The sequence below is a fragment of the Caretta caretta genome, chromosome 7, assembly GCF_965140235.1.
Source record: "Caretta caretta isolate rCarCar2 chromosome 7, rCarCar1.hap1, whole genome shotgun sequence".
Classification (NCBI taxonomy): domain Eukaryota; kingdom Metazoa; phylum Chordata; order Testudines; family Cheloniidae; genus Caretta; species Caretta caretta.
The window spans coordinates 26,210,302-27,292,666 of NC_134212.1; the positions used below are offsets into that span (position 1 = coordinate 26,210,302).

General features: G+C 39.8%; 2 protein-coding genes and 3 long non-coding RNA genes across 24 annotated transcripts; 3 read left to right on the top strand and 2 right to left on the bottom strand.

Annotated features, from left to right (window-relative positions):
* The first annotated feature begins 3,895 nt into the window (after positions 1-3,895).
* On the top strand, positions 3,896-844,796 carry ERC2 (ELKS/RAB6-interacting/CAST family member 2). Of its 19 annotated transcripts, XR_012669214.1 has the most exons (24): positions 3,896-4,147; positions 31,222-32,022; positions 146,068-146,091; positions 146,697-147,113; positions 228,128-228,202; positions 242,706-242,861; positions 253,117-253,284; positions 328,079-328,246; positions 363,496-363,567; positions 378,920-379,057; positions 394,452-394,592; positions 396,611-396,751; positions 400,802-400,837; positions 407,923-407,952; positions 408,571-408,764; positions 418,913-418,924; positions 445,881-446,016; positions 504,550-504,710; positions 619,786-619,933; positions 621,137-621,256; positions 647,078-647,212; positions 666,218-666,283; positions 772,276-772,465; positions 841,905-844,796. XR_012669214.1 is itself a non-coding variant. In XM_075130329.1 (23 exons), the coding sequence occupies exons 2-22, from the start codon at positions 31,372-31,374 to the stop codon at positions 666,242-666,244; spliced, it is 3,150 nt and encodes a 1,049-aa protein (XP_074986430.1). In that variant the 5' UTR covers positions 3,896-4,147; positions 31,222-31,371; the 3' UTR covers positions 666,245-666,283; positions 841,905-844,796. The 19 variants fall into 19 exon arrangements, 1 of the variants encoding a protein (XP_074986430.1); XR_012669216.1 differs by lacking the exon at positions 418,913-418,924; XR_012669218.1 differs by lacking the exon at positions 407,923-407,952.
* On the bottom strand, positions 156,654-172,497 carry LOC142072870 (uncharacterized). Its single transcript, XR_012669474.1, has 2 exons — positions 172,367-172,497; positions 156,654-157,248 (listed from the first exon to the last, which is right to left on the bottom strand). It is a non-coding gene; the product is annotated as an uncharacterized LOC142072870 (long non-coding RNA).
* Positions 201,152-203,058, top strand: LOC125639953 (uncharacterized). Its single transcript, XR_007357659.2, has 3 exons — positions 201,152-201,355; positions 201,567-201,686; positions 201,901-203,058. It is a non-coding gene; the product is annotated as an uncharacterized LOC125639953 (long non-coding RNA).
* Positions 844,797-864,344: 19,548 nt separating the features above from the next.
* WNT5A (Wnt family member 5A) lies at positions 864,345-882,166 on the top strand. 2 transcript variants are annotated; one of them, XM_048858511.2, is made up of 5 exons: positions 864,345-865,406; positions 871,039-871,172; positions 872,192-872,457; positions 877,401-877,693; positions 879,316-882,166. In XM_048858511.2, exons 1-5 carry the CDS (start codon positions 865,401-865,403, stop codon positions 879,772-879,774), a joined length of 1,158 nt encoding a protein of 385 aa, XP_048714468.1. In that variant the 5' UTR covers positions 864,345-865,400; the 3' UTR covers positions 879,775-882,166. The 2 variants fall into 2 exon arrangements, with proteins under 2 accessions (XP_048714468.1, XP_048714469.1); XM_048858512.2 differs by lacking the exon at positions 864,345-865,406 and adding an exon at positions 870,534-870,689.
* Positions 868,847-870,549, bottom strand: LOC142072689 (uncharacterized). Its single transcript, XR_012669224.1, has 2 exons — positions 870,413-870,549; positions 868,847-869,162 (listed from the first exon to the last, which is right to left on the bottom strand). It is a non-coding gene; the product is annotated as an uncharacterized LOC142072689 (long non-coding RNA).
* Positions 882,167-1,082,365: the final 200,199 nt, after the last annotated feature.

The following is a 1,082,365-nucleotide window of genomic DNA, read 5'->3' on the forward strand; positions in this document are numbered from 1 at the left end:
TACATAGATACTTACCAATGGCACAGCCAAGGATTCCTCAGCAGTGGGCTGCTTCTGCCTTGCAGTGATACTGCATGACAAGAGCAGGGCCAATACCTGCTCCTCCCCTCTCTGGTTTTCAGGGTGGGGGAAGATGCACGTGATGGTATCTGGGGGCAGAGCCAGTGCTGGACACGGAGGTTGTCAGGAATGGAAATCGGCATGGCCACGGTGGATGTTGATACTGACCCACAGGCTGAGTGGCCTGCTGAGGTGAGTTGGGGTGGAGGTGGGGCTCCCTGCCCACACTCCCAGTGAGGGCTGGCACAAGCCGCCTGGTGTTACTGCTGGCCTCCCTGAACATTCCTCCATGCCCCCCTATTGGGGTGTGCCGCACCGTTTGAAAACCTCTGATACATGGTATGTAAACGAAGAATTGTAGCTATAAGGTATTGCTACATTTTCAACACAGAAAGGGCTTCAGGAAAAAGTCATTTATAAACCAACCAGAAAATATGCCAGAGCATGCCTAAAATTGTATAAAATATATTAAAATCAAAATTATGTAAAATAAAAATATCATGACATTGCATATTACATTGTATGTGGATATGTTAATAAATATATTTATATGAGCTGGATGAAACTTTATTATAGGTTTGAGTTTAAACCTCTTTGAGAGTGAGTGTGAATGTACCCTTTAATTAAAATAACTGTCACGATGTGTTGTGAACTCCCCCAAGAGTTTGAAGAGGGAGAGGCAAAAGAGCAAGATAGCCAAGCAGTAGCCAGAGAGCACAGGGAGACCCTGGAAAAACCTAGAGTGAGAGCAATTGGGTCTGTTGACTAAAGAGGGTTGGGCTGTAAGCTAAGAAACTACTCCTCTTGTTTTGGTTCTTCCTGTGTTCAGAGAAGTATTCCTGTGTTCAGAGAAGTTCAGGACTTTGTATGTTCCTTATATATAAACAACATTGCATCAAAGAAAATACCAGACTCCATCAATTTCTGCTTCTAATGGAACATTCTCAGGTCCCTGAACTTTGACTAGCTGCTCTGGCTGCAAAGGGGCTATGCTATGTTTAAACAATATAACATAAAAAGCAATTCTGACTGCTTCCCTCAAAGAGCTGGCTAAACAGTCTTGTTCACTGGTCATATACCAGGAACTTCTCCATATGAAAAAGTAGTTGCTGATCACTCATCTGGTCAGGCTTTCTCCCCTTCATACTTAATATTAACATCTCAACACCAAAGAGTAATAACTAGAAATTGGCCTGATTTAAGAAGCTCAGATTCATGTCAGAATTTACTGAATGATTGGGAAGGTTTGGATTTGCTGTTTTGGTTTGGGCCCATGTTGTCTCTACTAACAACCCATGCAGGCTATCTGCAGAATCCTGGCAGCTCTCTTTGCTTGAATAATTCTACATATTTCCCCTCTAACAATGTCTCTCCACACACCGCCCTCCCCCGCCTGTAGTTGACAATATATGAGGAGGTGGGGGTATGGGAAGGGTGTGTGTCTCCAGAAGTTTTCTACCAAATAGCCCTATCTATACTAGGGAAATTTTGCCCTTTGGTGTTAGCAGCATTGGGAACCCTAGTGCAGATGGGTTGTTGGCTATGATTAGTTCTGCTCCGAGCTGGGTTAGATGACTGTCTAATTCGTGGTTGCCAAATTGGCCGTTGACAACCCTGCTGATCAGAAAGCAGAAGCTGCTTTTTTCCTACACTGGCTCAGGGATATATCATGGCCACAGTGCTTAAAATGCTGTCAGCAGTTGGTGACCCATCTAAAATAAAACTACCACTGTTAATATGGTGGAGCAAAACTGCTGTTAACAATAGTAAAAATTGTTTGTGAAATTTCCCTAGTGTAGACAGGATAGGATTTAACTTTTGAAAATAAGGCAAAGTTACTATAAAATGCCACTCAGGAAGGTGAATCATATTTTCCGGTGTCAGTATATCCTCATGGATAACAGGCTTGCTAGATCCTCAAATCTAGAAAGGAGAATCACTTCCCAGTTGCTTTTTTGACCATGTGAACATTCATTATTCTATACCAAGTCATACTTTTGGTAATTACTTACAGCAAAGAACTGTTCATGTAGATATGCAGCCTTTGAAGAGTAAAATTTGGACTTGATCAGATTGTGATAATGCTTGCTGTCTCTATTCTAGTTATGTCCTGAGCCCAGGGGGGGAAAAAAAGGGGGATTTCAGTCCCATATTGTATTTTTACCTAAAAGACCTAGAAGCATCAAGGAGTAGGGTGACCAGATGTCCTCATTTTACAGGGACAGTCCAGATTTTTGGGTCTTTTTCTTATATAGGCTCCTATTATCTCCACCCCTGTCTTGATTTTTCACATTTGCTGTCTGGTCACCCTATCAAGGAGGGTCATATTTTCTAAAGGAAGACACACTTTTTTTATGCACCCTGTCCTGTTTGTTTGGATTCCAGTATTGTCTTGAATAGTAACATCTCTGAATGAATATTCATGACAGAAAATGATTTCAGCTGGCTTTGGATAATGCAAATGTCATACCACTGAGGGATTAAATCAGTCTGCAATCTGACTGGCTGAAATCAACTTCATTGGGCATAATATTTTATTATAGAAATGCCACAAAATCTGTTCCAATCAAGGCTGTTCAACAGTGTCTATATATATGGGTGAGCCAGGAATAAGTAAAACACAGATCTGAAGTGCTCCGTGAAGCCATTACCCTATAGCAACATGGTTAAAAAGAGGCAGACAGTGATTTATTTGTAAAAAGAAAAGGAGTACTTGTGGCACCTTAGAGACTAACCAATTTACCTGAGCATAAGCTTTTGTGAGCTACAGCTCACTTCATCGGATGCATACTGTGGAAAGTGTAGAATCATATGATACACGTTGTAAGGAGAGTGATCACTTTAGATAAGCTATTACCAGCAGGAGAGCGGGGTGGCAGGAGGTATTTTTTCATGCTTTGTGTGTATATAAAAAGATCTTCTACACTTTCCACAGTATGCATCTGATGAAGTGAGCTGTAGCTCACGAAAGCTTATGCTCAAATAAATTGGTTAGTCTCTAAGGTGCCACAAGTACTCCTTTTCTTTTTGCGAATACAGACTAACATGACTGTTATTCTGAAACCTGATTTATTTGTGAAATTCCTGGAGTGGAGGAGAAGTCTTGAAGCTGTAGTCTGAGGTAAATCTGTCATAATACAATGATACATATGATAATTTTGACCACAAAAAATATGATAGTGAGCAAATGGGGGGAGAAGCAGAAAGGAAAAAGTACATTCCCCAACATGAAAAGTCAGTGATTAGAGCTAGGAAACAGAATGTTTGTTTGTTTTTTAAGGGACATTTTCCTGGTTCACCTCTTTACAAAATAAATTAATAAATAAAAGTATCAGTTTCTTAATACATTTTGCAACATAATACATTTCTTGTGAAATAAATTGGACTCTGTATACTTGAACTTTTAATTTGGCAGTTGCAATAACTCATTTCCTATTTGTGCCCCCCCCATAGCCTTAATTTGGCCTATATATATATATATATACCTAATGTAGGCATGTGGCTTTGAAAATGTTGGCCTTTTGAATAGAGGCAAGAGAATAGTTTAATCACAACTGGCTCTGCATGCCGACTATTTAATTTTGGGCTGTCTTATAACCATCAGCCCTACTTCCTTTCAGACCCACACATATTAGGTGGGGAGAGTGGAACCCCTGGGTCTGCAATGAGTGGACAGAGACAAATACTTGGGTGGGAATCCATGGGCTTGCAGTGCCCGTGGTTCTGCTGCTAGAGCTCTTTTTGCTCTGTTATTAAGGAGTTTGCTGCTGCCCCTTGTGGCAGGTTGCTCAGCCCTAATGAAAACCCAGCTCCTCGGGAATGCTGGGAATGTTGAGTCAGGGACTAGCAAACCAAAGAGCCAGGCTCGCAGTTTACTGAGAGAGACTCGCTGAGGGACAGAAAGACGAGGGATAGAAATACACAAACCTTTCCTGACTGCAGCAGACTCCCTCTCTCCCTTGCCTCTTAAATGTTCGCCTGTTCCAGCTCTCCACGCTGCCTCTTTCCTCAGTGTAATCAGCTGTCAGCTAGACTTGATGTTGTAAAATCCATGTGAGGAGGAAAGACAGATGCAATGATTTGAAAGGTGAGAAGCTTAAGCAAGAATATGGCCATAATAGATGTGTGTATTAATTTTGATTAACAAAATTGTTATATATTGCTATCTAAAATTATGTAGTGGCTGAAAATTAAGAAAAAAATGGCAAAAAAGGTTTTTTTCCCCATCCCTTTAATATATTGCAATAAATGTGACCAAGTGCACATCTTATTCTAGTAGCAATGAGTGCCTCTCCCTACAGAATCATCTATATTACCTTTCTTGCAATTTCTCCTAAAATCAGCCATAAAATTGTCATTTTTGTGAACAGTTTACAAATATTATTATTACTGTATTAAAGTCTAGCATGGACTTGATGAGAATTTTAAATTCCTAGCTTTGTAGCTCATATAATTTGTAAAGCTTGGTGTTTTCTTTTTAAAGACAAACAGTGTCAGAGAAAAACCTGATTTATTTTTTCTTTTTGTGGCTGGGAAAGGGAAATCAGAGTCAGACTAACAGGATATTATTTTGCAGTTATATAATGAATGAATACTTAGTGGGGTTGCACGTTTACAATGCTGTGTGGGTTTAAGGATCATTTTAGGTGGCCCAAGATTATGATGCAGATGATAAAGCCCAGGAATAGATTTATCATACATACAATTTTTTTTCTTAAAGAGCTGGAGTAATGCGAGGGGGAGAAGGGTGGTGTCTGCTTTATTAGTGTGTGATTGATTTCTAGGCGGCTACCTGCTAAGGCTTGTGATGGATGGAAGGGAATCTACTCCCTTAGCGGCGAACTGATATTTCCCTTTTGATGGACAATCCAACAGGCCACTTGCACTGGCAGAAACTGGCTCGTTGCAATGAGCACGGCCACTACGTGTAGCCAAGAGGAGGGCAAATCTCACTTGTCAGGGATAGTTTCCTGCTCTGGCTTTTTAAATCAAGGGTATCACTTAACCATTTGTTATTTTTCCAATCAGTTGCGGGCCCGGTCCCCGTCCCCCCCTCTCCCCGTTCAGTGCCCCTTTCCCACTGCTCCACCGAAAGGGGGAGGAAGCCTTCTGTAGCCTCCTTTTCCCCCCACAGGCGGGCAGCGTTCTCCCCCTAAGTGGCTTCTGCGGTGCTCCTTCATTTCCCTAGGGCGCGCGGGGTGTAGAAAGAGAGACTCAGCACCTGCCTCCGCCCCCTTTCCATGCCACCCCGCGGGAAGGGAGGACGTGCTACGCGCCAGCTCCCCCGCCCTGCCATCACAGGGACATAGACAACTCCTCTAATGCCTTCCTGAGCCACTCTCCGCCCCCCCCCCCCCCGCCCGGGGCGATGAGGGAGAGACACCCACCGTAACCCTAGGCTCCCTTTCAACCCTCAGTGCACCGAGAGGCCCCCAGGCTCCCCTCGCGTGCCCGGGTGAAGCGCCCCACCAGCCCCCAGGACTCTTGCAGCTTCCACCACCCCCCTTGCATGGCACGTGTGTGAACGGACCCCAGAGGCCGGGGAGGTGCTTTTTCTCCCCCGAGCCTGCTCCAGGAGTGAGAAGTCTGCAGCTCCTCGCGTTGCACAGGAGGAGCGGGAAATTTCCTCCTGCTTCTATGGAGGCAAGAAGCTCCCACCGGCCTCCCCTTCCTCACCGCTCCAGGGGCGAGTGTCCCTCCGCCTCACAGCGCCGCCCGCTGGTTCCCGGATAGCTAGGGAGGAAATGGGCTCAGTTCGGCTCCCTTTCCTACTCGCTGGGGGAAGGAGGAGAGACACCGCCCCATGAACGGGAGAGGTGGCTTCCCATCTCCCTTAGCTGCCCCCGAGCAGGAGAGGAAAGAGTGCCCCCCATCTCTTCCTCTGCTAAGGAGCGGGGTGGACGAAAGGCTCACCACTGCTCCCCTCACTGTCGTCTCCCTGGGAAGAGGAAAAGAGATTCCCCTCTTCAGTGGGGTGTGTTAGTGAGACACTTCTCTCCTCTAGTGCTTCTCGTTGCTCTGGCAGAGGGGAAAACTCCTTCCCAGGCTCCTCTCACTGCTGTGGTAGTAAGGGAAGGACTTGCCCCACCTCCCCTCACTGCCCCATGGATGAGTGAGGAAAAACATACGTTCTGGCATAGGTCCCCTGAAGTGCCTCCTGGGGGAGAGGAGAGACTTCCCCTTCCCTTACTTCCCTGGAGGGGAGAGGAGACTCTCTGGAGGTCCTCTTATTGCCTTATGTGGTAGCAGTGAGGCAGACAGTCTCCCAGATCCTTTCACTGTTTTACGGTCTGGGGGTGGGAAGAGACTCACTCTAGCTCCACTGGCTGCCCAGTTGGTGCTGGAAGCAAGTCCGTGCTGCTAGGCTGTTGATGTGGAGGCCCAATTCCCTGATTCCCCTATGCTGGTATAGGAAATTGACTCTCTCTAGGTCTTCTCACTGCCCTATGGAAGTAGAAGGGTTTAGAGGGACACCTCCAACATTTGTGTGTTTTGGAGACCTTCTCTCAGTAGTTCTTCAACTGCCCTATGTGGGAGAAAAGGCTTTGCCCACCTAAACTATTCTACTGTTCCCATAACATAAGAATGGCCACACGGGGTAAGATCAATGATCCATCTAGCCCAGTATCTTGTCTTCTGACAGTGGCCAGTGCCAGATGTTTCAGAGGGAATTAACAGAACAGGACAATTATTGAATCATCCATTCCCTGTTGTCCAATCCCAGTTTCTGGCAATCAGTGGTTTGTTGACACCCAGGGCACAGGTTGCCCTGACCATCTTGGCTAATAGCCATTGATGGACTTATCCTCTATGAATTTATCTAATTCTTTTTTGAACCCAGTTATACTTTTGGCCTTCACAACATCCCTTGGCAACGAGTTCCAAAAGTTGACTGTGTGTTGTGTGAAGTACTTCCTTATTTTGTTTTAAACCTGCTGCCTATTAGTTTCACTGGGTTACAATGACCCCCTGGTTCTTGTGTTATGTGAAGAGGTAAATAATAATTCCTTATTCACTTTCTCCATACTGTTCATGATTTTATAGATGTCTATCCTATCCCTCCTTATTCGTCTCTGTTCTAAGATGAGCAGTCCCAGTCTTTTTAATCTCTCCTCACACGGAAACTGTTCCATGCCACTAATAACTTTTTGCCCTTCTCTGTACCTTTTCTAATTCTAATACCGTTTTTGAGATGGGATGACCAGAACTGCATGCATTATGCATTTTACTGGCTTATTATCTGTCCCTTTTCCTAATGGTTGGCTTTTTTGACTGCTGCTGCACGTTGAGCAGACAAGTTCAGAGAACTATCCACAATGACTCTAACATCTCTTTCTTGAGCAAATTTAGACCCCACCATTTTGTATATATAGTTGGAATTATGTTTTCCAGTGTGCATTACTTTGCACTTAGCAACATTGAATTTCATCTGCTGTTTTGTTACCCAATTACCCAGTTTAGTGAGATCCTCTTGTAACTCTTCACAGCCAGCTTTGGACTTCACTATCTTGAGTTATTTTGTACAGTTGACCCTTTTCTTGATCATTTATGAATATGGCCTGTGATTGGGATGGGATCTGAGTTACTACAGAAAATTCTTTCCTGGGTATCTGGCTGGTGAATCTTGCCCATATGCTCAGGGTTTAGCTGATCGCCATATCTGGGGTTGGGAAGGAATTTTCCTCCAGGGCAGATTAGAAGAGGCTCCGGAGGTTTTTCGCCTTCCTCTGTAGCATGGGGCACGGGTCACTTGCTGGAGGATTCTCTGCTCCTTGAAGACTTTAAGCCACGATTTGAGGACTTCAATAGCTCAGACATAGGTGAGAGGTTTTTCGTAGGAGTGGGCGGGTGAGATTCTGTGGCCTGCGTTGTGTAGGAGGTCGGACTAGATGATCATAATGGTCCCTTCTGACCTTAATATCTATGAATCTATGTTGAACAGCACAGATCCCAGTACAGATCTTTGGGGGACCATGCTATTTACTGTCTCCATTCTGAAAACTGACCATTTATTCCTACCCTTCATTTCCTGTCTTTTAACCAGTCACTAATCCACAAGAGGATCTTCCCTCTTATCCCATGATTGCTTGGTTTGCTTAAAAGCCTTTGGTGAGGGACCTTGTCAAAGGCTTTCTGAAAGACCAAGTAAACCATATTGATTGGATTACCATTGTCCACATGCTTGTTGACTCCCTCCAAGAATTCTAATAGATTTAAAAGCAGTGTTGACTCTTCTCCCAACATATTGTGTTTATATATATATATGATAATTCTGTTCATTACTATAGGTTCAACCAACTTGCCTGATACTGATGTTAGGCTGTAATTGTCAGGATCACTTCTGGAGCCTTTTAAAAATATCAGCATTACATTAGTTATCCTCCAGTCATCTGGTACAGAGGCTGATTTAACTGATAGGTTACATACCACAACTAGTAGTTCTGCAATTTCATATTTGAGTTCCTACAGAATTCTTGGGTGAATACCATCTGGTCCTGGTGACTTATTACTGTTTAATTTATCAATTTGTTCCACAACCTCATCTATGGACACCTCAATCTGGGACAGTTCCTCAGATTTGTCACCTAAAAAGAATGGTTTAGATGTGAGAATTTCCCTCACATTCTCTGCAGTGAAGACCAATGCAAAGAATTTGTTTAACTTCTCTGCAATGGTTCTGTCTTCTTTGAGTGCTCGTTTAGCACCTTGATCATCCAGTTGCTCCACTGATTGTTTGTTTGGCAGGCTTTCTGCTTTTGATGTACTTCACTTTTTCTTTTTTGCCGTTGATTTTTTTGTCTTTTGCTAGTTGTTCTTCAAATTATTTTTTGGCCTGCCTAATTATATTTTTACATTTTACTTGCCAGAATTTACTCCTGTCTGTCTTCTTCGGTAGGATTGGACTTCCAATTTTTAAAGGATGCTTTTTTGCTTCTGACCACTCTGTGGTTTAGTCATGCTGACATTTTTTAGTCCCCTTACTGTTTTGGTTTTTTTTGGGTGAGGAGTATACATATTTAGTTTGAACCTCTATTTATGTTTTCAAATACAGTAAAAGCTGCCAAGAGCAACCACTCATGGGAGTTAGCAAAAGTGGTTGCTTGTAAGAGGTGGTCTCTCTTCAAAGGTTTGAACACCAGAGAGTGGTGGTGTTCCGAGGCCTCTGCAAGCAGTCACTCATGTTAGGTGGTTTCTCTTCAGAGGTGGTCTCTAAGGCAGGTTTACTGTAGTCGGCATGCAGCTTGCAGGCATTTCACTCTTGTGACTGTTCTTTTAATTTCTGTTTAAATAGCTTCCTCATTTTTGTGTAGTTCCCCTTTTTGAAGTTAAATGCTTCTATGGTGGATTTCTTTGGTATTTCCCCTCCTCCTTAAAGAATGTAAAATGTAATTACATTATGATTGCTATTACTGAGTAGTTCTGCTCTTGGGCCGAATAGTGTTCTGCACTTAAGACTAAATCAAGAATTGCCTCTCCCCTTGTGGGTTCCAGGACTAGCTACTCCAAGAAACAGTGGTGTCTAGAAATTTTATCTCTGAATCCCATCCTGAGGCGACATTTACCCAGTCAATATGGGAATAGTTGGGAAATCCCTCTTTATTATTGGGTTTTCTGTTTTTGTAGCCTCTCTAATCTCCCTGAGCATTTCACAATCACTGTCACCACCTAATCAGATGATTGGTGGTATGTTCCTTCTGTTATACTCTTATTATTCAAGCATGGAATTTCTGTCCATAGAGATTCTATTGTAGTGTTTGATTTTTCATTTAAGATTGTTACTATGTTTGACTCTTTTTGCTTTTTCACAGATAGTGCTACTCCCCCAAATGTGCAACCTACTCTGTTATTGCTGTATATTTTGTACCCTGATATACCACCATTGATTACTATAGTTCCATCAAGTTTCTTTGATGCCTGTTATATCACTATCTTTATTTAATAATACCAGGCACTCAAGTTCACCCATCTTAGTATTTAGACTTTTAGCATTTGAAGACAACCCTTATAAAATTTGTCTATATTTAGTTGTCTGCTTTCATGTGATGTAATTGGATGGCATTATTTTTTCTTAGATTGTTTATCTTCAGTTCCAACCTGTACTTTTTCAGCTTCTATCCGCTCTTCTTTATTAGGATATAGAGCAGGGGTTCCCAAACTTGGTTCGCAGCTTGTTCAGGTAAGCGCCTGGCAGGTCACGAGACGCTTTGTTTATCTGAGCATCCGCAGGTATGGCTGCTCGCAGCTCCCAGTGGCCGGGAACGGTGAACTGTGGCCACTGGGAGCTGCGAGTGGCCGTACCTGCGGACGCTCAGGTAAACAAAGCGTTTCGCTGCCTGCTAGGGGCTTACCTGAACAAGCTGCAAACCAAGTTTGGGGACCCCTGATATAGAGTATCTCCTTTAATAAATCCTTCCCTAAGGGATGTTTCTGTCCAAACTGTGTGCTTTCGTGCACTTGTTGGCTTTCCCTCAGCCCTTTATTTAAAAAGTCCTCTACAATCTTTTTAATTTTACATGCCAGCAATCTGGTTCTATTTTGGTTTAGGTAGAGCCCATCTTTCCTGTATAGGTTGCTCCTTTCCCATAAGGTTCCTCAGTTCCTAATAAACCTAAATCCTTCCTCCCAACTCCACTGTCTCATCCACTTATTTAGATCCTACAATTCTGCCTTTCTAACTGGCCCTGCATGTGGAGCTGGAAGCATTTCAGAGGAGCATTCCCCCAAGGTGAAAAGGAGAAAGAGATCTAAGGCCACTAGGGCCTGTAAATGTCTTCTTCAGAGACAACTTCTCTCCCAGTATTTATAGTACTTCTATCCATCCTAACATGTTGTGTTTTTGATCTAACATAGACTGTGAGAGGCAGTCAGTAATTTTTTTTCACTTTAAAAATACCAGGTGCAACTTTGTAATATTCTTGCATGCATTTTTGTAGTGTTGAGGCTGATGTACTGTGTGCTCTTATGTATATCTTTTCCAGTCTTCGGGGTTCTTTAGTGTGTATCCTCAATGTATTTTTTCAATATATATGATAGTCTTTTGGATGCTGTTTTGTGTATTTGGCAATGCTGAGTGTGGCTTACCAGATGCTTTGACTTTTAGTTTGCAATGTTAATGCTGGATTTTCATGATTTTTTACTTTTATTTTCTTCATAGTCCTTGAAGCAGGGCAAGTGTTACTTTAAAGTAGGTAACTTCATTTTGAGAATCACCGGTCAGCAGGGAAAACTTGGGAAAAGTAAAATACACCACATTCTTAGAAACTGCATCAAAAACCATGGGTAGAGTAGCTTTGGTTTCAGGCTTGCAAAATTAAAACCCAGTGATTGAGACTACAAAATTGAAAGCAAAACCATCACCCCTTTTTTGTCCCTCTCTAGTTTGTACTAGCAATGGTGATTCTTCTGGGCGATACTAAAAAGAAGAAATTGAAAATATAGATCAGCAGAAAAATCAATTAAAATTGTTCCAGAGCATTTTTGCCTTTAATTGGGTTCACTTTTTGTTTGAGTGTGTGTGTTAATGACTCTTTAAAAAATGATCCTTTTGAAGTAAAGTGGATTGGATTTATGCTAGGCTATCGCTGTGCATATCTAAGGTGTGAAGTAAATTGGGTTTTTTTCTGTTCTGCCTCGGAATGGTTGTAGGCTATATTTGGGGTCTAGGCAAGGCTATAAACGTAGATATCAAATGTGCATTTGTACAGAAAAATTTTGGGTATCCATCTCCATTCTACTAAATATTGGTTCCTGAGCTTCAACTCTCATGCTCTGTGTTATTATTTATACCAGACAACTGGTGCTTTTTATCTTTTGATAAATTCCAGTGTTAAGGACAGAGGTAAGAGCTTCAGAAGATATTTAGAATTAGTGTAACAGTTTGGGCTCTTTTCAGGGAAGTCTAGCAATTTACTTGGTTTATTTGCCTGTGATTTCTAATCCCTACTTCTTAAAGTAATAATTGGTTCTTTTCTTTTTCCATGAAGAATCTGGTCCAGCAAGGATCATGGTGATTCTGATAGCGCAAGTTAGGCCTCATCAACCATGGTATCCAGAATTTGGAGAGAGACTGGTGACTCCCTGTCTTTGTCTCTGGAGCCATCTCCTATCATGCATTCAATATATCTATAGAACCCCATTTATCTATGTCTGTTGATGTTGCTCTTGAAAAGGTTTTCCCACAGTGACAGTGTTTTTTGAGGCAGAGAATCGCTATGCTAATAAACTTGCATGGCAGCATACTACCACACATGAGAGATCTTTTGGACCTTGTGTTGGTGAAAATGGCTTTAATTTCCTGTCCTTTTTCATCTAAAGATACCCAGTTTCTTTCCAGGGGAGTCTGGACAGTGGAGAAATATTGATTGTCTTAGGGTCCAGGCAGAAGTCTTTCGTAGCATATAACCTGCCTTTGGTTCCAGTAGGACTTTTTATGGCAGTGGGTAAGGTACATCTGAGGATAAGAGCTTGGTTCCACAGTAGGGTTGTAAGCTGTCCTTGAATGCCTAGGTGGATTTGCCCTTCAGTTGCCTAGAGAAATTCCTTACTTCTGAAGTCATGTTCTGGAAATAAGGAACAGATGAATTTTCTGGGCTAACACAGACCATTCTCCAAGAAACCTACTTTTACAGTATAGCACTTATTTTAAGTGAGAATTTGGAACAACTACTCTCTGGCCAGCCTGTCTTCTTTCTTTAATGACCAAATTACCATTTTTTTCAAGTGCCTTTCCATTTCTAATATGTCTATTTGCATATTTAAAAGTTTTAAACTGTTTGCATGTCATGCTAGCACATTTTATGGTACTGCTCTGACTACTCATGGCCCAATGCTGCAATAGAACTTAGTGGCTGGTGTTTGGAGAAATAAGTATCTTTAGCAAGTAAAATGACTGGAAAGATTGTGCTTTAGAGTTTAAAATAATTAAAAATTAAAAAAATATAAAAATTTAGGATGTAAGCATGAAAAGATAAAGGGAGGCAAAAGATCTGACAAGAGAATAAGATAAATGGTAGCTTTACCTGTGAAAACTGCTAGTGTTATTGTCATTCAGATAATTGTGTGCAGGTGGGATAGGTGTTGCTGGAAAAGGGGAACTGGTAGGACAGGTTATTAGTTGCCAGTCTGGTTATCACTGTGAATGCAAGGGAAACAGACTTGTTTTAGAGGAAAGGAGAGAAGTAGAAGTACAGTGCTGCGACTCATGCAATAAGGGTATTATTAATAGGATACAGAGCATTTTACTTCCAGGTAACTACTGGTAGTTCAGATCCAGTGCAGCTGATGCTGATGTAAGGTTAGTAAAATAGGATGAATGCTCAGTGGCTTATGTAACATACATTGATGGTCTCAGTCCAGTTGCAAATGAAGTTTACACAGTCCAACCTCACAAATGGAACCAATAACACACTTCTGATTCCCAGAGGCTATTAACTGAATTGACCCGGAGATTGTACTATCTCATTGCTGGAAATGGTCCCTTCATGTCAAACTTTGAGGGAGATTGCATTGCTGCTGCTCCTTTAGTCTTCAATGCTGTTAACCCAGCACCTTTCACAGGCAATAAAATTAATTTAAAAATTAATTTGCCATGAGATACATGACCAACGTAGTATTTCATTGTGTGTATATTATACACTGTATGAATCTTCTGTTTTCTAAAAAAAGACTTCCTAGGGTCTAAATTTTTCTGTGACCTCATGAACTATGTCTTTACAATTTTCTCCCATCTCTCCTCTCCCAAAAAGAAACATTACTTTTTTTGAAATTCAGCTTCCTTGTCACATCATTCTTTGAATACTGAGGCAGGATTAGCAAAATAGTAGAACATGATAAAGCATAACTGCATTCAGTCTTGGTTCTTTTTCTGCTGCTACTACAGAAAGATACAGGTGCTCCTAAATGCTTCTTTTGGCCTCCTCCTTTGGAAGAAACAGTTTGCTGTGAAAGGCACATTTACTTTTGATTGCCAAATATTGGCAGGTATGCTGTACTGTGGCTTTTATACAGACATCTTTAAAAAAAATCATTTGTAAATCTGCTCAGACAACTCTTTTTGCTAAGTAGAATAACACTGAAAACAGATGTTAGATGTTCATATTAGATGTCTACAATGATGGCTCACAATTTCTTATGAATTGGCATGGATAATACTCAAACAGATTAGGCTCAACTTTTGTACTAAGGCAGGAAAGGATGGTGTAATATAGCAGAAAAGTACTATGAAATATTTAATAACCTCAGTTGTTTCGGAATTCAGTTCTGTCTCCTCAGAAAAATGGCAACTCTAGTAGCAGAGTGCCTTCTAACAGTATTTTAGGGAACTGGTTCTGTACTGACTCAGAGAGAAAGGACATAATCACCAAAAACATTTCCTACAGCACCTGCATATTCCTTGGAGGGCTACAATATAAGCCTGGATGCAGTCCAGCCCAGTTCATTTTGGGCACAATCCTGAGAAGTGATGTGTACCCTCATCTCATGCTGAAGATAATGGAACTGAAGGGTGCTTCACATCTCACAGGATTGGGTTCCTTATGAATTTTGATGAAAACACAGCCTAAAATGTTATGGTGCAAGTCACAGTACGTGCACAGGAATACATATCCTTACTGGCTCAAATGGTTTGTCCACATAATTTTGCTTTATATTTTATGACTTTATATTTTTTTAATTGAATTGGCCTCGTTAGTACTGACCCCCCCACTTGGTAAGGCAACTCCCATCTTTTCACGTGCTCTGTGTGTGTGTGTGTGTGTGTGTGTGTGTGTATACACACCAGGGATCAGCAACCTTTGGCCCACGGCCCTCATGGTAAGCCCTGTGGCTGGCCGGGTTGGTTTGTTTACCTGCCGTGTCCGCAGGTTTGGCCGATTGCAGCTCCCACTGGCTGTGGTTCGTTGCTCCAGGCCAATGGGGGCTGTGAGAAGTGGCGGCCAGCACATCCCTGGGCTCGTGCCACTTCCCACAGCCCCCATTGGCCTGGGCCGGTGAACCGCGGCCAGTGGGAGCTGCGATCGGCCGAACCTGCGGATGCGGCAGGTAAACTGCCCGGCCTGCCAGGGGGCTTACCCTGGCGGGCCGCAAGCCAAAGGTTGCCGATCCCCAATATATACTGCTTACTGTATTTTTCACTCCATGCATCTGATGAAGTGGGTTTTAGCCCATGAAAGCTTATGCCCAAATAAATTGGTTAGTCTCTAAGGTGCCACAAGGACTCCTCATTGTTTTTGCTGATACAGACTAACACGGCTAACACTCTGAAACCTAAAACCAGATGCTATTCTATTATTTCCTGAACAAAAATAATGTTCTTATTACTAAAAGGAAAAATTGATATATGGTTTTATCCTGCAAATAGTTGAGTTGTATAATTTTACTAACAGGAGTAGTCCTAAAGAATTCAGTGGAAACTACTCCTATGCATAAAGGTCTGGGCTGTTTGGTGTGTGTGTGTAAGTGCATAATTTTTAAAGGCACTTTAGGAGCCTATGAAATGAAAGGATCAAGTTTTAGATATTAATTTGTTTAATAACAATGTTAGTAATCGGATATAGAATTGTACACAAATTTGCTCAACTAGTTATAGATTTGGTTGAGTACTTTGTGTGTTTGTAGATATATATAATTTATTTATTTTAGGGAATCTTGAGGTAGTTTTATCATTGCGTTCAACTCCTATCTGTGAATTCTTTATATGAAAATAAATAGCTGATCTTTAGTAAATAGGTCACACTGTATGCTTAGTGAATTGACACTTTGTGCTTCAAAAAGTTATTTAATTTATAATCATTGTGTGTATATATAGACAATCATAGATATTTGAAGTACTGTAGGCATGTTTTACATGCCTTCTGGTTACTATTCTACCAGTAGCTTCTACATTATGCAAATAATAAAATTTATTTTGGATTACTGAAACCTCCATCATTCAGTCCAAGTATGACTTTTACAATCATATCTTAATTTAATTTATAAGGAAAGAAATTATTTTCATATCATGACATGTTTATCACTTTTTGATTGAACTGGTTATCTGTATGAGTTCATTTTGTAGTTTGTAGAGCTGATGAATTATAATAGTGTTTTATGAAAATCATGCGTCACTTATTGGATATCAAAGGGAAAACAAATATAGAGAGTGATCCTCCATAATGAGTTGATATTGTGTTAAATGAGCCTGTTGCGTGAAACAGTATAAATGGCTCTTCTGTCTGTTCCACTTTTAAAAATCAAACATGGCCTTATCTACATCACAAATTTCTGCAAAGTCTAAAATATAATAGCTGCTGTACCCAGGGTCTTTAACCCCCTAAATTTTGTATGGGTCTTTTTCCTTATCCATATTCTTACAACATAGTATAGAAACTAATATGAGTGATTAAAGGAAATCCTCCTAAAATGTTCAAATTTATAAACAACTTAATTTCTTCTACTAATGGGCTTCCTTTATCTAAAGGGCCTGAATGGAAGAATATACACAAATATATTCCCTATGAGAAAATAGGTATATATAAAAATCAAGCCTTAATATAATAGCCTTTATTTATAAATAAGATTTAAGCCTTAATCTTGCAATTGGATCTAATAATGAAGGGGTCTGAACTAACAAATCCAATTGCAGGACCAGAGTCTTAATTTGTTTGTCAAGACTCTCAGCTCTTTATGCACTTAATACACATTCTCTCTGTTTTGGTGAGATGCTGAATTAGTTGTACCATGCTGCATGTATGAATCGTACCGGACTGTTTAAAATAAAGTTGGACACTCAAATGCAAATTATAGTCTCCAACTGGGGCAAAATAGTGTGAATATTTAAACTGTACTATAAGCATAATACTTCCAGTTTGTCTTATCCATTTTTGTTTTCTATTAATTTTTTTTAATCTTTCTCATTTTAGGCCATTCCGCTAGCATTCTAACAGTATGTAAACTGGACACTTTCCTTCCTGCTGAAAGTCTGGCCTAATATGATGAATCATTGATTTATAATATATATTATTATATTTGCAGTTACATACTGTTTCCATAAATGGTAGCTTTCTTTCATATATCTGGAACCCCCTCCATACTCCACTTGATTTTAAAGATGATCTGCAAAAGAATTTTTAAAAATTGGGCTTGTGCCATTTTTTCTTCTTTATGACTTAAAAACAAGGCCTGGAAGATTGTTAGAAAAGTGCTTTTTAAAAATGCATTAAAACTAGAAATATCAGGAATCGGAAGATTGGTCTTCCCTAAGTTTGCTGGTGGACCTCCTCCAATCATATTTTTTGCAAGCTCTAACACCTTAATTGAAAGAGGAAATGTTGCTGAATCTTTAATCAAGACATTCTTTATTTTAAAATTTTAATTAATAACTGAAGTTAAATAGGTGTTAACAAAAAATCCCCACATTGTATGCTACCCATTGTGCATATTTTTCATGTTATGATAAATTATGTTTTCCCAATATTAATTAAAACAATTCTGTCCCCAGAGAGAGATCCTAAATATCACCATGTACAAATGTCAAACTGTTTAGTCAGTAGTCTTTAAGCTCGAAAGACCCAAAAATCATGATGTAAAATATGAACTTTTTAAAGATCCATTTTTAATTGATTAGCACTCGTAAATTTACAGACTTACTTAAAAATTATCGGTGTGTTCAGTCTTTACTCAGAGATTGTGCTGTAAATTTGGGGAAGATGAATTGTATTTTTCATACAATACAAAGAGGATGAATCCTGGCTTAAATGCAAAGTTGAACCCAACCCTAACTAGGATGTAACTACAGTCTCCCATAATTACATATTTTTAAGCAAGTTTAAAAAAAACCCTCTAGATCGCAATCTCTCATCTTTGGGGAAGTTCAAAGTCTCATCCAAACACTGTAAATTCTAGTAAAACACCCATCATTCTAGATGAAGACTACGGGTCAGATCTTCTGCTGGCATAAATTTGCATACTTTCATTGGCTTCAATGAGCAAAACTCATTTAAACCAGCTAAAGATCTGACTCTGTAACTATCATACATTATAACCTCTGTCCATTTTATATGCTGACAAGGTTGGGTGGTGGAGAGGCATACCTGAGAAGGTATGTGTGTCAAAAAGTGGCCACCTTTACTCTCCTTTTATTTTGGGCTGAATCCCACCCCTACAAATTTGCAACCCTCTGGCACAATTTAAATCTGCCTGGTGGCAGTCTTAAATTGTGCTGGCTGTAGTCCAAATCTTCTAGCTGCTGAATAAGGTACCTTTCAGGCAGCTTCTTGCTGGTGGACCAGAACAAATCTGCCCCTAACATAAATGAGGATCTGCTCCATCATGTTAATGGTTGCTTCAGGCTGCTTTTACAAACAAAAGTTGTAATGAATATTTTCCTTAATGTTTTTATGTGTGGGGAAGGTGTGTCTGAAAGACTGCTTTGATTCTGTATATGTGAATTAATTGGGTAAACCAAGAATTTACGATTTTTTAAAAACTAAGGTTAATTTCAGTCTGTAATGGTAAATACATCAACTTGAAAATTGGGAGGGTTACAATAATGGCTATTTTGTTATATGTCATCTTAAATCTGGAACTTGAATTGTGATGAGGGAAAACTCAGATTTTATAGTAAAAACCGGGTCTTCATGATTGCTGCAGTAACAGTTTTTTTTCTGTTTTAGTTTTCAGCTGAAAAACTGAGCATTTTATTTAATGAAATGTCAAAATTAAAATAGTACAGCACTTGCCAACCTAGTCAACTCCCTTGGAGACAATACTACTACATAGAAAATGTGGGTTAGGAAGAACTAACTTCTGTTTAGAAAGCTTCAGAGAAGTGAAATTTGTTTCTTCTAGATGGAAATAGAATTATTTAAAAGTACCTCCTAGCATTTGCAGGAGCATTCGGTAAACATATCAAAATCAATATAGGGTGGGGGAATTAAAACAATGAAAAACTATTGTTTTAGCTCAAAGGAAGGCTGAAGACATACTAAGACTGAAATTAATCTTCTGAATTCTTACTTGAGGGTGAGGGGTAAGCTTCCTTAATCTCTAGGCAGTGGTGGGCAATATGCGGCCCATAGGCCAATCTGCTGGCAGGCTGCGAGGCAGTTTGTTTACATTGACTGTCTGCAGGCATGGCTGCCTGCAGCTCCCAGTGGCCGTGGTTCGCTGTTCCCTGCCAGTGGGAGCTGCGGGAAGTGGCGCGAGCCACAGGGATGTGCTGGCTGCTGCTTCCCGCAGCTCCCATTGTCTGGGAACAATGAACTGGGAGCTGCGGGCAGACGGGCATTTAGTGGTCAATGTAAACAGTCTTGCGGCCCACCAGCGGATTACCCTGAATGGCCACAGGTTGCCAGTCACTGCCCGAGGGTCACCTGCCGCCTGCTGAAAGGACCTGCATGGCCCAAGAAGATCCAAAGAGGCACACTTGAAATGAATTTCTACACCAAGAATGATTAAAGGATTAGAAAACATACCTTACAGTGATACACTCAAGGAGCTAAAACTATTTAGTTTAACAAAGAAAAGGCTGAGTGGTGACTTGATTACAGTCTGAGCCCTGACATGGGGAACATATATTTAATAATGGGCTCTTCAGTCTAGCAGAGAAAGGTGTAACATGATCAAATGAGTAGAAGTTGAAGCTAGACAAATTCAGACTGGAATTAAGGTACTTATATATATATTTCATGGTGAGAGTAATTAATCATTGGAATACTTTACCAAGCGTCATGATGTATTCTCCATCTCTAACAAATTTTAAATCTAGATTGGATCTTTTTCTAAAAGATATGCTCTAGGAATTATTTTGGTTTAGTTCTGTGGCCTGTGCTGTACAGGAGATCAGACAGGATGATCACAATGGTCCCTTCTGGCTGTAAAATCTATGAAAGTTTTAAAGTTGTGTGTGTTTGTTTGTTTTGGTGAATTTCTGTTTATTTTTTGTTTTTGTTTTTACGTTAAAAGCAGACAGGACCTGTATTTTTAAAAGTCCCTGGTGACTAAAGAATTAGTGAAATGATGACATGACAAGAGCCCAGAAGTGTGAGAATTGAGCAACTGAGAGGGGAAAGGACTTCTAACCTAACTCTTAGAACTTTGCTTTTTGTTAGCACTTAGTTAACATTTTCATTAACATTAACAAATTACCAACATTTTCGATAAAGGATTTTATTATTAAACATCCTTGGCTCTTTCAGTTAAGGAGCAAGAAATCAAAATAAATATGCATGGAGACATCCAACCTTCTTTGGAAGACAGTTTGCTTTGTAAAGTGTGTTTATTTTTGATTGCCAAGTATTGGTAGGTATGCTGTACTGTGCTGCTGGAATGTAGCCGAAAGAGGCTCCACGTGGCCCCTGCGCTCATCTGAATCCTGGGAGTTGGGGAATGCTGGCCAATCAGCACCCTCCTCCCCCAACTAGCCAATGGGTGACAGAGATTCCACTGGGAGGAGTTACCAATAGTCCTTTGGCAAGTGCCCTTACTACTGGGGACTGTCTCTTTTTTACCACTGGCGCCATCAATTTTCCCCACCCTTTGATGCGGGTGGGTGGCATTTATAAAGATATGCAATATGTTCTACAGGAAAAATTAGGGGAGATCAGACTTGATAATTCTGCTATTCCTTAGGTCTGGTCTGCACTAGAAAATTAGGTTGTCATAACTATGTTGCTCAGGGGCATAGGCACTGATTCCGTGGGCACTCTGGGGCTGGAGCACCCGTGGGGAAAAATTAGTGGGTGCTCTGCACCCACCAGCAGCCAAGATCACCTCCTCCTCCCCCCACCCCGAGCGCCCCACGTCCCCACTCCTCCACTTACCTCCCAGTGTTTCCTGCCTGGCCACGTTAGCAAGCTTCGGGGGTGGGTGGGAGAGGAGCGGGAATGTGGCGCGCTCAGGGGAAGAGGCAGGACCAGGGCGGGGATTTGGGGAAGGAATTGGTATATTGGCAGGGAGGGGGTGGAGTTGGGGCGGGGACTTTGGGGAAGGGTTTGGAATGGGGGTGGGAAGAGATGGGGCAGGGGCGGGGCTTCATGGAAGGGGTGTAGTGGGGGCGGGGCTGGGGTGGGTCGAGCACCCATGGGAAGGAGGGGAAGTCGGTGCCTATACTCAGGGATGTGGATATTTCATTTCCCTAAGTGGCGTAATTCAACTGACCTACGTCCCCATGTAGACAGTGCTAGGATGACAGAAAAATTCTTCCATCTACCTAGCTACTGCCTCTCAGGGAGGTGGATTACTTACGTTAATGGCAGAATCCGTGCGGGTAGTACCTACACTGAAGCACTACGGCACAGCTTTGCCATTGTAGCATTTTTAAGTGAAGACAGACTCTCAGAAAAGCCATAAAATGTTTTTTAAAACAAAACACATCCCCTTTCAGGCCTTTTGATGTATCAAAATAACCCTCCTCCCCCCAGGCCAGTTCAGGTTATCCTGACTCAGGCAGAAGATGATATGTTTGGAATACTGGTAAATGAGAGAGTTTCCGATTAGACCTTAAAGATTATTTCTTTACACTGTTCAAGTACTAGCTAATGTAAAGTACTAGTCAGCTGAAAACTGACTGAACTTTAATGTAAATATTTAATTAAAACAGGGGTTTAGCTTTAAAGCTATTCTAAAAAGTTAGTTGTCCAAAACATTGTAGTAAAAAAAAGTGATGGTTTAAACTCAGTGCAGAGCCAGGACATTTTAAAAAAATAATACTGCTTTTTTTGTCTTTATTTTGAATATTAGAGTTAGCAAAAAACCTAAACCTCCGAAAATTTTTTGAAAGGCAGTACTGACTTTCTACTCACCTATATTTGATAATAATGTAATTGCTCATTCATTCAGCATGCCTGCTATCCAACATGCTTAATATTGCTTTTGGGGCAAACGGTTTTCGTTGTTGGAATTTTGTGAACACACAATAAGTATTAATTGCTGTCACTTTGCCTGACAGCAGTAGAATGCCTGACAGCTTTATTTTACAATCTTATACATTCTAAGATGCATATTCAACAACATTCCTTTTCTCGCCTTCATTCGCCATTCCATTCATTAGCTAGAATCAAATCCAGGAAAGAGCACCTCCTGTGAGGTGATGAATGCCCTCAACTCCCATTAACATCAGTGGGGGTTCAGGGTGCTCAGCAACGTGGACGATCAGGTGGTAGTAATCCATTAAATTCTCATGCACAGATACATATATATATATATATATATATTGTTGTAACACACTACAACAGTGAGTATTCTGAAAATTTCTGAAATTATTGCTTAAATTATATGTTAGATGAAATTTACTATATTTGTAAAAAGACTATAATAATACCAGCAATCCAGTTTCAGAGCATGATTTAAAAATAATCTAAATGTGAATGTTGCCATTTGGTATATTGTAATGGTGTATGTTAGCAACATTTTAAAAAATCTGAACATATCAATATGTATTTTTATCCCTCCAGTTTTTTTAATTTAGTTTTTCAAACTCTTAACAGATATTTTAAAATATAAAGAATCATATTGTGTGGTTGTGACTGGTTTACAACCCCCCCTCTCATTTGATCATTGCTCATACCTCCATGCAATAAACCAAGAAAGGACATTTTAATTTTGATAAACACAATGTGTAGTGCATATATGAACAGGCTTTTTGTTCATTATCTTTTTAGTATAGATAAAGTAAAATGATAAAAGTGCTGTAGAACTCAGATTAGCTAATGAATGCACCCTTCTGTACAATGTACTTCACTTCTCCATTTTCCAATTTTTCCTCACTTTTTGTTTTTAATACAGTAATAAATGTAAAAAAAGAAACTCAAAGAAAATTATATCCTGCTTTTCTTGGTAATGTGTTGAGTCACAATTAAAACAAGAAAAATCCCAGATAAAGCTAACAATAAAGCATAAATACTTCCAGTTCTGGGCCACTGGTTATAAAAGCATGCATTCCTCAAAACTTGGATAAGTCCTGCTTACCAGTCTATGGTGAGGGTATATTTTAAAGAATTCATAAAGGGTGCCAAGACACTTTTATTTGTGAAGTAGGCATGCATCTTTTCCAGAAACCTTTTGTCAACTGAGGTGTTTAAAAATGTTGGGAGGATAAATTATAAGGGAGAGTACAGAGACACTGTGTCTTCTTTCTTTCTCTCATCTCCCAGTCCTTTTTATATCTGTTATTTTGTTTTCCTTTTACTCCCAGGGAACTTTAGAAGTACTGAACTATGTCCAGACTGTTTGGAGGGCTTTCTGAGCGTATTAAAAATCAGGTTGCTAATGTCTATACTTACTTAGCAATGCATATTATTTTGTGTTTTTTAGTAAGCTTTCAATGAAGTTACAGATGTTGGAGCTCTCGGTAATGAGAACATTGGCAAGTCTTCAGGTGTTTCACTATTGCAGGAGGAGCTTGTTTCCAGGGTTTGGTGGTGACAGCTAGGAGATGCTGGACCAGGGAGGAGAAAGAGACTGTAAATGGTGTTTGAGATTCCCAAGTGGAGTTGCCAGGATTATCGTGGTGCAGCAATGCCACAATAATTAAGGTTGCGTCACAACTTCTGTTTAAAGGTTGACCTTTCTAAGTTATCTAAAATTGACATGTTTAGTTGGATACCCTTTGAAATTTGATGTGCCTTATGAGAGTGCAGGGTAGGATTAGTGACCTAAATTTAGGGTCATTTGAGCTAGGAGTTGCAGAGATATAAACCCTGAAAAAATTGCCATTTTTTCAAAAAGTTTTTGGAGATGTGGTGGTGTTGTTTTTGCTCAGAGATAGAGATCAAACTATTGATGTGATACAGGTCAAAATTGTCTCTATCTGTTGAGTTTTGCCCAAGTTTAGTACCCACAAAATCTTTGGGGATCCAACCTGAGAATGGTGTTTGGGATGCAGGAGGGGGCTCAGGGCTGGGGCAGGCAGTTGGGGTGTGGGGGTGTTGTGGGGTGTGGGCTCAGGGAGGGAGTTTGGTGTGGGAGGGGACTCCGGGCTGGGGCAGGAGGTTGGGGTGCGGGAGGGGGTTCCGGATGTGGAGTCTGGGAGGAACTTACTGCAGCTTCCAGGAAGCAGCCACCAGGTCCCTTCAGCCCCTAGGTGCATGGACGGCCAGGGAGGCTCCGCGTGCTGCCCTCGTGCCTGCAGGCGCCGTTCCTGCAGCTCCAATTGGTCACAGTTTCCGGCCAATGGGAGATGCGGAGCCGGCACTCAGGGCGGGGGCAGGGCGCAGAGCCTCCCTGTGCCTAGGGGCTGCAGGGACCTGGTGGCTGCTTCTGGGAGTTGCGTGGAGCCAGGGCAGGTAGGGAGCCTGCCTTCGCCCCGGGCCCCTGCTGCACCACCAACCGGACTTTTAACAGCCCGGTTGGCAGTGCCGATTAGAGCCACCAGGGTCCCTTTTTCACTGGGTGTTCTGGTCAAAGACCGGACGCCTGGCAACCCTGTGTACTGGGGATCTGTACCAAGCTTCGTGTGTTTTTGTTTGTTTGTTTTTTGTTTTTGTTTCTTTAAGGTCTATAAGTCACAGACCAGGGAATCTATGGAATATAACACAATCAGCAACATTTTACATGTAGACTGATTGTTCAGTTTACAGATGATCAGATGCTACAATGGGGGATATGTTATAAATAGACAGATATCATCTATGCATGCAATGCGCTTGTGAGTCATTAGGAGATAAAAATATAGACAGGTACAAATGTAGAAAATTTCTCACAAGCTTCAATTCATTGGAAGTGATTTAGCTCTAGCAAAATCCAAACGGGATCTTAAGAAAATTAATGGTTCTGTGTAGAAATATGTAAACAGAATGAAAATATAATAATGAATATAAAACAAATCTCAGAGCTTTGTGAAGATTATATTCTTGCATGAAAACTGTATAATGTATACCACAAGAATATTTGTGAACTTGGAAATATAGTAGTAAACCAGTACTAGATTTAAAAGCTTGAGTTTTAAGGCTAAATAAAAATAGACAGTAAAATTCAAATAAAATCCAGTGTGTGAGACTTAAGTAGATCAAGTCAGTCCATGATATTATTAAGTATCAGAGGGGTAGCCGTGTTAGTCTGGATCTGTAAAAGCGGCAAAGAGTCCTGTGGCACCTTATAGACTAACAGATGTACTGGAGCATAAGCTTTCGTGGGTGAATACCCACTTTGTCAGATGCATGATATTATTGTCAGCAGAGTACAGGTGATGAGATGAGGCAGAAATCTTGAAAATAAATGAAACCTAATTTAGAACAGCCATCAAGAAGTACTTTCTTCCTAAAAAAGACTATTCTCTATTCTCTGAGATCTTCAGGGGAGACCCTAGAATAAAATACCCAATAATTTTCTTTCTGAGCATGCGTGCTTAAGAGGCCCCAAATCCTTTTATACATTAAACAATATCTGATATTAAAATAATAACAGGTAGCTTTAGAAATTAATATAAAATACACATTTAAAAGCTATTAAAATAAACTGTTGAGACAATAAATGTGCAGTTTTTAATATTTCTAGGGCCACTAAATTGAAATGATTGGATTTTTAAAAAATGGAAAGTAACTGTTTAAAGAAAATATGACCCTGATCCATATCTAATGTGGACCAAATCCTACACTCTGTCCCAGTCCTGAGTAAATGAGCTTGGGAGGAAGAGGGGCCACAGAAAAGTTTGGGTGGGGATGGGGAAGAATGCAGTCCTCCCAAGCCGTCCACAGAGCTGTATTGGAGCTGCTCCAGGCCTGCTACTACAACCTCTGTAGCTTCAGTGGCAGGTGGATGCATGTGGTTGTGGATCTCCTGACTTTGTTCCTAAAGCCCCTTCTGGGGTAATATGCAGGAGATGCTTATCATTGGCATGATCTCTCTTTGATTTGCTCTCCAGCCTCCATGCCCTGGAACCCCATTGGTTTTTCTCTGGTTTAGAACACTCCATGCTTGAGGGATGGGGGCGGCAGTGTTTGTTTCTATATGAATTACATTTTGTGCTGGTAGCATTTATTCAAGAGAAACGCTGTAAATGGAATTTAATTTCCAGGGTCTAAATCCCCTGCATGTGCCTCCTCCTCAGCCCAAGCTCACTAACTGGGTTTAGTGCCAGTAGATTCTAAAAGTGGTGAGGGGTGGCTGCTACTATGACCCTGAGGTAAGTGTCCCCTGCTGGCCCCTGAATTCTGATACCTGGGGGATGCAGGAAATCCCTGTGAAGCTAGCTTGTATGGATCTCAGGAAGGGGGACCCTCTGTGTAGGTGCCCCCAAAACCTTTCTTGTCTCCTCCTTGCAGCAATTCTAAACTGCTTCTGCTGCATCTGGGGCTCTTCACAGCCATACAGAAAGCGACAGGATTTGCCCACAATTAATTGATTTGCTCCCACATAAGGAAACACTTTTGTATGCTGTATTTTGCACTGGCTACAGATCTGTAAAATTCAAAATTAGATATGCAATGGATTTCAAATTAAAATACACGTGAACTGCAGATGTTTCTTAAGTAATTTTTCAGTTGCTGTTTCTTCACTTATTTTTTTTTCTTGTTTTCAGAACTTTCACATATAGGTAACATTATTAAAACAGAAATGGGAGCATATCACACAAGCACATAGTAAAGGAGAAGTCTAGGGAAAAGCAAGGCCTCTTTCTACAAGCTCAGCATTAGGCACTGAAGAAAAAAATCAGTGTTGAACAGGACCCAAATTATTGCTCTCTTACAGTCATTAATCTTACAGACTTCATACATGCTAGAGAAGGAGGGCATTGAACAGACTGCAGCTAAAAAAGGAGGGCTAAGTAGCTTAATAAGTGAATTAAAGGAGCCAATTAAAGGAGCCAATGTCATACCCATACCGAATGGTGGTAGAAATGGTGGCACTGGAACACCAGACACGGTCCTGATATACTGTAAGTGAGTCCTATGTTTCTCTGAGACACAACCTCACCAGTGCCTCAACCCTCCCGTATCTGCAGCTTTTAAGTGAGTTCAGTTTAAACAATACTAAGGATTTTGGTAGTCCATTACCACTGCATCTCCGTGCTTATCACCGTGCCAACTGCTTATCAGTGTGGAAGGGAGTTGCTCTTGGTGGTGGGAAGAACATACAAATGAGCTGCCTGATCTTTGAGTTGCTCTATGTAAGCAGTGTCAGGATGAGCTCCACCCTGACATCTGGTGGTGAGGTGTGGCAAGTTGTGGAAAAGAACTTCAGGGGCGGATCTCATTTGCATAGGCACACCCATCCCGCCTAGAATGAGGCCATAGCTGCCCAAATGGTCACTTTGGCTGCTGTGGGATCCCCAGCGTCTCTGTTATTGGGGCAGGAAGAATAAATTGTTGTTACGCTGATTATGGGAACTGTGCTTGGAACTGCACTTGGCCTTTTGTTATGATGGAGGGACTCACCATCAACTAAGTAGCACTCGCTAGGCAAGGGTCATGGGTTTTAAAACTCTGAAGGGAGAGAGGCTGGGGACAAGTATTAATACTTGGTGGTATGGGCCCCTTGGTGAGGGCCTTCCATGCTAATTGCACTTCCTCCTCTCTCCACTGTGGAATATCAGAGCTAATTTTGATTCCATTAGGAGTCTAGTTACAGGCTGCTGAGCTCACTTTGGGCTAATAGTGCACCAGCACTGAGGCTCCCCTACTACAAGGTGAATTCACCAAAGAGCTGAACTGACTAAGAGCTGAAATCACTGAGCGTTGTGTTAAGTAGTGCGGGAGCCTGAAGATATATTGTGGAGCAGTTTGCGGGATGGCTGGAGTGCCTTGTGGACAGGCTGGTGGAGCAGTTCGTGGGACAGCGGGAGCTGCTTGTGGGCTGTGGAGCGGAGCTGAGCGAAGGAGTTCGTGGGGCGGCTGGCAGAGCGGAGCGGAGGCCTATGGAGCTGTGGGGCGGTCAGCTTCAGATCATGTAAGGTGCCTCTTACCCCTGTCCCATCTCCACCCAGGTTGGGAGGTAAAGCTCCACAGATAAACTTTCGAACTCTGGGGCTGCCCTGACCAGAGTCTTTTGGGTCATTGGACTTTTGGGACTTTGGGTGATTTGGGGTTGCTGGACTCAAGAACCAAAGGGAAAGGGGCATGCCCCAATTTGCTTGGGGTAGGTTTTTTTTGCTCATGGGTTGTGTTATGAATCCTGTTGGTGGTGTTTCCCCAACATAATGCCACATTGTTTCTCTCTGTTATTAAAAGGCTTTTTGCTACACTCAGACTATGTGCTTGCGAGAGGGGAAGTATTGCCTCTTGGAGGTGCCCAGCGGGGGTGGTATATATTTGTCCCAGGTCACTGGGTGGGGGCTCGAGCCGGTTTGCATTGTGTTATTGGAATGGATCCCCTAGATATTGAACCCGGCCTTTGTTGCTGCCAACTCTGACGGGCAGAAGGGTTACATATATATGGATCCTCACTCTATACCTATTGCACTGTTATGGGGAAGTAGAGATCGTCAGGGATCTCTGACTATATTACAAAAAAAAATATGTGGTGAGGTGATTGGGGAATTATGAGAAAGGATCAAATCGTCCCGACCCCAATAGTCATGAGGTGTTGTGTGTCCTCTGCTTCAGTGACCTTAACTTCACTCCCTGACTGTTTTGGAGCTGAGATGTCAGAAATATTGTGTACCCTAGTGAAACAAGTGCTATATACCATGTGACAGCTGGAGCTGGCGAGACACGGATTTTGTCTCTTTACTGGGGGTATGTTTGGGCACCCAAATACTAGGATAATAGGCACTGTCGTAAGAACTTAGATAGGGAAACTGCATCGGTCTCTTCTAGGATTTGAGTTTGCCTCCATTGCAGTAGAGTCCCGTAAGACTCCAGACAGCTTCAGGGCTCAATTCCTTGGGCAAGCCTTTGGCCTATATGATTAAAATGGTTCAGCATTATTCTACAGGCTGAGTAGTTCCCATTGACTTCATTAGAATTTACCTGTATACTTCAGCCGGAGAGCGTTGCTAGAGTCTAATTTCATATCCACTATTTCTGCTTAAATAGTCAAAATTCCAGTACTTGTCGGAATGGATGTGCCTGTGCGGCATCCTGAAAAGTTGAGGCTCATTTCTATATGGAAGAAACATCTGTATTTTGGGACAACAGAACTGCCTTTCACCTGCTGGGGAAAATACAAACCAACAGGAAACAGTGACTCTCGTTAAGCTGGTTAATACAAACCAATGTTTTGTTAGCACTGGTTGAGCCAGTTTGCCTAGGGCTATATTTGCACTAGAGAAGGGAATTATTGGAAATTGAACTGCTTGGATAGAAACAGTTTCAGCACAAACAGTTCAGTGTGTCCATTTTAGTCACACTGAAGGACATCAGAACCTTGCATTTTTGCCCCATATCCACAACCACTATTTTAAACCATTTCCATTGCAATGCCATCCAGGTACTATTCCTATAATTACTGGCCCAACTGGCATCAAAAGTGGATTCTGGAATAATTTGAAAGGGTACTGATGCACTGCAGAATAGTACCGAGGGGACCAAGAAGAAACATTTTAGCACGTCCAAATCCATGCTGGCAATGAAACAGCTCAGACTGAAGTGGTTTACGCTATACTGGTTCTTAGACCTATTGAAAAGCTAGTCTACCCCCAACAGTTTTTAGAATCCATGTAAACCAGATGAAACATCCTTGTATGAGGTCATGGATGGTTTATAAATCTTGGAGATTAGAATGGTTTACAAAGGTACATTTCTCTAGTATAGAGATAGGTAGGGGCTATGGCAAGTGGGGACTTTTTTTTGTCTTTGTTTGCACTAATGTCTGTAATTGTTTTTTCTAAAATGGTTCAAACACAGTGGCAATGATTTAATATTCTAGCTGTTATTCTTGGTTTAAAAATATTTACATTCCTTCCCCCTCTATCCCCCTCCACCAAAAAAAAAACCCCTCTCAACACAAATGTAGAATGGACATTATAGAATAAGAATAGGGTACCTGTATGTAGTGGTAATGTCCTGGTAGGGTGACCAGACAGCAAGTGTGAAAAATTGGGACAGGGGGTGGGAGGTAATAGGAGCCTATGTAAGAAAAAGACCCCAAAATCGGGACTGTCTCTATAAAATCGGGACATTTGATCACCCTATGTCCTGGGGAAATGCTTAAAAATTGCTGGATTTAAGTGACTTAGACTTGGTGCTGCTGCTCTGAATGAATCCTCTCTTTAAGAAATTATTTTAGATCTGGTTTAGTTATCGCAGCCAAGTTACTTAATTTCACAGATTGCTTGGAATGCTTGTTTGTTGTTTAAAAAAAAAATCAGTGAAGGTTCATAGTTATGGGTGATAAATGTGGATCAGATGTTCCTGATATTATCAGATTCTTTATTATTGTTTTATTTTTATCGGTTATGAAATTATCAGTAACTTTAACTGTTCTGATTATTTAAATCAGTTACAAAAGTAAGCCTGCTACAGAAATACCATTATGACATCAAATGCAGAAAAGGAGATTTGACAGTCCCTCCTTTACTTGAGGAAAGAATTAACTGTTTATAATATACTTTTTTCCTTCAATAGACAAACAACAAATACCAACAAGTCTGTGGTTTATAGTTCCAGTCATCTTTCTAATAATTTATAATTGTCCTGAAGACAATTATTCTCTGAAATTAACTGTCTTATTGTAAACCTTGAAATTTAGCTTAACAATATCTGTTTCTTCCACTAAAACTGAGCTATCAGAAGTACTGTGTTTTATTTAACCTCCCCTCTCTTGGCCTCCATCATGTCCCCACCAATGTGGTATTTATTAAGCTAATGTTATTAAAGGAAAACAGATATGTTGTGTTTTGAAAATATATTCATGATCTCTGGTTTCAATTTGTTTTTGTGTAGACACCAGATAGTTTCATCCCTGGTGTAATTTCATTGTGATTATTAATTAAGTGAATTGACTTAAATGACTGAAGTTACATTAGGGATATATTTGGTCCACAGTGTTACTAATTCAAAATGCCAAACATAGTTTCTAGCACGAAAAAAATGAACAGTTGTTTCTCCATTTGAAATTCCATTAAATATGGAAATTCACAGGTAATAATCCTAAATGTAAAACAGCATTATTCTTACTTTAAAAATAATTATTCCAAGATCAGTTGATGTATGCTGTGCTTTATGACCCACTTTCATCATTGTAAAGTTACTTTATATTGTATTTGTTTTAAGTTACTTTACTCAACTTTAATTATTTTTTTTCCAGATCTTCAGTGTTTGAGAAGTTATCAGTTTTTTCCTACTCGAAGAATGCAGTGAAACCATTTGCCAGCATTATTATCTGGAATTATAGGTTTGATATCCAGCATCAGTGTTACTAATTTCTTATTAAATAGTACCTCACAGTAGTAGAAAAATGTATGGAAGTGCAAGAACAATCAGTAATTTGGAAGGCAGTCCTTCCAGGTCTCCTCGTTTGCCAAGATCTCCTCGTCTGGGCCACAGGAGAACAAGCAGCGGGGGAGGAACAGGTAAGACACTATCAATGGAAAACATCCAGTCCCTTAATGCAGCCTATGCAACATCTGGACCGATGTATCTTAGTGACCATGAAGGTGTAGCGTCTACTACTTTCCCAAAGGGCACAATGACTCTTGGAAGGGCTGCAAATCGAGCTGTGTATGGTGGTCGAGTCACAGCTATGGGGAGTAGTCCAAATATTGCTTCAGCTGGACTTTCTCACACAGATGTCCTTTCTTATACTGATCAGCATGGAGGTCTGACCACATCTTCACATCATCATCATCATCAAGTTCCCTCTATGCTGAGACAGGTAAGGGATAGCACCATGCTAGATCTACAGGCTCAGCTCAAGGAACTACAAAGAGAGAATGATCTTCTGAGAAAAGAACTGGATATCAAGGACAGTAAGCTGGGATCTTCCATGAATAGCATCAAGACTTTTTGGAGTCCTGAGCTAAAAAAGGAAAGAGTCTTGAGGAAAGAAGAAGCTGCCAGAATGTCAGTTCTTAAAGAGCAGATGAGGGTTTCTCATGAAGAGAACCAGGTAAGTAATCCTGAAAGTTTATTTCTACCAATTTACAACTAAGCACTTAATATTTTGCTTATGATACTGTGACCTGTATTGGAGCAAGTTTGGCATAATCAACAGGAATTCTGTGTCTTGTATATCTGCCTCTGGCTGCTAAGCAGTAGGAAAGCACACTAATAAGAAGCTGGATGTAGCTTATAATTTCCTTGATGCAGCATTCCTTTACATTATTGCTGAGGAGAATGACTGACTGACTTTGCCACTACCTGTTTTCTTATTTGTGAGACATTCTGTAGTATTTTTTTCAACAGCAGTCTAAATACATTCTGCAGGCTTTACTGAAGAGGGAATTGTACCACTTCTACACATAGCTGGAAAAGTATGAGCAAGTATGTGGGGACACATTTTGTATAAGGTGCATAGGGATTTAGCGGCCTAGTTTCCATGAAAGCTAAAAGGAGACATGATATTAAATCCCATTGATTACATTTTATAATATTCTGTATTATACCAACCATGAAGTAAACAGGAATTGTGCTCTGTCAGCTACTTTCCTTAAAGAGACCTATCCTTAGGAAATGAACAATTTGAAAATGTTTAGTTATATTGGAAGTGTAATTACTAATGTTTCCATTCTCTGTTATAATATGATTAAAGATATAGTCATTAATGATTCATATTATTCATGATTAAATATATAGTGCCATCAGCAGAAAAGTAGCTATTCTGAGCTGTTTCCAAGAAGCGATATAGATCAATGGCAAAGGTGAGACTGCAAGTTTCTATTTTGCACAAGTTTCCTACACACACTTTCATTGATGGTCTTGTGTATTTAAAGCTGCCCCTTTTTAGAACATCTATTGATTCTCTTATGAAATAATATAATACATAATATGTTCTTCATCCTTAGAGATCTCCAATCTATGCTCCTCCATTGACAGGCAAGCAGCAATAATCAGGGTTTTTGATGCCTTCTTTTTCCCAGGTTTCTAATCACCACTATTGCTTTCTCTGTGCAGAAGCACTACTAGTAGTGTGCCTCTCTGAACTTCCCAGTGCATTTAGATGTTTCAGTGTATATTATTTCTATCTCCACAAATATTTAAGTAGAGTACCATGTGTGACTGGGTGAAAGCACTAGGTCAGCTTTTCAGACTTGATCTTTCAAGATATGTCTCAAGACTTTCTGGAGTCCTGAGCTAAAAAAGGATCTTTCAAGAAATATCTCAAGATTTCCTTCAGTTCAAAAAAATCAAGTATTGAGCAAAATTCAGAATTTTTGTCCTGTGGAAAATTCTGACATTTCAACATTTTTGTTTTCATTCTAAATCAGAATGAAAAGTCTCAATACTTTTCATAGAACAGAAATTTAAAAAAAAATTCAGTTCAGAAATGTCACATTTCTGTTCTGTTTTGATCAATTGTTTCAACATTTTTGATCAAAATTAAACATTTCAACAGTCGCAAACTCAAAACATTTTGGTTTGGTTTGTTGAAATGACCCCAAATGCTTCATTTCCAGTCAGTTCAACATTAAACTGCATGTTCCCATTTTGGAACATTGCCTTATGGGAGGTGTGGTTTGGGAGCTTGATGCCTCCATTGTCTCCTATAAACCAGACTACTACAAAATGCAGATTTGGGTCATCTGAAACATTTCACACATTTGTGTTGAATTTGCTGAATTGTTTCACTCTGGGAGGAAAAAAACCAAACAAAATTCCCAAACCAGAAAAACTCTTTGTTTTGAAAAAAGAAAAGGAGTACTTGTGGCACCTTAGACACTAACACTGAATGCATCTGATGAAGTGAGCTGTAGCTCACAACAGCTTATGCTCAAATAAATTGTTTAGTCTCTAAGGTGCCACAAGTACTCCTTTTCTTTTTGAGAATACACACTAACACGGCTGCTACTCCGAAACCTCTCTTTGTTTTGACATTTTCTAAATAACTCTTTGTTTCAAAATTTACTTTAACTTTTCTTAATTTTTTTAAATAAAATTGAAGTCCAAATTTTTTTATTTTGGGTTGAATCAAATGTTTCTTTTCACTCACAATAAAATTATTTCTCAATTTTCTGGTCTAGGCAGCAAGACAGTAGTGCATGAATGTAGTACTTGTCCAGGTACCAAACTGACTGCCATGGAGACTGAAGACCTCTGTTTATAGTTAATGCACTTGAAAATTTCATTCTAGTTGCTGTTATATTCTGTATTCTTCAAATTCTAGAACCCATAATATCTCTAAAACTGAAATGAATTTATAAATTTGTCTCTTGTATATGTACTGTAGGTTCTACCTAGGTACCTCAGTTTTAATCTGGAGGGGACCACTTCTATTATGTGAGGGTGGATTAGCTGATATATGTTTGTACAGAATTTGAAGATTCCAAGTGCTGTATAGATGCTAAGTATCACTATTCTCATCAGTGCTTCACTGTCTGCACCTATTCAGTCCTTGGTTTATCTTAAGAATGCCCTTGAGCGTGCCGGTCTTGGTGATGTTTCTTGTGATATGGACTGAGACAACCAACAGCCTTAATATGGTAATGAGTTTCAGTCACTCCTAATCTCTTCTATATTTAAATCAGCAATCTAGAAGCAAAAGTAGCTTTTTTCCATTACCAATCCCCTGCGCCATTCAATCTTCTCCAGAAAACAAACTTAATGGAGGTAGTACTTTTCCATGAGCTGGATTGGTTTAATCCTAACCCTGAATGTCAGTCTCCATCTCACAGGATGGGGAGCTCATCTGGAGTCAGAGGACTCAAGCAAACTGGACATAATCCAAAAGAGAAATCCACATAAAGAGTGTGTAGCTCAGGTTAGTAAACTTGCACTTCAGTTTTTTCAGTGCTCTTTAAATCAAAGCAGTGCTTATTTACACACAAACCTTAGTTCTTGCCCTCATCAAAAGCAAGGGACCCTGCACCTCTACCTTCTGCATTCAACCTTCTAATTCAAAAGTGGGGTTGTATAGCAAGGAACTGGTCACAACAAGATCCAGCACAAAACTCTTTGCCTGGGCTTGGCTTACAGGTCTGTTGCAGCTATCAGCTGCTGACCATCTCCTTTTGTCTTGCATGTCAAAGGGTTCCTTTCTGCATTCTGACACGGCAGCTCTTCCTATAATGATCTTGCTTGTGAAAGTTTAAATGTAGAGAGATTGTGGCTATCCGATATAGTGTCTGATACTCTTTTACAATCTAGGTGTTCCATGTGATATTTATAATCTTCTCCCTTCAGTTTTATAGGACCACGGGAGGGGTGTTCACCAGCCCCAAAAGGGTTAAGAAAGCTGAGAAAGGGGCCAGTTAGTGAGATAGGCCACACATGAGGGATTTAAGCTGGAGAAGCAAGCCCTGACTGTAAGATGGAGCTCAGCTGAGGCTGGACTACCATAAAGCCAGGAAGCTGGCACCAGAAAGGGTTGCAGTAAGGAAGTCTGAGAGGGAAAGATGGCACTAAGGGAAAGAGTAGGACCTCGGGGAGCCTGGCCCTGAGGGAAGGACATACCCAGAAGAGAGAAGGGTGCAGAAGAAAGCCAGTGTGAAGCGAAGTAGGAAGCAGCCCAGGGGAAAAGCCAGCAGGATTGGGGACTCAACAGACTTTGGCTGTGTGTTGTAGGGTCCCCAGGCTGGAACTTGGAGTAGTGGGTGGGCCTGAGTTCCCCTGCCAGTCACTGACTAAGTGGCATCACCTGGACAGTGGGTCTAGTGGGACTCTGCCCCAAAAGGGGAAACCACTTAGTGGCCTGGCCAGAGGACTGAGTTATGAAGAGGAAGCTGCAGCTCCTGGAATGAGAGAGGGGCTGCAGATTGTGAGAGAATGCAGGGGGAGGTGTGGGACCTGGAAGAGAGCTAATCCCCAGAACAGCCCTGAGGAGGCTCCACCCATGGTGAGTGAGTGGACTCCTGTGGCAGACCAGAATAAAGAAATTGCTCTTTACCTCATATTTTGGAATTTGTTTACAGGTTTATTGGTTGTTTGAGGGTCTGTTCTCTTGTTCTATAAAATTTCACACCTTTGAGCTTAGTCAGCATTTTTACTGTTAGAATTTATATAATCACACTGTATTGTGGTGGGCTTTCTTAGGGCAGTGTCATTTTAGTGCCTTCAGTCCAGAGATACTATTTCCTATATAGTCTAAGTCTGGTTCTTAATGACTACAAACTCTGCCTTTATTATTACATTAAGGCATTCTCTAGAGACTGGTTTCAGAGTAACAGCCGTGTTAGTCTGTATTCGCAAAAAGAAAAGGAGTACTTGTGGCACCTTAGAGACTAACCAATTTATTTGAGCATGAGCTTTCGTGAGCTACAGCTCACTTCATCGGATGCATACCGTGGAAACTGCAGCAGACTTTATATACACACAGAGAATATGAAACAATACCAGTGGGGTGGGAGGAGGTATTGTTTCATATTCTCTGTGTGTATATAAAGTCTGCTGCAGTTTCCACGGTATGCATCCGATGAAGTGAGCTGTAGCTCACGAAAGCTCATGCTCAAATAAATTGGTTAGTCTCTAAGGTGCCACAAGTACTCCTTTTCTCTAGAGACTATTTCTTTAACTCGGAGTGTAAGTAAATTAATAATCTGTTTTGAGTTCCTTCCATTTTTATCAGGAGATCTTCCTTTCTGTCTTTTTTGGGTCTGGATCTTTGCAAGAAAGGATATCTTTGATGCTGCTTGGATATTTAAAGTATTTAAATATTACATTACATATTTAAAATTACAATAGTCAAAGAACTATTGAGAGAGTGGGAGACTGTTCCCCTTTTTTCTGGGCCCCAAAAAGCGGGTGCCGGGATTTTCCATAGCTCAACTGATTCATTGCTATTATCTCTGAAGCTTACAAAGCTGAAAGAGTGCTTTCCTCATTTGTAAATTAGGGCCCTCTTTTGTTGGGGAGAGAGAAGGATCCTATGCAGTGGAGGTCTATAAGGACAGCAACCTGGTCAGTCTGACATCCCTTTTAAAAATACTTTCCACTCTGCAGCTATGTCCTTTGAGTTTCATGTCCACAGGGTAGAGGTATTGTCTTGTCTCCCTATCTCTTCCTTGCTCGTGCCAAATTTTTTTGTTTTTAATCGGGGTTGTTGGGATTGCCCAGAATATGGATTGGTGATCTATAAAGGGGAAGCAAGTTGTCTAAGATTTTTAACCTGTAAATGGTGTTTTTGCATCTTAGAATCACCAATCCGTAATGTCCCAACCAGATACTCTGTGTATATTTTTTCCTGATTGGTATTCTTACTAATCTTCTTAATTTTAGTGTATAATTCAGAAGGGATATTATAGAAGCTTTGCATGGGGATCAGAAGGCTGAGAGCAGGGAGTGCACTAAAAATCCTTCAATTCTATTTGCTCCCTGCACTGCTGCCTGTCAGAAAAGGAGAGAAAACTAGCACCATCCATTTGAACTGATGATTCCAACATGAAGAACCACCATATAATTCTACTTTTGTGACATTGCAATAATTTACTTATATCACACTCTGATGTCCATAAACAACACTTATAACATAACTGAATGAAAAAAAACTGCATGTAAATGTCATTATTTAATAGTTGATTATCAAAACAAATAATCCACTATTGGACATAATGGGCCAAATTAATTTATTTCAGGTTTCAGAGTAACAGCCGTGTTAGTCTGTATTCGCAAAAAGAAAAGGAGTACTTGTGGTACCTTAGAGACTAACCAATTTATTTGAGCATACGCTTTCGTGAGCTACAGCTCACTTCATCGGATGCATACTGTGGAAAGTGTAGAAGATCTTTTAAGGAGAGTGATCACTTTAGATAAGCTATTACCAGCAGGAGAGTGGGGTGAGAGGAGGTATTTTTTCATGCTTTGTGTGTATATAAAAAGATCTACACTTTCCACAGTATGCATCCGATGAAGTGAGCTGTAGCTCACGGAAGCTTATGCTCAAATAAATTGGTTAGTCTCTAAATTAATTTATGTTGTTGACTTCACTGGAGTTACACCAAGGGTTAATTTGGTCCTTTGATTTTTCACAAAGCAAACTTCCAGTGAAGGTGGTTATTATTTTCTCTTTGAATATGTATTTATAAATTATCTGATCTTTTATGTTGAATTTTCTTCTCTGTTATAAGAGTTTGCTTCTGATTAATGAGAAAAAGATAAATGGTAGGAAGGATAATAGCAAATCCTCTGAAAGTTTGATAGATTTGCATGTAAAAGTGTTTCTTAAAATGGGTTGTGCATATCTACAGAAATATGAATGAATTGTGGATACTGCAATTACAAGGATAAAGTTGATAAAAGTAAGAAGATTTAACCAATAGAATCAGCATATGCAAAGTAGTAAAATAACTTGAATTGCGACTGGCTCCTCAAATGTTAACATATGATTTAAAGACCAGTGTCCCGAACAGTCAATAAAAATAAATTAACAAACATGCAGGAAAGTAGTTTCACTTCCTAATATTAATTAATTCACATTTATTTACAATAAAATCTAGCATGATCAAGCAAATATATTAACATGAATTACAAGCTTTACTCATCTTGCAGTTCTGATGACATCACACAAGCTATACTTTTTTATGTTAATAATTTTGTTTGGCTGTATGATCTAATCCCTGAGTTACCCGTATAATATCTACTTTCAAACTAAGGCCCCAATGCTGCAATGAGCTTCATGCAGGTGAAGTGGCTCTGCATGGGCCTAATTGGAGCTCATTGTCGAACTGGGCCCTAATTTGCTCTTTATCTGCTGTACAGTAGTGTATATCAGTATCGCTGTGTGTGTGTGTATTCACACATACACACAAACAATATCACAATTTGTGAAGTTGTTGTTGTACATGCTCATCATAAAGTACAAGGTTACATGCATAATGATGATCTGAATAACCTGAGAAGTGCAAGTACTCTATGCTTGTCTTACTGGTCTTCATGAGGTGTGTTATCACTTTTATAAATGGGTTACAAAATCCCAAGAAAACATATTACCTGAAATATTTGTATTGAACATTTATTTCACCAAGATAAAGTAAGCCATTTAAATTGTTTTCACCTCCGCTTCATAACTCAGTATTTGAGACTTATTAAAGTCTATTTTAAGGTCTCACTTTGAGCTTGTAGTTCAGCATGCTCATACACCCTATTTTCTGTTTCTCAGTATTCTGCTGTTCTGTTTTCTTCAACTTTTCTTTTTAAAATCTCTTCTCTGTTAACAGCTGCATGTTTACTTGCTGGTTTTATCTTTATTTTGGATGGTATTTTCATTAAATTCTTCACTTTCATTCATTGAGATTGATGACATTTTAGGTAAGTGAGACACATTTCCAGTTTATTTTCTGCTTTAACTGTTTAAGATGTGAAAAAATGATGAAAAAATACAGGGTTATTAATAAAACTGTCAGGTTGTGCCAGATATAGTTGGAACCTTTTGATTGTAAGTCTGGTGTGTTGTTTCATAGTGGCCTTTTATACATATGTATTTAGGCATTCTTAAGTAATTTATATTAAACCTTCTTAGAAGAATTTTTATTGTGATTATAACTATAACCTAAAGTGCTTGTAACCTGTGTAAGTATGTGGAGTGCATTAAATATTAATTTAAGAACAAAAATGCTATAATCTAAAAACACATGCGGAATGAAATACTGGCCATCAGTATTTTGTGATAAATAGGACCACAAACGCGGAGGCGCTATCAAATGGGGGTGTGTTGGATGGAAAAGGGTCTTCAAACATCTTTGTGTTGTTCTTAATTGATCCTTCCTTGGGGGCTGGGAGCTATTGTGATGTAAATATTACACAATATTCACATCTGTATTATTATTTATCAGAAACTAATTTATCTCTTCCAGCTGTGCAACAGCCAGTTGTGTCAAAAATGACCTGATAAAGGCCAGTACCAGGTTTACCATGGTGCCAGTGGCACAATGGTGCTGGGCTCAGAGTCAGAAGGGGCCCTGGCCAGCCCGATCCCCCGGCTGGTTAAGCTGGCCAAGAAAGCTTCCCCTGGCCCTGCTCTTCCCCCACCCCTCCTCTTACCACCCCTGCTCTGCCCCAGCCCTGCCCCCCTCCCCCCCTTCCCCTGAGCAACGTCCCAGGGGACTGCAGCAGGGGTTGGGCGCGCCCTATACTCACCAGGCAGCGGGAAGTGGAGCGACCCGGCCCCAGCCCGTTCTGATGGCTCGTGCCAGGAGGGCGGTTCCCCCACCCCCTCAGTCTCAAGGCTGGGAGCCAGGGGAGCAGAGCTGAGCGGGCTGGGGCCAGGTCACTCCACTTCCCACCGCCCAGTGAGTGCGGGGTCGGGCCCGCCCTGCAATCACCGGGCAGCGGGAAATGGAGCGACCCTGCCCCAGCCCACTCCACTGGCTCGTGCTGGGGGGCGGTTCCCCCCTTCCCTCCAAGCCTGGGGAGGAGATGGAGCAGTGGGGAAGGGGCATGGGATGGGAAAGAGAAGGGGATAGGGGAAGCGGGGGCAGGGGGGAAGAGGCAATGGGGAAGGAAGGGGGTGGGATGGGGAGGAGATGTAGCAGTGGAGAAGGGGCATGGGATGGGGAAGAGAAGGGGATAGGGGAAGCAGGGGCCCAGCATGCGGATCCTCTCAGCAGCAGCTGGGGCTCCCCTGTTAAGTAGGCCCATCAAACGCTCACCCTGACAAGCCCCACCTCCCCTGCATCTGTATCACCCGATAAGCTCCCCCAGACACCCTCCCCACTGAGTCCCAACCACCCATACTTGGACCCCCACCCAAATGAACCCCCCCTCCCCTGCACCCAGACCACCCCTCCCGTGCTAAGCTCCAACCACCTTCACTTGGTCCCCTCTGCAGACTCCCATTGCCTCTGCACCTGGAACCTCCCTGTGTATCCAGGTCCCCCACTGAGCTGCCTGCACCCAGGTTGCTCCACACAGAACCCTCTTACCCCCATCTGGATCTCCCCACACTAAGTCCCTCTGCACTTGGATCCTGCTTCCAGGCGGAGCCTCCCTGCCCACATCTGATGTGCCTGTGCAAAAGGGGCAGGGCCCCAGGGTGTTTCTGTGGCAAGCTCAGGTTCAGCCTCACTGCCAAGTCCCTGTCCCAGAGGTGCGGGGGAGGCTGCAGGATATTCTCCCACCTCCATGTAGCCAGTGGCCTGTGCTCCCCACTGCCATGATGGAGCTTCCACATTTATTAATTGTAAAAAAAAATTGCTGAATTTTAAAATATTATGCACAGAATTTGATGCAGAATTCCCTCAAGAATATGGGTTGCTGTACAGCTGCAATGGTGGGACTGTGAAAGGGGTGCTGGACAGTAGGGGATCTGTGGGTGGGGGAGCTGGGCAGGGGGTATGGTGTGCAGGTTGTTGTGCAGTTGTGGTGGGAGGTTAGCGGGAGGGGTCTCTGGGCAGTGGGTGCTGGGCATAGCAGATCCGGGGCGGGGTGGGGGGGGGACGGGGACATTGGGTATAGGGATCTGTGGGGGAAGTCTCTGGGTGAGGGGGTGCTGGGCATAAGGGCAGGGCACTGGGCAGGGGGGCAGTGTGGAAGGGGCACGCTGGCAGCACAGGGCTGGGTGGGCCAGTGTGTGTCTAGCAGTTGTCGGTTGTAAACAGTGCCCTTTTGCTGGGCTGAGTGGGGCCACTCCTCATTGCCCCCAACCAGCCCCTCGTTCTGTGGGCTGCCCCCCATCACATGCCCTATTTCCCCAATGGGGGCCCACAAATATGTTTGGTGCTGGGCCCACAAAAGTTAATCTGGCCCTGATAAAGGCTATGTCCTTTCTTGCATTTTTATGAGCTATAAAGGAGGTATAAAAGATGTGTGGGTTTTTCTGTTAATGGTTTACCTTAAAATATCAGGAATGTCAATGTTGATCTTGGTTTTGCTCTGGGATGTGGTCGGGTTTTTAGAGGCTATATATATGTTCTCACATCTTAAGCCTGGTCCACACCGATAAATTAGATCTACCTACCTACATTGCTCAGGGCTGTTTTTCTTTTTCTTTTTAATTTTTAAAATCACACCCAGTACGACGTAGTTAGGTTGACCTAATCCCCACTGTGCATGCAACGAGGTCAATGGAAGAATTCTTCCATTGACCTAGCTATCACCTTTGGAGAGTTGAATTGCCTATATCAATAGGGGGGGAAAAACCCTTCTGTTGATGTGGGGAGCGTCTGTGCTGCAGTAGCTGTGTTGCTGTAGGTATAGACGTACCTGTAGTTGAAGGGGAATTGGTGTTGAATTTAAAACAGACTTCCTTTCTCCAAAGTGCTAATTAGATGTTGAGATGAAATAGGTGTTAGCAAAAACAACTTTAAAAAGAGTTTTAAAAAAGCTGACTAAAAAAATATTACTTTCTCAGTTGAACAACTCTTTTGGCTCTTTTGGTGATGTCATTGTATTCTGCAATAATCATAGTCTTCTAGTCTAGGCAGGAGCTGAATTTCTGATGTAAAAAACAGGTCAAATTTTTTTCACAGAATGTTTCAAGCCTTTTTTATACATTAGAAAGAACTAAAAAGAAAACAAGTCAACTTCTGAGGAAAGATGGATACTGCAAAGCTGAACAGACTAGAAGAACTTTACCTGCTGCCATATGACAAAGGGCTGTGAGCTCATCAGCCCTCAGGTTAAACACAAGCATGCTTAGTTAATATTTGGACAGTATCTGAGAGTGCTACAAGAAGTGTTGGTGATTCAACAGGTGGCTTTCCTCTGAGTGCACTGTACTGCTAGATATCAGTATCTAGACAAGTTCCAAATTGGGTAATTACATTCTGTTCACTATAACTGTATTTCCTTTGCCATTTCACTTGGGTACGATATTATTCATTTCCTGTCCTGATTTGTTTTGAATTAGTGCTATGTGCTGTTCAGTAGTTGCTGTCTCATACATTTGTGTGGGGAGGTGAAATGATTTTTGTATATAGAGGCCCCGATTCTGAGCTGAGCCTCCCAGATGCACAGCTCAGGAGGTGCAGCCCCAGCAGGGAGTGTGTGTGTGTGTGTGTGTGTGTGTGTGTGTGTGTGTGTGTGTGGGGTGGGGTGGGGTGGGGGGGGCGCAGCTGGCTTTGTCACCTTTGTACTTCCTGGATTCTGAGCTCCCAGTACAACTTAAATCTGCCTCTTCTGCAGCTTTCCACAACTACTTATGGGCCACTCCCATGGCCCTGAGCAGACTCAGTACAATGTGTTGTGGATATGCCCCCTCCCATTTCCTTGTCCATCCTCTGAACAAGAGGTTGGAGGGCAGCAGTGTTCCACAGGGAGCCACTCTACACTGCCAGAGTGATGTAAAAGGGACCTTGTGAGGAGAAAATTGGGAACTTTGGGTGTAAATTGATTTGGATTCTGCTGGAATGAAAAACGTTGGATGCAGCACCCAATAACTAGTTATCTGTCTAACTGAAATCTTTTTTTTTTCTTTAAACAAGGTTTCTAATTAGTATGTCAAGTCAGGAGAAAAAATTAAGTAAAGATTTTACTTCATGAATTAGTACAGTTCTTCACAAGTACTGTAGATTGTACATCAAACATAATGTATGTCCTGGGTAAATTTTTCTTTTCTTTTTTGTTCTTCCCCCCTGGGGGATCCTCTGTGATCATGACGAAGCCCTGAGGAAATCTTGCATTTTCTCTTTATCTATTAGTCTCTATAAAATGTTTTCCTTCTCACCTTTAACCCAGAGGCCACAGGGTTAGTTTGAAGAACTAATTTTCAGAGAGTGACTGTATTTTCATCATCTGAGGTGGCGGATGGGGTGGCAAATGGGGACAGTCAGAGATGGGATTCACTTCTTTCCTGTTATAGTGTTTAGTCTTTACTGGTTCAGACACTGCCCCTCATTTAGGTTCTTTCATCTTAATTTTCTCAGTGTTGCCCCTAATCTTTTTGTCAGATAGTTGACAGTATCATCCTCAATTAGTCTGCAGCAGAGAATTCCTCCCTGTAGGCTATCTCTAATATGTAAAACCCTTTTAGGTACCCTGCAGAACATTTTATATATATATATATAGATAAACTTGCCTGCCACCTCCTGACTTTCCTCCTTTCTTGCTTTATTTCTAAACTCATAGGAAATGTTTCAGATTGTCTTCAAAGACAAATTCAGATGTTTGTAGAAGAAGAGAACTTTAAGATGGTTTCAGAGTAGCAGCCGTGTTAGTCTGTATTCGCAAAAAGAAAAGGAGTACTAGTGGCACCTCAGAGACTAACCAATTTATTTGAGCATAAGCTTTCGTGAGCTACAACTCACTTCATCAGATGCATCTGATGAAGTGAGCTGTAGCTCACGAAAGCTTATGCTCAAATAAATTGGTTAGTCTCTAACTTTAAGATGGTGACTAATCGTGAGAGGTGCTAAGTGCCCGCAACACCGGTAGTTATGGGTCCTTAACACCTCTCAGGATTAGGCCCTTTGTCAGTCACTTTCTCTATACAAAGTACATCCAGTATTCCTGGCTGTAGGATTGTGTTCTGCTCAGGTGCCAGAGGGCCCTCAGGAGAGCTGTTTGTCATGAGCTCTGACCTGCCGCTTTAACTTATTAGATCTGTGTCTGTTGGGTCACCTATGGTAACATTCAGAAGTTTTCTTGATATATTTTATGTAATAATAACTTATTTCCTGATGCTACAGGAAATAAATGTTTGATTTTTAGTACTAGAATATTTGGCTCATGGGTTGGAAGTTTATTTACTTTTCAAATTTCCCAAGGCATCTCCCACAATGCAGTTATTTCCCTGACTTCCAGCATTTTGAGATGGTAGACAACACTGAAAAACACATGTGAAATCAAGGCTCTTCCAACCTTGAAATGAAGGGAACAAATGCTTCTTTGCCAACAGCAAAATCCTCAGGCAAATAAATGTAAATATTTTTTAATTAAAGGGTCAGAGAGCAACAAGGTTTTGTAATGTGATCTCTATTCCAGGCCCCTCTGTAATGGAGTGAGAATGTGGGGTCTCCACCTCACATTTCTATAGAGGAAAAACAAAGGTCAGCATAAACTGGGGGAAGAAGCATGACACAGCGAGATTCAGCTATGGAGGCACAGTAAATTCTGAGTCATCATCTGCTTTTTCCAGAGACCCATGTTTTCCATGATTCTGTAACAGTGTAATTGGTTACAGAATCCACCTCTTACTGCAGAACCCAGGTTTCCATTGAAAAATTGCATTTTTAATGGCTTTTATACTTGTGAAAAACCCAAAGCTTCTTCATATGAGCCAAGTGTAAATGGACACAGTGTTGTCTCCTCGGATCAGTAGATGACAGCTTGAAACCATGACTTCCAAAGGGGTGAAAAGTCCCCGTTCAGCTTAGTGTGATGTTAATGTCAAAATCTAATCATGACAATTTAGTGTCAATTTTGTTAACTATTTCACTGGAGAAACATCTAGCTAATGTATTTATCTATTGCTGCTAGATGCAGCAACAAGATACTGGGTGCATGTGAGGGCAGCAGGAGGAAGAATAGTGAGTAAGCTGGTTGCTGTGAGGCTCTCATCCAGCAAAGTGTCTAATCACTGATGTAAATTTAAGCATGTGAATAGTTCCATTGAAATTGGTTGTGCTATTCACATGCTTAGGTTTACAAACACACTTTACTGCTTTGGGACATAAGTTACTCGAATAGGAAACTAAGAGTTCATGCATCTCCTCCAAATTTTTTCAAGGTGTCTACACTGGCTCCCCAGAGCCCAAAACCTCCACTACTCTTCAGGCACTAGAGACCTAAACTACTTCCCATCCATGCTGGATGGCTGCCAAAAAATTCAAATTACCCCTTCACCAGCTGCCAAGAGCTCTAGGTTCCAGCATACAACTCCTACAATGCACTTAACTGTTGTCAGCACAAAATTCAGTGGAAGATTGAAAGTTTGTCTGTATAAAAATTTGAAACATTCCAAAATAGAGTTCTGTATTGAATTTAGTATCAAAATAAACAATATGAAGAATATTGTACTAACTGTATTGGTTTTCATGTCTAATTCAATAAATAATCTGTTTCTGAATGTAGTTGATCCTATGTATTGCATACAGTATATTTGGGGACCACACTGTATTAAATCTATGAATGGTTTATGTATGATTGTGTTCTACTTCCTCGGGGAGGGTCACCATAGCTTCGACAAGAACTGAAAATGGTGGGGGTATTTAAGGCAGTCATTGAAACTAAGAACTCTAGGGGGTACTACCTCGGGAGTGGTTTGCATATACTGGTTCAAAATGGGTTTTACGGAGACTAGGAGACAAAGAAAGAGTTTTTGGTATAAAAGTCATATTGAACTCACACAGGGCCTTCTTTCTGATCCAGCACATGGACAGGAACTCCTGTCCAATGGGGGCCCCAACTCTTGGAGAAGGGTTGGAAAGTCTTTGGCCTGCTTGGGCCTCATAAGACTGGCGTGTGACTTCTGATATGGTTAGTGTGTTTTTCAACCTGTTTTTTGTTTTCTACATGTTTTAACTGTCATGCTTTTACCTTAAGAATAAAGGAAAGAGCTGTGTGGCAACTTGTAATTGCTGACAAAACACTGTTTGTAGCTCTGAGAGAGAAAGCAAAGCACAGGTGCTGACCTTTGGCAGATTGGCTTGCTGGCGATATCACAGTGTAAGGCAGGGAGCTATACAGCCTTACAGCTCTTGGTCAGGAGGGAGAGAGACATGGGTCTCTGTCCAAGAGAGGTGATGGCTAGGAGCCAGAAACCTTCAGTGGGTGCTTTTGAGGGACCACGGTGGGGGAATACAGATGCAGTTACCCTGAAACCATTTCAGATCTTGCTTCAGAAATGGCATCGTTCCACTGAAATAGCATTGCTTTGTTTCAGAAATTTAAGGTTCTTGCTGCAGCATTTAGAGTGAAAAGTACACATCACTTCTTATAATAATGTTTTTTATTTCAGAGGGTATGACATATTGGTGTGTGCCAACATAGGTTTTACCAGAGATTCCTGGCCCAGTTCAGAGAGAGAGACAAGTACCTGGCATTCTGCAATCATAATTTTCAGCCTGTATTTTGTTTCTTCTGTTTTAGAAGGTAGTTCTCCCATCTGTGATACCGAAGGTATCCATCGTAAGCATTGCTAGTCTGTGCAAGGCTCTAGAGGATTTCGATATAGATGGAATGTATGACTTTATAACTAAAAGCAGGCAATGTAATACTTTATTTACTTTAGAGAAGCACGTTTTGCCCTCAAGTTCTCCTGAGCCAATAAGAGCAGGAGAAGTAAAGAAACCAGTTGGAGTACAAAAATTACCTAAGAAAGCAACGGCAAGCAGTTTTCATCTCGGTCAGGCAGCTCATCACCTGAAGAGGGAAAGCTGTCGGAATGAGAATCTGAACAATTAGACAAGAATACCCACTGTAGACTTTTTCCACCTGAACACTTTGAATTTATTATTAAGACGTTAGAATTGCAAAGTGAGCAGACAGAGCTAGTCCATAAAGCTTAAAATGGTATATTTCCAAAGCTAGTTCCAGAAAGTAGTCTATTATTCCCTTTTACGAAGCTGGAATAGGTATAGGAGCACCCCAGCAATAAAGGTTGCAGGTTAACCAGACAGACCATTACATTTTACAAATGCTTGAAAGGATCTTTCACTATACAAGGTGTCACCTAAGCTGGCAAAGGGGTGTCATTCCTAGCCAAGCATGCTACCACCTCATCAGAAGGAGAATTTTTCCTCAGAAGATTCAAGTGATGGGAAAATAAAATTTCCCTGAAGACATTTTGATGCATCAGCTGTAGCTATGCAAGTATCCTCCCCTTTTCATGTACTTGTTACAATGGCCTTGGAAAAAAATCACAGAATCAGCTGAAGACAGTATCTTGAAATCTGCCATTCAAAAACTTCCTTAGCAGTATATTCTGTTAGATGCATCTAGAGGGGTCATTTTGGGTCCAAAGGCTGTAAGGAGGGGAGGAAACATGGAGTTGCAGATAACCTTGCACATCTATGGACTCACTAGGATCTATGTAAGTCCCTCTGTCCTCCCTTCAAGGCTACACAGCAACACCTTGACTGACACTTGCAACCAGGAATTTACACTTATGACTGTTTCTAAGTGTGTATATTTTCTCTGGTTTCCATGAAAAAGGACACATGGCACGCTGATCATACCATTATACAGTGCAATAGTTCTCATTTCCCTCCAGGATCTCTGTATATTCCTCAACTTGTCTCTCCCCTTTTGGGGAGTCCTTTTCTCTACATGTTTCCTTGTCTTACACTTCCCTTTTGGTGCGCATGGTCTCTCCCTCTCTTCTAGATGTTCTGTTCTTCCAGCCCTGTCTCCTCCCCATTAACACACCCATTCCTTCTTGTCTCCTCTTCATATCTTCTAGTTTTCCTGCTCCACTTCTATTTACTGCTCCATCTTATTCTCCATGTTCCCTCGCAGGAGCTCTGACCCAAATTTCCTCTTTTCCCTGATATTCCGTTTGTTTCCTCGTTCACTATTTGTAGTGATTTTTCTGCTAACTTGTTTGACTGTAGACGGTAAGGGCTTGATGTGGTCTGCTTGATCTGATGTATCAAAATTCCTGAAATGAGCCACTAGTGAATTGTAGGCAATTATTTGTTATTAATTCAATGTGAATCCCAGGACAAACTGATTTACAGTGTGTTATGTTACTACTTGAATTATTGTTCAATATCTCAATTTCAAAAATATTTTAGTAGTGCACTATTAAGAGCAAATATTTAAATCAAATAGAGTGGTGCCAACTTTGGACCAAGATTGCTCTTAAATTGTATGTGGTTTCAGTGGTTCTTTTGAATTCTGTCCCTGTATTTATTGCTGGTTTCACTCTTGACAATTTTATCTTCAATAACTGCACTCATGCTTCACCCAAAATAGATTATCTCAAGTGCTGTTGTTGCACTTCTCAATACTTGGATGCGCACTGTAGATTATGGTTAGCATTTGTGACCTCATGCTGTGTAGTGTTATTCCATGATGTTTGCATGGAATCCCGTCATGTGCATCAACTTTATCTCTGTAGTCCCATTAAGATTTTATACCTGAAGATGTATGGGCTTTACCTGTTGTCCATTCAGCTAGAATTACTCTCTTAACTTATTGTAAGGTTGGGCCACTTTGTGTTTGCTTTTCATTTGTCAATTTTTTTTTGGAAATGGGTAGTATTTGAGTCACATTTACTTCAACTTCCAACTCCTGCAGGTTGCAGCAACATGGTTTTATAGCCTCTCTTGGGAGCAGGTCTATTATGACCCATGACAGGAGTTAGTGTCTGTGGCCTGGTGTGCCTAGGGCAGCCCTCACTGGAAATGCCAAGGAAATGCAAAAGGGAGAGCAGATACTCCCAAGACTGGTGGGTAACACTGAAGTTAAACTCCCCAACCAGTCACAAACTGTGCTTCTGATTCCCACACTGGTTATCAAGAAGCGGAAAAAAAAAAAAAGGAGAAATCACACAGCCCCTTTATTGCATTCCAGTTCTCTGGCTCCCAGTCAGCACCTAGGTCCAGTACAGTGAGAAGTTATTTTAAAACTCTGCTCACATATACAAAATGTTCTTCTGACCCCAAAGGGTCAGCCACATTACCAGGTCAATATAGGTTTGGATCTTACCCCAAATACCATGCTGCCAGTCAATCCTTTAGTATCTAAAACTAAAGGTTTATTATAAAGAAAGAAGAAAGAACAAGAAGGGAGATGTTAACAGGTAAAACAGTCACATACATACAAAGACTTCAAAGTACATCAGGTTTCTAGCAGTACTGGTGAGTTTGCTGGCTTGAAAGTCCCTCTATAACACCTCCACAGCTTGGATGGGTCATTCTGTCCTTTGTTCAGAGCTTAGTTTGTAGAAAAGTTATTCCAGAGGTAAGAAGCAGGATTCAAGACAAGAAGCAGGACTGAAGACCAAAAACAGGACTAAAGACAAAATGGAGAAGATGCAGCTGCCTTTTATAGTCTTTTGCCATGCAGCTTGATTTCCTTTGTTCCAAACACAAGCTGCCCAGCACATGGCCTGGAAGCCTTAGTCATGGTCTACACTATGAGTTTAGGTCGAATTTAGCAGCGTTAGATCGATTTACCCTGCACGTGTCCACGCAACAAAGCCATTTTTGTCAACTTAATGGGCTCTTAAAATTGATTTCTGTACTCCTCCCCAATGAGGGGATTAGCGCTGAAATTGACATTGCTGGGTTGAATTTGGGGTAGTTTGGATGCAATTCAACAGTATTGGCCTCCAGGAGCTATCCCAGAGTGCTCCATTGTGACCGCTCTGGACAGCACTCTCAATTCAGATGCACTGGCCAAGTAGACAGGAAAAGCCCCACGAACTTTTGAATTTCATTTCCTGTTTGGCCAATATGGCAAGCTGATCAGCACAGGTGACCAGCAGATCTCATCAGGAGAGGTGACCACGGAGTCCCAGAATTGCAAAAGAGCTCCAGCATGGACCGAACGGGAGGTACTGGATTTGATTGCTGTATGGGGAGATGAATCTGGGCTATCAGAACTCCGTTCCAAAAGAGGAAATGCCAAAATATTTGAAAAAATCTCTAAGGATAGAGGCTATAACAGGGACCTGCAGAAGTGCCGCATGAAACTTAAGGAGCTCAAAAAATCAAAGAGGCAAACACCTGCTCGGGGTCAGAGCTCCAGACATGCTGCTTCTATGATGAGCTGCATGCAATTCTAGGGGGTGCCCCTACAACTACCCCACACCTGTATGTGAACTCCTGCAAGGGAGTCTCATGCAACAGGGATGAGGATTTTGGGGAGGAGGAAGATGATAGCGCACACCAGGCAAGCAGAAAAACCATTCTTCCTGACAGCCAGGAACTGTTTATCACCCTGGAGCCAATACCCTCCCAACCCGGGCTCCCGGACCTTGAAGGTGGAGAAGGCACCTCTGGTGAGTAAATATAATACATGGTTTAAAAGCAAGCATGTTTAATGATTAATTTGCCCTGAAGACTTGGGATGCATTCACAGCCAGTACAGCTACTAGAAAAGTCTGTTAAAGTGTCTGGGGATGGAGCAGAAATCCTCCAGGGACATCTCAGTGCAGCTCTCCTGGAGGTACTCCAAAAGCCTTTGCGAAAGGTTTCTGGGGAGGGCAGCCTTATTGCGTTATCACACCAGGCCAGTAGCACATAGTCTGGAATCATTGCATAAGAAAGCATGGCAGCATGTGGTCCCGGTGTTTGCTGGCATTCAAGCAGCATCCGTTCTTTATCTCTCTGTTATCCTCAGAGTGATATCATTCATGGTCACCTGGTTGAAATAGGGGAATTTTATTAAGGGGACACTCAGAGGCAGCCGTTCCTGCTGGGCTGTTTGCCTGTGACTGAAAAGAAATCATCCGCGCTGTTAGCCACGCAGTGGGGGGAGGGGTGAAGCGATCATCCCAGAGAATTGGGTGTGTGTGGGGGTTTAGTTGGATTTGTGTTGCACGTTAACCCGAAAACATCAGCTCCTCCTTTTACATGGCCAATGTGTCTTTTTCAATTTTACTCTCCCTTTTTTTCCTCCCACAGCTGCAAATGTTTCAATGCTGCCACTAGCTTCGCCGTCCCAGAGGCGAAAGAAGATAAGAAGGCGAAAAAAATGCAATTAAATGTTCTCTGAGCTCATACAGTCCTCCCGCACTGAAAGAGCCCAGCAGAATGCGTGGAAGCAGACAATGTCAGAGTCCAGGAAAGCACAAAATGAATGTGAGGACAGATGGCTGGAGCAACAGGATTGGTGGCGGCAGCATGCTGAGAGGAGGCAGGACGCAATGCTGAGGCTACTGGAGGATCAAACTGATATGCTCCGGCATATGGTTGAGGTGCAGGAAAGGCACAGACCACCACTGCAGCCCCTGTGTAATCAACCGCCCTCCTCCCCAAGTTTCATAGCCTCCTCACCCCAGAGGACTGCCCAAGCAACAGAAGGCTGGCATTGAATAAGTTTTGAAGTGCAGTGTGGCCTTGTCCTTCCCTCCTTCCCCACCTCACCCAGTGCTTCCCTCCTCCCCCTCCCTTCCCGGGCTACCTTGGCAGTTATTCCCCTATTTGTGTGACAAATTAATAAAGAATGCATGAATTTGAAACAACAATGACTTTATTGCCTCTGCAAGCGGTGATCGAAGAGGGGAGGGGAGGGCGGCTGGCTTACAGGGAAGTAGAATGAACCAAGGGGGTGGGTTTTCATCAAGGAGAAACAAACAGAACTTTCACACCGTAGCCTGGTCATCCATGAAACTGGTTTTCAAAGCTTCTCTGATGCGCAGCGCGCCCTGCTGTGCTCTTCTAACCGCCCTGGTGTCTGGCTGCGTGTAATCAGCGGCCGGGCAATTTGCCTTAACTTCCCACCCTGCCATAAATGTCTCCCCCTTACTCTCACAGATATTGTGGAGCACACAGCAAGCGGTAGTAACAATGGGAATATTGGTTTCGCTGAGGTCTAACCGAGTCAGTAAACTGCGCTAGTGTGCTTTTAAGCTTCCAAATGCACATTCTACCACCATTCTGCACTTGCTCAGCCTATAGTTGAACAGCTCCTGACTACTGTCCAAGGTGCCTGTGTATGGCTTCATGAGCCATGGCATTAAGGGGTAGGCTGGGTCCCCAAGGATAACTATAGGCATTTCAACATCCCCGACGGTTATTTTCTGGTCTGGAAAGTAAGTCCCTTCCTGCAGCTGTTCCTGAAAATGCGAGCGTCCTGTACCTTTCCTGGCCATCCCACATTGATGTTGGTGAAACATCCCTTGTGATCCACCAGTGCTTGCAGCACCATTGAAAAGTACCCCTTTCGGTTTATGTACTGGCTGCCTTGGTGGTCCGGTCCCAAGATAGAGGTATGCGTTCCGTCTATCACCCCACCACAGTTAGAGAATCCCATTGCAGCAAAGCCATCCACTATGACCTGCACATTTCCCAGTGTCACTACCCTTGATAGCAGCTGCTCAGTGATTGCGCTGGCTGTTTGGATAACAGCCAGCCCCCACAGTAGATTTGCCCACTCCAAATTGATTCCCGACCGACTGGTAGCTGTTTGGTGTTGCAAGCTTCCAGAGGGCTATCACCATTTGCTTGTGAACTGTGAGGGCTGCTCTCATCTTGGTATTCTTGCGCTTCAGGGCAGGGGAAAGCAAGTCACAAAGTTCCATGAAAGTTCCCTTACGCATACGAAAGTTTCGCAGCCACCGGGAATCATCCCAGACCTGCAACACTATGAGGTCCCACCAGTCTGTGCTTGTTTCCTGGGCCCAGAATCGGCATTCCATGGCATGAGCCTGCCCCATTGCCACCAGGATGGCCAAATTGCCAGGGCTGTGCTTTGAGAGAAGTCTGTGTCCATGTCCTCATCACTCTCGTCACTGCACTGCTGTTGCCTCCTCGCCTGCTTTTGCAGGTTCTGGTTCTGCATATACTGCATGATAATGCGCGAGGTGTTTACAATGCTCATAACTGCTGCAGTGATCTGAGCCGTGGTATGGCGTCTGCAGGAGAGCAGAGCTGCAGGGGAAGCGGTGGTTGGATGACCAGTTTTGCAGACCTACTGCACTGTCTGCTGCCAGGACACAACAGCTGAGTGGGCTGCAAGCTTGCCGTGGTATGGTGAGACAAGAGCAGCTGAGCAGAGTTGCAGCGGAAGCGGCGGATGACGACGGTCATATAGAGGACCTGCGAGACCACCAGGAGAGCAGAGTGGCAGCGGAAGCGGTCATTCGATGATGACGGTTTGAAGACCTACTGCACCGTCTGCTGAAAGCAGTATGGCACCGGCACGGAAAAAAGGCGCAAAACGATTGTCTGCTGTTGCTTTCATGGAGGGAGGGGCGATTGACGACATGTACCCAAAACCACCCGCGACAATGTTTTTGCCCAGTCAGGCATTGGGAGCTCAACCCAGAATTCCAATGGGCAGCGGAGACTGCGGGAAATGTAGGATAGCTACCCACAGTGCAACGCTCCGAAGGTCGACGCTAGCCTCGGTATTGTGGATGCACTCTGCCGACTTAATGCGCTTAGTGGGGACACACACAATCGACTGTATAAAATCGCTTTCTAAAAAATCAACTTCTATAAATTCGACCTAATTTCGTAGTGTAGACATACCCTTAGAGTTCTGTCCATCGACATGCCCCTGCATGCCTTGCTGAGTCGTTAGGTGTATCCCTTGCCTTCTCTGAAGAGGTCAATTGTATAGCTGATGTCCCTTGATGGGCAGTCAAGCAGGCTAGGCAATGCTAATGCCAATCTGTCTGGGGGTGTCATCTAGATGCACAGCACAAATTAGGAACTACAGACATACCATACATATAATTTACAATACAAAAGTGGTACAAACACATAAATGAGATTATCAGACCTGGCAAATTGTAACATTTTTGCAGATACCTTACATGGCATATCTGGCATAACTCATTGCAATTTTACTATATTGGTATTCATAATAACCTAAAGTGCCTCCCAAATTCCATACAGCCTCTGACCCCTGTGGCTCTGTTTCATGCAAGGGCTCTGGGTCTCTTTGTCCCCTTACCAGGTCTTCTCTCCCAGATTTCTGGGCCACATTCTGGTCTCAGTGGTTTTCCTTATTTACAGCAGTATAATTAGGAACAGAATCTGGGGCTATGTCCCTGCCCCTGCCTTCTTTGCGGGATCTCTGCCCTCTTATGCCCTGCGAGTCTGTTCCCCTAATACTTACCCCAAATCCTCTACTGTATAACAGAATAGGATGCTCCTTGAAGATGCACTTTCAAAGCATATCTATGAAGGGTAGATGTCTTTGTTCTGCAGTAGCAAGGATAAGGTGAGTTTTCAAACTAATGAGAGCATCGATTGTTCTAAGCATATGTAGTCATTAAAAGTTTCCATAAGTGTATCATAGGTGTTAATGTGACATGGAATTGTGCGTCTGGGAAAGAGAACTGGATAGAAATGTGGTTTGTTTTTAAATCTGGCCTTTTTTAGTAGCTACAGATACTTGATTTCAGAGTACAATGTTCAGACCATCTGAAATATTCTGTAGTCAAATATGCACATCACAATCAAGATTCAGTGCCTGGTAAAACTGGTTGAAAGTATATATTAACATTCTTGCCAGACAACATACTATACAAAATAATTCATCACTGGATTTTATTCTGTAGGTCAATAGCGCCTTATATATTTGGTTTTTTTTAATATTATCTTTTTTGATGAGATTACAAGTTTGGTAGAGAAAGATAATAGCATTGACATGATATGCTTCAAGTGTTGGACTTGGTACCACAAGACACTTTTAAAAAAAAATAGAACGATATAAAATTAACATGGCACACATTAAGTGCATTAAAAACTGGCTAATTGATAGGTCTCAAAATGTGATTGTAAATGGGGATTCATCCTCACGTAAGTATATTTCCAGTGGGGTCCTGCAGGGATCAGTTCTTGGCCCTACTCATTTTTATTAATGACCTAGAAGAAAACAACATAAAATAAACACTGATATAGTTTACAGATGACACACAAATTGGGTGAGTGGTAAATAATGAAGAGGACAGGTTACTGATTCAGAGTGATCTTCATAGCTTTATAAACTGAAGCAGACAAACACTATGCATTTTAAAACTGCTAAGAGTAAATGTATACATCTGGGAACAAAGAATGTAGGCCATACTAACAGGATGGGGGACTCTATCCTGTAAACTTCAAAAACAGACTCCAACGAGAGACTGCTGAATTAGAATTAATTTGCAAACTGGACACAATTAACTTAGGCTTGAATAAAGACTGGGAGTGGATGTGTCATTACACAAAGTAAAACTATTTCCCCATGTTTATTCCCCCGCACCCACTGTTCTTCACACGTTCTTGTCAACTGTTGGAAATGGCCCACCTTGATTATCACTACAAAAGGTTCCCTCCCTCCCCCGCTCTCCTGCTGGTAATAGCTCACCTTACCTGATCGCTCTTGTTACAGTGTGTATGGTAACACCCATTGTTTCATGTTCTCTGTGTATATAAAATTTCCCCACTGTATTTTCCACTGCATGCATCCGATGAAGTGAGCTGTAACTCACGAAAGCTTATGCTCAAATAAATTTGTTAGTCTCTAAGGTGTCACAAGTACTCCTTTTCTTTTATCCTGTAAGTATGGCTTACATTCTTTGTTCCATGACTTTTATGGGGTCATGGTGAATAATCAGCTGAACATGAACTCCCAGTGTGACGCTGTGCCCAAAAGATCTAATGTGATCCTGGGATGCATAAATGGGAATCTCAAATAAGTGTAGAGAGGTTATTTTACCTCTATATTTGGCACTGATGAGATCGCGGCGGGAATATTGTGTCCAGTTCTGGTGCCCACAATTCAAGAAGAAATTGGAGAGGGTTCAGAGAAGAGCTACAAGAATGATTAAAAGATTAGAAAACTTATAGTCATAGATTTAAGAAGCTCAATCTAGTTAGTTTAACAAAGAGAAAGTACAGGGGGTAACTTGATTACAGCTTATAAGTATCTACATGGGGAACAAATATTTAGCAGAGAAAAGCATAACACGGTCATATGGCTGGAAGGTGAAGGTAGGCAAATTCAGACTGGAATTAAAATGTTTAACTCTGAGAATAATTAACCATTGGAACAATTTACCAAGATGATGATAGATTCTCCGTCACTGATCATTTTTAAATCAAGATTGGATGTTTTTCTTAGAGTATAGAATTATTTTGGGGAAGGTTTATGGCCTGTGTTATACAGGAGGTCAGACTAGATTATCATAATGGTCCCTTCTGGCCTTGGAATCTATGACTATGAATCTTTTTCTTTCATTTCAAAATTCTTGAAGATTTCAAATATCTTAAGGCAGTAAGTTTGGGCTTTAAAATAACATGACTACACTATTTTTCCTAGTGTAGACGCGGCCTAAGATACACAAACACAAAAATTTAATGTGGCTCTCCAAGGAATTAGGAGAGGAACATGATATGTATTGGAGCACTGAATTGTATCACCATTTGAAATAATGTTTACTTTTATTTCACTGCTAGAGAGAATTATGTGCAGAGTTTATTTCAGCAATTTAAAAATAATTCTTGCCAGGCTAAAAACCAGGGTATTGAAGGAAAGGTACCTTGTTTCCATTCCAAAATTCCACTAACAGGTCAGAAGGTTCCTGCACTACATTCTTTGCAACTCATGCAGAAGAACTCATGCAGCTGGGTTGGAGCCAAACTGGTTCCTACTCAGTCAGAAAGAATTTTTACACTTATGTGAGAAATGAATATGAGAAACCTGATGCTGATTATATCAATCCAAGTTACTTAAGCTTGCTGCCTATTATATTAATTATTAGCTATACACCAATTGCTCAGATATTGAAAGCATGGTTGATTAGTTTTTATGGTTTTTTAAAAAGAAGTGCAATGCAGTAAGCTATAATTTTGTATAAATTCAGGAAAAGCTGGAGTAACGTTATTTAGAGCTCTAAAAAAAGAAAGAAGATCAAAAATACAAAAGTAACTAAAATAACCATGTTATGAGATTCTATTCACAATATTTTGAGTGCTAAGAGGCATAATTGTTTAGTTTGGACTTCTAACAGTATGCTGCAGATTAACTTTTTCCCTTAGAAAAAGTGATTTTTTTTTAAATTATGATGAAAAGACCAACTAAAACAAGCAGTGAAGTATATCCCTTCTGGCTCTAAGATGGATTTCTATTATTCCCATGAATGCTGCATTAGCTCAGGTAATTAGAGAATAGAAAAGGAGACTATCCTAGTAAATGTAATCCAGATAGACAAGCAGTGAATTTGTATAAACTTCAGAGAGCTATATTATGTTAAGTCCAGATTCCTAAAGTGGCTGCTGCTGTTGTATCTTTGGTCAAAAGCATAGTCATCCAATCAGAAGGAGATTTCCCTTAAGGTCCAGAGTAATAAAAAAATATAATCTTTGAGAGAGAATTTTGTTGCTTCACATGCAATTAGGCAGCTCTGCTATATCTGCCACATCATTTTTAAAAGAGCTATAGAAGCATGGTGCAACAAATTTGAAAAAATCTGCAGAAGATAAATTGTTTAGATATGTATTGAGTAAAATGCACCATCTTGCCCCATCTTTTATGTTAGGTGCTTGAAAGGATGCACTGAAATTGTCTGTAAGTTCTGTATGCAAATGCAGTGTAAAAATACACATGTGACTACACCCATGGACAATAGATCGCCATGATAAGCAGCTGTTAAATTCCAGCAAAGTTTTGTAGAGTGAGATTATTTGGGAAAATATTTGTAAAGGCTGAAGCTGAGCATGAAGAAAAAGAAAAGCATGTTATACCCTCAACAAAGCTCCCTAGGAAAGCGAACAAAGATCATTCCTCTATGCCAGCAAAAATATTTCCGCAAGAAAATCTGATATGGAGGAAATAGATTGTGGAAAGAAGAGGAAAGTTGGCAAATTAGCTCTCTTTCAGCATTAGATCAATTTATGTTGTCAGAATATCTCTCTCCAATGAAGAGGATATCAACATTGGGGAAGATGGGTGCATTTTCAGAAACAACAGGGGAATATGTTTGGTAGTAGCGGTGGGTCAAAAATGTTCTGTGAATTGCCTGAATGAGAAAAATCTCCTTGCTTTGGCCACACTCACTTCTTTTGCATTCACTTTTCACAAACATTTGAATGAATAAAAGGTTATGTTTTCAGCAAACTAATTTCAAATTTACTTCAGGAATATTAACATAAAATATATTTTAAGCAAACAAAAAAAGGAGGTGAATGAATATCTGAACACAGCCTTTGCAGCTAGGGCTGCATATGCATATTGTGTGTGTGGTTTAAAATTTAACGCAAACTGTGATCATGACAGAAACTTACATATTGATAAATATAATAAATTGGGAATATTTTATACAGGCTGGGAAACTTTTTAACACAGAATGGGGACAGGCTTCCCAAAATTCCTCACCAGACTCTCCTGGCATAGAAACAATTCAACCAGCCAGACAATGTAATAAAGAAAAAATTTAAATTAAAACTCTGCATTCAACCAATAAATCTGACTGTAGCCTATTTTGTTTTATTTGTTAGGAATGATGCCTCTGTGTGGCCCAGGAAAGAAACACATTTTAAATATTTCTATAAACAAGATTAGGACAGTATCTTTTCACTTTCTCTTAAGTGCTACATCCCAAGGGATTCAAAATCACAGTGATTCCTCCTACCCCCATCTCTCTATTTGATTATAAGAGTTACGATCATCCAAGTAATGAACAAAAACAGTACCTTTTAACTCCTGGCTAATCCCAACTAATTAACATATATGAAATGTTAAGAACATAGGAATGACCATACTGGTACAAGGCAGTGGTCCATCTAGCCCAGTATCCTATTTGTGACAATGGGCAACATCAGACTTTTACAAAGAAGGTGCAAGAAACCTCATTGTAGATGGTTATGGAGGGGAAGTTCCTTCCTACCTCTTATTGCTTAGTGGCTTGCTTATGCCCTGGAGTGTAAGTGTTTATATCCCTTCTAAAATGTTTTTAGCTTATATGTGGATGTTCTTATTATCCCTATAAATGTCTAATCCTTTTTATGAATCCTACTGAGCTCCTTATCTCAGTGATAACTTCTGGCACTGCATTCCACAGGTTAATTTTTCATTGTGTTAAAAATATTTCCTCTTTTAAAATTGTTGCATGTCAGTTTCATTTATTGATCTCTTATTATGACAGAGCTCATTTTACCCCTTCTATATCATTCATTATTTTGTATACCTCAATCACCCCTGCTCTTATTCATTTTTTCCTGAACAGTCCCCGTCATTTCAGTGTTTCCAAGTATGGAAGTCTTTTTTTTCCATGCTTCTAAATCAATATTGTTACCCATGCCTGAATAAGTGGAATACTGAATATCTAACACTCTGTAAACGATTCACAGAGCATCAGAAAAAAATTCAAAATAAGTAAAAGATCATGAACGGCACAAGGACATTCTCTGAGCAGAAAATTGAGCCTAATATTTGTCAGGTCATTCATTGTAAATGGAACCCTATTTGGCAGTCACTTTTGTACTGTTTGTTTTGTCATCTGCTAATGCTACTGATATATTGTCTGTTGGATACTTTTATAGCCACATTAGCCCTACTTGCGATGAACAGTGAGCCCTAAAGATTTTTTGTGGCAAAACTTCCAAATGTTGTGTGTGAAGTTTCTAATGTTTCTTCTGGTGAAATTTCCCAGTTTAATTGCATTTACTCTGACACAAACGTCACTACTACACATGCCCTACTCCTTGGACCTCAGAAAAATTGCTATCTAAATGATTCAAGGAAAACATCTGCTGGAAAACTGCATAGCAGTGCTTATTTTCAAAGGTGCTGAGAACTCACAGCTCTAGCTGAAGATAATGGGAGCTGCTACTCACCACCTCTGAAAATCAGGCCCTTAAATAATGGCCATTATTGTAAACTATTAGGAAGAAATAGTAGTATTACCTAGCAACTGTTTTCAGGTTTCAGAGAGTTTAATTGGACAAGAGGGTGGAGTTACCCAATTAACGAAAAGGATTAGTTGTGGTCTAAAGTGTAGAGGACAGTTTTTTATTCTATCTATCTAATCCAGCTATAATCATCTTTTTTTTAGTAAAAGCAAATATTTTTGTTGTGCTCTTTACTGTTCCTTTTTTATGTGGAAATGTGGCCTCACAAGCATTTTAAAAAATATTTCCCTACTTTTTTGCATTTGCAATATCAGGTCTTCACTTTCCTCTCTCTTTGCTGAAGGATCTTCACAAGGTCTTTGAAGAATCTGAATTATACTGTAACATGAGGCTTTCATGTAAGCTGTTGCTCTCCCTCCCTTTTAGATGATCTAAGAACTAGTATCCCCTCTCCCTCATTTGGGAGATGGAGTGGAGAGCTGTAGTTTAAATTATAGCCTTACATGACATCCCTATTAAAGTCCTTAGCCAGGTGTAATAGAAAAGGTTTGCCAGTATAGCTATACTGACAAACCCTCCTAATGCAGACATAGCATATACTGGCAAAAAATGCTTTGCTCATATAGCTTATATTGGTTCCCCAAGCAAAATAAACTATACCTGGAAAAGCACTTTTATTCAGGCTTAAGCTGTGTCTGCACTAGGGCTTTTGCTGGTATAGAAATGTCATAAAAAAATCTCACTCCTAACAACAATACTATACTGGAAAAAGTTTCTTCTGTAGACCTGGCTCTTCAGAATAAATGGTAAAGTGCTTCAGAAAAGAGATGGAAGTGCAGGTCTTATATTTCTAATGTAAAAGATAATCAAACATAAATGGTTCATCTACAACATTCTTTTTAAAAAAGCAGCCCACAGCTCTGGAGGTTTGTGAAGGAGGTGATAGATTGGATGAAGTGAGAAGTCAGGAGTGTGGCTGATTTACAAAGTCAGAAGTAGGTGTAGGCTTTGGAAAAGCAAGCGAGCAGTTTTAAATTGGATTTGAAGCTAGATATAAAGGGATAACAGATACAGTCTTGGGACCATATTCTAGACCCTGCTGTGGCCCCATTGCATGTTCCGCTGGCATAAGGTGGCCATAAAGAAGCCAGAAAGAGCCCCCTGGAGAATACTCTAGTGCTGTGGGAACGTGTAGGGCTGAAGTAGGGACACTTACATTGCCCTCCTATGTACACTTCAGGTTATGAGAATGCAGGAGCTGTGGGAGACCACAATGTACTTTGGCTACTCTGGGGTACAAAGCCTTACCTGGCTACCTATGAGCTGCTCCTGTAAAGCAGAACAGTACTCAGGGTCATGCCAGCCTCCAGAGCAGCTCAGGATTACGGAGACATAAAGCCGCCTTTCCACTTGTCCTGGGCTGGGCCTTCTGTGCTGAACCAAGCTGTTCTTGGATTATAGAATCTGGTCTCCTCAAATTTAGAGTAAGGTTAGGGAACATCGGAAAAGTGGATTGCGATTTTGGGAAGTATGAATAGCATGCAGATGTATGTTTACTCAGAGTTTGGAAACAAATTCCACTTAATCAGAAACTTGCTCATTCACAGATGTTTAATAAACTTTTAATAAGATGTAATGTCATGAATGCGTTGCTTATAGGATAAAGACTGGATATATATTTTCTGTGCATCAGTCAGGATGCAGATTGTCTTATGATACAATGAAAATGTGAGAGACTGGTGTAGTGAGGTATCAAAAGTTTCTGTTTTGGAGAATTAACCAATGTTTTGTTTTATTTCCTATTGTTTTTAAAAATAATTTGGTCAAAAAGATAGTCACTGGAGTATAGTGCAGTGACAGGATAATAGTATTCTCCTTTGAAAATGAATGTCTCTGCCAAACCACAATGTTTATGTTCTATGTATGCCTTTTTATACTCCTAATCATCCTATAATGCCACAAGATACCATTATTATATCACAGTTTTGGGGTTGGGTTGTTTTTGGCATTTTTCTTAATTTTATAGCTTCAGAAAATTCTCATCAGTGAAGTAATAGAAAAATGATTTTTTTTAATTATAAAAGGTAAAGAGTAAATACATAAACATACTCAAAAGAAAATTGTATCTGGATAAAACTGCAACCAAGAATTTAATTTCTCCCCCTTCCTTTTTTAAATTAGCTGCTTACCCATTCATAATAAAAACCATACAGGCCTTGGTCAAAACATTGCCCTTTGGTGATAGATCTGAAGATATCTCTTGTTTTATCTAGTAAACAGATTACCCTAATGATTTTGATGTAATGCAATGCTAATATTGTTTAATATGAAAGTAGCTGCTTTATCTAAATGCATCCTAAATCTTGAAGTTAACTTGATATGAATGAGTAGATTCTTGTTTTAGGATGATCACATCATTTTTAGTGTCACTTTCTAGATATAATTGTATGCTGAACTCCCTGCAGGAAATTCAAGGATTGTAAATTCCAAAGGCAAGATGGGGTCAGGACAGAATGGAATATGAGTGCCTTTCAGCTTGGTCATAGTACAGGTATCAATCATGTCTCAACTATTATTATTTAGCCACAAATAAACACAATGGAGGTTTTGGGACATTTTTTTTATTATGCTGTGACTAGAGGGCATTCTTTAAAAATAACAAAAACAGCAAGTGAAGAACCTGCATACATCATTATTTAAAATAGATCAGCTACCTTGACTGTGGTATAACATACTCCCTTATTCTGAAATCCTTACTGAGGGAAAACTCACATTAAATTGGGATTCAATGGGAGCATTGGCTGGCTACTCCTTCTAAGGCAGTGATTCTCAGCCAGGGATACGTGTACCCCTGGGGGTATGCAGAGGTCTTCCAGGGGATACATCAACTCACCTAGATATTTGCCTAGTTTTACAACAGACTACATAAAAAAGCACTAGCAAAGTCAGTACAAACTAAAATTTCAAACAGACAATGATTTGTTTATACTGCTATAAATACTGTATCAGCAGTTCTCAAACTGTGAGTGAGTTCATTTTAATGGGGTTGCCAAAGCAGGTGTTAGGCTAGCTGGGGCCTATGGCAGAAAGTTAAAGCCCAAGCCGTGCGGTGTGGGGCTGATGCCAAACTCTGAATTTTTAAGTGAGGTGAAACTTGGGGTACACAAGATGAATCAGATACCTGAAAAAGGTACAGTAGTCTTGAAAGGTTCAGAGCCACTGTTCTAAAGAATGAATCAAGTCTTCCTGCTCATTGCATTCCGCCTGCTCCTGTATTTCCAAGTTCTCTAGTAGTGAGTTCATGCTTTGCAAAGGGCTTCCGCCTCCAGCACTATTGCTTATGCAGTGGGCCTCCTGCACTTCTCTAGCATGGTTGTGCCATATAAGAAAGTGTATGGATTGTACCAGAGAAAGTGGGCATCGTCTCCTCATACATCAGCCAAGAGATACACTTTGTTCCCCCATGATGGGTCAGATGATGAGTGTAACAGGCTTACTGATGTCCTTGGATGTGATCCCAGAGCACTTTTCTGTGCCTCCTTGTATCTTCTATCCTGCCTCCGTTTCCTCTCTCACTATTAACAGATAATATGGGATCTCAAATGCAGGGTATGATAAATGTATTTTTGAATCTCTGAAGAGTCAACTATTCTATCAACTACCAATTTTTTTTTTATGGAGACTTTGAAATTGATGATCTGTTTGGGGAGACTTAAATTACTCTTAACTTATAGGGAGTTTTTCTTCCTGTCAGATTAAAAATTCTAGATTTCTGACTGTACAGACTCCGTTACTGCAAGTTGTACCCTCTATTGTCTCTCCTCTCTGTATTTTGATATCTTTCTTTCCCTTCTTGTTTTGCTCTCCCCTATTCCATTGTCATCCCTTTCTTTCTCTTTTCTCTATTTCTCCCTTTATTCTTCCATTTGATTTTTTAAAATATCTCACATACGAAAATTATCCTTCTCTTCAGATGTATAATTTTAATATAGAATTTTAGCTTAGCTTATCCATATAAAATATATTGGGTGACATTCAGCTTATTGGAGCTATATCAGGGCTGAAATTGGACTGCAGTTTTCACCATAATTATTTTTTGTTATTGAAGTGACTTTCAGAAAGCCACGTTCCATTATTTCCTTTATTCAGTGACTCCTCTCTCACACACCTCAGTATCCTCTAGTCATCACGGGTCCATGTGACTTAGTCTGACTTTTGGAAACTCACCCATTGTTGTATTTCTCTGGTGCAGCCTTCCTCAGGTTGTTTGAGTGAGGTAAGGATTTTGTCATCATGGGTTAGGTTTTTGTGTCTTTAATATTCTCTTGTTAGCCCAGGGATTTAGTTCAGTTCTGCACATGCCACTTCTCCCTCCCTTGCAAAAAAAAAAAAAAAAAAAAGGAAAGGGGGAGCTTTGCTTTTGGAGGAGAAGTATAGACCCAGCAGTTGCTCTAGGCTCAGATCCTCATCAGCTGGGATTAAGGGTAGATGACAGGGACGTTCTAGGTTTGACTCCCTGACAGCCTATCCTCACTCCCACATCACCCTGTGATTGACGCTTTGTGAGGCTCCCCTATTGGGATCAATGACAAGACTCACTCTGTACCAGACACAAACAGGTTTTTAGAAGCTCTGTTTAGCATGGTACTGAACATTAAGTTCTAGGTATACTCCCACATGCTACTGAGAAGTTTTGTATTATCACTTTCTAACTCAATGGTAACATTTATTAAGGAGAGATCATCACTATTAAGGGTGTATAAATTAGAGAATAGGTCATTTTATAGAAACACTTTGTCTCTTTATTAGGACATGTTGTTATGTTGCTCATCTGTTAGATTTTCATACCAGCAGTTGGAAGAAAATGTTTTTTTCACAAATAAATATCACAGTTCCCCTACCATGTAAGGAAATTATGAGAAGGCTTGAGCCTCCCACTGACTTCTTAATGCTGTTTGTTCCTTCAGAGAAGGAGAGGATTTCCTCTGGAAATACTAGATGTGGACGAAGCTTTTTAATAAAGCCCAAACCTTTTCTAAAGGCTGTGTAGCTGTCTTGCATTCCAAGAAATTACACTGAAAAACTTATTTATACTACAGTGAATTCAAGTAAAAGAAGTGGAATAAGGAAAAGATGGGAGTTAATGAGAACCAGCAGGGTCTTTGAGCAGAATGCATACTAGTGTAATAAGGCTAGGTAAACACCTCAACTCTCCCAGTATCCTTCAGAATAGCAAGCAAATAGCAAGTAATTGAACACATCCCTGCAGTTTTCTTCATTCCACTGTCCAAATTGTCATATAAGAAACTTAAACAAAATAGATCAATTTGTTGTAAACACCACAAGGAAGAAAATAAACACTGTAGATGTACTGGTAGGCTTTGTTCAGGTTTCAGACCAAAAGATCTATGGGCTGTTTCTATCATTGAGGTTTTTTTAAAAAAATCCTTAGAATCAAGGCCCTGAATCAACAAGATACTTAAACATATGACTTCACTGGGACTACTCACTTGCTTGAGTACATGATGATTTTAAGTACTTTGTTGAATCGAGACCTTAGCCTTGCTTTTATGAGTTTTCCATTCATCTTGATAATTCTTACGTCTGGAGCAATTCTCCAGATCACTTTACTTATCTGTTGTTGCTGAAATGCCTTATTTTCTTTCTTTGCAATTATTGATATGTTGCCTAATCTTCTTTTCTTTATGCTTCAGCAATCCATATTTCAAACTGAGCAGTATCCATTTAATGGGGTATATTCATATCTGATGAAATATCATTAATTGCAGCACAGTTAAGACAGTGATGAATTTATGTAAGGTCTTCTAATGTATGTTGTTTGTTCAATTTTAGTTTAGTTTAAATTGTGGGGAACTGGATGACACAGGGGATTGGTAGTGTGATATGGAGTCTTTCAATTCTAGGGGCTCAGATTTTTAGAGATATGTAGGCATTGTTCTGCTCACCATTGCAAAGGCCTAAGTGACTGAAACCTGGTCTACACTATAGCGCTAGGTTGGCAGCATATGTTGACATAGTTAGGTCAGTGTACACACTATAGCCTTGCTTCTCGCTCCCTGCTGGGAGCAGGGCAACTGAACCGGGCTTCTCAGCTCTCTGCTCCACACCAATAACAGGACAGCCGACCAGACACTGCAGGTGGATCTCCCTGCCAGGAGCCTGGCTGCCCCCGGGCTCTTGGCTCCCCACCAGGAGCATGACTGTGCCTGGTGGGGAGCTCCATGTGCGGAGTCCAGTTGGCTGCCGGGCTCCCAGTGGGGAGCTGCACGCAGAGCTGAGAGCCCTCGCTCTCAGCCCTCCGCCCACCCCCTCCACTGCCCCTCTTAAGTCACTGGAAATGCTCCTGGTGAGGATGCACACCACTGACAGAAGAAGGACAGTGTGGACATGAACCACTGCGGTAACATAGGTCAACTTAAGTTTATAGTGTAGACATGCCCTTCAGTGGTTAAATTCCATTTTTGAAAATGGCTTGGGGCATTGAGAAGCCTGAGTCTCACTGAAAGTCAATGATGCCTTGAAATGGTGAGTAGAGCAACGTCTAAATATCTTTAAAAATCTAGGTCAGTAGTGTGAATCCAGCTCATGTCCAAATAAAAGTTGTTAAAATTTGATGTCTTTGTTCATATAAATTGATTGAAGTATGGTTCAGTGAGTGACTAGTGAGTTTTGAAAGCCAAAGAGGCAAATTTGAATTAGATTGGAAATGGGTAGCAAGCTAGTAAAGTTGATGGAGTCTGCGGTTTGTGTACTCTTACTTTTGAAAGTGAGAAAATAGTTGCTAGAGCATTTTGGAATACAGAATTTTAGCGATTAGGATTTAGCAAGACTATTAAAAGGTAATTGCAGTAGTCTAAGTGGGAGGGATTTAGGCATGAATAAAGACTTTAGCAGAGGCACAATTTTGTTCTCTTTGTCCCCATGAAAAATGTCAAGTAAAGGTGCAAGTTTACAGTACCTGGCACTGTTCTTACACTAGTAATTTACAGTCAGTACTCATAGGTTCCTTTTTGTTCTCACTATGGTCATACTCTTTTTCAGTCAGAAAGAGTTTGAACAGAAAGAGTTAAATTGTTATGAGTTCTTCCTCCAAGTTTTTCATGGTGAGATTCTCCATTTTCCGGATCATAGGAAAAGATGCACTTCAAGTTGTACACAAAGCAAATGCAGACTATTCAGGAAGGCTTTTATTTTCTCAGACTGAAACCTCCCCTTCTGGTGTCACCCCAAATTAATTCTTTTTCTGATGCTAAAAACAATTTGGCTTACACAGCGCCAGGCTGCTGTCTGCTAAATTATACCTGTGCATTTATATGGGAAAGCATTAAAGATGGGCAGAATTTCCTAATCCAAGAAGGACACTGCTTCTGAAAAGAAGCTTGTCCTCCTTTTTCTGCCTCTTTTGTATTATCTGTGCAGCGTGGGAAGAGAGTCTACTATATTGCTGAAAAAGGTGAGATCTTGCAGCTCCATCATCATCATTAACAAGAATCTGCACTTTCCTTGTTACTGAGTTAATGAGTTTACTGTAGGCTGCTTTTTGGCAGTCCTCTGAAATTAACTGTTTCGGGTAGAAAAAGTGTTTTACAGTATTGAGGGCCAAGTAATTTGTCCCTAAAATTACTAAAATTGTATATTCTAGAGAAACAAGAAATGGTACAGGCTGAATGCTAATAGTTGTCTTTCTTGTTAAGAACCTAATGGCCATACTGGGTCAGACCATCTAGCCCAGTGTCCTGTCTTCTGACAGTGGCCAATACCACGTACTCCAGAAGGAATTGTTGCCAATTCAGAGATGTGACTCCCACTATTTTACACACATGAAGTTCTTGCTGGGCCCAGAAGGCATCATGATTATAGACAAAATAATCACAAATAAGTGACTATTATTTTTTCTTTTTTTTAATAATAAAACACAAGTAAGCAGTAAACAATGATTACTTCAGTTACAATCTTCTGTATGTCTCTGAATTGTTCTCAGCAGAAATTGCCCCTTAAAAGTGGGTTCACCTCTGGTGGGGGACATTCTTTTCTCGGTGACTTAAAACCAAGTATACTGTTCCCAATATCAGGAATGAGTCCTTTCTTAGTGTATCTTAGTTAACTAGAACAGTTTATGGACGGGTAAAATAATTTCATTCAAGTGTTGGTGATTTCTGTTGTGTTGATCATGTTTAACATAAAGAATATATTACTGAGCAGAGAGGTATGTTATCTATAGTAAGTCAGATGGCGCCAATTACTTAAGCCATTCAAGGAATGAACTTGAAACCGGAAAAATAATTAATATTAGGAATTGTAAATTCAAATTAAATCCCACTGTGTTCCTCTGTTTACCAAGGTTGTCACTGAGGCGCGGTTCAGGATGCAGTGCATGAGCTGCTGTGGGGCTGGCTGGGAGTGGAGGCTCCATGGGGAATAAAGGTGGGGGAGAGAGAGCTGGGCCTCGCCGGAGCCCTAGAGAGTGACTGGGGAGAGCCGGGCAAATGGGCGGGAACTCACCTGTCCCTCCCTGATCCCCCTCCTGCCCGTGCCCCTCAGTCACCTCTGCCCTTCTCCCTGCAGAGGTCACGCTTAGGGTGGTCGCATGTCCCCAGCTTCTTTTCCTCGGTTCATTTTCTGAAATATTCCGTTAGTTCCATCAGGTTTTAATAGGAGTGGAAATTCTGTTTCAAATAGCCCAAACTCTCCTATTTCCTATTTGAATGTCTTCTAGCTCTTTTTAATTTAAATGATTCTTAGAGAGTTTTTAAATTTAAATGGTCATCAGTGGAGGTATTATCTTTTCTTAACAATCTTTGGAGAATTCTTCTTGTCTTCCTGTGTTTGGTAAAGAGTTGCTTAAACATTGCCAGATAACTGTGAGAAAGAGAGGTTATAAAACACACATTACTTAAGTAAACTGTTTAACCAATTACGTCTACTAGGTTGCTCACTGTTCTTTGGATCTGTATTACTCAGCTAAAATACAGATTGGAGAATTATTATAAATTTGAGTTCATTATTTATTAGTTAAAATAGCTTTTAAAGCAAATAATTTACAGCAGGCAAAATAAAGGTAGTTAGATGGTAGTGTTCACTATGTCAAATTGAACTCCATATGGAATGCCACAATTTTCAAGACATAATAATTCAGGTGAATTAATTCAAGGTCGCATCACAATCTTGTAACAAAGGCAGACTTTTATCTAGTTCTATACTAGTCTGGGCAGGTGACTTTGGTGCCAACACAGAACTCTGGATCCTTATTTATTTCCAGTCAAGTTTATAAGACAAGGGAATTATGGGCCTGTTCATGCTACTTCAATCAAACAATTCTAAAATAGAATTTAGAAATTTAGGCAAGTTACTTAATTATCAAAGAATGTGAATTCAGTTCAAAATTACCTTGCCTGGGTGATACTCATAGCCAAGCATTGCCACTTACACATGCAAGACTATCACATATTAAACTCAAAACAAAATATGCAGGTAATAACTTTGATGTTATTCTAATTTCTCAGGATTTTTACCAGTACTTTAAGCTCTTACACCACTTTAGCCAAGGGGTGAAACAGTGGTATCAGTCAATTAAAAGTTCATTCCTCTTTTTGTCTAAGAAGCAGTCAGTTCTCTAGACCACAAAATGTGTGTATTATTTTTTGTGTGTGAACTCTTTGAAACACTCAGGGTTTCTCACAGTAACTTTTGCTGTAGCAGAGCACAGTTTCCTATTGCAACAGTACTAGGTTTAGTGAAATGAGTTTCTACAGCCTTAACATTCTCAATTACTTATTGATTTAGAGTAACTTCTCGACGACTGAGACTAAACTTGTTAAAACACAAGTCCACGTTATACATGTTAGTTGTTCATTAACTCATGTACATACTTCTGAGAAGCATTTAGCTTGACATAACCAAGATGTCACTAGAGTAAACAATACCTCTATAAAAGTAATTTGACTGCTTAGTTGGAACTGGCATAAAGGTGGGTTTTCCAGCTCAGCTTCACAGTTGCAATGATTGGTTTCTCAAGATAGATACAGGGCCAGCGTTCCAAGCAGGTGCTTGGGGCGGCAGTTCGAAAGGAGCGGCAGTTCCTCTGGCCGCGGCAGCAATTTGGTGGCCGTTTCTTCCTTTTGCCGTCCACGACGGCAGTTTTTTTCACTGCTTGGGGCAGCCAAAACTTTGGAGCTGGCCCTGGATAGATAGGGAGCTCATTCAGGCAATTCACTCTAGGTGTTATGACAGATGTACTCTTATTCTCTTTCTGTATTTCACAGCAGTCTCCTTAGATAGGACTTTAAAAGACAACAGGGTGCTTAGTTGAACCATGCAAAGAGTGCTCCTGCTGTACCTCTCGGACTCTCTGCAGATATTTAGGCTTCAGGGAGCAATGTGTTGAACGATACAGGGTATTTAATATATTTTCTGCTGGGTAGCATGTCCTGATTTCTTTTTTTGGCAACACTGAAGTGGGCCACTCAGAAAGTGACTTTTAAAAAAGATTTGAAATGTCAAACCAGGAGGTGAGTTGTGTCCCTTTCCATCATCCAGTGAGGAAAAGAGTCTTCTCCTTTAGGCTGCTTGCAACTTTGTCTGGAAAATTCCAATATCCTTATGCAAAACGTCTTGTGCGAGACCAGTCTGTGTAAGACATGTTTCAACATATGGCCCATCAACTATTGGCTTAACTCTGGTCAACAATCTGTTTCTGCAAGCTCCTTTGCTGTGTGATCATTTGACCAACTTTGCACAATGCCATACTCTTTACATCAGCACTCTTGGCTGTTTACAGAAATGGCCCTTTTGATGTTTAGAACAGTCTATATGTAATGGCTCTTCACACACCTGGGTGGTTCTGTCCTTGTTTAGTAGCTCAGCATGCGGCAATATAAAGTAATCTGACTCATTTGATTGACCAGTCATCAGTTGGAGAAAGCAATTAATTAAATCATGCAACATAGCTGTACACATCTCTGTACCAGTGTGAAATTTCCAAGGGGTACTCAGAGTTGTGAGACACCTCCCAACCTTCTGCCCTTATCATGAAGAAGCCTTAGCATAAAGTTTCCAAGGGTCAGCTCCCTTATTCTCCCAGCCAGAGGCAAAAGAAGCACTCCTCTCTCAGCCCACATAGCATCTGCTGTCCCTCGTGCAGGTTTGCGATGTGCATTCTCCACATTCTCAGTCCTCTGAGAGTCTCCTTGTGGTGCCCAGCCTCTTAGTCATTGGACAGTCACAGAATTACAAGACCTGTTGTTTCCAAAGAAACAGTACCTAGGGTGACCAGATCGCAAGAGTAAAATATCAGGACACATGTGGGGGGGGACACAACCACAGGCGCACAGCCCCGATCAGAGCCATGGGGGTGGGGGACGCACAGCCCTTAGAAGCTGCAAGGCGGGCGTACGGCCCCAGCTGCAGCCCCTGCTACAAGCCACGGGGCAGAGGCGCAGGGCCCCAGTTCCAGCCCCCGCCACAAGCTGCGGAACAGCGGCACATCATTCCAGTTCCAACTCCCATCACAAGCCGCAGGACTGGGACGTAGGATCCCGATTGCAGTCCCAGTTGCAGGACAGGGAAGTGAAGGGTCCAGGTTGCAGCCCCAGTTGCAGGGCAGGGGAGCGAAGGGTCCCGGTTCTAGCCCTGGCTCCAGTCCCAGCTGCAGTCACGGATGGTGGCTCACAGTCCTGCCTTCAGCCCTGGCTTCAGCCGCTGACAGCTGAAGCAAACTAAGTGAGGGAGGTCCAGAATCAGTGACTGCCGTGCCCTCCCTGACTAAATCGTAGACTTTGTTGTAATCCATAGTTAAACATACAGATTTTTTTGAACACTAAACAGACAACAGGGGTAAAGGGCAGGGTTTTTTATCCAGTCAGTAAATCAACTTCACAATTTGCATACCTCTCAGACGTGCCAGAAGTCTAGTACTTCTTGGATGACTTTGCCATAGTCATGACTTGCTTCTGGGCAATCACAAAGCGGTAGAAGTCCTTGCAACACATCCGGAAATTCATTTTGACAGGGTTTTCATACCACACCAAGTCTGTGCTGCTTGGATTCTGGATGTCGGTTCATGCAACTTTCATAATTGAAAATACACACTCTGTGTATGTATTGCTTACTGGTATGCTGAGCACGTATGACACCAGCTTTGTCATGTTTAGGAATTCAGTGCTACCTTCCTTGTTTCTTAGCACTTGAGACCAGAGTTCCACAACTGAGTGTTTGCCAGGCTCCAACATGGAGCTGATGTATTCATCATAGAGCTGATCAAGAGCCACAGTTTTCTGTAGGTTTACAGCAGTCACAGCCGCAGACTGATCCCTGTATTCTAATTCCCTATTAACTTTGATGTTCAAGCACTGGGTATTGAACAAGTAGCCAGTTGTCAAAAAATCAAACCATTTCTCCAGGTATAGGACTGACACATTGTAAAATTTCATGAAGTCTTTCTGGAGACATTCAGCAGTGACAGGCAGCATCTCAGTTAATGCATTTTAAACTTTGGAGCTGAAGAATTTTTCATTCTTCTGTTGCTGAAGTTTAATTCTCAGATTAGTCATTATGGCAAACACTTCACATGCTGTCACACTCTCATTTTCCAAACAGAGCACAGTATCATTGAAGATTTTCAGGACATTATGGAGGAAAAACAGATGAACCTCAACTTTGCTAGGCCCCTCACCTTGTTCACTGTTTTCCATGTCGGAGAACAGCATCCATAGAGATTTTGGACACTCATCACTGCCCAGAAAAACAAAGTATTACTTAACAGCTTACCACATATTTACAAGCCTGTTTACAGCTGGGAAAGACTCAACCAGTATGTCGGAACTTGGCACAGTAAAGTGGCGTACTCCATATCCACAAAGTCAAACATATCCTTCAGTGCTGCTACTCTCTTTGCAGAACTGCTGAAATGATTGACTGTCTTTATCACCAGAGTCTCAATGTCAACTTGCAGGGTATTGCTAGCATGTTTCATGGCGTTATTCACAACATGGGCAGGGCAGTTTGCAGGCAAGATATTTTTGTTTTGTTTTTTTAAATTCTGGTACACTGATTGTCACTTTCCATAATTCATGTTTGCATTATCAGCGCAGTAGGAAGGCACTTTGTTCAGGTCTAGTTTGTGTGTCGCAAGTTTTTCAAATAATGTGTTGCTCATTGCCTCTGCAGTCTCTTTGCTTTGCTCATAGAAGTCTAACAGTTTATCTTGGACCCCATGTTCAGGTGGCCAGTATCTCAGGGATAAGGGGTAAGTTTACAAATTGCCCTTGTTAGAGGCACCTGTGGCAAGTGAGAAATAGGGACCGTCTGGCTCGCTGAGGTCTTTTGAAAATCCTGTCGAGACCGGCGACAGCACATTTTTGATCAATGCTTCTGCTTTAGTTCAGCCACAGCTGACATGCTTTGCAGTCGTTGAATCTGGATACAGGGTAGGTGCCAGTTTAAGTTCACAGTCACACGAGCGATAGGAGTGCTGATGGACTACTGTGTGGTAAACTTGTTAGCTCAGCAGTGATAACCTTGTTATTGGAGAGTGGTCAGTTTAGATGAGCTATTACCAGCAGGAGAGTGAGTTTGTGTGTGTATGGGGGTGGGGGGGATGTGAGAAAACCTGGATCTATGCAGGAAATAGCCCGACTTGATTATGTAAAGAGTTGTCACTTTGGATGGGCTAGCACCAGCAGGAGAGTGAATTTGTGTGGGGGGGTGGAGGGTGAGAAAACCTGGATTTGTGCTGGAAATGGCCCACCTGTTGATCACTTTAGATAAGCTATTACCAGCAGGACAGTGGGGTGGGAGGAGGTATTGTTTCATATTCTCTGTGTGTATATAAAGTCTGCTGCAGTTTCCACGGTATACATCTGATGAAGTGAGCTGTAGCTCACGAAAGCTCATGCTCAAATAAATTGGTTAGTCTCTAAGGTGCCACAAGTACTCCTTTTCTTTTTGCGAATACAGACTAACACGGCTGTTCCTCTGAAACCTTGTTATTGAAGGCTTCATTTGGCCTGCTGAAAAAATTTGAGACCAAAGTATTGCTCTTGTGAGTCTTGGTGTTTTCTTCATGACTATTTGAATCAGCATGATGCTTAACATCGGACTCGCCGCCATGGTAAATGTTAAATTCGTTCCTGCATGCTTTACAAAAGGCTTTTGAATCACACTTATAGGATTTCCGAATCCAGGTGTAAGTGGTTTCCCATTCTGTCCTGTACCTGCACTTTTTTGTTTTTGGTAGTTGGTTCCTCACTTGCTGTTGCCATTTCAGGTGGGGTTTTCGGCTGAAGACCATTAGCTAGATGGCTAGCCACTGAAAAGAACCGCGCAGTCTCTGTGCTTCTTACATGTTATTATGCACCCACTGTAGTTTGTGCTACGGTATGCACTGTGGTTCAGAACTGTAATGTAAACTACATATCCCTACTATTATAGAATCATAGAATATCAGGGTTGGAAGGGACCCCAGAAGGTCATCTAGTCCAACCCCCTGCTCGAAGCAGGACCAATTCCCAGTTAAATCATCCCAGCCAGGGCTTTGTCAAGCCTGACCTTAAAAACCTCTAAGGAAGGAGATTCTACCACCTCCCTAGGTAACGCATTCCAGTGTTTCACCACCCTCCTAGTGAAAAAGTTTTTCCTAATATCCAATCTAAACCTCCCCCACTGCAACTTGAGACCATTACTCCTCGTTCTGTCATCTGCTACCATTGAGAACAGTCTAGAGCCATCCTCTTTGGAACCCCCTTTCAGGTAGTTGAAAGCAGCTATCAAATCCCCCCTCATTCTTCTCTTCTGCAGACTAAACAATCCCAGCTCCCTCAGCCTCTCCTCATAAGTCATGTGTTCTAGACCCCTAAACATTTTTGTTGCCCTTCGCTGGACTCTCTCCAATTTATCCACATCCTTCTTGTAGTGTGGGGCCCAAAACTGGACACAGTACTCCAGATGAGGCCTCACCAATGTCGAATAGAGGGGAACGATCACGTCCCTCGATCTGCTCGCTATGCCCCTACTTATACATCCCAAAATGCCATTGGCCTTCTTGGCAACAAGGGCACACTGCTGACTCAGCAACAAGGGCACACTGCTGACTATAAATTGTATTACACCTGAAAACAACCTGAAAAACCAAAATTGCCAGCAGATAACATAGAGCTCAATTGGGTTTAACAAATAGGACAGCCCCAATCGACTAATTTTCTATTTCACTACCAAGTTTAAAATTTTACCTGAATATGGTAAAACATGGTGTCTCAATCGTACATCAGTCAGGTGCATGCCCCCAGGTAGAGACCCTGCTCGACAGTGTGGGTAAGTGACCTGGGCAGCAACTTAGCAGCGCTCAGCCCTGGCCTGCCCTGGGTGGAATCAGCATGTGCAGAGCTCCAGCAGCAGCCTCTGCAACCCTGTCCCCAGCATGGCTGGGCCCCTCCTTTCCCTGGCTCTGCCATCAGCTAGGTGGGCCGGTCTGCACATACTCTGCTGGGGGGAGGATGCAGCTATTACCTTTGCAGGGCACCTGCCCCACCTCCCCTGTGCAAAAACAGGTGAGGAAAGAAAAGCTTGGAAATGGCAACTCTCCAATTCTAGCAGCCTCCCTCATTGAACATAGAGCTGCGTCTCATTTCAGAGGCAGCAGTTCTAGCCCTTCCACTGCATCCACAGAACCGGCCATGGGGGACTCCCTGCCTGGATCTGGGCACGAGGTTCCCTGCCCTTCCCTTCTTAGGGGCACCCCGAGCACAGAGGGGTCCCACTCCTGGGCTGTCACTCAGCCCTGGGTGCCAAGAGCCATTGGAACACTACAGGGCTGGGGCTGGGTCAGGGATCAGCAGCTGCCCAGGCTCAATTGGCTGGGGTGGGTTTTCCTCTCTATTGTCACGGCAGAGTGAGTCTCCTGAATGGCAGAGCTTTCTGGGGGTGTTGTCCCTGCCCCTTAAAAATAAATTGGCCCCTTCAGTTCACTTTTGATAGGTCGGATCCCAAAGCTCGTTCGCCAAGAGCGGGTTTGGATCTGGTGTAGCGCTAAGCCTGGTCACAAATTGCTGGCAGGTGACAGTTGAATTGAAGCGTGGCTTTTGTTCCCAGTCTCAAGGAAAGGGCAGCTCTTTCCAGTACCGGATTTACAATGGCATCCGTGGTGCCATGGCGCCGACCCCTCACTCAGAAGGGGCCCCGGTGTGGTTCACTCCACTTGCGCTGAATCCCCAGGCCCCACCAAACTCACTGGCTCCTCTCTGCCCCCTGATCCCTCCACCCCTCCACGTGATGCACAGGGGGCCAGGACACTCAATGCAGAGCCCACTCCTGCCCTTGCAGCAGCAGCAGCCCGAGCGGGCTCCGCTCTGCTCCCAGGCGCCGGCGTGAGGCCCTTGGCGGCAGTGTGGGAGCGTAGATCAAGGAGGGGGCGAGGTTCGAATGTGCACACGGCAAGCAGCCTCTCCCCTCCCAGAGCTTCCCAGGAGCTCCGCGGAGTTAGGTAAGGAACCTGCCAGCTAGGGTGACCAATCCAGTCCTGCGCCAAATATGAGGACAGATGGCATCCTGACCGTACATTGGGACACTAACAGTATACCACAGCTTACTAGCTCACCTTAAAACACAGCTCTGCTTAACTAGGGTTACCAGATAGCAAGTGTGAAAAGCTGGGACGGGGCTTGGAGGTAATATGAGACAAAGCCCTGAATTTTGGTAAAGTCTGATAATTTGGGATGTTTGGACGCCCTACTCTTAACACACAACAATTAGATTTGTTTATAGAGAAAGCAAGTATATGTTTATTTAATGAAGAATAGATATTCATATGATAGCAAATGGAAATGTTGGAAACAAAGGGTTTTATATACAACAAAATCAACTCATGCATTCTAGAGCCTAAACTCAACCAACAAGATTCTTTCTTGTCTGATAAGGTACTGCTTACCCCTTTTAGATTTATTTTATCTCATAATAAAACTACACTTTATGATACTGTATCAAACAGCATCACTTCATCTACTGTATCTTTATTACAAAATTATTTGTATAAATCTGGTAAAATAGAAGAAAAAGGTAAAACACTAGTAAGAGTTTGTGTTTAAGCCTAGCTAGTTAGCTGCTATGAGTTCTGTAGGCACTTCAAGCTGGGGATGTAATTCCCAGCTTCAGAAGTAATATCCATACTAGCTCTGATGGAGCTAGCATGCTCAAAATAGAGCGTAGCTATGATGGTGATAGTAGTAGGAGGGGCTCACCACTCTGAATAGGTGCATGGCAACTTGGACAGGTACATACTCGGGAAGGCCAGCCCCTCCTGCTGCTGAGTTACACTCCCAGCTCAAAGTGTAGACATACCCTTAGTTACTCAACCTCCATCTCCTCTGTGTGAAACAGAAGCAGCATCTTCTGTTTGATTCTTTAAAGATTTAGGCCTAAATTATACCAAGTATTCTGGCGTATGTGTGGATGTCTAAATATTATTGTTTTTAATAAGCTCCACATTTTTCTGTATCATTACTACATAACTAATTAGCTTCCCAATTAATGTAAAAATATATTCAAATGGCTTCTTACTTAGTAACCAGTTATAGCATCAATTGGCCTTGCTATATTTGTACACATATTTGTCATTTTTGCCTAAATTCTTGTTTGTTAGTTAACAAACTGTGTAGTCCTGAATTTTACTGGGATGTCTCATACATACTAGAAGAAGAACATAGGGTTGTATCTGCGTGGATCCCACTCCAGGTGTGCCTCATGAATGAGATCAGAATCTTTGAACAGCAATTTCTGTTGGGCTGTGTTTACACTGTGCGTATTCTCTCACCTGAGGACATAAAGGGCATAGCTTCTGCAACTGTCCCTTAGTTCCTTCTTGCCACCATGGGCAAACTGAACAGAAGGTATCCACCCACTACCCCTTAGCAGACTTTTACTTTTTGTGATTTTTTTAAACATCTAATTAGGCAGATAACTTTATCAGTGAAATTCCTTCTTTGTTTCTTTGATTTTTTTTAAATTGAAATTAAATTTTAATTTTATCCTTGGCACTTAACACTATCTTAACCTGTAATGGCATATTCAAAGCCCTTGAGCTTCAAAAAAAGAACAAGAAAATTCTCAGGGACACTCAGTTGAAGTTGTACCTTCCCAAGCAATTGATGAGAGGAACTTCAGACCCTGAAGAATAGGCATTGACTTTCAAGATGGGATAGTCACTTCTAAGTCCCACTCAGCCAGTGTCCCTGTTAGCTGGCACACAACACCTAAGGTCAGTACTGGCCAAAGATCTGCAGCACCATTGGACAAGGAACCAAGACTAGTGAAAATCACCCAAGACTGATTCTGCCTCCTCATCAAGAAAGAGAGATCAGAAAACTGGACGAAACATGATTCCTGATGCTGATCCCCCTCTTTTCTCCCTCAGGTGAAGCTTAAACCTTCACTGTCCTCCAAGGTATAGAGCACTAAGCACACTCATACAGCAGGGCCAAGTAATGCTGGCTCACCATCTGGCTCGGAACTGAAGAGACAGAAGACACTTGGTGTCTACAACTGATAGTGTTGGGGATCTTTACATAGATCCTTTTGTTGCAGAGTTTGCTGACCCTTTAGGCTGATATAATGGAGACCAAGAACATAAGAACGGCCATACTAGGTCAGACCAAAGGTCCATCAAGCCCAGTATCCTGTCCTCTGACAGTGGCCAATGGCAGGTGCCCCAAAGGGAATGAACAGACAGGTTATCATCAAGTAATCTGTGCCCTGTCACCCAATCCCAGTTTCTGGCAAACAGAGGCTAGGGACACCATTACTGCCCATCCTGGCTAATAGGTCCATCAATGACTATCTTCCATTAATCTATCTAGCTCCCTTTTGAACCCCGTTATAGTACTGGCCTTCACAACACCCTCTGGCAAGGAGTTCCAGAGATTGACAGTGCATTGCATGAAAAAATACTTTCTTGTGTTTGTTTTAAACCTGCTACCTATTAATTTCATTTGGTGATCCCTTGTTCTTGTATTATGAGAAGGAGTAAATAACACTTCCTTATTTACTTTCTCTAGACCACTCATGATTTTATAGACCTCTATCATATCCCCCCTTAGTCGCCTCTTTTCCAAGCTGAAAAGTCCCAGTCTTATTAATCTCTCCTCATACGGAAGCCATTCTATATCCCTAATAATTTTTGTTGCCCTTTTCTGAACCTTTTCCAATTCCAATATATCTTTTTTGAGATGGGGCGACCACATCTGCATGCAGAATTCAAGGTATGGGCATAACATGGATTTATATAGAGGCAATATGATACTTTCTGTCTTATTATCTATCCCTTTCTTGATGATTCCCAACATTCTGTTTGCTTTTGTGACTGCCACTTCACATTGAGTGAATGATTTCAGAGGACTATCCACAATGACTCCAAAATCTTTTTCTTGAGTGGTAACAGCTAATTTAGACCCCATCATTGTATATGTACAGTTAGGATTATGTTTTTCAATGTGCATTACTTTGCATTTATCAACATTAAATTTAATCTGCCATTTTGTTGCCCAGTCACCCAGTTTTGTGAGGTTATGCTTTTGTAGCTCTTCACAGTCTGCCTGGGACTTCAACTATCTTGAGTAGTTTTGTATCATCTGCAAATTTTGCCACCTCACTGTTTACCCCTTTTCCAGATTGTTTATGAATATGTTAAATAGGACTGGGCCTAGTACAGATCCCTGGGGGACACCACTATTTACCTCTCTCTGTTCTGAAAACTGACCATTTATTCCTACTGTCATAAATATAAAGGGAAGGGTAAACCCCTTTGAAATCCCTCCTGGCCAGGGGAAAGCTCCTCTCACCTGTAAAGGGTTAAGAAGCTAAAGGTAACCTCGCTGGCACCTGACCAAAATGACCAATGAGGAGACAAGATACTTTCAAAAGCTGGGAGGAGGGAGAGAAACAAAGGGTTTGTGTCTGTCTGTATGCTGGTCTTTGCCAGGGACAGAACAGGAATGGAGTCTTAGAACTTTTAGTAAGTAATCTAGCTAGGTATGTGTTAGATTATGATTTCTTTAAATGGCTGAGAAAAGAATTGTGCTGAATAGAATAACTATTTCTGTCTGTGCATCTTTTTTGTAACTTAAGGTTTTGCCTAGAGGGGTTCTCTATGTTTTTGAATCTAATTACCCTGTAAGATATCTACCATCCTGATTTTACAGGGGGGATTTCTTTATTTCTATTTACTTCTATTTTTTATTAAAAGTCTTCTTGTAAAAACTGAATGCTTTTTCATTGTTCTCAGATCCAAGGGTTTGGGTCTGTGGTCACCTATGCAAATTAGTGAGGCTTTTTATCCAACATTTCCCAGGAAAGGGGGGGTGCAAGTGTTGGGAGGATTGTTCATTGTTCTTAAGATCCAAGGGTCTGGGTCTGTAGTCACCTAGACAAATTGGTGAGGCTTTTTACCAAACCTTGTCCAGGAAGTGGGGTGCAAGGTTTTGGGAAGTATTTTGGGGGGAAAGACGCGTCCAAACAGCTCTTCCCCAGTAACCAGTATTAGTTTGGTGGTGGTAGCGGCCATTCCAAGGATAACGGGTGTAATATTTTGTACCTTGGGGAAGTTTTGACCTAAGCTGGTAAAGATAAGCTTAGGAGGTTTTTCATGCAGGTCCCCATATCTGTACCCTAGAGTTCAGAGTGGGGAGGAACCTTGACACCTACCCTTTGTTTCCTATCTTTTAACCAGTTACCAATCCATGAGAGAATCTTCCCTCTTATCCCATGACTGCTTATTTTGCTTAAGAGCCTTTGGTGAGGGACCTTTTCAAAGGCTTTCTGAAAATCTAAATACACTATATCCATTGGATCTCCTTTGTCCACATGCTTGTTGACCTCCTCAAAGAATTCTAGTAGATCGGTGAGGCATGATTTCCCTTTACAAAAACCATTTTGACTATTTCCCAACAAATTATGTTCATCTATGTGTCTGACAATTTTGTTCTTTACAATAGTTTCAACCAATTTGCCCGTTACTGAAGTGAGACTTACTGGCCTGTAGTTGCCAGGGTCACTTCTGGAGCCCTTTTTAAAAATTGGCGTCTCATTAGCTATTCTCCAGTCATTTAGTACAGAAGCTGATTTAAATGATAGGTTACAGATGACAGTTAGTAGTCCTGCAATTTCACATTTGAGTTTCTTCTGAACTCTTGGGTGAATACCATCAGGTCCTGGAGACTTATTACTGTTTAGTAATAATAATAATAATTAATAATCAGTTTGTTCCAAAACCTCCTCTAATGACACCTCAATTTGGGACAGTTCCTCAGATCTCTCACCCAAAAAGAATGGCTCAGGTTTGGGAATCTCCCTCACATCCTCAACAGTGAAGACCGATGCAAATAATTCATTTAGTTTCTCTGCAATGGTCTTTGAGTGCTCCTTTAGCATCTTGATCGTCCAGTGGCCCCATTGGTTGTTTAGCAGGCTTTCTGTTTCTGATGTATTTAAAAAAATGTTTGCTATTACTTTTGGAGTCTTTGGCTAGCTGATCTTCAAATTCTTTTTTGGTCTTTTTAATTATATTTTTACACTTCATTTGCCAGAGTTTATGTTCTTTTCTATTTTCCTCATTAGGATTTATCTTCCACTTTTTAAAGGATGCCTTTTTGGCTCTCGCTGCTTCTTTTACTTTGTTGTTTAATCACGGTGGCTCTTTTTTTGTTCTCTTACTATGTTTTAAAAATTGGAGTATACATTTAAGTTGAGCCTCTATTATGGTGTCTTTAAAAAGTTTCCACGCAGCTTGCAGGGATTTTACTTTTGGTACTGTACCTTTTAATTTCTGTTTCACTAACCTCCTCATTTTTGTGTAGTTCCCCTTTCTGAAATTAAATGCTACCGTGTTGGGCCGCTGTGGAGTTTTCCCTTCCACAGAGATGTTAAATTTAATTATATTATGGTCACTATTACCATGTGGTCCAGCTATATTCATCTCTTGGACCTGATCCTGTGCTCCACTTAGGACTAAATCAAAAATTGCCTCTTCTCTTATGGGTTCCAGGACTAGGTCAGGGCTGGCCCACAACATTTTGGCACTTGAGGCGGGGAGCTCAAATGATGCCCCCATGCCCCCTCGCTTGGGCCAAAACTTTGAAAGGTCTCAATTCTTCCTTTTTCCTGTTCTACTCCTCTCATGGTAGTGCTCTGCTACCTACCCCAGTAAAGGAAAACTAACAACTTAAAATGTCTTGTTCAAAAATTTTAAGTAACACTTAATTTTCAAATGTCTGAACAGCAAATGTAACTTTTCTTGTCTGCATAGTAAACACTGGCATTTTTATCTGTTTGAATAATCAACGTGGTGCTTTCCGTGCCTTCTTGGTTGCAAAGATTTGAACTGCTTCCTGCTGAAGGTCCATAGTCTGGGTCAGCTCATGTTATATTGAGATGGTTGCAAGACTGACCAGCCTCTCCTGTGTCATTGTGGAGCGTAGATGTGTTTTTATTAACTTCAGCTTGGAGAAGCTGCGTTCTCCACTGGAAACTGTTACAGGAAGTATTAGAAGTATGCACAGAGAAACAAAAACATTTGGAAAGAGGGTGGTCATCTTATTTGTGCACATATATTCCAGAACAGCCTTTGGAGTTGATCCTGCTGAAATGTATCTTGAAAGGGCTTTCAGTTCATCACCTAAATCACTCGCATCAATATCCCGCATGTCATCCTGTGTCAACACTGTCTCTTGTGCCCTGCATTGCTGGTGTAGGTCTTCTTCAGGTATAGTGAGGAGTTTTGGAATATCATACAACATCCCAAATATACTGCTGTGTTCCTTGAGCTGCATGAAACATTCTTCAACTGACTGTATTGTACAATCTAGCACCTGGTTAAAGAATTCAACTTTGAATTGTTGTTTGGGGTCTCTTATGGGATTATCTCGTGCCTCGTATTCAAAATATCTTCTTCTTTGGTGACTCTTGTATTTTTGAATGGGTGGGAAAATAGCTTCAGTGTGAAGTTCCTCTGCCAACTTCTGTGCACTCTTCAGAATGTTTTGAAATCCCTCATCTGACCATTAAGACTGTAGGTATCACTTTGCTTTGTCCAGTTGTTCCATTGCTTCAGATATATCAAGGTCAACACCTTGGAGTCTCTTGCTTACAACAATTTATTTCAAACAGTATGTCATGCCACAACACTAAGCCATAGAGAAATTTGAAGTTATATATGTTTCTGGTGATTCCATTTCCCTCTGCCACTGTTCTCCCATGGACAGTTCCTGTCATAGCATTATCCTCCATAATGGCAACTATGGCATCATCTATCTTCCTAGTTTGGTGTTTGATAGGCTTTATTGCTTCCACTCAACTTTCCCATCGTGTGGCACTCAGTGATTTCAGTGTCAGAGAGGATGTTCCCAGATGTTGCTTCAAAATTTGCCATTGATGAGTTGATGCAGAGAAAAATAAATAGATGCTTTGAATTACATTAAAAAATTCAGCAGCCTCACTAGAAGCTGATGCTTCATCACTGACCACAAGTTCAATGAATGAGAACTGCATGGGACAAAAGAAGCTTCAGGGTTTAACTCTTGGATCTGTGTCTGCACTCTGTTCTTTCCTCTCATGTTGGCACCATTATCGTAGCCCTGACTTCTCATGTCAGCTATTGCAATTCTGGTATCTTCCAGCTTTTAAAGAAGCACATTTGTCATACTAGCTCCCGTAGTATCATCAATGTCAATAAATTATAGAAAATACTCTCTGACAGTCACCATTGCAGGGACATTTTCACTAGGTTCTGTTGTTGTTACAAAACACACCATTAAAGTCGTTTGTTCCAGTATGGCTGATGTCAGGTGTGCAATCCAGAATAACAGAGTAATATCTTGCTGACTTCAGATCTGCCACAATCTTCTGTTTGACTTTTGTTGCCAGTAACTGTCTGATCTCATTTTGAATTGTTTTTCCAAGGTAGTGGTGTGTGTACATTTCTTGGGAGGTGACCCTTCTTAGATTCTCCTGGAGTACAGCATCAAACTCAGCCATCAGCTCCACAATTTTAAGGAATTTTCCATTGTTTGGCACATTCAGCTGATCTGAAGTGCCACGCAGTGCTAGGTTTTGGGTAGCAAGCATTCTCACAATGGCAATGAGCCTTTTCCGAACATTTTGCCAGTAAAGAGACGCTGATGCAATCTTCTCTTGATGCTGATCATCTATGGTGGCCTTTAACCTTAGTCTCATCTCAACTTCTTTCCACCTATGGAATGCTCTTTGGTGATTTGCTGCCTTCTAATGGCATGCCAGATTTCTAGCCAGATTTTTCCAGTCCTTTGTTTCTGTAGAACCCAATGTGGCTGGAACATTAGACTGGAAGAGTTTACAACAAAAACAGTGTGCAGCATTCTGGGTTTTTGAGTACCTAAGCCATGGCCTCTCCACTTTGTCACCCCTGGGATTTTCACGCCAGTAATGTGTTGGATGGAAACTTCTATTTTCTTTGTCTTTGGGGAACATGAAGTTTTTCACTTGCTGTGGCCCATGCAGTACAAGGAAGTCCTTCAGGCTACTGCTCAAGTGGGTCCACAGTCCTGGATCATCCTAGACTTAAGGAACTAAACTCAGCAGCAGCTGTTTCTTGTGCCTCCACCACACTCTTCTCTGATCTACACTTTTCTTCGGGAATGTGCATGGTTACATCCATTTGAGAGGAGATATGGATGTTGCAGTAGCTGCCTGATCACCTGCACTCTGACTAACTGGAAGATCAGGCATCTCCTCACCACTCACATCCTCCCTGGGGCCGTAAGGGTCACCGTGAACATTCGTATCTATGTATCTCAGGAGAGCTCCTTCCTGCTTAGATAGAAAAGCTTTCTTTCTTTTTCTGAATGCTGCCCCAGAGGGGTGTTTTCTTCTTTCACTCATGACCACTGTTCTGTGCCAGCTATAGTGGCTCTCAACACTCAATTGAAGGGGACAAATAAGCAGGCTGGTAGCAGGGCCTAAGAGAGGGAAGATATCAGCATCTTAAAGGCCTAACTGGCTCCTACTACTTCAGTTGACTGCCTGTTCTCCTCAGTTGGGTTCAGGGAAGAAGCAGGAAACAGGAAGCTCCCTGAGAAGCTGGTGTTAATCAGTCCAGGCTCCTGGGGGTGCTAGAGAGGTACATAAGAGGCTCCTCCTCCTCTCTCTCCCTGCAGCTCCTGCTGCTTTCTGTTATTCCCTCTCACCTTTTCTCCTGCCTGCCTGTTATGTCTCTTGTGCCCTCCTTCCTTCAGCACAGCATTCCACCATCTCTGTGCATCTAGAACAGAGAGAATACATATGCACCAGCAGCAGACACAATTTTCTACACTCTGGGTCCTAGTGGTGCCCCTCCCCCCACAGTCTGGCACCTGAGGCAGCCGCCTCAGTTCACCTTATGGTAAGGCCAGCCCTGGACTAGGTTCTCCAAGAAGTAGTCATTTAAGGTGTCAAGAAACTTTATCTCAGCATCCATTCCTGAGGTGACATGTACCCAGTCAATATGGGGATAGTTGAAATCCCCCATTATTGTTATTATTGAGATTTTTATTTTAATAGCCTCTCTAATCTCCCTGAGCATTTCAGAGTCACTAACATCATCCTGGTCAGGTCATCTATAATATAGCCCTACTGCTATATTTTTATTTTTCAAGCATGGAATTACTATCCATAGAGATTCTATAGTACAATTTAGTTCATTTAAGATTTTTACTTCATTTGATTCTACGCTTTCTTTCACATATAGTGCCACTCCTTCACCACCACGACCTGTTCTGTCCTTCTGATATATTTTGTACCCTGGTATTACTCTGTCCCATTGATTATCCTCATTCTACCAGGTTTCTGTGATGCCTATTATATCAATATCCTCATTTAATACTAGGCACTCTAGTTCACCCATCTTATTATGTAGACTTCTAGCATTGGTATATAAGCCAGATTTTAAAAACTTGTCATTTTTTGGCTGTCTCCTATTGCATGACGTAATTGAATGGGACTTTTTTTCATTTGACTGTTTCTCATCAGATCCTCCCTGTATTTTATCATTTTCCATCCTCTCCTCCTTATTAGGACATTGGGAATCTCCATTTATAGATCCTTCCCAAAGGGATATCTGAACCACATGCTCCTCCACACCTGATGGCTTTCCCCCAGCCCTTAGTTTAAAGAAGTCTTGAAGTAAGATGGTGTAAACTGCATTCAGAGGGGCTCAAAGGTGAGTTCTGTGGGGCTGGTATGTTCAAATGTAGAGCTGTGTCCTTTTGGAAGCAAAGTTCTTTTTATCTGAAAATGGTTCAGGGTGTATACTCCACCCTGTTTCTGATGCCTCAGTGATCAATGTCTTTGTAGGAGGTGGTGTGGAGAAGGGTACCCCCTTTTGAACATTCTTCAGTGAAAACAGAATGCGAGCTTGGACCACAACATGCATGTGTATTTGATGTCTCATAGGGTTATACACGGATCATAGCCAGCCTTGTAAAGGACGTAAGTGAAGCCTGGCTACTAGCAGTGTCACACATGTGTACACTGACATGTGGGCTAGAAGTTTGAAGCAAGTTCTTACTGTGATTGATGGATTCATTTTGATGCTGGCGATAAATCACCTGGATAGAGTGAAATCTGTCCTCAGGAAGAAATGCTTTTGCTGATTTAGAGTCAAGTAGGGCAATGACAGATCTCTGGAAGAAGATGAAGGACATTGATCAGATAGCTCAAGACCTGCCTGTTCTTCATCTGCAAACTGTTCTTGCTGCTTCCTGTCCACAGTCAGTGGTTTGGCAATTGATGAAATAGAATGTGACCTCTGAATCTTCTTGGCTGGTTGGAGGTAGATCAGATCCTAGATGGAAGTCTCCAGTATCTCAAATAGGACCAAGGTGGAGCATTGTAGGGATAAGGTTGGTTAGACTATTGCCATGTGTGAAGTAGATGAGTTGGAACTCTGAAGTGAGTGTCATTGGTTTGGAGAGATCCTCTCCTGACATTTGAATGGAGGGTAGAAGTTTCCCTACTGGAAAGTTTAGAGAAGGTGGGTTCCAGTGAGCAAGAAAAGAAGTACACTTTCTCTAGTGCTGATCTTCGAGGCGACATTAGTACCATGAGGTCTGAGATGTGTATTGGTGCAGAGTGTAATGCCATTGAAGACACGGTTGGTGCTGGAGATGTAGCAGCTTCCTCTGACATCTAGTCAGCCAGCACTATGATGCTTCTGTTGTCAATGCCAGTACCAGTGCCTGGCAAAATTTGCAGATGATACAAAACTACTCAAGATAGTTAAGTCCCAAGAAGACTGCGAAGAGCTACAAAAGGATAACCTTACAAAACTGGGTGACTGGACAACAAAATGGCAGATGAAATTCAATGTTCATAAATGCAAAGTAATGAACATTGGAAAAACTAATAACAACTATACATATAAAATGGTGGGGTCTAAATTAGCTGTTACCACTCAAGAAAGAGATCTTGGAGTCATTGTGGATAGTTCTCTGAAAACATCCACTCAGTGTGCAGCAGCAGTCAAAAAAGCAAACAGAATGTAGGGAATCATTAAGAAAGGGATAGGTAATAAGACAGAAAATATTATATTGCCTCTTTTTAAATCCATGGTACGTCCACATCTTGAATACTGCGTGCAGATGTGGTCGCCCCATCTCAAAAAAGATATATTGGAATTGGAAAAGGTTCAGAAAAGGGCAACACAAATGATTAAGGGTTATGGAATGTCTTCCACATGAGGAGTGATCAATAAGACTGGTACTTTTCAGCTTGGAAAAGAGACGACTAAGGGGGGATATGATAGAGCAGTGGTTCCCAAACTTGTTCCGCCGCTTGTCCAGGGAAAGCCCCTGGTGGGCCGGACCGGTTTGTTTACCAGCCGCATCCGCAGGTTCGGCTGATGGTGGCTCCCAGTGGCTGCGGTTTGCTGCTCCAGGCCAATGGGAGCTGCTGGAAGCGGCGCGGGCCGAGGGTAATTTTGACTATACATGATTTTTGCCTTATGCGACTCCACTGTATTGAAGTTTTGTCTGAGTAGCCTATTATGAAAATGCAATAAATAAAATAATTAACAAATAAAATCTACAATTACACTATTTCTCCTATGTCTTCCCCAGAGATGTGTTGCATACCCTGGGCGTTCCTCAGTTTGGGAACCCCTGTTTTAACCAATTGGATCTGTCTTCACAGCCCTTTCAGGTCATCTGTAGTATGATTGATTCTAGACACAAGCTGTCTATAATTAGTGCAATACAAATAGGTCAATAAAATATGTGTGTGATATATAGTTATCTATTATGTTGTCCGCTTCCTTTAGAGGTTTGGTGGCCCCATGGCAATCCCAAGACCCTACATTGTGGAATAGTAATATCTGCCACACAGAAATGTCTTGGATGCTCGCTATAGCATCTCCCATTGGGCCAATTCGCTGCGTTAATGTTTGTTTTCTCTAATCTCATACAGTAGACCCACAGAGTTACGGACACTTCGGGAATGGAGGTTGTTTGTAACATGGAACAAGACGTTACAGGCTTCAGCCATGAGGGGGTAGGGGCTGCAGCCGCAGGGATTGGGGGCAGGGGCAGGGGTTCGGAGTCTCGGGGCTCCTGGGCAGGGGGCTCAGGGCTTCTGCCTGTGGGAGTACCAGGTCTCAGGGTTTAGAGCTGGGAGGAGCACTGGGGCTCGAGGCTTCAGCCCCACAGCTCCATTCCTGGCTTCTGACCTGCGGGGGGTGCTGGGGCTCAGGGCTCCTCATGGCTCCGCTCCCAGTTTCAGCTGGGGGGGAAACGCCAGGGCTCGGGGCTTTAGCTACAGGGGAGGGGAGCACTAGGGCTGAAACCAGTGCTTCCCTCATAACTAAAGCCCCAAGCCCAGTGCTCCCACCCTCCCCTGGGGCTGACGCTGGGAACGGATCTGTGGGGCTGAAGCCTCAAGCCCCGGCGACCCCTGGGGTGCTGAAGTCGGGAATGGAGCCGCAGGCCTGAAGCGCTGATCCCCAGAATTCCCCCAAGTCTAAAGTCCTGAACCCTGCTGCTCCCAAGCGTCAGAAGCCCGGAGCCTCCACACAAGCCTTGACACACACACCCTCCCCACAGCTGCAGCCCCAGCTCCCCAGTGGCTGAAGCCCTGAGCCTCAGGGCTAAAGTCCCAAGGCAGTACAGTATTTTCTGGTTTTTGTTTTTGTTTTGTTGCTGCTGCTGCCTAATTGATTACTTCCGGTTCCACATGGTGTCCGGTTGAGAGGCAAGTCCATAAATCTGGTGTTCCTATCTTTGAGGTTCTACTGTAGATCATTGGGTTATTCTGTTCTATACAGATTTTTATACTGTGCTTATCACCATAGTATTTGAGCATCTTCCAGTAGCGCATTAAGCAATGTGATTACACTTCTGTCACATGTTGTCTGTTCTCTCCATCCTCTCCTCAGAGGGAGAAGTATGTGTAATGGAGTGTCTTGTCTTGGTGGGTTGCTATGTGTTTGTATTAGAAAAGGCAAGGTCAAAATCTGACTTGCACTAGGAGTGGAGTTTAGTACCACCCCTCTCTTCTAAACTGTTACTTTGGGACCAAGTTCTTATTAATTTTAAAACTTATTATTTCATAAACATACACACACCTTAAATAACTATGTTAGGGTTGAGTTGTGGCTTTTTCATCCGAGTCCTACTTGTGGGTGGCTAGCACTGAGAGGAACTGGAGAAACTGAACCGAGGTAGCCTGAGATTTTCTGAATGAATGCAGGTGGAATGTCTGGGGTACTAGGAGAATGTGCTTACCAGCAGCACTTCCTTCTCCTGCTGAAAGGTGCAGCATGCCTCACCTATGCCCTTGCCATGTTCCTACTTCAATATCCATAAACCATTTGGGCCAGGAGTGCCACTGTGTGAACTGGGCAACCCAAGGTAGTCTGAATCATGGCTGGCTTCTGTGCAAGTGAACTGGAGGAAGAAGAAAAAACAACAAAGAGTCCTTGTGGCACCTTAGAGACTAACAAATTTATTTGGGCATAAGCTTTTGTGGGCTATATAAATTTGTTAGTCTCTAAGGCGTCACAAGGACTCCTCCTCCTAACATGGCTTCCCCTCTGAAACGGGGGAAGAAGAGTTTCCCTGTGATGTATCTTCCCTCAGGGCACATAATCTGAGGCAAATATAGTTTATTATTTATTTGTTAAGCACCAGATATGTGTTTTGGCATTTCAGAAGACAGAAAAAAAAGACAAGCTGTGTCCCATGGAATTTATAGACTGAAATATTTTGCGCTCTTGCAGCACCTTTCACGTGAGAATCTTAAAGCACTTACAAATCATAATTTAGCTTAATTTTTTCCCCTGTGAAAATTCAAACAAGTAATATTACCATTTTACAGATGAAGAAACTAATGCACAGCGAAGTGACTCACCCAAAATCACACTTGCAGTCTGTAGCAGAGTTGTGAATACAACCCTGTTTTTCTGACTTCCAGTGCTAGGGTTTAACTACAAGGACCATGGGCGGTGAATGAACTCCCTCTTCAGGGAGGCCAGCCCCCTCCTCACCCCTTCTGCCTGAGGCTATTCCCCACCCCCACTCTTGCCTGCTGGGGCCAGAGGAGCCCCAAGCCCCCCTCTCCATGGCCAGAGGAGCCCTGCCTGAGCTGGCCTGAGCCCCTGCTGCCTTGAGTGCCAGCCTGCTCAGGCCACCCCGAGCACATGAAGAGATGGGAGTTGCCTTACCAAGTGTGGGGGTCAGTGCTAACAGGCCAATTCAATTAGGGTGGATGAGGCCCATTCCCAACAGTTGACAAGAAAGGATGAATATCAACAGAGGAAAAATTACTTTTTGTAGTGCTAACGAGACCAATTCAATCATGGTGGATGTGGCCCATTCCCAGCAGTTGACAAGAAGGTGTGAGTATCAACAGAGGGAAAATTATTTTTTGTAGTGACCCAGCCACTCCCAGTCTTTATTCGGGCCTAATTTGATGGGGTCAAATTTGCAAATTAATTCCAGTTCTGCAGTTTCTCGTTGAAGTCTGTTTTTGAAGTGTTTTTGTTGAAGAATGGTGACTTTTAAGTCTGTTATTGAGTGTCCTGGGAGATTGAAGTGCTCTCCTACTGTTTTTTGAATGTTACAATTCTTGATGTCTGATTTGTGCCCATTTATTCTTTTGCATGGAGACTGTCCGGTTTGGCCAATGTACATGGCAGAGGGACATTGCTGGCACATGATGGCATATATCACATTGATAGATGTGCTGGTGAATGAGCCCTTGTGGCTGATGTGATTGGGTCCTATGATGGTGTCCCTTGAATAGATATGCAGACAGAGTTGGCAATGGGGTTTCTTGCAGGGGTTGGCTCCTGGGTTAGTGTTTCTGTTGTGTGGTGTGTAGTTGCTGGTGAGTATTTGCTTCAGGTTGGGGGGCTGTCTGTAAGCGAGAACTGGCCTGTCTCTCAAGGTCTGTGAGAGTGAGGGATCATCCTTCAGAATAGGTTGTAGATCACTGATGATACGCTGGAGAGGTTTTAGTTGGGGGCTGTAGGTGATGGCTAGTGGCATTCTGTTATTTTCTTTGTTAAGCGTGTCCTGTAGTAGATGACTTCTGGGTACCCTTTTGGCTCTGTCAATCTGTTTCTTCACTTCCCCAGGTGGGTATTGTACAGTGTAGTCTACAGCGTGGCTCATACAAATCTGTGTACTTAGAGCAAATGTAAAACAGTGATGATAATGCTTTCCTACATTTGCAAAGTACTTTAAGTTCTACAGATGAAAAGATGATGTAAGGCATTTATTTATTTATTATTCACTCTCTTTTTCTGATATTCTGACTTAGTTGAGTGGAGCTGTGCCAAGAGGCAAGGTGCTGGTTCTAAAGTCCAGGATGTATCTAAACAAAGTTAGCCCCAAATTCTGGCCTCCAGTACAGTGGAAGTCAACGGGATGTGCACAGACAAATAAGAGGGAAGTTGGTCATGAAGTCCCATTTTGTAATCACAGTAAGTCTTCAGACTATGCGTAATTGTTCTAATTAATGTATACCTCAGGTGTGCTGAAAACGCAGATGGCAAAACCTCGCCACATACCTGAGGCTAGCATTAATCAGCACTAGCATAAAGTGTGTTGTAACTTTATAGCTTAATTGTTGCAGCCTGTATGAGAACATAGTGATCCATAAAATAGTTGTTAATGACTACACTAGAAAAAGGGTTATGGATATGCACAGAAATTAATCTCTAGAGTAGTTTTTTCTTTGTGCCTTGCATATCAAGCTGGCAAGTCTTACAATAAAAATTGCCTCTGGAGATTCTGTATCTTTATATGTCAAGTACCAATTTAGCTTTCTTGTGCTTTTGTTTTCAAGGTACCGTACATTGTGAATCTTTTTTATATACTTGCTAGACTTTCAGTGATCTACTAAAGTAATACTTTATGTAATCAAGTACATTCAAGTACTCAGAGATTTACTTTTAGAGTAGAATTGAGAGGGGTGTATGTGCGTGTGTGTGAAGATGTAAATTCCACTATCCCTGCAAGTTTTTGTTGGCTGAAATACCAAAACCACTAGGTGGTCATATAGAACAGCAGTTATGTTCTTTCTAATTTCCATAAACAAATAAACATTCTTTTTGTTTCATTTATTTTTGCCTAATTAAATCTATTTGCTTTTATCAGAAATAGTGTCATGTTTTCATTGCAGTGCCAGACTTGTTACATAATAATTTTAGAGGCAAATTTCAAAGTATTAAATATATGCATATATATGTTTAATTGTAATACTTTCAATATTCGGTAACATTCCATCTCATCCCATCATCACCTCCTTCCCCAAAAAAAGAAGAAAAGAAAAGATAGGGTAACATTTAACTTGAAGATTGGCTAAAGCTGAGGAATACTGTTACCCTCCACATTTGAGTCTGGCAGGCAATGCGACACAAGGGTGTCTTGCTCTGTACAATCAGCAACCTGTAATACTGTAATCCTTTTTCTTTGAAAGAAGAGACAAATATTTGCACAGGGAGAGAAACTGTGACAGAAAAGAAAATAAGAAAAATATTAATAGATTTTGACAAAAAGATAGGCTGGAATATTATTTTCCCGTATGTGATGTGTCATGATATTTTGTGTGTGTGTGTATGTGTAACTGTGTATGTTACCATGAAAGTATACTGTGTGGTATCCGGAACCTTGAAGTTTAATGTACTTATTCATTTGTACTAAACAGTTTGTTGTAAAGTATCTTAGACTCTTGTTCCTGAAGATTTGTGAAAGTTCTTTTGATTACTGGAAAGTTTAGGATTCTACCAATTGAGCTTTATCACATGGTCTTGTGCTCCCTCCCTTTTAGCATCATCAGTTTATGAGGTATCCAATCATGTGTATTTTTAAAGCAACATTTTTACTTTGGAAAGCCTGAAAGTTTGATTCTTTATTTACCCAAACAATTAAAGCAATATGTATTTCTGGTGTAAAGTAAATTGGGTAATTATTATCATTCTCGTCAGGGAAGAAACCCACACTATAATCTTAAATCCTAATTTCCATTGGCTGAGTCTCACTCTATTAATACATCTCTCTCTCACCAACAGAAGTTGGTCCGGTAAAAAGATATTACCTTACCCACCTTGTCCCTCTATTAGTAAATAGCAGTCACAGAGGAAGTTCCACTGGAGTTAATGCTGCTCTTTCTGGGGGATGAGCAGGGGATGCTTGTTTGAAGAGTAATTGGTCCCTGCTTCTTGCTGTCCCATGATCAGCCTTGTTCACATGACCCTAACGAAAGAAGACTGTCAAGCACCTGCAAAGGGACCTTTCTATAGTCCAAAGGAGATAGAGGGGAAGCTATGAGGGTGTTGGTACGTCTGTTCTTCTGAATCTCTTGAAGATATTTTGTCACAGAGAGCAGACGGGATGATCTGCAACATGGTATATTGGCAAGCACTTATATAAATCTAATTGATGAATTAACTTAATCCTAATTTCTTGTGCATCATCTTTATTATGCATTGGAGGAATAGTAATATGAATATGCACGTGGTAGGAGTAAAAAAAATGCTTATCCTGTTGCTTTGTGGTTTTTTTTTTTGGTGTGTGGGAGCACTTTTATTAAAATATAAAACAACCTGCAAACTTTTTCAGATGGAAAAGTGACTTAAATCAGGCAATTACTATATATTTTATGTGACTACTTATTGTACTCCAACAAAGAAAAGAGTTATAATAGCAAGGAATAACATGTAGTACAGTGAATATGTTCTTCTGAGATACATAAAATATCACTGTGCGTAAATAATATAAACTTTTCTACTCAGTGTTTCAATGCTTTAAGGGGAGGATTTTGAAAAATGCCCAATGGATTTGGAGCAAGCGTCATATTGATTTCAAGGGGACTTGTGCTGCAAAATCCTTTCGGTGCTTTTGGAAATCCCCTCCTAAAATAATATACCAGTTTTAAGAAAGTGTCACACAACTATAATGTGACACTTAAGAAAGTGTCACACAACTTGAATGCACTTACCTTTAACAGTCTCTTGCTGTGTATAGTAACCTGGGGGAAGGGATGCCAACTGGTTGTACTCTGTGGGAAAAACTATAGCTAAGAATTATCTAAGGCTTCAGTTGTTAGTAAAGACTGCACCCTTATGGAAAATTCTATAGAAGCTATACGGAAATTTAATGGGGTTCTCTGTATGACTCTCTAAAAGGTTTTAATAACTAATATTTTTCTATAGGTATTTTGAACCATTCTGTATATTTCTGTAGCAGAATATTTTATATTAAATAATTTTAGGATGGTTAAAATATCTATAAAACATTTCATTTTCTATTAAATTATATTGGACTTCTGCATAAGGGAAAGTTTATGCATATTGATATTTCTATATTCTCATGTATAGAGAATTGATTTAACAAGTCGGTTCAGGATGTCTGGACCCCTTACTGGTTATCCACAGTACAATTCAGAAAATAGATCCTAGGTGCTAGAAAAAACCTGTTGAAAAATTATACGTTGAGATTCCGTCAAAACAAACTATAGTGTGTGATAGCAGAATTGAATCCTTTCAAATGAATGCCAGTTAAAGGGATATTTCTATTTTGAAAAAATAATTCTTCTGCTTTGCCAGCTAAATATTGTATTGTCTCAATAGGTATTTCCTATTATCTTTTGTAATAGGGATACTGTTCTCTCCTGAATAAGAAAAATGTAATTATTTTAATGAATATACAATGCAAAGAGAGACAAAACAGTAAGGTTCCAATCTCTCCGAGAAGTTAGAGATTGGAGCTTATTATTAATTTATGGTTGGAATTTACAGTATGTTATAAAATATGTTTAATAATATATAGGCCTGAGTGGAACCTGTTTAGATACTGTGATATTGGAGGAGCCAGAGAGTTAAGTGCTCCTTTAATCATCTGCGTCTGTGTCAAAATCTAAAATGGAAAGTTGTCTGCTTCCATTTCAAAATTTTCAGTGCGCCAACTTTAGCTGTCCTCAGTCCTCTTTATTCTGGCAAAATGCCCTTTGATGTCAATTGGAGTTTTTTGCCTGAATATGGAATGAGTAAGGGCTGGAGGAGCTGGCCCATTGAAAACTACTGTACTAGGGCCCAGATCCCACAATCAGGATTCTATCAAATAATATCAAACACATCATAAGAGACAGTTGCTGCCCTGAAAAGTATTCAGTTTTTCTTGGAAAACTTAGAGGGGGGATTTATTTTGGCAAATGTAATTTTTTTTGGCATTTATTGTATCATTCCTGTTATGTTTACAACACCATCAACTTCATTGTTAATGAGGTTCACAAAAGTCTTTTGTTTCCTCCTCCTTCTGCTCTCCCTCTTACCCAGTCTGATCTTTACAGCATATGAAGAAAATCAGACTTCTCCTCTCTGCTGGCATGGTTACAACACTGGTTATCTTCTACCTAACTACTATATCCTTATCCTCACTGACCACCCCCATTTCCATCCTGCTTCCCTCAGTTTTAGCTTCTCCTGGTGCTTTCTAGTTGGAATAATCTTTCTTCCCTGCCCCTCAGACCGTGTTACTCTCTTCTTTGTAATAATAATCTCTCCACTGGATTATTTCCTCTTGCTTTCTACATAGTTCTAGCTTCTCCTGTTCCCTTTCAAAAACAACAAGGAGTCTGGTAAGCTTATGCCCAACTAAATCTGTTAGTCTTTAATGTGCCACCGGAATCCTTGTTGTTTCTGTGATAAGAGACTAACACGGCTACCCCCTGATACTTGTTCCCTTTCAGTGCTCTTTACTGTAGCCAGGGGTGGAGTTGCAGTCTCTTCTGTCCTTCCAGACCACTCCCACCTCATGCCTTCATTTATCTGCCAAAGAAACTTCCTTTGTTTCAGTAACACAGCTTTTGTCTTGATGGTGTCTTCCATGCTACCTGTACACATGGAATACTTTCCCTATCCCAAAATGTCTGTTGACCCCCACCTTCTCATCTTTCAAATATATCCATAAAATGTGCTACTTTGGCAAGACCCATGAATGCTATCTGATGCCACTATGATGTGCTCAGCATCTCATTACTAAAACAAAACTGTGCCTCTGCTTTAAGAATAAAAATGATGCTCCAGGTTAGCACTTTTATGCACTCCCAGTATGTAGGTGTATGGCACTGTTTGTCTAGATAGATTGTTAGCTCTTTGGGCGGGGGCAGCATCTTTCTTCGTATAGTTTTGAATAAACTACCAGAGTTTGTTTAAGTAAATAATCATCTGTTTTAATGTGGGTGTCAGATCTCCCCTCCAACAACATCACGGGCTGCTTCCTTGTTGGCTTTTGACTAGTATTTAGAAAACTCGCTTTTGGGAGTAAAGGAGTAGAGACAATTGTTGAGACCAGGAACTTTTACCTTTTTAAAATTTGTTTTTAGTAAATTAATAGTTATTAGCTTTTTGTGTATGGGGGGGGAGGGGTAGGAAGGAGTTTGTAGGGATTGTGGAGCAAGCATGAAGGGCATGCTTCTGGGTGTGATTGTGTGGTCCAGTGACCATGAACACCAGGGTACACAGGAGTGGTAGCCTAAGGAGTTGGAGTAGTGACCAAGCAAGGACTAGGTAGCTGCCACCTGCTGGGAGGTGGAGTATTTCCCCCTGAGACTTGCATGTAGTGCTTGACACAGTGTACATTTACTTGGGGAGTGGGGTGTGAGAGAAAGAAGGAGAGAATTTTACCTGTATAATAATTTGCATTTATTTTTCTAGAAGGAATTATCCAAGTTATATAATGTAATTAATTTTTTTTTAAATCTTCTTACCATGCAACTAAATAAAGAAATCCAAATTTTAGCAGTCCATTCAAACTATAGTACATTACTTAAAAAAAAAAAGAGACAGGCTGAATATGAAATTTGCCTTTTTTAAAGATAAAGTTGAGGGTTGCATGAACTTTTTTACACCATCAAAATCATATAAAGCTCTGACACAGTTTTCAAAGCATGCAAAGAATAATCAGCTATGTGATGTGTTTGTTTAAAATGCTCTTGGTTTAGCTATTTGGAGCCTTGGGTATTGACAGTTTATATTTGAAAAGGATTTGATGCATAAATGCCTGATTCCCTTCTGACTTACACTATTTTTTCACTGGCATTTTTTCATAGCTCAGTTGACTTTAATAGCGATACTCCCGATTTAGCAAATGAGAGAAGAATCAGGCTTTTTTTGCCTTTTTTTCCCCTCCTGCAGATGTCCCAGTTTCAGCTTGTTTCAGTGGGATTGTAGGTGTAAATTTATCCTGTTTGATATTCAATTATCTATTAAAATAATTTTGAATTGTTTAACAAGGCAGATCACCCATAATTTTCACATAGAGATGGAAATAATTAATTTCTGTTTCAGATTTATTTTTTTTTAGTTTTAGAGGGGTTCAGGAGCAAATTGAAAGATTAGTAGAGACTCATTCCTCTATTGGTCTCTCTAAACGTAAATACATCTTAAAAAAATCTTTTATGACTTTCAGACGAATAGTGAACAATTATATTTATATAACTTTGTTCTGACTGAATTTAATTGCAAATCTAGCAAATTGATTTTGATTTTTTTGAGTACTCTGACATTTTGTTATTTATACTTTAATAATTGTACTCATACAGCTACATCTCAGATACAGATTATTGTAATATAAAAAATGGGATTTGTTATTGTGGCCATAACTGTCAAATGCTAATTGAAGTCAGTGGGTATTTCCCTTGAGTAAAAGATTCAGGGTCAGATAGCCCTCTCTTTTTCCACATAGAAAAATTTAAAAAACAGCAAAAATGAACAGATTTTTATAGAGGGGGTTGAATTTCCTCCACACCTCGGTGATTCTACAAAAGCCCCTTTACACAATCTCCATGATTTTTTGACTCTGATGCATAAGACCATAGGTGGTTGGGTTGTCAGAAACAGCATTATTATATATGGGTTCCCACTCTGCTCAGTGCACTCTTTGACCCCAGAGAATGCATTTGGGGCAGCTGTTTGGGAATTTGTGGGAACATGGCTCCTAAGAGAGCCATGTTGCCATAGAGAAAAGAATGGAGGCACTCTGGTTCTCTGCACAAATTTCCAAGACTCTTGCAGATGTGCAAAAATACACGGTATCTTCCCATGAATCTTGGAACATCCACAGGGTTGGAGGAGCATACTTCCTGCAGTGTTGCCCATTCTGCAAGGAGGCAATATATACCATTCCTTGTCCACCTCTTGATATGATTCCAGGGAAACCCACTTCACCCATGAAAGGGATTATGTAGTCCTGAGTGAGGGCTATAGGATTTGGTCTTCTGTGATTAGAGGGTACTTGGATATTGAACTATCAGATTATAAACTTGCAGTCATGTGCAATGTCACTGAAGTAATATTCCTTATTTCTTCAGTTTTACATCACACACAGTACTGCTTTCCAATAGTTATATTATTCCTTCTGTGTATCAAAGTGTGAACAAAATAACTCATCCAGCGCGTACACCTGCCCACTTAATACATATTGGAGATTATAGTGGGATCAGTCTTGCAGTTAGTTTGACCCCTAAGTGAACTGCAATTAGGGTGGAAGAATCACTTCTGAGAAGCTGTTCTTTTCCATATAATTGATGAATTTAGGATAACAAGGTGATTACAGAATTGATACCACTGTAATCCCCAGAATTTACTAGTGGGCAGGTGTGGCTAGTGGTTGAGTTGTTTTATGGTATATTTCTGCTCTGGCAAATATTGACCAAGGCAACATTGCTAACAAGAGAAGATAATCTGAGTGATACAGTGTTTAAACAAGATTATTCAAGATAGGTGCTTCAAGAAGAAATATCATTCTGCATTAAGGATAAGCAAATCTTGTTGTGTCTGAGACTTTAACTGTGTAGACTAATTTTTAGGATATTTGGGGTTTGAAAAATTAATTTGAGTTCACAGGGCCAGATTCTCTACTGTGCCTTCTGTGACACACAGCCCTGGATGGTGATATGCAAAGGTGGCTTTGTCATCTTTTGCACCTGTGTAGCATAGCGTACTCTGGTACACCCCTTCCACACCAGGTTTGGTTTAGTCAGCCTAGAGGTACCCAGAGTAGAGGGTGGGAGTGGGTTCACCTAGCAACCCCAAGGAGTAGGTGTACAAACCCTCCACAATGGCTGTTGAGCCCAGCAAGAGGGCAGCAGGCTGAAACAAGGACTTATTAGAGAGGGGCCCAGAGAAGGCAGAAGGATTGCTTTTGCGTTAAAGATCTTTTTGGGATTTTTAGTTGGGACAACTGTGACCCTGGAAGGGGTTAACTAAAGTCTATGGAGGGTTGAGTCACGGGATGAATTACTGGCAGAGAAACAAGCACTGTGCATGAGTGACCATCAGTAGTGGTTGCTAGTCCCAGGAGAGAGCAGCAATGCTATTCCTGGCCATAAGTGGGCACCAGTGTCTGCCCTGCAACCTTTCTTCCTGTAATTTAAAGTCATGTGAAGCCCAGTTCGGTTTAACAATTTTTTCTATTTATAAGGATTCTTGTGCTCTTTAATAACAATTGGAGAACCTGCCCAATCATCTAGGTTGACAAAAGTAGTGCCTTATATATGTTCTGTACCTAAGCTATTGTTCCTAGAATTTCTTTCTGTGCCATCTCTGATTCCCTGTTAAGCAAAATGTGAATTCAATAAACTTTTGAACTCATGATGTTTGTGTGCTTGAAATGGGACAAAATGACTTCACTGTCAAATGAGTTCATTGTCTTCCAAATTAAATCAGAAGCTTTTTCTTTAAAATAAGCTATATTTATGTTAAAAGATCTAGTAGTTCAAAAAGCTGTGCTGGTGTGGATATGCACAATAGTCTGTATAGACAGGCAGAGTGGTGATGGTAGCAGGAAGTCTCATGTTCATACTCACCTCCTTTCTTTTGTTTAAAGTTTCAGCAGTACTTGGTGTTCTTTATCAGGTAGCCATTGACTAAGGGAATTCAAAATGCCTTTTCTTACTGTTTATAAGAGTTTAGAACTTCCAGTGAATGTACTTAGTCACTTTCTTCACTCTAGGTGTCCTGGAACTTCTTGGATATAGGATTGGATGTTATTTTTCATGTGATGTGAGCAGAAGAGTGACAAGCGTTTCTCTGTTAAGAGTATTTACAACAAAGGATAGACAAAGCTTCTGCATTGACTAGACTAAAATTTGAGGCTTTGACTATTTGTACCTTGATGGATAAAAATAAGGTCATTATGGGATGAAGTATTGCTCTATTGCAAATTTGCGGATGATACTAAACTGGGAGGAGTGGTAGATACGCTGGAGGGGAGGGATAGGATACAGAAGGACCTAGACAAATTGGAGGATTGGGCCAAAAGAAATCTGATGGGGTTCAATAAGGATAAGTGCAGGGTCCTGCACTTAGGACGGAAGAACCCAATGCACAGCTACAGACTAGGGACCGAATGGCTAGGCAGCAGTTCTGCGGAAAAGGACCTAGGGGTGACAGTGGACGAGAAGCTGGATATGAGTCAGCAGTGTGCCCTTGTTGCCAAGAAGGCCAATGGCATTTTGGGATGTATAAGTAGGGGCATAGCGAGCAGATTGAGGGACGTGATCGTTCCCCTCTATTCGACATTGGTGAGGCCTCATCTGGAGTACTGTGTCCAGTTTTGGGCCCCACACTACAAGAAGGATGTGGATAAATTGGAGAGAGTCCAGCGAAGGGCAACAAAAATGATTAGGGGACTGGAACACATGACTTATGAGGAGAGGCTGAGGGAGCTGGGATTGTTTAGCCTGCAGAAGAGAAGAATGAGGGGGGATTTGATAGCTGCTTTCAACTACCTGAAAGGGGGTTCCAAAGAGGATGGCTCTAGACTGTTCTCAATGGTAGCAGATGACAGAACGAGGAGTAATGGTCTCAAGTTGCAGTGGGGGAGGTTTAGATTGGATATTAGGAAAAACTTTTTCACTAAGAGGGTGGTGAAACACTGGAATGCGTTACCTAGGGAGGTGGTAGAATCTCCTTCCTTAGAAGTTTTTAAGGTCAGGCTTGACAAAACCCTGGCTGGGATGATTTAACTAGGAATTGGTCCTGCTTCGAGCAGGGGGTTGGACTAGATGACCTTCTGGGGTCCCTTCCAACCCTGATATTCTATGATTCTATGATTCTAAGCAGGTTGAATTTTTACCTGGTCAAAAGCAGTTGGCAAAGTTAATTTTATTTATCAACTGTGGTGCCTAGGTACTCTTGTGATAAGCACATTAAATATCTTTAGAAGAAAATTGATAGTACAGTAATATTATAAGATTGGGGATGCAATTGCAAGCACTGCTAGGCTTTTCATCTAAACCTGTTTTTCACAGACAAGAAAGGTTTTCCGTTTCATTGATGAGTCATCATTTAGCCTTATAGTGCTGCCTGGGAGGAAGGGAGGACTACTAGCTGGCTGCTGTTATGATATTGGGAAGTAGGAATTACTAAGGAGCTGTCTTCATTCTTCTGAACCATACTCAAGTAAGCAGCTTAAATAAGTAACTAGCAGTGTTCTTCTGATAGAGTAAAATGGGACAGCCACTACCAGAATCTGAAACCTTAATATTTGAATGGGTTTGGTGTAAACGAGTACAGTTGACTTAAGGTAGGATTGTTGGCATGTCACATGATTCCCTCTTGTCCCTTACAGGGCAAGTTCTGTTCAATATTTAGCTTTTTATCTGGAAACTATATCAGAAAGGAATAATTTCACCACTGAAGTTATCCTCTCCAAAAATGAATTCCTGGGAGTCACTGTCAGCGTTAACTTTTTGACTGTTATCAAAGGGAGGACATGACTCACAGAATGCATCTGGAGGGCCATATGATTCTTTAGCTGACTGCATGCTGAGTGTCTTGACGCACTGAAAGCTTTCATTAAAATTATTCTTAAACTTCTTGTTAGTTTGTTTTGGTTTTGTGTTTTTCAGCAAAATCAATTTTAATTGTAGAGAGGATATTATATTTTCAGGTGATATATTTTGTATAAATGTGTTTCAAGGTTTTAGATATTATTTATGAATTTGGTTATGAAAATATTCGCCAGTGAGTTATTGGCTAATAAACTTAGTTTTTAAATTGTATAATGTTCCCAATATTGTTTAGTCTTGACATAAAGGAAAATCCTCATTTATATTGCTTATGAAAAAAATCAAACTGCAATCAGGATAGGGTGCAGGTTTGTTTGAGACAGAATCCTAAAGGCCCAATAAGCACTGGTACAATGTGGAATAACTGAACCATGCATTTTTATTTTTTGAACACCACTCTGTATTGCGAGTTCAATGCTTGCTGCTTAAAAAAAAAAGAAACAAACCACAAAACATCCAGTCCATGCACAAAAGTTTAGTTCAGGGACAGTTAAGGATGCCTCAGGACACACCCCACCTATTTAAAGCCTGAAAAGCATAGAGATAACTATGTGGAAGAACTTCTGCATTCCTTGCAGGTTGATGACAATACTGTAATACACTCTAGCACTCCATAAGGCTTTCTCTTTCACCTCCAACAGGTATTGAAGAGCAATACATGCCCCCAGCTTCCTCAGACATGCACTCTAACACAAAGCCTTAACGATAACCTCAGCAACATTAACTCAGTCTAACTTCCCCACTCTGTGGAATGTGCGAAGGTAGATCCTGAAGAGCAATATGAACAGTCAGCATTCATTCCATAATTAAGGATGCAGCTGAGTTTCTGTTTCAGTAAAAATCATCATTCCAATCTATAATGGAACAGAATTTACTATACACAGTAAATAAAAAAAGAAGTCAAAAATCCTACATCATTTAAAACAAATAGGTGAGGTTAACATGTAAAAATGCAGTCAGAGTAAATTTAAAGCAGTAGGTAAAGATTGCAAAATACCTGATTCACAAAAGAATTGTGCCTATCCTTCAGGTTTTGAGGAGCATCTCTTGATCAAATATAATACCAAATGATCAGACTATCCAATATCCTCTTGGAAATACTGAGATCAGCATGGCTGATGCTACATTTTGGAGTAATTCGATATGAAGTTTAGAACATTGGTTCTCAGATTCATGCATAAAGTGGACCACACTTTAACAGAGAGATTATTTTATGACCACCTCTATTACTGTTTACTGGACCATTATTACCGGACCAGTCCACACAAGAGATCCATTTCGTAGACACTACACTGCAAATAAGTCTACAGCTAAGCCCTAAGATACAACCGCATTTGCTCCAGTCCCTCAGACAGAGACAAACACCTACAAGATCTCTATCAAGCATTCTTAAAACTACAATACCAATCTGGGGAAGTGAGGAAACAGATTGACAGAGTGAGACGCATACCCAAAAATCACCTACTATAGGACAGGCCCAACAAGGAAAATAACAGAACACCACTGGCCATCACATACAGCCCCCAGCTAAAACCTCTCCAGCACATCATCAATGATCTACAACCTATCCTGGAAAACAGTCGCCACTCTCACAGGCCTTGGGAGGCAGGCCAATCCTTGCTTACAGACAGCCGCCCAACCTGAAGCAAATACTCACCAGCAACTACACACCACAGAAACACTAACCCAGGAACCAATCCCTGTAGCAAACCCTGTTGCCTTCTCTGTCCCCATATCTACTCTAGCAACACCATCGTAGGACCCAACCACACCAGCCACACCATCAGGAGCTCATTCACCTACATATCTACTAATGTGATATATGCCATCATGTGTCAGCAATATCCCTCTGCCATGTACATTGGCCAAACCGGACAGTCTCTACGTAAAAGGATAAATGGACACAAATCAGACATCAGGAATGGTAACATACAAAAGCCAGCAGGAGAACACTTCAATCTCCCTGGACATTCAATAACAGATTTAAAAGTAGCCATTCTTCAACAAAAAAAACTTCAAAAACAGACTTTGGGCTTGAAAAACTTCAAAAACAGAATTTGGGCTTGAATAGGGACTGGGACTGGCTGACTCACTTAGGGTGATCAGATGTCCCAGTTTTATAGGGACAGTCCTGATCTTTGGGTCTTTTTTTTTTTTAGGCTCCTATTACCCCCCCCCCCCCCATCTCCATCTCAGTTTTTCACACTTGCTGTCTGGTCACCCTAGGCTCACTATAAAAGCAATTTCCCCTCTCTTGCTATTGACATCTCGTCAATTATTGGGAGTGGATCACATCCACCCTGACTGAATTGGCCTTCAACATTGGTTCTCCACTCCCTTCTCGTCATATGCCAATATATATTTATGCCTGAATCTGTAATTTTCACTCCATGTATCTGAAGAAGTGGGATTTTTTACCACAATAGCTTATGCCCAAATAAGTCTGTTAGTTTTTAGGGTGCCTGGACTCCTCGTTTTCATGGATACAGATTAACACAGCTACCCCTCTGATACTTGTTTGCATTCAGGCAGAATACCTCCCGGGTCAGAGGCCCCATTCTGAGAACAGCTGGCTTAGAACTTTATTTTATATATTTGTAAAATTACTTTGCCCTTCCCCCTAAAATGTTCTTGTTTGGTAACATCCCATGTCTTTCTGCTATGACATTTTATCCATGTCTATGCTCTCATCACCTTGTAGATGCAAAACTTCCTGATCCATAAGTGGAATCTCTCCTATCATCCATATCGGAATAGTAACAAACAAGATGGAACTAAAACATCACAAACATTAAAAAATAATTAGTTCTTAGATTAAAGTCTATTCAGAGAGAATGCTCTGACTTTGTAAAACCACAAGTCTGAACATTTTTTTAAATATATAAATCTGTTTGCTCATCATGTTAATAACTCCCTCTCTTGTCTCGTGGCTGCTTCATAGACTTATTGAAAATGTTTAGATGATACTAACCCACTACAATTTATCAGGCTGAATTCAGTGGAGTTGAGGATGCTGAGTCCCTGAAGGCTATGAGCTTATTTGATAGTGTGATGTGTTCTACTAGTGAATATCATTATTTCATATCTATCGTTTCATCAAAATTGTTATGTATGGGACTGCAGTCAGAACTGCTGTTATTTATTGTCTTTTTAACTTGTCCCCTTTATTCCATTTTGATAAAATTGTTTAGGAAAAAATGAATCTTCCATAAAAGGTAGTAAGGAGTTTCTTTTTTCTTTTTCTGAATTATTAGTAAAAATGTTTGCTCTAGTTTTGCAAAAGAAGAGCGTACCACGCAATATGAGAAATTCTACTGACTTCATTTGTGGATTCCAGAGGCCAGTTGCATACCTCAGTATCTTTTTTACATTCAAATGTAGGTATAGTGTTTTCCAAAAATGTATCCTTTGAACCCTTAATATCCTTTGAACCTTCAAATAATTCATACTTTTTTTTAAATAAGCATTACATGAATACAGGTCAGCCTATGCTGCCTCTGAATATTCCACAGAACTTGTGCAGTGACTTTCAGATAAGCTGGTGGACAGTTCTTACATGCAGTGGATACCCTTATCATTCATTGTTTCCAATATATCTTACCTAAAAATTGGTGTTAGAACTGACATACACAAAGTCCATGATTTTAAAAAAATTTAGGCCCTTAAATCTGAACATCTGCAAAATTTTCATAAGTGCTCAGCACAAAACAGCTCTCATTGAGATCAGAGAGTGTTGTTGGGTGCTGAGAACTTTTGAGAAGCAGTCAGCTTCTAGATATGGTTTTAGGAGCCTAACTTTAGGATCCTCTCTTTGAATAGCCTAGAGTGCTAATGTCATGTTCCTCAGGCATTTTGTGTGTGTGTGTGTGTGTGTGTGTGCGCGTGTGTGTAATAAACCAAAACCATCTTTAATAGTGATGCAAAAAAAAGTATTTCTTTTACGTGTTTGCTCATTACCAAGCTATGTAGAATTCTCCGTCCCTGTTTATATTTTAGGGCTGTATCCTATGAGGAGCTCAGAGTCTCATAATTGGGCATTTAATCAGTTTGTTCATGTATCCCATTATGTTGGTTACATTATGATCTGGGTTTCTGTCATCACCAGTAAACTGTAATGTCACAAACTTGATTGTAAAAAATTAAGATGAGAGAAGGCAGATTAAGGAGAGAGCTTATGTTTATACACAGATATCTTGGCAATTAGCAATGATGGGGAGACAGGAGTACAGTACTGTAACCTGATAGTGTCTATCAAGTGTCTAAAAATAGTCATAAGAAAGTCTAGTGGAATTCTGAGAATAAAATTAATGTAGCCATGTTGAATGGTTTTGCCTCATAATTGGAATGTTTTGGGTCCAGTACTGAAAACATTTATTAGAAGGGTATTGTTTTTACTGCTATGATTCACTGCATTGATTTTGAGGTGTGGACTTCAGCTAGTCTGCTCACAGTAGTGATGCTGCTTTCAGTAGTCTGTGTTTGCAGGAATAGACCCTTCTATTCACTTAACTTGAAAATTTTCTGGAGCTGGAAGCTCCAGGATACATCTAAACTTGAGTACCACACTCTCTGAGAAAATGCAACTTTGGAGCCTATGCCCTCCTTTTCCGCATGCAATAAATGCAGTAATCTTTTGCGAATTGCCAAAACTTTCACATCTCTTGTGAAAGCAGCCCCTCACCCTTTCCAGCTGTTACATTCTTTCCCTCATGCTAAGGGTTATTGAAGTCCAGTATGTTGGACTTTGCACAGATTCTCATAAAATTTATGGATGATTATACAGTTAATCACAAGTCTCAAGGCAGAGTGCTGCAGTCAGCTGAGGTATGGCAATATCCCAGCATGACACTCACCTTTGTCATATTATATTTGTTAGAAAGTTGCCATCTCCACTTGTTTCTAGTTTTCCCATTCATATTAGCTATTCCAATCTGGCATCTCCTCTTTCTTGGGAGGCACTTAAGTCATTATTTGAGAAAAGTTTATTAAACATTTCTGAATCAACAGTTTCATGAGGGAAGGAGGGGAGAAACACAGGACCAACTATGATTAAACACTGTTGGGTGTTACTTTGATTAGCTGTCCCAAGGGACTACCTTTCCTTAATTTAAAAAAGTAAAACACTTTTTCAGTGTGTCTTTTTTAAGCAGCAGTTCACCCAGTGCTACAGCTTCCAGGAGCTTGCGGTATTTCAGGTACAGCATTGAGTCTGATTACCTGCTACTCTGTTTAAAAAAGGTGGTTCAGAAATATATTAGTTACTTCCCATTTCAGTATTTTAATGATCAAATAAGTTATTTTCAAGCTAAAGCATACAGGTTTAAAATGTAGAGCAATATTTTGGCCTGCCTAAACAAACTGATAAATTCCCTTCAGTTTTACCTATGTAATTTGGTTGTTTTTATCCACCAAAATGTAATATAGTCACTAAATTTAGGCGTTCTTGTGTTTCGGGTCTACAGTGACATACCCCTGAGCTCATGTAAAGACCAAATTAAGTCAATGGGGTTCCTCATTGGGTAAAGGGCTCTAAACTATCTGTCCCAATACAGGATCTAGGGCAAATCAATTATGGTAAGTACTGACTCCAAATTCCATCGAGATGAAAGGGATGCTGTTTCGTAGTTGGTGGGTTACACAAATTTTTTAATAAGGTGTTTGTAAAAATAGAGGTCATTTAGTAGAGTGGATTGTTCTGTGGATAGAGTTAAATTCCATTTGCCTACAGAAGGAAGTATAATCTATAGTCTTTTCTCTAGCTACACATGACATGCACCAATGCTAATGATTTATCTGTGAGCATTGGAGGAATACACTTCTGAGGTGTCTTTGAGCAATATTTGATACTTCAATTACACCCACCCCTGTATCTGTTACTTACAAAAATGAATCACCTATATGGACTCTATTCGAAACCCTGTCAATGATATTAATATGCTTTAAGAACAGAGCAATCATAGTAAGTAATAAATAACATAAGGTCATCAATGCATGATATCTTGCGAGCATATCTATCAGTCTCTGCTCCAGACGTTCTCTCATTCATTCTCATTGCCTCAGCCAGGGATTGTGTCTCCAAAACAAATGAAAAGATGCTGGGAGGACAGCTCTGTCTAGTGCCACATTGACAACAAAACTAAATTAGGCATCAACAAATTTATAACAGATACTCTTGGACAGATTGTGTTAACTCTTTTGACAATACTTCCTTGAACACCAAAAGCTTGCGGTCCCTAAACAAGAATTGCCCTTTGACAAAGTCAAATGGCTGCTCAGTATCCAAACTTTGACAAGCATAACCTTTTTGGAATATTTTAAAGGACAATGCATTTGGGTTTAATAATCTATGCATTTTATTCAGAGACATCACATTTTTGATACATCCCATTGGTTGGGATCAATCTGACCTTCAGCGACAAAGTTTCCTTCAAGTGGTCACCAGTTATGTTGGAAAGCACTTAAAATCCAAGGCAATAGATACATTCCAGTCAATATTCAGATTTATCTCTTTTTAAACAATGGTACTTTTGGAAGACTTTGTGGATGGCTGCATATTGTATTATAAAACTCTGAAACTCATCCCACCAATCACAGAAGAGGCTATACCAACTTTCTAATAGCCTCTGTTTCTCCAAAAGTCACATTACCTTGTTCTATAGATTCTTTATTCAGAGGTGCACAGAAGCAAACACCATTTCTTGCAGTTTATTACAGCAGTAACTGCGAGGGCTGTGCTTTAAATAACTAAGATCCACACAGACCCCTTCTTTGGAATATATTTATCTAACTATCCTATCTTAGGGGAAAGGGCTAATGGCATCATGTCCTTGAGTGTGGCATAGCCTTGGAGTCTCCTGGAATCCTGGATCTATAAAGTATACTGGACCGAAATCTGTAGAACGTATGACATCCAAATGCAGTTCTCCTGTTATGTGCTGTGCCTTGGTATCACAGTTGGTTTGTTGGATGTTCTGCCAGATTTCTTGCTTGTGATTGCATGCTCCTACTTCATGGGGGAGAGGAGCACGATTGTTAGAAACTGTGAGGTGTAATACAGAAAAGCATTAATTTCCATGGAGATTTCTGGCATTAGAATATGCTAGTTTGTTGGGATATCACCTTGTCCAGAGCACTTATCTTCCCTCCCCCTTTCCTCCCCTCATACACCACAAACAGTGGGATCATCTCTGCACCCCCTCTAATATTCCACAGAGCTGTGAAGAGAGACACTGCAAAGTGTTCTCTGTGGGCTTGGAAGACGCAAGAAGCAGAATACGATTCCCTTGTCCCCTGGTCACATTTGACTCCTAGAAAGTATTTAGTAGTTCTCATAGAATATTCCACAGCCATTGTAGAGATAAGCAAAAACCTGTATAGCACTAGTTACTGTGTCTACAACACCAAATAATAGAGACCAAGATGTGCATTGGTGACACAAGTTAATTGCTCGATTAATGAGAACAACATTAACTTAAGTTACTGTGTAATTAATAATGCTTTCAGTGGGATTATGATGGTATTAACAATTTAGGGTTATTATTGAAGGTGGAGTTGTTGAGTCCTCAACTCAAATTCTGAGGTTGAATCGAAGAATAAAACCCTGTTTAATGGGAGAAAGATTGTCAAAGGAGCTTTTAAAGTTCTTTTAAAGAACACTTCCCTTTCTTCAGTAACTTTTGTTACATGTCAACAATTTGTCTGTTATGGGGTGTTGTGTGTGTGTGTATATATATATATATATATTTTTCTTTTTCATGCAAACTTTAGAATTTTTCTGCCTCCCAAAGAGGAGTAAGAGGCTGAAGTACTATCTTTATTGCTGGCGAACACCATGAAAATTCTGAACCGTTCTGCATATTCACAGTATGTTTATTGCAAAATAATTGTATAGTGACTAGGTGATTCAGGGTCATGCTTAGCTGGAAAAAATTACACGGCTTTACATTAATAATTATACAGCATCCTTGCACTCTGTGCACTCTGTAGTTTCTATTATACAGAAAGGCTATTGTCTCAAACACACCTTATTTAGTGGTAACTGCAGTTTCTGAAACTCATTTCACCATGGTAACTTTCAGCACAATTTCTTTTTAAATGTCTGTTTTAAATGGCGTTGGTCAGGAAGAATGTATCTGTGAAATTATACAATAAATATAAGTGAAACTAGTCCATGCTTACAGTTCTGGAGTATTCTTAATAAAACTATCTAAATGGAAACCTTAAGGTTAAAGCAGTAAGAACCAAAAAGAGAAATTACCAGCTAGTGTTCCAGAGAGCATAGCTAATGTTGCTTTATAGATGTCATGAGGAAAAAGATAAGATTCTGCAGAATAATACTCAAGTAAAGTCCATCCATAGGAAAAAATACACATGTGCACACTATGGCTCTGACTGACACACAAGCAAAGAGAGAATAAAATTAATTAAATGTCTCATTTGTCTTCATTTTTTGAAAGGTCTGACTGAATTTTCTCCTTTATTTCTCTCCTGCAATAGTTAAAAACAAATCAGCCAGGTGGCTGAAGACTTTTCACTTGGCAGGTAAGCCCTCAGTTTTATCCTCCAAGGAGCTCCTGGTATCTTGCATTCATTCTTAGAATGAATCCTTCCCAGTCTCTGCTTTATAGAACCTCTTGCAGTATTGAGGGAAAGAAGAAACAAAGGTGCTGGGAAGCCTGAAGAATGGTGTAGGCCAATTAGAGAGAATATGGGGTTTAGATACATTTTAGCTTTTTTTCCCCAGCACTCTTCTTTCAGTAAAAATAGTGCAGAGACCAACCAGCAGAATAGCTGCTAGGAAAGATAAACACATTGTCTAATGGGTGCTGCAATTTCTCCTGCATTATGAAAAGAGGAATACTAGTATAACAAATGTCAGACATAGGTTTTAGAGAGTATTACAGTGGAGGTTTTGTGATCCATCTTGTTACATGGAAGCTTTATTTTTCTAACAGTACCAAGTCTTTGAGTTGTGCACAAAGTGCAAATAAATGGGCTTTGCAGAGGGATTATTTTCCTGTACTTCCAGTTCTGTAGTATCATCTGTAGCCACTGTATTCCTCTTCTGTGAAAGTTTTGGCCAGTGGACTCATGTATCTGTAGACCAATTGACTGTTCTTTCTACTGCCCTGGCCCAGAAACTTCTTCCACCTTGCTGTGGAGAGAACTTCTGCAGAGCAGTGTTCAAAAACATACAGTGGGGGTGCAGTCCCACTGTGCAGCCTGCTCCTGCTGAGCAACAAAACCATGGTGCTTTTGCTGCAGTTAGGGCCCTTTGTTCAGAGTCACCTGCTGTTATCTAAAGTGTAATTGGTTTTCTAAACAAACAAAAAAAACCAAAACCAAAATCATTTGATGGATTTATTCTTTTATTGGAATAACTTTTTTCTTTCCATATACTTAAATATTTTATTATTCAAACCTGTATTCCTGTTAGGTGCTCTTCTAGGAGGAGTAGATGTCCACTATTTATGCTTTGGCATGGTGCAGGGAAATGTATGATTGTTAGTCATTGTTTATTTTTGTATGGCACTGGACATAGTGAAGTATCGCAAGATGCTTCAAACCAGACTGCAGTTTATAGCCTAAATTCCAGCAGGTGCAGGGCATATCTGGATAGACATCATTTACACCAATCATGATTGTATAAAAGCCTCTCTGTAGGATCTTCATATGTACTTTAGAGGAAAGGGCCAAGGAGTCATTGTGAACCTCCTTACACTTGTACTCACCTCTGTCCACTCTAGCATAGGTCCCTTTGGATCTCCCACATACATTTTTTGTTTGTTTGTTTGTGTTCCTGGTAGGAATAATTTGGGAGGGAGGAGAGGGCTGTGCTTGGAGCTGCTGCCAGCCCGAATATGAACACAGAACAATACTGCTTTTGCAAGAAATGTGTCTACCTGTTTGAGGATGCTGCTGGCACTTGCTCTGGAAAGCTAGCAGGGGGTAGGGGTTGGGTTTCACAGACACTGTCTGTGGGAGGCCACAGGGGGATAGGGCCACTGAGCCAAAGTCTGGCCCCATACATACAAATGCAAGTAATCTATATATAGTACAATATAAAGTACACATATCATCTATAAATGTCATAGGGTGGGGTTGAAGAGGACTATGATAAAAAAAAAACCCATGTCCAGGTTTTACTGGGATAGTTCCTGCTTTTCATATAGTGTTCTGGTGTCCAAATGACTTCTTCTGGAGCACCTGAAATATCTGTTTTTATTTTGTAGTCAAAACAAATTATTGCCAAACTGAGAATTTGCCCTGTTCATTGGAATAAAGTGATGAAGAGTTTGGAGTGAGGGGAAAAGCTGAATGAATGTAGACACTATCATAGCTTTTCTTGTTCTTTCATTCCGTGTTAATGACACTTGTTTAATGTTTTTTGATAAACTCTTTTATACTATCAAGATGCTGGAAAAAATCACCTACTTTGAGAAATATGCATGTGTCATGTTGAATCAGAAGTTGGCAGTAAAGATGTCAGACTTTTTTTTTTTTTTTTTAAGTGCACTCTCATCTTCTGGGAGACTATTTCTTGACCTAAAAAAAACCACTAGAAGTGTTCCAGTTTTAACCCTTTTTTATAATTGGTGAAAAATCCAGGTCATGTCCTGAACATGGAAGCTGGGAAGCTTGCAGAATAGGATTTGATTTTTAGAGAGAGTAGAAAATCAGCAAGGTGTCATGGTCAAGAAAGCTGCTTAAGATGGTGATATCAGTAGGTGATATCAGAAGAAAGATTTACTTTGAAGAAAGAAACTAGAAGGCCCAGGAAGAAAATTTTCATTAAGATGATTATGAAATGTGACTGGGGATAAGATGGTGGTTGGTGAGGGAAAGAGGCCCTACAGCAGGGGTAGGCAAACATTTTGGCCTGAGGGCCACATCTGGGTATGGAAATTGTATGGCGGGCCATGAATGCTCATGAAATTGAGGGTTGGGGTGTGGGAGGGGGTGAGGGCTCCTGCTGGGGGTGTGAGCTGTGGGGTGGGGCTGGGGATGAGGGTTGAGGGTGCAGGAGCGTGCTCCGGGCTGGGACCGAGAGGTTCAGAGGGCTGGAGGGGGATCAGGGCTGGGGCAGGGGGTTGGGGCATAGGAGGCGGTAAGGGGTGCAGGCTCCAGGTGACGCTTACCTCAAGCAGCTCCCAGAAGCAGCGGCATGTTCCCACTCCAGCTCCTATGCAGAGGCGCGGGCAGGCAGCTCTGCGCACTGCCCTGTTTGCAGGCACCGCCCCTGCAGCTCCCATTAGCCATGGTTCCCAGGTGGAGGGAGGACATGCCACTGCTTTCAGGAGCCCCCGACCCCGCTCCCCGGCTGGAGTACCAGAGCAGGGGAAGGCCCGGGCTGTAGTTTGCCCACCCCTGCCCTATAGGGAGATATTTTTGATATTGTGTTGGGATGATGATGGCTGTTGAAGGGTATCAGGGGGAGTGTGGGCAATGAATGGTTTATTATTTCACTGAGTTATGAATAGAACTACAGTTTGTTCCAGAATCTGTCTTTAGCACTGTAGTATTTTGGTCTACTAGAGACATTATATGGCAGATAAGGATCTTCCGTATTTGAAAGTTCTGTGGTCACATTGAATAAAATTGTAGTTATTGAACACTGTTTTATGGCCCAAATAAGGTAAATACAGCACACTACTAAGAAGCAGTTGGAAGCAGGGCAAGGAAGAAAAGTAGTGTGCTAGTGGGTTTTTTGTTTGTTGAAGTACTTATTTATGATATGGCATTGAGAGATTGCTGTTACTTCTCCATGTGAGCAATTGCTGTAATTTTTACATAGACACTATGTCATCACAAAACGGAAGACAGATGGTCTGTGATACAATTATTTAATGTATTTGTACCTGTTTTTAGTCAAGAAGTATTTTGTCTTATTTGCCTTTTTTGCTCTGTGTTTCATTTCTTCTCCCATCTGTTCTGTTTGCTTTCCCTGCTGCCTGGACCTTTCTCCTCTGTTTTCTCTGGCTGTCCCATTCCCTTGTGTCAAGAACATCTCTCCCACTAGTGACCAGCAGTTCCATTTGCTTTGCTAAAAAGAAATGCATATTTCCTCTTCTGCTCTTTAACAGCAACTTCTAACAGAGGCAGCTAGACCTCCACCTGCAGAGAAGTTGGAAAGAAGAGATAGACCCTGTACCATATGAACAGCCAGCTCTACACTGGCTACCAGCAAGTACTCTACAGATTACCATAGGTCCACAGATGCCAGTTTAGGAACCTCTGCTCTGAGGCACTAAGGGACAATGTTAAGCTGAATACTGGTCTTACTGTGCCGTTAAAGTATAACAAAATGCACTGAATAGAATATTACTGCTTAATTAACCAACTCTCATATTGTTTAAGACACTTTAAAGGCAGAATTTATACAAACTTTCCCTCTTGGACTAATAGATTGAATCAAAGGAGATTTAGTTTATGATTATAGGCATGTCAGCCCATAGAATCTTCTATATGTAGAAATCATTTCCAATTTCATTCTTCTCTTGCTTCTGTTTTTGTTCTTGTGGGAGAAAAAAAAGGCTGCACGTGTTTCTTCAGAAGTATAGTCTTCTGGTAGTATCCCTAAAGCAAAATATAGTCCTTCTGGGGATGCAGGCTTCATTCTTTTTATTCACACAGATTGACACTAGTTCTCATTTAGGGCCAGATCTGCTTTGGGCCGTACTATCTGGTCCCCTAAGCAAGACAAAGTTGCTTTAAATTGGTCAGGAACTTACCGTCTGAATTACGCCTTCAAAAGATTACAGGAGAGGAGCTGATGAGAGTTCATATTTTAGGGTCTCGTGCGGTGTGAAGATAGCTGAAGGCTGTTCTGTATTGCACTGATTGTGAAATTGACTCAAAGGGAACGTTATAGCAGCTGGGGAATCAAATTGAAAAACCTGGCTATACTCCTTTTTCTCCAGCAGTGCCCCCTACACCACTATGTAGAACGTGGCGTTGCAAAGGAGCAGGTAGTCCAATCCTATGCCATCCAAGCAGTCCAGCTATTTAAGCCAGGTTTCCAACTGGTTTTCATTGATCAGGCAGCACAAAGCAGCCGGAGCAGAGACAGAATCTGGCCCTTAATCTTTAAACAAAAATCCATTTACTTCTCATATTAATAAATCTTTTCATGTTTGCTAATTATGTAAACCATTTCTGTTTAAGCAAAGGGTTTCTCCTTCACACCTTCCCTGAGATTCTACTGTGGAGTCAGAATGATAAATTTCTGACTTCGGAATAACTTGAGGTACAGTAAAACCTCTTAATAATCTAATTGGAGAATGAGGAGTTCATAAAATCGAAACATTCATATAATTGAAAAATTACTGTAGGCATGGTGCATAAGTTGCAGTATGGTGTTCAGCCTTGCTTTCTTCTTGTCTTTCAAACCACTGCAAAGTGATTTCTGATGCAATGAAGGCATCAGAGTGTGAAGGGATATTGACTCTTCATTGACATAATTTTTGTTATGTGATTTATTTATTTTGTTCTCCCACTGGGGAAAAATGGTTTGTATATTGTAATATAGATTATGATGACAAACTGAGCTGATTTTTCTGATAAAATATTTTTTTTGGGGTGGAAAATGCTGTTTCCTCGAACCCGAAATGTTTTGTGGAAACTTGTTGTGTTCAACAAATTTTCACTGACTCACATGCAGAGTTCTGATGGAATCCTGCCTGGTTCTCTGGCAGGCTGCTGGAGAGCCTGTGCTCTGGGACAGCCGTGCCATGTCAGAGTCTCCAGGCTCTGTGCAGTGGAGCTGGGGTGTGAAAATCCTGGGACTCCCAGCTCAAGCTGGGATTTGGCTCCCCCTTGGACCTGCAGCAGAGAGTCTGGAAGCCCTTAGAACACCATCTTGAATCTGGGCTTCCATGCTCCCTGCTGTGTAGCCAGGCTCCTGGAAACTGAGTCGTGGGGGGCTCTCTGAAGTGGTTAGCCATGGTAACCAGCTGCCCCAGGAGTCTGGAAGCCCTGGAGTCTACCATCAGGACTATCCCAAGGCTACCTGGGAGCCTCAGACTGTGGGAGCTCTGGGAGCCCAGTGAATAGTGTGGTAAAACTGACAAGAATCACGTCAATTTCAGTCAGTAGCTGCTGGTCCCCAGAGCATATTTTGTTTTGGAAACACCATGTGATTGTGTTCCTGAAACAGTTTTTAGGGGAGTTTCCAATTCACAGGAAATTATGAAATAGCAAAATCTTCTGTGAACCAGAAATCCCAAGTTTCAGCCAGCTTCAGAAATAAGCCTACAATTACAATGTGCTGACTTTAATAGTTAAGTCCATGTGTTGTTGAGACAAACGTTCTTTGATAACATTCAAGGTGTCTGGAGGGCAACATGAGTACTAAGGGCCATAAGTTCTCCTCCACTTGCACAGTGTCGAGGGGAACAGGGTGGGCTCTAATCACACAGGAGAGTTGGGAGCAAGGGAAGGACATGTGTATGGGAATGGCAAGTATGCAGTATGTTGCCTGCCGTTGCATAGCTGTATCTATGGCTATAATATATGGGAAAGAATTAGAGTGACACTGAATTTGGGCAGTGTAAGCAGTAGTGGATAAGGCATTAAATTGCTGCTGCCCAGAGAAGCGTTAAGTTCCCATATAGAGTTGTCACAAACTGAAGAGGGGGAGGGTGACCGTGGGCTGGTGGGGAGGGAGATTTGCAGAGGAGCCAGTTATTTAATGAAAGTGGGGCTTGGAGGGATGTGGAGGCAAAGCGGGGATCACATTTACAGCTTGAGGTCTGTGGATGTTCCTTATCTATTGCTGTGGATCTCGGGCTAAAACTCCTATTTAAACTGTTCTGCTCTGCACAGCTGCTGCCCTGCTAGTCCCATGGGTACGGTATGCCAGACCAGCATCTCTTCTCAAGCGATAAACTTCTTTTGCGAGCAAAGCACTTGATGAAGCTGAAGTGGGTTGTGAAACCATTTATAGCTGGGATTGCATGTGTACCCTTAATCACAGACATTTCTCTATGTTGTGTCCAATAAGTAAACCTTCACAAATTTTAAAAAGTAAAACGTGTTTTATGAACATTTTATAAATAAAATGCCTGTGTTGCATGTTTACTGTTTCTCAAACAGATTTTTAAAACAGGGAAAACAGACAATACCTCAGATTATGTACTGACAGAAAAAGAGGGAATACCAACAGTTTAACATTCAGCAATAGGGAGCGCAATCAGCCAGAAAGGACCCCATGCGGGGAGCAGCTGAGCACCCTCAATATCCACTTATTTCATTGCACTTGGCACTCAGCAGCTCCCAGGAGGCACCCAGAACTTCACAATAAGCATATGGGCACACTAGCATTTTCATATTGTAATAAGACTGCCATGGATCCAATTAAAAACCCTCAAAAGCAGGAAAATTTCATGATTTTTTTTTTAACAAACAACCCTCCAGTGCAATAAAACACAACAGTACAACATTAAGAACCCCCTGCCGTGGTTTAATATTGGAGATTTATTCCTTAACTGTGAGTTTTCATGTTGTTCTGAGTTTTTCTCACATCTCTATTTTGATATATTTTTGTTGGGGGAAAAAATACAGAACATTTTTTTACAGTCATGGTTAACACAATTTGTCAGTGCTTAAAATCATATTCCCAAGTACTGTACTCCTATAATTGAGATTTAATTAGACAGTTATTGTGCAGCACTGTGTGCTAAACAGTGATTAGTGAAACATTTATGGTGATTTATCAACCATGTGGTAGATAAGGATGTACTGTATTAATTTGTTGTTAATCTTTATCAAAGAGATGGGTCGATCTGTATTAGAACATGCATGAACAATACTATTTAATCTGTCTGTTTGAGTTAGAGACTGCAGGCTTTACTCACTGCTCAACATCTTCTGTTGTCCCTCTGAAGAGGGTTGTTTAAAGCTTTGGAGGAGGCTAGGTAGTCCTTACAATGGAACCTTGCTGCCTCAGAGTCTATATTTCTAGCTAGTTACTTATCTGGCCCTCATCACCATACTGTCTGTGCACGTCAAAGTTATTAATGGATTTTCTTTTCACCACACCCCTGTGAGGTAGAGAACTAATATTCCTAATTATTTTAGAGATGAAATTGTGGCACAGATTATACTTGCCACAGTCATGCAGGAGATCTGCGAGTGAACTTGAAATTGAAGCCAGGTCTCCTGAGTCACAGCTCAGTGCCATGTCTGCTAGGACATCTTTCCTATCCCATGGGAAAGGTATAACAGACAACTCTGCGTTACTTTTTCTGCCTAATCTCTGTGGGGCCATGTGTGGGATGATGTATGTCCTCTCACTCTGTTTAGCTGGGCAAGTCTTGTCCCGTGGTCAAATGCAAAATGTCCATATTGTTTTAAAAAAAATAATCAGAAAGGTATTTGTAGCATGATGCAGATCTTTCCTTAATAACAATAAGAATTATGCAGGTATTTCCTATAGGGTGCTATAAACATTCATTTGTACCTAAACCAGTTATTTGGTGGTTCTGAGAGTGCATGTAGGAGTAATGGCTGTTGTATGTTGTAGGTTTATGATGATGTACTGTAAATGCCCTTTCTCTTTGTGTCAGCTGCCTGTATTGATCTGAATCATTTGTGTTTTGTCATTGCTGAAGCTGCTCTTAAAAATCATTGGATCCAGTTTTGTAGAAATAGCTAAGGTAGAAAGGGCTTGCAGTTCTCCCTGACTACCTGATTGACAGTAAAATGGGAGGACTACCAATAGATTATTAAAGTAGTGAGCACTCTAGATTCTTTTTGCTTCTCTCTCTGAGGTGTGTCTTTCAAATAAATGTCATAATGCACAGCGTTTTTTAACAACAAAATGTTTATCTGTATATTTCAACCAACTAATTGAAAACTACTATGGAAAGTATTTTCTGGAGTGCCTGAAAGACTGTCTTAGCAGTATATATAAAATATTAAAAGGGGAGAAAAATCTTTTGTCCTAATTCCTTAAAAAAAGGAGTAATGTCAGAGAAGCAAACAGATTTTTGTCAGCCTTTGTTGCACACATTTGCTAAACATTAGAGAAGCTCTGGGGACTGGTGATAGGATAGAGCACCTAGAGGTCACTGGTTCAAATCCACACCGATGTGGTAATAACCTACAGTTGCCAGCATCTCTTTGGTAGTCTGTGTAAAATGAGCTGGTGTCTCGATCCAGTTCTTAATGGACAAAGATCCACAGCACATAAAATATGATCATATTCAGCATTAACTGGCTTGTATTAGTGTGCCAAGTTGCTCAAACTATCTTCAAAGCCTTCATGGTGGTACTTCCAGTAATGGTTGGGACAGAGAAGAGGTAAGCTTGTTAAGCTGCTTCACTTGATTTGTGGATAAACTTTAGCCTCGAGTTCTACCAGTTTGGTACTTTAATAACAATTTTGTAAATTTTGTAAAAAGTTTTTGGCAGGAACATTATGCTTAGTTTGGAGAAAAGACGGTATGTATGTTTTTGATTAGCGATAATGTTAGCCCTTCATGTGAATTATGGTTCATGTCTTTATCTGAATTCATTAAAAACAAGAGATGGTCCAGACCCACAAAATTCTAATCTATATTTGAGCCATCTCAAAGTTTAGGTACCCATTGATATTGCTTCACCTTATTTTAAAGATGGGGCCAGCTGTGAAACTTGACTCTTCATTTGAAGTTTCCCGAAGCTTATGGTATATTCCTCTTGGATTTTGGGTTTAGTCCCATCTCTAATTTTAGCAAAAAGATAAAACTGTGCAAGACTGTTGATCCTAATCTGACAATGTTATAGACTGGAGAATGAATAATCAGGGTTGTGTGGCTTCTCTTAATATCTAAAATATTTTATGCTCATTTATGAATACATTGGAGAATAAATGTTTTAGATTTTAGAAACAGTTCGTACTATTAAAATCCTTTCAATAATGGGAAAAGTCCAAATGACTTCTTCTGGAGCACCTGAAATATCTGTTTTTATTTTGTAGTCAAAACAAATTATTGCCAAACTGAGAATTTGCCCTGTTCATTGGAATAAAGTGATGAAGAGTTTGGAGTGAGGGGAAAAGCTGAATGAATGTAGACACTATCATAGCTTTTCTTGTTCTTTCATTCCGTGTTAATGACACTTGTTTAATGTTTTTTGATAAACTCTTTTATACTATCAAGATGCTGGAAAAAATCACCTACTTTGAGAAATATGCATGTGTCATGTTGAATCAGAAGTTGGCAGTAAAGATGTCAGACTTTTTTTTTTTTTTTTTAAGTGCACTCTCATCTTCTGGGAGACTATTTCTTGACCTAAAAAAAAACCACTAGAAGTGTTCCAGTTTTAACCCTTTTTTATAATTGGTGAAAAATCCAGGTCATGTCCTGAACATGGAAGCTGGGAAGCTTGCAGAATAGGATTTGATTTTTAGAGAGAGTAGAAAATCAGCAAGGTGTCATGGTCAAGAAAGCTGCTTAAGATGGTGATATCAGTAGGTGATATCAGAAGAAAGATTTACTTTGAAGAAAGAAACTAGAAGGCCCAGGAAGAAAATTTTCATTAAGATGATTATGAAATGTGACTGGGGATAAGATGGTGGTTGGTGAGGGAAAGAGGCCCTACAGCAGGGGTAGGCAAACATTTTGGCCTGAGGGCCACATCTGGGTATGGAAATTGTATGGCGGGCCATGAATGCTCATGAAATTGAGGGTTGGGGTGTGGGAGGGGGTGAGGGCTCCTGCTGGGGGTGTGAGCTGTGGGGTGGGGCTGGGGATGAGGGTTGAGGGTGCAGGAGCGTGCTCCGGGCTGGGACCGAGAGGTTCAGAGGGCTGGAGGGGGATCAGGGCTGGGGCAGGGGGTTGGGGCATAGGAGGCGGTAAGGGGTGCAGGCTCCAGGTGACGCTTACCTCAAGCAGCTCCCAGAAGCAGCGGCATGTTCCCACTCCAGCTCCTATGCAGAGGCGCGGGCAGGCAGCTCTGCGCACTGCCCTGTTTGCAGGCACCGCCCCTGCAGCTCCCATTAGCCATGGTTCCCAGGTGGAGGGAGGACATGCCACTGCTTTCAGGAGCCCCCGACCCCGCTCCCCGGCTGGAGTACCAGAGCAGGGGAAGGCCCGGGCTGTAGTTTGCCCACCCCTGCCCTATAGGGAGATATTTTTGATATTGTGTTGGGATGATGATGGCTGTTGAAGGGTATCAGGGGGAGTGTGGGCAATGAATGGTTTATTATTTCACTGAGTTATGAATAGAACTACAGTTTGTTCCAGAATCTGTCTTTAGCACTGTAGTATTTTGGTCTACTAGAGACATTATATGGCAGATAAGGATCTTCCGTATTTGAAAGTTCTGTGGTCACATTGAATAAAATTGTAGTTATTGAACACTGTTTTATGGCCCAAATAAGGTAAATACAGCACACTACTAAGAAGCAGTTGGAAGCAGGGCAAGGAAGAAAAGTAGTGTGCTAGTGGGTTTTTTGTTTGTTGAAGTACTTATTTATGATATGGCATTGAGAGATTGCTGTTACTTCTCCATGTGAGCAATTGCTGTAATTTTTACATAGACACTATGTCATCACAAAACGGAAGACAGATGGTCTGTGATACAATTATTTAATGTATTTGTACCTGTTTTTAGTCAAGAAGTATTTTGTCTTATTTGCCTTTTTTGCTCTGTGTTTCATTTCTTCTCCCATCTGTTCTGTTTGCTTTCCCTGCTGCCTGGACCTTTCTCCTCTGTTTTCTCTGGCTGTCCCATTCCCTTGTGTCAAGAACATCTCTCCCACTAGTGACCAGCAGTTCCATTTGCTTTGCTAAAAAGAAATGCATATTTCCTCTTCTGCTCTTTAACAGCAACTTCTAACAGAGGCAGCTAGACCTCCACCTGCAGAGAAGTTGGAAAGAAGAGATAGACCCTGTACCATATGAACAGCCAGCTCTACACTGGCTACCAGCAAGTACTCTACAGATTACCATAGGTCCACAGATGCCAGTTTAGGAACCTCTGCTCTGAGGCACTAAGGGACAATGTTAAGCTGAATACTGGTCTTACTGTGCCGTTAAAGTATAACAAAATGCACTGAATAGAATATTACTGCTTAATTAACCAACTCTCATATTGTTTAAGACACTTTAAAGGCAGAATTTATACAAACTTTCCCTCTTGGACTAATAGATTGAATCAAAGGAGATTTAGTTTATGATTATAGGCATGTCAGCCCATAGAATCTTCTATATGTAGAAATCATTTCCAATTTCATTCTTCTCTTGCTTCTGTTTTTGTTCTTGTGGGAGAAAAAAAAGGCTGCACGTGTTTCTTCAGAAGTATAGTCTTCTGGTAGTATCCCTAAAGCAAAATATAGTCCTTCTGGGGATGCAGGCTTCATTCTTTTTATTCACACAGATTGACACTAGTTCTCATTTAGGGCCAGATCTGCTTTGGGCCGTACTATCTGGTCCCCTAAGCAAGACAAAGTTGCTTTAAATTGGTCAGGAACTTACCGTCTGAATTACGCCTTCAAAAGATTACAGGAGAGGAGCTGATGAGAGTTCATATTTTAGGGTCTCGTGCGGTGTGAAGATAGCTGAAGGCTGTTCTGTATTGCACTGATTGTGAAATTGACTCAAAGGGAACGTTATAGCAGCTGGGGAATCAAATTGAAAAACCTGGCTATACTCCTTTTTCTCCAGCAGTGCCCCCTACACCACTATGTAGAACGTGGCGTTGCAAAGGAGCAGGTAGTCCAATCCTATGCCATCCAAGCAGTCCAGCTATTTAAGCCAGGTTTCCAACTGGTTTTCATTGATCAGGCAGCACAAAGCAGCCGGAGCAGAGACAGAATCTGGCCCTTAATCTTTAAACAAAAATCCATTTACTTCTCATATTAATAAATCTTTTCATGTTTGCTAATTATGTAAACCATTTCTGTTTAAGCAAAGGGTTTCTCCTTCACACCTTCCCTGAGATTCTACTGTGGAGTCAGAATGATAAATTTCTGACTTCGGAATAACTTGAGGTACAGTAAAACCTCTTAATAATCTAATTGGAGAATGAGGAGTTCATAAAATCGAAACATTCATATAATTGAAAAATTACTGTAGGCATGGTGCATAAGTTGCAGTATGGTGTTCAGCCTTGCTTTCTTCTTGTCTTTCAAACCACTGCAAAGTGATTTCTGATGCAATGAAGGCATCAGAGTGTGAAGGGATATTGACTCTTCATTGACATAATTTTTGTTATGTGATTTATTTATTTTGTTCTCCCACTGGGGAAAAATGGTTTGTATATTGTAATATAGATTATGATGACAAACTGAGCTGATTTTTCTGATAAAATATTTTTTTTGGGGTGGAAAATGCTGTTTCCTCGAACCCGAAATGTTTTGTGGAAACTTGTTGTGTTCAACAAATTTTCACTGACTCACATGCAGAGTTCTGATGGAATCCTGCCTGGTTCTCTGGCAGGCTGCTGGAGAGCCTGTGCTCTGGGACAGCCGTGCCATGTCAGAGTCTCCAGGCTCTGTGCAGTGGAGCTGGGGTGTGAAAATCCTGGGACTCCCAGCTCAAGCTGGGATTTGGCTCCCCCTTGGACCTGCAGCAGAGAGTCTGGAAGCCCTTAGAACACCATCTTGAATCTGGGCTTCCATGCTCCCTGCTGTGTAGCCAGGCTCCTGGAAACTGAGTCGTGGGGGGCTCTCTGAAGTGGTTAGCCATGGTAACCAGCTGCCCCAGGAGTCTGGAAGCCCTGGAGTCTACCATCAGGACTATCCCAAGGCTACCTGGGAGCCTCAGACTGTGGGAGCTCTGGGAGCCCAGTGAATAGTGTGGTAAAACTGACAAGAATCACGTCAATTTCAGTCAGTAGCTGCTGGTCCCCAGAGCATATTTTGTTTTGGAAACACCATGTGATTGTGTTCCTGAAACAGTTTTTAGGGGAGTTTCCAATTCACAGGAAATTATGAAATAGCAAAATCTTCTGTGAACCAGAAATCCCAAGTTTCAGCCAGCTTCAGAAATAAGCCTACAATTACAATGTGCTGACTTTAATAGTTAAGTCCATGTGTTGTTGAGACAAACGTTCTTTGATAACATTCAAGGTGTCTGGAGGGCAACATGAGTACTAAGGGCCATAAGTTCTCCTCCACTTGCACAGTGTCGAGGGGAACAGGGTGGGCTCTAATCACACAGGAGAGTTGGGAGCAAGGGAAGGACATGTGTATGGGAATGGCAAGTATGCAGTATGTTGCCTGCCGTTGCATAGCTGTATCTATGGCTATAATATATGGGAAAGAATTAGAGTGACACTGAATTTGGGCAGTGTAAGCAGTAGTGGATAAGGCATTAAATTGCTGCTGCCCAGAGAAGCGTTAAGTTCCCATATAGAGTTGTCACAAACTGAAGAGGGGGAGGGTGACCGTGGGCTGGTGGGGAGGGAGATTTGCAGAGGAGCCAGTTATTTAATGAAAGTGGGGCTTGGAGGGATGTGGAGGCAAAGCGGGGATCACATTTACAGCTTGAGGTCTGTGGATGTTCCTTATCTATTGCTGTGGATCTCGGGCTAAAACTCCTATTTAAACTGTTCTGCTCTGCACAGCTGCTGCCCTGCTAGTCCCATGGGTACGGTATGCCAGACCAGCATCTCTTCTCAAGCGATAAACTTCTTTTGCGAGCAAAGCACTTGATGAAGCTGAAGTGGGTTGTGAAACCATTTATAGCTGGGATTGCATGTGTACCCTTAATCACAGACATTTCTCTATGTTGTGTCCAATAAGTAAACCTTCACAAATTTTAAAAAGTAAAACGTGTTTTATGAACATTTTATAAATAAAATGCCTGTGTTGCATGTTTACTGTTTCTCAAACAGATTTTTAAAACAGGGAAAACAGACAATACCTCAGATTATGTACTGACAGAAAAAGAGGGAATACCAACAGTTTAACATTCAGCAATAGGGAGCGCAATCAGCCAGAAAGGACCCCATGCGGGGAGCAGCTGAGCACCCTCAATATCCACTTATTTCATTGCACTTGGCACTCAGCAGCTCCCAGGAGGCACCCAGAACTTCACAATAAGCATATGGGCACACTAGCATTTTCATATTGTAATAAGACTGCCATGGATCCAATTAAAAACCCTCAAAAGCAGGAAAATTTCATGATTTTTTTTTTAACAAACAACCCTCCAGTGCAATAAAACACAACAGTACAACATTAAGAACCCCCTGCCGTGGTTTAATATTGGAGATTTATTCCTTAACTGTGAGTTTTCATGTTGTTCTGAGTTTTTCTCACATCTCTATTTTGATATATTTTTGTTGGGGGAAAAAATACAGAACATTTTTTTACAGTCATGGTTAACACAATTTGTCAGTGCTTAAAATCATATTCCCAAGTACTGTACTCCTATAATTGAGATTTAATTAGACAGTTATTGTGCAGCACTGTGTGCTAAACAGTGATTAGTGAAACATTTATGGTGATTTATCAACCATGTGGTAGATAAGGATGTACTGTATTAATTTGTTGTTAATCTTTATCAAAGAGATGGGTCGATCTGTATTAGAACATGCATGAACAATACTATTTAATCTGTCTGTTTGAGTTAGAGACTGCAGGCTTTACTCACTGCTCAACATCTTCTGTTGTCCCTCTGAAGAGGGTTGTTTAAAGCTTTGGAGGAGGCTAGGTAGTCCTTACAATGGAACCTTGCTGCCTCAGAGTCTATATTTCTAGCTAGTTACTTATCTGGCCCTCATCACCATACTGTCTGTGCACGTCAAAGTTATTAATGGATTTTCTTTTCACCACACCCCTGTGAGGTAGAGAACTAATATTCCTAATTATTTTAGAGATGAAATTGTGGCACAGATTATACTTGCCACAGTCATGCAGGAGATCTGCGAGTGAACTTGAAATTGAAGCCAGGTCTCCTGAGTCACAGCTCAGTGCCATGTCTGCTAGGACATCTTTCCTATCCCATGGGAAAGGTATAACAGACAACTCTGCGTTACTTTTTCTGCCTAATCTCTGTGGGGCCATGTGTGGGATGATGTATGTCCTCTCACTCTGTTTAGCTGGGCAAGTCTTGTCCCGTGGTCAAATGCAAAATGTCCATATTGTTTTAAAAAAAATAATCAGAAAGGTATTTGTAGCATGATGCAGATCTTTCCTTAATAACAATAAGAATTATGCAGGTATTTCCTATAGGGTGCTATAAACATTCATTTGTACCTAAACCAGTTATTTGGTGGTTCTGAGAGTGCATGTAGGAGTAATGGCTGTTGTATGTTGTAGGTTTATGATGATGTACTGTAAATGCCCTTTCTCTTTGTGTCAGCTGCCTGTATTGATCTGAATCATTTGTGTTTTGTCATTGCTGAAGCTGCTCTTAAAAATCATTGGATCCAGTTTTGTAGAAATAGCTAAGGTAGAAAGGGCTTGCAGTTCTCCCTGACTACCTGATTGACAGTAAAATGGGAGGACTACCAATAGATTATTAAAGTAGTGAGCACTCTAGATTCTTTTTGCTTCTCTCTCTGAGGTGTGTCTTTCAAATAAATGTCATAATGCACAGCGTTTTTTAACAACAAAATGTTTATCTGTATATTTCAACCAACTAATTGAAAACTACTATGGAAAGTATTTTCTGGAGTGCCTGAAAGACTGTCTTAGCAGTATATATAAAATATTAAAAGGGGAGAAAAATCTTTTGTCCTAATTCCTTAAAAAAAGGAGTAATGTCAGAGAAGCAAACAGATTTTTGTCAGCCTTTGTTGCACACATTTGCTAAACATTAGAGAAGCTCTGGGGACTGGTGATAGGATAGAGCACCTAGAGGTCACTGGTTCAAATCCACACCGATGTGGTAATAACCTACAGTTGCCAGCATCTCTTTGGTAGTCTGTGTAAAATGAGCTGGTGTCTCGATCCAGTTCTTAATGGACAAAGATCCACAGCACATAAAATATGATCATATTCAGCATTAACTGGCTTGTATTAGTGTGCCAAGTTGCTCAAACTATCTTCAAAGCCTTCATGGTGGTACTTCCAGTAATGGTTGGGACAGAGAAGAGGTAAGCTTGTTAAGCTGCTTCACTTGATTTGTGGATAAACTTTAGCCTCGAGTTCTACCAGTTTGGTACTTTAATAACAATTTTGTAAATTTTGTAAAAAGTTTTTGGCAGGAACATTATGCTTAGTTTGGAGAAAAGACGGTATGTATGTTTTTGATTAGCGATAATGTTAGCCCTTCATGTGAATTATGGTTCATGTCTTTATCTGAATTCATTAAAAACAAGAGATGGTCCAGACCCACAAAATTCTAATCTATATTTGAGCCATCTCAAAGTTTAGGTACCCATTGATATTGCTTCACCTTATTTTAAAGATGGGGCCAGCTGTGAAACTTGACTCTTCATTTGAAGTTTCCCGAAGCTTATGGTATATTCCTCTTGGATTTTGGGTTTAGTCCCATCTCTAATTTTAGCAAAAAGATAAAACTGTGCAAGACTGTTGATCCTAATCTGACAATGTTATAGACTGGAGAATGAATAATCAGGGTTGTGTGGCTTCTCTTAATATCTAAAATATTTTATGCTCATTTATGAATACATTGGAGAATAAATGTTTTAGATTTTAGAAACAGTTCGTACTATTAAAATCCTTTCAATAATGGGAAAAGTAGCCATTGACTTCAGGAAGGAAGGACCTGGTTTAGACTATAATTTTGGGGTTCTACAGTATTTAATACCTCAGAAAGAAAAGAGAGTTTATTTTAGTAAAATTTTATATCAAACATTATAAAGTGTTCTGTTGCTTAGGAATCTGACCATAATTTTTTCACTGCTCCTTTCCCTTTGAACCTTATTTGTAGGCTATAGATTTGGTGCCATCTTGTGGGGAAGTGTCACAATTGCAGCTTTCTTATTTTCTTATTCAGGGTACAGGAGGCATTCAAGCCACAAAGTAGATACTGTAGGTGAATCTGAGAGGGGAAAATACAGGTTTAATGAAGTTTACTGTGAAATCTGAGCATTCTGTATTCTGAAAACATGCTATGGTCTACTTTGTGGATTTGACAAGTCAGAGAGTGTCTCTCGAATAATTTCTCTGTCGTGCTTTAACTTGGGATGTAACATCATCTCCAGATGCTCATTCCAGGTTTTGATACATCACATTTTTCTCTGTTGGATTTGACTGAAGGCTGTTGTGATTGGAACTGCTAAAACCCCTGTATATTGGTCTTTTTTAATTTCCCATCTCTAACAGAGCACACAGTGCTAGAACTCCTTTTCAAACGATTTGAATAGAAACTGATTATGCATTATTTAGCTCTCACAACTATTGCTAGTTTGAGCAGAGAAGAATAAGAGATTGAGTCTGGAGAATATTCTCCTTTTGTTATTTTGTCTGAAAAAATATATCAGGGATGTGCTGGGATTGGAGCTTGGACTATCACTTGTTTTTTTTTTCTGGATTACCAGATGCTGTTTTTAAAATTGTGATGTTGTCTCCCTCAGTAACATCAATTCATGTGTTGTCTAATAACCAGTAACAGAAAGATACAGAAGGAAGTTCTCAAAAACACAAAGAGCTAGGTGCCCAACTTCATTGAAAGACAATGTGAGTTAGACATCTAACTGCCCTCTATGCGTTTGAAAATCTCCCTCATTGTGACTACTTGGACACCTTTGCTTGTCATTTAGAGAGCCTTTAGATTAGCAGTGCAATGTTGAGATTTTGTACCTGGTCTTAAAGTTCTTCAGAGGTGTCACTCTGTCTTTCTATTCTCTTTTTCAATGTAATAGAGTAATCATCAGAATCTTGCTTCTTAAGACTGAGCTTACATATCTTGTGTTTATACTTTTCAGGGCATTTCCCCACATCTCATTATTAATGCATCTTATGTAAGGTTTTAATTTACTGTATACAGTACACTGAGGTGAGCTGAGGGTGTATCTTCCCACAGCACAATTAGCCTGAGTTGTCACTCAAGCATTAATCCTAACTTAACTCCTGTCCCCACACACAAATCTCTAGACTGGTGCTTAAGCGGTGCTTTAACCTTGAGCTCGCTGGCTCCTCAGGGTATGTCTGTGCTGCAGCTGGGAGGTGTGATTCCCAGCATGAGTTAGCATGATTCTGTCTACTCACCTTGAACTAGAGTGATTAAAAATAACAGGGTGGACTTTGGCAGAAGTAGCTGCCTGAGCTTGGACTCAGCGGGTTGGGTGGCCTTGGACTCATGTGGCTAGCCCAACCTGCTGCCAGTGCTACAACATCTATGCTATGTTTAGCACTCAAGTCAGGTTAAGCTGGCACAAGTCTGTTTACTGTGCTGGGAATCATATCTCCCAGCTGCAGTGTAGATATACCTGGTGAGGGTTCAAGTTCCAATGAGGCTGATACTTGAGCTAGCAATGCAGTAGAAACGCAACAGCTCAAGTTACAGCAACTTATCAGCTAATTCAATCACTTGTGCTGCTAATCAAATCACTCTTAAAATATGGCTGTTAGCAGTCAAATTAGGCTAGCTTGAGTGCAGCAACCTGAGTCTACTAAATTGAACTAACTGCTGCAATGAAGACAAGCCCTGAGAAAGCAACAAATCCTTCTCATTAGGTCTATAAAAGCTCTTTCATTACATTTTTAGATAGTTTTGGTGCCTCAGTACCATTCACAATGTAATTTAATGGTATCTACTGCCTTGGTGCACTTACAAGAAGACATCAATGATTGATGGAGCTTCTTGAATTGTAAAAGTCACTTACGCTTATTTCCTTTATTTTGCCACTTTAGTCTATATAGACTGAATTGACCCTCCTTATCCTTGAGGAAATGTATGCATATTTCTCTTGGCTGAGTATTTAGTCACTGTGGTCTATCATCTTGTCATCTGCAATTTAGATTATTTCAACTCTGTCTACTGAATGTGAAGTTGAAGGCTGCATAGAAACCACTGCTTGCAGTAGCCAGCCTTTTAAAGCAAGAAAAGCTGTCAAAAGCACATCACATCAGTCCCTTTACTGGTTCCTCTTGGATTGTGGATGCACTTCAAGGTACTTGTCTTAGTCTTCATGATTCTGAATGGTCTATTGACTCAGTGGGAATACTGAGGCTGATCCAGTCCAGAGTCAAAAATCTCAGGAGCAGCAAGGACAGAGCTCTCTTTAGAGGCCCCTTTACTGTGGAGCTCATTAAAGCAAGATGTCAGAACGACTTCAAAGCAAAATACAAACCTCATATTTCCGCAAAGCTTTCATGGAATAATGAAAGCCAAGAACAGACCGTCATCATTTCTCGGGGACACATAATGTTTTGCGTTTGGTGCCTAGATGCTAGTGATAGTCAATGATTTCAGTTTTATTTAAATGTCTGGCACAGTGTTTCAAATCTACCTGCATTTCTTACCAGAATTTAGTTGATCCAGTCTATTCTACAATATGTTTATTATAATATGATTTATTAATTTTTCACCTTGTATTAATATATTTGGACAATGGCAACAATCTGTATATGTTTGAACCTATATTCAGATGCTGATTCCTCTTTGAAACATTCTCCTTATTGAAGCAGTATGAATAAAGGCAAAGTATGAATAGAATTCAGTTTACTATTGGCTTCAGTTTTTAAGGGCTATATTCTCCCCTATGTTAGGTTTTTTTCCTTAGTAGGGCAGTAATCTCTAAGTTTTTTGACTGTGGAGTTTTTGCTCTATGTTCTGTCTATGGTGGAAGAAACTAAATCTTTCTTCTTGGACAAAGTTTCTACAAGGCAGTGGAACGAAGCCCAGTTCATAGGATGTTATTCAAGAAATAATTTCTGCTTTTAAGTTTTTCTAGGATCTTAACAAACATCCTATCAGAGAGTCCCCAAATCTTCTTAAGGAAGAAAACCAGTCAAATAAGAGAGGATTGAAAATTATGTATCCACAGGTTCTTCAGTGTTTGAAATCTGACCTTGATTGCTCTCATTAATCTCTTTTAGTAAGTGGTTTGCTGAATAAGTGACTGAAAAATAACTCTTTTTCATATGCGTAATCTTAAATTTTATGAGAAGCAGACCTCTCAAGCACATTCCACATTTAGAGTGAATTAGCCTCACTGTCTGCAGCCACCGCCAAACTGGATGATATTTCAAGTGCAGGGGAGAGAGACTTCCAAAAAACCCTTGGCTTAGAGGTAGGGTTGCCAGTTCTGGTTGGACATATTCCTGGAGGTTACATCACAGGACATAATCTTTAATTAATTCCTGGAGACCCCAGGGCAATCCTGGAGGGTTGGCAACCCTACTTAGAGGTGGTTGCCTTAGGCTAGGATTGCCACCTTTCTAATTGCTGGTAACTGGACCCTGGAGGCCCCACCCCTTCTCTGCCTCTTCCCCTTGAGGCCCTCCCCTTGCTGCTTGCTTGATTGTCTCAAGGAGCCTGCTGGCAGGTAGGAGGTGGCCCTGCCTGAGCAGGGTCTGGCACGGGTTAATGACCCAGTGCCTCCCCTCCGACCTACAGTAACCAGCCTTTTGGTTTGAGTGCCATTTAGGGTTGCCAGGTCCCGGGCACCCAGCAACCCTAAATGGCACCTGGACACAGAAACCAAAAACTGGATTATCCGGGTAAAGCTTGGACTGGTGGCAACCCTACATTAGGCTGGTAGCCAAGAGGCCATGAGTCCTAAAATTCCTCTCTTCCATTAACTCGTATCTACACTTCTCTTCACTTATTATTGAGCATGATCTCATATACCTTACCCTAGGAGGAAGGCAAGTATAATTCCTTAGATTTTACAAACAGGTTAACTGAAAAATTGCACATGGTCACTTCTAACAGAACTGGGAATAGAACTCTGGTCTCTAATATGAATCTCACTGCCTGCCTCCCTCCCCCCCCCCGTCTATAAACACTGCTCTAACCACTAGACAACACTCCCCCTATACCCAAGGATAGAATCTATGATTTTTGGTCCCCAGCTTTCTTCAGCTGTCTAGCAAATGATTGTGCAAAGTATGCCACTTTCCTTCTAATGCATGGAGAATAGTACTCTTAGCTCAGTGAGTACCAATCTGTGTTGGGGATCTGATAGTCCTGGGTTCATCCTGCTGCTGGCCCACGGCAGGGGGTCTTTATGGTTGCACATTATAACATTTCTTATTTTCCTGTTTTCTTTTCAAACAGCTGGCTTACTTAGTTCCCATGGAGAAAAGGCATATTTAAAAGTGGATTTTATAGTTATGGTGAAAAATAGAAAAAAAATCCCACATTTTGGAAATTTGTCACATTTCATTAGCCACATATTGGCACGTTTGAAGGCTGAGAAGAATGGGTAGAAGTCTCTCTCATCATCAGTGAAGGTATTTTTAATTTCCACCAGTTCTCCCAGGCTAGAATGTTTGGCAGGAATAACATCAGGGAAGAATAAGACCATATACCCTTCATATACTATCACTTGTGCTGCCTGGTGGATTCTGTCTGGTCATTGCTAATTGTTTTTGAATAATAAGTACAGTACAATCATTATCATATAGCATTTCCCTGCAGTTACCACATTTCAGCCTATGCTGTACTTAGCAAAGAAAATAAACACAGTAACTCTGTGATAAGGTTTAGAAAATGTTGACTTTAATGGCTTTTATTTTATATTAATAAAGGTACAATGGATACTATCAAAAAGAACATTTTCAGCAGTGCAATGTAGATAACTTGTCATGGTCATCATCATCATCACTCCCATAACCGCATTGGTCGTTGGGGAACCATAATTGATGAGCACTCAATTGTCTCCACCCCTGATCATTGTGTGTCAGTGCTTGAGTCTCCACGAAGTCCATTCCTGTCCATTCTCTTCTTCTGTCTACCTCTTCTTCTCTTCCTCTGTACTGTCCCTTGGAGGATGATCTTGGATAGGCCAGATGATCTGTTACATGGCTGTACCATTCAGCTTGCGCTTCTTCACGGTCATCAGGAGGTCTTCATATTACCCAGCGCATTGGGTGATGATGTTGTGGACCTCTTCACTAGTGACGTGGTCGAAGTAAGAGATGCCCAGGATTTTACAGAAGTATCTCATCTCTACTATCTGTATTTTCCTGTCAAGTTCCGCCGTAAGGGTCCATGTCTTGCATGCATACAGAAAAAAGGAGATGTCTGATGCGTGCAGCAGTTTCAGTTTGGATTCCAGGGAGATGTTCTTATTCCTCCAAATTGGCTTTAGCTTTGCCACTGCTGCTGCTGTTTGTGCAGTTCTTGCCAGAATTTCTGCTTTTGATCCTTCATCAGTGAGGATTGCCCCCAAATACTTGAACTGTTTCACTGTCTCCAGCCCTTGTCCACTGACAGAGATATGTGAGCTGATCCCGTCACGTTTGTTTGTCATTCACTTGGTTTTCTCTGCACTGATTTCCATGCCATATTTTGCGGAGGTTTCATCCAATCATTTCACAAGGTTGGCAAGTTCATCTTTGCTGCCTGCCAGGCCATCAATGTCATTAGTGAACCAAAGATTTGAGATTTTTGCTCCCCAATGCTGACTGTGCATATGTGATCTTCTAGGGCATCAGTCATTATGCGCTCCAAGTAGATTTTGAACAGTGTGGGTGTGGGCAAAAGAAGGCAGCCTTGCTGGACTCCAACAGTGATGCGAAACTACTCTCCTATTGTGCCATTGATGAGAACTGCACTGTTGGTCTTGGCATACAGTTGTTTAATGGTAAGAATAAGATTATGACCAACATTGTACTTCTTCATGGTTGCCCAGAGAGTTTCATGTCATACTTTGTCAAACGCCTTCTTGAAGTCAACAAAGACATGGTAGATGTCCTGCTGGTGTTGTAAGTACTTCTCACATAGAACACGAAGGTTGAAAAATTGTTCTGTGGTACTTCTTCCAGCACAAAAGCCAGCCTGTTCTTTAGCAGTGATATTCTCCGCTTGTGGCTTCAATCTGTTCAATATGACTTTCAACATCACTTTGCTGGGTTGGCTAATTAAGTTTATGGTGTGGTAATTTTGACACAATTGAAGGTTGACTTTCTTTGACAGTGTGATGATTAGTGACTGTGACCATGTAGAGGGCCAGATCTTGTTGCAGATCTTGGTGAGTACATCTATTACTATTTTTACTCTGAGTTTCATTAGTTTGGCTGGGATGTTTTCAATACCTTTAGCCTTTCCATTCTTGAGTGATTTCACAGCTTATCTCCACATCTTCACGCAGTACTGGAAAGTAATCCTCCTCTGTTGAATCTGTCTAGGACACTAGGATCTCCATTTGTCTGATGGTTGTTTAGATCAGAGCTGTAATTTGTCCACCTATTGATGATGTCCCTTTCTTCTGTAAGGCTGTTCCCTTCTTTGTCTTGAATTGAGTTAGCTTTCATTCGTCAGATCTTTTGCAACCTGGAAGGCTAATTTGCTATTTTATTATTGATACACTCTTAAACTTTAGAGGATTGTTTTTAAATCCATATCTCCTTTGCCACCTTCATTCCTTTCTTGATATTTCTGCCAATCGCTCTGTATTTATCAGCTCCCTCAGTGCTGTTCTTGTCTCTCTTAAGTTCTCTTGTAATGTCACACATTTGTAGTATTTCATTTGTGACCCATGGCTTTGTCTTCTTACGATGTTTCCCAAGGATGTCCATTGCTGCCTCATTCATTACAGTGTTGAAACTGTTGGTCACTGTTTCTATGTCTTCCTCTAGAGCAAGCAGCGGGGTAAACTTTCAGCCCATCATTGCTTGGAATGACTCTGCAATGTTTTGGTCTCTGAATCTTTCTAAATCAAACTTGGTTCTGGTGAACTTTGGCCTGACGATTTTCATTAGCTAAAGCCAAAAATTTAATATCATAGGGTCATGATCATTTCCTATATCAGCACTGGGGATGCTCCTTGTTTTAGCTCTGTTAATCCCAGAACGAAATCGGTTTTGCACCATGATGTAGTCAATCTGGCTGTGATGTAGACCATTAGGTGTGTGCCACGTTAATCATCTATGTGCTCCTATGCTTTATGATGCTTTATGTGCTCCTAATGTGTTTGTAAGAGCCAGAATGTTATAGCTGGCAAACTCCAAAAGTCTCTCTCATTGGTTACTGCATTACAGAAAGGGCCATAATAATCTCGCCAATCTGCCTGTGCATCACTACCCACTATAGCATTTCAATCTCACTGTACAATCAGGATATCTTTCTTGTGTACCTTATTGATGATGTCTTGGAGCTGATTGTAAAAATCCTCAATTTGCTCATCATCATAGTCTGTTGTAGGAGTGTAGACTTGTACCACTGTGATATTAAACCGTACTGCCTTTAGATGGATGGAAATAACCCTGCTGGACGTTGGACGGCATCCCAATACTGATTTTTTGATATCTTTATGCATAAGAAATCCTACGCTGTTGACATGTTTGTCCTCTCCACTGTCATAGAGTGGCCTTCTTCCATTAGTGCCTCTCCAAAGTTCTTCTATCTGACCTTAGAGATTCCTAGGAGATGCCAGGTATATTGTTCCATTTCGTACGTGAGTTCTTTCAACCTCCCTATTGTCTCAGTGTCCTTGCATTCCATATGTCTATGATGATGTTATCTCTTCCACGGATTCTCTTTGTTGGGGTTACACCAGTAGTATACTTGTCACATCCGCCCTGGTGGGATACGGATGACGCGGTCATTATTAACTCAGGCTGTGACCAATCTGGTACGGACATGGTTGACTTGCTCATCATATGGTGTGTCTTGGTCAAATTTCTAACCTGTTGGAGCCCATTCTTCTCCAGGCAGCCCCTTTTTAGTTGCCTCTTATGACATGCAGGAGGAGCAGTAGGCCTATTCTGCCCCTGGACCCACATTATAATTATAATATTATAGCCAATATTATACTAATATATGTACAGCTTTTAATGGTGTAAATAAGACTATGGAATATAATAGTTTAGAGAATGTGATTTATTGCCCTCATGTTATAAGACCTGATTGAAGTTGACTATAAAACAGCTTTCAGGCTATTGAAATCATCAGGAATCTCAGTACTAACTGCAATGCAAACTAGATCAGACACCCCTAGCATAATTCATTTTTAGGAGGATGAGGATCATATGGTACCATCTGCTGTAATTGTAAGCTTCCTGGGAAAGTTACACTCCATTTATTTCTACATGTGAAATCCTATTTTATTCCTCCAGGTGGGTAATGGCTTTAGCCAGTTTATTGTCATTTTTTTAAAAAGTGGCAACAACTTTTTGAAAATTTCAGCTCACTTTATCAGAAATCTTAATTTTTTGGTTGTTAAAAAGGATTGAAATATTTGAATTATAAACAGTCCTTGAAAATTCTATGAACATTTGCTCACACAGAACCATTATTTTTACCTCCTCCCATTTGAGATTTCTGAGATGCTAATTCTACAACTGAGTTTAATCTGCCCTTTCCCGTTAGCACTTTTAATATATGAGCTTAATGCAGTAGCATGCTGGATTGTTGTTCTTTGTAAATCTGTTGTAAATCATATTTTCTTAAAGGAATAGTAATTCAGTAGGTAATCTTTCTGTCTGTTTGCGATTTAACATGGAGTCAACCTATTAATGCTAGCAAAAAAGTTATTTTCTGAGACTTGCATCATGTCTGTCAAGTGATTTGTAATAAGACGCTGACAATTTGACTTCAGAGGGTGGTTGAATGGAAGGAGTTGTAGTTGTTGGCACTCCAGAGTATTTAATAATACATGTCTATGGCTTGAAAACTCAAAAGTGATTGCCTTAAAACAAACTTGTATTTAAGCAATAGGCCAAGGGAAGGGAGTGCCTTTTTGAGAGTTCTAAGGCTTGTTCTAAGGCATGAAGATGAAACCTGATTAACAGCTAACACCAGAAAAGAGGAAAAAAAATCCCCAGAAATATACTGCCTTTTTTTCTTAGTTGGAAACGTTAGAATGGAAACACTAGAACAGAACCTACTTGCAGAAAATGATGACGGAAATAATTTTTAATAGTTACTTTGGTTAACATGAGATTAGAGGTAGATCTTATCCAATTAAAAAATATTAAGACAACATTTATTTGATCTTGCTGGTAGAAAAACTGGCCGGTTTTTGTCTTTTAGAAGAAACATAAAGCAGAGGTGCTAATCACTTAGAATTATTGAGCCATCGATGCACTTTTCACAATAATAGGGGTGTTAAACATTAATGTTCTGGCTAAATTCCAGTGTGATTAACTAAAATTACATTGGATGAGGTGTCTTTCCTGACCTGTTCTAAACCATTATATAGTGTTCACTGTTCAGCAATTGTCATGTTTCAACCAATCTAGATGACTGTATGGTGGCAGCATGGATAACGTGTTTTCTATATATGGTTTTCAGAACATTTGGGGAACCTTCATGCAGTATGGTGCTGTGTAAAATAAGTAGTTATTACTATTTTTATTGATTACTATTATTATTTATTAAACAGCCAACTTATTATAATGGCTGTTGGAAACCAAAAAAAAATGACAAACCTGCTATGTACATTGAAAGGTATTGCTTGATTTTTTTCTTTTTCTTAATACTAAATATGTTGTATTGCCATTTTGTGGCCTTGATCCTAAAAGGGGATCTGGCTCTGAATCTTTGTCCATTCTTACATGCTGCTCCACTGTAGGAAAAAAAACTCTGTTGCAGGCCTCCATTGCTCTCCTCGCTCAAATTTCTCCTCCTGTTTTAACTTCTGCCATGTGGCCCACAAACAGAGAAAAGACATTTTGATTTTTAAAAAAATTATGTAATTGACTCTTTCATCTGAACTTCCCAGTTTGTCCTGTCTTTCTCTGTGTATTCTCTAGATTTTAAGTTCTCTGAAGCAAAGGCTATTTTAAAATCTATTTTATATAGGCCAAACATAATGTTGATTGACAAATATAATATAACAGATTCATATTAAGATATATCTGAATATATATTAAAGTTAAAATTAATTATTTTAATAGAGTAACAAATTGCTGAAAAAATATAAATTCAGTCTTTTGAAGACTGTGCCCACATTTTAAACAGTAAATATGTACTTCTGAAAGATTTCATTGCTATCTAAATGTCATTTTAATCACATTTCTAGCAAAAGTGCTTCAGCAGGTTATGAAGTACTTAAAAGGTTAAGATGGATCCCCTGCTCTGAATAATAATTTTCTTATTTTCCCTATTATTCTCTTTAATTGGTGCTCTTTGATTTAAGTGAGTTGTTCAATAGCAGGTTCTTCAAGTGGAGGAGGTTTTCCATTAAAACCTTATTTTAGCCTCTCCTCTCAGTTTAACAGAAAAGCTCCATTTGCCCTGGACGACCTCAGCCCACAGAAGAAATTTTGAGAGGTTTGAAGGGGATTGGACAAGACAATATAAAAGTAAAAATAAAGATTTTTGTTATTTGTTATTTGTTACTTTTTTTTGGTTTGTTAAGGATGAAAACTGCAGGAGTAATTCCAGTGAAGTCAATAGGAGTAGAACTCCTTCAAGCTGACAAGCAACAAACACAAATCATGAAATTCCCTGTTAGAGTGTCCAAAGCAGTGCTTAATTTGTAATGAAAGTGGTGCCAGGGCTCAAGCAATTTTTTTACATTCATAATTGATGCAGCAAGCCCAGCGGTGCTGGGGCTATGAACTGCCAAGCCTAGAGGTGAGCCCTGGCAACCCCTGGTACCCATAAAATTTTACCTGTTTAGCTTTTGATAAGCCCCAGAGGTGGAATGAGAGGTTGTGGAACCTAAACAAAAATGCTTTATTTAATCAGCCTAATCCATCTATCAACCAACTGCTGTGGTATCCAGGCATGAAATAAACCATATCTAGAATATTAATCATAATTATAGCTAAGGAGGGAGGCAATGCTATTTGGCAAATTAAACGTAAACTAAGCTGCACATCCCTGGAAGTGTTTGCACTTTGTTCATAAAATCTAGAGCTGGTTAGAAAATGGGAAAATAAAAACCTGAACATTTTTGAGTATTCCTTTTGAAAAGCAAGGTTCAAAAATTTCAAATCAGCTCTAAGAAAACTATACTGAGTATATTGATAGTACAGCACAATGTTCAACTTGTATAATTTGAAATCTAAGAATGTGTGTAAGTATCTCTTCTGCAGAAACAATATTGAAAATACTTGGCACATTGTGAAAGCAAGTTTTTTTTTTATTTCAGAAGTATACTTACAATATCCAGGTTTCAGTAATCTTTTGCAGGACTGCTTTAGCAGGACCCAGATAGGGAGGTGAACCCCATTAGAAGCAGGGCAGATTTTTAGCAAGGGGTTTCCAGGAGTCTCCTCCAGCACCTCAGTGGAACTGCAGGTTGATTCTCTTCCTCAGATACAGAGTTGGGGAGCAGATTGGAAACTTGCTTTCCTGAAGGCCAGGAATAGATGGGAAGGGTTTAGTTTAATTTTCAATTTACAATGCTTTTTGTCATTTTCTTTCTCCTTGTTCTTTGAAGAGGCTTGAGTGCTTTTGCATGTCCTTAATATTCTGGTCAATCATTTACTGCTGTGATAAAATAACTCCTGGGGATCCTGCTCTCTGACTTCAGAAGGTTGCCGGGAGTAACTGCAAGATTCAGATTCTGAGCATCTTTCGTAGACAACAGGCATTTGGAATCTAAATCCAAAGGGATTGATTGTGTTGACTTTTAGGTTGTGAGAAATCATATCAGGAGTAAGGTTTACTTTAGGGACCCAAATATCCTAGAAAGCTTCCCTAAAGCAGTGCTAAGCACTTCTGTTCTGAAGGAGAACAGATGAGGTTAAGTATGACAGAGAAGTAAAATGAGACATCTTTGCAGATAAAAAAAAGGGTAAGTTTTTTTTTTGTTTTTTTTCTCCCTCCCACCCTTCCAACCACCACATATTGGTGGTGGTGGTATTATATATTTGTATTACTGCAGTGCCTAGTAGGGGTCCTAGTAGATCAGTACCCCATTTGGTAGACACTGTATAAACATAGAATAAAAATATGGTCCCTGCCCTGGATGTTGTTACTTTAATTGCAGAAGAAAAAAATTTAAAACATGGATACCTAACATTAGACTGCAGGTGCTCAGCACCTCTAAAACTCAAGCTACTTCTAGTTAGATACTTAATGTTAGACATCAAAGTTTGAAAATTTTAATTAGTGTGCCTATATTAATCTAATCCTGACTCTTGGACTCTGTTCTTTATACATTTTTTGTTTCTACCTATTTATATAATTTACTAACTTTAATCAGTTAGGGCCAGATTCTCCCATCCTTACTCACAGTGGAAGCACCTTACTTTTCAAATAGTCCTCAGTAAAGTACTATTCAGTGAGTGAAGGTTGGAGAATTTTAGTTCTTGAAAAAAATGCTTATCCTAGAAATGCTTGCCTCAGAAATCATGCTGTATTTTTCCAAAGGTACGAGAAAGAAGGATGACTAATTGTTTAAAAACATACCCTTAGAAACCACACCTTGTTGCAGTCTGAAGACACCCGTGGCATCAGTATTTTGTTATAATATGATGGTGGTGATGATGATGATTGTTTTAATGATGCACATTCTTTATGTAAAGCTATTTTGGGATCTGAGGAACTGTCTGGCTGCTGGCCATTTGTTAATTTTTTGGTGCATGTATGTGTACTTTCTGTTAACATTTTGTTTGATATTTCAACTTTATAAATGTCCTTTTCTCCAGTGTATTTTATAACATCCGAAAGCAGTTGTTCACAGCAAACATTCCTCTTACAGCAACTGGTTGCTTTAGAAATCATTTGTATTGCTTGAGTAAGGACTACAGGATTTAATCCATGAGTATGGGACTGATTCTACCAGTAAGGGGAAAAATATTGATTAACCAATTCTGAGAGGATACGGATAAAAATATTTTACTAAGAGGGTTCTACAAGGTCCTGTGATATGCTGAAGACGTCTTTCATGATGCTGCATGCTCTGAGTTCCTGTTGATAAAATGGGAATTGAAGGAGCATATTACTTCACAGGAGATGTGCCAAACCAGAGCTGTTTGAAAACCTAATAACATTATTTGACAAATAACAGCAATTATTCACTGAACAGAGTATTCAACCAGCTCTATTCAGAACAGGATCACGTTTTAGGAGCAGGATGAATTCAAAAGTACTAAAATTAGTTCACTGACCGCGAAAGAAGTAGATCATGCTTCCATGTAACAAACCTGGAGGGATATTTGACACTTGTATCAATGGATTTTATATGCAAAGAATGCTCCGAATTGATTAATATTCTCCCATGCTTTAGGGATTGACTACAATACACTACATATGTATTACAAAGAATATAGTATATGGAAAGGGGCCAAAAACTATCTGACAGCAAGAGATTATAGTAAAGTTTTGGAAAAGGAACTATCACTTCTCTCGACAGTGTATAGTGAGACTGGATTCAGTGGATTAGGAAGTAATACAGTTTAACTGTGGCTGGATTTATAAAAGGACTGAATAATTTTCTTAACAATAACAAGATTTGCTATTATGTCCCCCAAAGTAAGAAAGAAACCAAATCCCATGGTTCAGGATGCAGGCTGGTCACCTAATGGGTCAGAAGATAATTTTTCCACTTTGTGTAGCATTGTGCAATTGGTCAGCTGTGTAATAGGATTTTTTCACCTTCCTTTGAAGTATCACTGCTGGAGGCAGGATACTGGATTTGATGGACTAAAGGTTTGGTACCAACTGGAAAATTTTATATGTCTGTGCCCTAAAACACAGGGCATTACATATAGGGCAACTGTATTCCATTTCTTTTCACAGTGTGAAGAGATAATATGATAGTGCAAGGTGGCCTTTCAGGTGTCCCATAACATCAAAATATTAGCTGCAGATGGTGCTTTTAGAGGGGTATGTGTGTGTAAAATCTTAGCTGAATGTAGAAACACACAAAAATCCTACATTCTAGATCAGGCATTTTCAAGAGTAGGGGGCTTCACCCTACAGGTGCAGCCTGCCTGAACAAAATGATAAAAACTCCTGTCACTTTTATGTACATTAAGAAAATGCAAATAGCTGTATTAGGCTTTAGCTGGGCCTGATTTGTGATATCTTTCTCATGCATCCATCAGGGCTGCAGGGACAAAGCAGGGTTTCCCCTTCAGTGGGACCACCATGACAAGTGAGAAAAGGCGTTCGTATGGCACTGTTGTAGCCGGCGTCACAAGATATTTAGATGCCAGATGTGCTAAAGATTCATATGTCCCTTCATGCTTCAACCACCATTCCAAAGGACAGCATCCATGCTGATAATAGGTTCCGCTCGAAAACCATCCAAAGCAGTGTGGACCGACGCATGTTCATTTTCATTGTCTGAGTCAGATGCCACCAGCAGAAGGTTGATTTTCTTTTTTGGTGGTTCGGGTTCTGTAGTTTCAGCATCAGAGTGTATCTCTTTTAAAACTTCTGAAATCATGTGCCATAGTTCATCCCACTCAGATTTTGGAATTCATTTCTGAGTCTTAAACCTTGGGTCTAGTGCTGTAGCTATTTTTAGAAATCTCACATTGGTACCTTCTTTGTTTTTTGTCAAATCTGTAGTGAAAGTGTTCTTAAAAGGAACAACATGAGCTGGGTCATCATCTGAGAAGGCTATAATGTGAAATATATGGTAGAATGCGGGTAAAACAGCAGGAGACATACAATTCTCCCCCAAGGAGTTCCATCATAAATATAATTAATGCATTATTTTTTTTAAACGAGCATCATCAGCATGGAAGCCTGTTCTCTGGAATGGTAGCCAAAGCTTGAAGGGGCATATGAATGTTTAGCATGTCTGGCACGTAAATACTTTGCAATGCCGGCTACAAAAGTGCCATGTGATAGGGTTGCCAGGTGTCTGTTTTTTGACTGGAACATCCAGTCGAAAAGGGAACTTGGCAGCTCCGGTTAGCACTGCGGACTGTGCCGTTAAAAGTCTGGTTGGCGGCACAGCAGGGCTAAGGCAGGCTTCTTGCCTGCCATGGCTCCGCACGGCTTCTGGAAACAGCAGTATGCCCCCTCTCCGGCTCCTACGTGTAGGGGCAGCTGGGGGGCTCCTCACTCTGCCCCCACCCCAAACGCTGGCTCTGGGAACCATGGCCAATGGAAGCTGCGGGGGTGGTGCCTGCAGATGGGACAGCACGCAGAGCTGCCTGGCCACGCCTCCGCATTGGAGCTGGAGGGAGGGCATGCCACTGCTTCCGGGAGCTGTTTGAGGTAAGTACTGCCCAGAGCCTGCATCCCTGACCCCCTCCCACGCCCCAACCCCCTGCTCGAGACTTAATCCCTCTCCTGCCCTCTAAACCCCTCGATTCCAGCCTGGAGCACCCTCCTGAGCCCCAAATCCCTCATCCTCAGCCCCACACCAGAGCCCGCAGCCAGAGTCCTCCCCCGCACCCTAACCCCTTGCCCCAGGCCAGAGCCCCCTACCATACCCTGAACCCCTCATTTCTGCACCCCGGAAGCTGCATCCCCAGCTCAGAGCCTGTACCCCCTCCCATACTCCAACCCCCGTCTCAGCCCAGAGCCCCCTCCCACACCCCGAACTCTTCATTTCTGGCCCCACCTCAGAGCCTGCATCTCCAGCCAAAGCCCTCACCCCCTCCTGTGCCCCAACCCCCGAGCCAGCCCAGTGAAAATGAGCGAGTGAGAGAGGGTGAGGAGAGCGAGGGAGAGACAGGTGGTGGGGGAGGATGGAGTGAGTGGGGGGTGAGACCTCAGAGAAGGGGTGCGGCAGTGGCGGGGCAAGGGTGTTCAGTTTTGTGTGAGTAGAAAGTTGGCAGCCCTACCATGCAAATGCCTGTTCTCACTTTCAGATGACATTGTAAATAAGAAGTGGCCAGCATTTTCTCCTGTAAATGTAAACAAACTTGTTTGTCTTAGTGCTTGGCTGACCAAGAAGTAGGACTGAGTGGACTTGTAGGCTCTAAAGTTTTACATTGTTTTGATTTTGAGTGCAGTTATGTATAAAAAAAATCTACATTTGTATATTGCACTTGCACGATAGAGATTGCATTACAGTAATTGTATGAGGTGAATTGAAAAATACTATTTCTTTTATAATTTTTACAGTGCAAATATTTGTAATAAAAATAATAATATAAAGCAAGCACTGTGCATTTTGTATTCTGTGTCGTAACTGAAATCAATAAAATTGAAAAATGTCAAACATTCACAATATTTAATAAATTTCAATTGGTATTCTATTGTTTAACTATACGATTAAAACTGTGATTAATCACGATTAATTTTTTTGAGTTTATCATGTGAGTTAACTGTGATTAATCAACAGCCCTACTTATCAGTGATTTTATATGAGAAGTTGAGGCGCTTCAGAAAGTACATTAGGATTAAAATATATGGTGCCATGTTTCCAAAATTATCAGAATCTCACTGATATGCTGCTGAGATTGAAAAGCTTTTACTTTGGATCATATGACTATCTAAAAGTTTATATTTTTATGAAATTTAGTACATTGTTTAGACAATTTCATGAATATAGGGGAAGTAGTAACTGCTGTGAAATCTGCAAATAATAATATGATCTGAAATTATACCATTAACTATAATAATTTGGGACAATTACTTGTGGCCAAATCTAGTCTTCATTTAGGCAAATCTCCTACTGACTCTGCCTTCAATAAGGACTGCAAGCTATCAGTGAATAGAAAACCACTTTATGCAGGCAGAGTATGGAGGTACACAATACTTAAGGACAATCTGCAGTGTTGAAATATATGGTAATCTAGAAGAAAACAGTCAGATCAATACAAGTCGTCTTTATTCAGTGATGGAATTACAACTTTTGGAACACTAATAAATCTATTTGTAATATATTCACTGGCTAGAGTATGTCATAGCTTTAGAGTGATATGTTTAAATGCTTATAAATTTGTTGGTGCTGTACTGTATTATACAGTGGTTCTCAACTGTGGTCCACCGCTTGTTCAGGGAAAGTCCCTGGCGCACCGGGCCGGTTTGTTTACCAGTCGCGTCCACAGGTTCAGCCGATCGCGGCTCCCACTGGCCGCGGTTCGCCGCTCCAGGCCAATGGGGGCTGTGGGAAGGGCGGCCAGCACATCCCTCGGCCCACGCCGCTTTCTGCAGCCCCCATTGGCCTGGAGAGGCGAACCGCGGCCAGGGGGAGCTGCGATCGGCCGAACCCGCAGACGCGGCAGGTAAACAAACTGGCCCGCCGCGCCAGGGACTTTCCCTGAACAAGCGATGGACCAGAGTTGAGAACCACTGCTATAATACAATAAAATGATTTTTTTTCTGTTGAAAGTACTTTATGTTGAATTCAGTTCTTTCAGTTGAATATTCTTTGCTTGCATTTGACCTTTCTTTATGTTGATTTTGCTTCATTTTTTCATTTACCATGCTGTTCAGTTTTTGGATGCCAGGAGAACAAAGGTTTGTCCTCTATTTGCAGTCAATTTGTTTTGCAAAATTCAGTATTGCTTACCATTTGTTCTATTTTTGTTTGTTTGAGATGCAGTAATCCTGTTTACTAAAGTTGTTCATAGCTTTATTTGCAAAAAAAAAAATTAATTAATCTTTATTTATGGTGAGGGCTATGATTTGCCTTATAGCATGAACAGTGCCATTGAAAAAAGTGGAAGGCAGAATTACTTCTAGTGTATGAAACAACTTAGAAAACAAGGAATACTGCATCTTCAAGCTTTATAGGCACAAAGTGTACTAGTGGTTGTGTCACTTTGAGATTTTTGCAACAGTTCACTTTCTCTTCACTGCCTAGTTTTATTAAGCATTAATTTTACCTGTAACTTCACTATTTTGTGTTTGTGTTTCCATCTATGTTTTAAATTTTTCCAGTAGCAGTTGAAAACCTTCATTACAAGTATTTTGTCACAGATGCATTTGACATTTTTATATGGCCACTTGGTAGAATCATCACTGAGTCTGTTAACTTTTGTACCTTTACCTACCAATAGCTTAACAGAAGAAAAACTACATTTAGATCATTCAGTTACCCCTTTTTTTTTTTTGTATTATAGCATTTGCAACTGACCATCCAGGCACTTCAAGATGAGCTTCGAACTCAGAGAGACCTTAATCATCTTCTTCAACAAGAAAGCGGAAACCGAGGAACTGAGCATTTTACTATTGAGCTTACAGAGGAGAATTTTCGAAGACTTCAGGCAGAACACGATAGACAGGCTAAAGAGCTCTTTCTCTTGAGAAAAACTCTAGAAGAAATGGAGTTGAGAATTGAAACACAAAAGCAAACACTAAATGCTAGAGATGAATCAATAAAAAAGCTCCTAGAAATGTTGCAAAGTAAAGGTTTGCCATCCAAAGGAATGGAAGATGACAATGAAAGAGCTCGAAGGATGGCCGAGGCTGAATCTCAGGTTAATCATTTAGAAGTGATTTTAGACCAGAAGGAGAAGGAAAACATACATCTTAGAGAGGTAAGAAAAGCACCTTCCTCTAAAATCTTTTCAGATAAAAGGACACTGGCAAGGACATTTGTCCTAATTTTGAAAATATATTTTATACTACTCTGAAACTTGAAACTGGAATCTATTTTCTTTTTGACTTTTCTTAAATCAAAAAGGATATTGAAACATTTAATTTCAAATTCTTCCAATCCACAAACATGTAATTCCTCGTAAACGTAAGGAATTACATGGACTCTGGAAACAGGTATAAGAAAAGAAATTAGGTCACGTTTTGGGTTTTCCTGCTTTGATAGTGTCTCTTTAACCACCAAGATGCATTTTCTTTGAAAAATCAAACTTATGCAGCTATTGAGGAGAGAATGAATACTGATATTGATATTGAAAATTAAATAAGGAAGAGTTGACAAAAATGGAGTAAAATTATGCAAGCTTATTTTTTTTTCTCTTTGGCTGTCTTGTTCTTGGCATTAACACATGCAGGTTTCTGCTTCTGGGGGGTTGAATCAGACGAAGATCTGTGGCAGATCAAAGCATTGCATGTTGAATGTGAAGTGGTGGGAACTGGCTGGTACAGCAAATGTCTTTGTGACACCCTGCCTTTTCAGGGAGGAAGAGTAAAGTTTTGTTCTCTAGGCATTGTGGATGATAATGCCTTTATCCTGAAGATCTTTCTCAGGCAAAACTCCCATTAAGTTATCCATTAGTATGGTCTGAAGTCAACGGGATATTAAAGGAATTGCACCTGCTTGCATCAGTACTGAATTTGGCTCAAAGTCTGCTAATCTGTGTTGTACTCTATAGGCTATTAATCTAGCTTCCTGGTTTTGATCTGCTTTTGTCAGAATGACCTGTGCTGTTTATTTTAGGGTTAAATGATTTATTCATTTTTCATTGGCACTGTTTGTATCATGGAGCTTAGTATCAGTGTTGTTTAGGTCTGTAAGTAAAGCTACAGTGTATAGGAATGGAATGTGTTTTACTTTCAGGTTTCATATACTGCTTTGTGATGGGAGGTGATGTTTGTTGCTTTGATTGAAATAAGGTCGTATCTTTTTTCTCTTTTTAAAAAAAATATTTATTACCAAAGGTAATTGAACTAATTCTACTCTGAAGTCATAGATGGGGAGTTCTTGTGAACTTGCATTATTTGTTTGAATAATTGGAAGTGCATGTGAGGTTTTGGTCCATTTAGTATAGTCTTCCAGTACTGTATGGTGTGGAAGAACTTTGGAGTTTTTATGGAGAATACTTTTGGAAGCAGTTTGAAACTCTGATATATTATGAAACCAGTGTATGAATAATTTAGGATGTGTTTACATTTTAATCTCTCTTAAAAAGTATTTGTTGTTTGGGGACTTCAACTAAAATATAATAATTACTGTCTTTTAGAGGTTGATCTGTAGAGCCCATGTTTTGTCCCTAGGAATGGTATTTTCTTTTGGAGGCCATCTTGTATACAGTGTCAATCAAACCCTTAAAAGTTTTTTTTTAATTTGTATTTACTTCTGCTGTTTGACTGCTTGATGTTGCACCTGCGCTAAATAAAAGATGAGTGATTCTCTCCACAGCAACAGGTTGAGGTCCTACTTGCAATCATTTGCTTTCTGGTACTATTTAATCCTTTCACTACTAGTTTCTGCACTAGTCTCCATGTGACAGAAGAATGGCATGTTTAAAGAGAATCTCAGTTTTATATGATGTCAACACCCTTCCTTTAGCTTTCTTTTTACTATATGTGACATAAATACAATATGGTCTTCAATGTTTGTTTTAATCATTATGACTGTTCTGGTGTGCCTTAAACACTCCAGCGGCTGCTGTTACCTGTTGTTGATAGAGGTGCAATTCTGCCTCAGAGGTGTGCCCTCTGTTTCCCATAACTGCATCTGTGATTCTTCTTTTACATCTATAAAAATGGTAATAATGTCATCCCTTTCTAGCTCCAGTAGATAACTAGTATTTGCAGTCTGGTGGGTAGTTTCTGTTAGGAGGAGAAATTTCTGATGGAATCAGGTATTTCTTTGATGCAATCCTGTTTTATTTTCAAGGAATGTAAACAAGTCCTGTTTCCGTGGACACAGTAGTTAATAATCAAACAACAAGAGGCAGTTTCCTTCATCAGAATTCCAAGTCTCTTTTCAGCCAACACTCCACCCAAAATACTATCTCTTGGCTTTCTCACAGGCTCACGCTACGAGTGTTGCTTTTGCTGTCTCCTTGGCTTTTTTTTGTTCCTCTCTGCTTCCTTTCTGATGCCTCTGTTTTCTGTCTTGTAGACACACACAGCTCCAACAAACAATACACAGAACTCTGTGTTTGCATTCAGACCCTAGGGAAAACCTCTCAGACCACATGGCTCAACTCCTATTCTGGGCTTGCCATGCTAACCTGGGATTTGGGCAGTGTTTTGTATTATTTCAGCTATAGCTAAACAAAAGGCATTAATGACTCCCTCATTTAGGCTGAATGGATGGCTATCATGAAACTGCCCATTAATCAAAAAAATACTCTCTGAGAGCTAGCCAATCTCCAGCATAACAATAATTAAAACTGGTATCTTTAAAAAGAAGATAAAAAATCATACTTGTTACTATTTTAGACATTGACTGCTGATACAGATCTCTCCTGTCCAACTCTGTAGACAGCTGAAGGAGGACTTTGGACCCAGAAATGTAAAAATCATTCAGTCGATGACTTACAGCGATACTGATAAATACAATATCTGTTTTATGCAGTTTTCCATTTTGAAACCCCTTTCATATCTTGAAAATGTTAGTGTTGAAAAATACCGTTAAGTCAAGGTGACCAACTTACTCAATTTGGGTGTGGGGAAAAACTTGATAAAATAAATGAAATCCAAGACCTTATTCAGGCTCAACATTACATTTGTAACTGATGAGAATTAATTTTCAGTTCTCTTCTCATACACTCCATTGTTGGTTCTTAATATAAAAATAATTTTCAGTTGAGTGTTTTAACTCCCCAAAATTTAGTTGGGCATAAACACCGAAACCTTTGGGATCTTAACCGAATCTAGCCTGCTTGTATTTTAATAAAAGGAGTACTTGCAGCACCTTAGAGACTAACAAATTTATTTGAGCATAAACTTTTGTGAGCTACAGCTCACTTCATCAGATGCATGCAGTGGAAAATACAGTGGGGAGATTTTATTTACCATACACATTGTAACGAGAGCGTGCATCCAATGAAGTGAGCTGTAGCGAGAGTGATCAGGTAGCAGAGAAAAAAAACCTTTTATAGTGATAATCAAGGTGGGCCATTTCCAGCAGTTAACAAGAAGGTGTGAGGAACAGTATGGGGGGGAAATAAACAGCTTGAGGCTGGGAGTGGAGGTGTCATTACACAAAGTAAAACTATTTCCCCATGTTTATTTCCCCCCCTACTGTTCCTCACACCTTCTTGTCAACTGCTGGAAATGGCCCGCCTTGATTATCACTACAAAAGGTTTTTTTTCTCTCCTGCTGGTAATAGCTCACCTTACCAGAAAAAAGAAAAGGAGGACTTGTGGCACCTTAGAGACTAACAAATTTATTTGAGCATAAGCTTTCGTGAGCTACAGCTCACTTCATCATGTTCTCTGTGTATATAAAATTTCCCCACTGTGTTTTCCACTGCATGCATCTGATGAAGTGAGCTGTAGCTCATGAAAGCTTATGCTCAAATAAATCTGTTAGTCTCTAAGGTTCCACAAGTACTCCTTTTTTTTTTGCGGATACAGACTAACATGGCTGTTACTCTGAAACCTTGTATTTTAATGTTCACTGGGTGCCAATAAAATAAAGGGTAAAAACAGGTTGTATCTGTAAAATCCTAAAAATATACATACTTACTTTAACCTTTTGAAATTCCCTTCTCCTAACTCAACCAGATAATGTCCCCTTTTTGTAATGTGTGCTGCCTCTTAAAATAAAGTTCAGGTGTAACTCTGCCTTGTTCCCGGTTTAGCCCAGAAGGATGGTGAAAGTTGAGGTTTCTGGGATTTATTAAGTTGTAGGTCTCTATAACAAGGCACAGTAGGAATATAAGTAGCAGGGTAGATAGATAACTTGCTTCCCACACAAGGCTGAAAGATTTGGAAGGAGCAGGAGCTCTCTTGGTCATTGCATTGAAAGGACCTGAAGCTATATATGGGTAAGAATATGGAAGACACCATTTGTTACTCTGAGGAAAAGGCTTTTTGGACTTATTGGTTTTTGGAACTTTTGCTGCCATTGGGATTTTGTATTGGGAACCCAGAATTGGAGATAGTTTTGGAAGAAGGTAAAGACAGTGGTTTTGGGTGCAGAAGAAGTGTAGGTTTGAGGCCTGGAGTAGGCAACTTCTTACTTTTTTTAGGGCCCAAGGCTGGAACTTCTGAGTAAGAGAGGCCGGAAACTCATTTTCACATATATACTCTCCCCCCATGCCTCTGGGGCAAGCTGACTGCATCCTCTCCAGTGAGAAACCTGTGAACTAGGCAAAGAGTGGAGAAGGTTTGGCGTTGATTTGAGACTTATGATTTCGTCTGTCATTATCTTGGAAGGGATGGAATTTTGATTTAGCTAGAGGACTAAATTAACATGTTGTTGAGGGAAATTGAGGGAATGAACCACACACACCCCAAACTTCTACTAATTCTCTCTCTTTTACATCAAACAGGTCCGCAGGTTTCTCTTCTCAGTAGGCTCTCCCCACAAATATTTTCTTCCTGTCAGGCCCATTACCTTTAACATCCCTCTGGGCGGGAGGTCATGGACTCAGATTCACTTTTCTGAGTGCTGTATGGCTGCTATATTCAAATTTTAAGTGCACCTGGATTCTGAAGGTCAAAAGTGTCCCAAAGATGTTTCCACTTACTACCGTTCCCTTCAAAGTACATGAGGGTTTGGTTACCTTTAAACAGTTCCTAGACTACATCTGTGTATTGGGATGATGGTTTTTGGTTTGGACTGGAAGTCATACTTGCTGAACATTGCTGAGGGAGGCTGGACTTACATCCAGCACTAAGAAATTTAATTTTAAGATAAAGAAACATGTAACTTGGGGTACCAAATGGGCAAATTCAGCCTCCACTTCTGCCCACCCCCCAACAAAATGGAGGCCCTCAGAAAGAGTCCTGTCCATAAGTTAGGAACAGTTTTGGGACAGACTGCATGCTATTAATGCATCATACCTAATTTTGCCACCTCGGTCTTTCCCTTAACAAACATTAGCAAAGCAATGGTCCCAACATAGATGTTTTGGACTCCACTCCGTGATGAAATATTCACCAAGAAGCTTCAACTCCATGAGGCTAGATTATCCACTATAGAAAAAGAATATTAGAATGTCAGGTAGGTGCTGGTTGCTCTCTGGTGTTCTCTTGGGGCCTTCTTTTTTGTTCTAGTAACTGACTATGTCCCCTCTGCACTGGCAACACATCATGAAAGTTTCCAATCTTCAGTTGGTACTGCATTTCCTCTCTTTATGGCTGTATACTTTGAGTCTTATGTTACTTGAGGACACCTGAATTCAGATTTTCTCTCCTGAAAAGGTAGAAAAGCTGTGATCTAAAGGGATCAGGCTCCATGGATGGGACCCTGAAACCGTGCCACACCTCACCTCAGTGGCACTGATAGGAAGAAGGCCCACCGAGCCAAACAGGACCCAGACAACACTGGGGTTTGATATAAATTGTCAGCCTGGTTTTGGAGGCTATGCAGGGAGGCATTGCCAGCTGGGAGCAAATTACATGCAGTGGAGTCCATTTAAGATCAACACCTTAAAGAAATGATCACTTTCAGACAGGGTGGAGAGAGCGAGAGAGAGAGAGGATTGTGCTGTCCAGAAGCAGAGAGCTCTTATCAACCCCTTGGAGTTACTCTGTATTGTTTGTACTGTGGGGTATTATGTTTATAAATTTACTTCTTGCAGAACTGCATGGAATGAAATACACAGACTTTTTGCCAAATTAGTTTCAATTTAGACTGTGCCAGAATCTGTTCAATAAAACCCCATCCAGACAGGGTGACATTAATCTCAAACCTGAATCTCTGTGAACCTTTGTATTGTTCTAGCCTTACTATATTTGATTTTTTAAAAAAGATCTTTTAAAGGTATCTTGAAATATCTTCTCTCACATTTCTGCCAGAACAAGAAACCAATATTTTGTAAAATAAATCTGTTACATTTCTATATATCTCTTTATTGGCTGGTTTATAGCGATGTGTAAAATTCATTGTTTCAAAGTACAGAATTCTTTATGCTCACTGCATCTCTCTTCTGATTTGGATGACACCGCTCTGATTTCTTTTTGTAAGAATGATTAATGGATCTTCAGGAAGCAGTAAGAGAGAGGTCAGTCTTGGTAAAATTAACAGCTTGTATTTAGTTTAGTATTGTTACCCATTTTGATCCAAGTGGTTTGCAAGTATTTGGGGTCGTCTTGGTTGCTTGTGTTAGGATGAGAAATTGATGATGGAGACAGGTACTTCCTTGATACAAAGACTGTACACAAAGTCCTGTTTCCCTGAACCCAGTAGGAATCAAACAGGAAACAATTTCCTTGCTCGATATTCCAAACTGCTCTCCATATCAGAAGTACTCTTTTTTTCTTAGCTTTTCCTCAGGGTCATGCTACAAGTACTTCTCTTGCTACTCTGGCTTTTGCTGGTTTCTTCATCTGCTTCTGAGATGTTTCTTTCATTTGCTACACATATGGTTCCACCAAAGTAATACACAGGCTTCTGCATTTGCATTCAGTGCCCAGTTAACCCCTCTGCCCACATAGCTTATCTCAGGGGTGGGCAAACATTTTGGCCCGAGGGCCACATCGGCGTTGTGAAACTCTATGGAGGGCCGGGTAGGGAAGGCTGTGCCTCCCTAAATGGCCTGGCCCCAGACCCCATCCGCCCCCTCCCACTTCCTGCCCCCCTCAGAACCCTGACCCATCCAACACCCCCTGCTCCTTGTCCCCTGACTGCCCCCTCCTGGGACCCCCCACCCCTAACCATCCCCTCGGGACTCCACACTGTATCCAACCCCCCCACTCCCTGTCCCCTGATTGCCCCGACCCCGAAAGGCCCCCCGGACTCCCATGCCTATCCAACCCCCCTGTCCCCTGACTGCCCTCTGCAATCCCCTGCCCATTATCCAACCCCCTCCCAACCCCCTCCCCTTACCATGCCGCTTAGAGTGGCAGGAGCTCGCAGCCCCACCGCCTGGCCGGAGCCAGCCACGCCGCCTGCACTGCCTGGCAGGAGTGGCGGGCCAGAGCGCTGGCTGCCCACTGAGGCTATGGGGGAGGGGGGGATATTAGGGGAGCAGCTGGGGCCTAGCCTCCCCAGCCGGGAGCTCAGGGGCTGGGCAGGACGGTCCCACGGGCCGTAGTTTGCCCACCTCTGGCTTGGCTCCTGACTGACCTTGCATGTGGCTTCTCTTTTGGACAGTGGCTGTTATTGTTTCAGCTATCTTTCTCTACAAAGACACTTAACTGCTTCTTAAATTTGTCCTGACTGAAGGGTGGCTACTATGCCCACCAGCATCAATGAAGATTCACACAACCCCTGTCATAATAATATTGTTTCAGTGTATTCAGATTCTTTTGAGAAGAAGTCAAAATTATCACAAGCTCTTCTTAAAAAATGAGCCTCTCGATTAAAAAATTAGCAAATGGAATGGTGAAACAAAATCCTCCTCTCATTCAAAATAACTTTTTGCATGTCCAAGAACCACATAAAACCTTTTACTGGATTGTTAGACAGTAGGTTGCTTTGAGTGTCAGGCAGCAGAACCAAGCATATTTTATTATGGCTAACTGCATAAGACCCTAGGGTATGTCTACACTATGAAATTAGGTCAATTTTTTAAAAGTCGATTTTTAGAAATCGATTTTATACAGTCGATTGTGTATGTCCCCATTAAGTGCATTAAGTCGGTGGAGCGTGTCCTCAGTACCGTGGCTAGCATCGACTTATGGAGCGGTGCACTGTGGGTAGCTATCCCACAGTTCCCGCAGTCTCCGCTGCCCATTGGAATTCTGGGTTAAGCTCCCAATGCCTGATGGGGCAAAAATATTGTCGCGGGTGGTTTTGGGTACATGTTGTCAGTCTCCCCTCCCTCCCTCCGTGAAAGCAACTGCAGACAATCATTTCCCGCCTTTTTTCCTGGGTTACCCGTGCAGACGCCATAACACGGCAAGCTCAGCTCACTGCTGCTGTTGCGAGCACTGTAAATACCTTGCGCATTATACTGCAGTATGAGCAGAACCTGGCTAAGAGATGGCTGCACGAGGATGATTGTGAGGAGGACATGGACACAGACGTCCCTGAAAGCATGGGCTGTGGCAATTGGGACATCATGGTGGCAGTGGGGCTGGTTGATATAGTGGAACGCCGATTCTGGGTCCAGCAAACAAGCACAGACTGGTGGGACCACATAGTCTTGCAGGTCTGGGGTGATTCCCAGTGGCTGCGAAACTTTCGCATGTGTAAGGCCACTTTCCTGGAACTCTGTGATTTGCTTTCCCCTGCCCTGAAGCGCAGGAATACCAAGGTGAGAGCTGCCCTGACAGTTGAGAAGTGAGTGGTGATAGCCCTCTGGAAGCTTGCAATGCCTGACTGCTACCAGTCAGTCGGGAATCAATTTGGAGTGGGCAAATCTACTGTGGGGACTGCTGTGATTCAAGTAGCCAATGCAATCACTGACGTTCTGCTATCAAGGGTAGTGACTCTGGGAAATGTGCAGGTCATAGGGGATGGCTTTGCTGCAGTGGGGTTCCCTAACTATGGTGGGGCGATAGATGGAATGCATGTCCCTATCTTGGCACCGGACCACCTTGCCAACCAGTATGTAATTCACAAGGGGTACCTCTCAAAGGTGCTGCAAGCGCTGGTGGATCACAAGGGACATTTCACCGACATCCACGTGGGATGGCTGGGACAGGTGCATGACACTTGCATCTTTAGGAACTACAGGCTGTTTGAGCAGCTGCAAGAAGGGACTTACTTCCCAGACCAGAAAATTACTGTTGGGGATGTTGAAATGCCAATAGTTATCCTTGGAGACCCAACCTACCCCTTGCTCTCATGGCTCATGAAGCCGTACACAGGCAACCTGGACAGTAGTAAGGAGCAGTTCAACTACAGGACAGCAAGTGCAGAATGGTGGTAGAATGTGCCTTTGGACATTTAAAAGCTTGCTGGTGCTGTTTGCTGACTAGGTTAGACCTCGGTGCAACCAGTATTCCCATTGTAATTGCTGCTTGCTGTGTGCTCCATAATGTCTGTGAGAGTAAGGGGGAGATGTTTATGGCGGAGTGGGAGGTTGAGGCAAATCGCCTGGCGGCCGATTTTGAGCAGCCAGACACCAGGGCAATTAGAAGAGCACAGGTAGGCGCGCTGTGCATCAGAGAGGCTTTGAAAACCAGTTTCATGACTGGCCAGGCTACGGTGTGACAGTTGTGTGTGTTTCTCCTTGCTGCAAACCTGCCCCCTTTGTTGATTTTAATTCCCTGTAAGCCAAACACCCTCCCCCCTTCGATCACAGCTGGCAAAGAAAATAAAGTCACTATTGTTTTGAAACCATGCATACTTTCTTTATTAATAAACAAAAAAAGGGAGATAACTGATAAGGTAGACTGGGTGGGGTAGGGTTGGGTGGTGGAGGAGGGTTGGAGGGAAGGACAAGGGCACATTGCTTATTTTAGCCACACTACAAATCAAAACTGTTTGAATGACAGCCTTCTGTTGCTTGGGCCATCCTCTGGAGTGGAGTGGCTGGGTGCCTGGAACCCTCCCCACTGGCGTTCTTGGGCGTCTGGGTGAGGAGGATATAGAACTTGGCAAGGAGGGCAGGCGGTTGTACAGTGGATGCAGCGGTGGTCTGTGCTCTTGTTGGCTTTCGTGCAGCTCCACCAGATGCCTGAGCATGTCCATTTGCTCCCCCATTAGCTTCAGCATTGCATCCTGTCTCTTCTCATCATGCTCACTTAATGCTTTCCTGGACTCTGCCACTGAATGCCTCCATGCATTCAGCTGTGCCCTGTCAGTGTGGGAGGGCTGCATGAGCTCAGAAAACATGCCATCGCGAGTGTGTTTTTTTGCCTTCTAATCTGCAATAACTTCAGGGATGGAGATGATGGGGAGGAGCATAGAAACATTTGCACCTGCAGGGGGATAAAAAGGGAGAGTAAAATTTAAGATGATACATTTCTGAGAACAAAAGGGAGACTCTTTCACAGTGAATCAAGCAATTCACAGCAGACAGTACATGTGTTTTAGGTACAAGGTTGCATTTTGCCTTTTATATTGAGTGCCTACTGGTATGGTGACACATCACACACGGCTGGGCAACAGAATCTGGTTTCCAGGCAGCCATGGTAAGCCAAAGGGTATGCGGGTTTGGCTTCTAACACCTTCATAACATGTGGGAATGTTTTCAAACTGCAGCATACTCCTTTCCCATAGCAAGCAATGCCGGTTGGGATTGCCATTTAAAAGGAGGGGCTGAGGTTTTCGGGTGGATGTGCAGCACACACTTCCCTCTACCCCGCCGTGTGGCTATTTGGGATGATTCCTTCACCCCTCCCTCCGCCGCGTGGCTATAGGATGATCCCTTTTAGCCAAGCGTGAACAGCCCAGCATGAACAGGGTCCTTTTACTGTTCCCTTACAAAAATTCCCCTATTTCAACCAGGTGACCATGAATGATATCACTATCCTGAGGCTAACTCAGAAAGATAAAGACTGAATGTTGCTTGAATGCGATCAAAACCCAAGATCATTCGCTGCCGTGCTTTGTGCTGCAATGATTCCAGACTACTTGCTCCTGGCTTGGCGTGGTAAAGTGTCCTACTGTGGAGGACGAAATAGGGCAGCCCTCTCCAGAAACTTTCTGCAAAGGCTTTCAGAGTACCTCCAGGAGAGCTTCATGGAGATGTCCCTGGAGGATTCTCGCTCCATCCCCAGACACGTTAACGGACTTTTCCAGTCACCGTACTGGCCGCGAATGCATCCCAAGTCTTCAGGGCAAATCAAACATTAAACACTATTGCTTTTAAACCCTGTACTGTAGTTACAAATGTGCACTCACCAGAGGTGCCTTCTCTGCCTTCAGAGTCGGGGATCCTGCCTTGGGAGGGTATTGGCTCCAGAGTGATGAAAAGGTCCTGGCTGCTGGGGAAAACGGATTCACTGCTTGCCTGCTGTGCATTCTCCTTCTCCTCCTCTTCCTCATCCACAAAATCCTCCTCTGTGTTGCGTGAGACTCCCCCCTTGCAGGTGTCCACGGACAGTAGTGGTGTAGGGGTAGGGTCCCCCCCTAGAATGCCATAGAGCTGATCACAGAAGCGGCATGTATGGGGCTCTGACCCAGAAGGACCATTTGCCTCCTTTGTCTTTTGGTAGGTTTGCCTGAGCTCCTTGACTTTCACGCGGCACTGCTGTGTGTCCCTGTTGTAGCCTCTGTCCATCATGCCCTATGCGATTTTGGCATATATATTAGCATTTCTTGTTCTTGATTGGAGTTCTGCCTGCACAGATTCTTCTCCCCATACAGCAATCAGATCCAGTGTCTCCCGTTCGCTCCATGCTGGAGCTCGTTTGCGATTCTGGGGGGACTGCACGGTCACCTGTGCTGCTGAGCTCGCCACGCTGACCAAACAGGAAATGAAATTCAAAAGTTCCCGGGGCTTTTCCTGTGTACCTGGCTAGTGCATCGGAGTTGAAAGTGCTTTCCAGAGCGGTCACATTGGAGCACTCTGGGATAGCTCCCAGAGGCCAATAATGTTGATTTGCGTCTGGACTATCCCAAATTCGACCCAGCAAGGTCGATTTTAGCGCTACTCCCCTTACCGGGGAGGAGTACAGAAGTCGATTTTAAGAGCCCTTTAGGTTGACAGAACGGGGTTGCTTGTGTAGACGCATTCATTATAAAATCGACCTAATGTGGCTAAATTCGACCTAACCCTGTAGTGTAGACCAGGGCCAAGAGTCATGAGAGATGGGTTCTAGTTTTAGCTCTACCACTGATCTGCTGTGAGTCTGGGTAAGTCACTTAATATTCATGGAATACATGAAAACTGCAGCTGTTAGATTACCAGTAATAGGAGTCAAGGCTAAGTGGAGAAGGTCATTGTGGGCCATGTTAGGAAGACGTTTCACCATCTGTAAAATGACGATATTTCCCTACCTCCTAAGTCTGTTGTGAATCTTCTATTATTCATGTCTCTCAAGTGCATTGAGAACCTATTTAAGAGTCTTTATAAATGCAAATGATAAGCTTCACTGAATTCTTGGTGCCAAGGTTTGAATCTTTCTCTCACTTTTTCTCCTGTTCTTTAAGTCTCCCATTTTTGTTTTTTATTGAAGATGAGCAATTTTATTTTCAGTTGAAAAGCATAACAGAGAGAAGGCAAGAAGTGTTCCTCTTACAAGAAGTTGTTTTAGCCATTTTAGTGTTCTTGCCTTTTGCTGACTCCATCATTAGTAGAGGCAATTTGAGGAGACTAGTGATAGGTCTTTATCCCTGAGAATGGCTAAAAGGTCAAACTCTTCCTTTAGAAAGGACAGGCTCAGAGATTAAGCAGCAATTGAAGTAATGATAGAAGCCTCCTGTTTGTGTGCTCCTGCTCCTCCTGTCATTGGTATTGTGAAAGTATATGTCCTATGCACTCCCTTCCTTCCATTTCAGTGACCTCTGTGGAGATTAGAGCGTGGGAGAGAGATGTACAAGCAGTTAGTATGTCCAACAAGCAGGAATAACATTGAGAAATAAAAATTCTTCTTTTCTTCTTTTCCTATTATTAATTGATTGGAATCAGTCTTGTGAGATATTTAACACTTCGTGCTTCACAATCCTGGACCCATTGCACTCGCTCTACTGTGTTTGCTGTTACAGTTGCACTAACTAGTATAGCAGCGAAGAGGTAACCGTGCAGTCATATCATGTTTACTCCAGTGATACATTCCCTGGAGTGAGATCAGAAAAGCCTTCGTGTTGGAATACATGAAAACTGCACCTTTTAGATCACAAGTAACAGGACTCAAGGCTAAATGGAGAGGGTCATTCTGGGTCATGTTAGGAAGATATACCTGTAGGAATGGAAGATTTGTAGAGAGGCAAGTAAAAGTGGAGTGAGGCCTATTGAGGTTTGTAGAAGGCGAAAAAAGCTAGCTAGACTGAACTTGATATCCTGCTATCCTATCACAGAAATGGAAAAATGTCAATGTAGTTAGTTTAAATATTTAAGCTATTAATATTAATATTTAATATTTGTATGGGTGTGATATGATTTTTTTGAAGAGGGTCTCATTTATATTCCATCTTTTAAGAAATTTAAATATATTTAATATATTTCTTTCTGAGAAAGGAAAAAACGAGTTTATATATTCCTCGGGTGTCTGCATCTATAACATACAGTGTGAATGAGGTGCTATTTCACAGTCTAGTGTCATTCTTTGAACAAAAAAGATTTATATAAATAACCCAAAGCATTATACTGAATTTTGAATCCAGTTTTAAAGAGTAGCTTTTTGAAAGGACAGGGAGTTATTTTCCATGATTTTTAGAACTTCTTTACTCATGATCATATTTCAACAGCTTAAAACTGAACCCTTGTCTGTAACTGTTTGCCTTAATTGTACACACACATTCATTTTGTTAGGGTTTTTCAGTGTTAGGTGGATTGTACTGATATTTTTAAGAGGTGAGTGCATTGAAGCATTTGCTTGAAGAAGAAAATCACATACAGTATAATGAACTACATGGTCCTTGCAAATATACACACATAAGAAAAAAGATTGTGTTAGTCATTGCAGTGTCCCTTTTAAATTAAGCATTTTAAAAGTTTAAAATGTGTTTGAAGTCATATGAAGTCTTATTATGGTTTGGTTGGCATTCAGAATTAAATATTATGAAGATCATTAAACATACATTCCTATCACAAAATGTGAGATGCCTGCCTTATACTTTGTAAATTGGTTATCATGTATCTTTTCGAGGTTTTTAAATAAACATTTTTCTCCATAAGTTTGGGAGAACTTTAGGTAATATGGTGGTTTTATCATGTGGAAATCTAGCACAGATGTTTGGTATTACTTTTTTTAAACATGATGACCACACATGATTTACCCTAAGTACCATTAAGTATTTTTTTATTATTGCTATTAAAAACTTGCCTTAGGCAAAGTCCCACTAAATTTCTAGTAAAGTCAAATGTTAAAATTCCAGTAAGTATTATTATATATAACACGCAGCATCTCCTATATAATGTATAATTTCGCTAAAACTGAATCTGAGATCTTATTTAGTTTCATACATGCAATTTAACCCTTTTCCTGTATGTATTCTTAAAATAATGCTATAATGTGTAGTTTATAGCTACAGTTTTTTATACTTTGTAAAAACTTTTTGATTATAATTTGTGTACTTCAAACTTTCAGGATTTTTTAAAAAAATTCTGCTTCTATCTTTGAACTCAGTTGGTCAAATACTGAAGGTTGATGATCGGACTTGAACTGCCAGCATGAATTAGTTATTGCATGTTTTAAAAGTTATTAATGGAACAAAGTTCCTTCTTCCACTATGAATAGAACAGATGCCTTGCAGACTTTCAATGTTTACTGTAAATGCCTTGCATTGGAGCCAGTAGTAATTTACTAAGGAAATACTTTATCAACACCAAACGTTTCTCCCCCTGAAGTTAGTTATACAGATTAACAACCACTCTAGACTAAACCTCTTTATTAGGCTCATTAGTGCCTCTTTCTCTTTTATTTCTACTGACCAGGCTCAAAATATCAATCTAATCAGTTACTAGAAGAATGCCTTCTATTTTAAAAAGGTTAAGTCAAAAATTTAAATTTGGCCTCCCTAAACCTTTTTAATACAGGATTCTTAATATGTTGGTTAAAAATACATCCTTATACAAACGAGCCTCATTAAGGCAATTATTTTATCAAAATGTAAATGTAATATGTACATTTTAAGGTGACCTCTTAGGTTTGGAAGAGGACTTTGCAATCGTAGTAATTGCTCCAGATATGAAAAAATAGAAATATGATTATCCCCTGGAGGACAGTAACTACTCTTAATGTCACCTATTCAGCTATATTTTCATTATGCACCATATTATTCTTGTGAGGGTGCTCAGTTACAACACATTGTACAGTGCATGTGAAGAATTGGAAAGGTTACAGACTAAAGATTCAGTTTCTTTAAAAGACAGAACCACTCTCAATGAAGATTTTACAACAAGTTTAGAACTTGTATCATGATAAATCTGTCAGTTTAAAACTGCAGTGGATACTTCTGAGTAACAAGTGAAGAAGTAGTTTGCAGTGTTGCAGATTTGAAAAAATAATCATAGGTGGAGGTAACAAAGGTATTGCAGGAATCCAGAATTTACGGATAAGTCAGTTTTTATACCTTCCAATACATGGAGGTGATAAAGGCATCTTGACAGCATTCCTGGAAGGTGCAATTTTCAGAAGGTAATTTTCTAGGAACTATCTCGAATTGTAAAACTGTAACATTAGACCCAAGTATATAAATTATATCGTGGCAGGGCTGCATGTCCAATCCACACACATTTTTGATGGTTGCAGGTTTGACATAAGCATCTAAGGAGACTATTAACTAAATGGAGAAGTCCTGAAATTCCTTTTGTTTCCACCATATTTTCTCTTATTTCTTTCCATATCTTCCCTGTTTTTCTCTTCCTTTTCCATTATCCAGTCACACTAGCCTGGATCCACAAACAGGACTGAAGTGTTGTGATGCCCAGGGTCACAATGCCTAACTCTTAGTACCTAGAAAATCACAGGAACAACATTGTGATCCACAAAGTCTGAGTTAGACACCAAGGCTCTTATGCAATCAGTAGGGAGAGATAGGCGCCTTAGAATGTGAATGATAAAGCCAGCATGCTAGGCAGGGAACTGCCTAAGCTAACCAATGGGGAGATGCTGATGAGAAACATGTATGCTAATCTCCCACCTCTGACCTCCTTTATAACTTTTAGCCTAGTGGTTAGGGTACTTACCCTCTGGTTCAAGTCACCTTCTCATCAAGCAGAGGGGGTTTTGAACGGGAATCTGCCACTTCTGAGGTGAAAGCTCTAACCATTGGGCTATACAGTCACTCTCTGGCCAGATTAAATACTGAATTATTTAATGTGAAACAACATTTGTAGGAGAAATTGAGGGAGATCCTCATCAGAATATTCAATAACCTAGGGATTAGGGCACTCACCTGAGTGGGGTGACTTGAACCAGGGGCTCTCACATCCCGGTTGAGTACCCAAACCACTGGGCTAAAGGCTATGAGGTCCTCCTTCTTCCCTTCCCCTCCTTGGCTGTTTTATTTGGAGGTAGGTGGCCTCTGAGTGCTTACTGGATCAGGACTTGCAGGCAATTTACAAAAATGTACTATGAATGTACCCAGTGAAAAGAAGGTTCTGAATCAAACAGCCTTTTTTGAAAAACTACTTTTAAAGTTAATAAATACACGAGGCACACAGTCCCATTTACACATTACAGGATCCTCACTCACAAGAACAGGGCAAACACAACATAATTATGATCAGTGGGATGGAGAAAGGGTCCTTACGGTAGTAGGACAAATGAAGGACTTTAAATACAGTGGTTAAATATTCATTTTCACACGTTTGAGACTGGTAACCAAAGCCAGAAAGGAGGGCCATAGAGCTGCTTTCTCTAACAAAAAGTATTTCTTCATTACCCTTCCTGGCATAACTTTAGTTAATATCAAGATGTGGGGGAAGAGACAATATATATGATAGTTGGGAACAGATACCAAAATTGGTCAGTTTTGGTGTAACTGGTACATTTTCACACAGTGCATCACAGCTGAATCTGACAACAAAAAAGACTGACACATGTGAATACCTTTTCCTTCCTTCTATATTTAATTTTGCTGTTGTTGGACTTTTTATTTTTGTATAGGTGAAAACAATTTTATATAGTCATAAACATGTTAGCACCAGGCCCTTACCTGAATGGGATGCTGGTAACAATAACATCAGTCTGGAAATTTGGAAACCTTAAAAGGCAATGAAATAGCAAACTTCTCCCAGTCTACAGATGAGTCTGAGAGAAGTCAGTCATTGCTTAGTTTTTAAGATTCTGGTTGTTCTGGAATGGTGTCCAGATCATTTTATACTCCATGTTTTCTTTGAAGTTTAGTCACTTTTCCAGAACTGCTATGTCTTTCAGTTGTGTCATTCACTGTCCAATTTCCAGCCTTTTCTTCCATGTATGTGCTTCATAATAGGTGCTTTTTGTAGGTATCTGTTCATCACTTCATTGGTTCTTCCAGTATAAGGCCAGTAATCTGTCTTGTGGCCTGGAGCATCTGGGTCACTGTAAATGCGTGGTCTCAATTTCCCTCTTGATTCCTCAAACTCAGTACGGTTTTCAGAGTTAACCCTTTTTGCACAGTTAATTTAATATCAAAAATCCCACTGCCATAAACCAGAATCCCCTGAAGCACAGTCCAAACAATAAATTTGTTCCAATAGTCCAACACCAAATATGGTTCTGGCGTCTCACCATGCCTCACCCCACCTTTGTAACTGGAGTGTTTCTTTACCCTGTTTCCTCCCCAGGTAGAGTTTCAGCTCTTGCCTGGAAATATCGGTGGGCTCACACCTTCCATCATTCCCCAGCCTCCAGCTGTCCCTGGCTGTCCGGCTCTAAGTTCCTTTATAAAATTCTCATCTGCTTCAGTCTTTTACCAAGTCCCAGTACAATTTAGAAATAAATTTGTAGCCACCATAAATTCCAGTTAGTGTCCTAAACAATAGTTTATGGGATGCAAAATTTTTACTTGTTGGTAATAAAATCTTAGTTTGAGCTAGCATATTCTTCAGTTTTGAAATGCAGTGGCTTTTTTTTAAAGAAGGGAGAACATAGTAATTCTGCTTTCTCAAGATTGCAAGGAAATTGGATTGACTGAGAGAATGTCTAATTACAGTATAAAATACAACACTTGGAAAGTACCTGACAAAAGTAATGTTTGCTTGATCCTGTAACAGAAAATCATAATTTCTAAACTCTCAGCGCTTTTTGAAATAGTTAAAATAGATGATGATGGTAATGCTATTAGAGAATCTCTAAGGAAAATAAATAAGCATGGAAAAGGGGGGAAAGCATTGTTATGGATTGAAAATCCCACTGATAATTTTAGTGAATGATTGCTTATTTTTCATAAACACAAGAGGTAGCCTGTTTATATCTTGGATCTTAGATACCACAATAGCTGGGAAACTTGGGAAACTCAATATGGAAAAGTGTAAGGTAATAAATACTAACCATATTCAGATAGACTTTGAACTTGCAAGACACATATAGGAACTATCATGTTGGTTGGCCTCTCTGTCTTAGGTACTTCTATGATATCCATCACCACAGCATCTGGGCACCTTACAATATTTTATCAATGGGGAGCAGAGAGAATAAGCAACCTGCCCAAAGTCATCCAGGAAGTTTATAGAAGAGCATGGAATTGAACCCAGGTCTCCCAAGACCCACGCCAGTGCCCTAAAACCACTGGACCATCCTTCCTGTCCCACTGGACTATTATTCTTCTCAGTCCAGCATGTAAGTGGACCTGCAACATTAAAAATAGGAGTAGAATGGTTGGGCCCAAGGACACCGTAGAAGCTAATACAGAAGATATTTTGACATTATATTGAAGAGTTGTCTGTCCTTCTAGGAAATACTGTATATTACTTTGGTCATCTCACCATCAGAAGGATATTGCTGAGAATGAAAAGATTTAGAAAAGAGCAGTAAAGATGGCTATATGTACAGTAGGTGTGGCATATGAAGATAGATTCCACAAAATAGGATTATTTAGATTGGAAAAGAAAAGCAGCTGAGGTATTCAGAATGAAGAGTGTAATGAAAACTGTTCAGTTTCTCCTTTTACCTTGTTCCATAATATTAGCGCCAGATATTATGTGATTAAAATTAAAAAATGGCAAATTTGGATCAGATATGCCTGAGTATATTTTACTCCTGGAATATAGGTGGTTCAGAAAGAGGACTGGACTGAACAATTTTGTGACTGCTAACAACTTGAAGCTAATAAAATCTCACACTTCAGACCAATGTTTCTCAAACTGATTTGATCATGCCCCCTTCTTTGTGTCTGTAGTAGTTTACGCCTTCCTCCTCTGGGCACCCGGCCAGCAGCTGCTGCTCTCTAGTCACCCAGCTCTGAATGTGCACAGTAAGTTTGTTTTTTTCTCTAAAGCTTCTCAAGCTCCCCCCACCCCAAATACATTCTGTGGCCCCCTCAGTTTGAGAACCTCTTTTGCTTTAGACCATATGTTCCATCCTCATTTTGTCTCTCTCTGTCCTCCTCCCGCCCCAAAATCATTGCACAATTGGCTAAATGCATTAGGTCAGTGGTTCTCAACCAGGGGTTCGTGTACCTCTGGGGTACGCAGAAGTCTTCCAAGGGATACATCAACTCATCTAGATATTTGCCTAGTTTTACAACAGGCTACATAAAAAGCACTAGCAAAGTCAGTACAAACTAAACTTTCACCCACACAATGACTTGTTTATACCGCTGTATATACTATACGCTGAAATGTAAGTACAATATTTATATTCCAATTGATTTATTTTTTAATTATATGGTAAAAATGAGAACATATGCAATTTTTAAGTAATGGTGCGCTGTGACACTTTTGTATTTTTGTGTCTGATTTTGTAAGCAAGCAGTTTTTAAGTGAGGTTAAACTTGAGGTAGACAAGACCAATCCGACTTCTGAAAGGGGTACAGTAGTCTGGAAAGACTGAGAGCCACTGCATTAGGAAACTTTTTGAGTTTTCTCTAAGGCATGAGCTATTGGCCAGAGGCTAGATACCAGACTTGATCGGTTAATGGCCTGGTCTGATATGGTCAGACCTGTCTTCCTGTATAAAACTCAATAAAAAGAAGGTTAAAAATACTACAATCATACTTAGCAGGCGTCAGAATAACAACCATGTCTGAATACAAGAATCTGCAGTAATTTAACCCAACTGACCTTCAACCAGAGAGCATAAGATACTTGAAATTTGATAGCCAGTTAGATCTCAAACCTAAATGAACATATTTTATTCCAGATGTATAATCCTTCAATATCCAGAAAGAGAAACTGCCTGAAAAATAATTCTATAGAACCTTTTATATCAAAGTTGTTAATTTTTGTTATGATTAATAGTGCTCCTCTACTGTACAAATGTTGAAGAAATACTACCATACTTATTGCAGCAGTGCCCCCAAATTGACAGTTTTTAGCTATAGAGATGAACCAAGCAGAACAGGAGGTTATTTTTCCCCCACCAGGAAACTTAAAAGCTAAACAGAAATTCAAGTTTTGTAAAATAGATCTGTAAAGTACAATTCCATTTGTAACAGACCTATTTTCCTAAAGTTCTTTTGCCTCTGTAGGCCCAATCAAAGCAGGAGAGTCCATTTTGTCATTGTTAGTGCTGATATTTCCTTTATGTATTTTCTGAACCCCCGACTGAAACTGCTGTTGCTAGTGCAGCACACATGCTAATTAGACTGAGACTTCTGAGAAGGAAGAGACAGAATGATTAATTGGCAAGTATCAGGTGCTTTCTTATTATACATGTGTGAATAGTGCAGCCTTTATCCAGACCATGGAGATGGAGTCTTAAGCAATGATGAGCGACAGAGCCCGCATTTAGGCTTCCAGCACATAGCAGTGTGCTGACTCTTACTGTAAAATTTTTAAGGGCACATTGTCTGCCTAGTCAAGATAGTTCTTTCCTAATATATGCAAAGGACCAAGGGAAGAAGAGAAAAATGGAAGGAGGCATTGTTTTTTTACTTTCAGAAAAAGCTGCCTTTCATTTATTTATATGTACATTTATGAGATATTAGGATCGAAACTGTTGTAAAAGGTGAGCATTGCTATTTAGAATACAACAATAACATTAATTAGGCAAAAAAATAATTATTCTAATGGTAATCCTGTTGCAGATTTAGGGCCTTATTTTACTTGTTTGTTGTCAATTAAAGTTTTGGGACCCTGATTTATTTCTACAGAAATCAATGGCACAACACCCATTAACTCTAATGACAGCAGAATCAATCTGTCACAAATTCAGCAGTTTTAAAACATTCTGAACAAATATATTTTGGGCTGAAATATTTGGCTTCTGTCAGAAGATAAATTATTGACATTTCAATTTAAGCAAAAACATTTTAGAAGTTTTGAATTTAGTTAGGATGAAAAAACCTTATTGTGGTTTTTTGACTACACTTTTCATTTGTACATTGTTACTGTCGCTCAAAATGGCGGAAACTTGCCCTGGGCATAGTCCTCATTGAAGAGTTGTGCCACTATTTGGCTTACTTTTTTTTTTTTCATTTGTACCTATTTATGACCATTGGAAAATCTCTACTGTGTTTACATGCAATAGACGTTTCATTCACTGGACGGGAACACTTAGATTATATATACAGTGTGCATGTGTGTGACTATCTGGAATTGTATGCTATTCAAAAGTGGCAAAAAGCAGCATTCAGAATCTGATTGCATTCAGAAGCTGATTTGTTACATTTAACTTTTTCTGTAGTATTTTTTGTAAATTTGAGCATCCATATCCAGTAAAGCTCCTGGAGGAAATATAGTAAATAGGATAATTCATCTAATTAAAAATTGTCTGTGGCCAAAGGACTGGCTAGGGAACCCTCAGGACACAACTCTTCACTTGTATAGAAGAATAGATAAAATGACTTCAAACAGAAGTCTTCTAATGACCTTCTAATTTTAGAAGCACCCTTGGAGTCCAAGGGATGCCCACAGGGAAGGAGTTCCATTGACAAGACCTACTGAGAGAGGCCAGTCCCTGGTCTGTTTTAGAATGTGCGTTAAGATAATAATCCAACCTGTCTCACTTTCTTTGGTACAATAGGAAGTATTAGGAGACAAAAGATGGTCTTGCAGGTCCCTTGGCCCTAAATTATGAACGGCTCTATGTAGCAGTAAGACTTTGAAGTGTCTGATAGACTTACTTGCAGGCAGTGCAGTTCGTGGTGAACAGATGTGATTGAGTCCCATGCACCTATATTAAAATTACAGTTGAACCTGGAGGTGATAAGTTGGGGATTGGTCCTGTTTTCAGCAGGGGGTTGGACTAGATGACCTCCTGAGGTCCCTTCCAACCCTGATATTCTGTGATTCTATGATTCTAAGGGCAAGTTTGGCCATGATAAAGTTTGCAAGAGAGATGCAGAGCTAGAAGCATTGGAGGAGCACTGGAGCTCTTTCACAACTTAAATGACCCAGCGGCCCTGGATGCTTGACCACGTCTTAAGTGAAAGATATATTTGACCTAATCCTGCTGCCACTGAAATCCATGGCGCCTTTACCATTGATGTTGTAGGAGTCCGCTCATGCACATGAAGAACAGGAAGTGTTAAAATAATGGAGACTCTTCAAGACTTTCTCTTGCTGACTTTCTCATAGCCAGTTTAGAATCTGAACCAATGTAAGCTTCCAAATTTAAAATAAAGTATTTCCCCCCTAACTACTGTATAATAGATCCTTTTGGCTGTACAACTGAAGAAAAAATAACCTCCTGTTCTGCTTGGTTCATCTCTATAGCTAATAACTGTCAATTTGGGGGCACTGCTGCAATAAGTATGGTAGTATTTCTTCAACATTTGTACAGTAGAGGAGCACCATTTCCTTTAAATATCTAACTCTGTAACTTTACATAGTGTTTTACATTCAATAGTCATTTCCTTTCAGATAGAGGTTTTTAATGACTATCATTAGGCTTGGCAGAATTTGATTTTATTTTTTTATAATTGATGGATAATATCAATATTTATTTTTAATTACTTTTTCCTATTTTTATTGATTTAAATGTTCATAGTTGCACAGAATAATGGCTTTTAACCTTTTAAATTATATTTTTATTATTTTAAAATTTCACAGTTGTAGGAAGCTATGGGGGAAGGGTCACACAGTGGGTATCAGACAGTTATTTAATGACAGATGTTGAGATCCAAAAAGTTAAAGCTTTATAACTGTTTAATACACAAATTGTCAACATCACATGTCAAAATATACTCAGTAAACATCCTTAAATAAAATTCTAATAAGTTCTCTAGCATCACTTTTTCTTACTTGTCTGTTTGTAAATTTTATTCTTGAAGGAATTTTTCTTTTTTTTGGTTTATATGTGTACAATGAAATAAACTTTTACTGACAAATATATAATCTTTCCAAGCCTAACTATTATAGTATCCGTCAGTCACAGAGATGTTAGTATCCCAGAAAATTTTTTATTTAGTCTTGTAGGCTCTGCCATCCCAACAGAATGTATTTAACAAGAAAACCCTCAGGTCATACACATTCAAGGTATAGCTCATAGTATGAACTGATGGACAGAATAGTAACATCTTCTAAAATTATTTTAAGGTAAAATACCGTATTTTAAAAATGCAGGCTATTTCAACTGAAGCTCGTTTCTGGAAAACCTTTATTCAAAAGATAGAAATATAGTTGGCTGACCAGAAGAATTTAACACAAGCTGATTCGTTTCCATTTATTTGAATACTCTGCTAATTCCTATCTTTTATAAATCCCATTTTTGCTCAGATGACACTGGATCCTTTAAAAGAGCTCACCCCACCCAAAAAAACCCCAAAACAAAACTCTCTCACTACATTGTGCCATCCTAGCTGGGTTCTATTCCTGTCTGCCAGTCTCACTGTTTGGCCTTGGGTAAGTCTCTGCCTAACTATCTAGACTGGTGATACCTACTCCCCTGTGTGAAGCACTTTAGGATCCCTCATTGAAAGGAACTCTATATGTGCAAAACAATATTATTTTATTTTAAAAGGTCTGCTCTGATTAAATATAATCTTATAAATTTAAAATTTTTGTATCTGTTGTTTATTATGGGCTAAATTCTGGCTTGTTTTACGTAAGTGTATTGCACAGCAAAAGGGCCCAGTGCAGGACCTTGGTAGAATACTGTTAATACTATTTCCTAAGAACAGGGTTGTTGTTATTTACATTACTCTAGTGCTTAGGTGCTCGAGCCATGGACGAGGATCCCCTGCTAGACTCCCCTGTAGAAATGTAACAAAAAGACAGTCCCTGCTCCATACAGCTTACAATCAAAGACAAGCCTGTTAGCATGCCTAGTATGGCCATAAATGAGGGATATGGAGAATTGGCTCTAGACAGTGGGGGAAGTACTCACTGAAGAAGTTGTAAGGAGTTCTACGATGCATCTTCTCTTAGGCATTCTGCTTTTGTCTGCCTTGGATAGGCAGAATACCTCAGAGTACCCCCACATGGCTGCTACTTTTCCATATCTTTACCTCCTCAGTGCTCCAGAGAGAAGCTAGGAGTAGAGTTTGGTTCTGCCTCTCAGTCTTGTGTTGAGAGCTTAGTTAAGTTATTAGTGTAATACATTTTAGGGTAAAGATTAAGATTTCAGGTACATACAGCGTGTGCATATTCTATAAGATCAACATTGTGCAAGTGTATGGAAGCATAACAGACAAATGTATAAAAGACTTTTCTTCTCCTTAAGAAAAAATCTGGCCTTTGGGTTTGCACTGCTATGCAAAATAAAATTGCTAAAGAAAATTAACATTAGTTATATAAAATTCCAAATAAATTATATCATAACTGCACTTCTTTATATTTTTTAGTTTCTGTAAGTTCCCATTCAGATATATTATATCTGTCATCACAGTAAACTGGATTCAAGTATATGATAAATGTGCCATGACTTACTAATATCCATTCATTCATTTCTTGCTCTGTGTCCTGCTGAGCTCCTAGTTTAGTGTGGTGAGGTGTTTTTTGTTTGTTTGTTTGTTTTTTTAAACACATTAGGTTTCCTGAGTTTTGGTGTAGACTACATTATTTTCAATTATAATATTCATGCAAATGCAAACATTTAGCAAAACGTTCCTAAACACTGTCTAGTTTAGCTGCAGAATAAAATATATTCAGCTATGCAACTGGGAGCCCTAGTCTTTCAAGCTGTAGTCCTAGTTGAGTGTAGGGTGCAAAGAAGCTATAGTGTAACCAACAGAACACAAACACAAAATATTTTACTTGAAGTTTTTAAATTTACCACATATAGTTCATATTCTGTACTACACATTTAAGAGGTCAGTAGATTCTGTACATAGTTCAAACTGTTGTAATCTAGTAAAAGAAAAGTAGTAATATAAATAATTAAAATTGAAAAGACTGCTTACCCATTTTGCTGCTTCTGGACTTGATAATTGCAAACAGATTCTGGCTACTTTTGTTTTTCCACTTTACTGAATCTTTATACTATCATTGCTCTGCTATGCAAGTGATCGCTTTCCTAACTCACTTCCAGCAAGCATTGCTTTCAAAAGCTTCCTGAAAGGGGATAGCCCTGCAGAAGAAAACGTACACCTCATTAAAGGGACCATGCTTCTGAACACACTTTTTTCCTCTCTTTCATAACCTACCATTTGCAACATGCCCTTTCTATTACCTCTGACTGCTGTTGATAGCATTATGTGTTCCTTCTCCCACAATACCTGAGGTACTAACTCAGGTACCTCATGTGTTTGTGGAAATACATGTATGGGGATGAACATTTGGACCGTAAATTTTACTTTTCTAACCAAATTTTAAAAATTAAATCACATAGGTACTTTTTCTGGTAATGGCAAAAATGTGCAATCCCTTTTATGTAGTTTTACTTATGGAAATGGATATGATCCTACTGACACAGGGAACAGCTGACTAATTTATGAACTGCTGCCTCTCTCTTTTTTCAAGGTGCTTTCACTTTTTTTCTTAACCTTCAAACAAATCCTCATTAGGCTTTAACTAAAACTGTTAGGGGCAGTCAGGACACTTAGGCTCTTTGGTTTTTATGCATGTCATATCTTATCCAAATGAAGGAAGCTAAGTTGTGTTCCAGAATGCCTCATGCATTTTAAATTGTTATTACTACAAATACCTTTTATAAAAATACCTTACTCTAGAAGAATATTTTCCCAGACAGGAGATTGTCACGAATGTGAAGTTTGCTAAATCAACACAAGCTATTTTTGTTAAGGAGGAAGACAGAAGATGAACTCATATGAATCTGTTCGTAAAAAGTGATGGTAAGTTTGTTTGGATTTATATTTACCCTTTCCTATTCAGGTAGGATTCCAAAAGATTTCCTAACTACAGTAATGCTATGTGTGTATTGAACAAGTAATAACATCTTATTGATTAGATGCCAGTGAAGGCATTCAAAAATAGTGAGATTAATTTGTGCTGGCATTTATCACATAAACCCTTTTGATTATTAGTAATACACAAGATTTTTTTAATGCTTGATTTAACATCATCCTGTGACCAGCTTTCTCCTCTTTGTGTGAAATTGCATAATTGCAAATGTCAGAAAAAGAATGAGGTTTAACACCTGTTCTGCATGATAACTTTTGATCAGAAACAGCTGTTTGGTAACCAAGTTGCTAACTTTTGGGGTGTGTGTTTATATATATATATAAAGCACAACTACAGAATGCTCAGACTTTTGTTCAAATATGACTTCCTTTGAAGTATGGTAGTTGTTCATTCTTAGCTGCTCTTCTGGCAAAACATCTTGCTAATGGGTAATGTACTGAAGAGCCCCAGTGAAATAGGAAAGAAAAGACATAATGCTTTTGATGTGAACATGTGATTTTTAAAATATGGTTCAAGAATTTTTTTAAGTTGATAAACTCTCCTGTGTGGTTTTGATGTGCTGTTAGTCCAATTACTATGCTAAATGGACAAAATAGAGGATGTTATTTTATGTGAGTATATATATTAGAGGAATTTCAAACCAAATGGAGTTTCAGAAAATGTGGGGCTCTCGTATTATTCTGTTGTATTCATAATGTCAGAGGGAAGGTTGTGTCCCATTCTTCAGGGTTTCACACTGTAACTCATATGGAAAACCTGAAGTCAAGAAAAAACTTGATGTGGTATACTTTTTTTTTCATATCCTCTGAGAAACTGTGGAGGAGTGACATTATAATAGAACAAAGGAAAACTAGGCAATAGTCCAGGAGCAAGGAATGTTTAATTTTGGGTTCAAGAGTTTTACTACTTTGATTAGTAAAATGAAAGAATACAGGTTAAACTTTTTAACCTGCCACCAAAAAACTCCCTAACTTTATATATAGTGTATATTTTGCAGTCATTTAGTCACAGAGGCGTTGATCCTATAAAGACTCATGCAGCTGCCTAAATTTAGAGTCTGTGGGTATTCAGTGAGATGCCTCAGTCTCTAAAGTTAGGGATCTATGTAAATCTTTGTAGGATTGGGGTTTAATATAGCCTAGCTGAGTACTTTAAAAAAAATCACCCAAAGAGTTCCCGACACTTGTATAACTTGTGGAAAATGACCTTATTTTAAGACTTTCCCCTATCTCAGCTGAAGTCAACAAGAGTTTTGCCATTCACTACAGTGGGAACAGGATATGACCTTTAAGCCTGATCCTGCCAAGAGTTATGCAAAGAGTTATGCACATGCACAATTTTATGTCTGTAGTTTGATGTGAGTAAGGTTGTACAGTGCTTAAGTGTTTAGTACTGGGACTGTAGTCATCAGTTTAAGATCCACACTACTCTTTTATTTACACCACAAACCCATCACCATAAGTATAGTTTTACTGGTGTAACTGAGAGCCTAGCAATTTATTCTGCTAGGCTAAAAATGGATGTCATTTATTACTTTACAAGTAATCCATGTATGAGTTGGAAAAAACAACAACCTCCAAACAAAATCTCCATATCAAATCACTTGTGTCGCTCTCTAAGAATGTCTGAGTCCTATACAGACATAAATTTATGTGAACACAATCATCAGGCTCAAATGTATATGAATATACATATGCACACAGGATTGGGGCTATAGATATTCAAATTTATATTCCTCAGCCTTTACAAAATACAAGCCCCAGATTGTGGCTACTGGGCTAGCTACTATATTAAGCAGCATGGCCAGGTTATTGGGGAAATGCCCCATAATTACTAAAAATAAATCTGCTTTCTGATCAGTTACCCCAAAGATCCCCAGCTGCACGCCTGTCAACCTGTCCATCCACAGAGCCAGGAGGGGCAATCTGACCAAGTGTAAATAATTCACCATATAACTTGTTCTGTCTGCATAAATAATATAGTGTGTTTGTATATTTTTTAAAAAAGAAAAGGAGTACTTGTGGCACCTTAGAGACTAACCATGAGCTGTAGCTCACGAAAGCTCATGCTCAAATAAATTGGTTAGTCTCTAAGGTGCCACAAGTACTCCTTTTCTTTTTGCGAATACAGACTAACACGGCTGTTACTCTGAAACCTGTATATTTTTTGTCACTAGATGGCACTCTTGAATGAGGCTTGTGATTTATTCCTGGGCTGGCATTTCATTCACAAACAATCCGTCCCAATTTTTTATTTTAATCACTTCTTTTATAATGTTGTAGTGAAATAAAGAGAAGGTGGAAACTTTTATTTTAAACGGATATCAGGGACACTTATTGGGCTTTTATAAGAGCAGTTTAACTAAATGCAGTGTGGAACAATCGCAAGTAAGAACTGATGCAAAGATGACACAGAGAATAGTGAAGCTTTCTTTACATAACATACAAGCTCAGTCCCAAAAAATTAACCAAGCTTCCACCTTTTAAGTTTTAATGTTTTGAGTGTAAAGAAAAAATATATCTTTTTTTGGAATGGATGATAATTTCACTTAATATAGTTTTAGTGGGATGTGATATTTTCAGTATTCTTCACATACTAAACTGATTAGCTTTGCTCTGGATTGTTAAACAGTCATTGTGTTGCACTCTATAAATAACTGCATTTCAGCAGTTAGTAATGTGGATGTGTATTTGTAACTCAATGAGTGATGTGTATGTAGTTGTTTTAATATTTTCTGTACTGCCCATCTCCATCTAGCTGAGATGCAGAATGAAATGCAAACAGTGATTAAACCAAAACTGGATCTAGTGGGCCAGAAAAAAACCAGCTATTTTATCAAACAAACCTGGAGGGCAAAATATTGAAAAGAGAGGAGCTGATGAAAGAGGGGAGTGCAAGCTGATCCTAGGATGTAATCACCCAATTAGGTATTGCATTTATAGAACTTACCTTCTCCCCAACATTGAAGCTTTTGTGGATCCGAAGTGGGACTCTGATAGATATCCTTGGGGAACGAGCTAGATAGAAAGGGTTCCTGGACTCTAAAAAGGCTTTGCCAGCAGCCTGATTTAGAATTAAACTTGTGATGGAGAGCGGAGAGCTTTGGCAAACTCCACTGCTTTGGAGCAATATAGGAGAGAGGCAGACACTTAGGACTTTATATATTGTAAAGAAACCTTGAACTGAACAACTTCAGAGTTGAAATCAGTGCAGTACATGGATAGTGGGCATTAATAATTCTTCCCTTACGAATGGGCAGTTATGTTGAGGAACCGTTGCAGCTTCTGAATGACATTCAGTGGCTACGGGGTTTAAATACTAAATATTCCTCTTTGCTGTACAGTGCAGGTAGGAACAAAGGACTTAAAATGTTTTGGGACCCTTCTAACTAGTTGGCTACATGGGTATGTGGCATACTCCTGCTTGACCCCAAGCAGGCAGAAGTGGCTCTATGTGCCTATAAGGTTGCTTGGACCATGGGAATTTGAGGTGGTGGGAAGAATGTCTTTAAACCGCGATATGAGGACTTCAGTAGCTCAGACATAGGTTAGGGGTTTGTTACAGGAGTGGGTGGGTGAGATTCTGTGGCCTGCGTTGTGCGGGAGGTCAGACTAGACGATCATAATGGTCCCTTCTGACCTTAAAGTCTATGATTCTATGAATGTCAGATGAGGGAACTAGGAAACATCTGTGCTGCATGTTAATATGCTGCCTTCACCTCAAGAGACACTTCAAGCAGCATTAACTCAACATCTAATCTATATCGATATCTTTTCTAATCTAATCTCAGCAAAATGACTGACCAAGTATTATTATTTATCAACTACAATTGGTTAATAACATAGTAAAAGCATCCTGATTGGTTATTAACTTAGACTTGTTAATAATTAAATCCCACAGAGTTTTAATATCATGTGTTGCAAAGAGCTGCAGGAGACACGTTAAAGAGCCACTTGTGGCTTCCAAGCCTCAGTCTGAGTATCACTGCCTTAAGCTTAAAAATCAATAGCCTGGTCAGAAAGCAAAGGTTTCTAAATAACATGACAGTAATGGCATGGAATTTGGGTGCAGGATTTTGTGATGCAGAGTCAGAACAGGTCATGTTGTTGCAAGATTGCAAAAAAGTTGCATACAAACAAAACAGATGAAAACCAAACTGCCCATGTTACTCCAGCTTGCAACATCAAGATTTTTTTGTGTGTGATTACTACGTATTCAAATATGTTTGGCTGTATTTCTAAAGACTTTCCTATACTTAGCATTAATAATACTGTAAGAACATAAAAATGGCCATACTGGGTCAGACCAAAGGTCCATCAAGCCCAGTATCCTGTCCTCTGACAGTGGCCAATGACAGGTGCCCCAAAGGGAATGAAAAGACAGGTTATCATCAAGTGATCTATGCCCTGTCACCCAGTCCCAGCTTCTGGCAAACAGAGGCTAGGGACACCATTCCTGCCCAACCTGGCTAATAGCCATTGATGGACCTATCTTCCATGAATCTATCTAGCTCTCTTTTGAACCCCGTTATAGTATTGGCCTTCACACGACCCTCTGGCAAGGAGTTCCAGAGGTTGACAGTGCATTGCATGAAAAAAATACTTTCTTGTTTGTTTTAAACCTGCTATCTATTAATTTCATTTGGTGGCCTCTTGTTCTTGTAAAAAGGAGGAGTAAATAACACTTCCTTATTTACTTTCTCTATACCACTCATGATTTTATAGACCTCTATTATAACCTCCCTTAGTCGCCTCTTTTCCAAGCTGAAAAGTCCAGTCTTATTAATCTCTCCTCATATGGCAGCTGTTCTATACCCTTAATCATTTGTGTTGCCCTTTTCTGAACCTTTTCCAATTCCAATATATCTTTTTTGAGATGGGGCGACCACATCTGCACGCAGTATTCAAGGTGTGGGCATTCCGTGGATTTATATAGAGGCAATATTATATTTTCTGTCTTATTATCTATTCCTTTCTTGATGATTCCCAACATTCTGTTTGCTTTTTCGACTGCCGCTGCACATTGAGTGGATGATTTCAGAGAACTATCCACAATGACTCCAAGATCTCTTTCTTGAGTGGTAACAGCTAATTTAGACCCCATCATTGCATTTCTATTGTAAAATGAATTAACATATATATAGAGGGGTTCCTCCATGCACAGATCTGTCCCTTCTTGTGGGGAAGGAGGGTCTTCCACCCACTTCCTCCACACCCCTCATGGATATGAGGGCCCATGTACCACACAGAGGAGTGGACAGAGACTAGTCAGGCCAGGGAGAGGAATGAGCAGCTGGGCTAAGGGGATGCACACTGGCCATGAAGAGCTTATGTGGAAGCAATAATAGAGCCTGGGAGTGTTTAATTTCTTGTGATGAGTCTTCCTTTGTTGTTTCCAGAGCTGTTGTGATCAGGTGTAGTCCCTGGTATTGTGGATCCAGTGGAGCTGTGCTGCCAGGGGAAAAATCTTGTGCAGACAAATGCTTGGATGGGTGTTGCATTCCTAGGGCTGTGCAGATTCCCAGGAATCCATCAGGCTTGTGGGCTGCTTCTGTGATCTGTTCTTGGGATTGGGTAGGCAAACCCCACCCTATGAATGGAATGATCAGGGAGAAATTTCTTCCCCAAGAGCTGCATCCCACAGGTTTTACTGAATGATCAGGGTCAGCACTGTAAATGAAAGACGGAGTTTCACATTTAACTCTGAATTTTTCTGCTTCTGTGTACGCCATAGAAAGATGGATACAAACTTTCAGGGGACACAGAATTCATTTTCAAGAAATTTTGAACAATCAAATTAGATGAGATAATACAGTTGTGGTGATAATGCATAAGCAATACAATAAAATACATGTATTGACTGATTAGCTATTTCTTATTTTACATGCTCAAAACCACATTTCACAGCTGGGACCTCCTGGTTTTCTGATATAATCACCATGAATTATGACATCAAATAGAACTGCAGAATGCATATAAGCTAAAGTAATTAGGTTTATTGGTTGAGTCACTTGTGATGACTGTCTTGTCGTACTATAAACTAAAAAAGTTTGAAAGAAAGAAAGGGGGGAAAAGAGCAAGACGCACAAAATAGAAAGGACTAGAAAGAGCAGAGAAGCAAGAGAGAAACGAACAGGAAAAAGGATAGATGGTGGCAAATGTATCAGTATGTGCCTGGCATGGGGGAAGCAGTGCACAAATTCACCAAGCAGTTGCTCCAGTTGAAAAAAGGGATTGGATCAACTGTCCCATACTAATAAGCTTCATTTACACTTAACATGGGAGATCATGAGTGGCATACTTCTGATGTTATTTTGAGTTATGATGACATTACTTTTAACTCATGAAAATAAATGTTTCCCTTCCCATTGTCCCATGATATTCCTATGAATTGATCTTTATCTCTTCATCATAGATTTAGATAAAAACAGACACTACCTATCAAATTCAATAGGAGTTCTGCTGGTTTGCTAGCTACAGGACCAGACCCCTAACACACTGTGTGCTATGTGTGAACATGTATGTTACTTTGCCTAATATTCATAATTTGTTGACACTTCACAATTTTATTTAGAGCTATAGATTTTATTATCAAATTTAAAGTCAACAGCAGTTAGTAGAATAAAGGTCTTGACAACCTTTAAGTTAAAGATTGGAAACATTTTTACTAATGCCTTAAATCATGACACAGATTAGTTACTTATGAGTGTCAGTTAATGTTCTGTTAAATAAACTTCTCAAGACGTAGAGGACTGGTTTTCATGGAGACCTTGATATTTTTGGCTCACTTTGTAGATTTCATTCATAAAGGCAGAATCTTGATTGAAACTTCAGAAATGTCACTCAGTAGTGCAGTAGGATGTCTGGTAGTTTGGTCATTGCAGCCAACACATCCATTAACTATAGATTTTTGCTCACTTGATATACTGACATGGGCACTGGTGTCTGGATATCTTCATTTTACTACCTTAGGTTCAGAAGTGTTGATAAAAGAAAATTAGCCCAAACTCTTATGTATTGTTAGCTTTTGGCCTTCGTTTGACCTGTAAAGTTATTTGTACCTTTCTCAAAGTAATAGGATGATCTAAGTCTAAAAATGTTTTATATTCCACTCCCTTCCGGTCTAGGTAGATCAATTAAATGTGAACATGGAAAACACTGTAGCCATAGAGTGCTACTTTGTGTAACTTTTTAGGTTTTACTGCAATGTATGTGTTTACTGAGTAGTTGTGGATAGGCTTCAAACCAATATAATTATTCTGTAGTACTTTGTTTTTCCTGATTATACTCAATACTCCAGAATTGCAATGTTCCTAATATCACATTTGGTGTGCAATTAGTGTACATATTGAATACATCCATCTCTTTTTAGTTTAAAAAGTGTAAAAAAATTGAGAAACTAGAAAACACACTGAGGTTACAAAATACAGCTTTGTACAAGTTAAAAGTGAAAATTATTATCAGTAAACAATATGCATTGTTTCTGTGCTTGGAGATTTGATTTTTAAGTGTTTGGGCTCATTGATTTTCTTTGTTAATACAATTGTTTTTTAGATAGTCAGATTTCATTCACACAATGCAATGTAAAGTGTCTCAGGAGAGATTTGTATGTGGGATGGTAGCTACCATCAATGACCAACTAATGGTTAAAAAACCATAATTCATATGATATGCAGCATTTTAGTTACCGTGGAATTTCTGGTATTCTTTGTCCGTCTGTAAAAATGTTCTGAGTGATTGTTTTTTCTTAATGACATTCTTTTGCATGTCATGAATATTATGTGAAATTCAGTCTAATAAAGTAGAACTCTAATTCAGCCAAGAGTTCTTTCCTAAGATAATTTAGACGAGTGTCCAAAGAAGCATATTGTATTTAAACATGGCAAGTTAAAACTGCTCCTTACTCTTCCTGTAAAGATCCCCACTGATAATGCTGTGCAAACCATAGTTGCCTCCTCTGGGCAAAAAGGTGTATCCCCATATGTATATACAAATGCACAAGTAACTTTTCTCTAATGACAAAGTAAAAATTGGATGAGTGACAGAAAAGATTTTTGTTTTAAATATATTGGAATGCTTTCCATATGCAGTACATATTTGTGATTCAAAAAGAGTAAAAACAGATTGTCCTTACTAGCTTTGCTGAGTTTGCATCTTCCAACATATTTCGAAATGTAGGTGCGTGAATCATTCCTTTCATTCTTCAAGATACAGGGCAAAATTCTGTATTACTTTATCCTCAGCCCTAAATAAAAAGCTGACATTTTGTAGCAAGAATTGCTTTCATGCACCAACCAGTATTCTCAGATGCAGTTCTGCACATTCTTTAAAGGAACGTCTTGCAGATGTGGATGGTATTTTTAAGAAAAGATTTTTCCAACCATTTTCCAATGAATGACCTGTCAAAACTTTGCCAGGAAAAGGAAATGTATCCTTTTAAAATTCTCAGTATATTCTCAGCCAGATCAAACATGTAGTATTCCCAGGATTGGATTTATACACAGTGGTGCCTGAAAAATAAAAATATTTAATGAGGTTGCTTAACTGATAATGGAAATTGCAAGTGAATATTAGCAGTGACAAACTAAAGTAGAAGGTAGGATATATTTTGCATATTTCTGTAGTAATAAATACCAGTAGGGCACAGGAATGTGAACTCTCATCATCCACAGAGACAAATTCACACCTAACTGGAAAACATCAAGATAATTAAGATGGAAACAGAGCAGCAAAGGACAAAGCTCACTGTGGTTTTTGATCCCGAGAAGAGAACAGGATAACTATTGACCGAGGGGAAGGGAATAGGAAAAAGATGTCAATGTTCTTTCATCACTGTCCAGTCTGTGCAGGTGACAGAGGGAAGTAATATGTTGTCTATCTCCCACTCCCACCAAAGACTGTGGTAAGGGTCCTCATATTGCTTTAATAGCATACAGAAGATTAGTTAAGCTGTTTTTTGATTACTTCATCTTGGCAACCTTAAAACACTGAGAAGTTGATGCTTCTTACTGAAAAATTTTAACAGTAGCAATGCTTACTGACTTTTTAATGTAGGGAAGTCTGTCAGGTATATTTATGTGGTATGAAGTAGAAAAGAACTAAGCATACATGCAGATTCCGAGGGTACTCCGGGGCTGAACTACTCACCGAAAAAAATAGGGGGTGCTTAGCACCCAGAGGGCCGGAGGTCCCGTCTCCTCTCAGCCCCTTCACCCCAAGGCCCTGCCTGCCACACGCATGGGGGAAGGAGCAAAGAGAAGAACCTGCTGGCAAAAACAAAAGTCCATACCTGTGAACTGAAGAATGGTGTAAAACTGAGTAACAATATAAGACTATGGGCTTTTCTACACTTACCGGAGGATCATCGGTGGTCGAGTTAGCGGGTCAAGTGAAGACCCGCTAAATCGACCGCCGATCACTCTCCTGTCAACTCCTGTACTTCACCTGTTCGAAAAGAGTAACGGGAGTCGACGGGAGAGCATCTCCCATGAACGTCGTGTAGTTTGGACCCCACGGTAAGTAGATCTAAGCTATGTTGATTTGAGTTATGCTATTCACGTAACTCAAATTGCATAGCTTAGATAGACTTTTCCCTTTAGTGTAGACAAGGCCATAGACTCGTCTTGGTAGATCATCCATTCCTGCTACTGCTTTTGCAATGCAAAGGATGGAAATGTGGCTATAAGGGAACAATATCTGAAGCTAACTAAGGAATTCCACTACTGCATGAATACAGTGGCATATGAAAATTGCAAATGATATGTCTGATCTGGTGATTACCATGGAACTGTGACCATTTTCCCTAAGAGGCAAAAAGTCACTGTTCTGCTTATTTAAATGCCTAGTGCATGGTGGGTGCTGAAAGGTATGTGTGTGAAACACAGTTTAACAATGATTGGGAAGGATAAAGTGGCTGAGGTTTTGTGTGCTAATATATTTAAGAAGAGCTGGCCCAAAAATACTGAGGGAGAGTTTTAGGAAAGTCTGGTGAGGTTTTTAATGGTTTGCCCTTTCTTGTCTACAAAACATTATTGATGGATGAGTACCTACTCTACTTTTGCCAAATGCTTCCCCCTCTTTCCCCTACCACTCAATTATATTGTATGCAACTTTTAAAGAAATATAATGGTTTAAATATAACCATGCCATGCATTTGTTAATAGAATTTTACTGAGGTTGCAAAATCAAGCACTCAAATTAAGGAAAGTGCAGAATTAATGTTGCCAATGTAACCTTACTTTGACGCTATTGTGTATATATGTTATGATATGGTCTTTAGTTACATGATTATATGCTATTTTTTCCACCAGACCTGTACCTCATTTAGTGAACAAGATAGACAGTGCTCGGTTATTGAATCAGTGTTGTGTAGTGAATGAGGCTGTTTGTAGGACCCTAGCCCCATTTGTGGTAGTTGGAAAGTATATAATGAATAAAAAGTAAAGAAGGAAGAAAGAAAAGTAATGTGGCGGGTTAAGGCAGCTGACTGTGACCCAGAAGTACTGGGTTCAGTTGGGAGCACTGCCACACATTACCTATATAAAAAGAACAGGAGGACTTGTGACACCTTAGAGACTAACAAATTTATTTGAGCATAAGCTTTCGTGAGCTACAGCCCACTTCATTGGATGCATAGAATGGAACATATAGTAAGAAGATATATATAATTTTGTGTATACACATACACACATACAGAGAACACGAAAAAGTGGAGTAAGAGGCTAATTAATTAAGATGAGCTATCATCAGCAGGAGAAAAAAACTTTTGTAGTGATAATCAAGATGGCCCATTTAGACAGTTGACAAGAAGGTGTGAGGATATTTAACATGGGGAAATAGATTCAATATGTGTAATGACCCAGCCACTCCCAGTCTCTATTCAAACCCAAGTTAATGGTATCTAGTTTGCATATTAATTCAAGCTCAGCAGTTTCTCGTTGGGGTCTGTTCTTGAACCTTTTCTGTAACCTTTAAGTCTGTTACAGAGTGGCCAGAGAGGTTGAAGTGTTCTCCTACCGGTTGTTGAATGTTATGATTCCTGATGTCAGATTTGTGTCCATTTATTCTTTTGCGTAGAGACTCTCCGGTTTGGCCAATGTACATGGCAGAGAGCCATTGCTGGCACATGATGGCATATATCACATTGGTAGATGTGCAGGTGAACGAGCCTTTGATGGCGTGGCTAATGTGATTAGGTCCTATCATGGTGTCACTTGAATAAATATGTGGACAGAGCTGGCATCGGGCTTTGTTGCAAGGATGGGTTCCTGCGTTAGTGTTTTTGGTGTGTGATTGCTGGAGAGTATTTGCTTCAGGTTGGGGGGCTGTCTGTAAGCGAGGACTGGTCTGTCTCCCACGATCTGTGAGAGTGAAGGATCATTTTTCAGGATAGGTTGTAGATCTTTGATGATGCGCTGGAGAGGTTTTAGTTGGGGGCTGAAGGTGACAGCTAGTGGCGTTCTGTTATTTTCTTTGTTGGGCCTGTCCTGTAGTAGGTGACTTCTGGGTACTCTTCTGGCTCTGTCAACCTGTTTTTTCACTTCAGCAGGTGTGTATTACACAAATCTGATATTAGGAGTCATAACATTCAAAAACGGGGAGGAGAACACTTCAACCTCTCTGGCCACTCAGTAACAGACTTAAAGGTACCAATTTTGCAACAGAAAAGCTTCAAAAACAGACTCCAACGAGAAACTGCTGAACTTGAATAAATATGCAAACTAGATACCATTAACTTGGGTTTGAATAGAGAATGGGAATGGCTGGGTCATTACATATATTGAATCTATTTCTTAAGTTAAGTATCCTCACACCTTCTTGTCAACTGTCTAAATGGGCCATCTTGATTATCACTACAAAAATTTTTTTTTCTCCTGCTGATAATAGCTCATCTTAACTAATTAGCCTCTCACCGTTTATATGGTAACTTCCAACTTATCTGTGTGTGTGTATGTGTATATATATATATCTTACTATATGTTCCATTCTATGCATCCAATGAAGTGAGCTGTAGCTCATGAAAGCTTATGCTCAAATAAATTTGTTAGTCTCTAAGGTGCCACAAGTACTCCTGTTCTTTTTGCAGATACAGACTAACACAGCTGCTACTTTATTACCTATATAATGTCACATCTGATAAACTTTTCACAGGTGTGTGTTCCTCATTTTCTGGGTGCTCAGCTTACTTAGGGCTTGATCTTTAGAAATACAGAGTACTCAAAGTGCAACTGAAGTTAATGGGAGTTGAAGATGTTCAGCACTTGTGAAAATCAGGTTCTGGATGTCCCAAGTTGAGCACCCAATCTCTGAGACATCTAAAATTAGGTGACAATTCTGCAAATTTTGAAATTAATTTCTCTGTACCTCAATTTCCCATCTGTAAAATGGGAATAATACTTCCCTGGTCCACAGAGGAGCTGTGAAGGCAAATTAATTCATATTTGTCAGACATCAGCATGGTGATGAGTGCCATAGGAAAAAACCTATGATTAAATTCCTGATGAGCTTTTTCTGTGGCAATCATCACTATATTAAGTTTCTCACAAATATTAATGAATTTATCTTCACAAGACTCCTAAGAAGTAGGGAGCTGGAATGATCCCGATTTTACAGATGGGGAATTGAGAGAGAGAAACGTTAAGGCCAAAACTTGCAGAAGTGCCTGCCTATCCGTCCATATCTAAGCTAAATACTAAATTTCTCATTCAGTGTGTGGCCCATGCTTTGTTTAGCACAGTAAATAAAGTGTAGGCCACCATTTTGAGAGAGCAAATATTGAACAGCTACTTCATTCACTAATCACTGTCCATCCTATACAGTGCCTCACAAATTCAGCAAGATAGCTAAGCATATGCATAACTAACAATGTGAGCAGTTCTGTCTGTATAAAGCTTAAATGGACATAAGTACCTTGTTGAATCAGAGCCTGAATGAACCTGCAGATAGAAACAATATGTGATCTCATAATGAATTATGCATAGGGAAAAATTTAAAACCCTGGCAGCACTGGCATTTTCCTAATTTTTGTTCACTTGAAGCTGAAGCTTTAACAATGTTCTTCTAGCATAGTTTTTTGTGTTATAATAAAAGTTGATTTCCCTTAGAAGGGGAACAAAGAGTAAACAAGTTTCCCCAGTTGGGTATCTCTCAAAGATTGTGTGTGAATACAAGTTTTACTTAAGTTCTGCTTTTGTTTTGGGTTGGGCTTAAACTTGATTACAACCTGTAAATGGGAGGATCACAGATCTGATAGCTTTTATTTTGTTTTACTGGAATTTGCTACACATCAGATTAAATCAACTGAACCCAAGAAAGGGATGTTTATATATTGTACTGCCCTATGGTATTCAATTTCCCCTTCAAAGTAATGAACACAGAAAAACAACGCACAGTTGTATATTTTATAGTAAAAAGTCATATTTTACTTTGGTCTGAAACTTTTTAATTTTTTTTAACCAGGGAAAGGAATTGTGGGAAATGGTGTTAGATTATTTGAGATCCATTTTTTTTAAAGCAAAATAAATCCCTTGTTATTTGTACATTATGGACCTGATGAAACCATTTTTACAAAGGAGAAGTTCCACTGACTTGAATTTGATTGATTTGAATTGAATAAAAGGCTCAAGATTTGAATAGTGAAACATGCGATGGGGGTGAGGAAGGACGTAGTGATTCCATTACATGGTTCCTCTGTATACATGTATATTCCTCACCAGGCATACTGTTGGAGTTTTGTTTTTTGGGAGGGGGAAGTCAAGGTAGAAGGGCATAAAGCTGGTTCCCAGTGGAGATTCAGCATGGAGTTAATTCTGTGATCTGGTTCATTTTCTGGGTCATCCAAAAGGTTAGTTGAGATCCATAGTGTACTAGGGATAGATTGCAGAAGAAAAATGTGTGTGTGGGGGGAAAAGTAAAACATCTGATAAGTGTCTAGTAAACTGACACAAAAAATAAATTCTAGCCTTTTAAAATGCAGACTTCCCTAGAAGTAATCCAGAATTAATTATCATGCCATGCTGTATATGTGAGGAGTGTCTCTGCTGATTTCTGAATGCTGTGATGCTCGCACCACACTTCCTAGATGCCAAGTATATGTTGAAGGTTTTTTTCCCTATACATTTAAGTTTATGAGGATGGTATAATTGTGCATTAAGTGTAATGAAATTCAGGTGTTTGTCTTTGGGGGCTGAAAAAACTAATATACTGTATACAATTATTTTGTTGTAGGCAAATTACAGAATTAACTGTTTCTGAATATTGTGGATTAATACAAGAGTTTAAGAAAAATACAGTTTTGACTTAAGACTTCTCAAATATAAGATTAAAAATATGCAATAGCCATATCTGCATGTTACTTCAGTTTTACTTAGGGTTGGAGGCATCTTAGGGTGACCAGACAGCACATGTGAAAAATCAGGATGGGGTGGGGGGTAATAGGAGCCTATATAAGAAAAATACCAAAAATTGTGACTGTCCCTAAAAAATCGGGAAATCTGGTCACCCTAAGGCAGCTAGAAATAATCAAAAGGCTGTGGATGGTTGCTGCCCACCTATACTGGGAAAAAGTGGTCTGCTCAGCAAGACCAAAAAAAGTACTCCAGGGAGAAGTTGCAAAACAGTTCATTCTGGCCTGCATTCAGAAAGGAACTTAAGTACATCCCTAACTTTAAGTAGGAGAGTAGTTTAGTTGACTTCAGTGGGGTTAGGGATATGTTGAATGGGGACCTTTGTATGCAACTATAGTCCTGTTGATCATCTCCTCCTCTACTTAGTCTATTGAACCTGTGGGATTTTCTAGAGCCCACATTCTTCTCCCTCATCACCACCACCACCACCACTGAGGCCAAGAAAGACAAACTGCTCTGTGTGACCTAAGGGCCATCTGGTATAATGGGAAATAGATAATGCTTGGTGAAAATGTCTTTGGCCTTTTGACTCTTTCCCCCTGGTTAACATTAATATTTGTTTAATTTTAATATGCTGGGATACATTTGGGCAGTGCATGAGTGGGAATTTTGCCTGAGTCAGGACGTGGAGGTCAAGACCTTTAAGTATCATATGTGAGGAATTCTTATAAGAGTGTTCTGTGGAAACAATCATGAGCAGTAATGGATGTTGCCTGACTAGTTTTCCACAATAAAATAGACCCAATTTAATCAAATAGTGCTGTTATTTTTTAGTGAACATCTGCTATTTTTAATGTTCTTTTTGGGAGAAGAGAAAAACCTATATAAATCAAGAACAATAAATATTATTGTCTTACTATATGTTTTAGACATGTGTTGGGATGAAAACAATAACTACAAGTTGGTACTATAGAAATCTTTCTGTAGACCATTAGACTGTAGCGTTGTTCTTTAATATCCTCCATTACTGTAATAGATAGTTCAGTTCCTGTACACTTCTTAGTCAATAAACAAACATCCAGGGCATGCAAAAAGTTCATTTTCCACAGGTTTTGGAAAAATGAAATTAGATGAGATAATTCAGTGTTATTGTAATGCAAAGGCTAAAAAATAACACACATTCATTGTAACTTGAGCAGAGCTCAGAATGTTTTCTGTTAGAAATTACTGGCATTAAAAATATTGCAGTGGTTTTTTTTTTTTGACTAAGGGAAACTCTTGTGAATTGTATTAGTGTCATTACAATGCTATTTTCTCACCAATGTTTTGGGAAATTTAAGATGCCATAACTTTGAGTGTTCAAGATGTGTTTAGTCTTTAAATAACACTTCAAGTGCAGGGGCCTGAGAGATAAGAGATTTATGTTCGTGTTTGTCAAGGTTCCTCCCCCACTCTGAACTCTAGGGTACAGCTGTGAGGACCTGCATGAAAAACCTCCTAAGCTTCTCTTTACCAGCTTAGGTCAAAACTTCCCCAAGGTACAAAATACTCCACCCTTTGTTCTTGGATTGGCCGCTACCACCACCAAACAAATACTGGTTACTGAGGAAGAGCTGTTTGGACACGTCTTTCCCCCCAAAATACTTCCCAAAACCTTGTACCCCACTTTCTGGTCAAGGTTTGGTAAAAAGCCTCACCAATTTGCCTAGGTGACTACAGACCCAAACCCTTGGATCTGAGAACAATGAAAAAGCATTCAGTTTTCATACAAGAAGACTTTTAATGGAAATAGAAGTAAATAGAAATCACCTCTGTAAAATCAGGATGGTAGATACCTTACAGGGTAATTAGATTCAAAACACAGAGAACCCCTCTAGGCAAAACCTTAAGTTACAAAAAAGATACACTGAAATAGTTATTCTATTCAGCACAATTCTTTTCTCAGCCATTTAAAGAAATCATAATCTAACACATGCCTAGCTAGATTACTTACTAAAAGTTCTAAGACTCCATTCCTGGTCTATCCCCAGCAGAAACAGCATATAGACAGACACACAGACCCTTTGTTTCTCTCCCTCCTCCCAGCTTTTGAAAGTATCTTGTCTCCTCATTGGTCATTTTGGTCAGGTGCCAGTGAGGTTACCTTTAGCTTCTTAACCCTTTACAGGTGAGAGGATTTTTTTTTTCTGGCCAGGAGGGATTTTAAAGGGGTTTACCCTTCCCTTTATATTTATGACACGCCCCTCAAATCTCAGCTAGGGTGAAACACTGGCTGGGATTTCTTCCTGGAGCTCTAGGAAAACAGAGTTAATAAGACACATGTATCTCTAAATATACTACCAAGTATATAAAGACTAACAATATTTTCTACATCTCAAGGACGATTTTAACCAGTTGATTCTGGGAAACTTTCACGGGAGAGTGCATCAGCCACTTTGTTAGAAGCACCTGAGATGTGTTGGATGTCGAAATCAAAATCTTGGAGAGCTAAACTCCACCGAAGAAGTTTTTTGCTATTTTCTTTGACGGTGTGAAGCCACTTCAGTGCAGCATGGTCGGTTTGCAGGTGGAAATGCCGTCCCCAAACATATGGGCGTAGCTTTTCCAGAGCGTAGACAATGGCGTAACATTCTTTTTCAGTGACTGACCAGTTGCTTTCCTTCTCAGACAGTTTTTTGCTGAGAAACACTACAGGGTGGAATTCTTGATCACGTCCTTTCTGCATTAAAACTGCTCCCACACCACGCTCGGACACATCTGTGGTTACTAGGAACGGTTTGTCAAAGTCTGGGGCCCTTAGTACAGGGTCAGACATGAGTGTCGCTTTAAGCTTGTTAAAGGCCTTCTGACACTTTATGGTCCACTGAACAGCATTTGGCTGTTTCTTTTTGGTTAGGTCTGTCAGTGGGGCGGCGATTTGGCTGTATTGCGGTACAAATCATCTGTAATAACCGGCCAAGCCTAAGAAGGATTGAACCTGTTTCTTTGACTTTGGGACAGACCACTTTTGGATAGCATCCACTTTGGCCTGTAGGAGGCTGATAGTTTCTTGACCCACGTGGTGTCCAAGGTAAGTCACTCTGTTTAGGCCTATTTGACACTTCTTAGCCTTAACAGTTAGTCCTGCCTCCCTTATGCGCAGATGTTCCAGGTGGTCTGCCCAGGAATCTGAAAATATGGCCACATCGTCAAGGTAGGCGACTGCATATTCTCCTAATCCCGCTAGGAGACCATCTACAAGTCTTTGGAAGGTGGCGGGTGCATTTCGCAGCCCGAAAGGGAGTACATTAAATTCATACAGCCTGAGATGTGTGGTGAAGGCTTGGCAGATTCATCTAGCGGTACCTGCCAGTACCCCTTGGTAGAGATGAACTGGGCCCGTCCCAGTTTCTCTAATAGTTCATCTGTGTGTGGCATTGGAGAGTTGTCTGGGCGAGTTACAGCGTTTAGCTTACGGTAGTCCAAAAACGTATTTCCCCATCTGGTTTGGGAACTTGAACCACTGGAGATGCCCATGCACTTCCAGAGGGGCGGATTACACCCATCTGTAACATATCCTGGATCTCCCGTTCTATAGCAGTTTTAGTTTGAAGAGACACCCAGTAAGGTTGGACTTTAATTGGGTGAGCATTACCATTGTCAATGGAGTGGTATGCCCATTCAGTCAGTCCTGGGGTGGCTGAGAACGTTGGCACGTAGCTAGTGCACAGCTCCCTGATCTGCTGTCGCTGCATACGCCCAAGGGTCATGGAGAGGTTCACCTCTTCCACACAACCAGCACTTTTCCCTTCGTAGTAGACACCTTCAGGCCACTCAGCGTCGTCTCCTTCCTGGGCTGTAAACTGACAAACCTGTAATTCTCTGGAATAAAAGGGCTTTAGAGAATTAATATGGTACACCTTAAGCTTTCGGTTGGAGGTGGGGAATGCTATGAGATAATTAACAGCTCCCAGGCACTCCTGGACTGTGAATGGCCCTTCCCACGATGCTTCCATTTTATGGGCCTGGAGCGCCCTTAAGACCATGACCTGGTCTCCTACTTTGAAGGAATGCTCTCTGGCATGTTTATCATACCAGGCTTTTTGCTCTTTTTGAGCATCCTGTAAGTTTTCTCTAGCAAGGGCTAAAGAGGTTCGGAGAGTGTTTTGTAGGTTGGTTACAAAGTCCAGAATGTTAGTTCCTGGAGAAGGTGTAAATCCCTCCCATTGCTGCTTCACCAACTGCAATGGCCCCTTAACCTCACGGCCATATACAAGTTCAAATGGGGAAAACCCTAAACTGGGGTGTGGTACAGCTCTGTAGGCAAAGAGCAACTGCTGCAACACTAGGTCCCAATCATTGGAGTGCTCATTTACGAATTTACGTATCATGGCCCCCAAAGTTCCATTAAACTTCTCCACCATGCCATTTGTTTGATGGTGGTAAGGAGTGGCAACCAAGTGATTTACCCCATGAGCTTCCCAAAGGTTTTCCATAGTTCCTGCCAGGAAATTAGTCCCTGCATCTGTGAGGATGTCGGAGGGCCAACCTACCCTGGCCAAAATGTCTGCTAGTGCCTGGCACACACTTTTAGCCCTGGTGTTGCTTAGAGCTACTGCTTCCGGCCATCGGGTGGCAAAATCCATGAAAGTCAGTATGTACTGCTTTCCTCTGGCTGTCTTTTTCGGAAAAGGACCCAGAATATCCACAGCTACTCGCTGAAATGGAACTTCAATGATGTGGAGTGGCTGGAGAGGGGCTTTGACCTGGTCTTGGGGTTTTCCCACTCTTTGGCACACCTCACAAGACCGGACATAGGTAGAAACATCCTTGCCCATTCCCTCCCAGTGGAATGACCCCCACAAACGGTCTTTGTTCCTGTTCACCCCAGCATGGCCACTAGGGTGATCATGGGCTAAGCTCAAGAGCTTGGCCCGGTATTTAGTTGGAACTACCAACTGTCTCTGAGGATGCCAGTCTTCCTGGTGTCCACCAGAAAGAGTTTCCTTGTATAAAAGTCCTCTTTCTACAACAAACCTGGATCGATTAGAAGAGCTGAGAGGCGGTGGGTTGCTCCGTGCCGCCGTCCAAGCTCTCTGGAGGCTTTCATCTGCTTCCTGTTCGGTCTGGAACTGTTCCCTTGATGTTGGAGACATCAGTCCCTCATGGGATTGTGGACCTAGGCTTGGTCCCTCTGGAAGCGATGTAGGGGATGGGGCTGTTTCCGTTGACTGTGAACCGCTTTCCACTGGTGCACTATGTTGGGATTCAGGCTCCGGCTGAGCCTCTTGTGTAGGGTTATCAGCTGCTGCCAGTTCAGGTTCGGTGGGGCCCTCTGGTGTTGAGGTTGCAAGTACTGGATTCAGTGCTGGCAATGGGTCTGGTGTTGGTTGTTTGGCTGGTTCCGGTTCTGGGACTGGTTCCGTCTGGGTCTCTGGGACTGGATCCACTACTGCTGTTGCAGACATTGGCCTGGGGTCCGGGTCCATCACCTCTGACCGGGTCCTGATAGAAGTTTCCGGAACAGAGCTCATGCCCCAGCTCGTTACATTTAAAACATCGTCCAGCTGACGGGTCACTGGGGTGAGGTGGGTTGCTGGAGAACTGGGTGGTGGGACGATAAGGGGTCTGGAGGGTTCTTTGGGAAGTAGGTGGGGCTTTGGGCGGCCCCTGGTAATAGGGTGTGGTCTGGGGTTGTCCCTTCTGGTCTCCGCTCCAACTGCAACCAGTTTTCTTCTTCTCTGCCACCTCCACCCATCTGGCTCCAATCTCTCCTGCCTCGATTACAGTTTTGGGCTTCCCATCTAGGATGTATCTTTCTATTTCCTCAGGAACACCCTCTAAGAATTGTTCCATTTGCATTAGGAAGGGCAAATTTACTGGAGATTCAATACTTGCTCCTGATATCCGGGCATCCCAATGTTTCACAACGTGGTAGGCATGTCGGGTAAATGACACGTCTGGTTTCCACCTTAGGGCTCTGAACCTCCGACGAGAATGCTCGGGTGTTATCCCCATTCTGACTCTCGCCTTGGATTTAAACAGTTCATACTTGTTCATGTGTTCTTTAGGCATTTCAGCTGCCACCTCAGCTAAGGGTCCACTGAGCTGCGGCCTCAGCTCTACCATGTATTGGTCAGTAGAGATGTTGTACCCAAGGCAGGCCCTTTCGAAGTTTTCTAAGAAGGCCTCAGTATCATCGCCTGCCTTGTAGGTGGAGAACTTTCTGGGATGGGAAGTGGTACCTGGAGAAGGATTGCTAGGGTTTGTTGGTATATTCCGCTGAGCCTTTATCTTCTCCATCTCCTCCACATGCTTCCTCTCTTTTTCCAGTGGATCTCTTGTGTGGACTGGACCAGGCTGAGGTTGATGGTGGGATGGAAATTGTTGAAATCATGGTGGACAGAAATAGTTACTCTATTCAGCACAATTCTTTTCTCAGCCATTTAAAGAAATCATAATCTAACACATACCTAGCTAAATTACTTACTAAAAGTTCTAAGACTCCATTCCTGGTCTATCCCCAGCAGAAACAGCATATAGACAGACACACAGACCCTTTGTTTCTCTCCCTCTTCCCAGCTTTTGAAAGTATCTTGTCTCCTCATTGGTCATTTTGGTCAGGTGCCAGTGAGGTTACCTTTAGCTTCTTAACCCTTTACAGGTGAGAGGATTTTTTTTTCTGGCCAGGAGGGATTTTAAAGGGGTTTACCCTTCCCTTTATATTTATGACAGTGTTCCTGACATTAACCTCAACTTGGGCCCAGCTCTTGCTCCAACTGAGCAAACTCAGTTGGAGTTCTGGGTATTTGCAATCTCACAGGATCAAATTCTTGATTTCTTTGAGCTCAAGCCTGAAGTACTGAAAGAGGTGTGGAGAGCCAAGGGGGCTAGCATTCTATCTAAATAGAAAATCTAGACATCAAAAGATGTATTTAAACCTGCATTTTTAAAGCCTGGTGAGCACTGTTGAATCTTCATTAAAATTTACACATGCAAATCCAGTGTTTGTTATTGCTAACTTGTAGTTGAACACAGTTATCCACTTGCATGTGTAATATGAATTGTTTAGGTACACAAGCACTTTTATGAACTCATCCAATGCACCCCCTTTGAAAATTTGCCTTTCATCATAATACCTGGCCCTTATAGTGCTTTTCACCTGTCGATTTCATATGTTTTACATAGGTGGGTAAGTTCTCTTGTCCTTATGTTAAAATTGGAGAGATTGAGGCCCAGAGAAGGGAAATGACTTGCCCAAGGTCACCCAGCAGGTGTAAATGTGATTGGCCATTGTCACTTCATAACATTATCAAGCCAAAACTTTTATTTATTTTACAATTTATATTCTCCTATTGCATTCCCTCCTGTTTCCATACAGCCTGTATAATTGCTACCTAAAGACTATGACTAGTATAAAATTATGGTTCTGTTCTGGACAACTCTATGTTAAGAACTTTAGATTAAAGGAAAATTTCTGCATGCTTCCTGGTGTAATCTAGAGTCTCCTTTCTCTCCACTTTTAAAAGATCTTGCCCTGTTGAATTGGCTGTCTCATCCTAATAAATAATTTTACATTTTGATACTTTTGGTATTATGTGCACTGTAACTCACCAACCAAAATACTAGGGTTGTCAATTAATTGAAGTTAACTCACGTGATTAACTCCAAAAAATTAATTGCGATTAAAAAAAATTAATCGCAGTTTTAATCACACTGTTAAACAATAGACTACCAGTTGAAATTTATTAAATATTTTGGATGTTTTTCTAAATTTTCAAATATATTTATTTCAATAACAACAGACTACAAAGTGTATAGTGCTCACTGTATATTATTTTTATTACAAATATTTGCACTATAAAAATGATAAACAAAAGAAATAGTATTTTTCAGTTAACCTCAGATAAGTACCATAGTGCAATCTCTTTATTGTGAAAGTGCAATTTACAAATGTAGTTTTTGTGTTTGTTTGTTTCATAACTGCACTCAAAACCAAAACAATGTAAAACTTCTGAGCCTACAAGTCCACTCAGTCCTACTTCTTGTTCAACCAACTACTACAAGAAACATGTTTATTTACATTTATGGGAGATAATGCTGCCCGCATCTTGTTTACAATGTCACCTTGTGCCAGGGTGCTAAGCAGAAAACTACACTCTGTCACTCTAGCTCCAATTAAGGGAGACGAATTGGAGCTGGGTAGCTGACCTGGCCCTGACTGGGGAAGCTTGAACAACATGCCTCATCAGGCCGGGTTGGATAAGAGCCCCAGGGGAAGACAGTCGGGGCAGGTGCTGGAAAGAGGAAAGCTGCAGTAGAGGGAAGGCAGTGAGGGGAAGCAGAGAGAGATAGCTTGCCCCCTCTCTCCTGCCGGTGGACTACAAGAAAGGGACTACTTGTATGGTGGAAAGGTGGTGGGAGCACAGCATATAAATAAAAGCCCCAGATGGGCACTCCATCTAAAGGTCTCTGTGTGACTTTCTTAGCGCAGTGGGGGCAGGAGCCAGGAGGACCCTGCAAGGACGCTGCTATACACCTGAAAGTGAGAACAGGCGTTCGCATGGGACTGTTGTAGCTGGCGTTGCAAGATATCCCATGCGAATGCCTGTTCTCACTTTCAGGTGACATTATAAACAAGAAGCGGGCAGCATTATCTCTTGAAAATGTAAACAAACTTTTGACCGATTGGCTGAACAAGAAGTAGGACTGAGTGGACAAGAAGTAGCGTCTAAAGTTTTACATTGTTTTATTTTTGAATGTAGTTATTTTTTGTATATAATTCTACATTTGTAAGTTCAACTTTCATGATAAAGAGATTGTGCTACAGTATTTGTATTAAGTGAATTGAAAAATACTATTTTTACAGTGCAAATATTTATAATAAAATATAAAGTGAGCACTGTACAGTTTGTATTCTGTGTGGTAATTTAAAACAATATTTGAAAATGTGGAAAACATCAAAAATATTTATATAAATAGTGTGACGCAGCAGGAAGGGGGAGTATTGACCTGGGAATGTTGCAGGTGAGTTTTACTTGGACTGTCTGCATTGGGGATGGGAGACTTTCCTTGAGGGATGTAACATGAGAGCCCAGGTCGGGGGTTGGGGCCAGGTAACACTGTCTGCCCGGGAAACTGGACAAAGGCTGGAGGAGGAACCAGGGGGAGGCGGGGTGAGACGGCTGGACGGGGTATCAGTTTCGAGCTGGCTGGGGAAATGGAGGGAGCCCCAGGGCTGGGATCTAAGCTCCCTGCCCCCCAGAAGGACTTGACTGAGGAGTCCTGGTTGTACCAACAAGCTCTGTCTGGGACTGTGTTCCTGTCGTCCAATAAACCTTCCATTTTACTGGCTGGCTGAGAGTCATGGTGAATCACAGGAAGTGGGGGTGTAGGGCCCTGAGTCCCGCACACTCCGTGACCAATAGTATTCTGTTAATTTTTAACAGCGCAATTAATTGCAATTTTTTAAATCACTTGTCAGCCCAACAAAATACCTGGTGTCATTGTTAAAGGGCATCCTGTGATTCAGACCCACTTTTAGTCCCTGAGAGTCATGGTGAATCACAGGAAGTGGGGGTGTAGGGCCCTGAGAGTCATGGTGAATCACAGGAAGTGGGGGTGTAGGGCCCTGAGTCCCGCACACTCCGTGACCAATAGTATTCTGTTAATTTTTAACAGCGCAATTAATTGCAATTTTTTAAATCACTTGTCAGCCCAACAAAATACCTGGTGTCATTGTTAAAGGGCATCCTGTGATTCAGACCCACTTTTAGTCCCTGTCAAGTACACTTCTCTGGTGACTGGTGTTGCTACCTTCCCTTTTTCTGGATGGATCCATGTGGTCCTACTGCTCTTAGACAGGATCTTTGGGCTGTAGGCCCACCCCCATTTACCAACTGTGTTAATAGGACATCTCCAACTTTGTTTGGCACCTGAAAACTCTTCCTTTTGAAAGCCTGTGACCAGTGGCTGATCAAAGTGACTCAAAAATAGCTTCTTCCAAACAAAATATTTATTCATCCAAAGGTACATAAGTAGAGAAAAGGGTTAAGGATCTCACTTGAGTTTTATTCTTTCCTTGAAGTTTTTGGTAAATTTCACTCAGTCCAATCATCCCTACTCCTACAGTCCTTGCAGCAGTCTCTGAGTCTTTCTGCCAGAGACTCATCTCCAACTACTGCTGCCCTGCTCACCTTTTCATCCCTTTGATCTTATGCTTGGGCTGAGGGAAAATTAACCTGCTAGCCTGGTTGGAGCTAGGCCAGGGGCGGGGCATTTCTCTATTAATGACTCCCTTGTTGTTTTCCTTAATGACCCTTGGTATTCTCTCTGGTGGTACCTTATTGTTATCATTGTTTCCATGCGTGTCTGTTTCCTCCAATAGGCTCCTTGAATTTAGCTCTGTGCAGTCAGGTAGGATAATATCAAGAAGGTAAACTGAGGTGCATATGATATTCATAAAAATAATACAAATAACTCATTCTCCTCACCTTCTCCATGCTATTTATTAGAAATTTCTCATTATCCTAACATGAGAGAAATAAGATGGCAGGAGTACAGGCTTAGTCATGCATAATTCACTTTCAATCACACTGTGGCTTTCCACCTGAAAACATTATCTTTACATGTACTTCTGTCAATGAGAACAATCAGAAAAAGCTAGAATTTGGTGGAACAATAGACATGAAGTTATGCAAAGCAGAATTATCAGGAACTAAGAAAACTTAATTTCTTAAGATATGAGGAAGAGCACTCCTTAGGGAGTTTGCAGAAAAAAGGGAGACAGTTCATTGTACCACTAAACCTTTAGTCTCCAGAGTGGTGCTAAAGTAGCCAGACATTACCAAATAGTCCAGGGTTTACCTCGGTAACCACACTGGGGAAACTTCCTGGCTCTCAAACAGCCTGTAAGAGTTCCATTGTTTGTGGGAATTGTAGAAATGTAGGGCTGGAAGGGCCTTCACAGTAAAGTTCAGCCCGCCCTGTGCTGAGGCAGGACCAAGTAAACCTAGACTATCCCTGAGAGGTATTTGTCCAACCCATTCTTAAAAACTTCCAGTGATGGGGGTTCCACAACCTCCCTTGCAGGTCTAGTCCAGAGCTTACCTACTTTTATAGTTAGAAATTTTTTCCTCATATCTGACCTAAAATGTCCCTTGCTGCAGAGTAGGCCCATTGCTACGTTTAGTGGACATGGAGAAAAATTGATTACCATCCTCTTTATAACAGCCCATAGCATATTTGAAGATTATCAGGTCCCACATCAGTCTTCTTTTCTCAAAACCAAATATGCCCAGTTTTTTACTGTCATAGTCTCAGGATGCTTCAAGATCAACCTATCTGTTGTCTAGCAAGTTTTTATGCTAAGGTATCCCTATTTCTGTAATATATTTATTACTAAGGCCCTACTTTACTTCTGATATTGTAGAAATTGCGGATTCTACCATATTCAGATTCCACTGTTATTTTGACAGTGGGACCCCCACTGTGCAGCGGGGTTGACAGTGGGAGCCCTCGCTGTCAGCCTCGGGCGACCAACAGTGGAAAATCATGGACAAGTAATAATGGATTTTATAACTGCAAATAATAAGGTCCACTATTACTTTTCCACAATTTTCCATGACTTGTCCATAACTCAGACGTAATTTTTTGACAGTCATCCCACAATTCAAGTAGGGCCTTACTTATTACCATAAGATAATGTGAAAATGCCTATCTGTTGTGGAGGTAGACAAATCCCTTCTTCTGAAGTTAGAACAGTCAAACAGCTGGGTACCTGCTGATTTTAACATAGTATCGGACAACTTACTATGTTTCTGATTAAACTCAAAAAGGGAAGAGCATGTTTAAATCTTCCTTTGTGGTATTGGCTTATGCGGAAATAATATTTGTTCCTTATTTAATTCACTTTCTCAATTTATATTGCTATCTTTAGGGTTTTCCTTTCCCCCCGCCCCCGGCTTACCTAGGCAAATAAGGATTCTCCAGGTTCCCTCCCTTTGACTGGTAAGATTGTACACTCCAACTTCTTTGAAGAGAGTTAATATACAAAATGGATGGGTGTCATTTTTATTTGAACTTAGTAGTATAGTTCAATTGTGAACTATATTTGTGAAAAAAACAGGGAAAATTGACAATTATTCATTATTACAATATGAATAATAAATATAGCTTATTAGTTTTTGGAAAAAAATAGAACTAGTCAATTATACTTGTGACAGTTCACTTTGAGAAACTTCTTCATTTCAAAGATGCTTTCCCTTGAGCCATTGGAGGAGAAGGTTCTGTCTTGAAGAGCAGTGTTTAACCAACTTACTACTAGTTTTCACCAGTCTCTAAATAGTTTTTAATATGACAGTTTATTTATAGATTACTAAACCTCAATCTTCATTTGCAAATATCAGTTTAATACACTTTCTAAACAATTTACTTGGGCTTGTTATGTACAAGACCAAAAATTGCTTTTAATGTTATTTATACATGGACGTGTGTACTCAGAAAGCATTGTTGCAAGTATACTCTGAATATTGTGGATAGTATTTTCAAAGCAGCCTCAAGGAGGCAGATGAACAACTCCCTGTATGTGCCTAACTCTCTTAAGCTCCTCCATAGATCCAGCCTTTTCCTATTATAAAACATGATATGAAAATTCTAAAGGATAAAAATCATCTGCTGTAGACTGAGAGTCCTGATTCTCCCTTGTTCTGGAGGACCACAGGCCTTTCTGAACTATAGAAATATACATGTGTGAAATCTTTTGTAATAGCTGGACAATTGTAGACTAATGTACCTATTGTTTTTCCCTAACCCAAGATGATTAGTGGTTGTCATGTATCCTGCAGTATGAATTGCTATCCCCCCTTTTTTTAAAAAAATCCCTTATATTGGGGTAACATCTTTAACAACTGTAACTTTTCCTTGTAACAACATCATGCAATAACTGTACAATTAATAGACCCAGATCAGAGTAAACTGATTCATTCAGAGTATACATTTGATTTTTTTTAAACATCCCTCCCCCCGGCCATTCCCACTACATGGCAGAGTTATGGTTGGTTAGATATCCAAACTCTGTGTTTCCATATCTTAAAAGTAAAACCCGACATGTTAAACTTAAGGTTAACTCTGAATATCCCGGGTTTGTAATGCTTATTTTGGGCATAATTATGACATCCCTGTATTTTTAACCCTAAATTTCTTATACATACTTACAGCCTTAACTCAATAGTTTGACAACGGTTTAACAAATAATTTAAACACCAAGCCAGCTGTGTAACCTGGAACAATGCCCAAGAATTGATCTTGAAACTGTTTGGGGGATATAAGAGACTTTGTAACATGGGCTTGCTTAAGTTTAAAGTTTGGAGATGTTTAGCTAGAGGGTTTTGTTTGCGCTTATTAGCATATGTAGCAATAGGAATGGACTCATTAGTGAAACTTTGAGCCTGATCATGCACTGCTTTCTTAGCAAAGATTCCTAATGGCCTGACAGTTTCTTTCTGCAAAACTGCAGATGATCATTTAACAACCAAAACCACAACTGGGCATTTACTCTTGTAAATGGGGTCATTCCATGTGCATACATGAGCTGCAGTTATCGAGAGCAGAGGGTGCAGCAGAAGAAAAACAATGGAGGCGCCTAAGCAGAGGTCCACTTCTCCCAGTGAACCACTCAGAAGTCATTAGGAGGAGCCCTTTTGTGGTAAGTTTATAATGAGTGAATTTATTTTGCAGCTATATTCACATTGTTTACATTTGTCATCACTGAACTCATTTTTCTGTTTTTCTGTTTTCTACTGAATTTACTTTAACATTATTTTTCAGTTCCTCTTCATTCATCATCTTTATTGGTGGGGGAGAGGGGCTTGGCAAAGGATGTGATCAATTTAGGTTTTGTTTTGTTTCTCTTGCAGATACTGTATCATCTTCTAGGAATTACTTTGCTGTAAGAGAAGAGTAAGAAGAGGGAATTAATGATTTCCCTCCTCTCCCCTTCCCCCCAACTAGGCCTGAAAGATTATAAACTGAGGCAGGTAAGGTTACAATTCCTTGACTTGTATTCCTTTTTCATTTGATGTGAGGATTGTGCACTAGCTGTATTGTAAGAATGCTGTGTGGGCATATATGTATGAGGCAGAGTATTGATCATACAGATAAATAATACAGATCATAATTAGATAATGGGATTGTGAGTATGAAAGGTAAAAGTATTCAAGTAATATAGTATCTTTTTTTTCTCTCCTATAGATCTTGTATATGATGATGTCATCCAGTTTTACTTGCTAGTTTCCTCCGAGAAAATACAGGAAGATGGGAGACTCTGAAGAGGCTGTCTACACAAGGATTAAATTACACTTTGTCTTCCTTCTAAAGATACCTCCTTACATTGTAAACTGATCTAAAGTATATAGTAACATCCAAAATTACAAAAAGTTTGTTAAAATGAATGTATTTAACCCACACAGTGTGCTTTAAATATACATTTTTACTGAAAGTGTAAAAAGCTTTTGAATATTGATGTAAATACCATAAGCGCCCTCTGCAATGATTTCCCTTTAAAAAGTCAGATAATAATTAATAATTTGGAGGAGCTACACTGTGTGGGAGACATGCATAAGCTAGAGCTAACTTCTGGTAGCAAACACACTGGCAATACAATTTTTTTAAAATAGAATTTTTTTACATATGTCCTTTTTATGATCTCTGAGTGACATATGGAAAAGCTAAAACATACAGATATAAATTTGTACATAGTTTTCTATTCCAAGGTCCATGAGAGACCACAGACTTAATTTTGATCTTGTTTATGTTTGTTTTACATCAATGAAATCCCACTAGTTAATAGTTACTCCTGTCTTACACGGATGGAAGTATGATGAGAATCAGGCCTTAGATCTACAGGGATCACTTCACCCACCACTAAAATGCAGCCTCCTGAAGAACAGCATATTGTGATATCAACTAATAGAAAATATGAAATGTATTTTGAAGGGAGTTTTCAACACACTGAGATGTTGGATTATGTACCTATTTCTGAAGAGAGTTTTGGTTCAAAGGAAACCAAGAATTGTAGATGTTCATGGGATATCGGTCAGTTTGAAAGACCAGGTAAAAGACTAGCTCTTTAAGAATGGAGGTCATGTAGTAAAGTATGTGGGCCCAGAAAATCTGTTGGATTCTATGGAGAGAGTCTATAGAGAGCTATAAATAACTAGAAAGCATTTAACCAAGAGGCAATGGAATGAGTAAAATAAGAGGCAAATTGTTGCGATATTATGTTAGCAAGGTTAGAGAGTTGGAAAGCTTCCAGCAGGTAACTTTTTATAGCTTCTAAATTTTGGTTCTTTCTTTACACAGTTTGTAATATTCTACCTTCCTAATAATATTGGAGCTTGATTTTTGCAATAAAGTGGTACTTAGAACTCTCATTGTTTTTTTTTTAAATGGGACTTCCCTAAATAGAATAGTTACAGTACAAAGCCTAGTGTTTAGAATAAAGTTTAAAATTTATTTTTCTCCATTGTTTGGGTTTTTTCTATTGGACAAATATTGATTTCCCCTCCCTTCCCCTAATGTTTTAAATTGAACTGAATTTAACATGTGGAGCTCATGTGTGTTTAGTTTCATCTTATATGGAGCCTTGTGCCAAAACATCTTTGTGCATTAACTTTACTAATTGGTGTCAGCACACCTCTGGGAATAAATGTTATTAGTTAACTGCTATTTCAGAGCCAAGGGCAACACAACTACTTGTTTTTTTATAAGCGCTACTAAACAAGTGGCTGTTTTTTGTCAATAATGATGACATACAGTACATAAAATCTGAGGCCTTTCAAATATACAGTAGTAATCAATTTCAAGCAAAAAAAAAAAAAAAAGGGTGGGGTTATACCCTCCGCTTGTGTAAACTGCTGTGTTTACACAGGTTGAGGATCTGGCCTGTAAGAATTGGTGATGTGTATTTTAGAGACCAGTGAAGGAGATAAAACCCAGGCTCATGAGCTGAATTTAGGTGCAAATATGAGGGTCATAGGTCAACTGGCTCCAAGGCAGATGCTGTAAGTTGTACAAAGTATACCACTGTGCTGAAGATGATTATGACTGATCTTGTCCAAGACTATATAAAGCTGAGTAGCAGATGTGAAGTATGTGCAGAATAAAACATTCCAGGCAGTCATCAGACAAAGGACAGTATGTACTGGGCTACAGAGACTAAGCAAATTGACTAAATCAGATTGATAAGCCTCTTTATGTACAGTGTGATAGTTACAAGAAAAAAATAGAATACCCATTGTGAAGTGCCTAAAGAGAAAAGTGTCAGACTTCAACAAATGTTTAGGGAAATCTAAAAAAAATGAGATGAAGTATTAAGAAAAACTGATAGTTAAAGATGGGTGAAAGAGCTTTGAAAAGTTTGAATACCCCTGAAGGTAAAGGGTGGATAAGAATATGGTACCAGTTATATGTTGATGTACGTGGGGTTCAAATTGAATGTGTGGGTAAATGTGGGAAAATGGGAGTTTCCCCTACTCCAGGTCTTTTCTTAATTTCAAAGCAGATAAATGTTTCTGCAAAGATGATAAGCATTGAAGTAGTTAATAATGTCAACATCTATTTTCTCATAACTAGGCGTAAGAGTTAACGGGGATAGTTCAACTTGTTGGAGACAGTGGGCTAATTAATCTCTGGAGGCTTGGCATCAAGCAGTGCAATGAGAATGTAGAGTGAATTCCACAGCAGTAATATTAGTACTGGTATTCCATTTAATGATTTCAAAAAGCTTTACAGATAACTAAACGCTGCAATATTTTTAGATTGTAAACTCTTCAGAGCAGAGATTGTGCCTTTTGGAAAGCACTTTCCAAACTGTGGAATCTATCAGACATAATTTATTAATATTTGAGAGAGGTATGTATGGATATCTATATGATACAGATGTGTAAATCAAGGTAGAGAGAAGTTATATAATGAGCTCAAGGCCAAAGTAACAACAAGTCACGGTGGCAGAGTGGGGGAAAAAAAACTTAGGAACTGTGATTCCCAATCCCCTCTTCTGATTTCTATACCACATTGGATAAAATGAATAAACCCTATGCCTCTATACACTTCTTTAGAAATCCTGTTGTTATGCAAAGGTTTTATTGAGTACATAGAATTTTTGAGTGCTGCTAATTTATTAAGTGCTTCGAAAACTGACAGACCTGCCATTTTTTTGAGAATGTTTTTTCTTGTTACAGCTAGGAAGTCTTCAGCAGATTGTGTTTTCCACAGATAATGGCTCTTATTAAATCAAACTCCACAAATGCAATCTCCATGGTAACATGTAGTTTCCTGTGCCAAGGTCTGCTTTTGTAAGTCAGACTTATCAGCCCACAGGTAGTTTCACTGCTGTATGAAAATGGAGTCTTTGTCTCGTAATGAGAAGGAAGAAATAAGATCGGCAATTGTGTTTGCAGTTCACTTATGACGCCATGTGTTGTATGTGTTTCCATCTTTTTTGCACGGTAGATATTATATGTGTCTGGTTGATAGCAAAAAGTACTTTGAAGAGGTTTTTTAAATTAATGTTTGTAGCATGTAGCACAGGAGTCAGTAAGAGACATGGGCTTGAAAAGCTGCTTGTAGATTGTACCTTCTAGAAACATTGTTGATCACATATTGTGATTGCTAGCTATACTCGAGAGGTTGAAGAGTATATTATCCCATAAGTGCACAGATTATATTAATCTTCTATTTACATGTAACTAGCAAAAATTACCTGCACACAAATGACAGGGCAGAATATAATCACTTAGGACATGTCCACAATACAGTAAAACACTTGTGGCTGGCCTGTGTCAACTGATTTGGGGTTGAGGGGCTCAGCCTGCAGGGCTATAAAATTGCAGTGTAAATATCTGGGCTCAGACAGGAGCCTGGACTATGGAACCCATGAGTTCCTTCCATATGTGTTTGCAGCATTGGGGCCCAAGTATTCAAATCTTAGAGGGGGCAAGGCAACGTGGCAAGACTACTGAGTGATATTCACATATTTGGAGATAGGCTAACCAATGTTGTGTCATAATTTGTCATTCCCAAAGCAATCTATCTTGATTTATTGATGTGTATTACCTGGAAAGGGAAATTATCTTAATCTGGGTTGGAAGGGTGATCTAATGTACAATACAAATTGAAACATGGGACTGAACTGCCAAAACCCATATACCCAGTGATGAGCTGCCAAAATCTTAACAACCGGTTCCCTATAAAAAGTTCTGATTTAAGGCATGTGCCACAGTATGTATTTTTTGTACCACTAGGGTTACCATACATCCGTATTTTCCCGGGAGAAATTTTTAAAATTTAAAAATTCCTCCCGGACAGCGATTTAAGAACCAAAAAGCCTGACCTGTCTGGGAAAATATGGGTGTATGTTAACCCTACCTAAAGTTCTTTTTTAAAAAGATGGGCCTGAACTAGAAATGAGCTCCGTTTCATGTGTTTCATTCCGTCCCCGCCACTCCCTGGGGGTGTGCTAGGGTGACCAGATGTCCCGATTTTATAGGGACAGTCCCGATTTTGGGGTCTTTTTCTTATATAGGCTCCTCTTACTCCCCACCCCCGTCCTGATTTTTCACACTTGCTGTCTGGTCACCCTATGGTGTGCACATGTGTGGGTCCCAGCTGCTCCCTGCCCCCCTCATTGAAGCAGGTGTTCAGGGTTACTGCCCTGGGAACTGCAGGGCACCAGTGGACGTGGGGCCAGCTGGAGACAGGAGCGTGGGGCAGGGCTAGCTGGAGGCAGGGGATGCGGGGCTGGCTGCGGGCAGGGCAGGGGATGCAGGGCTGGCTGTAGGCAGGGCAGGGGCTGACTAGATGTAGGGGCTGGCTGCAGGCGGGGCAGAGGCAGGGGCTGACTTAATGTGACATTAGAATGAATTTGATTTCAGAGCTGTTAGGGACAGTTATTGAGGGGCCCCTTGAAGAGGAACTGTACTGTGACCTAAGGGAGATAGTTGGGTTGGAAAATGGCTTTAATTTTGTATGTGGTTGTACTGCACAGTCCTGGTAAAAGTCCCTCTGCTGGCTGCAGACAGGGCAGGGGGTGCGGCAGGGGCTGGCTTCGGGCAGGGGGTGTGTGTGGCAGGGGCTGGCTGCAGGCAGGGGGTGCGTGTGGCAGGGATTGGCTGGAGACAGGGCAGGGGGTCTGGCAGGGGCTGGCTGCGGGCAGGGCAGGTGGTGCGGCAGGGGCTGGCTGCAGGCAGGGCAGAGGGTGCAGGGGTGGCTGGAGACGGGCTGGCTGTGGGCAGAGTGCCGGGGACCCACCAGGCAGCAGCAGGAGCCCCAGGGCCAGGGGACGGGGGAGCAGCAGCAGCAGCAGCAACAGGGCTCCTGCCCAGGGCCAGGCGGCAGCCCACATGGCTCCCGCAGCACAGTGCCCCCCGGCGGCCGGAGGAGGAATTACGTCGCTTCGCGGCCGGAGCCCATCAAAGCCTCAGCGCCCCCTGCAGGGAAGCGGGTTAACAACCGGTTCTAAAACTGCTTCAAAATTTAACAACCGGTTCGAGCGAACCGGCTCCAGCTCACCACTACATATACCAAAACCCATCTATGCTCTTGGATATATGCCAAGATTGAGCTGACAGGCAGAAAGAGAAATCTGAGAGAGGAAGACACCTTTTGTTTTCATCAGGATACAGGTAAAATTTCAATATTGTTTTTAAATGAAGCTTAGTGTCAGCATTAGTATTTGGCAACACACAGTATTTTGGCTTTTATTTTGTTTTCTATTTCTGTAAAACTTTTCTTTTAATGTGATATTAGCATGAATTTGATTTCAGAACTGTTAGAGACAGTTATTGAGGGGCCCCTTGAAGAGGAACTGTGACCTCAGGGAGGTAGTTGGGTTGGAAAATGGCTTTAATTTTGTATGTGGTTGTAATGCACAGTTCTGGTAAAACTCCCTCTGCTGGACATGCACCAGGCTGCTGTGTTGGTTCTCAGTCTGCTGGAGCTGTGTGCTTGAAGCTTCCATGGATCTGAGAAGACTACCGCACAGTCTTTCTCCTTGGCCTCTCTGGCGCATTTCATGGGCACCAGCACTCTTACCCCTTCACAGAAGTGGGTCTGCATGGCCCAAATGCTCTAGGATCAGCACTGCCCCCCTACTTCTTAATAGCTGAAGTCCACAATTCTCTCTTCTGGGATACTTGATAGATGAGGCAGACAGACCCACAGATAGGTTTTTAAAAGGATTATAACCACAATTTACTCCTTATTTACATAGAACAGAAGATTTACAGAGCTAGACAAAAATAATAAATACACCTATATTAATTTCCCTGCCTCAGTTTTCTCACCACTCTGGAGCATGCTTGGGCTTAGTTCTGAGTCCTCTGGATTGTCCAGGGTGCTCTCCCTGCAGCTCATGGCTTCTTCTCTGAAACATGGAGTGTCTGTCTCTTTGCTTTCTTTGACCTGGGCTGGTCCTACTGTTAAACAGGACCCCTCTGCTACAAAAGCCCCTCTGTTCCCCCTCCTGTCCACAGATTCCTCTTTCTCTTACTTTGTGAGTCCCTTAAGTTTATAAGTCCGACCACTAAAATCTGGTTTCTTTGTACAGCTGCTGTCGAAAGTCCACTCTTCAAATTCCAATCTCCTGCAGAGAAGTTAGAGCAAACTGGCTCCCCACCACCTTCAGCCATCTTACTGTTCTGTTGGGGGGCCAGTTTTATTCATTAGTTAACAGCCCTAAACAACTGTCTCTAAGATAGATTTGTAGGCTCCATGCCCCTATGTTACCATCCCTTGGAATTTTGATCCAACGTGGAGGTAAAATGACAATAGAAAAGGCAACAAGTCTCACATTCAAATGTAGTTTGTGGTCTGACATAGTTTTCAATAGCAAAAAGAGTTAGAAAATGTCAAATACAGATTCCCCAAATTGTCACATTGATATATGCATGCATTTACTGTGCTCATCACTATGATATGAAAGTGCCTTGGCATGGATATATGGCAATCTGTGACCTCATTCCCCAAACAATAGCATGGAAGGGCTGGCATGGGATGAAGGGGGAGGAGGGAGAGCTGCATTACTGTTGCTACAGATGCTGTAACTTTGACTGACTTGACTTCTGCAAAGTTGTAATTTCAACCTTACTGTTACTTTGTAGTTTGCATTTAATCTATAACAAGGGGTCAAAATCTAAGGTTATCAGGCTTTCTGACTGCATGGCACTAACTCCACTTTTTTTAAAAAAAGTTCTACATAAAATATTATGTCACTAAGTTGCAGTAAGAAGTTACTGGCTTGCAATTCTTTGCAGTAAATGGTGTTCCTGCTAGTTGCAGTCATCTTGACATCTTTATGATTTGATATTTGATGGCCAGAATCGTTGAAATTTTACCCTATTTAAGATGATGTACTGTAAAAGTTATTGAAAAATCTGCCTGCAGAACCAACAGTTTATTCCTACATTGTCTGGATCTGATAAAACTAATCACACATTTCACATATCACATTGCTGAAAATCTTCTCTACTTTGTTGCCAAATATTTTGAATACTTGGAAGTTAAAAAACTTTATGCATAAAATGTAATAGAAACAATTAATTTACTTGTGTAAATTGGGCTCCTGAAATAATTTCTAAAATGATTTTAACAATAGTTAAACAATTTTACAGTGGGCTTAGGCCATGTGTACACTAACAAGCTTACAGCGGCACAGCTATATCACTTGCTGTGAGAGCTCTCCCATCGACATAATTAAACCATCAGTTCAACAATAACTACGTTGTGATATGAATTCTTGAGCCACAAGTGTTGGCAGTCTCTCTTTATGGTCTGATTCTGGTCTCTCACAGGCTTTACACAGGTGTGACCTCATTGATTTCAGTTCCTCTCTCTCAGTAGTGAGAGAAATTTAGTCACTTAGACACCATTGCTGATTTTAAGTAGTCAACCTGTGTGGTGAATAACAATATATGGTATAATAATGTGTAGGCTGCACTCACAACCACATACTTGGTATACGGATGTGCCTCATGGATAAGGAAAAATATTTTAAACAAAAATGTTGATTGGAAACATCATGAAAATGATTTCAAGAGCTTATCTCAAATATTTCTTACCATCGTCAAAACTGTAATATGGATGAGGACATAGTGCCATTTATGTATCATGAGGACAATCCGCTATAGTCGGATACTCTTTCATGGGCTGGTAACAATGGAAGCAGAAGACTGAGAAAGGGAAATTGCTGGTCAGCTGAATTCAGGTTACCACAGCAAAATCCTGTTCTGTTTCCCAGGCAATGGAGATAGATAGCGACTGCTAAGTGGATTTGTTTCTTTTAATTTTAAAACACATTTTTTCTTTTAGTGAGTTGATGTATGAACTTTACTCTAAACAAAACATTGATAGACTTAATCATAGGATAAAATATTTAATCGAATATTAAATAGTATGTGTGGGTTGGTTATTGTGATTCAGGTACAGTAAAACCTGAGGATCTGGTTGATTTTATATTGTAGTTCTTTTCTGCAATTTCAAAACTATTTTAGAGTATTATGGGTTTAAAATGTGCTTTTATAATGATGCATTAATGTTATTCTGGGGAAAAGGATACTTAGAAAGGAGTGAAGTGCATGTTTGATATTGAAATCTTTTGAAAAACAAACCCTTGAAAGAGAGAGAGTTGTACCTCAGCTGTGATATCTGGAAAGGTTGTGACATTCCAAGTAAAGAGGTTAGAGGTCCTAGATACCTATGGTATGATAGTTTTTTCCTCCCATAGTAGATATTTTGCCATGACCTTACAGGTAAATAGTGCTTTTTATCCAAAAGTAACCTTTTTACTGATGTGTAATCTATACAAGGATTAAATGTTGTCTCTTAAAATCATTTTCAGTTACACCTCTAAATCAAAATTATATCCCTAATGAAATTAATACATCATACACATTAATATTCTTTGGTTAGTTTGTATCATTAAAATAAATTCAGTGTATATAAGGATTGTCTTCAGATAATATAGGTTCCTGTGTGTTGATCTGGCCTAACTCACTTACACTTATTTTCAACTACTTGGAAGTAAAGCAGAAGGGTGGAATGGATCTAAATATTAGATAGGTGCAGTAGATAAATTTTGGTTGGTTTTGGGTTACAAATCTGTCTAATGCCCAATGCACTGTGAGGTTGGGTTTGCTTATGGTCGCATGTTTTTGAATGTGGTTGTGGTGTTTTCCCAAATTAATGCTAGGTTCTCGTTCCCTTTGAATAAAATTTCTCTTTTGTTATATACAGTCTCAGTGCTTGTGAGAGCAGAAGTATCACCTTTTAGAGGCATCCAGGGGTGGTGGCAAGTTTTCCCAGATTACTGGGTGGGGGCTCGAGCCAGTTCTGTTCTGTTTTGTTTTGTTAAGAGGAAGTCCCTAGATATTGAACCTGGTCCTTGTTGCTGCCAACTCCACCTGGTAGAAGGGTTACGTTGTGGTGGTGATGGTAGAACCCTCATTCAGACATCCAAGACCTCATTGCGTGCAGGCAATTATCAAACAGATGTTCTGAGCTCAGAGGGTTTATAATCGAAGATTACTTGTGTGCTGTGTGCTAGGGGTGTAACTTCCCCTCCTCATGTATAAGTGCTTTTGCTAGCTCAATGAGAGCTAGTGCCAGGATGAGTAGTTGTGTAGCTGCGGTAGCACAAGTAGCACCAGTGGAAGCATGGCTGACCCATGCTGACTACATACCCAAAGGGTTCAGATGGTTTTGTACTCGGCACAGCTTAACCATGCTGTCTCTGCTGCTACCCATGCTACCATAGCTACGCTGCTATTGATACATGTGCTAACTCAATGAGTGCGTGCACACAAGCAGGGCACACATAGCCTAAATATAAGGAGAAACAATAGGTGGATACCAGGAAAAGATAACTGATATGATTATGAACAGCATGAGAAGCAGTGGTCGTAGAACACCAAATTCTTAACCAATGTCATCACAGTAGAATAAAGGTGGTCCAGTAGTAAAGGCTCTTGGGAGACCTGGGTTTAATTCCCTGCTCCTCCACAGACTCTGTGTGACCATAGGCAAGCCACTTAGTCTCTCTAGCCCAGATCCACAAAAGGACTTAGGCACCTAACTCCCACTTTAGGCACTGAAGTACAAAATTTAGGTGCCACTGAGATCCTTAAAACCCCAGCTAAGATGCTGCCTAATACTGGAGGCATCTAAAGTCCCTCAGCACCTAGATTTCCACTGTTAAAATCCCTGAGGCCCCTAAGTTTCTGCCTCTAGGGTGGCACTCACCCAGGGTGTGGGAGCCGATTCAATTCCTGCCTCAGCCTAATGAGGAGAAGGGATTTGAATGTAGGTTTCTCACCTCTCAGGTGAGTGCCCTACTCACTGGACTATGGGATATTCTGAGATGCATGTCTCAGTTTTTCTTGTTGAAGGTGTTCACTGTGTATAAATAATTAAATATGCATTAGGCCATTGGGAGAGTGTTACTCCTCAGTCCAGAGGTTAGGGCACTCACCTGGGAGATGGGAGATGCTCTTCTCATAATAAAAGGGAATCAAACTGGGGTCTCCCACATCCTGGGTGAGTGTCCTCATCACTGGACTAAAAGTTGCAAGGAAAGCTGCCGTCACTGCTGCCACCTCCTACTTTTTTGTGTGGAGTTAGGCATGGGCTATTGTCTGTCTTGCAAGAAATGACTTTGTCACCTGACTCCAGGAGAGGGTTCATGGCTGTGGATCCCATGTGGAGATAGTCATTTCCCTCCAGTCTAGAATTAAATACTTAACTGCCTGAGAGGGGCAGGGCTTAGCCTTCTGTCCCCTTAACTGCAATTGGCTAGCGTAAGTGGCTCCTGATCTAGTATGCTGGCTTTTGTAGATCCCTATGCACTGTTTAGGGAGCCTAGGTGCCTGATCCAGGGTTTGTGGAGTCTACTGGGTGGCTAGGCACCTAAAAGTGAGGTGTTGTAACCCCTGAGTCCCTTGGTGGATTTGGGTCTCTGTGCCTCAGATTCCTATCTGTAAAATGGGTGTTGTTGTACCTCCAAGATAAATGCATTAAACATTGTGAGGCACTCAGAGACTATGGTTTTACCGGCTGTATAAGTATCTAACACAGATAGCAGAAGAGAGTTTCGGGAAGATCTTAATGACAACATGGTGGCGCTGTGGATGTTTACAGGGAGATTCTTGTGAACAAACAGATGATTATCAAAAAAATTTGGTAAATGGACAATCAAGACAGGCACTACATGTGCAGAGCAGAGGAAGGCACTGATGTCTCAATAGAAATCACACACAGAGAAAATGTAGAGGTAGAAATTTGTCTTTTTTTGGTCATGGTTTCTTGTAACATCAAAGAGATAAAAAGTAGTCTATAACTGATCTAATTATATTATTTTCACTTCTACACAGTGTTTAACTGGGAGAAAAGGAAGGGTGGCTTGGGCATCCCTATGCCCCACTGATCCCTCGCTGCTGGAATGGACCTTTCGGGCCATCAACAGGTGTCACAATTAAGAGCTGCTCTAATGTACAGCAGTATGCCCCACAATCAGGGAGTAGTAAGAGTAGCCTAACTTAAAACTCTACTGCATCCCCCTCCCCAGCCTCCTTTCCTGAGCACTCTTCTGCTGCTGCTCAGGAACATGGGCCACTATATTTTAGACTTTTAATGAGAACGTCCTGGCTGTTTTGACTAACATTTCCCAAACAATTCAATACTATCCAATGCCTGGCTTCTAATAAAATAGAATACAATTAATAATTTTCATTAAATATGCAACCTACTCAGTCCACACCTTGCATATAAATAGTTATTTGAAAATAAAAGGAATGATGCTAAAATATTAATGAAATCATTCTACTGTGGTTTAGATGATTGGTGTGCACTTGCTGAAAACCATTCTTTCATGTGTGTATCACAAAGCTGAAAGACATCATGCCTGAAGTATTTTGTTCATATCTTTAAGAATTCTCTTCAGTGGTCAAGCTGAAGTTCAGTAACTACAAAACTAGTCAGAGCAGTCTTGTCTGTTTCAACTTTTAAAATATTCAGAGCTATTTTAAGGGTGAAATTGGTAATGCTATCCAGTATCTCTCAAGCACATTGTGACAGCTTAATTAAGTAAATAAGGAGACAGACATTGGGTGATCCTGTTCTTGATGGTCCTTGATAAGCTGTTAATGGACAAAAATATTTTCCAGCAGAAGATTAGATTTCACCAGGACAAAGGGGCTTCTGCTTTGTCTTTCTTGAAATAGCAGCCTAAAGACAATATTAACTTTTCTTTTTGCCAAAAACACATTCTAAATAAAAAGATTTAAGAGCAAAATCAGTGTTTTCAATAATGTCACATACTTCTGTATAATTTTTTTCTCTAGAATAGCTGATGTCATTTATTAGCTGTTTAAGTTCGCTGTTTTGATTTGAAGACACAAAACATCTTTTCATTACAGATGACAATTGTCTTTAGCATTTGAATGAAATTTCATATCATAACAACTAAACAGAGCTCTCCCCCCCCCCCCCAACGTTTCCAGGTGTTTTACATTAGAAAACCAGCCATAGCCAACTCCATAAATTAGCTTAAAATGCTACAGTAGTTCAAACAAGTTTTTAGTCTTTCCCTAAAAGTACCCAATATTTTCATGTTCTTGATAAAAACATATTTCTTGGTGGAGAAGAATGAAAACATACTTTAATAATCAACATAGCTAAAGTAGCTGAACATTTTGTGCCATAAACTGTAAGTATCTATGTATTCACAGGCTTTAAGTCATGGAAAGTATTTTAAAATAAAAGATAGTATTGAGAGATAACACACATTGGATCACAGAGTACTTGAAAATATGACAAAGCTTAGTCCATGTTCTAAGCTATTCTGCACAAGCCACAATTCATCTTCATCCATTATCAAGATCAAAACAAAAACTAATGGAGATATGTTGATGAATAATAAATTGTTTGAATAATCCTAGATTATGGTCCCCAAAGACCACTTAGTTATTTACTGTCTAATTCCCTAACCATTTTTCTTTAAAAAATCACTTATTATGATGGTGTCTTAACCCCCAATCTTTGATTGTCTCTTCACCTGTCTAGTTTTCTTACTGTTAAAATTTTGAGGACGTAGTGTTAATTTTTCATTCTTTACTATAGCTTTAGATCTTTATGCTCTTAATCAGCTTCTACAATTATGAATTATTTATGCATTTCCATAATATGTAGCGTTACCTGATGGATGTCGATAGACTGATCTTGAGTCTTCTGTATTAAACTATGTACATTTAGCTTCCTCAATCCCTCTTTCTGACTTATCCATCAATCTTGTATCTAATCATTTTTCTTTTTCTTTGTATTTTGTCTCTTCTCTGAATGATCCTTCTGGAACTGAAGGGACTGGAATTGTGTTGACACCATGGCTATGTATATAGACTTTAGTACAACAGTAGGTTTCTTCACCACATACATGTGTAGCAAATTTGTTTTGTATTTTGTTCACCTGTGAGTTTAGGTTTTCAGTGAATTTATTACTTTCTAAATAAAGTACAGTAGCTGTCCCCAAATGTGTCTGTTTTCCATCTCAAAATACTATGTAGGATTTCAAATTTATTTGTACTGAATTTCATCTTGCTGCATTGTGGCTGACTCTTCCAAATCTCTTCAAGTGACCCAACAATTTATGGCTGTCATTCTGCATGATTGATATGCATCAGCTTTTATTTTAATTTTATTTTTGTAGTACTGGAATGCCTAATCATAGTTTCATTTATGCCTTATTCTAATTTGGCATGCTCTAGTATACTTAAACTAGGCTCTGTGATACTACAGTGATGGGAGCAATATAAGTATTTAGAGAGAGTAAAATATCAAACACTATCACTGCTGCGAATTCCATTTGATACTGTTCCCCTCTTTGAAGTCATACTATTAATAATTTCCCTCTGTTCATCAACGTGATTCTTGCTATTCAATTAAGACTTCATAATGAGTCATCAAATGTCCCTACAAAAGATCTGTCATTGCAACAGACTGCAATACAGCAGATAGTTTTGGCTGAGGTGCTTGTGCAATCAGTTGGCATCCTTCTGAGCAGTTTAGCTAAAAGAGTACACGAGCCATTATCATTCAATTGGAGATACAATTTAGTGGAGAAGACTGTTTTTAAAAAATAAATTCTATGACAGTTTCAGGAAGGATAACCATTCAATGTTTTTTTTTTTAATTATTTTATCACTATTAACATATAAACTTTCCATACAAGTACTAACATAATTTATTCATAACCTGTATTTGTTCCTTTAATAAGACACATTTGTGTTTGGTTAACATCGTCTTGTCTGTATATTTTGTTACATTCCCAAAATGGCAACCATATGTTATAAAATCTGCTTTATCTTGTATGTGGTAGAGGGGTGTTATTACGTATGGAAGAGGTGGGCTCATCTAAGCAATAGAACTCTGAAGAAACAAACTTAACTTATTAAAGTCTCATTAAAGGTAAATTTGTTTAAAATACCTTTTGTAAAATGTCCATGGATATCTGGCAATAGACTTTTGCCATCCAACTGATATCCAAGAAAAATATGAGATCCTAAAATTGCAAGTCAGGAAAAAAAGAAGTGTACCTTTTTTGTCTCCAGAAAGAAATGAAGGAAAAACAAGATACTAAGTACATGTGCTTTAATGCACACGTTGCAAAAAATAAGGGGAAGCAGTTTAATTGCCTAGCATCGATCAAATGTACACTGCAGTCCAGTACTTTCTTTTAATTCTTAATTCAAGATTTCGGTTTACTTTATTGTTGAATAGAAACTAATACAGCCACATTGTAGGTATCAGAGTATAGTAAAAAATATTAAGTGACATCAGGCTATAGGCCGTCTCTTTGCTGACTGCAGTTTTCTGCGAACATTGGCCACATTAAATGGGCAGAACATTGCAACCTGCACCTCCCTCTGGAATTGAGAGAATACAAAACATTTGTCAAGCATCTACTATCTCAGCTTCAGGATTTTGGTATATACATTTTGAATATTTGCAGATTCCTTACTTTCCCTTACTTCGTTATAGCATAGTATTTAATTAGGCTTAGAATAGTAATATTTATTCTTAAGAGATAGCATTCAGCAGTGTTTGTTTGGTTTGAAACTTCCACAGGATATATTGTCCCAAGTCTTTTTCCCTATAAATGCATCTACTTTCTGTCTAAAGAGCATGTTACTGACAAACATCACTAATCTTAAAGAATTATAATCACATACAGTGGTTCTCCTTAAAAAGTTAATGTTTACCAAATCAAAGTATATGAGATACTGTATTACTTAAACAACAAGGAGTCCGGTGGCACCTTAAAGACTAACAGATTTATTTGGGCATAAGCTTTTGTGGGTAAAAAATCACTTCTTCAGATGCATGGAGTGAAAATTACAGATTCGGGCATTATATACTGACACATGAAGAGAAGGGAGTCACCTCACAAGTGGAGAACCAGTGCTGACAGGGCCAATTCAATCAGGGTCCATGTAGTCCACTCCCAATAATTGATGAGGCAGTGTCAATTCCAGGAGAGGCAAAGCTGCTTTTGGAATGAGCCAGCCACTCCCAGTCCCTAATAAAGGCCAAATTAATGGTGTTAAATTTGCAAATGAATTTTAGTTCTACAGTTTCTCTTTGAAGTCTGTTTCTGACGTTTTTTTGTTCAAGTATAGCTATTTTCAAATCTGTTATAGAATGTCCAGGAAGATTGAAGTGTACTCCTACTGGCTTTTGTATGTTACCATTCCTGATGTCCGATTTGTGTCCATTTATTCTTTTATGTAGGGACTGTCTGGTTTGGCCAATGTACATGGCAGAAGATCATTGCTGGCACATGATAGCATATATAACATTAGCAGACGTGCAGGTGAATGAGCCACTGATGGTTTCGCTGATGTGGTTGGGTCCTCCACCATCAAAGGACCCAGCCACACCATTAATTTAGGCTTGAATAGGGACTGTTAGTCTTTAAGATGTCACCGAACTCCTTGTTGTTTTTGTGGATACATCACGGCTACCCCCTGGTACTTGTGTTACTTAGTGTTCTAAGAATAGGGAAAATTCTGCAATGCCTCAGATGCTCTACTATGCTAGCACTTGGTAAATTATTTTTAATCATTTAACCTAATAAGTAGAAATGAAATAAAACATTATACTGGCTTTCTATTAAGTTTAAGATAATAAGTATGGAGAAGTATTTCTAAGCATTCTGTTTATCCCATATGGTTGACATAACTGAGAACCTAGCAAAAAGAATGGCTGAAAAGCAAACCCTTAACAGGAGAGACATTGACTTTCAAAATACAGATGGAGAAGCCATATCCAACTACCTAGCAGTTCATACTTATGAACAAATTTAGTTCAAACAACTCTAGGACTGAGTCTGTGCAAAGATATTTTATTGGATCCTTCTCCACCAACTGAAACACCCAAGATTCAGTGTGCATCCGATGAAGTGAGCTGTAGCTCATGAAAGCTTATGCTCAAATAAATTTGTTAGTCTCTAAGGTGCCACAAGTACTCCTTTTCTTTTTGAAGATTCAGTGTGTGATTTCCCACCCTTCCCCGCCAAATCCCAAACTCTTATACTATAAAATTCCTATATTATGCTATCTGGATAGGAATAGAATAGAATAGGTCAGCTGTGTAAAACTGAGGGATATGATTCATGGGGAGGGGGACAATGTTAGAGGAATAGTGGGCTTCAGTTTTCCTGTCAATGGGAAGGATTGATGAAACTTGATGTACCCCAGTTGTGGTCCTACAGAAGCTGAAAGGTCCCACTTTTCTAGAAGGCTCCAATTATTGTCACCACAGAACTTTTTCTTCACAAATCAGTCAATTCTCCACATCATCCAGCATTGGAGTTAAGTTGTAAATAGTTCACTAGCTTCTCTGATTGCCCCTTTTTGGGATCTAGGTTTGGCATCATTTTCTGAAGGAGCCCTGTTGGACAAATTCCATATAGCCTGAACTAATGATGTTTTAAAAAAATATAGGTAACACTTGCCCTTGGTTAGAAAAAAAGAATCTCAGAGGCTGAGAGAGTAAGAAACCAAGAAAATCAAATGATTCTAGGGTAGTGACTTATTGACCCAAAGTAGCGTGACCAGATGTCCTGATTTTATAGGGACAGTCCCGATATTTGGAGCTTTTTCTTATATAGTTACCTATTACCCCCTTCCCTGTCCTGATTTTTCACACTTGCTGTCTGGTCACCTTAACCCAAAGTGAAGACAAACAAGGAAGCACAAGGTACAGCAGATTTTATGCTAGCACAATGCTAAGAAAACTGACAAAAATTAATTGCAATCGTTGATATTGACAAATTCTAAACTATAAACCTGCAACATTGTGAAACTAAGATAAAATTCCTTTAAAAAAAAAAGAAAAGAAAAACATTGCTAATAGTCACCGTTTATCAGAAATGTACAGATTTCTGCCTTCCATACTGCTGTAGCCAGCATTTTCTGTGGCTCTGTGCAGTCTATCTGCAATGCCAGTTCTACTAAAAATCTTATATTTGATGTGTGTAGTTTGCAACAGTGAATTATGCAAAAAGATATACAGTACCCTTAAAGTTTACTGCATATTAACTGTTAAAACCAATTAAAATGTTAATGATAGCATATTTTTCAACAATCTTAAAATGTCTGGCCGCCATATGTGTAGGATAAGGGACATATGATAATTTGCGCTCTGATTCATATTCGGTTCTCTCTTTGTTTTTCCAGCACCATTTTGCCCCCATTTGAGGGATAAAGGTGAAATTATTTTTTACCCATCTTCTGTCCAAATTCGAACTGGGCACACAGAGTACAAATGGAAGAAGTATAAAGGTGCATATGGAGGAGAGAAGGGTGGAAAATGTGCTAAAATGGATGTTGCCCTCTGACCCAAACCCCTGTCGTGGAATACCCCAAAGGAGGATTATAGAATGCAAATTTGTGAATTGCTATGCTCCCAATTCCAATACCAGCCATCCCATGTCTTATTACACTAAATAACTGATTTAATATACACTTGACACAACAAAATGTCCTTCAACTATTTCCTCCATGTGATGGAGGGCCTCTAGCAGAAGGTTAGTGGCAAGATAATGTGGAACACCACCTAGCAAAAATGCTGTTTTATTTCCTAGCTGCTGCAGCCAGGCATGGAATATGTCAGTGTTGTCAATTCATAGTTGTCTCAGAAAGATAAAATATGTTTGATCATAATTTTTTTACTGAGATGCTATCTCAAGTGTTTCATGACTGTATTTTATTTTGTTTTTTGGTGGGGGGGGAAAGTGGGAGAGATCAGAGGCGGAGTGTATGCTGACAAATTAAGAATAATGTAACTTTCTTACGTTACAGAATTTTTTTAGGATTCTGGTTTTAATATAATTTGATCTGTCTTTGTAATGGTGTTTTTGGCTGGAGGACACTACAGTTAAGTTGACAATTTAGTTAAGTGCCTATGCTTTTATTTAAATGAAATAATTGATCAGAATGTTAAAATACTGCTGATCTCCAATTTTAAAGTTCAGACAGGCTGATTGTGTTGTCTTGTGGCTCCTCCTCTGTGTTCCCTACTCTGCAGAAGGTTATGTGCTGCTTGGAGAGAGGGGCATCCCCTGTTACCATCCTGGGGCTGGATCACATACTCTTTCAGCTTCTAATTGGCTCAGAGGAGAAATCTTTGGGCCTCTGAGTTGCTGCTGCCTGAGCCTTCAGCCTCCTGGGACATCAGTGGGAGCAAGGATGGAAACTGGTTGGCTTTCAAGGAATGACCCATTGCTTTACCCATAGCCACAGATGTACCTTTGTCACAGGGATAGATAGAGAAGAAGGATGGTTCAGGGGCGAGGGTGTTAGCCTGTCCCCACTCTGCCGTAAATAGACTTGGCAGAATTTGATTTTTAATTTTGAGGAATAATTTAGATGTTTATATTTAAACATTTTTTTCAAATTTTTTCATTAGTGTGGGAAATTATAGGGTCTGTCAGAAAATAGTGGGGAGCAGACAATAAAGACAGTAGATGTTGAGATTCAAAAGGTCAAAGCTTTGTAACTATTAAGCAAATTGTCAACATCACATCAAAATATACAAAGTAAATACCTTAACTCAAACTCTAAAGTTCTTAAGTAGCATTTCTCTTTCTTTGCCCATCTGTAAATTTCCATTATTATCGATGTAAATAGTTTGTCTGTTTTTGTGTGTGTATGTGAAATCAATGTTTACTGGCATTTAACTGATAAAAATCGAATCCTCACAAGGCGAGCCATAAACTTGTTGTGTTGCCTTTGGCAAGTCACTTAATTTCTGTGTCTCAGTTCCCCATCTGAAAAATAATAATAGCGCTTTCCTAACTCTGATGGGTTGGGATGATAAATTGTGAGGTGCTCCGACACTACAATATGGGGACCATGTAAGTTCTGTACAGCAGATCTTACAAATTCTCCTATGCCTTGTACAAAGGACAATTCTAGTGTGGGAGACATCACTATAAGGAATAGGGTAATTAAGAAGCTAAATGATCAAAAATGAACAAAACTAAAGAACACTAACTATTTGCTATGCCATGTTTTAAGCAGTAAAAATGAATGCTGACATTGCAGGTTTTAATAGTCCATCTTAAAATTAAAGGTATGTAACCACTGAGGTAAATTTAAAACTGAGGAGCAAATCCATGTTCATATGTCATCTATTTAGAATATAAACTCCTTGGGTTATATCCTTTTCCTACTTGTTGGTTCAATGTGTAGGAAATTTGTTACTATTTCTAGGTATTTTTGATGTAAAAACATATTAGTGTCTTTTTATTCTTGTCTGGCAAAGAATTTCAGACCATGGACGTATACTAAAAATAGAATGTAGCCATTGAAGTCTTAGGAAACTCTGTAAAACACAGCAGAAGTAGAATAAAAGCAATATCAGTCAGCAGTACCTAAACATTCCTGAGAGAAGGTGGTAAATTGTTTTAAAAGTATAGCTGAGATGAAGAGGTGAGAACGAAAAGGCAGGATTTATATTTGTATTAGGTTCAGACTAGGGTTCAGGTCTAGGGCTGAACCAGGTGTGGAATACCAGTTCAATAGTGCTCAAATGTTGCATGCTTTTCTTGATTAATTTCAGCACAGAATAGCAGAATCTCTATCAACTGATCTTCTGGGTTTCCACCATTTTGGGATGCCATCTGGAATGAATTTTGAGACGAGACCCCCTTTCTATTCCCCTTCTGCTTTTTGCGTACAACCAAACTAGTAGTTTGGGTTTGGGTTCCATTCCAGTATTCAAATCCAACACCCCAGAAATACATGTGGAGGGGAAAGTGGGCAACCAGTTAGTTCTAGTTTAGGCCCCATATACCCTAAAAAGTTATAGTAAATCTAAAACCTCCATGGATGCCAAAGAAAAGATCTATTTTTTGTGTACTTGTCACCATAATGACCAGGCACTATCATGGTATCTCTGTACTAGTATGCAGTATTTTGTGTAGCTCTTGAGAGAATCGTTTAAATTGTACATACAAAGTAATTAACCAGAAAGATCTAGATCTAGGAATTGCAACAATCCAGACTTCAGATGGGATATAATGAAAGCATACATTAATAACTGAACATGCCTCCAAGGTTATTTGTAGAAGCCTTGCTAGTTACAGGGGATAGTTTAAAGATTTTGTAATGTAAGCAAATGGAGCTTCAGGCAAAAATTTCAGGATCAAAAACTACCTTATTTAAAAAAGTTCTAGAAGGTGCCCTGGTCCTTTTAATAAAAGCAATTTCAAAAGACAAAACTAGCATCAATTCAAAAAAAGACATAATGTGGAAAAATATGCTTTCCTTATATTATAGTAACTGCATGTTCCGAATGTCACTTAGGTAACTGTTTAATCAAATTATAAAGCCCCTTAAATGATCTCCGTTAGAAAAACAATATATTATGCACATAAAGTGATATCAACATGTCTCTGAATCAATTTCCCTATAGAAAAAATTGTACACAGAACAACATAAATTCAAGAACTGAGCCTTGTGATATCCCCACATGTTTGAACCTGATTGGAAGAAAACCCCCACCAAATAATAAACTGGGAGTCATTTTCTGATCTTCTCCAGAATCCCAAAGTCTGCTGCATTTTTCCAGCAGGGCTAGAGAATAAAAGCTTTTAAGTCACCCTGCATCAGATTGATTCATAAAGCTAACAGGAAAAGTATTATGAGGCAAGGCTTTATGCTATGATAGACATCTAGGAATACTCATCGTTGGCAGTCTGTTCATCTTTGGCCAAAGGGGTGGAACTCTGGTTTGTTTCCCTGGGTAACGTATGGAATTCTGTTCATACTCCAACTCACTTTATATGCCCTTTGGGAACAGTATCAAGTCTTAAAATTAGCTGTAATTTTTTTTGATCAGATAGGGAGTTGATTGGCCAGCTTATTTTTTTCCACAATTTCCATGGAAGAAGAAAATTACAAATCTAGGACATTCACTTAGTGTTTAAATCCATTGTGAGGTTGACATTTAATTAATTTTTATGTTTTCAACTGTCTGCTGAGACAGTCAGTTAGTGATTGAGAGATTTCATCATTGAAGGTGACTTGTAAACGTTTATTTTCTTTCTTTTGAAAAATTAGTTGTGTGCTAAATGCTCAGAACAGAAAGGGTAAAGGGGCATTCACTAATTGCTTTATTCTAAATGCACCTTTTAAAAAAATATTTTTAGGGCAGGTACTAGAAATTCACTGGTGTAATGCACCATAGTGGGCCAAAAATTGGTAGTTTTAAACTTCTAAAAAACAAAATACTGTATATCTTTTAACAAACAAATTTAAAACACCCAAATGTTTGCAGCACTACATGCTATCCTTAATTACCAGAGCCCTTATGGCCAGTGCAATTTCTGGTAGGGATGGTATTGCAGCATGATGCTTTGTATGACATTGGTCAGTGGGATTCTGCAGGCCAGAAGTAAGAATTTTTGAATGGTATGTTTGGACTTTTATCATGCCCTCCTTCTATGGAAGCCATGGGGGTTGGGGGAAGTGGTGGAATAAGACAAGCCAGTCAGAGTAAATCCAACTCCTATGTGATTATCAAGAAGTATGAATTATTTTATTAATATTTATTGTTTGTATTGACCGGAGCATTAGAAATCTTAGACATGGACTAGGACACAATTGTACTAGGCACTGTACATACACAACAACAAAAAGACCATCCCTGTCACAAAGTATACAACAAGACACAAGAGATGGATATTGACAGAGGGAGATTTAAAGGAAACAATGAGAAAATATTGGTCAGTGTGATAGGCAGTTCTCAGCATACCAATGTCCTAACTATAACTTAAATACTAAACTGTTCCAAATGTAATACAAACTGATCATAAGCATGAATAGAACTACATGTATTATCTATGGAAACAGCTATCATTTCCTTCTCTTTAGCCAAAGATGTATGGACTGTCAAAGATGAATGTTTCTGGATAAATCTCATGAAATTCAGTCCTATGACATACTACTTTTCCTGTATGCTTTAAGTATAAAATGATTCTTTGACTGTGAAAATTAAGATTTTTGGAAAATTGTATTGATTTATTGAGTTCATTCACATGCTATATAGGTGTAGATTGCTGAGTTATTGTCTTGTAGAGTTATAACATCACATACAGGCATAGCAGGGTTAAGAAATACAATTAGCCAGGAAGCTGAGTGAAAATGCATTTCTCTTAAACCTTTTGCTGGAAGAGTTCCTTTTTGCTAAATAATTATTTTCTTTTGTGTAAGAAGAGCTTTTATTGTATTAATTATTGACATCTTCCTTTGTATGCAGTCGTTTAGTTACTGTTGTTTAAAGAATCTTTGCTGACTTACATGGAAAACTCATAACTAATTGGCTTTCCTTTTTTTCAGTTGTTTGTATAGATATTTAAAATATTAAATCCTGAATTCTTCAGGGTGTGTTTTTTAGAGTCTGAAAATACTGTAGTAATTGATTTAATATGATGAGCCAAATTAGTTATTTTTATTTAACAGTTATATTGTGGTAGCAACTAAAAACTGCAACCGGGTTGGATTCCATTGTGCATAAAGATATAATAAATGACAGCCCCTGATTACAAAGGTTTAACCTGTAAGGGTAGGTCTACAGTATAATAAAAAACCCTGTGGCACTGAGTCTGGAGTCTCAGTCTGAGGTGCCAGTCTGAGCCCAAATGTCTACACTTCAATTTTAAGCCTAAGGCCTAGTCTACACGGGTGTGTGTGTGTGTGTTTTCGATCTAAGTTACACAACTTCAGCTACGTGAATAATGTAGCTGAAGTTGACGTACTTAGATCCACTTACCGTGGTGTCTTCACTGCGGTATGTCGACTGCTGATGCTCCCCCGTTGACTCCGCCTGCACTTCTTGCTCTGGTGGAGTACCAGAGTCGAAGGGAGAGTGCTTGGCGGTCGATGTATCGCGTCTTCACTAGACGCGATAAATCGACCCTCACTAGATTGATCGCTCCGGAGGTAAATGTAGACATGCCCTAAGTCAGATGACCTGGGCCAGTTGCGGCCATGCTGTGGGTCTTTAATTGCAGTGCAGATGTACTCTAAAAGAGAAGGGTGTGTAATGGGTGAATAAGACTAACAAATGTGCCGGAGTGGGAAGATGAGATAAATATAATTTGCTCACTGCAGTTGAATGCTGTTGGTCATTCATTGTCTGGGCAACAGTAGCAAAAAAGGGATAGGAATCCTACTACATTAGGGTTGCAAGGAGGGGAAAGGGATTTACCTTAGTGGAGCCAAAGGGGGAACAGTAAGTGGCTGGACCAGGTGGGGGAAAGGGAAGATATTTGTATATTCAGGAAGAACTCTCTCATTAGTCACAATCAGCAGCAGCCACCAGCTCACCCATGTGGTGAAAGTATGACTGTTTTTAATGATCTGTCATTGGAATTGCGTTGGTTGCTTTTTATCTTTTCTTTTTTTGTGGGGTGTGGGCTGGGAAGGAATTTTTCCATCTTTGCCAGATTGGCTGAGACAGGGTGCTTTTTTCCATTTTTCCCACAGCCGGTCAGGAACTGATGAGGTAGGTAAGGAGGTTGAGATGTTGCAACTTAGTAGGTAGCAGATGTGACAGGTGTCTAATGCAGGTACTCATTACAGAGGATATAGTTCACTGATAAACAGGAGTTGGAAGTGTATTTAAGGGAAAGCAAGCCCTAAGGATGCTGGAAAAGGGGGTGTTGGGGCTCCTAATGTCTGGTACAATGGAGAGAGAACCTTGTTTTTTTTCCAGACGCTTCCCTCCCTCCCCCATATGAGGGGAGGGCAGTGGGGTCAAGCAGTGATGTGGGACTAGATTGGGAAGAGGGATTACTGTTGGCAGCCATCCTAAATAGGTAAAAAAGATTAAGAAAAGAGTGATGACCTGCACTGTATGATTTACTGCCAGATAAGTTAAGTGAATAAAGTTGTGGTCTAATTAAAACACATCTGTTGCATCATTTCTTTTTTTCTGTTTGTCTGAGACAATGGGATGTGCCCAATACTTATCTGGTTAGTAGTAATAATCACAGCTCTCCACCTGCTTAGCCCTTATCAGGTTGTTCTTTACTGTATGCATTATGGAAAGAGATGAGTTTTGAGGAGGAAACTGAATGATGATGAGATGGCTTTATGGGTTTTGAGAGGAAGCTTTGCCCATTCATAAGGAGCAATATGGAAGACAGCACGAAATGGAGATGCAGTGATATAACTGAGAGCAGCATTTGGCGCCAAATTTTATGAAAGATTTGGATGTTGATTTTGTACTGTCCAGGTTATGAAACAGTCTCCAAGTCATTTGAACTCCCATTGACAGTTACAGAGAAGCTTTCCCCCCCTTGAAAATGTACTTCATTAGCTCTCCAAGGAGTAGGCTATTCTTAAGACACTCTAAGGAACGTGTTCCCTCTGTTTCTAGTGTTTGGTTTGAAAGGGACTAGTTTACAACATCAAAAGCAATTGCTTAGAGATATAGTTTGAGGGTCTCTTAGGCACCTTTATTTGGGCTTATAAAAAAGAAACATGAATACAGGATTATGTAATTAAAATCCAAAATATGGCCCCTTGAAGTCTCACCAGAAAGAATGGAGATCCAACAAGACAGGGATGATAAATTGCTTGATATGGATGAAGGAAGAGGGCAGGAGGGAAGATGACACATCCACAGAATCATTTGCCCTCCATCCTTGAAGATGTGTCTCTGCAGGAATTGAGCTTTATAGATGGGAATAAGGTTGGAATGGACAAGTTAGGACTTGCAGGACATAGAGCCTGTCCATAGTATAGTTCCCACTAATCCTGCAGGGAATCATCAAGTAAGCTCATTCTGAACCCATCAGCATTATTTTAGTCACCGCCCCCTTCACAGCTCTGAAACTCGTTGAAGGAAGGTTTGGTGGCAATGTCCTATGGCATTGTACTTTCATGTAGGTCAGTGGGGCTGAGAGGGCCAGAAAACAATAGCCTTTACACAGATGATTCTGAATTCCAGCAGATCCTATGAGAACCCTAGAGTACCTCATCTGAAACCCATTTTGTTCTAATTGTGCACATGCATGTGAAGGAGACATGGACAGAGACTATAAGATAACCACATATGGAAAATCATGGACTTTACAGTCACCTACAGTATGTGAAAAACATTCACATCAGCATCAGAAGCACGACTGTGAATAGATATTAAAATATTTTTCAATTAATGGTTTGTACACAGTTCTCAATGTTGTCAATATCTACCCCCAATCTTCAGCTTTGAAGAGTGGCTGATGTTTGCTTTTGTTAATTGTACATCTTTGTGTAGCAATTGTAACCCTTATATTTTTATTACCTGTAGATTAAACTGTGAAAAATATCATACTGTGAATACATGAAAACTGAAATGCAAAAGCTACTGTAGATGGTGCTGCATCAACCCATTATATAATTACTATTCTTAAAATGTCAAATTTGAATTTAATGGTTTTAAATTGCTTGCTTCAAATATTGGTAGAAAAACTCTAAGCAGAGAACTTCAGTAAAAGATTTTAAACGGCATTTATTTTTCTTAGTTTTTGAATTAGCAACACAGTGTACTATAATTGAATGAATTATGATTCGATGTCTGGGCAGAAGCAGCAGTGTTGTATTTGGACTAAGAAATTACTTGCTGGCTTTGTCACAGTTGACGTTAATTATTGATAGAGGTTTCAGAAATAGCGCATGAGCCGACAGCGATGACTGTAATATAAGATAGAGACTGCAGTGATGCTAGAGGGATCATAAAAAAGATGCACCTGTAGCATTTGGACTTGTGCAGTCCTGAACATCAGACTTCTAATTTGCTGTGGACTGTGCTACATTTATATGAGACACAAAATAATGGAAAGATGAGTCGTCAAGCTTATTTTTATCGTGTCCCTCCACAGGAACTACACAGAAGAACCCAACTTCAGCCTGAACCAGCAAAGACAAAAGCTCTTCAGACAGTTATAGAGATGAAGGTATGGACTTTGCATGCTTGCCAATATGCAGTCTTTTAGTTTGAACTCAGTTAATACCAGTTAATATTAAAACAAGAAATGAGCTGTAGCTTTTATTATAGAATTCATTTTTGTGTAAAGCAAGAGGATAATCAGTATTCCTCCCCCCCCCCCGCAATAATTCCTAAATTTCATAGATCTGTAAAACAGTTTGTTTAGATTCCTTGATTCCAAGGCCAGAAGGGATCATTGTGATCAGCTAGTCCGGCCCCCTGTATAACTCAGGCCATAGAACTTCCCCAAAATAAATTTAGATACCATTTGCTCTTGTAAACATCTTATTCATAGTAACTGCACATACATTTTTGCATTTGACTAATACCTCTTTTTGGTGAAAAACTAAGGCCTGCAATTTCACAAACATGAGAATAGCATTCCGAGAAAGGTATAAAAATATTCTTTTGTCTCCAGAAAGAACAAATAATTAATCTTTTTCCAAACCCATTATTGATAAATTAAATAATTTTCCCCTTTCCACCTGTTTCCTCGATAAATCATCCCCGCATTAGAAAGATGACTGATTTCCAGTGAGCAAGCTGATGAACTGGTTTTGCAGATCATAGAAACTAGATCATACAGAAAGTAGTGGCCTTTTTCCTGTAATCATACAGTAGAATTTCATATTCTACTAAAGCATAGTAAACATTTTTTCCTCTTACTAACCTCCTTTTTAGTGGTTCTCCTCCACACACTCATATCACTGTTCTTAGTAGTCCCCTTCAAAAAGCAGACAAGTTCTGCTCAGTGAAGTTTTGCAAGGATAATTTGGCTACATTCTAGGGCGTGTCAATTAAATAACATACAGAAAAAAGTTGGACAATCAATGCATTATCATATTTTAGTTATCAGAACAGCTTGGGGTATATTTCAGGGAAACTTTTTTAGCTTTAGTAATTAGAAAACTTCAGAGGCCTGATCCTGCAAACTGTTATGCCTGTGTATAGTCCTTTGATGAGGCTACTCACATGAGCAAGAGTTAGTAGGATTGGATCATACATTTATTAATAAAGAATTAGTTCAGAACACACACATACCGCCCCCCCCCAGCTTTTGCCACAGATAATGAGAATACTTGCTTATGGCTTGCTTTTGGTTGGATGTTGATGTAAATCTGGACTAGCTCCATTAAAGTCTATGAAGTTACAGTGGTGTAAATCTGGTGTAAAGGAAGTCTGAATAAGCCCTATGTATTTATGCTGCACACTTGTCATATGATACAATATTATAAATGGCAAAAACCCGAAAACAACCTTATCATCCACCTTAAAAGATAAATGACTCTTCAGCACTGAGCTGCATATTACTCATTTTTTGGATGTGAAATTCTTCTATTACAAAGCTGTTATTTCTTTCCCAAAACTATGTGTGTGATTTGCCAAACTACTGTCAAAGCTGAGTGGATAAATGAATATTAATGAAAGGTATATTTTTATATCAGCTTTTTTTAACAGGGCTTCTGGGTATTTATGCCATTATCTGTTTCTGTATAATTCACTGTTCTTTTGATTATTATATTTAATTATTGTGTCTAAGCCACTTTTTCTCAGTCTGTAAATTGCTGGGCTCCTTGCAACCTGCTGGAAGCACAAAGAAACTCAGGTACAATGGGGACAACAAAGGATTTATTTTTTTTTGCTTGAGGCTTAGTAAAACTAAGTACTCTATTGCTGAATATTAAGGAATAAATGCTAAATATTCAATACATAGTTCCAGGTGTGCTAAGCCCAAAGAGAATGATCAGGCATAAAAGAAAAATTAATAGCCTGTCTCTGACCAAATAATTGAAATCTGCCTCTCATACAAACCTTTTAAAAATAATTTTTCTGTTGAAGGTCACTTGCTTATTTTGCCTACCTGTCTCTTAAAACCATTTTCACACTGGAGACAACTCAGAAATTTGTCTAAGGCGAAGAGTCCTTGATTGCTTTGTTTGATATATAGCATTGCCAACATCACACATTCAAAAATTAACAATTCAGACATTCAAAAAAATACCATTAGATTGGTTTAAAATTATGAGATTTAAAGAAGAGTTATGTTGGGATCTTTTTATTTGCCTTCTGGGTTTTGACTCTGCAGGGGTAACAATTTGTAACACTTCTCCACAACCATAAGGGCTAGAATATTTTAATGAAAGCTGAGATTTTCACAAAACTATGTAAATGCACGAGTTGGGTCTTTAAGAAATAACCCAAATATTATGAGATTCATGATAAAATTCTGAGAGTTGGCAAACCATCCTGAATACAATAACGATGGTCTTTCACTTCCGTCATAAAGGAAGTGCAAATTAAGGGCCTTAGTTTTGCCACTGACTTCTATTATAAGTGAGTCTGAATGCTGAAGTAAATACAGGACTTGCCTTTTTAATGGATAATTATTAGCTTGGATTATCCTATATGTCTAATGAAAAAATGTTCTACCCCTGGCAGTGTCCCATATACTGCTATATATTTTATGCAGAACTTGCTGTTGATTCTAGTCTAGTAATCCATGTATGAACTGATACAAGAACATTGTCCAGCATTTTTGCAGTAATTCCTCAACTACAGCATATTAGAAAGTAGGAGACTGTGTTTTGTTGGGATGATCATTTTGAATGCTTAATATTGAATAAGATCAATTAAAAAATAGCCAAACTGACGTGTTGCACCTGTGAGGATGGTAACAACAAAAAGAGAGCCCTAAAGGTTAAGCTGCAAAATAAATTTTAATTCTTCTGCAAACCCGCAAACCCATTCTCCATTTGGTAGGAGGGCAAAGTCCCAGAGTCACAGGTAGTCTCACAATTTTTCTGCCACTGAAGTCAGAAAGTCCTGTCTTTTGGCTCCTCAGGAGGTTTGGAAATATATTGTTTCCCCTGAAAAAGGATTGAGAGCAGTGCTTTTAGTACCTGGAAGATCTTTGTAATGAGCACTCTCACTGGTCATTGCTGAGTCTGTAATTCCCTCACCTGATACTTTTACCTTTCCCCAGAGCCTTTTAACCTGTCCTCTTTTCATCAAATTCCTACACTCTCCATGTCTCCTCTTCTTCACCAGAATCCTCTTCCTTCCTCATCTCTCCTTTCCCCCCACTCAGAACTGCCATGTTCTCTTTTCCTAGTCCTATCTTCCCAGATACCAACCCCTCTCTGTCTCAAAATTCCTTACTCGCTTTTTCCTTCCAAATTTCCAGACTTCTCCAGACCCCTAATTCTCCCTGCCTGCTTCCTCAAACACAGCCTCCTGCTCCTAATTTCCACTCTCTTCCTTCTTCTCCAAAGTGCCTAGCTCCTCCTCAGTTTCCCCTGTACCTTTCACCTCCCTTGTCCCTTCACTCTCCACAAAAGCACAGTTCTGCTGAGATGGGTCAGAAGACAGAGTGATCGCCTAGAGCCAGGAAACTTCAGCTCTCTGTCCCACCCTATCCCTCATTTCTTCAAGATGTATTGTTCTCCCAAACTTTCTTATCCAGATTTACTCCTTGGTCTTAAAGGGTCTCTTCTCCCCAAGTTTCCTGTCTGTAATAAGGGTGGCACATAGACATGCTCTTTATTTCCTGGCATCAATCACATGGGATGGGGTACAAGATGTTCCTGTCATATGATGGAGGCCAGTATTCACTGACTCTGTAGGCTATTGTTCCCAGAGTTCTAGTAATGCCAACCCCAAATGTTCAAACATCATGAATCAGGGTTCAAATCAAGAGGTTTATTAAGTAATACATTTTGCGGTATTTTTATTTGCCTTCTGGTTGTTGAGCCTTAGGGTGCTTTGCTTTACATTTTCAAGCTGTAATTTGCAACCAGGAAGGCAAGAATCTTATTTTTTTTAAAATGGAAGCTGAGATCCTCATGTAGACTCCTGATTCCATCAGTTGGTTCACTAAGGAAAACAAATACTGCAAGACAGAGAGTTGGCAACGCTGGTTGGGGTTCCCATCTGTCCCTGTTATTTCTCAGCCCCCACTTTTCCCCAAGGTTCCTCTGTCCTTTCTCCACCTGTGTTCTTCCATCCCCTTATCTGTCCCTCAGGCACAGAGGAGGAAAAGCAGAAGCTGTTGGGCAGGCAGAAAGCCAGTAGTTTGGACTCCTCTTCAGCAGGCTAACATCCTTCTCATTCTGCTGACCTCAGCCTCTCCAAGCTGGAAGCTAGACGGCTAGGGGAGAGTTCACCTCTTAACAGGAATCCTAACTGTCGTCTCCTGCCTGCCCAACAAGGAGCACAGCAACAGCTATTTGTGGGAGACTTCAGTGCAGTGTCTGCAGCTGCCTCCTGTTAGCTGAGCAAATCAAATAAACAGCTAGCTGATCCTCACCCAGAAATGGAAAGCAGGGAGCATTTCCTGAGCACTGGTACCTAAAGCAGCAGCTTCAGACTCCCATTAGCTGTTTCCCCTTGCTCTGCACTAGCTGGCGAAAGTTGGTGGAGACAAACGGTGGTAGGGTTTTTTGGTTAATTTTTTCAGGCTGAAATTTGCAGGGGGACAGTCTGCCTTTTTCTTCTCCCTCCTTAAAATAATACCCAGGCATAAAATGCTTGTTTTAGGAAGAAGGTCATTAAAAAATAGTCTGAAAATCTGAGGTATTCTGATATGCTAGCAAAATGTTAAGTGAATAACTGAATTAGTATAGGTTATAGTTTCTCTGAATGAGATGTAAGCCAAAAGCATGTAATATTGGTGTAATCCACCTTGCTAAGGGCATGTTTGTAGGAGTTTGTGATGTGTGTAAACCTACTCTGATTATTCTGTTGAATGAAAGGTCGTTGGTTAATAATATAATAGGCATCGGTTATTGGATGATACCTCAGGCCTGTTGTTAGTCCAGATCCTCCAGCTAGCTATGTAGTTCAGCGTGAATTGAGTGTTGGAGAAGTGGCATACTTGTTTTGTGTATGTCCTGCATTAAATGCAGATTGGATTTGACAATAAACTCCTTTGATTGTTTGCTAAGATATTATAATGATCTGTTTCCATAACCAGTGATAGAAATGATCTGTCACATCCTCTTCCTCAGCTTTGTCCTTGCAGTGCTAATTTAGATGATACATGAGTAATGAAGTGGAAGGGAAGAAAACTAGAGTGCTGGCGACATAGAGTTTCTGAGATCTTATGTTGTGGCTGTGCAGGCATTGAAGAAAATATTCTTCACCTCCTTTGTAGCTTTCTGCAAAGATCCAGTCAGTGGAACTGTTCCTGATGGTTAATCTAGTTAAATTGGATCATTTGCATCTGATCACGTGTGTGTTTCTTTCTGTAAGGAGTTGTCAGATTACTTGTAATATGCAATTACTCATATTTGGACTGAGTTCTCTGTATCCATGGTGGCTAAATCTTGGGGAACAAATCCAGCATCTTCTATGTTGCATTTTATTATTTGATGAATGTGGAGAAGCTGAGGATGTACAGGACAAAACCTGTATGTTAGATCCATGTTTCTTCTTGCTTGTGAAAAGCAGCAATGAGGTGTTGAGGACCTTGTTGGAATGGATTGTCTGGCTATGCCGAAAGAATGACAGGCAACATTAGATATGGGTTTAATCAGGCTGCAACTTTATTATTAGACAGGTGTCTGGGACTAACCCAGCGGAGAAAATGTGTGCAGTGCAGGTGCAAAATTTATGTCCCTCCAGCAGATTCCCTGCTGGGACCTTACCAATTCCAGCCAATTTTTTTGTGGGGGGCTTCCACGGCTCCCCCGCCTTTTCATCCAGGTCCCTCCATCAATTTCCTTGCTGGGACCTTACCAACCACACCCCCTCGTAGGAGGGGTTAAGGTGGACTATAATGATGGGGGGTTGGCTCCCTGCTGTACTAGTCATAGTAGTCTCCAACTGCCCCCGGCTTGCTCAATTACCAAGCACTCTCCTTAATTCCTTTTCCAAGACATTTTTCTATGCTTTTGTGCCTTAATTTATGGAGTACCTGTACTGAACATCCATTATACACTCAAATAAAGAGTTGTGACATGTGGCCTACTGCCCATCACGCTATGCATGAACAGAGCTTACCTGAATCTGCTGTGAGGAAGGCGAACCACCCCCCGAACTGCACCTGGCCAATATGGTGGTAAGGAAAAAATTCCTTCCCAGCCCCCCTTCGTGGGACGGCTAGTGTAATGCCCACAGCAGATATAGCTAAACACCTGGCATATTTGTGACCTAATTAGGGAGGGAAGGTGGGTGTTGCCCAGCCTGTTCTCAGTGGAGAGGGGAGGGGCCAGGCCCAGCTGATCTTTTTAAACCCCTTCATTCCTGGGTGGTGAGTCATCCACCATGCTCTTTCAGCAGGTTTAGGTTTCCCCTGCTCCCCAAAGCCAGAAAGCATTGCCTTCTTCTCCTGGCCAGCCAGACAAACTCCTCCCTGCTTAAGTGCAGGGTGGCGAATGTCAGTGCCTTGTTTAACAAGGGCAAGGTGTCGGATTTTCTTAAAGAAGCAGTTGTTACACTCTTGCTTAAGAAACCATGTTTTGGTGTGGACAGTTTCTCCAGCTGTCACCCATCTCAAATCTTCCATTTTTGCAGAACATGACATGACATGAAAACTGTTTTACTGTGAAGTCTTACCAACAATTATGTATGCAAACCGGAAATGAGTTTTATTTAATTGGCAAAACCATGAGTAGTAGTAGTATATTTTTGTTTTTTTTTAAATGTTAGAAGATATGTTAATGCTAGGTTATTTACTGCAGTATAGTTAGTTTTTTAGTATGGAATATACATGATATAACAAAGTTAAGAATATATAATAGTACCAAGCTAAACACTAAAAAGTCCAGAAATGTGTAATGCAGCCTTAACTCTGTCTCCATGTGCATCTGCACTATGATATAGACTTTCATTACATGATCATACTATTATTTCCCCTGCCTCATTCAATGCACCAGTTGAATGATGTACATAAATGAGGCAGGGACACATAGTGAGTGAGGCAGGTGTATTTAAATCCATTGCCTCCAATGGAATTGCACCCACTTACACTCTAAGTTTGGGATATGTGTTGTAATAATTTTATATGCTCTTTGGCATATAAGCATGTAAGATTGGTTACTATTGGTTAAAAAAACCTAAAACATTAAAAGAAAAGGAGGTTGAATATATTGTTTGTATTAAGAACTAATACTGTGTACTTAGCAACACCAGGGCCAAATTTTGTTCATGCAAAGTCCCACTTAAACTAGTGAGACTACCTGTGTGAGTAAGTTAGGCAGAATTTGCCTACCAATTTGGCACAATGCTCATCTTCATTGTAAACTAGTGACAATCAAGCTGAAGTACGAATAGCACAGAGACAAGAGCAAAAAGCATTTAAAATGGCAAGATCTTAAGTGAATGAAAATATTTGTGATTTTACCTTACTTGCAGAAACAACCATCTTTATATATTGATCCAGCTTTGATATTTCAGGTATGTTACTAGAAAACTGCTTGTGTGTGTAGTGCAAAGTGTTCTTCTTGTTCCAATTGCACGAATCTTCCCTTTCTCTTGTTTTAAAGGTGAACCAGAATATTTTCTACACTGTACTTTTAAAATCTATACAGACACTGTCTATTTATCATTATTTGTATTTCACTTTTTTCCTAAGGATTTTTTCTTTTTGGCTCTCTTGCAATAGCTGTCATGCTGGGCTTATAATCAGTGAATATTTATCCCAAAAACCTGTTTTCTGTGAAATTAATAATGAAACCATGTCTATTCATAATAGGTTTGGTAATATCCTTTTTTTATAGAACTTAAATTTTGGGCCTAACCTTAAGGTGATACTATCACCTTAGAAAATAAATCTGTTCAGAAAAAAAGCAATGATCAAATGCTCAAATATTGACATAAAAAAACACATGAAACTAAAGGCTCTATTTCTCAATTGAGGGAATAGAAACATACTATGTGATGTGTGTGTTCAATTAAAACTGATCAAGACAGATTGAATTTGCAATTTCAAATATCGAATACTGCCATCGAGTGCTTGTGAACAATCTACAGAGTTACTCACGGAAATAGTTTGATGAATGCTTTTAAGTAACAAATACATTTGGGAATAGTGATTTGCTTGCTGACATGAACAGAAAAAGAGGCAAAATGCCTTGAATAAATTATGTCTTGCAGATTATTTGCCCAGCTCTATATTTTAGAGTGTATGTGTCAGGCAATATGCTACCAGCAGTTTTGTCATAATGTTCTGGGATATGTGAGTCATTATCACTGGAAACTAATCTGAAGAGTCAGCCTAGTACTACTTCAACTTTTCTCTGCATAATCAGGACAATCCTATATTAATTAATTCTCTTAATTTATGCTTCAAGGCAAAAATTTAACGCTGCTGGGACCAGTAAAGAAGGAATCTTCTCCCAGGCCAAATATAGGATTGCACTGTTAGGTAGGGTGATTAATGGGGGAGGAGAGATGTCCCTTCCTCTGAAGCATTGGCAACTGTTGGAAGTAGTGTACCAATTCTGATTAATAGTCTGAGTCAGTATAGAAAGTCCTGCTACATATTTCTGTGTCTGTTAACAGGGTTTGGAAGGCCTAACTTCAATCACTGATGCCATATTTTTGGAGAACTCAGAAGAGTTATTAGTCCTAGTAATATTATACTTCTTCCTTCATCTTACTGTAGCCAAACCTTCTGTCTTTGTGATTCAAGCCCCAAGCTCTGTGGCTTATCTATACCAACATCATTCAAAAATCCCAGATTTTGAATGCTGCTGGTGTAGATAAACCACAGGCTTGAAGAAGATACTGCATTTCAGTGGTTAATTTGTAATGAAAGAGGTGCTGGGGCTCAAGCAATTTTTTTACATTTATAACTGATGCAGCAAGCCCAGAGGTGCTGAGGCTATGAACTGTCATACCTAGAGGTGCTGAGGCTCAGCCCTGGCAAGCCCTTGAACAAATTAAGCGCTACTGCATCTGCTCTTCTTTCAGGTTGTTAGGTTGTCAAACCAAGTGTCTGTAAATTTAGCCCCAGCTAACACTTGTTGACGTTTTTCTGAGAGAACAGATTTCTGTCTGAAATGCTGATTCAACTGAATGGAAACCAGGGAGGCTGACTGGCTGGGCAGACTTCCTGCCAGTCTTCCCAGTTCCCTAGCAGCCCAGCTATCCTGATTCTCCATCTACCTGCCTTGTAGGTTTCCCAGCCTGCTCTGTTCCCCTGTAGCTTGCCTGATGGGACTCTTAGGCTGCCTGGCTGCCCAGCTGGTGAGCTAGCTTGCTGTAATGTAAATTCTTGAAAAATTTCATTTCAGTTCTTCCAAAATGGAATTTTTCAAAAATTTGTGTGCCGCAGAAAATTTTGCATTTCTGAGGTTTATATTCTGATTCTGAATGAAAAAAGATCAGTAATGTGACATTTTCCCACAACATTAGTCACAACACTCTGTTCGAGTAGAAACTAAAAATAAATGTTTGATTTCAGCACTCAGGGCTTATGTGAACAGATACATAAATAGCTACAAGGCATTAAGTGAGAAATTTCTTACAAGAGTTAAATTTTATGCCGCAGGGCATAAACTAATCAATGACGGTGAAAGTAGGGAGATGTAACCCCCGCCCCACCCAGGATAGAATTGCAGAATTAGTAAAACACAGTTACAGGGTTGTTTTTTTTTTTTATTTGGTCGTACTCTGGAGTAACGGGGAAAAGAAGATGCTAGAAATAGGATGTGGGGTTGCCTGGAGCAAATTGGTTTGCTCCTTTACGGAATTTTCCATGTTATAGGGTACGACAGTAGTTGTTTGTTTGTTCACCCTTGTCCCTTCTTAAGGCTGATCATAACCATGATAATTGGTGGCTCTTTTGCCCCCACTCCCTTTTTTGGGGGAGATGATTTCACCAAAACAAGACGAATTCTATCAACAGGCACCTCCGTTTTTCTTTGTCTTACACTCCACCACACACTTTGTTCTTTCCTTCATCACAAAAGCCTTTCAGAAAAATGTTCTGCAGATAGCACAATAAATGCCTAATAATAGATGAGTTTTATCTGAGTAGGTAATATAATGGCAAAGAGATTTTTCTGTTTGCTTCTTTCAGTACCTTAATTCTCCAAGCTCTTCTCATTGCGAATATGAATAATGTTGATCCTCTCGTCAAGATTTAGGTACCATGGTGATAAGCTATGATTCTGTCTATGGAAGCATGTCATATTAGAGTGTTTCACCTAATAAACTAGGTAATTTGGATGGCATTTTGCCTACATGATTAAATACAAAGGGAATTAATTAGATAAAATCACAAATTTTCCAGGATGTAACATTTTGTGTGACTTTGGTCTTTAACAAGACATTTTGTTTTAAACAGAAGGAAGAAAAGGCGCAAAAAACAAACCACCCACCATTTTCGATACTAAGATGGGAATGTCCGCACAGTTGTTTTTATAATTAATTCTGTTACATAACTGTTTGTGAGAGTCATCACCAAAGGGAGCGAAACCTGATATAATCTACAAGTAGAATGTAGAAATATTCCTTCATGGAAGGAGAACCAGATATTCAATCTTAGAGTCATAGTATTAAAAATAGAAAATATTCTTACTGTTACCTTGTCATTCTTGAAGATTAGCCTCCTAAAACACTGCATGTCAGAGTAGCAAGCCTGAATGAACAGGTTTCTGTGGGAATTATGAGGAAGGTGATCAAGGAGGAAATAATCTTCTCTCCCAAAATGGAAGTGGAGGCTGAGCCATGCAGTATTGCTGGGTTATTGGAAGAATAGGAAACAGCTGTTTTCTCCAGCTATTGTGCAATGTTATAAGGAACTTCCTAACTCATATGTAGAAAATATGATTGTTAAATATGGTGGTTGCTTGCTACTGTTGCTAATGAATTAAATTTCTCTCCTCTCAGTTAAAATGGAGTAATGAATCAGATATCACAAGAAGATTTACATTATGCGTAAAACAGATTAAGACCCCGAATATGGTACTACTGCGACCAATGTGTAGCATACCTGGTAGTCATCCATGTGCTGAGGATGCAATCACTCACCAATGTCCTCACCATACAAGATCTGCTCAGTGCCCTTACTGGTCTACTTAGTGTTCTTCTGTTAGAGAGTGGCTCAACGACTCTGTAGTCTTCAGTTAATATCGGCTTACTTAGACTGGGAAATGCACATCACATAGCTTTGTACTTAAAAAAAATAAAATAAAATATGTGCATAGTAATACACTATAAAAAGAGTCTTCTTTGCCAGTGTAAAAACCCTGAGCCAGATCCTGTGGCCAGCTCATCTTGCATATGGTACAGTTCAGAAGGGGTGTGGGGGTGTATACAAGGATGGTATACAGTTTGCCTTTGCATTTCATTCTGAGTTTGTGCTGGGCTTGTCCCTAAGTGTAAATTAAATCAACATGAAGGCTGCTCTAAAATGTGATTTCTGCCAAAATCTCCAGGACAGAAATTTGCAGGCCACAGGAAGCCCCAGACACAGCTGTACAGAAGGAGAATGGTGTTGAAGCCACTCTATTGGCTCTATGCTACTGGATGATACCTTACACTAGGGTGATTCTCCTGTGGCAGGTTAAGCTGGCTTTATGGGCTGAATCTGTTGCTGGGCAGCACAAAACAGCTGCACTAATACTCAGTGATCTGGCCTCTCACAACTTCCTTTTGCTTGGTATGATGGGGTTTACAAACCCCACTTGGGCTGGAAAGGATTAATTAATTGCAATGAGCAACATCATCCCCAACCACTGCACCTGTAGTGGATGTCAGAACTGAGGGAAGGGGCTGAAAAGAGGAGAGCTTGCTCAGGTACAGCTGGCTGGGAAGGAGAGCAACTGCTCTCACTTGCGGTAGAAACCTGGCTGGAGCCAAAAACTGAATAAGGCTGCAGCCAGAAAGAGCCTCAGAAGAGGGAGGGCATGCCTAACATGGGAGTATTTGGGATCTGCCATGGTGGTTAAGCTACCTGAAGGGAAGTGGGGGAGGTCTGAGAGCAGAGGCTAGAGGGTGAATCGGTGAATAACTTCAGAATGGTTGAGAACTAAGCATAGCTGGGATTGAGAGTCATTTATTTCATGTTTGTTTTGGGATGTGACTTTGGACTTTTCTACCCCAGAAATGCAGGTGTTGAACTTTCATAGTAACTTGGCCAGAGTCATAAGCCACCAGAGTGGACTGGAAACCTTGATGGGGAAAACTGAGGCAGAGCCATTGCAGCCCCATGCTCTGCCACAGTGCTGTACAGGGCGCAGTGACCCAACAACATGTGGATTATAGAAAAATCTTTTTAAGAGGGAGTAATATAGGTACATATGACAGACATTATAATACTATATTGCATTTTGGCTAATTAATAGCAATATTTTCAAAAATGGAAAGTCAGTATCCTAAATCCCAAATTAATCTCCTAAATAAGTGTCTCGATTTATCTTATTTTAGAACAGTGACATACACAATCAAATCTATAATCCCCAAAATTTAGAGTAAGGATAGGTATTCAGCAACTATTCCCACTTTCCTGACAATAAGTGTCCCTCTTTTCAAGATATACAACCCTTATCACTAAGTGGAATTACTGAGAAGAAAGGCCCTCTAAATTGTAAGGATAACTTTGAAAATAGGTCTTCGGATCCAGCAAGCAGGTACCATCAAACATCTACTACCAGATATGGAATGTCTCCATCGATGGGTACAGCCCTGATGTCATAACCCGTCAGAAGATGTCAAATAAGCTGACGTTCTGTGCTTCTCTTGCCAACTAGCTATTGCTATGTAAGAGACTTTCCAATAGCTTGTAGCACTCTAAAGATTCAAGCAGTGGCCATATGTTATTGCAGATATTAGAGGCAATATTGGCCAGTTGATAGTTGGGGTCTATCCATTAAAGGTAATATTTCACAAGGCAGTCTCTTGTTTATAGCAATAGTTGATGAAATTCGAAAGGTTCAAAGTTTCATTTTGGGTTAGTAATCTAATGGTAATATTTCACAAGGCAGTCTCTTGTTTATAACAATAGTTGGTGAAATTCGAAAGGTTCAAAGTTTCATTTTGGGTTAGTAATCAAAAGTTCAGATGCTTATCAGAGCTGTATCCAGGTTATCCAACCTCTGAAATTGCAAATTTAGCCTGACCGTATCCTGAAAACAGGCTTTGCTATCATGCAAAAGTTTGGGTGCTGACTACTTTAAGACAGTCTGTAGGTAGTGTAGGAATAACCTTTTTTTAATATTGCAGAACTTCAGCTTCTGGCTAAAGACAGGCAGTACAGTCAACTGAAAACAGAAACAAAGTTTTATTTTACTACAGAGGTTCAAATTTAGTTGTCTTGGGAAAAGGTTTGGTTGAACTTGTATTTTTTGTGGGAGAAAATGGATAAAATCCTGACTCCGTTATAGTCAATAGGCCTTCTGCCATTGACTTCAGTGGGGCAAGGATTTTATCCCAGTTTTTAATATGTCTTGGCTACTTTGTATTCTTGGACTTAATTTTTCTGCGCTTGATCCATGGAGAATTTGTTCCCTAATAGATGTTTGAAAACAGATTGCCAACTGAGTCATTTTGCTATATTCTTTCAAAGTGAAAGTTGTGTGAGAAGGTATTATAAGTCCTAATGATCTCTATCCATCCCCAAGTGAGTAGATTTTTTTAGTTTCCAGACAACAAATGAAAATGAGAGCTGGATCACTGGATTTTTTAAGTGCTGTACTGGCACAAGCTGATAACCAGTCTATGAGGTGACATATAATCCGTGGTATATGAGGTGGCATTTCTGTTGCATATTAACTTGGTTACATACTGTTTGTAAAGCTCTTTGAGACTGTAGGATGAAAAGTATATATCCTGCCCTTGGCTATATGTGGGTATACCAGTGGAGGAAATGGACATAAGGAGACTCCTCTTGTTTCTCAAAACAGCAGGACAGGATTGTAACCTTGTGTTCAAGAGACCACTAGATTGAGAGGCCAGCCAGCTCCTGATAGCCCTAAGTAGTTGCAAGGCCTATAAGGTATTTCCATATACGTCTGGCCCTGCTATCCTCATCTATTGTCCTTCTTTTGTGTGCCTTCTAGGAAGTAGGGCAGGATTTTGCCCAGACTGTGCATGAGCATCAAAATGCTCATTCTTAATAGATACTAAAATAAAATCAAGCATTGTGCTGTCTTTCGTTTGAGAGCAGAGGTCCAAATTCTGTTTTCCCTTAAGCTACTGTCAGTGGAATTACCTAGGATTTACATCAATACACATATCATAGGTGCTGGAACTGGGCTACTGAGGGTGCTGCAGCTCCCCCTGGCTTGAAGTGGTTTCCGTTATACAGAGGATTGACAGTTTGGTTTAATGGCTCTCAGCACCCGCACTATACAAATTATTCCAGCACCCCTGCATCAATATAAATGAGAGCAGAATTTGTTCCAGTTTCTTGTGCTGGTGTATTAATATTGTACTACGTTGCTACAAATATTGCATTTTTAACATCCAGGTTTCATATAATTACAAAACATTCTCTCTCTTTATTTTTTAAATTTTTAATCCAGGACACAAAAATAGCTTCACTTGAACGCAATATAAGGGATCTCGAAGATGAAATACAGATGTTAAAGACAAACGGAGTTCTGAATATAGAGGACCGAGAAGAAGAGATCAAACAAATAGAAGTTTACAAGAGTCACTCAAAGTTCATGAAAAATAAGGTACAGTCTACTAATAAAATAGTTTAATGGTATTAAAATAATGTGAACAGAAGCTTTAACTGTACTCTTCAGTTTAAGCAGTCCTCTGTGAATTTGCTTATGGTAGATCTGCAGTACTTGGCACTGAAAGGAGTTGCTGCAGGAACCTTTTTTGGATTAAAAAAAAGGCACTTGTAAGTATTGATTCAGGAGAGGTAGAGCGGAGGCTAATCTATCACACTTCAGTGGCAAAAACATTAATTTATTTACTACATTTCTCATGTTTTACTCTTCCTTATGTTTCTTTTTCTTTCCTACACATCTTATATATGGTCTCTTCATTTTCTCTTCTTTCAGCTTTATAACTCCTGCTTTCACTCCCCAAAGGCTGCTTTATGACTTTATTGGTTTCCATTCTGACCTACAATATATTCATACCATTTTAATTGTTAATTTTTTCATTACCTTGATAATGGTATTGTGGTTAGTATCACTATGCCATAAATGATGCTGAGTTGTTGTTTCCATTGTAAATGTGTGTTACATGTACAGTATTTTAAAATTCTAATAGTTTTAAAAAATTTAATTTTATAACTCATGGAATCATAGCCTATCAGGGTTGGAAAGGACCTCAGGAGGTCATCTAGTCCAACCCCCTGCTCAAAGCAGGACCAATCCCCAACTAAATCATCCCAGCCAGGGCTTTGTCAAGCCTGACCTTAAAAGCCTCCAAGGAAGGAGATTCCACCACCTCCCTAGGTAATGCATTCCAGTGCTTCACCACCCTCCTAGTGAAAAAGTTTTTCCTAATATCTAACCTAAACCTCCCCCACTGCAACTTGAGACCATTGCTCCTTGTTCTGTTATCTGCTACCACTGAGATCTAGATCCTTCCTCTTTGGAACCCCCTTTCAGGTAGTTGAAACCAGCTATCAAATCCCCCCTCATTCTTTTCTTCTGCAGACTAAATAATCCCAGTCCCATCAGCCTCTCCTCATAAATCATATGCTCCAGCCCCCCAATCATTTTTGTTGCCCTCCGCTGGACTCTTTCCAATTTTTCCACATCCTTCTTGTAGTGTGGGGCCCAAAACTGGACACAGTACTCCAGAGGAGACCTCACCAATGCTGAATAGAGGGGAATGATCACGTCCCTCGATCTGCTGGCAATGCTCCTACTTATACAGCCCAAAATGCCGTTAGCCTTCTTGGGAACAAGGGCACACTGTTGACTCATATCCAGCTTCTCATCCACTGTAACCCCTAGGTCCTTTTCTGCAGAACTGCTACTGCCTAGCCACTCAGTCCCTAGTTTGTAGCAGTGCATGGGATTCTTCCATCTTAAATGCAGGACTCTGCACTTGTCCTTGTTGACAGGTTTCAGAGTAACAGCCGTGTTAGTCTGTATTCGCAAAAAGAAAAGGAGTACTTGTGGCACCTTAGAGACTAACCAATTTATTTGAGCATGAGCTTTCGTGAGCTACAGCTCACTTCACTTCATTGTTGAGGGTGCAGTCCACGACATCCTCCAGATCATTAATGAAGATATTGAACAAAACTGGAATTGAATAATTCTGATAGTTTGCACTTACACAGTGCCTTTAACTTAAGAATCTCGAAACATTTTACAAAGGTTGATACACATTATTATCCTCAATTTACAGATGTATATATAGAGAGAGACTAAATGAATTGGCTAAGGTCACACACCAGTTAGTAGTGAAGTTTGGAATAGAACCCCAGGGACCTACCTCCTAGACTCACTAAACAATACAGCCACTCAGTTATTTTAAAATAATCAAACTTAAGCTTGGCACCTAACTTGTGATTCCAGCTGCACGTTTTTACCACACTTAATTTACATTTGTTTGGCTGCGTTGTAGTTAAAGAGCAGTCCCAACATTTTATTTTTGTACTTTCGGATTACTTTTTCCGATTCTCTTTCCTCAACCAATTTAATTTTTTTAAATAGTTTTTTTAAAAATACAAACATTGATGAGTTTATTCCAAAATTTGTGTTTCTGATTATATTCTTCTTTGTTTATAAAGTAACAAGGTACTGATAGGGAGCTACCTTCTACAATACAGGTGTACGGTGATCAGATTTTTAAAGTGGAGAAACCAGGACAGCAGTGATGGGGTGGTGGTGGGGGGGAGGGGGGCGGGGAATGAAACATTCACATAGATGAATCTTGGGAAGTAGGGAAAGAAGGCATTTTACCTATAAGTTCCTTTAAGACGAGAAGGAGCAGTGAGTGGGGAGGGGAATGTGGGAGAGGAAGGACAGCTGGCTGACTATTTATAATGAAGTTGAGACTGACCATAATAAACAGAGTAAAGCTGGTCAAAAGCATTGTAGCAATTTTGGTTGTGAAACTACATTTTTTTTCTTGATTTTTTTTTTTGCATTCATTCCTCTGCATCCAACATCTATTTTTATGTGAAATTTTGTGGGGCTGATAATTTTTGGAAAAGCTCCTTTTGTGCTTAAATGTGTAGCTAGGAATTTTGAAAAAGCTGCTGAAGGGGGCAGTGCTACATCTGCTTCTGCGGAACCCACATGATTTGGTGGAGAATCATAGAAATGTTGGACTGGAAATGACCTTGATAGGTCATCTAGTCCAGTCCCCTGCACTGAGACAGGCCTAACTATTATATAGACCATTCCTGAAAGATATTTATTTAACCTGTTCTTAAAACCTCCAGGGATGGAGATCCATAATCTCCCTAGGTAATTTGTTTCGGTTCTTAACCGCCTTGACAGTTAGGAAGTTTTTCTTAATGTCTAACGTAAATCTCCCTTGCTGCAACTTAAGTCCATTACTTCTTGTCCTGTCCTCACTGGTTAAGGAGAACTATTTATCAACCTCCTCTTTATAACAACCTTTTATGTATTTGAAGACTGTTATTTCCCTTCTCAGTCTTCTTTTCTCCAGCTTAAACAAACCCAGGTTTTTTTTTCAGTCTTTCGTTATAAGTCATATTTTCTAGACCTTTAATAATTTTTGTTGCTGTCTTCTGGACTTTCTCCAGTTTATCCACATCTCTCCCAAAATGTGGTGCTCAGAACTGGACACAGTATTCAAGTTGAGGCTTTATTAGTCCTGAGTAGAGTGGAAGAATTAATTCTCATGGCATGATTATTACAATACTGCTGCTAATATATCCCACAGTTATGGTGGGTTTTTTGCAACATTATTAAATTGACGACTCTCATCCACTATGATCCCCAGATCCTTTTCTGAAGTGCTCCTTCCTAGGCAGTCATTTCTCATTTTGTATTTGTGCAATTTTTTTGCCTCTGTTTTCACTAACAAGGTCAGCTCCCAGACTGCTGCGCTGGGCATCGCAAAATGGGGAAGAGATGGCCAGCCCTCTGTGGAGATAGAGGTGGTTAGGGACTATTTAGAAAAGCTGGACGTGCACAAGTCCATGGGGCCGGACGAGTTGCATCCGAGAGTGCTGAAGGAATTGGCGGCTGTGATTGCAGAGCCATTGGCCATTATCTTTGAAAACTTGTGGCGAACGGGGGAAGTCCCGGATGACTGGAAAAAGGCTAATGTAGTGCCAATCTTTAAAAAAGGGAAGAAGGAGGATCCTGGGAACTACAGGCCAGTCAGCCTCACCTCAGTCCCTGGAAAAATCATGGAGCAGGTCCTCAAAGAATCAATCCTGAAGCACTTGCATGAGAGGAAAGTGATCAGGAACAGCCAGCATGGATTCACCAAGGGAAGGTCATGCCTGACTAATCTAATCGCCTTTTATGATGAGATTACTGGTTCTGTGGATGAAGGGAAAGCAGTGGATGTATTGTTTCTTGACTTTAGCAAAGCTTTTGACACGGTCTCCCACAGTATTCTTGTCAGCAAGTTAAGGAAGTATGGGCTGGAAGAATGCACTATAAGGTGGGTAGAAAGCTGGCTAGATTGTCGAGCTCAACGGGTAGTTATCAATGGCTCCATGTCTAGTTGGCAGCCGGTATCAAGTGGAGTGCCCCAAGGGTCGGTCCTGGGGCCGGTTTTGTTCAATATCTTCATAAATGATCTGGAGGATGGTGTGGATTGCACTCTCAGCAAATTTGCGGATGATACTAAACCGGGAGGAGTGGTAGATACGCTGGAGGGGAGGGATAGGATACAGAAGGACCTAGACAAATTGGAGGATTGGGCCAAAAGAAATCTGATGAGGTTCAATAAGGATAAGTGCAGGGTCCTGCACTTAGGACGGAAGAACCCAATGCACAGCTACAGACTAGGGACCGAATGGCTAGGCAGCAGTTCTGCGGAAAAGGACCTAGGGGTGACAGTGGACGAGAAGCTGGATATGAGTCAGCAGTGTGCCCTTGTTGCCAAGAAGGCCAATGGCATTTTGGGATATATAAGTAGGGGCATAGCGAGCAGATCGAGGGACGTGATCGTTCCCCTCTATTCGACATTGGTGAGGCCTCATCTGGAGTACTGTGTCCAGTTTTGGGCCCCACACTTCAAGAAGGATGTGGATAAATTGGAGAGAGTCCAGCGAAGGGCAACAAAAATGATTAGGGGTCTGGAACACATGAGTTATGAGGAGAGGCTGAGGGAGCTGGGATTGTTTAGCCTGCAGAAGAGAAGAATGAGGGGGGATTTGATAGCTGCTTTCAACTACCTGAAAGGGGGTTCCAAAGAGGATGGCTCTAGACTGTTCTCAATGGTAGCAGATGACAGAACGAGGAGTAATGGTCTCAAGCTGCAGTGGGGGAGGTTTAGATTGGATATTAGGAAAAACTTTTTCACTAGGAGGGTGGTGAAACACTGGAATGCGTTACCTAGGGAGGTGGTAGAATCTCCTTCCTTAGAGGTTTTTAAGGTCAGGCTTGACAAAGCCCTGGCTGGGATGATTTAACTGGGAATTGGTCCTGCTTTGAGCAGGGGGTTGGACTAGATGACCTTCTGGGGTCCCTTCCAACCCTTATATTCTATGATTCTATGAATTGATTATTCCATCCTGTTTATAGTACTTTGCATTTGTCCTTATTAAATTTCATCCTATTTATTTCAGACCATTTCTCCAGTTTGTCAAGATTGTTTTGAATTCTAATCCTGTCCTCCAAAGCACTTGCAACCCCTCCCAGCATGGTATTGTCCACAAACTTTATAAGTGTGCTTTCTATGCCATTATCCAAATAATTTATGAAGATATTGAATAGAATCAGACCCAGGACATATCCCTGTGGGACCTCACTCAAAAGGCCCTTCCAGTTTGATTGTGAACCATTGATAACTACTTTCTGTTTGCGTTTTCAACCAGTTGTATACTCGCCTTTTAGTAGGTTCATCTAGGCTATATTTTTCTAGTTTGTTCATGAGAAATTCATGAGACAGTGTCAAAAGCCTTACTGTAGTCAAGATACAGTAAAAGCTGTTTTATCCAGCATGTTTTGGGGATTAGTGGTGCTGATAAGTAAAAAATGCCAGTTAACAAAGAGGAAAGGAGTTTGGATGCGGGGGGAGGGAGAAAGGGGGGGGTGCGGGAGTGGGTGTGGGCTCTGGGAGGGAGTTTGGGTGCAGGAGGGGATCTGAGGTATGGGAGGGGATGCGGGGTGCCGGATCCAGGGCGTGCTTACTTTGGGTGATTCCCCTCAAGCGGTGACCTGTCCCAGTTGCTCCTAGGCGGAGGTGCAGCAGGCGGCTCTGCACATGCCCCTGCCCTGCCCTGAGCACTGCCTCTGCAGCTTCCATTGGCTTCTAGACAAATCATTTTACTCTCTGAGTCTTAGTTATACCGACCATAAAATGGAGACAATGAGAACAATTATCATTGTATGGTATTAAAGGTATTAGGATTTGCCAGCTCAGAAAATACCTTAATTTTAGAAAGTGTGGGATCTCCTGTATCTTCAGTATCCCATGCCACCTGCCATGTTTTAGCTAATGTCTTAGATTCTTCCCACTGGAGAAATGAAAGGTTATGGCCCTTTTGGCAGCTTACTTTATTTTTAAAGGGTTTTTTTTTTTTAGCACTTTTTATGTTCAATACAGTCTTTTAAAACTCATAAGTGGGGTTACCCTTAGTGAGATTACAGTACGCTTTCACATGTGGTTAACCTAGAAGTATGCAGTTCAGTGACTTACAATGTAATTACTACAATATCTCAGAAAATATATTGAAGCTTTTAAGGTATAAATAATGTCCAAAATCTTGTATATAAAGGGGGAGTTCCAGTGTTATTGAGAGGAAGAGGTTCAATATATTTCTTTTCTCTAAAGAGCGGATGAATGAGAAGAAGACTGTTATACATACCATTGTTTCATCATGACCTTCAGATCAGTACTTGGATAAGTATGTCACATTCTGATGAAACACTGTACACCTTCTTTCACCAGCCCTGTCCTTCCTCTTACAACTGAGATTTGCAGAAAAAGATACTAGTTCTGCCATTCATCAGAGAACCTTTCACGGTGGAAAAAGTATTTATATGGCTGTCAGCAAGCAGATCTTATTATACCTGGTCTGTCGAACCTGAGATTGCTGATAAGAAGTTTTGATAAATATAAGTCCTGATTGATGCCAAACAATAGAACAAGGCTCTTTTCATGGTTAGGTGTTAGAATTCTCTTTATACTATTATACTTAAAGAATAGGTATTTAGTTTACATCTCTTCTTAATTTAAATCTAGAAAGGAAGGTGTATCAGCTGCATGAAGACCATTAGTGAACATTGCATTTGTACAGCATCAAGGTATTTTCTTCGTAAAGTCTAACACACTAATAATAAACACACACCTCCAAACTTCTCCAGAGAATGAGACGGTCAGGAATAAAGACAATTAGTGATCCTGGGGTACCATATATGGTATCTTCAATCTAGCAGAGAAAGGTAAAATACTATCTAATAGCTAGAAATTGAAGCTAGACAAATTCAGACTGGAAATAATGGTGTATATCATTAACAGTGAGGGTAATTAACCACTGGAACAGTTTGCCAAGGGTCATGTGGATTCTCCATCACTGGCCACTTTAAATGAAGTTTGGCTGGTTTTCTAAAAATATGCTCGAGAAATTATTTTGGGGAAGTTCTGGGGCTTGTGATGTGTTATAGAGGAGGTTAGACTAGATGATCACAATGGGTCCCTTCTGGACTTGGATCTAGAATCTATATCCAGACATCCAGGTAAATCTTCATTGTAGTCTTTATTTCTAACTCACACGGAAATTGTGGTCATTGTTTTACTTTGACTCCAATAGGGGGGCGTGAGTCCTCACTGGATCATGTCAACATTCTTCTTACATTCACCTTGATGTTTAATGGAGTGGGAATGCAACCACTTCAGCGAGGACAAAGAATTGTTTAAAGAAGTGCATAACTTTTTACAGGGAACCATACTGTACAAGAACCTTTTAACAACTGAATGTATCAGATAAAAATTGTGAGGTCTTGTTCTGTCCTGGATATTTCTTTTTAAGGGAGATGTCCCAGCTCTTGCATTCTTTTTCATTTTCATTTTTGTTTTATTTTATTTTAATTTTATTAAAGAGTTTGCCGCAGACACTGGTATCCTAACTTGGATCTGTTCTTTTGTGTTTGGGACCTGTAACACATTTTCTTGAACTCCTTACAGTGCACAGATCTTCAAACCGGAACTGCATGCTAATGAGCAGAGAGTTTCTGAGCAATGAGGAGCATATCTGTGATGAAAATGAAGCCATTTTCCTTGGCTGTTTATTTCTCAGAGTGTTGGTAGTGTCATGAACAAAGCTGTGAAAAGCTTCCAGTAGAGATTAGGTGTGTGTGATGTCCACAAGGGTCTAGTATAAAACATGTAATATAATTAGATTGGCCTCAGATCTAGGGTTCCTCCTTTATATTATGTACTCAGATTTTCCCAGTCTATATTTTGAGTACCTTTTTGTTTTAGTTTCCGCATTTTCTTACATGTGCTGGCAAAATAAATAAATGATGGGGAGGAGAGAAGAAGGTTTACTTTCAAGCTGAATTTTTTTTCTTTCTTGAGTAGTTTTGGGATACATGTTTTATGTTTCTCTTTACTTTTCCCAACATCTGTTTTTTTTCTACACTCCTTTTTCTTTCTTTTGCTAAATTAAGACTATAAAGGCTATTGCTTTAGCTTCCTGTATAGATTAGGATTTTGTGCAATAGACAAAGGGTGACCAGCCAAATTCTCCAATCTAGTGGATACAAAATGTTCTGAAACCTGTGAAGAGAAAAAGAGAATAACCCTAAATGTGTAATTCAGAATTATGGCTGTGATATATTATTGTGTTTTGATTTTGAGGATATGGTTAAACATGACAAACTTTTATTTTCTGGGCTACCACTCCCTTCAGCTCTAGATTTAACCTCATCCCAAGTGGCCTATGGGATTAAACTGAAAGGAGAGAATGGATAGGGCAATTCCAGCTCCTCTTTGGTCACCTTCATAGGATTTAAACTTTGATTTAAAATAAAAATTCCTGGCCCTTTTGGTTGTGAGGAAAAACTTTTAAATGAAAACCAAGAGCCTGCCACAGTTAGCAGAGGGACAGACTGAAATAATATCTCTGAAAAGTTGCTGCCCATTCAGCCCCATGCAGGCTAAAGTTATTTGGTAATTTAAATAGCTAATATTAAGTATCTCACAATAAAGTATTTGAGTAGCTAATTTGCTGGTCCACTGTTGTCACACAGAAGTTTGAGAAGAAGAATACCTGTTATGTGATCTTATATTTAGGATTGTTCTTTATAATATATTCTCCAGTGCTTTGACCAATTTTAAATGTTTGAAATACTCAGTCTTTTCCATCCCAGGACACCTTCTTCCATTTAGCAATATGGGAAGGGCAGGGTAGCTGTGATCCTTCTGACACCTGTTAATGAGCATCAGGTTGAGAACCCCTGTCGTAAATGATGGGATTTCCACAACTTTTACAGTCTAATAGACTTACCATTTGGAATTTTTTCCCCAATTCTCTCCTTCTCCCCGCCCCATCCAACCTTTTCTTAATTATGACTTTTTCCTTCGGCTTTCCTGTTACTGGTGAGCTCCGCATGAGTTGCCAGGGAAGGAAAATGGAGGGTGAAGGACATTAACTGTGTGGCAAGTGGAAGATGGTTAGAGTTCTATCACTCTGTTCTCCACCCCATGGTTAAATTCCTCATCTACAGCTAGTTCTTACTGCCATGCTCATAACCTGCGCTCACCCCAGCCAATAGTAATGATAACTGTGGTCTTGTAGGGAGTATGGTGTTGCATTCAATCTACACATGCATGAAAGCTTTATGTTTCCTTTGTATAGAAACCATTCAAAATAAAATGACAGGTTTCAGAGGAACAGCCGTGTTAGTCTGTATTCGCAAAAAGAAAAGGAGTACTTGTGGCACCTTAGAGACTAACCAATTTATTTGAGCATGAGCTTTCGTGAGCCACAGCTCACTTCATCAGATGTGTACCGTGGAAACTGCAGTTTCCACGGTACACATCTGATGAAGTGAGCTGTGGCTCACGAAAGCTCATGCTCAAATAAATTGGTTAGTCTCTAAGGTGCCACAAGTACTCCTTTTCTTTTTTCAAAATAAAATGGACAATTAACAAGCCCATCACAACATGTGGTGTACCTCATCCAGTGCATCAAATGCACCAACAACTACTATGTGGGTAAAACAAGAAAGTCACTCTACTCTCAAATGAACGCACACAGAAAAATGATAAATGACAAAAACATCCTATCAACTGTGAGTGAACACTTTTCACAAAACGATAACTCCATATCTGACCTCATCCTCAAAGGAGACCTGCACAACACCTTCAAAAGTTGATCTTGGGAGCTTAAATTCAAAACTGGTAGACATCAAAAATCATGGACTGAGTAGAGACACTGGATTTATGTCTCATTACAACAATCTATACCCCACTTACCCTCCTTTGTCCTCTAACTGCAAAAAATATTAATTGCTCACTTCACTGTGATGCTCTGATTACCTTTCCCAGACATAAAGAAGAGCTCTGTGGAGCTCTTAGGCTTGTCACTTTCACCACAGAGGTTGGTCCAATAAAAGACATTGCCTCACTCACTTCTTGTCTCTTATATCCGTGGACCAGCATGACTATAACAACACTGCAAACATAAACTTAATAGAAATTGTGGGTGCCGAGCATCTCAAGGTCAGAACCTTAATGCTTCTCTTGCCTCTCCAGAAGGTATCTGGGTTGCATCACAGGAGATTTATTCTCATCTCTCCAAACTCATGTGAGTATAAATTGGAGATTAATGATGTAAAACAATATTTTTTAATTTTGCAGATTGACCAATTGAAACAGGAACTTTCAAAGAAAGAATCAGAACTTCTCGCCTTACAAACTAAGCTTGAAACCCTTAGCAATCAGAATTCAGATTGCAAGCAACACATTGAAGTGCTTAAAGAGTCGCTTACTGCCAAAGAACAGAGAGCTGCCATACTTCAGACAGAGGTAAGTTATTTTCTCATCATACAATGCAATATAAGTGTTTAGTTAACAGAGTGTGTCAGGGTTAAAATGATGTATTAGTTACAAATCTTTGCAGAAGATATATTCTGGGCTTTTTTTCAATTTGTTAAAAATAGTGTAACAGCTTAGACCCTGCCATGTGCTAATACATTTAGCATATTTTCCTTATTACAGTATGTTAGCACTGATCCTGCAGTTCTTGAAAAGAACCTACTGACTTCAGTAGCAGTCCTGCATGTGTTAGCATTGCAAGATTGGACCCATGTATGGAATCCACAACATTAAGGGTGTGTAGCTGTAGCTGAGATTTCCCTTGTCTTTAGTGAAATATATTTCCACTAAATTCATTTCTTCTTAATATTTTCACTCCTAATTTCAAATTGTCTTGACATAGTTTGGGACCTCAGACCTGTTTCCTCAGACCTAATGCTCATTTTTGTGTCTTCTATTGTACATTTCAATTCTAAAGAGAGAGGGCGTTTATATGTTTTGAAGGGTGCATAAATATAGGAGGGGTGTAGGTTATTGGTGTGAAGTCTTTGTTTCTTAGAAAATTAGCTTTGATTTTCAAATGTGAATAGATTGTTAATCCTAATAGACCAGTATATTAGGGTTTTTTAGTGTGTAGTGTCTAAAGTACAGAGCTTGAAAATATAGATATTTAAATATGCTTTACGCAGTTGAGATGGTTTTCAAATGTGATTAAATAAACCATTTCAGTGTTAAAAATGGTCTTCTCCACAAAAATGGTCTTCCTTTTCCATGTCTGTTTTTTACTGTGAAGGTATGAAACACAAAATAAGAATTAAATTTATATTTTAACTGTTTTATTTGTAAGTTTTGAATTGGTGTGCATTTTAAAAGAACATGAACAGTTAGACACTGCATTTATAAAAGGAAAATAAACTCTTTACATTCAGGAAAGTATACTAATTTAAATAGATTGGTTTCTTGCCTGATAGTTCAAAGTTTAATCCTAGGTAAAGGAATTCCAGGGGCCAAATATCACTTTAGTTCATCATATTCATGGAGAAAAGTTAGCTGACATTAATCTCTATTTTTAAAATATATATTCTGAGATTCTAGGTGTCTATTGAACTGCATGTCCCAGGATTCATCCTCTTACATGTTAATAAGGTACAAATAAAAATTTGAAATTGCAAATCTGCCTTCATCGGTCAAATAAAATAGAAGGAAACATAAATATAAAATCATGATGATAGAATAAGAGTAAAAACATCCTGCTGCCTAGCACTACTTCAGAAAGAGCCACAGATCCCAAAGGAGACTGAGGCAGTCTTCTGGTTCTGGGTGTAGCCAGCTACACCTCCCCTTCCCATCACCATCCCCACAGCGCCTAGCAAATGCCTGTTCTGACTCATGTGTTCAGGACAATGATCCAGGAGTACCTTCTCCTTCCCCATTCCCCTGGTTTGGGGACTGACTGACCTGCTTTTATAATGTCTGAGACTCTATTACAATAGACAATTGGATCCTAAGCACTGTCCAATAAGATTATGCCATACAGTTCCTCTCTATCCACCCTTCCCACGTTGCTTTTCAGGGACCCCTTTCCCGAGACACCACTCTTTTAGCAGGTTCAGTCTCTACTGGCCTTTGGGGCTGTAGAGGAGGGCCTCCTGAAGCACTGGGGACAGGGATTCTAGTCCCAGTATTTCCTGGTTCCCAAACCCTTGGGAGACATATCCTCAGCCTCTGTAATCTTAACAAATATGTCTGATACATGAGATACCAGATGGTCACCCTGGCAACAATACTTCCTGCCTTAAACCACAATGACTGGTTTGTTGCCTGTACCTTCAGGATGCTTATTTTCATGTAGCAATTCTCTCAAACTGGTTTGCTGTGGTGGACCAACACTAGCCCTTTGGCCTGTTTTCTGCCCCTGGGGTCTTTATGAAATGGATGGTCACAGTAACAGTATACCTCAGGAAGAGGGGAATTCATATCTTCTGTTATCTGGATGATTGGTTACTGAGTGGCAAGTCAAGAGAGCATGTCCTTTGTCATATCTAGTTCACACTATGCCTACTCAATCATCTGTATCTCCTCTTAAACAGCGGGAGGTCAACTTTGGTTCCAACTCTAAGAATCAAGCTCATTGGGCCCTGATAGACTCTACGAATTCGAGAGCATTTCTGCTGACCAAATGATTCCAGGCAATCTGTCACTTATGTCTAGAGCTGAAGACCCAGCTTTCAACCACAGCCTGAGTATGCCTGAGGTCTCTAGCCCATATGGTTGCATGCACACAGGTAGTCCAATATGCCATGTGACTTTATCCTCTTCAAATGTGACTGAAGTCAGCCTATCGTCCATACTGTCATCCTTTAGACAGACTGGTGAGTCTTCCACTCCCAGTCCTGGATTTCTTGCAGTGGTGGATGGTTCAGGACTTGTGCCAGGGCATTCCCTTCACTTGGTCACCACCATCAGAACTATTGTCATCAATGGCTCCTTTAATAGTTTGGGGACTGCATCTGGGGTCACTGAAGGTTCAAGGCCTATGGTCAGAATGTGAAACTTCTTTACATATCAATGTCCTGGAGCTTTATGCTATCTATGATTCTTGTCAGGCCTTTTAAGATCTCATCAGGGGCTCAGTGGTTTTCATGCTCACCAATAGTACCACTGTGATGTATTATATGAACAGGCAGTGGGGGAGCACACTCCAATGTGCTTTGTCAGGAGGCAATCAGGTTCTGGCAGTTTTGTACCAGGGAAAACATTACCCCCGTGGCTGATTGCTTGCCTGGGACCCACACTCATTGGGCAGATCACCTCAGCAGGAGTTTCTCCCTGAATCGCTAGTGATCTCTAAAGCCTAGCATCCTGCAGTCTGTCTTTGCACTCTGGGGCATGCTGACAATTGACCTGTTTGCTATGAGAGAAAACAAGAAATGCCAGTTGTTTTGTTCCCAAGGGGGGGGTCTCAGTTCAGGCTTGTTGATTGATGCTTTTCACTTGAGCTGGGAACTGGCACTCTTATATGTCATTCCTCCAATTCTGATCATCTTGAGATTCGTTTTCCAGTGCAGTCGAGACAATATTGGTTTTCCAACCTCCTCACATTGTTGGTCCAACCTTCCATATCCCTTCCTCTTCATCGTGACCTCCTGACTCAATAGCCCAGTCAGAATTTTCTCCCAGCGATCAGTGCCCTGCATCTCACAGAATGGATGCTGCATAGTTACATGAGGAGGAGGAATGATGCTCGGAGGCAGTCCAACAGGTCTAGCTTAACAGTGGGAAGCTCTCTGCCAGGGTGGAAGTGGAAGTGGTTCTCAGTATGGTCATTAGCCTGGGGAGTTCAACCAACATGGGCTTGTATCCAGGACATCTTGGAGTACCTATTACACCTTCAGTCTTCTGGCCTTGTGATTAGTTCACTGAGGATCCACCTGTGTCAATTTCAGCATTTCATCCACCTATCCATGGGAAGTTTGTGTTTTCAAACCCTATGGCAGTGAGGTTCGTGAAAGATGTCGCTCATCTCCACCTATCCGGTTAAAGAGCCGGTTGCTTTAATATTATTTTAGTAGCTCTTACAGTATCTTTGTTTAAGCCTCTGGCAACTTCTTCTTATTCCCTTCTGTGTCAGAAAACTGCCTCACCTGTGGTGATAACATCTGCAAGGTGCGTGTGCGAGTTCTATGCTTTGATGGCAGAGCTTCCTTACATGCAATTTTCCAAAGACAAAGAAACCATGTGTCCGCACTTCTAGTTTTTCTCATATGTGGAATCCAAGTTTCATTTGAACCACATAGATCTACCAATGTTTTTTTCTAAGCCACATTCAATCCCAGAGGAGCAGTGGCTCCACACTCTGGATGTTAGGTGATGTCTAATATTTTATCTTGACAGAACTGAACCTTTCCATTCCTCACCACGCCTGTTTGTTTCCTGTGGAGACCGAATGACAGGCCTTCACAGAGAGTTTCCAGGTGGATAACTTCCTGTATCATGACAGCATAGCCCAGGTTACACCTCCTCAAGGGGTACGAGCTCATTTCACAGAGCTCCGGTGATATCAGCGACATTTGTAAATGACGTTGCTATATTGGACATTCGCAGGGTGACCACGTGGTCCTCTGTGCATATCTGTACAAACCACTGTGCCATTAAGGCTGCATCCAGATCAGATGCAAACTTTGGGAAAGCAGTCCTGTAATCCTGCTTTAAATAGTCTCCAAGCCCTATGTTCTGTGAGTACTGCTTGCAAGTCGCCCACATAGAATACGCAGCTGCATTTACTCAAAGAAGAAAAAATGGTTACCTACTTCTGTCACCCTCCCCCCCATCTACTCTGCATCAGAGTCTGCACTTACAATATTTGGTGTGAAGGAGCTGAGAGGGTCAGGGTGGAGCCACCTTTATATGACCAGAGGAGGGGCTATGCCTGCAGGGCATGAGCATACCTCTACAGGTACTGCTAGGCAAAGTTATCCGGCTCCACTGCACAGGACACCCTGCCCCCCCATAGAACACATATCTGTATCACATCTCGAAGAACAACAGTTATAGGTAGTTAACCGTTTTATCACTGTCTTCTTTATTACATGTCCTTAACATATATGAAGACTGTTATTTGGTGTTTTCTCAGGACTAAACATGCCCGTTTTTAAATGTTTTTTAATGTTTCCTCATTTGTCAGGTTTCTAATCCTTTTATCATTTTTATTTCTCTCCTCTGAATTCTCTCCAATTTGAGCACATCTTTTCTAAAGTGTGATGTCCAGAACTGGACACAATAATCCAGCTGAGGCCTCACCAGTACTGTGTAGAATGGGACAATTGCCTCCAATGTCTTTCCTATAATACTCATGTTAATACACCCCAGAATATTAGCCTTTTTTTTGCAACTGCATCACATTGACTCATATTCACTTTGTGATCCACTATAAACCCCAGATCCTTTTCAGCAGTGCTACCACCCATTTTGTGGGTATTCATTTGACTTTTCCTAAGTGAAGTACTTTGCACTTGGGTCTTTATTGAAATTCATCTTGTTGATTTCAGACCAAGTCTCCAACTTGTCAGGGTTCTTTTGCATTTTAATCCTGTCCTCCAGCATTAACTGTAACCCTCACAGTTTGATGTAATCTGCAAATTTTATAGGTATACTCTCCACTCCATTATCGAAGTCATTAATGAAAATATTGAATAGAACCACACCCAGGAATGACCCCTGCAGTACTCCACTAGATAGGCCCTCCCAGTTTGACATTGGCCATTGAGTATGGTCTTTCAACTAGTTGTGCACCCACCTTATATTAAATGAAACTAGACTGCATTTCCCTAGTTTGCTTCTGACAATGTCATGTGGGACTATGACAAAAGCTTTATTAAAAGCAAGATATATCCTATATACTGCTTCCCTCTATCCACTAGGGCCAGCATCTCTGCCAAAGAAGGAAATTATGTTGGTTTGGCATGATTTGTCTTGACAAACCCATGCTGGCTATTCCTTATAATGCTATTATCTTCTAGGTGCATACAAATTGGTTGTTTATTAATTTGTTCCAGTATCCTTCCAGAGATCAAAGTTAGGCTGACTGGTCTGTAATTCCAGCATCCTTTGTTTCCCCCTTTTAAAGATATGTATTATATTTGCCCTTCTCCAGTCCTCTGGGACCTCGCCCATCCTCCATGAGTTCTCAAAGATAATTGCTAACAGTTCCAAGATTTTTTCAGCTAGTTCCTTAAATACCCTAGGAAGAATTTCATCAGGCCTTGCTGACTTGGATACATCTAACTTGCCTAAATATTCTCTAACCTGACCTTTCCCTGTTTTGGCTTATTTTTCTTCCCCATTGTTGTTAATATTAATTGTGTTGAGTATCTTGTCATCATGAACCTTTTTAGAACTCAGATTATAACTCCTTACCCTTACCTTACCCTTTCTGATTTTGTCTGTACATGCTTATGCTGTTCTTCTGTACTCCTCCTTAGCAATTTATCCATGTTTTCCACTTATTGTAGGATTTCTTTTTGATCTTCAGGGAATTAAAGAGCTCCTGATGGAACTGTATTGGCCTCTTACTGTTCTTCCTATAATTCTTTCACATCGCATAGTTTGCAGTGTGCCTTTTAATATTGTCTCCTTGGCAACTGCCAGCTCTCCTGAACTCCTTTCTTTCTTAGATTTTTCTTCCAATGGGACCTTAACTACCAGTCCTCTGAGTTTGTTAAAGTCTGATTTTTTTGAAGTCCATTGTTCTTATTCTGCTGCTCTCACGCCATCCTTTCCCTGGACTCCTGAAATCTATCATTTCACGATTACTTTCACCCTAATTGCCTATTCCTCCGTGGTGGTCAGAATCATGTCTAAATGGCAGTTCCCCTGGTTACTTCTTCCACTTTCTGAAACAAAAGGTTGTTCCTAATACATTCCAAGAATTTATTGGAAATTTTGTGTTTTGCCATATTACTGTTCCAGGAGCTACCTGGGTAATTAAAGTGCCTCATTACTATCTGGTCTTGAGTTTTGAATATTTCTGTTTGTTGTAAAAATGCCTCATCTACCTCCTCTTCCTGAATTGCAGGTCTCTATTAGTCTATCCTATCATTTTACCATTTTTATCTTTTCCCAGAGACTTTCAACTGGTCTGCCTCTCACCTCCTTCTGGATCTCAGAACAAGTGTAGTCTTCTTGATGGATAATGCAACACCTCCTTCCTTTTTTATACTGCCTCTCCTTCCTGAAAAAATAGTACTCCTCTATACCAATATTCCCGTCATGAGACTTAGCCCACCACATCTCTGTGATGCCAGTTAAGTCATAAATTAGAGTATGGACAGATACACCAGTTCTTCCTGTTTATTCACCATACTCCTTGTGTTTGTGTACAGACATCTAAGATGTTGAGCAGATTCCCCCGCTAATTTCCCTGCCATATTGATGGTGATGTATTCCAGTTAGTTCTCCACTGATTTGATTACCTAATTCTTCATTAGCCAATACACGTTAAGGGAAGTGCAGCATTTATTGTTATCATGTGGACTGTGGCAAAAAAGGGCTGACCGTTTCCTCTGAAACTGCAGTGGTACTTTGTGATGCATTGCTGGCATCAGGCATTATGACAGAGAAGACGTTTCTTTTACCCGTGCTTCCAGTCCCTTCTGGTCTCATTTGCTACACGACAATGGGCTCAAGCTTGAACATTTTACAGGAAGCAGTTTGAGTTAAAATTATCCTAATTGTCTGATGTGCAAAGGATGTGATCCAATTGTTACACATCCATTTATTGTTAGCCTCTCAGGAAAACCAAAGGAAAGATGAATATTCAAATGATTGGATAGGTGGAATGGTACGGTGTGAGCTCTTCAGGGCAGAGAACATACCTGACTTTTATTATTGGCCATGTATATTTATGGTACTATATAAATGGTAATGAGATTTTGATCCAATAGTGTGAGATACTGTTAACTTTAAATGAGAAAAGGATCCATATAGCAGTAGATTTTGTGTACTACTGAAGAACAGGTGCTATATAATTCCTGCTGAATATCATCACTTCCCAGTGCTATCCGGATCTAATTCACCTCTGTGCCAGAAGACAAGACTTGATCTGTTTATGAATGAGGCAAGGCTTTAAGTTTGTTCTGTATTTGTGGAGATCTTGCACTTTTAAAACATTTTTCCTATGGCTTTTACTGGCACCCGGTGGGGAAGCCTGAATGTGCTGTAGGGGCTGGCTAAATCCATGCAGAGTGGACTTGAACTTGTCAATGACTTAATCACCAGAAATTGTGTTTTCATATATATATGTATACATTATATGTGTGTGTGTGTGTATTTTTATATATGTTAACTTTAACTGTCTTTTTCTCCTCTCTGCTTTGCTAAGTAATAAATGATTATAACTAAACCTGAAACACAATGATCTAGTCTTCCACAAAGAAACCTGTTGACATTTTGAACAGTTTTGGTCACACTTTAATAATTAAATGACCTAATAAATTGATGAGGCTTTGAAGCACAGCAAGCTACTTTATATGCCCCATAGAAAAGCTTACTTCTTCTTTGAAGTAAGTAGTGTAGGCCTAATGATTTTATCATACTGCATCACAAGGAATTTTCTTTAGTTCTTTTCTCTCTTTAAGATCTCTTTGTGAAAGGAAATGGGGAAAGTTGCTTAATGATATCCACCTCTTAGAGGAAGCAATTTGGGTTTAAATTAGCTGTAATTGTTCATGTGCAAGAGATTTTTGGCCGCAGGGTTGAACACATTAAAGTGACTTATTTTTCCCTGGGAGATCAGATAGAAATGAGAACCTCTGTATATGTAATGGGTTAATAGGCATTTTAGTCTTAATGCAGTGATATACATTTCAGCATACAGTAAAAGTCACAAAAAGAAAATGAGTTCCAATTCAAAACAAATATATGCAATGTACTTCAAGAAGATTGTAAATGAAATTCCTTGAAATTTGCTTACCAAATAATTTTCATCTACCTGGAAATTTAGAATGGGGAATATTTTTTAGTTGACTCTGTAATGTCTGTGTTTCTCTGGGATGCATACAATTATAGTGTATACATTTAAAATATTAATAATATTAAAATATTATTAATATTAATATTATTTATACATTTAAAATATATTCTTTGTAACAGAATATTTAAATAACTTGTGTTAAAATTTTTATTCATTTATACTATATACATTGATTGTATACTCTTACCTAATGTGTATACATTAGGTAATATTACAGAAATTCCATTTTCAGTTCCTTTGAAATATACTCAATGCTTCATAGTTTCTCATGCTTTATTGTAGATATATATTTTACTTTACTGGCAGGGCTGTTGCATTCTATTTGAATGATCTTGAGTCCCAGATGTGCTAAATACAGTCATATTTATTTTTGTACTGTAAAAACAGACTTTATCTGTTATCTAGAAATGAATTATACTCCCTGTACTCAGTGAATTTCTAGAATACTAGGTGTATTAGGTACATAATAAAAATCAACAAGGTTTCATCAGATTCTCAACTTATTTTGGCACATAACATGCCATGTTAATGCTCATACACGAATATAATTTCTGTTGTCAATTTTATACAAAGGCATTCTTAATTTTTCATCAATCCTTTTTATTACATTGCACATATAGAATTCTATAAAGTCGTTCATAGCTATAGTAGTGCAAAAGCTAGACAGTGTAGAACTACCCTTCTAGAGAATCAATAATAATGACTGATTCCACTATATAGATAATTCAACATTAGTATTAATTAGGGGTATTGATTAATCGCAGTTAATTCATGCGATTAACTAAAAAAACCTAACTGCGATTAAAAAGATTAATTGTAATTAATTGCACTTTTAAACAATAGAATACCAATTGAAATTTATTAAATATTTATGGATGTTTTTCTACATGTTCAAATATATTGATTTCTATTACATCACAGAATACAAAGTGTACAGTGCTTACTTTATATTATTATTTTTGATTTCAAATATTTGCACTGTAAAAATGATAAACAAAAGAAATAGTATTTTTCAATTCACCTCATACAAGTACTGTAGTACAATCTCTTTATTGTGAAAGTGTAACTAACAAATGTAATTTTTTTGTGTTACATAACTGCACTCAAAAACAAAACAGTGTAAAACTTTCGAGCCTACAAATCCACTCAGTCCTACTTCTTGTTCAGACAATTGCTAAGACAAACAAATTTGTTTACATTTATGGGAGATACTGCTGCCTGCTTCTTATTTACAATGTTACCTGAAAGTGAGAACAGGCATTCGCATGGCATTTTTGTAGCTGGCGTTGCAATGTATTTATGTGCTAGATATGCTAAACATTCATATGCCCCTTCATGCTTTGGCCACCATTCCAGAGGACATGCTTCCATGCTGGTGATGCTCATTAAAAAAATAATGCGTTAATTAAATTTGTGACTGAACTCCTTGGGGGGGAATTGTATGTCTCCTGTTCTGATTTGCCTGCATTCTGCCATATATTTCATGTTATAGGAGTTTCAGACGATGACCCAGCACATGTTTGTTTTAAGAACACTTTCACAGCAGATTTGACAAACGCAAAGAAGGTACCAATGTGAATTTCTAAAAATAGCTACAGCACTCGACCCAAGGTTTAAGAATCAGAAGTGCGGTCCAAAATCTGAGGGACGAGGTTTGGAGAATGCTTTCAGATGTCTTAAAAGAGCAACACTACAATGTGGAAACTACAGAACCCAAACCACCAAAAAAGAAAATCAAGCTTCTTCTGGTGGTATCTGACTCAGGTGATGAAAATGAAAATGTGTCAGTCCACTCTGCTTTGGATTGTTATCGAGCAGAACCCGTCGTCAGCATGGACACATATATTCTGGAATGCTGGTTGAAGCATGAAGGGACATATGAATCTTTAGCGCATCTGGCATGTAAATATCTTGTGATGCTGGTTACAACAGTGCCATGTGAAGACCTGTTCTCATTTTCAGGTGACATTGTAAACAAGATATGGGCAGCATTATCTTCTGCAAATTATAACCAGACTTATTTGTCTGAGCAATTGGATGAAGTAGGACTGAGTGGACTTGTAGGGTCTAAAGTTTTACATTGTTTTATTTTTGAATGCAGTTATTTTTTGAACATAATTCTACATTTGTAAGTTCAACTTTCATTATAAAGAGATTGCACAAAGGTACTTGTATTAGGTGAATTGAAATATACTATTTATATTCGTTTTTACAGTGTAAATAAAAATAAAGTGAGCACTGTAGAGTTTGTATTCTGTGTTGTAATTTGAAAATGTAGAAAACATTCAAAAATATTTAAATAAATGGTATTCTATTATTGTTTAACAGTGTGATTAATCACAATTAATTTTTTTAATCGATTGACAACCCAAGTATTAATACTCTACAGGTGTATAGTACCTTCCATATGTGCACGTTAAAGCACTTAACAAGCTTCACTGAACTGTGCCTCACAACACTCATGCTAGGCAAGCTAAGATAGAGTTTGTGTTGAACAAGTGTCACACAGGCAGTTTTTGTTAGAGTCAGGAGTAGGGTGGTCAACTTTCTCATTTGTGAAAACTGGACACTGAGTGCCGGAACTTCCCCTGCTCTACCTCTTCCCCGAGGCCCCGCCCCTTGCTCCACCTCTTTCCTTTGAGGCCCCGACCCCTGCTTCTCTTCCCCCAGCTCGCTGCTCTCTCCACCATCCTCCCCCTGCCAGCTGAGCAGGGCTCTAGGAATTGAGGGGTGACTGGGGCAGGATGTTGGAGAGAGCCAGGCTCCAGGGGTGTGTAACTGGGGCCAGAAAGGGACAGGGAGAGCCAGGCATCAATGGTGAGGGGCGGTGACTGGGTCAGGGTGGGGGAGGGAGAGCCACACTGGGGTGGGGGGTGACTGGGGCAGGGTGGGGGAGGGAGAGCCATACTGGGGTGGGGCAGGGCAGGGAGAGCTGCACTTGGGAGGTGGGAGGAGCTGCTGGTACCTCTTTCCACTGGAGCTGTTCCTTAGTGCTCCACTGCTCCTCCAGGCTCCAGCAGCAGCTGCTGCTCTTTCTACCCCCCCCCCCCCCCAGTGATGGAGGCCAGTTACTGCAGTTAACTGGACTTTTAGTGTCTGATCCACAGTGCTGACCAGATACTGCCAGGTTCCCTTTTAGACTGGACACTTGGCAACTCCAGGAGTAGAACCCAGATCATCTGCCTCCCAACCAGTGCTTAAAAAAAAAAGGTGGCGGGAGGTTCTCATGGTCTTATAGTGAATTAGCATTTTTTACTTTATCCCTGATTTACACAATCTTCATTATTGTACTTCTGGTGAAGACCTAATGGTTAAGGTTGTTCATCTATGAACCAGACTTTTATAAGGCCTATACCTTGCTCATGAACCAGATTCACATAATTGTCTATGGCCATGCTAAAATGGGAAAAATACAAGCTTACTAAACGTGTTAGGAAAGATATATTGACCTTTAACACAGAGCCCAATGATTTCGCAAGTAATGTCTTAACTGCAACAGGCAGGAAGATATATAAATGTAATGTATCACCTCAGTGAGTAAGCAGCAGATATTAATTTTGCAGTTAAGAAATTTATGAAATATGACAGTCTGGATATGTATTAAAATAAGAGGTATTTCAGGTAGAAAAGAGGAAGGAATTTTCTCCTGGGTCAGACTTGCAGAGTCCCTGGCGTTTTTTCACCTTCCTCTGCAGCATGGGCCATGGGTCACTTGAAGATTTAAACTAGTGTAGATGGTGGATTCTCTATAACTTGAAGTCTTTAAGTCATGATTTGAGGACTTCAGTAACTCAGCCAGAGATTAGGAGTTTATTATAGGAGTGGGTGGGTGAAGTTCTGTGGCCTGCAATGTACAGGAGGTCAGACTAGATGATCATGATGGTCCCTTCTGACCTTAAAGTGTATGATTCTGAGTCTAACGAACAGCAGCTGAAACTATAAATGGTCTCAAAACCTAGGGGTATAATTATAACAGACTAAAAGCAGACAATCAGAATCATGCAGGTTGAAATCAGCTGAGATCAAACATGCCACTGCTGCTAGGCTTGGATCTAACAGACTCTGGTTTGGTAGCGCATATCTTTTCTGTTATGTTCTGACTGACAGTTTTTTAATAAAGTCAGTCAAGCTTGGTTATCTGAAGTCTCTTTAATTATTAAGTAAATTTGAACCCATAAAATTATCAATTTTTGATTAATTGATTATAAGGTCAAGTTGAGTTTTGCACGTAAAGAAGGGATTCAACAATTTTGTCTGAATAATATGGTGTATTCCCTTCATACATAAATACAGTAGATAGACAGTAGCTATGAGTAACTCAAGAGTATCAAACATTATGAGACTGTTGTTAATGAAATCTGAACATATTAAGTTTGTTTGGGTGCTTTAACTGTGCATTTCCACTACTTAATTTATTTGGATTTCTTTTAAATATAACCTTAGCTCTAAATTTCCTTGTTTTGTAATGCCTGATTTTTGAATATATGCAGCTAATGTATTCTGTTGACAAACCCCGACGTAGCACTGTGCCTGTCTTCTTCTGGCTTTTGTTTCCCAACATACTGATTACTAGGGACTTTAAATCTAGAGCTGAATTTTCCAAGTAAACGTTTTTTATGCTGGAAAATGCCATTTCATTGAAATCAAAACTGTTTGCAGAAACCTATCACTTTAGGTAAAAAGTTCATTGGGAAAGGTTTCTCAGGTCTCGGATGGAATTCAGTGAGAGAGAAAGAGAGAGACCCCCCCAGAATAGTTAATAGCTCTGCAGTTAGGTTACTCATGTGGGAGACCCAGGTTCAAGTCTCTGCTCTAAATCAGGCAGAGCAGGGACTTGAATCTGGGTGTCCCTTAACCTAGGTGAGTGGCCTAACCACTGGGCTCTTGGGTATCCTAGGGTTTCTCTCTTACTCTAGTTTTTCACAAAAGGAATTCAAAAGGTCTCAGTTTTGCCCCAATGTAAAACTGTGAAAAATTTTGAAATCTTTGAATATTTTGCAGGATGGGAAAACCATTTCTCACACAGCTGTATTTAAGGTACAGCTCATAATCCTGGGTTATGCAGAGATGTACTGCCCCAGGGAAAGTACTGGAAGACATTTTGTGTATATATGGTTAAGCTTACTCACTGTGGTGCATGGCTACTGCTCTACAAGCCAGTGAATAGTTGAGGTGGGAACTTAACTCCATCTCCTCCTGGTCCTATTTGGAAATCTTTGCTAAGGCATATTAGAGGTGCCTCAGAGTGAAGTTCTTTCTTACACATCTTGTAAAGTGTATAGAAGTCATTTTCCAACCCCAGCACAATTCGTAAGGTGTACATATGCTGAGACCAGGGCAAAGATATTCTCCCACCTGGGATTCTACTGAAGTTGACAGGAGGGAATAAAGTGGAGCCCTCGTTTCTTCAGCCTTTGTTCACTCTATCACATCAGCAGGGAAAATGGAAAGGACTCGTATAGACCTCTTATCTCATTCTCTTTGCACCTTATGAGGTCAGCTGGACGTGGAAAAGGATCTCCAGGTTTTTCTGGTGGGTCTCAGCTTGCTCATTTTTTTCTAGCCAAGTAGTCATCTTCTCTTATTCTCTTCTCACCTTTCCTTACCCATCCTGGCTAATAGCCATTAATGGACTTAACCTCCATGAATTTATCCAGTTCTCTTTTAAACCCTGTTATGGTCCTCGCCTTCACAACCTCCTCAGGCAAGGAGTTCCACAGGTTGACTGTGCACTGAATGAAGAACTTCCTTTTATTTGTTTTAAACCTGCTGCCCATTAATTTAATTTGGTGGCCCCTAATTCTTATATTATGGGAACAAGTAAATAACTTTTCCTTATTCACTTTCTCCACACCACTCATGATTTTATATACTTCTATCATATCCCCCCTTAGTCTGCTCTTTTCCAAGCTGAAAAGTCCTAACCTCTTTAATCTCTCCTCATATGGGACCCATTCCAAACCCCTAATCATTTTAGTTGCCCTTTTCTGAACCTTTTCTAATGCCAGTATATCTTTTTTGAGATGAGGGGACCACATCTGTATGCAGTATTCAAGATGTGGGCATACCATGGATTTATATAAGGACAAAAAGATATTCTCCATCTTATTTTGTATCCCTTTTTAAATTATTCCTAATATCCCATTTGCTTTTTGACTGCTGCTGCACACTGCGTGGGCGTCTTTAGAGAACTATCCACGATGACTCCGAGATCTTTCTCCTGATTAGTTGTAGCTAAATTAGCCCCCATCATATTGTATGTATGATTGGGGTTATTTTTTCCAATGTGCATTACTTTACATTTATCCACATTAAATTTCATTTGCCATTTCGTTGCCCAATTACTTAGTTTTGTGAGATCTTTTTGAAGTTCTTCACAGTCTGCTTTGGTCTTAACTATTTTGAGCAGTTTAGTATCATCTGCAAACTTTGCCACCTCACTGTTTACTCCTTTCTCCAGATCATTTATGAATAAGTTGAATAGGATTTGTCCTAAGACTGACCCTTGGGGAACACCACTAGTTCCCCCTCTCTATTCTAAAATTTGCCATTTATTCCTACCCTTTGTTCCTTGTCTTTTAACCAGTTCTCAATCCATGAAAGGATCTTCCCTCTTATCCCATGACAACTTAATTTACATAAGAGCCTTTGGTGAGGGACCTTGTCAAAGGCTTTCTGGAAATCTAAGTACACTATGTCCACTGGATCCCCCCATCCACATGTTTGTTGACCCCCCTCAAAGAACTCTAATGGATTAGTGAGACATGATCTCCCTTTACAGAAACCATGTTGACTTTTGCGCAACAATTTATGTTGGTCTATGTGTCTGACAATTTTATTCTTTACTATTGTTTCAACTGATTTGCCCGGTACTGACATTAGATTTACTGGTCTGTAATTGCCAGGATCACCTCTAGAGCCCTTGTTAAATATTGGCATTACATTAGCTATCTTCCAGTCATTGGGTACAGTAGCTGATTTAAAGGACAGGTTAAAAACCATAGTTAATAGTTCCGCAATTTCACATTTGAGTTCTTTCAGAACTCTTGGGTGAATGCCATCTGGTCCCGGTGACTGTTAAGTTTCTCAATTAATTCCAAAACCTCCTCTAGTGACACTTCAATTTGTGACAATTCCTCAGATTTGTCACCTACAAAAGACAGCTCAGGTTTGGGAATCTCCCTAACATCCTCAGCCGTGAAGACTGAAGCAAAGAATTAATTTAGTTTCTCTGCGATGACTTTATCGTCTTTAAGTGCTCCTTTTGTATCTCGATCGTCCAGGGGCACCACTGGTTGTTTAGCAGGCTTCCTGCTTCTGATGTACTTAAAAAACATTTTGTTATTACCTTTTGAGTTTTTGGCTAGCAGTTCTTCAGACTCCTTTTTGGCTTTTCTTATTACATTTTTACATTTAATTTGGCAGTGTTTATGCTCCTTTCTATTTACCTCATTTGGATTTGACTTCCACTTTTTAAAAGATGCCTTTTTATCTCTCACAGCTTCTTTTACATGGTTGTTAAGCCATGGTGGCTCCTTTTTAGTTCTTTTTACTGTGTTTTTTAATTTGAGGTATACATTTAAGTTGAGCCTCTGTTACGGTGTCTTTGAAAAGTGTCCATGCAGTTTGCAGGGATTTCACTTGAGTTACTGTACCTTTTAATTTCTGTTTAACTAACCTCCTCATTTTTGCATAATTCCCCTTTCTGAACTTAAATGCCACAGTGTTGGGCTGTTGAGGTGTTCTTCCCACCACAGGAACATTAAATGTTATTATATTATGGTCTTCTATTTCCAACTGGTCCTATTATATTTACCTCTTGGACCAGATCCTGTGCTCCACTCAGGACTAGATCGAGAGTTGCCTTTCCCCTTGTGGGTTCCTGTACCAGCTGCTTCAAGAATCAGTCGTTTAAAGTATTGAGAAATTTTGTCTCTGCATTTCGACCTGAGGTGACATGTACCCAGTCAGTATGGGCATAATTGAAATCCCCCATTATTATTGAGTTCTTTATTTTGATAGCCTCTCTAATCTCCCTTAGCATTTCATCTTCACTATCACTGTCCTGGTCAGGTGGTCAATAATAGATCCCTACTGTTAGTGTGCTTCAGTTCAGTGTGCTCCAACCACTTCGCTTCTCCATGATCAGTACAGCAGAGGGCTGTGTACAAGTAAGTGTAGGAATCAGTTATGCTGGTTGTATACCACAAGGAACATACCATGTTTGTGGAATCATCAACAGGAGAATTGTGGGTGACTTCTGCTCCCTTTGTGTCACTTGAACAGCACAAAGGGATACAAACAGGGCAGAGAATCTGCCTCAAAGTATTGATCATGACCCCTTGATCTACTTGTAATAATGCATATAGCCCTCAGGTATGAACATTTAGTCATCATTAGATTCAAATGTGGCTCATCTATCATGCACTTATTTCTCTATACCAAAGCCAGAATTGTCTGTAATACTGTTCCAGTAGTTATTGGTGCCTCCCATCAATTTATATAGAATTTAAGCATTTCATTTTTAAAAAAAAAGACAGCCAAAATTGAAAAAATATGATTTCTTAAAGAAACCTAGTTCCATTTTGAGGCACTGAAATAAAGGTGTTATTTTCAGCAGTGCTGAGCAGCCTTAAATGCAATTAAGTTTTGAAAATATTGACCTATATGAGAAGAAAACCTGCTGAACATGCTGTGTTGTCTGAATCAGTATGCAGAGACCCAGAACAAGCAGTTTTAAGAGAGACAGGAATTGCTCCATTCATTTCAGAGGGGTATTAACTCTGAAGCCTTACAATGAGAATTTAAATATAAACATGATTAACTATTTTGCTGCTGATGGTTTTAGTAATATCATCCATCTAACGTGCTTACCATGAGATGGAATGTATTTGATATTAGAGATGGAAAAGACTTTAAAAGCCAACTAGTCCATCCTTTAGGAGGTAATGCAGGATTGTTCCTAGTAGTGAATTTTCCAGATCAGTCCAATTCTAAATGGGACTGCCATCTCTTTATTTTAACCATTTTATAGAGCAATATTTTCTTATCACTTAAGAAGTTTTCCTTTCCTTCATTTGATCTAATTACTCCTAGTTATATTGCAAGGTGTGAAACAACAGTAAACTGGAAGGTGGGAGAAGACGAGTCCTTAGCTATTGTGTATAGGGGAAAGGCAAGTGGAGCTATTCCCATCATTGACCATAGTGTGTTGTTTGACAGGTTCTGCTGTTAGGACCCAAATTCAAACTTTATTTTAAACCATTATACTTAATATGTTAAAGATTTTGTTTTAGTAAATTCAGCAAGTTTATATATGTATTAAACAAAAAGAAATCCAGTATCTTCTTAATGTTTTTGTCCAGTGTATGGTAGTTGGAGCAACATACATGGTGTTACCTTTGTTGATGAGAAATAAGGCCCCAGTCCCGCAAGTTGATACTTTGGTGCAGTCCCTCATTCCTATTTCGAGTTCCATTGGCTTATAGGGCTCTGCACTGGTGTAAGATCCTATGATGGTGCATCAGTTTGCAGTTTCAGGGCCTAAGGCTAGATACCTACCACGGCCTTGATTTATATGACAAAAACATGTGTCCTCTTCCCAGTCTCACACCCGTGGCCCTAAAAAACAAGGTCTTTATCATCCTCTCTTCTTGTAAAGATGCATTTAGAAATTATAGGAGACCTGTCATGCTGGATAAATTAGACCAATTAGACTCCATCCTTTACACATGGGTGGAAAAGGCATAAGTTGGTTTGTGGGAGTTTGAATGTAAGGGAGTTTAACTGTCACTTATACATTACTTTTGAATTTGGCCAATATTTTAAAATGTATTTATTTGTAGAAATTTCCTCATTACTGACGTATCTAAAAACCTCGCAGATATTAATACATTTGTTTTCACAACATCCTGGTTAAGTTGAGAAGTATTATTAGCCCCATTTTACAGTTGGGGAAATGGGGGAACTTAGACAGACAAGGTCCCAGTTCTGCAAAGCAGTTAAGTATAGGCTTAACCTTGAAGTCTGTGGTACGTCAACACAGTAAGCACCTGCTTAAGAGTTTTGCTGAATCAAGGCTTTTGTGACTTGCCCAAGATCACATGGTAAATTTGTGGCAGAGCCGGCAACAGAACCCACATAGAATTCTTTGCTTTCATTTTTGTTCCTTAACCACGAGACTATACTTTCCCTTAACATACTAACTAGCTGGTGTTTTATGAAATTATGTGTTTTATAAAATGTTGCATATATATTTATTTTGTTTTTTTCCCCCTATCCTTATATGCTTTTAACTATTGTTTTCTATTGGGAAATAAATGTCAGTAAAATGCTGTGTATGATGGCTTTTCTTTTTTTAAGATTCTGAGTTTTGCATTTTTCGCTGTGAGAGAGCCATGACTTGCAATTTTTTGCAAGGAGAAACAACCATGGTTAGTTATGATCCTGCTTTCATTCCTCTTCAGCCAGGCAATCTCAGTATCAGAAATGGTAACATCAACTTGTGGAACCACATCCGGGGCACCCTAACCTGATCTAAAATATCTGTATGAGACTCATTCTTTCTGCTGAAATGCTTTTCTAAATTTCTAATATATTTCCTAAAAGTAAAGGCATTTGATTGCTATCTTAAACATGCATATTGGTTGCTGGACCTAAGAAAGAAGTGGAAAAGTCATTTAACTTATTTTGTGTGAAAGTGTTGGCACCTAACAGATTTCTTTATTCCTTTAGAAATTCTTTGAATTTTGACAGTCTCAGCTGAATGGTTTTTCTCACACACGTGTTTAATTTCTCTAAGAGAAAAAAATTATTTTTTAAAAATCACATTGGTAATTACACTGAAAAATCTGCTACCTTTCACAAATGCTGCATTGTAATTATTAATCTGCTCGTGACTCATCTTAAATTCTGTCATTAGGATTTGACAATATATAATGAGGAAGATCTAAAAACTCTTGAGGAACATTTAATGGGATTGTTTAGTAGAGTGATAATAAATCAGGATGTCAGAATTATAAACAGTCTCCAAAATGATTACCACCTGTGACAGAACTATTCAGGAAACATTAAGGGATGCGAGTATGGTGTGATTTGGATGAGAAGCAGGGCAGCTTATAACGTGTTATAACACCAGTTACCATTGAGAAGTTTAAGATCATTCTGAGTTGTGTTTGAATGTTCATTAGCCCTTTAACTCTCTAATTTTACCCCCATCCACAATAATCTGTACAAAATGAGTGTATGTTGAAGTCTGATTTTCTTCTCTTCTTGAAGGCATTTGTTTTAGAAAGTTAAATTCCTTTGGATTTTTATTTAGAATGTTCTCTGGAATGTTAACAGTTGAAGAGATTTTCCTATGATTTTATGAAAATTATGATTAAATATTACCTTTATGAAGCTATTTTTAATTTAGTTACAGTGAATCATATAGATCAACGAGTCATGTTTATTGACCGTGTATTAACAACTCAATTGTTTTATTAAAAAGCCATGTTATGTGAGTGAGAGAACTTAATAAGTGTGTTTAGTTCTATATCATGATAACATGCTGTACTTGAAATACATTTTGAAATCTAAAGCCTAGTCAATTTTGGCCATGCTACAATCTTATTTATGGGGGCATGTGTAGCTGTACTGTCCCAGGAGCAGACCAGGAAGCAAAATTTGACCTGGAGAATCACAAACTGTCTTCCTGTTTCCTTGAACTTCGGGGGTGTAATGTGCATTGACCGTTATATCTGGTGCAACATATGTCTGCAATACAGCAGCACTGGCTAGCAAGATGAGGGGCCAGAGAGAGTGTTCTGCCCACCCTCCATTCACATGCACTGAGAATATTTAGAGCCCTGTAGAATCTGCTCTTTCCATGCTGCAAATACTCACCAGCAACCACACACCACACAAAAGAACCACTAATCCAGGAAACTATCCTTGCAACAAAGCCCATTGCCAACTGTGTCCACATATCTATTCGGGGACACCATCATAGGGCCTAATCACATCAGCCAGACTATCAGAGGCTCGTTCACCTGCACATCTACCAATGTGATATATGCCATCATGTGCCAGCAATGCCCCTCTGCCAGGTACATTGGTCAAACTGGACAGTCTCTACGTAAAAGAATAAATGGACACAAATCAGACATCAAGAATTATAACATTCAAAAACCAGTCGGAGAACACTTCAATCTCTTTGGTCACTCGATTACAGACCTAAAAGTGGCAATTCTTCAACAGAAAAACTTCAAAAACAGACTCCAACGAGAGACTGCTGAATTGGAATTAATTTGCAAACTGGATACAATTAACTTAGGCTTGAATACAGACTGAGAGTGGATGGGTCATTACACAAGGTAAAATTATTTCCCCATGTTTATCTCCCCCGCCCCCCACTGTTCCTCACACGTTCTTGTCAACTGCTGGAAATGGCCCACCTTGATTATCACTACAAAATGTCCCCTCCCTCCCTGGCTCTGCTGCTGGTAATATCTCACCTTAAGTGATCACTCTCATTACAGTGTGTATGGTAACACCCATTGTTTCATGTTCTCTGTGTATATAAATCTCCCCACTGTATTTTCCACTGAATGCATCCATTGAAGTGAGCTGTAGCTGACGAAAGCTTATCCTTAAATAAATTTGTTAGTCTCTAAGGTGCCACAAGTACTCCTTTTCTTTTTGCGAATACAGACTAACACGGCTGCTACTCTGAAATCTATCAGTGAGTATCAGTCAACAGAGGATTCCATTTACATGTCACTTCTGTAGGTAGAATGCTTTATTTTTTTCATATGAAAAAACCTCTTCTTCTTTAATCTAGTTATATAGATGTTGCCGGATTAGTAAAATGTGTATTTGGGAAGTGTCCTAAATCTCATCTTGCTTATTACAATAAAAAGGTAGTGTTTAGATTAAATTAGTGAGAGTTAATGTCAATGTAGTACCATGTTTTAAGTGAGAAGTAACGAAGAAAAGGTTATTATCAAAAGACCTTAATACATGGCCCTGATATTAAGGCCCCGATCTTGCAATGAGAACCTTGCTAACAGAGAAAATTGGGTGAAATATATATTAAGAAGGTAGATTATATAATTGAAAATAATAACATTGTTTACCTTCAGAGTCCAGAGTACAGCTAGAGCCTAGATCATAAAAGAAAAGTTTGTGTCCAAACCCCCCTTCTTCCCCCCGCTGGTAATAGCTCACCTTACCTGATCACTATCCTTACAGTGTGTATGGTAACACCCATTGTTTCATGTTCTCTGTGTATATAAATCTCCCCACTGTATTGTCAACTGAATGCATCCGATGAAGTGAGCTGTAGCTGACGAAAGCTTATGCTCAAATAAATTGGTTAGTCTCTACGGTGCCACAAGTCCTCCTTTTCTTTTTGCGGATACAGACTAACACGACTGCTACTCTGAAACTTTTCTATCTGTGTAAGCTGAGCAATATAAAAACCCAGACACAACAGTGCTCTTTCATCTATTCAGGCAAGGAATAATACATGTGGAGCAAAGGCTGTCTTTCTGAAGTAGATTTGCTACTTCAGGGTTTTACCCTGGTGAGCAATGGTAGCTGAGTTGTGTGTAGCCTGAAGGCGTTAGTAAATAAAAGCCTGAGTGGATTGGCTGGCACTGACATGTGGCAACAATTTTCTGAGTTTTCAGTTGCTGCAGGGAGGAATTACAATTGTGGTGCACAGTGAGCCATGAAAGTTGTGGTCTTATACTTGAGAAGAAACTGAACTAAACTACTACTGTGCATAATAACACCTAGATAAAAAAATAGCTTTGTTACAGCAGGATTTTTAAGAGACAGAATTAATGAGAAAATTTATTAATTGAATTAATACCTTTAAATTAAAATGCAAAATACAAAACTTCTGAGTTTGCTGGGTTTGTTTTTCTAGAAGAAAAATAATGTATTATGATAATTTCAGAATTATTTAATTTCCTTGGGTAAATGGTCTATTTATACTTTTAGTCATTGAAGCAGTTGAGATACTAGGAAATTGTTTATTCGGCTGAATCAGTGTTGTCTGTTAACCATCTTGGGTATTGCTTCCTCCCCAGTATGTAGGTCCTTTTTCCTTCTTTTTCTGTAATCTTTAATTTATTGTAATAATAATTTAAATCTTAGTCCTTGAAACAAACAGTTGAAAGGAGCATTTCCTGTACAATGTCATGTACACTTTCTTTGTATACTGGTATTCTCTTATTTTGAATTGCATATTATATTTGCTCTGTCTGTCAAATTATTTCTGTTTCTGTATATTTAATTTTTTAAAATGTAATTGCTAAAGAAATGGTACTTGCTATGCAGCATTATGTAATATAAATTTACATAATTGCTAGGATTGCTGTCTGTCACGGGGAAAATAAGATTTAAAAAAGAAAGTCTTTGAATCTCTCCTCCTCTGTGGAACACCTTCCCAAACCTGTTCACCAGACCATTTCCCTAATTCAAAAACTTCCCAAACACCCACTTAGTCATTATATTTATGAGACGTGAGGTAGGAGAAGACAAGGGAGGGAAAAGTTAATGGAATCGTCCAGACCTTTGGAATTAAATCCTCCATGTCTTCACTGATGTTATTTGATTTTATCTTTATTATCCTTGTTTTTAATGTGATTTTTTTTTACTGTGTTACTGTGTCCATTCCATCAGCGCTTTTGTTTATTGAGGAACTGCACTTGTCATGTTGAACTGACATGGTGTATTCTTCGGGACAGAACTGTATCTTTACGTATTTTGGGAGACATGTAGCACCTAAACATTAAAAAATAATCATGGACATATTTAGGTTTACAGTTATGTATCTCTTTTCATTGTTAAACGTTATGTAATACAAACTACAAAGGGTAAAGTATTTAAAAAAGAGAATAAAGTCAATAGTTGTAAAGATGCAAGTTAAGTGTTCTTGAAGCCTTGATATTTGATGAGAGAATAATGAATGCAGTAATGGGAGAAGGGGAAGGGAATCTGTGTTCAGTGATCTAAAGTACAGGCTTGTTGAAGGAAGGAAGACCAAGTGTTTTAGTCAGTCAGAGCAGAACTCTCTATAGTTCAGGATTCCTTTTCTACTAGTTCTGAGGAACAGAAAAATGATAATAGAGGACTCTTGAACTTATCAGATACAGCTATAACAAGATCCAATGGCTGTATTTTGAGGCTAGACAAATTCACATTACAAATAAGGTACACATTTTTAATGGTGAGGGTAATTAACCATTGGGATAATTTACCCAAGGGTTGCAGTGAATTCTCCATCACTGAAAAATTAAAAATCAAGGTTAGATGTTTTTTTACAAGATATGCTCTAATTAAACAGGAATTCATTTGTTAAAAGTCTTATGGGCTGTGTTATACAGGAGATAATATTAGATTACCACAGTGGTCCTTCTTGCCCTATAATCTATTAAAAATGTGTTGTTATAGTGGGCTAAAAAGGCATTTTGAATTCTGAGAGTATTTCATGTTTAAAAAAATTGGCATTTCCTGACTTTTTTAGGGTTTGAGTTTACAACCTTAATGTTCTTTTAACATATTTCTTAAAATATATAATTTCCTAGATTTTTAAAAAAGCAAACTGAAAAACCAGAAATTCCATTATGTGGAACCCTGTTGATCCTGACATTGGCCATCAGTACTGTTGAAACCTTTAGATTTAGAACATATATTTCTCCTACTTAAGCGAAGCAGTAGTGAGCTGTTAACCTCTCTGTGGACCAGCCACTAGTGGAGGACGAGAAACACACTTTGCCAATGAGTTTTACAGCTATTTGCTAAACAGCTGTGCAATGTTGGGACACTCAGATCCTGGGGTTCTGTTACAGGTTCTGGAGGGGAGTGTTCTCTATTGGGTACAGAGCCTTATGCCCCAGGCTCTCTGAAGCTGATCTCCTTCGACTTTTGTCCCCTAGTACAGTGGTTTCCAACACTTTTTAGTAAGGTGACTCACAAACTGCATTTTTATCTTTTTCTGCAACCCATCCAGGTCCAAATTTGTGTGGGAGAGGGGGAAAAATCACAGGCCTACATCCTCCTCCTCGCCAAGGGGGCACCAGCCTCTTTCAGCAGCACTCTCCAACCCAGTACTACAACCCTAATCCTAGCCCAGTGCACCAGGGCGGTCATGCTTAGGAGAGCAAGCCCACTCCTCACTTGTCCCTCACTTGCAGCTTCTGTACCATGGGTCTGGGCCTGGCTTTCTGCTCCAGGTTTTGTGCTGGGAAAATCTGAGTGAGCGGCATTGTGACCTGGTGCATGAGACTGCAGCACCAATCAGGTTTAGCCTAGCTAAATTTTTGCGGACACTTCCCAAAAACACTCAGTTTGTAGTAGACACCTGGCAAGGAAATTCTAAGCCTGAATAGTTAAAAATTGATAAAGTTATAAACAGAAAACAGGGTCTTATAGTGAAGAGGCCAGATTTGCAAAAGTGCTCTCCACCCAATAGCGAATCTAGCACAGTTTTGGATGCTGAATACTTTAGAATTTGTAGAGGCAGATTTTCAGATTATGGCTGCTTTAGTCCAAAAAGCATAAAATGCCTTAACTTTTGAGTTCTTAACTTTGCAACTTTAATATTCTAGTAATGTAGTTTGTGTAATTTCCTAGATTTTTCCAAAAGCTAAGTGAAAAAACAGAAATTTCATCATATTGACACCCACATGGTTCATCAGCAGAGTTGGAACTTTGCTACTGCACAGACCTTTGCCACTTGAGCGAATGGAGTAATTGACAGCAGCAGTAGTAGTTGGGCTATCATTCTTGAAGTATGTTGAGATTGGACACTTTGGCTGAGGGTTTCACTGATATTTGCTGACCGCTGAGGAATGGTGAAATTCAAGAATCTATATTCCAGGTTCCGGTAAGGAGTATGCTGTACTGGGCACATACACTTCTGCCCGTTCCCCTCCTTCTCTGTCCACATCTTCTCTATTCCCCACACTGGTTCCTTGTTCCAGTTCTGTTCTCTTCACCAAGTCAGTTCCAGTCTCCTTCCCCAGCAAGTCCTAGTCTCACTCCTGGACTCCCAGTTTTCCCTCCAAAACCCAGTCTCTGCTCAGCCATTACTGGTTCCATCACCCACCAACCTACAGCTTCTTATCCCCATCGTCTTTCTCAGTCAAATCTAGTTCCTCACTCCCAGCTCCTCATCTGATTTGCCTCTGTCCTCTGCCTACATTGCCTGTCCCCGTTGTCTCCCAGTTCCAATTTCCCTCCCCAGGCTCCTCATTCAGTCTGTGTTATGTCCTGTCTCAACCCCTCATCTCCTTGTCCAAGTCTCCTTGCCCAGCCAGTTCCAGTTCTCCCCCTACAAACCAGTTCCTCCTCAGATCTGTATCCATGCTTCTCTCATCTCCTTTTCCCCAAGCCAGTGCTTTAAGTGGTCTGAAAAAAAGTGTGTGTATGTGTGTGTGTGTGTGGGGTCTATCATGATTCCAGCTGCAGTAAATTCTCATGCACTTGATACAGACAATTCACATTCTTTTATATATTACATAAACATTCACTGTTTAGCTCATGAAGCTCTTTATACTTGTTTTTAAAGAAGGCAGCAGGTTTCATACAAATTCTTACAATACAGTCTGGGAGTTTGGTGGCTAGGCCTCTGGTGCAGTGGTATTCAGTGGAGTTAGAGGTCTCTGATGATGCAGGGGTTGTGATGTCGTGAGATTCATTGGAGTAGGGGTTCTCGATGGGGGTGCAGTGAGATTCAGTAGGATTGGAGGTCTTTCTAGGGTAGGGTAGGGTGCTGAGGGTGCTGTGAGATTCAGTGGGGTTGATCTCTCTTGGTCTGGCGGTGCAAGGAGTCACTGGGATGGGGGGGTGTTCTCTGGAATTTGCAGGCTTTCTTTGGGGATGGTGATGCAGTGGGGTTGGGGGGGTCTTTCTGGAGATTAGGGCCTGGGGGTACAGTAAGATTGTGTGGTCAGGGATCTTTCTGAGGCTAGTGCATGGGGTGCACAGTGACATTCAGCAGAGTTGGGGGTGTCTCTGGGGACTGGAGTTCAGCAACATTCGGTAGGGTTTGGGATCTTGGGTTTAGGTTCTGTGGGATTTGAGGGGGGTCTCAAGGGATGAGGGCTGCAGTGAGATTCAGTGGGGTTGGAGATATCTTTGGGGATAAGGGTCTGGAAGTGCAGTGAGATTCAATGGAGATTGCGGTCATACTGGGGTTGTGTCTCTCTGGGGTAAAGTGCTGAGGATGCAGTGAAATTTGGAGGGTATTACACTGGGGGTGAAGTGACAGTGGGGATGGAAAGTCTCTATTAGGCCCTGGGGCCTGGCTCTGAGTAAGGTGCTCCTGTCCTTCCCTTTTGTCCTTGCTCTGAACATATCTCCCTATAAGGTACTGGGCAGACGGTGAGGAGAGTCCATGCTCCCAGCAGCTTCTTGTGGCCCTTCCCAGCTTCTAGGTTGCACCATCCCCACTCCCAAGCTGCTGCCTCTGCTCCACTCTCCCATGGACACAGCCCTCCTGTGTGTGTATGTGTGAGAGAGAGAGAGACAGGCAGGCAGGCAGCTGGGCCAATGAGTGGTCAATGGCTGTCTATGGGGGAGTGGAGCAGAGACCTGGGGACTGTATGAGGCAACAGAAGGAGCCTGGGCTGCTAGATGAGGCAGCAGTTCCAAAAGAAGCTCTGTTCCCAGTCTCCCCCACCCCTCAGCATCAAAAAAGTGTGTGATGTAGGGGGCACCTCAAGCCACTGGTTCTCAGTCCAATCTCCTTCCCCAGCTGGTCAAAGTTTCCTTCCCCATAACTACCTCTTCCAGTCTGTTCCCCCTGCCCACACTACAGATCAGGCTCTTGTGCGTTCTGTATTCAAATCAGGCACCCTTCTCCTCCAGGCTACTTGGGTCCAGAATGGTGGATTATTGAGAAAACTTCACTCTACAGTATATACGGACGCTGATCTGTAGTAAAAAGTTCCTGCGAGTCCAAACCATGTTTCTAATGTCAAACCTGTTACAGGAGAGCGACACACCAGTTTTGATCTAATTTTTCAATTTATCAAATAAATCACAACTGAATAAGCTGGCCCAAAATAAACTCAACTTCTGTTAAACTACATATAAATTAAAGGCATGGTTTGATCCTTGAATGCAAGGATGTTATTGCGAAGTTGCCAGGAATTGGCAAAAATATTGAGTTCAGTTTTACTTTTATATCTTATTAGGATGTTTTGAAAATTTTACAAAGCTGTGGTAAATAAAATAGTATGTATTTAATACTGCTTGTTAGTTTATGCTTGCAATTGGAGGGAAACCATTCACAGCAGTTTTCCTAACTATAACTGTAAACATAGCTAAGGTTATGTTGCCAAGTGCCACGCCGCAAATAAAGACAGATGTGTCTCAATTTTTATTAAATAACCAACTGAACCAAATAAGCTAACCTTAATCAGGCAGGAAATCCTGGCCAGACTTGATGCAGATTCATATACATTGGTAACGTACGCAGACTTGACACAGATTCATATACATTGGTAACGTACGCCGTTGCCCAAACCTGCAATGCCTGTGACTCATGCCAAGGCACAGTGCACTGATCTGCCAAGGCCCACATCAACTGTTGATGGTCCCACTTGGGTTGGTGACCTATGACTTAGATGTAACAGGCCCTTTGAGGCCCCCTGCTGGAGGTGTTGTGATCTTACCACACCTTACTCCAGGAAAGGAGCAGTGAAGATGGGTCCTCCAACCCTGCCTAGAAAGGCTGGAGGGAAGCAGCCAATCAGAGCTCAGCAGGATAAGTTAAAGGCTCAGCAGTTCAGTTGCTGACTGGGACCAGAGGATTGAAGAAGGATTAAAAGGCAGTAAAACTCCACAGGTAAAGAAACCAGGGAGAAACCCTGCTCAAGCATGGATAGGACTTGAGAGCTTTCCAGGCATAGAAGCCTGGGAGAGAGAACCCTGATTAAAGAGGGGGCAGAGACTATTACAGCCTGTCCAGGCAAAGAGACCTGAGGGAAGACCCTGAGAAATCAGGACAAATGGGGAAACTCTCCAGGCAAGGAGGCCTAGGAGAGACCTTGTTGGGAACATACAGGGAATCCAAGAAGGTGATGGGACAGAGTGGGAAGTAGCCCAGTGAATGCAGCAACAGCAACTATTAAAGCAGCAAGTGGCTGCTACTCATAGGGTTCCTGGGTTGGGACTTGGTGTAGGGCGTGGGTCTGGGTCCTGCCACTGAGGAAGTGGCCGAAGCCCCAAGAAGGGAATAAGACTCAGTACTAAAAGCCTGAGAAAGGATTAGAATTTAAACAGGCTTAGAGATGGGGCTGAAGACCCTGAAGAGATCCAACCATTTGTTGGACTGCGTTACCCTGGAAGGGGATCCATACATTTGATTGTGTGAGACTTGGCCGGAGGGCTGAGCTACTGAAGACCCACCTGACGAGGCCAAGAGCCAACAGGAGGTGCTCACAAGAAATGAGCATGCCCCATCATACTTGGTAATGGCCCAGTATAGTATTCTAAGTGCCTCTTCTGATACAAAGGGTAACGCAGGTCCTCACACAAATAGTGAGAGGATGGCCATGTGATTCAGACTCTTCCTGGGAGAAGAACAGTGCATTCACAGATTGTTTAAAATACCCAAGAATATTGTGTTATCACAAATTTTTAAATGACAGCTTTTCCATAACTGAAATCTCCCCTCCTCCCTGCCCCCCCCCCCCAATGATGAGACTAAGTAGTGTTTTAGGTGTGGCCAGGGTGAACTAAAATTTTGTGAGAAATTGTGTGGGTAAATATCTGCAGCAAAAATGAAAATTTAGTAAAGCAATTGCTGAGCTGTAAGTCCACTATCAAAGTCCACTATCTCCTGTGTTTTTTGTTTATTATAATAATAGTTAACAAATACTATTTCAGCACCTTTGATTGGAGGATCTCTGATTGGTAAATTTTAACATCATGCTATCCTTGTGCTATATTATCATTTCAGTTTTAAAACTGAGAAAATTGAAGTACAGTGTGTTTGGGACTTACCTAAGAGTCACACAGAAAGTCTGCAGTGGAGCTGGGACCAGAACCTGACCTGATTTTTCAGATTGCAGCATAACCACAAGGCCCACCTTCTTTCACAGTTGGTACATTTTTGCCCACTTCTGCTGTATGTATAGTACACGAGATGTTGCTGTGCTGTACCTGTTATCACAGCATGCGTCAAATGTAACCAAACAGAACCTGAAAAGGACTTCTTTCATCATGCCACCTTCTTTGTTGTTGTCCTTTCTGTATTTACTGTACACTGGTATCCATTTCACTTTATATAGGGTGATGTTCATTTCTTGTAGTGGAGGAATGTGCTGCTGATGCTTCCAGTGTCATCCTGGCCGGTATGAGGGGAGATTCACTCTTGAAGCAGGCAGGCAGTGATTCCATCTTTGCCTTACCTTGCAGAGTATGCCAGGGGAAAGCAGCATTATGTTCTTGCATGGGCTACGTAGAAGCATCAAAAACAGAGGCTGCTGAGGGTCTATGCTAGCTTAATGTTGGCCCTCCAGCTGCTGTGAATAGCTCCTTCTAGAAAGTGCCACCTTTTTGGCATGTTCTCGTCCCCTACATGTTTCCTTTGTAGACTTTATGTCACTAAGGCCATATACCAGGACATACTTGTTTATGCCAAGGTAGCCTCTCAAATAAATCTAGCCTTTAGCCTCTCTTGACTTTTAGTGTGTTAGTAGCTGTTTTCATGATCTTTATTTTAATATCCTCATTCCCACTTTGTAGTAAAGGTGTGATACTTCCTGAACATGATAACATGATGTGAGTCACAGTTGAAAAGGATCACGTGACCGGGTCAGTATCCTCTTATTCCAGTGGTACTATTACTTACCTCCCCTTCTTTCTTTTTTAAAAATCGGATTCAAATAAAATACATCAGCAAACAATAAGAGGCACAAATGAATACTGCCAATTAATACAACACAAACAGTAAAGGCTAAGATAGAAGTCAGGGGACAGAGTGAACCCCTTGACAAATGTAATTACTCATTAATAGTGAGCCATTATCTATTATTAATTCAACTTAAATCCCATGGTGAACAGACTGCAGTTTACAATGTGTTACTTTTACTTTTATAAAATCTGAGTTATAGTCTACTAATAAAGAGGGAATCATTCCTGTTTAATTCAAACAGATCTTTTTCAATCTTGGACCAAGATCAAGCAGGAAAATTATTTCAATGATTAATAACTTTCCCTCTTTCTCCCCCTTGATACTTTGTGGTCAGAAAAACACCAAAGAGTGCAGCTCATTGGCCCTTTGCCCTACTCTTTGCTTGGTACCTCTCTCTACCACATGCATCTGGTCCACATTTTTCCCATTGCTGAGTTGAACACACCTCTAGAAGCAATTGGAGAAAGCTGAAACTTGGAACCAGGGGGCTATTTGAGATTGAGGGCCCAGTCTGCTTGATAGTGGTTTGCCTCACAGTCCTGAGACATTGGCTAGACTAGCAGTTTCCCGGAGTATTTTTCAGAATGTGGCCCTGGTTAAGCTAATCAGAAGAACCTGTCTGGTAGGTGAGGAAGAGAGAGGGAGCATCCCTAGATGTTTGTAACTATCATGTTGGAGCACTGGACAAGTACTCTGGATGGACAGTTGCTCAAAGAGAACATGAGAAGAAGCCAGACATGTGGTTTAAAAGTTGCTACTGGCTACTCTGTCTGGCTTCAGACCCTGAGCTATAAAGTAAGGGGTACACAAATCTGGCAGATTCTTCACCCCCACCCCAATGCTGCTCTCCTCCAATCTCTGCAGGCTTATCTAACTGCTGTCTAAAGAAGGAATTCCTATGTCTAAAGAAGGAATTCCTCCACAGTTTTAAAAGCTGGTTTATTTGGTTTTAAAATACAGTTAAAATGTTTAAAATTAAAACAAATCATCATTTAAAGTTTCAAATGAAGCAGATGAGAGGAAATCCAGGATGAGGAGCTGTGATGTGGCAAACTGATAATTGAAGAAAATATAAATTCAAAACACATTTTATGACCCCAATAATATATTCCAGATTGTGCTTTATGGGATAATAATGGTACATCTCAAGTGCTAAAAGGTTACTCTGTCTTTGACTTGTTGCCTCCCAAAACATTTAAGGTATGCCATTATTATATCTTAATGATAATCCTAGTATGAGTTACTGTTGTCTACCTAATTTCTTACCTGAATAGGATTTAGAAGTTTGATTTATATTGTAAACTACTATCAGAAAATCTACAACCGTCCTTTTCTTAGTTACGTAAGGTGCTGTTTGTATCATAGGAAACTGAAAGCAAGAAAACACTATTCGCTGTGGTAAAGCTTTTAAAGTGAGTGTGAGAGCATTTTTATACAAGTGAGGAGAACCTCCTGGACATGATTGGTTTAAATTAGCTTGATTGCTTTTTATCTATTGCAGCTGCACTATTTAGCATAAAAATGCAAAACATCTAAAAATCATTTGCCTTGCAGCACAGTAGAAAGATGTTTTTGGTTAGTTTTAAGATGCTTCAAATGTTTGTTCTATACAGATTCTCTTAGAATGGATTCAGAACATATCTAGTTACAGAGCATTAGTATAGATATTGTAAACTTTGAGAAAATTAATTAAGGAAAATATGCTGCTTTATGAATTGCATATTTAGGATTTGGGTATTTTAGCTTTTAACTGTTACTAAGTTAAACAATTCAGAGAGATTTGTTGAAGTGGCATAATCAAGCATCTGTTGTTAAATACCAAAAGAAAAAGACTCCAGAATTTTTAATGTAATGTGCAATTAGTTTCACTTGGCTGAACAGTGACATGGTTGAAAGAAAAATCCAGAAGTCATGTAAGACTAAATTTCTGTCAAAATCAGAGGAGAGAATTTTAGACTAGTCTTGTTGATTGTAACCCAACTTTGAAAACTGACCTGAGTAACGCCATTGTTTGATGGTTATATTCTATACAGTGAGTTTGTGTGTGTATAGAGTGTCTTGCTGTCCTTTTTGGATTTCTTCAGTACCGTGTTCTGGGGGCTGTACCACATGCAAAATCAAACTTGTGCCATTTTACACAAGGACCTGTTTTTCATCAGTGTAGTATATGACTTGAATTCCAGGCAAGTGCTCCTATGCGTTCCTTAGATGCTCAGTATTAGCTAATTCAGAGGAAACATATGCCTGTGCACACAAGAGTATGTGCCTGTGTGCACACAGAAATACACACGCTTTGTCAAGAATTGCTACAGAAATCATGTTAAAATTATTCTTGTTTTTATGTCAAATAACCAGAAATCAGCTATTCTTTATTATATGCTGTTATCTCAGATTGTGCTCTTTGAAATGTGGTTTTGATCCAAGATTCCCACATCAAGATCAAAACCTTTTATTATTCTTTGGATTAGCGTATCCTTAGTTCTTTGAGTGCTTGCCCATTCTAATGTGCTCACCTTGACCTAAATGTTACAGCATGCAAAACTTTGGCTCAGACCTCTCCAGGCATGGCTGGCATCCATATACCCACCAAGCCAACACCATCTGGACAGAGTCATCGCAGTCCCCCTACTGATGATTGCCTTGCTGAATTGGTGGTTAGACCCATAGACAGTGTGTGTAGGGGTCCCATTCTTAGGACCCCAACCTTCAGCGTCTCTTGTAACCTTCAGCGTCTCTTGTTTAGTGATGGACTTGGGGGCTCACTTGGGGTCCCTCAGCACTCAGGGCCTCCAGAAGAGCTCTTGCTACATATCAACATCTGAGAGTTCAGGGTGGTTTGTCTGACTTGCCAGGCATTCCAACTCCATGTAGTAGGCAAGTGCATGTCAGTCCTTAGGTAACACAACAGTGATGTTTTGTATCAACAGGCAGGTGGATAGTGCTCCTCTCATCTGTGCCGAGAAGCACTCCGCTTGTGGGAATTCTGCATAGCCCATTCGGTTCACGTTGAGGCCTTCTATCTGCCAGGATCACAGAACGAGCTAGCAGATCACCTCAGCCGATCCTTCTTCAACCACCATGAGTGGTCTGTCCATTCAGACATTGTGAAAATCATCTTCCAGAAGTGGGCGACTTCCCAGATAGATCTGTTCATTACAAAGCACAACAGGAAGTGTTTCCAGTTCTGCTCCTTCCCGGGTTACAGCCTGGGGCAGCTTGCGGATGCCTTCCTCCTCTCTTGGACAGGTCATCTTTTCTGTGCATTTCCTCCCATCCCTCTCATATGCAAGGTTTTGGTCAGAAGCGACAAGGCACGAGTCATCCTGATAGCCTCAGCCTGGCCACCTCAGCACTGGTTCATCACACTCCTAAATCTCAGTGGAAAACGACAGTATGTCTACCTCTGTTTCCAGAGCTGATGTCTCAGGACCATGGCTGCCTTCGTCATCTTCACTTGGAGTCACTTCGTTTCATGGCCCGGAAGCTCTATGGCTGAACTCTGTGGAGCTACCCTGCTCAGCGCCTATTTGCGAAGTACTTTAAGGGAACAGGAAACCATCCACCAGAGCCACCTACCTGGCAAAGTGGAAAAGGTTCTTGATCTGGTCTACACAAAAAGGCATTTCAGCTGTGCAGTCAACATTGTCATTCATTTTAGACTACTTTAGTCCATCTGAAACAGCAAGGGCTAATTGTGTTAACTATTAAGGTCCGTCTGGCCACAATCTCAGCCTTCCACTCATGGGTGAATGATCATTCTGTTTTCTCAAACGATCTGCAGTCAGTTTCTTAAGGACCTTGAGAGACCATACCCTCAGGTATGGCAACCAATCCCTCCCTGGGACTTCAACTTGGTCCTGTCAGTCTTGCCAATACCTCCTTTCAAACCTCTGGCAACATGCTTGTTGCTCCATCTGTCATGGAAGGTAGCCTTCCTGGTGCCATTACCTTGGCCAGAAGGGTCTCAGAGATCCGGGCCCTCCCTTCAGAATCATCTCATACAATATTCTTCAAGGACAAGATCCAATTGCATTCGCACCCGGCCTTCCTTCCAAAGTACAATTCCATAGTAACCAGGATATCTTCCTATTGATCTTCTACCTGAAATCACATGCCAACAGAGAGGAACAGAGGCTCCACTTGCTGGATGTTAGATGCACACTAGCCTTCTTCATAGAAATGGCTAAATATTTTGGAAATTCACTCAGCTATTTGTAGTCATTGCAGACAGGATGAAAGGTCTTCCAGTCTCAGCCCAGAGAATTTCATTATGGATCACCTCCTGTATCTGCACATGCTATGACCTGACCTACTGCCCTGATGTCACGTTCCACAAGGGCCCAGGCATCTTCAGGAGAAATGGCACAAATTCCAATCCAGGACATTTGGAGAGCAGCTACGTGGTTTTCAGTTCACACTTTTGCGTCTCAGTACACCATTACCCCACAGTCTTGAGATGATGCTGGATTTGGCCAAGCATTACTAGAATAAGCATGCCAGTAAATCCCAAACCCTCCACCTGCATAACTGCTTGGGAGTCACCTACATTGGAAAGGACATGAGCAAGCACTCGAAGAAAAAATGCTTAACTTTCCATAATTGTTTTTCTTTGAGATGTGGTGTTCATGTTCATTCCACCCCATCCCCACCTCTCTGTTACAGTTAGCCAGTAAGGAGGAAGTGAGGGGGTAGCAGGTCGATGGGACTGTTTATACTAGTGCCATGGGTGTGCAATGCTAGTGGGTACCAGAGCCAATCTGATGGATACCACTGAGAGAAAAACCTTCTGGCGGTGGTGCTCAGGGCAACTACACACCTATATTCAGCAATACATCTTGAAGAGCAACAGTTATGGGCAGTCAGTAACAGATTTTTGTTTCTAGCATGATGGTCCCAGTTTAAGTCTTTAGACAGCCATTTTGTCTTAAGATAGTTAAAAATAGTAGAAGATCCAATACACATGGATATTCAGTTTCCTTAACCAAACTTATGAGCAAGTGCTTCATAATGGAGTTGACCTCTGCTCTTTTATAATCCCCAGAAGGGAGTGCTTCCTAGTAAACAGGTACAGCTTTTTGGCGAGTGACTAAAAATGACACATTTCTTACTCCTCGGGTTTCTTCCTTGTGTGTGTTCAAAATCATGTGTAAATATTCTGAGTTTAGTGTCTAAAAGTAAGTTTGATCAGTCTTACTCCTGTGAGTCCAACAGAACCAATAGAGCTAGGAGTGCATGATCTAGATTATATTTCTTTTTGTGCATCAGTAATAGAAGAGTTTAACTTTATATTACAGGGGCAATTAGTTACACCTGTGCAAACTTATTGATGGTAAAGGGACTCCATAGGAGCCAATAAGGGCATATATACTTGAAGAGAAGAACCAAGCTTGACTTTCAGATCCTAGTTTAAACTTTCAGGACTGGCAGGGGAAAAAACATTTTAAAAAATGTGAATGGAGCACATATGAGATAGAAATCATAGGGATTGATAAGCCTGAATCCCCACAACTATTTTTACAGCACAACTTTTCATAGTAAACTATATAGATTTGGTAACTGTTGGTTTTTTTTTCTTTAACTACTTACTCTTCAAATTTCCTGTGTTCCTGACTTCCACTTTAAATGTTACCAACCACAGTCTTTGTTCCTGGCTATAGACATTATTTTGACTGTATTTTTACTGTTGGAAGGATACTTTTAAGCTTAAATGATCTCTTGTGCGTTTCCATTTAACTGAACTTTATGAAATGTGTGCCACTACATATGAGTTGGCCCCATTCCATTCTTGGTTAGTGAAAGCCATTGGAGACTGCCTAGGACAGCTACAGACAGAAATGTTAGCATGTCATCTTTAACAAGGTCAGAAAGAAGCTTTTCTGTTTGTCTGAGATGATATGGTGATACATTTATTGGCATATATGTAATTAAATTTGCATAGTGCAGGACCTTCTGCAGTTAATCTTTGGTAGACTTTATATTAAACTGCTTCTGTATGCTGGCATTATCCTGTTCTGTGAAATGTATCTGTATTTTCACAATCTTTTGAAGAGATTAGAAAAAGGAGCAGAATTTCACTCATGCGGAATAATCTACGTCTGGAAAAAAGATCACTTTCAGAATGTTTCAAAGAAAAAAAACCAGATGAGGAATGATACGTTTTTATTTTAAAATATTCTTAAATGGCAGATTTATAAGGCTCCCATGTTATTGTCAACTGTCAGATGTTGGAGAATGAGTTTTGTTACTAAGGTTTTGTTTCCATCTCCCTGGGAAATCTGCTTTCACGTCACATCTAATTTTGTGGTTAAACAATTTACTCCCTTATTTTATCAGTAGTATAAACAGTGATCAAAATACATATATTCCCACTAAAGAAGAATATTAAGAACAATTAAACAATAAATGTAGATGCACAGTTGGCACCTTTAAAAAGTGAACAGTTATTGCAATGCAGTATAAATACTTTGCTATATGATGTATTCCAAATATAGGAAATGCAGTGGAAAAGTCCTGACCACGCTATAGTATTTGTTTTCTTTTAAAGGCATCCACAGTACCTAGGAAACGGCTTTTGCACTAGTCCAAAAAGATTTAATATCACAAGTAGGTAGCTTAAGGAACCTGCTTTTAGTTTCAGGAGCTAACGTCGGGGAAAGATGGGTCTTTTGGGGATATCCTGGTTAAATAAAAAGTAGAAATGCAAGGAGAACTTGACTATCTCATAAGTGAACAAAATAGTGACTCTAAGAGTTCACAGTTCTGTTGATAGTGTAAGAACGAGAATAGAATCTAGCTCCCTCTCCTGTAGTTGCATTGGCTAGCAAGAGTTAAAGTATTGAAAACTTATTTGTCACTAAATTAAGACTATGTTGTTTTGAATTCACAATAGGAGCAAATCACTTTAGTAAGAAGGAGCCATTTTTATTTAGACGCTTTTCAGAGAACCACTACACTTCAAGATGCATAAAAATAGAATCAGCTGAATTAGAGAAGACCATTATAAAAAGATGCAATGTCTAAGCAGCATTCACTGGAAATTAATTTAGGATCTCTAGAAGCAGCAGCACCTTCATCTGACCAATAAAGAAGATACAGAAGTCAGGTCTCCAGCTGTTGGAATATGAGATCACTACACAATGTTTCATTCTAAATCATACAAATATTGTTTCTGTTGCAATTAAAAATTAAATGTGAAAAATAGTGTTAGTACAACATTTAGTAGTTAATGATAAACTAACATTGATGTAGAACTTCCAATTTCCTGATTTTTGGTAACTTTAACTATGCAACCTTAGGCCCAGATCCTGCATAAGGTTACATGCATGTGATTACACTCAGTGGTGAACTGGAGCCGGTTCACACCGGTTTGCACGAACCGGTTATTAAATTTTGAAGCCGGTTTAGAACCGGTTGTTAAAGGGGTGGGCAAACTCTGGTGGCCCACGGGACCATCCTGTCCGGCCCGCCTGAGCTCTCAGCTGGGGAGGCTCCCCTGAGAATCCCTTTTTAATTTTTTACTCACCCTCTGGTGCTCCGGGTCTTCAGCGGCAGGTCCTTCAGTGCAGCCGAAGACCCAGAGCGACTGAAGGACCCGCCGCCGAAGTGTGGCTGAAGACCCGGAGCGTGTGAAGGAACCGGTTCTTCAGCTTTTGGCAGCTCATCACTGATTACACTTGTTAGTAATCTGACCTCAACAGGAATATTCATGTGCGTAAAGTTAAGCGTGTGTATAGGTATTTGCAGGATTCGGGTCTTAATGTAGTCTTAGCACAGGTGTATTTTATGTCCAGGTTTTTAAAAGAAGAGGGGAAAAATGAGGGAAGGGGAGAGATACTTTGAAGTGGTATAAACAATTGAACCAGAGTAAGGCACAGCTGTGCCACTGTAAGGTACGCAGTGTAGCCGCTCTTTGTCGGCAGGAAATAAAACCACCCCCCAACACGGGGCGGTAGCTTTGTCGACGGGAGAGTGTCTCCCTCCGACAAAGTGCTGTCAACACTGGCGCTTTTTGTCGGTAAAACTTTTGTTGGTCTGGGGGTGTGTTCCCCTCCCCCCCTTGATGGACTAAAGTTTTACAGACAGAAATGTAGTGTTGTAGACAGTCTAAATGCTGAAGGAGGTAAGCTTTTAAATTGCCTTAAATAATAAGGCTGGTCTAAGTATTTAAATTACTTTACTTTAAAACTTTGCAGTGGCATAGATTTAAAGGTGAGTTAACCCTTAAGATACCATTAACAGTTAAAAGAAAAGGAGGACTTTTGGCACCGTAGAGACTAACCAATTTATTTGAGCATAAGCTTTCGTGAGCTACAGCTCACTTCATCAGATGCATACTGTGGAAAATACAGAAGATGTTTGTTTTTATACACACAAATCATGGAAAAAATGGGTGTTTATCACTACAAAAGGTTCTCTCTCTCTCTCCCCCCACACCCCACTCTCCTTCTGGTAATAGCTTATGTAAAGTGATCACTCTCCTTACAATGTGTATGATAATCAAGGTGGGCCATTTCCAGCACAAATCCAGGTTTTCTCCCCCACCCCACCCCCGCCACACACAAACCCAAGAAAACACTATCCCCGATAATGTCACAGCTAACCTGGTGGCTGAACTTTGTGACTTTGTCCCCAAATGTAAAATAGTTATGGGTAAGGACAATGTATACTTTCAAATCAGCGGCACTGCTATAGGTACCCGCATGGCCCCACAGTATGCCAACATTTTTATGGCTGACTTAGAACAACGCTTCCTCAGCTCTCGTCCCCTAAAGCCCCTACTCTACTTGTGCTATATTGATGACATCTTCATCATCTGGACCCATGGAAAAGAAGCTCTTGAGGAATTCCGTCATGATTTCAACAATTTCCATCCCACCATCACCTCAGCCTGGTCCAGTCCACACAAGAGATCCACTTCCTGGACACTACAGTGCTAATAAACGATGGTCACATAAACACCACCCTATACCGGAAACCTCCTGACCGCTATTCCTACCTACATGCCTCCAGCTTTCACCCTGATCACACCACACGATCCATTGTCTACAGCCAAGCTCTGCGATACAACCGCATTTGCTCCAACCCCTCAGACAGAGACAAACACTTACAAGATCTCTATCAAGCATTCTTACAACTACAATACCCACCTGCGGAAGTGAAGAAACAGATTGATAGAGCCAGAAGAGTTCCCAGAAGTCACCTACTACAGGACAGGCCTAACAAAGAAAATAACAGAACGCCACTAGCCGTCACCTTCAGCCCCCAATTAAAACCCCTCCAACGCATTATCAAGGATCTACACCTATCCTGAAGGATGACCCAACACTCTCACAAATCTTGGGAGACAGGCCAGTCCTTGCCTACAGACAGCCCCCCAACCTGAAGCGAATACTCACCAGCAACCACATACCACACAACAGAATCACTAACCCAGGAACCTATCCTTGCAACAAAGCCCGTTGCCAACTGTGCCCACATATCTATTCAGGGGACACCATCACAGGGCCTAATAACATCAGCCACACTATCGGAGGCTCGTTCACCTGCACATCCACCAATGTGATATATGCCATCATGTGCCAGCAATGCCCCTCTGCCATGTACATTGGTCAAACTGGTCAGTCTCTAGGTAAAAGAATAAATGGACACAAATCAGATGTCAAGAATTATAACGTTCACAAACGAGTCGGAGAACACTTCAATCTCTCTGGTCACGCGATTACAGACATGAAAGTTGCGATATTACAACAGAAAAACTTCAAATCCAGACTCCAGCTAGAGACTGCTGAATTGGAATTTATTTGCAAATTGGATACAATTAGCTTAGATTACCTTGCATAATGACTTAGCCACTCCCAGTCTCTATTCAAGCCTATTTCCCCTTGTTTTCCTAACACCACCCCTCCCTCCCACACACTGTTCCTCAGACATTCTTGTTAAACCTTGGATTTGTCCTGGAAATGGCCCACCTTGATGATCATACACATTGTAAGGAGAGTGATCACTTTAGATAAGCTATTACCAGCAGGAGAGTGGGGTGGGGGGGAGAGAGAGAACCTTTTGTAGTGATAAACACCCATTTTTTCATGATTTGTGTGTATAAAAACAAACATCTTCTGTATTTTCCACTGAATGCATCCGATGAAGTGAGCTGTAGCTCATGAAAGCTTATGCTCAAATAAATTGGTTAGTCTCTAAGGTGCCACAAGTACTCCTTTTCTTTTTGCGAATACAGACTAACAGGGCTGTTACTCTGAAACCTGTCATTAACAGTTAAAGCAGCATTGCAGTGGCATAAACACCTAAAATGACATAACATTTTACTGTCTTAAGTATTCAGGGCTACCTAAGTGCTTAATCCATTTTAACATCACACTTATGAAAGGATGTATACATGTACAATGTTTTTCTCTAACACAGATTTAACTAAATTTTCTATGGTATGCATGCATTAATGTATACTCAGTTTATCATAGCTTACTCATTATTTCATCAGTGAGGCCGTATTCACTGAGGACCATTTACATGCCACATTTCAGAATTCAGGCATTTTGAAGTTATTTGTATGGAAAAAGTGTTAAGTTCTTTTCTCCATAAAGTGGAAAAACTTTATTTTTACCTTCACAGAGCTCAAAAATGGTTCTTAAGATTTTGTTCACACTTCCGTCCAAAAGTCACCTTTGGGCAGACCAAGAAAAGGCACTCAGATATGGTGATATGTACTAATATAAGAACACAGATAATTAGATTGAAAAATTTCAGATCAAAAGGGGATTTTTTCAGAACTGCATGAATATGTGGAAAAAGTCACCAGTGACTGGTTAATCTGCAAAGCAGTACCAATGATTCAGCTATAATGTTCATTGTTAGATGAACATTCTAATAATCTATAGAACAGAGCAGGGCACTTTGTCAGGAGGTGCTAGGACCTTTGTTTTTCCATTAATAATTTGTAAGCCCTGGAAATGATCATAAAATACACATTTGCAGCAGGTCATGATAAAATGTTACTATCTTTCACCTGCAGTGTCAAATTTAAGCAAGATAGCAGTGTTACCATAACTTACGAGGAAGTAACATACCATACTTCCCCTTTTCAATCTGTAAGACACACATTGCCTTAATTATATTGTTATATAATAATTAGTGAATAGGCTGATTTTTCATGAAGTATATTCCGCACTAATGCTCTTTCTGCAATATTAAATTTTGATAGGTACTAACAAGATACTTTATATGGTGATCTATTTACTGTACTTTATACTAACCAGAAGCTACTATGAATTATTTCAACTTCATCAAAAAAAAATCAGGATATCCAAATACACATAGCAGAGGTTTTATCGCTTAATTTCCTATTTGTACACCCTTTTCCTGTTTTCTCACCTGAATACACAGTTGTCAGTTTACGGTAGCTGAGTATTTGGGCCACATATGTTCAACAATGCATTGGGGTGAAATCCTGGCCCCACTGGGATTTTACCCTTCAAGTGAAATTTACCCTAGCATTCTGGGACTCATGCAGCACCCTTGGCCCTAGTTTTAGTCTTCATGTGGGCTTAGGGTTGCCAACCCTCCAGGATTATCCTAGAATTTCCAGGAATTAAAGATTAATCTTTAATTAAAGATTATGTCATGTGATGAAACCTCCAGGAATATGTCCAACCAAAATTGGCAACCCTATGTCAGCTTCAAACGGTGTGGAGTTGCATAGGCCATCTGGACAAGGGTGCATTTCACTGTTTCAGGGTTAATATTCAGACTTCCACACACTGTTCATAATAATGTTAACAGTAATTGGATTGGATTGCAAAATAATACTCTGTACATGACACTGAATATTTTATCTAATTATTTTTCACATTTATCTCTGGTTGCCCAGTAATAGAAATCGTTAACACTTATATTGTTCCTTCCAACAGAGGCCTTCAAACATTAAGGGGCAAACAGGAGCAATCAGTCACTGGACTTCTTTGGGTGTACTGCATCTCAGGGAGCTATATAGAGTTCTGTGGCTCCTACCCTTGGTGCAGTCTTATTCTTTCAATACCCCTCCTCCTTCCTACTGTATTTGGGGCAATAGGCATATTCTTTATACCCTCCCCTGTGTATCTGTGTAAGGTACCAGTCATCTGTCCCAAACTGTTTAAGCCTAATAATAGTCCTGTGTGAGAGAGATCTAAGTATTTCCATTTTATCTGTTAGGGAAACTGAGATATAGAGGGAACCTATTAAAGGACACTTAGTGAGCTAGGTTTCAGAGTAGCAGCCATGTTAGTCTGTATTCACAAAAAGGTACTTTTGGCACCTTAGAGACTAACAAATTTATTTGAGCATAAGCTTTCGTGAGCTACAGCATCCAATGAAGTGAGCTGTAGCTCACGAAAGCTTATGCGCAAATAAATTTGTTAGTCTCTAAGGTGCCACAAGTACTCCTTTTCTTATAGTGAGGTAGTGTCTGTTAGATCAGTCTCCTAATTGCCAATCCTGTGCTGTAACCACTAAAACTAATCTATAATACCTGTGTGAAATAGGTTTTACACTACTTAACACTGAATGTTAATTTGAATTTGTAAACAGTTAGGAATTTCACCAGCCCTATATGAATTGGAAGAAAACGTAATTCCTATGAAGCAACATTAATATTCTGTCTGAGACTTCTTGTTAAGGCCTGCTTGCTTTTTTCTGTGTTATAACTTCTATAAGGGAGAAACTGTTCCTGAATCTATGGTTATTTTATCCGTGTAAGCTTATTCATTGATATTTCATTCTCCAACACAATTCAGGGTATTTGATGCATCAATCATCAGAGATGTAGTTACTAGACAGTTCCTCCTGCCCCTCAGCTCAGATAGCACTTCCTCTGAGATTACTGCTGTCGTTACTGGAAATTTCATGTGGTTCAGCTAGATAGGAAGTTGTCAACATTTTTTTTTTCTACAAAAGCAATAATTACCTACACTTTGCAGAGTATTCAGTATTCATCATATCTTCATATTACTGAGTATGTCTTGTTATATTTTACTGTCCTTTCCTTTACTTGTGTTGAATGCTATATAGACTTTTTTTTTTTGTAAATTCTGTTGGAAAACATCCACCATACAGATTAGATTAATGTCTGTCAAATTTAACATTAAGCAGTAGAACTTCTTTCCATCAAGCTGCCAAGGAGATACAGGTAATGGAGTAGCTGGAAGGTCAACAGATCACCCCTATGCAATAGAATTGTAAACTTATCAGAAGAATACAGTGAAATGCATAGTCACATAGTTCTTTTAGATGCCAACTCCTGAGCCTTCTGTGATCACAGTATGCTTCACCGGCTGAGCCCTGGTGTGGGAAGGTAATAACCAGTCAGGCATAAAGGCTCCCAATTTAAGGACAACCTGCCAAGTCCAGAATAGTCTGCACATGGCTCGGATCCTTCACACAAACCAGCATGCTGTTTGTAATTGGGTATGGGAGTCTGCTTCCACCAGCAGAAGTAAATGCATTCTTCTTCCCCCCCCAACTCCCCCATTTGCTCTCCCTAAGGTAGGAGAGAGAGCTATATTTTGCTGGTCAGTAAAAGGCTCCCAGCCCACTAAGTGGAAGTACCTCACATTAAGAATGTAGGTTAGCTCCAGGAACATTGCCAAACAAGTGTTTACAAATGAGGTCCCCAAAACATCAGATAAAAAAGATAATTCATTTTGATTTGTTTTTATTGGCCTTCTGGTTTTTGTGTCTTAGTGTGCACATTTATGTAAAGCATACACAAAAGGGAGTGCACAGTGACTGATCTTTTTGGTCAACTCCCGACTGTGATCCTCAGAGGCAGCGTGAGCCATAAGTAGAAGTGCAAGTACTTTCAACTCCTGTATTCGCTGCACTTGTCTGATTCATGCATGGACAATTACCTAAATAGTATAAGCACATAGTGGAAGAGAGAGAGCAACAATGAAAGAGTCTGAAAATGAAGTTTTCCTGATTGTTATGAGAACTTACTTCTCAAAAGATGGTGTTGAAGATGATGAACTTTATTAAAGCAGTTTGTGGCAAACCAAAAAGGAAGACAGTTCATGGACAAAATAAGGCACGATCAAATTTCACCGAACATGTGCAGGTAAATAATTACATATTATTAATTGGATATAGTTCATTCAGTTTTTTGCTAGCTATATTTTCATCTCAGCTGGACATATTTATCATTTTTTCAAGTGCTGTTTTCATAAGTTTCCTGAAGTAGTTGTGCACTAGGCCAGAAAAGGCCATCAATACTTGACTTTATTCCTTGACTTCTGCAAAGCTTTTGACACAGTCTCCCACAGTATTCTTGCCAGCAAGTTAAAGAAGTATGGGCTGGATGAATGGATGATAAGGTGGATAGAAAGCTGGCTAGATCATCGGGCTCAACAGGTAGTGATCAATGGTTCCATGTCTAGTTGGCAGCCGGTATCAAGTGGAGTGCCCCAAGGGTCAGTCCTGGGGCTGGTTTTGTTCAATATCTTCATTAATGATCCGGAGGATGGTGTGTACCCTCAGCAAGTTTGTAAACTGGGAGGAGAGGTAGATACGCTGGAGGGTAGGGATAGGATACAGAGGGACCTAGACAAATTAGAGGATTGGGCCGAAAGAAACCTGTTGAGGTTCAACAAGGACAAGTGCAGAGTCCTGCACTTAGGACGGAAGAATCCCATGCACCGCTACAGACTGGGAAACGAATGGCTAGGCAGCAGTTCTGCAGAAAAAGGACTTAGGGGTTACAGTGGACAAGAAGCTGGATATGAGTCCACAGTGTGCCCTTGTTGCCAAGAAGGCCAATGGCATTTTGGGATGTATACGTAGCGGCATTACCAGCAGATCGAGGGACGTGATCGTTCTCCTCTATTCAACATTGGCGAGGCCTCATCTGGAGTACTGTGTCCAGTTTTGGGCCCCACACTACAAGAAGGATGTGGAAAAATTGGAAAGAGTCCAGCGGAGGGCAACAAAAATGATTAGGGGACTGGAACACATGATTTATGAGGAGAGGCTGAGGGAACTGGGATTATTTAATCTGCGGAAGAGAAGAATGAGGGGGGATTTGATAGCTGGTTTCAACTACCTGAAAGGAGGTTCCAAAGAGGATGGATCTAGACTGTTCTCAGTGGTAGCAGATGACATAAGGAGGAGTAATGGTCTCAAGTTGCAGTGGGGGAAGTTTAGGTTGGATATTAGGAAACACTTTTTCACTAGGAGGGTGGTGAAACACTGTAATGCGTTACATAGGGAGGTGGTGGAATCTCCTTCCTTGGAGGTTTTTAAGGTCAGGCTTGACAAAGCCCTGGCTGGGATGATTTAGTTGGGGATTAGTCCTGCGTTGAGCAGGGGGTTGGCCTGGATGACCTCCTGAGGTCCTTCCAACCCTGATATTCTATGATACCATATTTACTCTTTTTATGTTAGTAAAACACAGATACAAGCTGTATTTATGGTATGTTTTGTACATGAATTTAGTTTTTTGTTTTCCTTTTGTATTTGATCAGAACATTAAGTAAAGTTAATATATACATAGTAGCGCTGAATGAAATAGTTTTGTTATTTTTCTTGTGCAGCAATGGAGATAAATATTTGAAGATGACATGCAAAAGTATGGATTTTTGGATGCAAGTAAGCTAGTGATGACTTGTTCACAGCATCTTCAGAAACCCCAGAGTACAAGGTTCCCTGTTTGAATACTTTCCTGTAGCAATGATTCTGTGGTGGACTAGTGTCCATAGAAAAATTAGATACGTTAATACTAAATTTTGTTAGTGATATGCTGCCCTTGTTGGTTGATGAAGGGAGTGGTTTTTGCACTTACTGTACTTCACAAAATTATTCACAAGGCCACTGTTATGTGTGCAGAAAACATTAAAAAGTCAATTAATGGGACAGTACAACTCGGTTACTGAAAGAATTAAAAACAAACTGGCATCTGTGCCTTATGTTTGTACAACACACATGTGAACACATCAAGCAAGAAGCTCGAGTATTACCTTTCACTGCACTGACTCAGCTAACCTAACAAGAGTGGCAGCAGTCTTAGGCTTCCGACACATTGTTGGAACACATTTGTACAACAAGATCGTTTCTCTGTTGACTGAGATCCACTCTCAGTTAGATCTGGACTCAACAAAAACATTGTCTGTGACAACATACCTATGATACCATTTTTTTTTAAAAGCCTTCAAGCTACTGGTAGGACCTGGAGTGCTAGAGGATGATGTTGATAAGCAAATGGAGGACAATGCTGATAAGGAAGTAGATGCCCCAGATTCTGATATGTATATACCCAGCCATATAAGTATGGTTGAAGTTTTATCAAGTGATACTGCCGACTGTGCGTGTATATTTAACTTGCCACCACATATGACCTATTCCCTACCGCTTATTTACACTGACCAATCAGAAGTGAAGGGGGAGGGCTGCCACCGTACCTGGGTGGTGCAACAGCAGCACCAACAGAAAAAAACCCTGGCAGCCAGAACTCAGGGCCTGAAGCTCCCAAGCCTGGAACAGTGGATTCTGGGGCCAACCAGAATCCAGGGCAGTTGGGAGGGATGTCATTATTTCCAAAAACCCCATTTATCATTTAAAACCCCTAGACTCAATTAAGTTGACCCTGTGTCTCTGCTCAATGAATAGTCAACCTGTCGAGCTTGTTGCTAGGGTTGCCAACTTTCTGACTGCACAAAACCAAACACCCAAGCCTGAGACCCTACCCTCTTCCTCTTTCTGGAGGCCCCGCCCCCACTCTCTAAATTTCCCCCTCCCTCGGTGGCTCGCTCTCCCCCACCCTCATTTTCACTGGGCTGGGACAGAGGGTTGGGGTGTGGGAGGAGGTGAGGGCTGTAACTGCAGGTGTGAGCTGTGGGGTGGGGCCAGAAATGAGGAGTTCAGGGTGCAGGAGGGGGCTTCGGGTTGAGTCAACGGGTTGGGGTGCAGGAGGGGATGAGGGGATTCAGGGTGTGGGAGGTAGCTCTGGGCTGGGTCAGGGGGTTGCGGTGCGGGGGGGGTGAGGGCTCTGTGCTGGGTATGCGGGCTCTGGGGATGATGGGGGAGGGCTCAGGGCTCTGGCAGGGGGTTGGGGGAGGGCTCAGGGCTCTGGCAGGGGGTTGGGGCATGGGCTTAGCTCGGGTCAGTGGTGCAGCAGGGATAAGGTATGCTCCCTGCCTGTTCTGTCCTGGCACCACAGTGCACTCCAGAAGCTGCCAGCAGATCCAGGTCTTAAGCGTGGGGGGGGACTAGGAGGCGCAGAGTGCTGGTCTCAACCACAGGCACTGCCCCCCCCCCCCAGCTCCCATTGGCTGGAAACCGGTCAATTGGTGTGCGGAGCTGGTTCTCAGGACAGGGGAAGCGCGCAGAGCCCTGTGGTCCCCCACCCGCCACCAGCATAGGAGCTCGACCTGCTGGCTGCTTCCCAGCACAGCACGGTGCCAGAAAGTCGGACAGGTAGAGACTAGCCTGCCTTAGCTGGGCAGACACCGACTGGACTTTTAATGGCCTGATTGGCAGTGCTGACTGGATCTGCCAGGGTCCCTTTTCAACTGGGTGTTCTGGGCAAAAACCGGACATCTGGTCACCTTACTTGTTGCCAGGAGATGTTTTGAAAGCAAAAAGTATAACAGGGTTCAAAAAAGAAGTAGATAAGTTCCTGGAGGACAGGTGCACCAATGGCTATTAGCCAAGATGGTCAGGGATGCAACCCTAAACCCTGGATGTCCCTAAAATTCTGACTACCAGAAACTGGGACTGGACAACAGGGGTGGAGTACTCTGTGACAGGATACTGGGTTACTGCTGTATGTTTGTACTAACTGAGTGTGATGGGGTGTACAAACCCCACACTGGGCAACAAGGGGTTAAGGGATTATTTTGGGCTCAGACAGCCGCACCCTGGTACACCTGCAGCAAATGTGCCATCTTCTGGAGAAATTAAAAATCAGGGAATCTGCTCATTTGGGTGGCAGAGCTGGAGGTGAGCAGATCTGCAGCCCATAGCGCAGCAGTGCAGCGCAGCGCAGAGCAGAGCAGAGGGAAGCCTAAAGGGGCTCTTCCTGAGGGAAGGGGGGACTCATCTCAGAGACAATCAGAAAGGGAAGTATACCCGCCCATCTGTGGACTCTGGACATTGGTAATCCCCCTTACTTATTATGCTTTGACTTCCCCAACAGTGGAAAGCCTTTGAGGAGAGGAAAAGGCCCAGAGAGGACAGCCTTAAGCAGCTTGGTTGCCAGACTACTGGTAGCCCAAAGGGCCCTGGGTCAGAGCCTAATGGAGTGGGAGGGCCTGGGCTCTCCTCTCCACAGCCCCCTTGGCAGTCAGGGGTTGCAGCCATGACCACTAGGCCATGCTCCCCAACCACACCCCAAGTGAGGGCTTTTACACTGAGATAATAAAGATTACTGTGTTTTTAAAGGATAGAATCCACATTTTGAAGTGTGTTACATTTACAAACTTTTCTCTGAAACCACAAGGGCTAGACACTTTTTCTTTAATTTAAAATTGAGATTCTCATGATGGGAGGAACTGGGACTTTTAAGAAAAACACCAAATATCACTAGACTTGCAATTAAGTTGCAAGAATTGGCAACACCTGCAAATTAAAGACTGAGTCCTGCCCTTAACCTAAGGAGCACCATGAATCGAGGACCTGTTGGTCCTAAGGTGGGCCACAGAGGCACTTATGAAGAGGGACAAGCAAGTGGATGCTATGATTCTTGGGGCCACGAGTGATCCACACACCGGGCTACAAATATAATGCTGTTACAACTACTACTACTACTAGGTGCTTTAACTTTTTCTATAAGGCACTGAAAGGAAAAGGCATTGAGGAAATCGTGTACACCTGTGGCTTCAGTTAACCTCTGGCAACTGCCACTGGGCAAGCAACCTTTGATTAAGCCATTCAGAGCCTTCTAGCATGAGTGAGGGGACACAATAGACTAGCCCACTGCAGCTAGTCTCCATGACTTGTCAAAGCTTTAGGTTAAAGGCAAGTAACTACAATAGAAGTGACCAACTTAACACAGAACATAAAATAGTTTTGTATAAGATGAGACTTCATGTTGAATAAGAGTTTTGTATTCCAGCAACAGATTTTCAATCTTAGGTCATGTGGGTCAGGTCTTCTGTAATTACTTATTGCTCAACAAGCAGCTGTTTCCTTGTGTGAGAACTTGACAATAAGCTCTAGCATAGTATCTTTTCTTTTTCTGGCTCAGCTCTCTTTTGGACAGATGAATACCACCATCTGTATCAGAGGCAGTAATTTTTGCTGGTGTTGAGTTCAAGGGACATTTGTCAAATAGTTTAGGCTCATAATTTGAGTGTTGCTAAAACTTTGCCTAGTCTCTCCATATTACTCTGATTGTGTTGGTAGCACAAAACTCCACATATGCTCTATGATGAGCCAGATGTAAGAGCACCATTGCAGCTGCTCCCCATATCATATTGCATGTTCCCCAAAATGCATTTTGGGTGTGAAGAACAGCCAATTGGGAACAGGCAATGTGGCCTTTCATTATATTCTCAAGATCTGTAGAACAGGGAAACCCCAAACTCTCAGCTGGGGCTGTCTTCTATATTGCTGCTGTGGTCCCTAAGCTGCTGTTAGGCAACTATCCCATCACTCCCTCTCTTCTTGAAGCGATGCAGGGCCAAAACCAAAATTCAAGTTGCTACAAGTAGTAGATTAGGCACGTGTGATAGGTCTTAACCCCAACCCCATCACCTGCAAAGCTAGTGAATGCATGTGGGGAGATGCACTATTTGTGCCCCTTTCTTAATTAAAATACAGAGGATACTGTCAAGACAAAAACAATGGGCTAACTCCTCGGAGTGGAGGTGCACCAAAGCTGTGTGTGGCACACTTTGTGATAGTGGGAGGGATAAAGGTGGGGAGGTGAATAGTTAATTGGCTCCTGGCAACAGTGGGTGGAGCTCAGTTGAGGGAGAAACTGCGGATAAGATAGGTCTCTCTAGTTGAGAGAAGCCCAGGGTTCTGGTAAAAGACAGCAATAACAGGAGCAGTGCAGGCTCCTGTGAGGGAAGCCTCGAGATCAGGTTTGTGCAAGTGCAAGAAAGGACTTAAGTAGCCCAAGGGGGCATAGGAATTATCCAGATTCATTTGGATTTGTTTGTGATACCCTGGAAGGGGTTTGAACTTTGTGACTTGCCTTGAGTGCTGAGCCAGAGAAGATCTACAATCGGAGACAGGCAGCAAGCAAGAGGAACTGAAGTCAAATGTAGTGGCAACATCCCACACAGATGCAAGGGGGCATTCTAAGGATGAGTGAGCACCACCACAGCATGATTATCTGCTAGAATATTTTACATATAGAAACAGGAGAATGCTGCAGGCAGCAAATACACCTACTCCTTAGCCAAACTAAAAAAAGCCTCATCTAGCTCTTATAGAATCAATTCCATTAAAGCTGGTTGAAAAGTGGTCATTGAATTTTTTTCTGTTAAAAATGGCTTTTTCAATAAAACAATTTATTTTTCATGAGAGAATACTTGAATTAAATATTTTTGGGTTTTCATTGATGAAAACTCTACTAAAATTAAAAAAAAACTACATTTTTTTTTCACAGGGAAAACCAAATCATGTACTGACTAGTTCTAGTTTCCATGTGCTCTAGAAAGATGGAGATCATGTGTAGATAGCTCTGGGTTCTCCCTCATTCCTGAGGTGAGATGCTGATTAGCTGAATCTTCTCAGAAGTGACAGTTGGAATATAGATTTTTAAAATACTTTAACTGTTCATAATCCCAGGGATATAGGGACTTGCAGACTAGGAATTGTCATATTATTTCAGAAATATTGGGCAGATCCCAATTGACAGAAAGTTCCCTTTTTTGTTGGTAGAACTTAAAGTTTTCCTATCCAGGCTACTGAGATTTCCCTGGTGTTTGGAAACAGTAGCTGGCATAATACCTAGTTTTATATATCTGGTTTCAGAGTAGCAGCCGTGTTAATCTGTATTCGCAAAAAGAAAAGGAGTACTTGTGGTACTTCGATGAAGTGAGCTGTAGCTCACGAAAGCTTATGCTCAAATAAATTTGTTAGTCTCTAAGGTGCCACAAGTACTCCTTTTCTTTTTATATTTCTGTTTGCTTTACACCACCCCTTTGTTGCCTATTCGTGTAACATATGTGATGGGTATGTCTCAAGTGCACTCTGCTCCCGTCAGCCAATGCAATGACGACACTAAAAGTCTGCGCAACACAGAAAAGCCCTGAAGATACTCTGCTTGGCTACTCCTGGGATCAGGGGACAGAAAACCACCTTCATCCCTCCCACTACCACAAATGATACATGCAGCTTTGGTTCACCTCCATTCTGAGAATTTAGCCCATTGTTTTTGTCTTGACCGTATCCTCTATATTTTAATTAAGAAAAGGGCACAAATAGTGCAATCTTAGTGGCTTTTTATTCTTGAAGTCTGATGGTCATGAAAGCTTTTTTCCTGGACTCTTAAATTATATACTGTATTTGAATATATAAAATTACATTAAATATATTAAATAGATGTTTAAACTTCTAAGGTTTTGGCTTTTAGCTACCAGAGACTGCTGTAATAAATAATCTGTATTCTAATGTGTGCCAACAGTTACAATATTACGTATTTGGATACACCTCTAGGTTACAGGAGGAACCTAATATAGCTATAAGAAGAAACAGTGTTGTACCAGACAGAAATGTAAATAAGAGAAGTTACTACAAAACTCTTGGAAATGCATGTTTTTGTCCTTGTGCTTGGTTTTGACCCTGTTTAATTCAACATAGTATGGTTGGGTTTTTTTTAACAGTTATGTTTTCCTTATTATTCAAGGACATATTTGTAAATTTTGATGGCTATAATTTGTGTTCAGTCTTCTAGTCTATTTATGTATTTTAGAAACTAGCCTGATTATAGCCAAAACAGCTTTGGAGGAAGTTTTATTCCTGTGCAAGTAAGCTGGGGAAAAGTGATTACTTATTTAACAATCTAATATCAGAACACTTGGATTGTGAGAAGATAAAATGAACAATTCCCTTTCAGTAGCTTTAATTATTAAATCTCACGGTAGATTAACTGAAGACTTTCTGATGCATTACACTGCTCACTTATTAGGCCTGATGGGTTATGCCTTGCTCAAACTGGAACTTCCATTGACTTCACGGGATAATTTAATCAAGAGATAGTAGACTGTACCCCTTTATTGGGAATGCTAACCTAAGTGAGGAATGCAGGATAGGCCTTTAATTAGCAAATACTAACACTGTTTTAAAGCTTCAAAAAGGCTTTAATGTCCGTTGCTTACATGTCATGACTGCATTTTAGGCTTCTACATTTGTGCTACATGAACATGTTATAATGAAGTACCATTGCTGTCAATGAACTAGGAAGACAAGTGGCATTATACAGAAAACCAATTAGCCAACAGTTCTGAGTTTACAATATTGACATATTTAAAGTGGGTTTTTTTCCCCACTGCTACTGTGGAAAAAGTAAGATGTTTCCTCCACTGCTTCATCTACCCAACTATAAAATTGAATTTGGATGATTGTTTTCTAATATGTACAGGTTTTTTATGCTTTGTTCTTGCTTTCGTGTTTTTTCAGCCTCTTCTTTCAGTAAATGTCACTGGTGTCTACCTCTGAGAAAAATGGAGGTCTTGGCTCATCTAATGAATATACTTCACTGCTCTTAGGGGAAAATCCTGCCCCTTCCTTTGCAGGTGCAATGTTCCTCTTGGAAGCAGAAACTACTTTCCTGCAGAAGAAAGGGCTGGGTGGGACTGTGGATTTGGGCGCATTGCAATGGCTGAGGTGTGCACTCCCTGAAAGCCATGGAGATAAGTTTACTGCATGCCCACGTGCACTGAGCAGGAGACAGGTTGAGGGTGAGGCTAGAGAATCCATTTCAATATAGGTTAGTCTAGCAGTGGCACTGAAAACTTCAGAGTGGCTCCACAGCTGCTTTACATCTGATGTTGTAGATGATTCCATCCTCAGGTGCCCTGCATGTACCCTCTACTTAAATTCTGATGACCTGGGTTCATTGATCAAGCAAAATTTTAGGGCCCCAGACCTTAACTAAGCCCTTAATGAACTGCCCAGACCTGAAAGGGGAGTGCTCAAACAAGGATGCCCAGAATAACAGGAAAGAGTACTTGCCTGAGGAGCCTCAGTAGGATAAGACCTTCTTCATTAGGAAGACCTAATTAGACTTGGAGGATAAGAATATCCTCATTAAGAATAACCCCATAAGATCTGGAGACAAAACAGCAATTTGTTTAGGTTTGGGCACCAAACAAAGACTGAAATTATGCAGGCAGACACATTTATGCTACTTTATTTTGATACTAGTGTGTGTCAAAGTTTTTCCTCACAAAGAAACCAAAGAAAATAAAGTGGGCTGGAAGAATACGAAGAAAAATCTAATGAAATAATTAGAAAAAAATTCTTGGAGACTTTGATGTAAGTGTTCCCATTTTTCCATTTGTAATACTTGAGTTCATAAAGGTGGATGAACAAATTAATGTTGGAGTAAAATCTCCTAAGAAGTTTTAACACCAAATGTTAGTCATCCCTACAGACTGGGGGAAGAAGGGCATGACTGTATCCTAGGAAACAGTCATTCTGAAAGGATTTAGGGATCATCGTTGAACAAATGGGGTAGTGAGTAGGAGTAGGGAGATGACTTTTTCCTCTGTATGTGGATTTGGTGAGAATGATATCAGAAAACTGTGTCCAGTTCTGGTGTCCACATTTTAAAAAGGAAAGGCCACAGAAAAGAGCTACAGAATAAGATTCATGGACTAGAGAAAATGCCTTATAGTAATAAACTGGATGAGTTCAGTCTGTTTAGTTTATAAAAAGATTAGAGGTCATTTGATTATGGTGTATAAGTACCTTCATGGGGAGAAAATACCAGGTACTAAAGGGATCTTCAGTCTCGTTGAGGAAGGCATAACAAGAAGCAATGGCTAGGAGTTAAAGCCAAAAAATTTCAAATTAGAAATGTCACATTTATAGCAATAGGAACGAATTGGAACAAATTACCAAGAGAAGTGGTGGATTCTCCATCTCTTGATGTCTTCAAGTCAAGACTGATGTATTTCTAGAAGATGCTTGAGCCAAACACAGGTAATTGGGCAACTGTGTGAATTACTATGGCCAGTGTTGTGCGGGAGGTCAGACTAGATGATCTAACCATTGTTGCCTTCCCCCTGGAGCAGTGTGAGAAGGAGATTGTGACTTTGAGTCAGAGTCCCTCTCTCCTGACCTCCGCACTGCTCTGGTGAAGGACTAAATCTCAACATGACTATCTGTCACAATGTGTGCTCCCTGATGTGTCACATTATCCAGGATGCCTGGTATGATGGCGTGGAGTCGAAGCACTTTATACCACCTCTGCTCCCTTGCACAGGTGCTCGGGATGGCTGTAATCTGGTTCTTTATTTGGCAGACTCCTTACTCTTGACTAACACACAACTATGCTACAGTGTGTTGAAATTTCAGAAATTCCTCTCTGATAATATTGGAAAGTCAACCAGGCATGACTGTTGATGATCTGGATGAGGTCAACACTAGGAAGTTCAATACATGCATGATCCTCAGTTCTTGTCTTACCTCATCTCTACAAGTCATTCTGAACTCAGTTATTATGCTTCTTAACAAGGCCCTTTTTAAGCTTAAAATCCGGTGTCAGTGGGGTTCTTCATAAACTTGTTAAACTGCAACAAAGGTCAGTTAGAAAGGAGCTTTCCTGTCATACTGTTATCCCCTATGGTTGCAGAATCAGAGGACTGAACTTTTACAGCATCAGGCAGTCCTCCTTAGGTATGGTTATCCTTCTCCTTTTTTTGTGAAAGAATATGGACACATTCAGTAATATAGTGTTTTGAAATAGAAGAGATATCTGTTCATAAGGAATACTTGGCTGAAGTCTTTCAGACACTCTGGCACACCTCAATGGCCCCATGATAAGGGGTCTCATCCAGTTCACTTCCCCCCCCCCTTCCTAGTAAGCTGGGAGAAGGAGACTTCTTTGCCATCCTTTGATTTGAGAATTAAATTTCTCCTTTACAATCATTTGGGACTCTAAAGTTTTCTTCACAAACTGACATGCTAAGTTTTACTTCCTCCTCAAGCAAAATCTTGTCTTGTCGCTCCTCCTATAAAGAAGTAGATTTTGTGTGAGCTGCATGTGTTAAGCACCTCTTTATTCCCCTGGAGGGAAGTGAGAGTTAATATTCAAGTTAATATTCAAAACTCAGGTTGTCACACTGCTCATATGGATCATCATCAGTGCCTGGGTTAGAAATTTCCATTTAGATGATTTATAACATTAATACCATAATGGACTTGTAAAAGGAACTGTAATCCTTTTTAGTTTCATCAATCAGGAAGAAATCAGTGATGTCGGCAGTGAGTTTCCTCTTTGATGCCAAAATTTCCAGCAGAAATTATGGCATTTACAGTTTTTCTTGTAGAATCCAGGCACCTCTGCCGCATGCTTCCTGAACCTTCTGGAAAGCAGTGTTCATTGGGGCCACTTGCCCCTCCCACCCGCTCTGCATCCCAGAGGATTCTGTGGGTACGAAAGAGGGAGTGGAGCCAGTCACCCCTTTAGTTCCTTTCTAATCAGCAAATGTTCAGCAAGCTCAGATAGCTCATAGTGTCCTCAGTACTTTACTTATAGTTTTTTCTTTTCTCTTTTTCTGTCCTTTTTGAGGCAAATTTAAGTTTATAGTTAGCTGGGTTTTTCCTTTTAAAAGGTGAGAGGAGATGCCTGTACAGCCTGGGCTTTGTCTGGGTTTGCAAGAGTGGGCTGAATAGCCTACTGTTGATGGGGAGAAACTCTTGAGGCCCAGTCTGCTAAGTTGGCACTTGACTATATCTAGTGTCAACTTTGAAGATTGTCCTGCTGGAGGAGGTTTGGCTGCTTCTCACATCCCTGCACAAGGGAGGCATCTGACTGGCTACTGTCAAGGTCTCTGGGTCTGTACAGGTTAACCTAGGTGATGTTGAGGTGTGCCTAAAGTGGCTATCTCACAGTTAGATCCAATTTACAACAGATCTGGATCTGCAAAACCCAGATCTGGCAGCCAGGCGTGTATCGGGGAGCTACAGAGCTCTGATCCACAAGAGAGCACAGATCCAGAACTTAAAAAGTATACACACCCACTATGTATGGATCTGTGGCTGATAAGTATATCTTTGGATTCAGTGTCAAAGACTGAATCCAGATTCAGAAGTCAATATCAAGAACTGCCAAGCATAGTTATCAAGAAGGGACTGGATCTGTGCTTTTACTGTTGTCACTTGTCTAGTGGCTCTGTATCACTGAGGCCTCTGACCTGCCCAGATCAGTGGGTCCATTTCTGATACCATGATCTTTGCTGAACTACTTGCCTTCCTGATTCTGTGCCGAGCTTAGTGGTGATATGAGCAAGCATCTCAGTGTGGAGACCCTCACAACTCTGCACAGGGGGCGATATTTTATAAGCTGCTGATCAGATTGTTGGATCCGTGTTTTAGGATCATGTTTTCACGTTGTGCTTCCTATTTGGCCATTTTCAGATGCGCACACACTTGATGCCCTGTTTGCTTGGGAGAAGGTTCTCCCTTTCTGATGCTCCATCTATCAGACCCTCCCGCTGTAGGCAAAAAGACGAGGATGGATCTTTTCTTAGACTCTTATTGTCAGAAATTGTAGATGCCAATTTACTTGGTTCCAGAATTGTCAGTTCCATTGGTTCTGGGTAGGAACAGTTAAGGTTCTTTTGGGCTCCCTGCTCAGACCTAAGGACTAATTAATCTTCCTAAGGCCAGGATTCCTTATGAGAATCAAGCTGTTGAGAATCTGAAAGGCCAAGAACTGATGACAGGATCAAAGGCTCCCTTTAAATGTAAGGGTACTATATCCATCTCAGTTCTATCGATTCTTAGGTTCATGGGTGTGAAGATTTTTTCCTATGCAGCCTCTGGAGGAGAAACAGGGTTCAGTGTCACAAGATCCATCTGATGCTCCAGAATGGACTGCCTGTTGTTTTCGGGATCTCTTTGAGTATGTCTACACTGCAATGTAAACCCAGGGTTTGAGCTCAGGCTCAAGCCTGACCCCTTTCTGTCTATGCACAAATTATGCTAATCCAGAGCTTGAACCCAGGGTCCCAGATGTAGTGGAGGGTCCGAGCTTGAGCCAAGCCAGGACCCAGGATTCAAGCCCTGTTGCTTTGCAGTATAGATACAATCCCCCTGGACTCATTCTCTGGGAGTCTGCCAAAAGTACTCCACAATTCCAAAGGCTGACTTTTACTCCACTGGACAGTCAAATTTGTTGGATAGACAAGTTTTTCCACACTGCACCATGAACAAAGCGTATTTTAGTGTTGCTAGGAAGTCTAAAATATGGGTGGTTGGATTTGGGCCTGCATAGTATAGTGTAGATATGGAGCACTGGGTTGGGAGCCTGTGTTCAACAATTTCTAATCCGGGGTTACAAATGAGTGCAGATGCTCACCTCCTAGTTTAACAAACCCAGGATCTGATAATTTGAGTGCTACTAAACCTGGGCTTACATTGAAGTGTAGAAATGCCCTTTGTAACACTCAAAGGCAAAAGAGAGAGAGCTGGAATCCTTTTTTCTTCAGGGAATTAAAGGGCACATTGCCAAGGTTCTCTAGTTGGATTTAGAGCTGTATATTAGGGGCTGTGAGAACCACTCACTCTAGTTAATTCTCAATGAAGCCTCTGACTTCAAAATGTTTTAACCTCCTAAAATTGTAAAGGTAGCAGAGGTTTTTGCTCTTCTCTGATCTGCAGGAATCATGCTTTCTGGGAATCCCTTAAATCAATCTGGAGAAATACAACAGAACATTTTCAGGCAGCATCTGACTCCCTCGATTGACATCTAAAGCATCTAGCCTGTGTTTGAGGCACAGTCTTCTGAGACCCATTATGACAGATTATTGGGTACCCCCATTCTTTTCAAGAGGATGTTATCCAAGCTCTACTGTTTAAAGAACAATTAGAATATCATATTTTCCCCTTTTCTGAATAACTCAGCATAGCTAGGAATAGTGTTGTTAGGAGAATTACAGCTCGGTGACTGAGGCAAATTTACCATTAGCATTCACTTGAATTTAAAAATGAATTCATTTAATCTCTGCTTATACTCCTTTTGTGTTCACTTACCACCAATGTTTCAGTGATCACGTTTACTTTCATGAATGCGTGTGTAAGTATCTGCAACGGAAGTGGTGTATTTTTACATAGAAAGGGACACTAGTTGACGCAGCAGGGGGAGAGAGTTACTTTGGCACAGCGGAAATTAAACGAGTCAGAAAAGGATCTGACTGCACCCCTCACAGCTAGTTCCACACATGCAATTACTTTGTAGGAAGGTGATGAGAGAAAATTAAATTTAAACTCTCTACTCAGCCAGCAAATCTTACAGAAGCCTAGTTTTACTAGGAATAATGCCTTGGGCAAAATCTGTGTGACCCAAAAAGGCAAAGGCTTACAATTTTCTAAAATTCCCTAACATCAGGAGAATATATAACAGAAAACTGTTGTGCTAGCCTAATTATTCAGTAATGTCAAAAAGAGAGAAGATTAATTGTTTCAGCTTCTCATAGTTATTGATTTACATCTTTTAAAATGCACTAATCAACACTCTCTTAGCACATGTACTTTTAAAAAAACACCAAGAACATTTATGAAATGGCATAATGACAAGAAATGACTCTCTCAGACATCAACTTCCCCTCCAACTTAACCCCTCTCAACTTCCACCTCATGCAGGATGCATCTGTTCTCCCAAGGCTTTTATGGAGCAAAATACCTTGACAGTCCTTGAAATGAGCTTTGTTAGTAGAAGGGGAGAAGTAAATTACAGAGTCAAGGATGAATCACCGAGAACTTCCGCTTTGAAATAATGAAAAATACTATTTCTCTATAGTAGCACCCATAACAAAGTAGTTACTTTCCATACATTCAAGAAAGAATGGTCCCTGCTCTCAGGAGCTCACAACCTGAGGAACAAGGAAGTACTGCATCTCTTATGACAGATTCTGCTGTTAGATAATTTCTAGTCCTATTTCAAGACCAGGGAGGTAATTTAAGAATCCAACATATAATCTGCCTCATTTAGCAGAGTTAAACCTGCAGTTAATGTCTCCACTGATTTGGTGGAACTAGAAACAAAAGAGAATTTCAGCTTTTATTGTATTTTAAAAAATAATTCTGTAGCCCTTCCCCTTGTAAATTAAGACTTGAAAATGTAGATCAGTCTCTACAGCTGAAAGAAATGAGCAGCTGGGCTCTCTACTTTTGCAGTATTTGGCTAGGGGTACTTGAATGGTCTCTCCACACATACATCTGATGCAACATGACACCGTTAAATTCTCATCTAGCTAATCCTTTCTGAAATAGTTAAACTGGCCTTCTGCATAGAATTGTGATAATTGTGGAGTAGATTTGGGGATCAAGGAGGGAGGGGGCCCCACCAATAATTAAATGTGGTGGGCACATCCAAAAATTCTGAGATCAGCTGTGGTGTCTGTCATATCCTCATCCGAAGAGGCAGTAATAATATAGATATGTTTTGGGGGACTTTGCAAGAGTCTGGGTAATGACTATTATATTAAATTGCTTCTTGTTCCATGGGATCCTGGAATACAGAAGAATAAACAGCCCTTTCTGTTAACAGATAAATATAACAGGCTGTGTGGAATGATAAATATATTTACAAGTTATGGATGGCCTCAAAACCAGCAAGTTACACACTGTGAGAGTTGGAAGTCTAATTTAAGAGACTACATTTTGACATTATCCCACCTGTGTAGATGGGGATTATGCAGAGCTTCTGTTTAGACTGCAGTATATGTACACTGGGTTGAGACCGCATGAGTCATCAGGCTTTTTCCCAAAGTAGGGCATTCTGGGATAACTATGGGCTGCTTTCCTATACAAGGCCACAACCGTCCATGAAGTTCACTTCAGTGGGAATAAAGGTAACAGACAGAACAGAGAGTCTCTGAGCTGAGATTTGCAAAGTTCTGCTATGCTTGCATGGTTCAATCAGAGTGGTAGGGGGTAAAAATGGAGAGTCGTTTTGTATTCCAAGAAAGATTTCTTGTTTTGTATCTGCTTTGCTTTTGTTTTGTTTTTATAGGTTGGGTAAAACATCCCAGATACTCTATTTGCTTTCTGTGCATTAGCAATGATTAATTTATCTATTGCCTGTTGAATAGTCAGGATATTTATTCTGCACCCCAGACTGTGAGATGTGAAGGGAAAAGGAGTTAAGAAAATAATTGTGTACAATGATGTTTATAACTTCGTACCACAGGAAAATGTGTGACCAATGATCTGCATGGTCACAAAGAGTGTGTCTGAAAAGCAGGGGAAAGAAATAAAGAACTTGCTTTGTGAGCCCTTTTGGAGAAGGTAGAGCACATCCAGGCAGCAAGTCACTGTAGCTGCATTGTGGGGAGCTTCGTCAGTCATGTTTAATTTGTGTGTTTTGGACCAGATTATGGTACGGTGGATGTGACAGAGCTGTTGTCGTACTTGAGTGGTGATTGTCCATGTGAGTGAGGGAGTGGTGCCTGGATGCATTATGCTTGCATAATCCAGGAAGAGAGAGAATGGGCCAATTGTTGGCATAACTCCATTGAAGTTAGTGGATTTACACCATTTGAGAATTAGCACAATGCTTTAAGGCACCCAGAAAGGTACACGCTCGTCAGTGGCTTCTGCAGCATCCTCTCTCCACTCTTTTGCACAATGAGTGCAGGCCATCTCGTTAAGCCTGACTCTTGGGAAGGAGGGCCTGGGGTTCCTTGTGGTAGCTCTAATTCGGCCCATTAATTTTTATTATGATTTTTTTCTCCATCTTGTAAATGTCACTATAAATACCCTATCAAATACAGACAAACCAGCTCCTTATAGTACACCTTTTAGAGAAAGTATCTCACTGCAGACCACATTTACAATCATTGCCTAGTTTGCAATGTAAAATTACATACTGTCAATCAGAGAAATATTGACTGAAGATACAGTTCTAAAGGGCACAGATTAACAGCTATTAATTCACATTCTTTTAAAAGTATTTACATGAACGTTTGCAAAATTAATTATGTAACATTACATTATATGAAAATGGTCTCTTGGTATTTAATTATTGTTCCCCATTTCTCTTGCTAATATGCAATTGTATATGCACTGAAGACATACTTTTCTATAGATATTCTGTTCCTTGTTCAAAATGAATTCTTTGGGGAATCAAGCAGGAGTTCTGACTCAAGCATTTCTCTTTGGAGTAACTCGTGCTGTTCTTAGAGAGAGAAATATATTTAACTTGGTGATTTCGTATGTTGCACTCATGTAGTGACTCCCCACATCAGTGTGTCAGTTTCATATTTACTTAGACACATGTTGAAGACTGCCTACTACACTCTTCACAAAAATTAATGAATTAAGCCTCCACACAAGATGAGTAATATTTCTGTTTTAAAGATGAGTCAACTGAAGCACAGAGGGTTAAACCAGATTTTCCAAAGTGTGTACAACTGACTTGCATGCAAGCAAACTCTCCTGCACATACTTAAATTCCTGTGCAGATCCCCGGATTGTACATACAGTAGACTTTGTGTGAGTACATTTGGACAATTGAATAAACATGCCCTAGCAGGACAATGGAGACTCCCTGGAAAGGCTATTTATTTGTTAATGACTCTTCCCCACTACCCCCTGTGAGACAAAGGAGTACAGCATGGCTGGGACATGAGGTCCCATACTGGGACTCATGACCAAAACTGTGCTTATACACAGGAGGGCTTCTGTGTGTGCTCGAGCAGAGAAAGACCAGAATATGACTGGGCTGGAGGAGATGGGGTGCAGAAGAATCCTGAACTTCCTGGAAAACACTGGCTAAGATGCAAAGGACATGGAGGGGTGAGGAAGCTGAGGCAGGGTCTTGTGTACAGGTGTTTATTTTTCTATAGATCTGTATATCTCTTGTGCTTTCTCTGAGAGTAAAGTGTGTGTGTGTGTTTAGAAATTCCTTTGCAGTGTGCGTGTTGCTTTCCTACGCTGTCATGTAACTCCCAAAGAGGAAAATAGTAAACCAGAGAGTCCACAAGTTTAGTGGAATACTGGGAGCATTCAGCAGCTACTAGAGAGGCTTGGGAGAGCTGCCACTAATTTCAGGGCCTAGGTTATTGAACTGTGGGGTCCCCACTGCCAAAAGAGGTGTCAGACATGAGGTCTGCACCCGAAACCTATGCCAAGAGCCAGAGAGACATGGCTTAAATTGTGCCTAGCCTCAGCAAGTCCAGAGCATGTGGAACCCAAGGTTTGGGTCTGGTACAGCAGCCTGGGGAGCGTTCAGGAGTGGGAGTTCATCAGGGCCATAGGATCCCCAATTGCATCCGATGAAGTGAGCTGTAGCTCACGAAAGCTTATGCTCAAATAAATTGGTTAGTCTCTAAGGTGCCACAAGTACTCCTTTTCTTTCTGCGAATACAGACTAACACGGCTGTTACTCTGAAACTACTCAGAAAATGTAAATGTTAATTCCTTTGAAGTTTACCTCCACTGATATGGAATCTAGAGTCTGGCTTCCCAAAGCGGGAGAAGGTCCCGGCTTGTGTCCTCAAGGGGATTCAGGTGGGAATTGTGAAATAAAGAGTTTGAAAATGGTTAAAAGCTGAACCTTTGAGGAGACTGGAGACCCCTGAGGGTCTGCAAAAAAGCAGGCTGTATCAAGACTTAAGTTGGGCCTTTCAAACTACTTGAGGGAAATATGAAGCTTAGGTAAGACCGTATGCCTTTAAGCTCTTGTTGTTTAACACTTTTACTCTGTTGGTTATGTTACTCTGGATAAACAAGTAATACTTTGGCTTGAACAAGCTGTGTTGTGTCACTGCATTTATCAACTGGTCACAGCTCCCGGAGAGAGCTCTCTATAGCAGGGGCCAAACAGTTGGATCTGCTGAGGAAAACACAGTTGATAAACAGGGGGGTCCTGTAGTATAGTAATCCAGTATCAAAGCAGGATTATGTTCAATTCTGAAGAAGTGTAGGCCTGTCATTTGAAAGAGGTGCTCATGGAGAGAATGAGAAGTCAAAGATACAGCTTACCCCCTGAACCAGTATACAGGCCCATTGCCTTTATAGAATAGAGATTTTATCTATTTCCAAGTCCTTTGTTTAGGTGCATTTTGCTGTTGTGACTAAATTAGCAACCTAATAAGTTTTCAGTAAAAGATTGGTATCCCAACTATTTATAATCATTGACCTCAACTATTTATAGTAAAATAATCTGAAAAAGCGGCACTGTTGCCATTTTTTCTTGGTACTTGTTATATATAAAGGTAGTTGATATCCATTGGTACCTTTTTACATTATTAGTAAATTATACACTATTTTAGCATGAATCAGTTCAGTGCATTGACACAACTTTATGGAAGAGCGTTGGGTGTGAGGAATTTAATTTCTATTTGTTTAAAAATAAAATCGGAAGGTTATTGGATACAGGATTTTCAAAAGTTAAGTTACCAAGATTGATAGTTTTGTAAATTGGTTTTAAGTATTTTGAATTTACAACTATCATTATGTTGCAAAATAACATTGACTTTGGAATGACTTACTTCCTTTTGCAGTAATTCAGAAAATATTATGACAGCTATAGTTTTATAGTGAGCATAAAAATCAGTGAGGTAAGTTCAATGAGGTAAGGTTAGTGTTGGAAGTTTTATTAACAAAAAGTTTAAGTATTAACACATGAGTTACAATTCTCTTGTGTTTTCTGAAATTTGCTGGAACTGAACTGAACATTAAATTCTGAACTTTGGACAAGTCACTTAAAACCACCTAATTTTAGTGCTAGAAGTAGCCAAAAATGTACATATTAATAAAATAGCTTCTTTTATACAGTTGGCTGCATTGTTAATCCGAATATGATCAGAATTCCGTGCTGCAGATGATGTAAAGTCCAATCTACACTGTGTTTCAAATTGACTGAAGGAATGATTTTTATACTCGATTTAAACTCTCTTCCATCTAAGCCAATTTCTAATACTATTTGGCCACCCAACATTACTTCCATGGGGAGGGCATGATAACCAAGCAAATTTTGACCTAGAGGAGAGTGACAGGAGGGTCAGCCTCCTCTGCAGCATGAAGAGCCTGCTGCCAAGTTGGGGACCTTCACTAGAGGAGGGGTCTAGCTAGAGTCTGCAGTGGCAGAATGGGAGTCATTCATGCAGTGTCCAACCACTGCCCCACTGAGAAACAAGCGGGGAATCACTGGAAAAGTTAATACATCCTGCCTATTACACTGAAAGGGGATTTCCCCTCCCTTGCCCTACAGGATGGAATTCATCTGGTGGGATTCCCATGAAGAGAACTTTGTGGAGTTTCCTTTTCTATATACATGCAGGGGACAGTTTGGCTATGTGTTTACAAACTGTGTTCTAGCCTAGATCTCAGGCTGTCCTCCCTTCCTAGGCGAAAACTGAGTTAACTGCCATACATCTCTCCCCCTTCTGCCAATATTCCTTAAGTATTTATTGTTTAAGTATTAAAAGGAGGATACTAAATCAGATTACATCTCTAATCAATAAACAACTCTTTAAGATTAAAAAAATTGCTGAATTAAAAATTCAGCGAGGTCTGCAACTACAGAATTTAAACTTAGCACTCAAAAAGTAAAATGAGTGCTTCTGATTTTCATACTTCAGGGACGCTGGCATATAGCAAAAGAGCTGAGTCAGCCTGTGTCACTTAAATTAGGAGGAATCTGTTGTGATACACACTTCCAGAAATACCTAGATATGCTATGACAATTAAGGGAGTGTTGATGAATCCTATAAAGCATATCAAAATATCTCAGTAGGAAGAATCTTTAACTTCTTGTAAATATGTTAAAAGTTTAATGCAAATATGGGTATTGAATGTATTTTTTTAAATGATAAAATTCAAGCCTTTACAACAGATCTTGATCCTGCATCTTCCTGTGTGAGGCAGATTGCTGTGCTCCTGTAGAGCCTTATGGAAATCAGTTTGTGTGTGTGTGTGTGTGGGGGGGGGGTGTCTATATGGGGATAGGAGTCCACTCACATGCAGGAATTTATGGGACTGGAGCCATATATTATAAAACAGTATATGATACATTGTGATACAAATCTCTGGTGTTTACCTGTCACAAGGATCATGTCCTGGGTAACATGGATTAGGGAACTGCTGTGCAGAATGGGGCCATTTTAGCAGGCATAGTGCATAATTTTTTTGTTAAGAAGAAATCTTCACTTTAAAACATTTTAGGAACCTGTTTTTCTGAGATGATCCACCTGGGAAATGGTTAACCATCTCACCAACCCGTCAGGAATTCAGCATCTGAAAACTGCCTGAGTAGTAATAAATGTATCCATTCTACATTTTCACATAGTTCCATATAGTAAAAGTATAATATTCAATTGCACAGGATTCAAGTATCTGCAATTTTGCAGCAGGGAAAAATTCTTCTTTTAAATGGGTGTGTTGTGTTCCTGCCTTTTCTTTTGAGAAATGGATGTGCATTCAAGTCCACAATTTAAGTTTGTATTTGATACATTCTGTTTTGTAACATTTGAATCTTTAAAAATATGACAGGCAAATATGGTGGGAATTTAGTTTTATTTTATGGTTACATTTCATTTAAAATATAGGGCAGAATTTTAAAAGAGCATGAAAAACACCTTTTGTGCATGTACAACTCAGGTCTGTGTGTTTACAAGCGGATGAGCACACACAAATTTCTGATGGGGGAGGGGGCATTTCTTAGTTTATCAGATGTGGCACCCCTTAAGGCTGCTGCACCAACTGCCCATGTAATGAGTGGCAGCACAGAAGTGGAGCAGGATCTGCAGAGCTGGCACAGGAGGGGACAGAACAAGGGGAAGAATGGATAGAACCGTGGCTCTGTCCCCCTACGTGCTAAGTAGGGTTGCCAATAGTTCCTTACTACAAGGGAGTCCAGTAATTTTTCATCTTTGTACAACAAGATTGGGAGTTACTGAGTGCTGCAGAAAGAAGCAAGAAATACTCCTGGTGAATGTATTATTTACTGTTTATTATTCGTTTATTATTTATTAATGATAATTAGTAATATCGGGAGGAGGGATGGGATGGGATGGGATGGGGTGCTAAGAAAACAGTTCCTTATTTTTTAAATACAATGTTGGCAACCTTTGTGATAATGTTGATATTCTGTGCCAAATAGAGACCCAGCTGAGTTTAGTCTCCCTTGCTCGCTAGAGCAATAGATGGACTGAGAGGGAGACTCTCACTGCCTTTATTTCAGTAGAGATCATTATCTCATGATCTAGTCCATAGCATTGGACTTGAAAAATCAGGAGTGTATTGTTAACACATTAAAAAGAAAAAATATAGCCAAACCTCTGTCTTAGCAAATATTTTTTAATTGTGGTGTTAAAATAAGTAATTCTTACCAGTGAAACACAGCATTGCTTCTGTACATTTTATTTCCTAGCAGAACTCCACAATCTTTAAAGCAGTTTCATAAACGATATATATATAATATGGCATACAAGTTAAACATTTAACAATGAGGTTCTTCCAAAAATAGACATCACTAGTGGAACTGGACATGAGTAGAGGGCGTTGGCATGAAGACTAATAAAGTTTCACTTTTAATGTGACATTTTTTGCTGTTTACATGAACTTTTCCTTTTTTTTTTTTTTTTAAAGTATACCCTAGTATTGAAATGTTATAGAAGTGTTGCATATTGCCAGACCAAATGACAGGTTTTAATGTATTAAATTTATAAATTAATGTATTTAATGAAATAAGTAGGAGAAAAATAAGCTAGACAAAAAATAAAAAGCAGTCTACTTTGTACAGTGGTCTTTGAAAGGTGTTTGTGTATGAGGTATCTCATCTGATTTTGCTCTCTTTTTCTGGGAAGAGATAATGTTCTCTAAATTGCCAAGTTTTATTAGTAAGTGAACTGCCAAAGTTTGAAGGGGGTGGGGGGAGTGAAGAGGGACTTTGAGTGAAAAAACAAAGAGAGGGTTCTTATGTACAAAAATTGCTTATATATACGTGCACATGCATCTGATGCTGTAATATGAGCTACATTCCAGTTATTTTTTGATCATATTTAAAATGCAGTTAGGCGGAAGAGGAAGAGGCGGACAGTTTTTCATAGCATGCTGCAGTAAGTTGTTTTTGTTTTTGTTTTTTTCTTCTCTCCCATGATTTTGTGATACCATTTTTAGGGAAGATAAAGATAATTTGTAACCTCTGAAAACCTACCTGGGTGTATACAATACACTCTTTTGCTCCTTAGCTTCTACAGAGCATGAAGATGATTTAACAGCTTTTGGTTTCACACCATTTGGAGGTTCAAATTTGACATATGAAATGTCATTCTTGCTTAGTACCAAGCTGATGATATACTCTAAAAGGTTGAATGCAGTTCAGCTGAGATAGTTTAACTTTCTGAGAAATGCAAACATTTTGGCTCATGATTATTAAAGGCTGAGAGAAAAATTTAAAAGCAGCGGAAATGACTGATCAGCATGATCAATTTTCCTGCAAATGCCATATGTATGCCTGTGAATGGAAAATAAATCCATATTCGCAAGGCCCTACACAGTATGTGTGCCAACTCACTCTTCCCAACTGACTGCCCTTCTGAATAGGCTCGTGCAGAGCACTGATCACAGGGACTGACTGCTGCTGCCTTTGTGTGATACAGTGAGGATCACCTGCTGACCCTTTGGATATAGGCAGACAGCAGAGCATTAGGCATAGGACTACTCACCACTGGGAGAGTAAAGGAAAAAGTCCTAGAGGTGTGGTAGAACACCTGATAATGTTATTTTTTCCCCCTGCCAGCCTTGGGAAGAAGGAGCAGCTACTAACTTGAACTGCACCTCCTCCCCTGGAGAACAGGAGTGGAGAAAGCTTGAATGTGTGTGTTAAGTTCCAGCACACATCCCCTCACCATTTTCTTTTAGCTGCCAGAAGGGCGACGGGGATGTTATAGATGGCATGTAAATTGTGTACTTTGTCTAATATTCTGCTTTAGATCTGCAGTGGACTTTGTCACCTGCAGATTTTAATCTGAGCTCTCACACGTGCTTGTATGTAAAGTGCCTAGCATACATTTGGAGCTGTATTGATTAAAAACTGGTAATAAAACGCACAGTTTCTGCACAAAGAAGAACAGGGGACATTGAACAGGATGTTGGCAGGCAGATGTCACTGCATCAGTTATTCTTGGATCATGTTTTCAAGCTTTTATTTGCAACCATTAGAGATAGAAACTTATTTTTTTCAAAGTGAAAGCTTGAAATACTGTCATAATTACCTGATCCCAACAGCTGGGAATCTAGGCACAAGTTTATGTTTAAATCTATTCCTGCCTTGGGCCAGATCCTGCCACTTATGGAAGAGTGTAATTAATCTCAATGAAAGAGCCTTTACATGGGGAACCATGATCTGCTCACTTTGCAGTGTACAAAACGCCTATGGGCCTGAACAGAACACATCACTGTGATAAGGTGCAAATATTCTGATGGACTTGAGCAAGAATTTAGCCATTACAGTTTTTAACAAGAAAAACAATACTTTTGGAGGTTTGGGTTTTACCTTAATATTGTAGAAAGCCATAAAGTGTTCCTTAATGTATCATGTGTGGAAGGGCAATTTGCAGTATCACAGTACATGTGCTAATCTAAATGTAATTGGACTGGCCTAGCAGTTAACCACCGAATGAGAGATGGAAGGAAGGAGGCCATGGGCCTATCCTCTTTAAATCTAGCCAAGAGAGCAGGCTGTCTGCAGAGGGAAGTGTGTGCTGCACCCCTTGAAGCAGCCATAGTTCCACTGCACAAGTAGGAACTCTCAGAGGTACCAATTCTGATGTTCAGAGGTGCTGAGCAGCTTTGGCTCCTGTTGACTTTGTGTGAAACTGCTAATGCTCAGCACTTCTGAGAATCAGCCTCATTACGCCTGTCTGAGGAGCAACGCGCTTAGAGCTCCTGCTGCAGTGATGCCTCTCATCCACTCAGTCGCAGGCTAGTGCCTTAAAAAGGCACAATAGATTTGCTCAGGGCAACATAGCAGGTCTCCTGGGTTTTTTTGTTTTGTTTTAAATGTCACTTTGAGGCTTGCATTTTATGCTGGGTGGACTGTAAGACCTATTACTGTTATGTTCTTCTTATTCAAAATCTTCATAAAAAAGAAAAGAAAAAAAAATCCAATAAACTATAGTGTAAATCTTTTTCGCAGTGTATAGAAAAGCAATGAGCCATTTTAAGAGCAGGAAGAACACGCATCCTGAGATTCAATAGATCATCTAAATTGGTCCCAAACTGAATTTTAAAAATGGCTTTGCAAAGACTTTTGTTCAGAACAAATTTAGCATTACAAAACTCACAATATAAATCAAAATAAATCAGATTTCTTTGCAGATTATTTTGTACTCTAACAATGTGCAGTTTAACCACTAGAAATAAAGGTTGATTGATTAATATACATGACCCTTTCTGACTAGGCTTATTGCACTGCTTAAAAATGCCAAAATAACATTTATCATTGTTACTTAGTGCTAGCTTTTTTATTGTGAATTAAATTTCTCATATTTCAGTAAAATGTTGATTTAACTCCAAATCCACCACTTTCTGGTGTTACAGATTTTATATTTGAAATTTTGGATTTATAAATCTAAAATTTCTCCCTGCTGGAGGGAGAAGTGTTCTAGGACTACACTGCCATGTACTATAAAAGTATAATAATGCCTTCTCTGAGTGGAACTTACTGCTTAACTTAGCCTGGTGAGATCCATTTAACACAGACACTGGATGATTTCAGGGATCAGCCATAGAGAGAAAAAAGGGTCCAAATTTTTTTACCTTCATTCAAGGAGTATTGCGTGTGCCATTGGCTTTATTCTTTGTATCATGGTGTTTTAATCTGAATTCTCTAACTTCCAAGTAGTGATAATGTCAGTGTATTGGTGGACTACCTGCAGGCTCTCTCCACCCCAAAATCGCCTCTGCTTTCCAAACTGTAGACAGAGACTGTCCTCCCTCTCCAGAGGACAAAAAGCAGACCCTGAAAGTAGGCATATAATACCATTTTTGGCATCTCTTTTCCCATTCCAGGAGGGCCCCAGCTAAAAATTTGGGCCTAGTAGCCGTTCTTCTGGAAAAACAAACAGAAATACTTCAGTTAAGAGTAAATTGTTTTTATTTCTGTAACCCATGCTTGGCTTTGATGGGAGTTTGGGGTGTGCAAGGAATGTAGAATTGAATCCATAAAGCTTAGCTCTAACAGTGGTTTGGTTTTATTGATCTCCAGTGGCATTTAAAAAGGAGGAATTTCTGAAGAGGAACTTTTGAATGGATTTATGTTAGATGATCAAATTTTACGTTCAGCTAGTCTATCTTAAATTTTTGTGGCTATAGATTTTTCTGTGAGCTATTTCATGATTGAATACGTGTATTATTTTTTAAAAATTAAACTTAATCACAAGAAGACTACAGAAAAACTGTTTTAGCTATTTTGAACTAAAAATAACAGAGTAGGGAAGAAAATGCCTTTACTCTGTTCTCCTGGCCAAAACTTCCCCTCCCCATCTCTGCCGCTTGGTTTCTTCTCACTGCAGCATAGCTAGTTTCATTTCAGTGCAGCAGTATGCATATAGAGGGAGATGTTTCAAGTGATCATTCAAGGAACCAAACGTGAATTGTAACTCCCATTTCAGTAATAATGGTTACAGTTAAGTGTGTATTAAAGTGCTTTGCTTAGTTAGGGCTTTGATGAGGATTTAATTGTTTTTTGTGTGTTTCATTTTAACAATATGATTGGTAAAGGAAAAAAAGTTAAACACCTGGGCTTATCTCCCTCCCCCACCCTTTGGTTTTTGCTTCAGTGCAACAAGCCCTTTCTGTAACAGTAATGCTTAGGGTAGAGAAAAAATTGAGATGTATTTAATGGGTATACTTTCCAATTCAGTTTATTTTCTGTTATTTCTCTTTTCCAGTTCTGCTTTATTTACTACACTGTCTATGCTACTTAAGCACCATCTTTTACTGCATTTTCCAGCGGAGAGATGTTACTTTTGCTCTTTCCATTTTTGCAGAAATGGAAAACTTATACATGAATGTTACTGAATGTCAAGCTCAGCACAGCTTACACAGTGTATTTTGGATTCTTATACTCTACAGACTTCAGAGTAGCAGCCGTGTTAGTCTGTATTCGCAAAAAGAAAAGGAGTACTTGTGGCACCTTAGAGACTAACAAATTTATTTGAGCATAAGCTTTCGTGAGCTACAGCTCACTTCATCAGATGTATTCAGTGGAAAATACAGTGGGGAGATTTATATACATAGAGAACATGAAACAATGGGTGTTACCATACACACTGTAACGAGAGTGATCACTTAAGGTGAGCTATTACCAGCAGGAGAGTGGGGTGGGGGGGGGGGGGAACTTTTGTAGTGATAATCAAGGTGGGCCATTTCCAGCAGCTGACAAGAACGTCTGAGAAACGGGTGGGGGGGGGATTAAACAAGGGGAAATACATTTACTTTGTATAATGACCCATCCACTCCCAGTCTCTATTCAAGCCTAAGTTAATTGTGTCCAGTTTGCAAATTAATTCCAATTCAGCAGTCTCTCGTTGGAGTCTGTTTTTGAAGTTTTTTTGTTGAAGAATTGCAACTTTTAGGTCTGTAATCGAGTGACCAAAGAGATTGAAGTGTTCTCCAACTGGTTTTTGAATGTTATAATTCTTGACGTCTGATTTGTGTTCATTTATTCTTTTACACAGAGACTGTCCAGTTTGACCAATGTATGTGGCAGAGGGGCATTGCTGGCACATGATGGCATATATTACATTGGTGGATTTCCCCTTGTTTTATCCCCACCCCCCACTGTTCCTCAGTTCTTGTCAGCTGCTGGAAATGGCCCAACTTGATTATCACTACAAACGGTTTCCCCCCAGCCCCCCGCTCTCCTGCTGGTAATAGCTCACCTTAAGTGATCACTCTCATTACAGTGTGTATAGTAACACCCATTGTTTCATGTTCTCTATGTATATAAATCTCCTCACTGTATTTTCCACTGAATGCATCCGATGAAGTGAGCTGTAGCTCACGAAAGCTTATGCTCAAATAAATTTGTTAGTCTCTAAGGTGCCACAAGTACTCCTTTTCTTTATACTCGATAGTCATTCCAAGGTTGGATCTTTTTAATCTTAAATTATTCAGTGTTGGATCATTTAATTCTTTTGTTCCATGTACAATACAGCATATTTAAATCCTATATTGTTACATTTTCCAGTATTAGTTATTATGGCCCTTATTCATTAAAGCGCTTAAGTGCTTTGCTTGGTTGGGATGGAATTTCTCACATATATTAACTTAATCACATGCTTAAGTATTTTGCTGAATCTGGGCAATTATTATTATTTTAAAGAAGCTGTGACAAACTGTTTTACTTCAAATGCCTTTGATTATCATAAATCGTAGCCCAATAAGAAAATTTCAAACACAGTAAAGCCTGATTGTTGATGGTATGGATAGTAACTATGTCAAGTTTGCATACTACATCTTAGTGCAGACTGTGCGCTCATACAAAGAATGTCCTGTGGACCTCTTCCCCTCCCATCCACAATGGTGTAGCCCAACTCCTATTCCACTTGTTAACTATGCAATATCCCTGTGGCAACTACTGTAGAGCAGTTGTTTACATAGAAATGTCACATGAGAAAAGCATTAACATATTTTAACTGTGTAGTGCCATAATAATTTAGTCCTTTTTGAAAAAGTCACACTGTCTTTTTGCTCTTCAATCATCCTCTTCCATCTTTTCTGTCCCCTCTCTCCCCCTGGCATTGGCTTGTCTGCCACCCTGGCCCTCTTTCCTCTTTACAATTGTATGTACTTCCTGTCTGCTTTGTCCCAGTCTACAGTATATGTACTGCCCAGTGCCTGGTTCTCTACTTCCTGGGACATGCTGCCTAGCCACCTGGTCATCCCCTCCCATGCTTACCCTGGTTATGGTGCCTGGTTACTTTGCTCCCTTCTCCACTGGACATTCCTTTCCTGTTGATTATTCTGAATAATGCGTGTCAGCTTCAATCCAATTTGTGCCTGTGGTCCCTGAAGATGGCTTCATTTTTCCTCTCTTATTTCTGATGTAGACAGGTGGCCTTGCTTTCCCCCTTCTTTCCAATGCTTTTACAAATATCCAGACTCCTAACTGCTATGAAAAATCTAGCTGCCTGTAGAAACAGCTGTACACAAGTAGGAACCAGTATCACATGACCTACCAATTCTTTCCAGATCACCAACAAGTGCTCTGCTGACCATATTCTGACAACTGTTTCAATATGTATTTTTATCTTACTAATACATTCCACCAACAACCTATGTTAAAAGAACAGCAAAGTTGCATGGTTGTGTATTCAAAAAGCAGAAAATGACACAGTTAAAGTTGAATATGTATTTTCCTGACTCTTGGGGTGGTTACTGGTTTAAATTTAACACTCTATTAATAATTTGGATGGAATTTCATAGTTTGTTTTTGTTTTGTTTTTTACAAAGAAATACAAAAGAAAATCCATAATATAGAACAACTTGATTAGATACACCTCACAAGGACTTGAGGAAAGGACCTTTCTCCTTCAGATATGTTCAATTTTTATCTTACAAGATTTGCAGTGAATACAGGAAGTACTCTTATACTTCATTTATTGAGAGCCTTACAAGATGATGTACCTTGAAGAAGGTAAAGGCTCCTGTTGAAACCTCATTATTCAGTGGCACCTTCACTATTTCACTCTACAGATAAAGTACTCAGGTATTGCATAGGCTGGGTACCCTCTCTAGCTGTGTACTTCATGACTTCAGCAAGAAAACTCAAAGTAAAATGCACTGCATGTTCACGTACTATTTTCGATGGACTATATGTTTATCAAATCAAAATGAACTTTCCTAGATCATTCATAAGCACCTCAATTTAGTTGAGGCTGTTTTAACATCAAATTTCAACTTAGTACTCCGACCTTTACTGTTTTAGAGTTTTTAAACAAACAAAACACCACCACAACTCTAAAGGATAATGTTTTAATGAGGGATAATGTTTTAATTTCATTCTCTTAAGAAAACAAAAACAATTTTGGGCAGAGAAAATCTTAGCCCAAAAATTGAAGATTTCAGATGCAACAGAAAATGGTTAAAATGGAAAAGCTTATGTAACATTAACTATTATTCTTTCCTTAAAGTCTTTCTGTTTCATTTATTGACTACAGGTTGATGCCTTGAGATTACGACTGGAAGAAAAAGAAACATTTCTTAATAAAAAAACAAAACAACTGCAAGACCTCACAGAAGAGAAGGGAACCTTGGCTGGAGAGATTCGAGATATGAAAGACATGTTAGAAGTAAAGGAAAGAAAAATCAATGTCCTTCAGAAAAAGGTAAGACTTCTAACAAAATATGTGAGAAACCAGCAAGAATATGTATTCATTTATTACAGTGTACTGCCTTTAATGTGATATAAAATATAGGGACTAAGACTGCAATCCTTACTCATGGAACTAGTTCCTACTGACATGATTTGTCCTATTGACTTCAGTGGGACTATTTCTGTAAGGATTATTTACATAAGTGAAGGTTTTGAGATTGGGCCCACCATCTGCAATTATTACATTCAGTATAGAGAACACCATATGAAGTAATGTGAAGTTAAGGAAAAAACTCTTTAATAAATTCAGATAAAATTCTTTGACTTTCAAAAAAGCCAGATTCTTTTAGCCTTACTCACACTGAGTAGCGTCACTGAAGTGAATGGGACTGCTTAAGGAATAAGGTACTATTAAATGAAAGGGTGACAGAATGTGGCTCAAACTCGTTCACTTTTTATACTACACATTTTAAAGATTTGAAAAAAAACCTAATTAGAGAACCTAAATTCTTTGAGCTCTTATATCCTGTGGTTTGTGTATGCAAAAATCCAAGAAACCAAAGATGCTCCCCCAAAAGGGGAACAAATGCCATCATGACTCAATTTATTCCCCCTCCCACCCGCCCCCCAAATTTGTAAAAAATAGCAAATTTTCCACAGATTCCACTAACTCACTTTACTCTATTTGGGAAGTTCGCCTTACCTTAATACTGTCCACTCTAGGGAAGGAAACCTTTTTGGAATGCTACTAGCATAGCGCTGCATCTGTTCTATGTACAGTCTCTCCCTATATAAAATGAAAGAAGAAAGAGAAGAAAACACAAGGTCCACTAGTATCTGGAATCAAATATGTTTTAATGTATATTTTTAAAAATAAAAATAAATTCACTTTCAATTTGTAGCCTATCAACAGGTCCCTGCTCAATGTTTTGTGACATACATACATACATATGAATGTATGTATAGTATGTCTAAATGATACACTTCTTAAAACAGACTGTTGCTAATTATAAGAACAAAATTAAAAGCAAACCAAATATATCCTTCTCCAGGATCCCTTCGTCTTTAGAACTGAAGGGTTCATATGGGCTGCATGTGGCTCTATTGAAGGTTGGCTAGATGTAGATGCTTGAGCAATGCAAGATGTACTTGCATTCTCAGGAATTGAGAACATTGTCCCTGTAGGCCCAGGGAGTAAGGGACTGAGTTCAAGACCAGAATTTGGATCCCTGCCCTCTGTTTTTGTTTTATGAAATTCTTTAAGAAAAAAACAAGTTGAGATTCTTGGATATTCAATTCTAGTTTGTAACCTTGATGATGTTGAAGATATCAAATCTTAAACCTCTCATTGATCCTGGACTGAATATTATTTGTTCTGGGCCTCAAATGAGGATAATTTTGAAGAGGGAAAAAATGTTATGGCTTGTGATTTTAAAAAAAAAAAGGGGGGGGGGCAATTATTTGAAGCCGGTCAGAGGTTTGGAATATCACTAAAATTAGTTGTGGGAGATACAGATCACTAGGCAGAGTGCAGGACAGGTGGTCAAATGGGTTTGATAAATGTAATTTGTCACAGAAGTATCATAAGCAAATTAGGGACATGTGGTCTACATGAAATTACTATAAGGTGGGTGCATAACTGGTTGGTTGAAAAACTCTAGTTATCAATGATTCGCTTTCAAACTGGGAGGGCATATCTAGTAGGGTCCTGCAGGGTCCATCCTGTGTCCAATACTAGTCAATATTTTAATTAAGGACTTGGCTAATAGAATGGAGAATGTGCTTAAAAATGTGTGGGTGACACTAGACTGGGGTGGAGTTGCTATAGTTTTGGAGGACAGAATTATAATCCAAAAGGACCTTGACAAATTGGAGAATGAACTATCAGAAATCAACAAGATGAAACTCAGTAAGGACAATTGCAAAGTACTACACTTAGGTACTGAAGACAGGACAAGAAGTAATGGGTTTAATCTGCAGCAAGGGAGGTTTAGGTTATATATTAGTGTAACCTTTCTGACTGTAAGGGTAGTTAAGCTCTGAGCAGGCTTCCAAGGGAGGTTGCAGAATCTCTGTCACTGGAGGTTTTTAAGAACAGGTCAGGCATACACCTGTCAGGGATGGTCTAGGTATACTTGATCCTGCCTTAGCGCATAGGACTAGATTAGATGATCTCTTGAGTTTCCCTCCAGCCTAACATTTCTATGATTCTGATACATAGTGAATGTATGCTTTTGAATATACACTTTATTGCATTATTTTTGTTTTTATGGTTTAAGATTATTCCATTGGTGTATGAAAAGATACAGTAAATTCTCTACCTACCATACATTTTGTAAAAAACCCTGGGTTACCTAATAATCTTGCCCAAAAGATCTTCATTCCATTTAATCCCAAAGTTGTACACTTTCATATCCAATTAACTAAAATGCATGTCTGTTCTTTTATATCCATACATATATAAATAGACTTGTAGCCTTTCAAAATATCTGACTTTTTACTGAAAATAACAATTCTAGAGTTGCACTACCCCTCCCAACTGAATCCCAGAGTGAACTCCTGTTACAGTCTACTCAGTGCTTCCCTGGAGTGTGCATGGTATACAGTGCCAGAAATAAATCCTCGTAAGAACTAATTGCAAAATGAGTCTGTACCGAATTGGTTCTCTAACGTTGGAATTAGTGCCTGACTTTATTTTACTTGAATAATGTACTGCATCAGGATATGTCTGATGTCCATGTTGTGCGCTAAGGACCAAATTCTTGTTTTACTTCCAGACGAAATGATCAATGGGATTACATGCATGGGGATTTGGCACTAAATCATTCTTTGGGATCATAGAGTTAAATGTATGTGTAGATGTAGACTATATGGGGTATGTCTAATGAGCCCATTGCCATAACATCTAGGTGCTGATTTACCCTGGCATGCCCAGACATAATTATTGTGTAAATATCATAATTTTATTTGTATGGTACGGATATAATGCATGGAAAATTCTTTTAGACTTACCTTTGGGTCACATTTACAACTTTAGTATGAGGCCTTCAGTAGTGTACGAATATGTTTAAGGTTACATTCATTCACAGATGATTTATCTGAAGAAAGTTTAAACTGAAACATTATCGCCCTTTCTCCCCAATTGTTTAAATAAATTCACATCATGACACTATAAAGGAATTTTTTTCTGTTTATTTTCCTTCTGTCTGGTGTACAATCCCAAAGTAGAAATTCTGTAGGTTTCCATCAAAAATACAGACTTTTCTACACAAAGCTAAAAAGTTAATCTCTTTATTGAGCCCCCCTATATTGAGACTGATTATGCAGAATGTGTTCCTTTAAAAAAAAAAAGCCACTCCCCATTTTTATCCCGTGTGTCCCAAAGGGATGTCTCACCCCTTCTCCAGGACCCAGTAAATTATTTTATTCTTTATCCACTAGAGATGCGGAGGACATTTGTTATCTTCATGCCTTATAGACTTTTATATTCTGTGTCTTAATTTTAGAAAGTTTGGCTCAGTTTGACCATATGCTGTTTTTTCAATGTTTGTTTTTGTTTGTTTCATGTCTTATTTTTTGTTAATACTACAGTATTCTATAGTAGTAGCCCCGAATACTACAGTAATATTTTTGGACAATTTCTGGACAACTTCCCTCAGATTCATGACCACATAACATCACTTTGGCCTCTACAGCAATTGCTTACAAGGAAAAATTATATTTGTAAAATAATAAATTTGTATTTAGCTGTGTTTAATGCAGTAAGTTTGTCCTTTTTGAGAAGTTAATTACACTTCATTTTGTCTTCCCCCTTACACCGGTTCTGTTCCTCCTCCTCTTCTTCTTCTTTTTATTTTTTTTTAAATCTAGCCTCCCTATTCTATTTGTGCTTTGCTGCTGCTGGGTTCCTTTCTCCTTTTCTCCCCTAGTATATACATCCCTGCCATCCTTCTCTCATGCTCCACTGGTGTCCAGTCACTGCTCCACTTTTCTTTTTGGTCCCTTGGATTTTCTCTCCCTGTGGGGCCTTTACTTCAGTTGGTGGCAGCCAGACATTTTGGTGCTTAACATTTGAGATTCACCAATCTCTAGCAAGAACTTTGTATATTCCAAATATATTATGTGAAATGGAATATGAACTCTTTCAGATGGAACATAAGAGCCTCCGCAGAAACAGATTATTGGTCCTTCTAGTGAAATATCACGTCTCTTGCAGTGAACAAGTTGGCGTAGGTGCTGGAACTAGGGGACCTGGGGATGTGGCAGCACCCCCGGGTTGAAGTAGTTTCCATCACATACAGGGTTTACAGTTTTGTTCAATGGCTTTCAGCACCCCCTCTATAATAATTGTTCCAGCACCACTGCTGGGTTGCAGATAAATGCATGCTTGCCAAGTTAGTCTCTTGAAAACATTGAATATGATGGAACTGCAATTTTTAAAATGTTCAAACTAGTCCTTAGTCTCTTCTGAAAGTATTACAAGCCTAATTAGGAAGGCCTTCGTTTTCTTCTATGCAAGGCCAGATTTTGATGTTTTTTTCCCTGCTGAATAACACTTAGCTCTGCGAGTAGTCTTTTTTTTTTCCCCCCCGTGGGACTACTTTGATTAAGGTCCTACTCAACATAAGGCAGAGTATCAGAATCTGGCCCTAACTTATTTTTTTATATTGCTAGTGTGGAAGCATAAAAATGATTCTATTGAGTACTTATTAATAAAGATGGGAAAGAAAGAAAAGCATTGGGAATATTTTGATAGCCAGGAGTCTTTCTTATGCATATGAAAAACCACTAAAATATCCTCACAGAATTGATGAGGTGAGTTCTACAGGTAGGCATCTGAGCACATGTAGCCAAAATATAGTAGAGAAAAGTAGTGGGCTAGATGCTGAGTGATTAATGCACTTTTCTTTTACTCAGTAATTTCAGTGTAGTTGTGGATGATATCCAAATAACATCACAGAAGAGGTCTTGAAATGGCTTATGGACCTACAACTATATCCATAGAATTTTGCTCTGCAGATGCCATATGCACATGAGAGACTGTGTGTAGTTTTGACCAAACTGGAAAACCACTACACTATTCAGTATAATTGTCAGTCTTAATGGAGCCCCAGGATTGGAACAGCATGCACTTGGATGATTTGGATCAAGGTGCATTGGCATGGAATAATAATAAACTTATGTCAATGTCAGAGGTGCAGTGTTGCTTAATATTTCTTTCTTTTAGAAATTTTGGCACCAGCATTTCATTTTAGTGCCAGTAAAACTAGGTATGCTGCTTTAATAACCATGTTTAACCTGGCAAAGCTAGTCCTGCACCTCATATCTGTCAGTTTAGTATGCAGAGGGGCAGACCTCAGAAATCTTTGTGTATTTCTTACCAATATTTACATGTTCTATGACTGCAGCCACAGTGTAGATTGAAAGGCCAAGGGATATGCAGTGTTACAGAAGGCAGAAAGTGCTGAAGTGGATGACAAGTCTTTTATGTCTTTCTGTGTTCCCAATTTCCTCCTGAATACGGTGGCTAATCCTGATACATTTAGCCCTTGGAATTCATAGATGTTTGAAAGCTAGTTACATACCACCCTGATATATGACTCTTTGGTGTTGAAAACAGGAGCTTTGTAGAAAGAGGAGAAAGTAGATGAGTCAATGTTAGATTTTCTTAGGACAGAAGCTTGTGGAAATTTTTAGGGAGACTTTGGTAGGGGATTAAAATGAGATAATACAAGTGGGTTAAGAGACTATTTGCTTTCCCCTACAACACATAAACTTTTCATGTAAAATTGTTATAGTTTCCATCTCTACTAATTTAAGTTTCATGACTGATGAAGTGCTACATGAGTGAAGGCCCTAAACTACCAACTAATTATGATATTTCCTACAAACTTTGAAGTCTTAACTATAATGTAATAATTAGAATGTGCATGCATAGCAGCTGGATGCTGCACACTTGGTGGTGGTGTGTTTCTGAGATTAAATTATAATGTACTGAACAGTTTGTTGTGTGCCCTGTGGTTCAGTATCTTCTAAAAACAGTAAATTTACATCTTGTCTGGTTAAGGCTATACTGAAACAAGCAAATGTGTCTTAATCTTGAATTTAAAAAGTTTGAAACTATATTAATATTATCAATTTACATAGGCAAGGGATTATGCCTGAGAAGCATGAAACAGCTGCACATTCTGAATTCAGAACATTCATGCCTTGAAACAGGAAGAACTGCTGCACCTTTGGACCTGGCTTGGCATGTAAAGCCTAAGCACATCACTAAAATAGTTTGCATCAGATTTTTATAGATTTTTAAATTTGGTGTGTGGTCTCAAAATCCCACTGCAAGCTTCAGAATATTTAATGGCAGGTGTTACTATTGTTAGGAAACAGGGGGAATGTACTGAAAATACCTATGCCCAGATTTTTACAAGTGTTTAGGCATTGCTGCGGTCAGTATTGCAACACCTAGCTGATTTAGGAGCCCTAATTTCATTTTCAAAAGGGATTTAGGAATGTGGGAGCCTAAATCCAGTTGGTGGGGTTAGACTCCTAAGTGCTCTAAATCCCTTTTGAAAATGAGATTTGGGTTCAGTTAACCATTGCAATGCTGAGTGCAACAATGTCTAAATACCTTTTCAAAAATCTGGATCTTAGCATTGGCAAGACATTGGTGGTAGAGCACTGGATGTTACTACAAACTGTGTCAGAGACCTCTTAAATAAGGTGCAACGTGAACTGAGTTTGGAAATAACCAAACTATAGTGTTCCACATTAGTGCTAGAATGAGACAACACATGCTGCACTATGTAATTGTTGCTTAAAACAGACCAGGGCTCTGACAGCAGATTGTTGTTTAAAAAATTACCATTACTTGCAAGGTAATGATGACATCAAAGCTGCTCAGGTGACGGTTGGCTTGTGTATCATGTGAAGAAATAGCACCTGTAGAGGTAGATACCCCAGATAAGAATACTGTCTTCAAAGTACTGAATGCCAGAAAATGTTGTCACTATCTGCTGATGGGTGAAGCTGTGCAACACAAGATAATGTTTCCTTGGACGCTCCAGGATAAAAAGGAGATACACACTGATGGAAAAACTACTCTATTTTGGACTATCAGCACTAATCCAAGAACATACCATCATAGAATTGATATCAGAGCAATCTCAATTGGTTCTGTAATGGAGCTCAACTTTAGAGCATTTAAACAATACTTGTGAAACAAATTGAGGCTGGCTGAGTAAATAAAGTAAAACTAGAAAGCACAGATTAGAGCCAGGGAGGAAATTATTTTCCTGTTCCTTAAAATTTTTCTTATTTTCCAGTGGGATGAAACTGAGACCTTGCAAATATTGTCATGAAAAATATGAGAGAGCTATCTGTCATAGAATAACCACTGGTCCAGTAGTTAGGGCACTCACCTGAGATGTAGGAGACCTAGGTTCAAGTCCCTGTGACTCCCACAGCCAAAGTGAGCGCTATAACCTCTGGGTTATAGAGCCAGTCTCTCTTTGGTTCAGTCTTTTCAGTTGGAGCTGTTCCATTTTGTATAACTAATTAAACGTTCATTGGGCCAGAGAGAGACTGACTCAGAGCAGACAGTTTAACTTGGGTCTCCCACATTCTGGGTGAGTGCCCTAAGAACTGGGCGTTTTGCAATTTGGGAGTGCTATTTCCTCCTCTTGCTGTCTATCATTAAAAGTTCCATTCTGGTCCCGAGAAACCTTTCCAACAAATGGTTAGTCAAAACTGATATGTTCTTGGGCAAAAGAATTGGTTTAAACGAATTTGTATTTTCTGACAAAATATTTTGTTAGCAACCCCCAACAAGTTCTAGCACAGACCCAATCAGTCCATCTAAATCAGGGCTGTTCTTAATCTGTTGGGGCTCATGAAAAGATTTCAGTGTGGTTATGACCACTGTCTTCCCCCCTCACACCCTGCTTTACCCTTTTTAACAAAATTATGGTTCTAGCCCTTATGGTTAGAGAGAGATCCTAAAAAACAAACTGAGCATAAACTAATGCAGTTATACTGGCCTGTATCTACAGCCAGCCAGAAACAATAGCTCAAAGTGTTTATCTCACTCAAGACTCTGTGGACTTTGTGATTCTACAGTCATGGATTTTTCTACTGTGCTGCTGAATCTACCATTTTTGTGTGGAATTTGCCATTTTGCTGTGGCTGAGCACCCAATACTTTGCTTTGTCTCCCTGCTCTACTGGGACCTGCCTGTGCTGCTGCTTGCTCTCTAGTTTTCCCTTCAAGAGGAAATTAATTGGATTACAGCACATTCTCCCTGCACTGTTCTAAGGAGTGTGGCAGCACGATTCTCCTGACCATTCATCATTTCTTACTGTTTGCCCCTCCACTGTGGATTTGCTGATTACAGCCTTCATTTCCCTCTACAGCACACCTAGACCAAATCACCTACCAGATTGCTGTCAGTTCTCAGTAGCTGGTGAAGGATCCTAGCATGAGAAGGAGGGAGCAGTGAGCCATTTGGAGGGCAAGCATCCATCGTGACAAAAGAAATCTACTAAATTCCTCAAGTGAAAGCTGATGAGTTCACAAAATCAGAAGGGTGTTTTATTAAGTAGCAGTCCTGCAAACATGAAAGTTCTCTGAGCATCATAGTTGGTATCACTGCAGATAGTGTAAGCTAGTGAACCCCTTATAATTGGGGAAACATTGTTGTGCCCTGTGTCTCATGATAGTTATGTTGTGACTGACGTCACTATGTTGGTATTTGAAATGATGGTGCCATTGGGAGTTTGCTGCTTAGGAGCTTTTGAAAATCCCATCAGGCACCTAACTACATATTCATACTCTTAAAAATATTTTTAAAAATCTGGCCTGTGTGACTAGAATCCATTGCATCCTGGGCCATGTTCAGTTCACCACAGAGCATAGGCATCAAAGAAGATGCTACTGGAACTATTAAAAGAGGTATCTAATGAGACTGTGAACTTCATAAAGGTAAGCCCACAAATTCACTCTTCACTATTTTGTGTGAAGAAATGGGCACCTTCAATAGGTAACTCTTCCAAAACTGAAGTTCACTGGCTTTCACATGGCAGTTTTCATAATTTGTTTGAGCTCAGAGAAGATAAAGATTTTCCTCGGTAAATAAGCCTATGTCCTTGCTGAATATTGCACTGACCAGATTAATTTACTCAGAATGCTTGTTTTAGGGCAGACTATGACATGGGTTCTCCTCCTGAGAGTTGCAAACAAGTGTCAGGGGACTGTGACCACCCCACCCTTCCTGTACTAGTAAATGTGAGAGGTGTCTTGGCTAGATGAATGAGGGTCCTGAGCCAGTCCTGATGGAAGAGTATTCCAGAACAGAAAAGATTGGGAACCACTGCTCTAGATTGTTCAATTAATCTAGAAAAACACCTATAATTACTATATTCAAGTAACAGGAGCCCATCAGCAGCACCTCATTCACCCTAAGAGTATGAGACCCTCCATAAAATTTCCCAGGGGGAATGGGTCTTGAAGAAGATCCCAGAATCCTTAGGAAAGAGAGACTTAGCAAAGGCTGAGCCAGCAGCAGCTGAGGATGAGGGCTAGCATAGGTCTTCCTCATCTCACAAGCAGATCTAGGACTTTGTAAGTACATGGTGTCTCAGCAGTCAGCACATCCCCACCCTTAGTAGCACCAAGTAATGGTTCCGTTACATCTCAGGAACTCCAATGATGTCAACAGTTGTAGACTCCATGAGCTTTATTATGGGGGTTTGGAGACTAGCAGGTGTGGGAGGAGTCAGAAGGGGGTGACAGTAACCAAGTAGGAAGTTAGACACTGGGTGGTTTACAGCTATAGACACTATCAGAAATTTATGCTTCAGTAGTGATTGATGGACTTTGTTTTCTTGCACCTCATGCCTGCAGGGGCCTACCTACCCCTTCCAGCCCTGTGTGGAGAACACATCGCAGAGAGGGGGGGGTGGGAGGACATGTTATCTGAGGTCATTCTGAGGGGTGTGTGTGTGTGTGTGTGAGTGAAGAATGAAAGCTCTTTGGGAGAGGAACTACTGTAATATGTTTGTACAGTGCCTAGAACAATGGGGCCCGGGTCCAGGATGGGGCTGTTAGGTACTACTGCAACGCTAATAATGATGATAGGTAGACAAATAGTTGGGGAAAATGTATATAGAACAGAGATAAACAGGTGTGGGGTAAATAAAAGTAATATAAAGTATAATAAAAGATTAAAATATGAGCAAGGTTCACATTTTTGTGGGTATAGGGCAAATGTGAAGGGAGAACAGGGAGGTTTGATTTGATAGGGAATTTTTAACAGGATAAGTAAATAAGTTGTGCCCATTGTAAGCTTTATGGTAGCAAGTTGTGACAAAGTTATTTTCAAACACAGTTCATACAAAAATGTGACTGTTTAATAGTTCAGAATTGTTTAGATAGAATATACTGACGTACCTTTATTGATTTGTATGACATTTGTAATGTGAAATTAATGAGACCTGTACATAAGGGTCTTATGCTACCAATGTCACTTGCTGGCAAGATAGCTGCTGCTGAGCTCTGAAATGTCAATAGTAATTAACAATTATCTTTATTAAGTAAACAATAAATAATGATCTTTAAATAAGATACTACATTTATTCATGCTGAGAAGTGACTCCCAACATGTGAACTGACTACTAAGCTAAGCAAAGGGAAATAGTGGTGTTTTATTTTCAATAGACTGGAAGAAATTTCTTCTGGCACCGTGTAAGAGAACTACGCTATATATAATATGGCTAAGTAATGACAGAAAAAAGTACATATCTGGATGATGCTAAGGAATGGAGAGGAATTATTTAGTGTGGCACATGGAGGTACATAATGGAATGCGATTAAGAAAACAAAAATTGACTCACACGAAAACATATTAGGCTATGGAATAGTCTCCCATAGGATGTGGTACAAGCCCTAATGGTTGGGAATTTAAAAAATAAAACAGAAGAGAGCAGTGCAAAATGTACTTGAGAGAATAATTTTTGCATTGGCAGAAAGATGTTCTGGATGATCTAACTTCTGTCATTTCCTCATGTGCTAAGCCTGTGTTCTGAACACTGTGGATTAAATCCTGGACTCACTGAAATCAATAGAAGTTTTGCCCATGATTTCAGTGGGATCAGGATTTCATCCTATATTCCAAAAAAGATTGTTGAAAGTGTCTGAAAAACAGCATTTATAATTAAAAGCCCCAAATATCCTTAATTATAACAATATCTTCCCTGGCAAAATGGAAAATGGCAAAAGAGAAAATAAAGTGAGTGTACATTTTAAAGTAGGGGGTACTTTGTGTGTAAGTTTGTAAAAGGGTGAATTCTGTAATGGATTTGCTATGGCAAGTACCCATATTTAATGAACATTAAACATGTAGAAGCATTTATGTAGGTTTTCATGTGACTATCTAGATCTCAAGTTAAAACAGCCCCTGGGCAGTTCACGATATAACAGTCTTTATGGCAATTTAAAATGATATATTATATGAAGTACTGTAAAGACTTCATGTTTTTGAACACGGTATACTTCTTTGAAGGCTCTACCTAATCTTTTACTTGAACACCCTTCAGCAGTGCAATTAGCAGTTAGTCATTTGCTCAGAGTAGATGAGGCCTTCACTTGTTTTTGCTGTATTCTGTACCTTTTTTGTGAGTAAAGGTTGCAGAAAACCTAAGCAAACAGGGGACTCCTCCCTATGCATACAGTCTGTAGAAGTTAGATGGAAACATTGCTTTCTTAAAATATAAAATATGAAGTTGAAATTTGTAGTTCACAACTATATTGACTTATAGAATGTTTATAGAAACTTGTTATTAAGAGATGTCCTATGTCTCATTGCCTATAGCTTTCTGAACTTAGCATGAAGACATCTGATCTTTGTAGAAATTAGAAACAATAATTATTTAAAATACAGGATGGCTCCAGTCATGCTTTTCTTTATTCCTTTTTAAAAAAAATTGTCAAAAATTACAAGGATAGATTTGCCAGCAATCATTCTCTCTTTTCTCTAGTGAGATATATTCATATTCTGACAAACCTGCATTAGAATTTTCATCTACTGATATCAAAGAAGGCTACAGTTATGGTTACTGGGAGAACTGCTTTTTGGAACCCTTTTTCCATATATCTCCATTAACCATTTTTCTGGGAGTGGTTCAAAAATTTTTTTTTCTTAGGGCTTGTCTAGTGTAACAGGATGCAGCTCCGCTCCTCTTGTCTTGTCCTGCAGAAATTGTGCAAACCCCACTAGTTATGCATTCACAGTGCTGTTTATTTTGAGTTTCCTCCACAAATACCACCACTGTTCCCATGCAACAGTCTGTTTATGGTATCCTGTGTGCTTTTGACCCTCTCATTTGGACATGAGGGGAAAAAAAAAAAGGTCTCCCTTCCCTGAGAAGTCTGCCACTGGGCTCAGCTAGCCCTGTTTCCCTCTCTTCCCCACCCCAGCACTTCCTTCCTGTGCCTCATCACCAGATTTGGGTTGATAGGTTAATTGGCTCTTTATCACATGCAGCCCCCCATCCCCTAATATCTAATTTTTTCAGTCAGCTTTCTCTGGGGGAACTAATTGGATCTAAGTGATCAGAGTGCAGGCACTGCTGTTCACCCTGTGCACTCTGTCACACTACACAGAGAATTATTCCAGAATAGGTATGTCTGATTAACTCCCTGTGTGAACACTCTTATTCCAGAATAAGAGTGCCTTATGCTGAATTATCTCAATCTACTTTGGAAATTTGCTAATAAATATGAAAAATAGACTTGTTGATTTAGAATTTGTTTTACATATAGTATATTACATTTGTGTTCTCTCGTTGCCACAGAACAAAAACCCCATAACTTTTGCATTTCTGGAACTCCTTGATGTTAGCAGTCAGGCTTTTCTGGTCATTTCTGTCCAGGTTACTGTGTATACTATCGCTAGAGTTTCCAGTGAGTTAATGCTTTTGACCTTTTACCACTCTTGGAAAAGCATCACCTTCACCTTTGAGGGAAGCTATTATTGGTGTTATGAAAGCATGAAGTTCAAAGACTTGAAGACTTCATACTGTAGTTAAGTTTAACAGTAATGATAAATGAGAATTCTTTGTTCTCCTTATGCTTCCCCCTTCATGTTATGGTTACCAGATGTAGTCAGAGCTAACAGTGCCCGTTTGGTCAATTGCTTTGATAACTTTCTTGTTGCCAAGTAATATGTACTTCTTGGAGGTAGAACCTATGGTGGTATGTTTGAATAAGTGTAGAAATAACCCAACTTCAGAATAGAATCTGAAGCTAATTCACTTCCTTCTCATACACCTGAATTTAATTTTAACATCTAACCAGATACAGTGCTAAGATCAAAGTGAAATAAAGTGCATGGGGTGAAGAGTTACTTGGAGAAGCAAGAGGAAAATGGCATAACATTGTCTGATCTTGAAATGTGAAAGAGATGCTAGGCCTGACTTTCTTCTCACTTAGCTATAAATCTGGAGTGAGTCCACTAAAGTCAGTTATGACAGTGTAAGACCTTGTGTAAGTGAGAGGAAGATCAGCCCCACTGTTTTTATTGCATAAGAAATGTCATGCATCGAAGGCACAAATCTGTTTCTAGTCTTGGAGGGAACATGGGGATCATATGAGTCTACCTTAGAGTCCTGTTATTACTATCTACGCAGCACTATGCAGGATTGACCATACTGCTGATCAGAACAAGAGAGCTTCTGGGTGCAGCTGCTTACAGTGCCCATTGCTATTCCTCACTCAGGGTGAGAAATTGCTAACGTGCCGCTTGAATTTTTAAAGAATTAGTCTTAAAAGCAGCTGCTTGTTGATAAAGAGGATTGAAAGTATGTAGAGATATATTTTAACCTCCAGTGAAATACTTGCTGTGAGCTATCCTAAAATATTCATCCATAGTTAAGTCTGGGTTTTTGTCATTGCTGTCAGGGGAGCCATAAATAACATGATTTTAATGTTTGTTTAAAACAATCCATGACTTTTGAGAGTTTGGGATTTTTGCATGTCAGTGGGTGGATATGATGGTAAACAGTTGAACAAACTTTGAGAGCTGCAAAGCTTAAAACATGGACTGTGTGGTAAGATAATAGAAAGCAGGAATTTAGCAAATTAGTTATAACCGATCAAGCCAGTAAACTATCACAGAGGATTTCAGTCCCCTCTATGGGGTGATGAGATACCATTCTGATCAAGGTAACAAATTACAGATATAGCTTGGTTAGGTTTACAAAGGGTGATCGTTCTGGTATGGCAACTTGTGTTCCTCACTGTTATCACTGCACTTGCACTGTTCTTACTATTTTCCATTAAAACCGAATAAAAAAGGTTACTTTCAGCCTGTCTTCTAAATTCATAAATTAGTAATATTTTGCCTTATGATCACAGTCCTAACAAAAGCTTTAAAAGCACAAGTTTAATTCCCTGACTAAAAACTTTTGAGCCAGATTGTCTCTGTCCTTATGCGTGTGTACTGTAGTGGATGTGGTGTATGCATGCAAGAAACCTCTCCCTCCTTAAGGGCATGGGATAATCAGAACCTCTTCCCTGAGTGGAAGACCACAAAGCACTCAAAAGGAGTAAGGAATAGGGCTCCTCCGCCCTCCTGGTTGCATCTCACACACCTGGCAGGCTGCAGAGCTGACAGCAATCTGTGCCAATCCAACAGATGGCACAATAGGTGTACTCCCTTTGAGAGATTGGGAGGGTTTGTGTTTTCTGAGTCACGGTCTTGCCTGGAGTTCCAGCTAGGGCTGTCTGTCGTTACATCTACCCCATTTAAACTTTTGACACAGTGTCACAATCTAGCTCATACTATTCAGTAAGGGCTAGACTGAGGGGTTTATGTGGAGACATGGAGCTGCCCTACCCCAGGAAAACATATTCTGCCTAAAAATTCCTGGGTGTGCAAAGGCTGCATTCCTGCTACTACATTCTTTTGTGGGTGCAGCTTATTTACCTCATCAGTGCTGGCCTAGATTTTTTTGTCCCTACCTCCTCCTTGCCCTCTAAATAGAGTGACCATATTTCCCTAAAAAGAAAATGGGACACCGGGTACGAGATGGTCAGCACTCAGGGGAGTTTACTTACAGTACACAAAAAAGAAGGCAGTTTCATGTGTTTTATATATATGTTCATATATTTCATGGTTTCATATATTTTACCTAAAACTCAGTAGTTACTGGCATTGTTCCTTGTCTTGCCATTCTTCAGAGTGTGAAGCTGCTTGATACCAGTTATATTTCTCCGACGATGCTATTTTTGTCAGGGTTTGCTTGTCTTTCAGCAACTTGTCGTAGAATGCAGGACAGTCTAGAGAAAAGTTAACTCGCACACGCAAGATGTGATTTTTCAGGAGACCATACATCATTCATAATTGAAAAGACACGTTCAGCAGGCACTGTAGTAACAGGCAGACATAGCACAAATTCCAAAGCATTGGCTAGATCTTTGTATTATACTGCACTACAGTCCATCTCTCGAAAAATCTTCTGCCACTTTTCGGTGATGGGCGTTGTCTGATAATTTCAGTCTGAAAGACAACTGGAGACAATTGATTTTGCACTAGATCACTTGTCAAAGAGATGATTCTCTTCCAGTGTATTTAAGGTGGGAATTCTGGTGTGGCATGCAGCGAGGCTGTCTTGCATTTGTTCCCGGTGCAGCATGTTTCTCAGCAGAGCCCACTCAAACTTTTGGGTGCACTCAAAGGCAGGTCTCCAGTGCTTTTTCATCGTCTTTGTCTTGCCTCAGAAAAAATCCTGAAACACTTGGTGTTAAACGCTTACTTTTATCAGCATCTCTGTGTTTCTTGCTTTGAAGGTGCTGAGTAATGTCATTTCGACCGCCTTGGGGAATGGAGAAATGTGCTCCATATGTCCTTGCATACAACTTTGCTGCTGTCCAATGTTGAAATGTCTTTTTACAAAAACTTGAACTGCTTTTGGAGGTCTTCATTACAATTACACGGATGTTTCCTAGACCATTTTAATAGCAAAAGCTGACCACACACAAACTACTGATTCTTCTAATGACACAGGTATGCGCAAGCCCTCCCCCCACCCACACACAAAAGGAACAAAAGCATCACCTGGCAACATCATGTGTTTGGTGGCAGCACTGTCTTCACAGCTGGGCAATGGAGAGCATCAGCTTCTTGCTGGGGTGCCTAGCTCTGAAGATGGCGCCCCCGCCAGCAGCAGCACAGAAGTAAGGGTAGTATGGTGGTATTGCCACCCTTACTTCTAACACAACCAGCCCTTGACAAAGGAGAACATGTGTGTGAACGAACTGTCTATGCTCCTTGCAGGGATGTTTGGATACATGATGTCAGCCTGCCTCTGGCCGGGACCCTGCTCCAGACAGCCCCTGTTTTGCTGAACCAATTCCTTGCTATGGGCCAAGTTAACCTCCAAGTCGAAGGGTTTATACCAGAGATCTCTGTGCCCTGGTAAATCTGCTACTGAAACACCAGGGTAGAATTGATTTGCAAGTGTTCCTTCACAAGGCATTCTCTGAACACTGGCTTAGCCCAGCATCTGAACACCGCACTCTGCCTCTACGCCAGGCAGCCTGTTTGGCTCAGGGGGACTCTTAGCTACCACAAAATTTGCAATTAAAAACCCTTCCTATTTCAAACTGTCTCATCATTCAGGCGCCCAAGCTAGGCAAACACTGGAGCTGTGAAGAGACCATCATGCTGCTTTCAGCCTGCAGCTGCAACTCAGCTAACCAACAAAAATCAGCGTTTACAAATTAGAGCACTGCCACTAACCCCCATTGGACGACCTGTGTGGGGCATCCTACAACCCTACACAATGCTCAAAGCAGTCTGTATTGAGCCTCACAGTAAGGAAGGCTCAGACTCTGAGGCAGCGCAGAAGTAAGGGTGGTGATACCATCTCACCCTTATTTCTCTGCTCTGCCTTGCAGCCGGCAAGTGGGGCTGCTGCCTGGGAGGGGACAGCTCTGAAAGCAGTGCTGCCTGTCTACAGCAAATTTCTCCCATCATGCTGCTGGTGGACCGTACTGCCTTCAGAAGTGACTCCCCCCAGCAGCAGCTTCTGCTCTGCCTTGCAGCTGGAGAGAGGGGGCGGCTGCCTGGGGGGACAGCACTGAAGCAGGCGCTGCCTGCACAAATCAGGGACAAATGCCCAGTTTCAGTGAAAAAGTAGGGACGGCCAGAACAGAGCTGAAAAGGGGGATTGTCCCACCCAAAACGTATGGTCACCCTACCTCGGAGGCACTATGCACTCTTAGTGGGGTAGAGACAGAGCAGGCCTTATGTTCCCTGCTGTAGTAGCTGCAATCTTCTTGGCTCTTACATGGGCTGTGCAGCCATGTAAGGACCATGCAAAATGTAGTCCTAAGTGTTTTGCTGAAAAACATTGCAGAAACTAGCATGAGAGATCTTTCCTGCTTTTGGTAAAGTTTAACATACTATCTATAAATACTATGATACCTCTCTATTGATGGTAAAACCAAAACTAGTGCTTGTCTTGGATAGTGCAATGGAAATTAATATTTGTTTTTATTTTACTTTTTATTGTGTTAGTTTTGTCTGTTAGGTAATGAGCTTACTGCAGTAAGTTGATAAACGTTAAACTAGACATCTGCTAGTCACTTAAAGTCTAGACAATTACTGTTATCTGTCATCTTATGGAACATGATGGTAGATACTTATTTGCAAATTCAAGCACATCAGATCCTTGGTTGTAAAGCACCTCATAGAATGAATCCTGGAGCACAGACTTACATTTATGACCTACAGTGGCATGTAAAATAAAAAAAAATATTTACTGAAACATGATAAATATTTTATAAGAATTCTGTATTGCATAGTGAGTTCTTTTTAAGACATTATTCTGGAAACTTCACAGGGCAAAGATAAATGACACCAAGAATTTTGGATAAAAACTTTAAAAGACTTTTATAGAGGTCAAGAAAAATACTAATGAACATCAAATTACATACAACTTTTATCTTTATTTTATTCCTTTTAAGACTAAAGTAAACATGAAAATATAAAGTCATCAAAACAAAACCTTCCACCCACAAAAAGAACAAAAATTTTGTGTTTTTTCCCTAGCGTCTCTTCCTAGAATTTGAAACAAGGCTGGAGGAGCAGCTTTGGAAAAGCAAAACTATTTACTGCCACTCCAATCTGCTCTGTGCCATTATAAAGACCTGCAACAAAACAAATGAAAATTGTTAATGTATTAAATGTCCTCACTTATAAAAACATATGTCAAATGATGCTTAGGAAACCTAACAGATTAATTTTAAAGACAGAGTAAGGGGGGGATAGTCTTGTCCTTTCCCAACTCCCCAAACAAACCATATTAAATACATCCACTCAACACTCAGGAAAGCCTGAAAAGACATTGTTTTGTCATAGTTCCAGTCTTAGGAAAGATAAATAAGGGAGGTAATGTATTTTTAATAAATGCATCATCATCTGAACTCAAAGGTCCAGCAGCTGAAAACTCCTTGCCACCAGTTTCGTGAAGTTAAAATCTATGGTATGTTAACTTGTGTGCTATGAAAAATATAATTTCATAGGTAGCCATGTTTGGCTTTGTATGTCAAATAAAGTAGTTGAATTGGACCCAGGAGTCAGTAAGGAACTAGAGAACTGGTATAACATGCTTTCTGTATCTAATATCACTAGGCAAGCAGTTGCATCTCATGCTAGCTGAATCGTCTAAACTTCAAAGTTAGTTCCTTCCTCTCCCCCCCCCCCCGCCCCCATTGTAGGAAACCTTAAAATTATCCAACCTAGAGGTCCCAGAAATGTAGAAAATTACAATGAGATCCAGAACTGAGAAGTATTGCAAATGCTTTACCAGATGTAGATGAGAAATGAAGATTTTGGCCATCAGTGTCAACTAAGTTTGCAGCACTGGATGAGATCTAAAAGCACCTCCAAAATTCATTATACTGTTGTAAGGAACCATTCTTCATTTGCCAGAAAGGCTGGTGTAAGAGATCTTTTCATCACTTAATTTCCACAATAAATAGGATTTAAGAAAGCTGGGTAAATACATGTTTGGCTGTGTAAGATAATAAATCTCAGACATGTTAATGACACCACAGAACCTTTTATAAACAAATTGTTGAAAAGAGGAAAATTCAGATACTACACTAAGATAGGTTTCAGAGTAACAGCCGTGTTAGTCTGTCTTCGCAAAAAGAAAAGGAGTACTTGTGGCACCTTAGAGACTAACCAATTTATTTGAGCATGAGCTTTCGTGAGCTACAGCTCACTTCATCGGATGTTTTTATTTTCATTGTAGATGATATAAGTTTTGTATGCAAATTTGCTATGTCAAAGGAAGAGAGAGAAAACAAAATGAATGTAGCAAAAAACAAAATGCGGATGTCTCTTCACACCGAAAACACCTATCCTGAACACAGCACTATTTCAGATTATTTTACTTCCTCTTCAGACATTTATAGTATTAAGGCATTGCCTTGTTACCTTTGCTGCTATTGAAAGGTACAAACTGTTAAACAGATGTTGATTAAAGAGGCCCAAGTTGCTGCGTTTAAAATTTCTTTTTAAGTTTAGTGGTACTTTGATAGTTTATACACATAGAAAGTCTTTGTCTGGCTTGAAGTAAGTAATGGTGCAACTCAATATGTGCATTGTCTTTTTAGAACTGCTATATTGAAAATATTAAATTACATCTCATAGCAATGAGAATCCTTAGGTCTCCGATGAAGAACATTTGAAACACTCCAACTCTTAATTTCATCTACATACACTGATCATATGTTAATTTTGAATGACTTAAAAAAGGGCATCTTTAAAAATTGAAGACCAATGTTGTAGATGCCTCCTACTACACTTTTCTTTTAGGTAACGTGACAAAGTTCCTTGGTGGGTCTTGCGCTTATTGGCGGATTTGCTCGCCTTGGAGCTTCACGGCAGCCCTCAGCTTGGCCGTTTTTCTGAATTCACAGTCCAGGTCGACTCCTCCTGTGTCTGACCAGGAGTTGGGAGGATTTGGGGGGAACCCGGGCCCGCCCACTACTCTGGGTTCCAGCCCAGGGCCCTGTGGAATGCAGCTGTCTAGAGTGCCTCCTGGAACAGCTGTGCGACAGCTACAACTCCCTGGGCTACTTCCCCATGGCCTCCTCCCAACACCGTCTTTATCCTCACCACAGGACCTTCCTCCTTGTGTCTGATAATGCTTGTACACCTCAGTCCTCCAACAGTCCGCGTTCTCACTCTCAGCTCCTAGTGCCTCTTGCTCCCAGCTCCTCACACGCACACCACAAACTGAAGTGAGCTCCTTTTTTAAACCCAGGTGCCCTGATTAGCCTGCCTTAATTGATTCTAACAGCTTCTTGATTGGCTGCAGGTGTTCTAATCAGCCTGTCTTAATTGTCTCCAGAAGGTTCCTGATTGTTCTGGAACCTTCCCTGCTCCCTTACCCAGGGAAAATGGACCTCCTTCGCTTGCTGCTCAGCTATCTACTTTCTATTCTTTCCTAAAGCCCCCTCGCCTGGATTTTTCTTACTTTTTGACCCCGCTTCAGTTCCCCCCCCTACCCCCCCGACTGGGTCAGACGCTTTTTTTTGTTTTGTTTTTTTTTTGCTGTTTTTTTTTGCTGCTGTTCAAGTGCTGGTCGGTTGCCAGCTTGCTGCCAGCCCCCCGCCACCCCCACGCCTGCTCTCGGACGCCACTTTTGCTCCAGCTAAAACCCCCGGAGGAGGGGGAAGGACTGCCGACCCGCTACCCGGAGGAGGGGAGTGGAAGCCCCCAGACCCAGCCGTTTTGCTGTTATTTCTAAACCCGTACCGAGCTAGGAAGATTCTTCTTATCTCTGCAACATTCTTGGCCTGCTGAAAGCCTCATTACAAAGCCGGAAGAGAAGATAGCCGACAGAAAAAATCACCCAGGGAAGCTACGAACCATCGTGGAGGGGGCCGTAAGACTGAGTAACTTTTGAATTGTACTCTCGTGTGGGGGGAGTTTGACTGTGTTTTAATTGCGTTTGTGGGGGCACTGGGGGTGTGGCATGGAGCTGCCCCCCGATCCATCGGTGTCCCCCCCAACACTATTACAACCGTCACGGCCCCCCCACCATCTGTCCCTGCTGGCAACTTTCCATCTGCCTTTGGATTCAGCTGTTTGCTTTGAATTTTGCCGTTTCGGACCAGACATAACAGCTGACCAAACGAGACTCTTTGGACAAACGTGCGTGGGTCCACTCCCCCCCCCCGGACTGTTTACCCCACAGTTTGCCCCTATTACTGGACCCCAATTCCTGTTTTCCTCCCCCGTCCAGTCCGACCCATTTGGCACCCCCCCCCGCCTGCAGCCCAGCAGGGAGGAGTGGTTAATCTGCTCCCCTCTCCCCCCTCCTCCTTCTGGTGTCTCCCCGTCTCTCCCTGCTCACAATGGCAGGGAATGAGAGGGGTGAGGCCCCTCTAACAACCTCAGTTGCCCCTCCCCCCACCTACCCCGCTCCCCAACCCCAAGCCCTCCCCCCCACCACTGCTATCAAAACATTTACCACCGCCCCGCTGGGGCATCGGCAGTAGGAGACACCGGGGCGACTACTGCTGCTGCAACGTCCACCGCCCCCCCAGATTCTAGGAACCCCCCCTTCACACCCCCAGCTGGCCGGAAAGGGGTGTGAAGAAAGGAAAAGGCCCCACTAAAACCACCAGGCCCTCCATGGCAGGGGCTGCCCCTACCGCTGTGGCCTTGTCATCGACCATGGCGTCCCTCCCCGCTGTTCCCTCCACCAGGTCTGTGAGCGTCCCTCCCCCGGCCCCCAGGACGTATGCCCGGGCGGTGGCAGCTCCCCCCCCGCCTGCCGCCTCGTCATCTCACCCACCCACCGCCTCCACTACCATCAATAGTGGCCGGGGCCCCTTTCCCACCATGACCGGGAGGCACGGCGTCCGTTGCCTCCTGGTCCCCTCCTCGCCCCATGTGGAGACATACGTGCAGGCATTGGTGAGGGTGGTAGGACCCACGGCTATCGTGGCGGCCTCCAAAATGTACGGGAAGGTTGTCTTTTTCTTAGCATCGGAGGCTGCCGCCCAGGAGGCAGTGGAGAAGGGCCTGGCGGTGGGGGGGGTGTTTGCCCCCCTGGAGCCGCTAGAGGACCTGGGCGTTCGCCTAGTCCTCACCTCCGTCCCTCCCTTTCTACCCAATGCCGCCCTGTTACCCGCTCTCTCCACCCTGGGGAAGCTTGTTTCTGTCATCAGCCCTCTCCCTTTGGGCTGCAAGGACCCCACCCTCCGTCACGTCCTCTTGTTCTGCCGGCAAGTGCAGCTTCTACTGCTGCCGGTGGCGCGTGACGGAGAGGCGCTCAAGGGGTCCTTCCTAGTCCCCTACCAGGGAGCCTGCTATCGGGTCTTTTACTTCACCGGAGCGGCCCGGTGCTACCTCTGCCGCTCAGCGGGGCATGTCCGAAGAGACCGCTCTTTGACCCAGCGGGGAGGGGCACCCGAGACCCCCGAGACCTGGCAGGACGTCGGCTCCGCTGTTGCCGACAGCCCTGGCTGCCCGGCACCTGAAACCACCTCTCCTCCTGCTCGATCCACCGCTGCTCCCGTCCGGGCCCAAGAGACACGTCCCCTACAACGCCCAGACGAGCAAGGGAGTCCCACCCTTGCTAGCAACAATCCAGCAGAGCCTATGGAGGAGGGTGCAGCAAAGCTATTACCGGGTATAGGAGAGGGCCCGCCCCAAGGAGAACCCCCCGCCCCTCATGCTGCCTCACCGTTACTCCCCCGAACCCCTGAACCATCGCCTCTGCCCCCCGACACGATCCCTGCTAACCAACCCCCAGACGACGCTATGGAGGGCTGGACCCTAGTCCAGGGGAAGCGAGGTAAGCGGAAGGCTCGAGCTCCGCTGTACCCATCCGATGCGGAGGCCCCCTGGAAGACCAGGAAGGGAGGCACTGATACTGAGCCTTCCGCTATGCCCACGAGTGAGAGCCATCTGCCGGTGTCGAGAGGGGAAGACAGAATGGCATTGGAAGGTAGAATCTTCCCTCCACGGGAGACCCGCCCCTCCGAGACCCCTGAGGAAGCCCCTTCTACCTGGATACCACCCGAACCCCCCGTGAACCCCAAAGCGACCGTCGAGGCGGGCCCCAGAGGAGGGGCCCCCGAGGTAGCAGAAGACGACCTCTCCTCCATGTATGAGGAGATTGAGGCCCTAGGCTTGACCCCGGTCACCCAGGGAGAGGATGATCTACTGCCGGCTGGCCTCGATCTGGGCAACCTCACCCCAGTCCCCCTTTCCCCATGCTCCCTCCCCCTAACCGCCTTCCCGGGCGGGCACCCTACAGAAGGTGGTCCACCACCTGATGCCATGGCCGCCAAATCCACCACAGAGCCTGCGCCTAGCATCACTGGGAGCCCCCTCCCCCACCCCTCAACCCTCGAATCTGCTCAGGAGGCACCACCTTTCAGCTGCTTGCCTCCCGAAGCCCAGAGCCTTGCCTCTGCCCCCGCCCCCACCCCTGTCCCTGCCCAATCCACATCCTCCTGCAATGCTATTGCCACCCCTGGGGTTATTTCTTTTCCGCTTTTTGCGGATTCCCCCCAGGGAACAGCCTTGCATTTTCCTGCCATGACCCATTAGGAGCTGCAATTTTCCCTCCGCCATCCCCTTCTACCCCAAGGCTTGAGATGGACCTAATAACTTTAGCCTGTCAGACGCCCCGTCGGTGGTCCGTACCCTGCCTGCCCGCCTCAGCAGACCACGGGCTGCATTAAGAGCCCCACCAGAGAACAACCCGGAAATCGCAACCCCACCCTCCCATGAGCTGCGAAATGCATTGCGGAAGTTTTTAGAAAACATCCGTGGCACCCACAACAGGGTACAGCTAGCTCTCCAGCTATGGGGGGACTTTGATCAAATCCTCCAGGCCACAAGGGCCCTTATAAAGGAGGGTAGAGGGCAAGGAAGGCGCGGTGCTGCGGCCTACGGGCGGGCCCGCGGCTTCCGTAATGATTTACTCACTTACGGCATGGGTCACCGATTGCTGCGCGACCCGCCGGGGGCCGCAAACACCCCCGCCAATAAGGAACCCCCACCCCCCCAGCCCTCCGCATGACGCCTCTCATTATCGCAACTTTGAACACCAGGGGCTGTAGGATGGCTCTCCGCAGGTCCCAGGTGCTCTCTTACCTTCGGGAAGGGGGGTACTCTGTAGTTTTCCTGCAGGAGACCAATACGGATCCGACCGCCGAGGACAGCTGGCGGCTGAAGTTGGGGGACGGGGTCTACTTTAGTCACTTCACGATGTGGCAAGCTGGAGTGGCGACCCTGTTCTCCCCCAACCTACGGCCCGAGGTGCTAGGGGTTACTGAGGCCGTGCCGGGCCACCTGCTGCATCTCCGAGTCCGTATGGAGGGGCTCGTGGTCAACCTTGTTAATATCTATGCCCCAACAATGAGCCTGAAACGGCCACAATTCTATCAGCGGGTGTCCGACTTCCTCGGCACCCTAGATTCTCACGAGTGCCTAGTCCTGGGAGGGGACTTTAACACCACCCTCGAGGAACGGGACCGCTCAGGGGCCGAGCTGAGCCCGGCCTCTGAGAACGTTCTCCGAGAAATAGTTGAATATCACTCCCTAGTAGACGTCTGGCGTGACCACCACCCAGATGACACTTACACGTTTACCTTTGTTCGGGTGGAGACCCATCGGTCACACCACTCTGGTTTGGACCGTATTTATTTATCCCGTTTCCATCTTTCACAGGCCCACTCCTCCAACATTTGGCCGGCCCCATTTTCAGACCATCATCTAGCCACCATAACAGCCTCCCTCCGTGCAGAGAGGCCGGTGCCGGCCTATTGGCACTTTAACAACAGCCTATTGGAGGATGAGGGCTTCGTGACGTCCTTCTGGGAGTTTTGGCTGGCCTGGCGAGAGCAGCGGCGTGCCTTTCCCTCGGCGCGGCGATGGTGGGATCTAGGGAAGGTGCGCGCCAAGCTCTTCTGCTGTGACTACACCCGGGGCACCAGCCGACGGAGAAATGCAGCGATAGAGCAGTTGGAATGGGAGGTCTTAGAGATGGAGAGGCGTCTGGCCGCCAGCCCCAAGGACCCGTTCCTCTGCGGAGCATGCTGGGAGAAGCGGGAGGAGCTCCGGGCCCTCGAGGACCATCGGGCCCGAGGTGCCTTTGTTTGATCCCGCATCTGCCTCCTTCGGGAGATGTATCGCGGCTCCCGTTTCTTCTACGCCCTGGAGAAAACGAGGGGGGCCAAGAAACACGTCACCTGCCTTCTAGCAGAGGACAGCGCCCCCCTCACGGATCTGGTGGAGATGTGTGAGAGGGCCCGTGACTTCTACACAAGCCTTTTCTCCCCGGATCCGACCGATCCTTGCGCTTGCAGGGTGCTCTGGGAGGAACTCCCCACAGTCAGCGTGGGCGACCAAGACCGGTTGGAGCTACCTCTCACCCTGGCCGAGTTCTCGGAAGCCCTCCGTCGCATGCCAACCAATAAATCTCCGGGCATGGACGGGCTGACCGTGGAGTTCTACCGCGCGTTCTGTGACATCCTTGGCCCAGACCTAGCCACTGTCTGGGCTGAGTCTTTGCAGGGCGGGGTCCTCCCTCTTTCGTGCAGGCGAGCAGTGTTCGCCTTGTTGCCAAAGAAGGGGGACCGCCGCGATTTACGAAACTGGCGTCCCGTCTCACTCCTTAGCATGGACTACAAAATCGTAGCGAATGCAATCTCGCTGTGGCTAGGGTCCGTGATGGCGGACGTGATCCACCCAGACCAGACCTATACTGTCCCGGGTCGCAGCATTTTTGACAACCTATTTCTAGTCCGAGACCTTTTGGAACTTGGGTGTAGAGACGGTCTGTCGTTCGCCCTCCTGTCTCTCGATCAGGAGAAGGCGTTCGGTAGAGTAGATCATGAGTATCTCCTGAGCACTCTGCAGGCGTTTGGATTCGGACCTCAGTTTGTGAGTTTTCTCCAGGTGCTGTACGCCTCCGCGGAGTGTTTGGTTAGGCTCAACTGGACCCTGACCGAGCCGGTCAGCTTCGGGCGAGGAGTACGGCAGGGGTGCCCCCTCTCAGGCCAGCTGTACGCTCTGGCGATCGAGCCTTTCCTCTGTCTCCTCCACAGGAGGTTGACAGGGTTGGTGCTGTGGGAGCCGGAGCTGCGGCTGGTCCTGTCGGCGTATGCCAATGACGTGCTCCTTGTGGTCCAGGACCCGGGCGACTTGGCGCGGGTGGAGGCTTGCCAGGCCATCTATTCGGCAGCCTCCTCTGCCCAAGTCAACTGGGTCAAGAGCTCTGGCTTGGCGGTGGGGGACTGGCGGCAGGTGAGCTCCCTCCCACCCACGCTTCAGACCATCCGGTGGAGTGCAGGTCCACTACTCTACCTAGGCGTTTACCTTTCTGCCACGCACCCTTCCCCGCCTGAGAACTGGCAAAATTTAGAGGGCGGGGTGATAGAGTGGCTCCGGAAATGGACGAGGCTAGTCCGATGTCTCTCCCTCCGAGGGAGAGCACTGGTGCTTAACCAACTAGTCCTGTCCACGCTCTGGTACTGGCTCAATACCCTGGTCCCAGCCCCGGGTTTCCTGACCAACCTCCGATCATCGATTCTAGAGTTCTTTTGGTCAGGAATGCACTGGGCCCCTGTTGGGGTTCTTCATCTACCCCTGAAGGAAGGAGGGCAGGGCCTGAAGTGTCTGCACACTCGGGTCCGTGTGTTCCGCCTCCAGGCCCTGCAGAGGCTCCTTTATAGTGCAGGTAGTTCGATGTGGAGCATATTGGCGCACGCCTTCCTGCGCTGCTTCCAAGGGCTCCGATACAACCGGCAGCTCTTTTATCTCTGTCCGAGAGGTTTTCCGCGAGACCTCTCCGGGCTGCCGGTCTTCTACCAAGACCTCCTCCGGACCTGGAAACTGTTTTCAACGACCAGGTCCATGGCGGCCACCGTGGGAGCAGATCTCCTCACGGAGCCCCTGCTACACAACCCCCAGCTCCGTGTGCAGGTGGCGGAGTCCCGCTCGGTGCGCCAGAGTTTGGTCCTGGTGGAAGTCACGAGAGTTGGAGACCTCCTGGACTGCGACCGGGGAGACTGGCTGGATCCCCTGACGCTCGCCCGGTGCATGGGGCTCTCCAGACCTCGTACCCCCCCCCGCGTACCCCCCCTACCACTTCAGGAGGTGAAGGCCGCCTTGACGCCCGCTGCTCAGGCTTATCTTAATCGAGCCCTGCGCGAGGGCGTACCCCGCCCACCCTCTACCCCAGGCCCGCCGGACCTTTCAATTGGGCCACTACCCCGTAGATCCCAACAAACCCCTCACCCTTTCACTGCAAGCCGGCTGCATGAACTGCAGCCGGTCAGCTTCCAAATCGCGCCACGGAAATATTTATACACACTCACGCTTCACACCCTTCACGCCCACACCCTGGTATCCCGCCCCGATACAAAGTGGCAGGACCTCCTGCCACCTTTGGAGGGTGAGCAACCTCGGTGGGCCAGCCTGTATTCCACCTTGGTCCCGAGGCCCGTCGGGGACATTAGTTGGTGGCTCCTTCACGGAGCTGTGAGCACGGGCGTGTTTTTGACATGGTTTACCCCCATCCCGGATACTTGCCCTTTTTGCAACGTGAGGGAAACCCTGGCGCACATATATTTAGAGTGTGCCAGATTGCAGCCCCTTTTCCGGCTCCTCACGAATATTTTATTACGCTTTTGGCTACACTTTTCCCCTCACCTTTTTATCTACACACTCCCCATCCGTGGCCCCACAAAATCGCGAGATCTCCTGGTTAACCTCCTCCTAGCCCTTGCTAAAACAGCCATTTATAAAACCGGAGAGGGGAGGTTGGCTAATGAAGCGTCCTGCGATTGTAGGGCCGTTTTCCGATCCTCAGTACATTCACGTATCCGGGCAGAGTTCCTCTGGGCGGCGTCCACCGACTCCCTTGACACCTTCGAGGAGTGGTGGGCGCTGTCCGAGGTTCTCTGCTCGGTGACCCCGTCCGGTTCCCTCCGTCTGACCCTTTGATTGAGGGGAAGAGCGAGAGACCCCAGCCCCAGCCTTTGCCGCTGTGGATACCATCATCATTGTCACCTAGGAGGGATCCTATAACACGTGGGTGTAACCCTCCCCCACCCCAAACCGCCCACCCCGCAGCCGTACCCATCTTGTCGGGCACTCTCAGGAGAGGAATAATCAGTGACACTGGGTGTGGCACTAGGTAGCTCGAGGGGGTGGAAGACCACGAGTGTCGAGGAAGCCCCCCCACTCTAGGCCACCAGGTAACTCAGGAGGGTGGAAGACCACGAGTGTCGAGGAAACCCCCCCGCTCTGGGCCCAGGCTAGCCTGAACACTTCTCCCTCCTGAAGGCTGCTGTGTTATACCTTCTGTTTGCTCTTGTTTTGTTGCATAGTTTTGCTTTATCCTCTTTGGTGATTCTTTGTAAGTGTTACACAGATAAAATTCTTTTCTGCTTCAAAAAAAAAAAATTACTCTCCTGTAGCCATCTGGCTTGACTCTGTCACAGTAAACAAAATCTTGTTATTCCCAGTATAAAAATAGATATTACCTCTCATCAGTGCAAACTGAAAGGTATCTCAGACAATGGAGTATTTCTTTTCATTAATAGCATGTGACCACTTAAGATGTTTGTGAGTTTTTTGAATGTATATTTTCTAATAAGTGCTTTGAAAAAAAAGTATATAAAACTTTTTCCAGGTAAAATCAGATTACCTGTAGCAAGCTTTTGTATACAGTTTTGGGGGATGGATTCTCAGGTAGTGTAAAGCAGCATAGCTCCACTGAATTTGTGAAGCTATGCTTATTTACTGAGGATCTGGACCTATAAATATAATTCTCTTACTTTAAATTTCAGAAAAATACCTCTACCATAGATCATTCTTATTTTGTTCAAAATCCTTCCTTGCCCCAAATCCAAGTAGTAGGCCTGTGGATCAGTAAACAAAATTGAATTCTTTCATCTGTTGCTTTTATTGGAAATATTGGTCTATCAAGAATATTATAGAAAAATTAGAATTTAGAGGACTGTGGGGACAAATATACATTTCAGAAGTACAGATGACAGATAAACTTTGAAGAGTTTGGCTCACAGCCTTTTTCCCTTTCAAGTGTGAAGTCAGCGATTTATACACTACTGTATGAACATTTTGTGCCCTACGAGTTCTCTATTTAACTGATACTGTAAATAATGAGAGCAAGTATGAAATGTTCTGTGTTCAGTCACGTATGAGAACAATAGGATATAAATTTACATATTTTTCCAGAGGTAATTATCAATGCGTATTTTTAAATGCCATTACTCCAACTATCATTTTCATGGAAGACTGCATAAATAATGTAAAATTAGTTACAAACTCGCATATACAAGTAAAAATATAGTTGAATTCAAAATTTAATTTGTGGCCAACTTAGTCAACTTAAACCCTAGAAAATATACATCAGAAACTTGCTACGTTTCTGCTATAACTGTGTATTCTCTTGCTTAAGTGGGTTTGTGGCACAGCCTAATGTTTAAATGTGAATTTCCTTTTTTCCTCCTTAATTCCTGTAGCTTTCCATTAGAGTCAGATCGGGGCTATAGTATGGTCTATACTTAAATAGAAGATTCATTGAATTCCAAAATTCAAAACTGGCAGGGTTTGTTAAATGTTTTTTAAACTATCTAGGAAAGGGAACAAAGGGGAGCTTTTGGTTAACACAAATAGTCTTATATCTTAAATAATGGTAAAGTGTGCCACCAATAGAAAGCAAAGTATATAGTTAAAGTAAAAAGGAAATTTAGGCGAAGTTCTGAAGCAAAATATGAAGAATGAGAAAACTCTTGAGATACTAAAGTGTCTTCATGAAAATGCAAGGAGTATGGAAATCAAGAAAAAATAGCAATATTACTAAACTATGGTGTTTAGACTAAGGCTGGTGTTAATTCTTGTGATAAATGAAGGCCGGGTTAGCTCCCTTTTATGGACACCCAGCCAGCCAGTTAGCTATAAAGTCCCTCTTGGTGGCTGTTCTCTGCTTGCTTTACCTGTAAAGGGTTAAAAAAGTCCCCAGGTAAAGGAAAGGGAGAGGGCACCTGACCAAAAGAGCCAGTGGGAAGGCTAGAACTTTTTAAAATGGAGGAAAAAAATAACTTCCCCTTTGTGTTCTCCGGCAAAGAGGGGAACAGGGATCAGTTATTCTATGAGAAGCTTTAAGCCAGGTATGATCATAAATCATCAGATCATACCTAGAACTACTTATTTGGAACTCCCAAATGTGTAAGTAGATCAGGAATGTTTAGAAAGATGCGATTAGGTTTATTTCTTGGTTTGTGGACTCCCCTGTGCTAATCACAAATGTTTTTTGTTTTGCTTGTAACCTTTAAGCTGGACCTCAAGAAGGTTATTCTTGATGTTTAAATTTTGTAAGTGGGTTTTTTAGATCTAGCAAAAGCCTAAGTTCCAGATGCATTTTCCTTCTATTTGTTTTTAATACAATTTACCTTTTTAAAGAACAGGATTGGATTTTTGGTGTCCTAAGATGTTTGTGCATATGTGTTTAATTAGCTGGTAGCAACAGCTGATTTCCTTTGTTTTTCTTTCTCAGCAATTCCCTGGGGGTGTGTGAAAAGGGCTTGAGGGTACCCCACAGGAATGAATTCCCACATGCGCCTTTCTGGTTTCAAAGGGGTTTTTTGCATTTGCGTGGTGGCAGCATCTACCCATCCAATGTCAGAGAGAAAGGGTAACCTTGGAAGTTTAATACAAGCCTGGAGTGGCCAGTATTAATTTTTGGAATCCTTGCGGGCCCCCACCTTCTGCACTCTAAGTGCCGGAGTGGGGAATCAGCCCTGACAATTCTTATAACTGGAAAGTCAATAGAGATATACATAATCTCTAAATAGGAGAGATGGAAAGGGAAGAATTAGTAGAGCCAGTAGCTTTATATGTCAAATATTTATATTACCTGCATTATGAGGTGAAGTTCTTTGGATAACTATACAAAGAGTGAAGAATAAGAGAAGGAATAAAAATAAAGGAAAAATCAGCTCATCTTAAACATAGCTTGAAAACTGACTGCAGGCATTATATATGATAAATGGTCAAGTATAACATTGTGAGTGTAGGGGAAACCTATTTAGAGTGGAGTGCAGCAGCAATATATATTAGGTGTGGTTTTGTTTAGTATTTTCATATCTTCATTAATATAGTGAACAAGAATGAATAAATAGCATGTTAATGAAATTCACAGGTAATACTACATTGTGGTGTAGTTGCAGATATCAACTGAAATAATACAAAGGAAACTAAAGAGATTAGAAGTACGGACGGCTTCAAAAAATAAGAAAATTGCATTTTAACACAGCTAGGTGACTCTTACTCAATGTGATGGGGAAACCTGGAAAGCACTAATGCTGAGAGGGCCATAGGAGTGATAATGGACAGCAAAGTAGACAAGAGTTTGCAACTTGATATGGCTCTAAAAAGCGCAGATGCAATTTTGAATTGCAGATGCAGAAGCATCATGTTACAGAGTGGAAGGGTAATAATCCTTGTCTTGGTGACTCTGGTGTGACTGCGTCTGGAGAATTAGGTTGAATTTTGGACATCTTATTGCCAGAAAGATAAGGACAAATGGAAGGGAGTTCAGAGAATAAAAATAATTAGAGGACTGATGGGGTTTACTTTTGAGAAAGATAAAGTTTCTGGCTCAATGAAAACTAAGATAGGATATGCCCCTTTTAAGTCTTTGGGGGGTGTTAATGCCATGGAGGAAGAAGCATTATTTACCACTTCATAAGGGGGGCCAAGATGAATAGCATTAAATTAGACTGACAGTTATATGTCAGGTTGTGGGATAGTATCCAAATGGGAGCAGAGGAAGTTCCATTGCGTGGGATTTTTAAAATTAGACTGAACAAAATATGAGTAAATATACAATAAGGATCAGTTCTACACTGGCAGTGAGATGGACTATAAACCAAATAAGCCTTTTTCACTTCTAATGTCAATGATTCTATGCCCATGGGCCCATAGGACCATAAAGCACTGGTAACTGCATAAATCAGGTTCTCTATCTGATGCTCAGGAGAGTACTAGGAGGTTATCCTGCCCTGCTGTTGCCATTAATTTGTTTGGTAGGGAGGGGGAAAATATGCTGTGAAATCTGTCAATTCTTCCTAATGCACCTGAATCCACATGGCAAGATTTGGCTCTTTCACTTTAATATTGGTCTCTTTAATCATTTTTAACTGTTTTTCCAGTAGGGTTGCCAGGCATCTGATTTTCGACTGGAATGCCTGGTCAAAAAGGGACCTTGGTGGCTCTGGTCAGCATGGCTGACTGGGCCATTAAAAGTCTGGTCAGCGGCACAGCGGGGTTAAGGCTGGCTCCCTGTCTACTGTGGCTCTGCACACCTCCCAGAAGCAGCGGCATGTTGCCTCTCTGGCTCCTAGGTGTAAGGGAAGCCAGGGGATCCGGGTGCTGTCCCCACCCCAAGCACTGGCTCTGCAGCTCCCATTGGCCAGGAACCACAGCCAATGGAACTGCGGGGTTGGTGCCTGTAAATGGGGAAGTGCACAGAGCAGTCTGGCCACGCCTCTGCATAGAAGCCAGAGCGGGGACATGCCTCTGCTTCTGGGAGCCACCTGAGGTGAGCGCCGCCTGGAGCCTGCACCCCTCATCCCCTCATAGAATATCAGGGTTGGAAGGGACCTCAGGAGGTCATCTAGTCCAACCCCCTACTCAAAGCAGGACCAATCCCCAATTTTTGCCCCAGATCCCTAAATGGCCCCCTCAAGGATTGAACTCACAACCCTGGGTTTAGCAGGCTAATGCTCAAACCACTTAGCTATCCCCTCCCATGCCCCAACATCCTGCCTCAGCCCTGATCCCCCTCCCGCCCTCCGAACCCCTTGGCCCAGCCTGGAGCCCCCTCCCATACCCCAAATCCTTCATCCCCGGCCCCACACCAGAGCCCGCCCCCATAGCCGGAGCCCTCACCCCCACACACACCCTACACCCTGCCCCATCCCAGAGCCCCCTCCTGAACTCCTAATTTTTGGTCCCACCTGGAACCCATAGCCCCCAGCCCAGAGCCCCCTCCCACACCCTGAACCCCTCATTTCTGGCCTCACCCCGGAACCCGCACCCCCAGCCCAGAGCCTGTACCCCTTCCCACACCCCAACTCCCTGCCACAGCCCAGAGTCCCCTCTGATACTCCAAAACTCTCGGCTCCAGCCCCAGCCTGGAGCCCTCTCCGACAGCCTGAGCCAACACCCCCAGCTGGAGCTCTCACCCCCTTCCACACCCCGAACCCCTGAGCCAGCCCGGTGAGAATGAGCAAATAAGTAAGGGTGGGAGAGAGCGAGCGACAGAGGGAGGGGGGATGGAGTGACTGGGGGCAGGGCCTTGGAGAAGGGGTGGGGCAGGGGCAGGGCCTCTTAGGAGGGGTGGGGCAGGAACAGGGCAAGGGTGTTCGGTTTTGTGTGACTAGAAAGTTGGCAACCCTAGTTTCCAATAATGTGCTTCTTAGTTTCCTTCCTTGTGACACTTGAGGATCCAAAATACATAACCTGTTTCCAAAGCAGATTGCTCTTTAGTTTTTCAAGTTGTTATCCTAATTTATATGCAAATGAGACAGTTTATAAATACTCACGCCACATGCACACGTAAGTTGACTTCCTTGAATACTATGTGCAGATGTGATCGCCCTATCTCAAAAAAGATGTATTGGAATTGGAAAAGGTTCAGAAAATGGCAACAAAAATGATTAGAGGTATGGAATGGCTTCCATATGAGGAGCAATTAATAAGACTGGGACTCTTCAGCTTGCAGAAGAGACTACTAAGGGGGGATAATCATGACTGCTGTAGAGAAAGTAAATAAAGAAGGGTTATTTACTACTTATGACACAAGAACTAGGGGTCACCAAATGAAATTAATAGGCAGCAAGTTTAAAACAAACGGGAGTATTTTTTCACACAATGCGCAGTCAACCTGTGGAACTCCTTGCCAGAGGATGTTGTGAAGGCCAAGACTGTAATAGAGTTTAAAAAAGAACTAGATAAGTTCTATCACCTGATATTTATATATACCTCTTCTCTGCTGCCTCTCTCTTCTGGAACAAAACTACCCACTGTGATTCTAATTTCTTCCGAAGAGCCTTTGTAATTTCTCACTTTAGACAGAGGCCCCCAAGTTTGTCCACCTAAAATTAGCATCGAGTAAGGTGGACAAGATGATATTCACAGAAAGGGATTTGCTTGTCCACTTTAAGTGATGTGTATTAATCTATACAAATACTGTACAGCAGCCAGTTTTCAACTTGTTTATATTAGTGCATATTTAAGGCCAGATGCTTTTCTGTGTCTTTCATGCCAAATAGCATAGCAACTTACTGCAAAATCTGCTTGAAAATTCTTTGCTTATGCCACTGCCTCCTACTTGGGTGCAGCCTTACCAACTATCAGTACAAAAATGGCTCTGTGCAGTAGAGCCACAAAATGTCTGGAAGCGCCTGAGAGTATCATCTGGAGAAACAAACCATACAAGGAGTTAGAACAAAGCCAGAGTTCTTTGTATTCTAGCCAATAAGGGGTCAGAGTTTCAACTGCTCAGCATACACAACCAGAGCCAAACTTTTAAAAGAGCTCAGCACCCAGCAGCTTCCACTGTGACACTTAGGGACACATTTTCAAGAGTTCACACCCATTATACTGAAGTCTTTTGAACAGCTGGGCCAATGCACCTACAGAAAATTACTAGTAAGGAGGATTAACAAGTAAGGAGGATTGTCCACATCTTGGTGTAGCATAATATTAATTAAATTGTAAGATCCTTGAGCGTGTCTTCCTTTGTATTTAGAAAGAACCCAATACATTTTGGATGTGTGGCGTATGAGTCTTGCTTAAAAGAGTTCAAGAGCAAAGTTGTTTTGTTCAGAGTTTAGAAGGGACACAAAATGAGTATTTCCAGATACACAAGTGGATAGTATCAGCCCAGGCTTATTTTGGCCAGCTTCCTGTTAGAGGTTAATTTTAGCATTAGGGTCCAGTTTGCTCTCAACTGGAGTCTGGCAGTAGAAGCCAGGCCCTCAGTCTAGGAGCTCCTTTTCCTTTGACAGCCTTCCGTTCTCTTGGCTTAGCCTGCCCGCTGACCAGCTTTTATAGTTCTGTAGAAGTTGTCAGCACGCTCGAGGGCAGCTCCCTCCCCAAGGCTCATTTTGGCTTTCTCCTCCTTTTTTTCCTAGTTGCTCTGTGGGAACTCAGCAGCCAGTCCCTTCCCTCTGAAGGCCATGTGGCTGCCTCAGTATCCTGAACAGGTAAATTTGCATCCTATATACTATGGGGGAAAGATGGAATCCTCCCATAGTATTTAGAGCTAGTTAGAAATTTTCCAGCAGAGTTTATTCATGGAAAACAGACATATATATAATCAAAGAGAGAGAGAGAATGGATTTTTTTGTAGGGGAAAAATAGTAAAAATGTCTCTCCCTCCCATTTTTGATCAGTTCTGCTAGTACTGATCATTTCTCATTACTCCTTTAACTCATTCATCGATAGGGCATGATTATGGATATGGTTTCGTTATGGTAAAACTAGGCAAAATTCATGGAGCAGTCATGGTAAAAATGTACAAAATCATGATATGGTCAAGGCAGGGCTGAAGCCGAATCCCGAGCCCTGCCATGGGGGGGCTGAAGCTGAAGCCAAGGGTTAAAGTCACGGAATCCATGACTGCCGTGACCAAATCATACCTTTTAGGCATGATACTATCGCAGTGTCTAAGTATACAGGAGTTATTAGCAAATTGGAGGTATTTTTATTACAAAGTAATCAGAAAAAACTTTCTGTACATTTTTTGTATGTTAAAGACCCCTTGTATCGTATGTGTACAAGTGCATGTTCCCAGCATAGTTGTATATGTTTTTATCTTTTAGTGACTATTTGTAGAGCTGTTAATTCTTTTCTGTACGTATTTTGTAACCAAGGGGAATATTCCCCCAGTTAATTTACAACCAAACTGTATTTCTGTTTTTATAATAGAATAACACTTTACATTTCTGTAGAGTTTTTCTTTTGAGTAGTTTAAGCTTTTTACTAGTATTGATGGATGTTATTCCTATTTTACAGATTGGTAAAATGAGGCACAAAGAGCGTCCTGTGCTTAATCACACATGAAGTCTGTTGCTAATGTTTGAATAAACCCAGATCTCTTGATTCCTCATCTTGTGTATTTAACCACTAGACTATTCTTCCTAAATCTAGTTTACTAAAACTTATTTATTGAACAGATTAGTATTAATGATCGTTTTAATTTCTTCTATGAAATATTATTTACTCAATCTCTGGCCTTTCCAGATTATTCAAGTCAAAATCACTGGTTTTATTTGTTTTACCAAGTTCCTTCCATTGAGCATATCCTTTCTATTCTTTGGTAGTAGCTTTAGAGCTGTTCTGGGCTGGTTGGTTAAAATTGAGTGGACTGTGAAATAAGAAAGTTAAAGATACAGTAAATCCATGTTACTACAGAATTTCACAGCTGTCTTTTTCTAGCCAAATATAACATGGGCATCAAAATATTTCTGAATTCCTAAGTTAGCTGTTTCCTACTACAGAGCAGACAAACTTAAACAAATGGTTAAGTTATCCATGGCAAAATCAAGTTTAATAGAGATAACTGTTAGGTCTATTTAGCAGAAAGTTTGAGTTCTGCAGTTTCGGCCAATGAACCTTGATAGGCTTTTGTGATAGCTGAGTGTGATTCAGGAGCTGAAAGTCTCTTTGTAATGTTCCCATAGAAAATGGACTCAGGCATTGGAAATCCCAGACTAGTGACAAGAAAGAAGTCCTATTTCTCTTTATCTTGTTACACCAATGGAGTGAGTGTGAGAGAAATTTCCCCAAAGTTTATCTTTATATCTTCCCTCCCATCATCCCACAAATCTGAAGGTGGTGTGCATTCCTGTATTATCTAGTTCTCTGTGACTATTTTTTTACGTTAAATATTATAGTGGTTTTATTGAGCTAATAGTACACTTATAAACTTGCTAAATGCCAGCATCGTACTTCTCCTAAAATATAAGTTTCTCTATGTTGGTCTTCTTATATTTTTTCTCTAAAATATCAAAGCAGCGTTTGGGACTGTGATGGTGAATTTAAATTCAGAAAACAAAACTAATTTTGAGTTGCCAGATTACTAAAATGTGTTTGATATCTCTGTCCAAACTTTATTTTCTGACACTCCAGTCACTTAGAATTTTTTCTAATTGTAGAAAACAATAGTATATGACAAGATTCAGCCTGGAACTGATTTTTACAGCCAAGTTGTTCCATTTATTTTATTTCTCTATTTATTCAGGGTGTTTTTAGAAATATAAGTACAGGTGTCCATCCAGTGCTCCGGGCTCCTATCCCATAACTTAAATATCACAGTATAAACATAAACAGAGGTCTACCCTTAAATATATCTACTTTAGCTCATACATTCTTCAACAACCTTAACATTCAAATGGGTTTTGCAAATCTGGGCTCTGGCAAACATAGTGGGGAGCAGTTCCAAAATCCAGGACACCTCTCAGACAGTACCCTGCCAGTGTTCCCCAAGGAAAATAGATGTGTATAACAGAAGTGCTGACAATCTTAATCTGGTGGCAAGAAGTTCTGTTTACGACATACTTCTAAATTAAATACTCTTTCAGAAATATCGTGTTGCTGTTTTTGGAATTTAAAACGTAAGGTTTGTGTATATTCTGGAACAACCAATATCTGCTTCAGAAGGCTAGGATTTATTATGCCACCAGAGCAAATAGGTGTCCAGATCCTTGTAGCAACTTTGAAAAATCTTACCATAAATCTTTAAGTTCAGAAGAAAAAATATGCAAGTCACTTACCTAGAGGTGGCTGATGAGTTCAGACCCATCCCCTTGGCAATAACTCAAAATGGAACCATAAGTCTACAAGCAAAGGAGTGCTCTGGTGCTATTTCTCTCTCCCCCACCCCTCTTGCTAGATGCCCCACTGACTTCATTAAGCCTTGGATCAGGTTTTTGTGTATATACTTATAGTGGATTTGGTATCAGCTGAATTGGTGGAGCTTTTAGGCAGACCATTTATGGGATGATCTGTTGCCCTGGTCCTACTTTTGCCACTTCTGTTGTTTTTCTTCTCCATGGATTGTTGATAGTTATTCATGCATTTGCCATGTACGGTTGGCAGTTTATTGGTAGAGTCTGAATTATTCTCTTTTGCTGCTATAGAGTTGCTTCCCTATGTAACATACAGTGATGTGGGGAAGGAGAATATTTTGTGAACAACAAACATAGCAATCAAGCATACCTCTATGTCAGGATGACTTTTTAAAAATTCTTTTTAGGTTTTATTTTAGATTGTACTTGATCAGTTCACACTTCACAGTTGTGAATGTATTGGTGCAGAGTTAAATAAATATATATTTAAGCCCAACAGAGAAGACTGAGTATGGTGTTTCTTAATTGTGTCCCGGCTTGAAGAGTTCCTCTTAAAAATTTGGCTTAAAATAACTGAGAATAATAAGAATTTGATTTTTTAAAAGTATATTATACTGTACACTCAGTGCATTTATAAAAGTGTGCAACTTAACTCAAAATGTAAGTACATCATACAAGGGTAAATGCACACATGCGTGTGCGTGGGGGGGTATAGTCTCCTCTTGAGCTCTGTGTGCATTCTAACTCTTGTTAATGTTAATATGAGTTGCACACATTTATCAAGGGAAGGCTATGTCCTAAATAAGTAACTTGGTAGCATCACTGTATGGCATATATTTTATATAACAGGGTTCAAAAAAGAACTAGATAAATTCATGGAGGATAGGTCCACCCATGGCTATTAGCAAGGACTGGCAGGGATGGAGTCCCTAGCCTCTGTTTGCCTAACGGTGGAATGGGCAACAGAGGATGGATCACTTGATGATTACTTGTTCTGTTCATTCCTTCTGAAGCACCTGGCATTGGCCGCTGTCGGAAGACAGGATATTGGGATAAATGGACCTTTGGTTTGATCCAGTATGGCCGTTCTTATGGTTAACACAGTTCACATTAAAAATTTGAATCCAGCTTTATTCTAAATTGTTTTAAGGTACTGTTGTAGACAAGAGTAAGCAAAGATGGAAAGCCAGATTATGATACTTTTTAATGAAGTGAAAACATATGTCATGTCACAAATGCTGCTGTTCCAACTCTAAAATGTTGTAGTGCTTAAACACTGCACAAACACATTATTTTTGAAAACTCGTGGCTATCAGGGGAGGTCCCAGACGACTGGAAAAAGGCTAATGTAGTGCCCATCTTTAAAAAAAGGGAAGAAGGAGGATCCTGTCAGCCTCACCTCAGTTCCTGGAAAAATCATGGAGCAGGTCCTCAAGGAATCAATTCTGAAGCACTTAGAGGAGAGGAAAGTGATCAGGAACAGTCAGCATGGATTCACCAAGGGCAAGTGATTCATCTAATTGCCTTCTATGATGAGATAACTGGCTCTGTGGATGAGGGGAAAGCAGTGGACTTGTTGTTCCTTGACTTTAGCAAAGCTTTTGACACGGTCTCCCACAGTATTCTTGCAAGTAAGTTAAAGAAGTATGGGCTGGATGAATGGACAATAAGGTGGATAGAAAGCTGGCTAGATCATCGGGCTCAACGGGTAGTGATCAATGGCTCCATGTCTAGTTGGCAGCCGGTATCAAGTGGAGTGCCCCAAGGGTCGGTCTTCAGGCCGGTTTTGTTCAATATCTTCATTAATGATCTGGAGGATGGTGTGGATTGCACCCTCAGCAAGTTTGCAGAGGACACTGAACTGGGAGGAGTGGTAGATATGGTGGAGGATAGGGATAGGATACAGAGGGACCTAGACAAATTAGAGGATTGGGCCAAAAGGAATCTGATGAGGTTCAACAAGGACAAGTGCAGAGTCCTGCACTTAGGACGGAAGAATCCCATGCACCACTACAGACTAGGGACCGAATGGCTAGGCAGCAGTTCTGCAGAAAAGGACCTAGGGGTTACAGTGGACGAGAAGCTGGATATGAGTCAACAGTGTGCCCTTGTTGCCAAGAAGGCCAATGACATTTTGGAATGTATGAGTAGGGGCATTGCAGCAGATCGAGGGACGTGATTGTCCCCCTCTATTCGAGATTGGTGAGGCCTCATCTGGAGTACTGTGTCCAGTTTTGGGCCCCACACTTCAAGAAGGATGTGGAAAAATTGGAAAGAGTCCAGCGGAGGGCAACAAAAATGATTAGGGGACTGGAACACATGAGTTATGAGGAGAGGCTGAGGGAACTGGGATTGTTTAGTCTGTGGAAAAGAAGAATGAGGGGGGATTTGATAGCTGGTTTCAACTACCTGAGAGGTGGTTCCAAAGAGGATGGATCTAGACTGTTCTCAATGGTAGCAGATGACAGAAGGAGGAGTAATGGTCTCAAGTTGCAGTGGGGGAGGTTTAGGTTGGATATTAGCAAAAAGAAAAGGAGTACTTGTGGCACCTTAGAGACTAACCAATTTATTTGAGCATAAGCTTTCGTGAGCTACAGCTCACTTCATCGGATGCATACTGTGGAAAATACAGAAGATGTTTGTTTTTATACACACAAATCATGAAAAAATGGGTGTTTATCACTACAAAAGGTTTTCTCTCCCCCCACCCCACTCTCCTGCTGGTAATAGCTTATGTAAAGTGATCACTCTCCTTACAATGTGTATAATAATCAAGGTGGGCCATTTCCAGCACAAATCCAGGTTTTCTGTATTTTCCACAGTATGCATGCGAAGAAGTGAGCTGTAGCTCACGAAAGCTTATGCTCAAATAAATTGGTTAGTCTCTAAGGTGCCACAAGTACTCCTTTTCTTTTTGCGAATACAGACTAACACGACTGTTACTCTGAAACCTGTTGGATATTAGGAAACACTTTTTCACTAGGAGTGTGGTGAATGATTCAGAACTGTGATAAGTATTGAAATGACATACAAAAATGAAGAAAATCTAACATACTTCGAAAAGATTTATAGACCATTTCCTCACTACCCTGATAAAGACAAGAGAATAGTAATAACAAATAAATTACCATCATATATGTAATTGGAAGCAGCAAATCCTCCTCCTTTAACTCTACTTCATAAACAAAATCTTGCATTTTTCCAAAAAATGCTGTGTATTTTAACATATTTTTCTAATTCATATTTATTGTAATTTTTATATCTAAATGTCTTATAACCATATATTTTGATTTTTTTGAATTTATATAAGTGTAGGTTGTATAAATTTTTTCCCCTCAAAGAAGAACAAAAGTTCACTGTTCATGTGCTAAATCTGCAAGCACTTACAAGGACTATTCTCTGGCTTGATCATTACAGTGTTCTGAAATGTCAAACTATCGAAGCAAAAGAAGTGCACAGTGAAAACATTTTGTTACTCAAAACCCTGATTAATAAAATAAGAGTGCAGCTTCCATGCCATGGAAGCTGATGTAGGGCTGTGGAGGCAGATTGTGTATATTCTTACTGGATCAGGACCTTACGTAGTTACCGTAAAGTCTGTTAAAGTAATATTAAAAATTACTTTTCATCTGACTTGACACTTGATGACCACACTTCACTCTGTGAAATGTTTCTGGATACAAATCAATGCTTCTTTCCAAAAACTATTCCCTGTGCTATCTGCCTATCATGTAGCCGTATTTTTTTCCCCGAGTATGTTACAGTAGGCAAAAAAGTTTAATCTGTATCTTTAAAAAAATTGGTTTTGTTCTAACTGATTTTAACTAAGAATGTATTATCACAGCGGCTTAAAAATTTAGTAAAGTGCACAGTCCTTTGTACAACTCTCTATTTTTTTATTTTTCTATTGTATTAGGTCCTTACCAGAGTTATTTCTTTAGTGATACCAGATTCTGAAGTATGTTGAGATGTGTCTGAAATGGACCATTTGCAGTGTGAGTCAGAACATTTACCATGAGTCACACTAACCAATATAAAGTAAATTGTGTTTAAATAACCAGGTATGGTTATTTGCATTTGAGCTACCCTTAATATTGCCTTTTTTCAGTTGAGTAGTTCATTTTTGTATCATTCATTATGTTTGTGTGTCTCTGGGAGGGGACTAACATGTGAGAATGGATGCTAGGGTTCAAAATTCTTAGTCTTAAAATCCAACCACGAAAACAGTTTCTGAAGAAAAAAACATATCTGGGGAGGGAAAAGGGGAGCTTGAAATTCTGTCTTTTGCATTGCATAAATGTTTTTTCTATTAAATCTTTCTCAGATTCTGTTAACTTTTTCATTAGAATGTTATAATAATTTTCAAAATATTGTTTGGAATTTGGTTTCTTTAAATACATAAGTTTTTTTACTAAATAAAGAATGAAAAAAATTTATAATCACAAATTCTGTTTTTCCTGGGTTTTCCTTTTCGATGTAAATGAAACTAATCTTATCTTTTTTGAATCACTTTACTGGAATATGTTGATTCCTTCTGTAATGTGATACGAATTTCAGAAAATGATTTAGGTCTAGAGAAACTAAGAGGAGTCAAACAAAATTAGTTTTAGGACTCAAAGAGCCAGTATTACAAAATATTTGTTGTTTAAGTCAATTAAAACCCATATAAATCCAAGGCAGAGTAGAAAGTATGTTGAGCTAAATTAATTGTATTAGCAAATGTTTAAGGTTTCATAAAAAGGCCATAGGAAAATTTCTCTGAAAAATTCTGTTACACCTTACTATAGATCGTTAAAGACACTATTTTGTAAATTGTCTTTGATTATATTATTTTCTTGCAAATTACAGAGTACAGTATCTTAGCTTTAACTTGGATAATGAAATTTTTTTTTGGGAATGTAGCTTTCTGTAGAATTACAAATAATGTCAGCAAGTGAGATTTAATTTAATCCGTTGAGTATTCAAGGAGTGTTCCTGAGACAGTCCCCCAAAAGTGACAGGATTAGCTCTTGCAGTTTATGGACAGGATGCCTAATAGACCAGACTATTATCAGAAAGTGTAATGCTTTTTAAAAAAAATGTATCAGTAGTGTCAAATTTAAATGATGAGAATATACACATTTATTAAAATACTGAAAGATTAGATGAATTTATTTTTTTAAAGATAGTGGCGCAATGTCAGGGCAGCAAAGGTAGATGGGGATTACATGTTGACAACCTGATGGTAATGCATGTCCCACCTTGCCAGAGGCATGCATGTGAGAAATAAAATTAACATCTCTAATGGGCTAAACTGGCTGCTTCTGTCTAATCTATCTTCTCAGATAGTAGGGGTCTGTGTATGTATATGTGTGTATATGTATCTGTGTGTGTATATATATGCATGTACATACCTACATGTATGTTAGAGAGAGACCAATAACCTGTCATAAACTATATCATTCTCGGTTTAAAAAGCCCACGAAGAGCCAGTTAATTTGATGTGTTACAAGATTTTAGTGTTTAAGAATACAAAATCCCATTGTGCTCCCTACCCCTATTGAGAGATCGGTCCAAGTTTAGCTAACCGTGAGATCTTTTCTGTGCTAGAAGATCATTATTAAGCTCCTGTCCAACCTCTCTTTTTAAAAAAAAAAGACTTTTTCCTTTCACTTTACACCAGTATAATTTAAATAACTTCTTGGAGCTACTCCAGATTTATACCAGTACCAGTGTAAGTAGGAGACGAAAGAGGCTATTTGTGTATTGCTTTATCTGTGGGCCATGAATTGAATGATCTACATTAAAACAGTAATGCATCCGATGAAGTGAGCTGTAGCTCATGAAAGCTTATGCTCAAATAAATTAGTTAGTCTCTAAGGTGCCACAAGTACTCCTTTTCTTTTTGCGGATACAGACTAACACGGCTGCTACTCTGAAACCTGTCATTAAAACCGTTGTAATTCAATGTGGATGTTTTTAATTTGCTGCCTGTTCTCCTTACCTCTGAGGGAAGAATTTTGTTAAATGCTGTAATATTTTAGAACATGTTTTCTTGGTTAAGGCTTGGATCATATTTTAAAATTAGTTTGAAGGGGAAGGAAATCGTATAAAATACTTTGGAATTCAGATAAGCACTGCACATAGGAAATAAGTACTTTAATTTGGGGTGCCTACATGGGTAGGTCAAGCTGATAATAATAGAAGAGCAGATCCCAACTTTGAATATTGATTACATGTTTTTGGAAACACTCTCCTAGTATTTCCCCCCTCTATTTGAAAATATATTTTGATGAAGCTGAAACATGCAGTGGCTTAAATATTCCACAGGGGGTCATGAAGTAGTTGTTAGAATCATTAATACTTGGATGAAAGTAAAGAAACATGGTGTGCAAATCTCGAAGTACCAGTTAGTGTAATTTTGGATGTGACTGTTACAAATGCCGTAAAATAGGTGTTAATGAGTTAGGAACTTTTATCTCCTATATCTATGTCTGAACAAAAATATATGCATGAACAAAAATATTACTATGTATGAAATAGAAATCTACATAATATCTTTCCAGCGTCTTGTCCACCCCCACTCCCTTTCTGTTTCCTCGACGAAGACAGATATCCAGTAATACTCAGAGAGATGGAGCATGTAGTGTCTCTTGAGCTTTAACTCTTTATACAGAGCCAAATTCCAGACATGGACAGAATTTGTCCAGTTGCTATGATGCATATTTATATATTTAAATGTCAAAATTAAAATAGTGTCACCAATATCGCTGATAGCAATGATGAAAATGTATGGAGTATACTTGGTGTATCTTTTTTTTAAAGCTAGTATTTTACTGTGTCACAGAGCAAGTAGGGATTTCTTACCCATAGTAATAATGTCATACTCACATCACTGTACTATAAAAAGTTTAAATTAGGATACAGTATTGGCATAGTACCATCTGACATATCGACCTAGCCACTCTTCAGATTGCAACACATTTTGATAAAGAAATTACCACTAGCATGTGCGCACAGACTCGCACTCTCTTTCTCTGTGTGTGTGTGTGTTACACGCAAGCCCTAACTGCTAATTATAAGTTGTCAAAAATATCTTCAATTAACCTCACACATTTTAAAATAAACAGTTTATCTCAGATGTTTTTTCATGCCAATGTGCATCCCCGTTTTGCAGTTGTTATACATTCTTGCTTATTAGGGGCCAAATTTCTGCTGGCATAACTGCTGAATTCAGTGGGGTTAAATGAGCAGAGAATTTGGCTTTAGGTTTGTAATAAATACTCTAGTATCCTCTAAATAATCTAGTTCAGCTATAACAGTAGTAGTGGGTCTGATTCTGGTTCAGCTGAAGTCTTTGAGCTCTTTTGGATGAAAGTTGCTTTGCATGTGCAAAGTATTGCATTATTATATGAAGTCAATGGCAAATTTTCTATTGATTTCAGCACATGCAGCATCTGGTCTAATGTGTGCTCTGCTGGAGTCTATCAAAGTAAAGATTCAGGCCCTGATTCAAAACAGTGATTAGGTGCTTGCTTAATTTTAAACATGTTCTTAACTGCTGTCCTGACGGGGGATGCTTTCCTGAATTGGAGCTTTAATCTGAAGACCTTAAGTAGGAAGACTTAGTGAAATGAATGGGAGTTTTTGCCTGTATGAGGTCACATGTCAAGCTCTGCAGAGGTAATATTTTTCATATAGAGACTGGAGCACTGATCCATTTAATGGCTTTCACTGCAATTGGATTTTGAACACATTATTTATACAGTTTTTCCAGATTAATGTTAAACTAATGAGAGATAACATTGGAGCAGCTGGATTAATCTGTACACTGAACCTTTGTGATTAATATGGAACATGTTGATCACCCATGAGGTTGATGTGCAGTGATTTGAGAAAAGCATTTCCTCAATAAAGGCCCCACTGAACCGTTAAGGTTGCAGTTTCCATCATATTCAGCATTGTTGTTGGGTTTTTTTTGCCAGGTTGCCAGGACCTATGTAAATGTCATACGGGAAGTTTAAAAAACTGCTTCCTATTAAAAATGACAGAATATAGATAATTTAATCAATACATTATTGCTTGAAACCAATGTTTGTTTAAGCATCTCAGAATTTGTTTTATAAAATGTCATGACAGCTTTCTATGACTGATTTGTTCTATTATAAATTGACAACCTCCCAATGCAGTTTTCCCATTATTTATCTTCCTTTACTATTACTATGCATTAATATATTATGGGATTTTATATAACCTACATCAGCCATAAAAGGCAGGAACAAAACACTATTGAAAAGAGTGGTCTATTTTTATCCTGCATCAATATTCAAATGGGACTCTTAGAAGACTCATATAAACCAACCACAATGCTAAAGATGTCTGTTTATTCAGCATTATGTGGTTGGCTTCTACCATATAAGGCTTTAGTTGTAAAGATTTTCAACAGCTATGAAATAATCTTCCAACTTCAGGTTTTATATATGCACAGTAGTAAGTCAATGACAGGAAGTCTGAGGCAGTTGCTTGGCCATTCACATTTATTATATATTAAGGAAGAATAAGGGTTTTATAAAACTGCCTAAAAATATATATGATAAAATTCTTGGAGACACGTTTGTGTGAAAGTGAGCATAGTAGCTAAAATGTTTATTTTTAAGTAGAGGAAAATCAAAGTGATTCAACCAGTGAGTCTGTCTTCATATATCTTGTAAGCCCAAGCTACAGTATCTCTGAGTATAAAAACATAGTTGTTGAGCCTTTAACACTACTGTATGTTTAACCCTCCACCAGCCAAATAGTTCTGTGCTTCATCCAGGAGAGGAAGAGGATAACATCCTTGACAGTTCCTTCATTAAGCTTTAGTGAATATAATATCTGATACTATCCGAGGGCTGCTGCTTAGATGAATAATGGCCAGGTGTAACGTTCTTAATTTAAGTGATTTTTGCCATAAATTGTGTTTATTTTCACCTGTGGATCTGTACTTGAGGGACTACTGTCAACAGAAATAACATGATAGTAGAGCAACCTGACCAAAGGCTCTGTTGTTGCAGGATCAGTTGCACAAACGGGAACATTGCGTATGGTAGCTCCATTGATCTATTTTTGATACATGTGGGTATATCATTCTCTTTATTCTAATCCACCTCTGAAGATATGAAGTGGACAACAGCCAGAAAACTAAAACTGCTATGATAGTTCTGCATTCGTGTGTGTATATAGGTATTCATATGGAATAGGTTCTTACTGTACATTGTCCATTGGAATTGAGCACCCTTAGGTAATAAATCAACATTTTAAAAATATTTAACTAAACTCCATGTAATAGAAGAAAATCAGCTTCAAGAATGATTAATGAAAGTTGTCTTACTCTGTGATGACATTTTCTGACCATTCGGGGTGGCATTTATATCACACTTATCCAAAGGCATGCTTTTTTGAAGATGTCATATCACTTGGAAAACTTCAGAAAGATAAGGTTATACTCTTTTTATGCCCATTTACATAGTAGACAGCTTAAGCAATTTGCTAAGGTCTTAGAGATGGTCATTTGCAGAGCTGGGAATAGAACACTGGATTCCCGATTCTAACACCCCTAAAGCATTCAATAAGATAAATCAAAATGAAGTACCATAATGAGGGAGGAACAACATAAGGAGTATAGGGGAAAGCTGAAGTGATGGAAGTGGCACTGATTTTCTAGACTGTTTTCTTTTGATTTGAGAATATTGAAAGTTGTAAGCTTACATAAATATGGCTTTTGTGATAAAGTTCCTTCTCTACCTTGGTGGGTCCTGCGCTTATTGGCGGATTTTGCTTGCCTCAGAGATTCACAGTAGCCCTCAGTTTGGCCACTTTCGTGGCTCAAATCTGCCGTTCACTCAGATAACCTCATCAGTGGCCAGCATGGGGGAAAAAAAGAGTAAGAACAATCCCCACAGTTTCTGCTGATCCACCATGTGGGTTGGGGAACAGCCTAGAGACCTTCCCCTCTGGTGGAACCTCCTGTGTTGGATCAGGAGTTGGGAGGTTTGGGGGGAACCCGGGCCTGCTCTCTACCCTGGGTTCCAGCCCATGGCCCTATGGGCTGCAGCTGTGTAGAGGGCCTCCAGAAACAGCTGTGCAACAGCTACAATTCCCTGGGCTACTTCTCCATGGCCTCCCCCCAACACCTTCTTTTTCTTCACCATAGGACGTTTCTCCTGATGTCCGTTAACACTTGTACTCCTCAATCCTCCAGCAGCATGTCCTCTCGCTCCCAGCTCCTTACGCACACCTCACTAACTGGAGTCAGAGCCTTTTAAAACCAGGTATCCTGATTAGCCTTAATTAATTCGAGCAGCTTCCCAATTGGCTATAGGTGTCCTAATTAGCCTGCCAGCCTTAATTAGTTCTAGAAAGTTCCTGAGTGTTCTGGAATAGTCCCTGTTATTTTACCCAGGGAAAAGGGACCTGCTTAACCTGGAACTAATGTATCTACTTTCGACCACTCTTTTGTAGCCATCTGTCCTGACCCTGTCACACTTTATATACGTTGTAGTTATAGCCATATTATCAGCTCTGATTTGGTCTGTTTTCCCTCTTGTATATTTTCAAGCTTTGCTCATGTTTGCCTTCTTACTCTTAAGAAATTTTATGTTGTTTGCAGTGTTGTTGCAGCCAGGCTATGAGCCACTGTTGGTCACATAATATGAGAGAGAAGGTGGGTGAGGTAATATAAAACCAGTGTCTCTGATAAGTCCATGGTTTTTAGTGTCCAGCGGAGTTATGAATTTAAGTTCCTAGGCTTGTCTTTTGAAGGTGTTGTGCACGTTTCCTTTGAGGACGAGGACTGAGCGTTCAGATACGGAGTGATCACTTTGTGAAAAGTGTTCACCTGTGAGTGATAGGGTGTTTTTTGTCTTTTATCATTTTTCTGTGTGAGTTCATCTGAGAGTGTAATGATTGTCTGGTTTCACCCACATGGCAGTTGTAGGGGCATTTGATGCACTGGATGAGGTACACACCATGTTGTGATAGGCATGTGTTGGACCCATGCATCTTGAAAGGTGTGTTGGGGGGGTATTGATCATTGTAGCAGGGGAGGTATATCTGTATGTTTTGTACCTGTTGTTCTGGTAGGGTCTGGTGCCGCTTTGAGTTGGTGTGTCCTAATCCTGTGAGGAGCTTGCTTCTGCTGATGATCTTGCCCAGATTGTGGGGGCTTGTTTGAAGGCCAGAAGAGGGAGAGGGTTCAGGAACGATATCTTCCATGATGTGATCCTCATCAAGTATGGGTTGTAATTGTTTGATCATATCCTGCGTGGGTTCTAGCATGTTCTTTGGGGTTTTTGTTGAGATACAATTTGTACATGATTCTTTAATAATAATAATAATAAAAAAAAAGTTCCTTAAAAGTATGTAATGCAAAAGAAATATTTTAAATGTATGTATTTTTAAGTCGTATTATTTTTCCTCCTTGACATTTTAAGTTTGTAAAAAAGGAATATTTTGCATATGCTGGGTTTTTTTAGATAAGAGGCACATGATATGAAGTAAGAGAAATAAAAGCATATAGTCAATGGTAACTAATGTAGTCCCCAGGAGAAGATCCAGGCTACCAATCATGTACAAGAGTTATAATCTGCAGTTTAGCTTGTTTGTTCTCAGGCTATAGATAATGGATAAAAGTGCCTGGTTTGCTGCCAGTACATGGTTTATTTGCCAAATATGCTGTTTCATACTTGTTTAACTTGATCCATATCACAAGTTCTTCCTATTAAGAGCCTGCTTTACATGCAGTTACTTTAAATCAGTTACCCACAAAAATATTTTATGGTACAGACTTTGCTCAACAGATTTGGCACATTTTTTCAGCTGCAGTCCTGAAATCTTTGTGAGCATGATTCACACTGAAGTCAGTAGGAGCTTTCAGTGCACGAGGAGGATATGTTTAGTTCTAACTGTGTGGAAATAGGGATATTCTGACATATATTATAAACTGATACCTCAACAGATTTTCCCTATTTTATATCATAGTTGACCATTCCTGCCGTGTTACTATGTATTTGCCTTTGAGAAGTGAAAGTTGGTCCAACTTTTAATGTTCATACATTCATGCTAGCAAAACCGTGGCTAAGAGCAAAAGTGCTGGTGGAGACTGGCTGCCCAGATTGTGCATTCCACAAAAAATTTAAGAAGGACCAAGCCCCGCTAGTTGTCTGTGAATTATGCCTTTTGGGCCATGCTCAGGTTATACAATGGAGCACTCAGAAAAATGAGAGAATCGTGTCAAAATATGTATCATTAAAAAAAATCTAGACATATAAATTAGAGCTACCCCTGACCAGCTGTAGTTTACATATTCAGTACTGCTGGTTGCACCTTCAAAAGGCTAACGAATGCTGGGTGCACCTCCAAGAGTTTGGTTCAAATAAACATTCAGAAGTTTAAGACGCTTATCCATAGGTTTTGAGGCTTCCCTTCTTCTTCCGCAACACCCTCCAAATCCACCCCTTCTGCCCCAAAACTTTCTAATATGTAACCATGAATATTGAAAGAATTGAGCAAAAGAAGAAGTTTCTCTGTTGTTCATCATGTGCGGTATAGAAGATCTGCAGTATCCTGAGGGATACAGCACAGTGCATGTACATGTAGCTGTTTTAGTAATGCAGATTATTATGGCCCAACTCTCTGCTTGAATGATAAGAAAATATTGATTAATATTGTGATCTATTTTTATTTTTAGATTGAAAATCTACAGGAGCAACTTAGGGACAAAGATAAACAGCTAACCAATTTAAAAGACAGAGTGAAATCGTTGCAGACGGATTCCAGTAACACGGACACAGCTCTAGCAACATTAGAAGAAGCTCTGTCAGAGAAGGTAATGTTTAGCATGTAGCAGTGTTATACGGTGCTCTTTCAATGAGGGGGTGAAGTGTGTCCAGAATAAAAAGATGCTTTTTTGAAGTGGTGGAGCACCAAAGAAAGAAATGAAAGAAAGTTTATGTAAAATTACAGAATTAACCCTTAAAATAATCTGCTCTTTATTTTTATTCCGAGTTTTATGCCTTTAACTTGCAAATGACTTCATCCCACATTAAGTGGTGGGTTGTTGGAGAAGGTGTGTTCCACCTTTAAGGATTAGAGAACCAGAAAGTTACCTGGTACAGAGCTGAGGCACATGCAGCACCATGCCAGGTCAGTGTGGGGATGGTCAGGTGACCAGAAGAGGGGTGGGGACTATTGGTACCCAAGTCAGTGTAGTACATAACCTGGTTTTGTTTTCACCTGGACCAGTCTGAGTAGGTTTCGTCATGATCCGCTGTGGGCATTAAGCTAGTTGCTCCTTTCTGGCAGGGCGGAGGTGGGGTCCGGCTGGGGTTGGGAACTGGGAAGGAATTTTTCCCTCACTGCCAGATTGATCAAGGCAACGTGAGGTTTTGACCTTTCCCACAGGAGTTTGGGGGCTTGGTGGGGCAAAAAACAAAACGGGGGTTAGGCTATGATGTCGCAGTTGATTATGTAAGCTTGGGGCAGATATCCAGTGTAGGTACTTTGTAGGGAATAGATACAGAGATTAGATAAAATGGATCTGGAAAGTATTTAAAGGAGGTATTCTTTGTAGGAGTGAAAATGGGGGGTTCAGGGCTCCTACGATTGGTATGGCAGGGAGTTAACCCCCCCTTCTTTATAGCCCTGATTAGCCCTCATTTGAGGGGGTGGGTGCCGAGATCCCAGCAGCTAATGGGCTGGGGACCAGTGTAGGAAGGGGGAGGGCTGACAGCAGTGCTCTGGGTAATATAAATGGTTATGGAATTACCTGCACTGTACAATTTTCTCTGCTGAGTACTCTCTGACATTTGGGTATAAAGTTGTGGCTTAATTAAACCATGCCCATTGTTTCTGTCCCTCCTCTAGCATGGCTGGACAATACCTAAATACCTAAAAATCCCCATTGACTTCAGTAGGACCAGAATTTCACCCATAAACTTTAAATACATGAGTAGCGCTATTGAACTCAGGTATTTGGACTCAGTGGGACTATTCTTGTGCTTTAAAGTTCAGCACATGCTTTATTTTATGTGGAACAACTGGTAAATATTTAAATAAACTTGAACTAGTATGGAGTCTTCTCAGTGGTAAGTGGGACCTGCTTTTTCACCAGGGGTGGCCAACCTGTGGCTCCGGAGCCACATGCAGCTCTTCAAAAGTTAATAAGCAACTTCTTGTATAGTCACCGACTCCGGGGCTGGAGGTCCAGCCCCGAACTTCCCAGTGTGCCAGGGGGTGCTCACTGCTCAACCCCTGGCTCTGCCACAGGCCCTGCCCCCACTCCATCCCTTTCCGCCCCCTCCCCTGAGCTTGCTTTGCCCTCGCTCCTCCTCCTCAGAGCCTCCTGCATGCCACAAAAGAAGTCATCGGGAGGTGTGGGGAAAGAGCGGGAGGCGCTGATTGGTGGGGCTGCCTGAGCTGGGAGTGGGGCCGTGGGGTTGATGGGGGGCTGCTGACATATTACTGTGGCTCTTTGGCAATGTACATTGGTAAATTCTGGCTCCTTCTTAGGCTCAGGTTGGCCACCCCTGTCTTAGACACTAGTCTGAATACTATTAAATGCTGCCCTCTGTTATGAGGGTTTTCTGGAGTCTACAGGTACAATTAAAATCCTGTGACTGGAGATGGAATTAGCGTTATCTATTGTAAATAAATATGTTTGGGCTCTTGTGCAAAGTTAAATCATGTTCTAGTGTCTAATGAGAATTTTAATCATATAATGAGGTAGTATTATTTAATCATCTGAATAAATTGGCAAGTGTTTAAGGGAGACCGCTGCAGGTATAAATGCAGCATGGGTGGGTTTAATGTTGTCGTATAGCACTGCTTTTCCAGGTACAGGCTGCTCTCATCCTGTAAATATGGAATTAGTAAATATCACCCCTATTTTACAGATGGGGAAATAGAGTCTGTCAGATGTTTTTTGACTTGCCAAAATTACACAACAAATTAGCATCAGTACTGGGGCCCCAGCTTCAAAATTCACATCTAATCCAGTAGTCCAGATGAGTTATTTATCCTTTCTTCCTTGTTTTGTCATCTGTAAAATGGCTAATAATATTTAGCTAATGATATATGGCTGCATATAACTTCTCCGTGTGTCTATTTTTGGATTTTGCTTATCTTAAATATCATTAAACCATTTTAGAAATTTTAACACTAATGCTCAAAGAATTTAAAGTGACTTGCCTGGGAGGCAATGTAGTGAAGTGAGTTAACTAGGGAACTGGGAATCAGAAGACTTAAGTCTTTCTCCCATGTAAAATAGACCCGATTCTCAGCTTATGTAAATCAGTATGCCGTTTTACACCAGCTGAAGATCTGGTCCAACATGAATAATACAAAGTTCTAAAACGTAGTAGATCAGAAGTTCTAAAAGCTTTGAATTATGGGCTTTGTCCTTTGTTTTTCAGTGTTGTCTGTTTATTTTTGTAGACTGTCCAGCTGGAAGACTGCAACACTGCAGTTCAAATTAGAGAAGTCCATCAGAATCATCATACCTGTGGAAAGTTACAGCACCAATAATGTTTATGTCTCATGTTTGGAGCTTAACTGTCTTTGATTGGAAATCTGTTTGTACTGGGTGGAAAGTGAATTAACGGTGTACCAGACATGAGAACAAAAAATCACTGCAAGACCAGATCAGAGAGATAAGGTTAATGTGATGTGAACTGTGCAAATAACAGGATGCTTGGTTCTGGTGAATTGTACACAAAAAAAGAAGAATTGCCCTGGGATGAAAACAGTACGCTGGTCTGTTTGATTTGGATACTGCAAGTAATTGGTGCTAGCCCCTTTTGCCACAGCATCACAGTGGGAGCTCATTTTCGATTCATTATCTGTTGTAACTTTATCAGAGTCCTTGCTTTTCCAGGCTACAGGCTGTCTTCATCCTGTAAATATGGCTTACCAGCCACATTTTTAAAGGCATTTAGGCACCTAAAGATACAGATAGGTGTCTAGTGGGATTTTCAAAAGCACTTAGCCGCCTAACTCCAATTGTCCTTGGATGTATTGAAATAAATGTTTAATTGTGCCCAGCTTTCCAAGTGATCCTGATGGCTCTCTGTTTAGTGACCTTGCCTTATCCCTATTTACCTTTCCACAAATCTTGGTGACATCTACAATCTTTATAAGCAATGATTTCTTTTTTTTACAGAAAATTTATAAAAATATTGAAATGGTATTGAACCAAGAACTGATCCGCATAGACTCTAAGCAAAGAAACCCCACACTTTTTGATGATTCTCCATTAACAATTGTCTTTTGGATTAATCAGTTAGCCAGTTTTTAATCTATTTGATGTGTGCCCTATGGATTTTTGCATAGTGCTAAACTTTTAATCAGAATGTCAGGCAGTACTAAGTCAAGTGCTTGACAGAATTCTAAAAGTATTACATCAACAGTTACCTTTAGCTACCAAACTTAGTCTTGACAAAAAATGATTGTGAATTAATCCAACAAAACCTGTTTTCCCGGGAGACACATTGGTTGGCATTGATTAGATCATTAACCATTTATTCTTTAAGTCTCATATGAGCCATTATGTTGTTTTGTCTGGAACTGATGTCAAGCTAACTGGCCTATAATTATCCATGTTATTCTGTTTACCCTTTTTAAGTATTGCCACAATATTGGCTTTATTTTAGTTCTTTGGACCTTTCTCACTTTTCCAAGATTTATTAAAGATAAACATACATGCACCAAAAAGCTCCTTGCACAACTTTTAAAACTGTTACATGCAAATCATCCAGGTCACTTTTTTTTTTTAATTTTAGTAGATTCTGGTTATCTTCCTTAGTTACTGTTGGAATAGGAAGTATTTGATCATCATGTAGTGATATGAATACATCATCCAGCTTCTTTTAAATACAGAACATAAATTTTCGTTGAACATTTCTGCTTTTTTCTGCATCATTATTGATAATTTTACGATTGCCAGCTATCACAGTTCCAGTTTAGTGTGCCACTTGCCAGACTGCTGTGAGGGGATCCAACTGCTGAATCCCAGGGTGTTTTAAGACCACAGAGTCTGAGTGGAGTCCAGGCATTACTACTGTCTTAGAGCCTCTGGGCAAACTCTTGGGGTTCAGATCTATCTGGCACCCCCTCCTGAGAGCCACAACTATACAATCCCCTGCCCAGCCCCTAAAACTAGTGTTGATCCCTCAGATTCTCCCCATACCTTGAACTCCCCCTCTTCCAGAACTCCACCCAAAAGTGTGAGCCTTATAGTTTACCTCTTCAGTTTGCGAAGGGTGGCCCTAATAGGAGCACGAGTCTCCAGCTGGCATAGTTCTGAGGATCATTGGGACACACAAAACTCTCCATCGCAACAAGGTAATGGTCCAAGAAGAGGACTGCAACCTGTATATGAATTTCATTGACCTGACAAAAGCATTTGATACAGTCAGGAAGGTCTTTGGAAGATGGTGGCAGAATTCAGTTGCCTGGAGAAATTCATCACAATGGTTCGGCAATTCCATGATGGCATGATCGCTCGTGTTGTGGAAGATGAGTTATCTGAACCATTCCCAGTCACCAATGGAGTCAAGCGGGACTGTATATTGGTCCCAACCCTCTTCAGTATGATGTTCTCTGTCATGCTTACAGATGCCCTTTGTGACTGAGACACCAGGATTGGCATCAGATACTGGACTGCTTTTCAATGTGAGGAGACTGCAGGTGAAGACAAAGATACAGGCAGTGACTGTTTGCAGTCTTCTGTTTGCTGATGACTGTTCCCTGAATGCCAAATCTGAGTCTGACACACAGTGAAGTATGGACTATTTCTCTTCAGCTTGTGACAACTTTGGTCTCACAATTGACATCAAGAAAACAGAAGTGATATATCAGCCTGCACCAGGAAAGCCTCATGTAGAGCCTACTGTCACAGTGAATGGCCAAACCCTGTATGCAGTGGACAAGTTCACCTGCCTCGGCAGTACACTCTCATGTGCAGTTCACGTTATTGATTAAACCAATGTCAGACTGCCAAAGCGAATGTGGTCTTTGGCAGACTACGTGCAAATGTGTGGGAACGTAGAGGCATTAATCAACAAAGCTGAAGGTCTACAAAACCATTGTGTTGTCAACTCTAATGTATGCCTATGAAATCTGGATGGTGTACAGACATCATGCGATGAAGCTGAATCACTTTCACATGTGCTGTCTGAGGAAACTAATGAGGATAAGATGGCAAGACAAGGTTCCAGATACTGAGGTTCTCAGACAGGCAGGCATTCCAAGCATCCCTACTCTGATGAAAATTCAGATAAGATGGACATGCCATGTCACCAGAATGTCAGATGGGTGACTGCCAAAGAAGATCTTTTATGCCAAGCTAAAGGAGGGAAAGGTGCTCTTAGGGAGGCCAGAAGAAATGTTTTAAGTCACCTTCAAGTTATCCTTGGGGCATTTCAATGTTGACTGAGAGTTTTTTGGGAAGATCTCACTCATGATTGTTCTACCTTGTGAAGCCTCATCCATATTTGAGCTACAGTCTATGAACAGAGGAGAATTGCTGAGGCAGAGCAGAAGCACCAGCAGCATAAATCTCGCAACAGTAGCATGTCTGCCAGTAATGAAGTAAGCCATAGTGGCATCTCTTGTTCAGTGTGCCACAGACAATTCAAAGCTCAAATTGGCCTGATCAGCCTCACGTGTTCACAGAAACCAAACCAGTCAGTGATGTCATGGTCCTCTTCGAACTTGAAGGATGAACAACATCCTCTTCAGTGGGTAATATGATAGGTGCAACGCATAGCACACAGGCACTTTGCACAAGCCCTAAACCACCATTGTGCTTCACTATCAGATTAAACAGAGAGAGTAAAGATCATATAAAAACATCAAACCTGCTGAATGCAATGCTCCTCCTTCTAACTCATGCTTTCCCTGGGGGACCATCTGAGTTCAGGTCGGCAGGGTTCTCCCTTGCATCACCAGGCTCCTGCAGCAGTTTCTCTCTTCTTGAGTAGCTGAAGATGGTGAATACCCTGAATAGATCAGCTTCTGCCCTTTATATAATGTTCCAGTGCCTCCATCATATGACCCCCAGATCAGCCTCAACTGGTGATCCCATACTCCTATCATGTGGCTTCATAGCCAGGCAACCTCTCCCCTGACAAACCAGCTCTTTTGGGTGGGAGCCAGCAATATAGTCTCCTGTCTTTGTCTTTGAATAGAGGACCACCCTAAGTTATCAATATATAAGTTAACTATTATTAATCTCCAAATGTGATAGTGGATAGTTAATAATATATAGTCTCCTGTCTTTGTCTTTGAATAGAGGACCACCCTAAGTTATCAATGCTCTATGGTCAGCACTGTGTCACTAAGCCTTGGAATTTCAGTCCAACATGGAGACTAAGAGACAACAGAGAAGACCACTAGCCCCTACATTCCAAATGGACTTTACAATTTAATAAATTGTACAGACAACTCACCCAAATCACCACACCATCTAATAAAGGACTTAGATCATTGTTAGGTTTCCTGTTGTTCCTGAAACTATCTGTGAGACATCCCTCTCTGCACTATCCAATGCTATGGAAGGAAGTGCATGATCATGATGCCTGTGGCTGTTCAGAACAGTTCTTATAGTTCTCAGCAGAAGACATCAGCTCAACAGTTTTGCCATTTAGACAATCGCCATAAAAGTGGCTTTGTCACTTCCCTAAAGTGATTATTTGTAGGTTCATTTTAAAAAAGTATTTGTAAACCTCCCCCTCCCCCAAAAGGCTCCCTCTTAAACACTTATGACTAATAAGGGTAAGATCACCCCACACATTAAAAGAAAAATTACACACACGCAAAAAAGTTATGATTTTCCCAGCAGATATTTAATCCCTGATCTACTGTTATGTAGTGCTACAGATTTCTATACATTCTCACAGCCATGCAAACGATGGTCTTAATGAACAGGAGTCAGCACTTGATCTCCACAAGATAAATAGCAGATAGACTTTTTGAGCCCTGTCTATACTATGTGAAATGTGGATTATTCACTGACTGTGGTTTAACCTAGGTCTACTTAACACAGTTCAAAACTCCCATTGAAATACATGGGAATTAGGTATCTAGGCACTTTTGAAAATCCCACTAGGGGTCTCTCTGCAAGTTTAGGCACCTAAATAGCCTATGTCACTTACAGCCGATTTTAAAGGTAAGTCCTATTGAGACTTATGTTTCTAATTCACACACTTTTGAAAATTAGACCTGAAGTTTAGGTCACTAGTTCGCTACTATTGTATGTGCTAAAACAGTTCCCAGAGTATTAATACTGAATGTGGAAACCATGTTTTGAAAATTCAGTCAGCAAAACACTTAAGCGTGTTGTTGAACTGAATTCAAAGTCAGTTTACTTTTGTTAGTGTGGACAAGGCTTTATTCAGAGATTCATAGATTTTAAGGCCAGAAGGGACCATTGTGGTCATCTAGTTTGACATCCTGCATAACACAAGTCATATGACTTAAGTCCAATAGGTGTATTTGAACTAGATCATATCTTTAAAAAAAAAAGTCCATGCTTGATTTGAAAACGCCCCACAGAAGAATTTTGTCCAGAGAATATTAAAACATAAAAATAGCAAACCAAATAACGACAAAAAATCCCACTTGATGCCCCACAATCAGATGGTTTAACTGTTTTTCTCCTTTAAAATGTTTTACCGTAAAAAGGGCCCTAAAACTGGCTTTTAGTTTTGTGTGTATGATTCTAGGCACACTATCGCTTACATTAGATTTGCACGTACAAAGGACAGCTGTGCAAACTTTGTGTGCATACAGTTTGCAAGTTCCATAATTTATTTCCACAAATTTTAGTGCATTGAGAATTGCACATAAATAATTAGATTTTGAATTAGAAAACATCTCCTTTCTTCCCTGTGTCAGGATCCTGAATTCGACTATCTCATGGTCACTGCCTCCCAGATTCCCATCCACTTTAGCTTCCCCTACTAATTCTTCCCGGTTTGTGAGCAGCAGGTCAAGAAGAGCTCCGCCCCTAGTTGGTTCCTACAGCACTTGCACCAGGAAATTGTCCCCTACACTTTCCAAAAACTTCCTGGATTGTCTGTGCACCTCTGTATTGCTCTCCTAGCAGATATCAGGGTGATTGAAGTCTCCCATGAGAACCAGGGCCTGCGATGTAGTAACTTCCGTAAGTTGCCGGAAGAAAGCCTCGTTCACCTCATCCCCCTGGTCCGGTGGTCTATAGCAGACTCCCACCATGACATCACCCTTGTCGCTCACACTTCTAAACTTAATCCAGAGACACTCAGGTTTTTCTGCAGTTTCATACTTGAGCTCTGAGCAGTCATACTGCTCCCTCACATACAGTGCAACTCCCCCACCTTTTCTGCCCTGCCTGTCCTTCCTGAACAGTTTATATCCATCCATGACAGTACTCCAGTCATGTGAGTTATCCCACCAAGTCTCTGTTATTCCAATCACATCATAGGGCAAACAGTCCTTTATCCAAAATACCAAATGTTTATAGCTGTTTTGGTGTTGAGAATAATTAGGATTGATTCTGTTTCTGGTGTCAAATAACTTGCAATAATGTGCAAGATTCTAAGGAAGTAATTAGTTAGGACTATGCAGGAATAATTAATTGATATATTTGCAGTTTCTTCTAGGCAATGAAAGCTCTTTAAAAAAGACTAAAGGTACACTTTGTATTAAGCCAAAAATAATTTTATTCCTGCCCAGATAATTTTTTAAAAATAAGAATAGGTAAAAACACTATTGACTTCCTTGATGTTAATATTAAACTTTTCAAATAGCTTAGCTTTAGCACTGGCCCAGCTCAAGAGGTTGCTTTCATGAAGCAGATATTTATGAAATTGGTCTTGCCATACAACTGCTGTAGCCCCACATGGTAGATAAGCAATTGAGTATGTCTGATAATAAAGCAGCATGCTGCTACAATTCAGTTCCTGCTTCTGTGATAAAGTGCAAGTAGATTAGACCTGTGAGGTACTAGATTAGTGCACAAGGAAAGCTTGCCAGTGCAAATAAGACTAATACAAGACCACATTGTTGGGATTTCTGCAAGTTAGCTGTTAATCAAGTAAAACATGGTATATTAGGCCCTTTTAACACGTTTTTGACATCTAGCCCCCTGCAGCTGACAGTTAAATTAGCCTTCTTTTGTGATTGACTGAGAATAATTTTATACTATTTAACCATTAATAAAATGTCAGAGTGAGTATTATGTATACATTTAATATAGTTCATTATATAGGGAATATTACCTTATGTAACTAAATCTTCAAGGTGGCATTGGTATGAAAAACAAAATAAAAACACTCTAAAGTAATTTATGCCTACAGCATGTATATACTTTAACATTTCTTAATTTACATTCAATGCAGCAGGATAATCTTTGAATTTACAGTTTAAATATCCGCCTAAGAAACTGGGAATGTATTTATTATTAGGAGTGAGTTTGGGCTCTTAATAACATACATCATCCATGTCTTGTGTAGCTCACAATATGTGACATGTTAAAAAGTAAACTTAGTACACTTTTGTCATACTGCTCAAATAAAAAAAGTGATGATGTTTCTATTTAAGGCCCCATTCCTGCAGCGTCATCCACATGGGCGAACCTCTATGCCTACACAAAGTCATATTGAAGTGGCTAAAGGAAATTGTGAGACTCTGGATGAAATCGTGACCTCTCTGAAGTCAGTGGGAATTTTGCTATTGACTGTATGAAGCCAGGATTTCACTCTCTTTTGAATATGGTGTACAGAGCTGGGCAGCCTACCACTGTAAAAATTATATAGTCTTGGAAAGGGTTTTAATGGCTAGTCGGCCTTTTGTCCTCTGCCTTTGACAATTTCTTTTTGCTGTATGCAAGATGGAACACATCTAAGTACATAAAGGAATGTCATCACTATGTAGCTTATCTGTGTTAGAAAGAGAACTATATAATTGTTCAACATTGTCTTCAGCCGGAGGTTCTCGTAGTAGTGTTTAACTCTTTAATATAGATGTACACTTATCCAAGGGGATAAAGGTGATTTTCTCTGACAAGTAAATGCAGGATGTAAAATGAGAGAAGAACACTGAATTTCAGGCTCTTTAAAAAATTGCTCTTCAGAAGTGCAGTAGCAAATAATATCTGTTCTGTATCAATGTTCTTATTACAAGAACATCAAACTTAGTGCTGATTATTTTCCTATGTCAAAAAGTTCCCAAATGTATGTACTAAAAGTCCCGCAAGTGAAGCCTTACTATATAGTTAAAAAAGCCTTCACTTGAACGTTAAAAACTCACAACCTTATTAAACATTAGTTTTGTGCTAATACATACAGTTAAATTACAGAGCATTCAATATAATGTACGTTTTTGCTTTGAAGGATTGATGAAACAGGAAGCGCGATAGCCTGATGTACCATATTGTATAACAGAAGGAAACAGTTAAACTTCTTGGAGAAGCACAAATATTTTCAGTACTAATAAAACAGGTCTATAATGATCACTACTGAAACATAGCACATATTTTACATGTACAGATCAAGCAGGAGACATGACTGAGTTCTCAGTTTATCCATTATTAAACATCCAATTTTGATACCTGAAGCAAATAGCTGATAACTTCCTCATCTTTTCATTTGCAACATTGTTATACAAATAAATGCTAAAAGTGGGTAAATACAGTGGTATTTGCACATTAAACACAAAATTTAGGAAGTGCGAAAGCTATGATTCTCACGGTCATGCAGCTATGCTCACATTGTACATACTGTAAAGCACACATTTAGCATTGTCTGGCTATACCAAAAGAAGGACAGGGGAAGCTTGATATGGTTTAATCAGGCTGCAACTTTATTATTATTAGATGTCTGGGACTTACCTGGCAGATAAAAGTATCTTTTTGTTTGTTTAAACCTGCTGCCTACCAATTTCATTGAGTGACCCCTGGTTTTTGTGTAATGTGTAGGAAAAAGTGCTGTTTACCCCTTCACATTCTTTGTGATTTTATAGACATCTATCGTTATCTTCCTTTAGTCTTTTCTTTTCCATGCTTTCGCCAGTTCCCCTCTTTTTCCATCCAGGTCCTCCAGGCAACGCAGTACTGGGATCTTACCATCCCCCACTCAAATGAGGGTTAATGTGGGCTAAAGAAAGGGGAATTGACTCCCTACTGTACTAGTCATAGGAGCCCTGAAACCTTCCCCGCCCCCCCCCCCATTATGCTCCTTTAACAATCCCTCCTTTTTAAGTCCTTTACCAAGCAATTGATCAGGTCACTGTATACCTTTCCTATGGAGTACCTGCACTGGACAGCCTATTAATTTAGACTTTTCAGTTTAATTTCCTGAGATTTTTGAAAAAGGAAAAAAAATATTTTTCCTGGTCTCCATCATCTACCTTCTTTTCTCCTGTTTAACCGTTACAGGTTTACCTAACCTCCAACGCTATCTAGGTCCACTGCAGCATGAAGATTATTTTCCCCTTGGCCATTCATGTCTGAAAAGCTTTTGAGACAGTTTGATTTGGGAAGGGGACATAGTCGAGAGTCAGGGTGTCTTCTGAGCTAGGTGAATGGGTAAATTTTTCTTCTCACATTTGGAGATTAATAATAGTTCCACTTCCAGGTGGGCTCATGAGCATGAGGGATCTTCAGGAGAAGATCCTCCTGACTTCCAAACGTTCCCCTTAATCACAAGACCATAGAACAATATTCTTCGCACAATTAAAATAATGAAAATATTTATTTCAATTCAAAAGACCCCATTAAATGAATATTATTTTAAAAACCCAGTAAATACATATAATGTGCCCTTTAAACTGCAGGAAAGTGATAAATCCTGAAGGGGTTTTATGCAAGAAACACATAAGAATGACGATACTGGGTTAGACCAATGGTCCATCTAGCCCAGTATCCTGTCTTCCAACAGTGGCCAGTGCCAGATGCTTCAAAGGGAATGAACGGAACAGGGCAGTCATCAGCTGATCTATCTCCTGGAATCCAGTACCAGCATCTGGCATTCAGAGGCTTAGGGACACCAAGCGCATGAGGTTGCATCCCTGACCATTTTAGCTAATAGCCATTGATGGACCTATCCTCCATGAACTTATAGTTTTGGTCTTCACAACATCCCCTGGCAATGAGTTCCACAGGCTGACTGTGCATTGTATGAAGAAGTATTTCCTTTTGTTTGTTTAAACCTGCTGCCTACCAATTTCATTGAGTGACCCCTGGTTTTTGTGTAATGTGTAGGAAAAAGTGCTGTTTACCCCTTCACATTCTTTGTGATTTTATAGACATCTATCATTATCTTCCTTTAGTCTTTTCTTTTCCATGCTGAACAGTCCCAGTCTTTTTAATCTCTCTTCATATGGAATCTACTTCATCTCCTTAATAATTTATGTCGCCCTTCTCTGTACCTTTTCCATCTCCAATATATCTTTTTTGAGATGGGGTGACCAGAACTGTATGCAATATTCAAGGCATGGGTGTACCATGGATTTATGTAGTGGCATTATGATATTTACTGTCTTATTATCTATCCCTTTCCTAATGGTTCCTAACATTCTGTTAGTTTTTTTTGATTGTCACTGCACATTGAGTGGATATTTTCAGATAACTGTACACAGTGACTCCACAATCTCTTTCTTGAGTGGTAGCAGCTAATTCAGACCCCCATTATTTTGTGCCTATATAGTTGGGACTGTGTTTTCCAATATGCATTACTTTGCAATTTTCAGCTTTGAATTTCATCTGCCATTTTGTTGCCCAGTCACCCAGTTTAGTGAGATCCCTGTCTAACTCTTCACTGTCAGCTTTGGACTTAACTATCTTGAGTAATTTTGTATCATCTGAAAATGTTGCCACCACACTGTTTACCCCTTTTTCCAGATCATTTATGAATATGTTCAACAGCACTGGTTCCAATACAGATCTCTGAGGGATGCTGCTATTTACCTCTCTCCATTTTGAAAATTGGCCATTTTTCCTACCTTTCGTTTCCTGTCTTTTAATCCGTTACTGATCCATAAGGGAACCTTCCCCCTCATCCCATGACTGTTACTTTGCTTAAGAGCCCTTGGTGAAGGACCTTATCAAAGGCTTTCTGAAAGTCCAAGTACACTATATCCCCTGGATTAACCTTGTCCGGAGGTTTGTTGACCCCTCAAAGAATTCTAATAGATTGGTGAGGCATGATTTCCTTTACAAAAGCTGTGTTGACTCTTTCCCCAAATTGTATTAATCTATGTGTCTGATAATTCTGTTCTTTACTATAGTTTCAACCAGTTTGCCTGGCACTGAAGTTAGGCTTACTGTCCTGTTATTGCCAAGATGATGTCTGGAGCTCTTTTTAGAAAAAAAAAATGGCATCACATTAGCTATCCTCCATGTGTCTGGTTAGTAGTTCCTCAGTTTCACATTTGAGTTCCTTCCGATCTCTTGGATGAATACCATCCGGTCCTGGTGACTTGTTGCTGTTTAATTTATCAGTTTGTTCCCAAACCTCCTCTATTGACACCTACATCTTTTGTTATCACCAAAGGGTTTTGTGCTTAAGTAAAGTTGGAGCCATGGAAGCTGAAAAGATTGGTGAGGCTTGGAAAAGCCCTCCCTGTCTGCTGGAAACACTACTCATGCTCCACTTTTCCCACCACTCAGTTCCAACACCCTCTCTCATGCTGGGAAGCAAACAGGCAGACAACACATGATGGCCACTGAAGACAGTGGTGGGGAAAGAACACATGGCAGATATTTGGGGAAAGTGAGGGAAAGCAACTAGTGACTGTGGTACAGAAGCTGGGGAATGCAAGGCTCTGCCTTTTTGGAGGAAAGGGACTTTTTTGATGCTTCATAGAGTGGGCTAAGGAAGGGGAACGTCTTCATTGGAGGAAGGAGAGTAAAAAGGAGAGGAGGAAGGAAGGGCTGCTGCAGGGGTGGGAACTGAACTTGTTAGGCTCACACTCCTCACTTTATTCTCATTCTATGTGTCTTAAAGGTTGAGGTTATGCCTTTTACAGATTTCTGTTGTAGTTCGGGGGGATAGGAAGGGAACAGTTTTGGAGGGCCTCTAAGCCTCTAAGAAGGATTATACTGAATGTCTAGAGAGGACAGTTAAATAACTAGATATTCTTAATAATAAATTTCAGTATAAGTTCTGTAAATGAACGAATGCTTCCCCCCCTTACACGATAGCTAAGCTTTTTACAAATAAAGTGAGCTGATGAATAAAACATTACATGTATTACAGTATAACAAGCTATGCATAGAGCAAATTAACATGAGAGAAAGAGAATGTATGTTATTCTGACTATTAGACTTTCACTAGCCATGGTCATATGTTGCTATGCAGCAGTATTTTAAGAGTTGGTACTGCTTTTATAATAGAGATTTCATGTATCAGTATAAAAAGAACTTAAAAAGAAACAATCAAGAGCACTAAAATGGCACACCAAAAGAATCAGAAAAGATGGATTATGCCATCCATTTTCCTGCCAGTGTAGTAGTATTTCAGGTTTAACTTTCCCGAGTGATATGGCTTCCATCACATTCCATGGGAGACTTATCCCATAATCTAATAAATCAATAAACAATCAAAATAAAGGTACCTTTTTCTCTGTCTCATTCAATATTTTTCTTAGTTGCCTCAAAATGTAATACCTGTGAATATAGCTTTACCGATAACTGGCAGATTGTTGCTTGCATTCTAAATTACCAGACAATTGTTAACTAAACTTTAGAACTCTCATGAAGACTGTATTGCAACCAGCATAGAACTTTAATAAGAAATAAGTAAGTAATAAGAATAAGTAAATAATAAGTAATAAGAAAATTCAAACTGAGTACAGTAGAAAACGTGGTTTTGTCATTTTGACCATTCATTCATAATTTATGGATTAACAACAAAGCAGGTGCATTGTCCAAATATGTTCTCTAAATATTTTTAAAGTATATGTATTTTGCATTAATATCAAATTTTGTTGCACTTTGTCTGGGATGGTACCACAATTCAGCATTTGGGGCTGATCCAATGCCCATTGAAGCCAGTGGAAGTATTTCTATTGTCTTCAGTAAGTGTTGGATGGAGCCTCCTCTTATTTCCCTTATCTCGAAAATTAAGGTGATATATGTGCTTCCAAAGATCAATTTTCACAGTGCAACTTAATACAAAGAGGGTTTTTGTTTTCTGAATTGATGTACCATACCTTACATTTTTATTACTCTTTCTTATTGTTAGGAGAGAATAATAGAGCGCTTGAAGGAGCAGAGGGAACGGGATGACCGAGAAAGACTGGAAGAAATAGAATCCTTCAAAAAGGAAAACAAAGACTTGAAGGAGAAAGTTAATGCTTTACAAGCTGAACTAACAGAGAAGGAGGTCAGCCTTTGCAGTAAAATTAAAAATCTTTATTGTTCTGGAGGAACAGCCGTGTTAGTCTGTATTCGCAAAAAGAAAAGGAGTAAATTGGTTAGTCTCTAAGGTGCCACAAGTACTCCTTTTCTTTATTGTTCTGATCTTTCTAACAAGTTTCACTGATATAAACAAGTTAATTAGAGACACTATCCAATTGCTTAAACTAGCAGTTCTCAAACTGTGGGTCGGGACCCCAAAGTGGGTCATGACCCTGTTTTAATGGGGTTGCCAGGGCTGGTGTTATACTTGCTGGGGCCTGGGGCTGAAGCCGAAGCCTGAGTCTCACTGCTCAGGGCTCAAGCTGAAGCCCAAGGGCTTCAGGCCTGGGTGGCGGGGCTCAGGTGACAGCAGCCCATCCACCCAGGGCTGAAGCCCTCAAGCTTCAGTTTCAGGCCTGCTCCAAGGCAGTGGGGCTCAGGCTTTGGCTTTAGCCCCCCCACCTGGGGCTTCCTGGGGTCATGTAGTAATTTTTGTTGTGAGATGGGGGTCGCGGTGCAATGAAGTTTGAGAAACCTGGTTTAAGCTATTGGTTTTCAACTATTTTTAGAAACTTACTCCTAAAGCAGTATATTTCTTTCCCTTATTTCTTCTTTGTTTATATTCCTTTCCTTTCCTTTACATATGTTTGACACAGCTTTAGTATTCCACTGCTGGTCCTATTTTCAGTTTTTATTTGAACTAATGGGCTTAGCAGGAGCACGACCTTCCGAGAGTAAGGTCCACAAGTATTTGATTCAGTCAGACTGATTATTGATAAGGGGTTTTACTTGGTGAGTCCCTGGTCTGGTTGATTCTCTACTAAAGTTTTGGTGTGCCATTGCATACCACTGCTCTGTGCTCACTTCATTAGATTCTTATAAACTATGTGATAATATTAAATCCTATTCATGTCATGCTGCAAGATACTTCTTGGTTTTTCTCCTCTTGAATACTTCTACTGTAGAGTCTGAGTACCCTTTAAAGTAAAGATATTAAGTGAGAATTTATAAGTAATTAAAGTTGTGATGAATTAATGGAAAATGTTTTCTCTATTCAAATCCATCTTCGGGTGTTTTTTTTTTTTTAAATCCACCACCAGCTTGATGATGATGATTTTAATAAAAGCCTGCTGCCATTTTTGCAGGGGCTACAAGAAATGATGGTGAGAAGTCCACGGGTTGTGGGTCACTTGCAGGATTATCTGTATTTATCTCACTTAATCAATTCCCTGCTATTGGGGCGGGGTCAGGGGTGGGCGGCAGGCGCAGGGGTCTCGCGTCTTGGTGAATCCCAGTCCCTCCGCTTCTGTGCCTGTCTCCTGAGAGCTGTAATACTTTGGTCTAATTTCATTGTTTGAGTTTACTGTGTGGGTGCTGGGCAGGTGTTAGTGGCCTGTGATATACAGGAGGTCAGACTAGATGACCCAGTGGTCCCTTCTGGGGCTCAACCTCTATGATTCTAATTTATTTTAAAGCTTCTTAGGCTATTATAAGTAAAACAGACAAAATTAACAGTAGAAGTTGATAATATTTTAAGTACAGATGAATATGTAGAATACTGAGGTGTGCAGCTACCGCCACCCTTCTATCATAGGGTAACTGGCAAAAGTAAAATCTGTTAAACTAAATATAAAGGAGAACACTGATCAGTGTAAAATATAGAATCGACTATTTTCTAATTCTCAAGGATTACATTTAAAATACAGGTGAATCATCCATTTCCCCAATGAAATTACCCTCTATTCTTTCAGCAGAGGGAACATGGCATATTCAAAAACAAGTGATTTTTTCATAAACATTCAACTTTTTGTTAACCTTCTAAAAATTACCTAATAATATTGTACTATGCTGTAAATACCCATCCCCATGTCTGCACACATGTACTATGTAAACAAAGTTTTTGACTGAAAACATAGCTGATAACGATAATTTACGCTCTTCGTGGCTAGAATCAATGCAATTTCTAACACCATCTCTTTCCTCTTTTTTTGGATAATTTTTCAGTCTAATTTAATTGACCTCAAAGAACATGCATCATCATTGGCATCAACAGGGCTGAAAAGAGACTCCAAATTAAAGTCTTTAGAAATAGCCATAGAACAAAAGAAAGAAGAATGTAGTAAGTTGGAAGCACAGCTGAAAAAGGTAAGTGCCTTCTAAGAAAATTCTTATTGTGAAATGGACTAAACTCTTCACTTCTCTAGTATATAACTGGCAATGAAGCAAGAGGTCCATTTTAAAATCTGGCAGTCTTCTGCTATCTGCTGATACTAGCATCAAACAATGTTGACTTTTTCTTAAGAAGCATGTATAAAAGCTGTCTGTGAGCCTGAAAAATTATCTTAAGTTTCCTGTCTAAGGGGTACTTGGAAAAAAACTGGTGAAAATACTGGGGTGGGCGGGGAGTTATAGAAACCAGCCATTACTATATGTACGAATATAAACTACTCTTTCTAGTGAAAAATGTCTAGGTCTTATATTGAAATTCTCCTTAATTTTATTTATTTAATGAATTTAAATTTGAGGTAGTTAAAGAAAATAGTGTTTAATATATCACAGTTGGCATTATTTATATCCACCAAGAAGTAGAAGCAAACATTTAAAGACAAATATTTTAGAAATACAATACTTATCGAATAATTATATGTAGATTACTGCATTACAATACTAACTGATCTCCAAATTTTCACATTTTCTTTCATCTGTTTATTTGACTTTTTGCTGTGTCATTTGGTAGTGTCTGCACTCATTGTTTGAACACCAAACTCATGACATACTAAGTGGGTTTAAGCATCATATTTTCTTTCTGCAACTATTAAATAAGCCAGTGAGAAGTGTAGATAAAACTTTAAAACCCCAAAATACTTTGGACGTGGATTTATATGCTTATGTGATCTAGAAGAGGTTGATTATTTTAGCTTGAATATTGACATTTTTAGGTCCAGATTATCATACCCTTCCTCATGTGGAATAGTTAGCCTCATTGATTTCAGTTGGACTACCTGTGGAGTAAGGTATTACTCAAGCATGAGCAAGGCTTTCAGAATTTGATTCTTATATTTTTACCTAAAATTTTGATTTTATTACGTACTTCTAGAGTAGGTATATGTGCTGTAATGTATACTTTAGAAGAGCACACTCAAAATATTATGATCTGATATGAATTTTACATGTATAAAACACACTATATATACAGTTGTTGCGATGACCGTATAGGGGTCACCAAATGAAATTAATAGGCAGTAGGTTTAAAACAAACAAAAGGAAGTATTTCTTCACGCAATACACAGTCTACTTGCGGAACTCTTTGCCAGAGGATGTTGTGAAGGTCAAGACTATAACAGGGTTCAAAAAAGAACTTGATAAATTCCTGGAGGATAGGTCCATCAATGGCTATTAGCTAGGATGGGCAGGGATAGTGTCCCTAGGCTCTGTCTGCCAGAAGCTGTGAATGGGTAATGGGATGGATCACTTGACGATTACCTCTTCTGTTCATTCCTCTGAAACACCCGGCTTTGGCCATTGTCGGAGGACAGGATACTGAGCTAGATGGACATTTGGTCTGACCCATTATGGCCATTCGTATTTTGGATGAGAGGAGGGCATCTTTTCAAATAAACTTGCATGCAGAGAGCTTTTAACAAAATCTTAAATTCTTGTAAATATTTGATAGGTTATCAATGCCATTTGCACTAGACTTAAAATACCTACATAAAGCATGTAGCCAGAGATCATTTTTATTTTATTAAAAGAAATATAAATATTATTTACTTAAGGTGTGAAGAATCTTTATTTGCATTATAGTTCAGATAATTATAATTTAAATATTATTACTTCTATGGTTAACTTTCATATTTCATGTTGTTGCTTTTAGCGGTATTAGTTCAAATGAATTCACATGTTCAAAATATATTTTTTCAGTGGCCTTATTTTTGAGAGGTTTTTTGTAATAAATAGTTCTTTAGAATGCTAAAGCACCCGTCATCTTAAAAAAAATTGAAATCTGCTTGAAATAGTTGAAATTCTAAATCAACATCTATGAGTGTATATATCAACACATCATTTAGTAATGGAAAAATAAGCAGTTATAAAAGTCTGTAAGTGTCTGGGCCTCCTTTCAAATAAAAAGGAAGTATGGTGCTTATGAATAAAATACAAAGGGTTACCAAATGAAAGTTGAAAACATAATTGTTTGATTATACCATAAATACAACATGAATTCCCAATGGGAACTGGCCCAAGATTTGTAGGAGATTTGGTATTTCCACAATAACATGCAGATTCAACATTGTTGGATGTGTTTAGGAGAATAGAAATACTGGCTGTTAATGACAATGGACTGCAAACAGTAATTTTTAATTTTACATTTACTTTAGTAAAAGCTTTAATTTCAGCTAAACCTAAAAATATCCTGTGATAAAAGTAACTCACTCTCCAGAAATTGAAACCTACCTTCAGTCGCTGATTTTATCCGTTAACAAACTAACTGAAACAGAAGTCAGTTTTGGGAGGATTTTAGAATTTTGTTGAATGGAGATGGGAGGGAGCGTATACATTTCTTCATTCTTATACACAGTGTACAAATCTGCATGTCCCATATGGATGCTCACTGTATCAATGAACACTCAACACTGCAGAAGTGAGAGATGTGGCACTTCATTGGACATAATCTGAAAAGTAACTCCAAATATGTATCCATTCGTTTTAAAAAATATTAACAACTTGCATATCATTTATCATTCTTAAAAAATAAATAAATCAGAGTGGCGGTACTGTTAGTAAACTTGCTCAGCGTTAGCTATGATTCTTTAGTTGTATCAATTTTTATTCCTAAACATTGATTTAATCCAGAACATATTTGCAACAGTGAATAGTTCTGAGAAGTCATAGTCCTAAGCATGCCCCGAAGAAGTGTTTATGGGATACAACGCCTAATCAAACTTGTGACGAGGAACAGTTTTGCCTTGGAATTTTGTTCCTCTCCTTTTTCAATTATTTTTTAAATTCCTCCTTTTTTTGATGATATCTATCTATCAAATATTTATATTCCTCCTTTATCTATATATGTCTCTATATATCTCTCTATATATAAAATTTTGTTTCTCCAAGATCTTTTTCCCAGGGTTTGACTATAACTATTTCTCAGTATTATATACTTGACACTATACAATACTTGTATTTCTGGGGGAGAAAATATGCAGACTCAGAAAGAATATATTCAGAAGTAAAACAAAAATCCTGAGGCAGACTTGAAATATTTGATTACAAGAAACTGAACTGCAGCCCCATTATTAATTGAAATAGCATATGTGTTTAAAAACCAATAAATAGGAGAGCATTCAAAAAGAATAATTGCTCCTGTGTTCATATTGTATTTTACTGTACACCAAAATTGTTTAAAACCATGAGCATGCTTATTAAGCCTTTTGTTACAAGGATTATGATTTGGAATTGATGGGAACAAAATGAGTGGAGAGCTCCCAACACTTTTGTGCCAAAACTCTACAGGCATTTTTTTTTTTTTACTTATTTTCCTTTGCTAATTATGATGGAACAGCAGGAATTACCTCATAGGTAGTTAATTATTTTTTATGTTGCTTTCCTGAATCTTATTATCCACTTTAGAATTTCCTTCTTTTGTTGTTTATCATGGATTTTAAATTTCCATGCTTACTGACATACTTGCTGTCGCTAAACTACTGTTTGCCAAGCTGTACTGTTCAAAAGTCATATTGAATCAAAAATTCAGGCTTGTGTTGATACAAAATAAAAACCATAAATTTAGTGATAAAGTCTAATTAATCTTTTATTATTACTGTCTTTGAAACTTTTGTGATAAATTGCAGCCTTGGCTAAAAGCGCTTCTAGTGATTCATTGCTTGAGACTAGCACTTAATGTATCATCAAAAGTGGACACCTTTCTTTATTTCATGGGTTATTTAACTTGAGAAAGGGAAAGTAACACAAACCTTAAATTTTTTACTTCAGCTATTCTTTTTTAGAAGCCAAAGTCAACATTTATGTTTCCCCAGTGCCTCTCGCTTTCACCGAGGAATGTTTAGAAACTTAAATTTCTACTTTTTATGACAAGTTCTTCTGTGCAAATGCACTGGATTTGTTGAGCTAACGCTGTTTTCCTGGATCTTTCCTTCTTTTCCTGTCTATGCTTCACTCCTTCCCAACTTTGCAATGTAGCAAGCTGAACAGTTGTTCAATCAGATGTACAATCCAGTAAGTCCTTTCTGAAAGTGCCCGCTGTAACATATGAAAGCATGAGGATCCATTGACCTGACACTGTGTTGTGTTCTTCCGCTATGGAGCTTTGCAAAAACTTTTTTGATGATCACCTGTTTTAGTTATGTCAAAATAAATGAGCTTTGTGGACTTCAAGGCCATTTCTTTTGAATATGATATGTATTAACTGGTAATTGGATTAATATAACATCCTCCAAAGTTCAAATGTCATTGCCTTCAGGTCCTCAACTTCTCTATTATATATTTTTTTAAAAGCATGCAGAAGATAGTTTTTTGTTTTATTTTATTTTACTGCTATGCTCATCGAATACTTTACTGGATCCTTCAAATTCAAAATAATATGCAGTGATTTATTTATAATATCTCAATTGATAATATCAGTAATAATACCTAGTAAATGTCTGTTCAGCATATTTTTGTAAAGTTGCAGTATGATCACATTAGTTCAGAAGGCAAAAGATCAGTTTTTCAGTAAAAGAATGTGCATGTTCAGTATTTATACATTTAAAAAACATATTTTTGCCAAGAAAAGGCTGAAAATATAGAATGATGAAAACAAATTGCAATGTTGTTCTATAATTTAAACAAGAAAATGTAATAATACTTTTGTTTGTTTGGGATTATTCTTTGATGCCTTCTTTAATATAGTTTCTTAAGCAATTTTATTTTGTCTCTATTGTATTCATTTTTCAATTTGAGGAAGAACAAACACATTCTTATCTGTAGAAGATTTTCTGGCTGGTACAAACTAACACTAAAAATATGCTGTGAGCATCACAGGGCAGAAATAAAGATGTAACTGGATTGTGATAACATAGCAATTTATGACCTGCGGATTACATAGTAATTCTAAATATAATTACCATGTAATTCCAATCAGAAGGTGTGATAGAACTTGATTTTATAGGGTTCTATAAAAATATGGTATTATACACTTGGGGTGACACTGGTCCCACTGAAGTCAATGGGTTTTTTTTTTCATTAACTTCAGTGGGCCAGGATTTCATCCTTAGGGTCCGTTGTTCTGTTGCTGATGCTGAGTATTTCTGCTGATGTAATGGAAATTTCATGTGTATAAATGGGGGAATAGATCCCATAGAATCTACCATATTTACTTCTTGAAAATCATGTAATTACATTTGAAATTCACTCATAATTTGTTCATAGAGAACATAAAACCTAATAATATACCCACTTTCTCATCCAACATTCTGTGGTGATCAAATGGTTTGTACTCTTGTACAATGGCATTGTTTCCTTATATTAGTTTGGGTCATATACATGATTGTTTCATAGGTAGACGACATACTTTCATACACATCCTCCACACTCTTAGTGTGCACACCTTTTGTTTATTGCTGACTCCTCGGTTACCTTTTCTCTTGCTCTATGTAGACCACTCCCTTCATTATTTCAGTTTTAATCACATTGCTGTAGTGATTGCTATTTGTTGACCATTAACCTTTTTGCATATAGTATCCCAAATCTTATCAATTTTAACTTTTTGCATACTTCTTTTTTACAAGAACTATCTCTCAGTGGTTCAAAACCACTGGATGGAAAATCTTTTATATTAAATTAATGTAGCAGGTAGTTACATCTTATCCTCAATGCACATTTTCTTTAGTTATTTTTCCCTCTGTGTTTATTTTTGACAATGTGAGAATAATATTTTTTCAGACTGATCTAAAGACTTGTTCTTTAGACTACATGATTGCCATTAACAGAAAGCTAGCCAAATGTGTGTTTCCATATATGAGATAAATGACTTTATATAAAGTGGATGGCAAAATACAGTCCTGTTGAACTCTAATCTTCATTTTAAACCTTTCTGGCATTTAACAATCAATTTTTAAGTAAGCCTTTGTTCCCTCATACTGCCTGTTCCTTTTTCAGTAGAATGATAAACCTTTGTTAGTCCACAGAGTACTATCAACTCTGGTTTCAGAGTAGCAGCCGTGTTAGTCTGTATCCGCAAAAAGAAAAGGAGTACTTGTGGCACCTTAGAGACTAACAAATTTATTTGAGCATAAGCTCAACTCTGGGGCACTCACTCTTATCACGAAAGCTTATGCTCAAATAAATTTGTTAGTCTCTAAGGTGCCCCAAGTACGCCTTTTCTTTTTGCGGATACAGACTAACATGGCTGCTACTCTGGAACTCTTATCACTGAAGCTACATTTTAAAAATGCACAGAACAAACAGATTACTCTGTTTCACACTTCTAGGTTTTTTGGGTAGCAAAGTGGAAAAATATAAAAGGGGCCCAAATCCTGGTCACCTTGTTCATGAGAATATTCAAAATGAATTTAGAGGGACTACTTGTCTGAATAATGTGAACAGAATTTGGGCCTTTTGTGTGTAGATGTGAACACGGTTTAAATTATACAATCATGCCCTGTGCTAGTAAATAATGGTTAGAAAACAGTTGCATGGTTGTTATTTTTTTGTAATATGGTATTACAATTTATTTGATCGTTTCTAGTCCTTCAAGCTGCTTCTGAATATTGAGGACCTGATTCTGCAAATACTGAGCAGAAACAATGAAAGATCAAAAACCAAAGCAAACTTTAGTTCTAAATTGCTTAGCTCAGTCCCAGGAATTAGCTTAAAAATAACTTAAATTTAAAGACATTTTAAAATTTAAGAGGAGAACAGATTATTTAATTTATTATTGAACCAGATAAAATTTGAAGGATCTTAGAAAGTATTTTTTGCATGTACATTTCTGCTGTTTCATTTAATTATTATTTTTGGTCAAGCTCTAATTTGATATTTTTGGCTAGTTTAAATTAAGGTATACTATTCCAATGCATACATCTGATACAGAAAAACGAATGCAGGATGTGTGCATAATATATAATAAATTCATTAATTTTATATGTCTTTATCACACTTTAATATTTCTGTAGACAATTTGGTAATTATACAGAAAAAATATTTTGCCTCTACTTGTGGAATGCAAAATAAAAACCAGGGTTGAAAATATGAAATGCTTTTTAGAATCAGAGAAGTTCAAACATTAGTGTGACAGTCTCTTCATTTGCATGTATTGGGGATTGCAAAAAATAATAATGTATTTTCCAAAACGAAATACAGCATAGTATCAATTCAATAATTGTATGCAAGTAGTATATTTTCTTTAAAATGCAACATCCCAATTAATAATTGGAATAAGAAGTGTGTATTTAACTTTTATTACTGAGAAACTGTTGTTAGATGGTTACAGTACTATTCAAATTAAAAATAGTATCAAGCCCCTAAAATTAACAAACAAGCTAAAGGCATTTATATTTAATATGTAACTGGTGAATATTAATAAGAAAATTTTGTCTTGTAAAGAACTGTTCAGATGGAACGCAATGTTTAGCAAGTAGTTAGCACAGGGGTGGCCAAACTTACTGGCCCTCCGAGCCGCATACGACAATCTTCAGAAGTTTGAGAGCCAGAGGTTGGGGCTTCAGCGCTGCTCCTGCTGAAGCCCTGAGCCCTGGCAGGTGCTCCCTGCAGGGCTGAAGCCCCAAGACCCCCCTCTCCGCTGGGCAGAAGCCCCTACCACATCACCCTGCTGCAAGGCAAAGGTCCTGAGCATCCTCCCACCCAGTCTGGTAGGTGAAGAATGGGGGTGGGGGGGCCACCATGAGCCACACTTTAAAGGTAAAAGAGCCACGTGTGGCTCACAAGCCACAGTTTGGCAACCCTAAGTTAGCACATTTAACTGTGAAACCGAGAGTGTCTTTCCCAGACCTGAGGAAGAGATCTGCATGGCTTGAAAGCTTGTGTCTCTCACCAACAGAAGTTGGTTCAGTAAAAGATACTACCTCACCCCCCTTGTCTCTCTATTTGTCCCCAATGCGAGAGAATTCAATAATTTAGTTGTGAACTTAGTCCATGTCTATACGTACTACTCTGCAGCAGCGCAGCTGAACTGGTACAGCTGTGCAGCTGTAGCACGTCTGGTGAAGATGCTCTATGCTGACAGGAGAGAGTTCTCTCACTGGAATAAAAACACCCCACCTCCGCAAGTGCCATAAATTATGTTGGTGGGAGGTCTCCCATTGACAAAGCGCTGTGCACATGAGTGCTTATGTCGGTGTAATTTAGTCCCTCAGTGGGGCGGAATATTCACACTCCTGAGCGACATAAATTTTGCCGACATAGGCTGTAGCGTAGACATAGCCTCACTCTCTATTTACAACCAATCAGTCTGTCCTTTGCAAATTTTGAATAACACCAGAAAAATTTTCTGTTTCAAAGATGTTTTATGATATTGCTCCAACAGCCCTCCATATATTTAGAACCTTTCCTTTTTTCCTTCCATTTAGTAGTGTGCATGGGTTTGATCCTGCATTCCTTCTGCAAAACAACCCTTATTCTCCCAATTAGTCCCAATCTATTGAATGGGTAATCCCATTCAAGTAGGGACAACCTAATAATGGTTTCAAATACTGGGCCCAGTATTTAATTTCCTAATGTTTTTAGATTAGAATGTTTTTATCCTGGTATTTGCATTGTGCTTTTATATTATTTCAATTGTTATGCATCTCTGTGAAGCATCTTCAGAGCCTTGGTAGGGTGGGGTAAGTAATTTATCAGTTCTGGGCTTACTCGAGTTTTATAGGCACTGTTTCGTGCTTGGAGTGGTGTGGAGATGCATTGCTCCAGGGGGAACGTATCCAGGAGGAATTGTGCCTTTGGAAGGCGGAATTCCTCATGGAATTTGCCAGTATGTAGGGGAATATACCTTCAACTATACCTTTTTGTGAGTGAAGCGTATTTCTGCATGCATGCCCAGCTAGCTTTGGTGCCTCTGCTGTGTGGAATCCTGGCTCTGCTTTCACCATTCCCCTTTTGAAGTGTCTTGAATACTGGGCAGGCTAGGCATAGTTCTTTTGTTGGGGGAATAATTGGGCTTTTATTGTTCCTGGCTACTGAACAGGAGTGCAAAGGGGAATAGAGAGTCTCCTGATGCCATTTACTTCCCCTTCCTGGAGCCGCCGGGAATTATTATTGTTCACATGAAAAGTCTTCCAAGTGATTTCATTTTACACAACTAATTTTAACACGAAAAATTGAAAACATGACTGTTTTGCCTTCAACATCCAGTACATGTATATAACGCTCTTCACAGTTACAATAATATAAAGCAGCATCAAACGTGTACAATTTTAATTTAAAGTTGGCATGCAAACTAACGTTAATTAAAGCATCCATAATGATTAAAGAGACTATTTCTGTAAAGCAGTGTGGTGAAGTGGGTATAGTGTGTGTCTGGGCTTCAGGGAATTTGGGTTTTCTTTGGTGGGTGCAAAGCCGAGGTGGGGAGTCCCGGCGGTGCTTACCTGGGGCAGCTCCCAGGAAGCATCCGGCAGGTCCCTCTGGCTCCTAGGGGTGGGGTAGCATAGCTACAGGGGGAGCAGCCACTCCCTCCACTGATCACATCAAAAAGTAGCGCCTTAGGCACAGACTCCGTGGGTGCTCCGGGCTGGAGCACCCACGGGAAAAATTTGGTTGGTGCAGAGCACCCACCGGCAGCTCCCTGCCCCGCGCCCGGCCCCAGCTCACCTCCACTCTGTCTCCTCCCCTGAATGCGCCGACCCGCTCTGCTTCTCGGCCTCCCCCTCCTCCCAGCTTCCCGCAAATCAGCTGTTCGGGCGGGAAGTCGGGGCGGGCTGAGAAGCAAGCGGTGGCTTCGCGCTCAGGCCCAGGGAGGCAGAGGTGAGCTGGGGTGGGGGGACGTGAGGAGGGCCACCCGTGCCATAGCAGGTAACCTGGGGGGCACGCAGGGGAACTGCTCCCCACCCCAGCTTACCCCCGCCACCCTGGGCCTGAGCATGTAGCCGCCACCTACTTCTCAGCTCTCCCAGGCTTCCTGCGTGAACAGCTGATTCACGGGAAGCCAGGGGGTGGAGAAGCAGAGCGGGGCGGTGCATTCAGGGGTGGAGGCGGAGCGGAGGTGAGCTGGGGCTGGGCGCGGGGTGGGGAGCTGCCGGTGGGTGCTCTGCACCAACCAAATTTTCCCTGTGGGTTTTCCAGCCCTGGAGCACTCATGGAGTCGGCACCCTGGCAGGTCCCTCTGGCTCTTAAGGGCGGGGTGGGCACCCAATACGGTGGCACACGAGACCCTCCTGCCTGGTTCTGGGGGCAGTCAGGGGGGATGGGGCAGGGATCCCGGGTGGGGGTAGGGGATCAAGGAACGTGGGGGGTTGGATGGGGCAGGAGTCCCGGGGGGGCGGGCAACGACTCCCTCGTGGGGTGAGGAGGGAACCGGTTGTTAAGATTTTGGCAGCTCATCACTGACTGTAGCTAATCTGCGCCGCGGTGTGATATTTATCAACTTTGTGGATTTCTGAAGGATAAAAAATATTTTATTGGTAAATGTGCCACAAGAACAATATAGTTGAAATACTCTGAGTACCAGACCCTGCAATGAGCTCAGTGTAGGGAGATCCCGGCATCTGTGTGAAGCTTGTACCCTAAGAATGTAATATTGTCTAGAGGGGCAGGTTGGAGTAACAAGAAAAACAAATATAGTGAGCTTCTTATGTCACTTCCTTGTTCTTTTCACAATTAGATCTCCTGTGTGAATAGAAATCCCCAAGTAGAAAAATAGAATTTGATAGCATCATTATTTCCTTATTATCCTCATGCTTAAATTATGTTACATGCAGAAACAAAATATTTTTGTTCTTCAGTAATTTAATTTATTGTTTTCCTCCTTTAAACACAAAACTTTAAAAAAATATATATATTAAAAAATTTCTACTAAATCATTGCAAAGAATGTCAACCTTCTAACCGTAGTAGTTCGTGGTACTGATCTTTTTTTCAAAACATGCATGTTTCATTTTGACCAGCAGTTGTTTCATTGCTTGCTTGCCTTGTTTATTCCCTGAAATTAAAAATAAAACAAATCAACATCTGCTCTGTTTAGTAAGATAGCAGGAAGACCTACTGTTCTAATTAATTTTTGTAAATTTTTTGTACATTTTCTCTGAATTTTCTATGTTTAATGTGCACTGTGGTTAAACTACTTGTTTTTTTCCTGCCTGCTCTTTGAAGATGCCAATTAGGAATAATGGGAAACAAGGGGTAGGCTAAGCATTGCAATGCATTGTTGTTTCCATCTGTCTGTGATTATTTCAGCCAACAGTTTAAAACACTTTTATACCCAATCCTGCTCCCATTGAAGTTAATGGGGCTTTCCCATTAGTTCTGGTGGGAGTAGGACAGGACTCCACACTGTTGTTGTTGTTTTCATTGTGTTCTTTCTTGTCTGTGAAATTGCCACCCACCCATGCATGTGTTTGCCAGGTATATTTATTTGTGCCATGTTCACCAATGGGCTTGTTCCTCTGATGTTTCAGGTTAAGTATTAACAGTAGAAAAAAAGGCTTTGGGTTAAAACTGTCAGCTGAAAGCATTCTTCTAGTTTTACCTTTAAAAACAGCACTGATTCCTTCCTTTAAATTGTTACTATCTATTATTTTTTCTTCATGATGCAGTTTTGTGAATACAAACCTCTGATGATTATAGAAAGAATGCAGACAGATTTTCATTTCTCTTTGCTGTGCCTCTATGGAAATACGTTTCCAACTGACAAAAATACCCATAATCCTTTTTTCATGCAGACTTGAACTCTGAGGCTGCAGAAGTAGCGCCACCAAACTATCTAAATGATTGTTGTTGTTTTTTAACTTAACACTAAAGGCTCATGAAGCTGAAGAAGAAGCTCGACTGAACCCAGAATTTGCAGACAGAATGAAACAGCTTGACAAAGAGGCATCTTACTACAGAGAAGAATGTGGTAAAGCTCAAGCTGAGGTTGACAGACTTCTAGAAATCCTCAAGGAAGTAGAGAATGAGAAGAATGACAAAGATAAGAAAATTGCTGAGCTAGAAAGGTAATTTTTGTATTATTTGCTTTATACTGAATGGCCTTTTTATTAAGTGAACTCCATTGTGGAAAGACCTAAAATAACAAAAAAAGTCAATTCACATTACTTCACGAGTTGTACCTAAGAAACAAGTGTATGTGCTGGCTTTGAAGCAGATTTGGAATCTCCTCCTTTTGGCTAGAAAAGGCTTGGTAGTCTACATATCAAAGAGTGTATATATAGGGAAACTCCCACACAGTTTACATAGTAACATCCCTGTCTGCAAAACCTGGGTGAGATATTGCATTATGGGAGTAATTATGCTTTTTTACTGATACTGTATTAGTATTAGGTGAACCCAAATAAGAACCATTCCAGACATTTGTCCTTGCCTGGAACAGCATGTACAGTATACCGCTGAGAAATTCTGGAAAGATGTGGTAAATCTTCTTTGGGTATTTTTCTGGGGTACCTCACATTCTTCTGTTGGCAGGTATCCTTTGAAGGTTGGCAAGTATCCTATCTTCTTAAATGTGGGGAAGTTGTTCAGCCTTTCCCTAATGGAGGGAGAGATGCTATAGGAACCACTAATCTTGTTCCTTTCAAAGTGAACAGTACTGTAAAGCTCCTCCTGCAGATTGTGCCCCAGGTTGTACTGTATATGTGAAGTTCTTGAGTCTGTGAGGTTTCTCCATTCCTATCCCAGAGTAGCCACTCTTATGGGAAAGAAGGAAGGAAGGAAGGAAGCAATGTTGTGTGTTCGGGTGTTTCAAAAGTGTATTCCAGTGGTTGTGTTGTGAGAGGAGAGCCCCAAGGGGCCACATAAATCAAAAGCAAGTTCAGTGGGTCCCAGTATAACTGTTGCTAGATCCTGCCAATCTATCAGCTACTACTGGACAAAGTGGTGCACTGTCCCAGAAGAAAGATCCTGCTACAAAACAGACCCACTAGTTATTTCAATTGTTATTGGAGGGAGAAAGCCAAGATCTGTTTTTTACAGAAGGAGGCTTGTGTGAATTAGAGGTAAAACATCCTTCTTACGTGGTTTGAAACTCAGATGTTCAAAAGTTACTGTAATTATTTATTTACTTTTTGCAGGCACTTGACAAAGATCTGGTTACCAATAATTGCTTGTGGATGGTGTAGAATAAAATGCTTAAGAATAAAATCACGAAAACAACATTCTGTTCAACATATTATATTACTATACAATATATTTACTATTATTACAATATATAATTGTATGAGTAATTTGCATGTGCCCAGGAGATGTAGGATGGATGATAGGTAAATTTTGTAGATAAATGCATAATAAATACATGTACCTGATGTGCACAATACCCACAAGTTACTGTGACATTTTTGATATACATATATATATATAGAAAATTCTCCTTGCCCAGAGCAGGAATTATAGTAACTGCAGGCCTTAATGTGCTAAGAAGTACTGACATCTGCTGAAGTTAGCAGAAGTTACTGGTGCCAAGCACCTGGTAGGATTGGGCCCCAATTTTCCTTTTAAACCTTCTTGTTTTGGGAAATTTGGCAAAATAAAGATTTAGATTCCCACACTGTAAATAATATGTTTAATAGTTTACTTCCAGCATAGTTAATAAAAGGATATAATCAAATACAGAGACATAAATATAAGAATAGATCATATGGTTTTCTTCATACATATGAATGTGATTTCCTGCATGATATTTTTATTTGATTTATGTGAACCTTAGTCTGAACATGAAGCAGTTTCAGTCATTTACTGACAATTGATTATAGAGCAAATGGCCAGGATTCTAATGAGTAGTGGATATTTTACATGTTTTGCTTCAGTTTCACACAAAGAAATGAATCACATGTATACTGAGTGTGACAAAATTGGTGACGTATTTCTGAGAAACGTTGTGTACAGTCTATTTGAATAGCTGAGTATGACCAGATGGTGGCTATAAAATGTTATAAATTTTAGCCTCTAACTTGCATTGAGATCTGCTAGAATGGCCCCTGGCCCCTGTGTGGAATCCAGTTAATTTCATTGAGACTACTCACATGATTAAAGTCAAGCACATGTATCATGCATCAGAGCTAGAGTACTCAGCACTTCTCAGGATTGAGCCCTAGATATACAATGTACATAAGAAAGTATTCCACAAAGAAGCAGATTAACTATTCCAAAATAAAACACAAATGTTGATTTAGAAATAGATTGTCGGTTCATCTATTTAGAATGTAAGGGCTAGATTATCCCTTGTTTTAGACTGCCGTGTGGGAGAACAAAGAAGCATAAGGATATTCACCTTCCTGCATGTTTATGTGCATTAAGGGGTGGGGAATGTGTGGTGAGCACACCAGGAAAAGTAATCTGCTCTAGGTATAGAGAAACAATGAAGAAGCCTGATTTTCAGAATGTTGGTGCTTAACCTTTTTTAGGAAATCAGGCTCCTTTAATATGACCCAAAGTTTGAGACACTTATAATTCCTAATCTCTTTTGACAATGTTGTCCCTAATGTCTAAATCTATGTATGGCTGTGCCACCTGGTGGTACACCAGTGAAGGAATTGTGACTCAGAGATTCCCGCTTGCTCCAGAGAGAAGTAAACTATTGCAGTTTTTTTACAAGGTGCTGCATACTTCCCCCTTGTGATGGCTCAGCTCTGTTGGCAGGTTATCTGAGGGAAAGCAGAGCCAAGGCTTTACCTACTCTCCACCCATTCCTTGTTGGGGTAAAAAGATGAGTTGCAGCTCTGCAAACTTGCTTCCTCCGACTTGTTCCCTACTCGCCTGTGCAGCTTCCAAAGGGCAAGTTGTCTTCTGTTTAGGGATAGTGACAGCACATGCTCCAGCTACAGGGGCTTGTGTGGGATTTCTTAGGAAAGTGAGTGCTCTGTCCAGGTATGCATTTTGATACATAATCTGTTGAGCTGTATGTGTATTCCTATTCTAACATCTTCCTTGCACTGCAAGGTACTCTTCTTTTAAATTGCCCAGTATCTAATTTTGTTGGCTTGAACTATAAAAGTCATACTTCATAATATTATTAGTTATAGTGTTTTTACCAATATAAAACATCTCCATTTCAGAGTTGTGGAGAAGTTTATAATTAAACCCTTTAATCTGAAATTTAAAAACTGTTGAAATAAGTTTGTATTTTAGAGATTGAAATAAAACTTAACACAGAGAAATCACTTTTTAAACTGTGCAGTTGACTAGTATACTAGAGAACGTCAAATGTTTGAAAGAAAAGATGTCTGATTTAGGACAGAGTCTAAGAAATGTACGTGCTGAATAGCAGACAGGCAGGAATTATTAACAAAACTGAAGGAACTTTTATGCATATGGTAATTCTCTTTGGCTTGAACTTTATATTTCTACTTCAGAAATCACTGCATTTCTGACAGTTTAATCATTTACTTCTAACAAATGCCTATAGTGTATACAATACATCATGTATACTGTAGGTTGGTCTGTATGTTAATTACTTTTTATATACAGTAAAAGACTTCTATTTTTCAAATTGGTTATTGTTACAATCTGATAAACCTAAAAGTTTTCTAGCACTCATTGGTAACTTATTGCATTGGTCATGTTTTTTTTTCTGCTTTATCGGTCTAATACTCATTTTCAATAAAGTGTAAAAGATCTTCTTGTACAAGTATCAATATAACTAACAATAACAATATATACTCTTAATAGTCTTTAATATTTTTTTCCCACAACAATCTTATGTTATCTAACTTTCTATGAGTTCACATCTTGAGTGGTTTGTTAAGGGAATGAGAACTGAGATCTTGTGCTTCCAGAACCTGAGAAATGCAGATATCCTGTTACCAACATCGTGCACCAGGGGCTAAATTGTAGATGGGTGGAGTGGTTAAAGAGTTCCTGGCCCTCCAGGGTAACCAAATAGGATCAGGATGTGTTGCAGTGGGGAGCTTACTAAACATGGGAACTTCCTGGTCAGGAAGTTCTTTAGTTACTGCTCCTTAAAGAATGGCTTTTTGTGTATGTCCTCACACTACAGTGTGTGTGGGTGAAAAGCAGTATAGGGAGGCGATCCCTGCTCATGGATGACTCGGTATTTGGGAATTGTAAATAGAGTTCTCTGCAAATGTCTGGACTCCATTTGTTTAAACCTTAATAGAAAGGATGGCTGGAAAAGCTGTGGAAGATCTGGCAAGACACCAAGCTACAGCTGGCAGTAATGTGCAGCTAAAGAGGCAGAATATAAGAGATGCCACAAAATGGGATATTTTGCAATAGCACGCAGGTCATCAAGAACAGTGGAAACTGTCCAAGAGGGATTGTTATCAGATGACAGTGAGTCTATATTTCTAAGGACTATATCCTCAATAGAACAGGCAATATCTTTATACATAAGCATGAATCTAAACAATCAAAAACTTAAATTTAAAATTGTTACTGGAGCAGCAGTCACTGCAGTTCCCAAAAGCTTATAATCAATCCCAGATGAAGATCAGCAAAGATCAAATAAGATTCTACTTGGGGCTAGTAACAATACTTGGATGTTTGTGGGGAGTTCCCCAGGAAATTGTGAAACGACTGAAAGTTCTTTAACAAGTAATATGTGTCATACTAGGACTAACAACTCCCCTACTAGAGTTTCCAGCAATACAAGGACTATACCTATTACTGAAACTGGAATGCATTAATGGCAGAAAGCAAACCATACAGGACATGTATCCACACATCTTCTTAGGACTAGGAATGTTGTCAAGAGAGTACAAAATAAAATCAGTGTCATCACCAACTCCCTCGGCTCTCTCAGGGTCATAGTGCATCCTTATACCTTTTCCAGGAAAAGTCAAAGAAGAATTAAAGAGAGTGGGGTTATTTACCAGATAGAAGAACTGACTGACTGGTGTGTGAGAATGGGTGTAGTAGTAAAGCTCAATGGCAAATTCTGCATTTGTGTGGACTTTACACAACTTTATAAAAAGGTGCGCAGAGAAAGACACATGCTTTCTGCAGCTGATCAGGCATTAGCTATGTTATCAGACGCCAAAGTCTTCTCAAAGTTAGATACTATGACAGACTTCTGGCATATCCCCCTTGCTAAAACATCTGTACCATTAACTACATTCATCACCTGGTTTGGAAGGTACTGTTTCATTCCTCTTCCATTTGGCATATTGTCAGTGCCAGAAACATTTCAAAAAGAGAATCTCTCAGATTGTCAGGTTTTCCTGGCATCCTCTTCCGTGCAGATGAGGTGTTGGTATATGTCAGAGATAAAAATGAACATAATGAGTGACTACACACAGTTCTGAGATGCTTTCAAGAAGCCAGACTCACTCTGAATAAGAAATGTGAATCTGGAAAGGAGCAGATAACATTTGTAGGCCACATAATTAGCAAACAGGGAATTCAGCCAGATTCAGACAAACTGAAAGCATTAATTGTCTTACCCAAACCACAAAACATTTCTGGTGTAAAAAGGTTCCTGGGCATGACAGACCATTTTGGGAAATTCTTACCAAATTTATTCATGTAACAAAATTCTTAAGAGATTTCCATAATGGTCACAATTTGCGGATCTGGGTGAACACACAACAAAATGCATTTAATAGAATAAAAGAATTACTGACCTCGCCACCTGTCTTGGCACAATACTCTAAACTACCCATCAACAGTAGCAGTGGATGCATTGTCTTACGGTTTAGGAGCAGAACTCAAACAAAAGCAGCCAGAAGGAGACCGGAGTCTTGTTGCATTTATATCAAGGAGCCTCTCAGAAACTGAACAGTGATATGCTGAAGTGAAAAAGAAAGCTCTAGCAGACACTTACATCTGTGAACAGCTCAGTGCATATCTGTTTAGCTTGGATTTTAACATAGAAACACACCATAAGCCCTTAGTGGATTCAAAACCACTGGAGGATCTTCCACCTAAGATTCAAAGATTTCAACTACAGCTGATGCAATTTTCTTTAAACATTGATCATGTACTAGGGAAAGCTCTCATAACAGTAGACACTCTACTCTAGAACCCCAATTAAGCAGCCACCAAATGAAAAGGAAAAGAGTTTAGAGAAAGATGTCAAAGTCTACATTGACTTTGTTCTGGCAATGATTCTAGCATCTGTCAGCTGACTTCAGCTAACTAGAGGTGAACAACTAAAGGATGAAACTTACCAGAAATTACTCAACTCTGCCAAAGAGGGTGGGCTCAGAGTCAACTTCCAAGAGACCTATTGTTGTGTTGGCAGGAATGAAAGGACCTTCTTGGGGCTGATGGCCTGTTTCTGAAAGGATAGAACAATTTTATCCCTACAGTACTACAAAAAGAAATTCTCTCCAAAATCCATACAGGACACCAAGGAATAAACAAGTGCAGAGCATGAACACAACAGTCTGGGTGGTGACCCAGTCTGAGTGGGCAAATGCAGACTTTTGTAGAGGACTGTGGGGTATGAAACAAGGGGGGAGAAAACCCAATCTCCAGAGCCAATCTCTACAAACCCAATCTCTACAAAACTACCTGACAGAGCTTGACCGTGGGTAACAACATATTTGCTTTTCTGGAAAGGACACACATTATTGTAGTTGATTACTTTTCTGGGTATATTGACTTGGCTATACTTACTTAGACTTCCTCAGCACAGGACAGCCAGAGACTGAAGTGAATATTTGCAAAACATGGAGTTCCTGAAGTCTCCATATCAAGCAATAGGTGTCAATTTATCCTTGAAATATGCTTACCATTCACACAGGACTTTGATTTTTAATATTGTACTAGTAGTCCACATTTCCTCCAGAGCATCGGTGAGGTGGAGAGAGCAGTGTAGATTTTAAAAAGACATATTAAAAACAATGTACCTATATAAAGCACCCAGGGCCTAGCAGTCAACATCACTTGTGTCTGGTCGATTCCCAGCAAAATGTCTGCTGTGAAGACAACTAAGGATGCCTGTATCTATGCTTAAATCTAAATAGCCCAACCTGAAGGAATTTTGAAAATGGGATTCTGAAATAAAAATTAAGCAGCAACAAAACTTCAGTGATTGGCAGAGAACAAAAGCGTTACCTGAACTGAGACCAAGGAGCAAAGGTTGGCTTAAAAGTTCCCAGACATTTGGAACTGTTCAGAACCAGGCAGACACTCCCAGATCCTACCTAGTGGAGGCTCCAAAATGACTTCTCTAGAAAAATCTGGTTCAGCTTAAATATTTCCCAACACAACAAGGCGTGGATCTGGGACCTGCAGGTACTCTGTCAGGAAGTGATCCCTCCTTCCCCTGGAGAACTGCACACACAAACTCAACAAAAGTGAGAACATGGCCTGGAAGATTGATCAGATCCCCTCAAAGGCTTGATCTTTTGAATATTGCTCAGGAGTATGTAAATGGGGTTGGCAAAGGGACATAGTATTGTAAATAGTTTTGAGGAATTGGAAGGTTTTTTTGAATTGTATGTATAGACACTGATTTATGATTTAAGTTTCAATTTATTATAAAGAAAGGAAGATGTACAGTAGTTTATAGAATTCCTGGTCCTCTACACATACCAACCAGTACCATTATATGTTGCATCATAGAGCTTAATAAATGAGGGAACTTCCAGTTCAGGGAATTCTATAATTGCTACTTAAAGCATGGCTCTTCGTGTTTGTCTTCACACTACAGCGTGTGTCGCTGAAAAGCAGCATAGGGAGGCTGTCCCTGCTCATTTGTAGCTCAAGATTTGGGAATTATAAACAGTTTCCTGCAAATGTCTGGACTCTATTTGTTTAAAGAGCACTGCACGCTTCATAGGATGATAAATTCCATCCCATGGAGGAGGGTATTTGAAGAAAAGTCCACAAAGGAAATGGACTAGATTAATAACAAATTTCTTTTTGGAGAGGGCTTCTGCTTGGACAGCCCTTTCCATGAATCACTTTAAGCAGCCTGTGCAATGTATGCCCAAAAAATCAGCTCAATTACTCTGCAGAAGAAACCAGTTTAGGAAATTGTGGGTCTTTAAGCTCCAACAGAGGTTTGGAGGACCACCCCTGAGGGAAGCAGAAACAGATCAGGCACATGTTGATTTTTAACAGATAAAACAGGTCTAAGCTACAGTTTTGTCCAGTTATGTGTGTTGCTTCTATGAGCTATAGCCCCAGATTAACCCATCTGGCAATCTGCAGGTATATACTTGAGTCATTCCAGCCTGATGTTGGATAAAGAGTGAAGTGCCATGAGGTTGATGGAGGGGGATGAGAGAGTAAATCGTGATGCAGATCCCTAAAGCCTGGAGTTACGCCAGGGAGGAAAATGTAGAATGGTTAATCATTTTGTTAAATTGAATCCAGCCACTTAGCAGAGCCCTTAGGAATTACAAAGATTTCTAACAGATATTATTTTGAGGCAAAGACACTGCTGAGGCATTTTCTTAGATGCAATTTGATTATATTCTCTTTGTGGGACTTTAATTGTATAGTAAATATATGCAGTACTATTGTAAGAGTCTGCCAGCATTTGCATCAGAAATCCTTTATGGTGCGCTAGACTGGAGCTAGTCCTTAGGTGACTGTGCAGTAGGGAAGATAGCGTCCTCTTAATACAAGGTCAGAATTATGGCCTCTCTGCTCCACTGCCGGTCTTCCTGGGAGCAAGTCACCAAAAGCCATCGATCCACCCTCTTTAAGGGCCTGCAGCCAGTCGAGCTCTATTCCTATATCAGCCCCAACTGAGAAGGGGTCAGTTGAGGAGTGTTGCAGGAAAGTTAGCTCCTGTGGCTGGTCCTAGAGTAGGGAGGAGAGGTTCAAGGGGAAAGGCCTCTGTGCCCCTCCAACTTGCTTTATTCAGGGGAATAGCTTTGTATGTGTGTGTTTGTGAGTTTTGTATTTGAAGAATAAAATTGTTGCCCTGAGGGAAAGACCTGAATACACTTTTGGGAGTGGCATTAGTTCTTCCTGCACTGGGAAGATAGACAAGCAGTCTACCCCCTCCACATCACCCAGCAGAGCTAAGATCATATTGTATTCTCCATAGCACAATTGGGTTCTTCCAGGGAGCAATTCAGCCTCTTTGGAGCAGAATTCCCCTGTGATCACCTGGAACAGTGTAGTGCAGTATGCCTCTCACTGCAGGCTTTGATTAAATGGCACAATCTATTCTAGCCCACAATTTGCAGTTCTTTCGTGCATGTAATTATCCACTTCACACCTGCAACTGTGTGTTTACGCATGCCACCTTAGAGATGCACAGTTATGAATATTCAATTTCAAATATCCTGACTTTTGTGGGATTTAGTCTAAAACTTTATTTCACTGGGTATTTTTGTAGTGAATTGAGGTGGAAACAAAAGCAATGGCTATTCTATAAAAATTGCCAGCATTCAAGCCGTTCAGCACTGACATAATTCAGTATGCAAAATACAAGGAACCAGCCTGCTGAATAGCTGTCAAAAGCTATTTTTGTGTTTTTTTAAAAAAAATTATCTTTCAATGTGCAGCTGTGACAACTCTAGGAATTATTCTAGTTTGGCATAAGTTAGGGATTTTTTTTTGGTCTTGGCTAATTGAAAGGGCACGTTAGATATTTTTGTACAAATAAGTTATCAAGCATCTGGATATTTTCAGTAATTAAGTATTAACCACATTCTCAGAAGTGAAAAAAATTGCTCTCAGCTTTGAAAGGGACTGTATTACCGGGGGCGTGGGGGGGATACGGAAGCAATATCTTTGATCATTGTTAGGTGCAATACTTTGAACCTCTAAAATTAAAATCTTTGAACCTGTAGCCAAATTGTTTAGGTTTTTTGTTCTCATGGATGAAGAGGACATGCTGAATGTGGGTCATCCTCACTGGTTCAAATAATGGTTAGATGACGATTACTGCAGGTTGCCAAACAAATGCCTTAACAATTGCCACCTATTTTATTAACTACAATTTGTATATGTACACAGTGAGTTCATAAACATATATAATTTTCTATAGTCCATAAGTGACTAGGTGACTTTTTTGCTTTTAAGTTTTTGTTTGGTCCATGCTCATCAAAGAAATACTATACAGAAGTTTTATTTTACTGCCTTTTTTTTTAATAAAGACTGTTATAACATCTGCTCACTATTCGTTGGAAAAAACTAATATTTATCCTCCCTTTATTCTCTTTTGCTATCTCCCTTCCTTTCTGTTTGTTCTCCAAACTGCTGCTTTCACCCCTGCTCCAACCAGCTTGACTTCCAGGTCAGTACCTTCTGCTTTCTTCTCTTACCTCACCCGCTGTTCAGTGAAGCTTGATCTTCTCATTGATATAATATATTTCTTAAATGGTTTTCCTCTTACAATTTATTTTTCATCATTTTCATTATATATTCAGAATTTGTTTTTTCATATGATAATTTTGTCAGAAATTACTGGGAGGTTACCAGTTGTGTTTCAAGCTCAATCATCATTTTCTAAAGCACTATGTAAAATGATGGGGCTAAAACAATGTTATACATTTTCCATACAACAAAAGTTCTGGCAGTAGTAGAGAAGCTATGTTAACACTGTAGCTTAAGCCATTTTATTTTAATAAATCACAACGTTTTTAAAAAGTTTTCTAAGAAAAAGTGGTTTAGCCACATATTGAATCCACATGTTGTTTTGTGTGAAGATCTTTTACTTTTTTAAATTTGTTTTTATTGTTATTAAGGAATTCATCATTTACATACAATGTCATGTACTAGTTCAAAGAATGTGAGCAATAATAGCATACAAAAATATTGATAATCAAAGACTCACTTTTAATACTGATACTGTTGTGAATTATTGTAAATATAACAGAGCAAGTATGAGCATCAGAATAAATTACTCTGCAAATTTGACCTCTAGATCAGAAACTTTTAGCTGTTTGGGGCAGCTGGATGTCAGTTGAGCCAAATTAAGGACTAATATGTAAATAATCCCCAAACAGGTGCACAAATGCAGTGTTAATTTGTATTCTGGTCAGAAGTAATTCTCTACACAACCTCCCTCTCTTTGATTCATATTATTCTTGCTATAATTGATTCAAGTGCATTATTCTTGAATAATGTGTGTAGGCACATAGGTGCCATTTCATGGGATCAAGGGGTATACATGCATAAATTTGCAATCCATGCTTGGTATATTCTTCCAAGGCTCCTGTTATAGGATGGGTCTCTGGAGCAGCCTTTCTATGGATTTCTTTTAGGTAGTACCAGAATGGGGGTGAATAACTTTAATCCTGCCCTCCTCCTGCAATTGTGCCTCAGTTTTCCAATTTCCCACTTCTGTGACTGGACAAAGTCCAATCCAGCAGAGAGAAATATTAAGGGTGGCTGAATCAACCTTCAAGCTTCATTCTTATTGCCAGATTAAATCAAAACTTCTTAAAGGTTTGGATTGCTTAGTTAAATCTCCAGACCGGCAGCTCACTCCCCCATCAAGAACAAGACCATCTCATCTCCAGGTCCCTAAATCCAGTCCCATGACCTTTCATGAAAGATACATGAACCTATCAGCTCTCCAGTCTTTCTGCTGATCCCTGGTTCCTTTTCCTTTCCAAACTGTGCCGAGATTTGGTTATTTTCCACTTGCGCTGTGCAATGTGCTGTGGGATGGCATTGCCAGACTCTAGAGAACTAGAATGAGAAATGAGTTCTGGTCTTAGAGAGAACAGTGAAGATCTGTTGGGTTCACAATACTTTAGTCAGAAGGTATGAGAGTGTCTCTCTCTGAACTAGAAATGTTTGTTATATGGATTTAGGACAAGGTGTTGAGTTTTGCAAGCCTGGTTTTAAGGGATGGAATAAATTTCCATTGGGGTTGGCGTGACCAAGGCAAGGGTGTGTTTGTGGGCCACATGGGTCTGAATGGAAAGGGGATATTGGAGACTTATATTAGGTGGGGGCGAGGGAATCAGGGTGGAGGAGGTCCATAAATCTATTGCAAAAGAGGTAAATGATAGTACTTGGCTTTTATATAGAACTGTTAATCCATGGATATCAATACACTTCACAAAGAACGGTAAGTCTCATTATCCACACTTTTTAGACAGGGAAACCGACACAGAAAGGTGAAATGACTTACCAAAGTCATACTGCTTGTTGGTGGGAGGAAGATTGCTCAATAAATCATGATATAAACCAAAAGTTCATTAAGAAATAGTCAAAACTTATCAGTATGAAAGTATCTACATTATAATAGTTTCTAAAGCTGTCAAGAGTAGTGCTGGACAGAAAATGATTGTAAACTCAGATATCGAAAAATGTTTCTATTCCAAGTCAGGACGAGAAGTCTAAATCTTGAGAATGTTTGTGAACTGAACATCGGAAAAAACCCCTCTGTTCAGATCATTTTAAACATTTCATTTAGATAATTTTGAAACATTTATTAATTTAGATTTTTTAAAACTATAATTAGCTTAAATTTCAAAATGAAAAATTGTTGTGAACTGGAAACCTGGAATTTTTAATTTTGACAATTTAGAAACTTTTTTCAAAAAATGTTGAGTTGAAAAATTCATTAAAAAAGACCCTTTCCTGTGAAAAGTTTATTTCAACAAATGGACATTTTCCAAAGAAAAAACCTCTTATCAAAAAATTCCCAACCAGCTCTAGTCAACAGTAATAATAATAATAAAAAATAAGTAATAGACATTTTTACGACCTATTCCTATACTCCAAGAAAATAACACTTATTTATATCAACCAACGTATCAAAATAACAGGGACTCTAGAAATAAGCATTCTGTTCTTGGTCCTTATTATTAACAACATACAATAGAAAATTTGCTTTTTTAAAAAATTATTTTCCATTACTTATCATAGCTGAAGTTGAAGAAAATACTTAGCTGGAAACTGGCTTGATGAGTTACGGTGCTTAGATGCAGAAAGAATTTTTACTGTACTTCTCCATATGATTTAGCCCCCTTTCAGATGCCTATTTAAGACAGATGAGTTCATGGTGATTGTACTGCAGATGTCTTTTTATAACCCTCTCAGAGGAATTCTATAGCTTCTCTCTCAAAAGTTCAGTTAGAGGTGCTTTGAAATCAAATCCTTTGTAAATTCAGGTAGCTCTGCAATTACCTTACTGTACTGTATCCCTATCACATTTACATACAACTAAATTGCCTCTCATATTTTATTCTATAATTTTATGCTTGCAGTTGAAAGTAGACCTAGTTGAAACTCAGAATTTCTGTTCCAGGGGAAATGCTGACATTTTGAATTTTCCCTTTGTCTAGAATTGGAACAAAAATCATAATTTCAAAATTTCCTGTGAAATGAAATTCCCCAAAAATTATTAATGTGGGAAATATCAAAATTACCTTTTCAAAATGTTTCATTCTGATAAGGTCAAAGTGTTTTCTTTCAATTTTTTAACATAATATAAAGTTAAAGTGATAAACAAAACACTTATCAAAATGAAGCACTTTGACCTTTTCAGAGAGAAGCATTTTGATAATTTTTCATTGAAAATTTTGACAAAATTGATACATTCCTTCTAAACACTTTATTTAGTCAAATCATCGTTTTCAGAAAATTTTCAACCCTTTCTAGCTGAAAGGGAGAGAGAGTGGTACCAGACCCAGGTCTTGGTTTTCTGTACTTAGCAGTGTAGATTCTGGGCTCTTAGCTGTAGAAACTTTGGTGCTTCCCGTGAAGTGTTAGATGTTCTAGGAAATCCATAAATCTTCCAAGCATAACACTTAGGTTTTAATGTGGAAAAAGTTTTCTGTTTGGGCTTTCAGTAAACCATTGTTGCCTTGAGTTATTTCAATATCCTTCATTTTGCAATACACACTTTGGCTAATGAAATTTAGCTCACACTTATCTTCTCTGAAATACACTTGGCAGCTATATTTTCCTTTTTGCATTCCTGTGGAATGGCTGTTGCCATTGGAAATGAATGAAGAAGAGCTTCTTAAAAGCCTACTTCAAGTTGAAGGTTCCAACTGCTTTGTGGGCTTTTGGTCCCTAGGTGATTGATTATCCCTTCTTTTAAACCTTTCTTCAAGCCTTCATCGTACTAATCATTGTCCTAGGATGTGGGGTTTTTTTTATGGTCCCCTGACAGTTGTATAAACTACATCCGAGCTCTTAAACTCATCTCTTATTCATCATTTTTCTTAAGGAAGAAGTGATGCCTCAAGCTCATACAAAGTTTTTGCTACAAGTGGTCTCTTGACTTCCACATAAACTAGTCCATTTGTCTGCTAGTTTTCTTCCCCATACTACATGGCTTATTTTGGCAGCTTTGTTCCATTCACTAAGGCAGGCTTTCAGACAATATCTAGATAGAACTTCCCCCTGCCCCAAAAATCATCCAGACTGATGAGCCTATCTCAATGCAGAGGTTTCCCAGGTAGATAATTGTGAGATATACAGATTTTTCATTCTCAGGCAAGGTTCCAGGTATCGGATGGCTTGATGTCACATTCAGATAGAGCTATGGCAGAATCTTCAGTCTGCCTTTGTAACATGTCTGTATCTGAGCATTTCAGAAAGCCTACATTTATGCTAATTCACACTTTTTACCCCCACGTTATTCTTTGTATATTGAGGCTGCGCCAGATGATCATTTTGGGAGAGATGCTGTATCTTATCTCCACAAATGAGCACTCAGCCCACTTCCAAGGGGGGGTTGCTGCAGATTAGGATCCAAGAGGAGGGATATGTGGGTGCAATTTTATGGAGGACAAATATTAACGAGGTTGCAGGCCTCTTAAACCTCAAGTTGTAACCTCAGACAGAAAAATGTTCAACAAATTCCTAGCCCTACAAGGATGAGCTGGTCACAAATCTCTATCTTTCTCACATCAGCCTCAAAGTTAGTCTTCTACCTTGGTAATCTGGATAAATATTGGCAATTTTGAAATCTTTGGAGAAGATACTCATTATTTAAAACTTCACATATAGCATTTTTTCAGTGTTTAAGCTTAGCTTTTATAAATCACTTTCCAACTAAAGCTGATTTCATTTCTTTACATATGTAGTTTGCTTTTCGTGAAATTTGAATCTCATCATTATCCTATTCTGTTTGCAGTCAACAGCATTAGTAAACTGGATGAACACTGATTTAGTTTCTTCTTTATTGTATGCATAGGATAGACAGCTTCTAGAGAAGCTGGGCTGAGTAGTAATTAAATCCAAGGATTAAAAAAATCATTAAGAAACAATTTATTTGGAAATCATTGGTTGCTTATTACTGCAACACTTGAAAAACAGTAGTTTTCCTTTTTTATTCCATCCAGATGTGAATTTGAGATGCTTACTTTTGGATAACCTTTGATGAATTTAATATTTTAATGTTGGTGTTACAGCATTTGGGTCAGCAAATATTCAATATATATTGAAAAGGTCGTCTGCAGTATAAAAGTTAAAGAAAGAATATCATGCAATATTATTGCCATGCATTGAATTTTTGTGGTATTTAATGATTGGTGTGTGGAAATATCTGTCCTGTGGTTGTGGGTGTGATTCTTGTTTTGTTATATTGACCTAAAAGAGTAGTTGACCTCATTAAAGAAAACTGTTGTCCTAACTCTGCCAAATTTTGTCCCTCGAGTCTTGGTTAAGGCTACTAGAGTACAATGTGGGTTTATTGAAGGATTCCAGTGATTGCATTAAGGTTTCCAAGCTTGTATAATCATTAGTGTCAGAGCTTCACTTAGGAACTGGCTGTATTTAATTGTTCAGTTATGTTAATCAATGTATTGCTAACTGTGTTTTTTTAATTATGTTTGTTTTGCTTTGTGGTTGTTAGAATGTGGTGTCTAAATGATAACATAATGTTCTATACTGATGGCAGACTAGAGAATACAATATATTATAGAAATGATTACATTTTCAATCTGTTAAATAAAATAAGCCCTAAATACAAGAAACAGCACTTTTGAACTTTTAATGAACCAACTTAATATTTCTCATTTAGGTTACAGTACATTGCAACCACCTCCTCCATTTCTGTATATAGACAAACTGTAGGAGGGTATGTGTTCCAACAGATTTTAATATACTGAGAAATGCAAGAAATTTTCCCACCAGCCTTAGCTGTTGGTCTGCCTAATTGTTTTCTTGGGAGGTTAAAGCTCAATGAGATGAGCAAGGCAAGGTCTAAGGGGATTTTAAATTTAACTTAGTTGCCTTCTGCAGTTTTGTTAAATGTCAGTTTGATGGTTCCAAGAGCAGTGTGATATGTTGTTCAAAGATAATTACCTTGGAGAAAATGAGATAGTTATACTAATGAGCACTGAGAGAATCCTAGATATACTGTCTTTTTCAGAAAGACTGCTTAGTCTTGGTGAAAATCATAGTTGTAAATATTTATTGGGTAATTGACAGAGTGTTGTCATCTTTTTCTGTTATAGTGTGTTACTGAATAAGACTGCCTTGTAAAAATATTTAAAGATTTGATGAAAGATGCTTCACTCTTATCTGTTTGTTTATATATATATATATATATATAAATAATATTCACAATCAAAATATTTTGGTAAAAAAATAATTAAAGTCAAAAGTATGTTTCAGTGGAGTCTAATTAACATATAAAAGTCACTATTACACTTTCTTTACAAAAACTCTGAATCTTTTAAAAAAAAATCAACAAACAGAATACCTGGAGATGAACAGTTAAAAGATCCAGTCTGTTCCTCTCTGCAATATAATCCTTCATTGCTCACCATTATCCCACCCATTTGACCCTACCCACATTTTACTTTGCCTCCTACAATGTGCTAAACTATACGCAAAGGTCAAAATAACAAATTACTAGGAGATCATTAGAAATTGATCCCTGAACAAGAAAGGAGAATTTATAATCTCCTAGTAATTTATTATTTTGACATGCAAATTTTAGGGGGCAAAGTTGAATGTGAGAGGGCAGCATAATTTAGGTGGGGTGAGGATTCTCTAATTCCCTGAGTACAAAAATTTGTTTTGGGTTGAATGCACTTGGCTGTCCACTGATATGCTCGGGAAGCAGGGCCACAAGAAACTGTTCTCCCTTTCCATTCCATGCTTCCCAGCACTGGGACAGCCTTTATGCTCCCTTGTGTCGCTATTAGCACTAATCTTCCCAAAGAGGGCAGGGCCATGGTTTCTCCCAAGCATATCATGCACCATGTGACAGGACGGTGAAGCAGCCATTCTGCTCTTTCTTTCCAGGGTATACCGCAGCTGGCTGAGGCACAATGACTCCCCCATGCATCAGAGATTTACGTTTGGGGAGCAGTCAGATGGTCCCTCATTTGGCAGATGTACATTTATTTCATTTGTTCACTAAGTCACAAAATCATTCTTTTTGTGTAAAGGAAAGAAGCAGCATAGAAAATATTGTGGAGACCAAAGAGGGATAATGATACAAAGGACGTGCTAACTAGAATAGAAGAAAACTCTCTAATTATAAGCTTATGCTCAAATAAATTGGTTAGTCTCTAAGGTGCCACAAGTACTCCTTTTCTTTTTGCGAACACAGACTAACACGGCTGTTACTCGGAAACATCTCTAATTATAGATTATCGATTTGAAATATGGAGAAAGTTACTCTCAATGGCCTACTGCGATACACAAGGTTTGGTCTTTGGGTAGGTTTTCTTCTGAGGGCATATTTTAACTTAACTTGAATTAGCTAACTTAGGTTAAAATAGCAGGGAAGTTAAAGCAACTCAGATTTTAACTCAGTTTAGGTGCTTGAGTTAAAACCTCGAGGTGCTAACCCAAATTAAAATATGAGTTGCCTTCTATTTTAACCTCAGTTAGCTAACCTAAGTTAAGAACAGAGGAAGGTCTATTTAACTGGGGTCCACAATTGTAATCGTAGCTCATTTTCCAGGTATCAGGCCTCCAGAAAACAAACTTTATTTTTAATTTCTGTTGTGATTGTGGCTAAAGGTGCTGCTAAAAATAACAGCTGAACAAGCAAACTACTTCTTTACTGCCCTCTTCCCCAGCACACACACCTGATGGTCTAATGGATCTGTGACAGATGAACCCTCTGATTTAGATTTGAGTCGTTTTCATTGTAAATTAAACCATCTAAAGTGTTATTCAGTAAGAGTGGGATGAGATAAGCAACTATATTGTACTGAGCTTTCAGTGGTCACAATCCATGACATATGTGGAGATGAAACTGGTCTGAGTCACAAATGACATTATGAAAAAAGTAGCAATGGGAATCTAGAGAATCTCAGTTTTTTGCTTTCCTCCATGCACTTCTCTCTCCAGCATGCAAACCCAGCATGTCTCCAATGCTTTAGGTGGAAGTGCTGCAGACTAAAGGACTCCACTTAGTGAGCTAATGTAATGAGTAATGTATCAAGTACCATTTTTGTTTAAACAATGACTCTGGAAAAATTCCCAGATTATACAGCTGCTAAATAAATATCTAATCACAGATATTTATTTTCAAGGTGGGAGATACAAATTCTGTGACAACATTCTGCTGTACCGACTCATAATGCCAAGACACTGGCGTGCACAATGCAGTAATATTTTCTTGTAGATGTTTGTTGTGACAAAGTGATAGGGCCTCACTGAAGCACTCAGTAACCCCACACATTCATAAATCAGGCTTCAAATATTCATGAGATTTTAAAATGGTGAAATTTTAAAAATAGTAAATTTAGGGTTCTTTTTCTTTGCGCCTATAGGATACACTTGGGTTACATTTTCAAGCTCTTGTTTGCAATCATGACAAATTTGTGTTTTAATTGAAAGTTGAGGTTCTCATGTAATCACTAGACTGGAGGAGCTGGACATTTAAGTAGAACACCAAATAATGAGATACATTAATCTTGAGAGTTGGCAACATTGAGTACTGTAACATACTTGCGTTCTACTGTGTCTTTGAGAGCTAGTGATGGGTGAATCAGATCATGTATAGATAACTAAAATTTTAGCCATATTTGTTGAACCAGGTATTTTCAGCCACTTTTTATGCTGTTCATTTACTTGGCCTCATTCTGTAGACACCTTCTTAAAGCAGCAGAGAGTAACTAGGAGTAATGCTCACTTAACTTAGACAGCAGACAGAATTTGAGTCTCTAGGAGAAGGGGGGAAAAAAGAATTGCCTCCCACCAAAATTTCTTCTCCCTCTCCTTGGTCTCTAAAAAGGAGGCAGAAATGGATCCCTGTGATACCTTCCTCTAAGGCTCTTAGAGATGAATAAAGAAAGATCTCTGCTATAGAAAGATATTGGGTTGGGCTATGGTTAACAAGAGGGCATCCTTCCCACATGACCCCTCTTCACAGAAAGCCCTGTACTACTCCTTGCTTACCTTTAGCTGACTTCTGAAGGGAGCATCAAACTTCTACATTTTTTTCTGATCAGCAACCACAGTCAAAGTAAATGAAAACCCTTGAGCACCATCAAGAATTGGATTAGGAGGCACAGATTTTACAGTGTGAAAGAGTAAGCACTGTTTTGCTAAACTTTTTTCTCCTTAGTCTCTAAGGTGCCACAAATACTCCTGTTCTTTTTTCTCCTTTGTGCCTCACTGCATCTAAAGTGTTGAACTTAGGCTAAGCATGGTCTTTGGGATCACAGAAATTAAAACATGTTGAACTCAAAGTTGCAGTGAACCAAATTCTGCTCCAGTGTTTACTCAGTTTTTACTCATTTTTTCATCATAGAAAACTCCCATTGATTTCACTGGAAATTTGCCTACCAAAAACCAAGTAAGGACCCTCAGGATTTAATCCTATTCAATCAAGAGAGCCTTTTGCAAGGAAGGATGCTTCATGCAAGAAGGCTCCATTCAACAACAGATGGTCAATTTGATATACTTATAGGGTGGAGCTTCCATTACCTTCACATTTTTTATGTTATTGTATCTATCTATCTGTGCTGCTTATTTACATTTGCCATCTACATTACATTAATCATTTACATTAAATTAAAGATTCCTCAATTCAAAATGAATGGAAAAAGGTAATTTTTTAAAATTGTGAGATACCTTTGAAATAGAAACTGACAGTTAATAAAAATCTGTTTACATATTTTAGTTACTGGTGCTTCTACATGAGTCACTTCCTCTTAAAAGCAATAATTTGGCTATTCAAATGCTCAGGGCATGGACACATTTTATAGTGCTATAAAATGGAATAAAAGAGGCTATGCAGAGAGCTAATTATAGGGTTTGGTCTTGTTGCTTTTAAAAGAGTAACACATATTCATAGCATACGTCATATAAAACTAGATCTGATAACCAAACTAAAGACAGAAACCACAACTCAAAAAATCCTCTGTGGGGTGTAAGGATGTAGAGATTATAAACCTCCTAAATTTTGCTTTTGGGCTTTCTTAGGCTCCATCCTAGGCTTTGCATGTTTTTAGGGTGGATTAGATTGTGACAATGGTGAACTGGCACATGGTTTGTGTGAATTGTTGATCTGTACTGATAGGTACCCACCAAAGATGTTGGCAATGGTGAATTTGTTCACCTTTCCTGAAAATCTCTCTAAAGTGTGTAGAATGCTGTGTGTTTGGGGGACAATTCCTGTTTAGCTTCGGGAATTGAATCATAGCTGTTCCAGGACTGATGCTATCTCCATCATTGCCTTTTGGTTTTTCAACCTCCTGATTTTGCTCCAGTGAAAAGCACTCGTTTCCTTTTGTTTTTGCGCTTAGCTGCTGCCTCTTCGATTGCTCTTATATTTGCTATAAGTTAATAATCAGAAGCTGGTAATTGCACTCTGCTTCCTTCTAACATATTTGCCATGTGAGGACCTCCCATGAAAATTACTGCTGGGGGTGCCAGTTTTGAGCTGGATTTGCAGTTGGATACAGCCCAGGTGCAGTTTGTACAACAAAACATTCCTGAGATAAAATAGTAAGAGCTCTGTTATCTAAAATTGTACACTGTGTGCTTATGATCATCACTTTGTGCCAGATTATGCCTGGGTATAGTATGGATGTGAAGATGGGGGAGGAGAACACAAGGAGCCCTTGTTCTCTCCTTCCCCTATCATGCACAAGGGCCGGGCACAATAGCACTTCTTACACTCCACAAATATTATTATCTTGACATGAGCTAAAATGTGACCCATTATAACAAACATACACAGTGGGTAAGGCAGGTACCATATTTAGGAAAGTATTCCTGGACAGTCTGATTTTTCTCATTGTTTTTACAGCATTATCTTGCTCTTGCCCATCTTATTTTGGGACTTGTGTAAGGGCCTGATCCAGATCAATTCAAGTCAGTGGGAGTCTTTACTTAATGAGGGTTGGATGTGGCCCTTACAGCGTTTGAGCTGGTATTTTTAATTTTACTAATAGAAACGTTTGCCAAATAGAAGTACAAAGTTGATTGAAATGTTTGAACTGTCATTCCCATAAGTAATGTTATTTGTCTGTTTAAAATTAGAGATCTATCTAACATTTTAAACAGAAGTCTTATCCAGACCAGAACTTCCCTGAGGATACCAAGTTTTTTTTCAAGTCCAACTGTATTGGAAATGTTGGCTGTGTCAAGGTAATTAATTCTCCATGGTTCTAATGATTCATCTTGTTTTTGCATTTAAAATATTCTTTCTCATTTTTGGTCATCATGTCAAATGGGTTAGACAATGAAAAGCAAAGCAAGAAGGGTTTAGGCATAAGGAACAGATTAAAGTACTCAAGGATGTTTTGGACATTAGGCATTCTTCAGGTTGAAGAACATAATCCTTTTTCTGGATTGCAGATGCATAGTTTTTGTTTTTAATCCTGAAAGTATATAAAATTCAAATGACAGCACAGCTAGATATTTTTACCTATTAAAATATGTGTCAGATCTTTAATAACGTGTTTTATTGTAAATCCTAATAATTTATAATCTAGGTATCCTTGATTAATTTATTAATTTGAGCACTAGGGTTTTCTTGAAGAAAATAATGCTGCTTATTTCAACTGTGTTTTCTTTGTTATTTCAAAGATTTCAGTCTAAAGTGGGTGTGGGTTTTCTTATCATGATGATACCTATTTCCCTAGACCAATCCATCTATGGATTTTAAGCAAATAAACAATTTCCCTTCATGTTTGAGCCATGAATTCATTCAGTAACCCTCTCAACACCTCACCAAGGCATAAAGCTTACGAAAAGAGGAAAGGCTCTAGGCCTGGATTATATCCATATAGAGTTCCTACTTACTAGGCTGCTGCCGTTACTCACACGATGTTTCTTTGAGGATGTGGGGACTAGAACCTCGGTCTGCAGAATCTGGCATGGCTGATGTCCCCACAGTGCTACCAGGAGCCCATGCAGAGCCACAGCCAAGGAGCACTATAGAGAATAGGCGCCACAGGAAGTACTGTCCAAGGGACCCAGAGTGATAGTACCCTGTGGCCCTCTGATTGGCCAACCATCCTATTTAACCCTGGAGGGTGCCCCACATAGTTATCTGGGCAACAACACAGACTTCTGGCCTGCTGTGACCCCCAGACCTCACCTTGTCTCCTGTTCTCTGATCCCAGCCTGACCCTAACCCTAACTCTTGCCTCCTGACTTTAGCCTGGTACTATCTCTGATCTCCAGGCTCCAACCTTGGCCTGACTTTGGCTCTGACTCTTGCTTATTGAACCTGACTTTAGCGACTCCTCTGACCCCTGCTCACCAACTACTGTTCCTGATGTGGGGACCCTAGTCCAGCTGTGACCATTAGGTCAAACTGGCTACACCCTGGACCCTTACCAGGACAATTGCATCCCAAAAATCTGGTGCAGGGCAAAGGTTGTAGCCATTCCAAAATCAGGAAAACTCCTGGGAGATCCCATGAGATACTGACCCATCTCTCTCATTTGTATCACATGAATGCTTATGGAGAAACTGATGCTCATGTGCATCAATGAGGTTACAACCGCCCTTAGTTCAGGCTGGCTTTAGACAAGGACAGTGTACTGAAGATCAAGTAATTCACCTAGCACCCAAGATATTGAAGATCCCTTCAAAAAGGGCTAGAAAGTTGTTTCATTGTTGAAATGATAACAAATTGGAGGTTCATCTTGCAGACTGGAGACAAATTCAGCCAGCTTAGGCGTCTCTGTAACAGACTCCAACAAGGATTCATTCTAGCTCCTCTCCTTTTCAACATATATACTTACAAAGTACCAACAACTAATGCTGATGCATATGTATGTATGACATCTGTTGCACTGATGTGAGTAACAATCTACAAAACACTCAAGTGTCACACTTTCCTTCGTCAGTGGACACTTAAATTGAGTCTGAGATGGTGGCCACAACATTACATGTGAACAATTGCTTACAATCTGTGTTGAGGATCCTCCACTCCTTTTCCAGCCAGTTGTCACTTAATTGGGAATCAAATTAGACTGCAGTCTAATGTACCAGTCCCATCTAGAGTACTGAAATAAAAAGATCACCTCCCATGCTAGTGGGAACCTTTTGGGGAGCAGAGGTAACTGTTTAATGAACCTCAGTGCTGGTGCTGGTATTCATTCCAGCACAAAATGAGGCAGCAGATGGCATACACATCTAATTGATTCAGAGCTGAACATAGTCACCTATGTCATTAGTGGTTGCTGTAGCCATTACCCTTAAAACTACAAGGAGGGCTATGACAGAAGAAAACAACCAGCTAAGTATGCAAGGCTGACAGTGACTCCAACATTTACAAATAAGCAGTGCACACTTCCTGTAAGATCTGCCTGCATCCGGAGGAAAACACATACACCTCCAGTCCCTGCTGACTTGCCATGACTGATTTGGTGACATTCTTTTATGGCAGCTGTTCATGAACTCATGTCCAGAGCTGCCAGCTCAGTGCCAATCTCAGATGAACAGTGGCATATCAGGGTCGACAGCTCTGTGCTTGTAGAGTGGCAGCAACTCTGGGGAGAGAGACAAGCATGCTGACAAATTTCAGAAGCCCTAACCTTCATCCACCTGTTTGCAACCTGGGATGCACAGCCCAGATTACGCTGAACAGGCTGCTAATTGGAATGGCAAGAGTGACTGCCACAATGCAGAAATTTTCCTTAGCTCATTCCTGGCAGTGTAACTGTGGGGCAGCAATGCAGACAATCGAACATGGTGGTGGAGTGCACATGCAACTCTCGGAGGGCCGACTGCAGTCCTTTGCTACCCTGGACGAAACAGCAGTTAGATTGCTGAACAATCTAGATATATAGATTTGTGATGGCTACAAAACAACATCTTTGTTCTTCAGGTTTGTATATTCATAGTAACAGATCTTCATGTTCCAGTAATATTCCAAAATATGGACCTCATTTTGTTCCTCTTGAAGTCAATGGGAGTTTTCTCATTTGCCCATTGGCTTCAGTGGGAGCAGGACTGGACCCTACATCCTAAGAATTTTATGGAGCAAATGTATTTTTGTTTAACTAGTTAAAATATTTTTTAAAATAACATACATTATTGTTGTTAAGTTTGATTCAATTAGAAAATCAAAATGGATTTAAAAAAAAAAAAACACCTAAATTAAAGGAAGACATTTCCTGTTTTCTGTATATGTTTTTTATTTTTAAGGTATAAGGTCAGATCTGTACAGGCAGATATGTCCATGTGGAATCCCACAGAAGTATTTGAGCTCCATGAGATTATTCATATGCATAAAGTTATTGACATATATAGCTTTTGCAGGATTAGTCTTAAAACTTTACAGCATCTTCTATGAGGCTGATTACTTGAACCCAGTAGATATAATAAATTGTCAGGGTACAATGCAATATCCATACATCAGAGTCATTTGTTAAGGTGTAGAGTTGATAAAGGAAGAAGATATTCGTTTCTGACAGATTTTTTAAAAAAACATCATACTCTATTTTTCAAGGAATATTTCTTCAGAAAAATATTTTCAAGTAGGAAGCTCAGCAAGAGTCTTACTAAAGTACATCTTCCACTGCATGTTATCCTATCTGTTTGATTTCTTTCTAAATTAACGTGTAGAGTTTTAGGATTTTTCATCACATCTAGTTTGGGGGCATGAATAATTTAAAAATGCTTAGTAGTTTAGACTAAATTGTTACACTTGTACAATTAAAATTTGATTTATTTTGTACTAAAAACATGGTCTATCATGTTTTTGGTAAGACTGTTTCATTTTGTATTTTTATATTTTGTTCCTGTGCTAGAAACATAAAACAGAGCATTTTTAATCCTATTTCCTATTGTATATTATTCCAGACATGTAGTATTGCATGTTTTTGCTATGAAATTGGCAGTGAAAGGTAAGAGTTTCTGGTACAATGGTGAAGTTTTTTAATTGGCTCTGACTGGTAGTCCCACTGTAATGATATTTAATGTGATCAAAGTTGTTGAAATGAAGTATTCCTTAGGGGAATATTACAAACCCTGCTCTTCCTCTTGTAGCAGTATTTTTGCATGTTTGCATTTTTGGAATTTTTTAAAAAACAGCAACAACAAAACAATTTTTACTTTGCGATATCCGATAAAGGCTATTATGAGCATGAAACGTTTTTTATTTTTGGCTGACATTGCCTAGTTTTGGCTGACATTGCTTAGTTTTTGGCCAAGGCACCCAGGCCTCTAATTAAAATTGGTAACTTAGCAGTGGGTTGATTTTCTGTAAATATCAGAAGGCGAGTCATTTGAGGGTGAACTATAGCTATGCACTATTGTAAGATGAAGTCTGAAAGAGACCTATCTATATCTATCTGCTGAATGGAATTTTAAAATTCTGGACTAAAGGAGCAAAATGCCCTGCTGCTTGGATAAGAGATCAGCTTTTGTAACGTTCTTTCAGAAGAACAAGAACAAAGTTTAACACAGTTAAAAATAATACCCATTTTAACATAAAGTACTATGGTGTTTCTGTATTATTTTTATTGATCTAGGTTCTAATGTGGTCTCTATCATGGTAGTATATCAGTGCCATTCCCTACTAAAGTTTTCTGTTTAAGGTCCAAATTGTGACTATCCCTAATGTGGTTGCACAGGGAAGTAATCAGGAATAAGTACCCCTCTTACAGCCCGCACTAGGGCTCCCCCAGATTTTAGGCCAAAGGATGGGGGGTGGGGAGAGTAGGAGCTGTCTGCCTGGTATATACCCTTCTTGAGCAGGTGAATGGAAGGAGTAAAGAGGAAAGTAGGCAGAGCCAAGGCTCCATTTCCTGCCCCTGTGCACTGGCCAGCAGAGAGGAGCTGGAGTGTGGGTAGGGAACATGGTATGCCTTGTAAAAAGTTGCAGAAAATTATTCCCTTTCTCCCTTTCCTTCCATGAGCAAGAGGCAACAGAGAGGAAAATTTGAGACTCTGAGGATACTGGGAGTTTCTCCCGGGGCAGCATATCTATATTCTGCCCTATTTTAAGGGTTCAGAGCAAAGGTTCAATCTAGCCCTAAAATACCAATGAGGGGATATAACTGAAAAAAGTTTAGTATTAAAAAGCCCCACAGTCTTAGAAATTAATAACTAATACTTGGACAAATGTGTCAATTTATTCATCTTTCCTCCTTTATGCTTGTTTGAAGTCCTCCTACACGGAAATGATGCTCAACAGTTTATTTTATACCTTTAGCTCATATTCTTTGTGGTATGGTTGTTATTTGGATGCAACACATTTCTCTACTAGATAACAGAATTGGTTGCATTAAACCTATGAGGTCACATTGTCCTCACCTGTAAAGTCCCACATGCCTTTGTCCTTTCTTCTCTGCAGTTTAACATGTAACATGAAAGATTGGGTGACAATAAGATCCACTCAACTTCCCATACCCATAAAGAATACATTTCAGACTTTTCAAACATTTATTTTAAACAATAGTATTTTATTTGAACTCTTTCCAGAGAATTTTTCTATTTCTTGTGCTTAATTGATTACTTTCTCCTGCCACCTACATAACAGATCATCTGTGTTACTCATTTCATAGTAGACTACAAATTTTACAAAATGTGAAAAATGGAAAGATACAAATATTCCAGTTTATGTATGTATTCATGGGGGAAAATACTTAGATAAGGTTGTTCTTTTCTTTTTCTTTTCTTTTCTTTTCTTTTTTCTTTTCTTTTTTTTTTTGAGGGGCATCTACATAATGTGCTGCATTCTCCAAGATAGCTACAAATTATGTCTCCACAATTTACATAAATTTCAGTGGTGAAATGGTTTGAAAGAATTATAGGAAGTATAATATAATGAAATATGAAACTACAGATGGGGGGTTCTTGTGTATGGTGCTCCAGGAAAATTGTAAAGTTTGATGTGGAAAATACAGCAATCTATTGCATTTAAGAAATCATGTCCTGTAAACTTAACTGTGGTATGCATTAGCTGAAATAGAAAGTTTCTGTAATGTCTAAACCTTTTTTGCAGTTTATTCTAATTGACCAGGACCCTGATGTAAAGAACCCTTCCCTCTTCTGCTACTGACAGGTGTACCAGTGTAGTGTGCAAGAGCTATAATTCTAAGGGATGTTTTGGTGCCAATTCTAAATGTAAAAGAAAGGCAAAGGGTTTTTTTTGTGTGTGTGTGTGGGGGGGGGGTTCTGGCTTTTGGGTTTTTTTTAAGTGAAACCCTATGGAAATTAAATTGGTTTTGTTGTAATGTCTTTACCTAAAAGTTAGCAATCAGTGAGAAACTCAGAATTATTAAAAAAGAAAAGGAGTACTTGTGGCACCTTAGAGACTAACCAATTTATTTGAGCATAAGCTTTCGTGAGCTACAGCTCACTTCATCGGATGCATAAAGTGGAAAATACGGTGAGGAGATTTATATACACACAGACCAGGAAAAAATGGGTGTTTATCATACACATTGTAAGGAGAGTGATAAACACCCATTTTTTCCTGGTATGTGTGTATATAAATCTCCTCACTGTATTTTCCACTTTATGTATCCGATGAAGTGAGCTGTAGCTTATGCTGAAATAAATTGGTTAGTCTCTAAGGTGCCACAAGTACTCCTTTTCTTTTTGCGAATACAGACTAACACGGCTGCTACTCTGAAACCAGAATTATTACACACCGCAACGGATTATAAGCAAACTTTTCTTGATTACAATGAATTGAAATGTGTTTGAATAAGAAACTTATGACCACTTTGTCTCAGTTTTCCTAATTTATATACAGTGGCCTGTATATAAGTGATATGCTAAACTTCAAGTGACTTTGACACTAAGATCAGTTGGAGTTTAAGGAATATGCATATAGTGTACTATCTGGGTACCACTTACCCGCTACTGATGGTTGAAATAGTTCTTACAATTAATCTCTACTAACTTTCTCCCACAAAGTTAGTTCCTTAGTTTCTTAAGCTTTCTATAATACTACTGCATTGTTAGAAACTACAGTGACTGACTGGATTCACTGACTATTGCTAAGCCTGGGAAGCCAACCAGTAACCCTTTATCGTACTGGCCTGTATCACTCCTCTGCATATCATACAAATTCACAGAGAGACTATTACCAGCAAGGATTATATGCTTCTTGTAGAATTAATGTTATTGAATGAACAAGCCATGTCTGTTTAGGCTGCTGCTATAGTGATCAAGTATTAGATTTAACATCACACACTGAAGCAGGATTCCAGGAAAAACTCAAGACGGGGGCAACTTTCATAGACTTATATGGTGTCTACAGAACTGTATGGAGGGATGGCAAGCAAAAGCCAGCAAAATTATCCTATGAAATGCATCGATAAAATTATTCCACAAAGTTTTGACCAAGTGTAGGTTTTGCATTCTCCTTGGTGACCAGGTCAGCAGGCCATGCACTCTCAGCGATGGCCCACAACAGGGATCAGTTCTAGCACCAGTCCTGTTCGTTATATACATCAGTGACCTTCCCCAAACATCATCATGGAAATTTGTCTATGCTAATAATATTCCTCTGACTACACAGGCAATGGATTTACCCACAACAGAACAAATTCTAACCAGGGCCCTTAAAACCATGGAAGAATATTTCATGCATTGGCAGTTAAAACCACACCCCATGAAGACTAATGTGTTAGCATTTCATCTAAAAGATTGAAAGGCTAGAGAGGAACTGCACAGGGACTTTTGTGGGGTGAGTCTTGGTGTGTGACATTAGACTGAAGCTTCACATGCCACCAGCACCTGAAAATTATCCATGACAGAATAAAGATGCGTATAAATCTCATCCAGAAATTGGCAGGAATACTGGCATGCAAAACTTCTAGAGACCTCTTCGCTGGCCCCTGACTGCTCCACTATAGAATACTGCTCCCCCATCTGAACACATACATCACTTGTTAATCCTCAATGTAATACACTCATGCAGATCATTACGGGCACAGTAAAATCAACACCACACCACAACTGTGGCACACATCTATCCATCCCAAATTTGTTGTGACATGAGAATCCTTTGGGAGTGCCATTGTATTCGAGGGAATGAGGATCTTCCAGTACATGAAATAATATACTAAATAATATACTGAGATTTCCAATCCAAAAGACCCTTTTGGCTTGCAATGCAAGAGCTCAAAGACTTGAGCTCCTGCCAAAGGTCAGCGGTGAGCAAGGTGGAAGGACACTAACGTCCACAACAAGGACCCAACCAAAGAACCAAATGGCTTTTCACTTCCACTTTGAATCACATCCACGCACCTCAGATATGGCACCACATCCACACAGGGCAGATGTGCTGACCTCCTCCATAAATGGGGACTGAGGGTTTGTCTGTGCAAACATTTAGTTTATGGCAAGCTGAAGTGTGAATCTACCCCACACGAGCCTGCCATGCTCCATCTGCTGCCTCCTGACACTCATTAATAGTTTGTTAATGTGCTTAAATCTAGGCCTCTTTGAAACAGGATTAGAGCTTGTTATCATTTGCCATTCTGTGTTGCACACTACAGGAAAGAAGCTGGCATAGGGAGTAATGGAGGGGGAAGGTGATGACAAGAAGCATGTAGTTCAGTCAGAAAAGACAAACCCATTTATAGGGGCCAAATGTAAATTAGTTTATCATTTACTCTGCACTATGTTTGAAAACCATTTTTCATTGGAAGGGTGCACCATAACATCCAATCATACTAAATTGAATAATACACTGCTTACATTCAGTTGAACACCACATCAGACTGTTAGGCCAGAAAGAGACATTTCACAGTGTGCGCGCCCTTTTTCCATGCAGAAATGGTTATATACTTAAGATCTTCCCTACATGAACCCATGTAATTGAGTTGTTTTCATTTGGATTTGCACAGTACTTCTAACATATGGACTGGCATACGATTATAAAAATAGAAGTGACTTCATCCAGATGCTGAGAGTATCTTAATAAATAATACAGAACTGTGGGTTTAAACCCATTTTGTTGTTTATATCTAAGAATCAGCTTCAAACTGATAAAAACTTTGTGTATTTCCTCTCACCCCCCACCTCCAATAATCTGGCAGTACAACCTGGATGGAAATATCTCTGCTATTTCTTAGCTCTACGTTGCCTAACTGTTACTGATTATTTGTTGACACATACTGTTGTGTATTTCATAGCATCAACCTTTCCTTACATGTAACAGTGTGATAAAAGACCGTGTTTAAACTAAATTACTAAATCTATTGTAGTGGACCTGATGACCCAGTGGTGGTGGTTCTCACCATCGTCTGGTGTATTTCTTGCTCTTCAGTCCCAAATCAAATTGAATTGACTTAAATATGATTCTGCATCTTCGGCAGGAGGCAGCTGTGGCACGATATTGGTGGCCTCTTGCAGCTGGGAAGAAAGTGTTTCTCTGTTCGGAACCTTTACTCCTGTCAAATTGCAAGGACATGTCTAAAGGAGAGAATGTCTATAATAATGCATCTGGGAGCTAGTCAGGGGTGCTCGAATAATTTGTATATGGGGGTGCTGACAGCCATTGAACCAAACTGTAAACCCTGATGGAAACCACTTCAAGCCAGCACCCCTAGTTCCAGCACCTATGGAGCTGGGTTTATGCTGTCCAAGAGGAGTGTTCCTCATCTGGGTATGAGATAAGATTCCCCCCCTCAAAAAATGTACTCTACGTCTCTAATGATGATACAAACAAAAGCCTTGAGCTCTCCAGTGCCCCAAAATCTCAGCTCCTGATTATTTGTCTCAGCCTGGGGGATTTCAGTTTATCATACTCCAGTTACTGGTTTGTGTAACTCAAAACGTGATTGAATTAATCAAAGGGTGATTTAAGCGGGAAACTTTTTGATTGTGTTGCTTAACTGAGCTGAGAAAATAAATTGCTGCGAAGAGGGTTGTGCTTTTTAATATATACAACAACATGGAATGTTGGCAAGCATACGCTTTTCTTGCAAATTCTATTTTCTGGTCTTAGAAGTTGAGTATAAAAGACACAGGTAGTTAATGGGCCTCGAGTCAGGTTACCTTATCTGTGTGTCTTCGTTAATCATCTAACTCCAACAATATAGCACAAGTTTAGTACTACTGTACAGTGCATCTGTCATTCCAAATTTTTTAGTTTTTTGGCTTTATCTTTGACTTTTTGTTTGTTTGTCTGCTGTTTTTATCCTTATAGTTCTGTTTTATCTTTATTTATTTTTCATTAATGGATACCATCCTGTCTTCGTCTTGAACTGTTTTCTGTATGCATATATCTTTGATTTCTTAAATCTGTTTTGAAAATTACAGGAAGATGAACTAAATTCATAGTTAATTCTTAACACATTTAAGATAAGAAATAAACCAAATAGAGAAAACATACATGTTGTAGTACTGAAGCAAGCTACATCGAATCTACCAGTTTGCTAAAAAAGTGTTCACATTGGAGCTGAAGGTTTCAGAAAAGGAAATGAATAGGGAAATTGCACAGCACTCTTGTTGCTTTTAGTTCACTGAGTGCCTTGTTTTATTTCAGAGCTCTGTTCCCCATTTTGGTAAATATCACTGTTGTTAAGTTTGAAGCTGTTAAGCTCTCACCTTCCATTCTGAAGCTCCCTTGGTGAAAACCTAACATTCCTGTGCCATTACTTCATCTGTATCAAGTTCTCTGATACCCTGGATAGCAATTTTGTTGGCTATCCTATAAAAGTGAAGGGTATTGAACTTCCCAATAACTGGCCTAAATTGAGCAGCATTTAGGTCATGATAGCTTCCGTTTCTATTTAATGCAATAAGTTACTCTTCCAACTGAGAGAGAGAGAGGCTGGAGGCTGGAAACATTGCAAAGCTGACTGAATGGTCGTAAAATATATTAATACATCTCCACAGACAGTTTCATCAACAACAGCAATAGTTTGTGCAGCGCAAAAAAAAAAAAAAAAAAAAAAAAGCTTTATTCTCCTGCAAGCATTGGTGAAAGCAGGGTCTTTGTCACAGATCATTTCTCCATCCACTGAAAAGATAAAGAAAACTAACAGCACAAACACAGAGTTCTTTCTTTCTCGATTAATCTCTAAAAATAAAAGTTCTCTTGTTTTTATTATTTTGCTTCCTAGATATTATCATGAAAACCCTTTGATAAAAGCGATTGTGTTGGAAATAATTATATAGAAGGACTTAAATCACTGAAAGTTCAAATACCAACCCATGTGTTTAGCTTTAGGGGAATTTCAGTTAGTTAAAAATGGTCACGAAACAGATGAAAATACTGTATTCTAAGAGGCCGATTATCCACTTGTTAGTAAGCAAATTTACATGTGCATATCTGTGTATGATATTTTGCTACATGCACATCTGCATTTTAAATTGAAAGATTCTAAGGTCTGTGCACCAGATCTTTCTGTAGGATTGCAGCTTTATTTGAAATGTACTTACTGGTGCAGGAAATGAGTCTTTGTCTCATTAAATTGGGTGCATGCTCAGCCAAATTGTGAGCTAGATTATAACCTTATGATCTGGCCTCACTAAAGGGTGATGCACAGTCCAGTGCCCCAGAAGCAGACTAGAGAATTAATCGGGAATCAGAGTCTCGATCCTCCCCTGCTCGCTCCTTATTCTGGAGAGAAGTTATTTTAGCTCTTTTTGTAGAGCAGCTTCTTCCCCTATTGTGTCCCAGCTAACTTTTCTGGCTGGCTAGTGGCAGGTGGGGAGAGGGCAGAGGAGGGGGAAGGGTCCTTCTCCTCCACCCCTTTCTCACCACTTGCTCATAGCAAGGAGTGTCAGGCAAATAGCTCTTGTTCTCTTTCTCTCTCTCTCTCTCTCCACTGCAGCTGGAATCACAGTCTCACCTGTTATGAGTGGGAGGTTGGAGGGGGCCTTTTACCCTATTCCTTATCTGGAGAGCAGAGTAAGGGTTGTGTCAATCTTGCCCACTGAGGGTGACCTCACTTTGTGAGTAGTCCTGCTAATATGAGTAGCACCAGTGAGTGAAAGTAGAGTGGCAGAATCTGGCTCTTAGTGAGAAAGGATTATACAGAAGCTAGTCCTCACTGCAATTAAAAACACGCAGCTGGCTCATGCCAGCTGTCTCAGGCTTGCAGGGCCCAGGCTAAAAGGCTGTTTAATTGTGATATAGACATTTGGGCTCAGGCTGCAGCCCAAGCTTTGCGAACCTTCTACTTTCCAGGGTCCAGGGTCCCAGGTCCCAAGCTCCATCCACAGTTAAACACCCCCTTAGGCTGAGCTCTATGAGCCTGAGTCAATTGGCATGGATTTTAACTGCAGTGTAGACACGCCAGATGAGGTCTCAATCCAGCAAAGAGTGTGATTAGTCTGATTAATGTCATTGGGATTAATGTGCTTAAAGTTGCATACCTGCTTAAGCACTTCGTTGAATAGGGACCGGAGTGTACAAGAGAGAGCATTCCAGAGACTTCTAGCAATATAGTTTAAGATTATATTTCTTTTTTCTTTAAAAAATAAACAAATATACAAAATAACCACAATCTAGCAGAGTCTCTCAAAATCTTTCTCAAGAAATGGTTAGCTGTGCATTTTAAGTACCCAGTAGTCAAGGAATGTCAGTGGGGTTTCCACTTGCAACCTTAGCTCTATTTTGTATATGCATATTAGGATGCAATCTTTACTGTGAGCTCTGAGATTACGAATGCTATGCAAATATACTGACCTTTTCTGCTAAACATCCACCACCCATTTGGCTGGTTATATGTTGCCTCTTATCATAACCCTATACAGCAAGCTGTCCAGAGCATGGATCGTCTTTGATTTGTTTGTATTGTGCCTAGTTCAGTTGGGCCCTAATCCCTGATTGGGGGATGTTGGCACTACTGCAATGCAAATAATAATAATCACATGATCAAAAACTCTTTCTTAAATAATACGTTATAACTTTCATACATATTTTTCTACAGCCTTTGTAAAGTGCCTCTTTCACACAGTGAATGAGGCAGAGCTCTGCATATCAGCTTTGCATACTTACTTTTATATGAAGTTCATCAGTTCTCTTATTGCCATATGCTATGTAGTAGTCAGTAACAGAAGGTGCTACATTGTCTAAAATTCTAGAAACATTTGTATGTTGTATTGTATAATCTGAGAAACAGCATGTGATGCTGTAATATTGCCACCTAACTTCCCATCTTCCCTCCATCTCATGCATGATCAGGACATGTAGGTGAATGAAGGCAGATACAGGGATGGATTTAAGTGGCAGGCTGTAATTTTATTAACTTAACACTGGGGAGGTGTGCTGTATGTCCCACATCTCTCATGTACCAGGCACTGAAGTGATTTCAGTGCAGGGGTTATAGGACTCCCACCATATGACCCATAACTTAGAGTAGACCATTCTCAGTCTAATTCTAGAATTCAGCTCACTTCAAATCCTCTTACCCTCCCTCCTGCAAAGGGGTAGAAGGAAGGTACAAAAGGAGTCTGTGAAGACTTCAGGCTCTCTCTTTCCACAGACACAAGGTCTACCAGTGAAACCCAGGTCTCTGTTATCTTCAGAAGCTGGCCCTTTCGGCTTTTGTCGGCACTGGATACCAGTCTCTCCACTCTGCACTCTAACCAAAACCAATCACCAAGGAACAAACTATTATATGTTGGCATCCATCATTACATGGAAAGGGAGAAACCCTGAGTAACTGAAGATCTGTAACGGATAAAGTTCCAGTTTCTTACTCTGCCATCTTAACTTCTAATTGATGTAATATAGAGCATTTATACAGTCTCACACTGGTAATATATCTAAAAAATACATTGTGTGAAAGAACATTGCATTACCAAGGATTTATCGGGAGGTCTTCCCCAGTGCTGGAAGGGAAAAAAGGGAACATGTCAAAAAAGGAAGGAAATCAATATCATGCTCTGAGTCCTGTTTCAGTCATTGTTAGTTTCTTGTACATCCCTGCCCTTGACTTCAACAGTATTTAAGAGATAGTCATGTAATCTGGTTGCTGCTGCTTGACCCAGAATATATGAGATTGCCCAACAAAAGTGACCTTGGGCATGATTTTCCATTGCCCTGCACCTTGTGTAGTCCCTTATGCCAGTGCAAAGTAAAAGTAAAATGCTGTCAAATCATGATGTTAGCCTTTTACACTCATTTTTCACTGTTGCAAATGACTAGGTAAGGTGCTGAGAGCAACAAAGAATCAGGCCCTTTTTAGTTTTGCTTGGTGGAAAAATAGAGGTTTCAGCTCCCTTGTCTACCAGATTTATTTTCAGAATAGCAAAGCCCTTCTTCAACCTGTGTGGCTGGACTGAGATCTGGGGAAAATTCATTTAATTTTATAGTACTTGCAATAATTAGAGTTCTATATCTCTGATCAGACAGCATTGTTCCCTGAAACTTTTTAAGGCTTTTCCTAGTAGAAATACATTAGGCTATTTTCAAGTAGTGTTGGTTTTTAATTTAACTGCTTTTATAAATTCTTACTCTTACATAGTTACTGGTGATTTTTCCATTAATAATAATAGACTATCTGTTGTATAATGGTGCTGTACCTACAAATTTGTTCTATGCCATTCTTTTCTAATTTTTTTTAAAAAAAAGCATAATGACACTGCTGTTTCCTTAAGATTCACTGGAAAGTTTGTAGTGTAAATAATAAATGGCAGGACCCATTGTGGGAAGTAAGTGGCACTGTCAGTAGAAAACAATTAAAATTATAAAACATGGCCCAATTGTTGCAGCATCCTAATATCTGTGCAGCAAATGTACATTGTAACTAGACCTTTTCTTAAAGTGTCCACTGCAGAAGCAACTGGGGAATTTCCTTATAGACACTGGAAAATATCCCCTTCATTTGGCAAAAAAGGATTAGCCTGTAGATCTGATTAGGAATTTGCACATGACTTTATTATTATATAGATAAAAAGAAGCAAATTCCTCAGAATCAAAAGAAAGTCAAAGAAAATAATATCTAGGAACCCAAGCAGGTAGAAAACACAGCTCTAAGAATTTTTTCAGAGTTTGACATGACAGTTGCTGACGATGTAGGATAAATGGCAAAAAAGTGTTTTACCCCATTATCTAGGGAAATATTCTAAGTACAAGAAGCAGGAGAATTCTGAATATTTTAATAAATAGGATTCCTAGTGAAATATGAGTCAACTTTGAAACAATTGAATAATATAATTTTTAGCTTAAGTTGAGCTCAGTCTTAACAAAATGTTTAATTCTGAGAAAATATTTCTAATTTCATGAAATGCTAGCCAGGAATGATTTATTTACTTAATTCCTTTGTAGAAATCAGAATTATGTCATTTAAAAACATAAGGCTCCTCTGGTTTTTATCTTTTCCCCCCAAAAGCCATCCATAAATGAACTGTAAAAATATGAATGTGCAGCATACTTCAGCAAACAGCACAGCTGGAACATTCAGTATACTTTACCTATTATTTCCCTGTATCTTAATAATTAAATATTACTGCAAGGCCCAATCCTGTAATCCTTATTCAGGCAAAACTGTCTGAGAAGTCAGTGCCTGTGTGAAGACTGCAGGATCTGGTCCGTTGTCAGAAACTATTCTTTTTGAAGCAGGCAGCTTCATAACAAACACATTCAGCCAAACATACAACAAACTCTTCAAAAAAAATTCTCTACTATGTCATGTATGACAGCAATATCATGAGATTATACATCTATTTTAGCATAAAGAGTGTTTGGAATATGTCTTGTGAGAAGGTTTCAAAGATGAAAATAATCTGTGGGCCAGAATATTTGTTTTATCATTGGAAATTTCATTTCATCTAGACCATTTTGATATATCATTTTAAAAACAGGATAAAATGTTATGTTTTAAACGTGACATCTGGTGATAAATCATGTTCACAAGTTTAAATTGGAGCAAGAGATACGTGATTGTAGCCATCAGAATTAACGGACATATGCATACAATTCTTAGACACACGAAAGATCAAAACAAGAAAGTGGCCAATCTGAAGCACAATCAACAAATGGAAAAAAAGAAGAATGCGCAGTTGCTGGAAGAAGTTCGTAGGCGAGAAGACAATATGACAGACAACTCTCAGCACTTGCAGGTGAGCCGATTTCTTAATTCATAATTGTATACTGGTTTACTAATTACACTTTAAAATTGCCAGAAAAAGTATTTTTCCAATGTATGTGTTGTTTCAAAGATGCATAATGGGTCTGAACCTGCAACACAGTGATCACTCAACTCCCATCAGAGGAGGCATTCATAACCTCACAAGATTAGGTCCAATATGTGCTAGAAGGGGATCTTCCATGCAATGCAGAATAAGAAGACTCTGAATGAGAATTTGCTAAATACATTAAGTATTAATCATAGATATGAAATGCTGACAACTTGATTTGAATTGAGAATTTTAAATCTGTATAGTATAGCCATACATTTCTCTCTTACATTTATTTCACTTCCACTCCTTGGAGCAAATTCTGCACCCATTTATACCTATGTGACCCGACTTATGTATGAGTAATTTGAAGGAATACTGAGTGGAATCTATTGGTCTTCTCTTCAGTGTAACATCATTTTCCCTTAGTGTAAAGGAAAGAAGGATATTCCATTTCCATTTCCTGACTTATCTCAAAATGAAAGGAATGTGAACGTATTTTTTTGTTTTGTGTGTTTTTCCCTGTAAAATAATTATAGGTTAAGCATTATATTATTCTTACACATATATATATATATATATAAAACATTCAAAGATTTAAAAACAAGTATCACAAGGAAAAAGCAGAGCCTTCATGAACCAACAGATCCTCATTTTTAAAGACAGGTTTTTACCTTGGTTTCAGAAGAGTTTATACAGTTAATGGATCATCAAAATTCAGAGAGAAAGATTCTGCAAGATAATCAGCTGATACAATTCAGTAATACAATGGGTACAGACGAAGTAATATTGTAGCAGAGACTAACACATCATTTTGATACCTGCATTCAGTTATTATTTAGCCTTCTCTGACAATTGACTAAAAATAACCTCTGATCAAAAGTATCTAATATTACAAAATTCTGCGAACCACATGGGGATACCTGGAATCAGTGTGTATAGGTAAAGTTTAAGTTACAGTACTCCAGGTGCTTGTTTGCTTGATCTGGTGGTATAGTGGCTCCCTGAATGGTTTCTAATAGATGAAATTTGGCCTGCATGTGCTGTGTTCTGTATTGTGTTTCCAAGTATGTCTGTGTGCAATATGGAGAATTTAACACCACTATTTGCTACCTAGTGTAGGCTCTACAACTGCTAGATATGTCAGAATCAGATATAGGAGATTATATATCATCCAAGTTCTTGGAAATTTTATAAATTGCAGTGTTGTATACTGCACTGTACTGTACTATACTATCTGGAGTTTTAAAAAAAGAAATCATGAAGTTTATGTAGCTTTACCATGGACCATGTAATTTATAAGGATAAAATTAGATTTCTATAGTACAGAATTACCATTTAGAACACTGAATTAGTTTTTATAAATTAATTTATCCCAGTAAACAGAATCTGATTTAATAGCCTGAGAGCGCTTTATTTTTGCCATTGATAATTCAGAAGGCTGTTGTGGTGGAAACATTCACTAAAAGATAGTTTCAGAACTCTCTTTCTAAGTCTTTGATGTGGTACCCTCAGAGAAAACCATGTGGAGCTTTCATATCTCTCTCATTTTATCTTCTTATATATAATTATAATGTGCCCATCAAATAGTACCAGAGTGATACCTTGGCTGAATTTTCAAAGAATAAGCTGTGCCTCGGATATATCCCTCTTCTGCAACTCAGTTGCTATCAAACATTTGCCAGTAATTAATTATGAAAATGTTAAATAATTAAGAACAATTATTTTCATATTAATATTCTTTATATTCATTACATTAATTTTTCATTTAAAATGTATATTTTAGAAGTCTACATGAGGCAGAAATAAATGTCCGCTATAATGTGTTTAATTCCTGTATAACAGAATAAACTTACCTTGAGAAGGAATGCACCATATGTGGTTATCTTTATCAGGAAATTAAAAGATGTGGTGTTTCCGTCCTGGGTGTGTTTACAACTTTTGGATACTTGTTTCTGTAAACAGCAATATACCCAGTAATAGTATATGTGGCATATTGTAGGTAAAAAGAGAGGGAAGTCTGATACAATTGTTCAGAAAAACTGAATGACCTCTTCCTAAATGGAAAGTGCTTTAACTTTCTCTAACATGAGGGCCTTATTCACATGGGACTGTGACCCACAGGTTAAAGAGGCATTAAAAGATCTGACAAAACAAAAAAAGAGGTTAATCTCTCTCAGACCCGGCTTTCGCACTGGTCCTTGAAAGTTACCTCACTGTTGGTAGCTTGATTTCTGAACCACTAGGTGCCTTCTGACATCACTGAAAGTTGAAGGTTCCGAGCATCTTGAAGGAGACGCTCAACACTTTGCAAGATATAATGTAATGTGAGTAAAAGCCAGTGATACCAAATCTTTATTTATAACTTGGGAATTGACATTATAGGGCATCTTGATCAGAGTAGTATCCATCGTGTAGAGTTAGACTCTGCATGGCCCTAAATGCACATGTGAAGGGTCAGGGTACAATGAGCTTCCATCTCCCTTTGGGCAGTTGCAATTCCTGCTTTCAGGAGGAGTGCTGGATTGTTCCTTCTCTACTCCCTTGGAAGTGAAAAGGAGGTGGGGCCATGGCTTTGCCCCTTCCCACCACAAAGCACCAGCCAGCAGATCTAGCTGACTGCACAGGGCTTACTGATATCCTGAACCACACAAAGGCCTTAGAAGCAGGTCCACAACCTCTATGTGCTTGAAACTCTGGGACAGACTCTGCTGCAGAATGCTTATGAGTGCTTTCTCTGGGGAGAGGCAGCTCAACACTGCTCCTTACTATGGCACAATCTAACCCATAAGTAAGGTGATCAGGGTCAGTCCTAGTGTTGTCCTGTTCCAATGAAATCCAAGTTTTATCCTGGTTTTACTATTAGCTGACTGGCTATCTGGATAACTTTTCCTCACTCCTTGCTCTCACTTCTTTCTGTCCACTCCCTGTTGATGTCTGTTATGCTTTCACTGGACTAGATGTGTTCTCTCTCTGCTGTCCGCTCCCTCAGTGAATTAGACTGTCTCTCATTCCATTGATTAGGGGTGCAAAGCAGGTTGGATTAAAGGGCAAGTGTTCAAAAGCAGATAAGTGAGGAATAGAGAGCTCATAGAAACCAATGTCAAATGTAAAAGAAATCTTTGAAATGTGAAATGGAGGTCTTTTGGAAATACAAATGGCTATGTTTATAGAAAAGACTAGACTGACCCAGAGCGCTTGCACTAACTCAGAGGTGATTTTGATTGACATCTGAGGCATCTGACTGAAGGGGACTTGGACTTAAAACTTTAGCACCTCATCATATTAAATAATTTAATTTATTTGGCATAATATAAATACTCCTGCAAACTTAGTTACGAAGAATCTGGCTGGAGGGATGCAATACAGCTGCTTTCTACAGGTCTCTGAGCTTTTGACTACATTTGTGAGCATACTGAATTTCTACTGTGTTCGGCTTTTGCTTTCTAATATCTGTGTTCTAAATGATACATATTGTAAATAAATTAGATTATAATGAGGTAACTTGTGTCTACTCATTTTCTCTCCCAATGAGGAATTAGCCCACTGCTGGAATATGGATATTTGTTATCAGTTGGAAGGTATGATAATATTTTATATCAGTAGATAGAATTTGAACCTGTGTGGCTTCTGCTTAAATCCTTTTTAGTGAAATGGGCACATAGTGAATTCATAGTTGTGATTTTAGTGTTGTCCCAACGAACAACCAGATAAAATGGAAAACGTAGTTAATCTTTATATTAAGGTTTCATTTATAAATAGTATATAAATAGTTAATAAATTATTTGTGGATGTTTTAATACATGGTGAATTAATTCTTATACATTACTATAGAGTCCAATAGCTCAATATGTTGCTTTATTCATGTGGCTTATATCCCTCTGTAATACCTTCTACTGGATGTGCTTATAGCACATATTACTCATGTCTGTATATGCTTATAACATCTGTTAAATTATTAACCTTTTATAAACCATTTAAAAATGCAACCTTAATGTAAAGAGTGACCTAAAATTCTTTGACCAAGTATAATAGATTCTTGATAATATGTGAGGCCATAGCCAGCTGGCTGTGGCTTCAAGGGTCTAATATGTCAGTTCAGGACACATCCTGTGCTGGAGCACAGTGTAGCTCTGGCCAGATCCCCTTTCTCCTCAGGTAGGGCTCCTACACTGGGAGCTGGGAAGGAGTTGGTGCGGGAGACCATAGAGCTGGCTCTAGGCTCCTTGGAGATTCCCCTAGGACAGTGGTTCTCAAGCAGGGGCATATGTACCCCTGGGGGTAGCAGATGTCTTCCAGGGGGTACATCAGCTCATCTTGATATTTGCCTAGTTTTACAACAGGCACATAAAAACCACTAGCGAAATCAGTATAAACTAAAATTTCATACAGATAATGACTTGTTTATACTGCCCACTGAAATGTAAGTATTCAGTTGATTTATTTTATAATTATATGGTAAAAATGAGAAAGAAAGCAAGTTTTCAGTAATAGTTTGTTGTGACACTTTTGTATTTGTATATCTGGTTTTATAAGCAAGTAGTTTTTAAGTGAGGTATAACTTGGGGTTACGCAAGACAAATCAGACTCCTGAAAGGGGTACAGTAGTCTGGAAAGGTTGAGAGCCACTGCCCTAGGGAAAACCCAAGGAAATAAGTTAGCTGGATTTCCATCTAGTTTACACAGCTGAGAAGGTCCCTAAGACTGCAACTGCTTACTTGCTATGTAACAGGTTTCAAGAAATTCAGAAGTCAGTAGTTTCTGTGAAACCTCAGCCTCACAACAACATCAGTTTCTTCCTGAAATTTAGAGGTCTCATGGCATCCTGTGAGTATACGATACTCTTCACTTGGCTCAGGGTGAGGCACCTTCAAAGCTGGTTAAGAATTGAGTATCTTTCTTGGCTTGACAATCTCCAGCCTTTAGTGATCATGTCTCAGAAGATTCTAGACCCCTATTGTGGTGGACAGTGCCCAAGGACGTCTGCTGGGGGAATTCACTTCAATCTCCCTTAGCTGTTGGCTTAAATTGTGATTGATCTTTCAGGCATAACTTTAGGGTCATATTTGGATTGCTATAAAATTTAGGGGCCTTCAGAAATATGAAGAGGCCTGACTTCAGAATAATGTCTTGGAAATTAAGGTTACTTATATAGTTTTCAGAGCTTTCCTTTCACAAATCAAGGGCAGACCAGTGCGAATCCTGAGGCACACCATGTAGACACTGACGTATATTACTGAAATAGTAAGAGAGGGAGGAGCTGCCCATGTCCATTTTGTCAAGAAGCTGTGTGACTTTGAGAATGGTGTATCAAGCATCCCCTCTCTTCCCTGGCTCTTCATCTGTCTTGCAAGCAGATGACTTGAGCAGAAATTATAGTGATCAACATGGATAGTCTCTCAAACTCTTCGTGGTGACTTCAGTCTTTTCATGGATGACGAACTTCTTAAATACTTTTCTTTACGGCAAGTGGGAACAAGAAATATACTTGTTTGGGTCTACAGAATAACGGGGATGCTGGTTTTCTGACTAATATAGGAAGTTGTACACATTCCTTCCTCTATCATTGTTGTTATGATATTGATAAACGGGAAAAGAACTGTGCTGGAGTTGGGGGTGTAGCTCTGTATATTTCTTTTTATTGAACATTTGGTTGCATGAGGGATCATACCATTGCTTTCTGAAGGGTCGTGACATCAATGCCAAAAGTGCATAGGTCCCTAGGAAAACTTGAAAGTGGTTATACTGGTAATCTATGTGAGGGACTGCAGCTATTACTGTTGGTAAGTACCCTCTCTTTCTCTTTAAAAAAAAACACACAGTAGTTCCTGATACATTTTAAACTTTATTTTAGAGTAAATTATGCAGTTTATTGTGGATATGGGATCAACAGATGGCTATCAATACACAGCTTTTTCAATCGTGAAATTAAGCATTCAAAGAAGGAAGATTTTTACTCCCCTGACTATAAAGCCAAAGATCTGTTTACATTTTGAAGACAAAATATTATCAAAACATGTATAGATATCTGAGATCATTATATCTGTTTATGAGTTTTTTAATTTGCAGTTGAGAGGTTTGTTTAATTTGAGTATTTCAGTTTTTTCCCTGGCCCTCAAAAATCTTTGGTTCAGTGTTAAAGTTTTTGCAGCTTTCCACAGAACTTCTCAAATCTATGTTTTCTGGTGTGGATTCCAAGCTGTAAAAAGTTTGAAAAAACCTCAACTATTTATCTTTTATCTCAACTATTTATCTTTTGTATTCTTCTTTCTCTTTTATTACAGGGCAAGCTTTCATGCTATATTGTCTAGATATCAGAATAACTCGCCAACATGTGTTGTGACTTGTTACTTTCAGCAAACTAATTTGCTTGCTAATAAATATTGAGTTCCCAATCCTCTCAATAAGAATAAAATTAAGTTTGTAAGGCAACATCCAGTTAAGAATGCTTACAGACCATCTCCTGTTTTGATATACTAATTATTTATTTTTGTAAAAATATGTTGATTGATTTTTTTAAAATAGGAAAATACCTTTGCTTGCCAGAAGGAGGCTTAGCATGTCTTGATGTGACTTGTATAGAGGAAGATGGCAAAATATTATCTCCCATCCTGTGTGATTCCAAAATTTCCTCTTATTGATAACTTGCCATTCAAGTAAACAGCACTGTTTTCCAATAAGTGGATGACTGATTTTGTAGATGTCAGTTTTCTCTCTCTCTATCCTCTAAAGAGGAAGAAGTAAATGGCAGGAATTGGGGGAGTGGAGAAAACTGGCTAAGAATATAGATTAAAATACTCCCATCATCACATGTGTTTATAAAAACTTATACACTAAAACAATGTAAAGGTATCTCAGACATAAAGAAAATCTAAGGTCAAGTCTTACTTCAACCAGTTCCATAATTGCTTGAATACTGCTAATGAAGGGACTGGACATAGCCATTACCTCACTGCAGCATGGCCTACGCACTCCCTCAGAAGCATGAGCCACCAACAATCTCAAATCACAGCAGAGTGTCTGGAAACCAAATACTTTAGTCTGAAACTAAATACTTTTAAAAGAACTCTAAAGTATCCAGTGGACCTCACAAACTGTACGGTGATTATAATTTTATTTGAAGAGTATCTCATGTGCTCCAACTGCAATATTAAACAATGAAAATTTGCACATAATACTACACAAATTGTTCTTATCAAATACAAAGTAAATTATCAGAATAACTTTCATAGGAAACATTTCTACTTGTGCCTGATTTACATCTCATAAATGTAGAATTCCCACTATAAAATTTGATCAAAAACATGACATATTATATTCATGCTGAGCACAATAACTCAATTGTGTGTGTGTATGTATTTATCTAAACAGCAACACACATACATGTCCCAAGGTAGATTTTTGGGCCAGCAGGAAGAGAGAAGTAAAAAATGTTCATTGCCTATTTTGTTCTGATCTGCTCAACTTCAAAATCTGTTTCTGTCATTTTCCCCTGAGACTTATTTTATGAAATTTTTTTGCCTCCTTTGTAAATTTAAACAAATAAGTTAATAATAATTCTCCTGAAAGCAGGTTGAGTAGAAGAGAGCAGAGGACCATATCATGAAGAGAGATTTTTCTTTGCAGAGATTTCCTTTTCTTTAGGAGCAAAATCCAGGTTAATCTGGAATATTGTAATCTGGGATTTCAGTTTATCCACAGTACTATTCCTTTAAATAAATTGTTCTCCGCTATTTGCAGGCTAGCAAAATGGTTCTAGGTTTGTAGAAGTATGATTCTCGGCATGCGAAAGTCTGTAGACACCCATTCAATTAAATTCGGACCCAAGTGATTTAACTCAGCACTAAACTGTTTTGTGCTCTACGATTCCATTTTCTCTAGGACCCCAACAATCCTTCAATCTTATTTACCAGTTTGTTGACACATTGGTATAATTTCTACCACCCTAACAGCATTAGAAATAGAAGATACATTGAAGACAGAATGTGTTGTCACATCTCCTTTCTCTAGTCTTCTTAAATTAAAATATAACCAAAACCTAACCAAGTGGTATACCTGATGTACATTTATTATGATGTGCTGTAGAAGGAATTTTCTTTCTGACATGTCAAAAACAGTGATATTAAAATGTTAATAAAAAGAGAAGATTTGAAGATGAGATGAAGTATCACAAACAAATACAACAGTGTAATCTATTTAGAGATAAAAGAAGCAGTGTGACTGCATTACACAAACAGATGTCAGTATGCATTTCTGAATTTTCAAACAAGTAGGATGAAATCCCATCCATAAAATTACAGCTTTGTAGTGATTAACAAATTTATTTGAGTATAAGCTTTTGTGAGCTACAGCTCACTTCATACTGAAACACATACTGCTCCCATTTTCAGGACTCTCAAAATCATAAGTTATTGTATTCAAATTTAATTTTAATTTAGAGACAAGGTAGGTGAGGCAATCTTTTATTGGACCAACTCTGCTGGTGGAAGGGACAAGCTTTTAAGCTTCACAGAGCTTTTCCTCGGGTCTGGAGAAGATAACCAGAGTGTCACAGTTAAAACAAGGTGGGATAGGCTGTTAAGCATAAGTGGTTCACACATGCTGTAGCGAGACCACTTAGAATAAACTCTGCAATTAAGGGTTAGCATAATTCACCCCTCTACTGGGAACTAAAAACATGGACTTAACAGAGACACTGGTTTTATGGCTCATCACAACAATTTGTAACACACCCTACTGCTTGCTAACCCTTAATTGCTCATTTCATGCTAATACATCCCTTACAGCATGTGTGAACCCCTTATGCTTAACAATCCATACCACCTTGAATTTAGCTTGGACACTCTGGTTACCTCCTCCAAACCTAGCAAAGAACTCTGTGAGGCTTGAAAGCTTGTCTCTCCACCAACTGAAGCGGATTCAATTCAATATTACCTCACCCATCTTGTGTCTCAAATATCCTGGGACCAACATAGCTACAATGACGCTGCAAACAAAAAAGTTTTTAACTCATGCATTTATCTGAAATTGGGTCTCTATCCATCTCAGAAAGAAGATGTAGTATCTTGAAGGTTTTAATAATTCTGGTTATTTTGTGTAAATACAATTTTGGGCTTTCAGCCATTGGCTTTCATTGTGTGGGAAGAGGGAGCTGAGGTTAGGATTTTGCCTTTCAGGATACAATTCTTCCCTGATCTTCCCTCATTGTGAAAGGGGGAAATGCATAGTGTGTTATACCTTTGGTTGTTTCAGCCCTTCTCTACAGCTGCCTAGCTACACAAAGATGGGGTGGTGAAGGGATTGAGAAGAGGATTAGCCCACATTCTTCTCTCCCTTCCCACTGACTTTTAAGTGATGCATACCCGGGGGGAATGAGGGGGGCACAAGTGCACTAGACCTTGGACTTTGTGTAAGTGGTGGAGGAAAGGCTGTTTGTGCCTTCCCCTCGGCATAAAAGCCATGGACAATCTGGCCTATTGTCTGGAGAGCTTCTAACTCAGTTGCTGACAGCATAGGTTAAAAAGCTGCTCACATTTTGGAAGATGGCAGAATTCAGGTTCATCACTATATATATAAAAAGGTTGTTTTCCTTTCTTCACTCATGAATTAATACAAAAATTAGAGAGCTGTGGTAAAGATCTGAAGGCAGAATTTGAGAATGTGTCAGGTTTCAATATATCCGCGTTAGAGTTAGAAAAGAGGCCTCTCTTTAAAGCTTCTGAAAATCTGTTTTGGAAAAATGTGGGGGTAATAAGTTCATTGATTATTATTAAAACGCGTGACAGTTTTGCTACCCTGAACCAGGTACCTGTGCTACCTGAACATATCTGTGGTTAAAGCTGCAGTTTAAGACAAGATTATAGATCCTGAGGCTCATTACTATACCTGGGGCTTTAGAGCTCTAATGTAGTAGCCTAGCCTCCACAGAAGAATTTTCAGCACAAGCTTCTTTTCTGATGTTCACACTAAATGTTCATTACTTAAATTGGATACATTTTTCCAGGTCTTGGCAAATACTTTTTGGATAAACAAGCCAATTTCAAGTCCAAATGGGCAATCTTTGTAATTTTTGGCTTTCTCCATATACTGTCTATTGAGTTAATGAACTAACATATGAAGAAATGTAAAAGCCAATATTTTATGCCAGTTTTCTGTAATACATCTGCAAAATTCTTTTCAATTTATTGCCTGAAAACTGAAGTATGTTCTTGTATGCTTCCGTTTTCAAATTATAGGTTCCTTAGGGATTGTAAAGTTTCTTCTTTTCCAGTGGTTAAGCTGAAGTGTGATCAGTTTAAAAAAAATAAGGAGCGTATATGTATTGAATATTTTTGCCCTTTATAAAACAAGAGGTATGAAAAGAAAGAGCCTAGCATGGTAGATTACACAACTGTGCACATCAGTGATTTGTTCCTGGGCATTTGTTCCTTTGCCATTTCTCTGCTTCTCTAATTATAGTTGAATTTTGCCAGGATAGGAAGTGTAACTAATAACTTCAACCTCAAAAATGTCCAGGCCTCAGCAAAATGTATAGTTTATTATGAATTTCACAAGTTCACTGAGGGATTTTTCCTTCAAATATCTCTGGGGGAAAAGCAGTTGCATTTTTGAAAGCATTCATCTTGTATGCATACCTATAATATGCACATATTTATAATATATATTTTATTTGTTTTTTAAATTGAGGAAATTGCCTCCACTATGATGTATTGTTTTTGTTTTGATGTTGAGACTTTGTACTGAGATTTATGATGGGAGTCATAGAAAAGCTGAATCTGCTTCTGATGATTTATTGCAATAAGTTTAAAAAATAGCATACTTACAAAATCAGAATAATCAAAATAAATACATTTAAAGACACAGATAGCTTACATACATTTGAATATTAATTCAGATTGTTAACATGAATGAACACTTAGGCATTTTCTTTTCTTGGCCAGTGGAGATTCCATAAGTTCTAGATAAATTCCATATGTGTTGCTGAAATGTGTGTTGAACTTCAGCCAATGTTTTAAGATTATGCTGAAGAGAATTTTTCTAAAAGGTTTCAGATGAAGAAAAGTTCTAACTATTTGAGAATCTACAGAGGGCAGAAAGGTTGATTGGTAGGTCTGAGGATCAATACCAGAAGTGTTTTTCTTCTTTTGGGATTTGCTTTGACATTTGTTTTCATTGCACAGTGTAATTCCCAGAAGCCAAAACGACTTTTATTATAAAAGGTCCCTATAGACAATCTATGAAAATTGTATTTGAAGATCAGTTTCGAGTAGACTTGCAGTCTCTTAAAATCCTTCTTTCTTTGTAGTAATTGATAGACTGACAGAAATGACAGTGTTCTGTACAGTGTATTTTTAACTGACCATTTACAAAAATATGTAATGTCTTGTAACTACAATTGTTTTTTCATTTCATATCTTTTTTTTCTTCACCAACAGTTATTTACATATACATATTCAATAACTTGATTTTATTCTTAAAAACATGTTAATCTCATTCAGGATTTGTGACTTAAGCCAGGAGTACTACAGAACATTATTAATACTTCACTATAACAACCATGGTAATATTATTTGCACTTCTGGAGCATCTTTCATCTAAAAGTCTGAATGTAGATTTCCCTGTCTTAGCAGTGCATCAGAAATAATGATTTTTCTTATTTATTAATTTATTTGTTTGGCAAGCAAACCCCATATATTGGCCACCGTCAGAAGACAGGATACTGGGCTAGATGGACCTTTGGTCTGAACCAGTATGGCCATTCTTATGTTCTTATGAGCTATGATTTTAGGTGGGATTGCCCAAAGAAACACAGCGGAAATAGACCTAAAACCTGGATCTCCTGACTTTTAGGACTTAAATCCATTAAGCAATACAGTAAGATATCCTGATATCACAAACTAGGTTTTACTCATATATTCCAGTTACAGTTACTTTAAAGTCTATGAAAAATTATTTGAAAATATTTGCATGTTTCATTAAACAACATTTCTAATGACTATTTCTAATAAGGGTACAGTTTATAGAACATATGCTTTAATAAATGTTTTGAAAGATGTATGTAATATATATTAATGGGCACTTTAAGAAAAATAGTTCTCGGGGAAAAAAACGCTAAAACAATAAGAAACAGGGAAAATTTAATGTGATACACCTTTCCCCCCCCCCGAGTATTTATGTAATAACTCACACATGTGGGACTCCTGTAATCTCCAGGGGGAAATCACATTCAATGTGTATCAAAAGAAATAGTTCGGTTAAACCAGTTCTCCCTACCAGCAATAATTACCACAGGTTTACAGTGAGATATAGTTGCAAAAGGTTAGTCAGTAGGGCATCTGCGAATCAAGTCATATGTCAACTCTACATCAATAACCTCATTATAATAGATGTTAGTATTTCAGCACATCACAGTCCAGTGTAGCAAAACACACATTGCTAGCTTTTTAATGTTAATTTTGACTTATAGTTTGTCCAGTATCTTGCTGTTATATATTTAAACATGGTAGATTATATAAATTATAATCAATGACAAAGACAATAATTTAGACTGAAATTCTGCAAACAAAACTGCGATAAAATGTCTGAACCTATTTTTGTAGTTGTCCTTCATTTAACACAAATTTGGAAAGTTTTACTGTGTAATGTAAAGACAGCTTCATGATGTAGATTATCCTATTTACCTGGTTTATCAGAAACGATGCTTATGCTGAACTTCTTTTTGCAAGCAAACCCGTTTTCTTTTATTTGCTGACATAATTTTTCAGGTGCTATAAATATAACTATTATATAATATAATTAGCTATATACAGCAAGAATTTAATGGAAAATACTTTGCTTCATTTTCATTCAGATAACAATGTTTTTCTACTGTCTAAAAACAAGTGACTAGATTGAGAGGTTGTCTGAAGAAAATAGAAGGCTTTGAAAAAACTTTGAGTAAAACAGGCCATATGAGGGTGAAATACCTAATGTCATAATTTCCTTTTGTTTTGTGTTCACGTGTGTGTAGCATATGCTAACCCAGTGTGGCTATTTGTCTCCCTCTAGTGGCTAGACCATGTATAAAGATTTATGTGTCTGGTACTGCCTCCAAGCTAAGGCACCTGGTCCATTAGCTTGGAGAAAGAAAGGTTACTTAGCTGAAATGGGAATTCTTTGAGTAGATTATCAGTAGCACATATCCACACCATCTGCACTCCATCCCAATTGTTTTGCAGTGTTCATTGATTTCTGAAAGAGTGGGAAGGTGTGAGGGTATGGGGAGGCTGTGCCTCCTACAACATCCCATAGCTTGAGTTGAAGTCCCTATCTCTCCCAGTGATCAAAGCTTTCCGGAGTGTTGCGAGCTTTGGTGCAACATCAGTTACATTCTAAGAATGGGATGGATGTCTATTGACAATCTACTTAAATAACTTCAGTTACTGATGATTAACCTTTCTATCTGGTTTGCTACTGTGATTGGTAGGTAGGTTATGCAAGGTCATAGCTGGTATCATAATTTATTCAATGAATAAGAAAGTCTAAATTACCATTATGGAAAGAAGACAAATTCATTAAAAAAAAAATCCAAAGTAGAATTTTATGGCAAAAATAGAGTTGGTAACATATAATGGACAGATGTGAAGCTGATATGTAATATTGTTATGAATGCAGAGATATAACTGTTTTATGAACCCTATAAGGGACCTGGTCAGGAATGGGAATTATGGTGTATTTGATTATTAGACTTTCCTGTATGACTGTACTGATCTAATGTGATAAGGGGCTGCATAAAGAGCAAACAGGAATACATGAAAGAACAGTAACTGCTAGGGAGGAAGGGAGAGAGTGGAATGAGTAGAGGAATGTTAGGGAAGACATTAGGGCTCCTAACTGGATCTGGAAAACATTGTATGCTGTATTCAACCTTCACCGGGAAAAAGACTCCCTGAGTAGAAATATATGGGAGTAGATCCTCAAGTGGGTAAATTGTAATATTCCCATTGTATTAAATGAATACATTAATTTTAATTGAAAACAATGGAATTATGACAATTTACATCAGCTGAGGATTTGCCGCCAGGGTCTGTGGTTGTGGCCACTGGCGGGGAGAACAGGCAATTTAAAAAGAGATGAACCAGTTTAAAAAGTTTACCCTGTATATAACTAGTCTGTAGCAATGTTAACTTTTTAAAAATCTTAAACTATATAGAATGTTGCTGAATGGATTCACATATTAAATGGCATTTTGGGGAATCCAGCATACAGAGGAAAGGGCCTACTTGGGATCCCTTATCAAGTTCCAATGAATTTAATAAAAATTTATCTCGATGTTAAATTAAACATCGGAAATCAAAAGCCAGTCCCAGAGAAATAAAATGAATTGTAACAACTGAAAAAGCAACTTTCAGTTGTAAAATTACTGTTTTATATGTACATGGGGGGCAAAGAATTTACACACAGTAGCCTGCTTTTATTATGATTATTTTTAGCTGTGAAGTAATTCCCACTGGATGGGGTAAAGGTTTACTTAATTAATATGTAAAGATTTCAGTGTATCCTTAGTTAGATTAAATGTCATCACAGTTAAAATCCTTGTTAACTTTTCAAATAAAAGAAACATAAAATTGTACACTTGGAATTTTTCCATTAATGTGCTATGTTCCTCTGATATAGATTTGCATATGATTTTAAACTTTGAATTCCTCAAGATGGTCCTGTTTTTAAAACTGTGAATGAATTTGTCTCCATTTTTCTTTGAAGGGTAGTTAAAGGTTTTATTGTACTGCATTCTTAGAAATAATTTTTTTAGTTTTTCCTCTCTGTGTCTATGAGGGTATTCTACGGACATGCCTGCACTAACTGGAAATATTGTAAAGATTGCATTTGTTCCTTGGTTTAGCTAACATTTATTTAATAATACTTCAGAATAGCAACAGCTTAGTGAAAGGTATTTTACACTCATTCTTTAGCCATGTAGCGGTGTCATACTGGCTGGAAATTCATTCCCAGAGAGTAGTTATCAGTGGTTCACAGTCACGCTGGAAGGGCATAATGAGTGGGGTCTCTCAGGGATTGGTTCTGGGTCCGGTTCTGTTCAATGTCTTCACCATGTAGATAATGGCATAGAGAGTACACTTATAAAGTTTGTGGATGATACCAAGCTGGGAGGGGTTGCAAGTGCCTTGGAGGACAGGATTAAAATTCAAAATGATCTGGACAAACTGGAAAAATGGTCTGAAGTAAATAGGATGAACTTCAATAAGGACAAATGCAAAGTACTCCACTTAGGAAGGAACAATCAGTTGCACACATACAAAATGGGAAATGTCTGCCTAGGAAGGAGTACTCACACCTTGTTCTTGGTGCAATGGGCATAAACAGGGGTGTCCTCTCCCAATGAAAATATGCCAATGAGCAAGTAAACATGGAAAGAAGCCTGAACACCCAGGAGGAGGTGTGAGTTGTTCTGCTTTATTCTTGTAATTGTGCCTTAGAATAAAGTCATACAACAAGTTAATTAAAGAAAAAGTTCTTAAAATGGACAAAAACACTTATATTCTCTATATTTTCTAGTAAGTAAGTTTACGCCAATCAATTTTTTCATTGAAATGGTTTGAATATTGGATGTATAACTGCCTGGCTTTAAATGTATGCTTGTTCTAGATTTTGAATGCAGAAGGTTGATTTGGAGAAGATATTGACATAATTGCTGCCTCTCTTTAATGAGGTTTCTTAGATTTTTGAAAATGCTTCCATTGTCAAAGTTCATATATAGGTGCAGGTTTGCCCTCTTCATGCCCAGATGGTTGAGGTATATAGTGTTGATTTTAGTGCATTAAATTACTGGTGTGCTGTCAAAGTCAATTATACTTGTTGAAAATGAAGCACACAGCTTCCCTGTATCATTACAGCAGATTTGTTTTTGTTTTGGTTGCACTTCTTCCTTGTGAAAGGAACCTTATGAGAAATTAGCAAACCGCAGTTTCTAAAATGCTCACAGTTGAACAATATTCTTAAATGTTTGCTGAATACCTGAACCTTATCATAAAGGTCCCAATTTTTAAATGAAATGCTCTTCTCTTAACCTGATTTAGTGATGGGTTTACACATTTACTCATCTTACAGACATTTTTTTCTTGCTCCTATTACAGGCTTAAAACTATAACTACCCTGTGGTTTTGGGCACATGTATAAAATTTCCCTTCACAGGTAAACCACATGTGCACTGTGAACATCTGTCTTCTAACCCAAATATATTGTTGTTACAAGCAAAAACCTATCTATCTCTTCTAGCCATGTTCTGAATGGTCTGGGTTTTTTGTATATCCTCTATGATGATGGCTTCTGTTACGTTTATTGTTCCCCAAACTAGTTTTTAAGTAATAAAACAACTGTGCCAAATCTTTCGTTTGAATAACAGGCACAATGTAACAATAGCATTTGTGTTTTTAAGGAAAACTTAGTAAATGTGAAATACATTTTAAATGAACCAATATTAAAAAGGATTAGGCTTGAATGTCTCTTTCCAATTATTAGAATGCCACAATACATTTTATTATTTTTACTGTAAGTTGAGATGCTTACGATTGGGTGAACATTTATAGGTAAAAGAAAATCACCAGCAGTTTGAGTATGAGGACTTGAAAGAAATTTAGTCAGTCTAGTGCCTATATTCTGAATATGTGCACTTTTACGTACTCAGGTATATTTTTTACAGTCCATATTTACCTCTTGTATGAATCGTGTAGGTGTATTTTCAATACAAAAACAAGTGGGGGTTTGAAAGCATTGTTAATTTGTTATTTTCTCTGGAATGAATGCTCTCCTTCTGTTTTATTATTTGAAGTATGAACAAATAGAGAAGGTGAAGAATCCTAGAATCATACAAATGTAGGACTGGAAGGGTCCTCGAGAAGACATCAAGGTCAGACCCCTCCATAAAGGCAGGACCAGGTAAACCTAGACAATCCCTGACTGGTTTTTGTCCAAGTTGTTCTTAAAAACCTCCAATGATGAGCATTTCACGACCTGCCTTGGAAACCTATTCCTGAGCTTAACTACCCTTACAGTTAGCAAGTTTTTCCTAATAGTTAACCTAAATCTCCCTGCTGCAGATTAAGCCCATTAATTCTTGTTTTACCTTCAATGGACACAAAGAACAATTGATTGAGGTCCTCTTTGTAACTGCCTTTAACATATATAAAGACTATTATTAGATCCCCTTCAGTTGTCTTTTCTCAAGGCTAAACATGGCCAGTTTTTTTTAACCTTTCCTCATAGGTCAGGTTTTCTAAACCTTTTATCATTGGACTTTCTCCAATTTGTCGACATATTTTCTGATATTACTACAGACTTGGTCACAGTACTGCAGCTGAGGCCTCACCAGTGCTGAGTACAGTGGGACTCTGTTATACAAATGCCGTCCTATTAATACACCCCAGAATGATGTTAGCCTTTTTCACAACTGCGTTGCATTGTTGACTCCTTTTCATAGGTCCAGATTCCAAGGCCAAAAGGAACCATCATGATCATCACATCTGATCTCCTGTATAACACAGGCAATAGAATTCCCCAAAATTATTGCTAAAGCATATATTTTATGAAAACATCCAATCTTGATTTAAAAATTCAGCAATGGGAGAATCACTGTAACCCTTGGTAAATTGTTTCAATGCTTGATCACTCTCACTGTTTAAAATGTACATTTTATTTCCATTCTCAATTTGTCTATCTTCAGCTTTGAGCCATTAGATTGTTTTATACCTTTTTCAGTTAAATTGAAGAGCTCATCATTAAATGTTTGTTCCCCATATACATGCTTAAAGACTGTAATCAAGTCACCCTCTTAATTTCCTCTGTGTTAAACTAAATAGATTGAGCCCCATAAGTCCATCAGTATAAGGCATGTTTTCTAATTCTTTAATCAGGTTTGGGGTGCTTTTTTGGGGTAGGGTGGAGTACCTGTTGATGAACATTCATACAAGGCTGAAAAATTAAATAAGGACCTATTTTTTTTCTCTTTGTGCGCCCCTCCCCCCCCCGTATACGCCTTTTGACATAAAGTATGAATTTGCTTTTTCAAATGTTGCTTACAAAAGTGTATGCATATTTCAAACTATATTGCCCTATTGCAAATGTTGGTTGAAGGTGCCTCCAGATACAGTTTGTCTCTCTGATAATATGCTACAGCTATTTATGTAACTTTAATCATTATTACCAGGAATAAAAGTGAAATGTGTTTCTGTGTTGCACTCCCAAATGCCTAACTATTCACTATAAACCCAATACTACAAGATGCAGAGTGTCTCACGAAAGGTACCGAATGCCTTCAGTGACCCTGAACTCAGTGGAAGGTGAGGATGCTCAGCACTTTACAGCACTGGGCCTTAATACTTTTGGAGAAAGGGAGGAGACTGCACACAGAAATGGAGGATGGATTTGAGTAACATTTTATCAAACTATGATAATGAAGCTCAAGCTTGGTATGCCAAACAGCTTACAAACTTTTTGGCAAACCTGAGCTGATTTATAGTTGTAGGAGGAACTTGGTGGGTTTGCACGGTTTTGACCCCAAACCTGTAATAATATGTTGACTTTGGCCAAATTTCATTTAGAGCTTTTGGCTTCCATTGAGCCCAAAAGTCAAAGCAACATTTGGGATGTGAGCCAGAGCCAGAGCCAAAGAACAGGTTTGAATGAACCCCTGCAAAGCATAACATCCAAGTTTTACATAGCTCTAATTATGATAATAGTTTCCCTCTTTCTTTTTTTCTTTTCATTTTTCCATGGCTGAGATCTGTGTTTCTAATTGTGAGGGTATAGGGATGTATATACTCAGTAAAATCATTTTTTGCATGGGTAACTGGGCTACAAAAGTAAAAGCTCTTCAGTTTTGTCTGTATTTGCTTTTACCTTAATTATTTCAATTGCATAGCACATTTTCAAACATGTCAAATATCTACCTGTATTTCTGAATTTCAGACAAAAGCCATAAGATGTGCGTATCTTTTGCAATATTTTTTTCTGGTATCTCTCGCAAGGTTAAACGTAACCCTCTTGATATAGCTTTAGAATAAGAAATGATGTAACTGACACATCTAAATAGAAATAGACTGCTAGACTGAACTTCTAACACTTGTTAATAAGTCTCTCTCAAATTCTGGTTATGTATTTTCTGTTGAGACATAGTCATGGCTGTATAGCTAAGGATACAAGCTACTTGTTATTTGGAACTCCTGAAACTGGGAGCCTGAAAGTGCCTTTCAAATCCACAGTCCAGATATGCACATCAACTGTTATACATCTGGTAAATAGTACACATACCTTACGGGATTTGGGAAGTTCTCTTAGTCCATCAAGCTGTCCCCCACAAATTTTATTTCTTTTTAAATCACATGCTCAAGTAAAAAAACTTACTACTGTCTGTATTATAGAGCTAAGTTCATGGTTCCATTTTTAAGGTTGCAAAAGTAATTATACATTAAGCCTCCTTTTGGCCTAAAAATTCTCCTGGTTAAGCTCATGCTGTCAGACTGTTTAAGGTCTGAAGCGGATCAGCCAAGCAATTTTTGAATTAGAGTGGTGAAAATTTAACATGCAACCTTAGCCAAATATTACAGCACAGATGGACTGAAGTTAAGATTCATTTTGAAAAGTTAATTTTGTAATATTTTAATGTATTTATCAACTAGAAGTTAAGTGGAAAGGTGTCACAGGGTTGCTGGGCTCCTTTAACGGAGTCCAGGGCCACCTGTGACAAGCTAATTTACATGGAACATGCCTATCTCATGCTTGAATAAAGAACACCTGAGCCTGATAAAAGTCCATTGGGGCTCAGTGGCAGGGAGGTACTTGCAGAGTGAGGAGTTTTCCTAATGGAGAGGAGCTCCCAGAGAAACACAGGCCCCAAGCAGGAGGGCTGTGTGACCCCTAAATCCAAAGGGAAAGACTTTATTTCAAGTTTAATTTGGATTTAATAAAGTAGGACTCCAGCATGGGAATTGTTGCATGCCCAGTAACAAAAGTAATTTTCCAGGCAGTCTTCACTGATGATTTCCCAACTTTATTTTCAGGTTTCAGAGTAACAGCCGTGTTAGTCTGTATTCGCAAAAAGAAAAGGAGTACTTGTGGCACCTTAGAGACTAACCAATTTATTTGAGCATGAGCTTCCGATGAAGTGAGCTGTAGCTCACGAAAGCTCATGCTCAAATAAATTGGTTAGTCTCTAAGGTGCCACAAGTACTCCTTTTCTTTTTGCAACTTTATTTTGAGTACCTTTTCATGAATTTTTTTTTTAATAGTGCAACCCTACTTAGAAGGTGCTTATCTCCAGTTCTTCTGACTGTGCTGTCCCTCCCAGCCTTACAGGTGTTTTATTTGAAAATCTTATGTCTCTTGTAGCAATGACTGCCTCCTGCTGCCTCCTCTATGCTCACTTTGAAGTACTGAATTATTTTATGACTGACAATGAAAGAATTTAGAATGAGGACAACTCTCAAGGGTAGTTTGTCTAGCAAAACATGAAGAAAGGATTTAATATAGATTTACAGAAAGGAGGAAATCTATACAGTATGAAAAGTGACTTTAGGAACAACAGATGCATGTCTGTATGCAAAAAGGAAACCTACTTCCATGAAAAGTAATTTCAGATGTGCTGAATCCTTCTGAAGCCAATGGGAGCTGTAAGTACTCAGCACCTTTGAAAATTGGACTTCTTGTTTCTAAGTGCCAGGACTTAAATACCTTTGTGTCCAATCTGAGTGTGCAAAACACTGATGTTTCAGTAATGCTAAAGCTGTGGTTGAAACTGAAAAAAGCAAGCAATGTTCACTATTATTTGCTCTTAACTCTCCCTTTTGTGCCTTAGTTTTTCAGCATATACCTTACAAATGCTTACCCCTTGCTTAAAAGAACCATTCCAGTATCCTACAGTAGTAATACGACAAACATGTTACTTCGATATTTTGGACCATTGTTTTAGTGTAGAATAATAGAGTATTCTAAATAAGGAATGCAACCTTGTGAATCCTGTCACATACAGTTCCTTAACATAAAGACAGAATATTAGCCTTATCTTACATCCTTTTATAGTTTTGTATCAGGATTGACACCCCTGAAATGTTCTTTTAATTGTTGTTCTTGCTTTAGGTTACTACCTGTTATTTTTAAAAATCTTAGTTTAAACTTCAGACTCTTAAGAATAAGACTGAGCTAGAATTAAGAACATTTACAAATATGAGGTGCAATATTTTTTTGTTGGAAATCAATTGGTGTGTGACTGCAGACAATGCTTCCTCTTGGACTCAGTATATGTTTTGGTAAAAAATTATTATTATTTTCATTATGTGTTGATACGTACCGTATTTGGCACTATGAATGCAGTAGAGCATGCAAGTAATTTTTTTAACATTTCTAGTAGAATTGTTGTTTATATGCCTCCAGCTCTTTTCTTCTCTTGATTGCATTTTCCTGTGCTGTTTCCCTATTACATTTCATAAACTAAGCAGGGTGAGTACTTTGATTGTAGATCTGCACACGATATCTAGGTGAGCTGAAGAAGGTAGTGCTGATTTTGAGTCACTGATAATTTCCCTCCAAGTCAGTATTCAGGTAGCGTCCCAGATCTTTTTTTAGTGGCGCTAAGTTGCTGAGTGGGCCGTCTTTGAGATGTGGCATGAAGACTACATGTCATCATTTAGGATCCCTTGCCACTTTACTGAAGGGTAGGAATGCTAATCTTGGTGTACTGATCAAATAAAACTCCAGTAATTATTGTCCATACTACCTTCCTAAATTCCCTCTTTAGTTTTAATTTGATACCATGTAAGTTTTTGCTTCCTAGCCTAAAAAGCTGTGCCGTATTAGTAGGTGATGTTAGTGCTTTGCATTCACCCCAGAAGTGACTGCATTTCAGTGGTGCCAGAAATGATGTTTGTGTATCTTTTACCTAAAAATATATCACAGGGTGTCAGGGCAAAAGGCTAAATTGTGATATCTCTGCCACAGCGCTGCATGATGGTGTGTGTGTGGGGTCATGGTGCCCCACAAAGGAACACCAGGGAGCTCACCCAGCCACAATCTCCCAGGCTTTTCCATTTACATGGAGACTGCACAGTCTCCTTCATCAATAGGACAGAGCAAATTGTTCTCCCTGTTGTGTCCATTCAGGCTGCTGAATAGGTGGGCATGGATCACTTACCCGGTCTCCTTTCCAGCATCCTTTCCTGGAAGGAGCAGTAGAGTACAGACCCTACAGTTAAGCTCTTGTGAAGCTGCATGTGTGGGTGAAAGGTTTCTCCTGTTAATATGTCACAAAGTTAATTGACAGTGGGGGAAAAAACAGTGTAATTGTCAGACAAAAGCAAGAGCCGCTAAGAAGAATCAGGACTGGTAATGAATGAGACTACTGGGTGGTAATGGGGTAAAATACACAGCACAAGAATTTCTAGTGTCTCAAATTGTAGTGTCACACGGTAGTTGAAAAATGTTTTAACACAGAACTGAGGGCATTCATTTTTAACATTTGGGCCCTGATTTTTAGAATTGTTTGTGGGCAATCTCTGAGCACAGTTACAGACTAGCAATTACTGTACAGATGAAGCCTGGCCTACTCTAACTGCTGGGCAGGGACATAGTGCCAGGGGTGGTTGTTCAATTATTTAGGTCCTTGGTTTTAAAGGGCTTTATAGACTAGTAGTAAGATCTTGAATTATATACTTTGGCATACCAGCCATCAACCAATTCTATAGTTACTTCAACGATAAAGAAATACATAAGGGAAGGTTTTGCAATCTCTGGAACTGGGGGAAAAAAGCTAGAAATATTATGTTTGGATTCCTTCAAGAGGCTGTGAAATAAATCTATTCTATAGAGATGTTTTTACTTTTAAATCTAAACAGAAGTCTTAACCTGCTGTACCTGGAGAATAATTCCCCTGAGTCATAGGGATTTCTTTGACTTTTCCACCATTCTACAACAGCACGTACTGAACCTGTAAACAACTTCAGTGTGTAAGTCACTACTGGCTTGTAAAAACCCAGAATAAGTTTCAGAAATCAAGGCCTCTAATCCAACCCATTGGGACTATCGTTGTCTCGGGAAATAATCCAAAAGGGCAGCTACAGTGTGTCAGGTTTCATGGGCCATGTGAATTGTAAGACCTATGGGTTTGCTGCAGTGTTAATGTGGCTATGACACTTACCATTTCTTTAATTATCCACAGTTACGATATAGGTAATGACACAATGTGTATGCATTTTAACATGCAGTTTTGTCATGGCAAGAATGCTGTGTTGCAGTGCTGCATGCTGTGATTTACACAAGACTGTACTATGGGGTGCCTTACTGCAGGGGTTCTTAACCTTTTTCTTTCTGAGGCCTCCCCAACATGCAATAAAAATTCCACAGCCCACCTGTGCCGCCACAACTGTTTTCCTGCATATAAAAGCCAGGGCTGGCGTTAGGGAGTAGCAAGCAGGGCAATTGCCCAGGGTCCCACTCTGCAGGTGGCCCCCACAAAGCTAAGTTGCTCAGTTTTCAGCTTCAGCCCTGGGTGGTGGGGCTCAGGGCCCCAGGCTTCAGCCTGTGAGGTGGGGCTTCAGCTTTCTGCCCTGGGCCCCAGTGAGTCTAATGCTGGCCTTGCTTGGCGACCCCCTTGGAACCTGTTCACAGCCCCCCAGGGGTCCTGAACCCCTAGTTGAGAACTGCTGCCTTATTACATCAGGAGCCTAAGTCTTTCTATCTGTTCCTCTTATCTAGCCATACATACAGCTGTACTTAAGCAACTAAAGTACATCCCTATGAACAACTTGAGATGTTTGCAAAGCTGTCTATTGAACAGTGAAGGATTCCCAAAGTGTGGGAGTAGGAAATACGTGACCTTCTCTTTGAGTTTAGTGGGCAGTTCACAAGCTTCTGGTTTCTGTCAGGTTGGGGCATCTCATTTTTCAGTGCTAAGCATTTTGCCCTCCATAACCATTGTGAGCCTTTCCAATGTCTGGTATATTTTGTTCTTTCCTAAGTACTTATTTTATTTTCATGCAGCAGTCTAGCATCTTTGCTATGCTTTTTCCAGTTGCTATGATAAACCGTTGGATGTAATGTACTTTTCCTTACTGTATGCAGAAGTGTAGAGGCAGAAGAATGACATGTAAACTTTTGCTTCTACTCTTATAAACCCTTTGCTGATCATGTACTGTAGCAGTTCTGGCCAGGTGTGATTTCATCAGTATGTGACAAAATGATTATGACTTTCTTCCCAGATCTGGACCTTGTCACAGTTGCCCAAGACTTCATCACCTGATAGTAGGCCTCATTAGTGAGTTCTAAATGATCCTATTTGTGGCTAACATTCTGAACCTGAAGTTACTGCAGAATATGCCTGCCTGCTTATTATGTAATGTTTTACACAGAGAGCACACTATACCAGACTGCATAAATTACAGTGGCATCTGAGTAGAGTTTTGGGTGTTGGTTTTGAGCTCTGTAGCTCTAAGTGGTTTGTGATCTGGGATGTGAGAGACACTATATATTGTAGCTGTACTCAGTGAGGGTGCTTAGGCGATTAGTCCCCTGCTATAAAGAGAGTGAGTTGTTGGCGGGGCATTTTCCATGAGGAATGATTCCTAGATTCTGGGGCCAGAGAAGGTCATTGTGATATTTGAATCTGACGTCCTGTATAACACAGGCCATAGAACTTCCCCAAAATAATTCCTAGAACAAATTTTTTAGAAAAACTTACACTCTTGATTTAAAAATTGTCTGAGATGGAAAATCCACCACGACTCTTGGTAAATTGTTCCAGTCGTTAGTTACTCTCACTGTTAACAGAACACAGTGTTCCAGCAGTGGTCACACCAATGCCAAATAGAATGGTAAAATAACCTCTCTACTCCTACATGAGAGTCCCCTGCTTATGCATCCCAGGATTGCATTAGTTCTTCTGTTCAGATGATTATGTACCACGAGCTGCACATCTTTTTCAGAGTCACTGCTTCCCAGGATTGTCTCCCATCCTCTAATGATAAACTGCGTTCTTTGTTCCTAGGTGGTATCCTTTACATTTAGCTGTATTAAAATGCACGTTATTTGCTTGTGCCCAGTTTACCAAGCAATCCACATAACTCTGTATGAGTGCTTATCATCTTCACTATTTACCACTCCTCTAATTTTTGTGTCATCTGCAAACTTTATCAGTGATCTGCTTTTTTCTTCCAGACCATTGATAAAAATATTAAATAGCATAAGGCCAAGAACAGATCCCACTGGGACCCCACTAGAAACATACCTGCTTGAGGATGATTCCCTGTTTACAATTACATTTTGAAACCTAGCAGTTAGCTAGCTTCTAATCAATTTAATGTTTTAAATATGTTAAACCTATGAACCTTTTCCCCCTTCTGGTTTGAAAAAGTCTGAATTTGTTAATCATTGCGACATAGTGCAAATCTCACCTTTTCTCATGGGAGTGAGTTGAGAAATTTGGCATTATTAGAAGGAGAAGTTTATTGTTACTGAAAATATTTGGGGCAAGTATTTTTCTAGTCTGGGTGGTTTTGTCTGGACATTTTGTTGCATATTTTGTCACTAAATATAATAAAAGCACATAGATGAAATGGAATAGATGTATTGAAGAGAGTGAAATAAAGTTCAGTGTCACACACCTTCAATTAAGCCTTGCCATTTTGTATGTCTGTGATATTCTTTATTTGTGAAATTCCTTAAAAACAAGTAAACAAGCAAAAAAAAAAAGAGGGGATGGGTGGGAAATAATGTCCTATCCCATACTGTAAAATGCATGTCTATGGGAAGTGTCAAGATGTTGTTTAGGGTAGTGTGGAATGCACTTCATCATCATGGTAGTTAAAGATCCCACTGGGGTTTGATACCTACTAATATCCAGTAACTTTAGAGCAGACAGGTGGTATGGGGATGAGGGAAAGTTAGTTGTAGCCTCAGGCAGATACTCAACTTAAGCAGCTGTTTCATGCATTCTGGCAACATGACTCAGTTAAAATCAAATAACACTCCTTATGCCAATATTTCTTTACCTGCATATGAAACCAGTTGTCTTTCATTTAACAAAAACATGATAATTCAAAGAGCATTAAAAAAATGTACTGTTTCTCACACAGAATTTATATCTTGCAGCTGTACAGTAATCCAAGTGAACTGGAGTACAGTTTCACTTTATCAGCCAATCATAACTTTAAGCTGTTTTTACAATTCATCCTACAATTTTAAAGCCAGATTTAAGTCTGTATGTGAAAAATAGTCCACTTGATGTATGAAACCATAGATTAGTCAATATGTATTTAAGGTAGGACTTCAGTAACAACAGACTTTAGAGAATTTACAGATTAAAATATGAATGATGCATTAGGAATTTGTGTTATGCTCTCAGTGCTGTATCTGAAAACAGTAGCTTAAAAATATACTTAATTTACTCATCTAGGGCCAAATCCTGACGTTACTTTAAAAGCAGCTTGCTCAGTATGTTAGCCTGCTGCAAAACCTGGCTCCCCAACTGCCTACCCATTCCTGAGGACAGATGAGCATCATGAGGAAGAGTGGTTGACATGGTTGTGTGATTGTAACCCAGGCAGCTGTCTGGGAGTGGGTAAAGCTCTGCAGATGAGATTTTTCCTCTCTGTGGCCATCTGAACACATACCCATGTCACCCCTCTCCTGGTGAGGGTCCTACTGGATAGGCATCAAAAGACATGGATGGGTTTCCAAATTTAAAGAAAGAAAAGTAGTAGCTGGGCAGCCAATGTAAGGTTGCTAAGAGGGAAGACCATGTCCTCTCCCACCATGAAGGCCAGTTTCTTGGATTTTGCTGCATGCTGACAGCTTAATTACATATCTCTGCTTGGAAATCCATGTCTTGGTCCCTGTGGCCTATTTATCTGTCTCTCTGGCACATCAGGCAGGGAGGAACCTCCTCACCTCTACAAGTGAATTTCTGGGAGACAATGTACATGCTCAGTATTCTCTTCACATCAACTTCCAGTGCTTAGGTAGTGGCTAAAACTTAGACTCTGCCCTGGGCTTGTGGAAGAATTGGTTAGCCTCAGAAGTATTTCACACCAAAATAGAGGAATCTTAGGATTTGTTTCGGCATTTGAGTCTACAAAACCCTCCTATTCTGTGTAGCTCTGGCTGGCTCCAGGGTGAAGGGGCTCATTGGGTCAGGATTTGAATTATGAGAGGCTGAAAATTCTTAGAAATATTTTGTGTTTTCAATAAACTATAAAAAAAGCCCAACTTTTTACACTTACAATACTTTTTACACTTACAATACTTTTTACACTTACAATACTTTTTTTTCTGCTCTGCTGTATTGGTCTTTTATTTTTTAAAGCATGTACTAGGTTATTTTAATATTTAAAATGGGCTTTTCAAGATTTTTTATTTCTCAAGTAAATGTGGTGTTTGTAAAGAAAAAGATGCTGGATTGATAGAATTGAAGACTGACGAGATCTCCATCTATACTATAAATTTAGCATGAGCAGCAGCAGCCTTAGAAGTACACTCTCTTATTTCACCACAGTGTACATACATTAAGTGTGACTTAGAAGGGAAAACTTCTCTTAGTGAGAGGGTAGAGCAAGCTCCATGCCCACTCAATCCTTGTTTTTTCTGCTGAACATGATAGAAAAGCTACTAATTGATGCTAGTTATGGTATTTGTCTATTATTCTTTCTCTCATCAAGCTATAAAACACATTTCTTTTAAATACTTTTACGACCAATCATTTTTAATAGTTCATTCTACTCTGTTTTATAAAAGTTACTTTCTGCAGTAAAAGTATTTTCTGGAAAAAAATCAAGAATACTTAAATACCTTAAACAGGTTTTTCAGGTTAACAATTCTGTTATAATTATTCGTCAAACTACCCTTGGCTCCATGGCTTTAAAGTTATCAGAGTTTACCGTGTTGTGAAAAATATGTTTTACATTGTTTGGACATGCTTGTCATAAGTTTCTCAGTATATCATTATCCTATAAAACCTCCCACTGGCAACGTCTGGAGGAGAAAAATAGAGTAAACTATAGGAGACCTAATGGCAGATTCCTGACAGTTTTCATGCTTGAGTCAACATCATTTGTTTTTGTTTTTGCTTTTGTAAAAATGTGCACAACTGAGTGTTTCAAATAAATTTTCTAGTTTTATTTATCTGCCTAATGTATCATATATCCACATTGGGGGGAGGGATCGCTCAGTGGTTTGAGCATTGGCCTACTAAACCCAGAGTTGTGAGTTCAATCCTTGAGGGAGCCATTTAGGGGGTTCTGGGGCAAAATTGGGGATCGGTCCTGCTTTGAGCAGGGGGTTGGACTAGATTATCTCCTGAGGTCCCTTCCAACTCTGATATTCTATGAATCTATGAATTTCCTATACTTCCTGGTTCTCCCCTCCACCCCCTTTTGGTTGCATGATATCTGTGGTTCTGGTTATACCAGCATTGAGTATTTGTGCACATAATTTATACACATAAAGCCAAACATCACTAAGAAACTGAATGCTTTACATATCTTTCTCCTGGAGAGGCATGTTTAGTTCTCTATGATAAGAACAGCAGTATTCTTCTCTTTGCTTTGTTTCCTCACAATTTTCAAATTCTAGTTGTTATAGTTTGCATGGGCCCACCTGTGATATTTTTCTTCAGGTCTGTGTTAAGAAAGATTAGCATGATCACTATTTTTGTTTCGTAAGTGAATTTTACATGCAGATTGGAAAATTAATGATAGCAAGCCAAATTCTGCTTTCAGTTTCACTGGTTCAACCCTGCCGAAGTAAAAAAAGATAAATGATAGCAGAATGTGTCCCACGAGTTCAAAGGGTATAAACTGCTTTTCTTTCCTGACCTAGCTTAACTGATTTTGTTGCCCTCCAAAAACCTTTGTGGAATAAAGGGCTGAATCTTCTTTCCTATATGCAGGAAAACTTACCAGGATTCACACTTGGAAATCTTATATCTTCCTGTGTCTCTTGTTGGCAGCTTGTCTACTAACTAAAGTAAAGGAGAGAAATGAATGTGACAACTCTGATAAAGACATATCCTGGAGAAGTAGATACTGGTCTTTTTTATTTTCTTTTTCCTGTAGTCAGGGGTAATTTAAGATCATATACTTTTGTGAAATACCTTTGCACCATTATAACCATACCAAATAATAAACTAATTAAATATTGACATGTATCACTGTGGGTGGGTTTATACAAACAAGAGTTACTCTTTTGAAGTGGCTTATCTCATTCCTCCCTGAGGGTGGAGTATCGCATAATATTACATTAATGTTAAGATATAGCTTCGGTCACACTATACATATTTTTAATGCAGCACAGTAGGATGCCAGTTATTCAAACAGATTGTCTAAATTTTTCTGGATAATTGGGAGTTTGTATAATTAAGAGTCATTGTGAGACAGGAAGACAGGTTACCAGTTCATTAGATACAGTGAGGAAGTTTGGATAACTAGGTTCATAGTGTGAATATTTAGTTTTCTGTTAACCAGCTCTATTTTCTGTAGGAAGACATGTATTTATCTTCTGTGCCTGTACATAAAGCTTCTTTAATATTCCACTATCACTTGCATTTACAGAACAGATGGTATATTGTAAGCCATTGCCTTTGTTATTGTACAGTGAACTTTAAAAAATAGTAGTACCAATTCCAAAATGATAATCTCTTCACAATGTCAATTTATTGCAATCCGAGGACTGTGGAGCTCTAATTATGGGTAACAATTGTATCTGTTTCTACTTTTTAATCAAGATTTTTTTAAAAAGAGTTAAACATGCAAAGATAAATAAGGTACCTCAGTATCCACTATTCTGTCCCAGTGCAACATTTTAATATATAAAGCACAACAAATAATCAGTAGATATCACAGTATCCCTACTACCTGATCATCATGTTAGAAATCCACTGGTCCACATGTTAACAAATACAACTAACACCAAATCACTAACAGGTTATATCCAGTACAAGACAAAGATGCATCTGGACAAACAGCAAGAGATCAAACCAAGAAATAAATGTCCATACTTCTGTGTCCTATTAATGTGTATAAAAATGTTGTGTAGTTTGACACTTACAGCCCAGCTCTGCATCTTAAACTTGGATGTCCCACTAGGAATTCTGCTGCACCTATACAGCCTTTACTAATCCCTTCCCCTTCTGCGGTGTTACTGCACAGGTTGGCTCCACTGGAAGAGGGATCTTCCATACTCAGGAAGGGTAGGTAGGATTTGCCCCTTCAGCTGAGGTTTAAGTGGTCCAAAGGACCTTGCAGAGGCCTTCTGTATTTGGGTGAATTCTACCTATCATGAACCAGTAAAGGAGGCAAGCAGTCCCTATGGTTCATGTCTCTTTAAATTACTACCATTCAGCTATGTTTTGTGTTTGTTTCCTGTGATTTTTTCCCCCTGTTAGTGTTTAAATGATTGAGATTTTATGAACCAGTCAAATCTTCCACAAGTCTCTGTGGAGATTTTACTTTGTGGAGGAGTTTTCAATGGAATTCTCCTCACAGAGGGAAAGGAATTTTAGGGGTGGGAGTAGGTGTATGCATGAAGTGATTTTGAAGGTCTTGTGCATGTACCAAGAAACTGGAGAAATTGGATATTTGGAAATAGAAATTGGTGGTCTTCCAGGCAATATGGGATCTAAAAGTGCTAAATCCTTTAATAAATAAACCTTGGTTCAGACTGGAATGTCTTGGCTTGATCTTAAAGATGATATTATGAAGGACTTATAGCAGTTGACTAGCCTCAAAGATAATTATCTGCACATTCCAGTCTTGTTCTGCCATCAGCAGTGCTTGAGGTCTAAATGAAGCAAATGTTATTTCCCCTGCAAGTATATTATATTTAGACTAGCCTCAGACCCAAGGATTTTATATAAATGGTGCTCCTTACTGGAAATATATGAAAAAAAAATATTTTAATATCTGTAAAACCTGCTGGTCATTGCACCTTATTTACATGTTGTTAACACACTATCCCTAATTTCAGCAACCTGTGGCATTCTTCTAACTAAGCCATCAAATGGTGGTAAAGTACATTCAGCTTGTGGTCTGGGATTAATAGTTTCTATTTTCATTGACATTCTGTGGATGAAAGTATATGATTTTACAGTTCTCCACTGAACATTTGAGGGTCAGATCCCTTAAAACATGTTAATGTGGCTTTTCATATCAGGTGCTCAACAAATTTCATTTACAGTAGCAAGTAGTATGTACTGGAGCTAATTTGCAGGCCAAACAGCCCACCTGATACAGTACTTATAATTTAAGCATTAACCGAATCAGATTTAGGAATTAACTGCCTTGAGATGGATGGGAAACACTTTTTTGTTTTTAAAATTGTTCAGTTAATACATGTGTATTTTATTTATTGTAGACAATGCCTAAGAATTTTTTAGGCTTCATCATTAGGAAATGTTCATCTATATTTCGTGAAAAGAGAGAGAGAGATGACACTTTTAAATAATTAGTGAGCCATTACTTCATTTAGTATTCCTTATAATGATAGTAATCATGATATCCAGGGCTGTGCTCATATGAGATGATATCAGTATTCTAATAGTGTTGCCTATTTTTAAAGTTGTGTAAACATATCCATTGTAGTGGTCATTTTTCAGCTTATTATAACTTTATGATATTTAATCTAAGTCCAGGGTCAATTTTTTAAAATCACGAAAATTGGTTGTTCAGCTGTTTCAAGAGAAAAGGGAGTGACGGTGGGGCACTGGAAGATATGAGCTGGCAAAAGGTATAGCCTCCTCTAGTGGCTTCCTTTTCAGAACATCTCTTTGCTTATGGAACAGGCCACTGGCCTGGGAACCAGGACTCCAAGAGTTCTAGTCCAACCTCTTTCACTGACTCCACCCAATGTCCAGTGCCAGCTTGGGCATAGAGTTTTCTGAACTGATCTGTGTGGTGTTAGTGCAAAGACCCTGAATGGAAAAGGAAAGGAAGCATTAATTTACAAGGTGAGCAGTACGTATATTTGTGCGTGAACTCTGTGTTGTGCTCAATTAATGTTCCTCCATGTCATAAATATAAAGGGAAGGGTAAACCCCTTTAAAATCCCTCCTGGCCAGAGGAAAAATCCTCTCACCTCTAAAGGGTTAAGAAGCTAAAGGTAACTTCGCTGGCACCTGACCAAAATGACCAATGAGGAGACAAGATACTTTCAAAAGCTGGGAGGAGGAAGGGAAACAAAGGGTCTGTGTCTGTCTATATGCTGCTTTGCCGGGGATAGACCAGGAATGGAGTCTTAGAACTTTTAGTAAGTAATCTAGCTAGGTATGTGTTAGATTATGATTTCTTTAAATGGCTGAGAAAAGAACTGTGCTGAATAGAATGACTATTTCTGTCTGTGTGTCTTTTTTGTAACTTAAGGTTTTGCCTAGAGGGATTCTCTGTGTTTTGAATCTAATTACCCTGTAAGATATCTACCATCCTGATTTTACAGAGGTGATTCCTTTACTTCTATTTACTTCTATTTCTATTAGAAGTCTTCTTGTAAGAAAACTGAATGCTTTTTCATTGTTCTCAGATCCAAGGGTTTGGGTCTGTGGTCACCTATGCAAATTGGTGAGGATTTTTACCAAACCTTTCCCAGGAAGTGGGGTGCAAGGGTTGGGAGGATTTTTGGGGGAAAGATGTGTCCAAACTACGTTTCCCAGTAAACCCAGTTAGTTAGAGTTTGGTGGTGGCAGTGGATATTCCAAGGACAAAGGATAAAATTAATTTGTACCTTGGGGAAGTTTTAACCTAAGCTGGTAAAAGTAAGCTTAGGAGGTTTTCATGCAGGTCCCCACATCTGTACCCTAGAGTTCAGAGTGGGGGAGGAACCTTGACACTCCAAAAGGAAAGTTGTAATATCATCTCACGCTTGGATCTGCACCTCCAACTTGTGTAGGAGCTCCCAAAGTGTGAAGAATTTTTGAGATTGCTGTTGCTCTGTTCATCAGAGACATTCTGTTCCTGGAGAAAAGGCTTGAAGGTTGCAAGTCAATTACTGATAGTATGATCCTCTATTTTCACATGCTTCTACTTTTATACAACACTTCAATCCTGCTGATTCATGGTGATTAAAGATTCCATGATTTTTTTGAGCAATATGTAATGGTATTACCAGTGTCCTAACCAAATTCTGCCTTGCTGAATGTATTCTGTCTAAAAATTTCTGTTGTGAATCTGCCTGTTTTAGGATTTCAGACCGCCACTCTCACCATGGTATCTGAATGCCTTACAAGTAAAAAATGATTGTCCTAATGAAGTCTCAATGAATTTCATGGAGTATCTGGATTTTATTTCAATTTGTCCAGACTGGGACTTAATATTTCAATTTCCCTTTAAGTTAAAATAGTAGAAATTGTTTTTCACTTACCCATATAAAAACTTGTTTAATAGTGCTAGTGAAGATATTTACCATGTTCAACCCAAAGAGGTTCCATTTCCGTTGTATATAGGAATCACTCACCCACAAAATCTGAAATGCAGTAGGCAAAACATCAGGATGAAAAGCTTATATATAAATATAAATAGATAAATTATATAAATGGTGGTTGTTATTCAATATTGTTCCACTAAGAGCTAGAAGCTAATCATAACCCCCTATGAGAGAGTCCTATAGAATGAAATAAGAATGAAGCCAAAAGGATTCTACAGAAATGTAGTCGTGTTCTATGAATATTCTATAAAAACGTATAGAATTTAATGAAGAATGATGTATTTTCTGTAGTTTTAGCCCCTCCCCCCACAGAATTGTATTTGCTTGAATGCAATTCTCTGTTATATTTTATAAAGTGGCGTAACAGGTTGTGGGTTCTATTGTGCGTGTGCGTGCACCCCAACATGTCTATTGTGGCCCTCCATCCGTTAAGTCTTAGAGAGGGATTTGTTGGTTCTGTAATTCTCCCAGGTGGGACAGGTGAAGCACCTGACTGGAGGGACCACATCACTGTGAAGAGTCATGTTGTTTAGGGAGTCAGATGAGTTCCTGTGAGGATTCTATCAAAAGTATCTTAAATGCAATTTGATGAAAACTGGAGACTTGGAGAAATCTGGTGTGGATCACTCCACAGCAGCTAGTAGAAAAGTTGTGGCCAGGGTGCCAGAATGGGATGAGAAGAGCTCCGTGTGCATACGGAGCTGGGGCAGGAGTCCAGCAAAAAGATTAGCAGAAGGTCCTGGAGAAGGTCCAAATCCTTATATTAGGGGTAACCATGAAGCCCTGAGGACGGGCCAGAAAGGAGCTGGGGGAGCCAAGAAGCAAGGGTGAAGAGCTAAATACGTTTGCTTGAAATGATCTATAAATCAGACCCCAGAGAGGAGATCTTAATTTGGAATACCAGCTGTGTCGTACGTGCAGAAGAAGGGATGCAGAAGGAAACTTAAGAGGGACAGCAGTTTTGCACATTGTTCATTCAATTCTCCATGTTCTGTATGTGTAATTCTGCACACCCTCCCTCTGTTCTTCACTGTAGTGTTACTCTGTAATGCTGCATGCTCTATGTGTAATTATACACATGCTTTCTGTCTGTGCAAAGCTGCACGTTCCTTGGCTGTGCAAGGTTCTCAGTCTCTCTGCCACAATGCTCCCCTCTGAGTTAGGTTTCAGAGTAACAGCCGTGTTAGTCTGTATTGGCAAAAAGAAAAGGAGTACTTGTGGCACCTTAGAGACTAACCAATTTATTTGAGCATAGCTTTTGTGAGCTACAGCTCACTTCATCGGATGCATACTGTGGAAAGTACATAAGATCTTTTTATACACACAAACCATGAAAAAATGGGTGTTTACCACTACAAAAGGTTTTCTCTCCCCCCACCCCACTCTCCTGCTGGTAATAGCTTATCTAAAGTGATCACTCTCCTTACAATGTGTATGATAATCAAGTTGGGCCATTTCCTGGCTATGTAGACTCCCTCCTCAGGCCCTACGCTACCAGCACTCCCAGCTACCTTCGAGACACCACTGACTTCCTGAGGAAACTACAATCCATCAGTGATCTTCCTGATAACACCATCCTGGCCACTATGGATGTAGAAGCCCTCTACACCAACATTCCACACAAAGATGGACTACAAGCCATCAAGAACACTATCCCCGATAATGTCACAGCTAACCTGGTGGCTGAACTTTGTGACTTTGTCCTTACCCATAACTATTTTACATTTGGGGACAATGTATACCTTCAAATCAGTGGCACTGCTATGGGTACCCGCATGGCCCCACAGTATGCCAACATTTTTATGGCTGACTTAGAACAACGCTTCCTCAGCTCTCGTCCCCTAACGCCCCTACTCTACTTGTGCTATATTGATGACATCTTCATCATCTGGACCCATGGAAAAGAAGCCCTTGAGGAATTCCACCATGATTTCAACAATTTCCATCCCACCATCAACCTCAGCCTGGTCCAGTCCACACAAGAGATCCACTTCCTGGACACTACAGTGCTAATAAACGATGGTCACATAAACACCACCCTATACCGGAAACCTACTGACCACTATTCCTACCTACATGCCTCCAGCTTTCACCCTGACCACACCACACGATCCATTGTCTACAACCAAGCTCTGCGATACAACCGCATTTGCTCCAACCCCTCAGACAGAGACAAACACCTACAAAATCTCTATCAAGCATTCTTACAACTACAATACCCACCTGCGGAAGTGAAGAAACAGATTGATAGAGCCAGAAGAGTTCCCAGAAGTTACCTAATACAGGACAGGCCTAACAAAGAAAATAACAGAACGCCACTAGCCGTCACCTTTAGCCCCCAACTAAAACCCGTCCAATGCATTATTAAGGATCTACAACCTATCCTGAAGGATGACCAACACTCCCAGAAATCTTGGGAGACAGGCCAGTCTTTGCCTATAGACAGCCTCCCAACCTGAAGCAAATACTCACCAGCAACCACATACCACACAACAGAACCACTAGCCCAGGAACCTATCCTTGCAACAAAGCCCGTTGCCAACTGTGCCCCCATATCTATTCAGGGGACACCATCACAGGGCCTAATCACATCAGCCACACTATCAGAGGCTCGTTCACCTGCACATCCACCAATGTGATATATGCCATCATGTGCCAGCAATGCCCCCCTGCCATGTACATTGGTCAAACTGGACAGTCTCTACATAAAAGAATAAATGGACAAAAATCAGATGTCAAGAATTATAACATTCATAAACCAGTCAGAGAACACTTCAATCTCTGTGGTCACGCAATTACAGACGTGAAAGTTGCGATATTACAACAGAAAAACTTCAAAACCAGACTCCAGCGAGAGACTGTTGAATTGGAATTCATTTGCAAATTGGATACAATTACCTTAGGCTTGAATAGAGACTGGGAGTGGCTAAGTCATTATGCAAGGTAACGTATTTCCCCTTGTTTTTTCCTCCCCCCCCCCAGACATTCTTGTTAAACCCATTGTAAGGAGAGTGATCACTTTAGATAAGCTATTACCAGCAGGAGAGTGGGGTGGGGGGAGAGAAAACCTTTTGTAGTGGTAAACACCCATTTTTTCATGGTTTGTGTGTATAAAAAGATCTTCTGTACTTTCCACAGTATGCATCCGATGAAGTGAGCTGTAGCTCACGAAAGCTTATGCTCAAATAAATTGGTTAGTCTCTAAGGTGCCACAAGTACTCCCTCTGAGTTACTATGTCTGTGGGTCTCCTTTATGCAGCAACATAGCAATGTCTCGTACTTCCCTCTCAATCCTTGCTTACTGCCTGCTGCCGTAGTTCCAGGGAGAATAGGCTATGCATTCACTCAGATCTGGTTCCCTCTTGCGTACAGAGTACTTCCTGACTCCTGAGACTGCCTTTTCCTATCCTGACTGCTGCTGAGTTCAGTCCAACTTCTAGATATGCTGCTCCCTCAGCACCATTTCTTCCTCCTTTAGGGAACTGTTTTCCATCTTATTGAAGGGATGTAGGGAGGAACCTGACCATTTCATCCAGCAGAGTTATTACTGCATACATAGAGATGGGGATAGTTTTACTAAGCGGGAGCTCAGAACCAGATTTTTACTCAGCAGTCATAGAATTTTGCATATTGATTGCAAGTTACCATCATAGTGTAGTTCCTGCGGTCACATTCTGGGGGTGATATTTTTGCTGAGTCGTGTGCTCTTCCATGGTCTTCACTCCTCAGGATCTTGTGTCCCAGTGATAGAGGTTTATTGTCAGATATTTTGTTATTCTGACATAAACTGGCAAGGCTCTCAAGTCCCTCAGTCTTGACTAGAGCTGGTCAGGAAATTTCGAGAAAACGTTTTTTGTCAGAAAATGATGATTCGCTGAAACAGTTTTTTTGTGGGTTAGGGACAGGTTTGACAAAACTTCTGACTCGAAAGATTTCTCAGGTTTAGGGTAGGTATTAGAGTGAGAGAGAGTTCCAGGGTCTTGAACCTAGGGTCTCCCACATGCCAGGTGAGTGCTCCAGTGGCCAGTCTATACAGTTTTTCTGCCTTGCTGACTATTTAATTATTTATACAGAGTCAAATAGCTCCAACAGGAGAACTTGAGGGACACCACCCCACACTCGCCGGGTGGTTAGGGCACTCAGTTAGAATGTGGAAGACCCGTGCTCAAATCCCTGTTCTGAATCAGGTAGAGCAAGGACTTTAACCTGGGTCTTTCACAGTCAAGGTGAGTGCGCTAACCACCAGGTTATTGTTTATTCTGGGGTGGCCTCTTTCTTTTTGTGAAAAAAACACCAAAAGGCCTTGGATCTCTCCTGATGCAGAACAGGAAAAATATGTGAAATCTCAAAAATGTTTGCTGGATGGGAAAACCATTTCTTGCCTAGCTCTAGTGTTGACTCCTGCTGGCTTGTCTCTGCCAGAGGTGGCCCACCCTGAGCAAATGCTGCTGCTGCACAGTCCTGTTTTAAAAATAATAATAATTAAAAACAATTAAAGTGCCCTCTACAAGACCTTTCACCATTTGGCATGATCTGAAAGGCAAGAAAAATATCAGAGGAAGAAGGAAACGTAAATCCATGTTTTAAGAGTCTGAGGCTATGTCTACACAGCCCCGTATATCGGTCTATGTGGGTGTGAATTGTGCTTAATAGCATGCTGTGCTCTATCTGCCCCATGTGGATGCTGGTGCAAAATGAAAGATACCTAGTTCATATTAATGTAGTACTTTTTCAAACAGGATTGTGTTAACACAAAATAGGTAACTTTTAGTTCACACTTGCAGGACAGCGTGCTAGTGAGTGCAATTCCTCTGTCATCCAAATGGCAGAGCTGCATACACAAGCTCTGGGTCTTCTACACTGGATGATTTTCACTCTGTGGGTTGCCATGTATCATACAATGAATTTGGGGAACAGTTTCTAGTTCTCTTCCATGTGTTCTGCTGTACTTTACATATGACTGTAAATGGAATTCCATAAAACACTACTTAGAATATGAATTACTTTGCATAGCAGCAAATAATTCTTTTTTAAAAAAGGTCTGTTTACAAATGATATACCAAAAATAAGAACTTTACTCTTTGATCTATAACAAAAGCATAAATACATTTACAATTATTTGTTATGGAGATGTGCATTATGTACAGTAGCGATGTGGGCTTTTTTAGCATGCATTATGTTTGTGACTCATTGGGTTTTTTGTAGATCTGCCATAGTTACAAACTAATATATATGAATATGTATATCGCAAAAGTGCTATAGAATAAAGTAAACAGAGGAAGAGAGATTACTGGCGTTAAATTTGTAAGAACACTACAAAGTAAATCTTGTGTGCGATGGTCCTTAGGGTACCCAGGAGTGAGTCACTTTTTTTGTTACCCCTTACCATCAGTGAGAGGGAAACTTGTTTGTGCTAAGCTGGATGTCAGCTCCCTGACTCCACCAGCCTGTTAGCCATTCAAACACTCTCCTCTGGGCTATGCCAGCCCTTTCTTTGCCTTGCAGGTTCACAAGGCAGTCTCCAAGATTTCTCTGAAGCATTCTGCTGTAGGGTCCAGACCTGTATCCATTGAACCTTCACAAAAATACTGGGTCTGCTGTCCCCAAAGGAAAAGTATACACACCAGCCTGTGTGAATCAGCTCAGGATTAGCACCTTGCTTAATATCATAGCATTTAGATATGTTTATAGTGCAAACAAGAATAAGTTTATTCCCAGAGATTCAAATGATAGCGAGTATAACTAATAGGTTAATCTCCTGTCTAAAGAAGTTTTATCCCCCTCCCAACCTCAGAGTCCTCAGCAGCATTTCAACCATGGTTGGCTGAGATCCTGTTCTCATGAATAAACACACTGCTTGTTTACTTTGTAGGTGCAAGATAAATGGATGTTGTCTTTGCCTTCTCCTTGCTCCCCAAAATCCATTGTCTGTACCAAGAGACAGTATTAATCACCTACTGCTTATTTTCCCTTTGTGCTCATGCCTACTGACTTCACATCTCTGTGATAACTTTGTATGTAAATGGGCATCCATAGTGTTAGCTTACAATACTTAATTTACATCTGACAGAGAGGTGAATAAACATCTCTTGTCTGACAGAAGACCTGTTTCTTCACTTCTTCTAGTGACTCATACCCTGATACAGACTCTCAGAACATATTTTCAATCTATATACTTAACTCTGTACATAGTATCTATACTTACATTTCACAACAGTATTAATGACCAATGTGACTTCAGCTTTCATTTATGACATCACCTGGTATTGTTAGGTGAGCCAGAATGTACAAACCAGAATCAAAATGCTAACCCTCTTAGCAGCTGGCATTAAGGGGTTCTTGGGTCACACTACATTACTTTAAAATTTCCCATGTCAAGCTATTCAGGTACTTTTATGACATCCAGGTATTCACATTGGACAAAGTTTAAACACATAATGCATGTACAAAACTACTTTATTTGCATAAACTACCTATTTGCAATAACATATTACACATACATTCCCTGCTGCTTTTGAAACTATTCTATGAGAGAAGCATTTCTAAGTTTAATAATATATCAGGATTATGGATTAAATGCAGCAGGGGAAGTAGCTTTGTGTAGAATAGCCTAGCAAGTGTGCTAAGAATCAACTTTTGGCAAGAAAATTCCTAATTTGCCCCCTCCCCCTCAAGTTGACCTGGTGGATGAAATAGTAGATGTGTGTATGATTCTAGGCATGCCTTCTCCAAAGATCAACATTTGTACACACTTTAGTCACCTTTTATATGCAGTGCTATTGACATTAACCAGAGAGGCCAGACTGACAGCGCTGTACTTTAACACCAGCAAAAGAGTTGCTCTGCTCTACTTGTACAGTTTATCTAAAGAGACTCAACACAAAAACCACACAGCCTAATTGTTTTCAGTCTAAAAGAGTTCTCATCCAGATACATTCAGTTACCCTAGAAGATACTGTATCTATTGAAATATATATAAATTTGATTGTAGATATAGTTACTATAATATATATTTTAAATAATTTTGGAAATATTAGGCTAGACTGTATGATTTGTGAACATACGTATATCAGGTCTAATTCTGCTCTCACTTATACCAATGGAAATCAGATTTAATACTGCTTGTATAATTGGAGTTACATGATGTCAAACTAGTGTAACTTAGAGCAGGATATTGTCCATTATCTTTTTCCTATCTCATTACAGCTATCGTCAACATGTTCAACTGAGGCTGAAATGAAAAAAGGAGAGGAGATGCAGTAAAATTGATTAAGGAAAGAATTACTTGTCAAAAAGAAAAGCAGTACTTGTGGCACCTTAGAGACTAACCAATTTATTTAAGCATAAGCTAAGTCCTCCTTTTCTTTTTGCGAATACAGACTAACACGGCTGCTACTCTGAAACCTGCTGAAATCTTACTTTTCAAATTAATTCAAACAGTGCAAATAATATACTTTTTTTTAAAAGGAGAAGTGAAATTATAGGTAAGTGCTTTTATGTAAATATAATAGGGTGCACATACACAAGCCCCGATTCAGGAAAGCATCCCTACCAGGATAGCATCTCAGCATATTCTTAAATTGGGATGATAGTGCCTGTAGTAGCCTTAGAGAATATCAGTGTACTTCAAAAACGTGAGCAAGGACAGTGTTAATACCTATTTTGCAAATTTAAAATTGAGGCACAACGATGTTAAGATCAAAGTTTGCCAAAGTGTCCGCTGATTTTTGGTGATCAACTTGAGATACCCACGGCCTGTCAAAGGTACTGATCTGCATCCTTTACAGTGAGTGGGCAGATCATGCTGACTTTGTTGGTGTTGGTTTGGGCCTCCAGTAAGTTAGGACTTGTTGACATCGTGAAAATTATGAACTTAACTATGGTGGTACACAGGACCATCCCTACCCATGCACAAAGTACGCAGCTGCATAGGGCACCAGAAAATGTGGGGCACCAAATTTCCTGGTGCCCTACACAGCTGCATGCTGCTCCAGACCCTGCTCAGCCTCTTCCCTATGGCCCCCACCCCTGCTCTGCCCCCTCCCCTGCTCTGCCCTAGCCCCGCCTCTTCCCACCCATGCTCTCCTGAGGACTGCAGCAGGGGTCAGGCCTGCACTCACTGGGTGGCAGTAAGTGCAGCGAGCAGGCTGAAGCCCACTTCGCACCACCGGCTCCCAGCCATGCCGCTGGCTTGTGCCGGTGGGCGATTTCCCTCTTGTCCCCCCGTGGAGGCCTGGGGCCCCACACAGCCCCCCCACGGGGGGGGGGTTGTAGCGTAGGGCACTAAAATGGCTAGGGATGGCCCTGGTGGTACAACGGTCCCCATGTGAAGACTTTTATTCTAGAATAAGAGTGCCTTGGTTTATATAATTTTCAAAGTGATATAAAGCTCAAAAAGAAAAAGAACACTTGTGTATAGGAATCATAGAATTATAGAGACGAAGGGCTGGAAGGGACCTCGAGAAGTCATCTAGACCAGTCCCCCTGCACTCATGGCAGGACAAAATATTACCTAGACCACCCTTGGCAGGTGTTTGTCTAACCTGCTCTTAAAGGTCTCCAATGACAGAGATTCCACAAAGTTCCTAGGCAATTTATTCGAGTGCACAAATGCCCTTACAGTTAGGAAGTTTTTCCTAATGTTCATCTAAACTGTCATTGCTGCAATTTAAGCCCATTGGTTTTTGTCCTATCCTCATAGGTTAAGGAGAACAATTTTTCTCCCTCCTCCTTGTAACAACCTTTAATGCATTTTAAAATTGTTATCCTGTCCCTTTTCAGTCTTCTCTTCTCCTCTCTAGACTAAACAAACCCAATTTTTTCCATCTTCCCTCAAAGGTCATGTTTTCTAGATCTTTAATAATTTTTGTTGCTCTTCTCTGGACTTTCTGCAATTTGTCCACATCTTTCCTGAAATGTGGCACCCAGAAGTGGGCACATTCCTCCAGCTGAGGCCTTAACAGCTCAAAGTAGAGTGGAAGAATTACTTCTCGTGTCTTGATTACAACATTTCTGCTAATAAATTGCAGAATGATATTTGCTTTTTTTGCAACAGTGTTACACTGTTGACTCATATTTAATTTATGATCCATTATGACCACCAGATCCCTTTTTGCAGTACTCCTTCTTAGGCAATGATTTCCCATTTTGTATGTGTGCAACTGATTGTACGTTCCTAAGTGGAGTACTTTGCATATGTCCTTACTGAATTTTATCTTATTTACTGCAGACCATTTCTCCAGTTTGTCCAGATCATTTTGATTTTTAATCCTATCCTCCAAAGCACTTACCAACCCCTCCCAAATTGGTATAATTCGCAAAGTTTACAAGTGTACTTTCTATGCCATTTTCTAAATTATCAATGAAGATATTGAACAGAACCAGACCCAGAACTGATCTCTGCAGGACGCCACTCGTTATGCCCTTCCAGCTTGACTGTGAACCACTGATAACTATTCTCTGGGAATGGTTTTCCAATCAGTTATGCACCTGCCTTTTAGTAGATCTATATAGGTTGTTGTTCCCTAGTTTTTATGTATGAGAAGGTCATTCAAGATAGTATCAAAAGCCTTACTAAAGTCAAGATGTACCACATCTACTGCTTTCCCCCCATCCACAAGGCTTGTTACCCTGTCAAAGAAAGCTATTAGGGTTGACATGATTTGTGCTTGATCAATTCATATTGACCATTTACTTATCACCTTACTATCTTCTAGGTCGTTGCAAATTGATTGGTTTCAGAGTAGCAGCCAAGTTAGTCTGCATCCACAAAAAGAACAGGAGTACTTGTGGCACCTTAGAGACTAACAAATTTATTTGAGCATAAGCTTTCGTGAGCTACAGCTCACTTCAGCACCTTAGAGACTAACAAATTTATTTGAGCATAAGCTTTCGTGAGCTACAGCTCACTTCAGCATCCGATGAAGTGAGCTGTAGCTCACAAAAGCTTATGCTCAAATAAATTTGTTAGTCTCTAAGGTGCCACAAGTACTGCTTTTCTTTTTGCAAATTGATTGGTTAATTATTTGCTCCGTTATCTTTCCAGGTACTGAAATTAAGATGACTGGTCTGTAATTCCCCAGGTTGTCCTCAGTTTCCTTTTTATAGATTGGCATTATATTTGCCCTTTTCCAATCCTCTGGCATCTCTCCCATCTTCCATGACTTTTTGAAGTGAATTGCTAATGGCACAGATATCTTCTCAGTCAGCTCCTTGAGTATTCTAGGATGTATTTCATCAGACCCTGGTGACTTGAAAACATCTAACTTGTCTAAGTAATTTTTAACTTGTTTTTCCCTATTTTAGCCTCTGTTCCTATTTCATTTTCACTGGCATTCACTATGCTAGATGTCCAATTACTAGAGTATCCACATGAGAAATTATTTTTATAACTATAGTGTTATAATTGTGGTGTTATAGTTATTCAATTAAATTTTCCCTTGTAGCAATCCTTAATGGCAGGGTAGGAAATACAATACAGATCTCTTGACTTCTAATCCTGTTCTCTAGCCCCTAAACATACTGCTTCGGCAGGTAAATATATATACCTTTTAAATGTAAAAGTGCATGCATTCCAGGCAAAATCCTGTCCTCAGTTACACCTTGGCGACCCAGTGCAGGGAATAGAGTTGCATGGTACAATGAGGACAGGTTTTATTTCACTGTGTTATATGCAGTCTTTAACATTACATGATGATATTTTCAGATCAGATTTCTTTTCTATCTAGAAAACAGTATTCTGACTCTATAGCTAATTATGTTTTTAAAAATACAGTGTATAATCAGAATGACTGCAAACAGATAAAAGTATGTTTGTTATACTTATTTATGATGGGTTTTTAACAGTTTAACGTTTAAAGTAACAAAAGGAATCTGAGCTCAGAAGTGCACAATGAGAATACCTCTTAATTTGCCATGTATTCTTTAGCAGCAGCAAAAAGATTCTTCTCCAAATTATTCAGAGTGTTTGACTGAAACATTGCTTATATTCCTCCGGCCTAAAAAAATCAGTAACATCAATATGAGCAGCCTTCAACTGGCAGGCTGTAATTATAAAGAAATATTTGGCGCTTGATTCTGATATTTAAAACCTATGTTAAAATTAAGTTTTATACTAATGTAATTGTTCTTCCTGTTTGTTTGTTTTTTACTGGTGCCAGAGAGATCAGAATCAGGCCCTTGTCTAGGCTACCAAACTTCATACAGTAATCCACTGCTGTTGTAGTAATTTCTATTTAGGAGCAAATCTACTCTGTGTGCAGAGGATTCTGCCAATCTTCCCCTGCATTTCAATTTTGTAGGAACAGCAGAATTTTGGGAGTCTGCACCACAAAGTCCAGCTCCGCAATGGCTCATTGCACCCGTCTGCACAGCTGAGACTTGAGAGTGGTGAGATGTTTGATCTGGTGGATCTGCCACTATATGGGTCCATAGACCAGATGTCTTGCACAAGATGGGAGGCAGGGTCTGTGTAATGACAGGTTTCAGAGTAGCAGCCGTGTTAGTCTGTATCCGCAAAAAGAAAAGGAGGACTTGTGGCACCTTAGAGACTATCCGATGAAGTGAGCTGTAGCTCACGAAAGCTTATGCTCAAATAAATTTGTTAGTCTTTAAGGTGCCACAAGTCCTCCTTTTCTTTTTGAGGGTCTGTGTAGAATACTCCAGTCCTGAGACAGCAGTTGGAGAAACCTCTGAGTTGTGTGACTCGGGTGGGAGTGATTTCTGCACCTATGCAGAATGTATTTTGGGAGACAGAGAGCTGTGTGGGGAAGCTAAAGCACACTGTATTTAATTCTAAGAGGGAGAGTAGATGGATACAAGCTTTAAGTTCCATTTAGATGATACATTGTACCCAATAATGAGCCAGTTTAGAGTGTTTTTTTTTTTTTTTTTGTAACCAATTCACTCCACTATTTCCCAAACTGTTCATTAAGTTTGGATATTTGGACACAATACATCACTGAAAATCGGTATCATTTCTAGGCAAAATCATCACATTCAGTGTAACAGTGGGTAATGTATCCAAGAAGCACAGTATTGTGTTTGTTTTTTTAATTAACTAATGAAGTTAAAAATAAAACTCTCATCTGATGAATTATCTGTTGCCTACATGAAGTGAACTTGGTCCATTTTCCAGAACTGGGCTCAGTCCAGTTTTCAGAACCTTTATGGACAAGTCTCTAGAATTTAATACATATTAAATGAATACGGTTCTATGGAAATTAGTCTATTATAGAGTTTAATAGAGAATTATATCATCTCTTTGTTAATCATCCTATGTAATTCTTTAGGAGGGCTATCATTTTCTTTTAAATTGTTAAAATACCTAAAGGAAAGTCATACTTTTTTATTAAATTCTACAGGACTTTTACATAGGGATGGCAGGCATCCCCACCTTAAAGGCCCAACTGACAATAACTGGCATCTTGTTGATAAACTCAGCTGAGAAAGCAATACATGAATATCAGGGAGACTGAACTGCCTCTCATCCTTAGTAATGATCCTGGTAGGGCCATGTGGGGAAACTCATGCTGGTACCTGTCTTGCTTCTCTTTTGTCATTAAATAGGTTTCAGCTACTTGAGATGTCAGTCTAGTACATGTCATAAGCAGTAAAACACCTTTTTTAAAAGCCTACTTTACTCACTATGAAGCAATAATTATAAGGTTGAAATAATGGACCTTCTTTTCAGCACTTGCTGTCAGCAGTATGACATCTCTTTGACAATTATTACTGCCTTCTTATCGAAAGGATAACCAACCAAATCAGGGTGGCATTTTAAATGCTGTTGCTAATTTACATTAAAGTAGATTTAAATTATACAGTATATGTTTACTAAAAATGTGTACAATACCTTGCTGGTTGATATTTCTTGGGTGCAATTTCCTCATCCCTTACATTGGTTATACCATTATCAAATGACCCAAAATGAACATTAACTACCCTCCTGGAATCTAAGTAGCTTATTTTTAATTTTTTGTTAAATCATTCACATAGTTTATTCCAGTGCCTATGTATTACATTTCTAGAGCCTGTTCATCCACTTCTCTTTTCCTCTTTTCCAGATATCAGGGGGATTGTTTGTATGTGGATCACACCCCTCCATGCAGAAAGGGGCAGGGTCAGCCACTTTCCACAGCACCATATCCATCAGCACCTTCCCAAAACTTTGGGAATGATTCTTCTTGGTTTGGGAGCCTTTCAAGAAGAAGGTGGAGGGACCCAGATGGGCTGTGGACAAAGGACATGCAGTCCTCTGTTGGGTGGAAAAAAGTTGAAGAGTAACACAGTGTTCCCTCATAGCCCCTGCAAAATCATAGAATCATAAACTTTAAGGTCAGAAGGGACCATTATGATCGTCTAGTCTGACCTCCAGCACAACACAGGCCACAGAATCTCACCCACCCACTCCTGTAACAAACCTCTAACCTATGTCTGAGCTATTGAAGTCCTCAAATCATGGTTTAAAGATTTCGAGGTGCAGAGAATCCTCCAGCAAGTGACCCGTACCCCACGCTGCAGAGAAAGGAGAAAACTCCCCAGGGCCTCTGCCAATCTGTCCTGGAGGAAAATTCCTTCCCGACACCAAACATGGTGATTAGCTAAACCCTGAGCATGTGGGCAAGACTCACCAGCCAGACACCCAGGAAAGAATTCTCTGTAGTAACTCAGATCCCACCACATCTAACATCCCATCACAGGCCATTGGGAATATCTACCACTAATAGTTAAAGATCAGTTAATTGACAAAATTAGGCTATCCCATCATATCATCCCTTGCATAAACTTATCAAGCTTAGTCTTGAAGCCAGATATGTCCTTTGCCCCCACTGCTTCCCTTGGAAGGCTGTTCCAGAACTTCACTCCTCTGATGGTTAGAAACTTTGTCTAATTTCAAGTCTAAACTTCCTGATGGCCGGTTTATATCCATTTGTTCTTGTGTGCACATTGGTACTGAGCTTAAATAATTCTTCTCCCTCTGTGGTATTTGTCCCTCTGACATATTTATAGAGAGCAATCGTTTCATAAGACAGGTTATCCATTCCTTGGATCATCCTAGTAGCCCTTCTCTGTACCTGTTCCAGTTTGAATTCATCTTTCTTAAACATGGGAGACCAGAACTGCACACAATATTCCAGATGAGGTCTCACCAGTGCCTTGTATAATGGTACTAACACCTCTGTATCTCTACTGGAAATACCTCACCTGAAGCATCCCAAGACTGCATTAGCTTTTTTCACGGCCATATCACATTGACGGCTCATAGTCATCCTGTGATCAACCAATACTCTGGGGTCCTTCTCCTCCTCTGTTACTTCCAAGTGATGCGTCCCCAGTTTATAACAAAAATTCTTGTTATTAATCCCTAAATGCATGACCTTGCACTTTTCACTATTAAATTTCATCCTATTACTATTACTCCAGTTTACAAGGTCATCCAGATCTTCCTGTATGATATCCTGGTCCTTCTCTGTATTGGTATACCTCCCAGCTTTGTGTCATCTGCAAACTTTATTAGCACATTCCCGCTTTTTTGTGCCAAGGTCAGTAATAAAAAGATTAAATAAGATTGATCCCAAAACTGATCCCTGAGGAACTCCACTAGTAACCTCCTTCCAGCCTGACAGTTCACCTTTAAGTGTGACCCATTGTAGTCTCCACTTTAACCAGTTCCTTATCCACCTTTCAATTTTCATATTGATCCCCATCTTTTCCAATGTAGCTAATAATTCCCCATGTGGAACCGTATCAGATGCCTTACTGAAACTGAGGTAAATTAGGTCCACTGTGTTTCCTTTGTCTAAAAAATCTGTTACCTTCTCAAAGAAGGAGATCAGGTTGGTTTGACATGATCTACCTTTTGTAAAACCATGTTCTGTTTTGTCCCAATTACCATTGACATCAATGTCCTTAACTACTTCCTCCTTCAAAATTTTTTCCAAGGCCTTGCATACTACAGATGTCAAACTAACAGGCCTGTAGTTTCCCAGATCACATTTTTTCCCTTTCTTAAAAATAGGAACTATGTTACCAATTCTCCAGTCATACAGTACAACCCCTGAGTTTGCAGATTCATTAAAAATTCTTGCAAGTGGACTTGCAATTTCATGTGCCAGTTCCCTTAATATTCTTTGATGAAGATTATCTGGGCCCCCCAATTTAGTCCCATTAAGCTGTTCGAGTTTCGCTTCTACCTCGGATGTGGTAATATCTATCTCCATAGCCTCCTTCCCATTTGTCGTCCTACCATTATCCCTAAGCTCCTCATTAAAGACTGAGGCAAAGTATTTGTTTAGATATTGAGCCATGCCTAGATTATCCTTAACCTCCACTCCATCTCCATCTACCTTTAACGGTCCCACTTCTTCTTTCTTTGTTTTCTTCTTATTTGTATGGCTATAGAACCTTTTACTGTTGGTTTTAATTCCCCTTGCAAGGTCCAACTCTACATGGCTTTTGGCCTTTCTCACGTTATCCCTACATGTTCTGACCTCAATAAGGTAGCTTTCCTTGCTAATCCCTCCCATCTTCCACTCCTTGTAGGCTTTCTGCTTTTTCTTAATCACCTCTCTAAGAAGCTTGCTCATCCAGCTTGGTCTACAACTCCTGCCTATGAATTTTTTCCCCTTTCTTGGGATGCAGGCTTCTGATAGTTTCTGCAACTTTGACTTGAAGTAATTCCAAGCCTCCTCCACCTTTAGATTCACAAGTTCTTGAGTCCAAACCACTTCCCTAACTAATTTCCTTAATTTTTTTAAGTTAGCTCTTTTGAAATAAAAAACCCTAGTCACAGATCTATATTTGTTTAGCCTTCCATTTAGTTTGAACTGAATTAGCTCATGATCACTTGAACCAAGGTTGTCCCCTACAACCATTTTCTATGAGGTCCTCACTACTCACCAAAACCAAATCTAAAATGGCGTCGCCTCTTGTTGGTTCAGTAACTACTTGGTGATCCATACATAATCCATCAGGTATCACATCCAGGAAAATCTGAGCCCTATTATTATTATTAGCACTTGTCCTCCAGTCTATATCTGGGAAATTAAAGTCTCCCATGATCACACAATTCCCATTAGTATTTACTTCATTAAAAACATTAAAGAGGTCTCTATCCATATCCAGATTGGATCCGGCGGTCTATAGCACATCCCAAGTACTATCCCAGGGGAGGCTCTAGTAGCTTTCTTCCCCAATGTGATTTTTGACCAGACAGTCTTATCCATTCCATCACTTCTTATTTCTTTAGTCTCCCTGATCATTGATATACAATGCTACTCCACCACCTTTGCGTTTATTTTTGTCTTTCCTAAACAGCACATACCCTTCAATACCTGTAGTCCAGTCATGACTACTATTCCACCATGTTTCTGTTATCCCTATAATATCTGGTTTCACTTCCTGCACCAGTATCTCTAGTTCCTCCATTTTGTTACCTAGGCTCCTGACATTGGTGTACAAAGATCTTAATTTTTGCTGTTTGGCCTCATTCACATTCTTTACCCGATTAGGCACAGACATTCTACCACCAGTATCACCTATTAGGCTGGTATGTACACTACCCTTCCTCCTTATGTCCATTCTGCTACCAACAGCTCTGTCCTTTCTTACTTCATTTTCTTCCCTCTCAATGTTAAAATCCAGCATGGAGATTGCCGGGACATCTCCCAGCCATCTTCCCCCAGATTCCTAGTTTAAAGCTCTCTTGATCAGTTGTGCCATCCTCCATCCTAGAAGTCTATTTCCCTCCTTACTCAGGTGAAGTCCATCCTTAGAGAACTGTCCTCTGTCCATGAATGCCTCCCAGTGGCCATACACCCCAAAGCCCTCCTTATAGCACCAGTGCCTGAGCCATCTATTGAGCATCATAATCTTGTCACACTTTTGTTGCCCTTCTCTAGGAACAGGCAGAATCCCACTGAAGATCACCTGAGCCTCAATTTCCTTAAGCGTCTTCCCCAGCCTGGCATAGTCTCCCTTCATACGTTCCAGCGAGAATCTAGCTGTATCATTTGTTCCCACATGAAGGACAATCAGTGGATTCTTTCCCACTCCCATTAGAATCCTCTTCAGCATCAGGTCCACATCCTGTATTTTAGCACCCAGCAGACAGCACACCCTTCTGTTCTCTGGATATGCTCTTGTTACAGGCCTGTGTATCCTTCTCAGTCAGGAGTCCCCAATGACGTAGACCTGTCTTTTCCTGGTGATGGTACAATTCTCCAGTCTATCCCCTGTTCCCTTAGGCTGCAAGTCCTCTCGATTCCTATTATCCCTTGCAATCCTCTGTAACCCATCCCGTATCCTCCTAGGGCTCATATTTGGTGTTATCTCCATTGACTCTTGCCCTCTTCCTATAGGACTAGCTGCTCTTCTCTTCTTCCTTGCCCTCTCACCTTCAGAGACCACCTGCTGTGCCCCTTCTTCATTTTCCAACTCCGCAAACCTGTTCCTGAGCTCTGTTTCTCCTTCACTAGCCCATCTTTTCCTCTGCCTGGTTCTTTTAGTCACATGCTTCCACTATCCACTTTCCTCACCCAACAGTATCCCCTCAGAGTTCTTTGGTCCTGCTTCGATCTGCAAATCTGAGCTTTTCCCTTCAGCCTCCTCATGTCTTTGCTCCATCATCTGCTCAAACCCTCTTCTAAACTCAACCAGCGTTTCCACTTGCATCTCCAATCCTCGGATCTTTTCTTCCATCAGCTCTATCGGGCAGCACTTCATGCAGACAAAACTCTTTCCAGGTACCCCCTCCAGGATCATGTACGTGCCGCAGCTTCTACATCCAATCATCTTCATTCTGTCTTCCATTACTTGGGCTGGGTCTGTATTATCTTGCCTGCATCTGCTCCCTGGGGTAGGGAACCCCACCATTTAAGTGAGACAGTGGGGACAGCTGTGGCCAGGGGGAATTCCCATCAGGGCTACACTATGAGAGGCCTCTGTGTGTGAAGAGCTCTGGCCTCCCACTGCTCCCCCATCTGTGTGATTTGGTGTGGGCCTGGCTCTGCAGAGGGACAAACTTTGCCCTCCCAACCCAAAGATAGAACTATTTGGCAGTTGCTACATGACGAGAATCTTACGCAATCATTCTCTTTGGCCAGTCCCACGTTTTTACACTGGAAGGGGCTGTCTAGCTCCTATCAATTCCATATTCACAGAACTGCAGATTATTGCAGTCTACACAGAATAGAGTTTGATCTCAAAAGAATGAGAACTGCTCCCAGCTGATGTGAAGAAAAATAACTTTCCAAGAAAACTGAAACAACTTCTAAACCAGTTGATTCTCAGTTGAACAAATACAATAGAAGATCTGTTGTTTTTTGTAGCTTTCTTGATAACCTCTTCTCACTAATTCTAATATTGTTTAGATAACAGTGGTAACTAAGATAACTCTACATAAGCAGTAGTGCGATATCTCAACATGTATTTTAGTATGTAAAATTCATAAATAGTCTAAATATGCTAACAAAATATTACATTTTAAATTAGTATGATCGCTGTGCATACTGGTATGTGGAAAAAAAATCAGTAAGGGAAATCCAAAACTCATGTATTTATCATGATTATTGTTGTTAAAATGAAGTGCCAAGCCTTTTAAGATAATATTACTAATAATATTAGTCCTGATTGTTGGAAGATCGCCAGTTTTTCGTCATCTCGCAGAAATATGTCATACTTGAACTGTAAAAACATATGATTCCCCTTCCCCCCTCCCTCTTTTCCCACTCACTGGAGCTGTATTATGTTAGTGTGAGGTGCGTTGAGCCGAATCCAATCTGGAATTAAGAATGCCCAAGGGCAGTTTTAACAAACTGTCATTCATTTGAACTCTAACCCTGTTTAGTTTAACAGAATCTGGTTACTCAGATGTATATTTTTTGCACATTCACTTCTTTCTTTTCATATCTTGGTGTGAAACTGTGTTAATTGGACTTGGAGGGAGAGAGGATTGTTTAAAACATATTGAAAACTAAGAATGAGAGTTACATGCATATAGCTTGGCTTGTTGTTTTTCTGCCACCCAGAAATGATGAACTTCAGTTCAGATATTGTGAATAAACATATTTAGTCAAAGTGAGATCCTCAAAATGCTGACATTTGGTTAAGCTTTCTGGGTTGAAAAAATTCACTGTTTTTAATAGCTCATTTATTATATTATTATAATAAGGAAACTAGTGAAATTAGGCCTTTCAGAAATGTAAAAAGGGACTAGTAATGGATTCGGGATGTTCAGGGTTTCGTCTTAAAAGACCGAGCCCGAAATTCAATGAGATCCCCAAAATAAATTCTTCCAACGGTTGAGATAAAATAAAACCTTTCCTTAGTAATTACAACATCAAGCCAACAGCCATGAGGGAGCTTCTGGATGCTACAAGTTCAACCTTTTCCAATAGGTGTCACTGTAAGGCAGTAATGCTGAAGAGATGTGAGGTAGAATAGAGGGTAGAAAAATCCCATAATAAGGGTAATTAGAAGAATAAGATTATCATTACTTGCCATCAGCAGATAATTAAAATACTTTACAATACTGCTTTGATTTTGGATTAGATTACTGATGAGAAAGTGACTTTGAGAGAAATTCTTCTTGTGATTTTTGTATATAGAATATCCTATCAATGTACATACATGGACTGACAGGAGAATAGACACTTCACTATGGAAGGAAAGTGGATCCACACTAAAGGCCGGACTAATAAAGTTAGGAAGTTGTTGAATATGTCCTTCAGTGCAAACTTTCTCTTATACTTTGTAGAGGTGTGCGAAAAACGCATAAAGCTGCTATTTGACCAACAATAAGCTGATCCCTCAGCTACCTTCCATGGACAATGGAGAAATTGAAGAACTCCTGTGAGAGACAGGATAATATTAGTGCTGGTCTCACTGCTCCTCCAGGGGAACAGAGTACAGCAATCTGTTGTCACTTTTCTACCTTCTGGGGAGAGGGAAGAAAAAAAAATCCCCAATGCTCCCTTTCTTCCTCTCAGCAGGGATTGGAACAGCAAAGAAATGGGATATTTGCAAAATTCAGAAAACTGATATTCAGCTTAAAACCAAATGCCAAACATCGGGGATTCTGCATAGCCCTAATACTAGGGTTAAATGGTGATAGATTAGTTCTCTCCCATATAATAATCTTTTATCATTTTAACCCAACGTCAGGGATGTGAATAGGTTCTGTCGTTAGGGTACGGGCTTATGGTTGATCTTTCTCCCTTTCTAGAACTTTAAATGTATTACAGGTGTAGCTGGCAACGTTGTCTATAGTTAAGATTGGCTGATACTTTTACATTATAATATAATGTGAGTGTGTATATTTAATATATATATGTAGGGGCACTGACCTTGATTGTGACATTAGCAATCACACACACATACATTTTCGAAGAAGGTATTTGAAAATCACTTCCTGCTATACTTTAGTAAGGCTTTTGATACTGTCTCACATGACTTTCTCATAAACAAACTAGGGAAATACAGTCTAGCTGGAGCTATTGTAAGGTGGGTGCATAACTGGTTTGAAAACCATTCCCAGAGAATAGTTATCAGTGGTTCATAGTCAAGCTGGAAGGACATATCAAGTGGGGCCTTGCAGGGATCAGTTCTGGGTCCCATTCTGTTCAATATCTTCATCTATGATTTAAATAATGGCATAGAGTGTGCATTTATAAAGTTTGTGGATGATACCAAGTTGAGAGAGTTTGCAAGTGCTCTGGAGGATAGGATTAAAATTCAAAATGATCCAGACAAACTGGAGATATGGTCTGAAGTAAACAGGATGAAATTTAGTAAGGAAAAATGCAAAGTACTCCACTTAGGAAGGAGCAATCAGTTTCACACATACAAAATGGGAAATGGTTGCCTGGGAAGTACTGCAGAAAGGGATCTGGGGGTCATAGTGGATCATAAACTAAATATGAGTCAACAGCGTAACACTGTTGCAAATAAAGCAAACATCATTCTGTGATGTATTAGCAGGACCGTTGTAAGCAAGACATGAGAAGTAATTCTTCCACTGTTCCAGGCCTCAACTGGAGCGTTGTGTCCAGTTCTGTGTGCCATGTTTCAGGAAAGATATGGATAAACTGGAGAAAATCCAGAGAAGAGCAAAATGATTAAAGGTCTAGAAAACTTGATCTGTGAGAGAAGGTTGAAAAAATTGGGTTTGTTTAGTCTGGAGAAGAGAAGACTGAGGGAGGACATAACAGTTTTCAAATACATAAATGGCTATTACAAGGAGCAGGGAGAAAAATTGTTCTCCTTAGCCTCTGAGGATAGGACAAGAAACAATGGGATTAAATTGCAGCAAGGGAGATTTAAATTGAACATTAGGAAAAAAATTCCTAACTATCAGGGTAGTTAAGCACTGGAATAAATTGCCTAGGGAGGTTGTGGAATCTCCATCACTGGAGATTTTTAAGAGCAGGTTAGACAAACACCTGCCAGGGATGGTTTAGATAATACTTAGTTCTGCCTTGAGTGCAGAGGACTGGACTAGAAGACTTCTGGAGGTCCCTTCCAGTCCTACACTTCTATGCTACCAGCCTGCCTGCCAATCAAATCCTGGTACTGCTTTAGATATTTGTGAGATAAGTAGGTAAGGAAACATAGAACCCTGAACTTAAGTTTTGTCAGAAAAGTGAAGGAGGAATTGATTTGCAAATATTGTGTTAAAAATGTAAATGTATGTATAGCTTTTGAGTCTACACATGCTAATGATTTGTGGTCTTAAAGTTTTTTTATTCACCTTTCAAAAAAATTTCTCTCTACCTTTAAAATCTCATCACTTCTATGTGTAGATATTTTTACAAATCTACTTGACTTTTTTATTTCCCAAAATAAAGTAAAAAATAAATAAATAAAAATGTCATCACATTAACAGTTGAAAGATAATGATCGTTTTACATGCTTTAAAAATATTCTCAAATGATTTGATAGGAAACTTGATGTGAGTTGTGTCTATCAACACACAGTAGGACAAATCTGGCTAATGCTTCAGGAGAAGGAAAAAGTAAATTTTAAAACTTTAGATATGAAGCTGTTGTTCCAATTCAGGGTCTTGTACTGCATACAGGCCCACACCTCCAGAGTCCCACTGACTTTGATGTCACTGTTGTGAAATAAGGGACCATGCATTTGAATCACTTTGTAGGCCTGGATCTTTATAGATGTTACTATTAACAGATGCAACTGACTTTAAGATTGGGGACTTAATTACATGGTACTTATTATTAATGTGAATTGAGTAGATAAAACAGCATACAGGGTTTGGAGAAATTTAAGGATGAGATTTTGGAATAATCCTATTAAAACAAGAAAAATATTAAGTTAAGTTTTATATATAGTTGGACTTCTTTGGGGACAAGGTAAGGTAATTCACATGCCTTTGTATGTGACTATGTAGAACATTAAATCCTATTTGTATTTTTATGGTAACATATTGACATTATATGATCAAAGATGATATAAATTATTGCAAGTAACCCCCACCCCCTTGTGTTCATCCTTAGTTTTCCTTTTGTTCACTTTTTCTTTTTTTCTGTAGGTCACAGTGCAGATCTTCTCTCTTTTTCAATATGTATTTTCCCAAGTATAACTTTTCTAGGAAGTAGTCACTGTGGAAAGGCAGTAATAGCTATTTTCAAATAAATGTGAAGTCCTCACCCTGCAAGAGGCTCTGCATCAGTGTAACTCTGCGCCTGCACAGAACTGGTCGCAGGATGAACATCATTTCTCTTTGTTGTTTCATTTATATCTGTATTTCGCCAGTTTTACTTTTTGAGGGGCAGGGTGGAAAGATATTGAAAGGTATTAACCACTTCATTGCTGTTGCTAATGACTGCACTGCACCTGAAGCAGGACAGACGTTGTCCAGTCTTGCCAGAGGAAGGGTAGCCGTTTGGATTCAATGAACATGGAATTGCCTGCACTGTACACTTTTACCTGCCAGGTAGTCCCAGACATCTAATAATAAAGTTGCAGCCTGATTAAATCCATACCAAGTGTCCTTTCGGTATAGCTGGACAATTCTAGGTATGTCCTAGTAGAACATATCTTCTTCTGTATTGAATGTACCAGGCACATTCTAATTTCCCATCAACCTCAAAGGAATGTCAATAGAGAATGGCTGCACTGTACTTATGGTAAAGGGGTTAAGTAATATATAAGTTTTTAAATAATGTTTGAGTCTGATTACTATTGTTTGATTCATATAATAGTGTTCATTCTGCTTCATAGAGCTGTTATGTGGGAGAAAAGCAACACAGTATTTGCTCAACTTGAAAAAGAAGTATGTGGTTTATATGTGCTGATTGCATGGTAGTAGGATTTAAATAACAACATAGAGACAAGCAGTAATTAAAAATGAACTTGGGGAAAACATCTTATTTTCTCTGTAGACAGGCTGATTATATGACCGTAGCTGAATTCTGTCAGACTTCTTCTGTACACCAGCAAAAGCAAACATTTTTGCTTGGCTTCCATAGTATCAACAATATGGTAGCACAGAAAAAAAAAAGCAGTCAGGTTGGATATATTCCAGTTGGCTCCCTCCCCTATCACTTTCTGGCTAGTCTCATGTAATGCATCACATATTTTCCTCCGCTGTTGGTTAATTTATATCATTTTAATTTTTTGGAGAGGGGAGTGGGTGAGTAAGAAAACAAAACAGAAAGTGTGTCACAATTTCTCTAAATATCATAATTGCAGGATCTTGGGGAAATCTGCCACCTATTGTTCCACAAAACTCTTCAAAAAGTATAAAACTTCACATTATACCCCAAAGTATACCACAGTCTGTATTTAGTGATGTGGCAGTTACTACAGTGGCTACTATATTTTTAGCAGATTACAAGTAGGCAGAAAGAAAGAAAGAAAGAAAGAAAGAAAAGAGCAACAAAATATCTGTAGTGACCAATCTTACTTTTCAAGTGTTTTATTCGTCATGTGTTTGTAGGAGGTACATATAACAAATACAAAATGGTTTCACTCTGACAAAAAAACTCAAAGTGAAAACCCCAATTTAGGACCATTGCACTTATGTACTGGAAGCCTAATTCTCTGCTCACACACGAGCAAAATTTGGACCTGTGGATGACATCAAGTCTGATTGGCCTGCAGTCTTCAGTCTTATCTCATTCATTAACTTGCTGAGTTTCTGTGCCAAGGGTAAGGGGACGCCATGCTGGAGTTAATGTGCTTTTTAGCAGTAACCATGTAGTGACCTTCTACCCTGTCATATAAACTTAACAGTTCTGTAAATGTAATGATCCACCCACAAGACAGTCCTGCTGCTGCCAGGCAAGTGTAATATATATTTTCCTTTCTGCAGAGGTTGAGTTTTGTTCTTTAAATAATATTATGTCACTTTTATAACACAGCCTACACTTTTTTCTAAATTGCTATTTTTTAAAGTAGGGTTGTTTTTTTTAATCAATTCCCCATGAATGCATTTCGTATTTATTGGGAAATCTCCCAAAAAATTGCTAAAACGGAGCTGAGGTTGAGAATATATTCCATGAATTAAAAAATAGATGTTCAAATGTCAGAACTTTAGCTCTTCCCCTGTTCCACATGCTCCATACACTCATCAGAGAGTCTCACCAGTTATCACATAAAACGTAAGTCTGAAAGGAGCGGTTTTTGGTGAAAGTTTTGTGTGGTGTCAAGATCAGTTTATAATGGAAGTGCTATTAGAGCCTGAACTATAGAGTTACTACCACAGGTCCATAATGAATTCCATAGACTAAGTGGTGTAGGAAGTATTTATGGCAATGGCACAGGTTGAAGGGCTCTTGGTAATGTACATTAGTTCAATGGTTTGTATAAATGTTATTGGTGACTAGATGGATTTTTGGAAACTTGATCATTTCCTGATGTTTAAGAACTGATTTTTTTTTAACCAGTAAAAAGTGGGAATGGATTTGAACAATGCTTCCACTTATATTCATCCCTACTATGATTTTTCTGTGTTTATAAAATATTATTTGCTATGAAGAATATGGAACTTAAACAATCTATGCTTTTTAGTTAGAAGAACTGATGAATGCACTGGAAAAGACCAGACAAGAATTGGATGCTACCAAAGCCCGTCTTGCCTCAACACAGCAGTCTCTGGCTGAGAAAGAAGCACATCTGGCTAACCTCAGAATAGAGCGGAGAAAACAGCTTGAAGAAATATTAGAAATGAAGTAAGTACATTTACTCCTCTTGATACTAGATGCATTGCAATTTCCATTTTTTCCCCTGCTCTATATGTTCTGTATTCATATTTAAACAGTCTGAAACTGAGGACCTCTTAAGAAATGTGTGTGAGTTAGGTTCCCTTTAAAATGAAGAAATACAATAAAATATCCTTGGATTATGAAGGTAGTATTTATTGGGAAGTCAACAACACGCACAGGTAGAATTCTTGAAAAAGTGTTTTGTTATAACTTCCATTTGCCTTGTAGTGTTAGATACTAATACAGTATCAGCACAGTTTAACTTAAGTTGAAAGCTTCTGAAATATTTTAATACGAATCGGTCTCCATTCATTATCAGTGTTTTAAATTTCCATAATGTTCTGCCTTATTCTGATGTGGAAAGGGTTCACCTGTGGCACAAAGCAAATTTGTCCACTGAGTTATGTTAAAACTAGGATGCGGTCACATCTTTCAGTAAGAATCCTGAAAAAAGCTGGTATATGGTACATATGGTATAATTCTGCATATGTCAAACTGAAAGAGGGATATCAAATAATATGTAGGTTGGTTATAAATATCTGGGTGCAATCATATCCCCAATGAAGTCAATGGGTGTTTTCACTCTGGTCTACATTAAAAAGTGGAAATGTACATGGTTCATTATTGATGATACTACTGTTTAGTGAGCAAATAGGGAACCAGATGCAGTCATAAGCAGTTTTTATTTACTTTGCTGTTTTCTTATAGCTTTCTTTCATATAGATAGTTGTTAGCTGCTGATTCAGCTGCAATTGAATCAGAGGCTTAGTGCCAATACAACTTCAAATGATCATCTGTCTTGACTGTATAATTTTGTTTGCTGTAGTCAATTGCATTAAATAAGTGATAAGGTCCCGCCTTAATGGAAAGGATGCATATTTGGTATGACTGACCACAACTATCAATTGTTGGGTAACATTAATAAAGATTGTAAGGGAAGTTCTGGCTGTTTCTGTGGGATGCTTGGGTGGCTGTACAGACACTCATGGGTATTGGAGACACATATTTGGAGTGCATCTTTTGATTGAGATTCTTAGCTTTTAAAGCCTATGTAGAGCTTTAATTCACTTTGGACAGAAATGGATTACCTACCTTTATGGATAAAGCACCTAATAGAGGATAGAAGACCTCAGTTGTCCTAGCCCAGAAATAGAAAGGTGTCAAAGACTGGGATTGGATATAGGAGCAGACAATTAGTAGCTCTCACAGCCACTAATGCTGTGATGACAATATCTTGTAACACACATACCTAATTAAGGAAATAAGTATTTGTGATGGATAGGATACTGTTTTTACTTCATTTACATAGTTGTCATTGTTGTTTGTTCTTTAGCTTTTGATAATTACTTTTAACAGCCAGCTTAATTATTTTTTACATTGTTGCCTTTTAATTTCTTGGTTTATAATTTTTCTAGACTTGTGAATGCATGTATGTTCGACCCTTTGTTCGACCCTTAACATACAGTTTTTTAAAATCAACGTTTATCTCTAAAATATGAACCAGGACAACTAACAAAACACCTAAACCAAGCAAACAGAACAAAACAAAACACCTAAACCAAGCAAACTTACTTGTTGTACATAAATAAAGGATACCTACCAAATTCACGGCCGTGAAAACACATCACAGACCGTGAAATCTGGTCTCTTGTGTGCTTTTACCCTATACTATACAGATAACACGGGGGAGACCAGCGTTTCTCAAACTGGGGGTCCTGACCCAAAAGAGAGTTGCAGGGGGGGTCACAGTATTGCCACCCTTACTTCTGCACTGCCTTCAGAGCTGGGAGGCCAGAGGGCGGTGGCTGGTGGCCAGGCGCCCAGTTCTGAAGGCAGTGCCCGGCCAGCAGCAGTGCAGAAGTAACGGTGGCTATACGTTACCATGCCATCTTTACTTCTGTGCTGCTGCTTTCAGAGCTGGGCAGCCAGAGTGTGGCAGCTGCTGACTGAAGGCCCAGCTCTCCAGGCAACAGTGCAGAAGTAAGATTGGCAATTCCATACCATGCCATCCATACTTCTGCAGTGCTGCTGGCAGTGTCTCTGCCTTCAGAACTGGGCTTCTGGCCAGCAGCCATCACTCTTCAGCTGCCCAGCTCTGAAGACAGAACCGCTGCCAGCAGCTGTGCAGAAGTCAGGGAAGCAATACCACAACCCCCCCGCACACACACAGTAACCTTGCGATCCCCTCAAAACTCCTTTTCCGGTCAGGACCCCTATAGTTACAACAGTGTGAAATTTCAGATTTAAATAGCTGAAATTATGAAATTTACAATTTTTAAAATCCTATGACTGTGAAATTGACCAAAATGGACTGACCGTGAATTTGGTAGGGCTCTACTCATAGGCAGCAGAAGGTCTGCTAACTGTCATCTTCTCTTGCAGTTTGGCCACTTGCAGGCCAGTGTGATTAAGTGAAAGTCCCAGATTCACTATTACTCCAGTTTTAAACATTTGTAACTCCATCTATTTTTAAAAACTCCAGAGAGAGATTTGGAGTTTAAACCTGTGCCTTTTGTGAAGTCTCTTCTCTCTAGACATGTGGGATCTCCCTGGAGCCTACCACAGGGATCCAGTCCTATTGCAGTCAATGTGAATTTTGCTAATGATTTAGGGAGGAACAGGATTGGGCCTACTTTCCTTGGTAAATAAAACAGATGTTAATGTATTATTGTTTTACAGCATACCATAAAATACTGCTATGTGAGATGTGATATAAGGCTGAGTTAATGTTTGGGAAAATCTTTACATTTGAATGGGATTATCTGATGATATAATTTTAACACAGTCGGGCTGCACGGGTGTATCTGTGCCTTGGTCAGCATAACCTCTATCACTTGTGGTGATGTGTAATATGGAAAGAATTTATTATGACTATGGAATCCAGGATGATTTTGCAGAGCCAGGAGATAGAAAATAGAGCTGATATGACATTGAAAGCAATGAGGTACACATTAATGTGGAACTTCATAGCGCCATTTTTCCAAAGGCCCTTTTTAGTGGAGACCTGCACTTCAACTTCTTAATGTTGTTACTTTTTAAGTGCTTGTTACCACAATCTTATTACTGCATTAAAGCTACTTAAAAAAAAATTGCAACTTTGCCTTAATAAAAAGTTTAGAAAACATAAAAAAAATATGTAATAAATCATGCTTTGAGTTCTATGGATGAAAAGAGCTATATTAATGCTAAATGTTGTTTCAGAACATATAAGATGTATAATTTATAATATGAATTTACATCTTAATATATATATTAAGGGAGTAGTTTGATTTAATAAAATCTGCAGTACATTGTATAATATACTTACTAAATAGTTCAATAAGAATAATTCACAAATACGTGTCAAAGGAGTTTGATTCTATATACTTGCTTACTGAAAGAAGTACATAATGAAAGAGCATTTCAAAACTGCATGGCATTTTGTCAAGGTTCCTCCCCCACTCTGAACTCTAGGGTACAGATGTGGGGACCTGCATGAAAAACCTCCTAAGCTTATCTTTACCAGCTTAGGTCAAAACTTCCCCAAGGTACAAAATATTCCACCCGTTGTCCTTGGACTGGCCGCTACCACCACCAAACTAATACTGGTTACTGGGGAAGAGCTGTTTGGACGCGTCCTTCCCCCCAAAATACTTCCCAAAACCTTGCACCCCACTTCCTGGACAAGGTTTGGTAAAAAGCCTCACCAATTTGCCTAGGTGACTACAGACCCAGACCCTTGGATCTTAAGAACAATGAACAATCCTCCCAACACTTGCACCCCCCCTTTCCTGGGAAATGTTGGATAAAAAGCCTCACCAATTTGCATAGGTGACCACAGACCCAAACCCTTGGATCTGAGAACAATGAAAAAGCATTCAGTTTCTTACAAGAAGACTTTTAATAAAAATAGAAGTAAATAGAAATGAAGGAATCCCCCCTGTAAAATCAGGATGGTAGATATCTTCCAGGGTAATTAGATTCAAAAACATAGAGAACCCCTCTAGGCAAAACCTTAAGTTACAAAAAAGATACACAGACAGAAATAGTTATTCTGTTCAGCACAATGCTTTTCTCAGCCATTTAAAGAAATCATAATCTAACACATACCTAGCTAGATTACTTACTAAAAGTTCTAAGACTCCATTCCTGTTCTGTCCCTGGCCAAGACGAGGACTACAGACAGACACAGACCCTTTGTTCCTCTCCCTCCTCCCAGCTTTTGAAAGTATCTTGTCTCCTCATTGGTCATTTTGGTCAGGTGCCAGCGAGGTTACCTTTAGCTTCTTAACCCTTTACAGGTGAGAGGAGCTTTCCCCTGGCCAGGAGGGATTTCAAAGGGGTTTACCCTTCCCTTTATATTTATGACACATTTAATTATTATTATTAATATACATTATGTTCTAATAACCAAACCGTGAATCAAATTAGATCCATACGGCTGATGACAGAATACTGACAGTTCTACATAGTAGTGATACACTAGCATAGTGCTTATTCATCTGCTTTTTCTCTGATAATATATTAATTTAATTAGCAGACCAGGCTGTAGCTCCATAGCTGATATTTACCATTTTATTATTTAATGCAGAGTAGATACAATTTGTGACTGCTGGCTTATAGTCAGATAGGCGTGAATTGTGTATTTAAGAACTTCCATGGTGATTTCCTACGCTTACATTACGTTAAAGATTCAAACATAGCTCTCCGCTCTAAACCCATCTGGCTGACATTGCCAAGATCCATCTTAATTCGCTGGGTATAATCAGTTGTCAGGTTTAGACAAATTCTCCAGTTGTCATTACAAGTCTCCATGTACACTACGTTATTTAAAGAAGTTTAGAATAAAACCAGGTAGCAACTTAATCTAGTGCATTATCTAGTTGGGCTTTTTGATCTGGGCTCTGAGAGAGAGCACCACTCATTAGACAAGTGCCCTTCAAAGAAGAGAGAGTTCACTGGAATGAGATAAACATCTCCTTATATTCTTTGCTTGATGTTAACATGTGAAAAGATGAGATTTATTTTTTTAAGACTTCCACAACATTAAAGTTTGGAGCAAGAGTCGCATGTTATTGACAATAAAGAGTGATATAATTTCTAGAGAAAATATTTGTGTTATGGTGCATATTATTTTCTCGATGTGCACACATAATTCATACTGGCATTAATGGGAGTAATGCATACTTGTTAAAATATACCATATGTTCAAATCCATCATTTTGCCTATTTGTCCTAATGCTTTCTGCGCGGTTTATAACTGGTGCCTTCTAAACATAATAAAATCACTGAGCTAATTATTATGTAAAATATACTATTTTTTCAAAAGTTTCTGTTTTGCATAATGTCAATAACTTAATATAGATTTCAGAAATTATTTACTGTCTCTTAAAATGTTTCAGTTGTCTTGAAATTGGACCCTGCAATTTAAAAATACATACTAGGGCTGAATCCTTTCCTTATACCTAATGAGTGGAAAACTAAAAATCTTGTGGAAACTCAACAACGCTTACCTTGAAAAGTTTCTTTCATCTTCATGATTTCAAGGCCAGAAGGGATCATTGTGATTATCGAATCTGACCTCCTGTATGACACAGGCCGTAGAACTTCCCCAAAATAATTCCTAGAACAAATGTTTTAGAAAACATCCAATCTTGATTTAAAAATTGTCAGTGATGGAGAATCCACTATGACGGTTAGTGTGTTGTTCCAATGGTTAATTACTCTCACTTAAAAATTGACACTTTATTTCCATTCTGAATTTGTCTAACTTCAACTTCCAGTCATTGGATCACATTATACCTTTCTCTCCTAGATTGAAAAGCCCATTATTAAATAATTATTCCCCAGGTAGGTACTTATAGTCTGTAATCAATTCACACCTTAACCTTCTCTGTGTTAGCTAAATAGATTGAGCATCTCAAGTCTATCACTATAAGGCATGTTTTCTAATCTTTTAATTATTGTTGTGCTCTTCTCTGAACCCTCTCTAATTTATTAACATCTTCTTGTGTACTCCAAAACTGAGCACATCGTTCCAATAGCAGTCTCATCAGTGCCAAATATAGAAGTAAAATAATTTCTCTACTCCTATTCAAGATCCCCCTGTTTGTGCATTCAAGAAACACATTAGCTCTTTTGACCACAGCGTCTCATTGGGAGCTCATGTTTAACTGATTATCCACCATGATCCCAAATCTTTTTCAAAGTCACTGCTTCCCAGGATAGAGTCCCTCATCATGTAACTATGGTCTGCATTCTTTATTCCTAGATGTATACATTTACATTTATCCATATAAAAATACACCGTGTTTGCTTGCACCCTGCTTATGAACTGATCCAGATGTCTCTGTATCAGTGACCCATCATCTTCATTATTTAGCACACCCCCAATTTTTCTGTCATCTGCAAACTTTATCAGTGATGATTTAATATTTTCTTCCAGGTCATTAATAAAATGTTAAATAGTATAGGACCAAAAACTGATCCCTGGGGGACTCCACTAAAAACACACATGTTCTGTGATGATTTGCCTTTTATTATTACACTTTGAGACCTATCAGTTTGCCAAATTTTAATCCATTTAATGTGTGACATGTAAATTTTATATCTTCCTAGTTTTTTAAACAGTCATGCAGTACCAAGTCACGTGCCTTGCAGAAATCTAAATGTATTACATGCACTCTGTTACCCTTATCAACCAAACTTGTAATCACATGAGAAAAAATTAAGTTCGTTTGACAGGCTGTATTTTCCATAAACCCTTGTTGATTGGCATTAATTACATTACCTTCCTTTAATTCTTTATTAATCAAGTCACATATCAGCCACTCCATTATCTTAAAACTTAAGAATGTGGGGAAGGAGGCGTTTCTTCTATGTGGTGTGGGCAGCAGGTCTATCCTTTCAATCTTTCAGATGACCCCATATTTGTGAGGAGCTTTTTCAGATCACAGGGCACTCACAATGGCCTAGCTTCCCTTTTGCATGGCAGCATAATTTCCCCAGAAGCAGTGCTTCCATTCAGTCCCAGACGGAGGTTGCTGCCAAAGGCTTTTGTAAGGCCCACATCGAACAAAAAGATATTTCACTTAATTGCAAATTGCTCTTATTTTCTATATTGGACTTATATGGAATCACATGTAGTTCACACATGCAATGTATGAAAACTGCTGTGCTATCTCTGCACAGGAAACCAATATACTTTTCTCATGTGGAGTGGGTTTCAATGTGTGGATAGGGTCGCTATTATCTTCCTAAAAGTGTCAGTATTATCTTACACTGAGGAAGATCCTATTCTTGCTCTGAAGAGTTCACAGTCTTAAGACGAAGATAGACGAAGAGTGGGGGAATGGATATATCACACAAAGATGGCAGAGTGATAATTAGCACACATCCTGTTAGTTCCATTTTTTATTCTATATATAAAATATCCAAACCGCAACCATTAAACATTAACAAAATTCCTTAACACCTAAACTGACTGAAATTTTTCCTTTAAAAAAAAATCCACGAATTGACTTCTTGCAGAATGCAGTGATTAAAACTAGGATCTCAAAAACTGACTCCTCTGCAGTTCTAATCAAGTCAGTGAAGATGAGGGTGGTAAGCACTACACTTGGTAATAAGTGTTCACAGGATCAGTTCCACACATTATACAGAAACTGCACATCACTGTTCTGACTTGAAGATCAGTGCAGCCATAGTTTTTGAGACGTTAATATTATGCAGTGAATTTTTCTTTTAAGCATCTGATCAGTTTAGTGATGTATTGGAGGGGACTCTTAGTAAACCCGAAACACAATTCCTGCCAGCAATTTGAAAGGAAAGTTGGGTAATTTCCTTGTCTCTGATAGTTCATACCATCACAATGGGTATGTCTACACTGCAGCTGGGAGTGTGCTTCCCAGCGCAAGTAGACAGACACACACTAGCTCCGTTTGAGCTATCGTGCTAAAAATGGCAGTTTAACCATGATGTCAGGGGCGATGGGTTGGGCTGGCTGAGTATGTACCTGGGGAATCTGGGTGGGATTACCCAGGCGATTCACCCAAGATGCCACTTCTGCTGTCCTGACTGCACTACTATTTTTTAGCATGCTAGTTGAGCAGAGCTCCTGCATGTCTGTTTCCCTGCACTGAGAAGCAGCTCCCAGCTGAAGTGTAGAGGTAGGTACCCTCTAGTCCAGCCAGTCCAGCAGTCCAGCCGGAGATGACTTAATCCTGATACTTAGGAAAAACATATTTGTGAAGAACTGTTTCGCCCTTTAGAATGGGCCAGATTGTACCAAGTCGATGGCTTGTTCATAAAGAGAGGATACTTTGGGGTCCCTAACGAAACGATCCTCCCCCACGTTGAATAGCACAAGCAGAACACTGTGATGTGCTATCCACAAAATCCGTTCATTTTTTTCATAAGATTCTCCAATGAGTGGTTGATATCACCAACTTAAAAATCACTTCCATTGTTACAGGAACACTTGTGGTTATTATAACTGAAAGAGAATAGGAAATAAAACATTACTTGTCTCTGTTTTTCAGTATGTTTTCTTTGTGCTTTTGGCAGCAGCTGTGTATTCTTATGTTTGCAATTTTAGGGGGAAAAGGGGAATACGCTCCATGGTTTATTTCCCACCAAACTTTTAGCCCCACCTGAAAGGAAAGGAAGGGAGAGGGCAGAAGAGAGAATGAAGCAGCAGAGCAGGAGAGAGAAAATCTGAGGCTGCTGCATATTGCAGCAGAGCTGAACACTTTTCTCCCCGCCAATCAATGATTGAGCTGATCTGCAAAGCAAGGAAGAGGCAGCTGCAATTGCCACTAGAGGCCAGTCTCAGGCAGGAGGCTGGTCTCTAAAGTTGATCAGCTCTCTCCCTGCCTGCCTTGAAAGGGTTTTTGTTGGTTTTGTTTTTTGGTGGGGGAGACCTTGGATGGGTCCAGGTGGAGCTCAGTGGGACAGTCTCATTTGGGTAATTTGGTGGGGGAAGGAAGTGTTTCTAGGGCTTTGTTGATGGCGAAGATATAGGAGGGAAGGAGGCAGCATATACTCATTGGGACCTCTTTGGGGGAGTGTATTGGGGAAGGACTCTCAGTACTGTGAAGTTCTCTGTCTTTCCTTATCTTTGGTGGTTAAGTCATTGTGTGTAGTCAGCAAGTTACTTAGTTTCCCCTGTTGTTTGTGTGGGTCATTCATGCAGCAATAGCAGAGAGAAAAGCACATGAACAAAATAGAAAAGATTAGCAGCGTGATTTAGGGGTAGGCCTAGTCCCTGAAAGTACTTTTACCTTACTTTTTAAAACTACCAAAATTTAAGCTAATGATGTCTTGTTAATGTACATCTGTTTGTGAAGTGATGCTGCCTCCTTCATTTGTTATAGTTTGCAACACTGTTCTTGTTCAAGGAGGAAAACAAGTAAGTGGATAATACAGTCTCTTACCTGAATCTCTCTCTGCACCTGGTACCTGGAAGATGTTTGTGGATGTTCCTGTAAAAATATTGACATATCACTGAATTAGTTTCAAGACTGTTGTTCTAACAAGCAGTGCCTTGAGGATAATTGTAGAATAAATAGGACTGGATGTATGATATTATGTGATTCCCTATACTGTTTGGATAAACTCCAAATCTACTCAAAAATACCAGGATCAGATTTTTCTAGTCTACTGTTCTGAAAATAGGATGCATATGAACAATTTTCTCTAAATCGTTTGCTCAGTCCTAACACAAAGCACTATGAATGTCAAGCTACATATTGGGAAAGATAGTTCTAATAGTTTCCCTATGATATAAATTATTTAAGCAGCCAGCTGTTGATTTGAATATGCATTAGATACTTTGCTAATGTATAGTTGTGGAGAAAAAGTGTTTTCATTAAACTAATTTAACATTTTACATTATTTTGTTTGAGCTATAATTATATTTACTATAATGATCAGTAAATAGGCAACAAATTGATTCTCTCTAAAAATATACCTTTTGAAAAGTGGAATAGTAGGCTGTTTTTTGTAACCTGTGGACTGTTTCCATTTAATTGTAGGATTCATGCTGAGAGTATAGAGAGTCATATCCCAAGTTAAATACAAACAAAACAGCAGGATGTTGATACAACTGTGACTTCCATAGGAAGTAGTTAGAATGGTAATGTGGTCTCCTTCTAAGGTGGGTGGAAAGTCTCCTGTGACAGCTTTTTGCCCCTACAGACCTGTAGCTCAGCATGCTTTGACTAACTTTTCTGACACCACCTTGCAAACACCATAAAGATTAGAGGAATCCAAATGAAGGCTTTGTTCTCTGGAACAGAAGTTTGCTTGACCAAAATGAAGAGATGTTTAAAAAAGAAAAACACTCAAGGGGAACAGGGCAATAAAATGCTTCTCTCTGTGAGAATAATTTGAGTGAACTGTTTACTGGGCAAACTGCTTCAGTCATTTAAAGACACATGACTATCACCACATGTCTGTTTAGATGAGAACCCAGTAATAGTGCTTTTAGGGTGAAATACTATGGTTTCTCCATGGCTTTATTTGATAAAATCTGTGACATTTGGTTATTCATTCCCACAAGGAAGAAAGTGTACCATCTCCTCCTTTCATTTGTTCTGTAGGTTATAGTTATAATTTGTTTTCATAACGTGTCAGCACCTGGCATTGGAATGTCATTAGACCAGTTCAGGCAATCTTCAGAATATGAAAAAAGGGGCAGTACTGTGTCCGGTCTTTGCCTGAGTATTTCCAGGGAAGAGAAAGTGCAAGGAGCCTCTGTCATGTCTTGTGTTCCCTTTGCAGCAGCTGAGCAGAATAGCAGCCCTTGCACTTAGGAAGTGCTAGGAGTGTACAGTTCAAAAACACAGTTTTCCTTTTCACTAGGGAATGGCTGCCGTGCTTTTTTCACTAATGATATGGCCGTCACACAATAAACCAAATGACAGTGGTTCAACTGCACACAGTGTGCAATTACAAAGGATACATTCTAATCCTTTTGATCTACATGGAATTCAACCAGCCATACCCAGCCAATTAGAAAAAGTATGGTAACAGCTGCTGAATCTGGACAATTCATAATTGGGGGAGTTGCCAAATGTCAGCTCTCTAAATATGAAATATACAAGCTTGGATTCTAGGGGAAAGATCCCCTTCAAACAGGTGCTGGAAAGAGATTTTTTTTTTTTCTGTACTGTATTGCTCATCATTTTTACATTGTAAGATGCTGTGTTACAGGGCTGTAGTTGTAACTAGATTAAACTTATCTTGTTTTACATCATCATCTTCCTTGCACAGGGTATGTAACTTGGGAAACAGCAAGTTTTAACTTGCAAAGTTCCTGAGGTACCATCCCTTCCAGCCAAAGGGTTTTCTTTTCCACCATGGGCATGGCCCTCCAATTGTGAGACAGACCAGTGATTTGGGTGTATTTCTGAGGCATCTGCAAGGCAGGAAGGGAATATGTATGGAAGGGCTACCCCTGTGTGTTATTTTCTGAGTTCCTATCTCCTTGCAGCATATTATTGTTAGAGATCATGTTGCCATTGGTTCTCCAGACATTCTTATACCCTACCTCAGTCAGTTTAGGGGAGAAAGAGATGTAGATCTTGAAAACTAAGAGGTTTCATGCTTAAGTGATTATCTCTTTTGGAAATTCCACAAAGAATTGTTACGGGTTTAGGGGTGATGCTGCTGCATGAAGTGGCAAACCCCCAGCTCTGAATGTGCCCAGCCACATACCACCCAAACCTTGCACACTGAAACAGACAAGTGTGGTGTCTTCTGCAGAACCTGGTAGGGAAGGGGATGCAGCTGCTGCTTTTGCTTTTATCATCCCCATCTTTATTTTTCCACACTCCTGTGATCATCTCTCTAGTTTTTATGTATGGAATATTACCCATTTGTTCCTTCTCTATTTCCTTGTCAGTAAAAGTGGAAAACAAAACAAAAACCTGCCATGTAATTCCTTTCTTCATAGCTTCACTGTGTCCAAACATTAAAAACTACAATTTTTCCATCACGTGGCAGCTTGTCTTATGTTTATTCTGAAATGGGAACAAATCACCCCCAACCTCAGAAATCTTCACAGGGCTTTTTTGATACCGACTCCAATATAAAATCTCCCTCCGACTCTTCCAGGACCTCCCAAGACATTCCCTTTGTCTCTTTGACCTTTATTTTTTAATCATGTTTTCTAGGTTCCTAAAATATTTGTTTTCTCTCCATAGTGGACAGTAAAGCTCTCTCCCACACTACCACCATGGGCTGGAACAGGCTGACTGCACCTAGTTAATAACCTGATGACTTTTCAAATCTCTTTTCAAGAACCTGTTACATGAAGTCAACTAATGCACACTGGAGAGGTTAAAGACCGTAACTCTGAATGCCCTTTTGCTTGTGCTGTTGGCCTACAGGGAATAAGAGAGTCTGCATGAGGATACAAGTAGCAAAATGATAGTTTTAAAGTACAGATCGCAAGAGTGAGGATTGAGACAAGTGCCCTCCCTAGGGACTAGAATACTTAGAGGATTGGCAAAACTCACAAAGTTTTAGGTTTTAAGAACTGTATAAACTACTCTTTTAAGTTTACAAGGTACTGTAGTCTGTAAACCCTTCTCTTATCATTTTAAACCATTATATTTTCAAGAATAATTAAGTTTTTAAAACAGTCTTATACCCAAAGGAGAGCCTGTTTTATGCATTTTCATCCTCTTTGGGTTTATCACTCTGCTTGTTCTTTAATCCCCTTTTCCCCTGTGTTTCTTCCAGTGTCTCACTGTTCTATTTCTTATAGTCTCCCATGAGTGACATGCAAACCCAGGGGCTTTTGTGCTGAATTTGCAAACTTGCATTATTTGAGTGGGTTTTAATTTGGCAGATTAGTCCATGGTACACCTCAGATTTCCAGTATTCCAAGGTTCCCAGATTCATTCCTGAGTGGGAGCAGGGTTTAGTTACTGGGGGAGGCTGTTGAAGAGGAACAACAGTGAGAAGGAATGGCGGTTAGGGATATAGAGGCAGGAAGGCAATGGAGAGGGTGTTAAATTAGCTGACTCCAGGAAAGGTATGACAGTAAGTGGCTAGTACTGTGGGTGGCGGTGCAGAATTGGAAAGGACCAGAGTTGCCTAAAAACAGGGTGACCAGATGACCCGATTTTATAGGGACAGTCCTGATATTTGGGGCTTTGTTTTATATAGGTGCCTATTACCCCCCACCCTCTATCCCGATTTTTCATACTTGATGTCTGGGCACCCTACCTAAAAATCACTCCTGTTTTCCCTGAGTAGTTGTGGTTAATATTTTAAATAGCCAGAAGGAAGGAGAAACAGGCAAGGTTTTTATGCAGCCAGTACAGTAGGTGGGGGACAAGTGCTGCCTGCTAACTATTGAGCTTTGACTAGATATTTGAAAAATGATTCAGCCAAGACCAAATATCAAAATTTTGCTGAGAATTTGGCAAAATATCTATTCTAAGACAAATTAAAGTGCCTCTTTAGTGCAGGCTATCTGCATGCTCAGTGTTTCATAATCCTTTAGTATGAATAACACTATACAAAAATAACTTGTATTATACACTAATTATGTATTGGTATATATTGTTAAAAAGTTGTCCTCATAAAAAGAAGATGGACTTACAGATCTAAATGATGAAAATGTGGATCTGGATCATATCAAGGGATACTGAGGTTTAGAAGTAGTACTTAATTTTGTTTGGAAATGTTTTAATTTAATCTAAAGTTAAGTGATTTTGGAGTTTGGCTTAGTTTTACTTTGTAAATGAAAATAAAAATGTTTTATATTGAAAACTGTAATAACTTTTTTTAAAGTTTCCATTGCATAATCTTAGTTTTAAAATCTGAAAATAATAAAAATACAAGAATTTTATCAAAAAAATAATTCCACAGGAAGAAAGCTGTACTCCTCCAGGACTGATCTCAGTCAAACTGTGCCTTGGTTTTTAATATAATCTAAAATATGCTTTCTTATAGTTTTATTAACTCAGGAAATAGGAATGGTCAAAATGATGAAATAGGATGATATTTGGACTGAACTGTAGCCATTGAGAGAATGTGAGGGCATTCATTTTTGATACCATAGTCAGAAGAACAAGTGGTTCCAAAGACGGCAATGGGGGAGTGGGAAATTGAAAGAAAAGCTAAGCTTCTGTTTTTACGGACTTTCTTTTTTTTGTGGTAAACTGACAGAATTACACCCTTGTCTGCTGAAACCCTCTTAGTGTAATTCCCGTAGGCCTCAGTGACACCTAGGGCAGCACTGATCAACTGCAGGCTCCAATATTGCTAACCTCAGCCAACAAATTGGTTATGATTCAAAGAGATGTGTCTGTATTTTAGGCCTTCAAAATAGGATGGGTCAGTCTTTCACTTCTTCCAACAAAAATCCTGCATATTTGAGATGTAGGACATGACACTTTAACAATAGGAATTAAAAGATGATGGCCTCGCTAGCAGTATGGTTTTGGACTTAGTGAAAACTTGAATTTTTGAAGTTGGAGAACCAAAAAAGCTAACGGGTTCATGTCATATAAACTAAATTGATTGCTTATGAATTAGTATTGTGTAAACAGAAGTAAAAAAAAACCATTAGAAATATGTATTGTACTATATATTGTAAAATTTTATATGAGACATTTCTTTCAAATAAATGCAGCTTATAACATGATGTTACATAATGTCTAAAATGGTGTGCATGGTAGGGAAAGATTTGAATAATATTCTTGACAAGTCAGATGAGATCTGTCAATCATCTGTTTTTATCTACCTTAATACTTGCATTTCCTTTCCTTAGCATATTAGAAAATAACATGGAAACAGTGTAAGTACAGAAAGTAGCATACCTAGAATATTTCTGTATATTTCTCAAGATGAATTCATTTAAACTGCTTAACAGATCATCAGCCTTAAAAAAAAAGGGGGGGGGGGCAAAATACTTGGTTCTAGTATGGTTTGTAATCCAAAATAGTGGTGTGAGGTGTGAACTTTAAGTTGCATATGTAGCCATTATGAAAACTACTCCCACACAACTGTGCTAAGGCACATAATTTTTAACAGATAACATCCCTGCTTTTACTCCTGGACCATTCTTGAGCAGCTGCTGCCAAATTAGGGTGAGTTGTGTGATGGCCGTTTGTAGTAGGAACTAGGATGAAATCATCCAAATCCTATTTGTTTATGATTTTTGTTGAATTTAGGTCTCTAAAGTATTAAAAGTCCACAAAAAAACCCAACTGGATCACCTTGACGTTAGTGGTGCTTAATCTTTAAAGGGCATTTACGCTACTTTAATAAAGCCCTGATTTTCCATGTTATCCCGCTTGTAGCGTCCTGATCCAGAGCTGTCTGGGCCCAGCATAAATTAGGAGGGATAGCATGGGCTCAGTCCTAATTTATGTACAGCTGGCATAAGAGATGGCATAGCCATTTCTACCACTGGAGGCGTATGCCAGTGGAAAGTTTCTCTGCAGAGGGAGAATACTCCATTGGTCATCTCTGGCTGCTTTAAGGACGTTAGTTGACCAGTCACTTCTAATTTTTGTTTAGGGACCCCAAACCAGGAATCAGCCCCACTTCTTGCTATGACATCTGAGAAGAGGACCTGTAGGGCTCCCTCCAGACAGCAGCAAGGGGCAACCTCATGTGCTCTGGATGGCTGTCTTGGGGGAGCAGAGGGCATCCAAAGAATCCTGCTTTAATTGTGGAGATGGAAAAGCAAGAAAAAAACAACAACCGTACACTGCCAGCATTTCTTTGGGGCCATCCCAAGACTGTGGAACAAACTAATTCAAAAACTAAGAACAACCACAAATCTCATTACTACTGTTTCAAGTGTAGAGTGCACTTCCTCAATCTTGTTCTTAATAATAAAATAAATACACACACAATTTTCTCCCTGTGTAGAAGAGAAGAGAGAGAGAAAAGGAAAGGATTGCATGTAATATTGCTACTCACATCACTTTAATGCACTACTGGATGATGCTCAAGTGCCACTGTGATGGACATGGCATATGATCCTGATTAGAAGAGAAGCCAGCTGACATAGAAATACAAAGGAAAAGGACCTTTTCCTCTTTTAGGGAGAGGGGCAAGAAATCTCCCAATCAGAAAGGCTAGGAAGGAGAAAGGGGACTTAAATGGATCTATTTAAATGCTACCCATAATGAGCCATTACTAACCTTGACACTCACTGTTTTACAAAGTGACAGTCAGGTTGGAGCACATTTTTAATATCACCATGTTCTATTCCTATACAGATACACTTTTCCCTTATTAAAAATATGATATTAGTAATGTTCCAGAACCATGCAGAATCACTGTTGAAAGCTGTTGTATTTTGGACCTTTGCTGGTGAATATTGTAGCAATTTATAAGAGTTAGCATGATGCAAATTTCTTAATTGATATTCAATTTTATTATGCTGCATCTTAATATTTACTACTGTTCTTTTAGAAGTATTTCAAGTTAACAAGAAGGTGAAAGACACTCTTCCTTTATTAGAATAAATATTTTATTCTCAGTGTACACCAAGTTTTGGTTTTGTAAATGCGTAGCTAGTAAGGGCAACTATGACTCATTGGCCTAAATTAAAAATCTAAAAAGACTTTGTGATTAGAATCCCCCACCTCAAATATGCACGCATTTATCCTTGTTGCACTTGACCCTGATCAAAACCAGTCCACACAAGCTCCTGAAGATCAGCCTAATACCCATGTCCTTCTAATTTCTAGGACTTACTGTTTTTATCCCTGAACTCCTCGAGTATGCTCCTTTCAATTAACTTCATTTTCTTTCAGTGACTAACTATACAGTGCTCATCTTCCAGTCAAGAGGACAGGTGACTAATCTTTGTGGATTAGTCAAGTGGCGGCAATCATGAAGTTTATCATCTGTTATCCCCTTGTTCTTCAACGCCCCATGGGCAGCTTTTATGTGTAGGAAATACATGTAAGCCCCTAAGAGGTAGTTTAGGTAGGTGCTGTGTAATGTGAAAGCTAAAAATATTTCACCCCCACCCCTTCCTTGTGGATCATAGAACCAAAGCTAGTCTTAATACTTGCAATACCTAACTCACTGTCTGTTTCATAAATAATTTACCTGTGTCATTTTAGGCTTAATTGTGCTTCTCCAGACTAGCAACAGGCCAGGCATTAGATTTTACTCAGTTTCACTCTGTTGCCTTGAACACTTTGGAGAAACACACCTAACCAGGTGCTCACTAGCAACTGGGTAGTTTGAGAGAACATAAATCTCTTCTATATCTATGGGTCCAACTGTAACTCTGGTCCTGCCTTGCCTGACTCTGACTTCTACTGGCCTAAGAAGAAAAGACCTGAAAAAGACACTTCTAAACCTTGCTCCCTTGTGTTTCTGCCACCAAGCTGTGTATGTAACAAATCTAAGACTGAGGGTCAGGAAACTTTGCTTCTATTCCTGGCCTTACCATAGACATCCAGTGGGACCTTTGGCAAGTCACTTAGCCCTACATTTTCACACATGTCCACTAATTTGGAGTTATCACCTTGAGGCATGATTTTTCATGGTGCTAAGCGTCCTTCCTTTTACTGGATCCAATTAGGCTTGTTGGTACACATCACTAAAATTTAAGTCCTGTGTGTTTCAGTTTAACCAACCAGAAATTGCAGTATTTATAATTAGGGGGTGCCTCTGAAAATTTAGGCCTTAACTTGTGTGTCTCAATTTCCTAACTGTAAAACTGAAGTAATACTATTTCCTACCTCGTGGGAGTGTTGACATTATGTTTATTAAAGTCCTATACAAAAGTAATATTTTACTATTATTTTATTATTACACTTTAATTTACAAGTAATTTGATATAAGGTATTTTTCTCTTACTATTTTATATTTTCCTCAAAGAATTCACATTCACAATATATAGTAAAGATTTGAAACATTTAGCTTAAAATGAAAAAAATCCTTGCTTATCAATATATTCCCATTTGACAGACATTTTTTCTTTTTGTAAAATGTATGCCTGTTGATGCAATGTTTTACAAAGGTGTGTGTGTGTGTATAATTTAATCCCTGATCCTTGAATAAAATTATACATGTGCTTAAGTGTTCACAGAGTAAGGACCTTAGCCTGCTTGGGAGTCTTATGACAGTACAAAAATAAAGTGGGACCTGATTTGAGATATGGGGCCAAATTTATACTGTATTACATAGGTATAGATCCAGAATAATCCCATGGTTTCGGTGAAGTTACTCTGAATTTACATCAGTGTAAGCGGTCCACAAACTTAGTTTTTCACATCTACCAAATTGGGAATGCTTCAGAGAAAAGGCACTCAACCATAAGTAGAGGAACGTTACCACATCAATCTACAGTGATCTCACTTGATAATCCATGAGTATCATTGAATGCTCTGGTAGTAGTTATGTCTTGCTCTCTTTAGGTCAAGGGGTAATGCTTATAGTGTAGGGCCTGGAGGGTGGGAGGAATTGGAGGAAACAAAATGAAGCCATACTCTACGTATGTCTACACTAGAGTTGGAATGCGTAAATTCTATCTTGAGGAGACATACCCGTGCTAGCTCTGAGTGAGGTAGTGTGCTAAAAATTGAACTGTAGCTAGGAAGAGCTAGCTTCCCCAAGTACGATCCTGTCTGAAACTCTAAGTATGTGGTGGGGCAGCTAGTCCCTTCTGCTGCTTGCTAGCACAGTGTGGTCCTGGTCCATGACTTAGACTCCTACCTGTTACCATACTAGAAATCAATAATAATAATAATAATAAATTCTCTGAGCCCTGAGTGGAGGACTCAAAAGCCTCCCAGCAGTCACTAAAAATAGCTCCAATTTATGTAAAATTTTGATGATCTAACATTTTGGAGTATTACCATGTTTTATAAAGTATTTTTCAATTACAAATATTTTTAGAAACTGAATAGCCTGATTCTGGTCTTTTATGGCTATCCCAAGAAGTGGGTAGTCTGCGATCTTCTCTTTTAGTCTTCTGTGTGGTCTGTCTGCAAATGGGGAATGAACTATGTGCATGTCTGTGGAGTTTAGAGCAGAGTAGGTGTTGGAAATGCTGTGTGATTCAGTAGCATAAAAGTAGACATGAATTACAATAGCATCCAAAAGATAGAACCCTGTGCACGGTCATAGATCTTCATTTGACATCCAGCAAACGAATACCCTCTTAACAGAGCAGAAAATACTCTAACATTTGTGAGTGTAAAGAAAAACTTTTTACCTATTCAAAAATATTTAAACTTTCAGTGTGCATAAAAGAAACTTGATTGCTATTCAGTTTTTTCTCTTTAGGATGGATTTTGTTACAGAACACAGCTGAAATAAAACTGCTGAAACAAAAACACGAATTCTTTTCTGCTTTTTTTGGGAAATCAGTCCAGTCTCTTCTCCCCCGACCCCCAACACATCTGATTCCCTTCCCCCCTCAAAAAATAAAAAGCTAGGGATCCAATCAGATTGAAAAATGCCTACAGTATTTTCACAGTTCTATTAAGAAATATGGTTTATATTTTTTGCTCTCTTAGCAAGATCTCCCTTCAACACTTTCATATAATAATGTTTTGTTTGGTTTAATGTAAGCCTTTGTTAGAATATACCCTAAAATGAATCTAATTAACAGATGAAGTTAGGAAATCCCTACTGTAATTTGGCAACTAAATGAATGGGGGATATCAATATTTGATGAGCAACTTCCACTTAAGGCTAATGTAACTATTACCTCATTAGAAGTGCAACTTTACACTCTTCACATAAAAACTTCTATTGAATTTAAAATATGTATTTGACAGAGGACCAGCTGAAGTTGAAAATGGCTTTGTGAAATTCATGCTGTCTTTACTGATGCTGAGTAGCTTTAGAAATGTTTATCTTAATTATGTTTTATTGTGATTAAAAAGATTGCAGATCCTCTGCCATTTCAGTAAAGTGAGCTGTTTCTTTTTTCTTTTTAATGTGGGGGCAGGGTACAAAGAATAGTCCAGCTCAAGAGAAGAGGCCCCTTGCAGGCCATATGAATCCACTTACATGTAAATTGCTTGTCTATATGAATTAAGGTGAAGGTTATGAAAGAACTGCTTTTCTGTGTTTACTATAGGATTTTTGACAGTCTCTTTCCTCTTTCAAGTAAATTTGGCTTAAGTCCATAGTCAGTACAGTTTTAAGTAAACTCCTCTTTTGTTACATTAACAAGGTTATAACATCACCGAGGCAGATTTCCAGCTGCATGAATTGAGGGCTAAGCACGCGGGCAGAGGGGATAATTAAAACCTTAGGGTGGGAGAGTTAAACTATCAAGTAAAATTGGATAAAAGGCTAATTGTCCACAGCAACGTAATACGTGTTTCCAAATACCTGTAAAATAATGATAAATAGGAGTGGTCTTTTAATTGACTTTTGAACATGCAGTTTGAAATTAAATTTTAGGGTACAACAAATATCAACAATAAATAAATAAATAGAAAACTAAAAGTCTTAATTTTAGTCCTTCATTTGTCATATTTTAGTTATTCATTTAATAACACAAAGTCATGTTGAAGAACATAGTATTTTCCCAACTTCCTTTACAAAACAGGAAGTATTTTTGTATGAGTTCAAGATGTATGATACAGTATATCAGAACAGGCTGGTCAGCACTTTGTCAAAGTTTGTCATATCTTAGAGGAAAAAAAAGAAAGAAGTAGAGTTACATACCTTTGGTGACCTTCTAAAAATGACATACAGTCAGGCAAGATGATACATTACTGCAAAGTTTTAAAAAAACAAAATGACTTGTAATGGCAGCTTGTACTGAAGTAAATGAATTGTGAAGGCCCATTTGTTATTCATTAGGAGAAGCAGAGCAGATTACTGTTCTGCCTTCATAGGGAGCCTTTAAACTTAAGGTCATTTTACACTAGTACCCTTGTGGCATGGACAACATTTAATACATTTTTAACAGCTTTTACATTTCCACAGTTTGCAGCCGTGGTGGTTGAATCATTTCTGTAATGAAGGTGTTTTAAAGTAGTTTAGAGTTACTTTGGAGGGAAAAAAAGAGGAAACAAAGAATTGAACTGATGAAGTGACTTTCTATACTAAAGAACTAAGCATGCAGAGCCTACTGCTACAAAGTAATGCAAGCTGATTCCCACTGCTAGAGAAGCACATCCCTGGGGAGAAGCAAGTTTCTATACCTTAATAGAACTATAGTTGCTTTTCTCAGTGATTGCTCCCTTGGGAAAGGGAAAATCTGAAGAGGGAGATTTGAGGAACCTTATGATTTTGAGTTGCTAAGGAGTCTGATGGAAAATGTTCAGCATTTTGGGATTGCTTTGGGGAAATACAAACACTGTTCATCATAACCAGTAAATGTTGCTGTGGGCATCCATGGTATACAACCCAAGGTAAACTGAAGTTTGGAATGAAGCATAGAGGTTTGCAAGAGCAGAATAAATATTGCCATTGACTCTCATATGATGGTGCTGTGGCAAGTCAAAAACAAACAGGCAAATAGAGTATGTGCTGAGATAAAAGAATCTGCAAACTTTTGTTCAAATATACCAAGACAATCTGAAAACATCCAGTATATTGAAATAAGATCTATAATTTTAAACAAGGAAATAGCATTTGTTAAACCAACTTAATCGTGTGATTATTTTACATGTTACTTTTAGGCTGTTGTGTAGATTTGTTTGTCTTAATTCATATTATACTGATTTGAGTTTTGGTCAGAAATTGCTTTATTAAAAGATAGACCATGCTGATGATTTTTAAGCGGAATTTAGCATTGATTGCCATGGATACTTCTGCTTGAACACTAGTGACACACCCTGGTTCCAACTTTGTTTGCAAATAAAATAAATGAAGAGAATGCTAACTTAAATATACTAATTATGTTATTTCTCCCAGGTTCCCTCCTCAACCCCCCTCCCCTTTTTCCCCCTTGTTCAGCACACAGTAATATTCTTTCTGTACTTCATTGTAGATACCAAAAATAATATAATTGTGGTAATGATATAGTGGTTTTACTATTTTATTACTGTGTGCTTTGTCCAAATTAACAGGAACTGACAACTCGCATTTGAACAAAAAAATTCTAATTAGTACTTTAACATCAGAGGTATTTTTACATGACATTTTGAATAGCAGCTCATATTTTAAAGTAAATAGATTTTGTCCCTTTAGAACATAGCAAATTTTAAATCACATTTTAAAATGCAACAATATTGACTTCTTTTGTTTTGAATAGAAGCAAATGGGACATAATAAGAGAACTTAGAAATTAAGATACTGTTATTATTGTGACTAACCTTCATTATTCCAATAAAATTAGGTTTCTTGTTGTTTAGTTTGGAAATGTTCCATTATGTTAGTGTTATTAATTAACCCTCTAACAGAAGAATATGATCCTCTTTTATGGTGAGGTTTAAATTACAACATTTTCACATAGTTGTTATTGATTTCTGAGCTAGGATTGTTTTAAATGAAAACTATTAGGATTGATCTAATTCTTAAAAAGTGGCGTGCATGTGTGAAAAATGTAGGATAGCTGTATCTCCAAATGCTCTCTCCTGATATTTCGTGTGATCAAACCACAAACATGCATGCTTTTGGTCACTTTAGATTTTTTCATATGCAGGGTGGAGGGGAGGATCTTATCAGCTCAGATTAAAGCAGAAACCCTTAGAGAGGCATAGTTCAGCAACTTGTTTTTAAGGTCTCCGTGTTTGGTATTTGGTAACCGCTATCATGAAAGTGTTCTGTTCTGTTCTGTTCACATAATAGTAATCCTGAGCTGGTATGGTATAAATGACATGTCTTTACAGACTGAATATCTTTTTAATCCCAGTCATAGAATCATAGGACTGGAAGGGACCCCGAGAGGTCATCTAGTCCAGTCCCCTGCACTCGTGGCAGGACTAATTATCTAGACCATTCCTGACAGGTGTTTGTCTAACCTGCTCTTAAAAATCTCCAATGACGGAGATTCCACAACCTCCTTAGGCAATTTATTCCAGTGCTTAACCACCCTGACAGTTAGGAATTTTTTCCTAATGTCCAACCTAAATTGCCCTTGCTGCGATTTAAGCCCATTGCTTCTTGTCCTATCCTCAGAGGTTAAGAAAAACAATTTTTCTTCCTCCTCCTTGTAACAACCTTTTACATACTTGAAAACTGTTATCATGTCCCTTCTCAGTCTTCTCTTTTCCAGACTAATCTAACCCAATTTTTTCAATCTTCCGTCATAGGTCCTGTTTTCTAGACCTTTAATCATTTTTGTTGCTCTTCTCTGGACTCTCTCCAATTTGTCCACATCCTTTCTGAAATGTGGTGCCCAGAACTGGACACAATACTTCAGTTGAGGCCTAATCAGAGCAGAGCAGAAGAATTACTTCTTGTGTCTTGCTTACAACACTCCTCCTAATACTTCCCAGAATGATGTTCGTTTTTTTGCAACAGCGTTACACAGTTGACTCATATTTAGCTTGTGGTCCACCGTGATCCCCAGATCCCTTTCCATATGCCATTACCTAATATTGGTATTTAATATTTCTTTTAAGTTTCATGTTTGTAGTTTATTTGTCATAAATGTAGAACAAAAGTACACTTCAGTGAGAATTCCAGAATGAGGACCTATTGGTTAGCACTACCTTGTTTGTACTGTGGCTCTCACTGAATTAGGGTAAATTACTCAAAAATATCAGTTTTCATTCCTTTCATTTATTAACTTTGGGCCAGATCCTCAGCTGAGCTTGAGGAATGCTTGACACAGGTGAGGAATTGTATGCTTTTGTGTTTCCTGGTGCTACTCAGCACCACACCAGTCCTTCAGTATCGTGTACAAGACCTGCTCTAACCTGCACCGGCTGTCAGTAGTCCCAAGGGGAATTTGTAACAACTGAGGATCATTTAGATGCTGTCAAGCCAGAGCCCATCCCTCTTTGCCTCCACCACATCCCCTGTGCTGGCTGAGTAGTTAGGAGGATGGCAAAGCGCTGCTGTGGCAGCTTGATGATCCTCCTACACAAGGTGGCCTGATCTGCCAGATCGAGAACCACTTTGCACTGTTGAATGGAGCAAAAAAGCTGAAGCACAACTTTAGGATCAAAACCATTATTCTGTTGAGATGAAATGATGGGTATATATCAAAAGTTTGGTGTAGGTAAGGGCTCCAAAATATGGATGCTTATTCAGATCTCTTGGGAATACCTGGCAATAAATCATAGAGTGCAGGTCATCATTCTTTCCTTAATTGTTTCCACCTATTTGGCAGGGCTACCATCAGCCCACCCCCTCCCACTGGGTTCCAGCTAGCCCATTGCTGGGGCTCCTCTTCTGGTACGAGGTTTAAGGAGGACTTGCAAAGAGGGAGGTGTCTCTCTGCTGTACCTGATGTAAGGAGCCACAACTCCCTGCTTCCTTAGGAGACGTTTTCCACTAAATCAGTGGTTCTCAAACTTTTTTTTCGCGGACCACTTGAAAATTGCTGAGTGTCTCGGCGGACCACTTAATGATCTTTCCAAATGTTGTTTGTACCGTTAGGTAACTATTGTAAAGCGCTTTGGATAAAAGCGCTAAATAAAAAAACAATTATAATAAGCTGCTTTTTATTCTACAAATAAAAGCACACAACTCATATTTTAATATCAGTAGTCTTACCTTTCTAATACGATGGATGTGCTGAGCTTGGGGTGGGAAGGAGGGAGGTCTCTCCCTCTCTCCCCCACCGTGGCAGCCCCCGAGTTGGGGCTGGGAAGAGGTGGGGTGTCTCTTCCCCCGCCACAGCAGCCACAGAGCTGACGCTGGGAAGGAGGGCCATCTCTCCCCGGCAACCACAGCCCTGGAGCTGGGGAAAGTCGCCTCTTTCTCTGGCCGCCACAGCCCTGCACATCCCAAATTCCCCCCACTCCATCTTGTCACCACACTGCCCCCTCCCACCTATCGCCTATTCCCCCCAAGGCCACTACCTCACCTTACATATGTGTCTTCTCCAGGGCCCAGCCACCTAATTAGTGGAGCCACACCTGTCTACTAATTAGGTGGGTGGCCCTTCATTCTCTCATGTGTGGCTGCCCAGGCACGCACCTTAGAGGGAACTATCCGCAGACCACCTGAATGGAGCTCGCGGAAAACTGGTGGTTCACGGACCACAGTTTGAGATCCTCTGCACTAAATCTGTTTCCAACTCTTGTTTATCATGGAACTATAGCCTCTCTGTAATGAGATCTGTACTGCAAGACTGCCATCTACTAAGTTGTGACATCTTAACCTAACCTCCTTACCTACCTCTCTGGGTGGATCCCTGACCTGCTGTGGGGAAAGTGGAGAAAAAAACCCCACCCTACCCCTGATTGTGAGGGTAAAATTTTTCTCCAGTCCCAAAGAAAAAAAGGCAACTACCGCAAGCCCAAATCAGATTATAAATCTCAGTTCTACTCTGATCCCATGGGTGGGACAGTAGACAGTGATTATCAGTAACAGAGAGAGTTCCAGAATACAGGGGTACAGAATAAATACCCCCCCTTCCCTCATGCACATGTTGAGTGAGCACCACTATCTGGTTTGGCCATTTCCTCCCCCTTCCTCCCCCCCCCCCCCCCCGGCTCTGCTCAGTTAAGTACATGTCCCTTTCCCCTCCCTCATGACCCAAATGCAGTAGAAAACCAGCCTCTTTTCCTGCTGCCCAGACAAAGAGTCATCACATTCAGTAGCAGTGAGCACATTTTCTGTCTGGGGAGCTATTGAATGTTAAGAGATAGATAATATATAGTTTGGTGGAGGTGTGGAAAGAAACTTCACTAAACCATAAGCCTGCAATCTCCACAGGAGATAGGAACTTCAAGTGCCCCTTCAAAGGGAAATGAACTCACAATTCATGCTTATTCATCTGGTTCATCCCTGGAGTTTATGCTGACTAGACAGGACATTTTGACAGAAGAATATCTTGAGTAAGAAAGCAATGCTTCCCTGCACGTGGAAAAAGGTGCCTTTGATTGATCAGTTTCTTGCTTCCAGGGTTAATTCATGGTTTAATCAAGCTTTCTTTGCTTCCCAGTGGCACACAGATCCTGGACCTCTTTCAGTCTCCTCTGAGAATGTCCTTGTTCTAGGAAAATGAATTCTCCCTGAATAGTTGCTGCTACTTCCCAATGAGTCACGGAGACATTTTTAGATAGCAGTTGGGACAGATATGGCAATTTCCTGCAATATCATTGAAAAACCTTATTGTATTAAATGCCAAGTTTATTTATTATTGTGGGCCAGGATTATTTGTAACCTGCTACCTTGGAGATGTGAAATAAGGCCTATGAATTCAAGGGAATATATTGAAATTGTGCCAGAAAAAATAGACTTCTGGGACAATTAGTGTAAAGGAGGTTTCGTGGGAAATACTTAGGGAGAGGTGAATGTAAATTCCCCCCTCCCTCTCTGGTTATGCAAAAACCGAGCCTTTTGAAGCTGCACCCTGAGAAGTTGATTGTCTTCTGATTACCTGTTCCTGAAGTTTGGAGAGCAAAGATCCAAGCTGTATTAATAAAAACAGGCTGACCTACCCAGTCTGGGTTCTGGTTTTGAATCTGAGACATTCATGAACTTGAAACCACAGGAAAAACCCATCTGTGGGTTTTGAAGGACTGACACCTACTAGAGCCAGGGCTGGAGTTGGAGTGACCTCTGGTCAGCTTTTTAGCATGTGTGTAGGTTCTTTTATTGTTTTTAGTATGTCTTCTTGAATGGTTTTGCCTTAAGAATAAATGTGTTTGCTTAAGAAGAGCTGAATGGCAGCTTATAATGGCTGACAATTACTCTGTTCACAGCGTCTGGAGAGGAAGGAAAGTGCAAATGGCCTGTTTAGGCTTTCTGGCTTGCTGGGAATATCACAGCACAGGCAAGGAACTGTGCAGCCTTTGAAGATTCCCTGGTCAGGAGGGAGAGAGATGCAGGTCTCTCCCCAAGAGAGGTGACGGCTGGGAACCGGAAGCCTAAAAGTGGGTGCCCTTAGTGGATGTCAGAGGGGGAATACAGGTGTATTTACCCTGAAGCTGTACAGCAGGGCAGTAAGGATAACATCTCCTAATCTTGTGCCCATCACTCCTGTTGGGGATCCCAGGAATGGCAGTTTTTAATTCTCAAAACAACCTTTAAATGCTTGACACATTAGATGAAAATGGTCTATCTGTTTTTCTCAAGACATCCAGAAAAAAAGCACTTGCCTCTCTTCTAAAGCAGAGATAATAGCTGCTATCTGAGTTACTGAAGTAACTCTTCAAAAAATATCTATATTATAAAAAATTGTGTCTAAAGAAATCAAGGAATTCTCTCTCTTTTTTCCTGGAGTGCAACTTTTTGTAGCATCATATACGGAATCTTTTTCTGTTCAGCTTGATCAGCGTCTTATAATTTTCATAAAGACTGTTCTGATATTTCAAAGGGTCCAGAGCTTGGAGGTTACTGTATATTCATCTTGGATATCTATGGAGTGGGTATCATATAATTTGGTCTCACCTTCCTCAGGAATCAGAGTTTTTTCTATGTGTAAATGCATATGACAATTACAGCCTAATGGATGTTTCCCAGTACTCAGTACAACTGGCAACAAATATGAGCTTCTTTGTTCTGGCCAGAAGGATCCTCTGGCTTGGCTCCTGCTTCAGAGATTCTTTAGATAAACTTCAGCTCCTATCTCTCTGTTTTAATGGCTCTTGTCTCTTTGTAGAAAAATTAGACTACGCTTTAAAGAAATCTTGTGATAACAAAACAGTGCTCTCTGGGACATCTACAGTAATTCTAGCTCTCAGTTCAAATACAACATCTGATCAGATAGTAGTACTATGCAGTCTTGACCTAACTTCTCCATCAGAAAATTCCTGCTAAAACACAGAAGCCAAGGCAGTCCTCCTGAATATTTAACGAGCATGCTGCTACAAATAGCAATCAGCAAATAGGTCTTTTGACTTTCCCCCTCTGGGGAATTATTACTTAGATCCCATCAGTCCATACTAATGGCAACTGAATAAAGTAAATACACTGTAGAAAAACATACCTACTCAAGAAGAAAGGTTCTGAATAATATACACTTCTCTGAAATACATTATCACTAGAGTCAGTGAATACTTTAGAAATATTTCCATGAATATTCACTGGAATAAAAAAAAATTTGTTTCAGCTCCATTTATGTTTCTTTTATGTTTGCTTTGTGAAAATATTTTAGCAAGGGAATTTACTGACATAATTGCTTATGGAAACAGCACATTTTCAGTAAATATTGGAGAATTTTGAACACATAAGTAAGCATTCACACCAGAAATCTGATTCTAAGAATTACTCCAAGCCAGTCCGGGGACAGAGGCATAGTATGGGACCTTCCTGTAGGGGGGGTGATCCTGGAGCCCACTTAAATTAGAAATATTATCCCTGTACGTTGTCAGTGCCTAGACACCAAAGATATGTCTTCACTGCAGAGTTAGCCCGTGCTTTCTTTGGTGTTGCCCCTTACCCACATTCCCATCCCCACAAAAACCTAGATCTTGGGTTCTGCTTTCTTTCAGGCTGGTAACTCACCTATTTTGCAGTGAAGATGCAGGCTAAATCACTCCAGTGCTGATAGTCCTCCAGTGTCTTCCACTGGTGAACGTTTCACAGTAGGTTCCTCAGCACCATATACATTTTTAAATATCTCAATAGTCTTGTTTCTTTGGAATTCAGGCGCATATGACAGATGACCCAGGATTGACAGAACATAGAATAAAAGATAATTTTCTAGTTGAAGGCACAATATAATCTATTTTCTCAAAAGTGGTACAAATTAATCTTCCTTGCATAAGAAGATAAGTGAAATTTGTCTATCAAACCTTCTGAGGAGAGAGAGGATTTAGTATTTATTCCAATCACAGGTCTTGGCATTGTGAGTTGGCCCAAAGAGTTGAAGCTCTATCAGTCTCTGGCTTGGTGTGAAAAACCACCAAAGTCTGTTTTCTAAAGGAAATTATCAGAGGTCATGATTGTGGCAGCCAGGGTCAACAGCTACCAGGCCCAGATACCTAGATACCAGAGATCTCTCTTTATCCAAGCTCTTGGCAGTGCTAGATCTGACTTTGTACTAGATTGTAATGCTAGATTCAGATCTGTTAGGAGGTCAAAACAAGCTGACAGATTTCAGTGGAGAAAAGCTTCTGATTAAATGGAGTTAGCTGCAGAGAGCTATGTTCATGTCACAGCTGGGCAGAGACAGATGTGTAGATGAATAATCAAAATTAACAGCAGACACCCTTAAAGGGCTGGTTAATCTGCCAGTAGAGAGTCTGTCTCTTTTCTTCCCACAAGTGCATGAGCTCATAAAAAACATAAATGAGCTCAATAACAGCAAGAGCCTTAAGATCTGCCTGTTCATTAGTGAAATTTCAGAGACACATTTCCTGTGGCTCCATATCTTTTTCAAACTTCATATATTCAAAAAAAAAGGGGGGTGGGATGGGGGGGAAGAACTTAGCAGGAAGGGGAAAACATGTTCAAACAAATAGAAACTCCTTCCCCTGACCTCATGCCCCCCCAAACTTTCATTGTCCTATATAAGACTGACAAGATTGCTCATATTTTAAGATGTGAATATATTCAGATAAGATTTCCTTCTATCACTCCCAGAGGAAACTAGGTGGGTGGGAGCAGGGTTGAGAGTGAGGATTCTTCCTCAGCTCTGCCTCACATTTGCTGCTGTAGTAGGTCTTCTTGTGGTGATGGGTTGGGGAAGTTTGCTGTCTCCGTGTGATGTTTTTAATGTTTGTCTAGACTGCCGTTACTTCTTTAGGGAGGTGGTCTGGTGCTCTTAATTACACCTAATTTCCCCTTTTCATCTCTGTTAGGGGGCAACTGCCTTACCCATGCCTTCATTCTGCAGCAGTGGGATCTACCTTGGTCAGTTACTCTGGCTCTTTCAAGCTTGAAAACACAATGTACATTTGTGCTCCATAGTTTGCTGGGGTATTTGAAAATCAACTATGTGAATAGTCACTTACTATTAAAATGAGCCATTTGCTCATTCTCCTGTCTGACACTTCTGTATGGCAACCAACTGTAGGAAATGAAATAATATAAGAAAGTTCTCAGAGATGAAGATAATAAGGAAAACCTCTCGACCCAGCTAAATCTGTGCGAAATGAATGAGTAAAGGGAGAGCCTATTCTGGATAAACGTGACAAATAAAAAGATTTTTTTAACCATTTTAATTGTGAAAAAACATATTGATAAGTATGAGAAGTGCTTTCATGAAGTACAAGTATTGCCCTGTGCCACTGGCATTTTTGGCCAGTTTATAGTCTATAAAAAAGAACAGCATTAATAGGTTATGAGAAGAATTCTATACAGTATTTGGCCAATAGGATAATGTGATAACTTTCCCTGTTTGTGCTGTTGGGTTCTGAACCCAACTTTTCTCCTTCAATAGACTGCTTACAAAGTTCAAGTTCCCCACTTTGCCAAAGACAGTGGTTCTTGCACAAGATTGTGAAAGACCTTGTAAATAGGTATTAAGGATTAAAAACAGAAAGCCAATGAAGGGATTAAAGGAGGTAGGTTATGTGTTCAGAGTGAATGGAAATGAAAATGACATAGTAGTGTGGCATGTTTGGTAGATTGCAGTTGAGAGATGTGAGACAAAGGAAGGCTAGAAAGGAGAGTTCCTCAGTAACCAAAGAAAGAATTAACCAAGGAATGGAAAGGGTTTTTTAGCAATTGGGATCATGGTCTAAAGGTGGGTTTTGGTGGTATTACAGGAGAAGATGCTACAGCATGTAGCAAGAGACTGGGACTGGAGAATTGAAGATTACAGCAAAGCTGTAAATCTCACAGGGGAAAGGATAGTGGGAGTTTTCAGTATTAAGAGACTAGGGAAGCAGAGTAGAGGGATCAGAAAGAAAGATGAGAAGTTTATTATTAGAAAGGTTATGTTTCAGATGGTGGAGGGATATCCAACAGGAGAAGTCAGAAAGAAACTTGAAGAGGAGAATCCAGAAAGAGAAGAGTTCAGTGGTTGAGAGGCTGATTAGTAGTCTTTCAGATTTATTAATAGTTGAAGCCATGGGAGTTGATGAAGTTGCCAGTAGAGAGTTTGGAGAGAACAACAGGGGATTGAGGACCCTAAGGTGGACACTGACAGATAGGTGAAGAAGGGAAGCTAGAAAGATACCAAAACGTTGTTCCTCAAGGTAGGAATTAAATAAAGAGCTCAGTCCTGCAAGGTCCTTAGCAGTGTGGCCTTGATTCAGCAAAGAATGTAAGCATGTGCTTAATTTTAAGCATGAGTAATCCCATTGACTTCAATTGGACAAATCATATGCCTAAATGCTTTGCTGGATCAGAGCCAAAGGGCTAAGCACCTTCCAAAATCAAGCCCAGGAGCGGAAGGTCATGGGAGCCAAGACCTGAATTTAACTCACATTGTGCCATAGTGTATTTTAGATTACACTGCTTCTCAGAGAACATAGCTGTTTTGTGATTTTGGTATTTAAATGGAGGTTTTATTTGTGTTATTTTTACATTTTTGATGCTGTGGGATGTATGTTCAATGGGCTATTTTCAGTGAAATCTCTGTAGAGTTGAGTTACAGAAAATAATCTGATTAATCAACATGGGGCTCTAGGAATAGGGAGTCCATTTATTCAAGACCAACTGTTAGTAAGGATAAAATAGGCTGTATTAAGATTTAAAGAAGGTTATAAAAATGGGTATTATTGTTCTGTGGGCAAGATTTTCCAAAACACATTTTTTTTTTTTTTTTTTTTACTATCTGAAGTTATTGGATCGCTATAGTCAAAACACATAGGGCCAGAATGTGTCAGACCTTATAGGACCTGCACAAATGGAGTAGAGTTAGGGGCTCAAAGACCAGGTACAGTTGCAGACTTCGAGCTTCCATAACCATAAAGATTAGGTGAAGCTACTGCCTACAGCTGTGCTAGCCTCTCCATGCCTCTCAGCTGGCATTCATTATGGCTGGAGTATATTCTGCATCCCTTGGTGGAGCAGATTCACTTCCCCCAATGCTCTTCCAACATAAGTATCACTAATGATACAGCTCCCATAGTTGAGATATGCTTATATGCACTGATAATGTTCATAAATATGTCTTATGGGTTAGTTAAGGTTGTATTCTCTGCTATTTCAATTTTCAAATCCTTTTTCAAAACAGTAAATGTGTAAACTATGAAGCACAGTGAGAAGCCTGGGCTGTACAACTGACCTCTCACACACACTGGACATTGGGTATGTACTCAAGTGGCTAGCATATGCATCCATTGCATCCCTGCTATTGCTATTTGAGCTAGCTAGATTTTAGCCTGGGTATTTCTACACATGCAGCAGTCACACGTCTGACTGCCACATAGACATACCCTACAGGAGTAGAACAGAACTAGCTTATGTTCTTCTAGTCAGCCCAGATCCTCTTTGAGTGTCTTGGGGTCTTTCAGTCTGATTCTCTCTTGTCCAAACTGAGACCCCACAAACCTTAACCTCCACCCCATTCCAAGCTGGCTAGAGCTATTAATGGTATGTCTACAGAGCATTTTTGGAGTGAGCCTCCAGCCCGGGTTGACAGACTTGGGCTAGCGGGCTCATGCTAGCATTATAAGAATAGCTGTATAGACAGTGCTTTGAAGTTGCAGCTTGGATTCTGAAGCTCATCTGTGCCCCATTGTGTTTTATATGTTTGTCTGGTTCAGAATTGTTTATTATGGGACTTAAAATACTTATATAGGAAAGGGCTGGGGGAAAAAGGGGAGGGCATTTCAAAACATGGAAGATGCCTTTGCCCTCTGCTGATATCATCTTAGATTCAGAAAATATGTATTTTTAGAAAATGAATGTGTGAATGTTCCCATAAAGTCAACAACATCACGTATTCTTAAAATCAAAGTTTTTCATGTCAGGAATGTTATCCATTAGAATCCCTACATCTAAATTTATACCTAAATTATCTTTCACTACTTCTTAGAAGTCTATAATTATCAATTGACATGTTCCATCATGATACAAAGATACAATATTTCAAGAGATTTAGAATTTTGTTTTCTGAAAACCCTAGGTAGTATGATATGCACAATTTAGTTATTTACAAAAAGCCCAGAGGAGCTATTTTTCAGATAATGATGGTACATGTGCCTTTACCCAAAAACAATTCCAACGATGGGAGGGATAAAGCAGGCTGTTGTGGAACTGAAGCATTTCCTCACCTGCCTTTCCTACACAACAAATTTGTTACCTGTCAGTTTCATATAGAGTTTATTTATGTTTGACGCAGTGGAGGTGGCCTGCACTTTATCATCCATCTGCCGTATTTGCATAACCTTTCACAGTTAATGGCTGCCATCTTGACAAATTAAACTGGTTTCCTATGTCTTTTATGGTTTAAGCCCTCTTGGACAGGTTGTACTTTCATTTAATTCCTGAATAGTGTTTGCTAAGTGTTGTAATCAGTACAGTCATTCATTTTATTCCATTGACGTTTGACATATATACCAAAAAGCAAATCCCAAGAAAAATTGTTTCGAAATAATCAAAAGAGTTTGTTTAGAAAATGTTGAAGCAAAAATGAGCCTTGGGAGCTCCTGGGCTCCTAGGGCTTCTAGTCTCCTGGCTCCCTGTGAGCCTTAGAGGACTGACAGGCAGCAGAGATCCTAGAAGCCCTGGGAACCACAGCTAAGCTAAGAGCCTCAGAGTTTGGTAACCAGGGTTCTCAGGGCTTCCAGGCTCCCTATGGCAGAGCTGGGAGACTCAAAGCCCTGGGATCCCTGATCCTGGAGCAGTCTGCATGGAAGGGCTGTCCAGGAGCTGCAGACCCTGAAAGCCCAGGCCATTATCACTAGACCACTCAAAATCTCTGTGTCCCTCTCTTACTTTTTATAGTATATCATATCTTTGGTGGAGCTCCTAAAGTCTATATGTTTTGTAAGGGATGCTGGAACAATTTGTATATAGTAAGGGTGCTGAGAGCCATTGAACCAAACTGTAAACCCTGTATATAATGAACACTATTTCAAGCCAGGGGGTGCTTCCACACTCACAGGACCCTTAGTTCCAGCACCGATGTATTTTGTACACTCAATGTTTGTAAGTTACATATGGACTCCTTGTTTTGTTTCATTGGTGTATGTGCCAGATTGAAGTGTAAGCTTACGAACTTCACTTGAATGCTTGGACAATTCATGATGTGTGTCAGAACTTGAAGCAGTTCCCAAATGTTGCTGAATCCCAAACAATTACCTGCCAAACTGGAAATCCTGTCTTCTCCAAACAAATCTTATGCATGAGATCTTTCCATGGATTCTAGAATAAAACAGTGTGATTTGTGAGATGTGATATAACAACAAAATATTAAACAGGAGCTTAATTCTCCCCATCCTACTTTGGATCATAAGACTGGGCCTCCTACTGGGAAGTACAATGCTCTCTGTTATTAAAATGACAGCCCCCACCTAGAGAGCCAACAGCTCAAATCAAACAATAGAGCCAAAAGCGTCTCCTGTACCACCACAGCAATTGAGATCAGCTGGTGCACTAACAATCCCTTGATTTAAACATCTGGTGGCAGGACATTCTCAGCGGAGGTCCATTGACTTAGGAATTCATTCCCCCCTGGTCTGACAAAGCCAGAGTTTCTTTATGTTCAGGGCACAGTGCAAGGCCCATTTCCTTTCCCAGACAGAAAGTTTAGCTGGCAGCCAATATTGCATCAAAAATGCGGAGAACCGGCCTTGGAGGAATGTGACTGCAGGGCCCAGAAGATGAGCTGATCCAGAATATTACCTTGTACCCTCTGCACACTCTCCCCAAAATATAGTCCCTTAGGGAAAGCAGGGAAACACCTCCTGCTCTTCCCTGGGGGTGAATCCCTCATGGTTCACTGGCTCATGGTGGTACAGAGACCTGCACACATTTAATGATTAGGAATTTGAAAAATATACCTCTCCTCTGCCCCCATCTGCCAGCCCTCTTCCTCCACAACCTGCCATACCACCAATTGAATCTACCATGTCCCCTATTGCTCTCCTTTCCTCCAGCTGCCACAAAACCTTCAAACCTCAGATTCTCTCTCTCTGTGTTGCCGCTCTCTCAACCTGCCACTTTTACTCTGAGCAGCTCATGGTCAGCTGGAATTCCTGTGATTTTATTTGTGGAGAAAGGGTATTGCCATATGTCATACCCGTCTATGGACGGTGGGGGGGGGGGAGTGCTATTTGGCAAAATAACCTACATGTGCTAATTTTCTTCTGTCTCAAATTGCCAATTGCTTCAGAAGCAGGCAGATATCTCAACCTGTGCACTCAAAAGATGTTTGGCAATGGTAAACCTAATTTACGGTACAACTTACCAAGTCAAACAAATTGTGCATTATTTCACACACAGTAAAGTTTCTTATTTACAGCATATTAAAAGATATTAAAAGCACTCAGAGGAAAAGAAGAACATTAGCCAAGCTATTTTAGTCCAGCAAGCAGAGTTACAAAGGGAGGACTTGACAGGTCCTATACATATAGGGGTCCAGGCTAGTGTGATGACATGAGAAAACTGGGGAAATTTCTGCCTTCCAATAGGAAAAGAATCTCAAGGGATTCCACCTATTTTGAAAGTGGGAAAAGTTCAAGTGCTCAAAAGGACTCTGCAAAATTAGTGTGAGGATGGGTCCTTAGCAGGAAATATTGCAAAGAGACCGATAAAATATGCCTTATGTGTGTGTCTTTGTCGCCACAGTATCTGTTAACATTTTTGCCTGCAAAAACCGTAAGGGTCCCTAATAGACTTGTGTATGTGGAGAGTATATAGCATGGAGTATATGCAAGTATACAGCGTTTTTATTTAATTTAGGTTTTAGTTCAGTTGTTTTCTAGGAATTTGTTGCTTTTGTAAGAGTGAATGTAACCTCAAATAATGGATTTAAGAGCTCTATTCATAATAATATGGCTATCCTAGACATTTTATTTTGCTTTGTTGGTTGGTGGTAATTTAATACAGGTAGATTTGTTGTTTATCTATTTAGTTTATCTATTTTATATATGCCTATTTTAACCTACTCACTGATTTGTTGTTTCCTATATGTTTAAGAAGTCTACTGATGTTTGTTTGCTCAGTGTAGTGTGAATTTTCATGACCGACACAAAGAGATATAACATACATAGCTAGATAAAAAGCAGCACAATCCAAACATAAAAAGAAGAGGAGTACTTGCGGCACCTTAGAGACTAACCAATTTATTTGAGCATGAGCTTTCGTGAGCTACAGCTCACTTCATCGGATGCATATCGTGGAAACTGCAGCAGACTTTATATATACACAGAGAATATGAAACAATACCTCCTCCCACCCCACTGTCCTGCTGGTAATAGCTTATCTAAAGTGATCATCAGGTGGGCCATTTCCAGCACAAATCCAGGTTTTCTCACCCTCCACCCCCCCACACAAATTCACTCTCCTGCTGGTGCTAGCCCATCCAAAGTGACAACTCTTTACATAATCAAGTCGGGCTATTTCCTGCTGTTACTCTGAAACCAATCCAAACATAGTTGGTCTCAAGGAGCAAGGCTAGTAGGACTGTACCTGAGTTGCAGTGCTTTCTGTCCCTGCTTGCCTTACTAGTGAAAATTCACCGGCAGCTTATAACAGGCAGATGCTACTATTCTTTTCAGATGTCTAGAAAATAGTGCCGGTAACTTCATTATCAAATGTTACATTGTATCAACTTTCATTAGAAAAATTAAACCACAAATGTGCTCTAAGTCAGCCGTGCTGAAAACTGAAAAGTTTTCTGTTGTTTTCTGTTCATTATTATAAAAGGCAGAAACTGTTCCAGTAAGTCTAATTTTAGAGTCTGTAAGTGTACTAACTTTATTCTCCTCTTCTTATCAAAATATTACAGTATAAAACTGCTTGGAATAAGAGAGCTACCCAGCTTTGGTCCAAAGAGCATGACTGAGGTGCCCTCAATTACTTTTTCCATACCGTTTTCAGATTTTCATGAAAGAAATTTTTCAGAAACCTGAGCACCAGTGCTGCCTGCATCTGGTGTCCCTGAAGATGTAGTTAAATGAAGAGTTGCTTTACTTTCAGTAGCAAGCAAATCAAAGTGAAACTCATAATATTTACAGTTTATATAAGTCTATGATGAATTTCTATAATGACTAGCATTTTGACATATTTTTGAAGCAAAAATGCACACACATTGTTCACTGAAAGAACAACAGTGGCTTGTATGAAAATAAATCATTATGCTTTTGATACTTCTGTGAGGGGAAAATATGTTTTTGGCAATACTGGAGAACACCTGCTTCTGCTGTTTATGAAAGATAAGCATCTGGAAATACAGAAGTATTTCTCCCCAACAGTCCTCAGTTTAATCTTGATATTTTGTTATTTCAAGTTCATTTTACATTTCCCCTATAGTATAAAGATGAACTTTCATAACAAATTAATTTCCATTCCTTTTAACCTCATGCTTTTGTATTTCATTCTATGCTTTTGAATAGAAATCTAACGCCTGACCAAAACAAGCTAAACTAGAGCATAAAAGCTGTTTCTACAACACTGTGTGGAGGAGGGACAGTTACTTAAAACCTTATATGCAAGATTATGTTGAGATAGTCTGAACAGTTGTTAAGGGATAATATGTACTGTATTTATCCCCATGATAAAAGCATTGAGTTACTCTTAAGAACAGTTATAATAACATACTTTGTATGGAGATTAAAATGTTTCGGTTTCATGTTTATTAATTATGAACATCCATGTAAATGTATCTAGAAAATTATATATTTATTAACATTTTATAAAAGTCCACCAATATAATGGTCTTTGTGAATATGTACAATTAAAAAAATCCAACTATTCAACTTGTATTGGCAAACATCGACCTAGATGCCCTCTTAAATAAAATAAACAGCAATCTTCAACACCTTTCCTCAGGCATAGCTGAAGGAGTATTGGAATTGTGTTCCAAAATGACACGTGTCTTTGCAATCCTAATATCATCATTATCCAATAGATGCTATCCCACAAATGGGAAAACAAAAATGTATTCCAGAGCCTTTTCTGTGCACTCTACATGTGGGCAGAAAATTTCCATGCGCCACATGTCCCTCTACTATATCTGTATGATATCTGCCAAAATAAATATTTTATTCCATTTATTTTTAGTTGGTATTGCACAGGTCCTCCTAAGATTAAACAGTCAAAGGTCAGATAAGTTGAGATGAACCATGGATTTAAGACAGTTGTGCTGCACATAGTTATTTATGTAGAGGTTTTATAATATATATACTTGGTTAAAAGCTGAGGATGTTTGCTCAGCAGAGAGGAGCAAAACTATCATTATCTGATTGTACATGGAATCCAGTGGCTGCTAATCAAACCTGGGGCTGCATCTTATTAAAAAATACTTGGCATAGACTTGCTACAATTAGAGGTTTTGCCATGTCAAGAGAATCTTTCACTCAGAGCAGCGACCCATATTCTATTGAACAAACACATGAGTTTTTAATTGGGAACAATAGCTTAACAAACCACTTCCCAGGACCATTGAAAGAAAAGTATTTGCCTTTGGCAATTCTGGCACTGAACAATGTTTATTTGCATTTATTTCAAGCCAGGGCCCAATATACAAAGCAAAAGAAAAAATATTCAAAGTCAATTTAGAAAACAAAATATAAATGACCCCCTCAAAATTAAAATAAAATAAAAATTAGCTAAACGGTAATGCCAATAAGTAGATGTGCTATATGTGATTTAGTGGGGAGTATATAATATGGATACTGGAGCCAATTCTGCTCTGTTACACTAGTGTAAATCCAAATTAAAGCCAATGAAATCAGCCCATTTGATCCAAAATTGTATGTACTGGGTTGTATGCATCACTACAGTATATTATGTATGTATTCAATAGATTTAATTTATAATATATAGTTAGCTATTGTTATATAGTATCCATCATATGAATGTGCATATATAGCATATTTTACAAAAATTGTAAGGTATTTCATGGTACAATACTTGATAGAAATTCTTGTTTTATAGAAATGATTGAGTACAGCATCAAAGATATAATAAATGTTAAATGCCAGGACAGACAGGACATTTTAGGTACTTCGGGAAGTCAGTCTGTAGCCATGGAATATAGAGTACTCTAATTTCCAACATCTAAAGGTTATAACTAGGGCTACTGTCAAAAATCTTTCTTTAGATACTATTAAAGTCAATGATAGTTTGCATATGCATAACTGAGTACAGAATCTAGTCCTAAGTAACCAGATGGTTTTGACCTAGCTGACTGCAAAAATAGTAAAAAAAAAAAAAAAAAAAAGTGCCTAGTATTTAAGGCCTTGGAATAGAAATCAAGAGATAGGAGCTCTATTCCCTAGTTTTCCACAGATTTCCTGTGTGAGCTTGGGTTAGCCAACTCTGGCTCAAATTTTCAAAAGTGCCCAGTAATGCTAGGGGTCCCACTGGAGGCTCCTAGGACAAAATTTTTAAGAGGTGCTGGGTACCCAAAAACTGAGGCGCTCAACAGGAGGGGATATTTTTGAAAACATAGACCCTAACCGCTCTGCATCTGCATGCCCTGGTACATAGGCACAATAATACTTCCCTAGCTTAGGGAGATTGTCAGATAAAGCCATTAATGTTAGTGAGAAGTTCTGAAAGTTCAGTGAGTGCAATAGAAAACTCATTAATTAAAATTTAAAAATTCATCAAGTATGCTGGACCGAAATATTACATTTCTTGCATTTAAATAGCAGAATTTTAAAGATATGAACTTTTCTGGAAAGGCAGTTTAAGGGTTTTAAATAGGAGTGATGTATTGAAACAATGGAGTGCCTGTGATAGTGTGAGCTGCTGCATTTTAGAGATAGCAAGGTCAGGAACTCCTGCAAGTAAAGAACTGCAACAATCCACCCTTCAGAAGAGAGAAGCATTTATCAACCATTCAAAATGCTCCTTGCTGAGCAAAGGTCTCACTCAGCAGGCTGATCAAAATAGCTTTAATAGGGTGCATATGTGCGGGGAAGCAATGTGGATTGGTTAATAGTTCTATTTAAAAAACCCTTCTAAAATATTTTCTAAACCTTTGGTAATACGCATTTCTAGTGCTTTCATTTACTTTCTTTTGGTCGAATATCCACAGGGAATATTACATGTGACTATTGTTTGTGTATCATAATTGTGGCTTTATTGACTTTATATTATTTTAATATAATATTTTATATAGCCCTCTATGCTCTATGTTAGTTTTGATGATGATGTTGTTTGCGTTGGAATGTGTTGCAGATAGCTTTGCTTAAGCCACTAGTTGAGGTGTTTGGCAGTAAATTGTACGAGAGAGAGTGATGTTTGTTTACCCTGCGTGTATGGGACCCTAGGTGAAATGAAAAGAGTAACTTAATAAGCCAGTTACTTGACTGGATGTTTGAGACTTCCATATTCCTTGTTTTATTTTCTTCTATAGCATGGTTAATGAAATATAGCCTCAAGCCCTGAGGCTTGAATATATTCAAACAACAAAGTTTGCTTTATCCTGCTGTTTTTATGCTATTGTAGTATAGTTCAGAATTTCTCTATTGATTTTCTGAAAGCTTACTTCGATAATGGGAATCCTCTTTGGCTATATTCTAATTTTCTATGCATATTTCTTTTTACCACTGCCCTGAGGTGAATTCCAACTTCTTGACAGTACACCATTGTACTAAGAAGACAATAGAACTGAGATACTGTGGTGATAAAAATGGGGTAATATTCTACATATGCTCTCCATTTGCAAAGGCAGCTTTTTAAAACGTTTCCATATTTTGATTATTGTTAAAGTTAATTCACGCTTCTGACACTACACTTCTGTATTATGAATCTCAGTGGACAAAGACAAAATGCTATAATAGCCTCACTGAATCCCTTAACATATTTGTATCTCTTTAATCCACTTATTTAGCCTCCTTGTCACTAAGTTTTTTTTCTGTCTTTTTATGTGTATGTATGCACTTAAATGTATAGTATACCGTATAGATAGACATTTGTATGGCATAATGCAGCATGTGGCTATATTTATGGTATTATGAAGTGTAAAACATTCATTTCCGTATACCAGCCAAGCTACCTGAATGTACCTATAATATAATTTACAATTCAATGCTGAAAATGTCTTTTAAATGTTTAATGTATATATATTTGGCTGCACTTTTGAGGTAGAAGAACTTGGCTGCCAGTTACTGCAGCTGCTAGCTGTCAAGAGGTTTTTGCTAAATGCAAACCAACTTGTATGAATGACTGGGCAAACTCTTTATCCTATAGTTGTGCTGATAGAGAAATGGTCTCATTTTGAACCACTGAAAATTAGATGGTGGTGTACAGAATTTCAGACATAAAAGATTTTTGGAAGGCACAGTAACAGAAATAGAAGTGTGCTTGTTTGTAAATATTGCAGAATACAGACAGCAGACTATGTGTCTGTTCTAAGTCCTTGTGTTACATAAGAGAAAACCCTGATTCTGTATTTGAGGATACTAATAAAGAAAACCAGGAATGTTTCAGTTTAGTTTTGTCTGAGAAAAACCATTATTCGCAAAATATCTGAGTAACAGTAATTTTCTTATCTCTAACATTTTGTTTATATTTTGTAGTGAGTAAGAGGAAGGACATTTTTATGGCAGCACTTGTACCCTTAGCATGATTATACTTAAGATTGTGTATGACTGTTCCCACTATACACGCTATCGACTGTGTACAATGTATACTGCTACAATACACTAAAATAAGAACTTGATTAAACATTGTGCCCTTTCCAGGAATCAAAGCATCTCAGTCTGGATACTAAGTACAAAGTATAAAAAGGGGCACCCATGAAGGTCAAAAGTTCAACAGAGCAGATGATGGTCAGACTTGGCCTCATGGAACTCCATTTTCAGTTCTTGCTGAAGTTTAATTTGATGCTTTCACAATATCAGTATGGCTGAAATCCAGTGCTTCAAATAGACTTATACATTACAAAATCTTTGTAATGTCTGCAATTATTGTGACACTGATAGTTGGTTTCCAGAAAAAGACAAACTTGTGTCTGGCAGCCTGGATCAGAGTCATTAATTTGCAAGCAATCTGTGATGTTGTAAATTTGTTCCATTATCCAAAAATGACTATTTCAAGAGGAACAGAAAGGAAAAGTAATTTTATCCTCTAACTCTTCATTTAAGGTTCCATGCTATAGAACAGTCACATCATATACATAGGTATGTGCTCGCTATTGTTTTAAAACTTCCTTTTTTTTTGGAAAATATTAAAGGAGCAGTTAACTTCCATTTTAGAGGAATGACAGTTTACAAAATGATGTGGTTTACAATGAATAGAGACAACAAAAGCATTTCTTTTGGGGGAAATGCAGAAGCAGTTGCCATCAGCATGCACCATGTTGCAAGTTCTAGGAGGGATTGTGTAATACTTCTCAGCAAAATTTAGGTAATTTTTTTATGTTCAGTTAAACCACAATAGCCAAATAAAAAATAAAAAAAACGAGAAGCTGGATATGAGTCAACAGTGTGCCCTTGTTGCCAAGAAGGCCAATGGCATTTTGGGATGTATAAGTAGGGGCATTGCCAGCAGATTGAGGGACGTGATCGTTCCCTTCTATTCGACACTGGTGAGGCCTCATCTGGACTACTGTGTCCAGTTTTGGGCCCCACACTACAAGAAGGATATGGAAAAATTGGAAAGAGTCCAGCGGAGGGCAACAAAAATTATTAGGGGACTGGAACACATGAGTTATGGGGAGAGGCTGAGGGAACTGGGATTGTTTAGTCTACAGAAGAGAAGAATGAGGGGGGATTTGATAGCTGCTTTCAACCACCTGAAAGGGGGTTCCAAAGAGGATGACTCTAGACTGTTCTCAGTGGTAGCAGATGACAGAACAAGGAGTAATGGTCTCAAGTTGCAGTGGGGGAGATTTAGGTTGGATATTAGGAAAGATTTTTTCACTAGGAGGGTGGTGAAACACCAGAATGCGTTACCTAGGGAGGTGGTGGAATCTCCTTCCTTAGAAGTTTTTAAGGTCAGGCTTGACAAAGCCCTGGCTGGGATGATTTAATTGGGGATCGGTCCTGCTTTGAGCAGGGGGTTGGACTAGATGACCTTCTGGGGTCCCGTCCAACCCTGATATTCTATGATTCTATGATCTTTCAGCAAATTTTGCTGAGTCAGGCAAATCTTTATCAACAGACAGATCATGAATTCTAAAGTTGTGTGACCGGACCTCGTGGTCCAATCTTCATCATTTTGTTTTGACTAATGTTTTCACAAGAATTCCTTGTTCCACTGTGGTCTTTTTCTTAAGCTCCTGTATCTTTTCTTTCACTGACTCCTGACATTGTATCTGGTCATTTACTCACTTGTCCAGTTAATTCATTTTTTCTAGAGATGCCATGGGGGCTTGTACTTTACCCGGTTTTTGCCATGATTTGCTCAAATCTTTTTTTATATTACTGCCCCCTCGTGCTGAATCCCCCACATCCAAGCCTCTAGCCTGCTTTGTTGGTTAATTATGTAGGCATATGGGCTTCTAATAAGGAGGAAAAAGATACTTTTGTGACCAAAGCACTGAATCAAGAGATGTTGGTTCTCTTCCGAGCTTTGCCACAGATTTTCTGAGCAAATCATTTAATCAATCTATACCTTGGTTTTCTGGATCTCAAAGGAGATAATACAAATTTCTCTTTCAGAGGTAAAAGACTTAATTAATGCTTCTAAAGAATGCTGTGGTCTTTGGTCAGAGGGCACAATAATGGTTCAAAGTATATAATTAATGACATTATCCTCAGTCTAAAAAAAGTCCTACCTGACTCTCCTATTCTTGCAGTTATTGATGTTAGGCATTTTCATCTTTTTCTTTCTCCTTTGTATCTGACTGCAAATTACTATTATATGCCATCAGCTTCCTTTTTCATAGAATCATAGAATCATAGAATATCAGGGTTGGAAGGGACCCCTGAAGGTCATCTAGTCCAACCCCCTGCTCGAAGCAGGACCAATTCCCAGTTAAATCATCCCAGCCAGGGCTTTGTCAAGCCTGACCTTAAAAACCTCTAAGGAAGGAGATTCTACCACCTCCCTAGGTAACGCATTCCAGTGTTTCACCACCCTCTTAGTGAAAACGTTTTTCCTAATATCCAATCTAAACCTCCCCCACTGCAACTTGAGACCATTACTCCTCGTTCTGTCATCTGCTACCGTTGAGAACAGTCTAGAGCCATCCTCTTTGGAACCCCCTTTCAGGTAGTTGAAAGCAGCTATCAAATCCCCCCTCATTCTTCTCTTCTGCAGGCTAAACAATCCCAGCTCCCTCAGCCTCTCCTCATAAGTCATGTGTTCTAGACCCCTAATCATTTTTGTTGCCCTTCGCTGGACTCTCTCCAATTTATCCACATCCTTCTTGTAGTGTGGGGCCCAAAACTGGACACAGTACTCCAGATGAGGCCTCACCAATGTCGAATAGAGGGGAACGATCACGTCCCTCGATCTGCTCGCTATGCCCCTACTTATACATCCCAAAATGCCATTGGCCTTCTTGGCAACAAGGGCACACTGCTGACTCATATCCAGCTTCTCGTCCACTGTCACCCCTAGGTCCTTTTCCGCAGAACTGCTGCCTAGCCATTCGGTCCCTAGTCTGTAGCGGTGCATTGGATTCTTCCATCCCAAGTGCAGGACTCTGCACTTATCCTTATTGAACCTCATCAGATTTCTTTTGGCCCAATCCTCCAATTTGTCTAGGTCCCTCTGTATCCTATCCCTCCCCTCCAGCGTATCTACCACTCCTCCCAGTTTAGTATCATCTGCAAATTTTCTGAGAGTGCAATCCACACCATCCTCCAGATCATTTATGAAGATATTGAACAAAACCGGCCCCAGGACCGACCCTTGGGGCACTCCACTTGACACCGGCTGCCAACTAGACATGGAGCCATTGATCACTACCCATTGAGCCCGACAATCTAGCCAGCTTTCTACCCACCTTATAGTGCATTCATCCAGCCCATACTTCCTTAACTTGCTGACAAGATAAACGTTTTGTAGATAAACGTTTTTTAAATATGATGAAAACCTGTTACAGAAAGCTCTAAAGTAAAGTATTTTAATGACTGTGAGATTCCTTGAATTTGCCACATTTAACGTCCCCCTCACACACATATCTAGTGCATTTATGAAAAGTGACTATTGATGATGTATTTTTCCAGCCAATGATTGATCCACCCTGTGTTGCCATTTTATTCAGTGCCACCTGCTAATGCTGTCAGATGGGAAGCTAAATCAGAATCTGGTAAGCTGGTCTCCGTATCAATGAAAGAGTGCCAATGTATGTAGTTGTAGGCAAAGGGGCAGAGAATAGAGCTGACAAAGAAGAAGAAAAGAATGCCAAATGGAAATTGTTGAGTTGGGAGACAAAAGAAATCCATGGACATTTAGACCAGGGGTCAGCAACCTTTCAGAAGTGGTGTGCCAAGTCTTCATTTATTCACTCTAATTTAAGGTTTCACTTGCCAGTAATACATTTTAATGTTTTTAGAAGGTCTCTTTCTATAAGTCTATAATATATAACTAAACTATTGTTGTATGTAACGTAAATAAGGTTTTTAAAATGTTTAAGAAGCTTCATTTAAAATTAAATTAAAATGCAGAGCCCCCCAGACCGGTGGCCAGGACCTGGGCAGTGTGAGTGCCACTGAAAATTAGCTCGCGTGCCGCGTTTTGGCATGCATGCCATAGGTTGCCTACCCCTGATTTAGACCATTAAAAACAGTAGGAAAATAGCAGAAGTGGTTCCTGTGGTCAAATAGAGAGCCAGGAAATTCCCAGAAACAGGAGAGGGAGAGAAAAATGTTGATGGTTCAGGCACTTAAATAAAAAAAAAAAGGGCCATTAGTGAAACCATGAATGGATAGTTTAAAGGTGTAAGACAGAAGAACACTGCTGTTATTGAACAATTATTGCAAAATCAGGTATAAGAGACAGCAAAACAGTCAAGACACACTTTTTATATGCTATTAACATATGGTTTAAGACCTGAAAACATAATTATTTTGTAAGCTTCAAAAACTGTGTATTGAGGCTGCTGACATCTGTATAGACAGTGCCCCTACTCAAGTTAAAATTAATATTTCAAATCCGAAAATAAAAAAGTAAACTGTGCATCCAGGGCCAAACTCTGCACTATTATGCTGGTGTAAATCTAAAACACTTTCACTGCAGCTAGTGGAGTTTTTCCAGGTCCATAATGATGTAATTGAGAGCCAGATTTTCCCTCTTATCTGCAACAAAATTGATTCTGTGTTAAGCAAAGGACCAGAATTCTCACCTGGTACGAAGCAATATGGTTCCATTGAATGAAATTGAACTTCTAGCCCAAACTGTTTAAGAACTTCTATCATTACCATTTAATGACAAGTTTAACTGATAACCTGGATGCACTTGAAAGTATAACTGCTGCAGGTTGAAATGTGGTGAAGATCAGGATGGTTAAAAACACTGCATTATCATAATTTATTATTATTAATTTGACAATACACAAAATCCTAATCTCTACTGCTGCTCTCCCAGGTGACTCTGGGAAATATTAAATGCAGCCTTTTGATGAACTAACTGGCTATTGAATAGTATGCATGATGCAGATTATGAAACAGTTGAAGATGAGCTGCATGTTGATGAGGGGCTCAAAAAAGACTAGGAAGAAAAGACATTTCTGTGATCTACAATCCAAAATGGAAACGTATTAGACGATCAGAATAAAGAGGAAGAAGACAGTAGAATCATAGAATCATAGAATATAAGGGTTGGAAGGGACCCCAGAAGGTCATCTAGTCCAACCCCCTGCTCGAAGCAGGACCAATTCCCAGTTAAATCATCCCAGCCAGGGCTTTGTCAAGCCTGACCTTAAAAACCTCTAAGGAAGGAGATTCTACCACCTCCCTAGGTAACGCATTCCAGTGTTTCACCACCCTCTTAGTGAAAAAGTTTTTCCTAATATCCAATCTAAACCTCCCCCACTGCAACTTGAGACCATTACTCCTCGTTCTGTCATCTGCTACCGTTGAGAACAGTCTAGAGCCATCCTCTTTGGAACCCCCTTTCAGGTAGTTGAAAGCAGCTATCAAATCCCCCCTCATTCTTCTCTTCTGCAGGCTAAACAATCCCAGCTCCCAGTGTTGTATCCAAGAGCTTATCCAGTGCAAAAATTCAGATCAGTACCTAGAATACAGCAATCAATACCCAGGAAACCTTTTACAGATTTTTGTACAAAACAGAACTTGTAATTTCGGTTTGGATGTTACTAAATTACAGAATGTAATAGCAGCAACTTCAAGCATCAAGGAAATTATAAACAATCTAGTAAAACTTTTTCCCTCCAAAAGTGAACATTAATAGTTTGCAGCTTGCATGTTTGAAATGCTAGTGAACGCTATATCGAACAATGGCTGTAAGGTTGGGCATCCAAATGTCTTATGCAGCTTTGGAAATTGCAGTATTAATATGACTCAAATATGCCAGCTAAGATGAACATTTTTGTTATTTATATGGCACTTAATGTATTATTTTTCAGAAGAATATTATTTCTCCTAACAGATATATTTAGGTTCTGCATTAAAGTACACATTAGTGAGATGTTAAAGTTTATCAGTCTCATACCAGCAGTTGCTGTATGCAGAGATAGCTATAATCTGAGACCAAGCATATACTACTTTTAGCCTGTCCAAAGAGGATTTTGTCAGTGATAACAGGCATTTATGACATTCCCACGTGTTAATCTCTGCAATAAATTTGTTTGTGTTACTTAAACCACATTATAGCTGGTGGTTTATTTCCTACAGAACATTTATGGAAAATATATTTTCTTTTAATATACTTAATTCTTATTGTTTGCCTTCAGAAACTTACAGTATGAAATATGTGGATGGAATATGCAGCTGGAGAAGGCATAAACCCTGACTAGGACATCACTTAAGTTGTTTTTTAAGGTAGCGAAACGAAACAGTTCTCTCCTTCCCCCGGCAAACATCATCTGGATAAAAGTCATAAATTTACTTTTATAAATGAATGAATGATCAATTCCCACTAAGTGATTTTTTTCATGATAACATAGTGATTTTAAATGTTGTATAATGTTGCATTGTTAGAAACTGAAAATAGGTAAGTTGAATCACAAAGAATCAGATTGTGGCCCGTCCTTTGTCTTTGCTCAGGGAGTAAAGGAGCAGAATGCATCATGTTACTCCTGTAATGTAATAATTCATAGATTTTAAATCCAGAAAGGATTGTCTAGTCTCACCATCTGTGTAACACAGCCCATAGAACGTCTGTATTAATTCCTTCATTAAGTTCAATAGCTGTTCTTGAACTAGAGCATATCTTTTAGAACAGCATCCAATTTTAACTAAAAAATTCAACCTTTGGTAAATTGTTTCAATGGTTAATAATCCTTGAGGTTAAAAATCTATGCCTTCTTTCTAGTCTAAATCTGTCTAGCTTCAACTTCCAGCCATTGGTTTTCATGGTACCTTTGTCTGCTAGATTGGAGAGATCTCTATTATCAAATTTCTGTTCCCCATTTGGGTAGTTACAGATAATCTTGATAAACTAAATAGATTGAGCTCTATAAGTCTTTCAGTATATGGTGGGTTTTTTCAATTCTTTAAAATCATTCTCATGGCTCTCCCCTGAACCCCCTCTAATTTTTCAACATCCTTCTGGTAGCGAGACACCAGAACTGGACACAGTATTCTAGTACAGACACACCAGCACCAAACAAAGAGGTAATATAACCTCTCTCTTCTTATTCAATATCCCGCTGTTTATACATCCAAGGATTACATTAGCCCTCCTGACCACAGCATCACACTAGGAGCTCATATTTAGTTGATAATCCACCATGACCTCCAAGTCTTTTTCGGAGTCGCTGCGTCCCAGGATAGAGCCCCCTATCATGTATGTATGGCCTATGTTCTTTGTTCTTAGATATGACCTTACATTTGGCATATTGAAACATGTATTGTTTGCCTGTGCCCAGTTTACCAGGAGTTCCAGATCACTTTTATCCCTATAACATAGGGCCAAGAACTGATCCCTGTGAGAACCCATCCATTCAGTGGTGATTCTCCATTTATGATTACATTTTGAGACCTATCATTTAACTAGTTTTGAATCATTGTAATGTGTGCCATGTAGATTTTGTATCATTTTAGTTTATTAATCAGGATGTTGTGTGGTACCAAGTAAAATGCCTTTCAGAAGTCTAAGTATATTATATCAATACTATCACCAAACTTTAATCTCATAAAAATGGTATTAAGTTAGTTTGACAAGACCTATTTTCCATAAACCATATTGATAGGTATTAATTATTGCCCTTCTTTAATTCTTTATTAATTGAGTCCTGTCTCAGCCATTCCATTGTTTTGCCTGACCTAGAACTACATGGGTCATCCCATAAACACATTCTAAATATTGGCACAACATTAACTTTCTTTCAGTCCTCTGGAACTTCCCCAGTGTTCCAACACTTATTGAAAGTCAACATTAACAGTCCAGTGAGCTCTTCGGACAGTTCTTTTAAACCTCTGCAATTTAACAGGACTTACTGATTTATAACTGTCTAACTTTAGTAGCTACTGTTTAACATCCTCCTTAATTGCTGTTGGAATGGGAAGTATTTCATTGTCGTAGATGTCACCATCATCATCTGGCTTTATCCCAAATAAAAACATAGAATTATTGACAATTATATCATATGCATCTACTAATGGACCAATACCATGGTTAGGATTTCTTTTATTCCTAATATACTTTAACAACTCCTTATTGGCTTTAATTTTGCTGGCCATAGATGACTTTTTGTGTCATTTTACTTCCTTTATCAATTATCTACAATTCCTAGTATAGCTGCTTTCACTTACCTTCTAAGTCAGGTTAGTTTCTTAATCAATGTAGCTTTCTTTTTCAGTTGAGACTGGTTTTCTGGGCATCTACTAAAATGTTCTTAAACAGCTTCCAATTTTCATTCACATTTTTCTGTTTAATTTCTTAAGCATGTGTGTAACTTTAAGCAGTGAATTTAAACATTTGTGTGCTTAAAGTTATGCACTTGTTTAAGTACTTCGCTGAATCAAGGTCATAAACTTGATTTTCAGAGATTCTGAGCACCCAGCAACTCTTACTGATTTCCAATGGACCTATGGAGGCTCAGCAGTGTTCCCTCTAATTTTTTACATCCATGTGCAGAATGAATTTTGTTGTGTGCACCAATATGGTACTCCAATATGGTGCTCCATATTGGTGCACATAACAAAATTCATGTGGTGGGCTGGGGCTGAGGGGTTTGGAGTACAGGCTGCCCCAGGGCTACAGTGGAGAGAGAGGACTCCCCCCAGCTCTCTCTCCCCACAGCAGAACCTGGGCTGGGGGGGATAGGTGCCTCTCCCCCCAGCCGCGGCAGGTCTGGGCTGGGTTGGGGTCAGGGAAGGGGCACCTCTCTCCCCAGCCGTGGCTGGTCTGGTGCTGGGTTGGGTTGGGCCTGGGGAAGGAGTGCCTATCCCCGCTGCAGCAGGTTTGGGGCTGGGGGAGAGGCATCTCTCCTCACCGCAGCCCTGCGAACCTGCATGGTGCTTAATAGGCCCTGCATGGCCACACAGCTTAGAGGGAACTTAGATGCTGAGCACCTCTGAAAATCAGGCAAAACTCCAATTGATCTGCGCAGGGCCAGGATTTCACCCTGCCACTTTATAATCAGTGCCTTTTAAAAACTGCAGTATTTAGTGCCCATGAAACTGTAATATGTGAAGAAGAAAAGTGATCTTGCAAATATACATATGGAGTAAAACTCACTCGGTGTGAAGGACCAGTGAAAAGCCCTCTGCATCACAATTTTTGGCACCATTTGCCTTGTAAATTGTAATTAATTCAAATTCTCTAGCAAAGACAGACAAATACAACCCTAAGCAATAAACAGAAAGAAATACCGTCTTAAAAGGCTACACAATTAGATGGCATACTTCCATGTTATTCAAAGATTGTAGTGTCACCTAGCACAATTACCGTGCATGTCAAATAGGTAATTGATAGTGATATCTGGGGAATATATTCATTGCAATCCTGTGAGTTCATTATGGAAGGATGGGCTGTTGAGAGGGACATTCATCATGTCTTCTCATGAAAGTCATGTGGTAGAAATGTTTGTTGGCTGCTCCTGTCCAGAAGAAATAAATATGCATCTAAATGTACAATTGTCTTTGAGAAACATCAGAGACATACATTACCTTTCAGTCACCCTGGGAAAAATCACTGCAATTGCAAAGATCATGCCTCCTGAAGTTTCTCCAGCTGCAGAAGTTACTAGAAAGTTCTGCTGAACTTGGCAGAGCAAGAATTCGAAAAGGAACTGGTATATCAAAGATATGTATACACCATGAACAATAATATTTGAAATTACTCTTATCGTACATAGTGATTTAGCTATGGGTCAAGACAAGCCTATGGAGAGAAGATCTCTAAGTTTAAAGTAAATAGCAAAACAAATAATAAAGCAGGTACTGTTCAGAAAGAACAAATAGAAGGGGGGTGTCTGTGTGTGTGTCTGTGTTTTACATACTGCAGTTGCCATTAAGAAGGCAACACTTACCAAATCATATGACAGTGATTTCATAGTATTTCTCTATATTAACACTGGAAAATAATTGAGATATCTTAGGACTGGTCTACACGGGGTGGGGTCGATCTAAGTTACACAATTTCAGCTACATGAATAACGTAGCTGAAGTCGACGTACTTAGATCTACTTACCGCTGTGTCTTCACTGTGGTAGGTCGACTGCTGACGCTTCCCCATTGACTCCGCCTACACTTCTCGCTCCGGTGGAGTACTGGAGTCAATGGAAGAGCGCTTGGCGGTCACTCCTGTTGTAGAGCAATTGTTAAGAAAATGTGATGAACGTATTTGAATTAATCAACATAAAGGAAATCATTTGTTCTTGCTAAATAGTCTGAATTATCATAGATAGGGAAGGTACCTGGTACTGCATATTAATATATAACTTAGTGTTTTGTGTAATTAGCTATGAATGCCATTAATTTTTTAATGAATTTTTTTTTAAGCTGTGAATATATTTGGGGTTTTATTACACCTCAGCTAACAAAATTGTTACATATTATATGGTAAGATGCCCTAGAATGTGAGTCATAGTGGAACACAGCTGGAGGTTATGGTTAAACTCAATTTTATTATAGCCATTTTATACACTGTTCGGACTATTTAATTAGCGTACAAGTAAAGGCAGTTATTTCAACCCATCATCTATTAGGAGGTTGAAAGAATCAGATGGGCCATGTGGCTGCATTTAAGCTTCCTGTTGTGTATTTTTTCCTTCACAGTTCAGATATATTCTTTGTATTAATCTGTGTGATCAAATAACCCAGACATGCCTTAACTAGCACCAACAACAAAGCCAAACACCTTGTAGCTGTGAGACCTCATGAAAACCAGACTTTGGTCTCTCTGACCTTTTTTAATACCATTTACACATCCACAGGATCTATTAGTGACATTTTTCTTAAGGTGGAAGTACTAACCTTTCAGCTTTGTATAAGCTATAGGCAGAAGATCAGATATTTCATGTGACACTTAAAAGAGATGAATGGTAATAAGATATAAGAATTACCCAATGCATGATGCTTACATAATATATAAGTAAATAAACTACTGTAGCATATGTATGGTTCCTGTTACTTTTAGAATTACATTTCACTTAAAATAATCACTAAAAATAACTTCTTATAATGAATAAATAGCCCTATAAAGCAATCGTACACTCAGGAAATTACTCATTACATGTAATTTTCATGTTCAAGAATAGATTGCAGGTCTATCCTATAACAATACAAATAGTGGGTCTACCTCACAGTCTAAATTCCAACACATTTAGTAGTCTAAATAATCACCATTCATCTGAATACTAAGTTACTAAAAGAAAATGGAAGAGATATGCCTCTAGATTGGCTGTATGAATAAAGAAGCTGGGTACGTTGACATCTGCTCTCTGAAGGAACAAATATTCTGTGAATTTGTTTATAGCTTGACACACTACTTAAATTCAGTCGTCTAACATTTTGCATAAATATTTATGAACAGTGGCCTGTGCAGTTTCACTGTGAATTAAGAAATATTGGCAGTTAAACTGATATAAATCAACAGAACACCAGATACAAACATTTCTTTTGATCTTTGTTTTCACTAAAACCTTGTAAAAATGACCAGAACCTAATAGCACAGTCCCATCTTTTAGGGTCTGATCCTGCCAGATACTGAGCATTTCCTGAGAGATGTTGAGCATACTAAACTCTCATTGACTTTAGGGAGAGTTAAAGGTTCTGAACTCCTCATATAACTGGGTCTTCAATTTTGAATTTTTTACAAGAAGTTCTTGGAATTGTGTTCTTGGGGCTGGAATGTAATTCTTTGAAAATGACTTTGGGAACAGGTTCATTCTTTGGAAGTATTTGATGATCCATGTTTTTTCTGGCATACCTCTGCAGATAAGGCACTTTTTTCAGAGTTTACCTTTTTATGACATTTTAGAGAAACAAAGAAATTGGCACATCGTGTGTTTTCATTTTGAAGCTGTATATTTGCAATTACTTTTCTTTTAAAAGGCACTATAAAAGTGATAATACTACTAAGTAATGAAAAATCATTTTCTGCTGTAGTGTGATCTTCAGATTTTCTTTGAAAGCCTTTGTAAAATTACTAAATATGTTTGGAATAGACCATGTTTCTCAGTGACTGGTAGTTCAGAAATCAACATTCTCATTCTTCATGCCAGAGTTTTAGGCACTGAGCTGCACTAAGTGAAGCTTCTTAGTGGTCTTAATGTGAAGTAATGGGCATTGCAGTAATGCAAGCTGGAGGTAAAAAGAGGGAAGGCCAAACTTTCATAGCTAACCACATGAAAATAAGTACTACAGCATAAGTCACTTGGGATTCAGGATCAGGCAGCAATCTAAAAGGATGCTGATGTTTCTCATCCTTTTAATCAAAATGTGAATGTATTCCACCAATTGATGGAGCTGTCACAACCCCCTTCAATACTCTAGTTGCTTCCCCTTTTCAAACAACATTTTATCTTCTTGGGATAAGTTTTGTCTGATTTGAGCCTCAGCCAGTTTTCAGTCAGGCCTCTACTGAAGCCAGGAACTGGGAAAACAAAGAAACACAATGGCTTGGTTCTGCTAAAAATTGTTAGAGAGTTGAGTATGATCAGCATACAGCACATTAGAAAATAATTAACTTCTTCATTAAACTGCATTTATTATACAGGTGTGGTGGCATCTCCAGATTAAGATTGGGTTCAGTTTTTCACTTATAGCAGAGACTTTGACCTCTTTGTATGAGGAAACTGTGCGTTTGTCTGAATTTACAGAACAAAATCTGCAAGGAAAGGATTGAATTTTCTGGAGATTTTCAAACTAAATCTTTTACATAGTCACAACTGATACAGAAACATACTGTATGCAACATTAATATCCCTCATGGCACAATGCAAAACCTTGATTACACGCTCAGCAACTTTAGCAAATATTCAGAGTTCATATGTGTACATAGTATGTGTTGTGTTCTGTGGTTGTGAGGGAAGCATGAGGTTGTAATTAAAGTTTTACATTGTACTGTGAAGGAGATTAATGTGTTTGTCTGTGGTGTGTTTCCTCATCAGTTGGCGACAGAAGGAAGTACCTGTCACTGTCAGTGGAAATGCACTGTGTGGGCATTAGAGTGCAGTTAAGAGGTGTCCCATAATTTGTCATATCCTGGCTTTTTAGGATTTGTGTTGGAGGCTGTCACACTTATCCAGCCTTGTTAAGATATGGATTTTTTATATTAAGAAATCTCTTGGAGATTAAACAAAGGAAAAGAAAACTAGCACTCATGCTGCTCTTGAAAACTAATAACTCAATATAAGATAATCTTTTAATGTTTTCAGTTCTGTCTTTCTATCTATAATACCCCTTTTTAAACCCTTGTATCTGAAAAATTACTATAAAGAATGGAATTTTTAAAATGATAGCATAACCTCAGTGAAATCCTTAAAGATGGTTTATCAAGTGCTAGTATAATTACATAATTTCAAATCTTAAAAATTATATGACATTAAAACAAAATGTAACCATTCTATTTAACATAAATTCAGTGTCTACACTATAAAGTTAGTTGCATAACTCAGGGCTGTGAAAAATTAAGATGAGCTAATCCCTGGTATAGACACCACTACGTTGATGGAAGAATTCTTCCATCAACCTCACTACCACATTCAGAGTGGTGGATTTACTACAGCAGTGGAAGGAACCCCTTCTGTTGCTGTAATAAGTGTCTACATTACAGTGGCACAGCTGCAGTGCTGCATTGGCGCTCCTTAATGTTTCCAGTGTAAAACATACTGTGGTGGCATACCAGGCCCTTTGAGGCCCCCTGCTGGAAGCCACATGGTCCTACCACATGCACCCCCGGGAAGGAGCAGCTGAGATGGGTCCTCCAGGCCTGCCTGGAGAGGCTGCATAGAAGCAGCCAATTGGAGCCAAGCAGGCTCAGATAAAAGGGGCTGAATGGCTGAAGCAGGTCAGTTCCTGGCTGGGACCAGAGGGGCGAAGAAGCATGCTCCACTCTGGCCAGAGGAGCTTGATGGGCTGGTTTACTGGCTCTGGCAATGACAAGATCTGACAACCCTAAGGTAATGGGTGAAAGGAAAGGGGCTACATAGGCAAACGGAGCCCAGGGAAGAGCAGCAGCAGATTGGAGGCAGAGGTACGTGGTTCCTGTGTATAGGGTCTCTAGGTTGGGACCCAGAGTACTGAGCAGGCCTGGGTCCACTCCCCTCCCCCCCCTCCCCCCACCAGCCAGGGCTGGAGTGGTCTAAGCCCTGGAGAAAGGGGGACATGGCTATTTTAAAAGCCAAACAAAGAGCTGGAGTTTAAAGGGCCCAGAGGCACGGCTGAAGACCCTAGCGATGGCAGAGTTTGTTGAACTGTTTGCAAGGGGGACTAAACTTGAGAGATGATCTCACTGGAGAATTGAGGTAGTGAGAACCTGTGAAGATTGAGTCTCCAGGGAGGAAGCCCTGGGCAGTGCTCAGATAAAGGAGCAAAGAAGAATTCTGCAGAACCTAGATATAGGGGCAAAGAACAGGGAACTTCAGCAAGTGATGGACAATGAGAAGAACTCCAGGGAAAGCAGCTGTGGAGTCAGTGCTCTTTAACAATCAGAGAAGGACTTAGTTAGCTTAAAGAAGGGGCTGAGAACTATGCTCAGAAAGCAAGGTGATGAATAAGTCAAAAGAAAGAAAAGAATAATTTGTTTGGATAGTTGTTTGGATTTTCAGCTGGACTTTAGTTACTCTTGAAGGGGTTTGTCCATTTTGGACTGGATGGCTGAGCCACTGAAGACCTGCCTAACAAGGTTGACAACCTACAAGAAGAGCCAGGAGAAAAAAGACTGCAGCAGCACACCCCACTGGCAGGAGGCACTCACGAGAGATGTGTCTCCTGTCACATATACACTTAGACTAATAAAAGCTATTTTGCTTTAGCAGCAGTATTTTAATGCTGATATGCTGCAGTGTACATGGGTGATGTTCTAGAAAGCAGACTGGAAAAATGGTAAGGAAAATTTGCAAAACATTCAAAAAATAATTTGGGATGCCATCAGCTTCCTGTTTTGTTGATGGAATAAGCCAGGACAAATAATAGATAATAGCTATTGAGAAACAAGGAGAAAAAGTTAAACTAAGATATTTAGTGCTGTTAGAAAAATGAAGAAAGCAAGCAGCAGGGGAAGAGGAAATTCTTGAAAAGTTCTTTGGAAAATGGAGACAGCCATTGATTTTAATGAGAGCTCAATGGCTATACCAATGTGCAGTACTATTAAAATGTACTCTGCTACCAAAGAGCAGCAGCACTTTCTACATTTGTTTGTTTTGAACACAGTTATTTTTAAACAAGCTTTTGTTTTTAGTGGCAAAACTTTATCTGTGAGATAATGACCTTTATTGCACCAATCAACACTCTGTCTGGTTTATAATAAGCAATATGGACTGATGAAGCGGCCTTTTATCAGTTAGATAAGGACTCACTGGGATAGTTTCACCTCAGGCACTTAACATACTGCCAGTAAACTTTATCTGACCGCTAAAGAATCGAGATGGAGGTCCTTGTTACTATTCTAAACCTAAAGTTTAGAAACAAATAAAAAATCTCTAAACATTAGAGCACAGATATCCTTTTAAACCTTGGCATTTGGCCTGTGACTTTCCAAAGTTCTGTATTGGTTCCTAGAGGTGGAAGTTCGGAGTAAAGAATTATGGTATTTCCTGTCCTTGGATAAGTGCCAAGACCGGCACTACAATATGATTTTAAGAGTTTCCAGAACTAACCAAGACAAGAAGGGCACTTTCTGAAATAATGGAGCCCGAGGGCTAATTCTGAAGTATATAATATAATATAGTATAGTTCTGTCCAGGACAATTAACTTAAGCATCCTGCCATCCAATAAAATATTTATTTTAAAAATCACATATGCATTTGTTATATTTCTATTTGCATCAGCTCAGGCAACCTTAATTCTATCAATTTCTAACTTTTGATTGCTTGACTTTACAACATTCACATTCCTTTAACATAGTTTTTGTATGCAATATCTTAAGATTTTAAAAAGCAAACAGAAATAAACAGAAATCACATCATATGGGACCCTATTAACCTTGACAAGGGTCATCAGCAGGGTTGGATCCTTCCATTCTATGGTACAGATCTCTAATATTTGAGTTAATAGTAGGGCTATCAATTAATCACAGTTACCTTATGCAATTAACTCAAAAAAATTAATCGTGATTAATCACAGTTTTAATTGCACTGTTAAACAATAGAATACCAATTGAAATTTATTAAACATTTTGGATGTTTTTCTACATTTTCATATCCATTGTATTCTGTGTTGTGTTTGAAATCAAAGCGTATATTATTTTTGATTACAAATATTTGCATTGTAAAAATTATAAACAAAAGAAATAGTATTTTTCAGTTCACCTCACTAAAGTGCTGTAGTGCATTCTCTGTTGGGAAAGTGCAGGTTACAAATGTAGATTTTTTTTTTGTTACATAACTGCACTCAAAAACAAAACAATGTAAAACTTCAGAGCCTACAAGTCCATTCAGACCTACTTCTTGTTCAGCCAATCGCTAAGACAAACAAGTTTGTTTACATTTACAGGAGATAATGCTGCTACCTTCTTATTTACAATGGCACCAGAAAGTGAGAACAGGCATTTGCATGGCACTCTTTTAGCTGGCATTGTAAGGTATTTACGTGTCAGATATGCTAAACAATCATATGACCCTTCATGCTTCAGCCATCATTCCAGAGGACATGCTTCCATACTGATGACGCTCGTTAAAAAAAATGCATTAATTAAATTTGTGACTGAACTCCTTGGGGGAGAATTGTATGTCTCCTGCTCTGTGTTTTACCCACATTCTGCCATATATTTCATGTTATAACAGTCTTCTATGTTGACCTAGCACATGTTGTTCCTTATAAGAACACGTTCACTGCAGATTTCACAAAACACAAAGAAGGTACCAGTGACCAAAGGTTTAAGAATCTGAAGTGCCTTCCAAAATCTGAGAGGGACGAGGTGTGGAGCATGCTTTTAGAAGTCTTAAAAGAGCAACACTCCGATGTGTAAACTACTCCGATGTGTAAACAGAATCCGAACCACCAAAAAAGAAAATCAACCTTCTACTGGTGGCATCAGAGTCAGATGATGAAAATGAACATGCATTGGTCTGCACTGCTTTGAATTGTTCTTGAGCAGAACCCGTCGTCAGCATGGACACGTCCACTGGAATGGTGGTTGAAGCATGAACCACCTGGAACATAAATATCTTGTCATAAATGCGCATCTGGAACATAAATATCTTGTCATGCTGGCTACAACAGTGCCATGCGAACACCTGTTCTCACTTTCAGGTAACATTGTAAACAAGAAGTGGGCAGCATTATCTCCTGCAAATGTAAACAAACTTGTATGTCTGAGCAATTGGCTGAATAAGAAGCAGGACTGAGTGGATTTGCAGGCTCTAAAATTTTACATTGTTTTATTTTTAATGCAGTTTTTTGTACATAATTCTACATTTGTGAGTTCAAGTTTCATGATAAAGGGATTGCACTACAGTACTTGTATGAGGTGAATTGAAAAATATTTTGTTTTTTTACAGTGCAAATACTTGTAATCAAAAATAAATATAAAGTGAACACTGTACACTTTGTATTCTGTGTTGTAATTGAAATCAATATAATTGAAAATGTAGAAAACATCCAAAAATATTTAAATAAATGGTATTCTATTGTTTTTAACAGCATGATCAATCGAGATACATTTTTAATAGCAATTAATTTTTTTAAAATCTCTTGACAGCGCAAGTTAATAGGGTAACCATTAGCAATATTAGACATTATGCTCTCTGTGGACCAATTAGTAGAGGAATGAGACGCACACTTTATAGATGGGTCTTACTGTTTTTTGCTAGACAGCAGAGAAATTTTGAGCCTCAGGAAGCCTGGCTTCTATTCCCGATTCTGCAGGGGAGTTTGGACTAGTGAGTACATACCTCTCCACTCCTATCCCAACCAACTTGCCCTCTTCTCTCCCAGTCTCCCCTACTCTTATTATTTCCAGCAAGTACCCATCTACATGCCCCTGCCACCTCTTCTCTGCACTGAGCTCACCGGACACACCATTACCCTGAAGTCAGTTCTGGTGCCCAATGCAAACAGTGGGCCCCCACAATGGCAAGAGAAGTTCTGTTCAGCCCCTGCAGCCTGGGCTTTAGCATGCTCAGAGCAGACAGAATCTTTCAAAAATTTAGCCATCTATTCTGACAGGCCTCTTGAGTATGTGGAAAAAGTGATTTTCAGAGGCTTATAACTTGGGCCAAATATGGGTGAATATTCATGGGGCAGCACAGGGCACCTCTCTAACCTCAAGCTGACCACCCTGCCAAACCCGCTCCAGAGTATGTGAGCACTAGAGCTTCTCAAAGCAATGGTTACACACATTTTTATAACACTGGTAAAACAATGCATTTTCCCCTAACCTTGTATTCAGAAATGGCTGAACCATTTTTGCTGAAATTAAAAAAACAAAAAAATCAGCTTGCAGCAGACACCAGACATGGAAAAAATTCGGTCTGAATAGTTTAAAAATATTAGGCCCTTTTGGCTATATGTATCAAGCCCGCTCTACCATAAATAAGATATTTACCGAAGGAATATTTTTATGGTTCCCTGAGATAAGAAAAAAAAACTTGGGAGAAATTATTGTCAAATATTGAAGTCTTACACAGATCTATTTAAAGGGCAAGATTGGGCATAGAATAGTAAGAGGGCATCATCCACCAGCTATCTGTGTTGTTATACTGTAACAGCGTGGAAGGGAGAGTGGCATCTATTAAGCTCATACATTTCTTGTTCCCCTCCTTGAGTGGCCTAGGGAATGGGCAAAAGGGGTGGGGACTGAGCAGAGGCTACTAGATTGCCACTTTTCTGCAGCTTGCCGGTCAGAATTATTGCATACTTCCCTATACATGGGATTTCTGGAAAGCCATGATTTGGCCCAAAAATCATATCCGTTCTATAGATCATTAGTTTATAAACCATCCATCTTGATCTATGTAACTACATATACTCAGTACACATATACACACACTATATGGATCTTTAATAAATTGCCAATTTATTTTAGGGACCAGAATTTGCTGTCAGTTAGAAACCTGTGACATCCACTGAACTCAGAAGTCTCTGGTCCTGGATAGATTTAATTAGGACAGGGTGTGGACCAGAACCTACCTTTACATGCTGAAATTTTTTTTTGCACCTTTCTGGGCTGTATGGGATGCAGACAGGACAAAATGTGTTCCACTGTGTTTCTCTGCAGTAGAGTGGTCATCTTCTAAAGATTTGCCTACCGTGCCTTAGCTAATGCTAGTTTAAAACCTGCAGTATTTTCTATACTTCCGTAAACTGTAGTTAGAGTACCATTATCTAAGATAATTGCCAAGATTTTAATGGTGACCAAGATAAATGCCTCTCTATACAATCTCCAATTGATATTCATATGGTATTTCCCATTACCACTTTAACTCATTCCGATAATATTGGCTACCAGAATTTATTTGGCAGTGTCTAGACTTTTGATGGTGGTATACTCAGACTTTTTAAAAAATATATATACAGTACTCTGTGTATGTGGCAATGAGAGCATTGTGTATAAGCAATTTAGTGATAATTTTAGACACAAATACAGACAAAAGATATTTCTTTCCAGTCCTGTCAATCATGGCAGAGACAGCATTGTACTGGCATTCCCGCCCCCCCCTTTTTTTTACTGTAGAAGAAAGAAGAGAAGATTCTGTAGTTTTGCTAAATTAGTAACTAGACCAAGTTTTAATATACCAGACTTCTCTGTGAGTAAGAAATATTGCAATAAGTTATAAACTTAGTTCATCTTTGAATTATGCATTGTGTATTTAGGGTGTACTAGAGCTATACTATGTTTATCTGTTGACTTTCACTGAGATTTAGGGTCTATTTCTACTTAATAACTTGCTTTGTTTTGTTTGACATGTATTTTATGTCTTCCATGTGCATGGATACATAAGATACACAATCGTGGGTGAGGGTCTTGAGAGAAAGTGCAGCATTATAAGCAGTAATAATAGTAATTGTAAGAAAAAAATAGGACATAGTGTCTTTTATTTTATCTTGTATCTTTCCTTCACTGGTCTAGGGATGTTACTAAATTGCATAAAATTGAACATAAGTAATTGAATCATATTATTCTTTTGTTGTATTTAAAAGTTTAATTCTTGGCAGTCCACAAAACTGACAAGAAAATATATCTATTACCATTTCCTGCTGACTTGCAATTATTGTCCTCACTCCAAAAGAAATGTTTTTGCTAAATTGACATCCTATACTACACCTCAGCTTGTGTTTCCATTATTCAAACTGAGACTAGAGCACAAATTGACCCTGGCTTTTATTTTCAGAGATCTGGGTTCAAATGGTGAATATTGTAGATCACAAGCTGTATGAATTTGGTGGTCTGGTGGTATAGATTATAAAACTCCTATTTTTTCTTTGAGTAGTGTCTCTAATGGTGCTGCACTCTAGTAGTGTCCCTATGGATGCTCCATCTAGGTGCACTTGCACCCCATGCGTATCAGATAACAGATTTTTGGTAGCTGTGTCTATTCAGCCAGTGTATGCATGCCCTGCAACCTTGTGCCCTGCACCCCTGGCTATATAGTTCTTTCAGTGATGACTGCTCATCTTCGTAGACAAGGAATTCCCATAACGCGATGATTGCCTCTCAAGGTATGCTCCCACAACAAAGCCAGTGGCCACTAAGAGGGCCATCGACCTATTTCTCAGACGGGGACTACAATTAAACATTCAAAAATCCACCTTAACCCCAGTGCAAAGTTTGGAGTTCATAGGAGCTTACCTCAGTGCAATAATGGACAAAGCATACCGCCATTTGCATAGGTTCATAACCCTCACCAATTTACCCAGTATAGTCCAGATCAGCCCCCAGACATGAGCCAGAAATGGTCTCCAGCTGTTAGTACATATGGCTGGCTGGCACTTTTGTAATAAAGCATTGAAGACTTCACATGTGCTGCCTCCAAGGGTAGCTCAGAACTGTTTATTTGCCAAGAAAACAGTTTCAACAAACTAGATTTGGTGACTTAGATCATAAAAAGCTCCCTCGACTTCTGGAAGGACACGCACAATGTTTGTGAAGGGTTCCCCTTTGATCAACCATCAACAATGTTAGTTATAACAGACACATCCCTACTGGGATAGGGAGCCCACTAGATGCTCAGACTGTTCAAGACAGCGGGTCTCCTCTCAAGTCCATCCTGCATTAGAACCAGAGCCGTGAGAAATGCCTGTCTCCATTTCCTTCCCCTGATCAGGGGCAAATATGTGAAGATCATAATGGGCATCATGTCATGCATGTTTTATATCAACTGTCAAGGGAGAATGAGATCATCTTCACTCTGCACTGAAGCAGTGAGGCTCTGGAATTGGTGCATACGAAACCAGATTAATATCTCAGCGCTTACCTTCTGGGTATACAAAACATCACAGCAGGTGCTTCTTTCAAGATCATGAACGGGAGATAGATCCCATTACACGCCACTGGATATTTCAGTGTTGTGGTGTCCTGCTGGTAGACTTGTTTGCCATAGCCAAGAGCAAGAAGTGCTCCCTGCTCAAGAAGTAGCTGGGTCACCACTCCTTGGGGGATTCTTTTAATCTTTGTTGGAGTTCAGGCCTGCTGTATGCATTCCCCCAACTCCCTTAATATCCAAGGTGCTGTTCAAGATACAAAAAGATACAGCCAGGTTTATCCTAGTAGTTCTGATGTGGCCAAGACAAACATCGTTCCCTTACCTCACCCACCTCACTGTTTGTCAACTGATCTCCCTCTAGACTGCCTCCTACCTTCTCTCTAAGAATGCCAGTCAAATTGTTCACCCCAACCTCAAGGTTCTTTGTCTCAAAGTATGGCTGATAGATGGTTCACAGTGTTAGAGGATGTAAAGAGAGTGCTGTTACATAGTAGGAAACAATCCACTCATGATACCTACATGCAAAAGTGGATAAGGTTCAGTCACTGTTGTTACCTAGGACCTGTCACCTACATCCTCTCCATTATCAGTTATACTGGATTACATCAATAGACCTAAAAATGACAGGATTGTCTCTAACTCTGTTACGGTGCACTTGGCAGTTATTGTGACCTCAACTTGGTGCTCAGTTGCCTTACGAGGCTCCGTCTTTGAACCTATGGCTATCTGCTTCCTTCTACGCTTGTCTAGGAAAACAGCCTTTCTAGTAGCCATTACATTTGCTCAAAGAGTCGGAAAGTTAGGGGCTTTGATGACATACCCACTTCACAGTCTTTTTTTTAAGGATAAGGTCACATTGCGACAGCATCCCAAGTTCTTACCAAAGGTATCCTCAGACTGCCACATAAACCAATCTACCCATCTACCAGTTTTCTTCCCTAAATCACACCAGGATAAAGGAGATGTGGCATTACATATATTCACTGTCAGGAGGGCATTAGCCTTTTATCTAGACAGGACTAAGCCCTTGAGAAAATCTCCCAGATTGTTTCTCTCCATTGCGGACAGAACTAGGGGATCTCCAGTTTCCAAGAAAATGCACTCTACCTCAATAGCTTGTCTTAAGAATGTTCCAGAAATATGTAGATCCACAACTTGGACCTCCGTACATACATTTTCTGAACACTTTGCGGTCACTCTTGCCTCAGCTTGTAAAGCCATGTTTGGATCTATTGTACTGTCTTCAATCTTTGACTCAACTCTGAAGCCCCACCCCTCTGTAGAGGTACTGCTTGGTAGTCACCTGGAGTGGAGCACCCATAGGGATGTTACTTGAAGAAGAGAAGATTACTCTCTTCTTTTTTCTCAACAGCTCCACTATCTGCCTTCCTACCCTCTACTTTGGTATTCTATACAATAGAGCGGGGATAGGCAACCTCTGGCACGCGGCCTGCCAGGGAAAGCCCCTGGCAGGCAGGGCCGGTTTGTTTACCTGCTGCATCTGCAATCTTGTCGAGCAACATAAGAAAATTAAAGCAAAAATCAAAACCAAACAAACAAAACTTCTGAGTGAATAGAAAGTGTTTGGAATTTTTTAAGTCTAAACTTATAGTCATGTACAACGAGGGTCTTGATCCTGCAATCCTTGTGGGGTGCACACCAAGGAGTACAAGGTTGTTGCCCTCCAGCTCATGTGGTAACACCTTCACTTGTACTTATGGGGAGCCTTTATGTACTAAGAACCAGATTTTCAAAAAAGCTCATCAGTTTGTGTGCATGTTTGGTGTTCAGCGCATTTGAAAATCTGGCCACATATAATCAATACTGTACATTAGAGTTGAGCTCTTCCAAAAATGTGGCCCTATTTATGAGTGCTGAACACTGGAAAATCTGGCCTTTTGTATGGTCCTCTGCATCAATCAGATGCTTAAGCCCTTTGCACACCTGCTCCCTTACTTTCAAGTGCAGAATGATAAAGGGGTTGAGCATGAACAGTTAATATTTGGGGAAATATGGGTTTATGGATAATCTATAGGTTGTAGCAGGGTATTTAGCCGTAGCCCTTGTGCTACAAGCCAAGTAACTGGATGGCCTTGCAGCAGTGCTCTCATTAATGCAATATTATGTCCCCCTGACTCCTTGTTCTATTCTGTTTTTACCAAACAATTATATGTAAACCTACTCTGCACCTGCACCGTTTAGGATCAAGCCCTATATATTAGTTTGCAAAGTGTTTCTGATATATTTTTTCATTCACATGATGTAAGCTATTTTGTATGCATTAATATCAGTAACTTGAAGAAAACGGATATGCTTCTGTTCTCTTTTTATGTAAAAATAAAGAACTATATACAGATTCAAGGATACACTGAACTGGCTAATGCTTCAGCGATTTTTTAGGTGGTGAGCCTTGCAGATTATCAAATAGGCCAGGGCCAGGAATGGGAGTCCCAGAATCCATATCAGATGCATCTGGAGGATATACCCCTGCTGGGGACACTAAGGGTGTTGGGCAGCTGCTGCAAGCTAATCTGCAGTTGCTGCAACAATTTCAGGCATCTGTGGGTGATGGGTCTGGCCTGGGTTCCGGGGAGGCCCAGCATGGGCACAAGTTTGGGAGGCGGGAGACCGGCAGATGGAGCAGACCCCCCGCATGGGTGGGGGGGAAACGGTGTGGTTGAAACCCCATGGCATATGTCAACTCACTGGTCATTAAGACAGATAACCTTCTGGAATACAACTGAGCTTCTTGGGGAAGCTGTGGGGGAACAAGGCACCGAGGAGGCCCCATCAGTCAGTCCCGAGTCCAGTTATGCTGGGGTGGGTGACCCCATGGGAGTTCACCTGCTCAGTACAACTGAGGTTAAAATCCTGAGATGGGAATACATGGACATATTATCAGTCTTGAACACGGGGGTGTTGACAGAGAGGAAGCTGGGACAGATCACACAGACTAAGGAGTTGCCCAAGCAGCCACAGGTGCCTAGAAATTGGAGACTACCTTCCTTATCTATGCAGGCTTATCCAGAGAGAAGCCCAGCCTTCTTTAAGTATATGGACATAATCAGGCGGGCATGCAATACATTTGGGGGCATGTCTTGGTTTAATTATGACGAGCAGCTTCAATTAAGGGCAGCAACAGAAACTGGGATCCGGTGGGAAATACCTCATCACACACTATGGTTAGAGTGGATGACTCCACCGGGACCAGGAGTTCACATGGACAGTGGTTTGTTCCTTCCCCTGCAAGCTCAGGAGGGGCACAAGTCACATAATATTTTCTGGGCATTTAATAACAATGGTTGTTTTCATAGCCCCTGTAGATTCAAGCATGTGTGCGAGATATACTTTGAGACCCATTTGGCCAGTTCTTGCCGAAGCGGTAGGGGACAATCACAAGGGGAAAACAGGATTGGGGGTGGGTGGAGTGCAAACTGCAGGTTTGGCTCGGCTGAAGCAGGTCATGAGATGCAGAACACAAGCAGGGTAGGGGACACAAGCTGGGGGCAGTCCAATGGGCATGGGCACCATTGCCAGTTAGGCTTAAGGTGTTCAGGGTTTCCTATGGTATTACCCTAATAAAGCGCATGTGGCATATTTGGAGGGGGGTAACTTTGGGATTTTTGATCCCCTTTTGGGGGAGTAGCACCCATGTAAGGTAAAAAAAATTAATCAATTGCCTATAGGGAACCTAAGGGTTCCCCTCTGGGTTCAGTCCCCAACAGCACTCCGAGGGAGTATCGAGTAATACATCACTTTTCATACCCAGGAGGCAGCTCCGTTCACACTACAATGAACCAGATGGCCTGGCAAAACATTTGAGGGTACCCATTCAGAAGAAAAGACAGAGGGCCCTTCCACTACATTAGCATACCTGGGTATCGAGTGAACACAAAGGCGGGCATATTACAGCTCACTCCCAATAAAAGTATGTGTTTCCTGTATGACAACATGGCAGCCAAACTTCCATCTCACACAGGATTATGAAGTTAGTGAGCGAATTTGTGTCACAGTGTTTGAGCCTTAACATCTCTTTCCCTTCCGAGCATGTGCCCACAGTTGGAGGATGGCATAGCACATGCCCTGTCTCATATGCAGTTCAACAGAGTGCGGGGGGCCTGCACCAAGAGCTAACGACTAACTCAAGTCGATGCCGCTGGGGCTATGGAGCTGTAGCATAGGAGGGTCTGGGAGGCTGGTAACCTGTATGACCCATCAGGAAAGGATGGGTGTTGCAGTACATGGCATTGGCAACCCAGCTGCTGGAGTCCTTGATGATCCTTGCGTAGTGCAAAGGATAACCATGTTCATTGGGGCGGGGAGGGGAGTTCACCTATCAAACTTGAGAGGTGACATGTTTTTGGGCTGCTAAACAAAAGTCCACTGGAAGATGTCTGGGACCCCAAGTAGGTGTGGGAGGGGGAGGCAGCCAAGCTAATTGCTGGCACCTCATTGTGGCAGATGCTCCATAGGGAAAGCATCCAGTGACCAGATAAATGACCTAGTAAAGGACTTAAAAAGGAGGTGCTGGTTAAAGGAATGGAACGGTGTGGAGTATGGGCCTCCTATGGTTGGAACAGCAGGGAGCCAACCCCCCTTACTTATAGCCCACTTTACCCCTCCTACGAGGTGGGGGGGATGATAAGGTCCCAGCAATGGATTTGCTGGAGGGACCTGGATGGCAAAAGACGGGGAGTTGGTGGGATCCCCCCGCCCGGGTAATTAGAAAACAAACAGGGTTTATCTGCACTGTACACTTTTATCTGCTGGATAGTCCCAGACATCTAATAATAAAGTTGCGGCCTGATTAAATCCATATCAAGTGTCTCCTGTCCTTCTGGGAATGCTCTATCAAGCATTCTTACAACTACAATACCCACCTGCGGAAGTGAAGAAACAGATTGATAGATCCAGAAGAGTTCCCAGAAGTCACCTACTACAGGACAGGCCTAACAAAGAAGATAACAGAACGCCACTAGCCGTCACCTTCAGCCTCCAACTAAAACCCCTTCAACGCATTATTAAGGATCTACAACCTATCCTGAAGGATGACCCAACACTCTCACAAATCTTGGGAGACAGGCCAGTCCTTGCCTACAGACAGCCCCCCAACCTGAAGCAAATACTCACCAGCAACCACATACCACACAACAGAACCACTAACCCAGGAACCTATCCTTGCAACAAAGCCCGTTGCCAACCGTGCCCACATATCTATTGAGGGGACACCATCACAGGGCCTAAATCACATCAGCCACACTATCAGAGGCTCGTTCACCTGCACATCCACCAATGTGAAATATGCCATCATGTGCCAGCAATGCCCCCCTGCCATGTACATTGGTCAAACTGGACAGTCTCTACATAAAAGAATAAATGGACACAAATCAGATGTCAAGAATTATAACATTCATAAGCCAGTTGGAGAACACTTCAATCTCTCTGGTCACGCGATTACAGACATGAAAGTTGCGATATTACAACAAAAAAACTTCAAAACCAGACTCCAGCGAGAGACTGTTGAATTGGAATTCATTTGCAAATTGGATACAATTACCTTAGGCTTGAACAGAGCCTTGTTCTTGTTAAACCCTGGATTTGTGCTGGAAATGGCCCACCTTGATTATCATACACATTGTAAGGAGAGTGGTCACTTTAGATAAGCTATTACCAACAGGAGAGTGGGTTTGTGTGGGGGGGTGGGTTTGTGTGTGTGTGGGGGGAGAAAACCTGGATTTGTGCTGGAAGTGGCCCAACTTGATTATCATACACATTGTAAGGAGAGTGATCACTTTAGATAAGCTATTACCAGCAGGACAGTGGGGTGGGGAGAGGTATTTTTTCATTATTTTTTCATGCTTTGTATGTATAAAAAGATCTTCTACACTTTCCACAGTATGCATCTGATGAAGTGAGCTGTAACTCACAAAAGTGAGTTATGCTCAAATAAATTGGTTAGTCTCTAAGGTGCCACAAGTACTCCTTTTCTTTTTGCGAATACAGACTAACACGGCTGTTACTCTGAAACCTGATTTTATAGGGACAGTCCCGATATTCGGGGCTTTGTCTTATATAGGCACCTATTGCCCCCCACCCCTTGTTCTGATTTTTCACGCTTACTATCTGGTCACCCTGTCTTCAATGCAATATTTATTGTTTATTCAAGTAGTAGGTAACTTCAACAAAATACCTGCTACATCACTACTACCAGATGCCTTATCGTGGCACTAAGTTACTGAAAACAGTTGTAGATAACTTAATTTTGTGGGGTTTCTGTAATATGTGTACTGAAATAACTTTTTTCCACAACCAGCAAGCAAATATTTAGAAAATATTGAGTAAGTTCTATGGTTTGTTTTTTCTTCCCTAAGTCCACAGGCTTGTTATTGGCCAGATTACATCTTTAAACCACTGGCTGCTTTTTAGATGTGTGGTGTGGCAATGACAAACTCAGCCAGAATTCCTCCTGGGGGGCTTTAGGGAGAGCAAGCTGGACAGAAGCTGTGGCACATTTTGCAATGGGAGAGCACGATCTTTCCTAGTGTTGGCTCAGCTTTGCTGGCTGGTGTGGAGGAACTAACAAGGCTAGGGGATCTTTGAGCCCTTTTTTGAGCAGCTTCTTTTTTAACATTGAGCCTGCATACCCTCACCCCACCCTGACTGAAGATGGCTACATTGTCAATCTTGTGCCTTCTCCATACCCCTGTTCACTTATGTAGGATCAGTTATAGTCTTGTCCTAAAAATGCAAAATATATAGATACTGGTTTACAAAATTAATTTTTCCTGTAATATTATTAATTTGTAATATATTGTGTAATGTAGCTTCTGAAAGACTACAGAAAAAGACAGGTCTGTAGTACAAGCTGTTAAAACACTGAACAGTTTGCGGAGACTTTGCAATGGAAATATCATTTATCTTTCTGTGAAGTTAGTTCAGGATCAAGTTGAGGGTGATATTCCAGACTCTATGTAACATGATTGTTCCTTACTACACTGCTGGGCAATATATCCTTTGTTAATGACTATATATTGATGACTGAAAAGGAAAGCCTGACAAACTGCAGCAAAAATAACATCCCCCATGAGAAACTTTGTTTGATAAAATGATGACCTTACAGTATAACTTTAGATATTGAGCCTTCTGAAAAAAATAAACATTACTATTTTTTCTTAATCAGTGGAAAAAAGTGCCTAAGGAGACTGAAATAAATCAATATTTTTGAAAATGTAAACCATTCCTAACCTAAAAAGTAAAAACATTACTTTTTATACTTTCAGGATTTGGTCCAAATATATGTCACAGTTCATTTTTTCATCTACAGAATGAACTTTGAACCTCGTTTTCACTCTGTAAGCATTTCCAGTTGTGGAACTTGTGTTATCTCATAAATTGATAAGAATTTCTATGAACTCACTTCCATAGAAAGGTGTGTTAAATTTTTCCTGAATCATTCTAATACTGTTATAGTCTCACTTCAGTACATCAAGCTCTACCCTATTCATGTGAATATGTGTTTTAGCCTTCTAAACTGTATTTTTCTTAAGTACAGTCCCATATGTTCTAAGAAGCTATCAAGATAAAATATTTAAATAAAATTCATATTTATGTTGAAACTGCCATTTATGTTTTTTGTTTATATTTGGCATTTCTCTTGTTTAGACAATTAAAATAGCCTGGTCACTTTCAATTTTATTTACGATGCCTACTTCAGTTATTAGTCTGTTTCTTATCTGATTCTCATGCAGCAGAGATGCACGATGTATTCTGTTTTGGGTTCACAGCACGAGCAGAAAATGTTTAAAATGACTTTTGAACTGTTTTCATTGAGATTCTAATCATGTTAGTTTATATAAAATTCTACTATTTGTAAAATTTTAAAATCATATCTTTAGTACATTGTATATGGAAAAAGGCATTTCGTGAGTGGAAAGGGTGAAAGAACCACAAAGCAGAGTGGTTCAGGCATCTCTATGGCAAACAGAAGAGCCCTCTCACATATTAAGAGTTTATGCCCATTGACACTTATTAATAATAAATAAATTTACTTTGTTTTGTCACACTTGGTATCCGATACATTTAATATCGATAATCTGTACAGGTGTTTCTTTTAAGGAAAACAAGTTCCTCACAAGCCAATCAAGATTCCTCATTGTTACAAGAACTTCACATTGACAACAAAATGTCCAAACTTCATGTTAATATGTCCACAGCACTTAAGAGATGAGGAGCCACAGACTTTGTACATTCTTTTCAGAAGGATGTTTTGAATTTGTACACAGCAACCACTGACTACTCAGTGACATGTTTAAGGTCTTCAACCTCTGCAAATTTTTATTGTTCCACCAAAAACAAAGTTTGATGATAAAATATCAACTACTAGCTGAGCAGGGTACATAACTAGATTTTTAGGTTTTTTTTAAATTGACTGGAATGGCCTATACCATTGGTTACTTTTAGTCCAGTGGCCCCCCAGTAGAAGTACTAACTAGGTGGAAATATGATACTATCAATAAAGCATTACACAGGTATTGTTTCTCAGTCCCTTTGCATCTTACCAAGTCCAGAGGATACCTTTCTCAACCCCTCTCTATAGAGGTTAAGGCAAGGACTTCCTCAGAACTCTTTGTCTGAGTGCATGAAACCATACAAAGACCACTGGATCCCTTCAGTCCTCCCTTCCAGTTTGCAGCAGTTTATTTGAATACACATTTCATTGTACAGTTAAATTACTTTTCACACACAGAGCTCTTCACTGCTCTTCATTGAGAGTTCTTTTCATGTCAGTTTCCAACTGCCACCTGTTTTGGCTGTTAAAAAATTATCACGATATTTTACAATGGAAAAAGGGCATTTTTCACTTTCCCCCTTCCTTCTCTCTTCATGCTGAGAAGAGGCCAAAGTGTTTTTTGTTTTCACAGTTCAGAGTTTTTGTTCTCTTTCTCTGTTTTTATATGTGCAGCGAGCACACACGTGCATGCATAAGTTTTTGGTAGCTATCGCACTGGACCTTTTTAAAGAGAAGGGCTAAACATTGCTATTTATCTCCCTCCACACTACATACTTTTAAAATGGATAACAGACAGACTAGCTGAAATGTAGTGAGAGAAGATATCTCCACAGCAGTTTGTCCTTAAATATAGTTAGTGGATCAGTACTTAGCCAGCTGGCCAGATCTTTTTCTTTTTCTTTGTTTTAAAAGCTCTGGCTGCAGGAAAGCATTGGATTTTGCTCCTCTGAATTGAAAATATTACCCCATTTTACCCATGCAATTTATTTCTGGGTATCAGGGTAATGGATGATGTGTAAATATTAAGCATTAGGATAATACAAATCACTACAGGAAGAAAGTAAAAGGTGAGTGGAAACACCAGAGCTCTAGAAGATCTTTCTAATATGATGACAAAAAACCCCTCATTAACACTTAATGGAAAAGTAAGATGATAGGAAGGAGGGATTTGTGGACAGCTCAAATGCCTTCTGTTTGCACTGGGTATATTGTGCAAAGTTCAGCACTCTTCTGACTTAAGAAACAGCTAAGTTCCCTTGGGGACACTTTGGGGATCAGAGACATACTGTAGTAGGGAATGTAAACATGATAGAGCAAAGTGCAAGGTCATGCAGAGCACTGTCTGTTAGCAAAAGAATCTTAAAATTGATTCACTGCTTCTCTGTAAATTCTCTCAGCAGAGAAGTAATGATCTCTGGGGTCTAGAATTGGATAAAGAATTCTGGCATGAAAGCTTTGCACAAACTACAGCTGCCTGGAGAAAATAACAAGATGGCACCCCCATATAATGAACTGGATTAGTCCAGTCAAGCAGTAAGGGTTTACACTGTATAAAGGCTCATTAAATTAAATGGCTATATCAACATGAGATATCAGGAGTTGTAACCTAGAGAAGTTACTAGAATTACAGTTTTACATTGGTAATTAGAAGCTTCAAAAGGAAGTTAGGGGAGGAGTCGTATGACGTCATTGATATAAAATGGTGGCTTAATCCTTGACTGTGGCCATTGATTGGATACTGCCATTTTTGAGTGCTCAACTTTAGAAACATTAACATGATTTTCAGAAGTTCTGAGCACGCACAACTACACCATCAGTGGCAGCTCTGGGTGCTCATTACCTCTGATGTTTAGGTTAAGACAATAACCTGATGTGATGCACTCAATATCAGTGGCCATTTTTGAAAATTTGGTTGTGACGATCTGATTTAGTGAAGCCACCATGGACCAAAAGCGATTGATAGCAAAGAAATGAGCAACTGTCATGGGGGATACAGAAGTATATCATGTCCTCTCTTATATGAGATGTGTAATAGGAGAGACCAGAGGATCACATGTGTACCAGCTCAAAACAGCAAGTATTTTTGTTTTCTTTAAAGACACTGTATCCTAAAGATATTAAGTTGCTACTGTAGTCAGTCCAGACTCCCTTGAAGAGCTAACGCCAAAGGTGTCACAGACAATCTTTCTGTTAATCTGAGAAAATGATGTGGAGCAGTAGCATGTGCCAACAGTGTCCCAATACAAAGTAATAAAAGGTCCTTGAACTTGTGAAACTGGTAACTGTGGACTGCAAAAGATATTTTGTATTTCTCCATAAACATAGCATAGCTCCACTTCCTTCCTATCCTCTTTTTCTTGTGTTGGACTCACTTGTCCCTATTCTGATATTCCTTTTAGGAGATCATTCTCATGTAATATTGTTTTATAATTTTGTTTTTCTCTGAAAATGAAAAATTTAAATAATTTTTAAAAGAGCAAATTGACAGATGTTTCCTAAAACATTGATAGAATCCAAACAGAAATCTGTCCTCTGCAGTGATTGGTTTTTGCCAGCTTTTTTGATGGCTTGAAAATATTTATTTTGAGTTATTGGGACAAAAGACTAAGGGATCATTTTCTTTAACAGTGAACAACATAGTTGTCACAGAATGCTGAAAAGATTGATGGCTGTCTTTAACTACAGATTAAATAAAAATTCTGGGAATGTCAATGTTGCAGAATTATTACACTAATCTGTACCAGCCCCTACAATCACAGATGAATGGGGATTTAAGGCTCCTGCAAGATGCTGAGTATTATGGCTCCATCCAGCAAAGCATTTAAGCGCATGCTTATCTGTAAGTACATGAGCAGTCTCACTGGCTTCAATGGGACTATTTATGTGCTTACAACCAAGCACATGCGTAAATGCTTTGCTGGACTGAGGCCAGAGTGCTCAGCACTTTACAGGATCCTCCTTGAATCAGTCAAGGGAAGTTATCCTAGGTTGATTCTATTGTCTTGGAAAATAGTCCCTTACACCAAAATGAGTTTTAGGTGGTTGCAGAGCTCTTTTTACACATTTGGACTCCCCAGCATGCAAGAGTCACGTGCATTTGTGTTATGACCTGTGTATATTTTCAGCACCTTAATATTAGTACTGCGAATTGTTCTTGACTTATGAACATAAAATTTATTCATTCACTATACAATTATTACATTTGATTAATAGTAGCATAGATGAAGATCCTCATTTCACTGATTGTTACAAATTACTGGTGTAGAGCAAAACCAGGCATTTTTCAGGGAGCTGCTGTCATTGCATGTGAGAAGCCTGTATGTCTTTGGCAGAAGGGAGGAGAGTCCTCCTTTGAGGAAAGTCTGAATTAATTGAAATATCCAAAATTTATTACATAATGAGACAACTTGCTTTCAGAAATTTTGAATAAGGAAATACTTTTAAAAATGTACAGGGTTTGCCAAAGCAGAATAGCTTTGCAGGTTTTGGCAGCTGTGCTCAAAGTCCATAGGTCACGACTGTGAAAAACGACCAACACAAAATATCACCAGCTGGCATGTATCTTAATGCTCACAACACACACTCATCAGGTTTTGATGGAGAGATTTATGCTGTTAAAAACAAAAATTTTCAGAGTAATACTGGATAGGCCAATATATGCAAGTTTCTCATCAGTTAGAAAATGTACGGTACGCTTTGGTCTCACTTATTTTGCAGACTATTGAAGAATATGTTTTATTAGTGCAAAACATGGCACTGCAATTATTGGAGTATTTTTAATTCTTTTAAAAAGACACAAAATCAATTATATAATATTACATTTTAAATTAACTTTTCTTTCTTATAGTAATAAAGATAATTTGCATGTTTACAGTGTCATCCATCTGAGGCCATCAAAATGTTTTGCAGATATTAATAAAATTAGTCTTCTACACCATAAGTTAGCTACGTGTTATTTGATAGTTGAGTTGACCAAGATATAGAAAGGCTGTGGCATGCAGAAGGTAGCACAGGAAGTCAAAGGGACTACTCACATAAACGTTTTTAAAATCTGAGCCTAAGTTTTCTTAGGGCTTGTCTATATGAAGACTTATAGTGGGTCAAAGTGCACAGCTCACGACAGAACTTTTAGTGTGTGGTAGGGTCCAAACAATGACATAGTACAGGGCAGGCTAGCACAGAAAAGCCCTAAGTCAGAGTCCTGGGCCTTTAGCAGCCTTCCTTCCTCTAGTTTTAGAATTCTGAAAATATTTTAGTTTAATAAGAATGCCACCACCCTTCTTTAATAAGGATAATTAGCAAGTACATAGCACTTTATATTTAATGAGATCTGTACAGACATTAAAGTCTGACCCTGCTTGTGCACTGGAGTCATCCCCCACTCACAAACTCTGCATGAACAGTGCTGAGCATGATTTTAGTGGCCAGTCAGAATTCTTTCACATGTCACAAGAGAGTGCTGAGAGATGTAGCAAATTACCATTTCAGGGTGCACACAATGGTTTGAGGGGTGTGTGGTGTGTAGGAGCTGTCTATAGCCCAAGCTGCTCTTCAGCATGGTATCTGGGCCTCAGTTTTCCCATCTGTGAAATGGGGATAATGATCATAGAATCATAGGACTGGAAGGGACCGCCAGAGGTCATCTAGTCCAGTCGTCTGCACTCATGGCAAGACTAAGTATTATCTAGACCATCCCTGACAGGTGTTTGTCTAACCTGCTCTTAAAAATCTGCAATGATGGAGATTCCATAACCTAACTAGGCAATTTATTCCAGTGCTTAACCACCCTGATGGTTAGGAAGCTTTTCCTAATGTCCAACCTAAACCTCCCTTGCTGCAATTTTAAGCCTGTTGCTTCTTGTCCTATCCTCAGAGTTTAAGAAGAACAATTTTTCTCACACCTCCTTATAACAACCATTTATGTACTTGAAAACTGTTATCATGTCCCCTTTCAGTCTTCTGTTTTCCAGACTAAACAAACCCAATTTTTTCAATCTTCCCTCAGAGGTCATGTTTTCTAGACCTTTAATAATTTTTGTTGCTCTTCTCTGGACTTTCTCCAATTCGTCCACATTTTACTGAAATGTGGCACCCAGAACTGGACACAATACTCCAGTGGAGGCCTAATGAGCACAGAGTAGAGTGGAAGAATTACTTCTTGTATCTTACTACAACATTCTTGCTAATACATCCCAGAATGATGTTCACTTTTTTTGCAACAGCATTACACTTTTGACTCATATTTAGTTTGTGGTCCACTATGACTCCCACATCCCTTTCCACAGTACTCCTTCCTAGGCAATCATTTTCCATGATACCTACCACCTTTGTAAAGCACTTTGAGATCTACACATGAAAAATACTAGATAGGAATTAGGTGTTATTCTTAGTCCCCTGAACCATTCAAATTCCTGTCGTGCTCTCTCCCAACAGACTTTTCCACTTCAAGTTAGGAATATAGCCTATCATTCTAAAACCCCTTCATTTGTGATGACAAAGAGGCCAGCAAAGCCACAATATTGGATTACTGTTAGATAGTAAACAGCTTGGGTTGAATCAACAGAAAAAGCAAAAATGTTTGGTTCCACAAAAAAAGGCAGTTCTGTGAGTTTAGTTTCTCACTGATAAATGATGTATTTTTTTAAAAAAACAACACGTTATTTGAAGTGAGGCCAGTGATCCTCTAAATTTCTTCTTAGTAATGGCACTTGTATGGTATGTAATGTTTTCTGTGCTCTATTGTAGTTTGTCCATTGTTATTACTACATAACTACACACACACATACTCTATGAGTACTTTATATACATTGATATAGATATATTTGTGTCTGTGGCCAAAAATATGAATCCAATCTATTTGTTGGGACTACAGTAGGAATGTGATTTGTACAGAGATTTGAAAATACTGCACCTTATCCAAAATCTGTTAAAATCAGTGAGGATATGTCTGCACACACAGCCCACGTCTGTAGGACTTGGTGTTTCTAAGCCCATGCTTGATTATCACACTATCTTGTAAACCTGCATCTCAGCAGGACTCGGGCTCTGACCCACATCTGTGAGTGCTTGCTGACTCAAGTCAGACTGATTTGTGTGTGTACAGAAAGGGGGCTTGGGCTCAAAGCTGAGTCAGAGCCCTTGCTCAGTGTGCAGTGTAGACATGCCGTCAGACTTTTTCTATTGATTTCGATGGGCTTTGGATTGGGCCTGCTGATTTAATTCATTTAATCGGGTTGATTTTTTTAAATCTGGCAATGTGTCGGAAAGAGAAAAACCTGTGATGTGGCATTGACAATATTGGTGCATCCTACACTGTTATTCTTCTCTCTGATGGATTATTCAAAGATTTTTTAAAGTATGATCAACTTTCGAAGAGTAAATGGGAATGAGATTGTCTGTCTGTTTGGGAAGAAATTTTGGGAACAGGAAAATGTCATGGAGAACAACATACTTGGCCATCTTTTTTCAGTTCATCCTAATCTTAACCTCCTGCTTTTTCACTATCGCCTAAATCCAGTTTGCCTTAGTCACATACACCATCCTACTGGCTTCAGTGTTAAGTGAACAGGATTTGATTCAGGGTCTCTCATTGTCTCCCGTCTCCAGAAAAAAGTAGAGATTTCTCTTGAACTCAGTTTTTCTCTTTTGCCTCAATCCCCTTCCTTAGTAAGTTATTCCATATGTTTATTGTATGTGTCAAATTATTCAAACTGTTATTTCTAGATTGTTTTATTTCAGAATCGTTTTTAAATTGGCAAATATATGTTCAATGAGCTGTTTCTGCGTGGACCAGTGTTGACACCCTGTGGTTAACTAGATTTAATCACAGATGAGTATTTAATAGGGATATCCTATGGGAGATCTCCCAGACTTTATCTACTGTTTGAATACAGTAGTCTCATAGCTGAACCATGTATTAACTGTGCAGCCTGTTTCTTCTATCATTTCCTCCAGGGTGTATGTAAAAATACTGCAATAATATATTGAATAACAACTGTATTTTATGACTTTTTTCTTATTCTCTGATTCAGTACATTTTAACTGTTTCTCTACTAAAGTAAAAATGTGTTGCCAAATGCACAAAAAAGACAGTGTGTAATGAGTAGTGAAAGTGTTCTTTAAATGGTCATAGAAGCAATGTCCTTTACATCGATCATTCAAGAAGATTCAATTATAAATCTCTAAATCTTATTTATTACTGTTGTGGAGAGGGTATTTATCTGGAAAGTTTTTCTACAGAATTTTATTTCCAGTGGTCTCAACATCTGTCTTTATATTTAGGCAAGATTCTGCTCTCAGTAAAAACCTTGTTGTAATTTTAAAATAGCCCCATTGAAAACAAGGACTGTAAACAACTCAGGCTGGTGTCTGTTTCCTCTTTTGTATCGTGTACAGTACTGATACAAATGTTGATAATTAATAGACAGTGCCCTTCACCATGGTATCTGGGCATCATGTGAAAGATTAAATTAAATTAAAGGATGATTATTTTATTTTTTTAGATTGATAATGACACATAACACCCCTGTTATTTTGGACACCATTAACAAATCAGCAGCAAAGACTCACAAAAACCTCATCACTAACACAGTGAAGTGATAGGACTTTCCCCACCAAAACTCTGGCACCCAGAAACAGTCACTGTTGCCAAGACCTATGCTTTTCAAATACCCGGGCAAAAAGATGGTCCTTGTAGCATACCCTGAAAGTCAATAATCCTTGGCTGTGTCAGACCAAGAGAAGAAGCTTGTTCCACAGCTGAGTGGCCCTCGTGGAAAAAGCTATAGCACTAGCCCTCTGTATTAAACGCAAGTGGCTCCAACATTGAGTGCCTCTGCTGACCACCACAAAGGCACATACAGGAGAGAGTCATTCAAGTGGGTGCCAAGCCGTATAGGATTTTGTGGCTCAAAACCAACACTTTAAATTTCAAGTGGGTGCCAAGCCCTGTAGGATTTTGTAGATCAAAACTAACACTTTTTCAATTTCACCCAGAAACTGGCAGTCAGTCATTGCAGGTCATAGAGCACTCGTGTCAAGTTATTTTGCTAAAATATACTGCTTACCAAATGGATTGCTGCTCTCTGCATCAGCTCGAACTTCTCTCTGCACCAGCTATTAAAAGTATCCTCATATTGAGTTAAATGCAGTAATCCAGCATCACAATAATTGGTCCAAGAAGGGCATGCAAGGTTAAATTCTGCCCAAATTTACTCTCCATGCAACTCCATTGATCCCAGTGAGGTTGCACAGTACTTAAATCAAGACAGAATTTGGCTGTTAGCTGTCAACACTCTGCTCCATTTCCAGCTGCTTTTCCTTCTCTTACTTACTAGGAAGTTTCTCCTCCTCCAATGAGAGATGTATCTGGAGCACTTTCTGCCATCATACATATTGATGCTGTACTGTGTATGCATTCTGTTGAAAGGTAATTACTAGCGATCCCAATAGTTTATTTCCAAAGGATTCAGCATTAATTGCTGGGGTAAACTGATGTTTAATTCTGATGTCCTTGAGGGTTGAGGCTAATTGATCCTTTTGACTCTCCCGAGCTAATTATGCACAACTGACTGGCCCACTCCAACATTTTCAGTCTTTGGGAATGAATGGATGTATACAGCGGAGTAGGACTATTCTCCATTCCAAATCTCCAGGAAGGATTAGCGGGGGGAGAAGGCAGTCTGGTTTGTACCAACGGGACCTAATATGCTCCACCAGGTCAATCTAGAGTCCACATAACAGAACTCTAGGCCTTAGGGAGATTCCCCTTACTATAGTGTACTCTTATTGCTAGATATTGTAGGGTACCATCTGGAATATCTGCCCGTTGTAGACTGATATGGCAGTGCAAGCTCAGTACATTCCAGTAAGACCTGTTCAGAACCCTCTACTGCATAATTGGGGGTTGCTGCCTGCTTTCCTCCACTGAGAAGATTTTTGCTGTGGATTTTGGAGAGAACAGGTCTACCTTCCCAGCTCCCTATCCTATCTCCCCTTCACCTCTGAGTATCTTTGCCAAGTTTCAGGTTTCATTACAAATGTTTTGTACAGCTCTACTTGTTACCAGTTTTAGATCTCAGCATTTCAGTTATTTTAACCACTTGGGAGTAAAAGTTTGATGTGTTATAAATTTATTTTCCCTTTAAAAGAAACAGACTATAGTTCTTTGCAAGTTAATCTATTGTCCCCATTAGCGTGATAACCTTTAAACTGTTTTTCCTCTAGGCAAATTATTGGAAACATATTTTATTGTTCTTGTAACAAAGTATTTTATTGTAAGAAATCAAAGTGATAGAATTTACTACATTTTAATCCTACAGGCAAGAAAGTCCAAGACCTAGCACTGAGGAATTTTTAGACAAAGAAGAACTCATTAACCAAAATACAATTTGAATTCTTTTTGTTACAGAGGGAAAATATACTTCATCTCTCCTTAAGTGCATTGCTCTTCATAATCTACCATAAAACTTGAAAGTGTCAATCATTCAGATAATTGAAAACATATAATAAATTTAAGGAATGTACAGCTGCTAAATTGACTAGACATTTAAAAGACAAGAATTTTATTGTAAAAACTTTGTTGTTTTCCCAAGTAAGTTTTACCTCTAATTGTGTTGCACAAAAAACCTTGATTTTACAGTTAGTGAGGTTTAGAAATTCTTTTCTGTTTAGTCTTTCATCCTTGCGTATTCAGAATAGAAACTACCATGTTTATCATACTTATTTTGACCTTAACCTTTTTTTTAAAATGAAAGGGAGTTAAAATATCCCAGCTGGCATGTCTCCTGCTGTTGTGAACAGAAAAGAAAAAAAAGAAATCTTTTGAGTAGTGAGTAAAACCTAATAGCAGAGCTCAAAATGCATAGTATTGTTATATGTTATATTTGCTAGTTCTAGTTTTCAGACATAGTGAAAACCCGGCATTGTTGACTGTAATATAGAAAAGAACTCTGATAAAATAGTAAATATCTGAGAGAGTAATAAAGCACATTGCCTAATTCTTACTTCAACTTTTGTTTTGGATTACATAAAGAAAAGGAACTGCAAACATAGGTAACTAATTTCACCTCTAAATGTATGATAGTGGGATCCATTGTAAGGCTCCTTGGGCCAGATCTTTAGCTGGTGTTGACTGTGTAGATCCATTAGTTTAAATGGAATTCACATTAGATGAAGATGTTCTAAATGCATAGATTATGGGTGAGAATCTGATCTGTGTGCAAGTGAGAATCTCCTCTCACTTATATTAGTGTAAATCAGGAGTAACTTCACTGAAGTCAGTGGCCCTATATGAGTGTAAAACAGTTGTAACACAGGGGAACCATGTTAATATTTTTCTTATTTCATCAGTTGTATTCTCAAATGTGTAATCAGCCTAGAGACTCGGTCTGACTGTTCCATACCATGGAATGCCTAGATACATATGCCTTAGTATCTGTGAGGGACTATGCTGGACATCCTCAGTCAGAGAGGCCTAGAACTGAGAAAGCCTTGGTCTAAAATTCTTCTGATTACAGCCAGGAACTAGATATAAGCCAACCTAAGTAACAGTATCTAATGGGCAGGGAAATAGGGTGAGGGGCAATTGTTCAAGGTACTTAGGGCTTACCTTATTAAAAGCTTTGTATGTCAATATTAAGACCATGGATTACATCCTTTTGACCATTAGCAGCCAATGTAGTTACAGAAGGTGGGTTTAACTAACTAACAATCAAGCAGACACGTTCTGCAGCTGTATGACCTCTGGATGTGCTTCAATAGAGTAAGTTTTTAGAATAGCTCATGACAGCTCTGCACCAAAATCCCTTTCATATCTAATTGTTGGTTATATATAGATCTCTGGGTATCTCTGAATATCCTATAATTCTGATATACTGAAATGGCATATCCTGTAGGGTTTGGTGGCATTCCCATCATAGTACTTGGAGGGAGTGTTCCTCTTGACTCCAGAAGTCAACTAATCTATGCCCAATAATAATGATGGATGCTGGTTGTCCTGGAACTGAGTAGGGTGGATTTGAAAGTCAGACCATAATAACCCTAGCGAGTAAGACTATGTTGATGTAACGTGGACTTTACTCAGTGTATTCAAAATGCCCTGGATAGAGCTTTCAGAGCCTGACTGATATCAAGATTTCAGCAGTTCAGTCCCTGACAGCTTAAATTATAACTTTGTGTTTAAAGCCCAAATGCAGAAAGAGGCCATAGTGTCTTCTGTTCATCTTAGTCTGTTGATGGCACTAAATTTACATGTAGCCTCCCTGATTTTGGAATTAAACAAAAATATATATATTTATATGGTGTCACAAAACCACAGGTTGTATTATATCTCTACCCATTTTACAGTCTTTCTGTGAGTGGACCCTTCTTTGTGGTAGGCCCTTGGGCTCCACTTTTTACAGAGGGGTAGCCCCAGGACTCTGCTACTCTGAGACTGGGTCCTTATCTTCATCACCCTTGTTTCTCTCTGGGGCTCCTTCAGAAGATCCAAATGACCTTAGGTTCCTTTGGAGATTTACCATCTTGCAACCAAAGCAAATGTTTGCCGTGACCCAGGGCAGCCTTTTCAAAACAAGCCATTATTTGTCAACTGGAATACAGTATTTAGCGACATTGGGTTAAAATGGTAAAACAAAGCTTACAGGCAGGTCTCTCATCTAACTTCTCAACTTCTGCTTGCTCACTTAGGCAGGCCTGCTTTGCTCTGGCCTGGAAGACAGACCCATGCTTGCAGCAAAACTCCCTGCCTTGCCCAGTTGTCCTGGATTGCCTTACCCTGCACTAGGAAAGCAGGATTCTCATTACAGTCTGCACAGACCTCTGTTGTTTGTATCCCATTTCAATCATCCTGTTTTCATATGTCCTGGCTCCCAATCCCTTGAGGTCAGGCAAGGAAGAGTTTGTGGTCAGAAGACAGATAATTGTCCACAGACATCCTCTTGGCTGGCAGTCATTAAAAGTTAGAGGTCTGGTTGTTGGTCTCCATTGTATCTCCAAGATAGTCCAGTCACATGTTGCCTATTCTTGACAGACCATTCATTCCAACCCAGACATGTCTACATGATGCACACCCAATCAATTAATTGCTTAGCCTCCATCCCAGAAAAGAAAACCTCTTCATACCTAGTAGATAACAATACAAAAGTGAGTGAGGAAACTGAAACACACATCTTTCTTAAAAATAATGACATTTCTTATGTTCTCCACTTCAGTGTGTTGTCACTTCAATAATTTAGAAGCTGCAGAACCCATGACTTCCATCAGTGTTATGCACTTGAAAGTTATGCCTGTTTTAAGCTGGATATACTCCATAGATACTAAAATACTTTTACTTTGGTATTTGGGATATTGGTGTTGGCCAAATGATAATAAAAGGAAAATGCCTAATTTTAATAACACTTATGTAGATTAATCCCTTCCTCTTCTAACTGATGCACACAGAAATATACTGAAAGTCTTAACAGACTTTATGTAAAGCTTGGGACAATTACCTGAGAAATGAAACATCTTAGTCTGCTTGGAATTGTCATGATGATTCAGTAGCTCGTATATAGATAATACGTACTGGAATAAGCTATCTGTCTTGTTTGGAATGACTAAAATAGTTCCAAAATGAGTGCTGCACTCTTTACTTTCTGTTTAAGTTAAAATCATAGCAGGTGTTTTTGATGATAAGCAAAGGACACAGCATAGGTAAAACTAGGCTGAATGTGTATCTTCCTTTTAAATGTACTTTAAGTTGGAAAAAATCATAATAGAAATAAAGGCTAAATTTTGCATTTCTGTTCACCAGAGTAACAAAGGGAAAAATTTAGCACAAAAAATATTTGGCCGAGACCAAATCCTGCAGTCTTGATTAATCCCAAACTCTTTTTGAGATTAATGCATTCATTAGTGAAATTAATGAACTATTGATGGAATGAGTATTGCAAGTTTAGGCCTTTTATGAATACTATCTCAAAAATAAATAATTATAGCTCGGAAAGGAATTATTACAACAATTCCTACATTTTACAAAAATAAATAGCATTTTCACATAAAATTCATTGTTGTTTCTTCTGGGTCCAGATTGCATAAGAAAATTAGGTCTATATCAAATCTGTTGTAGTTGGCCAACATTATATTGGACTTGAAGGCTGCTAATGGCCTGGTAACATAAAATGACAAACAAAATTCTCTAACGGTATTAAAACAATATAAACTATTTTCACATAGGATGTTCACCATCACAAATATAGATATAATTTATTTGTTCATTGTGCTGTGCTAGTACTTAAAGGGCACATAATGATAAAATTATGTTCAAAAGATTGATGATGATGACTTTGTGTCGTGGTGCCTTTTCAACACAGTGATAGTGTTTCAATTTGTAAATTTTATATGCTAAAAAAAATCTTCCTAGCAAGCTGCAAACTTTTAAAGATGTTAAGTCTGCCAAATTATAGCCACTTACTTTTGCCTGACATATTTTCATCTTAGACCCATATAGGGGCTGCCAAACTTGTTTCTTTTCATTACCTGTTCTATGTCTGGCTTGAAGTTTAGATTTTAGAAAATGGAAAAAAGCTGTTTGTGAAATCACCAGGCTCTTGAGCTCTTAGTTTCCTCTTAGTATCAACGTTTATTTATTTAGGTTTGGGCTGGGTTTCAAAAGATGAAATTGGAAACAGAGAAGGTGACTCTGAATACCATTTATCTGTATGTAAGCGAACATTCAATGTACGTTTAATTTAAAAAATTGCTGTTTCCTACAAGAGGGAGATATTTTTCACATTGTTAAAACATTTTTAGAGGTCACTAGGTGGTCATGTCACCAGCAGGGAGTTGTTGTTTGGCAGGCTGCATTAGCAGTTAGTAACAAATGCCTCCCATGATTCTGTGTTCAAAAGGAGTTGCTTTGCAAGTAACAAATACTTACAACCTGAGAACTGAAGTATAAAAAGTAGTGACAGGGGAAAATGTTTGGAAATGTAAAACAGCATCTTTAGTGGCCAAATTGGAGTGTTTAGGGAGTTGAAGATTACATGTCTACTTTATACTTAAGTTTAGAGTTTACAGAAGCAATAATATCTTAACTACTGCATTTGGCAGTCACATCATTTCTAGTTAGTAAAGCACTGTTAATTTGGAGTCTGCCGTAGTCCTTGGTTTGGGATATAGTTAGAGCTCTTACAATAATTGTTGTAGAACCCACCATAATTGTTTAATAGATTCTGTTTTTCTGTATTGTTTTGAGTATTTGGATAATCAATAATCACTGATGAATAAAAATCCTGATTTTATTTAACATGAGCCTAGGAATATGCAAAATAATTTTTAAAAGTAAAGAAAAATATTAATAACAAAGCCTCTAGAGGAAAATTAGACCTGACTTACACAACAAGAAAAAGGACCAATTTTGAAAGTTGCTTCTCTTAATCTTTACTATTTTTAATTGATCAATATATAATGTGCAGACAACTGCTTTACTTAGTAGTAGTATTTATAAGGTAAAGGTACTATCAGCTGGACTGAAAACATTCTCATTTCACTGTATATGTAAACACACTTTATTAGTAGTACATATTAGCAATAATTGTAGTTTCTCTCTTTTACTATAAACTGCACTTGTTTCCTGTGAATATTGTACAGAAGTTATGACTATTATCATACTATTGCAGCTGTGATCAGAGCATCCCATCCTGAAGAAAAAGCCCTATAGTTGGGCTCTGGAAGGAGGTAATCTCCTTGATCATCCTGAAGTTTTTCCCTGATCATTCACTTGTAGGGTCTACTTTGATCAGCACCCCAGCACTGGCCTCTGGTGTCCACTCTACTCCCACTTGCCACAGTAGCCTCCAAAACCACCCCCCATGCTCCATGCAAATACAGCCCCATATTGGGCTATGTTATCTTTTTTGCCCAAGCTTTTCACGGTCAGAGTGGAGCCAGAGTGGGCTAGCCCAGTCTGAATCCTCCAGACTCAGAGACGATTGTGCCACAGAGGCAACTGAGCCATGTTGAAAGGGGATATCTGCATGTGGGAGTATCCCCTTCTCATATTGCAGTGGTGTGGACAATCTTTACCATACAGTTCAGCTTTCTTTTACCAAGTAAGCTAAAGGGATTTAGTTTCTGGAAGGAACTGTAGGAGTCATGTCGAATTCTTTAGCGTATAAGGTAGCAGAGTGGGGAAAAAAGGGTTCAAACCTGCAAACAAGCTCAGATTTAGTGTGACTGAAACAGTTCATCTTCTTTCACCATAAAATGTGCATTTATTAGACACTGCAGTAATTCCAGAGTAGACCTTTCTCCTTTACAATACAGGCAGACCAGACAACCCCCTCTTAGAAAACAAGGTAAGCTGTTAACATGCCTGAGTGTATCTTTCCCAGTCACTAAAGGCTTCTGTTTATCAACTACAACTTTCCTATGGGGGTAAGCACTAATACTCAATCTTCCATGATCTTCTGAAGTTTGCTTAATCTCTGACTTCATGGAAGCTTCAGTAATATCCTATAAATGTGAACTGAATATATCGACCTTCATAAGAATCAAGTACATTCCATTCAGCCCAAACAATTGGAGATATTTGTGTTTATCTGAGTGACTTCCACAAATGTTCATTAACATGGAACTACCGCTTTTACTTTTCCATTGATCTAGCCATTCACCTTTACTGTTTGGCTTCTCTCCACAATTAGACTGGACAACAAAGTGGGTAAGCTTATTTAAAAATGTAAACCTCAACAAAAATGTAAGCTTAAATATGGCTGTTTCGTATGCCCATAGAGCCACGTCCACCATTCTTGTATGCTGCCCCATTACAGTGAAGTATTTCACTGAAAGGTTCCAGTGAGATAAGAGAATAGGTCAACAGAATTCTGTCACACAGTTACAGTTATATTTTGAAGAACTTGCAGTCAAGCACCAGAGAGGACTTGAGGGCCAACTCGTAGGCTACCAAGTAAGTCCTGGAAAGAAATTAACTTTGATTGTAGTTGGTACTTTTTCTCCATTTTCTACATGTCCATATCTCTGTTTATTAGCAAGAGCAGTTATGGGACTAAACTCTCACTATTGCTTAATTCAGCAGATGCTAAGTCCTCCCCCATTCCCCATTCGAAATGCCATTCTCTTCCCCATCACCTTCCTACCTGTGACTGCCGCCATTTCCATATACAGATTTTTGTACACAACCCAGTGTCTTTCCACAGCCTTGTCTGTCATATCTTTTTATGGTATGGCCCTCAAGCTCTGCTCACAACTTCCATGTGCAGAGAGAAACATGGAAAAAAATCTCCCAATTTACTGAAAACTCCTGACTAGGGCTCTTGGGTCTTTAAGAGTATTTCGTCCCACAATATTTAGATGGTATTATGATTTGCTGATGTTATCCCTGTACTGAATGCCTTTTTTATCAACCAGCATTGTTCTACTCAGCAGTATACTGTTTTCTGTCTCAGTCTCTGAGTCTATGTATTCCCAGATGAAAACTGTTAAACTAGAGTTAAGGTCAAGCACACATCAATAATTTAAGAGTAGAAACATTACAGGGATGTAATCATCCCAAAAACAAAGGTTACAAATCCAGAAAATTCATAATTAATGTAAAAATTTAAAATAAATCCAAACAGGTTAAGATATGAAAATTATCAGTTAAGACATCCAAACACTCTTTACTCCACCTACTATTGACACTATACAATAACCATAGAGTTGTTGTTAGTGCATAACAGTGTATATAATCCAAGATTAGATAAAAATAGTTTCTAAACAAAAAAAATACTGTTTTTCTTATGGTGCCACTACAGGGTTAAATTTGGATTGTTTGGATGCCTTAACTGTGCATTTTCTGTACTTTAGCTGTGGGGTTGCCATTAGCAAAATGCCTTCTTTCAAAATGGCCGCCGCTTCACATTGTTCTCAGTGGGAGTGTAGTCAAACTGCTCTCAGGGCAGCTTAAATAGCGTTGTTCAGTCTGTAGATTGTTCAAGAAGAGGACTCATGTGGCACGGGACTGTTGCCTCAAGCAGCACCTGCTTAAGCAGGCCATGCGGCCTGATCTAGTACCAAGTTCTTTGCCGAAGATCACCCTTGGGCTTGGAGAGTGCTGCTGCATCTTGTTCTGAGACAGGCATCACTCTGAAGAGAAACAGGAGCTGTTCTCCATTGTTGGTGCTGAGGAAAAGTTCTTATAAGACTGAGACCACGCAGGTCTCAGGGTGACTCCTCTGCCTCCCCCAGGAAAAGCGCGGACTGGTACAGGGCCGGCTCCAGTGTGTGGGATGTCGCAGGTACCTCTGACTCTTCCCTGGAACTGAGGAGGGAGGTCAGAAACCCGATACCGTTGACTCCACTTCTGGCCTCCAGGCATCTGTTGAGTCCAGTACTGACAAGGGCGATGCCAGCACCAATTGTATCCACTGTGTCGACGTACCAGCTTGCAGCGGACCTGCTCAGCCTTTTGGTTCCAGTCTCATCACTGGTCCAGGACTTTCTGGGACTTTGCACTTTTGACAGCCCCTCCAATGGAGCATGCTACTGAATCGTCAAGCCCCTCAATACCACATCCAGATCTTCCCCTTCCAGGGGTTGGGATGGAACTGATACTGGAATCAATATGAGGGACCTCGGTACTGGGACCCTCGACAGCCCCACTACAGTCGGTGGTGCAGATACTTCCATGGGGACTTTCACTACCCTCAATGTTGATGCACTCGGGTGCTCCAGTGCGGCTCTTTGAGCCAGAACCAGCCCTGCCTGCAGCACCGACATGTTCGGTACCAATGATACTGCCTTCATTGGGGGCACCAATTCCTACTTTGTTCTAGGCAATGGGTGAATCAGACTGCCTGTTGGCTCCTTTGGCAGTCACTCTGACCATGTCTCTGAGATCCTGGGGCTGTTCTGCTTCCAAGTTAGTGTAGTTATCCTCCTGCTCTGCATCACCTGATGAGCTCCAAGGGCCGCCAATGGACTAGCATGGCTCCCAGGGTTGGCATGCAACCCGTGGCCTGAATGGAGGACCCGTGTCCTGGCTCCTACTGGCCACAATGCCCTACCCGTATCAGTGGCCTCCTTGGACTCAGTGGGACGCTCCTCGCCCATGGAGATCCCACTCCTCATCTCTCATTCAAAGGCAAGATCACCCACCAAATCAATGATGGATCAGCCACAAGCCCAGGGATTGGCAGTTTTCCTCCCTGCCAAGTGAGCCGAGTCCTCCTGTCTGGCTACGTCATCCTGTGAGCAAGAGCTGGCTTTGGCTCAACCAAGAGCCTTGTCCTCATCTCCGGATGATGCCATGTTGCCTGGTTCATCCTCCCCTTCCATACCAAAGGACTTTAAGATGTACCAGGACTTTTTACGCCACATAGTCACTTCCGTTGGCATCCTGATAGAGTTTCTCTAGGAGAACACCCACTGCTGGTGAACATTTTATATAGCCCTTTGTTCCTGGAGAGTGGTCCTCCCGATTAATAATGCACTCCTCAAACTGTCGAGAGCCCTCTGGAGTATACTGGCCTTAGTACTACTGGTGGCTAAGCACATGGAGAAGTGCTTCTTCATTCCTATGCATGGATTTGAAGGGTTCTATTCCCATCCAGTCCTGAATTCCCTGGTTGTAATGGCGGTGACTGATAGGGCTCAGCAGGATAAGTTCATGTCCACCCCCAAGGACAGAGAGTATCTATACCTCATTGTCCCTACAGATGAGGATCGCAAATGCACAAGCTTTGCTATCCAAATATGATTTTTCTTGAACCTGTTGCCCGAGGCCTTGCATGAGGAGTTTGGGGCATTTATCACAGAAGGCTGCTTTGTAGCCAGAACTTCCCTTCAGTCTTTTCCTTGATGTTGCAGACACTTCAGCCAAGGTTATGGCCCTTGCGGTTACTATGAGGAGAGCTTCCTGGCTGAAAAACTCTGGGATTGCTTTGGATTTCCAGCAAGCTAGTGAGGACTTGCCTTTTGACGGACAGATCTTGTTCTTGGAAAAGGCTGATGACACTTTGATACTAAGGATTCAAGGGCTACTTTGCAGTCCATGGGAGTGTACATGCAGAGTTGCTTCTATGGGGCTCAGCAGCAGCAAGAATGCTGCTCAGAGAACTCCTTTGCACAGCCTTTCCCCCTGAAGCATTGGACCTAATCCAGAAAGAGGGCTAGATCTCATAAGAGGAAGGAGTCGGGCTTGGGGTTTGACCAGTCCTCATAGCCTCCTCCGTGCCTGCTAAGCACCCACCTTGACACCTTGCTCCAGAGCACTGTTTCCGTCATTGCTCCACCCTCTTCATTCCCCTTTCCCTTTGGTGACAGGATGGCCTGTTTTACCGTGCTTGGAGCTTGATCACCTCCAACATTTGGGTTTTAGTCAGATTGGGTTATGCCATCCAGTTCTTCTCCTCACCCCCTCCTCACCCGTCTTCATCATGGTCCCTCTTCAGGGACTCCTCTCATGAGACACTGCTCATCAAGCAGGTCAGCTCTCTGCTGATGTTGGGAGCAGTGGAGGAAGTTCTGCTGGAACGCAGGGCCATGGCTTCTGCTCCCTGATACTTCCTGATACCAATACCTAAGAGAGGGATGAGATTCATTCTCGACCTTTGCAGGCTCAACAAATCAATCAAATACATGAGGTTTTGCACGGTCACTCTATTGGTATCCTCCCAGAGCTGTCTCAGAATGACTGGATCCCTCCTCTGGACTTTCAGGACACCTACTTCCATGCAGTTCTGCCAAGCCAGAAAATGTCTTAATTTTGTGGTAGGAGAATGCCAGTTTCAGGATGTGGTTCTTCCATTCGGCCTCTCTTCTTCCCCCAAAGTTTGCATCAAATGCATGGCTGTGGTTATGGCATGTGTCAGGAGAAAGAAATCCATACTTTCCTGGACCTTGACGATTGGTTACTGAGGGGTAGCATCAACCCCACATTGCATTTGCTCAACCATCAGAAAGTCAACCTTGGCTCTCACGCAAAAATCAAGTTCATTGGTGCCCTGTTAGATTCCACAAAGTCGAGAGCATTTCTGCTGACTGACCACATCCAGGGAATTCAACAGCTCTGCCTCAGTCTGCAAGCCCTTCATGACAGTCCAGAAGTGTCTGAGCCTGTTGGGATACATCTCCACTTGTACGCAGGTGGTCCAGTTTGGCAGATTGCACCTTCGCCCACTTCAGGTCTACTGCCCTGCTCTGTGTTCTTTGGATAGACCTTCCTCCACTAGTCCTATACTACTTCCGCTGGTGGGCAGCCCCAGGCAATGTTTGCCAGGGAATCCTCTTCACTCAGCCCTCTCCAACCAAGTCAGTGGTTACCGACACTTCCCTTCTGGGTTGTAAGGGTACATCTGGGCTCACTGAGTGCAGGGCCTGTGGTCAGGAACCCTCACTCCATCTCAACGTGCTGGAACTTCAGGCCATGCACAGTGCATGTCGCGCCTTCTGGGACCATATTAGACACTCTGTGGTTTACATACTCATCGACAATACCATTGTGATGTTTTATGTGAACAAATAAGGGGGAGCACATTCCAGGCTACTTTGCCTAGAGGTGATCAACCTGTGGCAATTCTACATCACTCCAGTAGCAGTCTACTTGCCAGGGATGCAGAATTGTCTCACAGACCATCTCAGCAGGGTTTTCTTTCTGAGCCCTGAGTGGTCCCTGATGCTGAGTGTCCTCTGGGTCATCTTGACAACGTGGGGCATCCCTATGATCAATCTTTTTTGTGATGAGAGAAAACAGAAAATATTGCCTATTCTGCTCTCCGGGGGGGAGGGGGGTTGGGGGAGGGGCTCAACCCGGGCTCCCTCTCTGACGCCTTCCACTGCAGCTGGCAGTTGACTCTTCCAAAGGCCTTTCCCCCATTCTGATAATTCTTCAGGTCATCCTGAATATCAAGGCAGATCCGGCCAAGCTCATCCTCATTGCTCCAGTGTGACTGAGACAGTGCTGGTTCTCAGACCTTCTTGCTCCTCAGTTCAGCCTCCCATATACTTCCTCTCCATCCTGACCTATTCACTCAGATCCATGACCTCACCTTCCATCCTGTGCTCAGCTCTCTGCCCCTTACAACACAGCTGCTGCATGGCTCAATGAAGAGGAAGAGCAGTGCTCAGCATCTGTTCAACAAGTACAACTCAACAGTAGGAAGCCCTCCACTAGGATGGCCTACTTAACAGAGTGAAAGAGGTTTTTGGTGTGGTCGTTGGCCCGTGGGACCCAACCGACAGGAACTTCCATCCAGGACATCTTGGAGTACCTCCTACGTCTTCAGAAATTGGGCTTTGTTCACCGAGAGTGCGTTTGGCAGCAAAATCAGTGTTTCATCCCTTATTCAGGGAAAATTAGTTTTTTTCCAATGCCATAGTGCTGAAATTTCAGTAGATTCCGAGCCCCCACCCCTGGACAGGGTATTGCTTGTGAGTCACCTAAATGGAATACACGTCTGCATCACATCTTGAAGAACCACAGTTACAGTAAGTAATCATTTCTTTGATTGCTAGACTGAAGTACTTTTATGTAATAAACTGAATCTGAAACTGGTTTTTTTTGGTATTACTTGTAATCTGAAACTCTTTTTCACTCCAGAAGGTGGAGGGAAAACACAGAGATTAGATTATTCATTCATTTGGTTTAGTGTTAGAACATCTAACTCATTCAAGAGGTTAGGGGCTCTCAACTACTATGATATATGTTGCCAATTTATGTCTTTTAATATCAATTAATCATTAAATGAATTAAAATTAATGAGAATTAAAATTAATTTAAAGGCATAGTAGGCCTACTGTAGTTATGAAATTTACTAAATTGTTGAAAATAAGTCAGCCTGTACTTTTATTTGTGTGTTTGTTTTTTAAAAGGGTGAAAGGTTGAAGTTTCTTCATGGCCCCCCACTACCTCTTGTGCGGGGCAGTTTGCACAGCACTAAGCTAGGGTCCATCTCATAATCCAGAAAAATACAAATATCTATTAGTGTTCCCTTCTGATTCTTTTTTCAATATTCCTTTCCCCAGTTTCTGCATGGCCATTTTACTTGGGGAAAGAGTGGCCTTGTTTGTAACCTGACTCAGAGGTTGAGGCAAATGTTTTAAATTCATTGCCAGAATACAGTGGACCATTGTTACAAGGATTATATACCTAGAGAATATGAATTTCATTTACATTTGGATTTGGATTGTAGATGTGTGGATTTTATAATTGCAACACTTGATATGCTTGACAGGACAGCCCTCTACAGAAAGGTACAATAATAGTTAATAATTAACATATAGTCCTTTACATGACAATGGAAAAAGCTAGAACCTACCTTTTCCCATGGATATGCAGGCACTGTTTCTATCAGCACTGGATCTTTTGAATAGTAGTACTGATATTGAAGACATAGACTGCTATTTCCTATGACCTGTTCAATGTGTTTTTTCAAGTGTGGCAAGTAAACAGATGTCTCTAAAGACTCTCAAGGATTTCATTTCACATAGAAATAGTAATTATGATGCTATTTGCTTTAAGTAGTATTCCTCCTTCTTAGTGGCAGTTCATCCCAGAATGGAAAGTATCACTTGTGTGACCCACTAGGCCACCCATACTTTAAGTTTGAGAGCATTTTCCATAGCAGCTAGTTCTTACTGTTTCTGTCACAATTCTTTCCAGATGTGTTGTTGTTTCAAGTAGTATTTGAAATGATTCTTCGAAACCTTTTCTCTCTTCTATATTTTGGAGTCTATAGTTTGTTTAAGGTCATCATGACCTGTAGTTTTGTACGTTATTTTAATACATTGAAACATATACAGACCCATTCATCTAATGGAAAATGTCTTCCGTTTGTTACCACAACAAACAGTGAAGTGTACTTTTTCCTTTTGTGGTCACGTTCATGCTACACTCTCCTTTTATTTCATTTTCTTGGCCATTATATACCACAGGCAGCATTTCTTCCTTAAATTTATGACGTTGATCTGAATTTTAGGCTCTCTGAAAGTAATTTATGGTTATTGAATATGCTTCTGCAACTGTATGTAATTTATAGGTTGTGATTCATTCGCCTCTAGTAGTGCTACCGCTTTCCCCTGTTACAATGCAAATTTGGTCATCCCTATAGTGTGAATATATTGCACAGATTAGTGTTTTTACATTGTCTTCCTTTTTTCTAACATTGTTACAGTTTGAAGAAAAAGCCCTATTTTTTTTAATTGGGTTATCACTCTTTTGACTTGCAGATTTGAATCAAAGCAATTAAAGTTTAAATGATTTGCTGCTTTGTTTAATGTTCTTAAGTTCTGGATTTATTTATTTTTCATCCTATAATTCTTTTAATCTTTTCAACTCTGCTACTTTCACCAACTATTCTTATAATGTTTGTTCCAGCAATTAATGTTTTTATAGTCAACTGTGATACTGTGTATCATGGGTTTGGCAAAAAAAAAAAAAAATTGCATCGTCAACCTTCAGTTAATATTCAGAGCTATTTATTATCATCTGCCTCTGATTTGGTTTCTGTCATTAAACAAAAGTACGATTTGCTTCTGAATTATCCGGTGCCATAATATAATCTAAGATCTGGATGAGGTTTAAGTGGCTTGATTTTCAGCGGTACTAAGCACCCACAGATCCCACTGACTTTCTTGGGTGCTGCTGAGGCTCTGGTATTCAACACCTCCAAAAATGAGTCCACAAATGTCTCCTTGTTGCTATGTTCCTCAACAAAAGGCACACTACTTACATCATTTTTTGTAAGATATATGCATCCAAATTTTGCAAAATAACTTCCATTTGGCATTTTTCAGCTGTTAGTGTGAAAGTGTTAAAAATTTATCCATGGTCTATTATTAGGGAATTGTAAAAAGAAATGCTGTTGTTTGTCAGGTTCATTCATACAAGTATTTATTGGACAAATTCATATTGTGATTCAAATAGAAATATCATCTGCCCAATCCCAGGTGATTTACAATAAGCGAGGCACAAGGCTCTCAGGCCCTGTAGATTTTTTCAGGTGCAGGCCAGGAGATGAACATTTGCAAGCTTCCAGAGGTTACCTCATGTTGTTATACAGCAGGAGAAAGAGGAAAGGTCTTGATGGTAGATATTTGCATTCTAAACTGGGGCAAAAAAATCTGAAAACATATACAGACATTAGCTGCCAAACATAGCCCTACACCTCACTATCTCTTTGAAGGTTATTACAATATAGCATTACATCCATTGCCAGCACACATGTGTCTTACTGTTGGGATAAACCCAGCTGTGTGCCATATGGATGAATCTTGCATGCTTTGGTTCCCTAAAATGTGATTGAATGATTACAGACATAAGTGTCTGGAAGTTAATGCCTCTTAGTTGACATCTAAGAAAGAGGAAGATGTAAATAGGCAAGGACCTTGATATTTAAAACATTGTGCTTTGAGATGACGGAGGAGAAGCCTGGCTACCTGATTATCACACTCAGGGTATTGGTAGTAGGATATAGGGCATTTTACCTCCAAGTCATTACCATCAACCAACTTTTTAGTGGCTGGCTGTATGTGAAATGAATTTGGTCGTTCCAGTCTGATTTGTGAGGTCAGGTGCCCAGTTCATAGAAACAGTCATCAATACTGCTAGTGTAATGCACACTCCCTGTTGGCAGTCTGACATGGAAGCTCAGGAACAAATACCGTAGTTACTGGAGACTTAACTGCTTTCTGACTCCTAGAAAAGGCCCCTCATACTGAAGTGCATTTGCAAGCAGTTATTTAGAACACTGTCTGCAGTTCTGTGGATCAGTGGAGAACTTCAGTTTCCATACTGTCAATCTGGTACCTTTTTAACAAGCACTTAATTTTTTCACATAGAAATATGTTTTATAAATGTTTTGCTCCAGACATTCTCATAGGCTACTATAGCTGTGACATGAGTCTGTTATAGGCTATATTTCTGAAAGGTGATATTAGTCACTTAGAAATTAGGAAATTTTATTTTCATGTACACCAATGGAATTCCATTAACTTTAATTGGAGTTGCATTATTGCGACAGACAGCAGAAATTAGTTCTAAATCTTTTCCCTTTCATGTTCACATCAGCTCCTTTGTTCCATTTGATGACTGTCAATTATTTTTACTTTTTGTAGATATTTTATCTTTTGAAATATTATTTCCTACTTCAGCACCCTTTTTATTAACCTGTCCCGTTTAAAACTTGCCTTTACAATGCTTATCTTTGGAAGTGCCTGACATAAATGTCTCACTATCAGGTTCCTATTGTGTGGCCCAAACAAATGACTCTTGACTACTATGCAGACATAGATCTTACTGGGCAAAATGTCTTCTTGTTGCTACAGTTCAGTGATATTCACTGTGTTTGTTTTGTCTATGTTTGAAAAAGCCAGTGTAATCTGTCTTCCAGTTCTTGATCAATGCATGTCTTCATCCCTAAAATTGTACATCTGTCTTTTTTTAAATTGGTTCTTTAGCCTGAAACAAATTTTGAAACCATTTACCCACCAAAGAAGATCAATGAGTCAGCTGTCCTGTACAAATTTGAATCATATGATGATATGCATGCTTCTGGCAATGCCTTCAGTAACTCCCTTAACAAGGAAGTCATAATTAGTCAACATGACTCTGGTATCCTACCTCTTTTTTCATGACCAGTCTTTTAAGATACTAATTAGGGAAATATTTGTGTACTGTTGTCTGATCTCCTCTCTTTTTCCTTCTTAAATACCTTGGAGCCATTCCATGTTCTCTTCACCTCCCAATATTACTCTCCCTCTTGATGTGTTGCATTTTGAAAGCATTCATTTTGTATGCTATAGTTACTGCTGGAATAGGTTGGTTGATCTAGACAGGACAGTTGTCCTCAAGAAGTTAAGGTGTTCATTTACTGCTGAAAAATGAGCAAGAGCAAAATGGTGATTCTATTTATTTATTTAGATTTTATAGTGCTTACTTTAGTAACTGCACACCAGTGGAAGTACAGTGTTTGCAATCTTACCCTTAGTCTCTAGGTGCTTCACAAAATTAAAACTATTGGTATTCCATAGATAGAAAGCAAATAAAGATTGAAATATTTGGTTACCCTTTATTCATTACTCAGAGTATACTTAATTGAAAAAAATAAAAAATAAAATTAAATAAATGGGATATGACAAACTTCTTTGAATATTAATATGATAACAAGTTTGCTGTGGTTTGTTAATGAGTAAAGAGATAATTTTTTACAGTATAAGAAAATCCTCAGAGACAAAATGCTGTGGGAAGTGAAAGAAAATTTATCCTCTAACATCGCAGTCCCCTGTCAAATAAATAAATTTGACTAGATCATTGTATTTTTAAAAACAAAAAGTAGTAAGTTGCAATAAATTGTTGCAATTATTGGTAAAATTGCTTATAGTTTTAAAATAAAATTAAGATAATTCACTTTCTTACAGAATTTACACACACATCAATGCTAAACAATAAGCCACCACTTGATTATAATAATGACTACAACAGATCAAAGCCACCATATCTCTCACCAACCCAAATAGTTAAGAAAAAAGATGGACTTTGCAGCATGCCCAGGAGGTTAGTAAATTCAGAATCCGACAGACCATAATGGGGAACACATTCCAAAGTTAAGGACTCTCAGAGAAAATTCTGCCAGCAGCCCTGTGAATCTTAAATCTAGAAACTCTTGTGTGAGTGACTTTATTGGTCTCACCTGTTGTAGTGTGGCACAGAGAGTGGTAACATGTCAGGCAAACCAGACTCAAATCATGAGAGGTTTTGTAAGTGAAAACCAACAACGAGAATTCCATTTTGGCATGTATTATTAGCCAGTGGAAATTATGGAGCATTGGTGTTACGTAATTTCTGAAAGACACTGTACTTAATAAATTGGCAGTCATGTTGTCTGGCCACACCAGAAGAAAGACAGGAGGCAATGAATGTGATTTCATTAGGCTGCAACTTGATCCACTTAAAATATCTGGCACTGGCAGGCGACAAATTTTACAGTGCAGGTTTCCTTGAACATTTCCATATAATTCCCAACCAGGTCCCAGCTATCCTGCTACCTGGACCCCACCACCCTCCCTTCACATAAGGTGAAAGGAAGTGAATAAAGCAGAGGGTAGACTTCCTGCTGTTCCAGATGGAGCACCAACCCCCGTTCCTCAACTCCATTAAAGGGCGTTAGAAAAAAAAGGGGGGGATCAGCTTCCTGCTGTACAAGATGTAAGAGCCCCAACACCCCCTGACTCAGCTCCCATCAGGGATGCTTCTCTTGAAATCTAATCTTTACCAATCCATTCTGCAGCATAGTTGGCAGTGAGTTGGAGCCCCTGCCAGAAGGCTTCAGGTGTGGCCTCAGCAATTCATATGTCCTGGGGACATGCTTGGCAGAGAAACATTTTAAGATTTAAACACTGTAATACAAATGCTGTTACCAACTTCATAATCCTGAGTGATCTGGAGGACTGGTGATTCATAACATGTACCACTGACATGCTGTCATTTCAAAAACACACTTTTGTTTGAAAAATCCATTTTCCAAACAGTTACTGCTGCCAAAATTGGAAGGAATTCTAGGAATGTGATATTCTTTACTGTACAATCTCAGGGCCATTTCTGGGCACACCGCCTGCCTTGGTAAAATACTCCAACACCTACTCTTCCTGATGCATCTGAATGAACCATTAAATCTGCTTCTATCATCCATTCCTCCCTCCAAAAAGACACTCCATTAAATTGATTCAGAAACTGTTCCCAAACCTCTAAATCTTCCTTTATCTCTTTATTAGCCTTTATAAAATAGTTGGACTTTTCTATTTCTGTGTGGCAGATGACAATTTGATGCAAAATGCCCACTCTAGGACCACCCCTTGGCATGCAAAGTTAAGATGCCCAATAATAGATTGCAACTCCCACAGTGTAACCTTCTTTGCTGCTCTAGTCTTGATGATCAATCCCAGAAGTTCCTCCAGTTTATCCAGGGAGGGTCTAGCTATAGCAGCCTGTGTGTCTCTCTCAATCCCCAGGTAGGTCAGCTTCGAAGAGTGCTCCTCTCTTTTTTCCACAGAAGTACCTCCAGCTTACCAGCCAGGCCTTGCAGTGTGGCTAGTAATCTAGAACACTCCTCAGAATCTGCCCTGTCTGCAAACAAGATATATCCAAATAGCATACTTCATGGTATAAACCAGACTCCCACGTCACTGCCCATTCCAGCATTGTCCTGAATTTTTGCTGAGCTGGAGACAGACAATCCCATTGGAAGTGACTTATCAAAATACAACTGACTCTTGAAACAGAAATCCTGAAGTTAAAATCAGAAGGATGCACTGGCAATAACAGAAAAGCCAACCTGATGTCACATTTTGCCAACAGCGCCCCCAGGCCACAGGTCTTAACCATGCACACAGCCTCACTGAAGGAAGAATAATGTTCTGAACATAATTCAGGCTCTGTTGCATCATTAACTGAACTATCATGTGAGTAGGACAAATGGTGGATCAAGCGCCAGGTGCCTTCTTAAGAGCCAAGACTGGAGGGAGAAACTCAGATATTCTTCATAAGTAAATGATTGAATGGCCCTGCAACTCTGTTAGCATTTATTTCCTGTGCAATCTTTTTCTTTACCATTTTCTCCAACCATTCTATGGACCTCAGATTTGTGGACATTACATGACTTCTTATCCCCATATAGAGAATCCTAAATCCTGATGTAAACCTGTTCCATAAATGCAATCCATCTGTTTTGCTGGGGATAATCCCAAAGGAGTAACCATAACACTTTGAGTTTAACTGGACTTAGAAGCTTTTGCCAATACCTCTGCTGCCAGCTCCTCTGCCCCTGTCCCTGTACCCCGAAGCAAGCAGGAGGGGAAGTGGATTTACCTCAATGTTATACCACATTTTGGCCTTCCCCAAAAGCTGTAGCAATAGTGGGCCGCATGGGCCCCAAAGCAAACACCTGCCCTTGTTAAAAGTCTAGCAAATGTCATTCAGACCATGGGCTCTCTTTTGGGCTTGCCGAGTAATAGATAGGCCTCTATCAGTATGAACACCTGGCCCCCATGGTTTCATCCACCCCAACCAGAACATGTGATGCGGGATGTCCCCATTGAATTCTAGCCTGTGTTGCAGCCCTCAGCCTAAACTGTTCATCACAATTAAACCAGTCCATGCCCCCAAATGTATTAAATGCCTGCCATATTATGTCCAAATATTTTAATAATGCTGGGCTTCTTTCGGGGTATTGCTCCAAAATAACATATGTGTAGGTTAAAAAAGCTGCTTCCCAATTTTCTCAGATTGTACCTAGCCTTGGTTGTTTGACATTGGCAGATTTAGATTAAATCTCAGGAAAAACTTCCTAACTGTAAAAACAGTAGTACAATGAAACAGACTGCCTATGGAGGTCATGGAACCTCCCTCGCTGGAGGTTTTCAAAAGGAGACTGGATAGCCATTTGTTTTGAGTGTTTTAGACACAACAAATCTTGCATCTTGGCAAGGGGTTATATTAGATGACCCTAGTTATCCCTTCTAACCCTATGATTCTATGACTGGTTTGCTTATCCTATCCCGTCTTATTGTCTTTCATAGCTTCCTTGTCAGGCAGCGATAAATGTTTATGTATTCACCTCTCAATATCTTATCTTTAGTATTGGAGAGAAGGTAAATTCCTGTTGGGTCCAATGCTTCTGCATTACCATATTCCTAACTAACCTCCATGGATCCCTCAAAGTCCCGAGGCTCTCTGGGTACCCCTTCAAGGGCAATCCTATCCCTGAATTTTTCTCTCCCATGCTTCTTGTGTTAATGACCCCATTGTTTGGGGACTGCAGCATCCAGTTATTCCTTTATCCCAAAGCTGAACCCATGCATGGTGACCAGGACTCCCCTGTGAGGTAAGCCCCTGGCCTCTGAAACAATTGTAAATTAATCTGTAACAGTTGTGAGAAGTTGTTGACATCTGAGAGAGCCGTGTATCAACTATCCTGTGCCTAAACTGCTGCAAGGCTCTCCCTTGGTTGTGGCACCATGCTCTCCCAAACTATGCCCATTACACTTCTCTCTCCTGAACTGTCCTGCCCCTCAACCACTCCTTGGTGTTGTTCCACCCCTGCCATTAGTGATTGTGTCTCTTGCCATTCTTGTGCTCTGCCTCTTGGGTCTTAGAGGTAGCTAATCCCCCTGGTCTGACTCTGCTTGTCTTGTAGCACCCTATAACTCTTGAATTGATGCTGAAATAACTTCTGCTACAACATCATGCATCATTTCAATCAAGTTTTGGCCTGACCCAAATCCTTAATGCTTGTTGTACTGTCCTGGCAGGGTTTACCTCCAAGTGACCCCTGCTACTTGGGGAAAGGGGTCTCCACCTGGGTTTCACAGCCCCTCTTTATCCCTTTCAAGGGCAGCCCATGTTCCCTGTAAAGACCGAGTTCTCTGTGCCCTAGCCCAGTTCCATTTCCCTTGTATAGATTAAATCCTCCTCTTGCATAGGAGGAAGGGATTCAACCACCCCAGCCATGCTGATAAAGAAGCCCAGAGAGGGGATTTCCCTTCCTTCCTCTAGTTGACCTGCACCTGCTGGAAGGGGAGTGTCTCCCCACCCCACCTCCAGTCTTACCATGTAGCTATGGTGAGCAGGCATCCAGACCGTCTGATAGGCTGCTTGCACATGGAGACACTGCTGCCAGCAGATCCCTGCTACTCCTGCTGCCAGGCCAATCCCAGGGCTACCTGTGGTATCCGTACCCCACCCTCCTACACACAGAAAGGGCAGTGCAGTTGTAATTCACACACCTCCTGGGTGTGGTGTGCTGTCCCAGCTAGTGACACCAAGACCACTGAGAGAGAGAGAGAGAGAGGCAGATTAATGAGTCTGCTCTATAGTCTTCGCTAAGGGCCATATAGCTTTTAGATTATGCAGTAGATGCTCATACACTAAGCTCCAGAGGCCCTAGGTTCGATTCTGCCCACTGACAACTGGGGTCTGTCAGTGTTACACAGTGACTTTCCCTGACCTGCCCTTCCTATCCCTCCCTGTAAAGTTTTCCCCAACTGCCCACCTACTGTAGGGGAACCCTTATAAGGGCAAGCCTTTTCCTCCAACTAGGCGGATAAAGATCCCTCTCATGGAAGGTTACGATGAGCAAATTCTGCCTTAGCTTCAGTTTTCAAATGATATTAGTCATGTACCCCCATGAAAAGTGCATTCTGGTAAAAATGTCTATTCAAACAGAGCCCTTTCTCTGGCCATTGCTTACCAGTGTGTCATAAAGTTTGACGCACATGTTTTATCACAAATAAATATGGGTTTCTATTTATTGTTTCAGAATGGAGCTAATTATTCTGTTGATGGTCCTCTTAAAAGTTTAGCCTGCCAGTCTTTGAGGGTTACTAGTTTTGAAATTCCTACTCTTGAAAGTGCTGTTGCTGTGAGTATATGGGAATTAAGGGGGAAACCCTCACGTAACTGCATCAAAAATGTGCACCATACTTCTATTTAAATTTCCTATGCACAGGAACGCCGAGAAGTCATCAAGTGTATTGTTAATTATTTGTTTGCCCAAAGGATCATATTCATAGATCCATTATCAAAATGCTATGAAAAATTGGATGTAGGCAATTTGGGTTGGCAATTTGGAATATTTGGTCAACTATAAATATAAAAATAAAATAAAAAATTAAACAAAAAGTTGTTTTCTAACATATGAGAGAAATCTTTATAAAATAGATATTTCAAGTTCTATAAAATTTAAGCAAACAAAACAATAGTAACTTTTTTTCAAAAGCACACTGTCATTTTGGTAGTTTAAAAAATTGGCTGAAAATTATACTCTGGGGATCAAACCATTCATCCTGAAAACTACTTTTATCTTTGTCCATTGTAAACACCAGGAGCAATGTTGAAAGACAAGTAGTTTGACAGTGACAGATTACCTATAGTTTTGTTTTCCTGTTTAGCTTAGATAGACTTTGTGCAGTGCTGTGTCCCACTGTAACACAAACCCCTGCATTCAGATGTCATTGGTCTTAACATTCTTAATCCTCTGCATTGCAGAGGTATTTTAGACAAGCAAGCTTGTGCTGGTATGCAGTGCACCAGGGCAAAATGGGCAAATAACAACACATCGTAATTAAGAATCGGAGTAACCAGAAATAATTATAATATTTTAACATCATTTTTTCACAGATTTATGTGTTCTATTATTTTTAATTATGCATTGAAATAGCTTTGGCATTGGGTTTACCCTGATTTACCAAAGGTCACCATTGAGAAGTCTCTAAATTCCTTACACAGCCTGAACATGGGTATTGCCTACTCTTGTGAGCATTCCTATCAATTTGTACCAAATGATATGGCAGTTATTGGAAAGACATGGTCTGTGAGACTATGATGTAATTAGTTTAATGGACAGATATATCTCCTCTCCAAGGGATCTGTTTTCTTTATCTGCCACTAATGAAACAAAATACAAGTTAATAAGTAAAAAGTATATTATGACAGGGACTAAGGGGGTGGTTTTCAAAGGCACACAGGGGAATTGTATGCCTAGCCCTAATGGAAAGTCCGTGGGAGTTCACTAGGTACTCTGCTCCCATATGTGCCTTTAAAATTGCACCTAATTTTTTTTCTTAATTATTTTTTTTAGACAAAAGTTCCATTTGTATATTTTAGGCAGCTGGAAAATAAAAGAATTATTCAGTGCTGCCAATATGAAAAACATAGATATTAAATGGGGAGAGGGGACATAGTGGGAAATGAGGGAGGAAAAGATTGCTCTAAGAGAAATGCGGGAGGCAAGGGGAGGATGGAAAGAGAACTGCATTTTGATGACTCTCTCTTCTACATTTCTTGCATTCTGAACTTCCAAATCAAATGCAACTTCTCTGTGCTCCTCTGCACAACCCTGCCATCTTTTGAATTCCTGCTCACAATCTCAAGTTCACTCCACTCCCCTTCTTATCCTCATGTCCTCTCTACATGGGCACTCAGCCTCCCCTCAACATCTCATGGTGGGCAAGAGAGTATGAGCAGGGTGGTGCAGAGGGTGCAAGAATCCCCCAACTGTGAAGGAAAGAGGATGATGTGGAGGAGAGTGATTAGATTGGTGGGACTGGGGGCATATGGATATGCTGGAGGCAGAGGAAGCCAGTGCTTTGATGCCAAGCCATTGGTGTTTCAAGAACCTTCTTTTGTCTCTTGCTGGTAATAGCTCACCTTACCTGATCACTCTCCTTACAGTGTGTATGGTAACACCCATTGTTTCATGTTTTCTGTGTATATAAAATCTCCCCACTTTATTTTCCACTGCATGCATCTGATGAAGTGAGCTGTAGCTCATGATAGCTTATGCTCAAATAAATTTGTTAGTCGCTAAGGTGCCACAAGTACTCCTTTTCTTTTTGCGGATACAGACTAACACGGCTGCTACTCTGAAAAGAGCCTTCTTGACATTGCTGTCTTTGCTCCCCAATAACTCTATGCTGTTTAGAACCCTTGATGCACTTATGGTTTGGCACAGAGGTATTCAGCTTCCCCGGCATTGCTATTTCATATTATTGTTTATTTTTTCGGAAAATAGCTTACACTAAAGAGAGTTGTTGTTTGAAAACAGTTTTTAAATAGTTTAGCTTTTAAATGGAATAGTTTATAAATAGTGCCCTCACCGATTATATAATAATATGTAATCTGCATGGACCAAATTCTGCTTTTAGCTCCAGAAATATAATTCCAGAGTAATCCCAGTGAAGTCAATAGAGACTCTGGATTCACACCTCTGTAACTGAATGCAGAGTTAGACCAGTGGCTCTGTTGTAGAATGTACAGTTTTTACATTGATGCAGGCAATCGACACATTTTCTATTTAAAAATACAGATAATGTTCCGTTGTTTATTTTCTAAAGATGCATGTGCATCCATAATGGATTAACGGCATGTTTTAACATACAGTGTTTTTTTCTTTAGGGTGACAGAGAGAAGCTGTTTCAAACAGGATCTCTCATCACTGTCTATCTCAAGCCACCTCCTACTGAACTTAAGGTTGAATACTCAGGGTCATGAGGGAAAGAAAACAATAATTAAAGGGGAAAAGTTGATTGAGCTGTTTTTTTTCTTCCTCGGTATGATTAGCACATGAGAACTGGGCTGTGTACTCTGTATATATCATTAGTTCAAACATTTCTGACTTGAATTATTTTAATGGCTACATTTTAAATTGCATTTTTGTATTTTATGCAGAATGGCACAAGTAATCAAGACTGTAAAGGTTCTTGTTAGAGAATCTTGTTTCTATAAATCTTAATGTTGGCATTTTATTTATGTGATAATTGTACTGTCTGCAGCTTCCACCCCTAAAAATTGTCATGGGTTCTGTTATTAAAGCTGAGAAAATTATTGATAAACTAACACAGTCAGGGAATAAAATAGAAGCATTTACGAAGTTCCCTTTTAAACTGACTGTCAAACGTAGCAATGCAATGTATTACGGTTGTAGGTTTCTGTGAGACTCCTTATGAAGGTTAACGGCAAGGCAGCACTCAAAAGAGAGCATTTATCTTAGTGGTCATCCTTCAATGTTTTAGTCTACAGAGAATTTTTTTCAGAGTGGTTAAAACCATTTTTTGTGTGTTTTATTAGCTGTATCTTGAATACCTCCTACAAGGTGAATGACAGTTTAGGGTTATTAAATCTGTTCTTAGTACATTCTTTTATCCATTGTTAATCTTGACTAAATATATGTTAGTGAACAACCCTTTTTCCTCAGTTGTTGCCCGTATTTGTTAAAGAAATTATTCCTTTTGACATTTGTTTAGGCTGCAGTTTGATAAAATACTGTGTACAGTATACTTTTTCAGTTTGGCATTCAGCAGACTATTTCATGGATTTATTTCTCTTTGCATTATCTTATCTTCCTTTTAGCATGCTTGGGCTTCCTTTTTATATTAAGTAATTTTTTTTTCAGTCCAAAACAGCCTGTTTCACAAACTTATAGTATATGCCTCTATTTGTTGTTTAGAGATCATCTAGGGGTTGTGTTTTGCGAGTTTTATGCTCACACTTAAATATGTGCAGCTTTACATATCTTATACTTTCTGAAGTCCCATAGCCAATATTTTTGTGTAAATAAAAATGGTTAACATACTTTAAAGCTACTCCCAGTGACTTCAGTGGGAGTTTTGCATTAATACGGACTACAGGTTTTAGCCCTTTAGATAGTGGAGCTATTTAGTTGTTTATTGTCCCTGTGAGCAAGATACTTAAGCACATGCACAACATTAAACATATAAGTAATTCTGATTAAAAATGTTGCTGAACTGGATCCTTGTTTATTAGTTCTAGAAATGGGCCACAAACTTGCTCCCAGAGACATCAAATTAAGGGCTCGATTCTGCCACCCTCACTCACATTGAGTAGTAACTTAGCAACAAGAAGTCCCAATGAAATCTGTGGGACTGCTTGCTGAGTAAGGTCAGACATTAGTAAGAGTAGCAGAATCTGGGCCTAAGTAAACTGGGCATAGTCAGATGTTTTCATAAGGTAACACCAAACTTATTGCCTGATTTTGCTATTAAGGTAATTTACTGAGGGTCTGTCACCTAAAAAGGGCACATGAATGCTGTATATGAGAGAGTTAAATACTCTGAATTAACCAAACCTGTGGATCCAATGGACTATCCACAAACCCTCCGTATGTTACTGTTGATACCGAAGCAGAACATTGTTTCTGTACAGGTTGAGATTAAGCCAACTGTCCCTCGTCCAAACAGTATCATCTGTCTGAAGATGTTTTTAAAATAGCAGTGTACTAATTAGCATTGGGTGTTGATAATTTTACTGAATGGAAGAATGTCATCACACACACACTCCCACAATTTGCACCCTTGGGATCCAACAATATTTTGAGAACATCAGAAATGAGTTGCATTCATCCAAACCAGTTATTAGAGTTGCACCTCATATGCTAGTTGTGAATTTGGCCAATATCTGTAAACTGCTTTGGGATCATTTGGAAAGTAAGCTGATATATTAATATAAGATACTATGAACATTAATAAAGTTAATAAATGTTGTGCTTCATTGTTGATGTTAAACCTTTAAGTAACATTTAAGTAATCATGTACTGCTTATGATTTTTCTCTATAGCCCAAAATGCATGTCCTCTGAATGTAGTTTGTGACCATAATCAGAAGTATATGACTGGAGTGAATGTATTGCCAAATGCTACACAAACTTTTACTTAAGCAGACTTCAGACATGAGAGGTAGCAATCCTATTCTTCTGTGCATATTAGATAACCGTCAAGATGAATTATTCACTTTATGTATTATCTTTAAATCAATAGTAATCTATATTCAAGCTGAGCAGAGAGTAGTGGTTAGATATATATTTTATTGAATTTCAGTAGGGAGTCAACACATCTCAGAAGCTTTGCAGGTTCAAACATGTAGTGTCCGAATATATCTGAACTTTTTTGGATCTGTAAAGTAGGAGTGGAAACAAGACTGATACATGAGATTTCAGAATCTGCTGCCAACCATGCTGGAAATAAAACAAGCTTTGCAATGCTCAGAGTATTCTAGTACTTCCATTTCTAATCCAAGATGGAACCAGAGCACAGAGGAGCCCAAAAATTAAAAGTAAACTTTTTGAACCTCAAAAGATTTAGCTTAGGCTTTCAGTAAAGGTTCAGCTTGATTTTAGTATCCAAGTCAGTTCATCCATTGCTAATAAATTTTTTTGATCTGTTACACAAAAAAGGCAGGTTGTACAAATTTTTAAAGTACTGTGCCTTTGTGTAAAATCCATTGTATTATCATTTTAATAACTGATACATTTCTCTGGGTGGAGCACTGCATACTGCCATTTCTGAGGAATGAACTTTATGCTCTAATAAGTCATTTCCCTTTCTAATTACTCTGACCATAATTTGCATAAAAACGTGCGTATCCTAAAGACTTACCTTGTTCTTGAATGGGGTCCAAAATGTTTCAAATAGCTCATGAATATGTGACAAAAAATGAACTGTAGATGCACAGATAGGAAATTAGTTTTAAGCATGTAAACTACCGCCTCCTTCTAAGGGCCTGATTCTGCAACCCTTATACTGAGTAGTATTTACTCAAGTAAGTAGTGTCTGAAGACACTAACTTCAGTGTTACTACTTGCTTGAATAATTACTATTCAGCATGAGCCAAGGTTGCACAATTAGGCCCTAAACTGTAATACAGAAAACAAAAATAAGTTAAAGTAGACAAACCTCCCCAAAACTTCCCAAATCAACAAATGACTCTCCCCAGTGTCTCAAAATTCTCATTGTCTGATCAGCTGAGTGAATCTGTCAGGCAAATGCAATAATGAAGAAACTGTTGCATTCACTGTCTTTTTTAGCCAGTTGGCTGGCTTGGGAGCTGATCAGCTGCAAGATTCCATAGGGCTTTGCAGTCACCAGTCAAAGCGAGTGTGCAGCCTTGGGACGTCACTACCCTCCCTCCTCACAGCCATCATGTAACTGCAATACACAACCAGATTTTGATATTTTAGCTGCATCTTCAGCAGTATTTTTCTCTAGTAGTTAACTATATTTTGCTTATTTTGTTTTTTGTTTTGTTTTTTGGAGGAATGGCAAGAATGACTTCCTTACATGGATAAAAGGGATTCAAAGTGCAATACTAATAAGAAGGAATTCTCATTAAAATTGGAAGAAAATGCTGATGGATTTAGGGACTATTTTGTTAATTTAGAGATTTTTCTAATTTGACCGTGTAAGGCTGGATTAATTTTTCTTGATGTTAGAAATATTACTCTAATACTTATGTAATAGATTAGTTTGGGGGCACGGGGACAAGTTACTATTAGCAAAAAGGATTGCTGTCTGTAAATATTAATGCTGGAGAATGTTTTTAAATTCACTGCTCTAATAAATTATTTTAAAATGTATTTTTATTACTATTGTTTATTAAACACTAAGGAGACATTTTGGCTGCAATACGTGATAACATCTCTATAGAACTGTATTTTGATATTTACTACTTTTGCTGACTTGGGATGTAATTAAGAATGATAAATGATGCTAATGCTTTTAAGTTTGTGAACAGGAGACTGTATCAGACTCTATGTTGTACTCAGTGCCATTCAAACCCTAATTTTCAAATTGTATGTTCAGAGGGCATACATTGTAGGCCTCAATTTCTAGTAGTGCCAGGGTAAGAATGGTACATCTCTGACTTGGGGAGATTTATATATGGAACTTCCCATCTTTTTAGGTCACTGAATCAAATTTAGTCCATGTTGGTTAATGAGAAAGTCATTACCATCTAATGGCTGTTTTGATAGTGAATATGAAATTTGTTGCCACTTAATTTCTTGTTCCATGGCTTTAAAATCCACCAGCAACAGTGGCAGTAGTTACCACCCTTAATAGGCATAGAAGCTGAACTGCCCTCTCAATCTCAGAGTTCCCTTCAGAGGAGGTTTCAGGCCCATTGGCAAGGTAGTGTGGTGAATTTTTCACAGCTGCTGTCAGAGCTGCACATTTTCTATGAAACAACAGAGACCTTTAGGCTCCAAGGCTGTGCATCTGGCCTCTCCCATGAACACTCAGTTCACTTCACCTAAAATAAATTAGTAAAACCTCCAATATCCTATTTTATTAAGCTATGTCTTCCTGGAATTTAATGGAGTCTGAGTGCAGGGACTGCAGTGGCATTAGGACCACATGGCATGGGTCACAAAAAGATGGGGAGGGCTTCTAGTGTCCCTATATACGCCTGTATAAAGGTCTGTCATAGTCTGGCTCTTGTTTTTTTTAACCTCAATGATTATAGTGGTATATGTCATGATAATGCATATTGTTTTGAGCTACCACTTGTTTGATAATTTAAGCAGACAAGAGAGAGTAATCAAATGTTATCTTTGGTAGAATATATAGTTCAATCTGATTAACTGAACTCTGGTTAACCAAAACTCCTGGTCAAATACAGTTGGATTGTCTACTTTGGGATTGTTACTGTGTCACTATTCAAGTCATGCATGATCTATGTCTCTTAGTCCCAATGAAAAGGCATCAGCAGAGTTTATGCTCTTTCAGCCTTTTCAGGTTGATGACCTCTTAATCAAAGTCAAAAATGTTCATGATCTTCTAACATTTAGTATAAAAATAACAGTAACAATGAGAACAATGTTAACCCTGGTTTCAGAGTAGCAGCGATGTTAGTCTGTATCTGCAAAAAGAAAAGGAGTACTTGTGGTACCTTAGAGACTAACAAATTTATTTGAGCATAAGCTTTCGTAAGCTATAGCTTACTTCATCGGATACATGCAGTGGAAAATACAGTGGGGAGATTTTATATACACAGAGAACATGAAACAATGGGTGTTACCATACACACTGTAAGGAGAGTGATCACTTAAGATGAGCTATAACCAGCAGGAGAGTGAGGGGCGGAGGGGAACCTTTTGTAGTGATAATCAAGGTGGGCCATTTCCAGCAGTTGACAAGAATGTGTGTGGAACAATAGGTGGGGGGGAATAAACATGGGGAAATAGTTTTACTGTGTGTAATGACTCATCCACTCCCAGTCTTTATTCAAGCCTAAGTTAATTGTATCCAGTTTGCAAATTAATTCCAATTCAGCAGTCTCTCATTGGAGTCTGTTTTTGAAGTTTTTTTGTTGAAGAATTGCCACTTTTAGGTCTGTAATCGAGTGACCAAAGAGATTGAAGTGTTCTCTGACTGGTTTTTGAATGTTATAATTCTTGACGTCTGATTTGTGTCCATTTATTCTTTTACATAGAGACTGTCCAGTTTGGCCAATGTACATGGCAGAGGGGCATTGCTGGCACATGATGGCATATATCACATTGGTAGATGTGCAGGTGAACGAGCCTCTGATAGTGTGGCTGATGTGATTAGGCCCTATGATGGTGTCCCCTGAATAGATATGTGGACACAGCTGGCAACAGGCTTTGTTGCAAGGATAGGTTCCTGGGTTAGTGTTTTTGTTGTGTGGTGTGTGATTGCTGGTGAGTATTTGCTTCAGGTTGGGGGGCTGTCTGTAAGCAAGGACTGGCCTGTCTCCCAAGATGTGTGAGAGTGATGGGTCGTCCTTCAGGATAGGTTGTAGATCCTTGATGATGCATTGGAGAGGTTTTAGTTGGGGGCTGAAGGTGATGGCTAGTGGCGTTCTGTTATTTTCTTTGTTGGGCCTGTCCTGTAGTAGGTGACTGCTGGGTACTCTTCTGGCTCTGTCAATCTGTTTCTTCACTTCAGCATGTGGGTATTGTAGTTGAAAGAATGCTTGATAGAGATCATGTAGGTGTTTGTCTCTATCTGAGGGGTTGGAGCAAATGCGGTTGTATCGTAGAGCTTGGCTGTAGACAATGGATCGTGTGGTGTGGTCTGGATGAAATCTGGAGGCATGTAGGTAAGCATAGCGGTCAGTAGGTTTCCGGTATAGGGTGGAGTTTATGTGACCATCGCTTATTAGCACGGTAGTGTCCAGGAAGTGTATCTCTTGTGTGGACTGGTCCAGGCTGAGGTTGATGGTGGTAAAACTTTTTCCCCATGTTTATTCCCCTCCCCCGCCCACTGTTCCTCACACATTCTTGTCAACTGCTGGAAATGGCCCACCTTGATTATCACTACAAAATGTTTCCCCCCCCCCCTTGTTACAGTGTGTATGGTAACACCCATTGTTTCATGTTCTTTATGTATATAAAATCTCCCCACTGTATTTTCCACTGCATGCTTCCGATGAAGTGAGCTGTAGCTCACGAAAGCTTATGCTCAAATAAATTTGTTAGTCTCTAAGATGCCACAAGTACTCCTTTTCTTTTAATGTTAACCCTGTATTTTTTGTGCATGTTTTGAGAGGTTGACAGAAAATAATTGATATTGAGAGCAAGGGTATGCAGGGAGTTGGGGATCAAGATTTTTGGGGTTTTTAGATTGTAAAAAATTGTCAGTGCCTTGCAACCCCCTTAGATTGCCTTTCATACCCCTGTGTGTATGTGGGGGACATAAGCCATTGGTTATGAAACACTGCTGTAGGTCTGCATGTCTGGGTGTCCACTGAGTTGGAGGACCCAGAGTGCAGACTTGGCAACATTTTTTGGATTGCTCCCTTGATATTCAGAAGATTTTTTGTGTACCCATCTGCTTCTTAAAAGTGGGGTTGTATAGTGTTACAAATCCACACACTTCTATGGTCTCAAGTACATATGGCATTTTTGGCAGGTAGAAAAATAAAGACAAATATGAGTAAATCTAAGTGTCAGTTGTCTGAATGCTACCAGATTTACCAATACCTGTGACTGCCCTTGCTCTCTATTCAGATTTGGGGCCTCACTGCCAGTTTAATTCTGGAGGAAATATAAAGATTCACTACAGCAGCTTATTTAGTTTCCTTAGCAGTTGACAAAAAATTATCCCTTGATGTTGACCTAACATTTTCATTCTCCACATGATTCTTTGAGAGAGTCCTCTTCTTTTACAGCTGGGTAAACTCTGTATTACACTTAGTAAAATATGACAATGTAGCAACTGAAAATTTGAAATCCACCAGCTGGCAAATATATAAAGTGAAACCTACTAGAGAATATGCAACTGTATCTACATATCTTAACTTCTAACTTAACCAGATTTAAGAACCACTGGAAAATCAGCCATATGGCCATCTAGTCCGTACTCAGCCTGCGTTTGTTAGGTTTTTATTCTGACCATTCTGTGAACTTTTGCAACTGCACATCCAAACAGTGATTATATATTCTACTTCCTATTAGAAGTTCTAGGTATGGTATAACTTGATATTCATCTGATGTATCTACTTTAATAGCAACAAATAATAAAATGGCTTTGAGCCCATTAGCATTAATGTAGTAAAGCAGTGCACATTTTTATTCTAGCTGTCCTGAAAGCAAGACTAATACAGCAAAAGCCGTCTTAAAGGTTTGTTCAAGATACTGACAAAAATTGGTTGCTCAATGGAAGCTAATGAAAAAAACTGACTATTTCAGAAATATTCTTTTAGTTAACAAAAACCATTGGACATTATGGCGAATTTTTGCTTGTAATTTTAGTTATGTATGGTAATAAAAATGTCTGTTATCAACTGAAGAATCAAATCATTAAGCTTAGCTAGTTTCATGTAATCACATATTTTGTGATTAATAATAATTATAAAACTAAGCTTTCTAATGTCACTTTGTACTTAAACAAAGACTGTTGGAGAAATATGGCATCCTTCTATGCATGATTTGTAAAAAATAGAATTAAAAACAAAGAAACTTTGATTATAATGAACAGGCAGAATAATAAATGAGAATTTTAAGTCTATGTATAAAATGCAATTGTTTATCTAAAATTAATCCATATCTCATATCTTTGAGAGCAGAATATATGGGTTGTTTTTCTTTGGCTCCACCAGAAATATTGTCCTCTAAATATTTACATTAATACATTAGAAACTTTGAAATAAAAGTGATATAGCTCTCTTGACATTTTTGCTGGTAAGCTTGGAGGCCATAAAAATTCCAGCCTGTTAGCTTACCTTGACTGTATGAAGTTCATGAGCCATATTCTTACAGCTATTAACAGGTGGAGTTTAGGGTTAATGTATGACTCATTTATCTGTGTTTATTTTTTCTCATGATTGATCTTACGTATTTCTGGAGGAAGACCTAAGCCATAATGTATTCTATTCAGAAAGCTTTTATATACTATGTGTTTTTTCTGAGCTGGAATATTTTGTTTCTCTCATTGCACACATTACACAAATCTAATACATTCTTCTTATTATTTAAGAAACTAAGGGAAAGATTGTCTTGACTTCAAGGATGCTTGGGAATGTAAGGGGGAGTAAGATCCTTCCACATCCCTTCATGACTCCCTGCATCTCCATTGCAGGATTATTTTAATTAATGCCATGGCTGGCACATGCAAATGACTCCAAAGCATGGATTAAGAGGAAGGAGGAGTGAGAGAAGGAGAGGGAGTAACCCTGAAGTCCATGTTTCATCATTTTCACTTTTTGCCAGAAATTACTCTTGCATTATGGTACTCACTGATAATTTAAAAACAGATCCTGCTTGATGCTTATAAATAATAGGAAAATGTTGAGTAAATGAGAGGGAGGTCCAGAGACCTGTCATTTGTGTGGTGAAATCTCCAGGAGGCAGAGACAAAGAACTGATTGGAAAAATATATTTAATTTGTTGCATTTAAGTCTTTCTTGTTAGATATTTCTAATATGAATTTTTAGTGACAAGTTTACTTGGATTAAGCAAAGTGTGTTTTAAAACTATATGCCCAAGACTGTTTCTAACATGACAGAATTCAAAGAACGTTTCTAAAAATTGCATTGTATAATGTACTACATGTATTCAGCTAAATGTCATGTGAAATATTTGGATGAAGAGAGAGCCCATTCTGTTAATTTGTTGGCACATAGTCTTTTCATGATTTCATGACACCTGCCACAGTTTGCAACTGGATGACTACTCAAAGTATAAATGATTTTTCAATTATCACTTACAAGAAATATTCCGATGTGTTTTCTGATTTATTTAAATGAGAAACAATAGCATTTTTTAATTTTATTTTATCAGGCAGGAAGCACTGCTTGCTGCAATCAGTGAAAAAGATGCAAACATAGCCTTGCTTGAACTGTCTGCTTCAAAGAAGAAGAAGACTCAAGAGGAAGTAATGGCTCTTAAACGAGAGAAAGACAGATTAGTACATCAGTTAAAACAACAGGTGGGAGAACATTCATTTTACTCTTCTGTTGGGGGCTGCGGCTTGGTGGTATTTTCATTTCACTGTTTTATTCTAACCTCATATTGAAAGTCTTCAAGCCAAGTCTATCTTGTATCAGCAGCTGTGCAAGATAGGGTAAGAATAGTGTAAATGTTGCCGTACTATTACTTAATTGATGGCTGTTTAGTATTTAGATGCATGTTTGCTTGGCTCATGTTATATGCAGCCAACACACTTTCTGTTTTCCCTCTTCCATAAAAGCTGCCACCTTCATTATCACAAAAGACATCAAAGAGCAGATGCATCGCTTCAAACCTGTTCAGATATGTGTACATTTGTAGTAAGTAGTTATTTGTTCAGAAGGTTCCATGTTTTCTGAGAGGTTATCTGGAAATCATAATTGTGATTAAAACAAACCCCAAAATTAATAAAAATACTTTTATCTTTGTTTTTATAAATACATTGTAGCAGATGAATGCTTAGTTATAGGCTCTAGAAATAAGTTTTGCTATATGAAAAACTCTGTAAATGTCATTTTATTTTCTATCTTACAAATGAGGAAAATCACCATTTGTGATACAGTATCTACGGACATCTGTAGATGTATATGTGATACAGCATACAGTATCTACGGACATCTTCACTGACTAATTTCAATAATGTGAACACACATTGTACACTGACTGCTCTGATTTTGTCACAGCACTTGTAGGTACTATAGGCTCAATAGCAAGTAAATGAGGGAAGGATGCTCAGATAACCTAAGTAGTAACTATCTGTGTCGTGTGTCATATGAGCATGTTGTCAAACACCTTCTCTAGTAATGCTGAGCGAAGAGATGAGAAGGATGTTTTCAGATTGTGACTGGTAGATAGTGTTGTATTTGGTGTTTTCCTTTGTTTGGTAGTGTCATCATTGAGTTTTGTGATTGTTACCTGAGAAGCAGGAAAATATCACAAGGCAAAGTCATGCTAGTCCCTTCAGCCTCTCAAAGTAATCAATCAGTGGGTCATTTCACAGGTGAGCATGCCATGTTAATACTGTAGTTAGACAATGTTATGATTCTTTATTCTGAACCATACATTGCATACTGTAGATTTTCATTCACTCAGCAACAGAAAATTAAGGAAAACCCTTGCTTCTTAGCTAAGTTCCCTATAGCTCTGACCTCATGCACCTAATCATTATAGCTTTTTCCCACAGGTCTATAGAAATAGGAAACAGCCCCTGAGCATGAACATATCATCCATTTGTGATGCTGACTTCATCACAGACATTGCTGCCAAGTACCTGGGTTCCAGCCATGATGCACATATGTCTCAGGTCAGTCAGCTATTTAGGAGACATTTCAGCCAATACCATATACCCAGTAGATACATCAACATTTGTGCTTTTTCATTCTTTTCACTTATTGATCCCAGGATTTTCCATGCTGCAGCCAAGCAGCATGGATTCAAACAATGGTAGTCTTTCTTTCTTTCTTTCTTTCTTTCTTTCTTTCTTTCTTTCTTTCTTTCTTTCTTTCTTTTTGTTAGATGATATTAGATATTTCCTGTGACCACTTCAGATAAGTTCCTTCTTTCCTTCTCCTTCATCTTTCCTGACTGAAGAGTGAAACAATAGAGCACCGTACCTTTACAGTGTCCATCAAGGATATTTCTGAAATGCACTGTAGATACCTATACACCTATTGGAGTATCTCTCTTCAACTGATTTCTCTGAAGTTTGCAAAACATCCATAATTTCCTTCAGCCACAATGTAGGAACAGATATAAGCAAGAAGAAGAGAAGCATTATTTTGGATATTTTAGATTAGAAACTTAACCAAGTACTACATGCTACTTCACTACTTACAGCTTTAATACACATAACATTTATGACAAAATTACCTCATTTTATTGCCCTGGACATCTCAAGAAGAAAAAGAAAATACCGTGAATGTGGCTTAACTAGGCTGCAACTTTATTAAGTAAAACATCTGGGAATCCTCTGAAAATAACTTGTCCAGTGTAGGTCATCCTTCCTTCTGTAATCTGTGTGATCTGGGGGAGGGCTGATATCAGTCCTCATTGCTGGTCACCACTACCCTCTCCTCATGCAAGATTTAAGGGTATAGGGAAAGGCGGTGGTCTCCTTGCTGTATTGGACATTAGAAACCCTGACCCTGTTCCCCATCTTTTTTAGGAGATGCCTTCTCCTAATCTGCTTCCAATTCTGATTTATCAGGGGAACCAGACCCTATTGAATAATTAACTATGATGGGCATCTGCCAAGTAGTGACAACATTAATTTTACAAGCTAACCTATCCCTGTTGCCTGAGAAGAGAGGGTGGCAAAACAAAACAAAATGAAAAAAAACAAACTAACAAAAAATAAAACGAAAACACCCTGCCCAGACCAATCTGGAAGGAAATATTCCTTTCCAGAGCAGAAAGGTGATTATATGATGCCAAATAGCAAGGTTCCAAAACCCAGTCCTACTCTAGTCCCGAGTGAGGGAGCCTTTTCATTCAAGGCACACAGGCTGGCATCTCAAGCAGGGCGATAGGCCTGTAAGACCTCCCATTGGGTGCACAGGAGCTAATAGGTTTATGCTATACTCCTCTGTCTAGCCAATCAGCCAAGGAGCACCCCTTCTCAAGCCCACAAGGAAGCTGGGTGCCCATGGGGGGCGTAGAGGAGGTCAGTCCTTGAAGTGACCAACTTCCCCCCACCCCCCATACTAGCTCAGAGTAAGCTTCCTCATCAGTGAGGCTGCAGTGAGAGTGGTAATGTGGGGACAGGTTTGCTTGGGCACCCACTATAAATAGACTGAAGAGGTGTCACTGAGAATCTCTTTAGCAGAACAAAGAGTAGACTTTTTTTGTTTCACAAAGAGACATCAGTAGGTGAGAGCAAATGAGGTTAGAAATGGGTAATTTAATGGTTCCAGTGCCTAGACTGTCTTTTGCTCACAGGGAGTTTTCAGCTTCTGCCTTTTATGGTACTGTGTTCATTTCCTGTACAGGAATTCAGCCATAGCTTGGGTAGCAAAGAATATGTATGAAACAGATTTATCTCCATATTGTATTGCTGCATGATCTACAATGTTCCAGTTATATCAATTATTTTGCAGGAGGTTTCTTCATAACACTCATGCCACACTGGTACTTTCTATTGTGCGCCAGTATAAATAGAAATGTTTCTTTTTTCCCTTCTTTTTTATACCTTCCAATGGGAACCTTTGTGCTGCTCTCCAGGTTTTGGTCTAATGAACGCTAACTTTTTACTCTTCTCTGCTGAACTGCCTCTCATTTTACCTTCCAGTTAGACACATTTTACTATTACTGCTCCAAAAGAGAAAACAATAGTCATGTAATAAAAGCAGCAGCCCTCCCATATCCCTTCTAGATACTGACATGTGGTATGAATCAGGTACCAGGGGATAATTACCAATCTCCTGTTTAAAACAGAATAGCTGATTTGTAATGATTCCAAAATGATATTACAGTTAGCACTCCCATTTACATCTCTGTTTTCAAAGATTAGTAACTTTAGCAAGCAAATAATCTGGCTCTCTGTCAGGAGATGGTTTATCCTTTTAAAACTATAGAAATTTATTTGGCCTTTTTGTGGCTGACTTAAGAAAATACTGTTTGAATCAGCTGTTATTTTGAAAGCATCAACTATAGGCAAATCAGCTCAGCCTAAATAAAAACTGTCCTGAAACTTTGCCCAAAGTTCAAGATGCACCATTATATATCTCAGACCTGTTTCATTAGTTTTCTGCTTTTGTTGCCATATTCTAAGGCTGGGGTCTCTTTCTTTCTGTCTCGCAAACATTCCCTGGCCCTGCTGTTGTCTGCTCCGGTGGCAGCCCAGAATGCATAACACATGAGAGAAACTCTTGTGTTCTGAAGTCTCCAAACCACATTTCATTCTGGGACATCACAAATGGTGAAGCCTCAAAGTGAACAACATTGTGCACTGGGAGATGTGGAACCTAGCATGCCAGTCTGCTATACTATCACTGAAGAATGATTGCAGTGTCTCAGAAAGTCCTGATGCTACTGGTAGGGAAGGCCACAGTAACGTCTCTCTGGAAACTCCTGTTGTTTTTAATGGAGATGGGAAGTTGAAGTGTCTCATTTAGGAAATTCCTGTCTTTGATAGGCCACAGAGATCCTAAACTTCCATCAAAGAAATCTGCCCTGGGAGCAGGGAAAACCATAGAGGGTGATAGGAAGGAGGACTGTAATTCCCCCCTGCCTTTCCCAACGAATCTTAATGATTCGTATGAGGAGCCATGGAATATCCTCCTGAAATCTCAAGTTTTTAGTGGGGGAACAGGGGACAGTCCTGTTGATGGGGATGAGATCCCCAGATTCTTTGATAGGGAGAAAATGCTGAAGCTTCCCTCCTAAAACCTCTGCCAGCAGGAGAGAGGGCCGAGGAGTTTTCCCAATATGTTCTGATCTGGGTTAGGTCTATGGAGGTAGGGTGTGAGGGAAGGGTCATAGAACTTTGGTGGGGAGACCTCAAAATATTTAGCATCTCCGAAGATTGATTTAAAATGTCTAGGTGCTTATCTGGCAGGAACATCTAAACATTTGCAAATTCGCCTACTGCTGCCGAAAACACTTTACAGCAGGATCTGGTACTCCCACAGTGTGTATTCATATAGGCATCCAAGATCTGCTTCATATTTAAAGAGATATGGGACAGTATGTAGTAGATTTTTATTATTGTGTTTTAACAGTTCAAGAGGTCAACTCTATTAAACTCAGTGGAGTAACCCAATGTATTGAGGTTTCTCATAGAGTTTTATTGTGATTGGATTAACGCCAGAAAAACAGATTCTATCACAGTGCTGTAATGCATCGCAGATTTACACTGAGATTGAATTGCCTAAATGCAAATGTGTCTGGATTTACCACAGGCTTACACTGTGATAAACTGCTCTAATTGCTGTGATAGAGTCCTAAAGCATCATGGTGTATTTAGTACTTCAGATGGAAGCAGATTGGCTCTCCACAACACTTCTGCAAGATAGTTTCAAAAGAACATTAAGGGTGTACCACAAACTGATGAAAGCACAGAAATTCCCCTGTGACGGAGAAAAGTACCATATGGTTTTCAATAGCTAGGCATAACCGGGCAGCACCTGAACAGCTTTCTTAATCAGCCCCATTGTGCCTCAGAGGCCATATGTTATGCTTCCACCTTAACGATGAATTTCCTTCCTTTTGTCAGTCTGTGTCATAACCTTAACGTTATTTAATGGCTTTTATTTTCAATGTGAATTGTGTTATAACCAAGTCAATTCTTAGTTTAAAAAAAAAAACTGGAGAAAAACATTTACTTCCCATGTATGACAGTTTAGCCAGCTGCACCCTTTTCTTTTATTGAAGTTTCATCCATATGTCATCTTCAGTGCAAGTATTTGTCTGTTTGCAATACTTCAGAAAAGCACATTTCTACATAACTCATAATTAGGGCCAGGGTTTTTTTTTTAAGACATATAGTTGCACACACACAATGCTTTCAAAATTTTACATACTGTTTAAGAACATATTCAATTAAAAAACAAAACCAAGAAAAAAAACTACAGAAAATTGTGCAAGCAGATTGATTATGGTAATTTGCATGTATAATTCCACTATTTGCATGTAGAATCATAGAAGAATCATAGGAGATTAGGGTTAGAGGAGACCTCAGGAGGTCATCTAGTCCAACCTTGTCCTCAAAGCAGAATCAACCTCAACTAAATCATCCCAGCCAGGGCTTTGTCAAGCTGGGCCTTGAAAACCTCTATGGATAGAGATTCTACCACCTCCATAGGTAACCCATTCCAGTGCCTCACCAACCTCCTACTGAAATACTTTTTCTTTATATCCAACCCCGACCTCCCCCACTGCAACTTGAGACCATTTCTCCTTGTTCTGTCATCTGCCAGGTCCTTTTCTGCAGAATTGCTGTGTAGCCAGTCGGTCCCCAGCCTGTAGCAGTACATGGGATTCTTCCATCCTAAGTGCAGGACTCTGCACTTGTCCTTGTTGAACCTCATCAGATTTCTTTTGGCCCAATCCTCCAATTTGTCAAGGTCACTCTGGACCCTATCCCTACCCTCCAGCGTATCTACCTCTCCCTCCAGCTTAGTGTCATCTGTGAACTTGCTGAGGGTGCAATCCATCCTAACATTGAGATAATTAATGAAGATGTTGAACCGACCAGTGGGGCACTCCGCTTGACACCGACTACCAACTGGATTGAGCCCTAGATCACTACCTGTTGAGCCTGACAATCTATCCACCTTTCTATCCACCTTATATTCCATTCATCCTATCCACACTTTTTTAACTTGCTGGCAAGAATACTGTGGGAGACTGTATCAAAAGCTTTACTAAAATCAAGATATGATCACATCCACCGCTTTCCCCATATCCACAGAGCCAGTTATCTCCTCATAGAAGGCAATCAGGTTGGTCAAGCATGACTTGCCCTTGGTGAATCCATGTTGGATCTGCTCCATGATTTTTCCAGGGACAGAGTTGAGGCTGTAGTTCCCCGGATTCTCCTTCCCTTTTTTAAAGGTGGGCACTATATTTGCCTTTTTCCAATCATCTGGGACCTCCCCCAATCACTATGCTTTTTCAAAGATAATGGCCAATAGCTTTGCAATCACATCAGCCAACTCCCTCAGCACCCTCAGATGCATTAGATCCAGCCCCATGGACTTGTGCATGTCCAGCTTTTCTAAATAGTCCTTAACCTGTTCTTTCAGTGCTCAGGTCTGCTCTCCTCCTCCCCATACATGTACTGTCACACTAATTATGTGTGTGAAATAGGTGGGCCTTATGTGCATAACGCCCTTGTTAATATCTGTTCTAATATTTAATTTTAAAAATTATTTATTTAGGGTTGTGGGATTATTATTATTATTATTATCAATAAGTATTATTTATTATTTATCATCATCCTGGCTAGGAGGAAGAGATTAAAACCCATTAAAATTCAAGCACAGTTACAGTAAATAAATAAATAAATAAAGCGATCTTGCTCAAATGGATTTTGTACACTTTCTGAATTTTACCTGCTGTCAGAAAGAACTCAGTTTGACTTTCAGATTCCAATTTGATTTTGCAATTAGAAACACCTAATATTGTTTGTAAATTGAGTAAAATTTGCTTTGGAAACTGTTGAAAGTCAATAGACACCCAACTTGCAAAATCTGTTTTTCCATATTCACTTTTTAGGTGATAACCATGCTTTAAAATCAAATGATAAAAATAAAGGCTACATTTTAAAAGAAAGATTTGTGCGTTGTCTTTTCAAATATCTCTATCAGTTCAATAATAATTTTTTTCAATTGACAAATTTACTGATTTGTGATGAAAGTGGCAGTTGGCAAAGCAAATCGTAAGTGCAAGCTAAACTAAAAGTAAATAAAACAAGGTATAGAATATTTATGCTTAGAGGACTTCACTGCAAATTTCACATCTTTGGTGGTTTTTTAAATATATAGGGCCAAATTGTGGCTCTTAGACCGATGTGGTGGGCTGTCTCTCTGACTAGTCAAAGTATTCCAGTGGTAGTGCAGACTTAATGCTTCCAATCATACTAGCTCAGCAGCAGGAGTTGCTAGACCTCTACAAAAATGTAGCATTTGCCATGCTAGGCAGTGAATGGAACCCCAACCCACATAGGCATACCCCTTCTGAGTTGTGAAGCAATAGCTTGTCATGTTTCCTTGCATGCAAGAAACACAAGCGACACCCTAAATACTTGAAATAAAGTAAGTGTTTGCATAAACAAATGAGAATATTACAACACATTGCAAATCTATGGACTGATATGAATGGAGACACATATTGAAGATCAAGATATTATTTTATGCCTGAACTCGTCATAAAATGTGTAATACACACACAGAATCTTGCTGAGATAGTCCATTTAAAAGACCAGTGAATGTCTGTGTTCCAGAAGATGCATTTGTTTATAACAGGTCTCTCTGTATTATGTAGTTTTGATAACTGTAACTTCTCTGTGACACAATTTACCTATCTGCAGAAACAGGGATAATAATGTTCACCAATTGGTGCACTTTGAGATCTTTGGCTGGCAGATGCCACCATTTAAGTGCAATGAATTATAGATAGTTGTTATAGAGCTGAAACCGAATATTCGTTATGTAGGAGTTTAAATCAAAGTGAAGCACAGTGAAACACCAACAACTGAACAATTAGGATCATTCTGAGTGTTTTACATGTGTATACTAATGATGAATGCTTGATAGGCCTCAAACACAATGTTTGTGTGAGGTTTAAAAGAGCTTTCAGAAATAAAGTATTAACCCACCACTAGGGCTGTGGTTGACTGCTTGTATAATATGTCTAATCATCCTAGCAAGGATTCCTTTTGAGTATTCAGAGATAGTTATTGTTAGTGACATTTGTACAATGATGCAACCCTTCATGAAATAATTAACCTAAAGCCCATTATTAAAAAAAACTCAAGGGATTTTTTTTAAGAACAGAAGATATTCAATGTTCCTGATTTATCCTGATCTCAGATACTGTGAGTAAATTTCCCAGTTGTCTCTTTACGCTTTTGGGATGTTCAGCCAAAAACGTAAGTGGAATTGGCCAAATTGAGAGGTTTTCCAACTCCTTGAGAGCATTTTATTCTTCTTCTCCAAACAAGAAATTAGAAACCTTTCCAACATTTTTGAGACTGCAGGTGTATGGGATACTCTGGCCAGAGGCAAAACTGGTGTTTGGCAGTGTTCTCTAACCTATTAGTTCATTGCTTCATATTTCAGCACATGAACATATTGCTGATGGAACAAACAGTGTGAGAACCAATCAAGGAACCTGTAATATCGCAACAATGTTAATTGCTAGCAATGTTTTCTCTTTCAAGCAATCCATGGAAGTGTTTCTTACTATGAGCTAGAGCTGGTATATGTGCAAATAGTGCTTACAGCAACACCAGAGAAAAATGAAAGAAACATGTTGCATTATACATCTTAAGTACATAACAAATAGTGTTAATGTGACATTAAGGGGGTGAAATCAAGAACTCAAGTCAGGAAATTCCATAAATTAGGGTTTTTCTTGCAGCATTCATTCAGCTATATTGCATACATCCTGTATATTTTATGTATCAGAAATATAAATAGTAATAGTATATTTACATTTAACAAGGAAAACAGGAATAGAAATTGCTACAAATGTGTGATGTGACCAAGTTACTGTTGTAGTTCAAAACATAATTTTTTGGAATTTCAGACGCCTGGGGTCTGCATTTTGCAACTATAATGGTACATTAATGCTACTTTATTGGATTTAATTTTCCTAATTTTTAGGGAATGAGGGGACAAAATACCAAGTGTTGCTTTCTTACATCCTCTGCAGAGATCACCAGTTGCAATCTTATCCCGCTTTATTACTTGCAAGCAGAATGCACTTTTGTGTATGCTCTTTAAAATTTGGCCCTTAATGACTTTTTTGTCTCAGTTTCCTCATCAGTCAAATGGAGACAGCAATTAATTATGTCACAGAGTTGTTGATAAATTAAATTAATGTGTGTAAAGTTCTTTAAGTTCTTCAGGTGGAAGATGTTATAGAAATGAAAAGTATTACTCCTATTATTATCATCATCCCAGATCTTTATTAGAGGAGGACTTGGCAGACTGTTGGACCCTATTCTCCATAATTTTTCATCAGGGGCTTGTAAGGAAATGCATATATTTGCTATAATCTTTCATTTCTTTTGAAAGTGATGTAATTCTTATTTTAAAGTGGTTGAAATTTTTGTGAACAATGGCCAACTCTTCCTCGCCTCAAACTAAGTATATTTCGTGAAAGAAACCGACTCTTTTAAGTATTTTTCTCACAAAAAAAGTTTAAATAATGTTAGCTATGACACAAACTAACAAAATCAAAGAAATTTAGCAATACATTGCGGTGAATTTTCAAAACAGTGTATGGTGTGTGGATTTAACCGACCAAAAACTTCACTGGGAGTTATATTGTCCAATTTTACTCTCACCAAAGTCAGTGGATGTTTTGCTGCTGACTCCATTGTGTCGGGACAGGATGGGTTTCCAAGTGAACTGATATTCTTGGTCATAATTATATACACATCTGGGACCTTTGTAATGCCAGGATACAATGTTGAAAGTTAAAGATCAAAGTCCATATTTTCAACCAGCCTCTCCAGTTGCAGGCATATCTGTTCACGGTGCTTGAATGAAGAACTGAATGTGGAAATCAGTATTTGCAGTATTTACTCGAGCGTCTCCAGTCTTTCTGTCATAGTAACAGTATCTTATATTATGAAAACGTCAAGATGTGTATTACTAACTGATACAACTACTTGATGTTATTGCTGTAACCTTTATTCTCCCTTCCACTTATGTTTGTTATTATCATTTATAATAGTGGCCTTAATTCAGCAGTCTTTAAGCCTATGCCTGCCTTTAAGCACATGAATAGTCCCACAAACTTACTTTCTAATATTTTTTATTTTTCTCAGTCATGAAGTTTTCTTGTCACTAATGTTACTCACATTCCAGTGTGCACTGTATTTTACTTTGTTTTATTATGGTTGGCTTGTTTTAAATGATGTTCAAATCTTTGTAATATATTAGTCCATCATGTACATCAATCCTAGAATACCAGTTCATGGTTACAGAGTAGCAGCCGTGTTAGTCTATATTCACAAAAAGAAAAGGAGTACTTGTGGCACCTTAGAGACTAACAAATTTATTTGAGCATAAGCTTTCGTGAGCTACAGCTCACTTCATCGGATGCATTAAGCTAGGATCACCACCTACTTCTCAGCATTGTGCTTATTGAGGGTCCTAAATCCTTAATGAGCCATAGAGATGTCTAGTGATAATCTTTTTCATTGGTGATCTTCTCAGTTTAAACTTGTGCTATAACTTCTGTACAGCCACAGCAGCTGCAATTAACTTTGTTCAAGCAAGTATTTCAAAATTAATTGAGGTTTAATGTATGTTTCTCTGGGCTAGCCAAAAGGCTGCTGTTTAGGCGGTCAACGGAAATTGGGAAGATGTAGCTTTTGGTTTGGCTGGAAGGATTGGGAAAGGATGTTACACGCCCCAAGTGTTACCATTTTTGCCCTGAAAATGAAAAACATTTGCATTATATTAAAAATATCATGAATCTCCATTAAAATATATTTTTCTCCATGAGGCATTTATGAAGCATAAATGGAGAAATTCATTCAGGTCTATTATTAAGTTTTCAACTGTGATAAAGCTTAATGAAGGTAGGCTGTACTTTAGGTAGTGTCTATTTGATCTCAAATTTAGCTACCCCATTATACATTTAGTTTTAAAATGTCCCTGTGATATTGGACCAAACTATCACCACTGCAAAGAAGAACTGGTTATAGATAGAGTGCCTGAACAAAAAAAGCTAAGCATAGTGTTGTGATGTCTCTTTGCTCTCTCTCTTTGCCACCCATCTCTATTCTAATAAGCCAACAATGGGTTGAAATTGATATTTCCTTTCTCAATTGTTTCTTGCCTACTAAGGAAAAAATCCAGTACTTTCCACTTGGGTTGTATACTTTACATGGTGCAAGCAGGAGAGCTGAACCCAAAAATGAAACAGCAAAAATTCAGTGTATCATGCAGATTCTACAAGACATAGAAAGACAATTGGTGCTGTTAGCCATATAGTTGCAGCATTAAAGATCTTGGTTTGCTACAGTAGCTTCTGATTCATGTCTGTTTTTAAATAATTATTGTGGGGCATTATCCTTTTAATGAGTTATTTCCTGTCATTGTAAAATATCAAAAAAGAGACCTACAACCTTACATTGCTTGTCTGCTTTTAGTAGGACCTGGCCTGAAATGTCCCCAGGCAGCTTCTATTCCAGAGCTTTAATTATGCTTTTTAACCTACTTCTTTGTGTCTGTGTTCTTCCATACTTCTTTGTAATTACCAAGTTTAGTAGTGGGACTCAGACAGATACTTTTAGCATGACTTTAACCTATACATTACTGACTATGCTGTATTATTACAAGATATTTCCTGTGCGTGAGTCATGCTGTTAATTCACAGAACTTGAAAAGGTTTAGAAGACGTGAGCTGCAAATATAGTGAACCACAACAGAAAAATCAGATGGATCATGTTCAGATCAGTATAACTTTATTCGATCACAAGTGTCATGAAAGTTGAAATTTGGCCTCAGTACTTCCGATAAGTGTTTACCTGGCACTTGGAATTGCAGTCTGTCTCAGTCTGCCAAGTTTCTAATATCCCAGCTGGTGTTTGTGACAGGACTATTACCCTTCAGCTTTAAAAGAGAGAGACTTATTAGACACTCTGTCTTGTCTCAGGATAAGTCAATCACATTTTGGAATATTGCATGGCAACAGGTGTCACGGCCATTAATATCAGTTAAATAGTATTTTATGCAAAGCTTATCTGCCACTGTTCAGCTATTTAAATGATCAAATCAGAGTCTCTGGCAGGGTCCACTAGGGGGGCAGAGGGAGGGAGGAAACCAATCCCATCTACTTTCCATTCATCATTTCTAGCGATCTTGAATGGAAAGATTGGGCCTAACTTGCTTTCAGGTGGTTAGGCAGACAGACTGCTTTGCTCGAAGGTTTATTTATGCCATCCAGGGCTCTTCTGACTCATGCCATGTACTTCCCCCAGGATCTTTTCTGCATCACATACTTACTCTTTGAGCTCTACCCCATGACATACCTCTGTTTAACTTTCAAATTAGCAGTTAATTTAAAAAAAAATCTGCAAACTGTTCCATCACTTTTTAAACAGCTAATTATTGTGGGCTCATTCTGCTTTTATTTCCTAGGATTTTTCTTGCATGATAAATTGTACTTTTATTTCTGGTACAGAATCTGCCAACATTTTTCTTTCCTAAAATATTACTACACAGTTAATCAGGGATCTAATCTGGGTCTCATTTGCAGCTGTGTGAGATCTTGGATGAAGGTTGGCCTTTAAGAGAACTAAAGTATTCCTCACAATTATTCCTTACTCCTATTCTCAGGCACTTTAGACCTTGATGACAGACATTTCTGCTCAAGCACACATCTGCCAATGATTGCACTCTACAAAGTTTTCTACCAATTGTTCATGTTAGTGGACCCTCTAGATACCATGCAGGCTCTGTTTAATATAGACTAGCATATGGATAGAGGGAAAAGAACACAGAATTTGTCTTTCCTATAGCCCAAAAGCACCATGGATTCCTACACTTTACCTTGGTAAAAGAACATTTCAAATTCTTATATCCATGCTCAGAATACGTTGCCAACTGCAGTCAAAGTTAATTGTCTCTCCGGTCACAGCACAGGAATTGGAAGTAGAAGAATAGTTAAACCCATCTTCAATAAAATGTCATGCCTCTGCATCTATCTTGACCAGCACACTTCTCATCATAAATCATCTCTTGTATGAGTAAGAGAAACAGCACCCTTATTATTCAGTCTGGAGTTAGAACTCTAAAAACAAAGAAACCTCTCAAATGTATTATACCTGCAGTGCTTTATGCTATATTCCAAGATTAAAAAACTATGTTAAAATGAAGTTGAGGTTGAGGGTACATATCAGTAGTTTAAAGGTAAAAAAAAATTACAGAGATGTTATAATGATCCCAAACCATTAATTACAAACCCAGGAGATTCAGAGGCAAGGTTACATTTAAAAGAAATCCAAACATGTTAAAGTGTGGAAATACACAATTAAGTCACCCAGACAAACTAAACTCTGCTCTGTAGTGATGCCATCCAATAACCATACAATCATGATTAAGGCGTTTTAGCATTTGTGATCTCAGACTAAATAAAACTGATTTTCAAAGAAACATTTAAATATTCCCTCCCATAATAATTACAGCATCACTGACATCTTTTATTTGTCCTTCTGCTGTTGAGCTGCATTCACTACCTTATCTTCATCTAAACATAGCTTTTTAAAAAATTATTATAAATATAATACATGAGCAATAAATAAGAAAGCCAGAGAATAATACTTCAAATTATGTCAAGATACATAATATGAGCCTTACATTTTATACAGAGACCAGCAAGCTCTACAGGAAAGGATGGATCATAGTCCCTGCACCTCAATGTGTCTGAAATGTAATGGCTCCCTTTATATTACTGCCTCAGTTTTCCCCTATACATCTGCCTCAGTGTGTCCTTGGCGGCCTTTCAAGCACTGATATCCAAGTTAATATACAGCCACAGAACCTCAAAAGAACAATGATAAAGGGGCAAATAAACTACCAATGAGAAGTCTTGACATGTGACCAGTCCATCTCATTACAACCCTATAGAATTGTTGCATGTAAATTAGCTTCAGATGAAGGATGGTGATTGGTTGACTTACCTCTATTACAATGGCATCACTTAAGAGTTACGTGAGATGACCTGATGTCTGTAGCCTGTATAAGCATAACAATTAGATAGAACAATAATTAACAATACACATTAATAAGTTGGCTATATTGAAAGATATTAGTTGTAATTAAGCTAATACATAAGTTTGGAATGAATGTTAATTATATGGAGATTTTGAAGGGTCTGTGTCATTTGGGAGAAAGAAAAGACTGACAGATGCTACATTTTGTAAAGGACACTTTTAAAAATTGTTTAATTTATAAACTATTACTAGATTTACTTGTAAATTCTCAGAAAATTAATTTTGTACTCAAAGAGTAGGTGCTGTAAGTTTGGGGAGGAGACACAGAGGTTGGATCCCTGATTTAATTACAAAATGGAACTCAACTTTAATTACTAGCACTTCTGTAATATGTAGGTAAAAGTATGAGGAAATTGTAAAGATGTTTACCATGTCAATTAAGGTTCTATATAGCTTATCTCCCCAAAATGTCAGGTCTTCGACCTTTGAATCTCATGATGCCGTTCTTAGATCTACGTTAAGATTTTTAAAGCTAACTAGAAGATTTGGACTTATCACTCATTCATTTTCATCAGCTTCTTTTATTTCCAAATCTCCTAATCAGCTAGCTTTGCAAATCTCAATCCTGGTGTTTTGGGGCTAACGTTCATTTCTGGCTCCTGTTAAAAATTTTCTTAGTGGAATTCAGTGCTTGAGTCCATGGATATCATAATATTCATCGTCCACACCGTTAAGCAATCCTTTCTCCTGACGAGGGAGGAATTGCCATGTTCAGTTCAAGGAAGTCCTTGTGGCAGAGTTATTTTCAGAACGGGTACTACTGATGGCATTTTAGAGATTAAGGTTTTATTCTGAGTCATCTGTTGATCCAGAGAGTGTGTTGTTATAAACAGGAAAAAAACCAACTGTTTAGAATTGAAAGCTGTCTCATAAGAATTTTCATAGCTTTTCAAGGATATCTGTGTTGCTTTAGCCAGAGTGCATTCACAACAATGAATCCACACTCAGAGAATCCATAACTACAGTTGAGAGGCTAAACAAAAAAATTACCAAAGCCACCAGGCTCAGCTTAGCTCATGCAGAAGGGACAATGATTAAGTGTCATATCTAGCTGGTAAATTAAACCTAGTATTTGATTGTCTCAGTGACAGAGCACTTATCTGGGGAGATTTAGCTCTCTAATCAGTGATAAGAAAAGGAGTACTTGTGGCACCTTAGAGACTAACCAATTTATTTGAGCATAAGCTCAATGTAGCTCACGAAAGCTTATGCTGAAATAAATTGGTTAGTCTCTAAGGTGCCACAAGTACTCCTTTTCTTTTTGCGAATACAGACTAACATGGCTGTTACTCTGAAACTAATCAGTGATAATATACTCAAAATTAAATGGTTCAGGATCTGAAGATAAATGGCAGTTAGGTTGAACATGTGTGCAGGGCCTGTCAAACTGGAGTTTGTAGTTACCAATTTTGATTCCAGAAACTCACAAGACTAAATGGTGAACGAGCAACAGAGTGAAACATCTAAGTAGAAACTTGGACTTCTCTTTTGCCAAATTTTTGGAAGCTCAGGCTCTTCAGACACCATCTTAAATGCCTGCTATTGCCACTTCACTAATCCTTAGAAGTCACCATAATGTTCATTTAAAAAGTCATAACTATTTCACAAAGTATTTTCATACTTTATTTCAGGAATACCCCCCTCTAATGGATATTTATATTCAGTCTACATGTTGGAGCACAGTCTGGATTCCTTAGCTTATAAAAATACATACTGTTTACATAGGCTTCTTCATTTCATGCATACTGTTACAATCCTTGAAAAGGTTGTCAGTTGACAAGTAAGATAAATTGATTTAGTGGACTTTACAAGTGTTTAAAGCTAAGTAAAGTGTGTATTGTCCAGTATTTAATTAAATGTAACTTAGTCAGGCTACAAATCAGTTACAGCAGCGTCTTCCAATAGGCAGTTAATGCTTTCTGTGTCTTGCACAAACAAGAAGCATTTGAGATTCTTCACTTGTCTGCAGTTGATACCTGTTTACAATGTATGTGTAAAAATGCTGTTCTAAGACAAAATACTTGATTTTATTTGGAGATCACAAGTGTTGGATTTAGATGACTTGTTTAGGAAAACTTTTTAATGGTTATCCAACCAAATTTAGTCCTGGAGTTCTCAGTGCAAGTGCTACTGAAAAAGCAATTGGTGTTGCATTTACATACACTAGGTCTGAACTGGTCCCACTGATCTATACACATTCTGGAAATATTTTGGTTCTTTATTTGAGCTATGTTCTGTATAGTTTCTTATTTCAATTCTTATATAGGGGATATCAAAGTTAAAAGGGATGTCACTTGTTTTCCAAAATTAATATCTTTAAAAAGACCAAATTAATCTCTACTAATAATAAATCATTAATAATAATACTTTGTACTTTTATAGCACTTGTCATGTAAAGTTCTCAAAGTACTTTATGAAAGTGAGTAAATATTAGGATCCCTATCTGTATTAGCATCCACAGAGCAAAGATTTTCAACTTGCCCAAAGTCAAACAAATCCATTACAAAATCGGAACTAGAATGCATGTGTCCAGATTTCCAACTGCATGTTTTAATGATCAGCCCGCATTGCCTGCAGCATAGCAGTAGTCTTTATATCTGCCTCCTCACCACTTTACATAAAAGAAATAAGCTACAGTAGGGGAATATTCTGAAAATATTTCAAATTCCATTTGGTGAGGAGAGATGGGGGAGAAAATCCAAAGGTAAGTAATAGCTATTGAACGATATTATCTTTATATATCCCTTAGCAACAAATCTTGCTATTTTTTTCTTCATTTAAACCACATTTGTGAGAGTTTTATTGTTAACTTGATCCAGATGACTGATCAAAGCATAGTTCCCTATTGCTACTTTGCTAAAATATTTTTTAAAGACAGTTTTAATATTACAGTTTTACAGCTACATATTGTTGTTAAGCTATTGAGTCTATTACCAGTCAATCAAAGACTTTCATTTCATTTCAGTAGATCCTTTCTTAAATGCCACTGAATCTTAGAAGGACATGAGATGTCTGTCAGTTTTCCTTCAGAGGCTAGTCATAAATTCTCTAGTAAATGGGTGAAATTTCAGTTACCCCACAATGTGTGACTTTGGAAACTCAACGAATAGCAATGTTGAATGATCAAAGATAATTGCTTCAAGCCTTAAAGATTATTATACTTATGTATCTTGGTGTTAGCTGCTTTTAATTTCTCTTTCATTCATTGATTACATAACCATATCACAGAAGGGATGCCCCCCTCTGTATTTACTCAATAAATTATTAACTCCTTAAGAGTAAACAGTTTTGGCAAGTTTATATTGTTCAGGCTAAAATTAGTTATCTTTATAGAAGATACATTTAATTAATATATTGCATTTTGTATGTTCAGGCTTTTCATCTATTTTCATTATAAATATAAATACTCTAAACAATATCATAACAAGAAATAAGAAAATATTCAATTGGATAAAGCTCGTGTGAGTAATATCAGTAGGTAACACTTTTAACATAAGAAAATAGAATTAAAATAAGTAAATGATTTGTTGTGATAGTATAGGATCCGCAATACACTATGCAATGAAACTATAACAATAATTATTATATTTTACACTTCTATAGCACCTTTCAGCCAAAGCCCCTATGTGCTTTACAGATGTGAAGTATTATAACTGCCATTTTACAGATAGCTAAAATAAGGTACAGAAAAATTAAGATATATGTCACTGTCCCACACAGAACCAATGGTAGAATCAGGAAGAAAAATCTCATCTTTTGAATCCCAGCCTCATGTATTAACAATGTTCTCTGAAAAGTGACTGGGGGAAATATTGATTGTAGAATTTCATGTTCATTGTCTTTCAGCTATTTTGTATCAAATATGCTCATTTTATACATAAAAGGATATCTCATTCAAACTGCCAGTCCTGCAAATTCAACTTGGTATCTTAAAATCAAGCTCAGGTCTTTCTGGCTAGTGCTTTATCACCAGGAATGAATACTGTACAAATGGAGCGTAGTTAAAATTATGTTGATGATGTGTGAGCCAGAATGGAATCCATCTTATTCCCTCAAACCAGTTAACTAAATTAGTTCTGCATTGCTAGCGTGAATAAAAATTAGTAAAAAGTTCATTACTCTGAATAGATATAAGGAGAAGATCTGCTAAGTAGTAAGGTGCCAGTTTTGCGTATCTGTTTTTTTTTATTACATCCAAACTTTAATTTATAACTGAGTTCACAGGATCCCAGATAGAATCATAGAATATCAGGGTTGGAAGGGACCCCTGAAAGTCATCTAGTCCAACCCCCTGCTCGAAGCAGGACCAATTCCCAGTTAAATCATCCCAGCCAGGGCTTTGTCAAGCCTGACCTTAAAAACCTCTAAGGAAGGAGATTCTACCACCTCCCTAGGTAACGCATTCCAGTGTTTCACCACCCTCTTAGTGAAAAAGTTTTTTCCTAATATCCAATATAAACCTCCCCCACTGCAACTTGAGACCATTACTCCTCGTTCTGTCATCTGCTACCATTGAGAACAGTCTAGAGCCATCCTCTTTGGAACCCCCTTTCAGGTAGTTGAAAGCAGCTATCAAATCCCCCCTCATTCTTCTCTTCTGGAGGCTAAACAATCCCAGCTCCCTCAGCCTCTCCTCATAAGTCATGTGTTCTAGACCCCTAATCATTTTTGTTGCCCTTCGCTGGACTCTCTCCAATTTATCCACATCCTTCTTGTAGTGTGGGGCCCAAAACTGGACACAGTACTCCAGATGAGGCCTCACCAATGTCGAATAGAGGGGAACGATCACGTCCCTCGATCTGCTTGCTATGCCCCTACTTATACATCCCAAAATGCCATTGGCCTTCTTGGCAACAAGGGCACACTGCTGACTCATATCCAGCTTCTCGTCCACTGTCACCCCTAGGTCCTTTTCCGCAGAACTGCTGCCTAGCCATTCGGTCCCTAGTCTGTAGCGGTGCATTGGATTCTTCCATCCTAAGTGCAGGACCCTGCACTTATCCTTATTGAACCTCATCAGATTTCTTTTGGCCCAATCCTCCAATTTGTCTAGGTCCTTCTGTATCCTATCCCTCCCCTCCAGCGTATCTACCACTCCTCCCAGTTTAGTATCATCCTCAATAGCATGAAAAGATGTCAGTTTGCCACCTTTCACTGCGAAAACTGTTTTGAATCTATAGGCCTGAGGTATTGCATGTAGCCAACATTCTGTATTCAATTGTGATTAATATTTCTATTAATGAAGCATTATTTTAATTTACTTTTTATTAAAAAGGGGTTTGACTCTGTACATGTTTCAACATATATCAAAATTGCTAAGTTAAGTCCCAAGTTCGCAAAACCCTTAGGTATATGCTTAAGGGCTTTGCAGAAAGCAAATGGATTTAAGCACATGCTTAAAGATTCTGTTGTTCTGGGGAGTAAGTCTACTGAGAAGCTGAAACTAGCATCGGATGCTGCTGCCCACTTTGTGAGAGTCTGACTAGGAGCCAAAGACACGAGTTTCCTTTGGGTTTCCAGATAGGATATATGGTGGTGTTTTGCATCTGTAAAGCCTTAACTGCTATGGGATCTGGCTACTTGAAAGATTCTCTCTTTCCCTGTGCCATACTGCCACGGGGGTGGTAAGTGGAGATGTTGAAACTGGAGCCACTTCAGTATAAAAGAGAGGGAGGGTCCAAAAGGACAGTCAGCATTCTCGCTTCTCAGCCTTTGGAATTTATTCCCTCACTCTTGTTTGAAAACAATGCAAATATATTGATCTTCAGGGCAAATTGTAAGGCTCATCTATTTTCATAGTCTTCTGGAGACGGTGAGTTTATAAGGGGTGGGATGGGATAAGGCCCTACGTGGAATGGTGTATTGGCTTATTTGTGATTTTATTGTCATTGAATATGTCTAAGAAGCAAGGCTTATTGTGTTCCTTTATTTGTTTCCATAATATCAAATATAATTTTAAGTGAAGCTGGGCATTTAGAAACTTAGGTCGATCCCTTTTTGTTTTAGAATTTGAAGTAAATAACATATATTACTAAAACGATACCTAGATATCCAGGATTTTGCATTTGAGAAAACACTCTCTTGGAGTTGTCATAGATTTAATGGTCAGAAGGGACCATTATCCTCATCTAGTCTGAACAATGGAATAGCACAGGCCAAAGAACCTCACCCAGTAATTTCTGCATTAAACCCATAACTTCTGTTTGAGCTATTGTATATCTTCTAAAAAGATATCCAGTCTTGACTTAAAGAGTCCATGTGTTGGACTAGTTTTTTATCTGTGGAATTACAGAATAAAGTGGGAGTTAGTAAAATGAAGATAGGACAATATTTGGTACTGTGGCATCATTGACAAAATATATAGAGTAAATATATAAAGATATATTAGACCCAAAACATACTAACTTTTGGCTAATGGAATAATTGGCAGTTGTAATTGTGTTTTAAGACCCTATTCTGCTCTATTTAAAATGGTTTTGAGAGGACAATTTAAATACCACATATTCAAAAACTGTCTTTTAAGAGCTATTAAATAATAGTTATAAAGCCAAAAGTGGCGCAGACTTGAAGTTGACACATTTTAAACACCCACATAGATTGTACTGAACTATACATGTTCTAAGATTAAGAGATTCCAATATTTTAAACTAAAACTGTAGGTTCTGATGTACTATAGCGTCACAAGCTAAATAGAAAACTTTTAGCAAGCGCTTGGTTGGGAAATCTTCAAGTAAATTCAAGATGCTGCAGGAAGTGATGGTACTGCCAAGTCAGTAGGTGGCACTCTTCCCTCTGAGTCAGTGTTTAACCAATGTTCTAGCATGTTGTCTTGGGACACTACTGTTGGAGGTGCTGTCTTTCAGCTAAACCTAGGCTGTAAACACATGTGGTCAATAAAAATCCCATGGTATTTTTTGCAAGTGTAGGTATGACGCCCTGAGGTATCTGCAGTGTGATTAATTAATTTCTTCTGGGAATAAAAATATACCTGACATTTCAAAGCTTACCAAACATTAAAAGAGCTTGCAAGTGAAACACTCAGCAGTAATGTACAGAGTATTGTGCTTTTTAGAAAGGGCTGGAAAAGATTGTTATATCCCTCTATTATATTTCCTCACTGTGTTTACTTTTTTCCAAAAAGGACTTCTATTTATAAAATGTTTTAAAGATTACAAAAGATCTCATTCTTAAGTTATAAGAAATATCCTAAGGAAAATAGAGTTTAATACAGAAGTACTGTATTTTTTAATGGTAGATCAAGTGAAACAAAAATTTAATCTTAAAATGTTCCTATTAACTCATTCCTGCAGAGGGCTAACCAACCAAAACATATTTTACCAGAATTTGGTGCCATTTTTAAGAGGCCAGTTAAAAGCAAGATTTTTGAAAAGGTTTAGGGTGTCTGATCAAAATGTGATTTTTTTTTCATCTCTGTTCTGCACTTCTTACTACGTTGCTCCCAGTATAGACAAGTTAAAGGAAGCTTCCTATAGCATTCACAGTTGCTTTGTGCATATTTTTACTGCAATCCGGAATTCACAAAAAAGAAACATTAGAAGTGGTTTATTTATATTTCAGCACCGAATTAGAAAGATTACATCATTCATTTACAGTTCTTATCCCAGGACACTTCTAATCCCCAGCACCTCATTAGAGGAGACACTTTTAGGATTGCATATATCATCTTGTTTAGCTTTTGCATTCTTTTATGGGATACAGTTGAAAGGTAGGAAATTTAAGGCTGTTCATTGATAGGAAAATAAACTAATAAAATCTTAGGAGCTTCCCCAAAGGGGAAAAATATTACAGTGTTTACAGTAACTGGGTTATTATTTGTCCATTAGTTCTCCATGTTTTTCACCCTTGTGAAAAAGGCCTTCCTTCTTGAATATAAATGCAAACAATCTACCTATAATTCAGATAGAGTTGATCCTCTGGTAAAATTAGAAGAAACTCCTTCATAAGTACACACAGTCATATGCTTCTCTCCCCTTATCCAGTGTGGAGGAAGCAGAATGGCCCTAATTGTACTGAAAACATTCAGTGCTATGCTGATGAGAAAGATACTAATGCAGGATCTCTTCTCCTCCTCTTATTAAGTTTATAATGTAAACAAACAAGCACACAGCTACAGGTCAGCACAAACTCTATATTCTGTTTCTAGTAAAGACACAGATTTAAGATGCTTGCAGCCATTCCATGTTATTAAATGATTCTGGCCATTTAATGAAAATACATATCATCTTTTCCTTCCACGTATTAGGAATGTTCTATTACACTGTTGTTAAGCAGAAAATGAGGGTACACTACTGCAAATCCTTTCTTAGCCCAGGATTATTTTGCCCCCAACCATGGTAATTTCCATTTATAATTATGTTGAAATGATTGGGAGGTGTCGACTCTTGTTGAATATATTGTGGTGCACTGGAACTGGAATGTTGACAGGCAAAATAGAGGTCTAAAAAGAATCAGGTGCCAATATGGAATAAGCAGGTATGAAATTTTTTTCTGACACCAATGATGGAGATCGTTCTAGGATGGAAAAGTTCTGTCACACATGCATCTCACCCACCTGTCTTAGCACTGCTGAACTTTCAGCTTCATCATCTGATAAAGCCTGCTCAATATGTCTCTGCGATGTGAATTTGTTTTACATGTCCACTGGGTATGCTTTTTAGCAGGAACCATTTAACACCTGTAGCACAGGTATAATCTAGAACTGCTTGTCTGGGTTTAAAATATCAGCCGTTGACTCTTGACTCTCATTTCTCTACCTGTGCCTGTTGTCTTGTGCCTACATTGTTATCCTTGTTGACTGACATTAAAAAAACAACCACCTTTTACCCGTAGTTTCCACACTGCGTTACTGGAGTTAGCAACATTATTTCCTATTCCAAATATACATCATAGTAGTAAGTTGTAACTCAGTTATTAAATGTCTTTTTTCCAAGGTATACAGTGTTGTTGCAGCCCCAGGATATTAGAGAAACAAGATGGTTGAGGTAATATATTTTATTGGACTAATGTCTGTTGGTGAGAGAGACAAACTTTTGAGCTTACACAGAGCTCTTCTTCAGGTGACCAGTGCAAGATGAAGTAGGTATGCTACTATTGCCCAAACATTAGATGTGCCAAAGATTCCATTTAGTGGCATTTGCTGTTTTTCAGTAAGTTAAAAAGAAATTAGCATGTTGTCTGTGGTGTTCATGAACTGATTGTCTTCTTTGCAAAGAACCCAAAGCTTGTTTGATTGTTTAAACTAATCTTTCTGCTAAACTATAGGTAGCTGGCTGGTATGGTGCTGATTTCTTAAGATGCATATCATTTATCTTTATAAACATTTTGAAATCATGCTAATTCAGTGTCTGCCATTTTAAAGATAACAGAATAATAATTCAAAAATTCCATAATAGTCAGCTAGACTTAACCAATAGTTCCAGTGGTTCCAATTTTAACAGTTCAGTTTAGAATAACAGGCTATAACATCCTCTCTGCAGCTTTCACACATCTTATGAGAGGGTTTAGATGAGTATCAGGCGTGGAGCACCATTTAATATCAGTATGGCACCTGTGCAAGTCATGCTGCCATTGCTTCAGGTACAGAGAAGGCCCAAAGATAAAAGACTGGAACCCATTTCCATTGTTTAGCAGGAAGTCTAATCCAAATGCAAGAGCAGTTGTAAATGAAGACCCTCTACAGATCTTAGACCATTGTCCTATTTAGAGGTTTCCTTTCCTATACCTCTTACCCTTGAAACAAGAGTCTGGATGTAGGTTCATTTATTACAGTAATTAACTTAAAGATGCAACATATATCAAGGGTATGTTTTTAATTAGTATGTTGTTCAATTTCAGTTTGTAGGTATTTATTTTAGTGCATAAAGGGCAAGGGGATAAGACAGAAAATTAATTGTACTCCCATCTTTGACAGATTCACAGAATCTTCACCATGAAACCTGTCAACATTTGGGGTACCTCTGTGCCACTCCATATATTTTTCTTTGAGATAAGTTTGCTGGTAGTAGCTTCCAAATTTTCCACCTTCATAAGTGCTCTGTTCCTTGTAGCCTCAAGTGGCTGCTCTTGTGAAGCCAACGGTGCATATTCAACTGTTGCTCCCTTTTGCCAGCCTCCGTTACTTCATATTTTCTCCTAAACTACAGGCCTCCTCGCTCTTCCTCCATCTCACCTACTCCCTCTGCATTACTCATGCTGATTTTCAGTAGAGCTGGTCAAACATTTTCCAGTGGAATGTTTTGGTCTAAAAATACCTATTTGTTGAAGTCAAAACATTCTGTGAAAACATGTTGATTTCAACATTTCATTTTGGAATTTTTATTTTATAGGGTTTTTATTATTTTTATTTTATGTTTTTATGTTGTTGTACAATTTTTATATTTATAAAATTAATTTAAAATATAAAATAAACAGTAATACAAAATAAAATAGTAACATTTAAAAAGTCAAAATTGAAACAAAATGTTTTGATTGTCCCAAAACAAAATTTTGCACACAAAAATTCTTTTGTGGGGAATTTCTACATTTGACATTTGTTCTATTCAGTAGAAAACCCATTTAGAAATCACAGTTTCCCACAAAATTGAAACTTTGTTTCCCAACCAGCTCTGGTATTCAGTCATTTTTGCTGTTCATCCTTCCATTGTTTTAAAAGGAAATGGGAGATCATCTCTTTTTAAAAAAAATGGAAAATATGGGTTTGTCAGTGACTTAGCATGTGGCAGTGTATTTGATTACAAGGATGGGGCATTGTTCCAATTACTCTGCCACCTGGCCTTTGGAGGAATTAATTATTTGAAACACTGAGGTGATCCTTTTTTGAACATTTTATTGCCCCCGAGATACTATAAAAATATTGATAGTGACTAAATATTTGCCAAGTGTTTGCCAAGAGGTTTTATGTATCTTACCTCTGGCTGCTCCTGCACTTTCTGTGGGTGCTTTGTGGTATTTCACTTGAGGTAACAGAGCTCGTCTACAGGGGCCACCTGTCCCCTCTCCCCCTCATCACAACCCAATGGACACAATCCTATTGGGGAGCTCTGCTGTAGTATATGTTTGTATAGTAAGTACAAATACGACATCTCTATTTTCAATTATCCCTATAATTCACAACCTCCCCCATACTGTGCCTTTCTACAGCAAAATAGTTATATATAAAATTTGGTTGTAGCACTAGAATATATGGTATTTATTTGTTGGGTTGTTTATTGTACAGACCTCTTGCTTTTCTACTTGAAAAAAATTGCAAAATTTGGTGAATTTAGTGGCAAGCATTAATTTTCATATTTAAGAATGAAATGTTCCCAAACAGTAGTTCAACTCAAGTTTGTATTGGATTATTTAATACTAAAACTACATGGGTGCAGATTCCTATGATATCATTCTGACATCTAAATTATATTAACTGCACCCTCATCTAATTGCTCCAACAAACTCTGGGTAAGGAATTTGAAAACAACTGAATTTTGTTCATGGGTTTGTCAGGTGCAGGTAGGTAATCTCTTGATTACAATGTATCAAGCATGGCTGAAATTATTTTAAATAATGACTACTGACAGTAGTAAGTATTCTGTCCAGTTATAAGTGTTTGCATGATTGGGAAATTACATAATACAGATATTTTAGTGTGACCCACCAAGGTCTGGATTGCTGAGCTCTGAGTGTCACATGATATGAAATAAATGTAATTGCAATTATAGGCAGTGTCTTATTTATTATTACCTGGTGGCATCTATATTTTATTACCTCTAGAAGTCAATAACTGAAATGACAAATCTTTTAAATTGTTTTCATAATCTGAATCTGGTTAAAACTTATTTTCACTGATTAACATGGTTTACCTGTATGTGTATTACACAGTCTTCGGATTCTTATACCTGATTGTTTTAACAGCCTGATCCTAGTAAAAGAAAAAACTTTGCAATTAAACCCTGAAAATAGGCGAAGATACGGCGTTCACCATAACTTCTCATTTTTGTTACTGTGAATGCTAATGTAATTGCTAGTATGCATGAAAATTTATATTCCTTTTAATCTGATCTTGCAATTATTCAGTAAGACTTTACACATTGAAAAAGAAATATCCAGGAACTCATGTTTTAAAATAGTAACATAAAAGTATTGGGCTAGATTTTGCTCTGTTACAGTCCTAAAAGCCAGTGAATTTACTGGGCCAAATTCTGCACTCTGTGATCCTATTTGTGTAGAAATCAGTGTGATTGCATGGGGCATTGACACCATATTTGGCTCAGTGACTTCAGTGGGGTTGGAACGGTATCTACAGAAACAAACAAAACTGTGTTTTCTTTCTTTCCTTAATTAGGCCCAGTCCTGCCTTTGGCTTCTGCTGGCAGATCCTTGCACCTACATAGAGCTAATCATGGGCTCAAGGGCTTAGAATTTGACTTATGATAACATTTTTAGATTTTGAAAGGAAAGGAGAACTGTGGGTGCCGTACTGTACATCCTTTCAAGTCTGTAGTTGACCGATATGTTCCAGCACTTAACAACATAAGAGTGGCAATACTGGGTTAGACCAATGGTCCATCTAGCTCAGTATCCTGTCTTCTGAAATGGCCATTGCCAGGTGCTTCAGAGAGAATGAACAGAACAGGCAATCAATGGAATTGTGTCCCTTTCCCTGATTAGACACAGAACAGAATGAAACTGATGGCAGACAACTATGATGATGACCATCACCACTTCCACCACCACCATCATCACCACCACCACCGGTCTCCTGGGAGGACCCAGCACTCAAATCACCGACCCTCTCCAGATCAGGTCAGTCACCTCCTTTCTTACCTTCACACTTACCCTTTTACCATTCTGAAATTTCAAGATAAAATAAATATTCCAAAGAAATAATAAACAATATAAGTTTATTTTTTGAACTGAAACTAATAGCTTTGGTATTTATTTCCATCACTCAGGGAATCTAAACGTTTTCGTTTCTCTTTCTGTTTTTCTTTTTGTCTGTCTTATAATATTTTCCTTCCCTCTCTTCCTTTTTCTTTTGCTTTAAGCTTCTAAGCAGAGTTACCATTCAACTGTTTAAATAGAAAGTTACTGGAGAGCTGCATAGTTACTGCAACTTCACTATTAGGTACTTGCTTTTTGGAATAACTGTTATTCAAAGACTTGGTCAGCATTTCCAGTATGAGCTTGTGTTCAGTTGTTCCTAAGCTGGCTATGAAAATATCTTTGAATTGAAAGAATTGAATGAATATTTGCCATTCATTGGCAAATATTGCATTAACTCAGTTTTGGTTGTCTTATAGTAAACAAAATGTAAATGTTTTGGGATATATTTTAGAGTGAATTTTCAAAAATGACTAGTGATTCTGGAGGGCCTCAGTCTTTGCGTGCTGAACTTGAAACATCTTCAAGAGACCTTTGTTTCAGAGTAACTATCCTCTGACAATTGGGACCCATTAGTATGTCAGTTTGGACACCCCAAAATTGAGCCATCACCTAAATCACGAATCATTTTTACAAATATCAGAACTTGTTTTTTAAATAAAAATATGCAAGTTTTGTTTATAATAATGATATTAAAATGTTAATATTTTTACAAAATGTGAAAAAAATAAAGTAAATCAAAAATTACTCAAATGTGATTCCATTTTAATTTTGTATTAGCACAATTTCTAGGGCAATGTACATCACCTTGCCTATAATTTTAATACATAATATGCATAATTTTATTGGCACCCCAAAAATTTGTCTTTAGGAAGTTTTTTTTATGCTGGTTCTGCAGTTAATGTTGCTATAAATAGGCAAATAATAGGTAAGTGTCAAATGTTCAGCCTCCGTAATCTTGGATTGTAGCAATCTGCATAAAGTGGATACCTTAACAATAAACTTTATGATTTTGTTATGTTTAAGATGGATATGTTTTCAAACAGAAACTGAGGGCCTTTTGTTTTCTGAAATGCTAAGGCCTTGATCCTGCAAGGACTTAAGCTCATGTATCACTTTATGTATATGAGTAGTGCCATTGGAATTAATAGGACTATGCATATGCATAAAGTTATGTACATGCTAAAGTCTTTGCAGGATTGGGGCTTTGAAGTGGATTTCTGAGAAATGTATTGAAAACTGCTAAACAGTTGTCAGAATATTTGTGTTTAAATTTTTGTTTATATTACATTATTATTACCAAATTATATTTGACCCTAATTGTGTGAAACTATAAGGATTACGATTTTTATTTCTTTTCCTTTATATCGTGTTATTGAAATACTTGTTTTTCTTGTTTGCTATCTGCAAAAGCTTTTCCTTCTTATTTTCTTTTACCTCTGGTTTTCTTCCTCCCCCTTTTCTCCTTTCCTCACCACTAATTAGAAGAAACTACCTCAGTGGGGTGGGGTTGATGAGAGCCAGAGGACCAACACAGCAAATCAAGACAGCGAAACTCAGCAGCATCTCTTACAGTATTGTGCTTCTGGGTGTCAGTTTTTAGATGAGATGGTTTGTGAAATATTCAGTATGTTGGAAAAGAATAATACAATACTTTGTTCTATTTATAGTTTAGACACTTGATGGCCCCCTGTCTTCCTCTGAAGAGACTATACTTAGAAGTAGGCTGAATTCATTAGGATATTTTTGATACAGTATCTTCACATATGATAGTGCCCTCTTGTCTGTACATAGGATGGTTATTTCACTACTCCTGCACCACCCAGGTGCTGCTAAGTGATTACGTGACATACTCAGGGACTAGTTTTCCAAACCATTTACCAAGCAGTAAATGGTTTTCTACCTCCAAGGGAGAAAGAAGGAAGCAGGGGAGGGAGGAATTGTGACTCACAGTGCCTCCCAGAGTTACATCTCTGTTGGTGGCAACTTACAGAGGACACCAACCTTTGCTCAGGGCTGTGCTGTGTCACAGTAAGACTTGATAAGAGCACAGCCAACACTGTGCTGCACCATAAGAGCACAGCCAACATAGTGCTGCAATTTTGCAGGTTGCACAATATGACTGCAGGTCAAAAGCTGCATTGTAAAGAAGTCATACACACTTTTATATTCAGTAAAAAATGTGGTCTTTAAAAGTAAATATTTAAAATTGGAGATATAGATTTTGTAAGATTTTTCTACAGATACACTGATGCTAAAGAATTAACATGTCCCTACCAAAATATCATTTAAATCCTACAGTTTGGGGAGTCTGGTAAGAGCCTGAACTCTTTCGTTGATTCCCTTCTGCAGAACACCAAAGCAATGACATACTTGTTAAAAGTTTTTTGAGCACATGGATATGATATTTGCCTATTATCATTTTTGTTATCGTAAGAAAGGATGTTAGAGTCCTCACTACAGAGGAAATACAATTAAAAGAAGTTGAGCCTGAAATTATTCTATTTAATGAACCAACCTTACATTTCAAGATAAGAAAATATATCTATATATCTCTATATATCTTTCAACAGCATTTCCACTGCAGTCAGGTAGCCATTAATAATCCCTTCCAAATTCCAATGGAATGTGCTTAGTAAAGAGTGGAAGTTAAATGTGCCAGCTATAGATGAAAACTTTTTGAATGCTGGGTTTGGCTATTTAAAATATCAAGTTTGAAAATGGTCATAAGAGACTTTTGCAGCAAGAATGAAATCCAGTGTAGTAGGTGAGTGTGGGGGAAGGGTTTGGAGAGGGTGGCAGGGATGAGAGAAGGATGCAGGTGCTGCTTAAAAGAAAAGGGAGGGGTCAAAGCAATAGAATGCTCAGACTAGGAAGAAGTGGGGAGGAGTTGAAGAGCATGATGAAGCCATCAGCAACTGGAGGAAGGGTCTGGGAACCAGCTCGACAGGAGAGCACGGAAGAAAATTCATAGGAGGAAGGCACAGGGTCTATAGCAGGAGGAGGAAGAGAGCCTGATTCTGATCTCACAATTCTATTGACAATATGGTGTTACACCTGATTTACATTGGTGCACGAGAATGCAAAATCTATTCCAATAACATTTGGTAGTTCATTTATTTTGGCAGGTAAATTAAATAATGGTATGAAAAAATTGTGTGGTTTGTAAAAACAACCATGAAATATACAAATGTTAAGAAATTGAGAATGTTCAGCCAGTGTGGATGGTACTATTGTCAATAGTGACAGAAAATGCAGGGGAAGAGGTAAGGAGTTCAGTTTGTACCATGTTAAGCTTAAGTCAATGGTGAAACATATAGGAGGAGAGAGGCTGAGGTGCAGTATTAGACTGAGGGATTCTGGTCAGATATAGAAAGGTAGATTTGAGAGACATGCATGAAGATGGCAATTGAAGCCATATGAGCAGAAGAGTTCATACAAAGAAAGGATGTAAAAGAAGAAGAGGAGAAGGCAAGGATGGAATCCTATGGTCCTCCCATGGAGATGAGAGATGCTGAAGAAACAGCCAGAGAGAGGTAGGAGAATTAGCAGAGACTGGAAGAATGAAAGCCCTGGGAAGAGGATAAGATATCATGAAGTACATTGATCAACTGTGTAAAAAGAAAGCAGAGAGGTCCATGAGGATGAAGATGGAGTAGAAGCCATAAGATTTGGTTGAGAAGAAAGTACTTGGAGCCTTAATGTGAGAAGTTTCAGTTCAGAGAGTGAAAGCCAGAGTGGAGGGGGGTCCAAATGAAACTTAGGTCAGTGATGGTAGATGACACATTGACTGAGTTTGGATATGAAGGGAAATTGGGCTTTATTGGACAGCCAGGTGGAGCTGAGGTGTTTGAGGATAGAGCAAAACATGCTTGTGAGAGGAATGAACCCAAAGAGAACGAGAGACTGAAGAGGGTTTACAGCTGAGTCAGAAGACGGAAGAGGAACAGAGAAGAAGGCATATGAGCAGTAAAAAAAATCATTACACTGGTGGAGTGGAGGCTGGAGAAAGACTGAGGAGAAGTAGGTGGCAGGTGGGCGATGTTGAAGGAAATCAAAAGTTGGTCAGAGAGAACTTGGAGAGTGAGAGGTGAGAAAAATAAATCATGTCTGGTGAAGAGAAGGGTGAGAAAGTGTCCATTTGGGTGAATGGGAGAGTTGATCCAGAGTAGTACATAAAGAGGAAGTAATGGTAAGAGTAAAAATAATTGGCTGAAGCATCAATGTGGAGGGTGAAATCACGCAAGGTGAAAGTGAAGGAATGTTAGGTGAAGAAGAGGGAAAGCCAGGTGTCAAAATCAAAGCAGGTGGATGAGAGGGAGGGTCAAAGGAGGAGAATGAATGAGAATGGGGGGAGTTGTAAACAGCAGGAACAGGAGAGTAGTAGCCCGATGCCACTATCTGATATTTGGAGTGAAAGGTAAGAGAAAGAGAGGCCAAAAAAGAGCAGCTACCAAAGCAGAGATGTGGCATAGCAATGGAAATTTTTGTTTCCGTGGATAGGAAGAGATGGAAGGAAGGAGAGATGAGGAGGTTTTGCATAGCAGTCATCTCTTTTTGAGTGAAATAAGTATTCCAGAGTGAGCAAGAGAAGGAGCATAGGAAGGTAATGAAGGTGCGGATGGGTATAAGGTTTGAAGGGGCAGCCACTGGAGTGGAGATGGTGTCAGGAATGGTTGTGGGATTTGAGAAGCTGGTTTCTGGGCAGATTATGTCAGATACAAGGAGGGGAATTGATGGAGGATGCAGAAGTGAGATATAGACTTGCAGTTGTGTGTGAGCAGAGGACAGAGGGTTGAGGGTAGAGTGGGTGGACTTGGAGCAGTAAAGGGGAAGTGAAGAAGGGATGTGAGATAGAGATGACAGGAAGTAAGGGAGAGGAGTGAGATGAGGAGGAAGGGGAGCAGTGACTCAGAAAAGAGGTGTGATGAGAATTGTAGGACACTAATGAGAGAAGATTATGCAGTCCAGGAGCAGAAGAACAGGAGGTAACAATAAAATGGAAGGTGAATATATCAACAAACCAGCAAGATAGCAAACTGATGGTACAGCAATTAAACCATGGCAGTTAGTTAATTATGCATCGAGAAAATGAATAGATCCATAGGCTAATCATTGTAAAAAGAATCTCCAACAGAACAGCATGCTAGCTATGAATATGAGAGAACTAATCTTAGTCTGTGCTTGCATTTTTCAATTATGAATCATTTTTCTCTGTCTGTGCGCCGTTATTGTTTGCCATTCCATACGGTACTCTTTGTTATTGCAGTTTGATTGTCATGTGGTTTTATTATGCAAACCTTTATTTCCCATTCACAACAGTATATTGCATACAAAATTCTGGATGTGTGGTTTTTGGTGACCATGATCCAACATGCTGGTAATGGTGTGAAACCACAGAATAAACTGGAAAAATAAACGTGTAAATGGTCAGGGGGGTATTTTTAATTTTATAAGAAGAAAAAGATGGTGCACACTGTAACACATATGCCACTTAACAGGGACTGCTAGTTACCCTTTCAAGGTTGTCTATCAATTTTGAAGACTAAGCAGAAATTCCAAAAGATAAAGCATAAGTTCTTGACAGAAAAAAGATATTTGAAATACACACAGCATTAACTTTGAAAAATATGTTTGTCTAAGTTGTATTGAGTTGATATTGATGATTTTGAATGTTGCTAGTTTTAGACATGTATCTATATAGAGAGACATATCTTTCTGGAAAACTTTGATATTATATATTGCATATATGAAAAAGTGTGTGTGTGTGTGTGCGCTTGCATTAGAGAGTAAGAGATTTTCTACCCCTCGGCATCTATTTGGGAGAGTAAGGCCATCTCTGCCCTTTATGTATGTCTGTGTGTGCATATGCTTGCTATAAAGAGAGAGGGTGTGTTATCAATCTATATGTAGATAACATATACACACAACCTAGGCGGCGAATAAACACACTCCCATTTTTCACATGATGCTGTTTGCTCAAGCTGTAATTTATATATTATATTTACATTACAGATGCTATGTCAGGGCAAGATTGAGACTTTACAGCTCACCCTGAGTAAGGAGCAGCATGAGGGTGTGCTGCCCCAGAAGTAACCCAGGGTAGGAATTGTGACTCCTGGCAGAGGAGACTACTCCTTTACTGGGTGTAGCATACTCCTCCTCTTCAGCCTGATCAAATCCACTGACTGGTGTGTTATGGGAGAATAACTAAGTCTCTACCTACTCCCTGCCCCTCTTCCCCTCATTTTCTGCCCACCTGTTTGGGAGAGGGGGGAGTAAAGGTACACAGCCCCAGCTTAGCCTCATATGTCTGGACTCAATGTCCAGAGAAGCCCTAAGAAAGCCGCATAGGCAATAGGGATATTCTTACTCTCCCATACTCCCCTGTGTGGCAATGTGAGAGTCAGACACAATATGTACATACATGATTGTTGTACCTCTGGTTTTTGTATAAAAATCTTTCTCAGTATTTATTGGTATTGAGTAAGTTCAAAAAAGTAAAATAAATACACCTCAGTACAGTATTTGTAATTTTCAGTTCTTTCATCCAGAATTGGCTGTTAACAAACTCTAAAAACAAATTAAATCTGCAACTTTGTAGTTAGATTCTTTGATTCTTTCCCTTCAGCTTGTGCCTAAGTGTTGGCAACTTACTTAAATTCCACCTGGAAACTTATTGGCAGTCAGTGCAGATCCTGGAGCATTGACGTAATCTGCTCCCAAAATGAAATTCTCCTTAATAAGCGTTTGGAGCTAGCTTCAGTTTCCAAGTGGCTGTAACATAGGTAGCCCCATGTAGAGTGCATTGCAGTAATTTAATCTGGATCACTGGAACAAAAAAACTCATGGGGGATAAAGTTGAACACCCAGATTTGGACACTCCTGACCCCTTAGTCTTGTATAGACCTCCAGGAAGCTTTTTCTCGAGAGACTCTCCTCCTCCCAACACTTTGTAGTCTAGAGGAAAGTGCTTCAGACCAGTAGACTGAGTTCTAGTCCCAGATCTTCCATTGACTGCTGATAATATTTCTCTGTGCTTCACAACCCTTTTTATTAACTGAGGCGTCACAACCCTGCCTTAGAGGGAGGCAACTGTCATTCATCCATTTTACAGATAAGGTAATAGAGGGGCCGATACCAGCTCACTTCAGGCTAAACTGGGAATAGAACACAGGTTTCTATAATTACAGACCCAATGTTCATCCACTCTGCCACATTACCTTTCAGAAGGAATGTGATAATGCGCTCTCTACTGAAAGTCTGCTCCCAGAACCAGGAACAAAACCTAAGAAATCTGATCTTTGTTAGTGTTGCTAATACCAAGCATTCAACAATTATTACTCTGACCCACACGAAATCATGAAATTTTAAAAAGTAATATTTTAGGTGCTTTTTCTTTGCCTTCTGGTTTTAGAGCCTTTAGGGTACACATTGGTGATGTTTTCATACTTTTCTCTGCAGCCACGAGGATTACAAATGTACCTTATTAAAAGGAAATCTGAGATTCTCACATAATCACAGGATTCTAGGACCCTGGGCTTTAAAAAGAAAACAAACCACCAGATATGGTGAGAGGTAGCAACACTGCTTTTCTGTTACCTGACTCTTACCCTGCTTCTAAGTGAAAGTAAGGGGAAATACTGTAAAACCTGAAATTACTTTTACTATCACTTTTTTTACTATCACTTTATTCCTAAGATGGAAATGTAAAAAACCAGGTTCAATATTACAAATTTATGGAAGGACAGGGGGTTAGCCAGGAGCTTTAGCTTATTAATATATCAAGTGAATATGGTAATTTGAAAAGTATAAAATATAGGCTGTGAATCAAAAACCCAAATTAAACTAGGTCTGGTTTTGGTTTGTGACTGGAAAAGAAAAACATGATCGAGAGTTTGCCACAATCAAAACCAAAGCTTGCTTTCTAAGCCCATCAGTATGTAAAACTAAATTTTTTACATATCTCAAAAACAATAGAAATTGGACTGATAAGGAAAGTACCAACTCAGTTTCTAATATAAGAAGGAGCTACTGTGGTATAGCAGTTTAGTGCACAGCCTTGAGAGCCAGTGTCAATGGGTTCCAGACACTGACTCATTGTTTGACTTTCGGAAAACATTAAACTACAAAATTACTAAACCATTGATACAACTTTGGCATGGATTCTGTATAATAATAATAGTAATAATAAATTAATTAATACCACACAGGGCTGGTGTTAATTAATTAATGCTTGTAATGCACTTTGAGATGCAAAGATGAAGATGCTAGAGTGAAGTGCAAAGTGATAGTAAAAGTAATTTCAGGTTTTACAGTATTTCCCGTACTTTCACATGTTGCTGGGCACATGCACTTTAGAGCGCTTATGGTGTGAATAACTTCCAATTCGTGAGGTCATAGTAGCTCAGGAAAATAGAACATTCCTCAGATGAAACAGTCAATCCTGTCTATTTTACAAATATTTTATTTTAAAAATATTATGATTTAATAAAGATATTTCACCCTTATTAAGATAAATACAATAAAAACAACTTTTATCATGGTCAGCATCATGTAGTACACAGTTGTCACGGTTATTTTTTGTTCCAGGCATGGAGGAAAACTGGTATATCACATACTACTGTGTGCCAGCTGTTAGCTAATGCTGACCTTTGAGTGGCAGCCACTGTATTTCTCATTCTCTTTATACAGTCAAAAGTCAAGACTTCGGCCTTGACTGAGTAACTAGCTAAAGTAAACGAGACTAGTCATGTGCCTAAAATTAAACATGTGCTTATGTGCCTTCCTGACTCAAGGCCTTAATGATGACTTCATACTGCAGATTAGAGAATGTGCAGAGGACTAGTCCTGCCTTTAATATTTACATAGCCATTAATACCTACTTTATTCCAAAAAGGGGACTGAACCAACCCTTCATCCAACCTCCTTTGGCCTTTGGGGAAGATTGGATTTGGTTTCACACTGAAGTTTCACAGCAGATTTTTTATATTTGTAATAGCCCAGATGAAAACCCTATGTCCAAAGAGCCCTGAACTTTGGGAAAGTTCTGATCTGGATCTCAGTTTTGTAGCTCAGGCTCATCCCTAGTTTATTCTAATTTGACAATGCTGCATTTATATTCATATCACAGTGTTAATTAATGTTTAGTAAGCTCTTTAATCAAGTAAAAAGCTATGTAAATTTGAAATATTTATTATTGTTGTTATCCCTAGCCTTATATTTATAATTATTACATCAATATGAATTTTCATATGCCTTTTAATTATATTAAAGTTGCACTTTTTCTGGCGGATAAGTTGGAGTGCAGAGGTTTGGTTTTACTGTCTATGTTACCTCCTGGAGATGGATTCTGTATACCTATCCTTTGCTTAGAGAAATAAATTTATTTTATGTTTTTAGGTTTAATGAATGTGATATAAATGTATACATACTGTCCTGTGTGTATATTTATATATATCTATATTTATATGTCAGCTTTGCAGAGTCTTTTCCACATATGGAAGAATTTCTTGAGATTGTGTTTAGCTGTAGAAACTTCTTCCCATCACTTCCCAAGAGTGTGTGCATTAGGATATACAGTACTTATATAGAGGTTTACATTTATCTTACATTGCTTAGTAGAAAAATTAACTGCCACCATCACAGTCTAAAGTAGGTTTACAAAGCAGCTGAAAGAGGCAAAAAAAATTCCATTCTGTAATTTACAGTAACTTGATAACAAAAATTGCATATCTGATACTTCTAATATTGGTTATATACGTGAGATAGCATGTCATAGGCTTTCATTACAAAGGAGATTATAAATTTTTGCATTGCAAATCTAATTTCATGGACCGCTTCTTGTAGGAAGCTTTGGATTTCTGCTTCATCTAGTGACAAAGCTTTAAAATACATAAGTACATGGTGAAACATCTTATTCATATTATTGTTAGTAAGGGAGTGATAAAGTCAGTGGTCACAAGCTATATGCCCTACTTATTATATTTGGGTGCATCTTAAGTATACACAAATAGGCAAATTATGGAACTTATTTTAAGGTCCTCCTTATAACTTGCTGACTCATTATTAATTGTGACCACTTTTGTCATGGACAGATTTGAAAATATATCTGTGACTCCAGTAGCTAAAGCTAAAGGAATTTTTAAGATTTATTCAACTTTCTGAGTATAAAAAAGACCCCCAGAATATGAAGCTCCCAAAGCTCTATTCACCAAAGTTGCAAATGAATCTTCACAGCCAGTCTCTTCCCATTTTCCAGTTACAGGCTCAGTTCTGCATGTCATTCGTGCACAGAACTCTCACTTAAATCAACTGTTGTTCTATGTGTGGAAGGCTTGTGGGATTGGGCCCTAAGATATATTTGACCTTTCAAGTTTCTTATAAGTGACTAACAGATAAAACATTCTCAGAGTTGTTATAAATATTTAAAATTTCCTGAGTTTAAAAGGTATAATTTAAAGACCTTTTATTACAAAGCAAGTAAACGTGCACATCAAAGGAAATAGAAATAGCTCTGAGGGAATTAATATGTGTAAGCATCATTGTTTGCAATGTCTCAGGACTTGTAGTTACATGTTTAATGAACCATCACTAGCCACACACAATAAGGAGATATGATTGTAAATCAGTCTTTAGAAAGCTAGTTCAAGATATGAGCAGGTTATCACCACATTTACTTACCCCACATTAAGACGTTAATTTTTAGCATGCATGCAACATGAAAGGGAGCTGTGATGAGCCTTGTCAGGTAGGGTTGTCTCTTGTAGTAAGAAAGGCAGAATGGCTTAACTCATCTAGGTTCTTCTGTTACCTGTGTTGTGAGAGCTTTTATCTAAAAAGAGATTTTATCTCAGCTAATATTTTAGAATTATTTAATTTTAGATAAAGAATGTTATAAAATACTAAAATGTTGTTAATGAAAAAATACCTTGTTTGCAGTATTATAGCTTCATGAAGGGATTTCTTGGCTCTCTTTTGAATCAGACACATAAGGCCTGATTCACTCTTGCTCTGTGCTTTTTTGTAGCTGTTTATGCCAATGAACTACAGAGTGCAGAATGCTACCATATCAGAATGAGAGCCTTTTACATTCAATTTGCGCTCACTTGTGTACAGGAGTACCCAATGTGCATAGCAACAGTCATTTGGGCTTATAATTTTCAGTCACCTGATGTGTTACAAAATTCACATACATATTATTTTAGCCATGACTAACATGATACCCCTTTTCTAATGCCTTCTTTAGTAGAGTTCCATTCATTCAGCTGCCACAGTTTTACTGTTGATAGATAGACCTTAAAGATCTGAAAGCTGAGAAATATGGTTGTGAAATCAATTTTTAGATACACTTCAGTATTATAACAAATATATTTTGTACAAGCTCATCAAGCATAACAAGTTAAGGGCCCAACCAGGCAACACAGGAGTCAGTTGAAGTTTTGCTATTAATTTCAGTAGGTACTAGATCAGAATCACTGGGCCATCATAATAGCATTAGACTGATCTCAATGGCCAGCAGTGTTGTGGTAAAGCCAAGTTAAAAGATTTATACATAGATTATCAAAATGTACGTGGCATGCAATCATTACCCATTTTTAGTAAATAACACTGCAAAAATAAAGATATATGTTGGCTTTCAGATGCTTTTTTTGCATGTATATAATTGAAAACTTGCTTTTGATTTAAAGTTTTGGATGCCATTAATCTGTAATGCGAGCTGGTATCTTTTCAGCATTTTAAAATGTATAAACCAACTGAAATATCAAGGTTTGAAAAGCAGCTAATGTATACACATACATTAGTCAAAATTGCTTGATTATGGTTTATTGTTTGAAAGATCCATAGATTACTGACTCTCTATGGTACACATTGACATGAGAGACTAACACTTCTTCTGGTGCAAGTCTCTGATAGTAACGATTGCTGGGGCATTTTAAAATTTCAGTTTGCACCATAATGCATCAAGAATGTGTTGACTGGCAATATACCTCAGTGTACTTCAAAGAATCATAGACTCATTTTTGCACTGACTTATCTGTCTTCATTGAGTTATCAAACTCTAGCTCATAGTAGAATATTTTGATTTGAACACTGTCATCCTGATTCTTCAGTATTTTGAACTTTGGATAATCATTTATATCTAAACAAAGGAATTACAAGGTGAGTGTAAAGTGCTATGGTTCTGATTTGGTACCATTTTACACCACTTTGCACAAGCATAAATGAATACAGAAGGTGTAAGATAGTACAGAAGCAGTCCTCACGTTTTTAACAGAAACCACTGTGACTAGGTATTACAGGGATATGAAAAATCATATCTTACATATAATTTGTGTGGACAATGGTAAATAGGTCCTTTTAATATCCCTAATCCTCTGTGTAATTGTGTTAAATTTACCAGGGCCAAGATTTACAATTATTTTATCAGTGAGATTGTCACTTTAGTGCAGGGGTGGTCAACCTGTGTTCTGGAGCCACATGTGGCTGTTCAGAATTTAATAAGCGACTCCTTGTATAGGCACTGAATCCAGGGCTGGAGCTACAGGTGCCAACTTTCCAATGTTCTGGGGAGTGCTCACTGCTCAACCCCTGGCTCTGCCACAGGACCTGCCCCCACTCCACCCCTTCCTGCCCCCTCCCCGAGCCTGCTGTGTCCTCGCTCCTCCCCTCCCCCCCCCATCCTCCTGTGCACCATGAAACAGCTGATCGGCAGGTGCAGGGAGGGAGGGGGAGGTGGGCTGATCAGCTGATCAGTGGGCGGGTGGGCGGGAGGTGCTGGGAGCAGGGGGGAGGGGAGCTGATGCGGGGCTGCTGACATATTTCTGTGGCTCTTTGGCAATGTACATTGGTAAATTCTGGCTCCTTCTCAGGCTGAGGCTGGCCACCCCTGCTTCAGTGTAATCCTGGGAAACTGATAAAAAGAGTGCACAATAGCAAAGGCAAAAATTGTAGATCTTAAACCATCAGGATATTGGAGATAGATTAAGGTACCATAGGGAGGAGGCTCCAATGAGACAGATAATGGACAAAAATTTTCAGCTTTTGTCTGAACCACACACCAGCACCCAATATTTTTAGGTCAGTCCATCACTATTATCCATAGAAGCCATAATTTAATATTATGAGTATTGACACAAAAGTTAATATAATGAATAAATTAAGATAATTTTTTTCAGAGATGTTGAGATTGGGGATATGCCCAATTATGGTGGGCATATGTCTTTGATCATAAAATACTGGGGGTCTTCTGTACATAATCTGGGTGTGGGGTAGGAAGTAAAGATGTAGTATGCAATTTATTTTCTAGAGAAGCTGTAAATTAAGTCACAATAATGTTGTCGTAGATTTTTAGACAAGGTAAATTGAGACTTGCCTGGTGTTGTTTTTACTGTTAGAAAAATAAAAATCCAGCTAAAGTTTTTGACTCATTTGTGCAGCATAATAGATTATAGTGTTAACTAAATTAACTTTCCCAAAATAAGATCTTGTTGCAAGTGTCTCACAACAAAATATATGTAGGAAAAAGAAAAAGATGGAAGAGGAAGTTTATTAATATTGATAGATTCATAGTTTTGAAAGCCAGAAGGGGCCATTGTGATCAACTGGTCTGATCTCCAGTATATCACAGAGCAATGAACCTCACCCAGGTGCATCAAGCCCATAATTTGTGTTTCAGTTTAGGCCAATCTTTTAGAAAAATATTCAATCCTGATCTAAAGAGTGCAAATGATGGAGAATCCACCATATTCTTAGGTAAATTGTTCCACTGTTTAATTGCCCTCACTCTTTAAAAAAAAAAGATGCCTTGTGTGTAGTGTGAATTTGTCTAGCTTCAGCTTTCAACCATTGGATCTTGTTATGCCTTTTTCTGTTAGATTAAAAAACACGATCAGACTCTACAAGAGGAAAAGATTTCTAATAGTTCTGAAGTCACTTCTTTACTAGTGGCAGCATGAGACCTGTCCCCCATATTGAAATCCCCCAAACAATTTGTATAAATTTACTCTTTATAAAAGGTTTCAGAGTAGCAGCCGTGTTAGTCTGTGTTCGCAAAAAGAACAGGAGGACTAGTGGCACCTTAGAGACTAACCAATTTATATGAGCATAAGCTTTTGTGAGCTACAGCATCCGATGAAGTGAGCTGTAGTTCACGAAAGCTTATGCTCAAATAAATTGGTTAGTCTCTAAGGTGCCACAAGTCCTCCTTTTCTCTTTATAAAAGATTATGATAATCAGTTGCCAATCTGAGTTATGTGGCAAACATATTTTTTAAAATTAAAACTGAACAGATAGACAAAGCTTGTGAAAAGAACCAAACTTTTCAAAAAGAGGGGAAGACACAAAGAGAATGGTGAATTCAATAGAAAAGTTGAATAGCATAATTTTGAAAACAATCAGAAAAGGCAAATGAATACAGTAACAATCCACCTGCAATAAACTTCGGTTTCAATCTAACTACATATGATTTTATTAACATAAGATCACATACAAATGGCTCTGTATTGTAGTCAGTGGTAGTCATGTGAATAAATCCAAGAGTAAAATTTGGCCCCTAGAAATCATTCTATAACCACACTAAAACTGCATTTTGCCAATCATATTATGCACAAATCCACAGGTGGAATCTTGTGGAGTTTCTTAACCCTCAGGTATTTCTTACATAGGCCTGGTCTACACTGTCTGGGGAGGGGCAGCTCTCGATCTAAGTTATGCAACTTCAGCTACGTGAATAACATAGCTGAAGTTGACATGCTTAGATCCACTTACCACAGCGTCTTCACTGTGGTAAATTGACTGCTGCTGCTCCCCTGTCGACTCTGCCTGCGCCTCTTGCTCTGTTGGAATACAGGAGTCGACAGGAGAGCACTCGGGGGGGGTCGATTTTTCGTGTCTAGACTAGACGTGATAAATCGACCCTCACTGGATCGATCACTGCCCGCCGATCCGGCGGGTAGTATAGACATACCCATAGTTCACAACCTGGACCTATTCTCCTATTGATGTGTATGCAATACTGTTGACAGGAATATGCATAGTGAGCAAGTATAATATACATGATAAGTTTTTACCATAGCTCAGTACAGTAGTTTTAGTTTTGCAATGCAAAAATTGTAATAGCACTGCGAAAGGAATTGTCATATAAAGAAATAGTTCAACTGTGGTGTCTCATAAAACCACAAACTCCATCATTGTCTGTCTGTTGTCTGCCCTGAGGCCCCACCTCCACTTGGCCTTTTCCCTTTGAGGCCCTGCCTGCTGCTCACTCCTCTCTGCCCTCTCACCCCCGTGCGAGTGGCAGGCAAGGCCTTGCGGGGACAAGGCCAAGCGGGAGTGGGAACTCGGGGTGGAGCATGGGTGAGGCCTTGGGGGAAAGAGGCTGAGTGGGGTGGGGCCTTGGGGGAGAGCAGGGGTCATGGCCATGGTCCGGTTGCCTGGGCCCACAAAAGATTAATCCAGCCCTGCTGCAACCTCACTATCTCTCCCCTTGAATGTGGATTAAGGAGGGGAGGGGAGCTATAAATGAGGGGGGTTGGCTCCCTGCCATATCAGTCATAGGAGTCCTGAAACTCCTCTTCTCCCATTTCCTCCTCTTTAAAGAATACCTCCTTTAGATCCTCTACCAGCCCACTTTATCTCATCACTGTAGCCCTTCCCTACAGAGTACCTGCACTGGACATCTGCCATATATTTACATAATAAATTGCAACATCATAGCCTAACTTCCATTCCATGTTCACCCAATCTAAGATGAACCTGCTGTGGGGAAGGCAACCCTCCCCACACACACACACTTTGCTTTGGCCAATCTGGAAGTAAGAGAAAAATTCCTCCCAGGCTCCCAAGAAAGGAGTGACTAGCACAATGCCCACAGCAAATTCTGACAAAACCCAAGCATGGGAGGGTGGGTGCTGCTCTGCCTGGTTGAGGAAAAGCCCTTTTCTGCTTCAGGTTGAACCTGCAGGGATGGCTCAGCATCCCCACACTGACCTGGTCTGCAGCTTCAGCAAAAAGTCACTTATTTGTCTAGCCCTTAAAGGAGCACACACATTTTCCAACAAACCAGAAAATGACCCCCACAGCTTAACGTGTGGTGAGATCTGTGCCAGGGCTAGCCCATTTGGGGACCCCGCAGGAATATTTTTCCCCCTCCCCAAAATACTAATAATTAATAGAGGGCACCCTGAGCTGCTCAGGGCCCTAAGCAATTGTTTAGTCTGCTTATGTCTAGCGCTGGCTCTGGGTGAGGTCATTCTCCAAATTTTGATATTTTGCTTTCTCTATTTCAAAAAGAGAGACACACATATAGGGAGGGCAGAATATGGGAGTTTAATTCCATGTTATGGAGGTAAGGAGTGAACATTTTCCATGTTTGTATCCCTTTTCTTTTCTTTATTGAAAATCCCAAATTTTGTTCTCAGGTACATGGGTATATTTGCCTTTGAAGTCCATCGGCATTCTCAGAACAGAATTTAGGCCATAATTCTTAATTTTGAGAGAGTTAAAGAAGAAATTAATATTTGCCTATTGAAAATTAACAATGGACTAGACCAGTGGTGGGCAACCTACAGCCTGTCAGGGTAATCCGCTGGCAGTCCGCGAGACAGTCTGTTTACATTTACCGTCCACAGGGACAGCCGCCCGCAGCTTCCAGTGGCCACGGTGTGCCATTCCTGCAAATGGGAACTGCGGGGAACGGCCGCCAGCATGTCCCTGCGGCCCGCATCACTTCCCACAGCTCTCGCTGGCTGGGAACAGCGAACCGCAGCCACTGGGAGCTGTGGGCAGCCATGCTCGTGGATGGTCAACATAAACAAACTGTCTTGCGGCCCACCAGCGGATTACCCTAACAGGCCACGTGCAGCCCACATTGCCCATCACTGGACTGGACAGTAGAACAGCTGTATGTGGTTAAGGAAGGTTCTTGGTAAACATGGAGTTCCCTATGTTTGTTGATTTCTGTAGTTATTTTTTTTAAGTTACTAACAAAGATTAACATAACTTGTGTTTCCTGGGTGAATAAAATGGGATCAAACTACTCTATATGAGTGAAATCATGTAGTCTTTCCTCAGGCCTTAGTCTAGCAAAACTCCTGATGACTTCTAAATTATTCAGTTAAAATGACAGGTTTCAGAGTAACAGCCGTGTTAGTCTGTATTCGCAAAAAGAAAAGGAGTACTTGTGGCACCTTAGAGACTAACCAATTTATTTGAGCATCCGATGAAGTGAGCTGTAGCTCACGAAAGCTTATGCTCAAATAAATTGGTTAGTCTCTAAGGTGCCACAAGTACTCCTTTTCTTTCAGTCAAAATGAATGGCCTGAGTAACTCCTCCAGAATTCAGTGGGAGCTATTCATATCTTGTCACTTCGGAGCATCAAGCCAAATGGGAGTTCTGCAAGTTTTGGCCCTTCATTGAGAATAATAATATTCAGACATTACACTTTCTTTACTGCCTATTATAGTTGTGCAAACCTTAAAACTAAGAAATATTCCAAGTTAACTTTAAAGGAATTTGCCCACTTTTCTTCTGTGTTAAATGATAGCTAAGTTTATATTTGACTGTCAGATTTCTTTACTTAATTCAGCAACATGGAAGACATCTTTCTTAACATCTGGTTTTTAATAACAGTTGACATCTGGGAGCTCTTTTTTTAATTCCTAGAATGGACTAGGAACAGTAGTGATACCTGCAGTGTATATTTTCATGCTAAAATTCCTGTCTGTTTCAATCATAATTAATTGCCACTCATTTCATTTATTTTTTAAATTGAATTAAGTACCAGCAATTTACATTACACCAGCTAGCTTTCAATGTTAGGAAACTGAAAAGTTCCATGTATTTTTTTTTAATTTCTAAAATATAAATGGGTGGATATAAAATATAAGATTTTATTTGTTTTGAAATGTTAAATTAAATGAAACACATATTACATGTACATGGTATATGCTTGTCTGTCTACATAGGTATCTGAGTATCATGTAAAAAAAAGGCCAGGTAAAATTATATATTATTCCTTGTTTTATCTTCCTCCCAATATTCATACATATCTAACTCTTGCATTCAGGATGAAAGTCCACAGAGACAAGTGTAGCATGTGTACATATATATACATCTCTGAGCAGAGAGATTAAGGAACATACTAAAAACTGAAATCTGCAAATAAACATACTCGGGGAGGAACATTTCATTCTTCTGGTGAACCTTTTTACCTCAAGCCTATAATAAATGGAAAGAACATCTTTTTTCGTTACAGCAGTATCCCAAATAATGATTTTTTAAAATATGAGTTTATGAAAATTCCATGAGCAACTGTCACTGAGACAAGCAAAAAAACCTACCATAATAACTGTAAAAGAGCAAAGAAACTGTCTTATAGTATTCTAGCAATATACCGTATTTAAGGCTTCGTTAAATAATATATTTGATTGATTATATGTTAGAAAAGTGTACTTCACTGAAAAGAGATTTTTGATACCTCAGCAGTTTTTATTGTATCCTTTAACCTTACAGAATGTGAAGCTATTTGATTATAGTAATTACTTCTTTGCTTACTTATGAGGTTTAAAGTGTTTCTGCAGTAAGCATGAATTCACATCGTCTGCAAACAATCAGCTTTTAAAAAAGTATAATCTTTTAAAATTTAATTTTATAATCCACTTTTGGATTTAATTTTAACTGGGTGGGAAGAATGTTTTACTTCATTGTTCTTATTCTGGTTGCTACAGATGCAGATTCTCTGATATACAGAAAACTATTGTTCAGTTGTTTTTGCTGCTTAAAAGTGCAAAACTTTTTTCTTTGTAACTCATGCTTTTAATAGCCAAGATCACTGTGCCTTAACATGCACCAAGGTAACTAACCTTTTCTTCTTTCATTCCAATGCTAACATCTTCTCTGTGAATCTCCTAATATCTGGCACGCAGGATGATGAGGAGGGTATATGGGCATAGCCATTCCTATAAACGAAAGTTCCAGTTTTATTCTGAGGGGTGAGAAATGATCTTTTATATCTATTTCAAGTTGCAGTCTAATGTTTTAATTTTAAACTGTATTCATAGATGTGTGTCTTGAAATTTGTCTAAGTAACAATGTCAAATTTTCTTATGTGCCACAGGGGATTAGAATGATGTGCAATTTTTTGGAACTATGATGCTTCGCCCAGTATAAGTTCTTGGGTTTTTCAATTTGTAGCAGCTTAATTTTTTAAGAACCTATTTCATAATATATAGGTCCAAAGTGCTCTTTTCCAAGTAATTTGCATCCACTCTTGTGGATTTCCTGTGAATAATGGATTCCTGTCACTAGTAGATAAGAATGATATCCTCTAGCAGTAAACTTTAAACTGGAGTTAGCCTGCCATGTTACGTCAGCTAGGAAAGCCAATATAAGAACTCAGAATGAAAAGGAGTACTAGTGGCACCTTAGAGACTAACCAATTTATTTGAGCATAAACTTTCGTGAGCTACAGCTCACTTCAGAATGTTTTTTTCAGATTAAAAATGAATGTCTGTTGTTTAAAATACTTGGCACAATTTAGATATTGCATCCCATAGGAATCTGATATGTTCATGTGCATGAAAAAGTGATGCTAATAAATGAATATTATATTTTTGTGAAAATTTAAATTGAGAAGTACATGCTTGGTAAGAAAGCTGCAATCTTCTCATACACCAATTCCATTCTGACTCAAATATGACAGACGACATCCTAGGTTGTCTCCATGAAGTTTAAGAATAGAAAAATGTGGCTTATTATGCTAATTATTTTTAACTATGAGTATTATATTGTCATTACTTGTCAATTATATGTTCAATGCGTAGCCACTTATAGATTCTTGCCTTGTAAGTTATATTTAACATATAGCTCAAAATAGGGCAGTGGCCCTATGATTATGACATTGGGCTTGATTCTTATTTAAACTAAGGGCACTTTACACCACTCTGGCCGTGTCAAGCGGCGTTAATGTACATGAAAATCAGGCGCCTGGGCTTAAGTGTGCAAAACTTTTATAACGCAAGTGGCGCTTTCCTCACTGGAACAGTTCTATTAACTTCAGTGAGTGTTTATGGGTGCAAGGAGGACTCACATGAGTAACAATTTGCAGGATCAAGCCCTTGTTGAAGTTTCCTACATTACTTTTCTGATGATTCTGGTATCTGTCATCAAAAAATGGAAAATTACATGAATTAATTGTAATTTTATAAATGGATGTATAAGATTTAGTGACTTGACTTGATGAGACTCACATCTCCAGAATAGATATTTTCCTCATGACAGTAATTTCTTGTTAATTGAAAGTATGTATTCATTGTACATAATGACTGTAAGGTGATATTGAGTTAGTGATATTCCTATGTAATGGTTTCTGTTTTTTTTAAAAAAGAAAGTGTTAAAACTCTACATCACATTGTGAAATTTAACACCCAATGGTAGTAAAATAAAAAGGTTATTCTGAACAGTGTGGTACCAGTCAGCATCTGAACAAAACCAAACTTGTTTATCAAAATACAATTAAAATCATTATTTTTTCTGATTCAACTTAAAATGTTATATCATGTGTTTATATAATGTATGTGTGTATAATGTGTACACACACACACCCTGTATAGTAGCAATGGAACAGCACCTAGCATACATATTCTAACTACTTCTGGTCCCAGTTTCCTCTCTCCTGCTAATAAGGGTTCTCTTAATCCCCCCCCCCCAAAAAAAAAAAAAAAAAACCACCAAAACTTTAGTTCTGTTTCACATGAAAATTTAGCAGAGGTCTGTGTTTTTGATGTTTTCATGTTGTGCTGTGAGTAATTAGCAAGTGCTGTTCAGCTAAAGTTGTATGTTATTTCAATACGTTTCTTCTGTGATTTACAAGTAGCAGAGTTCTCAGCTGTTTGTCAGATTCTTTTCTTCTGTCCTGGGTGTGTAAAGCAGATTTTTGTTTACTTTTCAGGCACATATGTAATTCCAGTTTTAACAAAGTTTTAGTCTTAGACTTTTTTGTTTGGTTGCCAGTGTAATTTATATCATATTGTTGTATTCCAGAGCACTGATAAATATCATATTTGATCTTTCTTTCCAAATCGGCATACGCTGGGAGTGCCGCAAATGTAGCAAATCATACCCCTGGTGGGAGGCTGTCTCACATACAAAGTGATTTCAAAGTTAATCCCATTCAGGCCTCCTGATGCAGAAGAATAATGGTTTTAGTGTGGGACCTTCGGGATAGGTTATCATAAAGTGAAAACCTCATGATATAGACCACTTCCTAAGGGAAAAATAACTAATTGGGTATTCATTTGATAATAGGCTTTTGAAAGTAAATGTGAGTAATAATAAGGCATCTTATGTTCATTTTGTAAAGATGTATGTGTTTTATTTTAATCCACAATCTGAGTTCAAACAAAATAAAAATAAACAAATATTATAATAATGCACTATGGCCATAGGAAAGAAGAAAGCTACGAGCTTGATTCACCCATATGATCACACATATGCAATTTGACCCCATTCTGCCTGCAGGGGTACTCCCGTCAGGTAGTTTAGGAGGCATTACCATCTTTTTCCTCCCTCAGGGATTAGAATGGGGGAAGACTGTTTTAAATTCTCACTGGTTCTTCATAGGAGCTCTACAAGCAGACGTTGCCCTAGATGGCTTAGCCTGAACCCACCTTCTCCCTGACTAGCTCCACTCACTTTGCAGGCTGTGCCAGCTAGATCCTGATATATTAGCAGAACAGAAGTTGACAGTTGCTTGACTGCAGGAGACATTTTGCCAAGTGGCCTGCAGCCTGTATTCTGTAAGGTAGAGGAATCAGGCCCATGATGGTCTAGTTTATGAGAAGTGGCTTCTCTTCAGTTTCTATTTAGATTTTATATTAATTGTGATATTGAAGTTGTGGATATTGGATGTTATACCTGGACAGTGATACGTTTCTGAAAGAAATGATATGTTACAAGACTACTGACCAGTTTGAGTGTACCACGCAGGAAGCATAATATCTGTAAAGCCAGTCATTTTTATAAATTTATTTTGCACAAAAAGACATTGGCATTTAGCATGATTGTTGGACTGTTTTGCAAGATTTTTAAGTAATATTCTTGTTAGAATTCATTTAAGATGTTATGGAGATAAACTGGAATGAATACTGTCTGAGATTTAGCCTTTGAGTTTTTGAATCACATTGGGCAAAAGCATTGGTCAATAAGAGCATGTCTTGGTGTGATGGATAAGGCCTAAGGTTAAGTGAATTTAATAACTAAGAAGAGTAATAATCCAAGTAAAAATTAACATGGTGGAATGTCTTATTGATCTTAAAAATAGAAACAATAAAAATGTTTTACAATGGGTCTTCTTCGGCTATCCCTCGATGCGAGGACGATGTCTTGATGTCTGTCAAGAGGGGTTCATTGGTGGATTTTTAAGTGGCTTAGTGCTATAATGGGAATAGCATTCATGGCAATAATTAATATTTCTGTCCAGGCTTCTAAAGTGATAAGGCATAGATTCTCTGTGGCAGCATTGTTCCACTTCCATATTCTCTACCGAGCTCTGTCTCAATGTACTTGAGAGCAACCTGGGAGCTATCCTAACCGAGGCTGGCTAACAATGATTCCCAAGGGACTGAACATAACTGAGGCACACCTCACTCCAGCCACCACCTCTGGATAGTGGTAGTATAGAACTAAATGAGAAGATATGGGTGATTTCAGCTGTATTTTTACTGCACTCTGGAGCAGAGTGGTCCAGTGAGTCTGGTCCATAACATCTCATTGGACAGATAAAGTAGATCTAAAGATAAGTAAAATGAACTGGGATTAGCAGAAAATATTAGTTATCCCTTCACATTTATTTAGATTCAGATTTCACCAATGGTAAAAGATTAAAGGAATGTACTTGTCTAACTGTAACAAAAATCTAATCTTCTTTAGAATTGCTGTGAAAATTTTACCACAGTTTTAAAAATGTTGCTCAGAAGTAGTTCCAGTGGTGATAAACCCCTAGGGATGACATGACTATGTCAGTGGTCAATGAAGCTGATGATAACTGAGAGTGAAGGGAAGTTTACACTGTACCCGGTATTAGAGTGAACAGATGGTTTCAGCCTCCAGAATTTAAGAGCTCCCAGGAGACTCATCAATACATGGGACAAGACATATCTTAAACAGACTCCCCCTTTCCAAAGCAAAGAGTATGATACATAGAAACCAATTTTTTCAGTCAGCTGAAGTAATGTTAAACCTCAAATTCAGTATAATTTAATTCAGTTTATGTTCCCTGTAGGACATTTTTTTAGCTTCAAACTTATATCAAAAGCTAATTGTGAACATAAGAGAGAAACAAGAGACAAGTAGGAATATTAGTATGTCAGAGGAAAATTGAAGTTAGCATGCAACAGTTTAACTTGAAAACACTTGGACCACAAGTATGTAGATTTCTAGGGAAACTCCTTCACCTTAGTTCTGGTAGTTCATGAGGGGTTGTTTTTTTTCACCATACTTCTTAGTTATACATTTCAAACTGTAAATTATGGGTGTAACAGCTCTATTCTACTACATATTTTTGTGCATGAGCAACATTTTAATAATGATATTTTAGAGTCAGATTAATTTTGATTTCAGAAACTTACATACGAAGTATATATTGCTGTTGAAAACTCTTTTCTCAAGAGCCTAAAGACATAATAATGTAATTCTTGTAGCTGTAATAGCAAATAAACAAACAGCCTTTGAGTTGAAAGGGATGATTTTTAAATGAGAGACATTGCTTTTCCTACTAAAATTAAAAGGTCTGCTTATGTGGCATACGAGGAGCTACATGTACAGTGTATGCATGCTGGAGTCGGAATTAAATTTGAGTTTGTCACAAGAATGACAATTTGCAGTGATGATTTAATCATTGAATTTTCATAATAATAAAGCCATGGGACCAAATTTGCACTAAATTATGTAAGTGTAAATCTGAGTGACTCCATCAGACTCAATGGATTTATTCCAGATTTACACCAGCATAACTGTGGGCAGAATTTGTCTCATGCAATACAAGAACATTTTTATTTTCTAAAAGCACTAGAGTAGAATAAGTCTTTTAAAATTAGAAACATATGCAATTTTTTTAGGATCTGATTCATAAAAAAATACAGATGTGGACATTAATATGTTTTGGCAGAGATCCTGGGCCATATCCTCAGCTGGTATAAATCAGTGTAATTCCATTGACTCCAGCTGAACTATGCAGACTTACACTAGCTGAGGATCAGGTCCCCTTTACAGCAGGATCCATGCTCAAATCAAAATGAAAAATTATGAATATGTACCTGTATAATGGCAAGGTATCAGTAAGTCAATAGTTGTAAATGACAATCAAATGGGAATGGTAATCTGTTTAGTTCATGGATCAACAGCTTGAAAGGTCAATATTTTTAAAAGGGAACTCTCTCTGGCTTCCCCCAACTTTATTTAACTGGGAGAATGACCACCCTGCAGCTTTAAGTAGGGGTTTTTTTCAGCTGGTCTGGCCGAGTGAAGGGAACAGTGCTTTATTGCGGGCAGGCGGGGTGAAAACTGCTGCAAAAGGGGCAGAGTGGGCGCTGACTCATCCCCTGGGAATGCAGGATTTGAAAAGGAACAGCGTGGTGCTGGGAGCCTTCCTTTTTACACAGACCAAGGCTGAGGCAGGGCCTACTCTCCCTCCCTTTTAGGTGGTAAAATACTGGGTTTGGTCAACATCCGCTGTAGGCATTACGCTAGCCAACCCTTTTTTAGGGGGGTTGTGAAAGGAATTTTTCCATTGCCATGATATTGGCTTGGGTCCAGTTGGGGTTTTTTCACCTTCCCCACAGCGGGTTTCAGGAAGGGCTCTGTTCATGCATGGCATGACGGGCGGTAGGACGTATGTCGCAACTCATTATTTAAGTGTAGGGCGGATGTCCGCTGCAGGTACTCCATAGGAAAGGTATACAGTGACCTGATAAATTTCTTGGAAAAGGACTTAAAAAGAGGTGTTCATTAAAGGAACGAAAGTGGGGGATGTTGGGGACTCCTATGATTGGTACAGCAGGGAGCCAACTCCCCATTCTTATAGCCTACCTTAACCTTCCTACGAAGTGGGGATGGATGGTAAGGTCCCGGCAATGGGTTTGCTGGAGGGACCTTGATGGAAAAAGAGGGGGAGCTAGTAAAAGCCCCTGGGTAATTATGGAATAAACATGGGGGTTACCTGCACTGTACACTGTTATCTGCTGGGCAGTCCCAGACATCTAATAATAAAGTTGTGGCCTGATTAAACCGATGTCAAATGTCTCCTGTCCTTTCGGCATAGCCAGACAATTGTGGCCATCAACCCCTCCATTTTTAGTTTATCTTAGTTTTCATAGAAGGGCTAATGTATATGCATAACTCCCATTGTAATCAATGGAAATCACTCATATTCCGCAGCTGGAGAATCAGGACCCCCAAATTTATTGCATCCTCGTTTAAAGAATTTAACAAAATGTTGCTGCAAATCAAAAGAAATTTAGAAGCAACAAGTAATTTTGATTACAAACCATCAAAATGCCTGATTTCAAAAATATCAAAATGCAATGTTTTTACCTTTCCAAAATTTGTGTCGGTTTTTTTTTTTTTCCCCAAACTGAACAATTCAGCAAAACTGACATGAATTCACAAAACATTTTGGTGTTTCTACATATTTTGCTGAAAAAGTTTCAGACAAAAATTTTTGCTCAACACTCATAATAGACTCATTTCAGTTGAAAAGTGAATCCATCGCTTCCCTTCTCTCTGAATATAAACCCATATTTGTTATTTTTGCACATTTACCATTTGGGGCATTAAGTGTTAGAACTTCATGAACTGAAAGTTGCAGTTCTTAGAGCAAGTCAATTCCACGCTTTTTGAATGTGGAGTTCCCATAAAGGGTATGTAAGCTGTACATGTAGAATCATAGACTATCAGGGTTGGAAGGACCAATCCCCAATTTTTGCCCCAGATCCCTAAATGGCCCACTCAAGGATTGAACTCACAACCCTGGGTTTAGCAGGCCAATACTCAAACCACTGAGCTATTTTATTTGGACTCTTTATTCAAATTAAAGCTTAAAAAAATCAACAGCTAGAGAAATAAACCTCAGGAGAATATGTTTCAAAATTTCACTTCTTAAAGTTGTTCACAATGTTTCCAATTTTAATTCTGCATCTTTTAAAGTATGGTCACAGTGCCAGCTGCTGTATTCTTGTGAGCTGAGGCACTGGCAACATTTTCTTCTCATGGAATCATAGACTATCAGGGTTGGAAGGGACCTCAGGAGGTCATCTAGTTCAACCCCCTGCTCAGGGCAGACCAATCCCCAATTTTTGCCCTGATCCCAAATGGTCCCCTCAAGGATTGAACTCACAACCCTAGGTTTAGCAGGCTAATGCTCAAACCACTGAGCTATCCCTCCCCCCAGTTGGAATCTTCCCCAATATGTAGCTCAGTGGAAACATTAGTTTCCTTTCAGCTCAAAGGACAAGTCTAAAATTGGGGACACACTTTGGGTTGAAAAGCCAAATAATTGTGTTTAAGAAATCCTTTTTTTAAGCTAGCAGATATCCAAAATTCATAAACGTCTGTTTTTCTATAATTCTGTAATATAATAGTGGTTTCAGTAAATTCTTTAAATGTTTTGTAGACAAAAACTGCTCCTGGATTTTTTTTTTGGTGGGCAAATTTAAAAACTGTATTGGTGAACACTCATTTTTGAGCAAGGTGTGAAAATAGGATGTTCCATAAACAGATGGCAAGGCATCTCCTCCTATGACTGCAATGTCAGTTGATAGGCATTCACCACTTCAAAAAAATCTGAGAGAATTGCATTGTCAGAGTTGGGAAAGATAAGTGAGCTTCTGAATGGGCCAAATCCTGTGAAATTTCCCAAGCGGTAAGGCAGAAAGCTGTGTGGTTCCCCTTGTCCCCTTCCCTGGACTTTCCTCCAGATTTTTCCATTCATGTCCATGGTTTGCTCTCCCTTGCAGATATTTTTCTGTCTGGCCTCTATCACTGTAATATTTGAGCTCCTCACAAAAATGAACTAACTTATCTTCACTACATCCCTATTTGGTAGGAAGTATTAATAGCTCTGATTTTACAAATTGGAAGCTGAGGCACGGAGAGGTTAAGTGATTTACCCTGGAGCTCATGGACACCTTTGTGCCAAAGACAGGAATTGAACCCCCATCTTCAGAGTCCATGTTTAGTTCCTTAACCACAAGACCAATTTTTCCATAGACTGCCTTTCCTCTACATGAGCTCTGGTGGTTCATTTCCCTCTCCTGGAACTGTCAACAGACACAATTTCTTTTTTTACTTAGTACTTTTTTACTTCAACGAATGAAATTGCAGCCTCCAGTGTTAAAAGTAATAACTTTCTGTTTTCACTGATCCATCTTAGTATATTGAATGAATAACCAAAGGATGTGGGATTTTCATAATCAGCTAACTCATTTGCAGTCAGACTTTTTCTGATGCTCATTGCCTTATAAAATATTTTCTGTTCATGTCTTTTGAACTCTTCTAGCTTTTCAAAATTCTTTGCTATTCTGTGCACAAAACAGTTTTTAAACAAAGTTGCAGGTTATGCTGCTCTCTTTCTCTATTCACAGAATAGGGACTAGAATTGCAAACTTAAATGTTATATTTTTCTATTAGTACTATTTTATTTCCTTATTTTGATACAGAGGTAGCTGCAATAGCAGTGTTGGAATGCCTCTGGGAATGTCTTGAGTCAGAATGTGGTGAAATTAACTGCTGCTTTTCTTCTTTCATTCACCTTCAACTCTGACGTAATTGCATGTTGAGAAAAACTTCAGTATAAATCCCTGCTATGTAAAACCTTTTGTGATTAAAAAAGGGTGTTTCCCACTTGCCATATATTGTTTGCTTTTGGCACAAATCTTCAGTAAGTGATGCTCTGAAGAATCTCTGAAGATCTAGTTCAGAGTTCACTTATTGTTCAGTTTTTTTGTTGCAGAAAGTATGGGGAGATGTAGAGGTGGATGAAATACTAATGTTGTGAATAATTTCATGTAATTGGCCAATAATGGGCCTGATTTTGTGGGGTGCTGAACACCTCTTTTGGGTACCTCCTCAGGACCTTGCATAACTAAGCAGAATGTTAGCATGAATGGTTATGAATTTAAGCCAAACTAATAGTTGTGTGTGGCAGTGAATTAGGAGCAGTTTTTTTAAGAGAGAGATTGAGGAGTCAGTATTTGAATCTAGATGTATCTATCTATGGGCTTTATGTAGCAGCTATCATTCTGGTATTCAAGGACTGAATTGACATTAGGTTTAGACTATGGCTTTTGTTTGAAATTGCTTGAGAGTTAGGTTTTCTGAGATTGTTCTGAGATTTTGCCTACATCTAACTGGGCAAATAGGCCCATTCTATTTGTGGATCTAACTGCAATCAGAACTGTAGGAATAGGTCCTGACCTGAGAGTTTGAATTCAAAAGTCCCTGAAATTTGAAAGGGTTTGTGTTCTAGATTCCAATTTTGCCTTGTGTTCATTATTTACCTTCTTTAGATCAGATTGTACCAGCCTTACTCATGTTGATTTGTACCTTACCACACAAGTAGTCTCATTAAAATCAACAGGCCTACTTCCTTTGTAAGGTACTTCTCTGCATGAGTAAAAGTGGTAGAATATAGTCCTCTAATGTAATTTTTAACTTTACCACTTTGGTGCTGATATCCCATGAAAGAATGAGCGAGAGAGAGAGAGATGGGGGAACAAAAGACTGACTGGATAGGAATGTATTGTAGGGTCACAGAGCACTCATCACTCATTAAGAAACAGACTGGCTATATGGGAAAATCTGATTGGCCAACAAATTTGACAGTACATGCAACTGTACTGGTTGAGGCTTGTTAGAAACAAGACCTTTAACTTTTTTTAAAAAAAATCTATAAAGGCAATAACATGTTTTAAGAATTTAGGCTATATAGCAGTCTATTATGGGTGACTGAAACCACCTGGCTTTCAAAGAGCATGACTCATGACACACCTGAGGTATGCAGGCATAATATAACTTCTCACTTTTAATTTTCTATTGTTTACCAGTAAATTGCAGCAGACATGGGAAGATAGTTGGGACTTTGCCACCTACTCATCCATGTGTGTCTGTAATCCAAATAGACACAGAAGAGATTGGCAGCCAGTACTGTAGATTTTATTCTTTGGCAGCTGTGACATGAATCAAACATGGTGGTGTATAGGGATATTTTGTACAATTTTTTTATCTTGAGAACAGGGTGAAATTCACTCCTGGGATTAAGGCCAGTAGAAGGCCCATGTCCGATTTTAGTCATCCCTAAGGCTAACCGGGATTTAAATCATGCATAGGGAAGAATTTCACCATTAGGTAGTGTCAACTACAAGCTAAGACCAACACTTTCAAAAATAGAAATCTAAAGTTAAGCTTCTAAATATAGATTTAGGACCCATCTTCAGGTACTCATTTTTAAAATCTTGGTCCAGGAGTCACTGTGGTAAGGACAAAAACAACGAGGAGTCCTTGTGGCCCCTTAGAGACTGTGGTAAGGGAATATCTTCTCTAGAGAGACCTTAGAGTTATAAAATGGAACCTTTCTTCAAAGTAGGAATTGTTTGCAGTATGGTTGCAATTTTAAGGCTTCTAAGCTATTAACAAGATTAAGGCAACATAGTTTTAATGTTTGTTTACTGGTACCTGGTAGCTATTCAGTGTCTCTGACAGGACAGGCCTTACCATGAGGCCAACTGGGGTGGCCACGTCAGGTGGCAGACTGTGGGGGGGAGGGCGCCACTAGGACCCAAAGTGTAGAAAATTGTATCTGCTGCTGGTGCACATGTATTCTCTCTGCTCTAGATGCACAGAGATGGTGGAGTGCTGCGCTGGAGGAAGGAGGGCACAAGAGACATAACAGGCAGGCAGGAGAAAAGGTGAGAGGGAATAACAGAAAGCAGCAGGAGCTGCAGGGAGAGAGAGGAGGAGGACCCTCTTAAGTACCTCTCTAGCACCCCAAGGAACTTGAACTGATTAACACCAGCTTCTCAGGGAGCTTCCTGTTTCCTGCTGCTTCCCTGAACCCACTTGAGGAGAACAGGCAGTCAACTGAAGTATAAGGAGCCAGTTATGCCCTTAAGACGCTGATATCTTCCCTCACTCAGGCCCTGCTACCAGCCTGCTTATTTGTCCCCTTCAACTGAGTGTTGAGAGCCACTATAGCTGGCACAGAACAGCAGTCATGAGTGAAAAAAGAAAACGCCCCTCTGGGGCAGCATTCAGAAAAAGACAGAAAGCAAAGGAAGCTTTTCTATCTAAGCAGGAAGGAGCACTCCTGAGATACATAGACACAAATGTTCACGGTGAGCCTTCCGGCCCCAGTGAGGATATAAGTGGTGAGGAGATGCCTGATCTTCCAGTTAGTCAGAATGCAGGTGACCTGGCAGCTACTGCAGCATCCATATCTCCGTCTCAAATGGATGTAACCAGGCACATTCCTGAAGAAAAGTGTAGATCAGAGAAGAGTGTGGTGGAGGTGCAAGAAACAGCTGCTGCTGAGTTTAGTTCCTTAAGTCTAGATGACCCAGGACTGTGGACCCACTTGAGCAGTAGCCTGAGGGACTTCCTTGTACTGCATGGGCCACAGCAAGTGAAAAACTTCATGTTCCCCAAAGACAATGAAAATAGAAGTTTCCATCCAACACATTACTGGTGTGAAATCCCCAATGGTGACAAAGTGAAGAGGCCATGGCTTAGGTACTCAAAAACCCAGAATGCTGCACACTGTTTTCGTTGCAAACTCTTCCAGTCTAATGTTCCAACCAGATTGGGTTCTACAGGAACAAAGGACTGGAAAAATCTGGCTAGAAATCTGGCATGCCATGAGAAGGCAGCAAATCACCAGAGAGCATTCCATAGGTGGAAAGAGGTTGAGATGAGACTAAGGTTAAAGGCCGCCATAGATGATCAGCATCAACAGAAGATTGCATCAGAGTCTCTTTACTGGCAAAATGTTCTGAAAAGGCTCATTGCCATTGTGAGAATGCTCGCTACCCAAAACCTAGCACTGCGTGGCACTTCAGATCAGCTGAATGTGCCAAACAATGGAAACTTCCTTAAAATTGTGGAGCTGATGGCTGAGTTTGTTGCTGTACTCCAGGAGCATCTTAAGAAGAGTCACCACCCAAGAAATGTACACACACCACTACCTTGGAAAAACAATTCAAAATGAGATCAGACAGTTACTGGCAACAAAAGTCAAACAGAAGATTGTGGCAGATTTGAAGTCAGCAAGATATTACTCTGTTATTCTGGACTGCACCTGACATCAGCCATACGGAACAAATGACTTTAATGGTGCGTTTTGTAACAACAACAGAACCTGACTGTCAGAGAACATTTTCTAGAATTTATTGACTTTGATGATACTATGGGAGCTAGTATGACAAATGTGCTTCTTAAAAAGCTGGAAGATATCGGAATTGTGAAAACTGACCATGAGAGGTCAGGGCTACGATAATAGTGCCAACATCAGAGGAAACAACAGAGGAGCGCAGACACGGATCAGAGAGTTAAACCCTCGAGCTTTTTTTGTCCCATGGAGTTCTCATTCACCGAACTTGGTGGTCAGTGATGCAACATCAGCTTCTAGTGAGGCTGCTGAATTTTTTAATGTAATTCAAAGCATCTATTTATTTTTCTCTGCATCAACTCATCAATGGCAAATTTTGAAGCAACATCTGGGAACATCCTCTCTGACACTGAAACCACTGAGTGCCACACGATGGGAAAGTTGAGTGGAAGCAATAAAACCTATCAAACACCAAACTGGGAAGATAGATGATGCCATAGTTGCCATTATGGAGGATAATGCTATGACAGGAACTGTCCGTGGGAGAACAGTGGCAGAGAGAAATGGAATCACCAGAAACATACATAACTTCAAATTTCTCTATGGCTTAGTGTTGTGGCATGACATACTGTTTGAAATAAATTGTTGTAAGCAAGAGACTCCAAGGTGTTCACCTTGATATATCTGGAGCAATGGAACAACTGGACAAAGTCAAGTTACACCTACAGTCTTACAGGTCAGATGAGGGATTTCAAAACATTCTGAAGAGTGCACAGAAGTTGGCAGAGGAACTTCACACTGAAGCTATTTTCCCACCCATTCAAGAATACAAGAGTCACCGAAGAGGAAGACATTTTGATTACGAGGCACGGGATAATCCCTTAAGAGACCCCAAACAACAATTCAAAGTTGAATTCTTTAACCAGGCGCTAGATTGTACAATACAGTCAGCTGAAGAACGTTTCATGCAGCTCAAGGGACACAGCAGTATATTTGGGATGTTGTATGATATTCCAAAACTCCTCACTATACCTGAAGAAGACGTACACCAGCAATGCAGGGCACAAGAGACAGTGTTGACACAGGATGACATGCGGGATATTGATGCGAGTGATTTAGGTGATGAACTGAAAGCCCTTTCAAGGTACATTTCAGCAGGATCAACTCCAAAGGCTGTTCTGGAATATATGTGCACAAATAAGATGACCACCCTCTTTCCAAATGTTTTTGTTTCTCTGTGCATACTTCTAATACTTCCTGTAACAGTTTCCAGTGGAGAATGCAGCTTCTCCAAGCTGTAGTTAATAAAAACACATCTACGTTCCACAATGACACAGGAGAGGCTGGTCGGCCTTGCAATCATCTCAATAGGGCATGAGCTGGCCCAGACTGTGGACCTTCAAGAAGCAGTTCAAATCTTTGCAACCAAGAAGGCACAGAAAGCACCACTTTGATTATTCAAACAGATAAAAATGCCAGCGTTTACTATGCAGACGAGAAAAGTTACATTTGCTGTTCAGGCGTTTGAAAGTTAAGTGTTACCGAACATTTTTGAACAAGGCATTTTAAATTGTTAGTTCTCCTTTATTGAGGTAGGTAGCAGAGCAGTACCATGAGAGGAGTAGAACGGGAAGAAGGCAGAATTGAGACCTTTCAAAGTTTTGACCCAAGTGAGAGGGCATGGGGGCATCATTTGAACTCCCTGCCTCAGGTGCCAAAATGTTGTGGGCCGGCCCTGGTCTCTGATGTCCCCTGCAAGAGAAGAGAAGTGAAAGGGCTGTTTTTCAAATTAAACACAATACATAGTGTTGTATCTGATGTGACTGCATGTACAGAGATGTTCATTTTAATCTCCTTTTTAAAAGTTCTTTCCTAGGAGCACTTTCAAGTATCACAAAGATTATGCAAATGAGGATATGTTGGAGGAAAGTAACTAATAGCCATTGTTCACTTTTTATTTCATTATATCAAATGTTTTGTAAATAAATGTTTTCATGTTTGAATATTCTGTTTAGGCCGTGCTTTAGAAAAATGTGTTCACTTTGAAATTAGTGTCCATAGCAGGGAAAAGCAGTGGAAAAAAAGAAGGCTCGTGAGTATATAAATGCTAGCTATGTTTAGTTAGCTAGACAGGTGTTGCTACATAGTCTGGAGCCCAAGGGCCTTTTGGATTTGAGACTTTTAGGTATGCTTGTTGTTCGACTATTTTACTGGAACTTGTTTTTACTGAAGAAAAGGAAAATCCTTCCTGGAACTTTCCTTTGAAAGCTGGGAAGGGACTTAGGAGAACTCTTTCTCTGTTTTGTGATAGTATTTCTCTTTTTATTAGAAATATCTATAGTTTTAATGTGCAACTTTCAAAGTAAGCATGAAGTTACTTTCATCCTTGTCTGTAGAATGTCATCACTAGTATTTTTATGTCAATTCTGCTCTTGAGTGGACAAGGCAGAGCTAATTTTCATTAAATGTACATAGCCCTTCAATTAGCTAAATGCACAGGTTTTTTTAAAAAAAAAATAAATTTGTATTGTGCTGTAAGTGAATGCAGCACTTTACAATACTTCTCACAAACACAAAATATATGCCATGAGATCTCCAGAGGAGGGAGAATCAATGGGAAGACTGGAAAGAAACCAGTTTCTTGATATTTGGTTTTAGCTCTGATATGGCAAAATATACTACAGTATTAAGGTCAGACAGTAAAATTGGAGTTTTACTATTTGACTTCAGTGGGGCCAGGATTTCACCCAGAGTCTGTTAGGCAATTACAGTCTTTTGATTTGTTCCTATTCATAGTAGAAAAAAGATCTGTTCACAAATATAAGTATTTCCAAAGAGATTTTCACAAATAGCAGGTCTATAATCTTACTCTGGCTTTCATTAGGCAGGCATTTATGTTATCTAATCCTTATCTTATCTCTGGTATTTATATTACAGCAGTCACCCTAGTAGCTAGGTGTGGAATTTTTATTATATAAATTCAATAAGTTTCTTTCTTGAAACTTGTATCATAGCAATGTAAATCGGTCAATTCCGTCTCAACTTTGGCCTCAGCTTCTTCGGCTACAGATGAAAATGGGACTGTAAACAACCTGAAAATTTGTTTAATGAAATAAACCTTGAAGCTTCTCAACCCATTCAGCATAGAAATCACAATGCCTAGCACAATGGACCCTGATCCCTGTTTGAGACCTGTATATGCTATGTAATGCAAATTAATATTTTTTAAAAATTGTTCAGTCAGAAAGTGGAAAATGCCATTATATTTAACCTGTCTATGAAAAAGCCTTGTTTGGGAAGCTTACAAACAATATCAGAAAATAATTGATTTTATCTTGAATTGAGAAAATCAAATCATTTAGATACGATGTCATCTCTAAAGCAGATCAAATATCTTTAAAAATATAGTGGATATTTGTTCAAATACAAATTTGTTGTGGTTGTGTTTCTGCACTTTTTTGTGATTTCTTTCCACAGATATACTAGTGCACAGGTTCAGTAGCATTAACATTCCTGGAAAGACTGAATTTTAAGCAACTGTTAGTGAATATATACGGTGAGTGAATTTGGAACTTGAAGCATAAATATTCACACTGGAAGCTTGAGTCTGAGTTGTATTAATCCAATCAGGAAACAGAAACCAAACCATGTGATCTACATCTCCATCCAAAGTAACACTTTCTTGAATTTCAAATATTTTTTAAAAATCACAAAGTGCTCAAAATCTACATTCCTCACACAGTCCAAAAATTATTCAGTAAATTTTGAATAACGGATACATTTGTGTAAATTGCAAACTATTTATGGACAATTAATGACCGAATAAAGTTGAAATTTCACAAATTATTCACTTTGCTGTAAGTAATTATATGAGAAATGGAATATCCCAGGACCATTTATAATTTGCAAGCACGTATAGAGAGATTTTTATAAATTGGAATAAATAAATTCAACTGGTCCCTGCCAGTTAAAAAGCCTTTATCTCTTAAAAAAAAAAGAAAAAAAAAAGTCCTTCTCCTCAACAGTCTAGTGCAGCAGATCATGTTATTCATCTCTGATTTCTTCAAGGATAACTTTACATTGATGATGATTTACATACAATACTATAGTGATGAGCACAATATTGAAATGTAGTGTAGATGGATAGACCAGTTTAGGCCATGTGAGCTAGTCAAGTTCAACATAGTGAACACTACAGTCATGACATCACTAATGCCTATATCTTTCCCATGCAGCTTTTATAACGTACCAAATTAATCTTCCTTCAAAATCATCCAGATGGGTGTAGAGTGATACTATGTCCCACTTTGTTCACACTATTGATGGAGTACTCTCTACTGTGATGCCAACAACTTCAGAAAAATCCCTTCTGCAGTCTCCCACTTCAATATTGTGTTGATGGAGATGGGTCTTGTTTCAGAAACACCAATTTTTACTAACCCTCCCTCAAACAATTTGTTGGTTACCCAAGCCAGCCTGTTATTCCCGTTAATTCACTCTCCCATAACACAGAAAGCTTAGACACCCTATCCTTTGTGCTCTACCTCAGCCTTACTCAGAGGCCTCTCCTGTACTGCCAGTTGTCAGCAAAGTCATTGGACCCTCCCTCACCTGCCAATGATGTCACCACTTCAAAGTTTAATAATTTTAGGTACTTGAAAATAATGCTTGGTCGATCATTGATGGTCAAGAAGTGGTTTCAGACGTGCAAATGTGCTAGATTAGTTGTGCTATGAACCTACCCAACCTGCCTTATGCGTATTGGAGTTCTCCTTTCTTTTCCCCATGCCCTTCTAGCCAGTATTCCTCCTCCAAAGAGATATTGAAGCCAGGTATATATGCCTGAACAGTCTGATCCGCATCTAATTTTTCTGAGACTCAGTGATACTTGAAGAGAACATTAACTAAATATTTCTGCTAAAATAATCATCAATGAAATATTTGACATTCTATTTGCCAGCAATATTGTCATTAGACTTCAGAGTCAACATAACATTTGTATAAATGGTGACAGATTGAAGCTCTCTTGCAGCTAATATTTTGGACTTTGAGTCTGCACACTCAACATGACAGCAATGCATTGCTTCACCTTTGGCGATCTGTTTGCAGGGCAAACTTAAATTCTGCAGAAAGTCTTCAGAAATTGATGACTCACACAAATATCTTGGTTGGTCCCCATGTGGCCCTCTGGTTGTCCACCAGAGGAATAGCATGCCTCTTAATAGATATCACCCTTTCCTCTGTTCTATCGCATATTTTTTCCAAAATGAAACATATAGCTCCTATTTACCACATCGTTAAAATACTCTTACTTTGTAGTATGTGCAGAACTTCCTCCACAGCTATTGGTACAGCCACTCATTTCTGAAGATTTTTTTTTTTGAGTCTAACAGTCAAGTGCCCACATACAAATTGTATTTGTGTTCCCATTTTCTTCTCTGAGTGTCAGAACCAAGGCAATTTGGAAGTGGCAAAATATCAGGTTTGGTCAGGACCCACTGTGGGTATTGTACTAGCTGCTCCTTTCTTGGGGGGCTGGGTAGGAATTTTTCCCTGACCACCAGATTGGCCAAGGTGATTTCACCTCACCCACAGCAGGTTCAGGGGGCTTTGTTATGGTGCATAGGGAAAGAAGTTAGGCTCAAGTGGAGTGCCCCAGGGGTCGGTCCTGGGGCCGGTTTTGTTCAATATCTTCCTAAATGATCTGGAGGATGGTGTGGATTGCACTCTCAGCAAATTTGCGGATGATACTAAACTGGGAGGAGTGGTAGATACGCTGGAGGGCAGGGGTAAGATACAGAGGGACCTAGACAAATTGGAGGATTGGGCCAAAAGAAATCTGATGAGGTTCAATAAGGATAAGTGCAGGGTCCTGCACTTAGGACGGAAGAACCCAATGCACAGCTACAGACTAGGGACCGAATGGCTAGGCAGCAGTTCTGCGGAAAAGGACCTAGGGGTGACAGTGGACGAGAAGCTGGATATGAGTCAGCAGTGTGCCCTTGTTGCCAAGAAGGCCAATGGCATTTTGGGACGTATAAGTAGGGGCATAGCGAGCAGATCGAGGGACGTGATCGTCCCCCTCTATTCGACATTGGTGAGGCCTCATCTGGAGTACTGTGTCCAGTTTTGGGCCCCACACTACAAGAAGGATGTGGATAAATTGGAAAGAGTCCAGCGAAGGGCAACAAAAATGATTAGGGGTCTGGAACACATGACTTATGAGGAGAGGCTGAGGGAGCTGGGATTGTTTAGTCTGCAGAAGGGAAGAATGAGGGGGGATTTGATAGCTGCTTTCAACTACCTGAGAGGTGGTTCCAGAGAGGATGGTTCTAGACTATTCTCAGTGGTGGAAGAGGACAGGACAAGGAGTAATGGTCTCAAGTTGCAGTGGGGGAGGTTTAGGTTGGATATTAGGAAAAACTTTTTCACTAGGAGGGTGGTGAAACACTGGAATGCGTTGCCTAGGGAGGTGGTGGAATCTCCTTCCTTAGAAGTTTTTAAGGTCAGGCTTGACAAAGCCCTGACTGGGATGATTTAATTGGGGATTGGTCCTGCTTTTGAGCAGGGGGTTGGACTAGATGACCTCCTGAGGTCCCTTCCAACCCTGATATTCTATGATTTTATGATTCTATGCCGTCACAACTCATTGTGTAAGTGTGGGATGGATGTCCAATGCAGGGAAAGGATCCAGTGACTAGATAAATGGTTTGGAAAAGGACTTAAAGGAACTGAATGGGGCGGGGGGAGGAGGCTCCTATGACTGGCACAACAGGGAGCCAACTCCCCCTTCCTTTATACCCCACCTTAACCCTCATATGATGAGGGGATGGTAAAGTCCCAGCAATGGGTTAGCTGGGGACCAGGATGGAAAAAGGGGGTTGGGGGCTGGCATAAGCTCCAGGTAGCTATTGAAATGACCATGGAGTTACCTGTGCTGTACACTTTTATCTGTCGAGTAGTCCCAGACACTAATAATAAAGTTGCAGCCTGATTAAACCATATCCAGTGTCTCCCATCCTTCTTTTGGTATAGCTGGACAACACCACTCTTCGCTCCTCATCTAGACATCATTCCACCTTCTGTCATTTTATTTTGCTTCCCTTTAGACAGACCAAATTGTCTAGGAGGTAAGATGTGTTCCTTCAGCACCCATAAACTCAGTCTGTGGGATATTGGGTCAGAAATGATAATTTCTCAGCTATATATTGGCCTTTTTCAGCATTAGAATACTTCAAAATGTTTGTTTACTGTTTCTTCCCTAACTTCATTAGCAGGAAGTTAACCCAGTTTCTCTTCTGCCTTTCTTGGGGGTTGCAGTTTATCATTTTCTGGTGTTAGGTTTGTTGTTTGGAGATTTGTTTAAGATGTTTCTAGAGTCATTGAGAGAAGCCTTATAATATAATGGATATCCTTTTGTCCTACTTTCTGGCAAGCACAGCAATATCAGTTCAAAGGAAAGAGGATGAAAAAACTGAACAGCATGACACTCTGCTATTGGTTGTTTGCAGTGTGGTTGTAGCTGTGTTGGTCCCAGGATATTAGAGGCACAACATGGGTGATGTAATATCTTTTATTGGACCAACTTCTGGCTAGCAGTCCCACCATTGGGAAGCTGCCCAACCATTTGCCATATGACTGATAATCCATTAAAGGTGTGTGTTTGATAGAAAAATATTTAAGAAACTCAGTTTTTCAATTTATTTTAAGCACAAAATAAATAATCTTCCAGTGGTAATGGGTTTTCTTAGAACTGAATTTGTCAGCTGATCAGATTGCAACTAACTTGAAGAGAGGGAAGGTCTCATCTTCAGTGTGATTAAAAGAAAAAGATTTCAGATGAGATGAAGCCTGTTTGTTCAGTGATTGTAATGTTTTGGAATACCTTGACTTTTGGTAAAGGGCAAGAAAGAGAGCTTGAACACTAACAGTAATCCTCCTCCTAAAGTCATATGTAAATCCTCAGCAGACACTGTTTTACTTATTAGAAAAAAGAGTTTGTGGGTGTTTTAGCTAAAAATGATGTCCCAGAATAATTAAATTGGAAGAAAAGCCCCTCCTCTTCCGGGATTGAGGGCCTGTAGATTCCAAATATACATTTTAACACAAGGTGAGAGAGAGCCCACTCTTTCCTATACAAAAAGATACTACTCAGACAAACAGCTGAAATCTGTACTAAAATTTAACAGCTGTAAGCACCAAGGCAAAATAATCACTTTGCAGTACTACGTTTTTACTTCTACACTCCATTTTACTTGGGGATTCATAGGTTTTAAAGGTTTCAGAGTAGCAGCCGTGTTAGTCTGTATTCGCAAAAAGAAAAGGAGTACTTGTGGCACCTTAGAGACTAACACATTTATTTGAGCAGAAGCTTTCGTGAGCTACAGCTCACTTCATCGGATGCATTCAGTGGAAAATACAGTAGGGAGATTTATATAAAAATACCCATTTCCCTCATAGCTACTTAAGTCTGTCGGTCAAACTTTGATCTGATGTTGAAGTTTTCAAAAGCTGCCTGTGTTGCAAGATTTCAGCAAACTTGATCTTGCAGGTTTAACTTAAATATTGTTTCCATTTTGAAGTCTGTCATGCGGGTGCACCACAAAGAGCGTTTGGTGTTAGTCCTGATGCCTTGGGTGGTGGTATGCAATAAGTAACAAAATACTAGGAATAAAGAAAAGTCCTGAAATGTATCCCTCCAGCTATGGGCCAGTTGAGAGTGAGAGAGACAGGATGTAAAGTAAAACCAGTATTTCTTCCTTTGATCAAAGGATAGATTCCCACCACCACCCAGCAGGTGATTAACACATAAGTACATTCTCTTCTAAGTGGCATTGATTGGACAAAACTAAATATCTGCTTAGCGCCCCCAAAGCAAACATTAGGTAAACTGGTGTCAGGAATATTTTTAAAACTCTTTTCAAGTTCAAGTTTGTAAATGAGATTATGTGATCTAAAATGATTGTCAGGAAAGTAAGTTTGCCACTATATAGTTTGTCTGCTGAGTTATCTGAGAATGTGCAAGTTTGCAAAGGAAGGAAAACCAAGCAGTTGGCTCCAGCACCTGACTACTTCTTGAAGCTGTGTTTTGTGCTTTCAGAAAATGAGCCATTTACACAAATAAATGCTGCATATCTTCTAGTCATGTATACTTTCTGCATTTGGAAAAAATACTCATTAATACTCATCCGGGTGATAAAATTCTGGAAACATAAAAGCATGATGAAAACAATAAGACAGGGTGTGGTGGGCCTCAATTTTAATTTCAACGGCAATTCAGAAGCAGACTTAAGCAACTGGAAGGTTTGTAAACCACAGATTGCTTTTACTTCAAATTTAATGACAAAGGGTGTTCTGCCTTGTTTCTCCAGGAAATAAAGTACTGCTTTGTGTTTTCCCATGGAATCACCATGGATATTTTATTTATTAAATGTGCCAAATGTGTGCTTGCTGATGGGGAAGAGCAAAACACTGTCACTGCCAAAAGGAACTAACAATTTTTATGAATCATCAAACACAGCTAAACCCTAAGTCAGTAGCTTTTCAAGTGATAATGACAGGTTTCAGAGTAGCAGCTATGTTAGTGTGTATTCGCAAAAAGAAAAGGAGTACTTGTGGCACCTTAGAGACTAACAGATTTATTTGAGCATAAGCTTTCGTGAGCTACAGCTCACTTCATCGGATGCATCCACTGAATGCATCTGATGAAGTGAGCTGTAGCTCACGAAAGCTTATGCTCAAGTGATAATGTATCTATACGAATTTTTTGTTATATTGTCTTTATCCATAGCTGACTTCTCGCATAATGTATGAAATAATCATAAAATAAAAAATTAGTTACATCCTATGAAGTGGTTTGCCTTTCATTGTAAACTATGTAGTTTTGGCCAAGTTGCACAAACAGGGCAGGATTCACATTGAAAACACACACACTCATGGTTTTGTATCTGAAAATACCTATTTCAGCAAAAATGAAAATAAAGCAAAATTCTATAGTGACTAAAATTATACTTTAAACAATTCTCACTGTCACCTTTCAGTTTAGGACTGCAGTGTGTCCAAAGGCTTATGTTTGCTCTACTGTATTTGGAAATTTCAAAGGTAAATTTACCACCTTAATAATTTGTCAGTGAGCACCCTTTTTGATGAGTGTTTTTCCTTGTACCTTTCCCCCTTTTGAAACACTACGGGTGAAATTCTGCTTCTATTGAAGTCAATAGGAGTCTTGCCATTGACTTCACTGGGAACAAGATTTCACACTGTGACTCTAAAAAGGATCTGACTTGAGCAATATTGTCCTTACTTCTGTGGTTATGTATTGACTTCCCTTATATTCATTTCAGAATATGACTTCAGAAATTCAACACATCTCTCATTGTTTTGAGAGTTGGATGACAGTAAAGTTCTATTAATGGTAGAAATCTTATCAATTGGTCACCTCACTTGCAATATCTGGAGACCATAATCTTAATAAATGCTAAATATCTCTAACACTTTTCAACCAGGTGAAAAAAATAATCATGCCATCTCAGACTTTCATTTTAGAATCAGTAACACACTGCTATTTGGAATATTTAATTTCAGGGAAGGATTTCAGTAAGTAAAGTAGAGAATTTTTTGAGTTACCGAAGCAGTTGTAGCATTATATCTCAGGGGACATGATATTAAATCAATTTAATTGATTGTACAGCACACTCAAATATATTAAGTACATAAGACTGCACGAGAAGATGAACTAATGAATAATATCTTAATCATATTTATATGTATATCATACTTATACCAAAAGTCATTAAAGTGCTTTGCAAACTATTTGTATACACTGCAGAAGCTTTATAAACTGCACAAGATAAAAGCCAACATTTTTAAATGTGGGTGCCTTTAGCTAAGTACCAAAATCCATATTTATATGTCTAAATAAAAGTGGCCTGATTTTCAGAGGCACTGAGCATTCACCTCTTACTCTGAAAATCAAGGCTTTTTTATTTAGGTGCCTATATAACAAAGCTGCATTGTCAAAATCTAAAATCATATGAAGTAAAGAAATCTTGGCTAAAAAGGAACACAAATGCATGTATCCAGAAATAGAATATGCATGTTGCATACAAAAAAAACCTTTAAAAATTCGAATGGAGACTTCCTTTGTAGCTAATCTTTTGCATTTAGACTAGCAAAAATGCAGCACAATCTCTCTGCAGTACATGTCTTTCATTTGATATTGTATTGCAAGTTTAGCCCATTGCAGTCTTAAGAAAAACAAATATTGTTTGTCAGACAGTCACTTTCTATTAAGAAAAATAAGAGTTGTAGTATGAAACCACCAAATTTGGGGCAGGGAAATATTTTAGAAATTCATGCAAAGATTGTGAAAATATGGTGAAATAAGAGTACTTTAAGTAAGTTTTTGCATTGTCTACATTTTCTCCACACATGGGCCTAAAGATTTCCAAACCATCTAAAATTATCTTGGCAGGAATCTCAATGATTAATGATTAGGTAGCTTCAATAAAGGTGTTTTATGTAATGACAGATAAGAAGGGGGGGAAAAACCTTAACAAAACATGTGTTGAGATGCAGTCAGAATTCTATGTAGTTTAGGTTGGTTTTGTGCAAATAGGAAAGCTTCTTTCCTATACAATGTATTGTTTGTGTTGCTTTGTGGTATCAACTGCAAGGATCAGTTCCACTGAGACACTGCTGAAGCCTCTTTTATTATAAAGCTTTGTGAAGCACCAGCAAGTGTCCTGACTCTTGCCCTTGACGTGGTGTCACAACTGTCAATCATTTGGTACCATAAGCAGGCAGGCACTGTCATGAATGTCTTCGGGGTAAATTCTTGTTTGCATTTCCTATACAAAGAGCCTATAGTTGTTATTACACCTGCCAGTGTTCAGTGTCACTGACCTCTCACCTAATGCACAATCAAGTGCATATTTTTTTAAAACAGTCAAACTGACATCAAGCCCACTGAAATTAGATGCATTTGTCATGCACTGCCACCTATCATCTAGAGAATAATAATAATAATAATAATTAATAATAAAAAGAACAAGGAAAGGGATTCACAAATGTAAATGTCCTCTGGAAATTGCCTTTTAAACTTGGATGTACTGTTCAGTTAAAATGCGTATGATTGACTGCTTTTTTCCTTATAAAAATAATTGTTTTAAGGTATATAATGCCCTCTTTACTGCATGTGTTTGACTGCAGCTGTTTTGCATGGAGTTGTTATATATGTCTCATTTGCCAAAATACAGTGTCGCAAGCAATAAATAAATAAATCACTGGATTGTATTAAAGGCATATTTTGCCCAGATGCTGCTTTGAAATACTGGATTAAAACATAAAAGTTAGCTTTAAACCACAAACATGAAGCTCATGGGAAATGTCACATGGAAAAGCCGTTTGATTGGCAGGTGCCTTCGTACAGCTGATACATGAAAACATGTACTGCCGAGTACATAGAATATTAAATGTACATTTTGAAATCAATAGTATGGTAAGTTATATTTTGTCTCTTTTTTATGGTTTGTCTTGGTAACCAAAACAAATGGACTACTAAGCATAAATGAGTAAAGTGGTGGGTTGTTGGTCCACTCAATGGTCCATGAAATTTCAGTAATTGTTTACTTTGTTTCAGCTAGAGGTGGGTGGCTAATAGAAACATATTAATCTAATAACAAAATATTTAAAATTTTAAAAATTATGTGAAACCTGTCAAATTATTCAATGAATACTATTTGACCAGCTGTAACTGCATCATAGTTTGTACCCTGGAGCCTCTCTTGATCCAAATCATTCCAGCAGAACTTGGCTTTCCCAGTAATATATTGGGGCGTGGGGAAAGGAAAAAAGGAGCATTCACTCTTATATGTTTATAGCAAAGTGATAACCAGAAGACTTACTTAGGGTTAAATACTCCATTGGTACTGTGAACTGAAAAGCTTTTTAAGGAACAATTTTAAATTGTGTTAAGGTCCTACTTTAAGAACAAAACATATGTGAAGACTTAAGAAATGGCAAATGTGCTTTTAATACTGACTAGTTCTGTCTCATTATTTCCTTGTGTTCCTCCTGTCTATCTGTTGTATCCACCTGTTTTCTCTGTCTTATATTTAGATTGTAAGGTCCTTAAGGACTGTCTCTTTGTTACGTGTTTGTCTAGGCCCCAGTGTAATGGGTTCCTGATCTATGATTGGGGTCTCTAGCTCTATTGTATTGCAAATAAAGAAATATGACTACTAATAACAATAATTAATAAAATGTTTGGCAATTCATGCATCTTTCATTGAACCATCTATTCTTGAGTTCTGGGTTTCTCCTACCTCAATTGATGGCATCAGGGAGGGATGGTTGTGATGTCCCCAACAAATGTAAACCAAACACAGACCATTCAAATTGGGTCTTGGCAGTTAAGAAAAGAAAAATCTGTGTAATTCCACATGATGCCTTTTAATTGGTTCCAGTGTGTATCATCACCAATGGAGAATTGCCAGACGACTTCATAATCCCATCGAACTTTGCAGTTACGTCTCGTATTTTTACTTCAGGGAGATAGCAAACTGTCCTGTTGTCCTTGTGTCCGTTGCCAACTTCTCTATTCACTTATCTTAATATGAAGTCACTGTGATGATATTTGCTTGCCATCTTAGGGTAGTTGAAAAACCTCTTGTGGTATAAAGCAAGCCGCTACCAAAAGGCAGCCCATAAATTGTATTCCCTATAGCTTTTCATTCCATTCCTCTAAAGACAGGTTCCTCATTATCCAACTTACTGCATATCTCCTAATGATTCAGTGCTTCTAGCTGGGTTGAATGCCTCTTGGTTCTCTTTACTATCATAGCCACAAACCTAGTGATGATACATGTTGGTAAGGAATGGGAATGGTTTTGAACTGAGGGATTGATTTTCTGAGCCTGGAAAGTTGGGTGGGAGGGGATACTCCAAGCCTGAAAGTGCCAAGTAGGAGAGAGTTCAGAGCTTGGTTCTGAGCTGTGGAGAAGCTAGACAGAAATAGCAAGGGTTCTTGGGCACAGGTGTGTGTCAGTATTTCCAAGTGGATGGGGTAGAGATGGAAGAAGCTGAAGAGACATGGGGAGTTTTGGCACCAGAAGGGAAAGGATTTGGTTTGGGTAGGGATGAACAAACTAGGGAATGGAGTCAATTGGTGCATGAAATGGTTGTGTGTGGTGATGCTGATGGGATAAATGGTACAGCTTGACTCTAGGATGAGAGTTTGGGACTAGGAGAGAGCATTCAAGGATTGAGAGAGGGAGAAGTATGGTTCTTCTCCTAATTCTTAAATCACACCTTTGGAAAACCCTCCTCATCTTTCTGTGGGAGTTCCACAGGGCTCTGTCCTTGATCCCTTTCTCTTCTCCCTCTATAATTTATCTCTGAGTAATCTCATCCCCCAGACATACATTCAGCTACCATCTCTATGCTGACAACTCATAGATCTACCTCTACTCAAGACCTGTCTCCTCCTGTCAAAGTTAAAATCTCAACCCATCTCACTGACATCTCCTTAGGGATGTCGAGCCATCAGCTCATATTCAACATGGGTAAAAGAGAGTTCTTGATCTTCACTCTCCAAACCCTCCATACTACCTCCTTTCTCAATCACTGTGAATGACATCACCATGCTGCCTGTCATGCTGTCCCATGGCATTATCTTTTACTTGGACCCCGCTCTAGGTCCTCACATCCAGGCTATGGCTAAATCTTCCAATTCTTTCTGCATAATAGTTCTTAAGTATAGGTCTACAGTTATGGTGGCTTATAGAGTACAGACAATGCATGCCCAGCTAGCACAGGTATCAATATCTGTGTAGATGGTGAGACACTGCTTAGGTGAGTACAGTGCCCTACACACATGAACCCTAGGGCATATAGCCCACATGGCTCTTGACTTCCCCAAGCAGTGCTTCCCTTATCCACACTGCTATTTTTAGCAGTGTAGTGTCCTGCTGCCTCCCTGCTGCTGGAGCCTTTCCCCCACCACAGTGAAAGACTCTGGGAGTGGGGAAAAGCTGGGGCAGAGGGAGGCAGTGGAGAAAGGCCCTGACAGCTCCCACTACTGGAGCCTTTCCCAGCTTCCTCCCCCCCTTCCAGAGCCTTTCACTGTCCCGTGGAGCTACACACTTCAGTGAGTGTGGATGCAGCTTGCTTTTCACTGTGATGCATAACTACACCACCACAAGTGTAGGCAAGGTGTAAGATACAGTCTTTCCAATCCATCCACACAGCTAAAATTCTCATCCAGGCTCTCAACATTCTGCATCTTGATTACTGCAACATCTTTCTCTCTAGCCTTGGAAAATTGTAATCTTGCCATGCTCATATCTGTTCAGAATGCTGCTGCAAAGATCATTTTCCTAGCCCATTGCTTTCACCCATCACACCCCGGTCTTTGCAAATGTCCCTCCATTGCTTGTATTCACTTTAAAGGCCCTTAACAGTCTATCCCTCTGCCCCAATCGATCATCTCTCATTCACTAATGAAATGTCAACTACTGCCTCCAACTGACCTAGGATGCCAGCTTTCATTGCCAGTTGTTAAATTCTCAAACAAGGATCTTTGTGCTTTCTTGCATGCTGCCCCTCACACTTGGCAGGAGCTTCCAGAAAAACGTCTGCAATAGCTACCTTATTATCTTCCTCTTTATCAAGCTGGAGCAAGGGAACGGGGAGATTGCTACCTGGTGCTTCACCATTTATTTTGGGCAGCTGATGCTGCCAGTTAAAAGAAGAAATTTTAATTATTGTGGTGGTGTGAAGGACCCCCAAAGTACAAACCATTCCCTAGGCAACCCACCAACCAGATGCAATGCTAACAAGACTAAGTCGATCTGCAGATGATTCTCACAGGAATGTATGTGAGCCTCAGTGGCAATAGGCAACTGAATCCCCAAAGAGCAGGTATTGAGTTTAGAGGGGAAAAGAGGTGTGGAGCTAAAATTAGTATTTTTTTCCTTTCCCTCCCTTGGGTTTAGCTAGACATTTTATAACACATGCTTCAGGCTATGTGTGTGAGAATTCCTTTAGGATATTTGTTTCAGACTTAAAGAGCAGGATACTGGCTTTGTCTTCACCCTCCGCCCCAAAATGTTTTTACTGCAATTTATTTATTGCATAAGAACATAAATGTAAGAACATTAGAATGGACATAATGGGTCAGACCAATGGTCCATCTAGCTCAGTATCCTGTCTTCTGACAGTGGCCAATGCCTGGTGCTTCAGAGGGAATGAACAGAACAGGCGGTCAGTGAGTGATCTGTCCCCTGTTGTCAACTCCCAGCTTCTGGCAGTCAGAGGCTAGGGAAACCCTGAGCATGAAGTTGCATCCCAGACCATCTTGGCTAATAGCTGTTGATGGACCTATTCCGCATGAACTTATCTAATTCTTATAGTTTTGGCCTTCATAACATCACCTGGCTCTGAGTTCCATAGGTTGACTGTGCAGTGTGTGAAAAAGTACTTCCTTTTATTTGTTTTAAACCTGCTGCCTATTAATTTTGTTGGGTGACCCCTTATTCTTGTGTTAAGTGAAGGAGTAAATAACACTTCTTTATTCACTTTCTCCACACCATTCACAATTTTATGGCTCTTTATCATATCCCACCTTAGTAGTCACTTTTCCAAGCTGAAAAATCCCAGTCTTTTTAATCTCTCCTCATATGGAAGCTGTTCCATATCCTTAATAATTTTTGTTGCCCTTCTCTCTTTTCCAATTCTAATTGTGCATTAGCTATTGTGCTGTGAAATCCTAGTGGAGACAAGACACTGTAGTTTTACCACAAGGTAAACCAGGCCAGGTCAACCATGGGCACAGCGTTGACCTCAATGAGCTACTTTGTAATTAAAAATTACAGGTGCCTTGTCTCCACTAGGATTATACAACAGGATAGCGAAAGCACAATAGTTATCCTGCCATAAAAATTCCACCATTTCTGCAGTGAAGGCATAGCCATAGTTGGCCCATTAAGTTTAATTTGCACTCATCTAAGGGCTGGTCTTCATGGGGAAATTTATCAGTGTAGCTATAGTGGAATAACTATTCCACTATAGCTGTGCTGGTCAGTTTTCCCATCTAGACAAGCTTCAAAGCTTCCAGCTTGTGCTCCTGTGTCATTTAAGCACTCTTGAAAATCCCACTCCTGGTGTCTAGGGATATTATCCTCAATCCCCACCTATTCAGGCATGTCAGGCCTTCTTTCTTCTCTCTCTGCTTTGGGTTAGAGTGCACCACTCTTATTCATGTTAGTGAGCATTTATTCGCATGAGTAATCATACTGACTTCAGTGAACTACTCAAGTAAGCAAGTACTTATCAGTGTGAGAAAGGGATGTACAATCAGGCCCTTTGGGAGGAGTGATCTCAGACTAAATTACAGACTATTGATACAGAAATTACATAGGTGTTGAGTAATACAACAGTTTAACTCTTCAATTGCAGTCCTTTAAACCTTATAATTCCTCATGTCCTGCAAGGGATTTTCTGTGTTGCAGGATGAATTCTATTGAATAATGCTGAATTCTTGTAAAGCAGACACTCACTATCTAACGGACAGGTGGAATTTTAAGACTCCAGTACTGTAAGTACATTTAATTATTTCAGATACTATTATTTGCCACAGGGACATAGCAGTGGCTTATACACAGTAAGGATGTGATTTTCTTTCTATTCCATTTTTAAAGCTAGTTCTCAAATAGCCTTGAGTAAAAGGAGGAACATTTGGTCAGAGTTATTGTTCTCCTCCAAAACAAATTGGAGTTACATTGGATGAGAAATTACATATTTCTTGCCAAAAATGTCTAGATCAAGCAGGATCAGTGAGCTCGTTTAGACTTCTAACATTTTTCATTAGACTTGTCCAACATGGGATTGCCAGTGATTCCAGTTTGTAAAGTTGCAGGAATAGCATCTATTTTAAGTAGATCTTATTGACAAATGTTTTGAAATAATCACTCAAACTATGGCTGTACCATTTGCCTCATGACTTATCTTGACATCAGTTGGAGCAACTACAGTACAGCTTTAACAAGAAGTAAGCTTTGAATTTTAGAAGTAGTTGCATCAATCAGTAATCTTTAAAACAGGGTGTTCTGTGTTTTCCAGCATATAGTTATTGCTGGTTTATTTTTATGCACACAATAGTCTAGAAATGTGTAAAGGGTTAATTTAGCCCTAAAAGGCAGGGGAGAGTAGATTGCCTGCTATTTATGGGGTCATTGCCATCCACTCCGTCCCCACCAGAACTTTGTCCTTAAACTGTTTTTGAGGTCTAAACTTTCAAATAATCATTAAACAGGAATCTTTTATTATGCCCTTCCTCCCTACCCCCCCCAAAAAAAACAAACAAACAAACAAAAATCACAACTCCCACTATTGTTTGGCTGTATTATTTAAAGGAGAGATTTTATTAAGAAGCACATAATATATTATGCACAGTAAAATTTTGTTCCCCTTAAATTGGGCACAGGGAAATCGGGAATGGGTGAAGAGATCTCTGCTGGGCGGCAGAGAAAGAATTTAGGTTCCCCAGTGCCAATTTCCAAGGCAACTGCTGAAGGCAATCTTGAACACTTCTTCTCACTTCAGCAGGGTTGCTGGCAGAGGTAGTCTTCTATTGTTTAGGACAGCTAAACAGGGCAACCACTTGGAAACAATGGGAGAATTTGGCACATATTAATCTGCAGGGCATGTACATACTTTAAATAACTTAACGATATGAACATCTACTCACGTTCACAGTCAGTGATCAAGGGCTTTTCACAAATAGGAGAACTAAAACATTTCATAATATAAGACTAGAATGCAATATGATATAACATGCCAAGGCTCAGAGTTTCAAACCCTTCTTGTACACCTTTTATGTACACAAATCCCAATTTGCACATACTAATTGGGGTATTGCATCAAATACAAGTCAATCATGCACATGGGATTGAAAATCTTGGTTTGTCTGAAATTGGTATGACTTCTTAAATGTATTTACATTCATTACATCTAATGAAATTCCACCAACTCCAGAATTCAACTCTATTATTATTCAGCTGCTTAGATAGCTGAAGAAAAAATATACCTCTTGGATAGCTACAGTTTCTTCATTTCAGCCAAAGGAAGTTTTCATTTTTCTAGGATAGACATGCATTCCAATGCAAACCCTTTGCATTGCTCCAGTGTCAGGCCAGAACACCACTACGTCAGAGAATTTAACAGTGCTGTGGTAATATGTGAGAGGGCCAATTTAAGCCTGATTTGTGCAAGAGGACTGCTCGAAAGCAGACTTAACAGATCCAAAATCAGAATCTTAGTGTTTCGCCAAGAGTTATCCATTCTTAGTACAGACAAGGCCTGTTACTCACAAGTCTTAAAAGTTGAAACTAGGGCTGTTGATTAATCGCAGTTAACTCGTGTGATTAACTCAAAAAAATTTATCACAGTTTTAATCTCACAGTTAAACAATAGATTGCCAATTTAAATGTATTAACTATTTTTGGATGTTTTTCTACATTTCCAAATATATTGATTTAAATTACAACACAGAATACTGAGTGTACAGTGCTCACTTTATATTATTATTTTATTACAAATATTTGCACTGTAAAAATGATAAATAAAAGAAAAAGTATTTTTCAGTTCACCTCATACAAGTACCATAATGCAATCTCTTTATCGTGAAAGTGCAATTTACAAATGCAGATTTTATTTTTTACATAACTACTCAAAAATAAAATGATGTAAAACTTTAGAGCCTACAAATCCACTCACTCCTACATCTTATTCAGCCAATCGCTGAGACAAACAAGTTTGTTTACATTTACGGGAGATAATATTGCCTGCTTCTTATTTGCAATGTCATCTGAAAGTGAGAACTGGCATTTGCATGGCACTTTTGTAGCCAGCATTGCAAGGTATTTACATGCCAGATATGCTAAACATTTGTATGCCCTTTCATGCTTCAGCCACCATTCCAGAAGACATGCTTCCATGCTGATGACGATTGTTTAAAAATTTATGTGTTAATTAAATTTTGACTGAACTCCTTGTGGGAGAATAGTATGTCTCCTGCTCTGTTTTACGCACATTCTGCCATGTATTTCATATTATACCAGTCTCAGATGATGACCCAGCACATGTTGTACATTTTGAGAACATTTTCACTGCAGACTTGACAAAACGCAAAGAGGGTACCAATGTGAGATTTCTAAAGATAGCTACAACACTCAACCCAAAGTTTAAGAATCTGAAGTGCCTTCCAAAATCTAAGAGGGACGAGGTTTGGAGCATGCTTTCAGAAGTCTTAAAAGAGCAACAGTCCGATATGGAAACTACAGAACCCAAGCCACCAAAAAAGAAAATCAAGCTTCTGCTGATGGCATCTGACTCAGATGATGAATATGAACATGCGTTGGTCTGCACTGCTTTGGACTGTTATCGAGCAGAACCCATCATCAGCTTGGATGCATGTTCTCTGAAATAGTGGTTGAAGATGAAGGGACATATGAATCTTTAGCGCATCTGTCACTTAAATATCTTGCGACACCGGTTACAACAGTGCCATGCGAACCCCGTTCTCACTTTTAGGTGACATTGTAAACAAGAGGTGGGCAGCATTATCTCCTGAAAATGTAAACAAACTTGTTTGTGACTGACTGAGTGACTAGCTAAACAAGAAGTAGGACTGAATGGACTTGTAGGCTCAAAAGTTTTACATTGTTTTGTTTTTTAATGCAGTTTTTGTGCATAATTCTACATTTGTAAGTTCAACTTTCATGATAGAGATTTCATTACACTGCTTGTATGAGGTGAATTGAAAAATACTATTTCTTTTGTTTTTTACAGCACAAATATTTGTAATCAAAAATAAATATAAAGTGAGCACTGTACACTTTGTATTCTGTGTTGTAATTGAAATCAATATATTTGAAAATGTAGAAAACATCCAAAAATATTTAAACTGTATTCTGTTATTGTTTAACAGTACAATTAAGCGTGATTACTTTTTTTAATTGCGCGATTAATCGCGATTAATTTTTTTAATCGTTTGACAGCCCAAGTTGAGACTCATCTGTTTTGGTTTGGTGGTTAGGACAATGCTGTTTACTGAGTTCCAAGTAGGAATCTCACCACATGGTTATCTAGAACCCAATCAATTACTGTACTGCTAGGGAGGCAGAGTTGTGATAATTACAGTGCCATCATTGTAGATTAGTCCATGACTGCTTATTTTAAAAAGTACAATAAAAAAATATAGGGACTGTCAGATATGATTTCCCTAGTCTGTGAGATCTGTTACCTAGTCACTGTGTTGTTATCCACTGCAAGTAAATCACACCAATTGCCCCTTGATGTATTTGCTATGTCTAGTCCTTCCCCTTTAACATTTGCCATCACACTTCAAAACTTAAAAGCAGAAATAAATAATTTGTGCTGTTTGGGTTAAGGATTTTGTCATTATGAAATCTCCTGAATGTATGAAAATTTTACACACTTTAAAACATAAATATATAGACGTTTTGGACTGAGAGAATAAGTAATGTGTATCTGTGTTTAGTGAATAAGTCCTTTTATGTAGTCGTTTATCATTCTAACATGTTCATGAAAGTCTACATTCCTTTGGTCAGTCCATTTGATTTGCTTGCCAACAGTCAAGGAAATGGACTAGATTGACCAAAGGTTTACATTCACATATTCATCCTTATTTGTCAGAGCCAGTTATTTCACACATTGACACCTTAACTGAAGCCACAGAAAATTCATGCATATCCACTTGGTATTTGCCCATTCAGGGTAATTTGCATATGTAGTTATTTGATTTGTGAGTATTTTTTTTGTGGGGACAATAAAACAGTGCACATATTTTTTGTAAGTGCAGCTTAGCCCATTGTGTCTGAAAATGTGGTTCTCTAGGATTCTGCATAAAAAGAGGAATGAGATATAGGAGAGATGCTTAGAAAGAATGACATAGTCTGCTGTACATCTGCAGTCTGCTGTGTCTAGTTTAGTGTTTGAGCTGTACACATGCATGCTGGAATCTCTGTGTGAATTAGTGAATGTCTCTTTAACTAGCTGTGTGGTGAGAGAGCCAGCATGATGAGGTGGAGCATGCCAGTTTTCCTTCCCAAAGGATCTAGTTGCTCATATTGCCAGGAAGTTTTACTTACCAGAGTGGTTAGCAACTGGCAAAGAGAGCACATCCAGATCTGAAGTATCCTTTTCACACTTTTCTACATGGAAATTTCTTATGTTAACAAGGGAACTGTAGGATTGTAGCACATTACTAATCTGCTGTTTTATTTATTAAGGCAGCACAACAACTGTAATTGCAAGGTCAAAACAGTAAAAGACATTATTTCCATTAGAATTTCAATATGTTGGTGCTTGTGGTTTGTTGTTTTTGGTCTTTTGAGATTTTAAAAGTTAGTGACTCTACCCTTTTTGTCCTGTGACTGCAGAGTTGTTAACATTCCACTCTACCTTGAATGGTACCCTACAATATGTGCTAACTACTTACACTAAATAATCTGTTCCACCTTGGGACCTCTGTGACACTGGGAGTTTCTTTCCCAAACCTGAAGAAGAGCTCTGTGTAGCTCGAAAGCTTGTCTCTCTCACCAACAGAAGTTGGTCCAATAAAAGATAATACCTCACCCTCCTTGTCTCTCTAATATCTTGGGACTGACATGGCTACAACTACACTGTATGTGCCCTGGAAGTGACAGGCATGATGTTAATTTCAAAAAGTGGTTCCACAAAGGTTTCCTTTTTCCTGCCTTTTAGAAGAAGATGTCACTTGTCCAGTTCAGAGTGAGAAAGTCTGTCCTTTGGTATTATTGATTAATTAATGTTCAGATAGATTTTTGAAGATCTAAAGTTATATGTAAGTGCTAAATATATATCAGGATTGCTTTAAAATTTATTTATGTATCTTTATGTGGAGGTTATTGCTATAATGCCAGGATACTGTTAGAGCAATTGAAACATTAATTTTGTTTGCAAAAATTTCACACTGTCATCTTAGATTCCCTGCTCCACACCTGTAAGTTAAATCAGTTGTTCTCAACCTTTTCAGACAACTGTACCCCTTTCAGTAGTCTGATTTATCTTAAAAAGAAAAGGAGTACTTGTGGCACCTTAGAGACTAACAAATTTATTTGAGCACAAGCTTTCGTGAGCTACAGCTCATTTCATCGGATGCATATTGTGGAAAGTATAGAAGATCTTTTTATACATACAAAGCATGAAAAAATGGGTGTTTACCACTACAAAAGGTTTTCTCTCCCCCAGCCCCACTCTCCTGCTGGTAATAGCTTATCTAAAGTGATCACTCAATGTGTATGATAATCAAGTTGGGCCATTTCCAGCACAAATCCAGGTTCCCCCCCCCCCCCCCCACACACACACAAACCCACTCTCCTGTTGGTAATAGCTTATCTAAAGTGATCACTCTCCTTACAATGTGTATGATAATCAAGGTGGGCCATTTCCAGCACAAATCCAGGATTTAACAAGAACGTCTGGGGGTGGAGGGGGGGGTGGAAAAAACAAGGGGAAATAGGTTACCCTGCATAATGACTTAGCCACTCCCAGTCTCTATTCAAGCCTAAGTTAATTGTATCCAATTTGCCAATGAATTCCAATTCAACAGTCTCTCGCTGGAGTCTGGTTTTGAAGTGTTTTTGTTGTAATATAGCAACTTTCATGTCTGTAATTGCGTGACCAGAGAGATTGAAGTGTTCTCCAACTGGTTTATGAATGTTATAATTTTCTTTGTTAGTCCTGTCCTGTAGTAGGTGACTTCTGGGAACTCTTCTGGCTCGATCAATCTATTTCTTCACTTCCGCAGGTGGGTATTGTAGTTGTAAGAATGCTTGATAGAGATCTTGTAGGTGTTTGTCTCTGTCTGAGGGGTTGGAGCAAATGCGGTTGTATTGCAGAGCTTGGCTGTAGACAATGGATCGTGTGGTGTGGTCAGGGTGAAAGCTGGAGGCATGTAGGTAGGAATAGCGGTCAGTAGGTTTCCGGTATGGGGTGGTGTTTATGTGACCATCGTTTATTAGCACTATAGTGTCCAGGAAGTGGATCTCTTATGTGGACTGGACCAGGCTGAGGTTGATGGTGGGATGGAAATTGTTGAAATCATGGTGGAATTCCTCAAGGGCTTCTTTTCCATGGATCCAGATGATGAAGATGTCATCAATAAAGCGCAAGTAGAGTAGGGGTGTTAGGGGACGAGAACTGAGGAAGCGTTGTTCTAAGTCAGCCATAAAAATCTACCTACTGACCGCTATTCCTACCTGCATGCTTCCAGCTTTCACCCTGACCACATCACACGATCCATTGTCTACAGCCAAGCTCTGCGATACAACCGCATTTGCTCCAACCTGTCAGACAGAGACAAACACCTACAAGATCTCTATCAAGCATTCTGACAACTACAGTACCCACCTGTGGAAGTGAAGAAACAGAATGATAGAGCCAGAAGAGTTCCCAGAAGTCACCTACTACAGAACAGGCCTAACAAAGAAAATAACAGAATGCCACTAGCTGTCACTTTCAGCCCCCAATTAAAACCCCACCAACGCTTTATTAAGGATCTACAACCTATCCTGAAGGATGACCCAACACTCTCACAAATCTTGGGAGACAGGCCAGTCCTTGCCTACAGACAGCCCCCCAACCTGAAGCAAATACTCACCAGCAACAACATACCACACAACAGAACCTCTAACCCAGGAACCTATCCTTGCAACAAAGCCCGTTGCCAACTGTGCCCACATATCTATTCAGGGGACACCATCACAGGGCCTAATCACATCAGCCACACTATCAGAGGCTCGTTCACCTGCACATCCACCAATGTGATATATGCCATCATGTGCCAGCAATGCCCCTCTGCCATGTACATTGGTCAAACTGGACAGTCTCTACGTAAAAGAATAAATGGACACAAATCAGATGTCAAGAATTATAACATTCATAAACCAGTCGGAGAACACTTCAATCTCTCTGGTTACGCGATTACAGACATGAAAGTTGCGATATTACAACAAAAAACTTCAAAACCAGACTCCAGAGAGAGACTGTTGAATTGGAATTCATTTGCAAATTGGATACAATTAACTTAGGCTTGAATAGAGACTGGGAGTGGCTAAGTCATTATGCAGGGTAACCTGTTTCCCCTTAAAAAGAAAAGGAGTACTTGTGGCACCTTAGAGACTAACCAATTTATTTGAGCATGAGCTTTCGTGAGCTACAGCTCACTTCATCGGATGCATACCGTGGAAACTGAAGAAGACATTATATACACACAGAGACCATGAAACAATACCTCCTCCCACCCCACTGTCCTGCTGGTAATAGCTTATCTAAAGTGAGCATCAAGTTGGGCCATTTCCAGCACAAATCCAGGTTTTCTCACCCTCCACCCCCCCACCCCACAAACTCACTCTCCTGCTGGTAATAGGCCGTCCAAAGTGACCAGTGGTCACTTGGATGGGCTATTACCACTTTGGATGGGCTATTACCAGCAGGAGAGTGAGTTTGTGTGTAGGGGGGAGAAAACCTGGATTTGTGCTGGAAATGGCCCAACTTGATTATCATACGCATTGAGTGATCACTTTAGATAAGCTATTACCAGCAGGAGAGTGGGGTGGGGGGAGAGAAAAACTTTTGTAGTGGTAAACACCCATTTTTTCATGCTTTGTGTGTATAAAAAGATCTTCTATACTTTCAACACTATGCATCTGATGAAGTGAGCTCTAGCTCACGAAAGCTTATGCTCAAATAAATTGGTTAGTCTCTAAGGTGCCACAAGTACTCCTTTTCTTTTTGCGAATACAGACTAACACGGCTGTTACTCTGAAACCTGATTTATCTTGTGCACCCCCAAGTTTTACCTCACTTAAAAGCTACTTGTTTACAAAATCAGACATAAAAATACAGAAGCGTCACAGCACACTTTTGCTGAAAAATGGCTTACTTTCTCATTTTTCCCATATAGTTATAAAATAAATCAATTGGAATATAAATATTGTACTTACTTTTCAATGTGTAGTGTATAGAACCATATAAACAAGTCATCATATGAAATTTTAGTTTGTACTGACTTTGCTAGTGTTTTTATGTAGCCTGTTGTAAAACTAGGCACATATCTAGATGAGTTGATGTACCCGCTGGAAGACATCTGCCTACCGCCAGGGGCGTGTGTATCCCAGGGGTATATGTACCTCTGGTTAAGAACCACTGATAATGCTCGTATTTAAACTATAGTGTTATTGCTGCATTTCCCTTGTGGATGATTTCTCTACAGGCTACTACACTGACTCTTACCTTGATTTTCACCTAAACATGATTTTCACCTGAGCTATAATTGAAGAACCTGGTTTAAATCTGCTACACACCCCAGTATGCTATTCTAAATAAATTATTAGATATCAAGAATATTTTGTATTCCTGTTGGAGAAGTCTACTGTTATCTAATCCAAAAACAAATGAAAAAATCTAATGCAGTGCACTGTCCACATAACAGTCCAGACAGCACAATAATTAGATAGTTTTAAAATAACTTCTCGTTGTTACATGTGAAATACAATGAATTGCTGGAGCCAGCTGCAAGTGATGCCATTAAAACTCATGGCACCTTGTTTTGTTTAAGGCCTCTTTTTATATTATATTATTATTATTATATTATTTACTTATATAAAACCTCAACGTTCTGTTGACTGCTGCTTTAGCTCCAATACTGTTGTCAGCCTTTACCGTCCATTAGTCCACTTCTCCGGCAAGTACCTCCTTGCTTTATCCCGTACCAGCTCCTATGTGCAGCACGCTCCATAAAAAAAAATTCAGGAAGCCATTGCCTTATCTGCCTTCAAATCCCTCCTTAATGGTCAAAGCAGGAGTCAGGCTGGGCCAAGACCAGGAGGTCAGTCCGAGGCAGGCCAGAGGGCAAACCAGGTGTCAGGAGACAGACAGATCAGTTGACCAGGAGATCCGCAGTAGGCGCAGGTATTGCAGGTATTGCAGGGGAAGCAGTCCTAAGCAGGGAGAACCCAAAGCATAGACAACTTCCTGTTCCTGTCCTTGGTTTATATAGAAGCTGTGAATCAGTCAGGACTCCCAGCATTCCACCAATCAGATTCCCGGTTTGGTCTCCTCTGTCAGGATTCAGCTTCTATTCTGGCAACTGTTAGCAGGTCACTGGGTGGCAGGTTGGAACTTGTTAGCTCCTAAGAGCCCTATGGAGCAGCATTCAAGACCTGTGGTCCCTGACTGTTGTTGATTAGGGTTTCTGGTTGATACAACAATATAAATAATAAATAATAATGATAATTAATAACAACTCAGATTAGCCAACAGTTACCTGAGAGCCATCTGTCCTTGTAGTTCTCTATCATGTAAGTCTTGAAGGCCTGTTGGCACCCAAAGTGCCAAATCATCTAGGCATACCTATCATTGTGGGAACAGAGCTGTCAGGGACATCTGAGGGCAAAACCTAAGTCAACTCTGCTTCTAAGCCAGTAGAACCAGACAGCTTGTTACCTCTTGGTGAAGAGAGGGTGGAAGCCCTCACACCTTCCAGGATGTTGGTTAGTGCTGTCTTGTGCCAAATGGGGGAAGCCTGGAAATCCCAAACCATTGGCCACTTATGTAGCAAAGAGACAGGCACTGGATGCCAGGGATGGAGCAGAAGCTGCTGACATGAACTGGTTGCCATTATTCCCAGAGGCCACCAAGTTAGCCAGTGTGAAAAAGGAAGGCTTTTTCATCCAAACACATTGGTTTCACTCACCATTGTCACTTGGGTGTTGCTGAAAGGCTGGTGGTACCCTGGGTTGTATCCACCTCATCTGTGGCTGGAAGTGTGTGTGTAGGAACAGTAAACCTGTATTGACCTATTGATCTCCACTACCCTACCATAACCCCTGTGGCACCTGCAATGATCTCAAAGATTAGAAGAATAGTGCTGCTCTGATGGCTGTCATTGCCTGGCTGCTAGTTTCTGCTGCTGTTTCAAGGCAGAAAGGGACTGGAAATGCCGCTGGAGCCTGGCTCTCTCCAACAATGGGAACAAATGCTTCTGCTGCCCTCCAGAAGGGATGGTTATGTGGGCACACTACCTGCAGGGGAGAGACTTACCCCAGCCCACAACTGCTGCCTCAACCATTGGTTACCTGGTGTTGCTTAATGCCAGGGGGCAGGGAAGTCCCTACCACCTCTGAGCTACCTCTTCTATGGCAGAACTAGGAACCATCCTAGTGCTCTCCAAGCATAGGAGCACATGATGATTGTCCCTCCCACAATGATTATGATCAAGCTGATTTAAACCAAGCAATCACAGTGCAGGAAAAGCTTGTGAAACTCCTGTTCATAGCAGGTACCCCACCCTTGATGCCTACTCAGTGGCAGGGCACAAGGACTAAATGACCACTGTGGACATGGAGTGTACAATCTCAGGGCTATAACTAAATTCTCTTTCACACAATAGATGCTGTATATCCTCAGGCACTATAGAGGCTAAGTCCTTAAAAGGGAGTAGTGAGATTTTTGAAAGAATGTTGCAGCTAAAATAAATCCTTTCACCTTAGCTACAAATTATTTTCTGTAAGGGCAGTTTAACTGCAGATGAGTTATTCCCACAATAATAGGGCTCCTGTATCAGTAGTTTTTAAGGCTTGTTATGTTTTGTGCTGTCATTAATTTCTCAGTAGGATGATAGCAGCTGTTCTCTGATTGAAACATGAAGAAAGATGTGTTGGAATCAGATAAGCATCACTTCCAAAGCAGCTTTACCTCCCAATTTGCTTGCCTTTGTAATATTACTAGCAGTTAAGGAATGCTGAAATTGAGCTTTATGCGTGATTTGAATTATAATCTTACAAGATATATTTAAATCTGCCTAAAGATATTTTTGCTTTTGTTTCTGTTCTTCTTGGGTCAAAAATACATGGATAACACTGTAAACTAAAAAGCATAGAACAGGAAGACATTGGCTGTCCTTTGATAGTAGTTCTGTAAGATTTCTCCTTGTCAACCCTTATGATTATGATTTGCCTTTTTGATGGCTTATGAGACTTTTTTTTATCTGAAGTGATTTGTGGCTGAACAGCATTAGTTTCTTTTATCTTCTTTTCCAAAGCTGCACTTGTAAGACTACATTCAGCAGCAGATTAATCCCCAAATAGCTTGGTTCAGCTTTCACAGCTGCTGCCAAATAGACCTTCTTTCACAGGCCATTTTATACTTTGTGGCGGTTATAATTAACAATTACCCATAGCAAGGCTCTTTCTGCATTTCACAGAATAAAAAGTGGGCCCTTATTGACACAAAATACTAGTGAGAATTATCAACATGAGAACTTATAAGGAATTTTTTTTAATGATGAGAAATAATCTATTTAGGAAATGAGCCCAAATGCTTTGACAAACAGTGAGGGTTGCCAGAAGCTAAGTAGGTCTAAAGAAATGGCCACCTTCAGTTTCTTCTGGTCTTGTTTGATTGTTGGTAACATACATCTATGAATATATTATATAAAATGGTGCACCAGTTTTACCTCTGCTGAAACTCTGTTTATGTCAGTAGAATTAAAGCAGGAATAAACTTGGCCTGATATGACTGTGACATTCTATACCTTGGGGGAGTAGCCTGTAACCCCCATGTTCCTCATTTATATATAATTGTGATCTTGCATGTAAAGTATGCCATGTACAGTATCAGGGGGAAGGTTTTGATCTGGTGAAATTCACTGTTCTGTCTAAATATATATATCATTAGTGCATATGAAGTTATGAGATTGTGTTGTATGGTTGTCAGTAAAACATGATGTAAGTTGGGGAATGGGCCAGATATTAGCTCCCCCGAGACAACAGCAAGGAAAGTAACCAATGTCTGGGCGCGTATCAAACAACCATCAACAGCCAGCAAGGGAGTTACAATTCAATGACTCACCTGCATAAGGCCACACCAGGGGAATCACTCAACCTTTCCTGGGGACTCAGCAATGCCAACCACACATGCTTGGACTTGTGTTCTCCAAGCAAAAGGACTAAGGGTATAAAACAGAACATGGGGGTCCCATGCTTGGCCTTTCTCCTTCCCCCACCTATGCTGCAAACTTCAAAGACACTCAGAAGACTAAAGACTCCAACAGAGGAGACTGGCCCAGGTGTAAGGAACAAACCTGTAAATTAAGAACTACAATATCCAGTGCGGTGAGAAAAACTGCTTAATCATGTTGCCCAGTCTAATAGGGGGTTGAGAGTTTAGACTGTGCGCTTATATTTTATTTTATTTTGGTAATTAATTGACTTTTTCCTGTCACTTATAATCACTTAAAATCTGTCTTTTGTAGTCAATACATTTATTTAACCTTTTATCTTTACCAGTGAGTCTGCCTGAAGTGTCTGGTGAAGTGTCAGGTTTGCAAAGGCTGGTGGATATCCACTTTCCATTGATGAAGTGGTGAACCTATTAATAGATTTGCACTGCTCATCTTGAGCAGTGCAAGATATATAAGTATATTCCTGAGGTACAAGGCTGGGAGCTGGGGCAAATTTGGCTGGTGCCTTTCTCTGTGTGATTCATGAGTGGCTCTGGGAGCATTCATGCAATCCAGCAGGTGTGGGGCTCCACATGTGGTTGTGCTGAGTGATAACAGCACCTGGAGGGGCTTGCTGCTTGTCACTAGCAAAGCATTGTGAAAGACAGCCCAGGTTGGAGGGTTAAGGGAGCACAGTGGTCCCACAGTATCAGGTTGCACACCGGGGATCCCGTCACAATGATATATTAGCAAATAAGCCTGGTGAAAGGAGATTCTAGTCTTCCATCTTTTCACTCACTGGTATCGTATGAGATGTGTCACACTAACAATAGAATTTAACATTTTTATTTATTTTTAGCCCTTAAATTATATTTGTATTACTTTGTTCTAAATGTACAGTAGAATCAAATAAACATGTTTGAAATTCATATTAATTGGCTTATGCATCTTCATTAACTCCTTTATTGCTGGACTTCACTGTAGCTCCTGTGATCCCTTGGAACTCTATTGCTTCCAAATGCTATACGTTTAGCAGTACCTGATGTGTGTTTCGCTATGTACCAGGTATATTAAGTAGCACTTAAAGTTGTTAAATATTACACATTCAGAAGTTGACAGTAAATTATTACCAGGGCAAATATTTGGAACAATGCATATTTCCTCTTGATATGTTATTTAAAAAAATGTCAAAACTTCCGTTCAAACTCATAGGCCGTGATCTTGCAAAGACATATGCATGTGCTTAACTTTATGCATTGTGGGCCTAATCTAAAGCCCTTGGAAGTCTGTAAAAAGACTCCAGTTATTTTCAATGGGCTTTGGTTCACTGCCTGTGAGCAGCCCTGTTAACATCACTGGACAACTCCTCACAGTACATAAAGTTAAGCACATGCATAAGTCTCTGCAGAAGTGGGGTCTTATTTTGCGGCAGACAGACTGTTTTGGAAATACTGAGCCAGATTCTCTGGTGTATTCTGGTCCCTTTTCACAGCTTAAGGATTCAACACAAAAGTAAAATTCGGTCACAAAACTATATACATTGGGGAAAACCTCTAACTGTGGATTTTTTAAATAATAATTTTATTTATACATCATGCACTTCCTCCCATCAAGGTCCTTGGGATGCTGTACAGTGTAGCATAAGCACACTGAAAACCAGCCTTTTAAATTCAAACAAATAAAAGCAAATGGAGGAGTATACAATTTTAACCTTAAGGCTACATTTATTATTATTCTGACTATCATAGTACATATGGCACTTTACAGCTTCAAAGCAGAGAACAAACATTTTGATTCTCACATCTTTGTGAGATACTGAAATATAATTATCCCCAATTTACTGATGGGGAAACTGAGACACAAAATGGCCAAGTGACTTGCACAAAATCAGCAGGGGATCTTGAAAAATGTGTGTTTTAGGTTACCACTGAACACACCCACCTTTCTTCTGAATCCCCTGAAATTGGAGTGGACATCTCTTTGGCATTATTACCTAAAGTACTTTACCTCTTCCAGAAGGTGGTACAGTAAGAAAGATTTTAGCACACTACACTACTCTCCAATTCTGGGAATCTTTCCTGGAAAAATACTATTTGGAGGAGGTGTTGGATAATTTTATGTAGGCGGGGAAGCCAGAATACCTTCTGAGTAATCCCATGCTCTGAGATATTAACATTGCTCCAAATTATTTCAATTTAACTTTAGGGTAGAATTAACATTTAAATGCTGCAGATTTCACAGCAGTGGGACTGAATTATCCAAACTGATCATATTAATAGTACATAATAGTATGAAAAATTCTTTGATGGGTAATGTTGATTCTTGAATGGTTTTAGGGGAAAAAAAGCTAAATGCCAAGTGATTCATTGGAGCACATGATAGGCTAGAACAATGCAGGAAGGAATGTGTAAAAGGGTTATGACAGTTTAGATTAAGGAACACTATGATATGCTCTTAGCAAATCAATGTGAGGTGGAAGAAACAGAACAATTTGATGAAAAGTTAATGGATGGCTAAACACAGGCCTTGTTTACACTAGGGAAAATCAGATCTACAAATTCTCCTGTGGTGGTAGCAGCAACAGAGGCAAGCTGTTACATAGACTGGGATGCAGGCACTGTGTTACCTAGTCTGGTTAGATGACATGTGTATTACAGTTCTCCTTAAAAAAAGAACACAGAGTACTTGTGACACCTTAGAGACTAACACATTTATTTGGGCATAAGCTTTCGTGGGCTAAAACCCACTTCATCAGATGCATGCAGTGGAAAATATATGTACAGAGAACATGAAAAATTGGGGGTTGCCATGGGCATGTGTGTATATATATATTCCTACTGTATTTTCCACTGCATGCATCTGATGAAGTGGGTTTTAGCCCAAGAAAGCTTATGCCCAAATAAATTTGTTAGTCTCTAAGGTGTCACAAGTACTTCTCATTCTTTTTGCTGATTCAGACTAACATGGCTACCATTCTGAAATCTACAGTTCTCATTGCTATTATTCATTCAGTGCATTGGTCATAATGTTGAGCAAAAAGGGCTTGAACATTTTTTTTTCTGGGGCTTTGTTCCAAATGGATATACTTTGTTTTATTTAGGAGGAGATTTTCAATGGCACTGAGTCAAAATTCTCATTCAGAGGCAATGGATGAGGATTATGTTCCTAGCTGTCATTTGTGTCTTTGAATGTGTTCCCCTTATTTGTTCTTTAATTTAAAAAAAAATACAAATATATATACATGAAGTCTTGGCACCCTACCAGCAATTAAATTTGCAGTCAGTAAAAGTAACACCCAGTAGACCAATACAATAAGAAATGTTAACACTTCAGTCAATACACAAAGCACAGCAACCCCATTCCACTGTACACTTGACTCTCTGACAAGGTCCTGTTAAATAGAGTCAGCAAATTCAGGCAATTTTGGACCAAGGGGGAAGTGAAATCCAGAAGCAAGGGACCCTCATGGAGAAATGCTCTGCATCTCTGTCTCATATGGAGCCTGATCCTGCTCCCGTTTGAATCTGTGACAAAACTTCCATTGACCTCAGCAGTGTAGGATTTGGAATGTATGGAAAAGCATTTCCTGGTCAGTAGAATAAAAAGGTCAGCTGGTAACAACTGGGAGACCACAACCATTCCCAAATTGTGAACCACAATAACAAGCAGTGCAGAGGAACTTTAAGCTGATTACTAGATACTTTTGAAAGATGCTGGGTGACATATAAAGTTTCTCTGGCTTGTTGAGCAATTCAAGTAGCTCTTTTGATTCATTACCTTGTCAAATAGTAGACTCCCACCATAGATAGCACCCACACATCTTAGGCTTTCTGTTAAATGTTTGGAGTCATGGGCTATTTGAATACCTGGAAATAAAGATTTCACCAGTGGGAGATACTGAAACACACAGGCTTCTGCAGGCATGATTTATTACTGGAGTGTCACATTATTCTAACAAGCCCATAATTGGGAAGAAATTAAATTCAATACACTCAGCCCTTCAGATCATGGACTAATATTGGTTGTTGCAGGGTTTGGTGAGTAGAATAGAAATTAAACTGTGAGAGACTGAGGGTATGACTACATTGCAAGTGGAGATATGATTGCAACGTGGGCTGGGCTTTAATCAAGCTAGTATCGTTAAAAATAGCAATGGAGATGCAGTAGCATCGGCTTTACTGCAGGCGGTACAAACCCACTAGGGACTCTAGGTATGTTCTTGTGTTCCTAGCCTGCACCAGGTCTATGCAGCCACCGCATCTTCATTGCTATTTTTAGCCACTTCTCTATCTAGATTTAAGCTAGCTTGGATATATCTACACAAGCTGCGATCACACCTCCAATTGCAGCATAGACACACTCTGAGACAAAAGGATGATCCTTTTTGCTGGGGAAAAAAGCAATAAGGGAGCAATTCACAAATGCTCAGTACTTTACAAGCTCAGAGAAAACCATTAAGTGAAAGATTATCCAACTAAAAAAGACAAATGGAACATCTGGGGAATGCTCTTAGTATTGCATTTTGGAGTTGGTAAATTTTACCCCAAACTTGATTTAAAGAGCAAATGTGCACTTTAGTTGTTCAAACTGCATTCACCTGAAATTTTGAAATTTCTCTCAACTGTTTCCCATAAGCAGACTTTTTACTACTTGGAAATTTAGATATCGAAAAGGTCAGAACAAAATGTCTGGTTTGGCGCTTTGCTAATTCAGTTATAAACCATGGAGGCTTGAGTTCACATACGCACAAGTAATTGAGATAAAACTGAAGGACACTGCTTGTATCTAGGGCTTAGACTGAACATCATGCCTTGCCTGCACAGCTAGCTTATGTGGTACATTGGTGGAAGAGGGGGTCTTACAAAGTTCTAGGTTTTCCTGGTGTTGCAAAAGTAACAACACAGAGATGATGACTGTTAACTTTCCTGCAGGAATATTTTGTCTGTTCTGGAGGACTCAGACGTTTCTGCTCAAAAGCAGATGGTGGTTAAAACGGAACAATCAGTCACTTTTTTTTTTTAAATCATGTGCACCAATTTATAAACTTTGGGCCTGATCCTAGGAGCTGCTGAGTGCCTGAGCTCTCATTTAGGTCAATGGGAGCTGAGAATACCCAACACCTTGCAGGATAAGGTGTTTCATAACAGGAAGACAGCAGAAATCAAAGACTCTTCAACCTCAGAAGCTCTGTCTGTATTTGTGGAGGAAAGCAGACGCACACGGGAGAGTCTTAAAGATCAAATAGCAGAAGCTCATCTTCTGTTAAGTTTTATCTATGAAGCTTGTGTGTAATATTGTTTTTGACTTCAAGCTACTTTTTGGTTTGCTTAGTTACAGTACTTTCTTCTGGAATATACCTGATTAAACTACTTTAAAAGAACATGCATGCTACAACTACTTGTAAGAAAATATGTGACTGATCATCACAGTGCTTTGCAAAACTGTAACAATAATCCTGTCATAAATTTGGAAAATTCCTATAAATATCTGAAAAATTGGAGAAAATACTCACACTGTCAACAATTTTTTACAATTGTTTCTGAAATTTTTTCTTACCTCTTCTGATGTGTAAATATTAGAAAGGGTTGAAGGTTTATAGTAGTTGCATCCAGAATAGCTTAACTTTTTCTTATTCAAACCTTTTGAGGCTAATCTCTTTGCAATCCTCCAAACAGGAACCAGGTTCCTCATGCCCTACTATCTTTAAGGAACCTGTATAACATCAAGCACCTTTGGGGATGGAGGAAAAGATGGAGCAAACTAGAATCCTCCTGGTAGGGAGCCATTAGGAGGAAGTAAGGATCTTGTCAGAGTGTCATGATCAGGGAATAATTGGACTTTGTGGTCATCCCAGAAAAGGAAGGAGAGTAGAATAAATGTCCAGGATGTAGGCAAATTATGAATATCCTTATTTAAAATTCCATAAAGCTTTAGCAAGGCTTGATTTCAGTTCTGAGAGAGGGCTGAGTTTCAGGTCTAACCAGTTAGCCAATCCCTAACAGAAAACAATTAGAACAACAAACTTTCCAAAGAAAGATGGAATTATTTTCAAATGTTTTTTGTTGCTTTTCTTCTTTGCAGAATATTGGCTCAGCTATACTTATTGTATCCATTATCGCTCTTTGCCCTCTTGTATATATATATTAGTGAATGTAAACCAAGACATTTTTAACTGCCCTGGTTTTTCATTCTTTTTTTTTTTTCAAACCAAGTGGTAGCGCTTAAAACAGCTTTATCAGCCTCTCAAGGAGGCCAAGTGAAGCTCTGGCAACCAGCCACAAACATAAAAATATTTTAATAACATTTATTTATTAATGTATTTTTATGGGGGGGGTCAGGGGAGCAAGTGCTTGTTTTTATAGGTTTCTTTAAAAAACAGAAAAATTGTTCTAGCCTGACTCTTCAGGGAATTCTTCTGAAGTGATAGGTCATTCCTGACCAACCTTATAATTGAATTAAATTATAATAATAATAAAAACATTAAAAAGGGAAGTACTAAGTTCAGTATCTTAAATCTGGTGTAATGTAAAAATGTCTAATGGTGGTCAGTTGAATAACATATCTCCTGGAGGGAATGACCTTTATATTTTATTTGTACATTATAGGCCACCCTTTTGGTACACAAAAATAAAAGATCACTCTCAATTGTCAGTATCTGTCTCTGATTGCAGACGTGCATATTTTCATGTTTTGATTAATAGTACTAGAGTGGAGGCAAAAGTAGAACTCCACGTCAAAACCTTTGAATTGTGAGTGATGGGCTTTTATTCTGTTTCCCAGATTCAGGCCCATCCCTACTGATTCAGTTTCAAGTCAGATTAAAACCTAAAATGAGCCAGTTTTCCATTCCTGATTTTGGATTCAGTTTAAATTTCATAACAATAAGTGTCCTAATGAGATTTGAGCATGGAATTCTTGTTAGTAAGTTTGTCTTGCAAAGTCCTTGTAATTTGTGGTATGTCTATGCTGCAGCTGGGAGTGAGCCTCCCAGCCTGGGTAGATAGATTTGTGCTAGCAGCGCTCGAACTAGCATGCTAAAAACAGCAGTGTGGAGGTTGTGGCTCTGATAGAGATCAGGCTAGTCATCCAAGCTCACAACCAAGGAGTTGGGTGGGCCTAAGAGTCAAGCTGCCACTCAAGTTGCAACATCCTTCTTGTCATTTTTAGCACACTAACTGAAGCCCCATTAGCATGAGTCTGTCCACCCAGGCTGGGAGGTTCGCTCCCAGCTGCAGAGTAAATATACCCTAAATCTCATGAGAACAGCTTGCAAGATTCAAGCTGATTTTCAAAATCCAAATCACTAACACCATGTTTAGACAGACTCAACTCTGAAACCTGTCTATAACTCTAATCTGGATTCCACCACTGCCTTCTCAGCATACGCTCACTCACTCTTTCTCTCTCTCTCTGTGCGTAAAGGCTGTTAATAAATTTATTTTATTCACAGAAGTATCCCATCAATCTGCTATTTCCTTCATGTTCTTGTCACTGTTCTAACCTTAAACCTCTGGCATCTATAATTTCCCCACAGGTTTATAAACCCATTCACAAGACAGTATACAAGAAGTACATGTTTCATGTTAAAATACAACAAATTACAAATGTTTGATCCCCCACCTCGAGTGCAGAGGCGTGCAAATTGCAGTTTTAAATATGAAAACAACCATTTCCAATATAAGAACTAAAACCGCCACATTTTAAGTTTATTTACGTTTCCTTCAAACATATTCTTGTGGGATGGTGTTTTATTCCCTTGAAAGGCAATCCTTTTGTTGTAGCATTATTTTTAAATTTGCTACGAAAAGTTGATGCTGAGTCAAGGATTTTTGATGGTTTAACAGAGTGCACAGTGTGGAGAGGGACTTAAAAAAAGACTTAAAAGCATATCGGAGTCAGAATACAAGTAGCCTTATGTATTGTGGATAAGCTATTAACAGGAATCCTTTGAGATAAGAAGTATACTGTTGATACTAAATGTTAGAAATAGCATATACTGGTGTATGTGATATTTCCAGGGCCTGATCTGGCCAAAATAAACCTGTATAGCTGAAGGCATATGCAGGTTCTGTGAGCTGGTCCCTATTCTTAGGCATACGTGGCACTTTTTTAGGTATTATATACCCACTCCCTCCCAGGTGACCGCTGCATTGATCACCAGGCTCTGTGTTTATATGTATGTTTGTATGGACAATCCTAATAGGGTCAGCCTTAAGGGAATAGAAATTGATGTTCCATTGACTATTTAATAATTTTTTTGAGGGCAAGGAATGTCTCTTACTACATGTGTTTGCAAGTGTCCTAGTATAATGGGACCCTGAACTTGATTCTAGACACTAGTATAAAGTAAATAATAGAGCTGTCGATTAATCGCAGTTAACTCATGCAATTAACTCAAAAAAATTAATTGCGTTTCAAAACATTAATCACGATTCATCGCACTGTTAAACAATAGAATACCAATTGAAATTTATTAAATATTTTTGATGTTTTTCTACATGTTCAAATATATTGATTTAAATTACAAAACAGAATACAAAGTGTACAGTGCTCACTTTATATTATTTTTATTACAAATATTTGCACTGTATAAAAATGATAAACAAAAGAAATAGTATTTTTCAGTTCACCTCATACAAGTACCATAATGCAATCTCTTTATCGTGAAAGTATAACTTAAAAATGTAGATTTTTTTCTTACAAAACTGCGCTCAAAAACAAAACAATGTAAAACTTTTGAGCCTACAAGTCCAATCAGTCCTACTTCTTGTTCAGCCAATCACTAAGACAAACAAGTTTGGTTACATTTATGGGAGATACTACTGCCTGCTTCTTATTTACAATGTCACCTGAAAGTGAGAACAGGCATTCACATGGCACTGTTGTACCTTGTGTTGGAATGTATTTACATGCTAGATATGCTAAACATTCATATGCCCCTTCATGCTTCAACCACCATTCTGGAGGACATACTTCCATGCTGATTATGCTCGTTCAAAAAATAATATGTTAATTACATTTGTGACTGAACTCCATGGGGGAGAATTATGTCTCCTATTCTGTTTTACCTGCATTCTGCCATATATTTCATGTCATAGCAGTCTCGGATGATGACCCAGCACGTTTGTTTTAAGAACACTTTCACAGCAGATTTGACAAAATGCAAAGAAGGTACCAACGTGAGGTTTCTAAAAATATTTACAGCACTCGACCCAAGATTTAAGAATCTGAAGTGCAGTCTAAAATCTGAGAGGGACGAGGTGTGGAGCATAGAATCATAGGACTGGAAGGGACCTCGAGAGGTCATCTAGTCCAGTCCCCTGCACTCATGGCAGGACTAAGTATTATCTAGACCATCCCTGGCAGGTATTTTTCTAAACTACTTTTAAAAATCTCCAATGAGGGAGATTCTACAACCTCCCTAGGCAATTTATTCCAGTGCTTAACCACCCTGACAGGAAGTTTTTCCTAATGTTCAACCTAAACCTCCCTTGCTCTAATTTAAACCCATTGCTTCTTGTCCTACCCTCAGAGGTTAAGAAGAACCATTTTTCTCCTTCCTCTTTGTAACAATCTTTTATGTACTTGAAAGCTGTTATCATGTCCCCTCTCAGTCTTTTCTTTTCCAGACTAAACAAACCCAATTTTTTCAATCTTCCCTCATAGGTCATGTTTTCTAGACCCTTAATCATTTTTGTTGCTTTTCTCTGGACTTTCTCCAATTTGTCCACATCTTTCCTGAAATGTGGTGCCCAGAACTGGACACAATACTCCAGTTGAGGCCTAATCAGAGCAGAGCAGAAGAATTACTTCTTGTTTCTTGTTTACAACACTCCAACTAATGCATCCCAGAATGATGTAGCTTGTGGTCCACTATGACCCTCAGATCGCTTTCTGCAGTACTCAGTCCTAGGGAGTCATTTCCCATTTAGTATGTGTGCAACTGATTGTTCCTTCCTAAGTGGAGTACTTTGCATTTGTCCTTATTGAATTTCATCCTATTTACTTCAGACCATTTCTCCTGTTTGTGCAGATCATTTTGAATTATAATTCTATCCTCCAAAGCACTTGCAGTCCCTCCCAACCTGGTATCATCCTCAAACTTTATAAGTGTACTCTGTATGCCATTATCTAAATCACTGATGAAGATTTATTGATGAAGATCATTGATGAAGATGGATGAACAGAACCAGACCCAAAACTGATTCCTGTGGGACCCCACTCATTATGCCCTTCCAGCATGACTGTGAACCACTGATAACTACTCTCTGGGAATGGTTTTCCAACCAGTTATGCACCCACCTTATAGTGGCTCCATCTAAGTTGCATTTCCCTAGTTTGTTTATGAGAAGGTAATATATCAAAAGCTTTACTAAAGTCAAGATATACCAGATCTACTGCTTCCCCCCATCCACAAGACTTGTTACCCTTTCAAAGGCTTAAAAGATCAACACCCAGATGCAGAAACTACGGAACCCAAACCACCAAAAAAGAAAATCAACTTTCTGCCGAAGGCATCTGACTCAGATGATGAAAATGAACATGCGTCAGTTCGCTCTGCTTTGGAACCCGTCATCAGCATGGACGCATGTCCTCTGGAATGGTGCTTGAAGCATGAAGGGACATATGAATCTTTAGTGCATCTGGCACATAAATATCTTGCAACACTGGCTACAACAGTGCCATTCGAACACCTGTTCTCACTTTCAGGTGACATTCTAAACAAGAAGAAGGCAGCATTATCTCCAGCAAATTGTAACCAAACTTGTTTGTCTGAGTGATTGGCTGAACAAGAAATAAGACTGGGTAGACTTGTAGGCTCTAAAGTTTTACATTGTTTTTTTTAATGCTTTTTTTTTGTTCATAAAACTACATTTGTAAGTTCAACTTTCATGATAAAGAAATGGCACTACAGTACTTGTATTAGGTGCAAATATTTGTAATAAAAAATAAATAGAAAGTGAGCACTGTACATTTTGTATTCTGTGTTGTAATTGAAATCAATATATTTGAAAATGTAGAAAACATCCAAAAATATTTAAATAAATGGTATTCTATTATTGTTTAACAGCGCGATTAATCATGATTTTTTTTAATTGCGCGATTTATTTTTTTAATTGCTTGACAGCCCAAGTAAATAATAATACAACTTTCTCACATCCCATAGCACAATATTTACTAATTTATTATTGTAACTGATTGTATGCAATTGTACATTTATGCTAATTACAGGTTTGAATACATAGAAATTAAATGCACACAGATATCAGTATAAATATTAACTATTAACTCTGTCATTAAAATTGCACTTGTATCTACGTTTGTGAGTTGATATTTTATATTATCAGTTTTTATGATGTCATTAATTTGGGCTGTGTTCTTGTGAGATCGCACAAGCCAAACAAAGTCTGGCCTAGTCAGAATTTGGATGAGACTTCACCAAATAAATTGCAGGATGGTATGCCATGGTAACACAGTTCTCTTGAGTGAGTACTGAATCAGTGCCTCAGTGTGAGGTTAGGGGACAGTATGTTGTAGGCATCTATCTATCATAGGTTCATATATGGCCCTCCATTACCATGATATCTGAGCATCTCATTAATCTTTAATGAGGTAGGGAAGTACTAATCAAGTTATCATTTTTGTGATAACATCCTTCCCTTAAAAATTTCCCTGGCATTTTTAGTTGGAGATTCGTATTCTTCAATTTCTATCCTAAAGCATTCTCTTGTGTTGCTTTGCATTTTTTAATAGTTTAATAGCTGTGTTTCATCCCAAAGGTGGCTGTGCTGTGTGAAATGATTCCAGTATATATAGTTTATAAGCTATGTGCATAGTATTCTGGATGAAAGACATTATAAAAATGTAAGTCGTCGTGATTTTCCAAATTCTCTGTTGAGATGGTTTGCCATGTGATTGATAGGGTTTTCAGAGTTTGCTTACTACTCATCTTGTGTTTCCTAATCTAGATGTTTCCTCTTCTACTACTGACTGTTTTTAAATCTAACATTGTAGCCCCTTGTTACTGAATCAATGTGGAGACTATGTGGTAGAGGTGTTTGCTTTCTGGAGGAGTAGTTTTAAGTGTGTATAGTTTTTACCCAGGCAAAATGGTAATGAGAAAAATGTCAATAGAAATTATTTTCTAAAGTAAAATATCTTTTTTTCCATTACATAGGCATCACCAAATAATGTTTTCAGTCACTAGATGCCATACATATTTATCTTGGAAAGGTTTGTTTTTTAGTGATTAAAGGCATCATTGGTCTTTTGATTGGTTTATGTAAAATTCTATTTTATGTGGCATCTTAGACTCGCTTCCATTTAAAATAATTTATTAAGTTGATATCTGGATTCCTCATTATTTAAACCTTGACTCAGACATAGAATGTATTTTCTGTATTACTATCATCATTATGAATTAGGCACATTATCTACATTTAAAAAGTATACAACTGATTTCATTGGTATTTTAAATATATCTTTGAAGGTTTAACTGAAAAATGAATATGTGTTTAAAAGAATTACTAGCTGGTCACAACTGAGAGCTGCTTTGAAAAAACATTGTTTTAGTAGTCAATGTTTATATACTTAAGCTAAGGGGAGAATTTGGGTGGAGGGTGCCTTTATTTTTAGGAATAAAATTATTCAGGATTTGTGAGCAATATTAGACTTTTTGAATGTTTTTATATTTGCTCTAGAGATGCTTTTTTCCATGTAAACGTATTAAAAATGCGAAACGAAGATTTTAACTGGAAATCTGAGAGAAGTACCTTAACTGAATGGATCACTCACTCTTCCTTATAATGACGATTTATGAAGATGGGTTAATCTTACAGTGTAAGTGAATGGTATACTGACAGGTTCTCATATGAACAGATTAGACTTCCATTTTAGACATTTTTATCGTACTGGTTCATTCCTTTAGAAGAATGCTGGTTTTTACATTTTTTAGAAATGATTCCAAATGGCTTGTTGAGATTACATCTTGCATGTGAATTTCAGTTGGGATTATGTTACAGAAAAGATTGACAATATTTAATAGCTATGGTTCAGACAGTACTGCAGAAAGAGAACAAGCTGGTCCTAATAAATGGAACAAGCTAATATATATATATGCATATATAGCAAGTAGCTTTAAGACAATCTTGTGGATAATGTACTTGAAGAATGCACGTGTACATAAAATGTAATATCCAAAGAAAATAAATTACTTATGGTTATGTGATTACATATAGAATACACAGATGTATATAAACCATCCTCATGTCTGTAGCACTTAATGACCTTAATTCCAAGCAGCAACTCAGATCAGTTGTAATATCATGTTCTTTGGAGGACAAGGGAACCACTGCTTTCCATGCTAAACCTGACTAATGCACAATATTCTGTGAGGGTTGATAAGTGCTGACAAACTCACCACAGTTAACATAAATCCATTAGGGTGTCCGTTTCTTTGGATTTGAATCTAAACTTAATATAAAGCAAAGCTTATGATCTCAAGTTTCGTTTAAACTTTCTGCTTCATTTTAAGTCTAGTTTCAGAGTAGCAGCCGTGTTAGTCTGTATTCACAAAAAGAAAAGGAGTACTTGTGGCACCTTAGAGACTAACAAATTTATTAAGCTTTCGTGAGCTACAGCTCACTTCATCGGATGCATTCAGTGGAAAATACAGTGTGGAGATTTATATACACAGAGAACATGAAACAATGGGTGTTATCATACACACTGTAAGGAGATGATGAAGTGAGCTGTAGCTCACGAAAGCTCATGCTCAAATAAATTGGTTAGTCTCTAAGGTGCCACCAGTACTCCTTTTCTTTTTGCGAATACAGACTAACACGGCTGTTCCTCTGAAACTGTAAGGAGAGTGATCACTTAAGATGAGCTAATACCAGCAGGAGAGCGGGGGGGGGGGGGGGGGGGCAGAGGGGAACCTTTTGTAGTGATAATCAAGGTGGGCCATTTCCAGCAGTTGACAAGAACGTGTGAGGAACAGTAGGTGGGGGGGAATAAACATGGGGAAATAGTTTTACTTTGTGTAATTGTATCCAGTCGCAATATTACAACAAAAAGACTTCAAAAACAGACTCCAACAAGAGACTGCTGAATTGGAATTAATTTGCAAACTGGATACAATTAACTTAGGCTTGAATAGAGACTGGGAGTGGATGGGTCATTACACAAAGTAAAACTATTTCCCCATGTTTATTCCCCCCCCCACACACACACACACAATGTTCCTCAGACGTTCTTGTCAACTGCTGGAAATGGCCCACCTCGATTATCGCTACAAAAGGTTTTCTCTCCCTCTCCCCCACCCCCTGCCACTCTCCTGGGCCTCATGGCATCTTCAGCATCATCCGTCCTCATGCCTGCCTGCAACATGAGATCTATACAGCATTAGGTAGCTCAAAACCATACCCCAAAAATAGCCTACAAAGGAGGATAGTTATCTCAGCACAGGCATTTTAGCAACTAAGCAGGTTAGAGTCCAGGGAAAATGTTCTTCAGAGAGTATCTTTCACTCCTCCTGTTCCCACCAACTTAATCTCTGTCTATGCTTCCAGTCTATGCTTGGATGTTCATTATTAAGACCTCAAAGTGCAGGGGCACTGGAACAGATGGGAGTTGCTGAACCACGTAAACATGCTAGAGCTCAGAGCAGTACACTTGGTCCCTCAAGGCTTTTCTTCTGTATTTGAAACATCAAAGAGTACAAGTTCTGACAGACAATACCCCAGCCATAAACTACATAAACAAATGAGGGGGAACAGACTTCTGGGATCCATTGCTCACAGGCAAGAAAGCTGTGGAAATGGCGCATAAAGCACTAGATACATCAAATAGCTTTTCATTTGCATGTGAACCTCAGCAGAAGGACTCAGGACCAAAGTGAATTGTCCCTAAAGACATCAATATTTACCCAGCTATTTGGGAAACTGGGACATCCGAAGCTGAATCTATTTGGATCTCAGGAGAACATCAAATGTCCACTATTCTGCATGGGAACAAATAGACACAAATGTCTATTACATCTCTTACAGATGGCTTACTGATTGGAGCAAAGATCTTCTATATGCCTTTCTTCCTATTCCTTTGATTCCTAGAATACTCTGAAAGATCAAGAGAGACAAGGGAAATGGCATTCTAGTAGCTCCAGTATTGCCAAGACAACATTGGTACATAGACCTTTTAGTCTGTTCAGAGAACCATCTCTCTCTATGCCATTGTCTTCTGACCTCTTATAGAGGAACCAGACTAGTACCCCATCCTCATTCAGAGACATTCCAAACTGGCAGCATGATGGATAATTGTTTGTGGACTACCACACACAAGTCATGTTCAGAGAAGGTGAAAACTATATTATTTCAGTCCTGGAAATCTTCTAGTCTTAAACGTTATGCTAAAAATAAAAATTCTCTTCTTAGCCTTTGAGCAAGCAATTGGTCCCATACAAGTTGAGATACCTGAAACTCTAAACTATCTGCTCCACCTAAAATCCCAAGAAATCTCTCTCTTCCCCAAAAGTCCACCTAGCATATAGATCAGCATATCATCAACAAGTTAAAATAAGAACAATTTTCTCACACTCTGCATTTGTCAGATTCTTAAAAGGGTTTGTTAATACCTTCTCTGCTCCCCCTTCATTGGAGTAAAACTTAGTTATAACTTAGTTTTAACTAGCCTCAAACCCCTTTGAGAGACATCCTCAGAACACCTTTCCTTGCAGCCTTCTGAATTGCCATTACCTTGGCAAGAAGAGTGATTAAGCTGCAATTTCTGATATCCAATTCATTGTACACACCAACCTACAAATATGAAGTCATAATAAGACTCCACCATAGCTTCATGACCCAAATAGTATCTGACTTGCACTTTCTCAGAGCATTTTCTTCCCTTTGCTGTTCCCTAACCCCATTCACACCTTAGACTTTAAAAGAACCCTATGCTTTTAATCTGGAGAAAGCAAAGCCTTTGAGAAAGTCAAACAGGCTATCTGTATTATAATGGGAAAGATGCCAGGGTGTTCAGTGCATATCTTCACCAAGCACTGTTTTTGAACTTAGCTTTGATCTCTGCTGTCCAATTTGGGAGAGCAGTGTTACAGCCCATATTTTCCTAAGAACTCCTTGCCCACCATCCATATGTTGTGAGAGGAGGGGCAATTTTCACTAATCTCCCACTGATGGAAATACACATAAGTCCTAGAAGAAGAAAGGAAGGTTGTTAGGACATTCTAGGCAATCCAGACCAGAGAGAGGCTGTGTCACCCTTGCCGTGCAACCTGGGATGCTTCACAATGCTTTGCTGCTGTAGCTTCCCCCTGGGCCATTCACAAACAGCCTGCCAGCATACAGGTCACACCTGTGTCCGTGTACAGTGTGACAAAGTTCCTCCTCTGCCTTGATGGATTCTGCGCTTTCTGGTGGATTTGCTCACCTCAGAGGTTCACAGCAGTCCTCAGTTTGGCTCCTTTTGTTAGTGGCGCATACCTGCCATTTACTCAGCTAACCTCATCGCTGGCCAGCATGGGAAAAGGAGGAGAACAATCCCTGCAGTCTCTCCTGGCCCACCTAATGGATCGGCAGACAGGCCAGAAACCGTCCCCTCTGGTGGAACCCACAGTCCAGGTCAACTCCTCTTATATCAAATAGGCAGGTGGGGGGAATCCAGGCCCACCCTCAACTCGGTTTCCAGCCCAGGGTCCTGTGGATTGCAGCTGTCTACAGTGTCTCCAGTAACAGCTGTGTGACAGCTACAACTCCCTGGGCTACTTTCCCATGGCCTGCTCCCAACACCTTCTTTGTCCTCACCTCAGGACCTTCCTCCTGATATCTGATAACACTTGTACTTCTCAGTCCTTCAGCAGTATGCCTTCTTCCTCTCAGCTTCTTGCACACCTCTTGCTCCCAGCTCCTCGCACACACCTCACTAACTGAAGTGAGGTCCTTTTTAAAACCAGGTGTCCTGATTAGCCTGCCTGTCCTAATTGATTCTGGTAGCTTCTTAATTGGCTCCAGGTGTCCTAATTAGCCTGCCTTAATTGGTTCCAGCAACTTCCTGATTGTTCTGGAACAGCCCATTCTCTTACTCAGGGAAAAGGGACCTGCTTAATCTGGGGCTAATATATCTATCTTCTACACTCTCCTGTAGCCATCTGGCCTGACCCTGTCACAATAGTCACAGCCTTAGTTCAGCAACTCTGACCCCAGCAGCCTCTCAGCAAACACCAGCCATACTCTGGATTCCAGCAGCCTTGGTTACTATTTTCAGGGTGACCCCAGTCTTGAATTTTCCAAAAAAAAAAAAGGCAGTGGTCTGCACTGACCAGTCCTCTCTTGTTCAGTACATATATTTTAGGTCTGTTGCCTCTCTAAGGGAATCAATATACAACAGTTTACTAATTTAAATGGAGCTACCCACACCATTCAGTTTAAACACAACACTGGATTAGTTTTTGTTAAAGAACAAACAAGTTTATTTAACTACAAAGAGAGAGGTTTTAAATGAGTACAAGTATAAGGCATTCAATTCAGAAATGGTTACAAGAGAAATAAAGGTAAAAAGCTTCCTAGGCCTAAAGCTTAACAAAGTAGACTTGGTTCAAGGTGAAATCACTTACCACATGTTCCCAGTAACATTGATGACCAAATTCTCAGGCCATGATCTGCTCCCAAAGGATGTCTTAGATGAAAGAAAGAGATGGATAGGAAGAGATACATTGGGGCGTTTTTGCCCCTCACTTTATAGTCCAGCTCCTCTTTGAACGTTTCCTGAGGGTGACCCCTTGATAAAGTTCATTCCTGCTGTGAAGTTGGAGCCATGGAGTCTCGTGGTGAAAGAGATTCCATGCTATTGTTTGTTAAGATGCAGATCTGTTTGTTTCTGCCAAAGAATGGCCATTTGATAGGTGATTGCCCATCAGCTTTGAGGACACCTAGTTAGAGGCATCACCTTGCCCCTTTGCTGAGAAACTGGTTTACTCAGATTTGTCTGGAAACGCATTTCAGATCTGATTTCAGCTTATTACTATAGCTTTCCATATAATGTTGCTACCCACATTTCCTCATGATATTATTCACCAGTGAGTTATTAGTTTTCAAACGATACCTCACAAGGTCCTCTGACCTCTCCCATATTCATACTCCACCCTGTGCACTTTATTATTCCCACATATGCAAATCCAATAGACTTGCTAGAAATTTATATTCAGTTGAAATTGACATTCAGTTTATTAGAACATATACACACATATGCAGTGTCAGTTGAATGTTGGCAGATAGTTTATCAAAGAAAAGTACATGTTTTACACCTGTTTAACTCAGCCAAATAAAAAGAGATTTTCTGTTGGAAGGCTATTGAAAGATATTCTGAAACCTAAGGATTTTCAGAAGTCTCTTAGTGATTTAAGAGTACAAGTTCCATCGAAAGTCAATAAGACTTGTAATTCTAAGTCACTTTTTCACTTTTGAAACTCCCACTGTATGTTCCTGCCAAATTTCAAGTTTCTACCACTTTCCATTGGAACACTAGAACTGTTCAAAACCGCTGAATTATTTTATTCAAGTTTTTCAGAAAAAATAACAGCTCATTTGAGAACAAATGTGCCGAACTTCAGCACAAATGGCAAAACTTTGACGTTGTTCCACTCATTTGAAAATGACCCTTCAGAATGAAAACACTTGTGTGCAACCTTAACAATGTTCATCTCTCTGCCTATAATTATACAAATAATGTTTATAGATAGTTTGTATTAAAATTAATTTAGTGCTGATGAAAGAATTGATAGGTTTGGAGACTTATGTCATCTATTCTACCACAATATGGGCAGCAGGGCAAACCTTCCCCTGCTACCTTATTAATCTACTATCACCTCAAACTGGAAAAGACATCTCTAGTGGTGAGAAAGTAATTCATTTTCCAAGCCCATTCAGTCCTTGGCCTCTCTGTTTAGATCACAAATAAAGCAATTCCTGCCAAATGTCATAGTATTTTTCAACTGTCTAGTAGGACTCAGCTGAGATGAAGTAAACTTTTCACATAGGCCACCAAACAGACAGCAACAACTTTCAGTCACTACCAATTTGGGGTGGATTTGAACCAGTTATTTAGAGATGACAGATTTTAATTTGCACTACTAATCCCCTGAGCCATCCATTAACCCAGCTTTCAGGTGAGATAAATAGAAATCAAATAAACATGCTATTAATTGTCGAGTTTAACCTTCATTAGATGTCATAGCCTTCTAGTAAACTCATATTCACTATCATTTTTATACTCATGTAATGTGATTCACTAAAATGTACATCTCAGAAGAGAGCATCAATATTTAAAAAGAGCAAAATAGGCAGAACAATATGTATATGGAAAGTCTAGAGCAGGGGTTCACAAACTTCATTGCTCCGCAACCCCCTCTGTCAACAAAAATTACTACATGACCTCAAGATGGGGGTCCAAACCCAGAGCCTACCTGAGCCCCGCCAAAGCCCAAGCCCCACCACCTCTGGCGGGGGGACAAAGCTAAAGTCCAAGAGCTTCAGCCCCAGGTGAGGAGGCGGGACTCTAATCTGAGCCCCACCACTCAGGGCTGAAGCCCTTGAGCTTTGGCTCTGGGCAATGAGACTCAGGCTTCAGCTTCCACCCCAGCAAGCCTAATGCCATCCCTGGTGACCCCATTAAAACAGGGCTGTGACCCACGGAGGGGTCCCGACCCATGATTTGAGAACCTCTGGTCTATAGTATGCAAACTAACATTTTTAATATTCATAGTTGTGTGGCCCTTCATCAAGATATTATTTTAAAGAGAACCAGATGATACTGGGTTTTTAATTCTGATTCACTCAACCAATACAGTTTTCATTTTTCCTGTGTCCAGTTCAGTTCTCTGACCTAAGATCTTTGCATTTCACCTACTTATGCAGTTCTTTTACAGTTCAAACAGATTCACCCAGTGACATCTTTACTGATTCAGCACAATGGGAAGAGAATTTTCCCATTATTGCAGACCATAAATCACAAAGCATGTTCTCTTTTGATAGATTTCAGATGTCATTTCCATATTGTTTCACTCACAAAATAATTTCTAACCAGAGGTTGAACTTCTGTGACAACGTGCCCATTCATTTCCACGTGATATTTCCTGGCTACCACCAAGGATATCTGCAATAGCCTTTTTCAAGAAAACATAAGATTTCCTTATCCCCCCTCCCTGCAGTGTACCCCACCATGCACCAAGTAGGGGAGATATACATGTCGTTTCTGGTGGTTAAGATGATTTCTTTTCATATGGGGTTTATCAAATATTTGGTTCAGTTACTAACTACTCACAACTAATGGTTGTGTTCTTTGTCTATGAATAAATATTTTGAATTTACTTAAATAAAAATAAAAATAAATTAATTGCAATTAATTCATTTTAAAATATAAACTATTTTTATTACATCAGAAATATGTGTCTGAAATTTCCTAGACTTCTCCCTCTTTCAAATATATATAGGCATAAATATGCACAGCTCTCTGAATAAGAGCTGAGCTCCAGAATGTGTGTAGCCAGTTGATGGAGCTATAACTAGTTCTAACATAAGCAATACTAAAAACAAGAAAAAAGAACTGTAAACTTAAAAAAAATCAACCCTGTGGAAGCTGTAACAGCCTTGGTGCAGTTGTAATGTATGTGTGAAGAGGTGACACAGGTTTTAAAGCCTATTTCTTCTAGTGCTTAATAAAAAGGAAAAAACCTATACTTTACCTTGACAGTCACCTACCATCAACTGGGACACTTCTTCTGAGACAGCAACTTGAGAAACACTTCAGTGTGTCATGCAGTTTTAAAGATTGCACAGTTAATGAAATATGTGTTCAAGTAAAAGTGTATTCAAAGTTGTTAATCCTGTGTAGGTGAGTTTTGTTTCTCATGTTATGATTATTTTAATTTTTATTTTATTAAAAACATGGTTGGCTATAAATATTAAGAAATAACCAAAATAGTTTTCACATATTTTTCTTTTTCGTTGATTTTATGTAATTTTTGTATGTATCTTTAATTTTGCTGTAATGGATGATCTGCAAAAGGTAGCTGCTATTCCATTCAGTTGTTAAATAAACACAAATGGCAACATTTAAAATTAAATTGAATTGTTAAATTGTTACTGGTAAAAAACATAGATTTAAGGCTTCTATATCATATTACACCACACTGAAGTTTACCCCTGGAGTCTCACAGGAGTCAGGGCCAGTTTGAGTCAATACACAGCCCTTGTGGAGCCACTTGATTAGGGCACTCCCCTGTGTAATGATGCATCCCCACACCATGCTTATGATTAAATTAAAATTGTATGTATCTTTAACAAATTAAATAAAGAACAAAACTTTGGATACAGGGCCAGGCTGAGAGGATAAGGGCAGCAGAGACAAGATCTGCAAGGAGTGAATTGCAGTGGGAAGTCAACTGGAAGTAAAAAACCTCATTCAATGGTAAGGGGAAGGTAATCTCTGCATTAAGTCAGTAGCTGCCAGCAGGAAGGGCAGAGGATCTGAAGGGAGTCTCCTGACAGCTTTGCATGTGTGCTTGTATTTTGATTGGCTTTAATCCAATACCTGCATATGCACCTTCCCCGAATCATGGAGAAGATTCCTGTCAGGATCAGGAGCAATCAGTGTGGGATGGGGTTAAGTTAGACCACAACCACATCAGGGAGTATATGTTTAAAAAAGCACAAATTATTTTCTCATTCCCCTATATATCTGACCTGACAGTGTACCTTTGGAAGACCTTCAGTGAGCCCTGTCAGTGGATGCCAAAATGGAGGAAAATCACTTCTACCACTTCTTTGTTTTCTGCTACATTTTTTCTTTTTTCTAGTACCAGACAGAGTTTGATCCACTAGAAATGGAACATATTTTCCTTCAATGCATAACATAGTATGTACTGTCATTGCATTAGTGCTCCTGAGATTTTTGTAAAGTAAAAATATAATTCATTAGTATCTTCTAATTTACATTATTTCAGATCCTTTAGATATTTTAGTTTTTAAAGTGCCTTTTTTACTTAGCGAAGATGATTGATAAATAGAATTCTTACCTCCCACATTCTGCCATTTTTTATCATGCTGTTTCTAACACAGTGGATATAGAGATTTATTTATGGTGTTAGGGTTTATTTAAAACTTTCATTTAGGCTATGTCCAGTTTCAGTCTTATTCAAATCAGAATAACTGGATTAGAACTAGAGTTGGGTGGGAAATTGATTTCCTGTCCCAAAAAATATTTCCTGTTGCATCTCAGGATAAAACTGCAAACATTTGACAAAAAATAAGAGAAACCCCCACACCTGAATAGTCAATTGCTTGGTAGTTAGGGCACTTACCTGGAACATGGGAGATCCAGGTTTAAGTCCCTCCTTTGCCTGATAATGCACACCAGAGACTTGAACCTGGTCTCCCAGGTGAGTGTCCTAACCATAAGACTATTGGCTATTCTGGGGTGGACTTTCTCTCTTTCTCATTTTGACCAGAAATGCGATCCTTGACCTACAAAAAACCTTTCAACATTTTTGACAAAAAAAATTGTTTTGTCAAAATTTTCCCAACCAGCTCTCACTAGAACACATGCACAAAGAGTTATGATAATGGGCACTCAACGTTAACTAAAGCAATCTTTCCATAGACCTTAAAATATGCAAATGTAACCCATTAAAGTCCTTATTTAATCCCTCAAAAGTGATGACATTCCATCCTCAGAGATATTTAGGCTTTGCAATAAATAGATTAGAATATACCACCTGAAGTATATTTTAAGAGAGCTTTATGGACAACTATACAGAGACTTTTAGAGATGTGAATGAAAACATAAATGTCTCTGTGCTGTCTACAGAACCGCATCCACTGACCTGACATCCAACATTCTAGTACACTGATATGTGGAAAAGCATCTTATCAGGGTTGCATCCAACTTGGAAGTGTTTTGAAATTCTAAGCTTTTACACCAGGGATATTTGAAAAAAGGCTGTCTCATCATACTCATGTCATTTATTAACTTCAGTTCTTTCTTTGTTCACTATCTATGCTTCACTCTTCAAACTATTTGAGAACTATGTAATAGTTGCAAGATAAAGATAAACTGTGAAATAGTTGCAAGCACCTACCTGGGAGCTGGTGGTCCAAGACTCAATTCAGAGGTGAGTAGTTAATCTGGATGGAGTCCAGTGAGGTTTAACTTAAATTTCCTTCCATATCCACAACACGTACATTATACCAGCTTATACTTCCTCTAGCCTCCCTTTGATTTATAGCTAGTTACCAACATGTAAATTACACATAACCTCTGAATTTTGTCTACTGAGTTTAAGAGATTACAAGGGTGTCTTTAATAGAGTAAATTGGTTTGGCCTATATGTTGAGGCATAAGAAGAGCGTAATGTAGCAAGAAAAAATAACATAAATGTTTGTTAAAATAAGAATTGTGGGGTTATTTTAACTTGCACCTCCTTCCAACTCTTTGTTTGCAAGTAACACTAACTTAAATTCCATTACATAGTAGTAAGTAGATTGAAGGGAGTCTGTTACATCACCTTAGTGATGTTAAAAATCACTGCTTTTGCCTCATACTCTCCAGTGCCCCTCCTCAACCCCAGTACTCCTGCAGGCATTGAGTTAAATTTATCACTAGTGTAAGTCGACTGAATCAATTAATTACACTATTTACTTTCACTTTATAGGAATGCTTGTTCTTTAGACTACTTTGGCATAACATGTTTAAGGGCATGGCTACACTTGCAGATGTAGAGCGCTGTGAGTTAAACCCGCCTTCATAGAGCGCAGTAGGGAAAGCGCTGCAGTCTGTCCACACTGACAGGTGCAAGCACACTGGCGTGGCCACATTTGCAGCACTTGCAGCAGCATTGGGAGCAGTGCATTATTGGCAGCTACCCCACAGAGCACCTCTTCCCATTCTGGTGCTGTGGTATGTGGGAAGGGGGCAGGGAGTGCGGGGCATTCTGGGTCCTGTCCCAACGCCCCGTGATGCTTCGGTTCGCATCCCAGCATTCCCTTTGTTTCCGTCCACATTTGGTGCCATCTTTCAACAGTTTTTGTACTGCGCGCTCTGTCTTCCCTTTCGGTCTGCGGGAATGGAGCCCGAACTGCTGAGGAGTATGCTGACGAGTCTCACCAGCACGTCACATTTGGCAGTCGAGTTATTCCTTATGATCCAAAGTGACAGTGAGGGCTCTGACGATGATATCAACTCGAGTAACGCATATGACACGAGTTTGCTTGTGGCATTCACGGACATGCTCACCACTGTGGAATGCCACTTTTGGGCTCGGGAAACAAGTACTGAGTGGTGGGATCACATCATCATGCAAGTCTGGGATGACGAGCAGTGGCTGCAGAGCTTTCGGATGAGAAAAGCCACTTTCATGGGACTGTGAGAGGAGCTCGCCCCCACCCTGCGGCGCAAGGACATGAGATTGAGCTGCCCTGATGGTGGAGAAATGGGGGGCTATTGCAATCTGGAAGTTGGCAACTCCAGATAGCTAGTGATCAGTCTCCAACCAGTTTGGAGTGGGGAAGTCAACCATTGGAATTGTGTTGATGCAAGTTTGCAGTGCCATTAATCGCATCCTGCTTAGAAGAACCGTGACTCTGGGTAACGTGCATGACATTGTGGCTGGCTTTGCACAAATGGGTTTCCCTAACTGCGGAGGGCTGATAGATGGCACACATATTCAATTCTGGCACCAGCCCACCTAGCCTCCGAGTACATTAATCAGAAGGGGTATTTCTCGATGGTTCTCCAGGTGCTTGTGGATCACCATGGGCGTTTCATTGACATTAACGCAGGCTGGCCCGGAAAGATGCATGACGCAGTCATCTTTCAGAACGCTGGCCTGTTCAGGAAGCTGCAAGCTGGGACTTTTTTCCCAGACCAGAAGATCATCGTAGGGGAAGTCGAAATGCCCATTTTGATCCGTGGAGGCCCTGCTTACCCTTTCATGCCATGGCTCATGAAACCCTACACAGGGAGCCTTGACAGCAGCAAGGAGTGGTTCAACAATAGGCTAAGCTGGTGCAGAATGACTGTGGAGTGTGCTTTTGGCTATTTAAAGGGCCGATGGTGCTCTCTGTATGGGAAGCTGGACCTGGCCGAAGACAGCATCCCTGCGGTTATATCTGCGTGCTGTACCCTCCATAACATTTGTGAAGGGAAGGGTGAAAGATTCACTCAGGCATGGAACTCGGAGGTTCAACACCTGGAGGCTGAATTTGAACAGCCAGAGAGCAGGGCTATTAGAGGGGGCCAGTGCGAGGCTGCAAGGATTAGGGATGCCTTGAGGGAGCAATTTGAGGCTGAAAGCCACCAGTAATGTCTGGTGCCCTGCACGGGAGCGAAGTGCAGTAGTTCCAATGTTAGTAGGAATCTGTGTTTGCTACATATGATACACTGACTTGCAGTGCCTGTTTCTTTCCTGGGCTGAGGTATCTTTTACTTTATGCAATAATAAAGAATGTTTTCGAAGCCAAAAAATCCTTTTATTGAAAAGAAAATTCATTTATTGAAAAGAGGCACAACAGCTTGGGAAACAGAAAGGGCAAGGAGGTGGGGAACAGTACAATCACAGATTTGCATATGTCCTATCTGGAGTGCTGTGCAATGAGTGCTGCACTTTAGGATGGCTATACTGCATGGTGATGGGGGTGGAGTGCAGTGGGTAAGGGTCATCGTTTTCAGGGCCGGGGGGTGAAACTACAGGTGTTGGAGGCAGCTAGTGGCGGTAAGAACCTGGCTGTTGGGGAAAGTGGGTTGGAGGTGACGTGGGGGCACAAGGGAAAGAGTTTTGGGACAAGGGCTGCAGGGGGCAGGGTGGGCATGGTAGTGCTCCGCCTGCATTGCTACAAGAACCTGTATCAAGTCCGCTTGGCGCTCCATGATGCTTAGCAGCCGCTCCATGCTTTGGTGCCGGTGATCCGCATTCTGCTGGCAGACCCTCCTTTCACTCTCCCACCACTCCTGCACTTTTTGATTTTCATTACTTGAATGCTGCATTACTTCATGCAACGTCTTTCTTGCTTCTATGTGGCCTCTTTCTGATTCTTTGGAGTCTTTCAGCCGGTGATAACACTGATGGCTGAGATCTCAAGGTTGCATCTGTAAAGGCAAAATGCAACACTTAACTGAGGCAGCATTGTTCACACCAGACAGAGCAATGATTCCCCCATACTTAAGGGCAAGCACAGTCTACACAATAGCATAATTTGCCCATCCCAAAGCGAGCACACATAACCCATGGGAGCCCCAAAATGGTGAGTAAGCACAGGGTCAAGTGTGACTGATTCTTTCATGGCTGTACTGTTCTCTGGGTTTCTGTGCCTTGGGGAGAGCCAACAGCGGCAGGGGGCTCCTATACTAAACACTGTCCCCACATTTTCCACAGGAGTTCATCCTGGAAGATATCTCGCTGCTGAGGGTGACCTGGGAAGCAAGGGAGGGTCTTCTACTGCAATGCGGCTTCTGCCCTGGCCCATGTGCAGCAATGGTCCCCCCGCCCTCACAGCACAGTGGCATGGACAAGTTAGCCTGACTGGGACAAGGACCACAGTGGCTCTCCCGAGAAACCTGCGCAAGCGCATTGCCGAAGTTCTGGATGAGACCTATGAAGAGATCACTGAGGCCGATTACCGCGATGTGAGAGAGCACATCAACGCCCTATTCCGCATCTAGGCTTGCATGCGGCCCTAACCCTCCTTGTCACAAGAGCCCGCACTGAATAATTTCCTTCCCAAAATAAAAGCCGCTTACCGGGAACCTCCTCTGATGTTTGTCCTTCCCCAAGCACCGGCTGCCGCAACTGCCACCTTCTGGCTTGAGAACAGCTCCTGGCGGCATGCATCTAGGGATTCTGGGGTGTCTTCCTCCACCTCAGCACCCTTGCTCCTGCTTTGCTTCTCCTCCTCCTCCTGCCTTGTTGCACTGGGCTCTGAAGTGTCCATGGTGGTCCCCGGAGTGGAGGTGGGGTCGCCCCCAAGTATCGCGTCCAGCTCTTTGTAGAAACGGCAGGTCATGGGGGCAGCACTGGAGTGGCGGTTTGCCTCGTGGGCTTTGTAGTAGGCATTCCGCAGCTCCTTCACTTTAACCCTGCACTGCAGTGCATCCCGGTCATGGCCCCTTTCCATCATGTCCCTTGATATCTGCCCAAAGGTATCGTAATTCCTACGGCTGGAGCGCAGCTGGGACTGGACAGCTTCCTCCCCCCAAACACTGATGAGGTCCTGCACCTCACCATTGCTCCATACTGGGGATCGCCTGGCCCGTGGAGGCATAGTCACTTGGAAAGATTCGCTGAGAGCACTCCACGCCTGGCTGAACAAACAGGAAGGGATTTTTTAAAATTCCCAGAGAATTTAAAGGGCAGGTCTGACGGCTGGTCACCTGAGGGTAGGGCAGTAGAGTTCAAAGTGATGACCAGAGTGGCTAGCACAGGCATTGTGGGACACTTCTGGAGGCCGATCAGAGCGCACTATAGGACCAGGGCGTCCACACTGGTGCTGTGGCACTCCAGCGAGGGTGCAGCAAACGTTATTCCACTCGCCGAGGTGGAGAACCCGCAGCGCTGTAGCCGCGCAGTCAGAGTGCTCTACGTGCCTTGCCAGTGTGGACGGGTAGTGAGCTAGTGCACCCGGGGCTCCTTTATTGCGCTGTAACTCGCAAGTGTAGCCAAGGCCTAAGATAACTCACCATAAAATCCTTTCTTTTCACACTATGGCCCACCCTGACAATTATAATTCCCTGCCATTTTCAAATGCCTGGGGGAGGAAATATGAGCATTTGGCCCATTGTTCCTATCTAAGGGCTTGGCTACACTTGTGAGTTAGACAGCATTAAAGCAGCCCCGGGAGCCCTAGCTCACTACCCGTCCACACTGGCAAGGCACATAGAGCGCTCTGACTCCACATTTAGAGCGCTCCTGGAACTCCACCTCAGTGAGAAGATTAACGCCTGCTGCGTCTTGGCTGAAACACCTGGGCATCAGTGTGAACAAGGTGTTGGACTACTGGGCTCTGATCAGCCTCCCTTAAATCCCCTTAAATCAGGTGGCCACTCTTGTCCTTGTTTTTGAATCGCTGCATGAATGCAGATATGCCCTTTGAAAGCTCCGTTTCTGACAGCTGGCTGCTTATCTGCTCCGAGACAAAGCAACCATTAGTGTGGAATTAGTGAGAGAGAGGTGGGGGGGGGAAGGGGGTCTGCTGCTGTCTGAACTTACAAGACAGCAGGCTGACATACTCTCAGCCCCCCCAAAAACCCACTCTCTCTCTCCCCACATACACACCACACACTCCCTGTCACACTCCAGCCCACCCCCATTTGAAAAGCACGTTGCAGTCACTTGCATGTTGGGATAGCTGCCAATAATGCACTGCTCCCAATGCCACTGCAAGTGCCACAAATGTGGCCACGCCAGTGTGCTTGAAGCTGTCAGTGTGGACAGACTGCAGCTCTTTTCCTACTGCACTCTACGAAGGCTGGTTTAACTCCAAGTGCTCTACATCTGCAAGTGTAGCCATGCCCTAAGTTACAGTGCCTCCAGGAGTTCCTGCTAGGGTGTTGCACCTCCCCATCATCCTCTCTTGAGAGTTGTATCTAAGCATAAACTGAAATAACACAAAGTTTGATTAAAGTTTATGGCAAAATACCTTCCATACAGTTTTACAGCCAGTAAACTCCAAAACAAATCTACAAAGACAGTGACTGTTATGTTTCCTCAGAATACCCTGCCTTTAGTTCTGGTCAACCAAGAGTATCTTTAAGGAGCTGATAGGCTCAGTCCTCCCTGAGCTGACACTGAACTTGAATTGGCAGTTAACTCCCAAAAACTCAGGCTGGTGTCTGGCTTGGCAAGGCCTTGTTCTAGGGTCTCCAATGGGGAACAACGCAGCAAGGTTTCAGGGTGCTGTAATAAATAAAGGGGGGGGGGGTGATAGCTCCGTTTGATGGACACCCAGCCAGCCGGTTAGCTGTAAAATCCCTCTTGGTAGCTTTCAGAGTAGCAGCCGTGTTAGTCTATATCCGCAAAAAGAAAAGGAGTACTTGTGGCACCTTAGAGACTAACAAATTTATTTGAGTATAAGCTTTCGTGAGCTACAGCCCACTTCATTGGATGCTTTCGTGAGCTACAGCCCACTTCATCGGATGTATCCGATGAAGTGGGCTGTAGCTCACGAAACCTTATGCTCAAATAAATTTGTTAGTCTCTAAGGCGCCACAAGTACTCCTTTTCTTTTTCCTTGGTAGCTGTCCTTTATTTGTTTTACCTGTAAAGTGTTAAAAAGTCCCCTGAGTAAAGAAAGAAAAAGTGGGCACTTGACCAAAAGAGCCAATGGGAAGGTAGAACTTTTTAAAATTGGGAAAGAAACTTTCCCTTGGTCTGTTCTCTCTGGGCTGAAGGGTCAGAGCAGCCATGCTATAAGCAGCTAAGCCAGGTATGATTATAAGTCATCAAATCATGCCTAGAACTACTTATCTGAACACCATTGTGTAAGTAGATCAGAATGTTTAGCTAGATGCGATTAGGGTTATTTCTTATTGGCTTGTGGACTCCTCTGTGCTAACCCCAGATGCTTTTGTTTGCTTGTAACCTTTTAGCTGAACCCCCAAGGATGCTATTTCGGGTGCTCGATTTTTGGAATTGCTCTTTTAAAATCTATCAAAAGTCTAAGTTCCAGATGTATTTTCTTTCTTTTTGTTTTTAATAAAATTTACCTATTTTAAGAACAGGATTGGATTTTTGGTGTCCTAAGAGGTTTGTGTATGTTGTTTGATTAGCTGGTAGCCACAGCTAATTTCCTTTGTTTCCTTTTTCAGCTCTTCCCTGCGGGGCGGGTGAAAGGGCTTGAGGGCACCCCACAGGGAGGAATTCCCAAGTGTGCCTTCCTGGGTTCAAAGGGGGTTTTGTTGCATTTGGGTGGTGGCAGCGTTTACCAAGCCCAGATCAGAGAAAAGCTGTAACCTTGGGAGTTTAATACAAGCCTGGAGTGGCCGGTATTAATTTTTAGAATCCTTGCAGGCCCCACTTCTGCACTCGGAGTGACAGAGTTGGGATTCAGTCTTGACAGGTATCATGCAGGATCTGAGTGTCTCTCTTCACACTTAATATATAATGTACCAGTCCCATTGGAAGATTTTTTTCTATTTCTTTTACAAAGCAATCATTATTGCACGCAACTAACTTATTTTTAAAAAAGACACTCAGCTTACTGTGAGTCCACAACAAACCAACCAACCAGAAAAATCTCTAGGAAGATCAAAAGAGAATCATGCCAGTTTCCCTGTCTCCAGAACTTGGCTGAAGCCTCACTTTAGAGCCTTTCTTTGGGTTGAATGAGGGAAGTCTAGTTATATTTGTGTTTGGTCCTTAAAAAGACAAGATATTTCTTTACGTTTACCTTTCTGTTTCACAACAAACACCACCACAAAAGACTTCACCTACACTTAAAAAAATATTTTAAATATATCTCTCCTCACCAGTCAGAGCACTAATACATAACTAGGCATGCAATTACATGGGATACTCTTATGCATGGGTTACATGTATTGGGAAGTCCAAAGACCATGTGCCTTAAACCCCTTGAGCAATATAGGTACTGAATATAACTTCAGCTTCTGAAAGTGGTATCTACACATTTTTCTGTAACAATTGGCTATTGAGTCCTTAGAGGTTTATTTTTTTCTTCAGTGCTACACTGTCCCTTATGACTGGGGCTGTGGGAGCCCTAGAGCTAGAAGTATGCTATCCCTCTTTTTTCAAACTCTCCTTAAACCACACTTCTGTGAAGACTATCTGTCCCCAACGAAGTTCGACTTTATTTACAAGAAAACAAATATGTCAGTGCACTACTGTGAGCTACACCCACTGTCTGGTGTTTTATGTGTCAATTGTTGTCTTTTGATTGTAAGCTCCAAGGGACAGGGATGTGTCTTCTTTGGTTTGTCCAGCACTGAGCCCACTGTCAACTCTCAATGAATATTAAGTAATGATAGTAATTAAGTATAATATAGCAATGTATGATGTCATCAGCAGAGTATCCACTTACTGGAAAGTATAGACCATTGTTGTCGATGTGACCATGAAGAATAACAGTGAGCAGCTGTTCAAACTTTGTGCTGCAGCCACACTCCGTGTTTCTGACACTGATTTTCAGTGGAAGGACATATACACGTGGACTTGGTATTTGAACGATGGATGAATCCACGCAGCACTAGCTCATAGTCTCATATCCAGTCAGTGGAGAAGCTGGTACACCACTGTCAAGTGTTCAGGGGTACTGAAGTTGGCAATATCAACCAGAGGTTTCTCATGGTCATGGTGAAATTGAAGTTGAAGGCAACTCAAACCAAGTCACCCGTTACTCATTTAGATTTACAGAAACTGACTCTGCTACTGTCAAAAAATCAGGCTGAATATCAGGCTGAATTCCGAAAATGATTTGACACTCCTGCCCTTGCAAATGAAAGGCTTGAATATAAACAAAGCAACAATTTGCAGAACTGTTTCCAGTCTTCTGTTATAAGATGCCACCAGCACAGTGCTGGAGAAAAGGCGCCCCAACCCTAAGCATCAATGGATCAGTCAACAGACCCTGGATGCCATAGAAAAATGATATGTGACTTGCTTAAATAGGAACAACCAAGGATACCAACATGTCAGTGCCTTGTGTAACACAGCTTTAAAGCAGGACAGTGGGAAGTTTTGGGCAACTAAGTCTCAATTGATGGAAGCTGCACCGGCCAGAAATGACTATGGTGCTGTCTATAAAAAAATGTGCACTTTAAAAGCCAGTCCATGGAACAAATCCCCACTTTTCAAAAATGGACGTATTAACATACTGAACACCAAGGCAGAATGTGTGAGTATATGGAAAGAACTTTCAGGGGCTTCTTAACCACCCCACCAGTATTGCAAATCCACAGCTCCAAGAGGATGCAGAGTCCAGTGACTGCCCCTTTGTGTAATAAAGAGGATGTTATTGTCAAAAACGTTCAAAGCATAGTCTATAATCTCAAGAATGGCCATGCTGCTGGCATCTGGGGTATAGCTCCTCAGTTGAACAAGTGTGGCAGGGATTCCATCTTGGAGTGGCTGATCCATAATATCAACAAAGTATGGATTCATGAGAAACTATTCAGTGACTGGCACCATGGGATAATTCTCCCATTTTGGAAAGGAAAACATGGTGTTCTGGTGTGTTCCAGTCACCACAGCATCACTTTGCTTTCCATTCCAAGCAAACAGTTCACATTACGCCTGCCATAAGGAATCTACATCATCTACAGCAAACTGAGTTTATGCCTTAGGCAAATTTTTGAGAAAGCCCAAGAGTTCAGCACTGTAAGGACGAAGTGTTTATAGTCTTTATTGATTTAAAAGCTGCCTTTGAATCTGTTAATCATCGCTCCCTTTGGCGCTGACTGCAAGCTGTTGGAGTGACTGGTAAGCTCCTCTACCTTCTCATAGAAATGCACCACCAAAGTGAGAACTGTGTTCACTTAGGTAGTAGGAACTCCAATTGATTTATTTACAACAGTTGTGTCCCTCAAGAATGCATGGCTGCCCCGATCTATTCAATACTGTTATTGATGGAATAATGGAAGCCATCACTAGCCACATACTGGCAGGAGTACTTCATGACTTCTGCACAACGTATCTGGAATATGCAGATGGCATGGCTATGTACACATCCTCGTGAACTATATCTAATCAATGCTCTGAATATATTTATGGAGAAAGCAAGGAAATTTGGTCTACAAGTCAGCTGGAAGAAGACAAACTCATGAAAGTGGCTGATGGGTTTCTACCCATACCCATCATAACTGGTGGACAAGAAACTGAATTTGTCAGCTCATTTTAAATCTTGGCTCCATTGTCACCAAGAAGAGAGGTTGTCTTGCTGGCATGAAACATCAAATCAGCAAGGCTACGGGTGTTTATGCATGCTTTTTGAAAGTCTCTTTGGCATTAACATGATGTATCAACTCAGATTAAGATGCCGTATCTATCAAGCAACAGTGGCTTCTGTGTTTTTGTATGACTCTGAAACCGAGGCCACCACAGAAACACAAATGCACCAGCTGGACGCTTTTGACATGAAACAGCAATGACATGTTGAAGGCATATGGTGGTTTTATCACATTATGAATGAGGATGTCAGGCGTCAGACCAACCAGCCTCAAATGTCCTCCCAAGTGATTCAACACTGGCTCAGGTGGCTTGGCCATCTGGTCTGTATACCAGAGACCATACCAGCCCACCAGATGATCCAACAAAAGCTGGATGGAGAAGACCTCATGGATAACCTCTTACATGCTGGAGGGATAACATAGCTTCTGACCTCAGCCTTAATATAGAGTAAGCAGAAACATTGACAAGAGACTGGACTTCCTAGAAATGGGTGATCTGAACTGTGCACGCAAGCAGGAGAATTAATAAATGATTACCGAATTATAGTACTGCATAACCATACATTTGGAAAACTTGGGTCTGATCCTGCTCCTATTGAAGTCCTATTGAAGTTTTTTCACTGATTTCAGGAATAGAGGACTGGGCACTTTGTTAACTGAATCCTGTCTTTTATATTGCTGGTTATTTTTAATATGCTGAAAAGTTATAATGGATCTTTTTCAACCAAGATGATATATTATGTAGAGCTGTACTTATTCTTGTGTAAAATGGCTATAATGTATCTCTTACATATTAAAATATGTAAGAGATACATTATATCTATATATATATATATATAGATTATATATATATATATATAAAAGATGTATAACATTATATATATAAAAGATGATAACATTTGAAAACTAGTTAATAAATTAGGGTATTTTAAAAAATAATAAAAAATAAAACTGCTATCCACTATGGAATATTATAATTAGAATGGAAAATTCCATTATTTCACTCACTTAAAAGTTAGTCTTTCTGAGTGAAAGGAGTGCAGAGAATATCCAAAACAAGAATAGGAAACTTGTTTTGCACTACTAAGTAACTTGAATATAGAACAATAATAATATATATATAATGTACTGTTATTCTCAGACCTTGTGTGTTAAGGTTTTGCCTGGAGTGAATTTTTACAGACAATTTATAAGCTCTTGCAAATAGGAGTTTACAGTGGAAACACTGACTCTACCTTAATTGTACCAATGTAAATGGGACTGCTGTAATGAGGATCTGGCTACATTCCATCTTTTGACCATACCACCAGCTTTTGTATATCATAAAAGTGGCATTTCTGGTTCTCCACAGTTGATTTCCACATGTAAATCCTAAATCCCTCCCACATACTGGCATGCAGGTGTGTAAAACTCATAATTTCATCTATGTGAGAGAAAGTCTTGCATTTAAAAGAGGTGCCAAAAACAAGCTGCACAGTTATAACTGAGTGCTGGGCAATTTCAACTGTTATACTTTTAAAAGTTTGTTATGTGGTCACTCAGTCACTTTCTAAATAGTTGTTGATAGGAGCAAGTGTGTCTGGCTAAATATAAAAATTAAAGTAAGTGAAGAAATTCAGAAAAAAAATCCTTTTAGTATAAAGCAGAGAGTTCAGAGTGCTGTTTAGATGTAGTACACAGAGTTCCATGGTAATGTCAGTGGCCTGGCCTCCCTCATCTTTAATATGGAAGTGTAACACAAAGAGACTCTTGGCATGTAATGTTCTAATTTATTCCAAAGAGTCTTCCACTCAGATAAGTGAGGAATATTGTGTGCTGCTGAGTTCTATAATAAAATAATACTTTAAACTTGTATAGCAATTTCCATAGGAAGATCTCAAAGCCCTTTACAAAAGTTAGTGTGGACATGGGCATCAGCTACAGGTTACAGAGGAGAGGCTGCCATCTGTTGCATTATATGCAAATAATTTTGGTACCGAGCTCTTGACAAAGTCAGTATAAAGCAGACTGTATCTTTTATCAATACAATTCAAATAATTAGATTCCTATACAGCAAGTAGTAGCATTTTTAGGAAAAGCGGGTTCTTTGGTAATTTAGTGGGTTCAAAAATGCAATCAGACTTGTGTTTTCAAGGATTCCTTCTTTTCTTACTTGATTCACCTATGGAAGAATCAGCTTGTGATCCATGGAGTGTGTGTAGGAGGAAAAATGAAGGGTCTCTGTTATCAGGATGAAAATCAGTCAGTATTAAGAAAGGCATTTCGGCTGTTCAAGAAAGCTTATGCAATAAATTGGAGACGTTTAGGATTCTTATTTTTATTTTTAATAAGAAATTTATCCTTTAGACCCTTCGTCATCTAGCTCTGCCCTTCCTAATAGCCAGTACTCTAGTATCTACTATTTTATCACAGTGTCAGCTCCTGCCTTTGCTCCATCAGCAACTCCAATCTTTACTGCCAGGTAGTCCACTTCTTCTCAAACAACTTTGCACTTTCCTTCAGGCTGCCCCTTAGGCATGGGGAAACTTCCAGTCAAAATCTGTAAAACCATCACCTTATACTGATGCTGTTCTGTTCTATTCAGGTTCTTATGCCATGCTCATCACTTTAGTATCTGAGCACCTTCTAGTAGTGCATTAAGCAACATGACTAACAGCTATCATGAGTTTGTTCTCTAATCCCCTCCAGGGTGGATGTTGGGTATTATGACATGTAGACCTTTATGAGAGGCTTACAAAACTCTGGCTGAAGTTTGTCACTCAAAACTCTCACATCTTTACCTTTAAAACACTTCCCTATTTGCTCTACTGCCATAATTTGAAACCATGTGTAATATTTGACCAGTGCATGCTCATAACCAATACACCATCTGATTTGGCTTTTGTATATTTTTATTATACAGCAGGGCTTTTCAGTGTATTGTGAGTATTATTGCTATAACTGGCAGTCTGTCTCCATAAGACAAAGTTTTAATAAATTTTCATTTTTAGTGTTTCATCACCTCACTCATACATATTACTCCCATGTTATTTCTAAATTTAGAGTTGTTTTGAATCCTTCAGGCTTGTTTTATTCTTGTCTACTTTATACTAGCTGTTTAAAACACTGTAGCTGTTGCTTGTTGATGAATGACTCTTTGTATTCAGTTGATGTCTTATATTTAAAATGGCTACCAAAAGCGGCATTTAGTCTGTCAATTGTCATACTAGAACAGAATTATTAAGTTTTATGAGTTTCTTTTGTATTTAATCCTAGCTAAATTAAGTAAATAGTCAAAATTAATTGTGAAGCAAAGAAACAATTACAATTATTGGTGGGACCAAACCAAACACTAGAAATTCCTAGATAGATACACCTACCAAGTCATCATCCTCTGTCTTTTGGTTGTTATCCTGTCGTATCAGTTTAATATCTCATACCCTATGTAGGACCTATATCCTTCATTTGCATATGAATAGAATTTTATCTGTCAAACAGGCCTTCTCCATCTCTAAGTTCTAACATCTGTATTTGTCAGATATCAGTTATGATAGTATGAAAAAGTCAGCAAGATCTTGTGCAGAGAGGGGTAGAGAGGTTAGAAAGAGGGAATGGTTTGTGGAGGGAGTCAAAGGTAGCAAATAGGCAGTTGGGATTGTGGATGCTGGAGTTAATCAAGGTGGAGAAGCAGAGTTGCTTGGCTAGGCAAATGATAGAATTGAGGAGAAGAAAACAAATTTGTGGTGGAGGAAATCAGCATGTTCACAGGACTTCTACCAGAAACAGTCCACTGTATGAGAGCAAGAACGAAGGAAGTGGATGCTGGGGGTGAGCCAAGGTTGGCTGGGTGGATCCTGCAATGGGAGAGAGGTGAAGGAGAGTGTAGAATGGAGAGAATCAACAACAATATCAATGTAAGAAAAGGAAGACAGAGCAGAAAGGAGAGAACTGAGATAGAAGAGACGCATTAATATTGATAAAAGAAAAGGAGTACTTGTGGCACATTAGAGACTAACCAATTTATTTGAGCATGAGCTTTCGTGAGCTACAGCTCACTTCATCGGATGAAGTTCCGATGAAGTGAGCTGTAGCTCACGAAAGCTCATGCTCAAATAAATTGGTTAGTCTCTAAGGTGCCACAAGTACTCCTTTTCTTTTTGCAAAGACAGACTAACACGGCTGTTACTCTATTAACATTGATGTCTTGGAAGGACAGGGGAAAAGATTGATGGGCAGGTGGTGGCCAAGGAGGGGGAACACAGTGATGGAGAGATCAGAGAGAGAGCTGTGCTTTGTGAAGATAGGATCAAGTTAGTGCATGTTTTGGTGAGTGAGAGAGTAGCTCAAATGAGGAGATGTGAACATGGAGTAAAACAACTTGTGGACTCGGATGAGAAGTTGAAGGCATCAAGGACAGTGTGGGAGATTGTGATGGAATGGATTTTAACAAGATCCAGTGGCTGAAGCTAGACAAATTCATAGTAGAAATAAGTTGCAGACTTTTAATAGCATAGGTAATTAGCTATTAGAATAACTAGCCTAGGGATGTGGTGGATTCTCCTTCACTTGAAGTCTTTAAATCAGAATGGACCCTTTCTGAAAGATATGCTCTAGCTAAATCAGAAGTGATGAGCTTGATGCAGGACCCACATAGGAAATTCTATGGCCTGTGTATTATGCAGGAGATCAGAGTACATCAATGTTTCTCATCTAGTGGGTCCTGACTCCGTGGGGAGTCATGCAAAGTAATCAGGGGGCTTATGAGGCATTGAAAATGTTGTTATAATCTAAAGCAAAGAAAATCTTGCTCCCCACTCCCTTCCCAATCTTTTCCTTTAAAGTTAAGCATTCTCTGTCAAGCTCTCAAAATACACATGCAAATAAATTATATAAGCTTAGCATTGTTCTCATTTGTTACATTTTTACTCTGACTTTTATAGTAAATGTAATGGGATTGTAACACATTTTAGTTTAGAATAAGGGGTCACCAGTTTGAAAAGGTTTAGAAGCATTGGATTAGATTGTCACAATAGTCCTTTCTGCCCTTAAAATCTGAGAGTCTATTAGAGAAAGAGAGAGACATGGGAGCCAAAGTCAAAGAGAAGGGGGATAGAGAGGACACCAGCACAGAGGGAGAAGAGTCTGTTGCAGTGTGTACAAAAGAGGAGAAGAAATGGAAAAAGGAAGGAGGGTTTGGAAGTAGTAGGAATAGAAGAGGTGAAGCCCAATACTCTCGCTTCGACCTGATCCAGGATGCGGAGTGAGAGAGAAAGAGAGAGTGACTGCAGGGGCAGTGTCAGCTAGAGTGATCCAGGTCTCTGGAAGGGCCTGGAGCTGGAGAGAGTGATTAAAGTTGTAGCCTTTATGCCATAAAATTAATTAGGCTGTGAGGTGAGGTGGTTTTGTTGAAGAGTTCCCTGTACAATAATTTCTTTACCCCAAATGAAAATTAACTGTATACATCCGTAATCAAAAGGAAATCAGAGGATGTAATAAGATTAATCATACTATAATACTGCTTTTGGTCTCTGCTAGTGCCAAAGATGTAGAGTAATTATCAGTCTTTTTATTTTCCAGGTTGACGACTATGAAGGTCTGAACTACTTATTCTGTCAGATAATGTGCTTAACTAGCTCACAATGAAGTTGCATATTATGGTTCACTACCCTTGATTTCTTTCAGAACCTAAATTGACTGGCTTAGTGACTAGCTGTAGTGTATCTGTGCAGATCAGCAGCAGATAATTTAATCTGATCTTGTTTGATTTTATGGGTCTCCTAAAAACTTTGTTTCCACATACCTAGCAGCTTAACAGACAGACATATGATTTCAAGCTGCTAAACATCAAGGACTATTTTAGAAGGGGCAAGAATGCATGGTGAGGGAAAGAGGGGTGGAATTAATGCCTATGAAGAATTTCACTCTGGCTTATACTTCATTGCCTTTCATTTTCAGACATGAATATATTTAATATTATGCATTTCTGCATGTGTTTATATTGTACAAAAAAACCAACCAAACATGAGATGACTCAACTCTTCAATAAATAAAGTGCTTTCATATGTATATGGTTCTACAAACTCCAGTAAGAGACAAAAGAAAAGTTCTTTACAACTCTAAATAGGACTAAACAATGGGGATGTTCTTTAAAAATAACCCTTTATAGAAATAAAGATGCACCTTCCAAACCCCTGGATCAATACAGTAGCCGCTTAATGGGTTAATATATCCTGGATTTAACTTCAGTTTGAGCCATTATGTTGCTGACAGGGCTTAAAAGGGCAGGTAAATCACTGGTTCAAAATGTCATCTTTTTTTGCCTCATGATATAAAATACAAAGGACTTGTCATTTGTTGATTTAATAATTTCACTTCAACCATAGAGTTAATCAACATTTTTCTGCACTCTAATTTTATTGGAAAAAATTGGTTTCTGTTGTGGAAGTGGATTGGCTGAAGATAAAAGGAAATGCAATAAGCTAATAAATCTATTCTGCATATAGCATCATTCTTGGGAGCCAGCCATTTTGAATTTTATATGAGGTATTAATTTAATGAGGCTGCGTTTTAATAAGGTTCCCTAAGACGGAAAATACAGTAGCTTTAAATTAGCAAAAACGTCATTCTTGAGAGCCTGAGGAAGATGAAGTGTGTTTCCGTTCTTATAAATGAGCTTTGGGTTAAAGTTTGAGCATCTTGAGCTCAGCATAGAGGCAGTTTGTATGAAATCAGCATTTTCTTTGTCATCAGATAGTGCTGGATAACTTTTATGCCAAATTACTGTGATCCTAACTCAAGAATTCCCCTTGTACTAGATTTTGGGGTCTTTTTGGGGGGTGTCCCATCGCAATAAGCACTCCCATTTATTAAACTAAACAATGGTGGGTGAAATCATGATTCCATTTGGTTATTACAGACACCATCTGCTGGAGGAGGAGCTACATTGTCCACTGGGCAAATATACCCACTGCTCACTTCTGTAGAGTTTGTATACAAATAAACACTATTGGTGGGGTGTGACTTAGAAGGAGCCAAAATGCACTTGCAGCACGGTCCTCCGCACTAACTAGTGCTATCAGTTTCTCACTTCTATGTGCTTAAGAAGTCAATACATTTATATAGTATTGTATAGGGGGCACCCCTAAAAGGTTTCCTTTTACCTTTTATAATTAGGTATGGTGTTATTCGTATAAGCAGGTATTTTTACACTTAGAATGAGAAACAGAGCTAGTACAGCTAATACCTTACCCAACAGAACAAAAATTAAAAGGAAATGCTTTCAGTGCCCTTCATGTACATGGATTGCAGTATTAAACATGGTAGCCCATATAAAAATAAATATAATTAAATCTTAACATTTGAATGGTCCTGCTTTGAGCAGGGAATTGGACTCGATGACCTCCTGAGGTCTCTTCCAACACTAATATTCTATGATTCTATGATATCACTCTGGTGAATAGTTAGACTCCACCAACGGTATTCATGGTTGTAATATCACTTCTATGAAAACCAGAATTTGTCTGATCATGAATAAGGGTCTGAGCCAATACCCTCTGAAGTCAATTGAAAATCTGCTATTAACTTTAATGGGTATTACCTCAAGTCCTAAAAGTTAAGATACCTTCACTGCCGTACTACTCGGGGCTTGCTCAGGCACCATTATCTTTTTTATTTATAAGCTTTTGTATGGTTTTCATTTAAGTGGTATTTGAGTGCCTCAAAAATTAATGAATTTAATCTTCACTACATCCCTTTAAGGCAGGGAAGTTTTATTCCCATTTTGGGGAACTGAGGTAACAAGAGATTTAGTAACCTATGCAGGTCATGTGGGAAGTCATGTGGCAGAGCCAGGAATAGGATTCAGAACTTATGAGTTCCAATCTGATGCCTTAACCATGAGACCATCTAGAGAAAGCTGTTTAACTGGGATTGTAATGTGAGCGTTTTAAGGGGTGGAATAGCAAGTAAGCATCAACAGGTTTCAAGGATTGTTCTGGGGTGCCAAAGTTTGGTGGTGGAGCAGGAACCTGGGACAACTGGAAAGCTTATGAGGATCCAGCAGCAGGTCTTGCCATGGAGTTTGTGAGAGAGGGAAATTAGAAAGGGACAGTGAAATCAGGAGCCCTTTTTTGTTCATGAATCATTGGCAAACTGATCCTCAATTTACAAATACTTTGTTATAAATTTGACCTAATAATTTATATGAACAAATTCCAAACCCTCGGTTGCTTTTGAACTACTGACTTGGACAATTTGCTATTTCTATTGTCTGACTAGTAACCTAAGTGTCATGGTACTGTTTCTTTTCTGTGATTGGATGATTGAAACATTTAAAATGATAGAATAATTAATTATTTATAAGTGGTAAATAATGAATAGTGCACCTCCAGCCTGATTTTTCAGACCAATATTAATTTATGTAAAATTTGTTAAACTATTGAGATTTTCCAATTGTTTCATATATGGCTGTTGACCAAGTGATTACTCACAATATGACTACTCACAATATCACTAATAATATGAGCCTGCAGATAATAGTGATATGAACTATCTCTGGTTTAATGCACAAAAATAAGTGTGAATCAATGTATGTATTATTTGGCCAAGTCTAGGTGTCTTAAATTTTCTCTCTGATAAAAATGACATTTGAAAGTGTATTATATATTTTTCAGCTTTTTATAGAATATTTTTAGTTGCACCAGCTTTGTTGTTGGGGTGTCGTTTTTGATTTCTCAGCTAGAATAATGGGACTTTGTAGATTTTTGACTATCAGAAAAGTCAATGAGACATTTTGACATTGAATTATTACACTTTGTATAATATTGTTACGTCACATTTTTCCAAGCAGATTTTCAGCTGTCACAGCTAGTATGCATGAACAAAGATCATCTTCATTTTTTTACTTTATAAGTACAGCAATATGGACTTTCCTTCCTAATTTTAACATTAAAGGGGAAACAACTGAAGGTACTTGAGAATATTACTGTAAAGTGTGTCTCTGTGTGTATTTTACATAAGAACAGCCATAAACTGGGTCAGATCTATGGTCCATCTCGCCTAGCATCCTGTCTTCTGACAGTGGTCAGTGCCAGATGCTTCAGAGGAAATGGAACAATGGAATTTCAAGTGATTCATCCCCTGTCGTCCAGTACCAGCTTCTGGCAGTTGGAGATTGAGAGACATCCAGAGCAATGGGGTTGCACCCCTGACCATATTGGCTAATAGCCATTGATGGACATATGCTCCATGAACTTATCTAATTATTATGAATATTATAGCCAGGTGTGGTAGAACTGCCTATTATTAAGGTTGTCTGACACTTTCCATTATAAGAACCCATTTCAGTTACTTATATCTTTTCCATTTATCTTTTAAATCACTTCGGCTGAAGTTTTTCTTGCTAGGTATCTGCCTCAGCCTGATTTACTTTGGAAAATTTCAGCCAAAACAGTGTAGCCATTTCCAAGAACAAGGCTAAGGAAAAATACATTGTCTTGCCCAATGTAAAATATTCTGGAGACCTTTTATTTGAAAAATATTTAGCATCTCTATGCTTTAGAGCAAGAGTTTAAAACTTGGCAACAGAGCGGTCTTAGTATCAGAGAGATTTCTTTTGGCATTCCTGTGAAAATCTACTATTTGGCCAAATTATAAATATGTGAAAAATTACAGTTCACATATGCTCAGCAGAGACTTAGATTTTTATCAGCTCCATTCCCTCCAGATTTCAGAGTAGCAGCCGTGTTAGTCTGTATCTGCAAAAAGAAAAGGAGTACTTGTGGCACCTTAGAGACTAACAAATTTATTTGAGCATAAGCTTTCGTGAGCTACAGCTCACTTCATTGGATGCATGTAGTGGAAAATACAGTGGGGAGATTTTGTATACACAGAGAACATGAAACAATGGGTGTTACCATACAGACTGTAACAAGAGTGATCAGGTAGGGTGAGTTATTACCTGCAGGAGAGCAGGGGGGGGACGGGGGACATTTTGTAGTGATAATCAAGGTGGACCATTTCCAGCAGTTGACAAGAACGTGTGTGGAACAGTGTGGAGGGAGGAAATAAACATGGGGAAATAGTTTTACTTTGTGTAATGACACATCCACTCCCAGTCTTTATTCAAGCCTAAGTTAATTGTATCCAGTTTGCAAATTAATTCCAATTCAGCAGTCTCTCGTTGGAGTCTGTTTTTGAAATTTTTTTGCTGAAGAATTGCCACTTTTAGGTCTGTAATCGAGTGACCAAAGAGATTGAAGTGTTCTCCGACTGGTTTTTGAATGTTATAATTCTTGACATCTGATTTGTGTCCATTTATTCTTTTACATAGAGACTGTCCAGTTTGGCCAATATACATGGCAGAGGGGCATTGCTGGCACATGATGGCATATATCACATTGGTAGATGTGCAGGTGAATGAGCCTCTGATAGTGTGGCTGATGTGATTAGGCCCTATGATGGTGTCTCCTGAATAGATATGTGGGCACAGTTGGCAACGGGCTTTGTTGCAAGGATAAGTTCCTGGGTTAGTGGTTCTGTTGTGTGGTTGCTGGTGAGTATTTGCTTCAGGTTCGGGGGCTGTCTGTAAGCAAGGACTGGCCTGTCTCCCAAGATCTGTGAGAGTGACGGGTCGTCGTTCAGGATAGGTTGTAGATCCTTGATGATGCGTTGGAGAGGTTTTAGTTGGGGGCTGAAGGTGATGGCTGGTGGTGTTCTGTTATTTTCTTTGTCGGGCCTGTCCTGTAGTAGGTAACTCCTGGGTACTCTTCTGGCTCTGTCAATCTGTTTCTTCACTTCAGCAGGTGGGTATTGTAGTTGTAAGTTCCCTCCAGAGTCCTTCCACCCTGAGCATGGTCCAGCCCAGGACTGAGCAGGACTTTCTCTGCAATGACAGCTCTGGGGTGCTGCAGGCCGTACCAGATCCAGGCACAGGAACTGAGAGCAGGAGGTGCCTGATCTGAATGCAGGGAGGACAAAGGTCAGATCTGCGGGAGAGGAGTATATTGGGACAAAGAGCCTGGTGGAAAGGAGACTGGAAATGGCATCACTGCATACTTAAGGCACAGACTATTGCCTGAGCGCCAGACACTGGACCCATCCCTGCTGCATCCCCGGGAGCAGAAACAAGAGTGTTTAGGTTCGGTGCAACAGGCCTGGGACAATGAACAGATGGTACCAGCCACATCCTCATCATCTCCAGACAATAACTTGGCACTAGATCAGTCAGTTTACACTCCACGAGGCTACAACATGTTCAAAGACCTCAAGAGGCACGTAACCATGGCCTTGGGGATACTTACTGAAGTGGTGTGGGATGCACAACACTAACTCCTCCATATCCTATACTCGTCAGTACCAGAACACAGCAATCAACAAGAGCTGTTGGAGCCCACAAAAGCCTGTGGCAGACAATGGCATCATCGGCACAGACATAAAAAATGGACAAACAGAGACAGTACCAGCTCCTGGCTACTTGATGTGAACTATTTTATTTACATCCAGTACCAGGGACCCTCATGGTAATGTTGGCCAATGAGAAAACAAATCAGGGTCACCAGAAGTTGACTTCCCAGGACAAGAAGATGAAGCATCTTATCATGGCAGCTGCAACTGTTCTTCCAGTGCAGGCTGCCTGAATCCTCAAGCCACGGGCAGAGATCCTCAAGAAAAAAGCCCAGGGGGTGTATGTTTACCTTTGAGTCACACCACTCTGCTTCAGCACCAGTCAGGTAGCAGATTTGACTCCGTGCCTGAGGACAACTTACCATTCATTCTACAATCCTTCCTTTCCTCTTTTTTTGACAACTGTCTAGCTCGCTTCCAACAAGCCTGGTTGAGCATCATCTCAGAGTGTGAGGTATTGAAGATGGTCCAAAGAGTCTATATCATCCAGTTCCTCTCTCTACCCGTGCAACCAACCTCCCTCCCCATCCCTGTTCAAGGACTCCTCCCACAAGTGTCTGCTTTGACAAGAAATTCAGTTCCTTCATGCTCTGGACACTATTGAGGATGTTTCCCTTCAGCAAAGAGGAACGGGGTTCCATTTGAGGTCCTGTACCATCCCTAAGAAGACATGGAGCCTCTGGCCAATACTAGACCTCAGAGGCCTGATCATCTGTGTCAACAAGCTCAAGTTCAAGATGGTCTTCCTTGCATCCATCATCCCCACCCTAGACCAGAAAGACCGACATGCAGCCCCCACATTATAGGCGGCGTACTTTCACATCATGATACGCTCAGTGCACAAGTGCTTCCTGAGGTTTGTATTAGACAACAATCACTACTAATCACTACTAGTATTGGGTTTTCCACTTTGGGCTCTCTTTGGCCCCCCACTTATTTTAAAGTGCCTTGCGATGGTGGTGACTTACCTCAGAAGGACAGGCACCCAGGTATTCCCATACTTGGATGAATGGCTGGTCAGGGATGCCTCAGAATCTCAGGTCCCTAGTCAATGTCATGCCCACTTTCCACGGGACCTGCTGCTGAACAAGAAGAATTGCACATTAATGCCTGTGAGGAAGATAGAATCATAGAATATCAGGGTTGGAAGGGACCTCAGGAGGTCATCTAGTCCAACCCAGAATTGATTGAGGCTGTACTTGACACAGAAGTGGTGACCGCCTACCTACCACTCAACAGATTCCACCCCCTGAAACAATTTTGTTCCTGCCTCAAGCTTCTGGGTCTTATGGCAGCATGCAGATACATTTATTACCTCATGTGCAAGACTCTACTTCTGGTGACTTCAGTCTATCACCTGACAAAATACCACCTAGACAAGGCAGTGCATCTCCCTCCAGTAGTTCTCAGACACTAGATTGATGAAAAGACCCTGACAACATTCACAAGAGGGTTCCATACAACCCCAGTTCACAAGGATGTTCCATACTGCTTCAGTTCATGGATAAGGGGCTAACATAGAGGGATCTCATGATGCAGGATTTGTGGTTACTGACAGAAAGAGCCTTACACATCAGTAAGGCCTTCCTTCCAGACATTTATGGCTGGACAATCATGGCAATGTTGGACAATATGGCAGCAGTCTGCTACCTAAAAAGGCAGGGAGGGGCCAGAGTGTAGTCCTTGTGTCAGGAGGCTGTCTGCCTATGGGAATTTACCATATGACACAGCATTATTCTATTAGTGGTCCACCTCCTGGGGGTGGACAAGGTGAAGGCAGACAGCCTGAGTAGTCAGCAATCATGAGTGATTGATGCACCAGCAGATCCTCCAGGACATCTTCCAATAATGAGGGGTTCTGTACATTGACTTTTTTGTGACAGTGGAGAACAGGAAGTCTCACCACTTCTGTTTGTAGGGGAAGGTCACAGTCTGGGCTCTCTTTCAGAAGCATTTCTCTTTCCGTGGACAGATGGGCTATTCTGTGTGTTCCCTCCCATTCCCCTACTTCAGCGCTACAGAAAATCAGGCAGGAGAAAGACAAAATAATCTTCATTGCCCCAGCAGAGCCAAGGCAAACATGGTTCAGAGAGTCCCATGATCACTCTTTAGCACCGTCAATCAATCTCTCCTTGATACCCAACCTTCTAGTTCAGAATGAGCTCAGCCTTGCGCCTGAGCTCCCTCCACTTCGCAGCATGGATGCTCACTGACCGACACCAGCGGAGAGGGCTTATTCCTGAGACATCTGTCAGATACTTATTAGTAACAGGAAAGACTCTATTAGGTGTACTGCCTCTCTAAACAGACAAGGGTCATAAGCTGGGCAAAACAGCACAGGATATCCCCTTCAGTACCTGTTGCTCCTGAAGCATTACAGCCACTCACTGAGGGTCCATCAGGTGGCCATTTCAGTGATTCACCCAGTGATTGACCAAGCCCAAGTTTTTTCCCAGCTCATGGCAAAGAGGTTCCTGAGGGATATATTGAGTCTGTACATGCATGTCAGGGATCTAGCCCTAATGTGGGACCTCAGCCTGGTCCTCTCAAAACTGGTGACTGCTCCCTTTGAACCTATAGCTACATGATCACAGCCCTATCTGTCCATGAAAGAGGCTTTTATCTGGGCAATCAGATCTGCCGGAAGAGTTGGAGAGCTACAGGCTCTGATGGCAGAGCCATGTTACGTAGTCATCCACAAGCACCAAATATCCATTAGATCTCAACCCAGATTACTTCTTCAGGTGGTGTCAAAATTCCACATCAATGAGGCCATCCACCTACCTGTGTTCTTCCCCAAGCCTTACTGTGGGAGAGTGAAATAAAGGCTTCAGATGCTGGATGTGCGCAGAGCTATATAGTTCTACCTGGACAGGACAAAACCCTTCCAGAAATCTTTCAGGCTATTTCTGGCTTACATAGAGAGAATCAATGGACAGGCTATATCTACACAGAGGACATTGAACTGGATTGCCCAATGCATCAGGACATGCTACCAGTTAGAGGGCTAGCAGCCACTTAGCAGAATATGATCCCACTCCATCAGGACATAGTCCACCTCTGTGGCCTCTCTGGCAAACCTGTCAATCTGGGATATTTGCTGAGCACCAACCTGGTCATCTGTACACACATTCATGAAGCACTACAGATTGGTGCAAAGGACGAGGGACGATGCAAGCTTTGAAAGATCTGTGTTACAGACCATATTTACAGAGACTCCTCATACTCGGTCCTAAGGAGGGAGTCACCAACTGTGGAGTATGTATACAGACTAGTACTGAAGAAGAGGAGGTTACTATACAGTAACTGAGATGTGTAGTCCATATACATATTTTGTGACCTACTCCCCATCTTCACTACTTCAGGGTCCTGATGCCCTGGGCTCTTGTTGGAGGTGAAGGAAATGGATATGGCAGGGTGGATCTGCCCTTTATACCCTCTCAAAGTGCATGAGAAGAGGGTAAGTCTTGATATGCACTCACCATCTGGAATATGTATACGGAGTACACATCTCAAAGAACATCAGTTACTGTACAGGTAAATAACCTCTTTTTCCTTTGTGATGTTAGTCAAGTCACTTAAACCAAACTTTTCACAAGTGTTCACTAATTGTGTGAGCCTCAATTTCTGGGTGACTAACTTGAGACTCTAGGGCTTGATTTGCAGAAGTGCTAAGCACTCACAACTGTACCTGAAGTTAATGTGAGCTATGCTTGAATATATGAAATGCTATATAATGCTAAGTTGCCTGAAAAATCAGTTCTAAGTGTTTCAAATTGAGCACCCCAAATTAGTAAATACTTTGAGCTTAATCTTTCAGTGCCTCAGTTCCCCAACTGTAAAATGAGGAAAATACCACCTTTATCTCATAGGGGTGTTGTGAAAATAAATGTATTAATATTTGTGTAGCATTCACATACCATAGTGATGAGCACCATAGGAAAATGATGAGGAAATTAATAATTTTGTCTTTAGAGCAGCGTTTCAATATATTGAATAGTAAATAAGGCATGGAACCACAACTGAACAACTATGAGAAAACAATATTGAACAGAACTTTGTCCATTTTGTGCACTGAATGAGGCATGGGTCCTGTAGAAAATAGTGTGTTCATGTAATTGAAGACAGTACCATAAATACATACAAGGGGACTACATTAAGGTTACACAGGCAACCTTAATTCTGGCATTTTAACATAATGTTAATTTAACATTTTTTTGTATGTAATAATATATACATGTTCAGGAGACTATGTAGGAAACTGATACAAATTAGTTTTGTATACTTTTAGGAAAAAATGATCTGTGTTTTACTGACAGTTGGCCTTTAATCATAGTGAAATATATTAAATCTGGGTGACAGGAAGGGGGATCAGTTTCCCAATACCTTTGTTATCAGCAGGTATTTACTTGTTGATTGGTATGTGAGGCTGAAAGTATGATGACTGATTTGGTGAAAAGATAAAATCTGCAATTTAAATTTCAATGTTAATCTTAAACAAATAGTTTTATAGCAGCCTTTCTTCTGTCATTTCACTTATAACTATAATTAGAATTTTTGATCAATTTCATTCTTTTGAAAAAACACAACTTCCTTAAGTGAACTTTATCTATACACTTAAAGGTCAAGCAATTTATAGATATCTTTTTTACTATAAGAACTAAATTTGTAAACATTGACTTCTAACTATTATAAAGTCATTGAAGCAAAAAAGCAATCAAAGTAAATAGCATGAATTGGTTTAAGAGACAGCTAGACATTTTTATGAAGAGAGAGAGCATCGAAGAATACAGTGACAGGGATGTGGGGTTCAAATAAACTTAAAGGGGACAGGCTTGTTGGTACAAATGGCCTTTTCCTGTCCAGCAGTTTCTTGTGCCCTTATGAGATAAAATAGTTTAAAGGGTAATAAAGCACTGTCAAAATATTTGATATGTCCTGTAGCTAGTTATTTTGAGCCAATAAAGTATCTTAATTGACCTAAACGACAACAGTTCAGGTATAAATATATAGAATTTACGGCCTGAGAAAGCAAAATACCATGCATCAGCTATCAGTTTACAAAGTGATAGTTGTCAGATTTCATGTAGGGATTTTATTTGATGGGAACTGGTTAGCAAATTTGTGCTTTATAACATGTGCAAAACTGAATGAAATTTAAGAATTAAATGTCATGATTTTGGTTAGGAACTGGAGGCGGAGTTCTTGAATAAAAAAGAGTCACCCTGTCGCAAATTCACAACTCCTATAATTTGCAAACAGTTTTTGCATTATTTGCATTGTAAAAATTTAAGCTTCCAAAATCCCTAAGTTGAATACGCAGGTGCATGCAAGGAATAAAACATTTTAAATTGCATATTGTATGGCTAGAAGATTAGGGGTGTGTGAATATTTATTCCATAAACTGGCACGAATATGTTTGTTGTTGGTCTAGAAAAAGTGAAATCTTTTAAAAACATTTTTACATGAATGTTTTGCAAACATTTCCTCAATAACTCTGGAAAGTGTGACACTTTATAAATCTCTCTCTCTCCTCTTATTTGCAGTACAAATAATAGTCCTCATCCTGAATACCCTAAGGAGACAATGGGAATCTTGACTGATTAAGGTTTCAGAGGAACAGCCGTGTTAGTCTGTATTCGCAAAAAGAAAAGGAGTACTTGTGGCACCTTAGAGACTAACCAATTTATCTGATGAAGTGAGCTGTAGCTCACGAAAGCTCATGCTCAAATAAATTGGTTAGTCTCTAAGGTGCCACAAGTACTCCTTTTCTTTTTGACTGATTAAGGAGTTCAGCATTGAAGCCAACATGAAAATCAAAGTTATATTTGAAGGGCTAGATATAACCCCCATTAAACTCATAGAGTTTAATGCCAGAAGGGACCACTAGATCACCTAGTCTGACCTCCTGTATATCACCAGCACCCCCTCACTAAACTCAGGAATGGAGATGAGACCCATAGAAGACTAGACTATCGTGTGTCACAGGCAGAGAATAGAAGGGACCATGGTGCAATGGCAGAGAAATGATTAAATGAGATATACCCAGATAATAAGTCAATGGAAGTTGGATTCACTTTAAATAGAACTTCCTAGCTAAAATTACAGCTAACGCAGATTCTTGGGCCACTGTTAGGGAGACAAGTGTGTACCCTTAATCTAAATCTTGATGTAAATCTAGTCAAATCACAAGTTGTTGGGGGCAGGGACCTTCTTTGTCTTTCTGTATTTCTTTGCAAAGCATCATGGACAGCTACAGTGCTGCAGGAGCAATAAATAATTTATTATGTGCTACTGCCATCTTTAAACATTGTCAAATTAGAAATAAAATAGAAAAATCGGTGATGCTGAGTTCAGATTCCTCAGGAAGAATTAAGCAAATGAGTAATCACCTAATGATTTATTTTAAACAGGAAGGTACGTTTGAATAAAGTAGTCTTTGAGTGGAAGAATGTAAGATAGTGTAAGGTTGCCTAACAAAGCTTCAAAGTCAGATTGTCATTTTTTTCTGGCGGTGAAGTGCTCACATTATCTTTTTAATGTTGAAATCTGTTCAAGTCAGTAAAATTTCTTTAATGAACTTGAGGGCAAGTCTTCAAAGAAACTTGCAATTGAACCTAGGGAAAGGCCAATGTCTTTGAACTATGGACAAGAACTTTATCCTAGATTACTTGATCTTTTAGTTTACCCTGTTTTGTAATCTAGTAACAAAGATCTAAACTTCAAGAGTACCCCTCTACTGCAGTGAAAGACCAGGCTAAATCTAATATGTTGTTATATACAAGTTCATCACTTCCCTTAGCTATGGTCATTTAAAAATAGGAGGGCTGCTAGCACGGTAGTTTATTTTGCATTGTGACCATATATGTCTTTATCCTTCCATATGACCAGTCAGGGAATCATTTAATATTACATTTTCTTTAGATTTGTTACTACTTTGTAATTTGAAAACAAAACTTCATTTTTGTTTTCATTTTATCTTACTTTTCACTTTACTTCCATCCAGTTCAACCTTTCATCACCCAAATGTGGAACAATGTGACTTCAAATGTGGAAGAAATAACAAAATCTGGAACAAATTATGAAATTATGGAGCAGGCAAATGCAGAAATGTATGGAAATAAGCACATGAATGGACAGGCTCTGATGCACATGAAGTCTGTTATGAAGGACATATTATTTTTAGTTTGAACTTCTGCTTTTAAATTTCACTGTAATGTGATATAGTGTTTGTTTTGTTTAGTACTTGAAGAACTTTTGGTGTTAACCGTATTCTTTTCTACAGAAATCCCTTTGAATTTTAGAATTCGTACTCTTTCCAGGTTACAATAAGAAAAATGTGGAAGAGATTCTAATAGAAAAACAACACTCAGTTTTGCAGCTGACAATCACAATGCCTCTATTGCTGCTTTTATTTTATTAAGTGGAACAGGTCAATTTAATAGAAGAGCTGGATATATTCCTTCCCTGGTGAAAATAAAATAAAGAACTGGTAGAATTTGAGCGATCCATCACCTCTCTTTTTTTAAAACATTTTGTGTAGTGTCTTTTAAGATCCATGTCATTTGTATATTCATCTAGGAAAAAAAGAAATGTTGCTACTTAAATGGGAATGGAGAATATGCTTTATTTTAAAAAAAACCCACTGGAATATGGACTTCTTTGCAGATATACAAATTTAATTCTGATTTTTCATTTCATGTATCATTTTGATTTTACTCTTCTCCATTTGCATGCCTACTATTCCTCATTTATCTACAATGACAATTAAGGTAAAAGATACTGTAGCACATAGGAAAAATCAGGTGAAAACAGATAGTTCATAGAAAAACTGAATTTTTCAACAGAGAGCTGTGGCAATGGAGAAAAATGGTGTAAAAATATGGTTCACTGAATGAAAATGATCGAAAAACATTTACTTTCACACAAGTCTTCATTCAACTTTTATAATAAAAATTATAGTTTGCACAAATTCTGTTCTTTTGGGGTAAAATCCTGGCCTTAATAATGTCAATGGAAATTTTGCCATTGATTTGAATGGGGCCAAGTTTTCTTCCTTGGTTTTTAGGTAATAGGCTCAAATGTTCTTTTATGCTACTCTTTTCTTACATTTCATACGAATTTATAATCTTTATAAAGCAAAAGGAAAACTGGAATTTTTCTGAAAAATTAGGTTAGTGGCCACTCTGCAGATACTATATTGCTGAAGTCAAATACCATACAAAAAGTTAGTTGAGCTAATGGGCTGGTTCCGGCAGAGCATACGTTTTGAATCTGGGGTTTCTTAGTTATTGAGGGTATAGGATTCTGAATGCTTTTATCCTTTTATTGGTGAATGCACTAAAGTGCATGCAGACAGAGAATGTTAAAGTGGCAGTCAGATAAACTTGTTAAAGCAGTGGGAGTTTTTCCTTTCTTTCTACGTGACTTTATCATCACAGTGGAGTTAAAAGGCAATTAGCCCTTCAGCTCTTTTCTGGCCAGTTTATTGGCATTTTACACACAACTGTTGAATAGACAGTGCCATATTAAAAATTCCAGCAAAGCTAGCCTGGGGATAACAGACTCTAAATTTCAGGTTAATTTAAGTTTCCTTAAGAGGAACTGTTGCCAAAAAGCTCAAGTAAAATAATTTAAATACAGTACCTGTGCTCCATGTACTCATAGTTGATGGAAAATTGTAGTAGTCTTGCTACATGCTGTGTTACATTTCCAGGGAAATATTTTCATAAAGAGTGTTTGATGAAAAGTTTATTCCTTTACTAATAACAGGGTACCCACTGTGTTACTTAAGGCAGTGAGCGTAGTGGGCAGAACTAGACATTTTTTTCATAGTAACAATGATCATACTTTACATTGCTGTACTTTTCATCTGAGGATCTCAGAGCACGTTAAAACATGGGTTACTTGAACCTGTCAATATCCCAGTGAGGTAGGTATTGTTATATCCATATTACAAAACTGAAGCAGAGAGTTTGAAAAAGACACCCTGAACTCAAAATTCATCCCAAAATTTAGATTTTGTGTCAATTTTTGTTTTTAAGAAGGCAAATGGAAATATTTCCAGGTTTATTTTTAATTTCAATGTTAACAGTTGTTTTTAAACAAATAAACATTCCATTTGAAGTATTTAGAGCCCCAGTTCTTGAGAACCTAAAAGTGAAACTAGCTTCATTATTACTCGTAAACCAAGAAAAGAGAAACAAATAAGTAATGAGAAAAAGTACAAGTAGAAATGATGATAAATAAATTGGAGTTTTAAAACTATTCAGGTTTAATAATCTCATGCTCCCAATGAAGTATACAACAGAACTCCCATTTTCTTCAATGGAAACGTCATTGGGCCACTAAAGATATATTAACAGGTTTCAGAGTAACAGCCGTGTTAGTCTGTATTCGCAAAAAGAAAAGGAGTACTAGTGGCACCTTAGAGACTGACCAATTTATTTGAGCATAAGCTTTCATGAGCTACAGCTCACTTCATTGGATGCAGTGAGCTGTAGCTCACAAAAGCTTATGCTCAAATAAATTGGTCAGTCTCTCAGGTGCTACAAGTACTCCTTTTCTTTTTTAAAAGATATATTAATTACTTATGTGAACAAATGTATTTGATTAAAACTTTGAAGCTGATTCTGATCTCATTGACACTAATGTAAACAAGGAGGATCTCCACTGAAGTCAATGGACTATCATCAGTGAAAAATAGATACAAGCAAGGACAGAAATAGGCCCATTATTTTTAGATGACTATCTATTTAAGTAACTTGCCTGAGGTCATGTAGGCCTAAACCAATGTCCACTTAAGTCAATGGAAAGACTCACATTGACTTCAGTAGCCCTTGGTGCAGACCATATTGAGTCAGCAAGAGAGTCTTTGGGTTTAGAGAACTCAAAGGTCTTATTCCCCCACTTTTGTTAGATCGGCCTCTCAGGATAGATTCCCAAGTTTACACAAAGAGAATAAGTAAGTGTCATAAACATACAGCTATGGGTAGCATAAAACCCCTCCTTTAGCTGTAAAGGGTTAAGAAGCTCAGATAACCTGGTTGGCACCTGTCCAAAAGGACCAATAAGGGGAGAAGATACTTTCAAATCTGTGGGGGAAGGTTTTTGTTTTGGGCTGTTGTTGTTCTCTCAGGAGACAAAGAGAGAGACCAAGCAAGTAATCTAGCTCCTACTGAACAATACATCTAAACTTACAGAAATAGTAAGTAATAGCAAGGAAATGCGCTAGAGTATCTTTTGTTTTAGCTTGTGAATTTTCCCTAGGCTAAGAGGGAGGTTTTTTCCTGTTTATTTATTTATTTATTTATTTATTTATTTATTTATTTATTTTGGTAACTTTAAAGTTTTGCCTAGAGGGGAATCCTCTATGTTTTAAATCTGATTACCCTGTAAAATTACCTTCCATCCTGATTTTACAGAGGTACTTCTATTTTGTTTTTATAATAAAGTTCTGTTTTTAAGAACCTGATCGGTTTTTAGTGTCCTAAAAACCCAAGGGGCTGCTCTGGGCTCACCTTGTTAACCTATTTGGTTGGTAGATTATTCCCAAGCCTCTCCAGGAAAGGGGGTGAAGGAACTTGAGGGGATATTTTAGGGAAACAGGAACTCCAAGTGGTCTTTTTCCTGAATCTTTATCTAACTCACTTGGTGATGGCAGCAGTACCCATCCAGGGACAAGGAAGGACTTGTGCCTTGGGGAAGTTGCTAAATGTACTCTCCGTGTCACAGGGGAAATATTCAGGTCAGTTCATTTATGGTCTGAGGTGCTCAGATATTGTGATGATGAGCAGCACTGAAAAGTCTGTGAAGCAATTCATAATAAATAAAGGCTGGATTTGGATGGTGTGCAGTTAATAAAGTATAGGGACACACATTAAAAGATTAGATTAATAAGAAATATTTTATAGATTGAACAGATGCCCTATTCCCTTAGCACTGTCCAGCCTGTTCACTGAATGAGGCACGGATCCTGTGTAGATAATAGCATGTTATCATGTAGTTAAGGACTGGAACAGGGTTATCATAATGCATATACTCAAGGGAGCAGAATTAAGGTTCCACGAGCAAGCTTAAACCGGGCATTGCATAAATTTCAAGTGCTTGACTTTGCAACCAAAATATTTTTCTTTTAATATGCTTTTAATGTATGTGATACTGGGGCTACGTCTCCACTTGGAGCTAGGGGTGTGAGTCCCGGCTCACATAGACATATTCATGATACCTTTCATTGAGATAGCATGCTAAAAATAGTCGTGTAGCCACAGTAGCATAAATAGCAGTGAGCGACGGCACAGGCTAGCTGACTCAAGTACATACCCAAGGGGTTCAAGGAGGTTTGTACTTGGAGTAGCTTTCCTGTGTTGCGGCTGCCCATGCTATGACTACACTAATATTTTTAGCATGCTAACTCGATGAGAGTGAGTGCAAGTATGCCTATGTGAGCTGAGAGTTACACCTGTAGGTCCAAGTGTAGACGTAGCCTGGATCTCCTAGATTTGTGGTAACAAAAGTGTTTAAACATGTTTGGAAAAAATAGCTCCATTTTGTGTGTTCAAAACACGCAGTTTAACTGAAAAATGTAGTTTGAATGTATTACAGTTAATGTTTAAGGCATTATTGTATGAGGAGTAAATAAACATACCCTTCACAAAGAGACAACAAATCTTTTCTTGGAAGTTTAGCCCCCCCCCTTTCTTACTTTCTAAACTGAAAAAAGTACTACAGATAACTGCAGCTTTTATTTCCAACCTGACCTTCCATGTTCTGAAAGTAATTTGCCACACTGCTTCTCAGAGTCTGCTCAAGGACTTCCTCAAGCAGAATAATGTGGTTCTTATTAAGTACATCCTATAAGACCCAGGAGGATTGCATGCAAAGGAAATAAGTCGTAGACACAAATGAATTTCCATTCTCCAGTCAGATATATAATATTGATGACCATGATATATATGCAGGTTATTGTTAAGAAGACAAAGAAAGAGAATTAAAGCAAATGTCTGACAAATTGGCTGTCTTTATATGCAAACATGACAAGTGGTCTATATGGCTAACCAGAAAGAGGAGATGTGGGCTTCAGGCCAGATAGTGATACAGTCAACACATTTGTTTGAATCACATGCTCTCATGTAACTTCTCTTTTAAATAAGGCCTCATTTTAAATTACATCATCAGGAATGACTTAAAAGTTTTACATGAAAAAATGATTGTTTTTCTTTCCTCCAAGTGATGCCTCACTTATATGAATTTTATTTCTTTACCATAGTACCAAAATGTTCTGTTAAAGTGGCACTTCTGGAGTTGATTTTTTCCCCTTCGCTCTTTCTTTAATGAAATACACTAGATATAACCTATTACCCTGCAAGATCAACTATTTTAATTTTAAGTTTGTGTTTCCTACTGTAATTCTGTTGATGCTGAGGCATATGTCTTTTTTGTATGACTTAAGTATTTTCTCATTAAATGGCAATGAAAGCTGATTGAATAGAGGAATGGACAATAATAACATTAATGTAATGTTTCTTATAATTTGATTTGTAGACCTTTTGGTTCTACTGTATCATGCATAATGTAACTAAATGTAGATTTCAGAGCCTTAGAATGCATTCGGTAGATGAGAACGATTTATACTACACTGACATTGCACAAGTGTAAAAAGGTTAACAGACTTTTATGCACAATCATTACATTTTATTCTTCAGAAATATGTAGAAGCTTTGTTAATCAGGAGTTCTAATATGGCTTTCCTATTAAACTGTTTTAAACCATGAAATCTGATATTTTCACCATGACTAATCCATGAAATTTGTCAACTTTGTCCATGATTTACACAGGCTCTATTTATAAGGAGAACTTATTTTAGTCCTGAGGCATGGAACGTTATTTCTCAGCATGCTTTTAGTATCTTTTTACTAATATGTATAAACAAAGTGTGCACATTCAATATATTATTTCAAGATCAGGAAGTAAAACATGACCAGCACTCAGAGTAGATTCCTCATAGCTAAGTATATGAGTCTTAAGCCATTAAGAAGAAAATAACCTATCATATGAAAGTTGGTAAGAATGGTTGTGATCATAAAGTTTACCTAGAATAATTGGATAACTTGCTTGCAGACTAAAAACATGTGTGATAGTTGTATGCCTTTATGTTTTAGGCTACATACAGAATTAATTGCTGTCAGCATAATGCAGACCAAACAAAAGTAGATTTGCATCAGCTCTTTGTTTAGAAAACAATTGAATGACAGTGAGCATAATTCTGTTTTGCATTTTGAGGGAGGAGGTGGCTATAGAGCATTCACATACTGTAGCACAATACTATATATGGGAAAAATGAGAATCCTTTATGTAAATGTAATAACATGCAAGTAATACCTTCAAACTGGAAAAATATCTCTTGTCTCTCGAATGTTAGTCCATTCCAGCTGTCCTCCATCACTTGGTAGGGGAAAAGGTTGGGAAAAGGCCAAAAAGCAAACATTCACAGAACATCCAATTTTTAGCAGAGTATAATGTCTTAATCAGCTTTTACAGAATTGCTTTGCACCATACATGCTATAAATGTACAATACATTCACATACGTAAGTCGTCACACTCCCTGTAATGATGAAAACAAGATGGCTACTTATTTATGCAACTACTCAATACTGTAGTTGACAGGAAAGCCATATTGACTAGTAGAATGAGCAAGAGATTAAGCACTTGACTTTTATTCCTAGCTCTGCCAAGAGTTCCAACCCTCTAAACCTGCTATTTACATAGAAAACCTATGCCTTTGCACTGAGGTTTCGTTCTTCTCTGAGTGGCTCCTTCTCCCTTTTAGCATGGTTTATGTTGGATCCATTTACCATGGGGAACTACTTAAGGGTGGTTTCCAAACTGTGGAGAAGAAAATTGGGTAAATTAATGCTAACAAGGATTAAACAGAACCACAGGTGATGCCATCTCTGTAGCTCTTCCACCAACCCTCTCATCCTGAAATCCTGCATCTTGCAGTGTTCCAGACAACCAGAGAAGGGATAGATGATGATGTAGAAGTAGCTGTGGCCTGTGCTGGGATCCCTGGGATCCTTCTGCCTATGGAGGGAATGATAATTTTTCCAAACTTACTTAAGTACCTATTACTTGAGAACTAGAGACATTTACTTCAAGTTGTAAAATACTTTAAAATAGTCACTTTTGAATTATTTGTGAGTGGGGGAAACCATTTGAAATTTGTAAGCAGAATTTTCTCAGTTACCTAGTTCAAAAACATCTAAATGGATTTTCTTCAAGCTTTTCCCAAAAATATTACATTTGGCACGAGACAAAGCATGTGGAATCTCAGCCCCCAAATGGAACATTCTGAGAAAATAGGAGTTTATAAGAAAAGTAAAATTTCATAGAATCATAGAGAAGTTGGAAATGGAAAAGATCTGTCTATTGATCTTCTGTTTTCATATAACACCTTTTATTGTGGTATCTAAGAGCTGTAAGATTATCCAGTTCATCTTTCTGCAAACGCAAAACTGTTCCCTGCAGAACCTTTAAATGTTCATTTCCATGAATACTATAACACAAAATACATGAATAATCAGTAAAAGTTACATAGACACTCTGTTACTGATTCATTCCAGATAACTCAGCCATTTTGGACTAATATTTGCATATATATTCAAATTAATAGACAGGGAATTGTCCAGCAAAAGATTGAAGACATGCTTCTACAGCAGCCAAAGTATCAAAAATGTGTTTGGCTTTATCCCCCTGATGCAGCAGTTTCAGAATATAGTCATACGTATCCCACATTGAGATGATTCTTCTTTGTTCCTGTCTTAAAAATGTAATGCCGTGTTACCCATATACAACATAATCTTCCAAAATGTATACTGGGTTTAGAGAAATCACCCGTAAGTTCTACATCAGTTTCTTTTTCCAAAGCATATATCTATCTGCTAAAAGTGCCCTTGTTTTGCCTGTATTATGTCACTCACGTCTGGAAAGAACTGAATCCTGCTGTTTTAGAAGCTGATTTCCTGCTGCTATTTGGCCAATTGTAGGATTCTGTCCCAATTCCTCTAATCCAGTATTTTTCAATAGCACCATATTTGGTCTCATTTGCAAATTCTTTTTCTTCCATGTGAGGTTCTCTAAGCTGGGACAACATATATTGATTTCAGAGTTTTAATGTTCTTTTTCAAAACAGAAGGGAAAGGAAAGCATAAGGAACAGTCTCCTCAACTCCCCTGGGTAGAATATATATTTATATATATTCTCCTTTGATCTGTTGTCCAAAAGTTTTATGGTACTTTAATATTATATAAATCAGCTACAGTTCATGATTTCCTGCTGAAGTCAGGTTTGCTATCTTCTTAAGTTGTTTTTTCCTGTTATAACTCTCTATTCTGAGTTCATTGATCTTGGTTCCTATTATGTCAAAGGTTAACTGATATCCGTCCAACCTGTCTGTACGCAGCCTTCATTAGTTCTTTCACTGTGGTCAGCCTCTTCTAAGGTGAGAATACAAAGGAAGATGGTGTGTCTGATATAACTGATGCATGACCAAAAATGCTTCTGTAAGGAAATCAGTTTTAGCTATCTTTGCTTTACTTTTTGGCATATGGCAAAGACTTATAGCTACCTTGAATTTGCCAGTAACTGGTTTCTGTAAAAGTATAAATTGATCCCCATACATAGCAAAACGTAAACAGAGCAAATTTAGGGACAGATTGTCTAGTGCTTGGCTCTACAATTAACTCTGTTGAATTCAGAGAGACTACTTGTTGAATTCAGAGAGACTCCTTGTGATGTAAGGTACTATTCCTTGAGTAAGGGAATCACAGTCTGGCCCTTAATGAGCTAGAGCATACAGGCATACATGCCTGCTTACTTTGTCAGTTGGCCTTTCTCTGTTGAGAGACAGTTTTGACCAAAATTACATAGGAATTAGTTTACTGAAAAGTTAAAAATGGTTGATTTATGATGATGATCATCATCATTTTACCATACCACAAAAATGAGGATTTCCTCATGCATCAAGAGGTACTGTATGTGCCTTAAATGTAATTTTTTAAAAACTTATAATGCTGTGTGTACTTCTCAAAAAGGTTAAAGATGGTATTAAAGAATTGATACACACTGAATAATTTAGTTGTATGTATTTCAGTGGTACCAAATTTCTCATGCTGGAAAACATGGTACATTTGAGAGGCCCACTTTTAAACTGTACCATGTTTTCTTGCTTTCGCTGTGATTGCCTCTAATCCACTACTCCTTCCCTTTGCTGACTCACTACTACCAGAAGCCACTCCAACCATTGTCTGGCTATACCAAAAGAAGGACAGGAGACATTTGACATGGGTTTAATGAGGCCGCACCTGTATTATTAGATGTCTGGGACTACCCTGCAGATAAAAGTGTACAGTGCAGGTAACCCCAATGTTTATTCCATAATTACCGGGGGGGGGGGCTTTTACCAGCTCCCCCTGTTTTTCCATTCAGGTCCCTCCAGCAAATCCATTCCTGGGACCTTGCCATACCCAGGGGCTTCCCCGGCTCCCCCTCTTTTTCCATCCAGGTCCCTCTAGCAAATCCATTGCTGGAACCTTACCATCCACCCCCCACCCTCGCAGGAGAATTAAGGTGGGCTATAATAATGGGGGTTGGCTGCCTGCTGTATCAATCATAGGAGTCCCCAACCACCCCCTATTTGCTCCTTTACCGAACACCTTTTAAGTCCTTTTCCAAGCCATTTATCCGGTCACTGGTTGCCTTTCCTATGGAGTACCTGCACTGGACATCCACCCTACACTTAAATAATGAGTTGTGACATATGGCCTGCTGCCCTTCATGCCATGCATGAACAGAGCCCACCTGAACTTGCTGTGGGGAAGGCAAAAAAACCCAATTCCACCTAGGCCAATATGGTAGCAAGGGAAAAATTCTGTCCCAGCCCCTCTCAACAAAGGGGCGGCTAGCGTAATGCCCACAGCAGGTCTAGACCAAACCTAGTATTTTACCACCTAAAGGGGAGGAAGGGTCTGTGCCGCCTCAGCCTGCACCACGAAAAAGGGAGGGTTAAGGCACAGGTCTGCCCCTTTTAAGCCCCTCATTCCCAGGAGATGAGTCAGCAACCATACTGACCCTTTTGCAGCAGTTTTTATCTCCTCCCCCACAAGCCATAAAGCAGAGTTCCCGTCATTCAGCCAGCCAGACAGCCAAATCCCCCTCCCCCCCCACCCCTGGTTAAAAGTGCAGGGTGGTCATTAGCTGATGTGAAATGCCAGCGCAGCATTGCGGGTGGGGATGAGAACAGACCAGTAGTACAGCTATGGCACTGAGAGAATATTTCACCTACTAACAGGTTTTGCTGATGGTGATGGGATACAGAAGTTAGAACAAAGAAGACAAAAAGGGAAAGAAAAAGGTATGAGAGTATAAGTGGAAAAGAGAGAAGAGAAAGAAATGCAGAGCAGACTAAAGGAAAACGGTAGGGAGAAGAGAGTATGATAAGAGAGGAAATTAGGACAGATTAGACGGAAGGGAAATATGGAACCCCCCTACACAGTTTGGCCACAGGCAATTACAGTTGGCAGGTACTGTATGTAAGATTTGTCCATAAATAATATGTTAATATTTCTAATTATGGAAGATACATAAGGGAATGGAATAATCATCAAGAGATTTATTTTACAAAATATAAAGTATAAGGATTTGTAAGTGCTTCCATAATATTCATTTGATGAGTTTTGTAGATGTAGTGTACTTTTCTACTTGTACTTTAAAATTAATTTAAAGCCTTGTTGTTACGCTTCAAATTGTGAAATCTTCTAAGGTCAACAAGTGAAGTAATTGACCTGCCTCCTGTAGGATAAAAATATGTAAGATAAATTACATAATTAGTTTTAATTACATAATTACAGTGTTTAATGTGTGGGGGTCAAAGGTTACTATTACATTTAGAAGTTATGGCAAAGAACACAAAAATAAGCAACATAGTTTAATTCTGTGTTTCTTTAAGGCTTTATAAAAGGGGTTCAGTATGAGCTATCCTTGACCTTGAACATTGGATGATTATGGCAAATAATATATTGCTGTTATGCCTTGTAGAATCATAGAGACACCTTTGTAAATGGCTAAGTGCACTTTACCAAAGACTTCATTTAGATTTAAAATATACGAAAGTTAATCAGCAGTGGGAACTCAACTGACAGCAATTTAATTTGATTGGGTAAGGTAATTACGTGATTACCAGTAGTGTTTATATATGCACAAGGATATTTTTATTGGAAAAATCTAATTGCTTTCTTACTAAGAAGAGAAAAAAACAAACAAATTTGTTATCACAGGTTAAGAGGATATCCTTCACTCCTCTATGAAATGGCTTCTTGTTATATATTAGAGAAAAAATGAATTTGTTTTACCTTAGAACATTTGCTGATTTGCAGCAGGATTATATTAAGCTATTTTTTCTAAAATATAAGTAATGCTGTCTTTTTTTTTTCGGGGTGAATCTTATCACTTACTCTGGAATTTGGTGATACCCTAAAGATTTTGTGATGCTGGTCATTCATGATCCCTTTTAATTGTGCAAAAGCTGTTGCTTAAATACATCATAGTTTTTCCATCTAGAAAATGAACATTGGCCAAAGCTAAACCTAAGGATCCAGGTTATTAACAGTTATTTGGGTTTCCCATGTTAAAAAAAAAGGCAGTTATTTACTATATCAGAGTTGGAGTTGCCAGCTGACAGAATCAATGTGTTGCACTCTTATGAGACTGGATTTAGAGTTGCCTTCTAGGGCATTGCTGAGTGAAATCTCATTTTATTTACTAAAGTCCTGATGCAAAGCCCATTTAGCTCAATGAATCAATCCCTGATTTTTCATGGTACTGGTGATGCATGCCACTTTTCAGAGTTGCATCAGATGTCATTGAAGAGATACAAGCAGGAAACTAAAGATGACAAGAACAATTTAGCACCTTGTTGGACACATCCAATCAGTGGTATTGGGATGCTGGACAATAAATCCTGACTCTCGAGTTAAATCATTAAGGCAACAGAATATTAAAAAGGGAAATAAATGAAATGGGCTAATTTACAATATGACAAGTTTGGTCATCTGGATATATTTCTGGTTCTTCAAATACACTATTTCTCCCCATACTTGTTTTTCCCTTATGCATGTTTTAAATAAAATATTACAATTTTGAATGTGTTGTCTTTTTAAACTAGATGATCCAGTCACTGTTGGAGGCACATAGCCATGGCAAATCTCACGCTGTACATTGATCACCTGTCCAACCTTTGCCTAGAGTGTGATCCCCAGTTCCTTCAAGAGATCCATCTTTACCTGTCTATAAAGAGGAGGAGGAAGAGAGAGACATCTGGGATAATCACATATCAAAGATTAACACCAGAGCAGGTTGAATCTTAATTTTATATTGTTTTCTAAATCAGTTGCCAGTACTGATTTTAATATTTGCTGAAGATTTTTCCTTGATGCATATTGTAATGTCAACAGACAGATTGCAGTATGTGACAAGTTTTTACCATCTTAAAAATTTCTTGATTAAACGTCCTACTTACCAAAATTATGCATACATTTTTCACAGGCCCAAAGTGTGAAACTGAATCCCAGATCAGTCCAGCAAGTATAAAGAAATCAGTTAATGATGATCATGTTTAGTGGTGTCTTTGAACATGTCTCTTGCAAACATGCCTAATACAAAGTCAGAAATGATTTGTGAAGAAGTCCAAAAATATGGAGGTTATGTTATTCTTCTACCATTCTGTGCTTACATAGTTGAATGCAGGATCTTCAACATGTACACTCATTTGCTCCAGGCATATTAAACTTACATTTCTTACCCATTCTTCCTCTTCCATTACCATGAGAACCTTGATATGCACAAAACAGACAGGGTTTCACTTACTATCCTAAGGACTTCCCCTCCAGGAGCCTAGCACAGCCCACACACAATTCTGGAATATGTCCAGCTTTTTTCCTAAGCAGAATGTGAACCAGTGACCTTGTGGGCCTCAGGCAAGAGGGCTGCCTACTGAGCCACCAATACCCAGGCCATCAATAAGTTTTAAATGCCAGTTGCAGACTTCATAGAGATAATGACTTCAGTGTGTAAAGGTTTTGTTGTGGAGACCACAGCCTCACATATGGTGTGATAGAGTAAATATGCTGAAGCCATTTTAGATCTGTTGTGTAACTGAACTGTCTTGATATAACAGTATTTGCAGTACATTTCCATTCATGAGATATTATTGAAAGTGACACTGATATATAGGTTTAGGCCGAGAGTGTAGATATTGTACCAAGAAGGTTTAGCAAAAACAGAAATGTTTTCATGAAATTGTTAGAGTGGAAATTTCAATGTAAACAGTTTTTGTTTGGATTTAAACATTCTCCTGCAGAATTTGCAACCCACAAATTGCAATGTTGTGCTAGTGAACGAGAACCTGAAAGTAAAAATATTTGTAACCGAGAACCAGATACTGAAAGTGATGAGTCAATTTTTATTATGTTTGTTAAATGAAATGCAAAGACTAAACAAATATAAATCTTGAAAGGTTAGATTTAAAAATTATTTCAAATATAACAATCCAAGGCAACATTAGTAACACAGTAAAGAAATTTGTTTGTTTTTTAATATTATTTTTAACCTGAGAATACTCCTTTATCATATGTTCTTGTGTTGTTCGGTTATAATATAAAATTACTCTAGATGAAACCTTAAGGTTTCTGGTCTATTTCTATTTTATTAATGTTCTCCATTTCCAATTTGGTAGTAAAAAATAAATAAAAGGTGTATGAGATTTTAGATAATTCTCATTCATTTAATGTTATTATTAATCATGTTTATTACTAGGGCCCTACCAAATTCACGGGCGTGAAAAACATGTCACGGACCGTGAAATATGGTCTTTTGTGTACTTTTACTCACAGATTTCATGAGAGAGACCAGTGTTACTCAAACCGGGGGTCCTGACACAAAAGGGGGTCGCAAGGCTATTGTAGGGGGGTAGTGGTATTGTCACCCTTACTTAGGAGCTGCTGCGCAGCACTGCCTTCAGAGCCGGGCAGCCAGAGAGTGGTGGCTGCTGGCCGGGTGCCCAGCTCTGAAGGCAGTTCAATCTATTTAAATGTTAATGTTTTTGATACAACTTAATGGATCAGTAAGCATTAAATATGAACCTAGAAAACTTGACTAGATCACTAGCATTATCAAATCAATTTGAATATTTAATCAATATTTCTGATTAGATAATATATGTTTTCATTATTTATGCTACCGTTGAGCCCAGACCTGCAGATGCTTAATCACACATGTAGTCCTGACTTATGCAAGTAGACCTTACTGACTTAAATGTGTGCACTCATGTGAGTAACAGTCTGCAATATCAGGCCAGATTTTTTTTTTTTTTTGGTTGCACTAAAATGTTAGTTTTCATAATGACAGCTGAGAAATATTTTTAAAGTCTCTTGAGGGATGTAGCTGGTATAACACTAGAACTGTAGATTTGCTTGGCAGTCCTTTTGTTACTTTTGTATGTCTGCTCCAAATACTTCAAGAAAACAAGTGATGTGCAATATTTTTGTTACTTTGCATCCAGTAGATATACCACTTAATTTGGTATCTGAAATTGCGATATTGTGAACTGGCCCTTTAAATGCCACATAAACTGGTAAAATATAAAACAGAAACAGAAAATTAAATACACAGAGCCCTTTTTTAAAAAGGGTCAGTTTCTGTCACTCATGCTTATGTTAATTGGTACCTTGCTCGACAAGTATCCCTATTGATTGCAGCGAGGCTACTCACAGAGTAAGGAAGCAATCAGTATGAGCAGGGGTGGTAGAATCTGTGCAAAAGTAGGATACTTTTGGGAAAGATGATAATTTCATCACTGTTGAAACTGAGGTCCTTTATTTCTCCACAAGACAGATACAGCACATTTGGCAGCAGTGCATGGTTCCCCACTCAGTTCTGTCACTCTGCCTTAAATTTTCATTGGAAGGACCATCTCTTTACAATGCCTACAGAGTAATATTGCTACATATCTTTCATAAACAATGTATTTCATAGTGCACGGCAAATACAACAATAGGTGTTATAAGTCAGTACTATAATTAGTTTACCTAGGTGGGGGCAGTACATAGGAAGTGTGATGAGGTGATGGGAACATGTGCCAGTACATGGAACTAACTAGTGGGATGATTGTTGAACACTGCAAAGAAGAGGTAGGTTTTGAGCTGCATTTCCAAAACAATTATGTCCATGAAGTAGAGAGTGGTACCAAGGTGGTGAATATGATATAACTAGCTAGATAGTGAGTACACTGTTTGTGATAGCTAGTGCAGTGTCAAAAAAGTATTGACTTCAAATAGGAAGATAGCGACTGGGGGGTCTGAAAGGATGATTGAGTTGACAGAGTATTTGGGAGTTCAGAGAGAAATTGGTAGGACCATAGCTATGAAAATCATTGAAGATGAGAGCAATTTCTTAATGGTTGGGGGGGGATTTTGGAGGCCAGTGGAAGTCTTTCAGGATGGGTGTATTATGGTTGTGTTTTTACCTATGAGTGGTCACACTTATTACAATGTTCTAGAAAGACTGGTGGTTGGGTATGCATGACTTTGGGAAACCACAGAGGGAGGGAGGTACAGTAATCAACTAAAATGATTAGGGGGTTGGGGTACATGACTTATGAGGCGAGGCTGAGGGAAATGCACTTATTTAGTCTCCAGAAGAGAAGAGAGAGGGGGGATTTGATAGCAGCCTTCAACTACCTGAAGGGGGGTTCCAAAGAGGATGGAGCTCGGCTGTTCTCAGTGGTGGCAGATGACAGAAGAAGGAGCAATGGTATCAAGTTGCAGTGGGGGAGGTCTAGGTTGGATATTAGGAAAAACTATTTCACTAGGAGGGTGGTGAAGCAGTGGAATGGGTTACGTAGGGAAGTGGTGGAATCTCCATCCTTAGAGGTTTTTAAGGCCCGGCTTGACAAAGTTCTGGCTGGGATGGTTTAGTGGGGTTGGTCCTGCTTGAGCAGGGGGTTGGACTAGATGACCTCCTGAGGTCTCTTGCAACCCTAATCTTCTATGATTCTTCTGTGATTCTATGATGTGATGAATGAGAAACCAGAGTGAGTATCAAGACCGTAGCCAATGGGCGGCTGTGTTGTGGAAATGATAGGCAGGCTTGCAGTATAGCCCTATGAGAACTTATAATGAGCGTGGGATCAAGAATGACTCCAAGATTATGGATATAATGGGTAAAAGATATAGATTAGCTAAAAGCTCCAATAGAGGTGTTTCTCTTCCAAAGAACAGTAGGAAGATACCCATTTTAGCGACATTCAGTGAAAGAATGTTCATATGGCATCTGATGCTTATATGTATTTCCTTTTACCAGTTTAAAATTTATTGCCTTTCAATTTAATTGGATATGCCCTCGTTCTTCTATAAAGAGAGATTAAATAACAGCATTCTACACCAGTGGTTCTCAAATTTTCCATGCTTTGACCCCTTGTTACAACAGAAAAAGGTGTCAGGACCCCCACATTGCCTTATTCCCTTTAATTTAGCTATAAAGGAAAGGAGGATATTCACAACCCTCTGGAACCTGTTTGCAACTGTTCTTGGAGGTCACGAGCCCTAGGTTAAGAACCCACAATATATAACATTCATCATTTTATACACCTCTTCCAGGCCATTCTTATTCATATCTCCTGTAAACTAAACAGTCCCTTCATATGGAAGTCTTTCCATGCGTCGGATCATTTTTGTTGACTTTCTCTGGACCTTTTCTGTTTCTGCTGTATCTTTTTTAGGTGGGGTAACCAGAACTGAACTCAATATTCCACTTGAGGTATATCATCAGTTTATTTAATGATATTATAACATTTTCCATATTATTTTCTATCCTGTTCTTTATACACCTGAAGATGACAATCTTCTACAAAAGAATTAAGTTGAATATGTGGCATTGATGGTTGAAGTGATATATGAAGCTACTATCGTCAGGCTTATTTCTAGGCCCTTTCAGTACTTACTCATTCTATGGAGATGACCAGTGAGGGTGCCAGATGTGATGGTGGTTTTGATGTGGTCATTTGTCCACTAGAAAGCAGATTGAATCCACCATATCTTTTGGATAGGCTAACAAACATCTATAAGATGATAATGATTTTTGGTCATGATCAACCTGAGCTGTATTTATACCTATGAACTAGAGTTGAAAGGCGCTGTGTATCCCATTACCCATCCCCTGAATGCTGGTATTTTAAAGACTTAACACCATTTTTAGTTTATGTACATGTCTAGAGGAAAAGCAATCTGTTCATGTATTGGCCTTTAAAATACCAGCTACTCTTTTGTTAAAAAAAATGGAGATGTCAATCTGAATTTACCAGCTTGTTAATAAATGATGACTGAGGATTTGAACAAGCATTCAGATGCTGGACTAATAACTTTAACCAGCCTGTCAGATAGCTTCAACCCACTCATATAGGAACATATACAGTGTAGCAGTCACTCAGGAAATATGAAACTATGAGAACAGCTGAATAAATTCAAACACATTTTTGAACATTCTAACCATTGTCTTAAAAATTGGATAATATAGAAGAAAAACTAATGCCACTTTCTTTTGTTTTTGTTATTCTCTTCAATAACTGGGAGAACTTAAAATGTCTTGGAGTTGCTGGTTTAAAGAACAACTGGCAATTTTTTAACACTATGGTATATTTAGCCACCCCATATGAACTCTATTCCTTCTCACTCATTAAGGAATGAATCTGGTTTCTGTTTTGTTCAATACTGTATATACATCACACCCATAAATATTTGAACTAAGTAAATATAGGATCTCAAGCATAGAATAAGCTTTCAGTATAAATTGGGGGCTGGGAGTGTCTTTTAAAATATTTTATTCAAAGGCCAAATGCTGCCCTTTAGAAAAAAAATGCTTAAGCTAAAAAATGGATGGATTTCCATGTGCTGTATAGCAGCAAATTCTTGACCAGATTATGTCTTGATTTTCACATTTATATGTCTACAGATCTGGCTATAAAGACTCTGTGGGGAGGGGTTTGCGGATACCCGCTTCAGAAACACATGGCCAGTGTTCAGCCATATCTGGGGCTAGTTTAATTCTCCTTCTTCATTCAAGGTGCCTCATTTTTGCTTACAAATACAGAACAGACTCCCTAGTAATTTTCTTACTTGAAGGCACAATGATTTTATTCCTAACTGGTAAAAGCATGAATTGGACATACATTTATGACTGTGCTAAAAAAACCCTATGCATAATGTGAAAGATACTTCTGTGATGGATAGTTGCAAAAAATATACCAAACAAGTTGCATATTGTAAAATTTTGATTAAAAGTGTACTTATATAGATTTATATTTATAGCCCAGTGGTGGTATATATGTGACATTTATGCATTGCAAAATTATGAATGAAAGTTTGCATGATTTTGTCACATGGACATTTGTTGCTGTCACCCTCTCCCAGATGTCTCAATACTTTGTCTATATGATACATATGATATGAAATTCGGAGGGACAGTCTAGGTTACAACCAGTGGTACAGTCCATCGAGGCTTGTCTTGGAATGAGACAAGGTTTTTGTTATATTTTGGAGTCTGGTTTAAACGATTTTCTGCGTACCCACTTAATGTGGTTAGATCAGCCCCTTCTGTAATGTCTCGATCCTCTTGTCTGTAATATGCCTTTTAAATATGATCAAACATAGAATATATTTAATTATAAACGAGTCTTTTAAAACAAAGACAATTATAAATATAGCACATATGGACACTGTTTACAAGGCAAAATCATACAATGCAAGAAACAAAATATAAATGTAATGTATAGAAACAATATTACTATGCATTACACATAAACAATTAATTAATTAACGTGAATCTCCTCCATTTAACTTTACAAAACCAATAATTTACATTAAAAGGAGTACAGTGTCTACCCTTTATTTTGATAATGGTTATATCTATTCACTGAATACCTGAGGCGGCACAAAAGTGCATGCTGCTTTAGCAAAGTTAATAATAACTTACACTCTAAATTTTTCTTCCAGCTATTTCTGTTTCACATGGTAATATAGGAATTAATGGGATACTATGTTAATTCTACTGACTCTGGCCATACCTGCCCCTTTGTGGGGTTCTGCAACATAAAGAGGGGAAAACATGCACAGCTAGAGATATCCACCCTTCCCAGAGGATGAGAGAATAACAGCACATCTGCAACAAGGTGCAGTGGTTACTGTTAGCTCCTTAAATGTTGAACCGTATGCTCATGGAAGTCAATGGCAAAGCTCCCACTGACTTTAGTAGTTCAGGACCAAGGCCTAAATGCATAAAGCCACATTTATGCATTGTACAATATAAATACAAACATACATCACTAAAAATAATGAACTTGTGTTAATGGCATGTGAAGTTTAAGTCTCAAAAATTGGGAATTTCTGAAAACTAAGGTTGCTCTGACAACATTAATTTAGACACAGAGCACATCCTACTTATTTTATGGTATACATTAGTAGCAGACAATATTAATTTGGGTTTTCATTTAACAAGGAAAATAAAACTGCAAAATGTGACATACTGATAGCATGGTCATGTTACAGCTATCAGATTAATTTTAATCATGCCGGGAATTTCCTGACTTTTGAGGTCTTGATTTTTGAACCTTAACATTGAATTAATCTGTTTTGTTTTGTTTTAAACTTTCATGGTTTTGAAAAAGAAATATGAAAAAAAGAAATGCTTTGCTCACAGAACTTGTGTATACCCTGGTCCAGTGCAATCAGTTTGTAGAGTTTGAAAGTTGTTTGAAACTGAGCTATTCTGTTTACACCTAAACTTTGGTGCTATCCCTATGCTGAAATACGTTATGTAAATCAACCTGTTTAAAACACTTTAGTAAAATATCTACACTAAAGGCTCCATAGCCCAATAACTCTCTCCTCTGCAGAGCCCATACAACTCCCCGGTTCCTGGCTCCAGCAGATAGAGCAATCCTTAATTAATCCTTTAAATTCCTTAATACAGAGCTTTTTGGCCTAGAGCATTAATAAATTCCTTGGCCTGTAGATACACTTTCAGCCTCTGCTGGTTTCGGTGATGCAGTGTCCTTAATACATGTATTTTAAAAAGTAGAAAAATACAAGAAAAGTTATGCACAAAATTTTAGTTTTTAACCCGCAACTTCAAAGCTGCTGAATTGATTTTCTTCAAAGTTTTCTTCAAGCAGACTTTTTCAATGAGATCTGCAAAACAAAGTTTGACATTCCTAGCTGTAGCCATTTGACGCAGACACAGCAGCAAATTGAGGACAGACACATGCATGGAATTAAGCGGCAGGCTGTAACTTTTTTTAAACTTTAGAACAGGGGAGGGGCACTACTTGCCCATCGCCCATACTCTTCCACGCCAGGCATTTAATTGGTTTCAGTGCAGGGATTACAGGGCTACTTACCATGTAACCCATAACTCGAGGTATGTTCTCCTCAGCCTTCCCCACTGGACTCAGCTCTCTCTGAGTCCAAGCACCCTCCCTCCTGTGAGGGGGACAGAGGATGCAGAACGGTTGGGACCTTGACTTGTAATGACCCTGGCCCACGAAGGCCTCACCCTATCCCATGAGCCCGAGGCCCATCACGAAACTGCAAGCCTTTTAACTCTGGGAACCCTTTATTTTATCATTTTAACGCACTAGAAACTGGCCTCCAGTTACAGTGAATTAACAATTCAACCCAAGTACCTCAGTTAGGTACTAAGTGCATTCCTACTTAACCCACTGTGGGTTGAAGGTGCTGTGAGGACTTAAATTAATAATGTACTTAGGTAAATTTTGGACTTTGAGCTCCAAATATTATTTTTATATGAAGCTAAAACATCATTTCAGTTTGTATATATCTTAACTCGTGTGTGCTAATGATATGTTACTTTTATTTCTTTTTAGTTGTATCTTACTCCTTTAGTTACCAGAAAACAATAATTTGCTTTATTCTTGGTTCAGAAGTATTAATTATGTAGCATTCAGCTATTTGGGAGGGAAACAGGGAGAAGTAAACCAAATGTTAATTGCAGACAAATACATCTTAAAATGTGGCATATTTTTAAATATATTTTTTTTAAAAATTGGGTAACCTGCAAGAAAAGCTAACAATGAATAAACAGGTTTCAGAGGAACAGCCGTGTTAGTCTGTATTCGCAAAAAGAAAAGGAGTACTTGTGGCACCTTAGAGACTAACCAATTTATTTGAGCATGAAGTGAGCTGTAGCTAACGAAAGCTCATGCTCAAATAAATTGGTTAGTCTCTAAGGTGCCACAAGTACTCCTTTTCTTTTAATGAATAAACAGTTCAGGGTACATATGAAAAAATACTTCACCTGATAGAATTGTTCCACAGTTGACCGGTGCAGGTAAATAGTTTCTCAGATACGCCCTAAAGAGTCTCTGTCAGGGTTCCTTCCCCACTCTGAACTCTAGGGTACAGATGTGGGGACCCACATGAAAGACCCCCTGAGCTTATTCTTACCAGCTTAGGTTAAAAACTTCCCCAAGGTACAAACTTTGCCTTGTCCTTGAACAGTATGCCGCCACCACCAAGTGTTTTAAACAAAGAACAGGGAAAGAGACCACTTGGAGAGGTCTTCCCCCAAAAATATCTCCCCAAGCCCTACACACCCCCTTTCCTGGGGAGGCTTGAGAATAATATCCTAACCAATTGGTTACAAAATCATCAAAGACCCAAACCCCTGGATCTTGGAACAATGGAAAAATCAGTCAGGTTCTTAAGAGAAGGATTTTATTAAAAAAAGAAAGGTAAAAATACTTTACAGGGTATTCAGATTCAAAACACAGAGGATCCCCCTCTGGGCAAAACCTTAAAGTTAGAGAAAACAGGAATAAACCTCCCTCTTAACACAGGGAAAATTCACATAAAACAAAAGATAAACTAATCCACCTTGCCTGGCTTACCTATACTGCTTGCAATATTGGAGACTTGGATTAGGATGGGTTGGAGAAGATGGATTTCTGTCTGGCCTCTCTCAGTCCCAAGAGAGAACCACCACGTAAACAAAGAGCACAAACAAAAGTCCTCCCCCCCCTCCAAGATTTGAAAGTGTCTTGTCCCCTTATTGGTCCTTTGGGTCAGATGCCAACCAGGTTAGCTGAGCTTCTTAACCCTTTACAGGTAACAGAATGTTGCCTCTGGCCAGGAGGGATTTTATAGCACTGTATACAGAATGGCGGTTACCTTTCCCTTTATATTTATGACAGTCTCTAATAAATTTATTTGATGGGAAATAAACAGTACATAAGGCACTTTGTGTAAAGGAATCATATCCCACATATGTATTGTCATTCTACATTTGCTATAAGGAATCCATTTCTGTAAACTATATTTCACTACCCATTAGATATAGGCTTTCTAGGTCCCAGGTGTGGTCGTTGTGCTGACATTCAGGCAAGCTTGAACCACCATTGTGCATTTCCAGCAGTTTTAGTTTTTTTGTATACTAATTAAGGGTATACTGGTAAATCTCTATACAGATCTGTTTTTTCTCACAGAAGCAGAACTCTAAAATAATGAATGCTTAGAAAAGGGAAATGAATTACACATTCATGAATTCATGATCTAGGCACAAACATTTAAATATGTTTAATGACAGCAAGCTACACTTCTGGAAATAATGTTTTGCAAACAGGCTTGTGGAAAGCTGGCTTCTTATATATGTTTCATACATTAAATTAATGTTCTCAATCAAAGGATTATTAAAAACAAAATGCATGAGGAGCAGCAGGAATATCACTTGGTGAAATAGCATAAACTTTTAAAACTCTCTTTTGAAGTAATTTTTCCATCTGTTTTAACTAAGTGCCATGCCATTGTATACCTGTACAATATTTAAAGCACAGTGCTGAAGTATGAAGGCTTCCTTTGTTTCATGTGTTACAAGCCCATGTTCTGTTTGCATTGTATCTTCCATCTTCAGAAAACCTTCCCTCAACTCCCTTGACACTTTGGGTCCCTCTTTACCTAAAAATCCTCAAGTGTGCTCTCTGTCAACATCAACTCTGATCTTAATTCCCTCCAATCTGGCTTCTATTCTACACTCCACCAAAGCCATCCTGCCGCAGGTTACTAATAGAGTCAAGTAAATAATATTAATTGGATAATTTATTTGACAAATTCTACAATATTTTTGAATAATTTATTCAGTTAGTAATTTTCCATTATTTGCACCTTTCTACTTAGTAATGACTCCTGGCTAGCTAATCCAAAGTGACACTTTCTCATTCTTTTTGATTTGTCTGCTTCCACTTCCTCTCTTCTGTTAGGTTCTGCAACTCCTTTTCTCTCTTGGTTCTCATCCAGTCTTGCAGTGTCTCCTTCACTGTATTCTCTAGTGATTCTCCGCTTTGGCCCTATTTCATCATGAATCTTAATGCTGTATCCTCAGTCTTTTCTTCTTCTCCCTCTGTACTGTTTCTGGTGACTAAAGCCAATCCCATATTTTCAACTAGTAACTTTATACAAATGATTCCCAAATGTACCTCCAGACTCTCCCCATTCTCACCTGTCTTGTCTCAAAGTGTTTACAGACCTTTCCTCACTGATGTGTCGCCATCACCTCAAATCCACTGTTTCCAAAACTGAAATTCTGCTCTTGCATGTTGGGGCTGCATCTTACCACTTCCACCTCTTCCCTTCCTTGTCAGAGTGACAAGAAGTTTTTGAAAGATTGGGCCACCATAATTTACACTGGGCTATCCTGACCTTGGTTCCCTTGTCTGCACAAGACATCAATCATGTACACAATAGACTTTGGGATTGGTGGCAGTTATCAACATATGTTCCAGAGAAAGAGAGAAAGCATATCGTGCCTAGCACGATGAATCATTTATTCTTCTTTTTTAACATTTGATTTCCTGTGTATGGGACTCCATAATACTGACAGTTTATTGCAAAGAGATACATAATAGTTAAATACACATTTGCTTTCTTAAAGAACTTGTGCAGTTTTTTTAGTATATGCAAAAATTGTTTGCTTTATGTAACTATTCCCCTTGTCTAAATTTAACTTGTAGAAATTGATGATAAATGTTCAAAGGATCATGTAAAACTGTTAAATTGTCAGCTTCAAAACTGCATAAAATGTTGACGTTTTCATTAGATCCCAGTGCTGAGGAATGTCCGGCTTTCATCATAACAGAGTTGTTTAGTTCTATGTAAAGTCTAAATAGTCTGCCCTTGGGAGATATCTTACTGTCACCTGCTCCTAAATTGAAAATTATTTGTTCAGCCAAAGTTTCTTTTTAAAGGAATTTTTTTTTTCTTTAACAGAGGTCTTTGATGTGGGACAGAATTCCTTCAGTGTAAAATAAGCCAAGGCCTAAGTAAGAGATCCAATATTGGAGAGATGCTATTAAACAATTATTTAGTTTAAATGCATCCTGTTCTAGATAAGCAACTAAAATCTGTCCCTTTTTGACCTCTTTCTTTCTGTCTACATTAAACAGATATCTAGATATTTGGGTATATCGCCTTTTAGATACTTTACCAAGAGAACACTTTAAACCCCTTCTCCTGTTAGCTCTTTCTCAGTAAATAAAAAAAGTACTATGTGAATTTATTTAAAGTATTCATATTCACAGTTCTAATTATCCAAAATATGTACTGTATGGAATAATGGAGGAGCAAAAGATAATAGAATAGACTAGAAAGAGAAAAAGATAATCAAAAGACTGCACATTTCAGATATAACCAGAACTATCAACAGTATAATCTTAATTTAAAATATAAGAAAATTCTACAGACCCTGTAGAACAAATTCAGACTTGATATAAGCAGATGTAGCATTGAAGTTAATAGGAATTGTTCCCACTTACACCAAAACTGTATTTGGGCCTGTGCCTACATCTCAATCTTAAATTTTTCTGTATAAGAAAAAAGAATAAGGCCCTGTTTATTTTTAAAGGCTCTTGTTGAAGTTAGGGGGGAGCTTTCATGAGTAAGACTATTTAAAAACTTAGCAAGGGTCTCTGGTTTTGGCCCTGCTTTAATTGTTTTCATTAAGTATATTGCAAAGTATGTTTTACAAATAAACATAACTGGTTAATGTGAAAGTGTAATATTCTGGCACAAGGGCAAGTGTGGCAGGACCAGAGTATAGGACAGCTGGAGAGAAACTTTGCAGAAGAGCCAGATTTAGAGGGTAGAAACAAACCCCTCTGTGGTTACAGGTTTATTTTTCATGGTTCTTGTACAACCAGGATATGGAAACAAAAATCCCATCACAGCCTCTAGCTACACTTCCTGCATGAAGATGAAATCCTTAAATTCCATTTGGGGTCAATGCTCAGCACCTCTGAAAATCCACCATATGTGCTTTGAGTTGGCACAAAAAAGATGATTCCACCATGATTTCAATAACTTCCATCCCACCATCAACCTCAGCCTGGTCCAGTCCACACAAGAGGTCCACTTCCTGGACACTACAGTGCTAATAAAAAATGATCACATAAACACCACCCTATACCAGAAACCTACTGACCGCTATTCCTACCTACATGCCTCCAGCTTTCACCCTGACCACACCACACGATCCATTGTCTACAGCCAAGCTCTGCGATACAACCGCATTTGCTCCAACCCCTCAGACAGAGACAAACACCTACAAGATCTCTGTCAAGCTTTCTTACAACTACAATACCCACCTGCGGAAGTGAAGAAACAGATTGATAGAGCCAGAAGAGTTCCCAGAAGTTACCTACTACAGGACAGGCCTAACAAAGAAAATAACAGAACGCCACTAGCCGTCACCTTCAGCCCCCAACTAAAACCCCTCCAACGCATTATTAAGGATCTATAACCTATCCTAAAGGATGACCCAACACTCTCACAAATCTTGGGAGACAGGCCAGTCCTTGCCTACAGACAGCCCCGCAACCTGAAGCGAATACTCACCAGCAACTACATACCACACAACAGAACCACTAACCCAGGAACTTATCCTTGCAACAAAGCCCGTTGCCAACTGTGCCCACATATCTATTCAGGGGACACCATCACAGGGCCTAATAACATCAGCCACACTATCAGAGGCTCGTTCACCTGCACATCCACCAATGTAATATATGCTATCATGTGCCAGCAATGCCCCTCTGCCATTTACATTGGTCAAACTGGACAGTCTCTACGTAAAAGAATAAATGGACACAAATCAGATGTCAAGAATTATAACGTTCATAAACCAGTCGGAGAACACTTCAATCTCTCTGGTCATGCAATCACCGACATAAAGGTCACTATCTTACAACAAAAAAACTTCAAATCCAGACTCCAGCGAGAAACTGCTGAATTGGAATTCATTTGCAAATTGGATACTATTAATTTAGGCTTAAATAGAGACTGGGAGTGGCTAAGTCATTATGCAAGGTAGCCTATTTCCCCTTGTTTTTTCCTACCCCCCCCCCAGACGTTCTGGTTAAACTTGGACTTAAACTTGGAGAGTGGTCAGTTTGGATGAGCTATTGCCAGCAGGAGAGTGAGTTTGTGTGTGTGTGTGTGTGTCCCCGGGGAAAAAAAAAGGGGGGGGGGGTGAGAAAGCCTGGATTTGTGCTGGACATGGCCCACCTTGATTACCATGCACATTGTAGGGAGAGTGGTCACTTTGGATGAGCTATTACCAGCAGGAGAGTGAGTTTGTGTGTGTGGTTTTTGGAGGGGTCTGAGAGGGTGAGAGAACCTGGATTTGTGCAGGAAATGGCCCACCTTGATTATCATGCACATTATGTAGAGAGTTGTCACTTTGGATGGGCTATTACCAGCAGGAGAGTGAGTTTGTGTGTGGGGGGGTGGAGGGTGAGAAAACCTGGATTTATGCTGGAAATGGTCCAACTTGATGATCACTTTAGATAAGCTATTACCAGCAGGACAGTGGGGTGGGAGGAGGTATTGTTTCATGATCTCTGTGTGTATATAAAGTCTGCTGCAGTTTCCACGGTATGCATCCGATGAAGTGAGCTGTAGCTCACAAAAGCTCATGCTCAAATAAATTGGTTAGTCTCTAAGGTGCCACAAGTACTCCTTTTCTTTTTGCGAATACAGACTAACGCGGCTGTTACTCTGAAACCACAAAAAATCAGTGGCCCCTTTTGAATATTTGTCTGTGTTTTGCCCAACGTTGAAAGGGAGTGTGTGGTAGAACGGTGTGATAGTCCTGGCTGAGTTCCCCCTTGTGGACCATAATCAGGCTGCTTTGTTGTACCCAGCGTTTGGATTCCACAAGCTTCCAAACTCCCTGGGTCTTAGCAGCATCCAGATGCTGTCTGTAAGTGCAGCCTCTCAGACAGATTCCTGGGGTGCAGACTCCCTGTCTGGTACCCCTTCTCTGGGATATGGGACCCCATGGTCCAGCTGTGCTAGGCTTCAGGACCAGTTCTAAACCTTGCAAGTATCCCCAGTAGCTTATGCATGTCGTCCCTAGAGGTGCCCCCCATGGGCACTCTGATTTACAGTTTAACCCTTCAGGGACCACATGATGTTTACAGTAAGGAACACTCAGGCTTTGCAGAGAAACTTGTTAAACACAAGCACACTTTGCCAGTAGAAAGCACAAGAGAGTTACAGATCTATGGAAAAACAACAAACAGTTGTACACAATTCCCTCCCTCCATATCCCTCACCACTTGTGAGAGTCTTTTGGGTCTTGGTCAGTGTCCTTTTGGGTCTTGGTCCAGGCTCCTCCTGCCCAGTCTTCTTTTTCTGGTAATAGTGTGACCCCCCTCCTTAACAGTGAGTGTGTCTTTTTTAAAACAGTCTGACACCTTTTCTCCTTCTATCCTTGCCCTGGGGTACTTCCGTTTTCCAATCCTTTGGGTGCTCCGCTGGGCAGAGGGTTGGTAACACCCATTATCCTGCCACAGTAAGGCTATTTAATTGTTGATTTCATTCAGGTTCAGACACGTAGGCACCAGCCCATCTACCTTTCCACCCACCCTCCCTCAAACAAGGGGGATGATGCCATCCAACATAACAAGCATATAGAGTGAAAGGTTACACTCAAAATGGAGGCTGAATTACAACACATCCCTCACCCCTCAAAATCAGACTGGGGACACTGGCAAAATGCCCAAACTGTTACAAGCTAGAAATAGACCCAGGTTTCCTGAATGGTAGTCCTATGATTTAGCCACAAGACTAGCTTTTCTTCTTTATATTTGACTGTATTAAGATACCCAGCTAGTCTAGTGTGAAGCTTTTGTGCAGGGATGTATAGCAATCTCACTTGTAGCAAGCTGAACAGAGCCTTTAGGCAAACCACATGTGACTGAGGTAATATGATTTTTACAAGAAAAATCCCACTCACTGGATGACTTATTAACTTAATACCAGTATCCTCAAGTAGCAACCCCTCATTTAGTACCCTCCACAAAGATGAGAAAATGGCAAAAAGACAGCTACCTCATCCCACAATCAGTGCACACATGTCAGATGTTCAGTAAATAGATAACATCTCTCTCTGCCTTTCTCTTTACTGTTTAGTGAATTTCTTAAGTAGGAGAGAGAAGGAAGAAAAATAAATAGTAAATGCAATATGGATAACTCACATTTGGGTTGCTATAATGGATTTTGACTGCAAATATGAAATCTCAGATGGTCTTCTGTTAGACTATGTTTTTTAAAAGAATGTGCCAGCAGATTGAACATTACACATGAGCTAGAGTCACCCCAACCTGGTACATGTTGTCTTCTATTGGTGTAAACCAAGATCCAAGGCCACCAGTAGCTGTACATCTGCCAGATGTCGTCTTTACTGGAGCAACTTTAGGGAGCCAGTGCAACTCAAATCAAGTGCTGGCTAGGGAGAAACCCAGGCAGCCTGGTGATGCACTGATCTTTAGCTTCCTCCATTGAGTTTCCTATAAAGCCCAGATGCAAACTAAGTTTGCGAAACTCAATGTAATCCTTATATCAGTGGTAATTCCACCAGCCCTCCCCTAGCAGTGAATCAAACCCATAGTGTTTAATAAATGAACTATGGCATTTGCTCTTGTTGTAGCAGAGTAAAATGATGTTTTCTTTTTCATTCATTCATTATTTGTATTGTTCCTAGGAGCCAGTGTCATGGATCAGGGCCTGATTATGCTTGATATGATACAAATACATAACAAAAAGATGGTCCCTGCCCTGAAGAGCTTTGCTTACTAAGCTAATGTAATTAGTGCAACACAAGAAATGTTTTTATATAGCAGTGCCTGATCATTAAGTTCCATTCCTGAAAGAGGCACTACTATAATACAAACAAAAAAATAGCAAAAAATAGTGGTCTCAATTAGAAAATCAGTATTTAACAACACTTATCACATTGTATTGTCTGATATACTGAAGTAGGGTGACCAGATAGCAAATGTGAAAAATCGGGACAGAGGGTGGGGGTAATAGGCGCCTATATAAGAAAAAGCCCCAAATATCGAGACTGTCTTTATAAAATTGGGACATCTGGTCACCCTATACTGAAGTCATAGTATGGTTAGAATAGGAAATCATGGTGGTCTTTCAGATTTAATATCTGAGATACCACAGTGTGGCAACTGTTCCCTTTTTATTGCAGTCTCACTAACTATGATCGAGATCTTTGCCATTGTCTCCATATGTGTGCCCTTGTAAAGACTATCCAGATTAATATGCATGCTCCTATTCATCTCTTCTTAGGATTAGTATAATTCTCTTTTTCTTGGTCTCTGTGCCACCTCTCTTACCTTTAAAAAAAATTGTGATTTTTACTTTTTTCAAAACTTGGCTGCCAAAATGTCTACTGACATTAGTCTTGTACTGAGAGCTTTACTACTCCTTCATAAGTAAATTTTCAGCATCCCCCAATATGTGGGATCTTCTCTGCCACATTTAAGAAGGCGTGCATGTCTTTTGGCATACTGTGGCCTGAGTTTGAAATCAAGCTTTAAATTGCTGAATATTATTTGATGTGAGCGTAGTAACTGAAAAGTGCTGTAAGGTATTTATACGAATGATACTGTCTCGGTGCATGTGAGCAGCTGAGTTATGTGCTTCAGCAGTCCTATGGAGTCGGTATCTGTGTTACTGTTATTACTGTGTTTAATAATCTTGGGAAAGACTATCCTGTTGGTAAGGAAGTAAAAGCAGCAAGGTTGACTAAATATTTGCCCTCAGTGTGGGTTGATGGGTGCTCTTATTATTTCAACAATTCAATCTTTCCTATATAATTTCAATAATAATAATAATTATTAATAATACAAAGAGCACACAACACAAAGTATTTTGTTAGCCAGACCCTTAGCCTGTTGACTTGCATCATTTAAAGGTAAATTGCACATCAAAAATGACCAATGATAAGAATATTCACAACTTTTTTGCTGCAAGGCTTTGGTGTCTTCCATTAAATCTAATGGAGTTGGTATGCCTATAACAGAGATCAAGGGACTGCATATATTTTCTTAGAAGCAGAATGAATGGAATTTTAAAAGGCTTTACAGTAACTTCTTCAATCAATCAATTGGACCATATCTGTGAAAAAACGTACTTTCAGAAGAATAAGTATTAATAAAGATGTATAGAGGTCTATGATACAAAACATTCATGCCATATTCACATTGGATTTATGTCTAAATTAAATGTATTTGCAGGAAGTGTGAATTCTGAATTCTCAGATTCAGAAGTAATTCAGAAGTTAATAATGTTTCTATTTGACCAGAGATAATTTAATTACATTTTTCAGAGACTGTCAAAATAATTTAGATTTACCCTTAGTTAATTATTAAATCCATTCATGTAGATTAAATCCATTCAAGTGGACCAAGATTTAGAAATATACTAGCTAAAAATTTCACCAAACATCCTGTACTACAGAAAACAGCATGTGAACTGTCTCAATGCAGTTTAAATTCTGTACTAGCTCATGAAAGCTTATGCTCAAATAAATTGGTTAGTCTCTAAGGTGCCACAAGTACTCCTTTTCTTTGTACTAAAGAAGAAGTGAATTATTGAATCTCTGAAACAAAGTCAGTCAGAGCTATCCAAATCCTTCCTTGCTTTTGTCTCATTCAAAAGGAAAATGCTTTGTAATCTGTTTTCAATTTTTATTGCACATTTATGCTCTGTATTCTTTTTGTTTGGAAGAAGATACCTATTGGCTGATCTTTCCCTGAAATGGGCAAAAACTATTTTAGCTCATCATAAACCAATTAGCAATAATAATGAATATGGCATATGCTGAAAAACAATATATCTAAATTGGGAATCTAAAGAGGGAATTAACTGGTACATGTGTTACATTGTTTGTTTGTGGGTAAAGCTGCAGTAAATAAGTCTCAAAGCTCAGTGACTAATGATCTTCTATAAGTGCAAAATGTCAAAAGCAGCAATATGTTTATAATACTACTGTAAATCCAGGCCAATGAACAGTCAGTAGTTTAGCTAAACAACATTCCATTGAAAGCATTTAACTTAGCACTGCCACGGGATATCTAGTTAATAACACAAACAGCTGCATAGAAGCTATCAGGTGCCACTATCGGGCTGATGTATGCACACTGCTGCATATCTGTGATGAACAGATGCCTGCATTAGAATTTTAGAGCAAGCATGTGAATCCATGGCATTGATTCTGTATATTGATTCTGTTACAAAATCACTCTTGGAAAAGTCATTTGATTCCGAATGCAACTGCTTACCTAGGAATGGAGGTTTTTGTTTCATTTGTTTGTTCCAGGTGCATCGTGCACCGTTCATTTAAATGGAATGTTTGGCATTATCAGTTCACAGCGTGAATGGGACTCAAGGTGAGACCAGGTCAGGCATTTTATATATATAATTTGTATATATTACATATCCACAGTTTACAGCTGATATACCATAGAATATATAAAAAGAAAAGGAATACTTATGGCACCTTAGAGACTAACCAATTTATTTGAGCGTAAGCTTTCGTGAGCTACAGCTCACTTCATCGGATGCATTCAGGTGAGCTGTAGCTCAAGAAAGCTTATGCTCAAATAAATTGGTTAGTCTCTAAGGTGCCACAAGTCCTCCTTTTCTTTTTGCGAATACAGATTAACGTGGCTGCTACTCTGAAACATATAATATATAGTATATAATACAATACACCTGTGATTGTTTTCTATGTGCTCCTTTCCTGTCTTTTTCCCGGTGCCTCAAGAGCAGTGTGCATCACAGACATGGTGCCCCAGAATGGGAAGGGTGTGTGTGCGCATGTATGTGTATGTATGTGTTCTGGTCCCCAGATAACTGAGAATGATGGGAGTTGGGGGGACATAATACCAGTAGGCATCTTTTGCTGGAGGGGGTGGGGCGGGGAGGGATTGTTAATGCAGTACATGCAAAGAGACAATCAACCTGAGAGAGCTTCCCTGTAGGGCAGCTGACCTAAAAGAACTGCTGCCTACAGATCACAAGGCTCCAGTTCAAGTCTGATGGTGTTAGATGCACATACAGCAAGTCCAGGTTCCTGAAAGGGGTCTTCACTAGTTTCAGATGTCTGCTTCAATTTTTGACCGCCAGTTGGGAATCACAGTTGGAAATGAGAGTTGGATCAGCTCACAAAAGATAAGGAGAAATATAAGATATGGAAAGAGCAAATTCAGTATGAGACAAGATTATTTTAGTTCCTACTTGCTAATCTCGTGGAGGCTTCCTTTGGCTCATTTATTAGAACAGTCCACAAACATGAGGGTGGACTTGATTAATAGGTTCGGTCTTCACTAATGTCTGGCCACCTGTAGTCAAACATAGTACTTAACTTTTTATTGTTAAGGTAACTTGAAACTGTATGGTAACAACAATTTTAGTAAACTTACTGTAATTATGTACATAAAAACGTTATTGTGTTAAGTATTTTTAACTGGATCATGAACCACATCAACTGCTTTTCTTAATTGGTTTATAAATCAGATGGGTGAGAGGCAGGCTTCATTTTAACATTTTTGTTTTTTACCATCCTTTTATTCTGGGTTTCAGTTTTTTTAACTATTGGGATTTTAAGAGGTAGAATTCCTTTTAGTCCATGATTAATTTATAATAACTCACTCAAACTACTGTGACCAATGCCCAGAAAGCCTGTTGAAAGTTTGGCCTAAAGTGTTGGACACTATTTATTCTATATGTGGAAGGTTATGTAATAGGATTCCATAATCTACTGACAGGTTTCAGAGTAACAGCTGTGTTAGTCTGTATTCTCAAAAAGAAAAGGAGTACTTGTGGCACCTTAGAGACTAACCAATTTATTTGAGCATAAGCTTTCGTGAGCTACAGCTCACTTCATCGGATGCAGTGAGCTATAGCTCACGAAAGCTTATGCTCAAATAAATTGGTTAGTCTCTAAGATGCCACAAGTACTCCTTTTTTTTTTTTTCATAATCTACTGATCTGTTTAGCTGCAATGAGTGTTAGATTCTGTGTGGGGTATCTCTCAGATTGCACTTTAACTTTCTATTGTCACTCTTTGGCTCTGCCTATAACATCTTCTTTAATTCAAAATGGCTAAAAAACAACTTTAGGTGACAATGGAATTTTTTATTACTTACTTATTTTAAAAGTTGATTTAGAGCTGAGGTAGATGCAAATAAAGTGGTATCTCGCATTTCTAAAAACATTTACCCATATGGAAGAATGGCATGGTGACTGCTCCGATGGCTCTAATGTGGCTTTTAACCCACATCTTCCAGTGGAGAAGGATTCCGAGGCACAAAGTCACTGAAGGCCTTTAACCTGAGGTGGGCACAATATCTTTGTAAATGCTGGCAGAGATCATTGTTCATTGCTATGTCCTTAACTGGGTGCAGCACATGCTGCCACTTATTCACTGCACAGTATCTCAGCTCCGTGAGGGACTACCCTCTGCACCCCTTTCAGGGTGTTTTTACCATCACCAACAGTGTTAGACTGGCCAAGTTCTTGTGTTCCAAGGTAATAGGAACACCATTGTAACTGGCTCTTGCACAGAGGAACAAGGGGATGATGGTAAAAGTTCTTTGAACCCTATCTCCCCCTTGTGCATCCATGCAGGGTGTCCTAAGTATACTGCTTTCTTAAGAAGCCCCTTGCTCAAGGGAATTTACATGGCAATTGTGATCACACCAACCCAGAAAGGCCAAAGAAGCCACAAATGTGATAAGAAAAAATACCATTAGAATTGTGGAAAGCAAACCATTCCATTTTCAAGTACTTCTGAATCTTGCTTTGGAATGGCTTCCGTGAATGCTTGAGGTGTTAAATGCTTGTAGCATACCACAAGGGAAGGGCTCACACATCCTTTGTATAAAGGTAAGCCCCTGGCAAACAAGATAAACAGGAAACTATGGCTATGTTCTTTGTACCTTAGCAATGCCTCCTGAATTTGTGTGGCTTAGATAGCTAATTGCCCCTCTGTATCTTTACATATAAAAGTGGTAGTTTCCAGTCACCATGTTCTGAAGCTTGCAAACGCTTAATAGCAAAGTGACTAGGCAGGCAGAAATGAGAATCTTGTCCCTTTTCTCTTAAAGGATGAGACATATATTGTTAGTTTGGGTTTAAACAATCTTACTCTTTATAAAAATTATCTCTGTCTGAGTCCCTCACACAGGGCAATACTTCCATATTCCCATAGAATCTATCTACCTGTGGTTGTTTTCCATGTGCTACTTTACTATCTTTTTCCTCAAATGCCTCAGAAGTACTGTACATCAGTGATAGGGTGGCCCCAGAATGGGAATTTGTGTGGTCTGAGGCATGCTGTACACCTTTTGTTTCAGTTCTGGGTAGAAATCAAGCCAGGATGAATTTATTTAATAAAGTTGATAGTTTTCTACCTTAAAATTGAGCCATAGTGAGAATAAAACAGAACCCACTGTCTCATTTGTGCCTGCCTTTACTTTTCTCTTCCACTGAATGCCTCGTTTATATACATTTCATATACATATGGTTTGTTGTTTAATCTTTCACTGCATTGTTACAAAAATATGCCAAAGCTGACTCTAATTGTTAAGGAAACTAAAGGAATTTTGGGGAGAATGCCCAGAAATTCAACATTATTTAAATAAAATACATGTGTATTTAAAACCTTTTTAACATACAGCATTCTGTGCCTTACCCCATTGACTAATGTTAAAATAAGACTTATCAGCACGCGCTACTCAGGTCTGTGCTGCTGGAGGCAGATCTCGAGGTCCTCATCCAGGTCATGAGCTTGCAATCAGTTATACTCATGCTTAACTTTATACACGTGTGTCATTCTTTTGAAGTCAATGGGACTACTCATGTGCGTAAAGAGAACTACAGGCGTAAATTTTTTAAGACCGTTTCCTCAATTTTTTCTCATTCCTTATTAGGCAAATACCTATTAACTTTATTGTGAGTTTGCCTGAGTATGGAAAGAGTAAAAACTGAGTAAGGATCTCAAGATTAGCTCATGGAGATGATAGAGAAGAAGGAGTCTGGGAATCGGGCTGTTAGGAAGTCATTGAAGGAGGGAAGGAAGATGAAGCTGCCATACATCATCAATGGGAGGAACGGCATACTGTGGAGTCTAAAGACAGATTATGGAGACTCAATGGAGCTGAAGACAAATCTATTGAGTGTCTTATCTGGACTGAATCTTGCGAGGTTTCCCCATCACAAATCAAAAGCAGATCAAGGAATAGACAGAATTTTACACACAAAGTGCAAAGTAAGATTATCAGTATTTTAAAAAATGCTTTACATTTGAGTCCAGTAAATATTGTGTGACTGGTGTCTCCAAGCTGTAGAAATCAGCCTTGAGTAGAATATAGTTTAGCTCATCCTAAACGCTCTGTTTATCATGATCTAGGAAATTTATTATTTCCCCCCACAGTCTGTTTTGTTTCATCATTTCATAGTTTTGCAGATTACAGTGCTATGTACGGTACTTGTTTTGCATCTTACTAACAACACAAGTATACATACAGTACCACTACGTATTCAAAAAATTACAAATGCAAGCATCTAAGGGGAGGTTTGGGTGGGTTGTTTTGTTCTGGGGGGATCTTTAGTGGGAGAATTTGGGATTGAATCTTGTAATAACAAATATAGATTCTTCTCACCACCTCAAAGAAAAGACCAAGAATGGCTATTAGGAGAATAGGATGACAGGCTAAATAAAATCTGGAACTGCATTTTGATGAACACCACTGCTGCAGGTAATTAATGCCTTTCATTTTGAACAATGATTTCAAGCACTTGAGGGAATTTGGAATGATATTTTGCACTTGTTTCCAAGAAGTAATTTAGAAAGGAAATGAAATAAGACTAATTTTATTTTCCATTCTCTCTCTCCCTCTCCTGTTCTTTCTCTTGTTGAAAAACTATTGTCATTTATGTAATTAAAATACAGAATTATTGCCCCCAGACTTCCAGTGAACCACAGCTGTTGAGCTTTTATGTCAGAAAGCTTTGAATACCCAGCTACATTGGGAACATTTGTAGCCTGTGGACCATGACAGTACTGTGGACTTCTCTCCCTTTCTGACAGAGGAGTGCCTCAGGGTGTGCTCACATAGTGACTGCATTATTTTCTGGCAGTTGTGGTAAAGTGTTCCTTGCTTTTGGTTTTTCTGCCTCATCTCAAATATATAATCATTTTTCAAACCTATTATAGCACCTTCTGAATTCTGTTCCTATGTCCCTTAGGCTACACAGTCTATTGTTTAAAACCCTTACCACTGCCATACAGATATTAAATTAAGCATTGCGGCTTAACATGGAATGTGTGGGTACTTGAAGCAAGATTTAAAAGACATTTTGATTTCTTCACCATGTAAGAATATATTGCACTGGACTATCAAGAAATATAGGAATTAATCTTTTTCAGCATAGGAACTGGTATTTTGCAGTGAAGAGCATTAATATTAAATCAAAAACTGAACACTGAGCATGTGAAAAGATGAAGATGTATTCTGTTTAAAATATTCTGTAAACATACTTATTTTTCTGGGTGGTGGAATTAATCATTTTTCAATAGCACTCACCAGCTGCAGCATATGTAAGTAAACTGAGTACTTTCCCACAGCATGTGCTGTATATTTCATTATTATAGCATTTTATTTTATTTTGACAGGTAGGCCTTATTCTTCTTCATATGAAGTCTAAACTCAGCAGATGAATGGGGGGAGGGGGGACCTGGCAAAAGAGAGTGTCTATATTGTGTGAATTGAGGTAGGACATATATATTTTATTCACAAATATCAGGACGTGAAAAACTCTACTTCCGGACAATCTTCATATAGCATGGTCCCAAGTCTGGATCACAGTTTCTCTCTGATATGTACATCTGACATTTTCCCATTCAGTCTCTTACTTACATATTATTAGAATATGAAATGTGGTAGTAGAGGAAAATTCTGCTTTCCCCTAAAGGAAATTTTCTGTGCAAAACTTGACATTTTTTTTAGATATGTGGGATTTTGCACACATTGAAAGGAAACATACATAGAGAACCAATGTGATCTGAATGAAAAGTGTATAAAGTTTCACTATGGTTCTGTGAAATCTGTAAAGGTTACCTCATGACAAACAAAAGGTCTCTATCCATTTATAACAGTGTCATCCAAGCACTACCAGAACTGAAAACATACAGTCATTCTAATAGCTATATTTTCCTTTTCTCATTTTGAAGTGCAGAGAATGGACAGGTACATGTTTTTATTTTCACCCACAGTCAGGTAGAATTGTAAGTATTCAAAATGGTACCTGCAATTCAACTGCTATCACAAATTACCCCTGCAAAAAGCAGGCTGCCTTCCTGAAAACGGATCCCTGTGTACTTTTTTTTTTAAACATCCTCAGTTCTTCATTTCTGGGATCAACATCTTTTACCTAACACAGATAAAGCCTTGTTTTCAGCCATTTAGACCCCTGTCCTTCAAGAAGAACTGTGCAGGCAGATTGAGGGGCTTATGTGCAATCCTATAGAAATCTTGCAGGACTAGGTATTTTCAAAAAGCTGGTGAAAACCTTGCCTGAATGCAGCAAAGTAAGAATTTTCCACTTCAGAGGAGATTTAACCTGATTTATTATGTTCTTAATCATTGTCAGAATAAAATGTAATTTTGAAAGATAGTCTTTTAGCAGTAAAAACCCAACCCTGAGCCTGAAGGATCTGTGGGATCAATCAGCCCCACTCTGCTAAACCTGCAGTAATTGTCTGCTGGGTGGAGTTAAAAGGGCTGAAGCCAGCTCAGATGAGGCCTGACTGGGAAGGAGAGCAGAAGCTAGCTATCACTCAGTGAGAGAAGCCTGACTGGAGCTAGAGAGCTGAGTTGGACTGCTGGCAGGCAGAGCCTCCCTGAGGGAAGGTAGGCCTGCAACAGGGTGTTTAAGGCAGTTGTAAAGGGTAACTAGGGGAGGGGTGTTTTCCCAGGGTTCTCCGTGCTGTCAGAGAGGCCTGCAGGGAGCAGGAAGATTCCTACAGGGGCTGCTCTGCCAGGGAAGTTGAGAAAACTTTCCAGGAGTGGAATCAGCTGGATGGCCAAAAGTGCTAAGAAGCTCTGCAATGAACCTGGAGATTAGGTTTAGAGAGAATGATGCTGATACACAATGAGCCTGGGAAGAGTCTGTGGGAAAGACCTCAGTCAGGTTGAGGTAGGAAGTGGTCCAGTGAGGCAGCAAGGGGTCGGTGTAGCCAGGCATTGACTGCTTGTTAAAGGGACCCTGGCCTGGAACCCAGATAATAGGAAGGGCCTCGATTCTCCCATTCGCCCACCAAGGAAGGTGGGGCAAAACCCTCTGGGCACAAAGGTTTTGGACTATTGAAACCCCCTGATATAAGGGGTAAGGACCTGTGAGTCTGGAGTCAGACCAAAGGCCCACTGTTAGGTCAATAGACTATCACTTTCCACAAGAATGGCTGGGACTGTATGTGACCCAGCCAGAGGACCAAGTTGCAAGAAGAAGCACAACACCCCAGGGCTGGAGTACCTGTCAGCAAAAGGAGGAGAACCTGGTACACTGCACCCAGTCAAAACTGGGTGTGCTAGCTGCTGAGTCACACTGTTACACAGTGTTTTATACAATAATATCGGGGAGGACATTGTTCTTCATTCAGTCCAACTGATCAGCTCCTACATATTTTGAAAACCGTCATGTTTGGCACCAAAGAAGTTAGGACTAAGTCACACACTTATGAAAAACAATTAAAGTGAACCTCTGAACTGAATAAAGAAAAGGAGTACTTGTGGCACCTTAGAGTTTAACAAATTTGTTAGTCTCTAAGGTGCCACAAGTACTCCTTTTCTTTTTGTGGATACAGACTAACATGGCTGCTACTCTGAAACCTGAACTGAATGTGGCCCACAGAGTTGTGGCTTCTGGAGATTATAGGTCCCAGAAACCCATGTTTAGAACGCCTGTTGTTTCCACAGGTAAAACTTCTGTGTTAAAGATAAGGTCATCAGTGACCTAATGCTGATTAGATTCAGCCTACAGTTAGACAAATTTTGGACACTCCACTTACGAGGATTCTTAATCCTGAACAAGCACACCACCGGCTTCTAAAGTAGTGTCCATAGGAAGCCAGAAATATACAGCATTTAGGAAAGAAAGAATAAAACACACACACATCGATGAAAAGACCTCTAAAATGTATTCGCCAAAAATTAAAGTTTATATATTTTTCACCCAATAACTTTTTTCAGACTTTTCTTCATAATTATCAGCATTATAGTTCCAAGGTAACTGTCCAGTGTTGGTTGGAATGTCTACAGTGTCTTTTATCAAAGTACCCATTTTAAAATTACTTGACTGTATTTTATGCAGGAGTTGATTGTAATATATGCAGCGTTTCTGTCTTGCAGCTGATGTGTTTTGTAATCTGTAGTGAATTAACTGTGTTATAAAAGGCATTCTGTGTCGTCATCTTTCACTGCTGTCATTACTGGTAGACCTGTGTCTCACCATAAAAGGCTGTATGCTAGTTGCTGACTGCTTTGTTCCGCATGCTTACTGGAATGTTCCATAATTATAGTCAGCAAGCTAAAACACCTTGCTGTACAAATACCGTCTCCATTCATATTTCCTTTAGCATTTATAGTGCGTGCCATTGCTTGGCTGCCTGCAGAAAGAAGCAGCTCGTTTAATAGGTAGGAAGACAAACTATGTCAAAGTACCAGGTGTGTCTGGTGCAAGATCAACCTATTTTGACTGAGGATAAAGATCTAGTATGAATGCTAACTGGCTCGTTGGTGTGAAAACTGTGCTGTGGAAAAGGAGGAAGACTAGGAGAACTACGGTAAATGTTTCCTGCCTCATATACTAATTTTGAGCAAAGCACTTAAGTCAGGTCAGATTTATGACTCTGTCTAAGAGTACAACAATTACATAGTTTCCTCTCACATCCATCTTGTTTTCCTAATTAAAAAAAAACATAGTTATATTCCTGACTTAGAGGTACAAAATTATAGTTATTTTCATTAGTAACAGGCATAGAATATCTCCTTTCTTTTTATGATTTGAGGGGTTTTTAATGCTCATGAGCTACTATTTCATACAAAAAATACTGACAAAGTCCTGAACACACCTGGAAATGTTCCCTATAGCATTAGGCAATGTAGGGAATGTATAGTCTATCATCACCTAGATCCAGTTGCTCTTGATTAATACAAGAGCTCCTAACATGTTAATCAATTAAAGTGTAAAATAGAATGAAATGTGGGCATAAAACTCAGAGGATGCTAGGATACATTTCATTTTAAAGAAAATGAGTATGATATTAAATAGTATACTGTAATAGAGTTGATCTAATAAAAAGACTAAAATACTGCATTAAGTAGTGAAACGGGAAAGATATGAATAGGTAAGAACCAGACTTGACTGTGTGATCCATGATCCAAAAGGAATTGGGACACATACACTGAGGGACAAATCCAGAAAGGCACTGATGCACGTAGTGCCCATTTTGCTGCATTGGCATCCTCTTAATGTATGTGTTAATTTTTTATTTACTGTGTTTTCTGTTCTTTTTGAAAAAAAAAAGTTAGAGATGAGCTGTCTACCTGTTTCAAAATGTAAAAGTCAAAGGCATTGCCAATCTAAATTTACTACAAACCTGATTTATAAAAGTTACAGCAGTTTAGTGTCACTTGTCTAAGGTTGTTATCTCAAGATCCCAATAAGATGCAGAGTGCAATATGCATTCCAATGCATGACTAAGGACTTGTTGAGCTAAACTGTATGGAAATAAGGGATGGATGAACTAGTTTAGGAAACATTTTCTTGACCCATCTCCAAAAGAGTAGTCCTTTCTCCCTTGCACATTTCCCTCCCCATGACTCTCCATTCTATGAGCAATTTTCTTCCTTCTCTTCTGCTATTTTCCAGTAAACCCTGGCTAACTTCCTTGCCATAAGCTCCCAACTGGCCACAACTCCCATGGACTTCCTCACAGTGTTTTGAAGATAGCATGTGCCCCAGTTGTTCTTGTTCTACTTAGTTCATTTCACTGTTGTCACTTATCTGGGACAAGCATAGTCCCAGAACTTGAGAAATGGGAATCTAATAACAGAGGCCAGAAAATCCCTGCAGAAGGATCTTCAAGATAGGGCTTCATGAAGAAAAAGGACTTATGGGGAACATGGGAAGGAGCCAGGACCTTTGGATGGATGCAGGAAGGGAGTGAAGGACCTGCTGAAGGGCTACAGAAAAAGAGAATAAATCAGTACGGTCATGGGAAGAAAAGGAAGGGCCCAGCATAACTTTCCAAGGGTCTCAGGAAGCAAGGAAGTGTGGGCTATGGCCATGATATAAAGACAGTTAGAAAAATATGGCCAAAGAATGAGGAGTGCAGGAGCCTCACAAAACTGTCATAGAATGGATAAGCTTCCCGCAGATATTCAGAGAAAAGGGATTTTTATAACAAAAAAGAAAACAGACCATTGCTATTATTACAGTTTGTTAGGACTAGGTTTGAAACATTGTCTTTGGGATGCAGGGTTAATTTTTTCAAAAAAGTGTGCAGGGAAGTTAGAGATATTTATCCCATTGGCAAATACTCAGATGCATGTGTGCCTCTTCCTTTTGTACCTGCTACTTAGAAAAGGTTCCCTCTTTGTGTCCTAGTGTTTAGTTTAATCAGGGAATTACTGTACTGTTATTCTGTACTGTGCCAATACCAGAAGCACATCAAGACAAAGGAAATTTTTGAGCATGAAATTGGACAGGGTTGGAAAGTTCAAGACATTGTTAATCCTTAAGAGGAAAAAGGTTGTAATAAAAATGGGAAAATAAGCCAATTTGGAAGATGTAATAGAGACGTTGAAAATTATTGGCAATTTTTCTCCCTATGCAATAGCTTTGGAAAACAAGAAACAATAATGAAAGCCAGTTCATGATTTGTCATGTCATAAAAAAGATGAATAGGCTGAAATGTTTTTAAATTCTTGACTTAATTGAAGTCAGTGTTTATAGAAATTGCCAAAGTAAAATATGAGGGTGATGGCCTAAAAATGTCAGCAAAAGAACATTTTTTAGCACATCAGATGCAAAAACACTGGAAACTATTCATCTAATTTAATTGTCATCTTATGCCAAAAAAGTTAATATGGTATCTTTGAAGGTAATGGGTATAAAGAATATCCTCAAAGAGAAATATTTCCACATGTCTGGGCTTTATCATGCCCTCATTAAAGTTTCTTCTTCCTTGAAGCTTCCTTTTCCTTAGCATAGGGTTCCTTCTTATTCTGTGAATATCTTCTTTAACCACTTAGTTTTATCACATTAGCAGAGTGTGTTCAGATATGCTTTTTAGATCCTGCTCAGATAATGGTAACCACGGAGGGTTTTAAAATCCTTTAGTTTTACCAGGTCTGTCTTTCTCCTTTATTTGTTTAATCAGACAGGTTGGGAAGCTCATTCTGGTCAGTTTGTTCTCCAGATACAGTGTGCCTGTTTATTGAGCAGTAATGGCTTCTCAGGTTGCCTGTGTTTATGTCTCAGGAAATAGACACGAGCCAAATGTCTGTACTATCACTAAAGATCAAAATAATTAAGGATTGAGGAATGACAAAAATGGCAGGTGACTTAGATGTGACTGAGTCCCTCTTCCCCTTCCTTCCCATTTCTAGTCCCGTATTATTATTAACTCCCTCATTTCTGGCATTCCCTTTTATCCTAGCTCTATGCCCTTTTATAAAACCCAATGAAAAAAAGCTACATACCCAAGAAAACTATGCCAGTTCATCATTATGTTCATTTTCTTGTATGCTATGTGTCCATCCCAAGCCTTTCATCCGGTTAGTGTCTTTTGGCCTATAACCTCTCCATGGTAGGGGGTTGCCTCTTTATCTCTGATTTTACAGTGCCCAGCACAATGGATCCCCAGTCCTAAATGGTGTCACTGGGTGATACCAAAAGAAATAATATTTGTTAGTGCATGTAGTATGATGAGTGGAACTGGAGAAATAGGATCAGTTTTCAGAAGGGACCTGGTTTGGTAAGACATGAGTGGGTCAGGAATGCAAGCGGGGGCCCTGCTGTTAGCAGGTAAATGCAGGCCTCTCTGCATATAACACTGGCCTCTGTGCATGCTCAATAAAGATCTCTTTCGAACTACTCTGCCTGCTTGCTTCATCACCTATCTCTAATGAGGCTCAGCTCTGGAACAGATGTTCACCATTGGTCTGAAATAGCTCAAGCCTATCCATCTGCAAGACACAGGCTGCACGGGAGGTGGGCCTTTGAGGGAAATCAGGTGTTGTCTGGTGAGGGGCATTTGGTATTCTATAGGAGATCTAATATACTTTAATAATTTATGAAGGGGGCCCTAAAGCCTTGGATGGGTACCCCTTTTATTTTTTAATAAATCTAATAATAATGGAACAGTGGATAAAGATCTAAAGGGACCAATCCTGCAAGGTGCTGACCCCCTCTTGCCAGGGGCTGAGTTAGCTCACTAGAAGTTGAGGGTATACTATACCTCACAGGATTAGGCCCAAAGAGGCAGATGTTATCATTTTTTGCTTAATGAATCTGAATTGGTTATTTAAAGAGAGAGAAAGAGAGAGAGAGATTTGCATCCATCCTGAAAGCTTCTAATTCCCAAGGAGTCAGTGTTTAAATTACTCGATTTCATATGTATAAACACATATTTTATTTGCAAAACTTAGGAGTGACAAATGATTTAACCAAGTTTTCAACACTGTAATTCACTCACACTCATATTGCTATGAAGTGAGTTACTACCAAATGTTGGCTATATATCCATAGTAGGCTTAAATGGATTTACAAAGAAACTTTTTTTTTCAGTCATGGTTGAGCGATATACAAACAATCTTTATTCCTGGGACCCACACAGAGGTTTGGAAGTGACAGACTGCAACCCAATCTGGTGGCAGGTCACACAGAATCACGATAGCTGCCTCATGGTCCCTACTAAATCCAATGGCTGTGATCACTGCATATGCTGGGCCTGTTCCAAAGTCTACTGAAGTCAATGGAAAAAATCCAATTGACTTCAACAGGCTTTCGATCAGGCCTGCTATAAATGGTGTTTTTTGGCTTCTAGATTTTCATCGTTGCAGATTCACAGCCTCCACCCCCAACTCTCCCTGCTTGCTGCTACAGATTGGTGAAGGGTGAAGGGTTTGGCTGGTAATCAGAATAGCCAGCTCAGATGCTATACTGTTAAGTGGTGACATGTGGAAGATTTAGAGGGCCAGATTTCCAGCCTGTCTTTACAATTTTGTGCCTGCAACTAATTGCATCGTCTTTGCGCACACAGTCATTTGTATGTGCAAATTGCTCCATTGGGTTTGTGAATGAACACTTGGAAACCAACTTCTGGATTTCTAAAAATGTGGCCCAAAATATGTACAGGCAAAAAATGTGAACGACTTACATTTTACCTTCATTCTAATAGGTTTTAATTTTTTTTTATATATATTATAGGCTCAGTCGTCAGTAGGAGTAAATCAAGTAGGTCCACTGAAGTCAATGTAGCTGTACTGATTTACACCAGCTCAGGTTCTAGACCTATGTTTAACATCTAGCCCCAACTAGCATTAAGAAACCAATAAAACAGACTTCAAACATCTGTTCAATCCAGTTTCTAAGGCTGAGTTTCAGGCTGTCTTTTCTATCAGTTACTGTTTAATTTGGTGTATTCATATGTTTCTTTGACCTTCCCTTGGAGGTTGATGGATGTGTTTTTAAGCATCCTTAAATGAATTATAATATATGCCAAACTTATATTTTTGTAATATTTCTGCCAAAATGGACTACAGTAGATGGTTTATGTCCACATTACATTGGAATGTGCATGTTCATAAAATTTTATGCCTGTCATCTGACATTTTGCCAACATTCATTTGTTATTACATCACCCTCATGTTTTACTTTAAATAAATTACAATGCAGGTACTAAGATAGGTACACATATCTTAGAAGGCAAACAGTACTTAATGATATCTTTTGGGGAGAAAGCTGCACCTGTAAGAAAGATATAGCTAGAAAGAACTTAAAAAGGTTTATTTAATAACAGCAACAATGCTTCCAAAATTGCATTCGACCTGCATTAGACAGTTACAAGAGCAATGTGTGTAGGTAAAGGTGCAATAAAGGAGTTTGGTACTGAATCTGTAAGGGAAAGTCTCCTCTTCTTAAATAATGAAGGAAATGTAAAACTAGTATTTATTTTTGTAGGTTTTATGCTCTTTGACTACTTTTTCATTTCACTCAGCTGAAACAATGAAACAAGATTGGTCAGTTTCACATTTGGTTATAGTTAGTTTCACTTCCTTGTTTGCATACACTCTCCTGTTGCATTTGGGTTCACAACACTGTAGGTGACTCTCAATCCAAAACAAAATTATTCATTTAAATTACTTGTAAAGAAGTCAAAACATTTCCGTTCCTCTTAGCTTTTGTAATTTTTTTTTAACAACAAAACCTAAATTGAGGGCCTGTACTGAGTTGACAGCTCCACTCAAGGAAAGAATCACCTTGAGCCTTGATCCTGCAAGTTACTCTGTGTGGGAGTACTCCTGAACCCACACAGAGCCCTGTTTATGTCAAGTGGTCTCTGCATGGGCACAGAGGTCTGTCACTTGTAGAATCAGGGACTTGGTCAGTGAAAATTTTCAAATGAGAAGCTTCCTTAGTGAGAAGTGGACAATTGATCCCATCTTGTCTGTACATGAAGCAGAAGTTATAAATATCTGAAGACAGAACATTAACACTGACCTTACAGTGCAGAATCCAGAGCTGTATCAATAAGTACTAATCCAAATTAATCTGATATAAATTCATTCTCTCATTTTTCAGCAGCAGTATTTAATTGGAATTATGTAACTGTAGGGCAGACAGAAGACGTTCTATATAAACCATAACCACGCAGGTTTGAGACCCTTTCCTAAACCTGGGCTGAGGATGACAGAAGAAACAGAACGGAAATCCACCTGAGTTCAGGTGTGTCCTTAGTTCAATGGGAACCTTTCACATGGTCCTATATATCAGAAAAGTTAAAGGACTTGTTGGTAATCAGAGACTTAGTGGAGTTGGACCCAGAAGCTTGCAGAGTGGAGGACAGAAAACATGAGATACCACCTGATCCTAACCACCGCCCCATATCTGAGGAAGGGGAGAATGGTGACAGAGAGGAAGATGGATCATCTTGGATTTTAGAGGATGGGGGGAAAAGATTCTGGTTAGGGTTGAGAGAAAGTTATAGTATGGGGAAAAGGGAAAGATTACCTCAAAGGTGTCAAGTAACCTTCAGTTACTTGTCCAAACTTTATGGGGCAAAAGCATTTGAGGTTTGCGCATCATGCATACCTGTATAAATACAAACTACACACCATAAGAAATAGACATGCTTGAAAGAAAATGAATGAACAAGTCTGTTTATATAAGTAAGAGAATACGAAACACTAGAACAAACTGAATCCTATTTGTAACCATATAAAGTTGAGAGGCACAGTGTTAGGGGACAAACAGCAGAGCAATTAAACGGAAGGCTCATAACAACACTTATAGCACTGTATTCCAAGGAGCTGAAGATCATGTGCTTAGATGTTTTGCATTTTATATGAATCTTTTTAAAGGGGATAATTTTCTAGGATTTCTGTACTTTAGGGCTAAAATCTGTAGAAAACACAACATGCTACACTCCACTCTGTTCAAGATTTAGATTTTTGGCCCAGTTTCTTACTCAGGATGGCAGATTTCTCAAGTGTGTACACATTGCAGGCTGTTGCTAGGTTTGGCAACATATTGACATTTGTTTCTTGCAGTTTAGTCACTGACTGTTTATAAAGTAAATGTCAGATGTTGATCCATGAGTGAGAATGTGTTACATACTGAAAGTTCCACTCCACATTTGATGTTCTGTGGAAATTTCTCCTGTGTGATCTTACTAGCTTAACCCTGTAAGTTACAATGACATGTGAACCTGAACTGGTGAAAAGCCTGTTTAATGCACAGATTAGTAGAGGGTCAGAAAGGAACTATTCGAGGATTAAAGTTTGCTTTCTGAAATTGTTCTGAATTGATAATTACCAGAGGTGTTTCTGTTGATATGGTAACAAACACACATGACTGAGGAAAACACTAAATAATCTAAAACAAACTATACAGATGTAATTTAGTAGTAATACCTTATTATTCATTCCAAAGGATTCCAAGGGAACTTAAACTAATAGTCGAACTATACATAGGGATCATTTTCCCCAGCCATTGAAATGCAGCCATCTTTGAGGAGAATCATGGCATCTGTTAATATGGGAAAAGTTCCCTAACTGTGGACAGCAGTTCTGTGTAATAGAAAGTAAAGAATACTACATCCAATTGAAACAGGAAATGACTAGTGTGTGTGATTTAAGCAGGCATATTTAATTGGCTAATTTGAAATTTGGCTAAGACACTCCTGTTACAATTGGTTCCATAGGATCTGTAATGACCATAAGTGGTCAGGAGTTGGACTTTAGAAAGGCAGTATCTCCAGCAACGTAAGGCCCCCTAATAAGATGCCAGCACAGACTCAACCTCTCACACTGGCTTAGAAGGAGGAGTGACACCTACTGAATCACTATAACCTTTTCTTGCAGCATTTAGATTTTCCTTGGAGGTTTCCCATCCAGTGACCCAACCCAATCCTGCTTAGATTATAAAATGCACCCCATTTGTAGCATACGATTGAACAGATTTGAGTGCAACAGGAAAAAAAACCCGATGAAAATTGAAATTTGTTAATTTGTTTTCTGCAGTTTTTTCCTCCTTATTTTGATGCTTTTCTTAATTTACATCTGTTTCCCTTTGTAGTATGAAATACATAACCATACCATAATACAAAGTCTAGTCTATAGTTATTTACCAGAAACTATTGAACTGCAACAGATATCTTCTGTCTTCAAAGCAATTTTGTAAATAAATAACATTGTTTAGGTTGCTTTGAAGACAAGGACTATGAAGACAAGTTCAAGTTAGGAGTATTTGCTGCATCATATGTTCTAGTACACCATATAACTGCTAAGTATTGGATAACAAATAGTTTATTATTATCCCTTTAATAAGTCCTGATCCTGCAAGATGCTGAGCACCCTCCTCTCCCACTGAAATCAGTCAGTCGAGGATTTTCACCCCTTCGGAACAACAAAATCAGGGCTTTGTTTGTCACCGTTTTGCAGCAGAGTGGTACGTGCATGATGTCAGATTGCATCAGTTTTCATTGCATAAGATAATAAAGTTTAATTAGCACTGTCCAAATACAGAAAGCCCAAAGGATTCATAAGATTATACTCCTTAAGGTTTTAACAAGAATTGATCAAGTTTAGTCAAGAAAAAGATTAGGGCTTTGCCATTTTCTATTCTTGTTACCAAAGAACATGTAACAGCCAATAATACCAGAATGATCCCTCTGAACTTTAATGTCCTAACCATTCTGTGACTTTTTTCAATAGTCTAGACATTAGCAATCTGAAACTTTTAAATAAATGAAGAATATGTTAATGTTACACCCATCATTTTAAAAAAAAACTATTGATAAGAAAAATTATCTAAGTGATATAATATAATGTATGATTAATTAAGCTAAGTGGCATAAATGAATTGGTTGAGCCAGTCATTTCCCATGAAGTTAATCTATAGTAAATTCCTCATGATGGAATTCTTGTTGTGACACCTGAAAAGTGGGGGCATCATTACAGAAAATTGGGGGACGGACAAAGTTGTGTCAGCATATAGAACATTATATGTGATTATATTATTATATTAAAGTTCGGAGGTGGGGAGTGGAAGGCATAATGAAGCATATAGACCTATGAAAAGTTGCAGGAGAAAAAACTGCCCTCTTTGCCTCTAGCAGATGACGCCCCGGCAGAAAAGGCAGTATGGATAAGTCGAAATCCTCCGATATTAACTTCTGACTTTTTATGATCAGAATACACTTATAATTCTTTATAGTAGAGCTTTGTTTGTCTGGCCATTTCTTCTAAGTGCCAAGCTTATACTCTTTCACTGACTCTTACTCAGGGGTTAGCTTTCAAATACAGCTGTTGTCCATTTAGGGAATCATAGACATTAGAAATAGAAAAGACCTATCAGTTCATCAAGTCCATCTCACTGCAGAATTATTCCCTAAAGTAAATTTTCTAGTATTATGTTACTGCAGATAATTTATTTATTATATATTTATTATATAGTAACTTGTCTTCAAAAGCAGCTGTTCAGTGCAAACAGCCTGGAATGAAAAATGTGAAAAAGGGATCTTCGTGTCACCTTCTATCTTTCTTAGTATCAACAGGACAGCCTAAAATGACTGTTATGTTAATTTTGGGACCTATGTTCCTTCCTGGGTGTAAGAGATTAGCATAGGTCAGGCAGTGTAGTCTAGTGACTAGAGCACTGGACTGAGAGTCAAGAGTCGTGGGTTCTGTAAACAGCTCTGCTACTGATCTACTGTATGACCTCGAGCAAATCACTTCAACACTCTGTCTTTTTTTCTCTTCTCATCCTTAATCTTGTCTGTTTAGACTGTAAATTCTTCATGGCTCAGACTGCCTCTAACTATAAATTTATACAGGAACTAGCACAATGGGACTGCAACTGAGACTGGGGCCTCAGGTGCTACAAATCTGATGATGATAAAAACAGTTTGTAACAGATCCATCCTCTCTTGAGAACAAATATTTCTCTCCCACCATATCCCACTGAAGAGTGAAGATCTTTTGGGAAACATCCTTATTAGCACTGTTGTGTATTGTACTTTTGACTTTAAGATAAACAGAAAGCAAACAAATATATCTTTGTCTGACAGGTTTGTCTTGGGCACCCCACTTCACTTATCCCTCAGCCAAGATTAATTGTTTCAGAGGGAGGATTTCCATCTTCAGAGCAGGAATGCAGAAATTCCTCCTATTTTGTACATTCTTGGCATCTTTTCTTTGTTATCAGTTTCACATCCTCTGTGTGTTGTGAAGCTCTCTTTGGGGACGGGGATGTAAATATTAAATCTCAACAGAAGTCCTTGAGAGTCTTTTGGTTTTTTTACTTTAAAATGTTCTTTGTCTCCATTACCTAATTTAGCGCCAAAGCTTTTCTTCCATATCCAAATGATTTTTATAACCATTTCTGGTATTTGGAAAAATATTTATTAATTGGATTGATGTTACTTTTGGGTGTCTTCCTTTCCTCCCCAGTCACTTTTTAATGTTGCAATCATGGGATTTTTAGCACTGGAATATATTACTTATATTGGGCTTTATAAGGAGACATCCAGTACTTTGTTCATAATTGAATAATGATTTTTAATGAAAATTATAATATGCTCTAGTTATGCATGATATAGTATCTATACCAATTTAGACAATACAAACATGTTTCTAGTATGGTTTGAGTTAAATGAAAATTTCAGTTTTTTCCTCTCATTAACATTTACATTAGTTATTGACATATCTTTGAAAAGGTAGGATTTTGACTTTTAATTAGGGGCAAATGTGCTTGACATCACACTGAACCTAAATTAAGGACCCTAGCTTTAAGTTTGGGAACCTTTCCACTCAGTATTTAAAGGAAAACAAAAAATTATGTAATCAACTTTTCCACAGAAAGTGAACTTTTCCATGATTCCTTATACTTTGTTTACCTGGCTTGTAAACAGTCTAACTAGACTCCTTTCCATTATGTGTGACAGTATTTTACAGCTCAAAAAAATAGGGTAAGAGTGTGAGAGAATATGGAGTTGGCAATAAAAGGAACAGGCCAAGTGCAATGCAAAAGAAACATATGGTTATGAAAAAAAATAGAATACTTTTGGAAGGTCCATAAATTACTGCAGCCCTGGGGTTAAATATTTGTGTGTGGAATTGCTGGAGCATTTTAGTCACTATTCATTAAAACTACGTAAATGCTCAAGTAATCAAGCTATTGTTTTACACTGATATGTGTACCTACTGTCAACCAAAGAAAGAAAATGTGTTCCATTGATAAGGAATGATTTCAGAAATATGCTTTTTAAAGAACAATTAAAAAATCCTTTCCTTAGAGGGACACTTTCAGGTTAAATTCATGGACTTTTAAAAAAAAGTCTACATCAGAGCACTAGATTGCCCACTCCCATGGACATACCCTCAAGAAGGGAGAGGAGGAAAACTCCACAGGATTCCCCTTGTGGATTTCTACACATTAGTTTCTCAGTCATGGAGGGTGAGAAGGGGGCAGTGTGGTTTTCCTCTGTAGAATGGGCAGCAAGTCCTGTGTGGGCCTCAGGGGATCCTCTAGCAGCACCAGGCCATCTGTAGGGAGGCCCTGTGCCTCTGCACTAACTCTTGGTACCCCATTTTCTCTCCCTCATGGCTCCTTAAATGTGGGGAGGAAGGAAAGATTGGCACAGTGCCATGGTAAGTTGCTCATAGTTTAATTAAATGCTAAGCTGCATTAACTTTTTGGCAGATTTCCCATGGAGTTTGGTGGGGTTGATGGGTATCTCTCATGTCACTACCTGCCCCCTCCTCATTTTAGGTCTATGCAGGTCTGGATATGGCTGTGACACACAAGCACATACACCAGCTCCATCATGCACAAGTCTTGTAGTGCAATTTTCCTTTATGCTGGTACTAACCCCTGAAATTATTAAAAGAAGCCAATTTAAAATCTGCTTTTCCTTCTCTTAAAACCTTCTTTCTTTATTTTCCCCGTGTTCTGTCCTGTTTTGGTCTTTCTTCACTTCTTTTTTTGTCTTCAGCTTTTAACTTTTATTTCCATGTTTCCCTTCCTATTATCCAACTCTCTTCCAACTATTACCACTTTCGTCTTCATTTCTAGCTTTTGGTTCTTTCCCCTTCTCTCAGGGTTCTTGAGATGGGGCCAGAGCATGGATCATGCCCACTTTTTAGATTCAAGCGATGTGAGCATAGAAGGGGTGAACTGATGACAGAAAGACCTTGTAGATGTTTCCCTCCATTTGCCTATGACATCTTTAAGTTGATGTTTGCAATATTCTTATGATGGGGGGGTGCGAGATTTCTCAGGGTTGCGAAATTTCCATTCTAAGTTCACATTGAGCAATCTTACTTATTTCAGAGTGAACTCAATTATAAAGATATATTTTATAAGAGAAAAGACTTTAAAATGGTTTTCATTATATTGTTCTTGAATGAAGTAAAATGGAAATGGCCATAGAAGGAGTGGCAACATTTCAAAGTACCTGTGCAGAAACAGTAAGCCATAAAAACAAATGGCCCCACAACAGAACAAAAAACCAAACCTTTGAAAACAGTAAAAATGTAGGTTTCAGAGTAACAGCCGTGTTAGTCTGTATTCGCAAAAAGAAAAGGAGTACTTGTGACACCTTAGAGACTAACCAATTTATTTGAGCATAAGCTTTCGTGAGCTACAGCTCACTTCATTGGATGCATAATATGTAATATCCATTGCTGAAGTCATGTTACTGACTTCAAGAAGTGATGTCAATTTGTTATGGCATATTGAATGTGTGGCCTACTCAGCATACCTTTGCCTTTTGAGGTGAGACTGTGTAACTGACTTGTGGATGCACTTCTTGTTTCCCCCAGACTCATGCAAATAACCTGTGATAACAAAGGGTTATGTATTCTCTCAGTACAAACTTTGTAGCTCTCACCATGCCCATAGACATATCTCATCCATGCTATTAGTCAGATGCTCAGCGGGAAGGAAAAACTTTGTAATGCTGCTGCAAGTTATGAGCCAAGGAACACAGCATGTATGAAGTAAGCACTTCAGAACAAGTCCTATCAGAATGTGGAATTATCTATTCTCTTATTTCTTTACAATTCCATCTCCTTTCAAGATTCTAATTTGTTCTTTCTGCCTTTGTTTCGTTTTTATTGTTCAGGTTGGTCGCACGCACACACAGACACAAAACACTTCATTGTCTCAAAATGATATTCGGCTCTGTTTGGGGAGAGAAGGAAGGGTAAAAATGTGTGAAAACTCAGGTCTTGTGAACACCTGTTCATTTTTGAGCACTTCAGAAAATGTAAACTCTCCCCTCTGAATGCTTTAGTCCTCCATGACAGTAAGCCTTGTGGGAAGTTAGCTTTCTCTCTGGAGAGTTTTTTTCATTCTATTTTACATTTCTGAGACTGACAAGTGATTTTAGCCAAACATGGAACACATGTATAGATAAAGGAAGATGAGTAAGGACTTGAAGTGACTTAGGCATTGAAGTTCCTATACATTAGTTGTGTTCTATATGTTAAGGTAACTTCTTGTAATGCAGTGGAATAAAACGCCATTGAATATATTTAGGTAATACAAATATTGATAGGCTGCTTTCAGAAGTAGAGACCCTCAGGTAGTTCACAGAGAGGAACTGGTTTAAACCCAATGTATTTGCCTTCTGTGCTCAAAGTCCAAAACAAAATAAATATGTGCATGTACTCACTGTTCTAATGTAATAACTAAATAAAAGAGATGCCCAAAACAGAGTTAAAATTGTCCTTTGCCTGTTGTAAAGGGTTATTTACTTTACTGTCAGCATTACAACTTGCATGCTGCAATAAAATAAAGTCCTTGCTTTGTTTCCAAACCCAACTATCCAAAAACAACATAAATAATGATATTTGTGTTTATGTTGTTTTAGGGTTATGACCAGATTACTGGAAACACCACAGTAATTTGTGAGTGATGTCTGGAATTTAAAATGCTGTCTGCTGTGTTCAGAGAATAAATAGATTGATTTTCAAAGGTGCTCAGCACCAATACCTCCGATTGACAGAACTGCTCAAGTACCTTTCCATTAGTTGTGTGCTGTTGACTTTAATGGGAGCTGCAGGTACAAAGCATCACTGAAAAACAGATCAAAGCACAGTGTTGTGCAATGCTGTTTGCTGAGTGTTTTGCAGACAGACGTGCAAGACTCAGTTCTGACACGGCCAGAAAAGTCCATGAAGTTCAACGCTCAAGAAAATCAAAACCAACCTAACCCAGTGTAACTGATGCCTTTTCTGAAAAAGTACTTCCCTGCCAAGTATTCCAGTTTGTTTAAACGTGTTTTAAAATATATCAGAAGTTTTTGAAACCAACTTCGTTATCTTTTGGTAAAAAATTGTGAAACACTTGTTTGTAAAAAAAAAAAAAAAAAGTGTTTTAGAGTGTTTTTTTTAAACTAACTATCCTGTAAGCCTCTCTTTCTTTTATATTGAACCTGAGATGGGCCAAACCAATTTGGACAAGTTTAGATATCTCTAGAATTGGGCAAAGCCCTTAACCAATTGTGGAAGATGACAGATTGAATGCTTAAGCCAACCTGTCTGAGTAAAGGAGCCTGTAACAATTCTCCTTGTCACAGAAGGCACTCATGCTTGCTCTGTTTATAATGTCCTGTTTGCCATTTTATTGTGTGTCTAACAGCTACCCAAGGGTGATTAAAAACAGTCAGTAAGTTCCCCATGTCACTTTTCACTCATCATCACCATTATAAATGGTGATAGTTTTAAACCTCCCTTTGCCCATTAGCTAATGATATCTGAGAACTGAGTATCACCCTCCTCTTTCCTTGTCACAGATGTCATGAATTTTCTATCATTTCTCATTGTCAGATTATGGAAAGACTCCAAATCCAGAAATTTAAATAACAATTCAGTTTCGCCTTTTCTGTTTCTCAAATTCTTCTTCACAGAATTCTACTTGACACACGGTGCTACTTTTGAATTTGTTTCACTGCCTGTGCCTAGCAACATAAATACCTTTTACATTTTCCAGGCTTCCCACATTTACTTTTAATGCTGACTGTTGTCACTGGGTACATATATCTTTGTTCGCTATTTATTGGTTACCAAGTTAGAGATGATATTCAAAGCAAGGCTTAAGTGGAACTTAATTGAAAATAAGTCCAGTGTTAGCCCTCTGTACAAGGATGAATTTCACTTTGATACACTAATTTATATTAATATATTTCCCAAAAGTTATCTAATACCTTCTTGAAAATATATAAACTTTTACTATAATATATCCAGGTTTAGTGCACAAAATATATTTTCTGCCCAGCTTCACCGTTTGTACAGATTATTGGGTAAATTAAGCAAACATGGGGTCATTACCCATGCATCCCTTTTGGGGTTAAGTGAAAGGAATCTGGAGAGGGATACAATCCCATACATCTGTACGTACACATAAAATCAGTTACATTTCTGTATAGAGAAATTTATCCTCGCTGTTTAATGTGCTGGTTGAATTTACTTTGTTAATAATGCAGAGAAAAGTGGAGATAAATTGATAGACTTGAATAAAAAATTGTTGAAACCATGGAAAGGACATGACTTTCTTATGTCAGTGGTGGTTCTGTGTTGTTGTTATCGGAATAAGGGACTTAATTCCTGGAAGTGCCAGACAATTTTTAGTTGGTTGCATATCTCCTTTATAGTAGTCTGTCATCTTTTTTTTTTAAAGATGGAATTTGGATTGCTAGCCAAAAATGTAGTAATTTTTACTTGCATTGAGGTTGTATAACAGATTGTGGGCTTAGATGTTTAGTGTGTCAGAAAAGATTCAATGGCTCATAGAACTGAATGATGATGATTTTGCTCAGATGATGTTTTGATTTGATTTAGGAATGTGTTAAACCAATTTGAATGAAATAAAACCACACTCAAAATTCAAACCAAACCTTTCAGCTCTATTAATGGTCCTTTTAAAATTTTTATTAATCATTACTGTTATTATTTTCATCTAGCTCTGCATTGTCTTGTTCCAGACAGAAATATGAATGCCAAATACCATGGGTCTTGGAATTTCTGGCCTGTCCACTGACAGGAAGTACCAGAAATCTTATCCCCCCCCTTTGAGAGTTGCTGTGACAGTTTTTGAAACACCAAGAGGAAAGGATAAGGTTTGGGGAAGCATCCAAACTTTCAGGATGATTATCCCAACAGAACAGCACCGCTAAACCCTCTGAGGTTCCTTTATTTTCTTAGAAAATGTACAATGGGAGTTAGGCACCTAACCTGCTAAGGTGCCTTTATACATTTCATTAGGTGCCTATCTGCTGCTTTAGGTGCCTAAATGCCTTTCAAAATTGGTCCCTAAGTGCTTGTGCAAAGGGCCATCTCCAGAAGCGGGTTCCATTTGTGCAGTTTGCACCCCTTGTCTTTGATTTCAGGAGTGCTTTTTGAAATGCTGCTTCTTAGAAGATGCTCCAAGTTCCCTCAGCTGATTCCACATCTGCGTCGGTTAGACTGTGACAGAGTAATTGACTACATTGAATTACTCCATGGTCCGGGTGCCAAGTATTCCAACAACTCGACTGATCACTCAGTCTTGGATTCAAGACAGAGCTGGAGCTGAGACATGTTCAGAAACCCAGTTGTTTGTGTTTCTCCATTGATATCATCAGCTTGAAACAGATGGAGTTTCCCTTGATTAGGAAGGAGAAGTGGTAGTAGAAGTGGAGATCTGAGTGTTTAACAAGGCTCCAGTCAGATCCAAAGGAACAACAAGGGGCATGCACCTGACAGTGGCTCAGCATCAAAGGAGCCATCTAAGTTAAGGAGACTGGTGTAGACAATGGCTTGCATTGGCACTCTAAAAGATGAGGTATCCACTAAACCAGCCTCAAAGTTTGGGTGTTGGGGTTGGTTCAAGCCAATCTCTAGTTACATAAGACAAAAACCAAAAATGCCACCATTATCCTGTTCTTCAGCACTATATTTTCTTGAGGTAAATTAACTCATTACTTTAGAAGAAAGTATAAACTTAGAACACTTGTATCCTGCAAGTATACAAAAGCATATTATGTATACTAAGAATATGCTGTTTCAAAAGAGCTCTGAGGCCTGCTTGTCATGTTTGTATAGAAAGTTTAGTGATACCATTCCAGGTGTATCAGTAATATTTGACTGAAAAAAGAGACACCATCACTTGGATTTTCTCATTCTTTGCAAAGTTGTATTTTCTCTCTGTAGATCTAGTAGCACAAAGCTTGTTTTTCTACAAGTTGCTCTATTTTCAAAGATAATAGGTAGATGTTATAGTTCCAGCTTTTCTTCCTAATATTACACGTGTGGCTCTATTTGCATTCTCTCAGCTTATGTTTTTTCAGATGCAGAAAATTATGTAATTAGTTGTGGGGTCTCATACCTTCATTTCAGAGATGTTTCCCATTTAAATTAAAGGCCTGTTCTTCTACCCAATCAGTAATTGTCTAGATCTCGTAAAATCTCCTTCAGCTTGATTTAATTGTTAAACATTAATTTAGTGGGGAAAAGGCTTCAAAGGGGGGGAAAAAAGAACCACTGGAGGGGCTACATATTAATAGGTGCTTAAAAGCAAAACAGTCATTCTTTCCCTTCTGAGCTTGCAGCCCTTCAGGCCTAGTGGAAAAGAAACAATTGACTGTATTTCAGGATTATATAGGTTTCATTGACTTTAAATGAACTGAAAGCAGCTGTAGGGAGATTTACCTCAAGTCTTTATTATTAGCTATATGAGGCAGAAAGAAAAATAGTGTTTTGTTTGAATCAGAAAATACAATTTGCAGTGGTGGTTTTGAAAAGGTTAGATAAAGAGAGTGTCGCTTTTCAATAGGGGAAAAAAAGTGAATAAAAAAATTCTGTTTTGCTAGCATTATACCCAATATAAAAATTTATCTCAAGAAAAAAAGAGACTACAGTATGTTTGCAAGCTTTTTGTTTTATTTCTGATGGATAATCTTTGTGTTTATTACACTGGAGAATCTATTCTGTCATTCATGACAGTAATACTTCATCCCGCTAATTGCTTCTACCAAGCAAATGAAAACAAAGATAAAAAAAAATAGACATAAACTTTAGTGTGTTCTTATTAATATCAGCTATTCAACGCTAAAACCCCTTTCCAATACTTGCTACTTCATCCAAAATACAGATTTTTACAGGTATTCTTGTTTTTTTTCTGTCGCAATTTTATAGCTAAGAAGTCAGTTTAATCAAAATTAATGAGTTTTTAAATAAAAAAGTGATAGGTATGTAACGACAAAAATCAATTAAGAAATAAACTCCAAAGGGTTTCTTCTCTACTGTGAATGTTTATTGATTTTAATCCTTCATTTTTTCCACTTTATCTGGTACAAATAAATTTGTGAAAAACATTCATTGTGTTAGCACTGAGATAGTTGCATTTAAAAAGCAGCTGTCTGTGCTCAATCATTGTTTATGACAATGAGAATGCTTGATTGACTCAATTGAACTCAGTGGGTGAGATCTGCTGACTTAGTTTGCCAAAGTTTGTAGCTGTGATAAGATTATACAGTGATGAGCACCTATAAATAAATATATAAAAAAATTAAATAAAACAGGTACCTGATATCAGACTGAGAGCATATGACCATAGCAGTGAGCGAAAGACCCACTCTGCTATCTTGGGATTCCCCATTGTTCATATCCACTTACTATAACCATTATCTGATCTGACCACCTATAATCAAACACACTGTGTTAGGATTAATTATTGAATAATCTCTACAGTGCAAAAAAAATTCTCCATGTTTTTTGAAACAAAGCATTCTAATATAAATGAATCCATGAATAGTATTCATGATAATACAAGTCTTAACTAGATAATATAAATATTATGCATCTGAAAAGTGCTCTGGCATTGCAGTAGCAATACTTCACTAAACAGTCAAATTTTGGCAGTCCGATTGTCCATGGGTGCATGCCAGAAGACTCATGGGCACAGAAAATGTGAGATGGAAGTTCTCCACCTCAATTCTGGCTCCCCTCTATAACCTATGGACAAGGCACTCCATAGGCGCTTTGTTACAGGAGCCGTAGAAAGGCATCCTGGTGCCAGGAGGCATGGTCTTTGTGCTCAGACATCTTTGACCTGTCAACTACTAGTATATCTCTCACCCACCTACCCTTGAAGTTGATTATCCTTTCTTCAAGGAAAAATTCTCTTACTAAGAGGGTTGTGGCCATTAATGGTCAGAATACAGATTCACTATAATGTTGCTTTGATAAGCATACACTGTATCCATTCTACAATTGTTTAAGTTTGGGAGACAGAAATTTCCCCGGGGTTAAAAAGTCATTCTTGTTATCAGCCCCCCTTTTTTGGTGTTTATAATATCTCAAAAATGTAGTCTTGGCATTGAAATTTCTCATGTGTGGAAAGATGACTTTTTAAAAAGTGTTGAATTATCTGTGTGGGTGAAAAAGTTGTGTTTTTTCACAGTGAAAAAGTAAACTCAGACACTATTCTGTGCTTCCCGTGCTTCCCCATCCTCACTCAGATAATTAATCAATGATTTGAACTGATTATTCCAGGTTTGTCCAGTGTGTAGACTTCCATGCATGGATGTGTGTTTGCTTAGTTTAAAACAAAGAAGAGGAGAGGGATATTTAAGAAATACTGGGTGAATAACAATGCTGATGCACTCAAGACTTGACTTTACTGATTTCACTGTGTGCCTGTATAAACATCAATTATTTGCATAGAGAACATCAACTACACTGAGCAATGATTCCCTCCCCATATTAATTTCCCAAAACTCCCACAACTACTTGTAGACATGACATTGAAAAGGGCCAAACAGATAGGGCATTCTTCCTGCTGAACTCCAATACTTGAAATTTTAAATGTTTCAAGCTGTCTGGAATTCAGTGATCCCTGGAGTGCCCATCCCAAGCGTCAAGAAAACACGGGATTGCTATTGCAGATGAGCATTCAAATACACATTTATTTTCCTATTTTTTTTTGTTCTTATTTATTATATTAAAGGAAATTCAGCACAAAAATAGATATAAGGAAAAATTATAGTAGTTATTTAAATGCACAACAGTCAAGAAGTTCAAAACTATGGGCCTAAATTTTCAAAACTGACTACTGACTTTTGGATGCCCAACCTGAGACACCTTAAAGGGGCCTGAGTCTTGACAAGTGCTGAACACCTACTCTGTGAAAATCAGGACCCTTTAAAGTGTCTTTTAAAATGTTAGGCCATAGTTCTGAAATAATCATAACTCAATCACATTGCATATATTTTGTATTTTAAAGCATTAAAATTACTACCACATACAATAAGACAAAATAATACTTTGCACTTACATCACACTTTCTCGATAGATCTGAAAGCACTTTACCATGTTTGGTACTGTGACAAAGTTCCTGCTCTACCTTGGTGGGTCTTGCACTTATTTGGCGGATTCGCTTGCCTTGGAGCTTCACGGCAGCCCTCAGCTTGGCCGTTTTTCTGAATTCACAGTCCAGGTCGACTCCTCCTGTGTCTGACCAGGAGTTGGGAGGATTTGAGGGGAACCCGGGCCCGCCCTCTACTCCAGGTTCCAGCCCAGGGCCCTGTGAAATGCAGCTGTCTAGAGTGCCTCCTGGAACAGCTGTGCGACAGCTACAACTCCCCGGGCTACTTCCCCATGGCCTCCTCCCATCACCTTCTTTATCCTCACAGTAGGACCTTCCTCCTGGTGTCTAATGATGCTTGTATTCCTCAGTCCTCCAACAGTCCGCGTTCTCACTCTCAGCTCCTAGTGTCTCTTGCTCCCAGCTCCTCACACGCATACCACAAACTGAAGTGAGCTCCTTTTTAAAACCCAGGTGCCCTGATTAGCCTGCCTTAATTGATTCTAGCAGCTTCTTGATTGGCTGCAAGTATTCTAATCAGCCTGTCTTAATTGTCTCCAGAAGGTTCCTGATTGTTCTGGAACCTTCCCTGCTCCCTTACCCAGGGAAAAGGGACCTACTTAGCCTGGGGCTAATATATCTGCCTTCTATTACTCTCCAGTAGCCATCTAGCCCGACCCTGTCACAGTATGTATTCTTATCCCCATTTTACAGATGGGGAAACTGAGGCACAGAAAGGTTAAGTGACTTGCTCAGTGTCATAGAGTGAGCCAGTAACCCAGAGTCCCTGTCTTATGTTCAAACTACTAGAACACAAGTGTGTAAGGGCATTGAGTTTTAGTTGCTATGTTCCCCAGAGCCCTACTCCTTTCTGGACTCTCAACATGCTCTTGTTCCATTCCGTCACCTCTTCAACAAAGGCTCTCTGTCTTCCCCCTCTCCATCATCTCTAACAGTTCCTTCCTCCCCTCTTACTTTTGATGGTCCCTTTCACTGTAAAGTCCAGAGGCCCTGGCACTATGTCAATAAGATCTGCACTTTTATTCAGATTGAGGTTTTCCCCACTCAGAACTGCTTGCTTCTAAATATGGCAGCCACAAAATAAGATCTGAAGAGAGGACTCATGCTTGTACCCAGGAGATACACTGTCAGACCTACTGAACTCCATATCAAAATTAGGAGGAGGGGAAATTGATTGGACTGCCTGAAATCAAACAGAGTGAAAGGAGTGTCTTTTTCAGATCAAGTGCTGGATCAGAAGGCCTACTGCAGGAAGGAAAAGGGAGTAATGAAAGAGGCTGAAGTTGAGGCCAATTCTGTTTCATATTCTGTTCACCCAACCCTATTGCATAAGGGATTAATGACTTTGAAATGTCATAGTCTTTTAAAAAAAATTAGTGGGGGCAGTTCAGCTTCATTGTTTTACTACTTGAAAATATATTAATGCATCAGAGATCAAAGGAAAATGTTTATACAGTCAAACAATGTAATTCTACATAACCAATAGGAACATTTATTCGCAGGGTTTTATAAAAAGCAAAAGAAATGAAAGAAAAGTTCTAAAATTCTACAGGAACCCAGACACATTTTTGCAGTTTCTTGAAAGGATACAGATTTAAAGAGAAAAGCTATGAATTTTAGTGGTGAATTAAACTCAAAGCCTCAAAAACCTCAAAGCCTCTTTGTCCTTGTCAGTTGCAAATGTGGCTCTATCCAGAGTGGCCCAATTCCAAGACATTTAGGGCCTGATTTTCTAACCTATGAATGGCCAACTTCATGCACAAAAATGTATGTGCAATTCTTTGCCTTGTTTGTACATGATATTACAGTAATTGCATGTGCAAATTGGGTAATTGTGTTCACAAATGGTCAGAAACATATTTGGCCATTTGCAGGTACAATTACTTGATTTGTGCATATATTTATGGTAACTGCAAACACAAGTTAAGCTCACATTTTGGTACATATTATTGTGTAAACATATGTCAGGGAAAAACTGGACATAAACAGCAAAATTAATTTCCTCCCCACAGAATGGCAGTTTTAAGATATCTACACCAAGTAAGCTACCATCCTAGATAGACTGAATACTTTGTGCAAGCACGTTAATGTGCTTTGTGTAGGAGGAATACTTTCCCCTGGAAGTTACTCCCAATTCTTTTTTTTTACAAGATGTGTGAAGCATTCTGCTTGTTTTGGCAATGCTGTCTGCTCACAAATAGCATGGGTTATATTTTCTTTCCAAGTGTTGCGAGTGATCAACAGGAGTCCTGAATTGTACAGAATTACCATGGCTTAAAGGCATTTCAGCCCAGCAACACACAAAAAGGAGAGGCACATTTCTGTAAGTGAATACATTTTCATTAAGCAGGTTATTCACTTAACCAGCAATAAATTTAATCCTCTCTGATTCTCAGAGGCCACCTTTTCCCTTTCAGTCTTCATCTCCTACAAAAAACATAAATTCAGCATTCAAAAGAATGTGGAGTCTACATAGCTTGACAAAATCATTGACAAGGTTACTTGAAAGATACAGTAAAAGGGGGTTCTGTAGACCCACTGTAAAAAGCAGCTCAAGATCTGAAGCCACTGATGTTTTACCTCACAATTACAGTATTCCCATTTTGTTCTATCTCTTCATTAGAAGAGTGTTTATTTGTAAACCAGGAAGCCATTTTATCAGTCATGTTGAGTCATAACCCTTGTAATGTTCTAATTTTATTTTAGTACAAGTCAAATCATATTGCTGAGTTTTGCAATCCTTTCATCATTTTCACTGGTTTGCATGCTAGCTCTGCAGAATTTAGTGGAGGAGGACAGTTTTTCTTTGAATGTTGATAATCTCTGTTATACTTACACCTCTCCTGAAAACTGGACTCTGTCAGACAGTCTTTTGTAGCCTATGGTGACAGGAAGATCAACAGAAAGAAGTTGCTCCGTTAACCTCTGAAATAATGAAATTGTTTTGCAGCAAGTCAGCACTCATGCTGCCAATTTATTATCATTTAGGAGGAAGTGAAACTACTTCAGGCCATCCTATTATCCACAGTTATTCTGATAAATAAACAAATTCCTAATGTCCAAACGTAACAATCAGCCATGTGGGATGTTTAACAGTGAAGAATATGCTGCTAATATGTCTCCTTGTATAGGTAAAATGGTCAGTATCCAACCAGAGCAAAACATGGTACAGCTTATTTTTAATTTTTACACATATCAAATATACAGAATTAGGACTAGTTTGACAGATATGCAAACATTATTTATATACAAATGTAGAAGTGTTAAAGATGGACCAAAGCAAAAACCGCAGAACCAATCCCCTTCAAATGTCAAGGGATTTGAATTCAAATCTCCAGCTCTTTAGTTCCGGTTTCTTGTCAGATCCAAATGTATAAGGGGCCTACTTTTTGTTTCAGATTCAGATGCAGCCAGAAAGTCCTGAGAATAGATTTTGGCCTAAAATGATTAAAATCTTGCAAGATTGTGTGTCTCATGAGATTTCCACCATATAGAATCAATTTTTTGTGAGAATGGCTTGTGGAGAAAGCAACACAACCCCTCTCCCACACCATATCAATACATAGACACATGTATAGACCGCAAAACTGGCATGAACATACACTCTGTTTTTCTTGACACTAGCCACTATGCCCAGTCCCTTGGGATCTATGGATTTTGTTTGATGGGTTTTTTTTTTCCTGAGAAGAGTAGGAATAATTTGCATGGCTGGCTTTTCATAAGGACAAACAATGTAAGCATTTTTTCATATAAAATATCCAGGTGGCCAGATATCCATATCACTTATTCCTCTTCCCAATGGAGGACATGTGGAGTGATTTATCCACAGCTTTTCAGAAGAAGCAGTCAGGGTGGCCAGCTAACTGCAATGTGCTCATGCTGCTGCCTGCAGGATTTCTGGTGTATACATATATATGTTGATAGCCAGAATTTGGTGAAAACAGTCTGCATGTGTGCGTTGAGTGTTGGCATTTTGGGACTATAACAATATTGCTTTACATGTATAGCGCTTGGCCTAAAGCCTACTGAAATCATTGGAAAGACTTTTGTTGACATCAGTGGGATTTGTTTGGGATCTATAGAGCAGTCAAAGCACTTTGCAAAGCCAGGTAAGTATTATCCATGTTTTATAAGTGGTTACACTGAGAAAAACGGGTTGCGTGCCAGGGTCTCACACCAAGTTAGTAATAGGACTCTTTCATACCCTCTGCTCTAATCAAGAGCTCATGCTACCTTTTCGTCCCTCTTACTCATGCTCAGTGCAACGGGCTGCATTCTCTGAACTTCTCCATTCCCTTTGCACCGTGAGAACAGCTCGATCTCCCTGCTTGGTATTTTCCTACATGAGGAATGTCAGGTAGGAACAGAGCCAGTGTAGCCAGCCACCTTCACTACAGTCCCCTGCACAGAAGTAAGTAATGGTTGTGGCCGTGCACACTTTACTACAGCTATATACCCACCTGACTATATCCCTCCCTGAGGTCCATGTCAAGTCGTCCTGATTTAGAGCAGCCCCTTGGCTAGTCTAATCTCTGCCAGGGTCATCATAGAATTGCCCCCAGAATCGGGGGCCATAACTGGCTCCTATGTATTGCCCACATCGGCATCCAGAATGTGGCCCAATATCCTTTCCCTTCCCTTCTCCTCCCCCAATCCCATCACTCTTAATGCTAAGGCTATAATTAACCTAGCATCTTTCCTCCCTAGACTGTTTGGCTGGAAGTGTACCCCTACCAGGACAGAGCACAAGGACATTGTACTAGTTACTTCCTTGACGCACCATGGTCAGCTTTTTCAGCTGTTCTCATTTAGGCGTGGATGACAATAGCACTTCCAGCTGAGGCACAGAATGAAGACCGTGTGGAACTGTGCTACTGTGAGGAAACTCTGCTGGGCAAGGGCACAGCTAGAGTTCTTGTACTGTGCCACATTCCTGTAAAAAAATAATTTAGAGATGGAGGGGAACAGGGTAGCGTGTAGCTCCGCCATCCTCCCAGCTTGTAGTGTCCATGGAGCATTCTAACTACATATTCGTTCTTGTTTTCAGCGTCCAGAGTTTTCTCCAGGACACGTCAACGTCAGTGGCTGAAAAACATAAACTGAAAAGCTCTCAAGAAACCTGTAGCAGCACTAAGATTACAGCAAATATTTCCAAACATAAACAACTCTCAGTGGACCAATATTGTTTCAACACTCTCGCTCTTTTCTCCCTCTTCTAACCCCTCTTGTGTTCAAATATTAATAGCATGTATAAAACCAACTATACACTCTGTGTGTGTGTGTGTGTGTGCACGCGTGCATGCATATATATACGTAGACAAAGGGAATGTATGATGTGTGGTATAGTATAAAGGTTTTGTTGGCATGAGCATGGGATGACTGCATTCCAAGTGGTGAAGATATTTTCATTTAGCACAAAAATGTTTTATCCCTTATATATCTTTTTGAAAAACAAACAAAACAGAGAGGATTAGGGATTGCTGAATTTCAATGTGTAAATTCAACACTATTTGGTATTGGCTCATAGCTGTCATTATTTTGCGTGATTTAACAATTCAATTTTCAGGAGAATAAAATCATAACTTCTTTTCCCCTATGTTTAGCTAAAACAAGCCATTAAAGAATGTAAAATATATCATTTTTTTGGCACTGACTTACAAGTGAGTTAGTGAACTTCTTTACATTTTCAACTAAAATTGGATTCTAACCTTCAAAAAATTTATGACAGTTGCTGCTCCTTGTGGCTTGAATGTTGACATATAATTAATTTAGGGTTTCTTCACAAGCTTTCCTGTCTAGGTTTGTAACTGTCACAAAAATATCCTTGAAAGTTTATCTAACAGCAGGAGCACCAAGCAAGTCCATTGAAAGTAAGCAAAGCAGTTTACCTTCAGCCAACAGGAAGTGCTCATAACAGGATGGAATAAAGATGGAAAAAGTGCACTGTTTTATTCAGTATATTTACAAAATCCCAACATAGGTTGATACTGTCATAATATTGACAAATGTAGATTGTGTCAACCACCATTAGTAGCTAATTGCATTCTACAAAGATATACACTGGTGCATAGCTGAATATTCTAAATCATGATGCACAAACTGCTTTAATATTATTTAGAATTATTGTTTCATCTCAATATAGGTAAACTCACTTTCATTAAAATGTTCCCTTGTGAATAATTCCAATTCTTTATCTTGTTAAATAAATTAAGTAAGACTCTGATTAGGGAAGTTTTCCTATAGACATATAATCAACTCTGGTCTCTAGCTATGGCAGATCCCCAAGAAGCCAGAAGGGGAAATTTGGTCTTGAGTGGCTTCCCTCTCCACTCCCATTGCTGGAGGATGGGAGGGAGGTTTCAATTGGGTTGTGAGTTGCTGCTCCTCTCCCCTCTTCCAGTCCTGGGAGAGATCAGGTCCTAAATGGTTTTCTAACCTGGAAAATAATTTAACTGTTTTAACTGGCTGAATTTTCTATGAACCCCTATTAAACCATTTATTTTGATTATAGTGTCACTTTGCAACACTGTAAGACCCATCCCTTGAGGCATTTAAAATAAAACTGTACAAAACATTAGAAAGTATTTTGTGGGAAATAATCCTGCGGAGGCAGTGAGAGGGCTGGACTGTTGCTACCTCTTTTCCTTCTCTAATTTTGTGACTCTGTCGGTTGAAAGTACAGCTACTTACCTACACTATCTTTGATTATTGAGCTGCTGCTAAGAAGCTACTCCTGATTCAATGAAATGCTTCTGCCTATAAAGCAATGGATAAGCTGTGGTTAGGGATGTAAAGTACAAATAATGATTTGTTCCAAAATCACAAATAGCTTTGGGGAACCTCAGCAAGATTGGAGTTGGTTTGGTTTGGAATGGATAAGCATCTGCACCAAAAATGTCTTCCCATCCACAACTGCAATGCAGCCTTCTTCCACACACCTTATGTTCTAGACCACATAATCTCTCCTCATAACCTCAGAAATGAATTGCATGCTCGAGCAATGTCTCTGTTGATTCCTGCCATCTTTTCTTTCAGTTATGCCATTTCCTGGCTGCTGCATATGAGAGCTGGGGAAAGAGGCCAGTCATCTAGGTATTAAAAAAAACCAGTCTTGGAAGGTCAGAGATGGGTGCTGGTAGAGGAGAGAGCTTTTTAACCTACACTAGTCCTCAGCATGTAAGTTTCTGGCTCAATTCAGAGCAAGGGGAAAAGGCTGATAAACATTCTAATACTATAAAATCTTGTTGCCCCTTCCTGAATCAAAGGGACCAGCATGCACAAGGCATTGAACTTTGGTTGAATCAACCAACCTTTCATGTAACCTGTGTCAGAATTAGTCTCTGTGGGAAAGGGATTCAGAAGCAGCCAAGGGAAATAGGAGTATAAGTCCCATTGACTTTCCTGGGAGTCCCTATGAAGCTAACAGAAGTAACAAAGTGTGGGCTGTATTATCTCTATTATAATTTCACAGGTTTGTCTTCAGGAATTAACTTCCACTGATGTTTCGCCATTTAAAATTTAGTGCCCTGTGGATGCACAATAAAGGTCTCTCTCTTACTCTTTTATTTAAACTGATGCTCTGCTGACCTCAAAGATATCTTTGTGACTCACCTCCATGATGACTCTCTTCATTCCAATCAATAGTAGTATGCAAGTAAAGTAGATGGTGATGGTAATTCTGAGTTGTCACAATGTCACCACTCAGAAAATGAGCTCTTCATAGGCTGGCAACCAAGATGGATACAGCAGTAAAAGCACTACTAAGGGGAAGGGGGAGAAAAGAAAGGTGCTTGGAAAGGAGCACAACTGAAACAAAAGGGAAAATAGGGGTGGTTAGCTCCAGGCTCCAGCCACAGTTTGAATGGGGGAACAACAGGGGAAAAGAAAATGAGCTAGAGGGGAAAGAAGTTGTTGTGGGATAAAAATACTAACCATTGCAATTGTGTGTTGGGTTGTTCTGGTTATTTTTTGTTATTTGTCAGGTCACAACCCCAAAATAAGTGCAGTTTTTAGATTAGTTTCATTTGTAATATACCAAATGTGTAGTAACATGCCAAGTAGAAATTGTTTGCTTTTTTAATAGTGCCCTTTGTTATACTGTATTACTATTTAAACATTGAAATTCATGGATATAGTGCTGTAAATTTACATGGTGCTTTACAGTCACATAGCAAACTTTGTTACCTGCCTTTGAGAACTTGTAGTCTAAGGCCCTCATCCTGTACACTCTTACACATGCTTACTGTTAAGTACACAAATAGTCCTGTAAACCTCAGTAGGACTATTCACATGCTTTAAGTTAAGAACACCCGTAAATCTTTGCAGGATTGTGGCTTAAGGTCTCGTTAAAAAACATTGGTTGTCTCTATTTTATTTTTTCCTTCCTTACTGCATCAATGCTTCTTGTAAAGACTTGTCAGTGACTCCATGATATATCCTTACCCATGCTCTGTAACTGCCCCATCGTAGAAAGATCGTCTCTAAGGCCCCACTTCAGGAAAGCATCACTGTTCAGAAAGGGTACTTAAGCATATTTTTAATTTTAAGTGCATGTTTAAATCCTGTTGAAGTCAAAACATTAAAGCGTGTTCATAAGTGTTCACCTGAATTGGGCCTTAAGTCTTCCTGATCCTTTACTGAAAACTGCATGGGCAGACCTGAAGAGTAGAGCAGCTCATAGCATTGGGGCCTAAAGTATTAAGTGTTGCATAATTAGCCCACGTGGGTTAGATTTCAAATTGTTGCATGCTGTTTGGATTGGTATTTGAAAAGTAAGAAGTAGCTTCTCATGTTCAGGCGGCATGGTATTGTTCTATCAGTTCTAAGAGCTAGTACGGCTAGCTGGTCCAGCTTCAAAACAACAAATCATGTTAGCATTTCAAAGAATTGCATCTTTCCTCTAGAAATTAAAATAAGATATCACTTTAATTATCAAGCTTTAGGCATAAATGAACAGGTTCCTGTGATAAGCCATGTGCAAAAATATATTATTTAAGAATCGTCTGAAGGAGCAGAAGGTGAAACTATATTTTGTTTAATGCAAGAACAGGCTTACCATATGTAATACATCTCTAAATTACTTCGAAGGTGTCTTCATTTGCTTCATAATTAAAATTATTTATCTTGCAATAAAATAAGCACATAATGCAACTAGGGCTGTTGATTAATTGCAATTAAATCACATGATTAACTCCAAAAATTAATCACAATTAAAAAAATTAATCGTGATTAATCACAGTTTTAATTTCACTGTTAAATAATAGAATACCAGTTGAAATGTATTAAATATTTTGAATGTTTTTCTACATTTTCATATATATTGTATTCTGTGTTATAGTTGAAATTGAAGTGTATATTATTTTTGCTTACAAATATTTGTATTGTAAAAATGATAAACAAATGAAATAGTAATTTTCAGTTCACCTCATACAAGTACTGTAGTGCAATCTCTTTGTTCTGAAAGTGCAACTTACAAATGTAGATTTATTTTTGTTATATAACTGCACTCAAAACCAAAACAGTGTAAAACTTCAGAGCCTACAAGTCCGCTCAGTCCTACTTCTTGTTCAGTCCATCGCTAAGACAAACAAGTTTGTTTACATTTAAGGCAGATATGCTGCCCTCTTCTTATTTACAATGTCACCAGAAAGTGAGAACAAGCATTTTCATGGCACATTTGTAGCCTGCATTACAAGGTATTTATGTGCCAGATATGCTAAACATTTATATGCCCCTTCATGCTTTGGCCACTGTTCAAGAGGACATGCTTCCATGCTGATGACACTCATTAAAAAAATAAGCATTAGTTAAATTTCTGACTAAACGCCTTGGGGGAGAATTGTTTGTCCCCTGCTCTGTTTCACCTACATTCTGCCATATATTTCCTGTTATAGCACTCTCAGATGATGACCCAGCACATGTTGTTCATTTTAAGAATACTTTCACTGCAGATTTCACAAAACGCAAAGAAGGTACCAATATGAGATTTCTAAAGATAGCTACAGCACTCAACCCAAGGTTTAAGAATCTGAAGTGCCTTCCAAAATCTGAGAGGGACGAGGTGTGGAGCTTGCTTTCAGAAGTCTTAAAAGAGCAGCACTCTGATGAAGAAACTACAGAACCCGAACCACTAAAAAAAAATCAACTTTCTGCTGGTGGCATCTGACTCAGATAATGAAAAAGAACATGTGTGAGTCCGCACTGCTTTGGATTGTTATCGAGCAGAGCCCATCATCAGCATGGACACATGTCTCCTGGAATGGTGATTGAAGCATGAAGGGACATATGAATCTTTAGCGCATCTGGCACATAAATATCGTGTGACACCAGCTACAACAGTGCCATGAGAACACCTGTTCACTTTCAGGTGAACAAGAAGCGGGTAGCATTACCTCCTGCAAATGTAAACAAACTTGTTTGTCTGAGCGATTGGCTGAACAAGAAGTAGGACTGAGCGGGCTTGCAAACTCTATAATTTTACATTGTTTTATTTTTGAATGCAAGGGACTTTTATACATAATTCTAAATTTGTAAGTTCAACTTTCATGATAAAGAGATTGCACTACAGTACTTGTGTTAGGTGAATTGAAAAATAATATTTATTTTGTGTTTTTTTACATTGCAAATACTTGTAATCAAAAATAAATATAAAGTGAGCCCCGTACACTTTGTATTCTGTGTTGTAATTGAAATCAGTATATTTGAAAATGTAGAAAACATCCAAAAATATTTAAATAAATGGTATTCTGTTATTGTTTAACAGTGCGATTAATCACGATTCATTTTTTATCATGAGATTAATCGCAATTAATTTTTTAATCACTTGACAACCCTAATTGCAACACACTACAACAATCAAGTGATGGCTTCAGATTCTAAACTTCCATTTGAGCAGTACATGACTAATAGCTAACAGAATGCACTAGTAAAACAGTGTGCTAATAATTTGTTTAAATCACAAAAAAAAACCCCAAAACCAACAACGAGGGCTTGTCTACACTGTGTGTCAAACTGTGCCAGAGAGCATTTGTAAAGTCCACTAATGTGATGCACTCTAATTGCCCTATACAGACCTTGCTGGTGTGTTTTAAAAGGTATCTATTTTGCATTAACATAGCTCTGTATCTTAACGTGAATTAGCTACCTTTCAGAGCATGCCAGCAGGGTCTACACTGGGCAGTTGGCGCTCAACATGTTAGAGCACTCCTCTCTAGCGTGCTTAGCCGGTGCTGTATAGACAAGCCCATTGTGTGACTAGAGGTATAACTGTCAGTATGAATATACATGTCCAAGGAACAAGGTTGTCAAGCTCATTAGCTTACACAAAACTTTACAAATAAACAAACTTTGCTTTTGCCCCCCGTGTGATTGGAAAAAGCATGTACATGTCATCTCAGGCTCGATGTACTTGCATTAAATCAAATAACAAAATGGCTACCAGACCAAAAACGATAATCCCAGCAATTCTCTGCCAATTCACAGGAGCCATCAGCTCCAAGAACACCACTCTGTGCCCAGCATTTCCAAGAAGACATGTCCTCCCAAGCCAAGAATCCAGCCTTTTCCTCAGGGGAAAGAAACGGGCCCACACATGAAGTACTTCAAATCTGTGTTCCATCTTAACATCTGTCCACACACTTGATCCAGGCACAAAACTAGCTCCCTTGCATCCCTGCTCTGTGCTTATGATCCTTTTGCATTGAGTCTCCAACCACTAGCACGAGGCACTCCAGCACAACAAAAATGTAGTGACCAACATGCTTCCAGGAGCAAGGCACAGTGAGACCCACGGTAACCTGAGTTAGCTAAACACAACTACAGACGGTTTTCACTGTTAACTATCAGCTGACTCTTGCAGGGGAAACTAGAACAAACTTCTCAGTGCCAGGCCAAGATACATGGGAGTATTCCCTTCTAATCCCCAGCTTGCTATCCGCAATTCTAGGCGTGACAGAAAAGGTAAATCCCACAAAACTGGAGATTCCAGAGCCCATCAACCAATGGATTTCCATAGCTACGTCCTAACTCAGATCAGACCAACTATCAAGAACACAAAATGGGGGATGGGAGGGAAAGCTATTCCTTCTTCAGTGATAGCTGACAAAGAATGTGCTTTGCTCTTGCCAGCAGCTTTGTGTCTGTCTGGAAAAGGTAGCTGGCTACTCCCATGAAATAGTAGGATCAGAATCTACTAGTCATACTGCATGGGGTTGCATATTCACCAGCAGCTAAATGATGTTAAGTGACCATATTTTAAAGTGTAAAGCCTATCACCTCACCTGTGCAGGGATGGGATGAGGGTGTCAGGGAAATATGCATAGACCGAGAGAATTTTCCTTCTCCTGCTCAGCCAAGCAGCTCCCTTCTCCTCCTCCTCCTTCGCCACCGCCCTGTGGATTTAAGTCTAAATATGGGGAATGTTAGGCTCGAGGACTCATGCAGTGGGGGTAGACAGTCTCCAAGAGGCCTTGAGGTGGGCCAAAAGCAGGCTGGCAATTTACAACAGGTTTGGTGGGCAAGGAATTCTTTGAGGGACACATACACTCAGCCAGCTGTCATTTGCACCATCTGCGCTGGCCAGTGGCTCCTTCAGGTGACAGGTCTGCAGGAGTTTAGAAAAACGGGATCAAACACTCATTTTTGAGAACCCTCTCAGTATCCAGGAACACCCTGATAGTCACCCTACCTGGCAAGGAGTAGAAGCTTTCACCATTCGCAGAGGGCACCGAAAAGCCTAATCCTGTGGAGGGAGGATCACCATTTTAAAATGTTTGTGTTATACATATCGCCTAGCTTAAATGACTTGCTTAGGATTTTTTTCTTTTAAATCTTGCCCTAACTCTGTCTTGATCATATAGAGATCTCATTTGTTTAAGTGCATTCAGCATTTAGAGCTCATTTCACGTTCTCTGGGTTTTTTTTGAATGAGAGGTATTTTGCATATCTTTTTGCCAGACTTCTGAGGAGCGTGGATTTAATTATAGTGAGTGTCAGTGAATGGGATTGACCCCAAATGAGATTTTAGTGGGTTCATGCCATCTGTTTTCATTTTTTCCATGAATTCCTAGTAACAAAGAGATTGCTCTAACTAGTGACAATTTTCTCTTTTAAAAGGAAATAACATCACTCAGGGCTTTTGGTTTTTTGTTTTTTTTTTAAGTATGCAGTTAGTTGAAATTAAAATACAGTTAACAAAATGCAAAAATACATCCAACCTCCATCTGCCAAAAATAAACAGTTTGAAAACAAATTTCACATCCCTGACAATGACGACTGTGTTTAAAGCATGGTTCTGTTGCCTTACTTCGTTCTGCTATCACTGCGAGCTTGCGCCCTGTGTTTAGAAATAAAACAAAAACATATTGAACTTGCTGAACTAGCTGTTGCCACACTGCAACTCTAATGGGCTTAGTGACCACAACCTACAGGGGCCAGAATGTGTCAACAGCAAAAGGGCCAACCTCAATCACTGTCTGTGCCGTAGAGTTGTTACATGTTTAATTCTTTGCAGCTTAGTTCTCCTGCTGTTTTGGCTGCTCAGAATCAAGGCTCATATATTGCAGCAGCCTTCTCTGCCTCATGTAATGCCACAAAGGTCCCAGCAGGAGATCTTTCAGAAGAGCAGACAAGCCACAAGCCAGGGCAAGCAGGGCATCACAACTTCCTAATAAGATGACTTATTAGATTGGGGGCTTGACACAGCTTTTATTTAACCACTTAATTTGTCAGCCACTGAAAGTTTGAATTGTCTCTGACTCTGAAACAAAATAAATGGTTTGTTGATTTGTGTCCTCCGCTTCATCTATAAATAGACCACATAGCTCTGATGTCATCATTTATTATCATAATTATATATTAAGTTTTCCCTTACTATCTGATATCCAATCACATAGTAATTTATATTAAATAGGTGCACTCCTGTTGGATGGGTCACTGCTTATTCAGGACTTTGAGTATGGTTATAGAACGCCAATAGCGAAGTGGTTAAATTACTGAAAGTGCCAGAACAGTTTCCTGCCTGCACATGCACAGGCCTAAGGCAGTGCCTGCTGTTTGGGAGTAAAAGAGAGTACCTTGCCTTGTCCCAGGTGGCGGACGGGCAAACCATGTTATTAAGAAGCAGAGATTGCAAAACCTTGATCTTCAGACAAGGTCTCTAATTAGTCCCTAGCAGGAGAATAAATGGCATTCCACATCAGCAAGGATGAAAAAGGCTCCATCAAATTTCATTAGGTGATCTCTACTATTGCCAGTTTTTCGCATCATGTTGGGAACTCTTGTCGTTTGAGCCACTTCATGACTCAATATTTCTGCTCATTTAAAATGTTAGCAAATGTCCTGTTTCAAACTCTGCGCCGTGGGGGAGACATTAGCATCCTGACAAATAGCTTTTTGCCCTAGTGACTACTCCTTTCTGCCCTCTCTGAGCCTGATCCGAAGCCCATTGACATCAAAGGCAGTTTGTCCATTGACTTCAGTAAACTTTGATTCAGGCCCTGTGAGAACATATTTTGAAGTGATTCTCAGTGGAGTTCCTGTGATCTCCTTTTTATTTCAGTGTGGAAATTACACACTGAAGAATATGTTTTAAATTTTGGCACAGTTCTGATTAGCATTGTTTTTGCACTAGACTTGTTTTTATAAAAAAGTATCTTTTAAAAAAATCTATCTAGTAACATCAGTGTCCTAACTTTGATTTATAAACATTCCTAGTAGAGAAAGCATCCTTGTCTAAATAGTCTCAAGGCTCACAAACTTCATCTAGTTCTATCATATAATGGTACAGTAGTTTTCAAGGACTCTCATTGCCCAGATGATTTGGAACAATTTGATTTTATTCATTCCTATGGTATCTGCTGTTGTTCGTAACTCAGGTTAGCAATTCATAAAATAGAATCATAAGACTGGACCTCAAGAGAAATTCTTGTCCAGTCCCCTGCATCAAGGCAGGACTAAGTATTATCTAGACCATCCATGACAGGTGTTTGTCTAACCTGCTCTTAAAAATCTCTAATGACGGAGATTCTGCAATCTCCCTAGGCAATTTATTCCAGTGCTTAACTACCTTGACAGGAAGTTTTTCTTAATGTCCAACCTAAACCACCCTGGCTGCAATTTAAGCCCATTGCTTCTTGTCCTACCCTCAGAGGCTATAGAGAACAATTTTTCTCCCTCCTCTTTGTAACAACCTTTTATATACTTGAAAACAGTTATCATGTCTCCCCTCAGTCTTCTCGTCTCCAAACTAAACGTATTTGATTCATATTTAGCTTGTGATCCACTACGACTCCCAGATCCCTTTCCGCAGTACTCCTTCCTAAGCAATCATTTCCCATTTTGTATGTGTGCAACTGATTGTTCCTTCCTAAGTGGAGTACTTTGCATTTGTCCTTATTGAATTTCTTCCTATTTACTCCAGACCATTTCTCCAGTTTGTACAGATCGTTTTGAATTTTAATCCTATCCTCCAAAGCACTTGCAACCCCTCCCAGCTTGGTATTGGCCACAAACTTTATAAGTGTACTGTCTATGCCATTATCTAAATCATTGATGAAGATATTGAACAGAACTGGACCCAGAACTGGTCCCTGCGGGACCTCACTTGCTATGCCCTTCCAGCTTGACTGTGAATCACTGATAACTATTCTCTGGAAACAATTTTCCAACCAGTTATGCAACCACTTTACAGTAGATCCATCTAGGCTGTATGTCCCTAGTTTGTTTGTGAGAAACTCATGCGAGACAGTATCAAAAGCCTAACTAAAGTCAAGATGTACCACATCTCCCACTTCCCTCCATCCACAATCCTGTCAAAGAAAGCTGTTAGGGTAGTTTGACAATTCTGGCATTATAGAAATCTGGAAAATTCACCAGATCTATGCAGGAATTCCACCAGCTCTAGATCTTTTTGTGCAGATTAACTTTATTGTGTAAAGAATTTAAAACATAAATAACAAAATGTGATCATTTCTGAATTACCCTTCCAGAAAATGAACAAAGTCCTTTTTTTAAAAGTATTGGTTTTATAGAAGATTATTGCGAATCACTAAATATTTATACCTGCATCGTCTTACTTCACTCTATCTACTTTTATTTGGAATCTTCAAAAAGCATAGTTTATCTCATACTTCTACTATTTTAAGATTTACTGTAAATAATCTGTAAAGCAATGTATAGTAAGAGGAAGAATGATTCTGTTCTAACAATTTAATGATAGTCTCTAAAGTCTGAGAAACAAACTTCAAAATGGTCTCTCATAAAGAAATTATCATTATTCAGGAATATTTAATGTTACCATGAAGAAGAGGGTAAGTTATTAAGATTTAAATTGTTTAAACAGGGTTTGGGATGTTTGTTTTATTCTTGCTGTACTATGACTAAACGGTGCCCATTTTGCCTACATGTACCCAAATGTTGTCAGACAATAGCAAAACTAACAGGTGTCATTTCCTCTACGTGGCATTTTTAAGAATGACTAAAATTTGCTCTCCTGAAAGCAGGGTGTTTTGTTTTCTGGATAGAATATGCAGTGCTCAGTTTACAATTTGATGCAAGAGACTTCCTTCTGCATTATTTTAACCTGTATGTTTTCTTGATTTGAGATGTAAGAAATTGTATGCTAAAACTTTGGTTATTGTAACTAGTTCTAAACAAGAAAAACTAACATCAGTTTTGACAACAAACAAAACCTGTTTTTGTTCTATCAGTTATGTTTAAAAGAGTCCAATTTCAAACCAAACACAACTTGTGGTTATTCTGTCAGATATTTATATAGCCATTGGGGCGCCATAGTTATGCACTGCATACATCATTGTATTTTTAAAATGTACTTAATGAACATTTTTTCTTTTCTGGTAACTACTTCATTGCCTTAAATGAATGCATTCCAATAGAATTGGTAACAAATGAGTACTTTGTGTTTGCATTAATGCCAAACACGTTTAACAAATTTTTAACAAGGAACACTGGCATAAAGCCAAACTCCTAGAGGGACACTGAAGGAATGCTATAAATTCAAACAAGATTTTACCTTTTCACTTAACTCAGCAAGTGTCTTAGGTGTCTTTGGCATCTCAGTATTGCAAGTTTTCTATTTCAGGTTGGATAAAAAATTATATTTTAATTATTTCTCCTGGTTTGGCCCTCTTTGCTACAGACTTTTAAATCCATATAGCAGTGTTTGACAGAATGCTATACTCATTTAGAAACAGGCAGATCTTTATTGATTTAAAATCTTCTTTGTGGATTTGACTGTCCCCTCCCAAGAATTTGGCAGTCAAAAAATTACAGGAGCAATACAAGTCCTCAGGTTGCAGTGACAGAGGAGTTCAAATTGTAGGTAGCCTATTGTGTTCAATAATGTATTAATATAAGAAAAATTATAGTGGAGCACATTTCTATTAGATTTGCATACAAAAGCACCCAATGTTGTCCTGAGTGTTGAATTTCAAGTTTCTAAATTTTGACTATGTTTGCATCTGCACTTTAGAGGAAGGGGAAAAACAGTCCTCAAGATTCTCATTGATCTAAAATGCAGGATTGCCCTGAAGTCGTGAGCAGATTCTTAGCTGAATCCAACTGCAGTTTTTCAGTTATGCCCACATGGTACTTGTCACTGAAGACCTTGGGAATCACCTATTCTGTAATACATGCTAATATTGACAGTTACAAGTATCTGAACAAACCACAGACTCACTTTTTACTCGTAATTCAGTATATGAAAGTAATCTTTTATTATGATATATAGTTTTAATCAAATACAGAGACTGAAAAATAATAATATTTAGCACCCATCCAAGAATCTCAAAGCACATTAAAGGTATTAAGCCTTACAACTCCTTGTGAGGTAGTTCTGTGTTAATTACCTTCCGATATAAGGGGGTTTAAGGCATAGAAAGGTCCCAAGGTCAGATAGTGAGTCAGTGGCAGAATCAGGAATAGAATTCCATGCCATTTTTCATTACCCATCTCAATATTTCATAGTTTGGGGTTGACCACAAATACTTAAGAATGCATTTGGATCGCAATTGCATTCAGATTATAATGTGGCATTCCATAGCACAGTATTAAAACTGCTAGTATCAATGGTCTCTAATCCTATTTTTGAATTATTACTGTTTTGGCTAGTTGCTTAGAGCAAGAAAAGTAAATTATTTAACATAATCTGTTAGTACTTTGATCATAATAATAAATAAATCTTCACTAGGAATACAGGGAATTCATTCTGACAACATTTCTAAAGATATTAAGTCATAATGCAGATGTCTTCTAATAGATTGTTAAGGAGCAGAAATGGCCCTACTGGATTTTGATTAATGATAGCTTTGTAGTACCAACATTTGGTTAGATAGCAATTTTCTAACAATAACTGGCTATTTTCTCTCTCTCACTCACTAATGACCATATCAGTTATTGGTCTTTTATGCTGGTACAATGTGTAACAGGTTAGAAGAGGGCAATTTAAGGCTATGTGAATGAGTATCTGTTTTTGTATGAGGGTGCTTGTTGCAAACATTTGGAAAGCATATGGAACATAATGGACATTAACCCAGATGTCAAAAATAGCTTGCATTTTACTACCGTTATTAAACAGTTTCCCCTTTAACCCCTTTGTGTTTACCCTCTCTGCAAATAACCACTGAAAGGAACTGGACTGGAGGCAGAAACTAGTAATCAGGCAGGTGTCTTTATCCAAAAGAAAAATATTCTGAAAATACATTGTGAGCAATCACACTTTTTATATCTTCAGATCCCTGTGTAATTTTCATTCAGTGATATCTAACTGACATTCTGAGGTGCTGAGCACTTGTAGCTCCCATTGCCATCATTCAGAGTTCTGGGTATTCAGCACTTCTGAATATCAGGTCCAATATATCTAGCCAAATCTTAGGTTTATATTTTTTTCAGTGTAGGCTGTGTACTGCATTGAAGAAACACAAATATAAATTATATTTACTCAGACCTAGTAGGCGTTCGACAGCAATATCCTTTTATATATTTATTTGACTTATTTGAAAAATTTTGTGCATTTCCCATGTGTGGTGTACTTTCAATAATCTAGTTTCCTGAAGAATGGATTGGTTGATTAAGTGGGTGGAGTTTTATCCAGGAGTTCTGTTATTGTACATCAAACCCTAAATGAAAAGTAGGAAAATGGACTTCAGAGAGATTGTATTTTGCCTTTGATTGCTTTTCCTCAGACTAGCATTGTTTGATCTGAATTCTTTACGTTTAACAGCATAAATGAGTGTTAATTGCAAAGGTGCTTTAGCTTGTAAAATATCAAGGTATATAGAAGATTGTGATAAAACAGTCATTGTGGTTGTTTTATTCATTTCCCAACCTGTTAAAAAAATGGTGTAGACATTTTTTGTTCTAATACTTGCAGGAATGTACACTTCTAATTAATTTCCATGGGTGTTTCCTGTATCTATATATCTCTTTGGATGATTATAAAATCCTCAGTACACAAAAGAATGGGAACTATGCACAGTTCACAAAATGTAACACGTGCTCTGACTTACAGTTTTCATAAAAAGTTTGCAAAGATTTTATGTGCCAGAACTAGTAACATGATCTACTTTAGGAACTCCCTTGCTTTCCAGCTCTGCAGAAGTCATTTTTTTCCTATTCAATGGCCTGATCCAAAGCCCGTTTAAGTCAGTGGGAATCTTTCCTAGGACTTGGATGGGCTTTGGATCAGGCCCTAAGTGTTTTAACCAAAAGAATTGTAAGAAGTTCTTGTAGGAAGATTGATAGTTCATCTGACTATAAATATACGCAGCCACCACACAGATATGTACCTGTAAATACAGATTTCAAATTATTTGCATGTTTGTTTGTCCACAGCACTTAAGCCGTGTGGAGCTGCACTTTCAGAATAACCACACTGATAAAGTGTTAGCTTTTAAAAATAAAACGCCATTTTAGCCAAATAATTCTATTTACAAAACAACTTCATCATAGTCTTTTAACAGTATCAAGACCAGAAAGATGATTTGTTGAATGTAATAATATATTTTATGTCATTTTTAAACGAACATTAGGGAAACTTGTCAGTTACGTGAAAGTGAGACCAACAATTGAGAATCCTAGTAGGTAAATGCATTTGTCCTTTTTTATTCACAAACTCAATAAATTAATGTGCACATGCACTGCAGGATAATTGTTTGGTTCTCTCTCCCCACTCCCACTTTCTGACGTACACATGTACTGAATAAGACTGTTTGACTGCACTGTATTCAAGGCTGTTAGGCATTTTATTGTTACTTGAGTTCTGTTGCAATTACAATGAGTTGGGCCTGACCCTGCATATACTTACTACCAGATTTTGTGCCTGATCCAAAGCCCATGGAAGGCAGTAGGAGTCTTTCCACTAACTTCCTAGGGTTGTGACTCCGGCCCATAGTGCTTATTATTTTGAGAAATCCCATTGACTTCAATAGCACTACTCATACTAGTAAGTACAATTCTTGTGGGTAAGTGGTTACAGGACAAAAATGGTCATAGTGAACATTTGTATATTTTAACCTTCTATAAATCTGAGATTTGCATTTCTAAAATACCTCAATCTACTTTCTAGCAAATTGAAATGGACTTACTTTAAAATATACTGGTAAAATGTTCTGTTGTTTTCAGTACTCTCAATTCTGGAAGGTCCTGAGAGGTACGGAATACCCTGACCTGCCATGGAATTCATTGGGAATTAAGGGCCCTCAGCACCTCTTGGGGGGGAGGCGGGGGGCAGCAGCACCAGGCTCTTATTTCAAATAGTAATTGCTTTTCTACTTGCAGGCAAATGAAAGGATCTTGCCTTCTTTCAAAATAAAGACCTTTAGGTTTGTCAGCAACTGCACCACTTCCACTCCTAAGATCCTGCCCATTTGCATAAGAAATGTAAATATGTTTAACATGTAAAAAAAATCACAATATCCAGTGGTTTCTCACATCTTTGAAATTTAAAAGCAGCCCCAGTCTTTCAGATCTTGCTGTACAAATAAACAATAGAAGAAATAAACATGGGCCTAGGTACTAGGATGACTGGCATTCTATAAATATAATAGGTTCAAATCTGGACATCTTTAAGTTCTAACTCACTCTCTATTTAAGCAAAATTTCTTCTCACTTGCGTGAGAGCCTTGACTGGGTAAGAATTGGGACTATTTGTACTTGTCAAGCATTTTAATAATTGGAATGGTTTATTGTGTTGTTACAGTTATCAGAGGAGCTGGAGAAAGAAGAGGAAAAAATGCAGCACTGCAGAATTAAACTGATACTCTATTGCAGTGGATCTCCAAATGTAACCATGACATCCTGGAGCAGATCATAGAAACAGAAGATGAATGCTGAGGTTGTTAACAGATGAAATGCTGCATAAATTGGTGTCTTCTCCATTATTTCTTGTAGTCATTATGAAGTCAGATACTCTGGATGATAATGAAGGGGACTCAGTCAGAAATTATAAGAACTTCATTTCCAGCTTTAATGGGCCTTGTGTTCAGAATATTATTATTTAATGAAGTTCAGTTAAATGGAGTCTTTTAAGCAATGCTGATTAATTGGTATTGATTTTTAATGTGTAATTCAGGTTCTGTTAGGTGCAGTATCTTCATCTGCTGATTCTGCCTAGCGTATTCTACAGTAACACTTCTAAAGTGCATTCAAGGAATTAGTACACTGTTATATAATGGAGTCTGCGTTAATCTTACCCCCAGTTAGAAGTGGGCTTTTCAGAAAAGTAAAAACTAAGTAAAAGCCTCCTCTGTTTTCTTATCTACTGTTACTCAAATAATCACATTTTGATAGTGTAACGAGTATTAAGCTCTGGGCCAGGTTGGAAATGAAATCAATTTTTGGTACTACTTGCTGTTGGCAAGGATTAGCCTTATGAAAATATGATGTGTGTCTCTGACAATGCATGGGGCATCTAAATTGATCATCAATAATTTACATACCAAATTTATATATTAGTGGATGGTAAAAGCTTGAGGTATGAAAATGTACATATGTGTATACATGCACACATATACAGAAGTGGATCAACCTTTTACCATCCACATGCATACAGGTATGTATTAATAAAACCTGGGACTCATAAATATATCAAGATAAGAATGCTGTGAATACAGTATATGCGTTAGGCCTCCTATAAATGAAGGACCATTTGTCATTGTTTTCTATAGTGAACAAACAGCCTCCATCATGGATCCCAATGAATTTTCAATGTTAAACAAGAAAATATCAGTGAGTAAGGAGAAATGAAAAGCTGTCTGTATCAACAAAGAATTTCAAGTAAAGATGAATAATTTAAAGCACATGCCAGGAAAAAGAAAAATCTGAAGTCTTTCTAATGGAGTGATGAGACACAAATGAGAGTTAAATCTCTACCACTTCCTCAGAGAGAGGATCCTTACAACTTCATAACCATTTTCAGTCAGTCTGGCAAACATGCAAATGTTCAGCTGTTTTACTGATGCATCTCTCTTTTTGTCAGTGGAAGAAGTACTTCTATACTGACGTGAGTGGCAATTGAATATTTGCATTATTAAAGGACAAACAATGAATTTAAGCATGGGTGGCCTTAATTCTTAGTAGTTTTTTCTTTGCTGCTGTAAAAAAAGGATTCTAATGTGGTTATTCCAAAAGTCTTGCACTGAATTTAGAAAAATGTTATTTTTTTAAATCATTGGTGCAATTATCCCTGAAGTAACATCCTGTGTGAGCCATACCTATATTAACCCCTTTAAAATGATTGTTGTGTAGAAAACAGTATCTTATTTAGTTGTACCATCATTTTTGGTACAAATAAAGAGCAACTAAGTCAAGCAGGAGTCCTTCTTGATGTTTCATCTCAGTAAATAGAATAAAATGTATGGAATTAGGATAGCATAAGTGATCCAAATTCATTCATGTTTAAAAAGTTTGTCCTTTAACTATCAATGGAATTTTAGATCTTTGTTTTCAAAACAGCAAAGCTCTTGGAGTTTATTTAGCACATATGACAAATGTTGCACTTGCAAACTCAGACAACAGAACTAGTTTCTTGTGAAGAACTTGTTGTCACAGTAAGGGACAACCTTCTGTGTCTCTTACAATCAGGTCTTTACCTTAACTCTGCAACTGAATACTTGAAGTAGGAAATAAACTAGGGGAAAATAGGGTCATAAAAACAAAACTGTATAGTTAGATATTTATATGTATGTGCCAATTTTGTCACAGACATTATTTTAGGAGCACTTTTTGCTCCATTCATATTGTAAGAGTATTGACCTAAACTTTTATCAGGGGCTATGAGTTAGTCCCGAAAGAAAAAGAAATTGTCTAACATTTTGTTTTTTTCATTTCATGTGATATCTATGATGTTTGGAGAAAAATCTTTTCATATACTGAAATAGAATCTCGGGGTTTACAATAAACACTGTGATGTTGGGAAAATATTTTATTTCAGCAATGTTTGGTAGTTTCCCCCCCCCCCCTTCCAAATGTAACCAATTAAACCAACTTTTGGCTAACATTTAAGATAATTATTATTTTAGTGTGGAATCAGGCTTGTACTGCACATTCTTTCTTTCATTTAAATGTACAGTATGAATTTTGTATTTAATTAATTTTGTGTATCTAGTATGCACGTAACTGCACATTGACTTTCATTTGAAAGTGGGTTTAAATTTCTTTTTCAACAGTGTTTATGAAAAGACCTCAGATGTGTTGACACAAACTATATCTGCAATGTGTGTGGGGGGAGGGTTGTTTTTTTGTTTTTTTGTGTAGAGTGATGTTGGAATGTGATGTTCTACAACAATGGGTCAGTATTCTCTATTTACCTTAACCCCTCATTTGATAGTGCTTCATGTAATAATTTTCTCAAGTGAGTGGCATGTTCTGGATTGTGATATTGATATGTGGTTAAGGACATTGATATGAAACTAAGGAATCCTTAGAAATTACCAGTGGGCATGTATTAGACAGTCATTGTAATTTAATGTCCAGTAAAAGTGTGAAGTACCAAGGTATTTAGAGATCATAACATTATTATCATGTGTATGGGAAGTACTTACTGTTGATCAGCTTGTTTCTATTCATCAAATAAACTGTTTCTTTCTGAAAATCAGTGTAGTGTCATTAAAGCTAAGTTTAATGACTATAAACAATATAAGATGTTTTCCACATGGTAAATTCATCACACTCCTCATTTCTCTAATTGCTACCATTCAAAGTAATTTATCTTCCTGTTACTGTTATACAAACTTTTTCAAAAAGAAAACTGTCTCTTAGGCCCCAATCCCACAAACACTTACACACCAGAGTAACTTTACTTATGTAAGGTAGGTAAAGTTACTCATGCTAGGAAGTGTTTTCAGAATTAAGGACTTAGTGAGCAATATAGTCTTTGAGTGGTTTTCTAAAACATAGTATTTTGTGTGACCTTTGTAATTGCATAGAAAATTACATTTTGTTTATATACTTTACTGACCAAAAGCCATTAGGTGTGAAATTCTCTACACAGTCAGCTCCTTTTTCAGCTGCCTGGTAAGTTATTCGCCTTTTCCATTATGTTCATTTTTTTAGAAAAGGAACTTTTGTTGGACAGGAATTTCTTACCTCATAGAACTCCCTGGACCAACTCAGTGCACGCATAGCAGGAGAAGAAAAGGTAAGTAAGTATGCTTTTCAGGTAGATTATTTAAAAACACAGTCTCTTAGTTTTAAGCTCTGTTTCTTTACCTATAAATTACTCCTCACGGTAAGAGCAATATAAGGCTATATAATATTGTACTTACATGGGATATTAAGTTGCACTATTAACTACATCTAAATGCATTTATTTATATTTATTATGTATTTTACTTATGCTATCTGGATTGGAGTTGGAACACTATAAATTGAGTATTGATTGCTCATAACATCTTCTTTCTGGACCAACTGTAATCATTCATGATTGCTTGGCTCATTATTCGGACAACACATATGGTGCATTAGAATTCATCCAGCAACATATCAATGCCCATTCTTAATTCTGCTTTTCATAGTAGATCACTACTTGTTTTTTGGGGCAGGTCCTGCCTCTTTCCCATCTTGGGCACAGCAGAATCAGGTGATTTATGGCTTGGCTGTGCAGAAGGAGGTGACAGATCTGTGTTTCTGCCCAGTGGCTCAAAGATGGAGAAGTGCTGCAGCTCTGAGGATGAGTAATAGGACAGAGGGGCTCAATGCTACTCTGTAGCCTGGGGGAAACCAAATGATCGACTGTAGAAGTTCCAGTTCATATCTGGTTGCTTGTGCTATGCTCTGAGAGCAGGATTTGGCCCTGAAAGAAATCTGGTAATCTATGTAAAGTACATCCTGGCTGGCATTAAGACCTGTCAGGAAGTATGAAACAGGAGGCTTTGTAATTATATGAATTTGTTTCCATTAGTTTCAGATTTTGGGGTCACCTCTCTACTCCAAAAAGTAAAACTTTTAATTACTGATCCATGGGAAATAAAGCCAATTCTACCCTCTAAAGCACATGTGCAGCTCCCATTGAAATTAGCTGGGACTCTGCACAGATCCCAGGGCAGAACGCTGCCCAGAGATAAGAAAGGATATTTGATGATGTAGGGTACTGTCTGCATTTTACTGCAAGCAGCTTGGAGTGACCTTATTTTACACATGTAGCAGAGCAATGAGTGAGTTTTGCAGGGCTTCTCAAACAATGGGCAAACCCCTACCTCCACTAGATGTAGCCTGCCCCACCACTATGTATTTTGTTTATTCCAAATAGGCCCTGATGCTACAATGAAGCTCCAGCCACAGATGTCCACCCACATGGATCCAATTGTAGAATCAGGACTTGTTTTGTTTGTTTGTTTTTATACTCTCTCTGCCTTTCCTCTTTGGCCTACATTAGCTACTGCAGCACAAGATTGTCACTCGTATGAGGGAGAGTTAGTGACATCTATAAATGCAGCCTAAAGTCAATGTATATAATGATTGAAATGAACACTAGGTTTTGCAATATAGAAGAGCATACATACATGCACAGTATAACCCATGTATCCAAAGGTCTCTGGCAAAGTCTGAAACCTTTGGATAAACACAGTTTCAGATGAAGGGGGGAGCCAGCTGCACAGCTGTTAAGACTGTGCTCTGGGTCCCTACCCAAGAGAAGCCAGTGGACTCCAGATGTTCTGGCAGCTGTAAACTGCTCTGGGTTCTCCATCCCAGAGCTCAGTGAAGAGCAGCCAGCAAACTTCAGATGTACCAGCCAGCTAAGAGGGCTGTGGAAGGCAGTGAAGAGAAACTAGATGGCTCCAGAAGGCAGTGAAGTGATGATACATGACAGTTCACGATTACCTGTCCAGTTTTTAAAAGGCTGTACAACCTGAGGGACATTACTGCTGATCTATGATTAACCAGAATGCAGGTAAGGTAAGGAATGTCTGCTTTATATATGATGAGAGGAAATATACATACCGAATATGTGATCGTGTGGAGTACTAGCAAATTTTTATTTATATATATTTTGGCTAAATGTGAGTTATCCAAGTCTTGCCAAATATGTGGTAATAAAAATATCGCACATCATACTGTCATCACCTATTTTACATGGGACATGTGTTTGCTTTTTGTTATTTTGTCTTTTTTAATATTTCTATTTTTTATAAACGATACCACTCGTTTGGGTCAATACACACACACAAAATAAAAGAGTGAGGTTGTAGAAAAATACTCTGAGATTAATTCTTCACTTGTCCACTGAAATACTTGCTATGGGTACTTAGGTGTTTTTCCATTCCAGACACCAAATTGATGGTGCAAGCACATGAAGGAGGAGTCACTAGCTTTAACTTAGGTGCTGACGTCTAAAGATTTGGCTCCCCATATGCAGTTTGTTTATAGAGTTTACATTTAATTTTATTTTTTTATGAGGGGCATTTGTGTAGTTTTTAACATAGGTGGCCAAATTCTGTCTAGGTGTGCGCACAATCATAGGCCATAAAAGCACTGAACAAATCTGTACCTGGTATGAAAAAAGGTCCTTATTATGACCCCACTGAAAAGTGATAAAGTTGATGCATGGCACAGAGGGACCTGGTTATTAGAAGTATTATACCTGTATAAACAATACCTGTCTGAACCAAGCCTTTTGCGTAGCCTCCTCACACACACACCGCTCCCATGTTTTAGCCCTACTCTTGGCTCAAATAGAATATGTGAAGCCAGGAGTTGTGCAAAGGACTGTTGTCAATCAGAATAAGCATATGCATTAGGGGCCAAATCCAGAGCACACTGTTGTCAATAGAAAGACTCCCTCTGACTTCAACGTGCTTTGGTTCAGACCCTGCTACTGCTTTTGGCTCATATATGTTTAAAGGAATGGGGGGCAATACCATTTCCCCCACATGAGTCAGAATTTGGCCCATATGGAATTGAGACAGACTGAGTATCCCATATGTTGAACTCTTTAGCTAGAAAATGAAATCACCACATTATGGCTTCATATGGAAGTTAATTTACAGAATGTCTGTTTATAGGTTTCATGATTGCATTTTTGGAGATCAGTACTCCATTGCTGTGAAAGAATATAATCTCCTATTAAAATCTCTCCAAATTATAAGAATTTGTCCAGGGTTATTTTATAGTATTTCTTAGGTCTGAATAGGTATCATTCAGACTGAAAGTTATCTTGATTCTTACAAATGCAGTTAGGTAAAACAAATCACATATAAAGTGTCTATCTGGCTTCTGAAACTAAACAAAATACAACTAATTCCTGTCTCAGGAATCACTGTAGAACCAATGTGTTATACCAAAAAAAACCCAAAACAAACAAACAAAAAAACCCACAACAATACAAGAATAAAGTCCCAGGTCCTTCCAAATGACTAGTTCCTGGAGGAACTGTTCCAATTCTGATAGTATTTACATTGTCAGAATTATTCTTACTCTAGTTAAACAACTAGTCCCCATATCTGAAAGGTAAAGGTTGTAAATCTTCCTGGTGAATGTTGCCTATGACAGGGAAGGAAAGACTTGCATAATTACCACTTGTACTTCCTCAGAGAACATGAGCTCAAGTCTAAAGCAACGAGTTTGGTTAATAAAACATTAGGGCTTGAAAAATACAGGAAAAGACCCGACCAGCTCATATGATTAAAAAAATAAAAATGTGTTCTTGCTTAGAAAAACAAAGTGACAAAGAGGACTTTAGTGGAAGTTTCTTCTAAGGTCTTGAATATTGAGAAGGAATTCTTGATCATTCTTCAAAGATTGGTAACACTGATTCATGGTGGAATTAATTGAGATTCATTATTGTCTTTCCTCCATCTGGAACTAAAATATACTTAAAGAGCTAGTCTGAAAATGGAATTTCTGTCCTGTGGAAAAGTCCAATATTTCAGATTTTTTTCCCATCACAAACCCATAGGAAAAGCAGAAATTTTGAAATATTTCAGGTCAGGAAAATCAAAGCAACCTTATTAAATATTGTTTTGATAATGTCAAAACATTATAATATATTTTAAAATGTTAAATATTATAGTATTGTTATATAGGGAAAAGTTAAATAAAATAAAAGTTGAAACAAAACAATCAGAACAAAACAAGAAAGTCAACACAAACAAGAAAATTGATACTCTATTGTGATTTCAAATTGTTTTGAAATTTCTGTCAAAAATTTAGTCAAATCGTGTTCCCGTTGATTCCCATTTTGATTTGAAAACATTTTCTGACAGAAAACTGTGCTGTTGAAAAATTGTAACTAGCTCTAACATATGTTAGCCTATTCTGAAACAGTTTAGTATGCTAAAATTATTTAGCTTACTGTTCAGTTGATTGTAAGAGGTGTTATTCTGGTCTGTGTCCTTCAAATAAATTATGTTAATTTTAAGGGCAGATTCTGAGAGTGGCATCTTAACTCCATGGGTAATCCTACTGAAATCAACGGCACTATTCATAAAATTAAGGTGCTTCTCAAATGAGTATGGGTCTGAGAATTTGGCCCCTAAGGAGCATATTTTTGTGGCTACATACTAAGGGCCCAATTGGACTACTCGTATGGGTAAAATTACTCACATATATACATGTTTGCAGGATTGGAGCCTAAAACCACACTGTAATTTGTGTAGGATTACAAGAGTGCCCATGATGATACTGATAACTTTCATGATAATCCTTGTCTACATTTGTTCGGACCATGTACCTCACATGGAAAGATCCAGTTTAAAATATGTTGCATTATATAGCCATGGTACTAGTCAGCATGTAGCCATTTGGGCATAAAGAAATGATATTTTTCGTCCTTTCATAACTTTCTACCCATTTTCCAATTCTCACTTAAAATTCCCTCACTTGAAGATGCCATATCCATTCTTTACAAACTTTCTCCAGAAGAACCATGAAGATCTTTTGCTCCTTTAGGCTCCTCTGTATTGCTCCTTAGAAGAGCTGTCTATTGCAGCATAGGACAGCTGGCTCCAGGAGGTACCTAAGTTAAGACTGAGTTTGTAATTAAACACACCTTTCAACACAGATCTACAGAAGCCCTACCCTGTGAAGTGGTTAGTGAACATACACTACTTCCACTGAATGCAATGGGAGTTGAGGATGCTCAGTACCTTGAAGGGGAGGGATATCACAGTGGTCTGAGCATTGGCTTACTAAACCTAGGGTTGTGAGTTCTATCCTTGAGGGGGCCATTTAGGGGTCTGGGCCAAAAATTGGGGATTGGTCCTGCTTTGAGCAGGAGGTTGGACTAGATGACCTCCTGAGGTCCCTTCCAACCCTGATATTCTATGACTGGACCCTAATATGGAACCCTGTTCAATGTTCCTGACAGAATCATTAGGTCCTAATTATTAGGGTTCCAGCTACCAAGTGTATCATGGAATTTGAAAAGAGGTGATTCTGAAGTACCAATTCTTCAAAGGGTTCAGTTTTCTAATCATGTGGGTATGAAGATTACTTTTCCCTCTCAGCTCTCTACTTTTTAAAAATACTAATTGTGACACATTTGGCCTTGCATATTTATTAAACTCATATTACGAATGAGAAATTGTATAAAAATATTCCTGGGCTTGGAAGGATTCGATTTTTATCAGTAAATGTTGATAAACATGGATTTCACTGTACACACACACACAAACTGATGAAAAATATTTCCAATGATAATTGAAATTTACAGATAAGCAAAGTTAGAAAAATGCCATTTGAAAATGTATTAGAGTTTGATTTAAGGATATTTACTTTGTTTATTTTGATATGTGATGTTGATAATTTATGTTTTGATGATTATAAATAGGACTATTTTTAGTAAAAGTCATGGACAGGTCAGGGCAGCAAACAAAACTTCATGGCCCATGACCTGTCCATAACTTTTACTATCTACCCCTAAATAAAATTTGGGCTGGGAGGGCCGCGGGTGCTGGGTGGAGGCAGCCTGGGACCCCTGCTGATGCTGGGGGGAGGCAGGCGGCAGTGTGTGGCTTGGAACCCCTGCTGGCAGTGGGGAGAGAGGTGGTGGTGTGCAGCCCAGGACCTGCACTGGTGCTGTGGGGAGGGTTGGTAGGGCTGGCAGCATGTCCCTGAAGCTCCTAGGAGGATGGGTGGCCGGGGTGGTCCACGTGCTGCTCCCGCCACAAGCACTGGTTCCACAGCTCCCATTTGCCGAGAACCACAGCCAATGGGATCTGTGGGGGCAGCACTTATGGATACAGGTTATGCGCGGAGCCCCCTGGCCCCTCTGCCTAGGAGCTGCAGGGACATGCCAGTGGGAGCCAGGGAGCTCTCCCGCCCCCAGTAAGCACTGCCCTGCACCCCAACACTCTGCCCCATCCCTTAGCTCCCTCCCACACCCAAACTGCTGCTGCTGCTGGTCCAGGGGCTGCCCAGCTCAGGCAGCCCCTGAGCCTGCTGCACTGGCTGCAGAAGTCACGGGGGTCACAGAAAGTCATGGAATCTGTCCATGACAGACAAGCAGCCTTAATTATAAAGCATTAACTTTTTGAATCTCAGCTTCTACTGTCATTAAATAATTGACCACCCCATAATTTTGTGCAACTATGAAAATGTTAAGCGATAAAAATAAATAAATGCTTAAAATAAGCTTTGATGATGTGTCAAATGATTAAAAACATCAAATTCTGCCGAGCCTAAATATACTGTACTAAAAAGGCATTTTTTAAAAAACTTGTCAGATCTTGACATTTTATCCCATTCTGATAAGAATATAGTTTATTTAAAGGCAAAGATGTTGAACTAGAGACTGAAAATAAGGTAAATAATTATTCAATTTGGGTAAAACAGATGAAACCAATCATGCATGATGCCTTGATGTATGATAGCCAAGTGCTTTTATGCAGTTCAACCATGTGTAGACTAGGAAGTCTCTCAATTTTAAAAATCTGATCTTTATGTTTTGGTAACTTTCTTCCTCTCTGCATAACCAAAGCATTTGAAAGCATCTTACGTAACCCATATGTTACAAAAAAGATGATGGTTGAAGAGAGATATTTGATATTATGCATATCCTATTTGCACCACAAGAATTAAGATGCAAGGAACATTTGCTTTTTTTCAGAGCAGATTCATAGTACAATTGGTGCAATTACATGACAAAGACAATGTTAACATTTATGATTAAATACAGGAGATCTAGTTAAAATGAATACCACATTTATAGGAAGTTTGATTTTTTTAAAACAAATATTTTGAAAAATCTGATTTCACTTTGGATTGGTTTTAAAAATCCCATCCAGACAAATGCAGCAAAGAATTTTAAATGTAAATATATTTTTTAAAGTAGTACAGTATGTGAAAATGATTGTTACATGCTTCATTAATTCAACTGAGTAAAGCTTAAGCAATCTTAGATTGGACAGCATCTTTTAGATGATTCATTTATGAATAGGTGATTTCTTATCCAAAAGCCAAATATATGATCATTTACAGAGATCATGGGCCATATTCAGCTCTGTGCACCCTAATCTGTGAAGTCAACATCACTCTCCCCCTCCCGCGCAGAGTTCCAACAATGATTATACACTCACAAGGTCATGACAAAATAATACACAAGTCAATGTTCAAATTATATTTTAAAAGTGGAATTCCTCCCTTCCCCCAAAACTACTCTGGTATCCGGTGCAAGACTGACAATATTCAGTCCTGCATCAAAGACAAGTTTAAGGTCTAGTATTTCAAAGGGGAGAGTCCCAGCTGTCCACAGCAGTGGAAGGTACTGAAGTATCAGACATTACGTTGGTGACAATTTTATGTATAGAAAAGCTATGTTAAGTAATTTGTAGAGGTTTTAAAATGTATTTGTTCTAATCTTTTCTCATCCATTGAGGCCTATACAGTGGGACTTACAGTAGACAAGGCACCTGTCTAAGCAAGAGGAAGGATACAAAGAATAGGCAAATAAAATATTTTAACACTTGGTGGTAATTTCCTTGAGACTTGACTGTGTAGTATGGGATAAAGGCTCTACCAGCATTCCTTTGGGATTGCATGGAGAACTCACTCATGGCTTGGCTGTTTATGAGTAACACAACCATCCCAAACTTGTGTCAGTAAAACCTTTGCATCACACTATTTTATAGGCTCTCTGCACATGGGAAAAATAGACAGGTTGAAGGAGACCGAACTCCTTCTCCACCTACTCTTCTGTTCTCCCTCTCTATTATTCCTCCTCATTCTCCCACCCTGTGAACATCTTACTATTTACAGATGGGATTGTGAAGTTTTTGTAGAGCAGCAGGATTGTGAGATAATAGATAACGCAACCTTTGCTATTCACCTTTCCCTATTTTCCTCCTCTCTCTCTTTGTCCTCCTCAGGTCAACTCAAGAAAGCAACAGTTGCCTTCAAAACTAGATAACACATTAGGTGTCACCATTCAACAGTATCTTAATTCATTTATGAAAGTAGCCCATTAGAAAAAAATTGATGTTCATTATGGGTGAAATCCTGGGCCCATTTAAGTCAAGGAGAGTTTTGCTACTGACTCTATCAAGGCTAAGATTTCACCCCATAGGTAATATTGGCAATCATAATGTAATCTGGACATGCTACCATATGACCCCTTGGAGTTCAGAAAGGAAGTGCTGTGTGAGGATCACAATAACTAGCTCGAGGGAGAGCTGGTTAAGTGAATGAATGTTGCTAAATTGGCAACCCACAATAAAGACAGTTATAATTAACTACAACAGAGCAATTATCATCAGACAGGTGCGTATCTATGATTGTAGCTGTTACTTTGCTGGGCTGTTTTGCTGACAGTGGTACACTGTGGCTACTAGGTTTTGAACTAAGGGTTGCTACCGAAGAATGCTCAGCTGGAAGAAAGATTGTAATAATGATAGATAACAGTGGTCTGTGCTTGGATGGTTACAACAGTAGTCTGAAGGAGCACATTGGGTAGAGGTGAGTGCCTGTCACTGTTACAGAAAGAAGCTACTTCATGAATGAAAAGGATTGCTTTAGAGTATAGTGGAGAATGGAGGCCTAACCTCAGTAGATCTGAGATTACAATAGCAACCCACCAGAACCCAGTGTGGTGGTTTTCCTCCCTCATGCACACAGGAACTGGACTTTGATATCTAGTATACACCAGGGTGGCTGACTAGACAGTTGCCTTACCCCAACAGCCCTCACCCAGTTTGTTACCAAGCCCCATCTGGGAGTATCAAGAGAAATTTTCAGTCTGACAATGGTGCTCACAAGGTGACCTGGAATTGTCCCAGACATGCAGGAAGACACACAAGATGCAAGGCACGTGCTTTAAATAGACTGCAACTTTGTTAACTAAACTCCTCCAGTAACTTGGACACCTTGATCGATCGGTCCTTCAGCCCTCATATAGATTGCGCTGATCCACAACACATCTTCCATTCTTCTCATAACCTGGTCTTCCTTCTCCATATGTGGCCTTGTCTTGTCGCTATAAAATCTTCCCATCTCTTTGGAGGTCGACCGAGTCATCATTTCAGTTCCCATGGGTACCACTTGGCGACAGCTGTAGTCCATCGATTGTCAGTGAGCCTCGCTATATGCCCAGCCCATAGCATTTTACTATGCCTGCTCTCAGCAATGACGTCCTGCATTCCACTCTGCTGTCTGATCACTTCACTGGGGACTCAGTCGCAGATTGAAATGTCCAGAATTCTTCTTTCCATCGTCCTCTCCGTGACAGACAGTTGCTGCTCCTCTGTCTTTGTTAGTCCCCATGTTTCGCTGCCGTACAACATTGCTGGCAGTACTGTTGAGTTGAAGAAGCTGGTGCATGTTGCCTTGTTGATTTTTCCTTGGAGGACATCCTTGATAGAATTGAATGCACACCAATATGCTTTCTTTCTTCGTGAGAGTTCACCTTCCTGATCGTGGTGCAGGTTAATTTCTCGGCCCAAATAGACATATTGCTTGACTTCTTCTATTTATTCTCCCTTGACTGTTATTTGGGCTTTTGGTACGGTATCAGATCACAGAAATTTAATTTTGGAGCAGTTAATTTCAGTCCGACTTGGCTGCTTTTTGTGTTGAGTTCTCGCAGCATTTTCTATAGTTTGATAGTATTTTCAGTGATCAACACAATATTGTCCGCGAACCTGAGATGGTTAAACTGCTCTCTGCTGATGTTGAGTCCACCCTTCCAGTTCATCTGCCTCATTCCCATTTCAAGGCAGGCTGTGAAGAGTTTTGGTGAAATCATGTCTCCTTAACACCGTTCTTAACTGGGATGTGAATGGGGGTATCAAATAAAGTTATATCTGTAGTGCAGTCAGAATTTGCTTCTTTTAATAGTTTGATATAGATTGTGTCGATGCCCTGCTTTGCAGTAACTATCCAGCAATAACTCATACTGTGCTGTTCTTGGTGTGCAATAATGCACAGCTAGGAGGAAAGGGCTTAAATGCCTTCCTCTCAGGTGTGTGGAAGCCAATGGGCTTCTGCTGCACCTTTTGGCCAGCCAATCAGATAGCATGATGTGAAATACCATATGATAAATGTAACCCTTCTGCCCGTCAGAGTTGGCAGCAACAAGGGCCGGGTTCAATATCTAGGGGATCCATTCAAATAACACAATGCAAACCGGCTCGAGCCCCCACCCAGTGACCTGGGACAAATATATACCACCCCCGCTGGGCGCCTCCAAGAGGCAATACTTCCCCTCTCGCAAGCACATAGTCTGAGTGTAGCAAAAGCCTTTTAATAACAGAGAGAAACAATGTGGCATTATGTTGGGGAAACACCACCAACAGGATTCATAACACAACCCATGAGCAAAAAAAAAAAACCCACCCCAAGCAAATTGGGCCATGCCCTTTTCCCTTTGGTTCTTGAGTCCAGCAACCCCAAATCACCCAAAGTCCCAAAAGTCCAATGCCCCAAAAGTCTCTGTCCCTGGTCAGGGCAGCCCCAGAGTTTGAAAGTTTATCTGCGGAGCTTTACCTCCCAACCTGGGTGGAAATGGGACGGGGTAAGAGGCACCTTACATGATCTGAAGCTGACCGCCCCATAGCAGCGCTCTGCTCCGCCAGCCGTCCCACGAACTCCTTCGCTCAGCTGCTCTCCGCTCTGCCAGCCGCCCCACGAACTCCTTCACTCAGCTCCATGGCCCACAAGCAGCTCCTGCCATCCACAAACTGCTCCGCGTCGAACTGCTTCACCAGCCGGTCCGCAAGGCACTCCAGCCGTCCCGCAAACTGCTCCGCAATATATCTTCAGGCTCCCCCACTACTTAACACAACACTCAGTGATTTCAGCTCTTAGGTGAATTCAGCTTGTAGTAGGGGAGCCCCAGTGCTGGTGCACTGTCAGCCCAAAATGAGCTCAGCAGCCTACAACTAGACTTCTAATGAAATCAAAATTAGCTCTGATATTCCACAGTGGAGAGAGGAGGAAGTGCAATTAGCATGTAAGGCCCTCACCAAGGGGCCCATGCCACCAAGTATTAATACTGGTCCCCAGCCTCTCTCTATTCACACAGTTTTGGAACCCATGACCCTTGCCTAGCGAGTGCTACTTAGTTGATGGTGAATCCTTCCATCATAACAAAAGGCCACATACAGTTCCAAGCACAGTTCCCATAATCAGGGTAATAATTTATTCTTTCTGCCCCAATAACAGAGACACTGGGGATCCCACAGCAGCCAAAGTGACCATTTGGGCAGCTATGGTCTCATTCTAGGCATGGTGGGTGTGTCTATGCAAATGAGATCGGCCCCTGAAGTTCTTTTCCACAACTTGCCACACCTCACCACCAGATGTCAGGGTGGAGCTCATCCTGACACTGCTTACATAAATATTTTTCATAGATTAGCGGTAACCTCCCATTGTGTTAACAGCACTGTGAAGCAGATCTTATAGCAGAGCAGCCCTGGAAGGAAAAATATTTTTCATACTATTATTATTTGTATTATTGTATTGCATAGGAGCCCTAGCCAATAACCAGGACCCCATTGTTCTAGGTGGATACAAACAGAACAAAATGATAGTCCCTGCTCCAAAGAGCTTGCAATCTAATATCACACTTCCAAACATGGGTCAGAATCTCTGAGCTGGGGCAGCCAGTTTATAAAGCACTGACAGAGAGATCCCCCCTGTGTAAGGCTGATCCTCCGATGGTATACAAGTAGCACAGGGGCTCCCACTCTGCCCCTCTCCTTTCTGATGCTATAACTGTGAAAAGAAAGCACCGATGGAATAAAGAGGGCATGGGTGAGACAGCATCACACCCTTCCAATCCTCAGCTGCATTTTTTGTCCCCTAGCATAAGTTAGAGAAACCATCAGGCTGCTCTGATGAAGCACAGGGAGAGCAGTCCTGCAGACAGCTGTAACAGAGTCAGAGAAACGGACTGTTGGAAGGGAGTTCAAGAGATCATCTAGTCTAGCCCCCTGCACTGAGGCAGGCCCTAGTATTCCTATCCATCCCTGAATGGTATTTGTCTAATCTGTTCTTAAAAACCTCCAATGACAGGGGTTCCACAACCTCCCTTGGAAACCTGTTCCAGAGCTTAACTATTCTTACAGTAAAAAAGTTTTTCCTAATATTTAACCTAAATCTCACTTGCTGCAAATTAAGCCCCTTCCTTCTTGCCCTACCTTCAGTAGAAATAAAGAACAATTGATCACGATCCTCTTTATAACAGTTCTTAGCATAATGGAAGACACTTATCAGACTCCCCTCTCAGTTTTTCTTTTCTCAAGACTAAACATGACCAGTTTTTTAGTCTCTCTCATAGGTCAGTGTTTCTAAACCTTTATCATTTTTGTTGCTCTTCTGGCCTCTCCCCAGTTTGTCCACATCCTTCCTACAGTGTGGTACCCAGAACTGGACACAATACTCCAGTTGAAGCCACACCAGTGCAGAGTAGAGTGTGACAGTTATCTCCTAGTTCTTATCTCTGATAGTCCTGTTAATACCACCCCAGAGTTATAGTAGCTTTTTCACAACTGCATCCCATTGTTGGCTCATATTCAATTTGTGATCCACTGTAGCCGCCAGATCCTTTTCAGCAGTGCTACCACCTAGCCAGTTATTCCCCATTTTCTATTTATGCATTTGATTTTTTCCTTTGTAAATACAGTACTTTGCTTTGTATTTGTTGTCACTGAATTTCATCTTGTTGAATTCAGACCAATTCTCCTATTTGTCAAGGTTGTTTTGAATTCTAATCCTGTCCCCCAACTGCTTGCAACCCCTCGTAGCTTGGTGTCATCTGCATATTTTATAAGCATACTCTCTACTCCATTATCCAAATCATTAATAAAAATATTAAAGAGTACTGGACCCAAGACTGACTCCTGTGGGACCCAGTTTGACCACAAACTATTGATAATTACTCTTTGGGTGTGGTCTTTCAGCCAGTTATGCACCACCTCCCCCCCCCCCCATTATAGTAATTCCATCTAGACCACATTTCCCTAGTTTGCTTATGAGAATGTCACGTGCAATTGTATCAAAAGCATTACTAAAATTAAGATCTCACATCTACTGCTTCCCCCTATCCACTAGGCCAGTAACCCTGTCAAAGAAGGAAATTAGGTTGGTTTGGCATGATTTGTTCTTGGCAAATCCATGTTGGTTATTCCTGATAACCTTATTATCCTCCAAGTGCTTACCAATTGATTGCTTAATAATGTGTTCTGGTATCTTTCCCGGTATTGAAGTTAGGCTGTGTGGTCTGCGTATAATTCCCCAGGTTGTCTTTGTTTCCTCTTTTTAAAGATAGATACTATGTTTGTCCTTTTCCAGTTGTCTGTGACCTCACTCATCCTCCATGAGTTCAGGAAGATAATTGCTAATGGTTCTGAGATTGCATCCGATGAAGTGAGCTGTAGCCCACGAAAGCTTATGCTCAAATAAATTTGTTAGTCTCTAAGGTGCCACAAGTCCTCCTTTTCTTTTTGCTAGTTCCTTAAGTATCCTAGGATGAATTTCATCAGGCCCTGCTGACTGGAATACATCTAATTTATCTAAATATTCTTTAACTTGTCCCTTCCCTATTCTGGCTTGTGTTCCTTCCCCTGTGGAATAAAAATTGAGTTTTAAGCCACTTGTGTACACCTTTTCACTGATCGGCACTCACTGCAGTTCATCTCCACCCCTGCTGATCAGGTCCTGTGCATTCTGTCTATACAGCTCAGAGGGACCCAATACAAGGAGTTAACACACACACACAATTTTTTTAAATTGTTATACATTTAACTGGTCCATTAATATGTGCATAGACCAAAACTAAGTAGTTGCATGACCTTATTACAATAATAGATATAAATAAGAATGAAATGTGTCTCTAAACCAGGACTCAATATTTCCCCTTCTGTATCCAATATTACCAACCCTAGATGTTCAAAAATCATGAATCAAGTCCCCTTCCTGACCAAAAAAATTCATGAGATTGGCTTAAAAATCAGGAGATTGACTTTAAAATATATTACATTGTCTTATCTGTTGGATTCTCTTCCCTTGCCTTCTAGTTTCTGAAGTTTTTGGATGAATTTGCTTTTCCTTTTCAAAGTTCGCTCTGCAATTGTGAGGACTAGAAAGTTATTTTAAAAAAAAATGAAAGCTGAACTTCTCATGCAATTTCTTGACCAGCAGCTGGGACTTTAGGACCAACTCCAATTATTGCAAAACTTGAGATAAAATCATGAGAGTTGGCAACACATTCTAACCTCTCTACCTCAGGGCAAGTTTGCAGTTTTATTAGGGGGTGGGGTAGAGATGGATGATTGGTAGAGGAGAAAAATTCCACATTTAGGGGTATGGGACGGAAATATTCCTGGAGAGGTTTTGTTTATTTGCTTTTTTTTTTTTTAATTGCAGCTATTTGAAAGTGCTTAGGAGTTTGAAATGTTAGAAATAGTCCCTGGGGCAGATGAATTAGTGAGCAGAGTGCAGGTGAAGCTATTTTATCACACCTTTCATCAGTAGATCTCAAAACTCTTTTCAAAGGAGGTCAGTATCATTATCTCCATTTTGCAGATGGGGAAACTGAGGCAGAGTGGGAAACTGACTTGCCTAAGGTCAGTGGCAAAGCTAGGACTAGAACCCAGGCATCTCCTGAATTGCAGTTCAGTGATTTATCTTCTAGGCCACACTGCCTCCTCTGTGAGAGTACAGGTGAAGAGATCAAAGTAACATGATAAATGCTTTTTTATCACATGGCCATTCCCACTACCAGTTATGGCCCTGATCCTGCAAACACATATGCTCCTGGGACTATGCAGGACAAATAAAAGTTAAGGGCATATACAAGTATTTGCAGGATTAGGCGTGTGTGATTACACATACACACAAGTTAAAATAACATTCAATATGCATTAATATATTCAAGGTGAGCAATTTAGAAAATCTTGCCTTCTCTTCTAGGAAACAGCTGCCTGTTCCCCCAAACAGTTTGTAGATGGAGGAGAAATATCTCTATCAACCTCTGAATGGATCTTGCTTTTTGTATGGCCACCAGCCAAGGTGTCAGAATATAAATCATATGGAGTTTCATGTTGAAACGAAGACACAAAATGTATCCAGTATTCTGCTAACATGAATTACACTGTGCAGTTAACTATGTAAGTGTATCTGTAAGATAAGAAATAATGTGTTTTCCATGTTAAAAATATTTAATCATATTACAGGCTCTATAACAGCACTAAAAAGAACTAAAGCACTGAAAAAACCAGTCAATAACTGCTGTGTCCCGACTTGCCTATTTGGGATATTTAGCCATAGATTTTCCTCTTAATATAAATTATAATTAGCATGATTTCTGATGAAAACACTTTAATTATTAGCTGGAAGACATACAGGAATGAAGGCTCTAGTAACTTGAGATCTCTGTTGCTCAAAAACTGGAAAACAAAAGCTGGGGAAGCATGAGAGGCTATAATGTTGTTGATACTTCTCTCTCCCGCCCCTTTGCCTCGCCCAGCTGTTTTAAATAGCGAGAAGAAATTAAAATTCTTAAAGACTTGCAGGCTGTTTGGCTTGCTGCCTCTTATTTCCACTCCTATGCCCCATGACTTGAAAACTTGCCTGAGATTTACCAATTCCCTGTTCAGAAATATGACTTTGCCCCCCCCCCCCCCCAAAGAATTCCAGCAACGAAACGATTCAGCGTTTGCTTTGGTTATTGCCAAACTGCTGCTAAAATACGTCCGCCTGCTCGCCTTTCTCTATTGATCGTCCAGCGCTCGGCGTGTTCCTCTGTCCGATAACATTATTCAATTACACGACGATAAACAGCACTCTGCCATACAAACGGGAGAGCTTGGGGCTCTTTATTAGTTTATTTCAGGTGATCCTGCTTGTTTGACTGCGCGTCCCCTCCCCCTTTTACAGGTTTCTGCTATTCTTCACTAATTCTAGTGATTTGGCAAATGACCTTTAACCCAAGCAGTTTGCAGAGTCCTGGAGGGGGATAATAGAAATGCCCCAGTAAATCAAAGGCAATAAAATATTATTTACTAGGCATAAAACTTAAGGTTGGTCTTCCTAAAAGGAACGAACAAACCCCCTTATTTCCTCCCCCGCCTGGAATTGGAAGTTTGGTGATCCATGTAATGTATAAATTCGATAGCAGTTTCTGGTGAAGGAACCAAATCTCAAGTTGTGAAGAGTGATTTATTTACAATGGACTACATACGAAGTATTTTCATTCAATAGTATAAAACCAGCGTGTTACAGGGGTACTCTGCCTGTAGTGGTGTGTGTGTGTTTGTGTTTGAAAGAGAGAGGAAAACACCTCAACAAAAGTTTGATTTTTTTTTATAAAAAAGCTGCCATTGCATTGCTTCGGGAGCGGAGGGCCAGCACATTGCGTACTGTGCAGACGTGGGCGAGCATTCTTAATGGCCTATCCCCAGCTGGGGACTTGGCTCTTTTACTTCATTTGGTGAGGTTTCAGAGTAGCAGCCCTGTTAGTCTGTATTCGCGAAAAGAAAAGGAGGACTTGTGGCACCTTAGAGACTAATACATTTATTTGAGCAAATAAATTGGTTAGTCTCTAAGGTACCACAGGTCCTCCTTTTTTTACTTCGTTTGGTGAGGTTTAGTCCTTTGCTATTGCTAAAAGCGAGGAGTGACTGTTCTGTTGTGCCTGATGAGAATAGATACATTCTTTTGACTCCTCACTTTTCTGTTAGATATTGATTATCACAAATAACTGATTACACACCCACTGAAGGTTTTGAAGATCTACCTAAAACCAAGGAGAGGTTTGCTAAATAACAGGAACAGCTAACAAGAACAATAAATTGTGTTGATAACAGACCGCTCTCTGTTTCAGGTGCTTAGATAAGATTCAAGGCAGTTAGCAGTAATCTGAAGTACTTTATTGTCCCTTAAACCTAAATCTATCGGAATAAAGGATCTGTGCTTTTTTACAGTCCTGTTTTACACGGTGTTCGTTTGATCATTCAATGAGTGGCATGTGCAAATAAGGCCTCTCCATAAACTTTCATCTCTCAGAACGAGCTTTGGTACAGTTCTTCTGTACATTACACATCCATCCGTGGTTATGTGTCTGACAGCATCCTGAATTTTTCATTGCAGCCTCTAGTACTTGCAATCTCGTTTTGGGGTTCTAAAAGTTGAACAGGGAGATTCAGCAAGTTTACAAAACAAATCTTCCCTTTTCCCTTGCCACTATCTTCCAACGTAAGTATGAAATAAATGGGCTTTATAAACGACTTTGATCCTATAGAATGTCTGCTGTCAGCAGAAACAACTCAACACGAGCCAAATAGGTTTTGAAATGATTGGACAAACTGAAGGGCTGTTTACAGAAATGGTTAATAACTGAGAAGGAAAGGAATTTTTTTAAAAAAAGCGATTTTACACTGTGACCGGGCACAAACAGTTGCCCCCAGAAGAGTCACTACATTTTTGTCTTAATGAGCGTGGTTTGCATTGTTTAGGCTGTTCAACTGTGCTAAGAAAATTCTGTTGTCAAAGAGCAAAGGAAAGTTGTACTTACGTGTGTGTGTGTGAGAGAGAGAGGCTGCCTGGCCCTGAAAGAGTGTGTACCGCAGTAGTGGAATCAGACCAGCTGAGATGTGTTGTGTTTCCCCTGTTGCACTCCCGAAGGGATTTTATTTGCACTGGAATGACTTGGAAAGAGTGAATGCATTTACTGATACTGGGGCTGCTTTCTCAGCACTGTTTGGATTTCCCAGAGCTGCTTTGATAATGTGACACACACACACACCCCTCCCCAGTGGCCCTCCAGTTATAGAGGAATAAAAGGGAAATAATAGGGAATTAAGAAATGGTTCAGGGAATGCTGCTACTTCCTGCACTTGGGGGCATGTGAGATGCGAGAAACACAATAAAATCTTTGGTGGAGGATTGGTGTGGAGAAACCATTGTGAAGTACAAAGGTTTCAGGAAACCGTCCTCGACTTTGGCTTTCATTAGGTCCTGCGTTATTTAACTTAAACAGTTTTGACAACAACCTGCCAAATTTACAGCGGAAATAAACACTGGAGAAGAGGGGAAATCAAATGATCAAGCCTACTTAGTAACCCAGTATTTGTCAAGCGTCCGGGGAAGCACATCCACAACCTTGGGCACGCAAGAAATCCACTTGTCAAATGAGAACTTCATCAACAAACACGAATCATATGTATTTGTACGCCCGCGCAAAGCTTTCTCGCGTGATGCATAGTGTATGTATTTGTGTATGGAGATAATGGGCGCACGGTGGATTAGCTATAAAGTGACACTACACAAGGTAGGGTTCGTGTATTTGTGTCTCTAATATCACATATGATCACGTCTCGTGGGTTTCCCTTTATGGGGCGGGCACGTAGACAGGTTTAAATCCCAGACCTGGTCCCCCCCAGAGCGAGCCTAGGGGAAGCGGGTCTCATTGGAGTTTCCGCGTCGCTTGCCTGCACTGATGAAGGAGGCTCTGGCTACAGCAGGCGGCTCATAATCTATCGGAATGCGTCTCCTTCCTACGAAGGATGCAACTGACTGAGAACAGTTTGAAGTGGGGGGGGGGGGGGCGGGTGGAGCATCTCTGTATTGCAGAGGTTTGCGCCGGGGTCCTCTCTGTGGTACAGCTTTAAAACCCCCTCTGCTTTGCCATAGGTCGGCGCAAGGCGCATGCGCACCTCCTGAAGTTTCTCGGCCGCTGTTGGCCGTATAACTTTTTCCGTGCACTGTTCAGAGGCAGGGCGACGAGGAGAGCCGCGAGCGATAGAGACCTAGGGGAGGGGGGGGAGCGGGCTGTCTGTCTGCCTGCGGCGCGCGGGGACCCAGCCGAGAGGCGCAGGAAGGAAACGCCGCGGCCGCTCCGCCACCGCTCCGGGTCCCGCCTGTGTGTAACTGGTGCCCGGCGCTGAGGGGCTTTGCCCTGCAATGGATTGGGAGAGTTACAGCCCCTGAGCCCGGGATCTCCCCCCCCCCCACACACACCCCGTCCTCCTCCTCCTTCCCCCAGCTCCTCTTGCCCGAGCCCCCGTCTGGGCTGCAGGAAAAGCCGCCCCCTCTAGGACGCGCACCCCCTCCCCAGTTGCGCCGAAGAGTCAAGTCTGGCTTCCCCCTCGGTTTAAAATGGAGGGGCGCAGCCCGCGGATGGCTCGGCAGCCCCGGACACCCAGCTGCGCGGCGCCCAGCCTCTAGGGGAGCGGCGGCGGCGGCGGGGGGGGATTCCTGCGCTTCCATTCACGCCCCTCTCCCGCACGGAGCTTCGGCGGGGGCCGCGCCGGCCGAGAGGCAGCCAGCGAGCTCCTCGGAGGGCTGCTAGGGAGGGAGCGGCGAGCAGCGGCGCACCACCTGGGCTGGGCTGGTGGAAAGGATCGTAGCCCAGGGCGCTTTCGTTGCAGTAGCCCGTGAAGATTGTGTTTGTTTCCCAAGTGTTTCCGCACGATCACGCCCACGGGCCCGCCGCGCGCGCGCGTGTGTTTCGCTGGAAAGCCCTAATTACTGCCAGTGCTGATGGACCTTGGAAAGGAGCCTGCCCTGGTGCCCTGCTCCGCACTGGGAGCGCCCGCGCCGGACAGAGGTCTGCGTCTGCCTGGTGTCAGCTCGCCGGGCCCCAGCGCTCCCCCTCTCCGGGCTCGCTCCCTTCCTGGCCCCTGGCGGCAGCCGCCGCCGCTCGCTGCTTTGGAGGATACCGCATAGCTCCTGCGATCCCGGATTTACTCTCGCCGCCTCCTCGCCCTTTCTCCCCCGGTTCCCTCTTGGATTACTTGGCTGCCCTCGCTCGGTGAATCCCCCTGCAATGGAGGTGAGTCCTAGGCTGGGATGAGGGGCTACTTGTTAAGACGCTGAGCTCGCTTGTGTGAGTCCGGGGGTGGTGGAGAATTTACATGTATTTCGGTAGTGAGATGTGTGGGGTTCTCCCCCTTCCCCCCCCCCAACGGACAGCCTTGGCGACCCTCTGTCCCCCCCCCCCCTTCCCAAACTCTAAGCTTTTTCACTCATCTAGTCCTGCTGGAGATCTGTGGGTCTGAAATACCCCACTTCTTACGGCCAAATTGCCCCCTGCCTATCATGAACCGGTTTCTTTTAAAGTAAGTGAAGAGTGTTTAAGACACTTGTTTTAATTCAGCTCTCTAACGCGGTACATCTTTCTTGCAACCTCTAGTAGCCGAAGTTTTAAAGACATCTTTCGGGACTTCATTTCTGGGGAGAATAGCCATGGAGGAGCGAGAGCAGGCAGTAATGGAGGCCTGTACCTTTAAGGAACTCTGGCTCAAGGCCAGTTTAGAACCTGGCTTATTTTTCCCCCTTCCCCCTTTTAACTTTATTCTAAATTTTGGAGATTGTCACTTGGCATCTGTAAAGGATTCTGCTGCTGGGGTCTGCAAAGGAGAAACGAGGTTTTTCGGTGCTCCTTTGATGCTCTAAGGACTCCATATTGGAAAGTCTGTTAGTTAGTTTGTTTGTTTTTAATTGTCAATTGCATGCTAAATTAGTTACACTCGGAGGGTCAGGGAAAGTTCAGTTTCTCTGAGAAACGACTCTTTTCTAAGTTCATTCAACTCTGTTAGTGTAAAGTATTGGAGTCTACTTTAAAAAAAATCTAAGAAAAAAACCCTCTCCCTTTTTCTCCATGAATTAACTATATACATTGGTGTCTGAGTCAGAGTAAGTGGCTTTTTCTATAAACTTGAACCCTACAAATTTGCAATACACGTACCCCTTTTTATTGAAAACCACTGGAGGGAAAAGGGGTGGCATCGCTTTTGTCAATCGTTTGCTTTGAAACCATGGAGCAAATCAGCATACAGCAATCGTTTCTGCATTTTACAACCCACCAGCGCCGAATGGCTCTCTGGATGCCTACTTACCAAAGGCAGTGCTCACATAAAAGCTACCATAAAACCAGATGCCTGAACAGACTTTCCAGACACGCTGTGTAAAAAACAGGATCACAGGCGATTCCAGGGCTGTGCTGAATCTGTACGAGTCCATTTTCATCTGACCGAAGAGCCTACTGCTCAGCCTTGGTGCATTACCCCCTTCTCTCCCTCCCTCCCTCCCCAAAAGCGCCTCACAAAGTAAAACTGGTGGGTAAGACTTTAGGGCCGATAGTTGGTACTTCCAGGAGTTTGTTGAAAGCAACTTGTGAGCTCCGTGATATTGAAGTGGCTGCAGCAGCGGAGACTGACCGTGTCTTCACTGATCGCAGGTGTCTCATCTCCCTTTCTCGGGCTTACTTCTCAGACGGGAGTCCCAGTAAAGTGTTAATAAAAAAAAAACAAAAACGGGGGTGGGCAAAACAACCTGGAGGTAGCGATGGAGCTCCGCGCCGAAGCAGGCGTCAGTCCTGGCGGGGGTTCTGGCGGCTGAGGCTGCCCCCTGTCGGCAGAAGGGCTGTATGACTCCCCGAACGGGCGCCGCCCGCACCAGGCGAGGCCCACTTCGTTCCACTCCACCTAACGAAACCCGCCAGACTCCACTCTTCCGACAACGTTCCGGGCTGTGTGTGAATGATCTAGTGTCCGACCAGCAAAGTGTAATAACCCCCATGTAAACACTCCCCAACCGCACAATCGGAGTACAGGCCAGAGGGTTTTGAGCCAGAAGAAAATGTTTCCAGCCCTCTAAACTTCCTTTTACACCTTCCCTCTCTTTTATTCCTGAAACCCAGCATACCTAAGGGACAGCGCCATCCTGCGTGAGACGCAGCGGAGTGAGAGCTGTTACAGGACGGGGGAGCGGCTACTCCCTTCTTGACCTTGCCCCAGATGTTTACTCATGGGGATTTTTCTGGCTCTGCAGGATTTTGATTGTGGCTCCTTTCTGAGCTCTCCTCTAAGAGCCGTCTAAGGCCTGCCTCTGCTCACAGTGGTTCTCCTGTAGGTGCGCACTCCCCCATGCGAGGCTGGCCCGTTATGCGCCGGAGGACTGGCTGCTTTTGCTGGCCATAGAGAGCCTGCGCTCTTGGCTCCATGAACCAGTTGACTTGTCAATGATTTGCACTGGTGACGCTTAATCTCCCTCCTGCAGAAACGCTCGGGAGGGTGTCACTGGCAGGGCGCCTAGGAACCGAAATCAACCTCGGTTGCATGGGTGTACTGCTGCTCTTATAACCGCCCGCATTGTCCCCATAAAGTTCATTTCTACCCCGAAATGACAGAGACACCCGCTCGTTTCACATCTGCGCTACAGATGCTTGTGAAGACAAGTGACTAGTAACTGAGTTGGAGCAATGTCTAATTAGTTGCTGTCAGTAGGAGCCGATCAGTTAATTAGGTTTCAATTTGTATCCTTTTCTGGGCACCGAAATATCCAAATTCGTCCAAATCCCTATTTCGGGTGTCTGAGTCCACTGCCAATCTTGTGAAGTTAGGTTATGGTGCATCAATCTTTTTATGATTTCCTAAACTGCTGCTAAAAAGTACATTTAACTTTAATAGTTACGGTGCCCTCCGCAAACTGTCACTTATACACACATTAATTTCCCCAGATTTAATTATTGTCACCTAGGAGAGGCCAGTCTGAGTTCTAAGCTTACATTACTTTCTTTGTCATATTTTTAAAACCTTAGTACAGTATTCAGCGCGTTGGGTGACTTGCCTGGTGTGAAACGCGCAGTGGGTGGAGGAGGAACCATTTACCATCTAGTAAGAGAGAGCAAGCGGATCTAAAGTCCCTAGTGCTACCGCCCTGCATCCCAAGTGACCGAGAGGGTGGGGCTGTAACAAAGCTCATCACACGCAGGCACGGGCAGGTGGCTGTATACCAATCCCAGCTTTCTGTGCCCCTTGAATCCTGCGTGTGTCCGGGCAGCTTTCATGTTATCATCAATTTCCTGTGTTGCTGTGACAGTTCTTCTCTCTCTGTCTCTCCAAGCGCCCCCCTCTCCCCCTAAAAAAAAAAATCAAGAAGAATTAAGAAAAGAAGTACTTGTGGAAGAAGAATTAAGAGCACCTTTTAATTCGCTACTAACGTTTTTGAGAATGAATAGGGAGCCCCCAAGTGTTGAACTGTCTTTAAAAAAAATTAAATTACTCTCCTTATAAGTCCTGCGTTATGAACTAAAGTCCGATCGAGTAACCTATTTACTGGAAGTGTTTAACTTATTAATTGGCATCGATATTTTATGCGCGGGCAGAGACGTTGGGATGTAATAACTCACACATTTCCGTTTACCATTGGCTTTTCTGCCGCGCGCATTGGCCGCTCTCCCCTGAAACCTTGTAAAGGCAGAGAGTTGGCTGTGCTCGTGGAAGGGGAGTTTATTTAAACACAAAACAAAAACACAGGGCTGGATTTATGGATTTCAGAGCAATGCCCTTTTGTAACTCAGGATTATTTCAGACCATTCAGGCGAGGTAGGAAAAACTGGATAAATCCAATTGAAAGCCTTCGACGCAAAGTGTTTAAAGCCATCAGGGGAGTCCTTGCTTTTCCCCGTCATGCTGAGCGGGCAGCAATCTCGGGGATTCTGATCCCTAGCGAACTCTGTGCGTGACTGTGCCTGACAATCCCGATTCTCCTCCCTTCAGGCTGTTGGGAATCGTTGAAGGTTTTCCTGTAACAAAGAAATTCCCTTAATCTGTGGGCATGAGGCTCGCCCCTTCGTTCCCACTTCAACTCCTTCTGAAAACCTTAAACCCCCTATTAGGCAGCTGGGAGTGTTTAATAGCAATTAGACCCCAGGCTAATAGTACCCATCCGGAGCAGGGCCTCTGTCGGCGATTCCAATCGGAAACCGGAGTGCGCGGAACTTCGGCAAGCGGCCCGCTTTCTTCTCCTAGCCTGGGCCGGGAATAGGACGGGCTCCGCCAGAGCGTAGCCTCTCCGCGTTCCGTCTCCAAATGCGCGCAGTGTCCCGCAACCCGCGCCCCGAGGGAGCCTCTGGCGCGCCACACCCCGGGGAGAAGGGCCTCGGTCGGCGCCCCAGGAGACGGGAAGGCTCCTTCCCGGGCTGCGTGCCACCGCCAGCCCCCTGGCCCTGCAGGTGCTCCGCGCCGGGTAGTCCCAGCCTCACCCCGAGCTAACCCACGCGTCACTGAATCAAAGCGTCCCCAGGCTCCACTGGCCGCGGAGCTCAGCGCCCGACTCCCCCGGGAGCTGGGGCCCCCCGTGTCGGCGCTGACGGACGGGGGCTCCCCAGGGCCCCGTTAGCTGCCTCTCCCCCGGAGTGGATCGCCGGCTCCTTTGCTGAAAGCCGGCCGGAGCTGGGCTGGCGGGGCGCCTGGTCACTCGCTCTGAGCGCGCTCCGGACCCCGTCCCCTCCCCGGGCTGCTGCCGGGCGAACCCGCGTCCCAGCTCCGCGCTCCCTCTGCCCCGGGGACGGATCTGCCGGCTCTTCCCGCAGGGGGCTGCTTTGAATCGACTCCCGTCACGGCGCTGCTACCTCCCCAGCCAAAGCGCCGTGTGGTCACTCCCCAGTCCCGGCGCGTTGGCGAAGCTGGGATGGGGTGCGCGGGGTAGCCGGGGACACAATACCGACCCGCGGGCGCTTCGCCTCCTGGCAGAAGCAGCAAACCCTACCCGACCTCCAGCTCCCAGGCGCCCTACGTGTAGTGGCGGCGCAAAGCGATCCTGTCCCCCCGCCCAGGTTGGCGAAATCAAGCGGGAGATCCCCACACACCGGCATCTTATCCCATACTCCCTTGGTGGCTTTCTTAGCTCCCTGCCCCACCTCCGTCCTCAATCAGATTGGGGAATGGGGATTCTTGGAGGGCCCAAATGTCTGTCTCCCAAATGAGGAGAATCGGAATTCCCCCTTCGGGTTAGAGAGGCATCGCCTGACAACGGAATGAGCTTTGCACCTACTTTCTCGGACGAGAGCTGCCTCGGTGGTTCTCATCTGGAAACAGCTCCCAAAATGGCCCATAAAGGTGTCGTTTGTGTGTGGGGGTTGGGGGCCGAGGAACATCCATTGTTAGTTTGGAGTTAATGTAACAGCTGAATCTCCCTGCCCTCCCCATTCCCAAAACACCCCCGCAACTTGATGCATCATCTTCACTTTGCCCTTGATGTGTCTACTCCACTTGTTGCTTCTCCCCTGTCCGGGCACTCTGTAGACTGCTCCTAGAAGAATGAAAGTAGAGTAAGTGTTTTTGCTTCTGTTAAAATGTGTGACTGAGAATAAGGGATTTTTCCAAGAGATTGGGTTTGGCACTGAGCTGTAATTCAACGGCACTGAGACATGTCTATAGTCGCTGGGCAGCCCTACAAGCAGAATCGCAGTGAATAAAATTTCCTTGTCAGGTTGCGTGGGTGGACTAATTTGGACTAGAAACTGCCTGCGTTTTGCCACCAAAAACTCACTTGAGAGAAGGGCAGTCAGTCAAGAGTCAACTTAAAAGGGACCCAGGATACCGCCCTTGTTTAAACTTGTATGCTTGAAAATGATCTGAGAAACAATAAACAATCTGTTCCTTTTATTTCTCCTCCAGAAATCCATTGGAATATTAGTTCAAGGAGGTGCTTTGGGGACAGTTGGCAGTGCAATGGCTTCCAAGTACCTCATAGTGGTTCTGGCCATTTTCTCCTCTTTCGCCCAGGTTGTAATAGAAGCCAGCTCTTGGTGGTAAGCATCTTATAATATACTGACTTTATTTAAAATAATATATTTAATTTTTGTTTGGTTTATAATATAGTTTATCTCTTTCTGGGGAAAGTACTGTATGAATAGGAGATTTTTAGTAATACTCAATTTCTGGGATAACTGTAAATCCAAAGGGAATTTATTTTTTACCACCATCAAAGTAGCAAAATTAAATTTATAAATGGGTCACTTAAAATCTCATTCTACAGGGTCTGAAATAACAAATGTAAGGGAAAGCTCTGAATTCCATGTACAAAAAATTCAACACACAGATTTTTTTAAATTATTATTTAAACAACTTTCTAAAGAGACCCATGAGCTGAGTTTATATTTCTTGTAGCTGTTGGGGGGGAAAACTCTAGTTAATATCTAGATTTTTTTTAAATGTTTCTATTATTTGAGGATTTTTTTTTTAAAGCAAAACCTTTGCTCTCTCAGCTGAACAGTTTCTGACTTGCAGCCCTGTTTTAATCATGTGAAAGCACATATGGACCTCTTAAGAATTGGGAAAACATGATTGATTTTGTTTAGTGTCTGTACGTGCCTCTGTATCTTTTCTATCAGTTAGAAGGAACTAGTAGTTGTCTGTAACAGTATCTAACTGTTAGTACTTAAGGGTTTCCTTATTTTCTCATAATTGTGTAAAACTGAAAGTGGAGGTTGAAAATCCTGTGGTATGGTGGGAATTGTTTTGTTGTTTTATGTACTTCTATGACCAGGCAGTTGCTTGGGACTTCTTGTAGCTTTACCATGCCCACAGAAATTTGTAGGGATGGGGTGAAATTTGAATCCTGGCATTCAGGTACATTGAAGTGTTGGCAAAGACAGCCATTAAAGCATGCTGCCATCATTCCATGCATGTACAGCCTTTAAATAAGAGTTTGATGATCTTCATTGTTTTTCAAAAGTTTCCTCTTGCTCTCAAGAGCAGGAGTGGGTAGATTTATACACTAATACTGTATTTGTCCTCCCAATGTTAATCTAATTCTTTCTTTATGCAGGTCTTTAGGTATGAATCATATGAATCCTATGAACCCTGTTCAGATGTCAGAGGTATATATAATAGGAGCACAGCCACTATGTAGTCAACTAGCAGGACTTTCCCAAGGACAGAAGAAACTCTGCCACTTGTATCAGGACCACATGCAGTATATTGGAGAGGGGGCAAAGACAGGCATTAAGGAATGCCAGTATCAGTTCAGACACAGAAGATGGAATTGCAGCACTGTGGATAACAACTCTGTTTTTGGCAGAGTCATGCAGATAGGTAGGAAGCAAAAACTTTCTGATCAAACTGTTGCCTAAGAATGTGTGTGGTGTTTACTTAATGTTCTGTATTAGACATTCTTGCCAAGTTCTTAATCTGTGTAAGGTACCTAATTTAGTGTCATTGAAGCTGACAACCCCCCGCCCCCCCGCCACACTATTTTTGGTCAGAGTTGATTTTCCGCTTGCTCCTGCCCCTCAAAAAAGTGAAGGCAAAAAAGCATCTGAATACAAGAATGCAGTAGGAAAGAAAAAGTGGCACTAAAATACTCATTAACTTTAAGGAAAAAATCTGAAATAAAATAATGGTATGTTTAAAACTTACTAAAAAGTAGTAGTGTGTGGCAAAAATATCTGGGTTCCAAAATTGCTTATGTTGTGTAATAAATTAATTCACTGATTATTTCATTAATTCAGCAGTTCACTGAAAATCTCCATAGTGTTTATAAACAATTCCTTCTCATTTACTGCCAGTTGTGGCAAAATCCTTCTGTGGTTTAAAGAAAGTTGGCTTTATAACAGAAATGAAGCAGCTCTATAATCCATACAAAATCAGTTTGATCAGGACAAAGTGTGTGAGTGTACTTGTAATTTATGTTGCATATAATAACATAGCTGTTAGGAAAGGATGTTGCAAAGGAATCTGCCTATCCCAGTGTGCTGGGGTTCCATCCTCTTTCCTGTTAAACCCGTCTTCAAAATTCAATTGGTCCACGCAACCCACATAGTACAAATAATTCTTATAATTTAGGGGCCCAATCATGTTCCCATTGAAGTTTATTGCAAAATTCTCATTGACATCAATGGTACAGGATTGGACCCAAAGATGGAACTTTCCTCTGAATTTTCCAGTCTGTTTCTCTATCTACTGAATCCGTAGCCAGAAGAATCTACTTTCTATCGTCTTCTGTGGTTTATACAACATTTGTACTGGCATTTAATCTCAACACTGCTGTAGCTCATAGCTTGTGTACAGTAGCTTTTTAATTTGAGATCTAAATTAAATCCTTTATTCCAATGCTTTCCTATCCTGTTTCAAAAAGGAATGGTTTTAAATTACATTAATACTGTCAATTACATTTGGCCTTAAACTTAACTTTTTGTAAAAATAAAGCTTTTATAAAACCTGAAATGAATAGAAAAGTTCCAGAGTTTAAAAATATCCAAGGAACACTGTTTTGTTTTTTTAAAACAAATAGACATTCCCTGGTCTTTTTTTTTTTTTTTGCAACCCGAGTGTTGAGAACCTAAAATCTAAATTCGCTTCTCATTGTTCAAGCTGAGCAAGAGCCAAAAAAGCAAGCTAAACATGAAAAACAAATATAACAACCTTGAGATTTTTCAGCTTTAATCTTCTTGAGGTTACAACTAAAACCAGTAAAAAAATCTTTAAATTTCTGGCCCCAAATTTCAACCGTCATTACTCAATTACGTTCAGCTGATTCAGTGGTGTGAATTAAGGTGGCAGGATTGGGCCCGTATCTGTGTTGACAATGTTTCCAGTGTGAAAGGCTCACACCTTCAAGAGTGTCACACATCTGGTCCCAGGGGTTTATTGCAAGCTGAGAAACTTTGCCTTCTTCACGACTATATGACTGTATTAATTAATAGCTATGTAGCAATTTATCATGTAATTAAGTCACTTGTAGTAACTGCAGATACAAGTGGGTATATCCAACACTTAGAGATCCTAAGAAGTGTATTAAGAACAAGAAAAGTATTGTTGTTTTATAGTTGTATTAATTTACATTTTGATGTGAAGTACATGACTAGCTGCTGTTCCTCTTGAATAGGAGAAAAAGTCTGAGTCTGATTATACTTAAGCCAGTGTTCCATTGGAATAATAATTTGATTGTCAGAAGAGTTGCCTTATTCTCCCTAGTGTGAGATGATCATAACTGGATCCTGAGTCTGCATAGTTTTGTAGGATTTTGTCATTTATGTTAATGACTAAAACATAAGTAATTCTGCATTGAGGAATCTTTTTAGAAAAGCATTGACTTGATAGTTTAGCTATGATATTTATTACACTATGTCCATTTATATTTTTATTCCAAGATTTATCAGGCAAAGTTATCTAAAGCTATACCAATAAACCAAGCATTGAGTATAGAAACTGAATATATAGTTTACTGAACATAGTAAATTTACAGGGCTTTTATTCTGTTACCATAGCTACCTCTCAGTTGATCATCTCTTAATTAGACTATTAAAATCCTGCTATATGCAATATATTGTGCTGTCCTTTAGTTTCTCAGTAGGACTAGAACTAAGGCATATTTGGACTATATTTTAAACACAGGAAAGGAATATTAACATAAACGAATCTTCTCAACAACTGCATGGGAGAGAGGTCCAGTCTAATCATGTCTCCTGATAGTTTTGGATGCTCTTGAAATACAGGACAAAGAGAATGTTTTGTATCTTACGCCCAGATTTAGATTGTGTTTCTTTAGAGAAGTGCCACAGAAAAATAAATTTAAACAGTAATATGTATGTGGAACAATGTCCTATTTTTATGTTACATCTGAAGGACATAGAGGAACTCAAACATTTTTAGATAGTGTGTTTTCTTGCAATGGTCACAATAGAGATGGATGTTGAAGAAATGTGGAAAAAGACAGACATGTTGGATGCTGGAGGAAAACATGTTTGTGCCTAAATACTCTGGAAAAACTATTCCAGAGCAATTTATCCATGTGGAAATGTTGCCAAAGTCAATGAGACGTAGGGTGATGTGTCGGGATAATACTGGTTGTGCAATCTAAAACTGCCTGCCCTGAGATCAGTTTCAGTGGATTAGCCAAATTTTGTTTTAACTAAAAAATGGAATTGAATATATTCAGCTTGCTCTTTTAGGGACAGTTTTCTCTCCCTCTCTCTTTTCACACCCTTCCATCACATCCTTTCTTCCTTAAGGATTCCTTAAAAATGCACCAAGACCTTAGATTTAAAACTCGGTTTTTTTTTTTAACTTTATGCAGTACACAAGATAATTAATATGTCTAAACCTGAACTAACCATACCTTTTTTCAAAAAAAAGATCATGAACAAAGGAAAAAATTCTGCATTCCTTACCTAGGCAAACATCCCATTGAATAATAACGGCAGAATAAATCCAAAACATGCATTACAGTACAATCCAGAATTTAAGATTTAAGATTAAAAGATTTTCAAGCAGTTCCTTAAGTTAATTTATGGTAAATGCAAAATCAAAAACATATAACACCAAAGTTATTATGACCCCTTAGACTACTCTTGTGAACCTTTACACTCAGGAGTAACGCATAACTCTTGCAAGTAGTCTAATGAGTGAGTATCTGCTGGAATGGACCCTAGTACTGAGGGGAACGGTGGTTCTGATTCTAGTATTTTAGAAATGGTCTTCCTCAGTATATGACCTCTTTAAATGAAAAGAATCAGAACATAAATTATTCGAAAAGGCAGCAGTTGTTACATTAACAGAGCTGCTCTGAACATAGTGTTAGATCTATGTTAAATACAGATTAACTGTGAGTACTGTTCTTAATATACAGTGGTGCCAACAGGCCTAAATCAGAAGTGAGCCTTTGATGGTAGGTCCTGTACAAACAGTCCCTGCCTCAAAGAACTGTTACCTAAAAATCATATCTGACAAAACCCTGATTTTTACAAAGATGTTCCTCCCACAAGCTTGGTAAAAAAGAGATTTACCTAGACCAACTCTATTTTTGGACTAAAGAATAGAAGTAAAACCTAACGGTTAAACCAATAGCTAACTCTCTTTGATTTTCAACTTCAAATTATGTTTTAGACTGATCCAGCAGTCATTTTGGTAGTCCTTCCTGGAGAAGGACTTCAGGCTTGAGCCTGAAAAGTAGCAGTTTTGGTCCTACTTCCTGATAAGAAGAAATGCAGACTTCCAGAAGACTCTCTAATGTTAGCCTTGTTTTCATGGAAGACATTTGTTGTAAAATAGAACTCTTGCCATTCCTGAGAAAGGAGATGGATGTAGCTGGGTTATAGGTAAAAATGGATCTGGGTGCTGTCTTGTTGAGGAAGCTGTTAATGAATTTATCTTCCAGTGAGGATATCCTGTGACAAGCACATATGAACAAAGAGCTTTTTCTGTCATCACCTTGAAAGAAACTTATTTATCTTAAAATGAAAGTTGGAAAAACTTGAATGTAAGGGAATCATCAGTCCTTGACTAAAACATTTAACACGATCCTGTCCCAGGCTCACTCTTCCCTGCAACTTATAGAAATGATTGGCAGTGGCTTCTTTTGCTGTATGAAATCTTCCTATTAGTTGGATAATTAGATACTAGAGGGCAGTGGGGTATTATATCTTTATTTTTAAATAGCCCTCTTCAAAGTTGCTGGCCAGTTTATGTGCAGGGCAGAATATTAACAAGTATAATTCTGGTGTGTGCTTTCTTTGACACCAGCAGGCTTTGTGAAATGCTATAACTTTAAATAAATTGGAATAAATGAGTACAGTAGATAAATCACGTTCAAGAAGTAGTAATTTAAGGAGCAGACTTCTAAAAGTTGTATTTTAACATCTTTAAAAAGAGAAGATGGGAAGCAGCCAGGCTCTCTAGCCCCTGGACACAATTATTGTTGTAACCCATTGCTAAACATACTCCTATGGCCTGAGTCTCCTCTCAGTTGTGCCATTATTGCTCTACAGTGTTCCCTGGTGAAAAAACAGTGTAAGAGGAGAATCCAGCGCCTTCTCTACATCACTGAACCTCCACCTTCTGTCATTGATTTGTTTGCTTTTGGGGGAGAGGGGAGGAATAAAAATGTTTCCATGGAGACCTCTTAGGCTAAAGCACAGTTCAAAACCCCATGAATTTCATATATAGCGTTTCCATATAGCATTTCCCTGTGCCCTGTACTGAATGTCATAGAACCTGTGCAGACTTGCCTTTAACACTTGTTTTCTCTTTCCTTGCAGGCAGTAGGGAGACTGCCTTTACTTACGCAGTCAGCGCTGCCGGGGTGGTTAATGCAATGAGCCGCGCCTGCCGAGAGGGGGAGCTCTCCTCCTGCGGCTGCAGCAGGGCGGCCAGGCCCAAAGATTTACCCCGGGACTGGCTGTGGGGTGGCTGTGGGGATAACATCGAATACGGCTACCGCTTCGCCAAGGAGTTTGTGGATGCTCGGGAGCGTGAGAGAATTTATCAGAAAGGCTCTTACGAGAGTGCTAGGATTTTGATGAACCTGCATAACAACGAGGCTGGAAGACGAGTAAGTGGCTGAGTGGCTCCTTCCCCAAAGCAGCCTGTCTGGGAAGGGACACACCTAATTAATAAGAGAGAGAGAAAGAACAGTGGCATGGATAACTTGCTCTGAAGGTCCTTAGCTCATGCACATGTTGGTTTTTCAAGGAAATATTTTCTTTGCCTTTCTTATTAGTCCCCAATGAAATCTGCTGGTGAGCTCTGAAATCAAAACCTTTAATACTTAGTCTTCTTCAAATGCAGGGGGAAAGTGTGATGACGGGTTTAAGTATGGGGAGGGGGAGAGCGTGTGTGTGTGTATGAGTATTCCTGAGCGACAACACCACTGCCATTGGCTTTTCCGTTCCCTACCCCATAGGATCAGTGGGACAGCAGCGTATCTTGTCTTCCTCCATGTTCTGGTAGTTAAAACCCTACAGTTCACTGTGAGTTATCTGCAGAATAGAGTTTTATTGGTTTATATTTCCAACCAATCCAGTTTGCTTTGGAAGGAAAAGAGAAGCACGAAACTCCCCAGAGCGGAATATTCTTGCAAGGTTAACATAATTTTCCCCACCCCTTTTGAGGATGTGAAAAGCTTATTATTAGAAAACACCCTCTTCTGTGGTGAAACATGTTTTTTATGGCTTTTTTATCTTGAAAATGCCTTAAATGAATAGGTGTAAACTTTTTTTTTACAATATTGTGAACTCAAAGAGCCAAAGTCGTTATTTTCCTTGAGCCTGTGGTGCCAGAAATAGTCTGCTGGAGACTTTACTCTTGTGTTTGAAGGTGAGGAAGGATGAAAGATAATTGAAAATTAATATTATTTAAATGTGAGAGGAGGGCATCTGAAAGCAACGGAAAGGTCAGTTTACTACTAGAAAGAAGAAAAATAACTTTCACAGTTGTCTACAGATACTCCAGCAGTTTCCCCCCCCCCCCTTCCCAGCCTTCTCTTTGCAGTGCCATTTGGCAGCATCGAAACTCTTTTTAAATGTTGGGTGGAAGTTGCATACAGTATCCACCTAATGTGTCAGACCCCAGGATTTTTGGGGCAGTGTCAACCCTGACTCTTATTTCTATTTATACAGGGTAAATGACTGAGCTCTTGCTGCCAAAGCTTTATAAAATGGATATTGTTGCGTAGGTCAGTCCCCCACCCAAAGGTGTTTGGGGGTTTCTTCTGGATGCAGCCTCTCTTACACAGCAGTATTTTGGACGGGAGGGTACTGCTGAGCCAAGAGCCGATAATCCACTGCCGCACAGCCTGTAACCGAAGAAATCTCAACTCTTTTTCTCTAGTACAAACCTCAAACTGAGCTCAGCTGAGAGAGTAAAAATAAAATAAAGGGCTATTTGAAATTTCTCAGTGAAACAGCAAACTCCTGTCCCCAGCAATAGGGCAAATTCCTAAAACTGAATGCAACATGAATGATTCTACTGAGGACTCGTGTGCACGTGGTGTGTGAGAGAGGGGTTGAGAGCTCTCTCCCTTTGGTGTGGGTGGGGGAGGGAAAGCAGGGGAGTTTTAGGGGCTCTCTTCCCATGTGTGTAGGGATGATGGGGATTGGGGGGGGGGAGCACACAGGCTGTGTAACAACCACATTGACACTTTTGTTTTCCCTCCTCCTCTTTTCTCTCCCTTAGACAGTGTATAACTTGGCTGATGTGGCCTGTAAGTGCCATGGGGTGTCTGGCTCCTGCAGCCTGAAGACCTGTTGGCTGCAGCTGGCTGATTTCCGCAAAGTGGGCGATGCCCTGAAGGAGAAATATGATAGCGCGGCTGCCATGAAACTCAACAGCCGGGGCAAGCTGGTGCAAGTGAACAGCCGCTTCAACACGCCCACCATCCATGACCTGGTCTACATTGACCCTAGCCCCGACTACTGCGTGCGCAACGAGAGCACCGGTTCCCTGGGCACCCAGAGCCGCCTCTGCAATAAGACCTCAGAGGGCATGGACGGCTGTGAACTCATGTGCTGTGGCCGGGGCTACGACCAGTTCAAGACCGTGCAGACGGAGCGCTGCCACTGCAAATTCCACTGGTGCTGCTACGTGAAATGCAAGAAGTGCACGGAGATCGTGGACCAGTTTGTGTGCAAATAGGGGGTGAGGAGGTGGAAGGAGCTTCTCCCACCTGCCAGCAGGGGGGGCTACTCCCAGGACAATCTCCACTTTATTTATAGAGTCCAATGAGTTTTTTCTTTTTTCTTTTCTTTTTTTTTTTTTACAGAAGTTACAAAAAGAAGTGACTGGAACCCTTTCTGCGCCCATCCTAGGGCTGTTGTGTGGTTTATATTTTTGGCAATAATGGGGGAGAACCCGAGAAAATATTTATTTCCCCCCCCCCAAAAAAAGACTTTAAAAAAATAGTGTAGTTTGAAGGGAAATCCAACATATCCTAACTTAGTCCCATGAGAGAGAGTACATGTGCAGCAGGCAAAAAATTCTTAGGTGCTTGGGATCTGAGAATGATCCTTATGAACACAATAACCCACAAACCTGTACATGATTTTAGCTTCAGTCACCAAAACGAGTCCGATAGATACATACAAAGCTGATCAATACATCCAGGGGTCCATAAAAGGAGGGTTGGTATATCCACAGGAGGGCTCAGCACAAAGTTACTATGATGTCAATCACGTGACTGCAAGGTGCCAATTTAAATGTGAGATAATTAAAGGGTACGAGTGCATAAGACTTCTAAAGGGTTCAGCTGTGCTATTCAGGACCTAAAGTCTTGGGTCCAGTAAGTAGCAAGACCAAGAGAAAATCTGCCTTGATTTGACACTAAAGGTGTACATCAAAGCAGGATGTGACCGATCAGCTCTTCATCTAATTATGTATGAAGTGTGAGTATTCTATCGTAGCAAGCAATGCCTTACTGATAAAGAATATCAGGAGCAAGTGACCTCTGAATCTCTCCAAACAGTGTGCTCTGGTCTTACCCAATAGAAATTGCACCACTGCAGCTGTTTCACTGTCCCACTCTCTGGAAAGCCCTTTAGGAAACAGAATTCCCCTAATTTGAAATGCCTTTTTTTAAAAAAGTGATGTGATAGCTGGCCATCTTTCAAAACACAGCTTAGTAAATAACCCCTCTTATCCAAGGAAATTAATCATTAACCATCAATCATTCTCAAGATGGTTGGTTTATTGTGGATTTTGGGAAAGCTTTGACTTGAGGAGACAATAGTTTCATGTCTTGATGTTAAGTTGCTATTTTAGTTCAATGAAATATTGCAGCAATGCCAACTTTATCATCTGATGTCTTCAGTACACATGCTTTAGATAATATATTGCAGGTATACATTAAAACTGTTCAGACTATACTTGAGCAGTTACATATATATACGGGAAAACTGTGGTCTGCTGGTGTCTGATATTTCAGAGCTTTTTGTACATATATATTTCAATACAGCCAGTGATTTTTTAATAAAACTGCTAAAGTTACAGAGGCAGTTCATCAGTTAGGAGCATATTATTCCCCCATTTCCTTTTACAAATCACTTCTTTAGGGTTTTTTATATTGACTTGAGAATTCTTGGTGTCATAATACAGAGATTTTAAGAATATTTTAATCACAAAGGAGTAAGCCTTTTCTCAACCTAAGGGGGCTTCTTGGGCTACAGGTAGACAAGGTACCACGCACTTGAATTCACACTGGTTTGGAGACTGCTTCTCTCTTCTACTTTCCTGCACGGGCATTATTGATTATCATTGAAACAGAAACCTTAAAATTTCCTAGCACAAACTGTATTTGGCCTTTGGTTTGTTTTCTGGGTTTTTAAATTTTTTGAGATGGAAATCAGTACCTACTACAGCAACTTCTTGCATTTCGCCCAGTACAGCGTATTTACAAAAACGCAGTTAGCATTTGTCATTGGTTCAGAAACCTCACCCCAAATCATTCCCATCCCATAAATTAAACAAATTGGCATTCAATACCAAACAAGTAAAATCCTCCACTTTAGCTTAGTCATACCAAAGCCTTAACTTCTCACAAGCCTATAAGCTGTTGCATTAAGTTCATCTTGATCATTTATCAGCTTTTTAAATGATGCTTTATTGCTCTTAATTTATTAAGAACATATTTACCCCTCTCTTCCAGATGTTTGTAAACAAAGTATCTTAAAATTTAAAAAGGCACTACTTCATTGAATATGTCACTTTGGGTTTTTATTATACAAAAACCATCGTCATTTTTTATTTGCTGAATCACATCTTGTTCCTTTTTTAGTGACTCGTGTCTGTGAGCAGAGCTGAGTCTAACGATCCTAGCTTTTAAAATACTATTTAATGTAAAATATTTTACTTGTCATTCAGATATTATGTAAATCTTCTGTGTCATTTCCTCTGTTTGTTCTGTACATTTAATGTACATATTTCTGTCTTGCGTGATTTGTATATTTCACTGGTTTAAAAATTTTTTTTGAAAGGCTTTACGCCATAATGGAAGATAGACTATAAAAATAAAACTTTGGTTGTATGTTGGGAAGCGGTTTTAATTATCTTTCAGAGGACGATTTGTTACAACAATGAAAAGGTTGACTTTTTAAAAATTTACTACGTGGTAAGACAAGGAAGCGACCTTATGCCAAACAGACGAAGTACAGCTTGAAATTTTATTCTATATTAAGAAAGCTTACCAATGTAATAACTTTTTTTGGGAAAAAAACCTTATGACTGTGTGCACCACAAAATATTCTGTAGATGGTTAGGAGCCCAGCTGACAAGTGGCCAAAGGAATTGAATTATTGAACAATTATGCATGTAGCTTTCAGTGTTTTAGCGGTTTGTTTTGTTTTTAGCAGTTTTGGAGTCATGGGGGCCTGATCCTGTAAACCTTTTAATCCTCTGAATAGCTTTTACCCGAGAAGCCCTACTGGCTTCAACTGAGCTACTAGTGTGAATCAAAGCTTTATCCAGGAATAAGAGTTTGTAGGACGTGGGGAATTGTAGCTGGATTTTTGTTTTTTGTCTGACTAAATTTTTAGTCTAAAAAGATGATTTTCCATAGTTTCAACTAAAAATCAACAGTTCTGCACAGACTTCTTGTCCTGAAATTTGGAGTGTATATATCAACATAAGTTTCCTTTTTTAAAAGAGCACAATGAAATTTTACAAGCAAGGAAGTAAACTAGCAAAGGAAAACAAAAGTAAAAAGCAAAGGCTCGCTGTCCTGAGACCAGCATCCTCTGAACTGATTTCCTGAATGTGCCTCTGAAATTTTTGCCACAGCGGAAAGCTTGATAAATTAGCACACCCCCCCCTCTTTTTTTCTTTTTGCCTTTTTTTTTTTTTTTTTTTGTTCCAGGATAACCTTCTAACATACTGAAACCCCTTTTTGGCTGCCAAGAATGTATTATCCCACAAAAACAGTAGACCAACATCTGTGTGTTTTAAAATAGCGATTCTGGGCAAATGCAAAGTTCTGTGGTCCTATTACTCACATCTGGTTCAGTTTTTCTTTAGTTGTATATTGACCAGTGTTCTTTATTGCAAAAACACAGCCCCTATTTAGAAAAGTCAGCATTTTTTGGACTGGATTATGTTCAAGCTCTTCCCAATAGCAGGAAAATTAACAAAAAACAAATTGATTGGCAGCACCGAACAGCCATGTTCAAAATAGTCATGGCCTCTGACACAAGGGAGATTGCTTTAAGTTTCAGTGAAGTTTATCTGTTCAGTTCTTTAAAGTGCTATCATCCTTTGGATGGACCCCTATATTTTTAGAAACCTTTACACACCTTTTTTCTTATTGTTGTGATGTTGCCAATACCAATTTTCAATCTGCTTTTGCCAAACATTATTTAAGCCATTGGTTTTATCAAGAAGTGTACCAGGAACAGGGAGAAAACTCAGAGTAGTGAACTGGAACAGAGGCAGGCAGTGTATGGAAATGGAAATCAAAAATGTTTCATCTCTATAGAGAAGCTTTCAGTTCTCTGATGTCATACACATGCAACACAAGAGTTTGATACGAAGTGTGTAGAGTCTTTTCAGTGACTTCAATGGACTTTGGATCAGACTCCTTAAGATAGCGTGCCTAAAATATTGCAAATGTGCTATATAAACCAAAACTTTTTATTGGGGGAAGGTCATATTATTTCTCAATGATCATTTTTGTATGAAATGGTGAAACAAACAAAAATAGTTTGTTTTTTAAAGAGAAACACCCCCCTCCCAAAAAAAAACCCCAAAGCTGTTTCTATAGGAAATGTTACACACGCTGGCATTAAAATCCAAGTTCTGAACAAATTTAGAGATATGATCCTAATGTTTCACCATTTAATAAAATCTTTCTTTTTCTCAGCACTTCTATCAACAGTCCAAATTAATTTCTCTTTGAATTTAAAACTAGACTGGAATCTTTATTAATATTTAAACATGATAACAAGAAGACTTCTAGGTTGTGATATTATTTAGTAAAACAAATCCATGACAGCTGGATCCAGCTACAAAATTAAATCTCTGTGTTTGTTCATTGTCCTACACTATTTTGTTTTAATACAAATAGTATATGTGCAAATTGGAATCATCTCTGGGCACAGGGAAAAAAGAGTGGAAGGCTTATGTAACAGTAGTGACATATGACTTATGTATGAACTCCTTTGAAAGCTGCAAACTTTGACTGACTTTGTTGAGCCAGCTCTGCGGTTGGTCCCAGCATTCTGTAATCTGTTCCTTTAATTCTCTTGAGATAGCATTTAAAAACAAAAAAAAGAAAAATCTAATAAATAAAAATATAGGGGAGGAAGGGAACCACACTCGATGGTAGCGTGAGACTGGTAGATGTAGTTTTAAAAAAAAAATTGTGATTACAACCTGTAATTCTAATTTATTTCGTGTAATCCATGTTTCTGTTACATGAGGGCTGTGTGCATTTGTTTATACTACGCTGATAGTTTGTATATCTGTTGAGTCAAACTCTGCTCTCGGTGATACCATGCTATCGACTTCAGTGGCACTGCATGATGCTAACTGTGTTGGGAGCAGGTGGCTTTTCATATTGCTCTAAATTGTGTATGTGTGTGTGAGTGTGTGTGCCAGTAAACCACACACAGGAAAGTTTTTGGCTGCAGCTGAAAAGCAATAATACAGGATGGTTGTATTTTCATAGTGACATTTCTCCCTCACCATAAACCACCCACTTACTTATGTCTGATCCTGCCTATCAAAGGGGGAAGTTTGGCAAGATTCTGTGCTGCTTCTCACTTTTAAAATAGTTATTTGTCATATGCAAGTTCAGATTCTTTTTTATTAGTGAGATAAATTTAGGTTAGGTTATCTAAGCAATGTGTCCCTTCTAAAAACTCTTAACTTTGATTTTGTGTGATGTTGGCTAGGGCTTGACTAAGTGGGGTGGTGCGATGTTGTGAAGTTGCTTCTGGAAATGCTGTTGCCAAAACTTGGGACCTGAGGTAATGAGTACTGGATCATTTACAATCAATGTTGCTTTATGATGTGTTGCCTTTCCCAGCGGTTCTGCTTTCTTGAGTAGCGATTGAACGGCAGTAGTCAAAATATTCAGCTGATCGAGAACCCCTGAAGGCTCCTGTAGACAGAGTTACTCAAACATTTTCTGAACCAGTTTGACCCATTGCTGATTTATTCCAGATCCATTTTCAAGGAATTTAAAATATGCAAACTGAAGCGTAAAGTTTATAGCATGGCTCAACAGTTTCAAACAAGATGCATCCCGTTCCAAAAGGGCTTCTTTTATTTAGAAAAATTTTTCACAGTCTTTTCATGACAAAGGAATAGTGTGGATGACTGGAGACTGTTCCTGTGATATAGTTGTGGTATGCACAGTGCAAAAGTAGCCTGTCCTGTTGACTTCCAGGTCTTTAATGATTCTCCTCTGTGCAGGGTTGCCCTCCTGTAGAACCTTTCCCCCCAGCACACTCTCATGGACTATCCCTTTAAAGTTGGCAGAGCCAACCAGCTGCTCCTCAAAAGTGACTATTTTGCTACTGGTTGCAGTTTCCTGTGTCTTTTTCTCTTCCAGCTGGTAAAGCACTCCTACCTCCTGGTAAGTTTTTCCTTTCTTTTTCATAAAGAGAGTGGCATGTTCTCACAGTTTCTTTTCCCAAGTAAGATGGGGTTTGCTTTCAATAACTACCGATCTCAGCAGAGATCCTGCTTGGTAAGCAAACATTTTTTAGGAATCCTCCAATGTCTCGTTACTTTGTAAATTGGCAGCCTTGCAAAAGTAAAGAGTAATGCTTGAGCAAATTTGAATTGACCACTACTTGGGAGTAAGAAGGGAGAGTTCAGTAGTACTGTAATTTACTATCCAAGCTACAGGCTATAAAACTGAGCAAGTGAGAGATTACCCTGATTTGAGAAGATAAGAACTAGTGGATAAAGACAGTGGGTAAGTAGAGTCCAAATTATGTTAGGCAAATATAGTGACTTAGTATGCCAAGCAAGGAACTGTCTCAGTCAAAATTGCCTATAAATTCATGGAAAACAGAGAAGACGTATAGTTCTGCAGCTCTGCTTTTTAGAGGGAAAAGAATAATTCCCCCATTACTACTTTTCATATTCTTACATCGTACGTTGATGGGTAAAGAGTCTGAAAGTAAATCAAATCTGAGAAGTTAATGAACTGGAAGTAAAACCATAACCAAAAACCAGGCCTGATAAAAGCCACTATAAAGAAGATAAACAATGCAAGATGTGGCAGACGAATATACTTTTCTTAAGAATTAGTGTTCCTGTAGCTCTCAAACAGACAACTGGTTACTTCTGTCAAAGACAATATATTGCTAATAATCTGCAGAGCTGTCTGATTTATAGACATAAGACTAGACAAATGCTGATGATGATAGGCTTTGAGTGGTTTCTGGGTGGTTATGTGCATTTTGTGGAAAGATGTTTAGTTATGAATTCCTCAGTCTTCATGATGCTGTGTTGACACCTAAAAATGGGATGAAGTTAATTCTTTCTTGTTTATATACATCATAAATTGATCTTGACTTGCATCACAAAAGGTGTCTTAGTCCTTGTCTTGAGCTCTCTGGTACACGTAGGAGGCCGTCTCAATGACCGTCTACAACAAACACTCCAAGCAAAATTCTGGCATGGGTAGCAGACAGTAACACTCAAGTGAAAGTTTCAAGTGAAAGTTTTTTCACTCCTGCTTTGGCTCCTGTAACCAGGCCATTTTGAGGGGCTCCTTGTGGGACAGAAGCTTTGGAATGGTGCAGTGGGGCCTGGGAGTTAGAAGGCATGATCCATGCTTTGGTAGACTCCTGTTTTCATCCAGCAGTGTCACCTTTCCATGCCCCTCTCCTCCTATGCAACTGATTCTACTCGTAGGTCAAATCATGCTGTCTAGAGCCAAGATCAAATTCTCTGTTACATCAGGGTAAATTCAAAGTAACTCCACTGAAGCCAATGATAAAGCGAGAGCAGAACATGGCCCTCATTTCCAACTTATTTCTTATGTAGGCAGAAGACCTTGAATGGATTTCAATAGGAGTTTTGCTTCTGCAGGAACTGAATGAGGTCTTCAGGATTTGGCACCATTGATGCTGCTAGTTCATACCTCCCAACATTTGCAGTGGCTAGTTTGGGATGGGTCCTGCCTCCCAGGGATTGGGGGCTGTGCGGGGGGGGGGGCAGGGAGTGGAGAAGTTGCAGACCGAGCCCGCCCTGCACTGACCCCATAACGGTGGCTCCAGTCTGAAGGGGCTAGCTGGCTTCAGCTCACCACTCTAAGCATGGTAACTTGGCCCTTGGGGTCAGTGCACTGCTCTGGGCCCCCTTCATGGAGGGAACAGCTGGGCCAAATTTGAGTGAGTGATTCCAAAATAGGATTATACAAGGATAAAATAATAAAAAATCCTACCTCAGATACCATTTTACTGTAGGAATGTTCCGGTACAATTAGGATGGATCATGTTAAACTTTTGTAGCTGCTGGAACAGTGGGCCTATTTTTTCCACTTTAATCTGGTGTTTAAACCAATAGTAATTTCATTTCAGCCAGCTAATGAAAGGTGAATTAGGTCCAACCCACTGATAGCAACTGTGAATTACTAAAACCCCTCAGTTAGAAAGAATGGGCAAAAAATTCAGAGGATGCTGAATAACTACGAAGCACTATAATTTTTTTTATCAACCGCTAATGATCATTCACTGCTGAGTTACATTTTTACTGAAAAATTCTTAATCAATCAGCTCTGTGCAGAACACAGCGTATTATGGCTGCCAAATATGTAATGAGGAAAGTAAAGGTGAATATATTGTTCTGATACTACTATGTAAAGATTACAAATACATTTGTAAAGATTCATTAGATAACTCTGCAATAACCTTATCACACACCAATCTTATTTTCATGACTTTCAGGGGCCAGCTGAAAGTATGCGATGTTACTCAAGCATGTTTCATTACCACAAAAACATCCATGCAAAATAAGTCACAGGTTTTGAAATGCAGAATCTAGCACAAAGTTAGAATAAGAAAGAAAATTATACATTTTGTCAATGTTAATACGTGTTTTTTTTTAGCTAAAAATGTGTGCAGATCTCATGCAGATTTGTCAGTGTTGATGTTTATTAATTTAACATTTAATCTTAGAAAAAAAGAAAGAAAAACCACACCCAAACTTCAAAGCTCAAGCTGTTCTTTAAGAGCAGTCCAAAAATGTGTTTCTCCAGGCCTAAGGCAGTTCTAAACCAGCTACAGTTAAACAGAAATCGTTTCTCTCAAACTCTGCAAATGTTTTAAAATATTATAAGTGCCTCCCCGCCCCATCCCTGCTGGTAACCAGAGTGGAGGGAGAACTATTAGGTTTTTTGTTGCTGTACAGTAAGGTGAGATTTCCTTGTGAAAAGCTTCAGAATGATCACTTTTATTTAGTTTTTTATATGTTCATCTCTCTACCACTATCCCTAGATTCCCTCTCTCTACCACTATCCCTAGATTCCCTGTTGTGAAGGTTTGTCTGGCTATACCGAAAGAGGGACAGGAGACATTTGACATGGGTTTAATCAGGCCACAACTTTATTATTAGATGTCTGGGACTACCTGGCCGATAACAGTGTACAGTTCAGGTAACCCCCATGTTTATTCCATAATTACCCCAGGGGGCTTTTATCAGCTCTCACTCTTTTTCCATCCAGGTCCCTCCAGCAAATCCATTGCCAGGACTTAACCTTCCTACGAGGTGGGGATGGATGGTAAAGGTGGGCTATAAGAATGGGGAGTTGGCTCCCTGCCATACCAATCATAGGAGTCTCCAACCACCCGCCAGTTGTTCCTTTAATGAACACCTCTTTTTAAGTCCTTTTCGGAGCCGTTTATCCTGTCACTGTATACCTTCCCTATGGAGTACCTGAAGTGGACATCTGTCCTACACTTCCATAATGAGTTGTGACATACGGCCTCCCGCCCTTCATGCCATGCATGAACAGAGCCCACCAGAACCAGCTGTGGGGAAGGCAAAAAATCCCCAACTGGTGGTAAGGGAGCCTCAGCCTGCTCCATGTGAAAGGGAGGCTTCTGGCGCAGAGCTGCCCCTTTTAAATCCTGCATTCGCAGGGGATGAGTCAGCGACCATGCTGACCCTTTTGCAGCAGTTTTCATTCCCCACCCAAGCCATAAAGCACTGTTCCCTTCATTCGGCCAGCTAGCCAGCCAAGTATCACACTCCTGCCCACACTGCTTAAAAGTGCAGCGTGGTCATAGAAGTCAGCTTGACAGATTACCTTTCCAGCAAGAAGATCTGACAGAAGTGGGCCTCAACTAGTCTCAGGGCCTGATGGGAGACTGACTCAACATAAAATCCCTTGGTGGAAGGTATGTGGAGGAGGAAGGATTTCTGAGAAGTTATAACATTGCACTGGGTTCTGGCTAAAGCGTGTTGATGGTGTTTAATCACTTTATACACTATATTTGTGTTCAGCAGTAAGTAAGTATTTGTTTTACTCATTCCTTTTGTTTTACATGGGCTGTTATGAGGGCAAACGGTGCAATTTTAAACATCATTGAAGACTATTTGTTACAATAGTTTTGCCATAGTCTTCATCAATTCCCCGAGGAAAGCACGGTATTTGTATTATCTGACAACATGGTACTAAGGGGATCCTTTTATACAGGCTCTAGGTAGCTAGAAAAAAGTTTTCAGGAGAGCTGCCTCATTACTCTAATGGGCCAGAGCTAACCTAACTGTTCCCCAAACTCGATGCGGAACATTTTTTTGTTTAAAGAATTCCCATGTAGGCCTTAATTCTGCAAGGTGCTGCTGAATATATTCTGCTTAGGGCTAACCCACTTCAACTTCCACTGGTGTCAATAGAAATTATGGGTCCACTGCACTTTCCAAGTCTGGCCGTCACTGAATACCTGCACTGTGGGGGAGTCAAATTTACTTCTCCCAAACAATTGCATAATATGTATTAAAATGTCTACTTCTGCAAAGATTTCCGTCCACTATTTGTGACCACTCCACTGCAAAGAGGTATCTGGGTATAAAGCACAATAAAAGTTACCAATCACTGACATATTTGGAGCAGTGGTGCCAATAACCCCCTGCCCTTCCCCAAAAGATTTCACTTGCTCAAAGTGGTCCTGTACTAAATCAGTATAGCTACTACAGCTGCATGGTCACAACACCTCTGAAGTGTGACCCAGCCATCTTTCCATACATACAGAGGGTTGGCTGGGCCAAATTTCAATGAGTAATGTTGCAAGCTGGTGCATGGTGTTGTAACCCACCATTGAAATTTGGCCTGGCTGCCTCTCGGTCGAAATGGAGGGGTGTCTGAGCCAAATGGAGTTGTCATGCACGGGTAATCTGCTCCTGTATATCAGTGTGCAGGGGGGTTCACCAAGAACTCTACTGGCAGCACCAGCTCATGCACTGTGTGGTAAGATGGGGGCAGACTCCCTGACTGAGGGATACTCTCAGTCCCCGGGGAAGGAGGGAGGGATAAAGGGGAACAAGAATGGGGTCCCAGTTGGATGGGGCAGAGACTGGAGTTCCCACACTCCCCTGCCAAAGGAATAGTTGACTTGCCACCACTGATTTGGGGGCTCCCTTTCCTGCACTGTTGTCATATGTTCACCACCCAATAGCTTCCCACAGTTCATGAACTGGGAATGTAATTTGAATATCAAACATTGTCCCACTTTGGGGAGTAATAAACAGCATGAGACCTTGCTGATAAACCCAGCCTCTAATCTTGTACCCGCAGTTGGTTCTGGGTAGAAATGAACATTTGGAAACGAACTCTCTCACTTACACCTGGGAAGGAGATAGCTAGACACTTAAGTGTTAACAATTAACCCAATTTTTTGCACCTGGATTGTGAAATGCATCTCTGTGTTGCAGGCCAGGGGCTATGTACCAATGGTATAAAGAGCTGCATGTTGGAAGCCATGGGGAGTGCACAAGAGCCACTGTAACTGGATCTAGAAAACCTATGAACAATGCTGAATATTTTTGTGTGCCATCTACTGGCACATTACTTATTAATAAGGCTAATTTTTGTCATGGATATTTTTAATAAAAGTCAGGGACAGGTCATGGGCTTCCATCAATTTTTGTTTATTTCCTGAGACCTGTTCCTGACTTTTACTAAAAATATCCCTGACAAAAGGGGTAGGTGGGTTCAGCACCCACTGCCACTGGGGCTCCTGGGTTCCCCACCACTGAGGTGCGTAGGAGCTCTGGAGTCCCCCTGCCTGCGGGGGTGGGCTGCTGCGGAGTCTCCTCAACCCTGGGGCAGCTGGGAGCTGCAGGGTCCCCCAGTCGCTGGGCAGCTGTGGGGTCCGCTGGCTGCCCCTAGCGGCTGGGCAGCTGCTAGGAGTCTGCCAGCCATGGCTGGACAGTTGCGGGGAGTCCCCCACCGCCTGCCGTGACTGGTCTGCCAGCCCCCTGCTGCAGCTGGTGAGGGCTGGGAGCTCCAGTCCCGGGGCAGAAAATGTCTTCCGTGACCTCTGTGACATAATCATAGCCTTACTTATTAACTATCTTCATCTATACAGACTTCTCTTTTGTAGAGCATTCGTGCAGTGCTCATTAATCAGACTTACGTGGTGCATAGGTCAGGTGCTGGCCCAGCGTTACTTTCATGCCCAGTGAATTGCAGGTGCAAAACTGGGAGCTGTAATTCTGCCTCTTGTTTCCACCCAGTGTATCTCCCTTGGCTTCAGTGTGTTAGTCCCGAGTTACACTGGTGTGAGAAGAGAGTGAAGTCCTTTATTTCTATGTCTGACTTAGAAAGGGAAGAATGCTGTTTCTTTAGTTGTGGCAGTCAAATTAACTTCTTTTAACTAACTTGCTTGCCTGCTGTTTTCACGATAGACAATAGATCCAGTCCATTTTTATATTGAGTTTTATACAGTAGAATGAAATATTTAATTAGAAAGGAACATATTTAAAATAGCTTTATGTCTTAGTGTCAGTTTACATTGGCATTTACTCATGTAGCCACATTTTTCCCCCCTTGGTCATTAATCATTATTAGGGAAGTTGTGTCAGAATTCACAATTAGCATCAGCGCCTACTGTGGGTCTCATTTCTTGATCAGTTTTGGGCCTGTAGGACCATATGAAAAAATGCAATCTACTTGAGATTTGGTTTTCATTACATAATACATGTTGCTTGTAGAGATAGGTAAGTGTATTTGCAGCCCATTTCTCATTGGAGGGTTGAAATAATACATTGGAGAAGATATTAATGATGATGCTGTCTCTTGCTACGGCCTCCAATGGACATTGTAAAACGAATGGACATTTTTATTGCCACTGGTCCATTTTGGGAATCTCAGAGATGCATGAGATAATGTTGTGACAAACCAGTCATCCATTTCTGGGGTGTGACCTTGCCTCAGGCTCAGCAAGTGGAACCCTAACAGAAGGGGATGAGAAGAGGCCAAGAAGGTTAAAGTCAGCAGAAGCAGGAAATGCAATTGTGTGGGTTTTATTTTTTGTTTCCTATTGTTGGTGTCCTAAAAAGGAAAAGAAGTGTAACTCCCCCATGTCTGGGAGCAAGGTCCCTGCTACAGATGCGGAAATGCAGTTCAATTAGCTTGGAAAAATTTCACCTGTCAAGCAAACTTGCCTTTCATTTTATTTAATTTTAAAAGGTGGTGATCTCTAAAAGGTGGCAGACTTTAATACACTTAACAGACTGTAATCGGGGGGTGCAGTTAGCCACGGGAGATTCGTGCACTTGCTGCCTGATCTTTTGCCCCCAAACACATGTCCATTAGTAGACAGATGACCTCCTAATGCAGACATACTGTTACACATGATATTTCCACTAACATACAGCATCAGAACTGGTGATGTTTGAGGGCTGTCGGTATCTGGAAAGTTGTTAATAAATGGCCCGATGAATAATACGAAACACTGCCAGCGTTCTACAAGAAATGTTAAAGTGTAAACCACAGTGTAGGTATATTTTCATCTACACCACAGACTTCTATAAATTCAGTTTTTGAAACCCAAGTGCTTACCAGAATTCAATCCACCTTCCCTTCTAGTACCGTCTGCTTCCCCGCCCCCTTTTAGTGATGTGCTGGCTGTGGCTTATGTGCTGGCTTAGGGAGTTGTGATTCTCTCTTCATCACAACGCTAATGGATGAATGGCAATACGCTTGCAGTTTTGGAGAGACTGGCTTGGCAGTTTCAGTCTGCAGTTCTGACAGGAAATCATTTTTCTCCCTTGAAGCATGATTATTGGGTTACTCAAGTGCAATCTAACCACTGTTCAAATGTTGTTTGTGTGTGGTTTTTTTGGTCTTATGAGAATCCTAAACGGTCCCAATGCTAAACATAACATTGGATAGATCTGCAAGAAGAATGCAATATGTCATTTCAGTGATTGCTTAGAATTTTACTTTATCACTATTCTTACCTTGATATCCTCTTCCGTCGCAGCTGGACTTGGGAATCAAAGCTGCTAATAAACCATTGACTGCATGTATTAGCTGACCTCTTTGGCTTTTCACTGAAGTGTAGGGATCTCACAGTGTCCTACTGGAGACACTTGTGAATGAGCAAAATAATGGAATAAGTTGAATTGATTTTAGGTCTTATAGAGGTTTCCCCTTGTACCATTTGGTTACGTCTTGAGTGCTCTGGTACAAATATCAATTCCTGCCTTTCAGCAGCATGGACCAATAACTTACTTTGATGTTCATCTATAAATCGATGGTAGTGTTACTGCCTCCCCCTTCTTCACTTTTCTCCCCACTTCCCCCTGCCCCGAAAGTTTATAAGAAAATACTTAGTGATGGGTAAAGGGAGCAAAACAATTGCCTGGGTTTGATTTAGTGAGAAATAGCTTAAGTTAACATTTTCTCACACTTAAAATTTACATCATGGAGCCTAGATCCTTTTTTCCTTTGTAATCATTTACAATTAATAGCCATATTACACATACCCAGTAAAACTAGTTAATTATTGGTAATATGACTTATTTTTGGTATGTCAGCACCCAGGAATTACCATCAAGGATCAGGGCTGTTGATTTTTTACTTCTCACATTTATTTTAGTTATTTCAGATTCGGTCTATTTAATGCCTTCGATATCTTGATGCTACTGTCCTGTTTAGCTAAACAATCTTCTAATATAAAATATTTTGCTCTGAGTTCTGCAGATGCTAATAAAAAAGTATTAATGGAGCCTGAGGGATGTTGCTGGGATCTTCTCTATAGATTTTCAAAGAGTAATAATTTAGGCCCCAATCCTACACACACTTAACCACATAAGTAGCCTTATGAGTTTAATGAGACTATTCATATTTGTTAAGTTAAGCACACATGTAAATGTTTGCAGGATCAGGGTATAAGAGTGGTGGATGGTAGAAATGCTGCTGACTGAAGAGTTTTGCCCATGTTATGAAAAGTTGTGAGATTTAGATTATGCAACTACTGTAGATCTTGATTATATTTTGCAGTAATGTTATTCATCTGAGGAGCTCAACCTGCTTTGCAAACATTAAATAGGCTTCACAAAGCAATTCGTAGGTAGATCATTATCATCATGCATATTTTATAGATGGATAAAATGTGCAGAAAGATTACCTGGCCATATTGAAATCAATCGGACTTCAGTGGGGCCAAGATTCACCCTAAAAGTCTTGCCCATCCGCATACAATGAGTCAGTGACAGAAACAAGAATAGAATGAGTCCTGATTCCCAGTACTCTGGCTCTATGCCAATAGACACAAGGCCACTCTAATAAAGTTAATGTTTATATAGTTAGCAATGAAACATACAGTGGTTGGTTATGAGATACTTAATTTAAGGTATTACCCAAATACCTATGTTTGTTTAATTATAGCAACTCTGAATACATCATTTTCTAAAGAAATTTAGAAATCAGAATTAAAACAAGTCCTCCAGATTTTCTCTCCTAAAAGGGAGAAAAGCTTCACTATTGCTAATCTGGTGATGTCTAAAGCCTATTCCTTGTGGTTTGGAAGGTATACATCATGTTATACTTAGATACCAAGTTCATCTTACATATAGTAGAAACACCTTTCTACTTTAATAAAGGAAAATCAATCTCATGGCCACTTTTATTACTTACATGAAAAGAAATTTACTGTAGGAGAGAGAAAAATGCAGTCAGGAATAGTCCACACTTTGAGTTTTGTATCAGGCACCCTCCCACTCTCCCCCCCCCCCCCCCCGCAAGGAGTATACTATTCCAAAGGTATGTCCTCACTGCAATGTTAACTGTGTCTTGGTAGGACTTCTAAGGATATATTCCATAGTTCTTTGTGCTGAAGTAAGCTGCTGCTTTATGTCCCTCCCACCCACCCCCCCATGATTATGGGAGAACATGTAGTCACTGGAGGACTACCAGCACTGAACTGGTTTACCTTATGTCCTCACTACAAAGTGGGCAGGTTATCAGCTCAAGTGAAAGTGGCATCTGAGCTCTAGCCTCTACCCCATCTGGGTCAGCTAGTCTGGGTGTGAAGCATCATGAAACTTGGGTGAGAGGGTTTTGTGTGTGGATGGGAGAGGGGTTAGCAGTAACACCAAGAAAGAAATTAGTCAGATCTGCAGCGAAGACATTACAGCAAGAGGTGATTTTTTTTCCTGACTGCTGCTGGCTCAAATAGAATCATAGAATCATAGAATATCAGGGTTGGAAGGGACCCCTGAAGGTCATCTAGTCCAACCCCCTGCTCGAAGCAGGACCAATTCCCAGTTAAATCATCCCAGCCAGGGCTTTGTCAAGCCTGACCTTAAAAACCTCTAAGGAAGGAGATTCTACCACCTCCCTAGGTAACGCATTCCAGTGTTTCACCACCCTTTTAGTGAAAAAGTTTTTCCTAATATCCAATCTAAACCTCCCCCACTGCAACTTGAGACCATTACTCCTCGTTCTGTCATCTGCTACCATTGAGAACAGTCTAGAGCCATGCTCTTTGGAACCCCCTTTCAGGTAGTTGAAAGCAGCTATCAAATCCCCCCTCATTCTTCTCTTCTGGAGGCTAAACAATCCCAGCTCCCTCAGCCTCTCCTCATAAGTCATGTGTTCTAGACCCCTAATCATTTTTGTTGCCCTTCGCTGGACTCTCTCCAATTTATCCACATCCTTCTTGTAGTGTGGGGCCCAAAACTGGACACAGTACTCCAGGTGAGGCCTCACCAATGTTGAATAGAGGGGAACGATCACGTCCCTCGATCTGCTCGCTATGCCCCTACTTATACATCCCAAAATGCCATTGGCCTTCTTGGCAACAAGGGCACACTGCTGACTCATATCCAGCTTCTCGTCCACTGTCACCCCTAGGTCCTTTTCCGCAGAACTGCTGCCTAGCCATTCGGTCCCTAGTCTGTAGCGGTGCATTGGGTTCTTCCATCCTAAGTGCAGGACCCTGCACTTATCCTTATTGAACCTCATCAGATTTCTTTTGGCCCAATCCTCCAATTTGTCTAGGTCCTTCTGTATCCTATCCCTCCCCTCCAACGTATCTACCACTCCTCCCAGTTTAGTATCATCCGCAAATTTGCTGAGAGTGCAATCCACACCATCCTCCAGATCATTTATGAAGATATTGAACAAAACCGGCCCCAGGACCGACCCTTGGGGCACTCCACTTGATACCGGCTGCCAACTAGACATGGAGCCATTGATCACTACCCACTGAGCCCGACAATCTAGCCAGCTTTCTACCCACTTTATAGTGCATTCATCCAGCCCATACTTCCTTAACTTGCTGACAAGAATACTGTGGGAGACCGTGTCAAAAGCTTTGCATGATATTTGCATACATGATGTGTCTCTTCTGATAGTCTTTGTACTGAGCCTTGTGGGCCATATACTCGATGATTTGAAATTGGTGTAGCAAAGTCAATGGAGCTATGCGATTTGGGATGGCTCTGATGGGATGACTCACACATTTGTTTACTAAGAGATGGACCTTTCTCTTGAGTTTGGTATTGGTGCTATTTTTAGTTGTCTGTTGTTGTTATGAGCCTGATCCTGCAGTTCTTAAACAGATATAATAGCATTGACTTCACCAGGAATGAGGTATATATAAAGAGTGCAAGATCAGGCATAGAAATAACATGTTCTTTCTCAGAAGACAGTTAAATATAAATAGCATAACGATTGGAAAACAAGTTTGTGGGCTAAATTCAGACTTGGCATAAATAGTTACATCTAGAATTCTGTACTAAAAGAAGTATTTCTATATACTGTATATGTATATGTAAAAAGTTAGTATATGGAAAGATTGTCATCAAGTGGTATGTAAGTATTGTTCATAAATATGTTGGTTCAATAAAGTTGTTGTTGCACTGCTAATGACTTTCTGTTTGAGCAGCTCTTAATACTACTAAAAAGTAAATTAAAAAAGAAGTTGACAGATACACTACAGATGACTTTGGTCCATTAATTAACTCAGTTGAAATTGCCTTTCTTGTTTGCGATTTTGTTGTTGCTGTGTTGAAGACCCCAGCTCAAAAGCTTGTCCTTTTCATCAACAGAAGTTGGTCAAATAACATATATTATCTTACTCAATTTGTTTTTCCACTTAAATCAACAGTTCCAACAGAGATTAATATGCGCCAATATGCTAGCTTCAGTATTTTATAGTGAACCTCCTGATATTTGTTGTTCTTAGATCACCAGCTGCTGGAGTCAGATTACTGGCCGAGAAGCTCAGCTTTCATTTAAAGTGAAAGTAAGTTTCTAGCCCTCATGACTGTGGAGAAAAGCTTGAACACGTGAACCTTAAATGCTTTAAGAGAGGCACATAAAATGAATCTACCATTTTTATCTTATTATTTTAAGTCCTATCTTATGATTTTGGGGGGCCCAACTCGTGATTTTTGAACATTTTGGCATTGGGAAATTAATAATGTTCACTCCAGGTCATGTTGACTTTCATTTCACATCAGTTTACTATAGCAATGCATCATAGTTAAAATGTATTGTACAAATTGCTGGGATTTAATTTTAAGTGGGAGCTGCCTTTTCAGTGATGTTACCTTTTTAATATCTTATATTTTAAAATTTTGCTTGATGATTCAAAAAACGTATTTCCAAAGTTTAATGGTATCATTCATTATAAGATAAGTGCTGTTGCAGATCGTATTTTTTAAACCAAGACTGAATATTTTACCAGCTTTATTGCATGTAACAGGACACAATAGTGCCAACATTTTAATACAAAGTAGCTCCATTATTGGTACAAATTAGAATTAATACCACACAACCGATTTTTGTATTGTTTTGAAAAAGGAAAAAAGTTTGTGCCAACCTGGATAAGAATTATTTTATGCACAAATACCTTTTCAATCTGACTTTTGTTATGCAGAGTATTTGAACTCTCAGGCTACTAAGAGAAAACACATGGTCAACTGAAACATGAGACAGCCTTTTAAGCATTGTGTCTTTCAAGTCTGCAACCATCCCCCAGTGAGTCAGAATCTATCAGCTCTTATAAGGTAAGTGGGGTTGGGCCTATTCAGTACTTGCTTGGGAGACTACCAGAGAACGTTCAGGTGTGATCGAGTAGGTAGGTGACTTCTCTGAGTCAATACTCGATGAATACTTCAGCACAGAGCTGACCTTCATGAGGTGGCATCTTTTGGATGAGACCACTAAAGGCTCCCATAAGGGTAGTGTCCTGGCTGAATTCAAATTTAAGATGGAATGGGAAGATCTGGCATCTATATAAGCTTCCTCCCACCTACTCTAATTTTAATCTGTAGAAATAGCCAATTAGGAGAAAAATGTAATTTTTCCCTCTACACAAAATTCTTAGTTTAGTGCGGGGATGTATGGATTTCCTTGACTTCCGAGAATACTTTGATGATAGGCCAAGTGAAAAACCATTTTTCTCCTTTGGTATATGTCTTAGATCTGATAGGGAAAAATGAGTTTCTTAATCATATGAGATACTAGTGGGATTTGACCCCTGGATAGTACAGTGGTTTCCACTCTGCACATATCATTTTTTCTACGCAACTTCTTGCTCTTTTCTTGCCACCCAAGACTCATTAACTTTGTATCCTTCTCTCACTTATTTTTGGGCATGCGGCCATGTGCAACAGGCAACCCCCCCACCTTCTCTGTGTTCAAATCCTTCTTAAAACCCACTTCCTCCATGGAAATTTTCATTATTAAGTCACTAACTAAATTAACATTTTATAAAAAGATCTGTTCCAGTTTGAGACTGGACCTCCCGCTCTCTGGTGGTCACCTCTCATACTATTTACTGTGCTGTCAGTCCAGTGAAGGGCCTGTCAACATTTACTTTAAAGAACAGGGCTGTAACACCATTCAGTAGCATGGTGTACACAGATAGAAGCAAACCATGTTATAATATATTTGGGAAATTACCATGTTATAACATGATTTTTCCAACCCAGTACATTTTCTCCATGGTTGGGCCCTAAACTCCTTAGAGAAGGGGAGAGGTTTCATCAGTGTACTGTGCACTGTTAAGAATACTGATGATCCTCACTATATTACAAAATAATGTAACTGCTTCTCTAGTGCTGAGGATCAGGGGTATCCCTAGTGGTACGCATGCGCTAGGCCAGAAAACCCCAAAATAAAATACAAACAAGCTGGGGTAAGTGCCTGCTCTGTGCACCCCAGCATGGCGATGTAATGCACTAATGAATGATGGCTGGCCAGCCTCAAAAGCCTGCCGTCTAACATGGCATCCTGGAATCGTCGGGAGTCCCAGGGCTGGATTAATGCAGAGACTTTAGAAGCTACAGCCTAGGGTCTTGCTTTTGAGCACCCCCCACCCCCCAACAGACACAATGTCATAGAATATCAGGGTTGGAAGGGACCTCAGGAGGTCATCTAGTCCAACCCCCTGCTGAAAGCAGGACCAATCCCCAACTAAATCATCCCAGCCAGGGCTTTGTCAAGCCTGACCTTAGAAACTTCAAAGGAAGGAAATTCTACCACCTCCCTAGGAAGGAAATTCTACCACCTCCCTAGGTAACGCATTCCAGTGCTTCACCACCCTCCTAGTGAAAAAGTTTTTCCTAATATGTAACCTAAACCTCCCCCACTGCAACTTGTATAGCATTATTCTTCAGCTACTTGGCCAAAGTCAGCCAGGAGGGCCATCAGCTGTTTGTTCATGCCTCATGGGACGCAGCAGCCAATCAGAACTGCTCAGGAAGCAGCAGGGCTCTCTCTCCCTTTGGCTTCAGGAGCCTAGTTTAGTCTTGCAGGGTGGCTTGTATCTCAGGGTGGCTCCACTACCTCTTTCCTCCCACCCCTCCTGTGAGCAGGGATGGCTCCTCCCCCTTCCCTCCCTGTAACACCCAGCCCGGGAAGGAGGCGAGGGGTGTAGAACCCCAGAAGGAGCAGAGGTGAGCCCATCACAGTGAGTGGTGAGTAAATGGGGTAGATGGGAGGGCTAGAGAGTGGACCTGAGTGGGTGGAGCAGGTGGGAGGGCTAGAGGGTAGGACTGGGCAGATGGGGAGGGACTTGTGGCAGATCTGATGGAGCAAGTGAATGTCAAAATATCAGGCCATAAGAAAGGGAAAGTAGATGTCCATTCATTTCTTGTGTGTTTAACTTCAAATTTTAAGTTCATAGTTTAGTTTTTATAGACTTGATAACATGGTGTTTTAGCAGTATTACAGTGTATTTGTATAATTATGTGTTTGCACAATTTCGTTGGATTATTTTCTATCAGCATGCTTCACCTTGTCATTTGAGATTAATAAATACAATCTGGCACCCCACTCTTGAAAGCTGGTGACCCCAATCCCGTGGCAGGCGGTCACATTCTGGGGTGTAATCCATCCCAGTGATGGGCTGTGTCATCATCTGCCCTGCAACCTTGGGTGCCTCACAATGCTTTGCTGTTGTAGTTTCAACTAGGTCTTCTCACAAACAGTCTAACACAGTGGTTCCCAAACTTGTTCTGCCACTTGTGCAGGGAAAACCTCTGGTGGGCCGGGCCGGTTTGTTTAGCTGCCGCGTCCGCAGGTTCGGCCGATCGCAGCTCCCAGTGGCAGTGGTTCAGGCCAGTGGGAGCCGCGATCAGCTGAACCTGCAGACACGGCAGCTAAACAAACTGGCCCGGCGCACCAGGGGCTTTCCCTGCACAAGCGGCGGAACAAGTTTGGGAACCACTGGTCTAACAGCATACAGGTCACACCCTGAGTGTTTGTGTATAATTGCAGTCCTTGTCCAGCAACTCTGACCCCCGCAGCCTGTCAGCAACACTACAGTCAAACTCTGGCTTCCAGTTACCTTGGTAACTACTTGCAGGGTGACCCTCAACACACACCCCCAGTCCCAAATTTTCCCAGAACATGTGTTGTGCACGGTCCAGCCCTCTCCTGGACAGTTCAGATATTAAAGGTCCATTGCCCCTGTAAAGGGTCAATATTCAACAGTTTGCTACTTTAACTGGAGCTATAGAACAGTTTAGTTTAAACCCAGCACTGTATTGGTTCAGATTAAAAAATAAAACAAGTTTATTTAACAACAAAGAGAGAGGGTTTTAAGTGAATGCAAATATAAGGTATTAAAGTCAGAAATGGTTACAAGAAAAATAAACATAACACAGTGCGAAAACTTAACAAGGTAAACTCCTTACCACATGGTCCCAGCCGCAGGGCTGACCAAATTCTCAGGTCAGGAGCTCCCCACTAAGTCAAAGGGCTGGTTCTTTTGTCGTCTTAGATGACAGAGAGCTGGCTTGGGGGTGTTTTATAGTCTTTTTATAGTCCAGTCATGCTTTGAAATGCATTTTGCTCAGGTTTCAGAGGAACAGCCGTGTTAGTCTGTATTCGCAAAAAGAAAAGGAGTACTTGTGGCACCTTAGAGACTAACCAATTTATTTGAGCATGAGCTTTCGTGAGCCACAGCTCACTTCATCAGATGTTTACCGTGGAAACTGCAGCAGACTTTATATACACACAGAAATCATGAAACAATACCTCCTCCCACCCCACTGTCCTGCTGGTAATAGCTTATCTAAAGTGATCAACAGGTGGGCCATTTCCAGCACAAATCCAGGTTTTGTGCTGGAAATGGCCCACCTGTTGATCACTTTAGATAAGCTATTACCAGCAGGACAGTGGGGTGGGAGGAGGTATTGTTTCATGATTTCTGTGTGTATATAAAGTCTGCTGCAGTTTCCACGGTAAACATCTGATGAAGTGAGCTGTGGCTCACGAAAGCTCATGCTCAAATAAATTGGTTAGTCTCTAAGGTGCCACAAGTACTCCTTTTCATTTTGCTCAGGGTTACCCCTTGATAAAGTTCATTCCTGCTGTGAGGACAGAGACATGGAGTCTCATGGTGAAAGAAGTTTGATGATGGTGTTTGGTAAAATGAAAACCAATTTGTTCCTGTCCCAGCTTCTTTGCTAAAGAATGGCCACTTGACAGGTGATTGCCAATCACCTTTGATGACACCTGGCTAGACCCATCAGTTTGTCCTTTGACTTTGAGAAACAGGTTTAGCCCCCTCCCTGACTCGCCTGGTCAAACACATTGTAGTCCTAATTTCAGTTTATATTCATAATTCTTAATATACATTTTGTACACACATTATACAAGAATATTAATGATCAGCATGTTACTCGTTTTTAAATTATACCTCACAAGGCAGATTGTGCACAAAGATTATTGCAATAATATGTAGGGTGTGAATATAGGGTGTTTTCGGTTTCAGAGGCTCATGCGAGAGCAAACACCTGAAGAGTCCTTTGGCTTCCCAAGATTCGCACACTGCCTTATCTGGCCTTCCAGAAAATGTAATTCAACACCACTGCTATAGGTAATTAAAGCCATAGCATCTCTATGCCAATTATGTGCTGAAAAGAAAATACTTCTGTTCAGTTTAACTTTCATTCCATTTTAAAATGGGTATATCATATTTAAAAATGGGAACTGAAATAAAGTGCGGTAATTTAACAACAGCATGTTTGGCTTCTGGCATGGGTGATGGTAAAACAGTTAAAGGGAGGGAACTGAATGCGCAAGCAGAGGCCTCATAAAACTTAATCCGAGTGGGTGCTTACACCACCTATATCTAAAGATGTTTCTTCTGATGGAGAAAGATGTGCATGAGCCCTAATTCTGAATTAATTAGAACTGAGCATGAGAATATTTCTGTGCCTAGTTCACGTGGCAAAATGCAACCAATTCATGTTTGTCATGGAATAGTACACTGGATCATGCCATCTAAGGAGACTAATGATGAAGTCCCATGCAGATTTTGTTGAAGAAAGATCTTCCATGTTGCCATTTTGTGCAGCCTTGGGATAATACCAAGCTCTTCTTTTGAAGGCAGCGAATAAATTTCTTCCATCAAATTTGTTTCTTTTTATTGAAAATTCATGCCCTTATTTGAATTTTGCATTTAAATGTAATACTTGCTACCCACAAATATTGCTTAAGTCATCACTCAGTGGGAAATGTGCACACCATATGCATCCTCTTGACTCCAAAAGTGGCACCCAAGGGTTTTTTAAAATCGGCTCATAATCTGCAAATGCTATAGGGGGAGAAGAAAAGATAAAAGGAGATATTTTAAGATGTCGTAAAATATTTTTTAAAACTATATCAAACTTCTGACTCTGGTATGAGGAATCCAAGGATTATTTAGCCTTTGTCCTGAGCATGGGAAAAGATAGGAGAACATCCCAACACACTATGAAACTTTTTTTTAGCATTGCAGGGGTAGGGAGGTTTGTGTTTGTTTTCCAAGCCAGAGATGTCTGAAAGTGTTGAGTCCTTCTGAATATTATCTCACATCACATATTTCTGGTCAGATGATATGCAAATCACATGCCATGTTGTGACCGATAGTTATAGCTTCCTTCTAAAACTACAGCATTAGAAAGGGCTTGATCTTTGTGCTGTATTCGATTTTTGTATATATTCATGTGGTAACTGGGACAGCTTGACTGAGAGGAGACTTTCCTAGCTTCAAGCTAATTGCATGATTTGGGATTGACAGGATTCCAGCACGTCTTTGACAGATGGGCAGAAAACTGGTCTGAGCAAAATGGTTCCCCCCCTTCTCTGGTCTTGGGGTGTCTGTAGACTGGTGAGATTGGAGTGGGCCATCCAAATAAAAATTAGAAACAAAAATAAGAGAGAAAAAGGGCCGGGGCCTCAGTGACCATGTCTAGGAAAAAGTATCGGGCCTGCTTCTCCACTGCCTTGTTCCTTATGTTGTCACTTACACTTGTGCAGAATGGTTACACATGAGCTCCAGTGTGAGCAAGTGAGTGGATAGTGCTGATTGGGCGATAGTTTTAAACCCACTTGGCAAGATGTGTATAACTACACAAAGTGCAAGGCTATGTAGAATCAGGCCTGCTGTTTTAAACAATGTTCACTTTATTTTAGCAGATGGCTGCATACCTTTTGTTTGAACCAAGACTTCAAAGGCCAATGTTTTTCACAATATCAGCCCTTTCCATCCCACTGTTCTGAAGCAGTGTTTAAAAACAAACAAAACTCTAGGTGTTGGGAGCAGCTGGGATGGGGCATCATATGTTAAAGAAGTTCCATCAAATTTCAAGAATTAACTGCTTCCCATACTGGCACTGAGGATACTAGGTATGTGGGATTGACTCACTGCTCAAAGGCTGGCTCATCATACAGGCTTTCTGTGCTACTTTTCTAAAATTGTCTTTTTGTAATTAGTTCAGCTCACATATTCAGCCTTGTGTATACTTGTGTGTCCATTGCTATTCTGGGAAACAGCTTCCAACTTAATCAGAAAGTCAGGTTTTTTTTGCTCTAATGGCCCGCTCAGATATGTCAATCATCAGTTTGAAATCAGATTTGGCTGATTTTCCCCTCTCTCCAGTTCCTTAATTAGCAGAAGTGATTTAGGCTATTGCCTGGTCATCCCTTTATTGACACTCACCTATGGAGTCATTAATTTATTTGATTTCATATACATACTTCCCAATACCTATCTGTAAAGAACTGAGGATGGTTGGGACCTTGAGTACAATGTATTCAGACAATGTACAGATCATACAAAATTATGTCTGGGGTTACAACATTAAGCATAAATAAAGTCAAAAGTTTGGAAGAGCTGTAAACACTGATGCTTGTGGGCATAAGTTAACCTCTCTCTGATGGGGATTCAGAAGAATCTTTCTCTATAGGCCAGTTATTCCATAACTGCCTGTTGCAGCATTTATTGTACCATCCTCTGAGGCATCTGCTGCAGGCTACTGCCAGAGATAGGATACCGGACTAAAAGGACCATTGGGCTAATCCAGTATGGCAGTTCCTATGTTTCTAAAACTGTAAGTCTTGATTGATAGGGCCATCGGTCACAAACAGAAATTCACGTCTTGTTAATTTTCACAACAGAAATTATTGAGATTATTGGCTGCCGATTGAAATTTTGTTTGGTGTAGAATCCCCGAATGTTACAAAGCATGTTGTATGTAAAAGATGAAGGACCCCCTTAACAAACATGTACATGAGCTAGAGCAGTATGCTGACAGCTCAGCTTATTGTTTCAACAGTCTTAAATTTACTAATAGTGGAGCCAATGAGCAACTACAGGTCATAATTTTTTCAGGTGTCCTGCACCAGATCCTCAGTTGCAGTCAAGGAGCACTCAAGGGAGCTGAAGAGAAGGTTACAAAAGTGCCTTTTGCAAGCCGCACTCCAAGGCTTGCTCTGAACAAACTGCTCAAACCTGCACCAGGTGTCAGTGGCCCCAAGGGGCTATGACTCTCAGGGACCAGGTGGGTGGGGCCATGCTCCCTTTTCTCTGGCTACACCCCTCCACCAGCTGCCAGGACAAGATGGCATAGGAGCTGCTATTGTAGCACTTTGAATCCAAGGATAACCCTGGGTTGGATGGCTCTTCTCCTGGGGCTAGTTAAACCAGCTTTAGGCCTGTTTTGCATTGGGGAAGCAGCACAAAGCCTCTCTAATACAGCTCAGCAGCTGGTCTACTACTTTTATGTTAAAAACACACCCTATATGATCCTTTGATTTAAATGGATGGATGCTTTTTATAAGCCCTTGCACTGAAATGCTGCTTTTTGAAGCGCCTAATATAGAACCAGCTGATGGTTACTTTGACTATTTATATTTTGGTAGCTGTCATCCTGGGCTTGAGATAAACCCTGAAAATTTTGTGAATGGTTTTCATTTTTCTGCTGAAATGGTAGTTGGCTTGCACCTGGAAAGGCAAGAGGAAGGCTATAATTCCCTTGACCCAGTGTTTATCTTTGTGTGAGCCATTATTTTTACAAAAATCATGGTTTTGCCATTCAGCCTCAAATCAGGTACAAAATTAAGGCAAAATTCTGCCTTTGGATGGTCACACCTGGGACCTGACTGCCAGAAGTACTGAGCACCCACGAGGCCAACTATAGTCAAGGGAGCTGAAAGAGCCCAGCACATCTGAAAACCAGGCCAACAAAAACAACAGGAGTTGTACATGTGTATCTTAGGTCATAGTTTGGCAGATAACCACAGTCATCTTACACACTTGTCTTTTCTATTTTGCCAGGGCCTGATTTTCAGAGATGCTGAGCCATTCAGCTGAAATGCCTCTGAAAATCGGGTCTGTCGTTTCTGCCTATAACTTAGTTTATAAAGAAATATTTTATAGAGCCGTATGAAGGCAGATTATAAAGACACATTCTAAAATATTTTAAAATTAAAGGACTTTTTTATATGTACTGGTAATCTGTATTTCTTATCTGAACACACATTAAAATCTTATTTTTATAAGTACTTTTAATTGTTTTTCTTACCCAAGGGTGAATAGGTAAATAGCAGAAATGCTGTTTGCTCTTAGTTTATGCTGGTTTGTTTAAGCATTTTTAAATTGAAATGGAGGGAGTTTAATGCACAATAAGCAGAGTCCTTGACATCTATGCTGTGATATTATTTCCAGCTGTCCACATTTTATAGACATTTCTATCTATCATGCTAGTTAGGAGTCCTCAGAGTGTTCTATATGGCAAACTTGTGTGTTGACCTGGGTGTTTTGATGTTTTTTTATAGTGTGGATTAAATTCATTTTTATAACTGATGTGGTTTTTGGACTATAAGAAATTTAGTGCAATCCTGAAAAGTATATGTAAAAAGAATCATATCAGTTTTACTAGCAGATGCAACTCGTATGACTCATGGCAGCATTTACAGTCATGAGGCTAAATCCTAAGGAGCAGAACAGCCAAGATATGCTTGATGTTGTTGGAATGGGGCAAAGGCGGCTCCAAGCCACCTTTGTGTTTGCCTGCTCCTGGAGCCAGCTGGAGCCTGGCTGGACATCCAGTAGAACCCAGAGCAGCCTTATGGATGCTCTAAAGTACACCCATTGACCTGAGGGGCCATTCCAGCAGCCTGGAATTATTGAGGCATAGAGAAGCTCCTTTTGGATATTAGGACCTGGCAAGTGTTGGGGGAATTGGAAAGGAACAGCTATGGCAGCCCTATACAAACAGAGCATTCCCGTATGGTGGGCTGAGGATGAAGTTGAGGTGCTGTTGAGGTTTGGATAAATACCTGACATACAAATTCTAATGCTTGTTATCTTTAGAGCTGAACATTACCATCCCGTGCATTTTCTGCTTCTCAGGAAGACATATGTCTTTGTCTTTCTCAAAATATAGGTTTTTTTTAAAGCCTTCAGTTCTCCAAATGGATTCCAAATAGGTTGCCAGCTCTTTTTATTTGTCAAATTTTATCCTTAGAAACTGTACCTACCATTAACTTCAATGGGAACTGCATATTTACCTGAAGGTAAAATTTGATCCGGTATTTTTCTGAATTACTTGGGGACAAATTTTCTCTTGGTTGCACCTGTGTAAAACTATTGGAAGTAAATGAGTGCAGAATTTCAGAAGCTAAGGTTCCTATCTAAATATAATGCTTTAAGACATAATGTAATTCAGTTATAGGAACATGTATAAAATGTATGGAAAACAAATGTAATGAACCAAATTCGGTATTCCATCCACAGGGAAAATTTCTTAGGCTGTAATGTCTGTGTACTTACTGCAATTATTTATTTTAATAACTTATTAAATAAATGAATACAACCCCCCTCCCCGTTTTCCTTGTAAAATGCAATGTTGCATTTTGAATCCTTATATTTGTTTTATCAGGCCTTGACCTAGCAGTCCACATTCCAGCAAAACTCCACATTAAAATCAATGGGTATTTAGCCTAAGAACTAGGGTTCAGATCCTCATACTGTGCTATTTTTCATTTGAATGGAGTTGTACTCTCAATATTTTATTTATTTGTACCTAGTTGGCAGTAATTTTTTTTAAGACCAAAAGAAAGAAATTTAATGTTTCAGCCAAATAGTCTACTTCATGTCAGTTTGGGTAAAATGTTAACTTTCTCAGTGTGATTCTGTAATAGCAATTACATCATGATTAAATTCAAGTACGTTTTTTGTCCATACATCGCCCATGTTTATTTGTGAGTTTAGTGTGCAGGAAGCAACTATTTCCCCTCTTGATTTATTATTATTATTTATGGCACAGCGCTTTTGAACTATGTGTGCATGCTTATATAAATGCACACATGTACACATGAACATTTTACAGTATCTGAGATAAAACATGCTGAAGTATGGTTGTAAATAAGTGCTCTTGGCATAAATTTGGCATGCCGAGATTACTCATGAATAGCAGTTAGTTCTTGCCAATCAAAGCTTTATACTAACACATATGAATGTTAAATATATGTATACTTAATATTCTATATAGATATGTTATGGAACACACATGCACTGGTTCTTTTCTGAATATTTTCATACTTTTTGTTGAGCGAGAATGAGTGAACTTTTATTAAAAATAAAACTTCAAACAAAAGATCTAAACTAATGTCTCATATATGGCAGTTGCAGAGGCCAATTTGCTCAGTCCCATCTACTGATTGGCCTTGTTCCTGAGGAAGCCTTTCCTGTTACTCTTATCACTCACACAGATGCGGATAGGGAAGACAAGGGTTAGAATTCCAGTATGAAGGGACTTCCTGTGACCACATAAAAGGCCTCAATTCTGCAAACACTTATTGCTGTGAGTACACCTAGTGATTGAAACGGTCTACTCATGGTAGTACAGTTAAATACATGTGTAAATGTCTGCAAGATCAGAGCCTAAGGCTATATTTCCCATAAGCCTTACTATCTCCACTTATTTTCTTATACTTTGTATCTGCCACATTTGTGACGAGTGTGTAATATGCAGGTTGTAATTAGTTCTCAAAAAGACACAGACAAGCGATTCTGTTAGTCAGTTGGGTTCTTCATGTGCTTTTTGATGTTTGTCACTAGTTTAAACATTTTTTTCATTTGCTGTCTTAAAAGCACTGTCTAGAGTATTTGGTAGCATGGCAAAATAGTATATTATAATTGCAAAAAGGTGCGTAGAATATTTCCAGCTGACTCATTGGAGTAGTTTGACATACAACACATTATCATGCTAAAGCCTTAGTTTTCATTCTTATTTTTAAGCCCTCATTTAAATATACCAGATTGTATCACATACTGTCAAGCTAAATTATGTAAGTACTGATTTAACATGCATATAGCTATTATTAATTTGCCAGCCAGTTGTGGGGTGTACATTTATCTGTACATAGGAGTTATATGCCACATAACAGAATGACTGATATCTGTATACCTAATATCAGTATTTCATCATATGACATGCAAAGAGAATCTAAGCTTAAAAAATACAATGGGTGAAAGCTTACCCCCATTGAGGTCAATGGGAGTTTTGCCATTGGCTTCAGTGGGCCAGGATTCCACCCAATGTGATCTTAATTCTTGTGCAGATACTTTGAATATTAAGAACTTTGTTCTAAATTCAAGCTGATGTCTAAGGGAAATCCAGACCTTACATTATCTCATATCTTCTACTGCAAGTGGTTTTGTGTGGTAATGTGATAGATGACATGGTGCTATGGTGAATGGACCTCCATTTAAAAAAAACTAATTAAATTTTATTATATACCTTACACAGGAAGAGAAAATGTTGATTTTGCATGTTTCCTGTAGATGAACAAAGATTTTATTTGTATAATCTTAACAAAACATTTTAGTTCAGTGTTAACTATTGTTTCACCAGCTAGTAGAGAGATTATGGTGCCATGTTGCACATGCTTTTTGGTTATTTTTAAATAGATAGTCTTACTTTAAAAGAGGCTTTAATTTTTATCACGTCTGTGGTGGATTTACTACACTTCCTGTAAAAAGGTAATGAGAAAACATTAACAAAGCCTACATTTTAGGTGTCAGTCAACATTAATTGATTCTTTTCCCTCTCATTCTGTTAGATTTCATTTGCATTTTCTTGTGAACTATTTATACTTGAATGTATTTAAAAAAAGTAAACTACACCCAAAAATATTTTAAACAGAGCCATCATAGGCACTTGGATATTAATATAAATTGTAATGTTTGTCAAATGTGACCCAAGCATCCATTTTTGTTTCTGAAGAGGTTTTTAATATCAAACAGAAGAAAAATGTTTGTATGTATATATATATATATATAATTCAGATGTAGCAATATGCTTCATCTTCTGTGTATGCATGCTTGTATCCTTTTCAAGAACATATAATAGAGATATAGAAATAGGTAATATAGATGAATACAGAGAAATATTATATATGGAAATAAATAATACAGCATGCATACCTCAATCATATTTCTATATTACTGTATATATTTACAAGGATAGTACAGAATCTCTTTTTCTCTATAGACTACTTTACACATATCTCCATATTAGAATTTGGATTCATTTAGAATGTATTCTTCTGATGACATGTATTTTTTCCCAATACCTTCCCATCTGGAAATTCACTACATCCTTCCTTTGACTCCTTCCCCCACTGAGCTGCTCTAAAATGTGCTGGTAGGGGGTAATCTGCCTTTCCTCTACACAGTTAGGGTAGTGTGCTTCTTTTTAAATGATACATCCTTGAAACTGGGCCCTTCCTTTTTCAATAGCAGGACACTGCCTAAAATAAACTTTTATTGAAAACAAAAACTCTACACTGAGCATTAAACAGGGGCACAGTGCTTGGAGGCTCTCTTTCTGCATTTGTGCATTTCAGAGCAGCAAATGCAGGGAATGTAAAGTAAAATACAGTTAATTATTCCCAGGTCTTATCTATAATTTGGAAATGGTGAGGGTATGAATGAATGAATGTCAATGCCTCCTGGAATACTATTTATTTGATTCTTGTACTAAAAGATAAAGGTTGTACCATGTGTCAATGGAACAGGAGGTTTTTCTTGGATTTGACCACCGACCTTGACCTCATGATAATTTGGCCATTCCTACTATACCTGTTATCTCCCCTAGCTTAAGCATGTTTACCAAGTATTATGCATTCAGATAAACATATTTTTTTTCATATTGCAATTTTTGCTGGTAGACATTTCCTCTGTTTTTTCCAGACCACATCCACTTGCAGCCGCCCCCTTTTGTTCAATCTGTCATTTTGAGAAGTGTCTCCACTAGGGAGAGGAGAAACCAAGGCCCTAATCCTGCAAACATTTATGCATGTGCTTAACTTTACTGCTGTGTATAGTCCTATTGATTTCAATGGTACTACTCATGGGAGCAAAGTTAAGCATGTGTTTTGGTGTTTTCAGGTTTAGGGCCTTGTTGGCCAAGTTCAGACTTACTTGACCATCATGATTTTGAAACTTTGACTCAAACTCAAAGGTCATTTGGTTCGAAATCTACGTAGAACTTAACTGTGGGAAATAAGAGGAGCAAAGATGAGGCGGGAGAAAATATTCCAGTGAAAGCATAAGGTGAAAAATAAAACCAAAAGAGGGCAGAGAGACAAATGCAAAGAGACACTGTAGGAAAACAGTGGAGAGAACGAGCGAAGTTCTAAGGAAAAAAACAATTAAAAACAATCATATACAGGCCGCCCACTTGCGCCAGCTCAGCTTGGGTGGCGGGAGGTGGGGGGATGTTTCTACTGCCTCTAATATATACCACAGGCTTCCCTTTAGATAGAAAAAAACATTAAAAATATATTAATCATCCTTAAACAAAAAACCATGTGTTTGAATGGCAGGCAAAAGGCTTGCAAGGTCAGAGTATTTGTCTTGTGAACTCTGGAAAATAATTCACAAAGTGCACGAAATTTCTGATTCTTTGAGATTCACCCATCTTAGGACCCAGCCTGCCCTCACTGATATACATGATAACTATACATGCGAACAGTCCCATCGGTCTGGGACTACGGACAAGGGAAAAGTATAGGTGCTTGCAAAATGGTTCCTTAGTCCTTATCTTGTACATCTTATACCTATACTATAATATCATCAGGAGAGAAAATGAAACAGAATTGCTTTCACTGGTTCTGAAACAAACAGCTTGTATGACCTTTACTTTACTTTGTCATGTAGGAAATTGTTTATCTTCCCATATGATAGTGTGCAGAAGTGAAAGACTGGAAGAACCAGGCAGTCTGAAGGAATCTGTTGCCTTTGCATGCAACTCAAAGACTTCTAAACCAGCTGAATTTGCGGAGTTAATGCAGAGTAGTTAAGGCATGTGCCAAAGCTGTGTTTCTAGATTCAACAACCTGCAGGTATTGTCTATTTATATTACAGTAGTGCCAGTCAAGATCAGATACCCATTGTGCTATGTTCACAACAAAATCACTGTGGCTCTGTCCATTGATGCTGGAATATTCCTTGGAATTGATCAGCTGTGGCATCCAAAAGATATTTCATTGCAGACAAACAGAGAAATGCCATTGAGTTGCACATAAGACTGTGCTTCACTCAGCCAGGAAGTAGATTTTGGCAGTCCCTACTGGCCATCAGCCTAGTTGTTATGAGCCAGTAACGTCTCTTAGGTGGTATGCCAGAAGAGGGTCTTAAGGAAGAATTGGGAAGCGAAGAGTTTTTTTGGCTTTATGGTCTAGTTCAGGGAGGGTGTTTCAGTCATGTAGAACAGCATGGAAGAAAGCAACGATAAATTTGAGCTGAATGGCACAAACAGGTGGTATCATTGGCAGAGCGAGTGGAGCTAAGATATAAGAGTGGATAAATAGGGATGTGCAGAGTTGTCAGGGTGAGGATGGCTGCATTTTTCTGTAGAGGTTCTTTATGCCACACTTACCATGGTAATATCTGAGTGCCTTCCAGTGGTGCATTAAATGACATGACTAATGTCTGTCACATTCTGTTTGCTTTCTCATACTGTCCCTGGGGGAAAAATGTGTGCAGTGGAATGCTTTCTTTTGGTAGTTTATATATGTAAACCATGTGTCCTGAAGCCCTAAAGAGTAGGGAGCTCACTATTGACACCTGTAGGTGAAAGGGAAAAAGGCAGCTCAGAGCTGCTTGAGAACTCCAGTTGGATAGAAATTCCATAGAGAGGGAATGCTCTGCCGGCATCTGTTGGTGAGCATGGGGAAATGGCTGAAGGGGCCATGCCCCATCTGCTTTTCTGTTATGTGATAGTTTTAGGCATTTTGGCTAAGTTTGAAGTTTGAGGGTGATGCAACTTTACTAAACCTGTTGGGAAACTAACAGGCCAGGGAACTGCCTGAATGTGCTTGCAGCAAGGAGTCACCTTGACCATAACTTTAGTCTGTCATGTTTGGGTAAGATAGCCTGGAAAGACTAGAGACAGGTGAGAGGTTTCTGCTTTGTGCTGGGTGTATATGCTGAAGCTCCATCTCTGAAGACTCAGGGTGGAGCTGAGGTGGCAGACATCATGAAAGCACCTTCAGGAAGCAGCTAGTGCAGAGACAGCATTGAAGTGGGAGATGGGGCGGAGTCAGCTTGGCTGAAACTGCAGAGAGCAGCAGCCTAGCAGAGGGACTCTGGTAAGGGCCTCCCTACCCACCACCAAAGCTCTGATCACTTCAGCTGCGATAGGTTGCTGAGCCCTTGAGCATTCCAGGCACCACTTCCTTTAGGGAGTGGACCCTCACCTGCCTAATTTTGGAGTCTGCCAACCTTGGAAAAGAAACTGCAATGAGGAGCAGTGGAGAGGGGAGGAGGGAAGTGGCTAATGCTAGAAGGCATTGCCTCATTAACCACTCACAACCGTGAAAGGAGGACTAAGGTTAAGACAATTGCCAAATGCCAAGACACTCTGGAGTCTTACCTGATATTGTTGATGATGTAGTTGCTGGCTTTCCCAGATTTATGCTTGTGAGTGGGGCAGTATTGCCTATATAGGATGCCCAAGGGAGCTAATTTAGTTTCCCCAAGTTTCTGGTTGGGGCATTGAGATAGCGTCGTTTAAGTTTTCAGAAGGAACCTCTAGGAACCTGGCCCTTTTTGCTGCCAGCATCTGGCAGAATGCTCTGATATATATTAGAGAAGTCCAGGTAAAAAAAATGCACCTTGCCTAGGAGAGGAATTTAGTTTGTGATGGCCCTTAGTTCTTGAGGGGAATTCATTCCACAGGCTTTGTCTGGTCCCTGAGAAAACTCTGTCTCCGGTACAGATAAGTTTTACCTTTATTGTAGGACCTTCTATTGTGCCACAGGAGTGAAGAATCCTGTAGAATCTGTAGACTTTTTCCACGGTAGTCTTCTGGCAGAGATCAAAGTAATTGATGCCCAACCCTCCTCCTAGCAGCACTGCAAATCCTTAAGCCATTGTGCAAAAAAACCATCAAGTTTCCCAGTTTCAGTTTTCTCAGGTGCACCAGCTTTTCTTAGATTTTCAATTTCTGGCTTTATATCTACTTTGTCCATCTTGTATTGTAACACGTTATTTTCCTTGAGCAATGTATTAAACATGCCAACATATCCTCCACAGCTAGTTTGCAGACCAGCAAACCTGTTTTCAGCACCTACTAATCTCTTAGAAAAAGACTCCACTTTATTTTCAATAGCAGAGACAGTCTCTGAGAAGTCTAGTCTTCCATATATCAAATCCTGCTCTGCAACATGACTTGTTTCAAATCTAATGTCCGAGTCTCCCACACAAGGACTTACAATAGCCGATGCAGTTCCCAGTGTAGTCTGCCGTGCTGCTTGGGTGGTGCTGGAAGTTTATTTTTAGACATGGATGGAAACAGAAGGCTTACTTACCCTTTTCTCAAGTGCCAGCTCTAGCAATCACAAGAAAATTCCAAAAGAGCAACACAGAAATGAGATCACAGAACTGTGTCTGCAAACTTAATAATCTCTCCACTATGGGCTGGCAGCAAGAACTGAACTTAGGATCTTCATCACTAAAATCAGAAGCCTTGACTGCTTGAATTAAAGCAGCAACTAGCGCTTGCTGTTGACTCTTATCCTTTTATGTGAAACTGCCACTCTAGGGGAGCACACAATACACAGTGAGTTAAATATGCAGAACCACTAGCTACCGTCTTCAGAGACAATGAACTACAACAGATCTGTGCTGTATCTATAATACTAACGCAAAACCTTTTGGAAGTTACACCTATACGTTCCCTTCAGATAAACCATACTGATGGCCTAATATCTGTGACGCAGTCCATATTGTGTGCAATCAGAACATCTAAGAGGCTAAAAGCACCATTGTTCACCACACACATTCAGTGTGGATTGACACTCTGCATGTTCTCCTAGTTTCCGTATTTCCTCCTCTACAATACGAAGGAGAAAATGTCCCCCAGTAGCCAAAATATTGGACAGTTCACTTGCTCCCAAAAGGCTGCAGGGAGTTTGGAGAGGTGAAGATGATGTCAGGAAAGTCCTGCTAATTAGCTTCACGTAGATGTCTGAATAAATCTCAAAAGGAGATGGAGCATAAAATGTAAGTTTTTTCATGACATTTGCATTGTGGCACACATCACAACTTCTGTACTTCCTGAAGGCACATGAGGAAGAAGCACTAACTACTCATTTTCAGTAGTAGGCAGAGCTGTACACCAGGCCTACCTCAACCACTGGGTGTGGTCCTCGGCATGTTGCCAGAAAAAACTCTGGGTGCAACAAAATTTGATCACCATTGCTGGGGAGCATTTTAATTGAAACTTTACCTGAGCCCCTATTAGTTACTTGGGTTTCCATTTCCAAGCGCCCACCTTAACACGGTGCTATTGAGCTATCTAGCTGTCACTGGAGAGAACTAGTATTGATAAGTGCTGTGCAGTCAGCTAGGCTGCCCTTTGTAGTCGAGCTTCCTCCTACTAGAACTTGTAATGAGGAAAATTCTTTGAAGTAGATGTTCTGCAGAATTAAATAAGATCAATATGTTCTGCTTGAGGTCAAAGACACTTAGACTTATAATGAGGGAATCAGAAGTGGGTTCCAGATCTCATATGCTGAGACAGTTGAGCCATTTGAGATACTTCTGTTTAGCAGCCTTTGTGGCAAGATAGCCACCTAATCAAGTATAAAATGCATCAGGGTATTGAGATAGTCCTGATATCTTCCTCAGTGACTGTGATATTGAACACAGGAATATCCCCAAGAGCTTAAGACAGTATTACATAAACTGTCTACTAGCCCACATCATATACCTGCGTGACAATTTGGGGACTCTGCCTATGTACATCTTTTGAATTCAGATTAATTTTATGAACCCTAAGTATAACTTCAGCCCTCAATGTGTAGTAAAGTAGACATGGGCAGTCAAGGACTCTCTCATGTGTAATACACCCTGTCTAGAAAAAGCGACAGGACAAACAAAAGCAGTTGTTAGCATTCTAATGACTCTACTCTGGCAGGACTATGGGCAGGCTAAGATGCTGGAAGACTCTGGTTATTCAAGGTGGTTTGCAGGGAGAGGGGTGTTGGAGCAGTGGAATGAAGAACACAAGTGTTAGTACTAGCATTTAAAAACTCAAAGGAAACTTTGGGCAGGAGAGGAACAGAGGGGCTGACTTTTGGCGGGAGAGGAGACTCTTAGTGGGACCAGCCAAAGCTGAAGGAAACTGATGTCACAGAGAGGCTCCATCAGTTGGAGGAGACACCATGAGTGTCAGGAGGGGGATCCTGAACATCCTAGAGGACACTGACCAAATCTCAGAAACATTTAACGGTGGTGAGTAAACTGGGGCAGGGAATGATATATAGGCGTTTTGTTGTTTTACCTAGATCTGTAAATCTCATGTACTATCTAAAGTAAAGAGTAATTGTTTTAGAAGGCCTCTGAAAAGCCTGTGTCTGTTTACTTCAATTATCATGTGTCCCTGAAAAAGTAGAGTGTAAATCAGAGTGTCCATAAAGTTGGAGCTCTGGGAAAGGCTGTGCTTAAGAAACTGGGGAGTCTGGGGAGCCATCAATAATCATAGGACCTAGGTAGCTGGACCTTCACGGGGGTCAGCCCTCAGAAGGGGATGCTAGAAAAAGACTCTGCCACTGAGCATATGCCTAGAAACCCAGAGCCAGAGGCAATGCCTGCATCCTGCTCAGACTCAGGAATGCTTAAAAGTGATCTATGTGGAATCCAAACTTAGCAGGCTGGAGTGAAAGTCCAGGGCAGCTTGACCAGGGCTGTGATATTGAATACAGTAGTATCTCCAAGAGCTTAATCCAGTACTATATAAACAGTCTCCTTGTCCACATCGAAACATGGCAAGAGCCTTCTCATGGTTTCTGGATCAAAACTAGAGCCCAGCACTAGTGACTTTGAATCTGCCTTTCATCTTTAAGGCATGATGAGGCTTTGGAAGAAAGATCTAAAATAATAAAGAGTTGGGGAGCTGAACTGTGTCATCTGACCGTGTATCACCTGGGAAGACCAATGCACTAACATCAGCATTCTCTCAGCAGTAGAGATGCACAGGTCATGAAACACCAACTCTACTGGGCTGGCCACTGTGTACATATGCCTGACACTTGCCTCCTGAAGCAAGTACTTTTCTTTCAGTTAAGTCTGGGAAGAAGGACTCTCAGAGGGCAGCGGAAGCGCTTCAAAGGCATACTGAAAGTACTCCCATCTTAAAAAGAGAGGCATCAACCCAACAAACTGGGAGGACTTGGCGCGGAACAGCACACAGTGGCATCACCCATACACCAAGCAACAGCTCACTTTGAGGAGAACAGATGTGCTCATGAGACAGAGAAGCGACAAAGGAGGAAAGAAAGGGCACAACCAACAACTGTGTCTCCTCCAAGATTACACTTGTCACTTCTGTGGGAAAATCTGCAGGGCACAAATTGGGCTCCCCAGCCACTTAAAAACTCACCAATGAACCCCCTTAGCAGACATCATCCTCGCATTGAGGGAGAGCCGAAGAACAACTGTGGGTGAGTCAGGTTTCCCCAACATGATAACTACAATATTCCAGCAAAGTGAACTAACAAGGAGCTATGAAGGTAAGCAATAAGTGCTGGGTATTTGGCTACCACATTGCAGTTTTAGTCATGAGCATTTTGGAAGGGTCATACCTATTTCACTATTATCTTGACAAAATACTTTGAGTTTTTAACTTCTGGGATAAACTATAACAGTTTTTTATCATTGCTTTTACTCATGCTTTCAGCACTTCTCTCCTGTGACATGATCTAATTCTGTCTGCTTGCCTGACAGTAAATGAAAACATCTTGAGAATGCAGGATGGGCACAGGTACAAACTTTAAAAGCAAGTAGTGATCAAAGACTGTACTGGCTAACCACTGAACAATTTCTAATTAACTTTCAGCTATCTTTAGACATAGTGATCTGAATGATAAAGAGCAATTATTTGTATGGAAGCCACATAATAAAGACAATGACATGTAAAATGTAAAACTCAATACCTAACAAAGATATTTACAAATTAAAACTAGAATAATTCAGCCATATCATGCCATCAGTTTTTAAATAGAATTACATGGAATTAAAGGGGAACTCTGCTTAAAAACCAATGGCAAAATATGACCTATATAAATTAGAGATGGAAAAGACCAATGATTTAAGCAGGGCTATCCCCTTCAAGATTTTCTGGAGGGCTCTGTCCAGTATAGTTTTAAATGAAGTAAGCATCAGGTCCTTCACTTGCCTTGGGAGACAGTTGCATGGTCTACTACAAGACTGCCAAGTTAGGTGTATAATATACAATATGTAGTACACACATACTCCTGATCTATAAGCAACCATTCTCTTATATTGCATCCCATTTCTTATTTCCTATTCATGTTTTTAACCTCTTCAAGTCCTTTTGTATTCTTTGTCCTGACTGGGGTTTGCAATGCCTCCTAAATTAGTATAATCTGCACATTTAATTTGTATGCTGTTTTCCCCCCCTTTTCAAGATGACTAATACAGATCTCAAATAAAACTGAGGCCAACACCGATCCGTCTGGCATTCCACTCGATCCCTTTTCCCAACCCCGTGGAGACTGCTCGAACGTCATGGTCCTCAGTCAGTTTCCCATCCATGTGTAAGTGCACACACCAATCTGAATTACTTTTTCAAGTGAGACTGAGCGACACTGAGTATAAGATGTTTCTGATGTCTCTATACATTCCATCCACTGCATTCTTTCCATCGACTACAGCAAGATTCTCTGCTCATTTACATTGCTATAAATCTGGAGTAATTCCATGAACTGCAGTGGAATCTTTCCTGAGTTACATCCAAATAACTAAGAATAAGAATCTGGTCCTGAGTTTGTAAATTGCTTTTAAAATAATCAGATTAACCTGGTATAATTTGTTTTTGATAAATGTCAGACCAGATCCTCAGATGGTGTAAATCAGCATTGCTATGGAGTGATGTTGATTTACACCAGCTCAAGATCTGGCCCCTATTGTTTAGTGCATGTTCCATTCTCCTCTGTTTACCTAGATTTTTCTCTCTTGATTATTTGTTCCATTATTTACTAGGGACTAAAGTTAGAATTAATGTGCCATAATTGCAAAGATTGCTATTTTCTCCCTTTTTAAAGATTGAATTTTTCCTGATTTTATGATACCTTCCTGGTTCTCCTTGACTTGCTACTAGTTCAGTGAATCAAGTGAGACTGAATTTTTTCTTTCTTATAGTGAATAGCACATCAAAATTCCTTTCCTACGAGCAGAAGTGGCCACAAATAAAATATTTTAAATTAAGTATTTTTCAAAAATACTAATCCCAAACGCAAAATTTATCTCATACTGGAACAATTCCCCTTGAATTTTCACTAAGACATGTATTTCTTTCCTACAAATGCTGGAACAGATTTTAAAGCACATAAAGGTGTATACAGAATATCTATGCTGATCATTACATTCATGCAGGCATGTAATGATAAATAAATTAGTTTCTAGTATTTCATCAGTTTGATTTAACTGGCTCTTCCCATTAAATCTTCTTCATTACAGTAGAATGATTAAAAAAAATCACAGGATGGTATTTGAGGGTGCAAGAATACTTCAGAAGAAGAGCAGTGAAAATACTTATAGCATAGACTGGATTTCCACTATGTTCAGGGAAACAGGGACTTTACATAAACTCCAGCTAGAACAGAATGTGGCTGCCAGGTTTCTTATGAAAAGGAGATGACAGGAGCACATTTAATTTATTTTGAAAAAGTTGCATTGGCTGCCAGTCAAATTCCATACTGGTTTTGAAATTGCACTGCTTGTTTGCAAGGTGTTACATAGTCACGGCCTATCTAATCTTTGATTGTCTTAGTCTCCACATTCCTGGTTGTTCTCTGAGATCTACTGAAAAACATTTTTTGGTTGTTCCACACTTTGCCTAAAGAGCAAGGGCTTTCACTTTTTATGCTTTGTCTCTTGTACCAGAATGATTTTAAGCAGTCCTTCATTTTTATACAGGAAATATTGGTTTCAATTCAAAGTGAATTTTTTTAATTCAATGTTTGAAAAAGGAATATCTTTTAAAATATTGTAGCTGTGTGTGCCCCTCCCATTCCCCCACCCTATTGTTACTGTTTTGTAACAGAATGCATGATATTTGGTTTGGTTTTGTTCTCTGCTTTTGCCTCTTTCTTTTCCTTTTCCCATTTTCTATTCTGAAACTTCTCAAAACTTCTCCAACTCTGTAAAATTTGTAGAGTAACAAATGGGGGGAGCGGGGGAGGAAACACTGTAACTTTGCCCCCTGTAACATTTCAAAATTCCCTCAACTTTGGAAAGTTGTAGTGGCAAGTTACAGTCATTCATAGTTTAGCTTCCTTCAGTTCATCTCCAGAAAGCATTTTGACTGTTCCTTGCGTGTAACTTTTAGCATGGGTAGCGCTACCCTTTTCTTCTGTAGACCTGAGTAAGTGTGCTTTTTTCAGAAGACATTTATATGTGTTAACTTCCTCTTGGACTTGTTTTTTTCTTCTTCTTTTTCTTTTCCTTGAGAAAGATTTGCTTTAAATAAAGGCAAACTCACCTTGTTATCTCAACTGGCAATGCAATGGGTGGGACTGGAAACTGTTGATCTATTTTTACCACCATTTCGTTTATTTTCTGCAAAGCACTTGATTTATTGTTCTTGCCCACAGGGGTATCATCTTTCCAACTGTTGTTTAATGCTTTACAGTTTAATTAAGCTCATTCCGTAATTTGAAAACCACAAATAGGCAGCTTTTCATGCTAAAATAAGATGGTTACTTAGGATCAAATAAGCCAATGTTAGTGCCACCCACTACTGCTACATACAGTGACCTAAAAGAGACTCAACCCGTATACCTGCAGAGCAAGAGCTAAGGAATGGAACCCATATTAACAGGTTTTTGAGCTGCGTGGCTAAGACCCTACTTAGAAAGAAGGAGCTGGATTCAGACCAGATTCTTTACCATGCCAACTATATATAATAGTAAAAATTATATATATAGTACATATATAGTTGGTATGGTAAAAAATCTGGTCTTAATCCAGCTCCTTTATATATATATATATATATACATACATACACACTTAATAAAGACCAGATAACTGGCAAACTCTTTTATGGTCAGGTACTGCAGCGAGAGCTAGACTGAATTATTTACCGTGTGTGCTAGTAATTAAGTGCATCAGACAGTTCAAATCAATGACCTCTGCCTGTCCTCATCTTTTATATGCAGAATATAATTCAGCAACAACAATAATAATGAATCCTCTCTTTCCTCTTTGTCTGACTACCATAGAATGCTTTCTCTCTCTGGGGAGAAAGACTAGGATACTTAGCCAAGGGTGTGTTGTACTTTACTCAGTAGTTCTGTTTCTTTTTTTCCCCTTAAACCAACATGTTGTGTGCTCATATTTTTTATAACATACAAAAATACACATAAATACCACTGTGCACAGTTAAGGTTTTGCCTTGATGATTTTTTCCCTTTTCCCTTTTTAATTTTTGCGGGAAAGATATTCCTTGCTTCATTCTTCTTTCATCATTATGTATGAGTAGAGTATTCCTGTTCAATTTTAAAACATATGAGTCAATTTTGTACTTGTATTAGAGATGGACTAACAGCACTGACTTTTTCACATAGCCCTGTCAAGGTACCTCAACTTTGACTGGCAGTACCCCTTCCATTTCATTACTACACTTCCACTGAGCTGAGAGGCTGTCAGTTTTGCTAAAATGTACCAGGCTCTATGGTGGTTTTGTGATGTGTCCAAATGTGGACCAGGATGAGACCACTAAACACACTTTCATTTGTGACCTAAGCCTATTTGAACATAGATCTATGGAATCAAGAGCTGTGGTGGCCAAAATTGGGATGGTTTTGGTTTTGTAAAAAACTACTTGATCGTAGTTTTGTTTTTCAAAACCAAAACCAGGAGTGGTTTGGATCTAGGTCCCATTTCATCTGAACTCCCACAGATCAGGGGTGGGGCAGGGAGAGGTTCTGTGAAACGGTTCTGTCTTTGGCCAATTTCTAGAGGAGAGGCAAGTGAACTATTGTACTAAATCACCAAGCCTTTAACATGGTATTACTTTTTCTTTGTCAACTAATGTATCTTTCCATGCATCCTGTATTCACTTCATCACACACCTCAACAATGGCAGTGCTAGAAATATCCCCAAGAGAGCAGCAGCCTCTCTTCTGCTGAGATAGGAGGATGAGAAAACAATTAAGCAAGCCCAAACCAGCTTGACCCTGGAATTTATACTTTAAACCTTAAAATTCATCATGCAACTAGCCCCAATCCCTCTTTCTACAGGGAATAACTAAGTAGTACCCACAAGCAGAAAAAAAGTCATATAAAACCCTGTCAACAGGCTAATGTGGTCTCTTCCTTTTATTGTTTGTTTATTTCACTTATAAAAAACTTTTTTTCCCTGACAAATCCTTTAGCTATTCAAGATGAGCTGCACCAAGTCCTTCATTCTTCTTTTGGAAAAGTCCTGTAGCTTTTAATAAAGAACAATACATTTCGTTTACTCTTTTTAAAAAATCATTCTGCAGAATTTAATACAGAACTGTATCACTTGGATAGAGTTTTATAGGGTGGTTCAAAAAGTAGAGGGTCCTATGGAAAGTAAAGAAGTAACTTTTAAATTATCTAGGGATTTAGAGTGGTTTTTTTATGCCTCACCATTGGTTACTGCCCTATTAAATTCTATAGGACTTTGCCAGAAAGACTATGAGGTCAACTTTTAGGGTTTCTTGGGTTATAGCCTTTGTGAGGTGTGTGTGTGCAGCTATGTGAACACAGGCACTTGTGTGCATGCATGCACATGCACACACCCAGATGGAGATCGTCTTGATGTAACTTTATTAACAAAAAGTCGGAGGAACAATGTCTAACAATCTGGTTTATGGCTATATCTACGGAAAACCATTAGGGGGAGCTCTGTTACTTATTCCAGTAAAATCTGTAAGATTTGTTACAATGCTTTAGGTATTTTATTTTTTAAAATGAGGAATCCATATGGTGAGAAAATTCCAATTTAGGCCCAAGACACAGACAGCAGAAGAACATTTTCATTCTGAAAGTTGACCTCTTCCTTTTTAATTACACTAATATTGGTATGGCTGGATTCATGGGGCATAAAACAGCTAATATGTTTTTTTAGGGTTAGATATGCTGCTCATACAATATCAATATTACAGCTCGAAGAATTCTAAAACTGAATTTTCCCTGCTCCTTCCTCCTCCCCTCACCAAAAAACATCAAAAGATTGGCTTGAAAGTCATGAGAATTTAAAAAAAAAATGTGTGTATGATCTTTCTTCTCATGCTCATGATACCAACTGTGTGTGGGTAATTTTGCATGCAGGAACACATAAGACTGCATAGTTTTAAAAGGAAGTAGAAATAGAGTTGAGGAATGGGTATGCCTTTATCTTGTATTAATAACATGTGGAACTGAGAAACAGAGTAAATGTCCATATAATTACATTGGGTAATTCAGGTATACATCTGCTACAATTTTAAGGATTTGGGTTTCTATTTTTTCTCTTGTTTGCCTGAATCCTACAAACGGTACACTGAATACTAATCCTGGGACCTAGAAAACATTTCATTTGTTTTCCATGTAGTAGATTTGGATAGAGTTCCACTATTTTAGGACTGTCTTAAAAGGTTCATTTATTTCTTACAGAGGTTACCGATGAGGCTACCCTGAAATCGGATTCAATATCAACATTTGAACTTTTTGGCTATAGATTTTTCAGGTCAAGAGATGTTAGCTGCTTCAAGTGATAAAATCCAATACATCTGTAATAAATAAACACATCAATGGACAAATGGTACCCTCTGTCTCATATGCCCAGGTCCTGGGGCAAGGACTATCTTTCTGTTTTGGGTTTGTACAGTACCTAGCACAACAGGGTCCTGGTCCATGACTGCAACTCTTAGGCATTGCCAGGATACTAATACTGACAACAAAGTATTTGAGTTTTGGCCTGATCTTGCAAGCTGCTGAGTGCCTTTGGGAGGGTGCTGATTACCTTCTTCTCCCAGTGACTCTGCACCTCACAGGACGATGTCCTTAGGGTATATCTACACTGCAATAAAACACCTGCGGCTGGCCCACGTCAGTTGACTTGGGCATGTAGGGGCTTCAGCTGCAGGGCTGTAATGTAGTCGCTCAGGCTTGAGTGTGGGCTCTGGGACCGTTCCCCCTTGCAGGATCCCAGAGCCAAGGCAGCCTGACCCCGGATGTCTACATTGCAGTTTTACAGCCCTGCAAGCCCAAGTCAGCTGACAATGGCTTGCTGAAGGTCTTTTACTGCAGTGTAGACATACCTGTGGTGGCTCTAATGGTTTGAAACGAGTAAATTAATGCATTTAGAAAAGTGCGAGAGGTGAAGGTGAATAGCCCAAACTGGTTGTCTCATTTGTAATATTCCTTGCATTCTTAGGTAAATAAAGATTGACTGAGGAGATAAACAGGTTTAAACTGCACCAGGAACTATTATTTTAAGAGATATCAGCAGTCTTTTAACAAACAGTCATTGGCACCACTTTCCCTCTTGTGCAACTTAGCTGGTTAAATTTCTGGTAGCTTGTCAGCACTTTCTTTAAAGGTAACAGAAACCCTCCTAAATCTACTAACCTGTAAAAAATGAATTGTATAATGCATAAGAAAGAAGATCCTACTTTTAATGACTTTGTAGAAGAAGCCTCAGAAGCCTTTTTTTTTTTTTTTTTTCCCAATTTCAAGAGCTCGTGTGCAATTTAGACCAAGGTTGTCCTCGGAAAAGTGGCCAGGAGGTTGGAAAGGGGGAACATGAATGAATGACTTTGGCTCAGACATATTAGACAACACTCTGGAAGGGACAATAATGACAAATAATTATGCCAAATCATTTAGAGGCAAATGCCAACCCCTTACTCACATTGTACCTTACTCTGTGTGTAATCCTATTGATTGAAATGGACCAACTTGTGGAGTAAGACACTATGCAAGTGTAATTAAAGGTGTCAGATTCTTGTCCATAAGGAGCATGATTGCACAATGTAAAAAAAAGTTTTAGAAAAACCATTCTAGACAGACGCTGAAATCATTTTTTCTGGAATTAAAAAAAAGTACACTGGTATGTGGTTATTGGTAAAGTATGATGATGGAAAAAGGGTGAATGAGAATGAAAAATTACCTAATAAGCTTATGGCATAGTCTATCTAATGTCCCTCCTTCCCACAGAAGTGGTATAGAAACCCCTTTTGCTAGAGCAGCCAACAGGGGAACTGGGTAATTTCAGACATTTATCACTCGCAGGAAAGGCAGCAAAATGTTAATGGCAGAGCCAGTCTGTATTTATAATAGAAGAGTACTTACACTAGGATACTGTACTGATTGATTCCAAGGGGAAATCACTTAACCATTTGGGAAATGAACAACTAACTCTGACAGGCTTTGGCAAGAATTAGCAGGTCTGTACCTCAGTGCTTAGTAAATTTAATCTTACCTTTAATGTTGTACGACCAATTGCTAAGTGACTGAAAACTCCCGGGGTGTGCAGGAAATGTCAAGCACATCACTTTCCTCAGAAGTGTCATTAACAAGCCTGATGAGGATACAAGTGATCTGATGAGTAAAAATAAAATAACGCACACACATTCACACACATCCACATCTCACAAACCTGAGATGGGGAAAGACTGAGTTGCATGGAAAAATGTTGATGGACATCATTACATCTATAATGGAGCAATATAAATTGCTTAAATATGATAAAAGGGATTCAAATACTGTTAATGGCCTTAACAGAGTGCCTCAAAATATCTTTCAAAGTGACTTGCTTAGCTTCAATGCTGCCATTTCTTAGTTCCCTAGATGAATAGCTACTTAACATGTTCTTTTTATGATGTGGACCAAGATTTTGTGCAAAAGAAAGAAAGAAAAAAATCCTAAATTTATATACAAGAAACTACATTGCTGGATGGCCGCCTTCCATATCTCTATTGTGCCACCCTGGTGGAGACTAAGCTGAACAGCTGCTTTGATCCCCACCTAAGGAAATAACGTGTTTTAATTTGCCAATTTTAGCAAATGGCACAGTTGCAGCATTTTTCTGATGCACACAGCCTTTTTTTTTTTTTTTAGGACCCTCTATTTTTTTTAAAAAATGAATCTAGCAAAGGCAAGTAATAATGCTGGCATAAGATGTTGATTCTCTGCAACATTTTGAATGATATTTTTTTATTCTGAAATCTGATGTCGCATGGTCTTATAGGCCGAGCTATTGACATGCATTTTATGGGAAACTCCAAAAGGGAGTAATTGCTAGTTTGTTGGTGGTACAAATGCATCTACACTGGGGCTTTTGTTGGTATAAAAAAAAAGTCACACTCCTAATCAGCATTACTATACTAGCAAGAGTTTTAAGTGGAGACCTGGCCTCAGAAGGCATTGTGATGCTAGCGGGAAGCAGGTAGAGGGAAAGCAATAGTAGAAAGAGATAGACGTCCAGATAGTCTCCTCTAAATGCATGCCTCTGAGGGCTTGTCTACATATGGAACTGTACCAGCAAAATTATACTGGTATATTTTTCTGTTATAGTATACCTTGGTATAACGTCCCATGTGGATACTCTTACTGGGGTAGCAGAGTACCTTGTTTTGTTTTGTTTTTGTTTAGCTTAATCTGTTTTCAAAGTAAAAAAACACACGCAGTCTGGAAGTGAGTGTTCATATGAGGAGTTATACTGGTGTAACTATAGCAGTAGAATTATACCAGTATAGTTATGCTGGTAAATTTCCTTGTGCAGAACGGCCATGATGAGGATTTCCTTCCTGGAATGTCATAGTATCTGTGGGGTTGAGTGATTGCTGCCATTGTCCCCATTGCCCTTAAAAAAACCAAGCAAACAAAAACCCTTCTCCTCAGGGGCTGAAGAGTTGTAAACACTTGACAGAGCCCCTCGCCCCCCCACCCTTTGAAGCAGGGCTGAGTTAACTCTTGGTTAGGCAATGACAGCCAAATTGTGTTCACAGCAGGTGCATTTTTTTTCCATTGCTCATGAGCACATGTGCTCAAAAATCTGTTTGGTCACACATCTGAGGTTGCCTGGAATCCTCAGGGTTTTTCTAGTTTGCCTTGGGGAAAAAAGTGTGTCAATAACGTGTCCCAGTTCAGTGGTTGCCTCCTGCTCGCCCGCCCCTGTTCTTGCCATGTACTTTTAAAAGTACAATGTGAAATGGGTTAATAAATACTTACCTAGTTTATAGGAGTTGTGTTAGACTAAATTCTTTTAGGTTTGGAAAGTGCGTTGACATCACCTGTTCAAAGGTGCTATAGAAATGCAAAGCATTTGCTGTTGTTTTAGTTGTTAATGATTACTCTGGACTGAACAATGTTATAGCTTCTCATTCAGCAGGTTTTCAGAGGCATTGTACTCAAACCAGAAACCATGCAGGCAGGGCAAGTTTTCACTCTGGGTCTGAACTTTCATGGCTGACCATTTCTAGAACGGGCCATACCAAAATCCTGGCTTCCAAACCTCTAGAATGAAACTTTGGGATGGGCCCATCTTTAGTTCCCAGAACTGTTGCCCTAGTGTTACTGTTGGTCATTTTCAGAGAGAAAAGATGAAGGATGTGCTTGTGATTAGAGCATTAGACTATTAGGGCATCAGGATAGCTGAGGTCTCTTTCTGCCTGGGTGCCTGACTTCCTGTGTGACCATAAGCAAAGCATTTAACCTGTCTATGCCTTAGTGTCCTCATCTGTAGAAAGGGGCTAATCACACTTGCCTGCCTCACAGGTGTGTTGTGAGACTACATTTGTTAATGGTGGTAAGATGTACAGTGATGATCTCCACTGACCAAACAATAACACGGAAGTCACTCAGAGTTTGAGACTTCAGGAGGCACCTGAATGGGCCATGCTAGTCCTACATCTGTTCTTTTGGCAGCAGAATGAATCCTTTCACATCAGATTCCAGTCTCACATGGTGCCATGACACAAGACTGAGGGTGTGTTGGGCATGCTTTCACAGTTAAGAAGAATTTGTAATTTGCAGAAACATTTGGAAAGTGAGCAGTCTAAGCAGGCCTCTCCCTAATAAAGAATTTTTGGCAAAAGTATAATTTTTAGTTTGTGAGTAATATATCGTGACCATTTTGAGATAGCAGAGCTGAAGAAGATTCTTGCTTGGTATTTTTAAGCTAGAGCCTTAATTTGGCAACGATGTAGGCTGGCTAATGCATGAGATTGGAATATAAAAGCAACAGCAGAAATATTTCATTTTAAAATTCATGATGCAAGCTATGGGCCCAATCCTTCAACCTTTATTCGTTCAAGGAAGCATTGTATACACGTCAGTAAAGTGTTCAAGAGCGGGGCATGTGAACAGTCCATCTAAACTCATTTCTCCAGCCCGTGGTTAACATTTTGTAATAAGTGACACCGAAATGTGGGCTGCTGCTTGACTTGGGTCTGGATTGTGCAAACTGCACATTCCCTGGGGTAAGGAGTGGGGCAGAGCTATATCACTGCTGTGGGAGGAGAGGCAGAATAGCTCAGCAAGCTCCCTGGTACACAAGGGGAAGGTGGCATAGCATATGTCTTCTGGTCCCGTCTCATTTTCTGGGCTAGCGCAGGGGGGATGGAGCCATGGCCCTAGCCTATCCAAACCCGCTTTGGGATGGATTGCAGCCACAGAGATGTCAGGGAGGGAACAGTCCATATGCATCACTGAATTTAGGGACTGCAATTTTGACTGATTCTTATGTGAACTGTACAGGGCAAGTGGGAACACCTTCAAGCTTACCCACAAAATAGCCAGCCTCAGTGTGGCCTTTAGGTTGTAAATTCTTTGAAACAGGGATCAGGACTATTTGTGTAAACTTTGACAAATGCCAGTCAAAGATAGGGCAGTACATAAATCAATGATCAATAAACAAAAATACAATAGGTTTAAAAATGTTTATCACCCCTAACTCTGCTTTTCTCCATTCTCAGCTAGGAAGAGGGAGAAGACTCTGCTGCCCAATAGTTCTCAGTCAGGTCAACTTTCTCTGACAACGGTGAACTGGCTTGGCCACTATAGGACAGCTGCAGCGGTGGTGTGGAAGGCTACAATCCTGTACACACATAAATCATGGGTGGAGTGCTTGGTATTCTGAGTACATTCAATTGGACTGTATATAGTAATAAGCACTGTACCTGGTAGAGTTTGCAGGAAAGTGTCCAAAGGGCTGTCACATGTCAGGAAGTGGGTTTAAGCAGCTAGAATTGGCACAATGAGGAAGTCAAACTGAGCAGTGTAGCAGAAGAAATAACTTGTAAGAGGAGAGTGTAAGTAAGAGTAGTCAGCTCCTCCCTTAAACACTTAGACACATGCTACAACTTTGATAAGTTTGGAAGTTATAGTTTTATTTACTACCTCATTACCTTACAGATTAATGACAGAAAATAACATTCTAAGTGAAATCTCATAAAAATAAAAGCACTGGTTTGCATGACATAGTGAAGTTAAGCCATAAACAGGTTTCACACAAAAAAAGTTCAGGGTATCCATACTGCTGCTACAATATGTAGTATCAAATAAGAACTGAGTAATGTTTCTAGACAGAGGGAACAACAGTTAAATGTTTAACTCCTAAGTAAACATGCTAGATTCCGGAATAAATGAAACTAGTTCATGAGAAAATTTAAAAAAAAATTGTTTAAAAAAGTTTTGCTTTAAAAAGGAATGGCCATCCTTTGTATTTTTTTTAAAAAATACTACTAAGAAACTACTAAGAAAAAAAAAAGTAAAAATCATTACCACAGTTGAATAATTTACTACATATGATTTTCCCACCAAAATGTTGATAGGCTAAATGTTTAATTTATTTTTGCTGTGTATTCTTCTTCTCTTCAGTATCTCATGCCAAATTGCTGTCCTGTGGTAAAAGAAGTCAAGTAGAGTCAAAAAGTATATTTTAATTAAAAATATCTGGCAGAAATTTATTAGTTTTCTTTTTTATTAGTAACAGATTGTTGGCAGAATTATTTATTCAGAAGACATGTTATTTTGCTGAAATAATATAAAGAGTAGGACACTGCACGTGATAAGTGGTTGTGTTGGCAACCTTTTTTCCTTTGCTGCTGCTACTTTGTAGGAACCTGGGCCAGATCTTGAGCGAGTGTAAATTGATGTAGCTGCCTTGCCATCAATAGAGCTATGCCAGTTGAGAATCTGGCCCATGAAATCAAAGCTATTAATCTGACCTCATTTGGCATGTGGATGTAGAATTGAGCTTTGGGATGAGACCATTTGGGGTCATTACCTTTGAAACTGTCATTAAAAAAAAAAAAATCTAAACACATTGCTTTTGCCAGTTTTTTCCAGAGTTGGAATAAGAACTTAATTCAGTTAAAGTTAAGTTATTAAAAAGTAAGAAGTAACTAAACCTGGCGAGAAAAGTAATGAGATTGGTTGCAATGGTATCATGGATTATTATTATAAAAGTTGTGTTACTGACACAACATAGGCTATTTTTTTTATAATTTTCTTGCCTTATTTTTCATTGTTATCAGTGTGAATTATGTAAACCTGACACATTTATATGTGTGAAACAGATGCAGAATGAAGCAGTAGAATCTGTTATGACCATATTTTTCCAATCACAGACATGATTTATGGAAATGTTCTTTTATGTACAAAATTTAAACAAAACAAAACCCCACATTAATTATAAACCTAACATTCAATTCCATTTGATACTTTAGGGAGCTTGGGGATGTAAAACTTTTAAGCAAATAAATAGTTTCTTTACCAAATCAGTCTTCATTAAATGCTGCCTGGAAAACAGCATGTGACTTCAACTTAAACTACTAGAGAACTAAATTAGATGTTAGAAATTTGGTCTTACTACAAAAATATTTAATATCTAAGGTTTCCATCCAGCACAGTGAATCTGAGCCAAACAAGCTGTGAAAGGTTCTGGATGCTGGCTCTCCAGCCTATTCCAGCTTCTGGTCACGTTACTGTAGAGTAAGCTCTAAACAATCCTGGGTGCAAGAGAATTGTAGAGCAGTTCAGGATTAGTAAGTAACTGTGCTCCTTTTTCCACCCCATGCTCAGCTATTCCTGACACTGGGTCAATCCTCCTTCCCCTTTTGGGGATGTGCCATTCAGTCAAATTGTAATAATTCCCTGGCATCACTCCATGAGTGGGAGAGAAACAAAGACTTGGATGACGTAGGAGGGTCTGTGGAAGTACAGGACTTCGTGGTTGTAAATGAGATAGACATCATCTCCATTTGCTTAACCACTTGAGCTAATGAGAGCATCAGTTGAATAGATATGGCAGTTCACCCAGTAAGGGACCATGTTTCCTTTTCAGGACCAGCCACTCTGTATATAAAACCATGTAAACAATGCTGTTAGTTGGCAGGGGTCTCTCACCCAAAATCTCTGGAGAGAGGCAGGTATTTGTGGAGGGTTCTGTATTTTCCATACACATTTTTTGGTATTCAGCCGGTTGGACTCTCTCTTACTTTGCTGATGGGCCCCAACACCCTTAGTCAGGGAGGCATCTTTGTCTGTGGGGGCCTATAGCAAGGCGCAACTCACCGGTGTGGCGCCTCCCGCTGGTCATTCCGGGAATTAGCTCTCCAGCCTCCAGAGCGCCCGCTGCAGGCTGGTGTCCCGCTTGCCTCGGGCCCCCATGTCCCTCCCAGACCCCGGTGTCCCTCTACATCAGGATTCTGCCCCCTGTAGCACTCCCACCGTCTCTGGGTCTCCCCGCCCCAGGGAATCCCCAACCCTCATTCCCCCCCTTGCCTCAGTGGCTACTGCCAGTCATCATCTAGTCCCCGCTCCCTGGGACAGACTGCAGTGTAATGGCCACTCGTCATCGGCAAGGAGGGTTTGGACCTGCTGCCTTTGCCTAACCATGGGCTACCCCTCTGCAACCCCAGTGTCTGCTTTAGGCCTTCAGCAAGGCCTGCAGGCTTGGGGTTTTCCAGCCTCAAGCTCCCCAGTCCTTTCCCCAGCCCTGCTTCACTCTAGGTACCCTGGTAAGCTCCCAAGCAGCCTGGCCCATCTCTCTCCGCAGCTTGAGAGAGACTGCCTGAGCTCCTGGCTCACAGCCTTTGGCCTGATCAGGGCATAGCCAGTGGTGAGCTGAGGCCAGTTTGCACCGGTTCGCTAGAACTGGTTGTTAAATTTAGAAGCCCTTTTAAAACCGGTTGTTCCGCGAGGGACAACTGGTTCTAAAAGGGCTTCTAAATTTAACCAGCCAAAAGTGGCGCCTTAGGCACCGACTCTACGGGTGCTCCAGCCCAAGGGGAAAATTTGGTGGGTGCAGAGCACCCACCGGCAGCTCCCCACCCCACCCCCGGCCCCAGCTCACCTCCGCTCCACCTCCACCTCCTCCCCTGAATGCGCCACCCCACTCTGCTTCTCCGCCCCCGCAGGCTTCCCGCGAATCAGCTGTTCGCGCAGGAAGTTGGGGCAGGCTGAGAAGCAGGCAGCGGCTTCCCGCTCAGGCCCAGGGAGACGGAGGTGAGCTTGGGCCGGGGCCAGGGGCCAGAGGATGCCCGCCTGCGCCGCAGCAGGTAACCCGGGGAAGGGGTGCACAGGGGAACCGCTCCCCACCCCAGCTCACCTCCGCCACCCTCAGCCCCAGTGTGAAGCTGCCGCCTGCTTCTCAGCCCTCCCCAGCTTCCCGCCGAACAGCTGATTCACGGGAAGCGGGGCGGCGGAGCGGGGGATGGAGAACAGAGCGGGGCGATGCGTTCAGCGGAGGAGGCGGAGGCAGAGTGGAGGTGAGCTGGGGCTGGGCGGGGAAGGGAGCTGCCGGTGGGTGCTCTGCACCCACCAAATTTTCCCCGTGGGTGCTCCAGCCCCAGAGCACCCAGAGAGTCGGCGCCTAAGGCGCCACTTTTGATGTGATCAGTGGGGGAGCGGCGGCTCCCCCTGTTCCCCCCCCCAGCTATGCTCCCCCACCCCTAGAAGCCAGAGGGACCTGCTGGATGCTTCCTGGGAGCTGCCCCAGGTAAGCACCGCCAGGACTCCCCACCTTGCCCCCCGGCAGGTGCCTCTGGCTCTTAGGGGTGGGGTGGGGTGGGCACCCTCTAGGTGGCCCACGAGACCTTCCTGCCCAGTTCTGGGGGCAGTCAGAGGACAGGAGAGGGGGGTGGATGGGGCAGGGCTCCTGGGGAGGGGCAACAAGGAACGCGGGGGGGGGGGTTGGATGGGGCAGGAGTCCGGGGGGGGCAACAACCCCATCGTTGGGTGAGGAGGGAACCCGTTGTTAAGATTTTGGCAGCTCATCTCTGGGCATAGCCCCAGCTGTGGCTGCCTTCCCCATCAGCCTAGCCTTTGGCTCCCTCGGGGCAGCCCTTTCCCCCAGCTGTTTTAACCCTGTCAGGGCCGGAGCAGGTGACCACCCCACTACAGGGCCCTTTTAAAATTGTTCCCCAGCAAATATCAGGTGGCATACCTCATTCACCTCACCTCGTTGTCAGGGTGCTGACACAGTCTCCTGCACACTAGCCTGCATAGCCAGGGAGGCCACTAGCATTTGTGGTGTCAGCAGCTGTGAAAGATCCCTTTCTACTGGATGAGGCCCTTGGCTGTTAGCAGCATTCCCCACTATTACAATTTAATCTCACGTCTTGCAATATTTGGTATTTTCCAGAGGCATGTGATTACTGGAGAGCTCAACTTGGTTTTTTGTTTTGTTTTGTTTTGTTTTTTTATTTTTTTTTAAGTTTCTACCCCTCATGGCTGCAGAGCAAAGTTTTAAAATGTGAACCCTAAAGGCTCAGAACCAGCAGGCAACTGAAAAAAAAGTATTACTTTTAAATCCCATTATTTTTAAACCAATCTTATGATTTTGGGAGTCTGACTCATGATTTTTGAATGTGTGGAGCCAGCAGTATTGAGGGCCGGGAACCTAATTCAACATTGTAGAACTAATCCCCTGTGACAGCAGTTCTTGGACTGCGGTCTGTGGAACACTGGTGGTCTGTGGCGAGTGGCTACCTCTCTTCTCCTTATTTCCACCTGCTACATCTCATTAAAAGACAGCTAAAAATGCATTACACACTTTCTCTTGTTAGCAATTGCTGTGCTAGGGATACTATGCAATGAGATATGAGGTGGTCCACACAGTCACTAATGGGAGGGGAGGTGTCTGTGAGACAATATATTAACGTGTTCCACACTATGAATTATTTTGAGGACCTTTGCCTTATAATAATTTGCAGTATCAATATTACAGCACTGTAATTGTCTGCTACAATGAAAAGGAAATGGCTTATGCAATATCTTTTTAATAAGTAAACAGGCATAACTGATTCAAATTCGTTGAGTTACTTTCTGATATGACATGCGAGAGGGTTGTAATTATGATTTAGTGAGGGAAATTGTTCCTTGATTTATCTAGGAGGCTTGGAGGTGGGATTATTTAGATTTCTGTTCACATTATGAGCTCGACAGGATTGAGAACTCTGTATGCCCTTGAAGCAAACGGTCACAGATAGGGTAGACCGATAAGGAAGCCAAACAGAGGACAACAGGAGCTAGTTTGCAGGGAGAAGGGGAGGCTGCTGATCTTGGTCTGGGTGTGAATCAAAAGGAGACTGGCTCCCCAGCTTGGCAGTGTGTATGTCCGAGAGAGGAAAGGGGATCACCAAGTGGTCTAGGTTGATACCCTAATAAATGCACTAAATTCATTTTAAATGCCATACCACCCCTTCCCTTGCTGTCTTCCTGTAAAGATGAGGATGCCACAGGAGCATACGGAAGTCTGGTTTGGGGAACATGAGAGAGGAAGGCTGATCTGTTTCTTGCATGTCATATATTTTAAGCCAGAAACACATCTTTCTAATTAGATGATACTATCTAGTTACAAAGTGTACGTTCCTCAGCTCCAAACAGTGAAAAATGATCTTTTGCATCCTAAAGCTACAAATTGGGGAGGCTAAAACTGTCCATTGAAATTAATAAGGACTGGTTGATTTTTGCCTCATGTTACAAGAGTTAGGCACATTGGGAATTGGAGGAATCTTGAATCTCTCAGGTAAACTGTGAGAGATGAGAATTATGAAAACATGGTGCAATGCTGACAGGATGGTATGTAGGCATTCCTGTGCATCAGCAATGTCAAAGAGTGGAGTTTATAACTGCTGTTAGTTTTTTTCCTCCTCCATCAGTAAACACAATCTCTCCACTCCCTTAATCTAAATCAAACTGCTGAAAAGTCATGGGTTACAAGAGCAAATTTCCACTGGATTAATCACATATCTAGTCCAAAACATTTCACATCTAAACAGAAAAGACTGAATAAAACCAGTCAGCCATACAAAGTGCCTGTTTTAGAGATATTCTGAAACAGATCCTCAAGTGGTGGAAATCAATGTCGTTCCATTGATCTAGAAATTGAAGTGTATCTATACCAATTTACCCCGAAGGATCTGTCTCTTTCCATAAATGACTGGTTTAAACCCTGACTTTTTTAACATGTGAAATATCTTGGTGAGAAATATTTATCCTTTAGAAAAGTGGTAAAAATTAATCTATAAAATACTGTTGAAAAAAGTTAATAGCAATTTGAATGAGACTAAAACTCTCAACCTTTGAAACAAAAGGCAATGCCTTTAACACCTCAGCCATTGTTTGGCTGACTTTCCAATGTACCAATGTTACATTAGCTGTAGGAGGGACTTCATGTTGTTCCTTGAATGTAATTAGAAGCTTAGTAAAAACAATAAGGAAAAGTATTAACAAATAGTCATACTAGACCATTGTGCTTGCAACACTAATCAGACTTTTTAAAGAAGCAAAATGCACAATAAGTTCAGAGAGGACAAGAATACTACATTTAGTTATATAAGCTATATGAAGTGCTCAAGAAGATGAAAACATATGCAAGTGAGTTGACAGTGAAATATGCCAAATCCATTTCTGGGATGTAAACTCATTATATATAAATGAGATTCAACAAGCAAGTTTCCCTGAGGAAGCAGAAATTGAATGTTTGCATAGGCAATAAGCTGCTGCAATGAGCAGTGAACCCAGAACAGAATGTGTTGTATGTACAAGGAATTCCTTTGGTGCTTCTCGCTGTATCATTTGAGTGCTACACAAACTACAATCTTTTAGATTGGGGCAGGAGCGGTCATGTGTGTTTGTACAGCCTGGAGGTGCTAAATACAATACAACACAATACAAGATACACAGGGTTGATCCTGAGAGGTGCTAAGAACCTGCAATTCACAATGACGTCAACGCCAGTCACAAATGCTCTTCACACTCATGCTAACATTTTTGATTGGAAATGTTGATAAATTACCATAGTTTAGGCCACAGACTTTTTAACAACTGTTTTGTGCATATAATTTTTAAGTAGTTTTGATAGAGTATATAATAGACATAGCATTGTCATGAAACCTTTAGACCAGGAACGGGCAAACTGCGGTCCACTAGCTGTTTTAATCCAGCCCTCAAGCTCTCACGGGGGAGAAGGATTGGGGGGGCCACTCCATGCAGCTCCCAAAAGCAATGGCATGGCTCCACTCCAGTGCTCTAGGTGGGGAGCAGGATTGGGGGCGGCTCCACATGGCTCCCGGAAGCAGCGGCGTGGTCTCCCTCTGGATCCTAAGTATAGGGGCAGCCAGGAAGCTCCGCTCTGCACACTGCCCCCACCCCAAGTGCCACCCCCGCAGCTCCCATTGGCCAGGACCTGCCGCCATTGGGAGCTGCAAGGGTGGTGCCTGCAGATGGGGCAGCGTGCAGACTCACCTGGCTACTCCTCCATGTAGAAGCCGGAAAAGGACATGCTGCTGCTTCCGGGAGCCGCTTGAGGTAAGCACCACCCGGAGCCTGCACCCATGATCCCCTTTTCTGTAACTTCCCCCTTCTCTGTAACCCTCACAGCCCCAGGCCTCCATTTCACTAATGAATCACAGCCTTTTGGTATTCGTTTGGCAGCTAATAACATGGCCTTGGCTGCCACGCTATTACAAAATAACGAACAGAGAAAGCTAGTGCCGGAAGCACATAAATCCAGGAAATTACAAGGAGCAAAAATAAATTTTGATCCCTGTGAGTGTGAGTGTCTAGCAGCCGTCTGGTCAGTACAATCTTTTGAGCCTCTTACAGGAATGGCCCCTATTACTATCCAAAGCACCCACACTCCTCTCAAGTACATTTTATCAGAAAAATTAATGGCAGGTAAAGTCTCAAACACCTGAATGGCTCAATGAACGCTTACTTTAATTAACCACAAAAAACAGGTAATTACAAAAACAGCGTCCAAGCTAGACATGCCAACACATGCCCTAATTAAAAAAGGGAACCAACATAAATGTCCAGAGGTCACTCTGGAGCAAAGAATTGCCTTGGTAGCGGCACCCCCACTGGAAGTATTAAATACCGTGGGCCAAAAAAAGCACGTCTGCTTTACTAATGGAAGTGCAATAGTAGTTAAAAAAAAGTGTAAAATACACTGTCATTAACTTAAAAAAAAGTCATTCAGGGACATTTAAACCATGGATCAGCTCAGCATGCCGAGCTCCACGCAATTTATCAGGTTTTAAGGCAAAATGAAAATTCCCCACGGCCCATGTATATTTATATTTATAAATAAAATACAAAAGTTACTTAATGTAGCCCATCAGTTTATACATGAAGACATAAAAAAAAAGAAACTTTAAAAAGGCTAGAGCAAGTAGCAAAATGGAAGTGTACAAAAAATTATGTTAAAACAGTGCAAAATTGTGTGCGGTGTGCTCAGGACAAGGCTCGTCCTCTGCACTGGCAACCCATGACGCACCAGTGAAGGCTCGGGCCATGGCACAGAATTCAAAGGAAACAAAAAAAAGTGCCAAAAAGTAAGAAAAAATTCCAGTATTTATTGGTGATAATCAATTCCTTGTCAGGATGGGTAAAGGCATTTCCTACTAAAAATAATAGCACCAGGTTAGTGGCCAAAAAGTTTTTTAATAAGGTAGTATGTAAATATGGCACCCCCAAAATAATAAATTCTAATAATAGGGAAGCCTTTGTTAAAAAAAAATCTTTACAACAATAATACAAGCCTTGAAAATTAAAGAAAAGCTCCCTATACCATACCAGCCTCAGTCCAAGTAAAGTGTATGAATCACACTACTGCTCCAAAAGGCAGTAAATAACACAGGAAAAAACTGGCCAAATAAACTGCCTCTGATTTTGGCTGCCATTTGCAACAGTAATAAACTAAGGACAAAAATTCAACCCTTCCAAATCCCGTTTGGACATCCAATGCGCCTAATAATTAATCTTAGTTACCTGGTTCAGGGTCAAGAAGAGAGCTCTAATATAACCCAGCATAATTATTTTCAGTGGCTCAAACAGTTACAAAAAAATAAAAGCACCCTCTAGTATAGGGTTAATCAGGCCACGAAACACATAAACAACAAAATTCAAAAACAAAGGCCCACAAGGGCAGCCCTGTGGGAAACCAAGTCATGTACCTTAAAATAAAAAAAAGGGGTCACTCACTGGAATCAAAATGAATAGGCCCTTACTCCATAGTGAACCTATAGGCACTGACTCCCTGGGTGCTCCGGGGCTGGAGCACCCACAGGGAAAAATTAGTGGGTGCTCTGCACCCACTGGCAGCCAAGCTCCCCTCCCCTCCACCCTTCCCCACCGCCTCCGCCTCCTCCCCTGAGCGCGCCACATCCCCGCTCTTCTGCTTACCTCCCAGCACTTGCCGCCACCAAAAAGCACGCTCCAGGAGGGAGTGGGACTGTGGCACACTCAGGGGAGGAGGTGGGGAAGAGGCAGGGCCAGGGTGGGGATGGAGTTGAGGTGGGGACTTCGGGGAAGGGGTTGGAATGGGGGTGGGGAAGGGATGGAGTCGGGGCGGGCCGGGGCAGAGGGGGTTCGAGCACCCATTGGCTCGAGTAGAAGTCAGCGCCTATGAGTGAACAACCTTAGCCCATTGCTATACCATATTTAAAAAAACGAAAAACTCAAATGGGTACATGTTTCACAAATTAAATTGTTTACATAAATAATAATATTTAAATTCTTTTCAAAAAGGGACATCCCAGAACCTGAACATGAAGTACTGCTTAACCACCACAATTTTAATCCACAAAAAATAAGACCCCAGTGTAAGGTCTGGTTTTACCTGCTCCTGAAAACTTTTAGTGCCCAAATAATTAAAGCAATCATGAAAAAAAATGCAGCCAATATTATATGCCAATATTTAAAATATAATTCACTCCCCGCCAACCAATCATGCTTCCTACCCGTAATCCAGTAATCCTCATAAAATAATGTAATAAAAATACTAGCCAACTCTTAAAACCCTTGAAAAATACCAGTATGTATGCCTAAAAAAGAAGAGTGGAACTTAAGGTTCATCTTATAAAAATACCAAACCACTAAAAGAATAGGGGTTAAAATAAAAGGTCCATATAGGGATATCACCTGAAGTTCCAGCTACTCACAATTTCCATATCATAAAATAAGCCTGTTAAGACAGGAACAATACTAACCGTTATTGTGCAATACTGTCCACTACCCTGTAGTAAATTGAACCTATGGTTCCCGAACCCATGCACCAAAACCTGGACCAAAAATATACATTCAAAAAAGGAACACTAAAAAACCTAAAATTGTTTGTAACTCAAAATAATCCAGTAAAAGTTTTGTTAAACCCACTATTAGTAAAAATAAAAATTGGTATGGACTGGACTCAGTTGAGCGTGTCTAAATTGGAACCCCAAAGTTCACCCTACTCCCTTCCTATTATAATGGCCTCACTAAAAACACATCAACACTCCAATGGCCAAGCCAAAAAAAAAATGTAGTAAACACCATATTAAAAGAAGTTAAATTTGAAGTAAAAATAATAAATACTATAGACCTAAAGGTAATTAAAAATAAATTGAGCTTCTTGTCACAACTGCAAGATAGTCTCATTCACAAACACTACTGTGAATTTGGTACAAATAAATCGGGGAAACCTAAAAGCAACATAAAATATGTGGCGGTGGCTAAACACCACCTCCTGGCTGCTATATAAACAACAAATAAAATTAGAAAATAAAACTGCCTTGGCCATAAAATGTACAAAAATGCGAATTCTTAGTTTAGCATCACTTGAACACAAAATTTTTGGGTAATATCTGGAAATGTTTGGGTATTAACGCATCTTTTAAAACAATGGAAAAGGTCCTTGTTTAACACCTACAAATATAAATGAATGCCATATGTTTCCAGCATGGTTAAGCTTAATTTGTTATTAGGTAAAATTATTGTTAAAATTGCTCACCAACAGTCTGTAAAAACAAAAATATGGAAAGTAAGCCCACTCCCAAAACTGACCATGGAATCCTTTTGGCTACCCGGGGTGATGGGTCAATGGGTTAAAAAAAATTATTGGACACCCAAGGGTGTACGGAATGGAGCCCTCAAAAATGGGTATGCTTATCCCTACCTGTCACCACAGAACCATGCAGCAAAAACACATCATTGAAAACATATGTATAAAACAAAGTAAAAAATGCAACACGTGTTTTGTACAATAAACAATGTGTATGTGTTACATCCTAAAAAAATGTATTTTTAAAGAATGCAAGTATTAGCCAACCTCCAGTGGATGAATGTAGGTTTAATGCCCTTGTATTATATACTAGCAATCACACATACTATTTTCCAAAAATAAAAAAAGCACAGAGCACTGTAACCGCCACCCCAGTTAATTTCTCTGTTACCCTTGGCCTGAATTGGCACAATCTATCTAATCACTTATTGTCAAAAACAAAGGTGACTCCGTTTTTGCAACAAACATAGAAGAATATAGAAAAGTGTGTCATTCAAATATCACATGCAAATGAATATATGCTAAAAATTGCTAAATCTAAAAAAAAAACCGGACAGCTTATCACTGGTACAATGTTTTTACAGGCTGGTCCCCGACCTCTGAGGGCATATCGTCTATTATATTTCACCCCTTACTAGTCGTGTTAGTATTGTCCTGTGTTTTCTTGCTAAAAATGTGTTGTATGTGCTGGTAAACAAAAAAAAAAATGTTTGTTAAATTACAACCACAAGCTCATATTGTCTCTCAGTATGTTGCTATAAAACAATTGTATAAATTATGACCCACTCATGAATTGTTCTTGAACGATCAAAAGGGGGACATGTAATAGTAAGATTTTCTGTTTGTATTTTATATAATTTAAAATAAAAATAATAATGTAGTATGTATTAAATATATTGGTGTATGAGTTGATCATATCCTGCCAGCCACCCTTTTTGAATAGCAGAAAGGAATGGCCTAATGGGCCATTGGTAGAGATACAGCAGCCAGAATCTGTGTCTGGACTGATTTCAAGGCAGTAACAGGTAACAGAGTCACCAATTTGTTGTAGGTTTAGCATTTTAAATTAAGTAAAGGAATGCCATGATTGTTTTCTTTTGCATTGCAATTTGATGTTCCTGTTCAAAACGTTCTGTGTAAATTTATTCTGTTTTGTGTGTGAATACGGAATGTGTGGGTTAAGAGAAAACTGTAAAGGCCATCGCTGAACCTAGATGGTCTAGGGAGGAGCAACGGCACCAGGGCAACACGCCCTTATTAAAATGTCAAAAGAGGGCAGACTGATGACTCTAAAAATGAGACAGGCACTTATCAATGGGGACAAAATAGCGATAATCAAAACCAGCATGAAATAACTCCCTAAAACATTTAATAAAAAACAAAATAGCAGTCATAAAAAATAAGAACAATTTAAAAAAACAAGCACTCAAACAACAATTAATTACAGCATAACGGTGCAAAACTCATTGGTCCCAATAAAAAAAAAATCCCTATATAAACAAAATGCCTTGCCATGAAACTTTGGGTTTGTCCTGCCAAGACTTCCCCGGAGCATTGTGTCGTGACCGACAGGACTCAGCTCCTTCCTACTCGTGATCAACCTAGTTGGCCACTAAATTGATCCAAACTCTAAACTGGTAACTATAACATCAACGGCCAGGACAGTGTGTGTGTGTGTGGTGTAATTAAATACATATGCTAATTGTTGTATCTTCAGTAAACGCGGCGTATTGCCTTTTCCCCTGAAAAAAATCCCATGTGCTTCTTATAAGCATTACACAGGCAAAAGCAGGGAGCACAGGGATTATGGCAGAGGCAAATGCATAACACTGAGTTAACATAGTTAAACAGCCTGATAACCAGGTATAGTTTTTAATTTTATAAGTGCTTTCCAACACAACTGTTATCCAAAGCATAAATGCAATTGAGATCCACTAATCTAGTCTGAACATTAAGCTTTAGTTACAAAACATATAGGATAGGACATAGGCTCAGTACCACTTCAGTGATATACTTTTATCCCTTCCTTTTACATTTGTTCCTCTTTACTTACAGTGGATGCATATTTTTTTTACTTAAAATACATTTTGTATTCTTAAAACAGGTGGATGGGGGGAGAGTTTTTTAAGAATACACAGAAGCCACGTAAAGATTAGGGAGAAAAGCTTAAAAACATCTCATACGAGAAAACAAAAAAGACACAAGGTTGGCTCTGAACCTGGGAGTTCAGTGCACTTGTGCATCTTTTATAAATTCAGGGGGGCAAATTTTGCTCTGAGTTACAGTAGTGTAAATACAGAGTAACACCATTCGTTTCAGTGGAATTACTCCTCCCAGAGCAGAATTTGTCCCAGAGTTTTCTTTTTTTGTAGTAATAGCTTTGTACAGCCTGGAGCATCCCTCCCCTTCATAAAGACCATAAGACCAAAAGATTAGCTAGAGGCTTTGAGGTGGCATGTTAAGAAAAGTGAGGCATTATTTGCAGGAGTATAACTGATAAGTGCTGCAGATGGTTTATGGATAGACTGGGAAACCCTTTATGAGCTCTCATAGCACCCAAAGTGACAGAATGTATCTCAGATGGAGAAGAGAAGTTAAAATAGTTCTCAGCTTGGAAGAACAAAATGATTACAAGTCTGTACACAAATATTGCTAAGTTAATTCATTTTTTAAAACTGCAAATGTGTTAATTTTTGCATCAAAGCCACGTAGACCACTTTTCCCATGTGGAAGTCCTGACTGCTGCACCCACACCCCTGGATCCCACAGGGTAGAAAAAGAAGAGAAAAGAAATTTGGAACAGATCCAGTATGTTCTAGCTTCTTGTTGTTTGTACTGTTAGCACCTAGAAGCCCCAGTCAGAGATCAAGGCTCATAGCACTAGGCATTATAAGCACACACACATCACAAAAGATGGTTCCTGTCCCAAAGAGCTTAAGGAATTTTGTGCAAAAATTCTGTCTTAAAAAGGCCAGATTAGAGTTGCACCATTGATTTAATGTAGATTTGGTTCATAGTTTCATATTGCATGAACTATGGTTAGTAAAAGAAGAGTATGGGTAAAAACAGTGACAACTGTGTGTTGAGCATTACTAGGAATTAAAAGTGAGTGGCAGGTCTGGAGATGAATTGCCATATGAACTCCACTGTGAAGTTGAAAAATATTTGCATACTTCATACTTCAGGCATACCTCAGACTGAGAAGCTGGAAGACAGAATGGCATTGCTTGTAAATAAAACCATTGCAACAGGAAAGGAGAAATATTTTCTACATACTGAATCAGTTATTTAAGCACTTTCTACCTCTGACGGTAAGACAGAATCAATCAGCTCAGCTGAGCAACATTGGCATTGTATACATTTATTCATACCATCTGGTCGTGCGTCAAACCCAAATAACAAAAGCTTTTATTTTCCCACAAAGGCTGAAGGTTACACAAGTGGTACCCACATACTTGTGGCATCCCAAAATGTTATTGTCATGTGCTGCAGAGAGAACACAACTCCCAGATCAGTACAAGACAACCAACCACCCAAATTCCTGCATCACAATTGCTTACCGATGCCTTCAAACTTTAGAAACCTTGAAGAACATTAAGTAGCTCCGCCCCTTTCGGCACAGTTAACATATACAGTTCAACATGACAGACATCTCCAGTGGTTAAATTCGGGGGAAGGCTGCTTATTTTTACTCATTTGGGATGACCACCTATTTGAATTCACTTATGGCTCCATTTCACTCAACTGCTCATAAATTAAATTGGCATCTTGAACCGATGAAAATAAATACATTATTTGTTGCTACACCCATTGTACAGTCAGTTTGAGTTTCTGGTTCTCTTTTCAAACACACACACAAATCCTGCTGTCTTTAGCCATATCTATAAAGCTACATATGAACAAATTGAGGTCTAAATATGGGATACAATGTAGAGCAAATGCCAAATTGAATGACACAGACCAGATGACCTTATAGGAAGCTTAGTGATGTGGGATTCTTTATCAAAAATAACATTTTCTGTAACCTAAATTTCATAATTCAGTGTTTCTGATATACAAGATTAATAGGGCTTCTGGTTTTCAGTTTTAACTGAGAAACACCAATAAAATACCTGAGATACAAAAAACCAAAACCCTACTGTATGAAATCGGTGTTTATCTAATAAACACTGTAAATGGTTACTTATATCCAAGGACATGTCTACACAGAGCAGTAATGTGGAGTATGGTGTGTGTGTGTGTGTGAGAGAGAGAGAGAGAGAGAGAGAGAGAGAGGTTTCTAAAGTGCACTAACATGTTGAGCATTAATTGGGTCCTGTAGACCCTACTGATGTGCACTAAGAGTTCCCCAGTGCATTTTAATAGAGTTTGAACTGTTTGAAACAGTACTATGTTAAAGTGCACTAGGGAACATTACAAAACGATTGCTTAATGTGTACATTACTCATTAAAATATATACAAAACCCTGGTTATTGGACATCTACATAAAACTCAAAATCCTCAGAAATGAAATTATTCAACCCCTAAAACCAGAAGCCCTAAAGATTATACAGGCTTGTATGGAATAAAGACAGAGTTCTGAAATGCAAGAAGGTGAAGAGTTATGTTGGAAAGTGTGTGGATACTTTTTGAATCCAAACATTTTCTCATTCTTCAGGCATACCTGTTGCCAAGCCCACTGTTGCCCTTATGAAACATTCCAATACTTATCAGTTAATCTGGTTTCTGTTCCATGTAAGGGGCCTGATGCTACAAGCACAGCATTCTCAGGGAAATAAAACAATTGAATTCCAGTGGGAGTTCCATATGTGGTGAGTAGAACTGGCTGGAATTTGTTTATATGCAGAGAAATTCAGCAAAAAAAATAAAAATTGGAAAAAAATAAAATTCTACTTGTTGGCAATGTAAGCAGAGTCAGGATGAGCTCCACTCTGACATTTGGTGGTGAGGTGTGGCAAGCTGTGGAAAAGAACTTCAGGGGCTGATCTCATTTGCATAGGCACACCCGCCCAGCCTAGAATGAGGCCATAGCTGCCCAAATGGTCACTTTGGCTGCTGTGGGATCCCCAGTGTCTCTGTTATTGGGGCAGGAAGAATAAATTGTTATTACCCTGATTATGGGAATCAAGGACAGTGGAACTGTACTTGGCCTTTTGTTATGATGGAGGGACTCGCCATCAACTAAGTAGCACTCGCTAGGCAAGGGACATGGGTTCCAACACTCTGTGAATTGAGAGAGGTTGGGGACAGGTATTAGTACCTGGTGGTGTGGGCTCCCTTTGTGAGGATGTAACATCAATTGCACTGCTGTCTCTCTACACTATAGAATGTCAGAGCTAATTTTGGGTCTATTAAGAGTCTAGCTACAGGTACTGTGCTGAATTCACTTTGGCCTTATGGTGTACCAGCACTAAGGCTTCTACTACTACAAGCTGAAATCACTAAAGAGCTAAAATTACTAAAAGCTGAAAACACTGAGCACTGTGTCAAAGTAGTGGGGAGCCTGAAGATCTAGAGTGCAGCGGAGCTGTTCGTGGGACGGCGGGAGCTGCTTGTGTGGAGCAGAGCAGAGCAGTTCGTGGGACGGCTGGTGGAGCGGAGCAGTTCGTGGGATGGGTAGAGGATCAGAGCAGAACAGCTTGTGGAGCAGATCAGAGTGAAGCCCTGTGGAGCTGTGGGGAAGTCAGCTTCAGGTCACATAAGGTGCCCCTTACCTCTTCTTCCCCTCCCCCCTGCACATTTTTACCCAGACTGGGGAGTAACACTCTGCAGATGAACTTTTGAACTCTGGGGCTGGACTTTTGGGGTTGTTGGACTTTTTGGACTTTGGGTGATTTTTGGATTGCTGGACTCAAGAGACGTTTGGGTTGTGGGACTCAAGAACCCGAGGGAAAGGACATGGCCCAATTTGCTGGGGTGCGTCTTTGCTCATGGTTTGGTTGATGAACCCTAGTTGTGGTGTTTTCCCAATTTAATGCTGATGTCGTTTACCTCATGTTATTAAAGATTCTCTGCTACACAGAGACTCTGTGCTTGCGAGAGGGGAAGTATTGCCTCTTTGAGGTGCCCAGGGGTGTGTGTAAGATTTTCCCAGGTCACTGGGTGAGGGCTCAGGCCAGTTTTGCATTTGCTTTGATGAGAGGGAACCCCTGTGTACTGAACCCGGCCCTGGCTGCTATCAACTCGGCCTGGCAGAAGGATTACAGCAAAAAAAAAAAATCTAAATATGAAAACTTTCAGTTGAAAACCAAAAAGTTTGGGGATGTAAAAACCTGAAAAATTTATTTCAGAAATGTCACTGCAGTGCTTCCTGGGAGTTGTAGTTCAGGTATTTCATTATCACATTCGCCACTATGTTCTGGGCTTTCTGGCCATACTATGTATCCTATGATCACGATCTCCCCCTTGTTGAGAAGCTGTGGTGCACCATGCGTCCCATAGCATTGAAGCATCATGGGAGCTGTAGTCTGAATGGGACCCTGGCCTATAGAAGAGAAGGGGGATATGAGACTGAACTACCATGACAAGGCACTGTGGTGGTGTACTTCCAAAGCAAATTTTGTTGGGTTTCAGCCCCAGAGAGAGAACTTTCCAGTTTTTAGATTTTTTTTTAAATGAAAAGCAAACACTTTTCAGGAAAAAAATTCATTTTGTAAAAAAAAAAAAAAAAAAATCTGTTGAAAAACACTTTTGATAGAAATTTTTTCACCAGCGCTAGCAGAAAGGATGCATAATTTGGCCTAATTTTTTTTAGCTTTAAAGGATTTATTGAAAGATTAAATTAAAGTAATCCTTTTCTCCTTCACCCTTTTCGTTACTTTCTTTTCATGGTAATGCTCATGGCAGCCTCTGACATTAGTCCCGAGTTCACGGTTTTGGTGTTTCCTCTCCACTTTTGTCTACACAATTTATCCTCTGTTTCATTGTTGTTGTTCAAATAGCTCAATCTTGAGCCATTTGCTGTCCACCTCTATTTCTGCTCATTCCTTCTCAGTTCTTAAATTATCCCATTCTAGCTTTACTCCTACTGCTTCATGTTAACTATACCAGTATTGGCAGTTGCAGAAGTGGGGTTAGAATCAGCCAAACCGTCACTGCACAACCGCATGGAAAGTAGTGGTCACAAATAAGTACATATAGTCTGGTGAAATGACACAAGTTGCCCCCCAAAGATTGGGAGCTACTTAAGTGCACAGTTAGTAGTAGATGACAATGATTAAGAGTTGGGGCCAGTGAGCTGTAGCTCACAAAAGCTCATGCTCAAATAAATTGGTTAGTCTCTAAGGTGCCACAAGTCCTCCTTTTCTTTTTAAGATAAGAATTGATTCTTTCTTTACATTTTTTTTCCACTCAAGGTATGTAGTGATCGTTATCTTAAATCTCACTCTCCATTTGATATTACAGTCAAGATAATTAAATAATTAAAAGTAAACTATTTCTGGTCTAGCTGTCACTTCATTAACACTTCATGTGGGGGCAGGGTGAGATGCTTTTATCTTCCACTGTCTTTTCATTCAACTAAACTGGATGCAGGCATCAGACCAGATCAAATATAATGCTCAAAGACGATCCTTACTTTTTCCAATGAACAGGCAAAGAATTTCAAGTCCAGTGAAGATCGGGTCACATGGATGGCTACTGCTAATGCAAGTGGGAATTTCCGTCTCCCATTGGTGTTCATTCACAAAAGTGCAAAACCTCGCTGCTTTGCAATCACTTTGTCAATTCCACCCATCTATTACTACAGCCAGCACCATGCTTGGAGGGATAGACACATTTTCTGCAACTGGTTTTTGAAACGCTTTGTTCCACTTGTGAAACACTACCTTATGTCAAAATCTTTACCCGTCTGAGCTATGCTGCTCATGGATAATGCTCCATCTCACCGTGCCATTGAAAACCTATTGACGGAAGACGGAAGCATCCGGTGTTTGGTTTTGCCACCAAATGTCATAAACCTCATTCAGCCAAAGGACCGAGGTGTTCTGGAAAACATGAAACATCGATACAAGTGAAACCTCTTACGGTAATTATTACTGGGATCAGTGCCATTTGAAACTTACACAGATTTTTGTAAACACCTGACAATCAAAGGATGCTGTCTATGTCTGTGCTGAGTCCTGGAGTGAGATGCTGGTGGAATGCACTTTGGCCATGTATTGATAACACTGAATGAGATAATTCGGAAAACAATGATCAGATGGAAATGAATCAACTAATTTTTTTCTGAAGAGCGACAGTTTTTGGATATCACCATAGAGGAACAAGAGGAATGGCTAAACGCAGATAAATATGAGAATGGACCCCCTCTTCTTCGTGAGCATGAGATAATTGAATTGGTATGAGAAACAGCAGAACCAGAGAGCAACAGCGATGGTGACAAGAAGGAGGGGGAGAACACCAAGAAGATCCCACACATGCAAGCAGAAGAATGTTTCGCTACCTGTCTTCAGTGACTTGAACAACAGCCACTGGATAAATAATGAAAGAGTGATTGGAGCAGGGGGATTGGACCGTAGGTCTCCCAGGTGAGCGCCCTAACCACTGGACTACAGAGTCAGACATGTGCTCTCTCCCATTATCCCTAAAAGACTGTTCCACTGTGGGTAAATACTTAAATAGTCATTGGGCCAGAGAGAATTTAGGCTCCTACAGGGTTCAGCAGGAGTTTTGTGGAGCCAAAAAAGTGGGACTTAGGCATCGAAACCCCAGAGTTAGTTGCCCAGACCTAAGCATCTTACTGTGAGACAAGCTCCACTGATATACAAGGGACTATCAAAAGCGGGTGATACTACTTCGGTCCTAAATGTCTACAGAACCCACAATCTAATCCATTAGGTTTTAAGTGCTATGAGCTAATACAATTATGTGAGACAACAGACCAGAAGTAGCATACTGAGCTTTTACCTGATTTTAACACTTTCATTGGCAAGACTTTAATATGTCAAAGTATTCTGCTCCTTTTTCCTTGTAAACCATTAGAGTTTAAAAACAGGCATATCCTTATTTAAAGCATCCTTGAAGAAGAAGAAGGAGGAGGAGACTCCTTGTGTGAAATCTCACTGCTGGATTTAAAAAGTTACTCTTTAAATAAAATGCCTGCAAACTATACAATTTATTTTTGCATAACAGGAATATAGTTTTTTTTTCCCTTTCCACAAAATATACAAAAACCGGTGGCTAAACTTCCTGAGAAAATTAATTTTAAATGTTAACTTGTTTTCAGCTGTATTTAAAAGGTCTAAAAAACACTTTACATTGATAGAAGTTGTTGCAGTACTTTCTGTTTTTAAACTGTAGTCTTAGGCTTTTCTAACATTTAATTGTTGATTTTTCTTTACTCAGCAGTTTTCAAATTATACAGGATGGGATAAAATTCATATAAATATTTTATTTTATTTCTATATGAGGTAAATAGATTATTTTCAGGTTGGAAACAAACACTTCAAATAGTAGTGGAGAAATACAGTGTTGTGTAACATTTCTCAAGAATTTTATTAGGTGATTCCGGATAACAAGGACTGTCTACATGTTTGTGCGGCTTAATTTAACTTTCTAATAATTTAAAAGTGCAACATAGTAAGGGACTTCAGTGGGAGCCATACAAGAATGCTAGCCAGTAGTTTTCAAAAACTTAATGTGTTTTAAAAGAACAGTAATGTTTAAAAAAATATATTTTTTTTTTAAGGCTCCAGCGTGTTGAACCTGGATTAGCAAAAAGGATGGTTTGGCTAATCAAACAATAAAATATTTTGTCCCACAAAAACTTGGATGTATCCATATTCCTAAATGATATTACAATTTGACAAAGAGGCCTTCTTTCTGTGAAGTTCACAAATTAGATTTAGTTAGTGGTTATGTTGCCATTTTTGGCAAGCTTCAGGTCAGTGAGTTTTTGGCTGAGCCTCCATTTTTAAGCTCCAATAGTTTTGTCCCCACATTTTACATTGTTGTATATGACAGTGCAATGACACGAAATACAACAGAGTGGAATTTCCCTTAAATTACTCTTAAATCTTACTGGTGCCTTTAAGCCTTACAAATTTAGGACCAAATCCTGGAGTCTAGCCATGATTGGATAATTTAAAATGCTGAGAATCTCCTGCAAAGTGCTGAGAGCCCTCAGCTTCCATTGACTTGGATGGAATTAGAACACATTTAACACCTTGTCTTTTAGGGCCTTCCCTCTTTATTCAGTCAAATCTCCCACTGAACTGCCAGGATTACACGATTTTGCTTTACATTTGAATCTTGCATAGTTCAATTTTTACCTCTGACTTACATACTTAAATGCACACATTACCTTGCACAAGAAGAGAGCATACCAATAGCTAATGTTATTTGAACAGAGGGGCTGAAGAGAATTAGTATGTACAGTATTCCTAATGTAGTATAGGGGCCCATTTACAGTAGCAGGTTCAAAGTATAATTTCAGTACTACATTAATTCATGCAATAGATTGTTCTGATGTGGATGCTCCATGCTTCAGTATTGTGAGGGGATTTTTTTCCTGGCCCTATTACTGTGGTAAATTATTTAATAGTATCGAGTTTTATTAGTTTTTCCCCTTCCCCCATTTGGAAATAAAAGATCTAGCTCTAAATCTGAAAATTCTGACAACAGTTTGTATAACCAAAGAAGCGCTCTCTCTCTATATATAGGTGTTTGTTAATTTCTTCTTTTGTTTGTAAGATGCCATCACTTCAGAGTGCATTTCTGTTTTGCAGAATTTGAAAGAACAGAGTGTAGCTTATGTTCGAAACTGCAATTGAAATGTTTAGTGTTTATTGCAGTCCCATATGTTTGTAATCGAGGTACAACTCTAGTGGATGAGAAGCAAAAAGCTATAATTTGCTGCTTACCGTCATAGCTGTTGCACATTGATTTAAATAGCTTTATTTATCTTCTTCCCCATAAAGAACCTTCCATACTGTACATTTATTGAATGGTTAATGGCCTAAAAGGATGGGGTTCATTACAGAATGAAGTATTTATTGCAGTGTTAATTAAATAAAAGCATTGTAATCTTTCTAAGTTGAACAATTATGCTCATTTGAACATTTTAAAACAGAAAATCTTTTATATACTAATTGACTTGCATAATGAAAAGCACGTGTAATGGAAATTTTAATCAAAACAAATGCTGAAATAATTTGAACATTTTTTACAATATAAAATGTCTACCTCAGTTTTTATTAGAGATACTTTAACAGCCAGATTAGTTTCAGAACTCATGACCTTTGAGTGTGGTATATTAGTTCTGAGCTGATAGGCCACCCTCACATACCAGTTGGCTAACCCCTTAAACATCAAAGTTACTGCTTGGCTACCAGCCTCAGACCATGACAGACTGGCTGCAATCCCAAAATTTGACAGCCTGGCTCTAGGCCTACAGCCCTAGCTGACAGGCTTTTCTGCAAGGGTCTGATGAATGGTTTCTGGCAACTTGTACTGCATTCTGACTGACTACGAGAATAGTATTCAATCAGAAAAATGTGGACAAAACCTCCGTGGGTCTTTAATGGATGGCGCTTTGCCTAATGCCCAGATCAACTGAATGTTCACACCCAAGTTTCTTTTCTTTTCTTTTTAATTTCACAGAGCAGCTCTAGGATATTGATAATTGCTTATGACCAAAATTACATTTTAAAAAACTGTATTTTGGTTAATTTTAAATGACTACAAATCTCAAATCTTTTTGTAAGTGCCCCATTTTGAGCTTTTGTAGGTACATTTATCCCCCTTTAAGAAAATGTGTTCAGTTGTGAGTCTGAATAAACTATTTATAAGATGAAATTGCAGAGCAAAGTGCTTTAGTTGAATTTTGCCTTTTCCATCTTTGGAGAAAGGCATGTAACCCAAACAAAAAGGGATTGGAATAATTTAGATTGCTTTTTTGACAGGTGTATACTATTGTATTGTAGAGGGAGTGGTCCATTATTTGCTGGGATTATCAAGAGATTTAAGGATAAATCTCTAGAAGAAAGCCTTATGTAATTAAAAGGTATCAACAGTAAGTTGTCAGTACACTGATGAATATGCTTTGGAAGCAAATTTCTGCTTGCTTTTATCCTTAAAATGAACAATTATTTATTGGAATATCTACTAGTAATCCCTCACAATGACTAAACATATATGGCTCTATTAATAAAATAGTCTTAAGTGAGTACAAATGAAAAATTTAATGTTATTAGGTAGAGTAAGCAGACATGTTTTACTTCTGAGCTGCAATGAAAACTTGGCCCACAAATCAGATGTAGAGAGGGATTTGAATGGATCTAAGGGGATTTAGGGAGGGGGACAAGAATACCTGGAGTATAAAAGAATGGGGACACAAAAGAGGTGGAGGAATATTTTAAAAAAGCACACATGACCACATCACCACACAGCGTGCATACAAGTTGTTATGTGGTGAAGGATATTATTCCTTTACTAACATAATTGCAACAATGAAAATCTAAAATCATTAGCAGTTTTTTCCATTATACCCTGTTCATTTTCAGCCACTTGAGTCACAGGTTGTACGTTAACATGAATAGACACTCATATGGTACGAGTAAAGTTAAATGTATTGCCAGCACATTTTGACACTAATATGACTAGATAACTGCTAATATCATATGACAGACCCCTGAGAAGAACTAACTATAACATCCTTATATATTTCAAAAGCCAGTTTCATCCCTGCTCACAGAAAGTCTGAAGGAATTAGGAAAGGAACCTTTCACATTGAAAGCTTGTTCTGATATTAGTGAGGAATAGACATTCCACTGTTAAGTGCAGAAAGCCAGTGGAAGTGGGAGAGAGCAGAGTTTTAGTCTCTCTCAACTCATTCTGAACTTTCATCATTGTGATATAAATGCCAAAGGCTGTGCAAGTGGTCAAAAATTAATATATAAGCTGAGCAGAGTGTGTGGATGTTTTCGTGAGCAAAGAAGATGCTCTCAAAAAGCAGGGACTTCAACGATCATCACTTGATCATCAATTCTAAGATGCAGGTTGTACAAAAATACAGTTTTTTAATGACACAGGCACTCAGGAAAAGATCCATATTTTAATCTAATTATGTTTGAAAGAGGAACAGTTTCAGCCCTGAAAGTTTTGTTTTCATCAAGAACCACTTGAGACAGACGATGAGAACTTGATTGAAGTGCTCAGCACTATGTTCCCCACAAAAGCTTCCTACCTCAGAGATATAAGTTTCACTGAAGAAACGGAAGAGCTGGATATTTCCCAGCCATGAAACATCTGTGAAAAGCCCTCAGGCATCACTTTTTGTTTGGAGTCAGACATCCAGTTACAAAGAGATGTGACTGAGTGAAAAACCCAACCTGGAAGGAGCAGTGGATATCGCACTATGTTCGTGTCTACAAACAGGAACTTGTCCAGCCACACTGAAAAAACAGACAGGTGGCAATGGATGTGGTTTAATTAGGCCACAACTTTAATAGCCTAAAATATCTGGGGGTTCTCAGCAATAAATTGTATAGAGCAGGTCATCATTTCCACCCTGCCCCGCTCTTCTTGTCACAGGTGAAACGGGGCTATAAAAGGAGGGGGATCGGCTCCCTACTGTACTAGATGTAGAAGCCCTGAACTCCCCTTCCTCAGCTCCCTTAAGAGGGGGCTAGAAAAAAAAAGGTCACTCCCCACTGTATGAGACACAGGAGCCCCCAACCTCTGCTTCTTCCATTCCTTTAAGGGATGCTTTCATTTAAATCCTTTTCCAATCTATTTTATCCATACTGAGTACCTGCCCTGGACATCTGCCACAAGCTTTACATACTAAGTTTCAACATTATAACCTAACCCCCCTCCTCTACCTCACTGGGCCCTTAGACCTCCAGCGGGGAAGCCAAAAAACATCCTACCCTACTTCAGCCAATCTGGCAGTAAGATTAAAGATTCACAGCCACCACAGAAAAGGATGACTAGCATAACGCCCACAGCCTAGTCCTTTTGGAGAGTGGGTGCTGCCAGCCCACTTCTGGTAAGAGAGGGCTTTTCTGGGACTGCACAGGCCATAAATACCCACACATACTTTTCCAGTCAGCTCGAAGGGCAGTGCCTTCCCCCAACGTGTTCCAGCTGCTTCCTGCTTGTATCTCCATTCCTGTAAACTTCCTCCTCCACTACCTATTGTAAGGGGAAGTGCTCCCTTTAAAGGGGGTGAGAACTCCTTTTCCTCTAGCAAACCAAACAAGGAGTCACCACCTGGATGCTGCAGTGAGCACAGCCTGCTAGTTCAATAAGATTACCTCTGCCTACACATCATGTAAAGGAAGGGAACCCCTAGTCCTATTTTCTTCTTGTCTGAGGAGTCACTAGACCCAGGAAGCCAGAAGAAGTCGAGTTTCTCTTACTTGGCAACATCACATCATTCAGAGCAATGTTCTGTCAATAAGCTGAATGCAGGGCCTGTTCTTATGCACAATAGCAGAGAGAGAAATTCAGTGAAATGAAGTAATTATCACCTATCAGCCTGAAAATACTTACCAGCTATGTAAATTGGGAGCAACCTGTCACAAAAACTTACCTGCCCATTACTAGAAGACTTGTGATCATACTCAGATGTTTGTGACACATGACTAAATGGACTCCAATGTTCCTTATTAGGCCAATGTAAGTGATGTAAATATGAGGATAGAAATTGATACAGTGGGCTAGATCCTCAGCTAATATAAACTGGCAATATCAACTCACAGTAGTTGAGCATCTGGTCCAGCATCTGTAACTTTGAAATTAAAATACTAACAAATTTGCTAATGTTAAATTCAGAGGCATTGAAGCATATTGTACCTGTAAAAATTGATGCAAAAATACAGTCAAATGGAAATATGGTTACTGAGATGTTCTGAGTCAATACAAAGTCCGAATGTGTTTGTTTACAGTTTAATTATTTATTAAAGAAAAGGTTGCTTCACTAATTGGTAGAAACTGGGTTAAAATACAAAGCTGGATTGGTGTACTTTACATCATATGAAAGATCCAGCAGTGAAATGGAAAATATGAATCAGTTTTTGATTCCTGCATAGGTTTAGTATAAGGCATACAAGAAAAATGATACCTGATTAAAAATACCAAACTGAAATTATTTAAGGTTGATCATGTGCCTTACACTTTGCAAGAATCCAAAAAAAGACAATCAGAAGAACTATAGAAGCAAGAAATAACTTCACCTGTTGAGTTAGTGAATGGGTTATCCTGGTTGTGTGTTGTTCCTAAATCTGATGGTAGAATGAGGATTTGTGAGGACTGTAGTCACCACAAAACTCCGGATGGAAGTGGATCAATATCCAATTCCACAACCACAAGGTTTATTTGTTAAACTGGAAGGAGAGATGAAGTTTACAAGATCTGACTCAAGCAGCTCACAAGTTGCATAAGAAGCCAGATTCCAATTTCTTACAGTGAACACCCATATCAAGAGTCCATTTTAAGTAGGGAAGGCTAACATACTGTGTAGCCTGTGCCGCGGACATATTCTCAGGTTTAAATTCTGTAATCTGCTCTTTAGATCAATATTAACAACTGATACAAATAGAGCCGAGTACTAGAGAAACCTTCAAGAGTTTCTTTAAAAAACACTTAATTAGGGTGTTAGCATGAAGCAATATACTCTTAAAAGGAAAGGGCAAAAGGGTTTGGACATGGGCGTTTGGTATCTAAATCCCCATCAAGAATGTGGCTGTTCCCAGATACGTTCCAAAGCTTGAGGTAATTGAGAATAAGTCTTCTACAGTTATTTAGGTTACAATGTGTCTGTAACAAGTCCAATTTTTTTTATTTGTATTATAATGGTGCCCAGAGGCCAGAATCTGGATTAGGACCCTATTGTGCTAGGCTGTTTACAAACACATAGTAAGAGTCACTCCTTGCCCTAAGCATATTTGGAATATTAAAGACAATACATAAGAAGTGCATGTAACAAAGCACTGGAAAGAAAGGAGGATGATAGTAACTGTGGGAGGGGCGAGCAGCCCTGAGTACATACCCAGCTCCCAGCATGTATTTGGGGCACTTAGCCCATCCTACCGCTCACATGGCTGTGGTTACACTCTAGTTTTAGGTTTCAGAGTGGTAGCCGTGTTAGTCTCTATGAGCAAAAACAACGAGGAGTCCTTCTGGCACCTTAGAGACTAACCAATTTATTTGGGCATAAGCTTTCGTGGGCTAAAACCCACTTCATCAGATGCATGGAGTGAAAAATACAGTAAGCAGAATATATATTACAGCACATGAAAAGGTGGGCGTTGTCTTACCAAGTGTGTGTGGGGGGGGTCAGTGCTAATGAGGCTAATTCAATCAAGGTGGAAGTGGCCTATTCTCAACAATTGACAAAACGGGGTGAATGTCAACAGAAGGAAAATTACACGCTAGCTTGATGAGGGCTAGCGCAAGTGTGTTTCAGTATGTCTGAGGTGCTAAAATACTATGGTGATGGGAAACACATAAGTACCTATGTTAGATGTACTGGCTTGGGTTGCTAGTGCTAGATGTTAACCACTAGCTTGTTCAAAATGGGCCAAATCCTCCAGTCTTTACACAGACAAAATCCCTGCTGAAACCAATGTGAGGTTTGCCTGGGTAAGGATTTGGACATGTACTGCATGATTTTTCAGTCTTTTTTCACTTGTCAAACCAGCAAACTAGTCTCAGCATACAGTGTGCAAACAGGATATAATTTGGTCCTTCAAAATAGCTTGTCTGATTCTTAACTGAAAGCCATTAAAAACAATAATATAGGTGTGGTTCTTTGAGCCCATTGTGCCAGCAATTTGTAATAGAATTTGGCTTAAAAATCAATAGCATGAGATGCCCCATTAGATTTACAAATCTAGAACCTAGAGTCAATCCACTCACTTCAGATTTAAAATTATGTGAAGGAGAACAGAATTTGGCTAATATCTTCTATTATTTATTTTAATTTCAGTTATAGTAGGTCATAGAGGCCCCAATTATGATCAGGGCCCCATTGTGCTAGACACTGTACACATGTACTAAGACAAGAGACAGTTCCTGCCCCTAAGACCTTGAAAGACTTCAAAACAGAAAAGGGATGGGAGGGGAAACAAAGGCAACAAGAAGTGACTTGCCTGTAAAGTTATACAGCTTGTCAGTAGTACAGAACTGAGGTCTCCTGAATCCCCCTCTAATGCCCTATCTATTAGACCACGCTAACACAATTGCCTGGGTTATCTTCTTTCTTGAATTGATGTTGAATACACCACTCAAGAGTCACAGTACTCTTGGTAATTCTAAGTACTAGAGTCATAGTCATTTACAGTGTATGGAATTCCAGTGGTGTTTATATTTCCATATGAAAACCACTGATATGATGACTGTCATTTATGAAACGTTAAGGGATAGATGAAGATGGGGATCCTGGCCTCTTTCCATCCTAAAACATGTCTTATGTTTGTAATGTTACACCATGTTTGCCTAGATATATTTTTGCTGCATTGATAAATTTGTGATTAATGAGGTTTTATCATAAAATTCTGTACACAACTATAAATCACATGCAATTATGTGTGCAGAAACAAAGTAAAAAATATTTGGATTGGAGTGCACAACTTTGATTTGGCCAAATCTGCTGGTTACACGCAACTGAATCTGGTAGTTTGTGTTACAAAAACAAAGTAACTAAATAATAGTAGTGATACTTTTGCATGCAAACTGAGTGACATAATGTGGCTTATTAAAGGAGACCAACAAAATGCAGTGGGGTTAGATTCATCCCTGGTGTAACACAATTGTTAAATCAATGAAGTTGTGTTCGTGATTAATTTGATCTTTAATTAATAGTTTTTCCAGAGAACAACAACACCGCTATGTGAAGTTTTCTCATATATGAGAAAAAAGTAAAAAGGATGTAGGGTTAAATTTTGCCTGCCTTTTCATCTTCTCTTTCCCATTTATTAGAGTGGAATTGTGCAGATGCAAATGGAGGGCAGAATTTGACCCCACTGTGTAAACAGATTATAGAATATAATATCCTGCTGAGGAGGAGGAATGCTTTGAATGTGACTAGTTTACAAACCCTTTGCAAGCAATGCATCTATAACATGTTAGTCTAACTTAATTTAAACATTTTCAGAGGTTGTGTTAAACTGGTAGCCCCTTGACAAGAAATATTACTGTATAATTTCTAGGATAATCAAGACCTAGAGGTATCAAAGGTACCTGGCTGAGTAAAATAAATAGAAATATTTTTAAAAAATAGATTAATATCTTCCAAAAACCCCCTCAAAAATAAATAAATGGCCAAACCTTTATGTTGTTGAGTAGTACCTTGCTCCACACAGAAGTCCATAGTACTACTTATGCACTAAAATACTATTCAGTATAATTAAGGGTGAAAGAATCAAGCCCTATATATGAAATAACTCAAATAATGGGAAACATTTGTATTGAGACTGTCAAATTGACCTTGGCAAGTGTCTAATCTACTCAGCTAAATGCTGCTTCTTAAATTGCATGGAGCTACAATTCAAAGGGATGTTGCTAAGGCTGGTAGATACTAAATTACAATCTGCTTTTCAGTCCCACTTGTTTGCAAAAGGTATATTGATTTTTGTATTTCGGGCCTGATCCTGCAGTTAGGCAGTGTAACTAATTTAATTCAGTGCCGGTAAGAAAATCTATTCCAGCAGCTCTGAAATCATGAGAATCCCCTATACTAATAAACCAGTATGCATGTGCAGTGCAGGCAAAATACATTCAGGGAGGAAACAGATTTCATCTTCAAACTTACAAGGAATTATTACAAACAATACGGAGTTAAAAATTCAGATTATGAAACATACTTTTGCAATTTCCTTCTAAGCATTTTAAAATAAATGTATGTATAGAAATGTATATAACACAATAATACAGAGCTGTCCTGGAGTCTAGAAAATGAAATACAATAGTACACCAAAGTTACATTAAGATACAATACTCGATAGTTTCATTTGTGCGCGGAACAACATGTTTTTCTTGGATGGCAGAATTTTGTATCGCTTCTTAACCGTGTTAAAATTTCTTCTGGCATCTGACCTTTGGAAGCAAACATTTATCTAATCAAACCATTAACACCTTGCAAACCCAATTTTAAAATGTTTTTTTCCTCTAGTCTTTCTACTAAATAAACTTACACAAAAAGTTTGGGAATTACACAGTACTTTCTCTGTTGATTTCCTTTAACTCTTATTACCATTCCCAGCTACATAGTTAGTCAATTTAGCAGTCATTTTCCCATAACAGTACACTTCTGTGGAACACTAGCATGCCTAAAAGTACAGTAATTTCCTACAGAGGAAAAGAAACAGAAGTTGTCAATATGCTTCAGATTTCATCTGTGTTGGTGGAATCATCTGTAGTGATTTAAAAGCTGGGAATATTTTAATGTTAATTGTACCACCATTTTAAAAGTAACAATAGTACACAGTAAACCTTTGGTACATGGATTTGAACAACTTGAACTTTAATTTGAATCTAAAAGGAATATAGCAGCCAGCTTGATTTATAAAGTATCTTAACTGCAGAGGCCAATGGTGGATTTGGTCGTGTTTTACAGAGTAATAATACAGCTGACCTGGCTGACTACTGAGTTATATTGCAGTTTTCTTCAGCGTGAAATTCAATTTGAGTGTTTCTTTGGTAAGAGAATGTACATAGTAGTATTTTTAATGCAAAATCCACCCCACCGCCGCTTAATTCCAATATAGGTAGGCAGATATCCCCAGACTACAGCACTTGTTCCTATCAGGCCATAAGGGAGCAGCCCATCAAGTGATGATATATTTTAGATTGGTTAGTGTTTAAAATAGGAGTCACATTAAAAAATGAGTAGTTACATACATATAATTGACTCCATAAAAAAAGTAGAGTCATTGGGCATGATTCTTCTCTCTCATTGATGAAAATCATGATTTTAAAATCACTGCTATAATTCCTATGTTCATGCAACATCCCCCCTTGTGGAAAGCTCCACAAAAGGAAATCTCAGCAAGGAACCCTAATTTTGGAGGGGGGGAGGGCAGTGATACCTCCTTCCTGATAACAAGGGAATCATGGGAGGCTAGGTCATCCAGCTCTGGTTCCCAGCACACTCCCGGGGGTAGTCCTGGCTGTGGCTGCTTCCAAGACCCTTGTGGGCAATATGTACAAAATAAATACTTAACTAAAAAGTATAGTCCAGACGGCATTACCTTTCGGCTTGAGCTCTGTGCCCCACTGCCCCGCCCACAACCCCAGTATGGATCCCAGACCCATGGACCAACCTTCCGAGGGTGGGGGAGAGGTGTTGCAGGAACAGTAGAGCCCCTCTCTTATCCCTACAGAAGTGGAGACTAGAGAGATACGTGGGAGTAGTTTCCTCTATATACCAATCAGAGTGTGGATGGAGGGAAATTATTCCATCCAATATAATGAAGCCAAACTGGAGTACTCCTCTGTTTGTATCAGACCCACTGAGATTCGCAACATCAGTACTCCACTCTTCTTTAAACCATCTGTTCAGATGTGCCACAAGGCATGCAAGTTGCATTTAGCACTGTGGCTGAATGCAATACAGTATGTGTTTTCAATTCCAGAATGCCTCTATTTTGTTTTAAAGGAAACATGGTCTTCTAGATAATTATTTGCCTGTTGAAGTATTGCTTTTCAAGCATGGTACACCTTCCTTTTTACAAGACCTGTGTCCGTTTTAGCTAAACCAGTAGTAGTCATCATAACAACTAACCTTTTTTACATATAAGTTTTCTATCATTCCTCCTCATGCTTGAGTGTTCTCCCACCTGTCTTCCATTTAATCCACAAATATAAGCACATAAATCTTCGTGACATCTTGGCAGAAAGCACCTATTTTCAGATGACTCCTTTAGGAAACTCTGAATCCAGGTGTTTATGCAAAAAACCAAACTGTTGCAACAGGAGATTTTCAACATGACCATTAAACAAAACAAAAAAAAGATGGTTAAATTTGAAATTGTGAAAAAGCGTGGACTAGCATGTGTACAAACTTAATATATCTTTTCCACACCTTGAGTTAGAGTCAGAGAGCTAAGTTATAATTACAGCACCATCTGTAGGGGGGAAAGTACAGTAGTTTACTGCTACAAGACGATAGTGTGCACGCTGTTATTTATAGCGTACACACATTGAATTTTTAAGTCCTCAATCACATTTTTCAAAAAGGGATGTTGATCTCAAAACATATTTTGGGGGGAAGAAGGGGGAAGAAGAGATGAAACAGTTGGCTATTTTTCTTCAGCCAGATGGTTTCCAAACAAAGATCAGAATCTATTTGAAAGTCAGCTCATATGGTCTTAAAAATATTTTTGGCATAAGAGCTGCATAGTTTAAAAAAGTAAAAAGTCTTTCACCTCTAGTAAAAACCATTTTACTTAAGGTTACACAGTGAATGAAAACAGGGTGCTCACACTTTGCTTAGGATCACATTTTGCTTGAAGTGCAACAGACTGCAGGCACCTAAACCAGGCTCCTTTTAAGGCTTCTCAAACAGGGCACTCAAATGCTGAGGCCCATCGCTAGTCATTGTTAAAAATCTTGGCATACCAGTCCCAGACGTATAATGTGATCTTCCACTAGGTTCAAGCAGGGCCAGATTAACTCTCCGGTGGGCCTGGGGCTATAAGATTCTTGTGGGGCCCCTGTATACAAGTCTTTTTCCTAATTTAAAACAAAATGATCACACTTATGGCATCAAGACTATTAATGCTATACTGAACTTGCCTTTTAATTAACATAAAGCCATTCTGTGGTTACATTTCAGTCTTAACACGTGTAGAATATAGTTAAGTTAATTCAAAATAGCCTTCTTCGTACCTTAGAACAGCTGTTATATTAGTTTCTTTCTGGGAGGGAGTTTGAGTGCAGGAGGGGGCTCCGGTGTTGGGGTGCTGCAGAGGGTGAGGGGTGCAGGATCAGGGAAGGAGTTTGGTGCACGAGGGGATTCTGACCTGGGGCAGGGGGTTGGGGTACAGGAGGGGCTGCAAGATTGCTACCAGCCGGTGATGCAGCAGGACTTAGGCAGGCTGCTTGCATGCTGTGGTGTCATGCCGCTCCCAGAAGCGGTTGGCTGCTGGTTTGTCTCTGCGTGCCCCTGCACCACCCCTGAGAATGGCAAAATTTAACCCTACATCCTTTTTACTTTTTTCTCATATATGAGAAAGCTGAGATTGGCCTTGAATTGCACTTCGGCCACTTCTAGGTTAAATAATTAGCCAGCATACTGGCAAAGGAGAAGAAAATGGAATGGCCTACCAAAAACAAAATCTTTGAAGTGTACTTCTTTGAACTTTCTTCCTCTAATAGAAACACACAGCAGCAAGTAGAGTAAAAAGAAAAAAAAATACAATAAGACCCTACATCACACACACACGGGCCTTCCAACTGGGGGGGACGGGGGAGGAGGGAGAGGCAAAGGGGGCAATTGCCCAGGGGTGCAGGCAATTTAAAAGGGCCTGGGAGTCCCTGGCCACCACCACTTCTGTGGTACTGGTGGCAGCAACGGCTGGGATCCCCCCAGGGCCCTTTTAAATTGCCAGGGCAGGCCGCAGGGCTCCTAGGCGTGTGCCCTGTAGCTACCCTGAGTCAGCGAGAACAGGGCCAGCAGCAATGCCCGTGCCTAGTGCCACCCTGCAGAGCCAGGCCAGGGTGTGGGACTTGTTGGGATGCAGAGCCTGGAGACTGACTCGCAGACACTGCCCATTCCTGGCTGATCAGAGGGTTGGGAACATGGGGACGGTGGCCTCTTGGCTGTGCCCAAAGCCAGCCTTCCCCAACACTCCCCCTTGGAGGCGTGGCCCAGGATCTCACAGCAGTGCACGGGGCTGATCTCGCAGAGGGGCCTCTCTTTATGCCTGGCCAAGCCCTGTTTGTATTAACATTCTCCCCCCTGCATTTAAATAGCATCAGACAAAATATTTCAGGCAGGTCTCAGAGGTGTTGAGACTGTTAATTTCTACTTCCCCAGGGAGTAGTGAGGAGCTGGCTGCCCCTTTGAAGAGGTGCACTGAAATAAGAACTGGGCTGCTCAGGTTTATCTGCATGTGAATTGCTGTGAATCAAGGCAACCAACTGGGGGTGCTGTCCCTTTTAGGTCCCCCAAACCAAGGGAAGCCCCATTGCACTGCCCGGTCCCCATTCCCAGGCCTTGGAGGCAGCACTGGAACAACCCCCGCAAATTAGAGCAAAGGCCAGTAACATTACACCGCTGCTTCAAACCTCCTGGCTTTACAAACCCCTCATGGGACCAAGGGGGTGCGAACAGCCAGAGCACGGCGGTCTCTTCCTCCTTAGTGCGCAACTAAGAGAGCCAGCCAGTGAGTCTGCTGCCAGCCACTGCTTAGCCTTTCCACAGCGCCTTACATTTGCAAACAGTGTACAAATATTAAGGCTTACTGAGCTGCCTCGAATGGGAGATGGTTAAGTATTAATATCTCCCTGTTGCAGATAGGACGAGGAAGACGAGCCAGGTTAAACTGATGCTGCCAATTTACATTGTATTCACATTCTGGAGCATGGGGTGGTACCAGCAGCAGTGACGGCAGCCGGGTGGGCATGTGGAAGCCCTGGCCATGCCGGAACAGCGTGTCCAGCAGCGCAGCCGGCAGCATCACCCCAACGTCAAGCGGACCACGTCCCTTTCTAGGGGGCCCATTGACTGTTTTGCCCTGGTGCCCAGAATTGCTGTGGGCAGGCCTGCACATACACACTTCTTCCCTATGTGGTTACGATTGCAGCCTCAGCATGGCAGCAGCTGTTGGCTTCTGTGTGTGCCCTATGTGGCAGTTTTGACCAAGAAATTCAACTTTCATGTACATTAGGCATGTGATTAAAGCCTCAGCAGGGAAATGGCATTGTGGGGGATTGGGAGATTTTATCAGTGGCCCTTTCTAAACCCGTTTTCAAGCCTTACTACCGGCACTGACCTCTAAAAACAAGCCGGTGTGAAGAGGTGAGTCTACTTACTGGGGCCTGCGCCTTATCCCACTCCACCCAGATAAATCCACGCTGGAGCGCTGGGCACTTCCAGAATCACTTGAATCCTCCTAGAGCTCAGGGCATCTAACAACACCCTTACGGCTGTTTTCTGCATAGGAGTGTTATGGGAAAGTATAAATAATTCCGTGCACCCTCCCCCCCGCAGCATATCTTCACTGGGAGACACCACTGGGGTTTGGCTTTTGGATGGCCCCATGGAAGACTTATGTTTTGGCATCATCAGAACAATCCCTTTAAAATCCCAACTTCCCATGAACTTGCCCATTCACATTTGAATTTCTGGTGGCAGGGATTCCTGCTGATCGTCCTAATCTCCTGCCTGTATAAAAGTTTCTTTCTATGCTTATGACACAAAAGACTTTATTGTGAGCTTTACATAGAATACACAAATGAACCTTTTCTATTTGCAAACAGGAGAAGAGTTTTCTTTCTTAATCATTCAGTTCATAATGGCTGGTTCCTTTTACACACTCAGTCTACCCCCAGGGTTGAGAGGGACATTCTTGCCAAAAATAGAAGCATGCTATTTTTTCCCTTCAAAAATAGAGCTTTGTTATTCAGAAATAGCACCTATTAACTGTTACAATCCGGAACAATTTATATTATATATGGTGAGATTCTGCTCCAGGTTCATTGAGATTTGTCCATGAACATAGCTCAGAATTTGTTTCCATGAAGAATTGTATATCACACTGCTTTGCTACTAAATAAGCCAATATCAGTTATAGTGGATGATGAAATGTGACAGTCAATAGCTGAGGTAATGATGACCGAAATCAAACTGAGTTTTCCTTTTTTTAAATAGAAACCTTGTTAGTGTGAGGTTTTCAAATGGAATGTTAAATATTTCTAATGCCCAAATAGGATGGTCTCCCCTAAATGAGCAGATACTGTATCTGTTTCAACCTGGCCTCCAGCCACAGCACCTTGTGCTATGCATCCTGTCAGCTCTCTCGTAGATTGGGAGTGGGGGGAGGGAGGGAGGGCTAGGTCAGTTCTTAGATAGAAAGCCTAAAAGGAACAGCTAAATGCCATTGCAGTGGGGTGCTATGGAAGACCAATTTTCTATTCATCCTGTCTGTACAGGAGACAGCCCTAATTTGGCTACAAGCATCAGAACAGAAAAGCTTAGCTAGCACTGCTAGTACCACTACCTGGCTCAGAAGGAATGTGCCTTGTAAGAACTCTTTGCTTCCTTTTGGACAATGGCACAGGTTTGTAGAAATTCTTTAAATCGGAGTCTATCTGTATCAAGTAATATTTCCTCCCTCTTCTGACTCCAGTTCTGTGAGAACAAAAGCAATCTGTGGAGGTGATCATGAGTGCTTCAGTGACTACAGCAGAGTCCAGGAAGGCTTGTAGTGGCTACGTAATTCTGTTACTCCCCAGCTGCTTGGCTGAGTAGAGTTTTCAGTTAGTAAAGTTCAGGAATTTGGCACGGTGCAAGAGTTTTCAGGTATAGATCATTGTGATGGTTTCTTCTTGCCTTTCCTTGCGGTTTTGCCGAGATGGTTCCCCCGGTGCAGGTGTCGCCCAATGTGTCTCTGTGCTAGGGAGCTGTAGGCATTATTGCAACACAAATCAAACATTTACTTACTACTGCACAATGCCTGTTTTTAAATTCTCATATTTTGCTCAGAAATAAAAACTTTGGACCAACTCTTAATTGACTTCAATGAAGCTATGCCAATCTGTACCGCCAAAGATCTAGTCCATTGTATTTTTTAAATGAGCATATCTCTGGGGAAATATTTTCTTTTGTGAAATATAACAAAGAATACTACAGCAATGAGCACTTTAGACATGTAATAAGTAACCAAATAAATTCCCATTGCTATATTTCAATCCAAGAGTCTTCTGCTTCCTAACCCAAATCTCTAAAAGAGATTTGGTAGTTCTAAAATGCATACCTAAGCCTTTCCTGTTTTAATCGACACACATCATCATATACTTACTATTATTTATTCTTCCCTTTAATTTGTCTATAACTGATCTAAGCACAATACAAATTACCCATGTATTTTACATATTTGCACTGCAAATTAATAGGAACTTGGGAGACCCCACCCCCCACTTCTGTTTGAAAGTAGCAGTCCTGTTTATACCCTAATGGCTGTCCAGTTTTGCAGTTGCATAATTCTACACAGCCTTTCTTAATTGAGTATCATGCAGGTGCTGTGTGCTGTGGGATAAAAATCATTATTTTGATTTCAGGATATTTTTTAGAATTTCTGAAGTCTACATTTGATTTTATTAGTATTTTCAGATGTAATTTAAATGAACTGTAATTCATTGTTTGTAGTTTTTGTAGGGTGACTGTTGCAGTTGTACTGTAGCTGAATGAGTTAAAGAAATTAAGTACGAATCCACTAAAAGAAAAGGAGTACTTGTGGCACCTTAGAGACTAACCAATTTATTTGAGCATGAGCTTTCGTGAGCTACAGCTCACTTCATCGGATGCATACCGTGGAAACTGCAGCAGACTTTATATACACACAGAGAATATGAAACAATACCTCCTCCCACCCCACTGTCCTGCTGGTAATAGCTTATCTAAAGTGATCATCAAGTTGGGCCATTTCCAGCACAAATTCAGGTTTTCTCACCCTCCACCCCCCCACACAAATTCACTCTCCTGCTGGTGATAGCCCATCCAAAGTATTGTTTCATATTCTCTGTGTGTATATAAAGTCTGCTGCAGTTTCCACGGTATGCATCCGATGAAGTGAGCTGTAGCTCACGAAAGCTCATGCTCAAATAAATTGGTTAGTCTCTAAGGTGCCACAAGTACTCCTTTTCTTTTTGCGAATACAGACTAACACGGCTGTTACTCTGATACGAATCCACTGTGGTTTCTCTGCAAAGGTTGGTGGCAGTGACCATTGTTTTTCTTGAACTGGCAGAGAGAGAGAGAGAGAGAGAGAGACTAGATGATCTACTACAGCTTTTCTATCTCTAGCTTCTATTGTGCAATATAAAGGTTTACTGTTCAAGTACCTTTTATGCAGTTGCTTCATTTAATGGAAAGACAAGAAAATTAAGGCCAGCAGTCTGATCCCAAAACCTTTGCTCACACAAGTAAGCCTTACTCATGCAAGTTATCCCATTGAAGGATTGCTCAGGAGCCTAATCCTGATCCCACTTGAGTCAATAGCAAAACTCCCGTTGATCACATTTGGTGATCTTAATCCTGGTGAGCACTCTGGCCCTGATCCAGGAAAGCACTTGTCATGGGCTTAACTTTAAGCATCTGAGTAAGCCCATTGAGGTCAAATGTCAGCCCCAACTGTGATCAGGTCCAATTCAGTCAGTGGGACTGCTCATCTGCTTAAAATTAAGTGTATGCTTGTACTTTGCTACACTGAAGCCTGAGTGCTCTGGAGGTTGCACAACTGAGCCCTACCTGTGTAAGAGTGTGTAGTAACACGGCCTAAGCTTGGCAGGTCCTGCAGAGTTGAAAAAGAAACAGAATCAAGTAGCATAGCTCCAAATTCTACTGTCATTTATGTTGAGTTCAGTGGAGTGATTTTAAGTGTACAATCAATGGCATCATTCCAGATTTGTACTTGTGTAACTGAGGTAAAATTTGACTCTTCATCTGTAACTTATAACATTTCAAGAAATCTCAGTTCCTTCTCTTCAACCCTGCAAGAATCAGGCTTCATTGTGGAAAAAACCCTGAATTTTTTAAGCTGCAATTTGAGAGTTAGGGCCCCATCATCACTATATGGAATGTTTTGCTCATTCATGCTGTATAAATAAATATCACAAAATGTTTTTTGGACTCTGCCTTGTCTGTTACTGAAACCAAAAGCGTTTGTGCTTCCAAAAAGACCCGCTGAGGCTAGCTTCACATTTACAGGGATTTTCAGGTTGGCAGGCAGCCACGTGACAACTTATTGAAAAAAATCAGCTTGAAGTGATATACAAGAAAACACAATTTAGGAGAAGTCAAAAGTACAACAGACCTCATCTAAAGAGGACAATGATAACAACTGTAATGAGAAAACAACAACAAATATATTTATTTTGTAATAATTTATATTTCTCAAAAAGTCCATAAGATTTTCTAGAACTAGCCATCTTCTCTAATAGAGCTATTCCAGATAATTATAGTATTTGATAGAAAAAACAAGAAATATATCTATTTCTCCTGCGTACTAGTACTATATCAAAATATTATTATGGTATTGATCCTGCAAAGGGGACAGCATGGGTGCAAGGACTCTCTTTGCAGGAACAAGACCTCAGTTTGAGAATAAAGCCGAGCTAATAATCTACCATGAATAATTGCAACTTTTTTGTTTATTTGCTAACTTCTTCAAAATGGTTTTTGCCATTTGAATAGCTCACAAATCAATTTATTGCAACTATTCAATAGTCAAATTTCAAAAGGCTTTGTTAGTTACATAGGAGACATGGTATTGTTTCTGTTCCCTGAGTGGATGATTTATGTAACTAACCAGCACCACATGAATTGCAAATTACAAATATTACAAAAAACTATATAATTCAAAATTTGCTTTTGGTAAAAAGTCAAAGATTCATGCTTAAAAGTTGCTTTTTCCACAATTCCCTACTCTGCCACAGACTTCTTATATAACCCTGGGAAAGTCATTTAGCATTTCTGTGCCTCAGTTCCCCATCTGTTAAATGGGGATAATAGCACTTCTCACATGGGTGGTGTGAGGATAAATAAATAAAAGATTTTTGAGGTGATACGGTCAGGGCCATGGAAATACCTAATATAGACTTGGCTGACAGAGTTCAGGAAAAGTTCTGTAGAAGCACAATGAAGGTCTGAAAAGGATCAAAGTGTGGAAGGATTGGTCATATAAATTAGAAAAATTAGATCAGCCTGCAGCTTTATTTCTTATATCAACTCTGTTCTGTTGTCCCTCCTTTGAGCTTCTGGACCTCTTGAAAGGCTTGGCCTACCACCACTGAAGTCAATGGGAATTTTAAACACAGCTTTTAATGGGAGCAGTACCCTAACTGAACAAGGTATTCTAGCAATCTGATCTGTGCAGGCAATTTTGGTTAAAGTACAATGGCCAAATAAAATCTAGATATGATGAATAGCCATAGATTCATGGCCCTCATTTTACATATATTAATGGGGCCCTGGCTCTAGACACTTTCATAATACAAAATAATAACACTAATGATGCAGCACCCGTTAGAGAGTAATTTTTTGTGAGCTATCCTTATTTTTACTTCCAGATACCTATAGTATAGATGAGCCAAATTTGCAGTTTCAGAATAATCTGAGGCACTTGTAATCCCGCTACTTATTCCTTCAGTACTTACTTCCTCTTGCTATGGCCTAATTTACAGTTACCTTTCCACTATGTTATTAGGGAGATGACAGACACAGACAAGAGAAGGGGGAAAGTGGACAATAGAAAATCTGGTTTATGAGATCAGAAGCTACTGGAGACATAGACCTTTCAGGGACAAGCAGAAATAAGACCTTAGAGCAAAGGATGGATTGTCAGAAGAGGCAGGTGTGTTTATTGAAAGATTGCCTGGTGCTGTCCAGGTGGATTATTATTACTAATGGAACGTTGACTGTACTATACATTTGTGATCACTGAGCTTTGTATCGAAGGATACCTAATGATCTGACACCAAGAATAAACAGCTGCAAGAGGCAAGTGAGGCATAAGAAAGGGGAATGAAAGGAAAAGATTTAAGACAAGAAAAGTCTCTAAAATACTCTTTAGAGATTATTCTGTAAATTAAGAAAACTATTACTATAAACCTCAAAAGGAGAGTTTAAAGCTGAACAAAATTCAGGTTTGTCCTAGTGACTGCAGAAAGAAGTAGAGATTGGACCAATACTCTTCTGTGGAGGATCACCTGGGTAAGATATGGGCACACTAGGAGCCTTAAGACCCTAGAAAATTCATCCTGTTCATATTAGTATAGCATAATTACTATTTTCTTGTTTGTGATCTTATACTGAATATAAATTGCCCACCTAATAAGACTGCTTGTTACTATATTGAAACAACATAACACAATTGGACTGATTTAGAGCCTGGCAGCTGCCACATAATGCCATACAAGATTGTCAGATCCATCCCACTGCCTGTAGGGAAGGTTGCTGTGAACTCCACCATCCCCGGAACAGACAGCCAACTGCAACCAGACATCATCACCAGCAACGAGGAGCGGAAGATGATCATCATGGTGGACGTCAGAGTGCCCTTCAAGAACAGGACCTCGGCCTTCCACGATGCCAGAGCTTGAAAGGTAGAGAAATACACCCTCTGGCTGACACTTTGAGAGCTAGGGGTTACCAAGTCCAGACACACGCGCTGATCGTTGGAGCCCTGGGCGCATGGGACCCCAGTAACAAGCAAGTGTTGTGGGAATGCAGAATCGGTGAACACTACACTTGGCTGATGCAGCAACTCATAGTGTCAGACTTCATCAGGTGGTCGAGGGACATCTACATAGAACACATCACTGCACATTGGCAATACCAGGAGGGATGACCTGGAGTGCTGATTAGAAGCGCAGTCAGGAAAGTATCTGAAATACTTTCCTCATGGATTGTATTTTCTAAATGGACAACCTACTCTAATTCTCAATTACTGAGGGACAATCTTCACTCATTGATATATTATGCTTTCCACACCGAACTCTGTATAACTTCATGAATGATGTACCTGAATACTTGGATGCTAATATCTAAACTGTATTAAATTTATTCACCTAAATCTCAGTTATTGCTGATTATGTACTATATGTACCATATGATTTTTAAAAACTAACTTTGTATTTGTGGATAATCCAAGCACTCTATAATTTTAAATCTGAAGAAACTGTCTCTCTGACCTCTCCCTTGACTATACCGACTAGAATAAAGATTACAGTCTGATTATACATTCGCCTAAATCAACTAAAGAGGGCTAAAGAGGATAACATGAACAATAAAAGCAAATATTTAGTGGTTTCTAATGTTGTCAGAGCCCTAACTTCCTCTGAAAGGAAGTATTTTCTAGTGCTTAGTGCATGGGCTGGGGAGCCAGGACTTCCGTGATCAATTCACTCTTAACCACTGTCTTGCTGTATGACTTTGAGCACATATGCTTCCACCTACCCATCAGAAACAATGGGGATGATAGTACCTACTTCACTGGGAGGAGGGGGAGGGTGAAGAGGGTTGTAAGACAATTTATTACTGAACTCTTCAGAGAAAATATTTGATATAAGAGCAAAGTATAATAAATAACATAGTATGTTGCCTGCTAAATATAGGCAAGGTCATTTCCTAAGGATCTGCTTGCAGACTGGATCCTCTGAACATAAATCACCACCCCCCTTCTGAAATGGAATGGCATAGCCACCTCTATGAGTGTTCCCCCCTTCTTCTGAACCCCACAGAGGACAGCTGTGTGCCCTGAAATCTCTGGGTAGAAAGGGTGTTGGGATTTTATGGATTAGGGAAGGATTTGTTGGGCATGCAGATTATGTACCCTTGTCCCCATCAGACTAGTGAGGATAATTAACTTTATTATGGAATTCCTTTGATGTTAAGAAACACCCTTAAAGGGGGTCTCTAGGATAGCCAGGGAAGAGAAAGGGGGAAAACCCTGCCCCCATCCTTTAACAGAACAGTGCACAGGGAACATCTCAAGGGGTCTTCTCCAATACACCATCTTTTCTATGTAGGGGCACAACCTGTCATTGTGGTTTTGTTCCTGCATATATATTTGCACATTTGAAAATAAGAGTTTACATATAACTTGGTGGAGCATTTCTATGCCTATGCTACAGTTGTTTAAAGAGTGTGTCTGGGAGGATAAAATCAAAGAAACTCACATGTGAAAAACACAAATGTAACTATATCTTTATAGTCTCATGCTGCAGCCAAATGTACTAGCCACATATTGCAGGTGCACACCACATGAGTAGATAAATATAATTTTGAGAAGTTCGGTGCCTCTAAACTGTTAATTTCACTAGGTTCTCATGCATGTTATGTATTTTGGCATTTTTACTTATTATTATCCATAATACGGCATAGAAGCAAGCCATTATTTATATCTAAAAAGCAAATGTGCTAAACAGAGCAATGATGTACCACTGCACTAAAAAAAAATCTATGGCATCATACAGGATGAAAATTAGGGCAACGTGTAGGCTAAAATAAATTCCCTAGGACTGATGAGGAAAGTTCAACATTAGTAAAACTGGTAAGCTATCTAGGGGATTATAAACATGTCCTGAGACTCTTTTAAAGATCAAAACATTCTCACTTTTGTATATTCTTTTCAGTCTAAGCTTTGGCAATGTAAATGACATTCAAAATATCTGTCCCAAACGTTGCAGGACAGACAACATACCAAAAGTACATCATTAGTTTGCAATCCACAGGTTCAAGTATATAATGGGTATTTTAACTTTTACATCTCTCGGTGTGCAATACATTTGGCTTCCATTCATCACCTTTCTACATAAGAAAGGTTATATAAACTGAGCTGGATCTCATTTTGTGGGGCTGTAGTGTAGTCAACAAGACATTCTAAAGTTGCTTTAATGCAGACCAAGATTTAGGAAGACTCTAAGTGGTGACAGGCTGCTGCGTCCCGAGTCTGCGAGCTGGAGAGAGCCAGTATCTAGGTGTGCTCAGCAACCTCAGTAAAGTGCTCATACCCCTGAAACCTGTCTTTTGTCCATCATAAGGGATGCTACAGGGCCCTACGCAAAGTAGTACTTTTGGAGCACTAGCTGCACTTCAGTATCCCAGGTAGCATATTCTGGGGGCAGAGTTAGGCAGGTAGGCAGGCAGGTGGGTGCTTGATGCTGGAGGGACCACGAAGGGGAGGGATCAGTATTCTTTGCAATGCCACCCTCATCCAGGTTTTACCTCCAAAGATACACTGGAGGATGCTTCCACTACCTCAATAAAGGTTTAGCTACTTCTGAGGGTACAAAAAAACGAAGTGTTTTTAAATACCTAATGGGAGACCATTTTGTAAAATGGTCTTTCCAAATAAGCCACCAAGGATTGATAGTTCTCCCAAGAATTCTGTTACAGCTGTGGAAATGGCAGTCAGCCCCAGGAGTACCATATTTCAGTGGTGGCATTGCTACGGATGAAATGAAATCTTTGGTCCCAATTTTCTAGGTCTTGAACCCTACCCTACTCACTCTAAGGATCTGAAAACGGGCCTCCGCACTCCTTGATTGGCTTCAGGGGAAAATGGGGAGCCTGAGGCAGAAGTCTCCTAGGGATTTTGGAGGTAAAAGGAAGGAGCCATATTTTAAATGTTTGTCCCATTTTCCACGTGGGAGAATTCTCTCTCCTGCTAGAGTGCTCTTCAGCCATGTACGGGCAAGTGGCAGTTTGAAGGCTTGTCTACACAGCAAGTCACTGAGCAGCAAGCTAGTGCGTGAATCTGCAGCGCACTAGTTTGCCCTCCAGTAACATCTCCTGTAGAGCTGCTACAGCACAGTGAAAATCCCACAGTGCAGCTTAGAATACTACACTTTCAACACCTGAGGGCTTGCCTCTGCTTGAAAGTTAATTCTGATTAAGGTAAAGTGTGAATTTAAAGCACAATAGCTATTCCTACATAATTCTGTGGGGAAACTCTTAATCTGGATTAACTCCATACATAGAGCAAAGGAGTACTTGTGGCACCTTAGAGACTAACAAATTTATCTGAGCATAAGCTTTTGTGAGCTACAGCTCACTTCATCGGATGCATGCAGTGGAAAATACAGTGGGGAGATTTTATATACACAGAGAACGTGAAACAATGGGTGTTACCGTACACACTGTAATGAGAGTGATCGAGTAAGGTGAGCTATTACCAGCAGGAGAGCTTGTGCTGCACCTGGCTTTTCTGCTTCCACGATCCAAACTCGGATTCTGCAGATTTCAAAATCTTGGTTCCCTACATATGTATTCCCCCATTTTATTTGTTTAAGTTTCACAAACGTGTACAACAGCCAGCATTTGTAGATCCTTTATTTACAAAGAACAGATCTTTTATCTGCCAGTAACTGTGCTTCTTAATTTATGACATGCCATCTGGTACTTCTTCCTATGGACTCCTTGAAGTAGAAGCTCCCACTGAAAATCACTGGCCTATACTGTCAAAGCTTTGGGTGGGATTTTAGCTGACACTCATTAAAAGCAATGGGAGTCATATGTCTGAAGCCCCATGCAATGTTTTGAAAATGGACCCCATGGTGATTTTAAGAGCTTAAAGGGTCAAAGATCCAATTAAAATGTGATGTTTGGCTCACTTAGGCCAATTCTTTTGTAAGTGTTCTAGGAATACTTCCACAATAAAGTAACTACGCTGTTATCTTAATTTCTTGGTGGTTTGAACACTGGACTTTAGTTTTCTGTACCATAGAAAACAGACAAACTACAGTGATGAGAGCCGTAAAAATACCTATAAGGAACAAACAGGAAACAGCACAACCTAGCAAAATGGTAGTATTCCATCTATTTGAATACTTTTTTATTGCTAATTGTCAATAATACCTAGCACGTATGGTCATCAGTACCTAAATGGATAACTGTCTTGTAAGGGGAATTACTAGAGACAATTACTATGCACAAACTGTTTTCTCACTTTCATTTAGAATAATTTTGCAACTTTCACATTTTTTCTTTTCTGTGAAATTTGGGGAAACAGCTATTCTTGCATAGAAAAGATGCAAAATATCAAGGTTGGAATTTGAATTATGACATTCACGGCCACCTTCCACTCAGAATACACCAGTGCTACCCAGGACTACTAAGTTAAGTGCTCAGGGGGAAAAAAAAATGCAGTCTCTGAATCCCAGCACCACTCCCTTGCATTATCAGCACACATTTAAGATGACTGCCTGGCTGCTAAAGAGCCGGTGGGGTTGAACATGTATGTCTATTTGCACTGAGAGATGACGAAGTGCATCTCTCAGCAGTGAGGAGATGGCATATCTGCTGTGGCTTGTTCTTGTAGTCTAGCATATCTGTGAGCCAGGCTGTCCTTGGCAAGAATAAAGAATATTTAGTCAACGTACATTATCTTGGAGTTTAAGGGGTAGTTAGTGAACTCAAAATATGTAAGATCATGAAACCAGAATTTTGGGCTTGGCTTCTCAAACAAAGGGATGCTTCTAAGCAATAAAAACTCATACTATTTATGTTTTTAAAGAAACAAAGTATGGTACATAGAAACTGACTCAGTTTCTGCTCTCAGTTACATGAATGTAAATATGGTGTAACTTTATTAACTTAATTGGTGTTATTTCAGTTTTTACACGGATATAAATGATAGCAGAATGTGACCTTATATGCTATTATCATTAAAATACTGGTAATTCATTATCCGTTTCCCTAACAAAAACCAGACATTTAATCCACATTTGTTGCTATTTCATGCTTATGGTATATATCCTGTTGATGAAACACATTATTCTAAATTCAAGTTCTGGAGTTTATTATTTTTTGTTCTCATTTCTGATGACCACAACTATATTTCAAGAGCAGCCCTCTGTAATTTTTTTTTTTTAGTTTGTGCCAGCTATGGAAAAAGGATAATGGGGAAAAATAAATCACAAATATGACAATGGTAGCAGTTGGCATGAATTGCCTTTTTTTTTTTAAGTGTACTGTATTTATTCCTAAGATGAAAGTGTGTGTTGTTTGATTTTTGAAAACTAGGGGTATAATCATTAGTAAATTTTCATAACACCTGAACCACGTATCAGCTAAGATTATGAGAAATCATAAGACAAGAAATACCACAACATAGAATTATTATTATTATATATTATCTGTGTTGTGGTAGCACTTGGAGACCCCAATCAAAGATAGGATCCCTTTGTTGTAGGCCCTGTTCACCCACAAAACAAGAAGATATTCAATGAAGTCATAATTATTCCATGGCCATGTATGTGTCATGCTTATCAGCTGGTACGGCGGCAAGGCTGTTCCTCCCTTTCTCATTTATTCTTTCACCAAAATTGCCATTTATAGCAAATGTTTATATGTTCTGCTTGCTTTTTCTGTTAGCTGTTATATGTTAGTTTGTAAACAAATTAACTATTTTCAAAATTATTCATTCAATACAAATGAAATTGTATGAATAAAACACCAAGAAATAGGATAATGTTGAGATTTTTTTTAGACTGTGCAATATATTCATATCTATTTGAACTCAGGCTGACAACTCTAGTTAAAGCTTCACAACAAAAGAGGCAAAAGGGTATATTTTCAATTTTGCCATGCTCTTGTAATAAAAAAGACAGAACAGAAATGTCATAATTCTGCCTCCTGTGGAATGTTTTGACTTTGAAAATTTGAAAGGAGAGGCAATAGTGAGAAAGTGAAAACCAGCAATCCTTACTCAGGCAACATTCTCACTGAAGTCCTGAGTAGGGATTAGACTAAAAAACCCAATCGCACAATTAACGCTATGAGTTTAATTGATTAAAACAAGCACCAATGGGATGGAAATGAAGCATATGGATTATATCTAGGTTTAATCTAGTTGGCCACTGGATGTCACTGACAGCCTCAGAAATACAATGGAATACATGCTGCATTTGTCAACTATGTACAGGTAATGAAAAGCCAGCTACTCATCAGCCATGGAATTTAAGCATCTTTTGTGGGGGACAACATCCTTGAAAGGCAGAACTGCTGGAATTTTTTCAAGTGCTTCTCAATACAAATGTTTACCACAATGGTGAGGGAAGCAATGGTTTCCCCTCATGTAAAGGATGGATTGAGGAGTATCAAAATACTCACCAGATCCATACGTTGGAGGGCATGCCAATTACCCAAAATCACATATTTGTCAATATATAAATAGCATTTGACTCAGAATTTCATGTAATCCAGGAATCAAACAATTTGGGCAGTTCAAAACATTTCAGATCACGTCTTTCTTAATTTGTTAAAAAACAAAATTAAAAAATGTGCTTTTGTCTTTCCCCTGAAACTGTGAAAGAGAAGTGCCAAATTTTCGCATGAGGTGTTTTTCTTGTAGTAGTCCTGACCCAGCTGGAAGCAGAAAGTACTAGAAAGCCCAGTTCTGTTGGCTCAGAGAGTATGGATAATTCAGAAAAGTATTTGACATTTTAGGTGCTTGTCTGAACTGAATTGACTTTCCCAACTTTTGGAGATTTTCCACCTGTCACTGCCTAGAGCTTATATACTGTTCATTAACAGGACACAATTGCTTTCATCGTGGGAGCTAAAAAATATTAGGGCCAGATCCTGAAATTCTTTAATGAGGCTAAATGGTCATTGAAATCAATAGGAATTTGGTCTCTCTGAGGAGACTACTGTACTCTGCAGTATTTTTAACATTGCTAAACAAGATTGTTAGTAACTAAACACATTTCTAGAAAGAACAACTGGGATTCAAACACCATGACTACCATTAGAATGCGCAATAATGGGACAATAGGTATCAAGTTACTGGTATTGCAATGCCTAAGCAAAGGATAATTGCATGGTAGTGACTTAAAACACTACTGTCACACTGCAGCTAGGCCGCTGTAGAGCTTCAGTATAGATACTTATTACAGCAGTGGGAGGGTTCTCCCATCGCTGTAGGTAATCCACCTCACTGAGAGGCAGTAGCTAGGCTAACAGAAGAATTAATTCATCAACCTAGCGGAATCTTCCTTGGAGTGTGGATTTTTCACATCTTTCAGAGACATAGCTATGCCAATGTACCTTTTCAGTATAGACCAGCCCTAAGCCTTTAAGCATGTCCAGTGTGGACTAGATGTTTCCAGAAGGCAGAGCTGACTGCTTCTGTAGCAGTGCTGGACCTGTCTTTAACAAACCGGACTTCATAAATGGCTAAAACCCTACACAACACCCTGAAAATTCAGGAGTTAATGTTCATACTAAGCTCACATTTAGAAAAACATAAAACAGATGTTTATATCAAAATATGATAATCCCTCCCCTCCCCCCAGAGCCAAACATGAAAAAGATGTTAAGCTAAAGCATGCATGTTAATAGTTCTCTTCAGATATTTTAGCCTTTTTCAGATGCATAGATGTTAAGAAAAATCTTGGTCAAAGCAATTGCGGGAACAGTAAAAAAAAAATAAGTCACTGTTGGCTTGAGCTAATGGAGCTGCTGCTGCTTTATCTCAATAGAAAAGAACTTTTTTCCCAGGGGGCTGTATTACCATTGAATTATTGCTGTAAATTAAACCTATTAATCAGCATGTATGATGCCAAACAGGTTACCTGCACAGAGGTATACTGAATACTCAGTGTTTATTAAGGAAAAGTACAAATAGTATTTGGAGTTATATAATGACATTAGGAAATCACGCCCTTTTATGGTCAGTTCCATAGGAATAGCCAGACACGACAGCATAAGTCAGAAATGTAGTACAAATAATACATTACTGATGACGATAGGAACTCAGCCTTTCTGAACACCTTTTTGCAATTTACTGTGTTAATACTTCAGTCAACCAGCACATGGTGCAGATCCAAATCTTTTAGATGCTACAGCTTCAACATGATTTTTTCCGATGAGTCAGTTAAACTGTGTATCCAAATCCTGCTTTTGCATGTGTGAATAGATGTCAGCGTGCACAAATACGTATTATCATACAGTTTAAACAGCCAGTCTGAGCAGTTGGGCCCTGTACTACTAGAGTTCTTCAGGGCTAAATCTACAAATGCTCAGATATCAACAAAGGGAGGGACGACGCTGTTAGGCACTAGCTATTGAAATAGGAAGAACATATTTTATATGTTTCAGAGATATTAATGGATATTGTTTCAGCACACATAAGACCGAACTCTAACCTCATTTTCACTAATATAAATCCTGCAAAACTTCATTGAACAGAAAATGTTTCTTCAGATTTACTACAGGCTTCCAAGCTCAGAGTTTGGCTCTCAATTATTAAAGTAAGTCAACAGCAGGAAACAGATAACGTGTAAGTTATCTAGAGTACAGCCACAGCACATATTACGATCATGGGCTAAGCTCTTGGGTTTGGTCAAAGAGTACAGAGCACAGGTCAGATGTGTATGGGAAACAGTGCTCTAAAGCCCGAGGGCTGCTCTAATTTATGCCAGGCGACAATGGCCACAGGGGCCAGAAGTGCCACCAAGGATCAGTGCAGCAAAGAATATTCCAGCCACACCTCCTTTCCTTCAGCAACACTTCCCCTACTATGCTGGCAGCAGGGATTGCTTAACAACCCGTGTTATTCTGTGTTTCCATATAGGGTAGCTAACTTTCTAATCACACAAAACCGAACACCCTTGCCTCACTCCTGTCCCACCCCTTCCCTGAGGCCCTGTCCCCTGCTCACTCCATCCCCGTCACTCACTCTTCCCCACCCTCACTCACTTTCATCAGGGTGGAGGAGGGAGTTGGGATGAAGGAGAGGGTGAAGGCTCCGGATGGGGGTGTGGGCGCTGGGGTGGGGCCTGGGATGAGGTTCAGGAGGGGGCTCTGGCTGGGGGCCAAGGGGTTTGGAGTGTGGGAGGAGGCTCAGGGCTGGGGCAGAGGGTTGGGGTACAGGAGGGTGTGAGGGGTGGGGGTTCCGCCCGGGCCGCACTTACCTCAGACAACTTCCGGAAGTGGCCGGCATGTCCGGCTCCTAGGTGGAGGGGCCAGGGGGCTCTGCGTGGTGCCCATGCCCAGAGGTACCGCCCCCACAGCTTCCATTCGCTGCAGTTCCCGGCCAACGGGAGCTGCAGAGCCAGCACTCGAGGCAGGGGAAGCGCGCAGAGTCCCTGTGGCCACCCCTGCACCTAGGAGCTTCAGGGATGTGCCGGCCACTTCCGGGAGTTGTGCAGAGCCAGGACAGGAAGGGAGCTTGCCTTAGTCCCGTTGCACTACCGACCAGACCAGGTCCCTTTTCGACTGGGCATTCTGGTAAAAAACAGATTTACCTTGGAGGTGGGTGCAAAGCAGAGTAACATCCTCCAGACTCTGGCCCCAGATGTTTCTTACTAGTTCCTGAAACATAATCCTCCAACTGAAACATTGTTTTCTTACAAAAAATAAATTCATCTCTTAAAATTGCTCTACCATTGAAAATATTGTAGATGGAGGATGCTCACAGCATGTGGGTCAAAACTTTGAAACTCCACCTCAGTATTGGTAAGGGCACAAAGCCAAACGCCCAAGAAATGTATAGACTGGTGGAACCAATCACCAGCCTCAGGCCTTGTCTACACTACGGGGGGAGATCCATCTAAGTTACGCAACTTCAGCTACATGAATAACGTAGCTGAAGTCGACATACTTAGATCTACTTACCGTGGGGTCCACACTCCGTGATGTCAACTGGAGACGCTCTCCCATGACTCCCCTTGCACTTCTCGTTCAGGAGTACAGGAGTCAATGGGAGGGCAATCTGTGGTCGATTTAGCAGTGAAGACCCGCTAAATCGACCACTGATGCATTGATTGCTGTGCTTCAAACCCCCAGTGAGTGTAGACAAGGCCTCAGAAAAACCAATTGGCCATGCTTAGCTCAGTTTGTAGCTCTTACCTCAGGGCCTTGTTTATTCTTCAACAAGAGACAAGGAAATCTGGAACAGTAACAAAGTAATGATCCTGTTCTCAGCCTAGATTGTGGGGGCCTTTAGCCTCCAGCCACTCAATAGTTAGGACCTTCCCCACTCCAGGAGGAGCCACAAGGCCTACTCACCGTCTTCTGCTGCGGACACAGAAGCAGGTACTCCCAGCCCTCTCCTGGTCCCAGATGCCCTCATTTATACCACCTAGCTGGAAATCAGCCACCTCAAACACTTGATGCTGTCTAGCTGTGTCAGAGGATTCCCAGCACCTGGTCTGCCAGGCTCCTCTCCAGAATAGGGCTGGCTGCTCACTCCCCACCCCCCACTCCACCCCAGCCCTTAAAGGGGCAAGCTGCCGTGTAACAGAGTGCAACCAGAGAGACCAGAAAGGTGCCAGAAGTGCAGCTTGTCCTAGAACCATAACAGATTGCCAACGTTGTTAAGATTGGGTAAAGCAAAACTGCTGTTAGCAATGGGGAGGGGAGGGTTAGAAAACTTCCCTGAGCTAGATAGGGGTTAAGGGTGTGAAAATTAACTAATTTGGTCTTGTTTAATTTGACCATTTAAATAGTTAATCTAACTGCACTTTTGGCACACCTAACACCTCTATCTATCTATCACTGAACTGTTCTTTTCCTAATGTAACTTTTTAATGCATTAAACATTTTTCATCAGATTACATTGCACTGGCCATAAGATCACTTTATATATACACACATGTATGTGTACATACGGTGACACACAGCCCTGCTAAAGTTCCCCCTGGTTGGACACTTACCAGGCTGCTGTGTTTGGACCTCACATACCGGGCTCGTGTGCTTTTAAGTTTCCGTTGGACAGAGCATGCTGCAGCACTCTTCCCCCTCCCCTCCGCCCTCTCTGGCACAGTTCTGAGACACAGACTCTGCTATCCCTTCATGGAAATGGGATCAGATGGTCGAACTACCCAAGGCACCAAGGACCAGCATTGACACCCCAGATTCCACAGTAGCTTAAGCTCACACTTCCCCAGAGCTCCAACCTTGTGGGCACACTGGGTTTTCAGTTCACCTCTTCAGTGACACATGAAAGGTGAAGGCAAACAGATACACGGGCTTTAAAGGGCTCCAAAACCCAAACTATAAAACACCTATACGCTTTCCCCTACCTCAGTTTCTTTACCACACCTGAGCATTCTTTGGCCATAGGTCAGAGTCCTTCCAGGAATCCAGGATCCTTCTCTCCCCTGCCCTCTCCTTCAAATCACAGCGCTGCCATTCACTAACCGCTGAAGTGCATGCCACCCTTCCCTCTAAAATGGCTGCTGAGAGACGCTGCTTTTGGAATCTCCAAATGCCTTTGTCAGGTGACCGCCTGATCAGGTGATCATAGATCACAACCATGTGATCCATTGCTTAGTTACCACGCCCCCAGAGGTTAGCCTTGCAAACCTGGTTTGCCCTGGGTGGTAGCCATTTCTTTGTGCAAGGGTGCTATGTTAAATGGATGATCATCAAAGTCTAGTAACCCTCCATTGTTAGTTCTGTGCCACCACTCTTGGAATGTCAGTCCAAGATATGAAAGTAAAAAAACAGCAGGAAGGCAAAGACCAGCCTTCCAATCAAAATAGAGGTTGCAGTCTGACACCGATACATGTAGAGACTCCCCAATATCAAACAGAATTCATAAACTTTAAATGGACAGATTACCCCTAACACTATACAAAGCCCTCCTGCTCTCATTCTTCTCCCTGCTGCTTAATTTTCCTTTTTTCCATTAATGGTTGGCCAAAGAAGAGAAACTGAGCACTTGTACTATATGAGATGTACATTATAAAGAGTCACTATGTGTGCTATAAGGACTATAACACAAATCTCCAGTAACTGCAGATTACATTTTTTTAGCTGCTCAGCTTCTTGTACTGCTTTCTCATTTTCTATTTCACTACTGCTGATAGGTGCCCCCCCAGTCATATTGCACTTCATGTGTTGCCTGTTTCATCCAAGGGCTTTTGAACATAGGCTCTGCTCTATTTCAGAACACTGCTTAAGTGTTTTCACATACTTGCAAGGAACGCACTAGGTTTGTATTTGCGCTTTATTCAGCAGGAAAATGGTCTGGGAAACTGGGTTTCTTCTTATTTTGCAAGGGGCTTGTGACAGCTGACAAGGCACACTGCTGTAAGGAATAATTAAAAACTCTGCAGTAACATCTACTGAAGCAGACGACATATAACACACCAAGTTTTGCAAGAAATAGCAGCAGCAGCAGCACTGATGTTGGTGGAAGCAGCAAGTGTAACCAGAGAAGTAGATACCTGGGTCGGTGGAGCATGAAACAGCTCTCTTCCACTATTCTTTTATTTTTCTCTGCATGAAAGTGATGAAATGTCAGCTGTTTCTGTATGTGTGAAAGATCCTGTACAGGGGACTCATGTGTAAGAACATGCACATGGTGTTTTTACAGCAAAAATAACGTTGGTTTGCAATACCCACATATATAGTATTTTTACTAGAGCTGTGAGAGCTTAGAAAAACCTACTGGGAGGGCAAGCTTGTGTGTGGGTGTACGTTTGTATTTGTATGTGTGTTTTTCAAAGAAAGCCCACATTAAAACCAGTTCAGGAGTGAAAACTGGGGGAAAAATAACAGAAAGGAAACAAAAGAGAAACACAAGACATGGAGAGCAAAGAAAGAAATCACAATGAAAGGGATACAGGTTTCACCTGTGCCTTGAGCTGTCGTGGGCTTTGTATAGAGGGCATTGGGGCACTGCCCCACCAAAGTGTGTGTGTGCATCAATACACACGTGTGTGTGTGTGTGTGTGATTAATTGATGTGTGTATGTCACTCACAAGTCTGATGTGAACACACCAAACCTATAGAGGTTGTGGGGCACTCTTCTCCACCACCCATGTAGCACATTCTCAGTAGTGATTTACAAGGTCTGACTCAGGTGTGCACTGTGGCTATGGCAGTGGGGTTGGGGCGGTGGATTCACTGCACCAGTCACAGACTGGAGAGCACTCTAAATGTGTTACACTCTAAATGTCCCACGTAAACAGTGCTGGCACACTCTAAAAGGTATCTAGTTTGCATTGACAGAGTCCCCTTTCAAAGAGGACTATGTTAACTCGCTCTAGGAAATTTTTAGAGTCTGCCAGCATGTCTACACGGGGCAGCTGGAGCACATGTTAGACAGTTCTACAGACACTGCAGCCTGTGGCATGCCCCAGGAGCAAAGGACACAAGCTCAGGAGTAGGAGAAGCTTCAGCAGAGGAGTCTTGCAGGGATTCTCCATCAGCAGTGCTCCCGGCAAGCACAGTAAGAAAAGCTATAGGAGGTCAGAGAACAACCCCACAGACACAAAGGGAGCTTGACTCTCCTGCAGCATCCAACAGGCTTCCCCCCTTTTGCTGCGGCCGCCACTTCTTGTATTATCGCAGCTGCCACCACAGCCTGGAGACAGAGGCAGAGAGCCTTTTGCATTCAAAACAGGTAAATAATGCGTGAAAGCCTGATTGCTCATGCCAAATTGTGCACACATCTGAGTTTCTGAATGCAGCAATGTATGCAGAATGCAATCCACATACACAAGACAAAGGTATCATACAGGTCCCAATTCCCAGTTTAGCCAGGTACTCAAGCCCAACATTAAACATGTGAATAATCCCATAACTGAGACTTTCATGATTTTTTTCCTTTCCCCTATGGTCTCCCCATACATAGAGCGACAATTCAGTGCATTTGAGTAGTCCTCCTACTGTCAGCCTGCACCATACCTTCAATTACATGTGTGAAAACTCATAGATTATGCACAGTTGTCAATGAAGGCATAGTCTGAAGACAGTGGGAGTGCTGCACAAATGTTACTGAGGACCTCATTTTTGTTGGTGATGATGCATCAGATGGAAAGAACCTGTCTCAGCTTTACATTTAGACCCAGAACAAGAAAGGGACTTTGGTGCCTAAAACCCAGAGTTAGGCACCTCAGGTTACATTTACACAATAAATTAGGGTTGTGATTCCCAGCTCACATGTGCATACTCAAGCTAGTATAAATTGTAGTTAGTGTAGCTGCCAGAGCATGCAGAGCAGCAGTGGAAGAATGGCTTAGCCATACCAAATACAACTCACCTGAACCCCCTAGGTACAAACTTTGCCACTGCTGCCCATGGCATCACAGCCACATTACTACTCATATTCACGCTGTCTCTCATCAAGCTAGGGTGAGTATGTGTATGCAAGCTGGGAATCACACTACTGGCTCAGTGTAGATGTAACATGTGTCACAGTTTTAGGCACCACTGTAATCCACAAAACTCTCACTTGGCTGCTGCCTAATGCTATAGGCACCTAAACTCATTCAGTATCTAAGTTTTTGTAGTAAAAGTTTCTGCCTTTAAGCATTCACACTGCCGCCGCCCTCTAGGTGTCCAGACACCTACCTCAGGCCTAATCCCTGGTGCAATCCCCTGGGGGAAGATAGAGAGGAGCCCCTATCTTGGTTGTGGGGCTGGATCAGGTAGATGGGCTCAAAGACCACCTAGCTCCTCACAAAGTGGCCAGTGGTTAGATTATTTACTTGGGATGGGAGAGACCCCAGTTCAATTTCCCCCTCTGCCTGATGAGAAAAAGGGATTTAAATAGAGGTTTCCTACCACTCAGGTGAGTGCCTTAACCACTGGGCTATAGAGTCTTTCACTGGCCCAGTAACCATTTAATTAACGTGAAACACCTTCAAGAGATTGAGAGACCCACACTCCAGTAGTTAGTACACTCACCTCAGTGGTGTGGAACCCCGTTTGAATCCCCTCTGATCAGACAGAAGGGGTTAATTGAATCACAATCTCCCTAATGAGTGCCTTATTCGTTGCACTGAAGGTTATAACAAAGGCCTCCTCCCACCCACAGCTATTTTGTGTGGAGTTAACCTGCCTTCCTCATTTCCATCGGAAATGAATTAGGTATCTAAGCTGCTTGATTCCAGAAGTGGGCATTCCTGGCTGTGGATCACAAGCATTGGTAGGCACCTCCCTGCAGCCTGGACTTACGTGCCAAATTCTGTGACAGGGACAAGGTTTAGGCTTAGGACACACCTCTCTTGTTAGCATCTCTGTGATGGTTCCCAGGAGCACCCAGGGTTGGGAGGCATCTTGCTACCACCTGACCTTACTATGAGGAAGTCTTGTTTGTGCTGATGTGGATCAGTTCCCTGCATGCACCAGCCTCTGGCAACACAAGCACTATCTTTCAGGCCTCCTCATGCCTTGCACTCTCTGTATAAGTTAGCAATAGGCACACACTAACCCCCGAGTCCTCTGAGCATTTCTGTGGAGTGCCCCTCCGCTAAACACCCCCAGAATGCTCAGATTCTCTACTTGCAAAGGCCAGCTTACTGGATTCAACTCAGGATCACTACTCTGCTTATCACACAGCACTTAAATAAAAATTTATAGTGAAAACAAGAATAAGTTTATTATGAAAGAACAGAGATTCAGCTGATCATAAGAAAGCATACTGGAAGCGAATGGTTTATATAAAACAAAATCATAACACTTGATAGCGAAGACAGTGGATATGGAATCCAGATGAAGTCACTTTTCAGCAATAAACAATACTTAAAGTGCTAAGATTTTGAGCATGCAGTTTTTGCATATGGGAAGATTTTAGTGCATCAGGCTGGGGTTGATAGAGGGGATTTGGGACAGAGGGTGTTTAGGCTAGCTGATGCTGTGGGAGTGGGATTAGAACCTTCTTCTCTATTTTTCTCTATGTTCTTGAGCTTTAGTAGAGCAATTTCCTCCTTCCAGCTTCTCACCTTCTGAAGTTTGTAGCTCAGATGAAGTTTGTAGCTTCCTCTTCTGCTTGGGATATCTGTAGCAGGCAAAAGGGGATCTCTGGAGAGACGATTTTGGAGAAGCTGTTCTGACTGTGTCTCAATTTTAGTGGAGTATCAGGGGCAAAATATGGCAATAATAGAAGCTTATTTGCAACTTTAACTGTTCTTTAACTTGCTACAGAAAATAATGGCAATTAAGAGGCATAGGAAAGGAAGAAAATATGGCTTTAGATAAGATTTGAAGCAAGGCAGCAGGTCAGCTAGGCAAGAAGACTTGCAACAACTAACTCTTTGCAGCATGGGAAGAACACTGTTGGCCGCTATTACACTGGTATCTAGAATACTACCTTCTAAAGTTATGCATTCAGAGATTATTTTAAATTTTCTGTCCCTTTCTTCACCACCACACTGCTTCACTATACTGATATCTACAGTAACTCAGGTATTTCGTAAATTGTGTTTATTTATGTTGGCTAATTGTATAATAACTCTGAATTCCTCTCCAGTGTCTCTCAGTGAGAATAATAACTCTAGATGGTTGACTCACAGTTGTTCTGTCTTGGGCTTGTTAAAGCCAATATGTTAGTTGTGCGTGATGATTCACATGGCATGGTGGTTTCTATTAAGTACTTGAAAAAATCCCCTTTAGGAAGTTAGCTAAAACTGCATAAATTGTTTAATGTGAGGTGTCTGCAGATGATTGACAAAAACAAAGTTAGCTGCTCTGGGCTAAGGAAGGATTTGAAACAGAGTTTTCTCTGTGGAGGCACATTGATTGGTTTAGATGACAATTTTTGCAAAGGAAACTTAAAAGATAAATGGTAGTACGCTAATGTGGAAGAAACTAAATGAGACTTCTCACATTTTTGGTTTAAAAAGTCATGTTAAATGAGTTGATCATCTTGTCCATAACTATCTATGGCATGGCTTTGCAATGATGAACCTAGCTAAAAACTCATCTGATGCAAGAACTTGATATCTGGTTATTTCTAAAATGTTCCCCATGTTATCCTGAAGATGCAGGAAGTAAAGTTTTCTTACTACTAACAACAGCACACAATTTGGCTGTTGGGTTATTTGGAGTAATTGCAAACTCCAGACTATCCATCTTGTTGATATTAAAGAGCATATATGGAAGAAAAAGGCACACATCTATCCTAGTGTGGATCTGTGGAAATCTTTGCTTCTTCCACCAACACCGTTAGCAACTGTTCATTGACAAATTCTGTTTCAGATTACATTGTATATGTAATAGGAGTGACTTACTTGAGGTTTCTTGAGTTCCCTAGTTCCATTCCCATGACTTCACAGACATTAGATCAAGTGCTTAAAAGTCAAGTGTTTCCATGGCAAATATCCACCAATGTCCCTTTTATCTAATGCAATGGCATAAAGCCCATTCTTTTGTTCCGTCATTCTCTTTCAGTGTGTACACAGTTCCAGTAAAGGACAATATCATGTATTAGGCTAAGCTGGAGACATCAAGCCTGGTTTTAAAATGTAATGGTTCTGTTTCGTATTTTTCTGACCACCAAAAACAATTACATCATAGACAACAGTGAGGATAGCTGACGGCCTCTTCAGTCTCCACACACGCACTATAAATTGATAGGTAATTTTTAGGTTTTTGTTCAAGATAGTCAAAGCTCCTAGTGTTATTTTACTCATATTGACATCCTGAATGTGGATGACATCCAGGTGATCGATTTTGTGTGCTTTGATCTTCACCTATTCACCATACAAACAGGATTCTTCTCGTGCATACACATTGTGTGTTATTTTTGCCTTTGCACCATGTGGAAGATAACAATTGTACCACCACAGCTGACCAGCCACATTATTGGCATTTGACTTGGCTAATACATCTCAAGACTCCTGTACAACTTTTGTTTTTTGAACTGTTACCATAGCTCCTTTGTGGTAAAGCTTATTACCTCCTGATACTGTCTCTTGTAGTCTTGATATTGGCCAAAGTGTCTCTAGGCTGTAGTCCTCAAAATGGGGACTGGTGATCCATAGAGTTGACAAATACATGCTGATGACTCTTCCTCCTCATTTCCACAGGCATCCACCCCTTTCATTGTGAAGAAGATGCTGAAGGCCTGGATGCCTCCCCGAGGAGAGAATTACCTTCAGGGACATGAGCTTGAAGCTTCTGGAATGAGAGGAGACAGGATCTGACAATGGGTATCGGACTGCTGTTTGGAGAGGAATGTCCAAGAATGAGAGTGAGGAGGATCAGACAACTGAGTGGTATACCCAGAGGAGAAAGGAACCAGGTATTCAAGAAGCATGAGCAGAGGGAGAAGAGTACCAGGTGGCAGGGGAAAAGTTCTAGGGGTAGAACAATTCAGCAGGAAGTGTTTACTTTCAACACAAGTTCCAAGTCTTAGCTAGAAAGTAGCTATATTAGACATTGTGTCTCACTTAACAAGCTTCTGTAACAGCAGTGACCAAGAGGGCAGCAGCAGCTGGTGGAGCCCAAGCTGAAAACTGTTGGGGGGCTGGCTATTCTTAATTGAATGCCCTTTGATGTAGAAATCCTTCCCAGTGGAAATCAGGATCAGGTCGAATTTTAGAACCTTCAGAGTACAATCCAAGGTGTGTTTCTTTGCTTTTCCCTCAAAAGTTTCAGAAAGTCTAGAAGTATCTTTCTTTGTGACAGAACAAGAATACCAAAGTATTAAAATCACTTAGGAGATATGGAATGAGCTCTTTTTGGACTCAACTAATGTTTTGAACTTCTATATATGGTGATCGGATGCTACCGTGATAGGTACATTGAAAATGATTTCCTTTTCTCTTTTCCACATCCTATCTGCTCCCCATATCCAAAATCTCTACCTTCTCCTGTGCATTCCAACTCCAGCAACAAGGCACTCCACATTGCATCCCATGCCTTTGAACCTAGGGAAGCTCTGGAGTTTGCGAGACTGGAAGTCAGCAGCTAATCTGACCAGATCTGCACATACTTTGTAATTGATTTGATGGGACAAACATCTCCTGGAAATGAAAATGATTCTAGATTTAGTAACAAGGATACTTATTAGGGAAGACTTTACCTGAAAACTTTGGTTTGGTTCAGATAAGTAACCCTAACGGTGGATGGCTTAATAAAGTTTATTCAAACTTCTTTGTTCTACAATGACTTGAAAAATCTCATAAAAACTGAATAGCACTTATGAAATTTTGGATAATTCCTATTCTGGTCATACCACAAAAAAGCTTCATGTGATAGTCCTTAACTGAACCTGAGTGTAGAGCAAGGAGCTAAACATAAAATAAATTTAACTGAACTTTTTTGAACCTTACAAAAATTCTTTGGAATTTTTTGGTGCAGGTTCAGGTTGGTTTTCATTTTATTTCATCAAAGAACTGATTGATTAATTGAAAATTAATGGAATCTAGAGATTTCACAAGTTTGACTCTACCTTTGACTTGGCATCCTGATGAACATCTCCTTTAAAGCATTTGAGCAACAGAAATTCCCTGCAGATAGAGGCTTGTTGAGAGTTACCACAATTTCAGATGAATAGTCGCACATACACTGTCTGTACATATCTAGAATTAATGTGAAATCCTGTCTTCTTTAAAGATGAATATTCAAATAAAAGTAACAATTAAAACACCTGGTATTTTTGGAATGAGTAATATTGTAGTTACTCCCACAAGGAGTTGGAAGACCATGTAGTACATTGCTGTAGCCTGCCCAAGGTGTGATTATAATCTCTCATTTATAATGTGCATGTAAGAAAAGATTATTATCAGAATACACAGCAATGTACATGTAGTTTATTAGCATTAGGTCTCTTTTTGTAAGGTACCATGGAATCTCAGTATGTTCAGTGACTGCAGAATAATCTTTCTGATTTCTATCTAAACCCTTACAAAACTGAAAGAAAGAATCATACAAGAAAGAAACAGTTCATCTTCAAAGTGTCTTGGGTGAACCCTGGAAGTAATTCAATTTTTAGATTTGCTTATAGGAGCTATATGCCAACTCAGGCATACATATTAAAATACATTAAAAATTATGTACCTGGTAGACAATTTGAGAGATGAAGGACTGAACCCCTTCTACTAATTAAAAAATAAATAAATGAGATTTTAATGAAAATCACAAAGTCACACTTCAGTACATGGAAATGTATCCAATCTCAGCCACTCAAATGGTAAAAATCTCCATTAGGAGAAACAGGGTAGTTATTCTGGCAAAGTGCATATTGTTTATATTAAGTCATATGCTGTAGTTCTTTAAGAGTAAATTATGGAATTATTGGCTATAGCCATCCAATCTTGAATAATGATTTAGGCCAGAGATTGTAGTAGAAGGAAGAAGTGACACCCTATGGCCAAAATAAAGTTCTAGTGATAAATATTACAGCAAGAGTAAAAACATGTTCCTCACCCAATATATGGCAAGAGTTATTTAGCAAAACTGATCTTTCCATAGACAGCAGGGCTATATCTCCTATTTTTATTTGTCTTAAATAGATGACAGATTATCCATTCTTAAAGACGCCTATTACAGTATTTGGAGCACATTTTTATAGTCCATTAGAAAAAAAGGGTTTACAGTCCACATTCCAAATAAAATAGTATGGGGAAACGTACTTCTCCGTAACATCATTGTCCACGTGTCTGTATATCTAGATAGTGTCAATCACTGTATTATCTAAATACCACAATTTAAATGGGACTGCACTGGAGTCAGAGAAGAGAATTTGGCTTTATAAATGGGAGATTGTCAGATGATCATAAAGGCCCTGATTCTGCCACCTTTACTCATGTTGAGAAATACTTTACTCTGAAAGGGGTCCCACTGATTTCACAAGGCTGAAGTAAGGTACCATTCCAGCTTAGTGGGGTGACAGAATCACAGCCAAAATGGCTAACAGTCATTCATTTTTTCCCTATTTTAAAACAATATTTACAGATGCAGTCAATAGGCTCTGTGAATCTCTTTACCTTCATCTTTCCTGCCTGTTGTTACATCATCTACCTCTTTTGTCCCAAGAGCAGGGCAATGTGATAGTGTTTCGTACCACAAGGGGATCTTAACAGAAAACATTACTGCATTTATATGGGATTTCCAGTAAGCATTCAGACATTCCTTTGCTAATAAACTTCCTTACCACAACTAGTAATGTGCAGGTGTGCATTTTTAAACAATGAAATGTCAGTTTAAAATGTGTTTAAACCAAATCCTACAAAGCAAGATTAGTCTTACGTACCATGAGCTTTCATGTTGCTTCCCTTTATTGTTTGTATATCTAAGAAAGAAAGAAAGAAAGAAAGAAAGAAAAAGCATTTTGTTCTGTTCATTATGATAAAAAAGAATCACAAAAAAAAAAAAGCATTGATTACATAAAGGAAACCTTCTTACTGATGGATCTTTCCTCACCTTATTTTGGCTGAGGTGAAATGATCTTACAGAAGAAAGACTGATACACAGAGAGAATTATTTATCATAGTTTGTAGATTAGTTTGAAATACAGGTTTTGGTTTGTTTTTATTGTTGTTCTTTCAAATCACATTTTGAAGCTGTATTTTCCTGTGTGTGGTTTGCTGAAGCAACACAGTGGATATCTTGTGAAATTTGTTTCTGTGGCTGTAATGTGACTGGAGGCTTGGAGCAAGGTCTGTATTTGGCTGATGCATACATTAAGCTTCAGGTATCTCAGCAATGGGATCTAATCCATAGACAGGAACCTGTATTGCAGCCTGGAGTCTGCTGCAAAGTTAACATGCTCTGCATAATTTGTCCTTCTGGTTCTCTTTGAGTCATCACTTTTAGTTTGCCCTCTCTCATATGCAAGTCATTTTCCCTATGTCTGATCCCACTTCCAGTCTGCAGTCCCTAGGCAGGCCAAACTCTTGTGGATTCTGCATTGAAGTCAATAGGAGTTTAGCCTGCATAAGGAGTACAGTGTCAGACCCTTAGAAGCAGAGAGGCATGCCCCCTTATTTTGGTACATCTCATTATTTGTTCCAGCACTAACCTGATTTCAGTGCATGTTATACTGATACTCCAGAATTTCTTTCTGATTGGGGAGTACAGAAAGCGAGAGTTGCCAGTATAGCAACAATTTTTCTTTTGCAAATTTCATATTTGACAACTTAACATCCTGGTTTAATATTACATGGGAAAATAAACAGGAAAGAAATTAATAGATGGACTCATTATCACAGTAAATATCAAACAACCACAAATGTAGGTCCCATTTCATTAATCACTCAAAATCTCAACTTGGCATTCTGTGATTACCAATGGGAAATATTCAAGGAAACCAATAGATTTTTAAATGCTTTTGAGACATTTTCAGCACTCTGAACCCCATTTATCTAAAAACTAGAAACCATATCTACACAAACTTGTGCTTGTGACTTATTTCCCATACAAAGCATTCCCATTAGGAAAGTATGTTTCTAAATTTGTTGACCTTTAAAAAAAGCTGAACAATCCAGGGCAAAATAAATAGTTTTTATTCTGCAGCCATAGCTGAATTTCCTTCTTGTCTGGAATCTTAGCTAGGTGCTTTTAGCATTTTCATTCAATCATATGAGAGGTTCCTAATCAAGGACTGAAATCAAAGAAGGAAGCCTGTCTGTACATGGAGAACATCAAATTATCATACTCTTAGGCTCATTAAAGGAATAAAATACATTTTCCTAATCATTCTACTAAAGGGAAGTTGGCAAAAATGTAGATTTCCATGTTATTACCATGAACAATCAGTCTGACAAGTACAGTCATTTGGCGTTTCAGCAACTGAATCAATCATTGGCATCATTTCATATGTTTTAGGTTGGAAGCTCTGAAATATACCTTGCTCAGTTATGTGGTGAAAATGGCGTGCAGTTTAAAAAGTGTCAACTGAAAAAATGTAGAGGATAATAAAATTACAACTAGCTGATAAAATATGAAATAAAGTATTACATTTATTTGTGACATTGGGACTCACTCTTGAAAGACAAGGCATACATTGTGAGACCACACTAATGTGATTATCTCAGAATTTTATACTGCACTTCATAAAGCATAACAAAGCCCACTGAATCTAGTTCTAAAACTATCAATGCAAGAATAATTATATGTTGGCATTGATACTGTATGTATATTTCCACTTGTTTTTTGCTCTATATGATGAGGGTAGATAAGAGTGATATTTTAGAAATTTTGAAGCAGCAATGCTCATTAGCAGGTTCTTCCAAATTTTGGTTCTGGCCAAACGGAAGTGTTAACACACATTGTCACCTAAAAGCATATGGGCTCATTCGGTAAATGACATCAGGAAGCATCAGCCAGGGATTAAAGCACTGTAAACTGTGAGCAAAATAATGTTAGTGTTTTACAATATTTTAATACAGAACACATATAACTTTTGATATTTAATGTTAACTTTGGAGACATTAAGTACAAAGTACTAGTAAGGTATATGTGCCAAGTATTATAAAAAACATTTTTTATAAAAAAAATATTTGGCTGAAAGTATATAGTATTACAGTTTATTTAAAATAAATTATGGAGTTCCTCAAGTTTCTCCTTGCTCTACCATATCTTGAGAGCTTATTTCATACTTTTGTTTTATTTTAATTATAATGCTTTTCAGTTGCATTATCCTGTGATCTGCTACAAACAGCCAAACACCACTTACTGCTGTTAAGATGAGGTTCAATGTTACATTAAAGGATAATGCTGTTAGAGGTGAAAGACTACTTGTATTAGCAATGAAAGCTTTTTTTTTTTTTTGCTATAATAGCTGTTACTGCCTAATGCAAATGGAAACATCAAACTCTATTTTAACATGATACTTATATTCTTCAACAACAAAATGCTACTTCTTGATACAGAACCAAAATAATGAGTGTGCAACAATGTCTCCAGAAATACTTGGCTTTGTCTCCCATCTCTCTCTGTAAAATGAAATCCAAATCTATGCCATGAATATTACTTTGTAACTCTACACACACAACCTCCCACCCCTTCCCACCATTAGACTTTTAAGTCCTAGGCTAATAGCAGATCAGCGGTGCTAGTACGTTTCACCGGGATTTGGAAAAAATCCTTTAAATAGATTTTTATTGGTTTTTAAGAACAAGGTTATTTTGTGTTAATAATGGCATACATTAGGCTTTAGATAATTGCTTTATGTAACTTAAAGTTTTGGCTTTCAGCTAAATAAACACTGTATGTGTTCACAGGTGTATTGTCCTCAAGGGCATTCTGCTTTTAAGGGTGGCAGCTGTTGCCAAGGTGTTGCTGATACAGCACTGTGTATAATTTATTGGAAACAGGTGCTGGCTTATGATGAAGATAGACAGGAAACTAAAGCAGACAACATGTTTAAGCACCTTTAAAAAAGTTCAGGTTCAGAAAGACAATGTGTCTAAGATGTTTGGTGGATGTTGCCAGCATCTCAGTAAGAGTCTATAAGCTCCCACAAATCACTATAAGGAACAAATTGTACGTGAACTTCAGGAATCACTTCCTAATGAGTGTTGTATGTTACACTGCCACTTTTAATTGATTACAAGAAAAGTGTAGTTTGTGTGAGTCTAACAAAAATTACAAAATACTTTTCTAAGCTAATTGTTAAAAATTACTTTCAGATGAGGTAATATCTGTTAGAATTCCCTAACCTATGTACATTGTATTAAGTATGTTTGTTAAAGTCTGTAATATTTCCCTTAAATACTGTACAGGGGTTTAACTGTGTTCTTCAATTGGAGCCTCTATTATTTAATAAATGAAGAATATAGACTATTAAACACAAATCTGAAACTGAGTACTTGTGGCACCTTAGAGACTAACCAATTTATTTGAGCATAAGCTTTTCGTGAGTAGCTGTAGCTCACGAAAGCTTATGCTCAAATAAATTGGTTAGTCTCTAAGGTGCAACAAGTACTCCTTTTCTTTTTGCGAATACAGACTAACACGGCTGTTACTCTGAAATCTGAAACTGTTTGACTCAAACTTACAGAAGCAAAGAAATTCAGAATTAAAGCTTCTATGCCATCTGTGACTTGCCTCAAAGTATAAAATACATTCTGCAGGTGACTGAGATGAATGTGCTACTGTGCTCTGTATTCATGCTGCAACAGATCAGCACAATAGGGTAAGTTAGCAATAGAGCAGTGGCCTGATCCAAAGTACATTGAAATCAATAGAAAAAACTCTCACTGATCTTGGTGGGCTTTGGATCAGATCCCAGGAGAATAAATGAACTTCTTTATTTTGTGTAGCCAAGTTAAGCCATTATTGTTACTTCAACGTTGCTTTTTCACATCTTACTTTCCTTTGCTTTTATTGTAATTTTAACACAACTTTTGTAACAATAAAAAACATTCAATAGGAGTGCATGAGACTGTTTATTCCTGGATAAAAGTTTGCATATTTTAGCAAGTAATCTGCAGTTTAATCTCCACTCTCTATAAGATACATGTGCAGTAAATATGCATACTAAATATTTCTAAAAGAAGTTGATAAAGTGTGTGCACCGTTTTTAAACCTCAAACCTTAAATATCTTGGTGATTTACATTCAAAAAAATACCCAAAGGCATTGACCACATTATGGACTAATGGCCTGCCAAATGTCTTTTTTTTTAACTGTTTGAATTACTATATCTGAGTGTAAAAAAGGCAATTGAAACAACAAAATTTGGTAAGAAAATATTGACCCGAGGCTGAGACCTTGTATGCCAAAAATGTTGACAAAACTTTATACCAACCCTAGTGGGCATGTCCTGTTTAATATCTGCAGTATATGGAAAAAGCATTGACAATTTAATGCTTGTATTAATTTGAAAGAATTTTATGCAGTGGGTAGAAGCTTTACATTACCATATCTAATCTATACCAGCCTTCTTTTTCTTTCTCAAAGGATAAGTGACTTACAGTGCTGGAAAAAAATACAAGTTCTGTTGAACCAGTGAAGCAGTAACCCACCAAAAGCCTCTTATCTGACCTGGAAGGATCACCCATTCTAGGTGAGAAACAAATTGGTTTTCATGCTCCTTCAGTCCTGGATTTCTCCTTGACACAGATTTAGCACAGGAAAGCAAATAGTTGGTGTAAAAATAAACTTTTTTATTTAAAAAATATAGAGAGAACCTTTATTTATAGTGAAACCCATTCAAATAAATAGTTAACAAACTTGTGTTTTATAATGTTACATACTGTACCAAGTGATGAAATACAATGCCGCAAAACAAGTGGTGAGATCTGATGATTATCAGGCCTGTCAAACAAAACCTGCACCAGCTAATGATAATATTTTGTGATGAAAGTCCAACTACGTTCATACCCAATAAGTAAATAAGAATCAAGAATCAACTGCCTCTCTAGCCTAAAGCTTTGCATTTTAGAGAGCTACTCTCAAGTGGCAAATTGTATTGAGAAATGTGGTGGTTTGAGTATATACAACATGGGAGTCTGAACTGAGGCTATCAAGCTGTCGGTGGAGCATGTTTTATGAGGCTGTGTTACGGTCATGTTACATTCAGTAGAAAGGAATTGTGATGGACCTGTGTGTCATAGCCACATGTGAACAAGAAAAGTTATGTTCTGATGATTAAAGAGGCCACAGCTTGATTACTAGACAAACAAAAACAAACTAGACCCACAGGCTAAGTGAGCTGGCAGCTGATGAAAGGAGAGAGGCAAGGACAGTCTTTTCCCCATCACTGGCCTCAGTCCTTTCAGAACACATTCACCACTGAGCGGGGGCATGATGTCCCTAAGCTGTCCTCTAACCTATAAAATAAGGATATTGTAGCTTATAATAAGGCTTGTTTATGACTAGCTACTGTTCTTGGATACACAAAATTCCACACATATAGGATGCCTATATCTGCTGACACATCCCATGTCCACTCCAGATAGTGTGTTTATGATTTATTAACAATATTATATACTTTAACTCCCAACCTTGGGGAAACCATGGCTGCCAGTTACCCACTGCTTGCCCCCACAATCAATGAGGGGACTGTTTTAACCTTTACTACCAGGGTACTTCATCCTCAGCTTAAAAATTATGATCCTAGTTATCAAATATGTAAAGGTTAAAACATGGATTGTGCTCTGCCGCACCAAACCCACACAACATACTGTGATATCTGAACAATGTAAATGGAATCCCTCAGGAGACACTAAATCTACAAATCTGAAATCTTCACAAAAGCTTGTGGCAGGTATATCAATCTCTCTAAGGTGGTAAATGTAACCAACTCTTTTATGATTGATGGCTGTGAAGGATAAATTTCCAGGTGGAGTAGAACTGAGGCTACTTCTGCTCACCCTCCTTTATTGTCACTGATCCTGGAGCCTTCAGCCCCTGTCCAGGTCTGATAGAGATGAATGAAACTGGCTTGTGACAGCCTACCTGGAAACATAGGCAGGTGCCATTGACCAGAAGTGACAGAAGGGGTCCCCCCTGGCAGTCCCTGAAATACTTCTCTGGCTGTAGGGTTGAAGCAGGGTTTTCTTAGAATCCATTTCCTGCGAAGATACAAACTAAGGTAAAAAATTTGCTGAACAGCTTTGCAGGTTTTATTTTCTAGGTTTGGTTCTCTTATTCAGCAATTCCCTAGGAACCAATCTGAATTTATTTCAAAGCTTCATTTAGACTGTTTAAGTAATCTGAATGTTAAATAATGTTTATACAACACACAGTAATTCCGTGACATCATTATGGGAAATAATAAACAAAGTATTAAACTCTGAAGTGCCTCATACCTGTGACTCCCAAGGTCATTTAGCACAGCCTCATTTCCTCTAATTACGTGGTATGACTGTACATTAAGTGGCAAGGTCATATGAAAGCTGCTTCATATGAAGTCATATGAAACTCTTAATTTGTGGCCCTTAAGTTATCATTGACATATGTGTCATAATTGTATATATATATTCAGTTCCTTTCCTCTTCTTTCTTTTGCTATGCATAAATGGACTGTAGTCTCTGAGTCTGATGATCTACCTCTCACAAGCACTGAATTCATTAAAAGAAAAACTAAATGTGTTGTGAAACTATCACCATAATTATCTTTTCACTGATTTGTGTTTCTTTGAGGTACATTAGGTCAAATTACTGCATTATCATCATTTTTATTATTATAATGATATATTTACTTGTATGGTGGTAATGCCTAAGAACCACAGCCATGGACCAGGACCCCATTGTGCCAGGCACTGCACAAACACAGAACAAAAACATGGTTTCTGACCCAAAAAGCTTACAATCTAAGAATAAGACAAGAGACAAGTGGATACAGATGCACAGACAGTACAAGGAAACAATGAGACAATTTCAATTTTTTGTTAGTACTTGGAGAAATACTCTAACTCATGGTAACAAACTTATTTCACAATTTCAAAATAAGGGTGGAAAAATAATACAAAAATGCCAGGAATTTGTGAACAGGATTGGATTGTTTCACATACCACATCATATTAACCAACTATGCATGAATTTAACTGTCAGTAGCTAATCTCAGAATTTTGTGACTGGGAGAAGAATCAGGCACTTTCATGGTAGCTGGAGAGCAGCAGTTGCCTGTTTGCCTCTAGGGGCTAATGCCAAGAGTCATAAAGCTGAAGCATGACAAACATCTACAGACATTTCTCAAGAGTGAAAAAATAAGTAGTCATGAGCTAACGCCTAGAAATAAAAGGAAAAGTCAGTCAGCACAGAAAGCATTGATAATGTGACACCACATAAAAAGCAGGTTTTGTGATGGGCAACACAAAGCAAGAAGTATGAGCTTCAGAATCTGCCAGGATTTTAATTAAGTTACTAAATAATACACATTTATTTCAGTGATTATGACACTTATTTGTTGAATTCCCAATCCCTTTGGCTTCACTGCATGACACTGCTGTGGAACAGAGGGGCATTTTTTGGAAGCATCAGTGCTTGAAAGTGATGTGCCAAGTTCATGGGACAGTACTAGAGGTACATTTTACCCCATATAATGGAAATGTTATGCTGCAGCTAAATGGGAATGAACCAAAGATGCCATAGCTAGGACCTTAAAAAACCAAGGTCAAGTCTGTCTCCCAATGGCATATTTCATAAAATGAAGTGTGTTACTATGGTCTTCCAGGCAAATAATTGCCTCATCTCACTGTTAAGCTAGGCTCACTCTTAGGCTGTGCCATTTGCCCTCCTGGCTGCCATCTTTCAACTCAGTGGTGCTACATGTTTATTGTAAACTACTTGTGAATTTAAACTGAGGTTTTCAAATGTGGAAGATATGAGGCTAACTTCCCTTATGTTGCTTTTACAATCCCAAAATATATGTTTGTAAAATGTTTTAAGATTCTCCAGAATGAAAGATGTATAAATGTCAGATTTCTGATTATTAAGTATCATATATGTGTCTTATTAGTTAATACTTGGAGGAAAGAGGGGCTGTTTTCCTCCATCATGATCCAAGAATAAGTTCCTCATGTCCAACCATCTGTTGGCACAGTGCTCTGCTAAAAATAGCAATAGTCCTTCCTGATGGACATAAAAGTCACACAAAATGCCAGCACCTTTTCTCTCTAAAAAAAAAAAAAGCCAGATTTTGTGAAAGTCAGTGAATTTTGGGCCCTGTTTTACTCTGGCTGTTTGCATGTGCACAAAATCAGTGTGTGTTATGGATTGGATTAAACCTTGTTCAAGCTGGTGGGTGTAGCAGCTACCCTCCTTCTGGGACACATGTAAGAAAAGATTAAGCTTTTTATAGAAGTAGGTGGCTGAAACAATAGGAGCCTCCACCCAAAACACAGACAAACATGTTGGCAGAGAGGTTTCACTGGCTATTGTTTGGTTAGAGGTGTATGTGTCTATGGAAGAAGCAGCAGGAGACCAACGAAGCCGAGAGCGAGAGAGAGGGTAGCAAGGAAGAACCAGACACTGTCACACAAGCATTGGTAGTGCCACCCTGAGAAAAAGATGAAAGAGATAGAGAGTTCTTGGGCTACTTGCTGGCTTGAAAGGGTCTTGGAACTGTGAGCAAAGAAACTGTCTCTTGTTGCTTGACTCTTGTTGTGTTCAGGGAAACAGGACATTATGTATATTCTCTCTAACAAACAGGATAGCAGCAAAGAAATACTTGACTCTGTCACTAATTTCTCCTCCTAACTGAAACAACCCACACAACTCTGAAAGTTGGCTAACCATTGGGTCAAAAAAGGGGTAAGAGTTTGATTTCATGAACATTTTTGCCTTAAAATGTTTGCAGACTGAAAATTCATGAATTTTACATATCTGTGGTGCTAACTTTACTTGAAAAGTGATAAAGATATTAAATCAATATCTTTATTGGAATGAAAATCTGAAGGGAGGCTTCCTGAAAGGTTTCCAGGGGGGGTTACCACATGGGTTGGATTTAATCTGTGTCATAAATCGGTGCAAATCTCATTGAAGGCAACAGGATTTTCACCTGCTTATTCCAGGGCTTAATTTACCCATCAGTACTTAAGACTTTTAAAGAGGGAATCACATTTCAAAAGCTGAACTTCCTGCAAATATGTTATCTTAAAATAGTTTAATGTACTAATCCAGACAATCCCTAGACATGTTGATACCTATCTGGAGCTGGATACAGTGGACTGTGGGTTTTCTTTTCTTTTGTTTTCTTTTCTTTGAGGGACAACCCCAAACACATTTTGTTACCAAGGGATTTGAATCTGTTTGGAGTGGAATTAAGGCACACAAGTTTTGCTTAGCTTTTGGGAACAGCTTATGTGTGCAAATAGCCTGACTAACATTTTGACCAGAGTTGCTTTGCTGGGTTTTTGAAATCTTGTGTTCTGTATATATGTAAGCGTTCTTCTATTTTTGCTCTTTCAGCTACAGCATTGGTAGGAACTATATGCATATTACTATATATAAAAAGAGGCTAGTAAAGAATAGCTTTAGTCTGCATCAACTCATTTTTCTGCTACAAGAATTTAACCCACCCCAGAAGTGCTGAGACAAAGCTAGGGCATATATGCCCATGTGTTAAAAATGTCAATTTTTTCAGAGGACCAGTCCAGGTAACCCTAGATTTCACACCTAAACTCACAGAAGTGGAAAAACTGAACTAGAAATATGGCAGGATTCAGGAATATGATGTGTAGGGATACATTCTGCTACCACCTAGGTCAGAAACACTGCAAGTATGGTTTCTCTGAGAACCTAGAAAGAAGAGACTGCCATGCAAATAAAAAAGCATGGGAAAAAAAAGAACTTCAAAACCCTGCTATTAGAGTACATTCCAAGTTGTGAATGGTGTTTCAGGTTACTGGTTTTTGTTTTATCTAGAGGAATTCATCTGTCCTTAGTGAAAAGGTGCTCTATTGTGCAAAATAGCCACATTTTAAAGCAGATTTGCTCCTGAGCTCTGCTGTTGATAATAGGATAGATAATAGTGATTTGCTCCATGGTTTTGTTCAGGTAGCATCAGTGAGACCATATCTAACATAACTGTATTTTTGTATTGGGTAATTTAAGGTATACATCAGTGCAGTCAAGTCTTTGATGTCTTTCATCTGAGACTGGTAGAGAGGAATCTAGGAATCTGGAAACTTGAAAAACTAATAGTTTCCTGCTGAGCTATCAGAACCTTAATGTTCACTAAATATGGAAAACTTGAACACCACAAAAAGAAAAGGAGTACTTGTGGCACCTTAGAGACTAACCAATTTATTTGAGCATAAGCTTTCGTGAGCTACAGCTCACTTCATCGGATGCATACTGTGGAAACTGCAGAAGACATTATATACGCAGAGACCATGAAACAATACCTCCTCCCACCCCACTCTCCTGCTGGTAATAGCCCATCCAAAGTGACCACTCTCTTTACAATGTGTATAATAATCAAGGTGGGCCATTTCCAGCACAAATCCAGGTTTTCTCACCCCCCCCCCCACAAAAACACACACACAAACTCACTCTCCTGCTGGTAATAGCTTATCCAAAGTGACCACTCTCCTTACAATGTGTATGATAATCAAGGTGGGCCATTTCCAGCATAAATCCAAGTTTAACCAGAACGTCGGGGGGGGGGGGGTAGGAAAAAACAAGGGGAAATAGGCTACCTTGCATAATGACTTAGCCACTCCCAGTCTCTATTTAAGCCTAAATTAATAGTATCCAATTTGCAAATGAATTCCAATTCAGCAGTTTCTCGCTGGAGTCTGGATTTGAAGTTTTTTTGTTGAAAGATAGAGACCTTCATGTCTGTAATTGCGTGACCAGAGAGATTGAAGTGTTCTCCGACTGGTTTATGAATGTTATAATTCTTGACATCTGATTTGTGTCCATTTATTCTTTTGCGTAGAGACTGTCCAGTTTGACCAATGTACATGGCAGAGGGGCATTGCTGGCACATGATGGCATATATCACATTGGTGGATGTGCAGGTGAACGAGCCTCTGATAGATGTTATTAGGCCCTGTGATGGTGTCCCCTGAATAGATATGTGGGCACAGTTGGCAACGGGCTTTGTTGCAAGGATAGGTTCCTGGGTTAGTGGTTCTGTTGTGTGGTATGTGGTTGTTGGTGAGTATTTGCTTCAGGTTGCGGGGCTGTCTGTAGGCAAGGACTGGCCTGTCTCCCAAGATTTGTGAGAGTGTTGGGTCATCCTTCAGGATAGGTTGTAGATCCCTTAATAATGCATTGGAGGGGTTTTAGTTGGGGGCTGAAGGTGACGGCTAGTGGCGTTCTGTTATTTTCTTTGTTAGGCCTGTCCTGTAGTAGGTGACTTCTGGGAACACCACAAAGACACTTCCAACTATTTCAAGTTGAGAATCTTTCTGGAGAGATTCAGAGATCTACAGCTTGCTGTGTGTTCTTAACTTACACAGCTCAGTTTAATCACCTACTCTTACGTCACGTTAATTGTAGGATTTTCTGCACTTTTTAGACCCTATGGACTGTTCTACTGACAGGAGATTTCTGGAATGCTGCACACTCCAGCCACATCCTCCTAAGCGAGGGAAAGCAGGTGGCAAAGCTATGGTTATGTACCATGGGGAATGCCCTATGCCATGAGACCCCCAAACCCATTAGGGGAGTTAAAGGACTGCTTCTTGTTGCTTGAGAATGGCAAAACAGCTGGACAAAAAGCTGACAATCTGGCCCACTCTTTAAAAATTATTTTGCTTATAAACATATGCTCTGATTTTCTCTTCTCTCAACTGTATGAAGTTTGAAAACAAGATTTTTAATTCTTAAAAGTTGAGTTCTGCTCTCAGATACATGTATGTAGCTCTCATTGATTTCAGTGAGAATTTCTGGATCTGGTTGACACATACTTGGGGTCTTCTGCATAGTCAATCAATTAGTTCCCTAATCTGAAAAACTGTAGATCCAGCATGTAACCTTCTTTCTGCCACCTAACCCAAATTTCATTCATGCCAGCTGATGGGGAAGGAGATGACAGGGAATGAGATGACACTACTTCCACAGAAAACAGGAAAAAGAGGCAAGCAGCCTCCAACGGACATCAAAAGAAAGCACCAATGAGCCTCAAAGAGAGAGGGACAGCAATCACCAGGAGAGAGCAGCAGAAAACATCATGAAAAGGCAAAGGGAGCAGTGCCCAAAGAGGAATGGTTATGGAAAGCGGTGCATGAAAATAGTTCCACTAGTTTTTTCTCCTTACTATGACCCCAACCAAACTCCATTCTTACAGAATGTTACCTTGAGGGAGGAAGAAACCTCATCATCCCCAGAGTTCGCTGGTTGGGTCCTTTGCATCACTGTATTGTTCTTGCCGAGCTCCTGGAGCTCTTTATAAACCAGCCATGCAGTCTGGGGTTTAACTTGGCAGCACTTGAGATTCTTGGTGAAATCAACTGAACAGTTACCACAACGTCCATCCACCCGTCAGGAAAAAATCCCCACATGCCAAAAATCATGGCTATATAGTTGAAAAACAAGAAAATCATGGACTCCATGCCACCCATGACTGATGAGACAAAAATGCAGCTTTAGCTATGAATGTCCACAATTGAACTTTCCAAGGTCTGGCTGCTGCCTGAAAAACCTCAGCCCACTCTTCTTTTCCACTGAATTTGGAATGGATGTAATCATTTAAGGGTGATATTCCTTTGATACAGTCCATTGTTAAATAAAACTTTAAACAGACACACTAGGGATTCTGGGAAGAGGCAATTAAGTTGATGATGTGATAATTTTTGTTTGTGACTTACCCTAAGGGACTGTTAGAAACCTGCATCTTACAGTACATTATAAACCGCAAAAAGAGAACAATAGCATTCTCAATTTGCTATGTTGTTTTCCTACTTGGAATAGATAGTGGTTTTGTACTTGTTATCTAAAAAGAGTTAGATAGAGAATCTAAACAATGAAAAGCTTGAATTTTCCAATCAGTCCTAGCAAAGAAACCTGAATGTATGCAAATACTATTGCCATCCAATCATTTTGTACCATGTAGGTCAGTTTTACATAGTGTACTGTAAATATTCAACATAAAATTCCAATAACATAAACACTCTGCATATTCATAAACATACTGGTTCAGATTTACTTCTGCATGAGCCAAATGTCCCTTTTGGCAGAAAGTCTTAACAGGAAATCAAGTTGTAGTGGCATAAAGCAACTATACCCCACCTTATACCAGTGAACTATAAGAGTACAGCACTGAGTGGGACAAGGTAGTCAGAGCCTGAACAGATGTGATAACCCCCATAGCAGATTACTTATGGGGTGGGGCAGAGTGAAAGGGTGGAATCCCATCCCTGGATAGTTGACTTAATTAGTGCAGGGAGGTGTAGTGCTTGTTCCCTTTGCAAACTTTTAAAAATATCACTATGTGATGCGGTGTGCACCCCACATTCACCCTGAAAGAGTTAATGGAGGCCAGGCTGGGCCAATTAACCTGTTAGGCTGAAAGCGGAGAGGAAAGCCTTTAGTAGAAGAAGCTTACCGGGTTCCCCAACCAGCAGCACCAGTCGGGCAGTGCATAGGAAGACTGCTTGAGCCTGTGTGGGAGAAAAGACTCTCCCACCCCACCCAACCCCCACCCCGGAGGGTTGAGTCATGAAGAGGCCGCAGCAGCTCCTGGAGCGAGAGCAGGGCTGTAGATAAAGAGAGTGTTGGCCTGACCACGCTACTACCCAGAACCTCCAGGAGGCTGCGCCATTCAGCTGTGAGTAGAGCAACCTGTCACAGGCTAATACATATATCATATGCCTCTCTGGAAATGTCTACACTTCAATCAGAGGTGTGACTGAAGCACATGTAGATATACCTGAGCAAGCTTTGATCTAGCTAGTTTGAATAACAATAACACTGAAGCTATGGCAGCTCAAGTAGGACCAGAAGCTAGCAGCTCAAGTACATACCTAGGGTTCTAGGTGGGCTTGAATATGTAGACATACAGACATACAAGCACCATGGGCTTTTAAAAGCATCCTCTCTGAGCTCTACTACAGATATCCATAGCATATTCTGCATTTGTGCTCTGTCCAGTACTTCCACTGATAGCCGTGGGAGGTCAACCTATGGAATAAGTATAAAATAAGCAGTGGGAGGAGCCCAACCTTGCGCTCATTGATTTTTATAGGAACAGGATTACATAAGAACATAAAAACGGCCATATTGGGTCAGACCAAAGGTCCATCTAGCCCAGTATCCTGTGTTCTGACAGTGGCCAATGACAGGTGGCTTAGGCTTGAAATCTGCACTGCAGATCAGAGACAAGAATTCTTAAAGAGATTTGCTTAAAATCATATTTTGTATGTATGGTCCTTTATAGATATCCAAAGTACTACATGCAATGAGGTACTAATTAACTTAAAAAGAAAAGGAGGACTTGTGGCACCTTAGAGACTAACCAATTTATTTGAGCATAAGCTTTCGTGAGCTACAGCTCACTTCATCGGATGCATACTGTGGAAAGTGTAGAAGATCTTTTTATACACACAAAGCATGAAAAAATACCTCCTCCCACCCCACTCTCCTGCTGGTAATAGCTTATCTAAACTGATCACTCTCCTTACAATGTGTATGATAATCAAGTTGGGCCATTTCCATCACAAATCCAGGTTTTCTCACACCCCCCCCCCCACACAAACCCACTCTCCTGCTGGTAATAGCTTATCTAAAGTGACCACTCTCCTTACAATGTGTATAATAATCAAGGTGTGCCATTTCCAGCACAAATCCAGGGTTTAACAAGAACGTCTGGGGGGGGGGGGGGGGGGAGTAGGAAAAAACAAGGGGAAATAGGTTACCTTGCATAATGACTTAGCCACTCCCAGTCTCTATTCAAGCCTAAGTTAATTGTATCCAATTTGCAAATGAATTCCAATTCAACAGTTTCTTGCTGGAGTCTGGATTTGAAGATTTTTTGTTGTAATATAGCAACTTTCATGTCTGTAGTTGCGTGACCAGAGAGATTGAAGTGTTCTCCGACTGGTTTATGATTCTTATAATTCTTGACATCTGATTTGTGTCCATTTATTCTTTTGCGTAGAGACTGTCCAGTTTGACCAATGTACATGGCAGAGGGGCATTACTGGCACATGATGGCATATATCACATTGGTGGATGTGCAGGTGAACGAGCCTCTGATAGTGTGGCTGATGTGATTAGGCCCTGTGATGGTGTCCCCTGAATAGATATGTGGGCACAGTTGGCAACGGGCTTTGTTGCAAGGATAGGTTCCTGGGTTAGTGGTTCTGTTGTGTGGTATGTGGTTGTTGGTGAGTATTTGCTTCAGGTTGTGGGGCTGTCTGTAGGCAAGGACTGGCCTGTCTCCCAAGATTTGTGAGGGTGTTGGGTCATCCTTCAGGATAGGTTGTTGATCCTTAATAATGCGTTGGAGGGGTTTTAGTTGGGGGCTGAAGGTGACGGCTAGTGGCGTTCTGTTCTATCTATCTGTTCTATCTATCTGTTCTGTTCTATATCTATTCAGGGGACACCATCACAGGGCCTAATAACATCAGCCACACTATCAGAGGCTCGTTCACCTGCACATCCACCAATGTGATATATGCCATCATGTGCCAGCAATGCCCCTCTGCCATGTACATTGGTCAAACTGGACAATCTCTATGTAAAAGATGTCAAGAATTATACACAAATCAGACGTCAAGAATTATAACATTCATAAACCAGTCGGAGAACACTTCAATCTCTCTGGTCACGCGACTACAGACATGAAAGTTGCTATATTACAACAAAAAAACTTCAAATCCAGACTCCAGTGAGAAACTGCTGAATTGGAATTCATTTGCAAATTGGATACAATTAACTTAGGCTTGAATAGAGACTGGGAGTGGCTAAGTCATTATGCAAGGTAACCTATTCCCCTTGTTTTTTCCTACTCCCCCCCCCCCCCCCCAGACGTTCTTGTTAAACCCTGGATTTGTGCTGGAAATGGCACACCTTGATTATCATACACATTGTAAGGAGAGTGGTCACTTTAGATAAGCTATTACCAGCAGGAGAGTGGGTTTGTGTGTGTGGGGGGTGGGTGAGAAAACCTGGATTTGTGCTGGAAATGGCCCAACTTGATTATCATACACATTGTAAGGAGAGTGATCAGTTTAGATAAGCTATTACCAGCAGGAGAGTGGGGTGGGAGGAGGTATTTTTTCATGCTTTGTGTGTATAAAAAGATCTTCTACACTTTACACAGTATGCATCCGATGAAGTGAGCTGTAGCTCACAAAAGCTTATGCTCAAATAAATTGGTTAGTCTCTAAGGTACCACAAGTACTCCTTTTCTTTTTGCAAATACAGACTAACACGGCTGTTACTCTGAAACCTAATTAACTTAGTTATGGTGTAGAGAGATCACTAGCTAGATTGGTATTAGGATCAGTATCAATGAAAGCTGGGGGGGGGAGTGTATTTTCATTTTTAGAAATGTTCAGCACAAAACATTTTTTTAAAATCACAAGAAGGGAGAGCTCTGTGATCCCAGTGCAAACAGATGGAAACTTGGAGATATCCCACACAGCTTAATTCATGAGAAAAATCTATAGGAGAATATAAAAAGGAGTCAAGAGGAGTCATTTTTCTGTTTTTTGAAGGGAGTTTGGGTGGGCATCTGGATGAATGAACAAGCTCTGAGAACATGTAAGAAAGTCTTGTTCTTTCATTCCACCTGATCCACATGCATTTGCTCTTCCACTCACAAGAACTGAAAAAGAGAAAAGAAATAAAAATAGGCCTTTAGTTACTTGTCACTTTGAAATTTTCCACTACTTTAATTAAGCTTCAGAGCCGGCAAAACTTGTCAAGCTTTCCTTTTCAAAATAAAGGTGGGCTTAGTTTTCAAGGCAGTTTTTCCTGGTTCTTAGTACAGCTCTAAAATAAAGCAGTGTTAAATACCAAAGTAATCTTGGGCCTGATCCAAAACCCAGTGAAGTCAATGGAAAGACTTTCATTGTCTTCAGTGGGCTTTGTATCAGGCCCATAAATCTAAATTTAGGATCAGTTATAATTGTCCTTTTCTCTCCATTAATCTATGCCATTAACATTGTTTTGGAAATAAAAGACATGGGGAAGCAGCGTTGTGCTCCCTACAGGTGTATTTCTGTGTAATCCAGGAGAAATACCATTTTACCTCATTTTAAACAAGTCTACATATTTGTATTGGATGGTGGAGGAGGAGAAGAACAGAGGATAAATTGAAATAGACTAGCATATGATAGGGGAAGTCTCATAGGCTAAAACAAAATGTAGGATTAAAGATAAATGAAATAATGGGAGGAAGAAAAAAGACAAGAGAGCAAGAGTATGATCTTATTTACACTGTTGTAACTGTATTGAAATCAGTAGTTATTCTAGATTAAGGCTTTGACCCCATAAAGATGCTAAGTGTATGGTGAGCTGGGGCATAAATCTGCACCACACTAGCCTGCTACGCACTAAGTGACCAGTCAAATGGGAAAGAAGGCTTCAGTATGTCAAGAAGATGTTGTTAATCTGCAATGTGCTATGACAATATGTACTGATCATACTGGCATAACTACACTTCCTTGAACATTAAAAGACGAAGAGAATTTTGATGCATTCAAAATGGGTTTAAAGGATTCACTAAAAATCCCATACTATTAATTAAACAGAAAAACAGAGACTAGCAAAAAGTAATATATGGAAGAAATTGCATTAGGGCATCTGGTGAAATAATAAATTGTCAGAGCACAGATTAAGTGATTCAGTATGTCAAAAGAACTCTAAAGTGGAAGGATTCAGTGTAAGTTGTGACATTTGTTCATGTGTTTAAATTTGAATGGTATTTGCAATGAGTTTTCTTTCTGAGCACAGACATTTCCCCAGGATACTGGTGCATGAATCATAGAATCATAGAATATCAGGGTTGGAAGGAACCCCAGAAGGTCATCTAGTCCAACCCCCTGCTCGAAGCAGGACCAATTCCCAGTTAAATAATCCCAGCCAGGGCTTTGTCAAGCCTGACCTTAAAAACCTCTAAGGAAGGAGATTCTACCACCTCCCTAGGTAACGCATTCCAGTGTTTCACCACCCTCTTAGTGAAAAAGTTTTTCCTAATATCCAATCTAAACCTCCCCCACTGCAACTTGAGACCATTACTCCTCGTTCTGTCATCTGCTACCATTGAGAACAGTCTAGAGCCATCCTCTTTGGAACCCCCTTTCAGGTAGTTGAAAGCAGCTATCAAATCCCCCCTCATTCTTCTCTTCTGCAGGCTAAACAATCCCAGCTCCCTCAGCCTCTCCTCATAACTCATGTGTTCCAGACCCCTAATCATTTTTGTTGCCCTTCGCTGGACTCTCTCCAATTTATCCACATCCTTCTTGAAGTGTGGGGCCCAAAACTGGACACAGTACTCCAGATGAGGCCTCACCAATGTCGAATAGAGGGAAACGATCACGTCCCTCGATCTGCTCGCTATGCCCCTACTTATACATCCCAAAATGCCATTGGCCTTCTTGGCAACAAGGGCACACTGCTGACTCATATCCAGCTTCTCGTCCAATGAAATGAAATGAAAGAAAGGGGAATCAGACAGCAATTGATATAAAATAAAAGTTATGAAGTATGGAAAAGTGATAAGGAAAGCAAAAGAAATAAAGAGGAAAGCTATGACTAGCATGATTAAAGATAATAAGAAGGTTTGGGTTTGTTTTTTTTTTTTTTTTAAAATATCAGGAACAAACAACTCTAACAATGATATAGCTCTGTTACTAGATGGATATGGTAAAATTCTTAATAATGATACAGAAAAGGCAAAAGTGTTCAATACTTGTGTTCTGTATTTGGAAAGAAGCAGAAAGATGTAGAAATATCACATGCAGATGATTAACTATATTCCAATCCATTAGTGACTAAGGAGGATGTTAAACAGCATCTACTAGGACTAAACATTTTTATATCAGTGGGCCTGAATAGCTTGTACCCAGGAATCCTAAAAGAGTTGGCTGAGGAAATCTCTGGCCTCCTGATGTTATTTTTAAAAATCTTGGAATACTGGGGAAATTCCAGAAAACTGGAAATGTCCTAATATTGTGCCATTATTCAAAGCAGACGAGTTGAAGGATCAAGATAACTATAGGTCAGTTAGCCTTACAACAATCCCAAGCAAAATAATGGAATAAGTGATACAGGATTCAATTAATTAAGAATTAAAGGATGAGAATATAATTGATGCCAGTCAACATGGATTTATGAAAAATGCATCTTGTCAGACAAACCTGATTTCAGGTGACTACAAGTTTGGTTGATAAAGGTAACTGCATAGATGTAAAATACGTAGACTTTGTGCAAGTTTGACTTAGTACTACACAACTTTCTGATTAAAAAGATTAGCCCTGTACATGTTATATCACGTGGAGAACTATTTTGTATGATTATATGTGCCTCGGTATACTTACTTACTTACTTATTATTCTGGCTGACTGCATGGAGATACATCAAAGAGCTCACTGGGTCTCTCCCCCTGTCTGGAGTGATACCTGGGTTGCCAGTGATTGGGGGTGGGGGGTGCAGGCTTAACAGGGGAGCCCCCAGCAGCTGCTGGGGGCCACTCCGGCATCAGCTGCTGCCTCGATATCACTGCCCTGCGGCTGCTGCCTAGGGAATGACACATGCCGGGCTCCTGCTTCCGCCCTCCCATTCCCAGATCCCCTTCACATCTTCCCCGTCTCCTCCCCCTTCCTCTCCCCACTGTCTCTTCCCCCCTACACCACCCCGCCCCTGCCCTGCAGGCACGCACCATTTTACAGGGAACAGGTGGGCGCTAGGACCCAGGAGGCGGTGTCCAGCTGCTGAGGCAGCGGCCCAGAGCGCTGGAGCACAGCTGCTCCGGCCCGCCCCATCCACTCCCCGCGAGCCGAAATGTGCTGGGAGGGGAGGTGCAGCGTGGGAAGGACAGAGCTCCCAATTCCGCCCCCGCGTGGGCTGAGCAGAGCAACCCCTGCTGCAGAGCAGCTCGGTGCTCCCAGAAATCAGGGGATGGGGAGTCGCATGTGACCCCGCGTAACCCCCCCCGCCACACATACACCTCTGTTTAGGAAGGCAATGCGCCCCCCCCTCCCGCCCCCGTGCATCGCCAGACTATGCCCATGGTTGTAGCCTGGTGATCCAGTTTAAGGTGGGGTGAACCACAGAGTCCCATTCTGGAAAGACTGCAGGGAGAAGCAGCCTGTGTCTTGGAAGGAGTGTCCACAAAAGACGGGGGGGAGGGATCACAGGAGCAGCCTGACAGATCTCAAAAACTAGTCACCAGTGCGGAATCATCACTGAATGGGGAGGGACTGGTAGGGGGCCTGATGTTAGTCAGTATTTTTATCGATGAAGTAAATGCAAAATCACCACTGATAAAATTTGTGGATGACATAAAGATTGGTGGAGTAGTAAATAATGATGAGGACAGGGCAATCATACAAACTGATCTGGATTGCTTGGTAAGCTGGGCCCATTCAAATGACATTTTAATACAGTCAAATAAAAGGGCATTCGCCTAGGAACAAAACAAAACAAAACAAAAAGCGAACAAGAAGAAGACTATAGCTACAGAATGGGGGAACTGTATCCTGAAAAGCAGTGATTCTGGAAAGGATTTAGGGGTCATAGTGGACAATTAACTCAACATGTGCTCCCAATGTGGTGCTGTGGTTAAAAAGGCCAATGCACTCCTTGGATATATCAACAAAAGAGTAGTGTATAGAGGTAGAGAGGGGACTTTACCTCTGTATATGGCATTGGTGACACTGATACTAAAATACTGTGTACAGTTCCACGGGTGGAGGAATAGCTGGTGCAGCTGCACCGGGGTCCACGCAATGTAGAGGGCAAGAAAGTACTCTTGCTGGAGTAGCACATAGCATCCCTCCAGCACCTGAAATCCAGGCCAGAGTGGTGTTTGGGCATTTGATGCCTAGGGTTGCAACACTGCTGAAATTTGACCCAGCTTCTCCCTCTGCTGTTCCAGAGGGAAGGGCAGCTGGGCCAAATTTCAGTGGTATTGCGATCCTATTGAACCGGGTCTGTGCACTCCAGGCTGCAATGGCAACTCCTTCCCAGGGACACTGAGGGGGAGCAGGGCTGGATGTGGGGTACATAGAAGGGGCTAGATTTTGGAGTTTCTATCCTGGGTGTGACAGAACAGTTGAATGGGCATGTTTGAGGTGTATAAATAAGTGTTACACACATTTAAATTTGGGGGAGGGGGCCCACAATAAAAACCTGCACTGGGGCCTTTCCTTCTGTACCTCCACCACCAGACAGTTCTGCTCTCCACATTTTTTAAAAGAACATTGAAACATTGGAAAGGGTGCAGAAAAGAGCCATCAACATGAGTTGAGGGCTGGAGAAAAATACCTTATAGTAAGAGACTTAAAAAGCGCTGTTTCACTTAGCAAAAACAATGACAGAGGTGCCTTGATTACAGTGTACAATTACCCTCATGGGGAGAAAATACCGGGTATTAAAGGGCTTTTTAACTTCGCAGAGAAAGGTATCACCAGAAGCAATGGCTGGAAGTTAAAGCCAGACAAATTCAAATTAGAAATAAGGCACACATTTTTAGCAGCAAGGGTGATTAACCATTAGAACAAATTACCAAGAGAAGTGGGGGATTCGCCATCTCTCAATGTCATCAAATCAAGGCTGGCGCACAAATGTGTGTAAATCTGGAAGATAAACAGACACAAGTTATTGGACTCAGTACATGCGTAACTGGGTAAAGTTCTATGACCTATGTGTTATACAGGATAGACAAGATGAACTAATGGTCACTTCTGGCCTTAAAAATCTATGCATTTCACCACCTCCTCCCTTGTATCTCACAGCCTATTGCACAGTGTGGCTGCAGTAAGGTGTATGTGACATTTGTAGTTCCCAAAAACTCAAAACAAAACTCATCCTATAGTGCTCACCTTTTGCCTGGCTCAGAACAATATAATTGATTTTCACATTGTTTCCACCTGAATATTTCCAGAACCATTGCAAGCCTTCGAGTACCAGGAGTGAAACTCTGTCCCAAGTGAAGTTAATGGCAAAACTCCCATTGATTTCAATAGGGCCAGGATTTCATCATAGATTTGAAGGAAAAAAAAAAAAAAAGCCCAGAAACCAGACAAATTTTGTAGTTTGCCTTCAAGGGGAAAGATTGTGTATTACTAGACACAGGCTTAAGCTGCGATGTTTTGATGCCCCTCAGAATTTCCTCAGAATCTGAGGGCGTTCAGTCTGACATTTAGGACAGGCTCAGCTCTGTTACAGATGTAATATTTTTGGAGATTTGATGCAAAATATTTGGATTACTTCCTCACAATTTTACAAAATAAGGTCTGAATCAGTGTGCATTGTACTGCACAACTCATTCTACAGCCCAATGGATTTTGTATATGTGGATCACAGCACAGATGCTCTCATCTCTTTACTTGTTTAGGATCCTTTGATGTTTGCCAGTTCTGTTGCTTTGATAATGGTTTGCAAACTTTTAGATCTTGTCTTTGTTGCTCCTTTGTTTGTGAATTCAGGGAGAGGCAAGGCTCCATAAACCTTTGATCAACATGCTGCTGCTTTACCAGAAAAAATAAATCATGCTGTCAACAGGAAGATATGAAAAGGGGGGTTGTAAGAATGAGGATAACTGGTTGGTTACAAGAAACAAGATAGGGGAATCTCTTTTCCTCAGAAACTAAACGTGTTGGTAAGAATGATTGTGTTTCATATTATGTACGGTGGGTAAAACTTTATCAGGCTAAATCACAACAATACATTTTGCTAGTCTCACAACAGATCAGAAGCAAGCATGAAGTATGTTGACTTATATGACTAGCAATTTATATGGAAATAAAAAAAATGATATGGTTATTGTCACTGTAAACGTGATAGGTAGTGCTCGTAGCAATCCTAAATCTTCGAATTTCCATTTCAATACATATCATCTGGGTTTTTTTATATGTCTAATTAGGTGCATTGAATTACCCTGGATGTTCTAAGAGAAACAGAGGGGATTTATACTTGTGGGCTTCTCTATTACAATGGAGCAGGATTTTACACAAAATTTAGGAGTAAGGAAGTTATGTACTTCACTATTCTAACGGAAGGGCAACAGACCACCTGACCTTGATACGCTTCCTTCAGCTCTGCTAGCTACAGACTCCCCGGTACAAGTATTAGATATACATATAGCCAAATTAGAGCAGTGCTATACAGAGACATACAGTCACGCAGATTATAGATTATTTATCTATTTATAGAATTTAGATGGCAAGGAATGTGCCATTATTATTATAGGGCTTGATCCCAACTGGCCTGAGTGATATAAATTAAGGTGTAAGGCCCTTCTGCATGTATAATAGTTAAGTTTTATGAAAATGGCCCTGTACTGTTTCTGTAAGTACTTTATATTCTTAAACTCAGAGGACCTTTCCACAGGCTCATGGGAGTCAGTAAAAGGCCCAGAATTTGGATGCTGTGCATGCAGATATCAGAGAAAGCTGAAGAATGATTGTTCTCGCTTGTTCAGATGTGGTGTAGGTCCTGTGCAAACTATAATTTGAAAGTAATTGGGGTAATTGCCATAACTACAAAAAGTAAAAAGCGCAAGCTTCATTTTTCTTTCTAAAGCTGTACCAGTAATGGCACTATCCATCATTTTTCTGTGAAAACCGTAACAAGTGCTAATCGGAATTCAGCACAGTGTGCAGTGCTATTGCACAATAACCAAAAGTTGAAAAACAACTGTCAAATCTTATTGTTACAGAAAAACAACTTCTAGTATTACCTGGATAATAAGACAAAACTGAAGAGTGTGCTAACTCATTTGCCTCTTTTCAATGAGGAATGCTGTAATTAACATCGTTTCTCTCTCACACACACCCTTTTTGTATCAGGCCCCTCAGGCTATATCTACACTATGAGCTACTGGTAGGATCCCCCTGCCCCTGTACACATACTCACACTAGCTCTCATCCAATTAGTGTGAGTCTAAATAGCAGGGTGATGTTAAGCATTCCCAGTACAGAGCCTGAAGTGGCTCACAAGCCCCTCAACCCCACTGGTCTCATTGTCCAACAGGGCCTGTCAAACCCGAAGAGGACTGAGAGCTGTGTCAGCAACCAAAACCCGAGGCTGGTAAATTACAATAGACCCCCACTCTCCCTATATCCTCTCTTGCTCTGATGATACATTCCTGATTTTAAGCCCAGCTCCCGCTCAGCTTCAACCCTTTAAATGATCCCCAAGCAAGATATGGCTATAAGTCAACAATTTTATTGATTTCTTATTAATACTATTATGCATTTGGCAGAAGCTATAAAACATTATTAAGGAACAATCATTGTGCCCTGGTGTCTGTGCATTTCTCAATCAGCATCTAGGCAGTGATGGTTCCAGGGCTGCATGGACCAGAGGAAGGGAAGACGCAGGTTTAGAAAGGTCCCGATTTGGGATGGGACAGTTGTAGAAAACTTATAGTTAACTACAGCTGGCTTTTGTCCCTTGTCTCAGTGCTTCACCCTGTCCCCAGTCTTACCATCCCCTTACAAACAGATGATGTAGTTTACATCTCCCTTTGCACACTCCATATGCTAGCTGAGAATACAGTCAATTTCCAGTCGAAAAGTCACTTCTCTTTTCCATTCTGGTAGTTTGAAAACTGCTAAGTTCTCCAAAAGTTGACAAGGCTTTAAAGAAGACATGGCAATCTCGTAACATAGCCCCTGGAAGAAACTGCCACTGCACCCCAGTCCACCCTTTAGACACTATGAACATTTTACATTTTTAAAAACATTAGTACATTTTCCTTATCGTTATTGGCTTCTGCTCCTTCCTCTTGGGCCACAATAGTTGTCTGAACCAAGGGTAGTCTCGCAGTCAGATTTGTGGAACGCAGAAAAGTATCAAAATTGTGACCTTCTACAGCAAAGTCATGTTATATGGGGGGATTTATCAGCTTCTTCCACAGGGAAAAAATAATGCGACCCTTCTTTTTCAATGGGCTGGACACCGTTGGCTCTTGAGATGGAAACTATTCATCAGAGACAGCACACAGAGGAGGACTGTGGAGAAGCTGCTCATTGGCGTGGACAGAAGAAACCAGGAACAGTTTTAATTCCTAAGGGCATGGGAGGATAGGACACTTCAGCAGGAGGAGACAGATGAAATGGGTCACGAAGCAGGAGGCACACCGTAGGGAACAGGAGCATTCCCTAACGGAGAGGCTGATAGAACAGGTAGCGGAACAATTTTGGGGTCCGCCTGCTGCTGTGGCCACTGCACCTCTCCATGAACGGCCACCTCTCCCTCTAACTTCTGCCCCAGAGTGCTGCTAAAGTGGAGGACCCAACCACCTCAAGTGACCTGGAGGAGCCTGCAGGACTCCAGGACCATACTCTACAGCAGCATCTGGAACCCCTCACAGGGAGACTCCCCTGAGCATCCAGGGGGGGAATGATGAGTCTTAAGAAGTCCTTGAAGCCTCCCAAGCCTCCCCAAATTGCCACACAAGGCCCTCCCATTTGTCCCCATGAACAATTTCCCCACATCTTTCATCCTTTGTCAGGGGAGGGCAAGGAGATGGGTGCAGAGACATTTACATTGGGCTGTTGTTCACAGATTCAGTTCTCATGTTTTGTGGATCTACATTTGTTTTTTAACATATTTCAATTACATGTTCCATATAATATTGCTAATAAATATTAGACTTTCCTTGACTTATGTGTGGACCCTCCTTTCTAAGTATGAGGAACGTAAGGTGTTTTCAGATTCAGGATTGGGCCCCACAGTTCAGAGCGCAGGAATTGGTATGGTGTAACTGTCTGGTGCTATCATAATGTGACTACTTTTCTGTCTGTCCCACACCCACCCTGCCCTCCCCAGGTTAAAAAAAATCTGCAGTCCTAAGGATACACCGGTGGGAGGGGGAAAGTTCAGTTAGTGTTACGTGCTCACAGAAAGCACTGCTGTTCTAAATGCAGCAGAACCCACAACACAGAAAATGGGTAGAGAAATGTCTTTATGGCTTGGTTGACATGCAGAAATATGAAACACATTTCAAGTAACAGTACAGGCAAATTTCAGAGGAACAGCCGTGTTAGTCTGTATTCGCAAAAAGAAAAGGAGTACTTGTGGCACCTTAGAGACTAACCAATTTATTTGAGCATGAGCTTTCGTGAGCCACAGCTGTGGCTCACGAAAGCTCATGCTCAAATAAATTGGTTAGTCTCTAAGGTGCCACAAGTACTCCTTTTCTTTTTGCGAGTACAGGCAAAGAAAGCATCTGCCACTACCCAATGATTAAACAGCCTCTCCCTTCCCCTTCCCAAACCTTGACCAGTTCCAACCACATTATAGCTCAGTCACGCCCCCTCCCCCCCCAAAGCACAAAGCCAACTCAAAGGTATTAAACCAAAGGAGATGCCCTGTTATAATGATCTGTTTTGTGTAAATTGTCACAGGAACAAACAGATAATGACATTCAACTACAGTGGGGAAAAATCCTCATAAAGCTACATAGCCCCACAAGTATGTGTCAATGTTCCCTCATTTGCATTTCCAGCAGCTGGATAGGGTGTGAAGGTGTCCCTCAGCACAGGCAGATGTCATTCTCTGCCTCCCTGTTGTGCCAAGATGCTTGCACATATGGCATCCCTCATTCTACTTGCCTGCTGGACTGGGACAGTGTACATGTGAGTGGGATCTGGCTGCCTGTATAGAGTTTGCAGACTTGTCCTGTGCCCACTCGGGACAGAAGGACTCCTCTATACCCTCACAAATGTTTTCAAGTGTGCAGCAAATGATAATTATATGAATAGTGTTGGACACATTGGCATCCAACAAGATTTCAGCCTACCAAATTTACATTCCACAACCATCGTGCAGCTGCTGAGTTTGTAACTGAACTCCCTTTTCCCAAGGTCATTAATGTTGGGGTATGTTTTTATGAACCAAGTTAGGAAAGGGTATGAGATATCCCCCAAAATAACAGTTGGCAGAGACACACCATCCAGAACCATGTCATTTCAGGGGAATAAAGTCCCTTTTTGCCCTTCATGTACAGTCTCAATCTGCTAAGCACCCTGTCATCATGAACCTTTCCAGTGTTTCCAACATTTGAATCTGCCTCTGTGGCCCACTAAGTATTGCAGAACAAGTGAAAAGTGACCTTTTCAGTTTGCATACTTGCTCCTTTTAGCGGGCAAAGTACTGGGATATGGGTGCCATCAGTGGCTTCTGCACACTTTGGAAACCCCATCCTCTGAAATCCAGCTATTATTTCTGGAACTTTTCTTATGGCAACAACCCATGGATATATCACAATGTTAGTTGCCTCACAACCCTGCACAATTCCGACTGTGGACTTTCTAACCACAGAGAGGTTTGCAATGGACCTATAGCTGTCTGGTGTTGCCCGCTGCCACCGAGCAGTAACCACCCGCTTTTGCACCAGTATGGCTTCCCCAAATTAAGTTCAGGCACTGAGGTTTGGTGCAAACTCCTCCCTCAACTCCATGAAGGTCTGTTTCCTCATTCAAAAGTTCTGAAGCCACTGCTGGTCATCCAGGTTTCCAAAATGATGTGCTCCCACCAAACTGTGCTGATTCTGCTGCACCAAAAGCAATGGTCCACACACAGGCATACCGTGGCAATACCCTATCTGTACCACGGAAACTGAATGAACTGTCATTCAGCCATCTTTGATGTGTCAGAAAGTTCTGCCCAAATTCTGCCAGCATCTCACGAATCACCTGCTCCACTGCATAACCATTTGTCCCCCAATAAGCAGCCGCAGCAGAACCACATCATCATCCCATTGCTCCATGTCAGCCACCCAGTTTGGCAGGTGGGACATGAAAAGGAACTGCCATCAGAAGATGTGCGAAGGCAGGGGAAGAGTGCCAATGCCATACAGCAAAGCTGTTCCTAGAGCATCTCTCTGTGATGCACAGAACCCTAAGATACCACCACTGAAATGGTAGTGGTAATGTCACATAACAACTGTGGCAGTGTATATATGGCTTTCATGTGTACACAGTGTTATACCTGTGTTCAGCACAGCATATGTGGACCCTGGGTGCAGGCACAGGGAATGTATGTGAGCATATGTGCAACAGAGTAGCCTGGGAGAAACCCTGTGTGGGGACACTACACATCACAGGCTTTATTAGTCAGCCTAAGAGCTAAAGAGCTATGGAGAACTGCAGGGACGCTCTGCCCAGAAGGCTGAATAAAGAATGGAACTACATAGGCCTGCCTCTTCTCTAACATGAAAGCAAAGCTATAGTCTCCACATTATACAGGGTCACCTTTTGGCCCTTTTCTTTCAGCAAGCACACCATGAATGGAAAGAAAGAAAACCTGACAGGGCACAACATTAGGGCACAATCCTGCCTTCCTTTCCCACATGAATGCAGACATTGCAGGATTAATCCTTTTATGACTACCCACCATGCAATCAGATGCAATTTTCAACATCTCAGTAAAAGTCACTAATTCACAGACAGTTATTTATTTGATGAGTAAAATTTCATTAGTTTTTCCATCATCCAGGTAAAGAGTGTGTGAGTAGAATTTGAACAGGAGGTTATCAATTTTCATGGCAATTTTGCCAGACAGCTCTACCTCCCACCCACTGCGCTCAGAGGCAACGTGTTTCTCTCAGGGTTGTACACTACAATCAGAAGATTCATCTGGAGGTTCCCAAACCCAGTCCTCTTGCATGATAATGAGCAACACTTTCTGCTGAGACAACACAATCTCCAATATCTCCACAATCTCCAATATTTTCCAAGCGTGTAGTTTAGATCATTCAATAATCTTCAGATTCTTATATTGCATAGAAAGGTCTTGTGCATTTTGGAGCATTCAAAAGTGTAACACATGTGTAAGGGAGAGAACCATAAGGATATGCTTATGACAACTAGTGCCTTTGTGCTTCAAGATGCATGTGCTTTTATCATCAAAGGCACCTTTCTAATTGTGGAGATTGAAGACCTATTTTGATTCAAAACCCAGACCCTGATCCTGATCTTGTTTCCTACACTCTACACCCTGGGATATTATTTGGGGAGAACATCTGGACTGCACATCGGATGCAAACTCAGCCATATAGCCTGCCTGCTGACTGAGCATAGTGTGGATATTACCTGTTGGAGGAGCTGAGTCATGCGAACACAAATATAATATGTGCTTAGTTTCAAATCTGAAAATGTGAAGGCACATTTCATTCTCATAACTGAAGATGATAGGATGAAGACTTTACTTTGCAGCATATAACAAAAATATTTGCTGCGAGAATCCAGGACAGGATAAAAGATCTAAATGACAAATGTTCAGCAAAACCAGGCGCATTCAATGTAGTATCTAACAGTGCATTCCATTTGTCTAACTGTATACTAACATGCGTATCATATTCATATCAGAAGGCATTCACTCCACTGTATTAGCACAGTATCATATTAGCTTGAGTATTAAATTAATTTAATATGGAAGGATTAATGTATGTCATGTAGTCTATACAGTGTATTATTCCTATATCAATTTTGCATTTTATAAGCCGGAATAATATTCTGCCTGGAATAAATAACAGTCCACTTGTCTAATACAGAGCAGTGCCAAGGTCGATATGGAGTTATTATTGATATTTGCAGCCCGTTTGCTGCGAAGGGACCAAGTCAGGGCAGCAGACCCATTGTACAAGGTGCTACCCAGACACATAGGGAGACATGGCTTACAGTCCCCAAAGAGCTTACACTCTGCTTTGAACCATGATCTAACAAATATTATAATGGAGGAGAAGGGCAATGAAGAACAGTTCATATGGTTACCTAACTCAGGCCCTCTTCATGTAAAGAAAATCACATGGACAGGTCCATACTCATGCAGCACTCTATCAACTTCTTCTACTACTACTTAGTTCTTCTATATAGACTTGATACTGCATCACTGAAGTCAAAGGGAGCTTTGCCATAGACTTCAGTGGAAGCAAAGATCAGAGACTAAAAGCTAAATGAGGGGCCAGACCTTGAGGTATGGCCAAGGAGTTCAGAGAGGCAGTGCAAAACTGCCTTCTGCACCCCACCCAGGTCTCCTGGCACAGCTCCTCTAAACTATGCCAGCTGCCAGCAGCGACCAAGGGCTGTTCGAGCAGCTTTTTAGGGATTTCCTGACAAAGCCCCTTTTTCTGATCTCAGTAACTGTGCTGAGGCGTGTATGGAACAAGTGGTATAGGAGCCACTCTGGTGGCTCTACACCATCTAAAATTTCCATAGGCAAGGAGAATCTGCAAGTAGCTAGCTAAGCCAGCTTGAGGGCAACTTTTTGCTACTGGCACAGCTCAGCTGAGGAGCTGGTCATAGATGTTTGTTTCTGCAATCATAGTCTGTCAGGTTTCAGAGTAGCAGCCGTGTTAGTCTGTATTCGCAAAAAGAACAGGAGGACTTGTGGCACCTTAGAGACTAACCAATTTATTTGAGCATAAGCTCCGATGAAGTGAGCTGTAGCTCACAAAAGCTTATGCTCAAATAAATTGGTTAGTCTCTAAGGTGCCACAAGTCCTCCTGTTCTTTTTGCATAGTTTGTCAGTAGATCTTAAAGCACTTTCAAAGGAGGTCAATGTTGTTACTCTCCATTTTACAATTGGGGAAATTGAGGCACAGAGTGGGGAAATGTGCATTTCCTTACTCAATCCTTCAATTTAAATATTCCCTATTTAAAGATACTACATCAAAATCAAAATGAAGCGATTCAAAATGATAAACTCAGAATGAAATATTTTTACCTTATCAAAATGATTTTTTTAAATGTCCATTAAAAATTTTAATTGAAATCAACACATTTCCTCCAAACATTTAGATTTCCATCAAGCTGCTGTTTTTTCGACTGAAAACAATTCCATCAAAAAACTTCTGACTGGCGCTCATATTTTCTTTTTAATACTGCCTTGGTTATTTCTGGTGTGTTTTAGTTGTATGGGCCCAGGCCAGTGCCCGATGAAATTGACAGAAAGGATTCCAAATGACTTCAGTAGTTAGTGGATCAGTCCCAGTGGGTGATGGGTTTAGGTTTCTGTGGGAGGGCTGTGGGCAAGGAAAGGGGCATTCTATAGCATTGCTGACATAAGAAGAAAGAGATGTATGTGTTTTTAACTGTTTCACATAAGTGCAAACTGGGAAAGGTGTATTATGCAAATTAGATACAAAGATACGTGTACATATTCATATGCACTAATTACATATAGAGTTCTATATTCATAGATACCAGTGGAATCCAGTAGCACAAATGTATTGGCAATATTTTTTTCTGTCCTCTTGCGTGAACTGCTCAGCTGCGTGTAACTCTTCAAGGAATGAATTTAGGTTTCCTAAGTGAGAAGTAGAAGACAGATATACAGAGATGCTAACTGTAGTTGTAGCAGCACAAACTGAAGCAACAGATTCGCCTTCAGCAGTTACAGCCTGTATGTTGTCCAAAGTGGAAACTATTGGCTGTTCTATGGCAGCTAGCTCTTTATTTCGTTGACTTACCTGAGAATGTGATAAAATGGCAGATTATGCATGTATCTAATGAATGCAAACTTTCCACGTGCTGAATGAGACCAAGAATACCTGGCTACAAATCGGACTCCCCATCAACAGATGATTTAGGCATATGCAGTATCTGGCATTTAACTTACATTTTCCTCATTTCTAAAATACAGGCTGCTAATGCAGTCGGCTGCCTTGGTAAAACAGGAGGAACATGTGTGGCCTTTCTGATTCCTAGGTAAAATTCAAATATATTAATTTTTGTGAGACAAGTCAAATAAGACGTGTGCATGTAAACTGATTTGATAGTATGATATTCATTCACACACACACACACACACACACCATGCAAAGCACAAAACTGGACATAGTTGCTGGTCAGTATATATCAGTCGACACGACAAATGTATTTTGGAACTCAGGCATAAATGCACGTGCATAATCGCATCCAGTACCTATGTCACCTTTTCTCTTGCTGGGTTTCTTTTCCCAGTTCTTGTGATCAGGCAATACTGTACTGATAGAAGATTTCTGCTATCTGGGTGCCTCTCATTGTGGGAACCGTGAATTTGTTTTCATAAGGTTACACTAGGTGTGCAATTGTAGTTTAAAATGTATTGCAGCGTGCAGGTAAGATTTCGGGAGGGGCTGAAGGATTAGGGCCTTTATAGGACAGTTACGGGAGAAAGGAAAATTAACAGAATTTAAGGGAAATGGAGAAAAAAATATTTAGGGTGGAAAAATATTGATTTAACAACCTTGGGGCATCCCCTCAAATATATTTTTATTATTAGTTATATTCTATCCTCAAATAATCATGTCTGACTCCCAGGAACGTCAACTGGAGTTTCCGCTCTGTATTGGAGGGCAGAATTTGATCTTTTTTAATTGTTGTGAATGAATCTATTACAGTTCTCAATATATATTTAAAATATACCTAGCATTGCAACATTTATGTGCTGTGACAATGAGCCAGCTCTCAAAAGAGCACATATAAAATAAGCTGAGCCAGATCCTCAGAGGGTGTAAATCAGTGTAGCTCCATTGACTTTAGTGGACCTAAGCTGAATCAGGGCCTGATTCAGTGCCCACTGAAATCAATGGAAGATCTCCCACAGACCCATTGTTTGTGTGTGATCAATATATTTGGATCATGGGCTAGCCTCAGTTGAAAATAAGGTCCTTAAGAAAGGCAAGCAGCTCATGAATTCACTGTAGACTATGAGGAACACTTTAGCAGGAAATGAGGCTACTTGCAACACTGGCAGAAAAAATTAACAATGGTTATATATCTCATCTGACTAAAATTAGAATTTATGGCTGTTCCCTTCCCATCTCTGATCATTACTGATGACTCAGTGAGTAATGATCTTTACCAACTGGGACAGTTTTTAATTCATTATAAGAAAGAAAGAAAGAAAGAAAGAAAGAAAGAAAGAAAGAAAGAAAGAAAGAAAGAAAGAAAGAAAGAAACTGTAAAACAACCCACATCTTTCTTTACTCATAAACATTATATAAAACATGTTAACATTACATGAGATTTTAACAGTAGAGGTAAAATGAAGATTTTTATTCTGATTAAGAAAAAACATTAAATGAAAAAAATGTAAATCATGTAAAAGGTTTGAATGCTGAAAAACTTTCAAGTGTAAAGTTCATGTTGCATGTCAGGAAAAGAAGCAAGAAAACAGAGTTAAGAGGGAAAGGTCAGCATTAGCTTTCATTACTGTATTAATGTGAATGCACATTATCTGGATTTACACAAAAGCAGAAAGTTTTTTGGCAGAAATTATAAAATGTACCCAACTTTTAGCTTTATAATTCTTTTAAAAGTGTTTAAAAATACCTGGAACTTTAGCATTGTGCTGTTTATTTTGCAATCAACATATTTTTCATTATGCAGCTCATCAGTTGAATTTATTCTGCCAATATTGTTCTTGTTTCCATACACAGATTATATATATGAAATTATCTTTGGGATCTAAACTCTCTTTTGTAAAAATATTTCTATCCCTCTGCCTGTAAAGATAGTTTTCCAAATATAAATTACTTAGTAATTAGTTTTACTGAATATATTTAGACTTGAAAAGATTAGATTTTTCTTGGTAAATTTCAGTAAACACTGATTTCACCATATTCACACAAACCAAAACATGTCTATTGATAATAATCAAAATTTATGAATAGATAAAGAAAAAATGCTGCTTGAGAACTTATTAGAGTTTGATTTAAGAATATTTACATTGTATATTTTGACATCTGATGTTGACAATTTGTATTTTAATGGTCATAAAGCTTTAGTTTTTTGAGTCTCAAAGTCTATCATTTATTATTGTCTGACCGCCCCCTATAATTTCCCTCAACTATGAAAACTGAAATAGATAAAAATTAAAAAGTGCTAAAAGTAAACATTTATATTATTCTTCAAAATTATAAAAAATAAAAAGCTAATTTTGCTATGCCTAAATATATTGCATATTATTTCACAAACTTGTATGTAGCGTGTATATCTCAAATGCATATGCAATTCTTGAATAAAAAAATTAGTCCAACTTCTAAACATACATACAATAATTTTGCACATTTATAGATTTGTTTGACCTTTTGTAATACTGTCCATGTTTTATGGGTTTTTTCCATATCATTTAAAGAAAATTAAATATAGCAGATGTTTTCTTGTAATCTTCTGGTCTTGAATTATTAAACAGAAATAGATCGATTTAAATAACTATGTGCAATATTACATATACAGTAAGGTATATATCTTAAGGTCCAAAAATATTTTGTCCCATTTTGACTGCTGTAGTTGGCAATGTGAAATATTAATAATTCAAAATATATTAGAAACCTGAAGTTCATGAACTGCACAATGTATCTAAATACTTTGGGGTTTTTTTAAATATGAAATTATCCCATGTATGTACCCTGAATGTTGCTGCCACATTGCATGATTTTATTTTATTCACTGTGCCATAGTTTATGACATAATGAATTAAAGAAAATTAAAGAAAATTAGGCCCTAGTCCTGCTATTCATTGCCATAGTTATCAATGTGGCTCTGTGTGGCTGCAGAGGAGTACCCATGTATCGTGGATTTCTCATGGTATTATGCTGTCTTTGGGGCTGAAAAAATTGCTATAATCTCAGCTAGAAATACAAAGGATTCTGGAATGAGAGGGAGTGACTCGAGAAAAAAGTCTGTTCTGTTGGGGTCACAAGCAGAATAAAGTTGAGCACTCCTAATTTGCTGGGTTGTTACCAATGTTCCCTCTAATTTTTGACAGGCCTTGTGTGCAAAATATTTCTTCTGTGCAAATTGTTGTGCTTCTGTGCAAATTGTTGTGCACATGGCGTTTCACTGTGTGTGTGGGGTTTAGGATCTGTGTGCACACGCACACGCGCACAGCTTAAAGGGAACAGTGGTTGTTACCCGTGTTGGTCACAGGATACTAGAGAGAGATCTTTTATAGAACCAGCTTCTGTTGGTGAAAGAGACAAGCAACAGAGAGCTCTTCCTCAGGTCTGTGTAGTGCAAAAACTTGTCTCTTTCACCAACAGAAGTTGGTCCAATAAAATATATTATGTCACTCACCTTGTTTAGAACTTCTTGGTGAATTATTGGCCCCACTGCAGTAAATAGCAAAATTTCCACTGATTTCACCCTGTATGTCCAGGAATACCCTACAGCAAATATTTTTGATGTGTGTGTGTGAGAGAGAGAGAGAGAGAGAAAACAGACCAGGGATAGTACAGAAAAAAGTATTATGCAAATATTTCTTAAGTCACCACACATAGAATAAAAGGATTAATAACATTAAATTGTCTAAAATATATTAAAATAATGCATTTCTTTCATTTTTAAATGTTATAACCATGTGCTACTATCTCAACCTAAAGCATTTCCTCCTTCATTATAAATTTTTATTATGACTTCACCTAACTATGCACCATTTCTCTGGGCTTTTATGCAAAATCTTAACATTTAAATTAACATCAGAATTTAAGAAAGTACCTTCTGTAAATTCCTGAATCTCCTAGGGGCTAGGAATGAAATGTAATGCTAATTTAATTTAGTAATTTGTTTCCCCCCCCCCCCCAGAAACACACAATTACTGCTTTTGAAAGACTTTTTTCTTTTTCCATCAGGCTTGGACTAAATTGAAAGTTGAGTCGGTGAGCAAAGCCCAGGCTGCAAACATACCCGACTTCTGCTACTTAGTCTGTTACAAGCCAGGACATACAGTGTTGAGAGATTTATTTCTGAAAAATGGCATGTTCATTATCATATTTTTAGCATATGGAAAGAAAATAAGAGTTCTAAAACATTCCGTAATAATCAGCTAAATATGAAATGTGAGATGAAAATCATTTGTGAGCATGTGCATGCGTGCGCATCTAGTTCATCAGATGAGTTGTTTCCTGACCTGATCTGTACATTTATTTTCTTCTTTGAAAGGAAATGGAAAGAGCTGATCTGACTTCCATCAGCACATAAAAGAGATTGTTGGTAATTTGTTTTCTGCAGGAACTCTTACACATACTATGATGTAGCAGGCAGTAAAGATCACCCACAAAAACTGTAGCAATCACAAGTGTGTGGCTAGGCACACACCAGGGACTGATATATGCCATCATTTGCAAAATATGGATTTATTTTCTTTTCCTTTCTCTCTCTCTCTCTCTTTTTTAAGGCTACACACTATTCCTCCAGGTTCTGCAGTCTGGGTTTGATTAAATAATTATAAACTTCAAGCAGCACATCTATCATTTACATTCTTGAACATGCCAACATGTGCCTTTTGTGGTGATGCCAACCAATACCAAAGCTTCCCTCATTATTGTCATTGAAAATACCGTGGTTCAATGTTTGTGCTGTTTCCTGGATTTTGGTGATATGATGTTGCCCAGCAATTTGCTGTTAGTGCCAACAACACTGAAGAATTTTATAATAAATCCTTTCTATATTTACTCAGTCCACCACTGTGTCACTGACATTAGCATTTTATGATGTTATGCTCCAAAGCACCTATTTTCTCTTTTTTTAACTCCATGCTATTATGAATCTTAACAGAAAATGTGGTTTGCTTCAGTTTTTTTGTATAATGATTGTTGCCTGTTGTGTTTGTTTCTTGAAAAGATGTGGCACTTGTAACTTTTTGGTAGACGACAGTAAAGATAAACCAAACTAACAAGCAATGCAATGTGTTGTATTGGAAGGGTAATGCAACAAGATTAGTTTAAAACATCAGATGCCACTGCTTCCTGCAGAACTGATGTACAGAAAAGCATAATTAATATAAAGTGAAATGGCATCATAGAGTAGTGGAGCCAAATCCTGCTCCAGCCTACACTCTTGCTAGCTCCACTGAACTGGACGCAGGTGGTTTGGGCTCTTTGTCTAACTTAAACAGTAGACAAACTAAAGAGAATGAAAATCAATGCAGGAGTTTCCAAGCAGTGGTCTCCTCAGGGGTATGTCCCCTAAGTTGTCAGACACGGCTTCCACTTGACTAGTAATGGAAACCAGGCAGCTCGGTTTTAAGCAGCAGGCCATGGGGTCCGCAATTAGTATTCTATTGCCTGGCTAATCTATCTCTTTGCCTGAGATTAAGCAGGCAGAAATATTGCCGTGCAGAGGGGCAGCCCTTAGACCTTCAACATTGGGGCCTTACCCTGGTCCTCTGCACGAGAGTGAATTTCACCACTGTGGTCTTCCAGTCTCTGCCAACCTGATAACATTGCACCTGCTGGCTCTTCTCTCTAGGGAGAAAGCAGGAAGAATGGGCACCTGCTGGTTTTACCTCTCCTCCCTGAAGAGGAGCAGGAACAGTGGAAAGGCTTGAGGAAAGATGGGAAAAGGCAGGAATTTCTGGGCGATAAAAGGATTTGAGGAAGAAAGGATACAAAGGGGATTACTTTTTTTTTTTTTTTTTTTTGAGATTGAGAGAGACAAAATAATGCTTTGGGAGAAAGAAGATATACTTGGGGAGAGTGAGAGGCACAGAGGGGATTTGGGGGATGACAGAAGAGACAATCTGGGTGGAGATGAGTGTGAGGGATACAGAGAGAGAAACAATGAGGAGCTGTTGTGGAAGGAGAAAAATTACTCTATAGGAGGAAGTTTGGAGGGGAAGGAGGTCATGGAGAAAGAAAGAGAGCCCTGAGAAATCTGATGAAAATTAACATAAGAACAGCCATACTGCATCAGACCAAAGGTCCACCTAGCCCAGTATCCTATCTTCCAACAGTGGCCAATGCCAGATGCCCCAGAGGGAGTGAACAGAAGAGGTAATCATCAAGTGATCCATCCCATTGCCCATTCCCAGCTTCTAGCAATTAGTGAGAAAAAAACATTGCAGGCTGAAAAGGGAAAATTGAGAAACTCAGCATGATTGGAGAAGATGAGATTTGTGGAGAGACTCTAGAATTGTGGGATTCAGTCTGGTTTTGTTTGTTGTTTGCTGAAATAAACGGCGGTTAGAAGTTTTTTCAACAATAGGAAGAACCTTATTTTCATCCGCTCATAACTCAAAGTTGGCTAAATTGATTTTGCTGAACATTTTAAAAAATCGCCTTGTGGCAGAGGCCTTATATGTAAAAATCTTATTCCCCAAACTGTATGTTTTGGAAATGTGTGTGTGAGAGAGAGTAATCAGGGGTTAGGATGGAAACTATACTGTAATCTTAGCTATAGTGGCAAAAACAGCTATCCTAGTAATATTCAATGTGAGTGCACACAAGTCTGAGTAATGAACCCTTATATATGTAACCTACCCTGAGGAGAAAAGGAGGACTTGTGGCACCTTAGAGACTAACCAATTTATTTGAGCATGAGCTTTCGTGAGCTATAGCTCACTTCATCAGATGCTGTAGCTCACGAAACCTTATGCTCAAATAAATTGGTTAGTCTCTAAGGTACCACAAGTCCTCCTTTTCTTTTTGCGAATACAGACTAAAACGGCTGCTACTCTGAAACCTACCCTGATGACAGGTTTCAGAGTAACAGCCGTGTTAGTCTGTATTCGCAAAAAGAAAAGGAGGACTTGTGGCACCTTAGAGACTAACCAATTTATTTGAGCATGAGCTTTCGTGAGCTACAGCTCACTTCATCAGCTCAAATAAATTGGTTAGTCTCTAAGGTGCCACAAGTACTCCTTTTCTTTCTACCCTGATGAGACGCTCACAGCACAAGAAGTTTAATTCCTTACATTATGTTATGGGTCCCAGTCCTGTAACTGCCCCTCACGTGTGTAGTCCTTACTCACTGAATACTACTACTGAAGTCAATAGGTCTGATTATAGTTTGCTATTGTACTGCTGTTTACTGATAAGTAGTGTCAGTATAATAATGCTAGTAATACATTCACTATACTGCTCTACAAATATAAAGCGGCCCTAAAATGGATGTAAATGTAATTTTCTGCCAGATCAGTGTGAAGGGACTTTTGTATAAATAAGAATCAGACCCACTGTGTCTTCTCACAAGAATAGGCACTACTCACATGGATCCGTTTGAACATTTTTCACTAACTACAATAACAAAAATAAGTTTGAATAATAGAAGTGCCTGTGATGAAAATATAACGATCCATCTGATGCTGAGAGAGGACATGTGTTTCTACAAAATAAAGATAAAACCATACAAGTATTTTTGCTCATCAAATTGGAACTGTAAGGGAAACCCATTAACGTATAGGTTACCCACTTTTCGTGTTGTAAGAAACATGAAAATTTACAGGTGTTAAATTGACCACCAGAGGGCACTCTTATTTTTCCTGGAAAACAACCGAAACATATTGAGAATAATAAAGACATATTAATAAAAAAATAAACTCAAAGGTTAATAAAGCAGAAACACAATGTGTTCTCTAGTTCACATCAAAATCTATGTCAATGCAAAATTTTGTAAATGACTGGCTGAAGATAGTCTTCAACACAAAAAATACAAAGCAAATAATACATATTCTTCTAGGAAAAAGGCATCTATTAAAATATTTCTTTAGATATTATACTAGGGTAAGTATGTTTGAAATCACAAAGAAAATAAACACTGCAATCCTTTGAATTGTCTGACCAATAGCCCAGATCTTTCTCTCCAATTTAAACCTGTGTCATGTGCAGGAGAGTTTTTTCTAACTTAAGTCACTACTGATGATGGAAGGAAGTATAAGACTGCAATATAGCTATAGACTGAGACCAAAAATGCTTGTGCAACTAACTGTGCTTCTGCAGCTTCTGCATGTAATTGGATATATAGATATCTATATACCCATTTTCACATGTGACTGGGGTTGCTGAAAACACAAATTGGACACACATTTTGTATGTACATCAGGACCTCCACCCACTGTAAATTTTTAACTCTCAATAATTTAGCACTCAATTTTTAACTGAGATGAAGTGTAAGATTTGAAGATAATCATCCTAACACAGTAAAGTATTGCAAATAACATATACAAATTACATATACACTATGTTCTAAGTTTACTGTGCCAAATTTCTTCCCCAGTGCAACTCCATCAAATTCAGTGTGTTGTTATAATTATACTTATGGAAGGCATTCTTATGGGAATAACATTTAAATGCTATTCTAAAAAACTGTGCCAACTTAGTGAACAATGAATATCTTTCAAGGTAAAACAATGTAAATGAGCCAAATTTACTCTCAGAGCCACATGTAAGTTTCCTATTGCAGTTGACTAGAACCACTAACAGTTAAAGGCAGGTACGGCAATGAACATTTTAGTGGAACTTACATGGAGAAACTGCGTTTCCAGTTCCATGGGGTAAATAAGGAGCAACGCTACCGAAATAAGTGTCATTACTCCATGTTTACACTGTTACAACAATGAGCAGAGACTGATCCCAAATCTTGACATTGCATATGGCTGTGCTACTACCAGCAACCATCCCTTTCCGGTTCTGATTTTCTTCTACAGATACATTTTTCTAAATATACATTTATTACTGGGATACGTGAACATTATTTCACCAGTGTATTTCATTGAAAAATATTCCTAATAAATACAGTCTACACTATAATTCAAGTAATTCTTTTTATTACCCCTTATTCTGTTCTAATTTTTAAGATGGCAGTGTATATCAATGCCAAAATGACAGAAGGACCATATCAAGGAGCATACTGGGGGGGAAAAAAAATCACAGTTTGAAAAATATTATTGAAAATAAGAAATCTCTACTTTACATGCCATCAGGTTTATGATGAAATTATCAGTCCAATTAATTAGTGGATTTGTGGCAGCACTTAAGTCAAATTATAGCTAAATTGCTCAAAATCACGGATCCTAGTTTTTTGTTGTAGATCTGGAAAAGAGCAATTGAAATCATCATTATAAAAAAGGCATACAACATTTCTGGGATTCTGAGATGCTGGGGAATACAGCAGATATCAACATTGGTTTAATTTATTTTGCCTGCCTCCCTCTGTGCACACTCTGCTATTGGGTTGATGCAATGCTTGAATTGTTATTTTATACCAGTATGTACAAAGGTCACTTACTCTACTTATGTTTTCACTTATGGGACCTAGTTCGTTACACAAACCACTACTGCAAGGATGATAGAAAAATCTGTTGAAAGATATGAAATCCCTATGATACAAAAGTGGCAGTGATTATTCTCACACTGTGACTATTGGGAAGAAAATTTCTTTTGGTTTGGTTTTAGATACCACATGACTGGGTTATAGATTTTTATAGTATTAGCTATGCTGTCATGAGCAGATACAGGCTACAACCTGCCAACTGATCCTTTTCACGGCAAGTGGGTTTATTTATTTATATTTAGATGGGACTTTTTCATCACCTTTGGCAAAGCTAAAGCATTTCTACGCAGGTACCTGCATGAACAAAGTAATTTGCAAATGGTTAACATCAGGAGGATAAAACTTCTTATACCGCATACCATAACGTGTTCTTTCAAACAGGCTTTGGCAAAAGTCAGGGAACTACCTCCTCCACTAGTGTTAGTTAGTGTAGTACCATTGATTTCAACAGAGCTATGCTGGTTTACACTAGCTGAGGATCTGGCTCAGGGACATTTTAAATGGTCATATTTTCAGTTATTCCCAGTGATTGAACTGGAGGTAGAAGAAAGCATTATGCTCTAACCACTCTCCCTCCTCCACCTCCGCCTTTCTTTTGTTAATCATCTGTGGCAAGAACCCACTTATCTACACCACACAGGAAACCCTTCAATAGTTCCACTTGATCTGTTCAAGAGACTATACCCAGAACAAATGTGAGTGCCTTCATTTCCAGTTCAGTGAGAGCTGAAGGTGTTCAGTATCTCTCCGAATTTGGCCCAAGCTGTCTAAAGTGAAGAAACAAAGAGGAAATTGTTTACTAATAGCCAGCCCAGCATTTGCACTAAGCATTTATTTGTACATTTATTAAGACCAATTTCCAATTCCACAGTCAGCTAAGAGTATTGATACCAAGAAAGATGACAAATGGGTACAGAATAAGAATATGTTGTGTATGCCGTTGCATCTCTTTTTTCCTCCTGAGACAGTGTGGACTAAATTATTCATTAGATATTTTTCTCTGAATAGCGAAGTACACAATAGTATCTTTTAAAAATAGCTGGAGTAGATAGGCCAAGTTTTCCTCTCCGTTGATCTAGGATAGCTCCGTTGTAAACCATGATCCAGTGTAAGGGAGAAGAGAATTTGACTCACTTTCCTTAAGTGTGAGTATAAACTGCACGAGCCAAAATGCAGCTAATGAAATAATATTCCTCATAAATTATTTGATCCATGGCATGCCCTTAGGGTTGCCAGGTATCTGGTTTTTGACTGGAAGCCCAGTCGAAAAGGGACCCCCCCCTGCACCCCAACCCCCTGCCCCAGCTCTGAGCCTTCTCCTGCACCCCAAACTCCTCATCCCCAGTCCCACCCCAGAGCCAGATCCCTCACCTCCCTCAAACTCCTCATCCCACACTCCCAGCCAGATCCCTCAACTCCCCTGCACCCCAACCTGCCCCAGCCTGAAGCCTTCTCCTGCACCCTGAACCCCTCATTTCTGGCCCCACCCAGAGACCATGCCCCCAGCCCAGAGCCCATACCCCCTGCACTCCAACCCCCAGTCCCATCCCAGAGCCCTCTCCTGCCCCCCCCCAACTCCTCAGCCCTGGCCTCACCCCAGAGCCCACACCCCCAGCCAGAACCCTCCTTCTCCCCCGCACTCCAACCTCCTGCCGCAACCCAGTGCAAGTGAGTGAGGGTGGGGGAAAGTGAGTGACGGAGGGAGAGGGAATGGAGCGAGTGGGGGGCAGTGCCTTAGAGACGGGGCAGGGCCGGGGCAGGGCCTCAGAGAAAGGGTGAGGCAGGGGTGTTCGGTTTCGTGCGATTAGAAAGTTGGCAACCCTACACGCCCTCTTTGAATCTCTGCACTTCTATCCATTCTCCACCACACTGAGTTTAAATGCCATGTCTTGATCTTCAAGGATCTACATAATTCAGCATACTGCAGTGCTGATCTAGACTCTAATAATTGTGTCAGTGCTGTTGTGTGACTCCTAGGAGTGCTGGAAAGAGAGTGTTGTTTTATTTCCTGGCCACCGTCACATGGCATACGTCAAGGTTACAAAAAATCCTACTCATGTCACACAGCAGAAGTCACTCTCCACTGATTCCAGCAGCTGTTGTTACTCCTGCCCGCTGTACCACTAATGCCAACCCCAATACCCTACAGCTGTCTCTGTGCCTCTGACCATGCTTCCCCATAATATCTGAATCCCTTCCTAATTCCATTCCTCAAAGCTATGAAATGCTCTTCATTCAAATCCCTCCAGTAGATGCACTGTTTCCAGCATAGCCACAACAAGTAAAGCAGTCATTATTATTATTAATTAAAAATAAATACAAACCTTGAGTAAACCATATAGAAGTGCTTGTGTCTCAGCTGAGTATTACTGATGTATGCCTTGTCCTTTTTCATTCATCCCCTTCTCTCCTTCTTAACCCCAGCTGACATGTCACATGTAAACCAAGAGTGTAAGCTGCTCAGTTCATGGACTTTGTCTTTCTGGTTGTCCTCTCAAATACCTAGCACGATGTTAAATGTTGTTTAACAAGTTTAAGCACAAATTCAAGACCCTAACAAAACTGTAGGAGAAAGTGTGTGCTTGATGCTATTGGTAATTGCTGCTATGATCACTGTTAAAGTGAAAATGACAACGGATATAAGCAAATAAAAACAAAACAACCCCTTGCTCTCTTTTCCAGCCCACCCCATGCACACTCACCCCAAAATGTTTTCTCCATATCCTTGTGCTCACATTTCAAGAAATTGCTGCTGGAATCTGGTCTGCTACTAGGATGGAGCTTTTTTAAAAAGGCTAAATTCCAGACAGTCCATCTGGGAATCTGCAATGTTTGATATTTTCTCTTTCAGGTAAAAGCAAGAAAACAATATGTGTAAGACGTGAGCAAATGACATCCTGCAAAATAATCAAACTCCTTTCCATAGCTAACTTTCTAAATAGAGAACAGACACACAGAAGACGGCAGCAGTAAGTGAAATAGATCACAAAATATCAGTTATTAGAACATCATGTGTGAGAATGTGCTCAGTCCTGGAGCTATGCTGGGGCTCAGTCTCAGGACAAATTCAGCCGCCAGCATTCAGTGTGGTTAAAAAAAGAAGAAAACAAAAATGCACAGAATGTGTTACCGTCTACAGATTTATGGGAAGCCACATGTTCAGGTTACATGATTTTAACAGCGAGTTCTACATTTCCAAATACTTACCTGCACCTATTATCGGTAGGGTCTGTTTTATGTTTTTGCTTTTAAAAAAATATCAATCTAAATGCTTTGGAATATATATTAGTCATTTAAGGCCAGATCCTCAACCCCACTAGTGGCAAAAAGGAAATGTAAGGCTGCCTTAAAGCAGTAGCTCAGTATCCCCCTTCCATGTCAGAAGGGACTGGCATTTCCAGCCCTACATCAGCCCCTCCTTCCACCCGTGGCACAGAGGGCGTTCTGGGGCAGGCTCGGGACATGGCAGCGGACAGGGCTGGAATGTAATGCACTCCAGCAATTGTGGGCTGTTTTCTACCAATACAAGTTATAGCAGCACTGAGACTGCTCCAATGTGAGCCAGGGGCCTGTGATAGCAAGACTGCATGAAGCCTCCCAGGTTCAGTGCACCCAGTAGCAACCCTATAGTTGGTACTAGTCTGGCAAACTGCTTGGCTATCTCAGCAGAGAAACAAGGACTGAATGGTCGTTGAGACTTAACTAACGTCTCTGTTTTCGAAGTGATTTCTGCAGGCCAGAGCTGACCCACATGGGTGAGTAATGGGGAAGAAGCATGTACTGCTACAGCTCATGGTTATCTGTTCTCTGTTTGTATGCCCAAAATAAAGGACATTAGAACCTAAACCTAAGTTTCCCTGGGTTCAAGCCCCCTTAATTGTCTTGCCATGAGTAAGCAGGAAATTAAGATCAGTAGAGGGAAGAACGAAACTTCCCAAAGGCGATCCCTTGAAGACCACCTTGCCCATGTACCTGTGGCTATATGCGTATGGGGTGTTCCCAGGGACAGCTGTCCAGGTACCAGAAGTGTCACAAGAAACAATTTGCATTACCGCCCCAGTACAAGAGACAGTATCTCAGTCTTTTGAGCTTGGGCTGATGACAGAGCTTTTAAAAAAACACAACCCAATCTAGTGAGCTTGTCTCCCCAGTGGGTTTTTGCATGCTCTCACAGCACTAATAAAAACATACAAAGAAGGTAAATTAGGACAGACGACTGCTTCTGTCAACGTTGAACAAACAGCATCTTTAAAGTTTATGTGTGACTTAGAATTCAAGAATGCAGACTTTGTTTTAGTTGATGGGCTTGTTAAATAAAATACTTTGATAGCTCCAGAAGAAAAAAAAAGAATTATACAGAAATGAGAATAGATTAAAGCAAAGAAAAAACCCTGACATCAGACAGGAGCCTATTTGATTAGCTCACCCTATAGACTAGGAATAATTAAAAATAAAGAAGATAGATGGAGGATGCCAGGTGCTTAAAAAAACATCACAGACTCGACTATGGCTCGGGATTGTGCAAACCACCAAAAGTGCAGGCTTTGCTGCAGATGTTGAGCATTTCTGCTGGCCAAAGAACTCTAGAGGGCAAGAAGAGTTTAAGTAAAGCTGAGAACATACAAAATTAATACCAAATTCTTCACAGGGGTGGTTACAGAGAGAGAGGGCTGGAGAACTTTTACTGCTACTAATAATTGGTAAAGTGGGTACTTCTCAGCAATTTTACGTACAGTTCCATCTGGCAGGCAGAACAGCTTCACGTCCCACTCAATACAAGTCTGATTCGCTTCTCTGTTCTGCCCCCTTGCTTCTTGCTCACATCTCGTGGCCACCCACCTGCTGCCAGTTGCCCACCCTGCTCTTTGAATTAATGCAGTAGATATTTGCCTTTAGAGTGACACGTTACAAGTCCAGGTGAACCGCTGTCTCCTGTCTTCTGACTGTAAATCCTACAGCTGAAAGTGTCAGCAGACTGGCAGGTGCTGTTAGGATCAAAGCAAAACCTCCCATGGAGCTTAGGGGGATTTCCTCACTGATATGATGATACACACATTAGTTGACTGACTGACACTGCCCAAAATATTTGTCCTTCACTGCTATGTTTGGCTTTGATTTTGTAGCAACTCTGGTAGTTTGTGACAGTGTCTTTATCCCATGTTATACATCCACCTCTCTTTGCTTTCTCTCCATTGCCCTTCCACTAAACACCACGAAAAGATTAGGAAACATGATATCAATCAATCTTCTCTCAACTCCCTTCTCTTAGCAAGAATTCAAAAAGGTATCTTCCCCTCTTATAACTCAGTTTCTTGTGCTGTAATTGATAATGGAATCTTAGTGAAGTTAAAAAGAAGAAAACAAAACAGGGACATCCATACTGTTAGATATGTGTCTTGTACAAAATTATTTTAGTCCAATAACTACAGGTTAATTAATTCTCAATATATGCACATCTGATCAGCAGGAGTCATTTTATATCTTTTATGTTTTTATTGGCTAGAGGTAGGTGCCTGTAAACCCTAAATGTTGATATGTTTTTGCAACCTATGTTCTAACTTGCATCTATGTCTACTATGTAGCCAGAACTATGCAGAAGAGCTGAACACTACTCATGAACAAACAGAGAGAGCAGCCTCAGAGCTGCTGAGAAATAAAATGGTGAAACTGCTGCTTTTCTCTCTGGCTCCTTGGAAACTTCTGTGCTTACATATAACATTAGGTAATTAAGAACATATGAGTAAGTGTTTTTTGACTATGCAATATACAATATCAACAACTAAGAAGCATCTTGAATTATTTCAGACACATTCAGAGTTTACCCCAGCTTACAATCTCACTTTGTATTATTCAATACATATACTATTTTTCCTAATTTACTGGACAAAATAGGTAGCTTTGATTTTTTTTAATCAATGTGATATGATCATGCTTGATATTTAACTGCAGTGATAAATACATATACTTTAGCAACTCTATTATATGCCATTTCTTCCCTAATCATGTTAGAACAGCTGGTTGCCAGACCCACAGATTGCTTCAACTTTGTCAGGAGCATCCAGCATATTTTAAAACCATCTCTTGACCTCATAGAGGAGGTCAGTGTTTCTCCTGGCAGCCCTCTAGTTATTTTTTAAGTGTCTTGATTTTTTGTGTGTGTGTGGTGTAATGCAATTTTACTCATTATCACTACAGATGTCAGACCAAGACTAGCAAGATTACAGCAGTAGCTGGAGCATATGGTTGAATCATATGAATAATAATCATAAATCCTTTTTGACATTGGCCCATTATTATATCCTGATCATGTCCCCTTGGAATCCCCCTTTTGGTATAATGTTTAAGTCATTATAAGGTATCTCTGGAGGTCGAGATTTATAGGGAGCTGGTTGGGAGAAGCACAGTGTTAGGAGTCCATTTATACAAACATAAAATATATTAATACCATATACCAGTGTATCTATGTATATGTAAATATAGAGATGTGCTGTTTATACAGACATACATGATTGGCAACTAAGAATTGGCTCTCACCAAATGCATCAAGTTTTTTTGATGACATCTTAAACCACAGAGCAACTCTGATCTGATTGACTCGTACATCATCAGAACTAAAATTGTGGGGGGAAAGTTTGCACGTAGAGTAAAACTGATAACTTGATCATTCTGTCTTCTTTTTAGTAAACTAATACTAACAGTCTTCTAGCTTGTGCAAGTCACATTTTCTTTGTGAGGGAGGTTGAGGAACCAGGCACATAGCAAACAGTGGAAACAGCTGTGAGAAAAGAGCATCCTCTTACCCCACTCATCAATTTTGCTCTTTTCAGTGGGACTCTACAATTATTTTTTTACTAATTACTTGTCAGATATAGCAGCAATTAGAGATGGGCTCAGATCAAAACCTTGCATCTGAACATCTCAAACTTCAGGGAAGCCCGGATTCAGATCCGAACTTCATGGATGACCAATTACATGTATAATGAGCTGACCCAATATCCCAGATGTGAACACACTGGATTTTGGAGAAATATGGATCTGGATATAATCATTACAAATCTTCAGTGATACCAATGTAACAAGTCCAGACTGGGTACACTGCTGTTAGTTTATCCCAGTTTGGATCGAGTGGTGGGATGGTCATTACCTTTTAACTTTTTTGCCACGGCTGCACTGTGTGGGAAGAAGTCACAAAGTAGGCAACCAGGCAGATAAATCTGAAAGGGATCCATAGTGCTGCAGCGGAAACTGAAGATGCTGATGGTGTAGGGGCCTTTACTGATTTATGCAGAGGGGAGAATTTGGAATGAAAATGTTTTGTGTTGACCTGTCATCTTCAATATGATCTTGAGTCCAACTGGTTGGCCATTTTGTTTCTGCTTTATTATTGCTCAGACTGTTACATAGACTTTAAAAGTAATTCTCTCCCATCTCTAACCTCCAGCGTTCTACTAACTGTTCTACTAACTGGTAGCTAACTGTAGCCCTGTGTTTTGGAGAAAGACTCCTCTGTCTTTTCCCCAGTCTCTCAGTATGGCACAGACCAGTTCTAAGTAGCAAACCTTACATTCTCTGCATCCCACCAAACAAAGTGAATGAGACACACATACTGATTTCTCATATGTGATCAGACATCTAATTTTGCTCCAGTCACACCTTTTATAATGAGATTTGGCAGATGGTCATCAGGTAGACAAAGCAAGAAGAAATTCTCCCTGCCACCTTGAGGTTGTTACTCTATATGTCTTTTCTAAAGGATTATCAAAGGAGTGGAAGGAAAGGATTTAGCTGACGCTCCACAAACACAACCCTTTTGTCAAATTGATATGACAGCCTTAGACTCTTGCAATTCCAGCTCCCCTCCCACAAGGAAATGCCTTTGTACAGGAACTCAGTGATTTTCAATGCTATTCACTCTTCAGAGGAGGAAATCCTCCTGCAGGACAGGATGGAGTTACTGGATAAGGAACAGATACATGGAGAGATTAAGTAACTTGCCCCAGGCCATATAGGAAGTCTGCAGCAGAGCTGGGAAATGAACCCAGATCATTTGAGTCCCAGCCTGTTGCATAAACACAGGACCATCCTTTCTATGTGAATTGCGCTGTCATTGCTTCTGTTATATCAGGGAACAAATTCAACCAGGGATAAATTTGATGACATGTGTTTGGTGGTAGAACTGTTGTGGTAAAAAAGATGACTATTAAATCTTACTGTTGGGGTAACATTAGGCCAAAAGACAGGTTTCAGAGGAACAGCCGTGTTAGTCTGTATTCGCAAAAAGAAAAGGAGTACTTGTGGCACCTTAGAGACTAACCAATTTATTTGAGCATGAGCTTTCGTGAGCTACAAACTATCTCTAGTGCAGCAGTTCTCAAACTGTGGGTTGCAACTCCATTTTAATGGGGTTGGCAGGACCAGCATTAGACTTGCTGGGACCCAGGGCTGAAGCTGAAGCCCGAGCTCCACCCTCACCTGGGGAAGTGGGGCTCGGGCTGCGACCCCTTCTCCCCCTTACCAGGGGCAGCAGAGCTTGGGATACAGCCTCCTTTCCCCCCCGCCCAGAATGGTGGGGCTTGGGCTCCAACCCTTCCCCACAGGGGTCATGTAGTAACTTTATTGTCAGAAGGGACACTCTGCTCTTGTGCAAACGGGATATACCAGAGATGGCCTCTTTGGGTTTAGATCAGGAATATGAGGAAGGGGCTCCACTGCCATATCCTCTTAATAACCATTCCAAACATTTTCAGAATAAAAAAAATTAGATTGACTGTATGCCACTGGTTAATGATATAGCAGTGACATTGGACTGGCACTGCTTAATGAACTGGTGAAGGAAGTTTCTTCAGTCATGGTCAATCACTTCTTGCCGTTGCCTGACACATGATTGTCCCTTCTGTATTTAAAAATGTTTGTCAAAATGTTATGCAGCTGATCTGATCTCTGCTTGTCTGTGACGCTATCCAGCTGTAACAGCAATACATATAAGACTCCTTTTTTTTCTCTCTTTGTCCCTTTATTTCTCTGCTTGACTGCTCTACTTATTTTTTTTAAGAAGGAGAATGTTTACAGTAAATTAGTAAAGTCTGAAAGTTATTCTACTCAGTCCTATGGAATAACGACTTCCTCCTTTCTCAGTTAGGCTTCCTGTACTAGCTATACAAAAGGCTGTAGTAATGTGTTTTACACAGTGCCTCAAGCACAATTAGACAAAGTATTCATTGTGGACTTCCAGTGTCTTTTCTCAGATAGAGACAGAATCACCTGATCAACCAAAGAACCGTCACAGGTTTGCCCCATAGTGCTCTGCAAAGGCATACCTGGTTATCCTAAACCATGGCTTGTGACTACTGGGCTTGTGACTAATTTTCATGTCTTGTGCATCCCATGGATAACAACTATGGCTCCAGTCCTGCAACTGACTACATGTGGGGCAATAGGGATGCACCATTAGATACTCAATCTCAAGATAAGGGCATCAGCTGCCAAGTCTAAACACCAACTTCTTTAGTCCTTGTATAGTCCACTGGTGTAAAGACTGCATGATTAGCTCTGATTTTTATTGTTTTTGTTTTGCAGATTATAGCCAACTGAGACTCTCATGTTGGCCTCTCTCAGAGTGAGAAGGAGTTTGGATCTTGATCTGAAAGGGTTTGCCCATTTCTAGTTACAAGTACAAAAGAGATAAACACAGAATGAAGTAAATCTAAACACCAAAATATAATAAAAGTTTGTCTCCACTGTCTGGCCAGCTGTTCTGACCTTTACGGGAGGACAAACCAATTTGTAGCAGCTTTGAATATTATCCACTCTGAGACTGAGATCTGAAGAATTTAAATGATAAAGCATATTCAGCATTAAAGAACAGAACCTTGTTATGCTTCTGAAGCAGAAGACGGTTCTTCTTTTCTTTAATCAGACTCATTACACTGATTCCCAAAACTCCGGATTGAAAATCCTGGTATTTGCCAATTTACAGGGCTTTTTAAGGCTGTGCTTCCTATCTGAAAAAAGATGTAGATTGCAGTATCTACAAAATTCAAGAAGATACTATGTACAGATGCAACAGAGATGACATCTCCCTTGTCATCCATAAAACTGATTTAGAGCATACTGTGGAGTTATTCAACAAGTCCCAGAGAATCCTCTTTAATGCACAATAAGAAACAGATCTTGGTTGTCTTTTCATGGATATCAGACTTACAGAGATGCAGCAATGCACTTGCAACCATTGGTATGAAAAGGTACTTTCAAGTAAAGAACTATTAGCTGAAATATTCTGCTATAAGATATCAAAAGACTTTGTCAACTTTCCACACATTTTGTAATGTTAAACTCATTGCTCTCAGGGGCAGTTAGTGGTTTTAAAGTTAGTAATGTATCTTAAGACCAGTAAGACCTTATTACACTTCAAAATGCTCTTTTTAAACTTTGATAATGAGCACAATATTAGCCTATTTTTTAAAAAAAATGATGAAATTTAAAACATGACATGTTGCTTCAGCATTTTAAACAAAACAAAACGTCAATCTTATTTCCTGTGTAAAGAAAAGACTATAGCAGCAATAGCGTGGCTATATTTACCAAATACATACCCCTGGCTCCACAAAAGGTTGTTAGAACTAAATGTTCTAGAGTTTTAATTATATTTACCACAAAATCCACTTGCTCCCAAAGTGAAATTAAATTCTTAACTTTAAAAGCATTTGGACTATAAATGCAGACCAGGGAAATGCCATTGTTGTCATGGGTAAAATTGATTATCATACTAAAATAGGGAAAACATTCATGTCATGGTGTGTATAGTCAAGTGCTTGAAAAAATCCAAACAGATTTGCATCTAAAACAGATAAGTCTGAGGTTAACAGATTTGTCTGCAAGTAAATAGACTCTAACCATAAAATGAACAAAAGTTCAACTAAAGGTCACAAAATCTCCAGACCCTTTAAAATCAATGGTGGAGTCCCACTTAGATCAGGAAATACAACTAAATTCCAAAGTTATTTGCTGTGCATTTAAACAGGGGATATCTGTATTTGACAGGATAAAATCAGCTACAGATGAAAAGGCTCATGAGGTCATCTAGTTCACACCTGTGCCTGTGCATGATTGTTCCATGGAGTGGAGTCCCCTGTACTTTGTTCAGTCACTTGTAAAGGATTAAAGTAAAAGGGCATTAAATTGCCCTTTTGCAGGTGACTGCACAGTTTCATAGATCTCACCATAGAGAAATTTACCCATGACTTTTGTCTTTCGTTTTCCCCTGCCTAAAATCATCTCTCTCTCTCTCTCTCTCCTAAAATGTAATGGGGCCAGCCTGGATATGGGAGTGCAAGGCAGGTAGGAGAAATGTACAAGGAGCAAGTACTAGCCAGAATCTTGATGTAGCATGTAGAACCTGCTCCTGGTTAGTGCTCCCACGGGCACTTGCTGTCCAAAAGGGTAGAGGGAGGCAAAGTAAGGGTGGCTGCAGCTGTAATAAGGCCCCTCTGTGCCACCCTCTCTCCATCAGATCTGAGTGTGCCCAAGGCAATAATCTGCCCACAGCTTAAATGTTATAGGAACCCCACATTTACCAGAGATTAAAATTAATCTGATTTAGGGTTTCAGGTTTTGGATTACTAAAAGCAGTTAGTATATCTCTGTACATTTATAAACTAATGGCATAGCAGTGTTATTGTGCAGAGGAAACGGCATCTTGGGGCTTCATCAAATGATGTGATACCACCCCATATTGCAGAGATTAAAACTACCTATGTAACCCCCATTATTATTAATGATGGGAAATGTGCACAAACACATTGGGAAGGGAATATGGTATTTGTAAACAACAGGCAACATTATAGTATATTGGAACTAATATTTCCATTATAGCTGTTGAAATATTTGTGGCCAATCAGCAGCATAATGCTTTATACCAACTCAAAACAAAGCCAGCTTTGTTCAGATGATACTATAGGTAGGAGACAGCCTTCCTATAGTCAGCAAAATTATATACAGGAAACTATTGAATTCTTCTACAAGCTGCCCAGAGATCACCTTTACAAAGTTTGCAATGGAACCTTGAGTCTCTTTCTTTGATGTCAAAATTTTACAGAGTAGCAATAATGCATTTAGGATAAAGAGGGACGCTGCTTTGATAGAATATCTGGTAGTCAGCTCTATACAGCTTCTATACGTGTCTCCATACTGGATTATTTTTAGTATCATATACCTTTTTGTTACTGACTTCTTCAGAAGACTGAAATTAAAGGTGTGACACACAAAAGTTTAGTAAGATACTAGTCTATGTCTTCTGGCCCCAGTCAGCTGACATGGTTAAAAAAAAGATTAATACCCCTGTCACATGACATCAGTGGCTACTGTCACATGGGGAAATCTTTTTACATGACTAAATATTTTAACAAAAAGGCAAATATAAGCTTAAAATACTTTACATCAAGTCAAGTAGCTTCTAACAAAATATCCTTGAAAAAATTATTCCAGGCTAATGCAAGAGTACTAAAAATAGCTGCTCCTGTAACTACTACATTGAATGCTTATTTTATTTTGTTATTAAAAGTGAAAGGGTATATTTACACTGCACTGGTGAGGCCACATCGGGAGTATTGTGTCCAGTTCCCCCTTTCTCCCCCCGCTCCCCCCCCAAAAAAAAGGATGTGGACAAATTGGAGAGAGTCCAGTGGAGGGAAAATGACTAGGGGGCTGGGGCACATGACTTATGAGGAGAGGCTAAGGGAACTGGGCTTATTTAGACTGCAGAAGAGAAGAGTGAGGGGGGATTTGATAGCAGCCTTCAACTAGCCGAAGGGTGGTTCCAAAGAGGATGGAGCTCAGCTGTTCTCAGTGGTGGCAGATGACAGAACAAGGAGCAATGGTCTCAAGTTGCAGTGGGGGAGGTTTAGGTTGGATATTAGGAAACACTATTTCACTAGGAGGGTGGTGAAACACTTGAATGGGTTACCTAGGGAGGTGGTGGAATCTCCATCCTTAGAGGTTTTTAAGGCCCAGCTTGACAAAGCCCTGGCTGGGATGATTTGGTTGGGGATTGGTCCTGCTTTGAGCAGGGGGTTGGACTAGATGACCTCCTGAGGTCTCTTCCAACCCTAATCTTCTATGATTCTATGAATAAAAGACCTGTGGCAAGATTGCAGCTGGTCCAGGTCAGTTGATTTGGGCTTATGGGGCTGAGACTGCGGGCTATAAAATTGCAGTGTAGACATTCGAGTTCAAGCTGGAGCCAGAGCCCCAACTGCTATTTTTAGCTCTGCAGCCTGAACCCTGAAAGCCTAAGTCAGCTGACCCAAGCTCTGAGACTTGGTACCATGAGTTTTTCAACACAGTGTGGACATACCAAAAGTGTCAAACTATTTCTTTACCAGACAAGCAAGAGATACTTTGATCTAGAAAATAAGATGTTTCAATCAGTACAAAGTAGAAGTTGCCTTTAATGATTGTAAAAAATAAAATCAATTTAAAAATAGACTATTTTGACTATTATTAATGTCAGTCATAGTAGTGCATAATGGCATGTCATTATAAGTAGTACAACTACCAACATCATGAAAATAATGTTAAAATAATTTAAAAAAGAAAAATCAGAAAATAAAATAAATTTCTAAATGAAATGTTTGAATTGTTCCAAACGGAAAAGTTTCAAAATTATTGTTTTTTGCAATTTTCATTTTGTTGGAAAATTCGAAAATATTTGCTTTAATTCCAATTTGGAATAAACACAAATTTTGAAATGTTAATATTTCCCATGACATTCAAATTCAAACCTGTGACAAGTTCTAGTATAGATATGATCTTTAGTGCAAGAACCACACGTGCTGGGATATTTATGTTTGATAAAGAGACCTGGCTGTGTAAGGGTGCTCTCTATCCAGGATCAAAAAGGGGTGATGCTTAGGGTTGTGCTATCAGTTCTATAAAGTCATAAAAGTGGGCCTTAGTTATCCCTCCTCTTCACAAAAAGAAAAACACTCTTTTTAAACACACACAAAGATCTCTAGAAATATTCTTATTTATTTCTTTTGGAAACAATCTAAAGTCTTCATTCTTTAAACTCCAAGGAGAAAATTTATGGTTGGAAAATGTTTTACAGAAGTATTTCCACTTAAAGGTGAAAACCTTGGTTGTTTCTCAGATGTTTAAGGTGATATAAGCTTCTTTTGAGATGTATATTTGCAAATATTTTGAATTTAAATGGAAGCTTTCCTGATACCTGATACTAAAAGCTTTCTGATACCACTGTTATGTAAATAGTAAGATGTTTTATGTACAACTATAGCAGGATCATTTGATGCTATGAAAGTTTACTAATGTAAGATGCTAACAGTATAAAATAGTTTTATTATTTGGGAAATTAATTAGTTATCTGTCAATGCTTATGCAATTACTTACAAAACTTAGGAAAACAAGAAGAACCTCTCCAAGTACTGGTAAAAAGAAAAGACAATACCCTCTTTGATGACCATTTAAAGTCTCTCTAAGAGTCTTTTAAGTTTAAAAAAGACTATTTTAAGAGTGGAAAGACATATATATATAGGAAATACATGTGTTGTGACTCATTTGAAACAGAATTTCAACAGCTGTTGATGGAACTAAAGGGATATTTCAGAAAATGAGCTGAATAGAAGAAAGAGTTAAAATTCTGTCTTTAAAGATGTCTGAGAATTTTCCTCACAATGGCAAAAACAATTCACAACTCTGCTGCATATTCATTAAGCAGATTGCATGTTCATGAAATGAAGGAGATACTACTAAAATAGCGGGAGTCACATCCCAGCTTTGGCATTAAGAGACAATTTTTAGGATTTGGCCCCTACCATTTCTTGTTTCTCTACTTTATAAAATGTTAGTCATTTTGGAGAAAATTACTTGGTGCTAAACAATTTAAAACACGCCTTTCTATCCCACAGAATATAAAAGATTATGGATGAAACTACTAAAATTTACACCTTAAAACCCTAAGGCACAATATAAATATTATCCATTCTCTACTAAGATATATCAAGAGAAAATCTCTTCTAGAAGACCAGTGTTGTGTACTGCATTGAGAAAAAAAGATTAAATAAAATTAAAATAATATTACTGGAGTAACCAAGCATATTAATCCTGAGCGACTTGCAGAACATTTAGATTTTATTAATTCTTATTTTCTGTAATTTGCGAGTTCAACTGCAGAGCTACAGATACACAGAAACAGTTGTACAAATGCTCATATTCCAAAAATTGGGCATTGTGTTTGCGGATCATTATGAAATCAAATACTGGATGAATAATTGATCCACAAATTAAACAGATTATATACTTGTATCTTTTGTTTTTGAATGTTTTCCAGATCTTCAGCCCTGAAAGCTGCTTCTAACATGTATGTACTAGCTGCAATATGAGTATTTATGCCACATGAACCAACCAACCTGAACAAAATACAAACTATTTAAACCTTGGACCAGAACTGAAACCAAACACATTGTGGTATATGTAACTGTTATGACTTTATTACCTCTGAACTTTCTGAACACCTTCCCATTTCTGAGGCTTACTTGTCATCACGGTCACTTAATATTTTGTAAAGCAGAGTTGACCTTGCATGTTACATAGGAAGACACTGTATGCTCTCATGAAAATTCTGTTTCTTTTCTGTTTAATTTTGGTGTTTCCTGCCGATCTGATATAAAAGTCACAGAGAGTGAAAATATATAATTTTCCATTTTGAGTATGGCAAGACCACATGAATGTTTTAAAAAGTTCATTTAACTTTTAGGAAAGCCATTCAATAAAAATATGTTTCCAAAAGCATAGGGAAGAAGCTGCTACTCCTGCCAAAATATTATCATCTAGTATTACCAGTTATAGTTTGCAAGTATTGTAATGCATTGAAATTACTTTTTTTAAGCTAACAATAACATTAAACAATGACAAATACAATCTGTAGCAGAAATTACTCAATGTATAATTCAATCCCCTACAGCCTCAGAGGCATCTTGACACTCAGATCTGTGGATGTATCTTGTTTCTATTGGGAAGGGGTGGGGCTCATCAGTCTCTGAAGCATTATCACCCTGGGCCCTGTGGAGACAAACCTCTCCCTCAGGTTTTTTCTATGTAACAGGTGAGCTGACTTCTTAAATCTAAAAAATGAAAATATGAGACAGAGGAACTAGAGGGGATGAAATGTGCCAAAAGTCCTGCTAAAAATGGCAAATAGCTAAGCTAAAACAAATTCTGGACACTGGAGGACATATAAAACTAGAAAAGTGCTACAGAGAGTTAAAATCTCAGATTTCTCTATGGCAATAGAAGATGAAAGTGTCTAATGTCAATGGACTTTTGATAGGGAAGGAAAGGTAGGGTTGAGATCTGAATGACCCATTTCAAAGATAACATGCATCTGATAGCAATTTTAAAAATTAGAAAAAACTTGCTGCCCTTACTCAGGCAAAACACTCAACTTGAAACAGATGCTGGCCACATAACTATTTGCTACTTTAGTAATAAAATAGTGAACAATGGAAAGATTGCAACTTACCTTGGCACAACGCTATATGCAAACACAGTCAGCAAACAGGAAGAAGAAACAATGCAATATCACTCTCGACATAGGACAGCAAGGAGCAGATTCAGGAAACAGATGTCTCACTAAGTCAAAGTGACTCTGCCAGTATGAATTTAACAGTCAAGAAAGCCAACGCAAGCAAATCAGACTTAATGTGAAGTCAGACAGAGAGTGAACAGCACGGTACCACTACAGTTATCCATTCTCCCTAAAGATTATCTCAGCAGTGGTGAAACTATGTCTGGTGATTTCCTCACTTATTCTTTGGTACACAACTTGGGGCTTCAAATGACCCATGACCATTACGATGCCAAGAGATAATATACCATCTCCAGGACATCGCAACCTGGATAATGCTTTATTTTCCTAAAATCATGTCAACCCTATAAAAGAAACCTACAGTAGTCTACAGATTCAAAACACTGCAGTAGCATCATTGTAAGTCAAAGGGCTTCATTCTGCTCTAATTTACACTCCATTGAAATTAATGGAGTTATGCCAATGTAAAACTGATGTAAGTGAGAGCATAATTGGGCCTATATTGTTTTGTAGGATAAACTTTTTCTTTCATACACGTCTGAGTAAACTAATGATTATAAAGTACTGTACATGCACATATTCAAAGATAAGGCTATGAACAGAATGTCTTTCACTCTCAAGTTGGCATTCCTTGTATTTTTTATGTACCTAATATGTCAATGTTATAATTTTCCAACATGAATTTTCCTATCATATTCTACTGTAATTTGCTATCATAATAACTCAGTTTCTTGTTTTGATCCACAATTTAAGAACATTAGAAGCTAAGAAAATGGACTCCATGCATGTGGACTCCTATGCCCACACAGAGCCCCCTCAATGTCAATGGGTATTTGCCCACATGTACCAAATTGCAAGACTGGGCTGTAATTCTGTAATGCTACCAATATAAATTGTTGGATGTTGAATAGCTCAAGCAGCCTCTTGTAATGCTTGGGTGTTACAAGTCATCTGATCCTTGGGACTACACTTCCCAGGAGCCCTCCAGACTCATTCTCCCAGCATTCCATCTCCTAACCGGGCTAAGCCTCAATAATGGCTGGGTTAGCACCATCCATTCTTAAAGGGCCCAGCATGTTCTGTGACACTTAAAAATATTTATTTTTTAAAATCTAGTGCCTTAGTGGACAGTTTAATGACCGGACTGAGAGGAAGAATACACAGAATCAAACACACCATTTCTCTTTCTTCTCTTGGTTCTTCTGGTACTTCCAGCAGCTCCTCTAAACTCCTGTAGAACTGAAAAGTATAGTGTATTTTTATCATTAATGGATCCAAAACCCACTAGGAAAAATCTATCCTCTCTCATAGTCATCTTTCTGTTTTGGTGGAATCCCATGTAAGTGGCAATACAATTTACACAGCTTGACAAAATCCTTTGGCACCTAGTTCCAAATTAGAGAATTACAGCCTCTCTCTTAGCTGTTGTCAGGTGATTAAGCTGCCCTCCTTCCAGTGTTGATTTGGAAGAATGTTTTTGCCAGCCACCCAGCAAATCTAAATATCGAGAGTGGAGAACAAATGATGTGTCTCAGGATGAAATAGAGAGTCTTCCACAAAAAGATGCCTTTGCAACTGCTCCACACAGTATTTGCATGGGAGCTTCTGCTCTGGGCTGGATTTAGGGGCAGGCGACCCAGGGGACTGACTGGAGTGCTGGGATTGGGGGAGGGGATGCCAGACTCAGGGGGCTGGTTTTATCGTTAGCAACAAAAGGAAAAAGAGAATGTTTGAAGTAAAATGTTTCAGGTATTCCATATGTAGATTCATTTTTCACGAACCTCCTAGAACGTTCTGGACCTTTGTAGAATCTTGTGGAACCTTCCAGACTTTCTGAGCACTACATTTTCCTTCAGCCTTCTAGAATGTTGTCAGCCCTGCCCTGATGGGTATATAAAGGGCAGGGCATCACTAGTCAGTCAGTGAGATATAGAAATGAAGTGAAGTGAAGTGAGAGCCCAGTTGCAATATTGCGAACCTTGTTTTACTGTGTAATTATGGAAGTGTACTTGTGTTTTAAGACATGAAGAGTGTGTTAAAGGACATATTTAATGAGATGCCAGAGATATCTACCAAACCCCTATCCATACAACAATATAAAAGAAATACTGTTACTTCTTTTGCCATGCTTAACATGTTTGATGACTTTCTAAGACTGCAGAACATAGAGTTTTGCTCTCCCTAATACTGTCTGTTTTCCCCCATAGAAAATAAAAGATGCAGTATAGGAAGTGAAAAGCTCAATTGCAATCTAGTTTGCAGCAAGGGGCAAATTTGATGGAAAAATATCTGAAACAGAACAACCTAGACCAGACTTTAGGCAGAAGTAATCGTCCCAGAGGAGAAGACATTGAGGAGTGAAGCGTAAATTATTGAAGTCCTATTATTAAGGAATTAGCAGATTTACCTGAAGATAAGGAATGGAAATGTGAGAAAAGTGATGAAGGATCATTCAATTTTCCTGGTGGCATAAAGAGAGTGATGATAAAGAAGAATGTGGCTCACATGAAAAAGGAGAGTAATTGCAAAGAACAATCTGGTTTACGTGAAAAGGGGAGAAACAATAAAGAAGAATCAGCTTTGCATGAGGACAGAAACATCAGTGAGAAAAACTGCACATCACAAATCGATACATCAAATCCTGCTTTATGGCCAGCAATCCTAAACTCTGCTGATATTGATTGTACACTTTTGAATGGGCTGGGCAAAACTGAGGATATGACGTTTCCAGTAAATAAGAAGCGACACTTCTCAAAGTCACATTGCGAAAGATTGCTTGAAAATGGTGAGAAACTGAATCGGCATTAGCTAGTTTACTCAAAATCAACTGACAAAATGTTCTGGTTTTGTTGCAAAATATTTGACAAGAATGCCAAATCGTTGTTTGCACTTTCCGGGTACAATTATTGGCATAACTTAGCTGATGCTCTGAAGCAACATGAAAAGCCATCCAGCCATTTTATGACCTACTCCAAGTGGATGGAGATGGAGTCCAGGCTCGAGCTGAATAAATGCACAGATGCAGAAAACCAGCACACTATTAATGTAGAAACCCAGCATTGGAGGAACATGCTTGAGCATCTGATCTCAATAATCTTCTTCCTTAAAAAGAATAATTTGGCTTTCTGGGGCTCATTGGATAAGTTGTTCACTGAACATAATGGTAATTTCCTCAGTATGGTACAGCTCTTTGAGAAATACGATGATGTCATGCATGAGCACCTACATTGAGTAGTTCATAAAGAAGCTGTGGACCATTACCTTCAGCAAAGTAATTCAAAACGAATTGATTGACCTTATGAATGATGCCCTCTGCCCACTCCAATCTGCTTCCCAGAGAGATGCTTCTGGTGGGAGAACAACTCGATAAGAGCTTGTTCATTCCCACAAGCACATGGGCTGAGATTCCAAGTAGAATTTATCGAGGTTCGATAAAGAGGATTGGGAAAAGCAGATTTCATATCTATATCTATCTATCCATCCATCTCTTTGAGTGAGTGTTTGTACAAGTCGCATATAAAGTTAATGAATAAAAGATACATTGGCATATTACATTGTTACATAGCAGTACCAGATCCTTTGTTTTGTTACAATATTTGGATTTCAGTCAATACTGTCAAATTTCAAATGAAAAGATGATGATGAATCCTCCAAATAAAAGGGTATTTAAAAAATTATGTTTCAGTCATGGTAAAATTACTACACAAACCAACAAAAGCCACAGAGCCCCTGACACACCACCCATAACTCTTGCTACTGTGAAAAAAAGAAGTCATAGTGGTATGAGCTATGTGGATTGTTAACCTTAAATTGAATGCCCTGGCTTCTGTGGTTTGATGGCTGACCTTTAACATTATTCAAAAATAGAATTTCTTTTTAATTGCCATGTTAAGAACAATATTTCTTAAGTTGTATAATGTGTTGTTGGCCAGGGAAGGGAGAACACTCTGCTATATATATATTTAATTTCTCATACATACTTGTATAAATTTAAGTTTAACAAAATTCCTAGGTAGGCATCTGATTTGCTCAACTATGTGTTTTGTTATGTGTTCTGCTTATTTGATGGTCTTTACTGGGAGAGAGACATTCTCAGTGGGAGAATAGAAGAATGACAAGAAAAGTACTAAACCAACAATACAAACAGATGATCATTCCTTGGAGATAGACATAAAGAGAAGTGGAGAAAAAACCTAAAAGATAAGTGAATGCAAATTCCTTCTGTACAAATGAATTATATACAGTATCAGAAACTGGCAGAACGTTAAAGATAGAATGTGGCAAACTACACTCAGCAAACAATTTACTTGATGGAGTTAGTCCCTTTTTGTTAGAAAATTATCTGTGACCCTACTAAAATTTTAGAAATATGACCATTATTTAAAATTATACATCGGTGGTGTACTGTGAATATATTTCAGCCTTGGGATTGCTGAAAAATGATTTGCCATTACATTTACTTAAATTCACTATTTGAAATGCTCTAATTGGTCACCTTAGTCACAAGCTATTATTACTATCCCTGATGGACTATCCCAAACCCACAATGGGCTTCCAGGATGGCCACATAAAGACTTCTAACATAAATAGTCATGCAAATACATATTCACAACTTTTACTCTTTCCATAAATCTCACTGCATACAAAAATTCAATTGTCTGAATGCTTGCAGAAAGTAAATGAAAGGGTTGCAAACACTGAAATGAATTGGATTTTATTCCAATGACCATTCAAGAATATTTTCTTGCATTTTTCACCAAGCTCTACTAAAAATATGCATTCTAACTAAAAATCTACTGTCATCAAAACAATCTATACCAGATTGATTCGAAAATGAATTGCTGTATTACCTTCATTAAAAAGAGGGAAAGAATATGTTGGATTGATCTAGAATTGTCCAAAGAAAAAGGATAGAGGCAGAAAACCACCAAGGAAGAGAGAGCTAAAGACGAACTAAAGCCAGATGAGTAACTGTAAAACAAGAGAAGTCAGAACAGGAAATATTCAGACAGAAGAAAATAAAGGGAAAAAAAGAAAAAATTGATTTTCATCTGATAGTGACTAGGATTGTGGAATGCATGTAGCAAAGTAGATGATTCTGGGGATACTAAGAGCTCATGCCTTGTATGCAGAGTAATGAACAAGCAGGAATGAGAAGGAGCTGTTTCAGATTCTGTTCTGGCATCTGAGCTGGGTCTGTGTCTAATGGAAATATCATTGCTAGTTCTGAGATGTTTGTGTATGACAACAGTTTAGAGGAAAGTATCATTATTTCAAAGGGTAGATCTAAAATTGTGGATTGAGAGGAATCACATATTTAGACTCAACTTTCATCTGGAAAATCTGCCTAGCTGCTTGTGGGTACCCCTCAAAACCTCATTGTACAGTGTCTGGAGGTACATCAAACACCAAGGGACTACAATGTTATTGTATCTTACCAAAGACTCAGTTCTGCAAACACTCATGAAACCAATCCTTATTCACATGAGCTGTACCACTGACTTTGATGGGACTTCTCACATGAGAAAGGACTCTTTGGGTGAGTAAGGGTATATGGGATTAGGTACCAATGGGCACTGTATCTATAAGGCAATATTTATAGCAAGGACATCATTGCTTCAGACAATAATGTCATCTATTCCTAAGTACCTGTACTCTTGGGTGGCATATATTATCCATCATCAGATGGAATGGAAATGCCCTGATGAGCAGAGATGGGATGTCGAAGAATTCAGTTCCCAGAAAAGGGTTTGATTTTCTTTGTAGAGTTCAGAATATTTCTGCTAATTCAAGGAAACCACTATGACAGAAAAAAGACAGCCAAGTCTGTCATTCAAGGAAAGGAAGTTGATGCATAAGCAGTCCTGCAATATCTGTATTATCTTACATTGCATGAATCCAATATTCACTTTGGCTGCAACATTCAGGACTGAGTGTGATATCAAACTGCCACTCAACATGTGTGTGTTGCTATCAGTTTATCGAGTCCTACAATATGCTAATTTCCCTGCGAAGAGCAGATTGCTATTATAATTTCTTCTGTTTAGATGTAACTCCTACCTTTAAGAGTTATTCCTATCTATACTCCTTGGAACAATATATAGTTGTAAACAATCTGCCCTTTCTTAAGAATTAAGATATATTCATGAAACAGTGATATTAGCTATTTAAGGGTTAAAGGTTTTTAAAGTTGATAAGGTCTGAAAACAAGACAATATATTCCAAAGAGCTAATGAGAGTAAGCAGAAATTAGAGAAACTTTAGCATTCTTAAGATTTATCATTTATTTGTATAACCTTATGCATTTCAGGAGTGATCCAGAAGACTAAAAAAAGTGGCAACATAATACTACTATTTAAAATAAAATCATAGATTAATACCAGAAAACTACAGACCATCCAATTTAACATCATGTGGGGGAGTCTTTGAAACTATTTTAAGTGACTCCAGCTTTTTTATTTATAGAAATTACTTGGATGTTGGTACTGAAAGCAAGATTTCCAAGCTTTCAAATAATACTCAATCTCAAAGAGCAGTAAATAATGAGGAACAACATGGTGAGATAAAAAAAACAAAAACTAAAACCTCAGATCTTTAAAATATCTCAGCTAATGGATGGGGAAGTGCACTTCAGATTAGATAACAAAAAAAATCTTTTGATCAAAAATATACAAAGAGAAGGAAATGAAAGCCAAGGATCCAATCCTGCTCCCATTATAGGCAATAGCAAAAATCCTACTGGTTACAGTGAAAGTAGGACGATATCCTTTTGTAGCAGTTGCTGAAAAAAGTCCTAAAGCTTACAGCCTTTTTTTAAGCTAATGTGAAAATTGTAAACTGAACCCTAGATCACATTGCTATAAAAATTCAATATACTATAAATAAACAACAGCTGATTATATTCCTAGCAAAAATCACCATGATATTAAATTGGGGTTTGAATAAGGGGAGAATAATTAATTGATAAACTTTCTTTACACTGGTTATAAATCTCTCTTAAATCCTGATAGCTCACTTTAATTGTCTGCTGTGCCATCGCAGAGCCTCCTGAGCCTTAACTGAGTTGGAACATGTTGGAAATATTCATAGTACTCAACAGCCCACAGGCTGACACTTCCACTTGTGTGATGGGTTTGTATTGGAACAATAGATGCAAAATATGCATTTCAAGAGGCACAGAAAGTTTTTTTTTGATCAGCTTGAATATTTCAAATACATTTTTTTTTGTTTCTGTAAAGGAAAACCTGCATCAGCCTCCATATTTTATTCATATTGTCCAGCGTATCTTTTTCTACTGCCAAAAAATAGTATATTCATAAATTTTAAGACCAGAAGGGACCATTATGATCATTTAGTCTGGCCTTTTGCATACCATAGGCCACAGATTTCATTCAGTGGTTCCTGCAACTAGCCCAACATCTTTTAGAAAGATATCCAACTTTGATGTAAAGTGATAAAGAATTTGACACATCCGTGGGTAATCGGTTCCAAAGGTTAATTATCCTTATGTTAGTGTTCAGTACATTATCTATCAGAGGACAGTTTTAAACCCACTAACATCTATATAAGGTTTTCAGTCATCCACAGAGAAGTCTTTTTTCAAAAGACAGTATTTTGGTTTATAAAAATTTGTGTGTGTTTCTCATTCAGTGACAGTTAAGGTGAATGAGAGGCAAAGACATAGGAAAGAGTGAGAGGGTCAATAGCTTGTAATCTTAAACCCCGTATTTAAGCTGCTTGATGAGAGGAAAAGCGATTAGAACAGGAATGTCCTAACCACTGGACTACAGGATATTCTGATGTGGGTCTCCTGCAATCACTCCAATTGAAGGCATTCCACTTTAATTAAATAATTAAATATTAATTAGGCCAGAGAAAGAGTGAGAATGATGCTATAGTCCAGTGCAATTTTTTTACTGCAAAAATGTAGGTGCCAAATGAGTTTAGGTGGCACCCAAGCTGCAGTTTTGTGGGTCACAGTGGTGCCTACAAACAGGACTTAGGTACCTAAGTCTGGGGGTTAGGCCCCTAAGTGCCTTTGTGGATCTGGGCCCTAAGCCGTGATACACCAAAACATTGACGCATGCGCATAACTTTAAGCAAGTGTCATTGGAGTCAGTGGGATTTAGCCACTTTTGTAAATCCTACTAGGTGCCTCTCTGCATCTGTAGGAACCTAGATACTTTTCTAAAGCTAGCCCCTAGTGTATAACAAGTTTAGCCAAAAATGCTAGAAAAAAAATGGAAAAAATAGATCCTTTATCACAATCACAATTTAAATTCAGAGGCCAATAATATTAATTTCGCCTCCATTCCCAGATGGTTGCTTCCTAAAAAATAACATCACAAAGATAGACAGTAGTGTTCAGATGACACAGCAAGAATTTTCAGCTCTTACCTTCTGAAAGCAGCCTTTCTGACAATGATGAGAAAAACTAGTCCCAACAGTTTAAAGATCTGTCGAAAGATAGGTGTAGTGACTTACAATTTGGTCCATCTCTAAAGGGAAAATTAGGGGTGTATGCAAATATTTCACCTTCCTGAAGCAAAGAAAATGCAATACTTCTCATCCTTGATCTCAAGTTAAACGTCTCTATTATGGGACAGTATTTTTTCGTGCAAGTAAAAGCCAAATTGCTGAAAGACATTGTTGCCTGTGGATACCGCTGAATGGCTTTTGGGCTGATTGGCTCATATATATATGTCCTGAATGAGGAGACAGGAGGGTAGGGCATGATCCAAAGACAACTGAAGCCAACGGGTATACCTTAGGGCAAGGGTTCTCAAACTTCATTGCACCGCAACCCCCTTCTGACAACAAAAATTACTACATGACCCCCGGAGGGGGGGGCCGAGCCAACTGAGCCCCACCGTCCTGGGTGGGAGGGCCAAAGCTGAAGTCCGAGCCTCACCACCCCAGGGCCAAAGCCAAAGCCTGAGGGCTTCAGCCCCAGGCAGGGAGTCAGTAACCTGAGCCCCGCCACCCAGGGCTGATGCCCTTGGGGCTTTGGCCCTGGATGGTGGGGTTCAGGCTTAGGTTTTGGCTTTGGCCCTGGGCCCCAGCAAATCTAAGCCAGCCCTGGCAACCCCATTAAAATGGGCTTGTGACTCACTTTGGGGTCCCAACACACAGTTTGTAATGGTAATTGCAGCTGTGGGTTTTTAATTGCAGTGTAGACATACCCTTAGGGTATAGGTAGAATTTATAGAAGTCGGTTTTGTAGAAAGTGTTTTTATACAGTCGATTGTGTGTGTCCCCACACAAATGCTCTAAGTGCATGTAGTCAACGGAGTGCGTCCACAGTACCGAGACAACCATCGACTTCCGGAGAGTTGCACTGTGGGTAGCTATCCCACAGTTCCCACAGTCTCCACCGCCCATTTGAATTCTGGGTAGAAATCCCAGTGCCTGATGGGGCTAAAACATTGTCGTGGGTGGTTCTGGGTACATATCGTCAGGCCCCCCTTTCCTCCCTCCTTCCGTGAAAGCAAGGGCAGACAATCGTTTTGCGCCTTTTTTCTTGAGTTACCTGTGCAGACGCCATACCACAGCAAGCATGGAGCCCGCTCAGCTAACCGTCACCGCATGTCTCCTGGGTGCTGGCAGACGCGGTACTGCTTTGCTACACAGCAGCAGTTTACTGCTTTTTGGCAGCAGACAGTGCAGTATGACTGGTAGCCGTCACTGACGTAGTCCTGGGTGATCTTTTAACCGACCTCGATGAGGTCGGGGCGCCTGGGCAAACATGGGAGTGACTCAGCCAGGTCATTTCCCTTTTAAGTTTCGTCTCATGGCGACTGAGTCCTACCGGCAGTGCACTGTCTTTTAATCAGCAGCCAGCAGAAGATGATGGCCAGCAGTCATACTGCACCGTCTTCTGCCAAGCACCCAGGAGATGACGATGGCTAGTGGTCGTACTGCACAGTCTGCTGCCAGCAAGATGTATAAATATAGATGAAGTGGCTCAAAACAAGAAATAGACCAGATTTGTTTTGTATTCATTTTCTCCTCCCTCCCTCCATGAAATCAACAGCCTTCTAAACCCAGTTTTGAGTTCTATCCTTGAGGTTTTGAGTTCTATCCTTTAGGGGCCACTCTGTTTCTCGCAAAGCCACCCCCTTTGTTGATTTTAATTCCCTATAAGCCTACCCTGTAAGCCATGTTGTCAGTCGCCCCTCCCTCCCTCAGGGCAACGGCAGACAATTGTTCCACGCCTTTTTTCTGTGCAGACACCATACCACGGCAAGCATGGAGCCCGCTCAGATCACTTTGGCAATTAAGAGCACATTAAACACCACATGCATTATCCAGCAGTATATGCAGCACCAGAACCTGGCAAAGCGAAATTGGGCGAATTGGCGATGTCAGCGCGGTGACGAGAGTGATGAGGACATGGACACAGACTTCTCTCAAAGCAGGGGCCCTGGCAATGTGGGCATCATGGTGCTAATGGGGCAGGTTCATGTGGTGGAATGCTGATTCTGGGCTCGGGAAACAAGCACAGACTGGTGGGACCGCATAGTGTTGCAGGTCTGGGAAGATTCCCAGTGGCTGCGAAACTTTCGCATTCAGAAGGGCATTTTTGTGGAACTTTGTGACTTGCTTTCCCCTGCCCTGAGGCGCAAGAATACCAAGATGAGAGCAGCCCTCACAGTTGAGAAGCGAGTGGCAAAAGCCCTGTGGAAGCTTGCAATGCCAGACAGCTACCGGTCAGTCAGGAATCAATTTGGAGTGGGCAAATCCACTGTGGGGGCTGCTGTGATGCAAGCAGCCAACGCAATCAAAGATCTGCTGATATCAAGGGTAGTGACCCTGGGAAATGTGCAGGTCATAGTGGATGGCTTTGCTGCAATGGGATTCCCTAACTGTGGTGGGCCCATAGCCGGAACCCATATCCCTATCTTGGCACAGGAGCACCAAGCCGGCGAGTACATAAACCACAAGGGGTACTTTTCAATAGTGCTGCAAGCACTGGTGATCACAAGTGTGATTCACCAACATCAGCATGGGATGGCCGGGAAAGGTATATGTTGCTCGTATCTTCAGAAACTCTGGTCTGTTTAAATTTCAGAGGAAGTTGGGGGAAATCCTGTCATCTGAAAATAGTTACAAATGTATTTCAGTGTTGGTATCTCAGAGTTCAACCAACCAGTTGCAATATCTCAGTACTCAAGTTCCTGCTTCCATGTTTCTCAGTCTATGTTTTTTAAAAGACTAAGAAGTTGTAGGTGCATGAAAACCAAAGGAACACTTTGCCCTTTCCCTCATTTTCAGGGTACTGTTTTCCCCCATGCCCTGCAATCATCTCTGTCTGCAGTTTCTTTAACTATCTCTTGAACAAATTGATTTTGCCAGCTCTCCTGGTCCTTCCTTGTAATCTTTTCAATATGTGTATTTCCCTTTGGGTGGAATACAGTAGTTTTGTGTTAAATTCCTATCTGCTCCTAATTTCCTAGTCCGGGCATTATGTCATCTTATTTTTGTGTTTTTGCCAGTGGGAAAAGTTTGTCTAGATCAATTTTATCAGTCCTCCTCATATACTGAAAAACATCAATTAGATCACCACAAAGTCTCCTCTTTCCTAGTGAGAACAACCCTAATTTCCTCAACCATTGCTTGTTACTTAAATCCTTAGTCTTAGCTAGTATCATGGTTTTGTCATTTGACACACATCTTTAGTTCCCATCATGAAGTCACATGGCAGATCTGGGTTTGCACATAGCTGCAAAAACAACTGGCATATTGAAACAGTAAAGAAGCAATATACAATCCTTCTGGCAATGTTTGGTAGGTCTTGCTAGTTCCCACCATCTTGAATTTCATGGAAGTATCACAAATAGATTCTTGACGTAATCTCAAACAAAGTGCGGTAATACTGTTCTCTGAAAAGTGACTCTCTAAAAATGGCAATGTGGGGTTCTGTTTATTCTCTCTCAATATCTTCAAGAACAAAAATAATCAGTCAACTAGTTATATAATATATATAATATACTGCTATCTGTGCAAACTCCCTCTGGATCTGAAAGTCAAGCTGTGGTTTTTATAGGTCTCTTGTCATTACTAATAAAAAAATAAGCTTCTGGAATCGAAATTTAATTAATAAATGTGCCAGAGAATAATCTACCTCATCTTCCCATAGTTGTGTTGCTCTGCTATGATAACAGAAGTTTTAAAAACTTATTTTTCCTCTCAAATCAGAAGATGAGACTCAAAATTATGTGTAATTCACCAGATGGTCAAACCAAAAACCAGACTGGCCACATTATTATCAATGAGAGTCACTGTTGGATATGAGAGTTATTAAAAGTGCAGGCGATCATAAACTACTAATGGGAAAGATTAATATTAAGTTAAAGTCCAAATAAAAGACGGGTGCAACAAGACCAAATTTCGATCTTGATAAACTAAAGGTTATTGTTAAGGAGGCTTACAAAGTAGGACTTTTAGGGCATTTCAGGCCATTAATTTGTGATGAAGAAGTCTCACTTACAGACTGGGTGTGAAATATTCAAGGAAGTGAAACAAAACACAGTGGGGGGAGGAGTTATTGGAACATGTAAGCAAAGAAGGAAAATCTGAACCAGCAACAAAACAAGAACATTCCAGGAAAAATGTAAACAAGCTAAGAATGCTGGGAAAACTGAAGTAGTAAACGCACTGTTCAAAGCAGCAAAGAAATCACAAAGATTGGACAAGCAAAAGTTTTGAAAAGAGGAGGCTCAACAACTAGAGGTGGCATCAAGGAAACAATACAAAAATAATATGCAAAAAGGTAGGTTGTATAGAAACACTATCAAGTCAACAATGCAAGTGAACTGAGAACACATGCCAGAGAGGTGCTGGAACTATGGAAGGAGCGTTTTGACAAAGTGCTGTACTGCTGAACCCTTTGGTTCATCCAGATGCAATAATTCTAGACATGCTAAATGAATAGGGCAGTTTGCAAGGCAGAATGGATATCAGCAGTGTACCACCATCAGAAGAAGAAATGAAAAATGCAGTGAAGCAGATAAAAAACGGGAAAGCTGCAGGAATAGACAATATAACAGCTAAGCTGCAAAAAGATGGTGGGACAAGTGATATCAAAGCACTGGAAAAAAATACACGGGAAAGTCTGGGAGGAAGAGGAGTTACCAGATGACTGGCTAATGGCAATAGTTGCACCAGTCTTGAAGAAAGGAGATCCTGCTGATCTGAATAACTGTAGAGGTAAACATTACTGTCAGTACCAGGAAAAATCTTGAGGAAAGTAATTTTTAACAAAAAAAGGCTAGTTTTAGAGGAAGTAGAAGTCGAGGAATAGTGTGGCTTTAGAACAGGCTGGAGCTGCATTGATCAGATATTCACCCTCCGACAGCTGATGGAAAAAAGCAAGAATGGGAATTAAAGATGTTTGATGTTTTCATCGACTTCAAAAGGCATTTGATTTATTTTTAAGGGAAGCATTATGATAAGATCATTGCAATTATAAAAACTATGTACAAAGACTCCCTCACTGCTGTATGAATTGGTGGAAAATTAAGCAACTGGTTCAAGTTTGGTGTAAGAGAAGGGAGGCATGCAATCACCATTGCTTTTCATCATGTTCTTATATTGGACATTAAGAATATTAGGTGGGTTGGACGGTGTAACACTGGATGATCTTTAATTTATGCAGTTGAAATGATACAACTGGCAGATACATTTGAATTCATAGATTCATTCATAGATTCATAGATATTTAGGCCAGAAGGGACCATTATGATCATCTAGTCTGACCTCCTGCACAATGCAGGCCACAGAATCTTGAATTAAATGATGATGCAAAGTAAGAGTTTAATATATATCTATAATTTTCTGTTCTACATTTTCCTTCTCTTCATTTGAGTTTTCATTAATCTCACGCAGTTTTCTAGATTAACATTTATGTTCAGAGGCATAAATTCCCATAAATAGGTGCAAATATTCATCTTCTATTAGAAGAGTCTTATGAGCCTCTTAACTTGCATCATAAATCCCTCTTCCACACACATTAGCAATCTTATCCTGCACTATGCAGAGGGCCTGCTTCGAGGTAATAAGTTCCCCAAAGGTACCTCTAGGTTAAAAAGTCCAATGAACATCTCACCTCACAGGATTGAGTTCAATGGGAGTTTAGGCCTCAATTCAGCAAAGCATTTCAGTATGTATTAAGTCTCTCCCTATTCAGCAAAGCAGATGCTTAACTTTAAACACATGCTTAAGTCCCATTGAAGTCAACATGGACTTAAGCACTTTCTTAAAAATTAAGCATGTGCTTAAATGCTTTGGTGAATCAAAGCATTAAGGCAGTTAGTAGCTTGTAGGAGCAGGTGCCAGCATAAATTCAATAAAATGGGATCAATCCTCAAAGTATAAGCATTAATATATCAACTGAAGTATCATGTGGTGGGTGGCGGGAACAACACCATGGACCCGCCCACATCCTTTTCCTACCCCACACTCCCCAAAACTGTGGAATGTGATACCCTTGTGGAGCCCAAAGAAGGGTTTTCTTTTGGTCATGTGAAAGTGGTTACCAATGCCCCAGAGGTTGCACTTTCCCCTTTCAGTTACTGGCCCTGATAACCTTCCACATCTGTTGGATTTTTATCCTCTCCATCCACACAACTGGATGGACAATATAGCTCTAGAACATGTCATGATATGGACAATAATTTCAAACTCTTCAAAAAACACCCAACAACAAAACCAAACCAAAAGTGTCAGAAAATAGAACAATAATCTTGAGATCTGAGTAGAAAATTGGAATTTTGATCTGGATTTATGCAGAAAAAAATTGCCAGTTATTTCACAGTACAGTTATCAAGTAAGAAGGAGAGAAGACAGAGCTCTGTGGTGAAATCCTGGCTCAAATAAAGTCAAAAGGTATTTTGCCATTGATTTCAGTGAATCCAGAATTTCACCACTAATGCCTAGTACAGCTGTAAAAGTTGTCACTTTAAAGTTACCATGTAATCAATCCCAAGACTAATGAATGAAAGATTTGTAATTTTTTCTAATTACACATACTTTTATTTGTGGGTGATACTTCCATTTAATTAAAAACAGCCTCCTCGTCTCCGTGACATATTTTGAAGGCAGTTGTAGATTTTAATATGGAGTTTAGCAACTTTCTCACATTCCAGCAAAGCCGACTTAAGTTACTGCCTTTCACTGAGTCCTCTTCTTTTTCTTTTTACTTTGGTAAAATGGACATGAATAGAATAGAAACTAAATGAAAATAATTTGGAGCCCTGGCCAGGACATTTTCTGGTTTCTTAATAGCAGCCATATTTTATCATTTTGGCTGCTTTTATCCCCTGCAATAAATTTAGATGGGATGCTTATCTGCTTCTATTATCTCCATCATCCCAACCACTAAAAAGTTACATTTGTAGAGGAGGAAGTTTGAGGCGCTTTTATGTGGTTATTTTCATTGGGGAAACCACTTGCTTGGTATCCATATGTTCAGCATATCTGTCTAACTTTATGTCTGGCTTTTGGAGAGGTAGCAATGTGGTTTCCAGAGGAAAGAAGAGGGAAGATGGAGTGCCAAATTGTGCTATGTATATAAATTATTAAATAAGCATAGGTGATGTAACATATGATTAAGACAATCTATCACGATGAGTCAAGAGAAGCTAAATCTCTTAAATTTCTCAGGCCTGATCTTCACCTAAACGTGGGACATGAACAAGCAAAATATTTCACAAACAATATTTTTAACACAAATTTTATCAGTAATGAGATTTTTTCCACACCATTCTACTGTTTAAAAGTAATTACTTAAAAACAGACCGACATAAAGGTCAGTATTTTCAAACCTGACTGCCTAATGTAACAGTCCAAAGGGCCTGATCCAAAGCATGTTGATGTCAATGCAAAGTCTCTCTCTGTTGAAATAAGCAATCTGCCAGGTACCTCAAACAATAATCAAGTAACCTGTTCTCATCTGAAACATACACATACAGTCTGTCATATAGACTGTTCTTCAGTAATGCCATGAAAAGGGCTATCCAATGGGCGGAGTAAGGAAAAACATATGCCTTTTAACAATGATGTGATCTTTTTCTATTGAACCCACTTTCAGTATAAAAAGTCAAATAATAGAGCTGAAAGTGAATGAACAGTGGCACACTCAGCATGCAGTACCGAATGCTCATCTATTTCTTAGCTACACAGATCCACAGCAAGCTTGGTGTGGGAGAATTTTCCTCCATTGTCTAGAAGGAAAAGAATAATGTTATATTCAAAATGGAGGCCATTATTCTCACTTGTACTCCTGTGACACAGGGCGAAAACATACTGAGTGAGAACTCTGGAGCATCATTACACCTGTACTGAGGAAGTGTGGTGTACTGAAATTGTAAGCTGTCATTTTAAATGCTCAAGGTTTTTTCCTGGTCCTGCTTACAGGGAGTTCTGTAGGGAAGTGTGTGACCTAGGCCTAGAAGCAGATAGTCAGCAGGCAGCCAGCTAGAGTAAGGTAGGGTGCATTTTACTTTTCTGCTTTATGAAGCAGCGTCCATTCTCTCTCTCTGTCTCTGGGTTCTTGTGTGTTAACATTCTGAATTTTAGGAAATAATGTAGTGTTATGTTGCCACCTTCCAGCAACAGTATTTTGTTTTTATCTAACTTCTCTATGTTTATGCTGTGAAACATAACAAAAGGAAGTGGACATTTGCTCTATAAGGCAGGCTTACTTTCCTGTGGACATAACAGATGCTGTGGCTTTTGAACAGCAGCAGCTATTAATGTTGGGGGAAAGTAAGACTTCATTTGGGACCATTCAGTCTTTGTCTAATGCACTTACAGGCATTTCTCGGATACCATCCATCCCAACAAATTTACAAACTTAACAGTGATGGACTTCTTCAGCATTCTCTGATGTTCTAGGATCTGGGCCTGTGATATGCCACAGCCTAAGATAATAGGGGCTTAATCATGCAAAGTGCTGAATGCACTGCTTACAATGCCCATTGAAGTCAGTGGGACACGATGGCAGTCCTTGCACGATAGACACAACTAACCCTATAGTTCTCAGTTCTAGCCAAGACAAAGAGAGTGAGGAGGGATGGACAGGACTAACGGATCCTTTTCCCTTCTGCCATGGCTTGCAGAGCAGCTGGGAACTGCAGGGATCAGACACTCCACCATCTTCAAGGTTTATGCAGCCGCTATGCTTCCTTTGCAGGTCCCAGAGCTCTGGCACATTACTGCATTTCAGGCAGAATCAGCTCTTTTGGGGTGGTGAGCCTCTTCACATATCAGGTGGGCAACTGTGGCTACTATTCACCAATTTAATAATGCTTCATTTATAATTTAAGGTCATTTTCTCAATGAGTCAAAGGGAAATATTTCAAAACTTAATTTCTTAGCTATATCCAATAAGATCACAGAGTGAGAGCAAGCCAGGAGTGTAATAAACAGTTCGTTAAAGTACTTCACACTTCTGTTGGAAGTCTTTGAGCGATCGTAACCTTTGAGAGAATTTTCATTGTGGGCACATATATAGCTGTCATATTTGACATATAAAATCAGGTTAATCTGCTTCAAATTAAATTTGAGAAGAATGAGGGTAAAAATTAAGCACAATTGGTTTAGAATCAAATGGCTACTTTGTAGTTCTTGACCCTTTTATTTATTGTAAATATTTGGCTTGCCTTGGCGTAATTTTTATTTTTCATGTCTGTAATTAATTATATGGTTCATTAGCTACAGGGAAGCTAATGTAGCTCTGCAATACAGTAGTTCACATAATTGTGGGAGGTAACTCATTCCACATGCTCAAACATTGTAATTCAAAATATTTTCCTAATAGTTCTTAAATAGAAATATTTCTAAGTGTACATAGAAAACTGCCTATTTCTAAGCAGCACTAACAGTACATCGTTTGAGGACAGCATGCCCAAAAGTATTATTTTTGGCTGTTGCATAATTGGTATCATATGCTGTTGCTATTTTATATACTCTATTTCTTTTTGACTTCACTGTTATTATTTTATTATGGCACAGGTAGTGCCTTAGGGTAATTTTTCATAACAAGATATTGATGCATTCTAGGCATCAGAATATTACCTAGACCAGGATGATAATCTTACAACGTTAAATATTTTCCCCTAAACTTGTCAGAATTTAAAAAATAATAATAGGTCATTTAAAAAATCTGTTTAGATAGAGTGAGAAAAAAAAGCATGGCTCCATTCTTTAGATTCTTTTTAATCTAAAATAAATTCAAACCTGGAAGAGAACACAAGGAAAATAAACATTTAGAATACTATACATCTCTCTCTTTATATAAATTATGCACTTATCCAACAAAGCACTTAAGCATATGCTTAACTTTAAGCAGTGGATCTCTTTGCTCTGCCTTACCTTTGAAATCTTAAGGGATGTTCCATGCCCTGCCCCTGGCTCTATGCTAATACTGGGTGGCCCCCTCCTCAAACTTTAGGAGATACCAGGCAGCCATTTTTCCTTCTAAAAGGCTTTTTACCATGCTGCATGGTCTGGATTTCTCCCCTTCAATTCATAAAAGGGGAGGGGGTGGGAGAAAGCAGAGCACAAATACAAACTCAGTAGGGAAACAGGGGCATGGAAACATTCCCACTCCCTGTTGTAGCTATTTAGGTAAAGACCTGGGTGCAGAGCAGAAATGTTCTGTAACCATAGCTACACTGTGCTAGACTTTATGAAGGGTTCCCTAGCAACACTGTGCTAGGATTTATTATGAGTTCCTTCCCAACGCTGTGTTAGCATGTATGGGCCATATTTCAAAATACACAGTTGCTACAGGCTCCCTAGTTACTAAAATAGAGATTAGCTAATCCTGAACCTACACAATAGTGACTCTGCCCCTGAATTCATTCACTCTGAGACCTGATGGAAGCATATGTTTGTGAACTTCATGGGTCATAGTCTGAGGTTCATGAAAGCAACAGCCATTACAGCCTGTTCAAACGGATTCAAGATTTGATATGAATGCTTTTATAAATCAGCAAATAACATTCAGATTAGAATCCAAACCAGACCTCTGAACTTTGTGATGTTTACCCATTACTATATGGACCTAAAATGAGTCAATATGACAGAATATTATTATTTTTAAATTAGCATCTTTAAAACAGCTGCAAGTTTACTTACATTCTGGGAAACACTACGATGATAGAAAAATGATGTCAGCTGTACATAGCTGCACATTGATTAAGCAACATCACCTTAGCGGAAACAGGACTAGAGAAACATCAACCATGATTTAAAAACCAGAGAGCTTGCATCAAAGGGGTTTGTTGCATCTTGTTCGGTGATGGAGCATACTGAAAAATCCTTAAGATAAACTACATAGTTTTCAGTGATTTATCATATGAGAAGCCTTTGTTGAATTTCAGGAAAACATTCTATATTGTTACTCTGCAGCTTTCAGTAAATTATCTTGTTGGACTTTTAACTGGACTTTGCTCTTTATTATTTGATTGTATATTTCTGTTAGACTTTTGCTAGGATATTTTAGCCCGTATTTTACAGTAGGTGGATTTCAATAAGTATTCAAAGCCAAGGTGAAAACATTTTAACCAGACAAGATATCTATACATTAGAAATTATAGGTTGTAGTTTGAAACAAAAAAGATTGATGATTTCTACAATGCATAGATTATCACCAATTAGGAAACTGCATAGAGTGGTTTACTCAGCTAACGTATGGAACTATTTCCCAATTTGTTTGGATCGTCATGGAGTATGAATTTACTCCTGAAGTGCTTTTTTAAAACTAAGTGCAAGTTATGAGAACAAACCATAGAATTAGAATGCATTGTTTGTGGTATCAAAGTATTACTATTTAATTTACAATATAATATGTAAATGTAACATTTTCTTGCAATTACTGCAAGCCATCTCTTGAAGCTCGTTTACAAGGGTAGTTCAGGGTCATCAAGATTCAGGGTCTAATACATTTTTAAATCTATTATTATTAATTATTATTTGTGTTACCATACCACCTAGGAGCAGAAATAAAGGACCAAGACCCCACTGTGCAAGGTGCTGCACACACATCAAAAAGCAGTCCTTGCCCCAAAGAACTTTCAAGCCTTCTACTGACATTCCACAGAACTTAAAAGAAGAATTCATTATCTGAGACTGAAGATCATGTGCTTTTCAAATGCACAGAAGGACTTGTGGTATAGTAGTTTATGATGCATCCGATGAAGTGAGCTCTAGCTCACGAAAACTTATGCTCAAATAAATTTGTTAGTCTCTAAGGTGCCACAAGTACTCATTTTCATGTATCAGTAAGTTACACATGCGGGGAATCACTCAGGCATTCCAGCTCTGATCCAGCAAAACGCTGAAGAACACAATTAACTTTCAGCATGTCAGTAGTCCCATGGAAGTCATTATGAAGAGTCACATGATCACAATTCAGTGCATAGTTAAATATGTTACTGGAGCAGGCTTTCCTGGAGCACCCAAAACACTCACTGAAATCAATGGCAGCTTTGGGCATTCAAAGAATCTAAAAAGAGACACAATCATTTATGTTAATCTGGTCCAGCCAGTATTTGTAAATTTGCTGAGTTTGAAGAAAAATTTCTCCATTATTTGAAAACTGCGGCATCACTACATGTTTTGGATTCTGATTTTGTCGTGTAGAACAATCTGATATATTAGTTGTAAAAGCTTACAAAATGTCAACATGTATAAACATTTTAAAAACTTTCACGTTGATTTAAATGGACCTCCTACACTGCTTGTGAAGCCACACACATTTTTTCCTTTTACATATTTTAATGTAACCCAACCATGCTTCTGAAGTAGAAATGTATATTAATAACAATAATAAGCCGCATTTCAAAAATAGGTACTGTATTACTTTGGAAATAACCCTGGCAGATAATATCCCCACATACATTTTATATTAAATTTTGACTTCAGAAATTCTATCAATAAGCCTAACTGAAAGAATAATACTGTAATAAGCACTTTACATTTTGAAGCATTAATACATTTAACCTCCTCTCAGTTACCTGTTTACAGTAACCCACTCAACCCAAAAGGTAACAGGGATCTTTAAACAGCACTGTTGGATAATACGGTATATGATCCAGTCAGCAGCTTGGTGTTTCTAGAAGTTCTCAGGTACTATTAAACTAAAAATTACTTTGTTCTACATTTTCCCCTGTGCATTTTTAGATATTAAAAATAGCAAAACAAAAAATGACAGAATTTATATTTGAGGAAAGAGAGGGCAATAAGGAGATTATGTTTTTGTCGTCACAATTTTGGGTCTCATCCAAAGTACATTGAAATCAGTAGGAGTCTTTTCACTGGTGTTAACACGGTTTGGACAGGGCTCTTACGAGGGACTACACAACAGTTTTGTCCTATGTCTTTAAATAAAAACGATAAGCTTTTAAGGTTGGATCCTGCACTGTTGAACTTAATATGAGCTGAATCAAGACCCCGCACAATGGTCCTTATAAAAAGTCAATATTAACCAACAGCTACTTCACAGAAATATTTTAGATACAGGAGTTATTTTCTGTCCCATGTATAAGAGAATAATTTGATTTTTCACATACAGCAATGTGAGAACTTTTGGTAAATGCTCAGGGCTGGCCCTACCATGAGGCGAACTGAGGCAGCCGCCTCAGGTGCCAGACTGGGGGGGGGGGGGAAGGGGGGGCACTACTAGGACCCAGAGTGTAGAAAATTGTGTCTGCTGCTGGTGCATAGGTATTCTCTCTGCTCTAGATGCACAGAGATGGTGGAATGCTGTGCTGAAGGAAGGAGGACACAAGAGACATAACAGGCAGGCAGGAGAAAAGGTGAGAGGGAATAACAGAAAGCAGCAGGAGCTGCAGGGAGAGAGAGGAGGAGGAGCCTCTTATGTACCTGTCTAGCACCCCCAGGAACCTGGACTGATTAACACCAGCTTCTCAGGGAGCTTCCTGTTTCCTGCTGCTTCCCTGAACACACTTGAGGAGAACAGGCAGTCAACTGAAGTATAAGGAGCCAGTTAGGCCCTTAAAAGACGCTGATATCTTCCCTCACTCAGGCCCTGCTACCAGCCTGCTTATTTGTCCCCTTCAATTGAGTGTTGAGAGCCACTATAGCTGGCACAGAACAGCAATCATGAGTGAAAGAAGAAAACACCCCTCTGGGGCAGCATTCAGAAAAAGAAAGAAAGGAAGCAAAAGAAGCTTTTCTATCTAAGCAGGAAGGAGCTCTCCTGAGATACATAGACACAAATGTTCCCGGTGAGCCTTCCGGCCCCAGTGAGGATGTGAGTGGTGAGGAGATGCCTGATCTTCCAGTTAGTCAGAGTGCAGGTGACCTGGCAGCTACTGCAGCATCCATATCTCTGTCTCAAATGGATGTAACCAGGCACGTTTCTGAAGAAAAGTGTAGATCAGAGAAGAATTTGGTGGAGGCTTAAGAAACAGCTGCTGCTGAGTTTAGTTCCTTAAGTCTAGATGATCCAGGACTGTGGACCCACTTGAGCAGTAGCCTGAGAGACTTCCTTGTATTGCATGGGCCACTGCAAGTGGAAAACTTCATGTTCCCCAAAGACAATGAAAATAGACGTTTCCATCCAACACATTACTGGTGTGAAATCCTCAATTGTGACGAAGTGGAGAGGTCATGGCTTATGTACTCAAAAACCCAGAATTCTGCATACTGTTTTTGTTGCAAACTCTTCCAGTCTAATGTTCCAGCCAGATTGGGTTCTACAGAAACAAAGGACTCAAAAAATCTGGCTAGAAATCTGGCATGCCATGAGAAGGCAGCAAATCACCAGAGAGCATTCCATAGGTGGAAAGAGGTTGAGATGAGACTAATATTAAAGGCCACCATAGATGATCAGCATCAAGAGAAGATTGCATCAGAGTCTCTTTACTGGCAAAATGTTCGGAAAAGGCTCATTGCCATTGTGAGAATGCTTGCTACCCAAAACCTAGCACTATGTGGCACTTCAGATCAGCTGTATGTGCCAAACAATGGAAACTTCCTTAAAATTGTGGAGTGATGGCTGAGTTTGATGCTGTACTCCAGGAGAATCTTAAGAAGAGTCACCACCCAAGAAATGTACACACACCACTACCTTGGAAAAACAATTCAAAATGAGATCAGACAGTTACTGGCAACAAAAGTCAAACAGAAGATTGTGGCAGATCTGAAGTCAGCAAGGTATTACTCTGTTATTCTGGACTGCACACCTGACATCAGCCACACGGAACAAATAACTTTAATGGTGTGTTTTGTAACAACAACAGAACCTAGTGAAAATGTCCCTGCAATGGTGACTATCAAAGAGCATTTTCTAAAATTTATTGAAGTTGATGATACTACAAGAGCTGGTATGACAAATGTGCTTCTTAAAAAGCTGGAAGATACCAGAATTGCAATAGCTGACATGAGAGGTCAGGGCTACAATAATGGTGCCAACATGAGAGGAAAGAACAGAGGAGTGCCGACACAGATCAGAGAGTTAAACCCTCAGGCTTTTTTTGTCCCATGCAGTTCTCATTCATTGAACTTGGTGGTCAGTGATGAAGCATCAGCTTCTAGTGAGGCTGCTGAATTTTTTAATGTAGTTCAAAGCATCTATGTATTTTTTCTTTGCCTCAACTCATCAATGGCAAATTTTGAAGCAACATTTGGAAACATCCTCTCTGACACTGAAACCACTGAGTGCCACACAATGGGAAAGTCGCGTGGAGGCGATAAAGCCTATCAAACACCAAACTGGGAAGATAGATGATGCCATAGTTGCCATTATGGAGGATAATGCTATGACAGGAACTGTTCATGGGAGAACAGTGGCAGAGGGAAATGGAATCACCAGAAACATACATAACTTCAAATTTCTATGTGGCTTAGTGTTGTGGCATGACTTACTGTTCGAAATAAATGTTTTAAGCACGAGACTCCAAGGTGTTGACCTTGATATATCTGGAGCAATAGACAACTGGACAAAGCAAAGTCATACCTACAGTCTTACCGGTCAGATGAGGGATTTCAAAACGTTCTGACGAGTGCAGAGGAACTTCACACTGAAGCGGTTTTCCCACCCATTCAAGAATACAAGTGTTACTGAAGAAGACGACATTTTGATTACGAGGCATGGGATAATCCCATAAGAGACCCCAAACAACAATTCAAAGTTGAATTCTTTAACCAGCTGCTCGATTGTGCAATACAGTCAGTTGAAGAATGTTTCATGCAGCTCAAGAAACACAGCAGTATATTTGGGATGTTGTATGATATTCCAAAACTCCTCACTATACCTGAAGAAGACCTACACCAGCAATGCAGGGCACAAGAGACAGTGTTGACACAGGATGACATGCGGGATATTGATGCGAGTGATTTAGGTGATGAACTGAAAGCCCTTTCAAGGTACATTTCAGCAGAATCAACTCCAAAGGCTGTTCTGGAATATATGTGCACAAATAAGATGACCACCCTCTTTCCAAATGCTTTTGTTGCTCTGTGCATACTTCTAACACTTCCTGTAATAGTTGCAGTGGAGAACGCAGCTTCTCCAAGCTGAAGTTTATAAAAACACATCTGTGCTCCACAATGACACAGGAGAGGCTGGTCAACCTTGCAACCATCTCAGTAGAGCGTGAGCTGGCCCAGACCGTGGACCTTCAGGAAGCAGTTAAAATCTTTGCAACCAAGAGGGCACGGAAAGCACCACTTTGATTCTTTGAACAGATAAAAATGCCAGTGTTTACTATGCAGACAAGAAAAGTTACATTTGCTGTTCAGGCGTCTGAAAGTTAAGTGTTTCTTAAATTTTTTGAACAAGGCATTTTAAGTTGTTAGTTCTCCTTTATTGGTGTAGGTAGCAGAGCAGTACCATGAGAGAAGTAGAACAGGAAAAAGTCAGAACTGAGTCCTGTTTTTTGGTCCAAGCAAGGGGACATGGGGGCATCATTTGAGCTCCCTGCCTCAGGTGCCAAATGGGCCAGCCCTGTAAATGCTGATTTTTTTAATGGAAACTAGTATCTGTGACCTCCAGAAAGTTGTCTTATTCTTGTAATGGAAAACTTTCTCCATTCTAAATTTCTTAACAGTATCCAACCATTTGAGCTGATATTATGTTCAGACCTGACTAGGCCTGGAAACTGAGCTGTGTCAAGAGAACAGACTTCCTTTTATTTTCTAATTTTGGACATACAAATTGACATAAAGCAAAACAAGGAGACAGGCAAAGATGTTGCCAAGGTTTTAGAACTTGCCTATATCGAAGGGTTTTATTTGGCGGTTGGTTGTTTTGTTTTGTTTTTTTGTCCGTTAGATTTCTTTTCCAGATATATTTTGAATTTTCATTTCTTTTCATATTCCCTTGGATACTCTGTTGATTTTTCTCTTCTGGCAGTGTAAGCTATCATTATTTTTTATTTTAAAATGTGTTGAGTGATTAGAGAGGAGTCAGCACGAAAACAGCATCAGCCCACGACTGCCTGTGCCTGACACAAAATACCCAAACACTGAGTGCTCTTAGACTTGTTGAGGCCATTGTATTTTAATTTCAGTCCAGGAATAGGGGTAACCAGAAAGCAGTGCTTATAGGAATCACATTTGAGTGTTGGCCAAATGAGGCCTTCTAACACCTCTTCAGGTACTCTTCAGGGGACCAAAAAAAAAGGGGCCAGTCCTCATCTTGTGTAAGTCATAGGTGACAAACTGTCATTATCCCGCTTCACAATCTTTCTGCTTGCTTCCTTCCTCCTGCCTCTTCACCCAATTAAAAAAAATAAAAACAAACCATGCAATACATGTAACTAACAAAGCTGTAAGAATCCTTCACCATATTCATCTTATCGTTTATTGTGTCTTTAGACTGTATGCCTTTCAGGGCGAATATGTCTCTTTCCTGTGTTTGTACTGGGCTTCATACAATGGGGCCCCAATCACATCAGGAACCTTTGGGCCCTACCATAATATAAATATTTAACAACAACAACAGTGAATTCATATAGCTAACTTCAATATGCTATGCCAGTGTATACCAGTTGAGGAGTTTGCCCTTAAAAATCAACAGAAAACCTTTACCTCCAAAATCATTGAGAGGTAGAGTGGATACATACCTGACATATACATGAACTACCTGTCAGATTCTCATATTTATCCTTTTAAATTCTACTTAGCCTTTCCGCCTTTAAATATAATTGTTGATGTAGTTTGTTTTATTCATCTGTTTGAGTTCCTTTCTCATAATGGAATTCCTGTCATAGTCTTTCTAAAGATTCTCAGGATAAAAGCAAACCACCTACCACATTTTCTTGTGGATGGAGCTTTGTGTCTTGGCCAGAAGCCATTTAGAAGGAATACATCAGCTGGAGGCCTTCCTCTGCAGTCTAAATGAGAAATTGCTCCTCATGTTGTCTTTCATCTTTTAAATATGCTCCAATCTGATCTGAGCAGCTGTCTATGTTAGATTTATTCTTCTGCTTGTTCCCCGATGTTCCCATCTATGCTAATCAGTCTTCCTTTGTATGTCTTGAGCATTATCTTCTTAATCAAGCTTATTTTCAGACCCCATTTCTTGGCTTTCATGGTCTAGTTCTCCCATTAATTCTTGTAGAATATTTTTTGTTTTCTGTGACCAGAGTGATGTCTGAAAATCTGATTTACTTAAATTGTTTTTGTTAATATTGAGTGAGCTCTCGCTTTCTCTCACTCTCTCTTTCTAGCACAATCCTTTTAAAAAGATACAGCAGAATATCTGTGAATAGCTTCAGAACACTATTTTCACTTTCTTTTATTTCTCACTATATATATATATGTGTGTGTGTGTGTGTCTCTCCATCTGTATGTGGTTTAAATATGTGGTGGATGTCTTGCTTTACTGTATGTTTACTGCAGGCACAAAAAAGTGTTACATTTTTATGTGTTTAAGCTTTTCAAAGGTCTACATTCTGAGGCTTTTCCAACTGAATAGCTGTGTTCAGACAGCGAATGAAAGCCATGCAAAGTAATCAGTTGGGTCTATACATGTTCGCCAGTAACTCATTAATCACTTGAGATTTATCCATTACAACGCATCCAGAAAAAAAGCCTGTCTGTTTTCATGGTTTAAATCAGTCATTACTATGCGGCAATTGCTACAATAAGTGTCTTTACACATTATACTTTAGAAAGCACACAACCCTGGTGCTTCCAGTGAGGTGTTTGCTTATCATCCTCTGTGCTCACAAATTATTAACAATGGCAGGGAGTCCATCACAACAACTTATTTAACATTTATATTTTTTTTGGGTTACCTGCCTCAGTTTTAGCTCTCCCTCTTTTTGGGGATTAGAGAAGACTACAGAACAGGGTAGCAACAGCAGCAGGATGGGTGTTGCGTGCACTTTATACCCAACAACACCAATCCGCTCTCCATTCCTGCCTCAGCTTAGCCAATGGCAGTAGGAAGAGAGGGAGAAACCTCTCCCTTTTCCCCTGCCCTTTCCCAACCCAGGAGTGGGGTTGGGAAAGCTCCAGAGCAGCTGAGCCTGCCCTTCCCCAGCTCTTCCCAGGACCCCAAAGTTTGTCTGTTCCCCCTGGTGTGATCAAATACCCCCCTACTAAGACAGGGGAGGGCTAGCATTATATCCTCTCCCTCATCCAAGATGGGCTAGAATTTTCTATCTAAAATTTTCAGCTGCTCATGACACTCGCTTATCTACCATACTGTCATGATCTTGTCCTGTGTCCTAAAGAGCAATCTAGGTCATGTTAGGTTTTTGTGGTTGTTGTTGTTTAAGGTTTAACACAATTAAATGCTTCATCCAGCCCTCTAGCTTTATTCATTCTTCCTTCTTTTTCTTCCAGGTCCTCCATTTGAATAGTCATTTTGGTTGAAATTCACTCAATTGTCAAGGGCCCATGGAGGCCTTATTTAAGCATTTATCACCTAATCCTTTTTGTTGGTTGCTTTACCATTGATTCATAGTTGACCAGAATTTGGCCCTTAACACAGAGCTTAAGTGTTGGGCATGGGAACAATGATAAACTTTTCCCTTTGTGTATTTCTTCATTGAACACAATGTCTTCACTGCTGCTGCCTAGAGGCTTTTACTATTTTACATTGAGGTCTGTCTCATTCCTGTGACACAAAGGTGTATTCTTTCATTAGTTCTAGTCCTCTAGCACAGTGTTTCTCAATGACCAGTCCGTGGACTGGCACCACACCCTGAGATCTCCCTGACACAGTTGAGGAAGGCAACAAGCCGGTCCCTGGTATCAAAAAGATTGAGAAACTCTGCTGTAGCAAATAGCATTTACACCACCTCCTTTGCAGATTATTAATTTACTACACAGTGTTCTAACTATAGACTCCAGGTTCTGCATAAAAAATAAAGATGAAAACTGAGCAACCATTCTCAGCCTCTATAGTGGACACCATAATTCAAGCATAGGAGGTTCTTACCCAAACTGCTAGGATGCTGCCATAGATTTTATTGCAGATTCACTTACAGGTGAAGTTCATAAGGTGTTGGCATTTTAGCTCCATAGTTTGGGTCCTGTATGCATAGAGGCTGCTGGTGTGCCCTTTTGTTTAAACCTGTCATTTGAAATCAGCTGGGTATATGATCAGCTGGGGTATATGATAACACATGTTTGTCTTGTGGGTGAAGGCAGCATGCTCCTTAAACAGAGTCCTCAGCTCTGGAACTTGATCCCCTATTTGATCCAACAGAGACCAAGTTTTTTTGCATGGCTCATGCATTTCCTCAGGCATTTGGTGAGAGGATTATTTAAGGGGGAGAGGTCCTAGGGCTTCTTCGTTTGATGGGGGACTTCGTTTGTTTACACTGGCTAACATGGGGTGAGCAGATGTTTAAAGCTGATGTATTAATGTAATTTATTGTGGGTCTGCCTAGATAGTGTTCAGTTACACACATGAAAAAATAAATAAAACTACATAAGTAAATGCTTGTTACTGTCTCAGGCCAGTTATTATGTCATGTCATGCCTTTTTTGTTTATTTTTTTAATTGAGGATGATCAGGCTTTTAATAACTTTAATGTAGGAGGAGGGTCTCTCACTTGGCTCATACTCATGTTTATTTGCATTCAAATCCACATTTTGGAACAAAAAAATCCAAAATGAACACACATTTCATAACAAATAATATATTCATCACTGAGCACAGCTCTAGAGCACATTGTGTACATAATTCCTGTAAAACTTGGTTTGTAAAGCGCTGTGCTTATAGGGAACAAACTCCCTTGGGAAGCTGGGTCCTGATCCAACAATGTGTTTATGTACATGCTTAACTTTTAGCATATTAGTGGTTTCACTGACATTAACAGGACTACTCACTCAGAGTTAACCATGTTCTTTAGCGTTTGTTGGATCAGGGCCTGAACCACATTGACTTTTGGAAATTGTGAGAATCCTGCAGTACTAAGGACTGGATTTATGCGGGTGGTGGCTGATTATTTTGAATTAGTGAAATAACAGGCATCTGGATCAGTAAATTTGTTGGGACAACCTGTCATTCTTTTGTATTTTTCTGTTTTTAATTCTCTGGTATATGTGAATTACATCACTTTGCTCAAACACACCAATCTCTTATTACCAGTAGAGCTGGTCAGAAAACCATTTCCACCCCCACCCCACCCCGGTTAGGGTTGAGTTCTACAGCTTCTCAATGGGTGTTGAGTTCTGCAGCTTCTCGATGGTTATGAAGAGAAAGGAAGGAAGGAAGGAAAATCTGGTAGGTATGAAAAGAAGAATTCACCTTGGTGAGAAAAAACTTCAGAATTCTTAGTACCACCTTATCATCACAGAACACGCAGTAAGGTTCCTGCATAGAGAAGGGTGCCAGCTTTAAAACTTGCATAGTAATCATGAGGGTGACCAGAAAACAGGTTTTGATGGAGAGATAAAATGCTGACATAGATGAGTGGTTAGAGTCTTCAACAGCAGTAGTAGGTCCCATTTTAGGGAAGACTGGTCTGGCTGCCAGTCTGACTGCTCTAAAGTAATTGGCTATCTGGGGATTCTGTGCCAAAGAGCCCAAGCATCCTGCAAACAGAACGCTACTAATGGCAGATACCTCATGTGTTATGTGCTGGGCTGAAGACCTTTATTCACACCTTCTTGAAGAAAGTCCAAGATAGCTAGACTTCCAGGATCTCTTGAATTAGAATTGTGCTCCTGGTAATAAAGGCTGAACTTGGTCCAGATGGAGGGATAGGCTTTTATTGAAAAAACTCTCCTGGTCACAAGCAAGACTCTCCTGATCACTTCATATGAGAGGCATAGTGCTCTTAATACTCCTCTTTCAATAACCAGATTGTCAAACAGATGGAGAAAAGGGCATTGGGAAAGAATGTCTGGTCTGTGTGGCAGTTGTAATGGTGATTCCAGTTTCAGCTCCTTGATCAGTATGGAGTAATCACAATCACCTTTGCTTGTTCCCATTTTATCGTTTGGATTTCTTTCCCAATGAGAGGGAAAGGTGGGAACACATATAGCAGAACTTGCAGCCACCTGTACAATAGGACATCTGTTCTCATAGACTTGAAATCCACATCTCTGGCGAACTATTTCACCCATTTGGTATTTTTGCAACTTGCAAACAGATCGAGTGATGGGATACTTTACGTCTTTGGGATCAAATTGAAGACTTCCTGGTTCAGATACCATTCCAGGTTGTTAACTGTGCATCTTCTGAGCCAGTCTACTTTTGGAGTCAGCTCCTTTTTTATGTGTATCACCTTTAGGGAAGGAAGGGTCATTTCTGCCCATTTCATTACCTCCATTGCTTCTGCATGTAGAGCTATGCTCCTTGTTTGTGTATGTATGCAACTGTGGTTGCATTGTTTGACTGGACCAGGACATGATTGCCCTGTAGATAGCTCTGTGATCCCCCGAGATCCAGCTTGACGGGTACCAAGAAACTGATGATGTGTTTCCTCTCCTTGAGGTTCCAGGTGCCCCACACTGTACTGGATCCCAGGTGTGTTCCTCAACAGACTGTTCAGCTGTGAGAACCAGAGGGTCTGGAAGGTATGTGGGAAGGCCGTTGTGGACATTCCCAGGGACTCTCCACCATGCTAGAGAAACAAGTACCTGACTCAGGATCATAACCTGATCTTTCATGTTTTCCAGGGAGTGATCCCCTACTTAGAAAAGGAAACCCTAGAGACCCCAATGTGGGATCTTGCCCATGGGGTGACTCCCACATATGACACCAGGAGGCCAAGTAGCTAAAGGCATGGAGCATTTGCACAAGATGGAGATGAGATCCTGAGTCTTCTTGAGCCTGTTGAGTGATGGGTAAATCCGAAGTGGGGATGTCCACTCCCAAGTGGAGTAGCCTTGTAGAGGAGATTAAGGAACTTTTCTTGATATTTATCACAAAGCCAGGGGCTTCCAGGAGGTGCAGAGTTTGCATTGTGTCATTGAGTGTCACAGTCTGGGTTGGAGCTCAGTTTAGAACCTCATCTAGAAAGAGGTATAGGTGAGTCCTCTGTAATGTGATCCTGGCTATGACCACCACCAGTTTCTTCACAAAGACACCTCGGGCCAAAGAGAGACTGAATGGGAGGGTTTGCTATTGGTAGTGCTCTGTGCCATAAGGAAATCTCAGACGGAATGGGCAGATGGGGGTGTGGAGATATACATCAGCCAAGTCCAAT

What these genes read in the sequence shown, in the direction of transcription:
- ERC2 (XM_075130329.1), top strand. Translation starts at nt 31,372, where the DNA reads ATGTATGGAAGTGCAAGAACAATCAGTAATTTGGAAGGCAGTCCTTCC. An exon ending in CTGAACTAACAGAGAAGGAG is followed by an intron (nt 394,593 to 396,610) that starts GTCAGCCTTTGC and finishes ATAATTTTTCAG; the next exon opens with TCTAATTTAATTGACCTCAA. An exon ending in TGGAAGCACAGCTGAAAAAG is followed by an intron (nt 396,752 to 400,801) that starts GTAAGTGCCTTC and finishes TTTGCAATGTAG; the next exon opens with CAAGCTGAACAGTTGTTCAA.
- WNT5A (XM_048858511.2), top strand. An exon ending in ATAGAAGCCAGCTCTTGGTG is followed by an intron (nt 871,173 to 872,191) that starts GTAAGCATCTTA and finishes TTCTTTATGCAG; the next exon opens with GTCTTTAGGTATGAATCATA. An exon ending in TGGCAGAGTCATGCAGATAG is followed by an intron (nt 872,458 to 877,400) that starts GTAGGAAGCAAA and finishes CTTTCCTTGCAG; the next exon opens with GCAGTAGGGAGACTGCCTTT.